A 1,054,591-nucleotide genomic window follows, 5' to 3' on the forward strand; every position below is an offset into this window, starting at 1 on the left:
AAGTAGACTAGAAGCAAACCACCAATCTGGGGGTGGGGGGTGGCTTTTTCTCCATCACTTCTTGTGTCCTGTGTTCAAATCAGTCCCTACGTGACTTATGATCCCAGAGTGACTCTGCTGCTCTGGGTGTGCCTGCAGCTTCTGGAGGGGGAGAGGGTGGTCTGGTGGGCATCAGTTTTATTCCTTGCAGCATTTCCCTAACTCAGGCTGGGTCCCAGAGAGCTGTAAGGATACAGGCAGACGGGGTCCATCTGCTGGCCGGCAGCCAGTCGCATTTTTCCAAGGCCTGCGTATATGTAAATATTCACAGCCAGGCATGTAGCAGCAGCTGCAAACCTGAGTGCCTTAATTGTTGGAGCCCTATTTCCATTAATATGCTTCCCTTGTCCTTATCACTATGCAAAAGGCACCCAAATGTGCACAATTTATTGCATGGGAAATCCTATAATGGTGTCTACTGCACTCAGCTCTAAGGATCTCCCAAGCTGCCATTGTCCACATTCTGGAAGGAAGGAATCACCACTGGGGAGCATTTTGCAGTTCCCGAAGGAACAGTTGATCTGATTTAAATAGATTTTTGTTGATTTTCAATATTTAAAATGGTGGGTGGGAGTAAAATGTAAGTGTCTGAACTCCAAGCAGGTTTTGGTATAAAGACTTGGTTCCAAATTTTGCTACTTCATTTCTCCACTGTTCTGTTAGCAGGTCATCAGACTCAAAAGTACCAATTGACACGAACCTCTGGATTCAAAATACAAAGCCAAGGAGGGCTGCAGACTTCTATCTTGGACCCTAACAGCTTGATGGGCTGGAGAGGCATGAAGAGTCCTTAAGTTAGCCAAAGAAAATGCAAACCAAATACATTCTGCAAATGGGCTTTGTATTCATTACAGTGGCTCCTATGATCACAAAATAAGGAATATCTGATAATAAGATTAAGATTTTGAAAAAGCAGAATACAGACCTTAGTTCTTTTTAAGACCAGTATTTCTATCATTTGATTTCTTTTCCTATTAGATATTACACTCAGTGCCTGACCAATAAATGTTTAGCCAGAAAATGTAAAATAGACAATTACATTAAACAATATTAAATAAAATGGAATAATTCAATGAAAGGTATAGAAGAAATGTAGGACTTTATGATGGAAGTTAAATTGAATAACAGTAAAATAAATAGAACACACACCACACACCAAAAAAACCCTAGAGAAAAACTCAGTATCTATCATAAATTGGAACTTTTGAAAGACAGTATTTCATGGGCGGTGGAGAATGTGTGTCTAGCCTCAAGTCTGTTTCCACTACTTGCAAACTGTGTGACCTTCTGTACGTTACTGAAGCTCTCTGTGCTTCAGTCAAATGGTGATAAGAAGGGTAGACGCTTCACAGGGTTGCAGTGTGGGTCACATGAGGTGACGTAGAAAGTGTTGTCAACAGTGCCTGCCCAAAGCAAGCACTCAATGGAGGTTTACCACTACAGATGCTATGTTATAAATCTTCCTTCAATTAGTTTTCATACATTTCCCAGAGAGAAGTATATATACATTCCAAACTCCTAGGTCTTCATCCTGGGAAATATCTTTAAGGAATCACCGAAGACAGATCCTATAACAGGTCCAGTTATAGGACCATGAATTCAATGATGGGTTTTCACAAAAAAAATGTGAAACCTGATAAAAGTTGGAGGCACTTCTGAAATTCCCAGGCAATAGTATCTGTGGGAGTTGGGTAGCATCAGTGCCAACGGCCAAAAAATGGCAGGCAATACCCAGAGGATTGGGAAAGGACTGCAAAACTTAGAGCTCATCTTCACCTGGTTTCTTGGAAGATTCAATTCCCTCAGCTTCCTGCATGTTCTTCTTTCCCCATACACTGGATTTTAGAGCCTTAAAATGGTTAGGACTGTGGTTAATTCAAAAGTTATACCATAATGTGTGGCCAACATTTGAGCATTTTTGCTGAGTCAAATGCACAAGCCAGGCTGATATTTATTTTGGATGACTTAATCAGTTTCATATAGGGTGAATAGAAAGTGACTATTGTCCATAATTTAAAAGTTTATTTATTTTGCTACTTTAACCTTTTCTTATGAGAGATAGACCCAATGAGGAAAACTATATTTAATCAGAAAAATCATAGTATACATTTCATGGCTATTTAAGAGAATTAATAAGATGAAAATGGTATAATCATAGATGAATAAATTTACTAGCCTAACATGTTGTTTGCATTTTTGGCTTCAGACCACACACATAAACAATAGTCTACAAAATAGAAAGTTAATTTACTGCTTTAAAAATGCTTCTCACACTTCCAGAGGGGTAACCCTGAGTGGACCCCTTCTCCATACCTGAGGGGCAGGTAATGGTCAACAGAACAATTTGGCGTTAGCTTCAAGCTGGAGACCCTGAGGCCAAGTGATGGCAAGGAGAGCAAGACAAACTTCATCATGAATTTTAATCCAAATTGAAATCCTTCAATCCCTGATGCCTCTTTCTACATTTGGGAATTCAGTGCACATATAAAAGAATGAAACAAGTGTGTTCAGAAGGTAAAATTATGAACGTGACTCATGATGAAAAGCCCAGCTTTTCCCTTTCCCCGATCTCTGCCATTCTACTTCATACTACTGACGAATCTACACAGCGAACAAAGTTCTGAATTAGTTGGAATAGCTACATAAAAACTATAGTCTCAACCACTGTGATATTATTGGTGTCATGTTTGTTATTTCACTTCGAAGTAGAAAGATTTTATGCTATTCAATTACTTATCTAATTATTCTTCATTTATTAAACAATATTTATAAGGCCTCAAGTCCCTGGATCTGGGGGCTCTGTGGCGATAAATTAAATCAGAATAATCCTAGTTCTTTCGTACTTAGTGGTTGCTAACTGACATAGCCATTGAAAACAAATCAAAGTACAGCTTTTCATGTGAAGACAGAATAAAGTCTGCCTTTAGGACTCTACAGTTCCTTACGTATTGTGCAGTGTTAATAGGAGCCAATCTTTGAAACAGCACGTCTTCATTTTCCTGAAATCTCACTTACAATTATTCCCATGCTTGTTATATTCAGTTGAAATGTCTTTTCTTTTCTAGACAAGGCTCAGAGAACTTTTTCGTTCTTAAAGATGAAGATATGTAGAGAGACTTCTTCCATGTAGCTGAGTTCATGACATAAAATCCCCCAATTTGTTTATCAAACATTTGACATGATATGCACCTCCATAATCAGAGGTTGTATAAATTAATGTTCAAAATCCCGTCCAAAATGCCCCCCTCACTGGAGGTGTGGTACTTAGTGCTTCCCCCGACTGAGCCTCCTGCTCTCTGCTGAAGGGTTGTGGGCAAAGCAGCTTCTTAGCTGCCCCGTCATCTGGGTGACCAAGGAGTTGACACTTCTTTCCAGGCTTTGCTACATTCCATCACTGCTGAAACGTTCTCCTCCCCACCCCAAGTTTCAGATATTTTGGAGGGGCATGGGGACTGGGGTATTGGGGTTTAAAATATTCCAGGGTCAAAGTACAAACTTGACACATTTTCCACCCAGACTTGGTCCTGGTTCTGCTAAGGGTGGTACATAGCTGCTCACCCATTAAGCAATCTTTTTGTTCCTTCCTTCCCTTTGCGCGCCCCGGCTCTCCGACAGGTTATTTCCTATCGGCTTAGCTTGGCCGGTTTCTTGTCTGGACTGCAGGTCTGCAGCAGCACAGGCTGGCTTTTGTTCCTCTCTTTATCCCCAGGGCCTAGGACCGTGTCTGCTCATGGAAGTCCTTCAAAATATTGTTAGAGGGGTTTTATTTCGCACCATGGCAAAACGCTTCACAAAAACAGCTTGATTCTTCCTCAAACCCAAATGTCTTTACATGTTTTTTTAAAACCATCCATTTTAAATTCCTGAATTTGTTTTCAGTTTGCTAGAAAACAGATACAAATGTATCACAACCGGCTGATTCATGAATTGCTTGGTTATGAGTGTGCTGCTAACCAAGGCTGAAATGCACACGCCAGAATGCTAAGACGGCTACACTTTAGATGAACGAGAACCTTCTTCTCGGCTGGAGAAACAGAGTGGCAGATTTAGGTCTCGGTTACTAATGTCCCTAAATTTATTCCTCAGCAGTTCATCTGCCACAAGCGAGCACCAGTCGAGCAGAACAGCGCCAGATGTACACACATTTGAGGCCGAAACGAGGGCACGAGTGATTCGGGCAAGGCTTCTGGCGAGTTGTCACAGCTGGTCGGTGGGACGCGACGGTCCCGGACTCATGTGTGAGCGAGCATTTTTGGGCAGTTGTGGGCAGGGCACAGCCGAGTACTTACCACCAAGGACTGTCCTTTCTCTGGCAATGTTCTCTTTGGTGTCACATGATCTCTGAAATTTTCAAACTGCTTATTGACATAATCAGCTTTAATCTTTTACTCACTCACACTGCCCGCATAAGTCAAATAATAGTACTTGCTGGAATGGATGCCCTAAATGTTTGCTAGCCAGAACCAAGGAAACAGATTTCAGAGCATAGAAACAGTTGAACAAAGCTGAAAATTAGAGGAAATGAAATAAAACAATGACCCTTCATCTCACTCTTCTTCTAACAGAAACCTATGAATTCTGGCATAATTTTACAGCCTTATTTCCATATATATGTGCATACGTATGTGTATGATGTGTATATATATATTTCATTTTTTATAGCCATTGCACACACACAGACAGACACACACACACGACCTTCATAAGCCTCCAGGCCCAGCTTTTAATGAGACAATCAGATTCTATTGAAAGGGGCCCAAAGTTAAATAGCCATGTAATGATTTCTGCGACACACAGTGAATAGTGATATCTGGGAGGCATGGTTGGGGGGTGTTGGGAAATGCTCACAAACGCGGCAATGTCTGCATGCTGTCTAAGGCACTGGCTGATTGGAAGTATTCAGTGTGAAGTAAATTGGAAGAAGACAATACATCCCCAGGGTAGCTGAGTTTGCTTAGTCTCTTATCAAAGATTTTCTTATTAGGTTAAAATTGTATTATCATATTATTCACTGTAGTCGTGAAATTTGCTTTCTGTTTAGTCATTGCTTTCATTTCATGTTTTATATCAATCTGCCTTTTAGCTGTGATGATTATCACTCTCATCCCTTGATATTTAAAATTGGAGATTCTCGCCTCTGGGGGTGATGGTGCCTGGTATCTGATGAGGAGCAATTTCATAGGAATTTTCGGAGTTTTATTCACCCCACTCTATATACGATCACTCTTTTTGAGTACACAAGAGAAATTGCCAGGGTATTTGTTAAAATTAAATGCAATTGTTAGAGTTCTGTCCAATAAATGAGACTTTAATACTATTTGAGATGGTCCTGATAAAACCCAAGTGGCACTGGATAGGGTGTGGGATGTGATATTCGTGATTATTCGAGACTGGGAAAACAGTCAAGGCTACCTGCTTGGGTGGACTTAATACCTCCTTGTGAGTTAATATTTCCTTTATCATTTCTGTGATGAAAAGTGAAACAGCTTTAATCCAATGACTAATAATGACAAAGATTTTAGTGAATTTCACAGGGTCATCGTAACTGCCTAGAATCTGCTAAAGGACTTAAATCTGTTGATGGCACAGAATACTTTTTATTCTAATTTAAAAAATTTAAAGTATGAAAAATTTCCCATATGAAAAGATTATATGGAACTTATATGCAAGTTATAAAGAGGGAAGCTAAATGAACAACATTGCAGCCTCCACCTCCCTAAGGAAATGAACCTTCCCGGAGAAACCCCAAGTCCTCCCCCTCCTTTTTCCTTCCCACCCACAGAAGTAAGTAGTTTTTTGACTCATGATTTCCTTTCAATTCTATATGGGCTTGTCACCTATGTATACAATCTCGAGGAATATATTGCTTTGTTTTATTTTCAATTTAGAATACTGTACATATTCTTCTGCTATTTGTGATTGTTCTAGTTTGCTAGCTGCAGAAAGCAATATACCAGAAGCGGAATGGCTTTAAAAAGGGGAATTTAATAAGTTGCTAGTTTACAGTTTACAGCAAGTCTACAGAAATGTCCAATCAAAGGCATCCAGGGAAAGATACCTTGGTTCAAGAAGGTCGATGAAGTTCAGGGTTTCTCTCTTAAGTGAGAAAGTACGTGGCAAACACAGTCAGGGCTTCTCTCTCAGCTGGAAGGGCACATGGCGAGCAAGGCATCATCGGCTAGCTTTCTCTCCTGGCTTCCTGTTTCATGAAGCTCCCCGGGAGGTGTTTTCCTTCTTCAACTCCAAAGGTCGCTGGCTGGTGGACTCTGCTTCTCGGTGCTATGTCGTTCTGCTCTGCTCTCTCTGAATCTCTCATTCTCCAAAATGTTTCCTCTTTTATAGGACTCCAGAAACTAATCAAGACCCACCCAGATGGGTGGAGACACATGTTCAGCTAATCCAGGTTAACAACCACTCTTGATTAAATCATATCTTCAGGGAGATGATCTAATAACAGTTTCAAACATACAATTATGAAAAGGGATTAGAAGAAACGCTGACTTTACAAAATGGGATTAGAATTAAAACATGGTTTTTCTAGGGTACATACATCATTTCAAAACAGCACAGTGATTTAGGCTAAAAAAATTTGGTTCTGAGGGTCACACATGTTATACCATCATTCATTTCGACAGCTGCATATCATTCATTTTGACAGCTGCATGCTACTAATTTTTCATTGTCCTATGAAATAGGTGTGTTGTTTGTTTCCAGTTTTTGTTCTGTTTTGTTTTGCTATTACAAACAATATCTCATCTATATGTATAAATGTATAAGAGTTTCTCCGTGGTATATGCTAGAAAATGCCAGGTGGTTTTGCACAGTAGTTGTACTAATTTACTCTCTCACCAGCAGTATATTAACATTACATATTGTTTTACATCCTGCCTGATATTTTTATCATCTGATTTTAAAATTCTATTCTTCTAGTTGGATAGTTAATTATGGTTTTAATTTATATTGTCCTGATTACAAATGAGAATGAGAATCTTTTTATTTATTAATTGGCCAGTCATAATTTCTCTTTTGGAAATTGTGTTTTGTCCATTTTTTTCTTCTTGGTTCTTTTTCCTTCTTGAGCTTTGGGAGTTCTTTAATGTTCTGAACACAAACCCCTTATTGGATATATGCATATATATCTTCTCATATTTTTATCTTTTCACGTTCTTAAGGAGTCATTGTTGAGCAAAAGTTTTCTATTTTAAAGTAGTCCTATTTATCATCTTGCTTCTTTTTTGGTACATGCTTTTTTTTTCCTTTAAGAAATTATTCCTAGCCTAAATTTCATATACAAGTGTATGAGTGTGTATTTGTATAATTTTTTTGCTTTTAAACTTTAGAACTTTTATCTCTCACATTTACATCTTCATCAATATAGAATTACATTTAATGTGTGGTGTGTGTTAAGGATCCAATTTCTTTTTTTTAAATTCATTATAGATAGCCAACTGTCCAAACATATATCACCTAGATTTTTTTCTCTCATTGATCAGTGACACCTTGGCCATATATTAAATGCACCACATGCCTAGTTATAATTTTGGGCTCCTTAAATCACCCATTGCTTTTTTTGTCTAGCCATGGAGTAATGTCACCAGACCAGTCTTGACAGGTCAAGTCATTCATCTGCTCTTCAGGAATGTGCTATTCTTAGCTTTTCTTTTTTTTGGGGGGGGGGATGGTAGGGGTAGTGAGTAGTCTGGGAATCGAACCTGGGGCTCCCGCATGGAAGGCGAGCATCCTACCCCTGAACCACCCATGCAACCAGCTTTGCTTTTTGATATAAAGTTTAGAATTAACCTCTCAGGTTTCTTAAAGAAAAATCCTGTTGGGTTTATCAAAGACAAAGCTTAGTAAGGGTGAAAAGACGATTTTATGATATTGATGAACATAGTTTGCCTCTCTGTTTATTTAGATCTCTTTTAATGACTTTCAGTAAAATTTTCTAAATTTTGTCACAAAAATCTTAGATAACTTCGATCTTCCCACCCCCGACCACACCCTCCCCCCCCGTGGCTAACTTATAAATTTTTGCTTCTATTGAAAATTATTTTTTAAATGGCTCTCTCTTTGCTGACTTTTACAAATGAAATTGATGTATGTGTGTGTGTGTAAATAACACTTTTGATAAACAATTTAAATTCTTGTTAGTTCTACAAATTTATGTGCAAATTATTTGTGGTTTTCTATGTATATCATCATATTGTCTTCAAGTAGTCAAGAAGAACAAATTTTGTTTCTTTCTTTTCAATTCAACAATTTTCATTTCTTTTTATTGTTTTACCACCAACACATTGCAAAATAGAAAATGTGGCAGCAGAGGCATTCTCTTTTTCCTTATTTTTAAGACAATATTTTTAATATCTCATTATTGAGTACAGGTTTGCTGAAGTCCTTGTTTATACTTCTCTTCTACTCCTGGTGTGCTAAGAATACTTTTTTTCCAGTTATGAATGGGTGTTGGATTTTATTGAATCCTCCTTCTGAATCTATTAAAATGATCACATCATTTTCTGCATTAATCTCTTAGTGTGGCAAGTGAAACATGGTAAATTATTTTTCCAATGTAGATTCAACTTTGCATTCCTGTTTTCAACCCAGATTGGTCATGATATATCATTTTAAATACATTGTCATGGCAGATATTGAATACCAATGCACTAACATATAATCCATCCTTTTCTCTGACTTGTCTATTTGAGAGGCTTGAAAGTGAGTTAGTGCATCTCCCTTTCAAATAGAGTTTATCTATCAGATGTAAATAGAGGTCTGCTGGGAATTTCTGGAAAAGCCCCTGCTTTTTTGGACTCAGGCACCACACTTTTCCCTTCATTTTCCTTTCTCCTTGTTCTCTCCTAGCATTATCACATTATGGCAGGACTATTGAAGGTAAATATGATTGAAAGGGGTTGTCTAACGTCATTTATCTCACTGATTAACACTACAGATATAAATAAGCACTTGCATGAACTACTTCCGATGTATGACCCTTGTACAAACAGTTAATAATAGAGGGGTGTATAGGAAAAGTTACTTACTGCATGCTATAAAGTATATTTAAAGGCAATACCTTACTAGTATCACATCAATCCTAGGGTAAATAATTGGGGGAAGCGGTATAAGGATTATGAGGTGTTTTGAGTTTTCTCCTTTGTGGGCTGTGTATAGCGGTTATTTTTCTCTCCTGGGAAGTGACAATTGTCTAAAATAGAGAGTGAGGACTTGGAATCTAGAATAGGGAATGAGATCTGATGATTTGGTATAGCTTAATGTAATAACATGATGCTTTCCAGAGTATTTTGGACAGATAATAAAAAAAATTTGGAAAGTCCCTCAAGGGACTCGAGAAAAAATATGGAACTATAAACTTCCCTACTTGGGAAATTCCTGAAAATCTCTCAAGCGCTGGGGACTCCTAATTTAATAAGCCAAGTCCTCAATCATGAGGCTGGCCCTAATGAAACTTATTTCTGTAATGATAAGCTAAGCCTACTTATAAACACAACTTAGAGTCACTCTCAAAGAACCTCTTTGTTGGTCAGATGTGGCCTCTCTCTCTCTCTAAGCCAAACTCTGAAAATGAATTCATTACCTTCCTTCTTACATGGGACATACTTCCAGGTATGTAAGTCTCCCTGGCAATGTGGGACATGACTCCTAGGGATGAGTCTGACCTTGGCACCATGGGTTGAGAATGCCTTCTTGAACCATACGGGGGAAAAGAAATGTAACAAAATAGGTCTCAATGGCCAAGAGATTTAAAATAGAGTCCAGAAATCATTCTGAAGATTACTCTTACACAAGCTTCAGCCAGATATTACAAATTACCATTGTATGCTAAGCCCTAACAGTGTTTCTGAAAATCCTAAAGAAAACCTAGGGCTTTATCCAAGACTCTATAAGTTTTACTTATCAAGTTTCTTTTTCAGAAACTTATATCCTCCAGATTGTTCCTATGGCAGAAAAGGTCTGAAACCCAGAGGCACCAGTGTCTCCCAAAACATCAACCAGTTGCATCTTCCTACTCCATAATGCTGACATCCATTTTCAACATGAAGAAGTTAGAATGGTCATTGTCCAGATATTCTTGAAGATTGAGAGAATGATCAAATGAGAGGAAGGAGCTGAAGCAGAGACGTTAGAATGTAACAAATGATTATGACTCCTGAATCATTATATGGATATTTCTATCTGGTTTCTAGTATATTAGAATAACCACAAGGAAGTTCCCCAAATTGTGGAAACTGTAACCTGTAGTATAATTTGAAATTTGCCCTATAGCTACTTATTAAACTATACTTTGAAATTTATCACTTTTCATGTTATACATTATGGGAGGAGCTGAAATAGTCAACTTGTGACAAAGCGAAGAAAACACATAGCCCTTTGCTGTGAAATCTTTAAACTATCAGCAAGTCCTTTACTCTAGCCTCTTTTTTATTTGAATAAAAATAAAATAAAATAAAGCTCTTAGAGTTTGAACCTCTAATTTGCTAAGGTTTCCAATTCTCATAGAACTCAAGTCCTAACTGCTAACAGTTTCTAATGTATAGTTCAGGATGTTGGCATCTATAATTATGGCTGAGGATGGCCATAATTTTCTTTCTCGCGTCCTTTTGGTTTTGCTATTAATGCAATCAGCAACATGTTGACATCTAACAACCAATTCTGCGGGAATAATAAAAAGCTCTAATTTTTAGCATTTGCTGATATCTGAGGTGTAACTACTCCTGCTGTGGTCAATTTTACACTGAAAGTGATGGCATGGGATGCCCCCAGGTGTACTAAGGTGTACTAATGTCACCCAGGCTGCATGGCTGGCTCTGGCACACCACCAAGTGGGATATCAGCTTCCCAAAGTGAATCTAAGAGCATTCATTTTTTTCTGTTCTAGGAAAAAACTGTGCCCTAAATATTTGGTAAACACATTATAAAAAAATTGCCTGGGTGTTGTGTTTTCCTAAGGCAAGGATTTTCTATTTTTCTTAAAATTTATTTCTTTTTTTAGTTAACAATCCATTTGATTAGATTTTAAGTTAAGTTTGACACGAAGTTGAGAATATTCACTCTTTTTCTTCTCCAAATCTCTGATGCCTCAGTAGTCGTAACTTTCTTTCTTCATACTACCTGTGTGTTTTATTGTTGAAGGTGGTTATTTCTTAGACAATTTTGTTAGCCTTATCAGTCTTTCCAAAGAATTAATATTTGACTCTGTTGATTCTCTCTGCTGTACTTTGTCTTCTTGCTAATTTCTTCACCTGTTTCTCTTGCTTATGTCTTTCTACTTTCTTTGGGTTTAATCTGTTGCTCTTCATTTAACTTTTTGATTGGATACCTGGATAAGTAATTTCAGACATTCTTCTTTCCTATACATGCATTTTAAGTCTATACATTTCACTTTAGCTTCCTCCCAAGAGCTATTTAGCATTTTATCATTTAATTAAAATATTTTTTCTATTTTTGTTAAGATTTATTTTGTAGCTCATGAATTATTTAGAAGTGCATGGATTTTTAAATTCTCAAATGTGTAGATTTTTTTCTAGTTATACATTTGTTACTGAATTCTAACTTAATCATCTTGTGTTTATAAAAAAAGGTTTTTATATTATCAACTCTTTAAATTTATTGAAAGTTGCTTAATGGCTGAATGCATGAACAATTTTGGTGGGTGGGCACTCCAGATGTTGAGTGGAAGGTTCTATATATGTCTGTTGGTTCAAGCCTGTTAATTATATGCTCAAATATTCCAAATATTTACTCAATTTTAGATGGCTTATCATATAAATTACCAAGAGAGATGTGTTAGTAATCTCCTACTATGTGGTTTCTCTTTGTTGGTTTTTTTGTCTTATAGATGTTTAAGTTATTTTATTATCTACATATATATCTATAAATTTTAGCTTTTATGATGACTTTAACCATTTATCATTATGTAGTGAACATCTTTATCTGTTATAATGTATTTGTGTTAAATTTTATTTTATATGATAAAAATAAGGCAACCTGAGATTTATTAGTATCTATAGATATTTTATTAGTATTTTATAGTTATATCATTTTTCCAGTTATACCTTTTGTATCAGAGGTGTCTATTATAAACAGCATAGAGTTGGGTTATTTTTACCCAGCCTGATGATCATCGTTTTAGTCTAAGTCATTAATTTGTAACATTAATATATTTAGACTTATTTCTCCCATTTCATTTTGTGCTTTTGATTTCTTCTGATTTTTCTATTCACTTCTTTTTCTTCTGGTCTTGACACCCATCTCTTTGGGTTTTAGTGATTTCATTGTTAGTTTGCTTACTCTGTGTCTTTACCCTCTACTGCTTTAAAAATTGTGAACTACTTTTCTCTTATTTGAGTGAAATTTTAGCATGCACCCTAATAAACTCTAAAATGAATCAATATTCTCTTTAATTTTCTCTTAGGAGTGCAAAGATTTTACAATGTTTAACATCTTTCAACATATATATACTATTGTTTTTAAGTGTTTTGTATTTTTTTGGTTTGTTTGTTTTTAAAGAACAAATTAGACATTATTATTTTTTCTTGTTAATATTTACCCAAATGTGTACGTTTTCTTTCCTTCTATCATTTCCAGCCTTCACACAGGATCATTCCTCTTTCTGAAGCATATCATAAAGTTCCTAAACTCATCTTCTGCCACCACTACACTGCTTGAGCCAGGAGCAAAAGGGTCTTTCTTTTTCTCCTACCTTTCAACCTCCTGTCAGTAGTTTCCATTGGCAGAGCCTAATCATAAACTGGCTGGTAAGAGAAACAGGGAAATGAGGTTTTCAGGATTACAGTTCCTGGCAAGAACAGGTGCATACCATCCAACAGTATCGGCTCAGGGAGTGTGAACTTCATCCATAAACCCTTGTCATGTCTCCTTGCATTCCATGTGATTGCTTAGTTGTCAAAAGTGAAGTCATAGGTCAGTAAGCCTGGATGCACTATTGCTTATTGTATTAGTCAGTATTAGTTTAGTTTATGCTGCAGTAACAAACAACTCAATTCTCAACGACTCCAAGCTGAACTTTATTTCTCACTCACAGTATATATTCATCTTTAGCAGGCTGGGATACTGTCCTCACAGAGGGAAGCTAGAGAACACAGGTTTCACCCATAGATGCACCTCTGGTCTGTTGCAGAGGGAATTAAACATGGTGAACCAACCCTGGTCCTTAAAGGCTTTCATCTTGAAATGACACACAGCATCGTGGTTCAGACTTTAGGCACAGATAGTCACAAATCTAAGACTAACTTCAAAAGGATAGGAAAGTGCTATCTCACCATGTGCCAGAAAGAAGAGAACCAAAATAGCACTGAACAAACTAATGACTATCATCCCTACATTAATTTTATTTAATTCTAGGGGTTTGTAGGGCATGTTTGGTAGGCCATTCTATATGCGGGTTTGGAGCTCAGAGGAAATGTCTGTGCTTAAGCCATAGATGTGGCAGTTATGAATAGATATGTCTAAAGGGAAGGATGGGATCACCCAGAACAAGCTTATGCACCTGTACTATCCACCACGACAGCCGCCAACCACATGTGGCTATCTTGAGCCCTTGAAATATGGGTTAGTCTAAATTGAGGTGTACTGTCAGTGTAAAATACTCACCAGATTTCAAACACGTAGCATGTATAAAAATAAAATAGTCCAATAATTTTAATATTGATTTCACATTGACATGATAACATTTTTGGATCTACTGGTTACAAAACTATATTACCCAAATTAATTCTCTTGTTTCTTTTTTCTCCTTTTTAGCATGGCTACTACAAAATTTAAAATTGCACTTGTGTTCTCATTATATTTGTACTGGACAGCACTGGTAGAAAATGAGACGAGATGAGGTCTAAGATAAGATGTTTAGAAGCAAAGGAGGAAGCCTGCAGAAGGAACAATTACAGAACTTGAAGGAAAATAGGTAACTTACCACTGAAGTTGGGGTAGCAAGTGCTCCAAAAAAAGGAATCAATATTGCGTAGGCTAGTGTACAGCTTGTGACACCATTTCCTGTCAGAGCTTCAGGTATTGCCAAACACTCTTCTTAGGGTTTCAGAAGTGCTCCACTGACTCCATATTGACCAGATTTTTCAGGGGCAGGAAGGAGAGAAATGCCATGAATATTAAGGATTAAAAGAGTGTTCTGTTTTCTTATAGATCATAATGTGAAAAACCCTCTGAGTTAACGTGATTCCCATTTAAGACCAGTGTGTTAAATGTGAAAACCGAATTAAACTCACAAATCAACAAACACTTTAAATATCATTCATCTTTGTTGTTGTACATCATGGTAACTGGATATAAATATAGTTTATATGGATACTTGGAATTAGTAAAATTTCTACAAACTGAAGTAACTGTGAGGAAAGTAATTTAACCAAAAAAACTATTTTTTTTCATTCTCCATTCATTAAATCTACATAAGTGTTGTGGCTATGAACATTTTTACATGAACTAGTTAGCAGTATTTTATTACTCTTGGTCAAAGCCTGATAAGAACATTGGGGTTTCTGAGGCAGGGGCGATGTTCAGTGAGAGCCTTCCAGGTCCTCCAGCCTCCTCTCCTATGAAGGACTGCTCATCAGGGAGGGACTTGTCCCAAGTGGTCCCTTACCCACAGGCCTTCCATAGGGAATTTGTACGGCCCAGATTCCTACGTATCTTGAAAGAACAGCTCAGATGAAAGCATTCTCCTACTTTTCAGATTTTCTCCCCACTGCGCCTCCCAGTTGGACACCTATTTGTTCTCTCCTTGGAGAAGGCTGGGCATTATCTTCTCCTGCCCCTTAGTCATCAAAGGTGATAGACAATGCTTCCTTCTGAAGAGGCAGCTGCAGAGGTTTCACCCACAGCAGCAAGGGAGAGGAGCAGGCAGCGGAGGTGAGAGGGCCAGCCAGGGCCACTCAGGGCTTCATCAGGGGCCGTCAGGAGGACAGGCTGGTCCCGCCGCTCGGGAGGGTCTCAGCTCTGAGATCTGAGGGCTTCCCTGAGCCTCAGGAGCTGGAGCTCCTGACGCTTCTCCCAGAAGGAGGTTTTGCTGTGAGTCAGGAGCCACCTTGGGTGGACACATCAAGGCCAGCGTTGGATGCGGCTTGCAGGGGGCGGTGCCATGGGCGTGAGACCCCGCACGCGGGAGCCGGAAAGGCCCGCACCAGTTCCCTGGTGCGCTCCGCCCCGCTCCTGCCCTGCGCCCTCGGCTCGCCGCCCTGATGCCGGGCGCCTTTGGGGCAGCTCCTTGCAGATTATGAAAACAGCAAACAACCTCCTCCACGCGCACTCCCTACCCTCCTCTTCTTTCCTTCACGGGCCTCATCACCGTCCAACAGAATAGACGTTGTACTCATCCACCTTGCATTTGTTCATCTCCTCCCTACCCCGCACCAGAGGAAAGTCTCATAAGGGAGGGATTTTCCTGTGTGTTACTCACTGCTTTATCCTCATTGCACGAAATAGTACCTGGGGTGCCGTGGACCCTCAGAAATGCTCGTTAAATGAACAGGTAGATCTGTATGACATAATATTTAATCTAGAAAGAATCTTTAGTATATAAACAGTAGTGTGATAAAGGTGATAGCATGAATCAGTCAGTGAATGAAGAAAGGAACAGTCAATAAATGCTGTCAAGACAACTGGTGAACTGACTGGCCAATAAATTAGATACTTTCTTCACATCTTATACAAAAATAAATCCAGACTATTCAAGAGATAAATAGAAAATGAAATGGTATGACTCCAACTCTTTTAGAAATTGGTGTGGGAAGAAACTTCGAAGCATAAACCAATTAATAGAATCACAAGGGAAAAGTTTATTAAAGCTAACAAAAGTAAAATCGTGCACATCAAAATTCCCAAAAACAATTAAAAATGTCAAATAAGAATAAAATAGTTGCAGCAACTAGGACAAACCAAGGATTAATATCCTTACTGTATATTTGCCTATAGTTAGACAAATAAATGCCAAAAATGAACAATGCTTATAATCAAACAATTCACAAAGGAAAAAAATATGCAAGCTATGAACGAAATCGAAAAGACTGTCAACTGCACCGATAATCTAAGAAATGGAACCTTAAATGCCAGTTAGATGTCATTTTTCAAATACCAAACTGGAAGAATGCTTACACAGTACTATTTGGTGCTGGTGGAGACATGGTGAGGTCTCCAGGGGTCACCACAAACTGTTGGAGGGAGTGCAAATTGCTACAATATCCCTGGCAATGAATTCAGCAAGATGTAACAAGAGTCTTCAAAATGTTCTTACTTTTGATCCTTTAATACACTTCCTATAATTTTTATTAAGGAATGATATTCTGTAGCCATTAGAAATACATCTTAGAAGAATATTTAATATGTGTAACTGCTCAACTTACTAAACAGGTGAGAAAGAAGATAAACAATCCTATACATTGTGATACTTCATTGTACTTTTGTGTCTGTGTATGGATATATATATATATATATATATATATATACATATATATATATATGTGAGTGTATAAAATTTTAAAGAAAATATACCATGTGCTAATTGTAATGATTTCTGAGGTGTGGCATTGTAGGGAATTTTAATGTTCATTTAAAACATTTTTCTATATTTTCCAAACATTCTACAATAATTGGACCTTTGTCTTCATAAATAGACAAAAGCCATCAATATCAATAAAAATAGTCTCAAAGATATCACAGAAACATCTCAAACAGGAGCATGAAAAATATTCACCATCTCATACTCCTTTGAGAAAGTCTATATGGATAAGCAGCATTTCCAAGGCATATGCACTTGAAAAGAGCACATGCAGCTAACTTTACCATAGGAAAAGAATCTCAGATGTATAGTTCATGGTTGAACTTGACATTATGGTGCATATTGTGCACCATAGGCTTTAATCAAAAGTGCTAAAAAAGAAAAAAAGAGTAGAGACCTCAAATTGAATAGGTTGCATGTTCTCTAAAGAACTCTGTACACTCTCAAGGAAAATCTCACTCGGAAGAGTTGTGTTGAATTGGTCCCCAAATCAGTCAACCATAGTGGACAAAAACTCACTCTGCAAGCCCGATGTGTTCTCAGCCTGCATGACATGACAAGAGGTGGAAAATCCATTTTATCATATAAATCAGGGATACAAACAAAGACATTACGAACCATATTGCCAAATCTAAAACTAAGTGTTGTAGGCTTAGGGATGCAACGATAACACTATAGCCGAGGGCAGGCTCCATTCCTAACAGATTCATGTACCTGCCTGAAGTAACAGTATCTATCTCTTATTAAACCTGTAATATATGCCAGCTACCAAACTGAGTCTTTTGTGCATATTACCTTGCTTGATCACATAAGACTTTATGATGTGGGTCTACTGAAGATCAAGAAATATTTAATACTGGAATTCAGACATGGCCTTAGATATTAAAAATAAAATCCAATTGAAATAAAGTACACTATAATGAAGTTCTAATTTTAGTAATAAAAGTCATAAAAAGGAAGCTAGCATTTACAAACACAAACTGTATGCCCAGGGATAAAGCTGGGTCCTTTCACATGCCAATATAAACTTCTTTTTATTTGCTTTTTGTAATTAATTTCAGAAGATTTTTCCTTTGCCTTTAGGAACTTTGTCATTCACTTATTTAACAACTAACCATTTTATGCCAATATACATAGGTTGGGAGAGAGTTTGTGGACCATTCTTCCCAAATTGTTAAGGCTTAGTAGAAGGTATCTAATCATTCTCCATACTATTCAATTATAGGGACCATTGTAACCTAAAAGCAGCAAAATCAAAATGCATGAATATGAATTACAGCCACAATTATGTCCCAGATAATAAATGACCACCATAATCAGCACAGATGTATAATCTATGCTGTACTTTTCCCCAGCATCTCCAAAATAACATTCCAATAGAGTGATACCTTGGAATTCAAATATCATAGTTACGTCTATATCAATGTACCTAAAATTCATCCAGAAGTAAATAGTAAAGTTGCAATTTATGATAGCACCAGAAATAAATGAGAAGTTAGTTTCCATAAAACACTTTGGATATTTGACAGAAATCTCAAATTTGAAAACTATCTTTATATTTTAGAAATTTATAATTAAAGAAAAAAATAACATTTGTGCTAAATCTACAGCACCTTTTCAAACTTGGAAGTGGATTTTTTTCCTCTTATGTATGTGAGAGTATACTAAGGTTCAGAATTTCACTTCACACCAGCAAGGAACAGCCCTGTTAGAAAGACCCATGTCTAATGGAAAGTGGGCCCATTTTCAAAAATAAGCTAAAGTCATACAGAATGAATTAGACACATGCTTTCAAATCAAAACAGTTGAGAGTGTTGGCATTTGTCTATATAAAGTCACAGAACCCTGGCCTTCACTTCTTTAAAAATTTACAAAGGAGATTTACTGAATTTTATGTTTCTACCTTTTTTTACAATTAGAAGATTTCCTTGATCAATCAAGGCTCATATTTTCTTGATACCAAACCAAAGTTCAACACACCAGCCTCGTCCTCCTTCTTTGTATTTCCCGTGGCTCCTCCCCTTCCATGCTCCAATACAGAAATCCCCAACTTCTTCCGAGAAGACCCCTGCTTCATTCAACTTGGCATGTGCTGCTCCTTCGCCTGAACCCTAAGGATGTGGAATGGACTGCACGGAGTTGGCTAAAGTTGCATCCAGTTGGTCCTCAATGCTGATAATTTTGAATTTGCTAAACACACCAGCCATCTGATGAGTGTGGCATACCTAAATTACGCCACGTCAGCTCTTGGGACTGAAAAAGAAGATTGGTGCAATTTCTCGAATATTCCACTTCCTGAATGATCCATATACTTCTTTTGTGATTTTACTTGTATTGAGTCTTCACACTTCTGTTTCCCCGAAAAGGATTCTTTCTCATATTTTGTCTGAACTTGAAATTCTGTGTACTAGAGGATGCCCATAGACTTTGCAGTAACCTGAAGCAGCAATTGAATATAGTAGGACAGTAATAAGCCCTCATTATGGCTTCTGGACAATTCTCAGGGTTGGAGAATTTTAAGGTAAGATATCTTGATGCCCCAACACTCTGAAGAAGCAATAAGAAAATCCTTTGAGGGCAGGGGCTATTTCTTTCTTCTGCCCTCCTGGACAAACATTCCAATAAAATGTATCCTAGGAAGATCATTTGGGCGAACAGCTTCCCTGTGCTTCTCCAAAGGCTGGCCTTCACGTTGCATTTTCCACCTGGATGAGAAAGTGATTGCAATTTTCTCCCAGCCTTCCTTTTCTGCTCTGTATTTAGAATAAGAACACTGTCTTTCTTTTGTAGTCGAAAAAATAACTGTCAGCAGTGACATTGTTCAAAAGACTCCAGCTTATTCTTGTTCCTTCTGTTCTCTGAAGAGAAAATGATTACACTGTAGCTTGCCATTGATTAACTAAAATCATCCAGCTATAGAGAGAGGAGAAAGTGCAGCACAGAAACCATAGCAACCTCTTCGGAAATAATTTCCATAACGACACCCTTTCAGAGTGTCCAGGCTTCCAGGTGGGCGATTGCCTATAATTTTTGCCAATGGATACTGGGGTCACCCGGTGCCTCCACGGGGTTTGCATGAGGGCCATTCCAGCTATAGAATGGGAGCTCATACAGCTACAGAAAAATGAGCTTTTGACGTATTCCATATAAAAGGAGGAATTATTTACACTCACCTCACTGCATTGGGAATCGATATGCACCTGCAACCACTCCCAGGTCTTTTAATTATGCTCGATAAACTAGAAGTTATTCTCATTTCAGACCCTGGAGAGTCATGTCCATCTTTTAGGGGTTCAAGCTGGGCTCCCTCATTGGTGATTACTGTTACTATTCAAGGGGAAGGATGTTGAAATCGACCAGTGGCAATTCAACAGTTTGTTTTATGAGGACATCTATTTAATCGCCAACCATAAAATCAAGGGATGAATGACTGCAGCTCTGGAAATGAAAACTTCAACAGCAATAACATTGGTTGAAAACCAGGGAGTGAGGCCAGAACCAAACCTTTCTTCATTTAAATTAGGGGATGGTTTTTCATCATTTGGAAGAATCTTATTATTACATTTGCAAAAAAGTCATAGTTCTCATATTTGTACACTGAAATAAAAAGAAAATAGCAGTATTCCGATGTCATGGCTCTGGTATTTAACAATTTGTTCATGCAAGCTACAGCTTTCTACTAAAGGCAAACATTAGGAATAACTTTTATAGATTTTTTTAAATACAGGCTTTTGTTTATTTAGAAGAATCAATAGACACCTTTCTAAACTCAGACTGTGCTAATTAACCTTGGATTTTGACACTATTATAAAGAAGACACTATCAGTCATCCATCCATTTTTCATCAAGCAAACAAAGAATGTTGATCTCTACCCAGTGTGTGCCAATTGCTTTGGTTTGGACTACCACATTGAAATAATTTTCATTCAAGGAAGGTACAGTCTAGAAATCCTCACATTCCCAGTGGTTAAGACATCTATGGATATTTAAAGAAGTGAGGGAATTTGCAGAGGGGAATTTGCTGCCAATTGGAATGGCTGCAGATACCCTCTTGGTTTTCTCCAAGCTCTTTTTTACAGGCTGCTTAAGGCTTATGTGCTAATCTTTTATCCCCAATGGAAGGAGGATGCAAATTTCCATTTGGTAAAGACAGTGTGTCTTAGTCCAAGACCTCTGTAAGCTGCATTAAGGTGGGGAAATGCAGGCTTGGGGCTATGACTAACCAGGGGGAGCAGATTGGAAGGGCATATCACACATTTGGAAGCCATACATTTATAATCTTTTGCATATAATTTTATTTATCTATAACTATTTCCATGTGTCGCAGTCATTCCTCTCTCGTAAGACAGTAAACTCTCTGGGTAGACTGATTGCCTTTTCTAAATGCATAGTAGATAAGGATACTTAATAAATATTTATTGGCTTGACTTAATTCCATTCCCATAATTTTAATTATGAGGCAAATGCATAAAATAATCTAAAACATATTGAATGCAACCCATGACTACAGAAAACTGTGGCGGCATATTCCTTTAAGAGATTTTATATCAGCGTCAAACCTGAAATTGGGTGTTAGTCATCACTTAAATCCACTTTGGTGTTATATAAGCTATTTCGTGAAGCTAAATATAATGATGAATACATAAGTTTGCATTTCACATTCTCCTTTAAAAGAACTAATTTAGCTTATCTCTCAGAAACAGGTTTGATTAATTTAAAATACGCCCTTGGATGTTGACTTTCTGGAATGAAAATCTGCAAGAGGCTTGGTGCACATATAAGCTAAACCCTGATCAGGGAAAATATCAACAAATGGTGGTGTCAGCAGAACCTACACCACTTTCCAAGGCCTGGAGACTATGTTGGCCTCTAATGTCATGTCATGTCATGTCATGATCAGTAGTTACTTTGAAAAAAACACAACTGGTAAAATCTGTAGGATGTATTTTGGAAGATGCAGGTATAAGTTGTTCTATGCAAGACTTTTCTGTAAAATAAGTATAACATGAGGCCAGTTAGTAACTCCTGTGGCTAATTGTGACCCTTGAGGTAAGTAGTATTTGTGGGAAATGGAGGAAGAAAGTGTTTATTTAATATTAACTGGCGGTCAGGTTATTACAGTTGAAGTCATAATAGAAATGATTGTGCTTAGATACATAACATGTATTTAAGAATATTTGTATTATCAGAAGCAAAAAAGTCATGGAAAATACGAAATTACAGTACGGTTGTATTGAAATGCAACTAGAGATATAGAAAACATCTTGAAAGAGATGATGAAGCAGAATTTTTTGAAAGATTATCTTTTGCGTGCATCCATTTTCATGGTAAAAATACATTTTTCCTAACCTGTTTGTAATATGCAAATGACTGATTTGTCGGTTGCTCTTTCCTAAACCCACATGTTGTAGAAGTCTAAATAGCAAGCACAAAATATTCAGTTCAATGGATGTTAACATTTATGTTTACAAGAGTAGACATTTCATCAACTGGACATCGCCCTGCAGAGAGAAAACAATAGAATCCGAATCAGAGCTCAAGAGATGCTTCCAAATACTTCCAAGTATTAGAGCATTGGTAAGAGTCAACTTAATCTGGATTTTAACCCAGCTCTGCCATCTCCTAACTTTACGTTGTTATTTGAGTTACTTGAATTCTACAAAGTCAAGAATAAGCACTCAGTAAATGGAAGTCATCATCTGATTTTGTTCCTGTGGTGTACTGTTAAATTTTAGTATGGTGTGGATGTGTAGATGGCAGAGTGGTGAGGTAAAGGAGACAGAGTTTAATCTGTTGGTTAACTTTAGTTAAGCGGTAGTATGATTTTGTAATGTTTTTTCTCTAAATCAGTCTGTGGTTTCAGTACATCAGAAAAACTTGTAGATTTTTTTGAGATATAGATTTCTAGGTCCCATTCCTTGGGAATTATGTAAAACTGCTTCTTCCACTTATTCACCCACTGAAAAATGGACAAAATGATTGCCCCATCTTTACTCTAGGTCAAATTTCAGTCCTAGTTTTTAACAGTCATAGTTGTCAATATGGTTTGATCACTTGGGATAAAACAAGACTAAACGCTTGCTACATCACCCAAGGGTAAAAATAAAAATAAAAAAAACTAAATATAACTGTCAGGTATAAAGGAAATGACAATATTTCTCAATAGTTCCAACGAAAGAAAGAAAGAAAATGACAATGCGAACACTAAAAAACAAATACCTCTCATGGTGCTAAAGCTGTACTTACAGGCAAATTCTTAGTACATTTAGCCAAAACATTGGCTAAACGTTTTACCCAATGAAATAAGAAAGAATTAAAAACCAAATGAAACATTTAAAAGAAAAAAAAACTATAAAAATAAGACCAAAGGGTGGGCCATGGTGGCTCAGCAGGGAGAGTTTTTGCCTGCCGTGGCAGAGACCTGGGCTCAATTCCCAGTGCTTGCCCATACAAAAAACTAAAAATATATATATATATATTAAAAAATTATGCCAAAAACATAATGGCGGGCCGCGGTGGCTCAGCGGGCAAGAGTGCTTGCCTGCCATGCCGGAGGACCTCGGTTCGATTCCCGGCCCCAGCCCATGTAAAAAACAAACAAACAAACAAAATATAATAAAACAAGAAAATGTTTCCCTTTCTTCCTCCCTTCCTTCCTTCCATCCTTCCTTCCTTCTCTCTGTCTTTCCTTCCCTTCCTTCCTCTCTCTTTAAAAAAAAAAAAAAAAAAAAACATAAGGAAATTGGAAAAAAGTGATAAAAGCAGAAGTCAGTAAATAGAAAAAAATAACATAAAAATCAGAGATTTTTGTTGTTTTTAGTTGGAGTTGTTTGTGCTAGACATGTCTATGCTATCAAAGAGAGTACCCATAATATAGCAAATATGGAGCCAAGATGAAATAACATCAATGGAATGCTTATAACAAATATCATTGTTGAAAACTGCCTAAAAAATATAAAGTGCCAACATTAACTCAAGAAATATTAAGCTTAAATAAATTAATGATAAAGGAAGAAATTTAAAATGTTGTAAAAAATATCTTCACAAAGGATTTGGCTTCATATAATTTTACCAGTGCATTCCTAAACTACTTCAAAGAACAATGAACGGTTTTGCTATGTAAGATGATTGAGAGCATGGAAAGAGAGAGAGAGGATATCTAATTCATGATTCTATCAAATCTGATGTGGACAGCACAAAAGCAGGAAAGTTCAATCATACAATATTAGTATAATTGCAAACATTCCCAAGTAAAACTATCCACCAGTATATTTCAATAGTAGGAGAACATAACCGATTTATTCTCAGAATGCTAGGATCATTTAATGTACAAAAATATCTTAATACACTACATATATAATATACAAGTATATATATAGTGTATATAATATACTACAAGTAAAAGGGGAAGATTATCAGACAATGAAAAGCATTTGGAAATAAACACTATATATTTACTTGCAGTATATTACATATGTAATATATATATAATACCTTGTACCCATACCTTGTATTCTTAGAAAAATAACAACGCTAAACACTAACTTAATGTGCTCAGGTCCTACTCTATGCATCTATACTAACTAATTTAATCTGCACAGCAACCTATGGTGTGGGTGCTGTAGTTTTCCATCTTGCACAGATAAGGAAGCGGGACCACACCTGAAACTTGCACAGGATTACACGTTCTTAGGTGTCAGTGCATCTGGGTCCTGAGTTAGAGCTGCGTTGTACGCTAAAACCCTATTCATCCTGGGATACAAAATTATTTTAATCTACTGTTAAATTCTATTTAATATTATTTTATTTAAGCTTTTCTTACTGATATTTATTCATGAACAAGATGGTTTTTAGCTTTCCTTTTTGTATCACCTTTGTCTAATTTGGATATGACTCCATAAAAAAATGTGGGAGCTTTTCATCATTCTAACTTCTAGAACAGTTTAAATGACAGCAAAACTCTTTTGAATGTTTGAAAAGACTCACAGTACCCCCCCTTTTTTTTTTTCAGCTTAGTGTCCTAGAGCTGCTGTAACAAAGCACCACAAACTGGGTAGCTTAAAACAAAAGAAATTTATGGTGTCACAGTTCTAGAGGGCAGGAGCCCCAAATCGAGGTGTTGGGGGGCCATGCTCCCCCTGAAACCTGCAGGCGAGGACCTTCCTCACTCCTCCAGCCCCTGGAGGTGGCCGCCATCCTCAGCCCCCCTTGGCTTGTAGCTGCATCACTTCCGTCTCTGCCTCCATCGTCATGTGGTGCCTCCCTACCCAGGTCTTTACTTTTCCTCCTTTTTTAGGGACTAAGTGGATTAAGGTCACGGTGGATAAGGTCTCACCCAGCTGCAGTATGGCCTTGTTTGCACTTAACCAATTCCGTCTGAAATGGCCTGATCTCCTAAGAAGTCACAGTCACAGGCCTGTGGCTTGGAACTTGAACATCCTTTTGGGGGACACAGCTCAACACCCCAACTTGTAACATATCCTAAGAGGCGTAACCAGGAATGTAATTCTTTTTCACAAAGGGCGATGACCACTGGCACTGAAGCGGCCACAAAGGTCTCCGTTTCCAGTGCTCCACTGCACCCAGGCTGACTGCGGTCAGTGCACAAGCCTGCTTCCCGACCTGGGAGCAGCCTTCTCCGCCTCACTGCCCCGTGGTGCCCACCTCCTGCCTGAGTCCCTTCTCTCCAAGCCGGGGACAGGCAGGACCAGACAGTGTGCAGAACTCTATGGGAGGTCACACGCCGTCTCACATGTGATGCGGTTTACACGCAAATGCTGTCTCTCCAGGAGGACTCTTCCTGAGTGCTCACAGAGCGGTCAAAGTCGTTCTCAAACAATACCCAAAAAGCTGGTTCCATGGGCTCAGCCATTACATCCATTTCAATCCATCCATTCCACAGATGACCAAACTGTAGCTCAGCAAGTTGAAAAAACTTGAGATTTCCTCATTATTTTTCTGGTTCCGAATCCTTTCCAAATCCTTTTTGCTCCCTCAGCCTGTCTCCTAGTCCACCAGTGAGTAGAATCTCATACTCCAGGGGCAGACACTGCACGTGGCTGCACAGGTTGCGCACTGCACAACTGCCAGACTTGGTGCGGGGAGTGGGCAATGCTGCCATCTGCTGGTGGCCTCTGGACTTGCACCCTGCTGGTGACACCTGGGGAACATCAGTTCCCTGATTTCTGCTCCTCCATAAATTCTTCAGTGAATACCGTTGCTTCTCTAGGACTCAGGTGCAAGCTGAAAGATGTTCACCGACAGCAAATTCATTTTTTTCTTTGAACATAAGACAATTCTTCTTAGCCTTACAACAGAGCCTTAATTCACTCCTCCCTTAGGGTGAGTTATTTTGTGAAATTCTTGGTTCTTCCTGCAAAGAAATCCCTGGCTGGTTCAGGCCATGGGGCCTTCATAGATATGTCTGTGTCTCAGCAAGGAATGTGGCCCAGACTCAAGCTGAGAGCTCTCCCATGCATGATAAACACAGCATACGTTAAAAAAGGGCTCTCAGGATTCTGTAGAAAGAAGTCAGGGCAAAGCTCCAGGAAGCTGAGCTGACCCCAACTCACCCACCTTGGGCCTGCTGAGGTTATTTCACCTCTCCAGGTCTCACTTTCCCAAACCTGGGTCAATGCATGCAGTAGCACCAGGTTTCCTTCCTACAGTAAATGTTATATGACTTATGCATCTTTATCCTGTGGAATCTCATTCTCCAGACTTTGAAGCTTCTCTACCTCCCCACCATCACCAGCCAGGATGAGACCATCCAGGCACCTGATTTTCCCATCACTCTGAATTAGCAACAGTGCATTGTACCTGTGGTTTCCCCCAAATTCATCAGTGTGGGGTGCCACTGCTCAGGGCCGATGCGAACGATTCAGATAATGGAATGGGAAATGAAAGCAGAAGGCACTGGCTCGGCTTTGAGGAGACCTGGAAGGGGTGTCAGGGCCCCAATATAAGACAAGCCTCCTGCAGGGCTGAGAACACCTGTGTCCATTCGGGTCCGTTATATTCCAGGTATGGGGATGCAGGTGGGTGCCCTGGAGGAGCTGACAGACTAGAACGGCAATATAATTCAGCGTGTGACGTGCTGCACTCGGCATGGAAACAGAGCTGGGAAAGCATGGGGAAAGAGTGCCCACATGGAGAGAGTGGTGAGCAAGGCTAGCTTAAGGCAGAACGGAACTGAAATTGAAAGGGCTGAAATGAATTGATGCCTAAGGACACTGGGCTGTCACCAAGAACCCCCCAGGGGGCTGGGGGAGGGAACCCCCTCAGGACCTAATATTTTAAGTGGGCTCCCAGTTACCACACACTAGGGGGTCTCACCCTGGGCCTCATTAAAGGGGAGCAGGAGTTAAAGGGGCTTTCAGTAGGGGAGACAGGAACCTGCCACAGGCAAGTCTTACCAGTATCTCACAAATCTCCCGTAATAGGAAAGACATTGGATGTCGCTCCCCTAACAGCAGCCTGGCCCCATTACCTCCTCTTATAGAAAAGCTCCCCTGCTTCCGCGCAAGTGGCCGCCTCGCCTCGCACCCGGGGTAGCAGCCGAAGCCACGCGCGGCCCCCATCCTCTGAGCTGGACGCGCCGCTGCGTGACCGTTTCTGCTTGTTCCTCCCACTCAGCTGCTCGGAGCTAATCGGGCACCAGAAGCTTCCAGGGCGCGCTGCACAGGGCCTGCTCACACATCATGTCCCGAGTTCAGCTGCGGCTGAATGGGATTGAAGTTTAAAGGGCTGAAAAGAGTGTTCTCTCCCTCCTTGCGCGTCCCCACCACCTCTCGGCAGCCCTGCTCCCTGTAGAGAATACATTTATAGTTATTTATGTTATTGCATGTTAATTGTTTTCATAAAATTTAATTTCTGGCCCTTATGAAGTTGAACATCCTCATTCATTATATCCCTGGTTCTCAGCCCTCGTGGTGTATTATATATTATCTCTGACGGGCTGCCACACTTCACGCCCCACCCTCATGGACTCTGATGGAAGAGGCCTGGGAGGGGCCCCAGGAATCAGCATTTTAAAAAAAAACGAACAAAAAGTTCCCGGGTTTAGCGTTATTGAACTTAAATCAGCAAAGTGGTTAGGGAAGAAAAAGAATTCAATTTCAAAAATATGTCTGAACTCCTCAAAATACATCATTAGAAAGCACATCTGAACAGAACGATGTAGTTAGAAATTTCAGAATATTTCCACTCTTAAATGAAACTACCATCGGTATCATGTAGGACTATGGGCATTCCCTCTATTTTATTTTGATTATAGTTTCTAAGAGTAGGGATTTCGGAGTCTCGGGAAATGACCTCTTGGGCGGGACTGAGCCGGCATCTGTGCTGGGCAGATGCACCTAAGCACTCAGCAGGTGCCCCCAACCGCCACATCTCCCCATCCCCATCCCCCACCCCTACCCCGGCCCATCCACAGCAAACTCCACGTGCCAGCCCAGCTCCGCTGTCCAGGAGCAAGGCAGCCACTCACCGGAGCAAGCCATTCTATTAATTAGCTGCATTAGAATAAAAAATAAACGCCCATTATATATCTGGAACAAATGCATATGCTGCATGTGGCAGAATAAATTAAAAAGTAGGATATTTGATAAAGCAAAGGCAAGCTCGCAAATGGACATCCTTTTGTAGCTCAGAAGCCTGCCAGTCATCCCCCAGGACAATGCATCACAATAAGTAAAGCCATTTTTGTTTATTTCAAACTGGGTTTTGCATCTTTTTAATCATGGGTCTTCCTACTGTTATGATCAGAGCTGCATATGCATTATCTTTGGTCATTCTCACAATAATCCTAAAAAACAAACACTATATTTACTCCTTTTTACATTTGAGGTAGCCGCATTTTAGAAAATACGGATGGTTCTCCGATTCTTCCAGCTAATGAATTGCAGTAGCTGTCTCTGAGCCCCCACAGTCTGGCTTCAAAGCCCAAACTCTCAGCTGCTCTGCCTTCCCCTACTTGGTTCCACTACAAATGCTGGGTTCCACCGCTGCCGCCCCCCGGAACCGCTAAATGGATTAAATACACGCTGTAGCCATTTCTGCTCAATGTTTTTTTTTTCCAAGATAAAATATTCTCAGTATTTGCACATCTCTCGGTCACTCCAAAGGTGGACAGAGTAGTTCCTATTTGGTCCCTGGCACAGGATGTCATGAATGGTGCCAGGCTGTAGGGTGTGACATCAAAGACAAAGCAGCGTTTTACAAAGGACACAACTTCCATTTCGTCTTCTCCCTTGAAACGTGCTACTCGCTTGTTCATTCTGCCTGGATTTGCCTTGCCTTTAAAATGCGGCAGCCAAAGTCCTACCGAAGGTAGCCTGGGGGGAAGTCCATTCTAGAAAAGCCAGATTACCCAGATGGAACAGACAAATCTGTTGCTGGCCTCCAAATATCAACAGTGCATAATTAGCAGCTGCTAAAATAATGGAAGTCAATTGCACAAAAATATGGTGCACCCGGCATTCATTTATTAAATACTTTCTGTTTCCAAACAGTGACACAGTCACTGAAAAGCCTTCGGGTGTGTATCCCTGGGCACTGAACACAGGAAATTGACAGGTTTTTTTTCACCAACTTCTCAAAAGAGCTATTACGACATCCAACAGGCGGGCATGGACAAGACTATTCTACATCTGCCTGATGAAAAAATACATTTGTCAAAAGCATCCCTTAAGTGGGGTGCCATTATCAAAGACGTCAGCAGCCGTCTCCCCGGAGACCACGAAACCCCGCATTTATCTAAATTATCTTGGTAATATGACGGAGTGATTGCTCGCTAATGGTCAGTAACAGTTTTCTTTGTCATTTTCCTAGTCATTACCTCCTCAGAATGAACTCCAGAATCAGCCTTTCCAGGTCCTGCTTAGAATGCTAATTTCCCTTCTACACTGGTGGCTGTTTCTCTTAAACATATGCACTTGCCCATCGCAGTTCTGACATTTTCATTTGGTGAAAATTAATACCCTGCCTCAAGAAGCCCGATGAGTGCTGAGATTGACTTGACATGGAAACAAAACAAAAAGGCGGTGAGCGTTTTCCACCACTGTAAAACCTGTCTCTCTCTCTCTCTCTCTCTCTCTCTCTCTCTCTCTCTCTCTCTCTGCTGATGAAGCTTTCAGGGGCTTGGTGTTCAGAGAGGGCTGGCGGGGTGAATGCAGCTGGGCTCTGCCCTCCGGTTTTCCTATGTTGCACCTCCGTCCTTAGACGAGACAGATGACGCATCCACCCAGGTCCCCCTGAGAGCAGGTTCCTGGGACATGTGGCTGCAGATGGGTGAGTACCCTGCCCTGCCTCCTGGTCCTTCTGAGAGAGTGGCCACTGACAGCTAGACTGTGCTTTAAAATCCAAAACCCAAGCCAAAAGGAGAATGGCAAGAATATAGAACTTGCTTTTTTTCTTTCAGTAATTAAAGATTTTTTTTTAATGAAGATTTTTTTTTTTTGCATGGGCAGGCACCAGGAATCGAACGCGGGTCTCTGGCATGGCAGGCGAGAACTCTGCCTGCTGAGCCACCATGGCCCACCCTTAATGAAGATTTTAAAATGTGATAAAAACAAAACCAAACCTGGCTGAACCAGAGAAAGGAGGACATTTTTTTCGTCCAAGGACGTTACGTCTCTCCAGCCCATTTGAGTAACAGGAGCCAAAACCCTTAGCTGGGACCCAGCACCGGGCTGCAGGAGCCACCACAGGGCATGGGAAATGTGTCTGCACTTCCACCCCACGCACAGCATCCACCTTCCCAGAGGTGTGGCGGCGTGAAGGCAGACGTTCTAGAGGCCAGTGTTGGGGTCATTGTCGCCGGAGCATTGCTGGGCGGAGGGGACAGCGGTGAGCAGTCTGTGGTCTCCTTCGCCCCCTGGGCCGCGCTGCCCCCCTGGGGTCTTAGCCGTTTGCTTGCTCACTTAGGATGTAGCCCTGTGACCAGGATTTCTTGAGGCAGCCCTGGCTGCCCCTGGTTTGTGTCACCCTCCCTTGGGAGACTCAGGTCTGGGAAAACGTGATTGCTAAACTCGCCCCAAAGCTTTGCAGTGTCCAAGCAGGGCCCTCTTCCTGAGCTCCCGTTCTCACTTTCCCTGGTCCCGGGCCAGGCCCACGATTAGACCTGGCAGCCCATATGTCCCACGGGCAGTGCAAAGTACCTTTCCCACAATGCCCAACTCACCATTTTCCCTCTCAGACTTGTTCTATAGCCCATTGAGTCTCTAACACTAGGAGACAGAGGCGATCCTAAAATCTGCCTTCTCTTTCACTTCTGAGCCAAATGCAGCCAATCTACCTTTCCTTTTCCTCTCTTGGGAATCCATTCCCACGCCTGCCTTCCTGACATCACTGCATAGCAGGACCTCCAAACCCCTGGCTCGAACTCTTTCAATGAACTCTTAATCAGTCCCCTCATTTCAAGTTTCTTCCATTCAGGCCCTTTTCCACATTGCTTTCTTTCTTTCTTTCTCAATTAAAAAAAAAATTAAAAATTGCCTTGTCATTCTCCTAATTTAAAATACTGGATGTCTCCCGAAAGTTCTTGTCATGGCGTTCAATTTCACCCCAGCCTCTCTCCCCTGCCACTCAGTCCTAACCCCCACCCCATAAACCTTAGGCTTTCCTCACATTTGTGGGGAGTGGGCCCCGCTGTGCTTTGCTCATTTGTCACATTTGTCAAATTGTCCTTCCCTCTTTCTGCCACCTTTCTGCATCTTATGAAACCAAAACCTACAGCCCATTTTCTTTCTTTAAATTCCCCCCCCCCCCCCACTTCCTTAGGTAAGCTGGCCCTGCTTAGTACTTTCTCCATTTGGTTATTCTGTTCTCTGTGCTTTCCCAGCTCCGTTTCCACACCTGAACTGTAGTTGCTGGTTTCCGTGTTTGTCAGTATCCCAAAGGCAGACAGTCTTGTTTGGTCGTCCCCAGTTCTGGGCACAGAATAGATCCCTAATGAATACATGTGGAAATGAATGCTAGAGATTGTCATATTTGATATTCTAGTTTCGAATATTGTATTTTTCTTTTAGAACAAACAAGGCACGAATTACAAGGAAAACAGCACTGCTTTTCCTACACGACGGAATTTTGACTACTAAGACATTTCCTATTTCATTGATAAGAAAGCCCTTTTTCATCTGGTTGTTCCCTGGTTCAGTTACATAGGCAGCAGGAACACAGAGTGAAGAGTCAATGTCTTCCGGGTAGCAGAATTACGGGCAGGAAGGGAAAGAGCCGTGTGACTTGGGGGACCGCCCTGCAGGTGGGTGGGCTGCATAGAGCTCGTGTGCAGTTGGGGCCGGTGAGTAGGAACGACAAGCCAGCCTCTTGGCATCACATGGGCTTCCTGTGGCTCTTTCCAAGTGTTTTGTCCCTACCTGATATTTTCCTCTGAATCTAGATCCCCTTTGATGATAGCTTTAACGTGCATATCATTGCAACGTGATGATTTACTAATGGCTGAAGTCCAATTACTCTGCTCTTGACCAAGGACAGCTCATGGCCATGCCAAACTCCTTGAACCTTGCTCCGAGTTGCAGCTGAGAATATTGCATGACATTAAACTAAATATTAAACTTTCCTGACTCAATAAACGTGAGGTCACAATAGAAAGCTTAAAGCTGAGCCCCTGAGGACTGTTGGAGCCAGGGACAAGGGAGCCAGCTTCGCTGACCTCCATGAGCCCTGAGTGCTCTGCTGTGTGAGCACCCAGGAAAAGCACAGTGCTGGCAACAAGGAGACATCAAGGAAGCCTAAGTTGTGCTCGGTCCACTGATCTAAGGAGCCAGGCAAGGAAGGAATATGTTTTAGGAGCTAATTCCCCAAATGGTTTAACTTTAAGAATCTTGGGTTTAAAGGTATATACTCTCATTGTATGGAAATTTGGTTTTTGTCTCTTATCTCTTTTCCCATCCATGCAAAACCATACCAATAGACTAGCTCCATGGGAGAAATATTTCTGAAATTCTCTGAAATTCTGAAGAAATGCAAAACATCTGAGATAATTACAATAGTAACCATTGCACAGCTTTCAATTGTGCCTCATGATAATTATGTTCTCTCCTTACTTCTTTATCTTCCTCCCCGATTAGGGGGTAAGTCATTTAAAGGCAAAGGTAAGTCTCACTCGTCTCTGGGCCTTAGGCAGCGCGCAGTGGGAATGCCTAACAATGTTGCCATTGTCCATATCAGTAATGACAAAGAGGCCATTGGCAGGGAGCCTGCCTGACCCAGCCTGGTCATGGTATCATCAGATACAGATTCTAAGTTTAAGGCCAAGAAGGTGGGTCTCTATCTGGAGCAATCAGCTCTTCACACAGGTGAGGGCCAATGCCTCTTAGGACGCAGAAGGAGGAACTGAATTGTGCAAAGACATGGCCAAATATGTCTTCTATGGCCAAATATGAGTTTAATCTTGTATTTAATAGAAATTCATAATTTATAGTCACTTGGTACTAATGTAATTTTTATCTAAACATTTATATATCTTGAAGTAATATCAACTGAAGGAAATTTCCCTTCTCCTGTTAGAGCATATGCACAGAAAACTGACCAGTTTGGGGAAGGCATGGAAACAAGCTATAAAGGAATATTTTCTCAGCATGAAGAAAGTAAATACAAGTGCCGTAATATTTGAATTATCATGCAAAAGAAAATGAGGGTGATAAAACTTTCTCTTTATTATTTTAGCTGGTAAAACTAGAGTCAATAAATGAACCAGGTTAGAGAGGCAGAAAAATGTATATTTATTTGAGCGTAGGTGAGTGTGTGTGTGTGTGAAAGCGAGAGAGAAAGAGAGAGAGAGAGAGATGAGTAGACAAAAAAAGAGGGGCAGGAAGGAAAGAGAGATTGGGAGAGATGGTCTTATTTTCAGACTTCCTGTGAGGGAAGCTATAGAAGTAATCCCTCCAATTAGTGAGAGACTGTACTAGGTGACATTTGAGGTCCTTTCCCACTCCAGACCCCAAGATTCAGTGTCTGAATGTTTATCCAGACGCTGAAGGGAGTGAATGATCAGCAGAAAAAATGACTCAGCTGCAAATGGACTCTTAACAACCTTTGGTCATAGCCATTCAACCTCCAGCTTCTTAAAAGATCCAATTAAAGCACAGACAATATGCCTCCTTGAGTGTCCTTCAATCAAACAGCATCAGTCTTCTATTCTATAGACACGTCTGACATTTTCTTCAGAAGTCCTTGCAGAGGGAATGCTGACTGACTGCTACACACACTTAAATATTCAGACACAAATGACACAATCTGGCACTTGCAGAAAGACCAGGTTCTCATTCCCTTATGCTGCCTGCACAGGCTTCCAGACTCCACTGCACTGCCGGCGTCTGTTATTGGGTAAACAGAGTGGTTTAAAAAGTATGTTTTTTTTTTTTGCTTGTGTGAGACACATTCTCTAGGATTTGAACTGAAGTTAATTTCACCAGCTTGGAAGAGGAAAATTTTAGTGCAGTACAAACTATGGTTAATTTTGGAAAGCAAATTATGGCTTGGAGATTAGAAACTGATTCAGTTTGATATGAGCTGTGAGTGCCCCTGGTGAGGTCCTACTACCATAATGGGGCATCCAGACCTACAGCCAGTGATGAAAACATCCCTTCAGGAGGACTGGGTGTATCACAGCGCAAAGCAGGGCTTCCATGATCCACTCACAAAGTTCATTTGAGTGAAGATAATTTGCTTATATGATCATTTGCTTATAAGATCATTTGCTTATATGAAACATTGACACTATTTTCCTCTTTGTTTTGAACTTTGGAGATCAGAAACCAGCAGATGGTATAAAAGATCCCACATATCTAAAAATCCAGAAACTATTTATCTATTTGCTGTTATTAAAAGGAGAAGGAGGGCAGGCCACAGTGACTCAGCAGACAAAGTTCTTGCCTGCCATGCCAGAGACCCGGGTTCGATGCCCAGTGCCTGTCCTTGCAAAAAAAAAAAAAAAAGGTAAAAGGGCAGGCAACTTATGAGACTTTGCAACACCAATATTATAGAATGGTCAATAATTGAGAGTGGATGTAAGAATCAACAGCATATTAGCACTCCCAGATCTTACAAAGTCAATAAGTTTGCCTGTCTCCAACGAAACATGTCCTAATATTTCTAATATGGGCCATTGTCAGTACTTTAGTCATTCATCAGCCACATTAGCTATTTTCCCTAGGGTCACCTTTTTTCTTTAAGGACATGGGTTATAATGGGGAAGGAAAGACTCTTTCCCCAACTGAGGGCTCAGGGGATTGTTGTGTGTATGTTGTAATAAACACAGAATACATATGGACATGGATAAGTAATAAGTATTGGTGATTTTATAGCTCAACCATGACTGTGTTGATGATACATAATAGCCACATTTTTCCTTCCTCTAATGAAAAAATGTAGATGAACCATATTGCTACAAACTTTTAGGTTAATGCAGTGCTAATGTATTAGAGAATTGGAACATTAAAACTAGGGTACATGGGTGGTTCAGTGGTAGAATGAACTTTCATGCAGGAGACCCGGGTTTGATTCCCAGACGAAGCACCCCAAACCCCCCCCCAAAAAACAAACAAAAAAACGGTTTGAAAAGCTAGGGTTAGCAACAGCGGCTCAGTGGTAGAATTCTCACCAACCATGCTGGAGACTCAGGTTTGATTCCTAGTACCTGCCCATGCCAAAACACAAAACAAAACAAAAAGCCTATATGAAAAGTTAGATGCTTGGATTGCACAGAAAAACTGGACAATAACTCTAAGACAGTGAACTTTTTAGGGAATTAAATCATAGAGGATGCAATAGTAGGATTGCATGAAAGTCTTTCTTTTTTTAATTTGGAGCTAGGTGGCAGGCACTGAAAAATGTACACTTAAGTGACTAAGAGAGTAGATAATCCTATGATCTTTAAATTTTTTAGTTAATTTATATGGAAGGAAATCCTCCAGAGCCCCAGATGACAAAATGCTATTTGTTTCATTCAGTTGCACCAAACAGTTCCTTATTGTTTTTAAACTTATAGACAACATTGCAGTATTATTTAAATAATTGTTTATCTAAATTAAATTATTTAGATAATTTTTAAATAACTGGAATTTTTAATCTGTGTATGAAAAATATTCTGTTTCTATTTGAAATTATGAAATATTAAAACATACAGATATTACATATAACAGATACTCATGTACTCCCCTCACCTAGATTCAACAAATGTAACCATTTTGTCATATTATTTTTTCACACACTTCACTTAAAGAAATAAAACATTCTACTCAACTTCCAATAACCTCACACCTCTTTTCCTCCCCAGAGGTTATCCTTATCCTCTAGAAGTGAATAGCATCTTCATGTATGTTTTTGGACTTTTTGTATATGCATTTTTTGCATATGCTAAAGCAGATACCATGCAATGGGTTAGTTTAAACAATGCGATTAATTGGCTCATGGTTTGGAAACAAGGAGACGTCAAAATCAAGGTGTTCTCAAGGCAGTGCTTTCTTCCAGAGGAAGATCTTGGTGATCCCTGGTCCTGGGCTTCTCTGTCATGTGGCAGTACGCAGGGCTGCCTCTCCTGGCCTCTCTTCTCTTCTGGGTTCCAGTGGCCTTCAGCTTCTTGTTTCTGGTGGTTTTCTGACTGTCTGTCTGAAGACAATTCCATCCTGCTTGTAAAGGTCTGCAGGAAAAGGTTGAAACCTATGTTGGTTTGAAAGGAAGCATGCCCCCTAAGAAAAGCCATGTCTTAATATAAATCCCATTTCATAAAGGTAGAATAATCTCTATTCAATACTGTAATGAGATCATCTCCCTGAATGATGTGATTTAGTCAAGAATGGTTGTTAAACTGGATTAGGGGACGATGTCTCCACCCATTTGGGTGGGTCTTGATTCGTTTATTGGAGTCCTATAAAAGAGGGAATATTTTGGAGAATGAGAGATTCAGAGAGAGCAGGAATGCTGCAGCACCAAGAAGCAGAGAGAAGGAAAATGCTTCCTGGGGAGCTTCATGAAACTGGAAGCCAGGAGAGAAAGATAGAAGATGACACCATGTTCACCATGTGCCCTTCCAGCTGAGAGAAAAGCCCTGACTGTGTTTGCCATGTGCCTTCTCACTTGAGAGAGAAACCCTGAACTTCATCGGCCTTCTTGAACCAAGGTATCTCTCCCTGGATGCCTTTGATTGGACATTTCTATAGACTTGTTTTAATTGGGACATTTTCTTGGCCTTAGAACTGTAAACTAGCAACTCGTTAAATTCCCCTTTGTTAAAAGCTATTCCATTTCTGGTATATTGCATCCTGGCAGCTAGAAAACTAGAATAAAGCCCCATCCTGATTGGGGTGGGTCACACCTTAATTGAAGTAACCAAACCAAAGGTCCTACCTACAATGGGTTCACGCCCACAAGAATGGATTCAGTTTAAGAATGTGTTCTTTTTCTGGGGTAGATAGCTCCAAACTACCACATATATATATCTTTTGACAATATAAAAGAAAATATGGGGTTTCTGGTTTTTTTTTTTTTTTGCATGGGCAGGCACTGGGAATTGAACCCAGGTCTCCGGCATGGCAGGCGAGAATTCTACCACTGAGCCACCATTGTACCGCCCAGAGTTTCCATTTTTAAACTTCGAATAAATGGTATCCCATTCTAATGCTTTTCTGCAACTTACCTTTTCACTCATTAATATTTTGATTTATACATTTTGGATCTGTGGCTCCATGCCATTCATATTAATGTGCTCCAGGCTCCCTTTTATTTACCCATTCTCTGTTAAAGGGCAGGCTCCCATGCAGATTGTACTTATCCCTCTGTATATGGTGCTGCCACAGCTTTAGGGCACGCGTCTAGGGCTTGCACCATCTCTTGCAGGTGTGCATAGCTTCCCTTTATTAGCACAGTGAGGATCAGTGTTCAATCCTACTAGCATGAAAAGAAAGTATTGCCTCCTTTTGCAAACTTTTATCTCCTTGTTCTATTCTGCATTTTGGTGATTACCTGTGGGATTGATTCTGTTGGCCATTCTGATTTCCTTTATAGCAAAATGTCTTTTCAAGTTATTTGCTCTTTTATGGGGTTTGGGCACAGAAGAGTGGGATGGTCTGTCATTTCCTTGTTAATGGTGAAAGCTCTTTACATGGGCTGAAAATCTCTTCTTCATCTTCTCAGAGTGTGGCATATAATTTCTCAAGGACATCATTTGTCTTTCAAGCTTCCAGTAGGTGTCATTTGTCTGATAGAAATTTTAAATTGTAATGTTGTCTGATTTATTGAGCTTTTACTTTCTGGGGTTTTCATGTTTTTTTTTTCTTATTTAGAAATCTTATTCTACTCCGATATTAAATGTATATGAGTGTGCATTTCCCCCAGAAAGGTTTAAAGTTTTTACTCCATATTTTGGTCTACCAGTTGTGTTTGCCACGTATCCCCATGGGCACATCATTTTTCCCTTTCACATCACTTTCTCCATCTGTAAAATGAGATGAAGATAGTATCTCCCGCACAGGGTCATTGGGGGAAATAATCAAGCTGGCATTCACAAAGCACCAACACAGTGCCTGGCTGCAGAAGTATTCACTATTGCTGTTAATATTAGACGTGGTAATATTACAACAATAGCAAGAAGCAGTTAAAATATGCTAAGGTCTGTGTTATGCCTATGAGAAGAACAAAAATAGGAATAATTATAGACTGTGTTAGAAATATTTATAGTATGACACACCAAAAAAAATAAGATGATGACTATGGTTTTAAATTTCATAATTATAATAAATCTGAGTTGAATTAATTAGTCTTTGGAAAAAGATTATGAGTTTAGATGAAAACATGGATACTTGCTATATGCTACCACTATGTGACACTGAAAGGTTTAAAGCAGTTAGATGAAACATGTAATGTATGAGAGTGCTAACCTAAAGAAAATTTGCTGTGTTACTCAGGGTTCTCTAGAGAAACAGAACCAATAAGAGAGATCTGTAAATATGAGGTTTATAAAGGTGTCTCATGTAACTGTGGGAATGGAAGAGTCCAAAATCCATAGGGCAGGTTATGAAGCTGGCAGCTCTGATGAAGGTTCTGGACGAACTCTACAGGAGAGCTCACTGGCTGAAGAAGCAGTGAAAGAATCTCTCTTCTTCCTTAAAAGGCTTCAGCTGATTGGATTATCTTGTTGTGGGAGGCGCTTTAGTTGATTGCAGATGGAATCAGTTACAGATGCAATCAACTGACTGATGACTTAATACATCAGCCTTCCGGTTTATCAACTAGCCACAAAAAATATCCTTGCAGCAAGGGTCAGGCCAGTGCTTGCCTGACCAGACAACTGGTCATAATCAGTTGGCCAAGTTGACACGAGAACCTAACCATCACACTTGCATAGCAATGGTTATGTCAGACCAAATACAGCTTAAACAAAATGGATTAATAAGGACAAAGAGGGATACTACATAAAAATAAGTCACACTTTTATAATAATCATGTTGATGACCCTAACTACTCAGTTTAAAAATAAATAAAACAAAACCTGACAATATTATAAGAAGAAGATAAAACTCTAAGCATAGTATTTGTATCAAATACTAAGAGACGAATCACAAATTCTTTAATAAGGCTTTTAGGAGGTTTGTACAACAAAATTAGTAGGCCTAATCCTATTCTCTCTACGTTAGATAGATAGATCTATCCTTTACACCTTTATATAGAAAATATTTATAGGTTTGGAGCACACAAGAATGTTTACCAAAACTGACCATGCATATGTCACTTTCAATAAATTTCAGAGAATTGATATTACTTATTCTCTGTACATAATATAAGGAGATACCAATTTAAAATGCATTTTGAAGAGTAAAGAGATTATCCTGGAGGTTATTCTTATGCACTATATAGCTCATTTTTTTTAGTTTATGGTGTACTGGAGTGACCAGAGGGTAGAACCTGAGACTGTTGGGCTGTGTTACAGTAGCCTTGATTCTTGAAGATGATTGTACAGGGATATAGCTTTTACAATGTGACCATGTGATTGTGAAAATTCGTGTCTGATGCTCCTTTTATCCAAAGTATGGACAGATGAGTAACAAAATAAGGATGAAAAATAAATAAATAATAGGGAAAATAAAGGGTAAAAAAACTGGGTAGATTAAAATACTCGTAGTCAATGAGAGGGAGGGCTAAGAGGTATGGGATGAGTTTTTTTTTTTTTTCTTTTTATTTCTTTTTCTGGTTTGATACAAATGTTCTAAAAATGATCATGATGATGAATACACAACTAAGTGATGATATGTGAGCCACTGATAGTATACTATGTATGGACTGTATGTGTGTGAAGATTTCTCAATAAAAATATCAAAAATAAATAAAATGCATGTTTAGAAACCCCACAATGCACTCCTAAGTAACTCATATCCAGAGAGGAAAACAAAATATTTAGAACTGAGCCACCAAGAAAGCATTACATTAAAAAAATGTGTGTGATGGACCCAACACAAAATATTAAGGTAAATTTATAGTCTCAAATGCATTTGTTAAAAAAAATACCAGAGGGCGGGCCACGGTGGCTCAGCAGGCAAGAATGCTTGCCTGCCATGCCAGAGGACCCGGGTTCGATTCCCGGTGCCTGCCCATGTTAAAAAAAAAAATACAAGAAAAGTTAAAAAACTTAGTTAAATGGTCAATTTATTAAGTAGTGTAAGGGCATAGCAAACCTATATAAATTAGAAGGAATGAAACGAGAAAGAAAAAAAGCAGAAATCCATCAATAAAAACAAAGCAACGAGAAGCTTCAAAACCAACCTTACCTCCCACCACCAATTCTAAATTAAACCTGAAGTTACTCATGCTGGCAGATGTAAGGGGAGGAGACTCTATTTCCTTCATTCATTTGGCAAGTGCATTTGAAGGGCATCGGTGGGAGTGAGGTGGGTGGGGATGGTGGAATAACGAGTGAGCAATTGAATTTTGAAAATAACTTTTAAAGGGCTAATGAACTTTTTAAATATTGAGAATATGCTCATCGATTGCTTTAACAGAGAGATGAAGGGCCGCCCAGACACTGTCCCTGTACTGGTCTTTCTTGGGTCAGACCCTTCTCCCAGCTGGGCACACGCGTCACTTGTCCTGACTCAGCACTTTCACTCTCTGGGCGCTGTGCCAGCGCTGGCTCTGCCAGCTGAGGGGCCCAGGTAGATACAGCAATGCCTGTTCCCTGGAATTGACAAGACAGGTGTGATCACAGCTGACTGGGGTCAGTTGGGCCAACCCCTGGGACCTTGCTGGCCTGTCCAGGCCCAGCTCATTCTTTCTCCTGCAAACAGAGACTGTAAGCAAATTTCAATGAGCTGGAACTCTCCTCTCATTCGGCAGCTGTTTTGGCCAATTATTTTTCCTCTGCTAACCTGAGGGAAAGTGTCAATAGAGGTGATGACTACCTCACACAGAGATCCACGCAGGAGAAACAAATTGAGCACACACAATTGGAGATTTTGTTTTCTTTTGAGTGGGATTGGTTCCATCTTTCAGCATTATAGAGCAGGTGAGTAGCACTGCATTTCTATTTCCACTGTCAGCACAGGCTATCGCTCACATGGAGATTTAATAAACGGCACAATGTTACATAAAACATACAATGCAACATTATGCCGAGTGAGTCTAGCCAAAAGCTAAAGGACAAATACTGTATGGTCCCACTGATGTGAACCGACATTCGAGAATAAACTTGAAATATGTCATTGGTAACAGAGTCCAGCAGGAGTTAGAAACAGGGTAAGATAATGGGTAATTGGAGCTGAAGGGATGCAGACTGTGCAACAGGACTAGATACAAAAACTCAAAAATGGACAGCACAATAATACCTAATTGTAAAGTAATCATGTTAAAACACTGAATGAAGCTGCATCTGAGCTATAGGTTTTTGTTTTGTTTTTTTTACTATTATTATTACTTTTATTTTTTTCTCTATATTAACATTCTATATCTTTTTCTGTTGTGTTGCTAGTTCTTCTAAAACGATGCAAATGTACTAAGAAACGATGATCATGCATCCATGTGATGATGTTAGGAATTACTGATTGCATATGTAGAATGGTATGATTTCTAAATATTGGGTTAATTTCTTATTTTTCCGTTAATTAATAATAAAAAAAAAAAGTTGAGGAAGGTAATATAGGAAACATCTAATGGAGAGTTTAAAAATTCCAAAACACACAACTCTGAATCACTAGACAACACTTACCATGGGTTTCAATTGCAATTTAATTACTTCAGAACTTTGGCACATACATGGACTTCAGAGTTTTAAAATCAAAAAATAAAAAAAAGATTATTTCAAGCCAAAAACCTAGCTGGTGATGCACTGAATTTAACCTTGTACCTTTTCATAGTGAAAAGAAAAAAAGTTTAACTATTATTTACCTTCCATTTCAACAAGAACAACAAAAACCTACCACAGCACCTGGGTGAGCAGGGGGAATGTCTTCGTCTCAGTTTACTTAGAAATTGTTTAGACAACTGGACCAGGGTATTAAAAAAGTAGTTATTATTTGAGTTTACTTTAAAATTCAAGTATGTATGCACTGACGCCTGCTCTAAGATGACTAACACATTATCAGAAAGACCATATTTTTATGCAGCAGGGACTATAGAAGAATGAAAGGTTGTTGGAAGAATTTGCTCACTAAAGCTATTTCCCTAGGTGAATTTTCTCAAGTGGGATCTTTAAAAAAAATTTAAAAAAACCAAAAACATACAATGCATGTTCTCTGGATATTATAACCACTTCTTGGTTTCACATATACTTTTTACTATACACATATATCATCATGAATCTTTCTCTTTAGAGGAAAACTTTCAACACAAAAATTATTGGGCTTTTGAAAAGCTGAATTTGAATATTGTATTAATAAAATATTAATAAATATAAAATGTTATTAAATACAGCATTTAATCAAGACTTGAGAAAACTGAGATTCTTAATGAAATATGGTTATAGATTTAATAAGATATTTGCATTAAAGAGACCAAAAGTGGGCTAAGTAACAGATACTTATTGGCAATATATTCCTATAGTTTCAAACTATGAATATTAAATATTAGAGCACACAGTTAATACATTTTGACATTTCCAGACCACTCCGTAAAACTCAACAGTAACAATAAAGAAATTAAATGAGAGTACTTTTCCATAGGGGTCCAGAAATCCAATGACCATTTCAAAAGTGCAGGCTTCACGTTTTTCAATGTTTTACTGCTTTCCTGGCAATTGTGTTCATTGCCTCCATTTTGCTATGGTATTTGAGTTTTCTCTGCTATTTGCCCCAGAGGAAAACGTTTTCCCATTTCTTAGGCCTTGCAGCAAAACAAAACAAATTTTCAGATCGGCAAAAGAACTCAAAAAGAAACTTCCTATAACTATACAGGTAGCTGGTGCTCATGAGTTTATAATTATTTTTTTTTAATATTTGCTTGACTGGGATTGGTTACAAAGGGCTTCTTTGCCACCATGATGAGGTCATCAAGTGTGTGGCCAGAAGCAGATACAGGAGGCAACTGGTGTTTTATTCCACTAGGGCAGCAAGCTAAGTGGATTTCCATGCATCATCATGCACTCTAACTTTTCCACTTCATTATTTTCTCCAGGGATATCAAGGGTTTTGTTAAGATATTTGAGCTTGAAGCAATGTAGGTTGTTTCATGATTTAAACTACCTTTATATTTTTCAGGTTATTACACCTGAAAGCATCATTTTCACTGAACAGGGGAAGATATGACATTACTGACAATATAACAATACCGCTAGCCAGAATTAATGAAGGAATGGTCCCATAGCATAAGAGAGTCTGAAGTAGACAACCTAGTTGGTTTTGTTCAGATAATCAATAGCAACAAAAAAGGTAGGTAGAGTGTGATGGTGAGTTGCTGAAAAGCAATTTTGGATTGCCATAATGGTTTCGTGTTCTTGCTATAGGGCGCCACACACTCACCAAGAAAATGAGCTCGTTATTTCCGTAAGAAATGGGCAGGCTTGTCCCCTTTCTAGATTATGAATATTTCTGTCTGGCCTAAATAGGGGGTGCTAGTTTGAAACTGTTATGTACCTCAGAAAAGCCACGTTTCCTTTCCTAATCCAATCTTGTGGGGGCAGACCTATTGTTTAGAGTGGAAACCTTGATTGGCTTGTTTCCATGGGGATGTGACACACGCAATTGTGGGTATGATCTTTTGATTAGAGAGAGATGTGACTCCACCCATTCAAGGTGAGTCTTGATTAGTTTACTGGAGTCCTTTAAAAGGGGAGAGATTTTGGAGAAAGCGCAGAAGGTTGGAGAACAGTTGTTTCAGACCCGACAGAAACGCAGACATTTGGAGATGCTTGGCAGGCTGACAAAGAGAGCGAATGCCTAGACATGGATATTTGGAGATGCAGAGTCCACCAGATATTACCATGCACTTTCCCATAACATGCTAAGCAAGTCAGAACGCTGAGTTGTGTCCTGGAGGAGCTAAGTGAAGGACCGCACATGCTCAGAGAGGAAACCACTGGCCCTGGGAGCTGGAAGCAACAGAACCAGGAACAAGGACCGGCAGATGCCAGCCATGTGTCTTCCCATGTACAGACATCGGTCTTTCTTGAGTCAAGGCATCTTTCTCTGGATGCCTCAGTTTGGACATTTTTATGGCCATAGAACTATAAACTTGTATCTTAATAAATTCCCTTTTTTAAAAGCCATTCCATTTCAGTATATCACATTTCAGCACATTAAACAAATCGAAACATAAGGACTGATTGGCTAATTATAATTCTATTTACTAGATTTTGAGAAACTCTAGTTTCTTTATTTTAGTGGGACATAGGATTAAGTTATCCAATTTAAATGTTTCACTTGTAACTCTTAAATCTAATAACTACCAGTCTGCTTATGACCATGATGCATGCACTAAAATAAGCTGATTTGCTAGGAGTAATAAAAGTCTATGTTTTATTTAGTTATTTATTTACTTTAAATAGTTTCTTTCTTTCTTTCTTTTTTTTTTTTTTTGCATGGTCAGACACCAGGAAGTGAACCTGGGTCTCCAGCATGGCAGGCGAGAATTCTGCCACTGAGCCACCATTACACTGCCCTAAATAGTTTATTTAGCTGCTTTCAAAATATTGTTTGAGTTATTAACTTTTTCCTCTTTGAATTGAGAGACCCTGAAGATAATAATGAATATATTATTAGTTGTGAATTTTTTAAAAAGAAAGGGAATGTTAGTTACAAAAACAACTCTACATGCCTGATATCAAACTTTATAAATGTCAATGAGACCATAATGAGTTTTCCATTATTTTATAGGAACTCAGAAAAACATTTGATTCAATATATTTTTATTAGAGATCTGGACATTAACTGGGTTCTAAGAATATATTGTTAGGTTATCTTACCTACATTTATTAGTGATAATTATATTTTGGAGTTGGTAGTAAAACTAATTAAGTCAGATTTGATACTTATTTTTTTGCAGTCCTAAGATACCCAATCACAAGTTTTATATAATATTTTAGATTAGACCTTCTTGACAAAATATAATAGACTAGACCTGGCATGACAAAATATGGTATCTGTCATAAGTCTAGATAATATTTTTCAGGTTCAGAGGAAGAAGCAATAATTGTAGATGGAGGGTGGTAGAGAAAGATTTCAGGAAGATATCTGTGCTCGGCTGTCACAAATGGGCAGAATTGCATTGGGTAAAGTGGGAGAACACTATTTTAAAAAAATCAGTCTAACACAAGCAAAGGAAGATTGAGTCCACATTGCATTGACTCCCAGGCTGATTTTCTCACTTGATCCATTAAGCACTGAAAAACATATAAAAAATTGTTAAGCAGGGAGGATCATAAATTGAGTGACAATTGCCATACCATTGTTGTTGACTGTAAAATTATATAGGATTATGGTAATTCTTAAAATGTAATTCTGTCAAGGAGTGCATGGGCAAACTTTGGGTCAGACTTCAAAAGAATTATTGAATTAGGGAGGCTACAGGCACATTATAAAATACTGCATAAAGATTGAAGGCACAGGAATTGGAGCTGATTCCCTGGTTCAAATTTGCCTTTGCTATTGATTGTTAGATTTTGGTCAAATAATTTAAATCATCCGTCCTCAATTTTATTATCTGTAAACTGAGAATAATATTAGACCTTACCTCAGAGGATTAAAAGGGTTAGCCACAGAGAGCGTTTGGAATCATTCTCAGCACATTGTAAATGCTCAATAAATGGTACCATTATTATTAGAGAGATGTACATATTTCCTTGGGGAATATCTGGTAGACAGAGATAGACTTTTTAAAATATCAATTGTAGCATATGCACAGAGTGTCAAATAATCACTTCAGTTAGAGCCATAGTTACACTCAAGACACAGCAATTGTATTTTTGTTGCAACTATTCTACAAGAAAAGGACACCATGTTAAAGATAGAGACATTTTCACAGAGATCAACCTCACCTCTGGAGACCAGAGTACATCTCAGAGAAATAACAATCAGCTGTAGTTATTCAGTGATGTCATAGCTAACCACTCCCCAGCATTCCTAAGTATCCACATGAGGAAACATCAGGAACAACAAAACACATAGCTAATATTCTCAAGAAACAATGAGAGACATAGCATCATTCTCATCCATTTGGGCTTTGCAAGACAGCTGTTGAAAATTGATACTGGTTTACTCTTGAAGGCAAGAGGTAACTTATGCAAGCTTCTAATTTTATTGATGGCATCTTTATAATGGATACAAGGAATTTATTTTTTTTGTTTAAAAATTAGGAAGAGGAAATACATGCCCATGGTACAAAACTCAAAAAGAATTAAGGGGTAAACAAAGAGTGAGTCTCCCCTCTTTAGCAAGTAAAGTGTTCTCCCCAAGTTTTCTTCTTTATCCTTCCAGAAGTGTTATATGCATGGTTTCTTTATTCCTCTTTTTCAGAATTTTCCTAAATAATTTTCTTTCATTATTTGATTTTTAGAATAACTATTGATATTTTTATTGGGCCCTGTAAATATTATGGATTAATTCAGAGAAATGACATTATTGTGATGTTCAATTTCTATGAAATGCAAATGGTTTTCTGTTTGTTCAATGTATCTCATAATATTTTATTTTACATGGGCAGGCACTGGGAATTGAACCCAGGGCTCTGACATGGGAGGTGAGAACCTTCTCATAGAATTTTAAAGTTTTGTTCATAACCATGAATCTTTTTTTTCCTTTTTTTTATTAATTTTTAAATTAAAAATATTATAAGAAAGAAATGCATTCTTAACATATGATCATTTCGTTCTACATATATAATCAGTAATTCACAATATCACATAACCGTGAATCTTAACAACCAACACTCCAAAAAGAAAAATAGGTGGGCAGAGGCAAGATTTTCTCATTAATCAATTCCCTGGGGGTCCTGAAGTAAGAATCTGCCATTCCAGTTCAGAATATTTTGCTAAAAGGTCACATGGAGCCTGAAGACAAGGCTCAAGACTGAGAAAAACTGTTTCCATTTTAGAAGGTAGTTAAAATTCTGGTGCTCCAGAAAAAAATGACAATTGTCTATAATTTAATTTATTCATACCAAGGGTAGTTGCTTCCCTGGGGATGCCAGGTATTACCTGCAGACTGCCGGCATATACTCTTACCAGTGCATCTCTTCACCCACCCACTCATCTAGTTATCAGTTTTTGTGTTAAGCCTGGTGGATAAAAAGATGAAGAAAGTAGGGGGTGCGAGGGTGGTTCTGTGGTAGAATTATCGCCTGCCATGCGGGAGACCCGGGTTCAAATTCTGGCGCATGCACTTCCCCAAAATACAAACAAGTAAAACAAACCAACAAAAGTTCAACAAGTAGTGCTGCAATAACGGGATACTCACATGAAAAATAATGTAATGTGACCTCACCATATGGCATACAAAAAAAAAAGATGAAGAAAGCAGAGGCAAATATTCATCCAAATCAAATTCCCCTAACAGAATTTGGACCTCCAGATTTAAAAGGGACCTTAATTCTCCAAACCAGCCTCCTTAGGAAAAAGACAGTAGGCCTGGGTTTTAGACAAGCATTTCATTAAATCAGTAATCAAACTGTCATTAAATATGACATCAAGGTCAGGGAAAATTCTTATCCCCAACCAACACCTAATATCATCATGCAAACATTAGACCCTCAATGAACACTTGTTAAAAGAAAAAATACATATGTTTTGATAAACAGTGGTTTATCACGATGCGTATCAACTTTACTAGTTTGCATGAGGAATTACTATGTAATGGGTACTGCTATCATAAATCATAGATAAATTAGCAAAAAAAACCTAATTATATATCTAAAAGGCTAAGGGAGGTAATCATGCATGTATTTAGGTGTCAGGGTTAACATTATCCCTTTATTAGGAAATTACTCATTGGTCATGTTCCAGGAAACTGAACTTTTTCTCATTGTCCCAGAGACTGGACAATAAACTACCTTCCATAGATGCATTGGATTTGTAAAAGCACTTGCTAGTTCAAAATGACAGAATTCAATCCAATAGTCTGTCAGCAAGGTGACAGAATGCGTTTCATGGCTCAACCGCCCTAGAAACCAACTTCAGCCAGCAATGGCGCTGCTAACACCTCTGGGCCAGATGTTCTCATTGAAGGTGTCCACCTGAAACTAAATTGGTGAAGATACTGCTTTTTTCATTCAGCATTATCGAAAATTTTTAGGTTTTAATTTCAATGTGCTGTTCTGGCAAAAGTTCTTGACTGCAAAAAGAAAAGAAAAAGGGGGAATAAAATGCAATGAGGAGAACGACGCTAATTGAAACAACAAGAGGGTCTTGAGGAAATGAAATAAGGTTGGGCTTCTTGAGAATAGTTTAAATCTGGGAACTCAGGAACCGAGTTCAGTTGGCATCTCTCTCCCTCTCTCTCTCTTTCTCTCTTTCTCTCTCTGCTTCCCTGTCTGTATGTAGGTTTCTCTGGCCACATGGTCTCTCATCTCTGCTCTTCCTTGTACATCTACAGCGATTTCATCTTTGCACGTGGATGCCCTCTGCTTTCTTGTACTTTGGTTTCCTGTTGCTGTGTGCAGGTGGCTTGCCTGTGATAACCTTTACTTTTTGACCACATTTTCTAGCCTCTTTGTTCAAACTATTGAGTGACATAATCTGATTATCTCTGATCATTCAAACTAAATAGCTTTTCTGAGGTTAGGTGCTTATCCCTATTCCAACTGGTTGTGTCAAAAGAAGGATACAACATAGCATCAAATATATGTCCTTTTGCCTGGGCTGGGCGGGGTGTGGCTGGCAGAGAAACAAAACTCTCTTCTAAACACCCCATACATCTCAGAAAATAGAAACTGCATATTTCATTTAGGCTTCCTCTTTTCTTGTGTCCTATCATTTATTTATTCATTTTCAATAAATACATACAGAGAATCTACTATGAGTCAGATATTGCACCATGAGAAAAGAATCATTTTATCTTCTTCATTGTCCAGACCTAGATAGTGTGTTTTGATTCTGACATTGTCATTTTTAAATGTCAAATAAAAGAAGCCAAAAGAAATAAGTACATTTTTTAAAATGCCTTCCTTCAACCCAAGTGTAATTATTTGCCACTAAACAATGTTTGAAACTGGGAAAGAAGGAAACCAAGCCTGGGCTCCAGGCTGACCCTCAATGAAATAGTCATATAAATTTACCCAACTCATTGGGTAAATTGTTTTCTCACCTGTCAACTGAGGAAACTAATGTCTACTTTACACACCTCCTGAACACCTCTTATACACCTCTTGTACCTTCTATTGTATACATCTCTCATACCTTCTGGTAAAGGTTAAAATCTGAGATGTTCTATATGTGCAGTGACATGAAATTTCATTCTACTGCTAGGTTAGATTAGGTCTCCAAAGGAAACTAAACAACACAGTTTTGCACGTGAAGGAAAGTGACTTAGTTTCGCCCCACCCTGTCCCTCATCATATACCGTTATATTGCTTTTAATATATTGTGAGCCACGGTGGCTCAGCAGGCAGAGTTCTTACCCGCCATGCCGGAGATCCAGGTTCAATTCCTGGTACCTGCCCATGCACAAAAAGCAAAACAAAACATAATTGGGCATCATGGTTTTTATTTTCTCAGGCCTCTAATGTTCAACAGATTGAAATCATAAGCACATAATTAATTGGTCTTTTAACTCTTGGAGAAGAAGAAAGGTGCAAAGATAACTTTAATAGAAGTGTAGTTAACTCAGTTTTCCAGGTTTTACCAAAGTGCATAGATTGATATGAGTAGAATTGCTATATTGCGATAACCTCAAGTGTAGTTCTGTCTGACCAGCTCTTCTGCCTAGCCACATCCATACCCTTTCCACATCACAGATGCACACCACTCAGTTTTTTCACCTGTAAACTGGGAAAAATAATGTCTATTTTACACACCTCTTGAGCACCTCATTGTATGAGAAAACACTACCATTTTTAAGGCCAAACACAAAAAAGTGAATTTCAACTGGGGCCAAAGACACTCAAATGGGACCTAAGACAGTATCTCTAAAAGTACTTATTTATATCAAGGCTAGAATTCTCTGGAAACCTCACTCTGAGTAACAGAGCCATTTCCAAGATTAGTCTTTTAATCGGACACGTTGGCAGGTTCCACCTGCAGGCCCTGTTCCCTGCCTAGGATGTTCTTTCTCGCCCCCTGGCCGGTCACGTTCTCATCCCTTGTTGCCCCACACCACCGGCTCCAGCCTACCTGAGCCCATTCATAGCTCCACACACAGTTCTCAGAAATATTTATCAAAATCGTAACCCTTGTCTGTGCCCTGACCATGCCGCATGGAGGCGGCAGCTTCGAGCAGCCAGGGACTGCTTCCTGGAAGCAGGCCATGCATACCCAGGCACCAGCCTGGAAAACGCTCCTGAAGAGCTGATTCCACCTTGGGGACAGTCCAAAGGCGGAGAGAAGGGCCAGCTTAGGTCACAGCATTTCATCCACCCATCGCGCATGACCTCGCTTTGAGTACGTTTCTATGGGAAGACACCTTATCTAATATATATTGTTGGTTCCTTTATACTGAATTCACAGCCAGCACACTCTAACTCAGGCCTGAGCGACTTCTATCTGACACACCTGCTTTCTCCTTCAAGCGCACCCCAGCTTTCTTGAACTTGGGAACAGGAGACAGCACTTTAGCACTATGCTTTGGGTCCATTTTAAACAGCAAAATCACCCACAAAAATGCAAAAACTGCGGCACTCAGTGGACAGCGAGGAGGACACTTACAGTGAGGGCTGAGATGGGAAGGCAGAGTCATATTGCTCAGCCTCCCCTGGGAACTTGCACGACTCTGTGCCCGTCCTCCAACCACCACAAACGCATTACAAGGGTTGATTTGGGGCTACAGATAAATTTCAGCAAGTAGGCAAAGTCAGAAATATGGACTCTGCAAGTGACGAGGTTCGACTGTATCCAGGTGCAGGGGCTTGAAGGCATTGGGCGCAAGGGGTGCCACGGGGTTGAAGGTGAGAAAAGGGGATGAGACCAGCTGGGCCAGACCTCATAGGGACTGGTGGCCCCAGGGAGGACTTTGGATTCTGTTCCAACCAAGGCCAGGGTTTCAGGGACCAGCATCAGGGAGGAATGCAGGGTGACCATCTGGGAGGACCCTGTGCTGGTCCCTGCCGCTGGGCTCCAAGCTTTGTGGAGGTGCGCGCCTCACTCTCTGTGTATTTCTCCTGCTCTTAGTTCATGGCCCTGCACAGTGTAGATATTCCAATAAATCATTGTTAAATGAAGTACTGTTTCTCTGCAGTGCACACGTGTTCCCCCCAGAAGACTCTTTCCGCCCTGTTCCCAGGTACTGCATCCTTTTACAGCAATTCAGACATCACTTCCTGCAGCAAGTATTTTTTGGATACACAGACCCTGACTTCCTTAGACCCTTAACGCAAAGCCCAGGGTAGTTGCTGGGGAGTCTGTCATTTTTAAAGGCTTCCCAGCTGATTCCAACATGTAGCCAGAGTTGAAAACATAAGGAAGATATAGGGAAGCAGTGTTCTATGCTTTTCTCTCTGGGAGCCTAGAAAGAGGCTGACAGTGAGCTGGCCAGCACCAGCAGGCTCCTACCCCATAGGGGTCCCAGGGTAAGGTGGTCTTTGCCAAGTGGTTGTAGTCAACTTTGCCAATAGCCACTGGCTCCTTTGCCACAGTGAGAATGGGGAATGCCAGGTGAAGGGTTGTTCCAGCCCAGCATGACCCCTAGACCAAAGAACACACTGAACAGATCACCCATGAGTTTAATTAGGGGATCATGGACAGAAGGAAGATTTTCCCAATGGCAGCCAGTTGGGAAAGGAAAATCTGCACTTTGTACAAAGCCAAGAGAGGAAATGAGAGAGAGAGGTGTGCCCAGGGAGCAGCTTATAAAGTTTCAAGGCCAGCAACTTTCCAGTTGCTGTTTCTATGACTGTAAAAACATATTTTGTACCTTCAGATAAAGGGAAGGAGCCCAATATAATTTACCTACCACCTGGTAACCAGAATGTGCTTGTAGCCAATGTGACCAAGTTAATAAGGGAGCTTCCTTGGGTGTCACAGCGAACAAGAAGGTCAGGCATCCACAACTTCTTTTAGTTGTTGTCTGATGATGGGCAGCTGAAATTGTTCTGCCAGTCTCCACAGAGTCTGATACTTGTGGTGTCCTGTTTTTCTATGCAACCATTTGGCAAATTTGTGCAATGTTTGCCTTTAGGCTATGAATTTTTTCTAAAGCACCTAATTCAATATTGCCAGGTAAAAATGAATGTTAAAGGCAGAGATTTAAAACACGGTTACCTTTTGCTTGTGACAGTCCAGATATAGTACCACATTTCTTTTCATCATAAGGGGCAGCAGACACCAGTCCATTGCTCTTACTTCCACACACTGCCAGGCCCTCCTGGTACACTGTACAGTTGTCAGCACAAATGCTAATGCATCCCCTGGTCCATGAACAATGACCATCCATACAGCCTTAATTTAGCCCACTGGTTGGTTTGCATGGTCCCAGTTTCCCACCATATAATGCCCATACTAGGTTGCACAGCTACTGCCATCCAGATGACAGGCTGCCTGTGTGCTGATCCATCAGTATATCAGGTGACCTTAGATATACTGGCATATCCATCAATGGTGGGCACAGAGACAGCCACCTTGGGAAGATCAGCAGAGAGGGGCAAGCATTGATCTTCCACATAGGAGACTGATCTCAGGTTATCATGCATTTCCGCACTTAAGGGACTATTGTTGAAAATGCTGCACTGTATCAGATAAGCTCCCCATTTCATTGGCATGTTCTATTGTGCACTGCCAGAGTGAGACTTAGTGTCAGTACTCTGTATCCACCCCTGTAGATGATGGTTGTTCTTAATTTCACAGGGCATTTCTGAACTAATCCTTCAACTTGTAGTAAGGCATTATAGGCAGTATGCAGTTGTTTTCCTAAGGTACTGGACGACATTTCACTCTTTTAACTCACTTAGCCTGTTACTTTTGCCACAAGCCCCACCCAAAGCCAGCATTGGTACTGGCCATATCTAATTCACAAGGCACATCTGGGTCCACTCCCAATAAAGCCTAAGCCAGTGAGATGGCCCATCTGACTTTTCCAAAAACAGCTGCTTGGAGGTATCCCATTCCCAAGGATAGCTTTTCCTTTATCTAAACATGTGGAGTTTTTAACATTTGGGCTGAGTGAAGAACAGAAGGTTTCCAATACCCCAACAATCCCAAGAAAGCCATAGTTGTTTTGGCATATGCTACACAGGAAAACATCGCACCTTATCAGTTACCACATGGGGAATAAATTTTGCCTTTCTCAACCACACAGTACTCAAGAATTTGACAAGCAGCCAAGGGGGGCAGTCCACTGTGATCAAATGTCCATCCCCAGCTGGTAAAAGGAAATAGCAATGAGCTTGAGCCTTTTTTTTAGTTATGGAAAAGAGTTACTGGTTAACATGAATCATCAATATAATGAAATAAAGTTACATTTTCCACTTAACCATATCCTCTGCTACAAATCTGTGGCAGATGGTAAATAGCCTTGTGGGAGCATGATGACGACCCTTTGTTCTCCTTTCCAGGTGAGGGCTAGACAGGTTGACTGACCCTATATAAGGGAATACTAAAGAATTGAGTGTTAATTCCCTGTAGGAAAGAGGCAACCACTGGAAATGCAGCACTCAAAGGTGGCATCATTCCACCCTTTGCTTCCCAAATTTCTTCTCTTTTCCCCTTTTTATCATCAGATAAAGAATCTATGACATCCCAGTCAGGGGGAGTCAGGATATGCCCTCTTACTCTAGCATATGGGCATGCTCATATTTCTAAACTCTTATCTACAAAGCATATCCTCTCATTCAATGCATCCTCCAAATCTGATTTCTCTGTCTTTCTGAAACAGTTGCACTGCAGTGGCCCTTACAGACTTGTGGATTTCTCTGTCTCCCTCAAGATAACCTCCCATAACCGGCTGCAATGCACACAATGGCCAACTGACGACCATGCAGTCAAGCAAGTGGGTGACCCCTTCTCAAGTGTTCCAGGCCACACAACTCTGAGAGCAAAGAACACACTAGTCAGAAGATCACCCATGAGTTTAATTAGGGGACAGGAGGAAGATTTTCCCAATAGCTGCTGTTTAGGAGATGAAAGTCTGCACTCCGCACAAAGCCAAGAGAGGAAATGAGGAAGAGAGAGAAAGAGGCATGCCCAGGGAACAGCTTATAAAGTTTAAGTCTTGCAAGATTTGGTTCTTAGGGGAGGGGTTTACATTCTTTCACTTTGAATGTCTGTTTCAGTCATGTAGGCGATGGTGTGACTTGCTCACAAAATGGAGGAGAGGGGGGACCCTGGGCCCTGTGTCCTTACAGTGGTGAAAAGTCCCATTCTGTAGCCTCCAATTGCCAAGGGATATGGTGGTAATTAACAAGGTGTAAAATTATGGGCAGGAAAGTGTCTTGAGGAGCAAGGGAATGGAAGCAGATGAGTATATTTCTTCCTTATTTCTGTGTGGCCTCTACCTTGGTATAATTGAACCAGCTAATTTTCTTAAATTGCAAAATGCATTTCTGGAATGCCACACATAGAACTTTGGATTTATCAGTTCTTCAAAGGAGGTTTGAAGATTGCCTGCAGCAGCCCCCAGAATGTAATACAATGCAGTTTCCTGGGCCTTGCCCCAAGATGGCTAAGTAAGGATTTCTGGGAGGTGGGATCCCAGAATCTGCATTTTAATTAGCTTTGATTTAGCCATGTGGCCTCAGGGTGTTTTCAAAAAGACTTCCTACCACCTCAGTAAGTTGTTCTTGTGTTTTATAATGCAAGATGCAACAAGGGATGGTCTGTCTTCCTTAAAGTACAAAGCAAATGAGATACCACCCACACCTACTGAGATGGTTATTCTTATAAAAATGAAAATGCTAACTATTTGTGAGGAAGTGGAGAAATGGGAACTCTTATGCATTGCTGGTGGCACTGGTGCAGCCACTTGGAAATCAGTTCAATGGTTCATCAGAATGTTGAAAATAAAATTGCCTTATGACCCTGTGTTTCAGTTTGCTAAAGCTGCTAGAATGCAATATACCAGAAATGGGTTGACTTTTTCAATGGGGATTTATTAGTTTACAAATTTACAGTTCTAAGGCCATGAAAATGCCTGAATTAAGGCATCAAAAAGAAGAAGATACCTTCTCTGAGGAAAGGCTGCTGGCATCCAGGGCTCCTCTGTCACCTGGGAAGGCTCATGGTGACATCTGCTGGTCCTTTTCTCCTGGGTTCTGGTTTCAATGGCTCTCTCTCTCAGCTCCAGTGGGTCCTTGCTTATTTCTCCTGGGTATTTCTCTCTAAGCTTGCTGGGCTTTTATTGTCTTTTATCCTCTTTACAAAGGACTCCAGTAAAGGATTAAGTTCTATCTTGAATGAGCTGGATCATATCTCAATTGAAATAAACAAATCAAAAGGCCGCACCCACAATGGGTTTGCCTGCCACAGAATGGATTAAAAGAACATGGTCTTTTCTGGGGTACATAACAGATTCAAGCCAGTATACCCTGCAACGCCACTTCTAGGCACATACCCCAAAGCATTGAAAGCAGGATCTCAAACAGATACTCGTACACCAATGCTCATAGTAGCATTATTCACAACTGCCAAAAGGTAGAAGCAACTCAAGTGCCCACCAACAGATGAATGACTAAACAAAGCGTGGCATATGCACTCAGTGGTATGTTATTCAGCCATGGAAAGGTATGAAGTTGTGAAGCATGCTGCAACATGGATCAAACTCGAAGACGTCATGTTAAGTGAAATAAGCCAGATAGAAAAGGACAACTATTGTATGGTCTTGCTTATATGAAACACCTAGAAGCAAACTTCACAGAGACAGATAGTAGTTTATAGGTTACTGGAGTGGGAGTTGGGGGCACAAGAAGAGAGAGTTATAGTTTAATGGGTGGAGAGTTTCTGTGTGCGGTGATGAAAAAGTAGAGGTAATGGATATTGGTGATGGTAGAAACAATATTGCAAATATTAATATTCCTGAACCATACACTCGAATGTGGTTAAAATGGGAAATTTTGAGTTGTACATTTGTAACTACAATAAAGACTTTTTAAATTAAGAAATAGAGATGCATGCAAGAGCACGCTTTCCTTTCAAGCTCCTGTCTCAGAAGGAGCATGGTAGCCCAGGGCAGGCAGGACCTCAGATCTGCCACTCAGAGAGATGGCACCTGAGTAGCATCTCTGTGAACCATGGAATGAGGCTCCGCCTGCTCCCAGCATTTGCCTTTCTAGTAGCCAAGCACCCTTTGCTCAGAGAGTGTGATACTGTTCCACACAAGGGAGACTGTGCTCCATGATTTGATACCATTTTGTGGCAACTAGCTATTGTGTTTGGCTTAGGGAACCCTGCAAGTGTGCTCTGGGAAGGCTCCAGGAAATCACCATAGTCAAAGGGAAGGGCGGATGTCGCCTCTTTAAGGGAGCGCACGGAAGGGGCTCATGGCCAGGGAGCCAGTCCCCTTTCACCAGGCACCTGACGGAAATTGCGCTGTGGATTCACCTTGCACTAAGAAAACCCCGGATGTTCCCACTGCTTGTCCTAGTTCCAAGAAAGCACAGAAAGGAGAGGAGTTCCTGGACACTGTCAATCACTCCCAAGGGGTGCCTCCAAGAGGAAAAGGGGCAGCCTTGACTCCAGAGAAGTGAAGAGAGGAGTTTCTTGTTACCCAAGCCACACGGGAGTTCACAGGGCTTGGGCTGTGAGGGTTTAGCATGTAATCCACAGACTGGATAAGACGCCTCTTGGTGTCAGCAGCTGCTTACTTCTAGTGAGGGGTGAGGACGGGGAAGAGAAGACAACCCACGCCGTGCCGCTTGTCCCACAGCTTCACCCCAGAGGCCAGAAGGACCAGTGACACCACTGGCCCTGACAGTGCCAGAGTCCCCGGGGCATTGCAAGCACTACTGTCCCATTTCAATGTTTTGGGTTCCAGCCTTGAGAATGCACTTCCCGAATACTTACTGGAGCCTCCTTGCAGCCAGGCAGCTGCCAGCTGTTTCTCAGGATTGTTCATAAGGATCTTTTAGAAGATGGACCCCCTCAGGAGATCTGGTGCCTGGATGCAGTGGGAAACTGACCTGAAAGAACCAAAGGTAGTAAATGTTAGGAGTGACATGGATGTCACCCTGTATCTTCAAAGAGAAGGAAGGAAATGTGGAATCCACCAAGAGGTTGCTCAGAGGACAGAGGCTGAGCAGGAGAGCAGGAGCAGCCTGTTAAAATTTATCCTATATGAGGAATTTAAATAGACATTAAACAGTTGCACACAGGGAAGGTCTGAAAAGCACGTGTGAACATACTAGGGTAACTTTTATTGGTACTTTAAACTTTAATTAGTATGAATCTTCCTTTAAGATGAAATGAATCAAAGAATTGACAGATGGCTGTTAAGAAAGTACAGTTGATAAACTGGCAAACTACCCCTAAATGATAGCCATGCAAGCAGAACTCCTGCCTTGCTTAATTAATCCACTTGTTGTCAACCATGATATAATAAATGGTAGCGATAACCGATTCAGAGTTGATTCTGAAAACATCCATTTTGCAAACTGCTGCTGGCCAGTTGGGGCATTGCCGCTGGTTGTTATCCCTTACTCTTACTGATGATGCAATTGTCCTTAATTATGATAAGGCCAAGCGTCCAGGCCCGCGTGAGCAGCAATGGTTTCATTCAAAATGCAACGGGAGGAATGCATATGCATAATCTCAAATTGAAAATTAAAAAAAAAACTTATCAGCATGAACCAAGCCACTCACATTAACAGTTAACTGAAATGAAATTGCAAAAAAGTAATCAGCTCTGCCCCTCTCTCTGTCCAGAGCTCCAGCCACTCCTTCTCTTGCCCAGGAGGCACCTGTGGAAGCAGAAGAGCTCTGGCCTTAGGAACACAAGGGACTGGGAATTTCACCTACTGGAGATGGAGGCGGACCGAGTAGCACAAATGCAACCTGAAGAGAGAGCAGGGATGCCCGAAATAAGAAAGGCAATGATTTCTAATCATAGTGCCAACCAAGATGAATCAGGAAACTTCAAAATGATGGCTTGTAGCATGGCAAAAGTATAAACATACAGAGTAAGAAGATATTTTCTTATGAAATTATTTTTTCAAACATGCAGAGTTTGAATTCCTTCTTAATGGAAGCTCAGAGGAGAGTAAATGAGACCCATGTCTAAAAATGCATGTATTTTCTGTTCCCAAGAGCATAGGCTAGGCATAATGAGGCCTTTCCCAGTTCTTGTCTCTGATTGAAGCATAACAAAATTAGGTAGTAATAAAACAATGTAGAATGGTAGAAAGAAGAAAAATATCTTGATAAGCAGAATACGACATTAAAAAGACAGGAAATAGCTGATGATCTCAGGGAAAATGGCAACACACTTCATGTGAGAGCAGGAGAGTTAATTTTAAAACAAACAGAAAAGTGCCAAGGGAAAACATGATCTGGAAAACTGAGTAAAGATGAAAGAAAACATTTGGAAATAGATTAAATTAAAGAACGAAACCAAGACAAAAAATCATACTGGCCTTGGCTTGACAGTTTTTTAGTGAAAAATCAATCTAGGAGATAATTCTAGTCTGCTTCCCTTTCTGTTGAGTGATTAGACCGTTTTAAAAAATTAAGTTCATTGTGTTAATGCAATTGTGTGCTGTAAAGAGAATGAAAATAAAAAGTCAAAATTTTGACATTGACAATCAGTTATTTAAAGAATAGGAAGCAACCAAACAGGTTTTGGGAGGGATTTTTTGCGTTGCTGCCCAGGACTGTAGTTAAGGCTACTATGCTGAGAAGCTGCTCTTTGGTTTGCAGATACGGAGAGAACTAAGCAGGCAGTTGGTGACCACTGGAAGTCTGGTGACATTCCGCAGGGTGGATACTCCACCACATGGAAGGGGTTTTCCTGTTGCCAGAAATCACCTGTCTCTGGAGGCCACCCCACCGATGTCCGTTGAAGACAGGCTGTGGACTCCACCTGGCCTGGGGCACAGCACCTTTTCTGTCTTCCTGACGCTTTTGTGCTGCTTTCACCCTAACTCTCTTTCTCTCTTTGGCTTTTCCCAGCATCATATTTACAGACAATTCAGGGACCACCTCTTCTACCTGAGAGTGACTCACCTAGAATCAAGTGAAGCAGACCATGACTCAAACAAAGCCTTGGGGCACATAATCTGGCTGCAAACATGAACATTATCCACCTGGTGGGTCTCCCTTGGAGTCTTGCTTGAGTAATTAAATAAAACAAGGATTCCTCTTACCTGCAAATACCATATTTCCAGATGTTTCAGCACCTTAAATTGAGGTCTGCTCTTTATATATTTGGACAAAAATGAGCTTCTTGGAACCTGAAGAGCAAGGCATAAAGAGACATTACAGAAGAATTTAGGGTCAATAAATGATACATGTCTTATACAGTTTAAAGGAAAGGGAGCTGGCCCCTTGGGGTAACTGTGAATGGATCTAACAGAAGTTGTCTGCTCAGTAAGGCAAATAGATGAGTCAGTCAACTAAGCCAAAAAGGCAAGCTGAAATTTTAAAAACTGACGTAATTACTAATCTGAATTAACTACTACAAACTCCAAACGCCAATGGTTGTGTCTAATACTGACTGAAATACCCAAATGCTATAATCCTCAGATTCCCACAATACTGATGTGCTTTCCTCTTGCAGTATTTTCTTGAATTTCCTTGAATACAGCCTTCTTAGTCCCTGCCACAAAGGAATGGCCCTCCTTGAAATGTTGGAGCATCTCTCATAATTTTATGCCAAACTGGAAGAACTCCTAAGTCCTACCCGATCATTGGCCCTCATTACAAAAAGATTTTAAGCAGTTTGGCGTCAAAGTAAATGATCATTGTTGGAAAATTCTGTCTTATTTTTTCTGAAGTTGCATCACTTGAGTTTTGGAGTTAATCACTATAGTAACTGGGAATTTTTGAATATCAAGAATGAATCTTCACTGCCTACATCCTAGGATCCTACTGCACGGTTGGTGACATAAGACTTGCCATGCAACTTTCCCAAGAGTAGGACTTCTTCAAGTAGCTGGAAGTTACCACTTCTATAGTGGCTTCTTTGAGGTTCTCTTAAGAGGTATGCTAGCTTGAATCTGTTGTGTACCCCAGAAAAGCCATGCCCTTGAATCTTCATTCAATATTGCTGGGTGGGATCTTTCTATTTTTCCATGGAGATGTGATCCAGCCAATTGTGGGTGGTAATTTTTGATTAGGTGGTTTCGGTGGAGGTGTGTCTCTACCCGTTCAAGACGGGGTGCTTACTGGAGCCCTTAAGAGGGAACCATTTTGGACAAAGTCCTCAGAGCCAACGGAGCTCATACAGCCAGAGACCTTTGGAGATACAGAAGGAAAACACCCCCAGGGAAGCCTTAGGAAATGAGGAGAGAAAGCTAGCAGATGTCGCCACGTGCCCTCTCAGCTGGGAGAGAAACCTTGAACGTCACAGGCTGTTTCTTTGCAGTTAAAGTATCTTCCTCTGGATGCCTTAATTTGGACATTTTCACAGCCTCAGAACTGTAACTCTGCAACTTAATAAATTTCCTTTTGAAAACCCATTCCATTTCTGGTATATTGCATTCCAACAACTTACAAACTAAAACAACAGATTTGCTGGGAATGCAGAGAGGGCCCAGGTACATAATCCATGTATGAAATAAAATAAAAGATACATTCATGCATGATAAAAACTACTGTCTTAATAGTCATACATTGCAAATTATCATTTTCCTCTCATAAATTGATAGATATTTTCAAAATGATCATTTGAAGTCTTGGAGGGCACACAATAAGATATACCCTCTTGTTGACTGCTGGAGGCAAGGAAAAATATCCTTTGCCCTGTCAATTCCATGACGTTAATTTTTTCAAGGAAATAATTATAGATGAGCACAATAATTTAAGTAGAATGATGGACATTGCAGTATTATCTATGAGTGAAAAGTCTAAATAACCTAAATATTTAAGATTTGATTAAATAAATTATGGTAATATCATATATTGGAATACTATGGCAATATTTTAAAAACATGCTTTTATTAATACTTAAGGATGTTAGGAAACAGCAGTGTAATTTTAATGAAAGGAGTACATTGTATAACAGTATATCTGGATGGTATATATTTTTCTAAATATACCCACACATACATGCACAGGAAAAAAAACAAACAAATTTGCAAACTGGGAGGAAGTATCCTAAAGTGTTTATAGTGGTCATCTCTAAGGAATGTGATGACATGTAATTTTGGCACTTCTGATTACTTATAAATACATTTTAAGTTTTTGCAATAATCAGGTATTACTTTCATAATCATAAAAACTAAATATTTAAATTCTCACCTGCTGTGCTGGAGACCTGGGTTTGATTCCCGGAGCATGCCCATGCAAAAAATAAAAATAAAAAGTAAACTAAATATTTAAACTATTTTTCTAATCAGAAAGAAAGTAAATACTTTTCAAAGGAGCTCTCCCTATACACTGAGTTTATGGTCCCAGAGAAAAGTGGCTGGACTCCTCTCTTTCCCTGGTTTCACAGAATGTACTGGTGTCCCCTTTGGAGAAGGATGTAATGCAAGCAAGAAGAGGGAATACTTTGGTTGAGAAGCTTGCTTTTCAATCTTTCAACTTAATCAAATGTCCCTGACATTTAGAGATAAAAATAAATAATGAATGAATGTATGAACAAATTATTGAATGGCCACCTCGGGATGATGATGCTATATCATATCTGAAATATTGAAGCCCATGGCAGCAGGAAACTAAACCAAGCCTTCTCCTTTGTATGATCTGGTAGGAGGCAGAAGCAGTGATGGACTCGATTAATTAGAATGAAGTAATGAGAAAATGTTCATTCATCCTACACTTGTTTCTTCTAATATATTTGATCTTGGATTCATGAAACCGTCCATGGAAGGCATCACCGAAAGCTTTTGCTTACCTCAGATGTCAGCCAAAGAGAGAACAAAAGGGAGAAAAATAAACCCAAGCACATCATCAACTGATGAGACAAAGGATCAGGTGGTCCTGCCTTTCTGTTTCATTAAACTTGGGTATCTCTGAGGCCGAGGAAGCTGAATAGGTATAAACTCAAGCATTGTAGAACTAGGAAGATTTCACAAACTGTCTTGTCCAGTCATCGTCTTTTACAGATGAGGACACAAACCCCTCAGAGGTGGTCCGTCCTGGACGAGATCAGACAATGGCTGACCTCAGTAAGTTGAGAACTCTGCTCCTCTGGCTTTCGGGCCACTCTTATTTCACTACCAAGCACTACTTTTCAGAGTGTGATGTCTTATCTGATCAGTTTCATTTGTGTATCTAATCATGGAATTTCTCCACTGCCCACAGTAAATGTGTGATAGTAAATAATACACTCTCCAAAGATGCAATCTTTCTGTGCAATATATTTTTATTCTTCATCATAGATCATTTCCACTTCAAGCGCAATAAAATGCCTTTTGGAGTTAATTCTAAAGGACTTAAAGGTCATCATTTTCCAGAATGGTCCATGCGACCCCAATCCAGATATATTTTATAGGGCAGAATAGTGACTTTTTTCCAGCTAAAAGCCACAAACATTTCAGATATATGGAATAATTCTCCAATGTTGGTTGACTGGGATTGCTATAGCCTGGTATGAGAGATCACAAATACACATAAAACCAGACACATGCAAATAATAACTCAACCATGTGTCAAAAAATCTAGAAATGTTTTTAATGCAGGAACGCAGATATAGGAATACAGTAAGAGTAAGAATAGCTAACATTTGTTGAGCATGTACACTGTGCTAGCACTTTATGCACTGCACGATATTTAATCTTCACAGTACCTCAGTGCCATAGGTACAGTTCTTTCCATGCTTTACAGACACGGCACAGAGAAGTTAAATAGATCAGCCAAGTCAGAGCCAGGTTTTAACCCAGGCACTCCGTGTTCTTAACAATGGCGGGAAGAAATACAATTTGTGAAGTGAAAGAGAAAAGGAGACCTGGAGACTTTTAAGAGCTACATAAGGCCCTTTGCAGGATCTCTTCTTTTATGTCCAAAACAGGAGCATCCTTAAGTCGCAGTTTAATGTAATTGTAGTGCACAGATTCCTAAATCTGTTTTTGTTAGCTCTTTCCTCAACTACCTTGATGAGATTGTTAGTATAAGCAATTCCCTATGGAAAGATATATTTAATTTGGGAACTTATTGAGTGGTCCACATGGGAAAGATATAGGGCAACTTATAGAACATTCCCACTTTTCCCTCCTCGGTCTCACCAGTCAATGGGAAAAAGGACAAATGGAGATGGATGCTTCAAACATCAAATGATGCTAATGGACATTAGCCATCTGCCCTGCAATGCCTTGGGCTCTATCTTGTGTGCTTTATTTAATTATTTCTAATCCTCTACACTTTAAAGATGAGGACAAGATAGCAGAGTCCCCAATCAAGATAAGTTCTTGGGAGCTGGGCTGGTTGTGCTGTCTGCCAGATAGGAAATCTAAGAGTTGTAAAATCTAAAAACGTTCGTTGACAGCGGCTATGGCTAAGCCTTAATAAACACAGCGCTTTTCTTTTTTTTTTGCTTATGAACATAAATAACAGCTGTGTTTTTCTCATCCCTTCACATCCATATTTCCAGAGAGAGTGAATCACACTGTGAGTATTTCAGAAGAGTTGTATGAAAGTGCTTGCCAAGCTCCTAAAGCTCCTGAATAGACCTTGCAACTCACTGAGTTTCTTCTCAGCTTCCCCTAGTTCCAGGCTGTAAACAACCAACAGGTAAGGACGTCCTGACCAAGTGCAAGAAAGACACAGACTTCTAGAAATGTCTAGAAAATTCAACTTGAAAGGAATTGTTCATTCAACAAAAGCATTGAGTGTCTACCCCCAGTGCCAGTTCCTCCCTGGGTGTGTGCCAATTGGGATGGACTGGTTCACAAGAGCTGACTGTTAAATATTCAGGAATTTTACCAGCAGGTTGATGTCATGTTGGCTGTATAAATACTACCCCGCTGCCAAGATCTCTGATTGCCATTAGAGGCTCCTGCATTCCGAGGACTTATACCCCGGGGTGGGGGGGGGGGAAATGTAGACATGATTAAAAGTGGGATGAGCAGTAGCAGAGAGAGTACAGGATTCTGTGGGGTCTGACTTTAGCTGAGGGGTGCTCAGAAGTCAAACGTGGGCACTATGTCCTTCTTAAAGTGTCCTCGGCACTGATCAGTGCTTCAGTTCTGAGCCCCTTTTGCAGCTCTCGTGAAAGTAACAGCCTGTGTTGTGTTAGGGGCACACTGTGCTGTACAAGGGGAAACCCTGAAGTTAGAAGCATCTCCAGGTTCTACCAGACTGTGGTCTTGGGCCAGCCACCTGACCTCATGGAACCTCAGTGTTTCCCCTATAAAAAAAACAGGGTAATAGAGACACTTTTCAGTGTTGTTCTGAGGATTAAATATATTAGATGTATATCAAGTGATTAGCACAGTAGTTGTCACATAACAAATGCCACAATAAGTGGTGGCCAGCATTATTTTTATCATTTTCATTTATGCATTTGTTTTTATTTAGACAAGCAGATTTTAAATTCCTTGAGGAATTAAAATTCCTAATGTATGCTGGGAGTTGACAGGTAATAAAGGTTTCTTTAATTAACTCATCTTTGTTGAACTCAATTGTCCCTAAATATACAATCAGAAAGAAAAAAAACTGGTTATTTCAATTCAGATGTAGCCTATGCACTGCTTTGCTATGCCAGGATCAAATATAGCTTGTTTCAAAATCAAAATAAAGCAAAACATTGACAAATAAAAACTATATTTAATTTTCTTCAATTACATTATTAATTATAGCCCAACAATTGCATCCTAATTACTGGAACTCTTACCTCCATACCAGGACGTGGTAAACTCCTGTTTTCTCTTGGTGAAATTTCCAAAGTGAGAGCCCTGTGTTGGACAATGGAACGTATCATCTTCTCAGGTTTCCTGTACCCACGTCCCTGACTCCCATTATGTATGTTTTGTCTAAGTCTTTTCTAAATACTGTAGAAAATTGCGTTACCGATCCACACATTGTAAGAAGTACAGGAATCTTAGTAACCAGGCTTCATTTTGCAAGTAGCAGATGCCAAAAAAGATGACAGACTGGAGGTCTCACAGTGAGGAAAAAGTTTTGCAATGGAATCAGGACCTATTTTTTTCTGTTAAAAAAAAAAGAAAGGAAAAGAGTTTTAGGGAAACAAGAATATAGGAGTTATAAAAACAATCCCATCAAACCATTATGGAAACCAAAACCAAAAGCAAAACTTCTCCTTACTGGTTCTGAAATCTTGCAAGCAGCACTCTGATGTGCCGGGTGTGAAATCTTAGAGAAAAAGCTTTAAAAACATGGCAAATAACTATGGAGAGTGAATAGACCACAAACTGAGTGTGAGAATTCACTAAATTTCACTAGCAAAATATAAAAATGGAAGGAAAAAATATTTTTGAGTTTTCTTCAGAACATATATGAACAACCCAATCTGAAGCGGTGAGTATCATGTCTTTTTGTACAGCCACCTTTATTTCTTTCCTGCCTTCTTTCTCAGAGTTGGAAACCAAATCAAACACTGGCCACATCACACACTCAGATATGCCAGCGTCGATAAGGTTCTCTGGCATAGCTCAGCTTCCTCTCTCCCTTGCCTAACCTTTTCTTGCTTCATCCTTTCCGGTCTGAGTCTGCCCATTTTATACCTCTAAGCAATTAATTTTTTGGCGCTGATGTGCACTCCACAGGTGTGGCATGATTGACAGGGTGCTGAGTGGTTCCAGCTGTTGTGGCTGATAATGGCATCCTGGGGGCTTCTGGGAAATGTCTTCACACCCATCAAAGGGAGCCAGCAGCCTCTTCTCTGCAGTGCCAAGGGGAAAAGCCACACATTGTCACTCACCAGGAACAAAGGGCACCAGGCAGTGCGCTCCTGAGCACAGCGGGGTGGCTTTGGGGAGGTTCCTCTAAAGCCCACAGTGTTTTCACCTCTGTGAGAGAAAAGGGGTGGGGAAAGGGGAACTTTGAGACTGGAATTGTCACCTGGAGAAACTGTGACCCCTAAAATCCTGGGAATGGTAGTTGACCTTTTTGCCTGTACTTTGCTTTACACTTTATGAAAGAAAAATTAGGAAAAGGGGAGAGTTACAATTATAACAACTATGATTTAGCTGTGATATAAATAAATTAATTCAGAAATGGTAAGGCTGGTGTCAGAGCCTCTGGAAAGTTTTGGTTAAACTTCCCAGTTTTCTTGGAATATAAATAGGTTCTTCTTGGAATATAAATAACCGCATTGGTGTTACAGTGCAGACATCAAAGCGAATATGTCACTCCACTTTAACAGAAAGGTGAGTTAGGAACTCATTTAGAGTTGAGGGATGGGGCTAAAACTAAAAGTACTTTAAATGTAAAACACATTCAATAGGCTATGGAGACGCAAGATAAAGATTTTCAATCCAGAATAATTTTTGACGTTTCCACATTTTCTTAAATTGTAGCCAGCAAATATTTCAGATCTAGGCAAATGATTAGAGTGGCAATATCTGAGGAGAAAATTTGAAGCCTTAAAAATCGATTGCCATTCTTGTGTCATTATTTTGTCCCCTGAGACACTATTTGGGGACAATTTGGTTTCATATGAATACACCAATCTGCCTTTGCCAAAAGAAGCAATGGTAACGAAGCAGTCACTTCTACTCTGATGCATGAAGTTGGATTTTTTTCCCTCCCTTCCATCCCTCCCCTCCCCCCTCACTTCTCCCTCTCTATTCCGAACCAACCTTCCTCTCTGCAACTCACTAAATAAAAGTCCTCTTACTTGAGACAAGCACATTCAGTTCCATTTTGAAACCTTGCTTGTGACAAGAGTCTGTCCTCAGAAACCCCCAGACCCTGCGGGACAACCCTCCCTCACTCAGACCCACTGAAAAGCATACAACATTTTCTCCTTTGGTGCTTTCATGGACCTTAGAAAATAATCTATATGGAGATTTGAGACTCCCTAATGGGTAAGAAATTTAAATGTGTATTTGCTAATAAACATAGAAAGTGACTTGTTAGCTCCTTTCACAGGTGATGTTTAGAATATATTTCAATAAGGATTTCTTTCTTCTAGTTTTAGACTCAGAATTCACACCATGTACTGGAAAGACTCAGAGGCAGCATAAACAGAATAGATAATTAAGTCTGTATCTAAGCAGCATTCTTACCCCTGGACCTTAAGTGAAGGAAACAGATTTAAAATTCAATCGGCCGTGTTCATCCAAGGGGATGACAGGGTGAGAGGTAGGTATTTTGGGTGATATGGCACTGAATTACTAATTTAAATTTTCAATGGGTTGTTTGTCAGATAGCCATATATTTTCACGTCATTACAATTGACAAGATTCAACTGCCTGTAAATGCAATTTTCTTATTTTCATGGCTCAACTTAATTTTTGACACTCAGGGTCTAATTGCACTGTTGGCTGAAAATATAATCTAGTCATTTCTGTGAGTTTTGCCTGCATCCAATCCAGCAGTTTCTCTATTATCCATCTCTACGTCTTATTTTGTTTTCTGTTCTACATTCCAATGCAAGGTCTAATTCCACAATCCTCAAACTCACTCAGCTGAAGCTTCTGCCGCTTCCCCACGGTTTCCCACAGTGCATTTCTGGTTTGCTTATGTTTGGAAGAAAATCAACCTGTTTAGGATTATTACCAGAGAGGGGCTGGGCAGGACCATGCAGCACAGAGAGAACCCTTGAGCAATACCCTGTATCTAAGCACATCACAACACATGCTAATGAAAATAGGCTCTAGCATGGTCCCGAGTAGCTGGCATTGTAAATGAACCACCCTAGAAAAGGCAGGAAGCTTGTTGCAGGGGGGAGGGTGGGTCAGAAAAAGAAATAAAGGAAAGTATTATTCTCCTGGTTTTGAATAACAGAATTCCAAGTGTAAAGTTTGTGAACTTCTGGGGACTACAGCTTCCCAGGTGATTGAGCTGGGCTGATGAAAGCAATAAAGCACATCACAAAGGAACTTTCCTTGGGAACAGCTGGGGACCCTCCTATGAGAGACCAGCCCTGTTCTGGAGCGATGGCAACAGACAAGCTGTATGCAGTTGCCCTCTGCTCCCTTCCACAGCATGGGAATCGGGTGGGAAGTGTAGTTTGAGGGGGACATGTTTACAGGTTATTCTACAGAATGAATATTGTAGTAGTGAGTCTTTGCCCTTTCTAATGTCACTCAAGGCCCTTTTCGAAAAGTCTAAATCCCTAGGAACACATGCAGGGGGTTTTAATAAATATCCATTGATGGTCTGACTGACTGAGCAAACGCATGAGTGAAGTCTCGGCTCCAGCTTTGCGTCTCCGCTCAATGTCCCTTCCCTGGGCCTCCTCTTTTTCTCCTGGGTTCTAAGCTTCCAGGCTGGGCTGATGGGTCAAGCCCAGCTAGGGATTGAATGGTTTTCACAGGCCAACCTCTGCTGATGACGTCAGCCAGGAGTCACGGGTGTGAGCATAGGTACCTCAGAGCCATAGTAATTATCAAGGGAGTTTAATTAGTTGCCTCCTTTCTCATATCTTTGTTAATGTAATAATTTAATTTAATAATTCATTTTTTCTGTATTACTACCAAGTTCAATCTCTGCCTTAAAATTAAGCCTATTTGCTGGTTCTATTTACCAACCCCATGAGCCAAAGGCAATGTTCTTGGACAGCTGACCCACCAAAAGGGGTGGGGTAAGGGCAGGCCATTGCCAATTCTTTACTGTTTTGAGCAGTTTTGTGGAAACTGAGCGCATCCTTTCCCTATTCTGTGTTCAGTAAGCACTGACACAGTGGGAGGTTGCAATCCATCATGGCGGAAGTATTTACACTTTGGAAATTGGCAAAGGCTACATATACTACTCTTTCTTTTTTTCTTTTTTCTCCTCTGAGAGCTGATTGTTAAACATTTCCCAGCACGCTACTGGATGTGCGGAGATACAAATCACCCAGCAGGCTTTCTGTGATAAGGCCTTCAATGTTAACTGCAGGCCATGCAGATACAGAGATGGTTTGGGGATAGTATGAGAGGTAAGGATCAAATTCAGATGAAGTAGTACCGGATGCCCCTAGGCCTCTCCCTAACCCCAACACTTGGGAAATGAAGCATTTATGAAAAGAAAAGGTCTCTTTTGGTCAACAGAGATTAATCTCAGAGACCAGGCAATGTGGCTGTCTTATGAAACTACTGTAATGTTGAGAGGCATGTCTGGTCATGAGAGATAAAGTGAGATCAATAAACAAATATCCATTGATGATTTCTGCTAGGGACCTAGAACCCACAAGGACATAAAATCTGTAGTTCCTCATCTTACCAATCCCGCACTCAGAAATGACCACATGTGAGGTGGAAATGCATCTGCTGGGGGTCGGCTTGTTTCTTTTTTTGGCTTTACACTGTCTGCCTGACTTCGGTCACGTCTTTTAATATTTCTGGACCTCACTTTCCTGATCTGTAAGGTAGTAGCTGTGCTCCCTGAGGCCTTTAGAAATCATAAATGTCACCATTTTAGCTAGGAAAAAAGGCAATAAATCAACACTAAGGAGCATATCATATCATAAAGTGGTACGTGCTTAGTTACCAAATATATGTTACAGAAAATGCGTGTTGTTATTTCAAATAAAAGTAATATTGAACGCATCTTTAAAAATGGAGATGATCAAGGTTTAGGTTTTTTTCTGTGGAGACAGAGGTCATTTTGTTTGGCTAGGAAAAGAATCATAGATTCCAAGTCCCCTCAAATCAATGTGGTTGTGATTATTTGCAGTTGTGTGGTCTGCATGTGTGTGTGTGTGCATATGTGTGTGAGTTTTCAATCCTCCCAGACTTCTTTAGAACATAGTGTGTAGTTTACTCTTTCATCTCCAGTACTGGACACATATTGGATTTTCAGTGAGTATTTGCTGAGTGAATAAAAGAAAAATGAATGCCTTTATAATAAAGCAGGGAATAACTCTTTCTTAGTTATTAACTTAGCTGCTAAAACAAGCACCATGCAATGAGTCAGCTTAAGAAAAGGAATTAATCGGCCCACCATTTCAGAAACTAGAAGGTTTGCTTCCTCCCAGCCTCAGTATCTTCTGGCTGGCCAGCAACCTCTGGGGTTCTCACAGGGCAATGCATATGGCGGCCGTTTCTCCTTTGTCTTCAGTGTTTTGTTCACGTTCAGCTTCTGGCTGCTTTCGTGGCTTCTCTTTCTGGTTCCAATGCTCTTTGCTTATAAGGACTGTTGCCACGTTGAATTCTGTTTGGGCACACCTTAACAAGTAACACCTTCAAAGGTCCTATTTTACAGATGGACTCACACCCAGGGGTTGTGACCTGAACACGCCTCTGGTGGGGACATGACTTAACCCCCAGTGAGGTAACCAGGTGTGGGTCCGCAGAGAAACTGTATACCCTACCACACCTTTCAGTGTGCTTTTCATGGGAACCTCTTTTTGTAGAAAAATCTGTGCTCTTTCCTCAGATTCTGGTGAAGGACAGAGACAGGAACAAGTTGCTGAGAGAAGGTATTCTGTGAGCTTTCTCTGTACCTTTTTTGGAATCTTAAAAAAATTTTCTGAAATATGCAGGTACGTTTAATTAAAAACAGGTTTGATTGGTGAGGATCCTGCAGTACTCAGAGGCAAGCATTTTGAGCAGTATTCGAGCATCTAAGCAAATATTTGCTGTGATGTAAATGCAGCTGTGGTGTTTGGGGCAGGATTTGTACTGAACGTAGAAGGTTTTTGACTAAATAAACTTCTGCTATCGACTTGCTGTGCTACCACCTTTTCTTTTCTTCTCTTTTAAGTGTTGCTGGGCAAAACTCTGGCTAATGGGGCATTTTAATTCAATATTTCATTGCACTGATTTAATTGATGCAATTACTAAGGCAGTATTAAATCACTGACGCAGTTGATGTACCTTTTCACATCATTGATGTATGCTGAATTTATCTTCCTTGCACCTTTTCACATCATTGATGTATGCTAAATTTATCTTCCTTTGTAACACAGCTTGCACATTCGCTCCATTTTGTTGTGTGAACAAATGGTTAAACGCCTTGCCGTTTGCTTTACCAGCAGAGTTAGAGAGAAAATAAATCACTTATCCCCCAAATCTCCTGTGAGGCATGCAAAATGGGGTACTGCTTTGAAATAGATTTCCGTAGCAAAATGCACAGTCATTTTAAAGCTAGGGACGTATTTTTTTGAGAATTATTCATTTCCTATCTGTTAGCCTTTGAATTTCGTATTTCTTTCTTGTCCACAGCAGTGAAGTTGCAAGCTGACTCAATGCTGCCCTCAAGTGTTGTTTCAAAACATGGGCTCAGAAGGTAAAAAACAAAACAAAGAGACAGGATCAAAAAGATACAAATTATGAAAATCTACAGTCGATCTTTTTTAGTATTAGCTTTTATTTTTTTATTTGGCAATGTGCTGATTTGAAAGAATGTATATACCCTAGAAAAACCATGTTTTAATCCTAATCCCGTTTTCTAAAGGCGGCCGTTTCTTCTAATCCCTAGTCACTACTGCATGTTTGAAATTTTAATTAGATTATTTTCCTGGAGGTGAACTCAATCAAGAGTGGTTGTTAAATTGGAGTAGGTGGAGATGTGTCTCCATCCATTCCAGGTGGGTCTTAATTAGTTTACTGGAATCCTATAAAAGAGAACAACAAGAGAGAAAGCCAAGAGGATCTGAGAGAGCAGAGAATGCTGCAGCACCATGAAGCAGCGAGTCCACCAGTCAGTGACCTTTGGAGATGAAGAAGGAAAATGCCTCCCGGAGAGCTGGAGAGGAAGTTAGCAGATGACGCTGTGTTCAAATGAGAGAGAAGCCCTGACTGTGTTCACCATGTGTCTTTCCACTTGAGAGAGAAACCCTGAACTTCATCAGCCTTCTTGAATCAAGGTATCTTTCCCTGGATGCCTTAGATTGTACAGTTCTATAGACTTGCTTTAATTGGGACATTTTCATGCCCTAAAAACTATTAACTTGCAACTTACTAAATTCCCCTTTTTAAAAGCCATTTTATTTCTGGTATGTTGCATTCTGGCAGCTGGCAAACTAGAACAGGCAACTTGTAGGTATACAGAATAATCATGCATAAAATACAAAGTTTCCATATACCACCCTATTATTAACACCTTACATTAGTGTGGTACATTTGTTCCAATTCATGAGAGAACATTTTAATTATTGCACTATTAATTATAGCCCATCACTTACAATAGGGGTAACTGTTGGTGTGGTACAGTCCTTACAGTTTTTTAATTTTTATTCTAGTAACATATATACAACATCTCTCTTGAACGTCTCTTCCCATTGCTATTCAAGGAGACTATATTATGAAATCAAATCAGCTCAAGAAATATTTTTAGAGAATTTTCTGCATAGGAGGCCCTGAGCTATGGGTAGGTGATAGAATGGACATGATGCATGTATTTAAAGGCTTTTAAACAAGTCAGAGACAAGAGCAGATTAAAGGGTAAATAAAATACAGCTCATGCATGTCACCAGAATGGATTAAGTCAACTGTTAACAGAATTGAAAAGACAATCTGATATTTTTGTATGGGGCCAGGCATCATCTCATTCAGTCCTCACAATAACCCATGAAGTAAGTCATGGTGCATCTAATTTATTTTTGCCCTGGTTGAAATGGAGATGTGCCCTTGTGAGCTAGGTCATGCAGGTTTGATATGGCAGAGATGGGATCTGCCCCAGGTCTCACTGGTCCCAGAGACTTTGTTCATATATGAGATGCTTTATGGCCCACAAGATGCTAAAGAAAAGAGCTGTCATTCAAGTTAAGGTGCCTCCGTGGGGTTCTCCAAGGTTGTGAGATTGGAGTGGGTCTTCAAGTTCCCATGCAATTAGGAAGAAAGTTTTGAAAGAAGAAGAGAGGAGTCAAAGTGGCACTAGCTTTCCAAGTGAAGCATACAGCCTTGTTTGATTTAGTCAAAGGGGAAAGACATTTTTAATTCATCAGACTTATGAACCTGAGTTGGAATCCCAACTCAGCTGCTTCCTTAAATTGTGACTTGGGCAAACGCCTGAATCCCTGTCTCCTCCTCTGGATTCCTCAGCCCTCCTGTGCATTTGATTTGTGTGAAAAGTGTCTGGTACATGTAGGACAGCTTGCATCTCAGCTCCCTGCTCCTTCCTCAGCAGAAATACAGGTGGTCTAGACCCAGAGGTTCAAGCCCTTGAGAGTCCAAAGTGCGACTTCAGGACGTGGGATCTTTCCTAAGGGGAAAGTTTTTTGGTACACGCAGGTCACTGGGGATGCCACAGCTTTATAGATTATGCAAATCATGCTTTCAAACCACAGCTTAGAGTATATTAATTTTCCTTCCATAAATGCTTCTGATCTAATCCCTGTGCTTTATGAAACGTAGATGAAAAAAGACTAGAAGATAAATGTAAGAGGCGAAAAGAAAAATGACCAAGGTCTTTCTAGATCAGATTTATGACTTAGATTGTGAGCGTCTCGGACTACTCTTCACTATGTATAAAATTGGCTCCTATTTGGGGAAAAAAAAACACTCTGTTTTGCTCAAATATTTTCTAAGATGCCATTGACTTAGTCCATGTGAACTTCTGGCTCTATTCCACCTCATGGCAAATTCCCCCTGGCTTGAGAAGTATATTTTCAGTGCGACACAGGCTTAGCTCTTTAAATCCCTGCTGCTAAATGGGCAGAGGAACCCCACTGCCCTGAAATAGTTAATTTGCTGTTTTAAGTGCCCAGCTTAGGACTCTGCTGTGACTCGGTTGTTCTGCCTGGGGAGTTGGAAATGAGTCTAAGCAGTCTGGTCATCTGCTCTTGACTCCGTGGGGTCCTTCTCACTGGGGCAAAACTTCCCTTTTGCTGAAATTGGCAGAAACCAAAAGGGGCCTGCATCATTCCAGCATGATTTGCTTGAATTTACACAATTTGTAACTCCTCCTTTAAAAATAATTTCCTCCTTTGAAAAATCACCCAATTAGCACTTTTTCACACTCCAGCTACCATAATAGGTATTTAGATATCTTTCCTGAGGCATTAGATTCATAGAATTCATGTTTTTTCATCCGTGTATTCAAAGTCTACTCATCAGACTGCTCAAAGAGCACTTTTAGATTATATGAAATTTCTAAAGAAAAGAAGAAAAAATTTCTCTGACATCATACTCTCAATCTTTCATTCTCCCCTTCCAAAGAAACATCCACTTTTGGTCTTCACTGATGCACTGAGAATTTCCTGTGTGCTTTGGGAAGTTTCCAGATGAGATTTCTAACCCACTCACTTTACCCTTGTTCAAATCAGATTCCACAGGGCTCTGTTATAACTCCTTTGCCCATTTTATTACCTCTTTCATCCCCTTCCTCTCCTATCTTCACTTGGCAAAACTTCTATCTGAACTCAACCCACTCCTCTGCCTTCTCCACTCTTGTATCCAAGGACCTGAATCTAGTTGGTGAAAAAAGACAACAATTCTGGCTTTACCATTTATCGTTGAATTATGAACCCAGACTTCAAACTGGCCTCAACATTGTCCAGCAGTCCTGGTCAGTCCCCTCACCTACACTCCCAGAGAACTATTCACTTCTCTCCTCTCAAACTCTCCTCTCTCCTTCCTTACTTTCAGCTGACACGTGCTTATGATTTCCCTGCAATGCTGGAAGCCATCAGAAAAGAACTTTCACTTCTACCCATCTCTAATTTCAGTAACATATCTATCTCTGCCATAACCTTGCCTTCCTATTACAATGGATGGACTCCTAAATTGAGCTCAGGTCCGCTCCTCCAGCTGTTCAATGAATCCCTCTCCTTTCACTTCCTCAGGAGCGTTGCTCCTGCGAAGGAAGCAAAACAATGGCTCCTCTGTTTTAACCTCCCTCTTCAAACCACTGTTTCATTTCTTTGTTTCTTTTCATTGCAGAATTCCTTGAAATGTTTTTCTCTGCCTACTCTTAACACTTCCTGGCTTTCTGGGCTCTCCTGAATACATGCTGATCGGTTTTCAAACCCAACTCACTAAGAAATCGCTCTTACCAAGGTCACAGGCCTTGCAAAGTACAAAGCCAACCCTGATTTCTGACCTCCCCTTATTTGGCATCTCAGTACCGTTTGGTGCAGTTCTCTCCCTCTCCACCCTGAGACTCTTTCTCCCTGTGGTTTCTGAAGCACAGCACTACCTCGTTTACCCACTATTTCAGTGGTCGTTTCTTCTCAGCCTTTTTTGCTTCATCCTTTTCTTTCCCCAAACTATAAATATTGGTGTGCTCTGGGCTTAGGCTTCATATTTATTTTCTTCTCTGTCTACATGCATCCCATTGATATCCCAGCCCCATTGCTATAAATAACACTGTGTGTAGGCAATTCCAAAACGGAAATGTCCAGCCCAGACCTCTCTCCTCACTCCAATGTCTGCTCACCATCTCCTTTTAGATGGATAGTAAGTAGGTTGGACCAAACCTGTCCAAAACCAAAATTACAATCTTCCCCACACCAAATCTGTTCCACCCCCTGGGAAGTCACCTTCTCAGTAAATGTCATCACCAATCACCAGTTAATCAGGCTGACCCAGAAGTCATCTTTGAAATTGCTTCTTTTCCTCCAACTCCTGCATCCAACCCATCAACAAATCCAGTTGACACCACCTTCAACTTTCCATATAGGAAAAGTCACCACTTCTTAACCCCTCTTGTGAGTATTCATAAAGGCCTCCTACCTGGTCCGTCTGTTTCCTGACTTGTAGCCCTACAGTCAATTCTCAAATGGTGCAGACAGAAAGATCCTTTAACAGTCAACCAGACCATGTCATGCCTCTGCTCTGAAGTGCCGATGCTGATGCTTTCTACCTAATTCAGAATGAAGCCCAAAGTCTTTCCATTGCCTGGAAGCCTTACACCTTCAGACCCCTGGCTCCTTCCTCTGTGCTCATTTTGCTCCTCAATCACATTGCCTCCTTTGCTGTCTTCTTGGTTGCACCCACACTTGGTGGTTGCAGGGCTCTGGCACCCACTATTCCTTCTTCCTGGCACATGCTTCTTCACAGGTATACACATGCTGCTCCCTCACTCTATTCCGATGTCTGTTGCAATGACTTCTCCTGGAAGTCGTCTAAAATCATACCTCTCACTCCTATGCCCTACACTGCTTTATTTTCACCATTGGATATTGTATTATATATTTATTAGCTCATTTGTTTATTGCTCACCAGAATGTGAGCTCTGCAAGGGGCTAGACTTTGCCCTGAGCACCTGGAGCAGTGCGGTGCATGTTCAATGACTAGTCACTGGATGGATGGGTAAATGAATGAATGGGACCCATGGTCTGTGGGAAGGAAAAGCAAACTCCAGGATCTGTTTTTGCACTGGCTATTCCAACTCTGTGGAGGGCTCTTCCACAAGGTACTTTCATGCTACCTCCCTCAAGTCTTTTTCAACTAATACCTTCCCAAATAGGCTTACTTCATCCTTGTTTAAACTTGCAGCATCTCCCCCCACACTCCTGACCCCCTTTACCTGCCTTCCTGTTTTGTTTTCTCCATAGTCTCACCCTTTTATATCATATAATGTCCTTATTATATAATATATATATATATCTTTTGGGGGGGATATTATTGTCATCCTGTCCCCATCCCTCCCATCCTCACTAGAATGCAAGCCCCATAAGGGTGTGGCTCTTTGCCTGGTTCATTCCCTGAAGCATCTCAGAGAAGTTTGTGGTACCTAATGGGCGCCCACATGTATTGGTTGAATGAAAGGAACTATGGCAATCACAAAACCTTCCTTTGAGTGCAGTACAAATGATCCCTGTTGGTAGAATGAGGAGAAAGTGCTAAGGAAGGGAGCAACAGTTACTGTATTTTTACATACAAGCAGTTTATCATATGTGCCATTTTACAGAGGGACTGTCCACCAAAGTGCTGCAGGCGTGGTGTGCTCAGAGGGTCCCCTAGGGGCTTGCATTAAAACCCTCCCAAGGACCAAATTAACAGGACACAACTTGTGTTGTAAAGTGGACAGTTTCTGTTATGTAGCATCTTTTGCTACCTAACAAACCACCCCTAAACCTAATGACTTAAAACAACAACAATTTTATTATCTTTCCTGGTTCTGTGGGTTAACTGAACTCTGCTTAGAAATTCTACAGGTCTTGGGGTCTCTCCTTCTTCTGCAAGTAGATGGAAGTTGGGTCTAGAACACCCACAGTGATTCATCATGTATCTGGTGACAGGGCAGGGATGGCTAGAAAGTGGGGCTCAGCTGGGATCCTGAAACTATTGGGCCCCACTCTCCATGTAATACCTTCCTCTCCTTGAGGTCTTTGTGCTGGTTTGAAATGATATATAGACCCCAGAAGAGCCAGGTATTAATCTTAATCCCATTTTGTAAAGACAGCTGCTTCTTCTAATCCCTATTCAACACTGTATGTTTAAACTATAATCAGATCATCTCCCTGGAGATGAGATGTTATTGAGAGTGGTTGTTAAACTGGATTAGGGGATGACATGTCTCCACCCATTTGGGTGGGACTTGATTACTTTCTGAAGTCCTATAAAAGAGGATACATTTTGGAGAATAAGAGATTCGGAGAGAGCAGAGAATGCTGCAGCACCATGAAGCAGAGCGTCCATGAGCCAGCGACATTTGGAGGTGAAGAAAGAAAACACCTCCTCAGGAGCTTCATGAAACCGGAAGCCAGGAGAGAAAGCTAACAGATGATGCCATGTTTGCCATATGCCTTCTCACTTGAGAGAGAAACCCTGAACTTCATCAGCCTTCTTGAACCAAGGTATCTTTCCCTGGATGCTTTAATTGGGACATTTTCTCAGCCTTGGAACTGTAAACTAGCAACTTATTGAATTCCCATTTTTAAAAGCCATTCTCTTTCTGGTATATTGCATTCTGGCAGCTAGCAAACTAGAACAGCCTTATTAAGAGATCTCTCCAGTGGGGTAGGCTGTACTCTTACCTGGTAGATCTGGGCTTCCTAAAATACAAGAATAAAAACTATCAGACTTTCTGAAGTACTAAACCTGGGACTGGTAGAGCATCACAGGACCAACTCAGATTCAATGTGACCAACTGAGGCCATCTTTAGAGACTCACCAGTGCATAAATATTCAACTAATAGTCTTTTCTTTTATCTAAGGCATCCATGGAAGGCCTTGAAGATGCTCTTCATCTATTGACCCACACGTCACCAGCTGCTGGACTGGATAACTCAGTCACAGGAGGAAGACTTGAGTTTCAGAGTATTCTAGATAACAGCACTTTCACTAACATATGTAGTAAACTTTTATGCAACTGCCCATCCTATTTTAGAAGGCCCCTCCTATTGTATTTGCTCTGGAGAATGCTATTATTCTGTAATATTTATCACGGTTTTAACTTTAAGAAACATTATAAACTGTTTTATGAATTATTCTCCCCATTGTGATGAACTTTCATTTAATTAAAAAAAATTTTAAATAATGAAATCTAAATACAGATTTAGTCAGGAACAAAAAGATATCAAGATATCTAATGATTTCCCTAGGCTAAAAACTGAAATGAAAAATCAGCAAATCACAGACCATTTGAGAGATGTTCCCAGTTATACAAATACCCAATTTTGTGGGGGAAGAAGCAATCTTCCTCTTGGTTTTCTAACATGTCCCTTTCCCCCTGAGACATGAAAAGTCACCTCATTTCTCTGGCCCCCTCTTTCTCCTTCCTCAGATTCAAGTTTGAAGAAAAACAGAGATTATTCCTTAATGATGTAAGTCTTTCTAATCACAAAGGCCAGCTCAGAAAGAGGAAACAATGCAGAATAGGTGATTACCTGGCACCATTAGTCACCAGGGGAAAATAACCAGAAAAACAGGAATGATAATTAGTTGTAAAGGATTTTCCTGTGCAAGATATGTCCAGGCAAGCCAACCTTTCCTTTACTCATGACTTGCAGAACTCTAACCCTAACCCTAACCCTAACCCTAAATTCACATAAAATGTAGGTGCTTAGAACTTAAACACACATGTCCATCAAAGCATAGTTATTTGTGGTTGCTAAATTTCCAGGTGAAGAAGCAACCAGTGATTTCATCCATTACAACATTGGTCAAGTTGATGGTCATTGTGTCAAAGAACAAGAACTGAAATGCAAAAAGGAAAAGAGAGAGGGGTGCAGAGAGTGAAAGGGCAAGGGAGAGGGGGAAAGAAAATTCCATCATTCTTTTTCAAGTACAGGATGAGCCTAAATGAAAAGAAGAAAGCCTTGGCATTCTTTTCTCTCTTTTCCTTTTCTGAACACTTTTTTTCATGCTTTCTTGAGTGTTTGTTATTGCCCCTACTCAGGCTCTTTCTTCCAAAAAGACCCAGATTCCAAATTATTTCCCACACTCCAATTTATCAAAATGCTCACACCCTAAGCCCAGTTGGCCTCCATTCTGCACTAGGGGCCATGCACTTTGATTAAAAAAATATGGTAGTAGCTCTTCAACATCCCAGAAATAGCCCATTTTTGTAAAAAGAAGAGGCACATTTTCCCCAAATGTTATGGGACAAACACTGGACTCATTTGCCTGACTGCTCAATACCCAGTTCCTGAGACACCAGGATTTCAAAGAGAAAAAGAGTTTACTAGGCATATAGTAGGAGAACAGATGGCCCAGTGGCTCAAAATCTGTCTCCGAGCTTAGGGTGGTTCAAATATCTTAAGGATTTTAGCAAGGGGAGATGAAATCATTTCGGATAGCAAGTTCAAAGCAGAAAAGGAGACAGTGTTATCTCTGTTATTTCAATAGGAGAGCATAAGTTGAAAGCTGGGGAGGCAGAGCTATCATTTCAGTACTAAAGGTGTAAGCCAAAAGGAAGGGAGAAAAGTTATCTTTCAATAGCAGAATCTAGCTGATATGATTTACAAATGTCCAGGGCTGGTGCTAGCTAACGGCTGACTTCAAATTCTTCAGTAGCATCGGGGCCTTTGCTCTAGAAGAAAATGACTAGATAAAGGGAGTATCAGCTTGAAAGTCATAAAGGCACAAGATGAGGGCTTTTATAAACATTTCAGATATCAGGGCAGCTGAGTTACAATTTAGGGATTTCAGATATTCCCCTGTGTCTCTACAATACACCAGAAATAAAAAAAGGAATATCTATATAATAATTCAGTAATCAAAATCATCCCTTAAATCCTTATTTCTCAGTTACACAAATGTCTTTCTGAACTGATGGAACATCAGAGTTTCTTGAAGATAAAGAAGAAAGGAAGTTTTAGAAGTCTACTTAGCCTATACTATTTCTGCCTGCCTCCATTTCATTCTGTCCTTCACTTCCAAAATATATAATCTTCACAAATTGATACCATTTGCAGGATAAATGTGGGAGAAGAACTGTGGTAGGTTGCTAACAGCAGCATCTTCTCTTAGAATGTCTTGTTGTGTTCCTCTGTTAGAGCCTGACAGTATCCCTTAGAGACTGACAACCTCCATGTTCCCATGTAAATTTCCAACCTGAAATTCTAAGTGTTTGAGTTTCTTCTCAGATTCTCTCTACAGTGTCATTACATAACTACTGTCAGAATGAGTGAAGGAAACAGAAATGCTAGTTTATTTAGTAATTAATTGGGACTGGTCTGTATTTAATCACAGCTCTCAATTCAGACTTTATAATTTAAACTTCACTAATAGTCTTCTTGATTAGTCAGCCATTTCTATAGGATATCTTTGAATGAAGAGCCTAATTTATCTTTGGAATTAAGCAGTCACCATTATATTTAGGTCTTCAGTTTGGTTCAGGTCATTCAGTAGCTAAATCAAACCATGTGTTGGGAAGCAAATTGGTTTCCTTGGACTTCAATGAGCCAGACAATTCCACATTAACTTCTTTGGGATAATTCCCCAGTACCTGTGACATGCTAATCTCCATAAATATATTTGGGGCCTAAAAGCACACGAATCACTTTGAGAATTACTATGGAAGGATGTGTTTGACATTTGATACTTTTTTGGGGGAAATAACTGCATATCCCAAAAGTCATAATTCAGGTAGCCTTCTCCACATCACATATTTACCTCTGGTGACTGCTACCAACACTTCGCTTGAAGAACACCTTGTACTTATCCACAAGCTTTGGCAGAGTTGGGGTGGCAATTTTATATTAAATTTCAGTTATATATTTTCCAATTACTTTTCATCTCAGAGATATGCCTCAAGCTCCTAGGCTGTGAATAAGATCAAATAGTTAAAACAAAGTTGCATTGCTTAAACATGAATAGGAAAGTAATTTCTGTTACTGATGGATTTCATTGAAAAAATAAATAGTATTTATGTATTCAGATAGTTCAAATTAAATTTAGATGGAAAGAATGCATTGGTAGTTCTGAAATAGTGTTACAACACCATAATAGCTTCTTGAAAAATCCTAATGTTATGTTCATAAAATATAAATGCAATAAGATTTAAAGAAGCAGGAATGATTTGAAATTCAATTACTCCTTATGATTTAGTATCATGTGCATCCATCTAAGTAAGCACATGCTTGGATTTCATTACTTCTTTGTCAACCTGACATTAATATTATCTCAGTACTGTGTCAAGATTAACTGAGAAATAGGACAACACTATGCTGAAGGCTGTTCTAGAAGATACAAAAACATCAATTCATTGTGTATGTGTGGGTTTGGGGTGGGGGCATCAGGCACTCATGTGTCTGACAACTGAATAATTATTACTTAAGATGATGACAAAGCAATTAAAGCAGTTTTCACAACATTTTCAACAGAGTCAAATTTATGAACACCTTAAGGATAAAAAATTCAATTTGTTCCCAAAGAGAAATGCACAGAATAAAAGTATTATCCAGGATGTATAGTGTACTCTTTAAACTTTGTTTAAAGAGTAAACATTGTCAGGCAACTTGTGAAGTTGGTGAATTAAACAGAAAACTCACACTAATCAAACTATTGGTTTGCTTATGAATACAAACGTATTCAAAATGTGTCACCTTTGAAAAATTTCCTTCTACTTTTGAGGTTCTCCTGGCAGAACAAAAGAATTCTTACTGTTTCTACTTACAAACTATACTGAAAAGCAAAGTTATGCATCTAGAAAAGAATGGAAGTCATCCCCCATGAGGACATCACATGTCACCTCATTTTTACAGATTTATTGCTCCCCAAAGTGAAAATTCATGATCCATCACAAATTCTCCAAAAATTTTTCTAAAGTGAAAATTTTGAGGTGATCCCCTCTAACTCTCAGACCTGCCATTTTCATACATCTTCTTGCATTCATTTCCCCCTCTTGATAACAGTTGCATCTCAATTGTTGTAAAGAGTTGGCTTCCTACTATAAATTCACCTTTTATAAACTATAGCAAAGCCATGTAATTGTGGATGGCATTTCCCACAAATTCACATTTCAATCAACTCAATTGTATGGATCATCAGCCAGCTTGGCAACACTGCTAAAGGGCAGGGCTTGTGCTCCGAATGCTTTGTTGGGTAAATAAACATTTTAAATTTTAAGAAAGATTTATATTTTTAAAATATATCTTTATTTTACAGACGAACTGTAGAGATGGTATAGAGAATTCTCATATACTTCACATAGAGATTCCCATATTTCTAAAATCTTGCATTAGGCATTACTATAGTACATTTGCCACAAATAATGAACCAATAATTATACATTAGTAAATAAAGTAAGGGCTTTGGTTAACAATAATGTATAAAACCTAAGCCTATACTTCACTAACATTTCCAGAGTTTCTGTCTAAAGTCCTTGCCTCTGTTCTAGAACACCATCAGGATATCGCATTACATTTCATTGTCATGTTCTCCATAATCTCCTCTAGACTTTGGCAGTGTCTCAGACTTTCCTTTGATGACCTTGACAAAGGTCATGAGCACTGGTCAATGATCAATTGATTATATTTGTATGGCTCACTATTCTATTACATTGATCTATGTGTCTATTCTTTTTCCAATACCCATACTGTTTTTTTTTTTTTTACTTTTTTATTGTATAATATAGCATATGTACAAAGCGAAGAAATAAAAAATCAATAGCGCTCTTCAACAAGTAGTTGCAGGACATATCCCAGACTGTGTCATGGGCTGCCCTTTGATCCTTTCAGATTTTTTCTTCAAGCTGCTCCAGAATATAGGAGACCAGAAGGCTTAAATTTTTTTTTATCATCACAGTCAACTTTTTTTCCTTCTTTTTTTGTGAAAAATAACATATATACAAAAAGACAATACATTTCAAAGCACAACACCACAGCTAGTTGTAAAATATATTTCAGAGTTTAACACGGGTTATAATTCCATAATTTTAGGTTTTTACTTCTAGCTGCTCTAAGATACTAGAGACTAAAAGAAATCTCAATTTAATGATTCAGCATTCATATTCATTTGTTAAATCCTGTCTTCTCTGTATAACTCCATTATGACCTTTGATCTTTCCATCCCTCTTTTTAGGGGTGTTTGGGCTATGGCCATTATAAATTTTTCATATTGCAAGGGTCTGTCACTACTATTGGGTAGGGAGATGGAACTATCTGATGTTCTGAAGAGGCTGGGCCTTCTAGGTTTCAGGACTTTTCTGGACCAGGAACCATCTGGAGGTTGAAGGTTTCTAGAATGTTACTCTAGTGCATGGAACCATTGTGGAATCTTATATATGGCCCTAGGTGTTCTTTAGGATTGGTGGGAATGGTCCTGATTGGGGTTTGGCAGGTTATGATAGGTAGCAAGGTCTAACTGAAGCTTGTCTAAGAGCAACTTCCATAGTAGCCTTTTGACTCTGTTTGAAATCCCTCTGCCACTGATACTTTATTTGTTACACTTCTTTTCCCCGTTTTGGTTAGGTTGGAATTGTTGATCTCATGGTGCCAGGGCTGGATTCATCCCTGGGAGTCATCTCCCATGTCTCCAGGAGACTTTCACCCATGGATATCATATCCCAAGTAGGGGGGAAGGCAATGATTTCACTTGCAGAGTTGGGTTTAGAGAGAATGAAACCACATCTGAGCAACGAAAGAGGTCTTCCAGAAGTAACTCTTAGGCATGCCTATAGGTCTAAGCTTCTTCACTACCTACATAAGCTTCACAAGAGTTAGCCTCAGGATCAAGGGAATGGCCTATGGATTTGGGTGTCCCTAAAGTTTGGCACAGTATCAAGGGATTCCCTGATGGAAAGATTTAATAGTTCCATATTCTCTCTCCCATCCCTCAAAGGACTTAGTCAATACTTTTTGATTATCTGCTTAATGTACTCTAGGATGTATCCAGGCATTAAAGTAATCTATAAAAGATTAAAGGGCCTCTTTCTTACTCTGGGCTCCTGTGTCTCAATTGTTCAAATGAGCTATACCGATGGTTCATTTAGATTATGCACTACAGAAAATTTCAGTTCCAGACCAAATAAAAATTTCTTCCTTTGGGCTCTATGTGTGGTTATAAAATATAGACCCTGTCTTCCTTACCCCTGTGTTCTGAATTACTTAAACCCCAACCTGTTTGGCTTCATTCTTATCTCTAAATACTATGTTATATATTTTTATACATATATAAAACAGCCTCTCGAAATCTGGAAATAATAATCACCACTCTGGACTTAAGGTGTCTCCTCTTGAAGCTTACAATCTAGGCCCCTGTTTTCTTATAAGCACTTTCTAAAGGTGACCATACCATTGTCGTTCTTTGGTTTCTGGCTTATTTTGTCTCACCAAATTTCTCACGTATTCATTCACATCATTGCATGTATCATGACTTTCTTCCTTTTTGTAGCAGCACAACCTTCATTCATAAGTATACACAATCACTCTCCAATCAACTTCTCAGTTTATGCATCCTTCAGCCACCTTCATTCATTGGGCATCATGTATAGTGCCCAAAGTCCACAGTCCATCAATATTTTCAATTATAGATAGTCATTTTTCCCAAGAGAAAGAAAACCAATAAACACACCCTCACCAAATAGGAAATCTAAACCTCCTCTTAACTCTTGTCCCTCCCCTCATTGTTTACCTCCTCTTTTGTTGTGGTAGTGCTGATGGTTTCCCTTTGGACATAGCCCATAACATGCAATAGCAGTTTTGCCCCGTACCTTGGATTTAAACACTCTTTGTACATGAATCATATCTTTGAAGTAATTCTTACAAGAATTAATTCATATTTTTAGTGTTAATCAATGGGACACATAAGTCTATACAATCCCTTTCAATCCTGTTAATCTTTAATATGGTAATATTACTTATAGACCCACTAGAGAACCACTTTGACTCCTATCTATCCCCTTTCAATGGAATTCAACCTAATTAGCTAACAGTTCACCCATCTCTAGCTTCTATGTATCTTTAAGTCCCCTATATTCTGTATTATAAGCCTCTGATTATACCTTTATGCTGGTCATAAAAGTGGAATCATGCAGTATGTAACCTTTTGTATCTGGCTTATTTCACTGAGCATTATGTCCTCAAGGCTCACCCATCTTGTCATGTGCTTCAGGATGTCATTTTATCTTACTGCTGCATAATCCACATTTTGTTGATCCACTTGACCCTTGATGGGCATTTGGTTTGTTTACATCTTTTGGCGATTGTGAATAATGTTGCCATGAACATCGGTGTGCAAGTGTCAGTTTGTGTCATTGCTTTCAGCTCTTCTGGGTATATACCAAGTAGTGCTATTGCTGGGTCATAGGACAACTCGAAATTTAGTTCCCTATGGAACTGCCAAACAGTCTTCCATGGTGGCTGTGCCATTATACATTCCCACCAGCAGTGCATAGGTGTCCCAGTTTCTCCACATCCTCTCCAACATTTATAGTTTCCTGTTTGTTTAATAGCAGCCATTCTTATAGGTGTGAGGTGGTATATCATTGCAGTCTTGACCAGCATTTCCCTTATAGGTGTTAGTTCTTATATTTAGGTGTTTGATCCACTTTGAGTTAATTTTTGTGTAGGGTGTAAGATAGGGGTCCTTTTTCATTCTTTTTGCTGTTGATATCCAGTTCTTCCATCCCCAATTATTGAAAAGATGATTTTGTTCCAGTTCAGAGGATTTGGGGGCCTTGTCAAAAATCAGTTAACCATAGATTTGGTGGTCTATTTCTGTACTCTCAATCTGATTCCATTGGTCAATGCTTCTGTCTTTGTGCCAGTACCATGCTGTTTTTACCACTGTGGCTTTATAATAGATTTTAAAATCAGGGAGTGTTAATCCTCCCACTTTGTTCTTCCTTTTTAGGATGCTTTCTAACTATTAGGGTCTTTTTCCCTTCCAGATAGAATGGGGTACTTAGCTTGTCCGAGTCTTCAAAGTAGGTTGTTTGAATTTTTTTTTAACATTTAGAAATCATTCCATTCTACATATACAATCAGTAATTCTTAATATCATCACATAGTTGCATATTCATCATTCTTAGTACATTTGCATCAATTTAGAAAATGAAATAAAAAGACAACAGAAAAAGAAATAAAACGATAATAGAGAGAAAAAATAAACTATACCTCACATGCAGCTTCATTCAATGTTTTAACATAATTACATTACAGTTAGGTAGTATTGTGCTGTCCATTTCTGAGTTTTTGTATCCAGTCCTGTTGCACAGTCTGTATCCCTTCAGCTCCAATTACCCATTATCTTACCCTATTTCTATCTCCTCATGGTCTCTGTTACCAATGACATATTCCAAGTTTATTCACTAATGTCGGTTCGTATCAGTGAGACCATACAGTATTTGTCCTTTAGTTTTTGGCTAGTCTCACTCAGCATAATGTTCTCTAGGTCCATCCATGTTATTACATGTTTCATAAGTTCATTCTGTCTTAGAGTTGCATAATATTCCATCGTATGTATATACCACAGTTTGTTCAGCCACTCATCTGTTGATGGACATTTTGGCTGTTTCCACCTCTTTGCAATTGTAAATAATGCTGCTATAAACATTGGTGTGCAAATGTCTGTTTGTGTCTTTGCCCTTAAGTCCTCTGAGTAGATACCTAGCAATGGTATTGCTGGGTCATATGACAATTCTATATACAACTTTTTGAGGAACAGCCAAACTGCCTTCCACAGTGGTTGCACCATTTGACATTCCCACCAACAGTGGATAAGTGTGCCTCTTTCTCCGCATCCTCTCCAGCACTTGTCATTTTCTGTTTTGTTGATAATGGCCATTCTGGTGGGTGTGAGATGATATCTCATTGTGGTTTTGACTTGCATTTCTCTAATGGCCAGGGACATTGAGCATCTCTTCATGTGCCTTTTGGCCATTTGTATTTCCTCTTCTGAGAAGTGTCTGTTCAAGTCTTTTTCCCATTTTGTAATAGGATTGACTGTCTTTTTGTTGTTGAGTTGAACAATCTCTTTATAAATTCTGGATACTAGACCTTTATCTGATATGTCATTTCCAAATATTGTCTCCCATTGTGTAGGCTGTCTTTACTTTCTTAATGAAGTTCTTTGATGCCCAAAAGTGTTTAATTTTGAGGAGCTCCCATTTATTTATTTCTTTATTCAGTGCTCTTGCTTTAGGTTTAAGGTCCACAAAACTGCCTCCAGTTATAAGATTCATAAGATAGCTTCCTACATTTTCCTCTAACTGTTTTATGGTCTTAGACCTAATATTTACATCTTTGATGCATTTTGAGTTAACTTTTGTATAAGGTGTGAGATACGGGTCCTCTTTCATTCTTTTGGATATAGATATCCAGTTCTCTAGGCACCATTTATTGAAGAGACTGTTCTGTCCCAGGTGAGTTGGCTTGACTGCCTTATCAAAGATCAAATGTCCATAGATGAGAGGGTCTATATCTGAGCACCCTATTTCGTTCCATTGGTCGATATATCTATCTTTATGCCAGTACCATGCTGTTTTGACCACTGTGGCTTCATAATATGCCTTAAAGTCAGGCAGTGCGAGACCTCCGGCTTTGTTTTTTTTCCTCAAGATACTTTTAGCAATTCAGGGCACCCTGCCCTTCCAGATAAATTTGCTTATTGGTTTTTCTATTTCTGAAAAATAAGTTGTTGGGATTTTGATTGGTATTGCGTTGAATCTGTAAATCAATTTAGGTAGAATTGACATCTTAACTATATTTACTCTTCCAATCCATGAACATGGTATGCCCTTCCATCTATTTAGGTCTTCTGTGGTTTCTTTCAACAGTTTCTTGTAGTTTTCTTTGTATAGGTCTTTTGTCTCTTTAGTTAAATTTATTCCTAAGTATTTTATTCTTTTAGTTGCAATTGTAAATGGAATTCGTTTCATGATTTCCCCCTCAGCTTGTTCATTGCTAGTGTATAGAAACACTACAGATTTTTGAATGTTGATCTTGTAACCTGCTACTTTGCTGTACTCATTTATTAGCTCTAGCAGTTTTGCTGTGGATTTTTCATGGTTTTTAATGTATAGTATCATATCATCTGCAAACAGTGAGAGTTTTACTTCTTCCTTTCCAATTTTGATGCCTTGTATTTCTTTTTCTTGTCTAATTGCTCTGGCTAGAACTTCCAACACGATGTTGAATAACAGTGGTGATAGTGGACATTCTTGTCTTGTTCCTGATCTTAGGGGGAAAGTTTTCAATTTTTCCCCATTGAGGATGATATTAGCTGTGGGTTTTTCATGTATTCCCTTTATCATTTTAAGGAAGTCCCCTTGTGTTCTTATCCTTTGAAGTGTTTTCAACAGGAAACGATGTTGAATCTTGTCAAATGCCTTCTCTGCATCAATTGAGATCATCATGTGAATTTTCTGCTTTGATTTGTTGATATGGTATATTACATTAATTGATTTTCTTATGTTGAACCATCCTTGCATACCTGGGATGAATCCTACTTGGTCATGATGTATAATTCTTTTAATGTGTTGCTGAATTCGATTTGCTAGAATTTTGTTGAGGATTTTTGCATCTATATTCATTAGAGAGATTGGTCTGTAGTTTTCTTTTTTTGTACTATCTTTGCCTGGTTTTGGTATGAGGGTGATGTTGGCTTCATAGAATGAATTAGGTAGCTTTCCCTCCACTTCAATTTTTTTGAAGAGTTTGAACAGGGTTGGTACTAATTGTTTCTGGAATGTTTGGTAGAATTCACATGTGAAGCCATCTGGTCCTGGACTTTTCTTTTTGGGAAGCTTTTGAATGACTGATTCAATTTCTTTACTTGTGATTGGCTCGTTGAGGTCATCTATTTCTTCTTGAGTCAAAGTTGGTTGTTCATGCCTTTCTAGGAACTTGTCCATTTCATCTACATTGTTGTATTTATTAGCATAAAGTTGTTCATAGTATCCTGTTATTACCTCCTTTATTTCTGTGAGGTCAGTGATTATGTCTCCTCTTCCATTTCTGATCTTATTTATTTGCGTCCTCTCTCTTCTTCTTTTTGTCAGTCTTGCTAAGGGCCCATCAATCTTGTTGATTTTCTCATAGAACCAACTTCTGGTCTTATTGATTTTGTCTATTGTTTCCATGTTCTCAATTTCATTTATTTCTTCTCTAGTCTTTGTTATTTCTTTCCTTTTGCTTGCTTTGGGGTTAGTTTGCTGTTCTTTCTCCAGTTCTTCCAAGTGGACAGTTAATTCCAAAATTTTTGCCCTTTCATCTTTTTTCATATAGGCATTTAGGGCAATAAATTTCCCTCTTAGCACTGCCTTTGCTGCGTCCCATAGATTTTGATATGTTGTGTTTTCATTTTCATTCATCTCGAGGTATTTACTAATTTCTCTTGTAGTTTCTTCCTTGGCCCACTGGTTGTTTAAGAGTGTGTTGTTGAGCCTCCACGTATTTGTGAATTTTCTGGCACTCTGCCTATTATTGATTTCCAACTTCATTCCTTTATGATCCGAGAAAGTGTTGTGTATGATTTCAATCTTTTTAAATTTGTTGACTTGCTTTGTGACCCAGAATATGGTCTATCTTTGAGAATGACCCATGAGCACTTGAGAAAAAGGTGTATCCTGCTGTTGTGGGGTGTAATGTCCTATAAATGTCTGTTAAGTCTGGCTCATTTATTGTAATATTCAAATTCTCTGTTTCTTTATTGATCCTCTGTCTAGATGTTCTGTCCATTGATGAGAGTGGGGAATTGAAGTCTCCAACTATTATGGTAGATGTGTCTATTTCCCTTTTCAGTATTTGTAGTGTTTTCCTCACGTATTTTCGTGCATTCTGGTTCGGTGAATAAATATTTATGATTGTTATGTCTTCTTGTTTAATTGTTCCTTTTATTAGTAGATAGTATCCTTCTTTGTCTCTTTTAACTGTTTTACATTTGAAGTCTTCTTTGTTGGATATTAGTATAGCTACTCCTGCTCTTTTCTGGTTGTTATTTGCATGAAATATCTTTTCCCAACCTTTCACTTTCAACCTATGTTTATCTTTGGGTCTAAGATGTGTTCCCTGTAGACAGCATATGGAAGGATCCTGTTTTTTAATCCATTCTGCCAGTCTATGTCCTTTGATTGGGGAATTCAGTCCATTAACACTTAGTGTTTTTACCATTTGGGTAATACTTTCTTCTACCATTTTGCCTTTTGTATTATATATATCATATCTAATTTTCCTTCTTTCTACACTCTTCTCCACACCTCTCTCTTCTGTCTTTTCGTATCTGTCTAGTGCTCCCTTTAGTATTTCTTGCAGAGCTGGTCTCTTGGTCACATATTCTCTCAGTGACTTTTTGTCTGAAAATGTTTTAATTTCTCCCGCATTTTTGAAGGACAATTTTGCTGCATATAGAATTCTTGGTTGGCAGTTTTTCTCTTTTAGTAATTTAAATATATCATCCCACTGTCTTCTTGCCTCCATGGTTTCTGCTGAGAAATCTACACATAGTCTTATTGGGTTTCCCTTGTATGTGATGGATTGCTTTTCTCTTGCTGCTTTCAAGATCCTCTCTTTCTCTTTGACCTCTGACATTCTAACTAGTAAGTGTCTTGGAGAACGCCTATTTGGATCTATTCTCTTTGGGGTGCGCTGCACTTCTTGGATCTGTAATTTTAGGTCTTTCATAAGAGTTGGGAAATTTTCAGTGATAATTTCTTCCATTGGTTTTTCTCCTCCTTTTCCTTTCTCTTCTCCTCTGGGACACCCACAACACGTATATTTGTGCGCTTCATATTATCATTCACTTCCCTGATCCCCTGTTCAAATTTTTCCATTCTTTTCCCTATAGTTTCTGTTTCTTTTTGGATTTCAGATGTTCCATCCTCCCATTCACTAATTCTAACCTCCGTCTCTTGAAATCTGCCATTGTAGGTTTCCATTGTTTTTTTCATCTCTTCTACTGTATCTTTCATTCCCATAAGTTCTGTGATTTGTTTTTTCAGACTTTCCATTTCTTCTTTTTGTTCATTCCTTGCCTTCTTCATGTCCTCCCTCAATTGATTGATTTGGTTTTTGAAGAGGTTTTCCATTTCTGTTCGTATATTCAGAATTAGTTGTCTCAGCTCCTGTATCTCATTTGAACTATTGGTTTGTTCCTTTGACTGGGCCATATCTTCAATTTTCCTGGTGTGATTTGTTATTTTCTGCTGGCATCTGGACATTTAATCACCTCAATTAGTTTATTCTGGAGATTGCTTTTACTTATCTTACCTAGGGTTTACTTGTTAGATGAGTTTGTTGTCTCTGTGTTCATTGACCTTCAGTTTCTGGGCCTCTAGCTTAAGTTTTGTTTAACAGAGAGTAAATTTTCAGTTCTTATTTTCTTGTTTCTTGTCCTGCTTGTAAGGTGCCTTTTCCCTCCCTACCCTTAGGAGGGTCTACATAGGTATTACAGACTCCAGCCAGGTTTTCCCGGACTAAGCTGGCCTCCTTTTGGGAGGAAGGAATCACCTGCGTCAGTTTTCCCTGAGTGTAAGACCCAGCAGGTTGAAAGACTTTCCTGTGAAGTCTCTGGGCTCTGTTTTTCTTATCCTGCCCAGTATGTGGTGCTTGTCTGTCTGCGGGTCCCACCAGCAAAATATGTTGTGGCTCCTTTAACTTTGGAAGGCTCTCCCTGCTGGGGGCATGGTGGAGACAGAGGAAATGTTGTAGGCTGGTTTTAATGGCTTCAAATTGTGAAGCCCTGGGATCTGAATTCCTTGAGAGAGGGATTCCACCTGAGTTGCATTTCACCCTTCCCGTGGGGAAGGTTCAGGTGGTAGACAGCCCTGAAAGCAGCCTCTTTCTGCGTTTGGGGTAGTTGCAGCTTGTGTAATCCCGGCGCTGAGTTCAGAGGCAACCAACCCTCTGTAGAAACAGCCGCAGAAGGCTCTGTTTCGTCCCCTCTCCTCTTTTTCAGTTAGCCCAATAGGTGACTTCTGCCTTAATCAGTTTCCCCTGAGCTGGGGGCCTATTTTTAGTAGTCAGAATTAATTTATTAATGCCTCTATTGGTGTTTGGTTGGACTCAGTCCCTGCTACTGTTGGAGACTGTTTCCTTTCCCTCCATGAAGCTGCCTGTGGGGGAGGGGCACCGGCTGCCGGTCGCTGTGGCTTGGGGAACTCGCTGTTCTGAGACTTGCAGCCGGTCCAGAGACTCACAGCCGGTCCGGGAAGCCACCTGTCGGGGAGGGGCACCGGTCGCTGGCTGCCGTGGCTTGGGGAACTCGCTGTTCCGAGACTCGCAGTCGGTCCAGCTGTTCCAGACTGGGGTACGCTGTGTGTCTGGTCTCTGTCGTGGCTCCGGGAGGTGTTCTGTACCATTTCTGGTTATTTAGTAGTTGCTCTGGAGGATGAACTAAAATGTGCGCACCTTACTAAACTGCCATCTTGGCCCCCCTTCCGGTTGTTTGAATTTTGATTGGTAGTGTGTTGAATCTATAGATCAATTTGGGTAGAATTGACATCTTACCATATTTAGCATTCCTATCCATGAGCAGGGAATGTCTTTTCACCTGTTTAGATCTCCTTTGATTTCTGTTCGCAATGTTATGTAGTCTCCTGCCTACAAGTCCTTTATGTCCCTAGTTAAGTTCATTCCTAAGTACTTGGTTCTTTTAGTTGCTGTTTTGAATGGAATTTTTTCCTTAACTGCCTCCTCAGCTAGGTCATTGCATATGTATAGAAATGTTACTGATTTTTGCACATTACTTTTATATCCCACCACCTTGCTGAATTTGTTTATTAGCTCAAGTTACTTTGTTGTAGATTTCTCAGGGTCTTCAAAGAATAGTATCATATCATCTGCAAATAATTAGAGTTTTACTTCTTCCTTTCCAATTTGGATGCCTTTTATTTCTTTGTTCCGCTTATTGCTCTAGCTAGAACTTCTAGCACAAAGTTGAATAATAGTGGTGACATTGGGCATCCTTATCTCATTACTGATCTTAGGGAGAAGGCTTTCAGGATCTCTTCATTGAGGACAATGCTGGTTATCAGTGTTTCATATATTCCTTTAATCATATTGAGAAAGTTGCCTTTGATTCCTATCTTTTGGAGTGTTTTTATCAGAAAAGGATGCTGAATTTTGTTGAATGCTTTTTCAGCATCAATCAAGATGATCATGTGATTTTTCCCTTTCAATTTGTTAATGTGCTGTATTACATTAATTGATTGTCTTGTGTTGAACCATCCTTGCATTCCTGGTATAAACCCCACTTGGTCATGTTGTATAATTCTTTTAATGTGTTGTTGGATTTGATTTGCTAGTATTTTGTTGAGAATATCTGCATCCATGTTCATTAGGGAGATTGGTTTGTACTTTTCCTTTCTTATAGCATTTTTACCCAGTTTTGGCATTAAAATGATATTAGCTTCATAAAATGAGTTAAGTAGAGTTCCTTTCTTCCCAATTTTTTGAAGAAGTTTGAGTAGGATTGGTATTAATTCTCTTTGGAAATTTTGATAAAATTCCCCTGTGAAGCCATCTGGCCCTGGACTTTTCTTTGTAGAAAGTTTTTTTTTTTTTTTTTTTGTGCATGGGCAGGCACTAGGAATCGACCTGTACAAAGATTTTGATGATGATTAAATGTCTTTACTTGTGACTGCTTTATTGAGATCTTTTATTTCTTTCTGAGTCAGTGTGGCTTGTTTGTGTGCTTCCAGGAATTTTTCCTTTTCATCTAAGTTGTCTAGTTTGTTGGTATATTTGTTCATAGCATCCTCTTATGATTTCTTTTATTTCTTCAGGGTCTGTGGTAATGCACCCCTTCTCATTTCTGATTTTGTTTATTTGCATCCTCTTTCTTTTTTTCTATGTCAGTCTTGCTAATAACCCACCAACTTTATTGATTTTCTCAAAGAACCAACTTTTGGTTTTATTGATTCTTTCTATTTTTTTTTTTGTTCTCCCATTCATTGATCTCATCTTTAATCTTTGTTATTACTCCTCTTCTATTTACTTCAGAGCTAGTTTTCTATTCTTTCCCAAATTCCTCCAGGTGTGCTGTTAAGTCATCAATTTTTGCTCTTTCTTGATTTTTAAATATAGGCATTTAGGGCAATAAATTTCCCTCTTAGCACAGCCTTTGTTGCATCCCATAAGTCCTGATAAGTCATATTCTTATTTTCATTTTTGTTTGCTACTGATTTCTCTAGCAATTTCTTCTTTGACCTACTGGTTGTTTAAGAGTGTGTTATTTAATCTCCATATATTTGTGAATGTTCTTGTTCTTTGGTGGTTATTGAGATCCAGATTCATCCCATTGTGTTCAGAGAAAGTGTTTTGAATAATTTCAATGTTTTTAAATTTATAAACACATGTTTTGTGCCCCAGTAAATGATTTATCTTGGAGAATGATCCATTCTAGAGCACTAGAGAAGAATATATATCCTTGTATTTTGGGGTGCAAAGACCTATATATGTTTGTTAGGTCTAACTCACTTATCAAGTTATTTAACTTTTCTAATTCCTTGTTGTGGTAGTTAGCTTCAGGTGTCACCTTGGCTAGGTGAAGGTGCCTAGTTCTATTGCTGTGGACATGACCCAATGGCATGTCAACATCATCTGTTGCTGATTACATCTGCAGTCTGCTAGGAGGCATGCCTGCTGCAAAGAATGATGTTTGATTTAATTGACTTGTGCTTAAATGAAGAAGCTCAATGTAGCACAGCCCAAGCATCTCAGTATACCTCATCTCAGCACTTGCAGCTCAGCCCAGGCCTTTGGAGATGCAGAAAGGAATCACCCTGAAGAAAGTTGTTGGAACCCAGAGGCTTGGAGAGAAGGCCAGCAGAGATTTCCCTGTGCCTTCCCACGTAAGAAAGAACCTCAGATGAAAGTTAGCTGCCTTTCCTCTGAAGAACCATATATTAACTAAATAAATCCCCTTTTATTGAAAGACAATCCATCTCTGATGTGTTGCATTCTGGCAACTAGCAAGGTAGAACATTTGTTTATCTTCTGGCTGGTTGTTCCATCTATAGAGGAGAGTGGTGTATTGAAGTCTCCTACTATTATTGTTGAAATATCTATCAATGCCTTCAGTTTTGCCAGTGTCTGCCTCATGTACTTTGGAGCTCCTTGATTGGGAGCATAAACATTTATGACTGTTATTTCTTCTTGTTGAATTGACCCTTTAACTAGTATATAGTGTCCTTCTTTGTCTCTTATGATATCTTTACATTTACAGTCTATTTTGTCCATTATTAGCTACTCCTGCTTTCCTTTGGTTACAGCTTGCATGGGAAATCTTTTTCCGTCCTTTCATTTTCAATATATCTGTATCCCTGTGTCTAAGATGAGCCTCTTTTAAGCAGCATATAGCTGGATTATGTTTCTTAATCTATTCTGCCATTCTATATCTTTTAATTGGTCAGTTTAGTCCATTAACATTTAAAGTTACTACTGAAAAGGTGTTTCTTGAATCCACCATCTTATCTTTTTTATTTTATTTGTCAAATATATGTATTCTTTTCCCTCTTTCTCTTTTTATACTTTAAATCACACTTACTGATACTCTTCAATTCTGTCCCCTCATCCAGACATCCCTCTCCTGTCTTTTTATTCAGCCAGCAGAGCTCCTTTTAGTATTTCTTGTAAGGCTGGTCTCTTATTGACACATTCTTTCAGGACTTCTTCATCTATGAAAACTTTAATCTCTCCTTCAGTTTAGAAGGAAAATTTGGCTGGGTACAGAATTCTTGGCAAGGAGTCTTTTTCTTTCAGTATCTTAAATATATTATACCACTGCCTTCTCACCTCCATGGTGCTAGCTGAGTATTCTAAACTCAGTCTTATGTGGTTTCCTTTGTGTGTAGTAGATTGTTTTTTTCTTGCCATTTTCAGAATTTTCTATTTCTCTTCAACATTTGATAGACTGATTAGTATGTGTCTTGGGGAAGGCCTATTTGGATTTATTCTGTTTTGAGTTCATTGGGCTTCTTTGACTTACATATTTATGTCCTTTATAAAGGTTGGGAAGTTTTCCCCCATTCTATCCTCAACTACTCTTCCTAGCCCTTTGCTCCTCTCTTCTCCTTCTGGAACACCAGTGATTATTATACTTGTGTGCTTTGTTTTGTCTATCATTTCCCTTAGATTCAATTCAGATTTTTCCATCTTTTTTTGCCATTTGCTGTTTTGAGTCTTCAAAGTCAGTTATCCTGTTCTCTATATTACTTATCTTTTCTTCTATCTCTTCAAATCTGCTGTTGTGTGCCTCTAGTATGTTTTTTATTTGGTCAACAGTCTTTAACCTCTACAGTATCTGCTGTTTTTCTATTTATTCTTTTAAATACCTCTTTACGCTCTTCTCCTGTCTTCTTGAACTCTTTTATGTAAATTGCCATCCCACTTATTTAAGTAGAATTGTATGAACATCTTTGATTAGTTGTTCCAATGTCTGTGTCTCCTCTGGTGTTTTAATTTGTTCATTAGGCAGGGCTATATCTGCCTGCATTATGATATGCTTGGTGATCTTCTGTTGTTTTTGTTGCATGTAAATATCTTGATTGATTTACTTTGGAAGTTGATTTCTTTCAGTAGTGTAAGGCCCTTTGTTTGCAGGATGGATGTGCAGCAGGGAGCAGGGCACAGGGTGGGGCACAACAGTGCAGTGATTCATTTCAGGTCAGGTATAGGAGCAGGTTGGGGATGTTATGCTGATGCTTGTGAACGTGGGCGCCTAGTGACCAGGGAGGTTGCAGCTGTGCAGGTGCACTGGTCTGGGGGGCATAACCCTGATGTGCGTTGCTCTAGGGCTCAGGGCCCTTTGTGTGCATGCATAGAGCTGTGGCAACAGGCTGGTGTTTTGCCTTCATGGGTTGGGAGCAGACATGATCTGGTAGCGCAGGTCAGCTACTTTCTCAGAGCTGGGAAGTGTGACTGAGGGCCATGTGCATGTGTGGTTCTAGGGCTGCTGTAAACAAATCCCAGAGCTAAATGACATGATTAGGGGTCTGTGTGCATGCGCAGGTCTAGGAGTGCCATCAGCTGAAGTTCCCAGAGCTGAAAGACATGATTCGGAGCACAAGATTTAGAGTGCCATAAACTGATACACAGAGCTCAGTGGGGGCGGGGTGAGGCTGTGTGACACTATGGGTTGGGGGCAGGGTTAGCCTGGGTATGGAGGTTAGCACCCACAGCCTTTACGCACTGGCAACAGCCTGCAGGAACAGGGAGGGAGAGGTAGTGCTCAGGAGGGGTGCAGAAGAGGTGGGTGGGGCTGCACTTGGGGTGGGGGTGTGGAGCAGGTACGCACACTGGAGGTTAGTGGGTTGGGGATGCTTGGAGTGTGGGGAATGGGAGCGGATGATGGGGTTCAGATGTGTGGGGTGTGGGGTGAGTCACCAGTCATGGGGCTGCGCTGGTGAGGGTAGCACATTCAAGGTACATGGACTTGCTTAATTCCTTGTCCCCAGCTCCTGTCCATGCACTCCTGAGGGTTCCATGCCTCCACGCCAAGCTCCAGCTTTCTGCTTCTCAGTTCCTTGGCCTCTGTAACCAGGGCCATCCTCTGGGGTGCGGAAGACTATCCCAGGTCAGTTGCACTCTTGATTTCTTGTCTCAGTCACCCTCCCATCCCTTCTCTGATTTTTCTGTGGAGCAGGGCTGATCTCGAGCTACTCTGTTCCACCTATACTGTTTTGATTGCAGAAGCTTTATAGTGAGTCTTGATGCCGGGTAGTGTCTGCCTTTCCACTTTGATCTTCAGTGTTGTGCTCCCTATGCTTTTTGGTCATTAATTTCATTTTGGTCTGATAAAATGAGAGGCATAGGACATGTTGCTACCTGGGGTCCACATACCAATCTGTAAATGAAAGAGTACATACTGTACGGTCATACTTATATGAAGTTCTAGAGCAGGCAGGATGACTTTATTGTAGAAAGTATCTCAACAGTGTTTGACTTTGTCAATAGGGGCAGGGTTTATTGGGGGATTCCTGGGTGACTGTGTAGTAAAAGTAAAGAGGCTCTGACAGAATCCTTTCTAATCGTGTGCCTGAGAAGGAGAAGCCAGAAACGAAATTGAGAAATGGTAAGAAAACTAGAAGGGCATGTTACTTCAGAAAAGTCAAAACAAGAACATTTTAAAGAGGAGATGGCTATTAGTGTCAAGTCTCAGACTTGGTGTAATTCCGGACTGAGCATTATCCCCCAGACTTAACAGCCAGGCTGCTGCTGCAACCTTGTGAGAACAGGTATACGACGTCCTTGGGGCTCAGGGACAAGTTAGGATGTTCTCTGAAAACATAAAAAAATCTGTTATTTCTGAAAATCTGATTTCACCTGATAAGAAAGCCTTAAGCAATAAAAGTAATTTTCAGAAATAATGTAGTAGGCTCCGTAGGACATTATTTGTGACTTATGAGCAGGTGTCTTATACGATGGAAATGACTCAAGCTTGTTTCAGTACTTAGTCTATTACCACATCTTACAAGAATTCTCTCATAATAATAAGGGATGATATCTAGAAAACTTATGTATAATTGCAGTTTATTACAAAGTATGGTGTTATATCCCTAAAATATTTTAAACTTATCTTTCTTCTTATTCTGAAAGTGTAAGGAGAAGGCCAATTACAGGACAGAAGCATGGTTTCTTCATTTTCTGTAATTCCCCACCCCCTGCAGGAAGGAATAGCCATTTCCTCCACAAGTGTAGAATGAAAACCTCTTCAGATTTCAAGACTATTGCACACCATCTGGTAGCAGGACAGCAGGGTTCGTATTGCATTGCTTCCAGAGCCAAGGGCAAGCAGGATATTTTCTCCACGGCAGGGACTGAATTTTGGTCTCTGCCTATTATTTTTATGAGACTAAAGCCCCCAACTCCAAATCATGTGGGAATCCTGAATATATGTACTAGTATCCAAGAGCTTTGCTAATATTTAGTGTACATATCCCCTTCCACCAAAACACTCTCTCTCTCTCTCACACACACACACACACACACACACACACACACACACAGCCCAAGGAAGCCCTGTCCATGTCTGTGGAAATGTCTGCAAATTTCCAAAGAAATGAAAACCAAATGAAACCAAAAGGCATGGTTTCACCTGCCCTTTGCCCTGCTAAACAGACTTTCGTAACACCAAAATGTTTCTATTTCCTAATCCAAAGAGATTTTAAGACAAAACCTCAATTTAAAATCAACCATAGAGACAACATCACAGAAAATGGGGGAGTAGCACATTCAAAGAATTGGTCCTTTCATAGAAGCAACCATTAAGATGGTAAAACCTGAAAGAATCAACTGTTTTAGAACTCTGGAAGCCAAACGCTTAAAGCAACCATGCAAGTGCCTAATGGAGAAAAAGGTAACTGAATTTTGGAAAACGAATGTTACGGCATTTTTGCTTACCTTTCTGCCATCCCCAATTCCCGGCACAGTAGTGGTCAAAGGGAATGCAGCTCGCTGGTGCCAAGGGGGTTGTGTGGGTCTTGTTCCCCAAATACTGCGGTTGTAAGTTCTGACCTGCCTGTTGATTCCCCGAGGGATCAGCACAGAGGTAGACTTTACCTCAAGCCCCTCGGACTGAAGCATCTTTTGGGGCAGCAACGGTGTGTGTTTAAATATTTAAATATGTCTGCTACCTGCAGCTGCATGGGACAAGGGAGAGCAGAAGGGGCGGGCAGCAGACTGTTGACCCAAAAGCCTGAGGAGGAAGCTGAGAAGGATGGTTTTTGTGCTAATACAGACCTGAAAGGGCAACCTGTTATACCAGAGGTACTGAAACACAGCCTGCATGCCCAGGGCCAGATATGAGCCCAGAAAAGATGGGAGAGGAGCACTAGGCTTGCACAATGGAGCGGGCTCCTAGAAATGACAACAGAAGTACAAGAGGGGAAACTATACACACAGTGGATTAATCAAAATGTAAAACCTTGGTGAGTCAAAGGATATTATGAAAAAAGTGAATGGACAACTCACAGAATTGACAAAAATATTTGCAAATCATATATCTGATAGTGAATTTTCATTGCAAATATAAAAAGAATGCTTGCAACTCACAGGTCCAGGTAAGCTTTGGCAATATTTAGCAAGCCCCTTGGAAAAATTAACACCAGTTGTATCAGATGCAATGCCAAACACAGAAATCTATAATCTAAGTAAGACACACGAATCTTGAAAGATCCGAGAATGGTGCAGAATACTGGAAAATACACATTGTAATCATATAAATAAATGTTTATGTTGTTCCTTAAAAAAAAAAAAAAAAAAAAAAAAAAAAAAAAGACAAATGATTAAATTAAAAATGGCCAAAGGATTCAAATAGACGTGTCCATGAGGACATGCAAATGGCACACAGGCACATGACAAGATACTCAACATCACTGGGCCTTAGGGAAATGCAAATAAAAAGCACAATAAGATACCATACACACTGACCAGATGTCTATAATGAGAAAACAGAAAATAGTAACTGTTGGAAAGTATGCAGAAAAATCGGGATTCCAGTACATTGCTAGTGGGGATGTAAAATGGTTCGGACACTATGGAAAGCAATTTGGCAATTCCTCAAATAGTTAAACTGAATTACCATATGTCCCAGAAATTCCATGCTCACATGTATATCACAAAGAACTGAAAACCTATGTACAAGCAAAAAACTTTTATACAAATATTCAGAGCAGCACTGTTCACAATGGATGAAAGATGGACGCACTCCAAATATCCATTCATTCACTGATGTGTATTGTATATGCATACACTGGAATATCACTCAACTGTAAAAAGGAACGAAGAACTGATCCATGTGATGAAATTGGTGAACCTGCAAAACATTATTCTAAGTGTAAGAAGCCAGACATAAAGGGCATCTATTACATGATTCCATTGATATGAAATATCCAGAATTGGTGAACACACTGAGACAGAAAATAGATTGGGGATCATGAGGGGCTAGGAGAAAGGGAGGAGTAGCTGCTTAATGGGTACAAGGATTTGTTTGGGGAAGATGAAAATGTTTTGGAATTGATAGAGGTGGTGGTCACACATTTTCAACATACCAAAAACCTCTGATTTGTTCTCTTTAAAATGTTTGCTTCATGTTAAGTGAACATCACCTCAATTTTTTAAAAAATTAAATATTGGCCCCTAGGTCATCTCATCTCCCACTTGCTAATCTTTGTCTCCCTTTTAACTTTTTTGTCTTCTTGTGTTAATAAGCAGCAATCCTTGCTATTATTATTTCTAACAAGTACTGACTACATCTTATGGCTTTCTCAGGAGATGTTTTCCTCATTTAATACTAAACATACCATATGAAATCGGTAAAATTATTATACCCAACTCATAAAAAAACTGAGACACAGAGTGTTTAGGTAACTTTCTTGTGGGCACAAAGCCGGGGTGATTAGAGCACTCAAACCCAGATTCCCCTTCACCTGATCTGCAGATAGCCCCTGGCTTTGCTGAGCCTTCCTTGCATGTAAGTGACCAGAAGAGCAATTGTTTTGCTTACTGGGGACCATGGATATCAGAGAACATGATGTCGGGGAACAGAAAAGTGGCAACCTTCCAGTCCAGCAGGCAGCGCAAAACTAAGCCAAGTAAAGAAGATTGCTCGAGTTGCTGGACAAGAAACTAGCTTCACCCCCAGAAGGGTAGCTTCTAATTTTTTTGTCTGTACTCTGATAGCTGAGCCAGACAGTGCCCAGTACAGAAGAGACAAGGCAGCAAAGTTCTGAAAGAAACAAAGAAAGAAGAAAAAGTGTCATTTACAGGACTCATGGCTGGGGTTCCTTCTCTATCAGATGCAGTATTCTGCTGTAACAAATGTCCCCTGTTTTTAAAGGATTACTACATTTGATCTTTGCAAACCCATAATGAGGGAAACAGCACATATTTTGAAGGGGAGGGACTAGGGCAAATACTAAGATAATTACTTAGCATTGTGGAAGGTAAAGGGAGCCAAGCCAGTGGTTTTGTGTACAGACCCATGAACGAATGCACTTCTATGCTAAAAATTCATTAAGTATTGAAAGTGAGAACCACTGAGACAGAAGCAATGAATAGAGGGGCCTTGGAAATTTATATCTCAGTTTACTCGGTCCACTTTTTGAGACATATTTTTACAACTGTAGTTATAATAATTTCTCATTTAAAAAGGCAAAATATTTTTCAAAAATCTCACATTTAGAAATTATTGAAGGTAATATAATGACATTATCTTCTATCTCAGATATTAAAAGAATTAAGTAATTGATTTAAAATCAGACTCTATTTTAATGCAATTTTATTGAGCTATATTATATATTCACATACCCATATTATCATCCAAATTGTCAATCAGAGGTTCACAGTATCATCATATAGCTGTGCATTCATCATCACAATTGATTTTTTATTTTATTTATTTATTTATTTAAATAAAATAAAAACACCAATTAAACGCAAATATTCCTATTTTGATCATTCCGTTCTACATATATCATCAGTAATTCACAATATCATCACATAGTTGCATATTCATCATCATGATCATTTCTTAGAACATTTGCATCAATTCAGAAAAAGAAATAAAACAAAAACAGAAAAAGAAAAATATATATATACCATACCCCTTACCCCTCCTTTTCATTGATAACTAACATTTAAAACTAAATTTATTTTAACATTTGTTCCCCCTATTATTTATTTTTATTCCATATGTTCTACTCATCTGTTGACAAGGTAGTTGAAAGGAGCATCAGACACATGGTTTTCACAATCACACAGTCACATTGTGAAAGCTATATCATTATACAATCATCCTCAAGAAACATGGCTACTGGAACACAGCTCTACATTTTCAGGCAGTTCCCTCCAGCCTCTCCATTACATCTTGAATAACAAGGTGATATCTACTTAATGCATAAGAATAACCTCCAGGACAACCTCTCGACTCTGGAATCTCGCAGCCATTGACAATTTGTCTCATTTCACTCTTCCCCATTTTGGTCGAGAAGGTTTTCTCAATCCCTTAATGCTGAATCTCAGCTCATTCTAGGGTTTTCCTCAGTCCCTTGATGGTGAGTCTCAGCTCATTCTATGATTTCTGTCCCATGTTGCCAGGAAGGGCCACACTCCTGGGAGTCATATCCCACAGGGGGAGGGTGGTGAGTTTGCTTGTTGTGTTGGCTGGAGAGAGAGCCACATCTGAGCAACAAAAGAGGCTCTCTTGGGGGCGACTCTTAGGCCTAATTTTAAGTAGGCTTAACCTATCCTTTGTGGGGTTAAGTTTCATATGAACCAACCCCAAGACTGGGGGCTCAGCCTATAGCTTTGGTTGTCCACACTGCTTGTGAGAATATCAAGAATTCAACTTGGGGAGTTTGAAATTTCCCCCTTTCTCAACATTCCCTGATGGGGACTTTGCAAATACTTTTCCATTCACTGATCAAATCAATCAGGGATTCATCGGGGCATCATGGTGGACAAACCAACAAAATCTCATGTCCTACCCAAGGTTCCATGTATTTATGATGTTCAACCAAGCTCTCTACATAAGTTATATCAGGAAATGCACTAGTCAAAACATAAATTTTGAACATTTTCATTTCTCCAAAAAAAGAATAAAAGTAACAAAGAACATACAAAACACCCCATACACTTTGACCCCATTAATATTTATTCTATGTCTTTTCTTTCACTCATCTATCCATACACTGAATAAAAAGAGTGTTAGACACAATGTTTTCACAATCACGGTGTGTTCTAGTTTGCTAGCTGCCAGAATGCAAAATACCAGAAGCAGAATGACTTCTTAAAAGGGGAATTTATTAAGATGCAAGTTTACAATTCTAAAGCTATGAAAATGGCCAAATTAAAGCAAGGCTATAGAAATGTCCATTCCAAGACACCCAGGGAAATATACCTTGGTTCAAGAAGGCTGATGAGGTTCAGGGGTTCTCTTTCAATTGAAAAGGCACATGGCAAGCATGGTGATGTCTGCTAGCTTTTTCTCCAGTCATCTTGTTTCATGAAGCTCCCGCAGGGGTGTTTTCTTTCCTTATCTCCAAAGGTCTCTGGCTGCATGGGATCTCATGGTTCTCATGGCTCTGAAGCTTTGTCCAAAATGTTTCCTCTTTTAAAGGACTTCAGTAAACTAATCAAGATCTACCTGGAATGGGTGGAGTCACATCTCCCTCTAATCAAAGGTTAATACACACAATTGGTCGCATCATATCTCCAGGGAAATTGTCAAATCAAGTTTCCAACCTACAGTACTGAATAGGGATTAAAAGAAATAGCTGCCTCCACAAGATGGATCAGGTTTAAAACATGAGTATTCTATGGAACATAATCTTTTCAAACTGGCACACACACCCATACCTTAAATACTCTATAGTTATTCAGTCGTATTCAAGAGTTAAGACTATTGGATTACAGTTCAACAGTTTCAGATATTTTCCTCTAGCTACTCCAATACACCAAAAACTGGAAAGGGATACCTACATTCTGCATAAGAATAACCTCCAGAATGACCTCTCAACTTTGAAATCTCTCAGCCACTGAAACTTTATTTTGTTTCATTTCTCTTCCCTCTTTTGGTTAAGAAGTCTTTCTCAATCTCATGATACAAGGGCCTGGCTAATCCCTTGGAGTCATGTCCCATGTTACCAGGGAGAATTACACCTTTGGGAGTCACATCCCACATAGGGGCGAAGGCAGTGAGCTCACCTGCCGACTTGGCTTAGAGAGAGAGAGAGGCCACATCTGAGCAGCAAAAGAGGTTCTCTGAGGGGTGACTCTTAGGCATAATCATAAGTAGACTTAGCTTCTCCTTTACAGGAATAAGTTTCATAAGGCAAGCCCCAAGATCAAGGGCCTAGCCTATCAAATTGGCAGTCCCCAATGGTGGGGAAGTTTAATATTTCCACTTTTTTCCCCCAGTTCCTAAAGGGAACTTTGCAAATACTTTGTAATCTTCTGTCCATATTACTCTGGGATATTTTGGGGCATCACACTAACCTGTACAAACCAACAAGATCTCACTCCTTATTCAAGGTTCTGTGTAGTTATGGCGTTGGAACAAAACTGATCCACCCAAGTTAAACTAGATAGTGTGCTATCAAAATATAAATTTTGTACAAAATCAACATCTTATCCTTTGATCTCACACAAAAATTGAAGTTTTAAAATAGTCAATATCATCTTTAGTCTTTAGTCTGATTTACCTTAGTTTTAAACAGATAAGCTTCATTCATATCTCTAATTAAAGTCTGATCACTTTTTCAGGATTTTTAACAGTTACTCTATGGGGTAATGCTGACTTTTATAGCTGCAGAACTCTAGCTCTGAGTCTCAGGTGTCACACAAATACCCGAAGTTCTAGGAAACAACCAGGTTATACACAAAGAGTTCAGCATTTCAGAATTTATAAATAACAGTTACAACTCTGCAACAGATGTGACTGCTGTAAGAGCTTACAGTTTAAGAACCTTTACAATAGGCCTTCACCTGATAATTAATGCTCTCAAATTCAATTTGCAGAGTTTGCACATTATAGGTAGCCCATATTAGTGAGGCATTATAATATTTGTCTTTTCATTTCTGGCTTATTTCATTCAACATACTATCCTCAAGGTTCAATTGCCTAGTTGCATGACTCACAACTTCATTCCTTCTTGTAACTTCTCCATAGGCCATTGTATGTATACATCTCAGTTTCCCCTTCAATTTCTTAGTCAGTGTACCTTAGGCCACCTCTGTCCATGGTAAAACTCAAACACTGCCGCCATAAGCACCAGTGTGCAAAGGTCTGCAAATATCCATTCACATCCCTGCTCTCAGTTCCTCCAAGTATACACCTAACTGTGCGGTTGCAGGATCATACAGCAAACCTACCCTTAGCCTCTTATGGGGTGACCACACTGCCCTCCAGAGGGACTGCACCATCCTACTTCCCTACCCACACTGAATAGGTATATCGCTCTCTCTCCATATTTTCTCCAGCACTTTTATCTCTCTGTTCATTTTAAAACAGTTTTATTCACACATCATACAATCCAATCTCAGTAAAAAATCAACAGTTCCCAGTATAATCACATAACCATGCCATCACCACCACAATCTATATGAGAACATTTCCACTTCTTCCAAAGAGGATCTGTACTTCTCCCTCATATCTCTCACTTACTGACAATTAACTTTGGCCTATTGCCTTTATTACATTCAGTGGAAACATATTACAATATTACTTTCAACTATAGACCCTGGTTTGCATTGATTGCATTTTTCCTGGTATACCATCATATTTTCAACCCTTGTAATGTTGACATTCACTTGTTCTCCCTCATGCAAAAATATCGTTCTTATATTTGTACATTTAATCACCATCGTTATTCACTCTAGGCATCGCTAAGTTATACCATCTCTATTTTTATCCTCTGTCTTTCCTTCTGGTGTCATACATGTATCCAGCCCTCCTCCTTCAATCGTACTCACACTCAGCTTCTTACAATACTGTGAGAGTATTGTATTTACAATATTGTACTACTATCATATAGTTTTGTGTTACCCACTTCTGGATCTTTACAATTAGTCCTATTAAGCATTCTGCTCTCCTTCAGCAGCAACTGCCCAATTTCTACCCTATTACTATATCCTGGTAACCTGTGTTCTTAACTTTGACCCTCAAAGTTCACTCATTAATGTTAGTTCATATTAGTGAGATCATACAGTATTTGTCCTTTTGTTTCTGGCTAATTTCACTCAGCATAATGTTCTCAAGTTTCATCCATGTTGTTACATGCTTCATGTCTTTATTCTGTCTTCCAGCTGTTTAATATTCCATTGTATGTATATTCCACAATTTGTTTAGTCACTCATCCGTTGATGGACATTTGGGCTGTATCCATCTCTTGGCAATCATGAATAATGCCACAAAAAACATTGGTGTGCAAATGTGTGTTTGTGTCCTTGCCTTCAGTTCCTCTGAATATATCCCTAGTAATGGGATTGCCGGATCATATGACAATTCTATACTTAGCTTCCTGAGGAATCACCAAACTGCCTTCCAGAGTGGTTGCACCATTCTACATTCCCACCAACAGTGGATAAGTGTGCATCTCTCTACACGTACTCTCCAGCACTTGCAGTTTTCCTTTTTTTTTTTTATTTTATTTTTTTTTATTAACGGAAAGAAAAAAAAGAAATTAACACAACATTTAGAAATCATACCATTCTACATATGCACTCAGTAATTCTTAACATCATCACATAGATGCATGATCATTGTTTCTTAGTACATTTGCATCAGTTTAGAGGAACTAGCAACACAACAGAAAAAGATATAAAATGTCAATATAAAGAAAAGAAATAAAAGTAGTAGTAATAGTAAAAAACAACAACAACAAACAAACCAACAAGCAAACAAAAACAAAAAAAAAACCCTATAGCTCAGATGCAGCTTCATTCAGTATTTTAACATGATTACTTTACAATTAGGTATTATTGTGCTGTCCATTTTTGAGTTTTTGTATCTAGTCCTGTTGCACAATCTGTATCCCTTCAGCTTCAATTACCCATTGTCTTACCCTGTTTCTAACTCCTGCTGAACTCTGTTACCAATGACATATTTCAAGTTTATTCTCGAATGTCCGTTCACAACAGTGGGACCATACAGTATTTGTCCTTTAGTTTTTGGCTGGATTCACTCAGCATAATATTCTCTAGGTCCATCCATGTTATTACATGGTTCACAAGTTTATCTTGTCTTAAAGCTGCATAATATTCCATCGTATGTATATACCACAGTTTGTTTAGCCACTCTTCTGTTGATGGAGATTTTGGCTGTTTCCATCTCTTTGCAATTGTAAATAACGCTGCTATAAACATTGGTGTGCAAATGTCCGTTTGTGTCTTTGCCCTTAAGTCCTTTGAGTAGATACCTAGCAATGGTATTGCTGGGTCGTATGGCAATTCTATATTCAGCTTTTTGAGGAACCGCCAAACTGCCTTCCACAGTGGTTGCACCCTTTGACATTCCCACCAACAGTGAATAAGTGTGCCTCTTTCTCCGCATCCTCTCCAGCACTTGTCATTTTCTGTTTTGTTGATAATGGCCATTCTGGTGGGTGTGAGATGATATCTCATTGTGGTTTTGATTTGCATTTCTCTAATGGCCAGGGACATTGAGCATCTCTTCATGTGCCTCTTGGCCATCCGTATTTCTTCTTCTGGTAGGTGTCTGTTTAAGTCTTTTTCCCATTTTGTAATTGGGTTGGCTGTCTTTTTGTTGTTGAGTTGAATAATCTCTTTATAAATTCTGGATACTAGACCCTTATCTGATATGTCATTTCCAAATATTGTCTCCCATTGTGTAGGCTGTCTTTCTACTTTCTTGATGAAGTTCTCTGATGCACAAAAGTGTTTAATTTTGAGAAGCTCCCATTTATTTATTTCCTTCTTCAGTGTTCTTGCTTTAGGTTTAAGGTCCATAAAACCACCTCCAGTTGTAAGATCCATAAGATATCTCCCAACATTTTCCTCTAACTGTTTTATGGTCTTAGACCTAATGTTTAGATCTTTGATCCATTTTGAGTTAACTTTTGTATAGGGTGTGAGAGATGGGTCTTCTTTCATTCTTTTGCATATGGATATCCAGTTCTCTAGGCACCATTTATTGAAGAGACTGTTCTGTCCCAGGTGAGTTGGCTTGACTGCCTTATCAAAGATCAAATGTCCATAGATGAGAGGGTCTATATCTGAGCACTCTATTCGATTCCATTGGTCGATATATCTATCTTTATGCCAATACCATGCTGTTTTGACCACTGTGGCTTCATAATATGCCTTAAAGTCAGGCAGCGCGAGACCTCCAGCTTCGTTTTTTTTCCTCAAGATGTTTTTAGCAATTCGGGGTACCCTGCCCTTCCAGATAAATTTGCTTATTGGTTTTTCTATTTCTGAAAAATAAATTGTTGGGATTTTGATTGGTATTGCATTGAATCTGTAAATCAATTTAGGTAGGATTGACATCTTAACTATATTTAGTCTTCCAATCCATGAACACGGTACGCCCTTCCATCTATTTAGGTCTTCTGTGATTTCTTTTAACAGTTTTTTGTAGTTTTCTTTATATAGGTTTTTTGTCTCTTTGGTTAAATTTATTCCTAGGTATTTTATTCTTTTAGTTGCGATTGTAAATGGGATTCGTTTCTTGATTTCTACCTCAGCTTGTTCATTACTAGTGTATAGAAAAGCTACAGATTTTTGAATGTTGATCTTGTAGCCTGCTACTTTGCTGTACTCATTTATTAGCTCTAGTAATTTTGTTGTGGATTTTTCTGGGTTTTCTACATATAGTATCATATCGTCTGCAAACAGTGATAGTTTTACTTCTTCCTTTCCAATTTTGATGCCTTGTATTTCTTTTTCTTGCCTAATTGCTCTGGCTAGAACTTCCAACACAATGTTGAATAATAGTGGTGATAGTGGACATCCTTGTCTTGTTCCTGATCTTAGGGGGAAAGTTTTCAATTTTTCCCCATTGAGGATGATATTAGCTGTGGGTTTTTCATATATTCCCTCTATCATTTTAAGGAAGTTCCCTTGTATTCCTATCTTTTGAAGTGTTTTCAGCAGGAAAGGATGTTGAATCTTGTCAAATGCCTTCTCTGCATCAATTGAGATGATCATGTGATTTTTCTGCTTTAATTTGTTGATATGGTGTATTACATTAATTGATTTTCTTATGTTGAACCATCCTTGCATACCTGGGATGAATCCTACTTGGTCATGATGTATAATTCTTTTAATGTGTTGCTGGATACGATTTGCTAGAATTTTATTGAGGATTTTTGCATCTGTATTCATTAGAGAGATTGGTCTGTAGTTTTCTTTTTTTGTAATATCTTTGCCTGGTTTTGGTATGAGGGTGATGTTGGCTTCATAGAATGAATTAGGTAGTTTTCCCTCCACTTCGATTATGTTGAAGAGTTTGAGGAGAGTAGGTACTAATTCTTTCTGGAATGTTTGATAGAATTCACATGTGAAGCCGTCTGGTCCTGGACTTTTCTTTTTAGGGAGGTTTTGAATAACTAATTCAATCTCTTTACTTGTGATTGGTTTGTTGAGGTCGTCTATTTCTTCTTGAGTCAAAGTTGGTTGTTCATGTCTTTCCAGGAACCTGTCCATTTCTTCTAAATTGTTGTATTTATTAGCGTAAAGTTGTTCATAGTATCCTGTTATTACCTCCTTTATTTCTGTGAGGTCAGTAGTTATGTCTCCTCTTTCATTTCTAATCTTATTTATTTGCATCCTCTCTCTTCTTCTTTTTGTCAATCTTGCTAAGGGCCCATCAACCTTGTTGATTTTCTCATAGAACCAACTTCTGGTCTTATTGATTTTCTCTATTGTTTTCATGTTTTCAATTTCATTTATTTGTGCTCTAATCTTTGTTATTTCTTTCCTTTTGCTTGCTTTGGGATTAGTTTGCTGTTCTTTCTCCAGTTCTTCCAAGTGGACAGTTAATTCCTGCATTTTTGCCTTTTCTTCTTTTCTGATAAAGGCATTTAGGGCAATAAATTTCCCTCTTAGCACTGCCTTTGCTGCGTCCCATAAGTTTTGATATGTTGTGTCTTCATTTTCATTTGCCTCTAGGTATTTACTAATTTCTCTTGCAATTTCTTCTTTGACCCACTTGTTGTTTAAGAGTGTGTTGTTGAGCCTCCATGTATTTATGAATTTTCTGGCACTCCGCCTATTATTGATTTCCAACTTCATTCCTTTATGATCCGAGAAAGTGTTGTGTATGATTTCAATCTTTTTAAATTTGTTAAGACTTGCTTTGTGACCCAGCATATGGTCTATCTTTGAGAATGATCCATGAGCACTTGAAAAAAAGGTGTATCCTGCTGTTGTGGGATGTAATGTCCTATAAATGTCTGTTAAGTCAAGTTCATTTATAGTAATATTCAGGTTCTCTATTTCTTTATTGATCCTCTGTGTAGATGTTCTGTCCATTGATGAGAGTGGTGAATTGAAGTCTCCAACTATTATGGTATATGTGTCTATTTCCCTTTTCAGTGTTTGTAGTGTATTCCTCACGTATTTTGGGGCATTCTGGTTCGGTGCGTAAATATTTATGATTGTTATGTCTTCTTGTTTAATTGTTCCTTTTATTAGTATATAGTGTCCTTCTTTGTCTCTTTTAACTGTTTTACATTTGAAGTCTAATTTGTTGGATATTAGTATAGCCACTCCTGCTCTTTTCTGGTTGTTGTTTGCATGAAATATCTTTTCCCAACCTTTCACTTTCAACCTATATTTATCTTTGGGTCTAAGATGTGTTTCCTGTAGACAGCATATAGAAGGATCCTGTTTTTTAATCCATTCTGCCAGTCTATGTCTTTTAATTGGGGAATTCAGTCCATTGACATTTAGAGTTATTACTGTTTGGATAATATTTTCCTCTACCATTTTGCCTTTTGTATTATATATATCATATCTGTCTTTCCTTCTTTCTACACTTTTCTCCATGTCTCTCTCTTCTGTCTTTTTGTATCTGACTCTAATGCTTCCTTTAGTATTTCTTGCAAAGCTGGTCTCTTGGTCACAAATTCTCTTAGTGACTTTTTGTCTGAGAATGTTTTAAATTCTCCCTCATTTTTGAAGGACAATTTTGCTGGATATAGGAGTCTTGGCTGGCAGTTTTTCTCTTTTAGTACCTTAAATATATCATCCCACTGTCTTCTAGCTTCCATGGTTTCTGCTGAGAAATCTACACATAGTCTTATTGGGTTTCCCTTGTATGTGACAGATTGTTTTTCTCTCGCTGCCTTCAAGATCCTCTCTTTCTCTTTGACCTCTGACATTCTAACTAGTAAGTGTCTTGGGGAACGCCTATTTGTGTCTAATCTCTTTGGGGTGCGCTGCACTTCTTGGATCTGTAATTTTAGGTCTTTCATAAGAGTTGGGAAATTTTCAGTGATAATTTCTTCCATTAGTTTTTCTCCTCCTTTTCCCTTCTCTTCTCCTTCTGGGATACCCACTACACGTATATTTGTACGGTTCACATTGTCCTTGAGTTCCCTGATACCTTGTTCAAATTTTTCCATTCTTTTCTGGATAGTTTCTGTTTCTTTTTGGAGTTCAGATGTTTCATCCTCCAAATCACTAATTCTATCTTCTGTTTCTTTAAATCTGTCGTTGTAGGTATCCATTGTTTTTTCCATCTTTTCTACTTTATCTTTCACTTCCATAAGTTCTGTGATTTGTTTTTTCAGTTTTTCTATTTCTTCTTTATGTTCAGCCCATGTCTTCTTCATGTCCTCCCTCAATTTATCGATTTCGTTTTTGAAGAGGTTTTCCATTTCTGTTCGTATATTCAGCATTAGTTGTTTCAGCTCCTGTATCTCATTTGAACTATTGGTTTCTTCGTTTGACTGGGCCATATGTTCAATTTTCTGAGCGTGATCCGTTATCTTCTGCTGGCGTCTGGGCATTTAGTCAGATTTCCCCGGGTGTTCGACCCCACAGGTTGAAAGATTTTTCTGCGCAGTCTCTGGGTTCTGTTCTTCCTATCCTGCCCAGTAGGTGGCACACGTGGCACACGCCTGTCTGTGGGTTCCACCAGCGAAAGTTGCTGTGGGTCCCTCAACTCTGGAAAACTCTCGCCGTAGGGGAGGTTCGGCAACCGAAGCGTCTTGGAAGAATGCCAGCCGGCCCGGGGTTCCAAACGCGGGGAGGGTCGCCGGCTGTCGCAGCACAGGAGAGCGTCCGGCCAAATTAGCTAGTCGGCCCGGGGCACCAAGCGTGGCGGGAGGGCGCCAGCTGTCGCAGCCCGGGAGAGTGCACTGCTCCCAGCCGACGGGGGAGTCACGTGTTTGGAAGGGATCCCCCGGTCACTGTTCTCCGCAGTCTGGGGATTTCCGACCCAACTATCTCAGTTGTTCCGGGGGGCCTCGTGTGGTGGGGGCACCAGCCGCCGCGGCCTAAGGGGACCGCCTGTCCAATTCTACCTGCTGGCCTGGGAAGGTGGAAGGGAGGGACTCCGGTCGCTTGCTGTCCCACCCAGGAAAGCCCGTGCCCCTTGGTGATCTCACCGGAGCTGGTTCTCCCAGATAGTCAGCCGTTCCAGGATGGGGTACGCTGTCCCTTTGATTTCCCTCGTGGCTCCGGGAGCTGCTCTGTATTATCTCCACTCCCCCAGTAGTTGTTCTGGAGGAGGAAAGGTGAGGGCGGCAAGGCTGTCGAGGCTGGTGGCGGAGGAGCACGGTGAAGGCGGGGGAAGAGGGCACCGTGTTGGTTGGAGAGCAGCCGGAGCAGGAGGGGGAGGAGGGGGGTAGAGAGGGGGGGTAGGGAGGTCGGGCGGCTCGGCTGCTGCGGGGCGCGTGCGCCGCGCGGCAGTCCGGCGGAGAGAGAGAGGGGGTAGGGAGGTCGGGCGGCTCGGCTGCTGCGGGGCGCGTGCGCCGCGCGGCGGTCCGGCGGAGAGAGAGAGGGGGTAGGGAGGTCGGGCGGCTCGGCTGCTGCGGGGCGCGTGCGCCGCGCGGCGGTCCGGCGGAGAGAGAGAGGGGGTAGGGAGGTCGGGCGGCTCGGCTGCTGCGGGGCGCGTGCGCCGCGCGGCGGTCCGGCGGAGAGAGAGAGGGGGTAGGGAGGTCGGGCGGCTCGGCTGCTGCGGGGCGCGTGCGCCGCGCGGCGGTCCGGCGGAGAGAGAGAGGGGGTAGGGAGGTCGGGCGGCTCGGCTGCTGCGGGGCGCGTGCGCCGCGCGGCGGTCCGGCGGAGAGAGAGAGGGGGTAGGGAGGTCGGGCGGCTCGGCTGCTGCGGGGCGCGTGCGCCGCGCGGCGGTCCCTTTTTTTTTTTATAATGGCTGTTCTAGTAGGCGTGAGATGATATCTCACTGTGATTATAACTTGCATTTCCCTAACAGCCAGTGAGATTGAGCATCCTTTCATATGTTTTGTAGCCATTCGTAGTTTCTCTTCTGAAAAGTGTCTGTCCATGTCTTTTGCCCATTTTTAAATTGGGATTTTTTTTTTTTTTGTCTTTTTGTTGTCGAGTTGTAGAATCTTTCTGTGAATTCTGGATATTAAACCCATATCTGATATGTGGTTTCCAAATATTCTCTCCCATTACCTAGGCTGCCTTTTTACTGTCCTGGCAGTTTTTTGATGCCCCAAAGTGTTTAATGTTAAGAAGATCTCATTCATCTATTTCTTTCTTCATTGCTCACTCTTTGGATGTAAGGTTTAGGAAATCATCTCCTATCACAACATTTATAACTATTTCCCTACATTTTTTTCTAAAAGTTTTATGGTCTTAGCTCTAATATTTGGGTCTTTGGTTCATATTGAGTTTATTTTTGTATAAGATGTAAGATATGGGTCCTCTTTCATTCTTTTGAATATAGATATCCAGTTCTCCAAACACCATTTATTGAAGAGGTTGCTCTGTTCCAGTTGAGTTGGCTTGACCACATTACCAAAGATCAATTATCCATAGATGAGAGGGTGTATTTCTGAACACTCAATTCTATTCCACTGGTCAGTGTGCCGGTTGAAACTGTCATGTATCCCAGACAAAAACATGTTATTTAATCCTGGCTCTATCATATTGGGTAGGATCTTTTTGACTAAGTTGTCTCCATGGAGATATGACCCATCCAATTATGGGAGGGACCTTTTTTATTAAGAGTTTTTCATAGAGATGTGTCTCCACCCATTCCAGGTGGAGTTGCTTACTGGAATTCTTTTAAGAGAGAACGATTTTGGAAAAAGCTTTAGAGCCCACACAGCCAGAGACCTTTGGAAATGCAGAAGGAAAATGCCCCTGGAGAAGCTGTTTAAAACAAAAAGCCAAAGACTCCAGCAGTTGTCAGCCATGTGCTTTCCCAGCTGACAGAAGTGTTCTGGATGGCATAAGCCTTTCTTGAGTGATGGTAACCTCTCGTTGGTGCCTTAATCTGGACATTTTCAAGGCCTTAGAACTGTAAACTTGTAAGCAATAAATTTCCTTTTTAAAATCCATTCCATTTCTGGTACATTGCATTCCAGTAACTTTAGCAAACTAAAACAGATTTTGGTCCTGGAGAAGTGGTTTACTGCTGCAGTTTGCAAATACCAAACATGTTGAACAGCTTTTTAAATGTATAGGGAAGATTCTGGAAGAGTTGTGAGGAGCTTGATAGAGAAGGCAGAGAACACTCAGAAGAATTCTCAGAATGAGAGTAGAAATATGAACTCTAAAGTTACCTCTGAGGAGGCTTAACTCAGAAATGAGGAATTTATTATCGCAAATTGGAAGGGAAGCAATCCTTGTTTTAAAGTGACAGAGAGTTTAGCCAAATTGATTTTTCATGGAAGTATAGAATTTAAAAATGGTGAGCCTTGGTTCTTAGCTGAAGAGATTTTCAAACTAAATGTAAAAAATGCAACCTGGCTTTTCCTTGCAACTTATAGTGAAAGGTTACAGGAAAGAGAAAAGCTGAGAACTGAACTCTTGGGTAGAAAGAAACCAGAAATTGATGCTCTAGAAAATTCTGGGCTTTCATAAAGGGAACCCACAGAAAATAGTGCTCCACATGGGGTTTTAAACAAACATGTAACCAGTCAGCCATTTCAGAAACAGCTAGGATTGGAGATGGAGTTATCCAGGAAGGATTTGTGGAAACTCCTTATGTCTGATGGTTATGATCCCTGCATACTACATAGAAACTAACAAGAGTGTTGTGGGGTGTGTATAAAAAGAACCACTGCCAGTCTGTGCTAAAATGGACAGAAAAGGGACGATCTGAAGAAAAAATAACTTCAAAAGCAGAAGCAAGGAAGCTAAGGTCTGAAACCAAGAAAACTTTGGCCAGGAGATTGGACCCACCCATGCACTTGGAAAGGGTGAGTATGCCTCAAAGGTAGAGGGCTGGCATTCTGACTCAAAGCTCAGAAAGAGTTGTGCCACCACCTCAGGCCTTGAACACGGTGGAGCATATTCTCTGGGGATTAAGGAGAGCCTTGCTTCAACCCCATTGTTTTGAAGGGGTTGATCATGTGTCCCAGAAGTGACAGAGAGCCTGCTGCCCAATGCTCAGTGAGGGTGAGCTGAGAAAAACGTGCCCCCGCCCAATGAGTCCCAGTGTTGGAAAATTCACCCCAGTGTTTGGAGAGAGCAGGGCCACTGAGTAGGCCCTTGGAAAGGTGGGTCTGTGCTTTCTAAAGCCCTGAGGATAAATGACTGTCAGACTTTGAAATCTAATGGAATTTGTCCTGCAGCTTTTCAAAACTATTTAGGTCCAGTGACCCCTGTGTTCCTCCCAACTTCTCCCTTTGGAAATGGGAGTATATACCCTATGACTGTCCCTCCTTCATGTATTGGCAGCAGATAACTTGTTCTGAGTTTTACAGATCTGAGTCAGAAGGGATTTTCTTTTGACACAAATGGTATTTTAATTAAACTTCTTTCAAATCTGTGAACATGTTAGCTGTGAAGTAAATGCTTTTATTCTTCCCATAAGACAGAGTTCCAAAAAATGATCAAAGTGCTAAGATCATTAAGATGCTGGACAGATGAGTAGCCCAAAATGCTATAAAATAACAAAATCTCATCAAGTATATAGCAATCACAAGTTTACCGAGACATCAAAAGAATGTTTGTAGCTACATAGCTAAAAATAAGTCATTATAGCAATGAAATCCACAAAATTGGGGGGAAAAAGCTACTTTTGTTAAAGGCCTTTCATGATCTATTAAATAATCATATATTATAGACTAACTGATTTCGTATTTGAAGCAGCTTAAAGCACCAACATGTTGGTAGGACTAGTAGAGGCGAAGGACCTATTGGATTGAGCATCTGTGAGCAGGAAGGGGTCTCAGCAATCACCTACCTCAAACCCATTTGGAGAACTCAAGACCCACAGAGCTCAGGAAGTATCTTATCTACAGTCACACCTCAAAGAGTTGGCTAGAAAATGATCCAAGGCTAAAATCTGGGCACGTAACCTCGGGTAAGTGCTCTCTGGAGTGTACATACAATTCTATTTGATTCTATGTAGTTTTTCCTATTAACAGGTTTACCCTAAAAGAAAATCAATACAATTTATGACATAGTCTGGTGTAATATTTACTTTATTGAGAAAGGACTGATGTACTGTAATTCACTTTATGGGTGTACGTAGCTTAAAATTCAGAGTAATCAGCCAGATGACACTATCTTAGTTATAAACGGGATGAGTAGAAGGCATCTGAAGAGAAAGTTTGCACAACTTTCACCACTGAAACTAACCTATGCCTCAACATAACATAATTGTTATAAACGTTTTTTTTCTGAGATTTTAAGGATTGCAAAATACAAAAATAGTTTAAGCAAGGAGAAAGCAAATCAGGTCTTTCCTTTAAAAGGTAAGTATGGTGCTTTTGATTTTAATAAGGTACATAATTTTAAAATCCAATTATTTTGAGGAAAAAATGTATTTAGCTATAACACATAGCTTGTGAACTCCGTGATATTTAAAAAACGTGTTTCTATAAAATACTCTGAAATCAGGAAATTTTGTCCAGCATAACTTTCCATAGTGCTGAGGCCTCAATTGTGTAGATTTATGATGAGCTAATGAAGATAAAAGAACAACAACAAAAAAAGAGAGATCACGGTTAATAGAAGTAGCATCAAAGACAAGGTATATTGAACATATTTACATATCTTTATGGAAATGAAGTGAAGAAGTTGCATGTATATATGTGAGTGTGTCATTATAGTGGTAGCTGGAAAACATAACACACTGAACACTTATAAACCACCATTATAAACCAACTGCTGTAGAACAGTTTAAACTGTGTCTTCAGGAATAGAATAAAGTCTGATAAATAATAAGTGACTTCTGCATATCATATGTATGTATACATTTATTTTCTCACATAGACTTCTGATTATAAGCCAATCAGCATTAGCTACAATTCTCCTATCTCCCCTTAGATCCAGCATCAAAGGATTTGAATCCATTTCTCTCAAACATGTCTTGTACTTGGCTAGGAAGTTACCTGACATTTGTAGTCACAGCCATTATTATATTTGGTCAGTGAAAATAAAATGAAATCTCTTGATACCTCAAATCCATTCCTTGCCAGTACTAGTGGATTAACAAATAAACAGAAAAATATATTTGTTTCCTGCCAGGTAAAAAAACATGTTTTAGCACTAGAGAATAAACTATGTTTGCTGTCAGTAATATGCATATACTGGCATAGTAAAAGTAATTTCATGAAAATACTATGTAAGAAGTGACATTATAAATAGCTAAAGAAACGTGTTAGAAATCAGAGCGAAAAATAAGATTCTTGTTCTGAAACTATGAGTACAAAAATGTACTTAAAAAAAGATTGTCTCGTTAAGTGAAGCATTAAATGTAAAGTTGTCCTTTTGGTGCTTATTTCAGACCTCACCTTTTGAAAGGTAAAACTTTTATCTCTCTTAAACAGGTGCCTATAATTTACTTGGGAACTGGGCATATGATGGAACCAAGGAATAGGCAACAAAAGTTTAAGGACAGTGGCCTGATTTTCAGATGGTCTTAGAAAAGTGAGACTTTTCTCACAGCACTGGAGAGATAGATGACTTGGGGAAATACAGAAAATATTTGAACAATTTAAAAATAGTACTGTGTTTTTTCACCCGCAATTAGCAAAACACTCAAAGCCTAAACATTTTAAAAGGGGTTTGCATTTCAGGGCAAATTGTACAGAGTTAGGGAAAACCACTGTAAATTCCTCCTTGTGGTTCAATACTTTTTGAGAATAAGTTTTAAATCCTTCATGGGTAGTTACTTTCAATGAACTGAAGATGACTTAACATATCAAAGTCCAAAGCTTGGGACCCTCAGTGAGCATTTTAAAAAGGATCTTGTCTTCCCCTGTGATAAAGTCAAAATACCCTCTGGCCAGAAGAGTTTCCTTCTTTTGGGATCCCCACTGGAAATGCCAAAGATGTGAAGGACTGTGATCATTCCCAGAGGAAAAACAAGGAATCCAATACTCAGCTTCTGGAACACTTGGGCCCAAAAAGTGCAACCACTGGTTGTGAGCCTCTCTAGGGGCCTGCACTCCTTTAGGAGCAGTTTGGAGACAAGATAACAAAGAAACTGTGGATATTCAAAAGTAGTTCACTGTCTTGACACTTGCATGTGTTTTTTTGTGGATGCTTCTTTCCCACCATGTTCTACCCTCCTGGGGTTGGGCAGGCGAATGTTCCCTCTGGAAATAGATGCTGCAGCAGGCGAGAAAAGATGCTGTGATTACGTATAGGAACACCCTAGCGTTAAGCAGATGCGTGGGGAAGTGTTTAGGAGAGAGTCTCACAGAGAGGGGCCAAGAAGAGCAGCTGGTTTTCACACATTCCTGCTTCTCCTGTAGTCAGGTTCGTGTTCACTGGGCTGTCTCATTCCAGTCATCGAGGTGGACATTTCAGAGGTGTCTGCCTCTAGTCCAGCAGTGAGCATGAGCCTTGGGTCCTCACCGAGGGTCTCAGGTTCACTGAAAACCACAAGGTCCCGTGTGAATTCAAAGTTCATACTGTAAATGGGCGTTTTGGTTCCATTTTGAAATTTTAATTTGCCCAGTTTATTGTAGTGTAAGAAATCCAGCAAGGTTTCAAGACAGGAGAGTTGACTTCATTACTTGATTACAGTGAATATAATCTGTAGGATGTTGTTTATTTTTTGTACAATAATTATGTGAAAAGACTTTCTTATTCTACCTATATGAGCTCAAGATAAATGTATAATTTCTGGAGTTGAGGAACTGATGGCACAGGGAGAGAAGCGCTTTAAGGAGGAAATAAGCTGTTTGATATGTGCATATAAAAAGGCACATATGTATACACAGAGCACACACACCCCTGTGTACTGTACAGTTTGGTACAGACCCTGCTGAGAGCATTATATTAATTAAAGGGTTTTAGGATCTAAGTTATTCTTGGCATTTTTACCTAGAAAGGTCCTTAGGTAATTTAAGTTTTGACATACCTGAATCATTTGTATATTTTGAAGTCTATAATTTTGTTTTTAAAATGACCCAGATCAACTTTTCCTTAAACAAGTAACCCAGTAAGGTGTCATAATTATCCAATGAAAAACACAATAGTTATGCTGTATTAAATCAGTAAGTGGACTTAAGAGAAAGGGCAACTTGGAAAATAAAGATTTCAGAGTCCATGCATTCAAATTGAGAGCATCTTGGTTATTAGCAGTAGTTATTAAATAAGTTGAAGGTAAATCGCTTCAAGGAGCTCTCATAATTTGTTTTGTTGAGAAGAAACGAGGAGCTGTTTGATTATCCCACTATAAGATGATGCAAGTTTTCTTATCCTTGAAAGGGTTTTCTGAGGTTGGAATCCCTATCAGTAAAGGGCCACTCCTGGCATGCTCCTCACAGTAGGACATGAGGTCCATAGAGGCCTTTGAAACCTTTATTTTTTCAATGGAGGCTTCCAATCTTAACTGCTGCACAGTTCTCCTTGCTGGGCTATGTTGGTGCTTGCTGTTTTGCTGGACATCTTCAATAATTGGTTTCACCTGAAATCAGAAAGACTTCGTGTGGTGCAATGTTTCAGGTTTTGAGTGGAGGAAAGAATCTGCTGGCCATGCTACCACGGCTGCTGCTGAGAACTCTTTTCTAAAGGCTCCTGGAGATGGCTCCTACTGCTCTGCCTCCAGGAACCACCTCCGCCTTGCTCAGAGTGAGCTGGACAGACTCCATAGGATAATTTTGCCTTAGGACAGACCATGCCTGTAATTGACTTTGGTGTACTGTTTCTAACTTTATATTGTATTTCTATTGTCACTGAAATTGTCTAAAGCTTTTGTGATATTGTGATAGGAAGGAATGTTTTGTATATGGAAAGAACAAGTCTTTTGGGGATCCAGGGTGTAGAATGTTTTGGTTTGAAACTTAAGTGAACCCCAGAAAAGCCATATTATTTAATTCTGACTCAATATTGTTGGATGGGATCTTTTTTATTGTTTCCATGAAGATGTGACTGACACAATTATGGGGGTGGGACCTATTTGATTAAGTGGTTTCCATGGAGATATTTCTTCAACAATTCAAGGTAGGTTGTTTACTGGAGTCCTTTAGGAGGGAATCATTTTGGAAGAAGCTTCAGAGCCCACACAGCCAAAGACCTTTGGAAATGCAGAAAGTAAATGCCCCGGGGGAAGCTGTATGAAACAAGAAGCCAAACACCCCAACAAATGCCAGCCATGTGTCTTCCCAGCTGACAGAGGTGTTCTGGATGGCATCAACATTTCTTGAGTGAAGGTAGCCTCTTCTTGGTGCCTTAATCTGAACATTTTCAAGACCTTAGACATGTAAATTGTGATGCAATAAATTCCCTTTTAAAAGCTGTTCTGTTTTTGATATATCGCATTCCAGCAGTGTTCTACTTTGCTAGCTACTGGAATGCAATATACCAGAAATGGAAAGGCTTTTAAAAAGGGGGAATTTAATAAGTTGCTAGTTTATAATTCTAAGGCTGAGAAAATGTCCTAATTACAACAAGTCTATAGAAATGTCCAATCAAAGGCATCCAGGTATAGATACCTTGGTTCAAGAAAGCCAATGAAGGTCAGGGTTTCCCTCTCAAGTGAGAAGGCAAATGGTGAACAGGTCAGGGTTCCTGTCTCATCTGGAAAGTCATGTGGCGAGCATGGTGTCATCTTCTAGTTTTCTCTCCTGGCTTCCGGTTTCATGAAGCTCCCTGGGAGGTGTTTTCCTTCTTCGTCTCCAAAGGTCGCTGGCTGGTAGACTCTGCTTCATGGTGCTACAGCATTCTCTGCTCTTTTTGAATCTATCATTCTCCAAAATGTTTCCTCTTTTATAGAACTTCAGAAACTAATCAAGACCCACTCAAATGGGTGGAGACATGTCATCACCTAATCCAGCTTAACAATCACTCCTGATGAAATCACATCTCCAGAGAGATGATCTGATTACAGTTTCAAACATGCAGTATTGAATAGGGATTATTCTACCTTTATGAAATGGGATTTTGATTAAAACATGGCTTTTCTAGGATCCAGACATCCTTTCAAACTAGCACAAGCAGCTTTAGCAAACTAAAGCAGTCAGAATGTCTATCTTAATGCCAGTACCCAACTGTTTTGACCACTGTGATTATGTAATATGTTTTAAAGTTACATGTATAAAACCTTCAACATTCCTCTTTCTCAAGGTATTTTTTGCCTGTTTATAGCATCATGCTTTCCAAATAAATTTTGTTATTGGTTTTTCTATTTCTGCAAAGTAAATTGTTGGGATTTTAATAGGTATTGCATTGAATCTATAAGTCATTTTGGTAGAAATGACATCTTAACCATATTTAGTCTTCTAATCCATGAACAAGGCATGTCCTTCCATTTATTTAGGTCTTGTTTTATTTCTTTTTTCTTATTTTTTTACTAATTAAAAAAATTAACTAACAAAACATTTAGAAATCATTATATTCTACATATACAATCAGTAATTCTTGGTATCATCACATAGTTGCATATTCATCATTTCTTAGTACATTTGCATCAATTTAGAAAAAGAAATAAAAAGACAACAGAAAAAGAAATAAAACGATAATAGAGAGAAAAAAAAAGACTATACCTCACATGCAGTTTCATTCAATGTTTTAAAATAATTACATTACAATTAGGTAGTATTGTGCTGTCCATTTCTGAGTTTTTGTATCCAGTCCTGTTGCACAGTCTGTATCCCTTCAGCTCCAATTACCCATTATCTTACCCTATTTCTATCTCCTGATGGTCTCTGTTACCAATGACATATTCCAAGTTTATTCACTAATGTCGGTTTGTATCAGTGAGACCATACAGTACTTGTCCTTTAGTTTTTGGCTAGTCTCACTCAGCATAATGTTCTTTAGGTCCATCCATGTTATTACATGTTTCATAAGTCCATTCTGTCTTAGAGTTGCATAATATTCCATCGTATGTATATACCACAGTTTGTTCAGCCACTCATCTGTTGATGGACATTTTGGCTATTTCCACCTCTTTGCAATTGTAAATAATGCTGCTATAAACATTGGTGTGCAAATGTCCATTTGTGTCTTTGCCCTTAAGTCCTCTGAGTAGATACCTAGCAATGGTATTGCTGGGTCATATGGCAATTCTATATTCAGCTGTTTGAGGAACCGACAAACTGCCTTCCACAGTGGTTGCACCATTTGACATTCCCACCAACAGTGGATAAGTGTGCCTCTTTCTCCACATTCTCTCCAGCACATGTCATTTTCTGTTTTGTTGATAATAGCCATTCTGGTGGGTGTGAGATGATATCTCATTGTGCTTTTGACTTGCATTTCTCTAATGGCCAGGGACATTGAGCATCTCTTCATGTGCCTTTTGGCCATTTGTATTTCCTCTTCTGAGAAGTGTCTGTTCAAGTCTTTTTCCCATTTTGTAATTGGATTGGCTGTCTTTTTGTTGTTGAGTTGAACAATCTCTTTATAAATTCTGGATACTAAACTTTTATCTGATATGTCGTTTCCAAATATTGTCTCCCATTGTGTAGGCTGTCTTTGCTTTCTTGATGAAGTTCTTTGATGCACAAAAGTGTTTAATTTTGAGGAGCTCCCATTTCTTTCTTTCTTTCTTCAGTGCTCTTGCTTTAGGTTTAAGGTCCACAAAACTGCCTCCAGTTATAAGATTCATAAGATAGCTCCCTACATTTTCCTCTACTGTTTTATGGTCTTAGACCTAATGTTCACATCTTTGATCCATTTTGAGTTAACTTTTGTATAGGGTGTGAGATACGGGTCCTCTTTCATTCTTTTGCATATGGATATCCAGTTCTCTAGGCACCATTTATTGAAGAGACTGTTCTGTCCCAGGTGAGTTGGCTTGACTGCCTTATCAAAGATCAAATGTCCACAGATGAGAGGGTCTATATCTGAGCACTCCATTCGATTCCATTGGTCGATATATCTATCTTTATGCCAGTACCATGCTGTTTTGACCACTGTGGCTTCATAATATGCCTTAAAGTCAGGCAGTGTGAGACCTCCAGCTTCGTTTTTTTTTCCTCAAGATACTTTTAGCAATTCGGGGCACCCTGCCCTTCCAGATAAATTTGCTTATTGGTTTTTCTATTTCTGAAAAATAAGTTGTTGGGATTTTTATTGGTATTGCATTGAATCTGTAAATCAATTTAGGTAGAATTGATATCTTAACTATATTTAGTCTTCCAATCCATGAACATGGTATGCCCTTCCATCTATTTAGGTCTTCTGTGATTTCTTTTAACAGTTTTTTGTAGTTTTCTTTGTATAGGTCTTTTGTCTGTTTAGTTAAATTTATTCCTAAGTTTTTTATTCTTTTAGTTGCAATTGTAAATGGAATTCGTTTCTTGATTTACCTTTCAGCTTGTTCATTGCGAGTGTATAGAAACACTACAGATTTTTGAATGTTGATCTTGTAACCTGCTACTTTGCTGTATTCATTTATTAGCTCTAGTAGTTTTGCTGTGGATTTTTCAGGGTTTTCAATGTATAGTATCATATCATCTCCAAACAGTGATAGTTTTACTTCTTCCTTTCCAATTTTAATGCCTTGTATTTCTTTTTCTTGTCTAATTGCTCTGGCTAGAACTTCCAACACAATGTTGAATAACAGTGGTGATAGTGGACATCCTTGTCTTGTTCCTGATCTTAGGGGGAAAGTTTTCAATTTTTCCCCATTGAGGATGATATTAGCTGTGGGTTTTTCATATATTCCCTTTATCATTTTAAGGAAGTCCCCTTGTATTCTTATCCTTTGAAGTGTTTTCAACAGGAAAGGATGTTGAATCTTGTCAAATGCCTTCTCTGCATCAATTGAGATGATCATGTGATTTTTCTGCTTTGATTTGTTGATATGGTGTATTGCATTAATTGATTTTCTTATGTTGAACCATCCTTGCATACCTGGGGTGAATCCTACTTGGTCATGATGTATAATTCTTTTAATGTGTTGCTGGATTCGATTTGCTAGAATTTTATTGAGGATTTTTGCATCTATATTCATTAGAGAGATTGGTCTGTAGTTTTCTTTTTTTGTAATATCTTTGCCTGGTTTTGGTATGAGGGTGATGTTGGCTTCATAGAATGAATTAGGTAGCTTTCCCTCCACTTCAATTTTTTTGACGAGTTTGAGCAGGGTTGGTACTAATTCTTTCTGGAATGTTTGGTAGAATTCACATGTGAAGCCGTCTGGTCCTGGACTATTATTTTGGGAAGCTTTTGAATGACTGATTCAATTTCTTTACTTGTGATTGGTTTGTTGAGGTCATCTATTTCTTCTTGAGTTAAAGTTGGTTGTCCATGCCTTTCTAGGAACTTGTCCATATCATCTACATTGTTGTATTTATTAGCATAAAGTTGTTCATAGTATCCTGTTATTACCTCCTTTATTTCTGTGAGGTCAGTGATTATGTCTCCTCTTCCATTTCTGATCTTATTTATTTGCATCCTCTCTCTTCTTCTTTTTGTCAATCTTGCTAAGGGCCCATCAATCTTGTTGATTTTCTCATAGAACCAACTTCTGCTCTTACTGATTTTTTCTATTGTTTTCATGTGCTCAATTTCATTTATTTCTGCTCTAGTCTTTGTTATTTCTTTCCTTTTGCTTGCTTTGGGGTTAGTTTGCTGTTCTTTCTCCAGTTCTTCCAAGTGGACAGTTAATTCCCAAATTTTTGCCCTTTCTTCTTTTTTGATATAGGCATTTAGGGCAATAAATTTCCCTCTTAGTACTGCCTTTGCTGCGTCCCATAGGTTTTGATATGTTGTGTTTTCATTTTCATTCACCTCGAGATATTTACTCATTTCTCTTGTAGTTTCTTCCTTGACCCACTGGTTGTTTAAGAGTGTGTTGTTGTGCCTCCACGTATTTGTGAATTTTCTGGCACTCTGCCTATTATTGACTTCCAACTTCATTCCTTTATGATCTGAGAAAGTGTTGTATATGATTTCAATCTTTTTAAATTTGTTGACTTGCTTTGTGACCCAGCATATGGTCTGTCTTTGAGAATGACCCATGAAAACTTGAGAAAAAGGTGTATCCTGCTGTTGTGGGGTGTAATGTCCTATAAATGTCTGTTAAGTCTGGCTCATTTATTGTGATATTCACATTCTCTGTTTCTTTATTGATCCTCTGTCTATATGTTCTTTCCATTGATGAGAGTGGGGAACTGAAGTCTCCAACTATTATGGTAGATGTGTCTATTTCCCTTTTCAGTATTTGCAATGTTTTCCTCACGTATTTTGGGGCATTCTGGTTCGGTGCATAAATATTTATGATTGTTATGTCTTCTTGTTGAATTGTTCCTTTTATTAGTAGATAGTATCCTTCTTTGTCTCTTTTAACTGTTTTACATTTGAAGTCTACTTTGTTGGATATTAGTATAGCTACTCTTGCTCTTTTCTGGTTGCTATTTGCCTGAAATATCTTTTCCCAACCTTTCACTTTCAACCTATGTTTATCTTTGGGTCTAAGATGTGTTTCCTGTAGACAGCATATAGAAGGATCCTGTTTTTTAATCCATTCTGCCAGTCTATGTCTTTTGATTGGGGAATTCAGTCCATTAACATTTAGTGTTATTACTGTTTGGGTAATACTTTCCTCTACCATTTTGCCTTTTGTATTATATATATCATATCTAATTTTCCTTCTTTCTACACTCTTCTCCACACCTCTCTCTTCTGTCTTTTCGTATCTGTCTCTAGTGCTCCCTTTAGTATTTCTTGCAGAGCTGGTCTCTTTGTCACAAATTCTTTCAGTGACTTTTTGTCTGAGAATGTTTTAATTTCTCCCACATTTTTGAAGGACGATTTTGCTGCGTATAGAATTCTTGGTTGGCAGTTTTTCTCTTTTAGTAATTTAAATATATCATCCCACTGTCTTCTTGCCTCCATGGTTTCTGCTGAGAAATCTACACATAGTCTTATTGGGTTTCCCTTGTATGTGATAGATTGCTTTTCTCTTGCTGCTTTCAAGATCCTCTCTTTCTCTTTGACCTCTGACATTCTAACTTGTAAGTGTCTTGGAGAACGCCTATTTGGATCTATTCTCTTTGGGGTATGCTGCACTTCTTGGATCTGTAATTTTAGGTCTTTCATAAGAGTTGGGAAATTTTCAGTGATAATTTCTTCCATTAGTTTTTCTCCTCCTTTTCCCTTCTCTTCTCCTTCTGGGACACCCACAACACGTATATTTGTGCGCTTCATATTATCATTCAATTCCCTGATCCCCTGGTCAAATTTTTCCATTCTTTTCCCTATAGTTTCTGTTTCTTTTTGGATTTCAGATGTTCCATCCTCCAGTTCACTAATTCTAACCTCTGTCTCTTGAAATCTGCCATTGTAGGTTTCCATTGTTTTTTTCATCTCTTCTACTGTATCTTTCATTCCCATAAGTTCTGTGATTTGTTTTTTCAGACTTTCCATTTCTTCTTTTTGTTCATTCCTTGCCTCTTCATGTCCTCCCTCAATTGATTGATTTGGTTTTTGAAGAGGTTTTCCATTTCTGTTCGTATATTCAGAATTAGTTGTCTCAGCTCTTGTATCTCATTTGAACTATTGGTTTGTTCCTTTGACTGGGCCATATCTTCAGTTTTCCTGGTGTGATTTGTTATTTTCTGCTGGCATCTGGACATTTAATCACCTTAATTAGTTTATTCTGGAGATTGCCTTCGCTTATCTTACCTAGGGTTTTCTTGCTAGATGAGTTTGTTGTCTATGTGTTCATTGACCTTCAGTTCAGCTTTTTCTGGTCCTCTAGCTTAAGTTTTGTTTAACAGAGGGTAAATTTTCAGTTCTTATTTTCTTGTTTCTGGTCCTGCTTGTAAGGTGCCTTTTCCCTCCCTACCCTTAGGAGGGTCTACATAGGTATTACAGACTCCAGCCGGGTTTCCCCGGACTAAGCTGGCCTCTTTTTGGGGGGAAGTAATCACCTCCATCAGTTTTCCCTGAGTGTGAGATCCAGCAGGTTGAAAGACTTTCCTGTGAAGTCTCTGGGCTCTGTTTTTCTTATCCTGCCCAGTATGTGGTGCTTGTCTGTCTGTGGGTCCCACCAGCAAATATGTTGTGGCTCCTTCAACTTTGGAAGGCTCCTCTTGCTGGGAGCATGGTGGAGACAGAGGAAATGTTGTAGTCTGGTTTTAATGGCTTCAAATTGTGAAGCCCTGGGATCTGAATTCCTTGAGAGAGGGATTCCACCTGAGTTGCATTTCACCCCTCCCATGGGGAAAGTTCAGATGGGAGACAGCCCTGAAAGCAGCCTGTTTCTGCATTTGGGGCAGTTGTAGCCTGTGTAATCCCGGTGTTGAGTCCAGAGACAACCAAGCCTCCGTAGAAACAGCCACAGAAGGCTCTGTTTCATCCCCTTTCCTCCCTTCCAGCCAGCCCAATTGGCGACTTCTGCCCTGATCAGTTTCACCTGAGCTGCGGGCCTATTTTCAGTAGTCAGAATTTGTTCATTAATGCCACTATTGGTGTTCGGTTGGACTCAGTCCCTGCTACTGTTGGAGACTCCCTCCTTTCCCTCTGGGAAGCTGCCCGTGGGGGAGGGGCACCGGCCGCCGGCCGCTGCGGCTTAGGGAACTCTCTGCTCTGAGACTCACAGCTGGTCTGGGAAGCCACCTGTTGGGGAAGGGCGCCGGCTGCCTGTGGAACTCAGTACTCCGAGATTCGCAGCTGATCTGGAGACTCGCAGCCGGTCTGGGAAGCTGCCTGTGGGGGAGGGGCGCTCGCCGCTGGCCGCCAAGGCTTGGGGAACTTGCTGTTCCAAAACTCGCAGCCGGTCCGGAGACTTGCAGCCGGTACGGGAAGCTGTCCGTGAGGGAGGGGCGCTGACCACTGGCCGCCGCGGCTTGGGGAAGTGCGCGCGGCTCGGGGAACTCACCGCTGCGGAGACTCGCAGCTGGTCCAGCTGGTCCAGACTGGGGCACGCTGCATGTCCAGTCTCTGTCGTGGCTCCAGGAACTGCTCTGTATTGTTTCTGGTTATTTAGTAGTTGCTCTGGAGGACGAACTAAAACGCACACACCTTACCAAGCCGCTATCTTGGCCCCCTCCTGTTTTATTTCTTTTAACAATTTCTTATATATTTCTGTGTATAGGTCTTTTGTGGCCTTGGTTAAATTTATTTCTAAATATTTGATTCTTTTGGTTGCTATTGTAAATGGATTTTTTTCCCTGATTTCTTCTGCAGATTGCTCATTACTAGTGTATAAAAACACTGTTGATTTGGGGGTGTTGGCCTTGTACCCTGCCACTTTGTTGTACTGTATCAGCTCTAGTAGTTTTGCTGTTGATTTTTCAGGTTTTTCAACATATAGTATTATGTCATCTGCAAACATCCTTTCCAATTTGGATGTCTTTTGTTTCTTTCTTGTATAATTGCTCTAGCTATAACTTACAGTACAATGTTGACTAACAATAGTGACAGTGAGCATCCTTGTCTTATTCCTGATCGCATAAGGAAAGCTTTCAGTCTTTCCCCATTGAGTATGATGTTAGCTCTGGATTTTTCATGTATTCCCTTTATCACATTGAAGAAGTTCCCTTCATTCCTACCCTTTGAAGTGTTTTCATAAATAAAGTTTGCTGAATTTTGTCAAATTCTTTTTCTGCACCAGTCAAGATGACCATGGATTTTTTTTCACTTTGATTTATTAATGCAGTATATTAAATTAATAGATTTTCTTGTGTTGAAACAGGCTTGCATACCTGGAATAAATCCCACTTGGTCATGGTGTATAATTTTTTTCAATGCATTGCTGTATTCGATTTGTGAGTATTTTGTGTTCTCTATATTCTCTCTATATTCATTAAAGAGATTGGTCTGTAATGTTCTTTTCTTATAGTATTTTTGTCTGACTTCAATATTAGGGTGATGTTGGCATCATAGACTGAGCTAGGTAGTGTTTTGATTTGTTAAAATTGCCAGAATGCAAAATACCAGAAAGGAAATGGCTTTTAAAAAGGGAATTTATTAAGTTGTAAGTTTATAGTTCTAAGACCTTAAAAATGTCCAAACTAAGGCATCCAGAAAAAGGTACCTGGCTTAAGAAAGGGCTGATGACATTCAGGGTTTCTCTGTCAGCTGGGAAGGCATATGGTAATATCTCCTAGCTTTCTCTTCTGGCTTCTTTCAAACAGCTCCCCTGGGAGCATTTTCTTTCTGCATTTCCAAGGGTCTCTGGCTGTGTGGGCTCTGAAGCTTTTTTCCAAAGTAGTTCCCTTATAATGGACTCCAGCAAGCGACCCACCTTGAATGGGTGGAGACACAATTTTTTAGAAAACACGTAATCAAAAGGTCCCACCCACAATTGGATGGGTCACATCTCCATGGAAAGAGCTGAATCAGAAAGATCCCACTCAACAATATTGAGTGAGGATTAAAGAACATGGCTTTTCTGGGGTACATAAAAGTTTCAAATCTGAACAGGAAGCTTTCACTCCTCTTCAATTGTTTTTGAAGAGTTTGAGCAGGATTGGTCCTAATTCTTTCTTGAATGTTCTGTAGAATTCACATGTGAAGCCATCTGATCCCGGACTTTTCTTCATGGGGGAAACTTCTTGATGACTGCTTCAGTCTCTTGTGGTTGGTTTGTTGAGGCCGTCTCTTTCCTCTAGAGCCAATGTTGGTTGTTCATGCTTTTCCAGGAAGTTGTCCATTTTGTTTACATTGTATAGTTAATTAGCATTTAGTTTCTCATAGTATCCTCTCATTAACACCTTTATTTTTGCAGGGTCAATAGTTATGTACCCTCTCCCATTTCTGATTTTATTTATTTGTGTTCTCTCTCTCTCTCTCTCTCTCTCTCTTTCTCTCTCTTTCTCTGTCTCTGTCAACTAAGGCAGAGTTGAACCAACTAAGGATCCATTGATTCTGTCAATTTTCTCAAAGAACCAACTTCCAGTTTTGTTGATTCTCTCTGTTTTCATGTTCTCAATTTCATTTATTTCTGCTCTAATCATTGTTATTTTTTTCTTTTGTTACTTTTATCCTTTGTTATTTATTTTGTTTGCTTTGGGGTTAGTTTGCTGTTCTTTCTCTAGTTCCTCCAAGTGAAAAAATAATTCCTTGATTTTTGCTCTTTCTTCTTTTTTAATATAGGCATTTAGAGTAATAAACTTCCCTCTCAGAACTACCTTTGCTTCATCCCATAACTTTTTATTTCATTTCTGTTTTCATTTGCCTCAAGATATCTACTGATTTTTCTTGTAATTTCTTCATTGACCCATTGATGGTTTAAGAGTGTGTTGTTTAGCTGCCATATATTAGTGAATTTTCTGACCTTCTGCCTGTTATTGATTTCCAACTTCATTCCATTATGATCTGAGAAAGTGTTTTGTGTAATTTCATTTCATTTTAAATTTTTTGAGACTTGCTTTGTGACCCAACATGTGGTCTATCCTGGAAAATGACCCATGAGCACTTGAGAAAAGTGTGTACTGTTATGGGGAGTAGTTTTTTATAAATGTCTGTTAAGTCTAGTCATTTATCACATTATTCAAAATCTTTGTTTCCATATTAACCCTCTGTCTAGATGTTCTACCCTTGGATGACAGCAATGCATTGAAGTCTCCGACTATTATTGTAGAGGTGTCTACTTCTCCCTTCGTGTCGTCCATGTGTGTCTCATGTATTTTGGGGCACTCTGACTTGGTGTATAAATATTCATGATTGTTGTCTTCTTGATGAATTATTCCTTTTTTTTTTTTTTTTTTTTTATAAAGGAAAGACAGAGAGAAGGAAGGAAGGATAGAAGGAAGGAAGGAAGGAAGAAAGGGAAACATTTTTAAACATTTTCTTGTTTTTATTGTATTCTGTTTCTCCGTTTTTGTTACATGGGCTGGGGCCGGGAATCGAACTGAGGTCCTCCGGCATAGCAGGCAAGCACTTTGCCCGCTGAGCCACCGCGGCCCGCCCGAATTATTCCTTTTATTAATACATAGTTCCTTCTATGTCTCTTTTCATTGTTTTACTTTTGAAATCTAATTTGTCTGATATTAGTATAGCTCCCCCCACTGGCTGTTGTTTGTGTGAAATATCTTTTCCAACCTTTCACTTTCAGTCTGTTCCTGTCTTTGGGTCTAAGGTGTTTTTTTAAAGTTCCCAAGTTCTTCTTTATGGCCACCCAAAGTTTTTTTATATCCTTCATCTCTTTTACTATATCTTCTTCAAGTAGTTGGTTTGATTTTTTTTTACTTGATTTAGCATGCGTATTAGTTAGGGTTCTCTAGAGAAACAAAATCAGCAGGAGATATCTGTAAATATAAAATTTATGAAAATGTCTCACATTTTATAGGGATGTAAGAGTCCAAGGTCTGTAGGACAGGCTGCATGCTGGCAGCTCCAAAGAAGGTCTTCAACAAACTCTTAGGAGAGGCTGGCTGGCTAAAGCAGGAAGCATGATTGTTTCTTCTGAATCCTCCTTATAAGCCTTCTGGTGATTAGATTAAGCATCACTCATTGCAGAAAACACTCCCCTTAGCTGATCAGCTGTGGATGCAGCCAACGTGGTCATGATTTAAGTCAATGAAATGTCCTCATAGCAACAGACAGGCCAGCATTTGCCTGACCAGATAACCGGGCACCACCACCTGCCCAACTTGACAAATGAACCTGACCATGACAGCATTTTTGAGCATTAATTAATTGTCTAAACCTTGTACCTAATTTGAAACGGTTTCTTGTTCCTTTCACTGAGTGTTCTAGTTTGCTAACTGCTGGAATGCAATATAACAGAAATGGAATGACTTTTAAAAGAAGGGAACGTATTGAGTTGCAAATTTACAGTTGTAAAGCCATGAAAATGTCCCAATTAAGGCAAGTCTATGAAAATGTCCAAACTAAGGGTCCAATAAAAGGTTACTTTCACTCAAGAAGGGTCAATGAAATTCAGAGTTTCTCTCTCAAATAGAAAGGCACATGGTAAACATGGTAATGTCTGCTAGCTTTCTCTCCAGGCTTCTTGTTTCATGAAGCTCCCCCAGACACATATTCCTTCTTCCTCTCCAAAGGTTTCTGATTACGTGGGCTCTCTGCTTCATGGCTCTGCTCTGTCATTCTGAGGCTTTCTCCAAAATGTTTTCTCTTTTAAAGGATTCCAGTAAACTAATCAAGGCCCACCTGGAATGGAGGAAATCACATCTTCCTTTAATTAATACCCACAATTGGGTGAGTCACATCGCCATGGTGATAATCTAAACAAGTCTACAACTTGTTTAAAGTATGGAATAAGGATTAAAAGAAAAGAATGCCTCCCTATGATGGGATCAGGATTAAAACATGGTTTTTCCTAAGTGCATAATTCTTTCAAAACACATGGTTTTCTAGAGTGCATAATTCTTTCAAACGAACACACTGGGCCATATCTTCAATTTCCCTCTTATGACTGATAAGTTTTATTGGTTTTTCAGCATCTAATTTCCATGATTAGTTTATTCTGGAGGTTGTTTTCACTCTTTTACCTAGGGTTTTCTTCTTAGTTGATTTTGTTCTTTATCTGTTTGTGTCTGTGTGTGTGCTTAGTTCAACTTATTCTAGACCTCTAGTATAGCTTCTAGTTAATTGTTCAGAATTTTCCAGTTATTTTTTCTCTGTTCTTGCCCAGCCTAAATGAGACCTTTTTCTTTCTTTGTAGGATGGACTCTGAAGATATCAATAACCCCAGTCAGGTTTTCCAAAGAAGACAGGTGCAGGTCTCATGGGGAGGGGGCAAACGGCATCAAGTTTCCCCAGGAATGAGACCCAGCAGGTTGTTAGAGATTCCTGTGAAGCCCCTGGAGTCTGTGCTTTTCCTACCCTTCCAAGAAGGTGGTGCTTATCAGCCTTTAGGTCTCCACCAGTGTAACGTGTTACAGTGCCTGTAATTCAAAGATGCCTTTAGCTGCCAGGGTATGGGTGAGGAAGAGGCTAAGATAGACAACAGGCTTAGACCCTGTGCTGGTTTTAAACTGTTATGTAATAGAAAACCATGCTCTTTTAATCCTAATCCAATCTGTGGGGATAGCCATATTTTAAAAATCCTGATCCAATTTGCAAGTGCAATCTTTTAATAGTTTTTCCATGAAGATATGACAAACCCAATTGTGGATGTGACCTTTTGATTAGGTAGAGATGTGATTTGCCTATTCAAGGTGGGTCTTGATTAGTTTACTGGAGTCCTTTAAAAGTGGAAGCATTTGAGAGAAAACCTAGACACAGATGTTTGGGATGATTGGAGGTGGATAGAAGCTGTAAAAGAGTCTGTAAGCAATGAAACACAGAAGCAAAGGGCCAGCAGAAGCCATTACATGCCTTACAATGTGACACACATTGGCCTTTCTTCAGAGTCAAGGTATCTTTCTCTGAATGCCTTAGAGTGGACATTTTTAAAGTCTTAGAACTATAAATCTGTAACTTATTAAATCTCTTTAATAAAAGCCAATCCATCTTTGTTATATTGCATTCTGGCATTTTGTACTAGAGAAGTGGGGTGCTGTAGTTTGCAAATACCAGACCTGTTGGGGCAGCTTTTTAAATGGATAGAGGAAAGATTCTGGAAGAATTGTAATATACGCAGTAGAGAAAGCCTAGTTTTGAAGAAACTTTTGGAAGAAATGTGTACTCTAATGATATCTCTGATAAGGTGTTAGACAGAAATGATGAATATGTCATTGCAACCCAGAAGAAAGGTGATCTTTGCTTTAAAGTGGTAGAGAATTTGGCAAAATTGAGTACTGGTGTTGAATGGAAAGGAGAATTTAAAAGTGACAAGTGACAAGGATACTTAGTTGAGGAAATTTCCAAACTAAATGTGGAAAATGCAGTCTGGTTTCCCTTTGCAGCTTATAGTAAAATGTGACAGGAAGGGGGTAAGTTGAGAACTGAACTCTTGGGTGCAAAGAAACCAGAAATTGGTGGTCTGGAAAATCCTTGGCTTCCAGAAAGGAAGACCCCAGGGAATTGGGCCCTATGTGAGAACTTAACTAAACATGGAAACAGTGAAGCTATTTCAGGAAAAGCCAGGATTAGAAATGGAGTTATCTAGAAAGGATTTGTGGGATGTCCTATTGTCTGATGGCTTTAATCCCTTTGTGCTACCTGGAAAACCAACATTTTATTTTGTGAGATCTGTATAAATGGAACCACTGCCAGTCCAGAATAAGGGGGACTGAAAAAGGACTGATTGAAGGAAAATCACTTCAAAGGCAGAACCTTGGAAGCTAAGATCTGAAGCCAAGAAATCTTGGGCCAGGAGAGCAGATCCATCTAAGCATGTGGATAGGGTCAGTTTGCCCTGAAGACAGAGGGTGGGCCTTCCATCTCGATGCTCAGAAAGAGTTTTGGTGCCCAGGCTTCAGAGAGTGTGGAGCACATTTCTTGGGGGTTGGGGAGAGCTTCATTGCCATCCCACTGTTCTCAGGAGGTTGAGTGTGTGCCCCAGAGATATAAGAGAGTCTGGTACTGCCCTAATATTTGGAGAGGGTGAAGTCAAAAAAGATAGTCTCCCCAAAGTTCCCCAAGTTTACAAACCTCACTCCAGCATTTGGAGAGAACAGGGCCATTGTGTAACCCCTTGCAAAGAGTGGGACTACCACTCTCCAAGCCCCAAGAATGATAAATGACTCAGTCTTTGAGATGTAATAGAGTTTGCCCTGCAGGTTTTCAGAACTATTTGGGTCTGGTGACCCTGATTTCCTTTCAAATTTTCCCTATGGAAATGGAGACATTTATCCTATGATTGTACCTATCTTGTATATTGGCAGCAGATAAGTTGTTCTGAGTTGTACAGGTCCACAGCCAGAGAAGAATTCTTGTCTTGCAACAGACCATGGCTATAACTGATTTTGATGAGATTTTGTTCTGTTTTTGAGTTGATATTATATCTGTGTTTTTACTGAAATGGTTTAAGGTGTGGTGATATTGTGTTGGAATGAATGTATTTTGTGTATGGAAAGAACATGTCTTTTGGGGGTCCAGAGGGTGGAATGCATTAGTTTGAAACTGTTAAGTACCCCAGAAAAGCCATGCCTTTTTAATCTTCACCCAGTCTTGTGGGGGAAGCCATGTTCTTAATCCTGATCTGATATTGTGGGTATGACTTTTTTTTTGCATGGGCAGGCACCAGGAATCAAACTCGGGTCTCCAGCATGGCAGACAAGAACTCTGCCTGCTGAGACACCATGGCCTACCCAAGGTGTGACTTTATGATTAATTTGTTTCCATGGAGATGTGACACACCCAATTCTGGGTGTGACCTTTTGATTAGACGGAGATGTGACTTCACCTGCTCAAGGTGGGTCCTTTACAAGGGGAAACATTTTAGAGAAAGCCTAGATGTAGACATTTGGAGATGCTTGGAGACAAACAGAAGCTCAGAGAAGAGGCCACTGGAATCAGAACCTGAAAGCAATGAAATCCAGGAGCAAAGGGCCAGCAAACATCACCATGTGCCTTCCCATATGACAGACATTGGCCTTTCTTTGGCGTCAAGATATCTTTCTCTGAGACCTGTAAACTTACAACTTAATAAATCCCCTTGATAAAAAAAACCCATTTTTGATATACTGCATTCTGGCAGCTTTTGCAAACTAAACAGGCCCCTGAGGTCTGAATTCCCTGAATCAGGACCACCAAGCCCTTGAGCTGGGCTTCACCCCTCTCTCTTTTCTTGGGGAAGATAAGCATGTTAGGGAATTATTTCATTCACTTGACTTGTTAATTTGACTCTCAGATCTATCTTATCCCACTCTTGCTTAAATAAGGGATGATAATTTAAAATGCCTGAGGCTTTCTCTAATGAGCTATATAGAGTAGTTTTTAAAAATCCCTTTTCAATGTAGAGCTGTGTTCCAGTAGCCATGTTTCTTAAAGATGATTGTATAATGATATAGCTTTTGCAATGTGACTGTGTGATTGTGAAAACCTTATGTCTGATGCTTCTTTTATTTACCTTATGGACAGATGAGTAAAACATATGGATTAAAAATAAATAAATAATAGGGGAAACAAATGTCAAAATAAGTTTAGTAAATTGAAATGCTAGTGATCAATGAATGGGAGAGATAAGGGGTATGGTATGTATGAACTTTTTTGTGTGTTTTATTTTTAGTTCTTTTTCTGAATTGATGCAAATGTTCTAAGAAATGTTCATGATGATGAATGTGCAACTATGTGATGAAAAAAAGAATATTCATATTGTATGTTGATTGGTTGTATTAATAAAAAGAATTTTTTAAATCCCTTTTCAGAGCCAGTCCCCAATCCCCAAGGTGTGCTTATCATGAGTCACAGTTGACATCAGGCTCTATGTGCCTTGGGTTACAGCCTTTTTTCAGTATTCTAAACTGGGCCTACATCAAAAGCCTCTTTTTTTTTTTATCAGCTGTGCTTCCTGTGTCCTAGAAGAAACCTCAGGATTCCTTTCCCATTTGCTTTCAGTTTCTCTGGCTTAAGCTTGTATTCAGCAGTCCAAATTTGTTAATTAAAACTTCATTTGGAGCTTGGCTGGGCTGCCTTCCCTTGCTTCCAGTGGAGATTGCTTCTTTTTCCCATGGGGAAATATCTTCAACTGAACTACTGTGCCAGTTGGAGAAGGACTTCAGCCTCCGGATTTGGGGGATTTACTCACAGTTCTGATGTATGATCTCAGCCCTTCCACCCATTCCAGACTGGTGTTCGATGTGTGCCCATCCACAGATGCCCCCCAAAATAGTTGTTCCAGACAGTTCCCGGCTATTTACCAACTGCTGTAGAGGACATACTGAATTCCACTTTTCCCTATGCCACCATCTGGCCCCCTCATCCTAAAACACATAGACTCTTAACAGTGATGGAACTAGGAAAGGGACCATCAGAGGTTCAGAGATTTCAAAAATTTCTGCAAGACAGAAAAAAATGGGTGTGTGTGACCAGAGCACTGATTCCTCACATCCTCAGTCTGTGACTCATTAGTTTCCTGCCCATGTAAAGGCCCCTCCTTGTTCTATTTGTTTCCTTTTATCTCCATTCCCCATTCCCTTTTCTCTGTCCCTCATAGAGGCTTAGGGACCTCACTCTAAAATGTGGATGAATAACCAAATGCCCCATTTGAGGTTCACCACTGCAGTGAAGGCTGTAGTTACATCTCAATATTAAGTCCCTGCCATTTTTATGTCTATTGTTGCTTTGAATGAGTGCATTTTTGTTCTCTATTTTTCACTTTATTTTAGATTGAAGTGAATTTAGATTGAAGTGAATATTATGTATAGTGAAATGCACAGATCTTTAGTGTAAATTTTGATGAATTTTAACAAGGTAAACCTGTATATAAGATGCCTTTAAGATACAACACAGCTTCAATACTCCAAGAAGTTCTTTCCTGCTCTCTTACTACACCTACCCCTCCTACTCTCTCCCAGGCAATCACTTTTCTAAATTCTATCACCAGAGTTGGTTTTGCCTGTTCATGAAATTCATATAAATGGAATCATATAACATGTACTCTTTCATATACGACTTTTTTTACTGAACATAAAGTTTTGGCATTTTGTCCATGTTGTTGGACTTAGTTAATTATTTTTAATCATAGAATTGTATTCTATTGTGTGAATATGGAACAATCTGTTTATCCATTCATCTTTTGATGGTGACCTGGGTTGTTTCTTGTTTTTAGGGATGAGAAAAGCTGCTATTGACATTCACATGCAGATCTTTTTGTGGCATATGTTGCCATTTCTCTTGCATTGTCATTTTTCTAGTAGTAGAATGTTGCATGAGAGGGTTGGCTTATGTTTACCATCTATCCAAAATAGTAGGACAGTAGCCAATTTCCATCAAGAAGTTAGGAGAGTTCTGGTTGCCACTTATCCTCAACATTTAGCATCACCTGTCTTTTTAATTTTAGTGGATGTGAAGGAGTATCTCACAGTGGGGGTAGATTTATTTTCCTCATGGTAATGTGTTGGTCACATTTTTACATGCTTATTGGTTAGTTGCATATCTTCTTCTAGAAATGTCTGTTAAACCTTTGACCATTTTTTTTAACATGGGCAGGCACCGGGAATCAAACCCGGGTCTCCAGCATGGCAGGTGAGAATTCTGCCACTGAGCCACCATTGTACCACCCCTTTTGACCATTTTTCCTGGGCAGATTCTTTTGATTATTGATTTACAGTCACCCTTAATGTATTCTGGTCATTAGTCCTTCGTCAGGCTTATATATTGAGAATCTTTTTCTCCTAAACTATGGTTAACTTTTTCATCTTTTGATGAGCACAAGTTTTTTACTATACTGCAGTCTGATTTTTCACTATTTCTATATCTAGATCTTTTTGTGAATTATCTAAGAAATCTATGCCTACACAAAGTTTATGGAAATATTCTTCAACCTCTTCTTCTGAAAACCTTTAATTTTATTTTTATGTTTATGACCTATCCTGAATTAATATTGTGCATGGTGTAAGTTATGTGCTAAGGGTCATTTTTCACATATGTTTACTTATTTAAACAGGCACCATATATTGATGTCCTTGATAAAAATTAATTGATCATTACATGACTGTTCAATTCACTAAATTATGCACAATTCAGTTTTGACTTTGGTTTGCAATAATCGATCTACCTGTGTAGATTAGTTGGCTTGATTTAAACAATCAGTTTAAGGGCTTTTTCTGTGTATTTAAAGTAAAAATTCTACTGGAAGGAAAAAGTGACGAAAAAATACTGAGTAGATTGGTTTTGTGTTTGGCTTCTTTTATTCAGATTTCAAGAATTTTGAAATGTTAAAGTGATAAGTAAATCATGAAATGGATTTTTTCAATCCTAAATGTCTATGAAAGGTGTTTCCCATTTGAATCCAAACCAAAGAATTTTCACTGCTTCTTTTCTAAAAGGAAAAATACAATAATTCAGATATTAATAATATGGGGGAAACATTTTGTGTACTTTCTAGTAACTTGATCCAGTGCTTATTTTGAAAAGTTAGATAGTGTTTTAGTGCGTTAATGCTGCCAGAAGTGCAATATACCAGAAATGGATTGGCTTTTATAAAGGAAATTTATTAAGTTTCAAGTTTACAGCTTTAAGGCCATAAAAATGTCCAAACTAAGGCATCTACAGAAAGATGCCTAGACTCAAGAAAGGGCTGATGGACAGTCAGGGTTTCTCTGTCAGCCAGGAAGACACATGGCTATGTCTGCTATCTTTCACTCCCAGCTTCTCATTTTAGTCAGCTTCCCTGGGGGGAATTTCTTCCTGCATCTCCAAGCATCCATGTCTGTGCCATCTCTGTAGCTTTTTCCAAAATGGTTCCCTTCTAAAGGACACCAGTAAGCAATGCACCTTGAACTGGTAGAGACACATCTCCATGGAAACTGTCTATTCAAAAAGTCCCACCCACAATTGGGGGGATTATATTTCCATGGAAAATCTCAATCAAAAAGATCCCATACAATATTGGATTGGGAAGGCCTTTCTAGGGTACACAACAGTTTCAGCGTGACACAGATAGTATAAACAACAGTAAAAATGCACCATTTTAAAAGACTCTTTATAGTTTTAAAGTGAATCTTAAAATTTTATATTCCTACCTTTCTGGAAAAGCTGGCATGCTACATGCCACCATATGCACAGAGTACGCAGCGAGTTGGAGAGATTTTCCTTGTTGAGCTAGATTTTGAGATGCATTATAGAAGTCCCAGCCATTATTTTATTCCTCATGGGTTATATTTGAAATGGACTATTGATTGTAGAATACACTGTTTATATAGTCTCTACTTCTCCATCTACTTGTGTTAGGCCTGTTTCTGTGCTAGACCTTAATCTTCCCCATTCAACCTCTTTCTGTGCCTGAAGAATGGAGTTAAACACTTTTTTTTTTTTTTTTTAAACATTTTTTTTTTTTTTTTTTTAAAGAGGGAGGAAGGGAAGGAAAGACAGAGAAAGAAGGAAGGATGGAAGGAAGGAAGTGAGGAAGAAAGGGAAACATTTTTAAACATTTTCTTGTTTTATTATATTTTGTTTGTTTGTTTGTTTTTTACATGGGCTGGGGCCGGGAATCGAACCGGGGTCCTCCGGCACGGCAGGCAAGCACTCTTGCCCGCTGAGCCACCGCGGCCCGCCCCGAGTTAAACACTTTTTATTAATGCATTAAAAATGTTATTCTGTTTTGTATTTTATACTGTTCAGACACATAAAATCAAAACTAGAATATTGAATAAATATATTAATTAATGATTAAGAGAACATACATGTTGATTTCTGGATTCTATTCTGTTTGATGCATCTATTTCTCACTATGAAAATAACATCTTGTCTTGAATACTTTGGCTTTATGGTGGGTCTGAGCATTAGTTCATGTGAGTCTTCCAACTTGTACATATTTTTCAAGAACTCTTTAGTTATTCTAGTTGCTTTCTATTTGCATATACATTTCAGAAACAGCTGGTAAATTTCTACGTAAATAAGGGTCTTATTGGAATTTTATTGGAAATACATTGAGAGCAGGCAACGGTTGCACAGTGGCAGAATCCTCACCTGCCATGCCAGAGACCTGGGTTTGATTCCTGGGGCCTGCCCATGCCAAAACAAAACAAAACAAAGCACATTGAAACCATGGATCAATTTTGGGAGAATTCACATTCAAGGAATATTTAGTGTTCCAACCCATACACATGGCTCTCCATTTATTTAGGTATTCTTTGATTTCTGTGAGGAATTTTTATACTATTGGTGTACAGATCTTACAAGGCTTCTTACATTTTATTACTAAGAATTACATATATTTGTCTCTATTACAAATTGAATACTTTCTAGATTTTATTTTTAATTGTCTACTGCTCGTATATAAAAAATGATTTTTGTATATTAACTGTGTAGTCTGTGACTTTGTTAAATTCACTTACTAATTCTGGTGCACTATTTGTAGATTCCTTAGGATTTTCTATATGAAAACAATATATCATCTGCAAATAAAGACAGTTTTACTTGTTCCTATCCAAACTTGCTTAGGTGAGAAATGTTCAATATTTCATCATGGAATATTTTCTGTTTCCCAGCTCTTAAGACAAACAGCACACAGTGGGTTGGCTTAAACAGTTGGAATTTGTTGGTTCATGGTTTTGAGGTTAGGTGAAGTCCACAATAACGGTGTCAGCATGGGAATGTTTTCTCCTCAGACTCTGTAACATTCTGATGCTGGTTGCCTGTGATCCTTGGGTTCCTTGGCTTGTATTCTTACCTCGAGTCAGGTAGCAATGTCCTCTCCTTTCTCTTCCTGGATCTCTTGACTGTTGACTTCCTGTTTCTGGCTTCTTCCCTTGATTTTCCTTTATATGATCTCCAGTAGCAGGATGAAGACCTGTTCTGATCCAGTTGGCCACACCCTAACTAAAAATGACATCTTTGAGAGGTCCTACTTACAACAGATTCACACCCCCAGGCATGGGGTTAAGATGAATACCATGATGTCTTGGGGGGTAAACAATTCAACCCACCTCAAGGAGTATATTAGCTGCAAGTTGTTTCTGTAGATACACTTTATCAGATTGAGGAACTCCCTCTATTCCTAGTTCTCTGTGAGTGTTTGTTATGAATGATGTTGAATTTAGTCAAACGTTTTTATGCCAATATTGAAATAATCATTTGGTTTTTTTCTTCATTCTGTCAATGTGGTTAATTATCTGATGGATTTTCTATTGTTAAATCAAGTCTTGCATTCCCTGGATAAACTCCCCTTGGTCATGATGCAGTTCACTTGGCTGGATTTGTTAGTCTCCTTAAGGGCTGTTGCATCTACGTTCATGAGAGATGTTGATCACAAATGTTCTTTTCTGGTTTGCAAAGTCAGGCTTTTTGTATCAGGGTGTTTCAGTTTGCCAGCTGCCGGAATGCAACACACCAGAGACGGATTGGCTTTTAATAAAAGGGGATTTATTTAGTTGGTTCTTCAGAGGAAAGGCAGCTAACTTTCCACTGAGGTTCTTTCTTATGTGGAAGGCACAAGATGGTCTCTGCTGGTCTTCTCTCCAGGCCCCTGGGTTCCAACAACTTTCCCCGGGGTGACTTCTTTCTGCATCTCCAAAGGCCTGGGCTGAGCTGCTAGTGCTGAGATGAGGAATGCCAAGCTGCTTAGCAGTGCTACGTTGCAATCTCTCATTTAAGCATGAGCCAATTAAGTCAAACATCACTCATTGCAGCAGACACGCCTCCTAGCTGACTGCAGATGTAATTGGCAACAGATGAGGTTCACGTACCGTTGGCTTATGTCCACAGCAACAAGACTAGGTATGCTCACCTGGCCAAGTTGACAACTGAATCTAACTAACACACAGGGTAAAGCTGGCATCATAAAATATGTTGGGAACTGTTCCCTCCACCTCTATATTGTGAAAGGGTTTCTGTAATAGTGGCATTTTTTCCTCACTTAAAAGTGTTTGATAACATTCACCATCTGAAACCATCTAGTGCTGCTGTTAGTTATTCTAAGGTTAGGTATAATAAATGTAACTTCTTTATTAGACACAGGGTAATTCTGGCTTGTTAACTTATGTCAGTTTTATAATTTGATATTGTATTTAAGTTGACACATTTGCTGCCATTCAGGTGTCCACGATAATTCATAGTTATCCTCATAATGTCAGTAGATTCCGTAGTGATATTGCCTTTTTCATTCCTCATTATGGACTTTGGGTGTATGTGATTGGTTTTGCTAGAGGCTTACCCATTTTATTACTCTTTCCCAAGAATCAATTTTTGACTTTATCTAATTTTCTCTTCTGTTTCCTATTTCATGAATTTCTGCCCTATCTTTATTATTTTTTCTTGCTACTTACTTTGGTTTATTTGATATTTTTAGTTTCCTTCTTAAGAACTCTTGGTAGCACAACATTGTGAATGTAATTAACTGTCCTGAATTATACATTTGAATGTGGTTAAAGGAGGAAATTTTAGTTTGTATATAAGTTACTAGAATAAAATTTTTAAAAAGGAAACATAGGACTGTATAAAAATCAATGAATCCTATTATAAAAAATGGACTATAGTTATTAGCACAATTATAAAAACATGTTCTTTCATGAACTGTAACAAATGTACCACACTGTGCTGGTTTGAAAGGAAGTATGCCCCCTAAGAAAAGCCATGCTTTGATATAAATCCCATTTCATAAAGGTAGAATAATCCCTATTCAATACTGTATGTTTGAAACTGTAATCAGATCATCTCCCTGGAAGATGTGATATAGTCAAGAGTGGTTGTTAAACAGGATTAAGTGATGACATGTCTCCACTCATTTGGGTGGGTCTTGATTGGTTTACTGGAGTCCTATAAAAGGGGAATAAGAGATACAGAGAGAGTAGAGCAGAATGACATAGCCACGAGAAGCAGAGTCCACCAGCCAGCAACCTTTGGAGATGAAGAAGGAAAACGCCTCCCAGGGAGCTTCATGAAACCGGAAGCCAGGAGAGAAAGCTAGCAGATGATGCTGTATTTGCCATGTGCCCTTACAGTCGAGAGAGAAGCCCGAACTGTGTTCGCCATGTGCCTTCTCACTTGAGAGGGAGACCCTGAACTTCATCGGCCTTCTTAAACCAAGGTATCTTTCCCTGGATGCCTTTGATTGGACATTTCTATAGACTTGTTTTAATTGAGACATTTTCTCGGCTCCACCCTCTCCAAGCATCGGGGCTGCACCCAGGCTCTCTGCCTTCTCCGGGGCACACACTCAACCCCTTCATGTGGTGGCAGCCAAGCTCTCCCCAAACCCCAAGGAATGTGCTTCACCCTCTCAAAGGCCTGAGGCGGCATAACTCTTCCACCACAATGAGGTGGAAGGCCCATCCTCTGCCTTTGGGGCAAACTCACCCTCTCCATGGGCTTGGGTGTGTCCGCTCTCCTGGCCTGAGGCTTCTTGACTTCAGACCTCAGCCTCCATGGTTTTGCCTCTGAAATTATTTTTCCTCCAATGTGTCCCTTCTCTGAACCCCTCAGTCCAGACTGGCAACGGCTCTGTTTATACAGGTCCCACAGCACTCTCATTGGCAGTAGCTTTGGATCGTGCCCACGAGGCATAAGGAGTTTCCACAAATCCTTCCTGGATAACTCCATGTCCAGTCCTGGCTTTCTCTGAAATGGCTGACTGGTTTCACATTTGACCAAGGCCTCATGTGGGGCACTATTCTCTGGGCTCTCTCTTCCTGGAGGCCCAGAGTTTTCTAGAACTTCAATTTCTGGTTTCATTGTACCCAAGAGTTCAGTTCTCAGCTTTTCTCTTTCCTTTCGCATTTCACTATAAGCTGTGAGGAGAAACCAGGCTGCACTTTCGACATTTAATTTGGAGATCTCTTCTGTTAATACTCAAGTTCATGACTTTTAAAATCTGCCTTCCAGCTAAAGCCACTAGTCAATTTTGCCAGATTACCTGTCATTTTAAAACAAGGATTGCCTTCTTTCCAGTCTGTAATGACACATGTCTCATTTCTGTCTGACTTTATCAGAAGTGTCTTTAGAGTCTACATTTCTACCAACAGTCTCTTCAAAGCATTCTAGGCCTTCTCTATCAAGCTTCTCACAACTCTTCCAGATTATTCCCCTTATCCATTTAAAAAGCCATTCCAACATGTTTGGTATTTGCAAACTGCAGCAGCACCCACTCTCCAGTACCAAAATCTGTTCTAGTTTGCTAGCTGCCGGAATGCAATATACCAGAAATAGAAAGGCTCTTAAGAAGGGGAATTTAATAAATTGCTAGCTTATAGTTCTAAGGCTGAGAAAATGTCCCAATTAAAAAAAGTCTATAGAAATCTCCAATGAAAGGCATCCAGGGAAAGATACCTTGGTTCAAGAAGGCCGATGAAGTTCAGGGTCTCTCTCTCATCTGAATAGGCACTGTCTGTCCTAAGGCAAAATTCTCTCCATTTGCTCTGGACCTTTGAAAACTCATAACAAGTTATTTGCTGCCAACATACAAAGGAGGAACATTCATAGGATATGTATACACATTTCTATAGGGAGGAGGGAACACAGGGGTCACTGGACCCATACAGTTTCGAAAACCTGCAGGGCAAAGTCCATTAGATTTCAAAGTCTGAGAGTCATTTATCCTCAGGGCTTTAGAAAGTGCCAGTCCCACCCTTTCTAAATGCCTGCGCAGAGGCCTGCCTCTCTCTAAATGCAACCTTGGGGGATATTGAGGAGACCACCTTTTTCTCAACTCCAACGTCTCCTAACATCGGGGCTGCACCCAGGCTCTCTGCCATCTCTGGGGCACACACTCAACCCCTTCATGCGGTGGCAGCCAGGCTCTCCCCAAACCCCAAGGAATGTGCTGGTCCTTTGCTGCTGGGCTCCACTGCTTTCAGCTTGTTTCCTGTGGTTTCCACTCTAAGCATCTATGGCCATTACTTAGTTCCTCTCAGACACAACTCTGGGTTCTGGCTTGCTTGACATCTCATGGGAAAGCACATGGTGACAACTGCTGGGCTCTGCCCAAGTCTGGGCATCTACTCTCTCTGTCAGTATTCCAAGCATCTCCAAACAGCCATGTCTCCGTCAGCTCTGAAGTAACTGTTCTCCAAGCGTCTGCATTGTCTCTGAGTTTTCTCTAAAATGGTTCCTCTTTTAAAGGGCTCCAGTAAACTAATCAAGACTCACTCTGAATGGGCAGAGTTACATCTCCATCTAACCAAAAGGCCATACCTATAATTGGGCACGCCACATCTCTATGGAGATAATTTCATCAAAAGGGATTCTACCCTACAAGACTGAATCAGGATTAAAGGACATGGTTTTTCTGGGGTTCATAACAGCTTCAAAGTGGCACACCTGACCACTTTTTCCAAATTCCAACTCCACCATGGCAACAGGAGTGTGTATTTGAGCTGAGTGCTTTGACAGTGACTTGCCATCGACTCTCCAGCTCAGGCCTTGAAGCCCGCTGTCCCAACAGCTCTGGTTAATGAGGCTCTCTCGGATTTTTGTTTTGTGACTGTTCCAGAATTTGGAAATGACAGCAGCCTGGTCAGATGTGATCCCACAAATTCCCCTTCTTAAGAGCCGTTCTATTTCTGGTATATTGCATTCCGCAGCCAGCAAACTAGAACACACACTAAATACAGGATTTTAATAATAGGGTGATATATGGGAACTCTCTATTCTAAGCATGAATTTTTTGTGAACCTACAAAACCAAATTGCAGAACTGCATACAAATATCTTTTTATTATGTATTTGAGTATATGTAATGTATTTGGGTGTGTGTGTGCCCTTCTGGAAGTTGACAGTTTTCTGTGGACGCTCTACAGTTTGCTGTTTTTGCTTTGTGCTCATCTGTTGTCTTGTGGGATTCACACACCTCACTAATGTTCTGTGGCGTGTAGTTTGTTGGGTCCAAGTGGTGAAATAATGTGGTCAGCCCTCTTGTGTTCTTTGTGTCCTGGTTGGCTTTCCCAGGACCTTCATGCCCAGCTGTAGTTTCCCTGCCTTTGGAGGACGTTCCCAGCTCTTGGGGCCCACAACCACCAGGCGAAAAGTAGTGCTTCTCCTAAAGAGCAGACAGCAGCCCTGGGTGTTAACTCTCTGGTCCTGAACTGGATCATGTGTTCCTGAGAAAATAAGATGCCTGGTTGAGCAGGAATTCTACTCGAATGCATAGATGCTGAGCAGGGGTGGGATGGTGTGTGGGTTTGAGAGTATTATGTACCCCAGAAAAGCCTGATCCAATCTTCCAATAGCAGCTGTTTCTTTCAATCCTGATTCAATACTGCAGGTTGGAAAGTTTTGATTAGATTATCTCCAGGGAGATGTGGCACTCCCAATGCCAGCCACATGACTATCCAGAGGGCAGAGTTGTTCCTGGCTTTCCTTGATAAAGTAGCTTTTACTGGATGCCTTAGTTTGGATATTTTTATAGGCTTAGAACTATAAACTTGTAACTTATTAAAGTCCCCTTTTTAAAAGCTGTCCCTGTTCTGGTATGTCTCATTCCAGCAGCTTGCAAACTACTGCAGATGGTCTCCAAAGAAGACTGAGGTGCAGTTATTGGAGGAACATGGACTGGATGGAAGGTAGGCAAGAAGCACACATGGTCATGACATCTCTACCGTTAATTACTTTATGAGTGACCTGAATTTCTTGTTTTGGTTTGCTAATGCTGCCAGAATGCAATATACCAGAAATGAAATGACTTTTACTAAGTGGATTTATTAAGGTACAAATTTACAGTTCCAAGGCCATGAAAATGTTTATATTAAGGCATCAGCAAAAGGACACTTTCTTTCAAAAAGGCAAAGCACATGCAGGGTTCCTCTGTCACATGGGGAAATGGCACATGGCGATGTCTGCTGGCCCTTTGCACTGGGTTTCATTGTTTTCAGCAGCATTCTCTCTGAGCTTCTTCTGTCTGTCTCCAAGCATCTCCAAATATCTGTCACTTGATTTCATCTCTCTGTTCACGTGTGTTGGCTCTGAAGTTCTATCTCAATGAGATTTTTAAAAGCCTCCAGTAAACTAATTAAGACCCACCTTGAGTGAGCAGGGCTTCATCTCCATGGAAATAATCTAATCAAAGGATCCCACCTACAGTGGGTTTGCATCCAAGATTGGATTTAAAAAGCATGGCTTTTCTGGGGTATGTAACAGTTTCAAACCAGCACATTTGTGTATAACTACGTAAAATGAGGCATAGCTATATTAAATAGCTCACTCTACTTGGTTATGATAGATTCTTGAAAACATAGCTTATGTTTTGTTTATTTGTTTGCTGCTTGCATATAATACACTTACCAACACATTGTAATGATTCACTGTCTGAGTCAAAATATTAAAAAGAAGATCTTAATTAAATCGGCCACAGGATGGCCCCACAGCTCTAGAAGATACTTTATTTTTAATATTCTCAAAACAGTGGGGTTTTTTTCCTATTTCAATTGATTCATTTGAGGAATGTTAGCAAGGTGATGTTTAATGAGATTTTTGTTCTAAATTTGGTTTAAAATTTTTGTGCCCTAAGAAATCGGATATTGAGTGTACGTATCTTTGAACCAGAGTTAGAGTAGTATTCCCAAATGTTGAATGTCAGTTTATCTTTCAAAGGCCCATATTAAACTACGCTTTTCTTTAGTTGGGGAATTCCTCTGTGCCCATTCTGGGTTCTTAGATTATCAAAAGATGTTATTACCTCCTCTTACTAACTGGTATTTAGAATAATAGTACTCTGGAAAAGCTAATTAAAAGTGAAGAAGAATTAAAGAAAAGCTGCCCTACTGATGTTTTAACACAGATAAAAGGGTAATACAATTTTTATATTTGCTTTTTTTTTTTTAAATATGTGTTCTAGGGAATGCTGAGTGTGCCCAGACAGCAATTAGGAAGACTATCCCTTAGATTTATCAAATATTTCTAAACTGTGGCTTGTTCTGATCTATCAGCAAGAAAGATTTCTCTTCATTACAAATACCTCTTAGTCATTGGAATTATGACAGGAGGTCTACAATAAATACTTTTGGTGTTTCAAAGTGTGCTGAAGATAATCTCCAAACCTAACAAATGCATGTGCTAGCAAAGCTGAAACAGCTATGCGAAAGGACTGGAGAAATTCTAGAGGCAAATAGCTTTTATGACAACATGGAGCATTTTATAATCAGGATTCTGTTTTAAGTTGACTTAAAAAATTTTTTTCTGTTTAATTGTTGATTACAAATGTTGTTACAGGAATATGGTTGTGTGTTGATTGAGCCTGAATTTTCATTATGAAATGGAAAGGCTCTCACTATTTTGAAATCTATTGATGGGCATTAATAGCCTTAAGGAAGTGATGAATTTTAATAATAGGACATAAATAGTGTATCAGTGGATTATTTTGCTAATGGTTTTCTTTTCATTGATATTAATCCTCATTTCATATTTAATCACTAAATAGCCATGATTTGAATTTCACATTTCCTCAGGAGAAAGAAATAATTTTCTCTACAGTCATAGGTAGGTTTGAGTTTCTAACTCTGCCAGTAATAGAAGTTTTCAATCATCCAGACATCCTCCCATTTTATAAATGAGGAAACTGAGGGAAAGAGGTTTAGGAACAAAGCAAACATGTCTGTCCCCCAGGGTGATGTTCATCTCTCTTCCATTTTGACTGACTTCCTCAGAACTGAAGGTTCAAGGCGGCATTTTCATTCATAGAGGGGAGCAGAGGGTGCCATGCACCCCTGATGCTGGCAGTTCCTTGCCTCTGTCTCAAGCAGAATGCAGATGAGAGAAGACCTAAAAGCCCTGAAGCCAAGCTCGGGTGCACCATGCAGAGGTGTTGGGGCCTCCTTCCCGTCCCATCTCCTTTCCTTCCCCTCTAGCTAAGGACAAATGAGTCCTCATTAAACTTTCTTTTGCCCCAGTTACAGCCCGTTGTTCCTTGGCCACATCTCGAAACTTCCCTTCCACAAATACAGTTGGTCCTCATTGTTCATGATTCCCTGTATTTGTGAATTCACCTACTTGCTAAAATTTATTTGTAACCCCAGACTCAAAAATTCATGGTGCTTTCGTGGTCATTTATGGGCATGGACCGAGCGGTGAAAGATTTGAGTCGCCCAGTGCACACATTCCCAGCTGAGGTGAGACAAGGTGACGCCCGGCCTTCTTGTTTCTGCTCTCGCAATGGAATCATGTTCTTTTTTGCAGTCCTAGTGCCATGCTTTTCACATTTTGGGCTTTTTGTTTATTCCCCTATTTAAAATGTCTACCAAGCATGGTGCTGAAGTGCCATCTAGTGTTCCTATGTGCAAGAAGGCTGGGATGTGCCTTGTGGAGAAAATGCTTTTGTTAAATACCTTTGTTGAAGCATGAGTTATAGTGCTGTTGGCCATGAGTTCAACGCTAACAAACCAAAAATATGTATGAAATTAATGTCTTTAAACAGAAACACATTAAGAAGGTTATATATTCATCAGTTGACAAAATATGCGGTCTAGCAGGAATTTCACCCAGTATTTCCCCAGGAATAATGCTAATGCAGCGTTGGTGATGACTTCATAGGACATAACTGCTGTGAATAATGAGAGTCAACTGTACATGCACACCCTCCTCCCACCAGGAATTCTTCTCCCTTGCCACCTCCTCTTTGCTTCATGAAGTCCTACTCTTCCTTCAAGACCCAGCCAGTGTTCAACTTCCATGTTGGGACATGAGATATATTAGCACATTTGGATTCTTACCCTTATGGACTCTACCCCAGTTTCAACATGAGGTCTACTGAGTGCATAGGAAGCCCCACTGCTTGTAGAGGCAAATTGTAAGAAAAATATAAAACTGTGTGTAGGTTCTTCAGTATATTTCAGTCTCTTGTTGGACCCTGTCTCCATCTGACATATTTTATGGCTGAAGTAATTATAAGTTCAATGTGGTTTTTTTTTTTTTTTTTTTTGAGCATTTTCACCTGCTCTGCCAGCATGTAATTAGGGCACTTAGGGCCCTTCCTAATGATAGGGTATTTGATAACTACCCCCATCATCTTCTAATGATAGGTGTTCATGGGACTATGCTCTTTATCCCCCCAGGTTGTATCTTTTTATGGTAGCAGGTGCTTTTTGGAAGCCAAGCCCTAATCCAAAAGGATTATGTGAATTGTAAATTTTACGCGGAGTTGCCATCACGGCCTCTGAAAATCTGGCAGCGGCTTGTGTTGTGGTGGGCGGAATAATGCATTGCCCCCCCAAAGGTATCCGCATCTTAATGTCAAGATCCTATGAGTATGTTACCTTAAGTGGCAAAAGGGACCTTGCAGATGTGATGAAATTAAGGAGCCTGCAATGGGGAGATAATCCTGCATTATGGGACTGGCCCAATGTAATTGCAGGAGCGCTTATAATTGAAAGAGGGAGACAGGAGAGTCAAAACAGAAGACATGATGGTGGAAGCAGGGGTCTGAGTAATGAAGCCGCATGCAGGCAGCCTCTAGAAACTGGAAGAGGTAAGGAACGGACTGTCTCTTAGAGCCTCCAGAAGGAACCAGCCTGCTAGTCCCTTGATTCTGGCCCAGTGAAATCCATTTCAGACTTCTACCTTCCAGAACTGTAGGATAATAAGTTTGTATTTAGTTTCAAGCCACTGGATTTGTGATCATTTGTTACAGCAGTAGTAGTAACTCAGTACAGTTGTCCAATTGCTGGATCTTGTAGCTGAGGGCCCTGCAGGACTTCCAGATCCTGAGCTGAGGACAGCAGCCCAGGAAACCTGGCACCCGCTGGCTTTAGGCTGAGGGGCCACGTGAAGGCCCCTCGTTTTATGACGTGTGACTGTTTCTACCCTACAGCACCCAGATAACAGCATGGATCAATGGGATATAGTTACTTGACTTTTTTAGTCATTTAAGTTAATCCGACCAGACCAAGCAGGCCTGTTAACGGCTGGATCTGATTATTCCACTAAATTGATTGATTCATTTGGTAAATTCATTCATAATGCCACATTAGTGGCTGTCAATGCCTAAATGAATTACCTCACTTGGAAAACATTTTATCAGATTTTCCTCCAAAACTGTGAAATAAAAGGCCAAGCATAAGCCCCCTGGGGAACTCTGTGACTGCCTTGTTTTGGGGGGAGGGTCACTTTTGTGGCGAGCCGTCCATAAATCATACGAGTCCTGCTGGAGAGTGCAGCGGGAGGGTGGGCAGAAGGGCTGAGCAAAGGCCAGCCTTTGCTTTGAGATAAACAAATTCAGCAATGTGGCAGGATATAAAATCAATGTGCAAAAATCAGTAGCATTTCTGTACACAAGCAATGACCTAACTGAGGAGTCACTTAAGGAAAAAATTCCATTCAAAATAACAACTAAACGATCGAGTACCTAGGAATGAACATAACTGCAGACATAAAGAAGTTGTACACAGAAAACTATATGATATTGCTAGAACAAATTAACAAAGATCTAAATAGGTGTAAAGATAGTCCCTGCTCATGGATAGGAATTTTAAATGTAGTTAAGATGTCAATTCCACCAAATTGATCTATACATTCAACAGAGTACCAATCAAAATTCCAACAACCTAGTTTGAAGACTTGAAAAGCTAGTTACCAAACTGATCTGGAAGGGAGAGATCCCAAATAGCTAAAAGCATCCTCATTGACACAGATGTGGTCCCAGCTTACAACTCAGTGGGCGCATACATGTAATGGGTGCACCGTATAAAAGAGGAATGTCATTTCTACCAGTGCCAAGGGTTTGAGAATTTTGCATTTACATTATTTCAAATGTTAAAAAGGCAACTTTGGTAAAAAATAAGATTAGAGATAACATGCAACATGAAGGCACGTTTGTTCATTAAATAATTTAAAAGAAGAGTTAGGAACTGAAATGCTCTGCTAGCAGGAAGTTTAGAAAATCAGCTTTCGCAGCAGGGCTGGGGCAGGGTGGGGCAGGTGAGGCCAGGCACAGACTCGAAGGAGGTGGGCTTGGCTTCTGCTTATCATGAAGAGTCAGGCTTTTATGAGTGACTCATCAGCACCCCTAAATCAGACACTGAAACATGCCCTCTTCCCAGAGGCGTCTGAGCTGTGAACATGGCAGACAGACTGCAGGGGAAAGTGGGGCCTTGACCTTGGCCTGCCCCAACTGGGAGCAGAATTGTGCATGGCGCACGTGTGTGTGAGTGCACATGTGGGGGGATGTGTGTATATGTGGATGCATGTGATTTACATGTGTGCATATCTGGGGTGTACATATCTGCATGTGTGTGTATGTGAGTATGTGTGGTCTGTGTTTCTCTGTGTGCGATGTACGGTGTGTATGTGTGTGCAGGGTGTGTATGTGTGTGTAGTGTGCATATGGTTGTGTGTGGTGCATGTGCATGTGTGTATGTGGTATATGTAAGTATGTCTGAGTGCACATGTGTGGTGTGCATATGTTTGTGGGGTGTGTGTATGTTTGTATATGTGGCTTATGTATTTGTATGTGTGCTGTGCGGTAAGTGTGGTGTACATGTGTGTATGTGATGTGTGTGTGTGTGTGCGTATGAGGGTGTGAGTCAGGCTGCAGAATAAGGCTGGCTACAGCTACTCATGCTCCCTGACCCAGGTAGGGCTCATAGCGAGATTGAGGGTCCACATACTGGCACGCCCACTGGGCTCAGCCGGTGCCCGGGTGAACAGAACAGGGCCAGGGGGCCATGGTGGGCTGGCAGCCCGGCCACGTGTCTTTCTATGGGCCACCGCTTTCCTGAGGGCATGATTGGTGATGCTGTGTGTGGTCACAGGTCACATCGCCCAGAGCCCGGTACCAAGTGAGCCTGGCCAAGTGACAGCGGTGGAGGTGATGGTGACGATACTGGCCGTGATGGTGGTAACGAGGGGGCCAAGTCCCCAAAGCCAGGAATCTTAACATGAAAGCTATGGGAAACAGTTACCCTTGCTTTATTTTTTTCCTTTCTGCTCACAGTTCTTTTGTCCATATTTTCAACTCTTTTTTTGTCTCTTTTCAAGCAAACCATTGTTTTTCAAGGTTTTTCAGGTTTAAACTCTGCAAAGTACCTGAAGGAAAAAATCCCAACTGAAAACTCTTCCAGCAAAACAGTCCTTGAATCAGCCAGGTACCCGGCTTGTCTAAAATAAATCTTGGTGAGGGGTCTCTCATCTCTACTGGATACGTGAGAGCCCAGGAAAGGGCAGGCACTTCCCAAGCATGCTTGGGACGGGGGGGGCAGTGGAGGTGAAAGCACACACCTGGCTATAACCTCTATGCCCTCCTCAATCCCAGGTCCACTCCTTAAATCCATTCAGGCTATGATGGCAGGACAACGTCTACAAATCATTCCCCTTCTCCCACTTCCTGTAGAGGGCTGCATGTGGGTAGAGCTCGGGGGAGATGGCCTCTCAGAGTCTCCCACAGACCAGCCCCCAGAGGGAGTGTGGAGGTGAGCTAGAAGGTGGTCAGACCCAGGGACACCTGCAGGAAGAAAGCAGCTGCAGCTCATGCGGCTTTATGGCCAAGGACCGGATACCCCCCCACCACCCTACATGCCGAAGCATCATTTAAGTTCCTTAACAAACTGAGACACAACCCTAGGAAAAGTAGGGGAAACCCTAAGTGGTGGTTAGAAGTCGTGTGTACCCCAGAAAAGCATGTTCTTAAATGTGATCCATTACTGTGGTGTGAACACTTCACCCTAAGTAGAATCTTGTGATGAGGTTCATTCATTCAGGATGGGTCTTAATCCTATTTCTGGAAGCCTTTATAAGAGAATGAAATTCAGACAAAGAAAGAGAAAGACATGGAAGAAAGAAACTAAAGTCAACAACAGCCATAAAAGAAGGGAGAGTCCAGCAGATGCTGCCAAGTGTCTTGCCCTGAGGCAGAGGAGCCTGGGATCCGGCAGCTGGTCTTTGAGAAGAGAGTGCGACCTCGCTGATGACTTGATTTGGACAGTTTTCCTCACCTCAAAACTGTAAACTAATACATTCCCATGGTTTAAGGCAACCCATTTCGTGGTATTTGTTTGGAGCAGCCTGGGAATCTAAATACCGTGGTTTGACTGAGATTAAGTTTCTACAATTTAGCAGAATAGGGGCTTGAAACTAAAAGGAATTTGAACCTTAGAAAAATATGCCAGAGAGTCTGCTTCATCTGCTGAGTAAGCGTACAGAATCTGTTGACCAACTGCCTAATTTTACACCCCAGCTCTGCTTCTCACACCTGAGTGGCTGGGGATTGAATCATGTCCCCCCAAAAGGCATGTTCAAGTCCCAACCCCTGGTCTTGTGGGGACCTCTTGACCCTGCTACCTTAGTTAAGATGTGGCTGAACTGAATGAGGTTGGGCTCTAATCCTGATTACTAGAGCCCTTTATAGGCAGAGTGAAAGTCAGACAGAGGGAAAGAGAAGCTAGAGGCTGGAAATCAATGGAACCTGGAAGAGGAAAGAGAAGATGCTGCCATGTGTATTGCCATGTGATGGAAAAACCAAGCAACCCCAATGATTGCCAGCCAGCGATCTTTGGATTTGGCACAGTCTCCCCCACTGGTTGTCTGGGTTATGGACCCACCCGCTTTCACACCTAGTCCATCTAAGACATATTTGTCTTGGCTGCTCTTAAAAATGATGGACTTCCATGATGTCTCTACATGAGATTTGCATGTTCTTTCATCCAGTTAGGTTCTGTCCTCTGGACCAGCTGTGATGCTTAAAAAGCATCTAAATGAGCATTTGAGATGAATTTCACAGAGTTACAAGATGTGGGGATCACAACACCTTGACAAGCCATTCAGGTTTTCTATGCATAGTTTCAATTCAGAATGGATTGACAATTGATAAAATGTCTGAGCTTTTATTTCACTGGGGAGGAAATTGGTCACTAAAGACAAATTACAGGTATAGATAGAAGAAACTAGTTGGATAGAAATATGAATGCTATGCATCCAATAGTAATAATAAAAGCTAATTTATTAAGCATTTCCTATGAGCCAGTGATATTCTAAGTCCTTTCATTCTCAAAGCAATCCATTTTACAGCAGAGGAAACTGAGGCCAGATAACCTTCCCAAAGTCTCCTATGTGGTTGGGATGCTCAGGCCGATTTTAAGAGCATGCACTCATAACCCTTATCCAGACCACAGAAGTGAAAGAAAGATTAGTGGCTGAATTAGTTATCTGTTGCCACGTAACAAAGGACCCCATGTTACCCACACTTAGCAATTAAAGTCACACACTTTGATTGTCTCACGGTTTCTGAGGCCAGGTCTGCAGGCGAAGCTTTGCTGGTGCCTCTGGCTCAGGTCCCTCATGAGGGTGCAGCCAAGCTGTGGCCTGGGGCTGCAGGCATTGAACGCTCAGGTAGGGCAAGGCCTGCTGCCGAGCTCACTCAGTGCCTCTCTGCAGACCACCTGAGGGCCCTCAGGACACACCAGCTGGAGGTCCCAGATCCACAGAGTCTGACAGAGTCCAAATCAGAGCCCACGGACGTTCTGAACCTAACTTGAGAAGGGACAAAAAACCTTTATCCAGTGGAAGCCAATCAATGCACCCAGGACACACCCATAGGGAGAAGCTTACACAGGGGCAGGAGCGCCCGGAGGTGGGTCTCCCCGAGGCCTCTCGGAGACCACCCACCTCTATGGCCTCTGGACACAGGACTGACATGGGCAGCACACGTGAGCCTGAGGTTTAAACAGCCATGGATCTGTTCTCCACATTTTTAAATAGGAAACACATTTTGGCATTTTATTTCCCTTTTTGAAAGAAGTAAAATAACCTTGAATTTACATATGTCATTGAAACACAGGAAAAGAATTCTGTATTTCTACATTTTCAGAAATTTCCTCCATTATTCTGGAGAATCGCCCCCACTGGTGTCAGCATTGAGCTTGTCTTCTTGGAAGATGAGGAAATAACAAAGGAGGACATCATTTCTCTACCTCCATTCAGCTTCCCCTGCCCTCCCATCTTATTGGCAGCAGCTTGCCCATCCTATTCACTAACACCTCACATCTCTCCATTTCACTGTGTGGCATTAAAACCAGGTCAAGCTGCTCTTTCATTAAAATTTCCCCCCAAACATAGCACCATCAATTCCAGAATGGGTTTCCAGGCCCATTCTGGGCAGTCAGTGAGAAAGCCTGAGGAGCTTTAGGGGTTGCCATAGTAACCGCCAGATCAGCTGTGAGCTGAGCACACTTGGGTTAAATGAGCTGTCTCAGGTCCTCGGGGACTGCCCGGGAGCAGACGTGATGCTGCACACGGGGCAGGGGCACCCGGGAGGTGGCTGTGGTTGAGGGCAGATCGGAGGGGGCACTGGCAGCCCCCGGGGCCAGCCAGGCCCTCCCTGGGGTGACCTTCTGGACTCCAAGCACCCCAACCTCATCTCTGTCTCTCAGATTCCCCAACCTACACGTGGAGTAGGAAGGGGTGCAAGAAGCATGGGGTGTCTTACATGGAGCAGGCACAGGTCCTGTAGGAACTAAGCTCCTCACCGCCCCCCCTCCCGCCCTACGTCCTACAGGGAAGGCCGTTTTGTAGCAGTTCTACACCCCTTGTCGGGTGATTATTCTATCCCTCTCTCCCCCTCTTTTATTTTTAACTTAACCTACTTAATTTCTTTCTTCCACGATGTTCATTGCCCTCTGCTGACCAGACTCAGTCACTGCAAATAAAACTTCACACCTGATAGCCGGGCTAGGAAGGGACAGATGCGGTCAGCCTGTGCCCGAGTGCCTCTGCGTTAGCTGTAACCAAGATAGATGTCTCTATTCAAGAATGATCATTGGGGTATTAAGATAAAACAAAAACAAAAATAAAAAACAGTGTTACAATGTGCCCTGATAGCATTGTGGAAAAGTAGAAGAGGAGAGTACGAATGCCACAGTGTAGAGTTAGGAGGAAATGGAGAGCCATCATTGTCCCTCTTTGACTATATAAGCAACGGCAAATGCCACAATCCCAGGATTCATGCATGAACAGTCAGGTGAGAGTAGCACCATTAATTCTTTAATGAAAAAATTGCAGAATTTGGACATTATGATAACCCAAAGTCAAGGGAAAATGAATCAACCCAAGATTCATTGGGACTGATCCTAAAGGATCTGGGCTGGGGGGCCGGGGGCTCAGACCAAGGGTATGCTGTACCAACATTTGTACCAAGAAGCCTGGGTTACCCTCTAGAGGCTCCTGCCTGTGAAGAGGCTAGCACAGATGCTGGCGGCAGGCGTGGGACTGTTGGAGAAGATGATTCCAAGGGTCTAGGTACCCCAAGTGTGGTCTAGAGGGGGTACATGGCCCCTTAGCCCCTGGGGCAAGGGTTCTTCTTGTCACATTTAAGGGAAATTGAGGTTCCAGGAGGTGGAAGGAGGGAAGACATGGCAATGACTGTAGATTTTCTCCCCTACTTTCCTCTACTTCCCTCTCTCATAATGAACTCTCCTTAAATTATATACACCATTCAAGGATAATCATGCTAAAACACATTTGCAACCTACCTGTGTGACACCAAACTCCTCTTTCTGGCATTTCAGATTTGCGTCATTTGTCCCTGGTTCACCTTTCTGAAGCGGCAAGGGGATGGATATCGTTAACTCAGTTAATTTGTTTTTTATGTTTCCTTTTTAAAGTATTCTATCAGACTAAGACATCATAATTAAAAAACATAATAATCAAAATCAACAGAGACGTCCTTAAAATGATCTCCACAATCTGATCCCCTTGCTATCGTTCTGACCTGGTCTTTTACTCCCCTCCCCTTTGGATTTTGAAAGTGAACCCTGAGCTCTCACCTCACAGGGCGCAGACACACCCTCCCTCTAATGCTCCCGCACCCGCACAGCAGACAAAGCCAGGCAAGCGGGACTGCTCGGCAGAAGCGCTCCATCCTTTCCTGCTGAAGTAGATGTTCAAAAAAAAGTCAGCAATTAAATTGAGCATTCACAAAAAATGCCCGTAACTGAAGAACAGGAGGATTGACATACTCAAGAGAAGCCATCTTTCTTGGTTCTTATACCCTTGGACAGTGCACCTTCCACAGTCAGACGAAGAAGGAACTGCACTTAGGAGCCACAGGCTAAGACCAGCCATAGGGGATTCTGTGTCTTCTCTGCACCATCTGGAGACACTTACTGAAATGCTGTGGCTTCCATACTAAGTAGACTCTTAGTCATGTTTCTCGCTTAACTTTTGATATTTCTAAGCACTCCCTTCTTATGACGCTCACCTTCTCTCATGGTGCTCCATGCTATTTCTCATTCTATACCTACACACTCCTTTTCTGACCACCCCCAGTCCACTTTTACCATCCTTTGGTATCTGTTCTCACTCTAAATGTTTCCCCTGGGTGACTTATTGCATGATTTCAACTGCAATTTGATGCCCATGACTCCTAATCTCTGTCCCGTATCTAAATATACTTATTACACATCGTCATGTTGGATGAAACACAGGAAACTTCAAACTCAGCATATCAAAGACCAGATTAAGCTAACAAATACAAATATGATCCTGCACTAGGTCTAATAATGGAGGAGAAAGTGCCCCAAAGGACATTATGGGACATACGAAAAAAAAAACTGAAATATGAATTTGTAAGCTTTATATCAGTATCAAATTTCCTGGACTTGTTAACTGACCTTAAGGTGTTAAATAAGTGAATAATACCCTTGTTCTTAGGAAATGTATGTAGAAGTATGAAGTGTTAAAGGAGCATGATGTATACAAATTACTCTCAAATGTTTAGAAAAAAGAGAAATAAATGATAGATATAGATAGATGATGGATGGATGGATGGATGGATGGATGGATGGATGGAAAGATATGGCAAATGTGGCAAAATGTTAAAATCGGTTGATGTGTGTATCTGAATGTAGGGCATGTTGGAGTTCTCTGTTTGTGTTTTGCATTATGTTTGAAACTGTCCTGTAATTTTGAAATTATTTAAAATAAAGCGTTATTTAAAAAAGAAGACTGGATAATTGTCTTTCTCCCCAGATCTGCTCCATCTCCTATATTCCCTGTTTTAGCATCCATTTAAGCCTCAAGTCTGAAACCTCAAAGCCTGAATACACTCCTCCTGCCTACTCAGTTCCACATTTGAAAAATCACAAATCTGGGTTCCTTCTCTCTTTCTGACGTCATTTATAGCAATCTCTGCTTTGCGGTTCCTCACCGCCCTTCTTCTCCAGTCCATGCTCTCCGACTGACTTCCTCTTCCAGATGATTGTGCTTACTTCCTCCCTCTTTCCTGCTCACCTTCAATCTTACAGGAATTAACAAATTTGACTGTCGGCCACATTTTATTTAAGGCTTATTAAATCACAAATGAATTAAATATTATTAAGCTGAAAAATAATTTTGTTTCTCAAAATGATCCCATTATCTTTGGAGGCAAATACTATATTGGATTTAGTTCAGAACCTTCAGATTAGTTTCTATTACATTTACATGTACTAACATGTATCCAGAAAAAGAAACATGGACTATAGTTGTTTTAAATTTATATAAATGTTGAGGGGTGCAATAGTGGCTCAGTGGCAGAATTCTCACCTGCCCCACTAGAGACCCAGGTTCCATTCCTTCCCCCCCAAAAAATTTATGAATGTTATTATGTGTACCTTAAATGTGATTTCAAATTTATCATTATAGTTTAAGTTCTATCCTTGTCGATATCTGTGCATGTATGATACATGTGTATACATATATATTTAAAATAACATAAATATACTTACACACATGGACACAGAGACAGAGAGATGGGGGTAGAAATTTGTCCATTATTTTTTACTTCTGAGTCCTAGACCAGCACCTGAATATTTCACAATTCATTATTTCTTCCCCCATTGATGGTTACTTATGTTTTTTCCCAAGAAGATCCTTGTATGGTTCCTTGGATGCACAAGCAAAATTTTTCTTTGGGTATATACTTGGAAATATATTTTTTGTTTTTGTTTTTTTCTGTAAGGTTACAAGGGAGCTAAAGCTGCAGCAGGAAGGTGGGGCGATCCCAAGTCTACCTCCCTGCCCATCCTCTCGCACTTCTCCCTTCTCCTGACTGGCTCACTTGGCTTTCCAAATGACTGTTTCATCAGACTGTCTCCAAATGACAGTTTCATTACATTTCATCATGACTGTTTCAAGTTTGCTCTTCCAGACCTGGGGCTCATCATTGCCTGTTCCATCACATGGCACCTTCAGGGCTTCCATCCTCTTTCCTTTGCTATCTCACGTTCTCTGGGTTATCAGTGCTAACTCTCTAGAGCCACCATCTCGCTGACTTGGCCTGGGTTTTGAACTGGGCTTTACTGAAGGATGCTGGTGTCCAGTGCCTGCTATGAATTGGGGTGGGTCTTGTGGTTGGGTCCTGGGGGTTGTGGGTGAGGCAGATTCCCTCAGGATGAAGGTTGAGCATGCTATTTGGTCTGTCCATACACTTGTACTACCCTGAAACACTCTGCAGAAGCATCTCCCCCTCCTGCCCTCCCTGACTGATTTTGATGACCTTCTCCTTTTCAGAGCCCAATGCATATCTCTGTGATAATATTAATGGCCTTGATCTGTAATTTCTCATAGACATTAGGTGCTTGCAGGGCAGTAACCACATCTCATTTTGCTTCGTCCATATTATTAGATGCATGAGTTTAAGTGGCTAGAGAAATTCACAGGAGAATGGAATAGTCTGGGAATGTTTCATCGATGATTTGGAACTTGCATTGTACCCTACATTTAATCTTCCTGCATCTAAATTTTACAAAATTATCACTGATTTTCTCCCATAGTTTCAAGGAGGCAGGTTTCAACCTAATCGCAAATGATGCAAATCAGCATTCCGACCCTTTCACAAGCTCTTTGCTCTATTTCCACCACCTCTAACTCCCCCAGCAACTCCAAATGACAGTAAGAGGAAATGACAGTAAGAGGAAATGAGGTCCAGAAGCATATGACAGCATGGATGAACCTTGACATAATGCTGAATGAAATAAGCCAGACACAAAAGGATAGATTCTGTATGATTTCGCCATTATGACCTTGGTAAAAATAAACTCAAAGGCTTATAATATGGAATATAGGGGACCTAGAGATGCACAGACTAAAGGTGGGTGAATGGTTAGCTAAAGAGGTTGAACTTGTGTGTAAGGGAACAGATAGAAGTGAAGACAGTTAATTAACGGGTCTGTAAGTAATATTGCCATATTGAACATGAACATTCAATTGAAAGGGATTGTAGAGTCATGTATCCCACTGATTGACACTATAAATATAAATAAGTTCTTGCATGAACTGTTTCAAAGGTATGAATCATATACAAAGAGTAAATAATATTGCGATATAGGGGGAAAAACTACGATTGCATGCTGTGGGCTGTAATTCACAGGAAGATATCAATAGTACCACAGAAATATCAGGGGTAAATTATTGAGGGGGGAGGACAAGAGTCAAGGGGAGGTTTGGATTTTCTGTTTGGCAAGGGTGTGCTTATCAGTTCTTTTTCTCATGGGAGCAATGAAAATTGTCTAAAATTGAGAGTGTTGATGATTGTAAATATGAAGTGAGAATAATGTGAAACATGGACTGTTGACTTGGCACATTATATATGATGCCCAGTGGATGGAGGTGGCTGAAGGATATACTGATCGAGATGTAGAATGGTGAACTGTGGTATATATATGATGGAATCTTGTGCTGCTACAGAAAGAAACAAACTCATGAGACAACAATGAGGGGGACATTCTGTGAGAAAAAGTAAACCAGAAGCAAAAAAACAGATATTATATGGTCTCTTTTAGAAAGTACTGATAAGAAAATTGGGTCCTAGACTGTAAGCTCTTATAGCAGCCACATTTAGTCTGGAGCTCTAATTGTTATTTCTAGATTTTGAGATGCTGTGCTATATTTGTACAACCTGGTACTTCCCTAGAACTTTGGGTAGGTGTGTGACACCTAAGACTCAGAGTTCTACAGTTCTGATAATCAGCATTGCCACATACAACAACTATTAAAGACACTGAAAAAGAGAGCAGGCCTCAGTTACAGATAAGAATGAAGCCAAACAGGTCGGGACTGAGGTGAATCAGGATACAGGGGTAAGGAGGACATTGTTTACATTTTAGAACTTCACCTATTCTATGAGACCAAAGGAAAAGATGTTTATTTTGTCTAAAACCAAAATTTTCTGTAGTGCATAATCTAACCCAACTCGTCTGGATAACTCATTTAAACAACCCAAGTACATAGAACCCAGAATGGGAATGAAGGTTTGTAATTCTGTATAGCTTAATGTAATACCCAGATACATCCCGGAGTGTGTTGAGCAGATAATAAAAAGTGTCGGCAATGTCCCTCACGGGACGGCAGAAAAATATGAAACTATTAAATTTTACCACCAGGGAAACCCCTGATAGTGTCTCAAACATTAGGGATTCCCAAGTCAAAATACTAAGCTCTTGAACTTCAGGCTTGCTCTTGTGAGCCTTATTTATGTAGCGGAAAAGCTAAGCCTACCTACACTTGTGCCTAAGAGTTACTTCCAAAGGGCCTCTTTTGTGGCCCAGATGTGGCCACTCTCTTTCTAAGCCCAACTCTGCAAACAAAATATTACCTTCCCCCTATGTGGGACACGACATTCAGGGGTGAATGTCTCCCTGGCAACGCAGTACGTGACTCCCAGGGATGAGGCTGGCCCTAGCGTGGGGGGATCGACAACACCTTCCTGACCAAAAAGGGGGACAAAATAATGTTTCAGCGGCTAAGAGAGTTCAGGCGGAGTTGCGAGGCTATCCTGGAGTCTACTCTTACATGAGCTGCAGCTAGATATTGCTATTTACCATAGTTTGCCAAACTCCAATCAAAACCATTCCTGTCAGCCCTAAGGAACACCTCGGGCTCTATTTGAGATTCTTCAAAACTTTCATGCACTATGATTACTCCCTCCAGATGGGTTCCTAGGCCAGATAAGTCCTGAAACCCAGAGGGACCAGCCTCTCTAAGAACATCAACTAGTCCCATACTCCCCCATCCCGTATTATAAACAGGCCTTTTCAACATGAAAAAGTTAGAATGGGCGTAGCCCAAATACCCCTAAAGACTGGGAAAAGGATCAAAGGAGAAGGAGGAGTTCTAACAGAGAAGATAGAGTTTAACGAATGAGTACATCTGCTGAATCATTATATTGATATTTCCTTTAGTTTCCAGTGTTTTGGAGCAGTTAGAAGTAAAAACTTAAAATTGTGGGACTATAACCCAAACCAAATGCTGAAATCTGTTCTACAACTACTTGCTACAATGTACTTAGAAATTTATTGCTTTTTTGTTTATATATTATATTTCATAATAAAAAATATATTTTTAAAAGCGGGTCAAATAATTCTTAAAGCCCGCATAGCTGGGAAGAAGGAAAAGGTGGTCGGGGAGATTATCGGGTGGGGAGAGGTGATAGCTCCTGATGATGACACACGCAGGGTGTGATTGTGGGAGAAGCTGGCACAGGTGGAGGGAAGGCCACTGAAGGAGAAGTGAAGGAGTAAGATGTCGGGGTATTGGAAGAGTGTTTGCAGACATGAACTCATCAAGAATTCAGACAAGTGCAACATGAAGAGGGCGCCAGGCAACTAAGACCTAAAAATCCTTAAAGAACCGGGGCAGGGGGGGCGGGGAGGGGGGGAGGGGTAACTCAGTGAGCTGTAAAAGGATGCGGCAAAGAGGGGCAGGGAGTGACAGCCTGGGGCACTAGAATTACAGGGAGGAGAAAGGAGTCCAGTAGGGGATGTGGAGAGTGTAGAATTCAAGGGCTGTGGGAACAGTGATCTTAGAGACGCGAAATAGTCAAGGGGCATTTCAAGAGGCCACGGAGAATGCAGAAATTTTGCCCAAGGCTAACTTTGATTCCAAGAGATGCAGTGGAAGGCATCAAAGGCATCAGAGGTGAGGAGTGACGCAAACGGATACTTGTGCCCCATGTCCATAGCAGCGTTATTCACAGTAGCCAAAAGGTGGAAATAGCCAGTGTCCATTGACAGATGAATGGATCAGCAACACGCGGTCCAGCAATACGGTGGAATCTTATGCTGTGAAGAAAGAAGCTGATACATGCTACCACATAACTGAACCTTGAAGATGTCATGGCGGGTGAAATAGGACAGGCACAAAAGGACAAATATTGTATGGTTCCATTTATTGAAATATCTAGAATAAGCAAATTCACCGTGACAGGAAGTAGGTGAGAGGTTACTAGGGGCTGGGAAATGGAGCGTTAATGCTTGATGGACACCGGGTTTCTTGGGCAAGGAAAAAGTTTTTGGTGACAGATGGTAGTGATGGCAGCACATGCTGTGAATGCGATTAATGTCACCGAACTGTACATTTAGAAATGGAATGCCAAATGCTATGTTATATATGTATGTTACTACATGACATTTACTTTAAAAAAAAAAGTATTTTTATTGACAAATCTTCACACACATACAGTTCATACATGGTGTAAAATCAGTGATTCACAATATCATCACATAGTTGTGTAGTCATCACCATGATAATTTGTAGAACATTTGTATCACTCCAAAAAAAGAAATAAAAAGAAAAAAGAAAATCTCATGCACACCATACCTCTTACCCCTCCCTCTTATTGACCACTAGTATTTCAATATGCCTAATTTATTTTACTCCTTATTCCCCTACTATTTATTTATTTTTATCCATACTTTTTTTTACTCATCTGTCCATACTCTGGTTAAAAAGAGCATCAACAGGTTTTCACAATCACACAGTCACATTGTGAAAGTTAAATTGTTATATATTGTCTTCAAGAATCAAGGCTACTGAAACACGACTCAGTTTCAGGTACTTCCCTCCAGCCCTCCAATGCATCATAAACTAAAAAGGGATATCTATATAATGTGTAAGAATAACCTCCAGTATAACCTCTTGCCTCTGTTTGAAATCTCTCAGCCACTGAGACTTTATTTTGTTTCATTTCTCTCTTCCCCCTTTTGGTCAAGAGGGCTTTCTGAATCCCTTGATGCTGGATCCCGGTGAATCCCAAGAGTCCTGTTCCATATTACCAGGGAGAGTTACACCCCTGGGAGTCATGTCCCACACAGGGGAGAGGGCAGTGCATTCATCTGCCAAGTTGGCTGAGAGAGAAAGGCCACATCTAAGCAACAAAAGAGGGTCTTGGGGGTGACTCTTGTGCATAATTTTAAGTAGGTTTAGCTTAGCCTTTGCAGGAATAAGACATTTACTTTTTAAGTTGAGGAGTGTTGGACAATGAGATTTGGACAGCCCAGCAGGGCAGGGGGAGGGGGGATGGTCTGGAGTCTGGGTGGGGAGTGGGGATGGTCTGGAGCCTTGGCCTCTACAGACTAACTCACATGGGGAAAAGGGCATCATGAAATGGTACAAGATGGACTCAGACCAACAGTGGTTGTGACGCTTGAGAGGCAGTCAGAGGGACAGGTCTTCTGCAGGGCCTTGCAGAACTTAGGGGACCTCTGGTCATTAATGCCAGTGGCTGGTGGAGGCCAGAAGTGCCCACAACCCCTTCACACAGGCAGTAGACCTGAACACCAGTGAGAAACTTATGCCATATCATCAACCATACTTGGCCTTCCTTTTCCCTCTTCTTTTAACAAACCCTGGAGTGACTCTGTTCTTTTCTCCAGGCTGGAAGCTTCCAGAAATATCCTGGGGAGCTAGGATCAGTGGGGAAGAGGGCTGTTTCTCTCTCCTCCAGCTTGTTGGGACCAGCATGCATTCGCTGAGCTCCACCCCACCTCTCCTTGTGGACTTCCATGGCTTCTCATGTAGCTCATTCCGTCACTCGGGTTTGTTTTGTTTTTGTTGGTGTCAATACAGTGAACATTTATTTTGCTATTTCAGAAAGAATTGCCCACCACCTTGGCCTCTTCCCAGAAGAAAAAGTCTCTTTTTATCACCATTTAAAAATTAAAACCAAAATTATAGGGTGGTGCAACGGTGGCTCAGTGGCAGAATTCTTGCCTGCCATGCCAGAAACCCGAGTTCAATTCCTGGAGCCTGCCCATGTCAAAAAAAAAAAAGTGTACCAGTTAATTTTTGATATAATTATTTCACAACCTAATCATCAATTAGAATTTACTTTTCCCACAAGTGACTATAATTCAACTGTAATAAGGAAAATTCCAGTTTACATGTTAGGAAACCTTAGTATGAAAATAGTCAGTGTAAGAACATGTTTTCCTTGGTACCCAGGCCCCAGGTCAGATTTCTGGCTGCTCAGACCCTAACATTTTCACATGTCTGTTCTGTATGTGGCTCGCTTGTCTTAGATGACACAGCTAGGACTTGTTCTACAGGCTGATATTGAGCATCTACAGGCTGATATTGAGCACCATAAATCCCATGGCTTTGTCCCATGAAAACCTTAATGGACTGTTGGGGAACCCAGACCTTTGAGCTCTCGCCTTAGGAGGTGGATCTACATCAGGGAAGGGGTGAGCCTGCCCGCCCTCGGAGGAAAGCAGGAGCAGCCCCTGACACTTGGGATAGAGTCTTTGGAGTCAACAGTTCTGTCTGGTGACTGAAGTTGTTTTGGTTGCTCCCTCTTTTTCAAACCCATCCCTACTGATTGCCATTCATGCTCAGGGGAACTATGAACTGGACCCAACAAGCCCTTGCAGAATTTTTGCAACCAAGAGGCAAGCCTGTCAGTAACTAGAAGTGTGTGGAGACAGAGTTGGTGGCAGTGTTCCTGGAGAAACTGCACACATGGGTCTGCAGGGAGCCCAGATTCTCCTGAATGCAGAAGGAGCCCGAAGCCCACCTTCCTGAACTGGAACGGGCCAAGCCCAAGGCACAGCATGAAATTCCTGTTGGCCACACGGTGAGCCGGAGGGTCCTGGCTGTCAGGAACGAGGCCCAGGGAGAACGATGAGGACTAGAACCGTCCCCTCCCCACCCCACTTATTCCTGAGGGCTGTGTTGATGGGAAAGACTAGGGGCTGCAGCACAGAGGCTCATCGCAGGGCATGGGAGTTGTGTAGAAGACTGTGGCCTGGAAGGCTGTACCCGCCCTTGGGGAGGAGGGTCTGCGCCCACAAGGTGAAGACACCAGAGAGGCTCCTCCAAGCTCTCGTCTCCTGTCCTGAAGGAAGGAGCCATTCAACTTCATGCCTGCAGTGGTTGCCACTTAATTCCCTGTTTCAAAATCTGCCTTCAAGGAAAGGCAAACTGTGTTCCTTCTAAAAGCCAAATGCCTCCTTTGAGTGAGAGAGACCATGTTCACCTACAATAGTGTAGGAAAACTCAGCAGAGCCAAACAACAGCCTGCAAAGTGAACTCATCCGTGATGACAGATATCATCCGCCCTTCTTTGACAAATTTCAAGAGACTCAGAGTCTTCTGGGTTTGTATGACCAGTGCTATAATTGGGTAGCGAGGCTCCTCATCATTTTCCTAGCCTCTCAAATCTAGGTAATCCAACATTATTCACTTCCGCAGAAGTCACTATTACTCTGAAACAACAATGATAAAACTCATGACAACTTCCTTTCCTCCTGAGAAGAATTTATTGTTCATGCTTTAAGAATAGAATTAAGTTTAGTTTTCACACAAAATGGTGAGGAGTGGGGGCAAATGAAACTTATTAAACAAAGGCTGCAAAACCAGCCCAGACGGGTTCCATGGTCAGGGTGGGGAAAGAGGAACGGGGCTTTTGATTTAAGTTTGGGGATCAGCACCATTTCCTTATATGGGAAAAAATTGTGAATTAGGCCTCTTGGATAGGCTGAAACCTCTGGAGTACCCCAGCCAATGGGGAAATAGGGGAGGGACTTGAACATTAGGCTTAGGGTATAAATGTTGCTGCCTTCTGTTGCTTGGTGCACCAGCCAGCCCCACTGTTTGGCTGTGCACCAGTTCTTGCAGGATTGATAATAATTCTTTCCTCCTCCACGATCTGGTAAGCATTTGTTCTTCCAGCAATATCAAGCCTATTTAACTGTATCTAGGGTTTTATTTAACAGGCATGTAAGGTTTAGAAGCCATTACATGGCCAGCAACAACAGACAACAACTCCCAGACTCTCCAGCTGAGCCTGGTGATATCTGGTCATTCCTTCAGAGATTCCAGTTTGTAGATGAGGAAATGAAGCACAGAAAGGCTCAACACAGGCACTGATATAATGAACAACTGTAAGTCAAGGCATGTACATAAGGAGAAAACACAGATTTCATAGAAAAGCACTGACCAAGTCTTTGTGGACCCAAGGATGAGAAGGTTTGTGGCAGGGGTCATACAGGATGAGCATTTGAATTGGCTCTTAAATATTGTGTAAGAATTATAGACTCTGAGATAGAACGTGGAGGAGAATGGGGGTGGAGGATGCGGGTGAAGGCATTCCAGACAGAAGATATTTCAGCATTTGAGCCATGCATAAAAGGGCACTGGGACACTTGGGTCAGAAGCACCCCAGCCCGCCAAGGTCTGGAGATTTGGGGGTCTCACTTTGCTGGACTTGAGGCCTCATCTTGAACTCTGAGCTGGTCTCTTCACTGGTCAGTCCATTTGGATGGCACCGATCCTCTAATTGCCAGGGCATGGACTACAAAGAACAGAAATGAAATTTTAGCAAAAGGTTTTATAAAACACATGCTATTCAGCAAGTTACAGGCACTACATCCTGGGATGAGTCCTGCCCTGACATTTCAACCTGGAATCAGGAGCACTTTCCTCGCCTGGTCTTTGGGCTGCCCTGGCTGGGAACAGGATATCCCCCTCACCCGCTCACCTGGCTATATCCAGGGAACAGTTAACATCTTTCTCACTTATTGCCCCTGGGTCAAAAGCTAAAGGAATAAGGGGTGCAAGTAGTAAAACCCCGCCCCACCTTTGTGCAATATCTTTTCACAGCAGGCTGCCCTTCCTCTGCACGCATAGCGCCCAGGATAGGGGTTCTGCCTCTTCGCCTGAGTCCTGGAGCAGAATCCGAAGCCACGTACTCTGGGAGACACTTCCAAGTCACCTGTCTCATCAGGCAAAGGGGAGGACAGGTCTCCCAGTCCTTGTCGCAGCTCAGCGGGGCTGCACACGGGGCCGCCTTCCCCTCCAGACAGCATGCTCATCCGCCCTCATCATTTGGAGCCCTTTTCTCGCCGACTGCACTGCTTTTTCTTCTGTCTAGAACGTGTCATCAGTCTGAAACTAGGTGATGACAGGCCCAAGTTACTGCTCTGTCCCATCACAGAGGAGGCTGGAGAGAAATTCACCGGTGGCTGATTTAAATACTTTTCACTTTAGATCCTTGTGGAGTAAAGTTAGAAATGCCCAGGCTGAGAGAGATCTCAGTTCTTTAATCATAAAGACAGACACTTTCATTTTAACCTTGTTAGGAAAGCATTTGCCCTGGAACTAAAGTGAAAGAAGTCTAGACAGAAATAGGAGTAAGGGGTGAGGCAGAGACAGAGTTGGGAAAGGGTTGTGTAAGATATTACGAAGTTGAGCTCTCTGTCTGAGGCTGATGGAAGGGGGGATTTTTGACAAGTCTGGGTCTATTTGTGTAGGATTCCAAGACGTTGTACACACAGGCAAAGGGTCTTGGTGAGGTATTCTACACATTGTTAAATCTTTCTGTGCGTGTCCTTCCTTTCTCCTGGGGTTACTTTCATTTCCTAATATACCAAAGTCAAAAGATGAAATATTTAGAGTCTGCAGCTATCTTTTAAGGGGATGGGAGGATACAGTAAACATTTTAGGGTCTTCACTTTAATGACCCCAATCCCCCATTCATTCCCCATGGTGGGGTTTGACTTGACCAAGTACACTGCTTTGGCAAACATGAGGTTTCCATGACTCTTTCTTTGCCACTTTATGCAATGCGGGCCATTCGTGCCTAGGGTTATACTGATATTTTTTTCTGAGCACAAAAGAAGGCTATGTGGACACGTGAAAATCAAGTTCAACTGCATGTAGAAGAAGGCACTTAACTTATGTTTGCTAATAGGTGGATACGCGCTACGCGGCTAAGGAAGGAACTGGCCTCCAGGGTGGTGGGGAGGGCTGGGGCAGGACATCCTGACACCTGTGGGGTGCACTACCTTCCCACAGGGACCCAGCACAGCACATCTGCGCCCGTCTGCCCCTCGAGGGCTCTTTTCCATTCTGTGCCCCTTGCTCCCGGTGCACTTTCAAAACTGCCAGCAGCTGGCGATTCCCCTTTGGTCTGAGCACTGGGCCCAGGCCAGCGCCAACTTAGATGTTGCTTTGCCCGCACACGTGGACAGCCCTTGCCCTTGACCAATGGGTGCGGGACTCTAGACCCCCCTGGTTCTCTTGTCCCTGATGGGGCCGTGTGAGCTGAGAGCTGCACGGTCTCCAGAGCTCTCTTGTGGGGTTGAGCTGACGTCACCCGCCTGGGGATGCTGCTTGATCACCCGCCCTGGCTTTGCTGGCCTCCTTGCCTGGCTGGCTTCTCCACTCACCAGCTTATTCCTTCTGGGAATGTGCCCTAATAAATCACTTCCACGTGGATCCTTGTCTCAGAGTCTGCTTCCGGGGAACCCACCCAGGACGATGAGACTCACGGCACATTTGTCAGACATAGCTCAGGCAAGAGTAATTCCGTTTCCTGCCCCTCCACACACATTTTGACTCCGTGATCACCAAACCACCCTACAGCTATAATTCATCTTCCCACGTAATTTTCTAGAAGGGTAGAAGGTGTTGAGCAGCTAGGACATGTCGAGCTTATTTTCGTTTCTATTTCTGACTATACATTTAGAGTTCTGGGTTATAGATCAGTCTCTCAAGTGTCTTCAAATGACCTGCCCCCAAGGGTCAGACACCCTCAGGAAATGGACAGATCATATTTCTACATCTGCAGGGCTAAGACCTGTTGGGACTACATTGGGTGACCATGGGATGTAGCGCCAACTTGAGAGGTCTCCTTCGGTAGCTTTTCCATTTGGGCTTCGCCACAAGCTTCACCACTTTGGCCTCCTGCCTGGAAAGTATTGAGAAACCGGATTTTAAATGTTTCCCTCCTCTTTTGGAGGGGTATCCTTTCACGTCTCTGAGAGACAACAAATTCTTTGATTATAATCTTTAGAGACAGAACCAGGCTTGAGAGCCTGATTCTCTTTACTTGTTGCGCGATGCATTAAACCCCTGACTTATTCTCTGTGAGGTAGATAATTTGGATATCAAGAGGAGAAATAAGCATTATTCCTGTGGATGTAACAAAGTCATGGTGTGAAAATATGGACATATGCAATCGTTTTTATCCTCCATCTCTGACACAAAACAGACAGCCTCACAATGTAACCATTTGATTTGTGAGTTCAGAATTATGCAAAGGAAGTTTTGTTTGTTTAATTTTTAAAAGAAAAAGAAAACTTGAATTTTAATTAAGGACTTGACTCTAGGTTCTTAAGAGTGATTTATTATAATAAGATGTGCTTTCAAAATGGAGTCATACAGAGTGAACAGAAAATAATTATATTAATATGTTTTCCCAGGCAAACTTTGCTTCACAAGAATCTTATCTGAGTGTCAGCCAGTACAAATTCCAGCTAATTTTTTTGTTTCTGGACAGCAGTTCCAAATTCACGTGCAACATTTAATTTCCTAATCTCCCTCCTGTCTATTTGTCTTTGGTTCCTAGAGCTTCCATAGTACAAAGTACTGCAGACTGGGGGGCTTAAAGCAGCAGGAATGTACTGTCCTCCAGTTCTAGAAATCTGAAAGACCAGGAGTCCAAAATGAAGGTGTGAGCAGGGCGGGCTTCCCGCAAGCTCCGGAGAGAAGTTTCTGGCCTCCTCCTGGCTTCCAGTGGCTCCTGCAATCCTTGGGGTGCCCTGGCTTCAAGATACGTCTGCTTCCTTCACGTGGCCCCTCCCTGGGCCTGACTGTCTCTGTGACAAAATGTGCTCTTCTTCTAAGGACACCAGTCACATTGGATGAGGATTCACCCCAACACAGTTTGGTCTCATCTTAGCTAATCAATCTTCAAAGACCCTATTTCCAATGAGATCACACTTGTGGGTCCAGGGGCTAGGACTTGAACCTGTCTTTTGGGGGGACATAGTTGTCCCCACCGCTGAAGCTCAGGTGGAAACCATGTCCACAGCTCTGGAGCACGGTACTGGAAACTGTGAAGTCACAGCCCAGGCATGAGCACGGAAGGAAGACGCTATTCTCCACCGGGACGGGAGCCACCCTGACCTCTCTGATGAGGGTCTGAAATGCGGCCTCCTGACCTGCGTCCAGCCACAGAGCTCATCAACCGGCAGCTGTTTCCCTGCAGTTCTAGGCGGAGCCACTGAGGGCTGCTGCTGCATCAGTTTCCACACCAAGAGACAAATGCAAAAGTTGGAATTGGTGGGAATGAGATCACTTCCTCCCGGTGTCTTTCCATCTCAGGAAATATTTTTCAATTAAAACCCCAGACCCAGACCCCCACCCCTCCGGCCTCCTGCTCGGAGCGTGGTCACAGGCTGGGGTGGCAGGAGCAAGGCTTTCTTATGAGCAGCAGCCTGTGCTGCAAGAGAAGCCAGAGACAGACCCAGGAAATATAAGAGAATGGGGACTTAGCTGCTACTTAGAGCTGTTTTTCTTCATAAATATATCTGTTCACTTCCCACTCCCTTCCAGGCCAGGGCAGGCCATTACGGATCTATTTCTGTCTCGGCAGAGGCTTGGGTTGGGCCAGCCCCACCCCCTCCTCTCATATCATCTCGTGAGGGCAGAGCTCCTGGGGCTGAGGGCTGGACAGCATGAGTTATTTTTATCAGTGCAGATTGCAATATCACAACAGCATGTATCTTGTGCCGAAGCATAGTCCCGGAGCTGACAAAAAGGACAACTTATCTTAAAAGTAAGCCTCTTGATGCAATGCATCTCTCAGGGTACACTGTTTGTTTAAAGCCATCACAAAAGATGAGTTCACACACACACACACATCTTGAGTGTGGCCTGGAAAACAATTTATTATGTTCACCCGTTTCATAATCACCAGAAAGGCTGCCTTTTACTGGATGAGGCAGACAGCCACTTCTCTGTGCTTGGATTTGGGGCACAAGACTCATCCATCCCTCTCCACCCCCAGAGCTATCTAAAGATAACCTGGCTGATTCCTGAATTAAAATCCTCCTATTATGAATTCCTTTGGGTTACATTTTGATGGAGGGTGGGGTGGGGGCTGGAAGCTGAGAAGAGCATTAAGCTGTAGCAACCTCTAAGTATGATCCCTGTCTGGAAAATAACAAATGTTGATGCAGGGAAAAAGAAAGGAAAAGTCAATGGAATGTACAAGAAGGAGCAAGAGGCCACTCAACAACTGGCAACCCTTGGGGAGCGTTGGGCAAAGATGAGGAGATACAAGGAGATCTGAGAGTGTCCAAAGATAAGCCTCAGTCATCAGAACTTAAAATTAAGTTGAACCATTTGAAATAGCCATTTTTGCCATCCAGAATCTGCCAGAAACTGGCTCTGGGGCCAAGCAATCCTGAATACAAGTTGGCCTGTCAGTCCTAGCATGTGGCCCCACTCCAAGGCTCCAAAACCAGCTCCTAAACTCCTAGAATGTTGTCTCTGTTTTTATCACTCCTCCAAGTACCCCTGGCCATCATTTCACTCCCTTTAAACACAGTGGCCTTTGGTGCCAATAGCTCTAAACCTGTCTTCGTTTCTAACACACCTGATAGAGCATTTCCGTTGAGGAGCTGATCAGTAAGGTGGCCTTGGGGCTGCACAATTAAAAGAGGTGAGAATCTAGGCCCACCAGCTCTTATTCCATCCTTCGTGCTTCCAGTGATCGGATGAGGGAGAGAGGCTACAGGAGAACCGGGCGTCTAAAGATGCTGAATAAATGCAAGAGAATCAGGCAGATCCAAAGGAACTTTCACTCTAGACTTCAGAGAATTTCCATAATAGCGAAATTCAAGAATTTCTTAGAAAAAATAATGGGATGGATATACTCTCTCAACTTCTAAAGTCTAATCACATTTGTAATGATTCTTTCACGCTTACTCCACTCCCCTTTCCACTTGCTAATGAGTATTTAAAACCATAATTGTTCTAACAAACTAATCTGTAAACAGTCCTTGGATTTGGCCCAGAGTAGCTAGCTCCAGGAAGTCTTCCTTTAAACTATGGCAAAGGGATGTCTTCATCACTATTAAAATGTATCAAGCATATAGGTATATAGAGTGTTGGGTCTCCTTTAAACACCCTGAGATAAACGGATGTATGGGGCATGACTCTGAGAGAACGAAGATGTGTTCTATCAACTCTCTCTCAGGTAATGCCAGCAGTGGCACCAGCTTTATTTTTAACAATGACATCATCTGGGGAATGAGGGTGCAGACTCCCACAGAGACTATCTTGCAGGAAACTTTTCACTGGTTTGGTTAATATTTGGTTTGTACCTTCATATATCAATTTCACTTCATTAAGTTTGCAAATTTCTGGTCCTTGATAGGCATTGATCACACTCCAAAAGAATATGCATTCAGCTGAAAGACGTTAAGAAGTTTCCTTGCATCTTCTCTTTGCAGACGTTTCTCACGGAACTAAGTCCAGCGTGTGAGACTTTTGGACTGGGTGTGAGAGAGATGGACTTATGGCATCACAGATGTGGGTGTGAAATTCAAAGCTGAGGATGCGGCTTGGGACCTGGACCTTGAATGGAGCAGCGCCACCCTCTGGTGTGGGCAAGCCCAGCCTGAATTCATAAGAGCTCAACTTCAGGGCACAGAGTGGCCACCTGTGGTCTACAAAAAAGGCAATTTTAGATGGTTTGACTTAATTTTAAGCTCTATTCTTGAGGTTTGTGCCTGTGATTGTAACTATGAACAGATGTTTGATTTTTCATGGGCAGGTTATTTCATGTGGCAGTGAGTCTATAGATCAGAAGCTACATAAATCAGTGCAGGCAAATCATAAAATACAAATACTCAGGTCTAAAGTTGCCAAAGAGGCTTTGGGGATGACTGAGCCATTTAGGGTACCTGATACTTTCTCTGCCATGAAAAGCCTAAGGGAGTTATTTGTTCTGTCCACCTTCCCCCTACACAGTGTTAAGCAGAAGGCTGAGGTTCATCTGATATTGAGCATCTTTTAGTTGCCAATCATCTGTAATTTCTCAGCAAGAATCTGTTTAAGCCAATTGTTCATATTGTAAGGGTACATCTAATTTACAACTTCAACGTATAATCTATAAATTCATTTCACCAGTTTGAACATAAATTGCAATGTGCAATAAGACATTGGAAGCATGCCATCAAGTGGGGGGACTCTCCCTGTCCTCCCACTTGATGGCATGTCCTCAAGCACCCTCCCTGCATCCAAACCATATAATACCAGTGAAGACCCCAGTATCAACTAGTATTTTAAATATTATTAAAATTATTTAAAATTTTATTTATTTAAATATTATTAAAATTATTTAAAATTTTAAATTTTATTTAGAATAGCCACATTTCCTCCTACAACCCAGTGGATTATCTTACACACTTGCTCACTCCCTGCCCCCATCGAATACCACTGGTTAAGGTTACTGTTTCTCAAACTACGATCCCTGAGCCACTGAAGTCAGGATTGCTAGAAATAGTTATTTAAAGTTCAATTCCCAAGATCTACACTGGATAAGTGTTTTAAAGTCTTTGAAATTGCAGCCTAGTAATCTTCTTTGAACAATATTTAATACAAATAGTTATTTAAAGTTCAATTCCCAAGATCTACACTGGATAAGTGTTTTAAAGTCTTTGAAATTGCAGCCTAGTAATCTTCTTTGAACAATATTTAATACATATTGCTTGTAGGTTGTTTGATAAACACTTTTCCAAAGCTCTCACTGTATGTTAAGTAATTTAATGCCCATTTTACAGACAGATAAATTGAGGCACAAAGAGGTTGAGTAAATTGCCCAAGGCTACATGCTAATAGCTGGTGTAATTGGAATTCACCAATTACAATTGGTATGAACTTAACTGGTATGAACACTAGTTCCCTAGAGTGTTCTTATGTGCACAATAGGTTTGGGAGCATTTATTTATATAGTTTTTCAAATACTTTGAAATTGAAAATATATGAAGGTTTCTGTCAGCTTGCTGTTTTTGGAACAAGTTGCTCATAAGACTGACAAGGAATTAATTTTTGTTAATAACTATTAACTCTGAATATAGATTAGTAAACTCTATCCCAGGAAAACAGAAAACCAAATATGCTCAAATACATTCAGTAGTTGGTATTTCCTTAGTTAATTTACACATTAATCTCAATAGGTACATGTGAGTCCAGTTACAGTTTAGCTTCTTTCTCCATACATGATCTTTTAACAGAAAGAGTTTGCATTGTGGTCTGAACCCACATGTGGCACATGTGGCAGGAGTCACCGAGAACAGGTGTATCTAGGGAAATGTCCCTGGATACAGCATCGACAGGAGGGATGCAACTCCATTTGGGGATGCTCTGTGCAGTGGGGGGTCCTTTATTAATCTCCCCAGCTGTAAGTATGGATGGGCAAGGAGGACAGAACAACAGAATCCCTTACCAGGCACAATGACAAGAGAACCCTGAAAACAGGGCAGCAATTAAAGTCCTCCAGCTGTTGTCTCAGGCTCTGGCCCCAACCTGGTTCTCTACTTTGGGAATTAGAGATTTGTATGAGCAGTACAGAATGAGTGATGTAGCTGCTCTCGGGTAACCAGATGTCTAAGTCAGTGGCCGGAAGGAGCCTCAGCATCTCCAAAGAGTGTGCTGACCACACACTGTGCCGTTTGTGAAACAAGCAGATTTTGAGCTCAGGAACCACCGATGAGCCTACTACCAATTTATATTGTCCAAATTTACTAAATTGAGCATTACAATAAAACCAAGGGATAGAATTTGGACATCAGTGACAAGGCGAAGATAGTCGGCGGGTGGCCAGGATCTCTGAAGTGGACCACAGAGTAGGAAGATGTTCAAAGACCACTGCCTTATGCTGTGGGGTCTTCCAGGCAAACGTCTTCCACTTTGATCTTTCCTTGGCCCAAATTCATAGAATTGTTGAACTGTAGAGCTTTATCCAACCTTAAAGATAGGCTAGTCTGATCTCTCCATTTGATTAGGAGCAAAGACTTTTGGGTAAAATAGATTTGGATAAAAACCAAAAAGTTCAGACAAGTTTGTAAAGTTACTTAACTTCATTTAGTCTCGATTGTAAAAACAAATGAAAGAAATGGATGGATAGTGTGTGGCATAGTAATTTCTCCTAAATGACAGTTATGATTATTATTATTTTTAGGCCCAGGAAGAATTGAGTGACTCGTTCAATGTTGCACAGCTAGTTGCAGAAGAATTCACGTTCGTATGAAGATTACCAGACAGGTGATCTACTTAATATGAGTTTTGGGTCCTCAAAAATAATTTTTCATATGTTTCTTTCATTTTTCAAAAAAAGAGGTCATCTTTCTTCTCATGGTTATGCTGCCTGCTGCTTGAAATGTTCTTTCTAAGTCCAGTTGGTAATTGCTGCGTATGGAATGCTAGGCCTGCACTTCAAGGGTACGAGCTGCTTTTCCAGAAAAGAAATCTTTGCTTTTTATTGATTCTTTGATAGAGTTAGACATCAAACACACTGGGTTGTCATGTGATAGATTAGAATAAAATGTGGACCAGTACTTCTTAGGTATACATTGTTAACTGCTGGATATTATGTGGAAAGGTAAGGAGAGGGAGTGAGCACGAGAGAGTTCAAGAGAGCACAAGCCCTAACTTACTTGTCTCCAACCTATTCAGGAGCTCATTGGAGTGTTTACCTATGTTGCTTCTTTTAATCTTTACTATAACTTGAGAGATACACATTGGTACACTTAACAAAAATCTGAGGCTCAGAGATGTTGAATAACTTGCCCAAAGTCACAAAACTCAGAAGTAACAAAACCCAAGATCTGAACCTGGTCTGTCTGATCCTGAAACCAAAAGTATTGATGACTGAATGACAACCAAGTTACACTGAGCACCTTTATTGTCTATCTTAAATATCAAACAGGAAGTTGATAGAAGACTGTTTAATTAGTAGACCAAAGGAACATGCAACCTCGTATAAAGAAATCATGAAAACCACTGAACAATATCAGATTTACCAACCATTATTTGGACAAAAAATTGTTAACTGGAACCTCCCAGTTGGAGGATCCCTTTGACTTGTCTGATTAGCAGAGCTGACTGTTATAGACCTGAACATGAGGTTGAGTTCAGGGGAGGGAGAACATAAAGAGGGATTGTGGCAGAGACTGCATGCTGTCCACCAAAACCCATGCCCCCCTTCTAATATATTAATGAAACCCTGCAGTGGTGGCCTAGCTGAATGCTCTACCCTCTCTTACAATTAGACAGGGCCCTCTGAACAAATTCTCAGCAACAGAGGGAGAGTTTGGGACTAAGACATGTGGGTGCATTCTCCTCCCTCATCAGTAACCTCACCAGGGGAACAGTACCTGACAGAAATCCAGCTTTGACCATCTAGGAGACCACTGTGCATCTAAGGGATGATGACACAATGACTAGAGAAGAATCTTGGAAGCAGGTGCACTGCTTATCTGGACTGCTTCTTTTGAAAGCGTTATCTGAGAAATAAACTTCTATATACTTAACGATACTGTATTTTATGATATTTTGGGCAGTATTTAGCTTTGCCATAACTAAAATAAGTTTAAAGTGGTTGGCTAAGACTCCCTGGAGAAATGGACTTGAAATGGACCTTGAAGATTAAACAAATGAAGGGAGAGAACTAAAGACAGAAGAAAGATTGCCCTCTGTCATTGTCTAATAGTGATTAGACACTCTCCTGTCCATTATAAAAGGGAATGATAAAATCTATTCTTAGTACAAGTCACTCTTTATGACAAAGAGAATTGCTTAATAAAGTTAAAAATACTCTAAATGTAAATTACCAATAGAAGTAACTTTACTTTAACTTTCACTAAGGAATCTAGACCTGGTTTTTCTATCCACATTTGGGGAATTTTTAATTAAAAAAAGACAAACTACATGTTTCAATTTGTAATTACATCAAACCCAAGAATAAACCAACTGTGGTTCTATGGGGCAAATGAAAACGCCACAAGCAATTACTATATCTGGCTATATCCGCTGTATCCTTATTTATGTAATTCTTTATATGTCATTGAAGCCATGTTGAGTCCCTGGCACAAGACATGCTGTCCTGCTATAAACAACCATAAAACTGTTTTCAGACATGGATCAAAAAGCATAGAGGACTGATATCTTTGAGAGAAAGGAAACAAAGAAAGTGAGCTCTCTCATCACTTGGCTCTCTGCCTGGAAGCATTTTCTGGGCAGCCATCCAGGCACGATAGACTTGAGCAGAGAATAGTCTCACTGAGTTAAGGAGGCAGAGATCAGAGTTTATAGGGGTTTATGTGACTGGAATTTTCAGTTCAAGGTGTCATAGAGGAGAGGGCTATACAGTAAAAGAGTTCCTGAAATAAGCATGGCGGTTACCTTAGTATAATAGAAGACTAAAAGGCACATGCAAAAGGCAAAATTCCATGAGACCGGGATTAAAATAACATGATGGAATTAATAAACTAAACAATTCCTGTAGCTCATACTCTTTGGGGAGATGTTCAACTTCTAGTCATCCAGAATAGAAGGAAGGACTCAGGCTGTCAGTAGAGTCTCCTACAAGGTGCCACTTTATTACTATGGGTAAAGCATCCCTAGAGTAAAGATAACACTAGGTATGCCTTAAGATAGCTTTGAACAAACTTCAAAAGATCCTCAAGTAATTTCAGTGTTTTCTAGAATAAGGTCCAACACTCTTTAAAGAATATAACTAAATCTATCACTCAACATCATACTAATCACAAAATATAGCTTCCCCCCAAAAAATCACTAACATGAAAGAGAAGGAAATATGTTACCTATAATTACAGGAAAAGTTTCTCAAAGATCTACAAAAGCCAGAGAGAAAAAAATAGCAGACAGGTCTTTAAAAATATTTATTATAAATATGCTAAAGGATTTAAAGGAAAATATAAGCAATCATAAGGTGAGCTATGGAAAAGATTGTAAAAATTAGTTAATGGAACTTATAGAGCTTGAAAATACAATATTTAAAATGAAAACTCAATTGAATGGATAAATAAAAGATTAAACCCTACAAAAGAAAGTAGCAGAGAACTCTAAGACATAGCCTCAAGCTATTACCCAAACAGATGTATAGAGATAATAAAATAAAAAATTAACAGCATCTCAGTGACTGGTGGAATAACTTTAAACACACAAACCATCAGTCCTATAAAATAGAAGAGGCTAGAAAAAATATTTCAAAAATTATGGTGGAAAAATATCCAAATTTGATAAAAAAACTTTAAAGACTCAGATCCAGGAAATTCAACAAAGTCCAAGCAGAATGAATACCCATAGAAACTGACGCCAAGGCATACCACAATCAAATTTTTGAAAAACAGTGAGTAAGAGAAAATTTAAAGTGCAATCAGTTGCTGGGGAGGGGGTGAGAGCCACTATGTACAGGAAAGCAAAAATAAGAAAGCTATGTACATCACATCAGAAATAATACAAGTCAGAAAAGAATGGAATGGCATCTTTAAAGTATTGAAAGGAAAAAAAAACCTGTCAATCAGTAATTTCATATCCAGAGAAAATATCCTTCAAAAATGAAGGTTCCATGCCAGAAACCCAGGTTTGATTTCCAGTGCCTGCCCATTCAAAATAATAATAATAATGGCAAAATGAAGAATTTTTTAGGCAAACAGAAAGCTCAGACAACTCATTGCCAGCAATTATGCCCTCCAAAAAGTTTTTCAGGGACAGTAAAATGATACCAAATGGAGATGCTGATCTATATAAAGGAATGAAAAGTGTCAGAAATAATAAATATGAGGCAAAGTTATTTTATACTCTTTTATGCTCTTTAAAATATAATTAACTGTTTAAAACAAAAACATGAACACTATATTTCTTGGTTTGTAACATGTGTAGAAATAAATTTTATGTCAACAGCACAAATGTCAGAGAGAATTGGTATTGTGGTTTAAGGTTTTATGCATTAAACAGTATAATATTATTTGAAAGTAGACTGTAAAAGACAGAGATGTGTATTAGAAACCCTAGAGCAACCATTAAAAAAGCAAATCAAAGAAATAGAATGAAAAATCCATATACATGGAATAAAATTAAATTAAAATTTTTATTTAAAAAAAGAAGGACATGTAGGAAATAATCTAAGAGGATTTTAAGATTTGGAATAACTGAAAATCTTGTACATTGCTGATGGGAATTGTTCTAGTTTGTTATCTGCCAGAATGTGATATATCAGAAACAAAATGGCTTTTAAAAGTGGGAATTTATTAAGTTGCAAATTTACAGTTCCAAAGCTATGAAAATGTCCAAATTAAAGTAAGGCTCTAGGAATGTCCAAGCTAAGGCATCCTAGGAAAAGATACCTTGGTTCCAGAAGGCTGATGACGTTCAGGGCTTCTCTCCACCGGAAAGGCATGTGGCGACCACGGTGACGTCTATTAGCTTTCTCTCCAAGCCTCCTGCTTCATGAAGCTAACTGAGGACATTCTTCTTCATCTCCAAAAGTCGCTGGCTGGTGGAATCTATAGCTCTTTCCAAAATAGTTCCCTCTTAAAGGGCTCCAGTAAGCAACCCCACCTTGAATGGGTAGAGACAAATCTCAAAGAAAACCATCTAATCAAAAGTTACCACCCACAATTGGATGAGCCACATCTCCATGGGGACAATCAAAAAGCTCCCAGCCAGCAAAGAGGGTTAAAGGACATGGCTTTTCTGGGGTCCACCATAGATTCGAACAGGCACAGGAATGTAGAGTGTACAGCCAGTGTGGCAGTTTGGAAGTTCCCAATACACTTACCATATGAAAGAGTAATTCTACCCCTAGGTATTTACCCAAAAGAAATGAAAATATACGTCAACATAAATATTTAGGCATTAATATTCATAGAAACTTTATTCATAGAAATTTTATTCATAATAAACTTTTGAAACAGAAAACAACCCAAATGTCCATGTGGAATACTCATACAATGGAATACTACCCAGCAATGAGAAATAATGAACTACTGATACATACAACAATGTGGATTGGATCTCAAATATTATGTTGACCTGAAAAAAAAAAGCATCGCTTTGCTTTAGTTTCTTGACTGCTTAAACAAATACCACACAATGGGCTGCCGTAACGACAGGAATTTAATGGTTTTGAGGACAGAGAAGTCCAAAAGCAAGGCATCATCAAAGCGATGCTTTCTCCCAGAAGACTGTGGCATTCTGGGAGTGGCTGCTGGTGGTCCTTCTGTCACCTGGTGATGTGCATGGCGGCCTCTCCTGGCTTCTCTGGGCTCCATTGACTTCTGGCTCCTGGCTGCTCCCTCTGGCTTTCTTTCTCCATGCTGGAGTTTCATTCTGCTTATAAAGGACTCCAGTTATAGGTTTAAGACCCGTTCTGACTCATTTAGCCCACACCCTAACTGAAGTGATCTCATCAAAAGGTCCTATTTACAATGGGTTCACACCCACAGGAATGGATTAAGTTTAAGAACATATTTTTCTGGGGAACATTGCTCCAAGCCACCATATGCTTCATTTATATGAACTTCTAGAAAAATCCATGCTAATCTTTAGAGACAGAAAGCAGATCACTGGCTGTGGGTGATGGATGTTGGGGGAGGCATTATTGCTAAGGAAAACAAGCAAACTCTTTGGGGTGGTGTAAATGCTCCATCTCTTACTTATGGTTGTGGTGGCATGGGAGTGTACATTTGTCAGATTCATTAAACTGTAAATGTATCATACCTCAATAAAGTTCTTTTAAAAAAAGTATGAGTGTTTCTCCTCCTGGTCTCCCTGCTGTCACCCCAGCTTTGCTTTCCAGAATAAAACGCACCTAGCAGAGTTGCCTGGTTATTTTGAATCAGAAACTACTTGAAAATCTGTTGACAAATAAAGACTCACAATTAGGCAATTAGAGCAGCTGGATATGACATTTAAATGCAGAAATTCTCGGGGAAAAAACCCAGCCATTTGAATTGTGCCATGTAAAGCATGGCGCAGAGAAGACATCGTAGTGCATTGTCCCTGCAGAGTTCCTTTTCTAGGGAAATGGATGAGCTCATCATGAACAGGGATTCTGAGACTTCATTTCCTTTTTTATTAATAAATTGCTATTCGTGTGGCAAATGGATCGCCAAGCCTGATTGGAAACTCGCTCCGGCACTGAAGAAACTCTGCACCAACAACATTCATCTGACAATCCAGCTCTGCAGGTTCAGGCTCATTTAACTTGAAAACAAAAACAGCTCCAGTGTTTTGAGAAGGAAAGTTTTTCTCTGCAGCTGGTGCTGGTCAAGGGCCTGTTTCTGCGTCCGAGTCACCCCTGGCATCTGAGACTCCTTACCCAGTTGCAGCACCCCATGCTGCCCATTTCAAGACCTTCTTTTGTTTCTTCACCACGCCATGTCTTTTAGCCAAATCTGCTCTACCGTGTTTTCTGTCTTCTCTTCCTCTGTCTTTTAATATTAGTATTTTCTTTCTCTCTGCCCCTCCTTCTCTCCTTCCTCTCTCTTTTCTTTTCTCCCTCTTTATTCTTCCTGCCCCGCAGGTCCCACCACCCCACGCTCTGCCCGGACACAGTCCCCAAGCCCGAGGCCTCTCCCAGAGAGGAAGTCCTGTCAGCGTTCCTATAAACGTGAAGAGATCATTGGGTCACAGTTTAAAAGAGCAGGTGATACAAACAACCCATTGTGGGATGAGGAGTTCCATTCTGAAAAGTCAATCCTCCCTTCTCTAATGGGAGCAGGCAGAGGGAAAACAAGGGTAATTGAAGAGAGAGCTGGAGAGGTGGCCAGAGATGCTCTGTGGGTGATAAGAACATTCATTAACTTGATGGTGGTGAAGATTTCATGGGAGTATATTATCTCAAACCTCATGAGATAGTTCCCTTTAAATATGAGCAGCTTCTTAGATGTCAATTATGCCTCAATGAAGTTGTAATACAAAACAAACCAACAGTAAAGACAGCTGTGTCTTGGGGACTAAACCACCAGGCTCTTTCCCTGCACAGGATGGGGTGGCAGTAATTCCAGCCTTGACATTAACCAGCCGTATCCTTATAATATTCAAATATCCCTCCGGCTCTGCGAGGACACTCCTGACAGATGTTGAGTTGTGCCTGGCGTCCTCCTGCAAGAGTGCTGCATCAGCACAGAAGCAGCTCCGGGCCTAGCCAGCTCTGTGATACATTTGTTTATTTTAGCTCACTGTTGCATTTTTTTGAAGGGCACTGACTTGTGTGGAAATGCATGATGCAAAGATGTTATCAACCCTGAACCCCAGTATTTTTATTTGCACTCCCATATGGTCACACGCCCTATCACCCATCCGACGAGTAAAAGCTTCAGAATGAGGATGGTTTCAGCTGCAGCTAATGCTCCCAAGTCACTTTCTGATGCTGAGTCAGGGCATGCGGGTTGATCTGCGCTTTTAACCAAATTGATTCGCTAAGAAAATTTTCATTAACCATCTTTAAATAGAAAAATCTGTGAGTAATCAGATACACATGATGGGAAGATAACCTTATCCCACCAAAGCCTCTTTTTGGAAACTTCCCCTATAAAGCATAAATGTTAGTGATAATAATCAGTTCTCCATTTGTACTTTGGAAGCTGGGGAGCTACAAATCAATTATACAGCTCAGTTTCTCAGGACATTGATAAAAGCATGCTGGATGTTATCGGATCCCAGCAGGAATTTATTTTTCTACCATTGTTTTTTCTTTGTCCTGATTCACCCATTTCTTTCTTTCTTAATCCTGTTGTATTCTAACAAGCATCGGCTGATCCGATCCATTGTCTAACAAGGTAGGGTGTTAAAAAAAGAAAAGAAAAGAAAAGAACTTCCTTTATAGGTCAGAAATGCGAATCTTTTTAAAGTGTTATTTTTAAGAGCCTCAAGGCAACAACAGGATAACAAGATAATGTGAAAACGTAGAGATAAATTGTGCCTCCTTGTGACCCCCATGGTGGCTTTTACTTATAAATCATACTTAAGTTCCCAGAGAGACAGACAGAGAAGCCAGTGATTCAGAGCCCAGGAGCTCAGAGAGTAAAGCTCCCCTCTTCCTGACTGTTTCAGTTTGCTAAAGCTGCCAGATTGCAATATACCAGAAATGGGTTGGCTTTTAAATGGGGATTTATTAGGTTACAGTTTATGGTCTAGGCGAATGTCCAACTCAAGGCATCATAGGAGGATACCAGGACTCTGAAGACAGGCTGATGGCATCCAGGACACCTCTGTGGCATGGAAAGGCAGATGGTGATGTCTGCTGGTGCTTCTTTCCCAGGTTTTGTTGCTTTCAGCTTCTGGCATCAGTGATTTCCTCGTTTTCTATGGGTCCTCTCTTAGCTTACCCAGGGCTTTTCTTTGTGCGAATCTGTTAATTTCATCTCTTAGCTTCTGTATGTGTTTTATTCTCCTGTAAAGAAATCTGGTAAGAGGATAAGAATGAGGTGGGGCACATCTCAATTGAAATAACCAGATCAAAAGGCCTGCACCCACAGGAATGGATTAAAACAACATGCCCTTTCCTGGGCAACATACAGCTTCCATCTACCACACCAACCCTGGCACGTTTGCAGTAGAACATGGTTTTCAGAGTGCTGGGGGACACAGATTCATTGGGGAGCACAATGGAAAGTACATTTCGGATGGAAATGATCACTAGGGCACTTTCAAGTTATGACTATAGCTCATTACCATTAATTGGTGAACTTGGCAGGAAAAAAAACAGTCATATGGCCTCGTGTTTGATGCTCCTAGAGGATTGGTAATTAACATTTTGAAGGGGATATGAAGGCATCTTGGATTTACCAATTATTGTTCTTTGTTTTCTTGGTTTCTAGGGATTTTCATAGGAATGTAAAATAGAGGCATGGACACTTAGCAGGTATGTTTAGCTGTCTTCACAGCTGGAAACTCAGTGCCATGCTTTCTTAGTGGTTAAAAAACAGAGTCCAGAAGAATATACAATTGTAGCCTTCACAAAGCGTCACATTTCTGTTCTGCATTACTAACCCACACAGAATGCACAGAGGTGGGATTGGAGAGTGGCTTTTGCACTCCATTTAGCTAATTTCCAAGTTTGTCAACAGACAGGGAGAGTCTTTTCTGGGAGAGTCTTTTCTTAGACCTTGAGTTCACTGAACGTTCACTTTTGGATGTGCTTTTTCTTCGTTTTCTCTCATGACCACTCACTCTCTTTACCTTGTTTGGTTCTCCCAGTTGTACCCCAGATCCAGCCCCATCTTTGCTTTGACCTCTGGAACTAGTTGCCTTTCCAATATCAGAATGAATGGATGTGCATAATTTAGCTAATCACCACCCTATTTTTGTATATATAGGGTTCTTCCAGTTTTTGCTGTTATGAATAATGATCTGAAATATTTGTGTGTCTAGTTTTTAAATAATTTTTGAATATTTTGTTATGCTACAATTTCATAAGTTGAGTCAAAAGTATGTAAACGGTATGAAGTTTTTTATTGCTTTTGATTTATTGCTAAATTACTTTCAGAAAAGTATGATAAAAGTTACAACCTATTAATAATTGGTGCTAGCCATGCTAACTTTGAGTTATATCATTTTAGGTAGTCTTTCTTAATTCAATGGAAAATGAATTGCCTTCCTTCGGCTGGTGTCTGTTTTCTGCCTTGCAATATCTAGAAAGTAAATAATGATTTCAAGGGGACTTAAGGCGTTCCAAAGACATTTTCCCTGACTAAAGCTGTTAATTTCTTACTTGTGATGAGACTTGCCCACAATATGAAAATCCATCCACATATTTTCTAATTAAACCAGGATACTTGTTTGGATTGCTTTGTGATTAAACATCATCAGTGGACATAATGAGGCAAAAGAATCACTGTGCAATTAATATTCTTATCTTTTTAATTTTAGGTAATAGCACTTCTGTACTTCAGAGTCACATCTTCAGGGAAAGCATATTGAATTCAATCTGTTGTGTGAATTATTTCATCTAGAGAAGGTACAGTATGTGTGTATAAATGAATGTACAGACTGCAGATTATTTATTTTGGTCCTATAGCGCTCTTGGAAATAAAACTGATGTTTATCTATAGCATCCTTCAGAATCAGGGCAGCTCTCAGTTCTTTGTGGAGCAGTGATTCTTGGCTATGTCTAAATAAGGCCCATCTTTATAGCAAAAGATGAAAAAAATCAGTTAATACACCACTTAATTTTTCTACACATTATCATGTAAGTAGTTTGATTTGGGTTTTGAGAAATGCATTGATACTTTGGCATCAGGAGGCATCATCTACAGGTCACAATGCCCTATAGAAGTCAAAAGGCTGCCAAGGATGTCCCAGGTGGCATCCCTGCATGGGGGTGGTGTGCCCTTCTTGGTAACCAATCATGACATTGTCAGGTGAGCCAGTCTCCAAGGGAGCAGCTTTAGCTTGGCCACGGCAGGTGAGTCCAGTGGGAGGGACCCAGAAGAGTGATTATTGTCTCCCTGCTGAAAGGACCCAGGGGAGCCCCTCAGTCACAGGGTAGGTGAATGAGGTTTCCACTTGCTGTCACTTTGTGTATGTGACTCTCTGCTCTTTATGCCCAAGAATAAGTTTAGCAAGCAAGTCTACCAAGAGTAGACTTTTATAATCTTAACCACACATTTTGGTGTATGGCATTATTGAAAAGCATTGCCTTGTGTTTGCATGGACACTTGGACTTTCTCCAATTCATTTATCTTTCGTTGGATTATCCATACAATATCATCACGGCCTTCAGTTGACAACCTGATCAGCTCCACCTCTAAAATATCTCTAAAATAGTTCCACCTCTAAAATATCTCCACCTCTAAATTATCTCACTCTTCTAGCTCATATCTTTACTATTTTTCCCTAGACAACTTTAAATGCCACTGACCTTGTCTTCCTACTTAGATTCCTGATGTTATTACCACCCATTCTCCATGTCAGAGCTAGAGTGAGATTTAAAAATCGTAACAGTTCTAGTTTGCTAGTTGCCTGAAAGCAATATGCCAGAAGCGGAATGGCTTTTAAAAAGGGGAATTTAATAAGTTGCTGGTTTACAGTTCTAAGGCCAAGATAATGTTCCAATTAAAACAAGTCTATAGAAATGTCCAATCAAAGGTGTCCAGGGGAAGATACCTTGGTTCAAGAAGGCTGATGAAGTTCAGGGTTTCTCTCTCATCTGAGAAGGCACATGGCAGACACAGTCAGGGTTTCTCCCTCAGTTGGAAGGGCACATGGCAACCACAGCGTCATCTGCTAGCTTTCTCTCCTGGCTTCCTGTTTCATGAACCTCCCCAGGAGGCATCTTCCTTCTTCATCTCCATAGCGCTGGCTGATGGACTCTCTGCTTCAGGGTGCTGAAGCTTTCTCTGCTCTTTCTGAATCTCCATTCTCCAAAATGTTTCCTCTTTTATAGGACTCCAAAAATGTATCGAGACCCACTCAAATGAGTGGAGACATGTTGTCACCTAATCCAGCTTAACAACCACTCTTGATTAAATCACATCTCCAGGGAGAGGATCTGATTACAGTTTCAAACATACAGTATTGAATATGGGTTATTCTACCTTTATGAAATGGGATTTTGATTAAAACATGGCTTTTCTAGGGTCCATACATCCTTTCAAACCAGCACAATAACCTACAACATGCATCAGTCCTACTTAAAATCCTTATTGTTTTCTGGAGTGCTTCAGAAAAACCTTACATGACATAAAGGCCTGGCATTATCTGGTCTCTTCAGACCTCTCCGTCCATGCTCTCTCTGGCACCCTGCCCTCCAGCCACACCAGTCCCCTTCAAGTTCTCCAGCATCCCAAATACAACCTTCTCTGAGGCCCCTCACACTTGATGATGCATCCACTCCAAAAGCCCTTTGTATGGCTGAATTCTTCTCATCCTTCAGTCTTCAGTTCCAATATTCCCAACCCCCAAGAATCCTTCCCCCATCTCTAATCCAAGAAGCCAGTCTGTGACTGCCGAATCACACTGTCCTTTCAGAGCTGCTATCACAGGCTATCCTTGCCTCCTTGGTGTATGTGTTTACTTTTGTTTTCTCATCACCCAGCAGAAGGAAACTCCACAAAGGGAAAGATTTTGTCTTTTTCACATCTGAATCCCCAAGCCCTGCCAGTGTCGGACACAAAATAGATGTGCAATAAATACTTGCTAAATGAATCAATGTTAGAAAATAAAAGTGCAATTATCTTCATTCTTTGCTTACTAGAAAACTGAAATTCCTAGAGAATGTGGAATTTGAATGTGAGGACTCATAACTGGGAAAGCACAGAGCTAGACAGGGTGCCTTTCTTCTGACTCCTTGTCTACTGTGCCTCAGTGGCCCAGGACAGCCTGTGTTTAAATGCACTTCTTCTGCCACTAACTAAGGAGACCCTAAATTGTAGGAGCAATGCCTTCTATTTTTCTTTTTTTCTATTGTTCGGACTGCAGTGTTTAAGAAAATGGTGAGGATGTTGCAGATGTTAAATAAATAATTTCTGTACCATTGAGGTTGATTCTGGTAGGAGGGATTTTGACATCTAAAAACCCAGATACGTGAATGCTTACCAACTTCCAGGGAACCATACGCACGTAGGCTCCTTTCCAAAATCTATAGAGAGAGGGCTTCTCTTGCTACATATCTGTTTGAGAACACCCTGGAGATGTCCTTAAGAAGGAAAAATGATCAGAGGGACATCTCATCACAAGTTCTCTGATTTAAAATGAAAGTATAATTTAGGTACACTTTCTACATTTAAGTCTTTTTTTTTTTCCTGTAAGCTAAAATATCCCAGAATAAACAGATCATTTTTCTTCTGGAACATTTTTTCCATCTGAATATTGCCATGTGAATATAAGTTTTACATCTATTTATGATTCATTCTCACCTCTCTGACCTAGAGACTCCCCATTGTCTCCTGATCTGCTCAGAGTTATTTCCCCAGGGCTTGAGCATATTGAACACATATGCCAGGAGTCACCTTGGACAAAGAAAACTGAGAGAGGATAACAGAAAAAGAAGCCCATGTTAATTTTCCTAACTGTTAATAAATGGTATGCATTTGCATTTCAGATATTTTCGTGGACCCTTATGTTAGACTAATCAAATTATAAAATAGAAAGAATTCTTGAAGATTATTCAGCCCAGAATCCTCATAGATTTATTAAATCCCCTGGGCTATGTCTTCACCAATGTTCATTCAGCCTCTAGTTCACCACCTCTAGCCATGGGAACTGATTCTTGCCTGGGCTGCTCCATCTTTGCACAGTATAAATTGTTATTTAAGTCAAGTCTAAATTTGTGGTTACTAGTTTGATAAGCATCTAATATATGTTTTCATCCTTGTCATCAATTGAACACTAAAGATCCAAGAACAGAGCACAGTGGTTGTCATGGTCAGGTTCATGTGTCAACTTGGCCAAGTGGTGGTACTTGTCTGTGTGGTTGGGCAAGTGCTGGCCTGTCTGTTGCAATGAGGACATTTCATAAAATTAGATCATGATCATGTCAGCTGCATCCACAGCTGATTCCATTTGTAGTCACCCAAGAAGAGTGTCTTCTGCAATGAGTGATGCTCAAACTAATCACTGGAAGCCTTTTAAGGAGGATTCAGAAAAGACAGACTCTTCTCTTTCTGCTTCAGCTGGCGAGCCTCTCCTGTGGAGTTCGTCCAGACCCTCCATCAGAATCGTCGGCTTCATAGCCTGCCCTGTGGATTTTGAACTCTGTGTTCCCATGGTCATGTGAGACACTTTTATAAATTTTATATTTGTGAGTGTTCCCTGTTGATTCTGTTTCTCTACAGAACCCTAACTAATATATCTTGGTACCAGGAAAGGTTCTTAAGAAAAAGAATATTAAATGGGTTTTTATGAATGGTTTTCTACTCTAACTGGACTCAAAGGCACTAAGAACTTTTATTCCCATAATCAGAGTGACCCTCCAATCCATGGAGTGATTTGGCAAAAGAGATAGTCAAAATATCACCATTCGATTCTCCTAATGCTTCGTTTGTATGAAGCCAGGCTCCGGGGGATAATATTTTTGACACCTTTACAGAATTTTGTGGAAATAAGAGGTATAGAGATGTTGGCTGGTTGTTGTCAGATACACTGGTTACATTAAGGAGTGAAAGGGATGGGCTTAAGGCTTCAAATGAGACGCTGAAGCACCATCTGACAGATGTAGACATTTCTATGAGTATCCTGAAGGAAGATCTTATTTCCTGTAACTGGAGACTTCAGATTTCTGAAAATCAGACTCAGAATCTTATTGTTAGAGTAGCAACTTTACAACATAAACTGAAATCTCAATGTCGCATGGTGTCTGCCGTTAAAGTGAGGGCATTGATTGGAAAGGAGTGGGACCCTGAAAACTGGGATGGTGATATATGGATTGATAATGATGTTGGGGATGAGGTTGAAATCCTAGGTCATGCCGAGTCTTCTCTAGATAATCCTGTAATATTTTGCCCTGAGGACATAGCTGCCCCACCTCCAGCCTGCCTTGAGGAGTTGGTCACCCAACCTCCTCCTGAAGGGATTAGCCCTAGAGTGATTAATCCTGTTTCACCAGAAGAAACTGCAAATGAAGGCCCTGAAGCAAATAGCTTGGAAGATATTTCTAATTCTTTTCATGACCCACCCCTATCACCCATCATTTCTTTCAGACCTATACCTAGACTAAAGTCCCAACAGACCCCTAAATGTGAGGTACAAAGTATCACACATGAAGAAGTACATTATACTCCAAAAGAACTGTGTTTTCCAATTTATATAGACAGAAATCAGGGGAATATGTGTGGCAATGGATTTTAAGGGTGTGGGATAATGGTGGGAGGAATGTAAGGCTGGATCAAACTGAATTTATTGATATGGGCCAACTAAGCAGAGATTCTGCATTCAATGTTATAGCTCGAGGGGTTAGAAAAGGTATTAACAGTTTGTTTGGATGGTTGGTTGAAACATGGATCAAAAGGTGGCCAACATTACCTGAGGTTGAAATGCCAGAATTGCCCTGGTATACTGTAGATGAGGGGATCCAAAGTCTTAGAGAAATTGGAATATTAGACTGGATTCATCATGCAAAGCCTGCTCTTACACCCCAGGAATGTCCAGAGGATGCACCTTTTACCAGAACAGTGAGAAATAAATTTGTGAGACTAGCACCATCATCCCTGAAGAGCTCTGCATTTGCACTTCTATGTAGGTCAGATATTACTGTAGGAACTGCTGTCATTGAGCTGGAATCCTTAAACACAATGGGAATGATGGAATCCTGAGTTGGCAGAAGCCAAATGGCAGTGCTTAATCACCGAAGACAGGGTAGACGTGGCTATTATTATAGACAACAAACTCAAAGCAGGCATCAAAATTATATGACTTGCAGAGATTTGTGGCATTGGCTAGTAAATCATGGGGTATCTAGAAATACAATAGAAGGGCAGTCTACTAAATTCTTGTTTGAGCTGTATAAACAAAAGAGTTCAAGGTCAAGTGAACAGAAGTCTAACCTGAATTACAAAAACATGGAGTCATGGCCCCTTAATCAATTTCCAGACTTGAGACAGTTTACAGACCCATAGCCCCTTGAATAAGGTGGTAGCCAGGTCTCTGTGGGGGAGAACCCTGTTACACTGCCACAGATTTATACTGTTAATCTTTCTCCAAGCCTTCCCCAAGGAGAAAGATGGCCTTTTACCAGGGTAACTGTGCACTGGGGAAAAGGAAATGATCAGATATTTCGGGGATTTCTGGTTCAGAAGTGACATTAATTCCAGGGGCCCCAAAACATCACTCTGGTCCACCAGTCAGAGTGGGGGCTTATGGAGGCCAGGTGATCAATGGAGTGTTAGCTCAGGTCTGTCTCACAGTGGGTCCAGTGGGCTTCTGGACCCATTCTGTAGTTATTTCCCCAGTTCCAAAATGTATGATTGGTATAGGTATACTGAACAACTGGCAGAATCCCCACGTTGGTTCTCTAACTCACACCATGAGGGCTCTTATGGTGGGAAAGGCCAAGTGGAAGCCACTAGAACTGCCCCTACCAAGCAAAATAGTAAATCAGGAGCAATACTGGATTCCTGGAGGGATTGCAGAGATTACTGCCCCTCTGAAGAACTTGAAGGATGCAGGGGTGGTGATTCCCATCACATTCCCATTTGACTCTCCTATTTGGCCTGTGCAGAAAACAGATGGGTCTTGGAGGATGACAGTGGATTACTGTAAACTCAACCAGGTGGTAACTCCAATTGCAGCTGCTGTTCCTGATGTGGTATCGTTGCTTGAGTACATCAATACATCCCTGGTACCTGGTATGCAGCTATTGATCTGGCAAATGCTTTTTTCTCAATAGGTGTTAGTAAGGACCACCAGAAACAGTTTGTTTTCAGCTGGCAAGGTCAGCAATATACTTTTACTGTCTTACTTATATCAACTCTCCAGCCCTATGTCATAATCTTGTCCGCAGGGACCTTGATCATTTCTTCCTCCCACAAGACATCACACTGGTTGATTACACTAGACCACTCCCTTCATGGAAGGGGCAGCAATTTGTTCTAACTGGAATAGACACATACTCTGAATATGGGTTTGCTTTCCTTGCACGCAATGCTTCTGCCAAAACTATCATCTGTGAGCTTACAGAATGCCTTGTCCATCATCATGGTATTCCACATAGCATTGCTTCTGATCAAGGAACACACTTCACAGCAAATGAACTATGGGAATGGGCGCATGCTCATGGAATTCTCTGGTCTTACCATGTTCCCTATCATCCAGAAGCAGCTGGATTGAAAGAATGGTGGAATGGTCTTTTGAGAAGTCAATTATGGTGCCAACTAGGTGGCAATACCTTGAAAGATTGAGGTAATGTTCTCCAGGAAGCTGTGTATGCTCTGAATCAGCATCTGCTGTATGGTGCTGTTTCTTCCATAGCCAAGATCCATGGGTCCAGGAACCAAGGGGTGGAAATGGGAGTGGCACCACTCACTATTCCCTAGTGATCCACTAGGAAAATTTTTGCTTCTTGTCCCTGTGACCCTGAGCTCTGCTGGTCTACAGGCTTTAGTTCCAAAAGGGGAAGTGCTTCCACCAGGAGAAACAACAATGATTCCATTGAACTGGAATCTAAGACTACCACCTGGTCACTTTGGGCTACTCATGCCCCTGGATCAACAAACCAAGAAGGGGACTGCATTATTGTCTGGGGTGATTGACCCTGACTATCAGGGGGAAATAGGACTGCAACTATACAATGGAGGTAAAGAAGAGTTTTCTTGGAATATAGGAGATCCCCTAGGGCATCTTTTAGTACTACCATGCCCTGTGATTAAAATCAATGGAAAACTGCAACAACCCAATCCAGACAGGACTACCAATGGGTCTGAAACTTCAGGAATGAAGGTTTGGGTCACCCCACCAGGCAAAGAACTACGGCCAGCTGAAGTGCTTGCTGAGGGTAAAAGGAACATGGAATAGGTAGTGGAAGAAGGTAGTGATAAATATGAACTATGACCACATGATCAGTTACAGAAATGAGGACTGTGATCCTGTTTTGTTCCTGTTATACTATTTAAGTTGTAAGATATCAAGTTTAAGAATGAATATTACCCAGGCACTTGCACCCTTTTCCGGAGAGTTACCAGTCATATGCAGGACAGTTGAGTGTTGTTAGGTGAAAGAAAAAAATGTGTTTTAATGTTTTTTATTTAGAAATTAGGTATGGTTTAAGGCGATATATGTATAGCTGCCAAGTTGACAAGGGGTGGACTGTCATGGTCAGCTTCATGTGTCAGCTTGGCCAAGTGGTGGTACCTGTTTGTCTGGTTGGGCAAGTGCTAGCCTGTCTGTTGTGATGAAGACATTTCATAGAATTAGATCATGATCACATCAGCTGCATCCACAGCTGATTCCATTTGTAGTCAGCCAAGGGGAGTGTCTTCTGCAATGAGTGATGTTCAATCTAATCACTGGAAGCCTTTTAAGAAGGATTCAAAAGAGACAGGCTCTTTTCCTGCTTCAGCTGGCAAGCCTCCCCAGTGGAGTCTGTCCAGACACTCCATTGGAATCGTCGGCTTCACAGCTTGACCTGTGGATTTTGGACTCTGCATTCCCACAGTCACAGGAGACACTTTTATAAATTTTATATTTGCGAGTGTTCCCTGTTGATTCTGTTTCTCTAGAGAACCCTAACTAATACAGTGGTTAATTTCTAGAGAACTCTAGAACCATTGATGGACACATGCCACTCTGTGTCCCACAGTCTTGTCATAATACTTGACAAGGAGATCATAGAACTTTTGGCAACAGTTTATGGAAGTCAAGGTTTGCTATGTGTTCTGTTAAGACTCCTAGGTCACCTTCCCTAGTCTAGGAAACTTTAGTGACCTTATGCTGCCCTTCAGCATCCTGGTTGTCAGCAATGTAACTGAGTAAGATTAGCCTAAGATAGAGATTTGGCAAAGATTTAGATAGATTCATTTTCCTCTCATTGCAAATTTTTCAAAATCCCCTTAAGATTCATCTACCTTTCATGTCCATAACCATGCTCATACCATGAAGCAGTGTTGCATGGGCTTCTTTACTGGGGCTCTTGACTTTTTTTTTTTTTTTTAAAGGAAAGACAGAGAGAAGGAAGGAAGGATAGAAGGAAGGAAGGAAGGAAGAAAGGGAAACATTTTTAAACATTTTCTTGTTTTTTTATTGTATTCTGTTTCTCCGTTTTTTGTTACATGGGCTGGGGCCGGGAATCGAACCGAGGTCCTCCGGCATAGCAGGCAAGCACTTTGCCCGCTGAGCCACCGCGGTGGGGCTCTTGACTTTTGAGGATGCATAATAGCACCGGAAAAAACACCAGCTGAATTAAAAAAATCTCAATATCTTCCCACTAAAGATATTAATTATGCCTATGTATCTTCTCCCCAGTATTTATCATCTACACATAAAACAAGTCCTACAATTACAGGAATCCTTTATCTCCAATTTGGAGAGATTAAAGGTCATAAAAAGAGCAATGTAGATTCTCGGTGGTGACACCAGCCTTAAGTAGGGAAGCAGAGGATTGTAGGGTTCCTACAATCAAAAAAAGCAAAAGGAAAGCACAGGCGGGGGGATACAAGGAGAGGAAGAACTTAAACAAGACCTTGGCTGTGACCTTAGGCTGGGTGAGAACAGCCTCCTTCAATGCTGTTGGAAAGCCCCCATTTCAGCATACGCAGTACTGTGCACATTTGTTTGTAACCATATTCAAAAGGAAATGAGGTTAGCCTGGCATGGCTTACTTGTTCTAACTGAACCCATGCTGGTTGCTAATGATTGCTTTCTTTTTTAAATGCTCCCAAGCCATCTGTTTAATAATCTATTCTAGAGCCTTGCCTGAGAAGAATCTCAATGCTTGTGAAGCAGACAGATCCACATGCAAAGATCAGGAAATGGGGGTTCTCGCCCTAAGAAACTGAATGCTGCCCGGCAAGCACCTCGCTCAACTGCGTCCCATGTTTTCGTCTCTGAAATGAGCAACTCATAGTAGATGACCTGCCTCATTCCTCTCCCCCGTGAATCAGTGATTTCTCCATTACAGTTATCTGTAGTTCTGGGAATCTACTCTTTCTCCTGTTGAAAAGCAGGATCTTAACCATCATTTATAGTCTTAGAATGTCTCTGTGTTGTGGACTCCACATCTTCCTCTGTCTCTAACTTGTTATGTGACTGGAGCAAGTTGTTAAAATTCTATGGGTCTGTTGGGGATGTAAGGGTAGTTCAGTGGTAGAATTCTCACTTGCCATGCGGAAGCCCAGGGCTTGATTCCCAATCCATGCACTTCCCAAAACAAATGAAAAATTCAACAAATGGTGCTGCAATAACAGATACTCACACGGAAAAAAGAATGAAACGTGAACCCCACCATATAGCATACAAAAAAAAAACTTCTATGGGTCTATTATCTTACTTTGAAAAATGAAGAGGTTTAAGTCAGATGACACCTAAATTTCTGAGTCAGAGCCCATGACTCCTAGACAATATCTAGTACCTAGTATGGTTTCTGTGATCACATTCTCAGAGCAGCCAAGTGTTTCATCTTAGACCACAGAAGCATAGACGTATCAGCTCAGGTTTGGGCAGAAAGTGTAAACATCAGCAAACAATTTGTTGGATAATCTTTAGAATGGTCAGTTGTTTTTTTTTACTTGTCTTGGATTTAAATTAATCTCTCATATCTAATTCATATTGAATTGTTTAAGGCTCTTCCTGCTCTTTTCCAATTGAAAGGGAAGGTCTGATGCTTGGCCATTGTCAAGGCAACATGCTCTTCTCAGAAGGCCACTGAGCTTTAAGGTTGCTGGGAAAGGAGTCATTAGGACTGCTGCTTCTTCATTTTACAGGTAATGAATGCTTTGGGTCATAGAGCTGTTTTATCCTGATTGTGTGGTATGACTCAGAGTAGATGATTCCCACAGGAAGGTCTGCTTTTTATCCTGTGACTAAAAACTAAAAATAGAGGCTTCAACTCATCCTGGATTCCCAGCTGTCATATGCCGAAGAAACCTGGACACTTGGCATGGTTTCTTATAGCTTTAAAAGAATCTCTGCATTCTTTTGTTTAAAATAAAGAATAAACAAATGTAAGTACATCAACCTGGAATATTGTTTCATTTGCTATTGCCTTTTATTCCCAGCAAATTATACAATGGGAATGGATTTTTTTTTCAAATTCATTTACATGAAATTCTTTTCAAATTGACTCTCATCAGGTATGACCAGGAAAAGAGATACTCCTATTAGTCACATATCTTGTTTAGTATGCCTTTCTAATGATGATTAATGTGGATAGAACCTTACTGTTTACACAGTCTTATTTTGTGAGGATAAATCATCTGTCATCATTCTCATTTCAGGTGCTTTGCCTAAAGTCACAGAACTGATGAGTGGGTGGCCTAGAACTGGTCCCCACCATCACATTGCCTGTTTCATGCTCCTTCCATTGCTGGAACGCTGCACGTCCCTCTGGCCACACACACACAAAGTCAGCAAAGCCTTAGGCCAAGTCCACACTTCCACCTCCGTGTGTCCTGCCCAGAGATGTATAGGTTAGTCATCATCCCTTTCTGAGTATCTTTCATAGTTAATGTTCATGCCACCAATTTAGCCCCCTTTCTTGGCTCTTATGATTGCATGTCCTGCGAGGCTGCCTATTTCTATAGCAACCTCCCTAGGCCCTTTGCACAGGGCTGGACCCACAGCAGGTTTCTTGCTTGGTTCAGGAATAATAAGCTTCCAGGCCATAAAAGACTTCCCCAGGCTGGAGTTAACCAACAGGGCCTCTCCAGGCCTCTGCAGGTTCCTGCCGTGGTCTCAGGAATTAACAGAGATGCACCAAATTTCAGAAGTAGGGAGAGAAAAATAGAGTTATTATACCTAAATCAAGTCCCTTGAGCCCCTGGAGACCCTGGGTGATGAAATTCTATTTTTAAATTTTTCACTGGAAATTATTTCCCAGAACCTTTCAACTAATTCATTGCGTGATTGTGTCATTGGGAAGTTAAATCAAATTGCAATAGGAACTGGTTTATTTTTGCTGAGATAGCTGATGAGTCCAATTAAACAATTCACAACACTGGTTCACTAAATTTTAAAATATTCAAAGTGAGTTTGCTCCAGTAGCCAGTGTTTACTCCAGATCTTCCTTGGTCCTGCTCCAGGGAATGCTCTGGGACTGACTAGCGGTGGTCCTGGAGCTCTGACACGGGCGGGCTGCAGACACCTCGTTGGATCTTTGATGGGACTTATCTGCCATGACAAACCAGGAACCAGTGGGTGCATTCTATTTCTCTGAAGAGCTGGGGCACAGGGGAAGGGACAGCCTTCAGGAACTTGTAGTTCCATTCATAGAAGCTGCAGCCCTATTCCGACAGTAGTCTATCAGTAGTCCCAGTATTCCCACATAAAGAAGAGGTCATAAACATGGCCTAGAGTAGCATCTTGGTGGGGTCTGAGCAGGTCTCCAAACTTGTGCCTTAATGTGATCTACTTGGATCAGTTTAGTGCCTCTTAGCTCCACATCCATTCTTCTGTGCCAAGGTGTGTGACTCTGGAGCTGGGCCCTGAAACATTTCTCCTTGGTCAGCTAGAGCTGTATTAGTCCTGGTCAGCAGGGGGCGAGGGAGGGACATTGAAAGAGGAAAGGGCTCCTATTTCTCCCTCCCTCCCTCTCCTTCCCTCCCACATGTCCTTCCCAGTGCCCTTCCCTTTGTCCCACTGTCCCTCCCTCCCAAGATTTTGGAATAGTGTCCAGTCCAGCCATCATTTATTGAAAGCTTGCTGTGCTCTAGGCACCGATTAATTTCTTCACACATATTATTTCACTTATTTTGTAGCTAACATATGTTCGTTATTAGTGTTCCCGCTTAATAAATGAAACATCTAAGATTTAAAGAAGTTATGCAATATGCTCAAACTTACCAAATGAGTAACATATTTTCTCAGGTCCATCGGTTTCCATAGCCCAAGTCTTAAGAACATCACACAAACCTTTTCCTTGTCTTCCAGACAACAGTGCTACTTACCCCAAACAGACCTGAGAGGCTTGCATCAGGGGCCACTACTGAGAACCAGGTGTGCTCGTTAGGTTCTGGTGTCAACTTGGCCAAATGATGATGCCCAGTTGTCTGGTCAGGCAAGCACTGGCCTGACCATTGCTGAATATTTTGTGCTGGTTGATTAAATCAGCAGTTAATTAATTGCAGCTGTGGCTCATTGTATTTGCAATCATCTAAGGCATGCCTGTCACAATGAGATCATCCAATCAGCTGCAGGCTTTTAAGGAAGGAGAGAGACTCTTTCACTGCTTCTCCAGCCAGCGAGCCTCTCCTGTGGAGTTCATCCAGACCCTTCATCAGACCCGCCAGCTTCACAGCCTGCCCTACAGATTTAGGACTCTTCCATTCCCACTATTGTGTGAGACACCTTTATAAATCTCCTATTTACACATCTCTCCTGTTGGTTCTGTTTCTCTAGAGAACCCTGACTAACACATCTGGTGAGTCCCACTTGTCCGTATAAAAAGATGGAGAATTCACAGATATTCAACTCTAAACCAAAGTAAAAGTAGCCAGCGTACAAAACCCCAAACAAGCTTTTCTCATGGTGATTGATCACTCTTTAAATCAGACCAGGGCTGCTGCAATGTCGGTTACGTGGGCTTAGGCATTTCTGCTGCTCTGAAGGGATTCATTGCAGGAAAGGTATTGTGCCCGTCTTTTCAGAGCAAGGGAATGAAGTTTAGCTTCACACTTAGTTTCCATGGATTGCACATTAACACAATGTAGAAAGAGCTCAAGTTACAGAAAACAAATGCAAGCAAAGTTGTAAACCTAGGAACAAGTAATTCAATAAAGGTCCTTCCAGGGAAGAATAGGTGCCACAGATGTGTTCTGGGAAAATCAAGTATTAATTGCATTTTTAATAAAGACTTTTTGAAAGACATTAGGGGTATTGCCTATTTTCAAGTATCCCTGCCTGAATCTATCTGCAAACAAGTAAGCAATCCTACATTAAAGTTTGCTTAAAGTGAGATCCCCTGGGCACTATGATTTTTCCTACTTAGATTCTACAGACAAACTCCTTCATCCAACCTCTACTATTAGCCACTTCCTTGGCTTCTTTTAGATTTGGGTGCTCTATTCTTGCTTTTCCAAATTATGCTATGGTTGGTATTCATACAAGATGTCAAGCGAGTATTTCAGATGAGAGAAGGTAATTCTTTTTCAACCATCAATCATACACAGATTGATTCTGGAAGCTCATTATCAAGAAAAGTAACTTTCACCTGTTTAATCAACAGCCATTCATGTTGGGGTAAAAAATTGGGTTGAAGGCAAAGGAGAGAAATGAACATACTGAGACCATACAAGAAGCATTTAATCATGACCTACTCATTACTACTTCTTTATTGTGAAATATAACATATATAAAAAACAAAGAAAGTAAAAAAGCAATAGTTTTCAAAGGACTCTTCAACAAGTAGTTACAGAACAGATCCCAGAGTTTGTCAGGTGCTACCATTCTACCATCTCAGATTTTTCCTTCTAGCTGCTCCAAAACACTAGAGACTAGACAGAATATTACTATAGTGATCCAGCAGCCATACCATTTGTTAAATCCCATTTTCTCTGTTATACCTCCTCCTTCTCCTTTAATCCTTCTCCTAAATTGTAGAGATCTTTGGGCAATGCCCAGTTTGACATTTTCATGTTGAGAAGGGGTGTTGATACTATAGGAAAGAGGGATGTAATTAATTGATAAGTTTGGAGAGGCAGGTCCCTCTTAGTTTCAGGATTTATCTGACCTAGGAACCCTCTGGGAATTATAGGTTCCAAGAAGGCAAACCTAGTAGATGTTATAGAGTTTTTATAGAGTCTTGGTTCAAGCCCTAGGTGTTTTTAAGAGTCCACAGGAGTGATGTTTATTGAGCTTTAACAAGTCATGGCAATTAGCACTATCTAACTGGAGCTTGCATAAGAGTAGCCTCCAGAATAGCCTCTTGACTCTGTTTGATCTCTCTTGGCCACTGATGCCTTATTTTATTACACTTCTTTTCCCCTTTTTGGTCCAGAAGACTTTGCCGATCCTATGATCCTACATTGCCGGGGCCAGACTCATGCCTGGGAGTCACATCTACATTGTCAGGGAGATTTTCACCCCTGAATGGCTTGTCTCACATAGCGGGGAGGGCAATGACTTTCCTTGCAGAGTTGAGCTTAGATAGATGCCATATCATTATGGGCAGTCTTAGGTTATCCCCTACAGAAATAAGTTTCATGAGCGCTAGCCTCAAAATCCAGGGCTTGGTCTATTTTCTTGGGAGTCCCCAGTTGTTATATATATATTTATATGTATTTTTCCCCTTCAGACTCTCAAGGGACTATTCCTATACTCTTTTTTTGATTTTTTTTTTTTGCCTCTCATGGGCAGGCACCGGGAATTGAACCCAGGTCTCTGGCATGGCAGGCGAGAACTCTGCCTGCTAAGCCACTGTGGCCTACCCCCCAATACTTTTTAATTATCAGCCCACCATGGTCTGAGATGTACCCTGGTATTACATTAATCTATACAGAATTACAAGGCCTTATTCCCATTCTGGACTCCAGGAGTTTGGGTTGTTTGAATGAGCTCTCCAGAGAGGTTGATTTAGATTATTTATTTCATAACATTTAGGGTCTGGACATAATAAACCTCTCTGCCCTTGGTCTCCTACAGTGGATGAAGGTCTAGAGTACATACGCTATCATCTTTTACCCTGCATTCCAATTTACCTTAGACCCAGACAGATTGGCTTCATTTTAAACTCTAATTGAGGCCTGATCTCTTTTATGGTTAATTAACTATTATTAAATAAGAGCTATGCCAACTTTCCAGGCTGCAGCACTCCATTTCTGGGTCTTAGGTGTTACAGAGTTACACAAAGTTCCAGAGAAATACCAGCTGATACATACATATCTCAGTGTCTCAGAATCTGGAAATGCATTTGCAACTTCAGACTAAGCGTGGCTGCTATAAAGGGTTACAACCCAGGCTCCCATTTTCTTATAAGTATTTTCTGAGAGAGGCTTAAGTATACTTGTTCTTTTGTTTCTGGCTTATTTTGCACAATACATTGTCCCCGCAGTTTATTCAATTCCTTGAGTGCCTACTCGTTGCTATTTAACATTGACAACACTCATTTGCTTTGAAATTCAATTTTATCTGCCCCCACTTTCTAGGTGACTCTGAATTTCCCCAGTAAATATTTTGTTTTTCTTTTTTCCCTGCCTCTCTTTCTTTTTCTGCAGAAAATCATGAAAGTTCCTGTGGGCAAATCAGTGTACTAAATTGCACAAGGTGCAATTCACAAATTAACTAGGTGAAACTTTTAACAGGCAACTCATCCCACTAAATGACAGTCGTCTCTTTTAATTGCTCATGCTTTCATTCAAGCTAGCTTGTGTTTCTTCTTCAAATCCTTGAAACAACTCTATAACTCAGGTCTACAGCATGTTAGTTCTTTTGCCCTTGCAGGATGTGTATGAGGTATGATTTGGAAACAGCCAAATACCATACACACTTGGGGTTCCCTATGGCAAAGGTGCATAGGGAATGGAAGGCAGACAAAGTCCCTTGAGGGCCAACTCTGTGCTAGGCTCTTTATCTATATTAGTTCATTGTATCTTACAATGCAACCATAATGTAAGCAAGCTGGAAAGCAAAGAAATACAAATGATTATTATTATTATTTTTCACCTACAGGTTTGTTACTCAATTAATTGCAAAGTTTCAATCCAAACAAAGACAGGGTTAGGGTTCTCACTGAGTTTAAGGCCAGGGTCCACGGTCAGAATTAACTCTGTTTTCTAAATGAGAAAATTGAAGTTCAGAGAGATTACAGAATGTTCCTATGTCACCCAGAATATTAGTTTTTTTATGACTGCCAAAACAAATTCCCACATGCCTTGCGACTTAAAACAACACAAATATATTATCTTACAGTTCTGTAGGTCAGAAGTCTGGTAAGGATCTTATGAGCTAAAACCCACATGTCAGCAGGGCTGCATTCTTTCCTGGAGGCTGTCAGCGAGGATCCACTACTGTGCCATTTCCAGCTTCTGGAGGACACCCACATTCCTTGGCTTGTGGCCTCTTCCCCCATCTTCAAAGCTAGCAATGGCAAAGGTCGAGTCCTTCTCATACTACATTATCCTGACCTCCTCTTCTGTCTCCCTCTTCCACTTTTAAGGATGCTTGTGATTACATTGGAACTGTCTAGATAATCCATCTTTCTATTTTAAAGTTATCTTAGCCACCTGAATTCCATCTGCAATGTAACCTACTTAATTTCTACTTGCCATGCAACCCAACCTATTCACAGTTTGTAGATAGTATATGGGCATCTTTGGAGGCCATTATTTTGCCAGCCATGCCCAGCTGCTCTGCAAAGGGATTAGGGCTATAGGGGTCTAGATCTCACATTTTCAGGTGAATAAATGACAACTCAGAGAGTTGATGAAACTTTGTGATGGGGCAGAGGATTTGATTATTGAGATCATTTCCTAGAGGAGAGCACTGGTGCTTTATTCTGTTCAGTTGTCTGTGGGGAAGTTTAGGACTAGGGATGTTTGTGGGTAGTTTGAGATTAGGGGTGTTATTTCTACTTTCCGGTAGAGTGAGATGAGCAGTAGAGAGGTAACTTAGCTGAGAATTGGGGCCAAGTTATTCAATGCCTCTGGGTTTGTTCCTCCACTGGGAAATGGAGACATAATTTTACCCACCCCCAAAAGTGACTGTGAGTTTAAATGGGGTAATACACATAAGGTGCTTAGTGTAGCACCTGACACACTGGCTAGTACTGTGTATTTCCAGTCTCATTTTAACGATGAGGAATAAAGAAATCAAATGTGATATGGCACTTTGTAGAGCTGTGATTTTTCTCTCAGGTGTACACTGTAATACCGAAGCCCATCTGTGCTCCACTACAGCCTGTTGATTTTTGATTGGTACCTTCTGATGATATCTGTTACTGCCAAAGCAGTTGTCTAAACATTTATGACACATTTATTCATATGTCCTAATGCAAACACTTAAAATTTCAGGGGAACTAGGGCAGGCCATGGTGGCTCAGCAGGCAGAGTTCTCGCCTGCCTTGCTGGAGACTTGGGTTCGATTCCCAGTGCCTGCCCATGCAAAAGAACAACAAGAAAACATTTCAGGGAAACTAAAAGAAGATCACTACATTCTCAACCCAGCCTCAGGAGAGAAAAGAAAAATTCTTGAAAAAAAAAGAATCATTTTATTATATAAATCATGACTGATAAAATACAGTGGAATTCGTGAATCATTTTTTGGGGATTGATAAAAGAATACGTGTGTGTATAAGATAACAGTCTGAACTATTGCAAGAATTTACTTTTGGGGCTTCTCATGCCAAGGTACAAGGAGAAATTGCAAATATTTAAGAGAAAAATCACACAACAGAGTAGCATTGTGGAGACTGTGAGGCTATGTCAAGGAAAAATATGGAAAACTTAGCAGAAAGCTTAAATGTGTCAGAAAGAGTGTCACCCCACAAAGAAATAGCACAGGGACATCGACTCTGGACAGGTAGGAGTAGAAACCCCAGGAGAACATAACAGTGGTAAGAGCCTGTAGCAAGTGGGGCCAACTGGTCCCCTAGAGGATTTTTAAGCACTCCCACCCAAGAACGCTTTCCCATTCAGTGTTACCAAACTGTACTGAAAACTCGTGGAATTCTTTTTAACATTCATTTCTGGAATATACTTTCAATATTTGCAGAAAGAGGTTTTAAAGTTAATACATTTTTCATTTGTGTTTCTATGCAAATTTTCATCTCCTTTGTGAGTCTGATTCCACCATCTGCCTAAAATGAGGGTATGGGTTAGGACTGCACAGGAGGAGTCTTAAAAAAAAGTTCCAAATAGGATTTTGCAGCAAGATAATAGGTTGCATGCCTGGCTTTATTTACGTAAATAGGTTTTTCTAAATTATTTTGGCCTATAGCATTTGGATCACTGAGTTTATTTCTTATAGGTTGAGAAGATTCCCCTTTCACACATAAGTGAGTGAAAGAAAATATGATGTAGAGGGGCGGAAAACTTGAAGCCTACTCATCGTAGTCTCTTGAGAACGTGGGAAAGAGAGTAGGAGCGAAGAGGTCAATCCTAGGGTTCTGGTTTCAATCATCTGTCATCAGAGTGGCTCTGGAGAACCCAGAAAGGCACGAGGGAGTGTGAGGCTACTTGGGTTAATGGCACACTTCCCCTGGCACAGGAGGAACTCTGCATACGGGCAAGTCCAGAACACCCACGGTGATGGCAGGAAGGTAGCAGCAGAAGACAGAAGGTTGCGAGGAGCTGCTATTCTCATCCCCAGGAGCCAGATGACTCCCTGTGCCCTGGTTGGGATTCGGGCAGGTGCAGAGTCCTGGGATCAGGAATACAAGGCTACAGAGAAAGGCAAGTTAAATCTGGGCAGATTTCCGGGACGACAGGCTCTGCAACAGCAGCTGCACAGATCTCTAAAACAAATCAGGGTTGCTCCTCAGCAATCGTTCGACCAGCGAGCCAATGAATCAGGCCATTTGGTAACAGTGATCAGAGAGCTCCAGAGGATACCAAATAGATCCAAGGACCTGCTTCCCCCCCGCCACCATGAGAACCCAGCTATGCGCTTCCTATACCCAGATGTGTGGGGGAGAGGGGGAAGGGGCAAATTGTGACACCATTTACATAAAAGATCATCATACCCAGGACAACCCCAAAAGAGAGTGAAAACAGAAAGAAAAATGCCTAAACTAGAAGAGACTAAAAAAGTATTAATTGCCAAATCTAAATCGTCCCTGCTTCCTAAAGGGGTGGAGGCCTGGGAAGAAGATTAGCACAGTTTTAGAGAACAGGAACTTATATTTTCTTTGTGCATCTAAGTATAGGGTGATTCTGCTTCAGTTTGTGCAAGTGAAGTTGATTCTTTATTATATGTTGCTCTAGAACATACTTAAGCAAACCAAACATTCTGAACGCAAATGGAAATTTAGATGTTGATGGTTAAGGATAGCAAATTTGTTTCCACCTTTCAAAAGTGATTTTCTAGAGAAAATCCTTTAGAATCACTTACAATAGGATTTGATTTACAAAACATTAAAAAGCCTTACATGCAACTTTTTATGAATTATATCTCTGTTGAATTTGTTTCATGTTTCTTGGATTGTAAACTCCTCAAGAAAAGAGAATAAGTTTTTTAGGGCACACCATGACTCTAATAGTTGTCACCATGTAAATTTGGTGATTGGAGTCCCCTTTGATCACAGGGGTTATAATATAATATCATAACCAGGATATTATGTTGTAATTGGAGCTCTGCTGACACAGGCACTGAGCTCCACTCCAGGGTCAGAGTCTCACCTCAGAAAGAATTCAAGGACAAGAAATAAAATGAAAAAAAAAAAACCGCAAGGTTTACTGAAGCAAAATTACATGCTAAAGGAATTAGCAAGGGTGTTCTCAAGAGAGGGGTGTGTAGGGTTGGTTGGTTTTCCATGGCAATGTTTAAATTTTTGCCCCATGATCCCGTGATTGTTAGGTGTTCATACTCTTTCAGAAGACTTGATTACCACCTGCACTTGTGGCTATCCTGTTATGTGCTCATCACGTTGTTTCAAAGAACTCTTTCTGTGGCCACATAGGAAATAGTTTGCAGCTTTCAGAGCTGAACTAGTGGGAAGGTCATGTCTCAATTCATTCTGGGGTGCTGGTGTAAAACTTTTAACTCTTTTATGACCAGATAGAGGATTAGTGACCATAGGCCAGATGCCCTATTCTATCTTGCCTCAATGTATTTCAAAGAAAAGTGAGATGATTTTGTGTGTATATGATAATACATATAATTGTTGTGCTGTAGAATCATGATTCTTACAAACTTCAGTAAAGTTTCTGATTTCTTTCTTGGACTCTGTACGTTAGGACTGCAGCCTGTCCCCTGCTTGTTGAGGTCACTTGTTGCTGGCACTTGGTATGACTTTGCTCACCCAATTACCACTACTCTCTGCTATTATTTGCACAATCCACAGTTACCATTATTAAGTGTCTTTTAATTTCCTTCCCTGTTGCTTCTTATTTGTACTCTTACTGCTCCTTTTCTGATACTTCTCATTTTGATGTTGGACTCAGTTGTACAGCTTTTATTGAGGTACAACATGCCTCTTCACCCTGTGCTTTCTGTATATTTAGTTTTTTCAGCATTTTTTGTTATTTTGGCCAACAGTTATTCTGAAGTGTTAATTCACTTCCAGGTTTGTGGCTGTTCTTGAACCCTGGGACTGTTGGATCTCCCACACATGGAAAGCATACAGTTATAATACACAGAAAAAAACCCCAAAAAAACAAGAAGGATTTAACCAAATAGCTGTCATATGAAGCTTAAAAAGAGTAAATAAAAACAATTTGGAAATGGGAATAGACACTGAATAATTTACTTCTATTTATATCTGGGATGAAAATTAAGTAACTGGATTGCTAGAATTGTGTAATTTAAAATGAATCCAAAAGTAAGTATGCCAATACTCCCTTGATAAAACTAAGGAAATGGGAATAAATAAAATTATATCTTAGAATGTAATATGCTTTGAAGAAAACACACTGATTATTAAAATGCCTATAAGAGTTCCTGTAACAATGAGCTCTTTGAACTGAGTGGAAGAGAGATGCTATGTAAATGCCAGGTTATTTTTATATCCTTGATACTTAAGATGCTCCAGAAAGGTCAAGAAGCAGCCAAAGAGAAGAGATTATTGGGAATACAAATGTTTTCAGCCTTTAATAGACTAAACCTATTCATTTAGGAGGGCGCTTACCAAGAATCTTGCAGTCAAGGTGGATGAACAAGAGTTGCAAATTTTCACCAAAATATTAATATCTTGACTTACAGATCAGTTTCAAGAGGATTTGAATCTTAATCCATAAAAAACTCTCTATTCATTTGGCAGTTCTGTGGATTGAACGCATTCAGAAAGAATAATAAGCTTTGTTTGTCAAAGCTCAGTTCTCAGTTCATAGAAGGCATGCAATAAAAACTCACTGAACTAACATGGTCTGAAGAGAGTATTAACCCATAGTGGAGAGTTGGACTGTACATGACAAGTAAACCTTTCAAGCCAGGAAATAGACTGTCATTTCACTATCTTCTTGTCCTAATTTAATGTTGGAAAGAGTCTATCCTGGATGTACTGAATTGTTTGGTTTGAATATTAGTTTTAAATGACTATTTCTAGGAAAAAGTAGCATTCTATCTTCATCATGAGGCCATACTCAGGTCTCTTATGAATTTCTTCTTAGATTCTTGATTATATACCTATGAAAAGATAATTTCTGAGAAACTCTGAATTTTTACAAGTTGCTCAACTAGAACTCGGTCTACAACCAACCAAATGCATACTTGCTACCAGTGAGGCAGCAGGCTTAGTGCCTTATAATCTATTTCCAACTGCTTGGGGACAGGAGTATATTCTGAACATCAAACTAGTAAATTATATCAGTGTTGTGTCATAAGAACCTTGGACCAAGGAGCTAGAACATGTAGAAACAGAGAAACTCAGACTTTGAAATGTTTCACTTGCTGTTATTTCTCAATGCACTGCCTACTGTTCTATGAGGAAGTGACCAGTCAGGCAAATTGACTGAAGATAGTCAGAAAAGTCAACTATGACCCTTACTATGTGTTAATTTAGGTGTTGTGGACCCATACACTTCATCATGAGAGGCAGATCATTTCAATTGGAATGTCTCTGTTCCTGAAGTACCCTTATCAATTCAAACTTTTCGCACACCCAAAGCCCATCATTAGGAGGTTTACTCAAACAAAGATGCAGACCGTAATATTACTGAGTCCATAGTACCTGATACAGCTGGTACATTCCAAGGGGAGACTCAAAATCTAAATTTGAACTGGATCTTCCTCTCGTTTATTATCTCCAAGCAGCAGACAGAATAGAAATATGGCATATATCCTCCAAAGAACAGGACTCTCATTAACAGAATGATTTCCATATCGAACGTCATTTATAATTATTCCATTTATGGCACTGCCCCTCCCCCCACCTGCATGGTTAAAAGGATCAAAAAGAGAGTTTAAATGATGGAGTTTAAGCTACAGTTTGGTAAATAAATTGAACAGACTTTCATTATCAGTCAGCTTTCCCTGGGTTATGCTGTGGTAATGAACAGCCCTAAAATTGGAGCAGCTCACAACATAGCTTTATATTTGGCTCGTGTTCCATGTTGGCTGTGGCTTTGCTGGACTCTGCTTGGCCCTGCTCCATATGTCTACTTCATTCTGGGATCTAGGCCAAAGGAGAAATCTCAATATAGGACATACTTTTCTTAGGGCAGAGAGAAAACAACTAAGCCAGAACTACTTGAAGACCCTTAAACTACTGCTTCAGTGTGGTCCAGCACAAAATCAATAGGCATGAAAAGTATGCTCCAGCCCAGGAAGTACCCACAAGTCACATGGCAATGAGTAGAGATGTATAGTACTTTTATAGGGAAAGTTGCAAATAAGTGGAAACAATAATGTAATGTGCAATGGTCCATCTTTTTGGTCAGGGATATTAGCTTCTCTCCCTTCTACAAGAAAAATACACTCACGTACCCCTTCTCCAAGGACATTGTAAAATCCTATTCAGTCATTGAATCAAGTTAAAAGTCTATGATCTCATGACAGTTATGGTATCAGGTTCAGATAAGACTTTCCTTGATCTGAAGTTCTATGTGCTAAAAGGAAAAGTTATTTGCCCCCCTTCCATGCTGTCACAAAGGATGACTGTCATAGTCATGCATACTTAGAAAAAGGGGTGGGGGGACAGGGCACATAATAGTCACTCGTGCAATGCAGTTATAAAGTCCCACTGAGCAAATGTTAACAGGGGTGGGAGGGGGAGAAGGTTTATTTCTGCCTATGGAAAGTTGGGGACCCAAAGATCATTTTATATTTCAAACTGTCATAGTCTGTTTTCTTAAAGTAACCATATATCTGGATTTTCCCAGAAGCCTTGGTTTATAGCTGTTGCTCCAATATAATTAATGCCCCTTTTGCTCTCTCAAAAAAATGCCCCAGTTGAGATTGATAAATTATACAGTTACTCTGCTTTTATCTCATAAATATTTCTCAAAAATCCACATCGATTTTCATTCACTTCATTTCTCCAAGATCTATGTTCCAACAACCACATACACAATTCTTTTTAAGACAGGCTCTTCTCTCTAGATTAATTTGCTGGGATAGTGAGCTTATCAGGCTTCCAGAGAGAACCATGCCCTTATTTGTTTTTCCATGAGTCATCTTATTCATTTGAAAGGACTCACAGGGGGCCAATGCAATTCAGTCTTAGATCTTTGCACTTAGGCTGAGACTTAATTAGCCTTTTGGCTCAAAACTTTTTAACAGTTGGAGTTGAGAAATTGTTCCAATTCCAGCCCTGCAAGTCCCAGAATTTGTAGATTCACTCTATCCCTTTCAACTCTTTTTGCAAACCAAAATATTTTCTAAGCTCATCTCTTTCTTGCAGTATGTTGTCAAATGCAGCCAATGGCTCCAATTCACATTTCCAACATTCTGTTTTCCCAGGTTTTATTTAAAGTCAACAAGTGCATTAGGGACATCATCTGCCTTTCAAGTTATTTCAGTCAACAGTTTTACCTGAATTTTGCCACTAAGAATTCCAACCTCTAATTATGGTTTCCTTGATACCCCTTGTCTGGCACTAAATTCAACGTCATGTATTTTATGGGTTTGTCATTGTGTTTTACAGCAGCAGCTTCCTTTTTGGTACCAATTTCTTTATCAGCCAGCTTTCTGTAGGTTAAGATGTAATACAAGCTATTCCTATTCTTGGTGGCTTGCAATAAGAAAAGTTTCTCTCTCACTTCTTGTGCCTTGTCTGTGGCACTCAGTGACATTATGGAGTTCTGCTACAAGTGTCTTCACTGGAACCCAGGCTGAAGAAGCAGCCATTATAAAGAGCAGAATATGAATGAACATAGCTTGAACCTATGGACTCTCTGCCTTAGCCTAGGAAGGCAGTAAGTATTCAGTCTAGCTCAGATGTACGTTCTTGTGATTGAGAGAATAGAACTATTAAGGTTTCTCCTAAAATGTGGTATATGTCACTTCTGATCACATTTCATGGGCCAAAGCAAATCAAATAGCCAATCCATGTGGTGAAGGAAGTCTGCCACTCCCCAGAGAGGCTCCGCAAGTCACACGGCATTGGGAGGGCATGGGATTTCCAAGAAGGGGAGCAGATAGCTGGGCACAATAATGAAATCTCCCACATCCCCTAATATAATTCCTACTCACCATGAAAAAAGTGGATAAAACAGAAATTATGAATCCTAAAGCACAAAGGGATGAGGTAGAATGCAGGGTTATTTTGGATTAGGGCAAAGAACGTAGCTTATTGGGAAAAGAACCATCAATTGTAACAGATAGTTCTAAAGAAAAAGTCCCTATAGATTTAAAAAATAAATTAAATACAGAAATCTATAACTTTACATGCATTATAAAAGTTAAAATGTAATGGGGAGACTCTTTGATCATATGAAATGTAAGGTACAGAGGGCCAAGACTCTAAACAGAAAATTTGCAGCTGAAGGTCCAGTAGATACTGCACATGGAGATGCATTAAGACTAGGCTCAGCTTCAGGTGAGAAAAGCAATGCAGGGTTAGGGTTACTATGATGATGGCTCAGTGGCAGAATTCTCACCTGCCATGCTGGAGACCTGAGTTCGATTCCCAGTGCCTGCCCATGCAAAAGAGAAAGAAGTTCATTTCTCTCGTATCTGTTAAAAAACTCTGGGAAAGTAGTTCAGGGCTGGTCTGGTGATCAAGTTCCAGGATCTTTCTATTGAGTTTTCTGTCATCCTCAACATGCAGATTTTACTTCAAAGGCAGCTGCCTGAGCTCCAATCGTCAGGAGCAGGAAAGGACAGGATAAATGGCATGCTCCCTTCCTTTATGGACACTCCCTGGAAGTCATATATAACATGTTTGCTTAATCTTCTTGACCATAACTTAGTCCACATAACTACACCTGGCAGAAAAAGAGGCTATGAAATATAGAGTTTGTTCTAGGGCACTATGTGTGCAGCTAAAAAGCCAGGATTAAATTGACAATGTCGTTGAGTGAGAATAGAAGAAATGCAACTTAAGACCCCAAATCATTTAAAATGAAGAGGTCTTTGGCTGATTTTTAAAATTTATTTTGTTTTACAGAATGGTCCTTCTGTGTCAGTGGCAGCTGTCAACACAGAACTTCATTCCACAGAATTGCCCCAGCTGCCTGTGATACAGGTTCCACCAGGCTCTGTCCTAATTTTGTCACATCAAATTTCTGCCTGGTGTCAGGCCTGCCCTTCTTCTGGTCTTGCCCTTAGCTCTCCTACTAACTGCTCTGTTTACATACCATCTATGCTGGCTTGAGAGGACTATGTGCCCTAGGAAAGCCATGGCTTAATCCTAATCCAATTCTGTGGGAGCAATTCTCTTTTAATCCTTATTCGGCTCTTTAGGTTGGAGATTTGATTAGATTATCTCCATGAAGATGTGATTTGCCCAATTGTGGGTTAATTAGAGGGAGATGTGACTCCACCTATTCTTGGTGGGATCTTGATTAGTTTACTGGGATCCTTTAAAAGAAGAAACATTTTGGAGAGAGCCCTTTTTTTACAGCAATGAGAACAGGAGAGCCCACGCAGCCAGAGACCTTTGAAGATCACCCCTGGGGGAGCTCCATCCAGCAAGAAGCCTGGAGAGGAAGTTAGCAGATGTCACCACATTTGCCATGTGCCTTTCCAGTGGAGAGAGAAAGCCTGAATCTCATCGGCCTTACTTGAGTGGAGGTAACCTCTTGTTGCTGCCTTAATTTGGACATTTTTATAGACTTGCTTTAATAGGGACATTTTCACAGTCAACATTACTTTCTGATAAGTAATAACAGTCTATTCTTCAAACTGGCGTTAAGGATCCATGTCCTGTCCCTTCATAGTTGTATACTGGAAGGCTCTACCTCTTCTAGCTGTGTGCTGATGGTGTGGATGCTACTGTGTCTGGTCCTAGTCAAATGGTCCAGAAACTTGAGTTTTGTGAATTTCGTCTGGAAACTAGGGAGGAATTCCAAGAAAAAATAAAACTTCCATTCTATATTTAACTTCCTTTTATCAGCTGCCAACTACAAATGTTTTCTTATTCTTCATTAGGGAATAAAATTCATTGCTTATATAGCCCAGGCTTTCAATGGAGTCATCTTTTCTCTGCTCCCAATATCCTGCTTATTCCTTAGGATCAATGACAAAAATTTCTTAAATTAAACATATCTTTATGAAACAAGTAAGCTATAGCCACTAGAAAAATACGATGCGAAGTACCGTGATTTGGGCCAATGTGTAGAGTAGTAATGCAATGAAATGCCTATCTGTAAAGGTATATGTGTCAGATCACAGGAAAATTAAATCAATTTTAAATAGATTCCATCCTTTCTGGTTAAATAAAGTGGAAAATCGCAAACAATAATGTGAAAAGGCAAAAAGCAGCATATCATTTATTTATATTACTTATGCAATTTCTGATAAGTAATAACAGTCTGTTCTTCAAACTAGTATTAAATTGAGCCCCAGAGGAGAATATGGTCTGTATTCTTGGATTCATTTTAGAGAAATCAGCATTTTCTTTTTTCCTATTTCTCATACAACATAGCCTCTCTTTGGATTCATCATCCATAAACCTTACTACTTAGTTAAATTGTGTATCTATTATATTTTATTCTATTACCCTTTAGTATTATAAAGAACTTAATTCATTTGGTTCTCCAAAAGTATTTTGGCTCCACTTCCAGTGCTATATGAGAGACACTAAGAACTATCTCTGCTTGAAAAAGCTGAACTATCCATTCTCGGCAAGGACTGAGTCATAATGAAAATTGAACAAGAAATAGGAGGCTGAAAGCAAACTGCTCTCCAGCTTCTTCTAATTCAGGTCTTGACTTTAGCTCCATTTTGCTTTTGGAAGTAAATTTCCTACAATCTATTTTTGAGGATGTCAGAAAACTCTATAATTATGTTTTAGTACAAAATAGGTCAGAAATCAAGGTGGATTGGAGATTACTCACCATACTTCTGCTCCTCTTCCACATGTGTATTTTCTTTCGCTAGCTGATTTTAAATTTGCCCAGTGTTTGACTAGATGCCAAGGAGTTGCTTAGCTCTCTCCATCCTAGCAAAGCAATTTAGCACATCCTAACCCTAAGGGAAACCTCACAAACACACACCATGAAAGCATTAACAATCTTACAGTCATAGAACTAGAAAGGTCCTGAGATGCCATCTTATCCAAGCCCCTAATTAGGTCAAGACACATAAACACAGAGAGTTGAAGAGATTTCCACCAACCAAGTATGGGAAAACCCATTTTCAGAAACAAGTGGTAGTAGAACCCACTTTCAGAAACATAAATTGGGTTCCTAGTTTTTTTCATGTTGTTGAACATCTTGCTCCATGTCAGCAATATTTACACTACTTGTGTATGTTATAAAATAGCCATGTGAAGTCTTCAAAAAGTCTTTAAAATGTTTGTGTAAGTCTGGATCACCACAGATGAATTACAGGTTGGTGGGAAGATCTGCCTCTTTCTAACTTACATATATATACAGGGAATATATGTTTTTACATTTAATCAGTAAAATAAATTTAATGAAAGCAAGGTAGGTGCACAGAACTAGAGGAGAGGTATGCCTAACTGTGGCTTTTCAGTGGCTCCCTGGTTCCCAAACTACTGGGGGTAAGTTGCACAGCTGCAGGTGACGCTGCACATGTAGTGTGCCGAGCTGAGAAAATAGATGGTTCTTTTGCATCATTTCCAGGGATGTACAAAGAAATGGTGCTTATTTGAATAACAGCCTTTACAGCTCTCCAGTTTTCCAGCAAGCAGTTCTACGACTGTCAGGCTGGCTTTTTTGAGTGGATCTGAATGACTCTACTTCAAGGTCTTGTCTGTGCTGGAAAATTATTCCCCTACGGGCCACTCTTTCCTGGTTCAATGCTTATTTATTTACATGTTTCCGATACTGAATTTGGTCCAAGGACCACAGGAATATATCCAAGTTTCTCAAGTTGCTATATGTAAGGAGGACTCTAAAAGGCAGGGGGCAAACCCATAAGCTAAGTTATTCACTGTGTGTATTTATAGCTGCTGGTCTTTAAGACGTAAACAAGGAAATATATATTTTCATGATCTTTTAATATAAGTACTATGTGACAAAGTTATTCTTATATTTTTCAGATTATAAATAATTTGTATACGTATTTGTGCATATATAGAAGTAACCCATATGTTTCTAGTCACACATGAAACATGTATAGGTTATATGCATACATATTACAGTGATATCTATATAACAGGAGACATATTGACAAATTCTAAAGTCAGTCAATCAAGTATCCAATTAGTTTGTTCAAGCCAATTATCTCATTTCCAAGAAATATCTGAAACATAATCATAGAAATTTGTTTTTATGCAGATATTTTCTATAGACCCAGTCATGTTTCATTTTCCAGGAAGAGTTCCAATAACTAAAGCAAGTGCCTGGAGCCTAATTAAGTATTTCTTTCTTTTTGACTTATGGAAAAATTCCCTTATAGCTATAATAAACTGGGCAGTGGCCCAAATTTCAGGCTTCTTCCTTATGGTTGCAAACAGACATTTACCTCAAAGTGCTGGAGAGTTATAGTCAACACAGTTCAGTCATCATCTGTGGATTTTCCAGGAACTGCCAAAATTTATATTGAAGACCATTCAACATTTTAGAAACTGTGAAGCTTCAGAATTTCTCCTTCATTTCAAGTGTATTTTTGAAAATGATTAGTAATCAAAATTTTCAATTTGGCTAATATCTATTGGGCAAAGTATTGTGCTTGAAACTGGAATCTATAGAGGAGTAAAGCAAATCCTTGGCTGCAAGGAACTCAATTCAGCAGTAACTCAGAGGCAGAGGCAACTAAATTGCAGGTCACTGCACAAGCAGACATCAGCAGATTCCTAAGGCAAGCACAGAGGAGGGAGACATTCCCTGCATCTTGGTGGCATTAGGAAAGGTATCCCAGAGGGAATGGGCTTTGTGTCTGTTTCTGAATAGGGTGAAGGAGTAAACAGCCAGATTACTGCTGGCATCAGGCATAATTGTCAATACTGCGTACTGCTTTGGACAATAAATTATTTGATCATCCTATTATTGAAGCATAAATAAGATGTTGACAGATGGAAGGAGTGGAAAGACTGTATAAAACAGCTGTATGCACAAAAGAGTTTTTTTTTCTTTTCTATTGTTATTTGAACTGAAATTGGGGCATGTTCTATAAGAATAGTCATGAACCTTCAATTTGCATTTTTACCTCTCATTTTTGGTTCTAAGAATCTGACTGCTGTGCAATATGGGCCTTTTCCTATATTTATCCCTCACTTCCCATTTTATTTGGATGATACAGTTTTGTTTATGACAAAGTTCTATTTTCACAACACAGGGAAAGAGGGAAATTAAAAACGAATTCATACATTTCATTATTGGCTTCTAATCAGCTAACACTGAGTTAGAATATAAAAGTGTGTTTGAATTTGCCCTGTATGCTCCAAGAAGCAAATGTCTGAAAATAAAATAACCCAAATTGGAAAGATATTATTTCTGTCCTTCATAATTACTCAGGAGGAAAAGATAGGATATGCTGAAATAATAAAGACAATCTGAGCTAAATTAAATTTTTTAGAACTATAATTTATATTATGACTTTTTGTTTGATAAGGTCTATTGCTGATAGAATCATTTCCATCAGGCATTTTTTAAGCAGTAAGTTTCTACAGTTAGAATAAAGAAACAATGACTCGAATTGTGGGACGATGGCAGAGTAGGAAGTTCCAGGAATCAGTTCTTCCCCCAGAACAACTATTAAATAGGCAGGAATTGACTGCATCTACTTTGAAACTCAGAAGCTGACTAGAACACTGCATGCCATGTAGGGAGAATGGGAGGGAGAAGTTGGTAGATTATGATAAATACCAGTAAATTGCTCTTTCTGCACTGTGGTTGACATCACCCAGCTCCCACCCTCACGGCATGCAGCAGTGGGGTCTGGTCCTAGGAGTAGCTTGCTGGTGCCAGAAAAGGACATAAAAATCCAGGTCCTCAAGATCCAGTGTGAGGGATATGTGTTAATGTCATTGATCAGTGCTTTTGATACTTCAGATCCCTGGAAGCTCAAAGCCCGGCCCCCAGGGATCTGAAGAGTGAGGGCAACCATTGTTCCAAACACTCAGGACCAAGGTAGGGGAGGACACTTGGAAAAGGCGTGCTTCCTTAGAGCTGTGGAGGACAGCTGAAGGGTTGCATATGTTGAGGTCAAGAAAGTGCAGCTACTGGGAGCCTTAGATGAAGCTCCTGGTGCCCTTTCTGGCCCGTCCCTCAGCCCCTTCCCAGGGCAGTTTGGAGCCTGCTGGCACTCCCATTGTGGGCCCACTGACGAGTGCTATTAATACACATCCCTCCCCAACTGGGAAAAACTAGTTGGAGAAACTCCTCTCTGGTCTGCCTCCCACCCCCCAGGAAAAAGCAGCTTGAGAAACAACTCAGGCAGACAGCCTGGGGCAAAGGCTTACTTGCTTTAAGTTTTGCTGTGGCACAACTGGGAGAGGGAGAAGGTCTGTTTCTTGGGAGGTAGAGGGGGCACTCAAACTCCTGTAAACAGAGGCATTCCTAAGGAGTCTGGCAAACACAAGCCCAGGACAAGACACAGGCCCAGAAAAGACGGGGAGGGCTCGGCCCTTTGCATGTACTTGGACTGACCTTCCTGATAGGGAAGGCTGAGTGCCGAGGAAGAGCACCAGCCAAGACAAAGCCCCTTCGCAAAGATGGTGAAGGGTGCTCTAAGCTGAGTTGTGCTTGGTTTTATTACCTTCTGACAATTAAGAGAATCTCTGTCATTTCACCAGCTGGTCATAAACCCAAGAAATAGATATCTCAGGGAATAAATCCCAGAGTTAACATTTTATAAATCTTTTGCTCAATGAAATATTACAAGACAAACAAAGAAATAGGAAAGATGGTCCCATCCAAAGGAAGAAAACAAAAATCAGAAAATAACCATGAAAAAGGCCAGACTATGGACATACCAGATGAAGACTTTTAAAAAATATAGAGAAAGAACTAAAGGATATCAGAAAAACAATGAATGAACAATATGAGAATCTAAGTAAAGAGGCAGATTTTTTTTTAAAGGAAACAAATAGAACTACTGGGGGTGAAGAACACAATAACTGAAATAAAAAATTCCCAGGAGGGTTTCAACTGAAGATGGGATCTGGCAAAAGGAGGAATCAGTGAACTCAAAGACAAGACAATTGAAATGAGTCAGGCTGAGGAACAGAAAGGAAAAAGGAAGCATAAGAAGAGAAAATAACCTAAGAGACCTCAGAGATATCATCAAGTGTACCAATATATGCATTATAGGAATCTGAGAAGAGAGAAAAAGGCAGAAGGAATAGTCAAAGAAATGACAGAAAACTCAAACTTAGCAAAAGATGTAAATACGCATATCCAGGAAGTTCAAAGAATTCCAAACATGATGAACTTGCAGAAAAATACAACCTATCACATACTGATCAAACTGTCAATTGCAAAGGATGAGGAGAAAGTTCTGAAAGCTGCCAGAGAAAAGCAATGTGTTATGCATAAGGGAGCCCCAATTCAATTAAGGGCCAATTTCTCATCAGAAACTATGGAGGCAAGAAGGCAGTGGGTTGAAATACATGAAGTTCTGAAAGAAAACAATTACCAACCAAGAATTTTATATCTGGTGAAATTTTCTTTCAAAAATGAGGGAGAGTTTCAGACATGCCCACATAAATGAAAGCTGAAGGAGCTCATCACCCCTAGACCTGCCCTACTAGCATGATAAAAGGAGTTCTTCAGATTGAAAGGAAAGGATGCTAGACAGTGGTTTTTTAGAGTAGCATAAAGAAATAAAGACTTCTGGTAAAGGGAGCCATTTGTGTAATTATAAATACCAGTAGCATTATATTGCATTTTTTGATATGTATCTCCACTTATTATTTCCTACAAGTGCTAAAATGCAAATGCATAAAAAGTAACAATAAATCTACAGTTTTACACATACAATGAACAAAGCTATAATTTGTAACAAGTGTAAAAAAAGGTGAGGGGAGGGAGGGGAATAGGAACAGTGTATGTGTATGCAACTGAAGTTAAGTTGGTATCAAATCAATATAATTGTTTTATTTTAGGATGTTAAAGTTTAAACCCACAAGAAAAATATATGAAAAATATATCTATATAGAAATGAGAGAGACTTGATATGTACAATGCTAAAAATCAAATGAATATATAAATAAGCATTAATGGAAGACTTGAGAGACAAAAGGGTTATGAGACTTACAAAGACTAAATAGCAAAATGGCAGAAGAAAGTCCTGCATTATTAGAAATGACTTTCAACGTAAGTGAGTTAAACTTTCCAGTCAAAAGGCAGGCTTTGCAGAATGGATAAAAGATCATATACCAACTATAAGTTATTTACCAGAGACTCATCGTATATTCAAAGACATCAGTAGGCTGAAAATGAAAGGATGGAAAAAATATACCATACAAGTAGTAACCAAAAGTGAGTTGGAGTAGCTATACTACTGTCAGATAAAATAGACTAAGTAAAAAACTATTATGAGGGACAAAGACGGTCATTATATACTGATAAAGGGGTAATTCAACAAGATGATTGTGGTAGTTATATTCAGGTGTCAACTTGGCTAGGTGAAGATGTCTAGTTATATTGCTGTGGACATGAGCTGATGGCATGTGAACCTCATCTGTTGCTGATTACATCTGCAGTTGGCTAGGAGGCGTGTCTACTGCAATGAATGATGTTTGATTTAATTGGCTGGTGCTTAAATGAGAGAGCTCAACATAGCACAGCCCAAGCAGCTCAGCATACCTCATCTCAGCACTCACAGCTCAGCCCAGGCCTTTGGAGATGCAGAAAGGAATCACCCCGGGGGAAAGTTGTTGGAACCCGGAGGCCTGGAGAGAAGGCCAGCAGAGATTGCCCTGTGCCTTTCCACAAAAGAAAGAACCTCGGTTGAAAGTTAGCTGCCTTTCCTCTGAAGAACTATACATTAACTAAATAAATCCCCTTTTATTGAAAGCCAATCTGTCTCTGGTGTCTATGCACCTAACAGCAGGGTCCAAAAATACTGAGAGATTTAAAGGGAGGAATACATGGTTCTGAATTAATAGTGGAGACTTTAATATACCACTTTCAATAATGGGTAGGACATTAAGTCAGGAGATCAATAAGGAAATACAAGACTTCAATGATACTGTAAACCAACTAGACCTCACAGACATGTACAGAACACTTCACCCAGAACACACATTCTCCTCGAGTACATCTGGACCACTCTCCAGGACAGACCATCTCTTAGGGCACAAAGCAAGTCCCAATAAATAAAAAAAGTTGAAATTAGAATTGAAACTGAAACGGAATGAAATCAGAAATAAATAACAGAGGGAAAAATGAAAACTAGACAAATATGTGAAAATTAAAGAACGTATTCTTGAACAACCAATAGGTGGAAGAGGAAATCACAATGGAAATCAGGAAATATCTTGAGGCAAATAAAAATGCAAATAAAACATACCAAAACGTACGAGATGCCTCAAAGGCAGTTCTGAGAAGGAAACTGAGAGTACAAAATGCTTTCATTTAAAAAGACCAAAGATTTCAAATCAGAGACCTAACCTCAAAACAGGAATAGCTAGAAAACAAAGAGCAAATTTAACTCAAAATGTAAAAAGAAGGAAAGAATAACAAAGATTAGGGCAGATAAAATTGAAATAGAGAAGATCAATATAGAGAATCAACACAATCAAGAATTGTTTTTTGGAAAGATCAATAAAATTGACAATCCTTTAGCTAGACTGATGAAGAAAAAGAGAAGGTAAAACTAACTAGAATCAGAAATGAAAAGGTGAACAACCATTCTTGTTGAAGTAAAAAGGAGTATAAAGGATACTATAAACAACTTTATGCCAACAAATTAGATAATCTAGATGAAATGGGCCAATTCCCAGAAACTCTTGGTTTTGTTGATTTTCCTTCACTCATTCTATGATGCCAATATCACCCTCATACCAGAGCTGGATAAAGATTCCAGGAAAAAAGAGAATTACAGACCAGTATCTCTAATGAATATAGGTGTCAAAATCCTCAACAAAATACTAGCAAATAGAACCCAACAGCACATTAAAATAATTAGTTACCATGATAAAGTGGGATTTACCCCAGTTATGCAAGTGTGATTCAACAAGAGAAAATAAATTAATGTATTACATCACATTAACAGAATTAGGGAAACAAAAAACACATGATCATCTCAATTGATGCAAAAAAAGGCATTTGACAAAAGCCAGCACCACTTCTCGATAAAACACTTAGAAAACTAAAAGTAGGACACTTCTTCAACATAGTAAAAGTCACATATGAAAATCCCACAGCTAACTTCATACTTAATGGTGAAAGACTGAAAGCTTTCCCTCTAAGATCTGGAACAAGACAATGATGCCCACTGTCACCACTGCTATTCAACATCATCATGGATGTTCTGGCCAGAGCAATTAAGCAAGAAAGAGAAATTATAGGCATCTAAATTGGAAATGAAGATGTAAAACTTTCCCTATTTGAAATTATAGGCATCCAAATTGGAAAGAAAGAAGCAAAACTTTCCCTATTTGTTAATGACATGATCCTATATCCAGAAAATCCTGACAACTCAACAAATCCTGAATCTACAACAAATGGATTCAGCTAAGTGGTGGGGCATAAGAACTGCTCAAAAATCTGTAGTGTTTATTTACACTAGGACTGAACAATCAGAAGAAGAAATCAAGAAAAAAATTCCATTCATAATAGCAACTAAAAGAATCAAATATTGAAGAATAAACCTAACTAAAGATATAAAGACTTGTACATAGAAAATACAAACCATTGCTAATAGAAAAAAAAAAACCTAAAGGAATGGAAGAATATTTTCTGTTCATGGACTGAAAGTCTTTATTGCTAAGATGTCAGTTCTTCCCAAAGTGATTTATAGATTCAATACAATCCCAATCAAGATTTCAACACACTTCTTTGCAGAAATGGGAAAAACAATCATCAAATTTATATGGAAGAGTAAGGGGCCCCGAATGCCCAAAGCCATCTTGGTAAGGAAGAGTGAAATTGGAGGATCCACACTTCCTGATCTTAGAACTTAAAACAAAGTCATAGCAACCAAAATAGCATGGAACTGTCACAAGGGCAGCCATATTAAACAATGGAATGAATTGAGAGTTCAGAAACAAACTCTTATTTATGGCCAATAGGTTTTTGACAAGGGGACAAAGATCACTGAATTGGGAAAGAATAGTCTCTTCAATAAATGGTCCCAGGAAAACTGGCTCTCCATTTGCAACAGACTGAAGTAGGATTTCCCTATCTGAAAGTTGTTGAGAGCTCCCATACCACAGGATAGCGCTGTAATCACCCCCAAAGTATGGCATGCAAGGTGAACACAATGACCTCCCCAGCCTTGCATACTTTCCCTCCATGCCGGATACCAATGTAGAGTTTCAGCCTGTGAATTTTGGCTCTCTGTGAAGTCTTCCCTGATGCTGTGACTTAGTCATGCCTTCCGGTGTCTGGTCATAGCAGGGGCTGGACACTTTTATGGGCCTGAGTGTTTCTGGCAGTCTTGTTCACCTTTGTATCATCACCAATTAGCAGACTGCCTGGTACATGTACTGAGTAAATGAATAAATCAATGTGGCTGAATTCGTTTCCATTAGGACATAACCCTATTAATAATATCAGTATCAATAGTTCTGATAAATTTTGTTTGGCTCCAAGAGGATTATTTGCATGTTTGAGGTTATGTTTGCTAATCACATATTCCTGTAGACAGGCGGAATATGAGAACGTCTATGCACAGGAAGACCAAAGTCAAAGATCCATATGGAATTCCTTCCTCTAAATTTGGTTAGATGAAATAAATTCAATTTTGGTAGTTGAATACACACATCACCACAAATCATCTTCATATAAATATGTTTTATTGCAGAGAAGTTATAATTATTTACATGCTGCAACACATCACAACATAAATTTACCAATATTTCATGGTGGGATGCTGTAGATTTCAGATAATAGTGTCAGAAGAACCACAGGTTAAGTGAGAGACTTACAGCTCAGCTTTATTAACTCTACAACTCTCAGTTGCTAAATGCTAGAAGTCAAAGGCAGTGTTTTTTCAATCCTACCTGTCATCACTTGCATGCAGTAACCTAGGAAGCAAATACAAGAGAACTGTCAAGTTTCAAATCCATATTGCCACCAAAGTTTACAATGGGTTGAGTTATAATTCATGTCTTAAAGCATTTAATTCTTACATAAAATATACAGCTCTATTAAGATTGGTATAAATCTACTTATTTATAAACCCTGGCATAAAAACAAGGACAGGATGCAGTCTGCACATGCAATGAGAAGGACAACCTAGCAAGTGTTTGTGGCCTTAATGTTGTTTATTCACTTTCTTGTAATTGTGAAGTTGGTAAAGTCGCCTCCAAAACTGTAGAGTTAAACTTGTCTTGCTGATAAGGAATGGTGATGGGACTCTGGGAAAGAGCCTAGGCACACTCACTGATTTATGCTGGTGGAAGATTCTCTGTGGACTCTATGTAGACTGTCACTAAGGGACAATTTGGCAGGTCTTCTTTAAGCCACATCTCTAGCAGGATTATCCTGAAGTGCAATAAAAGTCATTGATGCTTGACTGCTTATTTCTCAGAAAGTGAACAGAGTGCTCAGACATAAATGACACAGTTAGATGGGTCTAGAAACTCCAAGCCAAATTAACAAATAGGCCTTGGAATAATATCCAAGGTTATTAAATCAATACGTTTTGATTGTAAGGAAGGGAAGACAAGAAGTAAGTGAAGGAAAGAACACACAGAAAAGCAGTAATTCTTTATCTCTTCAAATCTACCTCACCAACCTGAGGATATGCATGAAGCAAGCAAATGGGTGAGGAAGAATTGCACACAGCCTTGCAAAACAACACTTACCCCTGAATAAGAATGGCTGAGAAAATCGTGATGATAGATATGGTAAAACCTCTAGTTTTACCTTCCCACTGAGTGTAATTTTCTCCAAGAGCATCCCTGCCCCCACTTCCTGATTCCCTCTTTGCAGCTTTTATCCTAGCATGTTCTCTTTGACCCTCATGAAGTGCAGGCTGGTCTTTTGAGTTGTAAATTCCTGGCCAAACACACTGTTGATATTTCAGTGCTGAGTGAGAGTGAAAGGAAAGTCTGGGCTCTGTTGCAAAGTGACTCACGTATAAATAAAAGGAGACTGAGCTTTGGAATGAAATCTCATCATATGATCATGTCAGTGGGGGGCTAAATCAGCAGCTTAGGATTTTCATGCCAAGATATCAGTGTGGAATGCAATAAGTTTTATAAAAAGTATGCTTTGGTGGCTTTATTGCCTTGCAAATAAACCTTAGGTTTTAATCTTGAGCCAGCGGCAATTTGCAGGATTTGTAAGTTTCACAGGGCTTGGAAGAATGAAAAGCTCAAAACACTGAGGTTTTGAAAAATTCAAGCTATAAATTTCTTTGGGATTTGAGTCCTGAAAATTCTAACCCTAGTTGAAGCAATGAATAAGAGTTTATGAGATAAATAGTTTAAGGTAATTTAAAATATTATATATTTAGTATGCATAATAAAAATATATCCGTACAATGATCTTGATGCTACCAAAACTTTTCTCTTTAGAAAAATAATCCCTTGAAAGTGCTGCCAGGATCTGCTTTTCTGTCTTTGTTTTGAAAGGCAAAATCCCTAGCTCTGTAGTACTGCTGTAATTCTTATGAGACTTCCCTTTACAATTGAAAAATAATCCACAGCATATTTTTCTCATTCTTAGCTTCTTCCTTAGGAAATGCTGCTAAGTATGAAATACTGAGAGAGTTAAAAAGGATAATTAATTGGAATGAGGGTGTTATCTATCTCTGACCTTAAACAAACAGAGGATAAGTTGTCCTTAACTTATTGAGACTTATGACTTAGTAGAACCACTTGATCTCCAATATTAATGAAGCATCTGAGCCCTAACAAGAAGTGCAATACAATTAACTTAGCTTGCATAAAAACCTTGCTGAAGACAGAATAACAAATCGTGATGTGAAATAATAGAGTCAAATCCACATTCACAATATATAAAACACAGCCAAAACTAAAAGTTTTCTTGAAAATCGTAACAGTTATGGCCTCCCAAGCCAGAGAAAGCTTACTGTACCTCAAAAACCAATTAAAGTTAATAGAGAACAGGAATTCTGTAAGTTGCAATAACAATTGAGTAGCGGCAGATTGCATAAATGTGTCGTGTCACATAATATCAAAGTTATTTGCAAAAATTATACAATCTGGAATGCTTGATATGAGATACAACAATGTACTGAAACATACATTTATAAGAAAATGAGAGCAATCATTAATAGAAAAGGGATTTGGGGGATGCATTAAGTTAGCAGTGCCATCAAGATTAAATATGTAAAGTGAGAGTTCTTTTCAGTCAGCTACTCAGAACTTCAGTCCACCTTTCTCTTCTTTGCAAAGACCTCTTCTGTGTCTTCTGGTTTGCTTGCTTAGCATCTTCAAAGTCCTAGGGGTAATTATCTATTAGGGGCAGACCTGGAGAGCTATTTCCCTTGCACCTGCTGCTTTTCCTGCTGCCACCAGGGGAATGACCTTTCTTGGCCCTGAGTCTGACCTCTCCATTTGTAGCCCCTATTGCCCCTCCCTTCCCTCCTAGTCCTTTTCCATCCCTTACCTTTGACCCCACCTGACTATCTGCCACATTTCCCTTGATTGACAATATTCCTTGGGAATTTCTGATCCTTGCATCTTGTTTTATATAGAATCGGGGTTTTCCTCCTTCTCCTTGGCTTTCTGGGGATGCTACACTTTGCAAGTATCACAGACCTCTTATTTCCGAGGCTCTGCTAACTTATTTGCATTTAATGCAGAAGAAGCAGGTAAAGCTACACTTCTTTCAGAAACTGGGTGATCTGGGGACTCAAACTCCCAAGGACACACTTCAGCTCGTGAGGTCAAAGGGCGCTGAAAGCTGTAACTCAAGTTACAGGGGCCAGGCACATTTTCCTCAGGGGAAGATGTCTTTTTCTCCCGGTTTCCTATTGGGTTGAGATTTCCATTCTCCACTTTTGCTGCTGCACCGTTGGGGGGCCGTTCTGCATCTGGCCGAGCACACACACCGGCTGCATAATGCTCACCCGCATTCCCGTCCTTAGCTCTCCCTGGGAGAACCTGAGTTTTGGAGATCAATCGCTTCTCATTTTCAAAAAGTGCTGGCCCCTGGTTCTCCCATGCACAGTCCTCGGCTTCCCCAGTGCTCTGCTGACTGGATTGCTGAAATACTTCAGAGGCCTTGGGCTTGTGATGAGATTTCTCCTTGAAGGAAGAAGTTGGGTTTCTCCCCATTTCAGAAGCAGCAATAGACACATGTTTTTGAGCTTTTGATTCTAAAGGCACAGGACCAGGGGTCATGTCATAAATCTCCCAAGGACACACTTCCCCTATGTCAAAGTTGTCCGTCTGTGTGGCGCCCAGGCTCATGTCAGAATTGGCAGTGGGAGGACTGGCCCTTTGTTGTTTCATAATTCCAGATTTCTGAGGTTTTCTGGGCTCCTCCAAATGACTGGAGTTTTGGGGGACAGACTCTTTTGTCTCTGCATTCTCTGAATTCGAGTAGTTTCTAGGTGTCTCTTTGTCTTTTGGCAGAGGTTTCTGGGTTTTAGCACGTTCCTCCATGCCTGGTGTATGGGACTTCCCAGCCAATCCAAGAGTCTTCTCCTTGGCACTTGCTATGACACTGAGAGACTTTTGTAACATGGATGTTCTTGGGTGTCCAGGCTTCTTCTCGGAGCTGAGATTGTGAGCACTTGCTGATTTACACACCAAAGGTACGGACTCTGTGGACTCGGCCTCACAGTTTTCTTTAAGGTTTTGTGTTAGTTTTTTACTTGGCAGAGACTCCAGTGTGGAGTTTTCTGTAGCCTCCTCTTCTTGGCTCTCTGTCGCTAAGCTATTGGACTCTTCTGTCTGGTCTCTTACATGGTCATAAGTGCTGTGTGATTTCTTTAGTGAGAAGACACGGGTTTTCAGAGACTCCTCCTTGGGTTTCCCAGTATTCCCTGAAGGCTCCTGTGGGTTCTTTTTAACGAGGGCAGTGCCTTTGGCCATGCCGTGATCGGTGGCCTCCTTATCCTCTTTGGAACACTGCCTGCTGACAGTCTCTGGGATCTCAGTAATTCGTCTCATGATTGAACGGCCCAAGCCCTTTTTAGAGCACCGTTTTTTCTGGAGGTGGGGATTATTCGTGATCATCTTCTTCCTTTTGTATATTTCCAATTGGGCATAGAGTTTCTTCAGCTCGTCCTGCCAGAACAAGAGCAAATTCAAAAAGGTATAGAATTTGGTGTTTTAGCCAGATAATCTTGCAAAATGTTATTTGAATTCAATGAGTCTGAGCTTTTTTAGGGCAAATGCTCAATAATTTCTTAACATCTGTACTCATCCACTCTCTCTTGTTTCCTGCTTTCTGATTATTCTGTGTTTTGTTTCATGTACAATCTGGACTTGAAAACATGAACTTATGCATCCTACCATTGCTTCATGGGGCAAGCACTTTGAACTTGTATGTTGTGTGGGCCAGACTGAGCTGGAGATTAACAAAGCACAGCTCGTCACCTACTGGCGAACTGCACACCTGAACAATGCTGGAAGCACTATCATCATCGATAAAGTTATATCTGAAGTTATATTAGGATTAAGAGACAACAGACCTTCAAATCCTAAAAAAAACCTTCTTCCTCCAAATGCTGACACTTTGCCAGAGACTATTTTAAATAATCTTGGCTCTCTGCTCACACATCTATTATACCTTCCCACTAGCAAGGGGTCATGAATGAAGCATGACTAATCAGCCAAGACTATCAAAATTGGCCAGGCCACTTAAGAGCTGAAATAACCTGTGCAATCTAATTTATACCAGTATTATGTATTTTGGAACTGGATTAACTTTGCAGTTCACGTCTTCAGTCCACAAAGAAACGCACTCTCTCTCTCACACAGAGGCGTACATGTGAGCACACATAAAATCAAACCCCTACACTCCTGCCTGCCTAAATGGGCCTACTCTGCAACAGGAAAGAAGAAATGCTGGCATTACCCGAATGTCCTCTGGATCCAAGCTGTGCTCACTCCAGGCTGAATTGATACTGCTGTTCAGATAGGACCCAGAGCGGCCCATGTCCAGCTCATCTTCATAAGCTTCTGTAGCAATATCATCTCGTGGGTTATTGCTTGAATGTGAAAACTGCAATACATATTCAATATGAATTATAGGCATTAACCCATTGTGAGACAAAGAACAATAATTTCCTAAAGGTATATAATGTTAATATTAATTCTTCAGCTTTGATGAATCCACAGTAAATGCTATACAAAATACTTGCTACTTTAATTATATTTTGCTTTCGGTGTTATATGCTGCAGCTATTAGTAGGGCAAAAGTTGTTCCTTGTTTCCTTTGTTTTGACTTGGAGAAAATATCCATAACACATATATATGACAAAGAATTTGAACTCATAATATATGAACAACTCCTACAACTCAGCAACAAAATGACAAGCCCAATTAAAAAATATAGGCAAAAGTCAGTTCACAAAAGAACATATACAAGTGTCCAATAAGCACAGGAAAAAGCATTCAACATCATCAGTCATCAGGTAAATGAAAATGAAAACCACAAGGACAAATTCCTACACACTGGAAACAGCTCAGCACCCATCAACAGAAGAATAGATCAACAAACTGTGGCATTCATGCTTTGGTCTACTTCTCAGTAACAGCAAAAACAGACTGCTGATTCCTGCAGCAGTGTGGGTGAATTTCAGAAACACCGTGCTAAGGGACAGGAGCCAGACACAAGTGAGGGCCTGCTAGATGATTCCACTAGATTAGACAAAATGAATCAATCAGGAATTGCTAGGGGGGCTTGGGGAATAGAATGTTAAATGGAAAGGGGCACAAGCACTCTTTCTGGGGTGATGGAAATGTTCCAGCTCTTCATAGTAGTGAGAGCTACACAAATATATACGTTTGTAAAGACTGGTTGAACTGTACATTTAAGATCTGTGCATTTCAGGTATATAAATTATATCTCAATTAAATAGAAAGGCTTGAATGCTATATCAGACTTATAAGACATTTTTCACAACAATTTTCAGAGCCTTGGGCAACATAAGTGTATAGCCCAAATGACATAATATAAAAATTCCCAAAGTAGATTTTAATATTGTTACAAGAAAAAGTCTAGTTTCTTGGTGTCCCCATCACTGCTCTAGGGAAATCCTGTTGAAGGTGGAAGTTAACCTGGAAAGAGCTTCTACAAAAAGAAAGTACAGGGCAGGCCATGGTGGCTCAGCAGGCAGACTTCTCGCCTGCCGTGCCAGAGACCCGGGTTCGATTCCTGGTGCCTACCCATGCAAAAAAAAAAAAAGTGTATATGTGTGAACTGTGCCGAATTAATTTGTTCACTGCTATTAGGCACTTTGTGGTTGATGTCAGTAAGTCCAATGGATACAGATAAATGAGGGCTTTGGGTGTCATTTTTCAGTCATCTCACCTCTAGGATGTATGTAACAATTGAAGTAGGTGTTAGACTGAATTCTTTTTTTTTTTTTTTTACTTTATTGACATTTTAAAATTTATTTATTTATTTATCCTTTTTCCAAATACACTTAACCTTGAATTTCAATACTATATTTAATATGTAAATTAAGCAGTTCTTTTACATTTATATGCAACATATTTTGATTCATCCTTAACCATTTGCAACTTCTTCCCTGAAAAAGGGCATAGTTATACCTTAAGTATTTAAATATCATAATTTTAATCATGGGATAGTAGTTTCTTCTTTAATCCTTAAAGATTATATTTCATTATACACTGGAATAGTTAGTAAATAAACAGTACTTCTGTAATGGTATTAAGTAAATAGTAATGTATTTTACAATAAAAACTTAAATTTTCTTCTGATGAATGATAAGCGCGTTGTGTTTCTTTCTTTCTTTTATTTTTGCCCGCCGCCCCGCCAGCGGAGTGGGGTGGGGTGCACACTTTGTGTTTCTTGACCAATAATATTTCTGTTTTTCAATATCTTCCTATCCTGGCTTACAATTATAGGGTTTAATTCTCATTCGGAAGGTAGAAAGATAAGGCACCAGGCCTTACAGTGTTGGCACAAAATCAGACCTGGGGATCATTCCCTGGGATTCATTTCTTGAATGTTTACCAGAGTAGTTGGACTAGTCAGTAAGCTGGCTTCCTATTGTGATTTTCAAAGATTAAATTTTTGAATTATACTTTCTGTTCAAACAAAAAAGCAGGGCAGGCCACGGTGGCTCAGCAGATAGACTTCTCGCCTGCCATGCCAGAGACCCGGGTTCAATTCCCAGTGCCTCATGCAAAACAAACAAACAAAACAAAAATAGTAGAAGAGTAAATATAAGGACCACAGTTTTTTCCTTGAAACTTTAAATATCATCATCCCCCTTCTTACACCAAGATTTTTACATTTAATCAATAACTGATTTAAAAAGGCTACTTCCGCCACCCATAGCAAGTTCTTCCTTTACTTTTTTAAAACATTTTTTTGGTTGTGAAATATAACAATATGCAGAAAAGTGATAAATTTCAAAGTATAGTTTAGTTATAGAGAACATTTCAGAGTATGATATGGGTTACAGTTCCACAATTTCAGGTATTTCCTTCTAGCTGTTCTAATGCACTAGAGACTGACAAAAAATACCAATATAGTGAATCAGTAGTCATACTCATTTGTTAAATGCATCTTCTCTGTTCTAACTCTTCCTTCTCCCAATCTTTAGGGATAGTTGGGCAATGGCCATTCTAACTTCATGTTGAAAAGAGGTGTCAACATTATGGGGAAGGGAGATGTAACTGGCTGATTTTCTTGGAGAGACTGTGCCTCTGGGTTTCAGGGCTTATCTGGCATAGAAACAATCTGGAAGTACAAACTTTCTGAAAAATAAACTTAGTGAGTGAAACTTTTATAGCGCCTCAGATAGGGTCGTTGGTATTCTTTAGGGTTTTCAGGAATATTGTTGGTTGAAACTTGGCATACCATGGCAATTAGCAATATCTAGCTGAAGCCTGCATAGCAGTAACCTCTAGAATAGCCTTTTGACTCTATTTGAAATATCTTAGCCACTGAAATCCTATTTTGTTACATTTCATTTCTCCCTTTGAGTCAGGTAGGCATAATCAATTCCTGAACATTTACATCACCCCACACCCCCACAAAAGCCTCGTAACTGTTAGTAGTTACTCCCCATGCCCTCTCCCTCGATCCCCAGGCAGCCCTACTCTACTTTCTGTCTCTACTAATTTGCTTATTCTGGAAATTTCATATAAATACAGTCATACTATATGTGGTCTTTTGTGTTTGGCTTCTTTCATGTGGCAGAATATTTTCAAGGCTTATCTATGTTGTATCATGTGTTAGTACTTCATTCCTTCTTATGGCTGAACTTTAGGCTGCTGCTTATCACAGGTTCTATTTATCCATTCATCAGCTGAGGGACATTTGAGTTGTTTCCACTTTGGGGCTATTATGAAAAATGCTGTTAGGAGTATTGGAGTATAGTTTTTTTGTGTGAATATATATTTTCACTTATCTTGGGAGCACACTAATATTTCTTGAATGAATAAACAGACTCAGTATAAATCAATGGAATTAATGTGTAATTATATTATGAAGAGCATTAAAATGATTTAAGATAAATTAGAAATACCAGACTAATTCATAAAACCTGTGGTTAGTAAATAAAAATTGTGGGGAGAATATAAGTAAATTTTTCTGTTTATAACCATTTGGACTTTTCAGTCAGGCTGAATCTCAAAGTTTTGGTTAATTGGGAAAGCTCAGTTGAAGCCTGAAGTGAAAGATAAGAAATCACATTTCTGATTCTAGATGTGCTACTGCTTCATTGTGTGGCACTAACAAATATATAAAATGTTCTCATATGTTTATCTGTAAAAAGAAAAATAATGATGATAACATTGCGATTTGTACAATACATTTTTATTTTCAAAACTCCTATATCATTTTATTTCTTTCCAAGTAGCCTTATGGGATAAGCAATCACATACTACTGCTATTATGTCATAGATGGGGAAGTTGAAACACCAAGAGATTAAAAGTGGTGACTAATGCCAGATCACATGACTAGTTTGTGCTAGACCAGTTCTGAGTGCCAGCCCATTTTTCCCACTGCTTTATCTGCCTTGGTAAGTCTTTGTCAGAATCTATCATTGTTTAGCGAGATTCTTCAATAAAATAATAGTATAATTATTTATTGCTATTTACCTAAAAGATTCTCTGAATATTTAAAACACAAGAGTTCTCTGACTATGCATTCAAACCAGAGGATTCTAAGAATAGGATAGCTCTTTTTAAAAATGGCCTTAATGTCACAACCCCTAAACAACTTTAATCACCTTGAACTCATAATAATTAAAACATAACTATACTCCAAAATATTTGGAAAAGGAATAAAACAAGCAAGACGACAGATTTTGTGCAAGTTAAGCCATTTAAAAATCATGTAAGATATTTAATAAATCCAAACAACCACAAAAAACCCCAAATGCCCAATTTTCTTAAAGAGAGCTTTGAAAATATTTTAGAGTATCAAGCAAATTTTCACACCTCCCCTTGCCTATGTTACCAGATGTTTTTTAAAGGAGAAACAACTTTATGCCCATTTAAAATCACTGCTTTGCAGGAGAACAGTGGCACTGGAAGATACCTTTGGAATCAGAAGCAGCCCGATGGTGACAGTCACTGTCAAATGGGTATGTGCGAAATACAGCATCAACATCCAATCAGGTTGCAAGCGGGCAGCAAGGACAAATCTGAAAGGAGAATTTGCTGAGTTAGAGACCCAGCAATGTTTCTTCTTAAAACCTGAGGATACTTGGCAACTCTTTTCCTTGTGCATTAACAAAAAAGAAGAAACTGCATTGCTATTTGAATGGCACACGTTTTCATCACAAAAGAACAAGACCTAATTGAATGCCTAATTTGTGAACAATTTATTATTTATCATTTTAGATTATCAATAGTAAGAAAGACAGCATATGTATATATATATATAAAAGAAATAATGTGCTAAACATTTTCTAAGATTATTGTTTTGTATGTGTGTTGAACCTGCAAAGCAAAAGCAGTGAAAAGATATGAATTCAAAGAAAGAGAAGGTTATAAATTGGGCTTTAGGCAAATTTGGTTAAAAAGATATATCCAAATAATGCTGATTCTAATCTTTTTTAGTTAAAGTCATTAAAAATATTACTTAGAATTGTTTAAAAAGAGTGGGCCATTATCTGCCTTTGTGAGTGATCCCAGGGGCTTAGACAGTAAACCATGCAGTGGATAAAATGAACAGGCCAATGGCTTGTAAAGTGCATCTTTCTGATTATAACAAAATTTAGTTGCTCTAAAGCATCAAATATGTTTTAAAATCATTTAAAGGGTACTATTTCAAATCTGACTTTACTGAGGAATTTATAAAGTTATGTTCTGGGATGGCCCCTCAAGGATTCAGGGAGAGACTCAGGACTGATGCCTATTATGGTAATTCTGGAGTACTTTCATAGGTCAGTGAGTGCATGTACAAACTAAGACTCATGTTTAAGGACTCATCCATATGCATAAATCAGGTATAGCTCTTATAAAGGTCATTTTCCAATCACATCTCTCTTCTAATCCCTCCCACCTCCAGGATTTATCCATAAGCTAAATATGAAACTTTTCTGGCTTTGGAATTAAAGAACTAGAATTTTGTTTCAGTAATACACTTCATCAAATGTAAGAATTAACTTCCTATGAAAATGCTCATGATATCCTAATTATAAGTAAACCTGAATAACTAAAAAGAGAAGAAACTAATTTTTGTGTCTGTTCCACCATACTCAAAACAAATGTACTAAGTAATAAAACATTTTTTCCAGAATTATATTTAAACAAAATTTTCATCAAGGAGACTCCTTGAGAACCAGTGAATGTTCGCTTCGTTCAGGGCTGAGGCACATTTGGTATTATCTGTTTGTTGAGTCAGGTGAGTTTTTTGAAGTCTTGTAATGTGATTATCAGACTCAGTAACAAGTTCCATTTTCTGGAGCATAGTATTGAGACCTATAAACAATATATAATGTAGCATGGAAAAATGATACAATCCCTTTCTGTTGGCATCATTGCTAGCAGCAGAAAGGCGTTACTAAATGACATCATTTCTGCATTTGGTGTTGGCAATGAACCAGAAATTACATCATTTCTTCATTTGATGCCAGCAAAGCACCAGAAATGACACCAAAGCAGATGGATTTACATTCCGAAAGCATCCTCAGGTACTAGTAATCCCTATCCCAAATGTCAACACACATAAGCCTTAACCTCATTATATCTATATCTGGATGAAAGATGGTTACAAATATTTTTAATTAAAAAGGCAAATCTTTCAAAAACTGACTTTGAAGTACATTGACATCAAATTCTCGCAAATTAATGAGATTTCACTTATTACCAGGCTTTTTAGTTTGCAGTTCTGACAAGGAATATCTTAAGAAAAAAATAGGTTTCATAGTATTTTTAAGTTTCATTTTTAAAAGAGTATTTTAACTCTTTAAAAATAGTTCTAAAAACCAAGATCATAGAAATATTTGAAAATTGAGTTAAAAACAAAAACTTTTTAAAAGTCCTGCAGTTTCCTAAAGGTTTGCTTTATGCTTATAATCAAAATAAGTAAAGGATTAGAGCAGACTGGAAAAAATGCCTTCTGCATTATTAACCCTTATAGACCTGAACTTTGATATTAGTTTATTTTTCTCCAGTCAGAAAATTTGGTAAGAATGAAGGTAAATACCCCGTATATAGCATGTAGTCGTAGTTTATACATGTATACATACATATAAAGCAGAATATATACACAAACGTGTATTTATGTATACATGTGCGTGTGTACACATACATATATATGCCATATTATCAGAGAGTGGCTTTGCTGTTAGAAGCCTTATTTAATGTTATATCAGGGAAAAAAAACAAACTACCAAGATAAATCCAGCCAATTTAAATTGCTATGCTATTGCTCCTTATTCCTGGATTTTACAAATATTGGAACCACAGAATGTATAAATTAAGTCTATGTAGTAAATAAGAAATAGTGTATACTTGATTTAATTATCACTGTGTATTACTTGCTTCCTAACTCTTACACCCCAAAATTAGTGCTCTGCAGATTTACTGTATTAAAATATAATTTCATTCCTTGGTCCTTTATGGCTGCAGAAATGAAATTTCCAAAAGAGAGTAGCTAATATATACTATGATAATTTGAAGCCTATATGCCACCATCTGATCCAATTTGGTATATGCAGATAGATCAGATTCGGAATTTAACCATTAGGCTTCTCCTTCAGGCTTACTCAGGCTTTCCTAAGAAAACAACAAAGCCTCCCAAAGTTGGCTCTGCTTTCTGTGTCACTCCTGTACCAGTGGAAATCCTCCCAATCCAAATGATGGGGTTGAAACAGTCATCTTGAAGAAAACCAACCTTGTGAGTAGGCTATACCATGTGGCGCCAATATGCCAGGGACCACATGAGCAATTTAACCAGAGCTTGCGTCTTCACAAACACAGCTCATCATTTATATGATTCTATTGGCTGGGCTGATTGGTTTTTTGAGACTCTGTTAGAAAGACTTAGAGCAAAGTAAGTCAACTGTTTTAAATCAATATTTAACATATATCTCCTATTAACCTGGCCTAGTAGTAAAACAGAATTTTTTGAAGTATGGCTGCTGTTATTACATGCCAAATAATGGCTGGGGAGATTATAAGGTCAGTTAAATTTGGAAAATGCTGTTTATACAAAGTTAAATAGGTTTCATTAGAGCAGAAACTCTCAGTACGTTAATTTGCATTGTGAGGCTCCAAAATGGGGGTAACAAAATGTTAATACATACACATGCACTTACGTATATTAAATAAACACTTGCATATAAAAACATCGGAAAGTGTTCTACTAATAAATCAATAGTGCTTATCTTTGGGTGGTTGGATTAGGGAGTTTAGTTACTTTTTTCTTTATCATTTTATGATTTTTCTGTAATTGCTATCTAATACCCTGTTAAGAGTTTTATTTTTAAAGTTCATTAAAGTAATAATTTACCTTTCTTATTTATGAAAGGACTTGGGCCAGCTTAGAGCTTATAATTCATTGAAAAAACATATTTAATGATGAAAACTAAATAGAGTAAATTTTAGGGTAGAAAAGGATATAGGTCAATTTAGGCACCCACTTTGAAGAGATTTAATTTCTTGGGCAATTAATTTGGTTCCAAAAATTGCAGCAGCCAGTTGTAGGGCGAAAGTGGAAAGCCTATGGACTACACAGCTTATTCTGACGATAGAAGACATTTCAACTCATCTGTATGAAAGCTTCTTCCATGCTTATAACTCTTCTGTTGGTTTGCTGGTTTGATATTTAATTTATAATTGGTTGTAGAAAGCATGTTTGTTAGATCTTGTAACATGTGTTTAGCTCTTCTGGAAGATGGTAAAGGCCATGGAGCTCTGTCACCATGACAACGTCCCTCTGGTCTTCACTACGTTTTGGATAGAAGGCATCCCCCCTCAGACCCTTGAACTCTCATCTGAATAGAGTTGAGAAAGCATGCTTCCCTGAGCTTATTTATACTCTCGTATTTTCCTTCTCACCTTTCCTCCCATTTCTGATCTCTTTCTCCTCTTCTATCTCGTCTCTCTCTCATGAAGGGAGGCAGGGCAGCGTTCCAAAGTGAGGAGGCAAGTTCACCTGGTTACTGGCCCTTTGATGGAGTTGCCACGGCTGTCAGCTCATCGATACCACCTTTTCTTACTTACAAGTTTACAAAATGTAGGCCATGCCAAAGGCACAACTGCTCTAGGGCACCATCTATTCTTAAAGGTACAAGAGACCATTTTATGAGTTTTGACCAAAATGAGAGAAGATCAGTAGCTTGAAAACCTTCCACAAGGTCCACAACCCTCTCCTCCCACTCCCATTACTACTGATCTGCAGTGGAGTCTTAATATAAACAAAGGAACTGAAACCAAAGGAGAGCGGTCCCCTCTGCAGCCTCTTTCCACCGGGCACAGACAGCTATGTAGAAACTAATTATGTTCATTAAGTGTGTCTTAACTTTCAAATCATATCAAGCAATCGAATGACATCTTTTTGTTGGTTTTCAAGTGATAAGATTCATTTTGTTTTTAGTTCTACCCTAAATTTTTTATTTCATTTTAAAATATGATCAGGTGAAATTTTCAGAAGACAAGCCAATATTTCATTTGTTCATTTCATCATTAAGCCACTTTCTTCTTCCTTGCTACTCTTCTGCTATAGAAACATTTGGGACCATCCAAATACAGGGGCAGGCAACACATTTCTAGCACTGAAATTTATCACTACAATGTGTTGTATCTCATATCCAATCATCTGGAGTGGCATTTTGGGCTTTATTTTGAATTCAGCAGAATTTACATAGGTATGCTGTCTATTTATGTACCAAGATTTTGAAGGTTTAAACCAGCATATTAAGCATGAATGAAGACATAGGCAGTTTATTTGCCTTATAATGTGTCATGGTCAGGTTCATGTGTCAACTTGGCCAGGTGGTGGTACCTGTTTTTGGGTTGCGCAAGTGCTGGCCTATGTTTTGCTATGAGGACATTTCATAGAATTAAATCATGATCACATTGCTACATCAACAGCTGATTCCATTTGTAATCAGTCAAGGGGAGTATCTTCTTTAATGAGTGATACTTAATTTAATCACTGGAAGTCTTTTAAGGAGGATTCAGAAGAGACAGGCTCTCGGCCGGTGAGCCTCTCCTGTGGAGTTCGTCCAGACCCTCCACCAGAGTCGTCAGCTTCACAGCCTGCCCTGTGGATTTTGGACTCTACATTCCCATGATTACATGAGACACTTTTATAAATTTTATATTTATGAATAATTCCTGCTTATTCTGTTTCTCTAGAGAACCTTAACTAATACATAATATAAATATGGATTCTCTGTACCTTGAGAACAGAAAGTATTACATTTGTACAGAACAACATCCAATGACATCTCCATAAGTGGTTTAATACAATACAATATCATTGAATTAACCTTTAAAAACTGAAGGAAATAACTAACATATCAGAAGGAATTCAGAACAACAGAATTTTAAAGAAACTGCACATTTGCCATTTTGGTGATAAAGAAATTAGTCAACTTACAAAACACTTATTCTTCCTAAATCTTTCCAACATGCATCTTATTTGATTTTCCTATTTAAGTTAAACGGTAACACATTAAAAAAATAAAGTAGCTAATAACTAGCTCCACTGGTCACTCGCCTGATTGTATGGAATATAGCCGAGATAATGAGCTCATTGTGAACTGCAACCGCCATGTAGCGTGGTTCATGAAAAGCTGATGGCACCGTCCGCACTGCATAGCAGAGATAAACACCCCACAGGAGGAATAAAAATTCAGCTGTGTGAAGAACCAAATAAATAAGTAAATAAATAAATAAGCCCCCATTAGTCTTACAGGTGAAGATAAAAATAAAGCTTAATTTCTTTAGTATGCATTTGCATATGTTTACTTAGAAATAGATATATACATAATGTCGTTCACATATGATACATGCAACATACATTCATTTTTAAATTCTGTTCGGTGTCTAGAAGATTTTTAAAGCATGTTGTTTTTTAAAACAGTGTTTGGAAGCCTAGCATTTCTGTTAATCTCTGACTTTATCCTAAAACTATGGTGAAATAATTTTTCACATCCCCAACAGAGGTTTAGGATCTTCATAGAGCATTTGGGTCACAATAAAGTTATCTCAGCAAAGAAAAGAGAGGCTTTAACATGCTTCTCTAAGGCGTCTAGAAATTTAAATTCTTCCTGCTTTGGGCCAGGTGTGATACATAAAGGTCTCCATAACCAGGGACGTGAGCCAAGAGGTCACTGAATGCTCAGTGGCCCCTTTAATAAACGAAACTTTATATCCTCACACATGACAGAAATCATGTCTTTTGGGGGTGGAGTGCTGAAAAGCCTAGAAAATTCACAATCACTCTGTTCGATCACTCAAGCCAAAAGAGATAGGCACAGTGCAGCAGTTAAAGACGTGGGTATCAGGGTCACACCAGACCTGATTGTGGGTCCCAGCTCTGTCCCTAAGGAACTTTGTACAGTCTCAGGGAACTTAACCTCTCTGACCGCAGTTTCTTCATTTGTGAACAAGGATTGGAAAAGTACATATTTCATACGATTATGTGCTAATTAAATCATATTAAAACACTTAACATAGTTGTTTCTGACACATAGTAGATGTTAAATAAATGGTTCTATTAAATATCTCATATGACTTTTTTCAAACTGAACATGACTATTTGTTAACTCATTTTGAACAATAATCTTTATAGCCAATTTTATCTATTTCAGTGACACCACCTCATTGGCGGATAATAACTAATCAATAAGAAGAATGCTCTAATTTGAACAAAAAACATTTCATCAAATGCATTATCTAAGGTAACTTGTATACTGAAATACTCATCTCTATTCTTAGATGTCAAAGTGTTTTACCTGCCAAAGTTTCAGTGTATTTTTACCATCACTTAAGAACCAGTAAGTACTGCAATTACCGAAAACCCCTTCAAAAAACAAATGTCAGAGGTTACTCCAAAACCCTAATGTGGCCAGAAGCCAAAAAAGAAAAAGAAACTTCACTCAAATCTCTCCGTGAAGTTTAATGTAGGTTTGAATTATTCAGTGTGTTGACCAGTGGCCATAGGAAGTGAATGTGTTTCCAGCCAAGCTCTATTGGGTTGGGAAGGGAAAATCAGGAGATGCTGATGTCTTCATGTCAATTTCCTTTCCCAACTCTTCTTTTTCTGTCCATGGTATGACTATTGCCTTCCTTACCCAGATTTGAAATCAGATTTTCTTGCTGCCCAGGCTTTATGTTAGGTGCCCATATGGTTTGGCTTTATCCTTCTGTGTTGTATATTTTTTAGATCCTGCCTTTTTGCCTGGTCTCTAACCCTCAGGTCAGCACCAAAGCTTTCTGCTCCTTAGTTTTGCCCCAGTTTGTCTGGAATCTCCCAGTTACAGCTTTTGCCTTGTCTCCATGGTTCTTCAGCATTTCCATACTCCCAGCATGAAGGGCTGTATACAGCTATATTCAGAAACCTTCAGCAGCTCACAATCATTTCACAAAAGCTTCATCCTGACATTCTTAGCCTTCCAGACTAAGCTTTGGTTTTATATATCAAATATGATCTCTACTCCCAAAGTGAACTCTTTGAGATGACCTAGGAAGTCTCATTGTCTCACTGAACATGCCAAAGATTAGTCTTGCTTCTTATTCTTTTCTCAGGCTATTGCTTCTACTAGCAATCTCCTTTCCCCCACATTTCCAAATTTTAGCTTATTTTTTTTGATGTCCAATTTAGTTCCCATTTCCATAAAAAGCCACTTTAAATGATTCTAACCTACATTGAATTCTCCTTCCTCTACTCTCTCATCATTTTTAACTATTTGCATGATACGATGCAGAGAATAATGCCACACAATATATAATTGGGAGAAAATGTTTCACAGAGTCTTGTCAATCACCCTGCATTTCAGACCTCCTTCAGAGCAAAAGTTGAGCCTTTCAATGATTTTTCTCCATTGTCCACACAAAAGCGAGCACAGATGAATGAGATATTATGAATATCTGCTGGATTGAATGAATATAAGTGATACCAGTATCTTCTTTAAATCATTAGAGCTGTAGGCTTTCTGTTACCCTGTGACTCCATCTAATATTGCAGGGCTTGGAGGTGCTCTACAGATCCTGGAGGCGTCTTAGCATTAAGAGTGGCAACACTCTTCAACAACAGGCCACAAAGCAGAGTGTCCTACTGTGCTTGGCGCTCAGGAAGGGAGAAGGGAAAACATTACTGAGCAAAACTGATACAACAATAGGCTGCTGCTGAAGGAGTCACATGTAGCTGCATTATCTCCTGCTACTTATTGCAGTGTTTTTATATAATTTTATCATACTGAAGATTTACAAAAAAGGAAAATAGTTATCAGGTTAATTAGTATGCTACAATGGAGAATTACTTTAAAAATATATGACAAAATAGAATTCTCATAATAGCTAAGCAGAACATTAAAATCCTTTCATTAGCAAAATCAAACAACATGCTCTAGCCATAAAAACAATTTATTATTCAAAGTACCAATTAAACTAGATGTGATATACAAAAGTTGTACTTGGGAAAAAAATCAGTTTCATATAATTAACTTCAGACTAACACTGCAATTAGTAAAGAAAATATGCAGATGTTACCAAATTTTGCAGTGTTATTATGTGGGAGTTGTAATATGTGTTGGGCTTCTGCTTTAGAAAATTATCTCTCATGTTAAATGATTTTGATGGGAGGCAGGAGTATAGAGAAAAATAGAACACATTTCTATTTAAAGGGCCAAAGTGGGCTTTCAGAAAACTGAAGCATTTTATTTTAATCTATAAAAGATAACACTCAGTTTAAAAAGTTAATGACCGCAGCTTTTTAAAAATTAATGTATGGTATTGACATTGATTTTATGTTATCTGTCCAAATAACAGAAAATGGTTGGCGGGGCCAACCAAAGCAGTGAGAAGATGGCAGGCTCTGTGACTTTAGACCACCTGAGGAATGCAGAAATTTCAAGCTTGGGACGGAGTTATTGTATGGAAAGATTGAGGAATAATGTTAATTCTATGCATTAAAGCAGTCATGCGACTTGATGATTCTATTTCAAGAGAGGGACTGAGAGAAAGACCACCGCAAAGGGCCAGCAGTGCTGGTGCTTCTGCAGGCAGCTGGGCAATGTTGCACAGGTACTGCCCATTAATGCCATTCGCCATTCTTAGCCCCTGCAAAAATTATTTTACATGGCATAAATACATACATCAACCAAAACATATGAAGATTTCATTTCCCAGATGTTTCTTTTAATGTTCTCTTCTATTTTTCTCCAAATCATATCTACTTAGAAAATTCATGGTCAATCTAAATAATTAAGATTCTACAGGGATAACTCACTTTGTTTTCATCCTAATAGTATGGTGGGCAGCACATTGGTTATAGTTAAGTATTAAATCCAATGGCTTCCATCATTCTTGAGACTATCTCAAATGCCAGCTCCGGGGTTCAGCTGGCATATGGGTGCCTTGATACCCTGGAGCCTTATCTATTTTCTCTTTGGTTAAAAGAAGTACCATTATGAGAGTTACACTGATGAAAATGAGAGTGACTTTCTGACAGAATTTAAAGGGAGGAGTGACTTCATTGGCCATGGAGCCCAGGGAGACATTTTTAAGTGTGTGGGTGGCTGGATCATCCACTTGCTGTCATTTTATTGGCCTTCGGGCTAGTTGATTCAGCTTTGGGAAAGAGAAACAGGAGAAGTGGGTGCTGCGCCACGTGTCACACCGAGAACTTTGGAGTAAGACGTCTGGTTCCTCCCAGCCACTGAGACAGCAAGCCACAAGTGAAGGGCGCTGTTAGACCACAGGCATTGCCGGGTTGGAACCTTCTTCTGTTCCAATTGTACCTATTCTGGTAGCAGCAGAGCAGAGGCCAGAACTCAGGCCCCCTAATGCCTGCCTAGTGGTCCCCAGAACACACCCAGGGCAGGGGTCCTCCTTTGCTCACTGCTAATGGTGGCACAGGCAAAACCCTTGGGCAGATTCTTAACCTAACTGAGGAAAACACGTACTTTCCAAAGCCCCATTTTGTCTGCATTATAAACAACTAATACATTACTCAGAATTGAATAGTGAGCAATAATTGAGTTCTGCTTGGAAGCCCTTTTTGCTCCCCGAGCAAATCCGATTTCATAGTTGACATCTGCTGAATGTGCTGGGCACTGCGCTAAATGCGCTTTGGACCTTATCTACATCGATGAAAGTTTCATCTTAGAATAGGTGACTCCTTTAAAAAGATTAGGGGAAAATTCTGAATGCAGAAATTTCAAGGTTGGGATGGAGTTATTGTATGGAAAGATTGAGGAATAATGTTAATCCTATGCATTAAAGCAGTCATGCGACTTGATTCTATTCTCTCACCCATTGGCTGTGGGGGAGGCTCTCAAGGCGGGAACTGCTGTGATAGTCACACATTTGCACACTAGCTTTTCTTTACTGCTTCCTTCCACAGGTGATCTAAGTTAGGATACTTCAGTTAAGTAAACATGCTTCCATACTTCCATTTTCTTCCCCCTATCATTTGTGTGTATATTGTTTGGAGAGAAAGTTGAAATTTGGTAAGAGGGTCCTTGAGAGGTTGGTCAATTTATTGCTTATAAAATCTTGGAGGTTCCTGGTGCCTGCCCATGCAAAACAAAAAAAATCTTGGAAGTGCTCTTGCTGAGCTAGGCTTGTTTGGAATATTGCCTGACCACTGAGGGAGGAAGGGTTCAGGAGGTGATTATAAATCTTCTGTTGTTAGCCGGAGTTTCTCATTTGAATTATGTCAGGGTTTCCACTACTGAGGGGAATGGGTCTCAGTCAGCTGCAACAGGGAAAACCCAACCTTTTACTCCTGCTTATTCTAATAAGTACCCTGATCTCAGAGGAAAGACTAGAACCAGCGCTTCTCTTTAGTTACTGCAGAAATCAGAATTGGTGGAGCTTCAGAACACATTGGAACCTTTAGTCCATAGGGACCAGCAGTTTGTTATTTAAACTAGGGTGCCATTCCTCTCTATACAGGGAATAAGTCTGCTAAAATTTCTTGATAACTGAGTTAATCCATGTATCTAGAGGATATCTCCCAGATATAATATTGTATATATAATATTTCCCATGTAATTTATATATCTACAGGATAACTCTGTTCAAGCAAAAAGACAGATTTTTCTTCCTAATTTTTTTTTCTCTTAAAATCCTAGGGTTCCACAGGGGAAGTGAAATTTCTTAGAAGTATTTGTGGTCATCACAGACATCTTAATTATTCTTGGTGCCTATCCCTTTAGCTTTGCCCAAGGACAATCCTCACTCCAATGACAAAATTTTCTGTTTCCAAAAGATAGAAGTGATATTGTAAGCCTAAAATTAATGGATACAGCAAATTAATATATCCTTTCTTTTTTACCCTATAGTATCATATAAATAATTAAGCCTCAGAGAAATAAAATATATTTTTCAAGAAGAAATGGTACATAAAGACATTGAAAACTAACCCCCTATGTCAGTCATTCTGAAAACGTTAAGCAAACTCTTCAAAAAATATGTGTGCATTTCTAGTGAAGTAATCCAAGCAAAGCAAAAAAATGCCAAGACTGCCAGGCTTTTATAGAAGAATGAAGAGTACAGATACATATTTATAATGGTAACAAGTAATGCAACATGGATTAAGGAATATGGTATATTAGAATAAAAGAAAATGTATGTAAATCAATGAACCTAATCTAAATTAGATGAAGATTAATTCTACTTTTCCTAATACTCATGAAATGGCACTTACATCAAACTTTACCTGCCATAATATAGCCTAATCTTCCAGGGTAATTATTTAAATCTTTAAAAACAATTGCTATTTTATATTTCCCTATACAACTCACAAAGCTGTATTTTTCTCAGTTCCTTATAAATACTGGCATACCACTAATTAAATTACTGAACACACTGACTGTTTTGTATGTTTAAAATATTATGCCAGGGGCAGGCAACGGTGGCTCAGTGGCAGAGTTCTCCCTGCATGCCAGAGACCCAGGTTTGATTCCTGGTGCCTGCCTATGTGAATATATATATATATATATATATAATTATATATGTATAATTATGCCAGGAAAGAGAAAAAAGAAGAAGAGCATGCCAGTGGAGCAAAGTAAAGATTATATTTTCTGTAGTGAAAATGTTTCATGTGAAAACCACGGAAGCTACTTAGTATTTCTGAACATTGAGGTGATCAATGCTGGAATGTATTCTTGTGCTAGGATAAAGATTATCTTCAATTATTCTCTATTATCTCCCTTTTAGGTTATCCCATATCAGATCAACACCTAATTTCTGGAAGAAACAGAAGAACCACTTCAGCGTTTGCCCAGATCTATACTGACGTCTGAGAGCAGATTTGGTCATGGAAAGGAAGGCCTCAAGGCCCTTGGCTTTACCATCTGTTAGCTGCTTTTTTGCAGGCTTATTGCTTCCTGCAGGTAAAGTAAATAAGCGTCTGCTTATTTATGTTGGTGACTAAGACAGCTTCAGTATATATTCTAACTGTGTAATCCAAAGTTGAGTGCTTACTAACTCAATATACCTAGAAGACTAATCTCCATAACATTACCATCTCTACTGTTAACTTAATTTATCCCAAATTCGGGAAACCTGTTTTGGAGGGCTCTACTGGAACCCCTAAATCTAGGTGTCAAGTTGTGGTCTACTTAAACTCTAGGGGTGAAACTGTAAAGGTTAATTTGGGCATGAGAAGTCAGTTCTACTCATTTGTCAATCAGTTTGTGACAACCAATTAGGCAAATGGTAGGGGGTGAAGTTTCGACTTTTTAACATGACCAATTTTAGCACTATTGGGGAAAAAATACTGGATATGGACAATTGAATATCAACCAGGGGACCCTAGATTTAGAAAAAAATTTTTGAAAGTCCTACTACCTATTTTTCTCTTTTAAACTAAGGAAGGCTTCGGATATTTATTTGATTTCTTCATAAATTTAGGAGAATATTCCCCAATCTCAATCCTTGTATTATTTGCACAGTTCTTAGGGGGATGACAGTAAAATAATAAAAAGTTAATAAAAAACAAATCAATTTTTTTCTATGTCACTAGTTGTAAATACTCTATGCAATATTTTAAAATTATAATTTTACTTGCATGAGAAATTTTTGCCAATCTATATTTGACTGCTATAGAATTTAGGAGTAGAATCTTTTAAAAGGATCAGAAATCACCAATTTAGTTCACATAACTTCCTTAAAAATACCTCCAAAATGTGAACATACACTTTTACCATTGAAGTGAAAACTGAGGGTAGTTGAGTAATTTCTGGATTTTAGCTTAAGCACGTGTAATGGTCAGGTTTATGCGTCAGCTTGGCCAGGTGGTGGTACCTGGTTGTCTGGTCAGACAAGGGCTGGCCTGTCTGTTGCTATGAGGACATTTCATGGGCTTAAATCATGAGCGTGTTGGCTGCATCCACAGCTGATTTTGTGTGTGTCTTATGCAATGAGTGATGCTTAATCTAATCACCAAAGGCTTTTAAGGAGGATTCAGAAGAGACAGTCACTCTTCCTGTTTCAGCTGAGCCTCTCCTGTGGAGTTCGTCCAGACCCTCGGAGTTGCCAGCTTCACAGCCTGCCCTATGGATCTGGACTCTTCCATTCTCACAGTTGCCCAGCCAGCCTCTCCTGAGAGTTTGTTGTAGACTTCATTGGAGTTATCAGCTTGTGGCCTGCCCTACAGACCTTGGACTCGACATTCCCATGGTTACATAATGGATATCTCCTGCTGATTCTGTTTCCCTAGAGAACCCTAGCTAATACAGTGTGGTTCTTCATGCTGGTTTAACCGTGGCCATAGAAATTATCACAAGATAAAGGGAGCTAAGTCCATTCTTTAGGCTTTGGAGAAAAATTTATTAAGAGCCTAAACTGACAGCTGTACTCAGCTCAGTGCCAGGGGCTGGTGTCAAAAGTACAGCTGGCGATGCCGCAAAGCATCAGGCTACCAGGGAGGGGGCAGCAGGAGGGTGGGCACATAGAAGAAACCTTTGTCCTGCCAACAGTGAGCAACAGGTAGTATACTGAAACATCCTCAGGAAAATTAAAGGCTCTGGCTCTGATCATGATGAACACAATAAGTACTATGGTGTTATTTTTACTATAGATGCAGATAAGTCTCAAAAAGGGATGGTAGGTTAAGTCTTTGTAGGAATTTTAGTCTAATCCAGAAATACTCTGAGGCATCTAAATTCAAAATTCTCCTTCTACCAGATAAAACAAAACCTTAAGAAACAACACAACACATAACAGACTGCTGAGCCTGTAAAACACCCCTCACATTGTCCAATGTCCATCTCTCTCCTGCAGGACATATAACGATTATTGAAAATTCTGAATAGACCTTCATAGCAATGGGATTCTGAAAGTCATTTTTCTTCCCATTCTATGTTTTCAAATCACTTCAGACTCATGGAGGGTTAGAGGATTTTCCAAGCTTTTACTATTTCTGTTTCTGCTTTTTGAAAAAGAAAAAAAAGAAACTTGTGATAGAGAATCATGTGAGCACTTTAAGCAACCATGTGCAGTAAACAAAATTAGAATGGACCCATTATTTCTTTAAATTTCTGACTCATATTTCTAACTAGAAATGTACTTTGATGTAAAAACTAGTGTGGTTGGGGATATAGGAAGACATAGATACTACATAGGCAATTGTGAAAAGGGTCTGATATGATGCCTTCTATTTACTTTTTCAACTAGAAATACTCTATTAAGATAAAGAGGGGACATGGAAAGATTGGAGGCATAAAGAGAATTTACAAGACTTGTAATAATCATTGTTTAAATGATCTAGTAAGAATGTTAAGAAATGCCCAGAGCACAAGTGAGATTTAGTGATCATCATATTCCAGGAAGTTCATCTTGATTAGTTCCTCTGAGTCTGATATATCCTAGGACCAAAACTATTTAGAAATACCAGTATGCTTGCTTCCCAACTAAAGAAATCATCCAAGAGAATAGCTATTATTTATCATACAAGGATCAATTCATTGGATGGAAAGCAAAAAGATTTTTTGAACAAAAGATCCCCCAAAAGTTGCTTTTATTCACCTTGTTTCCCCTTCCTGGTTTACTTGATTATATTTTCTCAATAATACTACATACCTCTTTGAAAAAGAATGGAAACTCCCAGTAAAAGCTTGCATTCAGCATGTCATTACTGGCATTTTCATGACATTGCTTTAACAAAACCACAGTAGGTAAAATTCTTTAGGCTTTGTGGAAAGGTTTGATGAGCCTTCTAAAGAAGTCACTGATAATTCTACTGGAAAAAGGGCAAGACAACCACCAAGGGACCACATACCAATTGCTGTCATGTAATCCCAGCGGTCTATGAGGCACATATTGAAGATGAGGTGATCAGATGTTTGCCCCTGGCCAATGAGTGAAATCTCCCTCTCCAAGTTCTGGCATACAGACGAAGTCCAGCCAATGAGAAACCAAAATACTACCAGGAGTATTACTGCAAGCATCCTCATGACCCGCCCTCCAGTCATATATGGAATCCGCTGGGCTGTTCGTGACAGGAACACCTTCAAAACCCTGGAAAAGCAAAAAAGCAAAACGTGAAAAAGCAAACAACACTTGGAAGGTAAAATTCTTAACCTATCATATTTTTACAGATTAAATGTAAACCTACCATAATCCACTTAAGCAGAGTTTTGACAGAAAAATACAGAACCAATTGATCGTATATTTATTTACTATCAGTCTAGTTTACCTTCAAATAGCAAAACAAATAGCCTTCATGAGAGATCAGTGAGTCAATAGATTCACATGCTCTTTTGAGTATGTCTTAACATTTCAGGGAAAATAATTCTCAGGAATTTCGAAAGGTCCATAGACAAATTTTGCTCAGCTAAACAGGGTTTCTGAGATCAAAAATAGTCTTGAAATTAAGTAGTTAGATTTTTCAATATTATACTGTCAAAAGATTTGTCTTTCTTTAAAATATCATTTTTCTAGTAGAAAGTACAGTTATTTTATGAAAATCATTTCATTTGACCTCCCTTCATAGTCATCTTATCACATTATCAAAAATAATGAAATAATTATTAAAACAAGGAGAGGTATATTTAAACATTATGTTAATTGGATAAGGTCATTGCATAAAGGAAGAAGACTGGATAACCTATAAGAAATACAGTGATTTTTTAAAAATGTGTTTTTTTCCCCTGTATATATGATTTAAATAAATAACCAAGGTTGAGAACTATTGGATTAGATACTATGTAAGGACTGTTCTAGCTCTGAAGGTGAAGACAAAAATCTAACCTTACCATCCACCCACTCTTCCACTCCAGCGCTACATCTTCAAGTGATTTTAGTTTCTTACCATCCCCCCATCCAAATTCTGACATTTTATCATGAAATTGTAATATGACATGTACCACTACAAGAGAGAATCAGTTTCCAAAAGGCAAAAATGCTTTTTCCTAGCTGTCTATACCTTCTCCATCTCTTTCTTTCAAAACTTTTAAATCCTATGACTTCTCATAAAAATCACTAGAAATCTAGAAATGAAACAAACACACCTGAAACAGCCTGACTATATTATGCTGTTTTTATACACATAAGCCTTTGGAATCTTTCCCAGATTAACACATCTAGGAGAGAAAGTTATTTTCTAGCAGATTATTTATCCTTTTATTCCTATACCTTTAACTGCATTGTCCTTCTGCTAACACACAGGCTAAAGTTACTAAATGTTAAATAAAACACTTATTCTCATTTTTTTTCCGTGAGATGATATCATAAAGATAATAGTATCAAATGGGAGAACACTAGAAGCCTTCACCCAATCTCCATTCATCCAGTTTGCCAGATTCCCAGCCGCCCTCCATTCCCAGGGATAGCGCACTGAGTACTGCACACATCCTGCCTGGTGCCACCGCCTGCAGCTCACAGGTTCCCTTCTGGAGGCTGCAAGGCATCTCTGCACCAACTGGGTGAACTGCTGCTCATTAAGAACCAGTTATATTTGTTCCCAAATCTGGTAATGTCTGTTTTACTCGTTATCCTATTATATAATTTAACTAAATACTAAATAAGGTGATTATACATGATTGTATACAATAATACACTGTGGAAATCTATGCTGGAACGAGAAGAATGAACTCCAAACATCAGACCCATAGTCACAACAGAGGCCTTATTTCAAAAAATTGGTGAGTTTTTATTTGTGTTTTACATTACAGTATCATATACTTTTTAAATGCCCTTCTGCTTTTATCAATTAATTAACCAATCACTAGTCCCAATTATATTGGAGAAGAAGGTTTTTTTTTTTATTAATTAACGGAAAAAAAGAAAAAAAAGAAATTAACCCAACATTTAGAAATCATACCATTCTACATATGCAATCAGTAATTCTTAACATCATCACATAGATGCATGATCATCGTTTCTTAGTACATTTGCTTCGGTTTAGAAGAACTAGCAACACAACCGAAAAAGATATAGAATGTTAATATAGAGAAAAAAAATAAAAGTAATAATAGTAAAACAAACAAACAAAAAAAAAAAAAAAAAACAAAAAACAAAACAAAAACCTATAGCTCAGATGCAGCTTCATTCAGTGTTTTAACATGGTTACTTTACAATTAGGTATTATTGTGCTGTCCATTTTTGAGTTTTTGTATCTAGTCCTGTTGCACAGTCTGTATCCCTTCAGCTCCAATTACCCATTATCTTACCCTGTTTCTAACTCCTGCTGGACTCTGTTACCAATGACATATTCCAAGTTTATTCTCGAATGTCGGTTCACATCATTGGGACCATGCAGTATTTGTCCTTTAGTTTTTGGCTAGACTCACTCAGCATAATGTTCTTTAGGTCCATCCATGTTATTACATGCTTCATAAGTTTATCCTGTCTTAAAGCTGCATAGTATTCCATCGTATGTATATATCACAGTTTGTTTAGCCACTCTTCTGTTGATGGAGATTTTGGCTGTTTCCATCTCTTTGCAATTGTAAATAACGCTGCTATAAACATTGGTGCGCAAATGTCCGTTTGTGTCTTTGCCCTTAAGTCCTTTGAGTAGATTCCCAGCAATGGTATTGCTGGGTCGTATGGCAATTCTATATTCAGCTTTTTGAGGAACCGCCAAACTGCCTTCCACAGTGGTTGCACCATTTGACATTCCCACCAACAGTGGATAAGTGTGCCTCTTTCTCCGCATCCTCTCCAGCACTTGTCATTTTCTGTTTTGTTGATAATGGCCATTCTGGTGGGTGTGAGATGATATCTCATTGTGGTTTTGATTTGCATTTCTCTAATGGCCAGGGACATTGAGCATCTCTTCATGTGCCTTTTGGCCATTTGTATTTCCTCTTCTGAGAGGTGTCTCTTCAAGTCTTTTCCCCATTTTGTAATTGGGTTGGCTGTCTTTTTGTTGTTGAGTTGAACAATCTCTTTATAAATTCTGGATACTAGACCTTTATCTGATATGTCATTTCCAAATATTGTCTCCCATTGTGTAGGCTGTCTTTCTACTTTCTTGATGAAGTTCTTTGATGCACAAAAGTGTTTAATTTTGAGGAGTTCCCATTTATTTATTTCCTTCTTCAGTGCTCTTGCTTTAGGTTTAAGGTCCATAAAACCGCCTTCAATTATAAGATTCATAAGATATCTCCCTACGTTTTCCTCTAACTGTTTAATGGTCTTAGACCTAATGTTTAGATCTTTGATCCATTTTGAGTTAACTTTTGTATAGGGTGTGAGACATGGGTCTTCTTTCATTCTTTTGCATATGGATATCCAGTTCTCTAGGCACCATTTATTGAAGAGACTGTTCTGTCCCAGGTGAATTGACTTGACTGCCTTATCAAAGATCAAATGTCCATAGATGAGAGGGTCTATATCTGAGCACTCTATTCGATTCCATTGGTCGATATATCTATCTTTATGCCAATACCATGCTGTTTTGACCACTGTGGCTTCATAATATGCCTTAAAGTCAGGCAGCGCGAGACCTCCAGCTTCGTTTTTTTCCCTCAAGATGTTTTTAGCAATTCGGGGCACCCTGCCCTTCCAGATAAATTTGCTTATTGGTTTTTCTATTTCTGAAAAATAAGTTGTTGGGATTTTGATTGGTATTGCATTGAATCTGTAAATTAATATAGGTAGGATTGACATCTTAACTATATTTAGTCTTCCAATCCATGAACACGGTATGCCCTTCCATCTATTTAGGTCTTCTGTGATTTCTTTTAACAGTTTTCGTAGTTTTCTTTATATAGGTTTTTTGTATCTTTAGATAAATTTATTCCTAGGTATTTTATTCTTTTAGTTGCAATTGTAAATGGGATTCATTTCTTGATTTCCCCCTCAGCTTGTTCATTGCTCATGTATAGAAATGCTACAGATTTTTGAATGTTGATCTTGTAACCTGCTACTTTGCTGTACTCATTTATTAGCTCTAGTAGTTTTGTTGTGGATTTTTCCGGGTTTTCGACGTATAGTATCATATCGTCTGTAAACAGTGATAGTTTTACTTCTTCCTTTCCAATTTTGATGCCTTGTATTTCTTTTTCTTGTCTAATTGCTCTGGCTAGAACCTCCAACACAATGTTGAATAATAGTGGTGACAGTGGACATCCTTGTCTTGTTCCTGATCTTAGGGGGAAAGTTTTCAATTTTTCCCCATTGAGGATGATATTAGCTGTGGGTTTTTCATATATTCCCTCTATCATTTTAAGGAAGTTCCCTTGAATTCCTATCTTTTGAAGTGTTTTCAACAGGAAAGGATGTTGAATCTTGTCAAATGCCTTCTCTGCATCAATTGAGATGATCATGTGATTTTTCTGCTTTGATTTGTTGATATGGTGTATTACATTAATTGATTTTCTTATGTTGAACCATCCTTGCATACCTGGGATGAATCCTACTTGGTCATGATGTATAATTCTTTTAATGTGTTGTTGGATATGATTTGCTAGAATTTTATTGAGGAGTTTTGCATCTATATTCATTAGAGAGATTGGTCTGTAGTTTTCTTTTTTTGTAACATCTTTGCCTGGTTTTGGTATGAGGGTGATGTTGGCTTCGTAAAATGAATTAGGTAGTTTTTCCTCCACTTCGATTTTTTTGAAGAGTTTGAGGAGAGTTGGTACTAATTCTTTCTGGAATGTCTGATAGAATTCACATGTGAAGCTGTCTGGTCCTGGACTTTTCTTTTTAGGAAGCTTTTGAATGATTAATTCAATTTCTTTACTTGTGATTGGTTTGTTGAGGTCATGTATTTCTTCTTGAGTCAAAGTTGGTTGTTCGTGTTTTTCCAGGAACCCGTCCATTTCATCTAAATTGTTGTATTTATTAGCGTAAAGTTGTTCATAGTATCCTGTTATTATCTCCTTTATTTCTGTGAGGTCAGTAGTTATGTCTCCTCTTCCATTTCTGATCTTATTTATTTGCATCCTCTCTCTTCTTCTTTTTGTCAATCTTGATAAGGGCCCATCAATCTTATTGATTTTCTCATAGAACCAACTTCTGGTCTTATTGATTTTCTCTACTGTTTTCATATTTTCAATTTCATTTATTTCTGCTCTGATCTTTGTTATTTCTTTCCTTTTGCTTGCTTTGGGATTAGTTTGCTGTTCTTTCTCCAGTTCTTCCAAGTGGACAGTTAATTCCTGCATTTTTGCCTTTCCTTCTTTTCTGATATAGGCATTTAGGGCAATAAATTTCCCTCTTAGCACTGCCTTTGCTGCGTCCCATAGGTTTTGATATGTTGTGTTTTCATTTTCATTCACCTCGAGGAATTTACTAATTTCTCTTGCAATTTCTTCTTTGACCCACTGGTTGTTTAAGAGTGTGTTGTTGAGCCTCCACGTATTTGTGAATTTTCTGGAATTCCACCTATTATTGATTTCCAACTTCATTCCTTTATGATCCGAGAAAGTGTTGTGTATGATTTCAATCTTTTTAAATTTGTTAAGACTTGCTTTGTGACCCAGCATATGGTCTATCTTTGAGAATGATCCATGAGCACTTGAGAAAAAGGTATATCCTGCTGTTGTGGGATGTAATGTCCTATAAATGTCTGTTAAGTCTAGCTCATTTATAGTAATATTCAGATTCTCTATTTCTTTATTGATCCTCTGTCTAGATGTTCTGTCCATTGATGAGAGTGGGGAATTGAAGTCTCCAACTATTATGGTATTTGTGTCTATTTCCCTTTTCAGTGTTTGCAGTGTATTCCTCATGTATTTTGGAGCATTCTGGTTCGGTGCATAAATATTTATGATTGTTATGTCTTCTTGTTTAATTGTTCCTTTTATTAGTATATAGTGTCCTTCTTTGTCTCTTTTAACTGTTTTACATTTGAAGTCTAACTTGTTGGATGTTAGTATAGCCACTCCTGCTCTTTTCTGGTTGTTATTTGCATGAAATATCTTTTCCCAACCTTTCACTTTCAACCTATGTTTATCATTGGGTCTAAGATGTGTTTCCTGTAGACAGCATATAGAAGGATCCTGTTTTTTAATCCGTTCTGCCAGTCTATGTCTTTTGATTGGGGAATTCAGTCCATTAACATTTAGTGTTATTACTGTTTGGATAATATTTTCCTCTACCATTTTGTCTTTTGTATTATATATATCATATCTGATTTTCCTTCTTTCTACACTCTTCTCCATACCTCTCTCTTCTGTCTTTTTGTATCTGACTCTAGTGCTCCCTTTAGTATTTCTTGTAGAGCTGGTCTCTTGGTCACAAATTCTCTCAGTGACTTTTTGTCTGAGAATGTTTTAATTTCTCCCTCATTTTTGAAGGATAATTTTGCTGGATATAGGAGTCTTGGTTGGCAGTTTTTCTCTTTTAGTAATTTAAATATATCATCCCACTGTCTTCTAGCCTCCATGGTTTCTGCTGAGAAATCTACACATAGTCTTATTGGGTTTCCCTTGCATGTGATGGATTGTTTCTCTCTTGCTGCTTTCAAGATCCTCTCTGTCTCTTTGACCTCTGACATTCTAACTATTAAGTGTCCTGGAGAACGCCTATATGGGTTTAATCTCTTTGGGGTGCGCTGCACTTCTTGATCTGTAATTTTAGGTCTTTCATAAGAGTTGGGAAATTTTCAGTGATAATTTCTTCCATTAGTTTTTCTCCTCCTTTTCCCTTCTCTTCTCCTTCTGGGACACCCATAACACGTATATTTGTGCGGTTCATATTGTCCTTGAGTTCCCTGATACCCTGTTCAAATTTTTCCATTCTTTTCCTGACAGTTTCTGTTTCTTTTTGGAATTCAGATGTTCCATCCTCCAAATCACTAATTCTATCTTCTGTCTCTTTAAATCTATCATTGTAGGTATCCATTGTTTTTTCCATCTTTTCTACTTTGTCCTTCACTCCCATAAACTCTGTGATTTGTTTTTTCAGTTTTTCTATTTCTTCTTTTTATTCAGCCCGTCTTCTTCATGTCCTCCCTCAATTTATCGATTTCGTTTTTGAAGAGGTTTTCCATTTCTGTTCGTATATTCAGCATTAGTTGTCTCAGCTCCTGTATCTCATTTGAACTATGGTTTCTTCCTTTGACTGGGCCATATTTTCAATTTTTTGAGCGTGATCCATTATCTTCTGCTGGCGCCTAGGTATTTAGACAGATTTCCCTGGGTGTTGGATTCAACAGTTTGGAAGATTTTTCTGTGAAATCTCTGGGTTCTGTTTTTCTTATCCTGCCCAGTAGGTGGCGCTCATGGCACACATTTGTCTGCGGGTCCCACCAGTAAAAGGTGCTGTGGGTCCTTTAACTTTGGAAAACTCTCGCCGTCGGGGAGCTTCGCCAGCCGAAGCGGCTTGGAAGAGTGCCAGCTGGCCTGGGGTCCAAACGCGGGGAGGGTCGCCGGCCACCGCAGCCCGGGAAAGTGCCCGTCAGAATTTCCTAGTCGGCCCGGGGCACCAAGCATGGTGGGAGGGCGCCAGCCGCCGCAGCCCTGGAGAGTGCACCATTCCCGTCACCGATCTCCGCGGCCTGGGGATTTCCGATCCAATTCTCTCAGTTGGTCCGGGGGGCTGCACATGGTGTGGGCGCCAGCCGCCGTGGTTTGAGGGGACCACCTGTCCAATTTTCCCAGCCAGCCCAGGAAGGGGGAAGGGAGGGATTCCGGCCGCTTGCCGCCCCGCCTGGTTAAGCCCACGCCCCTCGGCGATCTCACCGGAGTGGGTTCTCTCAGCTTGTCAGCCATTCCAGGATGGGGTACGCTGTCTTTTTGATCTGTCGTGGCTCTGGGAGCTGTTCTGTATCGTTTCTACTCCCCTAGTAGCTGTTCTGGAGGAGGAACTAAGATCCGCGTGTCTTACTAAGCCGCCATCTTCTCCGGAAGTCGGAGAAGAAGGTTTTCATTGTAATTAGCAGTTTAGGCATAAAGATAAAAAGGTTTAAACAACTCTTAGAAGTGACAGAAACCTTTAAGGGAAATTAAAATTTTTGTCAGGAAATTATAAGCCATCTTTGGGGGACAGTGGGTGGAACTTTTTAGCTGAAGTGGAAATTTGGTCCTCAATACACAGGAACTCAGAAAGCTTTCAAGTTGTTGCAAGAAGTTTCCAATCCCTACATTTACGAAGCACTGTCTTCATTAGGTTGAGAATCACTAATTCAGAGAAAAATAGTTATGTTTTATATTTTATTTCCATGGCCAAGATTAGCTAAATAATTTGTTTTCTGACACCTGAAGATTTTCAGAATCCCCACTGCAACTCTAAACCTCAAAGAGAGCTAATAGTGGTTTTGTTAAATAATTGTCTCTTTTAATACTTCTTAATCAGATTATTTATCTTTTGTAAAGGAAATCTATAGAAACCAGTTTGGTGATTTTTTTTTTCAAGAAATTCTATCTTCTAACTTCTCATAAATTTTCATGTTCTCCAGATGAACTTCCGGCTATTTATTGTATAGCCTGAGAACCCAGGATTGCCATACGACCTTTAACTGCATTTGCAGAGAGGAAAAACCAAAGCAAAAGCCCTCATGAATCTCTCATTATTGATTCTGTTGGCGTTCAAATACTAGGAAACATAATGACACAACTCTGCACCTCACTATAAGTATTTCAGAATATTGAGTTTTAAGAAATGGAATAAAATGCATTTTTCTAGCCCTGCCTCAAAACAAAATGAGGAAATGCTGTTATGTCTTTCAAAAATGAGCTCTTATTAATTCACTTCCTAGTACTCAAGCTCTAATGAAGAATCTCAAGACATGTGTTTGTCCAAAATGCAACTGTAGGAAAAGATACAATCATTAGAATTCTTGTACAGATGATTTTTTTCCAGCATATTTTCAAAGATAAATCTTTAGGCTGCCATCTGTTCAGAAGTCTCACTATTTCTAAGGCAAGTGGCAATATATACAAGAAGGCTGCAAGAATTTCCAGAATTTAATACTAAAATACATATTTAAAGCATACATTTAATTCTTATTATTAGCAGTAGATAAATTCGTGGAAAGCATGCTGAAATGATGACGAGAAAGGGCAACCCAGGAATTATCTACTGCTTTTACATGTCTTGATATTCTCACTTCCCATACATCTCTGATATGAGCTCATACAACTCCACTGCAAGGATTTTTACCTAGGTTATCAATTATTCCCTTCATGTCGAATCAAGATTGTTCACTCTTTAATTTACTTGATCGCTCTCCAGCATTTGGCAGGACTAATGCACTTGGCTTCCATTATATCACATTCTCTTGACTTTCTTCCTACTACTTCGTCAGTCACCATTACAAATTCTTCTTTTCAGTCTTCCCCTCACATGGTGGTATTCCTTAAGGGTCCTCTAAACTTAGCCCCTTTCCATTCTCACTCTACTTCTATTGCACCCAAGTAATTCCATTTATTCTCTGGTTTCAGTTATCATCTACATGCAGTGGGTCCCAAATCCATATCTTCATCTCAGATCAACCTCATGAGTTCAACATCTGGATACTCAGTGACCTACTGGACATAAACAGATCCCTTTCTCTCACACACATTCATTCAACAGATGAAGAAGCAAGAGTTAAATTTCTGCCTCCTAAATACTGTTCGAAGCCATCTAATTTTCTCCATCCTCGTGCTCCTGTACAGTGCCTCACCACAGTCTGCTCCCACAGCAGCTTCCTAACCAGTTGCCTGACCGGTTTTGCCCACCTTTGATCCACAACCTATGTTAGCCACAATGGTTCTTCTAAATGGCACTTCTAATCATGTTGCTCCCTTATTTATAACCCACCTGAAACCTGGCTCCTTAGCATGGTACAGAGCCCTTAAATATCAGCATCTTCTGGCAGGCTGATCTGACACCACTCTCTCTGTCCCGGGGACCTACCCCACCCTGCAGACCATCGTAGGCCTTTTCCCTCCCCCCATCCACACAAACTCCTAGTTCAGCTAATTCCTGCCTATTCCCTTATGTTAGTAGTTCTCAAAGGATGGCTCCCAAATCGGAAGCCTTAGCATCACCTAGAAAACTCAGAAATGCAAGTTTTGGGGTCCCATCCCAGACTTACTAAACCAGAAACTCTGGGGGTAGGATCCAGTAATTTGTATTTAAAATAAGCTTTCAGATAATTCCGATGAAGGCTAAAGTTTGAGACCCACTGCTCTGAGCAGATTTTTCCTGACAGGCCTAAGATCAGTGCAGTTGCCCTCCCAATGGCCTGACTGCTCTAGCCTGCCAGATAAACTTTTAAATGTTTATTATGCTGACAACAGAGTTTAAATACTCTCATAATAAAAATAAAGATGTTCCATTTTTCCAGCATCACCTAAAAAGGGTGATCTTCCAGCCATCCAGCCTTCTGCTGTATTAATTTAATCAGACGTTTTCCATTTGAGTCTAATTCCTATTAATCTTACTGCCTTCATAGAAATGCCGGGATATAAATGTGTGTGATAAACATTATGAGGTGATGATTACCTCTTGTAAATGTGCAGATATTCAATTCTTGGCAAAAGCATCCTGAAGTGAACATTAAAAAAAACTGGAGGTTGCTCCCTGTCAGACCACCGTCAATGCTGACAAGTCACCAAGTTCATTAAGTTTCTCAACAATTTCTTGAAAATTCATTTTCAGAAGTAAACTAAAGCCACTCCTTGGTCACTGGATGGATTTTAGATATGTATTATAAAGGACTGACATCCCCTTAAGATCTTTGATATATCATATTCATTAAAAGACATTTTCCTATTTGTATTAATAATGTATTAAAAAGTTGTCTGTACTTAATAATAGCCTTCTTTAAAAAAAGGCAGATATTGCAGAATGGATTTAAAAGTAACAAGAACCAACTATATACTATTGAAAAGAGAATCCATTTAGATCTAAAGGCACAAATAGGTCAAAAGAAAACTAGAGGAAAAAAGGTATTCCATGCAAACAGTAACCAAGAGAGCTGAAATGGCTATCTTAACAATAGAAAAATATTTTAGAAAATAAATTGTTAGAAGAAATAAAGAACAAAATATGTAATGATAAAAGTATTAATCAATCAAAAATATATAACAATTATAAGCATAAATGCACCTAACAGAGCCCCAAAGTTTATCAACAACAACTAAACTAACAGAATCGAGGGAAGAAACAGACTTCAATAATAATAGTTGGAGACTTCAATACATCTTTTTCAATAATGGGAGAAACAACTACACTGAAAATCAAGAAGGAAGTAGAAGAGTTGAACAACACTATAAACCAACTAGTTTTAACAGCCATTTATAGAACATTCCACCCAATAATAGCATAATACACATTCTTCTCAGTGCACATAGAACATTCTTGAGGATGTTCACAAAACAAGTCCCAATAAATTTAAATATAATGACATCACCCAAAGTATCTTCTCTGATGACAATAGAGTGAAATCAGAAATCAATAACAGAAGTAAATCTAAAAAATTCATAAATATGTGGAAATTCATAAAACAACCAATGGGTAAAGGAGAAATCACAGGAAATTTAGAAAATACTTAGAGATGAATGAAAAGGTAAACACAATAGGCTAAAACTTACAGGACGCAGTAAAGCCAGTACTCCCAGGGAAGAGCTGCATAAGTGAGCCAGTGAAGACTGACAAAAGAAACAAACAGATAAGCCTAGCCAAAACTGCCAAGTCCCAGAATCGAGCTAAACAAACGGTTGCTGTTAACTGCCCCTGGATTCTGGGGTTGTTAGCAGTAAAGATAACTGATACAACAGGTTTGGTGGAGAATCCAGCAGGGTAAAAACATGGAGAATGAATGGGCAGCAGAAAACCAGATCACGAAGGGCTTTGTAGACAATGGTAAGACTTTGGAATGTTATTTTGAGTGAAATGGAAGTGCATTCAAGGGTATAGAACAGAGAAGAATCATCACCTGAGATTTCAGAAGAATCACTCTGATTGCTATTGAACAGACTGTAATCAGGCTAACACAATAGTCCAGGTAAGAATGATAGCAGTCTGGTACGGTAGTAGCAGTAGAGGTTGTAAAAGTAATTAGATTTTTTTTTTAAAAATTCAGCATATCAATACATTAGTAGAGAAAAAAACATGCAGTCATCTCAACAGAGGCATAAAAAATTCAGTAAATGTTTCTGATAAAGTCTTTAACAATACAAAGAAACTTTCTTAATCTGAAAAGGCAAATAACATCATTCTTAACTGCTGAAGATTTAGAAGCATTTTCATTTACAACTGGGAACAAGTCAAGAATCTTCCCTGCTTTCTGATGACACTGAATTGAAGTTCCCAACTAGTGCTTTTAAGGGTGAATTTACATTTTCTGGAGAATTCATATTAGTGAGTCACATAGTATCTATCCTTTTGTGCCTGGCTTATTTTCTCAGCATCATGTCCTCAAGGTTCATCCTTGTTGTCATGTACTTGGGACCTCATTTATTCTCACTGCTGCATAATATTCCATTGTATTATATACCACAGTTCGTATATCCACTCTTCTGTTGATGGACACTTGGATTGTTTCCATCTTTGGCAACTGTGAATAATGACACTATGAATGCTGGTGTGTGACATTCCCATCAGCAGTGGATAAATGTTGCAAAAATTTCTCCACATCCTCTCCAACATTTGTAGTTTCCTGTTTGTTCAACTGTAGCCATTCTTATAGATTGTGATTTTGATTTACATTTCCCTAAAGCTAATGAAGACTAACATATTTTCATGTGCTTTGTGGCCATTTGTATTTCTTCTTTAGAAAAATGTCTAGTCATACTTTTTTCCCATTTTATAACTGGGTTGTTTCCTCTTAGTGGTTGAGTTATGGGATTTTTTTACAAATACTGGATATCAAATCTTTATCAGATATATAGTTTACAAATATCTTCTCCCATTGAGTTGGCTGCCTCTTCACTTTTTGGACAATGTCCTATAAGGCACAGAAGCATTTGATTTTGAGGAGTTCCCATTTATCTATCTTTTTTTTTTGGTTGCTTGTGCTTCAGATGTGAGGTCTATGAAGCTACTCCTATTACTAAGTCTTGTAAATAATTCCTACATTTTCTACTAGTTTATGGTGTTAGTTCTTATATATATAGGCTTTTGATCCACTTTGAGTTGATTTTTTGTATAAGGAGTGAAGTAGGGTCCTCTTTCTTTCCTGTGTTATGGATATTCACTTCTCCAAGCCTCATTTATTGAAAAAACTACTCTGTTGCAGTTCAGTGGATTTTGGGGCCTTGTTGAACATCAACTGACCATACATCTGGGGGTCTATTTCCAAACTCTTGATTCAATTCCACCGATCAATATATCTATTGTTGTGCCAATCCCATGCTGTTTTGCTGTTTTGAACACTGACTTTTTAAGCTTTAAAGTTGTTAAGTCCTCCAATTTGTTCCTTTTTTTAGGATGTCTGGCAATTTGAGGCCTCTTTCCCTTCAAAATAAATTTGGCAACTAGCTTTTCCAAGTCTACAAAGTAGGTTTTTGGAAATTTGATTGGTATTGCGTTGGATCTGTAGGTTAATTTGGGTCTGTAGGTTAATTTGGGTAGAATTGACTTATTCACGATATTTAGCCTTCCTATCTATGAACACAATATATCTTTCCACCCATTAGGCCTTATTTGATTTCTTTTAGCAAAGTCTTGTAGTTTTCTGTGTAGAGGTCCTTTACATCCTAGTTAAATTTATTTCTAGACACTTGATTCTTTTAGTTGTTACTGCGAATAGAATTTTTTTCTTAATTGCCTCTTCAATTAGGTCATTGCCAGTGTACAGAAACATTACTGACATTTGCACATTAATCTTATACCCTGCCACTTTGCTAAATTTGCTTATTAGTGCAAGTAACTTTGTTGTGAATTTCTCAGGATTTTCCAGATATAGGATCCTGTCATTTGCAAATAGAGTTTTACAACTTCTTTTCTGGATTAGATGATTTTTATTTCTTTTTCTTGCCTGATTGCTCCAGATAGAACTTCTGGCAAAATGCTGAACAATAGTGAAGACAATGGGCATCCTTGTCTTATTCCTGATCTTAGGAGGAAGGCTTTTAGTCTCCTTCTGTTGAATATAATCCTGGCTGTGGGTTTTTTGTATATGCCTTTTATCACAATGAGGAAGTTTCCCTCAATTCCTACCTTTTGAAGTGTTTTTTATCAGAAAAAGATGCTGAATTTTGTTAAATGCTTTTTCAGCATCCGTCAAGATGATCATGTGATTTATCCCTTTCAATTTGTTAATGTGTTTTATTACATTAATTTTTTTACATTGAATCATCCTTGCATGCCTAGAATGAACCCCACTTGGTAGTGGTATATAATTATGTTAATATGCCTTTGAATTTGATTTGCAAGTATTTTGTTGAGAATTTTTGCATCTATATTCATTAGGGAGATTATTCTGCAGTTTTCCTTTCTCGTGGGATCTTTGTCCGGTTTGGGTATTAGAGAGATGTTAGCCTCATAAAATGAGTGAGGCAGTGTTCCTTTTTCTTCAGGTTTTTAGAAGAGCAAGGATGATGTTAATTCTTTTTGGAATGCTGGTAGAACTCCCTGTGACGCCATCTGGCCCTGGGCTTTTCTTTGTAGGGAGGTATTTGATGACTGAATCTCTTTACTTATGATTGGTTTGTTGAGGATTTTTATTTCTTCGTGGGTCAGTGTGGGATGTTCATGTTTCTAGAAAATTGTCCATTTCTTCTAAGTCTTCTAGTTTGTTGGCATACAGTTGTTTGTAGTATCCTCTTAAATTTTTTTTTTAAATTTCTTTGGGATCCATAGTAAGAATCTCCCTCTTGTTTCTAATTTTGTTAATTTGGATCTTCTCTTTTTTACTTTGCCAGCCTAGCCAAGGGTTTGCCAATCTTGAGCTTCTCAAAGAACCAACTTTTGGTTTTACTGAGTCTCTCCATATTTTTTGTTCTCCAGTTCACTTATTTCTGCTTTAATCATTGTTAGGGTTAGTTTGCTGTTCTTTCTCTAACTTCTTCAGTCGTTCAGTTAGATTATTGGTTTTGGCTCTTTTTCCCTTTTTAATGTATGCTTTTAGAGCTATAAATTTCCCTCTCAGCACCACCTTTGCTGTATCTCATAGGTTTTGATATGTTGTGTTCTCATTTCATTCGTTTCTAGGTATTTACCAATTTCTCATGCAATTTCTTCTTTGACCCACTGGTTATTTAAGAATGTGCTGTTTAACCTCCATATATTCATGAAATTTCTATTTCTTTGGTAGTTATTGATTTCCAGCTTCATTCCATTATGGTCAGAGAGAATGTTTTGATTATTTTCAACCATTCTAAATTTATTGGGACTTGTTTTGTTCTCCAGCATATGATATATATATATATATGAATGTATATCCTGGTATTTTAGGATGCAACTAACTATACATATCTGTTAGGTCTAAACTAACTATATATATCTGTTAGGTCTAATTCATTTGTCATGTAGTTTGGGTTATCTATTTCCTTATTGATCCTCTGTCTGATTGCTCTATCTAGAGAAAAGAGTGGTGTATTGAAGTCTCCCACTGTTAATGTAAAGATGTCTATTTCTCCCTTCAGTTTTGCCAGTGTTTGCCTATGTACTTTGGAGCTCCTTGATTGGGTGTATAAACATTTATGATTCTTATTTCTTCTTGGTGAATTGTCCCTTTTATTAGCATATAGTATCCTTCCTTGTCTCTTATGACACATTCACATTTAAGCTCTATTTTGTCTGATATTAGTATAGTTACTCCTGCTTTCTTTTGGTTACAGCTTACATGGAATATTTTTTCCATCCTATCACTTTCAATATATTTGCATCCTTCAGTCTAAGATGAGTCACTTGTAAACAGCATATAGATGGATCAGACTTTTTAATCCATTCTGCCAATCTGTATCTTTTTATTGAAGAATTTAATCTGTTTGCATATGTTCTAGTTTGCTAGCTTCTGGAATGTGATATACCAGAAACAGAATGGCTTTTAAAAAGGGGAATTTAATAAGTTGCTAGTTAACCATTCTAAGGCCAAGAAAATGTCCCAATTAAAGCAAATCTGTAGAAACATCCAATCTAAGGCATCAGGGAAAGATACCTTAGTTCAAGAAGGCCAATGAAGTTCAGGGTTCTCTCTCAAGTGACAAGGCACATGGCAAACATATTTAGGACTTCTCTCTCAGCTGGAAGGGCACATGGTGAACACAGTGTTATCTACTAACTTTCTCTCCTGGCTTTCTGTTTCATGAAGCTCCCTGGAAGGCATTTTCCTCCTTCATTTCCAAAAGTCTCTGGCTGGTAAACTCTGCTTCTCGTGGCTATGTCATTCTTTGCTCTCTCTGAATTTCCATCATTCTCCAAAATGTTTCCTCTTTTATAGGACTCCAGAAACCAATCAAGACCCACCCAAATGGGTAGAGACATACTTCCACCTATTCCATCTTAGCAACCACTCTTGATTAAATCACATCTCCAGGGAGATGATTTGATTATAGTTTCAAACATACACTGCTGAATAGGGATTAGAAGAAACAGCTGCCTTTACAAAATGGGATTAGGATTAAAACATGGCTTTTCTAGGGTACATACATCCTTACAAACCAGCACAGCATACAAAGTTATTACTGTGGAGGCAGTATTAGAGACAACCATCTTATCCTTTGGGTTTTATTTGTAGGATGTATTTTTTTCCCTCTCTCTCTTTACAACCTTTAAGTTATCTTTATTAATGTTCTTTAATTCTTGCCTTCTCTAGACCTCTGTCTCTCGTGCCTTTTTTTTTTTCCAGCTAACATAATTCCCTTTAGTATTTCTTGCAGGGCGGGTCTCTTGTTAACAAATTCTCTCAGCATTTGTTTGTATTTGAAGATTTTTATCTCTCCTTCATGTTTGAAGGAAAGCTTTGCTGGTTAAAGAAGTCTTGGCTAGATCAATGTGAGGAGTGGGATGAATTGTTGGGTCCTTGGCTGGAGGTGAGTGTAGATTCTGGAGGGACTCCTCCTCTTGTCTCAACTGGAGCCTATACTGCCAGGCAGCAGCTTTGTAAGCAGAATACTAGTAGTGAGCATCAAGAAGGCCATGGGTGAACCAAGACTGAACTGGAGCTCACAGTCTCTGAAGCCTTACTTGGTTTGTGTATAATATGCAAAAACCTTAAAATTTAATGAAATATCATAGATAAAGCACCATGAAGAGGGATGTTTCCCCACAAAATAACCTAAGACACATTTCTCTCGAGAAAATTATAAAGATCATTCCATGACTCTAAGTTTAAGAGAACTACGTATTTTATCTAACAGATGTATAGGAGAAAATTTGAATGCCTCAGCAAGCTCTGTAGAAAATGAACCGGTAGTTAGTTCAGCAGCTTAAACAAAGAAAAAGTTAAACCAGAGTTGGAATGGTTCTTCTCCCAAAACCAAGAGTTCTTTATCATTCCTCTTGGTTCACAGAAAACAGAGAAGTTATGTGGACTTGTACTTTTGGTATGCAAAAATTACTACAAATTCCAAAACTGTTGGAATAATTAAAAATGGCTATTTGTAGTACTTGGATGTGGAAAAAACATGTGGATGAAGAAGTTACTGAATTCCTAAAGTTCTTGCAGAATTCTGCAAAGAAATGTGCACAAGCTCATAATATGCTTTCTGATGACACGTGCCTCTTCACAGAGCATATTTTAAGAGATGGCGTTGAACAAGTAAAAAAATATCCAGAATTCCATACTCTCTATGAAGTCTCCAGCTTAATGGGATTCTTCCCATTTAGAACAGAAATGGGATTAAAATTAGAAAACTCTTCTAATGAAAGAGTTACTGGGACAGCAAATAATTTGAATAAAACAGACTGGGTTCCTCCTGGTATACCTTCTAGTCTCCCAATTCCCTGGGTTCCTTTAGAGCTCAGTCTCTTATTACCATATCACATCCATCATGGAAGAATACCTTGTACTTTCCCACCCATATCACTAGGTCCTACAACACAGCAAAACGTTGGTGGAACAAGAACGCGTTCGCACAGCCGCAGGGATCCAGTTTCCATGGACGCCAGAAGCAGTTACTTGCCTGCTGAGCAAGTTGAAAATGAAGGAGTGGCTCCAAATAAAACAAAAATAACCTAGGGACTGTACCATGGAAAATGAAATTCCAGAAAAAAACCCAGTTATGATAATGTTTAGTTTAGAAAAGTTTGAGGGGAAATCTGCCTAAAAGATCAGTATGCAAGAAGAAAATTTTTCTTTTAGTGTCATTCCTAAGTTTTTAGAGTGCCTTGAAAAATACACAGGCCATGTGAAAGAATGATCTATAGTAGAATGTTTTGCTCCTAATTCTGGAGAGAATCTAGATATATTTTAACATTATCAAGGCAAGGAAATATATGAGGAAGAAAACAATATATTTTTTATTGGATACATGTATGTTACATCATTGGTTACATAACAGGTAAAGAAAACAATATTTTTATAGTAGACTTTTTCTAAGAATTGTAAATAGGAAACTAGTTTGCTTTTTTCAAAACATTTACCACTATATATTATGTTAGTATTTTGAGTTGTATCTTTCTTGACACTGACTCAAATGATTAAATCTTAGCACTGTCAGAGATAATTTTGAGCAATGTAAGTCATTCTTCTGACGCACTGAGAAAATTTTTATATTCTACTTTAAAAGGAGGATTATTGCAAGTTAATAAAGTTAATAACTTAGAAAACTTGGAAAATACATTACAAAAGTTAAAAATAAAAATAAGTTTAAAAATGCATGTGAAAAGTTACAAATTACGTTTTCTTCTTGGGCAGCCATGAATTTGTTTAAAAAAAAACTAACAAAAACTACTGGGGGTGGTGGGTAACAGGTTTAGTGACAAGTGCCTCTACCTCTTAGCATAGATCCTGAGTCTTAAAATACACTAGTGAAACAAAAGAGATGAATATGTTCTCCAGAAAAATCTCTACCGGTTCAACTGACAAAGTCAATATATGGTAAAGCATATGGTATTTCTTTCTGATCTATGTTGATTGATTTAAAGAGATGAATTTGAAAAGGGGCAATATTAGTTGATGTTACAGAAGCCAATGCCTACTTAAGGGACAGACTTGTTTAATTTTGTATCCCTGTTATTTAATGTGCACTAAAATATTCAGAAATATGGATGCCATTTGTAAAATACAGGCTTTCCAGTCCAAGGAAACATTTACTTTATTCGGGGAGTGCTTTTCATGTGTTTATACTAATATAAAAAATTAAATTGAAAAAGATTCTCAACAGTTTTAAATAACAGTTAAAATAACAGTAATAAATGATGGTTGAGAGTTTCTATCTTCAACTACCAAATTTCACTTTGGTGTTCTCATCAGTTATATTTTTCATTACATAATCAGTAGTTATTAAAGTTGTTTTATGTATTTAATATACCATTTACTTGTCCTGCATTTCTTTTTTAAATGATTAAATTTTTCTTTATTTAGTGAATTCGATAAAATTTTTTTAACTTTAAGTCATTTTTCCACAGATCCCAGAAGTATTTCAGTGGTGAATAAACGTTTTGGCAGTGAACCAAGGGAGCCCAAGGAAGGATTCCTTTGGAATCGGCTCTTTTTAAAAAGATGGACAATAAGTGCTTCAGACTTCTGAATATCAGAGAGTTTTGGCTTTCATTTTCTTAATATTGCTTATAGTAATATATGTGGTCTTACAAGTAATTATTTTGAAATTCTCTTAATTGATAACATATAGTGAGTCAGTATATTTCCTTATGCTTAGTTAAGCATATTTATATTATATAAATGATCATGTCATGTTTTTTTTCCTAGTAATATATATATATATATATTTGAGACCAAAGGAAGAAAGTTTCATTATGTCCAGAACCTGAATTTTCTGTAGCACATAATTTAACTCATCATGTCTAGATAAATCACTTAAACAACCCAAACACAGGGAGCCCAGAATAAGAAATGAGAGCCTTTAATCCTGTACAGTTTAATGTTATGCCTGGATATATCCCAGAGTATATTAGGCAGATAATCAAAAAAGTATTGGCAAAGTCCCTTGAGGGATGGGAGAAAATTATGGAAATATTAAACTTTACCACTGGAGAAACCTTAGATACTGTGCCAAACATTAGTGACACCCAAATCAATAGCCTAAGCCTTTGAACTTCAGGCTTGTTCTTGTGAAGCTTACGTATATAGCAGAGATTAGTTTATCTATAGGTATGCCTAAGAGTCACCTCAGGAGGACCTCTTTTGTTGCTCAGATGTGGTCTCTCTCTCTCTCTCTCTAAGCCCAACTCTGCAAGTGAAACCATTGCCCTCCTGCCTACATGAGACATGACATCCAGGGATGAAAGTCTCTCTAGCGGTGTGGGAGATGACTCCCAGGGATAAGCATGGCCCTGGCACCTTGGGATCAACAATGCCATCCTGACCAAAAGGGGGAAAATAAGTGAAACAATTAAGGTATCAGTGGCTGAGAGAGTTCAAATAGAGTCAAGAAGCTACATTGGCGTTCACACTTACACATGCTTCTGTTAGACGCTGCTACTTATCATAGTGTGCCAAACTCCAACCAAAACCATTCTTGCCAATCCTAAAGAATATCTAGGATATCATATAAGATTCTATAAAGATTCCATGCCCTAGGGTAACTTTCCAGAAACCTACAACCACCAAATGGGCCCCTGGATCAGATAAGTCCTGAAATGCAGAGAGGCCAGCCTTTCCAGAATATCAATTAGTTTCATCCCCCTATCGCATATTATTGACAGCCCCTTCCAACATGAAAAAGTTAGAATGGCCACAGCCCAAATGCATCTTAAGAGTGGGAGAAAGACCAAAGGTGATGGTGGAATTAAACAAAGAAGGTTGGGTTTAACAAATGAGTATGAGTGCTGAATCATTATACTGATACTTCTTTTAGTCTCTAGTACCTTAGAGAAGCTAGAACTAAAAACCTAAAACTGTGGAATTGTAACCCATACCAAACTCTGAAATCTGTTCTACATCTAACTGTGGTGATGTACTTAAATACTATTTTTATGTATATATGCTATTTAAAGAAAAAGAGGATTATAACTGAGAGGATAGGAGTTAACAAATGAGTATGACTGCTGAATCTTTATATTGATATTTCTGTTGATCTCCAGTTTCTTGGAGCAGCTAGAAGAAAAAATGAAAAATCATAGAACTGTAATCCATGTCAAACTTTAAAATCTGTTCTATAACTATTTGTTAAAAGGTACTCAGTAATTTATTGCTTTTTTGTATATATGCTATATTTCACAATTTAAAAGATCATTTAAAAAAGTCTTGGCTGGCAATTTTCTCTTTCAGAATCTTAAATATGTCATACTGCCTTCTCACTTCCATGATGGCCATTGAATAGTCACAACTTAGTCTTATGCAGCTTCCCTTGTATATGATGAATCACTTTCCTCTTGCTGCTTTCAGGACTTTCTCTTTTCTCTTCAGTATTTGAAATACTAATTAGTATGCATCATGGAGTGGGTCTATTTGGATTCATTCTATTTGGGATTTATTGGGCTTCCATGATTTGCATATGTATGTCTTTTTTAAGGCTTAGGAAGTTTTCCCAAATTATCTCTTCAAATGCTCTTCCTAGCCCTTTACATTTCTATTCTCCTTCTGGGACACAAATGGTTCTTATATTTGTATGTTTCATGCTCTTCATCATTTCCCTGAGACCCAATTAAAAATTTTCCATCTTTTTTCACCATTTATTCTTTTGTACATTCATATTCAATTGCCCTGTCCTCTAGTTCACTTATTCTTTCTTCTACTTCTTCAAATCTGCTGTTGTGTGTCTCTAGTATATTTTTAATTTGGTCTATAGTTACCTTCATTTCCATAAGGTCTGCTAGTTTTCTATGTATCCTTTCAGATTCTTCTTTATGCTCTCTAGTGTCTTCTTGATATCCTTTATGTCTTTAGCTAACTCGGTTATCTTTTTTTTAGCATATTTTATTGTGAAATATAACATATACAAAAAAGCAATAAATTTCAAATTATATTTTCACAAGTAGTTATAGAACAGATTTCAAAGTTCAGTATGGGTTACAGTTCCACAATTTCAAGTATTTCCATCTAGATGCTCCAAGATACTGGAGACTAAAAGGAAATGTCAATATAATGATACTGTAGTCATACTTATTTGTTAAATCTGAACTTCTCTGTTCAGATCCTTTTCATTTGATCCTTCTCCCAATCTTAAGTGATACTTGTGTTATGTCCCCTCATTCTAACTTTTTTCATATTGAATAGGGGTATGGACAATATGGGATAGCGGGATGGAAGTGGTTGATTTTCTTGGAGAGATTGGCACCTCTGGGTTTCTGGCCTAGGAACCATCTGAAGGTTTTAGGTTTCTGAAAAGTTTACTTAGTGCATACAACTTTTGTAGGGCCTCAAGTAAAGCCTTGGCTGTTCTGTAGGGTTAACAGGAATGATATTGGTTGGGTTTGTCAAACTGTGGCAATTAGCAATGTCTAGTTGAAGCTTGCATATGGACTATTACCCTCCATAATAGTCTCTCGACTCTATTTAAACTCTCTTAGCCACTGTTACCTTATTTGTTACATTTCTTTTCCCTTTTTTGGTCAGGTAGGCATTGCTGATCCAAGAGTACTAGGACCAGGCTCATCCCTGGGATTCATATCCCACATTGCTAAGGAGACTCACATGCCTGGATATCATGTCCTACATAGTGGAGAGGGTAATGATTTTATTTGCAGAATTGGGCTTAGAGAGGCAGAAGCCACATCTGATCAACAGAAGAGGTTCTCTGGAAGTAATTCTTAGGCATAACTTTAGGTAGGCTTAGCTTCTCTGCTACAAATATAGTTTCATAAGAGGAAGTCTGAAGATCAAGGGCTTGGCCTATTAACTTGGGAGTCCCTAATGTTTGAGAGAGTATCAAGTGTTTTCCAGATGGGAAAGCTTAATAGTTATATATTTTTTCTCCAGTTCTTCAAGGTACTTTGCCAAGCTTTTTAATTATCTGCTCAACATACTCTGGGATGTATCTGGGTATTACATTAAGCTATACAGAACTACAAGTCCTCGTTCTTATTCTGGACTCCATATGTTTAGGTTGTTTTAATGAACTATCCAGACAGATTGGGTTATATTGTGTGCTGCAGAAAATTTAGGCTTTGGAAAAACTAAAGCTCTCTTCCTTGAATCTCATACAGTAGGAGAAGTTCTGTAATACAGACATTGTCATCCTTTACCCTGTATTCTGATTTACCTTAGCCCCAACTAAATTGGCTTCAATCTTATCTCTAATTAAAGCCTGATCTCTTTTATGGTTTAACAGTGTTGTATGTAGCAATGCTGACATTTAGAGCAGCAGAACTTCAACTCTGGGTTTAGGCGTCAGCTACCCAAAGTTCTAGGGAAATGCCAGGTTATACACATAATAGCACAGCATCTCAGAATCTATAAATAACACTTAAAGCTCAGGAATAAATGTGACTGCTGTAAGAGCTTACAATCTAGGCCCCAATTTTCATATAAGTATTTTCTGAAAGATACCATACAATATTTGTCCTTTTGTTTCTGGCTTATTTTGCATAACATAATGTCCTCAAGGTTCATTCATCTCATTGCATGCCTAATAACTTCATTTCCTTTCTGTAGCCACACCACATTCCATCATATGTATCCATGAGAGTTCACCTTTCTGCTTCTCAGTCATTGTAGCCTTTAGGCACCTCTATCCATTAGGCATCATAGATAATGTTCAGAATACACAATCCATGTCTCACAGTATCCTCACTTAATTATACAAGCATCATCACTCTCTTTTAGACAATTTTCACTGTTCCAAAGAAAAAAAATAACAGAAACCCACCCTCCCAAAGAGAAAATACAAAACTCCCCTTAACTCTTGTCCCTTGCCTGCAATTATTTATCCCTAGTAATGCTGTGGTACAGTTATATTTTCCTGTTAACTATAGGACATAGCATGCAATAGTAGTTTTTCTGATATACCTCTGTATTATTGACTTTTTGTACAAGATCCATACCTTTGAAGTGGTTCATGTGAGAACTTTATTTATATTTGTAGAGTTAATATGTGAGATACATGGCTTTATACAATCCCTTTCAATCATATTCACCTTCATTTAAGTTATTTTGGAGATTTGAATGTACTTCGTTGATTAGTTGTTCCAATTTTTGTGTCTCCTCTGGCTTTTAAATTTGATCATTTGCATGGCTATCTCTTCTTGCATCTTATGTCCTTTGTGATTTTCTGCTGATTTCTAGGCATTTGATTATCTTGATAAGATAATTTTGAAAGTTGATTTCCCTTACTCACCTAAGATTTTGTATTTGCTTGGGTTTACACTGAAGGTCAGAAAAGCAGTCTGCCACAGTGCACTTTCCCTGCTGTCCAAGCAGCTGGTGCTCTTGGGCCACCTCTTCCCTACAACCCTGTCTCTCTCCAACTACAGCAGTGTGCTGGGTCAAGCCCCAATTACAATCAAGCCAAGGCCACAGCTTTCCATGTGTGCTGTAAGCTGCTGACTCTGAGTCTAGAGATTGTGCACTGTACACCTTGAGTGAGATCCTGCCCATGAGCACAATGTGTCTGGTACTTCCCTGGCTCCCACATGGAATGGCCTCATATTGCAGCACTGAGAATTTTCACTTCACCAGCCATCAGCTGGCCCAGGAATGATTGGCTTTTCACCATCCAGCAAAATCCGGGTTTCTGTCAGGGCACTGCTTTGACAGTGGGGTTGTTCACGTTTCTCAGCTAAACAGGGTCAGGTAGCTGTGCAGTGTTGTAGAATAGATCCTTCTGCACATGGGACAGGGACTGGAGATGCTTTGGTCAGTCCGGTAATTTCCCTGCATTTCCCGGCCTAGCCAGCAGTTGGCGCTGTTTGGTGACTTAATCATCCTCAGAAGCTTTTTGCATTTGGAGCTTAGGCAGCGTCTGACCGGGTGGGGCTAAATTATCTCCAAGTCCCAGCTGCCTCTAATGGGGTGGGGCTAAATTACCTCTTGGAGCCCCAGCAGCATCTAACTGGGCGCGACTGTAGTTGCGGGATTCCTATGAGCTCATTTGCCTGTCAAAATTTGGCCCAATGTGGAGCTGTGTCCTCCACTTTATTTGCAGCAGAGGATTCCTCCAGTCGCCCCAGTCTGCTGCTTCCCCCCCCCCCCCCCCAGGAAAGAAGTGGACTTCCCGCTGCTATTTTCCTCATGGGTGGGGGATGGGACCCAGGACCCAGGACTGAAAACACAATCCCTGTCCACGTTTTCTCAGATTCTTTGTCCCTCATTGCCCTGGACCTTGAAATGTCCTCCCGTCCCCCACGTCCACAAACTCTTGATTTTGGTAGTCTCAGCCTGGCTGCTTGCTGCTTTCAGGGAAGGTTTTGTGGTCCCCTCTCTAGTCCTTCATTTTGTAAAATTCCTCCATGCTTCCCTTTCGCGTTCTGTTCTCCCACATGGCTTAAGTTCTGTCGTGGAACTTTGTGGGCTGGGGTCTCTGCGTCTGGATATAGTTGGGGATCTGTCTAACCCCTGTGAGAGATTTTACAGGTTATGTCCCTGGTGGACGGTGGGAAGGATCCTTGCTGCCATCTCTGTGTACTTCTGGAGGTATGTGAGACTCTGTGAAGGCAGGAGGAGGGGGCCTGGCTAGTCCTAGATAGAAGTTTCCAATCTGATGTTTTCATTTTTTTCAATTCAGCTTTTGTAGAATCCTTCACTAGTCTATACCCTTCTCCAGAGTACTGTACAAGTTGGAATAATATATATTTTCCCCACTGTATCTCTAAGGAGAAGAGACCAGTAGCAGTTTGCATCACCAGGTTGATGACCTCCTGCTCTGCACCTTTAAGATATTTGAAGGTAATGTCAACAGACTGGATTTGAGGTGTGTTACAGGTTGAAATGCATTCCCCAAAAAGATATGCTCAAGTCCTAACACCCAGTACCTGCGAATGTGACCTTATTTGGAAATACGTGTTTTGCAGATGTAGTCAAGTTAAAATGAGGTCATACTGAATTATGGCGGGCCCTAAGCCAATCCGACTGGTGTCCTTAAGAAAAGAGAAGAGACACAGACACAGACACACACACATACGGAAGATGGCCATGTGAAAACAGAGGCAGAGCCAGGAGTTATGCTGCCACATGCCAATGAGTACCAAGTGTGCTGGTTTGAAAGAATGTATGTACTCTAAAAAAGCCATGTTTTAATCTTAATTCCAATTTGTAAAGGCAGCTGTTTCTTCTAATCCCTATTCAGTACTGTATGTTTAAAACTTTAATTAGATTATCTCTCTGGAGATGACTCAATCAGGAGTGGTTGTTAAACAGAATTAGGTGGAGACGTGTCTCCAGCCATTTTAGGTGGGTCTTGATTACTTTACTGAAATCCTATAAAAGAGGAAACATTTTGGAGAAAGCTTGAGAATCTGAGAGAGCAGAGAAGGATGACAGAATGCCACAGAACCATGAAGCAGAGAGTTCACCAGCCAGCGACTTTTAGAGATGAAGAAGGAAAATGCCTCCCAGGAAGCTGGAGAGGAAGTTAGCAGATGATGCCATGTTCGTCATGTGCCCTTCCAGTAGAATGAGAAACCCTGTATTTGCCATGTACCCTTCCACTTGGGAGAGAAACCCTGAACTTCATCGGCCTTCTTGAATCAAGGTATCTTTCTCTTGATATCTTAGATTGGACATGTCTATAGGCTTGCTTTAATTGGGACATTTTCTCAGCCTTAGAACTGTAATCTTGCAACTTATTAAATTCCCCTTTTTGAAAGCTGTTCCATTTCTGGTATATTGCATTCTGGCAGCTAGCAAACTAGAACACCGAGGATTGCCAGTAACTATCAGAGGCAACAAAGAGCATTCAGGGAGAGATTGGCCCTGCTGATGCCTTGACTTTGGACTTCCAGATCCAAAATATATAGCTGTGAGAGAATAAGAGTCTGTTGTTTTAAGCTACCCAGTTTCTAGTAATTCATAGTAATAGTCCTAGGGAATGAATTCAATCAGTGTGTAAAATAGAGAAAGGAGCTAAAGATGGCTCCAAAGTTTTAGGACGTGAGCAACTGGAAGGAGGCTGACATTTACTGAAATGGGGAACAATGTAAGAGAAGTTTTGAGGAAGGAATTCAATTGGTTTTGAACATGCTAAGTTTGAGATACTTATCAGAAATTAGTAGGCACTTGAATGTAATTTCTGGATAATAACTCATTATTCCTGACTAGTGAGCAGAAAATGCATCAGTGAGAACCTTCTGGAGGTTTTATGAAGGAGCCTCATCCTAGCCCTATAAGCCTCAATGCCTGGGGAAGCTGCAGGAAGCACAGCAGGAGAGGCAGCTGGGCCATCCTCCAGTACCACCTAAGCCAGGTTGGAGCCTGAGTCAAAAGGAAAAGTGTGCACCAGTGCAACATGGCTTAATGCATTTTTTAAAATGTCATTGATTTTCATGAAAACATCCTTGATGAATTTGTATCCATTAAAGCCAGGAAAGTAAAATTGCAATAAATTATTTTATTGGTATAAGATAAAATATATACACTTAAAATAATGCTTTCTGCTTTTGTGAGGTGCTTGCTTCTTCTCTTTATTCATTCAGCCATGCAATCAAGCACCTACTCTCTATCTGGCACTTTCACAGCATTTGGAACAAAACAAAATTCTTGTCCCTGTGCAATCATATAATGGTCAGGAAGCCAGACACTTAGTAAGAAGGATCTTGGTGTCATATGGTGGAAAGGGCTTTGAAGAAGAATAAGGGAGATGAGAGAGACCAGCAGAGGAATGGAGAGTGAATTTACGTGGCTGGTGAGCGAAGGCCACTCTCAAAGGGAGAATCTGAGAGGAGTCTGCAAGACAGGTGTGGGTATTTGGGAGATATTTAGCTGAAGGGCATCTCAGGGAGGAGAAAGTGCCAAGTTTACAGAAACAACTACAACTTCCACAGCTTCGGTTTCTGACACCAACTGCAAATACTGCAGTCACTTAATGCAATTCAGTTCTGACCAGGAGGTAGGGCAGACCCCACAGGTTAAAGGCAACCCTCTATGAGGCTGTCCTCACTCGGACACAAGCGCAAGTTTGGGAGTCCAGGCCACCTGCACTTCAGACCAAACGGTTACAAATTCAGGTACTTCTCCTATTAAATATCTTGTTTAGCATGCACCTCTAGTCTTTTGGAGTGGTCATGTGAATACTAGGGGAAGGATGCCAGAGGAACCAGAGTCCAGGTGGGCAGATGGCACACTGGAAGGAGCATAGAGGAGCATCCACATAGCACAAGCCTGGCCCATGCCTCTGGGCTCAGGCAACAGCAGGCAGGTGACAGCCGCAGGTAAGTGATGCCAGTAAGCAGCTTGCAGAAACAGGCCATCTCATCCTGGCCCTCAAAGACGACTACCCTTCCTTTCTGCAACATGAATGATTCATCTTGTTTCCTTTTTATTCTCTCCTGTCTACTTACATAAGTAAGTCAAATATTTCTACTATTGTTAATTACAGATGGTTTTTATTAGTACTAAAGTTAATTAACTCACGCACATTCACATGCATATTCACATACACACGTGTAACAATTTGAAATCCCAACAATACAGGCAATAAGAAATCCCATGTTTCAAATGTGGCACTTAGTGCCTAAACTGTAGATTTTAATGTAAGTCTTTTTCCAGAAATCAAGTAGGACTTCCAAAGTCAGACAAAATAAATGAAGCTTTAAGCCTCCTTAGTTGTCTGAGTTAAATTCCTGTTTTATTCATGGCTAATATTCAATATATGTGAATTTTGCTTTCAAATAGATTTTTTTCTAAAGGTACTCACTGATGTCAGTTCTATAAATACAGACCTCAAGTTAATAAAAGCCATCTTTTGTCACTATCGTTATGTTTCCCCGATTTTTTCTTTCATATGAGTAGATCAACTGAACACAGTACTTTTTAAATAGAGTTACTCAGGGCAGACTTCCCTGAAAGCGACACGAATATACCAACACAACTCCTAGCTTTTAGGACCAGTCAGGCTCCTTCAATGAGCTAGAAGGGTGTAGCCGGCAGGGTGCGGAGAAATGAGCGAGAAGGTTGCTCTGATCCTTTACTTAGAATTTACAACCCAAGAGTAACTCGTTGGAGCTTAGAGGATTTTGTGTTTTCAGTTTCTGGGGAAGCCACCCATAACGGCAACTGTGCGTAGGCTCGCAGGCGAACTCAACCCAGGGAGCTTCGGGGCAGTGCCAGTCGGCCCGGAGAAGGCAAAGGAGGGCAGAAGAAGGGATGGGGCGTCTCTTCCTGATCTCTCAGGTTTTCAAAGGCTGCCCTTCTTTGAAGAGCTTCCAGATATATGAGTAACAAGAATGACAAAAACGTAACCTTCAAAGCTAAGGCCTATAGTCAGCCAATCTGAGTAATCCTTGGGAAACACATTAACCAAAGAGCCTGTGCAAGTTCCAGAGGCCAGACGGCGCAGCTCACCCGGACAGTGTGAGCATGCGCTGGACCCCAGACAGCAGCGTTCACCCAGAGTCTGAGCATGCGCTGGACCCCAGACAGCAGCGTTCACCCAGTCTGAGCATGCGCTGGAGTTGGAGCAGCACAGTTTGCCCAGAGTCTGAGCATGCGCTGGAGTCCAGACAGCAGTTTACCCAGAGAGTCTGAGCATGCGCTAGGGTCAGGTGGGGCCACGGGTCTTAATTGTGCTTTTATGATTTATGAAGTAAATTTATATTTGTTAAAAGCCAAATGACTCTCATTTTTCTCTCATTAAGTCCAATTTGAAAGTGGTAAAATGTAAACGTTGATCTCAGAAAGTATTTAATGAAGAAACAGGAAAATAGACGTCAGTTACAAATCTTTTTTTTTTTTTATTTCTAAAAATACCGGTACTCGAGATGGTTCTGATATATCGATTTGAAGCCTCCCTCCCTAGAAGGTCCTCTCTACACGTCATTTTTCTGTAGGGAATCTAGCTATTGTAGTATACGTAAACTTTAGGTGTGGGTGGGAAGGCTTGGATATCTTCCAGTTTACCTGTGAGACGAAGTACCTCTCTGAAAAAGTGTGCTTAGCTGCCTGCCCAAAAAGCACACTCTATCAGAGAAAAATAGACCTTCAGACAATGAAAAATGAGCCTCTTTTTTCCTGGTCACAAAGTTGTTCTTAAAAAATGCCACTTGTGGTTATACGTAGGATTTCCAGAATACTATGCAGTTGTCAGAATAGAGTCATGAAGCATGCAACACCATGCACTGAACTTGAGGACATCATGCTGAGTGAAATTAGTCAGAAACAAGAGGACAAATACTGTAGGTCTCAGTAATATGAACTAATATTAATGAGTGAACTTTGAGAGTTAAAGTTAAGAACACAGGTTATCAGGAGATAGAAAGAGGGTTGAAATTGGGCATTTGGTGCTGAAGGAATACAGACTGTGCAACAGTACTGACTGTAAAAGTGTAGAAATGGATAGCGCAATATTACCTGATGGTAGCACAATAATATAAGCACACAGCATGAAGCTGAATGTGAGTACAGAGAAACCAGAAGGAAAGATAGAGGATAAAGACTGAAATGGTAAAAAAAAAGACTGAAACGGTCTAACTTAGGAATGCCTAGAATGGATAATGATGGTGATTAAATGTACAAATATAAAAACATTTTTACATGAGGGAGAAAAAATGAATGTCAACATTGCAAGGGTTTGAAAATGGATGGTTCAGAAGAAAAGGTACATACAATCAATGCAAGCCAGGGTCTATAGTCAACAGTAACATTGTAATATGCTTCCACTGAATGTAACAAAGGCATAATGCCAAAACTAAATGTCAACAAACAGGGGGCATAGGGGAGGAGTATGGATTCCATGTGTTAGAAAAGGAAATGTCTTCCAATAGATTACGGTGGGAAGGCATGGCTGATTACTTAGGTTGTATTGTATGATGTGCAAATAAACCGTTTAAAAATGAACAGAGAAAAAGTGTGTTAGAGAAAATGTGGAGAAACAGATGCACCTATTCACTGTCAGTTGGGAAATGGAGAGGTACAGCCCCTTGGAGGGCAGCATGGTGGTTCCGCAGGAGGCTAGGGTGAGGTTGCCAAATGATCCTTGTAAGGGATGGTGGACTTCTCCCACTCAAATAAGGAAGTACAGAAGCGCCGTTGTTTAAGTCTCAACCTCCTAAACCTGGCCCACATTCCCCCCCAAATCACATCAGTATATGAAGGATTAAGTTTACTATAATATGAGAGGTGCTTAGGGCATAAAGCTTATTCAATTGATCCCCTCTATATAAGGGCAGTCAGATATGCAAATTAAGGATTCAACTTCCCCTAATCTGTGATTGGTTAAACATTAAATGAATAATTATGATAATAAGGTATAGAAAACTCACTTACTACTTTGCTAGTTTCTGAGAATAGACTGTAACTCCTAAGTAGCCAGCCAATGGTGGGGGGCGGGTGGGGAGGGACTCCTTTGCATTAGGGACTAAGATAAAAGGGGCCTGCATGCTCCCATACTCTGCATACTCTGCACTCACTTGCCGCTTGTTCCTGTGAGTGCCCTTACTCATGAGAAAGAAATAAAAGAGCCTCTACCATACTGAGTAAGTGTCTGAAAAACTCACTTGAGTTGGTAACACTGAGCTTTAACCCTGAGGTGGGAATACTGCTTTATACATCCTGCAACCCCGTTGCTCAGTATATACCTGGAGGAACTGAGTGTGGAGACACTAATGAACATTTTTACACTGGGATTTATGATGGCAGTGTCAGCAATTCACAATGGAAGTGGCGTAAGGGTACAACTGAGGAATGGAAGGGGGGACTGTGACATATACATATAATGGACTACTGAGTGGCTGCAAGAAGGAATGAAGTTATGAGGCATGCAACTAGGTGTATGAACCTTAAGAACTGTATGTTGAATGAAACATCAGAAACAAAAAAATAAATATTATCATGCCTCATTCATATGGACTATAATATAAAAACTTGGTGAACTGAAGTTGAGAGCATGGGTTATCAGGTTGGGGCCTATTGTAAAGGGTCCTAGATTGTAAGCTCTTATAGCAGTCACATATATTCAGGAGTTGTAACAGTTATTTCTAAATTCTGAGATACTGAGCTGTTTGTATATAACCTGGTCATTCCCAGAAACTTTGGGTAATTGTGTGACACCTGAGACTCAACGTTAGAGGTCTGAAGCTATGAAAGTCAGCAGTAATCCATATGGGAACTGTTTAAAAAGTTGAAAGAGTCATCAGACTTCGAGTAGACGAATAAAGCTGATCTGGATAGGATTGGAGCAGATCAGAATACAGGGTAAAAGATGACATTGTCCATATTTTGAAACTTCAACTTCTGTGTGAGACCAAAGGGAAAGATGTTTAGTTGGTGCAAGCCTTATATTTTGGGTAGCATATTATCTAATCAAACTTCTATGGTCAATTTAGTTGAACACCATAAGTACATGGAAACTTAAATAGGGTGTGAGATCTTGTTGGTTTGTCCAGGTTAGTGTGATGACCCGATACATTCCACAGTAATTTGGGCAGTGAATAAACAAGTGTTTGCAAAGTTCCCTTGGGGGACTGAGAATAAAGAAAGAAACATTCAACTTTTCCATTTGGAGAATTTCTGATATTCTAGCAAGCAGTGGGGACAAACAAATCAATAAGCTGAGCCCTTGTTCTTGAGGTTCACCTATGAAATTTATTCCTGCAAATGATAGGCTAAGCCTACTTAAAATTATGCCTAAGAGTCACCTGCAGAGAACCTCTCTTGTTGCTCAGATGTGGCCTCTCTAAGCCAACTCAGCAGTGAACTCACTGCCCTTCCTTTCTACATGGGATATGACTCCAGGGGTGTAAATCTCCCTGGCAATGTGGGACAGAACTCCTGGGATTCTCCAGGACCTGGCATCATGGGATTGAGAAAGCCTTCTTAACCAAAAGGGAGAAGAGAGAAATGAGACAAAATAAAGTATCAGCAGCTGAGAGATTTAACAGAGTTGGGAGGTAATCCTGCAGGTTATGCTTATGCATTATATAGATGTCCATTTAGTTTGTGGTATAATGGAGTGTCTAGAGGGAAGTACCTGAAACTGTTGAACTGTGTTCCAGTAGCCTCGATTCTTGAAGATGACTATATAACTATGTAGCTTTTACATAGTTATATGTAAAGTATGTGATTGTGAAAACCTTGTGTTTTCCATAAACTGACCACAGAAGTTAGATATAAAAGGATGTTCCTTTTTTCCGAGGTATGGACAGATGAGTAAAGGAAAAAATAATAAGGGTAAAAAATAAATAATAAGGGGACATAAAGGGTAAAAACTGGGTAGGCTGAAATACTATGGGTTAACGAGAGGGAGGGGTAAGGGGTATTAGATGTATGAGTTCTTTTATTTTTTATTTTTACTTCTTTTTCTGGAGTGATGCAAATGTTCTAAAAATGATCATAGTGAAAAATACACAACTATATGATTTAAAAAAGAAATTCCATCATTGGTAATTCTTCCCCACTTGAAGGTATTCTCTATCCTATAACAGGCAGGCAGCAAAGATAAGAAACCACAGTGAGCATAAAGGAGGGCTTGAAACCCCTACTGTTACCAAGTGGTAACCTTTCCCATTTCCTAGTCAAAATGCAATATCCACAGCTACATGGTCTAAGGATGCTTTATTGCTAGATTATTTTGGCTGATGTGGGAACTGATTATAACCGCTTTGAAATTGCCTTATATTAAAATCCTTGGGTCAGGGCCTGGAAACTTAAATACTTATTCATCTGTGTGCTGGGGCAAATGCAAGGAGGTTTTAGAAGAATCTATATATGCTCATAGGCATTTATTTGGGCACTTAAAAGCAAAGGTCATTATTATATTCTGGCTTTCATACATGCAGGCTAGCCAACACCTTGTCAATGATCTCTTAAGGCTGCATTTCAGGCACTTTATAAATTCCCTCCCACCCAGTATTTACCACAAGTTTAGCTAAAGGAGACAATCTTCATTATCTTACACTTTCTTAGCTTCCCTATGTTTCTGCACATTCTCTTTTTTTCTTTTTCATTTTTAAAATTTAAGGTCCCTCATGTATTTTATGTATCCTTATACATAAATATCCTTATACATAAAAAGATATAAATAAATGTAAGTATCTCCCAGTGATTTTTCAAAATTTACTAGGACACAAAGTAAAAAATATAAAAAAAATAAACCTTCCCACAAAGTAAATATTTTGTGCTAATGAGCCTGGTAAAAATAACTGCTTTGTGTTGCATCCAGAGCAAACAGTGCTGAATAATGCATGAAATGAAAATCCCTAAGTCTAGAGTCAGAGGAAGGTTTTTCACATCTCCTTAAACATTCATTTTAAGCACAGTACAGAAAAATCTTTTGTTTCTTCTTGATTAGCCTTAGAAAAAGGGAAAGGCTAGCATTTTCAGAATCCATATTATAGGGAATAGGAAAGTGTTATTTTGGCATTTAAATCTCTCTCTCTACCCCCTTTCATTTAAAAAGATTTCCTCATTTTCCCTTCTGAACATATAGTAGGCGTTTCTGAGCATAAAAATATTGCCTTCCAGAGTTTCTTCCATAAAACTAGCTTTATAAGTATTCTGTGAACCCACAGAGGTGCTGGTTTTCTTTCAACATCATTAAAGTACTAGGAAAACAAATACATGGCTTGTAAAGGAAACTCCTTTTTTAATAGTGAACTCTTCATTTTTGCTTACTTAGGCCCCATTTTTTCTTATGATCCATATTGAGTTTGGTAAAGCCTGTACCATTCTACTCTACTTTCTCCAGAGAGGAACGAACAATCATAGGTTCAAATCAACTGCACCGCTCTCCGAAGAGCTGGGGCAGTGCTGTAGGTCCCAGGGGCAGGCAAACAAGGGAAGGACATAGTCTGTGAAGAATTTAAGGCAATAACAAAGCAAACTAAAAGTTGGTCTCCTTTTTGCTATCACTAGGAGTTGGTGATTTTAAACAATGTCAGTTTTGAAATGTACTCCTCCTGGAAGTACATCCCAACTTGGTACCCCACTTCTGTTGTATTATTAACAAACAAAGGGCCATTTTGCTATTTTCCTTTGGATTGGTTTGGTAGTCTTTGGCTGTATGACTCTCAAATGTGGAAAGACCACTAAAGAAAAAAAGTTGGAGAGGTGGTAAAAGTAAATGAATACTTCCCAGGCTAATAGCACGGTTTCTGGTGACAGAATGATAACCCACTCCTTTCTCATAATTGCCCCGGGTTTTCAGTGGTACAGGAATCCTGTAAACACTACAACCAACCAGTCAGAGACCAGGAGGAGGAGGAAGAAATGCTCAATAATTCTACCGAGGTTTGAAGGAAATAGCTGAAATAAAACAAAACCTCAGGTCTTCTTTCTTACCTATCTATTCTCAAGGGACTAAAATAGTTATTTTATATACCAGTATGCAAAATATTCATAGAATTTTCTGACCAGAGAGATGTGATTTCCTTTTACCTTTTTTTTTATCCTTAAATTAAAAGTGAAATTCCTCTGAAAATGGGGCTATGGCATTCAAGAGACCTATTCCTCAGCTCATGCCACCTTGCTCCCTAAAGTTGCTCTGGGTCAGGGCCTGTGCAAGCCTGGTTTTCTGGCTTCCTTTCCATTTGGTGGGCTTCCCTATAGACTCCCAGTGAATTCCTTTTCTGCTTACTTTAGCCATAGTCAGTTTCTGTGGCTTGCAAACAAAAAAATTTAGTTGATACATTTCTGTATATTCAATCCATGTTTAATTCTTACAACTCCTTTACAGGTGAGGGGTTAAACCATTTTACAGATGAGAAAACTGATTATCAGGCTTAAAGTAATCTATTTCAATTAATGGCAGAATTGAAATGCAAATTCCGATTTATAAGGATTCATGCCTTATAAATCTATCTCTATCATGGTTACTACAAAAATCTTGGAAGTCCTTTCTCCAAGGCCACATGTTGCTTGCTCTTAAAGACACCAACCAAAGACACCTCTTGAAGCTCCATTCACTGTAACCATCCATCCAACCATCCATCTAACCACCCATCCCACAAATAACTGAATGTCCACTCCTGGCCAGGCACTACACTAAGCATGGGGAATATACAACTGACCTGTGCAGTCCCTCCTTCACATGAGTCCTCAGTTTATAGACTTAAAGAGTATTAGAATTAAAGAGTATTAGAATTCTTAAGCAATAATGAAGAAACCAGAATATAACAGGAAAGTCATATGGTGTAGGTAGAATAGGAATAATTCATCTCATTAAACTGAAAATAGTTTCTAAGTCTTCCATGGGGATAACTCTTCACTGTATTGGTTTCTAGATAAATAAAGTTAGAGAGAAAATAGTTTTAATTCCAATCTTTAAAATAATGAAAAAAAAAGATAACGAGGGAATCTAGTTTCCTAGATTTCAACCATTTACATACCACTTGCAAGATTTCTACTATTTCAGTATACCAATTAATATTTTCTTTAAATCAACTTCTATTTATTACTTTCAATATATTAAAGGAGACTTTATATTGCTACTTTAAATGATAAAAAAAATATCAAGTTCCATAAAGAGAAAGTATCTACATAAACAAATTCAGTGAAGCAAAATAGTAAATTTTATCTAGACAGTGGAAACCTCTGAGCCTGAGCCTTGGTCTCTCTGTACAAAGGAAAACCAGCACCTCTTCCACAGGTGTTAAAGACCTACCTCCTCCAAGCTCTCTCCTGGAAATATTCAGAATAGTTGAGAAAGAATGGAAATGGAAATAACTTTCCCATGATATGAACCAGTGTCATTTAATATTGTGTTTGTGTTCCAGAAAACATTCTCTTGAGGACCACAATGTAATGTGTTCCATATACTTCAGGAAAACCCACTGTATTATACAGTGAGTTAGGGACATGTAAATGTGTGGAGAGGTGAAAGCAGCTTATAGGTGTGAGTCTGATTTTTTTATTCTTCATTCATCAATTCACCTCCCATGAGTCAGTCATTGTGCTAAATGCTGCGGCATCAATGCAAGACCCTCAATTAAAGGAGAAGGTAAATTAAAACGAAGAGGCCAGTCATTCCTTCGGAATTTCTAGGCTTGTTGTCCATTATAGGCTGTCACTGATTTCTCATTTCTATTGGTGAGCACTATTTGAAATATAGCTATCATGGAAGGGATGGGAACCTGGGAGTTACCTGAAGAACAGAAGGACATAGGAGTAAATTATATTGTAATGTGGCCAACATAAAGTGAGAATCAGAAAGGACATTAGAGATTAACCTAATCCCTTCCTTTTACAGGAAATAGAGGCCTATGGTATCTTAGAAACTAAGCTTAGATTTTAAACTGGACCTCCTGAAATCCAGTCCAATATTTTTTGTACTGTACTCACAAGGAATCTTGTGAGTCAAGGATTTTCACATTTGTTCTTAAAAGATCTGTGGCATGTCCAGTAATTAATGTACCAAAAAAGAAAACATAAGAAAAGAAATGGAGATAATTCTTATATCTACTTATAGTAGATAGTGCAATTATCACATTTTTTAAGAGTTTGAAAAGGGGGACATTTAAAGGTAAATATAATAAATATTCTGGCAACTCCAATAAACTGACATATGATCCATATTAATAGTCTTTTATTGAGAAACACTTATAGACAGACTATCATGAAAATATGAATGGCTGACTGTGGTTATTAAAACATTTAAGCTTTAAAGCCAGTCAACTTAAGGCATTTTCTTTAGGATTGAAGTTTTAAGCTGCAGGAGAAATTTATTTTTTGTTTCTGATGCTCTTTGGATCCATGACCTTGAGACTTTCTTTACAATATGAAAAGAGTTGGCAAGCAAAGCATTAGAGAACTTTTCAATGATACCTCGCTGTTGTGCAAAGGGAATCTATTCACCATTTTCTTCCCAATATTTATCATATTCAGTTTTAAAAGTAGGAAGTTTTGGATTGACGTGGCATAAAGAAATAAAGACCTTCAGCAAATGTACCCATATGGGTAATTATAAATACCAGTACTATCAGATTATATATATATATATTTTTTGGTATGTAACACCGCTTTTTATTTTATAGAGGTTCTAAATTGCAAATGCATAAAAAGTAATGATAAATCTGTGGTTCTGAACATACAATGTATGAAGATATAATTTAGAACAAGTACAACAAAAAGACGGGAAAAGAGGACTATAGCAATATTGTGTATGATACTGAAGTGGATATCATAATCAAAAGTGATTGTTACAGATTTAGGATATTGCATTTTAGCCCCATGGTAACCAAAAAGAAACTATATGAAAAATACATACAGAAAGAAAAGAGAGGGGACTCAATATGGTATAATAAAAAATATAATGAAATAAATATGAAAATAGGCATTAATGGAAGAATTGAAGGAAAAATGGTATAAGACTTACAAAGACCAAGTAGCAAAATGGCAGAAGAAAGTCCTGTGTTATCAGTAGTCATATTAAATGTAAATGGATTAAATTGTCCAGTCAGAAGATAGAGATTGTATAAAAATGCATGATCCAATTCTATGATGTTTACTAGAGACTCAATTTCAGACATGCAATGTTGAAAATGAAAAGACAGAAAAAATATACCATGCAAACAGCAACAAAAAGAACTGAGTTAGCAATACTAGTATGAGATAAAATAAACTTTAAGCCAAAAACTGTTATGGGGGACAAAGAAGGCCACTATATATACTGATGAAAGGGTAAATTCACCAAGAAGACATAATAATTATAAACATATAATCATATAATGACAGAGTCCCAAAATATATGGAGTAAAAATTGAAAGATGTGATGGAGAAATAGGTAGTTCAATGTTAACAGTAGGAGAATTCATTATACCACTTTTAATAATGCATAGAACATCTAGGCAGAAGATCAGTGAGGAAATATAAGACTTGAATGATACTATGAACCAACTAGAACTAACAGGCTTATATAGAATACTTCACCTAATGGAAACAAGTACACATTCTTTTCTAGTGCACACTGAACATTCTACAGACTAGACCATACATTAGCCACAACAAAAGTCTCAAAGATTTCAAAAAATATTGAGATAATACAACATATCTTCTACAACCACAATGGAATGAAGCTAAAAATCCATAACAGAGGGAAAGCTGGAAATTCACAAACGTGGAAAATGAACAACATATTCTTAAACAACCAATCGTCACAGACGACACCAAAAGGAAAATTAGGAAATATCTTGAGGCAAATGGAAACAAAAATGCAACATACTTAAAAGTAGGAGATGCAACAAAGGCAGTTCAGGAAGGGAAATTTAAAGTTGTAAATGTTTACATTTAAAAAGAAGAAAGACATCAAAAAGACCTAACCTCACAGCTCAAGAACTAGAAAAATGAAGTCAAAGCAAGAGGAAGGAAGGAAATAGGAAAGATTAAAGCAGAGACAACTGAAATAGCAAATTAAAAAAACAATATAGATAATCAACAAAACCATAAGTTGGTTCTTTAAAAAGACCAATAAAATTGACAAATATTAGCTAGACTGACAAAGAAAAAAAACAGAGGTTACCCAAATAAATAAAATCAGAAATGAAAGGTGAGACACTATTACCATTCCCACGGAAATAGAAAGGATACTATGAACAACTGTATGCCAACAAATAAAACAACCCAAATAATGACCCGAAACATGAAAACTACCTAAACTGATTCAAGAAGAAACATAAGGGTCTCAACGGACCAATAACAAGTTAAGAGATTGAAATCAGTCATCAAAAACTTCCCAACACCTCTCTCTAAGCTGCACCCTGAAAATAAACTTCCTTCCTTCCTCCCCATATGGGATACAACTCCCAAGGATGAGTCTCCCTGGCACCAAAGGATTATTACTAAGCATTAATCAGTGATACATTTGGAGAAAGACCTGGATCAAAATGGGGAGAATTAACGAAAATAGAGTTTCTATGGATAAGAGATCTCAAATAGAGCTGGGAGGTCATTCTGGATGTTACTCAATTATGCAGCACTCAGCCAAATTTCAAAAACTGTATGCAAAGCCTCAAACAAAAGTGCTCCTGAGGATCCTAGGGATGTCCGGACACCAGGGCAAGCAAACAGCTACATGAAACCAATACTCCCTTAGTGCGCTTTATCTGGTAACTTATGAAAAGTTATTTCTTCAATACCACCTAGTTACATGTACTTATAAATCCCATAATTGTGATTCATCAACTTCTTTTACTTGAACCTATAATTTTCAATTTAATTGTTAAATTTATTTCTCAGAGCCTTAAAGCCTCTTGACTGTGCCTGTGGCAGTTGAGCCCTGAAACCCAGCAGGAGGTGGTCAACTCCCACTCTCAGGTTCTTCTAGCCTGCTTGGGACAACTAATAAAAAATAAGGATGGATCAGCCTATCCTGAAAGCAAGGAGAATCTTCCACAGCAAGCAAAATAGTTCCATTCCTCTGACCCATAACACTTATATTCCTTCCTCCTCAACTTTGAAGCAACCAGAGTGGTAATCATCCCAAATCCCTCAAGATTAAGGAATGAACAAAAATAAGAGGAAACTACAACCACTGACTACAGAGGATGTTTTGTTATTGTGGTTATCTTGTGTTGTCTGAGAAATTATAACACTGTTACAAGGAAAAATAAAAGAAAAAATCCCATCCAAACGAAGAAAAGCCCATGATGAGATGGCTTCACTGTGAATTTTTTCACCAAATATTTCAAGAAGAATTAACACCAATCCTGATGAAACTATTCCAAACAAATCAAAGAAGACAGAATATCCCTTAATTCATTCTATAAGGCCATCTTTACCCTAAAACCAAAGCTAAATACAGATAACACAAGAAAAAATTACAGACCAATATCTCTTATGAATATAGATGCAGAAATTCTCAACAAATATTAGAAAATGGAATCCAGCAGTATATTAAAAGATTTATAAAATCATAATCAAGTGGGATTTATCCCAGGTATGCAAGGATGGGTCAACATGCAAAAATAAATTAATTCCCACATTAATAGAACAAAGGAAAAAAACCCACAGGATTATCTCAATTGATACAGAAAAGGCATTTGACAAAATCCACCACCCTTCTTCATATAAACACTTAGAAAACTAGAAATAGAAAGAAATGTCCTCAACATGATAAAGGACATATATGAAAATCCCACAGCTAACATCATACTGAACAGTAAAAAACTGAAGTTTTTCCATCTAAGATCTGGAACAGAAGGTATTCCCACTGTTATTCAACATCATACTGGAAGTTCTAGCCAGAACACTTATTTAGGCAATAAAAAGAAGTCAAAGTCATCTAAATTGGAAGGAAACAAATACAACATTCCTTATTTGCAGATGATATGTTCCTATATGTTGAAAACCCTGAGAACTCCACAACAAAGCTGCTAGAACTATAAAACTAATTCAGCAAGTAGCAGGATACACAATTATCATGGAAAAATCAGTAGTTTCTATACACCAGTAATAAACAATCTGAGGAGGAAATCAAGAAAAATTCCATTTACAATAGCAACTAAAAGAATGAAATATTTAGGAATAAATTTAACCAAGAATGTAAGGGACTAATGAACAGAAAATAAGAAAGCATTTCTAAAAGAAATAACAGAACTAAAAAAGTGGAAGGACATTTTCTGTACATAGACTGGAAGCCTACCTATCATTCATTATGATGTCAGTTCTGTCAGTAGCAATTTACAGATTCAATGTAATTCCGATAAAAACTCCAACAGCCTTCTTTGCAGAAATTAAAATCCAATTATCATATTTATAGGGCAGGTTAAAGGGCCTATATAGCCAAAAACATCTTGAAAAAGAAGAAGAAACTTGGAGGATTTACACTTCCTGTTTCTAAATCTATTACAGAGACACAGTAATAAACAACAACAACGACAACAACGACAAACAAACAAAAAAACATGGTACTGGCAGAAGGAAGGCTATATAAACCAATAAACCAATGGAATCAAATTGAGATTTAAAAAATAAACCCTCATATTTATGGCTAATTGATTTTTGACAAGACTGCCAAGTCTACTCAATTGGGAAAGAATAGTTTCTATAACAAATGGTGCTGTGAAAAATAGATATCCATATATAAAGTAACGAAGGTGTATACCTACTTCACAGCATGTACAAAAGATAACTCAAAATTGATCAAAGACATGAATACAAGAACTGAAACTATACAACCTCTATAAGAAAACATAGGGCTAGAGAGAATGTGGAGAGAGAGATGCACCTATTCACTATTGGTAGGGAGATGAGTGTGGTGGTCCACGGGAGGCTAGGAGTGGGGTTACCATATGATCCTGAAACCCAGTTGCTCAATGTATACCTGGAGGAACTGAGTGTGAGGATACAAATGGACATTTGCACACTGGTGTGTCTGGCCACAGTGATCATGATCCACAATGAATGGAGGTGGCCTAAGGGTACAATGACTGAGGAATGGAAGAAGGAACCATGGTGTATACATACAATGGACTACTGAGTGGCCCCAAGAAGGAATGACTAGTAAAGCATGCAGCTAGATGAATGAACCTTAAGATTGGTATGTTGAATACAATGTCAGGAACAAAGAAATAAATATTTATTACACCTTGTGGTAGCTAGATTCAGTTGCCAACTTGGTCAGGTGAAGGCACCTAGTTCTGTTGCTGTGGATATGAGCCAATGGTACGTGAACCTCATCTGTTGCTCATTACATCTGTGGTTGGCTAGGAGGTGTGCCTGCTGCAATGAATGATGTTTGACTTAATTGGCTGGTGCTTAAATGAGAGAGCTCAACATAGCACAGCCCAAGCAGCTTGGCATACCTCATCTCACCACTCGCAGCTCAGCCCAGGATTTGGAGATGCAGAAAGGAAATACCCCGGGGAAAGTTGTTGGAACCCAGAGGCCTGTATAGAAGGCCAGCAGAGATTACGCTGAGTCTTCCCACATAAGAAAGAACCTCAGATGAAAGTTAGCTGCCTTTCCTCTGAAAAACTAAGAAAATAAATCCCCTTTTATTAAAAGCCAATCCATCTCTGGTGTGTTGCATTCTGGCAGCTAGCAAACTAGAACATGCCTCAATCATATGGACTAACTATAACATAAAAATTCAGTGAAATAAGTTGTGAGCATGGGTTACCAGGTTGGAGCTTACTATAAAGGGCCCTAGATTGTAAGCTCTTACAGCAGTCACATATATTCAGGAGGTGTAACTGTTAACTTTAAATTCTGAGATATTGAGCTGTTTGTATATAACATGGTCTTTCCCAGAAACTTCTGGTATTTAAACGACACCTGAAACTCAGAGATAGAAGTTTAAAGCTATGAAAGTCCACACTTCCCCATGCAGGAACTGTTTAAAAAGTTGAAAAAGTGATCAGACATCGAGTAGAGACATGAATGAAGCTGGTCTGGATAGGACTAAGGTATATCAGAAGACTGGGTAAAGGATGATATCACCCATGTTTTAAAACTTCAACTTCTGTGTGAGACTAAAAGGAGAGATGGTTATTTGGTGCGAAATTCATATTTGGGTTATGCATCTCCTAATTTAACTTGTATGATCAGTTTAGTTAACACCATAAGTACATGAACCCTGAATAGGGCATGAGACTTTGTCTGCTTGTCCAGGTTAGTGTGATGCCCCAGTAAATCCCAGAAAGATTTGGACAGCAAATAAAGAAGTATTTGCAAAGTCCCCTTGGGGGAATGAGGAGAAAGGGGGCAATATTCAACTTCCTTATTTGGAGAATTTCTGAAATTCTAGCAAACAGTGGAGACAACCACATCGATAGGCCAAGCCCTCGATCTTGGAGGTCACCTCATGAAGCTTATTCCTGCAAAGGATAGGCTAAGCCTACTTAAAATTAGGCCAAAGAATCACCCCCCAAAACCTCTTTTGCTGCTTAGATGTGGCCTCTCTCTCTAAGGTGACACAGCAAGTGAACTCACTGCCCACCCCCTCTATGTGGGGCATGACTCCCAGGGGTGTAAATCTCCCTGGCAAGGTGGGACAGAAATCCCGGAATGAGATGGGACCCAGCATCAAGGGATCGAGAAAACCTTCTTGACCGAAAGGGGGAAGAGAGAATTGAGACAAAATAAAGTGTCAGTGGCTGAGAGATTTCAAACAGAATCAAGAGTTACCCTGGAGGTCATTCTTACTCATTATATAAGATAGCCCCATTTTAGTTTATGGCGTATTGGAGTGGCTGGAGGGAAATATCTGGATTGTTGAGCTCTGTTCCAACAGCCTTGTTTCTTGAAGATGATTATATAATGATATAGCTTTTACAATGTGACTGTGTGATTGTGAAAACCTTGTGTCTATGCTCCTTTTAACTAGGGTAGGGACAGATGAGTAAAAAATATAGATTAAAAATGAGCAAATGATGGGGAACAAAGGATAAAATAAATTGGGTGGAAGGAAATACTAGTGGTCAATGTGAGGAAGGGGTGAGGGGTATAGTTTGTATGAGTTTTCTCTTTTTTTCTTTTTTACTTCTTTTTCTGGAGTGATGCAAATGTTCAAAAAAATGATCATGGTGATGAATACACAACTATATGATGATATTGTGAGCCACTGATTGTATGCCATGTATGGAATGTTTGCATATTAAGAATGTTGGTGTGTTTGCATGTTGTTTTATTAATAAAAATATTTTTTAAAAAAAGAAAACACAGGGAAGTATCTTTGGGAAATTGTGTTAGGCATTGGTTTCTTAGATATTACACTACAGGCATGAACAACAAAAGAAAACATAGAAGGGACCTCACAAAAATTAAAAACTTTTGTGACTCAAAGGCCTTCTTCATGAAAGCAAAAAGACAGCCTACACAATGGGAGAAAATATTTGGAAACCATATATCGAATATGGGTTAATTTCCAGAAATATAAAGAATACCTAACTCAACAAGAGACATAAAACCCTATAAAAAATGGAAAACAGACTTGAATAGACATTTCTCCAATATGATATACAAATGGACAATAAACACATGAAAAGATGCTCAAAGTTATTAGCATCAAGGGAATGCAAACCAAAAGCACAATGAGATACCATGTCACACCCACTAGAATGACTGCTATCAAAAAAATGTAAAATAACAAGTGTTAGAGAGGATGTGGATTAATAGGACACTTGGGTTTTTTTTTTTTTTGACACTTGGATTTTTGTTAGCAGAAATGTAAAATGGTACAACCATTGTGGAAAACAGTTTAGTGGTTCCTCAAAAAGTTAAATATAGAATTACAATATGACCCAGGAATCAAAGTTCTAGTTATATACCCAAAATAATCAAGTACATATTTACATGGTATATACTCAAACAGATATTTGCACACTGATGTTCACAGAAGCATTATTCACAATCACCAATGAACGGATAAACAAAATACATGCAATGGAATATTATTTAGCTATAAAAAGCAACTAAGTTCTGATACATCTGAAAACATAGATAAAACTTGAAGACTTTGTGCTGAGTCAACTAAGACAGACACAAAAAGACAAATATTGTATGATCTCATTGATAAAGGAAACAATTAGAATAAGGAAGTTTATAGAAATAGAAATAAGAATCCACATTACCAGGGGCTGGGGGTGGGAAGTGGGGAATGGGGAATTAATGCTTAATTGGTATAGAATTTCTGTTTGGGATGATGGAAAGGCATACCTAATGGATGGTGATGATGGCAACACAACAGTGTGAAAATGACTGACACCACTGAATTGTACATTTGAATGTGGTTGAAAAGGAAAATTTTAGGTTGTAATAAACCTAAAAATAATTTTAAAAAATATCCATCCATAAGATGGTACAGTATTGTGAACCCTAATGTACATTGTGGACCATAATTGTGGTCAATTATAATAATATTTCATAAATTGTCACAAAGGTTCTACACTAATGCAAAGAATTAATAATGGGAGGTATGTGAATCTGTATTATTTTTCAGTAAACTGCAACTGACAAATTATTTTTTAAAATTGTTGGTTTGAAATTTAAGTACAAGGGGAAAATTCAGAGAGTTCTCCAATACAAGGTTACTAACCACTCAAGCATATTGGCTGAGCAGGAAAGCCAAGGACACTAGTTTTTGGATGAACTTCATCCATAGACTATCAGGAGAATTACCCTAGGGATGGGGCACAGAAATTAAGTAGTTTTTGCCAACAAGCATCTTGCTCAGTTCTGATATCCAGGATCCTATGGTAGCTTGGACACGAATAATCCTTTAGCTGCAGAGTCTTTGTATCCCTTTCTGGTCTTAATTAGTAAGCACTCTTTTTCATACTAAACTTGTGTTTCATTCAGAATTAAACATTCCCTAATCAATGACACAATATTTTAAAGCATCTTGTTCAGAGAGTTCAGTAATATTAAAGATTGCCCCAGTAAATCCATACAACATTGCCCTGAAATTGAAAAAAAATACATCATCTTGTTTTCTAAATTCCTGGAAATTAAACCATTTAAGTGATCAATTCAGCTTGCACTTGTACTTTGATCCTCCCATGATGATGAAAAGTAACATCGTATACCATACCTGTGAAGCTTGAGAGTGACGGTTCCATAAACAGTAGCAAAACCAAGAAGACGAACCCATCTTAGGAGAATGCAGCGGAATGTGCTTGGCTCTGAATACAAAAGAACCACCTGTTGGATGAGAAGAGAGTGGATGAGCTTTCTGATCAACTCATGGCCCAGAGATTAAAATCATTATTTCATGATCTGATGCCTTAAATGGATTTTAATACAAGCACACACATCCATCTAAATAATATTTTAAAATTTTGATTATTCATTACTCGAATAAAAGAATTATAGAATCTTCTTGTTGCTTTCAAATCAAATCTAAATTCTTTAAATCTGCCCCCCTCTCTTTCTCTGCTGGCCCGCCGCGCGGCGCCCACGCCCCGCAGCAGCCGAGCCGCCCGACCTCCTTCCCGCCTCTCTTTCTCCGCCGGCCCGCCGCGCGGCGCCCACGCCCCGCAGCAGCCGAGCCGCCCGACCTCCTTCCCCCCTCTCTTTCTCCGCCGGCCCGCCGCGCGGCACCCACGCCCCGCAGCAGCCGAGCCGCCCGACCTCCTTCCCCCCTCTCTTTCTCCGCCGGCCCGCCGCGCGGCGCCCACGCCCCGCAGCAGCCGAGACGCCCGACCTCCTTCCCCCCTCTCTTTCTCCGCCGGCCCGCCGCGCGGCGCCCACGCCCCGCAGCAGCCGAGCCGCCCGACCTCCTTTCCCCCCCTCCTCCCCCTCCTGCTCCGGCTGCTCTCCAACCACCACGGTGCCCTCTTCCCCCGCCTTCACCGTGCTCCTCCGCCACCAGCCTCTACAGCCTTGCCGCCCTCACCTTTCCTCCTCCAGAACAGCTACTGGGGGAGTGGAGATAATACAGAGCAGCTCCCGGAGCCACGAGGGAGATCAAAGGGACAGCGTACCCCATCCTGGAACGGCTGACTATCTGGGAGAACCAGCTCCGGTGAGATCACCAAGGGGCACGGGCTTTCCTGGGTGGGACGGCAAGCAACCGGAGTCCCTCCCTTCCACCTTCCCAGGCCAGCTGGTAGAATTGGACAGGCGGTCCCCTTAGGCCGCGGCGGCTGGTGCCCCCACCACATGAGGCCCCCCGGAACAACTGAGATAGTTGGGTCGGAAATCCCCAGACTGCGGAGAACAGTGACCGGGGGATCCCTTCCAAACACGTGACTCCCCCGCCGGCTGGGAACAGTGCACTCTCCCGGGCTGCGACAGCTGGCGCCCTCCCGCCACGCTTGGTGCCCCGGGCCGACTAGCTAATTTGGCCGGACGCTCTTCTGTGCTGCGACGGCCGGCGACCCTCCCCACATTCGGAACCCCAGGCCGGCTGGCATTCTTCCAAGACGCTTCGGCTGCCGAACCTCCTCTACGGCGAGAATTTTCCAGAGTTAAAGGACCTACAGCAACTTTCACTAGTGGAACCAACAGACAAACGTGTGCCACGAGCGCCACCTACTGGGCAGGATAAGAAAAACAGAACCAAGAGATTGCACAGAAAAATCTTTCAACCTGTGGGGTCGAACACCCGGGGAAATCTGACTAAATGCCCAGACGCCAGCAGAAGATAACGGATCACGCTCAGAAAATTGAACATATGGCCCAGTCAAACGAAGAAACCAAAAGTTCAAATGAGATACAGGAGTTGAAACAACTAATGCTGAATATACGAACAGAAATGGAAAACCTCTTCAAAAACGAAATCGATAAATTGAGGGAGGACATGAAGAAGACATGGGCTGAACATAAAGAAGAAATAGAAAAACTGAAAAAACAAATCACAGAACTTATGGAAGTGAAAGATAAAGTAGAAAAGATGGAAAAAACAATGGATACCTACAATGACAGATTTAAAGAAACAGAAGATAGAATTAGTGATTTGGAGGATGAAACATCTGAATTCCAAAAAGAAACAGAAACTATCCGGAAAAGAATGGAAAAATTTGAACAAGGTATCAGGGAACTCAAGGACAATGTGAACCGTACAAATATACGTGTAGTGGGTATCCCAGAAGGAGAAGAGAAGGGAAAAGGAGGAGAAAAACTAATGGAAGAAATTATCACTGAAAATTTCCCAACTCTTATGAAAGACCTAAAATTACAGATCCAAGAAGTGCAGCGCACCCCAAAGAGATTAGACACAAATAGGCGTTCCCCAAGACACTTACTAGTTAGAATGTCAGAGGTCAAAGAGAAAGAGAGGATCTTGAAGGCAGCGAGAGAAAAACAATCCGTCACATACAAGGGAAACCCAATAAGACTATGTGTAGATTTCTCAGCAGACACCATGGAAGCTAGAAGACAGTGGGATGATATATTTAAGTTACTAAAAGAGAAAAACTGCCAGCCAAGACTCCTATATCCAGCAAAATTGTCCTTCAAAAATGAGGGAGAAATTAAAACATTCTCAGACAAAAAGTCACTAAGAGAATTTGTGACCAAGAGACCAGCTCTGCAAGAAATACTAAAGGAAGCACTAGAGTCAGATACAAAAAGACAGAAGAGAGAGACATGGAGAAAAGTGTAGAAAGAAGGAAAGTCAGATATGATATATATAATACAAAAGGCAAAATGGTAGAGGAAAATATTATCCAAACAGTAATAACTCTAAATGTCAATGGACTGAATTCCCCAATTAAAAGACATAGACTGGCAGAATGGATTAAAAAACAGGATCCTTCTATATGCTGTCTACAGGAAACACATCTTAGACCCAAAGATAAATATAGGTTGAAAGTGAAAGGTTGGGAAAAGATATTTCATGCAAACAACAACCAGAAAAGAGCAGGAGTGGCTATACTAATATCCAACAAATTAGATTTCAAATGTAAAACAGTTAAAAGAGACAAAGAAGGACACTATATACTAATAAAAGGAACAATTAAACAAGAAGACATAACAATCATAAATATTTACGCACCGAACCAGAATGCCCCAAAATACGTGAGGAATACACTGCAAACACTGAAAAGGGAAATAGACACATATACCATAATAGTTGGAGACTTCAATTCACCACTCTCATCAATGGACAGAACATCTACACAGAGGATCAATAAAGAAATAGAGAACCTGAATATTACTATAAATGAACTTGACTTAACAGACATTTATAGGACATTACATCCCACAACAGCAGGATACACCTTTTTTTCAAGTGCTCATGGATCATTCTCAAAGATAGACCATATGCTGGGTCACAAAGCAAGTCTTAACAAATTTAAAAATATTGAAATCATACACAACACTTTCTCGGATCATAAAGGAATGAAGTTGGAAATCAATAATAGGCGGAGTGCCAGAAAATTCATAAATACATGGAGGCTCAACAACACACTCTTAAACAACGAGTGGGTCAAAGAAGAAATTGCAAGAGAAATTAGTAAATACCTAGAGGCAAATGAAAATGAAGACACAACATATCAAAACTTATGGGACGCAGCAAAGGCAGTGCTAAGAGGGAAATTTATTGCCCTAAATGCCTTTATCAGAAAAGAAGAAAAGGCAAAAATGCAGGAATTAACTGTCCACTTGGAAGAACTGGAGAAAGAACAGCAAACTAATCCCAAAGCAAGCAAAAGGAAAGAAATAACAAAGATTAGAGCAGAAATAAATGAAATTGAAAACATGAAAACAATAGAGAAAATCAATAAGACCAGAAGTTGGTTCTATGAGAAAATCAACAAGATTGATGGGCCCTTAGCAAGATTGACAAAAAGAAGAAGAGAGAGGATGCAAATAAATAAGATTAGAAATGAAAGAGGAGACATAACTACTGACCTCACAGAAATAAAGGAGGTAATAACAGGATACTATGAACAACTTTACGCTAATAAATACAACAATTTAGAAGAAATGGACAGGTTCCTGGAAAGACATGAACAAGCAACTTTGACTCAAGAAGAAATAGACGACCTCAACAAACCAATCACAAGTAAAGAGATTGAATTAGTTATTCAAAAGCTCCCTAAAAAGAAAAGTCCAGGACCAGACGGCTTCACATGTGAATTCTATCAAACATTCCAGAAAGAATTAGTACCTACTCTCCTCAAACTCTTCAACATAATCGAAGTGGAAGGAAAACTACCTAATTCATTCTATGAAGCCAACATCACCCTCATACCAAAACCAGGCAAAGATATTACAAAAAAAGAAAACTACAGACCAATCTCTCTAATGAATACAGATGCAAAAATCCTCAATAAAATTCTAGCAAATCGTATCCAACAACACATTAAAAGAATTATACATCATGACCAAGTAGGATTCATCCCAGGTATGCAAGGATGGTTCAACATAAGAAAATAAATTAATGTAATACACCATATCAACAAATCAAAGCAGAAAAATCACATGATCATCTCAATTGATGCAGAGAAGGCATTTGACAAGATTCAACATCCTTTCCTGCTGAAAACACTTCAAAAGATAGGAATACAAGGGAACTTCCTTAAAATGATAGAGGGAATATATGAAAAACCCACAGCTAATATCATCCTCAATGGGGAAAAATTGAAAACTTTCCCCCTAAGATCAGGAACAAGACAAGGATGTCCACTATCACCACTATTATTCAACATTGTGTTGGAAGTTCTAGCCAGAGCAATTAGGCAAGTAAAAGAAATACAAGGCATCAAAATTGGAAAGGAAGAAGTAAAACTATCACTGTTTGCAGACGATATGATACTATATGTAGAAAACCCAGAAAAATCCACAACAAAATTACTAGAGCCAAAAAATGAGTACAGCAAAGTAGCAGGCTACAAGATCAACATTCAAAAATCTGTAGCTTTTCTATACACTAGTAATGAACAAGCTGAGGCGGAAATCAAGAAACGAATCCCATTTACAATCGCAACTAAAAGAATAAAATACCTAGGAATAAATTTAACCAAAGAGACAAAAAACCTATATAAAGAAAACTACAAAAAACTGTTAAAAGAAATCACAGAAGACCTAAATAGATGGAAGGGCATACCGTGTTCATGGATTGGAAGACTAAATATAGTTAAGATGTCAATCCTACCTAAATTGATTTACAGATTCAATGCAATACCAATCAAAATCCCAACAACTTATTTTTCAGAAATAGAAAAACCAATAAGCAAATTTATCTGGAAGGGCAGGGTGCCCCGAATTGCTAAAAACATCTTGAGGAAAAAAAACGAAGCTGGAGGTCTCGCACTGCCTGACTTTAAGGCATACTATGAAGACACAGTGGTCAAAACAGCATGGTATTGGCATAAAGATAGATATATCGACCAATGGAATCGAATAGAGTGCTCAGATATAGACCCTCTCATCTATGGACATTTGATCTTTGATAAGGCAGTCAAGCCAACTCACCTGGGACAGAACAGTCTCTTCAATAAATGGTGCCTAGAGAACTGGATATCCATATGCAAAAGAATGAAAGAAGACCCATCTCTCACACCCTATACAAAAGTTAACTCAAAATGGATCAAAGATCTAAACATTAGGTCTAAGACCATAAAACAGTTAGAGGAAAATGTTGGGAGATATCTTATGGATCTTACAACTGGAGGTGGTTTTATGGACCTTAAACCTAAAGCAAGAACACTGAAGAAGGAAATAAATAAATGGGAGCTCCTCAAAATTAAACACTTTTGTGCATCAGAGAACTTCATCAAGAAAGTAGAAAGACAGCCTACACAATGGGAGACAATATTTGGAAACGACATATCAGATAAAGGTCTAGTATCCAGAATTTATAAAGAGATTATTCAACTCAACAACAAAAAGACAGCCAACCCAATTACAAAATGGGAAAAAGACTTAAACAGACACCTACCAGAAGAAGAAATACGGATGGCCAAGAGGCACATGAAGAGATGCTCAATGTCCCTGGCCATTAGAGAAATGCAAATCAAAACCACAATGAGATATCATCTCACACCCACCAGAATGGCCATTATCAACAAAACAGAAAATGACAAGTGCTGGAGAGGATGCGGAGAAAGAGGCACACTTATTCACTGTTGGTGGGAATGTCAAAGGGTGCAACCACTGTGGAAGGCAGTTTGGCGGTTCCTCAAAAAGCTGAATATAGAATTGCCATACGACCCAGCAATACCATTGCTAGGTATCTACTCAAAGGACTTAAGGGCAAAGACACAAACGGACATTTGCACACCAATGTTTATAGCAGCGGTATTTACAATTGCAAAGAGATGGAAACAGCCAAAATCTCCATCAACAGAAGAGTGGCTAAACAAACTGTGGTATATACATACGATGGAATATTATGCAGCTTTAAGACAAGATAAACTTATGAACCATGTAATAACATGGATGGACCTAGAGAATATTATGCTGAGTGAATCCAGCCAAAAACTAAAGGACAAATACTGTATGGTCCCACTGATGTGAACGGACATTCGAGAATAAACTTGAAATATGTCATTGGTAACAGAGTTCAGCAGGAGTTAGAAACAGGGTAAGACAATGGGTAATTGAAGCTGAAGGGATACAGACTGTGCAACAGGACTAGATACAAAAACTCAAAAATGGACAGCACAATAATACCTAATTGTAAAGTAATCATGTTAAAATACTGAATGAAGCTGCATCTGAGCTATAGGGTTTTTTTTGTTTTTGTTTGCTTGTTGGTTTGTTTGTTGTTGTTGTTTTTTACTATTACTACTACTTTTATTTCTTTTCTTTATATTAACATTTTATATCTTTTTCTGTTGTGTTGCTAGTTCTTCTAAACCGATGCAAATGTACTAAGAAACAATGATCATGCATCTATGTGATGATGTTAAGAATTACTGAGTGCATATGTAGAATGGTATGATTTCTAAATGTTGTGTTAATTTCTTTTTTTTTTCTTTCCGTTAATAAAAAAAAATAAAAAAATAAAAAATAAAATAAATTCTTTAAATCTAACTTGTAGAAGGAAAGAGAGAGAGGGAGAGGAAGAGGGAGAGAGAGAGGGAGCCACAGAAACAAGAAGATAAAATCAATGAAACCCAGATGAGAAGGGAGAGACCAGCAGATGCTGCCATATGCTTTGCCATGTGGCAGAGGAGCCAGGGATTGTTGGCAGTTGGTCTTCAGGAAGAAAGCATTGCTTTGATGATGCCGTGATTTGGACATTTTCCCAGTCTCAAAACTGTAAGCAAAGAAATTCCTATTGTGTAAGCCAAACCATTTCATAGTATTGCTTTGAGCAGCCTAGAAACTAAAAACAGGTCTTCCTTATTTTCACCTGCATACCTCTCTCTGAATTCACCCTGACAAGATTGCCTTGTACTGTACCCATCAACAACCTACCACTCAGTATTTATTAGTTAACTTAATACTTGGCATTATTACCTCACAAACCCCATGCTTTTCACTCCAGATTCTTCATTCAATAGGTATCAATCATGCATTGACCATGGCCAGGCTCTGTGCTAGGCACTGGGAATACCGAGGCTGATAAGAAGACTGAGTCATTCCCACCCCCTACCTCAAGGACCTCACAGTCTAGCCAGACAGACAGACATGCAAACTCTTATTTGCCATATGGCAAATAATTATGGGCCATAATTATGGTCAATTATAATAATATTTCATAAATTGTCACAAAGGTTCTACACTAATGCAAAGAGCTAATAATGGGAGGTATGTGAATCTGTGTTATTTTTTTGTAAAACTACAACCGACAAATTATTTTTAAAAATTGTTGGTTTGAAATTTAAGTACAAGGGGAAAATTTAGAGAGTTCTCCAATACAAGGTTACTAACCACTCAAGCATATTGGCTGAGCAGGAAAGCCAAGGACACTCCTTTTTGGATGAACTTCATCCATAGACTATCAGGAGAATTACCCCAGGGATGGCATTAAGTGGTCTATGGGTGGTAATAAACACCTGTGAAGCTTTCAGGGGCCACCAAGAAATGGTTCGCTCCAGGAGGATGGTTCAAAGGTATGTGCATGGCACTCTGTATCTTACATATGTTACCATGTGGTTTTGATCAGGTACTTGCCAAAGAAGTATCAGATTGGCACTGCTTAAGGAATCTTTTGTGGTACTAAAGAATTAATGCTGTTGACAAACAGAGACTTATAGGCTTCTGCTGTACCAGGTGGTCAGCTCTTTGACTTGAACTGATACTGCTGAAAACAAGGTCATCATAAAATAAAAAATAGCCACTGAAAAGCTCTGAGTATTAATTGCTTTTCATATCAGCAATGTGTGTATTGGGGACATATAGCATAGCTAGGGGATACGAGATGAATGCTGACCTATTCCTGCTGCTATTTTACATTTGGAGCATCTCTTTCTAGTAATACTAAAACTGGCATTGCTTATAACTCTATCCTGGTGTTTCTCAAATATTTATATTATAGAGAGATATTAAACTAAGGTATTGACAACATCACCAGGATTAAATCTTCAAGGACTTGGGTAAAAGACTGGACAAAAGTGTCAAGGAGGAATGGAAGAAGGGAAAACATGCATGAACAGGAAATGCTGATAATGTTGCTTTGTACATTCTTAAAGTCAAATTAAAATTTTTTCAACATTATTCTTTCACTCAGACACAATGTTCAACCTTAATTTTTTAATTTACTAGGTGTATGTGGAAGATATACAGATAAGGGTTTGCTTTCAGAATTTAATAAAACTCTAAGTGTTTGGATTCAGCTTCTTTGACTTATTATATTCACAAAGTAAGTTAAAATTCTATAAATTTGGACTTCCAGAAAGATGCAAAGTAGAGCAGACTGGATTCACCCCTGCTCCATAGGACAAGATAGGGGTCAGGGAAAAACTGACTAGGACTACAGTCCTGGGGGGTGAGTGATATAAGAGGGTCTAAAATATTTCATAGGGAGGACAGAGGCAGGGAGGTTTGGACAGAGAGGGCACAGTGGGTCTGACTGGCCCTGAACCTCACCGGGGGTGGGTGGAAGCACATGGAGAAGCACAGATCTAGAGAACTGACCATTTTTCTGTTCTAGCATGCCCAGCTGGTAGCTTGGGGGACCTCCCCAAGAGGCTCTAAAGGTGGCAGCACCAGTGTGGGAAACCAGAGGCTTGTCTAGCTATCCACCATGAAAAGCCATTCCCCTGGGTGCTGAGAGGAGTCACTCAGACAGACACCACAAATAGCTGTCCCATCAGGTGTGGTGAATAGTGGCTCTACCGGGTACTACGTGTGGTAGATCAGTTTTTCCCCAAGGCACTGCAACTGGCTCCCTAGTCCCCCCACTGCGTACTGGAAACACGCCCCCCCAGCCCCCATCATGCATGCAACCTTCCCAGTCAGCCACTGCAGTGAGAGATAGGCAGGCCTGCGGGAAGGAGCTGACTTCCAGTCTAGCCACCTGCTAGAAAGAAGTAGTAAGTGATGTATCTAGCAGATTCCCTATCTGCCTAGGATTTTAAATATTTACATATTTATTATTATTATTTTTATATAAATTTATATTTATTTATTTATTTATTATTACCTATTAGTTTTTGTTTTTTTTTCATTCTTTCTCTTCTGTGGGTACCAGTCTGAGTTCATTCCCAGTATATCTTGGCGTGTCTCTTTCTGACCCTGTGGCCTACTACTGCTAAGGTTTTCTTTTAAATTTTTTGGGTTTTTTTTTTGGGGGGGGGGTGTGGGTGAGGAATTGAGTCCAGGTCTCCCATGTGGTGGTCAGCCATTCTGCCCCTGACATACCTGTGCATCCCTGCCTAGCTTTTAATAGGCCCTCAAGTAGAATTGTTTCCCCTACATGAAATCTGGGCTTTGGTTTGGTGGGGAATTACTGAAAAAACAAGTGCAAAAGAGAACCTTCTATGTAAAACCAAGTAAATACAAAACTTTAGAAGAGTGAAGGAACTCAACTTGCAAAATAACCATATTAAGATAATCAAATGCCCCAAACATGATAGAAAGTCACAAAGCACATGAAGAGCCAGGCTTAAACAGCTCAGTCAAATAACCAAATATAAACTCCAGAGGGGACACAGAATACAGAACTACTCAAGGATATTTATAAAGAAATAAAGGATATCAGGAAGACACTAGAAGAACATAAAGAAGCATTCAAAACATAAAATAGAAAAGTGGCAGATCACACAGAGATTAAAGATACAGTAAATGAAATTAAAAATATACTAGAAATGCATGATAGCAGACTTAAAGAAGCTGAGGGAAGAATAAGTGAGCTAGAAGAGAGAAAAACTGAACTAGAGCACACACACAAAAAAGGCAAGAAAGATGGGAAAAATGGAACTGGTTCTTAGGGAAATGATGAACAATAAAAGGCATGCAGATATAAGAATCATTGATCTCCCAGAAGACAAAGAGGAGAGTAAAGGGCTGGGAAGGTTAGTTGAAGATATAATTGGGGAAAACTTTCCAAATCTCACAAAAGACATAAATATGCACATTAGAAACTCAACAAACACCAAATAGAGTAAGTCCCAAATAGGTCTACTCCAAGACACATACTAATCAAACTATCAAGTGTTAAAGAGAAGCAGAAAGTTCTGAAAGCAGAACGAGGAAAGCAATCTATTACATACAAGGGAAAACAGATAAGACTGAGTTTGGACTACTAAACAGGCAACATAGAGGCAAGAAGGCAGTTGTATGATATATTTCAGTTCCTGAATGAGAAAGGTTTCCAGCCAATTGTTCTTTATCCAGACAAGTTGTCCTTCAAAACTGAAGGAGAGGTTAAAATCTTCAAAAACAAACACTGAGAGAACCAGTCAACAAGAGACCTGCCCTACAAGAAATACTAAAGGGACTAAAGGGAATCCAGTCAGCTAAAAAAAAACAACAAAAAATAAACAAACAAACAAAAGACAGGAGAGGGAGGTCTGTAGGAGGGCACAGAATTGAAGACTACCGGGAAGGGTAATTTAAAGAATAAAAAGAAAGAGAAAAGAATATACCGACCTCACAAGTAAAAGATAAAGGATAAGACGGTAGACTCAAAACTGATTTTACAGTAATAACTTTGAATGTTAATGAAACTAAACTCACCATTTAAAAGATACAGACTGTCAGAATGGATAAAAATATATAATCCATCTACATTCTCTTTACAAGGGACACATCTTAGATCCAAGGAAATAAATAGGTTGACAGTGAAAGGATGGAAAAAAATGTTCTATGCAAGTGTAACCAAAAGAAAGTAGGAATAGCTATGCTAATATCAGATAAAATTGATAACTTTAAACGTAAAGATATCATAAGAGACAATAAGGACACTACGTATTAACAGGGGCAATTCACCAAGAGGAAATAATCATAAATGTTTATGTTCCCAATCAAGGAGCTCTAAAGTACATGAGACAAATACTGGCAAAATTGAAGGGAACTATAGATGTTTCAAAAATAATAGTGGAAGATTTCAATATACTACTCTCCCTATAGATAGTGGATCAACAAGGAAATACAGAACCTAAACAGTATGATAAATGAATTAGACCTAATGTACGTACATAGATCATTATACCTCCAAACAACAAGATATTCTCCTCTAGTGCACAGGGATCATTTCCCAGGATAGATCATATGCAGGGATACAAACTAACTCTTTATAAATTTAATAAGATCAAAATTATCCAAAGCACTTTCTCTGACCACACGGGAATGAAGCTGGAAATTAATAATCATCAAAAAGCTAGAGCTTTCACAAATATATGGAGATTAGACAACACATTCTTAAATAATCAGTGGGTCAAAGAACAAACTGCTAGAGAAATCAGTTGGAGACAAATGATATTGAGAACACAACATATCAGAACTTAACAGGATGTGGCAAAGGCAGTGCTGAGAGGAAAATCTATAGCCCTAAATGCCTATTGAAAAAAAAAGACTGAGCAAAATCAAGGACTTTACTGCTCACCTGGAGAAATTAGAAAAAGAGCCAAAAACTAACCCCAAAGCAAATAAAAGAAGAGAAACAACAAATATTAAAGCAGAAATAAATGGACTGGAGAACAACAACAGCAAAAAAAAAAAAAAAAATACAAAGAATCAACAACAAAAAAGTTGGTCCTTTGAGAAAATCAATAAAATTTATGGACCCCTAGCTAGACTTACAAAGAAAAACAGAGAGAGGATGCAAATAAACTAAATCAGAAATGAGAAGAGGGTCACTACCATTGGACCATGAAGAAATTTTAAAAATAATGAGAATACTATGAAGAACTATATGCCAACAAACTAGACAACTTAGATGAAATGGAAAAATTCCTAGAAACACACAAACTACCTATAGTGACTCAAGAAGTAATAGATCTTAACAAACCAATTATAAGGTAAGAGGTTCAGTCAGTCATCAAAAACCTTGCCACAAAGAAAAGCCCAAGACCAGATGGCTTCACAGGAAAATTTCATCAAACCTTCCAAAAAGAACACCAGTCCTGCTCAATCAATCCCAAAAATGTGAGGAAAAATAATGCTACCGAATTCATTTTATGAAGCTAATATCACTCTAATACCAAAACTGGATAAAGACAATATAAGAAAGGAAAACTACAGACCAAGCTCTCTAATGATGTTCATTAGATGCAAAAATTCTCAACAAAATACCAGCAAATCGAATCCAATGACACATTTAAAAAATCATACATCACAACCAAGTTGGGTTTATCCCAAGAATGCAAGGGTGGTTCAACACAAGAAAATCAATCAGTGTAATATAACACATTAACAAACTGAAAGGGAAAATCATATGATGATATTGATTGATGCTGAAAAAGCATTTGATGAAAGTTAGCATCCCTTCCTGACAAAAACATTTCAAAAGGTAGGCGTGAAAGGAAACTTCCTCAATATCATAGAGGGCATATATGAAAAACCAATAGTCAGCATTATAATGGTGAGAGACTGAAAACATTCCCCATAAGACAAGGAACACGACCAGGAATCCATTGTCATCACTATGATTCACCATTGTACTGGAAATTCTAGCTGGACTGATTAGAGAGGAGAAAGAAATAAAAGGAATGCAAACAGGAAAGGAAGAAGTAAAACTTTCATTATTTGCAGATGACATGATCCTATACTTAGAAAACCCTGAGAAATCTATGATAAAGCCACTTGACCTAATAAACAAATTTAGGAAAGTGGCAAGATACAAAATTAATGTACAAAACTCAGGAACATTTCTATGCACAAGTAGTGACCTATCTGAGGAGACAATTAAGGAAAAAATTCCATTCAAAATATTGACCAAAAGAATCAGCTATCTAGGAATAAGCCTAACCAGGGATGTCAAGGATTTGTACACAGAAAACTGCAAAGCATTGCTAGAAGAAATAAAAAATGACCTAAATAGATGGAAAGGCATTCCATGCTCATGGATAGGAAGGTTGAGTGTCATTAAGATGTCAATTCTAATGAAATTGATCTACAGATTCAATGCAATATCAATCAAAATCCCAACAATCTATTTTGAAGACTTTGAAAAGCTAGTTATCAAATTTATTTGGAAGAGAAAAAGACCTGAATAGATAAAGATGGCCTTAAAAAGAAGAGCAAAGTAGGAGGACTAATATTTTCTGACTTTAAAACTTGTCTATAAAGCTACGGTGGTCAAAACAGGATGGTACTAATACAAAGATGGAAGTATTGACCAGTGGAATAGAATTGAGAGTGTGGTGATAGAACACCAAATCTATGGACATTTAATCTTTGATAAGGCCCCCAAATCCACTAAACTGGGACAGAATTGTCTTTTCAATAAATGGGCATGGGACAATTGGATATCAACAGTCAAAAGAATGAAAGAGGAATTCTATCTTATGCCTTATACAAAATTAATTTAAAAAGAATTAAAGAACTAAATGTAAGAGCCAGTGGCAAAAAACTTCTAGAAAAAAATGTAGGGAAACATCTTCAAGATCTAGTAATAGGAGGTAGCTTCCTAAACTTACACATAAAGCATGAGCAGCAAAAGAAAAATAAAACAGATAAATGGAAACTCCTGAAAATCAACAGCTTCTGTGCCTCAAAGGACTTTGTCAAAAATGTGAAGAGGCAGCCAACTCAATGGGAGAAAATGTTTGGAAACCCCACATATTGGATAAAGGCTTGATACCCTATGTACATAAAAAAAATTATACAGCTCAACTACAAAAGAACAAACAACCCAATTATAAAATGGGCAGATGATATGAATAGATACTTTTCTGAAGAGCAAATAGAGATGTCTAAAAAATACATGAAAAGATGTTCATTTTCATTAGTATAAGAGAAATGCAAATCAAGATGACAATGAGGTATCACCTCACACCTATAATAGTGGCTGATATTAAACAAACAGAAAGCTACAAATGTTGGACAGGATGTAGAGAAATTGCAACATCTATTCACTGTTGATGAGAAAGTATAATGGTGCAGCTTCTGTGAAAAACAGTTTGGTGATACCTCAGAAACTAAATATTGAGTTGTCCTATGATCTGGCAAGACCAATACTCCATATATACCTAGAAGAGCTGAAAGCAGTGACATGAACAGACATTTTCATGCTGATGTTCATAGTAGCACTATTCATAACTGCCAAAAGATGGAAACAGCTCAAGTGCCCATCAGCAGATGAGTGGATAAACAAACTGTGGTAAATACATTCAATGGAATATTATCCAGTAGTAAGATGAAATGAGGTCCTGAAGCATGTGACAAAGTTGATGAGCCTTGTGGATATAATGCTGAGTGGAATAAGTCATACATAAAAGTGCAGACACTGTATTATTTAGCTGCTCTGACTCTGGAAAAGGTCATCTCAGAAGTTATGCTGTAGAATATAGAAGATCTAGAGGTACACAGAAGCTAGAAATGGGGGAAAAGCTACCCAAGAGGTTGAACTTAAATGCAAAGGAATGGATAGAAATGACGGTAACCAATTAGTGGGGCTATAAGTTACATTGTCATATTGAAGGTGAATATGATTGAAAGGAGATATATAGTGCCATGGATCCCACTGATTAAATCTACAATTGTACATAAGTTCTAAAATGAACTATTTCCAAGGTTTGATATTGAACAAAGAGTCAATAGTTAAGAGGTACGGGGTAGGGGGGTGGGGACTAAAAATGCATGATATGCCCAACAGTTAACAGGAAGACATCAACAGTACCACAGCACTACCGGGGGCAACTAATTGGGGGGAAGGGAGAGGTGATAAGGGAGAAGTGATGGTTTTGAATGGATATTTAGTGAGGCTGCGTTTGTCAGTTCTTTGTCTCTATGGACAAATGAAAATTGTCTAAAATTAAGAATGCAGCTGTCATGGTCAGGTTCATGTGTCAATGTAGCCAAGTGGTGGTACCTGTTTGTCTGGTTGGGCAAGTGCTGGCCCATCTGTTGCGATGAGGACATTTCATAGAATTAAATCATGATCATGTCAGCTGCATTCACAGCTGATTCCATTTGTAATCAACCAAGGGGAGTGTCTTCTGCAATGAGTGATGCTTAATCTAATCACTGGAAGCCTTTTTAGGAGGATTCAGAAGAGACAGGCTCTCTTCCTGCTTCAGTCGGTAAGCCTCTCCTGTGGAGCTCATCCAGACCCTCCATCAGAATCATCGGCTTCACAGCCTGCCCTGTGGATTTTGGACTCTGCGTTCCCACAGTTACGTGAGACACTTTTACAAATTTTATATTTGCGAGTGTTTCCTGTTGATTCTGTTTCTCTAGAGAACCCTAACTAATACAGCTGCTAATTATAAAACCAAGTGAGGATATTGTAACATTTGTTTGTTTATTTGGGATATTATCTATGATGCCCAATAGATGGAGGGAGCTAAAGGATACAATAACTTAGAAGCAGAATGGTGAACTGTGATACATTTATATGATGGACTATGGTGCAACTGCAAAAACGAAGGACATCAAGAGGCATGCAATGAACTAAATAAACTCTGGGGACAATGTGTTGAACAAAATAATATAAAACCAAAGAACAAATATGCTAAGGTGTCTTTCAGAAAATACTTCTAAGAAAATTAGAGCCTAGATTGTAAGCCCTTACAGCAGCCACGCTTAGTCTGAAGTTGTAAGTGTATTTCTAAATTCTGAGACACTGAGCTATAAATGTATCAGCAGGTATTTCTCTGGAACTTTGAGGAACTCTGTGACACTTAAGGCCCAGTAATTTGGTGCTGCAGCCATTAAAGTTGACATAGCTATATACCTATATACAATAATAGTTAAAGTAACTGAAAAAGAGATCAGACCTCAATTAGAAATAAAAATGATGTCACGCTGGCTGGGACTGAGGTAAATCTGAATACAGGGTAAAGGATGATAGTGTACCCAATGGTACCCTCTCAACCATTGAGGACTCCCAAGAAAATAAGCTAAGTCCTTGATTTTGAGGCTTGCCCTTATGAAACTTTTTTCTATAGTGGAGAAGTTAAGACTACCAGGAATTTATTCCAGGAAACCTCTTTTGTTGCTCAAATGTGGGATCTCTCTCTCTCTCTCTCTCAACCCAACTCTGCAAGGAAAATCAATACCTTCCCCACTACGTGGGACATGACAATCAGGGGTGAAAGTCTACATGACAATGTGGGGGATGAGGCTCAGGGACAAGTCTGGCCTCGACACTATGGGATCCACACACCTTCCTGACAAAAGGGGGGAAAGAAGTGTAATAAACTAAGGCATCAGTGGCTAAGAGAAATCCAATAGAGTCAAAAGGCTATTCCAGAGGCTACTCTTAAACAAACTTTGTTAGATAGTGCTAATTGCCATGGTTTGCTAAACCTCAACCAACATTATTCCTATTAACTCTTAAGAACACCTACAGCTTGAATTGGGATGCTATAAAAATTTCATGCATAATGTTTGTTTTCCTGGAACCTATAATTTCCAGAGGTTTCCCCTACCAGATAAACCCTGAAACCCAGAGGCACTAGCCTATCCAAGATTATCTACTAATTACATCCCCTTCTCAAGTTGAAAACATTAGAATGGGCATCACCTAAAAGATCCCTATAGATTGGGAGAAGGATCAAAGGAAATGGAGGAGTTACAACAGAGAAAACAGGATTTAACAAATGAGTAAGACTGCTGAATTACTGTATTGATATTTCTTCTAGCCTCTAATGTTTTGGATCAGCTAGACGGAAAAATCTGAAATAGTGGAATGGTAAACCAAAACAACTTTGAAATCTGTAACTATTTGTTGAAGTGTACTTTGAAAATTACTGCTTTTTCCTTCTTTTCTTTACATATTTCACAATAAAATCGAATATATTTTCATATATTCCCTTTTCATAAGAATATAATAGTATTTATGAGTTCTGCAAAGCAAGTTTATAATTTGCTGTGGAATTTGAGCTGAAGGAAGAAGGGAAAATTTAGGGAGAAAAAAGAAAAATCTAGAGAAACCAGGATAGAAGATAAAAGGACTAGGAAAGTCAGGGTTCTCTAGAGAAACAGAACCAATAGGAGATACCTGTAAATATGAGATTTATAAATGTGTCTCACACAACTGTGGGATGCAAGGGTCCAAAATTTGTAGGACAGGCTGTGAGGCTGGCAACTCCAATGAAGTTCTTCAGTGATTTCTACAGGAGAGGCTGGCTGGCTGAAGAAGTGAAAATTTTCTCTTCCCCTTTAAAAGTCTTCAACTGAGGGTGGGCCACGGTGGCTCAGCAGGCAAGAATGCTTGCCTGACATGCCAGGGGACCTGGGTTCAATTCCCGGTGCCTGCCCATGTTAAAAAAAAAAAAAAAAAATGTCTTCAACTGATTGTATTAAATCCAAAGGACTGTTTTCTTTCATTGTAGAATATACACTCTTAGTTGCTCGTAGATGTAATCAGTCACAGATACAATCAAATGACTGATGATTTAATAAACAGCCATCTGGTTTATCAACAGCCACAAAATATCCTTGTAGTAATGGTCAGGTCAGTGCTTGCCTGACCAGATAACTGGGCACCATCACCTGGTCAAGTTGACATCTGAACCCAATCATTGCAGGAAGCATAAATGTTCCTTCTCATGGCTGAGAGAAATGTCAGATTAGAAACCAGAGAGACAGGACCTATAATTGAGAATATATAGAATCATAAATATTTCCACTAGAAATGACCTCAAGGACAGTGTATTCCTGGACTTTGCAAGCCCATGTGAGTTACTGCAAAGTTTTCCACTGCAAAGTGGATCAAACACCTAAATATAAGAACTAGCACCATAAAGCTTCTAGAAGAAAATGTGGGGAAACATCTTCAAGATCTAGTAATAGGAAGAAGCTTCCTAAACTTTACACACAAAGCACAAGCAACAAAAGAAAAAATAGATAAATTGGAACTCCTCAAAATCAAATGTTTCTGCACTTCAAAAGACGTTGTCAAAAAGGTGAAGGGGCAGCCAATTCAATGGGAGAAAACGTGGAAATCACATATCGGACAAAGGTTCGATTTCCTGTATATACAAAGAAATCATACAACTCAACAGCAAAAGAACAAACAACACAATTATAAAATGGGCTAAAGACATGAATAGGCATTTTTCTGAAGAGCAAATACAGATGGCTCAAAAGCACATGAAGAGATGTTCATTTTCATTAGCTTTAAGGGAAATCAGATCAAGATTATAATGAGATACCACCCCACACCTATAGAATGGCTGCTATTAAACAAACAGGAAACTACAAATGTTGGAGAGGATGTGGAGAAACTGGGACACTTATGCACTGCTGGTGGGAATCTATAATGGTGCAGCCACTATGGAAGACTGTTTGGCGTATCCTTAGGAAACTAAATATCAAGCTGTCCTTTGACCCAGCAATAGCACTTCTTGGTATATACCCAGAATAGCTGAAAGCAATGACATAAACAGACATTTGCACACTGATGTTCATAGCAACATTTTCACACTTGCCAAAAGATGGAAACAAACCAAATGCCCATCAACAGACAAGTGGATCAACGAAATGTGGTACATACATACGATGGAACATTATGCAGCAGTAAGACAAAATGATGTCCTTAAGTACATGACAAGATGGATGAGCCTTGAGGACATAATGCTGAGTGAAATTAGCCAGACACAAAAGGATAGATTCTGTATGATTCCACTTTTATGACCAACATAAAGGTATAATCAGAGGCTTATATTACAGAATACAGGGGACTTAGAGATACATAGAAGCTAAAGATGAGTGAACCATTAGCTAACGAGGTTGAACTCCAGTGTAAAGGAATAGATAGGCGTGAAGGTGGATCTCTAGTGGGTCTATAAGTAATATTACCTTATTGAAGATGAACAAGATTGAAAGGGGTTGCATAGACCTATGTGTCTCACTGATTAACACTAGAAATATGAATTAGTTGTCGTAAGAATTACTTCAAAGATATGATTCTCATACAAAAAGTATTAAAGTCCACTTTAACTGGGGAAAACTGCTATTGTATGTGATGAGCTATGTTCAAAAGAATCAGTACTACCACAGCAACAGCAGAGGTAAATAATGGGGGGAGGGAACAGAGTTAATAAGAGGTTTAGATTTCCTATTTGGCAAGGATGTGTTTGTTGGTTTTCTTTCTCTTGGGAACAATGAAATTATCTAAAATTAAGAATGTTGATGTACTATGGACTTTGGGCCCTCTACATGATGCCTGATGAATGCAGATGGCTGAAGGATGCACAAACCGAGAAGTAGATTGGCAAACGATTGTGTATACTTATGAACGAAGGTTGTATTGCTACAAGAAGGAACAAAGTCATGAGGCATGCAATGATGTGAATGGACATGGCTTATATTTGGTGAGACAAAATAAGCCAGAAACAAAAGAACAAGAATAGTATGGTCACCTTTAGAAAATGCTTACAAGAAAGCAGGGGCCTAGATTGTAAGCTTTTAGAGCAGACACATTAAGTCCAGAGTGGTGATTATTATTTCTGGATTTTGAGAGGCTGTTTTATATGTATAACCTAATATTTAGAGATAAGAATGAAGCTGAATAGGTTGGGGTTAAAGTAATGCAGAACATAGGGATAAGGAAGACAGCGTCTATATTTTAGAATCACACATACTCTTTTAGACCAATGGAGAAAAGGTTTATTTGATCTGGAACTGAAATGTTCTGTAGTGCATAATCTAATTCAACCTATCTGTATAGCTTATTTGAACAACTGAAAGTTCCTTGAGGGATGGGAGAAAGAATATGGAACTATTAAACCTTACCATCAGGGAATCCCCTGATACTTTGTCAAACTTTAGGGACACCCAAATCAATAGGCCATGCCCTTGATCATGAGGCTTACTCTTGTGAAGCTTACGTAGGTAGTGGAGAAGCTTAGACTACCTACAGGTATGCCTAAGAGTTACTTCTGGAGGATCTCTTCTGTTGCTCAGATGTGCTCTCACTCTCTCTAAGCCCAACTCTGCAAGTAAAATCATTGCCCTCCCTAGTATGTGGGACATGACATCCAGGGGTGAAAGTCTACCTGGCAACATGGGAGATGACTCCCAGGGATGAATCCACACCTGGCACTGTGGGGTCAACAATTCCATCCTGACCAAATGGCAGGAAAGAAGTATAACTAATAAAGTATCAATGGTAGAGAGAGTTCAAATAGAGTTGAGAAGCTACTCTGGAGGTTGCTCTTACACAAACTTCAGTTAGACCTTGCTACCTATCAAAACCTGCCAATCCCCACCAGGACCACTGCAGCCAATCCTAAAGAACTAGGGCAATATATAAGATTCCACGCACTACAGTAACTTTCCAGAAACCTACAACCTTCAGATGGGTCCCTGGTCCAGATAAGTCCTGAAACGTAGCCCTGCCTCTCCAGAATATCAGATAGCTCCATTTCCCTACCCCATATTAGTGAAAGACCCTTCCAATATGAAAAATTTAAAATTGCCATAGCCAAACAACCCTAAAGAGAGGGATGGAAAGATCAAAGGTGATGGAGGAGTTATATAGAGAAGATGGGATTTGACAAATGAATATGAATGCTGAATCATTAAATTGATATCTCTTTTAGTCCCCAGTGTTTTAGAACTGCTAGAAGTAAAAACCTAAAATTGTGGAATTGTAACCCATGTTAAACTCTGAAATATGTTCTACAACTAACTGTGGTGTTGCACTTTGAAATGTATTGCTTTTTTGTATATATGTTATTTTTCACAAAAGAAGAAGGAAAAAAGTTGTCTGTGATGATAAATAAATATTTAAGCCTTCTAGCGCCCTATATTCTGGAGCAGCTAGAAGGAAAACTCTAAGAGGATGGTATGGTAGCCCACAACAAACTCTGGGATCTGTCCTGTAACTACTTGTTGAAGAGTGCTTTGAAAACAATTGCTTTCTTATTTCTTTGCTTTGTATATATGTTACACTAGACAATAAAAAAAGTTAAAAAAAATCCTGCAGGTGCAACTTGCAGATTAACCACAGCTGAAGGATGCCCCAAGCAACCCATGAAGCCCACATCCTGCCTCACTGCCCTCTCTTGTTTTCCCACACCCACTTTGTTCCAAGCAGCCATATAAACTGCCTCCCCAAGACTGCCTTTTGAACAGCAACTTCTTTTTATTGTTGCTCTGCATACATGCTATTTAGCTCAATAAACTTCTTCTGTACATTTATAAAAATAAATAAATGAATAAATCATTGGGTACAAGGGTAGTTCAGTCGTAGAATTCTCACCTGCCATGTGGGAGACTTGGGTTCAATTCCTAGCCTGTGCACTTCCCAAAACAAACAAACAAACAAAAAGAAACCAACAAAAATAAACAGACAAACAAACACAAAAATACAACAAATGGTGCTGCAATAATGGAACACTCACATGGAAAAAGAATGAAATGCGACCCCTCCATACAGTATACAAAAATAAACAAATAAATAAATAAATCAGATGAGGGCTGGATTTGCAAAGAAGTTTTAGTTTACTGGAGTGGATGTTACATGCATGTAATACATAATGGTATGACTATGCCAAACATATATGTAGCATCGATTATGTGCCGGACACTATTTTAAACATGTTGCATTCATGATGTCATTTCATCCTGATACTACTTTACAGGGTAGGTAGTTTTATTTCAAAGAAGAGGAAACTGAGGCACACAGTTTTAATCAAGAGGTTTGGGTCACTGAGCAAGTATGTGCCAGAGCCAGGATCATGAGCTCATGAGGACTGCATGACGCTGCTCTTGAAAGGGCCGAACTCCCTGGAGAACAGGGACAAGCATCATTATAGCAGGAATTGCTTTATAATGAGGGTTCCCAGAAAAGAGACATGATCTTCACCTGGAACAAACTGTCCTGGAAATGGACTATCCTTAGAGGTCTGACAACTAGCAAGGACATGAAGGAGCGGCCAGGCCGAGGTGCAGCCAAAGAAGAAGAGGAGAAAACCAGAGAAACGGGCATGGTGTGGGGAGCTTGGAAGTGTGCAGAGGTTGGTTTCAGGCAGGAAGATGCAAAGAAGAGTAAGGAAAAAAAGGCTTTAAAACAGAAATGAGCCAGGACATGGTACAGTACTGAAAATAGGCCTTACAACAGAGATGGGGCATGGCAGAGACCTGAAAACAAGGCCTCACAACAGGGCGACCTCTCTACTCTCGGCTTCCCATCTCGCCTCCTTATGGAAAACCACCCTAATGAGTCTAATGACAACACCAATTGACTTTTTTTGTTAAAATTGTATGACCTCTCAGCTTATTTGTTCAAAAGCAGTAATGTGTAGGCCAAGAAGAAATTATGGAGCATGATTTATGATGGAAGATTTTACCACCCTTGTGAATGATATTTTCAAAAATATTAATAAATTTGGGAATGCTGTCAGGATTTATGTTATACACACACACACAGACAAAATTTATAGTGCTGACAATAATTCCCTGATTTTTATAATAGATATACATGCATTTCTTTGTATTTTAAAAATTTTCTATAATTAAACAAAATGTTAACTTAAAATTAACCTACTCCAATATCTGCTTCAGATTCTAAATACATGGTAAATAGTATATTTATGTTACGATGCTGATGAACCAGTGTACAATCTTAAGCTCTAGGAAGGAGATGGATTTGTTGAGTACCATATATAAGACAGAAATAGCAAAATAAATCTAGAGTGTATTAACTTGGGAGTCCCTAACATTTGAGAGAATTAGGGATTTCCCAGGTGGGAACGTTTAAAAGTTCCACATTTTTCTCCAGTCCCTCAAGGGACTTTGTACGTGGCATGGTTTACGTTTATTATAACTATGTTTTAGTAGATGATGGCAAAGTAACATAATGTAGGGGTGAGATTCACTCATACCTTTGCCATCAAAGGGCCTTAGAACACAGCTTCTCAGACTTTCATGCATGCATGAATCCCCTGGAGAGCTTGTGAAAATGCAAATTATGTTTCAGTAGATCTGAAAAGAACACAGGATTCACCATGTCTCACAAGCTCCCAGGGGACGCCAATCCTGTTGGCCCATGGGCCACACTTGGAGTAGCAAAGGCTGACTGAATTAGGGAAAACGGAGAGTGAAACCTGACAGCATAAGACAGTTGAATTGTTCCGTTTAATCCACACAGATAATGGGAGCAGAAAGTTAAACCTTTTTGATCCTCTCAAAAATGTGATGAAAAGAAAGAAGCAGTTAAGCATTGGGCTAAAATAATCAGCAGAGGTCAAAATATATCCCTCAAGAAGTGGATACGCTCAGAAAGGAATGCGTTCTGAATGATCAATGATTCACTGATTCAGTTTCTTTGGAAAATGGAAAAAAATAACAACAGTGTTAGTAAATGGAGTGGGAGTGAAAGACCATTAGAAACTTGGAGACTTTACTTCATTCAAAATACAAAATATTTAACATCTATCTCAGAAATAACCATTGTGTTTTCTGGTAGAAGAACAAACCTGATTTGGAGTTGAATAAAAATATGTACACACTCACTCACTTACACACACAATGAATTAATTAGCTTAAAGAAAACAGCTATCCAAAGTGAGGGTGAAGAGATCTGGATAGGATAGAACACATTAAAAATTAAAAAAAAATCATTGGTATAATAATAATATATGAGTTACCTACCAGTCAGCTGGAGGAGGGATTGCATCCTAATAAAGTGAATGAAATGAGGGTTTTAGAGTTTCTAGCTGCCCTAAATTGAGGCCTGGCCTCTACTACTAATTAGATATATGCTTTGGGACAAATCTCTTAAATTTTCTGGGCCTTACTTTCCTCAAACGTTTAATAAAGATAATGCAAAATGCTACAGTGTTGATAATAGAACTTAATAAATGATACAGCAATGGAAAATGTCAGTTTTATTATTAACATGTGAAAATTACTTTTGAGATGTAATCAATGTAATTTTTGAATTAGAATAGTAAATTTTGAATTTGAATCAATAATCAAATTAGTCCTCTTGTGCACATATCTTCACATACCTTCAGAAAAGAAGCATCTGAATACAGAGGAGCTGAGAATGGAGTACATAGGGAAGAGGAAAGAAACAGACAAGGCAAGTTGAGCTTCCTTAAAGCAGAAGGATAAAAACAGGGGAAGGAAGGAGCATTAGTTAGCAATTGCTGCACAACGAATTACTACAAAATTTAGGAGCTTAAAACAACAAACATTTATTATCTCACAGCTTCAGTAGGTCAGTAACTCTGGCACTTAATGATTTAAAAGTAGCGCCTCCTTCTGTGGTAGATAGCCTTCAAGATGGCCCTAAGGATCTGTACCTCCTGGTGTTCACAGTTCTGTATAATCCCCTTCCCTCAGTCTCTCTACGGGGCTGCAATCACAGCTTAGGGTCTCACTGAAGGCTCGAGTGGGAAAGGAGATGTGAACAGGATAAAATACTATTCGAGTATTTTATCGAGTACTCAAGTTCACATGGTTGTTGGCACAATTCAATTCTTCGAGGGCTGAAGGAACTGGTCCTCAATCCTCCCTGGCTGTTCCTTGTGGGCCTTTCCAATGTGACAACTTGCTTCGTCAAAGTCACCAAGACAGTTTGTGAGTAAGGTGGAAGTCACATCTTTTGTAACCCTATCACAGAGGGGCATTCTCTCAATGTTGATGTATTTTATTGGTTAGAAGCAGGTTACTTGAGGGAAGGGGATTATACAGAACTGTGAACACCAGGAGGTAGGGATCCTTAGGGCCATCTTGAAGGCTACCTACCACAGAAGGAGGCGCTGCTTTTAAATCATGAGAACTGGTGCTCTCTACCAGGGCCCAAAGTAAATGGATATAAGGAGAATGTAGAATAGAAAACCAATACTTACAGAGGGCATGCATTTGGATCAAGGGCAATGTGAAACATAACTTCAAAGGAGAAACTTTTAAAAGATGAAAAAAAAATCCACCAAGGCTGCCTTCTCCAATGGAGTCCAACCAATTATCAAACACATAACTCTGGGATTGTTTCATACAGCTCATGACTAAGAGCTGCTGAGAAACAAATTTTGGTTGCTATATTTTTAACAATAAAAATATGATATAGTCATGGTGGGTTGTTTTGAATAATTTGCATCTTTTCAAGAATATATATTTATGTTTCAATTATGACTGGAAAAGAAAAGAGTACTTCAAATGAAATCTGGCAGAATGAACATGTTTATCTTTGATACTTCTGGAAAGCTTAGGTAAATGATTGTAAAACACCCACGGCTAAAGAAAATATGAGTGGAAATGACAACACATGAAAGTTATCAACAAAATTCTGGAAGATGGAAGGCATGTGGCAAGGGTATAACCGACTGAAAAGTCAAAGAAAAGTGAACACAGGTCTGAAGAAAGAGAAACAGTTCAGAGGTCGTCAGGTAATCTTTTGGCAGGAGTTGGGTGGTAATATAATAATAATAATAATAATAATATCTGTTCTGGGTTGAATTGTGTCCCCAAAGACATGTCCAAGCCCTATCCCCCAGTTCTGTGAATGTGGCCCTACCTTAAACTAGGATTTTTGAAAATATTATTAATTAAGATGAGCCCAAACTGGAAAAAGGTGGGCCCTCATCCAATATGACTGGTGTCCTTACAAGAAGGAACTGGACACAGATGGAGAGAAAGGAGAGAGAGGATGGCCATGTGGCAGAGGCATAGACTGAACTTTGTCACAAGACAATACCATGGATTACCAGCAAGCTACAGAGTTCAGAGGAATATTGGACCCACCACACCCTGGGTCACACTTCTGGCCTCCAGAATTGTGAGGAAATAAATTTTCTGTTGTTTTAAGCCACAGTTTGTGGCACTTTGCTTTACTGCAGCCCTAAGGATGTGCTTGTTCTATTCCAGTTGCTTCTGAACTAATTCCTCCCAATGATCCTGTGAAGTAGGCATTCTCATTATCCTCATTTTACATGGGGGGTTTGGGAGGTGGGCAGGGTGGGGAATTGAAGTGAAGGAATTTGCACAAGGTTCCACAGCGAGTATGCTGCAGAGCTGTTTAAACTCAGAAGTCTGTGCTTGGAGCCTGAGCTCATTATCACTGTGCTTTGCTGCCTGCCATTGGATAGAAAGGTTAAAGCAACAACATAAATGTAACTGAAGTGGTCTTTGGTGATGACTGATGCTCTAGAATGTCCAGGGTCCTAGAACTTTGACCAGCTTGTTCAGTGTAGTGAACCAGGAGGGGCTGAACTGAATAATACCATTGACAGGTTAAAAACTAAAGAAATGAAAAACATGACTGCAGATAAAATTACATGGTTAACCAACTCAGCGGTCTTCCACTCTGAACTGAATATCAGAATCATCTACGACGTTTGTAAACAATATGAACATCCAGGTTTTCCCCATAAAAACTTTGATTTAGTAGGGCCAGGGGACACCCTAAATAATTTTCTTTTTCTAAAGCTGTACAGGTATTTTTTTTATTGACAAACACAAACATTCTTAACATACAAACATCACATACATGGTGTACAATCAATGGCTCACAATATCATCACATAGTAGTGTATTTGTACAGGTGTTTTTAACTTAACAAGGGCTAAAACCTGTTAATACTACCTTTCAGCCCAGAGCCAAGCTACATGTGGGGCTGCTACAGACAAAGCTCAGACTAAGAGTAGGGATGGGAGAGAAAAGTGTCTGGAAATGACTAAAATGCAACATTCTATTTCTAGAAAATGTCCTACATATACACCCATACAAAATGCACAAAGAGGTTTGTCTAAGAATTCTCACTAAAGCAATGTCTGCAGAAGCAAAAACACTGAACACTTTATCCACCCACAAGGGATGTAGCAAATAGTGCAATTCATGTTTCATCCATACAATGGAAAACTGTGACATGTAAAACCAAGTAAACAGATCTGACTCTGTCGCTATGAAACTATCCTTAAGATAAATTATCAAATGAAAAGAAAATTGCAGAGCAATGCTATAATTCCATTGGTATATACATAAAAATGAATGTCTGAATGCACACTCAAAAAACTATTAAGACTACCTCAGGTAGATGGATTGGGGATTGAGGGAACAAGGAGGGAGACATGGAATTTTACTCTTTATGTACTAAAAATATTTTTTCAACTTATGTTTTCAACAATTAAATAGTTGAAATATATTTTCAACTTCCTTCTGTACTAATTGAATATTTTTTAATAAAAAGGTATATTTTTCTATATTACTCCTATAATAAAGAAATGCATGAAAGTTTTTGTACATTTTGAACATTTCATTGTAGTCATTGTAGATGACTGTCTCTCCAAGTGGAGAGTGGAGGGGGGTCTCCAAGTATTAAGATGAGAGAGCAGAAGGGAGAGAGTACTGTATATCATGTCAGTGGGGTGATATGCTATGGAGGAGGCAAGATACAGAAAAATCACCTAAGAGAAACTAGAGAATGTTAAGAACTGCAGAACTTAATAAGGAAGCAAAGGCACAAAAGAGTTCACAGTGAAGGAGCTGAAATAAAGCACTTTGAAAACAAGGGAGAAAGAAGGAAGAAGAGACACAACACATATTACAGTGACTACAGGCAAAAAGAAAAGAGTACACAGAAACCTGACCAGCATACCGTTCCCTGGTCCTTATGCTGCCCCTGTGGCTGGTAGCTTGACATTGTGGGAAATCCTTTTCACTAATTGTCTTGCATAGATCATTCATTGAGCGGGGCTGGGTTGGGGTAGAGCACTGCCTCTCCATTCAGAGTCCAAAGATTCATATCAATATTCTCCCTTCCCAGTTTTGTTGATCAAAGTATGTAAAACAATGGGTCTTATAAACCATAACTAAGCCTAGAAGTCTATAAAGATAATTCTGTATGAGATGACCACAATGTAGGCTCTCAGAATTAGTCTATCATTCATTTACCTCCTTCTGTGGAGTAGTCACCCTTACTGGGGCATACTCTCAATGTCTTTGCAGAGGAAAGCATCAATTTCATGAGAAGAATTTTGGTGCAGTGGGAAGATGATGGGATTTGGAATTGAAAGACACTGGTCTGCCACTAAAGAACTGCATGGCTTGGGCAGGTCATTCTGAACTTCTCCTTCCTCCTCTGGGCAGCAGAGTCAGTGATTCCTTTGTAACTGAGAAATCAGTATTTAAGGGATGATTTTGATTAGTGAATCATTATATAAATATTCCTTTTTGCTTTTTGGAATTTTGGAGTAGAGGGAAATACCTGAAATCTCTGAATTATAATCTAGCTGCTGCCTTGGTCTCTGATAATGATTTATAGCCCTTTTCTTCTGCCGCTGTGATATAAAAACCTCGTAACTAACCTTCATCTATACCTAGGTATATAATTTTTCAACTTTAGAGCCTTGTAATCACTAAAGATAGCCCCTAATGACTGTTAATGAAGGGTCTTGGGTCCACCCAGAACTAACCCAACCTAAGTCCCAAATTATCTTGATGACTGAAACCAGATTTAACCTAAGTGGGCCCAACCTGACATTCAAAGTAGCTTAGACACTAACCTACAAGTCACCTATACTCAATTCTGCCATTTTCTTTCGTATACTTGGTGACTAAACATGTGCTTAATCTGCACATGCTCAATAATTAGATCACCTGTAATTACATCACCTGGGGCCACTGTGGTCATTATCCTAAACCCTGCCCACCTTTTCTCTAATAATACTACCCAAATTACTGGAGTTTGGGGGGACAGATTTTAGGCTGGTAGGCTGTCTGCTCTCCTACTACATGAGTAGCCCAGTGTCTTAGGAATGGGTTACTGAGCACGTGGGGCAGAAGAATCAATGGCCTCTGTCCAGTAACACCTTCACTGCCTTCCCCACAGGGTGAGAAAAAAGCATCAGCCATGTCAACTGAAGTGGTATTATGAATGTCTCCTATGTCTATTCCTTGAAGATTGATGAAAAATCTTTTTGATTTCATTTAAAGTGAGTGTTAGGGGGTTCTACCTGATCCTTATAGAGTTGACTCTCCATGGCAAATTAATATAAATAACATCAAATCCTCTAATGTTATTCAGAGGAGACCTTCTTATTACTCAGCTACAAATGAAGGAGCTGAAAATAAACATCTAAGCTTAACTACAGGTTGCCATAAAAGCTCTCCAGAATTTGCCAGCAAGTAATTAAAAATGCTTTATTCAATATATTTTAATTCTCTTATTCATTTTCCTTTTCTAGAGTAATCTGCTTAGCACATACTCACTTCCAGTAATAAAAATCAACATGTACATAGGGTTTCACTGCTGTTTATATACCTGATCATCTCTTTTCCTGAACTGAGATGCATAGGAGGTTGTGACTTGCCTAAGATGACATAGCTTTGACATGTCAAAGGGGGAATTGCTCTTAATTGCCACTATTTTCATGGACTATTTCTCCATGTTAATGAAAATTGCTTAGTCTCCAAAAGCTGCATTTTCTTATCAGCAAAAGTCAAGTTTCTAATCATCCAACCTAAGTATTTCAAAGACAGTGTTCTTCAGATAATCATTCTTACACCTTTAGACATAGATGTCTCCTTTTGAAATTCATGCAATACAACCCCCTCTCCATATCCTTGTTTCTATACACTACCAAACTGTAAGGTACTTCATAACCCCAGAAGCTTCTGCTTGCTGTCTACTTTTTTCTTCTGTCTACTCCTGCCATTATCCTCTGCACTTAAAGCACCCTAACTTCCCATATCTACTTCCTCTACCTCATTGCCTTTCACTTCTAGTCTTCTTCAGTAAGCATGCCTGCATCTTGTTACACACCTGGAACTCCTCTCCCATTGAAATTTCTCTGGCACACAAAATGCCATTCTTTCTTGCCTTCTTATGCCCTTATTTCAACTGTCCCTGGTACTTGTTCGCATCAGTTTTTAATCCTCTGATTGATCTCTTCCTCTTTACACAATAAATCAATATCCTGCTGGGTTCATTTCCTTTCCCTTCAAGGTACATTCTGTTTTAGACACTTGACAGCACTTTACCATCCTTTTCAGATACTATCTGCTGGCTGCATCTTCCCCATACAAATAACCACTCCTCTTCTTGGAATGCCAAGCATGAGAGGAGAAAATAATTAAACTACTCCAATTGGCTCTTTTACATAGTTACATTTTCAAACATCAGTGTAACCAACCATAAACCCAATTACATCTTCCCTTTTCTTGTCCTGGTCAATTCTCTGTTGAATGCTGCTTCCCTTGAAGACACTACCAATGGAATACAGGACAGACTACAGAGAGCAGTCAACATTTGCACTGTGGAATAATGAGTAGGAGGAATGCTAGACAAAGAAAGGGAAAATAATATTCTAGGAATAACAGCACAAGCACAAACCCGAAGTTATCAAAGTTTGTGCTTATATAGGACTGACAATTCCATGTGCATATAACATGGTGTATGTTAGATAGCATCGGAAGAAAGGACTAATAAGAGTAGTGGGGGCAGATAAGAAGGGCAATTTGTATGTTTATCTTATAAACAACAGGGAGCCAAAAGTGGTTTCTAAACTGGGGTGGAACATTATCTAAATTGCATTTTGGGTAGAAAAATTCTAGCAAAATATGGAGAATGGACCAGTGGCAAGAAGATAAATTACAATGCTCTTAGAAGAAAGCATCTAAGAAATGATGAGAGCCTGAACTAAGATAAAAGTGGGGATAGAGCTAAATTTGAAAGACTTATCTGAGGCAAAGTTAATATGTTTAGTGATTATTTAAATGTGGAGAATGAGAAGCATGGATGCATAGCAACACTTATATGCATTCACTCCTTCAGCAAACAAATATTGATGGCACACTAAGAGCTCAGCACTGTGCTTGAAACACAAAGGTGTGTAGATTGTGGACACTGCATTAGACACTCACTGTGCTAGGGATACAGGCATACTTTCAAGGAGCTCACAATCTGAAAAGAGAAATATAAAACTTCAAAAAATTACTTCTAAAACAATATAATATATTTCACACAAACCATGAAGTTACTAACTTCCTGGGAAATGTGTAGAAGGCCTCCTTTCTTTAAGAGCTAAATACTGAAAACTGAATCGGACTTTGCTAAGTAAAGGAGAAGAAAAGAACATGTTAAGGCTGAAGGAACAGCAAAGGTATAGCCATGCAGGAGTCTGGCATGGGGGGGAATGGTGTGGCAGAGTGCGGTTAGGGCCTTGGCAGGAGGTGAGATTGGAGGGGCAGGATCAAATTGTGCGGTCCACATCAAAGAGTTTATATTTCACACAGCACCGGAGCAAACTCTGCTTCTAGGAGGAGGGGATATCAGGATACTGATTGTTTACTCTGAAATGGTTCCGGAAAAGAAAATTATTTATACTCTTCTTGCAATTTTTCAAAAAGCCTAAGATTGTTTAAAATATGAACATAAATAAAAAGAGGTAGAAATAAATAAAAAGAGGTAGAAAGCAATCTTCTAGGCCAAATATTGACTACTCTCTGTAGTCTTTTCTATATTCCATAAGTAGTGGCGCCTTTATCTGTGTTTCCAGAGCCTCCTGCTCGTAGCTTCATTATGGAACATATTACATTGTATCATAACACCATTTTTATGTATCTCTCCTCCACTGCTTATTGAATGAATGACTAAATGAATGAATGAATGAATGAATGAAAGTGTTTCTCTTTTAGGAATCAACAGCTCCAAATTCAGTGTTCTTAGGTTTAATACACCAAGTGCTCTAAGATAGACTCAGAAGAATGAAGAATGCCTATGTCACAAAGAAATGGAAGAGTTCTTGGAACAGACTTTCATAAGAGTCATTGCATATTCATTTGCTTTACCACTAATGTCTCTTGGAATTATATATAAGGCAGGTACATCTAGAGGGTGTTATCAATGGTATAATTTTAAAGGCTTCAATAAAAGGATACATTATTTTAATATATTTTCCTTATTGATCATCATGATGCCTAAAATATCTACTACTAGAATCACTTTTTGTGTCTCCAAAAGACCTCCATAGACATTTATCCTGAAGGCTTAGAGCGATGACAACTCAGTGCAAGTTACTTAAGACAGAATAGGTTCTTTTCTTTTTTTTACATGGGCAGGCACCAGGAACTAAACCCAGGTTTCTGTCATGGCAGGTGAGAGCTCTGCCACTGAGCCACCGCTGCCCACCCAGAATAGGTTCTTGAAAGACTAGAACAGAATGGGTAAGTTTTGATGGAAAGTAGAAGGAGAGAAAATATTCAGGATATAGGCTACTGTTCAGATGGGGAGATCCTGGCGAGCACTCCCCAGAACACCAGAGAGGGCAGGCACCAAGGCAGAGAGAGGCTCTGGGAAGGGAGACAGAGAAAGACTGAGACAGGAGGAGCAGAACCTTGGCCTGTTTCTGGTGCTTCCAGACATCTTATCTCCTCAGGAGTGTTTGCACATCACAATTGCTTAGTTAGAACAAGGTCTTGAATAGAACTTTGGTCTGCATTTATTTTCTCTGCACATGCCCTCATTTATCTGATGACTGATTGGCATTGTTTGTATCACATATAGCTGAACTTCCCTGGCCTGTGGCTGCCTTCCTGGAAGTTGGGGGCACTGTCTACTGAGGTGGGTAGGAAAACTTTCAAATATGTCTCCTACCTCTCCACAGTGTCCAGTCAAGTCCTGTGGATTCTCCATCGTCATAATGTTTAATCACCTTATGTCAGTTTGGGCTGTTCTTGAGCTTCATATACATGGAATCACATTGTGCATTCCTTTGGGAGATTAAATAACCAGACATTCTTAGTGCAGTGACCAGCTTCACATAGCTGTCATAATACTCACACATATAGGGAAGGTCTTTTGAGTTTTTCATGAGCATTATTCTCATAGAAGAAGTTCCATAGTTTCAGTCCACAATGGCTAAGGAGAGGAAGACCATACCATAAGTGTCAAGAGGAGAGAATATGAACAAAGGTCTCTAACAGATACCCCATCTCCTGTCTCTCTCCTACCATCTAAAGGGACAAGAATTGAGGTGACAAAAGATACTGTTCCTCAGAAGAGGAGGACTGAGAATAGACAGTGTCACAGTAAAACAGTTATGTAAGAAAGGGCAGGTTGGTTTTTGTTTTGGTTTGTTAAAGCTGTTAAAGCTATTGGAATGCAATATACAAGAAATGGAGCCGCTCTTATATAGAGAATTTACTGTGTTACAAGTTTACAGTACTAAGGCCATAAAAACATCCAGACTAAGGCATCCAGAGGAAAATACCTTGACTCAAGAAAGACCAATGGGTCCAGAATATCTCTGTCAGCTGGGAAGGCACATGGCTGATATCTGCTGGTCCTTTGGTTTCCGGTTTCAAACAGCTTTCCTGGGGGCATTTTCTTTCTGCATCTCCAAAGTCTGGGTCTCCTGTTGACTTTGTCACTTCTAAGGTTTTTCCAAAATGTTTCCTCTATTAGAGGACTCCAGTAATTTAATCAAGACCCACCTTGAATGGGCGGAGTCATATCTCCATCTAATCAAAAGGTCACACTGACAACTGAATGGTTCAATCTCCATGAAAACAATCTAATCAAAGGTTTCCACCCTACAATACTGAATCGGGATGAAAGGAAACAGAGCTTCTTCCACAAGATTGGATCAGGAATAAAGACATGGCTCTTCTTGGGGTATATAACAACTTCAAAACGGCAGTTTGTTTGTTTTTCTTTTTTTTGTATTCAAACTGGTGGAAGTGTGAGACAGAAAAACATATGGAAACTACTGTTGATAGTTGTTAGAAAAAGAGAAGCAAGAGAGAAACCTAAGTGGGGCAGGACAGGGAGAATCAAGGCCTATGCACCAGAGAAATCACTGAAAGCAAAAGAGCAGCACTCCTCCAGGGGCAGGAATGGAGCAGACTGTTTCCACATGGCTCTTCCCCAGTGGACTGGACATGGTGTAGGACCTGTGCTCCACTTCACCCCACCTCAATCTGTGGCATTAATATGTCTTAAAAGACAAATTCTTAATATGGTTTCAGTATTAATATCCCTTTCACAATGCTTTTGTGAAATAGCAATTCACAATGGCTATGCCTGAGCACCTGGAGTGGCCTCCAGTGCAGCCAGCCAACCCCACCCAGAAACCTCCCAAAGATGCCCTTCAATGAGCAGTTTTAAATGTTCATGAATTCCAAACCATCATTTTTTTTTCTCTTATACTCAGTGATTCATGGGTCCCCTCAAAGGAACTGCTGCCTACCCCATAGGTTATGATCATTTGTTCACCAACCAGTTGTTTCAGCACCATTTGTTGAAAAGACTTTCCTTTTCCCTATTAAATTACCTTGAAGCCTTTGTGAAAAATCAATTGACCTCAGACGTCTGGGTCTATTTCTGGATGCTTAATTTTGTTCCATTGATCTATTTATCTATCCTCAGACCAGTTAACACTGTACTGAGTATTGTGGCCTTAGAGTAACTCCTGGAATCTGAAAGTATATGTCCTTGAATTTTGTTCTTTTAAAATCCTGGTTTGGCTAATATAGAGTCTTTGCTTTTCCATATAAATTTTAGAATCAATTTTTGCCATTTTCTTCAAAAAAAGCCTGTTGGACTTTTGACTAACGTCATAATGGTTCCACAGACCAATCTGAAGAGAAATGACACCATCTAATCCACCATCTAATTCATGGATATCATGTATTTCTCCATTTTATTTAGATTTTATTTTCTCTCAGCAATGTGTAGTATTCAGTAATGATGTCCTGCACATTTTTGATCAATTTATTTCTAAGTGTTTAGCACATTTGATGCAATTGTAAACATATTTTTGAAATTTTCATTTTATTGTGTTTGTCATTTTAAAATTATATTTACAATTGCATCAAAAAACCCTAAAATGGGTATTGGAAATGTTTTAATCATGAATGGTGATGATGGTAGCATCACGTTTTGAATGTACTCAACACCACTGAATTGTATACGTGAAAGTAATTAAAATGGGAAATTTAGATTGTATATAATACTGGAACAAAATTTTAAAATAAACCATGGAATGGCAGAACACAAAGCATGACTCTTAATGTAAATAATATTATAATAATGTTGGATTATCAGTTGTAACAAAGGTGTAACACTGATGCATAATGTTAATAATAGAGAAAATGGTAGGTGTGGGCTCTGTGTGGTATATGGGAACTCTGCATGTTTCAAATGATGTTTCTGTAAACCTACAACTGCTTTAACACAAAAATTAAGTTAAAATGTTCAACAATGTAAGAGAAATCACTCTTGATGGCCTATATTCAATTCAAAATAAAGAAAGAAGCAAAGATTTTAGGAAAGCACTAAAGAAACCATACCTTTTAGCATCCAATCTCTGTTCTTTGTACCCTCATTAATCTACTTTCTATCTCTATAGATTTGTTTGTTTTGAACATTTCACATAATGGAATCATGAAACATGTAGCCATGTGTGACTGGCTTATTTCATTTAGCAGATGTTCTCAAAATTCATCCATGTTGTAGCATGTTATATGTACTTTATTCCTTTTAGCTGATGAATAATATCCCACTGAGTGGATATACACATTGTGTTTATCTGTTCATCAATTGATGGAATTTGGGTTGTTTCCACTTTGGGGCTATTATGAATTAATGCTGCTATGAAGATTTCTGCAGAAGTTTTTGTGTAGATATATGTTTTCATTTCTTTTGAATGAAAGGAGTAGAATTGCTGGATTGTATGATAATTCTATGTTCAATCAGTTGAGGAACTTGCAGGCTGTTTATAAAGTAGCTATACTATTTTAAATTCCCTATCAGCTATTTCTGGGGGTTCCAATTTCTTCACATTCCTTATCAACACTTGTTTTGTCTGTCTTTTTTATTATAGTCATCCTTCTAGGTATGAAGAGGTTTTAATTTTTCTCTTTCTCCCTTAGAATAAGCAGAAGTTAAATAATGACTAGCAGTTTTATCTTAAATATGTTTGAGTGATTATTGTCATGTCAGATAATTGTTGCAAAGTCATCAGATAGTTTTAAAAATTCTCCCTAATGGTGTGTATCTTTTTCTCATTGGTGATATAGAATGTGCCTTCAAGAATGCTATAAATATAACTTATTTTCATAGTCAGAGTCAGACTCCTGCTTTCTTTTCTTTTCTTTTGGTAGGATCTATGAAGCCTGGCATGGTACTCTTGAATTGCACAGAACACAATGTGAAAATCATCACTGTGCTGCAAACACATTTGGGCTCTACAGAGAACTAGATACTAGTACCAGACCCCAAACTGTTTTCCAAGGGAAAGACTAGCTCTGAGTGGCACTGCCTGGCTCCATCTCTCCTGACGTCCCGTGCCTTTTCTGTAGGGCTCCTCAACACCACTGGCCATCCTTACTGGTGTTCACAGTCCTCTGCCTTTCTTTCCAGGCAGCACTAAGGGTAGCCCTCCCCTCCCTCTGAAACTGAGGAGAGCCAGTGTGTCCACAACCCCCATTCCCCAGTCTCATATGGTGGCCTGGTCCCAGAACGCGGCACCAGGATGCACACCACAGCCCCCAGCTGATCCCAGACAGATGTGTGCTCAGCCAGGAAGACCTCCTTGCTTCAGCCGACTGAGATTTTGTGACTGTTAATTACCACAGCACAGCCTAAGCCTCTCTTGACACTTTGATAAAATGGACATCAGCCAAACCTCCTTTCTGATAATCTGATCTTCAAATAACAATAGTAACATCTGTACTTTGAGTTTCAGAGTATATAATCTTAAATTCTACATTGGCCAAAATTAGCAAAAGCTCAGTTGCAAGAGGTAATAACCATTTACTCTTCCATGAACTCTCAAGTTGAGGTAGTTCATAAGAGTGACCTCAGTGCTATTCCTATATTTCCTTACTAAAATGACTTTATGCATTTGGGTACTCTCAAGAATGTGTAAAAACATACTTTCTGGAATAGGTAGTGAAACAGAATGCCTGCTGCATCTGCCTAGTCATGCCCAGGCATGCCCAGGCCCACCTGCATAGCAAGACAAAATGTCTACTTTCTAGATAAGAGAAATCAGCCCTGAGCCAGAGCCTATAGCATCATCCCTGTCTGTTCCCCTAGTAACTCCTGCCTTGCAAGTTCTGCTTCTGTACTCTCTGCTTGCTAGCCTATATAATCTATAGACAAAGGATATTTGGTGTTCAGACTTTGGACAGAAGTCCTCTGAGCCTACTGGCAATAAAAAGCTTGTCCACTTCTCAGAAGCTCTGGTGCTCTCTTGTGTGGTGTTTGGAGTTCTTCCCTACTTCAAAGTATCTGAATAAGACATAAAACCAGAATCCTGGGAAACTCATTGCTGCATCTATCATAGGAAAATTAAAGCACATTTTCTCTTTATGGGAATCTCTGAGACTCAATATAAGGGATAGATATGCTAAAAGAGATTTGTTTTTCTCTCAGGGAAGCTATAAATCATGTAACTGTGTTTCCTACCTGTTCTAGTTGCCAGCAAGTTCAAAGTCAAATTTTTAACCCACATCTGGTCAATCTCATAAAACCACAAAACATATTGTGGGTCTAACTGGTCGTTATACTTTTCTCCTACCAAGATTTTCTTTTCCTTTTGATTTCTGTAAAAAAAAAAAACTTTAAAATTTCTGAACTATATTATTTTCTTGTTCTGTAGGTATTTATGTAAGTTTCTTTTTACATCCTTTTTCAAATTTCTGAATTGTTGGTTATTTGTTGTTTTGGACTGATCTTTGTAAGCTCTTCCACATCCTTGTTTTCCACACATCACAGAACAAAAATGAAGTCAATCAGTCATCAGTTTAGCTCTTTCATTATCAGTCAATATACTTATATTTTGAGTGACTTGATTCCACATACGTTTTAAGACTGTAGCAACAAACAGTATTTTTAAAGGTTCCTACTATATATGAAAGCTGTTAATGTCTGTTGCTTCACCAAAATAGAAGAGGATGTTTCCAACATTATCTTCTTCGCTTGTATTTCCATATGTTTATTTTCAGCTTTCCTGCTGTTGGCTTAAGTTAGGAATATACCAAAAGGTTCCCAGGTTTCAGTGTGAGAAATTTGCTTGAGTTATCAACCCACTTTCTGGAAGAAACTTTTAAAATGACCCCTGAATGGCTATAAGTTAATGATACGTCTTAGAATGTCACTCTTCAAGGTGATAATTTATGGAAGGGATATCTTATTTTCTTAATACTATTATTGCCTTAAACATTTTCTGCATTTCCTCATTGATGGTAATTTTTTAAAATATATAAATGATGTAAAAATTATTTTGTGACTGACTATAGTGGGATTATAGCATTTATAGAAAAATCAGTTTTGTGATACATACACAATCTCCAAACAAGTTTTCAGAGATACAAAATAGTTCAATTCAAGACTGATTGATTGCCTGAAATCAGATTTGTGCTCAGAAAATAAAGGAAACTAAGATCTCCATTTGCCATGGAGGAATGGAGAGTGTAAAGTAGGTGATAAACTGTGCCCAAATAATTTCTTCATAAGGACCATGGGTGGAGGGACACACACAAGGAAAAGACCTTAACTCAGTGGGAAACACCTTCAGTAAGGAAAGACATGAGATGAGTCTTCAAGAACTAGGAGAAGTGATCTAGCTGAAGAAAAGGGAGGGTTTTTACGTGAGGTATGTACAAAGAAATAAAGCGACAGGATCAGGGCATTACAAGCACTATCATATTTGTCAATGTGCAAAGTGTGAAGTAGAGGGCAATGAGAAAGAAATGAGATAGGAAGATGGGGTTAAGGTATACAGGAAGCTGAGATGTCATCCCAAAGGTGATTTTAAAAATTGAAAAAAAAAAAAAAACATTGAGGGGTTTTGAGCAGGAAAGTAACATTGTCAAATTTACATTTTGGAAAATTAATCCTAGCAGCTGTATGGAGAATGGATGGACTTGAAGTAAAATATACAAAAGAAATAATAAGAGAAGAAAGAGATCAGAGAGTCTTGGAAGAATCAGAAAATGAAGCCATTTAGGTGAACCTCCAGACCTACCACACAGGAAGGTGGAGAAAAGAATAAGTAACACTCTATTCAAAGGAAATGGTCCTATTTAAAGCATAAAGGAAGTGTAAAAGTGGCTTGTCTACCATAAAAAGACGGTTTTGAATTTGCCTGCAGTTAATGCAGACAGCTAGCTTATAAGCTTAGAATTCTGTGCTTGGAATCTGGTTGACTCTGGAAGGTGACTTAGAGCTTATCTCATACAGTTCTTCACTTTAAAAATGAAAAACAGAAAACAGAGAAGGTTTTCGTGTCATCATCATCATCATCATTCAAAAAGAGTTACTGTTGATACAATGTCTATTATATGTTAGATACCATGTTAAGCTTTAAATGTATTATCTCATTTAATCCTGATAACAACCCTATGATATAGGTACTATTATTATTCCCATTTTACAGATAAGGAAACAGACCATGCATATCATATGATAAGCCATCTAGAGGCAATTCCCAGATAATGGATGCAAGATGGTGCCTGCCCTGCAAAAGCAGGCCCAGGACAGGGAATAAGGACTAGGAAAGGAAGAGAGATGGGGGTCTATGATTGGACCAGAGACCAAATTACTTGGAGTGAATGAGGATTAAGACATGGTAAGGGTATTAGGAACTAAACATGCACAGAAAAAGGCAGGGGTACTTGCTAAGCCACTGCATCCCTTTAGTTCCTTTGTTCTAGCATTCACTCATTTATTTATTCAACAAATTTTGAGTTTATGTGTCAGGTACTCTGCTAGGCACTAGATAGTACATTAATAAATACAAAATGTAGCTCCTGAACTCATGGAGTTGACATGTAATGAAGGAGAACCCCCATAAATAAACAAATCAGTATTAATTTTACATTATTATATTTGTGTCCAGAGAAACAAACAGTTCGCGAAGATAGAAATTAACAGTGAGGGAGGTTTCTCTGCATAAAGTAGGACTCTCTGAGGAAGTGATATGTAAGGGAGGCAGAGTCAGTGTACAGTGGTGCAAAAAGCAGTACACAATTTCAGGCTGCAATCACAGCATGTCTACTTGTGCAAAGGCAGTGCAATGGGTGAGAGTTTGGTATGTGCCAAGGAACTGGAAAGAAATGGAAATGCTCAGTCTTTTCCATACTAAAATATTGGAGATTTTAAGCTCTTCTTTAGTGGGAGATAAATTCCTTTGCCCATACTGGCTGAACTTTTTCTCCACTTTTGGATTTCTTCAATCTCAGTAACACAGAACTTGTTATAATAACAAAGAGCCACATGTCCAGAGATATTTACAGTAGTTAAGAAAAAATGTTGGTGTGCTGGTTTGAAAGTGTTGTGTACCCCAGAAAAGCCATGTCCTTTAATCTTGATTCCAAACCATAGCATGGAAACCTTTTGATTAGATTAACTCCATGGAGATGAGCTGTGCCCAATGTGGGTGTGACCTTTTGATTAGACAAAGATGTGACTCTGCCCATTTAAAGTAGATCTTGATTAACTTACTGGAGTCCTTTAAACATTTTAGAAAAACCTCAGAAGTGACAGAGCTGACAGAGAAGCAGACATGTGGAGCTGTTTGGAGCGCCAACAGAGAAAGCAGATGCCTAGACACGCATGTTTGGAGATGCAGAAATCAGCAGATGTCACCATATGCCTTCTTGTGAGATGCTAAGCAAGCCAGAACCCAGAGTTGTGCCCCAGAGAAGTTAAGTGAAGGCCCACAGATGTTTAGAGAAGATACCACTGGCATCAGAAGCTGCAAGTAAGGGAACTGGGAACAAGGACCTGCAGACACCAACTATATCCCTTCTCATATAAAAGACATTAGCCTTTCTTGAGTCAAGGTATCCTTCTTTGTATGCCTTAGTTTGGACATTTTTATGGCCTTAGAACTACAAACTTGTAACATAATAAATTCCATTTTTAAAAGCTGCTCTATTTCTGGTATATTGCATTTCCAGCAGCATTAACAAACTAAAACAATTAGGATTTTTAATTCATGATAAAACAGAACTGAATTGTTTGTTTTAGTTTGCTAATGCTGCCAGAATGCAATATACCAGAAATGGGTTAGCTTTAATAAAGGGGATTTATTAAGTTACAAGTTTATAGTTCTAAGGTCATAAAAATATAAGGGTACCAGCCAACTCGCTAACCATTTTTTTAAAACATTTCTTTCATCCAACTGTTTTAGGAAGGGATGTTATATTCAAGAAGAAGAAGGTGTCTAAAAAAGATATAACTATAACTCAAAACATTTCCTTCCTTGAAATTTGCTCACAGTTCACTTCCTCAGTAGCAAAGGCAGCCTGCCTTAGACCATGTCCTTGGTCAACAACAACTTTGGTCTCCTAATTTGCACATGATACTCTTTGCAGGTATGTCCTCCAACACTGAGAACCTGTCAAATGGATAGACCATCATAGCCACGCAGGGGCAGGGAAAATAAGCCAGCTTAAGTTCAGTGTTTGAGGATCCACAAGACTAGAGAATGGTTTCCTTTGACCTTTGGTCACAGTGCCAGATCAGGGAGACTATCCACATGGCTCTAACTCAAGAGTGTTGCCAAAGGCTTTGATGGGACCACAGGTACCTCAGTTCACCCCATACCAGATTATCTATATCATGTGCCTAGCACAGGGGCCTTGCACAGGACATGGCAACATCCTCTTCCATCAGAAGTCCTGGAGAGAGCAGCTCTTTGTGAAGATGGTTACATCTACTCTAACTCTCCTGCACTCAGCCTCAGGAACCATGATTGGTCTGAGGTTATATATATATAGCCTATCTCTGTCTCAGGGGATGCTTTAACTAGTCTCAGGCTCAGGCTTTTGCAGCCTGAGGCTAGCCTGGGCTTGCTGTCATTGCAAGAAGCCCGTTTCTGAGTCAGAAATCTTTCTGGGCAGCAAATCAGTCAGCACACTGGACAGCAGCCCCAAGGACAGATTTGTTTTGGAGGCAGGACCTTTACAGAACTCAGGAACAGTTTTTGATGCTTGGTGTAAGCAGGCAAACACAAATAGTTCACAACTGCTGGGAATGCAGAGGGTAATGAGAGGAGCATGGGAATGAAAAGGAAGACAGACAAGGAGAGAGTTCAAGTCCTGGCCCTGCTACTTATTACCTGCAGAAGGCAGGCAATTTCTTTTACAATTTAAGTTCTAATTTCCCAATACTAAAACGGATGAACAGATTTAGCCTTGACAAACAAGGGCACCCCACACATAGAACTGCCCAGAAAATTCCAGAGAAAGTTCTGAAGCTGTCTTTTTAATTAAATGTTTCCAGTCTAGTTCACAGGTTATTAGAAGTCATGCAACCACACCAGGCACCCTTCTAGACCTGACCTCCTGCCAACTCAAGTCTGAACTCCTTGGTTACCTGGGTCAGAGTATCCTTGTGGCCATCCCTCCAAGCGTCCCACCAGAGCCCTCTTTCTAATGCTATTCTACAAGGAGGGAACTTGGTCCTATGTTTTCAGGATTATTCTTCCCCAGGCTCTATATATTCATTCAACAAATATTTCCTATGTAACTGCTCTCTGCTTTGATACAGGGACGAAGAAAACATAACTTTGCCCCAGAGTCACTGTGTTTGGTCTAGTAAGGGAGAGAAACAATAAATACGTAAACGCATAAATAAATGTGTAATAGCATATTATCATAAACAAAAATTGTAGGTCCAGTGAAAAAGAACAGCAGAAGGAGTGGTTTTTGTTAAGTTGGTTCAGGAAGGTCTCTGACGAAGTGGCATTCAAGTCGGGACTTGAAGGACAAGGAGGAAGATGGGCAGAGTGCCCCTCCAGTGACACCATGCAGTACAGTTTCCTCCCCTTGAGGAAAATCCATATATTGTCAGATGCTAATCCCATTCCTTCCTCTGCCCCACAGCAGTTCTTTACCCAAAGCTGCCACTGAGTTTTTCTGCTCAGTGCCATGTCCTGGGAGGTTCTCCTGACCAGCCGGCTTGAGGCAAATTTCACCTGCCCCATTCTTTCCTGTGCTCCTTTCTCACTCCCACCTTCTACCAAGAACTATCTTCCATAAAGCATCTATCCATCTACGTGCATGGTGGACTGATAACACTGCAGGTTGCATAACTTGAAGACTTAAAGCATGTTTTCCTTCTGTGTTAGTGTGACTTGATGCCAAACACAGCTGGAGGTCAACAAGCAAACTGTTTTCAGAGGAATAAAATGCCCATATGGTCCTGAATTAATTTGATCTCACAAAGCAACCTAATTTTTTTTCCTATTCATCTACCTTGCAGCAGTTTAAATTATATACCAATAAGCTGCCATGTGCAGTAACTTTGCAATTGTGCACCCTATTCATTTACCAGTCACTTCATGCTGGGCACACCTCTCCAAGTTTTAGGTGCATCTATCTCTATTGTATTAGCCAGGGTTCTCTAGAGAAACAGAATCAGCAGGAAATATTCGTAGATATAAAATTTATAAAAGCGTCTCATGTAACTGTGGGAACATAGAGCCCAAAATCCTCAGGGCAGGCTGTGAAGCTGATGACTCTGATGAAGGGTCTGGACAAACCACAGGAGAAGCTCACCAGCTGAAGCAGGAAGAGAGACTGTCTCTTCTGAATCCTCCTTAAAAGCCTCCCAGTGATTAGATTAAGCATCACTCATTGCAGAAGACATTCCCTGTGTTAGTTAGATTCAGTTGTCAACTTGGTCAGGTGAGCATTCTTAGTTCTGTTGCTGCAGACATAAGCCAATGGTACATGAACCTCATCTGTTGCTAATTACAGCTGCAGTCGGCTAGGAGGTGTGTCTGCTGCAATGAGTGACCTTTGACTTAATTGGCTGGTGCTTAAATGAGAGAGTGCAATGTAGCACAGCCTAAGCAGCTCAGCATTCCTCATGTCAGCACTCGCAGCTCAGCCCAGACCTTTGGAGATGCAGAAAGAAGTCACCCCAGGGAAAGTTGTTGGAACCCAAGGGCCTGGAGAGAAGACCAGCAGAGACCATCCTGTGCCTTCCACGTAAGAAAGAACCTCAGTGGAAAGTTCGCTGCCTTTCCTCTGAAGAACTAACAAAATAAACCCCCTTTATTAAAAGCCAATCCATCTCTGGTATGTTGCATTCCGGCAGCTAGCAAACTAGAACAGATTTGGTACTGGAGAGTGGGGTGCTGCTGTAGTTTGCAAATATCAGATCTGTTGGAACAGTGTTTTGGATGGCTAAGGGGAAGACTTTGGAGGAACTGTGAAGAGATTGATGAAGAAGTCCTGGAGTGTTTGAAGAGACTGTTGGTGTAAATGGAACCACTGCCAATCTTGACAAAGGAGGACACAAAAGGGAGAGATTGGAGTTTGCAGAGTGAGAACCATGGAAGCTCAGGTCTGAAGCCAAGAAACCTCGGCCAGGAGAGTGGACCCACCCATATACATGGAGAGGGTGAGTTTACTCTGAAGGGTGAGGATGAGCTTCTCATCTTGTTGCAGTGGAAGAGTTGTGCAGCCTTAGGCCTTGGAGAAGGTAGAGCACGCTCCTTGGGGAACTGGGAGAGCCTGGCTGCCACCACATGGAGGGGTTGAGCGTGTGCCCCAGAAATGGCAGAGAGCCTAGGGGTGGCCTTGATGCCTGGAGAGAGTGGAGCCGAGAGGTGGTCTCCTCGATGTTCCCCGAGGTTGATTTGGAAAGAGGCGGGCCACAGCATAGGCCCTCGGAAAAGGTGGGATTGCCACTTTCTAAAGTCGAAGGATAAATGACTTTCAGACTTTGAAATCCAATGGTATTTGCCTGCAGGTTTTCCTTCCAGTTTCTCCCTATGGATCCTGTGTCCATCCTCCTTTGCATATTGGCATCAGATAACTTGTTTTGAGATTCACAGGTCCACAGCAAGAACAGAATTTTTTGCACCTGTTTAAGGTGATACTTGAAGTTGCCAAGCTGACAAGGGGTGGATATGTGTTAGTTAGATTCAGTTGTCAACTTGGTCAGGTGAGCATACCTAGTTCTGTTGCTGCGGACATAAGCCAATGGTACGTGAACCTCATCTGTTGCTAATTACATCTGCAGTCGGCTAGGAGGCATGTCTGCTGCAATGAGTGACCTTTGACTTAATTGGCTGGTGCTTAAATGAGAGAGTGCAATGTAGCACAGCCTAAGCAGCTTGGCATTCCTCATCTCAGCACTTGCAGCTCAGCCCAGACCTTTGGAGATGCAGAAAGAAGTCACTCCGTGGAAAGTTGTTGGAACCTAGGGGCCTGGAGAGAAGACCAGCAGAGACCATCCTGTGCCTTCCACGTAAGAAAGAACCTCAGTGGAAAGTTCGCTGCCTTTCCTCTGAAGAACTAACAAAATAAATCCCCTTTTATTAAAAGCCAATCCGTCTCTGGTGTGTTGCATTCCAGCAGCTAGCAAACTAGAACACTCCCCTTGGCTGATTACAAATGCAGTCAGCTGTGGATACAGCTGGATGTGATCATGATTTAATTCTATTAAATGTCCTCATAGCAACAGATACGCCAGCATTTGCCCAACCAGACAAGCGGGCACCACCTCCTGGCCAAGTTGACACATGAACCTGACCATGACAGTCCACCCACTGTCAATTTGGCAGCTATACAAGTCACCTTAAACCATACTTAATCTCTAAATAGAACAATAAAAGACACATTTTCCCTCACCTAACAATATTCAACTGTCCTGCGTACAACTGGAAACACATTAAATCTCCCCAGAATAGGGTGCAAGTCCTTGGGTAATATTCATTCTTAAACTTGATATCTTACAACTTAAATGCTATAACATGAACAAAACAGCATTACAGTCCTCGTTTCTGTAACTGATCATGTGGTCATAGCCTATATTTATCACTACCTTCTTCTAGTACCCATTCCATTTTCACTTTATGCTCAGGAAGCACTTCAGCTGGCCATGGTTCATTGCCTGCTGGAGTGACCCAAACCTTCATTCCTGAAGTTTTAGAGCCATTGGTTGTCCTACCTGGATTGGGTTGTTGTAGTTTTCCATTGCTTTTAATCACAGGCAACGTAGTACTAAAAGATGCCCTAGGGGATCTCCTATATTCCAGAAAAACTCTTCTTTACCTCCATTGTGTAGTTGCAGTTCTATTTCCCTATGATAGTCAGGGTCAATCACCCCAGATAGTAAAGTAATCACCTTCTTGGCTTGTTGATCTAGGGGCATGAGTAGCCCAAAGTGACCAGGTGGCAGCCTTAGATTTCAGTTAATAGACTCATTGTTGTTTCTCCTGGTAGAAGCACTTTCCTTTCTGGAATTAAAACTTGTAGACCAGCAGAGCTCAAGGTTGAAGGGACGGGAAACAAAAATTTTCCTAGTGAATCACTAGGGGTAATAGTGAGTGGTACCACTCCCATTTCCACCCCTTGGTTCTTGGACCCATGGATCCTGGCTATGGGAGAAACAGTACCATACAGTGGACATTGATTCTGAGCATACGCAGCCTCCTGGAGAACATCAACCCAGCCCTGCAAGGTATTGCCACCTAATCGACACCATAATTGAGTTTTCAAAAGGCCATTCCACCATTCTATCAATCCAGCTGCCTGTGGATGATGGGGAACATGGTAAGCCCAGAGAATTTCATGAGATTGTGACCATTTCTGCACTTTATTTGTTATGAAGTGTGTTTCTTCATCAGAAGCAATGCTGTGTGGAATACCATGATGATGGTTAAGGCATTCTGTAAGCCTACGGATGGTTGTTTTGGCAGAAGCACTGCATGCAAGGAAAGCAAACCCATATCCAGAGTATGTGTCTATTCCTATTAGAACAAATCGCTAACCCTTCCATGAAGGGAGTGATCCAATATAATCAACCTGCCACCACCTTGGGGAATGGTGCCATATCAGGGGCTGAGTGTGGGTCTCTGCTGCTGGCAGATTGGGCACTCGGTAGTGGCTGTAGCCAGGTCAGCCTTGGTGAGTGGAAGTCCACATTGATTAGCCCATGTACAACCTCCATCCCTACCACCATGACCACTTTGTTCATGAGGCGTTTGGGCAATAACAGGAGCTGCTGGAGAAAGAGGCTGATTGGTATCCACAGAACGGGTCATCTTACCCACTGAATTATTAAAACCTTCCTCTGCTGAAGTCACCCTCTGATGTTCATTCACATGGGACACAGATATGTTCATGTTTTTAGCCCATTCAGAAAAGTCTATCCGCATACCTCTTCCCCAGACCTTTTTGTCACTAATTTTCCAATTATGGTCTTTCCAAGTCCCTGATCATCCAGCCAAATCATTAGTAACAGCCCATGAGTCAGTATACAAACACACCTCTGCCAGTTCTCCTTTCAAGCAAAATGAACAATCAAATGAACTGCTTGAAGTTCTGCCCACTGGGAGGATTTCCGCTCACCACTGTCCTTCAGGGACATCCCGGAAAGGGGTGGTAGTGCTGCAGCTGTCCACTTTTGGGTGGTACCTGCATATTGTACAGAACCATCATAAACCAGGCCCAAGTTTTATCTTCCTCAGTCAATTCACTGTAAGAAACTCCCCAAGAGGCCATAGCTCTGGTCTGGGAAAGGAAAGGTAATGTGGCAGACGTGCAGACAATGGGCATCTGGGCCATTGCCTCATGTAACTTACTTGTGCCTTCAGGAGCCGCTCTGGCCCTATCTCGTATATACCATTTCCATTTTATGATGGAGTGTTACAGCACACACCCAACCTTATGGCTTGGTGGGTCAGACAACACTCAGCTCATGATAGGCAGCTCAGGTCTCATGGTAACTTGGTGGGCCATGCTTAAGTGTTCAGCCTCTACTAAGGCCCAGTAGCAGGCCAAAAGCTGTTTCTTGAAAGGAAAGTAGTTATCTGCACCAGATGGTATGGCTTTGCTCCAAAATCCTAAGGATCTGCATTGCGATTTTCCTATAGGGGCCTGGCAAAGGCTCCAGACAGCATCTCTATTTGCTACTGACACTTCCAGCACCATTGGATCTGCTGGATCATATGGTCCAAGTAGCAGAGCAGCTTGTACCACTCTTGGACCGGTCGCAGAATCTCCTTTTATTCAGATTCCAACTCAAAATTAGCTGCTTTTCTGGTCACTTGATAAATGGGCAGGAGTAGCACACCCAAATAAGGAATATATTATCGCCAAATTCCAAAGACACCAACTAGATGTTGTGTCTCTTTTTTGGTCGTAGGAGGGGTCAGATGCAACTACTTATCCTTCACCTTAGAAGAGATATCTTGACATGCCCCACACCATTGGACCCCTAGAAATTTCACTGAAGTGGAAGGTCCCTATAATTTTGTTGGATTTATCTCCCATCCTCTGACATGCAAATGCCTTACCAATAAGCATAGAGTAGTTGCTACTTCTTGTTCACTAGGTCCAATCAACGGGATCCATGATATCATCAATATAATGGATCACTGTGATGTCTTGTGGGACCAGAGAAACGAACAAGGTCCCTGTGTACAAGATTATGGTGTAGGGCTGGAGATTTCATATACCCCTGAGGCAGGACAGTGAAAGTATATTGCTGACCTTGTCAGCTGAAACCAAACTGTTTCTAGTGGTCCTTATTAACAGGTATTGAGAAAAAAGTGTTTTCCAGATCAATAACTGCATACCAGGTACCAGGGGATGTATTGATTTGTTCAAGCAATGATACCAAATCCAGAACAGCAGCTGCAATTGGAGTTACCACCTGGTTGAGCTTACAATGATCCACTGTTATTCTCTAAGACCCATCTGTTTTCTGCACAGCACCCCTGTATCCTTCAAGTCCTTAAAAGTGTATGTATTCTCTGTAGTCTCTCCAGGAATCTGGTATTGCTTCTGATTTACTATTTTGCTAGATACAGGCAGTTCTAATAGCTTACACTTGGCTTTTCCCACCATAATAGCCCTCACTCCATGAGTTAGTGAGCCAATGTGGGGATTCTGCCAGTTGCTCAGTATGTCTATTCCAATTATACATTCTGGAACTAGGGAAATAACTATAGAACGGATCCAGGGGTCCAGTGGACCCACTATGAGATGGACCTGAGCTATAACTCCATCGATCACCTGAACTCCATAAGCCCCAACTCTGACTCATGGACCAGAGTGAAGTTTTGGGTCCCCTAGGATTAATGTCACTTCTGAACCAATGTCTAATAATCCCCCAAATATCTGATCATTTCCTTTCCCCCAATGCACAGTTATCCTGGTAAACAGCTGTTGGTCTCCTTGGGGAAGGCTTTGAAGAAGATTAACAGTATAAATTTGTGGCAGTGTAACCAGGTCCTCCCCGGCCTCCCCTGCATTCAAGGGACTCTGGGTCTGTAAACTGTCTCAAGTCTGGAAATTGATTAAGGGGCCATGACTCTCTGTCTTTGTAATTCAAGTTAGACTTCTACTCACTTGACCTAGAACTCTTTTGTTTATACAGCTCAAATAAGAATTTAGTAGATTGCCCATCAATTATATTTCTAGGTACCCCATGATTTATTAGCCAATGCCACAAGTCTCTGCAAGTCAGATTATTTTGACTCCTGCTTTGAATCTGCTGTCTTTTATGATAGCCATGTCCACCCTGTGTTTGGCAATTAAGAACTGCCACTTGGCTTCTGCCAATTCGGGATCTGGTCATCCCCATTGTGTGTTCAGCTCAGTGACAGCAGTTCTCACAGTAATATCTGACCTACAGAGAAGTGTAACTACAGAGCTCTTCAGGGATGATGGTGCTAGTCTCACAAATTTATTTCTCACAGTTCTGGTATAAGGTGCATCCTCTGGACATTCCTGAGGTGTAAGAGCAGGCTTTGCAGGATAAATCCACTCTCACATTCCAATCTCTCTAAGCCTCTGGATCCCCTCATCTACATTATACCAGGGCAGTTCTGGCATTTCAACCTCAGGTAATGTTGGTCACCTTTTGATCCATGTTTCAGCCAACCATCCAAACAAGCTGTTAATACCTTTTCTAACCCCATTGAACTATAACATTGAATGCAGAATCTCTGCTTAGGGGACCCATATCAATAAATTCAGTTTGATCCAGTTTTATATTCCTCCCACCATTATCCCACACCCTTAAAATTCACTGCCACACGTACTACCCTGATTTATGTCTATATGAATTGGAAAACTCACACAGTTCTTTTGGAGTATAACGTACCTCCTCATGGGTGGTATCACCTTTTGGGGCCTGATGGGACTTTAGTCTAATTATAGGTCTGTAAGAAATGAGGGGTGGTGGGGGCAGGTCATGAAAAGAATTAGAATTATCTTCTAAGCCAATTGGCTTCAGGGCATTCATTTGCAGTTTCATCTGGTGAAACACAGTAATCACTCTAGGGCTAATCCCTTCAGGTGGAGGTTGGGTGGCCAATTCCTCAGGGCAGGCTAGAGGTGGAGTGGCTATGTCCTCAGGGCAGACTATTACAGGGTTATCTAGAGAAGACTTAACATGACCAAGGGTTTCAACCTCTCCACAGCATCATTACCAATCCATATGTCACATTTTATTTTTCAGGGTCCCACTCCTTTCCAATCAATGCCCTCACTTTAATGGCAGACACCATGCAAGACTGAGATTTCAGTTTACATTGTAAAGTTGCTACTCTAACAATAAGATTCTGAGTCTGATTTTTGTTGCTCTCAAGTCTTCAGCTACAGGAAATCTTAAGGACACTCAGAAATGTTTATATCTGAGAAGGCATGCAAGTTTCTCATTTGAAGCCTTAAGCCCATTCCATTCAGTCATTAATGTATATAGTGTATCTAACAACAACCATCCAACATCTCTATACCTTCTATTTCCACAAAACTCTGTAAAGGTGTCAAAAACATAATTCCCTGGAATCTGGCTTCGTATAAGTGAAGCATTAGAAGAATCCAGCGGTGATATTTGACTATCTCTTTTGCCAACTCACCCCATGGATTGGCAGTATCATTCTGATTATGGGAATCAGAGTCCTAAGTGCCTTTGAGTTCAGTCAGAATAGAAAACCAATCATAAAAACCCATTTGTAAGATTCTGTTTCTTAAGAACCACCCCACTTTCAGTAGCAAGCTGTATAAGCTAGTGTTCTCTATAGAAACAGAATCAGCAGGAAATATCCATAGATATAAAATTTGTAAAAGTGTCTCATGTAATTGTGGAAACATATAGCCCCAGATCTGCAGGGCAGGCTGTGAAGCTGACAACCCTGATGAAGTGTCTGGATGAACTCCACAGCATAGGCTCACCAGCTGAAGCAGGAAGAGAGACTGTCACTTCTGAATCCTCCTTAAAACGATTCTAGTGGTTAGATTAAGCATTGCCCATTGCAGAAGACACTCCCCTTGGCTGATTACAAATGCAGTTAGCTATGGATGCAGCCTATGTGAACATGATTTAATTCTATTAAATGTCCTCATAGCAACAGACAGGCCAGCACTTGCCCAACCAGAAAAACATGCACTACTACTAGAGAAACAATCAGAGAAATTCCACTGGCATTTACAGTTTAATTCCAAAAAAATAAATAAATAAAAATTTGATCATTTAGCAAAGATTGATCATTTCAAACAAATCACTGTCTTAATGATATATGTGTCACATTCTAGAATAACTTAATAAGGGTCCTGTCTGACCTTCCTTTAGGATTTAGAAGTGATAGGAATCCAATCTGTGCTTTCATTTTCCCTTTCTTTTCTGCCAAAATGGCATGTAGTAATCCCCAGGGGGTTGAAAAAGTCAAAGTAGACCATCAAATTAAAAACAAATATCATTCTAAAACCCAGAAAGGGCTGTATGCTGGAACTTCCTCCCATATTTATTTTTAAAGTATTTATCTACATTTTATAAATCCATAAAAACAGGTTTTCAAAGAAGTCCTCAGTTCTCAGCAAAACAAATTCAATTAGAGTAAAGATTATTACATACCACAAGTTGAATTATTACCAGGGTAAAGGGCAGGAACCCAAACATGTGACTCTCTTCTTTTCCTTTGATAACATGGGACTAGTTATTCTGAAGTTAATATGTAGCTAGATAGAAAATTCACATATGTTTGATCTTTTGAAAAACTAGATTCATTGTAAGTCTTTTAAAAATGTGGTTAATTTTGTGCTAAAAATAATTTTCTATTTAAATCAAATCAAATGAAGACAACAAACCTGCTGTGCTCAAAGGCTTCCCACCGAACTTAGAATGAAACCAAGCTCCTTAATAGCCTACAGGGTCCTACGAAGAAAGCAAGCTCCTTAATAGCCTACAAGGTCCTACATAATTTAGCCCCCATCTACCTCTCTGAGCTCACCTTTTACTACTCCCCATCTTGCCCACTACATTCCAAGCACATTGGACCTCATACTTGCCAAAGTGTATTCCTGTCTTCACGATTTACACTTGCTGCTCCTTTTCCCTGGAAGGCTGTTGCACGGCCTCTTATTCACACCCATGTCACCCTTCACATATTGCCACTTCAGAAGGGTCTTCTAATGTTCCCTCAACCTATCCTGCCCCCAGATATTTTATCAGATTTTACCCGTTTCTTCATCACCCTAGCATCCATCACTATCTGAAATTCTCAGATATTAGTTAACTCTGTTAATTTTCTGTCTCCTCTAACAAATAAAAACACTATGAAAGTAGGAGTTTTATCTCGCACTAACCATTGTATCCCCAAATAGTAAGCAAATAATTAGTTTAGATCAAAGGAATTCACATAGGCAATGAACAAGCATAGAAGATCCTTAGAGAAGAGGAGAGAACATTCAGAGCCCATGGATAGTTGAGATGCAACATAGTACCATCATACAAAGATATCCTGCGGTGGCTCAGCCCCAGCTCCTCTCAATGGAAAGGCTGAGGTTTCAATGGGTGACTTTGCTCAATATCAGACTCCTGGGTAGGGAAATGCTGAGCTGATTATATTGCAGAAGAAAGTAAATTGTACCTTCACTACACCATAATGAACTTCTTCCAGACTCTTAAAATTGCAATTTATCATTTGTGAAATAAGATTCTTTCAAAATTTTACAAAAGTCAGAAAATGTTGGGAAAAGATAAAGTATAACAGCTTTTGTCACTTTGCTGCTGAGTCGGTCTTCAGGCTAAAATGAAAATAACTTCATAGAACTCAGATGTTTCTGCACCTTGCAATTCTAGCTTGCTGAGAACTCAAATGTGTATTTTTTTAAGTCTGAAATCCTTAGTCATCCCTGCAGATTTCTGGAGACACTAAGAAGAAAGTCTTCCCCAGCCTTCAGGGCCATCTTCAGGCCCAGCAGGCTCCCAGGGGCTTCTAAAGCCCTCCAGCCTATGATTCCACTATTCCCTAGGGTCAATGCCCTGGGAGATTGCTTTTCAACAGGGACCCTGCAAGCCAATACCTGATGGCATTCCAACATCTTAGAAACAGAGGCTGTCCTCAAGCAAGACAACCTACACAGTCCTGAATTCAAAAGCAGTCTGCAGCCCAGATGACAGATTGTGGGAGGGTTATTAGTCATATATAGTACCTACCTCTTCTGCCAAACTACAACCTAAATGCTAGACACAGAAGCCCAAGCTTACAAATATTATTCAGACTTTAGGCATAAAGCTAGCTCCAATAGTCTGCAAATCTATGGTTTTACCTTCAACATTACAGAAGTTATCCTCAACCTTGGGTGTACAATGGAAAGAAACATCTGATCCGCTCTTAAAAATGATATCTGGGTCCTGCCTCAAACCAATTACATTAAGTCTTTCTTTGTGTGGGACCCAAATTTGTCACTCATTTTTAAAACTCTTACATGCTTCCATTGCACAACCAAGTTTGAGAACTACTGCATTACAGGAGTATCTGTGTTCAGAATTGCGTATGCCTTCCTGGTTGAACGACTGCATTTTCTCTCTCTCTTTCTGTCTTTGTCTCTGTCTCTCTCACGTGTGCACACAAAAAAATTCAAACTATTGCTGAAAAGAAGCTTGGATAGTGGTTACTCCCAGTGGATATGTGGAGACATGGTTGGTAGGGAACTGAGGGGTGTTTTGGGGGGCTGCAGACTCTGTCCTCTTCTTACTGTTCCTCCCCTAAGCGGCCTGGCCCAGAACCTTTAGTGCGGAAACTGTTGAACAAGGATGAGTGATTGCTTCTAAAGTTTACTCACCTGTTTCCTTTGGAGGCTAATTCATGTCTAACTCAAACTGATAATAATTACTTCAGCTGTTCAAGTTTTTTTTTCCTTTCAAAGGCCCCCTAACTCTTCCAAGAATTCTCTGTCAGTGAACTGGAAAAGTAGCAATAATTTCTACAAACGTGAAAATTCCCCAGAGTCCTTTACTTTTAGTCTTGCTAAAGATCCACTTATATATGGAAAAAGTAGAATTAAGTCTGTTTAATTTGTTTTGAACAAGACTTAGCAGAGTTGAGTATAGTTAAATGCCTGGTGCAAAGTTATAAAGAGGACTTCGGTCATATCTTTAAAGGATTTCTCCAATTCTCAGAGCTCAAGGCAGTGGCATTCCTGGGTTAAGCTGATATTCAGGAGCCATTTGGGTGATGTGTACACATACACATTACAGCCAAGACCTCTCAAAGCCCATCTTACTACTGTGAAATCATAGCAGGACATCCTTGCTGTTGAGTGACACAGCAGCACAGGATAATAAAAGATAAAAGAAAAATCACAGGGTACATAGGTAGTTCAGTGGTTAGAATGCTTGCCTTTCATGCGGGAGACCCAGGTTCAATTCCCGGACCATGCACCCCCCAAAAAAGAAAAGAAAAACACCAGCAAAAGAAAGCAGCATAAAATCATTTTGACAAGAGCAAAAGTGGTAGAGATAACCATGTAGTCTTACTTTCTAAATTAGTAAATAAACCATACTTATGCTGAATTTGATTCTCACATACATATGCACCTAAAAAAAGTTAGCAGGCTGAACATGTATCTCTATGGTGAGATAACTTGCTTCTCTTTGCTTATCGATACTTTCTAAATTTTCTACAATGAGTCAATTCCCACCCATCAGCTCTGGCCCTACGCAACCGCTGATATGCTTTCTATCACTTTATCTTAGATTTGTCTTTCCTAGGTGTCATGGTTAGGGACAGGTGTCAACTTGGCCAAGTTGTGGTACCTGTTCGTCTGATTGGGTAAGCACTGGCCTGTCTGTTGCAATGAGGACATTTCATAGGATTAGGTTATGATCACGTTAGCTACATCCACAGCTGATTCCATTTGTGATCAGCCAAAGGGGAGTGTCTTCTGCAATTAGTGATGCTAAATGCAATCATGGGAAGCCTTTTAAGGAGGACTCAGAGGAGACAGGTTCCATTCCTGCTTTGGCTGGTAAGCCTTTCCTGTGGAGTTCATCCAGGCCATCCATTGGAGTCATCAGCTTCGTAGCCTGCCCTGTGGATTTTGGACTCTGCATTCCTACGGTCACGTAAGACACTTTCATAAATTTTATATTTGCAAGTGTTCCCTGTTGATTCTGTTTCTCTAGAGAACCCTAACTAATACACTAGGGTTTCACATAAATGGGATTTGAGAGTATGTACTCATTTGAGTGGTAATAATGTTGATGGGCCTTTGGATTATTTCCAATGTGGAGCTATTATGAATAAATAATAAAATAAAACTTATTCTTAAAAATAAAAAATCACATTTTAAAATATAAATTGGCTTGAAAATTCTTAATTTTTAAAACATAAGAGTCTATATTCTTTAATCCACTCATACACCAACATACTTTACTGAAACAGTTAGAGATTTAGATAATCACACAGAAAGAAGTTCATTTTGGAGTGGTTTAAAATAGACTCAAGTACTAAAAAGAGAAAAGAAACACTAAAAGTTTAAGAACAGCGAAATAATTTTGGTATTTTAGTGCAACCATGTAGTAGACTACTATGCAGCCATTATAAATTATAATACTGATGAACACTTACAGATATAAGTAAGTGAAAAATATAGGCTATGAACCATTATCTATACTAGGATCCTAAATTTCACACTTGGACAAAAGAAGTACACAAAAATATATGATTATGCTAATAATAATCTTTGCATTTTGTGAAATTCTAAGTGAATCATGATAAGCATCTATGATGATAAAAATATACCAAAATTAAAATTTATTGAGATATTAGTGAATAAGTATTTGGAATTAAAATTAATTCATAACAGAGATTGGTGAGTTATCTTTGTATTTGATTTATGATACAATTCCATTCACATGCAAGATTCCCTTTCCCCAAGCCATGGCATAGGATGTTGATTTTGTAGATCTTGGTAGGTTTTATTCTTGGCTCCCCTCTCCTTCCTTCTTTCCCCAAATTTGTTCCCTCAAATGCAGAAGTTAATCTTTCTCTCTACTATGCAAACTTTCTTGAGTTTATTATGGATGAGTTTGTTTTAACCCTAAAACATTTTAGAAGTTCAATGACATTTGCTCTTGGGTTAAATTTACAAAGCCATTTAAATCTTATAAGCAGCCATTGACATTGAGTCAAACATTTTAGCCAGTCATTTAGGAACTTGTAAGGAAAAACATGAGCACAATAAAAATTACTTATAAAATCACCTCCTCTGCTTTCTCTGTAAATAAGAAGGAAGGTCCTCAAAGGCCATCTATATTGTCAACTCTGACTAAACAATCTAAATCTAAATCTGACCCAATTGTCATAAAACACACATTTTCACAGCCTTGAGATTCAAATCATAGATTTTATCACAGGAGTTTAATTCACTCATCTGAATGGTTAACATGTTTTTACATAATTTCCCAATTTGGATACTGAAAATCTGTGATACATGATGTCACTATGAACCTGCAGGGACATCTCCTCAGGCCTGGTCTTCCACCTGTGTTTATCCACATATATAAGGCCTAATGAGTTCCTGAGCCAATGACAGGCTACTGGCACTGTTTCCACCCACTTTCACAAAGGTTAAAAGAATCAGCCCCCAACGCAAATGCTCCTTCAGAGACAATTCAGTCAGTGAACCCTTTAAAAAATAATTCTTTCAGAATCAACCCAAGGCTATCTTTTTCTAAGAGTGACATTTACAAAGAGCAGCACGGGGATCATCTGAGTGGTGCAGAGATAAACTTGGCCAGAACAGCATGACACAGGGTTACCAAAAAGGCAAAGTGATTGAGGGACCAGAAAGGACAAAAGCCGTGCCCAGCACTTTCATGGCAATTGAGCTCTGAGCAGGCCCACAATGGGTGCTCTCAAAGGCACCTGTGGTTAACAATAAACAATACCTAAACCTGTCTTTATGTGAAAGAGCTCTAGGTCAGTCATTTTTTAAAAATCTACTAGGAAATAGGGTTTTCTTTTAAAATTGCAATTCTATATGTAAAGGTTGTTGCAGCCAATGTTGATTCTTCTCTGTAAATGTTAATTTTTATTCAAACTCAATAACTCATTTTCATATAACTTAAAAAAAAAGAAAGGGAAAAATGTAGGAAGTGAAGTATTTTGGCCACAGACTTACCATTTGTATGATAATTATCATTAACACCAAAATAAGAAAAAATAGTTCATCTTTAATTGATTAGACAGGTTGAATTGTCTATCACTTATAAGATCAGGAAAATAAGCTCTTTATGATGAATATTTTCATTTTCCCTCCTTAATGCAAAACGTCTTGGTTTATTGCCATCATCTCCTCTCCTGCGTAGACAGCTTTTGCATTGAATTTCAAAAAGTCTTATCCATATGTAGATGAAGTGTACATATTCATCTAATAAGTTTCTAATGTTTTGATTCAGCGCATAAAGGAAGAGATTATAGCCCAAATACGAAAATGCTTTGCTTTTCGAGGAAGTTCTTAATCCAAGACTAAAGAATGAGAAAACAGTAGATTAGGAAGAACAAGACTATTACCTACAACATACTCGCAGTAGATAACTAGTAGTGCATTTTAATAGTCATGTGTCCTAAACTGCATGTAACAGACTTGGAAGAAAAAGTGCCACTAAAGAAGCTTCAAAGGAAAAGGAAAGTCTGTCAAGCAACAGTCTTTTATAGAAGAAATTCACCATCTCCATTTGTTTGAAGAGTGTCTGTGATTCAAGGATAATTTTAATAGCACTATTTAAATAGCACTATTTATAATATTAAATATAGGAAACTACATAAATGGCCAAGAATTTGGGTCATTAAATGCATTTTTCGTTCATCCATATAATAAATTTGTTACTAAATGGATTGTGTTAAATAGATGCAAAGAATGAATATATGCTTAGGAAAGAAGATAATTGCTAAACTGTCAACTCTAGTTATTTTCTAGTAGCAGAATTATAGGTAATTTTGCCATGTTTATATTTCTCATCAATTTGTAATTTTTCTAGAACTAAACATATTGCTTTTATATTAAGAACAGAAACATTAAAATTACATTTTAAAAAATTAAAGAATGAATTTGAGTATTTTCAGGGACATAGAGAGAGCCCAGCTGGGTTATACTGCTAAGTCATAAGTTATTTCAATAATTTTGAGAAATGTATATTTATTTGGAGATAGGAGTTATTAGTCAATGCTTGTGCTGGTTTGAAGGTGTATGGACCTCAGAAAAGTAGGTTCTTAGAGTTAATCCAGTCTGGTGTGTGGACCTATTTAGGTAGGATCTTTTGGTGAGTAGGATCTTAAATTAAGGTGTAGCCCACCTTATTCAAGGTGGGCCTTAATCCTTTTACTGGGGTCCTTTATAAGAGAATGAAATTCAGATAAATAGCTAAAAAGCCACAGAAGCAGAGAGAAAGCCATGGAAGCCAGAAGCTGAAGGCAATGAAACCTAGAAGAGAAGGGAGAGACCAGCCTTGTCATCTGACAGAGGAATCTAAGATCACTGGCAGCCTGTCTTTATGAAGAAGGCATCAAGATGATGCCTAGATTTCAACATTTTCATGGCCTCAGAACTGTAAGATTATAAACTAACAAATCCCCATTGTTAAAAACCACCCCATTTTATGGTATCTGCATTTCAGTAGCTTTAGCAAACTAAAACTGTTCAACTAGACTAAGCTGGAAATCAACTCTGAAATCCGAATGTCTGAAGTAACAGTTTGCATCTCACTCTGACAAAGTGCAGAGTACCTTAGGCAGACTTCCTCCATCTTGCAGCCACCTTGTCTAGAACACATGTCCCCTAAGACTGCCACAGCAGAGAAAGAGAAAGACAGAGGAGACATTATTGCCTCTTAACTGCTTCTTGCAAAAGTTACTGTGCACATTTCATTGGCCAGGTCCTGTCCTACGTCTTCCAAACTTACTGCAAATGAGGCTAGAAAATGTAAAGAGACATAGGTGGGCATTAATGGCCTCTGCTACAAGGATTTTCAGGAAAATGAATTATCACAATAATCTTTAGTATACATACACACACAAAAAGTATATGTCATACATACCCATAGGCCAATATGGAAAATCTACCTCAAATTTCATAAAACTCAATTCTTCCTGCTTTTCCCTGTTTTCCAAAGTTTCTAAAATCAACATATACATTCATTTTACTTCCCTTATGAATATTTAGGACTTCCCCCACATATTTTCACTATGAATATCCTTAAATTTGCCTATTTATAAACAAGTGTGAGTCTTCCTCTGAAGTATATATTCAGAAGTAATATTTTGGATTGTATGTTATATGCTTTTTTAGATATGAGTATATATAAATATATTTATATGTATTTTAAATTTGAATAAACACTGACAACTTGCATTCCAAAGTGGCTCTGCACATAAATAAAACAAGTGAGAATTCCAGTTTCCATATATCCCTTGGTTGATAGATGTGAAGTGTTATCTCCTTATTGTAATTTGCATTACCTTAATTTCACTTGAGGCTGATCATCTCTTTATTTATTATATATCACCCAGTCAGGTTTCCTTTCTAGAAAATTTCCTTTTGATACACTTTGCCTTGTTCATAATATTTTCCTTCATGCAGAAGTTCTGAATTTTGGTAATGAAAATGTGCTTTTATGGCTTCTTTTTTGTGTAAAAAATTCTTCAAATTTTTGTAAACAAAAATTTAAATTTGTGTACCAAATTATGCCTTCAAAGGTAATAAAAAATAGTCTATCTTTTCTCATAATGGTTTAATTTTTTATTTTTATATTTATATTTCCAATTTACCTGGAACATGGGCATGTGTGTATGTGTGTATGTGTGTGGGTGTATAGGCTGAGGCAAGGATCTGACTTTATTTTTTCCATATTTAAGTCTTTGCCACAACAGCATTCATTGAAAAATCTGTATTTCCCTTACTGTTTTCTAATGTCATCTGTGCATATACAAAGTTCCCTTACAGATAAGTTGGGGGAAATGGGTGGAAGGGAGCGCAGCAGTTTAAGGAAGTCTCCCCTAGGAAGCTGAGGTTTAAGCTGAGACCTGAAGGATTAAAATGAATTTAATGAAGGATAATGAGGAGTTAAACAGGCACAGGGTGGGGTGCATAGTAGGGGGTGACCACAGAAGATCATAACTCAAATATAGTTCTACTGTGAAACCCTATCTTTGAAAACTTAGTACCTCATTGAGCACTCCACAAAATCTATGAATTCAATTTGTAAATGGCTCCTCAGCATAAAAGTCTTCTTAACTGCTTTTTAACTTCTTAACAGTACCCTACACATAGGGAATCTTAGCACTGCCAATTAGTTAGTGGATAGAAAGAAAGGGAAACTATGAGAAGTAAATAGAAATAGAAGATAATAACAACAACATGACAAATCAGTCCAACTCATGGCCAGATGTAGAAATTTCCAGTTTTAAAAATAGGACATCATCAATTTATAGACAGGCAGAAATTTTGGTAATTGTTTAATTAGAAAACTTATTTGGAAGAATTTTTTATATTCTCTTATAAGTAGGATTTCAGGCATAACAGAAATTTCGGCCCCCTCTTTTTCAATGGCTCCCAAGAAATTCTAAGCATTTTATTATACATTGAAATGAGCAAATACTTTCTTTAAAAAAAAAGCTCACAGCAAAGAGAATGGGGCATAGAGTAAAACCATAGTTTTTAATTTTTCCTCAAGCTTTATTACACTAAACTTAGTGTGCCAACCCTATAGCTTAAAGTGACTTCCAAAGATCTTTGAGCTACTGAGATTAGTGCCCCAAAAAGGAGTTCAGTTGAGCTGCCACCAGAAACACCCATATGGGGAAAATACATTTTAAGTGAACTCTATTTTATTATTTTCCTAATAGCTCCATAGATTAAATATGGACTTTCTTTCACATATGAATCAACTCTATTATATAATTACCTTCTACCCAGGCAGTGAGAGAAACAACAAGGAAGAGCTATATGAAGATGACAATAGTGATAGACAGTTTTTCCCCAAATGAAGCTGTATTGTGAGCTGCATAATCAATTCCTCAGACACTTTAGTTTTCTCCCCAAAAGCTTTGAAGCTACATGTGACCATGTGATTGAATTCTGGCCAATGAGATTCATGGAAGCGATGTGTAGTATTTCTCTCCCATTCACCCTCTGTGGTGACTGAAGCTGTTTGTCCCCCAGGAAAACATGTTTGTGAATCAGAGTCCTTCCCCTGGGTGTGAGTCCATTGTAAGTAATATCTTTTGATGAGTTACTTCAGTTAAAGTGAGGTCCAGGACAGGACTTATCCTCTTACTGGAGTCCTTTATAAAGAGAGTGAATACACAGAGAGAGAGAAAGCCATGGCAGCAAGAAGCTGAAAGCAATGAAATTCTGAAAAGAATGGAAAGACCAGCAGTCATTGCCATGTGCCTTGCCACACAGCCGAGGAGCCAAGGATTGCTGGCGGCCTGTGTTCAGGAAGAAAGCATCACCTTCACGATGCCCCGATTTGGACATTTTCTTGGCCTCAAACTGTAAGTTAGTAATTTCCCATTGCTTAAGCCAACTCATTCCATGGTATTTGGCTATGGCAGCCCAGGAAACTGAAACAGCCCCCTTCCATTCTGTTGGCTTGTTTGTATGATGACATAATAGTTGGAGGTGGTAGAGGGAATGGAAGTCACCCAGGATACCTGTCACTGTGAAATACCATCTAGTTTGGACTTGAAACATCCATATAAACTTTTTATGGGAGAAAGAAATAAAACTTAGCATTTTAAAGCTTCTATTCTTATGTTCCTTGACATTGTAATCCTAATACAACGTATCTTACTTAATGACATGAACTATTTTTTTTTGTTTCCTACCCTGAATTTTTAAATACTCACCCATAGGCACTATCCCTTACAATTAATTTATTCATTTATTCATTCACTTATATATGTACATATGTGTTTTTACATTGGGGACTGGTGGAGCATACGGTGGGGTGGGGAGCTTTCTTAATTTAAACACTGTTTTATCTTTTTTTTTTTCGCATGGGCTGGCACCAGGAAATGAACCCAGGTCTCCGGGATGGCAGGTGAGAATTCTGCCTGCTAAGCAACCATCACACGACCCTGTTTTATTCCTTTTTTAATGGAATTTTAAGTAGGTGCCAGAAGAAGGATGCTTTCATTTTTCTTATCAAAACTTTCAATTTCAACAGACGAGTGGCTAAACAAACTGTGGTATATACATACGATGGAATATTATGCAGCTTTAAGACAGAATAAACTTATGAAGCATGTAATAACATGGATGGACCTAGAGAACATTATGCTGAGTGAGACTAGCCAAAAACTAAAGGACAAATACTGTATGGTCCCACTGATGTGAACCGACATTAGAGAATAAACTTGGAATATGTCATTGGTAACAGAGTCCAGCAGGAGTTAGAAACAGGGTAACATAATGGGTAATTGGAGCTGAAGGGATACAGACTGTACAACAGGACTAGATACAAAAACTCAAAAATGGACAGCACAATACTACCTAATTGTAATGTAATTATGTTAAAACACTGAATGAAGCTGCATCTGAGCTATAGTTTTTTGTTTGTTTGTTTGTTTTGTTTTTTATACATATATTTTGTATTTTGTATTTTTATTTTTTTCTCTATATTATCATTTTATTTCTTTTTCTGTTGTCTTGCTATTTCTTTTTCTAAATCGATGCAAATGTACTAAGAAATGATGATCATACATCTATGTGATGATATTAAGAATTACTGATTGCATATGTAGAATGGAATGATTTCTAAATGTTGTGTTAGTTAATTTTTTTTTTAATTAATAAAAAAAACTTTCAATTTCAGCAAAATCAAACACTGTACTGAAAGGTCAGCAGTAACTTTACTGTAAAGGAGTAAGATGGCTCAGGTGGGACTAGAAAACTAGAATGCATAAATCCATTCTTAATCCGGACAGCCACCATTCAATCTCAATATGGCCAGCATTGAGGACATGAAGGCCCAGTGTAGTAGTTAGGTGGAGGTGTCAACTTGGCCAGAACATTGTTCTGTTGCTGTGGACTTAAGTTATCAGCTTGGGAATTTCTTCTATAGCTGGTTACATGTGCAGTCAGCTATGGTGAGTGCCTTCCGCAATGAGTGAGGCTTAAAAGGAGAGGTCAGAAGAAAGAGAAACAGGTAAGAGCAGCTCAGCACAACTCAGTACAATTCAGCTTAGAGCGCAGAGCTGGCCCAGATGTTTGGACAGGCAGAGATAGAGAAGAGAAAGGAACCATCCCAGGGAAAGCCGTATGAACCCAGAAGCCCAGAAAGCCAGAAGATGTCACCATGTACCTTCCTAAATTAGTCAATGTGTACCTAAATAAATCCTTTTTATAAAAGCCAGTCCATTTCTGGTATATTGTATTCTGGCAGCCTTAGCAAACTCAAACACCCAGTATTTATAGTCAAGCAAGAAAATGTCTCTTTTATGCGAGCTCTCCTAATTTTCAAATGCTGTTGGCAACTAAGGAATAATAAATTAATCACTTGCAGGTTATCTAAAGGACAGATCCTTGACATAGAACTGAAACAAAAGTTTGTTTTTTGCTTTGTAAACCTTAGAGAGTAAAGTGTTTTGGATTTGTCGTGGCTTTGGGTTGGGAATTGTTATTTTGGGGTCCACTTGTAGGCTGAATTCAAATTTTTGATGCTTAGTGTGGTAAGGACAATACTGCTCCTCCCACCCTCAAAGACATACACATTCTAATCCCAGAAACCTGTGAATATGCTTTGTTACAAGGCATAGGGTAATAAAGTTCCAGATGAAATTAAGTTTGTCAATCAGCTGACCTTATGGGAACATCACTGTGGTAGTTAGATTCAGTTGTCAACTTGGCCAGGTGAAGATGCCTAGTTCTGTTGCTGCAGACATGAGCCAATGGTATGTGAACCTCATCTGTTGCCCATTACATCTGCAGTAGGCTAAGAGGCGTGGCTGCTGCAATGAATGATGTTTGACTTAATTGGCTGGTGCTTAAATGAGAGAGCACAACATAGCACAGCCCAAGCAGCTTGGCATACCTCATCTTAGCACTCACAGCTCAGCCCAGGCTTTTGGAGATGCAGAAAGGAATCACCCAAGGGAAAGTTGTTGGAACCCAAAGGCCTGGAGAGAAGGCCAGCAGAGATCATCCTGTGCCTTCCCACATAAAAAAGAACCACAGTGGAAAGTTAGCTGTCTTTCCTCTGAAGAACTAACAAAATAAATCCCCTTTTATTAAAAGCCAGTCTGTCTCTGGTGTGCTGCATTCTGGCAGCTAGCAAGCTAGAACAATCATCCTGGATTTTTTGGTGGGCCCAGTGCACAGGAGTCCTTAAGACAAAAAAGAGAGGCAGAAGAGGTGGCTGGCAAAACGCAATGTGAAAAGGATTCAGCCTAACATTGCTGGCTTTGAAGATGGAAAAGGGTGTCATGAACGAAGGAATTCAGGGAGCTTCTAGAAGCTGGAAAAGGCAAGGAAACACATTCTCCTTTAGAGCCTCCAGAAAAGAATATAACCCTACCAATACCTATGTCATACTCCTGGCCTACAGACTGTAAGAAAATAAATTTATTTAAGCCACTAAAGTTTGTGATGTTTTATAACACCAATAGAAACTAGTACAACTGGATAAGATGGAATTTATTGGATTGTGTTTGGCATTGAATTTTGACTATTCTTTCTTATTCCACTAGAAAATATAATTGTCTTTCTCCAAAATAATCACTCCCAATCCAAGCATAATAAACATGTCGTTTTTTTTTCCTACCTTAACAAGCCTTGCTAACAAGCTCCTATTCCAAATCTAGTCCTACCAATCACCTCCAAATATCCTATTTCCTGTCAAGATTCAACAACCACTCCTTACTGAACCAATGATTCAAGTACCATATACATAATAACCCACAGAATTTAAAATATTTGCTTTAAGTTATTTGAAAGTTTAAATCAGAAGAAAAGTAGAATTTATCTTGTTCCATAAGAACTGAAGTTTTTATTCAGGATTAAAAAAGAATTTTGGAATACAGTTTCCCTGGCTTCAATTTCTGATATAATAAGGTCATAAAATTAAGGAACTTTTTACCTTTTACTGTCAGAAAATTTTGAGATGGACAAAAACAAAAAGCACCTTTTCTTATCTATTCATTCCCTAGGTGAACTGGTCTCATAGCTTCAATCACAATCTCTGTGCTGATGAATCCCAAATTTATAACTCCTCACTAGACTCCTCCCAGAATTCCAGAGCTCATCTATGCAACTAAATTTTCACTAAGTAATTTCAAACTTAATATGTCCACAATGTAATCTACCTACTCAACTCCCTGACCCCCCAACATCTAGTTTTCCAGTTTCTCCATTTTAAAAAATGGCAAGTCCATCCTTCCATTTGGAAAAGTCATCTTTAACATCCCAATGTGCCTGCAAAGCCTGTCAGTTCTATCTTTGAAAATACCCAGGATAAACAGCTGCTCACCCTATGACTACCATTATCCTAAGTCCAAACTACCATTATCTCTTACCTAGACTGTTGCAAGAGCCTTCCTAATTCCTTCCTTGTACCCTATAGTCTATTCTTCACCCAACAAACAGATGGTTATTTTAATAAGTAAGTCAGATCATGAGACTTCTCTACTCAAAACTGATAACAGTGTCTGTTTTTCTTCCTGTTGGGCCTAAGACCACACCTGATATTTAGGACCAGTCACACCTGCAGCTGTAGACAGACCAACCAGGTGATTAGGAGGTTGGGGGTTTTAAGCCACATCACATCAGGTCATATAAGCCCATCTCTCACCAACCTCTGGGGAGGAGAGGGGAACTGGAGATTGAATCCAACCAGTGGGCACTGATTCCATCAATCATGCCTAAATAATGAGAACCCCCACATAAACTCGGGGCACTTGAAGCTCCAAGGAGCTTCCATGATTGAGAAAATACGTATCTGTGTCGGGTAGGTAGGTCCTGACTCAACATGGAGAAGGCACTTGCATTTGAGATCCTCCTAGACTTCAACCTCTGCATCTCTTTTTAGGCATCTTCTGATTTGCAGCCTTTAACTATCATAAAATAATAAATTTAAGTATAGTACTTTCAGTACATTCTGAGAGTTGTTCTAGTGAATTATCAAACTCGAGGGGGTGTTGAGAACTCCTTAATTTGTAGCCATTTGGTCAGAAATGTAGGTGGCCTAGTCTCCTGAAATTGCACTAGTGTCTGAGTGAGGACAATCTCATTGAGGATGAGTCTGGCCTAATTCTGGGTAGAGTGAGAAGTGGGTTGAACTGCAGTTGGTGTCAGAAACTGAAGCTGTTGTGGAAGTTGCAGATGTTTCTGTCAACTTTACACTGTTCCTCTTCCCTGAGATGCCCTTCAGCTAAATATCTCCCAAATACCCACACCTGTCCTGCAGACCTCTGCTCAGATGCTCCCCTTGAGAGCAGCCTTCTCTCACCAGCCACATAAATTCACACTCCATTCCTCTGCTGGTCTCTCTCCTCATTTCCTTTATTCTTCATAGCACTTGCCACCATCTGACATCAAGATCCTTCTTGTTAAGTGTCTGGCTCCCTATTATGTGACTCCATGGGAACACGGACTTTATCTTGTTTCCCACACCCTGAAAGTGCCAGATGCACAGAGGGCGCTTAATAACACGTGCTGAATGAATAAAGAGAAGAAACAAGCACATGACACAAGAATGAGGCAGCCTTCCTAACTTATGTCTATGTATCTGATTTTAAAATTATGTATATTTACAGCATTATACAAGTAGTAACTATTAACACTCACACTGTCTTGTAAAGAACTCAGATGGATTCCTTCACTCTGGTATTTTGTGTCTGGTAGAAACCCTTCATGAACTCTTCAGGCTTTAAGTTGGAAGAAATGAGAAAAGATGAAGCTCTGCATCTGCTGCCTATTTACTCCACTTAAGCTGTCATTTTCTTATTATACTATCATTAGCATGAATAGAGGTTCCAAGTTGGGTGTTTCAGATCACATTCGCTGGGGATAAAACAAACCTGGAACCTGAGCCTCCTGGGAATTCATTCAGCTCAGAGAGTCCCTTTAAGCCAGGTCCTAAAAAAGGAGACATTCTTAGTGAACGAACAAAGGGAAAACTGCAGAAAACCAAGAGAATTAAAAAAAAATGTGTATGTATATACACATGGAGACATACATACTGCTGTAATTTCAAGAAAGAGTAGCCACTCTGTCCTCAGTTTCTATATAATAATAAAACAAAAAGACACAATCAAATAGAACAAATATCTATTTGAATGAATTGTTTCAAATAATAGAAAGAGCAGGGGGTGGGAATTCAATCTTTATTCCCTTTATGTCTAAAATCCCAATATAAAAAATAATCTGTTTTTTACATATACCTATTGTTTGGAACTTAACTTTCTTACTTAACAGTTTCACAGATAAGCTGCGTTAGATGATCAGAATAATTCTGTGGCTCAGCTAATCTTCTAGACCATACTTAAAACTGGATTTACAGCAATGATTATAACAGATTCTATTACATGAATTCCTAGCAATATAACAGCATTAAAAATAAGATTGTCTTGATGTCCATTTAAAAGGGGGTTAGAGAAAGGGCTGCTATAATACCAGAAGAGACCAGCCTAATGTGAAGCACACACACACATCTACTTTATTTGCTCTAGAAATTCTCTCTTTACCAAGGTGTGTACAGAAAATTCTCATTTATTCAATTTCTTTTTTTCTGGTAATTCATTTTTATTGTACTTTTCAAAAAAAAAGGTCTGTGACAGACGGGAATGAACAGATGAACAGAACAGAACAAAACAAAACAAACAAGCAAAAAACAACTATTTCCTCCCCACCCAAAGTTTTAAAAGCATTGCTCTGGGTTCCAAGACCAGCAATATAAGCCTCACCTGGGAACTTGTTAGAAATGCAAATCCCCCAGGCCTACCTGACCTACTGAATCAGAAATTTCTAGGGTGGGGCACAGTGATCCGTGTTTCATTAGGTTTCTGATGACTCTGATGCAGGGAAAAAGTTGGACAAGCACTGCTTCAGGGGTTTAGACTATGCTACTTTGCTAAGTAATAAAAGCATCCCACTCAGGGTGTCAGGCACTATTCTAAGCATTTCACATGCACTAAAGCACTTAATCTCCCATGATACTATAATTAACCCTATTTTACAGATGAGGAAGAGAAAGCCCAGAGAGATTAAATTGCTAGCCCAAGGTCATGAGCAGCAATTATAATATGGCTCCAGAGTCCACGCTTCTAACCTGACCGGAGATTGGTCAGATGAGAGGATAACAGAGGTTCACTAGTAGTGTATTAAGCTTCTCAGGAAAAAAAAAAAATGCTTTAACACTGTTTAACCATATGCATCTAGAAAGTTCTTAATAAAGCAGTTCAGTTTTACTAGGATGTCAACCACAAAGCTATATTTGGTCATATGTATCTATCAAAGTCTTTTGTATCTGTCAGAGTCTTTTACATCATATTATAAAGCAGCCACAGTTTTGATCATGTCAAAGCTCTGCATTGCTGGCACATCTGTCTTTTTGTTTACAGGTAATTGAAAAAACATTTGTTGGATTTTACTGTAAGCCAAGCACTGTGCTATATTTTAAGGATACAAAGTTGTGTAAGACATGAGGAAACACGTATAAAGGCTTAGGACATAGAACACAATACACAGGATGGAATTGCACCCAAGAAGTGTCAGCTCTGACTATTATCAGATGGTCCTGCTGAGACATTGCTTATAATGGTGAGAACTCAGCCATGAAACTTAACAGAATATAGTTGACAGTATAGTAGAAACAAAGGAGCAGTACGGAGTTGTTCTGTAGTACTGATATTTTCACCCTAAATTTATTACATTGCTAATAAATGATTCTACTCCTCCATCCCTTTTTCCTCTTGCCTTTCCTTCTTCCCCTGAACACCATAAGTATGCAAAGAATTGAATCATGGACGTCCTATTTCTCTCAAAAACAAAGAGGCAGAAATAAAACTCACTTTCCTTAAGAAAAAACTGAGAAGACCCCTGAAAATAGATGTTCCACTTCTTCAAAGCCAAGATTTCCAGGGTGAAAATAATGTCATTTAAACATTTCCTACCAAAAAAAAAAAAAACTACAGTTTGTTAACTTTCAACACTCAACTTCTACTTTCAACATCCTATTTAAATACAGTAGGATAAGAAGGTGAAATAGAATGGCAAAAAGATTGAACAAAGTGAAGGAAAACTAAATTCCAACACTGATCAGTGTTGCCAAGAGCTGCCTAAAAAACATGGGCTGTTAAGTTTAATCCATTCTTGAAACGCAAAAATTTTAATTAAAAGTTGATGTTGGGGGTACAAGGGTAGTTCAGTGCTGGCATTCTCACCTGCCATGCAAGAGACTCGGGTTCAATTCCTGGCCCATGTACTTTCCAGAAAACAAGCAACAAGCAAAAAAAAGAAAGAAAAAACAAACAAAAATTCAACAAAAGATGTTGCACATGGAATACTCACACGGAAAAAGAATGAAATGTGACCCCCGCCATACAGCATACAAAAAAAAAAAAAAAGTCAATCTGCACTCATGTCAGTGGCATCAATTCAGTGGTAGTCCTGAAGCTCTGTTCTACGTATCACATTCCATGTCCTAAGTCTTTACATTTGTTATCTCAATCTTACATCTTTGCATCCTTGGTAGAGCAAAGTGCTTGGTACCTTCCAATAAATGTTCTTCCAATTACCTGTAAGCAAGAAATTAGATATGCCAACAATGCAGAGCTTTGACATGATCAAAAGGTGGCTGCTTTATTACATGATGCCCACATAGTTCAGAATAACAAGATAATGGTCAAATCTCCCATTCGCTTTGTGATAGAAGAAATCACCTAAGTATCTGAATAACTGATGAGATGATGAATGCAACCATGTTTGGATCTGGGCTGGACAGAATCTGATGTATAGCACCATCACTTGGAGTCACTGTTCTGTTAGTCGCATTGCCAGTCAGTACACAGTTGTTGGGGGTGGGGGCAGAAAACCAGATATGCTGGATATCTGGAATAGTTTGCACAGTCTGAGATGTCACCACCAATTATTAGGAGGCTCATAAGGGCTTCCAACCTCACCTATGCTGAGACAGTGATGGCCTTTAATGTGAAGCTATAAAAAATGGGAAAAGGAGAGAGAAAAAAAAACTAGCCCCAAACCACAAGTATCAGAGATGCCCCAAGTTCTCATTTTTGCCCTGTTCTCAGGATTTCTTTTTTTTTTTTTTCTTTTTTGCATGGGCAGGCACTGGGAATCGAACCGGATCTCTGGCATGGCAGGCGAGAACTCTGCCTGCTGAGTCACCGTGGCCCGCCCTCAGGATTTCTTTTGATATTTATGGAAGAGGCAGCATGGTATTTCCCTTACTGCTGTTCCCTAGCTGTGTCCCTATCTAGGGCCAACCCCTCCACTTACCAGATCTCATATGCTTATGTCTATATATCTACTTAAGGGTTCCCCCTCTCTCACATTGTCATTCTCCTTCTTTACTGGATCACTCCATAGTCATGCAAGCTGTTATTTCTCCCATCTTAAAAAAAAAAAAAAAGCAAACAAACAAAAAACCTCATTTGATCTACAACCACCTCTAGTACCCAATTCTCTGCTTTCCTTTACTGTAAAACTCCTAGAAAGAATGGTTTCTACTTACTAACTCTACTCCATCTCCTCATTCCCTCTTTAGAATCACAATTACACTTTTTTGTCACCCTTCACTGCACAAAACTGCATTTATCAAGATCCCCTCAACATTACCATATTCAGTGCACAATTGAATTTGGTACTAATCAGCACATCAGCATATCTGAGGTTGTGGAGACTCTTCCGACTGGTCCTTCTTCTTCCCTGCCTCCTCCTTCCCCATCTCCTTTGCTGGATCCTCCTCATTTTCTAGACCTCTACATTAGAGCATCCCAGGGCACTGTTTATATATATATATATATATATATATATCATAATATAATCAATGCCCATTTTTCTCACCACTTGGTTTAAGAAAAAGAATATTATTCTTACATATCAGTTCCCTTTATGATCCTCCTTGATCCCATCATCTTCCCCTTCCTCCAACAGGCAATCATCATCCTGAATCAAAGTGGGAGTGAAGGTAAGGTTTGGAGTAGGAGGTTATCTTGATATGTTCACCTTTGAAGTAAACATATTTCTATGACGCCAGAAGCCTGAAGAAGGCATTCAAGATGAATCTAAATTTGGAATCCTCAAGGACAGCCACATAACAGAGATTAAACACATCTAATCACAAATAATATTTCCTTTAGATGATTTATATTATGCATTTCTAAAGATCTAGCAATAGTGATTGTGCTGGTTTGAAACTGTTAAGTATCCCAGAAAAGTAATGTTTTTCTCATCCATTCTTGTGGGTGCAGACCTATTGTGGGTGGGACCTTGTGTGTGTCTTCTTATCTTAGGTCAAATCATCCAATTATAAGATCACAGAGATCAACCTGGACATGACAGTATTAGTAATCTGCTAATAGAATTGCCTGACAATTCTGAGACTCTCTCCTTGAGGCTATTAGGTTTGGTCTCACTCGTTCACATACAATACTATACAGCTAAAGTCTACATTTTTAAGCCATTTTATTGACTGAAAATACCTTCTTTGGAAATGGTTAATTAGTTATGTATCTTGGGCTGGCACAGGAAAATCCAAGATGCATTTTTGTTATCAAGGGAGAGATAGTAACCATCGAAAAAGACAAAGAAAGAATCCCTGGCAGCTACTTCCATGTTTTGCCCATGAGCAAAAATATTAGCACACAAACTCTAGCAAAGGAATTAGAAAATAATTGATTTTTTTTTTTACCTTTTTCCAGGATTTTTACTAGAGAGCTAAAACATTTCAGCTATTGCATTTCCGCAGAGATAAAATTTCATATCTTTCAACTCAAACCATCTGACTGTCAAGTTCTCTCTCATTATCACAGCTGGCATCTCCTCACTTGTTCCCATGAAGGCAGGATTATTCGTTATGTTCTTAGTCTACTGCCAAACTGTGACATTTCTGGTTCCATATCCTCACTGAATCTGCCTCCATTTGGTCCCACTGGAAATTTCCTGAAATTATACAGTTGCTTATTCTCACTTTGAGGTCACAATCTCTGAATTAACCTCTCCTTGTTTATTCCAAAATAACGAGTTCCTTGACTTCAATTTCACTGAGATGGTGATATTTAAAAGCAAAAATTGACAGAAAAGGGAGTTAGGCATGGATATAGGTGGGTTAAGAGTGCTCTGGGAAGAGGAAACAGCCAATGCTAAGGCCGGCAGGGGGCCAAATACCAGGCCTGATCAAGGCAGAGCAAGGCTGGTATGGTTGCCACAGAGTGAGAGAAGGGGGGTGAGTGGGTTATGAGGAACAAGAGGGAAAGATGAGCCAGGTTAGACTATGTAGGCTAGAATTCAGGTCTCTATATTCCTTGAAAGGAACCTCCCTTAGGGAAATAAGCAATTGTGATAGAGAACTAGAAACAAATACAATGATAACTACAGAGAAATGCAGCTATATCTTTGCGCATGTGTATGCAATTATGTGGTTAGAATTACAGTGAAATTGAACACATATTTAATGTGCTATGGTAGAAATAGATGCAGCAGACAATCCTGTTCTTGAAAGGTTTACAATTAAAAAATATAATTTTTAGGAGGAATAAAAATCCATATTAATAATCCACATAGCCACAATTCCATATGTCAATCTATGAAGAACGCCTGAAAAACACCCATTCATTCAACAAGATCTACTGAGCACCCACTATGAGCTACATGGTGTTCTAGAAGCTAGACACCAGCATTGGACTCAAATTCTAGTGGGGTGAGGGATACAGAAAAATATATATACATAACATGTATAGGAAATAAAGATAACAAAAGTAACAGAGTATGTATAAAATAAATTTTATGCTAAAAGATCAAGCAAAGGGAGATGGGACATACCGTGAGTAGTGGGGTAGGCTGCAATTTGTTGGCCAGGGAAAGTTTCACAAGATGATATTTCAGCAAAGGCATTACAGAAGAGAGGAAGAAGTGAGGTCCAGGTAAAGTGCAAAGGCTTCAGGATGGGCGTGCGCAGAGAACAATCAAGAGTTCAGTATCCGTGATAAAGACTAAGGGAAGAGTAAGAGGTGAGCGAACTGATCGCATGGACCTTTTACATCTCTGGGCTTTACTCTGAATGAAGGGAGCCATTTCAGGACTTGAGCAGGAGTGACACTGTGACAGATTTAAGAGGATATTATTGGCTACTGTGTTGAGAATTGATTATTGGAGGTGAGAATGTGAAACAAAGAGAGATTAGTTAAAAGTTGTGTTAGTTGGAAGCTGTTATGTACTCCAGAAAAGGCCATGTTCTTTTAATCCATTCCTGTGGGTGCAGACCTGTTGTGGGGGGGACCTTTTGGTTAGGTTATTTCAATTGAGATATGACCCACCCAATTCAAAGTGGGTTTGATCTTTTCACTAAAGTCCTTTGTGAGAGGATAAAAGACAGAAAAAGCTCATGGGATCAACAATTTCATCCTGACCAAAAGAGGGGAAAGAAGTGTAACTAATAAAGTATCAGTGGCAGAGAGAGTTCAAATAGAGTCAAGAGGCTACTCTGGAGGTTGCTCTTACACAAGCTTCAGGTAAACCTTGTTACCTATCAGAACCTGCCACACGCCAGCCAAAACCATTCCAGTCAATCCTAAAGAACACCTGAGGCAACAGATAAGATACCACAAGGGTTCCATGTACTAGAGTAACTTTCCAGAAACCTACAACCTCCAGATGGGTCCCTGGATCAGATAAGTCCTGAAACCTCTGGAGAGGGCCCAGCCTCTCCAGGACATCAGAAAGTTCCATCTCCCTACTTCATATTATTGACAGACCCTTCCAACATGAAAAATTTAGAATGGCCATAACCAAAACACCCAAAAGAGAAGGACCAGCAGATACCAGTCATGTACCTTCCCCATGTTCCCGTCTGGGACACCTTCCCATGTGACAGAGGTGTCCCAGACGCCAGCAGTCTTTCTTCAGAGAAAGTATTGTACTGTTGATGCCTTAATTTGGACATTTTCACACACTTAGAACTGTAAAATTGTAAGCTAATAAATCCCCATTGTAAAATCCAACCCATTTCTAGTACATTGCATTATGGCAGCTATAGCAAAGCAAAACAGAAAGTTATTACAATACTCCAATGCTAGGTGAATGTGACTCAGACCAGGGTGGTAGGAGTGAAGGAAGTATGAAGTGGTTGGGTTAGGGGTGTGTTCTGAAGGTATAACCAACAGGATTTCTTGATGAATTGGGTGTAAAAAATGAGAAGTAAAAGGAAGTCAAGGTTTTCATCCTGAGCAACTAGAAAGATGGAATTGCTGCCAATTAGAAGTGGGACATTCTGCTGGTATAACAAGTGTGGTGGTGATGGTGGTGGGATTAGAAGTTAAATTTGGTCAGATGAAGTCTGCAATATCTGTAGACATCCAAGCAGAGATGTTGAATAAGTAAATGCACATACAAGTCTAGAATTCAGGAAAGAGATCAGACCTTGAGATATAAATATGGATGTTGTTGACATACAGAGGGTATAGTAAGCTATGAGAATGGATGGGGTCACCAAGGGAAAGTAAAGAGGAGAATCAAGAACTGAGTTTAAATTTGTACCAAAAGCAAGGATGATTCTGAGAGCTACTGCATAGCTATTTGAGAGCTCAGGCAGGAAGCATTGTGCCAGATCTGATGGTAATCCAATCATTCTTAATTAGAGAATTGACATTTCTCAAAAGAGATCTAGGGTATCATTCTGTGGAAGAGCAGGGTAAAGTCCCCGATTGGCTGGAGAGTTGAAGACCTGTCACATTCTGTAGCCCACTAGTCAAGGAAGTTGGCCAGAGCTGAACTGTGGCAAAGAAAGGAAGGGGAGGCAAAGAATTATGATCTAGCCTGAGAACACAGGGCTACACATGAAGTCAAAATGAAGAGGTAGCCTGCCTCAGTCTATTTTCCCCATTGCTGTCCACATGAGTCTTAGGAAAATAGTTGCCATGAAAAATCGTCCTCATTGGAAAATGAATAATAATCAGAAATGAAGCATAACAGAATCTTTGTAGGAACAATGGGATGGGGATAGGGGAGGCAGATGAGGAATGGACAACAAAAGGGGCATTACTCAAGAAAAAAAAAAGGAAAATGTTTCAAATATTTCTCATAGCCTCAAGAAATTATAGAACACATGTTCCCTCTGAGAAAGAAGCTCAATGAAAAAATATTAGAAATAAAAGAAGAGACTGAAAACAAGAGAGATAAAATTACTCAGAGAAAGATGGGGTAGGGAGAAGAAAATAAAAAAAAGAAGAGAAGTTACAGGAATATTGGCATTAACTAAAGCAGAATGAATATAACTGATTTATATATATCTGTAAAAGTCATGAAATAAAAACTTGAGGGAAACACAAAACAAATAGAAAAGGGAAAAGATATACAAATGACTAGAAACATTGTAGATACAGAAGAAAAAGAAAATTCATGTCTGAATAAGAAGAGAAATAGAACAGAAAACATTTCAGGAATAAAAAAGGACTCAAATCCATAAATGGATAGGAAACACCATAATCTAGAAAAAAAAAGAAACAGAGTGATAAGTTCCAATCTGTTGACTGGAAAATTAAAGTGTGACTTGTCATTGGTGTCTTGGCAGAAACATGAAATTCATTCAGAGGGAGGAATCAGGCTGTCTTCAGGCTTGGAAATATTCACACAATAGATACAATGTTCTGACCAATAGAAACTGTATCTTGAAATTTTTTATGTCCAGGGAAGTTATTCTTCATGTATAAAGACAAGTTAAAAGATTAGTGGAACACATTATTACTAGCTAAATATAGACCTAAAGTGAAATTATAGTTTCAACATTGCATATCATGTCTATGTTCTAAATACTGACAATTCAAAAATTATTAACAAAAACCACAAGGTAAGAGAAACAGGCAAAAGGAACAGTTCTGAATTCAATTTCTTAGTTGTCATAGGTGAAGTCAAAAGATACTGTCTAAAGTTGAAACATGTAGCTAAGTAAAAAAATCATCCAACCTCTTATTTGTTTTATAATCTTCAACTTAGAAAGATCCTTTAGAATAATACTTGTGAAGATACATTTACCTAAAATTCAGTAATATCTTCAATTTCACTTCATTTTTTAAAATATTTTAATAAGAAAATTCATAATGTAATCCTATTCATATATCAATTTCCACCATCTATCCATTTTCTATTTATATCTGTGCATAGACAGATGTCTCAAATGATCAAATATAAACAATGATTATTTCTGGATGATGTGACTTGGGTTAATCTTATACATTTTTCTTTGCGTTTTTAAATTTGTTCTAATTGTTAAACAATGTGTAATTATATTTCACAAAACAACAAAGTATTATTAAGATGTATATAATCTAACTCCTGTTTATTCTAACAAATATGATAACGTTGCTGTTCATTGATAAGCTAAAGTTGGGGATCCAACCTTCAACTCTTTAAGGCTCTGTCCCTTTATTAAAACTCTTTCCAACTCACGGAGAATGACGAGTGAATTCTGGTCACATGGTTCTGAGCATCCACAATGGAGGGTCTTCCTGTCCTACCTGTGGACAGCCACTCCCCACAATGGCCAGACCTCCTTGCAAACGGTCCTTTGAAGGATAGCAGTCTCAGGCTTGCTATGTTACTGCTTTTCTGCAAAGCCTTCAGGACCCAGAATAAATATGAAACTTACCTTTAGCAATATTCTGTCTCTCCCCCCACCCCACTTTCAACTCTCTCTCCCTCTATGACATGTGCATGGTAGCAATATCCTCTTGTTTTCCATCTGCTTCAGGATGATAAATATGCTCTTAATTGGGCTTTTTCTACATTGAAGTAAAAAACAATTCTAAGTGTTAGGTTTAGGCTTTTGGATGAGCATAGAAAAAGCAATCTTTTAATTGACTTAGGTCCTATGCCACTGAAACCAAGGGTCTACAAGGGTTGCTTATTAGTTTAAAACATATCAAATTGTCATTTCAAAAAATGGTTGAATTATCAGAATCTTCACATGGTTCAGCATGGTCCAACCAAGCTCACAGGAGTTTTACAGTGGATCCAAGAGTCAAACTTGAGCTAGCATAAATCAGTTTGCAGTTTCATTCTTTTTTGTGCCTTTTATTTCCTTGGGGACTTACTGGGAGGAAGGGTAACTGGCCAAGGGGTAGAATGTGGGCCTCCCTAGTTCCCCTGCTTAATACATTTGAATCTCACATCTTCACCTTCTACACGATGCATTGTCACAGAGTGAACTGAGTGCTAGACCAGGACTCAAGAGACTAGATTCTATTCCTGGTTTCCTCATCACCTAGCTGAGAAGAGCTAGATGAGTCATGACTGCTCTGAGTTTCTGTCTTTTCATTTGCAAAATAAAGAGGTTGAATAAAGATTGAGTTGCATCTGATGTTTTTCCCAATGTAATAATTTTCAGTTCTTTTTTTACAGGACCTAGAGGGACAACTCCACAATAAGTATTCTATTTACATATGCACCGGTGTCATCAGGAAACCAAGGCACATCAGCAAACCAAGTAGATAACCAGAGTTAGAGGAAAAAGCCCACTTTGCTAGCTGGAACTCAGAGTCTGATCAAGGAAGAAACAAATATTTAAACTTTTTATCACCAATATTTTACTAATCCTTAAACTACCTGTTTAAAATGTAATCTGACAAGAAAAATACATTTTCAGCTTTTAAAATTTCTTTTTCTTTCTTTTATGAAAGTTTTTGGTGGTTATGAATATAAATTATTTCTTCACAAATGTATGGACTTCAAATGATGTGTCTCTTTTGAGAATATGTAAAAAAAAAAAAATGCTTCGGCTCTCTGCTACCCAATTATAACAATGCTAAAATTAGTCAGATTTTGATTTGTCCTCATCTGCACAATGATGATAATCTCTAATTTGGACTTTCCAATATAAGCATTGTTATGAAATCGTCTGTAGTCTAAGATTGTCTAGAAGATAAAAATAACCTTAATTCTTGCATATCTGAACAACAATATGCAGCATAAAAAGAATAAAAGGCTCATTACATAACTCAGTAGAACAGTGAATATATCCAAAACTTCCTTCCATGGGAATACCCAGTCCTAAAAATAATTATCGTTATACTTTTCCTAAAAACTGTAGACTCCAGGAAAACTTTCATGGGCAATTTTTGTATAGACCACAATAGGGGAAGAGAAAACAGGTAAGATATTTAACAAATAGGAAAGATATTGGACACATTTACACCATGAAATGATTAGACCTTTTGGCTACTGTGGCAGTCTGAATCTGTATGTGTACCTGTTCCTGTTTGCTAAAGTTGCAGAATACAATATACCACAAATGGATTGGCTTTTAAAAAGGGGATATATAAAGTTAGAGATTCCAGTTCGAAGACCATAAAAATGTTCAAATTAAGGCATCAACAAGAGGATACCGTCTCTAAATAAAGGCTGATTGGGTCTGGAGTTTCTCTGTCATATGGGAAGGCACATGGTGACATCTGCTGTCCTTTTCTCCTAGCTTCTGGGTTCAAAAGGCTCTCTCAGTTCCTTCTGCATCTCCAGACATCTGTCACCTAGTTTCATCTCTCTGTTATCTGTGTCACTCTGAGATCTCTGTTTTCTGCCTTTTATTCTCTTCATCCAGAGTTCCAGTAAAAGGATTAAGACACACCTCAAATTGGGTGGGTCACATCTCCATGGGAACAATTTAATCAAAAGATCCCACCCACAGTAAGTCTGCATCCACATGGTTGGATTAGAAGAACATGGCTTTTTGAGGTACATAACAGTTTCAAACCAGCACAGTACACCAGGAAACCATGCTCTGAGAGAGAGAAGCCACAGAAGCAAGAAGCTGAAAGCAATAGAAGCAAGAGAAAGGAGAGACCAGCAGAAGCTACAGTGTGCCTTGCCATGTGACAGAGCAGTCCAGGATTACCAGCACCCAGTCTTTGGGAAGAAAGCATTGTCCTGATGATGTCTTGATTTGGACATTTTCACAGCTTATAAGATAATAAATTCCCATTGTTAAAAGCCAGCTCATTTCATGGTATCTACTTTGGGCAGTTTAGCAAAATAAAGCAGCTATATTCAGTTTACTTAATCAACTCAAACATTTAACTTAATAAAGATCCTCATTGCAGCAAAATAAAGTTCTAAACTTTCTTTTGAATAACGAGGTTACTCTTTCTCACCAAGAACACTTAATGTGTGTCCATACATGCAGTCCTATGCAGCCCAAGACTTTGCTACCAATGGCTTAGACTTCACATCCCACTCTCTCACAGCTCTAAAATAAAATCATTCTCCTTTCCAGACTAAATCAATCAAATATTTAAATTACTCTCCTCCTGTATTGTACATTGCATTCAAATAAATGCTCTAATTTGGCCCTTCCTGTCTTCAGAGCACAAACACTCACTTAACCAAAGTACACAACATGATCTTGGAAACTTAAGGTTTAGGCTATAATAATACTTGAGAACTTCACACAGTTAAAATAAGAACTTATATTATGAAAGATGAAATAGACAGCTAGTTAGGCATGAAGTCAAAGTCACAAGGTATCCTAATGTTTCTGCCAGGCAGAATTGGTTTGGTAAGCCTCTTTTTTTGGTTTCATCCTCCCTGGCATGTGAGAGTTATCAAGCAGAAATGCAGTCTTTATACTTCTTTTAAATTGCCTCTCTCTGTCCACTTTTTCTCTTTATCTGATATCATCATTGGTAGATCTCTATTAGATGTGTTTCAAAACTGGGCCCCTGTCAATGAAAGGGTCTCTGATAATGGCTTTGAACATTTAGCAGCTGACATTTTTTATTCATGAGACAGGTTGAGCTGAGGATGCAAATTTGGGAATCTTGGGCATATAAATAGTGTTCAAAGCTGTGAGGCTCCAAAGGGGGTCACCAGGGAGAACACGTGTACTAGGAAGAGCTGCGAGGGCTGAGTCTTGAGCATTGAGAGGTGGTGGAGAAGATTCAGAATCAGCAGATTGGGGTGGAGCAGCAAGTGAGGTAGGAAGGAGACTAAAAAGAATGTAGTGTCCAGGCAGTCCCCCTTTTCCTTCTTTAACACTTACTTATCTTTCAGACCTCCATCAAGGATATTTTCTTCCCCAGACCTGGTTTGGCACCTCTCCTATCTGTCTCCACAGCATGCTGCCCTCCCTCCTCTCTCACAGTATATTATCACAGCCCATAGTTATTTGTCTACTCTTCTAAATTGTGAGCTTTTTGAGAAGACACATAACAGTTTATCTTGTGGAAGAGTTTCCCAAGAAATTAGCAGAGTGCTTGGCACATAATAACTGATGAATGCAAGTTGGTTGAATTGATTTGAGTAAAACTGGTACTTCCGGTTAAAAAAAAACACACTACTGCCATGATAGAGTCTAGCATGATGATCTAAGCCATTAGAGTACCACACATACATTTATTTTTTTCTTTTTATTTTTCTACATAGCCATTTGGTTCTTTCAAACAGGAATTTTCAAGCACTAGCCAGCACTGGTGCATTCCATGTCTGATTCATGGGGAGGGAAAGAAAGAAGGAAACTGAAATTTATATGTATTTATCACCATACATATCAGGCTTGGCTTTCATATGTTATCTTGCTTAAGCATTTAGCCCTCCTCACAAACTTGAGGAGAAGGCATAATTCACTCCATTTTCCAAGAAGAAACCATGGTTTAGAAATGTTAAGTAATTTGCCCAGGATCACCCAAACGGTAAGACCCAGGAATTTAATGTTTATAAAGCCCTTATAACATATATTTATATAATACATTGCCTAACAAATGAATAAATGGCTTCTTTAAACACAGTGGTGTCACTCACCGGAAAGTACAGCAGCAGAGACCCAAAGAGGATTGTTTCCAACAGGATAAGGCCCGATGCCCTGATGCTCTAAAAGACAAAAAGAACATGCCACTGTTAACTTAGATTATAGATATGGGGAGACTTCTGTTCTGTAACAAAGCCTCAAGCAGAGGATAGCATCACTGGGGGAAAACAACTACATAAATGACATAATTCAGATGGGTGGACTTGACGGAAACATGCAGAGTCCAACTCCATAGGTGGAGACAGGCTTGACGACAGTTCCAGGGGCCTCATGGAATTTCATTCCCTAAAATCTGAATCATTGAACACACTGAGAGCAGAGAACACTATCAGAAGACACTGTTCCTCCAGGAAAGTTCCAGATACAGAAGATCTTGCCTGGATTTCTGAAACATCGCCACCAGTGCATCCTGAATGCTGTTTTTAAGCCATTTAACCAACAGCTGTAGGATAGTTTCCATGGAAACAATGATATGGACAACAACACTAAATAAAAGAGGCACCTCACCACGTAGACATGCTTAAATGTTACTGTTAACTCAAAATTTAAAAGAATGAGTCGTGATCTTCCCCGCTGGGTGCCCATGCATCCAGGCATTGACCTCTTGACCCCTGTACCCCAACCCCTGCCCTACACACGTGCACACCCTTGACCCACCACCCGCGGCACAACTGCCCTGCTCCCACACTTGGCAGTTGCTCACGTGCACACCTGTGCTACATAGTCCCTGCCCTGCACACATGTACATCCCTGTTCCAACCCCCACCCCTACACTCATGCATCTGCACCAGGACTCCACCCACCCGACATCACCCACCCTTGACCCATGTCCTGCAACCCCTGTGACCTGTGCCCCACCCCTACACACTCACGTATCCACATCCTAGCCATGCTGGTCCCACCCCTGTGCAAGGACACACCTGTGCTCTGCCTCCTGTGCCCCAACCTCTGTGCCCCACACCACACACCCTGATACCCAAAACCCCCTTTCTCCACATGCCCACCCACATCCTGCCTGTGCACCAGCCCCTGTGCATCTGCACTGCCACCCCTACATGACTCCCACTGGGCTCTATCTGGGTCTCCCACACTGCACCCTGCTCCTGTACTCCAAGGTCTGCCTGAATTGCACCCCACCAACATGGCCCCTGCACCACATGTCCACAATCCCATGTCCTGCACCCTATGCTCACAGTTACCAGTGTAGCATCATAAGACCTGTGCCCACACTGCACCACAACAAGTCACCACACTGTGTGCCCTGCCTTTCACCCTGCATCCTGCTCCACAACCACCCCACAAATACAAAGCTTTAGACTACTGAAGGAAATCAACTTTCAAAGTAACCCTATCAAGATATTTACATGTCTTGAAGGCAACAGAAGACCACTAAGCATAGGAAGATGCAGACAGATATAGCTCTGCCAAATTCATTTGGTCATTTAATTTAAATGATCAAATTAAAACACCAGAGAAGACACAGACTTTTGAACAACTAATCAAAGATATTCATATAACTCTATTAAATAAAATAAATGGGACAGATAATGCATAAAGGAGAACAAGGAGACACTAGAAAAGCATAAAGAGGAATCTGAAAGACTAAATAGAAAAATAGTAGATTTCACAAAGATTAAAGATGCATAGACCAAATGAAAAATATACTAGAGATGTACAACAACAGATTTGAAGAGGCAGAAGAAAGAATAAGTGAACTAGAGGACAGGACAACGGACTTTGAACACACAAAAGAGCAAATGGCAAAAAAGATGGAAATATCTGAATTGGATCTCAGGGAAATGATGGACAAAACAAAGTGCACAAATATAAGAATCACTGGTGTCCCAGAAGGAGAAGAGAAGAGTAAAGGGATGGGAAGATTAGCTGAGGATACAATGGGGGAAAATTTCCCAACCCTTATGTCATGGTTAGGGACAGGTGTCAACTTGGCCAAGTTATGGTACCTGTTTATCTGATTGGGCAAGTGCTGGCCTGTCTGTTGCAATGAGGACATTTCATAGGATTAGGTCATGATCACGTCAGCTACATCCAAAGCTGATTCCATTTGTAATCAGCCAAAGGGGGGTGTCTTCTGCAATTAGTGATGCTAAATGTAATCATGGAAAGTCTTTTAAGGAGGACTCAGAGGAGACAGGTTCCATTCCTGCTTTGACTGGTGAGTCTCTCCGGTGGAGTTCATCCAGGCCATCCATCGGAGTCATTGGCTTCGCAGCCTGCCCTGTGGATTTTGGACTCTGCATTCCTACGGTCACGTGAGACACTTTCATAAATTTTATATTTGCAAGTGTTCCCTGTTGATTCTGTTTCTCTAGAGAACCCTAACTAATACATCTTACAAAGGACAAAAATCTGCAAATCAAAGAAGCACAATAAACTCCAAATAGAATAAATCCAAATAGGCCTTCTCCAAGACACACACTGATCAGTCTGTCAGATGTTAAAGAGAAGCAGAAAATCTTGAAAGTGGCAAGAAAAAAACAATCTACTACACGCAAGGGAAACCACATAAGACTGACTTCAGACTACTCGACTAGCACTATGGAGGTGAGGTGGCAGTGGTATAACATATTTAAGATCCTGAAAGAGAAAAACTTTCAACCAAGAAGTCTATACCCAGCCAAACTGTCCTTCAAAACTGAGGAAGAGATTAAATTTTTCATAGACAGACAAATGATAAGAGAATTTGTCAACAAGACACTGGCCCTACAAGAAATACTAAAAGGAATGCTACTGGCTGAAAAAAACAACAGAAGAGGGAGGTCTGAAGGAGGGCATAGAATTGAAGAGTACCAGTAGGGATAACTTAAAGAAAAAAAAGAGAAAGAGGAAAAAGAACATATAGATTTGACAAATAAAATTCAAAGGATAAAATGGTAGATTCAAGAAACACCTTTACAGTAATAACACTGAATCCTAACAGACTAAATTTACCAATTAAAAGATACAGATTGGCAGAATGGATTATGAAACATAGCCCAGCTATATGCTGGATTAGGTGTGCTGGTTAGGTTCTGGTGTTCACTGGGTCAAATGATTATGCCCAGTTGTCTGGTCAAACAAGTACTGCCCTGACCATTGCTGCAAGGATATTTCTAGCTGGCTGATTAAATCATCAGTCAGTTGATTGCATCTGTGGCTGATTACATCTGAGATCAACTAAGGCATGTCTCCCACTAGGAGATAATTCAATCAGCTTAATGCATTTAAGGAAGAAGAGAGACTCTTTCACTGCTTCTTCAGCCAATGAGCCTCTCCTGTGGAATTCATCCAGGCCCTTCATTGGCATCCCCAACTTCATAGCCTGCTGTGTGGATTCTCACCTTTTCCATTCCAATGGTTGTGTGAGACACCTTTATAAATCTCATATTTACAGATCTCTCCTGTTGTTTTTGTTTCTCCAGAGAACCCTAACACAGCTTAGTACCAGAAGTGGTTCTTAAGAAACAGAATCTTAAAAATGGGTTTTTACAATTGGTTTTCTACTCTGACTAGACTCAGAGGCACTAATGACTCTGTTTCCAATAATGAAAATGGCAGTGACATTCCATGAGGTGAGTTGGCAAAAGAGATGCTAAAAATATCACCATTAAATTATGCTAATTGTATGTTTATACAAGGTCAAGGCTTTAGGTGATAATGTATTTGACATCTTTATGGAGTTTTGTGGAATTAAGAGGCATAATGATGTTGGCTGGTTGTTATTAGATATGCTGGATATAGTAATGAGAAATGGGATGATCTGAACACTTCAAATTCAAAACTTTAGCACTATATGAACAATGTAAAAGTTTCCATGTGTGTCCTGAAAGAAAATCTTATTTCCTGTAGTCACTCACAGACTTGAGATCTCTGAAAACCAGACACAAAGTCTCATTGTGCAAGTAGCAGATTTACAATGTAAACTAAAATCTCAACCTTGCAGGGTGTCTGCTATTAAAGTAAGGGCTTTGATTAGAAAAGAATAGATCCTGAAATGTGGTATGGTGATATACAGCTTGATAATGATGGTGAGAGGGACATGGGATCCCAAATGCTGAGCATTTGCTAGATAAATCTGTGATGGACTGCCCTGAGAAAAGAGGTTCCCGACCTCTAGCCTGCCTTGAGGAAATAGCTTCCCAGCCTCTAGTCTCCTCTGAGGAATCTGCCATTCAACCTCCATCTAATGAGATTAACCCTTCACTGCCTGCTAACCCTGTAACCACCTTCCCTGGGGAAAAAGCCCTCACTCCTGTCTGGAGTGACTAATCCTGTTTCATCAGATACAACTGCAACAGAATTCCCTGAGGTAAATGGCTTAGAAGACATTTCTATTTCTTTTCATGATTCACCCCCACCACCCCTCTTTTCTTCAAGACCTATAACTAGACTAATGTCCCAGTAGGCCCTGAAAGGTGAGGTACAAAGTGTGAACCATGAGGAGGTATGCTATACTCCAAAAGAACTGCATGAGTTTTCCAATCTATATAAACATAAATCAGGGAAATAAGTGTGGGAATGGATATTAAGGGTGTGGGATAGTGGTGGAAAGAATATAAAGTTGGATCAAGCTGAATTTATTGATATGGGCCCACTAAGCAGAAATTCTGCATTCAATGTTTTTGTAAAAGGGGTTAGAAAGGGTGCTAACAGTTTGTTTGGATGGTTGGCTGAAATACAGATCAAAAGGCAGCCAACGTTACCTGAGGTCAAAATACCAGAACTGTTCTTGTATAATGTAGATGAGGGGAGTCAGAGGCTTAGAGAGATGGGAATGTTAGAGAGGATTTATCATGGAAGACCTGCTCACATACCACACACCCCAGGAATGTCCAGAGGATACATCTTTCACCAAAACTTTGAAAAATTAATTTGTGCGCCTAGCTCCATCATCCCTGAAGAGCTCTGTAGCTGCCCTTCTCTGTAGGGGAGCTATTACTGTGGGAACTGCTGTCACTGAGATGGAATCCTTAAACACAATGGGGATGATTGGATCCTGAGTTGGCAGAAGCCATGTGGCAACAGTTAATCACCAGAGGCAAAGTGGGTGTGGCCACCATAATGGACAGCAGACGCAAGGCAGCAGTCAAAATAATCTGAGTCACAGAGACTTGTGGCATTGGTTAGTAGATCATGGGGTACCTAGAAGTAAAACAGACAGACACTCTACTAAATTCTTGCTTGAGATGTATAAGCAGAAGAATTCTAGGCCAAGTAAACAGAAGTCTAACTTGAATTACAAAAACAGAGAATCACGGCACCTTAATCAATTCCCAGACTTGAGACAGTTTACAGACCCAGAGCCCCTCGAATGGGAGGAGGGCTGGGTATCTTTGGGGAAGGATCCTTTTACACTGCCCAAAATTTATACTGCTAGCCTTCCTCCCAGCTGCTCTAGTCTACCAAAGCTGCCAGAAAGCAACACACCAGAGATGGATTGGCTTTTAATTAAAGAGACTTTATTTAGTTAAAAATAAATAGTTCTTCAGAGGAAAGGCAGCTAGCTAACTTTCATCTGAGGTTCTCTCTTACATGGGAAGGCACAGGACGATCTCTGCTGGCCTTCTCTCCAGGCTTCTGGGTTCCAACAACTTTCCCTGGTATGATTCCTTTCTGCATCTCCAAAGGCCTACGCTGAGCTGTGAGTGCTGAGATGAGGTATGTTGAGCTGCATGGGCTGTGCTGCATTGACCTCTCTCATTTAAGCATCTGGCCAATTAAATCAAACATCATGCATTGCAGTAGACACTCCCCCTAGCCAACTGCAGATGTAATCAGTGACAGATGAGCTTCATATGCCATTGGCTCATGTCCACAGCAACAGAACTAGGCATCTTCACCTGGCCAAGTAAACACCTGAACCAACTACCACACCAGCCTTCTCCAAGGAGACCAATGGCCTTTTACTAAGGCAACTGCATTAAGGAAAAGAAATGATCAGATATTTTGAGGATTATTAGACATGGGCTCAGAAGTGACACTAATTCCAGGAGACCCAAAACATCACTCAGTCAGAGTAGGGGCCTATGGAGATCAGGTGATTGATGGAGTTTTAGCTCAGGTCTGTCTCACAGTGGGACCAGTGAGTCCCTGGACCCATTTTGTGGTCATTTCCCCAGTTTCAGAACACATAAGTGCAATTGACATACTCAGCAACTGGCAGAATCCCCACATTGGTTCTCTGACTTGTGGAGTGAGGGCTATTATGGCAGGAAAGGCCAAGAGGAAGCCACTAGAACTGCCCCCACCTAGCAAAATAGTGAATCTGAAGCAATACCATATTCCTGGAGAGATTTCAGAGATTAGTGCCACTCTTAAGGACTTGAAGGATGCAGGGCTGGTGATTCCTACCACATCCCCACTCAATGCTCCTCTGTGGCCAGTGCAGAAAACAGATGGGTCTTGGAGGATGACAGTTGATTACTGTAAACTTAACCAGGAGGTGACTCCAATTGCAACTGGTGTTCCAGATGTGGTGTCATTGCTTGAGCAAATAAACACATCGCCTGGTACCTGGTAAGCAAAGCTATTGATCTGAAGTATGCTTTTTTCTCAATAGCTGTCAATAAGGACCACCAGAAACAGCTTGCATTCAGTTGGCAGTGCCAGCAGTATATTTTCACTGTCCTGCTTCAGGGGTATATCGACTCTTGAGCCCTATGTCACAATCTTGTCCTCAGGGAACTTGATCATTTCTCCCTCCCACAAAGCATTCCACTGGTCCATTGTATTAATGATATCATGCTGATTGGACCAAGAGAACAAGAAGTAACAACTACTCTAGACTTATCTGTAAGGCATTTGTGGGTCAGAGGATAGGAGATAAATCTATAAAAAATATAGGGGCCTTCCACCTCAGTGAAATTTCTAGGTATCCAGTGGTAATGGGCATGTTGAGGTAGCGCTTGTAAGGTGAAAGACAATCTATTGCATCTAGCCCATCCTACAACCAAAAAAGAGGCACAATGCCTAATTGGCCTGTTTGGATTTTGGAGTCAACATTTTCCTCATCTGGGTGTGCTACTCAGGCTCATTTATGGAGTGATGAGAAAAGCAGCTAGTTTTGAGTGGGGACAGGAATAAGAGGAGGTTCTGCAACAGGGCCAGGCTGCTGTGCAAGCTGCTCTGCCACTTGGGCTACATGATCCAGCAGATCCAGTGATGCTGGAAGTGTCAGTGGCAAATAGGGATGCTGTCTGGAGCATCTGGCAGACCTCTATAGACCAATCACAATGCAGAACCTTAGGATTTTGGAACAAAGCCTTTCCATACGCTGAAGATAACTACTCTCCTTTTGAGAAACAGCTTTTAGCCTGCTACTCAGCCTCAGGAGAGACTGAATGCTTAACCATGGGCCAGTAAGTTACCATGAAACCTGAATTGCCTATCATGAGCTGGGTGTTGTCTGACCCACCAAGTCACAAAGTTGGGCATGCACAGCAGCACTCCATCATAAAATGGAAATGGTACATTAGAGATAGGGTTCGAGCAGTTCCTGAAAGCACAAGTAAATTACATGAGGTAGTGGTCCACACTCCTGCTACATTACCTTCTCCTTCCCAGACCAGAACTGTGACCTCTTATGGAGTTCCTTTCAGTCTATTGAATGAGGAAGAGAAAACTCGGGCCTAGTTTACAGATGGTTCTGCATGATATGCAGGTACCACCCAGAAGTGGACAGCTGCAACACTACAACCCCATTCTGGGATGTCCTTACAGGACAGTGGTGAGGAGAAATCCTCCCAGTGGGCAGAACTTCAAACAGTGCACCTTGTTGTTCATTTTGCTTGGAAGGAGAAATGGCAAGAGGTGTGTTTGTATACTGACTTATAGACTGTTGCTAATGGCTTGGCTGGATGGTCAGGGACTTGGAAGTAGCATGATTGGAAAATTGGTGACAAAGAGATTTGGGGGAAGAGGTATGTGGATAGACCTTTCTGAGTAGGCAAAGATCTTGAAGATATTTGTGTCCCATGGTGACTTCAGCAGAGGAAGGTTTTAATAATCAAGTGGTTAAGATGACCTATCCTGTGGATACAAGTCATCTGTTTCCACAGCTATTCCTGCCATTGCCTAATGGACTCATGAACAAGGAGGTCATGGTGGTATGGAAGGAGGTTATGTATGGGCTCAGCATCATGACTTCCACTTAACAAGGCTGGCTTGGCTACAGCCACTGCTGAGTGCCCAATCTGCCAGCAGCAGAGACCTACACTCAGCCCCCGATATGGCACCATTCCCCAAGGTGATCAACCTGCTACCTGGTAGCAAGTTTATTACATTGAGCCACTTCCATCATGGAAGGGGCAGTGATTTGTTCTAACTGGAATAGATACATATTCCGGATATGGGTTTGCATTCCCTCATGCAATGCTTCTGGGAAAACTACCATGCATGGACATATAGAATGCCTTATCCACCATCATGTTATCCCACACAGTATTGCTTCTGATCAAGGAGCCTACTTCACAGCAAATGAACTGTGGGAATGGCACATGCTCATGGAATTCTCTGGTCTTACCATGTTCCCCATCATCCAGAGGCAGCTGTGTTGATAGAATGGTGGAATGGCCTTTTGAAGACACAATTACAGTGCCAACTAGACGGCAATATCTTGCAGGGCTGAGGCAATATTCTCCAGGAGGCTGTGTATGCTCTGAATAAAAATCTTAATTCTATGGTGCTGTTTCTCCCATAGCCAGAATTCACAGGTCCAGGAATCAAGGGCAGGAAATGGAAGTGGCATCACGCACTATCACCCCTAATGATCCACTAGAAAAATGTCTGCTTCTTGACCCTGAAACCTTAAGCTTTGCTGCTCTACAGGTCTTAGTTCTAAAAGGAGGAGTGCTCCTACCCAGAGACACAACAATGATTCCATTGAACTAGAAGTTAACACTGCCACCTGGAGACTTTGGGCTTCTTATGCCACTGAATCAACTGGCACAGAAGGGGATTACTGTTCTGTCTGGGTGATTGATCCTGACTATCATGGGGAAATAGGACTGCAACTATACAGTGGAGGTACAGAAGAGTGTTCCTGGAATACAGAAGATCCCCTAAGGTGTCTCTTAGTACTACCATGCCCTGTGATTAAAGTCAATGGAAAACTGCAACAACCCATTTCAGGGAGGACTATCAATGGCCCAGAAACTTCAAGAATGAAGATCTGGGTCACCCCACCCAGCAAAGAACCATGGCCAGTTGAAGTGCGTGCTGAGGATAAAAGGAACATGGAATGGGTAGTAGAAGAAGGTGGTGGTAAATATGAACTACGACCACATGACCAGTTACAGAAATGAGGACTGTGATTGTAGGAATATTTCCTCCCTGTTTTGTTTTGAGTATGTTTGCATTTGTACATAAGAAAATATCTTGTTTTCCTCTGGTCATATGACATAAGTTGTATTGTTCAAGTTATAGTATTTAAGTCAGAGGACATGAAGTTTAAGAGTGAATGATACCTAATGACTTGTACCTTATTCTAGAGAGATGCAGTGTGTTTCAGTTTGTATGCAGATAGTTGAGTATTGTTAGGTGAAACATATGTCTGTTATTATGTTCTATTTGGAAATTAAGCATGTTTCAAGGTGATGTGTATAGCAGCCAAGTTGACAAGGGGTGGACTGTACTGGTTAGGTTCTGGTGTCTATTTCACCAAATGATTATTCCCAGTTGTCTGGACAGACAAGTACTGCCCTGACCATTGCCGCAACGATATTTCATGGCTGGTTGATTAAATCACCAGTCCGTTGATTGCATCTGTGGCCAATTACATCTGTGATCAACTAAGGCATGTCTCCCTCAAGGAGATAATTCTATCAGCTGAATGCTTTTAAGGAAGAAGAGAGACTCTGTCACTGTTTCTTCAGCCAGAAAGCCTCTCCTGTTGAATCTGTCCAGACACTTCACTGGAACCACCTTCCTCACAGCCTGCCCTATGTATTTTGGACTCTTCCATTCAAATGGCTGCATGTAGCACCTTTATAAATCTCATATTTACAGATTTTTCCTGTTAAGTCTGTTTCTCTAGAGAACCCTGATTAACACATGCTGCTTACAAGAGACTCATCTTAGACACAAGGATACAAAGAGAATGAAAGTGAAAGGACAGAAAAAGATGTTCCACACAAGCTGTAACCAAAAGAAAGCAGGAACAGTTTTACTAATATCAAAAAAAATGGATTTTAAATGCACATACATCGTAAGAGACAAAGAAGGACACTATATAAAAATAAAAGTGTTAATTTATCAAGAAGAAATAACAATCATAAGTGGTTATGCTCCCAATCAAGGAGCTCCAAAGTACATGAGGCAAACATTGGCAAAACTGAAGGGAATGAGACACATTTCAACAATAATACTAGGAGGTTTCAATACTCCACTCTCCTCTATAGATAGAACAACTAGACAGAGGATCAACAAGGAAATAGAGAACTTAAATAATTTGAAAAATGAATCAGACTTAACACACACATATGGGTCATTATAACCCAAAACACCAGGATATAAATTCTATCTCTAGTGCTCACAGAACATTCTCAAGAATAGATCATATGCTGGGACACAAAATAGGTCTTTATAAATTTAAAAACATTGAAATTATTCAAATTACTTTCTCTGATCACAATAGAATGAAGCTGGAAATCAATAACCACCAAAGAATGAGAACTTTCACAAATATGTGGATATTAAATAACACAACCAGTGGGTCAAAGAAGAATTGCTAGAGAAATCAATAGGTATCTGGAGATGACTGAAAATTAGAATATAACATATCAAAACTATGTGATGCAGCAAAGGCTGTGCTGAGAGGGAAATTTATTGCTATAAATGCCTATATTAAAAAAGAAGATAGTGGGCAAAGCAATGGTGGCTCAGTGGGAGAATTCTCACCTGCCACATGGGAAGCCCAGGTTTGATTCCTTGAGCATGCCCATGCCAAAAAAAAAAAAAGAAGAAGAAACTAAAAAAAGAAGAAAGAGCAAAAATTGAGGACTAACTGCTTACCTGGAGTAACCTGAGAAAGAACAGCAAACTAACCTCAAAACAAACTGAAGAAGAGAAAGAACAAAGATTAAAGCAGAGTTAAATGAATAGAAGAACAAAAGAACAATAGAAAGAATCAATAAAATCATTGGACCACTAGCAAGGCTGACAAAGAAAAAAAGGGAACAGATGCAAATAAAATCAGAAATGAAAGGGGGTCAATACCACAGACCCTGAAGAAATAAAAAAATCATAAGAGGATACTATGAACAACTATATGCAAACAAACTAGACAACTTAGTTGAAATGGATACATTCCTGGAAACACATGGACAAGCGACATTGACTTAAGAAGAAATAGAAAATCTCAACAAACCAATCACAAGTAAAGAGATTCAAATCAGTCACCAAAAATCTTCCTACAAAGCCCAGGACCACACAGCTTCACCAAGGAATTTTATCAAACATTACAAAAAGGATTAACACCAATCCTGTTCAAATTTTTTCAGAAAATTGAGGAAAAATGAACAGTACCTAACTAATTTTATGATACTAACATCACTTTAATACCCAAACTGGATAAAGATGCTATAAGAAAGTAAAACTACAGGCCAATCCCCTAATGAACATAGATGTAAAAATTCACAACAAAATACCAGCAAATTGAATCCAACAATGCATTATAAGAATTATACACCATGACCAAATGAGAGTCATACCAGGAATGCAAGGATGATTCAACATAAGAAAATCAATTAATGTAATACAACACATTAACAAATAGAGAGGGAAAAATCACATTATCATCTTGATTGATGCTGAGAAAGCATTCAACAAAATTCAACATCCTTTTACTGCTAAACACTTCAAAAGGTTGGAGTCAAAGGTAACTTCCTCAATATGATAAAAGGCATATATGAAAAACCCATAGCCCATATCATACTCAATGGAGAGAGTTTTTCCCCTAAGATCAGGAATGAGACAATATGGCCTCTGTCACCACTACTATTCAACATTGTTCTTAAGTTCTAGCTGTAGCAATCAGGCAGGAAAAAGAAATAAAATTTTCCAAATTGGAAAGGAGGAATTAAAACTTTCATTATTTGCAGATGACATGTTACTATACTTGGAAAATCCTAAGAAATCTACAACAAAGTTACTTGAGCTAATAAACAAATTCAGCAAGGTGGCAGGATAAAAAAAAAAGCCTTGTTATACTCAGAATTGCAATATCTTTCCATAGCAAAATGCTTAGATTTGTAAAAAGAAGTAAAAGACCAAAAAACCTCCAATCTTATCTTCTAATGACAAATGTTATTCCAATGAGTCCAACCAGCAGTATAGGATGAATATATCAATTAAGAATAAAAAAAACACAAAGCAGGTCATTTTAGAATGACTGTGTTTTCACTATAAGCAATATGAAGTGTTTACACAAATTACACTCAGTACAAATGTAATATCTTACTAAACAGAAAAGTAATTTGAAGTAGTAGAAATAAATTTGCAACAACAACCAGGTCACAATAGTTCTCCACAGAAAAAGAAATATGAGGTAACTGGGAGCCAGAGGAACAAAATTCTAATTCTTTATCTCCAAACCCTAGCAGGACATGGTTAGATACATAGGATGTTTTATGCAATCCCTCAAAAGAATTCAGGTCTTGCATGAAACTAAGAATTTGGCAATGGGGAAACAAATTTAATCAGTGAACAGACTTGATTATCCTAGTGATTTCTCACCATTATAATTAAAGCTGGAAGATACTTTTTTGGGGGGAGGGGTAGCAGTAGTGTAGCACATGGTCCAGGAATCGAACCCAGGTCTCCCATATGGAAGGCAAGCACTCTACCACTGAACTATCCATGCGCTCTTGGAAGATGCTTTTGATGAAAAGAAAATTTTTACCAACAAAAGTTTAAATGGCTTTGGAATGGGAGACTTTCTAAAATGGCAAATTACCTTGAAGGATTTTATATATGGTTTCCAACAACAAAAAAATGATTATTTATAGTGATTATTTTAGCATATTTTAAATAAATAATAGCCAAATGCATTCATGTTGTTTTCTTAAAAAATCCGATAATACAAATAAAGCCAAGCTCCACTTGACAGTCATTTCCCAGGCTCCTTCCCAGAGGTGATGCATTACAATTAGGCATCTGTACTGCTTGACTGCTTTCTTTGTAGTTTTTATACATGTGTATGCAAAAATGTATATATATATGACTATACAATACAGAAAATGTTCATTTTGCTTTGATTTTTCATAAACAGCATCACACTATAAAGACTGTTCAGTAACTTACTCAATTCACTTAACACACCTCGAAGATACTTCTATGTCAGCACACAAAGATGCTCTGCATTCTTTGTAACTGATATACCATATATCTAATGAATAAATATCCTATAGTTTGTTAAACTAACGCAGGAAATGGCACTGTTAGAGTGAGAGTCCAAAATCTTATACAATAACATTGTTATACAATCTGGGGTGGACCCCAGAAAAACCATGTCTTTTAATCCTCATTCAATGTTGCTGGCTGGGAGCTTTTTGATTGTTCCCATTGAGATGTGACCCACCCAATTGTGGGTATTAATTTTTGATTAGAGGCAGATGTGACTCCACCCATTCCAGGTGGGCCTTGACTGGAATCCTTTAAAAAAGGAAGCATTTTGGAGAGAGTCCCTTTTAGAATGATGAGACTGCGAGAACAACAGAGCCATGACACCAGAGCTCCCACAGCCAGAGACTTTTGCAGATGCAGAAGGAAAACGCTTCTGGGGGATCTTTATGAAACAAGAAACTGGGACAGAAAGCTAGCAGATGCTGACGTGTTCGCCATGTGCCTTGCCAGTTGAAAGAGAAACCCTGAATGTCATCGGCCTTCCTGAACCAAGATATCTTTCCCTGGATGCTTTAGATTGGACATTTCCATAGCCTTGCTTTAATTTGGACATTTTCACAGTCTTAGAACTGTAAACTAGCAATTTATTAAATTCCCCCTTTTAAATGCCATTCAGTTTCTGGTATATTGCATTCAAACAGCTAGCAAACTAGAACAACAACTTATAGAACAATCCATGCACTACTGATCAAAAAGGACATGGAAAGAACTTGCGTAGCATACAGGAGAGACTCTGTAGCCTGTTCCATCTCAGTTCAAGTTATAAAACAACCACTTTGAGTTAGGTGACCTTGAGCTTCAATAGCCTTACCCATAAATAGGGGATCCTAATTCTGACCTTATCAAAGCTGAGAATATGAACTTTAAAAACTGGCTAGCATTATGCCTGGTGCTTACTAAGTAGACACTTACTTTCCAAGGTAGAAAGAAGCATCAGGATGATGAATTTGAAAACTACAGAGTTAAATATAAATAGTAGTCAATAGTATTTTAATGCTTAGGATCAAAACGATCCCAGAGGCTACAAAGGCCAAGGGGCAGGGAACACAGCAGCTCTTCCCTAGGGCTGTGGTAATTTAGTTGGGGTTGGTGGCCCTTTCTTCCGCCCTGCAATCTCTTCTGCTCTGTAACTGGGTTAAGCCAACGTCATGACATAGCCACAGGGTGGTTTCATACATGCTCAGAGCACATAACCTTTTTGGAAATGTTGAGCAATCTTCTTAACACTTCATTGCATGGCCCCTGGTTGAGAAGAGGAGCCCATAATTTCAAATTATACACTGGAATTCTGGCAAATGGTTTTATAATCAAATGGAAGGTCCATTAAAAATATGCATTTTTCCTTTCAAATATATTCACTGGCAGAGCTGTAACCTTCATGGCCTCACAGGATGACCCAGAAGCTAAGAGGTAGGACTTACAGGGATTTGGAAAAGACCACATGGTCCCTAAGCCATTCTCCCATTGTCTTATTGATATTAAAAATTCTTTTAACTAGAAGGAAGCCTTTCCTTTTGAACGTGTTGCCTAGGATTAATATACAAATGTTGTAATACATGGTGTAAGTTCAAGGTAAAGCACAGGATATTATTTTCTTTAGAGTTTGAGAAGTAAGGTTAGAGATAAGGTACTTAGTATGGAGGTAAGAGAGAGGAGGGACTGGAAAGTGAAGATGGATGAGGGAAATAATAAGCTAAATAACAGAATGAGAATAAATTTCATCTCCTTTGCAGATTCGCCTGGGTAGAAATTGTGGTATGGAACTATATTTAATCAAAGTTGCCAATTGGAGAACCCTTGAAAAATCTTCTTGAAAGATGATCTACAATACATGGTATGATACTATTTCCATTAAACACATACACACAAAACAATTCTATGCATCATATATATAATATATATGTAAACATATTGAATGTTTGCCTTTGTAGGAAGACACTTACGAAGCTGATAAGAGTGGTTTCTTCTGGAGAAGGGGGTAAGTTTGGAGTAGATGGTCTTATCTGGAAGTATTTTAATTTCTTAGAAGGACATGTCTGCCTTGCTTGTGTAATATATTTTTTAAAAAAACAAATAAATGAAATTAAAGAAAAACCTATCCAAAACGTGTCAACATAATTTTTAGAAAATTTCATTAGATATCCTAATGTGCGAAAAAGTCCTAAAAAAGCCCTTTCATCAACTAATATGCATTTATGTTTTTAATTCAGCACAAAATGCATACATAAAATCATAAGAGTATATTTGTGCTAATTACAGGTGAATATGACAGTGAGTAAGTTATCATCAAGCTAACTCCTGGCTTAGAATCCATAAAGCCTGTTGAATATAATTCCAGAATTCACTAATAGAGATGAGCAAATTCCACCTCACTCCACTCCATTCCCACAATCCCCACTTAAACTTTCACAACTGACTTACGAAAGTTTATAACAGCCAGATAACAAACCTGTGGACTAAAAACAAAAGGGCTTATTATATTATACCAATTTTATCAAATTATGTCAAAGTCAATTTCTAAATGCTGTTATCCTTGGATGCAAAGTATAAAGATGAAGTCCAGTTGTAGCTGCTAGGATGTAAGCACCAGAGGATGCCAAGTCATAGGAAATAATAAGATGATAACAGTGCTGAAACCAGAATTAAAAAATAAAAATAGTTAGATATGATGTCCTTGATTCTAGAGGGACTACTTCATTTATATATTTTAAACATTTATAACCACAGGGGAAATAAATGTTTATCTTCCTAAAACATAGCAGCTATTTTTGATCATTGCAGATTTCTTCAGCCTGACTACATTTAAAGCTTCTTTCTCTTACAAAAAGAAACCTCTGAGCACAAAGAGATTTTTGCACAGCTGGACCTCAGAATATACGATAGAGAAAATAGAAGAGAGCAAAAGAATTAGATTCTGAAAGAGATGACTCAGTATTGGTTTGGATTATAGCAAGAAGACTTATGAACTGTACTTATAAAAATTCTTCTATGTCTGTAGAGAAAGTCATTGACAGAGAAATTATAAATGAAACCTAATGAACACTTGAGGGAATACATTCATAATGATAAATTAGAAACTGCATGTAAAAGGTGTTCCTGGGGAGAATCTTTCGAGTTGAGAGGTATGAGGAGTCTACTTCTTAATAATTTCATTAACAATTTCATAAATGGATGAGAACAGAGATTGACAGACTACATGCAGTTATTTTGTCTAAAAAGCTATGTGAGAAAAAAGTGAAAAAACAATCAGATTTAGAAAACTTTGCCAAGGAACAATTACTAAAAATGTGGTCAGTTAAAATCTATTTTAATATTTCAGAAGAATTCTCAGCAATAAAAATGTGGAGGAATGCAGTCAGGACAGAGGGCCCGAAGTGAGATGTAAGTAGCTCAGAGAAGTATAAATTCATAGACTAAAACACATGCACCTTACACCCAAATGGTTCGAAATCTCAGCATTTGCTGCTTGTTAGCTGTGCAACCTTGGGCCCATTGCTTGACCTCCTGAGCTTCAGTTTCTTCTTCTAGAAAATGGCTGTGGTAAAGCCCACCTTGTAGCAAGGTCAAAGAAGAGAGGTAACACTGCCTGGCCCAGGAAAGGACCTCAGGCCAGGCCAGTTCACCACCTATCTTTCTGATGCAGATAGAACTGAGGCCAACAGAACATCAGAGCTCACGCAGCTTGGGTCCTGTCACCCCCAGCTGCTGGTTCCCAAGTGCCATCTCCTTCGTCCATGTGCTCTGACCCAAAGTACAAGAATCTAGACAATATGTAATGAGATGGTAACAAGGACATTTAAGACTCTAGAGTATTTATAAAAAACTACAAGTAAAAGGTTTGGTCCAAGGATTATAAAATAAAAAATTTACAATCAATCTCAAATTCCTAAATGTCTTATATAAAATATTAAAAGAAATTGTCACATTGCCTTAGCAGATTATTTTGTGTGTGATTTCTAAGACTTCACAAGAAAGACCATTTTTCATCTGATATAATTTGTAGTGGAACAGTTTAAAAACTTCTTAAAAAATAAGTTTACCTAGGGCGATGCGACAGTGGCTCAGTGGCAGAATTCTCACCTACCATGCCGTAGTCCGGGGTTCGAATCCCGGTGCCTGCCCATGCGAAAAACAAAGTAAGTTTACCCAAAATAAAGCCCAGAGTGACATACATAGTTTTATGTCCTTTAGAACAGCACAACATACTAAATGAAGCGAAAAACCAATGATATTTTATACATGTAAAATTAGATAAACAAATCATTCATTATTAATTATGATTTACCATTTCCTGCTGGCAGGAGCTTTTCACAATTGCTCTAACAGGATTTACAGAATATGCTTGTCAAATGGCTTTGTTTTGTTTCAGGTAAGGTGACCAATTAGAGGTTGTCCGGCCCCCACCCCCACATACACCCCGGAGTCTCACTTTTGAAAAATTCAGTACCTTGTATTATGACTCAGAGTTGTTGACACGCACTACAGATGCAGAGCTGTAGAAAAACTTGGATGCAGGAAAGGGGCTGTTTTGGGACAACCTTTACTCAGCCAAGCTTATTCCTGGTGCTCATGTTCCAAACAACTTAACAGACTTTCCTATCAGCCTCCTTACCCATCTTTCAGCTCCCCTCCTCCACTGAAATGCTACTAGAATGCATTCTTAAGATTTGGACGGCCATGTCCATTATTTGTCCTCATTTTACCCATGGCTTCATTGCAAAAATAGCTGGTACATCTTTGTAATCTATTTGCAACTTTAAATTCCCTTTTTCTCTCAATTCTACTAAATAGAGTAACTCATATTTCACATAATGGAGATTAATTTTCTAGGTTGTCAAAAAAATGTATCCAAAATTGAATGGCATAGACGAAAATATCACATAAAAGGATTTTTCCTTGGGAGGCATCACTGTACATCCTTAAATAAAGTGGTGTGAAACTGTTGAAACAAAATATGTAATTTAGTGACGTTTTTATTACTGATCAAAAACTATGGGGATTGGGCAGGCCATGGTGGCTCAGCAGGCAGAATTCTCAACTGCTATGCCGGAGACTTGGGTTCGATTCCCGGTGCCTGCCCATGCAAAAAAAAAAAAAAAAAAACTATTTGGATTAATTGATACAATTTTCCAATAAAAAGTAGATATTTGGTAGGTCATTAAAACATTAACCTATTAATGAAGAATCTGAATGGAATGACAGTAACAATTAAAATATGAAATATTATTAAGTATTTTGAAATTTGACCCCAATGAGCTAAAACACTGCTTAAATTTTCAGGTATCAGATATGTTATTAGGTAAGCTCTAATATTGACTTGCTATCAATCACTTCTTTTCAACACAAATGTTTTTGTTCCTGGAGAAATTCAAGAGATTTCACCAATCTTTGCTCAGGTTCATCTTTATCTGACTGCTAAATTGCAACAGATCTGAGTAATCTTTCCTTATCCTTTGAAAATTGTCTAAGCCAAGATATTTGGGGGTTTGTTGGAGGCTGTGATTTGCAAGCAGCTCCTTTACATAGCTAGGGCACACACCTAGGCCATACAAGTCATCAATTGTGAGCTCGACAACATTAAACTCTCCTTAGTCTTCTTATTCAGGGAAAAAAAATGTGAGAACAGTAACAGAATTGCTCAGAACTTCTAAGCTTAGCTATTATCTCTAGCACATTTTGAAATCTATGGACCAACTAGACAAAGTGTAAATACAAACAGTTTATACGTTGCCTGACATTTGGAAATAATCTAAACATTGTAGGACTTGTTTATGGCCCCTGTTTTATTCTCCACATGTCACCCAAGAAAAGCTTCATATCTTAAGACAGAGAGAAAATATTATTTAATGAGGTGTAAGACAAGCCCCCCTATTTGCAAGGAGAGCAAACAATTCAAAAATCAAAAACAGCAGTATTATATCTGGTAAACAAGCAACACAGGTGAATAAATTATAAATGTTATGGAAAAGCAAAGACTTCAAAACTCAATCTCTACAAAGGTACAAATATTTCTAGATTACCTGAAATAAATTGGATTCTGATTTGTCCCCAAACTTGGAAGCATTACGAAGAACTGTCAAATGAGTGTTATGGAATTCAGTACATACTGAGTGCATGATTCTTAAAACTGTTTGTCAAAAGACAAAAAAAAAGGATATCTTGATTAGCTAGCATCCTGTTTACATTTTGAATGTCGATTCTAGTCATTTGTTTCACTAAATTCTACTGTTTCAGTTAGTCTTTGTGCTTTTAGCAAATCATAACATGTTTGAAATTAAATAATTACCTTGACATTTTAGACTTTTTTAAACCTTATATCATGAACATGGTTCAGGAAAGTGTTTCAAGTAATCAGTTCATAAGTTTTAATTAGGTAATAAACACTAACCCTTCTATACAGAATTTAAAAAGTCACGCTGATGATGGATGGATGTGTCTTCTTTCTTCTCAGTACAGGTTCCTACTAAGTTACTCCCTGCTCTGCTTTAAAATATATTATATGAATGCATTAGGATCAGACAATCACCTCAAAAAAGATATAAGAAAAAAATATATAATTAATTACACACAAAAATTTGATGGAGAATTACTGAAAAGCTGAAACAATTAGATAAGTTTTCCAAGCCATTTTAAAAAGCAACAGTGTTCAACTTAAAAAACTGAGCAACTACTGAAGCAGCTTTCTGGAATTAATAAGCTCCTTTTTTTGAAGCTTTTAAAACTAAATATTACAAATTCATATCTTCAGTTCAACCCTTTCTTTGAAGCTCTAGGCCCATATTTTCCCTTGTGTATAAAATACTTCCACCTGAATGACCTATAAGCATGTCATACTCAAAATGGCAAAAACTAAATTTTTCAGCACTGTTTTTATTCACATCTCCCATCTTAGTTAAGGGTAATCAATTGTTTACATAGTCTGTAGTCAAACTATTAAAAAACAACTCTGAAATAAACCTCAATAGGCTATAACTGGAAGAAATGGATTTTATGAAATACTCATGGTTTTATTACTTAAGGTATTTTTCAGAATCCAAAAGTTTTGTTGGCTAACTGCCACACTAAATAAATGGATGAGTGCATGACTAAATAAATGAACAGACTGAAAAGCAAGATGTTGATACATATTCAAATGGATAGGAAACCCTTCCTTTCTAATCCATGGGCTCCACTATGATTTTGACAACACAAATTTAAACAGTCTTAAGAAGAGGAAGAAGAGGAGAAGGAAACCAGAAAGATAGTAGAAGGAACAACCTGTTTCTGCTTTGGTTAGCCCACTACTCATCCTTGGTTTCACAGCGATAGAAATGGTTGGGGCAGACTGGGGTAGGTGGAGGGACAGCTGGACCCAAGCAGTAACGGAGTCACTGCCCTCTTACTTTCCTCACAGATGCCTTCCTGTGCATTTATCCCATTGTCCTGTTTTCCTGTTATTGCCCTTAGATACCCAATACTTTCACATCTTCTTTTCTGTCATCCCATCCAGGCATGTCCTCTTCAAGTAAGGCAATATTTCAAACTAATCCCCTTATCCCTCTTAAATTCCGACTTCCTATTTCTTCCAAGCCTTAATCTTAGCTGTCAGTTAGAAGGAAAAGGGATATAATAAATGTCAATAAGGGTTAACAATTGATAACAATTTAATAATTCCTCCTTCAGGTAGGAGTTAGAAGGAAGTCAGAAACAACAGCAACACTTAAGAATCTGAAGAAAAAGATATTTAACTCTGAACATCAGAGCACAGTGGGCCTTCTGGTATCACCGAATATCACCATCAATGAAAGGGATTCCACCTTCTATTGGTGATGATCTTTTTAAGGAGCAATTCATATTTTTGTTTGTTTTAATTTTTTCTAATTCATATTTTTAAGTCTTTATTTCCAGGTATGCATTTAAATTCCATCCAGAAGAAATCCATCTAACCACGAGTATCACACATCTGTGTCTCAGTAAGCTTGCTAAGCTTCTCCTGAGAGCATGCTAAATGAGTATATTTTCTTCCTTTTATTCATTTCTTTCTTTGAAGCAGAAGTTTGTATATTAAGGTGCCTTTTAAATCCAGTTTTCCTGACATGTTCAGTTTCATGACAAGCTGTGTAGGTGTCACTTCAAGGTCCAGAAAACAGTTCTCTTTCACCCCATGAACGCACTTCAGTTACTGGAGTTTTTGGTTTGTTTCTTTTTTTTTTTTTTAGCTACATTTTTAAGGCCATGAAAGAGTTGTAAATGCATAAATTTGAGGACTAAAAAGTCAACTTGGGGGGAAGGTGGTAAATCTACAACCTGTACTAGGTAAAACAGGAACCTACAAGTACATTTGGCACTGCTAGTTGGCCCATTCAATGGAATTTTTTCCAATTGAAGATAATTCCTGACTTGAACAAAATGTTGATAATAAAAATGGCAATAAAGTAACAGCAAAGATGATAATAGTAATGATGATGATAGCCACATTTAATGTACCAGCCATTATTCTCAGCGCTTTACATTCATTAACACTCACAAACACACTTCACCCTCATAACGAAGAGTGGGTACTCTTCTCATCCACACTTTATAAATGAAGATTCTGAGGTTGAGAGAGGTTTAAACCTTGCCCAAGGACCGGCAGAATGAACATCACATAGCAGCATTACTCAGCTTCTCCCCTATTACTTTCAAAATCCAATTTTGTAGACCTATCATTTAAAGTAGCATCTGGGTAGTAGCTTCCAAAGCAGGCTTTACTAACCTCTCACAAAAAAAGAAAGATCCATGTGAAACAAAATCACAACCTTACTGTGAAAGGGAATTCAAAGCAAAAATACAAAGAGGAATTCAAAAGTGAAAAAAATGCTTGTTCTCACAAGTAAATCTGGAAATGTAAATTTAAAACATATTATTTTATTTTTAACCCATTAGATTGAAAATGTTAAAATACTGATATCAATCACTGGTAAGAATGCTATGGCACCTCCATACTGGTAAGAAATGCAAATTGATGAGGACTTTAGGTAGGCAATTTTGAAGGGTTTATCAAAATTTTAAGTGTTTACTCTTGATCTTCCCAACAATTCTTCCTCTAGAGGGTCTATCCTAAAGGATCATTTGCATATTATGCACAAGAATGTTTACTAAAACACTATTGTCGCGGTATAGAGTAAAAAAGTTGAAACAATTGGATTATCCATCAATAGTAGAGAATGTAAAATTGGTTCTTCTATATGATGGGATGCTCTGAGCTCTTTAAAAATGAGAAAGATATCTGTACAGGCAGCAAAAGAGCTCCAGGGATTTGTTAGAAAACATTTTAAATACAAAATATTTGTTAGCAAAAGGTGTGATATGAGTGTTTTTGCATGTATGAAACTCACAATAGATGTTTTCTGGGAGAAGTGAGAGTGAGAGAGAATAGGGGGTTTTCACTGATTACTTATGTTTTTCTCTGTGTTAATTTTGTACAACAGTATATTCATACATTATTTGAGTAATAGTCAATCAATACATCCTGAATGCCAAAAGAGGAAGGAAAGGGGAAGGAAGGACGGAGGGAGAAAGACAGACAGATAATCTTAGATTAGGGGAAAAAAACATCAAAATACAATTAAATTAGAGTTTACTTCCTAGAGACCTATCTGTGAGCTTCAGGAAGTCCTAAAAAGTAAAGAGGTCCTCAAGAAATCACCTCCAGGGCTGGCAGGTAATAAGCACTCAACAATTATTTGCAAAGGAAGGAAGAAGAATGAAGGTAAAAAGGAAGGGAAGACCAGAAAAGTACAGTCCAGAGAAAAAGTAAATTAACCATGATTTATCTATCATGTATGGCAAAAAAGAAAAAAAAAAATGATGCCAACATATATCAAAGTGAAATCAAGGATGAAAAGCATGAGAAAGGAAAACACTCTATCACTCAAAGCGCTCATTTTCTCTGAAGTTGAAATAGTCAGAAACCTTAGCATGGGGATGAGGCCCTGCCGCCTTCCCCTGGCCTGGCCCCACGCCCCTCACTCACTAGACACCACAGTGGTCTCCGGCCCTACAAATGCAGGGGCCCCCCAGCCATGGGGCTTTCAGAGCACATCCTGTTTCCCTGCCCCACCCTCACCTGGCTCGCTTCAACTTATCCCTCAGGTTCCAGTGCCGCTGAATTTCACTCAAGAAATGTGTTGAGTCCTGGGCAAGGTGATAGACACTGGAGTTTCAGGGAAGAATTTTCTGAACTCTCAAACTGGGTGAGGTTTCCTACCAGTGTCAGAAGACACAAGGTGATAGACACACCTGAAACTAAATGCTGAAAGCCACACCCCTAAGATCACTTCCTTAAGGAAACAGCACCTGCCACAAAGACTGCCCACACCTTGCTTAGTTGCCAGATATTTTCTTAAAGGGGAGAACAAGGCAAGGACGCCTAATAGCAACACAGATTTTACATTGTTCTGGAATTTCTGTTAAGACAATGAGATGAGAAAAAGAAATAACTATAAAGCCTGGAAGTCAGACAACACTATCATTACCTGGCAGGAAGCTGTCACAAGAAAATAATCTCAGCCACATGCAAGTTTTAGTGTAAGAACGCTTTAATCATATTGAGGGAGAATTAGAAACAATCCACATTCCACAAGTTAGGCAAATGGTAAAACAAATCATATATTCTTATGATACAATATGTCACAAAATTCAAGGTTTTGAGGTGCACTGAATGGCAAAAGAATATATGAGTATACTTTACATATAAATCAGCAAACTTTTTAAAGACAAAATTGTAGATTTACAGGTGATTTTTACATTATTACTTAAATTTTGCTTTTATAGTATAGAAGAGTTTAAAAATCTAACCTCACAAATGGATGTGACAGATGAAAGCTATAAAGAAACACCCTCTAGAATTCTTAAAATTAAAGAGGCTGGCAATACCAAATGCTGGAGAGGATTTAGAGCAACTAGAATTTCCATACATTGCTAATGGGAATATAAAATGTGAGTTTATATTTTGAGAAATGATTTGGCAGCTCCTCAAAAGGTTAAGTATACATCTGCCTTATGACCAAGCAATTCTTCTCCTATGTACCTACCCAAAAGAAATAAAAACATCTGATCACAAAAATACTTGCACAAGAATGCTAATAGCAGCTTTATTTATAACAGCCCAAAATAGAAACTCACATATCCACCCAACAGGCAAAATGGATAAACAAATTATGTAATTGTCAGAAGACAAAACGGGGTCGCGTTTCCAGTTTATTTTATTTGGGACACCAAAGTTTTGCTGCAGCAGGAAGCCAGATCACTTGCAAAAACGGAAGTGGTTTCAGGCTTCAAGGGCTGGCAAATGATTTTTACAGACCCGAAAAGGAAGTTGGCTTGAGTCGTTGACTGAACAAGGGTTTGTCTGTCTTATTGGGGAGGGTTTAGGACAGGTCTGCTTTATTCGTACTGGGTCAAATATAATGAACTGAGGGCTTGTCTGGCTATCTGGGCTGGCTGTCTTGGTGAGAATTTCAATTTTCAAAGGATATCAAGAGGAAACTCATGTGGGAGTTCAAAGAAGACAGTGTTTTCTTCTCTTTAGTTTGTTTTAGCTCTGAGGGGCCCCCAGGACTTTTGCTATATACTTTTATTATAATATTCACGCGATGAAATGACACTCAGCAGAAGAGTGATAGTGACAGGACCTAGATGAATCTCAAAACTACACACAAAGAAAGCCAGACACAAAAGAGAACATACTGTATGATTCCACTGATATGAAATTCTAGAACAGGCAAAACAAATCTGTGGTGATATAAATCTGAACAATGTCATCTCTGGCTAGGGGTGGGAGGTGAGGGGCTTTTTGGGAGTGATGGAAAGGTCCTCTATCTTGATGGCGGGGTGGGTTATGTCAGAATATTCATCTGTCAAATTCACTGCACTGTACGCTTAAGATCAATGCATTTCACTCTATGTAAATGTACCTCCATAAAAAAATAAGCAAGAAGAAAGGACTTGAAACTTACATTAAGGTGGCTAAAGATAAAAATCAATGGACATTTTATTATTTCTCAAATTTCATGAAGATGGTGCCACCAATATTGAAAGCTTACCGTGAAAGGGGGTAAAGTAACACAAAAAAATCTAAATTACATAATGCTGTGGCATTTCTAAGACTTGTACCTTTAATTTGAATATTCTATTAGTCCATATTTAAGACAATCACATTTCTATACTTCCCATTTGTTTATGTCTATCTGATCATTTTGCAAACATGGAAGAAAGCCCTACTAAAAAGAGAGCAAAAAATGGCAGAAAGAAGCTCTCAGTTTTCTACCCACAGTTTAGGGAAAAGTAGGAACACCACACAGGATGGTGATTAAATGCGCAGTTTAGGCAAAATTTATAGACCGAGTGTGCATAATAGTTCTGCCACTCACTGGCTTTGTGTTCTTGGGCAAACTTCATTATATCAGTATTAATTTTATTTTGTTTAGTTTTTTATTTTTTAATTTTATTTAAAAATCTATCAAAATCCAATAAAATAGAATTCTTCAAGAATACACTATGTAGAGGGAAATGTACAATAACTATATAAAAATATATATGCATGCCCACTTAGTAATGCATGGGAAAAAACAATTTTGAAAATACTGCCCAGAAATCTATTGTTAATTCCAATTATGTCTATTATAGACAGTACGTACAAATAATTTTGCCATTCAGTGAGCCCTAAAAAATCAGTTCTGATATGAATGAGTATTTGCCAATATATTTCAATTGTCTAAATATGAAATGGCATTATTTTATGACGTTAGCTTGTAAATCATTCTTTTTTCTGGCCTCAGATCATAATACCTTTTATCCAAAAGGGAACCATAAAAACAAATACAGCAACAAGAATTACATTTGCTATTATTAAAATAGATAAAAGATTTTGTTGGAGAAATCTTCCCTATCTTATCTACCAGTTTAAAATATCACTACAAATACTAAAAGGTTATTGATTTGTTTTTTTGTCTATTGATGCTGTATTCATCTGCTGTTGAACATTCAGATTAATTCATTTCCAGAATCATTTCATATTGCCTGGTTTTTTGCAAATGTTTTCAGCAGAACATTTTTATAATAATCCAGTACTATAACATATATATGTGTATATAACATATATACGAGTGGGCTAGAACTAGATTTGAGCATGCCAACTATAATTAAATAGAAGGTTTCTGGTTGATTTCATTAAAATAGCCATAGTCACACATCCAGTCAATTACATGATTGGATAAAATATAAATTTATTTTTATGATATTTATATTTTACAATATAACATAATACCATTTTATGCCAGATAAAATATAGGATTTCTAAAATATGGAAAGTCATAGACAAAGTATGCTCCCAAGAGAATGGAATAAAGATGGTCATTAAAATAAAAGGAGTCCATTAATGCTAAATTAGTCTTAAAAACTGCCTCAACTATATTCAAAGTCTCCTGTTTTTCAAACACTGATTTTGGAAGGCAAATACTCTCTCACCATATGCCTTTGGTCTGGAAGCACATTTCATGAAGGCTGTTCTTAAAGACTTGCAAAATTTACGAAAATTTTGTGACTTCCTGACTCAGAGAAAGCTGTAAATAGAACTGATACTTATTTTAAGGCATTTCAACACTAGTTCTCCAGATACCAGCAGAATATATCAGTGCAAATGGACATGGAAGTAATTTGAATACTTTCTCTTCCTCAGTCTTAATAGACCAATCCTTCAGGTGACTGAATTTTGGATAAAGATTTAGAACAAGCCTCTTCTTATTTAAAACCTTTCTGGGTGATACACAGCAGGATTCTGCTTCTCTCCGTACCCTTTCCCTCGACTATTTCAATCACCAACATGGTGTAATCATACCCCATCATGGCAACTCAAATCTGTCTCCAATTCTGATCTCCCTTTTGAGCCCCAGTCCTGAATTCGCCAACTAGAGTTCATGAATGACTTAACTTCAGCACATCCAAAAACCAAATTCATCTTTGTCCATTCCAACCTGCTTCTTCTAAATCTCATCTCTCAGCTAATGGATTTACAATTCATGGAGAAATTCGAATTGGAAATCTGAGAGTAATCCTCGACTCTTCTCTCTCATTATCGCTGTCAATACCTTGTTATTTCCACTTCCTCACTGTCTTTGGAAATCTTTCCCTCTCTTCCACCCCTAGTGTCACTACTTTGAATCATGTTTCTCATTATTTCTCATGGGACATATTCTAATGGATCCCTAATGGGTCTCTACATTTCCAGCCCTAAACATTTTAGGCCACCTTTCACAAACAGCCAGAGAGATTTCTGTAAAATACAAACATGATCATGTCACTTACCTTCTTCAGTCCTTATGATGGTTCACTACACCATCCCAAATCTGCCATCCATGGTTCAGCATTTAAAGCCTTTCATGTCTAGCCTGACATTTTCCAGCTTTACCCCAAACCCCTTCATCTACCACACACTGTATAGATATAACCAGCCAAGGATGCTCTTTGAATATATTGTGCTGTTTTTCATCCCCAGGCCTTTTCAGATGCTATTCCGTTATATAGGAAACACCCATTCCTCTTTCAAAGCAGTTCAAGGATCACATTTTCTGAGATGACTGTCCTAATGCTTCTCTTTAGAATCTACTGTTACTTCCTCTGCATATCCAATCCTCCCCCTTTGCTCACTGACCACATTCATTATTAATGTCTTTATGTGTACTTTATCACCAGCCACTTGCAACTGCTGGGGAACACTCCAAAGAAGGCATGGAATACATTTCTGTTACAGCTAAGGAAGGTTTTACATTCCATCTCCATTTGAAGCCTCAATATAACATTGTAGGTATAGTTCTCACCCAAAGAGTTGATCAGACAAAGTTGCCACACAGCTACATAAAGAATATATATAGATTTTAGGCTTCCAATTTAGATGCAGTGAAGTTAAGTCCCCTCCAAAGGAAGCTTAATGATCTGGAGAGCTTCAGTAGTGGACCAGAAGCAAATATCCTATGATTGATATTCTCTCATGAACTCTACCTCAAAATTATGCTGCTTTGGAATTAAATAATATGGACGAAGTTTTCAAATTTTATTCTGGACAGGAAGGAATGAACTTTAGAGATTTGAACAAAGTAGTAGCATTATTCCCCACTGTTTTGTTTTTTATTTCATACTATTCCTACATTCAACACACACACTCCAAAATGGTTTCTGCTCTCATGAATTTTCAGTGTTTGGGAAAAGACACACAATACATACTGAGGCAATTGTTCTAAAGCTGTTGTTCTCAACAAGGGCAGTTTTGCCTCCTAGGGAACATTTGACAAGATCTGAAGCCATTTTTCATCATAATGAATTAGCAGGGAAGGGCTACTGAGATCCAGTATGCAGAGGCCAAGGATGCTACTCACAATGTACAGGAGAGCCTCCCGCAACAAGGAATGATCTAATCCAAAATTCTACTTAAGCAGAGATTGAGAAGCCCCGCTCTAAAGGAAAAGTACCCATAATGATGATAGAACATAGAAAGGAAAAAAATCAGGACTGAGAAGTTGGGAGAGAATTTATTGTAAGTGATGGATGAGTTGAGATTTGAAAATTCCAAGGGATAAAAAGGCATTGATGGGGAAATTTTTTTTAAAAAATCAAAAAAAAAGAACAAAAGAAAAAAGGCATTGATGGGAAGGGGAGTTGGCAATGGAGAGAGGAGGGTGATACATTCTGGTTGGAGAGACGGGTGTCTATTACGTCCCTACAGTGCACGTCTCAGCAAGGGAAAGAGGGACGTAGCTGAGGTGCAGAGAGAAAGGGAAGAGACATTAGATTTGAAGTTGTAAAGGTAGCAAATGCCATGTGAGTACAGTTCGGAATTTTGGCCTCTATCCTATAGCAATAAAGAACCAGCAAAGAAGTTTTTGAGGGAAGAGACTAGTCATAAAATGATGCAAACTAAATTTAGAAAAGCTCTCTAGTTGTAGGGTGGAGAAGACATTCAAGGAGCTCTTTAATGAATGCGTAATGATACTATGACAATCCAGGAAAGAGTTGATGGCATCTTGAACTAGGATGGTAGCAGTGAAGATGGAGAGAAGGGAACCAATTGAGGGTGTACATTTATAATGCAAGGATATAGAAAGTGAGGCAAAGAGAAGTGGGGAAAATTATGCAGTTTCTAATTTTCTCTCTGATGGATGGTTGTGGAATTTCCCCAGACAAAAGACAGTGGAAAAGGATTAGGTTGGGCAGAGAAGAATTAAGAATTTGGTTTTAAACCTACTGAAGATGAATACTGAAGATGAGATATTGACATATAAGCTGAGATATGGAGAGTAGAGGAAATATCTGAGATGGCCTAAGGAGAGAGGACAGGGGAAGAGTGGGTATAGGGTTCAATTTGGCTCCAGCTGCCTCTATGATTTGTAAGTGACTCTGATTTGCCATCTGTTTTTGTTACATCTGCCTGATACTGTCGTGTCTTTCAGCTAATGTCCCATATTTATCTCATTGTGAGCCACCAGTGTTTGCCTTCTGCATTGTTGGGTCATTTGTTGTTGTGCCTAATTCTCATTTACATTCAGGCAAGCATTTCACTGTGTGCTTACTTGTATCAAGGGTGGGGGGACCTACAACTCCTCTCTGTTTTTCGCAGCTTTAATTATCTTTTAGTCATTTCGAAGACTGAAATTAAACTGCTAACACTCAAAGCGCAGTTTAATCGAAGATTTCCCTCCATCTTTGATTGTCTTTACAATCATCTTTCACATTGGTACCCACTCTAAATTCATAGACATTTTACAATGCATGTCCTCTTTTACTGTTTCATGGTCTGGGAATTTAATACCACTGAGAGAATACTGAACAGTTCAAACAGCCCTCTCTCTCCCCATTCATACTCCATTGTGTCTGAAATCCTTTGCTGTCAAGGAACACACATCCTCTTGGCTGTAGCTCTCTTTGGCCTAGGAAAATAAAAAATATAGATTAACTATGATTTCCAAAAAGTTTAGTGTCAATGTGACTGTGACAAGCACAAGCTTAATAGAGAAAAGTCTCTCATATCTGCTTCCCCAACTGAGTACTGATCATAGATTTCACCTCCAGCCACAGAAAAAGAGATAAAAGATAACGTTCGGGCTGTAGGTCAATGATTCCAACCCTGGAATTGTATCAGCCTTTAATTAAATATGTACAGATCCCAATCCAAGAAATTCTTATTCATAAGATCTGAGAATGAGTCTGCTCATCCAAATCTTAAAAGATGGCATGGGGATTCTGCAATTGACTGGCTAATGAATTTAAGTGACACCCACCCAACCCAAGCACACAGGACTTCATTCAAAATAGCAGTCAACGACCACCAGTGAGTGTCTAGTGATAGTGCTACATAGGCCAGCCAGGGCTGAGCCCAGGAGGGTGAGAATCATGGAATGAATCCTTAAGTAGAAAGAGCAAACTCAAAACCACAATCTAAGAACTAGAAGTAGGAAAGCAGGTTGTCTTGGAATTGCTAAATGAATCAGACTGACACCTCTAAATAGAAGCACATGGCATCAGGGCAGAGTAGGAGAGCTGTGGCATTAGTGGAGTCTCTGTGTTTGCTGAGTCAAGGGGATCAGGCTGGGCTAGAAGAGAAAATTATAGGGGTAAAAATGTCCTGAAGCTCAGGTGAATTAACAGAAAGTATGGATGATAATAGGGCCCATAATAATATGTATTATATTTTTACTGCCACAGGCAGTAAAGGATATCACCTTTTTAATTTGCTTTAAGCCTTTCTGCCATAAACATTTACTATGCCTCCCTATCCTTCCTATTTTTCATACAGAAAATGAGGTCAAATGTTATAGAAATGAGACTACTACTCCTACCTATACCTATCTTAAATTCAGTTCTAGAGCTAAAACTTGATTACATTACTGAAATATCAAAAACTATTCTATCTGAATATTATATTCTGAAATAAAAAAAAATAGGAGACGTCCCTTAAGAGCTCTCAGCAGTATTATAGAACAGAATTATATTTAAGTTTATTAATAATTTACAGAGAAAGGACAAACTAGGAAACCAAGAGACTGGATAAACAAGCTTTAATGACATTTTAATTTCTTAAAAATCCCGTACTTTTCTAGGACCTTTGATAAATAAGAAATTGCCATTTTGCTAATTAGTATTACAAAGATGCTCTCTTAAGTCTCAGAGAGTTTGGAAAGCAAAAGAAGGAAGAGGAAAAAGGTCAGTGAGAATCCTACTTTTGCTAAACTTAAACTTTCTCATGTCAACCAGCCTTCTTACAAATGAAAAAAAAAATGTCTTCCTGTCAGATGGAGTTCTTGGGGACCGTTGCTAGGGTGCTCTCATGACAGTTGAAAGGGAAAATGATAAACCAGGCTTTGCTTCTACAAACATCAATTAGCAGTCAGTTAATGGAAGTGTTGCTTGAGAGCTCTTGTTTTCTCTTATTTGGACTATTATAAAGGCATCCCAACTAGAGGCAAGATCAATAGTGTCTATTTTTAAACAGCCTTGCCCTGCCCCTCTAGAGTTAACCAGAGTTGGGCTCAGCCTGAAGAAGGTGGCACCAGCTCAGGTGGGCAGCCAGCTGTCAGTCCACTTCCATCCTGTAGTCTGGTGGAGACAGAAAAGAGGAGTATTCTGGAGGAAGAGTTCAGACCCAACATGGACCTCCCAGGAAATCCATCACTCCATAAACACTGCAGGCAAGGAAGCTTACCAGGGTCAAGTTCTCCCTCTGCCCACAGAAAGCCAGGTTATTGATTTATGGGGGTGGTGAGAGACCCTGATTTTTACGGATGTGAAAGAGAAAGAGAGATAGGGCCAGGGTTTCATGGGGGCTCATCTCTAAAAATCTCCAACAGACAAAACTCATGGGTGGCCTTCCTGTCATCTTATAGCCCTGTGATTCTGAGTGAAGAGAGGAGCCAAAAGGATAACAAAGGCTGTGGGCAAAAATATAGTGAGCTCTGCAACCTCTTAAGGGATGGCTCCTGTCCTCTACTTTGAGAAACACTGACATAGGAAATTAATCAGAGTCCTCAATAATGGCTCAGAAGACATATACCATGCCCACGCTGGGCAAGGGCCACCTTCCGAAGTATTGACAGAGCCAAGTTGGACACAAATTAGCCACAGTCCGAGAGCTCAGGGCCCAAGCAGCACTTGGTTTAGTAAAGTAAAAAGTCTAGTACAATAGAAAATTATGGTCTAAGAGAGCCAAGGTGTATTTTTCTAGAATAGAGAATAATCTGCTAAGATTATCAGTCCCTATGAAAAGAATTTAATGAACATTTGGGAGGACGTTTCTTTTCTTTTGCAGCAGGGAGAATTTTTAAAACAGATGTTCTTTTCATAGCAACAGTAAGCTGTTAGATTTTGTCCTTTTCCCCTCTCTTCCCCATCCCCTTCCCTTCCTCTCCCCCTTTCCTTTCCCCTTCTCCTCTTTCTTCTTTGTCTCTCTCTGTCTCCCTCTGTATCTCTTTCTTTCTGTTTTCTTAATATACAACAAACCCGAGGACATAGCTGCTTTGTGGTAGTTTGTAAAAGGAAATCAACACACAATGGGAAAAAAATCCCAGAGGAGAATTTAGAATCAAGCAATGGACTTGGGCTCCAAGTAGCTATGTTTGAGAACAGATCAAAGCTAGCTGTTGTGCTGCCTTGCTCAACCATCCTGTGCTTGGAAATCATGTTGAAATTATAACTTAAGGGCCAGAGGGGGGCTGATACAACATAAAGAGAGCGGTAGGTCAAAAAAACCAACAAATGATCCAAATTAGAAGAATCTGTGGAGTTGATTTAAATAACAGCATGATGAAATCAAAGGATGCCAAAAGGCCATTCTATTTGAAATGCATTCTGGCATTCTGTCCTGAACCTAAAACCCTAGCACTGCACATTCACTCTTTGGTCTCGAGACTTTTAGTGTTTGAGAATTTCCTAGAAAAAGACAAATACCTTGGAATGGACTGCACTAGGCAGAAAGGTACTGAGAGATGGGGATGGACACTGGACAGGGTGGTGCTCTAATGTAAGGGACAGCGAACCTTTCCTGTAAAGAGCAAGACAGTAACTATTTTATGCTTTGTGGGCCCTATGGTCTCTATCACAACTACTCAATTCTGCCATCACGAAGGCAGCTGCAGTCTACATATAGACAAATGAGTGTGCCAGTGTCCCCCTAAAGCTTTGTTTATGAACACTGATATGTGAATTTCACCCAATTTAATGTGTCAGGAAACAACCATTCTTTTGATTTTTCTTTTTCAAAACAAGTGGTAGGCCTTAGTTTGCTGACCCCTGCTTTATTAAGAAACGACACATAAAATAAATCTCCCTGGCTTCAGGTTTAATTAAGATAGACTATCATTATTCTAGCCGAGTTTTTACGACAGGACTGGCTCAAGATGCTAATTAACACCCCCTCTAAAGTCTTATAAAATATGCTCTTTTCATTTAATTTAGAGGATGCTGTTCAATTAATTATGAGTAAACAGTGGCTGACATTGTGACCTCAGGAATATCTTTGGACATCAATCAGTCCATTCGTAACTGAAGATACTAATTATCACTATTTCTCCCCCTGTTGGGGATTTCCTCTAAGATTCATTAATGGTAACACATATTAACACTGTGAAAGCACTGAAATATTGGAGAGTAAACATTCTGTAAATCCTCTTTAAGGAAAAAGAAGCAAATGAACAAAAAGTAAAACAACACAAAATACATGCAAAATTTTGCTTGCAAAATGGCTGTAGTCCCATAGATGACAATGAGTTAATATAAATGCCTATGCCAATATTTTCTCTTTTCAATTCTCTTTCTTCCTTTCAGAAGAACTTCAGAGAAACATCAACTTGGTCTGGGCTCTCAGCAGTCTTTTTATAAGCACTGGACACTTCCCTCTCCTTCCCCACAGTGCTGCTACCAAACCTTTATCAAACTTCTCAAGTCTTCAACCCACCCCACTCAGGGTCACTCAACCTTGTTCCAAATCTCAGGCAGAAATTCAAGTCAGAATTTCTTCAACTTTGTTGTCTCAAAGTTGATCTATATTTGCACACATCAGCATACAGATGATCTATATCTGCCACATCAGCATACCTTTTGTCTAATCTCTGATAAAATGCAGATCTTCTCCTTCCCAACGTGACTATCCTGACCTATCCTCTAGATTCTGTTCTCTTCTGCTTCTCATATGACCCTCTTCAAATCAATTATTCCTTGTTTCTCCTGTATTTTAAACCTTTTCTCTCTCTCCTTCCTCTAACAGTATACAAACATACTCCCATCTTTAAATGAAACAAAACTAATGTAATATGGGGACTATAGTTAACAGTATAACTATAATAATATTGTTTAATCAATTGTAACAGAGGTGCACGCTGATGCACACTAATACAAAATGTCAATGATAGGGAAATCTATCTGTGTTCAGGGGGCATACTGTATGCATAGTTTTTCTGTAAACCTATATTTGCTCTAATAAAAAAAATAGAAACAAGACTCTCAACCCTGAGTCTCCTCTGTGGTCATATGGTCATACCCTCTGCCTCCTTGGTTTAGAGCTAAGCTTCTGGAAAGAATGGTGTGCATTTATGTTCTCTGCTTTTCCAGCTACAATCTGAGAACAAGAGTTGGAAAACACCGCTCAGGCAAAAGTTTTCAATAGCTTCAGAGTCACCAAATCCAGGAGACTCAATTCTATCTGGAATTTACTGCAAAAGGCAGAATATGATCTAATTTGTATTTTTCCATATGAATTGAACATTATTCTTGTACTATTAAATGCAATCCCAACTAAAATCCTGATGGGACTTTTTGTGTTGAATTTGAGAAGCTTTCCATAAATTTTACACGAAGGATTAAAAACTGAAATATCCAAGAGATTCTGAAGAGTCAATGGCCAGCTACCAAACACTTAAGTCCCAGTAAATCTATGATAATTAAAACAGTATGGCATGGATATAGCAATAAATGATTTTAGGCCTCATTTTTCTTGATTGCAACATCTGCTACGGTTAACAATCCCCTCTGTTTTAAATCCCTCTTTCTATTTTTGTAAGGCTTCTCCTCTTGTAGTGTGCTCAAATCTCCCATACCTCCTTCCCTTTTCCTTCTTTATTTTCTTCTACCTATTCCAAAATTTGTTCCCAAGTGTCTTCTTTTCTTAAAATAAATGCTCTCCTGGGAAAGCTCAGATTTTTTCATGGGTTTAAGGACCACTAGCTAGCCCACACCCCATTTCTCTTCTCCCTTCACAACCCAGATTCTTGAAACTTTTGATTACACACCGCTTCTTCCGCCACTGTATAAAAGTGCACTGCTAAGGTTGTTAGACTACTGTGTGCCAAATGCATGGTATATTTTTCTGCCCTCATTTTTTTCTATCATGCAATAACATCCTCTACCACTGGTCACTCTCACCTTGAAATACTGCCCTCTCATGGATTCTCTATTATGACACGATCTGCCTCCTCTCTACACTCTCTTAGTACTTCTCAATTCCTCAAAGGGCTCTCACATTCAATTTTACTTCTCGATGTGATAGAGACCAGTCTTGCACATGCTCCTTTCTATCCTCTTTGCACCTATTCTGCTTGGGTAATCTCATTCATTCTCACAGCCTAAATCCCCGTATTTTAATTCTCGTGAGTCCTCATTTCTATCTCTAGTCCAAACTCCACTCAGCCTCAGGCAGGACTCACTGATAAACTCGATATAAGAAATGTGGGCACATCAGTGAATCCTGCTGTTTCTATTCCCAAATGCCTCTCAAATTGAGCCACTGTTCTCTATCCCCTCTACCGCCACCACTTCTTCCTCAGACTAATTCAATAGACTGCTTAATATTTCCCCCCACTTTCACATTTGTCCCTCACTAATCTATTCTCCACAGAGCGGCTAGAGAAATTGGTTTAACATCTAAATAGGATCATTTATTCCCCTGCTTCAAATCTTTCAGCGGCTCTGATTGCACTTCAAATAAATTAAAACTCTTTTCTATGGCCGAGAAAATGCTGAATGACTGGCTCCCAACCATCTCTTGAGGCTCCTCTCTTTGAATTCGCCCACTCTGCTGCCACTCCAGGTCTACACCTGCCTCCTCTAGCTCCTAGAACACTCCAGCTTCTTCACACTTTGGTGCCTTCACAGATACGGCCGGCTGCCTCTTCCTGGAATGCTCTTCTTCCATTCCCTTCATGCCCCATGCAGGGTAGCCTGGAGGCTCAGATTAACTACCTCTACCTCAGAGAAGTCTGCCTAACCAGACTGTCTAAACAGAGGCCCCTACACCACTGCTCTCTCCAAGCCTCTGATATCCTGCTTCACTTTATCCTTCATAGCACTTCTCAGCATTTACATTTATTTACTCATCTTTCCCCCATAAAATTAGGTACTCCATGCCATGGGATCGCAAACCACATCTGTTTTGTTTACTACCTACAAACAGGGCCTGGGAACTGACTGCACCCTCAAAACAACCATGAATGAATGAATAAATAAATAAATGACATACAAACTATTTCTATAGTGCTATATCTACATACCTAATATTGTCACCCTGTTCTACAATTTATCTTAGTGCCTATAGGTCACCATCCAAACGGCTTAGCCAGGCTTTTTAGGACACGTACTGCAGTGTTTGAGTTTCTCTGCCTGAGCCATGTGCTCTCAATGCCTCTCATGTTATTTCTCTCGGACTACACAGGCCAGGGAAATTCACTTCTTAAGATTTTCTTGAGTGTCACTTCTCCTTTGACATCTTCCTGGACAGTCCCTAGTAGATGTAACCACTCTGATTTTTATGCTACTGTCATATTCTATAATATCCCTATTATCAGCAAATGGTCACTGAGCACTTTCTACCTATTAGTTGTAATTGGAAGATGATGAGCATCTCACACACCTTAATCCTCACAACACTTGAGATTGGAATTATGATTATCCCAATTTTACAGCAGAGGTTGGTAACTTACCCAAGCCAAAGAGCTGCCAAGCCAGAGGCCAGGGGAGGCACCTAGGGTCTGTGTCCTGATCCCAACACCATATTGCTCGGCCAAAGATGGACATGCTGCACTCCCTCTCTTTATATAAATTCTATTTCCTCATATTCCTTTCCTCATAAAGCCGGGAGCTTCTAAAATCAAAATTGTCTTAGTAAACCTAACTGGATGGTCATGAATAAATGATTCAGACATCCCTTTATAATTGTGAAAAGTCCTTGGCGCACATAATATTTCAATGGGCTTTAACAATGGAGAGCCTTGGTATTTGGAAAAACGCCAATGACAAGTTTCTCATAATATTTTTCAAAGCAAGCAACTTAGTATATCAGAACAATAATTTCTAAAAAATTATTTTTAGTATACTTAATATATAATGGGCTTAACCATTCAAATAAGCATAAGGAAATATAAATGTCTCAAAAGGCCCTGGGAATTGAGCTTTATTTCACCTAAGGCATGCACAGTGTAAATTATAATCACTTTGGTTGCTTTCATAACTCATAACTAGCATTGCTGCCACCAGATGGAGCAAGAGGTTGTTTAAATGGAACTTTTTAAGTAACACGCCAAGAAAGAGATCTTTCCAGCCAAAATTATATTTGCCATTCCCCTGCTTCTCCCCATATTTACCCTTACAATTCCCCTGATATTCGAATGTTTTCACATGCACTCGCGCATGTACACACACCCCTACCCCACTACCAACGATTTGTCCCTTGGGTTAAGGCATTAAAGGTTGCCACTGAAGTGCAGTGCGCAGGAACACATCAGAGTAGAACATGGGGAGGACAAAGAACACATGAAGTCATGAAACTGGTGCTGTAGGAGAACTTAATTTCATCATTTTAGTTAGTAGGTACCCAGCAGGCATGGGACATAGGATACGTAATTGTTGGAATGGGGCAAAGGGAATGAGAAGAGCCAAGAACTCGGGCAGAATTACTACAGTGAGGTCAGAGTTGGTAGGGTGCATTTTTAATTTTTTTTTAAGAAAAGTAAACTGAATTGTAAGCATATGAGAAACAGCGTTGCACAGTAGTTCAGAGCTGCAATAGGCTGTACAGTCACACAGACCTGAATGTCAATCATCACTTCCCCATGAAACTATTTGATAGACTGATTTCACAAATTCTCTACATTTTGGATTATGTAAATGTAAAATAAGGATAACACCAAACTTAGATGGTGGCCTTAATAGTTATGTGACTCCAAAGTCACTCCCTGCCACAGTAAACTACTGCACCATGATCATAGCATTTGCAAGCATGGTTCCTCACTAACAATTTCTACCAGTCCCACACTGGAACCTTAACTCCTAAAGGGCAGAGGTCTCCTTTGTCCTGTTCCTCACTGTCTTCCCAGTATGGATCCTATTTCTAAGCACACAGCAGAAACTCAACAGAAGGATGATGGAGTGAAGGAAGGGGCCACCTTCAGAAGGAGAAGAAGAAAACGAGAGAAGGGAGGAAGAAAGATGAAAAGTGTAAAAGCACAATGCCTAGGAAATATTAAAATTTCAATAACTAAGATGGAAATATGGTAGCGAACATGATGATTAAGTACTAAATTAAAACCATTTTCTCCCAGCATTAAACATTTTACAAGATCACTAAAGGCTGTATATTTAAAAACATGAATAACCTAGTCCAATTTTGAACACTTGTTATCAATTTGTTTGTACAATAAAGTGTTATGATAAACACACACACAGACTTTTTAAAAATATTTGTGCACATGTATGTGTTCCTTAGTATAGACTTCTAGAATTAAAATGTCTGCATTTTTAAGCTCGCTATACATAACGCCACATTTCATTCCAAGGTTCTATTGATTTTCACAGCCTTCAGTGATGGATGGGAGTACCTCATTCCAAACACAGTGAATTATTACTTTTATACAATATATGCCATTATTTAAATTTTTCCTTCAGTAATTATTCATGGCTACAGATAATATATATTTATGTTCTTTAATTCACAAATTTCTTAACAATATTCTTTGTTCATTTTCCCACTGGGGTTTTTCTTTTTCTTATTGAGTCCTATGAGGTTTTTGTTCTTCTGTTTTCAGATTAAAGATGTTAATCCTTTAACTATCATATGTGTTCATTGTTTTCTCAATTTTCCTTTTGCCTTTTAATTTTAACTTCATTGTTTAAATCTATACTTAGTCTTAAAGTTCACACTTTACAATCAAAGCCTAGTGACCAGAAAAACTAGACAACCTAAAAATGAACTGATTACTCTCTACAATAATAAGAAAAAAAATCTGAAACTCTACATTTAAGCTGGGGGACCAAGCTCCACTCCAAGTTCATAAAATATTTCCTTCTTGACAAAACATATTTAGGGGTGTCTGTTGTATGTTATAGATATTTTTTTTAAGATAAAATTTCTTCTGGCATTTTTATTAACACATTTCAGGAATATTTGGCAGACTAAAAGGAGAACTGAATAAGAACTGAAAGCATTACACCTTACTTGAAATATCCTTATCTTTGAATATTTAGGGAAAAGCACTTGTCAAAATACACTTCAGGACTGTTGATTGACCGACATGCCAGCATAAGATGGGGAGTTATCATCTTCCCAAAGAATCTTTGAACAACTAACAAAAACTGGCAGAGCCACCTTCCTCAAAACTCTGGAAAACAGTTAAAAGGTTGTAGTAACTGGGCAACAGCTGAATCAAGAAGCAGCATGAAAAATAGCAGAAAAAGCTCATGGTTACTTTTTGATCCTCACCCTTAACCCCTTCCCAGTGCTGTATGGAACTGGCCTGTGCTCCCACTAATGGTGCCTGGTTCTGTTATAGAAGCAGCAGAGTCTCCTCTATGTGCATACTGAGTTGCCCATACAACAGGGCCAATCTATCAGGTGGAAATCGAAGTCTGAACCAGGAAACACGAATAGGGATTGCCTACCAAAATTTGTCCAGAAGGCAGAGAAGTAGTAGTATAAGAAATAACTTAAAGCAGACTGGGGTAATGGACTCCCTGCATTGAGTCATCAAGTGGAGCATACAGAGACAGCAAAAGTTTGTTTCAAAAGAAATAGAGGGAGTATTCCAATTCTTGTAAATTAGGGAATTCCTAAGGCCACTGTGTTAGTTTGCAAGCTGCCAGAATGCAATATACCAGAATTGTAATGGCTTTTATAAAGGGAATTTAATAAGTTACAAGTTTACAGTTCTAAGCCTATAAAAGTCCAAACTAAGGTATCCAGGTATAGATACCTTAATTCAAGGAAGGCCAATGGGTCCAGAACACCTCTGTCACCTGAGTAGTCACATGGCTGGCATCTGCTGGTCCCTTGCTCCTTGGCTCCATTGCTATCAGTCTCTGTTTCTATGGGAGTTCCTCACTTTGCTTCTCCAGTGCTGGCTTTCATCTCTTGGCTTCTCTTGGCTCTCTCCAGGTTCTTAACATCTCATGCTTAACATCTCATGGTGAAGAGTGCTGGGTTCCAAGTATCTCCGAATATCTGTGTCTCTATTTTCCAAGAATCAGCATCTGTGCCAGTTCTGGGTGCTGCAGTTTCTGTTAGGTCTGCTCTCTGTTGACTCTGAGGTCATTCCAAAATGTTTTCTCTTTTAAAGGACTTCAGTGAACTAATCAGCATCCACCTGGAGTGGATGGAGTCACATCTCCATCTAATCAAAAGGCCATACCCACAGTTGGGCATGCCACATCTCTGTGGAGATAATCTAATCAAAAGTTTCCACCTACAATATTGAATTAGGATTAAAAGAAACATGCCCCCACATATTGGATCAGGATTAAACATGGCTTTTCTGGGGTACATAATATTTTAAAACTGCCACAGCCATGAATAAGCACAAGCCCAGGACAAGAAGCAGACTCCACATGGGCTCACAAAAAGAGAAGATCCTGAACTTCACATTAACCTTGAGCTGATCTTGTTAGGAGAACTAAGCTCTAAAGGGAACCACCAGCCAAAGCAGAGCCAATTTGCAAAGACTATGCAACATGATTTTGTTTTGTTTTGTTTTGGTTAGCTCCTGGCACTCTGAGAAATCTGTCATATCATTAGCTGGATACAAAGTTAAGGGACAGCTCAGAGACTAAATCCCAGAGTTAAGATTTGTAAATATTACAATATACAATGTGCAACAAAAGATTACAAGACAAACAAAGAAACAGGAAATGACAGCCCATCAAAAGAAACAAGATAAAAATCCAGAAACCATCAATAAGGAAGACCAGACTTCAAACATACCAGAAAAGATGCTTTAAAATTATACTAAGTAAGTTCAGGGAGATAAAGGAAACACAAAGAAAGAACTAAAGAATATAAGAAAAACAATGCATGAACTATATGAGACTCTCAATAAAGAGACCAAAATTTTTAAAAGAAATCAAGCAGAATTCTAGTGGAGTTAAAGACCATAATAACAGAAATGAAAAAATCCCTAGAGGGTTTCAACAGCATTTTGGTGCTCAGAAAAGAGAAAATCAGTGATCTCAAATACAAATCAACTGAAATGATTCAGAGTGAGGAACACAAAGAAAAAAAATTAAAAAGAGTGAACAGAGCATAAGAGACTCATTAAGCATATCAATGTTTGCATTATGGGAGCTCCAGAAGGAGAAGAAAGAGAGAACGGGGGAAAAGGACTATTCAAAGAGATAATGACAGAAAACTTATAAAATATAATGAAAGACATGAATATACACATTCAAAAAGAACAATGAACCCCATGATAAATTCAAAGACATCAAGTTCAAACACACAGTAATCAACCTGTTCAAGGCCAAGGACAATGAGAGAATTCTAAAATCTGCAAGAGGAAAGCAATGAATTAGTACAATGGAATCCCAGTAAGACTAAGTGCCAATATCTCATGAGAAAGGCAAGAAGGCAGAGGGACCAAATGTTCAAACTGCTGAAAGAGGAAAATTGCTGACAAGAATTTATCTGGTGAAACTTTCTTTCAAGAATGAGAGAGAAAATATGTTCTCAGATAAACAAAAGCTGAGGGAGTTTGTAACCGCTAGACCTGCCTTATAAAGGGAGTTGTTCAGACTGAAATGAAAGGAAACTCAACACTGGATACAAGCAGCAAAAATAAATAGAGACCTCAGGTAAAGGTATCCAGGTGTAGTAGTTAGGGTTGGGTGTCAACTTGGCCAGGTGGGGGTGCCCTCTTGTTCTGCTGCTGTGGACTTAAATCATCAGCATGTGAAATTCATCTGGGCTGATTACATCCACAGTCGGCTAAAGGGGGTGCTTTCCACAATGGGTGATGTTTAATTTAATTAGTTGGAGGCTTAAAAGAGAGAGGTCAGAAGAGAACTTAGCAGCTCAGACTCAGACATTTGGAGATGCAGAAAGGACACACCCCAGGGAAAGCCATTGGAACCAGCAACCAGGAGAGAAGACCAACAGACATCACCATGTGCCTTCCTATGTGACAGAGAAACTCAGATGAAAGCTAGCTACTTTTCCTTTGGAGAAATCTGTAACTAAATAAATCTGTAACTAAATAAATCCCCTTATTAAAAGCCAATCCATTTCTGGTATGTTGTATTCTAACAGCTTTACCATACTAAAATATCATGTAACTATATGGTTAATTATAAATGCCAACAGAATTGTCTCATATTTTTGGTTTGTAAATCCACTTCTTATTTCTTCCCAGATGATAAACGCACAGTATGAACATAATGATAATGGTTTTGGATATACAATGTAAAAAGATACAGTTTGTAACAAGTACAACAAAAGAGTTGGGAGATGGACATAAGAAAAGTATATGTGTAGGCTATTGAAGTTAAGTTGGGATAAAATCAAGTGAGCGCTATACATTTAGGATGTTAAATTTTAGCCCCATGGTAACCATAAAGAAAACATATGAAAAACAGTTAAATAAACAAATGAGCAGGGACTCAAAATAGTACCAATACAAAAAATAAAATAAATATGAAACTAGGCATAACAGACGAATTAATGTGACTTTCAAAGTCAAAAGTAGTAAAATGGCAGAAGTACTGCATTATCAGTAGTGACTTCAAATGTAAATAATTAAACTTTCCAGTCAAAAGGCAGAGATTGGCAGATTTGATTTAAAAACATGATCTAGCTATATGCTGTTTGCAAGAGACTCAACTTAATTTCAAAGACACAGTAGCATGAAAGTGAAAGAATGGGAAAACATACTGTACAAATAGTAGCCAAAAGGGAATAGGGCTAGCTATATTAATATCAATCAAAACTGTTACAAGAGCTAAAGATGGTCACTATATACTGCTAAAGAGGTCAATTTACAAGAAATGCTGACAATTATAAATATGTATGCGCTGAATGGAAGAGCACCAAAATATATTAAGTAGATATTGACATATTTAAAAGGAAAAACAGTTCTACATAAATAGTAATAGACTTCAATACTCCATTTTCAATAATGGATAGAACATCTAAACAGAAGATCAATAAGGAAACAGAATATTTGAAAGATACTATAAACCATCTAGGCCTAACAGACATATAAAGAACACTTCACCCAGCAGATGCAGGATGCACACCCTTCTCAAATGCACATGGATCATTCTCCAAGACAAAACATATTTTAGGTTACAAAACAATTCTCAATAACTCAAAATATTGAAATAATATAATGTATCTTCTCAGACCACAAAGAATGATGTTAGAAATCAATAACTGAAGGAGAATTTAAAAATTCAAAAATATGTGAAAACTAGATAACATACTCTTAAATAACCAATAGATCAAAGAAGAAATCATGATGGAAATTAGGAAATATCTGGATATGAATAAAAAAACACACAACATACCAAAACTTAAGGGATGCAGCAAAGTCAGTGCTGAGAGGGAAATTCATAGCTCTAAATGCTTATATTAAAAAGAATAAAGATCACAATTCAGAGACATAACATTACAATTAGAGGCCATAGCAATAGAAGACCGAACCAAATCTAAAGGGAGCAAAAGGAAGAAAATAAAAAAAGATTAAAGTGAAGATAAATGAACTAGAGAATAAAAAAGCAAAAGAATCTATGAAACAAAAAGCTGGTAATTTCAAAAGACCAATGAAATCAGCAAACTGTTAGCTAGACTTACAAAGGGAAAAAGAGAAAGGACTCAAATAAATAAAATCAGAAATAAAAGGAAGGGGGACAGTACTACAGAACCCCACATAAATAAAAAGAGGCTATAAAAAGATATTATGAACAACTTCATGTCAACAAATTAGGTAACCTGGATGAAATGGACAAATTCCTAGAAACACAAACTTCCTATCCTGACTCAAGAAGAAATAGAAGTTCTCAATAGAACAATAACTAAAAAAGACATTGAATCAATTATCAGAAGCCTCTCCAAAAGGAAAAGCCTAGGATTAGATGGCTTCATGGGAATTAACATCAATCCACCACACACTGAAAACATTTGAAGAGGAGGGAACACTTCCTAACTCATTTTAATAAGGCCAAACCATTCCAGGCAGATCTTCATTAGTCTACTGGAATCCTTTAAGAAAGAAAGCATTTTGGAGAAAAGAGATCCATCAGAGCGACAAGAACCACAAGAACTCACACAGCCAGGGACCTTTAGAGATGAAGAAGGAAAAAAACTCTGGGGGAGCTTCATGAAACAAGAAGCCTGTGGAGAAAGCTGGCAGACATGGTCATGTTCGCCATGCCCCTTTTCAGTTGAGAGAGAAACCCTGAACTTCATTGGCCTTTCTTGAGTGAAGGAAACCTTGTGTTGGTGCCTTAATTTGGAAATTTTTATAGACTTGCTTTAATTGGGACATTTTCATGGCCTTAGAACTGTAAACTAGCAACTTATTAAATTCCCCTTTTTAAAAGCCATTCCATTTCTGGTATATCACATTCCAGCAGCTAGCAAACTAGAAGAGGTAGTATATGGGAATCCTGTATTCTATCAGGACTGTTTTGTAAATCCACAATTTCTAAATAAAGAAAAAATATATCTACATCAACTGTGAGAAGCAGTGGTAACTGCTGTTCATATATCAGAGAATGGAAACAATTTAAGGTTGATACAATACTAACTGAATGAAACTATTATGGTCTGAGAAATCATCAATTTCCTCCCAAATAAAAGTGGACTCAAGGTTAGTTACAATCTAAGGAACCACACGAAGCAGAGACAAGGAGACACACCTGAAAATGGAACAGGGGGACAGGTAATGAAAGAAGCTGGCTGGAGGTATGGATCTCCCTTTGTTGATATTGCTCCTATGAGGAGTCCAAAGAGCAAATGCCCCAAGTTTCACTCAGACCTTTCAACCTTCCCCCAACAACTCCCTGACTGCTCAATCACTGACTGATAATCATCTATATCCTATTACCTTACAGTCTAGGCTTTGGAGTAATCTGTGACAGAACTTTCATCTTATCTTCTTTTTTCACTGCAGGCTCAGTTATATCTCCATGGGTGTAATCTAATCAAAAGAATCCAAACTACATTACTGAATCAGGATTAAAAGAAACAGCTGCCTCCATAGATGGAATCATGATTAAAACGTGGCTTTTCTGGGGTACATCATATTTTCAAACTGCCACAGCAGGTTTGACTGTGCTAAAACTTCAAAGTGTGAAATTTCCATGGCTTTTTAAGATACAGGGAAAATCTTTCAAACATACTATAATGAAGGAGGAAAATAAAATGTACTGCAATGTGGAGCCCAGCCTATACCTAAAGGAGCTCCTGATAAAGAAGCCTGGAAGAACTACAGAAGAGACAGTGTAAGAAATGACACACAACAGATTTTCCAACCCCAGAGAAAACTCAGTCTGAAATCTGAGAGTATGGGTCATAATTTTTTGCTACCTCAATGAAAAGAGAACCACATCATGGGAGATAAAAGCAAAGACAGAGGTCAATAATTGTTCCAATGTAAAGGCTGTCCCATAAAGGACAAAAAGTGAGCCATTCTGGAAATTTTCCTCTATGTTCAATTCCAGAAGATAAATGAAGCAACGATAAAAGATTTTGGGAAATCAAAGACAATAACCCCTAGCCAAGTTGCTGTCATGTGAAAGCCAGAGTGTAGTTGGGGTAGGCAGGTAGATACCAGAAGCACACAACTGTCCTTTTCTGAACAGACCAGAGGCTTAGATATTTCATAAGGAGAAAAGATTAGTCAAAAATCAGAACTCTAAAATGAGGAAATCACAGTAGGAAAGGTCATGTAGTGAGTAATTAAACTAAATTAACATGTAGGAAGAAGTCTGAATAATTAACTTAAACATAATGAGAGCCAAAATATATTGGAGAATTGTTTTCCCTTTAAAGCTAATGACTGCTTGTATTGACAAATAATGAGAATTAATGCTAGATTAAATTTTAATAAAATGGGAAAGGGAGCCATAAGGCAAAAGTGCCTACTTTCTTATTCACTTTCCATAGAAAGAAGTGAAATATTATTTGTTCTGAAATTGATTTTATTAGTTCAACAGAATTTCACACGCTATTAACATTCAGGATCAATTCCTTATTATAAAATAGCCCTTAGAAAAACAGAAGTTGAGGGAAATAGTGTCCATCACAAACCTACCGAATTAAAAAACAAACATCATTCCAATATTGAACTGGCCAGTACTAATATGAGATTTAGGGAGAAATTTCTGTAAATCCATCTGGAACGTCTGCCAATCCCCTGCAGCTGCACTGAAGGTACCAGAAATGCTACAGATCTTGGCCGATAACATTCAGCGCCTTTTCATGGTACCCTTCATTTCCCTTTCATAAATGGCAGAAAAATCAAAAGGAATAACAACTGCTAAATACAAATGGAAAAATTACAGGCCTGTTATTAATGGGGACTACAGGAGTTAACATGTGAGGAAATGTGTTTAATTGAAGGAGAATGAAAATTACAAACCTATTAGTAAAAAATGATATATCTCTTTAGTATACCATAATAGGCATAAGAACATCATAATTATTTTAATAGAATTTCATAATAAAAATCAATTCATACAATACATTAAAACAATTCATTCTCCAAACCAAAAATTAGCATAATTATAAACCCCTTGTCAATTAATTTTAATTTTACAAAAGAAAACAAAACTATAACCTGGAAAGGAAAAGAAAACACAAATTACAGTGCATGTTCACTTTAAAAAATCATTGTCACCTTTTTCCCCAACTACTAAATTCAAGCAAAACATGCCAAAATTTACTAAGACTAATCAAGCAAAAGATTATTTTCAGTAATGAATAGGCTGCAGTTCCTCTCAGTGTATTTCCTTTCTTCGAACTTTCCATTCTAAAATAAATTACAGTAACACTTGACATTATTAGGCTGTACAAAACTATACTCTCTTTCCTGAATAGCTAATAGAAAAAGCTGTTACTTGTCATAATACTTTTAATATAAAAATAGCTACAAAATATTTAGTATTCAGACACTTGAAAATACTGTTTTAAAATTGCTGTTGTTTTAGAAGAACATACTGGGTTTCAAATTCATTCATAGTTTACTGGCCAATTTAATCTTAGGCAGGGAAAAAGCATATAATCCATTTCTGAAATGTTCAGTGTGAAATGTAATGCGCTTTTTGAGGTGTCATCCCACAGACTTCAACTAAAAATGTAACAGAACCCAGTCTGGGTCATTTAAGGTATGATAAATTGTTAAACCAATATTTGACAGACGACTGCTGGTATTTTACTACTACAGAATTGGTATTTGGGGGCATGGAAAACCCTCATACAATTACAGGTATTCATAATTTGACTTCTGGAAGGACAATGTGACTGAAAGACATAATTTTCTATACTTAGTCCCCTGATAAGATCACCTGATTATTTAATTTTAGAACACAGAACTTTCTATTACCATTACAGCTTATTTGCCTGCTGCCTAGAAGTACTGACACAGCTTCTGGGTTTGGAAGTATACTTATATTACCATCAATTTTCCTGGTTTTGATTTGCCAAAGTGGTCATTTTCATCAATTCACAGAAATTAATATAAAACAAAAGGGGATTAAGTTCCAAAGTGATCCATTTCTAGCAGGTCCTAAGTGAAATACGGCCCATACATTAAAGGCAACACGTTATACACCATGAGTTCTGATGAAAATGGATTAAAGAATATGTTTCACATGCTGAAGAAAGACTAAACAGGGAACAAGTCTCAAGTTCTAGGCAGGCTCCTTCCCTAACGAGATGTTTGTGGCCTTCCTTATAGAGAGCAAAATGGACTTGTCTTCAGTAATGTGTCCTTGTTGGATGCACCAGCCTTCTTTAGTGCATGTCCATTTTTCCCCCAGCTCGGCTCACCTTTATAGCACACAGTTTCACACTCAATAGAATCATGCAAGCACTACTGTTCAGTTTTTAACAGGGATGACAACCTCAAATTCATTTCACTCAGTCAACACCTACAGAGAGCTCAGCACAGAACAGCACTATTCATGAAAATTTATACGAAGGGTTTGCAATGCTCCCATCCTTCTAGATTCAGAATGGAAAATCAATTTCATGTATAGAACCTGCCTAGAAGGCATACATAGAACATGGCAAGAAGGATTCTGAAGCTAATTCTAGATGCAGTGGGAAAGAGAACTGTGAATGTCTGCAGAGGATACAGAAAGTAATGTGTGCTGCATACTGGCCAGCCCTAATCTAGATACTCAAAAAGCCTCCTCTAAGGATGCTACCATTCACTACATTTTATGAAATTCTCTCTATATAGATACCTAAGAGGAATTTCTTTCAAGACTTAGTGCCAGGAATATTTATGCTTCGCCTAGATGATCAGTCCTTTATCTTATGGTCATTGTGACCCATATAAGCTGGTATTTCTCCTCTTTGCAATACAGCTAGGAAACTCCAAGCTAGTTAGCTCTTCTTTCCAGCACTGGGGAAGAACAGAGCTCCACCCCCATGGAAAGCATTTTATATCTTAACCTCACCCTTTATTTCAATTAACATTTCCTATGCTGACTTTCACTTAGTCTCAATTTAGTCACTTAGATTTTTAATGTTCTAGGAGTGTATTTTTTGCATGCTGAAACAAGACACACTATAAATACATAAATATGCCAACCTAGCGGTATTACTTCCAGCAACTCACAGTCTCTCTGGGGCCTGGTTTCCTTATCTGGCAAAGAAGAGGCTACTCCATCCTAGTTTTTAAAATTTTGTCATCTTTATTAAAAGCCAAGAAATTAGTATCAAATTTATTTATATGTCATCAATCTCTAAACTATTACTCTTGCAATAGAAAGGCAAGGTCTTATTTATCTTAATTCTGAATATCCCTGATGGCTTAACAATTGATAATCCAAGATTTCATAAACTCTCTCATTGGTGGGCAGGAATGGAAAGCAGGAACTTGAACAGATATTTGCACACCAGTGTTCACAGAAGTACTATTCACAATAGTCAAAAGATGGAAGCAACCCAAATGTCCATCAACAGATGAAGAGAGAAACAAAATGTGGCATATATATGCAATGGAATATTATTCAGCCATAAGTAGGAATAAAGTTCTCATAAATGTGACAACATGAATGAATCTTGAAGACACCATTTTGAGTCAAATAAGCTAGACAAAAGGACAAATATTGTATGATCTCATTGTTTTGAAACAATTAGAATAAGCAAGCTTATGGAGTCAGAATCTAGAATATAGGTTACCAGGGGGTTGGAGTGGGAATAGGGAATGGGAAGTTAAAGATTAAAATGTACAGGATTCCTATTTGGAATGATGATGATGTTTCGGTAATGGATGGTGGTGATGGCCATACAAAATTGTGAACACAATTGACAGCACTGAAGTATATATCTAAATACGATTAAAAGGGGAAATGTAGGTTGCATATATAACAACAGAATAGAAAAGTTCTAAATAATCCATGGATTGAACTACATAAACAGCAAACCCTAAATTAAACCATGGACTATAGTTAATAGTACAATTATAAAAATGCTCTTTTATCAATTGTAACAAATGCTCCACACCAATGCAAGGTGTTAATAATAAGGTGGTATATGGGAATCCTGTCTTTTATGCATGATTGTTCTGTAAACCTACAACTTCTCTAATAAAGAAAAAAGATATAACCAAATAAAAGTATTTGTATCACAGGCAATTTTGTTCATTTCAGGCATTTGAACAAGTTGTTAGGATTAGCACAGCATGATTTTTCCCAATAGTAAAGAAATGTAAATTAATTAATTGCCTAGAATCCAAATGTCTACTTCAAACAGACAATCTCTTATTCTTCTGAATTATTTTACATGTCATACTTGACCCCTAACATGGGAAGCATTCATGGATCATTATTTTTACAAAGAGGTCCCAAGTAAAAATAATAAAAAACTAATGTTAAAAAAAAACAACTAATGTTTAATGAAGATTGATTACGTACTATGTAATTTACATGATTTATTTCATTTACTCTTCAAAACAACCATAGAAAATAGGTAAAATTTATAATAGGTATCTTGAGATATAATTCACATACTTTAATAGCCATCCTTTAAAAGTGTGCAATTCACTGGTTTTAGAATATCCACAAAGTTGTACAACCATCACCACTATCTAATAATAGAGCATTTTTATCATCTCCAAAGAAGCACCACACCCATTAGCAATCACACCTCATTCTTGCCTATCTCTATCCCCTTGTAATCACTATCTAGTTTTTGTCTCTATGAATTTGCCTATTTAGTACATTTCACATAAATGGAATCATAAAATAAATTATCTTTGCAACTGGTTTCTATTAGCATGTTTCCAAGGTTCATTCACATGACAGTATGTATCAGTACTTCACTACTTTTCATTGCTGAATGATATTCAATAGTATGGACAGACCACATTTATTTATATATTTATCAGTTGATGGACCTTTGGGTTGCTTCCACATTTTGGTTGTTATGAATAATACTACTATGAACATTTGTGTGTATATTTTCCAAGGACATGTTTTCAATTCTTTCAAGTATATGCCTAAGGAGTGGAATTACTGGGTTATATATGGTAACTGTTGGGGAAGTCACAGACACAATCAGCAGCCATCTCCCAGCTTCACCTAAACCCACCACCACACCCCCATGTCTCCTTTCTATTGCATGCAGATGTTTCAATATGTTTCCATTGCTTCCATTCCACAGCCAGGGGAGACATTAGGTCTAGTAAAAAGTTGTGACCATTTCTTATACCTGGAAACTGGCAGGAAGCAGCCCCAGTCTCATATCAGGATGGGATTTCTCAGTGGCAGGGACCCCTCTGCCTGGGGTGTATAAAAATCTTGCTCTCAGAAAGCACATATTTATCTTTCTTCTCCAAAGTAAAGTGGGGCATACTGACCTGTCAACTACTAAACCTAACCCAAGCAGCTGGCCTCCTCAGGAGACCAGCCATGATGGGATTTCTTCCCCTGCTCTTTTGGACTCTTTGTGCTGTGTAAGTCATTTGCTGACAGTTTCCACTGTGCCTAAGCCTGTGTTCCCATGATGTACCATGTAGCAACTCACTCCACGGTTAACTCTAGGTTTAACTTTCTGAGCAACTTCCAAGCTGTTTTCCAAAACAGTTACCCCATTTTGCAGTCTCAACAGCAATGAATGAAAGTTTAAATTCCTACATACCCTCCCAAAACTTGCTATTCTCCATCTGTTTTATTTTTATCCATGCTAGTGGATGTGAAGGGGTATCTTGTTGTAGGCTTGATTTGCATTCCCCTAATGACTGATGATATTGAGCATCTTTTCATGTGCTTATTGACCATCTGTATGTCTTCTTTGGAGAAACATCTATTCAGATTCTTTGCCAGTGTTTTAGCTGGGCTATATGAGTTTTTATTTTTCAATTGTAAGCTTTCTTTATATATTCTCAATACTAGCTCCTTATTAAATATATGATTTGTAAATATTTTCTGCCATCCTGTAGATTGACTTTCCACTTTCTTGATAGTGTCTTTTGAAACAAATTTAAAAGTTTTTAATTTTGAAGTCCAATTTAATTGTTTTATTTTACCATTCAGGTCATGAAAATTTATGTCTATGCTTTTTCTAAAAGTTTCTGAAATTATAATTTTAGCTCTTCTCTTTAGGTTTATGATACATTTTGATTTAATTTTTGTACACAATGTGTTTTCTCAATATTTTGTATAACTATGTGTTAATGACAATTGACATAAAAGAAAGCTAGTCCAAGAGAGGGTAATCAATTTTCCCAAACTCTCACAGTTTGCAAGAGACTAAGACAAGATTCAAACCTAAAAAATCTGGCTCCAGAGTCTCACATTCACCTACAATATTATGCTATCTGTATATTGCAGCTGGAATATTTTTCTTTTAAAAATAGATGTGAATTCATAAATGATGTGAATTTTACTCTTTGAATTATCAGGGGTAGAGAATATAATGGGACACGCCTAAGAAAAAATGTCAATGTTGCTCCAAAAGTGATCATTATATTTCTGTTTCATCCAAGGAAATGTTGCAAAGACACATGAAAATGTTAAAAAAAAAAAAGGAAGATCAATGTATAAATGCTCTAAATCTGCAACTTCTCTCCTGAATTTTTTTTATTACTTTTGGTAACCGAAATCAGAAGGAATGTTGTGCCAAACATTTCTTTTCCTCAATATACCAGATCTATATTCATTGAAATTTATTAACTTAATTTTTTCCTAAAAATATCCCCTTATGATATGTCATATCCTGTAAAAACAAACTGAATCTTCAAAGGTGGCCTATTTATTTAAAAACTAAATAGTGGCCTATTTACCTATTTCACCTAGGTTGTATATAAAGAGATTTTCTCTCAAATATCATGTAAAGATAAATACTTTCACAAGAGCCCTGTAAAGTAGAATCCATGCAGAAATTAACCTGCTATATCACACAAATGTCCAGGGAAATTCAAAAGGTTAATATCTTTGGCAATGTTAAGTAATGTTAATATACATTAAGATATTGGTCTGGCAATTCCTAACTCAGGTTCTTAATATCCAATTATAATATTCTACCTACAATATGGGATAGACTTCATTCAGCACTGCAATCACTAATAATTAAAATTCATGAAGAACTATATATTATCCAATATTTAAATGAATTACATTTCATTATATCAGAAAGACTTCAGAGCAGTTTAAATAAACCTTTCAATTCTACCTGCTCTGCCCAGTGGCAGGCTTTTAAGAAACCAATTAGTTTCATCTGCGTAACACTGGTTAGATACTTCCCAACTCCACTTGGCTACCACTATATTTTACATGTATACACACACACACACACAATTATATTAATTAAATTAACTAAATATATACAATTTAATGCATACTTTGTTGCAAAAGAAAAACAAGTATTGGTTAAATAAAGAACAATTTGCTTGTTTCCACTTCCTTGATGATTTAGCACTCAGTTATATTTTGTGTTATATGCTTCTGTTAATGAAACTATTTAAGAAAACTACTAAAGTCTATAACAGCATAATGGATGCATTTTTATAGAATCTCAAACGATATTTTATATGTTAACTTGAACCTTCCTAATAGATGCATTCACAGAGGGTTGTTTCCCTTTTTAAATTTTTAATGGGAACACTTTATACTTTCAATGAGTTCTGTAATCTGAGCTAATCTGTACAAATTTGCCAGCATGGAGAAAGGAACATTCAAATTCAGAAAAGGTGAAAAATTCAGGCTTTATTTTTCTTTCCCATGAAATAAATAAGTTTTTGAAAGCAGCAGAATCACAAATTCTGAAGCAGAACGCTGCCAATAATTAATTGGTGACCAACAAGAGAAAGTTTCTCTAAATGCTTTGCCCTGAACATTTTATAGCATTTTGATCCTCCGTGATTGAGAAGCATATAAATCCTCATCTTGCTCTTTGAGTTCTCAAAACAGAACCAAAGGACAGGCTCTCTCAAAAGCCACTTAAGCTCTTCCCAGGTTCACAATTATCCCGGGACACTAATATAAGGTCTTGAATGCATTCATTCTTCAAAATATAATGTACTCAGAAATGGTCAAAGGTCCATTTAGCACCTTCAAACATGGCCAAGAGAAACAAAAACGAAACATAATAAACATTACAAAGCTTTCTAGATATGAAAAAAATCAACCATATGTTGGGTGCCGATAGAATAAGTTCCTCTAGAAGCCAAAGAGATGATGCAGAGGAAGAGCCTTTTAAGGCAATGGGGCACTCAAGCTCCAGGCTAAACAGAGGGAAACATTTTGTAGAACAAAATGCTATAATAAAGTTTCACATTATTAATCTCAATTTCTTCTGGGCAACTGAGGAATTTAACTTCCTTACTCTAGCACAACCATTTTATAGAAAGACTTCTGCTTAGGAGAGAAACAGTGAGATTTGGAATACTCATTTAAAAAGAGGTTACTCCATAATAAAAAGGACGATCATAACCAGGGCACCTCGGTTTACCTTTGCTTTGCGAAAGTGGTAGACCACCAGCATGCTAACGAAGTCAAGCAGCATACACAGGGCTTGGAAGGAGATGATAGCAAGTCGCAAATACTTATCCTCCTGGACAAAGCAGGGGCTGTCATCAGCACAGTAGGGACAGCCCTCCTTGCAGGGCAGGCAAATGTGGGCTTCTTCTGACACGTCTTTTGCATTTTCTGCAAAATGGTGGTCTGGACCCCTTCCTGAAAGTTCCAAATAAAACCACAGTGTCATTGCATCTCTGAGATGGGTGAGATTGAGTACAGAGTCAAAACACATCTTTCCCTCTTCATTTTTTTACCCATTTATTAAAGACCTTTTACCAACCCTTTTGCTAGGAGAGATGGTCACTTTACCTTTGAACTAAGCAAAATTATGTTTTTTCTTTAATTGTTAAAAATTGTCACTCAGAGTATTTGAGGACTACTGGCAATAATGAAAATAAAATTCCTTGAGGGTAAAGGCCAATTTTCTGCATGTTTTATATCATTATCTACCACTTACCAAATGATATTCCCTATATCACAAGCCATCTTCTATAAATATTTTTTAAAGAATTAACCAAGAGTAGGGATAAGAAAGTGGATGTCTTTCTCTTACCAAGTAACTGTGCCTAATACTTTTGGAACTTCTTGACCCAGATGGCACAGAATGAAAATTGGGCTTCAATTGCTCCTTAATTCAGGAGAGATTCATCTAGCAAGTTCATTACTGGCTAAAACAGTACTTAATCAATAGTTATTCCATGTACAATTACCTAATGAAGGGATTTCCTTTACCCAGAGTATAATCCATACTTATAGGCTATCATGTGATTTCCTGCTGTGGATATCCCGTAGGATATTTCCACTCTATTAACTATTTGCTGCTGTTGATTGTAACTTTAATATTAGATTCTTTGCTTTAGTTATCAAATTTAGCTCTGAAGCCCAATAGGTAAAGATTTTCTTTAATTGTCGAGCAGATTTTAGCACTGACAGATATCTAATTAATAACATATACTAAAACACAACTATTTTTTATTTGGAACTAAACAGGACAAACATTAGTGAATATGTACCTGTTTCAGCATATAACAGTACCTTGACTAACTGAGGAATTCAAAAAAGGGGCGTTCCTGATAATAGCATTTTAATAACACAAAGTTTAGCAGAAGGTATTTCTTTTTCACCTCTTGTTAAAGGTTCACAATTTTTCAAAACTGCATTTCTTTTCCTTCCTCAGTAAATACAATAACAAAATCATAATTCAGTCTTTTCTTGATGGTTCAGAATACAGTGCAGTTTAAGCATCTTCATTCTGCTACACAATGAAGAGTGTATGGATTTTGGTGTTAAGCAGACATGGTTTCCACCTCTACACAACACACTTGATCACTCTGGGTCTTAATTAACTTAATTACAAGATGTGACTTGCTATGGGAATTAAATGAGCTGATATATATATACAAATCACTGGCTCTTTCTCTTCATCTCCAAATAGATGATGCAAAGTAGAACTGGAAGATAGCATCTGAAAGAAAGGCATTATTCATAAAACAAAGAAATTAGAATAAAGATTTAAGGCATGGAGATTTAAGATTTAAGTATGTGGGAATGGTTAAAGTTGAGGTTCCAATTCATCTTCCAGGACAAATACATAATAAGAAGCTAGAAATAATAAGGACTGGAGTGTGGGAAAAAGATTAGCAACAGGTAAAGAACCTACTGAGAGCTCTTGGAGTGGGTGAAACGAGGATTAGAGAATGCAAAGACAAAGTATCTGGACAGGTAGGAGAAGCTTTTACATGTCATAAAAGAAAAGAAAACTGGCAGCTACTGGGAAATGCTGCAATATGATCAAAGATGATGAAGACTGAGGAAAGACTATGAAATTTAATGATTTCTATATCCTTCACTGACCCTTAAGATAGTAGTTAAGAGTGGTAGAGATTGAAGCTTTGTTGTCTGGGTTTAAGGTGTCCAAGACAAACACAAACACGAGGAAGGACAGTACACACAAGTCCAAAGCTAAGCAGTATCAAGGCCTAGGCACTAAAGAAACAATGAATCAATTAATAATTAACTCGAGTACAAACTAGATAGTTACGTAAATGAAACCAGAAAAGGTCATTGAACTGAATCAGATAAAGTTCTCGAGGATTCAGACGCTTTGAAGAGAATGCCTAAAATGTCAAGAATTATAGAGCAATAAGAGAAGTCACATTTTAGGAGACAATAAAATATGAACTAGCATAAAGTGAACCACAACAAAAAGACAAATTAGTAAAGAAAAAGCATCTATGGAAAGCATTCTTTGTGCAGTAATCCTTCTGAACCCAATCTTTGTTTTCTTTCTTCAGCTAAGTAGGCTGACATTTCCGCAAAGGTTTAAGAAGCTCTTTGTTGCCTTCAAGCCAAATAGTCATAGTATTTACTTTTAATACAAATTAAAGTTGGGACTTCACCCAGATCTGTAAAGTATAATTCTTCAAGAAGGTTTGACCACAGACTACTTAGCACTCAATAGTACTAAAACCAGTCAAACCTGAGAAATACTGCAGAATATTTGCTGCTTAGTAAATCTGCGCTTGTTAGGTTTATTTATAACATGGATATGCCATGCAGTCTCATCACATCGTAGCTACATTTGATAAGCCCTTAAGCTTAGTAAAAATTGCAATCATTCTCAGCCAAATGAATTTTGAGAGTTCCTCTTTCCTCAGAACAAATCTATAGTCCATTTCTATTAAATGTATGTGATCTAACCTTATTCCCGAATTTTCTCATGACCATTATTTGACTTTTACCCTGATTTCCTCATCTTTAATTGTTATTTTGTTGTAGCAGGAACATTTCTGTAAGGAATGCCAAATCACTTCTGGAATGAGGAATGAGGTAGTAAGAACTCGGAGAATCGTTCCTCAAATTTTACAGTATCCAAAAGAAGCAATTTTTATTCAATCCAACAACAATTGACTGAAGATAAAATTATGTGGCAGGCATTGTTTTACTGGGATAAATCAGTGAAAAAACAAAGGTATCTGCCTCTGTGGAATTTATGTCCTAGTGGGCACAATAGATCAATTTAATAAATAAATAATATTGTGTTAGGACTGAGAAGTACGGAGAGAAAGAAACAAAAGTGGAGCAAAATCTGGGGCATCAGTCATGCTGGGTATGAGAACTGTAATTTTAAAGGAAGTGGTCAGTGTAGATTACATTTAAAGGGTGATATATGAATAAAGGTTTGAAGGGGGTAAGACACTTAGCCATTCTGGCTTCTGATGAAGAGAACTCCAGTTAGAGGAGCCAGGGCGAAGGTACCGAGGAGGGTGCACGCCTAGTCTATATGAGAAACTGCTAAGTGGCTAGAGTGGAGTGAGTGTGGGGATTACAGAAGATGAGGCCAGAGAAGTTACAGATCATCTCAGACCTGTGGGCCACTGCAGAGTCCCTGCTTTTACTGTCAGTAATATAGAGAGCCATGGCAAGGTTTTGAGGTAAGAAAAAACCAAAGAATGTGTAGAGAATATACATGGACGCAAAAGCTGAAGAATTAAGAGGCACAGAACTGGAGACTGTCCAGCAAGTGCAAAGAGCCTTACTTCCTTTCAAAAAGGAAGCCCTGAGCCCTCAAGAGTGCACAGACAGGGAGACTGGAATGAGGAAGTAAGCCAAGCAGTGTTTCTTAAATCTGTTACCCTCGTGCTTGCTGCCCCGCCACGCAACCTGCAACTCCTCCCACATCCCACGCACCTGAACTCCTTCACTTGCCACAGCCACGCCCTCCAAGCACCACCTTACCCCCACCCTTTGTGGCCCTGCCCTGCATAAGCACGGATGCCTGCCCCACCCCAACCCACCCTGTCCGCACAAATGCACCGTCTCACCATGCCCCTCCCGAGACCCGGACATAGGTGCTCAGACTCTCTACCCCCACCTACCCCTCCCTGCTCCATGCACCCAGTCGTTTGCACATCCTGGCTGTTGGCACTTGCCTTTATGCCCAGGAGAAATCTGCCCCCAGCCCATGCCTCCACTGAGCTCAGAGACACAACCCTGCCCTGCCTCCCGTGAGCTCTGAGCAGGTATATATCAGAGTCTGTCCCATCATATCCGCGCATGTGCGCACCCCTGTTCCTAGCTCTGGACAAGTGGTAATCTGCACATCTAGGCCACATCCGGGCCACATCCACCCCCAGCCCACGTTGGCACAGTCCCAGCCTGTTGCCTCTGAGTTCTGTGCATGCACACACCAGGGCCGCATCCCCCAAATTTGCACACACGTACAGCCACATTCTCCCCGGCAAAGTGCCCATGCATCCCTGCACTGACCTTTTGACTGCTGCACCCAACCCCCTGCCCTGCACATGTACACACCACTGCCCACTCCTTGCCACAAGCACCCTGCTCCCACACCTGGCAGGTGCTCACATGCACATATGTGCTACATATGCCCTCTCCTGCACATGCGTGCACCCATGCCCCAAGTCCCTGTACCTGCACACGAACACCAGGGCGCTGCCCATGCAATATCAACCACCCTAAACCCACAGACTGCAATCCCAGTGACCTCTGCCCCACCCCTACACACTTGCACATCTGCATTTTGGCCCTCCTAGTGCCCTCCCCCTGCACAAGTGCACACCTACACCTTGTCCTCTCTGTGCGCTTACCTCTGTGCTCCATACCACACACTCTGATGCCACAAACCCCAAGCTCCACATGCCCACTCACATTCTTTCTGCATACCAGCCTCTGTGGATCTGTACAGCCCCCCATCCGCCTCCTGTCACCCCCTACCTCTGTGCCCCCATGCCACACCCTGCACCTGTGCTCCAAGACCTACCTGAGTGGCACCCTCCTCCCACGGACACCACACCTCCACAGCCCCACACCCCATACTCCATGCGCACAGGCACCAGCATAGCATCCCCAACCCATGCCTATACCTGCACGGCAACATGTTACTGCACTGTGTTGTGCCCTGCCCCACGACCCACATCCTGCATTACATGCATCCCTCAAATATGAAGATTTATACTACTGAAAAAAATCAATTTCCAAAGTAACCCTATCAAGATATTTACATAACTCAAAGGCAAGAAAAGATCACGAAGCATATCATGATGCAAACAGATATAGCCCAGCCTAATGACCAAATTAAAGCACTGAAGGAGACATAGACTTTGGAACAAAAAGCAAAGATGTCATTATAACCCTATTAAACATTTTAGTGGGATGACTAATGATATAAAGGGGATCAAGAAGACACTAGAAGGGGAATTTGAAAGAATAAATAGAAAAACAGCAGATATTATGAAGCCTAAAGAGGTTGTAGAACAAATAAAAAATATACTAGAGATACACAACAGCAGATTTGAAGGGGCAGAAGAAAGAATAAGCAAATTAGAGGAAAGGACAACTGATTTTGAACATGCAAAATAGGAAATGGCCAAAAAGATGGAAAATTTTGAGTTGAATCTCAGGGAAATGATGGACAAAACAAAACGCACAAATATAAGAATCATCAGAGAAGAGAAGAGTAAAGGGCTAGGCATTTTAGTTGAAGATATGATGGGGAAAACTACCCAATGCTTATGAAGGACATAAATAGGCAAATCAAAGGAGCATGATGAATTCCAAACAGAGTAAATCCCAACAGGTCTTCCCAAGTAACATACTAATCAGTCTGTCAAATGTTGACGAGAAGCAGAAAATCCTGAAAGAGGCAAGAGAAAAGCAATCTACTAAGTACAAGGGAAACCACATAAGACATAGTTCAGACTACTCAACTGGCACTATGGAGGCAAGAAGGCAGTGGTATGATTTCTTTAAGATTCTGAAAGAGAAAGACTTTCAAGCCAAGAATTCTGTGCCCAGCCAAATTGTCCTTCAAAACTCAGGGAGAGATTAAAATTTTTGCATGCAAACAAAGGGTGAGAGAATTTGTCAACAAGAGACTGACCCTACAAGAAATACTAAAAGTTCTGCAGGCTAAAAAAAAAGGACAGGGAGGTCTGGAGGGGGGCAAAGAATTGAAGAGTACCAGCAAGGATAACTTAAAGGATAAAAATAAAAAGAGGGAAAAGAAGATAAAGATCAGACAAATAAAATCCAAAGGATAAGATGATGGATTCAAGAAATGCTTTTACAGTAATAACTTTGAACATTAATGGAATAAATTTACTAATTAAAAGGTACAGACTGGCAAAATGGATTAGGAAATGTAATCTGGCCATAGGCTGCTTACAAGAGACTTGTCTTTGATACAAAGATACAAATAGATGGGAAGTGAAAGATTGGAAAAAGATGTTCCACACAAGCTATAACAGAAAGAAAGCAGGAGTAGTTATACTAATATCAGTAAAAAAATATATATTTCAAATGTAAAGACACCATAAGATACAAAGAAGGGCACTATATATTAATAAAAGGAACAATTCAGAAAAAAGGGGACAATTCACAAAGAAGAAATAACAACCATAAATGTTTATGCTCCCAGACAAGGAGCTCCAAAGTACAAGACACAAATGTTGGCAAAACTGAAGGGAGTGATAGACATTTCAACAATAATACTAGATTTCAGTACAGCACCCTCCTCTATAGATAGAACAACCAAACAGAGGAGTAAAAAAGAAAAATAGAACTTAATGTGTTAAATAAATTAGACCTAATAGACATATATAGGTCATTACACCCCAAAATACCAGGATATACATATTTCTCTAGTACTCATGGAACATTCTCTAGGATATCATATGCTGGGACAAAAAACAGGTCTTTATAAATTTAAAAACATTGAAATTATTCAAAGCACTTTCTCTGATCACAATGGAATAAAGCAGGAAATCATAACCACCAAAGAATGAGAATTTTCACAAATATATGGATATTAAATAATATATTCTTAAAGAACCAGTGGGTCAAAGAAGAAAATGCTAGAGAAATCAATAGCTATCTGGAGATAAATGAAAACAAGAATACAACATATCAGAACTTATGTGATGTGACAAAGGCAGTTCTGAGAGGGAAACTTATTGCCCTAAATGCCTATATTAAAAAAGAAGAAAGAGCAAAAATCGAAGACCTAACTGCTCACTTGGAGGAACTTGAGAAAGAACAGCACAACTAACCCTAAAGCAAATAGAAGAAGAGAAAGAACAAAGATTAAAGCAAAGTTAAATGAATGGGAGAACAAAAGAACAAGAGAAAGAAACAATGAAGCCAAAAGTTGGTCCTTTGAGAAAGTCAATAAAATCCATGGGCCACTAGCAAGGCTGACAAGGAAAAAAGAGAGTGTATACAAATAAAATGAGAAATGAGAGGGGAGTTGTTACCACAGACCCTGAAGAAATAATTAAAAAAAAATTGTCAGAGGATACTATGAACAAGTATATGCCAACAAACTAGACAACTTAGATGAAATTGACAACTTCCTGGAAACACACAAGTAAACTACACTGACTCAAGAAGAAATACAAGATCTTTAAATAAACCAATCAAAAGTAAATAAATTGAAACAGTCATTAAAAATCTTACAACAAAGAAAAGCCCAGGGCCAGATGGCATCATAGAAGAATTTTATAAAATATTCCAAAAAGAACTAACAGCAATCCTGCTCAAACTTTTCCAAAAATCTGAGGAAAAAGGAACACTACCTAGCTCATTTTATGAAGCTAACTACCAAAACCAGATAAATATGCTACAAGAAAGGAAAACTACAGGCCAATTTCCCTAATGAACATAGATGCAAAAATTCACAAGAAAATGCTAGCAGATTGAATTCAATGACATAAAAAAATTATACACCACAACCAAGTGGGGTTTATACCAGTAATGCAAGGATGGTTCAACACAAGAAAATCAATTAATGTAATATAGTACATTAACAAATCAAAAAGGAAAAATCACATGATTGTTTCTATTGATGCTGAAGAAAGCATTCAACAAAATTCAACATTCTTTTCTCAAAAAATACTTCAAAAGGTAGGAATCAAAGGTTATATCCTGAATATGATAAAGGGCATATATGAAAACCATAGCCGATATCATACTCAATGTAGAGAGACTGAAACCTTTCCCCCAAAGATAGGGAATGAGACAAGGATGCCCTCTGTCACCACTATTATTCAACATTGAACTAGAAGTTCTAGGTAGAGCAACCAGGCAGGAAAAAGAAATAAAAGGCATCCACATTGGAAAGGAAGAACTAAAACTTTTATCATTTGAAGATGGCATGATACTACACTTGAATAATCCTGAGAAATCAACAACAAAGTTGCTTGAGCTGATAAATTCAGCAAGGTGGTGGAATATAAAATTCATGTGCAGAAATAAGTAATGTTTCTATACACAAGCAATGACCTAATTGAGAAGTCAATTAAGGAAAAAAAATCCATTCAAAATAGCAACTAAAAGAATCAAGTATCTAGGAATGAACTTAACTAGAGATGTAAAGGACTTGTACACAGAAAACTACATAATATTGCTAAAAGAAATCAAAGAAGATCTAAATAGGTGGGAAGACATTCCCTGCTCATGGATAGGAAGGTTAAATGTAGTTAAGACATCAATTTCACTGATCTATAGATTTAAGATAGTAACAATCAAAATTCCAACAACCTACTTTAAAGATTTGGAAAAGCTAATTAGCAAATTCATTTGGAAGGGAAAGAGACCCTGAATAGCTAAAAGCATACTAAAAAAGAGGAAAGAAATGGAAGGATTAACACGTCATGATTTTAAAATTTATTATAAAGCCACAGTGGTCAAAACAACATGGTACTGAGACAAAGACAGATCCCATTGACCAACAGAATCTAATTGAGAATGCAGAAATAGACCACCAGATCTATGATCAACTGATCCTCAACAAGGCCCCCAAATCAACTGAACTGGTATAAAATAGTCTTTTCAATAAATGGGCATGGGAGAACTGGATATCAATAGCCAAAAGAATGAAAGAGGATCCTATCTCACATCCTATACAAAATTTAACTCAAAATGGATCAAAAACCTAATTATATGAACCAGTACCATAAAGCTCCTAGAAGAAAACATAGGGAAACATTTTCACGACCTAGTAATACAAGCTTTCTAAGCTTCACACCCACAGCACAAGCAACAAAAGAAAAAATAGACAAATGGGAGCTCTTCAAATTCAAATGCTTTTGTGCCTCAAAAGACCTTATCAAAAAGAAAGGTGAAGAGTCAGGCAACTCAATGGGAGAAAATATTTGAAAATCATACATCAGATAAAGGTTTGATATCCTATATACATAAAGATATCATACTACTCAACAACAAAAGAACAAACAACCTAATTATAAAATGGGCTAAATATATGACTAAGCATTTTTTCCGAAGAGCAAATGCAGATGGCTAAAAGGCACATGAAGAGAGACTTATTTTTATTAGCTATAAGGGAAACGCAGATCAAGACTACAATGAGATGCCACCTCACACCTAGAAGAATGGCTGTTATTAACAAACATGAAGCTGCAAATGTTGGAGAGGACGTAGAGAAATTGGGACACTTATGCACTGCTGGTGGGAATGCATAATAGTATAGCCACTATGGAAGACAGTTTGGTGGTTCTTTAGGAAACTAAATATCTAGGTGCCCTAATACCTGGCAATACTACTACTTGGTATATACCCAGAAGAGCTGAAAGCAGTGACACAAACAGACATGTGCATACCAATGTTCATAGCAGCATTATTCACAATCACCAAAGATGGAAACAATCCAAGTCCCCACCAACAGATGAGTGGATTAACAAAATACAGTCTATACATATGATGGAATATTACACAGCAATAAGACAAAATGACATCCCGAAGCACATGACAAGATAGATGAGCCTTGGGCCATAATGCTGAGTGAAATGAGCCAGACACAAAAAGACAGATACTGTATGATTCTACTTTTATGACCACAGTAAAGGTAAAATCAGAGGCTTATAATACAGAATATAGGGGACCTAGAGAAAAATGGAAGCCAGAGATGGGTGAACAGTTAGCTGATGAGGAGGAACTTAAATGTAAGGGAACAGATAGAAGTAAAGGCGGTTCACTAGTGGGTCTATAAATAGCATTACCATATTGAAGGTGAACATGATTGAAAGGGATTTTATAGACCCATATGTCCCACTGATTAACACTACACATGTAAATAAGTTCTTGCATGAACTACTGCAAAGGTATGAATCTTGTACAAAGAGCATATATGTTTGGCGTAGAGGGGAAAACTGCTATTGCATGCTATGGGCTATGTTTAACAGGAAAAAACACCAGGGGTAATGGTGGGAGGGACAAGGGTTAAGGGTAGGTTTAGATTTTCTACTTGGTGAGTATATGTTTATTAGTTACCTTCCTCTTGGGAACAATGAAATTATCTAAAATTGAGAGTATTGATGGACTGTTGACTTTGGACATTATACACGATGCCCAATGACCAGAGGAGGCTGAAGGATGCACTGACTGAAAAGTAGATTGGCAAACGATGGTGTATATATATGATCCAACATTGTGCTACTACAAGAAGGAACGAAATTGTGAGGCATGCAACATTGTGAATGCACATGTGGGACATTTAGTGAGGCAACATAAGCCAGAAACAAAAGAGCAAATATTGCATGATCTCATTTAGAAAATACTTGCACGAAAACTGGGGCCTAGATTGTAAGCTCTATAGAAGTTGTCTGGAGTGGTAATTGTTATTTCTGGATTCTTGAAGCACATACATTTACATATATATATATATACGTATAACCTGGTATTTAGAGATAAAAATGAAGCTGATCAGGTCAGGACTAAGGCAATTCAGAATACAGGGGTAAGGAAGACATTGACTATACTTTAGAACCTCATCTACTCTTTGAAATCAAAGGAATAAAAGCCAAAATAAATTTATTTTGTCCAGAACCTAAACTTTCTGTAGCGCATAATCTAACTCAACCTGTCTGGATGGATCATTCAAACAATCCAAACATAGGAAGCCTAGAATAAGAACAAAGGCTTTTAGTCCTGTAGAGCTTAATGTAATACCTGGATAAATCCCAGAGTATATTAACAGGTAATCAAAGAGTACTGGCAAAGTTCCTTGAGGGATGGGAGTAAAAATATGGAACCTATTAAGCTTTACCACTGGGGAAACCCCTGATGCTGTGTCAAACATTAGGAACACCTAAATTAATAGGCCAAACCCTTGATATTGAGGCTTTGCTGTTGTGAAGTTTATGTGTGTAGCAAGAAGCTTAGCCTACCTATAGTTATGCCTAAGAGTTACTTCTGGATGACCTCTTTTGTTTCTCATTTGTGGCCTCTCTCTAAGTCCAACTCTGCAAGTGAAATATTGCCCTCCCCCCTACTTGGGATATGACATCCAGGGATGAAAGTCTCCTGGTGGCAAAGGAGATGACTCCCAGGGATGAGTCTGGCCCTGGCACTGTGGGATCAGCAATGTCATCCTGACCAAAAGAGGGAAAAGAAGTATAACAAATAAGGTATCAGCGGCTGAGAGAGTTCAAATAGAGTCAAGGGTCTACTCTGGAAGTCATTTTTACACAAGTTTCAATTAGACATTGCTACATACCATAACTTATCAACCCCCAACCAAAACCATTCCTGCCAATCCTAAAGAACACTTAGGGTGTTACATAAGATTCTACAAAGGTTCCATGAACTAGGGTAATTTTCCAGAAACCTACAACCTCCAGATGGAACAGATAAATCCTGAAATGCAGAGGGTCCTGCCTTTCCAGAAAATCAACTAGTTCCATCCCCCTATTCCATATTATCGCAGCCCCATCCAACATGAAAAAGTTAGTATAGCCCATATACCCCTAAAAAGTGGGTGAAAGATCAAAGGTGATGGTGGAGTTATACAGAGAAAGTAGGGTTTAACAAATGAGTACGTTTGCTGAATCATTATACTGATATTTCTTTTAGTCTCTAGTATCTTGGAGCAGCTGGAAGTAAAAAGTTGTAAAATTGTAACCCATCCCAAACTCTGAAATCTAATCTACAACTAATTGTTGCAATGGGCTTTGAAATATATTGTTTTGTATATATGTTATTCTTCACAAGAAAGAAAAAAAAAGTCGATTGTGATGATTAAAGAAAATATACTTTGAAAGTTATCGATTTTTGTATACACATTATATTTCACAATAAAAATGTTTTAAAAAAACATTTATGATAACTTCTAGGTGTCAATATCTGCTGTTTCTGGCACCATTCATATAATATCCCGTTTGAACGCCACCCCCTGGGTTTGAACAACATGATAACTATGTGCTGGACACAGAGAAGTGATCAAGCTTGCAATGTGGTAGGTCACCCAGACTCAACTCTAAATATGACATTAAATGTTTTCCCATATATTCACAGGCAGTTTAATTTGCAGAAGTTGCTTATTACTTGCTTGTAGTCCTTTTCTTTCTTTTATAATAACATATCTCGATCAATTTGTAAAAGATAATCAAGACTGTAAAGCCTTTCTTGCAGTTTCAACTACTGTACCTGAAACTAGAGCTCTTTCCAGTAGACTTCATGCTATGTAGATTGTAACCTACTGATGTATGGAGAGATGCTCAAATACACTGGGCTGATCAAACAACCCATACAGGGTTTTTAAGGTATAAAAGACAAACACACTTGAATGGTCATCAAAGCAACAACCTTCATTTTAAGTTATTAAAAAGGTCACAACACTGTTTCTATTCTCAGATTTTGCCAAATCCAACAACATTTGTAGAATATTGTCAAAAACTCGTAAGACATTCTTCAACATTCTAAACACTTCAGTTGAAGATCAATATTTGTTTTCTCTTATAAGACATATTCTAAGGTATAAAAGATGAAGTTTCTCCTGCAATAACAATGGAGTATATCCTTTCTGAAATTTATATGTGTGGACTAAATATATATAATTAATTTTAATTATATGCATTATGTAAATAATTAAAATAACATGATATTATATTTATAACACATTAGGCTCTCTTTTTTCATTCTTTCTCTTATAGAAAATCTTATTCCTAAATCAAATTTAGACATTATTCCTGCATTCTGATAGAAAGATAAACATTTCTTTCACTAATCCATTTGTTTGCTCATCCTTCTTTCTTAATCATGGCTCCATCTAAATTTTTGTAATTTGCTATTTATGTAAATCAAGACTTTTTTTGTAGTAATCACAATATTACCTATTTCTAATTTAGTGGGGAAACTGAGTGACTTGTCTAAATTCAACATACTGATGCAGAGAGTGGGAGGGAAGTAGAATTCTGGAATGCATAAATCTCATACAGTTCTATTGAAGAATCCATTCTTACTGTCCAAAGCTAGACTTAAACATACCTGCTATACCCCATGAGCATGCCATTTTTTAATAATAAAAATATAAATATTTTCAAACCATAGCCATCTGGATATCAATAAATAAAAACAAAGTGATTTTTTTTTCCAAATGTCAAAGACCTAATTGACCCACTGTGGTGGCTTGCAGTTATGTACACCAGAAAAACACATTCTTAATCCGCTCCTGTGAACATGAACCTGTTGTAAACAGGATCATTTGATGAGTGACTTCAGTTATGGTGTGGTGAAACTGAATCAGGATGAGTCATAATCTTATTACTGCAGGGAATAAAGATTATCTCATCCTTATGAGATAAGGATTATTCCCCTCCCTGCAGGAAATAAGGATTACAGGGAAGGCCACAGAGAAAGAAGTGAGAGGGAACAGTCAGAAGCTGAAAGTCAACTGAACATGGAAGAGAAAGGAGAAGATGCCACCATGTGCATTGCCATGCAATGGAAAAGTCAAGGACCAAAGATTGTCAGAAGCCAGCCTCAGAACCTCACAGTCTTCTGGGGGAAAGCATTACTCTGCTGGAGCCTTGACTGGACTTCTAGCCTCAAAACTGTGCGCCAATAAATTCCCATTGTTTAAGCCAACCCATTGTGTGGTATTTGTTTTAGCTGCCAGGAAACTAAAACACCCACCAACACTATAATTAACCATAGATAAGGTACTGGAAATTAGATTTTTGTAGCTTTTAATTTTTATATAACTTTAAATATACAGAAAAGCTGCAAGAATAATAAAGAAATCCAATATATTCTTTATCCAGATTCACCAATTGTTCACACCTTGCTAATTTGCTTTATTGTTCATATTCTCTTGATAGAAAGGAAGAGGTTTATATATTTATATGTATACTATTTTCCTGAACCATAAAAGAGAAGGTCAGAGATACCGAGCCCCTTTGTTGATAAATATTCCTGTTTACATGCCCTAGAAGAAGAGCATTTTCTTATAAACAACACTACAATTGTTAAAGTTGGGAAATACAATATTGATACAGTGTTATTTCTATCTAATATCTACTCCACATTAAAATCCCATCAATTGTCACAGCTATGTTCTTTGTAATTATTTACCTCCATCCAGGATGAAGTCCAGGATCATACATTGCATTGATTCGTCATGTCTATTTAGTCTCTGATCTGAAACAGTTCCTCAGCTTTTGTCTTTTTTGTTTGTTTGTTTTTTATTTTTTCTCTCTTTTTTATTATTTCTTTTTTCTTTTGTCTATTTTTGACTGCGACATTTTTGAAGGGCACAGACCAGTCATTTTGCAGAATGTCTCCAGGGTTAGGTTCGTCTGATGTTTCCCCAGGATTGAATTTAAGTTGCTAACTTTGAGCAGGAATGCCACAGAAGTGATGCTATGTCCTTCTCAACACAGCACATAAGGAGGCGTCAGAGGTCAGTCTACCCTAATAATTGGTGATGTAAACTTTGATGACTTGGGAAGGCAGTGTACAGCAAGTCTCTTCACTGTAAGTTTACTTTTTCCTTTGCAAACAACAAGTAATTTGTAGGGAAATACTTTAAGACTAAATAACTATCTTATTCCTTGTCAAAGTTTGCTAAAATTTAATTTTTTAAGTTTTATTTTTCAAACCCAAACCTGAACAAAATGGGCCTGTATTAGCACTCTCTGTACGTTATACTTTATTTTTAAGCCTTGGTGATTGTTTTTTATATAAGCAATGTATCTTTATCAAATAAAAACAGAAAACACAGAGAGGCAAAAGGAAAATTAAATCATGAATAATTCCACTGTTCAAGGAGAATAATCATTGTATCTTAGTAAACAAACTTTTGGCTTTTTTTGACGTACATTAATATTTAGCCAAAATGGGAGTATGGTATGAATAGTGATTTATAACTTGTTCTTACTTAAGAGTGTATCATAAGCATCTTTCCAAGTGCATAGATATATACATGTCTCCAGTCTTGATATCTGCATAATATTTGATTGCATGCAAAATCATACATTAAATCTATATAGAATTTCTAAGTTGTCTGGAATTTTTCAATACTATAAACAGTTATTTGATAAAAATCATTGCACATACACCTTTTCCAATATTATAGATCGATATTTCCTCAGAACAAGATCCTGGAAATGTCAAATTTCTAGGTCACAAAAGTACCTATAGTTTTACAGTTTGTGGCACAAATGTCAAAACATATATCAGAAAGTTTTCTTCTTTTGTTCTACAGAAGTAAAATCCTGAGTTACTGCTTTATGAAAGAATGAGTTGAAATGGGTGGTGTGGATTAGAGCATAAATCGCATATTTCAGGTTTTCATATAATTGGAAACATTATGTAGAAATATCACCATAGTATTAAGGATTTTGCTGATAAAGATTCTTAAATGACAGTTGCATAAGACTGTGTTTTTATGACAGCAAAATATAACATTTGGACATTTGAATATATGAATAAATATGATGCCTAGCCTAGCACTTTAAGGCCAGTTAAATCTTATAGGTCTTAAATTTTACTTAGTTTCCTAATATTAGACGGTGAATTGTATTTCACTGTCTCAAAACTGCCCCCGTTTGTTGTTTGTGGGTATGGAAGTATATTCAGGGCAAATGTGGGTCTGTCTGGGAAGCTTATAAACCTCACCTGCCCTTGACTGTCCAAGTCTTTGATTCATCCTTCATCACTCCTAAACTCTTCCCCCAGACAATCTCATTCCAAAATCTTCAACTGCAAATCACATTTTACCCCTGATCTCTCTGAACATTAGTTATATATCTAACTGCCTACTGGACATTCTCTCTCTCAGATGTCTCAATGTCCCCTCAAAATCACAGACCCAAAATAAAGTCATGACTTATGCTGATCTTCCCCCCAAAATTCTCATCTTCTATCAATACCTTTATCTGGTTCTGTTTTCCCAATTCAATGATATAAATCAGAAATTCAGAGTCACCTATGATTTCTCCCTTTCATCCTTCAAATCCAATCCATCCTTGAACCCTGCCCATTATGATTCCTGAATATTTCTGGAGACTAAGCACTTCTCTCCATCTCAGCAAAGACCTGTCTAGTCCCAGCCCCAATCATCTTTCCTAGGGATGACCACAGCTCTCTATTAGCTCATCAACTCTGCAGCCTCTCTCTACAATGCAGATAAAGTAACATCTTCAAGATGGAAATTCCACTTCTTAAAGTTCTTATAATGATATACTTAGAATTAAGATAAAATCCTGAGCATGGTTTACAAAGTCTTACAGGGCCTGTCCCCTACCCAAATCTCCAGCCCCATCTTATACCAAGTTTCCCCTCGATCTTGTGCTGCAGCCTCACATATCTTGCTTGTGCCGTGCTCATTGATGGCCACAGGGTCTTGGCACATACCATTCTCTCAGCCTGGAATGCTCATACCTTAATTTTTCTATTGAAATCTTGAGACTCCTCAAATCTCAACCCACATGTCATTTCCTCTAGAAAGATTTTTCTGACCCTCAGTGTCTTCTTGCCACATTATTTCCTAGCACTATATATTTTTCTTATGTAACACTCACAACAATAGAAATTGTACATTATTCTGTAGTCATTATATTATGTCTAATACTTCCCTTAACCGGTTCTCTCTAAACATACTACATCCCACTAAAATATGTGTTATGAGAACAGTGTTTTTTATCCACTGCTTTAACTCCAGTGATTAATACAATGTCTGGCAAAAATATATCACTGAATATTTTTTTACAGATGGATTTTCAGATATAAAAATCAGTTAACAAATCAGTCCATCAGAGGTCCCTTCTTCAGAGGTCCTCTATACCTCAGAGATAGAGAATGGCTTTAGAAAATGAAGTTATAGTTTGACCTTCACAAGACCTTGTGTCAGGACCCCTCCTCTTTCCATTCCACAAGTGTGCAAGAAAGAGAATGAGGCACAATGAACATAACTCAGCTGGAAGTAATCAAGAATAGCATCAGACAGTGAGCATGCATTCAGCATCAGCTATGGATACAAATAATGTTCATCATAAGTCATTATTAGGGTACACATCTGCTTTCTTTCCATACTCATATTTGCTTTTTCATTAGAACTGGAGTGACCATATTCATCCATCATTGTTTTAGGATGATGACATAATCTGCTTCTGGTCTTTAGCATAAGATCATGTCCAAAATTAAGTGAGAACAGATTCATCCACATTTGTGGCTCCAACTCAGTCATGAGATTTTGGTTTATATTTGATACATTATTTGTAATATCCATAAGGAAAGAACAGTTAGCAGTTCTACTATAGAAGTTCTGCTACACGAAATGTTTCCTATTGTTAGGACATGAATATATATATTGTATACCCCCCGATTTTTTCACACCATGCAATCAGGATTAGCTAATGCACTTTCTTACACTTACATCATGAAAGAATAGCTGTGAAAATAAGTTCAAAAGGAAGATCAATGCATGCATTTTAAAATTTATATTCCCTCACTATGAGTTCAGAATCCAGTCATTCTCTCTATTTCCAGATGCTTAACTTTACATCTTATATTCACTTTTCTAACACATCTCAAATTTTTATTTCTTACAAGAGATTTTATTTCATTTTTCTTTAAACAAAATATCACTTTAGATAGATCTTGGAAGAATTCTTATATGAATTATACAATTATTAAGTACAAATGGATTTACATATAGACTATTTATCCATTCAATCCCCACAATACCCAATAAGTACCATAAATGAAAGAACTAAATTATACACATTCACACTAAAATATTAATCACAGTTATATTGGGGGTATCATATGTTACCACACTTATTCCTCACTCCTTCTTTATCAGTAAGGAAAGAGTCTCACAATGTGTAACAAACCTGACCAAATCCTCCGCTAGGAAGTAGAGACAGAAATCAAACTCAGGTCTGTCTAACTCAAAGGCCAGACTAATTCAGAATGTCCACAAGATTATAAACTTTTTAAAATCAGTTTCTTTAGAAATGTGAATAATTTCCTCTAGAAACAATACTTAGGGCTTACCATGAATATCGGAGTAAATGTTGAGTGGTAAACAAATAGAGTGTACTTGTTTTCTATTGCTGCTATAACAAATTACCACAAACATAATGCCTTAAAACCAACACAATTTTTATTTTTTCTTATATGAAATGTAATTAGATTCATTCTATTTTTCCTGTAGGAATTAAAGCACACGTCTCATTGGGCTAAAATCAAGATATTAGCAGGGCTGCATTCCTTTCTGTAGGCTCTAGGGAGGAACCCATTTCTTTGTCCTTTTCAGCTTCTGGATGCCACCTACATCCTTTGGTTCATGCCACTTCCTCCATTGTTATGAACATCCTTGTAGCTTTCTTTGACCATGCCTCCATTCTAACTTCCCCCTCTGTCCACAGTGGAGAAAGGTGCGCTGCTTCTCAGAACTCATATGATTCGAGTGGGCTTGTCAGGTTACTCCAGGATAATCCCCCATTTCAAGGTTCATAACTTAATCACATCTGTCAAGTCCCTTTTTGCCATGTAACATATTCAAAGGTTCTGGAGACTAGGATGTGGGAATCATTGAGGGGATGAATATTCCGCCTAGTGTGTGAATGACTGATAGCCCAATTTCTCTGCCAGAAGTTTCTTAATAGTAGAAAGATGATGGTAACATAAATGAATCTGTAATTAGCAGCCTAATTAAGTAAAATTAGCCTAATTCAGTTAAAAAAAAACCCACCACAACAAAATAAAATAAAATAAATAACAAAGTCTAATAAAGTAAGACTTCAGTCAGTGGAGGAGAAGGAAGAATTCTGGACCGTTGGGTTATTATATCTTAGTTCATAGTACAAGGTCCATTTGAAAAACAGCTGAACTTAAACAATCTAAGGCATGGAAATATGTTCCTTTGCTGAGAAATGGAATAGGTAGTAGATGAAGGGGTGGTAAAAATGGGCAGAATAGTTGAGAAAAGGCTAAGCAGAACAAGACATTTCCAAGAAATAATCATACAAATAACATTATTTTTGAGAAATTAATATGAGCTTATACTATGTACACAGAGCAATTACTAAGATTAGAACTTTATATTTATTATTTTATTTAATATTATGACAAGTTTGTAAAGCAAGTGTTATTATCCCAATTTTGCATATAAGCTAAATGAAGCTAGGGAGGTTAAATAATTTTGCCAAGATCATAGTGCAAGTAAGTAGTCAAGTTAAGCTCTAATACTAAATTAAACCTACTCTGAAGTCCCTGCTCTTGGTGATTATTTTTATACTATGGGTGAATATCCAGCTCTGAAGTTAGAAACAAGCAAAGGTCAAAATAATATGGGATTGGAATGATTTCTAATTGTTTTGTTAATTCTTTTTTTAATTAATAAAAAAAAAATAATAATATAGGGTATGTTCTAATTCTGAATATAACCACTGATAAACAAGGTAAATGAATTGTCAGCACCCCAAGTGAACTCTGCTCACTTGCAGTGGACCCCATCTGCCAGACTCATTTAATTTCTGGACTTCGATCTGTACAGACAGGACTAAATAAAAGAAGATATGGAAACTGAAAATTAGATAAATAACAAAAGCAGAAAATATGCACAGCCAATTAGATGGAGAATTTTACTACCAGAACAGAGGAAAAGCTGTTAGGACGAGGTGTCTGCAACACAGCAAAAGTCTAGCTTTAGAACCAGACCCCAAATCTGAATGAAGTCAGACCAGCTGCACAAGTGATGATGCTGATGTTGAAAATGGTGATAAAGCTCTTTAATCTAGTCCATCTAAGTTTTAGATTGGTGCTGGAGACTGATATTAAGCCTAGTCTGCAGAAAGCCAAATATTTCCAGCTCTCCAGTCACGAAACAGAGGAGAGACAGAAAGGTTGCGACTCACGCAAATCAGAAAAGAGGTCCACCCCAGAGATGAGTAAGAAGTTGCCGCAGAGCTCAGCTCTCCAGAATTGTATTTGCTTTCAAAGAACTTCCTTTCTTTTTCCTCCAAAACTACACATTGTTAAAAAAATCTTTAATTACATTTTTGCCTTTTTTTCCCATGGAAGGTTCTCATTTCAATAGCCCTGAGAGTTCACAAAGCAGGGATTGTCATTTTTAGGTGCAGGTTATTCATAAGCTGGATTTATGTGGAAATGTACACAAGCTGAAGTAATCCAAAAGAGAAGAGAAATAAGACTGAAATGCTGATGATATGTGCACATTATAAATAAAAAGAAGTTTCACTGAAGACAGAATTCATACCAAGACAGATATTTTTAAGGAAGATGAGCTTGTCACAAGCTTCTGTTTCATCTACCAGGAAGTGAACAACTTGGATTTGTCAAGACAGTTATACATCCATACTTGGTTATTCTGAATTTGCTACTATCTGGATGTCAGATCCTACTAGCTCACCCATTTCAAAAGAGACGCCACAAACAGTCTCGAGTTGTCAGCACAATTTTAAACGATATCATTTGGACATCTCCCTGTTGGACTTTACAAACCTTTTGTTCACTATGGGACTAGGCCTGGATAAAGATTTTGAATCACTTCACATTTTAACAGGACTGTTAATAGTCACTTTTATCTTTTCTCTAAGAGATCGGCACCACATCTCAGCTCCTTTCTCAGACTAAGAGAGACGGGGAATTTCAGGTCTTGCTCTAGATGTATGACTATAAACCAAGTGGATTTTCTCTGTGCGATGCATCCATTCTGTTGAGCCTCATTCTCACTATCAGGCACCTTATTTCCTCAGTCCCTCCAGGACTCTTCTTTATTGCCCCTCTAAGTATAGCACTGTCTGCTACAGACTTCCCTGACCCACCTCCCTTCAGACCCAGCAGAACCCATTTTCCAAATGTTCTAGCTTTAGGTACTGGTTGTCCACTATGATAAAATACCTGAGACAAAGAGCTATTAGCCATTGGTGCTAAGGGATTATCTATTTACATGTTTCATTAGTGTTTCTTTATATAGCCATGTATATACTTATTCATTTTTAAACTTACACCTATTGAACAATTATCATGTACCATGTGCTGTGCTAACAGTTATTCATGTTTTCTTGTTTTGGATCCTCAACACCTTTACATTGGCACCAGGGCTGCATATGGCCATTCCTTTTTTTAATGGATATATCCTAAAGACAGGATGAAGAAAACAACTGCCCATATATGATGCCTGGATGCTATCATTAAAAGATACATTAAAACGGAGACATGCTATGCAGTCTGATAATAAATTAAAAATACAAAAAAATGTTTGCCAACTCCTTGATTGAAGACCCTGGGGAACTACAGCTCCTAGCCTTGGTCAGGTAGTAGTACTCTTTCCTTAGGACAAGGAGTGAATAATGGTGGATTTTCATGCAACCTGGGAAGGCCATAATGAAAGGTATTTTGTTCAATGGGCACTTTATTGACTTCAGATGATAACATGAAGGTAGCTATCTGCCCTGTCTATGAGGAAGATTCTGGTTAAGTAACATGCCAAAGTCAAAGTTGAATCAAAGCTAGGCCCAAATACAGATTATCTTTCTACAGGTAGCCTCCTTCCCATGAGTACAATGTGCACATCACGGGAGACTCACACAGAGAAACAGCCTTTTCTTAGCGATAGTAGGTCCAGTAAAAAACACTGGCTTGTAAAATAAGGAAGAAAGTAGGAGTGTGCAAATTAAATTAAAATAAGTTGTTAAAGGTTAAACAGTTTCTTCTGGTAGTGTTATAAGCAAATGACATACTCATTCTCTGGTTCTACAATATTTAGATATTTTATTTCAGTCACATAGTGGGAGCTGAGAACAAATGTGGGTAAACCAGGCACCAAATACCTTCACAGAACATAAGCTAAAACCTATTCCCTTAAACCTTCACAGTTGAATCATATGTAGTGTCTGGACCACAAACGTGAAGAACGCCAAATAGCTGTGGCATTGCCATGGTTTGGTGTTAAGACAAACACACACAGACACACACACACACATGCACTCTCTCTCACTCTCGCTCTCTCTCTTTCTCACACGTGCACACACACACAGAAAAATATTCTCATTCTGAAAGTAAGCTATCATCATTTTTTTAATTAATTAATTAATTTTTTTTTAATTAACGGAAAAAAAGAAATTAACCCAACATTGAGAAATCATACCATTCTACATATGCAATCAGTAATTCTTAACATCATCACATAGATGCATGATCATCGTTTCTTAGTACATTTGCATTGGTTTAGAAGAACTAGCAACACAACAGAAAAAGAGATAGTGTTAATATAGAGGAAAAAATAAAAGTAATAATAATAGTAAAAAAAAAAAAAAAAGACAAACAAACAACCAGACAGACAAAAAACAAACAAACAAACAAACAAAGAAAAAAAACCTATAGCTCAGATGCAGCTTCATTCAGTGTTTTAACATGATTACTTTACAATTAGGTATTATTGTGCTGTCCATTTTTGAGTTTTTGTATCTAGTCCTGTTGCACAGTCTGTACCCCTTCAGCTCCAATTACCCATTATCTTACCCTGTTTCTAACTCCTGCTGGACTCTGTTACCAATGACATATTCCAAGTTTATTCTCGAATGTCGGTTCACATCAGTGGGACCATACAGTATTTGTCCTTTAGTTTTTGGCTAGACTCACTCAGCATAATGTTCTCTAGGTCCATCCATGTTATTACATGCTTCATAAGTTTATCCTGTCTTAAAGCTGCATAATATTCCATCGTATGTATATACCACAGTTTGTTTAGCCACTCATCTGTTGATGGACATTTTGGCTGTTTCCATCTCTTTGCAATTGTAAATAATGCTGCTATAAACATTGGTGTGCAAATGTCCGTTTGTGTCTTTGCCCTTAAGTCCTTTGAGTAGATTCCCAGCAATAGTATTGCTGGGTCATATGGCAATTCTATATTCAGCTTTTTGAGGAACTGCCAAACTGCCTTCCACAGTGGTTGCACCATTTGACATTCCCACCAACAGTGGATAAGTGTGCCTCTTTCTCTGCATCCTCTCCAGCACTTGTCATTTTCTGTTTTGTTGATAATGGCCATTCTGGTGGGTGTGAGATGATATCTCATTGTGGTTTTGATTTGTATTTCTCTAATGGCCAGGGACATTGAGCATCTCTTCATGTGCCTTTTGGCCATTTGTATTTCCTCTTCTGAGAGGTGTCTGTTCAAGTCTTTTTCCCATTTTGTAATTGGGTTGGCTGTCTTTTTGTTGTTGAGTTGAACAATCTCTTTATAAATTCTGGATACTAGACCTTTATCTGATATGTCATTTCCAAATATTGTCTCCCATTGTGTAGGCTGTCTTTCTACTTTCTTGATGAAGTTCTTTGATGCACAAAAGTGTTTAATTTTGAGGAGCTCCCATTTATTTATTTCCTTCTTCAGTGCTCTTGCTTTAGGTTTAAGGTCCATAAAACCGCCTCCAATTGTAAGTTTCATAAGATATCTCCCTACATTTTCCTCTAACTGTTTTATGGTCTTAGACATAATGTTTAGATCTTTGATCCATTTTGAGTTAACTTTTGTATAGGGTGTGAGATATGGGTCTTCTTTCATTCTTTTGCATATGGATATCCAGTTCTCTAGGCACCATTTATTGAAGAGACTGTTCTGTCCCAGGTGAGTTGGCTTGACTGCCTTATCAAAGATCAAATGTCCATAGATGAGAGGGTCTATATCTGAGCATTCTATTCGATTCCATTGGTTGATATATCTATCTTTATGCCAATACCATGCTGTTTTGACCACTGTGGATTCATAATATGCCTTAAAGTCAGGCAACGTGAGACCTCCAGCTTCGTTTTTTTCCCTCAAGATGTTTTTAGCAATTCGGGGCACCCTGCCCTTCCAGATAAATTTGCTTATTGGTTTTTCTATTTCTGAAAAATAAGTTGTTGGGATTTTGATTGGTATTGCATTGAATCTGTAAATCAATTTAGGTAGGATTGACATCTTAACTATATTTAGTCTTCCAATCCATGAACACGGTATGCCCTTCCATCTATTTAGGTCTTCTGTGATTTCTTTTAACAGTTTTTTGTAGTTTTCTTTGTATAGGTTTTTTGTCAATTTAGTTAAATTTATTCCTAGGTATTTTATTCTTTTAGTTGCAATTGTAAATGGGATTCATTTCTTGATTTCCCCCTCAGCTTGTTCATTACTAGTGTATAGAAATGCTACAGATTTTTGAATGTTGATCTTGTAACCTGCTACTTTGCTGTACTCATTTATTAGCTCTAGTAGTTTTGCTGTGGATTTTTCCGGGTTTTCGACGTATAGTATCATATCGTCTGCAAAGAGTGATAGTTTTACTTCTTCCTTTCCAATTTTGATGCCTTGTAGTTCTTTTTCTTGTCTAATTGCTCTGGCTAGAACCTCCAACACAATGTTGAATAATAGTGGTGATAGTGGACATCCTTGTCTTGTTCCTGATCTCAGGGGGAAAGTTTTCAATTTTTCCCCATTGAGGATGATATTAGCTGTGGGTTTTTCATATATTCCTTCTATCATGTTAAGGAAGTTCCCTTGTATTCCTATCTTTTGAAGTGTTTTCAACAGGAAAGGATGTTGAATCTTGTCAAATGCCTTCTCTGCATCAATTGAGATGATCATGTGATTTTTCTGCTTTGATTTGTTGATATGGTGTATTACATTAATTGATTTTCTTATGTTGAACCATCCTTGCATACCTGGGATGAATCCTACTTGGTCATGATGTATAATTCTTTTAATGTGTTGTTGGATACGACTTGCTAGTATTTTATTGAGGATTTATGCATCTATATTCATTAGAGAGATTGGTCTGTAGTTTTCTTTTTTTGTAACATCTTTGCCTGGTTTTGGTATGAGGGTGATGTTGGCATCATAGAATGAATTAGGTAGTTTTCCCTCCACTTCGATTTTTTTGAAGAGTTTGAGGAGAGTTGGTACTAATTCTTTCTGGAATGCTTGATAGAATTCACATGTGAAGCTGTCTGGTCCTGGACTTTTCTTTTTAGGACGTTTTTTGAATGACTATTTCAATTTCTTTACTTGTGATTGGTTTGTTGAGTCATCTATTTCCTCTTGAGTCAAAGTTGGTTGTTCATGTCTTTCCAGGAACCCGTCCATTTCATCTAAATTGTTGTATTTATTAGCGTAAAGTTGTTCATAGTATCCTGTTATTACCCCCTTATTTCTGTGAGGTCAGTAGTTATGACTCCTCTTCCATTTCTGATCTTATTTATTTGCATCCTCTCTCTTCTTCTTTTTGTCAATCTTGATAAGGGCCCATCAATCTTATTGATTTTCTCATAGAACCAACTTCTGGTCTTATTGATTTTCTCTATTGTTTTCATGTTTTCAATTTCATTTATTTCTGCTCTGATCTTTGTTATTTCTTTCCTTTTGCTTGCTTTGGGATTAGTTTGCTGTTCTTTCTCCAGTTCTTCCAAGTGGACAGTTAATTCCTGCATTTTTGCCTTTTCTTCTTTTCTGATAAAGGCATTTAGGGCAATAAATTTCCCTCTTAGCACTGCCTTTGCTGCGTCCCATAAGTTTTGATATGTTGTATTTTCATTTTCATTCGCCTCGAGGTATTTACTAATTTCTCTTGCAATTTCTTCTTTGACCCACTCGTTGTTTAAGAGTGTGTTGTTGAGCCTCCACGTATTTGTGAATTTTCTGGCACTCTGCCTATTGTTGATTTCCAACTTCATTCCTTTATGATCCGAGAAAGTGTTGTGTATGATTTCAATCTTTTTAAATTTGTTAAGACTTGCTTTGTGACCGAGCATATGGTCTATCTTTGAGAATGATCCATGAGCACTTGAGAAAAAGGTATATCCTGCTGATGTGGGATGTAATGTCCTATAAATGTCTGTTAAGTCTAGCTCATTTATAGTAATATTCAGATTCTCTATTTCTTTATTGATCCTCTGTCTAGATGTTCTGTCCATTGATGAGAGTGGTGAATTGAAGTCTCCAACTATTATGGTATATGTGTTTATTTCCCTTTTCAGTGTTTGCAGTGTATTCCTCACGTATTTTGGGGCATTCTGGTTCGGTGTATAAATATTTATGATTGTTATGTCTTCTTGTTTAATTGTTCCTTTTATTAGTAGATAGTGTCCTTCTTTGTCTCTTTTAACTGTTTTACATTTGAAGTCTAATTTCTTGGATATTAGTGTAGCCACTCCTGCTCTTTTCTGGTTGTTATTTGCATGAAATATCTTTTCCCAACCTTTCACTTTCAACTTATGTTTATCTTTGGGTCTAAGATGTGTTTCCTGTAGACAGCATATAGAAGGATCCTGTTTTTTAATCCATTCTGCCAGTCTATGTCTTTTGATTGGGGAATTCAGTCCATTAACATTTAGTGTTATTACTGTTTGGATAATATTTTCCTCTACCATTTTGCCTTTTGTATTATATATATCATATCTGACTTTCCTTCTTTCTACACTCTTCTCCATACCTCTCTCTTCTGTCTTTTCGTATCTGACTCTAGCGCTCCCTTTAGTATTTCTTGCAGAGCTGGTCTCTTGGTCACAAATTCTCTCAGTGACTTTTTGTCTGAGAATGTTTTAATTTCTCCCTCATTTTTGAAGGATAATTTTGCTGGATATAGGAGTCTTGGTTGGCAGTTTTTCTCTTTTAGTATTTTAAATATATCATCCCACTGCCTTCTATCTTCCATGGTTTCTGCTGAGAAATCTACACATAGTCTTATTGGGTTTCCCTTGTATGTGATGGATTGCTTCTCTCTCGCTGCTTTCAAGATCCTCTCTTTCTCTTTGACCTCTGACATTCTAACTAGTAAGTGTCTTGGAGAATGCCTATTTGAGTCTAATCTCTTTGGGGTGCGCTGCACTTCTTGGATCTGTAATTTTAGGTCTTTCATAAGAGTTGGGAAATTTTCAGTGATAATTTCTTCCATTAGTTTTTCTCCTCCTTTTCCCTTCTCTTCTCCTTCTGGAACACCCACAACACGTATATTTGTGTGGTTCATATTGTCCTTGAGTTCCCTTACACCCTGTTCAAATTTTTCCATTCTTTTCCTGATAGTTTCTGTTTCTTTTTGGAATTCAGATGTTCCATCCTCCAAATCACTAATTCTATCTTCTGTCTCTTTAAATCTATCATTGTAGGTATCCATTGTTTTTTCCATCTTTTCTACTTTATCCTTCACTTCCATAAGTTCTGTGATTTGTTTTTCCAGTTTTTCTATTTCTTCTTTTTGTTCAGCCCATGTCTTCTTCATGTCCTCCCTCAATTTATCGATTTCGTTTTTGAAGAGGTTTTCCATTTCTGTTCATATATTCAGCATTAGTTGTCTCAGCTCCTGTATCTCATTTGAACTATTGGTTTGTTCCTTTGACTGGGCCACATTTTCAATTTTCTGAGCATGATCCATTATCTTCTGCTGGCGTCTGGGCATTTAGTCAGATTTCCCTGGGTGTTGGACGCAACAGGTTGAAAGATTTTTCTGTGAAATCTCTGGATTCTGCTTTTCTTATCCTGCCCAGTAGGTGGCGCTCGTGGCACACGTTTGTCTGCGGGTCCCACCAGTAAAAGGTGCTGTGGGTCCTTTAACTTTGGAAAACTCTCGCCGTGGGGAAGCTTCGCCAGCCGAAGCGGCTTGGAAGAGTGCCAGCCGGCCCGGGGGTCCGAACGTGGGGAGGGTCGCCACAGCCCGTGAGAGCGCCCGTCCGAATTTCCTAGTCAGCCCGGGACGCCAAACGTGGCGGGAGGGTGCCAGCCGCCGTGGCCCGGGAGAGTGCACTGTTCCCAGCCGGACCAGGGAGTCACGTGTTTGGAAGGGACCCCCCCGGTCACCGTTCTCTGCGGCCTGGGGATTTCTGATCCAATTCTCTCAGTTGGTCCAGGGGGCCGTGTTTGGTGGGGGCGCCAGCCGCCGCGGCTTGAGGGGACCGCCTGCCCGATTCTGCCAGCTGGCCCGGGAAGGAGGAAGGGAGGGACTCTGGCCGCTTGCCGCCCCGCCCGGGGAAGCCCGCGCTCCTCGGCGATCTCACCGGAGCGGGTTCTCTCAGCCAGTCAGCCATTCCAGGATTGGGTACGCTGTCTTTTTGATCTCTGTCGTGGCTCTAGGAGCTGTTCTGTATCCTTTCTACTCCCCTAGTAGCTGTTCTGGAGGAGGAACTAAGATCCGTACGTCTTACTAAGCCGCCATCTTCTCTGGAAGTCCGTTATCATCATTTTTGTATTAGTTTTCTATTGCTGCATAATACTCAATTTCCTAAATGTGGTGCTCTTACCAACAGAAAAATAGTGGTAATTCATTGCCCTGACCATCAATGAAATAATACTAACATCTCTCAAAAAGTAATGGGCCACAACTCTGCAAGCTAAACCACTGCCCTCCCCACTACATGGCACATGACATCCAGGGATGAAAGTCTCCCTGGTGGCGTGGGAAATGACCCCCAGGGATGAGCCTGGCCCTGCGCCAAGTGATCAACAATGTCATCTTGACCAAAAGGGGGAAAAGAAGTGCAACAAATAAGGTATCAGTGGCTAAGAGAGTTTAAATAGAGTTGACAGGCTACTCTGAAGGTTGCTCTTATGCAAACTTCATTTAGACATTGCTACCTATCATAACTTGCCAAACCCCAACCAAAACCATTCCAGCCAATCCTGAAGAACACCTAAGGCAATATATAGGATTCTACAAAGGTCCCATGCATGAGGTAACTTTCCAGAAACCTACAACCTCCAGATGGGTTCTAGAACAGGTAAGTCCTGAAATGCAGAGGGGCCAGCCTTTCTAGGACATCAGCTAGTTCCATCTCCCTACCCCTTATTATTGACAGCTCTTCCAACATGAAAAAATTAGAATGGGAATAGCCCAAATACCCATGAAGAGTAGGAAAAAGATCAAAGGTGATGGTGGAGTTATACAGAGAAGGTAGGGTTTAACAAATGAGTATGATTGCTGAATCATTATATTGATATTTCTTTTAGTCTCCAGTATCTCAGAGCAGCTAGAAGTAAAACCCTAAAGTTGTGGAATTGCAACCCATTCCAAACTCTGAAATCTATTCTACAGCTAACTATTGTGCTGTGCTTTGAAATTTATTGCTTTTTTGTATATATATATATATATATATATGTTATTTTTCACAGAAAAAGAAAAAAAGTAATGATAAAAATATATATATTTCTTCTAGCCTCCAATGTTCTGGAGAAGCTAAAAGGAAAAAATCTGAGATGATAGTATGGTAAGCCATGCCAAACTCTGGGATCTGTCTTGTAACTACCTGTTGAAGAGTGCATTGAAAACTATTGCTTTTTTCTTTCTTTGCTTTGTATATATGTTATATTATACCATAAAAAAAGTAAAACAATAAATAAATAAAGAGCCAACACAGCAGGCAAAGCTGCTACCCAATCATCTGAGTCCATTCTAAGCATCATTCCTGCACCCCTGAACTTGGCATATGCATCCTCTTATTTCCCAGTTGAGCAAAAACAAGCTGCCCAACTAATATTCACTCTTAGACCTGAAAAATGGCCATTTCCTCCCCTTCTCCCCATCTCTCTTGGTTAATGCATCTCCTAGGGCCGCATCATTTCTATCCTCCTCTTGCTATCCATCAGGCCTTGCATTTTTAAACTTCTTACCAAGTTTATTTCTTCCATACTAGAAACCTTTCACACTAAACTAACGCTGATTGTGAAGGTTTTCAGGTGTTCCAGCTGACCCTCCAGACTCATCCCCTTTCAACGTAAATGAGATAGGCAGAAAACTCCATGCCCCATCAGGCAGGGCCTACATCCTCTGGCAAGCGGAGAAGCAGCTACAGAAAACAGATGCTCAGCCTTCAGTAACCCTTAAGAATAAGGGACTAGAACTTTGAGGGGGAAGTTGAGGCAGGCTAGAACAGGGACCTGAGACGGGAGAGATGCTCTTGAACAAAGACAGTTAATCATGGTCAAGAAGGTTTCTGTTCCCACAGACACCCTGTCTGGGGTCTACCGACCTATGGGAAACACCCAGCAGCAGCTGACCCATTTGAAGCCAAAAATTTCTTACCTGAGTCATCCATGGAGAAGGGTGGAGCCAAGCAATCCACCCAAATGTTCTATCTACCACCAGGAGAGAAGGGAAGGGAAGAAAAAGCTCCAAACAAGGAAGAGGGAAGGGGAGTAAGTAAAGCTCATCTATAAAAGCAAATGGCCCACATCACCTATTATCTCTCATCCCTCATGCTTCTTTTCTTGTGAGTGTGCCCACATATCTTCTTAGGTGTCACTAATCATGTGACATATTGTGGAGCCTTAACAAATATTGTTGAAGGAATCAATGAACCCTCCCTTTGGTCTATCTATACATAGTTATTTGAAGCTTTAAAATATTGCCATGCTATTTTATATTTTGGCATTCACATTTAGTGTTCTCTCCATCTAAAATACATTTTTTCCTACTTCTCTGTCTATTTAACTTCCATTCATCCTAAAAGACTCATTTCAAATATTATTCTCCTCTGACCTTAGCCCAAAGAAAAGAAATTACTGTTTTCTATGGTCTCATAATTAGCTGTACCAACCTCTTTTAATATTTTAATTGTATTTTGAAGTATATTTTGTAATTTTTGTCTGTGTCTCCCATTAGAGGTGAAGTCCTCACAAGCAGGTAGATAACAGGTGTGTGCTGCCATATTCCTAGAACTCTGCATGATGCCTGGTCACTTTTACCACATTATTAATTATTAGTAGAAACTAATAGTCATTGTGTGCTTTCCATTTGCCTTAGGATCAGTTCTCTGTTCACTTCTCACAACGGTAAATCTTTTGGTTTAAGAATAAAAACAAAAACAAAAAAAAAGGTGAACCATAGAAAACTTAACAAAACTATCCAAAATCACACTACTCCTTATTTGTTGTATGAATTCAATTATTAACTTTTAAAAAGAGCTACATTTCCCCTTTTCTTAGATTCTCTATTTGGAACATATCAGGAAGAGTCTATCTATGCTCCTAACATTATATAATTCTCTATCATATTTTAAAGTGTTCTTGATGATTCCAAATGTTGAGTAGCTTCAAAGGGGTTAAATTTTATGAGCAAAGAACATACTTGCTGAAGTTTTCCCTTCATTTGAATATTCAAACTGTATAAGCAAACAAACTGTGGAAGGCACAACTCTAAGATGACTTAGTCTAATTAACACTGTTATATAATATGTGTATACATATATATGCAGAGAAGCAAAGGGCACTTACTCTGAAAGCTGTTCACTGAAAAGACTCTAGGATGATAAAATCCTGTTTTGCAAATGCACTGGTAGGCTCCAAGCACGAATCCCCGGCCTTTTATTGGTATACACTATGAAAAAGAAAAGACAGAAATACAGTTGCTCATAGTCTATTTCACAGCCTAAAAGCCCACAGATAGGCAGCTTTGCAAATGGTAGCAGAATAACACACTTTTCCAGAAATAAAATCTTTTTCAAACTTTTATTTTAGATTTGTTTGTCAACAGACATTTTCTTAGAAGCCGCAAATTGAGTTTCCTTTCTAAATATACGCCATTACAGCTGCACTTGCCACATATCTGTAACTCATTCGATTGCCATGAGGGAGTAATTACTATGCATAGTTTCTATTTGTAATGCCTCACATATCATCTAATTTCTTTAAGATATATTTCCAAAGCCAACAAGAATATTTTAGGAGTGATTTCATACTAAATATTTATATCACAGCAAAGATAAATAGGTAAATAGGGAAGCAGATATATAGAAAGATAGGTTGGTGTGTACTTACATAGATAGGTAGGTAGGCATGTAGGGCAGGAGGGAGGGAGTAAGGTAAAGAGATAGAATTCCAGATGTGAATATTACTTTTATGAGTTAAATATTCATCAAGTTTCATCCTCTGTTAACACTAAGCAGTGGGATAGCAAAGCAAGCAGATTTTTAATCAAATTTAGAAATGAAAGAAGGCATGGATTAATGGTCCCAAGAGCGCTTTACATAAAGTCTGTTTCATAGAGAAATGTTCTACATCTAAATAAAAAGGAAAATAGTGGTCAACTTTCCAAATATATCACAACGACAGATTAGTACACACCTCCCAAAAGCTTACGCTTAGCTCCTACCAAGGATCTCATTTAACCCTAGCAAAATTAAGCTTAGCATACCTCATTTCTGCTACATTTAATTACATAAACATGGAATAGCTTCTATTGAGCTATAGACACTTCACGTGTAAAACAGGGCCCATTCAACAATCTAATCAATACTGAACTTTCTCTTTGGATGTGTTTACAAAGATCTCAATTCTTCACCTTTTTTTGGCATTAAAATCTATTAGAGAAATTTAGAATCTAGTAATTTTTAAAAATTATAAAATATTCCTCTGATAGCACAGACCCTTGAGAGAAAATGATAAATAATTTAAATAATAATTCTGCAATCCTAGCTTAAATTAATAATAAAGATCAATATTATATATTATTAAAACACTAACAATAGTAAATTATTTATATATAAGGCAGCAAGAGCTAATGTATGTTTTAAATTCAGAGATGTAGCATGAAAATCTTTCAGAAGGAGGTTTCTGAAAGACCTTTTATATTTTATGAAATATTAATACCCTTTCTATTTCATCAAGACACATTCCAAAATCACATCTTGTAACTGAAAACATGATTTTTGATCAGAGCAAAATGAAAGGACAGGGGAATACAATCAATTCAGTAGAGTTGCAAGTATTTGCAAAATAACTACTGTGTGCCTAAACAATTAGTGTAGGATCTCTCAGAATTAATACAAACCATTAGAATGATCCAGTTATAAAATGTTAAATCATATTTATGCATTAAATAAATTAAAAAGAACAATTATACCACTACTTTGTAGAAGAGCTGGTACTTTGGGAAGCACATATGATTTGTGGTCACTTATTATTTACTAGCTATGTCAGTTTGGGTTGTTCTCTTGACCTCTCTGAGCATTATTCTTTTAAGTGATAAAACAACAATCATTCAGGAATATGTAGATAAAGTTTGAAAAAAGGAGATCCAGCATGATTTCCCAATTAACTGAGTAAGGCATATGAGAAGAAGAGAAAACGAAGCATGACTCTGAGGTTTGGGGCCTGAGTAATCGTAAGAATGAAGTTGCCTTCAAACGAGCTGGGAAGGCTGCAGGTGAAGGAGACCTGAGGCGACTGGCAGAAGCTCAGTTTCCTACATGAGAAGCTTGAGATCACTATTTGAGATTTAATTCTAGATATCTAGTAGGCATTTGATAGATAGTATGGAGTTTTAAGAGATGTCTGCATTGTACAATTTGAGAATAATTTGCATAAAGATGGTACCTAAAGTCACAAGACCAGATAAGACCAGATCATTAAGGAAATACACATAGACATAGAAGGAAAGAGGTCCAAATGTGAGATCGGGGCACTCCAGTGCTAGAAGTTCAGACAGAAAGGAAGAACTAAAGAATACTGAGAAGAGCATCCAGTGTGGCATTACTTCATTAACTAGATCATGAGACTATGAGCATAACATGTAGAGTTCAGTGTGAGTTATGTGTATTAAAAATTTGCCTAGCACATATATGTCCTGGTAAATGAATTCTTAGATACTAAGACTACAACAGCATATTTTAAGAATATTTTCCTTACTGGAATTTGGAAGTTGATGCTATTCAATAAAACAGCACTAATCCCTGTCTACATGGCTTAGCACAGCAAAAATACCTCAGCCTTCAACCAAATCAATAGGCTGAGCACTCAGTCTTGGGGTTTGTTCCTATGAAACTTATCCCCACAAAGGATAGGTTAAGCCTACTTAAAATTAAGGCTAAGAGTCACCCATAAAGAACTGTTTTTGTTGCTCAGATGTGGCCTCTCTCTCAGCCAACATGGCAAGCAAACTCACTGCCCTCCCCCTCTCTACATGGGACATGACTCCCAGGGGTGTAAACCTCCCTGGCAACGTGGGATAGAAATCCTAGAATGAGCTGGGACTCAGCATCAAGGGATTGAGAAAGTCTTCTTGACCAAAATGGGAAAGAGAGAAATGAGACAAAATTAAGTATCAGTGGCCGAGAGATTCCAAACAGAGTTGAGAGGTTATCCTGTAGGTTATTCTTATGCATTATATACATATCCCCCTTTTAGTTTAAGGTGTATTAGAGAGGATAGAGGGAAGAACCTGAAACTGTAGAGCTGTGTTCCAGCAGCCATGTTTCTTGAAGATGAATGTATAATGACATAGCTTTCGCAATGTGACTGTGTGAATTTGAAAACCTTGTGTCTGATGCTCCTTTTATCTACAATATGGACAGATGAGTAAAATTATGGATTAAAAATAAATAAATAATAAAAGGAACAAATGTTAAAATTAAAGAATATATATATTGGATAGATGGAAATACTAGTGGTCAATGAGAGGGAGGGGTAAGGGGTATGGTATGTATGAGTTTTTCTTTTTATTCCTGTTTTGGGAGTGATGTAAAGTGTTCTAAAAAATGATCATGGTGATGAATACACAACTATGTGATAATATTGTGAGCCACTGATTATACCCCATGTATGGAATGTTTGCATGTTAAGAATGTATGTGCTTATACGTTATATCAATAAAAATTTCAAATGAGAATTTTAAATGTTAAGGGCAAATTTGAAAGTTTATTGCTTTAAGGTAAGCCTACAGCTGAGAGAAAAATGAAAGTTTAAGTAAAATAAATATATATTTAGCTGATTAGATAAGTATCCTCAAATATAAAGCCCCTTGAACTTCAAAATATAAAATCCTTCCTAACTTCCTTACAGAAAACACAGCGATATGAAATATTGTCTCAAAACTTTGTTCTATGCTTAATTTAGTATACCAAACCAAGAAAAACTTTCAGTTAGTTAAATTCAATAACAGTGTATCATCCTCCTCCACTCACTCTACCCCTAAAACTGCAGAGCCGGCATGGAACCTAAGCTATTATTTACATACACTTGCCTTGGAGTACATAAATGGTGTCAGGTTATCTTTCCAATAATAATCATAAATTGACACCGAACCTTTGGCTCCATTCACCACTATGACTGATTCCCTAGCTATCTCACCTTTCCCACGTCCCAAGTAAAATTATAACTTCTCAAGATTATATATTTAATTTAGATTAGAAAATCTAGTTCAAAAAAATACCCATAAGAATGGTAACTACTCAAACAATGTTTGCCTTATGTGGGCTAGGGAGCCACTTTTTACCTACTTCTTACCCTGTCTCCCCTTAGAGATCTAAAATATCAATGTGGATTCTTGCTTAAATCAAGAGAAAATCTTCAAAATTTTTCACTAATTTGGCATTTGAGATATTCATTTCAGATATTAAAGTATAAACCTTCTTACTTTATCCTCACAGAAGTCAAAGTGGGAAGAAGTAGAAAAAGCAGCACTTCTTACTCTGAGTATAGCTGCTCCTTGAGTAGCCTTTAATGACCCCCTTGAACTTACTAAAATAAGGAGTGCCATACCCTGGAGTGAGGCAGCCGCCCACAAGAATGGACTCTCTCTGAGGAACCATACCGCAGAGACATGCCCAAGTCTTAACCCATCCTCCTGTAGCTGTAAACTCCTTTGTAAAGAGAATTTTTAAAGATCCTAGTAAGATGGGGCCAGATGGAGCCCAATATGATCAGAGTCCTCATAAGCAGAGGAAATATGGACACAGGAGTAAGTGGAGAGGAGACAGCCATGTGACAGACTTGGAGACTGGGGTATGGACCGTCAGCCAGCCACCATCAGGACACTTCAGGCATAGGAAAGAGCAGGGCCCTCCAATACCTTTATTTTGGACTTCTATCCTCCATCACTGTGGGAGAATAAACCTCTGTTGTTTAAGCCAGCCAGTCTGTGATATTTGTTACAGTGATCCTGGCACTAAGGCTCCAAGGCAAGAGCAGAGACTTACTAAGGGGAGTTACTGAGAAGCCACAAGAATTAAAACAGATCCAGATGGGAAGAGATGGTGGCCAAGAGTTAAGAGGCAAATGACCTTTCTTCCCCATTGAAGTATATGTAAGCACCACAGGCCATACTGCAATACACAGTTGGCATGATGTATCATAGGTGGCCAAGCCCTGATAAAGATTATTTGTAGAGCAAAAACTAGGCAGCTTGACAGTCATTTTGTATGGGGGTACTATTGAACAGAGGAATGCCCAAAATACAGGCTAAAAGTAGGTATGTACAGCGCAAGCCTGGTTTGGTGTTTAACGGAAACTACACTTGTGCCCAAGAGTCATGTTTATATACAATTCTGAAAAAAATCTAATTTGGGACTCAGAAGAAGAGGCAAAATTAAAATACAATAAAATTTACATAATTCAAAATCCTCTAGAAATGTACCTTTAAAGGTTTCTTTCCCCCTCCCCTTCTCTGTCCCTCCTTTCCTGCCTTCTTCTTCCCCTCTCCCCCTCCCCCCCTACTTTGGAACCTTTCTAAAATGTGAAACACTTTCTGGCTTCTCTGAACTGAACATCATGAACAGAATTTAACATTCCTTCATGAACCAGAACCATTATTTGGACAATAGGTATTGAACTGTGCTGAAATACACCAATGCCCTCTGGAGCTAGTGAAGTTTTATGGCTATTTTCTCATATACTAAATATCCCCAGACTGGTGGCCTTTTGACTTCTTATGTTCAGTTTATATTTGTTTTCTGTTTTTTTCTTTGTTTTGAGCTACTGGCAGTTATATTTTAATCTTAAAAAAGGACTCAACTCTGGAAGTTCCTTTTCCTTTCTAAAATATGATTATCACTGTCTGTATACCTGGAAACTAGATCACCAGGCATCCAAAGTAAGATTATATGAGACAATTGATAAAGTAAGAGTAAATAAGTGTTTACTATATGCCAAGCACTCTTTTAAGTGATGCACAAGTACTAACTCATGTAATCTTATATGAGTCCTATTATTGTCTCCAATTTACATGAGAAAATTGAGGACTAAAGGGCAGAAGTAACTTGCCCAAAGTCATGCCAACAGTAACTGCCAGAGCCAAGATTCAACCTCAGGGGCTTGGCTCCAATGGACAGGGAGTACTAGCTCATAAATGAGGAACAGATGCCAGTGCTTGGTTACCGTGGAATCTATTTTAGTTGTTCAGAGACCTTTATTTCCCATACTTCTTAGCTTCTGGCGGTATTCCAGATGCATCAGTTTGCTGGACTATTGAGCTTCAAATAAGTTAAGGTTATTAGGAAAAGCATACATATATGAGATGTATTTTAGGAAATGTAATTAATTCCTACACCTATTACAAATTGGAAAAATAAGCCTCTGCCTTTCCAATGCAGAGTTCCTCAACTCAGACTTTAAAAGAAAAATTTTCATTCCAGGGCATACAAATGGAGTATCTCTTTTCTCTTTGGATCTTCTGGGAACAAAAGTCTCCCTCTGACTAAGCAGTCATGAGGACTGGTTCACAGACACCGAGTCCAAAACTCAACTGGGAAAGCCACCAATGGAGACAACCAGTTTCCATGACAAACCAACCTGTCACTCATTCTTTCTCTCCTTGGTGGCAAGTATCCGACACAGCTCTGCTCTGCTTTGCCAGAAGGCTTCTCTAATCCCAAAAAGAGTTTCCTGCTGTATTGAATGCTCTGAGCCTTTCTCAAAAAGCAGATGGTAACACCACAGCGGCATAAAGAAAGATGAAAGGCTTGAAACTGGCAAGATGAAACAGCTGCTGGGACATCTAGATTATTTCAGAAGACAGCAGCTTTTATTTTTCTTTCATTCCTTTCTATGTACCTTATGAAGAAATATTGTACAACGTTGAAACTGCTAATTTGGAAGTGAGCTTTTTTGGAACTCTGTACTAAACCAGTTATAGTAATACCCAGTGGCTTCTTCCCTGCAACTATCTGCAAGTTTATTAAAGCAAAAGGAAAACACTCTATAAGGAGGAAATAGAGAAGGCCTCAAGGCAATGACAGGGTACACATCACCGCATATTTCATCAAACAATCTTCCAGGAAAACAATGACTCATGAATAAAAAATAATGCAGCACTTCACCAGGGAGAAAGAGAACTACATTTTGTCTCTATTATTAAGCAGCTGCCAGAATCAGGTTTGAAAAGCATGATGGACTGGAGGGGGGCAGGGGATTGTTTTCCATTATGGCATACTTAAAATTTTAAACAAAAACTGTTTTCTATTATTAATTTTTCAAGTGCTCTTGTTATATTAAGGATAGCAATGCAGCACCTGGCACAGACTCATGACAAGTCTACAAACCTCACACTGTGGGGGTTGAAGCTGACTCAGGAAAACGTTAGGATTACATCTCTCTGAGTGAGCAAACCCTTTTCTTGACCCTTTCACAGAAATTATCCCAAAGGCTTGATAAGCATAAATTATTAATGTGCTCAACACTTTGTTAAAAAGAAGGCACTGCCCTCCACTAACCTACAAACTGCCTTTGGTGCATCTAGGCTCCACCTCTGAAACCCTGTGCTCCTGGACAGTTCACAGGCACTGCCGACTGCCTTTCCACGCCTCACTTAATTTAGTACTTGCTCTCTATGGTGGTTTGAAGCTGTATGTACCCCAAAAGAACATATTCTTAAATTTTCTCCATTCCTATGGATGTGAACCCATTTTAAGTAGGAACTTTTGGTGAGGCTACTTCAGTTAAGATGTGTAGCCCAGCCTAATTGGAATGGGTCTTACTGGAGTTCTTTCTAAAGGGAGTAAAATTCAAACACAGAGAAAAAGCTACAGCAAGTATGAAGCTCCATCAACAGAACCTGGGAGAGAAGAGAGCAACCAGGAGACACGGTCATGTGCCTTTCCATGTGACAATGGAACCAAGCATCACTGTCAGCCAGTTCCGGAGTCCCACAGCTTTCAGGGAGAAGGCATCACCTTGATGATGCCTTGATTTGGCCACTTTCCTGGCCTCAAAACCATAAGGGGATAAACTACCATTGTTTGAATGGGAACCATTTCATGGTACTTTCTTGACTCTAGGAAACCAGAACACTTTCAGAGCCCAGTTGTATGCTATCTGCTGAGAAAACAGAGAAGAGAAAATTCATGTTTTAGCTCCCAGACAGTGGCTCTATGGTTCTCTACCCTTTTTGCAAGTAAACAGCTTCACCTTTGTTTGTTAGTAAACAGTTTATGTTTAGACATTTTTCTAAAGTAAATTATTTTTTTAAATACACATTGCTGTACTAATAATTGAAGTTAATATTAATAATATCTTTGGGTTCAAGGTAAATTTAAATAAAGTATTTGAAATGTGAATAAAAACCATGAGACACAAACTCCCTCAACTTCCTTGGACCAAAGCTACAAACCTACAAGCATCTACATCCATATTCCTGGTAAAATGGGAAATATTTTCCTTCTCCAAAATAGAGTTAATTTATCCCCCTACATGCGTTCTAGATCCAATCTTCTTATGCATGTTCTCAGTGACTTCTATCAGCAATAATTTCCCCTCTCTTCTTTAACCTCTTCCTGTCCACTAGCAATTTCCCACATTATTAAGTATGCTAAAATTTCAATTATATTTAATAACAACAACAAAAAAATAACAAAAGCAAATTTCCTGCAACTCCCAATCCTCCTCCAGTTACTTCTCAAACTTCTTGAAGATTTTCTCTATGCTCATTATTTCCATTTACTTACCTTTCATTCACTTTTCAAACCATAGCAATTTGGCTCCCATCATCTTTCTTCCATTGAACTGATTTTGCCAAAGTTCAGTTTAAAAGCATGACTGATTTGCATGTTATTAAATTCAGTAAATATATTTTCAGGTAATTTTTTAAAGCTTTCTGCAGAATTTCATACCGCTAAGCCTCCTATCACTCATGAAAAATTTTCTTCCCTTGGCTTCCCACTCTCAAATTTTCCATTCTCCTCCTACCTCTCTTGCCACTTCCTTATCAATCCTGTTTGATCCTCCCCCTCACTCTGCACTCACCAACTGGAATTCCCAGGGCTCTGTTCTACTCTTTATTGTTATTACACATTCAGTCCCAGTGTCACCTAAGAGCGCTCATGTCAATGACCATGCCACCTATCCATCTAGTTGCTGACCATGGAGGCCTGGAGTTAGAAATTTCTTTTTATTCATTCTCCCCAGTCCATAAATCATTGCGTGCTATCACTTCTACCTCCTATATAGCTGTAAAATTGATCTATAGATTTAATGCAGTTCTTATTAAAATCTCACCATGGTTTTTCATAGACATAAATATATTCATAAATTTATTTACATGAAAAGGCACAGGTCTTATATAAGTAAAGCAATCTGTACAAGAATCTGCTAGAAGAATCCATCTACTCAATATTACAACTCTCTATATAGCAAAAATAACCAAGTCACTGCAGCAGAGGGCAGACACACACATCAATAGAAGAGAATAGAGAATAAGAGGTAGACATGCACAACTATGCCACACTGATTTTTTAACAAAAATACAAAAACAGTTAAATAGACAAGTGATTATTTTTTCAACTAATGTTACTGAAGCAATTTGACATCAACTGGCAAAAAATCAAAACAGAACAAAAAAACTCTGATCTAAACCTCATACTTATACAAAAAAAGCAACTCAAAATAGATAATGAACTTAACAATAAAATGTAAAATATAAAAAAATATGTAGAGAAAAAGAAACATAGGAGAAACTCTTCAGTGTCTGGGGCTTGGAAAAGACTATATTTGACACTAAAAACAACTCTCAAAGCACAATTGTGAAAAATAAACATTCCAATCAGAAAATCTGCAAGACATGAACAGACATTTCATTGAAGAAAATATATTTATCTGTTCTAGTTTGCTAGCTGCCAGAATCCAATATACCAGAAATGGAACAGTTTTAAAAAGGGGAATTTAATAAGCTGCTAGTTTACAGTTTTAAGGCAGAGAAAATGTCCAAATTAAAACAAGTCTATAGAAATGTCCAACCTAAGGCATCCAGGGAAAGATACCTTGGTTCAAGAAGGCTGATAACATTCAGCATTTCTCTCTCAGCTGGAGGGGCACACGGCGGACATGGTGGCGCCTCCTGGCTCTCTCCAGGCCTCTGGCTTCATGAAGCTCCCCAGGAGGCGTTCTCCTTCTTCACCCCCAAGGTCGCTGGCTGGGGGACTCTGTGTTTCTCTGATCCTCCTGCCATGGTTTGGCAGCTCCCTCCTCATTCTCAGAAGGAACTCTCTCCAAAATGTCTCTTCCTTTATAGGGTTCCAGTAAACTAATCAAGACCCAGGTATAATGGGTGGAGACATGACTCCATCTAATCAAGCTTAATTCCCACAATTGATTGAGTCACGTCTCCATGGAGATAACCTAATCAAGTCTCCAACCTATAATACTGAATAGGGATTAGAAGAAACTGTTGCTCTCACAAGATTGATTAGGTTTAAAACATAGCTTTTCCAGGGTGCATAAATCCTTTCAAACCAGCACAATAAATAATATAATATATATAAAATAGGTAATCCCTAGAGACAGAATTTAGATTAGTGGTTTCCAAGAGCTAGGAGGAGAGGGGATAGGGAGCGACTGTTAATGACTAGTTTCTTTTTGAAGTGATAAAAATATTCAATAATTTGATAATGGTGAGAATAGCTCAAATAAAAAATTGTGATAATGCCAAGTGCTGGCAAATAGATGGATAAACTGGATTACTCATACATGGCTAGTAGGATAGTATAGCCACTCTGGAAAGCACTTTGGCAGTTCCTTCTAAAATGAAACTAAACCATACAACCCAGCAATTGCACTCTTGGGCATCTCTCCCAGAGAAACTAAAAAAACCTGTACATGACTGTTCAATGAGCCCTTATTAATAAGAGCCAAAATCTAAAATTAAACAAATGTTCTTCAATGGGTGAAATAGTTACACAGACTGTGATATGTCCATATCATAGAACACCAAACAGTAATAAAAAAAAGGAACAAACTATTAATTCAAGGAACAACTTGTTTAGATCTTTAGGGAATGAATCTCAATGAAAACAGTCAATCTCAAGATAACATATTATATGATTCCATTTATGTAACATTCTTGAAATAAAAAAGTTATAGAGTTAGAGAAGTAATTAGGTGTTGCCAGGGTTAGAGAGTAGGGAAGAGGGGTAGGTGGAAGTGTGGCTGTAAATGAAGAGCATGATGTAATAGAGTTTCTTGGAAATGCTGTCTTGACTCAGTTTTGAGGGCCTGGCCAGCCACCTGTCAGCATCCCTTCTTTAGCTGCTGCTTACGTCTACACTCTTTGGACTACACTCCAGGGCCACCCACCTGCCCTAATCCCCCTGGTCCAGATACCAATTAGTGCAATCACACGTGTCCTGGAGCCTGTGAAATTATTCAGATTGATAATCCACAGGGAAGCCTTAAAGTATAACTAACCCCATCTCATTTGCCATGTGTAAACTGCCTACAGGTCCAGCTGGCTCTTAACCTGCTCCCAGATGCAAACCCCTGAGTGCCCGCAAGGCGGCCTTCTCTTGGGCAGAGTAGTGAGTAGAGAGATTCCTTTCTGCCTTTCATCTACCCAAGTGTCTCTGTGTTATCCGTCATCCACAGAACTGATAACCACACCTAAATATCACCTAATTATAAAACACATAAGGAAGCCGGTGATAATAAACCAGTCCCTAGTCGTGACTGTGTCAGGGACACACAGATTTACAAGTTCATAAGATTGCATGCAGCCACACACACATGGATACACACCTATGTACGTGTACAAAAATGAATGTATGCAGGAGACCCGGGTTCGATTCCTGGACGATGCACCACCCCCCCAAAAAAAAATGTATGTAAAGCCAGTGAAGTCTGAATAAGTTCTGTGTTCCATTATCAATGTCAATATCATGGCTTTGATAGTGTTTGGCAGCTATGCATGGTGCTAAAATTGGGTGGAGGCTATGCAGGGCCTCCCTGTACTCTTTTTTTTTTTTTTCTGGCAATTTTCTGTGAATCTATAATTATTTTGAGAAGAAAAAATACATATATAAACTAACCAAAGTAAGATGGAGTGACAGCAACATTAGTACAAGACAAAGGTTTAAGACAAAATAACTCAGAAATAAAGAAAGGCATTTCACAATGATAAATGTATGATTCACAGAATTCTAAATATGTATGAATCAATAATTTACTAAAGCAAGTAAATCTTTTAAAAATTTATTAAATCAAGTATAAATTAACTGTGAAAATTAATAAACAAATTCACAATCACAGTGTGGGATTTCAGTGCTTTTTTTACAGTAGCTGGTTGGAAAAATCAAATGAAAAAAGCAATAAGTATAAAATTAGAACAATTCAATCCACAAAATTGATCAAAATAATATATATATCATACACTATCCGAAAGCACAGCATATACAACATTGTTTTCAAATGCATACATTAAATTTATAAAATTTGAACATACACTATACAAAAAGGAAGTCTCCATAAATTTCAAAGGACTGAAACCATAGATAGTATACTCTCTAGCCATTAAAATTAATCTACAAATCAATAGCTAAAACTGAACTAGTAAATCCCAATATGCTTGGAAATTAAGCAATATATTTATTTGTAGATGATCTTTAAGTAAAAAAAAATTTTAAATGGAAATTAGAAAACATTATGAACTAAATGATAATGTAAATATGACATTTTAAGTCTTGTTGGGTACAGCTAAATCTGTGTTCACATTATATTTATAGCCTTATAGTCATACATTAGAAAAGAAAAAAGTCTGAAAAATATTTAATTTATACAAAAGAAGTTAAGTGAAGAAGAAACAAGAATGATAAAATAGATCTAAATCCCAACTGTATTAATAATTACATTCTATAAACATGGAATACAAGCTTCAAATAAAACATTAAGCTTGTCAAATTGGCTTAAACAACCCCACAAAGTGCTATCAAATGACATATTTTAGATATGAGGCCACAAAAATATTCTAAATAAAGGAAGAGAAAGCAAATTGTCTTATTTGAGGATCTACCAGAAGCAGATCCTGAGACAAAGATAAGAGTGCAAGTAGTTCATTTAGGAGGCAATTTCATGAAACAGGAGAGGAGGAATAAGGAAGTGAGGTTGAAAAAGGAAAAGAGAATCAAACAAATGATTCTTCATCAAGACATCTCTCATGTTGGTAACGGGCGTAATTCCTCTAAGGAACTCTGGAAGTCAGCTTGGAATGTGAATATTACAGGTCCTCCACCTGAGTTTAGCTGAAGGCTATTTACAGGGACATTAAATCTCTGGCATTTCCATGGTCAGTCCAACAGAGACAGCCCTCAGGCAACTGGAAATACAGGCTGTGCACTATAATCAACAGCAAGTCTGGAAGGAATATGAACAGACATTGACTCTTGGAAAAAATACACCATGCACATAGTAAAAGAAAGCTAGTATAACTGCACTATTTTCAGATAAAGTAGATTGTAAGCAAGAAGCATCTCCAGAGACAAAAAGGACATTCATGGTAATACAGGTGTCAATCCATCAGGAAGATATCAGAATCTGAATTTGTACCTAAAAATATAACTTCAAAATATGTAAAGTAATAAATGAAAGTTGCCTGAGGGACTACACACACATATACCACCTCACTGAGAGAAATTAAACACAATATAAATAAATGAAAGCATACACATATGCTGTTGTACTGAAAGACTAATTATTGTGAAGATGCCCAATCTTCGAAGACTCATCTGTAATGTACTTTCAAATAATCTGATCCTAAAGTTTATATAGAAATTTATATGGGAATGCCAAGAACCAAGAGCAGCCAGAAGAATCTTAACAAAAAACAAAACAGAAGACTTACTTCTATAGGTTATCAAAACTTTTTATAAAGCAACAGTAATTATAACAATGTGGTATTCATACAAGTCAAAATAATGGCACAATGATTCAGAATAGAGAGTCTGGAAACAAATCCATATACCCAAGGATATGTGATTTATGACAAAGGTGGCATTGCCTATCAGTGGGCAAAGAACAGTCTCTTCTGTAAATGGTTCTAGGGCACATGGCTATCCAGATGTAAAAATATGATTCTCCCTACTTCCCAGCATATATAAAAATGAATTCTGACTTGATTATAGATCTAAATAAAGAAATATGAAACAATAAAACCTCTAGGATACAGCATAGAAGAATATCTTCATGATTTTGGGGGTAATACTAAACACTCAGGAAGCACATTTAACTTAGCAACCACTGTTGACCAGTAGACACGACTCATGAAGTAAAAAGTCGAGTTGCAAAATAGGAGGAAATATGTGTAACACATATAATAAAAAAGGGTTTATATCTAGAATATAAAAGAACTCTTACATATCAAAAAAAAGGTAGAATCAAAATAAAAATTGAGCAAGAGCTTGAAGAGAATGTCACATAAAAGGATGTGCAAATGGCTAGTAAACACGAAAAGTTCCCAACTTCATTAGTCACCAGAAAGGAGCACATTTACAATAACTACTATACATCCATCCAAATAGCTAAATCTCTTTTAAAAGTGACAATTCAATTGTTAGTGAGAATGTGAAATATAGAACCTTCATATACTGCTGGTAAATGAATAAACTGATACAATCAGTTTGGGAAAAAATTGCGTTATCTACCAAATTTGAAAATAAAATGTCCTATTATCCAAGGTATATACACAAGTGAAAGGTACGTGAACATACCTCAGCAGACATGCAAAAATATAGCAGCTGCACTATTTATAATAGTTCCTAAGTTAAAAAGCCCAAATGATTATCTACAGTACAACAGATAAATAAAGTGTATTCATAATAGAATATTATATAATAACAAAAATAAACTAGTGCATTATGCAACAGCATGGATAAATCTTTCAATCCCTCAAACAATGTTGAACAAAATAATTCCTATATTCTTCATTATTTTATTTACATAATGTCAAAAGATGGACAAATATAATATGGTGTTAGAAAGCAGTATATTTGTCAACCTGGGGAAGAGTGAGGAGGACGTGACTGAGTAGGGGTCTAGTGTCTTGGTAATGTTTTTCTTGAGCTGATGGTAATTACATAGGTTTGTTCACTTTGTGACAGTTCATTGCTATGCATATTTATGACTGGGTACTTGTAGGCAATGTTTTATACAGTCAATTCTTGTTAATCACAGTAGTTATATTCTATAAAGTCACCACAAACATCAGATTAGTGCATACTGAATCACTCCTTCCAAGGAAAATACAAGGCTATGTTTCTGCTAGCCTCTTATTACAACTTTTCATCAACTGATCAATACAGAACCTTGTTGTAAGTATTTCTATTTAAAAGACACCTTACTCCATCAATATTGTTGACTAATTAGTATTGAAGTCTACCAACCACACTATAACTCATCTTCAAATTAATCTCACCCTAATACACATATTTTCTCTATCATGCACATTGCATCTTTCTTTTAGCACAGTTCTTGAGGGCTGTTCTGTTTTGGTTTTGTTTTTTTTTTAGGTAGTGGAATTTATTTTTTAAACTTTTCATTGTTTAACATAACATATATACAAAGCAAAGAAAGAAAAAAACAATAATTTTTCAAAGCACTCTTCACAAGTAGTTACAGGACAGATCCCCAAGCTTGTCATGGGTTACCAAAACATCATCTCAGATTTTTCCTCCTAGCTGCTCCAGAACAGCTAGAAAAATAACATATATACAAAATAACATATATACAAAAAAGCAATAAATTTCAAAGCACATCTCAACAATTAGTTGTAGAACAGATTTTAGAGTTTTGTATGGGTTACAATTCCACAATTTTAGGTTTTTACTTCTAGCTGCTCTAAGATACTGGAGACTAAAAGAAATATCAATACAATAATTCAGTAATCATACTCATTTGTTAAACCCTACCTTCTCTGTATAACTCCACCATCATCTTTGATCTTTCTTCCACTCTTTTTTTTTTTTTTTTTTTACTAGAACAAAGCCTTTTATCATTAAAACAAACAAATTGTTAACATATTGCCTCTGGGCATTTCTTTTGCTTAGAATTTACAACCTAAAACTTTTTAGTTCATTAAAGTTTTTGTGTTGTCTAAGGAATTTCTGAGGTTTCTGATTTTTCTTTCATTAATGCATGAAAGCTACTGCCCAGCAGGGATATTTTCTCACACATTTCTATTTGATACGCTCTAATTAAATTTAATCGGATAGGGGTGTGGAATTAGCTGATGTTCTGGAGAGGCTGGCCCCTCTGCATTTCAGGACTTACTGGTTCAGGGACCCACTGGAGGCTGTAGGTTTCTGAAAATTACCCTAGTGCATGGGCCCTTTGTAGAATCTTATATACTGGGGGCCATTTTAAACAGCAAAAACCATCAAGAAAAAGCACAAAAATGCAAGAAGCATGGCAATAAATATGTTGTGAAAAAGGACATTTGTTTACAGTATGACAGCTGTCATGGTTAGGGACAGGTGTCAACTTGGCCAAGTTGTGGTACCTGTTTATCTGATTGGGCAAGCGCTGACCTGTCTGTTGCAATGAGGACATTTCATAGGATTAGGTCATGATCACATCAGCTGCATCCACAGCTGATTCCATTTGTAATCAGCCAAAGGGGAGTGTCTTCTGCAATTAGTGATGCTAAATCTAATCATGAGAAGCCTTTTAAGGAGGACTCAGAGGAGACAGGTTCCATTCCTGCTTTGGCTGGTGAGCCTCTCCTGTGGAGTTCATCCAGGCCATCGATCGGAGTCATCAGCTTCGCAGCCTGCCCTGTGGATTTTGGACTCTGCGTTCCTACGGTCACGTGAGACACTTTTATAAATTTTATATTTGCAAGTGTTCCCTGTTGATTCTGTTTCTCTAGAGAACCCTAACTAATACAACAGCTGGAACAAAAAAGGCACAGTGTCACCTTGTTTGACTTCAGCTGGGATTATGCTCATTGGGCAACTTAAAATTTTGATTCTCTGCACATGTCCATGAAGGACTGTGAAAATGCCAGAAGTACTGCCTTTGGAGTTACAAATAAATTTTAGTGAGTGAAAGAATTTGCAAATATAAAATGCACAAGTAATGAGGGTCACCTATATTTCAATAAGAACTTTACTAAATTAACCCTGTTCCACACGCCCCCTCAAAATGTTTTTTCCCTCTTATTTTTCATCTGTCACAGAAATTGCATTTTTGTATTCTGACTTATTTGAAAGAATCAGAACATTTTGTCTACTCCATTTCTGCCAGTAAAGATTGGATCTGTGCACTGATATTGAAGAAGGAAGCCTCTGGACATGAAAAGTCATTATAGAAAAAATTATGTGAAATTCAGAATGTGTTTGCATGCACTCAGTACTTGTCTGCCTCTCAATTTAGAATTGGATGTGCATTTGTATTTCTCTAGTGACTTTTGGAGGGTTTTTCAACTGTAATTAGCAAATCAACTAAAGAACAAAGGGCAATACACTGCCTATAAAATGCTAAATAAAATTAAATGTTATATTCCCAAATGGCACTGAGATTTTCTTTTCTGTGGAAAAAATAAAATGTTATTTATCACTTGCTAAGAAAATTATTTTAATTGGTATAATTGCTATCATTCTCAGATTAAAAACATAACAAGATTTAAAAAAAAAACTATTTTGTTATTCTAGAAAACTTTTCAATTGCATAAATATCTTTATCTTACTACTGAAACACAAAAAAGAAAAGCACTTTTAAAAAAGGCCAAATTTTAAGTAAATATTTAACATACAAAAATATTTTCAAGTACTGTAGGAATATCTATTTTTATATAAACATTTGAAATATCTATCAGTTATAAACCTTTCTTACTTTATCATTACTTAGGCCCATCTAGATAATCACTATGATATAATACAATCAAAGTTCTTCACACCCAATCTAAGTCATAGAAATTTACTAGGCTCTGCCCTCCCACTACTCTTAATTCTGACAACAAAACACATCTGAATAAAGTTGCTGTATGATCTCAGCCTTCCTAAAACCTGTGAATGGGAAGGTCAACTTTAATCGACATGTGCCCTCGACTTTAAGAAGACAGATTTTTAAAAGAAGAGTAAAATAACCAGAAAATTACACTTAAAATTCAGAAAGAAAGACACTGAAAACCTAATCAGAAAAAAAAATCTGACAAAGGAGTCAGAAATAATCCCTATAAAGAATACGAGAGAACCAGCATTAGTACTAAGATCAAAAAAATGTTAAAGTGCTATTTTTTTTGTTTTGAAGGATATCTGCAATGGCCAATCAGGGATTTATATATAATAGGCATTATATGAACTTCATCAAAGCATTTCCCATGATTTTGATTTTAAAAATTTTAAATTCATGAAGAAATGGAAAAAAGCTTTGAGGATACTGTTAATAACCATATGAAAAGAGTTCTGATTAATAAAGGGAAACACCTGGTAATGTATTCAAAAGTCTCTGCTCTTGGCCTTCTTCTCTTTAATTGTCCTTTAACAATGATTTGGATCAAGCTTCGGAAAGATAATGCTGGAAAACCCCTATCTAAGAATATGGACTCTGTAGTGAGGCAAAATCGATTTCAACTCCCAGATTAATCACTTAATAGCATTAGAAACCTGGGCAAATTACTTGATCTGCTTACATCCTAGTTACCTTACCTATAAAATGGGAATAATAATTCTTCCTATTTCATTGATTATTGCATTTTACAAATACATATTTGATGATCATTATATGTAGGCACTATTTCAAGTACCTGACACATATGAACTGATTTAATTCTCCTAGCAACCCTGTGAGGGAGATGTGATTGAGTATCATCATTCCGACTGTATATATGGGGGTCACACATATAACAATTAGCAGACTGTGGTTTAAATTAGATAAGCAGAGTGTCCATTCACACTTATGAAATGTTAACGCTCATGACAGTCCGAAGCAATAACAAATGCAATAGATGATGACAGCAGAATATGAAATGACTTTGAAGGGCAATTAGAGCAAAATAAACTTTAACAGGAAAATATAGAGGCCAGTTCCTGAAAGGAAATACAAATCAACTCCACAATGAGGTGCCACTTCATATCCATTAGAATGGCCATATTTTAAAAAGCAGACAATCACAAGCTTTGACAAGGATGTGGAAAAATTGAATGCTTACTGGCAGAAATAGAAAATGGTGCAGCCACTTCGGAAAGCAGTTTGGCACTTCTCTACAAAGCTAAACATAGAGCCACTGCGTAACCCAGAAATTCCACCCTAGGTCTATACCCAAGAGAGTGGAAAGCATGTATTCACGTAACAACCCGCACATTCACGTTCACAGCAGTATTAATCATAACAGCCCCAAACTGGAAACAACCCTGTGCATCACCTGATGAGTGAATAAAAGAAAATGTAGTACATACATACACTAGAATATTATTCAGCCATAAAAAGAAATGAAATACTGACCTGTGTTACAGTGACGTTTGCTTCTAAGTGAAAAAAGCCAGACTTAAAAGGCTACATAGTGTATGATTCCATTATCTGAAATATCCAGAATAGGTAAATCTCTAGAGACAGACATTAGATTCCTGGTTTCTAAGAGTTGGGAGGTGGAGGGAATGGGGTATGACTGTTCATGAGTACAGGGTTTCTTCTTGGAATGATAAAAAATGTCCTATAATTAGATAGTGGTGATAGTTGCAAACGTTGTAACTATACTGAAAAATGCTGAATTGTATGGGCTTTAGGAAAACAAAAAATGAACTTTAAGGAAAGGAAAGAAAATGTTGACCAGGATGGCACCACACAAGTTATTTTTGAAGAAAGCAGAATTATCAAGGCCAAAGAAAAGTAAAGACTCATTGTTAAAAATAATGATCAATACAAACGTGGTGAGTTCCTCGTCCTTACGAGGTTTCATGCTTTGGCTGGACAACCATTTATAAAGCTGCTCTAAAAAAGATGCCAAAACCAGATGAATAGCGTGGACTATCTGAATGTTGGTGTAGCTTCCTACCTTATGAATTTAAAACTCTAGAAAATTAACTGTGACTAAAGTACTTTACCATTTTGGATTGGTTGTTTTTTTTTATTATATCCAAACAATTTGACTTAACTGTACTCAACAAGGTATTTTTCTTTTGGAAAATCCAGTATATGAATGACAATGAGTGATCTGATGATATCACTGAAATAAAGCCGGGGGCAATTCTGTTACCCCTGTTTAAATAACTTCATGATTCACAAATTGTAATAAAAAATCATAATCTTCATAAAGAAAACGTTAAGGTGATCACAATGGAGGTATTAGCATTTGGTATTAGGGTTCCATGAAGAGTAGCTAAGAACTATACCTGATAAGTATAAGTAAATACTCTGGGCCTATTAAATAAAAAAATGATCAGGCGCAAATATTGATTAATTAATTGGATCATGTTTTTTCTAACATAAGAGGACCAATTGAAAAAACTTGGGATTAGGAGCAGGAAGGAAAGGTCACCATATGATCACACTCTAATAAATTATTTGGTAAATACCTATGACATATTTTAATATGAGAAAAAGAAGAGAAACAAAATACTCAGTTATTTGCATGAAAACTCATACCTAGTTTCCTAGAATAGAGCCTAGATTACTGCAGGAAGTGACACAATATATCCAGGGATGTCGGTAAGTGAAACCACTCTACTGTGGAGTCGATATCTGTTACTCCATAAACATGAGAAGATTCACTGACCATGGGTAAATGGCTACTTTTTTACTTCAGAGAGAAATTCTGTGGCTTATTTTTGGGTGAAAGACCCAAAGACCCTCCCCCAATCCCTCAATAACACACAATAAGCAAAAATGTTTTGCAAGGAGGCAGGTGTCCCCAGCTCTGGATTTTACTTCTCATTTTTAGGTGATGGTCCCATCTTTTACTATTAAAAAAAAATCAGTAATGGAAACTGCTTTGGCTTGGCAATGCTGCCAGATTACAATATACAAGAAATGAATTGGCTTTACAAAGGGAATTTATTAAGTTACAAGTTACAATTCTAAGGCCATGAAAACGTCCAAATTAAGGCACTAACAAGAGGATATCTTCGCTCCAGAAAGGCTGATCCAGTCTGGGATTTCTCCATCACAGGGAATGGCACATGACATCTGCTGTCCTTCTCTCCCAGCTTCTGGGTTCAAACGACTCTCTCAGCTCCTTCCGCATCTCCAGACACCGTGTTTTGGCTTCACCTCTCTGCCCTCTGTGTCAGCTCTGAGCTCTCTCTGCTTTCTGCATTTTATTCTTTTCATACAGAGCTCCAGTTAGAAGATTAAGACCCACCTTGAACTGGGTGGATCACATCTCCATTTAACCGACAAATTGGGTGGGTAGCATCTCTCTGGAAACAATCTAATCAAAAGGTCTCACCCAAACAATAGGGCTGCCCCAACAAGACTGGACTAGGATTTTTAAAAAAACATGGTTTTTCTGGGGTACATAATAGTTTCAAACCAGCACAGAAACCTTCAGTGACTTAAGGCAGGAAACCTGGCCTCTGCTGTGTGCTAGATTCCACTACTCATTATAATTAGGCTAATCTACCTTACTAAATTGAGGTGTAGGAAATAATTATTCATTGTAAAGCACTTTTTAAATTCCCAAGTGCTACATAAATGTTAAGGAAAAGCTTAAGCACTACAAAAATTAACTATTAAATTAAAAATTGGATTTTCTTGGAGCACAAAGTACTCAAGAGTAGAAATCTATTTTTACTAAATTGTTGATAATTTTAGGCATTAAAGCCCTTGCAGAAATTTAACAAGGTTGTTTATTTGTATGACTAATGGGTTTTATCACAGTAACACAGTAATACTAAGGACAAGAAGAAAGATAAGCAAAGCTGCAGAACATTAAGCTTAAAACAGCCCACTTCAGATTGCTTTTATCTCCTTTATAGAACCGTATATGTCCTCTGTGGAGTACTTATTTAATTCTGTCATCTGCTTATAATGGTCATACTCAATCCTAAGAAACTTCAGATAGAATTAGGAAAGTAACATATAGAGTAGCTGTACAAAGTATATCCTGATTCTTTAAATGCCTAAACTACAGGGCAGATACATCAGATACCAACAAACAAAATCCAGTGGTTTATAACATACTGTGAAACTATATCAATTGTCAGCTCCATCCTCTTAGAAATGGAAGTGATCTCTAGATTCTGTGCCTTTAATCTGGGATAAGCACAGCTAATAGCAGGGTAGGCTTAAAAGGATGTATAATCTAAGCCTTTGTTTCTCATGTAGGCTCTGATGGCTGAAAAGGCAGAAGCCACCAATCAGAAAATCCAAATATTCTTCTTTTCTGTAATACAATATAATTATTAAAATAAAATTAACACAAACATATTTATGAGCTCATACTCTACAAGAAAGTTTCTAGAAATTGAGAAATCATTTTAAGGCAAGAATGAATATCAAAAAAACCTCCTAGAATCCTGCATTAATTTATCTGCTTACTTTTAATTGCTAAACCTAAGATTCCCTTTTTTATCAGAATCAATGTGTGGCAGTTAGATTCATTTGTCAACTTGGCCAAGTGAAGGTACCTAGTTCTGTTGCTGTGGACATAAGCCAATGGTACGTGAACCTCATCTGTTGCTAATGACATCTGCAGTTGGCTAGGAGGCATGCTTGCTGCAACGAATGACGTTAGACTTAATTGGCTGGTGCTTAAATGAGAGAGCACAACATAGCAGAGCCAAAACAGCTCAGCACTCACAGCTCAGCCCAGGCCTTTGGAGATGCAGAAATAAGTCACCCTGGGGAAAGTTGTTGGAACTCAGAGGTCTGGAAGGAAGGCCAGCAGAGACCGTCCTGTGCCTTCCCACATAAGAAAGAACCTCAGTGGAAAGTTGGCTGCCTTTCCTCTGCAGAACTAAAATAAATCCCCTTTTCTTAAAAGCCAATCCGTCTCTGTTGTGTTGCATTCCAGCAGCTAGCAAACTAGAACACAATGCAAGGATGGATGCTTTATTCAGTTGTAGAGCATTGGTGGGCTTGCCGTGAAGCTGGAAGTGTTAGGTATGGAAGTTTATCATTAGCTAAACTGATGGCTTTAACTTTATCATATGGATTCCACTGGAGTGACATTCAAAGTATTTAACTAATTATTATGTATTATTTGACCAGTTCTGGATAAGGCTTTTCTCTTTGTCAGGCTGCTATAACAAATACGGCACAATGGGTTAGCTCAAACAATGAGAGCTTATTGGCTCACAGTTTGAGAGGCCATAAGTCCAGATCAAGGCATTGACTAGAAGGTTTGTTTCTCCCTGGGTTGTTAGCATTCCAGCTGGTGGGCAACCCTTGGGTTCCTTGGCTTTCCTGTCACATGGCAATGAACTCTCCCTACTTTCCAGGTTCCTGTTGACTTTCAGTTCTGGTTCCTTCTCATGTCTTCCTCTATGTCTGAATTTCTTCTGCTCATAATGAACTCCAATAATCCGGATCAAGACCCAATCTCATTCAATTGGGCCACACCTCAACTAGAAATAACACTTTAAGATATCCTATTTACAACGGATTCACACCCACAGGAATGGGGGCTAAGATTAAGAACATGTGTAAAATGGGGTACATAATTCAATCTACCAGAGGCTATTAACCCGCTATGAAAGAAAAATTCCAATATTTTTACTGTTGGTATGGCAATATTGATGTGTCAGGCCAGAGTGTCATCCTTAACAGAGGTAAGTCTCCACCAGATTCAAATGAAAAATAGAAATCCAAATGCCAGGAGATCTTGGCTACCTTTATCACTTTACCCCTTGCCCTTGTTTTATATGACACCATTGGGTCCAATCCAGGAATCTGGAAATCTCTTTACACCTTCATCTTGGGCTGCACTTTCTGAGTTCTCTACATTACTGTGTGTTCCAGGACAGGCACTGCCACATCTCCCAACCAACACCACCAGGACAGGAAAATGTAACATGAAAACAGAATTGTTTACTTCCTACTACCACCACCTACTCCATTCTTCTAGAGTTGTCACACAGATTTGCTTAGCCCTCTCTTCCTCAATCCATTTTAGTTGGAGACTTCCTAAACTGGTCACAGCTGTATGTCAAATGTTAGCTATCCTACTTGAAACAAAGAGAATGAGGTTTTAAGCAGAATGCCAAGAATACCTCTCTTTACAGGCTGAGATTTAGATCGAGAATGTGGTAATTCAGCCAGCCCTTCTGAATTACCGATTTATTTCACAGGATCTAGAAAGGCACCTCTTCTGTGAAGTGATCCCATCTCACCTGGGGAAAGCTGAGCTGTTGTATCTTATAATTTTGATCACATTTCCTTTATAACCCTTGTCATACTCATTTTAAATCATTTCTCTATAGTCAACTAGTCTGGGAGTACCTGGCAACCAAATATTTATTCAATGAAGAAGTGAATGAATAAATGAATGAGTAAACAAACAGATGAACTAGAGAGAAATTTATGCCCAGGTAATAATGATGATACAATGAAAACATGGATATAAAAATTTTCTATAGGAGAGTAAGGCAAGCAGGGCAGAATAATCCTAAGGAAGGTAGGAGGGGTCACCAACTGATATTCCTTCCTGACATTCAGGCGTAACTCTGAAACAATTTTCCTGTCTCCAAGGCAACCAATTCTCAGAGAAAGTTTAGTAAATAGAAAGAAAGTTTGGCTTTTCTGCTAATGCACCCTTCCCCAGAGAAAGAACATGGAAAAATTAACCATTCCTTTACCTTCCCCACCATCCCACTTCCGATCCTGGCGCTAATCCTTCAAAATTACTATACAAAGCTAGCCCAAAGGTCAAGTCAAGGGAGGAAAATTGTAGCTCTACAAACATCGTCTTCTATACTATTCCTACATATAAAGGTCAGATTAGAGAGAAATGAAGAAAAGATAGCAAATCACAGAAACTTCAGCAGATTTAGATTAAAATATTGAGGATAATTTTTACTAGGGAAAAGGGACACAGGGGCCATTTTAATCTATTTCTCCAAGAGCCTTCTTCTCATTATAACTTTACCAACAAAATGTTATGATCATTACCCCATTTTATTGAAAAGTATTGAATTCTATTAAAAAACCAATTTCTGAAAATTAACAATCCACATAGTCATTAATGAAAGAGGTCACCCCTCCAGGCCCCACTGATTTTTGCAACTTGGGGGTCACCCAATTATGACAGAGTCTATTCTAATTAATCTTTTCATCAGCGAGGCCTGGATGCAATTCACTAGCTAATGGTAGAAATTAACCTGATGCTTCAGGGTTTCTTACTCCTGGGTCAAGCTACCAGACACAAAAGATACCAAAGAAAAGAATTAGTCTTTCATTAACTATTGAAATGACTAGGTTCAAGTTCTGTAGTTCAAAACTCTGACTTTTTTTCTTCATTTTTATAGGTATTTCTCCAATGTAAAATCTTCATAGGAAACAAGACAAAGATGAAATCAAACTTGCCTTCAGAAATATATCAGAAAGATGCAATGTTGCTGGCTTTGAAGATGAAGGAAGAGGACCATAAGCCTAAGATATGATTTGAATATCAGACAACACACCATATTTCAACTTTTATTGCTGTCAGGATCATCTTTGCAAAAGGAATCAAACTACCTCCACAAAACCAGCAAGGCACGTTTACATGATATTACCTGATACTAATATATTATGTATATTATTTTCAGAGTTCTCAAATGAGGTTGGCAACTACAGCTTGCCTTTACTCTCACCAGAAAATGTCACCACCTTGATCTCACTGGTCACTGGTATACCTGTAGCTTGCTAAGTTGAAATGTAGCGCGAAAACCAGGAACGAGGCCGCAAGCCTCCAGGAACGTTTCACAAAGTTAGAACAGGCTGAGACTAAGGATCGGTAGTTTCAGGAAGCAGGTTTTATTTGCTATGGCCATAGGGCTCAGGCAGTAACTTCTGAAAGTCTGAGCCCCAAACAAAAGGCAACCTTAGCTTTTATAGACTCTTTGACATGTTAAAGACAAGGTAAACAATTGGCTGATTTAAGTTGAGAATGGCCCAGAGCTGAACTGTTGAGGGGCCCCCACCCCAGGAATGTCTTCTTTTGCCTACCTGGATCTTCACCAGTTCCTGAAGGCTAGGGGAGGGGGTTTCTATACCAGGAAATGTGTCTTATCTCACTTGCCTGCAAGGAGAGGGGGTTTGGGGATTTTCCACAGAGAGCACAGCTAAACCAGAAAGAGGGCAAGCCCTACCTGCTACAAAACTGATTAATGACCCTCCCCACAAAAAAAGATATCCATGTCCTAATTCCTGGAACCTATGAACATAGTTCCCTACATGTCATAAGGGACTCAGGATTAAATCAAAGATCTTGAGATGGGGAGATTATCCTAGATTACTCGGTGGGCCCAAAGCAATCAAAAGGGTCCTTATAAGAGGGAGGCAGAAGGGTCAGAGTAGAGAGGGTGGTGTGATGATGGAAGCAAAGGTTAGAGCAATGCCACAGAATCCAAGAGCCAAGGAATGCTACCTGCATCTAAAAACTGAAAAGGGTTTGGAAACAGATTCTCTCCAAGTGCCTCCAGTAGGAACCAGACCTGCTAATACCTTGATTTTAGTCCAGTAAGACCGATTTTGGACCCAAAACTGTAAGATAATAAATTAGTGTGTTTTAAGTCACTAAAAGTTTATGGTGAATTGTAACAACAGCAATTGGAAAAATTACACCTGCTGTGCCTGTTTGAAAGGATTTATGTACCCTAGAAAAACCTAGGTTTTAATCCTAATTCCATTCTGTATAGACAGCCATTTCTTCTAATCCCTATTGGGTACTATAGATTGGAAAGTTGATTAGGTTATCTCCATGGAGATGTGACTCAATCAAGTGTGGGTATTAAACTTGATTAGGTGGAGATGTGTCTCCACCCATCCCAGGTAGGTCTTGATTACTTTACTGGGATCATATAAAAGAGGAGACATTTTTGGAGAGAATGCCCTTTAGAGAACAATAGGAGAGAAAGCCATGAGATTCTGAAAGAGCAGAACACTGCAGAACCATGAAGCACAGAGTCCACTAGCCAGCGACTTTTGGAGGTGAAGAAGGAAAATGCCTCTGGGGAGCTTCATGAAACAAGAGGCCTGGAGAGAAAGCTAGCAGATGCCACCACATTCACCATGTGCTCTTCCAGCTGAGAGAGAAATGCTGAACGTCATCAGCCTTCTTGAACCAAGGTATATTTCCCTGATGCCTAGGATTGGACATTTCTATAGACTTGTTTTGATTTGGGATAATTTCTGAGCCTTACAACTATAAACTAGCAACTTATTAAATTCCTCTTTTTAAAAGCCATTCCGTTTCTGGTATATTGCATTCTAGCAGCTAGCAAACTAAAACACCTGTTCAGAGGGAATTAGAATTGGATTGCCATGGTGAAATGAGATACATCAGAGTTTGGGTTGTTTGACTCAAAACAACTTTGGCTTTAGGCTCCAACCTGAAAACTGCAATTAGAATGATTTTTCAAAGTACTTTTTAGGGGTGGTATCAAAAGATGTGCCATTGAAGTGTCTTCTTTTTACATAATACATCCTTTCTCCAAGTTCTATGACTTCACATGTGGGATGCTCCAACAGATAGAGGAACATGTATACTGGATTTAAGAGGAGGAGCCTTCTGTATATTATGGACTCATTATTTTTACAGTCCAGTAACAATTCAAGTGTGGCTTTACCTGGGAAGGTAAGTGCTCAATTTATATTTCCTTGGCAGTGATGGATACCAAGTAGGGCCAATATTACCTTCCATTAACTTTTGATACCGGTGTACTATTTGTAGCTTCTTAGTGCCATTAATATTGTAACCTGTTTATACAAAATGGCAATACTTATTGACAAAATATAAATGTGTATTTATTTCCAGTGTATGAACAATATACAATGTAGTTTCCCCTATTTTTTACTTAAAATATCCTTTCTAGATAATATTTGTAGTTTCAATATAAATACCCTTTAATGTGTTCTCTTGTCTACATGTATGTATTTGTCCCCCAAGTATAAAAGATCACTCTGAAGGCAGCCAGTCTACCCATAAAAGCTTTGTCCTCAAGATTTGCAGGATTTGGCTTGAAATCTCAGTCCACAAACTTGAAACATGGAAATTGTATAAATCTATTCATCATACACTACAATTCTGAAGCACAAAGCAGTTAGAGAATAGAACAGTTGGGAGATAAGCATTAACTCTTTGACAGCTTTCAGGCCAGCACAAGCTCAGGGCCCTAAGAAATAGCCAGAACGTGTGGAGAAAGAGGGCATACACAGTCCACAGTGGAAACCAAGGTCCCCCACCAGGCCTTCACACCCAAGACCCCAGGAGTGGCCACTGGAATGGGTGTTGATAGTGATGATGGTGGAAGTAACTTAGCAGGGTAGAATGAGAACTATGCTTCTCACACACACACACTGCCTCTAACAAGTTACGTCACTCTAGCCAGGTGATTTTGCTTACCTATTCCTCTATTTTTCCATTGGCAAAATAGGAATTGGATTATACAACCATTAACACATTTTTCAATTTCAAAATTACATAACTCTTCTGAAAAGTTCAAAATACTAGGTAGAAATACATTAAAACATTGGGAAAATATAACACATGAATGAATGAATTATTAAAATATGTGGCCAATGCCATAATCTGTGTATCCCATAAAGAGCAACTTCCAATTTTCTAGATACTTATTCACTTAAAAATAAATTAAAATTCCTTTAAATTTTTAAAATGTCAAATAAAATGTAGATTGTGGAAATGATGGCTTTTATAATGGGGATGACAGCATTACCAATAATGCATTTGGAATTGTGGTAGGCATAAAGATGAGCCATCCCAAATGGCTCACATCCTAAACTTTGGGACCTGTGAACATGTTACCTTATATGGCAAAAGGGGCTTAACATGAAGTGGGGGGACCCTTAATTACCCAGGTGTTCCTGGTCTAATTATATGGGTCATTAAAAGGAGAGAACCCTTTGCTCTAGTTTGCTAGTTGCTGGAATGCAATATGCCAGAAACAGAACAGCTTTTAAAAAGGGGAATTTATTAACTTTCAAGTTTACATGTTCTAAGGTTGTAAAAATGTCCAAATTAAAGCAAGGTTATAGAAATGTCTAATCTAAGTCATCCAAGGAAAGATACCTTGGTTCAAGAAGGCTGATGATGGTCAGGGTTTCTCTCTCAACTGGAAAGATACATGGCAAACATGGCAACATCTGCTAGCTTTCCCTCCAGGCTTCTTGCTTTATGAAGCACCCCTGGGGGCATATTCCTTCTTTATCTCCAAAGGTCTCTCGCTGTGTGGGTTCTCATGTTCTCATGGCATCTGTAGCTTTCTCCAAAATGTCTCCTCTTTTATAGTATTTCAGTAAACTAATCAAGACACACCTGGAATCAGTTGAGTTACATCTTCCTCTAATCAAAAGTTAATACCCACAATTTGGTATGCCACATCTCTATGAAGATAATCTAATCAAGTTCCAACCTACAGGGCTGAATAGGGATTAAAAGAAATGGCTGCTTCCACAAGATGGATCAGGATTAAAACATGGCTTTTCTAGGGCACATAATCTTTTAAACTGGCACACCCTCCCAGTTGTGATCAGAGGAAGATGGGATGATATAAAAAGGGCCAAAGAGATTAACAGTGTGACTGTGAAAATGGAGGAAGGAGCCATGGGCCCAGGAATGCAGGAGTCCTCTGGAAGATAGAGGAGACAAAGAAATAGATTCTTCTCTAAAGATTCGAAAAAGGAAACAACCCTGCTCACACCTTTATTTTAGCCCAGTAAAACTCATGTCAGATTTCTAACCTTCAGAACCATAAGACAATAAATTTGTGGGTTTTAAATCCTTCAATTTGTGGTAATGTGTCACAACAGCAATAGAAAACTAACACAGGCACTGCACTTGATTGCAAACATCTCAGTTAACCTTCAACATGATCCTATTTGGGAGCATTATAAATATCATCATTTTTCAAATGAAATCAGAACTTCCAGGAAGATGACAGAATACTGGATGCTGAGTCCACCCTGGCTCCATGAAACAACAAGAGATGGTAAAGAAAAAATGACTGGGACAGTGGTTCCAGGGAGCAAGTGACCAGAGAGGGTCTTCCACCATATATAGGGAGGCCCTGGATGAAAAAGTAGAGAAATTGGGATGGAGAGAATGGGGTGAGTGTGCTTGGTCATAAATCCAGCTTACCCATGCAGCTATCTTGGGAGGTCTTTTCCTCATAGCTCCACAGCTGAGAGCTCTCTGGGGTATGCAGAGGCCAGTAGACTTGCTCTCTCTGCACACAGAGACCATTTGGCCAGGATACAGTGCCTGCCTCCTACTCCTGACACAAGCTACTGTGGGTGCCAGGCTTTTTTGGCAGGGACTGGAGGGGCCTTCTCCTGAGAGAAGGGGGAGATACAGAGTGGTGCCAGTTCAATAGCCAGCCAGTGAAAGAGACTTATTTGGCTCCAAATATTGCTACCCTTCCCCTACAGAGCTCCAGAGACCTCAGGAATGTGAGGATGGAGAGATGAGGCCGAGGAAGCTGGCTGAATTGAATGCCACCAGATCAGCCACCAGATATTTCCATATTGGCTGTGGGCAGGGAAAATTCAAATACCTGGTCCCACAGCCCAAGGTCATCTAAGTGGGAGCATGGGGGTCACCAGATCTATCAGGCTCACAAGCGGGGTCTACACTGAAGTGCACACTGCTCATCCCCCCAGGCCTGGGGTTGGTGGCCTTCAGGCAACCAAACCAGAAGCCCTGGCTGGAATTACATCAGGCCTGCATTCAGCTATCTGGCACCTACAGTTAGGAAGAAGTGGGCCTAAGGAGATGAGGTGGCTCAAGATCGCCATCTGCTGGGAAGAAGCTGAAAGTGTAGTCTGGCATAAGACTGAGCTCAGACTACTCAACAGATACCATGCAGTGAGAAGGCAATGGTATAATATATTTAAAATGCTGAATGAGAATGATTTCCAGCCAAGAATTCTTTATCATGCCAAATTGTCCTACAAAATTGAGAGATTAAAATCTTTTTAGACAAACAAAGGTTGAAACAATTTGCCAGCAAGAGACCTGCCATACATAGAATACTAAAAGGAATTCTACCAACTGGAATAAAAGACAGAAGAGGGAGGTCTGGAAAAGGATACAGAATTGAAGAGTATCAGTAAGAGTAACTTAAAGGATAAAAAGAGAAAGAAAACAAAATATAGATCTGACAAACAAAAACTGAAGGATAAGATGATAGACTCAAGAACTGCCTTTACATAATAACTGAATGTTAATGGACCAAACTCACCAACTAAAAGACACAGATTGGCAGAATGGATTTAAGAATATGATCCATCTATATGGTGTTTACAAGGGATGCATCTTAGACCCAAGGATACAGGTAGATTGAAAATGATAGGATGGGAAAGATGTTCTATGCAAGTTGTCACCAAAAGAGAGGAGTAGCCATACTACTATCAGATAAAATAGACTTTAGATGTAAAGGTATCATAAGAGACAAGGAAAGAAAATATATTAAAAGGGACAGTTCATCAAAAAGCAATAACATTCATAAATACCTATGCTCCCAATCAAGGAGCTCCAAAGTACACGAAGCAGACATTGACAAAACTGAAGGTAACAATAGATGTTTCAATAATACCTTCAATACACCACTCTCCTCTGTGGATAGAACAACCAGACAGAAGATCAATAAAGATACAGAGAATTTAAATAATGTGATTAGCAAATCAGACCTAACTGAAATACACAGATCATTAAATCTCAAAATATCAGGATGTACATTCTTCTCCTGTGCTCATGGAATATTCTGCAGGATAGATCATATGCTGGGACACAAATCAGGTCTTTATAAATTTAACAGGATTGAATACTCGAAGCACTTTCTCTGATCACTATGGAATCAAGTTGGAAATTAATAAACAAAGAAGCAGAACTTCTTCCAGAAGCAGAACTTTCACAAATATATGGAGATTAAATAATACTCCCTTAAATAAGCATTGAGTCGAAGAAGAAATTGTTAGGAAAATTAGGAAATGCCTAGAGACAAATGAAAATGAAAATACAATATATCAGAACTAATGGGATGTAGCAAAGGCAGTGCTAAGAGGGAAATTTATTGCCCTAGAGGTCTATCTTAAGAAAGAAAAGAGAGCAAAAATAGATGATCTAACTGCTCACCTGGAGGAACTAGAGAAAGAACAGCAAACTAACCCCAAAACAAATAAAAGAAGAGAAATAACTAAGATTATAGCAGAAATAAATGAGCTACAGAACAAAAAACAACAGAAAGAATCAATAAAATCAAAAGTTAGCTCTTTGATAAAATCAATAAAATTATTTATTGGTTAGACTAACAAAGAAAAAGAAAGAGAATGCAAATGAGCAAAATCAGAAATGAGAGGGATCATAACCATATATCCTGGAGAAATAAAAAATAAGAAATATTTATCCTGAAGAAAATAAAAAAAAAATAATAAGAGGATATTATGAACTATATGCTAACAAACTAGCCAACTAAGATAAAATGGACAAATTTCTAGAAATGTATGAACTACTGAGTGAACCAAGAAGAAACAGAAGATCTTAACCAATTACAAGTAAAGAGATTAAATTAATTATTGAAAATCTTCCTTCAAAGAAAAGCCCAGAGCCAGATAGCTTCACAGGATAGTTTTATCAAACATTTTAAAAAGAAGTAATACCAATTTTGCTCAAATTATTCCAAAAAATTGAGGAAACAGGAACACTACCAAATTCAACCTATGAAGGAAACACCACTTTAATAACAAAAGTGATAAAGACACTAAAAGAAAGAAAAATTACTGACCAATCCCCCTAATGAATATAGATGCAACACTGCTCAACACAATTTTAGCAAATCTAATCCAAGAATATATTAAAAGGATTAAACATCATGACTGTGCTGGTTTGAATCTATTATGTACCCCAAAAAAGCCATGTTTTAATTCTGATCCAAGTTTATAGAAGCAACCATTTCTTTTAATCCCTATTCAGTACTGTAGGTTAGGATCTTTTGATTAGATTCCCTCCGGGGAGATGTGACACACCCAATTGTGGGTATTAACTTTGATTAGCTGGAGATGCGACTCCACCCATTCCAGGTGGGTCCTGATTAGCTTACTGGAATCCTTTAAAAGAGGAACACATTTTGGGGAGAAACAACAGAGCCTACAGAAATTACAAAAGCCTCAGAGCTGACAGAAACTTCCCAGCAGAGCTGACACAGATGCAGACATATGGAGAACAGACACGGATGTCTGGAGATGCTTGGAGCCCAGCAGATGTCACCGTGAAGCGTAAAGCGAGCCAGAACCTGGAGAGAGGCACCAGAACAGACAGAGCCCCGGGAAAGCCACTGAAGAAGCCTGAAGAGAAAGACAGCAGATGTTGCCATGTGCTTTTCCAGCTGAAAGAGAAACCCTGAACATCATCAGCCTTCTTGAACTAAGGTATCTTTCCCTGGATGCCTTAGTTTGGACAATTCCACAGGCTTAGAACTGTAAACTTGTAACTTATTAAATTCAATTTTTAAAAAGCCATTCCAATTCTGATATATAGCATTCCAACAGTTTGCAAATTAACACAATGACCAAGTAGGGTGTGGTAGTTAGGTTCAGATGTCAACTTGGCCTGGTGAAGGTGTCTAGTTCTGTTGCTGTGGACATGAGCCAATGGTACATGAACTTCATGTGTTGTTCGTTACATCTGCAGTTGGCTAAGAGGGATGCCCGCTATAATGAATGGTGTTTGATTTAATTGGCTGGTGCTTAAATGAGAGAGCTCAACATAGCACAGCCAAGCAGTTCAGCATACCTCATCTCAGCACTCACAGTTTAGCCCAGGCCTGTGGAGAGGCAGAAAGAAATCACCCCGGGGAAAGTTGTTGGAACCCAGAGGTCTGCAGAGAAGGCCAGCAGAGACCATCCTGTGCCTGTCCATGTAAGAAAGAACCTCAGCTGAAAGTTAACTGCCTTTTCTCTGAAGAACTAATGAAATAAATCCCCTTTTATTAAAAGCCAATCTGTCTCTGGTGTGTCACATTATGGCAGCTAGCAACTAGAAGATGGGCTTTATACCAGGAATAAAAGGGTGGTTTAATAAAAGAAATCAATTAATGTAATACAGCACATTAACAAACTGAAAGGGAAAAATCACACGATTATATCAATTGATGCTGAAAAATCATTCAACATAATTCAGCATCCTTTTCTGATAAAAACACTTCAAAAGGCAGGAACTGATAGAAACTTCCTCAGTATGATAAAGGGTACATGTGAAAAACCCACAGCCAGCATCATTCTCAACAATGAGAGATGAAAGCATTCCCCCTAAGATCAGAAATGAGACAAGGATGCCCACTGTCACCATTATTATTCAACATTGTACTAGAAGCTCTCATTAAAGAAAGAAGAAAGGAATAAAAGGCATACAAATATGAAAGGAAGAAGTAAAATTTTCATTATTTGCAGATGACATGATCCTATACATGGAAAATCCTGAGAAATCTATGATAAAGCTACTTGAGCTAATAAGCAAATTCAGCAAAGTTGCAGGATACAAGATTAATATACAAAAATAAGTATGTTTCTATATACAAGTAATGATGTTGCTGAGGAGACAATTAAGGAAAAAATTCCATTCAAAATAGCCATTAAAATAATCGAGTATTTAAGAATAAACTCAACCAGGGACATAAAATACCTGTATACAGAAGATTACAAAACAATGTTAGAAGAAATCAAAGAGTGTCTAAATAGATGGAAAGATATTTCATGTTCATGGATAGGAAAGTTGAAGGCCATTAAGATGTCAGTTCTACCCAAATTCAATGTAATACCAATTAAAATTCCAACAACCTACTTTGAAGACTTGGAAAAACTGGTTATCAAATTTATTCAGAAGGGAAGGAAACCTCAAATAGCTAAAGAGATCCTAAAAAAGAAGAGCAAAGTGGGAGGATGAACACTTGCCAACTTTAAAGCTTGCTATAAATGTACATTGGTCAAAACTGCATTGTCCTAGAACAAAGATAGAATTATTGACCAATGGAACCAAACTGAGAGTGCAGAGATTGACCATTAATCTATAGCAAATTAATCTTTGACAAGGCCCCAAACCCACTGAATTGGGACACAACAGTCTTTTCTATAAATAGGCTTAGGAGAACTGGATATCAATAGTCAAAAGAATGAAAAAGGACACCTATCTTACACCCTATATAAAAACTAACTCAAAATGGATCAAAGACCTAAATATAAGAGCCAGTACCATAAAACTCCTAGAAGAAAACATAGGGAAAATCTTCAAGACCTAGTAATAGAAGGTAGTTTCTTGAACTTTACACCTTAAGCACAAGCTATGAAAGACATAATTGATAAGTAGGAATTCCTCAGAATCAAAAGCTCCGTGCCTCAAAGGAGTTTGTAAAAATGGTGAAGAGGCAGCCAACTCAATGGGAGAAAATATTTGGATAAAGGTTTGATATCATGTGCATATAAAGTATACAACTTAACAATGACAAAAGACAAATGATCCAATTATAAAATGGGCAAAAGATAAAATTGACATTTTTCCACATAGCAAATCAAATGACTAAAAAGCATGTGAAGAGATGCTCATCTTTATTAACTGTAAGGGAAATGCAAATCAAAACTACAATGAGATATGATCTCACACTTAGAAGAATGGCTGCTATTAAACAAACAAGGAACTAAAATGTTGGAGAGGATGTGGAGAAATTCAAACACTTATTCACTGCTGGTGGGAATGTATAATGGTACAGCTACTGTGGAAGACACTTTGGTGGTTCCTTAGTGTGCTGGTTTGAAAGGATGTATGTCCCCTAGAAAATCCATATTTTAATCTAAATCCCATTTCATAAAGGTGGAATAATCCCTATGCAATACTGTATGTTTGAAACTGTAATCAGATCATCTCCCTGGAGATGTGATTTAATCAAGAGTGGTTGCTAAGCTGAATTAGATGATGACATGACTCCACCCATTTGGGTGGGTCTTGATAAATTTCTGGAGTCCTATAAAAGAGGACACATTTTTGAGAATGAAGGAGATTTGGAGAGAGCAGAGAATTCTGCAGCACCATGAAGCAGAGAGTCCACTAGTCAGTGACCTTTGGAGATAAAGAAGGAACATGCCTCCCAGAGAACTTCATGAAACTGGAAGCCAGGAGAAGAAGCTAGCAGATAATGCCATGCTCGCCATATGCCCTTTCAGATGAGAGAGGAACCCTGTCCATGTTCACCACGTGCCTTTCCAGATGAGAAACTCTGAACTTCATTGGCCATCTTGAATCAAGGTATTTTTCCCTGGATGCCTTAAATTAGACATTTCTATAGACTTGTAGAACAGTAAACTAGAAACTCATTAAATCCCCTTTTAAAAGCCATTCTATTTCTGGTATATTGCATTCCAGCAGCTAGCAAACTAGAATGCTTAAAAAATAAATATAGAGTTGCTCTAAAACCCAGCAATACCAATATTAGGTATACACCCAGAAGAGCTGAAAGCAATAACATGAACAGACATTTGTACACTGATGTTCATAGCAGCACTATTCATAACTGACAAAAGATGGAAACAATGCAAGTCCCACCAACCAAAAAGTGGATAAATAAAATGTGGTATATACACATGAAGAAATATTATACTGGCAGTAAGAAGAAATGAGGTCCTGAAGCATATGACAACACAGATTAACCTGGAGGGTATAATGCTGAGTGAAATAAACCAGACACAAAAAGAGAATGTCATGGTCAGGTTCATGTGTCAACTTGGCCAAATGGTGGTACCTGGTTGTCTGTTTGAGCAAGTGCTGGCCTGTCTGTTGTGATAAGGACATTTCATAGAATTAAATCATGATAACATTAGCTGCATCCACAGCTGATTCCATTTGTACTCAGCCAAGGGGAGTGTCTTCTGCAATGAGTGATGCTTAATCCAATCACTGGAAGCCTTTAAAGGAGGATTCAGAAGAGACATGCTCTCTTTCTGCTTTGGCCAGCAAGCCTCTCCTGTGGAGTTCATCCAAACCCTCCATCAGAATTGTCAGCTTCACAACCTGCCCTGCAGATTTTGGACTCTGCATTCCCATGGTTACATGAGATAGATACTTTTATAAATTTTATATTTGTGAGTATTTCCTGTTTATTCTGTTTCTCTAGAGAACCCTAACTAATACAACTTGGTACCAGGAGTGGTTCTTAAGAAACAGAATCTTAAAAGTGGGTTTTATGAATGGTTTTCTACTCTGAACTCAAAGGCACTAAGGACTCTGATTCCCATAATCCAAATTGACAGTCCCAATCCCTGGAGTGAGTTGGCAAAAGAGACAGTCAAAATATCACTATTTGAGTCTCCTAATGCTTTGCTTGTACGAAGCCAGGCCATGGGGGAATAATGTTTTGAACACCTTTATGGAGTTTTGTGAAATAAAAGGTATAGAGATGTTGGCTGGTTGTTGTTAGATACACTGGATATATTAAGGAGTGAAAGGAATGGGCTTAAGGCTTCAAACAAGAAGCTTAAGTGCTGTCTGACAGATGTAGAAGTTTCTATGAGTATCCTGAAGGATACTCATAGATTTGAGATCTCTGTAGCCGTAGACTTGAGATCTCTGAAAATCAGACTCAGAATCTTATTGTTAGAGTAGCAACTTTACAACATAAACTAAAATCTCAATGTTACATGATGTCTGCCATTAAAAGGAGGGCATTGATTGGAAAGGAATGGGACACTGAAAAATGGGATGGTGACATACGGTTTGATGATGATGTTGGGGATGAGGTAAAACCCTAGGTCATGCTGTGCCTTCTCTAGATAACCCTGTAATAGTCTGCCCTGAGGACATAGCTGCCCCACCTCCAGCCTGCCTTGAGGAATTGGCCACCCAACCTCCTCCTGAAGGGATTAGCCCTAGAGTAATTGATCTTGTTTCACCAGATGTAACTGCAAATGAATGCCCTGAAGCAAATGGCTTGGAAGATATTTCTAATTCTTTTCATGACCCACCCCCACCACCCCTCATTTCTCCCAGACCTACAACTAGACTAAAGTTCCAACAGCCCCCTAAAGGTGAGGTACAAAGTATTAAACATGAGGAGGTACGTTATACTGCAAAAGAATTGTGTGAGTTTTCCAATTTATATATGGAAATCAGGGGAATATGTGTGGCAATGGATTTTAAAGGTGTGGGATAATGGTGGGGGGGATATAAGGCTGGATCAGGCTGAATTTATTGATATGGGCCCACTAAACAGAGATTCTGCATTCAATATTATAGCTTGAGGGCTTAGAAAAGGTATGAACAGTTTGTTTGGATGGTTGGTTGAAACATGGATCAAAATGTGGCTGTCATTACCTGAGGTTGAAATGCCAGAACTGCCCTGGTATAATGTAGATGAGGGGATCCAGAGGCTTAGAGAGATTGGAATGTTAGAGTGGATTTCTCATGCAAAGCCTGCTCTTACACCCCAGGAATGTCCAGAGGATGCACCTTTTGCCAGAATGGTGAGAATTAAACTTGTGAGACTAGCACCATCATCCCTGAAGAGCTCTGCAGTTGCACTTCTCTGTAGGCCAGATATTACTGTAGGAACTGCTGTCACTAAGCTGGAATCCTTAAACACAATGGGGATGACTGGATCCCGAGTTGGCAGAAGCCAGGTGGCAGCACTTAATCGACAAAGACAAGGTAGATGTGGCTACCCAAATAGACAGTAAACTCAAAGCAGGAGTCAAAATTATATGAATCACAGAGATTTGTGGCATTGGCTAATAAATCATGGGGTACCTAAGAATAAAACAGAAGGGCAGACTACTAAATTTTTCTTCAAGCTGTATAAACAAAAGAGTTCTAGGTCAAATGAACAGAAGTCTAACCTGAATTACAAAAACACAGAGCCATGACCCCTTAAATAATTTCCAGACTTCAGACAGTTTACAGACACAGAGTCCCTTGAAGGAAGGGGAGGCCAGGTCCCTTTAGGGGAGAACTGTGTTACAATGCCACAAATTTATACTGTTAATCTTCCTCCAAGCCTTCCCCAAGGAGACTGACAGCATTTTACCAGGGTAACTGTGCATTGGGGAAAAGAAAATGATCAGATATTTCTGGGATTATTAGACACTGGTTCAGAAGGGACATTAATTCCAGGAGGCCCAAAACGTCACTCTGGTCCACCAGTCAGAGTGGGGGCTTATGGAGGCCAGGTGATCAATGGAGTTTTAGCTCAGGTCCATCTCAAGTGGGTCCAGTGGGCCCCCGGACCCATTCTGTAGTTATTTCTCCAGTTCCAGAATATATAATTGGAATAGACATACTGAGAAACTGGCAGAATCCCCACATTGGCTTGCTAACTCGTTTAGTGAGGGCTTTTCTGGTGGGAAAGGCCAAGTGGAAGCCACTAGAACTGTCCCTATCTAGCAAAATAGTAAATCAGAAGCAGTACCCAATTCTGGAGGGATTTCAGAGATTACTGCCACTCTTAAGGACCTGAAGGATGTAGGGGTGGTGATTCCCACCACATCCCCATTCAACTCTCCTATTTGGCCTGTGCAGAAAACAGATGTGTCTTGGAGGATGACAGTGGATTATCATAAGCTCAACCAGGTGGTAACTCCAATTGCAGCTGCTGTTCCAGATGTGGCATCATTGCTTGAGCAAATCAATACATCCCCTGGTATCTGGTATGCAGCTATTGATCTGGCAAATGCTTTTTTCTCAATAGCTGTTAGTAAGGACCACCAGAAACAATTCGCTTTCAGTGGGCAAGGTCAGCAATATACTTTCACTGTCCTACCTCAGGGGTATATCAACTCTCCAGCCTTATGTCAAATCTTGTCCGCAGGGACCTTGATTCTTTCTCCCTCCCACAAGACATCACACTGGTCCATTATATTGATGATATCATGTTGATTGGACCTAATGAGGAAGAAGTAGCAACTACTCTAGACTTACTGGCAAGGTATTTGCATGTCAGAGAATGGGAGATAGATCTAACAAAAATACAGGGGCCTTCTACCTCAGTGAAATTTCTAGGTGTCCAGTGGTGTGGGGCATGTCAAGATATCCCTTCTAAGGTGAGGAATAGGTTGCTGCATCTGGCCCCTTCTCCAACCAAAAAAGAGCCACAATGCCTAGTTGGTCTCTTTGGATTTGGGCGGCAACATATTCCTCATTTGGGTATGCTACTGTGGCCCATTTATTAAGTGACTAGAAAAGCTGCTAATTTTGAGTGGGAACCTGAATAACAGGAGGCTTTGCGACAGGCCCAGGCTGCTGTGCAAGCTGCTCTGCCACTTGGACTGTATGATACACCAGATACAATGGTGCTGGAAGTGTAAGTGACGAATAGAGAGGCTGTCTGGAGCATTGGCAGGTCCCTATAGGAGAATCACAATGCAGACCCTTAGGTATTTGAAACAAAGCCTTACCATTTGCTGCAGATAACTACTCTTCTTTTGAGAAACAGTTTTTGGCCTACTACTGGGCCTTAGTAGAGACTGAACACTTAACCGTGGGCCACCAAGTTACCATGACACCTGAGTTGTCTATCATGAGCTGGGTGTTGTCTGATCTACCAAGCCATAAAGTTGTGTGCACGCAGCAGCACTCTATTGTAAAATGGAAATGGTATATATGAGATAGGGCCAGAGGAGGTCCTGAAGGCACAAATAAGTTACATGAGAAAGTGGTCCAAATGCCCATGGTATCTGCTTCTGCCACATTACCTTCTCTTTCCCAGACCAGAGCTATGGCCTCTTGGAGGGTTCCTTACAGTGAACTGACTGAGAAAGAGAAAACTCGGGCCTGGTTTACGGATGGTTCAGCACAATATGTAGGTACCACCAAAGTGGACAGCTGCAGCACCACAACCCCTTTCTGGAGTGTCCTTGAAGGAAAATGGTGAGGGAAATCCTCCCAGTAGGCAGAACTTCAAGCAGTGCACCTGGTTGTTCATTTTGCCTGGAAGGAGAACTGGCCAGAGGTGCATTTGTATACTGACTCATGGACTGTTGCTAACGGTTTGGCTGGATGGCCAGGGACTTGGAAAGACCATAATTGGAAAATTGGTGACAAAGAGATCTGGGGAAGAAGTATGTGGATAGACCTTTCTGAGTGGGCTAAAAACATGACCATATTTGTGTCCCATGTGACTTTAGCAGAAGAAATTTTTCATAATCAAGTGGATAAGATGACCCATCTGTGGATACCAGTCAGCCTCTTTCCCCAGCAACTCCTGTTATTGCCCAATGGGCTCATGAACAAAGTGGTCATGGTGGTAGGGATGGAGATTATGCATGGGCTCAGCAACATGGACTTCTACTCACCAAGGCTGACTTGGCTACAACCACTGCTGAGTGCCCAATCTGCCAGCAGCAGAGACCCATGCTCAGCCCCCAGTATGGTACCATTCCCCAAGGTGACCAGCCAGCTTCATGGTGGCAGGTTGATTACACTGGACCACTCCCTTCATGGAGGGGGCAGTGATTTGTTCTAACTGGAATAGACACATACTCTGGATATGGGTTTGCTTTCCTTCACACAATGCTTCTGCCAAAACTATCATCCATGGGCTTACAGAATGCCTTATCCATCACCATGGTATTCCACACAGCATTGCTCCTGATCAAGAAACACACTTCACAGCAAATGAAGTGTGGGATAGGCACATGTTCATGGAATTCTCTGGTCTTACCATGTTCCCCATCATCCAGAAGCAGCTGAATTGATAGAACAGTGGAATGGCCTTTTGAAAATTCAGTTACAGTGCCAACTAGGTGGCAATACATTGAAGGAGTGGGGAAATGTTCTCCAGGAAGCTGTATATGCTCTGAATCAGCATCTACTGTATGGTGCTGGTCCTCCCATAGCCAGGATCCATGGGTCCAAGAACCAAGGAGTGGAAATGGGAGTGGTACCACTCACTATTACCCTTAGTGATCCACTAGGAAAATTTCTGCTTCCTGTCCCTGCGACCCTGAGCTCTGTTGGTCTACAGGTTTTAGTTCCAAAAGGGGGAGTACTTCCACCAGGAGAAACAACGATTCTATTGAACTGGAATCTAAGACTGTCACCTGTCACTTTGGCCTACTCATGCCCCTGGATCAACAAGCCAAGAAGGGGATTACATTATTGGCTGGGGTTATTGACTATCAGGGAGAAATTGGACTGCAACTACACAATGGAGGTAAAGAAGAGTTTTCTTGGAATACAGGGGATCCCCCAGGCGTCTTTTAGTACTACCATGCCCTGTGATTAAAATCAATGGAAAATCGCAACAACCCAAACCAGGCAGGACTACCAATGGCTCTGAAACTTCAGAAATGAAGGTTTGGGTCACCCCACCAGGCAAAGAACCACGGCCTGCTGAAGTGCTTGCTGAGGGTAAAGGGACCATGGAATGTGTAGTGGAAGAAAGAAGTGATAAATATGAACTACAACCATGTGATCAGTTACAGAAATGAGGACTGTAATGCTGTTTTGTTCATGTTATACTATTTAAGTTGTAAGATATCAAGTTTAAGAATGAATATTACCCAAGGACTTGAACCCTATTCTAGAGAGATTTAATGTGTTTCCATTAATATGCAGGACAGTTGAGTATTGTTAGATGAAAGAAAAAAATGTGTGTTTTATTGTTTTTTATTTAGAAATAAGTGTGGTTTAAGGTGATATGTATAGCTGCCAAGTTGACAAGGGGTGGACTGTCATGGTCAGGTTCATGTGTCAACTTGGCCAAGTGGTGGTACCTGTTTGTCTGTTTGGGAAAGTGCTGGCCTGCCTGTCACAATGAGGACATTTCATAGAATTAAATTATGATCACGTCAGCTGCATCCGCAGCTGATTCCATTTGTACTCAGCCAAGGGGAGTGTCTTCTGCAATGGGTGATGCTTAATCCAATCACTGGAAGCCTTTTAAGGAGGATTCAGAAGAGACAGGCTCTCTTCCTGCTTTGATCAGCCTCTCCTGTGGAGTTTGTCCAGATTCTGTATTGGAATTGTCAGCTTCACAACCCGCCCTGCAGATTTTGGACTCTGTGTTCCCACGGTTACGTTAAGACACTTTTATAAATTTTATATTTGCAAGTGTTTCCTGTTGATTGTGTTTCTCTAGAGAACCTTAACTAATACAGAGAGATATAGTATTTCACAAACCTGGTAAAGAGAGAAAATTCCAAATACAGCCCAGGAAGAAAATCTATACACATATAGAGTAATGAACTAGATGTTGCATCTCTGCAGCTAGAGTATGCAACTGACTTCACAAGCAATGGCTTCCATATGTTTCACAGTTTAAACACTGACTACACATAATAAAGATTCTATAAAAGAGAAAAAAAATAGAGTATCTCCAGATGTGTATTCCTCACTATAGGAAGAGGTGTGTGGGTTTCAAGGTTTCACAATCAGTTGTCAGAAAAACAAGTTATTCCTGCAGTATTTGTTAGTACCTTAGTCATTATTCTTAGATTACATGATTTAGTAGACATTATAAACCACCTATCAGCTACTTTATGGTAGTTGACTATTCTTAACAATTTGTAATTATTCTGAGATGATTCCAACAACCCTAGAATCATTATTGTAAAGAAAACAGTATGATATAGAAGAACAGCTAATAAACATAACTAAAAATATGCTCACTTAAAAAAATTGAGACCACTAGGCGCTGAAGGTTGACACCTTTCCAAGGTTACAAAATTTTGAAAATCAAGTCATGATTTAAACTTGGATATACATGAACTCACTTCTCTGTTCTTAGCATGATGCTCCAGGGCTTCTCAACCAGTGTCAGGTATGTTTCAAGACACTACAGAACAGAAACTAGGCCTTTCATCAGCTATCGAAATGACACGGCTCAAGTTCTGTAACTCAAACCTCTGATACTAGTTTTCTTCAATTTGGCAGGCATATTCTCCAGTGTGAAATCTTCATAAGAAACAAAGCAAAGATGAATTCAATTCTTAATCATATATGCATTTTGATTTCTTCTCTTACCTGGCTGTTCTATGGGAATAATTGAATACTTAAGGACATAAACCCAAGAAATCTATAAGGAACATATATGCCTGGAAAAGAGTTGGGCAAGTTTAATGAAATGTGCCATCTTATCTGCTGGATTCCATCTTTTCTCTTTAATTAAATTATTGTTTTTTTAATTGTGTGTATTCTTTCAGAAATAGTGATGGTTTCTCATGAGAAACCATGGAGGTGAGAAGACAGTGGTACTAAATATCTGAGGTACTGAAAGAGAAAAACTGCCAGCCCAAAATTCCTTATCCAGGAAAACTTTCCTTCAAAAATGAATGAGAGTTTAAAATATTCACAGAGAAACAGAAACTGAGAGAGTTTATAAACAAAACAGCTGCCCAAAAAGAAACACTAAAGGGAGTTCTACAGGTATAAGGAAAAGAAGGGAGAGAGCGGCATGAAGCAGTGTCAAAAAATGAAGTTCTTCAGTAAGGGTAACTAAAAGGGTAAATGCAAAACCCAACAGTACTGTATCCTCAAAAAAAAACTTTACTCTTCAATTCCTGTAAAAGTCAGAATACAATTGAACAAGGAAAAATGTGCATTTCCTGATAATGGACACACAAAATATAAGGATGCCATGTGGGGAAAAAACACCATAAAGACAGGAAAGAAATGGCAGCAGAGAAGTGTGTATGACTACTGAAGATAAGTTAGTATCTTTTCAAATTAGTAGGTTATAGATGTAGGGTATGTAGTACAAACCCTAGAGTAATCATAAAGAAAGTATGGAAAAAATATACAGAAACAGTAATGAGAAAGGGATCAGTCAGATACATCACAATAGGTCAATTATACAGAAAGGGAGCTCACAATAAAAGAGAAGAGAGACAAAAAATATGACATATAAAAGCCAAAGGACAAAATGGATGAAATAAGTACTGCCTTTACAGTTATAAGACTGAATGTTAATTGATTAAATGCCCTAATCAAAAGAAACAGATTGGCAGAATGCAAAAAAGAAAAGCATGATCCAAGTATATGTTATTTATAAGAGACTCACCTAAGACCCAAAGACACAAACAGGTTTAAAGTGAAAGCATGGAAAAAGATAGGTTATACAAATAGTAAGCAAAAAAGAGCTGAGGTTGCTATACTAATATCAGATAAAATGGACTTTAAGTCAAAAACTGTGATAAGAGACAAAGAAGGATACTATATATTATAAAAGGGGCAATCCACCCAGAAGAAATAACAATCATAAATATGTATGCACCTAACCACAGTGCCCCAAAATACATGAGGTAAGCACTGCAAATCTGAAGGAAGAAATAGACACCTCTTCAGTAATAGTTGGAGACTTCACTATACCACCTCCTGAAATAGAACATCTAGACCAAAGATCAATAGGGAAACAAAGAACTTGAGTAAAATGACAAATGAACTAGACTTAACAGACATATACAAAACATTGTACCCAATAAAACAGAACATGCATTCTTCTCAGGTGTACATGGATCATTCTCCAGGACAGATTTCATGTTGGGTCACAAAACAAGTTTCAATAAATTTTAAAAGCTTGAAATTATACTAAACATCTTCTCTGACCGTAGTGGAATGAAACTAGAAATAAGTAGCAGGGTGAGAACTGGAAAATCAACAAATGTGGACATAAAATAATGCACTCTTAAAAAATTGGGAGTCAAAGAAGAAATGACAGGGGAAATAAACAGTAAATATCTTGATACAAATGAAAATGAGAACACAACATATGAAAACTTACAAGATGCTTAGAGGGAAATTTATAGCCCTAAACACATACATGGAAAAGAAGAAAGACCAAAAGTCAAAGACCTAACTGCAAACCATGAGGAACTAGGAAAACAACAGCAAACTAAACCCAAAGCAAGCAGAAGAAAAGAAATAACAAAGATTTAAGCAAGTATAAAAGAAATGGAGAATAATTAAAAAAAAGACAATAGATAGCATTAACAAAACCAAAAGTTGGTACTTTGAAAAGATTAGTAAAACTGACAAACCCTTAGCTAGACTAACAAAGGAAAAAGGAAAGATGCAAATAAAATCAGAAATGAGAGGGGGTACATTACTACTGACCCCACAGAAATAAAAAAGGTTCATAAGAGGATACTATAAACAACTGTATGCCAATAAATTTGACAACCAAGATGATATGGTTGAAACAGAAACAGAAATGGATGAAAAAGAAACACACAAAAAGCCTACACTGACTCTAAAAGAAATAAAAGACCTCAACAGACCAACTACAAGAAAAGTGATTGAATCAGACATCAAAAACCTCCCAACAAAGAAAAGCCCATAGCAGATGGCTTCACAGGTGAATTCTACCAATCATTCCAAGGAGAATTAAAACCAATCCTACTCATATTCTTCAAAAAAACTGAAGAGGAGGGAATATAAACAAACTCATTCTATTAGGCCTACATCACGTGTTTAGCTTAGTACACTGCTGAAAGCAGATATCATAAAATGGATTGGCTTTTAACAATGGAAATTTATAGGCTTACAGTTTTCAGGCTGAGAAAAATGTCCAAATGAAAGCATCACCAAGGCTTTCTTCCCAAAGACTGGCTTCCTGAAATTCTTGATTCCTCTGCCACAAATGGCAGCATCTACTGGTCTCTCCCTTTTCTTCACAGTTTCACTGGTTTCAGCTTCTTGCTTCCATGGCATTTGTGTTCTCTATCTCTCTCTCTCATTTACAAAGGACTTGAGTAACAGGATTAAGAACTACCCTGGGCCATTCCTTAACTGAAATAACCTAATCAAAAGGTTCCACATACAATTGGTTTACACCCACAGGAATCAATTCACTTTAAAAACATGATATTCTGGGGTACATACATTTCCAAACCATCACAATCCCCCATTATCAAAGCCAACGAAAAGTGCTACAAGAAAAGGAAATTACAGACAGATTTCTCTTATATAGATGTAAAAATCCTCAACAAAATACTGGCAAATCGAATCCAATAGCACACTGAAAGAATTATAACCATGATCAAGTGGGTTTTAACTGAGTATGCAAGAGTGGTTAAATGTAAGAAAGTCAAATACTGTAATTAGCAAAACAAATGCAAAAACACACAATCATCTCAACTGACACAGAAAAGGCATCTGGCAAAATCCAGCATTTTTTTTCAATAAAAACACTTAGAAAAATAGGAATAGAAAGAAACTTCCTCAAATTGATAAAGGGCATACATGGAAAAACCACAGCTAACATCATACTCAATGATGAAGTAAAATTCTCCCAAAGCAAGGATGCCCTCTGTCACCTTTGTTATTCAACATTGTGCTGGAAGTTCTAGCCAGAGCTGCTAGTCAAAAAAAAGAAGAAAAGGCATCCAAATTCAAAAGGAAGAAAGAAAATTTTCACTATTAGTAGATGACAGGATCCTATATAGAGTAAGTCTCAAAAAATCTACAACAAACTACCAGAGCTAAAAAACAAAGTCAGCAAAGTGGCGAGATACAAGATCAACATGCAAACATCAATACTGTTTCTATACACTAGTAATGAGCAATCTGAGGAGGAAATCAAGAAAAAATAATTATATCTACAATGACAACTAAAAGAATCAAATATTTAGGAATGAATTTAACCAAGGCTATGAAAGTCTCAGATGGAAAACTACAAAACTTCACTAAAAGAAATCAAAGATCTAAGCAATAAGAAGGACATTCCATGCTCATGGATCAGAAGATTAAATATTGTTGTCAATTCTACCAAAAAAGGATTTACAGATTATTAGGATAAGCAAACTCATAGAATTAGCATCTAGAATCCAGGTTTCCAGGGGCTGGATTAGGGGCAGGGAATGGGGAGTTAACACTTAATTAGTGAAGAATTTCTGTTTAGATTGACTGCCAAGTTTTAGAAATGGATGGTAGTGATGGTAGCAAAATATTGTGAGTATAATTAAAAGCACTGCATTAAACATGTGAATGTGGTTAAAAGGGGGAATGTTAGACTGTATGCATGTTACTAGAATAAAAATTCAAGGATAAAACATAGGACAGTACAACATGGTGAATCCTACTGTAAACAATAGATTATAATTAATAATACAATTAAAATGTTCTGCATGAACTATAGCAAATGTACCACACTAATGCAAGGTGTTAATTATAGGGTGATGTATGGGGAAAAATATACCTTAATGTAAACTATGGTCTATAGTTAATAGTACAATTGTAATATTCTTTCCACAATTGTTACAAATTATTTCTGTGAATCTACATCTTTTCGAATTAAAAAATAATTTTAACCATTTTATATAGTTGAAGAGCAATAAAACTATGGTGAGAGCCAAATGTCAGCCAGAGAAATTCAATTTTTGAAGGAGAACTGTAGCTAATATGAATGACCTCAAATAAAAGAAACAAAAAAAACAGGCATATATAGAATAACATCAGTACCTTTGCATTATTAATGACCATAATTTGCTAGGATTCTGAAAATGGAGTTGATGTCTCTCCATTCTTAATGGGCAAACGCTTGTTCTCTCTGCAATATTTTAATACTAATACAGTTTATATTTATATTTATTATTCATAAAAAACTACAAATGGATACACTGCAGGATTAATAGGATATTTTTCCACACTTTGATTTAGGATTCATGCAGGGTACTTTTGGTGCTTGGCTTCACTATAGATCCATGTACTACAAAGGCCCCTTAAACTTTTGTTCTGTGTTAGAAGGTAGAAATCTTGTCAGGAATTTTGCCACACAGTTGGATGGGCAAGAGAAGGCCTCCATCAGAGAGTGGTTTAGCAGGGCTCCCACTGCTTGGCCAGCAGGAGGGTCCTTTTTGTCTCCATTTGCATAATGTTGCCTGTCAGGAGCACTGAGGGAATGAGGTAAGACGTTCAGCTGTGGCAACATGCAGCACAGATGGAGTCTCTCTTTAGTTACTTGGCAAACGGACACTGGCTGGCTTTTCAACATAGGGCCCACTATGGCAAATGGCCTGCATTTCAGAGAATGCAGCTGCTTTACTGGAATATAATAATGCTGAATAAAACAGGCATTTCTATGCTTAATGAAAATATAAAGGCTTCATGCTTAGACAGTTAAATCTTTTTAACATAAATCATTCAGAGTGTTTTAACTATGAATGAATCAAACCATAAAGCAGGTGGAGTCTGAGATTCTGGAATGCCTTAAAAAAAAATCAAGATAATTGGTTCTTAATTTATCTTCAGCCCCAAATGAAATAAAACAAAAAAATGTTGCCAGTAAATTCTTCATATCCTTAGATTTTGAGATCTATTCGTAATTCAATGCTGCCCACAATCTGAAAAATGTTTCCAGCTAGTTCAACCCTTAAGGCAGTGAATCCTAAGGAACGTTTCTTCTGTGAAGAGTGCCAAGTACAGATCAATAATAGGAATTCAGCTACTAATGAAAGCAAATGTGACACAATAGCTTTAGATTAGAGTAGAAGATCTGAGTAATACTCCAACTTCTTGCAGTAGATTGAATTATGTACTCCAATTTAGACAAGTTCTTAATTTTAATCCCATTCCTGTGAGTGTGAACTCATTAGGAATAGGATCTCTTGAAGATATTATTTTTATTTTAATTTTTTTTTCTGTACGTTTGAAATCAAGGTGCATTTGTTTTATTTAGAAGATATTATTTTTAGTTAAAGTGTGGCTCAACTGAGTAAATGTGGGTCTTAATCCAGGTTACTGGAGGCCTTTCTAAGCAGAAGAGGTTCAGTCATACTCAGAGAAAGACACTGGGAGGAGCTAGAAACCAGAAATCATCAGTAATCAGAAAAGAAAGGAGAGAATATTGCCACATGAAGAGAAAGTTAAGGAACCGAAGGCTAGATGCCCAGGCAGAACACTATTAAGCCTTAGAGAACCAAGCCTTCTGGCCTCTGAAACCGTGAGCCAGTAAATTTCTAGCCTCTGAAACCGTGAGCCAGTAAATTTCTAGCCTCTGAAACCGTGAGCCAGTAAATTTCTAGCCTCTGAAACCGTGAGCCAGTAAGTTTAAATCAACTCATTGTGTGGCATTTCCATAGCAGCTCAGGAAAAATTCGATACCTCTATTACTAATTTGCATTGATATAGATGATGATCTTGAGTAAAATACCTAATTTAACAGCACCTCCCTCTTTGTCAAAGCAGAATAAGATACTTTTTTTCTATTTCCTGGGAACGTTTTGATAATCTTAGAAGACCCAAAGCCTAGGAAGCTTCTTTGTCTCTAGAAAGTATATAAATCCCTGCTAGACTTCATATAAACCAAGCAGTGGTCTTCATAAAGCATTCCACAGACTACCCATCTCATATTTGGAAGAAATACTTGTCAAGCTTTCTGGGACCCAATTAAACCCATTAATTCAAAATATTTTGGGGAGGAAGAATAGGAAAACCTTTGAAAGCATTCTAGAAGATCCTTTACACTCTAAAGTTTAAAAACCACTAAACAAGGTTTTAATAGTTACAGATGACTTATGAGAACACCAACTCTAGGATTTTATAACCAAACTGAAAAGGAAAACAATTAGTAAATAATCGATGTGATGTAAAATTAGTAATTCACCATCTCTGTAAAGCAGAATACTTGTATTATACAAATCTGCTGTATTATACTAGCAGATTTAGGCAATTTGATGTCTCTGTAAGTACATGCAGATAGAAAGTAAAAGATAATGTCGAAACAGATCTTTTATATTCAGTTGTAAGTGGGTTGGACAAAATTAAATGAATCAGGAAACCTATCAGGTTTTAATCAGCCGCTGTCTTCATCCTCCAATTAAGTAAAAATGTAAAAGCAAGAATAATGGTTTCCATTATCACTAAAAATGCTTGAACATTAAATTTTGAAGATTCTAACATTCAGCAATTGCTTTAGGAGCCAAACTGTGCTCATTTTTAATATGTGAACAAACTAACAGGGTCCATTGAGACTTAAAAACTCATTTTCATGAAAAAGATCTAAATCTCACTCTCCTAGAAGAAAAACAGATGGTTGTTATTCATCTGCTCGATCTCATTTTGCCCAAATAAGACACTCGAATTGAAGTTTTTCTTGACTTGATGAATATCTTTTCTATCGAAAGACCTAAGAAGATCAACCCTCTCTTTAGGTGAAGAAAGCTGGAGACTCACTTATCCTGGGCACACTCTCCATGGGGCTGGGGCTGGCAATAGGAGCATCATAACTGAACTGTGAGAATATCAAAATCAAGGAGTACATGATAGGTAACATGAGTTATGTGGAAACAAAAGGGTGTAGCCCTCATTCTTACAGGACAATTTGTAACAACAAAGCCTGGAAAAAGATACCTAACCTCTATTCGGATACAGCCATCAGTCAAAAAGATTCTAGAGACCATGAGAAGAATTATCTGGAACAGCAGACAGGATTACATTTTTTTCTCCAAGAATATAAAACTGGTGGGAGTCAGTTGTTTTGTTTTCTCTTTGTCACAATTTTTTGTGCTTTCCAAAATTTTGCGACAAAACAAAATTGTTTTTCTTATAAAATAAACTAACAGTGTTGTTAACAAAGTAATTATTTAAAAAGTAAGAGTTGAAAGGTTAGACTCTGGTCAGTTATTCAGAGAAGCACATTTCTCTGGGTTATTAAAGAAGAGAAGTATCTGGATTCAAAAAAGAAAGCACAGAACTGCAGAGTTGAAGATGTACGAATAAGGAACGGCGTGGAGTGGGAATGGTGTACAGTGGTGGGAACCAGGTAGGAGGGTCACTGCTGATATCCAGGCTTTTAAGTGACCCACCCAGTAGTAAAAAAAACTTAAGACAGGGTGCCGTACTTCAGAGCTTAAGGCTCAAAGTGAAAGAAACAAAATCAGTGGGAATCACTAGAATGCTAGTTATTCTAGAATGCTGGAATAACTATTTTATAGCATTAATCTAAAATGCTATTTTAGAGGGCTATTACACAAGGAATAAAATAACTTAGGCTCATATAGATTTGTATGCTAGATGTTAGTGTAAGATTTTCAAGAAGATAGGGAGGTATGATGTACTTATTCCACAAAGGATGCTAGAAGGGAAAATAATTAAAGAGCAATAAATTCCAGAAACTCTGTCAATTATACCATAACTGGTTATAAAGAGGAAGAAAAGTAGAGGCATTTAAGGAGCATGGAAAGAAGCAAGATGAAGATTCTTCAGATACTTAAAATTTGTGTTTTTTCCGAATACATGCTAAGAATGGCCTGAACCTTGGATAAAAGATTGGCACAGACCTATAAGAATGGTGTCGGGCTTAATTCCAGAATAAATGAGACTTTGTAGAAAGTACTCAAAATAATGGTTTATGAAGAGGAGGGAAAATAACTGCTTGATTGCTTTGCTTATCTACTGCTGGTAATACATAGCCTAGATATTCTGATGGGCCACCCACTACACTGCAAGCAGACCAAGAAAATAAACTTCATTCTACTTTCTCTCTCCTTACTTCCCTTATTTTGGATTCATTATTTTTCTAATTTCATTTTTTCCTATCCATTAGCTTCATCGTTATCCATCCTTTTATTACTACTTCAGAGGTTTCCCTAGAAATTATAATACAGAACCTTGCCCTAGCAAAATACAGTACATATTATGTAATATATATTCTCTTCCGACACAATGCATAGACAGTAAAATATATTATCACAATTTACTTCCCTACCAACTTATGCCCTAGTATATTTTAACGGAACATTATTATTCTTTTATGTAGTCAATATTTATTTATATACACCCACATTGAATCTTTCTACTCCTCTTCGTTCTTTCCTATATCTCCAACCTTCCATTTGGAATCATTTTCTTTCTGCCTGATAAACAATGAATAATATTTTCTTAAGAGCTGCTCTAATATTGATGAATTTTATTATCTGAAAATATGTTAATTTTCACTTCATTTATAAAGGATATAACATTTTAAGTTGGCACTTATTTCCTTTTAGTGTTCTGAAGATGTTATAACATTGTCTTCTGACTTCCTCTCTATCTGATGAAATCAGTCTTCCTGTTATTCCTTTGAAAGTGATGTTTTCTTCTTTGCCTACTTTTAAGATTTTTTCTTTGTATTTTGTTTTTATCAATTATACTATTATATCTATGTTTGTGTTTATACTGATCGGGGTTCATAAGACTTCCTATATCTGTGTTTTGCCATCTTTCCTAAGTATTCTAAGCCATTTTTTTTCCAAATACTGACTCTCCTCCATCATCTCTCTCTCCCACTATGACTCCAAATGATACACATTATACCCTCTCACTGTATTCTCTATGTTTTTTGCATTCTTTACTGCATACATTATTCTTTTGCCTTTCCACATTTCATTTTGGATAACCTCTTTTTACCTAACTTTCAATTCACTAATTTTCTTTGTTCAGGTGTCTATTCTGCTTCTTATACACAAATTTGGGGCTCTCAATAATTAACTGAATTGCTAAACTTTTCTGTTACAGGCGATCCATTTGAATCTCTGTTGAAATTTTCCATCTTACTATTTAATATGGTTAACATATTAGGCATAGATATTTTAAAGTCTTTCTTGAGCTTAAAATCTAACATATGCATTTAGCAGCTAGAATGCAAACACACTTCTTTCTTGAATGTCTCCTGAAACATATGAGTTTAATTCTCAAAAAAAAAAAATGTTTAAACATATTGTGGAAGTCCCATTTCACTTTATTCAAGCATAACTTGTTTCAGACTAATTCTTTTGTTAGAATAACTCTAAGACTTATTAAAAAAAAATAACAAAAAAACTCTGATTGTTTGAAGGCTTTGGAGAGCAACCAAAGTACTCAGGGCTGGAGGCACCAACCTGAGAAAAGAGAATTTCTTTGAGGGGAGCCTGCCATTCACCACATAATTTTTTGCCTTTAGATCACTTGTGAGTTTATATAAGGGGGCACAGAGTCCAAGCAAAAAGGGTGGCCTACAGCTTGCTTCAGTATTACTGAGCTGGGGAGAAAAAAAGGTGGACTTGAGTGCTCTTCATGAAGGCAGAACCAGAGGGACTAAGAATCAAGAGTAAAGGCTCTAAAGAGAAATGAGCACTTTTCCCAAAGGCATTTCTGGTGTCTAAGCTACACCTGTGTGAGGCAAAATGAATCCAACAATACATAAAATTTATTCCATAAGTCTACAGTTGGTTTAATATTTAAAAACCACTCAACATAATTCACCACATTAACAGACAATAATACAATAATTATATGATCATCTCAGTAGTACACCAAATGCAAGAAACAATTTGATAAACAATTTTGTCGTAACAAAAGCTTAGCAAATGAAGAAGTGAAGTGAACGTCCTAGTGTTTCCTTCAGCAAACATCATTCTTAATGATGAAATACTGAAGGCTTTCCCACTGAGACTGGGAACAAGGATGTCTGCTATCTCTGTATCAACACATCCATTCAATATTGTTCTGGAGCCACCAGCCAGCACAGCAAGAAAGAAAAACAAATTAAAGATGTAAGCATTGGAAAAGAAGAAAAAAGAATGTTGTTAGAGATGCCAAAAATGTGTACACAGAAATGCTGAAAGAACCACATATAAACTATTAGAATGAATAATCAACTATATTTATATCCACTAGCAACAAGCAGCTAGAAGATAATATTTTTAAAATACCACTACAATAGCATCAAAACCTAAAATACTTAGAAAGAAATCTAACTAAATATGTTGAAGACCTCTAACGGAAAACCTTAGTACATCAGTAAGGGAAAATTAAAAAATAAAGAAGATCTAAATAAACATTCACAGATCAGAAGACTTTATATTGTAAAGATGTAAAATCTCTCTATATTGATTTACAGCTGCCACACAATCAAAATCATATCAGGGTTATTTTAATGAAAATTAACAAGGTCATTTAAAAATCTTCATAGAAATGAAAAGCATCAAGAGTAAGAAAGACAATTTTGAAGAAAGAACAAAGTTGGAGCATTTACAAAGCACACTATCAAAATTGTGATGCAATGGCACAAGGATAGAAAATAGACCAACAAAACAGAATGGAGTCCAGACCATGCATATATAATAATCTAATTTATGACAGTTTCCCTGAAAAACACTGAGATCAGTTAAATATAGTAATTCCAGATGGCTCAAAGAAATAATAAAGCTTCTAGAAGATAACAGAGGAGAATATCTCCATGACCTTAAAATAGGCAAAGTTTCCTTAAACATATTACAAAACCATTAACCATAGGCTATCAAACTGGATTTCACTGAAACTAAAAACTTGTTTCTACAAAAGTTACCAGGAAAGTGAAAAGGCAAGCCATATAGGAGAAGCTATTTTAATGTATATAATTGACAAAGGATCTATATCCAGAATAGACAAAAATTCTACAAATCAATAATAAAAAGAAAATACATTTTGAAAAAAAAAATAGTCCAAAGACTTAAATATGCAGTTCAAAAATAGAGAACGTCCAAATGGCCAGTAAACATACGAAAAGGTATTCAACCTCATAAGTAATCAAGGAAATACAAATTAAAACTATTAAGAAATAGTATTATACAACATCAGATAGGCTAAAATGAAATCAATTGACAATATAATGTGTTAGCAAGTATGTGGAGCAACTTTTACATTTATCCATGACTAGTAAAATTTCAATTGTTAAATCACTTTTGAAAATTATTTGACAATGTCTACTAATAAAGACTTTTGTCTATTCTATGAACTTCAAAACCTATACCTAAGTATATACTTAACAGGAATGCATGAAAATATGTTTATATACCAAAAGACACACAGGCATACCTCAAAGATACAGGAAGTTTGGTTCCAGATCACTCCAATAAAGCAAATATTGAACTAAAGCAAGTCACAAGAATTTTTAGTTTCCAGTTAATAAAAGTTATGCTTACACTATAATATAGTATTTTAAGTCTGAAATAGCATTATGGCTACAAAAACAATGTACATACCTTAATTAAAATGTGACACAGAGATACTAAGTACATGCTATTGGGAAAATGGTACTGATAGTCTTCCTCAATGCAGGATTGCTACAAACCTTCAATTTGTAAAAAAATTCAACATCTGTGAAGTTCAATAAAGCAAAACACAATAAAAGAACGTATGACTGCATACAACAGTATTCATAGCTGCATCACTCATACTAGCCGAAAACCTAAATGTCCATCAATAAAATAATAAATAAATTGTAGGATATTCATATAAAATATTATGTAGCAATTAAAATGATCTAATTATTGCTTTTCATAACATAGATGAATCCTGTTTCAAACCTTTGTGTGACAAAAGCCAGATACAAAAGGACACATTTATATTCTCAAGTATATGACTTACAAAAACAGGAAAGTTTATCTATGGTGCTAAAAAAGCATTTAGCCTTGTGATGAGGGGATGGTGTTGACTGGAGGTGCACAAGGAAGATTTAGGTGGAGCCAAGAATGTTCATATCTTAATCTGGGTAGTGGTTCACACGGTGTGTTCACTTTAAGACATTTCATGGAGCATCACCTAAGATTTGTTCAGTTCACCATATATCTTTCCTCCTTAAATTTTAGAAGTATTATAAAGGTATTGCCAAGATAATATAGAAAGTGTTCCTATTTCAATTTGCAAAATAAATATCAAATGTTGCTATATTTTCAGAAAAATTCTATAAATATTTAAATATAGAGAGAAGTACATATAGTTATAAATAACTTATTATGTCCCCCCATAAAGACATGTTCAAATCTTAATCTGCATTTCTATAACTGTGAACCCATTTGCAAAAAGGACTTTTTGAAGATATTAATTAAAGTATGGCCAAATTAAATTAGGGCAGGCCTTAATCCACATGATTAAGGAAACCCATTGTGTGTTCTTTGTCATAGCAGCACTGGCAAACTAAGACACATTTTTCCATTTACGTAATTTTCAACATACTATTATAAGCAAAAATACAATTAGTAATATTATTTAGTATGGTTTTAGCTGTATTTGGAAACCCTGATTCAACTGGCTTACACCAATAAGGAATGTATTATCTTACAAAAGAAACCAAGAGGTTAGTGATTGCAGGGTCAGTTAATTCAATGCCTTAACATAATTTTCAGGGGCCCAAGTTCCCTTCATCTTTCTGCTTTGCCATTTTGATGTATCAATCTTGCCTTGAAGCTTGTTACCATATGATCACAAGATGGGTGCAACAGTTCCAGGCCTCAGGTCCTCACAATTCTGTCCAGTTGCAGAAAAGAGACCTTATTTCCATTTTAAAACAAAGAGAACATTTCTCAGAGTACCTTCAGCAGATTTTACTTCCTGCTGTCTCATAAATTACAATTGCATAGCATGTACTTGCTTTAAACAAATTACTGGCGAGAGGAATAGGAGATTGTACCAAATTAGATAAAATCTATCACAAAGTATTCCTGGGTCACTGGGGAAAAGGCAGATACCTGAACAGAATCAGAATTTTGTTAACAATGAAGAAAATGGAGGGCTGATGTTTGTAGCGGAGGTAAGCAGAAGCATCGCTACAATAGTCAACTGATTCGCAATAAAGGGACACAATATAAATCTATAAATGGCTCTTTGGTACCATTTCTAATATTTCTAATGTATTAATGGTTTAAATGGTCTTTCTGGTTCTATTACTTATGTATTTTTGACCTTGCATGAATTCTACAGAATTCAAATACTGTACATTCAAGCAAACAGACAACTTTAACCACATGTTGTGACTTACATTTATGAGATAGACAAGATAAATACAGGATTTTTTTTTTTTTTGCATGCTGTATGGTGGAGTCACATTTCATTCCTTTTTCCATGTGACTATCCCGTTATTGCAGCAACATTTGTTTAATTTTTGTTTGTTTTTTGTTTGTTCACTTGCTTATTTATTTGTTTTGGGAAGTGTATAGGCCAGGAAACGAACCCAGGTCTCCTTTATGGCAGGCAGGAAGTCTACCACTGAACTATCCTTGCAGCCCCAAAATACAGGGATTTATTCTTAAAAATACTTTCCAGGTTAAGTCATTGAATACACATATTCATATCTTTCATATCTTTTGCAATAACAGTACTATGACAATTACTGATTTTCACATTGATAATAATAATGAAAGCTAATTTTTATCAGGTACTTATTGTGTGAAAAGTACTATGTTCAGCACTTAAAATATAAGAAATTCTCATTGAAGTCTCATAGAAATTTCTTTAAATACTACTGGTGTTCTAGTTAGCTATCTGCCGGAATGCAATATACCAGAAACAGAATGGCTTTTAACAAGAGAAATTGACTAAGTTGTTAGTTTACAATGCTAAAGCCAAGAAAATGTACCAACTACAACAAGTCTATAGAAATGTCCAATCACTGGCATCCAGGTAAAAATACCTTGATTCAAGAAGGCTGATGCAGTTCAGGGTGTCTCTCTCAAGTGAGAGGCCACATGGTGAACACAGTCAGGGTTTCCCTCTCAGCTGGAAGAGCACATGGTGAGCACAGCATCATCTGCTAGCTTTCTCTCCTGGCTTCTGGTTTCTTGAGGCTCCCCAGGAGGCATTTTCCTTCTTCATCTCCAAAGATCACTGGCTCGTGGACTCTCTGCTTTGTGGTGCTGCAGCATCTCTGCTCTCTCTGAATCTCCCATTCTCCAAAACGTTTCCTCTTTTATAGGACTTCAATAAACCAATCAAGACCCACCCAAATGGGTGGAGACATATCCTCACTTAATCCAGTTTACCAACCACTCTCAACCAAATCACATCATCCAGGGAGATGATCTGACTACAGTTAACATACAGTATTGAATAGGGATTATTCTACCTTTATGAAATGGGATTTTGATTAAAACATGGTTTTTCTAGAGGGTATATTTCCTTTCAAACCAGCACAACTGGTATCCTCACTTTGCCAATAATGGACAGAATTGCAAAAAGGTGCTTTAAAATTCCTAAAGCCACACAACTGGTAAGTGGTGGGATCATTTAGTCATTTTTGTGATTAGCAATTTTAAAAAATTATTAAGAAGGCACCCAATATAATAACCTAAATTCCTACTGTATTTCAAGATTTGATTTTTTTCCACTATAAATCAATGACAGGATCAGAGAAATAAACATGATGCAATCAATGTACTGGATTATCAATAAACTATAAACAGAAATAACCTAAGAGAACATATGTTCTATAAGTTTTGTTCTATAAGCTTCAAATAGGAAGCAGAAGACCTGTTAGAATAGCCATGCCTTCCAACTTTGCAACTCACTGGTCAGGGAGAAGAAGGAATTACCCAGAGAGAAGATCTTTGTTACTGAATGAAATACCAACAACAGGGTATCTTCTACATTTAGGAAAATTCCCCAGGACCAACAAGCAATCACAATGGAACATTTTATGTAACATATAAACCATGATATGTTGACACTACTATGTTGAGATAGTTTAGATCAGACTCATGTACAAAATTTAACAAAATTCTACCAGATATCTTATTAAAATGACATCCCATCCTTTATTACATTAACAAAAAGAAACTGTTACTGCAGCACCTCAGAACACTAGAAATTCAATTCCTATGCAAAAGGCTATTAGTGAGGAATGAAATATTAATACTAAGAATGTAGTTGCATCTTTGGCATTTGATCAAGTTTAAGCCATTAGTAATTCATGTATTCATGCCCAAAACTCCAACTATAGCATACATTTTCTCTCCCTATTCAGTATTAGCTTAGAAGTTTGAGTTGTATTACTCTAAACACATTATGACTTCACCAGATTCTGTACAGTGCACTTACATCCTGAATAAGTAAATTATTTATAACATTGGGGTCCTTCCTGTATCGAAGAGGTTTGTGCAACATTCCCTCTAAAAATAAATGTGGAGAAAAATTGTTTTAAAAATAAAAAGATTTGCCCTCTTGACTTTTATCTCTCTTTTCTTGTAAAGAATGTTTGCATGTCTTCTCACATGTATTATTCAATAAACTTTCTATTTGCTTAGTCTATGCTGTGCTGTGTCCTTGAATTCATTCTCACGGCATGGTCAAGAACCTGGAAGCTGAAATCTGGCAACATGTTTTGGTGAGCCAGCCAGGAGTCACTTCTCTCTGATCATCTGGACTGGTGAGTACCAGGAAGCTTGGCTGCGTGCTTTTCTTTTTTAGTTCTCACTTGGCTCCTTGTTATCCTCGTCTATGTCCTCATGCAATTGTGTCCTCCTGAAAGGGTATACTCACTCCAACTGTTCTCTTTAGGAATCTAGGACCTCAAATTTGGCTTACTCAGGACAATAAATTCAGTTCACCATGAGCCTCCAGCTACCTCCTTGAAGGTGGCAGGAGCCCACCTCCATGCCATGTATATCCAAGGAGGCCCAGGATAGCAGGTGATATCACACTTTGGAACCTGACTGGGTCTCCTCCCCATGTCAAGCAGAAGTCCAGTGAGATCCAAATTGAGCCTCTCTCCCCCTTCCATCATCTCTCCAAGATTTCCCCACACTCTTTCTTTTTCTTCCCTAAGGACACAGACCCTTCCTCCTGATGAATCTGTCACTCTTTATACCTCCTCCACAAAGATCCTCTCCCTTTCCTCCTAACCATTCCTTTCTCCTCTGTCTGGCTTTCAATGCCTTCTGAGACATTCCATGTTTTGTAACACAGGATTCTGGGCTAAGGATTCTTGTACCAAACAAGGTATTGCCTTTAACATTCTAGGGAGTCACCTCTAGTTTAGCCCATGGTAATTAAGTACTTTCCAATGGGAGTATCTCCTTCAAAAGCCAGAAGTGAAGTTTGCAGGGTAAACAAAAGCCCAAGCTACCCTGCTTGGGGTGAGGTGAGTCTGAGAGCCAGTAAGCCCCACTGTTCATCTCAAAATGAGCACACAGGGCTTCTTGCTTTCTGCTCACTCATGGCATCACTCTGATAACCAGCTTCTTACTTTTTCTCTTGGGTCATTCCATATCTTTGTCCACTATTATGTCTCAAATCCCAGTATGTTCTGCTATTAGCCCTGTTGAAGGTGTCACCCAATGCAAGAAGAAACTGTTATCCAGGGAAAATAGGCTTTTTGCTGTGCTTTCACTTTCTTAAAAAAAAAAAACCTGTACTGTAAAGGATGGGAGAAGGCTTACTCCTGGCCCTTTCTTACAATACATCCATACCTACATCCCTCTGATTGCCTAAAATCAAACTAAGCCACGTTTTTAAAGGGAGTCATATTTTCTTGCCACGTGTTCTTTCACTCTAGTTCAATCACCTGACGCTGGCACCTGGGAGATCCCTTCCCTAAAGTTTCTTTATTTGTAGCAAATCCTTTCTATTATCTTAGGCAGTACTCTAGGTAGTAGGTTAAGAGCACAAACACTGAGGAAGATGAGTGGGTTGGCTCAGCAGCTCCAGGATGGTACCAGGCCATTTGTCTCCTGAGACTTTAAGGACCCTGGGGACACCCAGGGATAGGGAGTCTGATCCAGTGGGCCCAAGGGGTCAGCAGAGAAAATAAGAGGTGCCAACAGTCAACATAAGCTAAAAGATAGAGAAGCATAGCCCTCCAGTGCGACATTGAATTACAATGCCATTCTTCAGTCTGTAAAAGACAGGGAAAGTATTCAAAAGTGCCCTAGGCTTAGATATTTATAGCTCTCTGTCAAGACAAGCACCTAAATAACTTATCACTTGTGTTATGCCCATGTTTCAATTTCCATTAGAGGGGAGGATACTTACTTACTAAAAGGCATGAGAAACTGGACCACCAAACTTATTATAAGTGTACCTTCAAGCTTATTAATTGTAATAAGCTAAGGAACAACACTCAGAAGAAAGAGGGAAATCTAGCTCTGTTCTAGGGAAAGCTAGAGGAAGCCTTAAAAAATTACTAATGTAAGCTCAGATTCCTAGAAAGGTTAAATTTTGCTGGGCACCCATTTCATCAGCCAGTCTGCCCCTGGCATTTGAAAATAGCTGTAAAAGCTCTCCATGGGCCTGTAAACTCTCACTAGTGACTTATTAAAAACTACCTTTTCTGTCTTTAACAATCAGAACAGGCCTAGTGGGATAAAAAGGCAATAGAGGTAAGCAAAAGACTAGAGAACAGGCTCAGCTCATTGCTGTCACTATTAACAGCACCTTGACCTGTTGAGGTCACCCACATCATCCAGGCCTAAAGAGTCGTGGCTTCAACTGTGGGTCAGAAGGCCACTGCAGAGAAGGTGCCAGAAACCCTCAACCTTGGCACCGACCAGAGCCTTGCCCCAGGTGCTACCAATATGGGCATCGGGCCCAAGAACTGCTTGTCTCCTGAAGGGAGGGCAGGACAGCCCCTTGAGCCCTGCTCACAGCAAATGAAGAATACTGAGGGTGCCCAAGACCCCGTATGGCTCTGCTGACTTCATATATGACCAACTTAGAGGAGTCCCGAGAGATACTTGATGGGACAGGTAAGATTATTAGTTTCTTAATTAACACTGGAGCTACTCTATCCTAAACTGCCACTCTGGACCTACCTCCACTTGGACTTGCCAATTCTGGGAGTTGATGGTAAAGTCAAAACTAAAATCTTCATTATCCTGCTCCTTTGTAAGCTTCAAGACATTCTAGTGTTCTATCAATTTCTCATTGCCCCTGAATACCCAACCCTCGTTCTAGGGAAGGTTCTTCTTCACTCCTTGGGGGCCACCTTAAGACTAGTAAACGAAGCTAGTATTTATACCCTTGGTTGCCCTGGGGCTGCTACTAAATCAAGGCCTCTCAGCATCCCCCCCAAAAAATCCTTAAGTAAACCCATCTTAATGGGATGAAGACATCTCAGGGCCAGCCCACAGAGTAGCCCCTCTCTGCATTCAGGTTCTCAGTCCTAAATCTTAAAAACACATTTCCATATCCCTCTTCACTATAATTCTCAATACTTATTTGCTTTTGAATGACAGGTACTTAAAAATAAGAATCCCACCTTACACAAACAGTGCTGCCCCAAGGGTTTCAAAGTTATTCCCACATCTTTATAGGTGCCTTAGCAACAGACCTTACTGGCCTCCAACTGCCTCAAAGTACCATGTTGCAATATGTTAACTTTGTAAACTAAGATTTCCTAGTATAAAAGTGAATTTTGCAAGCCTAGATGGATGTGGAAAGTTGCAGGGAGTTTGAGAAAGTAAGTTTTTAATAACTACGAACTACAAGAAGTAGTAAAAATTTATGAAAGTGAATTCAGTCTATGATCACAGTCAATGCTAACCAAATTTAATAAGCCTGTTTATAATATTCTTAAAAAAAAACTCATGTGACTAAACCATGTATGCATACAAAACTGGAATTTCGTTTTCTGTATAAAATAATGTGAATTGTTGGTCTACTCTTAATGAAAGGTTATTCAAAGTTTCTCTTAACCATCTGAGTACTCTGACTAAATGTTTATGCTGAGCTTATTATTCTTTATTTTGAAAAAGCAAGTCTTCACACATTATAAAGGATGCATTCTTTTAAAAGTGCTAAAATGTTTAATACATTACATAGAAGGTATTTAGAAAGTATTACAATAATTTTTTTTAATGTTTCTCCTTCTGTTAAGTTAAATTTGTATAGGTGAAATGTTATTCATATATTTAGAGATCATACAAAATTCCTAAAGATGTGACAATGTTCTCACTGTCCATGCTATATCCTAATACTCCATAATATTCTATAATAACCAAATTTACTTGTCAGTTATAGTACTTTACTCTAAGCCTTCTCTGAAAGTATATGTGATCATCTATAAGTCAGAACTTCCTCTTCAACAAAAAGAACTTTAAAAGAGATACAAGGCAAGTATAGAAATTATGTTCTACCTGCTAATTAATATAACCCTAGTAAACGTATAAAGGTAAAACAGGGGAAAACTTCTGCTGTAGTTTGTCAAACACTTTTATTTCTACATGTAGCTTCATTAACAACAACAACAAAAAAAAAGAATGCAAAGCTTGCAACAATCAAACTAGAGTGAAGCCAAAGCCCTGCCTCCGGGGACTTTAGCTCAGAAAGCAAAACTAATTGCCCTCAGCTGAGTGCTAGAATTTAAAAAAGAAAAAAAGGAAAAAGCTATGCCTTCCTAGTCCTACATGTTCATGCAGCAGTGTAAATCAAGAAAAGTTTTTTCTCAAACACTACTGAGAAAGACTCAATTCCTTAAATGCCGTGCTCCTTCCTACAACAACACAAAAATAGTAATTCACTGTCCTGGCCATCAAAAAAATAATACCAACATTTTTTGAGGGAATAACCAAGTCAACCTGGCATCCAAAGCTGCAGCCCAATCAATCAAGCCTCTTTAAAACCTCATTCCTGCACTCCTACACTCTCATTCCCCCTAAGAAAGAACAAGCTGCCCATCCCAGATTCACTTTTGGACCTGAAAGATGGTCATTTCCTTCCCTCTTCCCCAATCTCTCTTGGCTAATGCCTCTCCTAGGCCCACTCACTTCTATCCTCCTTTAGCTTTTGATTGGCCTTTGCATTTTTAAACTTTTTACCAAATTTACTGCTTCCAGACAAGAAGACTTTCACACCAAACCAATGCTGATATGAAGATTTCCAGCCATTCTAACCACCTCTCCAGTCTCCTCCCCTCTCAACTTGAATGAGATACCCAGAAAGTTCAACTCATTAGGCCAGGCCTCTACCCTCTGACAAGTAGGATGCAGCTAAAGAAAACTGAGCCCCGTCCCTCAGCAACCCTTAAGATTCAGGGGCAAATTTAGCCAAAGAATAAAAAAGTATTTGCGAAGTCCCCTTGAGGGACTGGGGGAAAATGTGGAAATATTAAACTTCCCCACCTGGGAAATTCCCAACAGTCTCACAGACACCGGGGACTACCAATTTAATAGGCTAAGCCCTCGATTTTGGGGCTTGGCCTTATGAAACTTATTCCTGCAAAGGAGAAGCTAAGCTTACTTTTAATTATGTCCAAGAATCACCCCCAGAGAATCTCTTTTGTTGCTCAGATGTGCCTTTCTCTCAAAGCCAACTTAGCAGGTAAACTCACTGCCTTCCCCTCTTCATGGGACATGATTCCCGGGATGTAAATCTCCCTGGCAGTGTGGGGCATGACTCCCAGGGATGAGCCCAAAGTTGGCATCATGGGATTGATAAAGCCTTCTTGAGCAAAATGGAGAAGAGAAATTAAACAAAAAGTTTCAGTAGCTGAGAAATTTCAAATAGAGTTGAGAGGTCACTCTGGAGGTTATTCTTTTGCATAATATGGATATCCCTTTTTAGTTTTTTGTGGATTAGAACAGGTAGAAAGAAATACCTAAAACTGTTTAATTATGTTCTCGTAGCCTTGATTCTTGAAAACACTTGTATAACTACACGTCTTTTACTGTGTGACTGTGAGATTGAGAAAACCTCATGGCTGATGCTCCATTTATCCAGTGTATGGACAGATGAGTACAAAAATAAGGACCAAAAATAAATAAGTAACAGGGTGGGATAAGGGGCATGGGATGTTTTGGGTGTTCTTTTCCATTTTTATTTTTTATTCTTATATGGTTTTTTGGAGTAACGAAAATGCTCAAAAATTGATCATGGTGATGAATACACACCTGTATGATGATACAGTGAACCACTGATTGTATACTTTGGCTGGTTATATGGTATGTGAAGATATCTCAATAAAATTGCATTAAAAAATAAGATTAAGTGATGAGAAGTCTCTGCAAGGGAATCTGAAACAGGTTAAAACAGGAAGAGAGGGCAGAGAAAAAAAAACACGAAGGAGCCCTTGAGAAAGCCTGGTTAATTAGGGTCAGGAGGGTTGACAACCTGCCTGGGGCTACCTACTCTCTGGAAACACCCAGCAACAACTGACCCATCTGGAGCCAAATGACTCCCACCTGAGTAAGTCACTCACCAAGAAAGGTGGAGCCAACCAACTTACCCACATGCACTTCCACCAGGCACATGGAAGAGAAAGCCCCGAACGGGGAAGGGGGAAGGGGAGTAAGTAAAGCTAATCCATAAAAGCAAATGGCCCCACATTGCCTATTGCCGCTCACCTTTCATATTTCTTTTCTTGTGAGAGTGCCCACATGTCTTCTCCCCTGTGTATTCAATAAACTTTCTATCTGCTTACTCTAAAAAATAAAAATAAATAAAAGATTTGCATTGACCTTTTCCATCTAGCCAGCTGTTCTCCAAGAGAGCCTTTGGTCCTGACCTTTCTGTAGCATTGTGTCCATTTCTGCCCATTACATGGTATGATGGCCTGGACTTATATACCCCAAAGAAAACATGTTCATAATCTTAATCCACTCCTGTGACTGTGAAGTCATCATAAACAGGACCTTTTTATTAACATGCAGCCAATTGAGTCAGGATAGGTCTTAATCCTAATACTGGTAGGCCTCATAGAGAAGGTCAGAGAGAGAAGCCACAGGGGCAGTCAGAAACTCAAAGTTAAAAGAACCTGGGAGAGAAAGGAGACAATGCCACCATGGCCATAATATGTAACAGAAAAGCTAAGGAACCCCAAAGATTGCCTGTCAGACAGACAGATGATGCCAAGCCCCCACTCTCATCCCCATGAGGAAACAAGCCATATATTCTCTGAAACCATGAGGCAATAAATTCCTGCTGTTAAGCCAATTCATTGTATATCGCTTGTTTTAGCAGCCAGGAAACTAAGACTCCTGGCTTGTACTTTAGCGGGAATGGCAATACATTTGAAATGAATTTAACTTTTTAAAAACATTTTTTTTTTAAGTTTAGGATGAAATAAACAGATAAAAGCAGAGACTTGAGTGAAATGTCTCACTTCATTTTTTTTTATACTTCCCTTTTTACATCTAGTAGCACATTTTATTTTCCCAAGAACATTATGAGGCAGTGAAGGAAGGAGTAACTATCCACTTTATATAAAAAATTGGGTCACACAGAAGTTGAAAGTCTGAGATCCAGGCCTGAGCTCAGCCCCAAGTTCTTCCAATGGAGATTTTGGTGTTTTCAGATATAGTTAACTTTAGCTCTGATTGCAGAGTATGAAAAAAACTGGGTTGCTTATTTAAACTGAAACTGTCCTGTCCCAAAAGTTTTGTACTTTTCTGGAATCCTGATTACAACTCCATTGTCATTTTCTTTCTTTCAGGCAAAGCTCTGGGAAATCGCCCTCTTGGTTAGCTGGTCAGCACTCTGAATGGTCAGCAGCACAGAACAACCTCCATGGCCTCTGAGAGCATAGTATTTAGAGATATAGCTTCTGTATTTGCTTAGATAATATGTCATTCGTCTCTACCAATTTAGGAGGATATTTAGAAAATGGTAAATAATTATTTTTTACCTCTTGAATGAAAATCATTTTCCATCATTCATTCTTCCTTCTCCATTGTATCATACCCAATCACTTAATTACATCAAGATACGTATTCTATTATAGCATCACCCTGGGGATGGGCTTGAAAGTCACCTGTAGTCAAATGATATGTAAAGTTAAAATTCAGAAAATCCTTTAAATCTGTATAGTGTTCTATACATAGTATGTACATAACATACAATTTTGTTTACTAATTATTGTGTATATTATACTTGAGAATCACTGGAATATCTAAAAGGCAAAACAAAAGAAAGACCATATGCAGAAGTGTGGGCATTCACAGCAATCTGCATTTAAGATAACTAATAAATACCTAGCTAATAAGCAATGGGTAGAAAATTCTAACATGTTCTTCATTGCCTGCAATCTTTATTACATTCTCTTTTAATATTAAGCCTTTATAACTTCAAATAATGCAAACAGATTTGTTTGTTATTATGAGAATTAGAGGAAGTGGAAAAGATGTGGGAACACAATCTGTTCTAAAGCTATGCTTAAATTTAAAAAAGTAAAAATAAACTGAACCACAACATTCTTTGAGTGGCTCATATCTATAAAGCCCTATAACCCTCAGGACCCTAAAAAAAATCAAATACTTTTCTGTCAGATTTCTCTAAATTTGATCTCAAAAGCCCAGTTCATCCTCTAGAGCCCATTTATGTCAGGCAATGATGAATAACTCGGGTATCCAATGTCTCTTAGTGAGGCTGCTATGACAAATTCCACAACATGGTTTGGATGAAACTATGGGAATTTACTGGCTCACAGTTTTGGAGCTAGGACAAGTCCAAAATCAAGATGTCAGCAAAGTCCCCACAAAATATTAATCATTCTGGTGCTGACTGCTGGGTTTGGGGCTTATCCTTAATCCCCATCGCAGGTGATGTCCTCTCCTGTCTCACTTCTGTGACTTCCCAGTTTTCTTCATAAAGCCTCCAGTAATCCATGAATCAGGATTATGGCCCATCCACACTCATTTGGGCCGCACCTTAACTAAAAATATCATCTTCAAGTGACCTGTTTATAATGGACCCTCACTGGAATGAGGATTAAGATTAAGAACATGTTTATTTCGGGGATTCACAATTCCACTTTCCACATTAACTTCCTCCTGCTGCTCCAAGCAATCTTTCTACTTCAGATGCTTATGCTAGAGTACTGGGACCATGATCAATCCTTAACATGAAGAATGGCCTTCCTTAATGTTAAAGAGATGCTATTTCTAGGGCTAGCACTGATTTTCTTAAGTTATAAGGAGTGCTCCTTGATATGGAAATTAATTTAAAATTGAAATATTCTCTTTGAAGTAAAATATGATTATGATTTAAAGTTAGGGGAAAGATGAGAAAAGAAGTGGCATGGTATGGCAGAAAGAACAATGAAAGTTTAAAAAAAAAAAGAACAATGAAAGGAAAGTCAAACTTTCAGCTCTAATATTCTATGAATTCTTGCTAGCTCTCATCCAAGTGAACAGATATCATAGGCTACAAACTATGAAAAGTGTCAGAGCTCTATCTTAAGAAACTTTTCCTATTTTACCAAGCATTAACATTCCCTATCTTCACCAAAATCTGTCTTTTTCAAAGTTATTTTCATGATGTAATCCAACCAATTAAATATGGCAATGGCTCCCAAACCTGTGAGTACCTCAGAATCACCAGAAAACTGTTTTCCTCCCCAGATGTACTAAAAAAAACTTATGATGGAGGAACCAACAAAATGTATTTGCCAAAAGGCTCCCAACTGAACCTAATAAAATCTTCTATGATTCCTTAGATTTTAAAATCACCGAACTCTCTTGCCTGCCATGCCGGAAACCAGGGTTCGATTCCCAATGCCTGCCCATGTTAAAAAAATGAAAAAAAAAAAAATCAGAGAACTCTATGTATATACTCTTTCTTCTTGAATACCAGCCATTAAAAACTTTCCCCCTTTATCATTTATTGGACTCTGTTTTCTGACTTTGCATTGTGTTTTAAACCTCTTTTTAGGGAATATTTCAAACAAGCACAAAGCAGAGCAAATAGTAACCCCCCTAAGAACCCATCAACAATTATCAATTCATTGCCAGTTTTAGTTTAACAATACCACCACCCCCACAAATTATGTTGAATAAAATCCCAGAAGGAGCAAAGGATCTTTTTTGAACTATGATAAATATGTCTTCTCAACATAATGCCAAGCCCTAACTCTGTGGAGAATGAGCCTGCATAAGCCAGGTCTCTCCTGTGGAGGGCAGGGCCTGGGCTGAGACAGGCCACGTCCACCATTGGACAGATGGATGCTACGAGCAGAGGTGGCAACTTTTCTTCACAGTCATTGATTTTTGCCTTTCTTAAGGCTAAATATTTTAATGTGCTAGCATACCTCTTAGAGTGAGTCAGTTTTTCTGCCAAATGGAATTTCATAGATGGAATGTCCTTGTTCATCTTTACCTCTAATCTCAATAAGGACTAGAAAGATCCAATCCAGTTGATAATACCAAACAACACTAATTGGCAGAAAAGTGTGACATTTGTCAAGCCAACTCCAGTAATAAATTATGTCAGCAAAGAAAAGAATTACTGGAAATAAGCTAATTGTGCCATACCACCATCAAAAAAAATATGGATGGTCTCCATTCTTTCATTTTCCTGTTACAGATCCGAAAGCAGTATTATACCCAGTAGAAAAAAGACATTCTTCTAAACATAGGCATTTGTTATCACATCACTATTATTGTAATTTGAACATTTAATAGAAGAATAAATATGACATGCTACAGTCATGGTGTTCTACTCATACAGAGTAGATTGCTGCATTCCATTCCACTCTACTCAATTCTCTTTGGTAGTTAAAGGAATAATGATTTCCTAAAAGCTAAGGTGAAGGATTAGCTGCTCAAATGTCAATCAATCAATCAAATGGGAATAAATTACCACTGAGTCAACTTGGTTGCATCTATAAAGAAAAGGAGATTTTCTTAATGAAGGGTATCAGAAAGCAAAATTCAACCCAAACAGCAGGCCCTAAAATGTTTCCTAAACATTCCAAGTTTCCAGTTTCTAAACATAATTTGACTAGAAGCATAATGGAATCAATCTTACAAAGTTGCAAAACCCACATGGCATCTCAAGGGCACCTGCTGCTCTTTGATTCTGTTCTGTCTGTGGTATAAAGTTATGTATTAAGCTGCCCAAGTTGCAGAATGAAATATAAACACTCCTCAAATTTCAGTACCCTTTATGCTAAATGTTAGTATATATGACTTTGCTTCTCTGCTCTTTCAGCAACCATAAAATTTCTAGTTTCAATAAATGTGAGTCATTACTCTTGGGGACAATTAGAAAAAGAGGAGAAGGGTTGAGAATAAAAAAGAAAAGTGAAAAGAATTGCTGAGCTGACTGTTACCCAAGACTGTTTCTCGTAGAAAAGAGGGAGTGGCTATATATATATATACAAGAACCAACAGCCTGTCCTTTAAGACTGTGCCTTGGGAGAGAAACAGTGGGATCCAGGGACTACACTCACAAATCTGAATCACAGAATCTAAACACCATTGATTATTTGGATGGTGTGCCGGAGCATGACTGGAAGATTGGTGACAGAGAGATCTGGGGGAGGGTATGTGGATAGACTTTTCTGAGTGGGCAAAACACATGAGGATATTTGTGTCTCATGTGAATGCTTACCAGAGGGTGACTTCAATACAGGAAGGCCTTAATAATCTAGTGGATAAGATGACCCGTTCTATGAATACTAGTCAGCCTCTTTCTCCAGCAACTCCTGTCATTGTCCAAACACCTCATGAACAAAGTGGTCATGGTGGTAGGGATGGAGGTTATGCATGGGCTCAGCAACATGGATTTCCACTCACCAAGGCCGACCTGGCTACAGCCACTGCTGAGTGCCCAATCTGCAAGTAGCAGTCCCAGATAGGGCACCATTCCCCAATGTTGGCATGTTGATTACATTGAACCACTTCCATCATGGAAGGGGGAGCAATTTGTTCTAACTGGAATAGATGTACTCTGAAAATGGGTTTGCATTTCCTGCATGCAGTGCTTCCACCAAAATTACTATACGTGGACTTACAGAATGCCTTATCCACCATCATGGTGCTTCTGATCAAGAAACCCACTTCACAGCAAATGAAGTGTGGGAATGGGCACATGTTCATGGAATTTTCTCACCTTACCATGTTCCCCATCATCCTGAAACAGCTGGATTGATAGAAAGGAGGAATGAATTTTGAAGACCCAATTACAGTGCCATCTAGGTGGCAATACCTTGCAGGGCTGGGACAATGTTCTCCAGGAGCTGTGAATGCTCTGAATCAGCATCCACTCTATGGTGCACTCTATGGCTTTCTCCCATAGCCAGGACTCATGAGGGTCCAGTAATCAAGGGTTGGAAATGGAAATGGCACCACTCACTGTTACCCCTAGTGATTCACTAGGAAAATTTTTGCTTCCTGTCCCAGCAACCTTGAGTTTTGCTAGTCTACAGGTTTAAGTTCCAGGAGGGGAAGTGCTTCTACCAAGAGATACAACAGTGATTCCACTGAAGTGGAAGCTAAGGCTGCCACCTGACCAATTTGGACTACTTATGCCCCTGGATTAACAGGTAAAGAAGGGGATTACTTTACTGGCTAGGGTAAATGATCCTATCAAGGGGAAATAGGACTGGAACTACTCAATGGAGGTAAAGAAGAGTTTCTTGGAATATAGGAAATCCCCTAGGGCATCTCTTAGTACTACCATGCCCTGTGTTTAAAGTCAATGGATAACTGCAACAACTCAATCCGGGCTGGACTACCAATGGGCCAGAAACTTCAGGAATGAAGGTTTGGGTCATCCCACCAGGCAAAGAACCACAGTCAGCTGAGGTGCTTGTTGAGGGTAAAGGGAATATGGAATGGATAGTGGAATAAGATAGTGATAAATATGGACTATGACCACCTGACCAGTTACAGATACTAGGACTGTAATGGTATGTATATTTCTTTCTTTGCATTGTAATGAGTTTGTTTGTACATAAAGCAAATATCTTCATTTTCCTCTATATCTTATCCCCTTTATCATATGACATAAATGTTATTGTTCATGTTATAGTATTTAAGTTGTAGAATATTAAGTTTAAGAGTGAGTATTACCCAAGGACTTGCACCCTGTTCTGGAAATATTTAGTGTGTTTCCAGTTGTACACAGGACAGCTGAGTACTGTTAGGGTGGGAAAAAAATGTATCTGTTATTGTTTTCTATTTAGAGATTAAGTATGATTCAAGGTGGCATGTATAACTGCCAAGTTGACAAGGGGTGGGCTGTGATGATTAGGTTCAGGTGACAACATGGTCAGGTGACCAGACTAATGTGGTCTGCTCAAACAAGCACTGACTTTTCTGTTGCTGTGAGGACATTTTTGGATTTAAATCATGAGCATGTTGCTTGCATCCATGGCTTATTATATCTGCAGTCAGCTAAGGGGAGTGTCTTCTGCAATGAGTGACAGTTAATCTAATCACCTGAAGGCTTTTAAGGAGAATACAGAAGAGACGCTCTCTCCCTCCAATTTTTTTTTTTTGTATGCTATATGACGGAGGTCACATTTCATCCTTTTCCCACGTGAGTATCACATTATTGAAGCACCATTTGTTGACATTTTTTGTTTGTTTGTTAGCTTGCTTATTTGTTTGTTTTCTGGGGAAGTACACGGGCCAGCAATTGAACCTCGGTCTCCAACATGGCAGGCAAGAATTCTACCACTGAACTACTCTTGCACCTCCTCACCCTCTGCTTTTAGTCAGTCAGCTTCCCCTGGAGACTTCATTGAGGACCTTCATTGGAGCTGCCAGCTCATAGCCTGCCCCACAGATTTTGGACTCTTGCATCCCCATGTTGCATGAGACTCATAAATTTCATATTTACAGATCTCTCTCGTTGGTTCTGTCTCTCTAAGGAACCCTTACTAACACAGATGCAAGCCAGGCAATGGGATGAAAATTGACCTTGTTGTCCATTTTATCCACAACAAAGAAAAACATGTTGACAAGCATTTCATTCAGACTGCTAGAGAGAATGATCCTAAAACATTTCCAGTAAGGTAAGGAGGGTAAAGACAGAGTAATCCTATAGGTAATTACTACTAAATTAAAATGTATAAAATGCCATTGATATTATTTTTCTTTAGTGTTCACATAAACTTGCTTCATTTCTGAGAGCAAAAAGAAATATTTATGATAGCTTTCTTTGGTTTACTGCATACATTGGCTTCTACATCATCTAAAACTATACTGACAATATTATGCTCTCATTAATAATTTATTCTTCAGGCTCCCAGAGACTAAGGAAATATTCCAACAAACAAACATGAGGTGAGGAATACTTATTTGTGGAACATATAATTGACAAATTACTATTACTGACATTTAAAAATGATTTCTTACAAATAATGAAATATATGTTTAGATAGGAAAACAAAGTTTATCAAGAGAATTTGGTCTTTCTGGGGCCTCCATCTCAACCATAGTTCCCCAGGTTGCCACAGATGGGTGCTAGGATGAAGAGTTGTAAGGATTCCTTGAAATCTAACAGCAGGCCCCATCTGTATGAATTTCTCCTCCTTCATCAGCAAGACAAGAATTAGCAATTTCTTATTCAGATACATACCAAGTAAACTGACCCTCAGACCAATACATTAATCAAAACACAGGGCAAATTGTATATGCTTTAGCATTATCTAGAGGATAAACTGTTAACACTGTAATTCTTGGGCTCTTTATCTTCAATTAAAAAAAAAGCCTTTTCTAGCAATTAATCTACTAGCTAAACTACAGGAATACATTCACTGCCAATAACCATTAGCAGATTCACAGTAACAACTTAACATATACAAACTTCTAAAAAATGTGAATTTAAAAACACTCTGGTCATCTTACCAAATATAGTAATGATTTAAAAAATCAGGTATTATAAGCTAAATCATTCTGAATTTCAAATCTCTTTTCTCCCTTCTTCTCCTCTCCTCTTGTGTAACCTTTTTGCAATTTTGTCAAATTTGATTTTCAGTTAAGCCCAATAGTTAAAAATGAAACAGGTGATTAACTCCCCCATCAATATATAACCGCTATAAAAGCCAGTGGGGCCATTTAAATGTGGTTAGTGCTTCATTGCTCCTGCCTTCAATCTCTAAAAACCATAAATTCCCAAACCCAGAATGCAACTCCCGCCACAGATGAAGAGAAGGTGAAACCATTGCAGCGGCAGAGAGAGCACGGCCAGCCTGGCGAGCACCTTTTAATTCAATGGTTCCCTCGTGAGGTCCTTCCTTCACTGGGGGATCTGCCAAGGGTAGGAAAGCTGCCTAGCCCAGCAACAGAAGGGCCATTGGTGAGACACTGCGTTGGCAAAAATCGAAAGCCATGGAAGAACGAAGAAGTGAGTGAACTCGGGCTTTCTGGGTGACGTCGAATCAAGGCTTTGGGATGCTGGATTTTAAAACTGTGCACAAGTAGAGTGAGAGCTGGAATGCTCTCACATGTACTTGGGAAGTTTTCTCCATTCTACACGTGTGAATGAATAAAAGAAATATCCATTGCCAACCTTGGTTTTTAAACCCAAATTCTTTCCCTTTCTTCCCTTAGCTGATGTTTATAGCATTTACCTCTGCTGTGTAGACTTGATCCATGGGAATTGTACGCACAAAGGGAAGTAAGATACATAAAAACCAGCCTCGTCCCCCATCTTTCCACTTGTATCTTCCCTCCTGCTTTACTTTCCTTCATGCTGCCTATAGTCATCAGATTATCTGACATATTCTATATTCTACTTTACTTATACTGCTTATTGCCCATCTTCCCTAGAAGTAGGGACACTCCTTGCAAGCAAGGATTTTTAAAATTTCTTTTGTACACTAGTTTAATGCCAGAATGTAGCTCAATAAATAAAAGTTTTGTGATTAAGTAAATAAACATTTGCTTGCTGAAACTGACATCATGGTGCAAGAAGGAAAATTAAGAGGTTTTTTTTGGTATGCTGTATGGTAGGGTCACATTTCATTATTTTTCCACATGAATATCCCATTATTGCAGCACCATGTTGGATTTTTGTTTGTTTTTGTTTATTTTGCTTGTTTGTTTGTTTTTTTGGGAAGTGTATGGACTGGGAATCAAACTCGGGTCTCCCGCATGGCAGGTGAGAGTTCTACCACTGAACTACCCTTGCACCCCCGAAAATTAAGATTTTTGAGTGCATTAAAATAAGAAAGAGTGGGATGTTCTGGTCACAACGAGCTCCAGGCATGGCTGTGAAAGCCATGATGTTTCTTTCAAGGACTCCCCAGCTCTCCTTTTGCACACACACGCCCTCCAGCACTCTCACGCACTGCCCTGCCACACTGGTACCCACTGCCCTCAGATGAAGACAATGATGCTGATTAGCATTTAACGAATGCTCAGGAAGTACCAGGTACAGCAACAGGTGTTGTATATATTTTATCTAATCCTCCTGACACTCTTGTACGCTCAGTATTTTATATGGAGATAAGAAAACTTCACATATTTTCTTCTGTGAGGATTAAATGAGCTAATACATATTAAGTGATTAGGACAGCACCCGGCATTAGAGTAGGGGCTACACAATTACTTGGTCCTACAACTCGTTACTATGTTAATGATGTCCTCCACACTTTGAAAATGAGAAAACCAAGATTAAGTGTTGACAACACAGTGTGGAAATGAGGAGCCTGGATTATAACCCAAATCAGTGTGACACCGAGTCTGTGATCTTCCCACTCTATGATATCTGTAAGAGCTGGCTGCTCACATGCAACCCAGTGTTCCTGGTAAGCCTGTCCTCCCGCAGGCAGAGCCACTCCTCAAAGAGAATATTGGACCATGGAATAATGGCTCATGTATACTCTTCTCTAACAATGCACTTTGTCTTTACCCAGTCTTTCTCAAATGGTTTGCATAGAACAGTCCTTCTACAGTGATCCTTGAGAAAAACTGCTCTGGCAACTAAATTTGAGGAACAATGGAGTGTTTATTTTCCTTATAGAGTCACGAAGCCTTTCAACCCTTTCACAGTTTGGAGAAGTCTGGGTGAAGGAATCAGTTAAACTGTGTTAAACCCTGAGTTTTCCAGTGTATTTGACAACATTCTTGGGTGCCCCTGGAGTTCTTAAAGAAATGTTTCTATTAATCCAATGCAATGGACCTAATGCTCCAAATTCCAGGCTACAGGAAAGATATTTGTTGCTAGGGGTTTTCTTTTTGTAAATCATACCAGACTCCAGCAAGTTTACCTGAGAGAGAGAGAGAGAGAGAATTTCTGCAGTCACCAAGGTGGAGAGTGTGTGAACGCTCCCATTTTAGGATTAGAATGGAGGGCTCCAACTGCTAAGTTACTTATATTCAGTTTTGTTTTGTTTGGAGAGGGGGGTGTCTTTTCTTTTTTTTTACTTTTTTTTATTGTGAGAAATAACATATATACAAAAAAGCAATAAACTCCCAAGTACTTTTTAACAACTAGTTTTACAACAGATTTTAAAGTTCGAAATGGGTTGCAGTTTCATGATTTTTTCATCTTTTGTTCTAGCTGCACCAAGATACTGGAGACCAAAAGAAATATCAATATAATGATTCAGTAGTCACATTCATTTGTTAAATCCTATCTTTTCTATTATACTCTTCCATCTTTTTCTCTTTTTTGCTCAAAGATAGCATATATAAAAAAACCAATAAATTTCAAAGCACATTGCAACAACTAAATGTAAAACAAATTTCAGAGTTTGGTATGGGTTACAATTCCACAATTTTAGGATTTTACTTCCAGCTGCCCTAAGCTACTGGAGACTAAAAGAAATAGCAGTAAACTGATTCAGCACTCATACTCATATGTTAAACCCTACCTTCACTGTGTAAATCCACCATCACCTTTGATCTTTCTCCCACTCTTCAGGAGTTCTTGGGCTATGGCCATTCTAACTTTTTCATGTTGGACGGGGCTATCTATAAAATGGGATAGGGGGATGGAATTAGTTGATGTTCTGGAAAGGCTGGTCCCTCTGTATTTCAGGACTTTTCTGGTCCAGGGACCCATTTGAAGGTTGAAGGTTTCTGGAAATTACCCTAGTACATGGAACCTTTGTAGAATATTATATAATTCCCTAGATATTCTTTAGGAATGAAAGGAATGGTTTTGGTTGGGGGTTGGCAAGTTATGACAGTAGCAGTGTCTAACTGAACCTTCTGTAAGAGTGACCTCCAGAGTAGCCTTTCGACTCTCTCAGCCTCTGACACCTTATTTGAACCTTATTTGAACTTTCTCAGCCTCTGATACCTTATTTCTTATACTCCTTTTCACCCTTTTGGTCAGGATGGCATTACTGATCCCATGGTGCCAGGGCCAGACTCACCTCTGGGGGTCATATCCCACGCCACCAGGGAGACTTTCATCCCTAGATGTCACATCCCATGCAGGGGGAAGGCAATGGTTTCACTTGCAGAGTCGGGCTTAGACAAAGAGAGGCCACATCTGAGCAACAGAAGAGGTCCTCTGGAGGTGACTCTTAGGCATGCCTACACGTAGGCTAAGCTTCTCTGCTACATACATAAGCGTCACAAGAGCAAGCCTCAAGACCAAGGGCTTGGCCTATTGATTTGAGTATCCCTAATGTTTGACACAGTATCCAGGGTTTCCCAAATAGTGAAGTTTAATAGTTTCATATTGTTTCTCTCATCCATCAAGGGACTTTGTCAATACTTTTGATTATCTCCTTAATAAACTCTGGATGTATCCAGGTATTACATTAAGATATACAGGATTAAAGGTTCTCATTCTTATTCTGTGCTCCCTGTGTTTGGATTGTTTAAATGATCTATCCAAACAAGCTGAGTTACATTATATAAACCTACTGAAAGTTTAGGTTCTGGTCAAAATAAATCTTTCTTCTTTAGATCTCAAAGAGTAGGTGAAGTTCTAAAATACAGGCAATGTCTTCCTTACCCCTGTATTCTGAATTCCCTTAATCCTGACTTAATCAGATTGCCATAATCTCTAAATACTAGATTATACATATATAAAACAGCTCCTCAAAATCCAGAAATAACAATTACCACTCCAGACTAAATGTGACTGCTATAAGAGCTTACAGTCTAGGCCCCAGTTTTGTATAAGTATTTTCTTAATGAGATCACACAATATTTGCTCTTTTGTTTCTGGCTGATTTTGCCTCGCGAAATGTCTCACGTGTTCATTCACATCATTGCATGCTTCACAACTTTGTTCCTTTTTTGTAGAAGCACAATGTTCAATCATATGTATATACCAACTTTTGCCAAACTACCTCTCAGTGAATGCATCTTTCAGCCACAACTATGTGCTGGGCTTCATGTATTACATCCAAAGTCAACAGCCCATCAACTTCAGATAATTTCATTGTTCCCAAGAGAAAGCTAGCCAATAAACTACACCCTCACCAAATAGAAAATCCAAACCTCCCCTTAATTCTCTTCCCTCCTCCCATTACATACCCCTGGTATTGCTGTGGTACTATTGATGTTTTCCTGTTAAACACAGCCCATAGCATGCAATATATTTCTTCCCCTTACAGCCGAAATTATACACTCTTCGTACAAGATTCTTATCTTTGCAGTAGTTCATGCAAGAACTTATTTATATTTGTAGTGTTAATCAGTGGGATAGGTGAGTCTATACAACCCCTTCCAATCATGTTCACCTTCAATATGGCAATATTACTAATAGACCCACTAGTGAATTACCTTCATTTCTATCTATCTACTTAAAATTAAGTTCAACCTCATTAGCTAACTTTTCATCCATCTTAAGCTTCTGCGTATCTCTAGGTCCCCTATATTCTGTATTATAAGCCTCTGATTTTACCTTTACCATGGTCATAAAAGCAGAATCATATGGTATCTACCCTCTTGTTTCTAGCTTATTTCACTAAGCATTATGTCCTCAAGGCTCATCCGTCTTGTCATGTGCTTTAGGACATCATTTCGTCGTACTGCTGTATAATATTCCATCATATGTATATATACCACATTTTGTTAATCCACTCATCTGTTGACGGGGACTTGGATTGTTTCCATCTTTGGCGATTGTGGATAGTGCTGCTATGATCACCGGTGTGCACATGTCTGTTTGTGTCACTGCTTTCAGCTCTTCTGGGTATATACCGAATAGTGGTATTGCTGGTCACAGGGCACCTAGATATTTAGCTTCCTAAGGAAACACCAAACTGTCTCCCATAGTGGCTACACTACTATACACTCCCATCAGCAGTGCATTATTGTCCTAATTTCTCCACATCCTCTCCAACATTTATACTTTCCTGTTTGTTAATAGCAGCTATTATTACAGATGTGAGGTAGCATCTCATTGTAGTCTTGATTTGCATTTGCATTTCCCTTATAGCTAATGAGAATGAGCATCTCTTCATGTGCTTTTTAGCTGTCTGTATTTGTTCTTCAGGAAAATGTCTATTCATATCTTTATCCCACTTTAAAATTGGGTTGCTTCGTCTTTTGTATTGAGTTGTATGATTTCTTTATGTATACAGGATATCAAACCTTTACCCTATGTATGATTTCCAAATATTTTCTCCCATTGAGTTGGCTGCCTCTTCATCTTTTGGACAAAGTCTTTTGAGGTGCAAAAGCATTTGATTTTGAGGAGTTCCCATTTATCTATTTTTTTCTTTGTGCTTGTACTTTGGGTATAAAGTTTAGGACACTACCTCCTAATCATAGGTCTTGAAAATGTTTCCCTATATTTTCTTCTAGGAGCTTTATGGTATTGGTTCTTATATTTAGGTGTCTGACCTACTTTGAGTTAATTTTTGTACAGGGTATAAGCTAAGGGTCCTCCTTCATTCTTTTGGCTATTGATAACCATTTCTCCCATGTCCATTTATTGAAAAGACTATTATGTCCCAGTTCAGTGGACTTGGGGACCTTGTCAAAGATCGGCTGAGCACAGATTTGGTGGTCTATTTCTATACTCTTGATTCGATTCCATTCCATCAGTCAATACTTCTATCTCCATGCCTATACCATGCTATTTTGACCACTGTAGCTTTATAACAAGTTTTAAAATCAGGAAATATTAATTTTCCCACTCCATTCTTCTTTTTTAGGATGTTTTTAGCTATTCGGGGTGAATAGCTAATGATGAATTTGGTAACTGGCTTTTCCAAGCTTTCATAGTAGGTTGTTGGAATTTTGATTGGTAATGCATTGAATCTGTCGGTCAATTTGTATAAAATTGACATCTTGACTATATTTAACCTTCCTGTTCATGAACTTGGAATGTCTTTCCACCTATTTAGATCTTCTTTGATTTCTTTTAGCAATGTTACATAGTTTTCTGTGTACACGTTCTTTACATCCCTAGCTAAGTTCTATCCTAGATGCTTGATACTTTTACTTCATGTATCAAATGGAATTTTTTCCTTAATTGACTCCTTAGTTAAGTCATTGCTTGTGTATAGAAACATTATTGATTTCTGCATATAAATTTTATATCTCACCACCTTGCTTAATTTATTAGGTCAAGTAACTTTGTTATAGATTTCTCAGGATTTTCCAAGCATAGTATCATGTCATCTGCAAATGGTGAAATTTTACTTCCTCCTTTCCAATTTGGATGCTTTTTACTTCTTTTTCCTGCCTGATTGCTCTACCTAGAACTTCTAGTACAATGGTGAATAACAGTGGTGACAGAGGACATCCTTGTCTTGCTTTCAGTCTCTCTCTTCATTGAGTATGATGCTGGCTATTGGCTTTTCATATATGCCCTTTATCATACTGAGGAAATTACATTTGATACCTATCTTTCAAAGTGTTTTTATCAGAAAAGGATGTTGAATTTTGTCAAATGCTTTTGATGATGAGATTTTTCCCTTTCATTTTGTTAATGTGCCATATTACATTAATTCATTTTCCTGTGTTAATCTATCCTTGCATTCCTGGTATAAACCCCACTTGGTCGTGGTGTATAATTTTTCTAATGTGTTGCTGGATTCAACTTGCTAGTATTTTGTTGAGAATTTTTGCATCTATGTACATTAGGGAGATTGACCTGTAGTTTTCCTTTCTTGTAGCATATTTACCTGGTTTTGGTATTAAACTGATGTTAGCTTCATAAAATAAGTTAGGCAGTATTCCTTTTTCCTTAATTTTTTGGAAAAGTTTGAGGAGGACTGCTGTTAGTTCTTTTTGGAATGTTTGATAAAATTCCCCTGTGAAACCATCTGGCCCTGGGCTTTTCTTTGTAGGAAGTTTTTTGATGACTGACTGAATCTCCTTACTTGTGATTGGTTTGTTAAGATCTTCTGTTTCTTCTTGAGTCCGGGTAGCTTGCTCATGTGTTTCCAGGAATTTGTCCATTTTGTATGAGTTGCCTAGTTTGTTGGCATATAATTGTTCACAGTATCCTCTTATGATTTTTTTTATTTCTGCAGGGTATGTGGTAATGACCCCACTCTCATTTCTGATTTTGTTTATTTGCATCCTCTCTCTTTTTTCTTTGTCAGCCTTGCTAGTGGTTCATCAATTTTATTGATTTTCTCAAAGAACCAACTTTTGGTTTTATTGATTCTTTCTGTTGATTCTTTTGTTCTCCCATTCATTTAACTCTGCTTTAATCTTTGTTCTTTCTCTTCTTCTATTTGCTTTGGGGTTATTTGCTGTTCTTTCTCAAGTTCCTCAAGGTGAGCAGTTAGGTCCTTGAATTTGCTCTTTCTTCTTTTTTAATATAGGCATTTAGGGCAATAAATTTCCCTCTCAGCACAGTCTTTGCCACATCCCATAAGTTCTGATATACTGTATTCTCATTTTCATTCATCTCCAGATAGCTACCAATTTCTCTAGCAATTGCTTCTTTGACCCACTGGTTGTTTAAGAATGTGTAATATCCATATATTTGTGAATGTTTTTGTTCTTTGGTAGTTATTGATTTCCTGCTTTATTCCATTGTGATCAGAGTAAATGCTTTGAATAATTTCAATGTTTTTAAATTCATAAAGACCTGGGTTTTTATGAATTTGATAAAAATACGATCATTTTATGATATATCCTGGAAAATGTTCCATATGCACTAGAGAAGAATGTACATCCTGGTTTTGGGGGTTGTAACAACCTACATATGTCCATTAAGTATAATTCATTTATCAAATTGTTTAAATTCTCTATTTCCTTGCTGAACCTCTGTCTGGTTGTTCTATCTATAGAGAAGACTGGTGTATTGAAATCTCTTACCATTATTGTTGAAACATCTATTGCTCTCTTCAATTTTGCCAATGTTTGTCTCATGGACTTAGGAGCTCCTTGATTGGGAGCATATTTATGATTGTTATTTCTTCTTGGTGAATTGTCCCTTTTATTAGTATATAGTGTCTTTCTTTGATGCTTATGATTACAAATGGAATCAGCTGTGGACGCAGCTGACGTGATTATTATCTAATTCTATGAAATGTCCTCATTGCAACAGACAGGCCAGCACTTGCCCAACCAGACAAACAGGTACCACAACTTGGCCAAGTTGACACATGTCCCTGACCATGACAGATGTCTTTACATTTAAAGTCTATTTTGTCTGATATTAGCATAGCTACTCCTGTTTTCTTCTGGTTACAGCCTGTGTGGAACATCTCTTTCCATCCTTTCACTTTCAATCTATTTGTATCCTTGTTTCTATGACGAGTCTCATGTAAGCAGCATACAGCTGGATTATATTTCTTAATCCAAAGCTACTTAAAGTTTTATTTAAAAACATCACTAAATTCCTTAGAATAATATTTAAATTAGCCACATTTTAGTGTATATCTCCTACAAAGACATTCCCCTACATAATGTCAATACAACTACCAAAATCAGAAACTTCATATGGATTAATTACTGTCATCTAATACTGAAAAACCATTAGTTTCACTACCTGTGCCCATAATTTTCACCATAACAAAAGGGATACATATTGCATTCAGTTGTCATGTCTTTTAAGTTTCTTCAATACAGCGATCCTCAATCTTTCGTTAACCCTTACAACTTTGATCCTTTTTGAAGACTACAGACTATTTTATGGAATGCAACCTAATGTGGGTTTACTTGATGTTTCCTCATGAATTGATTCACATTATACATACTTGGCAGGAGTATCACAGAAGTCATGCTGTGTTCTTCTCATTTCATCCTATCAGGTGGCCCATGGGTTCAAATTGTCTCACTACTGATGAAGTTCCATTTGACCACTGGATTAAGATGGTGTCTTCAGGCTTCTCCACTGTAAACAATTAGTTCCTCTTTGTAATTAATTCATATTGTGTGGACAAGTATTTTGAAATTATGTAACTATCCCATTTCTCACGCCATTTTATTTATTTGTTTAATTTCTCATTCAACTTCTAGTTTCCTATACTATTCAATGGGATATAATCCATAATCTTCATATGTCTTCTGATGGCATATTGAACAGAATTTAGCAAGTAAAGTTCTGTGAACTTTGAGCATAGTCCCATCATTCTTTGAAACTTTGATTCCTGATACAGAAAGATGTTCCAAGTTCATCTTATACTTTCCCTGCCCCAGCCCTTGAATTAGCCATTTTGCCAAGAAGCCACAGTTCCTTTTAGTGGAAAATGATATTAGAAGCAAAGACCTGGATATCAGGTGTGCTTGTTGTTGGTATGTTGCTGATCCAAGGCTGTTTGGTGGGTAGAACTAGAAATAAAAAGTACACACACACACACACACTCACACAAGCACATGCATGCCTAAACACATTTACATCAATATTTATTTCCACATACACTAAAATGATGAATTCCCCCTGGTATTTCTAATTCTAATAAAATATTAGAGGTTTATTTTGGTTTTCTCTATTTTTGAGTTTATATGTCCTTCTCAGATAATGAAAAAGTTGGCCTTTATCATCCTTAACTTATTTACTTACTGACTCAAGCCCCCTCTTAGTAGTTAATATTCTGTCTCTGCTGCCACCTCCTCCCATACAGATGGCCTTCTCAGCCTCCTTGAGCTCTGACACTCTGCACAGGCCTCCTCCTTCCCTGGCTGCTCTTCTCTCAGACTCTGACCCCCCACGCTGTCAGCCTCACCCATGCAGACACCCTCCTCACCGGTCATGGGCTCTGGCACTCCATGCTCAGCTGTCTCACATCTGGATGAGCATCTACCTCACCACACACAAACCCTAGCATCCCACACCAGGCCACCCCAAGGCATGGAAGCTTTCCTCACCCTGCTTTTCCACTTAAACTCTTCTTCAGGCTACTTTCTTGGCAGATGCCCTGCTCACCCCAGCTGGACTCTGATGCCCTGCTCTGGGCCACCACGGACTCCTCCTCTTTCACTGAAGATGCCTGCCTTATTCTGCTCAAGCTAATGGCATTATGACTGAATTGTCCTGGAAGAAAAGGGAAGGGAAAGACTGGTAGGAAAACAGAAAAGAAATTTTTATACGCAATTAGCATCTAATTAGATATTGTGTTAGACTAGCAAAACTAAATAATTATATTAATTTATATGAATGTTAATAGGTACATTCCTATAAAAATACACTATCATTCATTTCCAAACATAAAATTTTAATATTTCTTTTGAACCATAACAAATGGGCTATGGAACAATTTGAAATAGTTTAATATACATGCAATTGGAGTACTAAAAAGAAAAGGAGAACTAGAGAAGGAGAAAAAAATGATCAAAATTTTTCCAAATGATAAAACCACAGACTCAAGGAGCTCAACAAATCACAAAGAAACATGGGAAAAACTACACTGATGTACATTATACACAAATTACTTAAAACAGGTAATAAAGACAAAAATCTTAAAATCATCAGAGAAATAAGATGCATTAAACATACACAGGAGCAAGATAAAGAAGAAGCAGATATCTTGTAGGAGCAAAGGAAAGCAAGAAATGGTAGGAAAATATCTATAAAATGCACTACAAAGAGATATAAAGGAACTTGTTAAAGTGATGAGGTGATGAATATGTTCATCATTTTGAATGTGATGATGGTTTCTCACATGTATACATTTGTCAAAACTCCCAAATTGCATTATTTTAAATAAGAATAGATTAATGTATGTCCATTATACCTCAATAAATCTGTTTTGGAAATAACAAATAAAAGGGAGTGGAGAATATCAGAAAAGATAAGATAGATACTCCTGTGCATAAATGTAAAACATTGCCATATACCAGTCTTCAGAAATATGAGAAAGCAAATATCTGTAATACATACAACAAATAGTTGTCTCCTCCTCCAACCAAGTAAAAACAGGCAAAGAGCTCTAGCAAACAATCAAAGATAGATAAATATTAATTACCAGTATATAGGGAAAAGTTGCAACTCATTATCAGTTTGAAAACTGAAATTGAAATGAGATGTCAAATTTTACCTACTGAATTCGATTTTAATTTAAATTACTTTGTATGGTGATGAGGATGAGGTGAGAATGCTATTAACACCCACAAGGCTTCTGGGAATATAAATTTGTACAACTTCTCTGGGGGAAAAATTGACAACATGTATCTAGAAACTTTTTGATGGTTGTACCCTTTAAAGCCAGTAAATTCAATTTATATAAGCAGAGCTATGTAAGTCCAGAAACTCAGCCATAAACTTCTCAACAAAGATATTCATGGCAGAGTTATTTATGATAGTAATAAACTAGAAACCATCACAATAGAGACTAAGACCATTATGGTACTTCCATATAATGGAATATCATGCAGCTATTTAAAGTATATTTCCAAAGAACTAATATTATAAAATGCTTTTGACATACTATTAACTTAAAAGAGCAAGATATAAAATTACATAAACAATTTGCATAATCATGTGATCATAATAGCATTTTAAAACTAGGTGATCATCTAATATAAATTGTAAATTTTGTAGAGGAAGAAACTGACACTTTGAAATGTTAAAGAGACCATCTCATGGTCAGAAAGCTAATTAGTGATAATGCAAGAACTGCCTACTTCCCAATTCTACATTATGTCCACACTGCTGGAACCCTCCAGAGAGTACCAATACCATTCAGTTGATTAATCTTTAATAGCTTTTACAACAATGTATTGACCTGTTAATGTGTCTGTCTTCTCCACCTGTCTGAATGATTAGAGGCTAAGAGCACTGTTCTATAATCATGTCTTCATATATATCTTCTAACTTAGCTAGTCATCCCTTGAAGGCAAGATTCATTAACTTCATACCCAGCAACTATCAGAGTGCTTGACCATAATGGGACCTCAACAAAGACTTACTAAATGAATAGAATGTCCCAAAGAAGGAAGAACATGGCACCCATACATTACGGAAATTGGAGTTCTCTGAATCAGGTTTGCACACCCTAATTAATGAGGAACATGGTACATATTCAGTGGAGATAGAGCTTTGCAAACTTTTTGCTTATATAAGGATTGATTCCAGCCAAATGTACTCATAATTAACATAAACACAGAGGATAAGAACCATTATCATGAGGAAAAACATCAAAATCTCTGACTTAGAAAATAAATATCTCAGTCTGGAATGGATCTAGTATATACTTACAGAAATGTGGCATTCACAGATGATGCTTCAGCCTAAAGGTGAACTGCCAGTTTCTTGACAACCTTTGACTTTTTCTCCCCCAAATATCTTACTAAAGAAAATGTAACCACTCATAGGCCATTTTTATTTCTCCCCAATTCCCTTATGATAGTCTGTATAATTGCTGATAAACAATGTATTCCCAACTTTTTTAGATAGTGATTTATAAAAACAGAAAATTCCAGGCAAAATAAAAAAGAACACCACTACTTTTCTAGCTAAAAAGGGATCTTTGGAGGTGAAACAATTCCCCTAAGGATAGGTCCAAAAGAGTCTCTGATTTTTCAAAGAAATTCCTAATAAGAATATAGCTACAAGTAGTTAAAGTTTATGAATTTTAGCAATCTATTAAAAGTTCACTTGGAAGTTCCAGGAAGATGGCAGAATAGGATAGATTGAGCTCAGCCCGGCTTCAAGGAAAAGTTAGAGAAGGGACAGGAGGGCTGCTGAGACGGCGATTCCAGAGTATAACTGACCTGGGAGTGTTTTCTGCAGCACATAGGGCCTGTAACTCACCCCACACCCCCAGGCATCTGAACCCCATCACCAGCCCCTACTCCCTGCACTCCAAGCACTCCCACCCTGCCAACCCTTCACTAGCATACCCACCCCACAACCACACTCCAAGTGCAGCCCAACCCAAACACTACCTCCCATTCCCTGCTCCCTGCAGGCTGTCACCAGCATATAAAGGTTGTGGATGCTTACCTCCATACCCAGGCTACACCCATCCCCAGCCCATACAGTAGCACAGTCCCACCCCCGCCCTCCCCGAGCTCTGCACAGAGGTACATCACTTTACAGCCCTCCTAGACCCGCTCATGAGCACGGCCGCCAGTCACACCCTCTAGCTCGGGGTAAGTGCTGACCTACGCAGCTGGGTCATATCCACCCTAGCTCATGCAGCTGTAATGCCAATCTGCTGCCATAGCTCTGAGCATGTGCACAAAGGGCCCCATGCCTAAGACCAGCGCACACCAGAGCCATGGTACCCAGACCCGTGCACCCGCACAGCCACATCCTCCCTGGCCATTGGGCACCCACATTCACAAGCACCAGCATACCATCCCCAACATGCGCCTATACCTGCATTACAACACATCACCACACTATTTTGCCCTGCCCCAAGCCCTGCATCCTACTACACATCCATCCCACAAACGCAAGGCTTTAGACTATTGAAGGAAATCAACTTCCAAAGCAAATCAATTAAGATATTTAGATGCAGCCTAAACAACAGATCACTAGGCATATCTCAATGCAAACAGATTTAGCCCAGCCTAATGACCAAATTAAAACACCAGAGGAGACACAGACATTGGAACAACTAATCAAAGATGTTCATATAACTCTACTAAGTAAAATAAACGGGATGGCTAATGACATAAAGGAGATCAAGAAGACATTAGAAGAGCATAAAGAGGAATTTGAAAGAATAAACAGAAAAATAGCAGATATCACAGAGATTAAATATTCTACAGAACAAATAAAAAACGTACTAGAGACACACAACAGCAGATTTGAAGAGGAAGAAAGAATAAGTGAACTAGAGGACAGGACAACTGATTTCAAACACTCAAAACAGCAAATGGCAAAAAAGATGGAAAAATATGAATTGGATTTCAGGGAAATGATGGATGAAACAAAGCACACAAATGTAAGAATCACTGATGTCCCAGAAGGAGAAGAGAAGAGAAGAGTAAAGGGCTAGGAAAATTAGTTGAGAATATAATGGAGGGAAAACTTTCCAATCCTTATAAAGGACATAAATATACAAGTCAAAGAAGCTCAACAAACTCCAAATAGAATAAATCCAAATAGGCCTTCTCCAAGACATACTAATCAGTCTGTCAAATGTTGAAGAGAAACAGAAAATTCTGAAAGCGACAAAAGAAAAACAATCTACTACATACAAGTGTAAACACAGAAGACTGACTTCAGACTATTCAGCTGGCACCATGGAGGCATGAAGGCAGTGGTATGACTGATATATTTAAGATCCTGAAAGAGAAATAGAACCTGCAGATATTTAGACCAGTCTGAAAGGTCTATTCATCCATTCCCACATATTCACATAGACTGTGATATAGATAATTAACTTTGAGTCAAAAGATTTTACATCAAGCTTTAAAACCACAAAGATCTAAAATAGATTGAATGTTAATACTTGACTTCACTCTTTTGTAAACAAGGAGCCCTTATAATAATCTCAGATTACAAATAAATTCAAAACATGAAGTGCTAGAGGGACAAAAATATAAGATAAAGAAAAGTTCAACATATATAAGCTAAATCCTCCCTATGGCTAAGTTTGAGGATCAGTGAGAAAAAAGAAAAAAAGGAGATGGTAGCCAAATGAAATACAAGCATTCCCTGCTCAAAGAGTTTCAGGGATCTTTAAAAGTCTATGAGGGCACAAATCAGTCCCATCTCCTCTCCAAATTATGAAATTTATATCAAAAATTTTTAAGTAAAAGCAGTGTGATTTCTGTGTAAACATAGTGCCAACACAAAGCCCTTAACTATCATTTGCTAAGTCCTTCTACATCTACATAGTGACCAAGATGGTTCTTCCTTGTCTTGGTCCAGCAGCCAGCCTTACTGCTCACATGCCCCTCTCCACGACCCGCCCTATCCAGAACTTCTGAAACTAATCTTGCAGCTATGGGACTACAGGAAAAAAAAAAAAAAACTGGGGATGGAGCAGGAAAAAAAACAACTTCAGACCCAAACTATTCCAAATATTAATCTTGTGCCCACCCTCTCTCTCCCCTCTCACCCCAACTATCCCAGGCACCTGAGATTCTTATCTAAGCAGTTCTTTATCTCCCTCCTCTTCCCCCCAACTCTTACAAGCTTTGCATGACCTAATTACCCAAAGGAAAACATTCTGAAGCCAGAAGCCCCAATCACAACCTGTAAATCCCTCACCCATCTTGATGGAATCAAACCTTCCTAAGTGCAACCAGTAAATCACTCAGCAACCTCAGTGATTAAATCCGCTCCCCCTTACCATCTTCCAGGGTTTTTCCTACAACCCACTCCCACCCCTTAAAAAGCTTGATGTCTTTTGTTTGGACTAAGTTGACTTCTGTCCTCTCTTGCTATAACAGTCCTTGGATAAAGTTATCCATGCCTGTTTATTTGGTGCACGTTTTTCTTTGACAACAGACATACTTGAACTTGTATTTATTCACAAATATATTATGCTCTGAATGAGACTCTCAAATATAAATGCTTATTAGGCATGAAAATTCCCTAGAAATAGAAATCCTAATACATAGACATGATTTCCTATTGTGATGTTCACCTTCCTGACAAAAACATACAGTGTCCCACCAATAGAAATACATGTTTATCTTTCAATTGTGTATCTGACTCACAGAACAGGAAAACATCTATTATCTAGATATTGTCAGCTATAACCTTCTTGTTTTATAGTTGTGGAAACTGAAGCCTAGAGAGGTTAAGTACTCTGACCAGTTCACACAGTAAATTAGTGTCAAGCAGTGATTAAAAATAAATCTATGTATTCTATCTATTACTCTATGCTATGAAAACTTCTAACAAACCTGCCTATGTAAAAGTCACAGATAGACACCACTGTACAAATTAAACATGTAAATTAATCATTTTCTCCACAATTAGAAATATGAAGGAAGAAATAGATAAAATTCAATTACCTCCATCTGAGATCTAACAAACATTACATTTTTTATACGTCATGTTAGCTGATCAAAATGAAAAAAAAGTCATACTAGCTTGACAGCATTATTTTTTGAATCATTATTTTAATTCATCCCCAAAATGCTGATCCATTCTAAGACTGACACTCAAATGGCATTGCAATATTGCAAATTAGTGGAAAAGGGAAAATTCACGTGTGAATTCAAACAGCAAGGCTTTTGTGACTTACAATCTTAGAGTTATTAAGGCCATACTAGCACACTTAGTACCCTATAACATGTTGCCAATTTTGTAAGCAAAAAGCTTCTCAAATGTATCTCCATAATGGATGCATGAACTGTTTGGGTTTTTTTTTAAAGTACTTTCATTACCAGAAGGGTCATCACTGACATTTTTCCTAGCCCCAACTGGTCTGCTGAGTCACAAATAGCACCGAACACTAACAGGCCAGTAAAAGTTCATGACTTAGGGTTGTAGAAGTTGAAAAATTATGACAAGCATTCACAAATGCAGTATATCGAAGATAAGAAATGCCACATGGCTCAGCGGTGCCACAATAAAAAGAGGGCTTACAGGATGTAGAAAGATACTTCGGCACCACCACGCAATGCTGAAAAACAGCTATGCTGTGCCATGGCAAGCGACCTGAAAATGATAAGCAGTGTGATTTGAAGGGGTTGGATTAGGATGGTGCTGACTCAAATGCCAAAGAGAAATCTGTTGGAGACAAAAGAGAACAAGGTGTCTAGAGGGACAATCCCAAAGTCCAGGCTGAGCCAACCTCTTTGCTTCAGAGTCTATAAATTCCCTATTACAATGAGATGAGGAGCCCTGCTTAGATTTTTAAACCGTTTCTGGAATTGCTATAACACACAGAAAATCAGGCCAGTTACTATTTGAATCTTAGCAATATCACTATCGCCACCCATGAGTAGAAGCAAACCAACAAATACTGCTGCTAGGAAGGGGCCTCCCGGTTTATATGAAGCAGGGTATCACCACTGTGATTAGGCTAGTTAGAAAAACAAATTCTCAATCACAAGTACTAATCTTCATTGAAATGCTCCTTTATGTTTTAGATAAAACTGGTCTAGATGATAACAAATAAGATGCCCCATTAACTAGAAAATTATACTATGCAGTTTTACTGATTCTCAGAATTTTATATATTCACATCAGGTTTTATCCTAAAAGCCCTAATGTGCAATGCACCAGAGGCACTCTCCTAACGTCCTAGTATTCTGCTCTGCAAATCTTCATTGAACACCAATTAGGTGCTAGGCATTGCACTACATTCTGGGAATAAAAAGAGATGAGTAAAGACATAGCCTGTGTCCCAAGGTATTCAGTCAAGTTGGTCAGCCCAGCGTGTACACAGTAAATGTACACTCCGACAAGTGTGATGATGGCAGTGTTCACAGGTCAATAAGGGTGGACAATGGAGATTACCAATTGTTTGTCATCATTTTTCAACTAGAAATCAGTCAGGGAAGAATTCTGGTGGATGCGACACCTAATATGAGTCTAAGCTAACCTAGAAAACAAAGATGACAAAGGCCACTCAAGCAAAGAATTAGACTTAAAGACCCTAGTACACATAGACAACGATGAGAAATTTAGTTCCCTTGGAGCAAGAAGTCTGGAGAGGCCAAGTGGTAAAAAGCCTTCCATATCATACTAAAGAATGTAGATTTTAACCTTTAGTCCAAAAGATGGTAAATTGTGCAGAGGACCCAATGTACCCCGAAAACTGTTTTGTTTCATCAGCATGGCACTTTTTAGAACTTTTACATTTAAATTCCTGAAATCAGGAACTTCAATCTGTATCATATTAAAAACAGCTACTCTTATCTTTTTTTATATTATCTTATATAATATAAAGGGGCTTAGTGGCTATTGAGACGGGAAGCTGGGTGATAGATTTAAAGCACACATGTAACATGGTCAGATTTTCATTTTAACTAAAATACAGGAGGGTGGTTAAAATAATAATGGTCATATGAATAAAGCTATATATATATATATATGACAGACAATTCTCTCCAACCATGTGGACTGGTAAGTACTAAGAGGCTTGGCCACCAGTTTTTGTTTTTTCTTCTCGCTTGGCTCATTGTTATCCTCTTTCACGTCCTCAGACAACTCTGTGTCCTACCAAAAAGTTGGACTCATTTTACTGTTCTCTCTAGGAATCTAGGGGCTCAAAATCCAGCTTCCCCAGGACATAAGCTCGGTTCACCCTGAGCCACAGGATTCCCTCCTCAGAGGTTCAGGGCAGTGGGTGATACTGCCCTTGGGACATGACTGGGGGCTTCTCCCCAAGTCGAGGAGGAGTCCAGTGAGAGCCAAATCGAGTCCCCACCCACCTTACTATCTCTCCCTCCTCAGCTCTACAAGACTTCCCCATACTCTGTCTTCCTCCCCTCTGAGGAGCCTGACCCTTCCTCCTGCTAAATCTGTTCCTCTTTTCCTCTCCTCTACAGAGGTCCTCTCCCTTCCTCCATGAGAATCTCTTTTCTCCTCTGTCTGGCTTTCAATGCCTTTGAGACATTCCATCTTTTGTAATATAGGATTCTGGACTGAGGATTCTTGTACCAAGCAAGGTGTTGTCTTTAACATTTTAGGGAGTTACCTCTGGTTATGATACAATATGTCCATACCTAAACCCCTCTACTTGCCTAAAAAGGTATACCAAGCCACATTTTATTGTGTCATTGGTCTTTTCAAGGACATATTCCTTAAAGAGGAGCCTGATTTCCTTGCCGCATGATCTTTCTGTCTAGCTTGATCATGGTAACACCCAAGGCTGGAACCCAGGAGATGCCCTCGGTTTGTTTGTGGCAAATCCTTTCTATTCTCTTAGGCAATAACCTAGGCAGTAAATTAAAAGCAGAGACTCCCAGGAAGATGAGTGGGCCGGCTCAGCAGCTTTGGGATGGTACCGGGCCATCTGCTTTCTGAGTCTTCAGGGACCCCAGGGACACTAAGGACTAAAGAGCCTGATCCAATGGGCCCAAGGGATCAGCACTCTGAATAGCAGGCCAGTGACCTGGATGCCAGGCATCAGCAGGGAAATCTGCCTTTTTCTCTCGCTTCCTAAATACAGATAGTGCTCCCAGTCTTTATAAAAACAAATACATTTTAAAAAATGCAAGGGCCAATTAATAGAAAGAGAAGGATAGTAGTGAGTGGGCCTAGGAGAGGCATTAGCTAAATGAGACTGGGAAAGAGGGAAGAAATGACTAAGTTTTAGGTCCAAGAGTGAATCTTAGTTGGGCAGCTCATTTTTGCTGAATCGGCCCTTGCATTTTTTAAAAATCTATTTATTTTTATTGATATATATTATATATTCACATACCATGTAATCCAAATTGTACAATCAATGATTCACAACATCATATAGCTGTGCATTTATTATCACAATTGACTTTATTTCTTTTTGTAAAAAATAACATATATATAAAAAAGCAATAAATTTCAAAGCACATTGCAACAATTAGCTGTAGAACAGATTTCAGAGATTGGTATGGGTTATAACTCCCCATTTTTAGGTTTTTACTACTAGCTGCTCCAAGACACTGGAGATTAAAAGAAATATCAAAATAATGATTCAGCAATCATACTCATTTGTTAAACCCTACCTTCTCTGTACAACTCCACCATCACCTTTGATCTTTCTCTCACTCTTTAAGGGTATTTGTGCTACACACATTCAAAATTTTTCATGTTGGAAGGGGCTATAGGTAATATGGGATAGGGGTATGGAACTAGCTGATGTTCTAGAGAAGATGGCCCCTTTGCATTTCAAGACTTAACTGGTCTAGGGCCCCATCTGGAAGTTGTAGGTTTCTGGACATTTACCCTAGTGCACAGAACCTTTGCTGAATCTTATATGATGTCTTAGGTGTTCTTTAGGATTGGCAGGAATGGTTTTGGTTGGGGTTTGGCAGGTTATGATAGGTAGCAATAATATCTAGCTGAAGCTTGCTTAAGAGTGACCTCCAGAGTAGCCTCTGGACTCTATTTGAACTCTCAGGCACTGATACCTTATCAGCCCTTGCATTTTTAAACTTCTCACCAAGTTTGTATCATCCAGATTAAAAACTTTTCACGGGGTAGAATGCTTGCCTTTCATGTGGGAGACCTGGGTTTGATTCCCGGACCATGCACCCAAAAGAAATCTTTCGCAACGAACTTCTCTTTGCCAGAAGCTACAATGCTACTCCCCACGCTCAACCAGCCACCATAATAGCATAGCCAGAGGCTTCTATACTGCCACCAGTAAGGCCTACAGTCCACCAACAGCTTGAAGCAACTATAGAAGACAGACCATCTGCCCAAATTCCCTTAAGATTGAGGGGAATTAGACGTCTCTGAGAGGGAAGTAATACAGGGTTAGAATTAGGGTGATAAGTGCCTGTTCTAGTTTCCTAGCTGCCGGAATGTCGTATACCAGAAATGGAATGGCTTTTAGAAAGGGGAATTTAATAAATAGCTAGCTTACAGTTCTAAGGCCATAAAAATGTCCCAATTAAAAAGCAAATTTATAGAAATGTCCAATCTAAGGCATCCAGGGAAAGATACCTTGATTCAAGAAGGCTGATGAAGTTCATGGTTTCCCTTTCAAGTGGAAAGGCACATGGTGAGATGGTTAGGGTTTCTTTCTCGGCTGGAAGGGAACATGGTGAACATCATCTGTTAGATTCCTCTCTAGCTTCCTGGAAGGCGTTTTCTTTCTCCATTTCCAAAAGTCACCAACTAGTGGACTCTATGCCTCGTGGTTCTATGGCATTCCGTCATCTTTCTCTGTTCTCTCCGAATTTCCCACTTTCTCTAAAATATTTCCTCTTTTCTAGGATTCCAGTAAACTAACCAAGACCCACCTGAATAGGTAAAGTCATGTCTCCATCTAATCAAATTTAATACCCACTCTTGATTGAGTCACATCTCCATGGAGATAATCTAATTAAAGTATCCAACATACAGTACTGAATAGAGATTAGAAGAAATGGCTGCCTTTACAAAATAGGATTAGGATTAAACATGGCTTTTCTAGGGTACATGCAGCCTTTCAAACCAGCACAGTGACTAAGCAAAAGGCAAACTCCAAAAAGCAGTGAGGCTGCAAGAAGAAAAATATCTCTGAGAAGAACAGCAACAAATAGTACTTGGGGGCTAAAAGACCCCCACCTGTGAGAGTCATAAATGGAGAAGGGTAGAGCCAAATGACCCACACAAATGCACTCTCACCAGGCACTGCCCTGGAGAGAAAGAGCTCCAAACAAAGAAAGGGTATTGGGAATACGTAACTCTAATCTATAAAAGCAAATGGCCCCACATTGCCTACTGCCTCCCACCTTTGACACCTCTGTCTTCACAAAAGTGCCAGCATGTCCCCTTACATATGTTCTCAATAAATATTCTTCTGTCTGCCTACCAAAAAAAAAAAAAAAAAACTATATATATGTCAGAAACATAACAGAAATCAAATCAGCTCTAGGTAGAAAAAGCAAACACCATTGTCCAGTGAAGCTACTTTTTGAATATCATGAAAATGATTTCAAAGTAGCTTACAGATTCAACAGTAGATAGCACTGCATTCCTTTAAAACATAAAATCTTTATGAAGTTAAAATGTTGATGATTGTTGTAATAAAAAGCAAGTACAGTATGAACATAAATGTGGAATAGGAGTATCCAATCTGATTCTAGTTTTGAGAAATTATGCAATGTCCAACCAGTTTACGCATTCCAATAGTAGATTATTTGGGTTATGAATGCAATTTTTAAAACTATGCTCATTTTTAATTTCAATTGTATGTAAATGGCCACAAAATTTTAGGACATAAACACTTCATATTTAGTTGTTTAGACAAAATAACTTCAATAGAACTATTAGGTATTTCTTTTAGCTTTGGGGTCCCATGAAAATATTTCTGAAACGCTAAGGGCACCATAAACTGCAGAAGCTTTTAACTTCTGCTTTAATCTGCATATTGAAAGACCCTACCAGGTACCTTGGAAAACTGATCTACAATGATCAACTCTGAGACATATCTAATAAAACCAGACTTTAAGGATAATCGAAAATATTTATGACTCAACAAAAAAGATCAAATTTACAAAGCAAGAGAATTAGACTGGCATCAGATTTTAAAAAAAAAGCAATATGCAAAGTAAGCAAATTCAAGAACTCATGCAAAGAAAACAAGAAGTTTACATCTAGCTAAGCTGTCCTTCAGGTATCAAGGCTATGGAAAAACCATTTAAACATGAAAGAATTCATGGAATACAGTACACACGAGCCCTTCTTGGGTGATCTACAGACAAAAAGTTATTATCTAACCACAGATGGCTGGAGAAACTTTGTATAGATATAAGGCTAAAGCAAATGCAAGGACAAGGATAGAAAAATAATATACTCTGCAAAAGCAGAAATAGTGCAACTAAAACATGGGACAAAAGAAGAGAGAATAACTAGAAGCTCATTGAATCTTTGTAGGCAATATGTCAAAGGATACAATTAAAAAATGAAAAATCACATAGAAAAAGGTAAAATTTTTTAAAAGCAGCCTAAAAGCATTTCAAAAAATATTTTAAGCACAAAGGTAACCACTAGAACAAAAACAAATCTCCCTAAATGCTAAAATAAATTTTTGAAATTACAGAGCAAAGCAAACAAATCACAGAGAAAAAACAAACACAGCAAAACAATACACATAGAAATTATAACAATAAAATATTACCAAGATCAAACATAACAGCGATATCAATAACAAAAGCCTATTTTTTAAAAAATGTTTTTCAATTTGGCACAAAAACCAAGATCCACCTACACACTGAATATTCAGATAACGAAAACAAAGTAATTGGAAAGGCTGAAGCACCCAAAGTGAGTGGAACCAATAAAAAAGCAGGGCTGCACTCTTACTATCTGACAACAGAGGATTCAATAGAAAAGCATTAAATATAACAAAGAAGGACTCTTTTAATGCTAACAAAGCCACAATGCATAGCATAATAAAGATACCACAATTATGAATAGTCACGCACCATATCACAATTATGAATAGCCATGTACCAATTAACACAGCAACACCTTTATAAAGCAGAAATGACAGAAACATAGGAAGAAATATATAAAAACATAATAATAAAATATTTTAACACACTACTTAAAGATTAAATGGACATAAACTAAGTAAAAATATAGAAGTCCAAAACCACATAATCTATAAGCTACATTTTGTGGATATATTATCAAACTTTTTATCCTCATCAGTTAGAGAACATACCGTATCTCAAGTGCATATGAAATATTCACAAAAGTTTATCAAATACCAGCTTATAATGAAAGCATGACTAAAGTTCATAAAATAGAAGTATTTAAAATACTTTCTGACAAGAAAAATTGAGTACAAGTAGAAATTAGTAACAAAATAAAGTCCCTTCCTAAAGAAAACTAAGGGAAAAAATCTCTACTAAACAGTCTTGGATGAAAGGGAAAAATCAAATAGTAATTTCAGAATTTCTAAGCATTATGATGATAACACTACATATAGCAATTTATAGAAATCATTTAAAACAATATTAGTGGGGAAAGTATAGGCTTAAACACTTTTATTAACAAAAACAAAATAATAAACAAATTGTGCAAAATCTCCCATCACAAGCTAACACAAAATAACAAAGAAAACGAAAACAAACAAAATGAAGGAAAAGCATGGAATTCAATGAGGTAGAGAAAAGAACATTATCTAACTAATAAGTCAAAGTCCTGGTTTCTTGAATACAAGAAAGTAAAATACAGGAAACCAAAGTCTTGGTTTCTTTTACATGGGGGTGTGAAGAAAGCCAACAGACAATATAAGAAAATGACAAGGGGAAAATAACCACAGTAAATTACAAAGTAAATGAAGTTTTGTATGCAAACCTTTGTGCCAAACAATTTGAAAATCTAAATGAAATGGATAATTTCCTAGTAAAATACAGTTTATCACATATATTCCATTTAGTAATATAAGGCTTACGTAGACCAATTTACATTCCATAAATAGAGAAAGTTAAGGAACTGTCCCTACTAAAGACACGGGACCAGATGATTTTACTGGAAAATTCTGCTTAACTTTCAAAGAGTAGATTAACCCGATGCTATACAAATTATTCCAGAGCATAGAAAATGAAGGAATAGTCCCAAATTATTTTTATATAACAAGTATAACATTAAAATCTAAATCTGTAAAGACAGTACAACAAAAGAAAATTACAGAGCACTATCACTTACCAGTATTATTTCAAAAAATACAAAATAAAATATTAGGAACAGAATCCAACTCTACATTAAGATACATAAACACCATGAGCAAATGAAATTCGTTCTAGGAAATATATTAATGGGTTAGGGTGTCCATTAATATAATACATCATATTAAACATCTAGGGAGAAAAAATAAATGACTATTGCCCTACATGCCAAAAAAATCTTTTTTTATGATTAAAAAAACACGCAAGAAATCAAATTGATAAATACTATCTACCTGAATATATATAAGCACATACAGACCTTATTCCTAACACCAGTATCTCACTTAATGGGAAGCACAAAAGACAGTTCTCTTAATATTAGAAACAAGGCAAGGATATCCACTCTATTCATTGCTATTAAATACTGTACTGGAAGCAACACTCATTGTAATTAGAAAAGAGAAATCAATTAGAGACATTGATTTTAAAGTGCTGTCAAGCCCTTAAGGGCTCTACCACATCAAAACTATTTCCCCAATGATAGTAAGATGTCATTTGCTATTCCTAGTGTTGATATTCATATTAATGTTGCAAAAGCATGGGGGTTAAAATCGCTGGCACCTTAGCATGAATCAAAGCAATGGCACCAAACTTTACTGCAGCTATTGCATTCTTCACTGTCAGGTTCTAGCAACAAAAAAAAAAAGAAGAAGAAATTATTTTACTTAAGAAAGTCCTAGATCAAGCAGTAAAAATTACTATTATTCTGAAATCTCAACCCCCAAGTATATTACAAAAGGGCAAGTATGCATGATGCATTTCTGCTGTGTACTGAATTACAGTGGTTGTTTTCATGGAAAATCTCTTGTATGACTATTTCAGTTGTGATATGAATTAGTACTTATTTCATAGAACACCATTTTTGCCTGAAAGAACAACTGACAGATTAATAGTTATTCAAATTAGATATCTGGCACACATAATTTCCTTAAAATGCACAAATTAAACTTGTCACTTCAAGAAAAACAAGTGACAGGATTTTCTGCCAATGATAAAATTCAAGTCTGGGAAAACTTTTATCTGCCACCATGTGTTTACCATCTTCTGATACTTTAAAATTGCCTGATGCGAACAGCGGTGATTTTAACAAATGTTGTTTTTTATATGTTATAATGAAATACGACATTTGGAATATCTGTATAACTCAGTGAAACAAAACTCCAATACACTATGTAACAAAATCATCCATAGCGAGACAGCCATTCAAACATCAAAGCAAACTGATGGGTTTTAATGTAACATTGTAGGTGTACATATGTAGGGTTTCAGATTTCACGTCACGCGGCAAATATCTTTAAGAAACTACCACTGGCCTGCCCACGCAAAAGAAAAGAAAAACAAACTATCACTGGGTTTTGGAGTACAAGGGAGAATATCCACAGTATTGTGAAAAGGGATATTCTGTTACCACACAAAGGCCTTGGATTCTTCTGCCCAGCGCACTCAATAACCAATTCTTGAGACATCAGGGTTTCCAAGACAGGAAGCGTTTATTACTATACGTATAGGAGGAGAGCAGACGGCCTACCGACCCAAAATCTGTCTCCCTGAATTGCAGTAATTTGGATAGTTGTATTAGAGAAAAAGTAGGCAGGGTTTAGGATAATGAGTGCAGTGACCCCATATGATGTTATTACTGGTGATCTAATTATTAGGCATGTGCAGATTGATTACATGCTTAGTCACCGATGTATGAAAGAAAATGGCCGAATGGGGTACAGGCAACTTGTAGGGTAAAGTCTAAGCTACTGCATATGTCAGGTGGGCCCATTTAGGTTAAATCCAGTCTCGGTTATCAACATAATTTGTGATCTGAGGTGGGTTAGTTCTGGGTGGGCCCAAAACCCTTCATTAACAAACATTAAGGGCTATCTTTAGTGATTACAAGACACTAAAGTTGAAAAACTGGATAATTAGGTACAGATGAAGGTTAGTCACAAGGTTTTTACAATTACAGGGGCAGAAGATAAGGGCTATACAACCATTATCAGAGATCAAGGCAGCTAGATGACAATTCAGAGATTTCAGGTATTTCCCTGTCTACTCCATTATGCCAGAAAGTAAAAAGGAATATTTGTACAACAATTCAGCAGTCATAATCATCCCTTAAATCCTGATTTCTCGATTACATTTCTTTTGTTTTCCAACTACAGAGTTGTATGAGGTCAAATAATCTTCAACCAGCAACACACTACAATAGACTGAAGACAGAAACAGATATAAGTATTCATCCCTCCTATTAACCAATATGTCAAAGAAATTTATAAAAATGCACAATGACCCTCTTTTAGCTAACTTTTTATGTTTTGGAAAATATACTTCTCATTCTTAAAATGTGAATTGTTCTAATATGCAATGGATTTACTATCATTAATTTTGAAAGAATTAATAAATATTTGTAAGATTTCTGAGAGTCTTCATTTCTAATAAGGTAAATGTTAATGGCTATAACTCACATGAACAAATGTTCCTCGGGTACTCAAAAACATTTCAGAGCTTAAAGAGTTCCTGAGATCAGAGAGTTTGAGAACTACTGCAGTAGAGCATTCAGCAGAACTGCTGAAGTAGAATAGGAACAAGTTTGAGAAATACTGAAGTAGGGTAGGAAAAAGAAGTAATATGATCTCTATTTGCCGAGTTTCTAAAAAAAAAACACACACACACACACACACAGAGCTTCAATGATAAAACTAATTCAAGCAAAAAAAAAAATTCAGCAAAATATCAACACATAAAATTAACATACAGAAATCAATAGCCATCTCATATACAAACAATAAACTGATAAACCACATGTAATGGTAGAAAAACAACATTTACAATAGCAAAACAGAAAATAAAATACTTTGAATAAACTTTAAAAATTTGCAAGGCGAAAACAAGAAAAATTTTAAAGCATTTCTAAAAGACACAAAAGCAGTCTTGAACAAATGGGAAGATATCCTTGTCCTAGGATATGATGGCTCAACATCATAAAGATGTAATTTTTCCCCAAGTTAATTTTATTAATTTAATTCTTTTCCAATAAAAATGCTAAAAAGTTTTTAAATAAAGCTAGACAAGTTGATACAAAAGTTCATATGGAAAACTAGACATGAAAAAAGCTAAGAAAAAACACTGAAAAAGGAAAACTATAAGAGAGGAGCTAGTCAACCAAATACTAAAATATGCCATAAATTCTCCTTAATTCAATGTAGTTAGTACTGATGTGTGAATAGATACAGAGACTGGGAGAACAGAAGTAGGTGCAAGAACATATCAAATTTTAGTATATTATATATTATAAAGGTGACATCAGATTATTGTGGCTAAAAGGGACATATTAATAAATGGCGCTGGGGTAGCTGGATAACCAATTGAAAAAGATAAAATAAGATCCATATCTCATATCCTAAATGATTCCAAGTGAATCAGAGAGCCAAACATAAAACATAAAGCCATGCAAGTTTTAAAAGTTAATATTTATAAATTCTAGCACACAAAGTGGTTGTAGGAAAGGATATCTAACTATGACTTAAAGTCCTGAAGCAATGAAAACTGATGAATTTCAGTACACAAAATAAAACTCTGTTATGGCAAAAGAATACACACAAGCCATGTCAAATGACAAGTAACTAAATGGGAGAAAAGATGGCAGCATCTTTAACAAGCTGTTAAAATCCCTAATAATTAAAGTACAATTAAAAATTGAAGACAAAAAAAGGCCAAAATCTGATTTAAAAAATTAGCAAAAGTCATGGGCAATTAATTCTACTGTAAAGATACAAAAATCGCCATCAACCATATGAAAAGATAGCCACCTTTACTCATTATAAAAGAAATACGAGGCTGAGCTATTTCTCACCTATCATATTGGCAAAAATTTAAAAGCCTAACAACACATTATGTTGGTGAGGGTGTGAGAAAACAGGCTATCCTACCCTGCTGGTTTGAATGCAAAGAGGGGATACTGGCAATATCTCAAAATAGCATGTGTTTACCTTTTGATATAGCAATTCTAGTTTTTGGAATTTTTCCTAAAGACACATCCCCAACAATATGATATACATATGTACAAGGTTATTTATGAGAGCATTGTAAGAAGCGAAAAAACAGAAATAATATGAAAGCCAAAACATAGAAGAGTGGTTAAACTTTGAAATAGCTACACATCTACTCACTTGTGAAAAAAGAAACACAAGAAGGATAAACCAAATAAAATAACGAAATTGGTTAGCTATGTTTTCCCTGTGACTGCAAACAGGGTAGGAAGAGAGGTTGGAAGGGGTAGGGTAGGAACTACCTTTTGTGAAATATTTATTTTTGAAGCATATTGACATTTTTATATGTTAAAAAATGAAAATATTGATGAGAATGGGGATTAAAAACTCTAAAACGGAATACAAGCAAATTTTCAAATGACTTACACAACCTCACAGTATTTTGACTATATACCTTCCGATTAGAAATAAAAAGAACTATAAAAATATTGAACATTAATTAGTAGGTTTATCATGTTGGAATGGGTTAGTGCTTATGAAACTTTTTTTGGTGTATTCGAGGACTGATGATGCTGGAATCTATGTTTCTGATTGTCAGTTAAAGGACTTAGAAATGTGGAAAATAAGAAGACTAGAATAAATTCTAAGGTGTTGGATTGGAAGTAGAAATGTCAATGTGAACTCATGGTGTGTATGGGGGGGGGGGCACAGAGCGAGCAGTAAGGGGAGGGGACAGAAACACATGCATAAATTTCCAGATAGATCCTGGGAGTAATAACATCCTAGTAGCAAAGAGTACACTTAGCACTCAGATCATGGGTTCTAAACAACATTCTCCACTAGAAAGAACCAAGGCTCTTTGGAAAACTGGCCTATTTCAGGGCCAGGGTACTAGATGATTCTGAAACATCTTACTGTACCATAAAATAAGAAAGTGCTTATGGAATAAGGGGTTGTCATGGTTAGGGACAGGTGTCAACTTGGCCAAGTTGTGGTACCTGTTCATCTGATTGGGCAAGCGCTGGCCTGTCTGTTGCAATGAGGACATTTCATAGGATTAGGTTATGATCACGTCAGCTACATCCACAGCTGATTCCATTTGTAATCAGCCAAAGGGGAGTGTCTTCTGCAATTAGTGATGCTAAATCTAATCATGAGAAGCCTTTTAAGGAGGACTCAGAGGAGACAGGTTCCATTCCTGCTTTGGCTGGTGAGCCTCTCCTGTGGAGTTCGTCCAGGCCATCCATTGGAGTCATCGGCTTCACAGCCTGCCCTGTGGATTTTGGACTCTGCAATTCCTACGGTCACGTGAGACACTTTCATAAATTTTATATTTGCAAGTGTTCCCTGTTGGTTCTGTTTCTCTAGAGAACCCTAACTAATACAGGGGTTAACGTCGAAAGGACACAGGAGGCAAATCAAAGGGGCTCCCACTGGCAAATACAGCACAATTTGAGCATAAAAATAATGATTAAATTCAGACATATTTTTCAAACTGATATTTGCATAACAATGTTCACAGCAGTATTATTTGCAATACCCAAAAGGCAGAAATAACTCAAGTGTTCATCAAGAGATGAATGGAGAGACTCCATGCAGCCGAGAGAAGAGAACACATTTCCACACTCGGGCCCTCCATACTTACCTGAACTCCCACAGCACAGGAATAAGTGCCAGCTCTGACCACTCTGCATTAGGCCCTAGGACTGCAGAGAAAAGAGTCTCTGGAGAAATTTCAGGAGTATAAATGGAGGAACTGACACTTTTGTCTGAAATAACTAGAAATCCCCAGGAAGTAAAGAAGAAAGACACCTGGAACCAGAAAAGCCCTCAGGTCAGCTAAATTCTCCTTGGAGTGATGAGGAAATCAGGAATTTCATTCAGGAATGGGAATTCCTTAAATGTGTGATGTATCCCAAACAGAGGAAAAAGATTCACATGCTGTCAACAGAAATCAATATCCCAGGGGCTCAGGAAGAGGGGTATAAAGAAAGGGGGGGCAACAATGTCTCCACATGTTGATAAGTTTGACAGATTTATATTGGACTATATAGGAGGTCAACCAGAAGTCAAGAACGGAACCCTCGCCTTGCCCTTATGGAGAGGCCCTACAAAGAATAATGTAGGGCCTCTCCATATTGAGAGGACAGAGTCTCCTCAGATTGTCCCCATGCAGACATAGCCAACCTTCCACCTTCTGAGTTCCAGCTCCAAGCCTGTGCTGTCCTCATGCTCCCTGATGAGCTAATGGGGACTTCCCCACATGAGTTCTACGTGGGGCACCCTCAGGTACCAGGTTGGGTGCTATGGACCCCCAGCCCTCCATGGTTACCTCCATTCCCGTACCCTGCCATTCTCCTGGAGAATAACAACCCCCAGCTGCAGTTGTTGACCTCCTCTGATACAGACCCTGGTCTTAACAACAACTTGAACCTGTATCCCAGGTCTGTATGAGAGATTAACAGAATATCACAGATCCATGCATTCATTCAGGATCCCTTCCCTTCACCAAGACCAATGTAATGAAGATAAAATCTGAAGTTGAATGGTAAAAAAAAAAGATGAATGGAGAAATAAAATGTAGTACATACATACAATTGAATATTACTCAGTCATGAAAAGGAATGAAGTTCTGATGCATGTTACAATATAGATGAACCTTGAAAACACTATACTAAGTGACAGACATTGTATAATTTCAAATATATAAACTATATAGAAGAAATAAATACATAGAAAAGTATATGGGGAGTTACTGCTTAATGGGTACAGAGTTTCTGTTTGGAGTGATGAAATAGTTTTGGTAATGGATGGTGGTGATAGTAGAACAACATTGTAAATGTAATTAATTGTACACTTAAAAATAGCTAAAAGACCTAGTGATAGGAAGTAGCTTCTTATACCTTACACCCAAAGCACAAGAAATGAAAGAAAAAATAGATAAATGGGACCTCCTCAAGACTGAACACTTCTGTGCCTCAAAGGACTTTGTCGAAAGAGTGAAAGACAGCCAACTCAATGAGAGAAAATATTTGGTAAAAATCACTATCTGATAAGAGTTTGAAATCCAGGATATATAAAGAAATCCTACAACTTAACAATGAAAAGACAATCCAGTTTTTTAAATGGGCAAAAGATATGTATAGACATTTCTCCAAAAAAAGAAATACAAATGGCTAAAAAGCACATGAGAAGATACTCATTTTCACTAGCTGCTAGGGAAATGCAAATACCAACTACAATGAGATAACCTCCTGCACCCATTACAATGGCTACTATTAAACAAAGAGGAAATGACAAGTGATGGAGAGGATGTGGAGAAATTGGAACACTTATTCACTGCTGGTGAGAACGTAAAATGGTCAGTCATGGTGGAAGATGGTTTGGCGGTTCCTCAGAAAACTAAATATTGAGTTAGCAATTCCACTACTCAGTATATACACAGAAGATCTAAAGCAGGGATATGAAAAGACATTTGCACACTGATGTGATAGCAGCATTATTCACAACTGCCAAAAGATGGAAACAACCCAGTATCCATCAGCTGATAAATGGATAAACAAAATGTGGTAGCTATATACATACCATACATGTACACTCAGCGGTAAGAAGGAATGAAGTCCTTCCTCCATGATAACATGGATGAACCTTGGGGACATTATGCTGAGAAAAATAAATCAGACACAAAAGGAAAAATATTGTTTGAGTTCACTAATATGACCTAATTAGAATATGTAAACTCATAGTCATAAAACTTAGAATATAGGTTACTAAGAGATGAGAAGGAGACTAGGGAATGGTGAGCGGTTGCCTAATATGTGCAGCATTTTTAACTAGGTTGAATTTAAATGTTTGGAAATGGACAGTGGTGATGCCATTAATGGGATGATAAGTAATCGTGCTGACTTGTATGTGAATATTGTCGAAAGGGGTTATTCAGAGTCATATATGTCACCATAAGGAAAGCTGAAAGCTAAAATATGGGAATGCATAACACAGTGAACCTTGTGTTGGATGAGGATTAACACTACAAATATAAGTAAGCCTTTTCATGAACTAGAACAAATGCACAACACTTGTCCAAAGAGTTAATAATGGAGTGGCATGTGGGGGGTGGGGAACCACCTTTTGCAAACTATGGACTTTAGTTAACAAGTTATATCTTAATATTCTTTCAACACCAGTAGCAAATGGACCACACCAATACTACGGGTCAACAATAGGAGCTGATAAGGGGTATGGGGTATTTGGTGTCTTATTTTTTATGTCTATTAGTTATTCTTCTTTTTGGAGTAATGAAAATGTTCTACAATTGACTGTGATGAGGACTGCACAATTAGGTAATGACATTGTGAGACACTGATTGTATACTTTGGCTGCATTATATAGTGTATGAATATAGCTCAATAAAATCTGCAGTAAAAGAAAAAAAAACAATAGCACTATATCCTTAATATATAATTCCACTAATAATTCCTAAAAGTGTCAGAATACAATTGAACAAGAAAAAGTCTAAAAAATTGGTTAAAACTGAAACATTTTTGCTATATATAACAAAATATATAATAAGTTAAATTGAAAGAAAGAGACAGAGACACAGAGAGAGAGAGAGAGAGAGAGAAAAGAGAGAAAGATGGTAATGGATTATAGCACATTGGATAAAATAAAAACCATGAAGACATACTGATAGAAATATAGATAAAAAGACAGACATAGACATAGATATAGAAATAGAAACAGATGATATCCATATATGTAGAAATCAATTAATTAATGAATGGGGGAAAGCAAAAGTTCTTCATTACAGTAGAATCCCAACAACAGGATACCTACATAATTAAAAAAAATAATCCCTGGGATTATAATTGCTATTATTAAATTATTTTCTCCAGCAGCATGAAAACTCCAACATGTGGAAGCTAGGAAGTTAGCTTGTGATTGGTGCAAGGGAGTTCAGTGGGTTGATTCAAAGATCAATAGTTCAAGAAAGCTGCAGATATTCTTGAAATACATAGTTCTGGACATTAGCCTGGGTAGGTAAGAAAGAAGGCCATAATAGGATAATAATTCTGAAAGAAAAGGAAAGGATCCATGAACTGGAGTCTACAAAGTGGGAGAAGATAAAGACAAGGAAGGATGAAATAGGACAGCAGAAGTCTGTGGGATAGAGTTGAGATGGAGGAGAGAAAGCCAGGGAAGAGGTTTACCCAAAGATATTTCACAGTATATTGTCTCATCACATGAGGTATAGTGGAAATGGTTACTGGTTTCCTTTGGAAGAACGATGGTTAGCTACTATCTCAGATGCCATGGATACCATTCTAGAGGACAATGAACAGAAAATATTTTCCAACTTTCCATCATGACCTCTCTGATATCTATAAACCTTAACATAAATTCTTCATATTACTTTTTTCAAATATTGTTCTTTTTTTTCGAATGACAAAAATCTTATCTGTGGCTTCAAAGTGACAAGGTTAGGAAAAATATAAATAGTTTTCTTTCAATTTCAACTCACACCATTCCAAAATACTTATTTGAAATCTTTCCCAAGTAGGCAGTGATAAAAAATTTTATACCATTTACCTGTATGTTTTTTTCATAAATAAAAAGATGACGTAAAGTACTTTTAACTTGCCCAGAATTGTCAGACTGGTTGCATTAGATGAGCAATGCTGTTTGTGGTTCCATTTAAAGCCTTAAATGCCACCCTTATGAAAAGTAAATCTAAATCCCCATAGAATAATTTTTCCAAACCTTGTTTTATAGATCACTGCAGTACCTTAAACTCAATGTGGGCTTAACTAAAGATGCGCACTCTAATTCAGCGCCAAAACACTTGCAGCATATTTATAGAGAGAGAGAAAGAAGGAAATAACCCCAGGTAACAGAAACAGCATATGTAAAGGTAAAAAATTAAGAGAAACGTGTGTGCATGTAGGCAGTGAAAAGAAGGAAAAGACTAATTTATGTCCTTGTGCATTTCTTTAATTAGTTATTCTATTAACACTTAAATCCTCAAGGAGACTCCATGCACCAAGATGAAAGGGACCACATCTCTTCTGCTCCCAGTTGTATCCACAGCCTCATTAACTATTTATGAAATAATGAATGACAATATGGAGACCAGCCTGACTAAAAACTGCAACTCAGATACATAGTAGTAAGTAAAAACTAAGATTGGTTAGCCCAGCGTAGCCAAATTATGGAAGATCTTAAAAGCCAACCAAGAATCAAATGGCAGAGATGTAGGGAGTGGAACTAGGGATGAATTTATAACCTTGATCAGGGAAATGACCTCATGAAAATGGTATTTTAAGGAGATCTTGGGGGATATAACAGACTAATTGGAGGGGAGAAAACCAAGGAACAAGAAAAAAAGTTGGGAGGCAATAACTGTTACACAAGTGTCAGGGGATAAGAGCCTAATTAAGTGTGATAATTATGGGAGTGGACAGGAAGGTAGAAACCAAAGAGGCATTTTAAAAGAAGAATAAAAATGCATTAAACATTAATGCCCTTTCAAAAGTTGTTTACAATAACTTAGACTCACTTTAAAAAGCAGTAATATGCAATGTTTTGGAGACCAAGCTACAAATTTAAAACAAGGATATAAGAATTCTGATCCTGAAATACCTTTCTCCCACATGACTAATTTGCTTCTACTTCTATTTCCAGTACCCTAACAGTTTGAGGATACCAGAGTGACCTAAAACCATTTCTGATTTAATTCCATGCCATCTTATGGCCCCTTAAAAACTGTGGCCTTGTTGTCTGCTTCTTGGCCCTGCCTGTCCAAAATCACTCCTCCAAGGTAGAAGGCCGAGAGAGGCTCTCAGAAGGGCTACCGCACTAATGGCTTCTTCCTATTATGATGTAGCCCACCTGCCTGCTCCCCTCAGTTGTTACCCATTCGTCCTTAGCACAGCTCAGGCATCTCCTTTACTTCGAAGACACATTTCTCGGCCCTCCCAAACTGGTAAGGAGTCCTCAACTCTGCCCTCAGGAAAACACAGTATCACAACACCATCTCATAACCACCTATTCCAGTGATCTGCTGGGCTGCACGGTGAGTTCCCTGACAGCAACAGCTTCATCTGACCCTTTTCAATATCCCTAGTACTTAGTACAGCCCCTGGTACCTAGTAAACACTCAGTAAGAGGGTGAGAGATGAACTACTGAGTGTCCATGATCAAAACATGCAATGCCTTCCCACCTATCTGGCAAGGTGTTCTTTGGGAAGGAGATAGCACATTATGCCAAAATGGAACAGATAACCACTAACATGCTCCTTCTGAAGTATAGCAAACCAATTTCTCTCCACCTTAGTTGGCCTTATCAAGTTTTACAGCAAGGTAGGGCTGGGGAGGCCACATAATATAGCAGGATTATTTTCAAAATGTACTTAGAGAACAATTTCAGAAGCCACCACCTAGGGTGTGGGAGGACCTGAGCCAGGGGACTGTGCTGGTTAGGTTCTGGTGTCAACCTGGTCAAGTGATGGTGCCCGGTTGTCTGGTCAGGCAAGCACTGGCCTGACCACTGCTGCATGGATATTTTGTGACTGGTTGATAAACCAGAAGGCAAGTGCATTAAATCATCAGTCAGTTGACTACACCTGGAAATAATCCAATCAGTTGACATCTTTTTAAGGAAGAAGAGAGGCTTCTTCACTGCTTCTTCAGCTTGCAAGCCTCTCCTGTGGAGTTCGTCCAGATGCTTCCTCAGAGCTGCCAGCTTCATTCTGCGCTGCGGATTTTGGACTCTTCCATTCCCACGGTTGCGTGAGACACCTTTATAAATCGCATATTTATAGATATCTCTTGTTGGTTCTGTTTCTCTAGAGAACACTGACTAATATAGGGAGTCCTAGAAGTTTTTAGAATTTTCTAAGAGGCAGAGCTAAATAAAGATAGACTGTGTCACATCTAAAAGAAAGAGCTCTTCAAGAGCAAACAACATGACTACTTGTCAAACTGCCACAGAGGGGATTCAGGAGTCAGAGAGTTATACTATATTATTAGATAATATTACCTAGGTATTTATACTCCACTGTGCCAGTTTGAAAGGATTATATACCCTAGAAAAGCCTTGTTTTATTCCTGATCCATCTTGTGGAGGCAACCATTTCTTTTAATCTTTACTCAATACTGTAGAGGTTGGAAACTTGATTACATTATCTCCAGGGAGATGTGACACACCCAATTGTGGGTATTAACCTTTGATTAGAGGGAGATATAACTCCACCCATTCCAGATGGGTCTCAATTAGTTTACAGGAATCCTTTAAAAGAGGAAACATTTTGACAAAAAAGCTTCAGAGCCATAAGAGCCACGAGAACCACAGGAGCCCATGCAGCCACAGACCTTTGGAGATGAAAAAGGAAAACGTCTCTAAAGGAGCTTCATGAAACAAGGAGCCTGGAGAAAAAGCTAAAAGACGTCACCATGTTTGCCATGTGCCTTTCCAGATGAAAGAGAAACCCTGAACATCATTGGCCTTCTTGAACCAAGGTATCTTTCCCTGGATGCCTTAGATTGGACATTTCTATATCCTTGCTTTAATTTGGACATTTTCACGGCTTTAGAACTGTAAACTTACAACTTATTAAATTACACTTTTTAAAAGCTGTTTCATTTCTGATTTATCACATTCCAGCATCTTAACCTAAAACATTACTACTCCTGTGGCGTGTTGTTCCTTCTAAGTATGAGGTTTATGAGGCTACCTGTTTGCAGTCCTTTGATTCTCTCAGATTTTGAGAGGCAATGCTGGAGGCAGGTGACTGTAGGTGCTGACGTCTACCTTACTCCTATTAGCCATTATGATCTTGGGTCTACTGCTTAAATTTTTATCTTCATTTGTAATACAGGGAAAATAATAGTCACAGGGTTGTTTTGAAAATATGTAGAACAATGTGGGAACAATAGCACAGCTGCTATAAACAAACACTCAATAAGCTATAGCAGGTGTTATCACTTATTCTTTTTGTCACTTGTATGCCCACTTATTTCTTTATAAAGACATAAGTGTTAGGTCTTGAGATAAAAGTAAATGGACAGGAATAAATGATAAGCTAACTGGCTTAGCTTTTTATATATCATACACTGTTATTCTGAAACTAGAAAATTAGTGTGATACAAAAAAGTTATCACTTGTAACTTCCTATTGCCCCCTCAGTCTATAGTCATTTTGGAAATTTCAAATGATTCCATGGTGCCAACTAATTTTTTTTTCAGCCTTAAGTAAATCAAGCTTTTCTGACACCTAGAATATGGTGTCTTTATCCTTCTATTACTTGTTTATTATTGATTTTTATATATTACCATCAAAGTTCCAATTAAAGACAAGAAACATTTTTTCTACAGCTAAGTAGTACAAAAGAATTAACCATATGGTCAATATAGAGTAAACTTACTTTAAATCAACAAATTTCATTAATAAATCTATTTCTAAAGGTATGTAATTTAGGTTGAAAGAAATTGCTTGGTATGGGAGAAAATTCCATAATGGGAGGGCAGGTGAGTGAGCACATAGCACAGCTAAGCTCAGGCTAAATTGTACATCACAGCAGTTCTTACCAACTAGAGGACTAGCTGTGTGCCTGGCCATGTCTCAGGCCTGCCCAGAGTTAACTCGTGCATTTGCCCTCACACCAACGCTGTGAGGAGGGTTCTATCATCCTTCTCTTAGAAAGAGAAAACTTTTTAAGAGAAACCTGGGGCATGGAGAAGTTAAGTAGCTTGCTCAAGGTCCTACAGACAGTAAAAGTGGTAGAGCAGGAGGTGAATGGAGGTACTCTTTAAAAAAAGTCAGCAGTCTTCATTCTGTTTATCTCTGTTTTACATACAAAAGATACACTGACATCTCACATACCCTTTCACTAATCTTAAGAGAAGGTATTATTGTTCCTTAAAGATTTAAGATAGTATCTAATATTGTCATTGTTGAGGAAACCAAGACCTTGAGGGTATAAGAATGCTTACTAAGATATTATAACATTAGTAAATCGTGGATTTGAAATTTAAAGCCAGAGATTTCCAAATCCAAGCCCAAACTCCATAGGCCGCACAGCGATTTAAAAAAAAATTAAGCACACTCTTTCTTACAATGAAAACTCCTGAGAAAGCCCACTAGGAAATAAACAAACGTGAAGCTGCTTAGAAAGTTCCAACGTAACATTCAACAACCAATCTAAATAATACACTATCACTTCTTCATACATAGTCACTACATACATATGGGTGTATTACACCCCCAGAGCTTTTTAGCGACAGTAAAAGGTGACATGCCTGACTTCACTGAGTCTATAGTTGGCTTAGAGCCCCAAGTGTTTGACACATACGTTACTCCTAGATCAGCTGTCACTCCTTCCTGTATCTGCAAAAGATATGGATATTCGCAGGCAGTGTCTTCCATTTATCCTTGTCCAACTGCGCCTTGTTATAGCTAATCCATCTCTCTAGGCTAAGAAACAATATAAAACATATGGCTTTAGCTCAGGACTTCTCAGAGCCTTTAAAATGCTAGGAATAATTTTGACTCATAATTGAGTCTCGGCCAAGAAAGACATTTTCATCTAACTCATATCAATTTACTAACAATTTGGGGTTATTAGTTCAAAAATGCAGTCAAGATCTTTAGGGAAGTTGGTTTGTTCATTTTAGTGCATTTATTATTGTTCCCAGCTTTGTCTTATCTACAAATTGGATAATTAAGTACTCTTTATCTGTTTAATATTTATCTAAATTATGGTAAAGATGTTGAATAATCTGAGGTTGAGGATCAAGTTCTTTGTCATGCCCTAGCAATAGACTTTTCCATGATGATAGAAATGTTCAAATTTGTGCTGTCCACTGTGGCAGCCACAAGTCACTTGGAGCTATTGAACATTTGAAACGTGACTAGTGTGAATGAGGAACAGAAATTGTTTAACCTTAGGGTTTTTAAAATTTAATTTTAATGAATTTTAATTTGTATAGTATTGGGAATTGAACCATCTACCCCATAAAAAATATGTTCAAATCTTCATCTGCATGTCTGTGGGTGTGGTAGTTAGATTCAGTTGTCAACTTGGCCAGGTGAAGGTGCCTCGTTCTGTTGCTGTGGACTTGAGCCAATGGTACGTGAACCTCATCTGTTGCTAATTACATCTTCAGTCGGGTAGGAGACGTGCCTGCTGCAATGAGTGACCTTTGACTTAATTGGCTGGTGCTTAAATGAGAGAGCACAACGTAGCACAGCCTAAGCAGTTCAGCATTCTTCACCTCAGCACTCGCAGCTCAGCCCAGGCCTTTGGAAATGCAGAAAGAAGTCACCCCAGGAAATTTGTTGGAACCCAGGGGAGTGGGGAGGAGGCCAGCAGAGACCATCCTGTGCCTTCCACGTAAGAAAGAGCCTCAGTGGAAAGTTAGTTGCCTTTCCTCTGAAGAACTAACAAAACAAATCCCCTTTTACTAAAAGCCAAACCGTCTCTGGTATGATGCATTCCGGCAACTAGCAAACTAAAACAGTGGGTGTGAACCTATTTATAAATACGACCTTTTGAATAAATTATTAAATAAGGTGTGGCCAACTGAATCAGAACCAAGTTAATCCCTAGTACTGGAGCCCTTATATAGAAAGGAAACTCAAACACAGTCAGAGAAAACCACAGGAGAAGAACAAGCACACTGCCACAGGACAGAGGCAGACAAATAAGCCAAGAACCCCAAAGAGTGTGGCAGCCCAACACTAACATGCTGCAGACTCCAAGAGAAGAATGGACCTGGTGATGTCGTGAATTGGGACTTCTTGATACTAGAACCATAAAGGTCAATACATTCTTACTGTTTAAGCTAACCTGCTGTTTGTTATTTATCACAGCAGCCCTGAGAAACTAAGACATGTAGCTACAAGTTGCTAGTGGTTATCCTGTTGGACAACATAGCAATCCACAACATACCATGAATTGGCATATTTGCAGTTCCAAAAATTTGACGTGACCATTCTAACCAAGTAGTAATTAAGAATTTATAACTGTCCTCAATCTAATTTCTCCACCTTGACATGAGGTTCTCATGAAAGATGTTATCAAATATCATGCATTATGATTACTGCATTTTATTCCTCTACCATACTAGGAACTGAGTCAAAGAAATAAATTATATTCGCCTATATCACTTTGTCAGAATTTATTCTGGGATTATCTAATTGTTGATTCCTCTTTAAGTTGTTCACAAATAGTTTTAAAAATGTATCTAGAGAGGATGTGGAGAAACTGGGATACTTCTGCACTGCTGGTGGGAATGTATAATGGTACAGCCACTATGGAAGACTGTTTGGCGGTTCCTTAGGAAACTAAATATCAAGTTGCCCTATGACCCAGCAATAGCACTACTTGGTATATACCCAGAAGAGCTGAAAGCAATGACACAGACAGATATTTGCACACCAATGTTCACAGCAGCATTATTCACAATCTCCAAAAGATGGAAACAAACCAAATGCCCATCACAGACAAGTGGATCAACAAAATGTGGTATATACATACGATGGAATATTATGCAGCAGTAAGATAAAATGATGTCCTGAAGCACATGACAAGACGGATGAGCCTTGAGGACATAATGCTGAGCAAAATGAGCCAGACACAAAAGGACAGATTCTGTATGATTCTACTTTTATGACCAGCACAAAGGTATAATCAGAGGCTTATAATACAGAATATAGGGGATTTAGAGATAAATAGAAGCTAGAGATGGGTGAACCATTAGCTAATAAGGTTGAACTCCAGTGTAAGGGAATAGATAGGAGCCAAGGTGATTCTCTGGTGGGTCTAGAAATAATATTACCATATTGAAGATGAACAAGATTGAAAGGGGTTGTATAGACCTACATGTCCCACTGACTCACACTAAAAATATGAATGAGTTCTTATAAGAATTACTTAAAAGATATGATTCTTGTACAAAGAGTGTTTAAGTCCAGGGTAACAGGGGGAAAACTGCTATTGCATGCTATGAACTATGTTCAAAAGGAAACAATCAGCACTACCACAGCAACAGCAGAGATAAATAATAGGAGGAGAGACAAGAGTTAAGAGGAGGTTTAGATTTCCTATTTGGTGAGGGTGTGTATTGGTTCTCTATCTCTTGGGAACAATGAAATTATCTAAAATTTAGCATGTTGATGGACTGTGGACATTGGGCCTCCTCTACATGATGCCCAATGAATGCAGGTGGCTGAAGGATGCACTGATGGAGAAGTAGATTGGCAAATGATGGTGCATACTTATGAATGAAGGTTGTGCTGCTACAAAAAGGAACAATGTCCTGAGGCATGCAATGATGTGAATGCACATGTGGGATATTTGCTAAAACAAAATAATCCAGAAACAAACAAAAAAAAACCAATGGTATGGTCACCTTTAGAAAATGCTTATAAGAAAACAGGGGCCTAGACTGTAAGCTTTTAGAGCAGACACATTAAGTCCAGAGCGGTGATTATTATTTCTGGATTTTGAGAGGCTATTTTATATATAACCTGATATTTAGAGATAAGAACGAAGCCAAACAGATTGAGGTTAAAGTAACTCAGAACATAGGGATAAAGAAGACATTGTCTATATTTTAGAATCACACATACTCTTTGAGACCAATGGGAGAAAGATTTATTTGATCTGGAACTGAAATTTTCTGTAGTGTGTAATCTAATTCAACCTATCTGTATAGCTTATTTGAACAACTGAAAAACAGAATAAGAAAGAGGTTCTTTAATACTGTACAGATTATGGTAATGCCTGGAAACATCCTAGAGTATATTAAGCAGATAATCAAAAAGTATTGGCAAAGTCCCCTGAGGGAGGGGAGAAAGACTATGGAACTAAACATTAAACATTACCCTCAGGGAATTGCCTGATACTGTGTGAAACTTTAGGGATACCCAAATCAATAAACCATGCCCTTGATGAGGCTTACTATTGTAAAGCTTATGTAGGTAGTAGAGAAGCTTAGACTACCTATAGGCATGCCTAAGTGTTACTTCTGGAGGACCTCTTTGGTTGCTCAGATGCGGCCTCAGTCTCTCTAAGCCCAACTCTGCAAGTGAAATCATTGCCCTCCCCCCTATGTGGGACATGACATCCAGAGGTGAAAGTCTCACTGGCGATGTGATAGAGGACTCCCAGGGATGAATCAAGACATGGTACTATAGGATCAACAATTATATCCTGACCAAAAGGGGGAAAATAAGTATAATTAATAAAGTATCAGTGGCAGAGAGAGTTCAAATAGAGTTGAGAGGCTACTCTGGAGGTTGCTCTTACACAAGCTTCAGGTAGATCTTGCTACCTATCATAACCTGCCAACCCCCAACCAGGACCATTCCAGCCAGTCCTAAAGAACACCTAGGGCAATACTTAAGATTCCACAAGGGTTCCAGAAACCTGCAACCCCCAGATGGGTCCCTGGTTCAGATAAGTCCTGAAACCTAGCCCAGCCTCTCCAGAGCATCAGATAATTCCTTCTCCCTACCCCACATTAGTAACAAACCCTTACAATATCAAAAATTAAGAACTGCCATAGCCCAAACAACCCTAAAGAGAGGTATGGAAAAATCAAAGGTGATAGTGGAATTATACATAGAAGATAGGACTTAAAAAATATATATGAAGGCTGAATCATTAAACTGATACCTCTTTTAGTCTCCAGTATTTTAGAGCAGCTAGAAGTAAAAACCTAAAATTATGAAATTGTAACCCATGTCAAAGTCTGAAGTAGGTTCTATAACTAATTGTGGTGCTGCGCTTGGAAATTTATAGCTTTTTTGTATATATGTTATTGTTCACAAAAAAAAAAAAGAAGGAAAAAAAAGTGTGATGATAAAAAAGTATTTAAGCCCTCTAGCCTCCTATATTCTGGAGCAGATAGAAGGAAAAATATTAAAGGGTCGCATGGTAGCTTATGACAAACTCTGGGATCTATCCTGTAACCCCCGTTTTTTTAACATGGGCAGGCACTGGGAATTGAACCTGCGTCCTCAGGCATGGTAGGCAAGCACTCTTACCTGCTTGAGCCACCATGGCCTGCCCCTGTAACCACTTTTTGAAGAGTGCCTTTAAAACTACTGTTTTTTCATTTCTTTGCTTTGTATATGTTACACTGTACAATTAAAAAAGCTAAAAAAGGTTATTAACAATACAAATATCATTTTAGTGGGTGTAAAAAGTTTTTATACCATTTATAAACTTAAATAAAATAAGCTAATTAAAAAATTGTATCTAGATTTCTGTGCTCAATAAGCACATGTAGCTAGAAGCTGCGACAATGCACACTTTGGACATCATCATCATGGCAAGATTAGTGGGAAGCACTAACTGAGAGCTAGGAGTGGCAAACTATAAGCCTGTGGGCCAAATCTGGCCTGCAACCTGTTTTTGTTTGGCCAGTGAGCTAAGAACTATGTTTACATATTTAAAGGTTGGTTTTTAAAAAAAGAAAAAGAAGATTATGTGAGAGCAAACCATGTTTGGCTTTCAAAGCCTCTAGTATCTACTACCTGGGCCTTTATAGAAAAAGACTGCTGACCTCTATCCTAGCATAAGATATATTCTAGACCCTACCTAACAAAGTAAAAAACCAAGCCTCAAACAAAATTCACTAGGAAAGCAGTTTTAACCTGGAGTTCTGCCAAATAAGAGTGGCTCAGAAAATGTCTTGGGTTTTCCTGTAGAATACCACTCAGCAATGAAAAGGAAAAAATGCTGATTGATGCAATAAATAAAAAATCTTACAGACATTACATTGAACAAAATAAGCCAGACACAAAAGAACACATACTGTATGTGACAGTTTGAAAGGATTTATGTACCCTGGAAAAGCCATGTTTTAATCCTAATCAATCTTGTGGGAGGAACCATTTCTTTTAATCCCTATTCAATAATGTAGGTTGGAAACTTAATTAGGCTATCTCCAAGAAAATGTGACTTACCCACTTGTAGGTATTAACCTTTCATTAGAGGGAGATGTGACTCCACCTAGTCCAGGTGGGTCTTGATTATTTTACTGGAATCCTTTAAAAGAGGAAGCATTCTGGAAAAGGCTTGAGATTCTGAGAGAGCAGAGAATGCTGACAGAATGACAAGGCAACCACAGAGTCCTCCAGCCAGTGACCCTAGGAGATGAAGAAGGAGAATGCCCCTGGGGAGCTTCAGGAAGCAAGAGGCCTGGAGAGGAAGCTAGTAGAGGTCACCATGTCCGCCACGTGCCTTTCCAGTTAAGAGAGAAACTGTGAACTTCATAAGCCTTTCTTGAGTGAAGGTAACCTCTTGTTGGTGCCTTAATTTGGACATTTTTATAGACTGGCTTTAATTGGGACATTTTCTCGGCCTTAGAACTGTAAACTAGCAACTTATTAAATTCTCCTTTTTAAAAGTCATTTTAGTTCTGGTATGTCGCCTTCTGGCTGCTAGCAAACTAGAACACTGTATAATTTTACTTTTATGAAGTTCTAGAACAAGCACACCTTTTCCACTACAAATCAGAATTGGTAGCTGTCTAGAGTACGGGGAAGAGTGATTGCAAAGGAATACCAGAAAATTTTTTGGATAAATGAAGATGCTCTGTTACCTTGACTGGGGTGGTGGTTACAGAGATGTATATCTTTGTTAAAAGTAGTTGACCTTAAAATGTATTTAATTATACACAAATTACACCTCAATAAAGTTGATTTTAAAGATCCATTCTAGAATCTCATTAATATAAAATCATTGCCAGAGCTATGAAATTTGCAGTAAATAGTATTCAATTACTGTCCCTTTCCAAGAATCAGAACAGTTGCTGTGCCAGTTTGAAAGGATGTATGCACCCTAGAAAAGCCATACTTTAATCCTAATCCCATTTTGTAAAGGCAGCCATTTCTTCTAATCCCTTTTCAGTACTGTATGTTTGAAACTTTAATTAGATCATCTCCCTGGAGATGTGATTCAATCAGGAGTGGTTGTTAAGCTGGATTAGGTGGAGACATGTCTCCACCCATATTACGTAGATCTTGATTATTTTACTGGAATCCTATAAAAGAGGAAACATTTTGGAGAAAGAGAAATTGAGAGAGAGCAAAGCTAAACAACATAGCCACAAGAAGCAGAGTCCACCAGCCAATGACCTTTGGAGATGAAGAAGGAAAATGCCTCTCAGGGAGCTCCATGAAACAGGAAGCCAAGAGAGAAAGCTAGCAGATGACCCGCAGTTCACCACGTGCCTTTCCAGGCAATGGAGAAATCCTAACCATATTCACCATGTACCTTCTTACTTGAGAGAGAAAAACCCTGAACTTCATCAGCCTTCTTGAACCAAGATATCTCTCCCTGGATGCCTCAGATTGGACATTTCTATAGATTTGTTTTAAAAAGGGATATTTCCTCAACCTTAGAACTGTAAACTAGCAACTTATCAAATTCCCCATTTTAAAAACCATTCCGTTTCTGGTATATTGCATTCTGACAGCTAGCAAACTAGAACAGTTGCCATCTCCAGTCTTTCAACATCTTTCTAAATCACACAAATTCCTCAAAATCCCAATATAAAAGATATGATTTCTGTGGGTTAGGAAGCAGTTCAGAGTAAATAAGTTTCCATTTATAAGCACTTCACTCATTCTGGGCATGTTTTTCCTTATTAATATTCACTTTAGCTTTCCCTTGCTTTTTAATCTGAAGTTCTTTATTTTGGGAAAGAACACAGAATCAAAATAAAATGTGAGTGGGATTGAGAAAGACTTTTGACCAAAGGGGGAAGAGAGAAATGAGGCAAAGTTTCAGTGGCTGAGAGATTTCTAACAGAACTGAGAGGTTATCCTGGAGGTTATTCTTATGCATTCTATACCCCCTTGTAGTTTATGGTGTATTGGAGTGGATGGAGAGAAGTACCTGAAACTGTTGAGCTGTGTTCCAGAAGTCTTCATTCTTAAATACAGTTGCATAAAGACATAACTTTTACAATGTGGCCATGTGACTGTAAAAACCTTGTGTCTGATGCTCCTTTTATCAGGGTGAGGACATAAATAATGTAGAGGATAAGGGGCAAAATAAATTAGGTAGATGGAAATACTATTGGTCGATGAGAGGGAGGGTCAGGGGTATGGGATGTATAAGTTTTTTCTTTTTTCTTTATTTCTTTTTCTGGAGTGATGCAAATGTTCTAAAAAAATGATCATGGTGATGAATACACAACTATATGATGATATTGTGAACCATTAATTGTACATCACGTGTGCAAGGATGTGTCAATACAAATATTTTAAAAAATAAAATGTGAGGAATTTGACAATAAAATCAGTATCTCTTGGGGTGGGGCTCTGTCAATGACATTTTCAGAAAGCTTCTTGAACATTTCTAATAAATAGCTGAGGTTGAGAACTGGCCTAGAGACTGAACTCTAAAACTAGGTATGAGGCTCTTGGAAGGTTATCTAATTACACCATCTTATTACAGAGATGAAAAACTAAGGTATGTAACAAATTTTAGTTGAAAATTTTTGCTGAGAACACTATTTCTGAATGGTTTCTCCCCTTGCCAACTTTCGGTTCACAGACACACATGTCTTTTTTCAAATTCTTACAACATATTTTGAAAGGATTAAGAATGCCTGATATAACCATATGAAGGTACCATACAAAGTTTATGTTGTTAACAAATGAATGGTTGAAAAGAGGAAAGAATAACTGACAAAGCTCAGGGCCCACTTCACCACCACATCAGTTTCATTCTCCATGTGAAATAATGCCCATTCAATGAAGTAGCAATAAATTCTTTACTCTGTCCTATTTGATATTGCTTCCTTTAGACCAAAACCAAATGAATTTAATTGGTTTTGTCTCTGCTATTTGATCCCCCTTTGTATAATAAAGTCTCTCTCTCTCTCTGTTCTCTGTCTCTAACAATCTCCCCTCTCCTTCTTCCTCTCCCTTTCTCTCTAACCTCTCTCTTTCCCTTTCTCTCTTACCTCTGGTTCTTTCCCTTTCTCTCCATCTCTCTCTTTTCAAAGATTCTTTTACTTTCAGGTTTCTATTTCTTTGGAGCAGAAGGGGTTACCTGTTCTGAACATATATGGTATTGATTTTGAAACAGCCTAGGTGATCCTTTCTAGGGTTAATTGTACCGTATGTGAAGAAATGTTTTCTGAGCAAATTCACAACACAAACAATAGCATAGAAGATTATAAGAATTTAAGAGAATAAACTGGTTTCTTTTACCCTCAACCATGGTAAATGGATTCATTGGCATACAAACACTACTAGGCTAATTAAAACCATGCCTATCTATTCAATAGAGCAATAATTCTTTAGCATACTTTTATACTCAAAGTAAAGAAAATTTGTTTAATAATCAACAATAGGCAGAAAAATTACCCACCAGCGATGTCCATGTCCTAATCCCCAGAACCTGTGAATCTGTCACATTACATGGCAAAGAGGGTGCTGCTTTACTAGTTGTTTACCTTAAAATAGGGAGAGTATCCTGGGTTATCCAGGTAGGCCCAACGTAATCACAGGGTCCTTAAAAGTGGAAGGAGGCAGAGGAGAGTTAGAGGAAGCTATGACTACAGATAGAGCCAGAGAGATGCAAATCGCTGCCTTGAAGATGGGGGAAGGGACACAAAGGACTCCGGAAGCTAGGAAAGGGATTATCTCCTAGAGCCTCCAGGAAGGGTTGCATAATGCCTTGACTTTAGCCCACAGAGACATATAGGGCACTTCTAACCTACAGAACCATAAGATAACTTGGGTTGTTTAAACCACTAAATATGTGGTAATTTGTTAGAGCAGTCATGGAATGCTTCTAACATGCAATAAAATAAGTAAAACACTAAAAAATTGTGCTTAAAACATGTCCAAACAATTCTGAGTGACGTATACATAGTTCCTTTACAAAACAAATTTAAAAGAAATCTTCTGAACTATGCTAACAACAACGGGGACTTGTTGGCTCATGATTTTGAGGCGAGGAGAAGGTCAAATTCAAGGCACCAGCAAGGCAATGCTTTCCTGAAGAAGAGCACACTGGGAAGCTCTAGAAGGAGAGTATGTTAGGCAAAGAGAATGTTCTCAATCTGGAGACAATTTAGCAATTCAAGGTAGGCCATAAAAATTTTTTTCAGGTTTTCTTCAAAGGGTAATTAATGGGAAGTCATTGGGAGGTTTTGAGAAGCAGGGAGACATGATCTGACTTGTTTTTTAAATTTGTTATTCAGGATGCAGGGTGAATAGACTTCAGAGAGGGCACATGTCTCATTGGGCTGCCAGTTAGGTGGTGTAACAGGGGTAAGCCCAAGCACAACCTACTGGCTTTCCCTGGGACCCACAAGTAAACCCTGTGCTCAGGAACAGATATATGGGCCTGAAACCTAGGATGAGATGTTAAGCTTGGGCTGACTCCCTTCTCTGGAGTGCCTGGAGATAAAACTCATCCCCCAGCATACAGTGGCCTGTGGGCACCTTCCTTTCCCCTTGCCCCAAGAACCATAAACATCTACTGGAGACCACATGGTGGGATATGTGCCAGAGCCACCCCTGATGCTGTATCTGCTCCTGGTGAGGAGGGAGCAGAATCCTTCACCTGTGGTACCATTTCCCTGCGTCAGCCATGGATCGAGACCCACTGGCCATGGGGGACTGATGCCCACTACTGAAGATGGCTGGCTCTGTCTCTTCTCTATGTGAGCAAAGCATTGTTCGGTCTAGTATCTGTATGAGTCCTGTCTTTCTTGGAGACCCAATCTCTGTACAGAAGTGGGTGACATCTCTTTGCTATCCTCCATGTGATAGGACTCCTCCCCTGGAGTTGCTAATGGGTGTCCTTATCCTGACATGAGGCCACTATAGAAGATGACACAAGACATTATGAGGATATGGATTACTGCCTTGATGGTGAAAATGATGAGAAGTACTTGTATTCAGGGTATATTCTAAATGGAAAGACAAGACTCAATAGTACATTTGATGCAGGATATCAGGAACAAGAGTTAAGGATGACTGTTAGGATTTTGGCTCCATGGGGGTGACCTGAAGAAATTCCAACATGGGGAAAGGGACAGGTAAAGAAAATCTCCAAATTAAGTATTATCATCTGAATACAGTCAATTTCCATCCTTTCTTCTTTTCTGAGGATTAAATCAGTAGAGGTTTGACCATTATCAGGTATTAATGATTTCTCTCATTTTTACCTTCAGTTTCTATGAATTTTATATCTCTCAATATTTCCCTGACAAGCCAGACTTCCTGCCCAAGGATTTCACATCACATGAATCACAGATATGACCAACATCCTGCCCCAGTGTAAACATTATGTTCTAAGAAAGCAAAGAGAATTTCAGTGCCTATGGAGGATTTTAATTCCATGTTCTCAGGGAGCCAAAAAGGAGGTTCCTATCAATATTAGAACACCTGCTTGAGTAGAATCTGTTTTCACTGCATAAATTACTCACCCTTTACCTAATAGATTTGGATTACATCCGAATCACAGAGGTTGGTTTTTCTGTTCATAATCCTCATTATCTATACTGCCACCTTTGATAGTGCACTTTTTCAATTCATTGCAAAGTGAAGATAAAACGTTGATAGATAATCAGATAGTCTTATTCCCAGAATATATAGAATGACTCATCATCATCAAAGCCAGCCCAGTGAGTCACAAGCATGACTCAGAAACATCAGCAAGAAAACACCTTTATGAACTGAACTTTTGTTGCTGAGCAAATCAGTTGATTTAAAGAGGGATTTCCATTTTTTGAAATTACAATAAAGTATTACAATCAAGACATGATTTTAACATTGATTTTTAAAGATCTCTTAAATAGTGGTGACTCACAAAGTTTCTCCTACTCTCCTCCCTCTAAAGATGTTTTGTTTGCTTACTCCTTGCCAGAAGTCCTTCTCTGGGTTCAAATAAATGGAATCTCATTCATTTTTTATCATTTGATTGATTATACAAGAGTAATATAGATGGAGCTGATGCAACAATCACAGGATAAAATAAATCTAGTTTATTTGTAAGCAAACCTACATTGTTTGAATAATAATGAGCTATAAATTTAAATAACTTTCTAAAAATCCCCAAACCAGGGTCAAGAAGACAGGATGATCCATAAGCAAGAGCATAACTTAATATGAAGAAATAATATTGGTGTCTAATGTTCTAGAAGTCTCGCTCTCCCCAATCCTAAACACTTAGCTGTAAAATATAGGGCCTACAAGAACCTCGCATGAAATTTGGTCACTATTCTTGACAGTTAACTTAAAAATATTATACCAGTGATGACATTAAAGACTGCATTTTTTTTTGAGAACCTACTAGCCATTGTATTAAGTATAGAATACTTTATTCACTCTTCGAAAGAAGGATTAACCTTGTTGTGACGATTACCCCACTTACTTAAAACATACCGAGTCTGGGAGTACACACCTACATAAGTCAGGATCCAGGCTCAGTTTCTTGGTCAAGTACCTCCCCTGCCTCCACACAGCAGCTATATTATAACACAGGTTATTTTCCATAAGGATAGAACTAGGGGATAAATAACTTGGTGAAAATTCTTCAGTTCTCTCCTGAAAAGGAATTCTTTACTCAAGAGGCAACAGTGATACTTGCCTACATGAGAATGTATCTTTTACAGTTAACTTCATAAAGGAAAACTTCTAAATTTCACAGTCATTTGGAAATCAATGAGCAAATGTCCTTAGGAAAAGTACAAGAGATTATTTTTTACTAATAGTCAAAGATACCTTTTGTGTACTGCCTTTGGAACTGGTGAGATCGCACACCCATTTCCTAACGGGAATTATGTGGACAAACAGGTTTACTTTGTAGCAAATAATAAAGTCATTCTTGGAGAAAATAAATCAGTCTAAATAAAAAAACACTGAGTTCTGTTCAGGAAATAAAATTCATACATAGACAGGCAGAAAAAGAGAGAGAAAAGCAACTTTTTGCTTGTGGAATCTGGCATCATTTTGTATAATTTAGGTTAATATCTTTAAAATCCATTATTTCTTTTATTAGCCTCAAATTTTCTGCTCTTTTCAAAAGTCATTATACTAAACTTAACTGTACTTACTTCTGGTGTCCAAACCCTTTACTCCCTCATTCAATAATTTTGTCATATAGAGCTAATTCTCTAGTGATAAAAAGAGAATGCCAAAAAGTTGCATTGAAAAACATGACTCTAAGGTCAATGAAATGCTCTAAATTATCTCCTTATCGTGGGGAAATTAAATTTATCCAAAAGGGAAGGGGAAAAAGTGTCTGTTAATGCAAACTTGACAAAAGGAGCAACAAGCTCATTCCAAAGAGGCTTTCTAAATTCTAAAAAACAGCAAAATTATTCATCTAAATGTTTCCATAAGATGTATTATAGTATTCTATATTGAATGTGGTTAGAAGCGGAAATTTTAGGTTGAATATATGTTACTAGAATCATTTTTTTTAAATCATAGGACTGCACAACATAAACGGAGAACCTTAATGTAAACTATGTACTACAGTGAGTGTAATAATAATAATAATACTGTTGCATTAATTGTAGCAAAGGTACACATTAATGAAAAGTGTTAGTAATAGGAAAAACTGTGTGTGGAGGAGTATATATGGGAACTCTAAATTTTATGCATGATTTTTATGTAAACCTGCAATTTTTCTAATAAAAAATGCAAATTAAAAATTCCACCACAAAAAAATGCATCATAGTATGTTAACTTTGGTTCTATAGTATTTATCAACACTGAATATATAAAAATATATAAGAAGCAACCCAAGGAACTCATAATTAGTTATATTTGAACCAGGGTGATGTTGAAGCTATTGTCACCTTCTTTTATGATGACAAGCAAAAAAATGTCTTGATAGTTTCAGGTTTAAGAATATTTGTCACATCTCCACATGGCCTCTCTCTCCAGCCAACACAACAAGCAATCTCACCACCCTCTCTCTGTCTATGTGGGACATGACTCCCAGGGGTGTGGACCTTCCTGGCAATGTGGGACAGAAATCCTAGAATGAGCTGAGATTCAGCATCAAGCGATTGAGAAAAACCCTAGAATGAGCTGAGACTCAGCATCAATGGATTGAGAAAAACCCTAGAATGAGCTGAGACTCAGCATCAATGGATTGAGAAAAACCCTAGAATGAGCTGAGACTCAGCATTAAGGGAGTGAGAAAACCCTCTCAACCAAAAGGGGGAAGAGTGAAATGAGACAAAGTGTCAACGGCTGAGAGATTGCAAGTAGAGTCGAGAAGTTATCCTGGAGGTTATTCTTATGCATTAAGTAGATATAACCTTATTAGTCAAGATGTAACGGAGAGGTTGGAGGGAACTGCCTGAAAATGTAGAGCGGTGTTTCAGTAGCCATGTTTCTTGAGGATGATTGAATAATGATATAGCTTTCACAATGTGACTGTGTGATTGTGAAAACCTTGTGTCTGATACTCCACTCCTTTTATCTACCTTATCAACAGACGAGTAAAACATATGGAATAAAAATAATAGGTGGAACAAATGTTAAAAGAAATTTAGTTTGAAACACTAGTGATCAATGAGAGCAAGGGGTAAGGGGTATGGTATGTATAATCTTTTCTTTTTCTGTTTTCATTTTATTTCTTTTTCTGTTGTCTTTTTATTTCTTTTTCTGAATTGATGCAAATGTTCTAAGAAATGATGAATATGCAACTAAATGTTTTAGTTTGTTTGTTAAATTTTTTTTAATTAATAAATAAATTTTTTTAAAAAAAGGATATTTGTCACACCTCCAAAGCAACTGGTCTGTTTTAAACTATGAGACACAATAAATTAGTAACTGGTCTTATATCCCTCTTTATAGGGCTGCTCAAAGATTAATCTGTGGTCCACATTCAGCATCTAATGGCATATATTTTGTATATTACTTCACATATTTCTTATTGTTTCTACCCTTCCCTTTCTTTCTCCTTAATTTTTTTGCCCATTAGTTTTTATTTTATGTTAATTTGTTTTATTGTACATATTCTTGTAAACTGACTTGTCTTATTTTTTAATAAAATAAGAAGAGATGACAATTTTAAATACTAAAATTATATAGAAGCCTATCATGACTGCAGTTATGATAAACATATGGCTTCCTGTAAAAGAAAATATGCAAATACTAAGATAATTGCATGAGGGTATTAATATTATAAATTTTTTACTTATTTCTAATTATGCCATATACTTTTCAATAAATATTTAAATATCTTGGCTAAATTTTCATTTCAGTAGAGCTTTACTTTTAATGTGAGGTGCCTTAGGGTCCCTACTGCAACAAAGAAATATAGTAAATTTGGGTTTTTAAGATTGGGTTTTAAGCATTCCAAAAGGCAATTTTACTTGTATGACATACAGTTATCTAGAAGAACTGAAACAAACGAAATTATCCTACTTAGTTTCTAAGTGAGAGAATATATAGTAATACTGACAAACAGAAGAAACTACTACACAAAATCCTTTGCTTTGCACATTTGAACACCTCCCTGACTCAAAATCATTTACTACCTGATTATCTAGCATATTTCTATTGCTAATGATGAAGGGTTACATTTTCTGATTATTATTTTATCTGAGTATTGATTTATTTCTTCCTTGGAAGATTTCTAATGCCCTTGCCTTGCCTTTTGAAAATCAGATTTTATTTTATTTTCATTGAAAATGAATTTTAAGATTTTACTATCAAATGAATAGTTCTCTATGTTATTTTAAGCCTTATCAGTGGATTCTGCAGGTTGTTAGTACATCTTTAAGCATTTTATTACATCATTAACTAATTTACATTGCACCTTTTTTTCTTGAATTATAATCTCTGAAGGCAAAATTTGCCCAAGTGTTTCAAATGAAATTATACAAGAGGACAGTAGTTGTAGGAATTCAGTCATATGAGAAAATCAGGGCTATAGTAAACGCAATCCTTTTCAAAAAGGCCATGTGGAAATGAACTGCGTTTGACTTATGGATAAAACAAGCCACTGGGTAAGTGTTCCTATCTCTTGGCCTTCCTGTGCCATATTGGCTTTTGACTATGATGTCAGCCAATTCTTCATTCAGTTATTTAACCCTGATATTGTAATCAATGCTACTTTGTAATGTTTTTGTGAGCTCACAGGGTCACCAATTGTGATATGATTTTATTGTCAAGGTATTTAGTGAAAATGTTAATTAACATGGCTCTTGATAATGAGGACTTGCAGGATCTAATTTCTTATAGTTAATTAGTCTTGATTTGTCACTCCATCTCCATATCTTATTCATGAATTTAAAACTAAGATTTCTCCAATGGTTATTATCTATAGCTTTAACAAGAGGTTGTCAAAATTCAAACATTTTTCATAGTCCTTTGATACCTTATTTCTTAAGAATAATGACAATCCCACTTCTTTATGAGGCTCTGACAGTTTTGTTGCACATTTAGAAAAAAACTAAATCTTCCCTTTGCCTAGAATGCTTTCTCCTCACCTGCTTTTAATTTTTTTAAGTGCACCCACTGTGAACATTCAGAGTCTTTTGGACCTTCCTCTCCCCCATTAAACATTTATGTTCCATCACATGCCAGAATTGACCACACATCAATGCCTTCTACTGCACCATGAACCTACTAGGAAGGCGCAAATGTCCACCTCAAATCTGCATCCCCAGTGCCCAGCAGTGCGTCAGCATATAATAGAGGCTCCATAAATGTTTGGAGGTAAATGCATCATCTACTGATCCTCACACACCATGAGGAAAAGGTGAGAAAATAGAAACTCTAATTATTAAAACATTTTATAGAGGCCAAATTACTAGTTATTCAAGTTCTCTAACTCCTGCCCCACTACACTCTATAGCATATATATATAACCATCACTGAAGAAAACAGAGAAAGGAAGAATATAACATGGAAACTCCACATTTAAGGAGCATATAAATTTCCATAAGCATTTTATTAAATCAAAGCAAAAAGTCAGAAGTAGGGATAAGATAATCAATATATTTAAGATTTGGTTATTTTGAGGACTACCAAGAGACTTAAGAATTATTGAAAAAGCCTGAGTGGAAGAAAAGGCTTTTACTGTCAAATGTACTAATAAATAACTCAAGGGAAAGAGCCTCTCATAGAATATGCTAAGCTCTGGGTATTTACTTTTTTCTCTGCCTGAGCAAAGATGGATATTTTAACTTTGGACACGTTCTGTCCTTGGACATTTAAAATTGGATGTTATATAATTAAATGGCAATCTGAAAATTACCCTCATTTCCATTACTTGAGCTGAACCTATAAATAAACCCTTGCCCAAATGAGAAATAGTTAAAACTAAATCTCCAGACATAGAAAAGCTAGAAAAGTTAAACTTCTATATTTGATTATATTTCCTCCAACCAGCACAAATTGAAGGAAATTCAAGTGATTACATTTCTTCCCAGCAATATAAATTGAAAGAAAATCAAATAAGCCAATTTTAATGATTACCAGGAGCACTAGAACTGTACACCTATTTGTAATCAAATGTCATTATTTAATAAAAATGGGATAGAAATGAGAGACCTTAGTTCTACACTGAATCAGCTACAAACTATGTGTTAATCCATGGATAAAACATTTAACTCATCTTTTTAAGATTTCTTGTTTATAAAATGAAAGAACGGAATGAGATGCTCTACATAACTCTAAGTTTTCCTGATTTATCATCATTTAATATTTTTTGAGGGGCAATAAAGCTTAGTGATTGAAAACACTTGGGTTAAGCCCCCAAATCTACTACTTAGTAGTTGTGTAATACTAAGAAAGTGACTTCTCTGCATCTCAATTTTTATCAGTGAAGTGAAAATATTAATAGTTCACCTACCTCACAATTTTGTAAGGACTAAATGAGTCAATATGTGGGATGTGCTTAAACAGTGCTCGGAACAGAGTATACACTGTATGTGTATTAGTTACTATTTTGCCCCTTCAACATTCATCAATGGTGGAAAGGTATACATAGAAATATAAAGATTATGTTACAGTGGGAACTGTCTGAACTAACCCAAACCCAAGGCACAAAAATTGTGAATATATTCCATGCATATTAAGTTCATATATTTATACTATTCCAGCAAACATAATGGTTAGAGACTTCAAGCTTTTCCTTGAAATGTAAAAAGCTAGAAAAAGTATTGCTCCCACCCTAACTGCAATAATAATAATAATAATAAAATGCTGAACAATCTGCAAACTCACAAGTTTTCTTGAACCCACTATAGAGCTGAGGTACCAAGGTAATTTGAACCTAAAATCTAAGGAAAGAAAAGCACCTTCAAGGAGAGAGAAGATGCAAGCATTTGTTTACCTGGAACAAATGCTGTCAGACACCAGTAAGAAGAATTCACCTAAATTTTTTAACAAATTGGTAAATGTTGACTTTGGGCTAGCAAGAGAATATAAAATACTTGAGAACTTCATATATAATGGGAATTAACACCACTTGCAGGTTCATCTCCATGCATGCAATCTGCTACTTGCAAAAAAGATTGGTGATAATCCCAAAAAAGCATCCTTGTTGGTGCAGACCTGGAGGAAGGTAACGACAGGCATGAAGGGGTGCACGGGTGGTTCAGCGGTAGAATGCTCGCTTCGCATGGGGAGACATGGGTTCAATTCCCGAACCATGCACCCCCCAAAAAAGATGACACCCTGCCCAAATCTATCTCCCCATTCTACCCTACGTCAAAAATGCCTTACACTATTGGTGGAAGGCAAGAAATATGCTAGCCCATAAAGAACTAGTGAAAACCCACTGTAGCTAGAACATAAGAAGGGGGATAGCCCTCTTCTTCTGAGATAGAGGCAAGAATACATGTCAGTCCCAGACTTAACACAGCAGGTGAGGAGGAGTACTTGTGGAACATTTGGTGAGGCAAAATAAGCCAGGAACAAAGAGCAAATAATGTATGGTCTCATTTAGAAAATACTTACATGAAAACAGAGGCCTAGATTGTAAGCTCTTATACCAGTCACATTTAGTCTGGAGTGGTAATTGTTATTTCTGGATTTTGAGAGGCTTTTTTATATGGATAGCCTGGTATTTAGAGATAAGAATGAAGTCAATCAGGTTAAGAACAAGTTAATTCAGAATACAGGGGTAAGGAAGACTATGTCTATACTTTAGAACCTCATCTACTCCTTGAGACCAAAGGAAGAAAAGGTTTATTTTGTCCAAAACCTAAATTTTCTGTAACACATAATCTAACTCAATCTGTCTGGATAGATCATTTAAACAATCTAAATACAGGGATTCCAGAATAAGAATGAGGGCCTTTAATCTTGTATATCCAACGTAATGCCTGGATAAATCCCAGAGTATTTTGAGCAGATGATCAAAAAGTATTGGCAAAGTCCCTTGAGGGATGGGAGAAAAATAATGGAACTATTAAACTTTACCACCAGGGAAAGCCCTGGTACTGTGTCAAACATTAGGGACACCCAAATCAATAGGCCAAACCCTTGATCTTGAGGCTTGCTCTTCTGAAGCTTATGTATGTAGTGGAGAAACTTAGCCTACCTATGGTTAAGCATAAGAGTTACTTCAGGAGAACCTCTCATGGGATCAACAATGCCATCCTGACCAAGAGATGGAAAAGAAGTGTAATAAATAAGGTATCAGTGGCTAAGAGAGTTCAAATAGAGTAGAGAGGCTACTCTGGAGGTCACTCTTATGTACATTTTAGTTAGACATTGCTACTTATCATAACTTGCCACAGCCTAACTAAAACCATTCCTGCCAATCTTAAAGAACATCTAGGTCTCTATATAAGATTCTACAAAAGTTCCATGAACTAGGGTAACTTTCCAGAAACCTACAACCTCCAGATGGGTCCCCAGACCAGATAAGTCCTGAAATGCAGAGGGACCAGTCTCTCTAGAACATCAGCTAGTTCCCTCCCCCATCCCATATTATCGACAGCCCCCTCCAACATGAAAAAGTTAGAATGGGCATAGCCCAAATACCCATAAACAGTGGAAGAAAGATCAAGTGAGGCTGGAATTATACAGAGAAGGTAGGGTTTAACGAACAATTATGATTGCAGAATCATTATATTGATATTTATTTTAGTCTCCAGTAACTTACAGAAGCTAGAAGTAAAAACCTAAAATTAAGGAACTATAACCCATACTAAACTCTGAAGTCTATTCTACAACTAATTGTTGTCATGTGCTTTGAAATTTATTGCTTGTTTGTATATATGTTATTTTTCACAAAAAAGAATAAAAAAGTCGATTGTGATGATAAATGCACAGCTATATGATGATACTGTGAACCACTGATTGTACACTTCGGATTACATGGTATGTGAATATAAAACATATATCAATAAAAAAATAATTTTAAAAAAGGATTAACAGAGAAGGTGGAATCATAAAAGAGAAGACAGGATTTAACAAATGAGTATGACTCCTGAATCATTATATTGATACTTCTTTTAGTCCCCAGTGTCTTGAAGCAACCAAAAGGAAAAACCTAAAATTGTGGAACTGTAATCCAGACCAAACTCTCAAATGTGCTCTATAACTAATTATTGTGGTATGCTTTGAAATCTACCGCTTTTTTGTATGTCATTTTCACAATTAAAAAAAGGCAAAAAAAAAAAAAATCCCCCCCTCAAAATTCACCACGATGATAATAAGCATCAAGAAACAGCAGCATGCTGCATAGAAACTGTGGTAGAGTATTGAAAGAAACTCAGAGGCACAGTGCAAAGAGAAGACCTGAAGCTGAGGGCAAAGCAGACAGTAGGGAAAAACGCCCCTGGGAAATTATCCCTAACCCAGATGCAAGGTCACACTGGAATGTGCAGTCTACGATGCAATGACGGTACCACAGCAACAACAACCAAAAAACCCAAATCCATATCAACTCTAGTCTAGACTGACCCACTCACAACAAGGAAGACCTAACAGAAAAAAAGGCAAGCCCAATTCCAGACCAGGTATCATAGATTGCATTTAATTTTCATTATTTCTTACGTTGCTCCTTTTTTTTTTTCAGCTGAGCAAACATGCATGCAATATAAAATCTCCCATCTCAACCCTTCCCAAGAACACCACCCAATGGGAATGATTGTTTCCACAACACTGCAGAACCCTCAGCACCCCCCACCACCAAAATCTTCCCATGTTCCCGAACAGAAATTCCACACCTACCATGCTTCAACTCTCCATCCTGCCTTCTCCCTTTCCCCAGCAATGTGCACGCCAATCTCTGTCTCCATGAGCCTTCACAATCTCTGATATTTTCTTTGTATTACCATGGGGCTTAAATTTAACCTCCTAAATCTATACAACATCATTTGCTTTGCTACCAACTTAACTTCAGTAGTATACACAACCTATGTTCCTATACACCTCTGTACATCTACATTTATGAAATTCTTGTAAAAAGATGTATGTCCATTTATATTTATTCATGTTATTATGCATTCCTGAGGCCTTTAATCCCTCATGTGGTTTTGGTCTATTGTCTATTGTCCTTTCCTTTCAACCTGCAGAACTCCCTTTAGCATCTGTTGTAAGTAATTCTAACGGTGACAAATTCCCTCAGTTGTTTTTCTGGTATTGTTTTAGTACCTCATTTTTTAAAGACAGTTTTGCCATATACAGAATTCTCAGTTGGCAATTTTTTTGCTAACAGCACTTTAAATACATAGTTGCATTGCCTTCTTGCCTCCATGGTTTCTGATGAGAAAGAGGCACTTCACCTTATTAAGGGTCCCTGTGCATAAAACGTTGTTTCTTGCAGCTCTCAGAATTCTCTTTATCTTTGGCATTTGACAAACCTGCAGAACTCCCTTTAGCATCTGTTGTAAGTTTATAATATGTGACTTGGTCTATTTGAGTTCATCATCATGGAGCACTTTGGATTTATATATTCATGTCTTTCATTAAATTTGGGAGGTTTTCAGCCATTACTTCTTGGAATCTTTTCTCTGCCCCTTTCTTTCTTCTCCTCCTGGGACTCCTACAATGTTTATATTGTTATTCTCTAGTGATATTTTCTTTGCATTCATCTGTCATTTTCCTGATTTCCTTTAGTTCATCAAGCATATTTAAAACTTTTTTTTTTTCAAGTTTCTGTCTGTAAGTCACAAGTTTGGTCCTCTTCACTCATGATTTCTAACACATTAATCTCCCTTGCCCGGGCCATTGCTTCCTGTCTCTGTATGTTGTACAATCTTTCGTCAAAACCTGGACATTTTAACTTTTTGATGTGTTATTGCTGGAATTCAGGCTCTAAGGCATCTGTTTTATTAAGGCTGCATCAAGATAATGTTATGACAAACCTTTCCTTGAGTGACAGGAGCTAATGAAAAAGAAGGAAAGAAAATACTTTTCCCATTTTTTACACATTGACCTATATGAGTTCTTTCCCAAATGTTCACTCTTCCATAGGCCCACATGGTCCCAGGCACTGCACTATACGTCCCAGTCAGCAATCCCTTGCCCCAGGCAGCACAAAATGATTGCTTTCTCACAGTGTTCTATAAAAAAACTTCATGAGCCACCGTTCATATGCAGGGCAAGTTCTGGGTCAGTGACTCCTGCAGACCACCACCGGACAGACTGGTCCGGATATACATGCTCCTGGTATTTACACAAGGGTTACTCTGTGTCCTCTAGATCTGGAACCAGGGATCTGAACTGAGAGAACAGGCTACCTCTACACTAAATCAATGAGGGGTGGGACAGGAACCAGCCGAGAATCATATGGTTCAACCACTTTCTAAGTACCCTTTTCTTTGATTTGACACTTGCCATATTACTTGAGTCTTTTAACTATTTCCTGGAGCTTTGAAAAAGATGTTCCTTCCAGTTCTTACTGGTTGTTCAAAGTTCTGTGAGGGAATGGAGTCCTGAAGTGTCTCACTGCACCATCCTGATTGGGGCTGGCCATTTTTTTTTTTTTAATTCATTGATCATATCATCATTTTGCATGTTTGTCTTTAAATTCAGTGCTGTTTTTGATAGTCTCTCATCTCTTGCTCATTTTTTGCTTTACACCTTTTATATTTTGTGTATCAAGTATACTACTTGTTTAATAATCTCAAGATCCAAAGTTTTCAGAACCTAAATCTGCTGTCATTTTCGTTAGCTTGCTTGTGGTGTCCTAATGAGATTATCATTGTTCATGACATTATCTGGCTAAACTTAGTATGTGGAGATTCTGAAGTCTTGGGATTTCAGGTGTTTTTTCCAGGAAGATCTGTATTTGCTTCAGCTAGGTACCACATGGACTCTCCAAACAAGGATCACTTGAATTTGGCTTGGGTTTCTCCTATCAAGCAGACAACTGAAAATCAAGCTCCATCTCATGAGGGTAATCCTGTAGTTGCAAATTCTTAGGAAAGCCTCTCCCCATCCCCAACCCCACACACACCCAGGAACTAGAATCATCAAGATGTCAGATTTTTTTTGTCTTCAATCTTCCAGTCAAGTTTTCTCCTAGGTCACATGTTCCCTGAAGAATACAAGCTTCTTTGAAGGACCAAATTCAGCCCCTTTTTAAATTCCCCACCAGAAAGACCATAATCCCCAAGACAAGTGACTTTATACCTATATTTCCTCCCACAACTGCCAAAGTTCCTAAACTTACATATCTCCCTGATTGCAGCTCCTTGTTTGCTTCGGGTTGGGATTTTGTTTTGCTTTTGTTTCTTTTTTGTTTGCTTGTTTCTGTCACTGGGAATTTCCCTTATTTTCTTACAAAGTCAGCTATTCAATTCAAAAGTATGTTTCTTTTATTTTATCAAGCTTGTCTATCATTCTGGCCAAAGCAGAAATTGTTTACTTGAACTTTTCCCTATACATGTTGACAGTGCTACTCTACTCATTATAAATCCATGCCAAAATCCCTTTTCCTTTTTAGTTTTCTTTGCAAATTAAACAGTAGGTGCATGCTTCTGTAATGCTCTGGGTGTAAAAAGAAGACTCTAGGGTAAATGCTTCAATGCTGTTTTATGCCCTCCTTGCTTCTGTGACAAATCAGTTCCCAAATCATTCTATTTGCCTTCACTTTTCTTGATTCAAAACTTCTGGGATTGATTAAAGTGAATTTCTTCCTTAGGGTTGTAATAGAAAAAGCATTTTTCTTGATTAAAAATGGTTTCTCTGGGCAGGCCACTGTGGCTCAAGAGGTAGAGTTTTCGCCTGCCATGCCAGGTACCCGGGTTCGATTCCTGGTGCCTGCCCATGAAAAAAAAAAGGTTTCTCAGGGTGCATAGGTAGTTCAGTGGTTAGAATGCCCGCCTTTCATGTGGGAGACCCAGGTTCGATTCCCAGACCATGAACCCCCCAAAAATGGTTTCTCAGTAGATTCTATTCTCCAGGACTACCATTTTTCATGTACAGAATGTGATACCTTTCTCTCAAGTAAGAACATGCCTCTTTACCCTACTCTTCCCAGATTGGGCCCAATTACAAGGATTTCTATTGATCTACTTACACTAATGTTCTATGTTTCTCATAATAATTGAGTTGTCACATAAATCAGGAATGGCAAAATGCCTCATTCATGTACCTATTGCACAGGACACTTTGAGCATATCCAACAACCATCAATTAAACATAAACTATTCAAAGAAGAAAGGGAAAGCAGTTTTATTTATTTAATTGTTTGCTATATCTAAACTGAGCAAGAGAAAGAAGTAGTCCAGTGGACATAACTCGTGGGTGGATTCAAATCAGAGCACAGTAATGCTATTATGTACATTTTAATCAACAGAAATCACACTGTTCAGTGTTATCACAGTGAATACTGATTAACTTAACACCTAAAATAGAGTGAGACCAAATTCAACCCAAGCAATAGGGATCCAATTCCTCTGAAAGCTACAATTTGCACAAAAGCTCACTAAATCAGAAATGTGTTTTCAGCTGTTTTCCCACAACATGCTGAAATAGACCTGGAGAAGTGGTGAGATTATTAACAATAACAAATAAAAGATTATGCCCTAGATACAAAGCAATTTGCTCTCCATATAAATAATGTGATAAGCAATATTTTTTTGCAACAAGATTCTTTGGAAAGATCAAGGATCTGGAAGTCAGGAGACCTGACTCCCTATTCCAGCTCTGCCAACAGAGTGTTATCTTGAACAAATCACATACCCTTTCTAGGCATTGTTTTCTTCACCTGTAAAAATGACAGAACTGGGTAAAATGATTGAAATTTCCTTCTATATGCAAGTTACGTGAATTAAATAAGCTAATGCATGATAAGTGCTATATAAATGGTAGAGCCTTTTCAAATTAAAGTCATTATTATGACCATCATTTGGAGCCAAGTCTGAATTTGGAGCAATGAAAGATGGATAAAGAGCCCTGACAGAATTCAAGTATCAAGCATCCACTTCTCAATTATCCCTTTGAAAACATCCCCAAATCTATCCCTCCATAAAATCAAGTAAAGAAAGGATGTTTAAAAGGTTTCAATGGATATAAATGTCATTTATCTCTTCTGCTATTTTTGCATTATTCTTGAAGAACTAAGGCAGAGAACAAGGCATGTTTCTGGAGTTCAAGGGGAGGAGGTCTACAGAAAGAAAAGGATTAATAGTTAATAACCCAGTAATTCTCCATGTTTCATATTTACTAGAATCACCTGGGATTCACAGTAAGCAAGGACTTCAGAAAGTTAGGGGAGGGCCAAAAGTTTGTGTTTTGACAAGCACCCCAGATGATACTGATTAAGGGAGTCCTGGACCACATTTTAAGAAACACATCTCTAAACAAAGCTCACATTATAAACTGTTCACTTTACAGAAACCTTTTAAGATTATTAAAAAAAAAAAAAAAAATCCTAGCACACAGTCCTTTATTGCCAAAAGGCTATAAGCAGGATTCTAATACTGAAAATTTTAAGTTAGCCTAATTTAATATAAGCTATTATATTAACAAATGGTCCCCAAATGCTTTTTCTTTTGTTGATTTGTTTTGTTAAAGAAGTTGTAGTTTTACAGAAATATCATGTATAAATTACAGGGTTCCCATATACCACCCTATTATAACACCTTACATTAGTGCAATACATTTGTTTTAATTCATGAAAGAACATACTTACCATTGTACATATATACCCTTTATCAAGTTGAGGATGTTTCCTTCTATTCCTAGCGTTCTAAGTATTTTTATCAAGAAAAGGCACTGTATTTTATTAAACGCCTTTCCTGTACTGATTGAGATAATCATGCGCTTTTTTCTATCATTCTGTTAATGCATTAATATGTTTCTTTCATTTTATTATTGTTATTACATTAACTGCTTTTCTTATGTTGAAACAATCTTGCATCCCAGGGATAAATCCCACTTGATCATGGTGTATAATTCTTTTAGTATGCTGTTGGATTTAGCTTGCTAGCATTTTGTTGTGGACTTTTGCATCTATGTTCATAAGAGATATTGATTAGTAGCTTCCTTTTCTTTTGATATCTTTATCTGCTTTGGGTATTAAGGTGATGCTGGCCTCATAGAATGAATTATGGAGTATTCCCTTTTCTTCAATTTTTTGGAAGACTTTGAGCAGAACTGGAGTGGTCTCCTTGGAATAACTCATAGAATTCCCCTAAAAAACCATCTTCTCCTGGCCTTTTTTGTTGGGAAGTTTTTGATTACTGATTTGATCTCTTTCCTAGTAATCTGTTTGCCAAGATCTTCTATTTCTTCTTAAATCAATGTAAGTAGTTTGTGTGCTTTAAGAATTTGTCCATTTCCTTTAGGTTATCTAATTTATTGATACACACTTGTTCATAGAATCCCCTAATAGTCCTCTTTTTTATGTCAAAAGGGTTGGTAGCAATGTCTCCCTTTCCATTTCTGATTTTCATTATTTGTATGCTCTCTTTTTTGTCCTTTGTCAGTCTAGCTAAATATTTGTCATTTTTGTTGATCTTTTCAAAAAACCAACTTTTGGTTTTGTTGGCTCTCTTTAATGTTTTCTATTCCATTTATTTTGGCTCTAATTTTTGTTATTTCTTTCCTTATGCTTAATTTGGGTTTAGTTTGCTCTCCTTTTTCTGGCCCGTAGGTCTCTGATTTTGAGTCCTCTTCTTTTTTAATGTAAGCATTTAGAGCTATAAATTTTCCTCTTCATCCTTTTGGATGCCTTCACTGCATCCAAAAATTTTGGTATTTTGTGTTTTCATTTTTATTCACTTCAAGTTATTTCCTAATTTTGCTTCTGATTTCCTCTTTAACCATTGGTTTGAAAATTTTTTTTTAATCTGCACATTTTTGTGAATTTCTCCTTTCTCCCTCTATTATCTAGCTTGATTCCATTGTGGTCAGAGAATATAAACTGCATTATTCCAATATTTTTTAATTTATTGAGACTTGTTCTGTGATCCAACATATGGATTATCCCACAGAATGATCCATGTTCACTCAAGAAGAATATACTGATCTTCTGAATAGATGTTCTATTCATTATTGAGAGTAGTTTGTTAAAGTCTCTTACTATTAATGTAGAACCATCAATTTCTCCCTTCAAATCGGTCAGTATTTGTTTCATATATTTGGGGACTTGACTGGTAGGTGCATACATTTTTATAATGGATACACCTTCCTATTGAATTTTTCCCTGTATCAGTTTGCAGTGACCATCTTTGTCTCTTGCAACTGGTTTTTTTTAATTTTTTATTTTATTTTTTAAATACAAAAAAGCACCAAATAAATGCAAACATTCCTATTTTGATCATTCTATTCTACATATATAATTAGTAATTTACAATACCATCACATAGTTGCATATTCATCATCATAATCATTTCTTGGAACATTTGCATCTATTCAGAAAAAGAAATAAAATGAAAACAGAAAAAAAAAGTTATACATACCATACCCCTTACCCCTCCCTTTCATTGATCACTAGCATTTCAAACTAAATTTATTTTAACATTTGTTCCCCCTATTATTTATGTTTATTCCATATAGTCTACTCATCTGTTGACAAGGTAGAGAAAAGGAGTATAAGACACAAGGTTTTCACAATCACACAGTCACATTGTGAAAGCTATATCATTATACAATCATCTTCAAGAAACAAGGCTACTGGAACACAGCTCTACATTGTCAGGCAGTTCCCTCCAAACTCTCCATTGCATCTTGAATAACAAGGTGATATCTACTTAATGCGTAAGAATAACCTCCAGGATAACCTCTCAACTCTCTTTGGAATCTCTCAGCCCTTGACACTTTGTCTCATTTCACTCTTCCCCCCTTTCGCTGAGGTTTTCTCAATCTCTTGATGATGCGTCTCAGCTCATTCTAGGGTTTTTCTCAATCCCTTGATGCTGAGTCTCAGCTCATTCTAGGATTTCTGTCCCACGTTGCCAGGAAGGTTCACACCCTTGGGAGTCATGTCCCACGTAGACGGGGAGGGTGGTGAATTCGCTTGTTGTGTTGGCTGGAGAGAAAGGCCATATCTGAGCAACAAAAGAGGCTCTCTTGGGGGTGACTCTTAGGCATAATTTTAAGCAGGCTTGACCTATCCTTTGTGGGGTTAAGTTTCATATGAATAAACCGCAAGACTGGGGGCTCAGCCTATAGCTTTGGTTGTCCACACTGCTTGTGAGAATATCAAGAATTCAACTTGGGGAAGTTGAATTCTCCCCCATTCTCACCATTCCCCAAAGGGGACTTTGCAAATTCTTGTAACTGTTTTTGACTTACAGTCTAATTTATCTTATATGAGTATAGTCACCCCAGCTATTTTTTTATTACTTCTTGCATGGTATATATTTCTTCCATCCTTTCACTGTCAATCTACTTGTATCTTTGACTTTAAGGTGAGTCTCCTACAGACAGCATACCATTGGTTCATGCTTTATTATCCATTCTGCTAATCTCTGCCTTTTGACAGGAGAGCTTAGTTCATTTACATTTAAATTCACTACAGATAATACAGGTCTTTTTCCTGCCATTTTACAATTTATTCTTTGTAAGGCTTATACCTTTTTTGTCCCTCTCTTCCATTAAAGCCTACTTTTATACTTATTTGCTTTTGTGGGTTTCATCATATTGAGTTCCTTCTCATTTCTATCTGGATATATTTTTCATCTGTTTCTTTATGGTGACTATGGGGGTAAAATTTAATATCCAAATTTATAACAACTATATTTGGTTGGATACCAGCTTAACTTCAATAGCATGCACACTACTTTTCCTATACTTCTCTGCCCCTCCACCTTTTCTTTTGTACTTGCTAGCACTTATATCTTTTTACACTGTACATCTAAAAACCTAGATTTGTCATTAGTTTTTATGTATTTGCATTTTAGCACCTGTAGGAAATAAGAAATGGAGTTACATACCATACAATACAATAATCCTGGCATTTATAACTACCCAAATGGTTAACTTTACCACAGTTCTTTATTTCTTTATGCTGCTTTGAACCACTAAGTGTCCTTTCATTTCAATCTGAAGAACTCCCTACAGCATTCTTGTAAGGAAGGTCAAGTGGTGATATACTTCTTCAGCTTTTAATTATTGAGAATGTCTTCATCTCTCCCTTATATTTGAAAGACAGTACCATTGGATATAAAATTCTAGGCTGGCAGTTGTTTTCCTTGAGCATTTTAAGTATTTCAACCCACTGCCTTCTTGCTGCCAAGGTTTCTGACAAGAAATTAGGACTCAATTTTACTGAGATTGGCTTGTTTCTATCACATTGCTTTTCTCTTGCAGATTTCAGAACTCAACCTGTCTTTTGCAGTTAATTGTGTGATCAATATAGGGTGTATTTTTCCTCATGTTCATCCTGTCTGCTATTCTCTGAGTTTCTTGGATGTGCATATTACAAAGTATTTTGCTAAGTTTGGGAAGTTCTCTGACATTATTTCCTTGACTACTCCTCCTGCCCCTTTCTTTTTTTTCTCCCTAGGAATCCTATAACATGTACATTGGCATGCTTGATGGTGTCCCTTGGCTGTCAGGCTACTTTCACTTTCAGTATTTCTTTTTTATCCCTCTCTTCAGTCTATTTCAAGTGTCTTGTCTTCAAGTTCACCGACTTTTGTTTCTGCCAGCTCCGCTCTGCTCTTGAAGCCCTCCTGGGCATTTCCTATTTTAGTTATTGTAGTCTTCAACTCCAGTAGTTCTGTTTGGTTCCTTGTTAACATTTCTATCTCTTTACTTAGACTCTCATATTATCCATTCACTGTTTCTCTGATGTCCTTTAGTTCTTTCTCTGCACTTTCCTTCATCTCCTTGAGCATTTTTAGGATCAATTTTTAAGGTTTTGTGCAATATGTCCATAATCTCATCTTCTTCACTAGTGCTTTCTGTAATTTTTATCCTCTTCCTTTACGTAAGCCATCATTTCATATTTCTTTGTGTACCTTGTGCCCTTTTGTTGTTCCACACTGTACATTTTAATATTTTAAAATGCTAACTCTGGGATTTTACTCCCTAGGATTTCCATTTCCTGGTTTTCTAAACAGCTGCTGATAGAGATTTTCTGAGCTTCAGCACTCTTACCAGGAAGGTCTGCTGAAGGGGAATGTACTGGGCAGGGTTTTCCCTGTCTTACTGGGCCTCTGTCTCATCCTGGGCTTTTGCTTGTTAGTTGTTTTGGAGTTTCTCTGTTTACAGGACTTTGACTGTCCTCTCTGTTTCCCAGGGACAGAAACTATCTGAAGTCAGAAGGCCTTTCTCCCAGAGTATCTGCTTCTGTATTTTTTTACAGTCCTTTTGTTCTCTCATGCTGCTTTTGCCTGGAGGGTAATGGGAGAGTATCATTCCAGGGAGGACCTTCCCAATTTGGTCTTTCTAAACCAACAGAGGGCGGGTACCCAGGAAGGGGTACACATCTGCTCCAAAATGTCCCAGTGAGGGGGTCAGGAAGGGCATAAAAATGTCTCCAACAGTTCCCCAAACTGAGAGCTCCTATCCTGTTCTGCAAATACAGCCCTTCAGGTAACTTTCTGCTACAGCCCTGAGGAAGCCCTGCATCTTTAAATCTCCACCACCTCCACCCATGCACACGGAAGACTGAAACAATGGGTGCTGCCACCTTTGTCCAAAGCAGGGTTGAAGCAATGGTTGCCCCTGTCTGGGGTGGAGCTGACACAATAGCTGCCCCTGCCTTTATTCAGGGTGGGCTGAAACAATAGTTGCCCTCAGAGCCAAAACTCAGCTATCTGAATTTATTCATCAAAAACCATGATCAGTCATCAGCTATGCACAACAATGTCCTTGGAGAAGAGGATTTTCATGTTCCTTTCTATTATCAGCAGCTAGCCTGCTGCAAGAGAGGGGGAGATGCTCTGGCAGACACCATGTTTAGCTAGGAATTTATAGTTATTTACCCCAACTTATCAGCTTTTTCCTCCTGTTCTTCTCTGGATGCTGCATAGTATCTTTCTGACCTCTGGAGTTGCAAAACAGTTGTCTCAGACAATTTCTGCCTATTATTCATTATTTTGGTAGGAGGACTGAGTACTGGAGCTCCCTACTCCATCATCTTCGCTGGAAGCCCCCAAATAAATTTGATGATTAGCTTTTCCATTTGTTCAAAGCTGCTAGAATTTTCACTAGGATTACAATGAATCTATCAATCAGTTTCAGCAGAACTGACATCTTAATAATATTTAGTCTTCCAATCCATGAACTTAGAATGTCCTTCCATATTTTTTTATTACTTTAAACAAAATATTATAGTTCACCAAATATAAGTCCTTTAAATTTTTGGTTAAATCAATTCTTCATGTATTGTGAGGCACTGTGTTTAGGTGCACAAATATTTATGATTGTTACTTCTTCTAGGTGGATTGATTCTTTTAAATATAGAATCTTCCTTTGTCTCCTATAAGAGTTTTGGACTTAAAAAAAAGGGAAAACAACACAAGAATCCCATTTCCCCTTCATTATATCCCACTTATTACTGACAGTTTTGGTACACTGCCTTTGCTACAATTAATGAAAGAAAACTATGTTATTACTGTAACCATAGACCCTAGTTTGCATTAATTGTTTTTTCCATATACCAACCCATTTTTAACACCTTACAACTGTGACCGTCAATTGTTCTCCCTCAAAGTAAAAACTTTCTTATGTTTGTACATTTAATCAACATCATTGTCCACTCTAGGTTTCACTATGTTATACAGTCACAGATTTTATCTTCTAGCTTTCCTTCTGGTGTCATAAATGCTCCTACCCTTCCTTTTTCAACCATACTCATCTTCAGCTTTGTTCATGATACTTACAATATTGTACAACCACCAGATAGATTGTGCTATTTCTAGATCTTTACATGCAACTCTGTTGAACATTAGCCATAGGTAACAAATAAGATAAAAAGAGAGAAAAAAATGACAATAAAAAATGGCAGATAAAATCCTGAAGACCAAATGGTTAAGAAAGTACTGCCTTTACAGAAATAACATTAAACATTAATGGATTAAACTCCTCAATCAAAAGACATAGATTGGCAGAATGGATTGAAAAAGCAGGTTCCATCTATATGCTGTCTGCAAGAGACTCACTAAAGATCCAAAGACAAAAACAGTTTAAAAGTGAAAAGTTGGGAAAAAAATATTTCATGCAACAACAATCAATATACTAATATTAGACAGATTAGCTTTCAAATATAAAGCAATTAAAAGAAACAGAGAAGGACACTATGTATGAATAAAAGGGGCAATTCATTAGCAAGAAATGACAATCATAAATATCTGTGCACCAAGGCAGAGTGCCCCAACTGACACCATTGAAAGGAGAAGACACTTATACAATAATAGTTGGAGACCTCAATACACTACTCTAATGAATGGATGGAACATCTAGACAGGATCAATAGGGAAACAAGGATCTTGAAATTGTGATAAATGAACTAGACTTAGTATTTATAGAACATTGCACCCAACAATGCTGCTCACTGTTTTTTTGTCAGCCTGCAGGAACTGGTTTGTTATAGAGCACTGTTTTAATAGTTGGGCTGTCCATATTTCTCAGCCAAAACAGGGGTGTGTTCTAGTGCAAGGTATCTAGACCAGCTCCAGTGGTTTTGAGATATTTTTCCTGGAGAGTCTCTGAAAAAAAACCTTTAATTCCCTTGCACTTTAAGGTCTGCCCAGAAGATGGCAGTGTTCAACAACTTACTTATGCTCAGAAACCGCCTTAGTCCAGGCTACCTCTGGCCAGGTGGGGCTTGAACTGTGGGGTCACTGTGCCCTCACTCTGCCAACCAAAATATGGCTCAATGTAAGGCTGTGTCCCCTACTTTATTTGTGGGAGAGGACTCCACAATTTCAGCTGAACCCCAGGGAGGGATCACTCTGCCCACTGCTGTTTCCCTCAGTGATGGGGGAAGGGCTTTCAGCCCCAGAGCTAGAAAAAAGTGACTCTTTGCACTTTTCTCAAACCCTTTATCCCTCACTGAACTGGGCCTTGAAATGCCCCTTGTACCCCTGGTCTCCAAATAGTGGGGGTCTGTCTCACTGCTGTGACAGAATGTGCCCCCAGTGGGAGAAATCTCAGCTGCTGTTTCTCTGCCCTACCATGCTGCATGCATGAAGAGGGGGTGGGGAAGGGGTGGAAACTGACCAGTCCCGTGCAGGGATTTCCTACTGAAACTTTTCTCCCTCTTCAATTTGGCATTTGTAGGGTCCTTCTCCAGTCTGTATCTTCCTCCAGAGTTCAGAAAGACAGCACTGTGGTAGTAGAAAGTGTCAGATTCATCTGATTTGAATTCCAGCTCCAGAACATACTAGCTATATGACCTTGAAGTAGTTAACTTCTCTGAGCTCAGCATTCTCATCTGTAAAATGGGGATAAACCACCTCCCTTGTATGGCAGCCCTGGTATGACAAGATCACTTCTCTCTGTGGGACAACATCTTGGCTCAATCTGTGCCAGACAGGCATGCTCCTGACCAACTGCCACTGCTGCTGCTGCCTCTCTCTATGATTTTGATTCACCTATCTTCTAGTTCACTGATTCTTTCTTGTACCTGTTCATATCTGTTGTTGTATGCCTCTAAGGTGTTTTTAATCTCCATTATTGCACTTTCTATGCCCATAATTTCTATGTTTCTTTTTAAATTTTTGAATTCTTTATTTTCATACATTTACTTCTTAATATCCTTCAGCTCTATGTCCTCCATTAGTTTATTTCTGTCCATATTTTCCTTCCTCTCCTTGAATTTATTTAGGAGATTTGTTTGAACTTGTTTGATTAATTGCTCCAAATTTTGTGGCTCCTCTGAAGTCTTCATTTGTTTCCCTGGCTGTCACAGCTTCCTGTTTCTTAGTGTGGCTTGTAATTTTTTGCTGATGTCTGAACGTTGTTTTGTTTTTTTTGGCATGGGCAGGCTCCAGATACCAAACTCGGGTGTCTGGCATGGCAGGCGAGAACTCTGCCACTGAACCACGGTTGCACTACCCACATCTGATTATTTTGTTGTACTTTAGAGTGCAGTACTTTAGAGTGCTGTACTTTAGAGTACAACAAAATTTGTCCTTTTATTGGTGGACTTAATTTCTCCCTCTCACCTAGGATTTTACTTTTGATTGGCTTTGTGTTAAGGTTATCCTTTGATGCTTGTTTCAATTTCTTTTGGACAGTTAGAGTAACCTGTGTTTAAATATTCAGCTTTTCTCAGCTCTTCTACACCTGAGTTTTGCCCTGAATATGTGGTACAGTTTCTAAGACTGTCCTTTTTGTGCAAATGTTTCACCTCCAGGAGAAAGTGTCCTTTTTCCTGTTCCTCCTCTAAGAATCCTGACCTGTTCTGTTTGTCTTTGTGCAGATTTTCTCTCCAGGTTGTTTGATTTGTTTAAATTCTCTCCTTCACTCTACCTACTTGTCATTGCACTTTTTAGTTCTGTGGCCCATCCTGTCTTACAATAGTTCAGTTTTCCCCCTATGAGGCTTTTCTCCCTCAAGTTTCTTCCCCATTACGTTATCCCACCTCAGACAGCAAAATGGGATCCATATAAAAAGGTACACTGTGTGCTTAGGTGGTCCAGCAGAGAGAGAGAAGACTGAGTGTGCGCATCTCTTGCCAATGATTCTACTGTGGTCTCTTTTTTCCCTGGGCACACTTTTGTATGTGGCAATCCTTTGCAACCTTTGTTCCACCCTGGGTCTCTGCAGACTTGGATTCCTGTGCCCAGATATGAGCAGGGTTCTAAGCTGCTGCTGTGAGTTCCTCTATAGGCTGCAACTGCAGAAGAAGTGGCCCAGACCGGGCTGCTCCGTCTGCAGACTCTTAAGCTGTGCACAGGCAAAGGAGGGGTAAGGATCCAGACTGATGGGTCCAAGACACAAATCTCGCTGATACTGGCGTTTGCTTTTCTTTTTTTAATTTTTCTTTCGTTCTGCATTTGTGCAGTCCTTCTCCAGTCTCTATCAAGCTTCAGAGTTGCAATAAAGTAGGATTTGTCCTTTTGTTAGTGGATTCTGAGGATTTTTCCAGGGGATTTCTTACATTGCCATGTTGGTGATGATAGACCCTCAACCATATTCTCAAACAAAGATAACTTTCTGCAATTCCAGCTGTATTGTTTTCCCTAAACGTAAATCCTTTCTCTCTGTCACTGTAACTCATCATTTATAAAGCTTCACATCTCAGGACACACAAAAGTCATAGTTTAGGATTTGGATGAAGAAGAATCTATATTTACAATTGAGAATTTACTTAATTCATTATTATAAACCAAAGGACACAACAAAGGCAGTTTATTTAATTTCTATAACACTTGATAGAATCAAAATACTTCATGATCTTCAGTGCCTATCTAAATAGTTGCATAACTTTAATGGTTAGGTGTCTTGAAACAAAATTAATTTTTAAAACATCTGCATTAACAGGTTTTTAGTTACCTCAAAAGGATGGGAAAGGATGGGTCACATTCTGACCTCAGAAACATATACTCAGCTACCTTGGAATGCCATCATTTGCTGTTCAGCCGTCTCCAATTTCCTCATGATAGACTACATGTAGTGAGCTCTGAGGAGCAAGCTGCTTTACAGGTGAGATATAATCGCCTATGTTGCTAAGGAATACTAATGGCAGGGGTGGGTGCACATCAATTAATTGTCCCACAAAACTAGCTCTATGGCACAGTTCTTTTAGATGCATTTTATGTCCTTACTATTTGGAGACACAGCAGCATACCTCAGAAGTGAACCTGTTATATCATTCATGTATCACAGAGGATAAGATTTGACCAGATGAAGTCACAGACTGTGTAGCTCAAGTGTGTACAAACGTATAAATAGTGGTTTTTCTGAAGATATGAGGGAAATGCGTATCCCCTAAATGGTTTAGAAAGAATTAAGCACTGAAATCAATACCCAACACTTAGATGTTGTATAATAAGATTTACTAAATATGTTGACTTCAAAGGCAGGAAAATTGGACCAGGTGAAGGGAAAAATATTCCAACTATTAAGAAGCAATCACAGAGCAAGCTGTGAACTGCTGACCTGTATTGCCTCTTTTCTAAACCACAGAGAGCAAAGAAAAATTATGTCAAGTAAAAAGCAGTTTATTCCATGTATGGAGTGAGTTGGGAAGCAAATAAAGGCTTTCTCCCTGATAAGCTTAAGTCGTTCATAATAAACCTGCCCACCCATGTTCCCGAAGTACCGTCCTCGGAGTGGAAGGTGTGGATAATCCTGTCTTTTGATCCCAAAATATGTTCAATGTAAGACAAATGCTATTTTCTACATATAGTGAGAAAGCAGAACTCAAAATCTTTTACTTCATATTATACATACATAAAGAAAGTTAAGATATGCAATTAAGAAAGATCTTTAGCTTGGATTTTCAACTGTATCCCATTTGTCAAATAAACTTCTTCTCCCTGGGTTAATAAGGAAACCCTAGATACATTGCATAGCCCACTATATCTGTGTCCTGTAAATTAACACATATTGCAGTTGACAATTGTTGGAGGTAACTGAAAAGGTGCCTAAGGTCACAGCCCACAAGCAAGTGAGAGAGGGTAAGTAAGGACACAGGTGACACGCAGGGTGGATCTCAAGGGACCTAGAAAGCAATTACAGTCCTTATAAGCAGTGACATGAAAAAGAGAATGGTCCGGGAATCAGAGTATCTGAATTCTAATGGGGTGCAGGGGGAAATCTAGCTTTTCTTGCCGTTGGGCAATCTGCAGCTCTTATTTTCTAGGGTCCTATAAAATTATAATGTTGATAAATGCATGGAAATTCATTTATAATTTCAGGGGCTCAGCAACCTTTCCTTGGTTCAAGGGAGCCTGGATACAAACAAAACAAACAAAAAAATTCTGATACATCCCAGAATAACCTTCCTCTTATGCTGCAATTTGAAGGAACATTTGCTGTTCTATTTCTTTGCCTCACAACCAGCCAGCATTTTTCCTCCAAATTGGGCTTCCCCTCTCTACCCAATCTCTGATTGCTGTATTTATCCCAGTATATTCTGACTGTTTCTATTTCCTTCCATTTTATACAGGAGGACCAACTTCTGTCTTGATGAATGAATCTCCCACGAGAAGTAAGCCATTTTTATAAACATTCTGGGAAGGTAATTTCCTGCTCAAAATAGAAACCTACCATTTCTATGTCTCTCTGCCTGTGTTTCTGCATTGACTTAAAAGCACATAAATAAGAAATGGGTACTTGAGACAGGGAAAAGAGAAGAGGGTGAGAGAGAGGAGGGGAAAGAAGATGAGGAGAAAGTGGAAAGGAGACAGAAGACACAGGAAGCACAAAATAAATCACCTTCCAGAGCATGGGTGGACTACCCCATCTCTGTTGACTGAATAAGGACCAAACTGAAATCTCTCCCAATTAAGAAATATGGTAAGAGCATTAAAAAAGCAAATAAGCAAACGATTTGTTTCTAAAAATAACAATTACTTCAGAAATTTAGCATGAATTTGGAAGACTTACACCTAAATAATTACTGCCATTTAGCAACATCACTAAATTATGTTAATATCAGTGGACTAAGTGGCTACCTTATACAGTAGCTCAGAAATGTTCTGAGTGTTACATGCCCTGGCTCACAGCTGTGGATAAGGATTTCACACAGCTACCCTCTGCCTATGCAAACGGCAAGAAGGATGTGAACTGGCTCAAGATGCTTTGGGAGGCATGCATCACCACCAAAGAACGGATTCAAGGTATAATGGCCATTTCTGGCCATAAAGAAACTTATCATAATAATGTGATATCATGTCTCTAACTTACATATCCCAAAACAGAGCTGTATTTGTACAGGCAGCATTCCAGCATCCTTAGTTTCTGTAGTCACATTCCAAGTTTTCACCTCCCATATGACAAATGTGTGATCAGAGTGTATGGGACAGAGCATGTCCATCGCCACTACAGGAACCAAACTTAAAACAGACAACTGTCTGACAATGGGGCAGTGTGTAGTTAAGATGGCTTCCTGGAATGTCGTTTCTTTCATTCATTCAATATTTGAAGGACTGTAACACTAAGCCTTGTGCTAGAACTAAAGATAAAATTGGAGGCAGAACAGACATAGGTAGCTTGCAGTCTAAAACCAGAGACAGGTACAAGTAAAACAACCACATACATAAATACACAGTTAAAAATAATGGTAAGCATCATGAAGAGACAGCATAGGATGCCAAGAGAACAAACAAAAGGGAAACTAAACCTAGCTGAAGTCAGAAAGAGTTTCCCTAAAGAAGTCTTTAGGAGTATGCTGCTGTAGGAAAGAATAAATAAATAAAATTTGCTGAAATAGAAAGCATGGAAGAACACTAAGCATTTAAGAGATCAGTTTAGGGCACATAGGGTCTGAAGCCTTTGGGACATCTAAAAGCAGATGGGTTGTAAGCACAAAATGCTCGCTTTGTTGCCTGGTCTTTCTCATATCACCTTCACTTATACTTCAAGCATGCCTGCCAAGAATTCCAAATTCATCTCACTCTGTTTTGTAGAAAACTCAACTCTGTACCAGGTCTACTTTCAAACTTCAGAAGTTTAGCATGAATTTGGAAAACTTACACCTAAATGGTTGCTGCCATCTAGTAACATTACTAAATTATGTTAATATCATTGGGCTAAGTGACTACCTTATACAGTAGCTCAGAAATGTTCTGAGTATTACATGCCCTGGCTCACAGCTGTAGATGTGGATTTCAGACAGTTACCCTCTGCAAATAGAACAGGAAAAAAAGAAAACGAAAAAAGAATCAAGGCACTTAGGTAAAACAGAAGACCATCCATTCTTCAGCCCCACAAAGAATATGAAGTTCCTCTAGAAGAATCACATATCTTGGAAGGCATGTGTGATTTTAAATAGCAATTTTCCCTTTTACCCTAAGTATGTAACAAGAGGAAAATGAATTAACCTTTCTGAATCAACAATTTCTACAGTGGGTATCCCTAAAGTATCTTATTTACATCTTGATGAAGATTATGTGTCTTTTCAAGTCAGTGACAACCAACAATCCCTAGATCTACTCAAAAGGTTTTGTCCTAGAACCAACAGAACTTCGTATTTTAAAGGTGGCAAAAAGAGATTTAATTCCCAATGAAAAAGGCCAAAAGTCTGGGCATGGTAGAATCTGAGACTTCAGTTCAGCTTTAAGTAACTTAAGAGAATTGATTGTTTCAGTAATAATGCAAAAATTAAATGAATTTAATGGTTCTATAGATAGAGTACAAACTTTTGAAGGGTGGAGAAACACTTGTGTACCTCAGGATCTCACTGTACTGATAACAACATGCACACAATGAGCCTGATAACATCAGATCGGTTCCTTTGTTTCTCATCTATGAAATGGGGAAAAATGACTGTAACTTCTTTATAGGGTTGTGGTGAGGATTAAATGACTTAATTCATATCAAAATTGACATAAGTGTCTGGTCCATAGTGTTCAATGATGTTAGCTAATATTGTTACTGCATTAAGGAAAATTAATCAAAATCATTGATTTGTTAACAATCCCATTACTAATGAAAGAAAAACTAGAATTTAAACCATAGTCCTTCTGTCTACTCTAAATCATAAAACTAAAAGTAGGGTAAAGGTAAGGGGTGTAACAGAGAAGTTTCAGGGTTTTTTGCCATGAAGGCAACTGATGCACTACAATTTAAAATTTTTTTCAGAGTCATTTACCATTCTGGTTCTAATATGGCAAAGATATTTTATAGAAAAAGAATGTAAAATGGAATTTCTTCACAAACTCTGCTCACTGGGAATTTACAATGTTATCATATGCTAACTTATGCTTGGGTATTTTGGGTATATGTTTAAAATATAAAATTATCAGAATTCAACTTCATGCTCCCCCATCTTCCCACATGAACCATATTCTCTATGTAAACTAAAATTAATCCCTCAATTAATTAATTCATGCTATTAAATATTATTAGAGATTCATTCATTCATTCCATAAAAATAAGTACCAACCATGCGCCAGGCACTATTGTCAGGCACTGAAAATATAAGACATTATTAAAAAGATAGCCTCTTCCCTCAAAAAGAATATTCTAATGAATGTAAAAGGAAAAGTCTAGAAATTCAGCTTCCTGTGGTGCTCTGACAAACATTATCATGATTTTGGATATATGTTGGTGAATTCCATACTCCAGAGGTGGCTTCCATTCCATCACCGTTCACATCCTCTTTACAGAAGAAAATGAACAGGAGAAAAAAAATGACATGATATTTTCTAGCATTACTAAATTAATACCTCTCATGTTATTTGTGGAATTGGCACTTTTGACATGTGTTAAGTATACTAACTAAATCCCACATACTCTCTCTTCCCAATATCATTTAAGGTATATAGAGAAAGTAACATCTCTACTCTATAGAAGAAAAAAAAAAAGAAACAAGAAGAGTTAGTAATTTGCTTAAAGTTACCAGTTATTGGTCAAGTCTTGAAAACCAAGTTCCTTTACTCCCACCTTTCAGAATGTCAAAAAATAAGTAACAAAGCATCACCTTAAAATATTTCTGAAATTCTTAATACACCTCACAGCCTTTTATAAAACATCATTGATTTATTCAAAAAGAATTCACTGAATAGCAATGACTTCATTAGCCTTTTTGATCCTTGCTGTCAAGGCAAAGGCTGGCATATGGTTACCTTGTGACTGACATACTTTTCTGTGTCGCACACCAGTCTCTGCCTCTATTTCCATGCAGACTATAGAAGTTTGCACACAAAAGGAAACTATTTTGACGACATTCTAGAAGGAAGGACAGCTCTGAAAAAAATGGTCCCACATAGCAGATATCTCCCAATCTCACCATCTGCTATGGGTATTTTGAATGCCTGTCATTGGGACTACTTATTGTTAACTTTTGGGAGTGGGGAGAATGAGTTTAATTGAGGTATAAATGACAAAAATATAATTCATCAATTTTAAGTATATAATTCAGAGTCCTAAGGAATATAAGTTCATAAGTTTTAGTTTCCCAGACCTCATTTATGAATCTGATCTCATCTAGGAAGACTCTCCTAATGTATGTATGCTCAGCATCTTAGATAACATTTCAAAGCCTTCACAGATGTTCTAGAGCTTATCCATGCCTCTCCCAGACAGATCTTGCTTTAAGTCACCGCTTGTAACAAAACACCTATGCCAGGACTATCTGTGCTCTCCACAACTCTAATCATATTCATTTTTAATTATTCTAGTAAATATTTCTATTTATAGTGGGAGGCATGCAATAATAAAACTGAAAATAACAGGTTAAAGAAATCTAATTTTTTGAAACCTCCATTTCTTTAAGCAAGCTTTCTGAAAACCTACATGCAAATATGTTGGAAGTGTCTTGTATATTGACTCTGAATATATACTTCTGTATATTGCATGCAACAATTATCTGGACAACACAGAATAGGCTCTGAGAAGAAATGATCTGTATAATCTGAATACTCTCTATATAAGATCAAGTGAATACTTAATCAGGTGAGATGAAAGAATACTCTTTATATTTATATAATAAAGAGTAAACTGTTCAACCTGAAAAGAATATTAGAGACACAAAATGAATGATTCTTTACTCACATTTTTAAAAAGCTGTAACCAAGAATTTGGGTTCATCATTAAATATGCAAAAAATAATAAGTTACTCTTATTTAAAACAACACTGGTTTCAACCACCAGATGAAGGGTAGATTTTGCCACAAAGAAGTTTGTCAAGTTTAAAGGCACATTTGTAGCTAGAGAAATTATGGTGAGGTAATGTACTTCTTTCTTCACATACTGTTCTAAAATATGACATAATAATTTTGAACTAGAATTTCATGAAAAAAGAAGAAAACCTTCATGGAATAGATTTTCTTTGTGCATGTTCTTAAACTTGACTACTGTTTCATTGAATCACTTTTACTTGCATGTCATAATGCTAATATTCAGTATTAGAAAAGAAGTTTTGATCTACATTGGATTGGTATTTTTAAGGAATAAAGAATAGAAAGTTAAAGAAAGTAGAAGAAAGGAACACCAATCTCTCTGAAGTATATTTTCTTAAATGGTCAAATAAATGGCAATGCCAATTACAATATGATTCAAGTAAATAATGTAGCCTAGTGGAAAAATTAAGTTCAGGTCATCACTGAATGTGAATTAAATAATTCCAAGCAGATGCCAGATTAAAACTCTCACTAGCATTTCCAGAGACAAAAAGGAATTTTCTTACATGATTTTTTCCAGGATTATTCTCATATTCATCATCAAAAAATATTTATATTAATAATATATATATACAATGATATAATATTATAATAAATAATATTTATTAACTGCTCACAGCCATTTCATAAAATATTGTCATTCATTTATTCATTGCACGTATTTTTTGAAAGCAGTCACTACTTATAAAGTTTATCTGCCAGCTATGTACTAAGCTTGTCTTTTATCTATATTGCAAGAAAAACAAACAGGGCCCTCAGGAAGCTTATAACATAAAACAGACAAATGAAGCAACACAATGGAACAACACTCCATTTTTGTTAAATAATTAATTCCAATGTGTCTAATTTCATTACAAAGAGTCCAGTTTTTTAAAAAAAGGGTGCGGCCATGAGAACTCAGTGGCAGTTCTCACCTGCCATGCTGGAGACCCGGGTTTGATTCCTAGTGTCTGCCCATGCAAAAAAATAAAAAAGAGGCCAGTCCCATTATGGGAGAAAACTCTAGTAATCTGATTCAGGTGCTGCCATCAATATAGTACAGATCATTATTACCTCCTGCTCTTCAGGTCCATTTGAGCGTCTTTGGCCCCGTCACACTAAAGGCCCACAAAATAAAATATGGGAGACAGCTATAAGTCAGATAATTACATTTCAAAATGTTCACTACAAATTGAGATGACCACTTGCAGAGAAAAAAAAAAACAGTTCTATGAAAGCTTCTAACAAAATGACTTCATGGTCAGGGCAAAATTCCCAGATTTAAAGAAAAGGTGAGATCTGAAGCTGGAAGGGTAGGAGGTTATAAGGAAGGAGAATGAAGAAAAGGTGACAAAGAAAGAACATATGCAAATCTTCATGGTAAAAAGGAGCTGGACAGGGCGGTGTGATGGTGGCTCAGTGGCAGAATTCTCGCCTGTCATGCCAGAAACCCAGGTTTGATTCCTGGTGCCTGCCCATGTTAAAAAAAAAAAAAAGAAAAAGAAAGGAGCAGGACGTACTTAAGAAACCAGAAAGTCAGTAAAAAGGCAGAGAACCCAAAGAAGATTGTTTTAAGTGACAGCATCCCAAGAACATTGATATTTATCAAAATAACAGTGTAAAGCCACTGAAATATTTTAAGCTGGGGAAGGATTTTACCATATTTTTATTTTGAAAGTGGAGAATAGACTGTTCCAGGACAGGGGTTGGGGTGCAGGTGTCAGGAACAGATAAGACAAAATCAAGAAGTAAAACTCTGTTTCATAGCCTCACCATCCTACTTGCTCTGTAAAATACTCCATTTAGGATCACTTTCCTCAGATACCAGTTTTCCTAACTGCTCCTTTCTTTTTTGCAGTCAATTGAGAGGCGTTCATTCCCTCAGTGCTGGGTTTTGGGGTTTCTATGATGAATTAATCAGAGCTACATGCCTATAGTTCAATGCAGTATGATGTTTTTTGCATTCTTCTCAGAGGTGATTATTTTAAGAGAAAAGAAATACCTTACCCAGTGGTTTGCTTTATCGGGATAGGGTAGTTTATGCTCTATTTTCAAATTTTAGTCCTGAAATCCCAGTGGATTTATGCAACAAGTGTTTCTTTTTTACTTGTATCACATGCCCAACTCAGGTCAGAACTCTGTTGGACATGGTCAACTATGGATCCAGGCTATCAGATATCCCACCACGTGAAAGGCACTTTCTGGAGCCCATGCCTTTCTGCTCACTGCAGCAGAAAAAGAGAGGGATATTTTATGCCAGCATCAAAATACTTTGGCTCAGAAATGATACAGATCATTTTTGCTCAGAGCCTATTCTACGCTGTCCAGAAGCAGTCACATGGCCAAACCCAAATTAAACAGATCAGCAAGTGCAGTCTTCTGTTGGCCTGGAAGGAAGAAGAATGTGATATTGGGAAACACTAATAAAGCCTAAAACAAACAAGCAAAAATCCTTCTTATTCTCCTCACAAGAACCCCATATTTAAAATATTCTGCCTACCAAAAAACCAGGGCATTTAATATCACTAATTTTAAGGTGATACACAGTGAGGTTGCTATATACGAGCTGCCAAAAGCAAAAAATGTATGGCATTAACTTGTGCTTTCTTACCTTGAGTAAATGTATCACTTGGGTTAGGCTCCTTGAAATATTAAAAAGGCCTTAGAATTTCAAATCTACCTTCAAGCAATCATGAGGCCCAAAGACAACACTAAAGACTGGTATACTGGAAAAGGTTCACGAAAATATCAGTGTGACAAATTTCAAGAACTTCATCTTGACAAATGCATATAAAGGATCTGAAATTATATTATCAACAAAGATAATCAAAATGAAGAAACACTGTACAGCTTATCAAGCAGTGTCAAAGTCTTCATTGCCACTTCTAGTTTTCTTTGCTGTTTAACAAATCACCCCATAGTTTAATGGTTTAAAACAGCAATTTATTATTATCTCTCACTGTTCTATGTATGGATTAGGCTCAACTGTGAAACTGCAGAAAACTGCAATTCTTTTATACAGTTTCAATCCAATGATGCTTGGCCTGGGGTGATCAGAAGAAGTAACTGGTCTGGACACCCAAAATGGCTTCCACACTCTCATTCTAGCATTTCGGCTGGGATGGCTGGAACAGCTGTGGACTGGCCTAGTACATCTCTCTCCATATGACCTCTCCAAATGCCTTTCTTGAGCTTTCTTGCAGCATGGAAGTTTCAGGACAGTTGGTCATCTTACCTCGCAGTTGGATTCCCCCAGAATAAGCTTTCCAAGATATCAAGGTAGAAGCACAAGGCTTCTTATGGCCTAGCTTTGGAAGACATGCAGCTCAACTCTGGTCACATTCTATGGGCAACAGAGAGCCGACCCCAGTGCGAGATGGAGAAGAACAGACAAGGACATGAATAGCTATAAGTACAATTCATTGGGAGGGGAAAGGTCTTTGGAGATCTGTTACCACATCATGGGTTTGGGAAACAAGAACAATAATTCAAAAAACACCTGACGTACAGCAATTAGGAATTGGTTTCTTGAAAAAAAGCTCTGTAATGTAGCCAACAAGGTGAAAATTCAGGTCACTAGACACACGGAAATATTACCCAAAGATGACATTCATATAAAATTTTCTGTGCTGAGCATTAGACCTTATATAGCCATTTCTAGACACACATTACTGTCACACAGCAGCAGAATATTTGAAAAATAGTAAAAAAGCATATTTAAATATCAAATACAACACTAGCACATTTGAAAAGAAACAAAGCTTACAACAAAATAAATTTTTAGGCAAATTATTTCATAAACTCAGGAAATAGAAGCTCTCTCCCAAATTTCCTTTATCCACACTCATTCACTACTGATTCAGAAGTGCTAAATTCTAAGTTACTCAAATGTCTTGCAAAGTGCATTGCAATCATTAATTAGTTGTTCCACACAATGTTCCCCAGAGGAAATAATAATAATTATCTATTATTATGGAAAGCAGTAGTGGGCTTCTAAAGACTAACTTGCAAACCCAAAGAACATGATTTTTCTCTGTTCAGTTCAGACATGAATTCTCACCATTAAATCATGAGAAGTAGATGCCCTTCCTGGTTAAACCACCTGTTCACTTGGAACATAGCTTTTATCTTGCAGACACTAAAATTAATGTGTTAAAATAATAATTTGCTAATACTATAGGTAGAGATCCATTTACCATGCATGGTCCCAATTCCTAAATGATACACATGAGAACTTCAGAAAGGGAAACAATGTGTTTTACTTGCAAGAAATACATCCTTTTTACTTCCCCCAGAAGAAATAATTATAAATAGTATGGTGACAGAACCCTACTTCTGTTTTGCTATCTCTGGCCTAGATACTCTCATCATTTATTTTCTCCTCTTCTATCAACTCTGAAAGAAAAGGGCCATGGCAGTCATAATAGTTAAAAACTTGGATCATTTTAAAAATAAAACAGACTGCTTTCCCGAACAGATCTGCATTATTCAAAAAGATAACTGACTCTGCCATGTTAATTGACTCTAATTTATTCCATTGAAATTACATCATTTTCTGTGCTAAGCTATTCATAATCCAAGCAAATCACACACTGATTTGCTGAGACTGTGAAACTAGTCTATCAGAATTAATTAGCAAATTAAGAGGCATTTGCACTAAAAACTTCTCAGTGAAGAAAAACAGAACTGCGTCTGCATAGTGCATAAGACGTAGAAAACAGAATGTTGTAAAGAAAAATAAAAACAAGCTGAGCATTTTCCTACTCAAAAGACCACACATAGAGTAGACCTAGTTTCACAGAAAGCGTGTTGGTTTGAAGAAAAAAACTGGGAGTATATGACACAGATGCAGATTAAGTGAATGTTGGCTGTCAGGCCTCAGAAGGAAACTTCTCCTCTCAGGAAAGTTGAAAAGATAGATGGAACAAAAATAGGGATGGTTCAAAATGGGCAGCTAAATATTAAGCATTTGTTCTCAACTTTGGCTACATAACAGAACCCCTTGGGAAGCTTTAAAGATTACTGTTGCCTCAAATATTCTAATTTAGTTTATCTGGAGTGTGGTCTAGACATCAGGAGTTCTAAAAGCATCCAGGTGATTTTAATGTACTGTGTTTTGAGAACCACTGATTTAAAGGTCAGCCATGGTGGTCAGGTAGGATAAGCTCAAGACAAGAGGCTGCTATATGGGTCAAGTCAATGGGGAAATACTTTTTTTAACAAGAAAATAGAATAGATATTCAATTATTTTAAAACATTTTTCCAATTCGGTGCTCAGCTGACAAGAAATTAAAAGAACTCCCAAGAGGTCAGAAATGAAAATAAAATACAAATTCACAGAAATAAATGGCATGGGAACTGGAAGTTGCTTTGGTACTTTTGAAGTGCAAGGTCAGATTAGAGAGGCTCTCTTAAGCCTGGTGCCTTCAAAGGGTGACATTCTCAGAAGAAGATAGAGGGCAAAATACAAAAATGCAAAATCTTCCCCACCTGAAGGGGATTCTCTGAATGAGAGAAAAAAATGCCTAGCTTTTGTGGAAATTCATTTTCATAAAAATATCTCAGGCCAAAAGGGCAAAGGGGTCTTGAGATAGTAGTGACCACACTAGCAGAAACAAACACAATTTCTCACTAGAACAACACCATTTGAACCAGGCCTAAAAGATTTCTGCAAATGAAATTCTAGCAAGCTTGGCTTCACAAGACGTGAAAAAGCAAAAAGTGTCCTTGAGAGAGAGTCGTAAGGAAAGAAAAAGAATCAAACCAAATACTGTAGTTATCAGGCATAAAATGGAAAATGAGGGGAATTCTATGACATGATAAAGTGCATCTTAAAAGAAAAATTCTACCAGAAATAATATATGCAGTAGTGAAATATTTAACTCATTCTTTAAAAATCAAGGAAAACACCAGCATCCCTACTCTTATGACTTCAATTCAATATTGTACTGGAGCCTGGAGTCAATGCAATAAAATAAGATAAACATAAAATACAGGTGGAAAAGAAGAAACAAAACTGACATTATACACAGACGAAATGCTAAACCCAAAAGAAAATTATTAGAATTATTAAGAGAATTTTGTCAGATGAATGGATGAAAATGTGCATATAAATTTAATTGAAATTCTGCATATCAGCAATAAAGAATTAGAAAATATATTTTCAGATATATTCCATTTATTATTATTGCAGCATAAAAACAAAGCAACTAGGAATAAATCTAAAAAGTTATGTGTAAGACCCTGGAGAATATTGTAAACCTCAGTTTAACATATTAAAGAAAACCAAAAAAAAGGAGAGATAAAATGTGTTTGTTCTAGTTTGCTAACTGTCAGAATGCGATATACCAAAAACAGAACAGCTTTTAAAAGGGGGAATTTATTAAGTTGTAAGTTAGCAGTTCTGAAGCCGTGAAAATGTCCAAATTAAAGCAAGTATATAGAAATGTCCAATCGAAGGCATCCAGGGAAAGATACCTTGGTTCAAGAAGGTCGATGACATTCAGGGTTTATCTCTCAACTAGAAAGGCACATGGTTAATGCTGTAATGTCTGCTAGCTTTCTCTCTCCAGGTTTCTTGTTTCATGAAGCTCCCCCAGGGGCATTTTCTTTCATCTCCAAAGGTCTCTGGCTACATGGGCTCTCGTGGTTCTCAGGGCTCTGAAGCTTTTTCCAAAATGTTTCCTCTTTTAAAGGATTCCTGTAAACTAATCAAGCCCCACCTGGAATGGGTAGGGTCACATCTTCCTCTAATCAAAGGTTAATACCCACAATTGGGTGTGTCACAGCTCTATGGAGATAATCTAATCAAGTTTCTGGCCTACAGTACTGAATAGGGATTAAAAGAAATGGCTGCCTCCACAAAATGGATCAGGATTAAAACACAGCTTTTCTAGGGTGCATAATCCTTTCAAACCAGCACAGTGGACAAAGAGAGGGTATCTATCTATTACAATATTCTAATCTCCATTCTCCCCAAATGGAACTATAAGCTTAATACAATTTGATCAAATTCTAAAGGAGTTTTTGCAAAACTTGACAAGCTCATTTTAAAGACTTATTTAGAAGAATGAATGGCCAAGAAAGACAAAGATGCATCTGAAGAAACAATAAGGAGTATGTTTCTGTCCTACTAGGTATCATTTCTTATTATAAAACTATAGCAAGTAGGGAAATGGGACATTTTGGAACAGGGGTAAGTAATAATAATAATAACAACAGGGATAAGTAATGATCATGGGAGAAAATACAGAGCCCAGAAAAAGACTCACATATATTTGAAAACATTATTTAACAGAGCAAGCACTGGACATTGGTGGGGGAAAAAGACCAAAAAAATTGTCTGAGACAAATCAAGGGTCAGAAAACTATGTCCACAGGCAAAATCCAATGTGCCTCCTATTTTTGTATTGCTGTATAGGAACACAGCCATCTCTATTCATTTCCATTTCCATTTTGTCTATGGCTGCTTTCATTTCATGCTACCACAGCAAAGTTAAGTAGTTTCAACAGAGACCACATGATCTAAAAAGCCTAAAATATTTGCCATTTTGTTCTTTACAGAAAAAGTTTGCCAACCCCTGATTCATATTCACTGAATATTTTTTGGATCTCAAATCTGTACCTGTAATACATTTATTATTGCTATCAGCTTTGTTTTATCTGCAGATTTGCTGATCATGTCAATATGTTAACTAGAGTGAGCACTGAATACGACAACCAAGTGTGACAACTAAAAACACTATTTCTACAGACCAGAATCTACTATTTAGGCCCTTAAATCCTTACCCTCTGACATGGGACTGATAAAGACTAAAGCTTCTGGGACATAGATTAGCTAAAGATTAAATATCTAGAAATGAATTTACTAAGGATAAAGTCTATTACTCATAAGGTAAGGAGCGATGAACTAACTGATCAGCATATTTGATGTCTAACCATAAAGCCATTTTTTAAATCATTTAATAATAGTATCTTCCAACCAAGTATTGCTGGATTGAGAGGACCTAGAAAAACTGGAAAAAAAGGTTTGGAGAGTCGTTCACTCATTCCCTGCTTTAAGTTGCTTAACTGTATAACATTGGGTTCTGATGATTCTGAAGTTATCTTTTCAGTAGCTCCATGGAGAGGAATGAAATGCTCACATTAATGTCAAATGCTCAAGACTTTCATGATCGTGGGTGGAAAGAAGAATATGGAATCTTGTAAGAAGTTTCATTTCATCTCCATGAAAACCTTTATATTATGTTTTCTAGAGCAGAGAAAACAGAGCTTAGGTCTGATAATGTAATAGGTTAATCAGAAAACCTGGAAAGTGTAATTCTCTTTGAAGCAAGCTTTCAGAAAAAATATTTAAGAACACAAGAAAAAATATTTTCAATGGTGCCAAAATGATTTCTTTATCCATAGAACAAAATACTCCGTGCATATTCAATTAAATATCTAATGCCAAAATTCACTGTCAACAAATATTTATTGTGTTGTACTAGCTATCGATTCTGCATAACAATATTATCACAAACTTAGAGTTTAAAACAACTTGTATTTATTATTTCACAGTTTCTGTGAGTCAGGAGTCCAGGCATGACTTAGCTAGGTCCTTCAATTCAGAGTTTCACAAAGCTGCAATCAAGGGTTCTTAACTCACCTGAGGCTTGAATATGGAAAAATCCACTTCCAAACTAATGTAGTTGTTGGCAGAAATTCAATTTCTTGATGGGACAGACCTGAGGACTTCTGTTTCTTTCTGGTTTTCAGTCAGAGGCCACCCTCAGCTCCTTGCCACACGGGTTTCAATATGGTCACTTGCTTCATCAAGCCATCAAGGGAAAAGGAGAGACTCCAGCACAACAGGCACTAACCACACAATCACATGCACAGAATCACACCCATCATCACTGCTGTGTACTATGGTTTAGAAGCAACTCACAGGTCCTGCCCTTACTCATGGGAAGAGGACCACACAAAGATGCAAACACCGTGAGGAGGAATTATGGTGTTCCTTCAAGTATGGCCACCACAAGCACTTACATAGTGCAAGACGTTGTGCTAGGTGCTTAACATTCAATCCAAATTATGACCTCATTTATTAAAAACTCTCTAAAACTGTTATGTCTTGAAATTTTGTGATTGGCAGATAAAATGAGTTATTAATAGCTCCATGCAATTGGTTTGCAAGAGATAGTCAACTTCTATTTCTTGTGATTTGCAACAGAAAAAGGTGGTAAAAGATAAATGATGATGCAAAATAATTATGGAATGCATGATGAGGTAGTGAATTCCAACAGATTCTTGGAAGTTACTTCTAAATTATCATCATAATCATAAAATAATACATCATTTTCTAAATATCTTCATAATATTTGGGGGTTATGCTAGAATTTGAAGAAGCTGTTTAAAGTTTATTTGACTGCTAAGCATCAGCTTTTTAAAAGCCTAAAGAACTCACTAATTGTATGGCAAAGACACCAGGTAATGAGGCAGATGGCAGGCACAGGCTTAACAACAGAAGTTTTCAGTGATGGCATTCTCTGATAGGCCTGAACTCAATAGACTAATGCTGTCATGGTTAGGGACAGGTGTCAACTTGGCCAAGTTGTGGTACCTGTTCATCTGATTGGGCAAGCGCTGGCCTGTCTGTTGCAATGAGGACATTTCATAGGATTAGGTCATGATCACGTCAGCTGCATCCACAGCTGATTCCATTTGTAATCAGCCAAAGGGGAGTGTCTTCTGCAATTAGTGATGCTAAATCTAATCATGGGAAGCCTTTTAAGGAGGACTCAGAGGAGACAGGTTCCATTCCTGCTTTGGCTGGTGAGCCTCTCCTGTGGAGTTCATCCAGGCCATCCATTGGAGTCATCAGCTTCGCAGCCTACCCTGTGGATTTTGGACTCTGCGTTCCTACGGTCACGTGAGACACTTTCATAAATTTTATATTTGCAAGTGTTCCCTGTTGATTCTGTTTCTCTAGAGAACCCTAACTAATACAAATGCTGAAAGAGAAACTCAACTGAAAAGACATGGCATTTGTGGTGGGCAGAATTCTGAGATGAATCCAAAGAATCCCGCCCCCTTTTGCACACAGCCGACATACTCTCCCCTACTCCGACCCAGGCCTAGAGTATAGGCAGGTGTGTGAATCAGATGGTTTTCACTTCCATGATTAAGTTACACTGGTCAGCTAAAATGAAGTGAGATTCTCCTGCTGGTTTTGAAGAAAGAAAATGGTCATACTTGAAGAGAGCCCTGGGGCTAGGGCCTCTGGGAGCTGACAGTGCCCCCTGGCTGAAAGCCAGCAGGAAAGCAGGGACCTGTGTCCTCCAACCATAAGGAACTCAATTCTGCCAACAACCCGAATGAGCTTCTAAGAGGACTCCAAGCGCATAATAAGGTCTCTGCCCTGATGGAAACCTTACGACCTTGGTGTGAGAGTTGAACTGGAGAAACAAGCAAGGACGAAGATAATGCCACAGAGAATCAACATCTCGAGGCCCTGCGACCCCCACCTGGTGATAAACCCTTGTGCATAAACACCCACCCACCGGAAGTTACAACCTTGCAGCATTCTTAGGATAAGATTCCCCTGCCCCAATGCTCCCTGTCCTGTACTTGTCATCTTGCAGAACTAAGGCAGTATTTTCACCAACAGAAGGCCGCCAAACTCCCAAGGACGCACCTGTGAGACACCTGCCTAACTACCCCAACCCCTTTAAAACCGTACTCGAATCCAGACAGATGGTAGCTGATTTCCTGAATCAACTCTCCATGCTGTACCTCTGCTAATAAATCTTCCTTCTCCGCTGCTGGTGTCCTGTCTCTGTGTCTGCTTCCTGTCTCCAAACTCCGCCCAGCCCTGGACTTTCACTAAGGAGACAGTGAACAGAGGGCCCAGCAAGCGTTGCCCAGACGTCTAACCTACAGACAATGTGAGATAATAGATTTTGTTGCTTTAGGCTATTAACTTCATGGTAATTTATATTGAAGAAATAATAAACTAATACATCATATAAAGAAATATGACTCTGCCATCCTGGCCCTGTTGTCAGACAAAATACCTGGTAACTTGATGCATAAAGCTGAATATATTGAAACCCATTAAGAGAACCTAGGGGGAGGGGGGAGGGCACTGAACAAAATAAAGCAATCATTTTTTAAAGTATCTATTTGGAACATTATTGTGTTAGGGTTGCTCTCAGCAAAAGAGCTATCTGGAGAAAAAGAAAGAAGGAAAGAAAGAGAGAGAGAATGAGTCATTTGCATAAATTGAGAGACTGACGAAAATAGCATCCAGAAATAGCAGGGAGTCCATATCCATAGAGCATTTGATGTCATTACAAAACCTGCAGCAAGAATTTCCAGGAAGTAACATACGCAACAGCACTACACTTGACTTTCTGTGCTGATTTCAAAGACTGAGTGTTAAAGAAGCCCCGTCTCCAAATTATCTTTCTTTATAGAAGCTCTCCTGAAAAAACAAACTTAGAATTGGCCTGAAGTTAGATATTTTTAAAAGAAAGGAGTATTTGTTTGCAAACAGGTTTAGGAATAATAAGCAATCAATCAAACTCATTGCACCAATATGCTTTCAAAAGCACTTTTACTCTCCAATCACATACTCAACTGTTTTCTAACAAAAGTATAAGGTATACTAAATCCAATTTTTTTAAATCTGTTTAAAACAAAAAGTTCCCTTCTTGAAATTGCTTTATTGTAACTTCATTAGAAGTAGAATTTATTTTCTTCATGTCTAAATTCTCAATTCTTTATTTTATAACTTCGTGATCCCCCATGCACTCATTCTTTCATGAGCTTTCCAGAATTTTCTGTATCAGTGACTATGCCAAAAGATTTTTTTTAATTACTATTTTTTTAAAATTTTAAAACCAGAATTCCTAGGGCTCTATCTTAGATTCTACAAAAGTTCCATGCACAATAATTACTTTCCAGAAACCTACACCCTCCAGATGGCTTCCTAGGCCAGATAATTCCTGATACCCAGGGGGGCCAGCCTCTCCAGAACACCAACTAATTCCATCCCCCAGCCCAGATTATCGACAGCCTTTTCCAACATGAAAAAGTTAGAATGGGCGCAGCCGAAATACTCCTAAAGATTGGTAAAGAGATTAAAGGAGAAGAAGGACTTATAACAAAGATGATAGGATTTAACAAATGCATCATCATATCAATATTTCTTTTAGTCTCCAGTGTCTTGGCACAGCTAGAAGGAAAAACCTAAATTTGTTGAACCATTACCATACCAAATTCTGAAATCTGTTCTATAACTGTTTGTTATAATATACTTTTAAAATTTATTGCTTTTTTGTATATGTGCTATATTTCACAATAAAAAAGAAACAAAAAGATTCTGAGTGACATTACTCAGAATCAACTTCCTTCCAATCTCATTGAAGTTTAAGGTAGAATCCCAGAATTAGATAGTTTAGGATTTCCCTTATTTAACCTTTCCATGAATTTGAGGATTATTTTTCCTAGCTCCTTTGAGCATGAATACAGCATTTCTTAGCATTAGCTGCTAAAACAGAGACATCCTCTCCATTATCCTAAAGAAGAAATTAAAATTTAAAACCACGATAGAACATTGAAGAAATTATTCTATACATAACTAAATTCAGGGTTCAAAAGTAATTAAGATAATAATTGACCATATAGTTGATGCACCAGCAATTTCAAAGTAATAAATGGCAGACTGTCATCTCAAAGGAAAGTGAGAGCACAAATGATCTTCCAAAGAAGAGGGTAATGGTGCCAGCTAGTGCTAGAATAGTGGAAAAACCAAATCAGGTCTTCACAGGGTACTATTTTTGTTAAAGTGCCCCCAAATCGCCAAGTTAGCTAAAAAGGAACCATTTACCTCACCAAAGCACTTAGGGATTCCACAGGAATAATTTAAGAATAAGCAGTTGATTGTAGACCATTCCTCAATACTGTATTGGTTTGTTAATGCTACCAAAAAGCAATAGACTAGAAATGGATAGCTTTTAAAAGGCGGATTTAATAAATCATGAGTTTACAGTTCTAAACCTATAAAAACATCCAAACTAAGTCATCCAGGGAAGATACCTTAATTCAAGAAAGGCCAATGGGTCTGGAACACCTCTATCACCTGGCTGGCATCTGCTGGGGTCTCTGGCTTCTGGTTTCAAACAGCTTCCCCAGGGGTGTTTTCTTTCTTCATCTCCAAAGGTCTCTGGCTGTGTGGGCTCTGTCACCTCTGCTCCCCAAGCATCTGCATTGGCTCTGAGGTTTCTTCAAAATGTTTCTTCTTTTAAAGCATTCCAGTAAACTAATCAAGACCCTTGAATGGGGGGAGTCACATCTCTATTCAATCAAAAGGTCACACAACTGGGCATGTCATATCTCCATGGAGCTAATCTGGTCAAAGGTTTCCACCTTACAGTACTGAATCAGGATTAAAAGAAATGCTGTTACCACAAATTTGGATCAAGATTAAAACATGACTTTTCTAGGGTTAATAATAGATTCAAACTGGCACAATTATGCAGTAACAAGCATATATAATTTCCTCATTAATTGCCTATTCTGGACACATTAGCGCATAATGAAGGTGCTATGGGAAGTTCCCATGCTCGATAAATTTGTACATCCAAAAATCCTCATTTATCATGAGCTGTATAAAGCATTGACTATTTAACATATAAAAAAATCTTATTTTTTAAGGAGTCACTATTAATTCCTTTAAATGCCAGGTCTTCTTGTACTAAGAAATCACTTCATTGATCATTAATTACTTGGGTCTTAATACTCCCCAACCATAACTCCCTGAAGGCAGATACCATGTCTTTATCACGGTATCCCCCACAATGCTCGCTCATAGTCTTTCACATATTTGTTGAATTGAATCATCAGTGAAAATTAAAGCTTTAATGATGGATTTTCAATTGGCAGTTCATCAGTAAGAAGTTCTGACTGGAAAATTAAAAATCATACCTGAAATTAAAACTGAATCAACTTTACAGGGAAAAAACATGTCACACAAAACAAGAAAACAGTAGGGCTTTCCTGTTTGTGGAATTCTTACCAAAGGAGGATGTTGTCATTTCAAACAGTGATGTCTCTCTCTTTGCAAAAGCCTCATGGCCCTGAAGTATGATATTTATATTTTTGAGGTTTATTTGTGTTCCACCAAACTTGGCATTGCCATTTGCTTAGATAGAACAAATCCATATAGCCATTTTAAAAATTACTGCAAATGAGCTTTTCCCAAGCACAAAGGAGGTTAAAGCCTTTAAATGTGGGTAGAGGGATTCATTCGCTATCTTCATTCTAGAACTGATCCTCAGAAAAATGAATCAGTGTAGAGCAGATTTGTCATTAGGAGTCCCTACGTGCTTCTAATGGGCACAACTGAAGCAGCAAAACAAAATTCTATTTAAAAAAAAAAAAGTCAAGCTAGCTTTGGAATGCCTTTCAATAACAGTACTGCATAATTTAATGTTAGTAAAACTACTGAAAAACATTTAACAATTTTCATCTTTACCTGATATAGTTCTTTGATGCTTTAAGATTTAGTACTGATATCACAATCAGCATCATTCCCCATCGTTACAGGTAGGTATTCTTTACAAAATTAAAACTTAGGCCTGCTGGTTATGTTTCAAACATAATTTCCAAATTCTCACGAATGAGGATATTCTATGTTGAGACTGATTAAAACATGCCTTTGCCTGGTCTTAGAAGAGTTCTCTCACAGGCTTTTAGTAAGCAAACTTTATAAATTTACAGGTTTCTTTTGAAAAATAATTCTACGATGATCTGTGGGTAGACAGATGCAAAGTTGTCACAAACCAAGGTTGAGAATCACATTTTCACATCCACCTACCCCCACCACCACCACACACACACTCACAATGGAACCAGAATCCAGTTTTATAAGAATGGGTCATATTCCAGAAAGAGATCAACAGTTTTAGGTTACTATTTACATCTTTTTTAATCCTCTCCACCTCTTCTTTGAACACTCTACCTATGTGCTAATAAGAAGTCACTGAATTCTATGGTTCTATGAGTCGCTGACAGTATTCACTGACAGATCTACAATGTGGGCTGGGGTCTCTAAAAGACCTGGTGTGTGGGGGGGTCTCTTCAGCACAGCCCTGCAACAACTCATCTGGTTAACAGCTGCTCTGACCCCCTCTTGGTCACCTCCTTAACTTCCTCTCCAGCTGTACTGATGTTCCTGTTGAGCATCCTGGTAAACAAAGATGCTTTTAAAGACAATTCCATACTCTTCTATGGAAACAGTAGGCAGAACTAGTTGTTGGGAGAAAGTCCAGTTTAGAGATAAGGAAAATTCTGAAGCAATGGCTGAGGTGCGTAATCCCCAGGGAACCACCAAGTGAGGAAGATTATTTCAAAGCTTTGCTGGTAACTATAGCATTAACAAAATCAGGAAAGCAGAGCAGTCCCAAGATCATTTGTGTCCACTAAAAGAAGCACGCACCTCTGATGAGTAGACTGATGCTGTGTTGAGACCCAAGAGAAAGAAGGTTGGAGTTGGCAATAAAGACTGCAAAGATAAAAATATCTAGCGTATGAAGAGCTAAGAACCCCAGGACGATGACCCTTTTTACTGAGGAACACCACAAATTCTTCATTGATGACTGCTGTCATTGCCCCCCCCCCCCCCCCCCGATATCTATACAGAATGGTGCTGGGGTCAGGTGCAACCCTACTCCTCAAACCCTTCATAATCCCAGGGCTGATGACTGGGCTATTTGAAATCCTTGAGGTTGGGCTTAAGATGTGGAATGAGGACTCAGATCTACTCTGACCTACCCTTTGGCCCCAGTGAAGAGCAGATGACAGAAAATGAGGAAGCATTAACAGTAGACGCTTCAGGATTCCTCTGGATTTCCAGACACCTTCCTGATCTTGGTGGATGTTGCTTTCTGCATTCTAGGATATGAATTATGTCCACGTAGTTAGCACTTAAGAGTTTTAACTTCTAGTTTATGGTGGCATTCCTATATTAAGAGCTGATGATAAAAAAAAATCCATATAAAGGAAAGCAGTAGTCCAGCCCTGAGATATTTTTAGTCTTATTTGAGATATGGAGCATTGATTCCCAGAAAATGTCTGAAGACCATAAAAAGAGATAAAGTGGCTACTAAATACATGAAGGCTGAGAGAGCAATGATAATATCAGAATGAAGTAGGTCACTGGAGATTTCTGATTATGAAAGGGATTTGTATATTATGAAGAGGATTTATACATTTGTATACAAGGGGATTTGTATACTCATTTTCTCAAACCCAGATAACTAAAGAATGAAACATCTGTGCAGATATGGATGGAAAGGGGGACTCTTGCCTTACATGAAAGAGATGCACTTAAAATGACTGGGACCTACAACAGGAAAATTAGAACCCCAAAAGCCTAGAAATATTTACCACCACTTAATCCCCTTCTAATGGTATTTAGCATTTCCAATCTCCTTTCTCCCTATAGCCCTCTTACCTCAGCTGGAGTCATAGAGAAACAAGGGATTAAATAATTATTATGTCTTCTATATACAAATCTCTACGCTAAACATAACTGTCACATAAATGAAACAAGCAACAATCTCAATGGAGATAGAAGATTCACGGTTTCAAATATCCATTAAACAAGCAATTTATTGTCATTTTGAGTCAGGTGTCCTATCTCTAGCTGGGAGTGGGGACACACTCATGAACAGGTGACATAATCCCTACATTTATGAAATCTAAAGAACAGGTAGAAAAGCATGATATAAAGAGGAATTACAGGGACAATTAAATAAAATTATATTGCTATGGAAATATATTCAGTGCTATGAGAACTTATATTAAGGGGATCGCCTTTGGAATCAAGAGTGTCTCTCCAAAGCAGGTGAAATTTATCCTAGGTTTTAAAAAATGAGTACAGAATGGTTAGGATCTTATGTATTCAGCTAACTTTAATGGACTTGTTTGCTCGAGAATGTCACATGATGGGTAGGCAATTTGGAAAAAACCTTCCAAAACATATCCACTTAAGATGGGCTTTGAAAGATATGCTTGTAATTTACAGGCAGGAAGGATAATGGAAGACTGAATTGGATGGCATAATGTAGAACTATTTTAGAGCAAAATATAGCTTCCCTCTATTCATGATCAATGATAGGTCTAGAAAAGGGCTTTGAAGAACTGGCACATTTAACAAGAAATGAAGAGCATTCTAGGCAGGGTGAACACAGTAATTAAAAAGTTAGAGACAGAAATTTTTATGACAGATGTGAGAAATAGTGTGGTTTGAGCAGGTGTTACTGGGAGGGCAGTTAGTTAACTAAACTGGGTAAAATCAATTTATCTCACTAAAGCCATGATGACAAGACTGCACTCGATCTAATAGCAGTAGGAACTTATTGTCAGTTGCTGTTTGTCTTCTCTCTTCTGTCTTCTGTTCCAATTTCAGGTCTCTGATCTTTACCCTGGGATGAAGAAGTACAGAACCTGCCATATTCTCAGGCCTGACTGTGAATCCTCGCCTGGCATGGAAATGGATATCACCAGGAGCTTGGCATCCAGTGGAGTAGCAAGTGAGGGACTGGGCTAAATTCTGGGAGATGCAACGGGAGGCAAACTGCATTTATTTCTGTCTGGATGAGTCTTAAAACTGCGCACACAATATATATTCCCTGAGGTATCCTGAATATAACAGTAAGACTCCACTTATTTCAGATGTTATTGATAAAACTGGTTAAAAATTTTTAGAGATAGTACATACAACAGTTATTGTATCAAAAGAAATGAAATCATCTTTTCTGTGTGAAGTGTTATGGTATTAAACTGAAGTAAAGGAAAATCCAATCTGAATCTAAAACATTTCAAATCAAGTTAAAGAAAGTATTATCAAAGCAAGGAAAGTGAGTGAGGATTATCCAAAAGTCAACCTCAAAGTTTCTGTTAACACTTGGTTCTTTCTTAGTATTAATTCTCTCCATATACTTCATTCATAATGTCAGTAAAGGCAAGAGAAATAAAGAATTATATAGAGAATTCTTATTCTCAGCTTGGTTTTCCCCAAATTCAATCACTCAGAAAATACTGAGATTTTTTAATTTAATTTATATTTTTGGGTTTTAAAAAGTTAATAATTCTAAGTCTTGGTACATACTATTCATGAAATGAATGGCCAGCTTTTTCACTGGACATATTTTCAAGTTTTATTTTATTTCAGCATCTGTGCCTTCCAACTAGCTTCTGACACTGTTTAATGAAATGAAGATTCACCAGGTCTACTGCCAATGTTTGGCTACATCTGTGGATTAATTACACTAAACGTGGCCTAGGTTATTTTATGCTATCAACAGCTGCTGCCTCCTGTTTTGGGTTTTCCTGCAAATTTTACAAACCCATATGGCTACTGAAAGGTCCTTTAGATTGGTACTTAGAAAATTGCCATGTTTACTCTATAGAAACATTTCATTCATTCAAGACATTCATTTCCTCATTTGGTCAATTTTTGTTAAGTACCTACTGGGGCTCTGTGCTCAGCTATTTACTAAGTATAAAATACATTAAAGTGCCTCCATTAAGATGCCTCACCTAATGGGTTCACATGCAGAAACATGTATTTGAAGTGTCTAGCAAGCAGATAAGTGCTGTAAGAATTCAGTGATACCCAAATCACAAAATAGCTGTGCATCCCAAGATTACAGAAGTGTAGTAAAAGCCAAATCCATATAACAAGACAAGGAAACAAAAGATAGTTGTTACCTTACTTAATCTAAAAGTAAAAACCCAGCACTAATTAGTAAATGAGTTAAAAGTTATAAAGGACAGCAGCACTCCTTCAGAAATGTCCTCATCTGGAGCAGTCATCCCCAGACATTATGTGCAAAATTCATTACTTTGTCCATACAAAGAGAATCCATTTAAAGGAATACATTCACTTAATCTCTTCAGGAAAATGGACAGTGAAAATATAGCTAATGAACAGACAGCAGTTGAACAGAAGTCCAACGGGCTTCAGATTCTATCTCTAAAATGTCACGTTTCCATTTCTCTATTTTACCAAATTTACTTTCTAGGGTTATAGATATCATAACTGGGAAATCTTGGTAAAATAGATTGTATCTAGCATGTGACCTATGCTTATGTGCTTTCATTCACAGAATTCTTTATGTATAAATATAAATATATATACTAAACCTTAGTAGTTATGAAAGAAATACAAATTGAAACAACAATTAAGTACCTATTTTTACCCATGAGATTCATAGAAAAAAATAGTACCCAGTCCCGGAGCAGGTGAGGGAAAAGACAGTAGGATTAGAGGCTGGTGTGGAAAGAAGGAAATGTAAGATGGATCTGTTCATCTGCTTGTCTTTCTTCTTATATCTTTGTATTCTTTTCAAGGTTATAACCAATAAGTGTTAATTTTAAAATTTTGGAAGAATTTTATAAACATTAAAAATTTAAATTATGTAACCAACTATGGAAACACCGTATTAGATTGAATTTCAAAGCAGACTAGCTTCTCTGGACATGAACATGAAATAATAATAATAATAATACAATAAATAACTGGAAGAGAAGGCAAATTTAAACATTCTTTACCAAATTAGGAAAAAATCACAATATACCCAATATTTAGAACTCTAAATTCACATTTATTTCAACAAAAGATGTTTTATATTTTACTAGCAGAAACATTTAAACAAGATTAATGCTACAAATTATTTATTTGGCATTCTCCAGTACAGAAAAGATAATGTAGTAAGAAACAACCAGGCAAACTTGGTGATAATAATATTTCTCAATTCATAACTGGCCAATCTCAAGGTTGGCTGCTGCTGCCAATCTTCTCACCCCACTGTCCTAGATTTGATAAAGGAAAAGAAATCTCACCAGCAGCCCACCTCCCCCTTTCTCTCCCACCTAAAGGAAAATCAGAATTAGCTCTCCATCAGCAAGCATTAGAGAAAGGATAAAGGAGCCCATTTAAGACAGACTTTTATTTCTACTCTATTTCCAGGTCATTCTACAGAGTACTTAAGACCAAGTTCTTGTAACTTGGAACAGTAGGCTAAAATCTGCCTCAAGATGGTCCTAATGCTCCACAAATCTGCAAAGCCTGTATACATCTGTTTGTATACACACACACATGCACACACATATGCACAGCATTTCTGAATGGTTATTTGCTACATGATACCATACTGATCAACAGGATCAATTTTGCTCATCAGCAAGTTTTCCCTCCACCACTAACTCCTACCTACCCACCACGGAGATGAAACTGCTTTCTCAGAGGCTAATCTTCCTGATTATGAATTATAATGCAAGACTGACATAAATCATTATATCATAAATAATGCACTTGGGTTCTTTTTTTAGTTATAAAGCTCAAGAAGGAGCAAATTTCTTTGATCTTCATGCCCATAACACCACTGTAATGTGTGAAGCTAAAATATGGGAAGCAATTCAATGGAATATATTTTCTTACCAGAGAGTCCTGGACGAAAGACCCAAATGCAATTGTGCTCTGAAGATATATTTCTAGGTTGAAGGAAGATTTCCTGCTAGACTGACATTAGATATGACAATGCTCAACGCCAGATCCTGAGTCCTAATCAATTCTATTCTTGACTTGATTAGGTGTGATGGGTTTAAGGCCCACGTGCCTTTATAAAAGCAGAACTAAATGTGTCAGAAAGTAAATCCAAAATCTCTTTGTCAGTAAGACTGTGATCCATAAACCTCCATGAAGTCATGGAGTTATTGCAAGAAGATCAAAAAGCTCAACAAACCACACAAAGCAATCATTCTAGCTTAAATACAAAACATAGCTTGACCATTTCTTATTTTTCAAATGTATATAAAAGCTGTTACAATTTAGGATATACCAAATTATTGAATTATTAAATTATTTTCTCAACTAACAGATGCTAAAATAATAATCCCACTTTAAAATAAATGCAACCACTACCCTTAGAATGCCTGGAACTCCTAGGACCTTGGCCCAAATTATGCTATTTCTTGGCCCAACACATAATGAAAACTGAGCTTCTAGCCTTCGCTTTTCTTTCAGAAAGAGAGAGAGAAGGAGGGAGGGGAGGGGAGGGGGGGAGGAAAGGAAGGAAGGAGGGCAGGAAAAGAGTGAGAGTATACATGAATGAAGAAGGCAGGAAGGGAGAGGGAAGGAGGGAGGGAGAGACATACAGATGGAGGGAAGGGAAGAGAAGGGAGAAGAAAGGAGGGACATGAAGGAAATAGAAGAGGCAAAGAGATAAGAAAGGGCAAAGGAAGGAAGAGAGGAAGTAAAGGCTAATTGGTGAAATTAAGTTTTTTCTAATTATAGGTTTATGTAAATGGAAAAACTGATGTCAAGAAAATTTTCCTAATTTTTAATCTGTTGGGTTGGCGGTAGAGGAGTTTTTATATAGATTTAGCTGAATAATATTTATAAAACTCTATTTATATGTCAAAAAAAAGACATGAAGTTTTTCAAATCATCATGTGTTTATTCATTTTTTCAAATCTAGATAAATGAAAAAATACTTGACAGTGGTGAATTGAGAATAATCACTAGTCAATTTGTAGAGCCACCTACATTGAATTCTTCACACTCTTTTTACAAAATGCATCAATCACAAACGGAAAACAATAGAAACTGAAGCACACAGCTAAATCAATATGGCATATGCAGATTTTAATTTGATTCTAACTCAATAGTTGATTTTAGTATTTATGATAATAGTTTCCCTAATAAGAATTAAAATCATTAATTTTAATTGAAGCTTTATTCATTTTTAACTACAACTGCTTGCAATAAGCTAAATGAAGTAAAGTGTTGAATAAATTAAAGTTATAGGCCTCAAATCTGAATATCTGAGAAAGTTTTCAGGTACTCGGAAGGCTCTACCTGCCATTTTATATCACTGAAGGAAGTTAGAGTACCTGGCAAGCTATGGTAGAATGTGCCTAAATCTTTCTTATCGATGTATATAATGATGAGACCTTCGATTACAGAAATACTCTACTACCTAAATGTAATATCATACCTGAGATGACACCACAAGAGGATTATACTTCGTGAGGATTCACGGAGTATAATAAGTAGGTCATAATCCCTGTCTCCTGACATCCTGCAGCTGTAACTGATCTGTCCAAGTTCTTCACTGACATGTATCCTTAGATTAATTATTAATTGCTTAATACCTCTGAGTCTCAATTTTCTTATCCATAAAATTGGAATAATAGGCCTTTTGTAGGACTGCTTTGCAGATTAAATATAATTTTATACCCATTTGTATACATATGTACACACACAGATGATATAGTGAAAGGGCTGGCATGCAATAAGTGCAATTAATAGTAACCAAAGAGTTTTAGTACAGCATTACAGGTGTGATAAGAAAAATGTGTGCAAGATACTATCATGGCACACAGGAAAGAATGATCAGCTTTTCCTGAGGCAAAGAATAGACTTCAAGGAATTCAGAGAAGCCAGGGCTCAGAGTTACTGATAAGCAAGAGTCTGTCAAGGGCCAAAGTGGGAAATAACATATCATCCTACAGGAATCGTGTGTGCAAATAAATGCAGGAAGACATAAAAGAGCATGGCGTATTGTGGAAGCCAAGTGGTTGGGTTTGTAGAATGGGAGGTAATTTAGATTTAAAAAGCCAGATCTATGAGCTGCCCTTTATCCAAGGATCCAAGGAAAGTCATTGATGAGCATTAAGGAATCAACCACAAATATTCGCTGCCCTTATTGTAGGTCCTTGAGATACAGTGGTAAGCAAAACTGCTGTAGTAGAGTCTACAGTCTAGCACAGAAGATGGATATCAATAAATAAATACAAATATTTCAAGCAAAGCACTATGGAGAAGAGCTAACAATTATAGAGAATGCACCATGCAAAACATTTTACATGCATCATAGATTTTTCCCCATTTTAAAGAATACTGAAGCATGGAGAAATTAAGAAACCATGGCATCTGGAATTCATAGTTAAAACCACTATGAATTACTGTCTCAAGAAAAAATTCTAGCATGGTATGATCATCATATATTTTTTTAAATCGCATTGGCAGCAGTGCAGATGATGAATTGGAGAGGAATAAAACTGAAGATAATCTATTGCAACTGTCCAGGCAAGTAGTAATTAGGACTAGAACTAAGTCAGTTATACAAGAACAAGAGAAGAAAACAGATTCATGAGATGCTGCTACAGAATTGACAAGACTTCACAACTAACCAGATGTGGGAGTGAAGGAAAGGGAAGGCCCCATACTATACTACCAGATTCAGGCTACATAGTACTTTGATAACTCAAGATCCAATCAACCCTGACGGACAAGAGAAGCTACAGCATTTCATTTCTCCCTATTCCCACTCCTTAAACCACCCTTAATTCCAAAACACACATCGTTATGGTTGAAGTAATAAAATATCATTGTGGTAGCTGCAAATCAAATATCTCACCTGCTTAAAGAACCTCTGTAAAGTCTTGCACTTAGAAATAAAATGGACATTGGAATCTCTGAACTAGTTTAACAAAGGAATAAAATACTAAATTATTTTTCACTTAGCATAACATGGTGTTCATTTGGTCTTAAGAATGTCTTAAATTGTGCATCAAAGACTATGCTTACTGAATTCACAATCTATTAATTGATTTACTCCAATGATAGGAGTAAAATCTCAGATGCGTCTTCAGAAGAAAATTCTGAGACATTCCCTGAATATGCCTCTAACTAGTAACTAAATACCTGAATTATTAATAATTCAGCAGTTACTATTAATAAACAGCACTAAAGACAAAATGGTCTTTAATTAGGGCTGCAGATTTCTAAACAATTCTACATATCTTAGCATGTAAATGACTTCAAATTTACATTTAAAATTCCAGTTTGAAAATCTGAAGGGTAAAATACATATATTCCATCCTCTGACATTCTGGCCAAATTTGGTTTTAAAAAATGAAGTCAAAATAATGACCTTAAAAGTTTATTTTTCATTCAAATTATCTAATAAGCAAACTAACACATAAATATTTTACCTATATTTCATTCACCCCAGGTAGAAATGCATATCAAGTGTATATTGGAGGTTGCATTTTAGACAGATGGCTGTTTTAAATTGATGGAACCATTGTCCTTGTGTCAGCTACCAATTCTGATGGCATTATTGAGCTCAGCGGCATCTCAGCAGAGAGATACAAGGAAGGTGGGTTTGTAGAAGTCTGTCAGAGACAGAGTGAAAGCACTGGAACCAGAAAATGAAGAAATGCTGGAAATCTACTGAAGTAGCTAATGAGGGCCCTAGACTGGGGTCTCTGAAACATTTTGGTCTCAGGGTCTTTTCATACTCTTGAAAATTATCAAGAACCCCAAAGAGATTTTGTTTGTATGGGTTACATCCACCAATATTTACCCATATTAGAAATTAAAACTGAGAAATTTTAAAAACATTTATTAATTCATTTAAACAAATGATCAAACCATAATATGTTAACACAACTAACATAATTTTATGAGAAATTTTTTTCTCATATTTACCAAAACAAAATAGCAAGAGTACCATTGGTTTCCATTTTTGCAAATCTTTTAACATCTGCCTTAATAGAAGATGACTGGATTCTCATAACTTGCAGTACTTAGTTTGCTGTTATATCATTTCTGCATATCTGTAAGAAAACGAGAGTTCAAAAGGCAAATAATGTCTTAAAATTATTACGAAAATAGCTTAAACTTCACACACCCCTTAGAAATAGTCTTAAAAACCCTTAGAGTCCCAGGACCACACTTAGATAATGGCTGCATTAGACAAACATATTTAAAAAGTTGTGTATGAAGGTGATTTGGAAAGCAGCATACAAAGACAGCCCACAAGCAGGGTGACTCAACATAGAAGTCTATAAATTCTGGGCTTCAGGAAAACTAGAATTTTAATAGGGCCAAGCTAGAAGAAACAATTATCCACAATCCTACTTTCAAATGAAAATACAGAACCACCTCTAACTAATTTCATCCAGGTGAGCATGAAATTGTCGACACCAGCAGGAAAATCAGCTTTTGGGTACATAAAACAGAAGATCGTACTGATGAGCCAAAAGTCAAATCTACTGAAATAATTACATAGTCAAGATTAGGTCATGGTTTTGCTTCATTACAATAATTTTGGTGAAATAATACAAAGTATTGCTGTAGGACAGCTCTCTTTTCTGAGGAGGTACAAAAGTAAAGTGGATTTCTACGTATTTAGAAGATAGAGACATGCCTTTCTGCATTCTGAGCAGGAACCAGAAGCTTGTAGGGTTTCCCCAGCCTTATGAGTCCACGAATATTTTTTGCCATTAACATGGGCTTTGACACACAACAAACATTTTCTCATTTACACAATTATTTTTCTATCTGATGTACGATAATTGCACTACATCTTCTGTGTATTTTCATTTTTGTTTTTTCTCTTAATCCTCCTGTTTTTAAAGGTTTTTGGTACCAATTTCACTCTTCCTCTTAAACTCACTGTTCCCTATACCTTTCCACATACCTATATGTGTTTATATTTTGAAATCCAAAAATGTAATTAAATACTGCTCATCTTAGGCACGTATAAAGACAATAACAACCCAAAGTATGAATAATCTAAAGAAGAGGGACAGAAACACAATGACATTAAATGACAAAAAACTGTTGAAATAGATACTTGTACATTTCTTTGAGGGCAAAAGTATTTTCAAGTTATTTTAATAGTTTATCTTCTGTTCGTATCATCATCCACCCACTCGCTCTCACTCAATTATAAACCCTGGGGAGGCAGAAATAATAATAAATTGAAGCCCATCTTGGATGAAAACACACGAGCAACTTGGAAAAGATAGCAAAAAATAAAAAAAAAAGTGGTAAATAAGGTTTTTTATCTTAAGGGGGAATAAACATCAAGGAATGGAGTTTAACTCTTGTATCATACAGTCTAAAGCTTTCTAAATCAGCCAAGGGCTGTAGCTAAGCAACACGATTCTCATTGTGCTCCAGGGGGGGGCTGCAAAGCACCAGTAGCCTCATTTCTCACTGAAAGCTTTGACAAGTTTCCACCATATTTTATATAATTGCAGCTGAGGGAGTGCCAGATTAGATCTGATTTGCTGTCATAATGGGATTTTTCCCACATAAGCTAATGATGCAAAGCTATATTTAACCCCCCAAAAGTCACCCTCAGGCACTCACTGTACACTGTGATTGCTTCTCAAATCTAGAATTGGACAAGTAGCAATTTTTCTGCTACTGATTATGACAAAAGCAAAAGTTTAATAGGTAGAGGTGGGGTTTTTTTTGTTCCCTTGATTGGAACCATTATAAATGTAGCTATATATTCCAAACCTGTTCACTAACTTCGTATAACATCAGATGTTCTCTACCTGAATTGCAAAGGTAAGGAAAATTTCATACTTTGAGTTCAAATCCATTGGTGCATGCAAGTAAGTTGCCTTGCCCGAGCCCATCCTAACCCCAATACATATATTACAAATTTCCAATCATCAGGCTCAGCTGCTTTTCTGATCCTAAGCCATAGAGAAGCTTGGCAGCATTTTAGGTGCTTTGTAGTCAGCAATGATTAGACTGCAAGAATGATTTATATATGACCATAAACATAGTAGATTCCTTGGCATCCTTGTACCCTTGCAATCTTTCACATACACATTTGTTTATTTCCTGCATTCTGATCTGGATTCAAGTCCCTGCTGGCTATGGGTTCCACCCTCTCAGCTGGCGGCAGACAGTATGCACAGCCCTCATTAACCTCCATCCAAGGAGATGTACCTTATACCCTGGATCCTGTTCATACCATTCCTATAACCCCAAAAGTCACTGCCATACACTGAAGAATACCCACTGGCAATAAACTGCTGTTGCCTCTACTCACACACCTACAAGAAGGGGCCCCTGGTAACAAAACAAAACAAAAAAAACTCACATGTGCCTGTGAGCTTGACACATCTTCTTAGAAATTTATTTTGGCAACCAGAGAATTAGATCAGTTCTCCTTGATTCCTCTCTACCTAATTCTCCTCTCAAGTGAGATTCCAGTATACCTGTTAGCTTAGCTCCCATGTGCAGAACCACTGCAAGGCTAAATACCAGCCTGTCAGTCATGGCCAGGCAATGATGCTCAACGAGGGAAGCGAGCCCCAGGGAAACAAATGTTAGAATCTCCAGGCTTATGAAGTGTCTATATTTATCAACTGGGATCAGGGGCCTTAAAAGTTTGAAAAAACTAAATTAGTGAGTGACCAAACTAGTAAGCATATATGGTGGGTGAGCACAAAAGATGAAAACCCACAGCTCTAGTTATATCTGAGATCCAGAATTAATAGGATGAATTCCTTTTCTCAGAAAACTAATTATGAATGACTATCTTTTGCTTCCTTGGCACATGTTTGCCACAAGTAAGATGGCAAAGCCAAAATAGGACTCTGATATTTCTGGGCTCCTTGGACAGGATCAATAATATTTTTAAGAGGCCCCATTCTATTATAACTCATAGTGGTACTGTAGTTGGTCAAAAAGAGGAGATTAATATTGGTAGATGATACCAATATTAGATGGTAACAAATAAAAACTCAATCCAGATGGTAACAAATAAAAACTTAATCCAAAAATAAATGATGAAGGTTGAAAAAAGGTAAGTGGGCCTTTAAAACATTACTATAAAATAAGGACGAAATTACTTAAAGATTCTCTGTGGCAGTACTTTGCGTACAGCATTGAACACTGTATATTTTAATGGCCTATGAATCAATTCAGTTTCATGTCTCCTCTTTATCAATATACAATAAAAAAATAGGACGATGAAAATACTTGTAGCAAAGAGGCCTGGAAGATACCATCCACAAGGACACTTAAATTTCACAAGACAGGATAAGGTTCTCTGTCTGATTCTTATAGTTAATATCTCAATAAATACACTCTAGTTGAAGAAACGTTATTCCTCATTTTTTCCATACTCCAGTCTCTTTAATTAACATTCTGTCCCCATTACTAAAATGGCTTTTCAAAAACATTTTTCACAGATGTGCATGTCAAAAATCACACTTATCTTAAAGATATATAGGACCTGTGAATTACATATTAACAGCTTGTGATTATAATGAAGTTAAGAATCTCAAAGCTTTAAAATATTACAATTTGCCAAAAAAAAAAAAAGCCAAACATCACCATTTAAAGATGTCTTCTGTACATTTTAGATTTCAGTGGAACTTCAGGATTGCCAGAGACCATGTTTTCCTTCTCAGCTTTTTCTTACAACCTATTTGAGTACAAACACTAACAAAGTAAACCACAGAACAATTATTTTATTTTCTTGATAAATCATCTTTCCTTAACTACCAGTTTTCTTGAATTTGGCAAGTCAGAATTTCACCAAAGAAACAGAAGAGCAGGATGTTTAAATGTATATGCATATGATATTTGTTCCATAAATAACTGGCTTTCATGATTGTCTAGACAAGTCCAAATTCTCTAGGGCAGGCTCTTAGGAAGGACAGGGTAGACATTCTCAGGCAACAACTGTAGCTGCAGTCCACAGTAGAAATTTTTTTGTTGCTCAAGGAAACCTCATTTCTACTTTTAATGCTTTTCAAGTGATTAGGCCAAGCCCACTCAGATTATGGAGGATAATCTCCTATCCTTAAATTCAACTGATGGTAAATGTTAACCACATCCAACAACAAAAAAAAACACCCTCATAGCAACACTCAGATTAGCATTTGATTGAATAACTGGGAATTATACCTTAGCTAAATTGACACGTAAAACTGACTATCACAGTAAGCAAGGTGAAAATTGATCCTCAACCTTTAAAAAATGGAGGGAGCAAAAACCACTGAACCAGTAATAACCTCAAAATTGGCTTGAAAGGAAGCTGCGGGAGCCCAATGGTGAAGGTAAAAAAGCTTTGGACCCCTCGTTAATACTCCTGTCTGAACATCTCATGATCTAAAATGAAAGAGCAAGTATCAAAAGGCCGCACCCCACATCTCAGGTCATCTTTGCTTGAGCTTGGTTCAGATGAGTGTCCAAAGCATCACAGCTCTCTCATCTGCTACCGATTCACCCTTGCAGTGGAAGTCATTCCTACCTTTCTCCCCCCAGGAGAAAAAGAGCTTGTTGACCAGGCATTCTCTGAAAATCTGTCTGTGAACACAAAAGGTGCTCACTCACAACTGCTTGGATCAAGAAGTAAAAGTTCAGATCTTGCATCTCAACATCAATTGTTGTCTGATCATTCACCTATAAAGACCCTCCAATAATTCAGCTAGTTTCTTCATCAGAAAATACTACCTAACAGGTTAAGTACTAAATAACTATAACTTGTTTATTGTTATTACATAACTTGTTTATTGTTATCACATACTTTCTTATACAGAGATTGAAAAATGAAAAATAAACTTTATATTTAAGGAAGACTTCGCTTTTGAGGATCACACAATCTTCAAGCTTGGGCAAAAGACAACTTAGTTACTAAACTGATGGCCTAATAAAATATTATTCAAAGTGCCTTTACCTACGCAATTCATAAATAAGATCTTTTTTAACATTTTATGTAGTGCAGAAAGTTGATAAAGTAGACACTTATTATTTCAAGACTTAACAGTTTTATATTTCACGTGAATCCTTTAGACAGACAGATAGTACCCCCCCTCTGCATTTGTGCATTCTAATTCAAATATTTCAAAGGGCCTAATATTCCATCAGTGTAGGTGTAAGTAGGTTGGTGATGCAATCCAGTGACATGGAATGTACAGGAAACAGTATCAGGAGAAGACACCAAATTCCATGTTATTGCAGCTGGAATCTGGGTTTATCTCCTAATCCGATTCATTCATAAGCAAAAGAGGCATATTAAGTAAAAGAAAAAAAAAAAATCAGTGGCAGCCCCCGCATGGTGCCTACCTCCTTTCTGGCTCAGACAAATCCCAGATCAGCAACCTAAAATCAACTGAACATCTCTTGTTTTTTCCTTCTCACTTTCATCAAAATTTAGCCATCCTGTAACACTTTCTCCAAAGCACTTAACTGGAAATCAAACCCTATAAGCTAGCTTGAATGAAGGTGGCAATGACAAATAATAGTTTGGTTTATTATTATCAAACAGAAAAATCAGAAAATCTTAGGTTTGGGAGACACAACCACATGTAATATAAGAATGCAAGGTACTGTTGCAAGGGCAATGAAGGGGGTTATTTTTCTATAGAAGCCCCTTTAACTGGTTTCCTTTATAGTATCCGAGAAATACAAAATATCAAGGTTGCAGAGATACTTAAGCCCAAGTACAAAGCCAAAGTTACATGAAGTTTTTAAGAGCCCAGCAAAATTCTAAGTGATACCTTTCGCTATTTCCTGAATACACTACAGCCTACAGCATCTTCACCACCCAGTCATCCTGGCAACGCGGTACTGAATAACTCTGACATCCAAATTTACAATCTCTTATTTAAAAATACATCTATTCCCAATTCTTTTTAACAATTTTTATTGTTAATTTTCTCCTTAGATTGAGCTGAACAGGCTTTCTATAATTCTTATTGATTTACCCATAAGTCACAGCCTAACCCCCAGGGCCTTTGAGAAAAAGAACAGTTATCCACAAAGTAGCTGTTTTGATATCTGAAGGCAGCTATCAGACCTTCCATGGGTCTCCTTTTCTCTAGAAAAAGATCCCCAATTTCTTTGACTCTTCAAACAAGAAGATTTCAAAGTCTTTCAGAATACTGATTTTCTCTTCTGAGTGGGTTCCAATTTGTGTGTGTCCATTTTACTGTACGGGAACTGAAACATGTTATACTGTTTCAGGTATTTTTTTGCTAAGTTTAGACAGAGTAAAATGTGAACCTCCCCAGACCCAGAGAGCAACATAAGACCAGGCTGGCTTTTGCATCAACGTCATTGCCGTTGCAGGCCCACCATCTGTTGACGCATTTGATCTTTCAACCCATTTCCTAAATATTGTTCACGTGCTACAATTAACCACTATCATTCTTCCTGGGCTTGAATAGATAGGTTTTTGATTGATATTCAGGATCTTACCTTTATTTCTATTAAGTTTCATCTTGAGAGAGTTTTGTCCATTTCTCCAGTCTGGCAATATCTTTTCACTCTCTGATTTTCATTCTCAATGAATTTGTTATTCTTATCTATTTGCCTCCTATATCATTATTCAAAGAACAAATGAACATTCTGACCAGCACTAAGTCACCAATAAAGCTATATAACAGCTTATTACAATCTGTACTCCAAGTTAACAACAACTCATTCAATCATTCCCTAATGTGTCTACCACCTTGGTCTTAAACACAAAACCAGAGCCAAAGAAAAGAGAACTTCAAATCCCCTCCTCACTGAGAGGGAAGCAGGGTTTTCACAGCAATTACTTAATATCATTCCCACACACGACATTTAAAGTGCCATCCCTCAGAAGGTGCCACTTCATAACCTCTGCTACCCAATTCCCCCAGTAAAGAGGAGTTTATAATCTAAAACCCCCCATGCATGCTTATTTCTAATATTATAATGAATTTTTCTGGTTATATGTTACCAGAAATATTTTTTAGAATATAAAAAGTATAACCTAGTCATTAAGAAAATCCTAGGCTGTGGAATCAGACAAATCTGGATTCTAATCCCAGTTCTGCCAATCACTAGTTGTGTAATCATAGGTGAGTTATTTAACCACCACAGACCCAGCTTTCTCATCTGTGAAATGGAGACTATAATGATTAAGTTAACACATGTAAAGCATTTAGAGTAATTCTGGACCCAAAGTAAGCACTACTAAATAGGCAGTCACTATTATTATTAATATTAATAAGATGCATTTTTTAGATTTTGATAAAGTCTATTCAGTTGAACAGAAAAAGTGAAACCCTTCTGTCTTTACTGTGGATTTATCCAAGTCATCCAGCTGCCTTCGATTCTGGGTTGTTTGTTTGTTTGCCTTAGCTATCCTCACGGCAGCAGAAAGGAGAAACGAGTCTCTGAATACCAATTCATCTGCCTTCTTCTTATAAATACCCTCAAGGTTCTTCAAACTGATTCCCTTTCTCCATCCTCTTCTTCCCAACATCACACTTCTTACAAGTTCTAGGCAGAGGTAGCACTTACATTTAAAATCGCAGTTTTATTTTAAGACTATCATGTCCTCTCCCCTTTAATCCACTCAAGTTACAAAAATCATGAGCTGGTTTACACAAATTTCCTTGAACACAATTTCTGTAGTTAAAAATTACATTTCCCAAAATTAAAAGGGCTCATCTTCAAACATAAGTTGTCTGCTTCTTACGAAGCCTGTGTTCATCTACATTACAGAAAGACTTTCTCATATAATCTCACTTTTCTCTATATCCCCAAACTGATATTAATCCCTAAACCATACTGGAGCATCTGCTCCTTTTCCTAATCTATATCATAGAAAAATGTCAAGAAATGAAGAATAATATCATCATTTTAAATAGTGATATAATATGCTATTTTTTGATGTATCATACTTTATTTAACCAATTCTTTATTGTTGTATATATAAATGGCTTTGAAATTTTTATTATAACATGAAGTACTGTGATCAGTGATAGCAGTAGTCTATTTAATGCAAATTTCTGAATTTCTTAGGTTAATTATTTAAGGTAGAATTAGAAAAAAATAAAGTTCTTTTCCAACCCAAGAGATACATTCTCATATGTGGAAAATGCATGAAAACTTGTCTTTTATGACAGGCATTTTCATTTCCATGTCTCAAAAACTAATGTATGATATTTTAATCCTTTTATAGTGTTAGTACAAAAAGGCAGTCAAAGTTCATTGACATATATTTATGTTCTCTGTTTCCCTCTGGAATGAAATAATTTTTTTCTTTAATTATGGATTTCCTCTGTCTTGCTCATGACTCTATATTCAGCTCCAAAAACAGTGCCTCACAAATAGCAGATACAAATAAATAAACAATCACTGAGGGAAATATGAATTTCAAATACCCTATCATAAAAATTTGGCAAAGAAAGCATATAGCATACTAATCATCATCATGGGAAAAAGAATGAATAGAGTTAAGTTCAGCAAACCTTTAAGGTGGACCTCAAACAGAGAACCCAGTATACCTAATTGGAGAAAAGTGGATAAAGCTCAGAGCTGCATAGCATGAGACAGTGTTAGAAATGGTGGCCTTGCAAAGGCATGAATCGTGTACAAAGTGTATATAATATGGGGGTACAGGGGGGAAATGCTATTGCATACTATGGGGTATCTTTAACAGGAAAATATCAAGAGCACCACAGCAACACCAGGGGTACATAATGAGAGGACAGACAAGAGTTAAGGTGAGGTCTTGATTTTCTGTTTGGGGAGGGTGTGTTTATTGGCTATCTTTCTCTTGGGAACAATGAAATTATCTAAAATTGAAAGTGTTGATGGACTGTTGACTTTGGATGTTATTCATGAGGCCCAGTAGATGGAGGTGGCTGAAAGATGCACTGACTGAGAAGTAGACTGGTGAACGATGGTGTATACAAATGATCGAACATTGCGCTGCTACAAAAACGAGTGAAGTTGTGAGGCATGCAATGATGTGAATGAACTTGCGGGACATTCCATGAGGCAAAATAAGCCAGAAACAAAAGAGTAAATATTGCATGATTGTGGTAGTTAGATTCAGCTGTCAACTTGGCCAGGTGAAGGCACCTAGTTCTGTTGCTGTGGACATGAGCCAATGGTATGAACCTCATCTGTTGCTCATTACATCTGCAGTCGGTTAGGAGGTGTGCCTGCTGCAATGAAGGACATTTGACTTAATTACTGGCGCTTAAATGAGAAAGCACAACATAGCACAGCCTAAGCAGCTCGGCATTCCTCATCTCAGCACTCACAGCTCAGCCCAGGCCTTTGGAGATGCAGAAAGAAGTCACCCAGGGGAAAGTTGTTGGGACCCTGGGGCCTGGAGAGAAGGCCAGTAGAGACCATCCTGTGCCTTCCCACGTAAAAAAAAAAAACCTCAGTGGAAAGTTAGCTGCCTTTCCTCTGCAGAACTAACAAAATTAATCCCCTTTTATTAAAAGCCAATCTGTCTCTGGTGTGTTGCATTCCAGCAGCTAGCAAACTAGAACAATGATCTTATTTTAAAAATACTTACAAGAAAACTGGGGCCTAGATTATAAAGTCTTATAGCAGTCATACTTAGTCCAGAGTGATAATTGTTATTTCTAGATTTTGAGAGACTATTTTTTATATATATATATCACCTGGTATTTAGAAATAAGAACAAAGCTGACTAGGTCAAGATAAGGTAATTCAGAATACAGGGGTAAGGAAGACTTTGTATTTTAGAACATCACCTATTCTCTGAGACAAAAGGTTTATTTTGCCCTGAATCTAAGTTTTCTGAAGCACATAATCTAACTCAACCTGTCTGGATAGATCATTTAAACAATTCAAACACAGAGAGCACAGAATAAGAATGAGAAGCCTTTAATCCTGTATAACTTAATGTAATGCCCGGATACACCCCAGAGTATATTAAGCAGATAATTAAAAAGTAGTCCCTTGAGGGATGGGAGAAAAATTATGGAACTATTAAACTTTACCGCAGGGGAAACCCAGGATATTGTGTCAAACATTAGGACACCCAAATCAATAGACCAAGCCCTTGATTTTGAGGGTTGCTCTTGTGTAGCTTACGTACGTGGTGGAGAAGCTTAACCTACCTATAGGTAGGCCTAAGAGTCACCTCTGGAGGACCTCTTTTGTTGCTCAGATGTGGTCTCTCTCTCTCTCTCTCTAAGCCCAACTCTGCAAGTGAAATCATTGCCCAACCCCCTATGTGAGATAAGATATCCAGGGATGAAAGCTTCCCTGGTGGCATAAGAGATGATTCCCAGGAATGAGCATGGCCCTGGCACCACAGGATCAACAATGCCATCCTGACCAAAAGGGTGAAAAGAAATTTAACAAATAAGGTATCAGTGGATGAGAAAGTTCAAATAGAGTTAAGAGGCTACTCTGGGGATCACTCTTACACAAGCTTGAGTTGACATTGCTACCTATCATAATTGCCAAACTCCAACCAAAACCATTCCTACCAATTCTAAAGAATAACTAGGGCATTATATAAGATTCTACAAAGTTTCCATGCACTAGGATAACTTTCCAGAAACCTACAGGCAGCCTCCAGATGGGTCCCTAGACCAGATACGTCCTGAAATGCAAAGGGACCAGCCTTTCCAGAATATCAACTAGTTCCATCCCCCTATTCCATATTATCAACAGTCCCTTCCCACATGAAAAAGCTATAACAGGCATAGCACAAATAACCCTAAAGAGTGGGAGAAAGATCAAAAGTGATGGTGGAGTTATAAAGAGAAGGTAGGGTTTAACAAATGAGTATGATTGCAGAATCATTATAGTGACATTTCTTTTAGTCTCCAGTACCTTAGAACACCTAGAAGTAAAAACCTAAAATTGTGGAATTGTAACCCATCCCAAACTCTGAAATCTGTTCTACAGCTAATTATTGTGATATAATTTAAAATTTATTGCTTTTATGTATATATGTTAGTTTTCACAAAAAAAAAAAGATAAGGAGGAGTATAACAGAGAAGAGAGAATTTAACAGATGAGTATGACTGCTGAGTCACCATATTGATATTGCTTTTGGTCTCTAGTGTGTTGGAGCAGCTAGAAGAAAAAATGAAAAATTGTGGAACTGTAACCCTTACCAAACTTCAAAATCTGTTCTATAACTACTTCAAAAATGTACTTGGAAATGTATTGCTTTTTTGTATACATGTTATATTGAACAATAAACAAAATGTTAAAAAAAGAAAGAAAGAAAGAAAGAAAGAAACAGTGGTCTAACATTTAATTAGACCCCAATATACAACTGGACAAAAGGAAACATGTATCACCTACCCACTTCACCCTCACAGGATGGTGGTAAACTCCTGGCTCAGTTGCTAGAAACATCTTTCCCTGAAACAGAAATCCAGTTTTCCCTTAACCAACTTATTAGACACCCTCGTTCATTTGGGACAATGAATCCTAACCCAGTTTTGGAACAATTCCAAAATTTCTAGACCAAATAACTTGCAATAACATAATGAAAAATATAGTTGTAGTTGTTGTTGTTAATTTCGGGAGGAAAGGCAGTGTAAAAGTAATAAAGCCAGTTCGAGTTTCCCAATTCAGAAAACAAACAGCGAGCCACATAGCAGAGGCATGGCCCCTTGAATAAGCCTGACAAAGCAAGGATACTTGACCGGGCCAGAGCATATTTAGCCTGAAAAAACAAGAAGACATTGAAGGTACATGATAAACATCTTCAAATATCTACAGAGCTACCATGAAGGAAAAAATTTTAGCTTTAATCTGGGCAAATCCAGTGGGAGAAACCAACAGCAATGGCAATATATCACAGGGAGACCCCGTAACAACAGTGGGCTTGTTCCATTCATTCCACAAATGTGTCAAGTGCGTACTAGATACCGAAGGACCCTGATCACTACTCTATAGTCCTATAGGGGAGTGTGACTTTATGTTAAATAACCAGATTGTGTCCTGGTAGAAAGACTAGGAAAAAGTTTGGCAACAGACACAATAGAAATGTAAATATTTTGCCACTTACTGGAAGATTTTTACAGTATTCAGTGTGAAATAATAGCATTAAAAATAGTTACAAGCTTCTCATTATTTATTTTCAGTTGATTTAAAATAGTAGAACATAGAAATGCTTGCATAAGCCAAAATTAATTTTGAGTTTGTCCTTAAAAGTCCCATAGTGCCTTTAAAGGCAATGCTACCTCTTCAATTGTACAAGAATATTTAGGGATTTGAGAAGCTTCAACTATCTGTGTGGCCTAACGACACTATGAGCTAGACCAGATTCTAGAGTGGTGCCACCACTACAGTTTTCAGTATGACAGCCGTAAGCTACATGTAGTTATTAAACACTTAAAATCATCTTCGGGTGAAAGAGGACTTGAATTCTTAATTTTATTTAATTTTGTTGGATTTCATTTCAGTGGGCACACGTGGTTAGAGGCCACCTATTGGACAGCGCAGTTCTAGAGGGAGATTAATAAGATTTGTAAAGCAGGACCTTTCTAGAGAAAAGAGGCGCAATGGTGAGATGGCAGTCACAAGATAACTCATATACCTCTGTTTCTAAGTAGTTTTCACTCAATCGCTTAAAAAGATATTTTAAGATTCATTAATGTACAGCTAATGGGGCAGTAAGGAATCAGAAACAGATTCTGATCTAATACATTCAGTAGAAAAGAAGAGTAACTAAAAAACAATCTTGAAATGATATGAAGCCAATAACTGAGTCGAGGATACAACAATCCAGTGATTCTGGGTAGAACAGTGAAACCGATACCCTCAAGAATCTGATAACCAAAGGTAACCTTTGGTTTGAGGTATAGCCAAAGCACAGTACACACAGATTAATTGGAACGAGAGGACAAAATACTAAAAGCTTTTATTTCTATTTAACATTTACACAAAAATAAGAAATAATTAAGCTTTACAAACATATTGGACTTCTATTGACATTTATGCCCTTATTCAGTACACAGGACATATAACCACAAATCTGCTAAAGCACTCAAGGTATCCTGAGGGAAAATTGGGGGTTTCAAGGCAAAAATATCGACAGCGGTTACTCCATTTCTTCGAATGCATCCAAATTTCAATTTACCATCATTTACATTTGGCCACTTAGGTTTAGAGCAAATATTATTTTAAATTGCAAAATATTTTTAAACATTGTAAAACACTTACATACTGGGTGTGACTGCACGTGACCACAAAAATCATTTCCCACACAAAGAGTTTCTGATTACCTCAAAGTTAAGTACCTGTTTCTGAACTTAAAAGATTCATTATGCACCATTCTTTATTAAAAAAATAAAAGGCAAATGTTCAAAATTTGCTTACCTGTTCTGTGATGACAAGTGGTTGTCAGGAGTGTTTATCTAGTACGTATTTTCAAAAATTTACATAATAAACAACTTCAAACTAAAAGTGGCCTCAACAATCCACGAGAAAGTCTTCTGTAGTGAGCATTTTGAAAACAGGTATCTGGAAATATCTGCAGTGTTATGTGATTTTGTTTCCAAAAGCTTTACATGCTCACACAGCCTTACAATTTAAACTTGAAAATGAAATTGTCTAACCTGTTTAAAAATATTTCACCTGGAGATTGTCAATGGACTTTTAACCTTTTCCCTAATATTAAGTTACTTAGCTTTCCAGTTAGTTTTCCAGGGACTAATTAACACTAGGTGTTCTAGTTTGCTACCTGCTGGAATGCAATATATCAGAAACAGAATGGTTTTTAAAAAGGGGAATTTAGTAAGTTGCTAGTTTATAGTTCTAAGGCTGAGAAAATGTCCAATTAAAACAAGTCTATAGAAATGTCTATTCAAAGGCATCCATACAGGGAAAGATACCTTGGTTCAAGAAGGCCGACAAAGTTCAGGGTTTCTCTCTCAAGTGAGAAGGCACACGGAGGACACAGTCAAGGCTTCTCTCTCATCTGGAAAGGCACATGGTGAACATGGCATTCATCTGCTAGCTTTCTCTCCTGGCTTCCTGTTTCATGAAGCTCCCCAGGAGGCATTTCCTTCTTCATCTCCAAAGCGCTGGTTGGTGGACTCTCTGCTTCGTGGTGCTGCAGCATTCTCTGCTCTCTCTGAATCTCCAGCTTTCTCCAAAATGTTTCCTCTTTTATAGGATTCCAGCAAACTAATTAAAACCCACCCAAATGGGTGGAGACACATCTCCACCTAATCCAGTTTAACAACCACTCCTGATTGAGTCACATCTCCAGGGAGATGATCTAATTATAGTCACAAACATGCAGTACTGAATAGGGATTAGAAGAAACGGCTACCTTTACAAAATGGGATTAGGATTAAAACTTGGCTTTTCTAAATGATTTCTAATAAATCATTTCAAACCAGAACACTAGGTAAGATGAAAATTCATTAGCTGTACATCTGCAAGAAACTGTATAAAACTGGTAGATGAAACTGAAAAATGAGCATCATAATTTAACAAATGCAGTTTATTGTTTTCAATTTGGATTGACAGATTCTTGTGAAGCATCTTTGCTCAACTATGACAGATATATTAAAACCAAATAGAAGAATAAACTGAACTCTGAGACCTCTGAATCACTGCATTGCTGAAAATTAAACCAAGATTTTCAAACGTGGTGCTGCATATTTGATCATAACGTGATCACCAAAATTTTGCAAAAATTTGGAATCAGTCTATCATATTCTTCTTATGAAAGCTATTATCATTATTTTACATAATAATGGAAGTTACTTTAAATTATTATTTCATCTTTACCTAACATGATTGTGTTTTTGATTTATAATACAGAGAATATATAAGTAAAAGGTGAACATATTTGGTAAACTAAAAACTTACAGAATTGGGGGTAGATCAAAGCATTTTTACTAAAAAAAAATGTAATCAAAAAAGTTTCAGGGCTACTATCCTAATATCACCCACTTCCAATAGTGATTTTTAAAATTTCTTATAATGAAGACAATGCAAAAGAAAACCTTAAAAACAAAAATTAATGTCAATTCCTTTTAATGTTTTTAATAAACTATTTTGTAGGAGAGGATTTTGTATAATCAAAGCAAACAATTATAGGAAAATGGGTCAAGAACTATTGAAATGACTACTAAAAAAGTGCTGAGCCCTTGTTACTGTGACCTTAATGACCCATTTAAAGCTAGCCAGAATAATCCCACCATCCAGTTCAGGGTATAGACTCCGATTCTGTTTTGCAACACCAGCCAAATGCACATAGTGGCCTCCAAAACCCTGTGACAACACTTCTTTATAAACCCACTGAGAAATGATTTTCCTCATATACCATTCCATGCCCTTCCAAAACGCACCTGAGGCTTTCTTCACAGGTCACAGACCACGTATTAATTTCCAGCATTAGACCTGCTATTCTGATTTAACATACCCTGGAGGCTGAAAAGTCAATATGCCAGAAAAATTTCTGAAGTGAAAAATTTGCCTCAGTTATAACTTGGAAATGTGTAACTTCTAGTATTGAAAAGAGAGAAATGTTAAACATTAGCAAGATAAATCCTACTGTAAGCCATGCTGAGTGTCTCTTCCAAATGATGCAGATATTCATAAAAACAGATCCCGGAATCCTCAGGTTAAGTCCTTACTAAAATAAGCCAGTTGACACAGTGATCCTTGAGTTAGGAAAAGGAAATTTCTGACAAAGAACAAAGAAAGCACAGAGCAGACCAAAAAAGCCCTGAATAAGAGATTTTTCTTCCTGTTTTCCCCACCAGTGAAAGGTCCTAGAAAGGAACTGTACAAGGAATCTCCTTTTAATTCCTTGTATAGAGGGAGCATGGTGTGGGGAAGAGCTGCAGGTGTTCAGGAGACCAGAATCAGTGAGGCAACCTACAAGAAGCCCAACAAAATGGCACAAGGAGTTCCTGGGTAGCTCCAGTAGCGGCCCACCAAACCAAGGGCCTCCTGGCCCAGTCCAGGATCCAAAGACCTCCTTCCCCTAACTCCAGTGTTGAGGGGTAGGGGTGAGAGAGAGAATCTAGCACCCAAGTAGAAATAAGCATTTTCTTAGATCCAACGTATGTTGATGTTACTTTTTTGATCATTAAACCTCTTTCACAAACATTTTCAGATGAGATTCCTAGAATTCTCTGACTGCTTGTTGTCTTGTGGAATATGGTTTTCCAGTGGTTAAAGAGTAGTCAAATAAAGTTCCCAAATATAATTCTAAAATTTCAACCTATCTTTTTTTAATCATTCTTCAACTACTTTTATTAGAGAAGTTGTAGGTTTGCAGAAAAAAACATGTAGAAAATACAGTTCCCACATAGCCTCCATATTATTAACATTTTGCATTAGTGTGGTATGTTTGTAATAAGTGATAAAAGAATATTATTATAATTATAGTATCAGTTGTAGCCCATGGTTTACATTAGGGTTCACTGTTTGTATTGTACAATCCTATGGGTTTTTAAAAAATTTTATTCTAGTAACGATATAAAATCTAAAATTTCTCCTTTTAACCACATTCAAATATATTAATTCAATGCTGTTGATTACATTTACAATGTTGTGTTACCAGCATCATCATCTGGTTACCAAAACTATTCCATCACCCCAAAGAGAAACTGCATAATTAAAGCATTAACACCCCATTCCCTACTGCTATCCCAGCCCCTGGTCTTTCTTAATCTGAATAGAGAATGATATTTTTTTCTTGAAATAAGTTAATAACAATTTCAAAATTTTCTGAAAGACGCATATCCCAGAAAATTAATGATCTCAATGCACTGAAAACATCAATCCTCCAAAAGGAGAATCCTCCTCTGATATGATCATGTAGTTAAATAAATAAATGTGCTACAAGGAAACAAAAAAACTATACCAAGATTGTAGATGAAAGCAGCAACTGTAACAAACTGAAAAGTAAATATCTCCTTATTTCTAGACAGGCTGCTTATTGAACCAACCTGGAGCACTTCACTGAAGCAAGGCCACATACATCAATATCCACAATACAATACCCATGCAGAAAAACTTCCACTCTGGCTAAAAGACAAAGTTCAGTGGCCATATCTCATGGGCATGGACAGGATAACCAGACTAAAGTTTGGTGATGATTAAAATTGAAACAGATTGATGATTGAAAATCTTACCTTTAGAAATGCCAGAATCAACCAAAAGGAAGTGGAAACTTAGAAATGTTCAAAACCATAATAGCAAACCAGAAAGGAGGCAGAAGGAGGATGTTCCTTTCCTGGACTGATAAACCTAAAGCAGGTGCACACATCACTGAGGGATGTGTAGGGAGCGAGAGGCAGCTGTAGGTGGCTGCATGGGGTGTGGAGGGATGTGGGAGGGGTGTGGAGGATGCATGCACTGTGTGGGATTGTGTGTGGAGCTGATGGAGCAGGGGTCATGGAGGTATGGTGGGGATGTGAGATGGATTGGGGGGGATTTCGACAGGGTTTATGAGGAGGAAGGGTTAAGGGATATTGTGGTAAGGGGCATGAGGCTAGCTGGGGGTGTTTGTGTGGTGTTGGGGAGACGTGGAGCACTGTGGGAGGCTATTTTGGGAGTGTGGAGATATGCGGTATATGGGTTATCTATGGAAGGGTTGTGTGGTAGAGTGTGGACATGGTAATCATGGTGGACACATGTACATGGATACCCAAGGATCCATGTACATGTGCGTGTATGTACCTGTTTTTTGTTTGTGTAACACACAAAATGTGCTTATTGTTTATTGATTTAAAATTCCCTCTCTTGAAATTGCACTATATACAACCATCTTTCACGTAATGGCAAAAATCAAATTAAACTTGTAAAGTAGCTGCGTTTGTGGCACTATGCCTGCTATTTCAAATAAATCAAGCTGACTTTCTTCACAAATTCATAGAATCAAAGTTACAATTGCCCAAATATTTCTTGAAGATGAGGAACTTTATTGTACTCATGTTTCATAGCCTTTTGGGATCTGAGAGACAGGTGACTGAGAAAGAAATTATGTCATCACATTTCAACTCTGGAACTATAAAAGACAAATTACAATCTGATTTCCAGAAGCATGACCTCTAGGCTTGTTCCTTATCAACCAGAGTCCCATTAAATCAAGCACAGAAAGGACCTAAAAAGTGGAAAAAGACACACAAACACAGAACCCTGTATACAATTTTCTCTTTGTTTGTAAAATCGGCCTGCCTCAGTTCTCCATTGCTTTTCTAACAGACGGCAGTGCATCTGAATGAATACCACCAACGCGTCAGCGAGCATCATGTTTCGTGAAACTGTGCACAAAACCTGGGTGGCCCTCCTTGGACTGGTTTTTCACTTCATAGCTATTTTTAATTTCCAGCACATTTGGAAGAATAGGGTCGGCCTTTAACTAAAGCCAAACCTTAGACTTAATTTTGGTTCCAGCCTTCTCTTAGTCTTCAAATCAACAATTATTCTGCATAAGGTTAATTTTCTACTCCTCTTTCTTTCAGTTGATTTGGCAACACTGGAACCTGCATACAGAGATTCTTTCCCCCTGTTTGAAGCTTGTTCACTTACCCACACAATACAATATATTAAAAAGCAAACAATCTCTGAACTTTTCATTTCAGAGGATTTTATTTTTATTTTCTTACCTCTGAACTGTTAAGGTGGCATCTGTGAGTTCCTGAAAACCAGCCATCACTCGAACATTGGTCAATGTCCACCTTCTGAAGATTTATGTCAACTTTCATGACACCCCTTAAAAACAGAAAAAGATAGAAAGAACAAATTAATCTGAGCCTTTACAACTTCTAACTATATTCTGCTCTAGGAATCAAACAAATTAGCAGAAAGAAGGGACTAAATATTTTCAAATTCCTCACTCATATTCACGTAAATAAACCAAGTGAACACAGAGACGCGATAGTACAGAATCAACAAGTATTGGTTTTATTTACTGTTCTGTCTTCAGCTCCTAGCCTGGCACATTAGTAGTAATAGGTGCTCGATAAATATTTGCTGATTGACTGAACTCCAGACAGCATTGCTCCAGACAAGATAGCAAAGTTAACTTTGAAATGATACCTGCTCCCACTGCCTCTTCTATTAAAGTAAATCAAGCAAAGCCCTCATATGATTACTTTCTATTCTTACTTCCCATTGCAGGGCAGAAGGGTAGGGAGGCTGGGGGACTACTGGAGAAGAGCAGTGTCTAAAAATAAACATCTCTTTCTTCTGATCTTCTATTCCAGGGACTTTAAAGCTCCTCAGCTTCCCTGTGTTGCACACCAAATATGTAAATTTTTCTCAGCTACAGAAGTGCTGATTAATATTTTTCTTTTTAAAGCTGGAAACAAAAACACTGCATTTCACTTAGTCACTTGAGAAAAGTCACTAAGAAAGGGAACTCACAAAATCAGAGCTAGGCAAAAGCAAAATTGCAAAAAAAAAACTTACAGGTTTGCCTAGAATTCCCCCATTTTCTTCAATCAGTTTCCCAACCTTTTCCTAAGATCCTTCCCTTCTATTTCTCACCACCACCACCACTAGCAGCACCAAAAGCAGCAGAAATATTTGTCCTATGCTGAACTGCCACACCTGAATTTTATTTTGAAATAAATATTCTATGTCTTGGGCCCTGGAGGCCTAAGCTCTCCCATGTAGTTTTTCCCAAACTTGAGTAAAAGTATAAACATTATCTAAAGATAAGAACAAACTTTCAAGATCCTCTCCCCTCTACACACCAAAAACTACTTTCATTATAATATTATTTAAAGCATGAACACAAACCTAGGCTCAAATCCTTACCTCGTAGCTACAAAACAAACAAACAAAAATTACAAAATAAATGCAAACAAAACTATAAGATGATTAAAATATAAATCAACAATATTCATTTAAAGGGACCCATGTTAATGTTTTGTCAAAACTAAATCACTTCCAAAACAAAAATATGGTACAATGAGCTGGTTCAGCAGACCTATATTACCATGTGTTACGACTCATTTCTCTACTCTCTAACCTACTTTTAAACCACTCTGAAAACTTTCAACACAGTAGCTTAATGTCATTTAGCCTTCAGTTGGGGTGAATAAATAATTCATTCTTTTTTTTTTTTGTCTCTCTCTCTTCTTTTCTCTTTAATCTATGATAAATAACTACTCTACGAAGTGCTAATACGTGCAAAAGACATAGAAAAAGCAAAGAGGGAAATGCTAAAGCCTTTCCATGTGATAAATAACTGGATTCCTAGGACACCTAATGCCTTAACCCATTAATTCCTTCACTCTTTCAATAAATACATATTGTGTAGTCTGTGCAAATCATTATAAGAGATACTGTCATGGTTAGGGATAGGTGTCAACTTGGCCAAGTTGTGGTACCTGTTCATCTGATTGGGCAAGCGCTGGCCTGTCTGTTGCAATGAGGACATTTCATAGGATTAGGTCATGATCACGTCAGCTACATCCACAGCTGATTCCATTTGTAATCAGCCAAAGGGGAGTGTCTTCTGCAATTAGTGATGCTAAATGCAATCATGGGAAGCCTTTTAAGGAGGACTCAGAGGAGACAGGTTCCATTCCTGCTTTGGCTGGTGAGCCTCTCCTGTGGAGTTCATCCAGGCCATCCAAGTCATCGGCTTCACAGCCTGCCCTGTGGATTTTGGAGTCTGCGTTCTTACGGTCACGTGAGACACTTTTATAAATTTTATATTTGCAAGTGTTCCCTGTTGATTCTGTTTCTCTAGAGAACCCTAACTAATACAGATACTATGGAAGATTTAAACATGAACCATATACTAATACATTTTTTTTTTAATATTGGGATTTTCGATGGAGAACAGATGCTAAAATCTGGGGACTTTGGAAAACAATCATTTAGGATACAGTAGGGATTCAATAAACAGTGTTGACTGCCTTGAAAAGGAGGAGTTCAATACAGCCACCCTCCACATCAATCAGCCATTCTTGCAAACCCCTCCTGCTCTACATTATGCTCTCCAGAAAATGATGTATTTAAGTTTTCATTCATTCAGTAAATAGTTGAGTATGTACCATGAGCAAGAGTTGTTCTTGGCCTCTGAAATGTGCTAGCAAGCATAAAAGAAATTCCTGTTCTCATGGAGCTTAATTCTAGGGTGGGATAAACAGTTAATAAATGAAGACATAATAAATAATGTATTACAAGGTAGGAAGTGTTATGGAAAAAAAAAATTCTGAGCAGTTAAGGGAAACGGGAGTAGAAGTAAGGGCAGGTTGAAAAATTTAAGAGTGTCAGAATAGGCCATGTTAGGATAAGAGCTCTAAACACATACTCTTCAAGGTCTAACTACAATAGGCTCATATTTACTCTCAAAATCGCCAGCTATCCACTTTAGCATCCTAAAATTTCCCCCTGGACACCTGTAGCCCACTACATTCAGTATTTTTCCCTAAAAATCTTACTTAGAGGATATTCTTAAGGAGTTAAGTAATCAAAATAATGCATTTCTATGTGTTCCACAGCAACTGTTATTAATCAAGGAGGCCAAGTCTTCCTCAATGATCCTTCTACAGTGACAGGTTAGTCATAATATAGTCAAATCCCCTTACGATCTCCTGGGGAGTTCCAGAAGGTTGCAATTACTCTGGGCCCTTTCCCCGAGATAACTGGCTTCAGAAGCGGGTCCCTTTATCGCTGAGAGCTTTCCCCCTTAATTCCAGGCTCCTTTCCAGCAACCAAAAAGTCACCACAAAATTTAGACTCCACTCAGGAAGACTTCCGGGCTTTGCACAAAGCCACCCCTGGTAACGAACCACGCTCCTCAGCTGGGAAATCAGCGCTGACTCATCTTCATTAGCGCCTCTGCCTGGGCGCCAAGAGGCCTACAAAGCCCTCGGGAAGGCGCGCTCGACTTCCAGAAAGGAAAGTGGAGGTTTAGATGGAAAGAGAACTGTCTCTCCGCGGGAATGTGAGAGGATACCCTGTCGAAAGGAATGCAGAGATTTAACTACTTAAGGGGTCCTTAGCGGCCTGCACGCTGGCACAGAAAACCAGGACACTGACACACAAACGGCCCCCCCCTCAAGCACCACCACCACCACGCAGAGCTTTCGCGCATGCGCCTGCACCCAGCATCCCCCGAGCAGATGCCTCTGGGACAGGAAGTGCTGCTTCCATATCCGGTGAGCAGATGTCTCTGGGGCGGAAGTGCTGCTCCCACATCCAGCGAGTGGAATCCCCCAGGGAAGCTGCGAAGTCGAGAAAGTGTCTGCTGTCTCATAGAGCCAGGACAGAAGAGCGAGGGCCAAGAAAACTTGTAAGTAATCCCTCAGAGAATAGGAAATAAAGCAAACAATATCCTCATCACACCTGGGGGTGCTTAAGGAAGCTATAGTGTCCTCTCAATCACACACCTGAAATGCAACAAACCCAAAATTGGACTCCTCCTGGCCCTTACCCATCATGTTCTCTCTCTCTGAATGGTGCCTCCATCCTCCCAGTGTCTAGGCTGGCAACCTGTTTGTTATGAGACTTGGTTCCTAAGTCAAAGCAAATGCCAGGTTCTGTGGATTGTGCCCCCTGCATGGTTTTATGGGGACCATTCCCCTCCATTTCCATTACCACTTCCTTGGTTGGAGTCTCCATCTCTCACAGGGCTTAAAATTTTAATCTGTTTTACTAATTGGACCTGTCTGATACTGCTCCAGGTACGAACCAGGTTTTGTAGGTGCTGAAGTTTACACAATTTAGATTCCTTCTTTAAGAAGCAGGTGCAAAATAATGAAAACACATTCATATCATCATAAGCTCTCTGACCCTACATCTTTGTGTTGTAACTGCTGGACAGATAGGCACAGTAGCCAGTTAAAATATTACTAGAAGCCATTTCTATATCAGAATGGCTAGCAATAACTGTATACAGAAGTGACTGCAAACCATTTTAATATACCGCAATAAACACAGAAAACTTATTCTCATCTTTCCCTTAGCCAGTTTCCAATAATGCCCATAGCCTAGAAAAAGTGTAAGGGAGACAACTTATAGTGGAAAGAGACCACCACAGTTACAGCATCTTACTTTTGTAAAAATTGCAAAAGAAAAAAAAAAAATGACAGAACTGATTTCTAATGTCCATTCCAGAGTTTTAGAAGATTTCCATGCAAATCTTCACTGTTGTCCATGCAATCTTCAGAAATTTTAACATCATACTCTTCTGCCTATATAAACTTTTGAAGCATATAAATCTGATTATGACAACTCCCCATTCAAAACCAGTATTTCCAATTTCTTAAAAATAAAATCCAAGTTCCTTGGTATAACATTATAATCAAATCTCTCCTACTTCTAACTTCTCCCGCCACTCTCCTGCATACAGCTTTTGTTACCAACAATCCAAAATTACACATGAGGTTCTGAATCCTATGGTCTGTGATGGCAAATTTATGTGTCAACTTCGCTAAGTTATGGTATCAAGTTATTTGAGCAAGCAAGTACTGGTCTGATTGTTACTGTGATGGTATTTCATAGATTTAAATTATTAATCAGTTGATTGCCTCTATGCCTGATTACATCTATAATCAACAAAAAGATGCCTTCAGCAATTAGACAAGTCTCATCCAATCAATTGAAGGCCTTAAAGGGAGACCTGAGAATTTCAGCAGTCAGAAAGAATAATTTCTGTCTCTACTTCAACCAGCCAGCTTCTCCTGGTTAATTCATCAAAACCTTCATCAAACTTTCCAACTTGCCCTATAGGATTCATGCTTACCAATCCCCATGGTCGTGTGAGTCAATTCCTATAATAAATCTCATAATATTTACAAATATATACATACATACATTCTGTCTATTTTGTTTCTCTAAATAATCTTAACATAACTTCTCACATAGTCATTAATTTATAGATGTCATTATACATTCCCTTTGCCTTAACTGTGTTTTATTTTGTAATTCCTACCTGGCTTCTTTCTAAAACCTTCCATGAACTCCAAGTCTGATTTGGAAACTGTTTCCTTATTCTGCTAATAATACATACAATGTGCATGGCTTCTTCTTAGCACTCAGCATACTGTATTACAATATTTGATTTTTATTGATCTGTTTTCTCCATTCGACTAAAATTTCTATGATGACATGGGCCATGTCTTTTCTGCTTTTTCCCTCAGCTCCTAAACCAGCCCACTTCCAAAATTAACCTTGGAGAAGAAACTGCATACATAAGAGAGAATCAATGATCAGCTAAACTAACAACAATTGTTAGAGAGAGAATACCCAGGAAAACTGTTATGAACTGCTGTGCGTGAATGGGGATAGAAGGAAAAAAGCCTGGATATGTTAAAGGAAACCTTTGAAATAATCTTTCTTCTGCCTCATGTTATCTTGGACAATAACTTTCTGCTCCATCTCTACAAAAATTTGGCAGTACCAGCCCAGATCGTATTGATGGTGTGGTATCAGGCAAATATTCCTCTGAGATAAAGAGTTGATGAAAACAGATTCTGGTAGATCAGTTATCATCAGATAGTCACTCCTAACATAGATAACCAGAACACAGTCCAATGCCTAGAACTGGGTTGTGGTCATACAAATACCAAAAGCATGTCGTACCGGCATGAGAGCAGAATAGGCAGACGCTGGGAGCGCCTCAGAGAGATAGTTAGCAAAAGTCTTGAAGGACAGTGAGGGAAATATTATTGTAGGCAGAAGAAAAAATGGAATTTTTCTTTTTCTATAGTAGATAGAAATTTTGACAACACTGTCATATGTGAACAAATGAACTTGTAGATCTGGCTAAAGAGACTTTGAGGCAAAATTCAGAAAGTGCCACCTGACTTCTAGCTGTCTATGATAATGTGAAAATAAATAAATGGACTAAAGAACTGCTTAATTTTTTTAGCAAAGCTTAGAGGAAATACAAAAAGCCAAGATTAGCTGGGTTTTAAAATAAAACTGTTTCCTATCCCCAGTGTCTCCTAGCAAAAGATTTTCAAAATGTGCGTGGCTTCGAGGAAAAGATCCACTGCAGGATGGGGTTGTAATATCCTTTGTTAAGATCTCAAAATGATATGACAGTGTTTCATACGACCTTTCAACTAGGACAAGGGCCTTCTAATGGTCTTATAAATATGCTTTGTAGAGCCTCTCTATTAAACAACATGGATTCTAAGATTTTCAAGGTTATTGTTGTACAGCAGTCACAGGGTTTGTGGTAGTTTGAATCAAGATATACTGCAGAAAAACATGTTCTTAAATCTAATCCATTCCTGTGCGCGAAGCCATTGTAAGTAGGGCCTTTTGACGAGGTTACTTTAATTAGGATATGTGCTGGCTTGGGGCTGTTGTGTACCCCAGAAAAGCCATCTTCTTTCAATTATAATCCATACTTGTGGGGGAAGACCTAATCGTTTAGGGTAGAAGCTTTGGTTAGATTGTTTCCATGGAGATGTAACCTACCCAGTTGTGGGTAGGACCTTTTGCTCAGATGGTTTCAGTGGAGATCTCTGCCCATCCAAGGTGGGTCTTAATCTGCTTACTGGGTCCTTTAAGAGGGAATCATTTTGGAAAAAGCTCAGAGCCAACACAGAGACATTTGAAGATGCAGAAGGAAAACACCCCTGGGGAAGCTGTTTGAAGCCAGAAGCCAGAGGACCAGCAGACATCAGCCACATGCCTTCTCAGCTGATGGTTCCCAATACCATCAGCCTTTCTTAAGTAAAGGCGTCTGTCTCTGGATATCTTAGTTTGAACATTTTTATGACCTCAGAACTATAAACTCGTAATAAATTCTCTTTATAAAAGCAAACCCATTTATGGTATAGTGCATTCTGGAAGATTTAACAAACTAAAACATGGTGTGATCCTGCTCAGTCAGAAAGGATCATAATCCCATTACTGCAGTCCTTTATAAACAGAATGAATACAGAGGGAAAGAGAGAGTCCCATAAGCAAGAAGCTGGAATCAGTGAAACAGGAAGAGAAGACAGAGACCAGCATATTGCTGTCATGTGCCTTACCATGTGGTAAAAGAGCGAAGGATAGCTGGCAGCCACTCTTCAGAAAGAAAACAAAACCATTGATTTTCATGGTTTAAAACTGTAAGCTAATTCCAGTTTTTTAACCCAACTCATTTCATGGTATCTGCTTTAAGCAGCCTAGAAACTAAAACAGAATCAAAGACATAAATGACCTTGTCTCACAAAATTTTTTGAGGTATGGTCTTTGTCTACTAGGATGAAGCCCAATAAGATCTGTTTTTAAAACCCACAATGTTTTTTAGTTATTGGCATAGGCAGGACCATTAGCAGCTTGGAATAAAAGGGAAAGAGACGGTAAAAAATGGAAAAAAAGGCCTTTGCCCACTACCTCTTCTATTGGCAGTAAATAGGCTGGGAAGGCTACTCAGTTGCAGCCATTTCTTAGGGAAAAGGAAGGATGGCTCAGAGAACAGAATCAAGTGCTCAGGGGGTAAAGCCAGGAACTGCATGGAATTATTCCCACAGACTGAGCTTGGACCTTGATCAAGGTATTGGCAATATATGCTGAGTTGGATTTCAGAATGGCTATGGACTCATAACTTCCATGAATATCCTCCTCCCCTGCATTCTGAACTAGAGTGTTACTGTTGTTATCCTATCCCTGTGCTACAATTGTATGTTAGGTGTGGAAGTGGGCATGGAAAACAGATAACATTTCTTTAGTTTGCAGGTCTTCAGATTGAGAGAAGTATCATATTGAAAGAACTATACACATGGAGACTGATCCTCCCCTAAACAACATTTAGATGACTACATTCTGGAATTCGAGTCAATGCTATAAAGAGATATGACTTTAAGGGGCCTTGAGATGGGACAAATGTGTTTTGCATGTAAAAAGTCCAAAAACTCTGAGTTTGTTCTTGCCAAGTGGAGTCACTGTATAGAGGTAGAAATGCCAAAATATCCCCCAGCTATAGACATCCCAACTCAGTTACAAGATATTTAAGTGAAAAAGCCATCTCAGAACTGAATCCTCCAGCCCCAGTCACCCTAGGCGATACTCCATAAATCAGAAGCAAACCACCCAGCCAAAGCCTCCACAAATTTGGGACACATGGAATTATGAAAAAAATAAAGCAGTTGCTTTCTTCTGCTAGGTTTTACATTATATGCAGAAATAGGTAACCGGAACACCTACCTAATACAGATGTATTGGGAAAAGTAACAGTGGATCAAGAGGTTGTAGCCATCAAGAACATATGTACACCTAGTAATAAAGTGTGTTATGTGTGTGTATGTCAACAATTGACATAACTTAAGAGAGAAATAAAGATTTCGACAACTTGTATTGGAAATTTTGATATGCTTCTGAGAAACTAATAGATCAAGCAAGCAAAAAAGAAGCAAAGTTGGCAAATATCTAAACGTTGTAATTCATAGATGTATATCCTCACATGACAGAGAATTCACTTTGTTTGAGCATGCACAGAATACTTACAATACTTAACCAAAAAGAAACCAGAGATTATATTTCAAAGGGAACCTCAAATTCCAGAGGATCAATATCATAGTATGTCCTTCAGTCATAATGCATTAGATTATAAATTAATTTCCTAAAAAGGATAGTTTAAATAAATATCATGTTTGGAAATTTAAAACAAATCCCTAAATAGCGTTTACTTTGAAAAAGAAATTAAAAGATACCTAGAATTGAATGGTAGTGAAAACACAAGTAAAACACTTGTGAGACATAGATAAAATAAAACTAGAAGGAAACTGGTTGCTTTCAATACAGTACGTTTATCAGGAAGCAAAAAAAGTTTTCAAAAAATAATCAATGACCTCCACAGTTAATTCAAGAAGTTGGAAGTGAGGAAGCACCAGGGAAAATACAAAGAATGATGATTAATAAATACTAACAATAGGGGTAATGACAGTGAAGTGAAGAACAATAAAGTGATGGAGGAAAAAATACTTCTTTACAAGTATAAGTAGTGCTAAGGTGTGGTTTCCGAATACCATTCTGCAATAAAATAAACCACGACTTCCTGAAGAAATGAATAATTCTAGGACTGGGGCAGGGAAGTTATGATATACCTGGAACATCACCTTATAGTGCCAAAAATAAGGACAAAAGCATGTCCAAAGAACACAGGTCATCCTAAAAGAGCTTCCAACTGCCAAAATTATAGCAATTTGAACAACAAAATGATAGTATTGGATTATAACCAAAAAGTAAATGACCCAAAATCCAACTCATATAAATAAGTGATTAAATAAATAGATAGGGAAGAAGGGGTAACTCTGCCTTATAGAAGAATTCCAGTTAAATATAGAATTTCACCATTAGAACACCAGAGTAATGATTGCTGCAGACAAGACCCAATAATAAATGCTAAAGTTAGTGGGAAAAACTTTAAGAAAAAGCAGTGTATTTGCATAACCTCAGAAATGTCTAAAATTGACAAGGAAATAATATCTAGAATATACTGGATATATAATGATATAGATTTGTTGCAATTAATCAAAAAAAAAAAAAATAGAATTTGGGCAAAGAATATAAACAAGCAGTTAACAGAAAAGTAAACCCATTAACCCAAGTCCATATGAAGCAATGTTCATGCTCATTAGTAATCAGAGAAGTACAGATTAAAACAACAGTGATATGCCATTTTATATCCATTAGACTGTAAAAATTAGAGGCTGTATAATGGCAAGTGTTGGCAGGAATGTAAGGCCATACGAGCCCTTGATGGGTACATAGAGAGATGCAGCCAAATGGGTACATAGGCAAGATGCAGAGCAATCTTGCAATATTTAGTAAAATTGAATAGATCTAACTATGACTTAACATTATTCTCTTGGGTGTATCTCTCAAAGAAATTCTCACACTGGTTCATGAAGGGATGTGTAAGTTTACCACTGTGTTATTGTAGTGGTAGGGAATGGAAGGAAAGGTGTAATGACATCACTGGGATGCCTACATCCTCCATACAATAGCCCTGCACAGCACAGGGAAATGGCCTGGATGTGTAACAACCACACAAAGAGACTTTTTTAAAAGTTATGTGGATAAAAAATAATGAAATATTGTGGCATACTCTAAGGGTACATTATGGCTATAAAATTAATGATAGCCAGTAGGCCAACGAAATGTCTGACAAGGTTGATACTATGTGTTACTGAAGAGTAAGATGCTACCCTAGCCCAGGGGATTTGCGCAGGTAAGGCCACCTCACCACAGCTGTGACTTTCAGAAACATCAAAGTAAGGCCTACCCTTACAAGAACAGCTTGAAATTCCTTCGTGAAAGAAACATCTGGTAAATGATGAGGACTGAATATGGTATAAGAGAGGGGAGAGACTCCTCAAACTTTGAAAATGGTCTGCAGGTGGACACACACCCAGTCAGGCTGTCGTATGACCCCGTGACTCTGTCAGTGCCAATGATATGGACCTGGTCTCACTATTACTCTTCTAAGAGTATGGCTTAAATAAACTTGCTTGAGCATCAGACGATCCAGAAGACTTATCTTGGATGTGGATGGAACCAAGGAGAGGAAACATAGCATTTATTTAATCGAAATTATTTGCACACAAAATACATGAACAGAAAACCTTTCAAATTGGTTACAAATGGAGGCAGGATCAAGGGAAATAGAAGAGCAATTTTTTTTGTTACCATCTAACTTAGATGATTCTAGAGTCATGTTTCAGTATCTTTATGAAGTTTTAGCTTGCCATCTTTGTGTAATTTCCTCACTTTAGGCCATTTATCCTTAGAAAATATTGTCACAAAAACACCCAGCATCATAAAGACTCTCATTTGGCTCAAGACATATATAACTACAGAAAGTACAAGAACACTAAGAATACGGTCTTCCCAGGGTTTTAGTAACAGAGAAAATACTTGGCAAATCTGTCATATCAGGCGTGTCCTCAGTGCTGGAGTACTGTGGTAACTGCTAATTTAGCAAAAATATAGGCAGATATCTGGGTTACTTTAGGATAAGGCTTACATTTCCTTTACTACAACCAAAACTTGAATCACAAACATCCATAGAATGAGCAACAACAACAGATACTTTACATATTTCTAATACTTTCCAGTTATAAAGAACTTTCCAGAAACTGGTCATCACAACAACTCTCAGAGATGTTATCCCTATTTCATAAATAAAGTAGGGTCCCAGAGACTTGTCTGAAGATAAAAAACTCTTAAGTGGCAGATCACGAACTCAAAAGTATGTATTTCATTTGAAATTCATTAATAATTCTGTATACCACAGCTATTTGCCTACATTCTCCAGAAGTAATTTCAGGATCAACATGCTAGCATATTCGGTTAACATACACACACAAATGAGGGACTGAACATGTGAAGCCCTATACTAGGTTGTGGTACGGACACAAAGCAATGGATATTTGGGGGAATAAAAACAAAATGTAATAATACAGTTTATTCATTCTTTCATGCAAATGGTATTGAGCACTTACTATGCCAGTTTTTATCTTAGATATGAAGTGGGGCAAATAATCAATGTACTATAGTACTATGGGAATATAGTCAGCCCAACAACTATTTCTGAATTAACAGTTTTTCTGTATTCTTGGCAGCTCTCTGATATGGCATTGTGCCATAAATGAGTTATTTAGGATGATCAATCCAGGAAGCAGATGGAGATCAGTTAAGGGTTTGTTTTATAAGATAAAGTGGCAGAGTTGTACAAAGATCAAATAGTAGTGATCCAAAAGGAAGGATAGAGGAGAACAGAAAACCATATTCCATGAAATTTACACAGAAAAGTAAGAGAGCTACCCGAGAAAAACAGGAAGTGAGGTTTTCTCATCTCACATTCCCCAAGCAGTTCCAGAACCAAAGACATATCTGACAGACTTGAAGGTTAATCAAGTGGAACCAGGTCCTAGACCTATCAAATTTGATAGCCTCTACAAACTAATGTTCAGCAACCTGATAAAAATATTTTTAGCATATTTTCTTAAAGTAATAATGATGAAAATGTCAATGGCATAATGTATAAATTGCTTTGTCATGATGTTAGGCTTCATGCAAACCCTGATCAAACTTAACCCCAGTCATAGCCAGAATGCTAAGTTAATAATAATATTAAAAATTATTAATGACCATCTGGCAACTAAATAATTGGCCCATTGAAGACTAAACACAGTTTCACTGTAACTACTCTTTTTTACCCTCATTGCTTTATGATGACCTGCTAGGCAGCCTTAAGAGAATAACCTCATTTTTGCCTCCTAAAAATACTAAAAAAATAATGCTGAATGAAAAAGTTAAAAATACTTAGTATTATATTGCTAGGAATATCTTTATCATATTGTTTTCTGCTTATTTAGAAGGCAAAATTTCAGAGGAGTTTGTGGCAACCTATTTTTCTCATGCCATTATTTAAGTATAATAAATTCTATCCTGAAAATATTGTCAGAAATTAAATTATTTACTAATCATATAACTATCTATTGTTTCAGTCATGACTTTAAATTCCTGCGGCAAATTATTTCTAAGACCCTGATACCTGCTAGAACATCTAGAAGAATTTGACAAGAGAATTTATCTTAAAGCAAGAGAATGTTGTTCTCCCCCACACAACTTTGCAGCAGACATATCCAGAGAAGCTTGCCAAAACTTTACATAGTGATAAACGTCTTCCATCTGTCTGATTCCTTGTTCTTGGAAGTCTTTTTGGCAATCAGGTCAAGCTTTTCTTGGGAAGACCTATACATTTTGAGTGAAAAAAAACTTATGATTAAAAGAATACCAATAAATATATAATGAAGTAAGGTCAATCAGGATGGAACATTTATCCTCCATCCACAAATGCAATCTTTATATTTTGAGCTCCTGAAAGAGAAACTTTCTCAAAGTTAAGTGCAGTACATCTCTTAAAATGGCTAGGGTTTAGTGTCTGGTAATAGATGAATGTCTTCCCCAAAGTGTATTTGACTCTGCTGCTTTTGCAGAGGTAGCTGACAGCAGTCTCGTTTTGTGATTGTATTTCACAGAAATAATTTTGAGCTATCCTGACATTTTATTTAATTTTAAATAACAAAAGGGCAATTTGTTTTATGAAACAGTACCTTATAGCATCACTTTGGATATGATTATTTCTCAATAGGATGGGACAATTGTCCCAGTGCAAAGAGTTTACCTCTGTCGACTCATTTAGCTTAAATAACAATCCTATGAGAAAGCAAATATTTTTCTCATTTTATGAGAAATGAGGTTCAGAGAAGTTATGTAATATGACCAAAATCATACTTTTTTTGAATTGCTAGAGAAGAAAAAAATAAGAACAAAGCATCTGCTGTCAGAGAAAATAAATGTCTAATGGAAACACTGTAATCTTATAATATATATAAAAAGAACTGCCAAATACCTTGGGATTTCCTGGTGATTTAATCACACATGCCATTTTTGTTAGTGTTTGGATTCATTATCTAAGCAAAAATACATCTTTTTGTTGTTAATTTCTTAAATTCAAGTACACTGCTCTCTTATTTTCCCATTGCCTCTTATTTATATAGATCTTCAAACCAAATTACTTAACTGATAATCTGCATGGATTTTTAATTCTAATTAACTTTTTCCCTATATCTTAATATTGTTTATGATCAGGCAAGTCAGCTATTCACAGTAATTTTTCAGAGTAAGATACACAGCTTATGTAAAATAACACTTCTGATCCAGAAATAATATAATAAAGCAAGTAAAAAATGGTTTAAAATAAGGAGCTTTGGTTAGAATTTTGGTTGGACAACCACAATAGTAGGTAAATATATGTTTTACTTGTATGCTTTAATCCCTATGATTGATGTTACCATTTACTGAGTGTTCATTATATATCAGGCATAATGTGAGACACCTTCAAAACATCTGCCTTGAAACTGTCATTGATATTTTTCCCAATTTATATGGTTAATATTTTAACAACCTAAATAACAATAAAAATTTTTGGACACAAAGAGGTAGAAGGGCTTGTCTAAGGATACACAGCTTTTTAGTAAAAGAGATGAAATTGCTGTTCATATCCTAGGTATAAGGGAAAGAAGACTGGTCAGAAGATCTAAGTTCAAGTTCTTGTTCAGAATGTTAGATTTAGCATTTATGTTTTCTACCACCTCCCTCCCCAAATCCAATGGTAATGATAGTAAATGAGCATAAGAGGGAAGAGGTTCACATTGCAAAGGAGATGCAGCTGACCAGAGATCTGACACCATTCTCTGGGACCATACTGATGAAAAACCAGGGTGGTAGGAGCTAAGCCAAAAACAGGAGAAGGCTGGAGTAGAGGTGGAAACTGCTCTTCCAGCAGAGCTTCCAGAAAGTGGGAGTGGGAACTGAAATAAAAATCAAGATGATTAATTGAAGGACTTCTAGACATTTACATGAGTCAGTACATCCCCTCCCTGAGTGCAGTGGTGGCATTTATCTTTAAGTTAAAAACCAAGAACTATTCCATAAAGAGAATGAAGAACTGCCAGGAAAGAGCCTACCTTCTAAAGTAGTTATTAGTTCTCCCAGAGTAAAGAAGGAGAACTGGTAGCACGAAGGGGAAGAACAGACAAAACATTATGAACAAACAAAACAATAAAATCTGGGGAAACCAGCAGTAACTCAGGGAACAGAAGAGAATTTAAGACACTGTAATTAATATCCTCAAAGAGATTTAGTTTTTCAATAGTTTCAATAGTTTTATGAAAAAAAGAACAATATGAGATGAAGAAAGAGTTCATGGAAATTAAAAGAAGCTTCCAAATAAAAAATAATTTTGAAAAAAAAAATAGAAAGTTTCCCAGAGTTCAAGTACAAAGAAAAAGAGAAGGAAATGAAAGAAATGTTGAGAAATCGAGAAATCAGACCTGAAAGCCCAATACCCAACTGTAGGAGTTCCAGAAAGAGAAAATGAATAGGAGGAAATGACTTGATCATATGAACATTTCTGACTGGGATTTAGTGTCCAGTAAATGGTGAAATTGATGAATAATAAGATTCATATCTAATCACATCATCACGAAATTTCAGGAACACCAGGAAAAAGAAAATATGTTTAAAGTTTCCATACTGTGTAAAAAGTATGTGTACATGAGTATAATTAATCAGTTTAGCATCAAATTTCTTGTCAGCAGCAATGGATGTTTAAAGTTCTGAGGGGAAATTGACTTTTAATCTAAACTTATATACCTGGGCAAGCTATCAAAAAGTATGAAGACAAAGGCATTTTCAGAGAAGGGAGGATTTAGAATGTTTCCCTTCCACCATTTTTTCTGAAAATATTATTAGAGAAAGTACTCCAACAAAAAAAAAGAAAAAAGAGAGAAGATTTCTGGAAATAAGAGTATGCGTATCTAACACACTATTACTGAATTAATCCAAAAGATGAACAGATTGAAAGACTTCAAGACAGTTATTTTGCAGAGGGCCCAGAGCAACTTGTACAAACTATGGCACTCCAAGAAGAAGGTTTTCTTTAAGAAATAGAATGATTGATTAAGAAGTTGAGGGGATGTGAGGGTAGTTCAGTGGTAGAAGTCTCTCCTGTAATGTGGGAGATCCGGGTTTGGTTCCTGGTCCATGCACTTCCCAAAAAAACAAACAAGCAAAACAAACAAACAAAAATTCAGCAAACAATGCTGTGATAATGGGATACTCACAAGGAAAAGTAATGAAATGTGACCCTGCAATACCGCACACACACACACACACACAAAGTTGGCCGATCTTAGAATCAGTAAAACATATGACTCCTTTTTTATTTTTTAACATGAAAAGGAAAGGTAATTAACAACTCAAAGGGGGAAATAATGGTAAAAAAGTGTGCATGCAATCACGCACAAAGAAATGTGGAGTAGTTTTGAACAAGGAACTAAAAGAGAGAGATAATCCATTTGACCTTAAAATTTTGCACATTTTTCTTAAAATGTCATGCATTCAGTTACTCGAGTCTCAGTTCTTAGAAGCAACTAATGGGAAAAACACAGAATATTTTTACTGTAATGACAAAAGTGTAAATGTTACTTTTTTTAATTTCGTAAAATATTGAAATAGGCAACAGGAGTAGGAGGGCAAAGGGAGAAACTGGAGTAAAGAATAGAAGACACTATGCAAGATGTGTACATGCAAAACAAGGCTTTAGCAGTGAGCCCTAATGTAATCCATGGACTGTAGTTACTATTACAGTTATAAAAATGTTCTTTCATTAATGTAACGAAGAATGTTACACTAATGCAAGGTGTTAATAATAGGGTGTTCAGCCCGCCCTCCTCTCCCTCTTTGTCCGCCGGCCCGGCGCGGTGCTCACGCCCCGCCAGCCAGCCCACCCTCCTCTCCCTCTTTGTCCGCTGGCCCGGTGCAGCGTTCACGCCCCGCCAGCCAGCCCGCCCTCCTCTCCCTCTTCCCCCTTCTGCTCCGGCGGCGCTCCATCTGCCATCTTATCCTTCCCTTTCTCCTCCTGCTCCAGTGGCTCTCCAATCACCACCGTGCCCTCTTCCGCCTTCACCAGCTCCTCCGCCACCGGCCTCAACAGCCTTGCCACCCTCACCTTTCCTCCTCCAGAACAGCTACTGGGGGAGTGGAGACGATACAGAGCAGCTCCTGGAGCCACGACGGAGATCAAAGGGACGGCGTACCCCATCCTGGAACGGCTGACTGTCTGGGAGAATCAGCTCCGGTGAGATCGCTGAGGGGCGCGGGCTTTCCCGGGCGGGACAGCAAGCGGCCGGAGTCCCTCCCTTCCTCCCTCCCAGGCAAGCTGGCAGAATTGGGCAGGCGGTCCCCTCGGGCTGCGGTGGCCGGAAACCCTCCCCGCGTTCGGACCCCCGGGCCGGCTGGCACTCTTCCAAGCTGCTTCTGCTGCTGAACCTCCCCCACGGCGAGAGATCTCCAAAGTTAAAGGACCCACAGCAACTTTTACTGGTGGAACCCATAGACAAACGTGTGCCACAAGCGCCACCTACTGGGCAGGATAAGAAAAACAGAATCCAGAGATTTCACAGAAAAATCTTTCAACCTGTGGGGTCCAACACCCAGGGAAATCTGACTAAATGCCCAGATGCCAGCAGAAGATAACGGATCACGCTCAGAAAATTGAAAATATGGCCCAGTCAAAAGAACAAACCAATAGTTCAAATGAGATACAGGAGCTGAAAAAACTAATGCTGAATATATGAACAGAAATGGAAAACCTCTTCAAAAATGAAATTGATAAATTGAGGGAGGACATGAAGAAGACATGGGCTGAACAAAAAGAAGAAATTAAAAACTGAAAAAACAAATCACAGAGCTTATGGAAGTGAAGGATAAAGTAGAAAAGCTGGAAAAAACAATGGATAACTACAATGGTAGATTTGAAGAGACAGAAGATAGAATTAGTGATTTGGAGGATGGAACATCTGAATTCCAAAAAGAAACAGAAACTATCCGGAAAAGAATGGAAAAATTTGAACAGGGTATCAGGGAACTCAAGGACAATATGAACCGCACAAATATACATGTTGTGGGTGTCCCAGAAGGAGAAGAGAAGGGAAAAGGAGGAGAAAAACTAATGGAAGAAATTATCACTGAAAATTTCCCAACTCTTATGAAAGACCTAAAATTACAGATCCAAGAAGTGCAGCGCACCCCAAAGAGATTAGACCCAAATAGGCGTTCTCCAAGACACTTACTAGTTAGAATGTCAGAGGTCAAAGAGAAAGAGAGGATCTTGAAAGCAGCAAGAGAAAAACAATCCATCACATACAAGGGAAACCCAATAAGACTATGTGTAGATTTCTCAGCAGAAACCATGGAAGCTAGAAGACAGTGGGATGATATATTTAAGTTACTAAAAGAGAAAAACTGCCAACCAAGACTCCTATATCCAGCAAAATTGTCCTTCAAAAATGAGGGAGAAATTAAAACATTCTCAGACAAAAAGTCACTGAGAGATTTTGTGACCAAGAGACCAGCTCTGCAAGAAATACTAAAGGGAGCACTAGAGTCAGATATGAAAAGACAGAAGAGAGAGGTATGGAGAAGAGTGTAGAAAGAAGGAAAGTCAGGTATGATATATATAATACAAAAGCCAAAATGGTAGAGGAAAATATTATCCAAAGAGTAATAACTCTAAATGTTAATGAACTGAATTCCCCAATCAAAAGACATAGACTGACAGAATGGATTAAAAAACAGGATCCTTCTATATGCTGTCTACAGGAAACACATCTTAGACCCAAAGATAAACATGGTTGAAAGTGAAAGGTTGGAAAAAGATATTTCATGCAAATAACAACCAGAAAAGAGCAGGAGTGGCTACACTAATATCCAAGAAATTAGACTTCAAATGTAAAACAGTTAAAAGAGACAAAGAAGGACACTATATACTAATAAAAGGAACAATTAAACAAGAAGACATCACAATCATAAATATTTATGCACTGAACCAGAATGCCCCAAAATACGTGAGGAATACACTGCAAACACTGAAAAGGGAAATAGACACATATACCATAATAGTTGGAGACTTCAATTCCCCACTCTCATCAATGGACAGAACATCTAGACAGAGGATCAATAAAGAAATAGAGAATCCAGGGCGGGCCGCGGTGGCTCAGCGGGCAAAGTGCTTGCCTGCTATGCCGGAGGACCTCGGTTCGATTCCCGGCCCCAGCCCATGTAACAAAAACAAAAAAACAAAATACAATAAAACAAGAAAATGTTTAAAGATGTTTCCCTTTCTTCCTCCCTTCTATCCTTCCTTCCTTCTCTCTGTCTTTCCTTTAAAAAAAAAAAAAAAAAAAAAAAAAAGAAATAGAGAATCTGAATATTACTATAAATGAGCTAGACTTAACAGACATTTATAGGACATTACATCCCACAACAGCAGGATACACCTTTTTCTCAAGTGCTCATGGATCATTCTCAAAGATAGACCATATGCTGGGTCACAAAGCAAGTCTTAACAAATTTAAAAAGATTGAAATCATACACAACACTTTCTTGGATCATAAAGGAATGAAGTTGGAAATCAATAATAGGCGGAGTGCCAGAAAATTCACAAATACGTGGAGGCTCAACAATACACTCTTAAACAACGAGTGGGTCAAAGAAGAAATTGCAAGAGAAATTAGTAAATACCTAGAGGCCAATGAAAATGAAAACACAACATATCAAAACTTATGGGATGCAGCAAAGGCAGTGCTAAGAGGGAAATTTATTGCCCTAAATGCCTTTATCAGAAAAGAAGAAAAGGCAAAAATGCAGGAATTAACTGTCCACTTGGAAGAACTGGAGAAAGAACAGCAAACTAATCCCAAAGCAAGCAAAAGGAAAGAAATAACAAAGATTAGAGCAGAAATAAATGAAATTGAAAACATGAAAACAATAGAGAAAATCAATAAGACCAGAAGTTGGTTCTATGAGAAAATCAACAAGATTGATGGGCCCTTAGCAAGATTGACAAAAAGAAGAAGAGAGAGGATGCAAATAAATAAGATCAGAAATGGAAGAGGAGACATAACTACTGACCTCACAGAAATAAAGGAGGTAATAACAGGATACTATGAACAACTTTACGCTAATAAATACAACAATTTAGATGAAATGGACGGGTTCCTGGAAAGATATGAACAACCAACTTTGACTCAAGAAGAAATAGATGACCTCAACAAACCAATCACAAGTAAAGAAATTGAATTAGTCATTCAAAAGCTTCCTAAAAAGAAAAGTCCAGGACCAGATGGCTTCACATGTGAATTCTATCAAACATTCCAGAAAGAATTAGTACCAACTCTCCTCAAACTCTTCAAAAAAATCGAAGTGGAGGGAAAACTACCTAATTCATTTTACGAAGCCAACATCACCCTCATACCAAAACCAGGCAAAGATATTACAAAAAAAGAAAACTACAGACCAATCTCTCTAATGAATATAGATACAAAACTCCTCAATAAAATTCTAGCAAATCGTATCCAACAACACATTAAAAGAATTATACATCATGACCAAGTAGGATTCATCCCAGGTATGCAAGGATGGTTCAACATAAGAAAATCAATTAATGTAATACACCATATCAACAAATCAAAGCAGAAAAATCACATGATCATCTCAATTGATGCAGAGAAGGCATTTGACAAGATTCAACATCCTTTCCTGTTGAAAACACTTCAAAAGATAGGAATACAAAGGAACTTCCTTAAAATGATAGAGGGAATATATGAAAAACCCACAGCTAATATCATCCTCAATGGGGAAAAATTGAAAACTTTCCCCCTAAGATCAGGAACAAGACAAGGATGTCCACTATCACCACTATTATTCAACATTGTGTTGGAGGTTCTAGCCAGAGCAATTAGACAAGAAAAAGAAATACAAGGCATCAAAATCAGAAAGGAAGAAGTAAAACTATCACTGTTTGCAGACGATATGATACTATACATCGAAAACCCGGAAAAATCCACAACAAAACTACTAGAGCTAATAAATGAGTACAGCAAAGTAGCAGGTTACAAGATCAACATTCAAAAATCTGTAGCATTTCTATACACTAGCAATGAACAAGCTGAGGGGGGAATCAAGAAACGAATCCCATTTACAATTGCAACTAAAAGAATGAAATACCTAGGAATAAATTTAACTAAAGAGACAAAAAACCTATATAAAGAAAACTACAAAAAACTGCTAAAAGAAATCACAGAAGACCTAAATAGATGGAAGGGCATACCGTGTTCATGGATTGGAAGACTAAATATAGTTAAGATGTCAATCCTACCTAAATTGATTTACAGATTCAATGCAATACCAATCAAAATCCCAACAACTTATTTTTCAGAAATAGAAAAACCAATAAGTAAATTTTTCTGGAAGGGCAGGGTGCCCCAAATTGCAAAAAACATCTTGAGGAAAAAAAACGAAACTGGAGGTCTCGCGCTGCCAGACTTTAAGGCATATTATGAAGCCATAGTGGTCAAAACAGCATGGTATTGGCATAAAGATAGATATATCGACCAATGGAATCGAATAGAGTGCTCAGATATAGACCCTCTCATCTACAGACATTTGATCTTTGATAAGGCAGTCAAGCCAACTCACCTGGGACAGAACAGTCTCTTCAATAAATGGTGCCTAGAGAACTGGATATCCATATGCAAAAGAATGAAAGAAGACCCATCTCTCACACCCTATACAAAAGTTAATTCAAAATGGATCAAAGATCTAAACATTAGGTCTAAGACCATAAAACAGTTAGAGGAAAATGTAGGGAGATATCTTACGAAACTTACAATTGGAGGCGGTTTTATGGACCTTAAACCTAAAGCAAGAGCACTGAAGAAGGAAATAAATAAATGGGAGCTCCTCAAAATTAAACACTTTTGTGCATCAAAGAACTTCATCAAGAAAGTAGAAAGACAGCCTACACAATGGGAGATAATATTTGGAAATGACATATCAGATAAAGGTCTAGTATCCAGAATTTATAAAGAGATTGTTCAACTCAACAACAAAAAGACAGCCAACCCAATTACAAAACGGGAAAAAGACTTGAACAGACACCTATCAGAAGAGGAAATACAAATGGCCAAAAGGCACATGAAGAGATGCTCAATGTCCCTGGCCATTAGAGAAATGCAAATCAAAACCACAATGAGATATCATCTCATACCCACCAGAATGGCCATTATCAACAAAACAGAAAATGACAAGTGCTGGAGAGGATGCGGAGAAAGAGGCACACTTATCCACTGTTGGTGGGAATGTCAAAGGGTGCAACCACTGTGGAAGGCAGTTTGGCGGTTCCTCAAAAAGCTGAATATAGAATTGCCATACGACCCAGCAATACCATTGCTAGGTATCTACTCAAAGGACTTAAGGGCAAAGACACAAACGGACATTTGCACACCAATGTTTATAGCAGCGTTATTTACAATTTCAAAGAGATGGAAACAGCCAAAATGTCCATCAACAGAAGAATGGCTAAACAAACTGTGGTATATACATACTATGGAATATTATGCAGCTTTAAGACAGGATAAACTTATGAAGCATGTAATAACATGGATGGACCTAGAGAACATTATGCTGAGTGAGTCTAGCCAAAAACTAAAGGAAAAATACTGTATGGTCCCACTGATGTGAAGGGACATTCGAGAATAATCTTGGAATATGTCATTGGTAACAGAGTCCAGCAGGAGGTAGAAACAGGGTAAGATAATGGGTAATTGGAGCTGAAGAGATACAGACTGTGCAACAGGACTAGATACAAAAACTCAAAAATGGACAGCACAATAATACCTAATTGTAAAGTAATCATGTTAAAACACTGAATGAAGCTGCATCTGAGCTATAGGTTTTGTTTGTTTGTTTTTGTTTTTTTTGTTTGTTTTGTTTTGTTTTGTTTTTTTACTATTACTTTTATTTCTTTTCTCTATATTAACATTCTATATCTTTTTCTGTTGTGTTGCTAGTTCTTCTAAACCGATGCAGATGTACTAAGAAACGATGATCATGCATCTATGAGATGATATTAAGAATTACTGATTGCATATGTAGAATGGTATGATTTCTAAATGTTGGGTTAATTTCTTTTTTTTCCGTTAATTAATAAAAAAATAAATAAATAATAGGGTGTTTATCAGAACTCTATTTTTGCATGATTTTTCTGTAAGCCTACAACTGCTCTTTAAAAAGTTTTAGTGTATTTTATAGAATTTTAAATGTAGCCAATAAAAAAATTAAAAATACAATTTTTAAAAAAAGGAAATGAAAGAGAAAGAAATACAAAGCTGAATCATGATATTGAAGGTAACAATTACTTTATTTTCCTAAAACTCATAATCCTGATTTTCTATCATAAATGCTTTTCACTAGAGACACATCCCTCCTTATACTTCTTTTCCTGACATACAAGTCTGCCTCTTCAAATTCCTGTCCCAAGTGTTTCTATTGTAGTCTTGCGCCCGACTCTCCCAGTCTCACCTCTGTGCCTTTCATCCTCTTGCTGACAGTTCGTTGGGCAGCACCTGACCCTGAGGTCTTAGACCCCACCATAAAGGCAAAGAAGTTTTTCTGGTAAAGTCAAATCACAGGATTTGGCAGCCCCAGAGCTGAGAGAGGGCAGGGGCCTGCCAGATATCCTCCCAAACATGCCCGGGAGGGGAGAAGGTGCTTTGTTCTTGGAAAACCCAAACTTCAGAGTTGAGGCAGGCAATGGGCAGGCAATCCAAGACTGAAGGAAGGAGGAAAGAGCAATAGGCAGCTACAATAAAACCATCTGAAGGGAAAAAGTGAAAATACATTGACAATGTTTATGTTACCATGAAGGCAGAAATTTGTAAAGCACTTAACATGTTTCTATATTAGCACATTTTAAATATTCACTGAGCACCTTCCACATACCTTACTCTCACCTTCTACATGATTACTCACCCTCACTACATCCCAACAACATTTTTTTTCTTTCTGTCCCTAGAGCACTCAAAGGTCATTCCTGGCTCCAGGAATAGAGCCCCATCTGGAACGTGATTATCTAGGCTTCTTCCATAGCCTTCTCCTTCTTGCCCTGCATTTCTCAACTCAGAATCACCTCTTCAGAGGAGTCTTTCTGCTCACCTGCTATCACCCAGCCCACCTGTGCTGGTTTGAAATGATGTATGTACCTTAGAAAAGCCATGTTTTAATACTAATCCCATTTTGTAAAGGCAGCTGTTTCTTCTAATCCCTATTCAGTATTGTATGTTTGAAACTGTAATTAGATCATCTCCCTGGAGATGTGATTTGATCAAGAGTGGTTGTTAAGCTGGGTTAGGTGGACATGTGTCTCCACCCATTTGGGTGGGTCCTAATTAGTTTACTGGAATCCTATAAAAGAGGAAACATTTTAGAGAAAGAGAGATGGAGAGAGAGCACAGCTGAACAACATAGCCACAAGAAGCAGAGTCCACCAGCCAGCGACCTTTGGAGATGAAGAAGGAAAATGCCTTCTGGGGAGCTCCATGAAACAGGAAGCCAGGAGAAGAAGCTAGCAGATGATGCTGTGTTCACCATGTGCCCTTCCACTTGAGAAAGAAACCCTGAACTTCATCGGCCTTCTTGAACCAAGGTATCTTTCCCTGGATGCCTTAGATTGGACATTTCTATAGACTTGTTTCAGTTGGGACATTTTCTTGGCCTTAGAACTGTAAAATAGCAACTTATTAAATTCCCCTTTTTAAAAGCCATTCTGTTTCTTGTATATTGCATTCCGGCAGCTAGCAGACTAGAACACCACCCTACCTCTCTGTCACTCTCCACTATATCCTCCTTTTATTTCCTTAAAACACTTGTTTCCATCAAGAATCATTTATTTATTTTTATTTTGCTACTTTATTATCTATCTCCCCTTGCCCCTCAAAAAAAATCCATTAGGATGGGGATTTTGTCTGTTATTTTTACAGATTTTTCTCTTTTCCACTCTCTCTCTCTCTCTCTTTCTCTCTTTTTAGCAGATAACTAAAGAAAGCCACAGGCATTCTCTTTTGTCAGCCTTGCCTCAGGCAAGGGCAGAATTAAGGAATGCCTGAGAGACAAAGTCACTAGTCAGGTGGAGGAGATAGTCCCCAAGAAAGGGGGGTGGGGGACAAGGCCCTGTTGAAGTGGGAGCTCTCATTCAGAGGATTTAGACCCCAGGGCCTGGGATATCAGCAACAGTTTCAACCTTAAAAAGCAAATCCCAACCTGTCTCAAATACAGTCCCAGCAGAAGAGCAGCTCTTCCCTTCAGCACACCCAAAAGATGGTTGGGGCAAGGCCCAGCACAGACAATGAGTGTTATTTGGAGAACTCAAACACCAGGACCTGGAAATCAAAAACAGTTTAAACCCACCTTCAGCTCTGCTTCTGTCTCAACCATGCAGAAACAGGGTCTCCTGAGAATTAAAGGCACAGTACCACTTCACCGCTGTGGGGAGCAGTGGGCTGACAAGTGCCATCTGCTGGGAAGGACAAGAAAAGCACAGACTCTAGAGGCTCCACAGGAAAGCCTAACCTCCTGCTTTCTCATTCTCAGGGACCCTTGTGACTGATGACACCCCCATCATGAGTCCTGGGCTTGTCCTGTCTAGGAAAATCTGACTGGGGTCAATCCTATCTGGGTAGACCCCCCTCCCAGAGCCAAACCTCCAGGTAAAATTGCTAGAGGTAAAAAAGGAGTGTTAAAAATATATATAGTGGCAAAACCAAACCAAAACAAACAGCAGATCAACATTTCCTGAAGAGGAAGAGGCAAGAGAATGCTTCTTCCTGGGGGTGAAACAACTGTGCACAAAAAAAAAAAGGGCAACCTAAAAAACTTCCATATAGGCAGAGCAAGAATCAGAAAAGTAAGAGCTGAAAAATCCTAATCAGTTAAAGAGAAGCTCTATTAGAGGTCTAGAATAGTTGAACCAAATGTCAAAGAATAGTTAGAGAACAAAGCCAACCAACAAGAAAACCCCAGGCAAAAGAGAGAAGACCTCCAAAATAACTAATCAAGGAAATCAGATGCCTAGACACCAGGAAAAATCACAATTCATACCAGGAAACACAAAGATATCGCCCAATCAGAAGCAAAAAACTAACACTTCAAATGAGATTCAGGAGTTGAAACAATGAATTAGAGATGTTCAAATAAATATAACTTATTTCAATGAGTTGAAAGAAAATATGGCAAAAAAGATGAAGGATATAAAGAAGACATGGGGACACCATAAAAAAAGAAATTGAAAGCTTGCAAAAACAAATGGCAGAAACTATGGGAATGAAAAGTACAATAAAAGAGAGAAAAAACACAATGGAGACATACAGAAGCAGATCTGAAGGATGAACAATGATGGTGATTAAATGTACACATATTAAAAAGTTTTAACAAGAGGGAGAACGAATGACTGTAACCATTGCAAGGTGTTAAAATGGGATGGTATGTGGTAAAAAATACAATTAATCCAAACTAATTCTACAGTTAACAGTAATATTGTAATAGTCTTTCACTGAGTGTAACAAAGGCAATATACCAAAACTAAATGTCATCAAGAGAAGAATATGAGGAAGAGGTAAGGGATTTTTGTTGTAGTTTTTTTCTCCTTTTTTCCCCTTCTCTTATTATTTCTTTGTAGAAGAAATGGATTTGTTCGCATATAGATTGTGATGGTAAATGCGTAACTATGTGATTATACCAGGATCCGTTGACTGTACACCCAGGATGGATTGTACAGTGTGTGAATAAAACTGTTTAAAAAGTAAACAGAAAGATACAAGTGCTGGAGAAAATGTGGAGAGAGAAACATACCTACTCACTGGAAGTAGGGAAGTAGAATGGTGCAGCCGCTCTGGAGGACAGGGTGATGGTTCCCCAGAAGGCGAAATAAAGGTTGCCATATGATTCTGCAACCCCATTATTAGTATATACTTGGGAGAACTGAAAGGGACATAAATAGACATTTCCACACTTGTGTTTATGGCAGCATTATTCACAATTGCCAATGGATGGAGGCATCGTAATGGTGCATCAACTGATAAAGGGCAAACTGTGGAGTATACATACAAAGGAATATTGTGTGGCTGCAGAAAGGAATGAAGTTGTGAGGCATGCAACTAGGTGAATGAACCTTGAGTACATTATGTCGAGTGAAATAAGCCAGAAGCAAAGGCACAATTATTGTATGGTCTCACTAATATAAACTAACTATAATGAGCAGCCTCTGAGAATTAAATTTGAGAAAATAGGCTATCAGGAGATAGAAAGGGGGCAGGTATTGAGCAATCGATGATTAAGGAGTACAGAATGTTCAATATGGCTCATTGTAAAGGTTCTCAGATTGTAAGCTTTTACAGCAGCCACATTTCTGAATTTTAGCTGTGATTTCCAAATTTTGAGATGCTGCGCTCTTTGTGTATAACCTGATAGTTCCCTGGAACCTTAGGTATCTGCATGACACCTGAGACTCAGAGGTAGAGTTCTGCAGTTCTGAAAGTCAACATTACTCCATTCATAGCAATATGACTGAAGCAGATCTGGGTAGGACTAAGGTAAATCAGAATACAGGGTAAAGGTTGATATTGTTAGTATTTTAAAATACAAGCTCCTGTGTGAGACCAAAGGAAGAGATGTTTATTTGTCCAAAATTTAAATTTTTTGTAGCACACTAATTTAACCTGTCTGGCCATATTATTTAAACAACTTAATTACATGGAACCTAGAATAGGGAATGAGGTCTTGTTACTCTGTACAGGTTTAATACCCTGGTACATTCCTGAGTATTTTGGGCAGAAAATAAAAAAGTATTTGCAAAGTCCCTTTAAGGACTGGGGGAAAGTGTGAAACTAGTAAAATTAATAATTAACTAATTCCTAATGTTCTATCAAGCCTTGGGGACTTCCATTTTAATGAGACAAGCCCTCAATCTTGAGGCTTGCTCTTATGAAACCTACTTCTTTTGTTTTATTTTTTTTTCTTTGTATACTATATAGCAGAGGTCACATTTCATTCTTTTTCCATGAAAGTATCCCCTTATTGTAGCACTTTTTGTTGAACTTTCGTTTTGGTTGATTTGGTTTTTTGTTTGTTTGTTTGCATGTTTGTTTCCAGGAAGTACATGGGCCTGGGATCAAAGGCACTTATTTCTGTAATGTTGAGTCTGAGCCTACTTATAATTATGACTAAGAGTCACCTCCAGAGAGCCTCTTTTGTTGCCCAGATGTGATCTCTCTCTAAGCCAACTCTGCAAATAAACTTACTACACTCACCCTTACATGAAATATGACTCCCAAGGGTATAAGATGCCAGCAACATGGGACATGGTTCCCAGAGATTTGCCTGGGCCTGGCATTCTCAAAACTCCCACATTGAGAATGCCTTCTTGACCAAAATGGGAGAAATAAATGAATCAAAATAAAGTTTCCATGGCTGAGAGATTTCACATAGGGTCAATAGGTCATTTTGGAGGTTACTCCTATGCAAGCTTCAGCCAGTTCTACAAGTTGCCACAGTGTGCCAAGCCCCAATCAACAATATTTTTGAAAACCCTAAAGAGTACCTTGGGCTCTATCTAAGACTATATAAATATTTTACTTAGTAAGTTTATTTTTTCAGAAACTTAAGATTATTCCTATGCCATATATAAGACCTGAACCCCTATAAGTCAACACCCCTTTCCAGCACAAAGAAGCTAAAATGGTCATTACCCATATATCCCTGAAGATTAAGAGAATGCCCAAATGAGAGAGAGACAGTGTAATTTAGAAATCTGGATTTAAGCAATGATTATGACTACTGACTCATTATATAGATACTTCTTTTTTGGTTTCTAGTATATCGGAATAGCCAGAAGGAAATACCTGAAAGTGTTGAACTGTAATCCAGTAGCTTCGATCTTTGATAATGACTGTATAACTATATAGCTTTTATCAGGTGACCATGTGACTGTAAAAACCTTGTGACTGACACTCCCTTTATCCAGTGTATATGTAGCTGAGTAATAAAATAAAGACATGCATGAAAAGTAATGATAATAGGAGTGTTAATAAGTTGGAATATGGGGGAAAATATCTCTATGTAAACTTTGAACAATAGTTGTAGTACTTCTTTAATAATCTTTCATCAATTGTAACAAATGTAACTACTGTTAAAAATAGAATTACAATAAAAGTATTATCATCAGTTGTATTTTCCACACCCATGCAAGTGTTGGTGATGGGATGGTGTTTGGGAACCCAGTATTTTATGCATTATTGTTCTGAAACCCACGACTTCTCTAATGAAAATTGAAAAAAAAAAAAAATACAGAAAAAGAACCCAGAATAAAGTGAGAGGGAGACAGAGCATCCAACTCATTGGCTTCTCATTCAGGATATACCTGTGAGCGCTCTGCTCCCAGAAAGACTGGCTCGGCATTCAAAATGTTTACAATACTGATCGGGTCACTCACAACTTGGAATGCTTCAGGTATACAGAATGGCCGATAAACAAATTTTCTAAATAACTAAAGCTGAAAGGGTTAAGCAATTACAATTTTTTTATTTCTTAAACTCTACGTGCTTCTACCTTATCAAATACAGTTTACTCTTTTCCCAAGTTTATGCTTAAGGACCAGCTGCTTCTGAATTACAAAGCCTTATTTATTTATTTATTTATTTATTTATTTTTTTTTTTTTGCATGGGCAGGCACCAGGAATCGAACCGAAGTTTCCAGCATGGCAGGCGAGAATTCTGCCACTGAGCCACTGTCACACCACCCACAAAGCCTTTTAAAAATATAGCTTTATGGGCGGGCCGCGGTGGCTCAGCGGGCAAAGTGCTTGCCTGCTATGCCGGAGGACCTCGGTTCGATTCCCGGCCCCAGCCCATGTAACAAAAACGGAGAAACAGAATACAATAAAACAAGAAAATGTTTCCCTTTCTTCCTTCCTTCCTTCCTTCCTTCTCTCTGTCTTTCCTTTAAAAAAAAAAAAAAAAAAAAAAAAAAAAAAAAAAAATAGCTTTGTCCCCTTAGGCCGCGGCGGCTGGTGCCCCCACCACACGAGGCCCCCCGGAACAACTGAGATAGTTGGGTCGGAAATCCCCAGACTGCGGAGAACAGTGACCGGGGGATCCCTTCCAAACACGTGACTCCCCCGTCGGCTGGGAGCAGTGCACTCTCCCGGGCTGCGACAGCTGGCGCCCTCCCGCCACGCTTGGTGCCCTGGGCCGACTAGCTAATTTGGCCGGACGCTCTCCTGTGCTGCGACAGCCGGCGACCCTCCCCGCGTTTGGAACCCCGGGCCGGCTGGCATTCTTCCAAGACGCTTCGGTTGCCGAACCTCCCCTACGGCGAGAGTTTTCCAGAGTTGAGGGACCCACAGCAACTTTCGCTGGTGGAACCCACAGACAGGCGTGTGCCACGTGTGCCACCTACTGGGCAGGATAGGAAGAACAGAACCCAGAGACTGCGCAGAAAAATCTTTCAACCTGTGGGGTCGAACACCCGGGGAAATCTGACTAAATGCCCAGACGCCAGCAGAAGATAACGGACCACGCTCAGAAAATTGAACATATGGCCCAGTCAAACGAAGAAACCAATAGTTCAAATGAGATACAGGAGCTGAAACAACTAATGCTGAATATACGAACAGAAATGGAAAACCTCTTCAAAAACGAAATCGATAAATTGAGGGAGGACATGAAGAAGACATGGGCTGAACATAAAGAAGAAATAGAAAAACTGAAAAAACAAATCACAGAACTTATGGAAGTGAAAGATAAAGTAGAAAAGATGGAAAAAACAATGGATACCTACAATGACAGATTTAAAGAAACAGAAGATAGAATTAGTGATTTGGAGGATGAAACATCTGAACTCCAAAAAGAAACAGAAACTATCCGGAAAAGAATGGAAAAATTTGAACAAGGTATCAGGGAACTCAAGGACAATGTGAACCGTACAAATATACGTGTAGTGGGTATCCCAGAAGGAGAAGAGAAGGGAAAAGGAGGAGAAAAACGAATGGAAGAAATTATCACTGAAAATTTCCCAACTCTTATGAAAGACCTAAAATTACAGATCCAAGAAGTGTAGCGCACCCCAAAGAGATTAGACACAAATAGGCGTTCCCCAAGACACTTACTAGTTAGAATGTCAGAGGTCAAAGAGAAAGAGAGGATCTTGAAGGCAGCGAGAGAAAAACAATCCGTCACATACAAGGGAAACCCAATAAGACTATGTGTAGATTTCTCAGCAGAAACCATGGAAGCTAGAAGACAGTGGGATGATATATTTAAGTTACTAAAAGAGAAAAACTGCCAGCCAAGACTCCTATATCCAGCAAAATTGTCCTTCAAAAATGAGGGAGAATTTAAAACATTCTCAGACAAAAAGTCACTAAGAGAATTTGTGACCAAGAGACCAGCTTTGCAAGAAATACTAAAGGAAGCACTAGAGTCAGATACAAAAAGACAGAAGAGAGAGACATGGAGAAAAGTGTAGAAAGAAGGAAAGACAGATATGATATATATAATACAAAAGGCAAAATGGTAGAGGAAAATATTATCCAAACAGTAATAACTCTAAATGTCAATGGACTGAATTCCCCAATTAAAAGACATAGACTGGCAGAATGGATTAAAAAACAGGATCCTTCTATATGCTGTCTACAGGAAACACATCTTAGACCCAAAGATAAATATAGGTTGAAAGTGAAAGGTTGGGAAAAGATATTTCATGCAAACAACAACCAGAAAAGAGCAGGAGTGGCTATACTAATATCCAACAAATTAGACTTCAAATGTAAAACAGTTAAAAGAGACAAAGAAGGACACTATATACTAATAAAAGGAACAATTAAACAAGAAGACATAACAATCATAAATATTTACGCACCGAACCAGAATGCCCCAAAATACGTGAGGAATACACTACAAACACTGAAAAGGGAAATAGACACATATACCATAATAGTTGGAGACTTCAATTCACCACTCTCATCAATGGACAGAACATCTACACAGAGGATCAATAAAGAAATAGAGAACCTGAATATTACTATAAATGAACTTGACTTAACAGACATTTATAGGACATTACATCCCACAACAGCAGGATACACCTTTTTTTCAAGTGCTCATGGATCATTCTCAAAGATAGACCATATGCTGGGTCACAAAGCAAGTCTTAACAAATTTAAAAAGATTGAAATCATACACAACACTTTCTCGGATCATAAAGGAATGAAGTTGGAAATCAATAATAGGCGGAGTGCCAGAAAATTCATAAATACATGGAGGCTCAACAACACACTCTTAAACAACAAGTGGGTCAAAGAAGAAATTGCAAGAGAAATTAGTAAATACCTAGAGGCAAATGAAAATGAAGACACAACATATCAAAACTTATGGGACGCAGCAAAGGCAGTGCTAAGAGGGAAATTTATTGCCCTAAATGCCTTTATCAGAAAAGAAGAAAAGGCAAAAATGCAGGAATTAACTGTCCACTTGGAAGAACTGGAGAAAGAACAGCAAACTAATCCCAAAGCAAGCAAAAGGAAAGAAATAACAAAGATTAGAGCAGAAATAAATGAAATTGAAAACATGAAAACAATAGAGAAAATCAATAAGACCAGAAGTTGGTTCTATGAGAAAATCAACAAGATTGATGGGCCCTTAGCAAGATTGACAAAAAGAAGAAGAGAGAGGATGCAAATAAATAAGATTAGAAATGAAAGAGGAGACATAACTACTGACCTCACAGAAATAAAGGAGGTAATAACAGGATACTATGAACAACTTTACGCTAATAAATACAACAATTTAGAAGAAATGGACAGGTTCCTGGAAAGACATGAACAACCAACTTTGACTCAAGAAGAAATAGACGACCTCAACAAACCAATCACAAGTAAAGAGATTGAATTAGTTATTCAAAAGCTCCCTAAAAAGAAAAGTCCAGGAGCAGACGGCTTCACATGTGAATTCTATCAAACATTCCAGAAAGAATTAGTACCTACTCTCCTCAAACTGTTCAACATAATCGAAGTGGAGGGAAAACTACCTAATTCATTCTATGAAGCCAACATCACCCTCATACCAAAACCAGGCAAAGATATTACAAAAAAAGAAAACTACAGACCAATCTCTCTAATGAATACAGATGCAAAAATCCTCAATAAAATTCTAGCAAATCGTATCCAGCAACACATTAAAAGAATTATACATCATGACCAAGTAGGATTCATCCCAGGTATGCAAGGATGGTTCAACATAAGAAAATCAATTAATGTAATACACCATATCAACAAATCAAAGCAGAAAAATCACATGATCATCTCAATTGATGCAGAGAAGGCATTTGACAAGATTCAACATCCTTTCCTGCTGAAAACACTTCAAAAGATAGGAATACAAGGGAACTTCCTTAAAATGATAGAGGGAATATATGAAAAACCCACAGCTAATATCATCCTCAATGGGGAAAAATTGAAAACTTTCCCCCTAAGATCAGGAACAAGACAAGGATGTCCACTATCACCACTATTATTCAACATTGTGTTGGAAGTTCTAGCCAGAGCAATTAGGCAAGAAAAAGAAATACAAGGCATCAAAATTGGAAAGGAAGAAGTAAAACTATCACTGTTTGCAGACGATATGATACTATATGTAGAAAACCCAGAAAAATCCACAACAAAATTACTAGAGCTAATAAATGAGTACAGCAAAGTAGCAGGCTACAAGATCAACATTCAAAAATCTGTAGCTTTTCTATACACTAGTAATGAACAAGCTGAGGTAGAAATCAAGAAACGAATCCCATTTACAATCGCAACTAAAAGAATAAAATACCTAGGAATAAATTTAACCAAAGAGACAAAAAACCTATATAAAGAAAACTACAAAAAACTGTTAAAAGAAATCACAGAAGACCTAAATAGATGGAAGGGCGTACCGTGTTCATGGATTGGAAGACTAAATATAGTTAAGATGTCAATCCTACCTAAATTGATTTACAGATTCAATGCAATACCAATCAAAATCCCAACAGCATATTTTTCAGAAATAGAAAAACCAATAAGCAAATTTATCTGGAAGGGCAGGGTACCCCGAATTGCTAAAAACATCTTGAGGAAAAAAAACGAAGCTGGAGGTCTCGCGCTGCCTGACTTTAAGGCATATTATGAAGCCACAGTGGTCAAAACAGCATGGTATTGGCATAAAGATAGATATATCGACCAATGGAATCGAATAGAGTGCTCAGATATAGACCCTCTCATCTATGGACATTTGATCTTTGATAAGGCAGTCAAGCCAACTCATCTGGGACAGAACAGTCTCTTCAATAAATGGTGCCTAGAGAACTGGATAACCATATGCAAAAGAATGAAAGAAGACCCATCTCTCACACCCTATACAAAAGTTAACTCAAAATGGATCAAAGATCTAAACATTAGGTCTAGGACCATAAAACAGTTAGAGGAAAATGTTGGGAGATATCTTATGGATCTTACAACTGGAGGTGGTTTTATGGACCTTAAACCTAAAGCAAGAACACTGAAGAAGGAAATAAATAAATGGGAGCTTCTCAAAATTAAACACTTTTGTGCATCAGAGAACTTCATCAAGAAAGTAGAAAGACAGCCTACACAATGGGAGACAATATTTGGAAATGACATATCAGATAAGGGTCTAGTATCCAGAATTTATAAAGAGATTATTCAACTCAACAACAAAAAGACAGCCAACCCAATTACAAAATGGGAAAAAGACTTAAACAGACACCTACCAGAAGAAGAAATACGGATGGCCAAGAGGCACATGAAGAGATGCTCAATGTCCCTGGCCATTAGAGAAATGCAAATCAAAACCACAATGAGATATCATCTCACACCCACCAGAATGGCCATTATCAACAAAACAGAAAATGACAAGTGCTGGAGAGGATGCGGAGAAAGAGGCACACTTATTCACTGTTGGTGGGAATGTCAAAGGGTGCAACCACTGTGGAAGGCAGTTTGGCGGTTCCTCAAAAAGCTGAATATAGAATTGCCATACGACCCAGCAATACCATTGCTAGGTATCTACTCAAAGGACTTAAGGGCAAAGACACAAACGGACATTTGCACACCAATGTTTATAGCAGCGTTATTTACAATTGCAAAGAGATGGAAACAGCCAAAATCTCCATCAACAGAAGAGTGGCTAAACAAACTGTGGTATATACATACGATGGAATATTATGCAGCTTTAAGACAAGATAAACTTGTGAACCATGTAATAACATGGATGGACCTAGAGAATATTATGCTGAGTGAATCCAGCCAAAAACTAAAGGACAAATACTGTATGGTCCCACTGCTGTGAACGGACATTCGAGAATAAACTTGAAATATGTCATTGGTAACAGAGTTCAGCAGGAGTTAGAAACAGGGTAAGACAATGGGTAATTGAAGCTGAAGGGATACAGATTGTGCAACAGGACTAGATACAAAAACTCAAAAATGGACAGCACAATAATACCTAATTGTAAAGTAATCATGTTAAAATACTGAATGAAGCTGCATCTGAGCTATAGGGTTTTTTTTTGTTTTTGTTTGCTTGTTGGTTTGTTTGTTGTTGTTGTTTTTTACTATTACTACTACTTTTATTTCTTTTCTTTATATTGACATTTTATATCTTTTTCTGTTGTGTTGCTAGTTCCTCTAAACTGATGCAAATGTACTAAGAAACAATGATCATGCATCTATGTGATGATGTTAAGAATTACTGAGTGCATATGTAGAATGGTATGATTTCTAAATGTTGTGTTAATTTCTTTTTTTTCTTTCCGTTAATAAAAAAAAAAAAAAAAATATAGCTTTGTGCTCCCATCCCCAGATTATCTTATCCACAGAGTCTGGAGAGGGCCTGGGAACATTTTATCAGGTTTCTCAGGTGATTCTGATGCCCAGCCAGGTTTGGAATCAATGAATAATGAACATACATTAACCTTTTCGTGATGACTCAGTGTCTTTTTATTTGCACCTATTATTAAACTGTGAGTTCACTGCAGCCATAGCAAATGATGGTCGTCCCTCCCTTGAGTCTCAATTTCCCCACCCACGAAAGAAAGAATTGGATCACATGATCTTGAAAATTCTTTTAGCTCTAAAATTCTAATTCTTTGGAAAGGAGCTTTCCCCTGGATATTTACTAAGGCATTCTTTCTTTAAAGACTGCCCCTAACATCATTTTTCCTTTTCTGAACCTCCTCATAAAAGTGGAGAGGATATATTGCCTAATAACTTTCAGAGGGCCGTATTATGAGAGCCTTTCCACAAAACTGATTACTAAGCTAATACCTGAAACAGATTTCTCGCAAGTTTGCCTTATCCAGACAAATCATAATCTTTCTTTTCCTTTCATGAGCCTTAGACTCCTCAACAGCATTCGCTATATGGCCCCTAATTTCTCCATCACTAGCACCATGGCCAGCAGCAAGCGCCACAGTCCCGTGTCACTGCAGGCCCAGGGATTACATGTTTATGACTAGAAAGTAAAGAAGCTGTGCTAAACTGAAGAGTTTGGTTTTCTCCTATACAACAGGGCTCCTCAGGCTCAGTACTATTGACTTTCGGGCCATGTAATCTTGTGTGGTCTAAACATTCTCCTTCATGTGCTCATCATTTTTTAAGCTCTCTTCTGCTTTAAAAGAATTCTAGGTATTTGTCATATTAAAAAATGGATCTTTAAACATATGTTTATTAAAGCCTTAAATAATATTTATGCAACATTTCATTTCCTCCAGGAAAGTTCATTTATAATAAATCCATGTAATATATAGCTGGATCAATAAAGTTAAAAAAGGCAAGTAGAATATTTTTAAATATGTTACAAGGTGTTAATGCCCCTTTAATGGGATGAGGTCTGCATCAGCCTATTACTAGCTTTGCTTCCTGACAGTTCTGAAACACAAGCACAGTCAACCTATATGTATAATAATTAACTCTTCAGAAATTTGATTCCTCACTACCTCCTAGAGAAGAATATTCGGTTTCATGGGGACTATCAAAGTAGCTCTGGTAAACAGAACTACATGAAAGGATAAAACAATCTCCCATAGCCTCATGGATTGCTAATTGTTTTTCATCAGTTCGTTCATCTCCATTTATCCCTCTCCCCTCTTTATCCTACTCCCCACTTTGCCCCTGCTTCCTTCTGTCCCCCAGATACCCTTGGACATACACAAACACAATTTCAATTCAAATTACATCTTTTAACAAGGGATTTTAAGTATAAGACATTTACCATACAAATGGCAAAACCATGCTTAGCACAGATTCTGCTGAGAATTAGCTAGCTTTTCTTTTTATATGGCATATAAATGTAAATTAGAATTTCATTGACCCACCACAGCTTTCCAGTTATCACTCATTTCAGTGTCTATATATACAATGACATTATATTCCAAAAAAGCAAACAAATGAATAAATAGATTGAAATGTGCTCTAAAAAGCATATACATGTGCTCAGAAACATGCAAACATAGAGAACTCTTGTAATTAGGAAAGTTCCAGAATAGCATATTTTTCTGTATTTCTCAACCAGGGGCAGTGTTGTACCCCTGGGGACACCCAGCAATGTCTGGAGATATCTTTGGATGTCACAACTCGGGGAGGGGGGTACTACTGGAATCCAGTGGGTAGAGGCCAGGGATGCTGCTGAACATCTTCCCATGCACAGGACAGCCCCCACAACAGAATTACCTGACCCAAAATGTCAGCAGTACCGAGACTGAGAAACCCTGCTCTATCGTAGAAAACCAAACTTTTCATTCTATTCCAGGCATTCTATTTCCAGTTCAAAAAGAGAAAGAAAAACACTTACCCCACCACAATTTCATTTGAATCTCATTGGCCAAAAGCTAGTTACACGGGTATGCCAAGTTTTCATTTCCACCCTGGACCTTTAAGTCCTTTAGAAAAGGGAGCCAGACATATTTTTTCCCTTCTTGGTCTCTCTGTGGTCTTTTCCCACAGTATGAATGAAACACTTTACCAGATAATGTGGGAACAATTTTGATAATCTTTACCTTGCCTATTCTGCAAATAAAAGTTTCTGCCACTTCTGGCCCAATATTTTGTGTATTTCACAGACACTAAAAGTAAAATGTGAATTGAAAGTGGGAAATGCATGTTGCATATATGTTACCACAATTTTTAAAAAACAATGAGTCGTTTTTTAAATACAAGAGGAGATGGAGTACCCCATGACAGAGGTACAGACAAGTCAGCACCAGAACACAACAGGCTTTGGAGAAAGCATGGCCTGCGAATACCATGATTTTCGTCTTCTAGCATCCAGAACTGTGAGACAATAAATTCCTGTGAATGAGACGGGGAGAGGGGGAAGGATGGAGGGAAGGAGAGGGAAGAAAGGAAGAGGAAGGGAGGAATATAATAAACTTAGATATCAAAAAGAAAATCTCTCATACTTGCTATGCTAGATTTGGCATTGTAGACAAGAGGGGATAAAAAGACCTAAGAAAGACTTTTAGCCAAAAGGATTACCCCTCTACTAGACTGAGGAAGTATTTCATGGAACAGCCTATCCACCTAAATATTTTTATAGAGCAAGTTTCCTCCTGAAGGAGGAGAGAATTGTTAGATGAGTAAATGCCCAGCCAAAGTGAAAATTACACTTCAAAGTGGCTTTACTAAAAGCTGAAAAGCTGATAAGACTAAAAAATCAGCAAAACAAGCCCCACAGATGCATATGTCATAGCTGTGCTGGGCAAGAACTTAATAGGGCTGTTGGCTGCAAAGTCTCCCAAGGGTTGCCCCAGTACCAGAGAACTGTCTGCAGATAATCAGTGTCTGACTGCAAATCCCAATGTGCTATCTTAGTAATTTTACATAAATAATCTTGTGAACACCAATCCAGAGCCAAAGAGAGAACACACACAGGGTCCTAATGCTTCTATACCAGGTCTAGAATAGCATCAACAACATACTTCTTTGCATCCCATTTTATTGCAATGTAGTCCTAAGACACAGTATATGTTGAATTCAGTAGTATCCAAAAAGAGCACAAAAAAAAACTGTTAGCCTTAAACCCAGTACAGTATACAACAAGCTACTACCTTTCTGAAGCTGAAAGTAATATTTGGCTTATCCAGCTGCTAAGACTATAAAATTGGTCCATTGAGGGCACAGCCTCCCTCTCCACAGTGTAGACACATAGCTCCTGTAATATATTTAGCAATCTTGGAAATCCCATTTCTGCTTCCAAATGCATATTCTAGAAAGTGGAAAGATGATGATGCAGCCCTGCTGCTCCAAAATAAATAGCCCATTTTGAAATCTTTTTTTTTTTTTTTTTTTTTAGAGAAAGGGAGGAAAGGAAGGAAAGACAGAGAAGGAAGGAAGGGAGGAAGAAAGGGAAACATTTTTAAACATTTTCTTGTTTTATTATATTTTGTTTGTTTGTTTATTTTTTACATGGGCTGGGGCCGGGAATCGAACCGGGGTCCTCCGGCACGGCAGGCAAGCACTCTTGCCCGCTGAGCCACCGCGGCCCGCCCCCCATTTTGAAATCTTAAAGCCAACTACAAAAGCAAATTGCAAACTGATTTTTTTAAAGAATTAGTACTCTCTAAGGAGCTTCAGAAATCTCTAAAGAGAGACTATCTTGAGGGAAAATATAGAAGTATGCTGAGGTCCTTGGTCTAGAAATCTGTGAAACAAATTCATATCGATTTTAACTAAATTTTGAGGGATCTGTCAAGATCCCTGTCAGCTTACAGATGAGGATTAAAGAGGTAACTGGCACTCCTGGTAACAACATAAGTCAAGAATATATTCCAGGCTGGTGCCAACATTTTCTGTCTCCAAGACCAGTATCTCTATCATGACCCACTGACACTGAAAGCCTTCACCATAATTAGGAATGAAACTAAACCATTATATAAATTATATATTAATATAAATAATGTGACTTTAATAGAACTACACTAAAGAAGCTTATGGTCAGATGGAGACAATATTTGGGAAGATAGAAGCTGTGGTGCAAAAATTTTTATCTGAACTATGCATAACAACGCTTTATTTAGTCTTTGGTCTTTGTAGAAGTCCAATAAGATTCCCCTTACTATTCACAATATACAGCTGAAATAATTGAAACTCCAAAACCTCAGAGCATCAATTCATCTAGAAACCCTTTGATGTATAGCCCAGGAAAATGCCTTTATGCTGTTCTTATAGGTATGTCTCTTCTCCCCACTACCAGCTCCCATAAAAAAATCCCTAAAATCATAGGATAAGTTTGTCTTAGAGCAAGTCATCATTCTCTTCTATTAAGTGTTTCCCTCTTGTTGGAAGCAGAAATCTATACTGATGGAGACATGTAATGCAGGTATAAAGAAGAAATATGTTCCCTCAGATGTCACCTTTGTATCACTTCCCCATCAATACCATTTCCACAAGGAACTATTTATATTTGTACAGCTCTGTTTTCAAAGCTTTCCTTTTTACCACTTTGCTAGACTACTTGGAACTCAAAGGAAAAAGAAATATAAAGGGATTTGGGGATTAAGTCCATTCCCACATTTTAATTGTGCTGAAACTGATTTCCAAAGATATGATACAACTAATCAGAGATAAAACTGGGTCTGGAGACAAACCTCTGACTCAAGTCTAATAGTCTTCTCACTTGAAAACACTAAATCTTTTGAATATTTTGTATATACTGTACAAGTATTTGTTTACTGTAAGAATACTGCAGGCCTGAGTTGCATAGGGAAAAATTTCAATGGATAAGAGTAACAGAAGCAAAATGTTTGAGGCAAGATTTGAATTAAACATTAGGAAAACTTTTCTAGGCTAGGATTCTTTATAACAATGATTCATGTGCCTCACAAGAACAGACATATAGACCAATGGAATTGAATTGAAACTTCAGAAATAGACCCTTACATCTATGGCCAATTAATTTTTGACAAAGGTGCCAAGTCCACTGAATTGGGAAAAAAAAATAATCGCTTCAACGAACAGTGCTCAGAAAACTGGATATCCATATGTAAAAGAATGAAGGTGGACCCCTCTCTCACAACATATACAAAAATTAACCCAAAATGGATCAAAGCCATGTAGATAAGAACCAAATATAAAACTTCTAGAAAAAAACACAGGGTAATATCTTCAGGACCTTTTGTGAGGCAATGGTTTCTTAGACTTTACACCAAAAGCTCAAGCAATTAAAAAAAAAATTAGATAAATGGTCTGTGGTATTGAAGTTGTTTTGCACCTCAGAAAAGCCATATTCTTTTAATCCATTCCTGTCGGTGCAGACCTGTTACAGTGGGACCTTTGGATTAGGTTCTTTCAATTGAGATGTGACCCACCCCACTCAAGGTGTGTCAATCCTCTGATGAGGTGGAGGATTAATCCTCTGAAGTCCTTTGTAAGAAGATGACACATATACAGAAGCTAGAGGTAAAATCAAGAGAGGTTACAAGGAAAGCACTAGAGAAGCTAAGGGAAGACCCACAGAAAACAGAGAGAAAGCCACTGAAGGCAGAAACTGAAAGCAACAAAACCCTCAGAGAGAAGAACCAGCAGATGCTGGCCATGTGCCTTCCCATCAAGACAGCAGTGTCCTGGATGCAGCAGCCTGTCTTTAGAGTCCAGTTATCCTCCTGTGAATCCCTTGAGTTGGGACATTTTCATGGCCTAGAACTTCAAATTGAAAGTTAATATATCCTCATTGTAAAAGTCAACCCATTTCTGATACATTGCATTCTGGTAGCTTTAGCAAACCAAAACATGGGACTTCATCAAAATTAAAAATTTCTATACATCCAAGGACTTCATCATGAAAGCAAAACAACTAAAGAATGGGAGAAAACATTTGGAAAGCATATATCCAATAAGAATTTAATATCAGAATATACAAAGAAATCCTACAACTAAACATAAAAAGACAAACAACCCTACTAAAGAAAAATGGGTGAAAGACTTGAATAGACTTTCTCCAAAGAAGGTATGCCAGTAGCCAAAAAAACATATGAAAAGATGCTCAACATTATTAGTCACTAGGGAAATGCAAATTAAAACCACAATGAGATATCATTTCATACCCACTAGACTAGTACTATTAAAAAGAAACAGAAAATAGAAAGTGTTGGAGAGGATGTAGAGAAATAGTACCTTGTACATTGATGGTGGTAATGTAAAATGGTACAACCATGTTGGAAAACAATTTGGTAATCCTCAGAAAGTTAAGTATAGAATTATCATATGACCCAAGTATAGAATTATCATATGACTACTAGTATTTGAAAGCAAATTTCAAACAGATATATATACACTGATGTTCATAGTGGCATTATTCACAACAAAATCCAAAAGGTGGAAGCAATCCAAGTGTCCATTAACAGATGAATGGATAAAGGAAATATTGTATATGTATTTACAGTTTATTTGGCTGTAAAAATGAATCAAGTTCTGGTGAATGCTATAACACAGATGAACCTCAAAGCCTTGAGGACATCATGTTGAGTGAAATAAGGCAAACACAAAAGGACAAATACTACATAACTCACATATATTAAGTAATTGGAATATGCAAATTCATAGTGTCTGAAATTAGAATATAGGTTACCAGGGTCAGGGGGAAGTGGGGTTGAGGAGTTAATGCTTAACTATTACGGAGTTTCTGTTTGGGTTGATGGAAAAGTTTTTTTGCTAATGGATGATGTTGGTGGTAGCACAATATTGTTAATGTAATAAACCAATAAACTGAATAATTGAAAGTGGGTAAAATGAGAAAATTTAGGTTGTAACAAATAAAAGAAAAATCATAGAATTTTACAAAATAGAGTCCTAACATAAACTATGGACTATAGTTAATAGCATATTAGAATAATATTGCTTCTTCAATTGTAACAAAGGTACCGCACTAATGCAAAGTGTTAATAACAGGGAAAACTATGGGAGTGGGGAGGAGGGTACAGGAACTCTGTACCGAGTGATTTTTCTATAAACCGATAACTGTTATAATAAATTGTAAAAAGTTAGAACAAAAAGATTCATGTGCCTTGTTATGCCTTGATTTTCCTTCTAAAATTAAATTCAGGTGGCATAGTATTTGTTTCTTCTTGCTACCTCAGTTGTCCATATTTGTGTTTTCTCTTCCACTCCCATTCCAATAGCGATAAGAAGATTAATGTGATAATGAACCAGAGTTGGCCTAAAAAGAATAAGAGTATACAGCTTATTGGGGCCAAGTATATTAATTATTTCAAGCCAATACTATATTACATTTTTAAATAGCAAGATGAAAGTAATAACTGGGAAATCAGTGTATTTTGGTGGAAAGATACACAATCTTCATAACAAAATATAATTTGATTTTGTCTCTAATTTACCAACTGCATTACCTTGGCCAGGTTCCTCACCATTTCTGAAATAGTAACTTCTTCTAAGAATTAAATGTAGTGGTATATATAAGGCATCTAACATATAGTAGGTACTCATTAAATGTTGGTTCCCTGGCACAAAAGAGCTATGTCACTCCTAGCAAATTCCTAGCAAATTCCTTAGTTCTTTGGGTCTCAGTTTCCTCAGCTGTAAAATGCGAAGATGGAACTAGATAGATAGCTTTCAGCTCATCAAGAAATAATTAATTTCCCAAAGGAACGCACCTTTCCTTTAAATTCAACAAACATTATTAACCGCTTTTCATCTATCCCAGGGACTTACCATCAACAAGAGCCCATGTATAAGATCCAACTCCTGCTACTTTAAGTTCCTCAAAGAAAAATGATTATACAAAACCAAAGACTCTAACTTTAAGGAAAACTCTACAAGGGTATCACAAACCTAATGTTGTAAGTAAAAATATTTTAGGGCATACCTTACATAATTATTCTTTTTGCTATAGGATAGCAGGTGAGAACTAAAATGTTTATACTATTGGTCTACAACAAAAGACTCAAGGAATATTTCATTAAGGGGATTTAGTGCCATTTTTAAGAAGAAAAACATGAGCAATAAACTTCTGCTTCCCATGCTAGTCTTATGTTAGGTTTTTGAAATTTAAAATATTTTGACATTCAGAAGCAGAAGAGAATAAAATTTATCCTGAGATATTTATTACAATGATAAATATTAATATAAGAAAGTGATTGGCTGTGTTCTCCCTCTTACTTTCAAACTTCATGTTTTGGATTTACATTCTCTAAAAGTGAGTTGTAATATCATTTAAATGTCTTAATCTTGTAAGCATGACCTGGGGAAATATTAACTGATCTTAAATGAGAATTTTAAATGCAAAGTTCTTCCTCCTTTTTTCTTCCATAAATAAATCATTATCAATGGATTTTTTTATCAGTACAGATGAGACTTTTCACAAATAACCTTCTAGAGAGTCAAAAGACTTGTTATCATGTTTAGCATTTCCAATCATGGTTTCTCAGAAATGATTCATTTGCAATCTACCTGTCTAGCACTGAAGAATTTTGGAAAACACATCTTAGATAACAAAACATCAACAACTAACAAAAGTAAAGTCCCATTTACTATTGCCTCAAATGTGAAAAAAAAAACATTTTAAAGAAAATCAATGGCTGTGTTTTATGGGCAATTTTTTTTCCCTAAAAGGTAACAAAGTATGTCTTCAAAACACTGATTTTTGTGCAGAGGTCCAGAGAACCACAGAAACATGTGTTAGATATATGCATATTAAGTACAGATAACCTGGATCCTATTTCTGCTCTTGCTACAAACCAGATAAGTGAGTTGTTTCTTTATCAATAAAACAACAGGTGGAAAAAGCTGATGTCTTTAAGATATCTTCCAGTTCTATAATGTCTGTGAGAATCCTAAATTTGAGGGACACAGAACATGGGGCAAAGCATCCATAGGGGAGAAGTCTTTCTGCTTTTAGTGGGTGCTGCCAATACTGTCCAGCTTCTGTAAAGAGCCAGACACTAAATGGCCCGGCTTTGTGCCTTGGCGGAGAACATCATCCTTTTGGGATATGAAAGCACTTAAAGACTCAGCCAGAGGAAACAAATTATTTTCTGAGCATAGTAAAATAATTTTTTAAAACATTTTACAGGGATATGTGAGCCTTTATAACCTCAGCCCCTTGATGATAAAAGCCTTTCATCTTGGCTGGCAGAAGCCCTGGATTCTTTCAGGGGACCAATGCCCTCTGATCCTTAAGAGAAATAATTCTGGAAATGAATGATCGTCAGCACCCAGTCTCAGACCTGACACTTGGAAATACATGTATTTTTAAGCAGCAGCTATATCCTATGCAACACCCTAGGACTCCTTCATAAGGCTGAGTGTAGCAGAATGGTTACGAATGTGGAGTAGGTTCAAATTCTGCCCTTGCCACTTAACTGCTGTGTGATGTAGGACAAGAAGCTTAACCTCTCAGCTTTCTTTTCTATAAAACAGGGAAAATAATAAAACCTAACTCAGGGTTTTTATGAAGATTCATCAAGATATGGCATGCAAAACAGCACAGAGAATGACATATAATAAATGTTTAGATAGATGGATGGATGGATGGATGGATGGATGGATGGATGGATGGAAGGATGGAAGGAAGGATGGATGGTTGATATCAGATGATGATGATAGATCAATAGATGGATGTAGATAGATCAATCCTGGGACTCCCTGAAAAGGCTCATCTGAAAGCCACAAATGATTTGCTGATAGTGAATGATATCTGGGCAGTCTTTTCTCTTCTGAGCAAATGACTCAAATCAGGATCAGCTCTTACTAAGAGAATCCTATTAGCAAGAATCAGGAGGAAATGAGATTATCCTGAAAGCAAGAAAGAATTACTCTGGCTTAAGACAGGATCTTTAAAAGAGAAAGAAAAGCATGCACACATATACACAAACACAAAAATTTAACACAGTCATACAGAGTCACAGATGGGGTTTGCTTTTCATTTATGCCTTCTCAAGTGTTGTCAGCATTAAAAGCCACAGAACAGTATAGCTGTTGGCTCTTTTTAGGTAATCTAGTCCCACTCCCTCTCTTAATAAGTAGCTGAGGCCCAGAAAGCACAAGCCACTTGCTCAAGGTCATTCTGCAGTATATGACAGTGTCAAGACAAACAAGCCTGGCTTCCCCCACTTGCTCACCCAGTCCTCTGCCTGGTCTCTTTCAACAGGACAGCATTCTGCCCTTGCTTTGTCAAATAAAACATTTTAAAAAAAAAAAGAAAAAGAAAAAAGCAAACCCACAACAAAAGGTTTGTCACTTCCGCCAAGTTTCCAAAAAGTATAGAAGAAATCCCAGCTGGGAAGACCAGGTCTCCAGGGCATGGCATGGTGGGAAGTGGGGAGGACCCCACTCAGCTGGGGCCCTCTCCCAAGAGCTCTTTGAAGCCCCTACTCCTTTGCTTTCTGTACATTCCTCATGTCCACCCTTAAGTGCTGCTTCCAGACCTTCCTCCCCTCAAAGGTCAAGCATTTCCCAGAGCAGAAGTTACACCTACTTAATTTACAAATTCTCATCTTCCATCTTCTGCTCTACTTTGAGAAAGGAAATGCAGATCTGTTATTAAATTCTCTCCAAGCCTCCTGACTGAAGACACTCAGAAGTACTTTCCTGCTTTGCTAAGATAACTCAGTCAGGATTCGTTTAGAAAATGTGAGAGTGTATGAAGGACTGGAGAACCAAGAACGCCTGACCCAGGGAACAGGAGAAAGTAGGGACCAAGGAATCCGATGGACGTTGTGGAGGAGGGTGGGGAGAGGTGGGGGGAGCGGCATCCGGGTCTAAGGGGCACACTGCACACTGCAGCCTGCATCCTACAGCTGATAGAATGGGCTGCTGGAACCGACGCCAGTTCGGTTGAGGGGACAGAGCGACGAGGGGACTGCACTTAGTTACACGCGCTGGTAATTTAACAGGCAGATGCCTCCAACTATACAGGTAGGAAGCAGGCAGAGGTTACCCGAAGTGGAAGAAACCAGGAATTCTCCCTTCCTCCCGCTGGCTTTTCTCCTCTCTGACCCGTTTTCGCCGCTCTGTGAGCCTGACGAGCACCCAGGTCGGGTCTCATCACCTGGAGGGATGGGACTGTCTTCCGTGCAACCGGGAGGATGGAGGAAAGCATAGGGTAGTCGAGGTTTCTCAGCTCCATCAAATGCATCCCCTGTAACCCCATGGCACGGAAGCTGATCCCAGGGGAAGGCTTTCGCCGAGTGCCTGGAGGCGTAAGTGTCACGGCCGAGTGCCCCTTCCCCGCACGCACGCCCACCCGCGAAACCGGAAGGAAGACTTTGCTTTCGCCCTTTCCCCGCCCCCTACCTGAATTCGGGGACCAGGTTAGGCTGCAACCCGTAGAAAGCAGCGGAGAGAGTGACCAGCCACCCGGGCTTGTAGCTTCCATTCTCGCACTCCAGATAGGGCGGAGACCACTTGACATGGCTCCTGTCCCTGCCGAGCCCGTCCCTGCGCCGCCAGCTGTGGCCCAGGCCCTGGGGTCCCTGGTTGGAGCCGCGGCGGTGGACGTGGGGCCTCCACTTGCGCCGGAGCCCGTGGAACCACTCGGTCTCCAGCGTGGCGTTGGCCAGGTGGTGCGCCGAGGAGGACAGGTCCTGGAGCAGGACGCGGCTCTCCTCGCGCGTGGCCTGGAGGAAGACCTGCGGGGAGGGCGCGGGCAACGACTCGGTGCCGAAGGTGATGGCCGCCCGGGAGATGCTGGGCTCGCCCTCCAGGAGGCTCCGCACCAACGCCTGGTACCACTCCAGGTCGTCCTGCAAGTTCTGCTCCCGCGACTTATTGCTCTGCAGCATCATGTTGAGGAAGTTGGTGGCGTGCGTTAGCGTGTCCAGCGCCCCGTGCAAGGAGGGGTGGGAGCTGGCAAGGGCGGGCGCCTTCCCCGGCAGGCCCGCCAACTCGTAGCGGCTTGAGCAGTTGGCTCGCTTCAGCTGGTGGGAGTCTCCGGTGTAGAGGTAGGAGGCCACGTCGGCGGGCACCTCCTGGGAGAGTTTCTGCGCCAACGTGCTGCCGTCAGCCGAGCGGCTCCAAGGAGCCGAGGGGTCCGAGGCGGCCGCGCGAGCCGGGTGCTGGGCAGGTTGCCTCCCGCTCAAGGTCTTCTCCCGAGGGGGATCCGGCCGTCCCAGGGGGTCGCGGCTGGCGCCAACAGCTCCCAAGCCCAGGGGAGCAAGCAGGAAGCAGAGAAGTAAGGGGCAAGCCATGGCTCCCGGCTGCCTCGCGCGGAAAAGAGGAGGTAACGGGAGGTGTCTCTTTTTAAATTCTGGTCATCAACTGATCAACGGGAAGACTTTTATTAGGTGACTTCCCCCTTCTCCAAATGGCAACCAGAAAAAAAGCCAAAATGACTTAAATAAGCTGTTTGGAAATTGGCCCGGATGGCTAAGCTGCCGTCACAGAAAATCGAATCACCTGTGGCAATGCTGGTTGCACCGCCCCACAGTGGGTCGGCTCGGGATTACGCACCTCGCCGCGGCGAGCCGAGCAGGTTTACTTCCCCTCCGGCTCCCGGACGCTAGACTTGGCCTGCGCACGACCTTCGGCTCCGCGGCTTTCATTGAGGTGTGCTCAAGGGCTGCTGCTGCCGCTGCCACTGCTGCTGCCGCCGCGGCAGCCCAGGACGCTGCTCCATCATCTGGTCGGGGACCGGCCGTTCCCGCCTCCCAGCCCTGGCGGCTCCTGGTTCACTTCGCCCCAAGGCGCAGAGCGCGCGCAGCTGGCCACGGCGAGCGCCCGGGAAGTCCCAACAGCAAGGTTGCTTTTCCGATGTTCGTCACTCCGGAGTCGAGAGAGCCAGGCAACTGGTTAATTAGAGCCTCTCGGCTTGGCCCGCAAACCACACTCTGCCTCTCCCGGCTCTTGGGAGGAAAGCCGGTTTAAAGAGGCAGCTTGGCCGCAACCAAACCCTGGCGGGGCGGCTTCGAGTCGTCTTCTTCCCTGTTTGGTCGGCTCCTCTGTCAATCAGCCGACTGCTATTTGCCGGGCTGGGCGGGAGCTGTCCAGTGCTGAACCCGAGGCGGTGCGCAGGAGGCGGCGGAGGGGGCGGAGGCGCGCGAGGCGCCGAGTCCTCGCACCCACTCCTGTTCCCGATGACTCGGAAACCCGAGGGGGTGGAAGCGGGTGGGCGGGAGCAAGCCGAGAAGCAGGGCTTTCGTGTCTCCGAGCGAAGAAAACTTGGACGTGCTGAGGAGGAGGATGTTGGCGTCTTGAGTTCTTAGTTAAATCAGTCTTTTCTTTTGCCTGGAAAAGAGGGAGAAGGGAGTTCTCGTTTCTGACTTAAATCGGAAGGGAGGGACGTAGGATGGAGACGTGTCCTCCCAGGCATCTGCTCATTTTAGGCAAATTATCAAGTCCTCCTCTTTGTGGTCCATTAAAGAAATTATTAAAACCTACTTTCCGAGGAGGATCTGAACTGTGAGTGATGGAGACATCTACCGGCTGAGCTTTCTAAGGAAGAAAAAAAAAAAGCCATGTTTTTTTCAAAATCAGAAAACTCTGATGTTGAGAGGAGGCCAGGATGAAAGGGAGACTATGAAAGTGCCCGCAGCTGAAGAGGCCCGGGGGTCAGGACACTCGGACTGTGAAAAAATGAGAGCGTGGGAGTCTGAATTGGGCGATAATGGGAGTGATTCTGATTGGTGGTTCCTGGAATTAATGGCTAGGAACTAAAACTTCAGTTTCGCTATAGATTGGGCTATCCTGGTAGAAGAGAGAAGAGCTGAATAAGCATGCTAAGCCACCCAAAATACTGGGAAATCTCTTAACACAATCCAATTGTTTTATTTGAAGTTTACTAAAGAATTTTAAGAGTGTCACTGACATTTTGGCTCGGAGATGTAGTAAATCGGATATTTGGTATCGGCTATCTAGATTTCCACTTGCACCTCCACTTTCCATACGTACCTCAGTCTTAGTTTGCCTGGGCTTCTATGATAAATACCACTTACTGTTTGCCTTAAACAACAGGAGTTTATTGACTCACAGTTTGAAGGCTAGAAGTCCAACATGGGGATATCAGCAGGCAGTGTTTTATCCAGGAGTCTGTAATCTTCTGGTGATGGCTTTCTGGCAATCCTCCATCATATAGTACTCTCCCTTTCTCAGTTTACTCCTCTGCTTCCTGTTCCCCTGTCCAATTTCCTTTGCCTGTATGGACTTCAGCCATATTGGATGAAGGGTCAACCTCAGTTGCATTTGACTATATTTTAACTGATGATAAATAGGAACTCATTCCCATTTATGAATGAGTTCATACCTACAGGGTGGGGGTTAGGACTTAAACAAGTCTTTGTGGAAGACGTAATTCAAATCCAACACCCTTCATTTTCAAATTCCCCAAGGAAGACACAAATAGAAATTCACAAATCCACCTCAATTCTCAGCTAACATATAGAACTCAGGGCATTCTAAGTTAGCTCTGCTTAGATTTACTTTATTATTTCATTTCACTTCCCCTACTGAGGATAAATCAAAGTATTGAAATGTAAGCTCCAAAAGGGGGGAAAAAATCATTGTTTTGGTCACTGAGCTATTCTGAGAACGTAAGACAACAGCTGGTATATAGTAGGTTCTCATTAAATGTATTTTTTGGTGAACCAGAAGATGGTGCTGATGAAGTTTTAATTATTTAAAAATCCATCTCCTCTCCCAAGAGAAGTACTGCCTGATGTGTCAGTGATGAAGGCTACTGGAATAAGACATAGCAACCAATTTTCCAAACTGCTGTGCATAGTGTCCAAGTGAATTTGTATAGCTATGCAAAGAGTGGTTATTAGATTTGTAGTTACTTACCAGTAGAGTTCATGTTCATATCCGACTTTTTGTTTAGATTTTGCTTTGGACTGTATGCCCTATGCTAGGTAAAGGTCATCCCATTTTAATGCTCTACTCTAACATATGTGGAAATAACAGAAGGAGTTTCTGTTTTTTGTTGTTTTTTTTTTATTTTTGTGAGAGGATACAATATGATCTTGCACCTATTTAACAATCTAAAGACTGACATAAAATTTCCTCATTAATGGATATTTTAGAAAAGCTAAATAACAAAAATTTTAAAGAATTTTATAATATCTAACAACAGGGAAGATATAATTTTGTTAGTAGCTCCTTCTATAAGTAATTCAATGACTCAGCATAATTGAAAGACCTGGGTTCCTATCCCAGCATTGTTTTAAAAAGCATGTGACCACTGACAGGACATTTAAAGTTTCTGTGTCTTGGAACATTAACTGTATAGTATCTGGGCCTCAGGATTTGACACTGAGGAGGTTCTGAGGCCAGTCATTCCCCTCATGTACACTCAACAGTGTAGGAGCAGGTTATCATAGTCTCTTGTAATTTTAGCATTCCTCTCAGTGGAAGTTTGGTTTACAGCTTCTATTCTGCTCTGTTCGCTTTCTCATAAAGCCTCCAGTAATAGGACAAAGGCCCAATCTCAATCAGTTGGGCCACTCCTTAACCAAAAATAACATCTTCAAAAGGTCCTATTTACAATGGGTTCACACCCACAAGAATGGATTCAGATTAAAAACATGTTTCTTTCTGGGGTATGTAATTCAACCTGCCACAATAACCAAGATAAGGAGTGAGCCTGAGATGAATGCCTCCCTAATTATATAAACACAATCAGTATCTGTAAATAAATATCCCTATTAAGTGTCAAAATTAAGAACCCATTTGTCTAAATTCACATTTATATTGGGTAAATGTTTGACCGTAATAGAACAATGAATAGGAGACCCATAGGCCATGTGTGAAAGGCCCAAGGCTTTTTCATCACAGCCTGGAAAGTCAATCTAATTGCTTTAGAACAGTCAAATTTGCACTGGTGAAAAAAACAACATGTAATGGGGTTACAAATTATTAGTTGTCATTCAATATCTGATTTATTTATCACTATTATAGAAAGGAAGATGTGATTTAGCCTATCTTTAAGTAAAAGGAATTAACGGAATCAAAATCTGCTGAGGCCAGATTTTTGCCAGCAGTATAGGTTGAGTTATTAAAAGATTTAAGTGCTGATTTAAGTCATTTCAACCAGCAAGGATTAGGATCGTGGGTATGGTAGAAAGGATACTCATTTGGCAGTTGGGAGTAGAGTTCTGTTCTTGGCTCTGCAGTTAACTAGTCACATGGCTTTTGACAATCTCCTCAAACTGTGAGCCCCTTTGCTTCATCTGTAAAATGAGAGTGTTGCATTCCTTAATCCACACTGGTATGATTGCAGCTGAGTAATGGATAACGGTCTAGGTATATTTCCCAGAAACTATGATTGTTGATACCTCCAGGTATATAAGACAAATATCTAGATGTCAGTAAACCAAGTGGCATAACCCCAACTAAATTCCTGATAAAACAAATAATACTACAAAGAGGCAACAAAGTCTATAAATATAACACAAAAAATCAGAAGAAATCCAGTTTTCATACCTGGTTTTACTGAGATTCTGGGATTCCCTAAGCATAGTCTATCCCTGTACTTCATGTGCCCATTTGCAAAATGAGATTATAGTCATTGTATTCAAGACTAATGGTTTTGAAATTTCATGATGAAGAAATATCACTAGAGAGTTCAAATCGCTGTGGATCTTGTGGGACTTGAGACCCTGGTAAGCACCCTAGTTGATTCTGATGCAAATGATCCCTGGAACACTGAGACATAGAAAATAACACTAAATTATTAGAAAAAATGATCCTCTGGTGAACACAAGCCATGCTATGCATTGTGAAACCTATTCCATGAAAGTAATGCAAATAATGTCTGTAAAAATTACTATTATTGTTATTAATTATTAAAACACACAGTGGGCGGCATGATGGTGGCTCAGTGGCAGAGTTGTCACCTGCCATGCAGGAAACCTGGGTTCAATTCCCAGTGCCTGCCCATGCAAAACAAACAAACAAACAAAACACATAGCACTTACAGTGCCAGGCATAATTCTGGGGGTCTTCCATACATTAGCTCATTTAGCCTTCATTAAAACATCATGAGTTTGGTACTATCACCATTTTACAGAAGAGAAACAAACAAACAAAATTATGTAAATAGCTCTAGGTAATACAGCCACTTGGCCCCAGAGCACCTGTTCTCAGTTACTTATACTAGTGGTTCTCCATTGCTGATATGCTTTGGATTCACCTGAAGGGCTATGTGGTTTGAATCTATTATGTGCCCCAGAAAAGCCATGTTTAATCCTGCTTCAATCTTGTGGGGGCAGCCGTTTCTTTTAATCCTCATTCAAGGCTGTGGGGTAGAAACCTTTGATTAGATTATCTCCACTGAGATGTGGCAGCCCAATTGTGGGTGTGAACTTTTGATTAGATGGAGATGTGACTCTGCCCATTCAAAATGGGTCTTGATTAGTTTACCAGAGTTCTTCAAAAGAGGAAACATTTTGAAGAAATGTCAGAGCTAACAGAGACATGGGCAGAGCCCAGCTGAAGTTGCCATGTGCCTTCCCATGAGATGTTAAATAAGCCAGAACTCAGAGTTGTGTGAATGCCACAGATGCTTAGAGAGGAAACCACTGGCATCGGAAGCTGGAAGCAGCAGAGATGGGATCAAGGACCAGCAGACGCCAGCCACGTGCCTTCCCAGATCACCCTTCCTTGAGCCAAGGTATCTTTCTCTGGATGCCTTAGTTTGGACAATTTTATAGGTGTAGAACTAAAAACTTGCAATTTATTAAATTGCGTTTTTAGAAGCCATTCCATTCCAGGTATATTGCATTCTGGCAGCTTTAACAAACTAATACAAGGGCTTTTATCCAAATTCCAAAGTTGCTCCTTCGGAAGGTTTGAGATGGGGTCTGAGAATTTGCAACCTTAACAAATGCCCAGGTGGTGCCAGTACCACTAATGGTGCTGGTACCATACTTTGAGAACCACTGCATATGCTTTTCACCCTGTCATTTGTTGCTTCTATACACTTAGACTTTTCCATGTATTGTCCATGGAAAAAAGGGGAAAGTCAACAAACATTAATAGATTAAAAGATGCCTGAGAACATCTAAGAAAAAAAAGAACTCTCTGGTTTGTATATTTCCAACTTAGAAAGCTTACCCAAGATGTTTACGGTTTTTTACTTAGCAGTTGATTTTCATCTGCCTCCAGTTTGCCCTTAAAACTCTTACTCCCTCTCAGCATTGCTTGTAATGACATGCCATCTCCTTCCAGAGTTCTCTCCTCTGCTTTTCTCTGCGAAGCCAGGTCTTGGGCTGTTCTTGCAGTTCCTGTGAATCGCACTTTTAAATTCCTCCTAACCACAGTATCATCTCCACAGTTGCTAGGGCGTTGACCCAGAATGCCAGCTTTCCCCTACTGCCTTTCCCACCTGCACGCAAAATGGTTCTGAAGACACCTGAAGGGCTTCCTGACCCCAAGGGAAAACAGCAGGAACTGGCATTTATGTTGGAAAATCCTAAGTGTGCCGAGGCAAAACATTCAGCTAAATGATCTCCCATGGATGGCTCCAGCATGACATTCAACAGTGCAGGGAAGGACACTTGGGGAATTTACCAACAATCACAGCAAATCAGTGAAAGTTCAACTCAATTAATCCAAGGATCATCCCCTTTCTCATCAAGAAATAAGAACAAACACTTGGAAAGAAAACAAAATTTACCAACAAGGGGCTTTGTGGATACAAAGAGATGGTTAATGGATTATTTTGTCTTTGTTCAATTTTTCCGGTTTCTCTTTCTGGAGGGAAGCGCCTTACTCCATAAGTATCCACATGTTGTTTAGCTCATTGTGTTTCATCAGCATATGACCTTGGGTATCATGGGGGAGGTGGCTTACTCATGACCAATCAGGTCTTGGTTCTCCACCAGAACACATGAGCTTAGGAACTTCCCGCCCCCAGTACCTTAAGCCTGCCAGACACACCCACCATACATAGTACTCACTAAGGAATAATGATTCCTTTTTATGCAACAGCAGAAAGTAGTAAACCTAAACAAACTTAGAAGAGATGGGTGTTGAGTTTTATCACTTAAGTTGCTTTTAAAATTTATAGTATTTTCTAAAACTTAAAGGAAAATAAGCCCAATAATATTCATTTTGTTTAAATTGAAGCAAGGATTGCATGGAAAAATAAAACAAAGAATATATATATATTTCCAGAAAAACTTATATCTTTTTAGTCTATATTATTTTTTCTTCATAGCAACTTATTACTTCTTGAAATTAGATTCTATAGTCCCATGTTTATTGTTGTTCACCTCTCTGGAGTATAAGGACATGGAGTATAAGGGGCGGGGGGGAAGGGCGCGGACTTTGACTGGTTTACTGCTGTGTCTCTTTTACCTGGAACACTACCTGACATACAATTGGCACCCATAGGTATTTTTTTTTATTTGTTAATAAAAGAATAAATGAGATGGATGAGGTGACTACCCCAAACTTCTTCAATTATTCTTACAGATGTTCACAGATAGCATGAAGTCAGCAAATGTACATCATATCATTGGAAAACGGGTTCACAGGAGCCAAGATGATTCTAGATAGAAGCAAAGGATGATTCTAGAAGATCAAGTGAATTGTGCAAGACTACCTAGAGTTGGAAGGGTTTTTTTTAACTTTATTAAGGTACATTTCACATGTCACCCATTTCAAGTGTTCAAGTCAATGATTTTGGGTAACTTTACTGAATGGTACAACCAATACCATAAATCAGTTTCTGCACATTTTCATCCTCCTAATAAGATCTCTCATGCCCATTTACAGTTAACTTTGGTTCCCACAGCCAACCCCAGGCAAGCTTGAGTAGACCTTCTGTCCCTACACATTTGTCTTTCTGGACAATTCACATAAAGACAATGTGTGGTCTCTTATGTCTACTTTCTTTCAACTTGGCATAATGATTCTATGTAGTTTATCCACTATACAGCATGTCAGCAGTTTGCTTCTCTTTATTGCTGAATAGGGTTCCATAGTATGGCTCTACTACTTTTTGTCTATCTATTCACCAGTTGATGGTCATTTAGGTTGTTTCCAGTTTGGGGCTGTTTTGGTTTGCTAAAGCTGCTGGAATGCAAAATACTAGAAATTGATTTACTTTTACAATGGGGATTTATTAACTTACAATTTATAGTTAAGCCATGAAAGTATCCCAAACTTGAGGCATCAACAGGATGACACCTGGACTTTGAAGACAAGCTGCTGGCATCCAAGACACCTCTGTCACATGGAAACATACATGGCTGGTGTCCGCTTGTCATTCTCTCCCAGGTTTTGAGGCTTTCAAGCTTCTGGTTCCAGTGGCTTCCTCTCTCTTCTGTGGGTCCTCTCTTAGCTTCCCTGGGGCTTTCCCTCTGGGCTGCTCTTGATTTTATTTCTTTGAGCTCTCTGGGCTTTTCTCTATCTTTAATCCTCATAAAAGACTCCAACAAAAAGATTAATCCTCATAAAATACTCCACATCACAACCGAAATAACCTAACCAAAAAGCCTCACCCACAGCAGGTATGCACCTGCAGGAATGGATTAAAAGAACATGGCCTTTTCTGGGGTACATAAACAACTTGAAACCAGCACAGGGACTATTATAAATAATGCTGCTATGAATATTCATGTTCAAGTCTCTGCATGGACATATGTTTCATTCTCTTCAGTAGGTACATAGGAATGTATTTGCTGGGTCATGTGGTAGTTTTATGTTTACCTTTCTGAGAAGCTACCAGACTGTTTCCCAAAGTGGCTGCACCATTTTATATTCCTACCGGCAACATACAAATGCTCCTGATTCTCCTCACGCTTACCAACATTTGTCATTGTCTGTCTTTCTAGACAGACAGCGCCTAGAAAAAAAACAACAAAGTGAGCTTTGTGGCATAATGTTTATTTAGCAAGGAAGGTAGGCCTCCCCCACCTTCATACCCACTTCCAAAGGACAAAGATGATTTACTGATTTGGGAAAAGGACCAGGACGCTCCTAGGCCATACTGCTGCAGGGTAGATTTTTAGGTGTCAGGTATGAAGAGGATAAAAAAAAAAAAAAGAAGATTTAAAAACACCTCTTGTCTCTGCAGTGTACCCACCTGAATTCCCTTTTTGGAATCTCTCTCCTTGTTTCAACTTGTCATTAGAAAAGCTGAAGTGAAAACAGGGACCCAAGATCTCCCTTTTAGTAAGAGAAGTACCCCTCACTTTTCCCAATGAGGCAAAACCAAACAAAATAATAAAACCAACTCCAGTACAAGATCAAGACGCAATTGGAGAGGAGTTGGTGGAAAAGGGAGCATTGAGTAAGCAGTTCACTGTATCTGTCCGTTCCCGGTTGGGTTTGACAGTTATGTGTTTTCAGGCCATAGGAGTGATAAGGCATTAAAGGCCAAGTTGAGTGTGTGAACCTAGAGAAAAGTGGCCAGGAAGACAACTGGGCCCCCTCCAAGCTCAGTTTCTCGGTCATGGGATAAAGGAATTCCTCCTGATCTGTGTGTATGGGCTAGCCGAGTGCACGTGTGTGATTTTTATGTAGAAATTCATCTAGTTCATTTTCCCCTCTTAACTGGAGTGTTAGCTAGCTTGTCAATAGAAATCAACAGGAGGTGGATAAAGCAATACATCCCTCCAGTAGAGAGCCTTCTCAGACAGCAGCTCCTTCCAGTTCTCCAATGCCACGACATTGTACCACAATTCAGGGCTCCAGTGGCCTGGCAGCAGGCAGCTTCCCTATGTGCAGCCTTACCGCTGGGGAAAAGTTAATTTCCCTGCACAGATGAGCCTGCCATACATATTACTGGCTTCATTGCATTCCTATTCCTAAGGGAAGCCTGTCATGTAGCTTTCTCTAGTCTCTCAGAAGCTCATAGTCTAAAATATATCCTTGCCTTCCAGGTTTTCAAATAGCACCATTTCTTCTGTATCTTTACGGAGACCAAACTGGTAAGCTGGGTGTCTTTGCCAAGATCTGGGCCTGCCATGCTTTAGCTTCTGCTCTGACATCTGGCTTGCCCTGAGCAGGCCTATTTTATCCTGACTGTTCCCTGACACCCTTCAATTTCTTCAAGTTCCTCTTCATTATCATTTTTTAATATTTTCTCCTTTTCAGTTTTCTCTCAACAGATAAAAACTGTCTATGAAACTAAGCCCTTCCCCTTATTGTCAAAGCATCTCAGATTTCAAGGTTCTTTAATAAAACCACATTCCCATAGGTTATTCTTGCTCCTGTGCTGCTACCAAACGAGACTTGTAGCCTATCATTGCAGCTTCTTCCCTCTGGCTAGCTCCAAGAAATCCTTTCCAGGCCTAAACTTCACTCAGTACCTGATTATTCTCTGACTCAGAATCACCTGAAGGGCTTGTTAAAAAAAAAAAAAAAGCATAGCTTTCTGGGCTGCATACACAGAGTTTTTGACTCAGCAGGTTGGTGGGCCTGGGACTTTGCATTTCTAACAAGTTCCCAGGGGATACTGTGGCTGTGGATTCAGCTATCACACTTTGAGAACCACTGATGTAACTCCTGAATTGTTTTTTCCTGTGCCTGTTCCAACCTTTAGTCCCTAGACCTTTTATCGTTATTATCTCCGATGGCTTAGTGTGAAATCCAGAGAGGGGTATGGAATAGGAGCTTTAGCCAAGGAGAAGGCCGAGGATAAAGGGGATTCAATTCAATTCCAAACCCATCTGTTTTTTAGGGATTATGGTGTTATAAAGCACTGGTGGTGAGGGACTAGAAAAATAAACTCGTTTCTGTTCTTCAGAAATTTAACACCCAATGAGGTGAAAGACCTTCACAGAACTAGCTATAAGACAAAATGTATTATATTTAATATCTTTTTAAAAAGGCCAGGACTTTGTAGCAGATGCTGTTGATGCCTCCCAAACATATCCCCAAGGCCAACCCTGAGGTCAGGACTGGGACTCAGCCCCAGGCTGTGCAAATGCAGGGTGAGCATGTTCCAACCTTTAGTTCCTAGACTTTTTATCATTATTATCTCCGATGGTTTAGGATGAAATTCAGAGAGGGGTATGGAATAGGAACTTTAGCTAAGGAGAAGGCCGAGGATAAAGGGGATTCAATTCATTTCCAAACCCATCAATTTCTGCACCCTATGCACCTCGCCCTCATTCCAGCCCTGCCAGGTCAATGACAGAGGTTCCACCACCCCACTCCCCAGTGGATTTCCTCTTTTATCTGCGTGAGGGTATACTCTGTCAAAGGAGTGTGATTGACTTGTGGGGGACAGGGCAGGCCTAACCATGCGTGAGAGCAATGTCCAATCACATGTACATTTGGGGATGAAGCCAAAGGAGTTGTGAGACTGCAATGGGAGATACGGTTTATTCTGAATATTCGCGCATTCCATATCGCTGAAATGTATTTGGAAACCCAAAATCAATACTCATGGTGATTTGCAGAATGCACAGAATGGCAAAAAAATCATTTGCCCAATGTGCATGTTTCTTGCTGAGGTTGAACAGTACAATGCTCTGCCTTCTTGATTCAGCTTCCATACTGTAAGCATGTGTCTTTTTCATGGTATATTTAGCCCCATGTTATTCACGCTTTTCTGCGTTGGTGATTTTGCTGTTTAAAATGGTCCCTAAGCATAGTGCTGAAGTGCTGTCTAGTGTTCCTAATGTAAGAAGTCTGTGATGTGCCTTATGGAGAAAATACGTGTATTAGAGAAAGCTCTTTTAAGTCATGAGCTATAGTGCTGGCTGTAAGTTCAATGTTAATGAACCAACATATATAATTAGTTAAAGTATTTTTAAACAGAAACACATATGAAATAGGGTTATGTATTGACACGTTGGCAAAGTGACCACAGGAGCCCAACCCTGTATTTTCCCAAGGAGTGATGGTTCAATAATCACTAATTCAGTGTTTGCAGTGACTTTATAGCGCATTTCTGTGAAAAACAAGAATCAAATGTATATAGAGAAAAAAAAAATTTTTAAACAAACAAAAATAAAAAGACCAAAAAAAATGTATATAGAGTAAGAAGAGCAGGGACCCAAGAGAGAGATGAAAAGAATGTCACCATTAAAGAATAGAATTTAGAAAGAAACGTTTGCAAGATGCTGAGAAACAGGTAAGTAGAAAGAAAAGCAGTAAAGATTAAAATCTGCTTCAGTATACAAATGAAATATATAAAGCATGGGACTAGCCTCCAAGAAACTTCCAAGGAGGCATGGGAAACAGAGTCCACACTTGAAAAAATAAACATTCAGGTAATGTAAGCACCAATTGAGGACAGAATATAGCAAAGAGTAATCAGCTCAGGATTTGCCTCATGGGAGCTATATGACCCTCAGTTTCCCACTTTAAAAATGTTGTCAGTGATAACACCTACATAAGATTTTTGTTGAAATTAAATAAAATAAGCTAAAGTTCTTAGAACAGTTGCTGTCCCATTGTAAGCACTCAGTAGATTGTAGTTTTTATTTCAATCTCTATTTTTATGCTGCTGATAATGATAAGTGAAGTTTACAAGAGAAAGAAGGAACCCTGGGATAGAGTAGGGATTTGATGGATGATGAAAGAATGATTAGAAGGTAAAACACATGTCACCTATGTTCCAGGTCTAAAAGCCTAGATGGTGAGCAAGGTGAATTGTTTAAGTGTTAGGAAGAGCTATAAAATCATTTGTTTAGAGTAGGGAAACATTAAGCATAGATTATAGCCAAGCCCATGGATCCTGGGGTAACAAGTATATGTTTTGCCCTAGATTTAATCCAGAACATCTGAAGGTTTAGGAAAGATGATAAAAATACAGACAATCTATTGTTGATATTAATAAATTGTGAGTGGTAGTAGGAAAAATGATGTGAGCATCCCAAATATGAGATGATATACTAGGTTGATAGTGGGAATGGAAAGGAAGGAGAATGTTCAAGATATAACAAAAAAAAAAACCCTAGATGGTGGCATAATGTGCTCCAGGGTATAATTCCCCCACAAAATCTATGAACAACTAGCAAAACCTGGCAGAACAATCTTCCTCATAATTCTGGAAAACAGTTAAAGGGTTGCAGTAACTGGGCAAGTTCTAATCAAGAAAATTCAACTTTAAAACAGTAGTAGGAAGATGGCAGCATAGGGAGGTGTGGGAATTATTTCTTCCTCTATGGCAGCTAGTAAATAGCCAGGAACTGTCTGGAACAACTGTTTAAGGGGTTTCTGTGACTAGAGGCACATAATACATAAGCCTGGAATGAGTAGAAGGAGCAAGAGTGATAAATCACAGTACAAAGCTGTAAGTAAATTCTTCCATTGTGTGGAGGCTTGTGTCTCTCCCCAGTTGGCTTGGCAGGCTGACTCAGGACTCTTCCCAGTGGGAAAAAGAAGCTCTCTCTACTAGGAGCAAGGGAAGGAGAGCTCATCCAAGATCCAATTGTGGATTTGATTAACAAATTTGGACTGCTGAATATAGCACAGATAAATGTACAACCTAAACAGGAAACCCAGAGATCCACTTTACTCCACCCCCTGTAGGAGGAGGCAGGGCTGACATGAACAAAAAAAAAAAAAAAGGAGAGAAGTTCCTGCAGTTGGCTGAGCTCACAGTACTGGAAAAGGGGCACATAGAGTGGGGTACCAATTCTGGCTCTTGACTGAGGAGTCCAGGTGGCTGGAGACCAGCTCTGAAAAGGATTATTATTATTGTTGTTGTTGTTGTTATTGTTATTGTTATTATTTACTTTTTAGCAGCTGATTAAAGAAAGTAACAGGCATTCTCAGTTTTCAGCACAGCCTCAGACAAGGACAGAATTAAGGAATGCCTCAGAGACAAAGTAACTAATCAGGTGAAGGAGATATTTCCCTAAAGAGCTTATATTTCCCAAGAAAAGTGGGAGCAAGGATCAGCTGAAGTGGCAGCTCTTATTCAGAGAATTTAGATCCCAGGGCCTGGGATATCAGTAAAAGTTTCAACCTAAGAAAGCAAGTCCCAGCCTCTCTAAAATACATTCCCAGCAGAAGAGTAGCTCTTCCTTCCACCACCCCTAAAAAAGATGTTGAGGAGGAAGGTCCAGCACAGACAGTGACTATTATTTAGAGAATTCAAACCCCAGGAGCTAGAAATCAAAAACACTTTAAGTCTGCCTTCAGTCTCAGCCTCTGTCTCAACCATGCCCCTGGCAGACACAGGGTCTGCTGAGAATCAAAAGCACCATGCCACTTTATCCCTGTGGGGAGCAGCAGGCTGACAAGTGCCATATGCTGGGCAGGACCAGAAAAGCACAGACTCCTGATGTTCCACAGGAAAGCCTGACAACATGTTGGGTCTCATCCTCAGGGAACCTTGTGGCTGATGACACCCCCATCATGAGTCCTGGGCTTGTCTTGCCTGGGAGAACCTGACTGGGGTCAATCCTATATGGGGAGACCCTCCCCCCAGAGCCAGGTAAAAGTTGCCAAAAATAGCAAAAGGAGTTTTAAAAACATAAAGAGGCAATAAATAAATAAAAGAGAAGGTCAACATTTCCTGAGGAGAAAGAGGCAAGAATGATTTTCTCTCTTTTTCCTGGGGGGTAAACCAACTGCACACACAGCAAAGGGCAATTTCAAAATCTTCCATATACGCAGGGCAAGAATAAGAAAAATAAGAGCTGAAGAATTCTGGTCAATTAAACAGGAGCTATGCTAGAGGTCTGAAGTAAGTTGAACCACATGTCAAGGAGCAGTTAGGGAAAAAAGCCAACAAGAAAACCCCAGGCAAAAGAGAGAAAATCACCTCCAAAATAAACTAATCAATGAAATCAGATGTGTAGACACCAGTAAAAAATCATGACTCATACTAGGAAGTACAGATCAAAAGAACAGATTAACACTTCAAAGGAGATGCAGGAGTTGAGACAACTAATTAAAGATGTTCAAACAAGTCTAAATAAATTTAACAAGTTGAAGAAAAATATAGCAAAGGAGGTGAAAGATATAAAGAAGGCACTGGGAGACGTTAAAGAAGAACTTGAAAGCTTAAAAAGCAAATGGCAGAACTTATGGGAAAGAAAGACACAGCAGAAGATATGAAAACACAGTGGAGACATACAACAGAAGACTTGAAGAGGCAGATGAAAAGATTAGTGAACTAAAGGACAAGACATCTGAAATCCTACACACAAAAGAACAGATAAAGAAAAGAATGAAATCCATTAAAATTCAAGGTATTGAATGACAACAGGAAATGCATGAATATATATGTGATGGGTGTCCCGGAAGGAGAAGAGAAGGGAAAATGGGCAGGAAGAATAATAGAGGAAAAAAATCACTGCAAATTTGACAGGTCTTATGAAAGACATAAAATTACAGATCTCCAAACAGAATAGATCCAAATTGACCTACTCCAAGACATGTACTAATCAGATTGTTAAATGCCAAGACAAAGGAATAATACTGAAAACAGCAAAAGAAAAGCAATTCACACATACAAAGGAAGCTCAATAAGACCAATTGTGAATTTCTCAGCAAAAACCATGGAGGTGAGAAGGTAGTGGTATGCTATATTTAAGACACTGAGAGAGAAAACTGCCTACCAAGAATTCTATTCTCAGCAAAACCGTTCTCCAAAATTGAGGGGGAATTTAAAATATTCAGAGGTAAACAGATACTGAGAGAGTATGTGTACAAGAGAATTGCTTTATAAGACATACTAAAGGGAGTGCTTCTGGAAGATAGGAAAGGACAGGAGAGAGAGGTTTGGCGTGGAGTGTACAAATGAAGATTAACAGTAATGGTAAATAAAGGGGTAAAAAGAAAAAAAAATAAGCAATGACATATAAAATCCAAAGGACAAAATGATGGAAGAAAGTATTGCCTTTATGCTAATAACATTAAATGTTAATGGATTAAACTCTGGAATCAAGACATAGACTGGCAGAATGGATTAAAAAACAGGATCCATCTATATTATATCTACAAGGGACTCATTTTAGACCCAAGGACAAAAATAGGTTGAAAGTGAAAGAGTAGAAAAAGATATTTCATGCAAACAACAAACAGAAAAAAAGCAGGAGTAGCTATGCTAATATCAGGCAAATTAGACTTCAAACATAAAATGATTAAAAGAGACAAAGAAGGACACTATGTATTAATGAAAGGGGCAATTCATCAAGAATAAACAATAAATATTTATTCAATATTTATGCCCTGAGCCTCTCTGCCCAAAGTACATGGGGCATACACTGACAACACTGAAGGGAGAAGGAGACAGCTCTATACTACACACACCACTCTCATCAGTGGGTAGAATATCTTGACAGAGGATCAATAAGGAAACAAAGATCTAGAATAATATGATAAATGATCTAGATTTAACAGACATTTACAGAACATTGCACCCCACAACAACAATACATTTTTCTCAACTGCTCATGGATCATCCTCCAGGATAGACCACATGTTGGGGCACAAAGCAGATCTCAATAAATTTTAAAAGATTGAAATTATACAAAACACTTTCTCAGATCATAATGGAATGATGCTGGAAATCAATATAAGGGAGAAGGCTGGAAAATCCACATATATATGTGTTGCTTTCTGTAGAAACAGAGCTCGAAGAATATTAAGGAATGATGAGAAAAAAAGAAAGGAAGAAAGAAAGAAAGACACAGACGGGCTCAGGGGGTCTGAAGCTTGAGTTTACTTCAGACAGACTTCAGACAACTTTATTCTCAACCAGATCCTTGTTATATACCACAGGATGTCAATAGATATGCAGGCATTTCCTGAGGGAGCAAGATTCTTATCTCACAGTGTTCTTCATACTTAACATAACTGTTTGGGGTAAACATTCTCTTCCTCCCAGACTGCTCTACATAACAATCTCCACAGTTTACCGCTGCCATCCCGAGGCCAGCAGCTTGCAACAAATTCTGTAGGTCTTGCTTTAAACTCTTGGCTTCTACATATATGGAGGCTAAACAACACAATCTTAAACAACCAATGAATCAAGGAAGAAATTAAAAGAGAAATCAATAAATATTTAGAGGCAAATGAAAATGAGAACAGAACATATCTAAACTTATGGAATGTGGCAAGGGCAGTGCTGAAAGGGAAATGTATTGCTCTAAATACCTGTATTAAAAATGAAGAAAGGGAAAATAGTGAGGAATTAACTGCTCACTTGGAGGAACTAGAGGAAGAACAGCAAACTAACACCAAAGTAAGCAGAAGGAAAGAAAGAAATAAGATTAGAGTAGGAAAAAAATGAAATTGAGAACATGAAAACAACAGAATCAACAAAACCAGAAGTTGTTTCTTGGAGAAAATCAGTACAATCGATGGACCCTCAGTTAAGCTGACAAAAAAAAAGAGTGAGAGAGAGAGAAGATGCAAATAAATAAAATCAGAAATGGGAGGGGGTCATAACAACTGACCCCCTAGAAATAAAAGAGATAATGAGAGGATACTATGAGCATCAATATGCTTACAAGCTAGACAAAATGGACAATTTCCTAGAAAAGCATGAATAATCGACATTGTCTGGAGAAGAAGCAGAAGACATTAACAAACCAATAACAAGCAAAGAGATTGAATCAGTCATCAAAAAACTCCCAAAAAAGAGAAGTCCAGGACAAGATGGTTTTACACGTGAATTCTACAAAGCATTCAAGAAAGAATTAGTACCAATCCTACTCAAACTCTTAAAACAATTGAAGAGGAAGGAAAGCAACCTAACTCATTCTATAACAGCAACATCACCCTAATACCAAAGCTAGACAAAGATATTACAATAAAAGGAAATTACAGACTAATCTCTTTAACGAATATAGGTACAAAATCCTCAAAAAAAAATACTTACAAATTGAATCCTGAAGCACATTAAAAGAACTATAAATTATGACAAAGTGGGTTTTATTCCTGATACGCAAGTTGGTTCAACACAAGAAAATCAACTAATGTAATACACCATAACAATAAATCAAAGGGGAAAAATCACATGATCATCTCGATTGATGCAGAAAAGGCATCTGACAAAATTCAGCGTCCTTTTTGATGAGAACACTTCAAATGATAGGAATAGAAGGAAACTTCCTCAACATGATAAAAGACATATATTAAAAGCCCACAGCTGAGAATTTCAGTTAAGAACAGATAAATCCCAGAACAGTAAATAAAGAAGTAGTTGCAAATCCCCGTGGGGGAATGGGGAGAAAGGGGGAAATGGACAATTCCTGATATTCTCATAAGGGGGGGAAAAAAAAGCCCACAGCTAACATCATATTCAGTGGGGAAAGACTGAAAGCTTTCCCTCTAAGAGCAGGAACAAGACAAGGATGCCCACTGTTATCACTGTTATTCAACATTGTGCTGGGAGTTCTAGCTAGAGAAATTAAGCAAGAAAAAAAAATAAAAGGCATCCATATTGAAAAGGAAGAAGTAAAACTTTCACTGTTTGCAGATGATGTAATCCTATATGTAGAGAATTCCCCCCCAAAAGAAAGTCCACAGCAAAGCTACCAGAGCTAATAAATCAATACAGCAAAGTGGCAGGATAAAAGACCAATGTGCAAAAATCAGCAGCGTTTCTATACACTGGTAATGAGCAATCTGAAGAGGAAATCAAGAGAAAACATTCTATTTACAGTAGCAACTAAAAGAATCAAATATTTAGGAACAAATCAAACCAAGGACATAAAAGAACTATATACAGAAAACTACAAAACATTGCTAAAAGAAATCAAGGAAGACCTAAATGAATGGAAGGACATACCATGTTCATGGATTGGAAAATTATAGTTAAGATGTCAATTCTACCCTAAATTGATTTATAGATTCAATGCAATACCAATTAAAATCCCAACAACTTGCTTTTCTGAAATAGAAAAACAAATAATCAAATTTATTTGGAAGGGCAGGGTGCCCTGACTAGCCAGAAATACATTGAGAAAGAAAAACTAAGTGGGAGATCTCACACTACCTGTAATATGTTTAAAGCATATTACAATGCTAAAGTGATCAAACAGCATGGTAATGGCATTAAGATAGATATACTGACCAACAGAATCAAATTGAGTGTTCTGAAACAGACTCCCTTATCTACAGACAATTGAAGTTCACTCAACTGGGACAGAGCAGCTCCTTTAACAAATAGTGCTTGGAGAACTGGATATCCATATTCAAAAGAATGAAAGAGGACTCCTATCTCACAGATTATACAAAAATTAACTCAAAATAAATCAAAGACCTAAGCATTAGAGCTAAAGTCATAAAACTTTTAGAAGAAAATTTAAGGAAATATCTTAAATATCTTGTGATAGGAGATGGTTTCCTAGACCTTATACCCAAAGAATGAGAAATGAAAGAAGAAACTGATAAATGGAATCTTCTCAAAATTGAATACTTTTGCATGTCAAATGAATTTGCCAGGAAAGTGAAAAGGCAGCCTACTCAATGGGAATCAATATTTGGAAGCCACATATTGAATAAGGGCTTAATACCCAGGCTATATAAAGAGATCTTACAACTCAACAACAAAAAGAAAACAACCCAATTGAAAAATACATGGATAGGCACTTTTCCAAACAGGAAATACAAATGGCTCTAAAGCATATGAAAAGATGCTCATCTTCACTAGCTATTAGGGAAATGCAAATCATAACTACAATGAGATATCCTCTCCCACCTAGTAGAATGGCCATCATCAAATGTCAAGTAATGGAGAGGATGAGGATAAATAGGTACACTTATTCACTCTTGTTGGGAATGTAGAATTGTGCAGCCACTCTGGAAGGCCATTTGGCAGTTCCTCAGGGAGCTAAATAAAGAATTGCTGTATGACCCAGCAATCCCAATACTAGGTGTATACTTAGAAGAACTGAAAGCAGGGACATGAACAGATATTAGCACACTGATTTTACAGCGGCATTATTCCTGATTGCCAACAGATGGAAACAGCCCAAATGTCTATCAACTGATGAGTGGATAAACAAACATATATGTATTATACAGCCATAAGACAGAACAAAGTCATGAAGCATGCAACACATGGATGAACCTTGAGAATATCATGTTGAGTGAAATAAGCCAGAAACAAAAGGACAAATTCCGTATGGTGTCACTAATATGGACTAACTATAATGAGCAAATTCTGAGAGGTAAAGTTAAGAACACGGGTTATCAGGATATAGAAAGAGACTATAGACTGGGTATTTGATGCTGAAGCACTATTGAAGGTTTAACAAGATTGACTGTAAAAATTCAGAAATGGATAACACAAAACTGTGTGATGGGAGGACAAAATTGTAAGTATATAGACAAAGCTGAGTGTAAGTATGGTTGAAAGAGGAAGGCTAGGCATGTATGATACCAGAAGGAAAGACAGAGGATGAAAAGTAGGATTGCATAACTTAGCAAAACCTAGATAGGACTACGATGGTGATTAAATGTACAAATATAAGAGTTATTACATAAGGGAAACCAAATTAATGTCATCATTGCAAGCTGTTAAAAATGGGGTGATATGTGGAAAAAATACAAATAATCCAAACTAGGGTCTATAGTTAAGAGTAACATTGTAGTATTCTTTCATTGAATGTAACAAAGGCAATATACCAAATAAGAGGGGACATAAGGGAAGGGTATGGGATTTTTGTCGTGGTAGTTGTTTCTCCTTTTGTTCTCCTTCTTCTTCTTTCTTTCTTTCTTTGCAGAAGAAATGGAAATGTTCACATGTAGATTGTGGTCACACATGTATAACTATGTGATTACACCAGGAGCCATTGACTGTACCCTTAGAATGGTTTGTTATGGTATGTGAATAAAACTGTTTGAAAAATAAACAGAATGGTGGAGAAGATGTTCAAAGAAAGATAAAGCTATTCATTGCAGTTAGAGAAATAGAATGGTGTAGCCTCTCTGGAGGGCCATGTGATGCTTGCATAGGAGACCAAGTATAGGGTTGCCATATGATCCTGAAACCCCATTATTAGGTATATACTTGGAAGATCTGAAAGCAGGGACATGAACAGACATTTACACACTGGTGTTTATGGTGGTAGTATTCACGGTTGGCAGTGGTTGGAGTTAACCTAAGGGTACATCTCCTGATGAATGGAAGGGCAAACTGTGGTGAATATGGTGTGGCTGCAGAAAGGAATGAAGTCATGATGCATGCAACTAGATGAATGAACTTTGAGGACATTATGTTGAGTGAAATAAGCCAGAAGTGAAAGCACAAGTATTGTATGGTCTCTTCAACATAAACTAACTATAATGAGCAAACTCAGAGAATTGAATTTGACAGCACAGGTCAGCAAGAGATAGAAAGAGAGCAGGGATTGGGCAATAAAGGATTAAGAGTACAGAATGTTCAGTATGGCTCATTAAAGGTTCCTAGATTGTAAGCTCTTACAGCAGTCACATTCCCGAGTTTTAGCTGTATTTCTAAATTCTGAGATGCTGTGCTCTTTGTGTATAACCTGTCAGTTCCCTGGACTTTAGTTATGTTTGTGATACTTGAGACTCAGAGTTATAGATCTGCAACTGTGAAAGTCAGCATTACTGCACATAGCAATTGTTAGAGAAGCTAAAAAAGAGATTAGACTTCAAGTACAGATATGGATGAAATGGATCCAGTTAGGTCTGAGGTAAATCAGAATACAGGGCAAAGGATGATATTGTCTGTATTTTAAAATTCCAACTTCTTCATGAGACCAAAGAAAAAGATGTTTATTTTGTCCAAAATTAAATTTTTTGTAGCACATTATCTAATTTAACCTCTCTGGTCAGAGTATTTAAACAATCTAATTACCTGGAACCCAGAGTAGGGAATGAGAGCCTGTTGCTCTCTACAGGTTAATGTAATACCCTGATAAATTCCTCAGTATTGGGGGCAGAAAATAATAATTTAATATGTAGCTGCAATGTCCTGAAGCACATGGCAAGATGGATGAGCCTTGAGGACATAATGCTGAGTGCAATAAGCCAGACACAAAAGTATAGATACTATATGATTCCACTTTTATGACTATCATAAAGGTAAAATCAGAAGCTTATAATACAGAATTTAGGGGACTTAGAGACACATAGAAGCTAGATATGGGTGAACGGTTAGCTAATGAGGTTGAACTCCAATGTAAGGGAATAGACAGACGTGAAGGCAGTTTTCTAATGGGTCTATAAGTAATATTACCATATTGAAGATCAACAAGATTGAAAGGGGTTGTATGGACCTATGCATCCCACTTATTAACACTAGAAATATAAATTAGTTCTTGCAAGAACTACTTCAAATATGTGATTCATGTACAAAGAGTATTTAAGCCAGGGTTCAAGGGGAAAACTGATGTTGCATGCTATGAGCTATGCTAAAAAGGAAAACATCAGCACTACCACAGCAATAGCAGAGGTAAATAATGGGGGGAGGGACAGGAGTTAAGAGGTATAGATTTCCTATTTGGCGAGGGTGTGTTTATTGGTTTTGTTTCTCTTGGGAACAATGAAATTATCTAAAATTGAGAATGTTGATGGGCTGTGGACTTTAGGCAGTATACATGATGCCCGATGAACGCGGGTGGCTGAAGGATGCACTGACTGAAAAGTAGATTGGTGAACGATGCTGCATACTTAGGAATGAATGTTGTGCTGCCACAAAAAGGAACGAAGTCTTGAGGCATGCAACAATGAATGAATGTGTGGGACATTTGGTGAGGCAAAATAATTCAGAAACAAAAGAACAACAATGGTATAGTCTCCTTTAGAAAATGCTTATAAGAAAACAGGGGCCTAGAAAGTAAGCTTTTATAGCAGACACATTAAGTCTGGAGTGGTAATTATTATTTTTGGACTTCGAGAGGCTGATATATAACGTGGTATTTAGAGATACGAACAAAACTGAGATTTACCCCAGTCATGTAAGAGTGGTTCAACATAAGAAAATCATAGTGGCATTTTCACAATTGCCAAAAGATGGAAGCAACCCAAGTGTCCATCAATAAATGAATGGATAAACGAAATATCATATATCATACAGTGAAATATTATTCATCTGTAAAAACAGAATGAATTTCTGATACCTTCAGCAATATAGATGAACCTTGAAGACATCATATTGAGTAAAATAAACCAGAAACAAAAGGATAAATCTTTATGATCTCACCAATATGAATTTACTAGACTAAACTAATTCATAGTGTCAGAAACTAGAATACAGGTTATCAGGGGCCAGGTTTGAAGTAGAGAATGGGAAGTTAGTACTTAATTAGTACAGTTTCTATTTAAGGAAGTTTTGGTAATGGGTGATGGTAATGGTAGTACAACTTTGCGCATATAATTAAATCAATAAATAATATATTTGAATGTGCTTTGAAGGGGAAAGTTTTGGTTGAATATATGTTACTAGAATAAGTTTTTGAAAAACCATAGGATTCTACAACACAAGAGTGAACCCTAATGTAAACTATAGACTATATATTTAATAATATAATTATAATAGCATTGTTTCATCAGTTGTAACAAAGGTGCCACACTAATGCAGACTGTTAATAATAGGAAAACCTATGTGTATGAGGGAGGATAGATGGGCATCCTATATTTTCTGCATGATTTTTCTATAAACCTTCAACATCTTTAATAAAAAAAATTGAAAAATTAAAAGAACAGAATCAATGGGTTACAGGCATATTAGATTTGAGAATCAATGCATGGGTGGGAGTGGGTCACCCCTTTTCTTCATAGCTGGAGTTCAAGGTCGGGTTTCTTGGAGAACACTATCATATACTACTATGAGATAAAGGAAGTATAAACTTGAGCTAATTTGGAGAGGAAGATGGTTTTGGCTTTAGATATGATAGTTGGTTTACTTACAGCAGCACCCAGTAGAATTTTCTGCAATGAAGAAAATGTGCTATGTCATCATTGTCCAATATGGCGCCACTAGCTCCATGGAGCAATTGAGCACTTAAATGTGGCTAGTGAGATTGAGGAAGTGAATTTTAAATTTTATATACTTTTAATGAACTTAAATTACATTTGAACTATACTGCACAGCACAAGTTACAACTATTGGAACCTTAGGCACAATCTAGAGGTTTGTCAATAATAAAGTATCTAAGGCTCTTCTAGATCTGAAAGTCTTGTGCTTCACTCTTCTGCTTCAAATAGCCTCTTTTTAGAGAAAGACAAACTGAAGCTCTGAAAAGATACGTGACTTTTTGAGATTAACATAACTGCCTTTTTACAGATCCTTAAATAGGGCTTGAATATTTTTATGGCAGTAGCTGTGCAATTGGGAGTGTTTAGCAGGACACTGAAGCTGTGCCACTAGAAAGCACAGAAATTGTCAAAGACTGAGATAAACACTGCGGGCACCCGTGGACGTGATGGCTGCAGCATAAATGGGGAAAGGTCACCAAGCAATGTAATCTGCAAAGAAAAGAGTGTGTGTGCCAGCATCAAGTCCTGAGAAATGCCCACACCTAAATAGCAGGAAGAGAAAACCAAACCAGAAAAAGAGCTGAATTTTGTCTCTCCAACTGCACCCCAGCAATGAGATAATCCTAGAGCCACCACCAACTCATGTTCAACATTCATCTCTGAGAGATGGGCTTAATGAGAGTGAGCAAGTGCTCTTCTTAGCCTCCCATCCAATTTCCATCATGTTTTAACTGGGTGACCACAACCAGTGACTTTACCTCTCTGTGCTTCTTTTTCCTCCATTCTAAAATAGGGGTGACAATAAGACCAACTTCAAAGGCTGTTGAGAGGATTATGTGGGATGACAGGGAAAGTACTAGCAAAGTCCCTGGCATATATTAAACATTCCTTAAATTTTGTATTATAAAGAAAACATATCCTGTCCCCCATCTTCTTTCTCCTCCTGGGTCCCTGATCTGGGTAAACACTGCCATTCACCCCGTCAATTTTTCAGGAAGCCTGAGTCATCTTTGACTGCTTTCTCTTCCTCATTGCGCACATCCCTTAATCCACCAGGTCTTATTGATTCTAGTTCCCCAATGTTTTTCAAATTCGTCCACCTCTCTCTGTGAGTAATACCCTACTTCCGGTCCGCATCTCTTTCACTTGGAGAATTATCGTATTGGGCTTCATCAGAAAATATCTCCCCTGTACACCCGTGCTCCACACCAGCTCCAGGATGGCTCTATCCACCCCTGGTCCCATTGCATCCTTCCCCTGGTGGGTCCTTTGCGCTGACAAGAGTCCACTGGTGCCCCCTGCATGGCCCTCAGGGTCCCTCACAGCCTGGCCTCATGGAATCTGTTTCCATAGTTCACCTTTCACTTTGAACCAGCAATCCATACGTATGAATCAATACATTTTTTAAAATTCCAGTGAGCAATTGTCTTGTGACTTCCTGTGGACCTGAGAAGAGGAAGCAGGCTGGCTCTTTATGTGACTCCTAGGGAAAAAATGCAAAACTCCTTATTAATCCTAGCAGAGAGACTCCTCACCAGGACCCCCTGTGACTTGGGGTGGGGGAGGGGGGTTTCGCCTCCTTGTATGCCCAGGACCGTCCTTGTTTATTATACCTGTTGATCCAACATGAATTTTATGACTTCCCTCTTTTCATTCAAAAGTGCCCCGGTCCGGGCGTGTCACACAGAGGCGGATAATCCGCCTCGCCAGGATGTCAGACTGGACAGATGAGTGGCAGCATCAGAGGACGGTCCCCGCTTCTTCCCACCCCATCTCACGGGGCAGTCTGCTTTTGGGGTTACCCCTCACTGCGGTCAGCACCCCCCCCACCTCCTTTTGGGGCCACTTCAGGGCTGGTCAGTCCGCACTGAAACATCCCCTCCGAGGTGTTCCTTCCTATTTCCCCCTCCCCTTTATTCGTAATCCTCTCAGGGCGCCCTTCTCGGACCCAGTGGTTCAGACAAACTCAGGGCTAAGGGTGGCCACAGGCTCCCGCTTCCCAGGGAGCGCGGCTGAATTTTAAAAGGACCTTAAGAGCCCCGAGGAAAGGAATGACTAATGGAGGAATTTCAGGCGCTGTGTAGGTGTCCGCAGTGTCATTAAACTGATGCCTCAGAGGCCAGAGAAGACAGGAGGGACCGGGTGACGCAAGCCCTCCTCCCGCCGCGACCCGAGGGCGGGAGCGCGAGAACGACCCGCGAGGGCGAGGGCGGGGGCGGGGGCGGGAGGGCGCGCGTGAGTCATGGGTGACCCGGGAGACCCGAGCGTGAGAAAACGAAAGGAACGACGCAAGGAAATGACAGCCGGAGACTCTCTGGGCAAACACTAGAAAAGAAATGTGAAGCCAAGGAGAGGATACAGGACGCCAGGAAGAGCCGGGCGCCCTGGGCCCCAGCCTCCGCAGCGAGCACCGGGAGACGCGCCGCGCGAAAAGGACTCCGCGCTCTGCGGAGACCCCAAGCTCGCGTCTCAGCTTGGGACCGAGGGGTGCTCTGGCCTCAGGCAAGGCCTCCAGCTTCCTGAAAAAATGCTGGACAGGAGAACTAGAAGGCAGGAAACTTTCTAAACTGGGCAAATGAAGACCTGACTTTAATCAAGGAAGAGTTCTTTAAGGTTCAGAAAGGGGGGATGAGAAGCCAGAAGAAAGAGTCTCTGTATGGGGCAAACCTAACAGACTAAGTGAGGCCAGGGAACAAGGACTTTTCAGAGTCTGCGCTGAAAAGGAAATCCCTGAAAGGGGCAGTGAGACTGTGTCCAAGAAGAAGGACATGGGGACGTGGGGACATGGGGACATCGCTCCCAGAAAAGGGGCAGGAGGAATAGACGGCGGGGCAGGCAGGGATGTAGAATCGACAGTCTACCTCTTCCCCTCTCCTTCCCTCCGTTTCCTCACCATCCTTTCCTCTCTCCCTCTCTCCTTTCTTGTCTTCGGGCCTTGGCCGTGGGTTCGACAGCAGAGCCTCGGTCCGCAGTCTGACTTGGGCTTCGGGAGTCAATGGGAAAAGCCTGGAGGGCCCGCGCTTCCCGGGGTTGGGGGTCGGGGGGGTGATACTGGAGGGGCTGCGCCGCGGAGGCTCAGAGCCGCGGAGGGTCTCAGGCCGCTCTTCACAGGAAGGGTGCCTTCCCTTTCTTGTAGAGAGTCATAGGGCCTGAAGCAAGCCTGGGCCCATCCTCAGATCGAAGGTCTTGGGAGACGGGACCTTTCTTAGGCTGGGAAATCGATTCTCAAAATTCTTACCTGGCTTTTAACCCTGTGGAAGAAAAACTGAATCCCTTTAGTAAAAAGGGGAGCAAAATTAAACAGAAATAACTTCCATTTTGTGTTAGCATTTTATATCTGCCTTTTCTATTAGTAAATACATAAGACCCAAAAAAGAGAAAATACCAAGATTTGTGAGGGAGAGGTGAAATAGATAATCATGCTATTTGTGGGGTTAGAAAGTGGCATAACCTTTTGGGGGTAACTGGGCAATATATAGCAAAAGCTCACAAAAAATTACAACAGCCATCAAAAATAAGCAAAATAACTTTATTCAAAGAGGTTTACTGTGGTGTTATTTATAACTGTGAAAATTTCAAAAAACAACTAAATATACATCATAAAAGTATTTATCAAAAAATTGGGGGGCATCTGCTATAATACTATTAAAAATCATAAATTGAAACATGAAAAATGTTCATATTATGCTTAAAATTAAAGGTTTTTATGGAATAGTATTACATGATTTCAATTATCATATGCATGCATAGCAAAAAGTGAGAAAGTTTATATATATATATGTGTGTGTTTACATAATGTTTGTAGCCAAGGAAAAACAGCAAAATAAACTTTTTTTAGAGTGAACTCTCTATGACCAATGTTATTGGTGCAGGTCACGGTAGACCACAGCCGCTCTTGGCCCAGAACTTGGCACATGTGGCCCTCCCTGCCCGGCCTGCCCTCCCCCCCCATCCCACTCTGTCCCTCCTAAGGCTCTACGCATTCTTCCGAAGGCAGTGGGAAGACGTTGCATCATGGAAGCGGTCTCAGACACCTGTGGTTTTAACCTCTACATCATATACAAGGTGATCAAAAAATGTCTCTTTCATGTGGGTGCAATGTGCCCTTTGGCGGTGAAGGCTATTTGGCTCCAGACTGCAACAACCTGTCAGATCTGTGTTGACTTTTACCAATTTTAAGCCCCAGCTGGGTCCTGCATCGTGCTCTCATCCATCAGCTTCCTCTCCCTTCAGAGCAGCCCCTGAGTTTGCAGCAATTCCCATATTCCAATACTGTTTACTGTCGTTATTTGCATCAACGTCTGTCTCCCCCACTTGAAGGTAGAGGTAGGTCAGAGCCTTGACCACTTACCTAGCCTGTGCATATTGTGAATACGTGCGCTCAATAAATATTGTTGTTGGATGAATGAACATAAAGAGTCACTCTGACTTGGTCTCCTGGAAATTGTCCAGATAAAATAATGCTTAAAATTGGTAAAAGTCAACACAGATCTGACAGGTTGTTGCAGTCTGGAGCCAAATAGCCTTCACCGCCAAAGGGTACATTGCACCCACATGAAAGAGACATTTTTTGATCACCTTGTATATGATGTAGAGGTTAAAACCGCAGGTTCCTAGAGTCTGGTGGCCTGCTCAACTACTTGCTACTTGCCTTTGGCAACTGAATTAACAGCTCTGTGCCTCCATTTACTACTCTGAAAAGAAGAACTTTAATAGTCCGTATCTCCAAGGGTTGTTAGGAGGATTAATTAAGTTGGCACAAGTAAATCACTCAGCACCAAGCTTGGCACACTGCCACAGACAATGGTATCAATAAACGTCAATTATTGTGATCACTATTATTAATTTTTGTTATTATTAATGAAAACCTGGGTTCTATAGGCCATGAAGGATGCAAAGATAAAACAGGCAAGGTCTGGCCCCACAAGAGTTCACAGTTAAGTAGAAATTATAACAAATATAATAGTAGCATGAGCACAGATGAATGGAGAGTGCTGGGACAGTTGGAGGAGGGAGCAAGGCACATCTAGGATGGGTTCAGTTTTCCCTGTGCATCTGCTCAAAGACCACCTCCAATGTTGTCTAAACAAGATAGACCTTGTTTCCATTTTAATGATCTCAGATAGATACTCTTAACCCAACTAGGCAAACTCTTCACCATCCTGGCGAGGCACCCTGGCCCTGCTGGGATTTACTAACAAGGAGCAGCCACAGCGTTGTGTGCATCTGGAAGGACCTGCACAAAGTGAAGCCAACCCCAGGCAGGGTCTCAGAACACCAGCTGGTCAACAGGCATGGACATCAGCCTCAGGGCACACTTTTAGCTGCCCAACAGCTTCTTCAGGAAATACTCTTCCTGTTTCCCAAAGGGTCGGGAAAGTGGACTTTCCCTGTGCCCATGCCATTCAGCTCTTCAGCCTAGTAGAAATGAGAGGAAGCTCTTCCTCCAGCTCAGCAGTGGCTGTTCTCTGCCTGTCTAAGCCCACACCAGAAAAGACGATTTTCACCTAGAAAGGCAATTTGCCGAGTTTAATACAAATCTTATTTTCTGAACTGCTTAGAGAACTATCACTTCCCACGCTCCAGTAGGAGTCCATTTATACATTTCCTCTTTCGCCATAACAATCATCAACAATCACCAAAGGACCATTCCCGTGAAATATTGCTTGCAGGCAGAGGGCCTCCCCAAAGCCTCTGAACAACCACCCCCTACTCTCACCGTCACCCCCAGCACACCCCTACCCCAGACCTCCCTCCTTCTAGAAAGGCCTGTTTATCAGACTCTCCCTAAGGATTACCACACCTTGGTCCTTGGAGTGAAACAGACACAAAGCAGCATTCATCACTGGGTAACAGAAAGGGACGTCAGGCAATCCATACACAGCACAAGTCAGACTTTAAAGAGACTTAATCCACAGTATTTTAAATAAGCATAAAGTAAAATAGGTGGCTTTTTGAAATTCATGACATTCCTGGCTCATTAACTGCATTAAGATAGACTTAGGGTATTTTTCTACAGTTCTGAGGCTAGCAGAAGGCACTCAAGGAAAAAAAAGCAACAGAAAATTCTTGGCTAAGGGCTTCCATGAGCTAAATTTCCATTCATTCAGTGATTTATTCTTGAATCCAGTCATTCATTTATAAGATTGTATTGAAGACTGACTACACAGTGTTCAGACGCAGGGATTGAGCAGTGGCACATTTCCTCGCTCATGGAAAAGGATGGACAAGAAATGAGAAAACGAATAAGTAAACATGGAGCTCACAAACTTCTGACACAAATTTTCTTAGTGTCATGAAGAAATAAACAGGGAATGAAATAAAAGAGTAGTCTCCAAAGGGGGTAAAAGGAGGACAGGAGGGAGAGCTAGCAAAAGGTAGAGGAGCTCAACAAAGCTAAAGTATGAGAACAAACGAGACATAAAGGAACAAGTGTGAGGTTTCTGATATAGAAAAGAGCTTGGTGTGTTCAAAATGCAGAAAGGAGGCCATTGCCAGTGAAGAGGGGCAGGGTGGGGAAGGTGGAGTGGTGAGAACAAGTTGGAAAAGGAGCCTGGATCTATTTTGGGTTTATGTTTTGAAGTTATTGGAAGATACCAAAAAGCTCCAAGCAGGGGATTCTTATCATCTCATCATTCTCATCATCTCAATTTTTAGAGATCATTCTGTTTGTTTTAGGAAGAATGGATTTTTTGAAGGGTGGAAAACAAGACAGAAGCAGAAAGAAAAGCTAGTCCATGTGACTGATAAAGAGTTAGTGACAGTGCAGATGGAGTAAAGTGGACAGATTTGAGATTCTGGAGGTTCAAAGCACAAAACTAGGTGACAAACGACACGTGGGGGATCTGAAAAGGGATGAATCAAGGATGGCGGCCAGGACCTGACTGAGAAATTGAATAGTACCATGAATAAGATGGAGAAAACTTCAGGAAATACCTGTTTGTAGTGTGAGGTGGGATCAGGAGTGGTGTTTGACATGTTAGTTTTGAGATACTTACTTTGTCACCAAAGTGGAGATGTCATGTAGGGAGTTTAACCCATGAGTCTGAAGTTCCCACATGATGCTATGTAGAGTAATGTAACCGGGTGAGGCCAGAGGAAGGGGGCATAAAAGAAGAAAATAATGAAGGAGGAGAAGGAGGAGGAGGGAAGAACAAGAAAGGAAGCAGCAGAGAGGGAGAGACTGGATGGGACAGGTAGGGAGGGGAGGGAAGAGAGAAAATAGAGAGAAATAAGGAAAAGAGACAAAGTAGAAAAGAGAGACCTTTTTGAGGTCAAGGCATAAGCTCTGCTCCACTCTGACATAAAGGGATTCAGTGAAAAAGGAGTCAGCAAAGAAGGCTAGGGTGGAAGGGCCAGGAAGGAAGAAGCAAAGAAGACAGTGATTGTTCTAGTTTGCTAGCTGTCGGAATGCAACACACCAGAGAAGGATTGGCTTTTAATAAAAGGGGATTTATTTCATTAGTTCTTCAGAGGAAAGGCAGCTAACTTTCATCTGAGGTTCTTTCTTACATGGGAAGGCACAGGGTGATCTCTGCTGGCCTTCTCTGCAGGCCTCTGGGTTCCAACAACTTTCCCCAGGGTGATTTTTTTCTGCATCTCCAAAGGCCTGGGCTGAGCTGCAAGTGCTGAGATGAGGTATGCTGAGCTGCTTGGGCTGTGCTACGTTGCACTCTCTCATTTACGCACCAGCCAATTAAGTCAAACATCATTCATTACAGCAGACGCGCCTCCTAGCCGACTGCAGATGTAATTAGCAACAGATGAGGTTCACGTACCATTGGCTTATGTCCGCAGCACCAGAACTAGGTGCCTTCACCTGGCCAAGTTGACAACTGAATCTAACTACCACAGTTATCATTTCACAAGGGCTAGGAGAAGAGAAACCTTCCAGCAGGAGAAGCTGCCGGTATTCCTGTGGAGGGAAAGCAGAGGAGAGGGGTGTGTACTGGGTCCTCTCCTGGCCCAACTCTCAGACTCACTTCCTCCTACCCCTCTGACATGATGCTCATTTCCTTGTCTCTCCTGAAACAAACTATGCTTGTGCCACCTCAGGGTCTTCACAGTTGCTCTTCTCCTCGCCTGGATGTCCAACCCCATGCCTCTTGTTATAGCTTTCTCCTGACCCAGGTCCTGCTTAAACAGAACTTCTTCAAAGAGACTTTCCTTGACTTCCCTTCATAACTGTCCCCCTCCCCCAGTCCCTCTCTGGTCCCTTGCCCTGAGATATCTTCCTCATAGCACACAGTCACTCTCTGAAAGTATATAGTTTTTATTTTTTTCACTTGTTTGTTTCACTTGGCTAGTTTTATCCACTCTCTCTAGAATATACAAGGGAAGGGAATCATCTGTCTTTTTTACCTCAGTAGCCAAAGGGACGGGCTATAGTAAACATTCAATAAATGTGTAGTGAATGAATGAATAAATGGGCACAAATGCAGGTAGGTGTAAGGATTTGCTGGTGAAACTACAACAGAGGTCGACTCTCTTTTCTTGGGCTATTTGATCCAAAGTTATTGGCTGAGAATTAGTTTGTAAGAGAGAGGTATGAAAAGAGAAAGACAAAGATATAAAATGAGATTTTGGAGAATGGACGTTGTTCCAGTTTGAAACTTTTGTGTACCCCTGAAAAGCCAAGTTCTTTAATCCCATTCAGTATTGTTGGGTGGGATCTTTTTTAATTAAGTTGTTTCCATGGAGATGTGACCCACCCACTGTTTGATTAGGTGGTTTCCATGCAGATATTTCTCCTCCCATTCAAGACGGGTCACTTACTATAGCCCTTTAAGAGGGAACCATTTCAGAAAAAGCTTCAGAGCTGAAACAGACAAGAGACCTTTGGAGATGCAGAAGGAAATGCCCCCAGGGGAGCCTTTTGAAATGAGAAGCTGGGAGAGAAAGCTAGCAGACATCTCCATCTGCCTTTCCAGCTGACAGAGAAACTCTAAACGTCATTGGCCCTTTCTTGAGTCAAGGTATCTTTCTCTGGATGCCTTAGTTTGAATATTTTATGGCCAATAACATTTTTAGAACTGTAAACTTGTAACTTAATAAATTCCCTTTATAAAAGCCAATTTCTGGTATATTGCATTCTGGCAGCATTTAACAAATTAATACAGAAGTGTAGAATTGTCCTAGGTAAGCAGCCATTTGAAGGTTTTTTGTTTTGTTTGTTTTTTAATTAGAGAAGTTTTGGGTTTACAGAATAATCATGCATTAAATACAGGATTCCCATACACCACCCCACCACCAGCACCTTGCATTGGTGCGAAACATTTGTTGCAATTGATGATAGCATATAATTGCACTATTAATTCAAGCCCATGGTTTCACCTAGGGCTCACTGTGTAGTTAGTTCTGTGGAATCACTGCTTTTTTGTTTGTTTGTTGTTGTTTTATATAGGGAGGCACTGGGAATTCAACCTGGGTCTCTGGCATGGCAGGTGAGAACTCTGCCTGCTGAGCCACCGTGGTCCACCCTAGTTCCATGGAATTAAAAAAATTTATCCTGTTACCATATGTACACTCTCACATTCCCCTTTAAATCATATTCAGATATCTATTTAAGTGCAGCTAATTGCATTCACAATGTTGTGCTACTGTCACCCCCGTCCACTGCCAAAACATTTCCACTATTCCAAATAGGAACGCTGCGTATTGTAAGCCTTAAATTCCCATCCATTTGAGTTTTGTGATTACAGATTGGAAGTGAATCTATAGCGATATTTGAGTGCCTGCTCTGGGCTAATCTGTGCTAGTTGCTGGTGATTTAATGGGTAAGGGGCCAGACCAAAGGAGTTTCATTTATATCCCAGGACTTGGCAGGGTGGTGGAAGTATCCTTTTCCCCCAATTTTAGATGTGCTGATGGCAGAGGTAGAACTTGAATTTTACTTGAACTCAACTTGAACTCAACTCATTATGTGAACATCTATAGGATGCAAACATTTTATCCAGCACTGTAGGATTATATTCAAATAATATCATACATTGCCTGAAACCTCACAGTTACTATTTAGGAATCTCAATATTTAGATAAACAACATACATGAACTACAACTGGAGACCCAACAAGTTAAGCTGGGTCAAAACTATCGGGCATCATCCATCTATGGATGCTCTTTGAGCTACTCTTTTGACTTCCTCTCAGCAAGAGTTTTATTTTCTATCTGAGATCGCTCTTCCCTAGGAGAGTTCTGATTAGGACTGCATAGGACGGAGGACAATGTAGAGGGACCGCCTCAACAGGATGCTTATCAACTGGCATGTGTATGGTTTTGAGAAGCAGAAGGCCCATCTCAAACTGCACCGAGAAGTAAATACATCACACGTGTAACTGAAAAGCCCAGAGAGTGAGCGAACCCCACGTGCTCTTTGATCATGACTCCAGCACTGTCTGTGCAGGTGTCTCAGCTCCCCATTCCTCTGTTCTTCAGCTTCATCCTCAGGCTCAACTCCACTAGGGCAAGAGGGACACATTGTCCCATCCCTCCTCTCTCTGCATCACACCATGTAGGAGGAGAGGAAATTTTCATTTCTCCAGTTACCAAAAAGCTTTCGCTCTGGTTGACTGAATTAGTTCTCATATCCACCTGGAACTAATCATGGAGACTGGAGGACTGTCAGGTGGAGGCTGTCATAGGTTTAGGACTAAGAGGAGGAGAACGTCAGCCAATCACCATGACAACAGGGCTGGGCTTGTGCGATAGGTTTAGGTCAGTGAGGATGTGCCTTGAGCTTGGGATGGGGGCAGCCAGGAGTCGGTCCCACACGGGATGATTGTATTAGAAGCAGGAAGGGAGAGATTTTGCTGGAGGGAAAGACAGCAATGTACACAAGAGGTAGACCCACCCAAACTAGGAGGATGCAGACTCGGTCTCTAAAGGACGGCAATCGTGGTGAGTGGTATCTGGGAAAATGAATCAGTGCCTATAAAGCACTTTGTAAAAACAACTCATTAAACAATGAGAGTGTAATCCCTGGAATGCTTTGTAACCAGACTGACTCAGAGCTATTTTTCTGCTTTTACTCTGGTTGGAGTCCTTCTTGCCAAGCTTGTTATTATGGGACCAGCTGGGCTATAGAAGTCAAGAGGGTTCTTTAGCTCCTCATTCACCTCTGGATATTAAGCACCTATTTCATAGTATAACCAGCCTCCTCATTGTCAAAAGAAAAGAGAAAAATCAGAGAAAGGATATTATCAATAGAACCAACAACACACACCTCATCACAGCCACTTCTCAACCCAAATCTAAGCACCTTCCTAGGATTGGGGCGGAGCCCCCCATTGGTTCAGTATGTCCATCACTCTTCTTGGAAGTCAGCTACGCCTGCCAGTCACCTACCTGCCTCTCACCATGGGGTGAGACCGCATAATGCGGTGATATTCAAGGCCACATGACATGATTATAAGTTCCCTGGTTTGGGAGTCCTTGGAACTGGGACGAGAACTGGTCATGCTGGAGTATCTGCTGCGTGTTCCCAGACCTTTCATATCTCTAGGTCTCTGTTCTCCTCTGCAAAATTAGCAAATACTACTCTAGCAAGTTCTAAAGGAAGATGTAGGCAATCTTCCCTGATAGGAAAGTCTCAGTCTTAGTTCAAAATGAAAATGATGTTTGCCTTAGCTTGGGTGCCCTAGGAAACAGACTCTCAGATGGAGATTGATGTCAGGAAGTTTGTGAGCTGTGCTCTCAGAACCAACATTTTTGAGGGAGGGAAGAACGTAGGACTGGACAGAGGCAGCAGTTGAAGGGCAGTGCAGTTTACTAAGGGGCTCATCCATCACACAGGGAGCAGGAGAACAGGGGTGATGGGGTGAGGGGGGCCTTCAGAGCCAGAATGGAGGCAAGGGGGATCGGTGCCCCCCACCATCAGCCAGGCATTAGAGCAGCTCCCCCAGAGACAAGACTTCATCCTTCAGGGGGGCCTGGCAATCTGGGTGGTGGCCCACAGCATCTCCTACATGTCCCTCCTCTTCTTACCAGACAAAGGCCATGGATTCTTTTATCCCATGCACCGAAATGACCAATTCCCGAGATACCCAGGTTTCAAAGGGAGAAAAAGGTTATTACCAGGCACGTAGTAGGAGAGTAGATGGCCTACTGGCCCAGAATCTGTCTCCATGAACTGCAGTAATTCTGATAGTTTTATTAGAGAAAAAGATGGGCAGGGCTTAAGACAATGAACACAATGACTACAGATATCAAGATTAGAGGTGATTTAGTTATTGAACATGCACAGATTGAGCACACGCTTAGTCGCAGAATGCATATAAGAAAATGGTGGCCTTCATATGATGGTGGGAGTGATTTTCAGTATCATAATGAGGTCTAGGTGACTTGTAGGTTAAAAAGTCTAAGCTACTGCGCATGTCAGCCAGGAGCACTTTGGTTAGATCCAGTCTCGGTCATTAAGATAACTTTAGACTTGGGGTGGGTTAGTTCTAAGCTGACCCAAGACCTTCATTAATAAACATTACAGGCTGTCTTTAGTGATTACAAGACTCTGAAGTTGAAAAACTGGAAAAATGGTTTTTATGAAGGTTAGTCACCAGGTTTTTAACAATCACAGGGGCAGACTATAAGAGCTATACAATCATTACCAGAGATCAAGGCAGCTGGGTTACAATTCAGAGATTTCTGGTCTTTCCCTCTTTCTACTCTAATATACCAGAAAGCAGAAAGAAATATGGATATAGCAATTCAGTAATCAAAATCATCCACTAAATCCTAATTTCTCAGTTACATTCACACATCCTCCAGATGCAAGCCAGGGGCTTCCCCATACCGAACTTTTCCGAAGGAGCCCAGCTTTTCCCCTGGTGGCCTCCAAAAGGGAAAACCAGCCCTGACATCATCCTCGGGGCTTAGATCTGATGCTGTGCTGCCCACGGCTCAGTCATGCCAACAGCCCTCCGAGGAAAGGCAGCTCTTTGGTGTAGCAGAGGAAGTGACTTTGACCCTTGTGAGCTAATGCACTGCCTTCTAAAGGACATTTTAATTTATCCCCCAGGGGGGTAAAATGGATGCATCACGTGTTACCTGTGAGAACAGCTTTACCCTTTATCCTTGTGGCGGCTGGTAACACCGTGTATGATGTTATGACCAATTCCTTAATTCATACCTGGGGGAACTAGAGGGCAGCAGCCTTTTTCTGGAGGAACTCTGTGTCCCAGGAGCTCTCTCCTTCCCTTAGCTGAGAATGAGAAGAAACTTTCTTTATAAACTGAGATGGCCTAGCTAGTTTTAACAGTTAAATTCCTTTACTTGCTCTTATCTTCTGATTGGACAATTTTAGAGAATGCTTTTCTGATATTTCTGTCCTTTGGTTTTGAGCAAAAGGCACATCTTAAAAATATCTAATCAATAAGGAAGATGTAATCCCATTACGCATCACTTCCTTTAATAGAACCTATTTTAAACCCAGATTTCTTGGAACTGAGCTCTCCAGTGGTTTAGCAGAAATAATTAGACATTTTGAATATAGTATAGTCAAAGGTCTGCAAATGTCTCTCTGGAGGTAAATTTAAACAAAGCCACCATAAGAACTCTGTTACAGTCATCCTCCTTGAAATAGCCTCCTCGTTCAGATAGAAGCATCCTCTTGTGGCCAGACCCATCCAGGAAGCAGTGTAGAGACAGGCCCCCCCAAATGGTTGCTATTACAATCAAGCAGGAGTTTAGGAGAATTTGCCTTCCAAATGTATATCATTGTGTTAGAAATTATTCTCCTGGTTGAGGAAATTCTCACCAGTATTAGTCAATTTGTAAATATTTTTATTGAGAGTCCTCCCACTACCCTTAAAACTGCTGGTCAGGGTAGGGTATACTAAGAAATATTTTTTTAAAAATTTTTTCTGCCCTCAAGGAATTCCTAGTCTTATTAGGGAGAACAGACTAGAGCAGGAAATAAGTAAAGCACAATTAAATCGAAAAGGCTATAGGTTTAGTGGCAGTTGAGGGAGGGGAGAGCCCATTCCCGCAGGCTGATGCAGATATGCAAGCTTTCACGAATGGGTGAAGAGGAAGCCTTTCCAAGCCCTGGTTGAACTGCAGAAATACTTTCTGGGAGGGGCAATGTTTTAAGTGTTCATGACTTTTTAATGTCTTATCTATACATTATTGATTAGGCTCCTGAACGCTGAGTTGTGCTTGGAAGGAATAACCTACATCAGGTGAGGTGAACCTGGAGGGAGGCCATAGGATGGGTCCCAGAGCTGGGCACTGCTTGAGGGTGGGCTGGCCTGGTGAGAGTTCTGAGGGTCAGCCCAAGAGTATTGACCCTCAATCAGTGTGGACTAGAGGATTCAGAGAAGGGAAGAGGAGGCAACAAAGAGGGGCAGCTGCCCCCAAACCATATGAACCTGGAATACAAACCTACATCGGCTGACCCACCATGGAGTGCCAAGGGGGCTTGGGAAGCTTTACAGCCTCTCTGGTCAGTTCAAGGAACTCCTGGCCCTATGGGGTAGTGACTACCTGTGGGGAGGGCAGAGGGAGTTATATGGCCTTGTCCTTCTTAGCTGATTCTCAGCTTCATGAGGCAACCTGACTCCAGAATTAAGAAGAGAACTCCAGAAGACTACATAAGTACTGCTCAAAGGGGGTTTATTAGGTTACAAATATGCAGTTCTTAGACCATAAAAATGTCCAGACCAAGGCATCGCAAGAGAATACCTTCACTGAAGAAAGGCCGATGGCATCCAGGATTCCTCTGCCACATGGAAGGATGTGGCGACCCTCTGTCGGTCCCTATCTCCTAGTTTGGGTTTCAAAATGATTCTCTCAGCTCCTGTGGGTCTTTCTAGCTTCTCCTGGAGCATTTTCTTTCTCTGTCTAAATGTCTCTGGCTCTCTCTCATAAAGGACTCCAAGAAAGGATTAAGACCAACTTTGAATGGGGTGGGTCACATCTCCACAGAAACAACCTAATCAAAAGGTCCCCCCAACAACAGGTCTGCACCTACAGCAGTGGTGGTCATTTTTAACTGCGTGATTGTGAAAACCTTGTGTCTGATGCTCCTTTTATCTAGGATTTGGACAGATGAGTAAAGACTATGGATAAAAATAAACAAATAACAGGGGGGACAAAGGTTAAAATAAATTGGGTAGATGGAAATACTAGTGGTCAATGAGAAGGAGGGGTAAGGCGTGTGGTATGTATGAATTGTTTTCTTTTTTCTTTGTTTTTCTGGAGTGATACAAACATTCTTAAAAATGATCATGGTGATGAATATACAACTGTGTGAGAATATTGAGAGCCATTGATTGCACATCATGTATGGAATGTTTGTGTGTTAAAAATGTTTGTATGTTATGATTTATCAATAAAAATATTTTTTTAAAAAACCAAAACTTCCCAATAGGGGACAACCAAATCAATAGGCCGACCCTTGATCTTGGTGTTCAGCCCTATGAAACTTATTCCTGGAAAGGATAGGCTAAGCCTACTTAAAATTAGGCCTAAGAGTCACTCTCAGAGAACCTCTTTTGCTGCTTAGATGTGGCCTCTCTCTCTAAGCCAACTCAGCAGGTGAACTCACTGCCCTCCTCCTCTACATGGGACATGACTCCCAGGGGTGTACATTTCCCTGGCAATGTGGGACAGAAATCCCAGGATGAGCCGGGACCCAGCCCAAGGGTTTGAGAAAGACTTCTTTTTTTCACATGGGCAGGCACCAGGAATCAAACCTGTGTCTCTGGGATAGCAGGTGAGAATTCTGCAACTAAGCCACTATTGTACTGCCTGAGAAATCCTTCTTGACCAAAATGGGGAAGAGAGAAATGAGACAAAATAAAGTTTCAGTGGTTGAGAGATTTCAAACAGAGTCAAGAGGTTATCACAGAGGTTGTTCTTATGCATTATATGGATATCCCTTTTTAGTTTGTGGTGTATTGGAGTTGCTGGAGGAAAATACCTGAAAATGTTGAGCTGTATTCCAGTAGCCTTGATTCTTGAAGATTATGTGAAGATATAACTTTTACCATGTGAAAAAAGAGACAGTTTTTCTGGGGTACATAACAGATTCAACGTGCACATCCACCTTAAAGGAAATATCAAAATGAGCTCCATAATCCATTCATTGAAAGAATAGCAAGACAACCAATCAATTAAGAATGCACCACAGGAATGAAAATTACCAAAATTACCAATATTTGTAGAATATTGACAAACAACTTTCATATCTGTTGCCTCTCTTGATTCTCACTGTGCAATTCTGGGTGGAAGGTGTTCTAGTTTGCTAGCTGCTGGAATGCAGTATACCAGAAACGGAATGGCTCTTAACAAGGGAAATTTAATGAGTTGCTAGTTTACAGTTCTAAGGCTGAGAAAATGTCCCAATTACAACAAGTCTATAGTAATGTCCAATCAAAGGCATCCGGGGAAAGATACCTTGGTTCAAGAAGGCCGATGAAGTTCAGGGTTTCTCTCTCATCTGGAAAGGCACATGGCGAACGCATTCAGGGCTTCTCTCTCAGCTGGAAGGGCACATGGCAGACACGGCGTCATCTGCTAGCTTACTCTCCTGGCTTCTTATTTCATGAAGCTCCCCGGGAGGCGTTTCCCTTCTTCATCTCCAAAGGTTGCTGGCTCATGGACTCTCTGCTTTGTGGTGCTACAGCATTCTCTGCTCTCTCTGAGTCTCTCTGAATCTCTCTGAATCTCTCATTCTCCAAAATGTTTCCTCTTTTATAGGACTTCAGAAACTAATCAAAACCCACTCAAATGGGTGGAGACATGTCATCCCGTAATCCAGTTTAACAACCATTCTTAACTAAATCACATCAACCAGGGAGATGATCTCATTACAGTTTCAAACATACAGTATTGAATAGAGATTATTCTACCTTTATGAAGTGGGATTTATATTAAAACATGGCTTTTCTTAGGGGGCATACTTCCTTTCAAACCAGCACAGAAGGCATTTTACTTTCTCCTTTTTCAAATAAGAAAATAGACACACAGAAAGAGCATGTAGTTTGCCCAGTGTGTCTCAGCTATTAAGAGATTAAAACAGGATTCGAACCCAGATGTTGAAGCACCAAAATCATATTAGTGCCCACCAAAGGCACCGAGCCCAGGACTAGAAAGACTGAGGACTGAAGGAAAGGATGTGCTCACCTGCTCGGACACAGTCACAGCTTGTTGAGTTGGTTTGACTCTCCTGTGGTTTTTATTCCTATGATCCTCCTATTCCCATTTTCTCACAAGCAAAGTTGTCCTTCTTTCTAAGGAGAACGTGTGGAACCCAGGGGACCCCAGAGGCGCGACCCTGGGCAAAGTCAGCATCCTGCCCTGAGATTAGTTTTGAGCACATGGGCAAGGCAGCATCTCAGAGGTCCCAAGAATTAGGATTCCCAGAAGCCCGCAGAATCCCAAGGGTTTGTGAAAGAGATGGGAGAATGAGAACAGACTGGAAAGGTGGCATCTGGGCTGAGCTGCCTGGTTCCTGCCACTGGGGACGTTTCCATGGCACTGAGCTCCCTGGGAAAGGGCACCTTCAGTTGAAGTCCCTGCCCATCCCCCCAACATCCACCCCAGAAAGCCAACTCATCTCTGGGAAAGACCGCATGGAAACCATTATGATAATGCACTTCTTGGCTGACTCTGCCATCGGGAACTCCAGGCAGATCCCTCGAGTCAGACTTTCTTCCAATGGAAGAACTCGAGGAGTCACGGCCGTGGCAACGCACTTCCCCCGCCCATCTGCACCCTCCGTGAGCTGGGGGAGATCCCTGGAGGAAGTGGTTCCCCACCTACTTCACCAAGGCGGGGGAAATCGCCAAGGACACACAGACAGAGAGGAGCTTAGGGAATGTTCCCGCCAGCCTGAAGTGGCTGCTGAGAGTTGTTATGGCAACCGGATCCCTTGCCCACCAAACCATGAAGGCAGGAGATCAGCCTGTGCTGAAGGGCCCCAGAGGAGCCTGTGTGGGGCCCTGCAGCTTGGGTGACCAGGGCCCCGTGGGGCAGGGGCAGCTTGGGGAGGTGGGAGGCATCTCTGGGAGGTCAGCTCCTGCCTGGAGGTATCTGGAAGAACACTTGCTAATGAAGCAGGAGGAAAAAAAATAAAACAGCTGGGGAGACAAATGACTTCTGTCAGATCTCAACAGTGACTTTGCCATGGGAAGCATTTGATTGCATGTGCCATACATAATTTTCCTCATTTTTGTCTCCATTCTTGAGTTCTCTCGGCTAAGTCCCTGAGCTAATAGTATTGCACCCAATATTCAAATAGGTCATTTTTGCCTCTTGGGAGCAAAAGGAGTGGAAAGGGGAGCTGGGAGAAACTGTAGGAGGAAACATCCCATCCTTCCAGCAAGTTTTAATTTTAATATGCAAGTTGTGTGTATGTGTATAACTTATATTATTAAAATGTATTATAAATGCTGAAAGAAATGGAAAATGACTAGAAATGGAACATCTCTGTGTGTTGAGAGATATGCATTCAAGAGGCCCAATACTGTGTGTGACTCATTAGAAACACAGCTTTTGGAGTCAGAGCCCTCCGGGTTTGCGTCCATCTCCATCATAATATTCTCGTAGCCAATTTAATATGGGTGAAGTAGAACTCCTACACACTGACATGGATTTGGTTGATCTTTAGCATTGTTCTCCCTTGGTCAGGTCATTTTCATTCTCTTCTCGGTTCAGAAAAACATCATCACTTGAAACACGATGCAAGTGGATGGTAAATGAAACCAGCTAACAGGCCACTGGGTTAAATTTGCATTAAAGAGAAGAAGGAATGAGACGCATTTTGCCATCATTTTATTGGCCAAGAATGCCACAGAAACATGCACACTGACCTTAGCACAAGATGCTGGAGGCAGGTGGGTACTTCGTGTTCCTAGGAGATGACCATTATAGCGCACTTGGTATGTTCCTATGTTGTACCAGATACCAAACTGAGAGCTTATATAAATTATTTCTTTTCATCCTTACAACAACTCAGTGAAGTTGGTATTATTACCTAGATTGCAATTGATGAAACTGAGACAAAGAGAGATTAAGTGATTTTTTCCCAAGTTCAGCTGGGAACTAAGTAGAAAATACCTGGCCTAATGCAGGTCAAGTACAAACCCGGAATTCTCAACTACTATGGTTTAAGTTTCCCAGTGGTCACGTATGGAGAAAGCTGCCTATCCACTGATGGCATCTGGATTCATAGGGAAAAGGATAATAAACATGAAATCAAGGGAATTATTATTAATGTCCTTACTGCTTCTGAAGTCTAGATTCCTTCCAACACTATCATTGTTCTTACATCAGCTCTAGGCAATCCTTCCCTTCTACCACGTGCTTTGCTTCTATGATCTGACTCGTTCTTGAGTACGACAATAATTCTGTGACTTACAATTGCTTTGATAATTATTAAGTATCTGCTCCTAAATGTGAAATGCTCATTTTATACCAGTTGCTATGATGAGAAGGAACATGAAGAAGAAGAAGAAAAAGATACAAATCACCTCTTGACAGCCTTGAATTCCACTGGGGAAATCAGTATAATTCAGGACACTAACAGACCATTTGACCTATTCAAATATCTATGTAAAAGAATGTAACCACATTAGTTATAAAAAATGCAAGTTAAAACAAGACACTATCTCTTGTTAAGCTATCTCATTTTATCACATTAAAAAATGATGCTGATTAAGTTGCAGTGGGACTGGGCCTCTCATACACTGCTGGAAGGATTTGAAAATTGCAGCCATCTTCCTCAATGGTGACTGGGCAGCATCCAGTCGCTCCTCATTGTCTTAGCTTGTCAGGGCTTCTGTATAAAGCACCACAAACTCATTGGCTTAACCAACAGGAATTCATTGTCTTTCAGTTTTGGAGGCCACATATCCAAAATCAAGGTATCCATATCCCAAGATTTCTCCGAAATGTTCAGGGTTCAGGTGGTGGTTTGCCAGCAATCCTCCATCACATGGCAACCTGTCTCTTCCTCCTCCTCACTTCCACTTTTGACCCCAAACCTCCTTAACTTGTAAGGACTAGTCGTATTGGATAAAGGCCCACACTGACTCAGCCTGACCTCATCTTAACAAGACCTTTGAAGCTTCCATTTACAAACGAGCTCACACAGGAAGGCTAGGACTTGAACTTCAACATGTTCTCGGACATGTAGTAGACATGATCCAACCTACAATTGTCCACCCTTTTGATCACAATAGATATATTCTTCCCTCATGTGAAATACATTCACCCCATCCGCACATCCCCAAAACCTTAAGCCATTGCAATAGCAAGTCTAAGTTCATCAAAATCAGTTATGGGTGTGGTCTGTCTGTGGCAAAGTTCTTTTCCATCTGTGGACCTGTTAAACCTAGAAAACAAGTTATCTGCTTCCAAAATAAAATAGCAGAACAGGCATACAATCGGCATTCCCATTCCAGCGGGGAAAATCTGTATGGAAAACAGAGGTCACAGGCCCCAAGCAAGTCCAAACCCCAGGAGGGGAAATTCCATCAGATGTCAAGGCCTGAAAGATGTTGTGGATCAATGCCTCGTCCTCTCAACCTGCTAGAGGGCAATCCAATGCTCTACCCACAGCGACCGTGCCCTCTCTAAATCCAGGATGATAGCCCCTCTCTCAGCACAAGGAAGTCCTTTCAGCCTGACCTTTGTATCTCTTGTTCTGCTTTTAAAATCATTCTTCCTTCACTTCATCCCATCTCTGTGCCTTTCAGTTCAGGTTGGCTGGGTTTCTGCTTATACAAAATGTTTTAATATCTTGTCAGTCTTCTGTGCAGTTCAAAGGGGTCCAAGCCATTAGACAAAATGATCTTTCCTCAAGATTACATCTCCATTCCGGACTTCCTCTGAGATGGTTGATTGGATCCATGTCTAATTTATTTGGCAAATGGTTGTTCAGTCACACCCTCACATAAAGCTCTGTTCTTTGGGGAACCACCTCCTAGAAACACAGGGAGGATCTTCTTAGGGCTACTTCTGCCCATAGCTTTCTGGATAGGCTGAGGATTTCCAAATCATCAAGTGTTGGTTCCTTTTCGCTTAACAATTCAGTCCTCAGTTTAGTTCTGTCCAATCACATTTTATTATAAGTAGCAAGGAGAAACCAAACTACACTTTGCTTGGAAATCTCATCAGCTAAATAGCCAAGCTCATCATTCCTGCCTTTCATCCAACATTAGAACACAATTTCACCAACTTCTCTGCCACTTTAAAACAAGAATCACCTTTCTTCTAGTTTCCAATAACACATTCATCATTTCCTCCAAAGATCTCACTTTTACATCTAAATTTCTACCAACATTGTACCCATGACTATATATGTAATTTCTAAGATGATAGAAACTTTCTCTATAGCTCACCCCTCTTCTTTCTGAGCCCTCACCAGAATTACCTTTAATTTCCATATCTCTGCCAACAATCTCTTCGAGGCAATTTAAACTTTTTCTATCAAGCACCTCAAAATTTTTTCAGCCATTACCCATTACCCAATTCCAAAGCCACTTTCACACTTTTAGGTAATTGTCAATTTCTAGTACCAAAAAGCTGTGTTAGTTTGCAGGACTCGTATAACAAATACCTGTTGGCTTACAGGAATTTATTCTCTCATAGCTTTGGTGGCTAGAAATCTGAAGTCCAAGTATCTGCAGACCATGCTTTCTCCTAAGTCTGTCACATTCTGGTGGCGATATGCAAGATGTCTTCAGTGATATGATGATCTGCTACCTCTATCTCCTCCTCACTCCTACTACTGTCTACAGATTTCTTTTACTTAAAAGGACCCCAGTCATATTGGATTAAGGCCCACTCTGATTCAGGTTAGCCTCATCTTAATATAGTCTTCAAAGGCCCCATTCACAAATAAGTTCACCCACAGGGCTTGAACATGTCTTTGCGGGAGGCTTGATCAAATCCACAACACCCATTATTCATGATTCTGTATCCGAAAATTCAGCTATTTGATAAAATTTATTTGCAATCCATAAATCAATACTTGCCGGGCTTTCACAGTCATTCATAAACATGCACAGAAGGTTGAAAATTTTGAGTTGCCTAATATTTTATTTCCTAGCTGCCAAAACACCAATTCATGGGTTGGCTTTAAAAATGGGAAATAATGACACATGGTTTTGAGTTAGAAGAAGACCAAAATTAAGGTATCAGCAGGCAATTCTTTCTCCCAGAAGACTGTGGTATTTGGGGGCTGGCATTTCAGTGGTCTTTGGTCCTGGGATCCTCTGTCACCTGGCAATGCACATGGGCCTCTCCTGGCTTCTCCTTGCCTTCCAGGCTCTGTCAGTTTTCAGCTCTGGTTGCTCCCTGTGGCTTCCTCTCTATGTAACCTTCCCTACAAGACTGTCAGTTGTAGGATTAAGACCCATTCTTCTTGGGCTGGGCCACACATTTACTGAAGTAACCTTATCAAAAGGTCCTATCTATGTGGGTTCACATCCATATGAATGGATTAAATTTAAGAACATGTTTTCCTGGAGTACAAAGCTCCAAGCCAGCACACCAGATGTGCCCATTCCCAGCTGGGGTCAAACATGGCCATGCTCTGCTTTCCTGTCTCAGTCCTCATTCTGTAAGCAAGTGTCCTTTCCATGATCTATTTAGTGCCACATTTTTCACACTTTTGTGCTTTTTGTTGGTGACTTTTCTGTTTAAAATGACCCCAAGCATAATATTGAAGTACTGTCTAGTTTTTCTAAGCACAGGAAGGCTGTGCTGTGCCTTTTGAAGGAAATAGGCATTTCTATTATCCAAGCCTGGATATGCTTTTCTCAAGCATAAATTATGGTACTGTTGGCTATAAGTTCGACATCAATGAATCAATAATATCTATTAAATAACGTGTCTTTAAACAGAAATGCACATAGAACAAGATTATGTATTGATCATTGAAAAAATGTTGTAACCAGAGGCTCATAGGAACCCAGCCCTGTATTTCCCCAAGGAGCAATGGTTCAGTATCCACTAACTCAGTGTTCACAGCAAGATTAAAGGACATTGCCACAAAAATCAATAATCTACTACATATCAAGGGCCTAAAATTGCTCCCACCACTTGGCCCAGTGACTCTTCTTTTAGAAATCTAACCTAAGAAATTAAACTGTGATACTACACAGATTTACTTTAAGTTATCATTACTTTAATTTATCATTGCTTTATAATAGTAAAAAACTATATGAACAACTGAACCATGGGAGACCAGTTAAATAACTCTCAGCACCGTCATATACGATGGACTGTTGTGCAGTTGTTAAAAATGATAGTTTTGAAAAATATTTAAAGACATGAGGAAATGGCCACCTTATAATGCTAAGTGAATAAAAAGCAGGATCTAAAACTGCTTGTATGGCAGGATTCTAATCCTGTCATAGAAATCATATACGTGTACATCCATATACATTCTGTATAAACTTTTTCATGACATCAATTTAACAGCAATGACATTTGTGGGATTTTTAACTCTCTCCATGCTTTTTCTTATATCTTTTCTACCATCAGAGCTATTACTTCTATATCTAGAAAAAAAAATACTAGTTTAATAAGTTAAAAAGCAAAATAATGAATGACCCTGGCTTCAACCATTCATTGCCAGAACTCCTATCTTACTCAACCACATCCAGGGGGCTTACTGAGGTGTGGAAGAAGAGTCCAAATTGGGAATGCCATCACCAGTCTGGGAAAAACAATGTCTTTTCCACCTGGGCTCAATGACTCAGATTTATGCCTTCAAAACCTGGAAATAAAGGCCAATGGTGACTTGTATACACTGTCTTGCAGGAGATCACCACTCCTTCAAGAGGGGAGGAAGATTGCACCATACTCTGAAAAACCTATCCCTAGAACCTTCCTTTGTTTACATACAACATGGTTAAAGTAACAGCAAAAGAATCTTAGGGAAAGAACCCATCAATGTGGAGTCATAGCCATGGGGAACGGTCAGGGGAAGGAAGATTCGGGAAGTGTGTGGGAGAGATTGTCACACACACTGCCCAGAGGAGAGGAAATAGGTGTCAGTATCTCAGCCACGTCAGGATGGTAACTCACATCCTGTGACATTGTCCTGTCCTTGATTATCTCAAATGCCCGAAAAGATTATCAATCAGCCTTTCAGGAAAATACCAACTAATGAGCCACATTTTATACTCAGAGGTCAAGTCCTGCCCTTCGTTTGGCTGTTAGCAGTGGCAATGTAAACCTGCCTGAAATAGAAGCCAGGAATTTTCTTAAAACATATTTTGATGAGTGACCAACCTTCTGTACTTCCCCTTTCCTCTCATTTTCCATGTCTCTCTGAAGAAAAATGAAAGAATTAATCAAAATGTTTTTCCAATTGATCATTTTGTTTAGTGTGGCTTTTCTTTTTCTTTTTAAGAAGCTACCCTTCCCAATTTGGGTTATTTCCATTACAAGCCAAAAATAGCTGTTTTGCCAATATTAATAAAGACTGGGGTAAAAAGATACTGGCTCCGTTTTGATAATTTATTCACTGGCATACAGAAACCTTCAGAGGTTACTCATTATCATGAGAAGGTCAGAAAAACTATCACTTTCAAGTGTAGTATTTATTAAATGCCTCCATGCATTTAGTCACCCCTCCAGCAGACATGTCAGCCAGATTCAGTTTTGGCCAATGAGCACATGTGTGGGGCCCCATAAGCAAGTCCTTTAAGAAACAGAGAGGGGGCACTGGAAGGAAGCTCAGCTAGTACGTGACACCAGATGCAGCTGCTGGTGGAAGCCCCTAAGAGGGCATTGTGAAAAGTTCCTGGGTCCTGAAGTCCCAGAGCAGGTGAAGGTTTTAGAGGCTGCAGCGCAAGTGCAGAATAAGGAAGATTATTTAAATATGGCCTAGAAAGAATGTCAGGACCCGTGATGTGAAAACTAGGCCTGAGGGCCATGCCTCTGCTGAGCAGCAGAATTGCAGCCTTGCATGGTGGGGTAAATTGTTTCCGTTCAGACTGGAGAGACTCACCCTGGGTGGGCTCTGACCGTCACAGCATCCTGCACCCAGCCTCAGGCAGGAAAGCACCAGCAAGCAGAGGTCTCTGTCTCTGGTAAGAGAAGTAGCTTGCAGGGAGAACCTGGGGGCTATTTATTAAACTACATAATCACAAGTACCAAAATAACATAAAACCCAAGTTTCATTTAAAAACCAGAATTGTAGGAAAACTTACACACGACCTCCAGACTCTCACAAAGCCAGATGTTTCAGGAAATATTCAAAAACTATGACAAATCTATGGGGGATGTCTGGAAAATCCTTCCTTGCGGTTTTTGTTTATTTGTTTGTTTGTTGGAATGGGCAAGCTCCGGGAATTGAACCCGGGTCTCCGGCATGGCAGGCGAGGATTCTTTCACTGAGCCACCATTGCACCACCTCACTGAGGTTTAAATGCAGTACAAACTGAGGACATCTGCGATGGTGGGGTGCAGAATAAAGGAAGACTGGAGATCTTTAGGATTAATCGGATATGACCAAATGAAGGAAGTGCTTTTAGAAACCTTATTCTTAACGTGTTAGGAACATGCAGGCAGAGAAAGATGAAAAGTGGGGTAAATGTCCATCGCCAACATGCACCGGCCTAGCCAAAGGCAAAGGCAAGTCCATCTCATCCCCAGATCTGGAAGGGAGCGGTTCTGGCTCAGAGTCAGCCTTGGTCTTGTGATGCCCAGTTGTTCTGGGTCAGATAGGAGTTCCGGAATGTTCTGGCTACTAATGAATTTCCTTTTCTGAAGTAGAGCCAGCCCCATTCTCAGGATCAAGGTCTTTAGGAGATACACTTGTTCCTAAGAGATAGTGACATCGTGGAGGTTTCTGGGTTTAATGCATTGGATCAATGGGCCCCAATCTTTCGATTCATATTTAGCTGGGAATTAAGTCTGTCAAGAACCTGGGGAGCAAAAGTTGAAGAACAAAATGAGTGAGGTACAATGTTCATCAGAGGACATGGTGGGGAGGGGAGGAGGGAACATGTGGCAGAGAAAAGCATCTGAAATGATACAAAAAAATCAAGATAGGATAAAAGGATTTCATTTACACTTGTACTTGAAGGTAAGCGATTGGAAATCAAGGGTATATTTTCTAGTTCTCTCTAGTCATATATATCCAAAAGATGTATAGAAGTCAAAAGGGTGTTATGTGTTCTCTGCTGTAGAGAGACCAAGGGGACCAAGCTCCACGGGGTTAAATCTGCAGAAAGAAAACCTGCTGCCCTGACAGAGATGGGAATGAGGGAAGAAGGAAGGAAGGTCAACAGACAGCAGGACATGGTCGCCTGCCTGTCCCAGAGGGCAGCTTGCCCAAGGTCCATACTCAAGGGGGCTGAGGCAGACAAAGGAATTTAATTCATGAACAGCATTTAGGGAACACCTACTAAGTACAAGGGCCGGATACTGTGGGAAACACACAGGCACACAAGGCTTCTCCTTCCTGAGTTCAATATCATCAAGTGGGAACCAGACCGGACTAGGAAGAAGATGTGAGGAAATCCAGTCTTTAGGGTTGGAAGAAACCAGTTTCAAGGATGCCAAACTATCTGTTCAGAAGAGCAGCAATCTGATGCAAATGCAAGCCAGAGACAGTGGCGCTTCATCCTGACCAGCCCCTCAAGCAGACTTCCCTTGTGATTTTGGAGTTCTCCATTAAAAATATCAAATCCCAATTCTGCCTGCCCTGGCCAGCCCCTAGCCCCCTGTTTAGTGTCTCTGAAGGCTTTTCAGTGTCACAACAAGGTGTAGTACCTAAGAGATCATGCTCTGGGGTAAAGACTCTCTGGATTCAAACTGTGGATCTACCATCTACTAACTGCATGACCTCGGGCAAGCAGCTTAACCTCTCTGTGCCTCAGTCTCCTCATCTGTAAAATAAACCCTTTTGTCATGGTTTATTCTGGGAATTAAATGAGCCAATACATGAAAAGCGTTTAGAAGAGTGCCTGCAACTTTCTAGGTTGCACTGAATAACTGTTAATTATTTTTGTTCTGAGGCTTCTGATTAAGAAGTCCTTATAAATCCTTATCAACTAATAGCTTAAGCGAATTGAGCAAGGAGAATCATAGGTTATGAAGGATGGTGGTGGAGGGGTAAAGGGGCAGCCGAAAGCCATCTGCTGTCTGTCTTTCAGTGCTACTGGGTGCCTGCCAAATAGCAGTTCAGGGTAGGGCCAGGGTAGGCAAAAGAGCTGCCTGGAATTTAGAGCAGCCTCCCTCTCAGGGCTGGGCCTCACCCCAGTCCAGGCCTTCATAGCATCTCCTACTAGTTTCCTCCTAGGGCAGGTTCTTAAGGTTTACCTGGCATCCTGTTTGATGGAGAAGGGAAGGAGATGAGCAAACATACTGGAGAAATAAGGGAAGTTTAACCAACTAGTTATTTGCCAAATATTCCAGCAGTCCTGCTGCCCCCTCCAGGGACTCCTGGGCAGCTGGGGTACAGGTGGGGCCTGGGTCTGGGAGCCCGGCTAAGCAGGAGCTGCCTGCTGCACATGGGGGCAGCCAGCGGGCAGTCAGGGCGACTGCAGGGAGGGGAGAAGAGCTGGCTCCCAGGCTGCTGAGACTTGTGTTGGTTCAAACTGACCTTGTTTAATTTTGCAGTGGATTTCCCCATGTTGATGCCTAGCAGAGCTCCTATAACCTCATGCTTGGAGCCAGCAGGCCATCTCCAGGCCTCAGCAGCACTCCTTGAAGGTCGCTCGCTGGAAGGTCTGGGCAGCCCGACTGTAAAGGGTGGGCCCAGGCTGCGGAGGGACAAGCACCTGGCCACGGGCCCTGCAAGGGGACAGGAGGGTATCCAGAGGTCCCAGCGGAGTGCCGAGGACCATGTGGCCTGGCCTCTCTGCCAGAGGATCCAGAGGGGACGGGACAGGATGCGTGCCAGGTGGAGCCACACTGGCTTTCCTGTGTCTGTCTCTGAGTAACCGTCTGTCCTGGTCAGACCTTCCCCTCCGGCAGTTTCTGAGTCAGGGTAAGAGGCATAGCCTCCGGCCTGCTGAGCTGCAGATATCTCGCCTGTTTATCCAGGAACAAACCAGAACCTCCGTGGAAATGGCGTGAGGCTTCCTTTCCCTTCTCCTGGTCCCACATCAGTAGGGGGACAGGAGGTGAGCCCTCAGTGCTGGGGCTGACCCTCAGCAGTCTTCCCTGGAATTTGCTCTCAGCTTCTGGAGAGATTCTTAGATTTTACACATATTTGTAATTAATAATTAACATATCCTGGGCACTTGAGGAAGCATCACTTGTGGCTCTGGCACTAGACTGCCCAGATTCAAATCACATCTCTATCACACCAGCTGTGTGACCTTAGGAAAGTAACTTAACCTCCCTGTGCCTCAGTTTTCTAATCTGTAAACAGGGATACCAGTAACTATCCAATCAGGTTATGCAGAGGACTAAATGAATTAAGGTACGAAAACCCTTAGAATTGAGCCCCAGGCGTCCTAAATGCTGTGTAGGCATCAGTCATCATTACTGTTGTTGTGTGGCAGCCACATCCACTGTTATTTCACAGCAAGCACATTTTACATGCATCACCTCTACTATTATTATCTCCATTCCCCAGAGGAGGAAACTGAGGCTTGAAGATGTCAAGGAATCTCCAAGGTCACACTGTAAGTGACTGAGCCAAACAGGGGTCCAGCACTGCCCCTTGCCCATGCAGTCCCCAGAGCTCTGCTAGGCATCAACATGGGGAAAGCTCGGAGATGTGCTGTCACCTAAGCCAGTGTGCGTACCATGTCAGTGCTCAGACAGAATTCTGCACAGGGTGTGGAGTGATGGATGAAAGAGGGAGATTGACAGGGCAAGGGACGTCCGAAAACACTGCATTCGGGAGAAAAGATGTGAGCTGGGCCATAAAATATGATCAGAAAGGGGAAGAGCAGGGCAAAGAGGAGCCTCTCCCGGGAAGCTGCGTGGGACAGCACGTTCCAGGGCTTCTGCAAGGGGGGGTCGTGAGGAGGAGCTGGACAAGGGAGGCATTGAAGAGGCGAGGGAGGTCAGCCCCCAGGGGGCTTGCATACCAGGCTGCATTCCTAGTCTAGTGGGTTAGGGGCACTGGGGGCCTTTAAGGGGGTAAGATAAGGGGGTGATGTGAGATGTTTTCATTTATTAAAGCTGCCAGAATGCAATATACCAGAAGCAGAATGACTTTTTAAAAGGGGAATTTATTAAGTTGCAAGTTTACTGTCCTTAGGCCATGAAAATGTCCAAATTAAGGCACCAATTAGAGGATACCTTCACTCAATAAAGGCTGATGCCATCTGGAACCCCTCTGTCAGCTGGGAAGGCATGTGGCTGGCACCTGCTGGGGTCTTTGGCTTCTGAACACCTCTCTCAGCTGAGAAGACAATGGTAACATCTGCTAGCTTTCTCCTCTCGTTTCATATGGCTGACCTAGGGGCGTTTCCTTCTGCATCTCCAAAAGTTTCTGGCTATCTAGGCTCTGTCTTTTTCCAGTAATGGTTCCCTCTTAAAGGACTCCAGTAAGCAACCTCACCTTGAATGAGTGGCGACACATCTCTATGGAAACCACCTAAACAAAAGTTACCACCCACATTTGGGTGGGTCACATCTCCATGGAAACAATAAAAAAGATCCCACCCAACAATTCTGAGTGGAGATTAAAGAACATGGCTTTTCTGGGGTATAAAACAGTTTCAAACTGGCACATGAAAGAACCTCAAAATCCATTTGTCTGCCCTGTTTTGTAATCATTTATAGAAATCCAGATGGGCTGATTAGTTCTGAGTCCCTTTTTAGAGCACCCTGCTACTCTGATTTAACTGTATGGGTCAGTATCTCTGCTCCACTCTTGGTTTTCTGGTTTGTTCTCACCAATTCTAGCCTTGTTGGAGATGAAGGTGGAAACAGAGTAGAAAAGAATAATTTCTCCACCTTCCCCTTCCCCTTAGAGTCACTCTCAGTTCTAAGTTGACAATGACTCCCTGGTTTCTGTCCTGTTTTCTGCTTGACACTGTTGCCCTCACCAGCTCATGGGGACAATTGGAGGGAATGCATCTAAGATTAAGGAATCTGTCCTTAAAGAGTTCACAGCTTGTCAAAGTCATGAAACCCAGCATGCCATCATACTTAAAAAAATAGAGAGCATTTGCCCTAGATGCCCTCAAATGAGACCTGCCCAACAGTTAGAAGATGAGACCTCAGCTGGGCTCCACTGTCCCCAGAAAAAGCCTGGAGGTCCAGCCGACTGAGGAGGCAGTTACTATTTCCAGACCCAGACCCATTCCACAGCCTTTGGGGGTAGCCATGAACTCCATGGCCACGGGTGTCCTTGCGTTTCTCCACCAAGTGAAGATCTGTAGTGAGAGAGGTGTAAAAATGAGAGAACTGTTGGTCCAGTGAGAAGCAGTGGGAAAGGGCTATAGCTCTTTTCTTGATGTGTTTCTAGGGCATTGTACGAGTAGGTTAATGACAATGGAGTAACAATGGTGAAAAGCCCCACCTGAAATCCAGCAGCTAAGGTTCCAGCTGCGAGGAGCTATCCCGTCTCCATGACCCCACACCGGCTGTCAACTCTAACTGAGCAGCAGAATTGCCCGAGAGCTTTTCAAAACTTTCCCTGGGTACCATCCCAGACCAATTAAGTTAGATGTCAGGAGAGGGGCCTAGGCTCAGCATTTTTAGAAGAAATCATTGTTACAAAGCCTCCCTCTGTGAAATGGTGGCAAGGTGATGAGATTTCCAGGCCACTCTAGTGGTGACAGCATTTTTCCCTTCAAAGCAGGTATGAAAAGTGATGGACGAACGTGGACTGAGCATGGCCAGTAGCAAGACCCAGGGCTTCCGAGTCGGTTCATGCAGCTCAGCTCCTTCATCTTTCACTCATCATTTGCAGACAAGTTACTTAACCTCAATGTGTTGCACGATTTCCTCCTTGCAAAATGAGGCTAATGTGACCCATTTTGAGGACTGCAGTGGGGGTTAGATGTATGTTATAGGGAGTCGACAAAAACTAGAAAACAGAGAATGAAGAGGAATCGAGAGCTGTGTATACCCAGACACTTGCAAATTGCTTAAGTCTTCCAGGTCCTGTTCCTCGTAAGGTCTCCAGAAATTCAAAAGTTGATGCTAGATGTTCTCTGAGGTAACCTTCACCTCCAACACTCTATTGTATTCAAAGAGCAGCCACAAGCTGGGAAGGATTCAGCTCTCTTCTGGGACTTAGCAAACACTGTTGGTCTGATGATGATGGAAAGAAAGCTGCGGGAGGAAAGGGTAGCAGAGAGCCCCGGGAGCTGAGTGGCCCTTCCCTGACCATATCTGGACCATATCCCTTCACCAGCCCCAACAGCCCCCTCCACCTGCACGGCCAGTGGTTGTCGAGACTTTCTACCTTGCTTACCAAGTATCCCTACCTAAGGAAAGAGGTAGAATAAGTGCATTAACCAGAAGCTAGAGAAGTAGATTCTACCCGTTGCTCCAATATCAAGTGGGTAAAGAAGTTGCAATTTCTCTGTACCTCAATTTCCCCATCTATGAGACAATCACAACAATCTCTGCCTTCAACCGTGGGAAGATAAATGAGTTCAACTTAGTAAAATGAATTTTGGGAACTTTGGAATATTTGAGCATAAGAAAATGGAGATGCACCAAAGGAACTTCAGTCCAACTTTTAAGATCATTTTAATGAGATCTTCAATTTTAAATAAAAGATAATACCATTGCAAACTGGAGGTGGCCTCAGGAAGTTGACAATGGTAATACCGACTTATAGAATTGAAAGCACACGTGGATAATTTCTCAGTAATAATAATAATAATGTAGAAGCATCTTGTACGAGTCTCTCAAAGAGCTTCAGATTCCATGCCAGGATTCCCCAATTGTGTTCACATAATCTGCCATAAGTCCTTGAGGTCTAATGGAATGTATTACCAGTGCATTTGCATACATTAGCATGTCCAAGAATACAAAATGGTGCTATTAGGATGTGAGCAGCCCTCCTTTAAACAGGCTGTCAGTCAGCTGCCTCCAGGCTTGGCAGCTTGGAGTTTGTTGGCCGATAGAACATTCCAACCTGCTTTTTCCTGTCATGTTTTTGACAAACATTATCATAAACCAGGTGCCTTTTTGAGCTGTCACCTAGTCCCTGGCATCTGCCTTATCCATCAAGCGGAGCACCCGTTAGGAAAGGGGGACATTATTTCAGCAGCTGATTAACCAAGCTAAGTGCACATATAAATTAATTTTCAGTTCAATTTGCCATTGCTTTTTCCAGCTGCTAATAGAGGAAGCACAGTGAGTAATGTGTTATGAATGAGTATGTGAGGTTATGTCTTAGTAAAAAACACATGTCCATGCAGATTTTTACAGCCAACAATTATGAAAACGCTGAAAATTTTCAGGCACCCACGACGCGTCCAAAAAAGCACTACAATGTACTTAATAATTCCGAGAGATTGATCACAAATATGAAAAGCTTTGTTTTCTTTAAGGGAGATTTTTAAAAATGCATTTGCAATCTCAGCCAAATGCATTTAAGAGCGTCACAGATGACTCTCCTGGCAACCCAGGGTGAATTTCAGCACCTGACGATGACGTCATCTTCCTTAAGTGTCCCAAACAAGGTCATTCTCCGAGAGGACAAACAGGAACACGGGTAAATACTTCTTCTTCACAAGCTTTATTCCAAAATGAATGAGAATGAGAACAAAGAACAATGTAAGTTTGGATTTTTTTCAGTTTTTAAAAGAAGAGGGAATTTGGAATTGCAATCTACCCAGAAACTGCCAAATAAATCATCCAAACTCGAACAGTGGGAACGTTAGCACTAGGTGGAAGGCAATGATTGGAAAAGTAGCTTCCAGGGTCCAGAAACGGGTTCCCAGGTGGCAAAGAGAGCACTGTGAAATGGGAAGAGCCACTCCGGGGAGGGTTGGAATGGGCCATCAGCAATGTCTACTGCTTTGTAAGGACAATATGGCTTTCGGTAAATGGAGGCCCCAATAAATTTGGGGAAGGGGTGCTACTGCTGAATGGTTCATGGTTGTTACACCCTCACTGAAGCTGAATATATAGGACCCGGCTTCAAAAACATAACTCCTCCAGGATGTGGCCAACGCCAGGCATGGGTGCAGCTGTTCAACTTCAGGAAGGGCCAGAGTGAAATCTGCCATCTGGAAGAAACTCATATGATGCGGTTGATTCTTCTCCAGGAGGAAGCCCTCGGGCGACCCAGCAGGGTGGGGCCAGCACCCCCTCCCAGAACACCAGGCAAGGTGGGCATGAGATGGATGCCTTGGCAGGCAGTCGGACTGCTTTTGCTTTGCAGGTTGGGCCAACCTCTCTGCAGAGGAAGAATTGAATTAATTAAGAGTAAATGTGTGTGAAGAAAATGAACAGCCCACAACAAATCCAACGAGGCTCTAAAACCAGCAGGTTTTTGTCTTCTGGGTGGCTGGGGGAGGTCCCAGCACTGTCCTTCGTGCTGCCGTCCAGGCCCTCTGCCGGGTGACCATGGAATGACCATGCCTTCATTCCCTCACCTATAAAATTTAATCTCAAATGTCCCATGGCCCACATTCCAGGCCTGGTCTGAGGAGCTGGGGAGGCAGGTCCTCTGGTATTCCCCTATCACAGTTTCCCTGGAAAGGACATTCCCCTGCATGTGATTAATAAAATGAGAGACGCTATGGCGGCAGCAGGGAGGTGGTAGAGGCCCCTTGGAGAGAGGGCTCTGTCCACACTGCCATCTCTGGAAACCAGCCACTCCCCACTCCTGGGGAAGGGACAGAGCATCCTCTGGCCATAGCTTGTTGGACCTGAGCTAGAAACATGACCCAACATGGACTAAGAGACTTTTTGGCTGGGAATTAGAATCATAACCCAGAGTCAGTGATGCTCATCGATGAGCAGGAAGAGAAGAAAGAGGCCGATCTGCTGAGGGGACCAGGGATAGAGATTGCCTCAGTGTCCTGCAGAGAAGGGAGAGCCACCACAGGGTCTGACTGGCCAAAGCCCCCTCCAGCCCCAGCTGTCCCTCCTGCAATGGGGTTCTTTGGCGTAGGTTGAGTGCAGAGGTCAAGGAGCCCTGGCAGAGACAGTGGGTGGGAGAAGAGGCACAACCCTGGGGTGGGGGGTGGGGGGTAACCTGCCCGGTGGGCTCTGATCCACCCATGTCACAAATGGATTCTGTTCATCTCAACAGCCAGTCCTGGGAGGCCTGCTTTGTGGGCCTCCTGGCCTCCCCCACCCTAGTTTTGGGTGCCAAGGCCCCATTCGGTGCCCCATATGTGACCAGTGAACATTTTTTATCCTTGTTTTAAGACTCGGTGTCTATATCCATGGCCTCCTTTGGTCTAGCCTCCAAACCATTGCCATTTCTATTTTCCTAAGAGGAGCTCAGGAAGCGTCACCTGGTCTGTGTCCCTGTGCAGTTAACCCACGTTCTGCATAAGTCCCTCCACAGGTTCCAGGAGCCTGCTCTGTGGACCACTCAGAAGACACTGCTGGGCACCACTCCCATGAGAGGGCTCCGCACGTGTCACATGCATGGATTATATGTCTTGTCTTCGCAGCTATAAACTCCTGGAGAGCGAAGGCCATGCATGGTTCTTCATTTGGCCCTAATGCGTGACAGGTCCTCAAGGAGAGTTTGAGCCTTTCATTAACAATCAAGTCCCGTGGATGCTCATACAAGCTCAGACATGGCAGAGACCTCTGAATGTCAGCATGTCCACTCACTCTCCCACCAGCCCCTCGCACTCCCCTCGTCCCAGTGCAGGACTGAACTTTCAGGTCAATTTCTCAGCACAGGAAGAGACACCTTGGGATCCAAGGAAACCAAGCCAGATTTCAGAAGAGGAGGTGGAGGCCCAAAGAAGTTGACTTTCTCCACATCATTGAGCAGGCTCAGCACATCAGCCTTTCCATGGGCCCATGTGACTTTCATTAAGTGGGTGATGAAGTAGAAGGAAAGCCTGATAGTTACCCTTCATCACTGCCTCCCGCAGGTGCTAATGACACTGCCCCGTTCTCCTTGGCCACACCTGTGGCCAGAATCCAGCTCAGCCCTGAAAGAAATGTCTGAGCAAAGAGCGTCTCAAGGTACCTCTGATTAGAGCCCTTTTCCCATAGAAAATAGATTCAGAAGACCCTGCAGCCTCCTTTGCAGCAGACCCCGGCCTGGCTGCATTGAGTTTGTCCTGCTTCCTGACAGCAACCATTCACATCCCACAGCTTAAAGCCTGAACCCCTCCCGGTAGGGGGACAGCAAAGGGCATCCTCAGACAAGGTGCATTATGCAAAGCAGGCACAAGACAGGCCAGGAGATCAACTACCTCGATGCTGGGAACTCGCCAAGGTCTATGCAGGGGAAGCACTGTGCTAATTCATAGGATATTCCTGGGAAGGAGGCCCTTTCAAATGGAAGCCCTTCTCAGGATGCAGGACTCTGGAAAGTGTGTGGAGCAGGCCAGGGGTGTTGGTGAAGGTAGAGGTGATCCCGACTTTCTGTGGGTGCCACTCTAGGGGTCTTAAATGTAATTGAACAGCCACTCAACAGACCTCAGTGCAATCAAGAAAGAATGAGCCTACTGGACCACCCCACAAGGATAGAAATCCATGGTGGTGACCAGAGTGTTCGGTCAAGTTTCCAATAAGATCATTGGAAAAATGACCAAACGTGAGGACTGTTAAGTAAAAGGAAATGGCCACCTGCAGTGGATGTGGCCAGGAGCCACCCCTTTCCCAGAAAGGATTTTCCAGAAGTGAAATATAATTGGCCTGCAGAGGCTCTCCGAGAACATGGAACAAAGGAAAGCAGCCTACAGAACTGCAGATAAGCCACACGGGTGATGAATAAGTTTTGGTCCAGGAGACATAGTTTATCTGAGTGGAGAAGCACACCATACAAATCAACATATATCTGCTCCCCACTTGTAAGACACCTCGCATCATGTAAAATGAAGACTTGATGTCAGCCGATCAGAATATCTCCTGGCTGGCTTTTGCATTTGTCCTGTGTAGGCTTCCCTTTCCACTCCCTGGGCAGAGGTCCTTTCCACGTACGATCTGGCCATGACTGACTCATGGCTTGCAAGCTGCTCAGATAAACTCCCATAGATAATAACTTGTCCAACATCTATTTTAACAACTTTTTAAAATATTCACCTACTAATTACTGGAAGATTACAAGTATTCTTAAATCAGAAATTTATTTCTTGTAAACATATTATGTCAGACTCTAACCAAAGGATTGAAGTTCATATTGTGAAATAGATATAAAATCTACTGAATAGTTGTACTTTTTTTTCCTTTTTATACTATGATATTTATTTAGGCTTTATTTTAAAAAGTTATTAGTATGTATAAAAAAAGTTCAAGGAAAGAAAAATTGAAATATGTTTCTTTAATAGGCACAATTATTATTTTTTAATTTCACAATTATAACTGGAAATTGTTTTGTAATATAGGGGAGGTGGTTGTTAAAGAATAAGCCTACTGGACCACCTGACAAGGATAGAAATCAATGGTGGTGACAAGAGTGTTTGGTCAAGTTTCCAATAATATTAGAAAAATGATCAAAAGGGGGAACTGTTAAGTAGAATAAAATGGCCACCTGCAGTGGGTGTTTCCAGGAAGGACCCCTTTCCCAGAAAGGATTTTCTAGAAGTGAAAGGCAATTGCTCCACATGTCAAATACACCAGTATCGCCGCTGGGGAAAACAAGGACACTGAAATCCTGCCAGGTAAGCCATGCCCCACCACGCCCCCCTCATCCCACCTGTTCACTATCTGCCTCTTCTCATTTTACTTTCTTCATTGTGAGTATCACTGTGAAAGTCTCTCTCCTTCCCTCTCTCTCTCATTGCCTGAACAAGGACTGTGCATCTCTTTGTAAGTACTGTGTATAGAAGGTGCTTAGGAAACATCAGTTAGATTAATTCATTGGCTGATTGATGAATGAACAATCTACACCTAAGGCAAGTTCCATTCCGGTCTAGAATTGTTGGTCCTTTATGACACGTGGCGCCAGGCTCTGTTGACCTTCCCAAGCAGCCTGGCACAGTTCCACAGTGCCTTATCCTTTAATCAAGTTGCTATTTTTGCTTAGTGGCGATAGGAAGGCCCAAGTCAAGTTGCTAAGGGCAACATACCTTTCCTTTTCCTTCTTCATCTACTCCCCGCAAAAGTGCAAAAAAGATTTTTTTTTTAATGTTCTGCTGTGAAAAGTCCCCAGGGGAAGAAAAATGTCCCCAATGTATACTCTTATGTAACCCAATCATAATTATAGCCATCTCAGCTCAACAATTTAAATTGTTCAGCTAACACATTAGAATTTTTTAATGTATTTTCTCCTTAGTCATTTTACATTTTATTATGGGGCTCTTGAAAAAGAAGAGTCTTCAAGACCTGAAGAAATAAAAAAAGATATTTCAGGCCCTGGGATTGGTATTCCAAGGTATTTGGGGACAGGTGGACCAGAGCTAGCTTATCACAGCACCTAGGTTTTTGTGTTTCCTCCTGAGGGGAGGTGGTCCTTGGGACACCTGCTAGACAACCGTCAGCTACCCCCTCTCCTCCATCCCCACACCCAGCAATCCCTAGTTCCTACAGATTAACTCCAAACTCTTTCTCAAATCTAACCCTTTCTACCCATGTATTCATCAACACACATCTGGTTTCCCTGCCTCCAAAGTCAACAGCAGGCCGTGCTCCTCACTGCATAACACACTCTAGTGGTAGCTCTTTGCCCGGAGAAGAAAGTCCAAATGCCTTCTCAAGCCGTGACAGGCTCCCTATGACTGCATTGTTTCTCCTCCCTCCTTTTGCATGTAATGATCCAATAAGCCCAGCTCTGAAGTTCTCAAATGCGCTTGACATCTCTCACCTGTGTCTGTGCATAGGCTGGCCTAATGCCCATAAACACCTGCTCCAACCCTCTATTCTCTGATTGAGTCCTCTCACCTTCTAAGATTCCATTTGAATGTCACCTCATCCAGGAAGCCTTCTCTGAAACACCCCTCTGCCCTATCACAATTAGACCCTTCCCTTCTACATTCCTAAAGACCCCTCCATCTTTCCCTAAATGTTGTCAAATTACAGTTATGTACACATGGCTGTACTGACCTTATTGGACTGTGGACAAGGTCAGAGACCGTATCTTACCATCTTTGTCTTCCCAGTACCTCACACAATGCCTGGCATGCAATTGGCACTCAGTAAGTACTGTTTGAATGAATGAATCAATTAGTAGAATGACTGGATCTACTTAAGTACGTGAAAATTTTTAGAAAGGTCTAAAAGTAAAATTGCATTTAATTGGTTTTATGTGGAGACAAATCCTATGAGCATGAGACCGCCCTAGCCATTCTGAAAAAAGTTAACCCAGTAGCCAGTCCACCCCTCCCAACCTGGCTTCTGAAAGTCCTCAAAGAGGGCCATTGCTCTACTTTGTGCATGGGGGATGCCACTCCCCAGCGTTGCTCCTTTTTCCTCCCTCACAGGCACTAAAATCGCTCATTCATCCTTGGGTCTAGTTGCAGCTCAAGCATGGAAACAGAGGCACAGTGAGCTGAAAGTAGCACCTTGCTTCAGAATTGACAGAAACCATGCTCTTGATCTGTGAGCTTTTGGAGGCACCGATCAGTTCCCTGAAGGTAAGTCTGTTTCTGGGGGTGGGGTAAGCAGACTCGCTTGGGAGTCGAGCAACTCCCAGTCCCATTTGCTGCCCAACACTCATTTTAGGCCATCCCAGGCTCTCAGGCATAGGAAGGTATATTTGGATAAATCTTCCCAGTTATCCTGATCTGCCCTGGGCCGCCCTGTCAAACACAACCCAGCTGGAGGGCGGATGATCTGATCCCTCCACCCAAAGGTTTGGATCAGAGCAGTAGAAGCAAGGATTTTTCTGGGACTGGAGGTTTTTTCCTCTTACAACAGCTCTCCCCAGTATTTCTGTACTATTTCCTAAGAGAATAAGAAGACTAGGAAGAAGCCACATCCTGGGTCACTGGAAAAGACACAATCAGATGCTGGAGGAAGATGCGAATTAGAGAAGCCCAGAGAAATGAGCAGACTGAGATTGCACAACCCCAGATGGGGATTTTCCTGGCGAGAACCACCCTAAGAGAGTGCTGCTGGGGTTGCCAAGCTGTGGACCCTGTGGTAAGGCTGCAGTTTTAACTCTTAATCAAAGTCCCCAAAGACACGCGCTCACATACACACACATAACAGGGAATAATGATAGGAACTGCTCTCCCTGCAGTCCTTTCTATGGAGTTGAGATTGGAAGGTGGTTATGCAAAAGCCATGACAGAACAAGGGGACTGGAGTCTATATTGTCTTCATAACACTCCTAGTGACTCAAAATGTCTAGAAACTCAGCCAGCAAGATAGGCCAGGAATTTCCTACACCTCTTGATAAAAACCATGACAGGAAAACAGCTTATTTCTGTTAGTCATTCATTTAGTTGACAAATATTTATTGAATTTCCTCCATCTGCTAAGTACCAAGACAGGTCACAAACTGAAGGACTGTTTTCCTTTTGTTCACCATTGTATTTCCAACATTTCTCACAGTACCTGGAATATGCTCAATTGAATGTTCAAATACATTAAGATGAAGTTCAACTTCTGGCATGACAGTGCAAGGAGCTCTGCAAACCCACTCCCTAGTAAACTGGTGAAAATTATAGCAAACACAACCACTTAAGGCATCTTCAAGCACTCCTAAGCATACAGCAAATGAAGAAACATCTATTCAAGAAAGTCTATGAAAATTTGTTAAGAAAAACACGAGTCCACAATAGTTGAGCCAAGAACTCTCCCTCCTGTCCGCCCCCCACCCCAGTTGAGCAAGGCAGAAATTCCACTCCAGACAGCTGCAGCCAAGAAAACAGGGTTTCCTTTCCCCCCAGCTCACAGTCAAAGGGTGTGGTAGTTAGATTCAGGTGTCAACTTGGCCAAGTGAACGTATTTAGTTCTATTGCTGTGGACATAAGCCAATGGCATATGAACCTCATGTGTTCTGATTACATCTGCAGTCAGCAAGGAGGCGTGCCTGCTGCAATGAATGATGTTTGATTTAATTGGCTGGTGCTTAAATGAGAGAGCTCAATGTAGCCCAGCCCAAGCATTTCAGCATACCTCATTTTAGCACTTGCAGCTCAGCCCCGGCCTTTGGAGATGCAGAAAGGAATCACCCCAGGGAAAGCTGTTAGAACTTAGGCTTGGAGAGAAGGCCAGCAGAGATCACCCTGTGCCTTCCCATGTAAGAAAGAACCTCAGATGAAAGTTAGCTGCCTTTCCTCTGAAAAACTATATGTTAGCTAAATAAATCCCCTTTTATTGAACGCCAGTCCATCTCTGTTGTGTTGCATTCTGGCAGATAGCAAACTAGAAAAGAGGGCTTTCCACATTTCTCATCCTGACCCTGACTAACTATTGCTGAAACTAAGATCTGGGTGAATGTGATTGAGAGGTGGAGATGGAGACTTGACTTTGGGCACAGCAATGCTGACAATGAGTGGACCACGGCCACCCTTGCCCTGGCTTGACAGGCTGTGATTCTGTGCCAGGAGGGACAAGCTAAGAGGGCCTCAGGCTTCTGCTTCCCCCTGCTACCAAAAGCTTATCTCCTTAAGCAGGGGTATCATGCAAAGAGAAGCCATCGTCCCCACCCCCAGCTCCACTTGACCCTGGTTCAGTGGCTTTGTCTGGGAAGAGAAGTGGTCTGTACCCTTCATCTCTTCCCAAAGGAACCGACTTCATTGGCAATAGAGTGTGGAGAAGTTCAGGCCTAAGGTGCTCTCAAGAACAGGGTTGGGGGGTGGGGAGGTGGCAATTGAGAAGAGATTCCTGGACTGTGTAAAGGCACAGGGTCAAGTGTAAGCTGGCAACTTTGCAGGAAAGAGCTGGGGAAGGACGTGGCTGAGAGGAGCCCTCCTGGGTCAGAACGAATATCAAACACTGACCTCAACCTCGGGAGCTTTTCCTTCAAATTTTATGGAATTGTCTGTAAAGCAGTTTATACCCCCAGGGCACTGTTTGAAAAAGAGATAGCGCAACCAGCAATAGGTGGAGCCTAAGACCTGGGTGTGGCCAGGGAAAAAGGGCAGGAGAGCCCTGCCCCACTCACTGTCACCCCAGACGGCTGTGGGCATACCCAACACTGCGTCTCCTTAAGAAGCAGCAGCTGAGAGATACCCTGAAGTGTCCATGGGGATGGGGTTTGGAGGGTTGAGGGGAGCAAACTTCTCCAAAATAATCCAGTCTCTAAACAAATAAGCAAATAACTCCTGGGGGTAGAAGGGTAATCTGAATCCAGAGTTGCTATAATATATTGCCCGAAATGTTCAGCTGCCAACCAACAATTAAAAGATATGCTAAGAAACAGGAAAGTATGACCCATATACCAGAGGAAAAAAAAAAGCAGGCAACAGTGACTGCCTGTGAGAGCAAACAGATGTTGGATTTAACAGAGAAAGCTTTTAAAGAAGCCATTGTAAACTGTTTGAAGAACTGAAGGAAACCATAATTTAAGAAGCAGAGGAAGGTATGATGATAATACTGCATCAAATAGAGAATATCAATAACGAGATGGAAATCAAATGAATTGCTATATGAACGAATGAATGACTACGGAAAATGAAAGAACATGGACTTTTAGCAGCAGGTACACCCTTAACATTTACAGAGACCAAGATAAAGAGTAAAAGTGGAGGTTCATATACCAAATGTCTAAATATTTAAAAGTTAAAAATCAAACTAAAAATCCGTTAAGATGTGCTCTGTCCTCCTACCTTGACAAACATATTTTCATATTGACTTGGAAACCCAAGTTACAATTGTGAACAACAATGACCTGTGAATTCAAGCTTGGCCCACCCGGACTGTCCTCGTCCCACCAGAAGCACATCTGCCCTCAGGTCCAAGAAAGAGGCTTGTGTAAGCCCTGGAAGTGGGCTTGGAGCCACTCAGACAGGACAACCCTGGGTCTCAGGCAGGCAGAGCTTGGCTGAGATGAGAAGAATCGTTATAAGCTGGAGTGTGGGTCAGAGTCACCTAGAAAGCCATTGAGCACTAATTGTGGGTCCCGTCCTCAGAGTTTCTGATTCACTAGTTCTGGGGTGGGGTCCGAAAGTATGCATCTCTAACAAATTCCTGGGTGACAGAACACTGCTGCTGGGGGACCACACGTGGAGAACCACATCTAGAAAGGAGAGGGCCCCAGACCCTAGTGGAAAGAGGCACAGCTGGGAGAGAGCCAGAGCAGTCTTCCAGAGGACAGGGCCAGGACAGGGCCTGGTTCCCAGGACAGGCTAGCAGCCGCAGAATGCACACCCCAGGCAGCCCGGACAACCAGGGGGCAATGCATAGTAGGGTTGTTGTTCACCCCTAAATACAGCAGTGCCTCCACGCTAGAGTCCAATCACTACCCCGGGAGACATAGACTCCTTAGCAAGAGCCCGGCAACTTCATTCCAGCCAACTCCGAGTGCCAGAGAGCACAAGGCCTTTCTCATTTCTTCTATTGCCTGTCTTGGGATGACACAGCAGCAAGGTCAGCTGAGGTTCCTTTGAGAACAGGACTTGCTTTGTTCAGCTGAGACATGTGAACCAAATTCATTGGCGCTTGGAACCTTTTTTCTGGTGTGTCATCTATTAACATCACATGCAGGTATTTTGGGAGTCACAGTATTGCCTTATTCTAATAGGAATGCAGCGTCCTCCTTCATAACACTTTTAAAAAGGTAATCAAGTGGTCAAATAGAAGATTTATTTTCTTACTTTCCCTAACCCAGACATAAGAGATGCCAACTCACTAAGATGCAAACAGCAGCAGAAAAGCCTAAAATGTGAAATCACAGTGTCCAATTGTCTGCACGTAAACATGCAGAGAAGAAGCTCTGCAGGCATTTAAATAAACTCTTCCTTGCCTAATGGCATTTTCTTCCAACAAATCGCTTTTATGATCAAATCTGAGGCTGTCGTAGTGCTCTATGTTGCAAACATGAAACAATGGTTCGCTACTTTATTCTCTAAAAAAAAAAAAAAGTGCCCACATTCTTCTAGCCAACTGCAATGATGAAGACCTGAAAACACCAAGTCAGAAATGAGCTGGCAAATAACCCAGTCAGGACGCAAGGGCTGCCACCCCACCTACAGAAGACATTCTCATTTTTGAGCTTCTTTTCCTTTCCTATTCATCAATGAGGTCATCGGCAAACTTCTTGCGTTCTGAAGCGAGAGTCAGTGCAGTGAGTAAGGGGCTTTCTCAAGGCCACATCCCTGTGTGGTCACCCAGAACTGTCCCCTCTCCCAGCCCACTGGGGGAGCAACATGGAGGCAATTTATAGCAGGAGGAGAAGGGTTAATGTACAGTTTAGCCTCTTGAAGTAAATCCCCCTGAATTCACTCAAGGACCGCCTTTAAATTCCTTTCCTCCAGCACTTTGTTTGCAAGCCCATAAATAGCTCCTCTTCAAACACACAAGGAAAGCACCAACCTAATAAAAGAGGCAAAAGGGTCTCTGAGCTGAAGTGCCAAGTGAATTTGCACAGGTCAAAGCTTCAGTGCTCCCTCTGATCTCAGTTTAAATACAAGGCAAAAATTCCAATAGAGCAGTTTCATTCTGGAGAGTCCCATGAAATGGGGACATTTTTCTACACCCATTGCAGAAGAGAGTCCTAGAAGGCTGTCGCTCAGCAAGTACAGATTGAAATGCTGATAACCTGGTCCGAACCACAAAGGAAGCTTTAGGAGACCCTTGAGCCAGGAATTTAAAAAAGGAAATGTTCTCTGCTCGGTTGCTGGAATTCACCTTAGGTCACCAGCAAGCAGTGATGGTGTTGGACAACAGGGGAGAGGAATCTCCCCTTTAGCTGCTCTCCAGGAGGAGGTCAAATGTTCTTCTTTCAGGCATACTTATAACTGGAAGAGATGTTTATGCATCGTCTAATTCAATCCTTTCATTTTGCAAAGAAGAAAATCAAGACCCAGAGCTTTCAAGTGGCTTGCTCTAAGTAGATAGGTGGAGAGAGAGGTAGGGAGGTGGGTAAGGAGGTAAGCAGATGGGGAGGTAAGGGAGGTGGGTAGAGAGTTGGGTAGGTGGGGAGGGAGGTGAGCTGGGAGTTGGGGAGGGAGGTAGCTGGATACTCCACCGAGAACAGGCAACCGCCTTCTTAGTGCCCTTCTCTTCCCTCTAGCTATCGCTGGACTTCATTAAAAGCACATGAAGAGCTCTATAAAGGATGTAGCCAAATTCACACATGAAACCTTCTCAATTCATGCTTCAAACAGCGGTATGGCTATCTGAGGAGATAAAACAAATTGTGAAAGGGTATCAAAGAGATTTTATAACATAGCCCTAAATAAATGGTTTACTGGTGACACTTTTTAATCTTATAATATTCTCTTCTGTTTTTTCCCTATGCTCCTAAAAATTCAGATTCACAAAAATCAAACAAGAGCGACTTACTGACTTTCCTGCATGCTTTATATGAACCTTTTTCAGATTCACAGCTGGTTCACTCTAGGGTTTGTTCTCGTTAGCAGTTCCTCTTCCTCATGGCCCAGCATAAAGGGAATCTGGACAGGGCGAGTCACTAACACTGTGAAAAAAGAAACAGAACTCAGTAATGACTGAATTAATTAAGAGGAACAAGAAACTGGGATGCTGCCCTGGAGAAAAAAAATACATGCCCTGATGTCTTGTCTCGTGGCAGCGACAGACACAGATGGCCTGTTAAAAACAAAAGCTTCTCTGGAGTGGGAAGAGTCGCCTGCAGGAACACAGCTTCGATTATTCCAGGAGGGCATTTAAGGACACCTACTCTGGGCTCCTGCACTTTGCAGGGCAGAATTATCCAGTTTGCCTCGTCATGCCGTCCACTGGAGGGAGTCAAGGCCCTTCCAAGGAAGTCTTCCCCCCAAAATGGCAGTCATCCAAAATGCAAATAGAATGGAGCTGGGAGGGCGTGGAGGTTTTGCTTCTACCGCAGACACATCCCACTTTGGAGAACTTAATTCCTGCGTTCATCCTTTCTGTCAACAAATAGTCACTGAGAGCATTCCAGTACCCACAGAAAGTAGACACTGGGGAACACCAAGTCAACCCACAGAGAAGGACCAGTCCAACCTCCATCTGGGGCTGGTGCAGGGAGCAAAGGGCCTAGGAAACCTCGGATCTCGATGAACTAGTAGAAAACATCCACCTAAGTGCGAGAGGTTTGTGCAGCATTCCGGCAGCAGTTGCTTCAACGTTAACCAGAGAAAGTTAACCTCCACACAAACAAGAGCCCCCTCCCCCCTCTAAATTATAACCACCCCCTTTAATCAATTCCTGAATTTAATGTTAAAGAGATATTTATTGGGGTCTTTAAGAATCCCCTATTCAAATGCCACAGCTGTGTGGGGAAGTGTGCTTGCTATAGTATTATTTTGACTAGAAAACTTGGAAAGGGATGAGATTCCGCCCTAGGGAGTAGGAGAATAAATGATAATGTAGCCACAGAATGCAAGACGATGAATTCTTTAAAATTCATGCTTTAATAATCATTTGAATGGCATGGGAGAGCACTACAAAATAGTGCTGAGTGAGGAGTATCATATGAGAGAGCTGTTATACAAAATTATTTCAACTATTTTAATCAACAACCAATAACAACAAAAACCCTCAAAGAAAATGAACTAAAATGCTAATACAAATATCTCAGAAAAGTAGGGTTACAGATAGATTTCTGTAAGAAACAATTTCTGATTGTTCTTCCTTGTTTTTTTGAGTTAAAAAGTGTCAAAATGAGTATTTGTTAATATTATTATCAGAAAGAAGTTATTTTAAATACTATTATTCCTGAGAAAAGTCATAGCTTAATTTTTGTAATTGTCTGAAAGGGCGATTCTGAGGACAGGGTTGCACAGTCAGGTGGGGTGGCGGGGAAAAGGGTGAAAAGGCTGAGAAAGAGGTTGTGGGAGGATACTAAGGACAGAGTCCCCTGGGTCCCTGGCAGAGGGGAGCACGGGACCAAGAGTAGCAGAGTGCAGACACTAGCTAACCCCCCTTCTCCAGAATCAAAAACCAGGGGGAAAAAAAGTGACATTATTGAAGACATTGCCTAATGAAAACATTCAAAAAATGTTTCTTTGAACTCGGAGCTGAATCTCAATTGCTGATGAGTAGGCTAAAAAAATGAGAAAGCTAGTCAAAATTGGCCAGTTAAAAAGTTCCTTCTGACCTAAGCCAGTCAATTAATCAATAATCCTTTTCAACTGAACAAACATTAATAGACAGGCTTTGCTAGCTGTGCTTTGATGGCTTTGCAAGGCAGAGGAAACAGGGATACTAGAACCAAGTTTGTTGAGGTTTCTTTTTCTTCTGCTTAGCTCAATTCACATTACATTTATGGCCCAAATAATTTTTAATAAGTTCTAAATGGTTTTTGGAACTTCATAGAGTTCACTTGGTCATTTGCTGATGTCTCTCAATAGTGGATTTTATATATTGAAAGATTTACATTATACCCCATAGAGGAAATATATTAGCACTGGGATAAAGAGAACATTGCTTGGGAAAGGGATATCGCCAGGAAATCATTATCTGGATGGGGGCTGTTTCAAGTATATGTCACTATTTGAAAGAAAACATAGAGGCAGGTTTTCTCTTCCAGATTCCTAGTAAGCCTTGTTTGAGCTTATACTCTCTCCAAGACCCTTGCTAGAGATGGATGATTCGCAGAGGTAGCGTCTGGAGGAAAATGGTCTGGGGAGAAAGAGGCAAAAAAAGAGCACCCAGGATTTTGCTCTTGGGCAGCCAGCTCCTGTGACAGCCACGCTGTAATGCACCCAGAGAGAGAGGCTCTGCCGAGAGAGAAGTGCACACGTTACCAGGGCCTGCAAGGAGAACGGGGAAGGGAGGGTTAGGGAAATTGGGGGAATGGAGGCAGGATTTATGAATGGATGCATTTTAGAGCTAAAGAAATTAAGTAATCAAAGATTTTAAGCAGTGAGCAAAAACACTTGCCCACAGAGAAAGTTCTGGAAGGAAGCAAAAACCTCTAGCTTCGGTGTCAGGAGGCTCATTAGCTTCGTCAGAACTTGATGCCACTGATGAATCCTGAAATCTCTCTTCCTGTTGGCCTCATGCTGCCTTAAGCTACGGCCCACACTGTGAGGGAAACAGAAACAATCTCTAGACTTTGAACCTGTGATGATACTATGCTACTCTCCAACTTTCTTATCTTTTAGTTCTGGATCTTGCTTATCTGCTTAGGCTTAAAATGGTAAATGATTAACTGGTAGAAACTCAATGCTTTTGGCAGTTTCCCCGAACAGACACTTTCCCTCAGCAGCCAATGTTGTACTGGTTTTTCAGAGAAAATGTTCTTCTAAATTGCAAGATAGGTTGCTTTGGGAAAATGCATTTTTATTTTGTTTCCTTAGCTCAACCAGAATGCAGTGTCATTGCCTCGGGGGACCCCAAAATGCACAGTGCCTCCAGGCAATGATCACAGGCTCTGATGTCATCTGACTTAGGAAAGAGAGCAAGGCGAGAGGACAAGGCAAAGAAAAAGTCACAAAAAAATGCTCTCCCTTGGGGAAGGAAATGGACAGCATTTGGACAAGTGCCTGGAAATCCCAGAGGATCAGCACACCAAATAGAAGCTGTGTGGCAGGTTTTGGGGAAGAGAATCCAACATTTTTGTAAACTTATCACAAGAAGCAGGGACCCAAATAGATGGCACTAAGCCATTTTCTGTGTCAGCCATTACATAACAGGACCAACTCTTTGGTTCATAATAGCTCCCCTTCATCTTAAGATGGTCTGTCCTCCCAGATGAAAGAGAAGAAGCCAGGATTAGTTCCAAACAGAAAAATTAGCACAAATAAGCTTAGGGAGAAAACAATTATTTAAATGAAGGTTTTAAGGGCATGGAGGTCTTTGAATAAGAGCTAAGTACTAAAACATAGAAAGGCTCAACAATGTCCAACTGCATAGGTCAGTTTTCCTAGAAGCAGAGCCTAAAATGGAAATTCTTATGCAAACAACTGATAGGCTTGTGCTCTCAGAATAGGGGAAGAAGGGGGAACAGGTAGGTTTGGGGGGAGCAGGGAAGCTAAGCAAGAATGTAGTCTCCACTGGAGGGTAATTCTACACTGGGTCCCATGAGGACATGTTAGCACATCTGTGACACCAGAGGAAAGTTCCATTTTTAGGTGATGGTTCTGGTCTTGTACCATCAGCCAAGATCTGGTGGGGTGGGTGGGTAGACACGGCCACTGGAGGAGCCCAGGTAGTCTGGGGCAGGGTGAGGGGGCTTGGATACTCCAGAAAGGGGACAGCTCTGAGTCATTAGCAGCCACTGGATGGGTGCAATGGCAGGAAAGGGAGGGTCCTGGTGGGGCACAGATGGCAGCCTTGGTGCCCAGCAAATGCTACAAGCCCAGGATCTGGCCCAACCCGGAGACCCAGAGCAGCGGCTGAAAGCTACAGAAGGTGCCATGACACTAAACACCATCTCTATCTCTCCAGAACCAAGGTCCTTCCTTTCTGGAGGTGCAGAAGATGAAGCTAAAATAACAGTAGGGCTTCTCAGGTAATATGAGTCAGTCAAATGTGGGACAGATTCCTGACCCACTCTCTTCCCAGGCCTTGTGACTTGAAACAAGGGACTTACTTTCTCTGAACCTCTGTTCCCTCATCTACCAACTAAAGATAATAGCTCTGTTTTTGGTTATGGAGCAAGAGCTTGTATTTGAATGAGTCAAGTCCCTGCCTAGCACACAGTAAGTGCTTCTCATTGGGAGTTGATCATTATGAATTTGGAAGATGATTTTCCAACAGCACGTATTTGATCAGAATTGTAGAAAGACGCTCATCAATGGGAGATGTAATCATTATAATTCCACCACTGATTGTATTTGATCCCACTAACCCATTTAAAGTTGAGATCTGACAGCCCATCATGAGAAGTCCCTTGAACTACTACCGCAAGCTGGAGGGCCCTTGTGGAGCTCTCTTTTTTAATGCTTACAAAGTTTCATAAACTTCCAGGAAGCAGATTTGTCAACTGTTTCAATGGGTTTAGGAGAGTTCCAAATTTCGTGTTGGAAGCTACAATTTAGCAGTTTATCCAGTCTGGAATGAAAGAATCATTGAATCCGCAGGGCACATTCCCCACACAGCGGCATCCCAAAGGGCTCAGAGTGCATTTATCAGGGTGGATAGGGTGGCCAGGCTGATGGCTGAGCCTTGCTCACATAGCTCAGCTCCCGGGCTAGACTAGGGTCACACCTTCTAGTCTGGGAACCAAATCTGTAAGGAGGAGGCAGCTGGAGACTCGACTCAAATAACCCTGCTTAGAGCACCAACTCAGAGATTGGCCAACAGTGAAAGCACTGAAAATACGAACACGCGTTGCCTTGCAGTGTGCCGCTGATGTCATGGCACGGTCATCTGGAAAAAGTGAACTAGATCCTGGTTGTCTCTTCATATAACGAGTTCCAAACTGAAAACTTAAGAATACATATATTTTTAAAAGCCTACATGATAGTAAACAACAATTGGACTAACTTTTTTTTTCCCGACTGCATTTCCATATAGTCAAAGCACAGAATGGTATACAGATGTAACACATGTTTTTTCAAGTTGAAACTTTTCTTGGTAATTTATTCCAAAGCTTTACAATTTTGTCTGCCAGGAATTTGCTCTTCATGTGGGACCTGGACCATTTCTGTTGACATTTCCTCTTACTTCATCCTCAGAAGAGATAAAGAGCATTATATTATTAAGTACAATTGGATAATACACCTTTGCATATGTGGAAATACCCTCATATTTATCCCTTGAAGTTCAGGTAATTACAAATCCCTAATCATCTTCTCCTTACATATTCTTGTTTACTCATATGTCACATGCATTTCTTCCAAAGTTCCAAACAGCTCTGAGACTGTGGGAAGGGAAATGGTTCAGACTTTTCAAGGGTTTGGTAACTATGGTTCACAGAGAGTCTGAGTTGGGGCCAAATGGGCAGAAGCCACCCAGATATTTGGGAGAGCCCAGACTCCTCTGAGCTTCACAATTAGGACTGCAGGAGTGGGGCAGGCAGACCTGGGTTTGAATCTTAGCTCTGCCATTTACTGGTTGTGCTTATTTGTAGTTAGCACCCCTGTGCTTATGAAATGAGGCTAACAATGGAACCTACATCATAGGATTTTTAGGAAAATGGAATGATGTTACATGCGTGAAATAATAGGTATGCAACAAAAACATTATGATTGTTAGAATCAAGGTCATCTCTTGTGATCATTCTGTACTTGTCTGCCAGTTGCTTGAGTTCCATTTCTCAATGAAACAATATCAGATTTTGAGCTCACGTGTGTTCCTTCATCATCTTCCCATCTTGCAGTCCTAATGTCATGATATCTTTGACATTTCTTGGCCAAAGATATATGCATTCTCCCTTGAATCATCCAGAGAACGTACTCCCTTTACTAGCACACTTGAGGCTTTACAATATGCAGGAGAAAAAGTCGTGCCAGGAATCCATTCTTCTCATAGCCATGTAATTGGTCCCTGGCTCAAGTTCTGAAAAGATTCAGAGGTCAGAGGGAAATTCAGTTGCCATCTAGAAATACTTCAACTTATAATACAGAATTATTCAATATTAGGGTTGGAAGGCCCGTGATGGATACTGTGGCCCCACCTGATGCACAAATCTCTCTAAGTGTCCTTGAAAATTATTCAGTGCAGACCAGTTCAAGCAACTTGACTTAGTAGAAAGCTCTTTATTTTGAGCTAAAATATTCCCCTCTTTGACTTCTATGTATTTTGTTCTCACTCTGCCCTGAACACCCCTGCAGGTGAGCCAAATCCCTGTGCCATCGGGTGGGTCAAAAACATCATCTGGTCGCTCCATACAACCCCTTCTCACCACCCTCCACATCTTAATCATTTCAAAGAAAAGATGCCTAATTCTTTCATTAAAAAGAAAAATGTTACCTTGCACTTAACTCTTAAAATGGACTCAGAAATTAAGTTATTAAAAAATCATATCTACAAATACACACACATACTTTTTTAACCCCACCCTCCCCTTCCATTCTGTAGCAGGCTGCCTATAGGAATTTCTCTCCTGCTTTCCTACCCAGCAGGATTGAAAGAGATCTCAGATTTTTGGGAACAAAAACAATAATTGAATGCACTGAGCACTGTCCTTCTGCAGTTTAAGAGCTTCCTGGTCACCACACCACTGTCAGAGATCCAACCTGCCCCTTCCAAACCCTTTTAAAGCATCTAACCATGTAGATAAGTTAGGAGGCCATTGTGGTTTTCTGCCGAGAGACATCTTGGCTGTCTATCTTCCTTGGCTTGACAGATCTGTTTTTAGGGGGAAATTTATTTCATGAAAAGAAATTACTGAAGTATCTACTTTAAATATTAGGACAACATATCTAAAGATAAATATGTTTAAGAAACTATTAGAAGTAAAGAGAGTCTTACCACAGTCATGGTGGGTTTCAATAGTAAGACACAGGCAAAGTCACAGAGTATAGTGTTTCTTGATAATGGTGGAGGCTCCATAGGCAGTATTCAACTTAAGATATTTTTATTGAGCAGTAAATAAACTGGGAGTATCTAGACAGCATGTGTGATGGTTACGTTCAAGTGTCAACATGGCTGGTTTGGTTAAGCAAGCTGTGGCCTGCTTGTTGCTGTGAGGATATTTCATGGGTGGATTTGTAGCTGATTGCATCTATGGCTGACTGCATCTACAATCAACAAAGGAGATTGCCTTCAGCAGTGAGGGGAGTCTCCTCACCCATTCAGTTGGAGGTCTTGAAGCCAGAATCGAGAATTTCTGAAGTCAGAAAGAGGAATTTCCATCTCAATTTTAGCCAGCCAGCTTCTGGGGGAATTCAGCCTCACCTTCATCAGAGTTTCTAGTGTGCAGCCTGCCCTACAGAATTCGGACTTGTCAGTTCCCATGGTCTCATGAGATAATTCCTATAATAAATCTGTTAATATTTGCTGTCCACCTTCCTTGGCTTGACAAATCTGTTTCCAGGTATATATCCTGGGAAGTTCTGTTTCTCTGGAGAACCCTAATATAGCACACAGGGTCACTGCCCAGCCGCCAGAATGGCAGACTTACACACTATGAAACAATGTCCACACAGAGCTGATTCACTGTGGAACTATCTCTGCTTACAGATACACTCATGAATTTCTCCCTGAAATGTTGCACTATGTAAAATACCTTCCTAAAGTTTAAGGCTATTTTTATTCCTATATTTAGGAGAAGTGGTAAATAATTCAGATATTTGCCTTTCAGTATTTTAGAATTCTCACAGGATTGCTTAACCTACAAAATTCTATTCTCTTCAGCATTACCTCCAGGGAAATAATTATAAATTCAAAAATGTAACATTATTCCTACAGAATTATAAGATTTTAAAGCCTTTTTTTTTTAACCAGACTTTGTTGGGATTCTTTTTTTTCCCTTATCTTCCTCTTCTTCCTTCTCTTCCTCTTTCTTTCCTCCTCTTCCTCCTTCTTCCTCTTCTTCTTTATAAAAAAGACATTTTTTATGCAGGAAATTAAACTCTATGTCTACCCAAAGCCAAAAAAGGTGAGAATTTATACAACATGCTTTTGATGTTGTTGTTGCTGTTTTTAAGACTGGGCTATTTCCTTTGTTAAAAACACTGTGAGCCTGACTTGCCATTAGGATTCCTTAAGTCTACTCCATTAAAAAATCATAATGGAAAAAAAAATCATAATGGGGAAACTGAGTGTGAGTGGGGATGATATATGGGAGCTCTGTTTTTTTGCATGATTTTTCTCTAAATCTATAACTTCATTAATAAAAAATAATAATGACAATAGCTGTCATGCGGCACCCTTACAAGGGTAACTTCATTTTCCAGCTGTTGAGATGGTTGATGTTATTTCAGTCACCCTCATTTTGACATGGCATATTCAGAAATAAAATAAAAATGGAGTCTCTCAGCATAATGAAATTGGAATGTTATTATCTCATCACCTTTATATACAGCAGAATCTTTCACAAAGTCTAACGGAGCTTGTCATGAGCCTGTCCCAAGCACCAGAGGGTGCAGAGTCTCAGGTAGGGGAAATACCTGCGGAAACCCTGGAGTGACTTGCTTTAGTTGATGGCTTTGGAGCCTCTTTGTTTTTCATAGACTTTTGCCAGGAATTTTAGTCCCCTAGTGTCGTCCACAGGGGGTGCCCAGTTGCCACATTCATCTGAAGAACAACAGTCTACTTACATTCCATGTCAGCCAAGGTAAGTTCCCTGGGATGCTTGTCCACAAACCCTGGCCATATGGCCTCAAGTAGAATGATCTGTTCGTTTGGCCAAAATAAAAGCCTAGATGGAAATCCTCAAACCTACTCCAATCTATTTTACTGGCACTTCATTGGGTTGCGTTGGTCTTCATTCTTCTCAGTGCCAAATAAAAGCACTTGTTGTAGGATAAAAACAGAGCTTTTGTCACTTGTATAATAGAAGCAGAGAAAAACCCATAATGCAATTAAGAAAAATTGTTTATAGCATAAAAATACTTCAGAAATACTGATAATTTCTTGACATTGTACTTACGAGTCTCTCTATTTTTCCAAAGAAGCCTCAGAACAAGTTTTTAAATGTTTACTGTAGTGCTATTTTCCAATTTTGACCAATAAAAAATGGCAAGATCCTCCTTGATGAGTAGCTTATGTCTATTTTTTACCAATTCACAAAATGAATCAGCCTGTCTGCTTAGTGGAAAGTCTTCTCCTGTGTTCCTCAGTGAATGGAAAGATCTGTCCCGAGGCAATGTGGATAGTTTCCTGGTTTTCTGAAGTTTTGTACACCGTTATTAGCTTGAGACTATCCAATGATTGATTGGCCGCTGCATTTGGAAAAAGGAGTTTTGCCGTGGCATTTACTTGGGGTTTAACTATTCTCCTTTTTCCACTGGTAATTTTTCAGCACTTAGTGATGCTATGGAGCTAGATGCTTTATCTGCTCATTCTGGTTTTGAAGCCAAAATGGCCTCCTTTCCTGTACTTTCAGTAGATAGACCTAAAATGCAACAATCTCATACAAATAATTTATAATCTATCCCCATTTCTCAACAGCAAAGAAAATCTTACAGATTAGTTCATCCTATCAATAAAACTGTATTTGGTATTAACTACCTTTATAGATAGTACATATATAAGTTATGTAATTGATCAAAAATTGATACATATCATTAAGAAACTGAAAAATGTGCTTAGGATAAAAAATTAAAATTCCACATATAATAGCGCCTAAGTATTTATTTGAGAGTTGTTCACCAAACTTTTTATCTCATATGGGATTGTCACAGAAGGTTAGGGTTCAATAGCCCTTCACAGGCTATCTAGGGAACCTCTTAACCACTCACCAAATTTATAGTAAGGGGTCATTCAGCCTTGGCTGAAACAACTTCAGAGAAAGAAATACCCCTGAGGCAGCCCACTCCGCACTGCTCAATGTCACTGAAGAACTCCTATACACTGAGCCGAGTTCTAACAGCAATTTCCACCCAACAATCCAAGGAGTGCCCTAGTAGAATTTACTTGGCCTTCTCCTTTTGGGTGACAGCCATTCAACCACTCCATGGCAACTCACAGGCCCCGTCTCCCACGTGACACATTCCCAATCAATCTCCCACGTGACACATTCCCAATCAGCTCCTGCCTTTGGATATTCCGTCAGTGAATAGTAGTTGCATATCTATTAGGTACTAGGCACTGGAAGCATAAAACAAATAAGGCATAGTTCCTGCACTCAAGGAGTTCCTACATTACAGGTAGAGATGAACACATAAAAAGACATTACTGTAGAGTATGGAATGTCCTTCCATCGAGGTTGGCAGGGCTTCTGAGAGTTAATGACAGGGCATTTCACCCAGTCTTCACTGGGGGTGGGGGTGGGAGGTGATCTGAGAAGCCTCCTAGAAAAGAAGATACTAGTGATGAATTTTTTTCTCTTTTTTTTTTTTTTTTTTTTTTTTTTAAAGAGAGAGGGAGGAAGGGAAGGAAAGACAGAGAGAAGGAAGGAAGGATGGAAGGAAGGAAGGGAGGAAGAAAGGGAAACATCTTTAAACATTTTCTTGTTTTATTATATTTTGTTTATTTGTTTGTTTCTTACATGGGCTGGGGCCGGGAATCGAACCGGGGTCCTCCGGCATAGCAGGCAAGCACTCTTGCCCGCTGAGCCACCGCGGCCCGCCCGATGAATTTTTTTAAACAGTTTTATTCACGTATCATACAATCCATCCTAAGTGTACATCAGTGGCTCCTGTAATCACAGTTATACATTCACCACCACAATTTATATGAGAGCCTTCCTATTTTTTTCAAAAAGAAAGGCAAAAAAAGAATCCCAAAACCTTCTCTTATATCCTTCTATTATTGACAATTAGCTTTGATATAGTGCCTTTGTAACAATTCATGAAAGAATATTACAATGTTACTGACAAGGATAGACCCTAGTTTGCCTTAGTTGTATATTTCTAAATGCCATCCATCTTTAACACCTTGTAATAGTGACAAATATTCGTTCTACTTAATCTTATATTTGTGCAATTAACCACCATCGTCATCCACTCTAGATTTCACTGAATTTTATAGTTCCAGTTTTTATCCTTCTGGTGACATGCATGACCCTAATCTTCCTCTTTCAGCCACACTCACACTCAGCTTTGTTAATCACACTTATGATACTGTGTTACCATACGGATGACTTTTAAAGACCAAACTGGAATTAACTAAGTGACATAATAAAAACCATGAGCACAGTCACCATGTGCCAGGCATTGAGCTAATCCCCTTACAGACAAGATTGATTTTTTTTCCATTTCATAGCTGAGAACACTGAGGTGGGAAGCCAAGTGCCTTAAGCAGCCAAAGCCCAGCCAGGAGCCTGGTTCTGGGTGGGGGGAGGGGAGGGGAGTGCAGAGGCTGGGCAGAGTGAGGCTCTCCGCCACCCCCGCACCGGCAGAGGCAGAGCCTTTGGCTTGGGGTGAGGACATCACGTGGTTTTAGGTCTTGGGAGGGCAGTGCTGGCAGGCTGCCTGGTGGAGGCTGATCTCCACAGAGGCTGCAGCCAGGTGAGGCAGCTGTTAGAGTGCACATATTTTGAATTTCACCCTTATAGCCTTGAGAACTCTTGAAGGATTCTAATCCGGACAAGAGAAACTTGAGGCTTTGTTGCTCAAGTCTACGCTGGTTTATGCATTCCACCGACAGGATCCACACAGCCGCGAGGACAGTGGGGACACCGGTTCCTCCCTCCCCACCCCGCCCGTGGGTGAAACGGGTCTGAGCAAGCAGGTACAGAGCTGTCATTCACCTGCGGGTTTGGTCCTGTTTCTGTCTTCCCTGGACGCTCCGAAGACCCCCCTGCAGTAGATGCCACCACCCACAGCGGCCTGTATATAACGGGTGTGGGGGGCAGCAGGGCCGCAGGAACGCCGGCGCGGGACCTGCAGCCTGTCTGTCCCGGGTTACCCGTTTCCTTGCCACATCCCGAGCGCACTCCGGTCGGTGCGGGAGAAGCACCCCGTGTGTCCAGCCCCCGCAGGACGTGGATGGCGCCCTCCGCTGCTGAGCACCTACTGCAAACTGCCCTTAGGTTTTGGGGGTAGATCTCAGCGATAACATCTGAGGTGCTAAGTGACCTCGGAGATGTGGATCCCTAATTAGGGCATCTCAAACAGGACCCTCCCCCCCCACCGCCCTCGGAGCACAGGAGCCTGATGGGGACACTCCAAGTGCCAGGGGTTTTGAATTCGACAGAGTGAATTACAGAGCGTGTACACCAGGCGGGGCTTGCTACACCACGAGGGAGCAAACTGGCCGTGTGTGTGTGTGTGTGTGTGTGTGTGTGTGTGTGTGTGTGTGTGTGTGTGTGTGTGTGTGTGTGTGTAGGGAGTGGCGGCGAGGACAGGAGGAGACACGGTGATGGGGCCACAGTCCTTTCTTCCCTCTCCCTAGGCGGGTGTTCAGAAGTCGAGTTAGGAAGGCATGAGGCTCTGTCCCCTTTCGTCTGAACGCCCTCGTGACACACTCGAAAGACGCAGCCGTGGTCCTGCACGCCTTTTGCGCGGCTGGGAGGTGCTGACTTGGAGAAGCAAAGACCAGATGGCCGGGCACGTCAGGGCACCAGGCCCCCAGGCGCGGGCGTGCACAGGGCGGCCATGGGGCAGGGGCATATGTGGGGGTCGGCCGAGGGGCAGGGGCACGTGTGTGTGGCGGCCGGGGGGCAGGGGCATATGTGGGGGTCGGCCGAGGGGCAGGGGCACGTGTGTGTGGCGGCCGGGGGGCAGGGGCATGCATATGGGGAGTGGGAGGGGCAGGGGCACCCGTGCGGGGCAGCGAGGGGGAGGGCAGGGGTAAGCGCATGAGGCAGTGGGGGTTGGGAGGTGGGGGCAAGGGCCACGCCTGGGGGGCTGCATGGGGGGGGCTTATTCTGGACTAATGAGAAGGCACTTGGCACCCCCGTGACCAACCAGCCCAGGCCTCCCTGGGCACCACGTCCTGGCCTGCCCATATCCCATTTAGGCGGGACACCCTCAGCTGCACACAGTGATCTCACGAGGTGCTGCCTGCAGCGCCCAGTAGGAAATTAAAAAGCATATGCACACACGCTTGCATATGATTTTGTATATAATTTTAGGAGGATCGTGGCCCCTTTTCTAAAGCACTTGCGTCTTTCAGTGCAGCCTAAAATAGAACTATCTTTGGGGGCAAAAGCATCACAATAAAGCACCACAATGTTCTATAGTTCCACCTTATTTCAAATCATATTTTGGCCCAAAGTGAAGAGTTTGCAGCCCCTTGGAGTGTTCAGCTGCCCTGATTGCTTCTCCCTGGTGATATCTGGCAGAGACTGGCCACTCCCGGGCAGGCGTCTTCGGGAGGGGAGACTGGACATGACCCTCCACAGGCACGTTTCAATTCCTCAGAGTCTCGGAGCTCCACTTTGAGGCTCCCTGAAGACCCCGGGGATAAGGAAGGTGGGGGACCCTCCAGGAGCCACAGAGGCTGTGAAATCCGCCCCCAAGGAGTCAAGGGCCCTGTAGTTGGTTCGGCCCACTCAGGGAAGGCCCTGCGACCACTGCGCCCCCAGCCCCGCCCATCCGACTGCCCACTCCAAACCCTGCCTGCGGGTAGGTCCGAGGCCAGGCGGGGGACTGGCAGGCGGGGGGGGGGGGTGCTCCAACTAACTCCCCCAGGACCAGGAAGACACAGATACTGGGTTTGGGTCTGGAGAGCCTGGTTGGAAGTCCCCTTCTCCTACGGAACTTGTTCCTTCCTCACCAACTCCCACTCGCACCCCCAGACCTCGCCAAGGAAGGAGGCAGGGCCAAAGGGTTCTTGTTTGAAGGAAAAAAGAATTCATGCAGAAAATAGTAACGACCACAGGCACAAACACTAAAACAACACTGAAAAGGACAGTAACGTGTTAATAGGAAGACCTGGGGTTGTGAATTTATAGGTACTTTTGCTGTTCTTTCCATGGGCCACCCCCATTTTCTGCATAATTCTGGTGGACTGTCATAGAAAGTGCCAGTTGCCTGGCCCCACCCATCCCACCCTCCCTGTCCACCTGAGTCAGCGCCCAGCTTCCCTGCCCATCACGGAGCCCCAGGTCACCTCACCCCCACCCCCGCATCAATAGCTTCAAGGGGAGGGGGCCAGGCAGCAGCGTCAGTGGCTGCAGAGGGCCAGCTCCACAGCTGCTACCAGCCTGGCTTGCAGACGGGCTCCCACGGCGGGGGGAAACAGGACAACATGAGGGGGGAGCAGGGAGGTGCGACAAGAACAACAGACGGGACAGCAAGAGGCGGGACCTGCAGCTGCCCAGACAGGGCGAGGCTGTGCAAAGCCCAAGGTTTGCCTCCAACATTCCAAGACAGTCTATAAAAACACAGACTTGTTTCTTTCTCTGTCCCTTAACAAAGGAAACTCCGTGGGAAGGTGACACAAGAGCAGAAGGGCCCGTTTGTTCCAGAGCAGGGTGGTCAGAGAGGCTTGTTGTCACAGGGAAGGGGCTTCGTGAAATGGTAGCACTTGTGGGGTTCCAGGGAGACCTTCTGGGTGAAAGCACATCAAGCAGAGACCATGGCTGTTGGAAAGGCCACCCCAGAGGCCGTGTCCCTGAGGGTGTGAGTGTAGGGAAATTGCAGCTAAGTGGCTGCTACTGTTAGGTTTTTCCCTCTGTGCAGAGGCCCCTGAGAGAGTTGGCCAGGCGGCAGATCTCTCAGTATTTCATGCTTTTCCATCTTTTATTCAGCAAATATCTACATGCCAGGCTCCAGGGTTGGGAACCCGGCAGTGGACAACTAGAGCTTATAATCCAGCAGCCTGAGGTCATTGACTCGCATCTCACACTAGCCCAAGGGGGCAGGTACCAAGGGGAGAGAAGCGTATAGGCCCAAGTGCTGGGGTCAGTGGGCAGTGCCCCTCACGGCCAGAAGTCCCTGGCTAACTGATGTCAGGTGAAGAAGGGGAGCTTGCAGGCGGGGGAGAGGAGAAAAAAGGATAAACGCAGTTTGTTTGTTTGTTTTACCACTTGGCCATAACCAGGACTTGGAAAAGGACCCAGCTGTCCAGGCCTCCTACCCAAAGGTCACCAAAGCTTTCCACTTGCCCCTTTTCTTTCAAATTGGAAATGTTGGGGTTACTCCAGGCTCAGCCCACCAGTGAAGGGTAGGAGGTGTCAGGGAGAGGACAGCCAATTCACCAGGAAGGCTCCGTCTGGCTGGAGCAGTTCCCTCTATTTCGGAGCACAGAGGAAGCAAAAGGGGACAGAAGGAGACCCACCCTCCCTGATGGAGAAGGTGGTTGGAGGACAGCGGAGGCTGAGGAGCCCTGGAGTTTTGCTCTCGGGGGCTGATTGCAGGATAAGATTTATTTTCCTCCCCTGAAGCATCTGGCAGCCTCAACCACAGAGCCGCGGTCTGCCCTCAGCTCCCGGCGGCCGTGCTTCTGCACCCATGAGCCCCCCCCCCCCCCCACCTCAGCTGCCAGGAGCGCGAAGCCAGAACAGGTGGCTGGAGGTGGCTCTCAAGGTGATACTGGCAATTCTTGTGCTCAGACACTGCAGCTGGCAGCCAGCCCTGCCAGGGGACCTGGGAGACTCTATTCTCACCCAAAGGAGTGTAGAGTCTGGCCCCACCGTTCCAGACTGGGGGAAGGGGGTCCACCTGGCCCACAGAGGGGACCACTGTCAGTTCCAGCTTAAGACCCACCCCCACTCCCACCCCCCCCCACCCCCCCACCTCCCAGGCTCTGTGAGTGAGGCCACGAGAATTGGCAATTCCTGCTTGGGGAAGGCAGCACCTTGTGTTTGGTGTGGCAGGTATGTATATGTTGGTGGTGGGGCGGGGAGTTTATTGTCAGTCATTTGGCACCAAGGGGCTCTCAGGGGTTACTTTTCCTCAGTGACTTCACCTGGAGTATGAGAACTGTGTTTTTTGCTGCTGATCTGCTCAAGAAATGAGAGCCGGGGGGACGGTTTCTGGCTGCCCTGTGTTTCGGCTCCTTGCTGGGTCCTGTGCGAAGGGAAAGCAACATTCCTCATTTGGAGGCGGTGCTCAGGGACACAGGCCCCACTCTGTTTGCACAGTACGTCTCTAGACTGAGTCACCTCTAGGTTCTCTTCTCGGTATCCCCTTGGATTAAACTCAGCAGCATCTTACCTGGGTCTTTTCCTGCGCAGACAGGTCAGCTTCGCACCTACCCGGGCGCCAGGCCGTCAGGAGGGGCAGCGGCCAGACGCGGAGCTGCACGGATGAGACACCCACCCGCCAGGGACGGTGAGGTGCTGGTTACGGGGCTTGTCGCTTGAGCCATTAAACTCACACAGGTGCCCGAGGCAAAACAGTGGCACAGGCCTATTCAGCCAGGATTGTTTGAGTCTCACCCCTCGCCCACACTAGCTGGCCCATCCTGCCATTCCCGCTGCAGTGGGGTTCCATTCACTACGCGTCTGAGAAAATCAGGACAGAAGGAATATCAACCACGTGCCCTCTTCAATAGAAAAGGTAGTTACAAAGGGGAGAAAGACAATTGAAGCAAGGCCTGGGGGAGGGAACAGGCCTGAGTTCTCCGAGCCTCCGAGCAGGTGGTCTGTATATGAGCCGCAGGTGGTCCCTTCCCGCGCCATCCACCTGCCAACCGCAGCCTTCCTTCCTGCCACCACCTGGAGGCCCTTAGTCCGTTCTCCCATTTGGAATCAGCATGGGGTTAAGTCAGAGGTGAGAACCACTCTCTGCTCTATTTAGAGTCAAATAGGAGAGGGTGGAGAGAGAAGGAGAGAAGCAATAGCTGTAACATACCCCTGAACCCGAAATCCATAACTAGTTCAGTGCTGGGTTTGAACTGCTTCAACATGTAATGGGAAGAGAAGCTTTCTGCCCTCCCACCTCCTTGCTTGTTCTCTGCTCTTAGGGCTTGATATTACTGAGGCAAACATAGAAGGAGAGGGGCTTCTGTGATCTAACTTAAAGCTGGAAAGGAGACAGGGTCTCTGTAGCATGAGAATATACAGCATAGCTATGTATCTGGCTGTCTAGCCATCTATCTGCATAGCATTGTGAGATTCCCAAAGACCTGAAATAAATGCCGAGTTGTCCATCCTCCAGTATTCTGTGGTGGGGTCACTGACAAGAGTGAGCAGGCTGTGCCCTGGACAGGGTCAGCCATGGGAGGGGGCGGGCAGTGGGACTAAAACCCAGCTCCAGCACTGCCTGGAGCGAGTGTGTTCTAGTTTGCTGGAATGCAATATACCAGAAACGGAATGGCTTTTAAAAAGGGGAATTTAATGAGTTGCTAGTTTACAGATCTAAGGCCGAGAAAATGTCCCAATTAAAACAAGTCTGAAGAAATTTCCAATCAAAGGCATCTAGGGAAAGATACCTTGGTTCAAGAAGGCCGATGAAGTTCAGGGTTTCTCTCTCAAGTGAGAAGGCACGTGGCAAACACAGTCAGGGCTTCTCTCTCAGCTGGAAGGGCACATGGCGAACACAGCGTCATCTGCTAGCTTTCTCTCCTGGCTGCCTATTTCATGAAGCTCCCCGGGAGGCGTTTCCCTTCTTCATCTCCAAAGGTCGCTGGCTGGTGGACTCTCTGCTTTGTAGTGTTGCTCTCTCTGAATCTCTCTGAATCTCTCATTCTCCAAAATGTTTCCTCTTTCATAGGACTTCAGAAACTAATCAAGACCCACTCAAATGGGTGGAGACATGTCATCCCCTAATCCAGTTTAACAACCATTCTTAACTAAATCACATCAGCCAGGGAGATGATCTCATTACAGTTTCAAACATACAGTATTGAATAGAGATTATTCCACCTTTATGAACTGGGATTTATATTTAAACATGGCTTTTCTTAGGGGGCATGCTACCTTTCAAACCAGCACATTCCACCCTCTGGTCCCTAAAAAAGACATGTTTTTCCCATATACAAAATACATTAATTTCATAACAATATCAGAAATCCTTAAACCTATCAGTAGTAATACAATGAAGTACAAAATTAGAGACAGTATAAAATCTCATCAAGTCAGTTACAGGCATGATCTGTCCTAAGGCAAAATTCTCTCCATTTGCTCTGGACCTTTGAAAACTGATAACAAGTTACTTGCTGCCAACATACAAAGAAGGAACATTCACAGGATACATAGACACATTTCCATAGGGAGGAAGGAACACAGGGGTCACCAGACCCATACAGTTTCGAAAACCCACAGGGCAAAGTCCATTAGATTTCAAAGTCTGAGAGTCATTTATCCTCAGGGCCTTAGAAAGTGGCATTCCCACCCTTTCCAAATGCCTTCGCCTCCCTCTCTCTGAATGCAACCTTGGGGGATATTGGGAAGACCACCCTTCTCTAGGCTCCACCCTCTCCAAGCATCGGGGCCACACCCGGGCTTTCTGCCATCTCCAGGGCACACGCTCAACCCCTCCATGTGGTGGCAGCCAGGCTCTCCCCCAACCCCAAGAAACGTGCTTCACCCTCTCCAAGGCCTGAGGCGGCATAACTCTTCCACTGCAATGAGGTGGAAAGCCCATTCTCTGCCTTTGGGGCAAACTCACCCTCTCCACAGACTTGGGTGGGTCCGCTCTCCTGGCCCGGGGCTTCTTGACTTCAGACCTCAGTCTCCATGGCTTTGCCTCTGAAGTTATTTTTCCTCCAATGTGTCCCTTCTCTGAACCCCTCAATCCAGACTGGCAGCGGCTCAGTTTATACAGGTCCCACAGCACTCTCTTTGGCTTTCTATGCAGTAGTGTTGGATCATGCCCATCAGACATAAGGAGTTTCCACAAATATTTCCTGGATAACTCCATGTCCGATCCTGGTTTTCTCTGAAATGTCTGACTGGTTTCACATTTGGTTAAATCCTCACACAGGGCTCTATTCTCTGGGGTCTCCTTTCCTGGAAGCCCAGAATTTTCTAGGACATCAATTTCTGGTTTCTTTGTACCCAAGAGTTCACTTTTCAGCTTATCTCTCTCCTGTCGCATTTCACTATAAGCTGTAAGGAGAAACCAGGCTGCACTTTCAACATTTAATCTGGAGATCTCTTCTGCTAAATATACAAGTTCATGGCTATTACAATCTGCCTTCCAGCCAAAGCCACTAGTCAATTTTGCCAGATTATCTGCCATTTTAAAACAAGGCTCACTTTCCTTCCAGTCTACAATAACACGGACCTCATTTCTGTCTAAGGCCTCATCAGAAGTGTCTTTAGAGTCCACATTTCTACCAACAGTCTCTTCAAAGCATTCTAGGCCTTCTCTGTCAAGCTTCTCACAACTCTTCCAAAATCTTCCCTTTATCCATTTAAAAAGCCGTTCCAACATATTTGGTATTTGCGAACTGCAGCAGCAACACCCCACTCTCCAGTACCAAAATCTGTTCTAGTTTGCTAGCTGCTGGAATGCAATATACCAGAAACAGAATGGCTTTTAAAAAGGGGGATTTAATAAGTTGCTAGTTTATAGTTCTAAGGCCGAGAAAATGTCCCAATTAAAACAAGTCTATAGACATGTCCAATTTAAGGCATCTGGGGAAAGATACCTTGGTTCAAGAAGGCCGATGAAGTTCAGGGTTTCTCTCTCAAGTGAGAAGGCACGTGGCAAACACATTCAGGGCTTCTCGCTCAGCTGGAAGGGCACATGGCGAACACGGCGTCATCTGCTAGCTTTCTCTCCTGGCTGCCTATTTCATGAAGCTCCCCGGGAGGTGTCTTACTTCTTCATCTCCAAAGGTCGCTGGCTGGTGGACTCTCTGCTTTGTAGTGTTGCTCTCTCTGAATCTCTCTGAATCTCTCATTCTCCAAAATGTTTCCTCTTTCACAGGACTTCAGAAACTAATCAAGATCCACTCAAATGGGTGGAGACATGTCATCCCCTAATCCAGTTTAACAACCATTCTTAACTAAATCACATCAGCCAGGGAGATGATCTCATTACAGTTTCAAACATACAGTATTGAATAGAGATTATTCCACCTTTATGAACTGGGATTTATATTTAAACATGGCTTTTCTTAGGGGGCATGCTTCCTTTCAAACCAGCACAGAGTGCCACACCTGCACGCGCTTGGCTGGTGAGAGCAAGCACGGTGAACAGCAGGGCTGCAATTACGTAGAAACAAAAGGCTTAGCAGCAGTGTTCTGTATTGACTCTTCCAGAATCTAGGAGTCCAGAAGCTTTACTGATAAAATCATTCAGTAAACAGAACTTTGTGTCCCTACAATATGCCACCAAGCTAAACCCTTACTCTTCCCAAGCTGCAGACAGGTACTTGACAGCAATTTGAAAGAGTGTGAGTGTGTGTGTGTGGGGGGGGGGTTGGGACCTCAGGTGCAGAGGGTTGAGCTAATTCTACACCTGAGTTCATGACCAGTCACTATCTTTGGGCTTTGCCACTTTTTCATGGTGCTAACCTCATACCCACTATCATTCCCCTCCTCCCACCACAAGCAGCTATGCTGATGAATTCATGTGGTTGTACATGTTCTTGCCAAATGTGTATTACTTTGTGAATATTTTTAATTTGCATAAACCCCATAATACCTATCTCATTTTGTTTCTTACTCTTTTCTCCACGTACTATGTATTACTTTTGTCTTTGGAGGGTTTTTCTTTCCAAGCAAAGTGTATCTTCCTGTCCTTGGCAAAGCGCCCCATGTGAGTTGGGTCTGCAGGGAGCGAGACCAGTTCTGTCCCAGGTGTGGTGAGTTAGCTTCCTCGGGCAGGTGCTCAGGAGGTGCTGATTCCAAAACATCGGGTATACTCCTATCCTGGCCACTCCTGCAACCAGCCCAGCCCGAGGTCTTGCTGGGACCGTCCTGTTGGGGGGTTCTGAGGAGATGGCTGAGTGCCGTCAGTACCCACGCAGCTGGCACGTCTGTACATAAACTCCAAGGCTCCGGCCATTGAGATGGAGGCACTTCCCCCAAGTGCACGAGGCACTGCAGTAGTTCAGTACATCCTGTCATCCATTCACTCTATTATATTTGGTGGAATCCAGCCTCTCTGCAAAATGACCTCAGATGATCACCTGATCTACTTACAAATTATTCAAACATCAACTATATTCTCCCAGATCTAGACATACATTTATATTGTCCTTTTTGTCCGGTCTACTCCAGCTATACCTGATGAAGTTCCATCTTCTCAAGGCCCCTCTCAAATCCTGAATATCCCCAAAATATGAATTACTCTCCCCTCAGGCGCCCACGACAGGTTCCTATCCCCTCTTCCCAGCACTTCACACCATTGGCTCACTCTTCCTGTGTGTGCCTTTTCTTCCCACTGAACTGGGAACACCTGGGGTCTAAGCAATCATTGTCATTTCTGTCTCGCCTCTGTGCACAGCACGAAGGCGGCATGGTGTGTCACAAAAGTTCTGCTCATTGGAGAGCACAGGCTTCGAGTTCAGATGGATATGCATTCAAATTCTGGCTCTACCAGGGCGGCCCCAGGCTAGCTGATTAACCACCCTTAGCCTTGATTTCCTCATGTGTAAAATGAAAATAACAATATTGAAGGAGCCTAAGGACAGTGCCAGGAATCCGGTAGACACCCTGTATGATGATGACGGTGATGATGGTGATGCGGTGATGATGATGATGGTGATACAGCCTCCTCACCAATATACACAATATACAGTTGTGTATATTGCTCTGTGAATGAGCAATATACACAACTGCCACCAGAAGAAAGCAGGTGTTCCATAAGAATTCCCAGAGTCTTGTTCACATCTGATATGCTAGAGTTGCTTCAGTGGGTGACTTGAATTTCTGTACTGGAAAGGAGAAGAAAGTGGTGCTGCAGGAATAGAGAGAATTGCAATGTTCTGCGACTTTGCCAATGAAAGGAAAAGGATGAGCAGCTGAAGAGATACCTAAAGGAGCTTGACAGTTTCTTTTTACCAGCCACAGAAAAAGGAATAGAATGAGTATCAAAAAAAAAAATTTACTCATTATTTACAAAAAGGAGGCTATCAGAATTTCTATAGAAACTTCTGTCTGTTACAGTTATCATTCCAACTTAGACCACATCTAGAGAGTCATCTTAATAAAAGTCTTTTTTTTCCAATTTTTTTGCTCCTTGAATCAGCGTAAGACTTTTATGTCTGTGGAGAGAGCTTCTTCTACATTGGAGCAACTTAAATACATTTTGGAAGTGTATGCCTTTCAGAGCTTATCGCCAGGAGGCAGGCCTTAGCTGGGAAGGAAGGTGTGGGATGGCAGTAAATATTAAAAACCAGCATCATGCTTTGGAGATATGCCCTCTTAGGCAAATGACACAGTATTTCCTTTCCCCCACTTAACTTTTGTGCACAAGCAAAAAGTAAGTTAAAATAAGCATGAAAGTCTTGAACTGAAGGGAAGCCACAAGAGGGCAAGGGGAGGGAGTGGGTGCCAAGCTAGGGCTGGCGTTGATTGTAGGGAATTTGGTTCTGGTGGAGGGGAAGAAGGGTGGTGCCTTCCAGGCTATCATAACAGAAAGCCCACATCCAAGTTCTGGTTCCCTACAGAAAGCTGAGAAACCTCAAGTGTCTACTTATCTCCTGGGACCTCTGTTTCCCATCTCTAAAATGGACATAAAAGCAACACCTGCCTCACCGGGATGCTGGGGGAACTGAGATGGAAACGAGCAAGGAACTGCTAAATGAAAAAGCCCCCATTCAATTTAAAGCAATTGTTTTTTCTTTTTTTTCAGGGGCTTGGTGCATGGGCCGGGAATTGAGCCATGTCTCCCACATGAAAGGCGGGCATTCTAACCACTGCACTACCCGTGCACCCTTAAAGCAATTGTTTTGAGCCCAACTGTTGTGTCTTAAGCATGTAATAGGAGTAGCAATATAGATAAAAAAAAAAAAAACCAACAATGGTTATTTCATAGTTTTGGGGGCAATAATTTTGCTTATATTTCTGTTTATTGTTTTGTTTATGCTTTTTTATACTACCCATCTCTCTACAATGATCATGCATTACATTTGCAATCAGAAAAGGTTATGCTAAGTAGTAAATATATGTGTAACTTTGAGATACACATTATGCCTTGAAAAGATAAAGGAATGTGGAAGAATGAAAAACACTGTGGTCAGAAGATGTTTATTGCTGGGTCAAGCAAAGGAGGTGAGATGAGAAGGATTCTTGGAGACTCCAACTATACTGGTGAAGGCTAATTTCTTAAGCTGTGTTGTGGGGCACAGTATTTTTATGTGCCATAAAATTTATGCTTTTTTGTCCAAAATTTATGCCCATAATTTATGCTTTTTTGCTGCCTTAAATATTTCCTTATAATTTTTTTTAAAGGAAAATAGTTCTGGGTACAGAGGTTTATGTACAAGGAGACTATTTCAGGGTTATTTGCAACATCCAAAATATTTTAAACAACCTGAGTGTCCAACAATAGAAAATTGGTTAAATAAATTATGGCACTGTGAAAAAAAAGCAAGACACTCTTGTTAAATGTTACTATTTTTGTGCTATGTCCCTTACATCAGCATGGTCTCGTTCAGTAGCTGCTGCATTGACCTATTTAGAGTGGAAGATGGTAGAAAACTAGATTCCTCCCTTTTTATTTACCCAGTACTTACTTAAACACACTGTCTTGGTTTCCTAGGGCCGCCACAGCAAAGTGCCATGAGCCGAGTGGTGGAAACTGATTCTCCCACAGTTTCTGAGACCGGAAGTCCAAACTCAAGGCGCACATGCCTTCTGACACCTGTAGGGAGAATCTTCCCTGCTTCTTCTAGTTTCTCGGTTTTCTGGACTCCATGGTTTTCCTTGGCTTGTATCTGCATCACTCCAATCTCTGCTCCTGTTGTCACTTGGCATTCTCCCCCAAGCATCTGTCCCTGTGTCCAAATTTCCCTTTTCTTGTAAGGACAGTAGTCATATTGGAGTAGGGCCCACCTTAAGGCAGTTTGGCCTCATCTTAACTCATCACATCTTCAAAGACCCCATTTCCAGTAAGATCACATTCATGGGACCAGAGGCCGGGACTTGAACCCAGCATTTGGGGGTACACAATTCAGCCCACAACACAAAGGACTGGTGCAAAGAGAGTGTCCTGAGGTTCTGGAAATGCGGGTCAACATCTGGCTATCTCACTGTGACAGATAAGAATATCCAGTGCTTGAATAAAAAGATAGAAAGAGGCTGTCCTAGGGAAGAATAATAGCCCCAAATGAGGGAGACTTTCTATCACAATCCACCAAATGTGCCTCTTTATTTTCCAGATGAGAGCAGCCTGTTTTAGGATTACTGTTTGTCCTTTCCCTTATCAAACTGTTAAACTAAAGTTACCATTTCTCCTTTACTTCATTAGGTTCTAAGGTGGATATTATGTAGTGAGAGAACTTGCTGGGTATTTGGAATTCCTATCCATCCTCTTTGCACATCCTATCCAAGTACTCAAAGGAACACAATTTTCAAACCAACAGGAAAGAACAGCTGGATTTCTGCTCTGTTCTCCAGTGCTAAATTGGGGTTTTGCAGCCCAATGTACATTTTTCCTGCCATTTTGTAAAACAAAAAATAACGATTTTATAAATGTACATGTTGCTGATGCAGATATGGCTACACGCCATTAGGTGTCATTAACAGTGAGTTACAGAATCATTTAAAGAATCAGGGCAACAGGATTTGTCTTCAGTGTCTTCAGGTTACCACTCTGCCTTGTCCACTTCTCCGGCTTCTTGACTCTCTCCTGAACCTTCAGGAAAGAATTCAAGTGGGAAGGTAAAAAGGTGCATTTCAAATTTAATCTCTAATTTTGAAATGTTTATTCTCTATTAATAAATCAAATACAAAGAAAGAGATATATTTCTGGAGTGGGAACAACCAAGAACCCCTTAAATCACTCATACTTTGGTCAGGACTTGCAACCACAGTCTTATGCTTTTGTTCAAGTAGACTTTATGTAATGTCTGTAGTATAGAAGCATGTAAATTCCTGTAAAAGCAGGGCTGAGCACAGCTATCTCAGGCCTTGGCTTGGGGATCGAGTTCAGTTTTGCTGCTGGTTTGGACCTCGTTACCTGTGCAGGATGCTGCTTCTCATCAATGTCTTCTGCTTAATGGTTCTTCCTGCTGTAGACCTTGGCCTGCTGTCCTTCCCTGGCCTTTTATGTCTTGGATTCAGAACTTGGCCTTGCTCTCTCTATGTAGTGCCCATTTAATGTTTCTGAACATGCTAACCTTGAACCCATATATCATCCCCCAATTCTGGCCAATTAGCATACCTTTTCAGCTGTCTCTATAACCTGAGGCTGACATTTTTATTCCCAGTTTTCTTTGTTTTCCCACTTATCAATTAAAAGCCCTCCATTTTCTATCAACCCTCTCCTTTCTTCCTCTAAAGACCTTGAGATTCACTCTTTGCTAATACTGCTTGGCTTCCCGCCACACCATGACCCGTGGTTCATTGAGATAACCAGATACAGTCCTCATTTTCCATCAGTACCTCTGTTGAGGAGCTGTAGTGAAGCCATCTGTGCTGACAATGTGATATACTTTTCTCCCTGATGTAGATGTGGTGATAAAGGAGGTACAGGGTCTTGACCTTGAAGTTTCAGAAGCTGAATGTAAGGGAGTATAAAAAAAGGCAGAAGCAACAAAATTTTGTGACCAAGAGAACATTCTATGGAAAATAATGCAAACTAAAATAAGATCTAACCTACTCCATTATATATGGCATTCTATTGTACAATGTGCATATGCTAGGACCCTCTGCTAAATGTATGTTTCCATTGTTACTTCTGAGATGCCAAAAAAGCCCATGATGGGAAGGAAGGGGGAGATAGCCTTTAAGATTATTAGGAAGTAATCAAGAAAAGAAAATGCCAGAAGTCAGTTTCAGACCCAGGTTCTGTCTTCTTTTTATAATCAGAAAGGTCCAAGAGAGGCAAATTTACTTTTTCCAGGGAATTATCATTAGATTGCTCCTTCCTGTCTCATTGTTGATACCTCTCTTTTATGGCAGAGGGAATGGGGGACTTGGGAGGGAGATGTTTTTCTTTTGCCAGATCTTCTTTGAAAGGATGGAGGAAATAGAGCAAGGACAGAAAACTAACCATTCTACTTTACTTGTTAGCTCTTTTGGAAAAGCATTTAAGAAAGATGATGAGGTCCTCAGCCAAAAAAGCTTGTCTGTACAATTCAATTATTCATGCTTTTCCTGCCCACAATTAGTCCAGATAATCAAATACTGAGTGACCCAGAATGATTGAAAGACATTTTCAGTCTTTCTCCTGGAGGCCTTACATGCTCCTGAGCTTAAATCCTGCTTGCCGACTTCCAAGAACTTCATCACAGAAAAATTGAAGAAGAGAGTAATTAACATCCCTTAACAAACCTTGAAGTTTTAGGCTTATGTTGGATATATTTTTACAAGGAAAAATATGAGATTTGCTATTCTCTGAGCTTTAAAAATTTGAACAGATAATACTTATAAACTGCCAGCAACTTCAGAGTCTATTACCCTGGATCTTGTTGCCAAAAACTAATTTTATTTGGTAAAAAGCAAAGTGAGAGTCTACTGATTTGGCCCGTACCTCAAATGGCCTGCAAATGACAAGTTCTCATTTTTTCTACCTAGAAAAAATGCCTTCTGTTTAAACATACTCAGTTTTTAGGAGATCAAAATAACTATAGGACTTACTTTCAAGGACAGCGACCATTTTACAAAGTCCTTTTTGGGTACTTCAGTAAATAAAGCCTTTGGTGGGATACAACAAAGAATAATTTTGGTATAAAATTGACCTGTATGAGGAAAGTTATTGTTTATATCCGTTATTTCATGTCCTCTCACAACCCAATGAGGGAGATATTAACATGCACGTGTTCTAAAGGACGAAGCCGACGCACAGAGAGATTAGGTAAACTGCCCAGCATCTCAAAACTGTTGTCAGAGCCAAGACTTGGATGCAGATGACCTACCTTAGCATATGGTAAACAGCTTTTCCCTTCTAAGGTATTTTAGAGATTGCAAAATGTCAGAAAAAAATCAAAATGTGGAATTAGTGCTTACCACTTACGCTAGAAATTGAAGGCAACAGTTCTAATGATTGGCGAGATCCTCTCATCAAAAGCCTCCAAGTACTATTCAACATGAATTTTTTTTTTTATCAGTGAGATTACTGCTGGACTTGATAGAAAGTACTTAAGCTTTTAAATAGCTCATTGTGGCTTTTCAGACAAGGCTTCTAGTATCATTCTGATCATTCTACAAACAAGAAGAGATATTTCATTTCCTCTGCGAAGAAAAGAAAATAGATAGATTGAATCATAATAATTAATAAACCACCCCATAGCATTTGTTAAACACTGCTCCATATCCTCTTGCACTTTTTTTTCATTTAATTCTTTTAATGTTGTCAGAAAGGATAATGAGAACATGGCCAAGACTTTAATCAGTGCTAAATTAAATCAAAGACTGATTTAAACAATTTTAGGAAATTGATTTATATAATTATGTTCACTGGTCAGCATTCAATTAACGATATGTTTATACTTTTTATGCTAATATATTTGACTAAGATTTGAAGCTATTTGATTTCTTGAAGAGTTGTTTTGCTTTCCAGAAGGAAATTTATTATATTGTCCTCACTCCTACAACTTGTATTTTAAAAATCACTACATTAATATTATACCCTCATCTGATTTTCCCACAAAGTGACAAAGAATAGAACTCTGGCTCAGAAACAGAGCTTGGAGGTAGATTAGGTTATATTATAATAACATACTGGAGGGAACCAACTGGTTCTTGGCTCATCCTGCACCTACTTCTGATAAGGCCAAGTAGTATATCAGACTAGCCTACCTAAGAATATGAATTATAAACTCTAGACAAAACAAAAGTAAATAAAGGACACAACCATTTAAAAACAATGGAGAGTGGATGAAAGGAGGCAAAAATTAGAGGAGATGCAATCTTTGAAATAAGGGAGCTACACTGGATGAGATCCATATTTATTTGACTTTTCCCCAAGAGTATTCCTCTCTAACTGTGAGGTATGAATGAATAAATCTCAAATATAAAGTTGTCGTTTCATTGGTCTGAGGAGCCAGAGATGGAGATAGGGGTTGCCAGAGTGGTTGGAAATTGAGGATAAAAATTCCAGGAAGGAGGCAATCTATGGGACAGGTAAACATTAAAATCTGCAAATAAACCATCTTCAAATACTTGGCTGACCCTTGAATGGAGCATGTACAAGGCAAGACTCCAAAAAGCCCACAAGAAAATAGCTAGAAACTGGAAAGAACTTAGCAGAGATTCTTAAGCAGTTGCCTATTGCAGGGAAGATAAAGGAATTTCAAGAAAAACACCTAATAAACACCTAGGGCTTTCCACTGAAACCCCAGGAAAGAATTAAGGAGTAAAATCAGCCCACATCGCAGTTCTAAGGGATTTCCTCTAGAACTCAGAGGAAAACTGAAATAGACTCACCCTAATAAAATCTAAACTCAAACCTCTACAAGATTGAGTTTGCTGCAAACAATTAACTGCCTGATGTAAAACTAAACATCCTTCAAATGAACATAATAAAATTCAAGATTTGTACAATGATTTATCCACTCTGTCTGGAATATAGTAAAAAATTACCAGAAATAAGAAGAAACAGAAAAGTCTGACCCATAATTAAGAGAAACATCAGTCACTACAAACAGCTCCCAAATGTTGAAATTAGCAGACAAGAACTTTAAAATAACTCTGATAGATATCTTTAAAAATATACAAGAAAGTAGGGCTGTAATTGTTAAGGGGGTGGAGACTTTCAGGAATCATATGGAAGGTATGAAGAAGAATCAAACGGAAATCTTATATCAAAAAATTACAATACATGAAATTAAAAATTCATTAGATATGATTTGTTAATCAGATTGGTCCAACATAGACTTTCATACAATTCTATCGATACAAACATTTCCACTGGTAAATGTATTTTATAGTCATTCCACTAAATTGTATTATTTTTATTTAAATCATTTTGAGACATCCCAAGTACAAAATGTTTTATAATTGACCAAAATTGAAAGTGTTGCTTCCTTATTTTTATAAAAAAGATCACTTAAAGTGAAACCATGTTTAAAAACTGCGTAAAAAAAAATTACATGTAGCATATGAGTAAAGCTATTTAAAAATACGCAAAAAGAAAAAATATAAAGATTATCCTAGTTTTTCAAGGGCTGTGACAAATACCAAACAATGGGTTGGTTTGAACAAAAGGGGTTTATGTCCCATGGTTTTGGAGGCTTGAAGTGCAAAATTAAAGTCTTGACAGGTCATGCTTTCTCCGAATCTGCAGCATTCTGGTGATGACTTCCTACAATCCTTTGGGTTCCTTGGTTCGCATCTCTACATCATCCCATGGTGATCTGCCCCCTTGGTATCTTCATGCAGCTTTCTTTAACTCTATACATCTGCATTTCCTTTGCTTATAAGGACTCCAGTCATATCGGCCCACCCTGATTCAATCTGACCTCATCTAAATGGGATCTACAAAGCTCACACCTTCAGGAACATGAATTAGGATGTGAACAAGTCTTTTGTGAGGTACAGGATTCAATCCCCAACCAAGATGGAAATGGCCAATATGTAAGTGATGGAATTATGGGTGACTATTTTCTCTTTTAAATTTTCAAATTTTTCATTTTGATACCTTACCAGCCCTTAATATTTCAGTGTGTATTTCAAAAAAAAAAAAAAACATGACAGTCTCCTATATAGTAATAGTAGAACCCTCAAAATCAGAAAATTAATATTGATATGCTACTACCATGTAATCCAAACATTCCTCGCAAATTTTGCCTTTTGTCCCCTTTGTCAGTCCAGGATTAACGCCAGACCACGCATTGTATTTATATATCTTCAATCTTGTACAATCAAACTGGTTTTTGGTCATTATTTAATTTTCATGATCTTGAGAATTTTTATAACTTCTTATTTTGATCTAACCTCAGAATTGCAGAACATTTTCAAAACTAACAAATGGAAGTTCTATCCAGATTCTCCAGATAACGTAAACATCTTACCAAAACTCCCTCTTCTTCCCTTACTGTATAAAATTGCTTTTTCTGAAACAAACATTTCAGAGTTTGTTTCATATATAATGCCCCTTTACTTTGAAAATCTTCACTGTGAATTTCCTAAGAACAGGAACTTTCTCTTACCTAACTACAGCACATTTATCAAGATCAGAAAATTAACTCTGATAATATACTCTTATCTAACCTTTAGACATTCAACTTTTCACAACTGGCCTGCTAATATCCTTTATATCAAAAGAAAAATAATTTCAGATCCAATCCAGGATCAAAGGTTATATGTAGTTGTCATGTCTTTTTAGTCTCTTTTAATCATTCCACTGTCTTTTTTGTATTTTTGTGTTTCATGGCCTTGGGATTCTTGACTCTTACAGGCCAGTTTTCTTGTAGATTGACCCTTAATTTATATTTGAATAAAGTTTCTTCATCAATAGATTCAATTTTTGCATTTTTGTTTAGAATACCACATAACACGTGATCCAGTATCTTAAGTGCATCATATCATATGGCATGTAACATTCATTTGTCACATTGCTGTTGAGGTTAACCTTTATCATTTGTTAAAATGATGTCTTCCAGATTTCTTTACTGTAAATGATTAATTAATAATCATTTTGTCCTTATTAATGAACAAGTAATAAGTATTTGGTCCTTATTAATTAATAAGTAAATCAATAAGCATTATATGAAAATATACTTTGAGACCATATTTTAAGTATCCTTCACTCTTCACATTTTCATCAACTAATTTTAGTATTCTTTATGATTTTTGACTGAATCAATTATGATGGTTGCTAAGCTGTGATTTCTTTCTAATTCCATCATTACTTTCATATTTATTAGCTGGAATTTTACTGTAAGCAAAACTTTCTCTTCTTCGCATTATTTACATCAGAATGAACTCATGAATTCATACATTATCCATTGGGTTTCAGTCCGTTACTTCATTATTTATTTTGATGCTTGTTTCAATGAAATACTTCAAAACTTAGTGGCATAAGATAGCCATTTGTTTTAAGGTATGGATTATGTGGGCCAGCCATGCAGCACAGTGAGGGAGACTCTGTTTCACTGAAGCCCTAGAAGGAAGACTCAAAGAGTGGTGGCTGGAGCCATAGGAAGGCTTGTTCCCTCACACATCTGACAGTTTATGCTGGCTGTTAGCTGCAGGCTTCCATTTCTTCCCACATGGCCTCTCCATGTGTTTCTCCAAATTAGTTACTTTGGACTTCTTGACAGCCTGATGACTGGGTTTCAAGAGTAGGTGTTCTGAGAGATAGTGACAGGTAGAAATCTTATCACACCAGCCTCAGAAGTTATGTGGTGTCACTTCTGCCACATTCCATCCACTAGAAACAAGTCACTAAGCCAGGTAGTATTCAAGTGAAGGGGAATCAGCTTCCATGCTTTGATGGGAGAAGAATCAAGATTCCAGAAGTGCATGTGGGACCAGAAATATCCTTGTGTCCTTGTGGCCATTATTAGAAAACACAATCTGCTACAATCTTCCCTCTGATTACAATAATTCAAATCCCTCCACGTGTAAAGGACACTCACCTCCTCCCCTGAGATTTTCCAAAGTCCCATCCCATTATGATATTAGGAACATGATTGAAGTCCAGGGTTGGTGTCATCTTAATCAGTTTAAGTGTGAATGAGACTCTTTGGGAGCAATATCTCAAGTTTGGCTCCTTCAGTACAGTTCCTTTCAATCCTAAAACCTTTAAACCAAAGAATCAAGTTACCTGGCCTCCACCCATGCAACATATAATGATGGAAGAGTCACAGAACAATTTCTATAGAAATCTTGATCAAAAAGGGAAAGCAGGAGACTCAAAGGAGGCACTTGTCCATTGCATTTTTGAATTCCAGTTTGGTACATTTTGCTATTCTTGATTTGGGCTCACTCAGTCCTATTGCCTAGGAATAATTCAAGAGAGCCTTAGGCTCAGCTATGTGGACTATTGGTTATGTCGTCTGATTCATTATGCCTTTTCCATAAGAAATGTTTGTTGTTTACATCTGAGCAGTTTTCTCAGCCTGCCTCCTAGCTCTAGTACTTTGCGAATCCACAAGCAAATTTAAATTTTATCCAAACTGATGGTTCATAAAATGCTCTTTAAAAACTTTGTGGGTTTCCATGAATCTTATTGCATTCACTCCATTAGATGAAAACCTCACCCACAAATCTGATCAAGATTAGACTTACTCTACCTTGGCTGGAAAGAACAATTGTCTTTGGATTCTTAGAAGCACTATTATTATTTTTTATTTTTTAAATATTCTTTTTTACTGTGAAATATAACAAAATACAAAAAACAACAAATTTCAAAGTACATTGTAACAAGTAGTTACAAAGTTTAGTATATGTTACAGCTCCACAATTTCAGGCTTTTCCTTCTAGCTGGCCCAAGATGCTGGAGATAAAAAGAAAGATCAATATAATAATTCAGCAATATTGTTAAATACTATCTTCTGTTATAACTCCTCCTTCTTCTTTGATCCTCCTCCCAATCTTTAGGGGTATTTGGGCTGTGTCCATTCTTACTTTTTCATGTTGGAAAGGGGTGTCGACAATATGGGAGAGGGGATGGAACTAGTTGATGTTCTTGGAGAGACTGACCCCTCTGGGTTTCAGGACTTATCTGGACTAGGAACACTTTGGAAATTATAGGTTCCAGAAAAATAATCTTAGTGCATGAAACTTTTGTAGAATCTCAGATAGAGCCCTAGTTGTTCTTTAGGGATAACAGGAATGGTTTTGGTTGGGGTTTGGCAAACTGTGGCAATAAGTGATATCTAGTTGAAGCTTGCATAAGAGTAGCCTTCAGAATAGCCTCTACTCTATTTGAACTCTTTTGGCTGCTGATATCTTACTTTGTTATACTTCTTTTTCCCCTTTTGGTAAAGAAGATTGTTGATTCTATGGTGTCAGGGCCAGGTTCAACCCTAGGAGTCATGCCCCATGTTGCCAGGGAGACTTTCATCCCGGGGTGTCATATCCCTGGCACGGGGGAGGGTAGCGATTTTCCTTACAGAGTTGGGCTTAGAGAGAGAGAGGCCACATCTGAGCAACAAAAGAGATTTTCTGGAAGCAACTCTTAGGCATGACTATAGGTAGACTTAGCTTCTCTGTTTCAGAAATAAGTTTCATAAGAGCAAACCTCAAGATCAAGGGCTTGACCTATTGACTTGGGAATTCCTAATGTTTGAGAGAGTATCAGGGGTTTCCCCAGTGGGAAAGTTTAGGAGTTTCATGTATTTTCTCCAGTCCCTCAAGAGATTTTGTCAATACTTTTTAATTATCTGCCCAACATACTCTGGGATGTATCTGGGTATTACATTAAGCTATACAGAATTACAAGCCCTTATTCCCATTCTGAGCGCCATGTGTTTGAGTTGTTTAAATGAACAATTCAGACAGGTTGAGTTACATTATGTGCTACAGAAAATTTAAGTTTTGGACAAAATAAACCTTTCTTCCTTTGGTCTTATACAGTAGGTGAAGTTCTAAAATACAGACAATATTATCCTTCACCCCATATTCTGATTTACCTTAGTCTCAACCAAATCAGCTTCATTCTTATCTCTAATTGAAGCCCGATCTCTTTTTCATTAATAGTTGTTGTATGCAGCAATGCTGACTTTCAGGGCTGCAGAACTCTATCTCTGAGTCTTAGGTGTCACACAGGTATTCAAAGTGTCAGGGAAATACCAGGTTATACATATATAGCACAGCCTCTCAAAATCTAGAACTAACATTTACAGCTCCATACTAAACATGACTGCTACAATAGCTTACAATCTAGGCCCCAATTTTCCTATAAATATTTTATAAAAGAGACCATACAATATATATTCTTTTGTTTCTGGCTTATTTTGCACAACTTAATGTCCCCAAGTTTAATTCACCTCGTTGCATACATCACTACTTTGTTTCTTTCTGTAGCCACACAATATTCCATCATCTATATAAACCACAGCTCACCTTTCTGCTTCTCAGTCAATTTATACTTCAGTTACCTCCATCCATTGGGCATCATGGGTAATGTTCAAAGTAAACAATCCATGTCTCACATTATCCTCACTTAGCTGAACAATCACCAGCACTCTCAATTTTAGAAAATTTTCATTCTCCAAACAGAAAAATAACCAAATAAAAAATCCAGACCTCCCCTTAACTCATGCCTCACTCCCCAACTATTTACCCCTGGTACTGCTATGGTACTGTTGATGTCCTTCTGTTAAATATAGGTCACAGGCAACAGTAGTTTTCCCCCATGTGTCTCTATTATTGACACTTTGTACAAGACTCATTCCTTTCAAGTAGTTCATGTAAGAACTTATTTATATTTGTAGTGTTAATCAGTGGGACACATGGTTCTATACAACCCCTTTCAATCATGTTCACCTTCAATATGGCAATATATTTATGAACTCACTAATGAACTTCCTTCACTTCTTCCATTCCCTTACCATTTAAGTTCAACCTTATTAGCTTACTGTTCACCAATCTCTAGTATCTCCAGGTCCGCTAAACTCAACTTTATAAACCTCTGGGTTTACTTTTACCAAGGTCATAATAGCAAAATCATAAACTATCCTTTTGTGTCTAGAAGCCCTATTATTTAACAAAAAAGATATGTGAGGCAAGATTTTTAGAACATTAGAAGGCCTTTGTCTGACTGAATATTTTGGGGGCCACCATCTTGCAGCTATTTGAAGTCCTAACAAAAAATCTTATAGCTATACTCTGTATTTAGACTCTTCCCAGAAGCCATTTCATAATTTTAGCATCGCTTGCTATCCATGGCTGGACATGTGAAAGAATTTTATTTTCAAGCCCAAAAAGTCCTAAATCTTTTATATTTAAGAGTTCTTTCTTTAGCTTTTTTTGCATTTTCCTATAGATAGCTAGAAGAAGCCAGGCAACACTTCAATATCCTGCGTGAACATCTTAGCAAGATCATCCATTATTAGGAACATTTTGTACTTTCCATATTACATCAGCCACAATATTTATAAATCTTCCACTCCTAAATCCCCTATCCTCCAACTTTGAATAGCATTTTCTTTACTTTCCTTTAAGCCCTTTTCAATGGTCTTGTTGATGAACAACAAGCTTCTACTCACATAAAATTACACTGTCAAGGATGCAATCCAAAGAACCAGGAACACGTGATACATTCTCAAGGGAAAAGATATGATATCACAGCAAGTTCTCACAAAAATAAGAAAGATAGTATCCCAACTTTGTCAAAGGAAGAAAGACTAAACTGTCAAACTACCTGTGCTGGTTTGAAATGATGTGTGTACCCTAGAGAAGCCATGTTTTAATCCTAACCCCATTTTGTAAAGGCAGCCGCTTCTTCTAATTCCTATTCAGCATTGTGTGTTTGAACATGTAATTAGATCATCTCCCTAGAGATGTGATTTAATCAAGAGTGGTTGTTAAACTGGATTAGGTGAAGGCATGCCTTCACCCATTTGGATGGGTCTTGATTAGTTTGCTGGAGTCCTATAAAAGAAGAAACATTTTGGAGAGAGATTCAGAGAGAGCAGAGCAGAGAGACATAGTCATGAGAAGCAGAGTCCACCAGCCAGTGACCTTTGGAGCTGAAGAAGGAAAATGCCTCCTGGGCAGCTTCATGAAACAGGAAGCCAGGAGAGGAAGCTAACAGATGATGCTGTGTTTGCCACGTGCCCTTCCAGGTGAGAGAGAAACCCTGACCATGTTCACCATGTGCCTTTCCTGACCATGTCCACTGTGTGCCTTTCCACTTGAGAGAGAAACCCTGAATTTCATCAGTCTTCTTGAATTAAGATATCTTTCCATAGGGACTTCCGGAGAAGATGGCGGCTTAGTAAGACTCGCGGGTCTTAGTTCCTCCTCCAGAAAAGCAACTAAAGAAACAGAAACAATACGAAACAGCTCCCGGAGTCACGACAGAGACCAAAAAGACAGCGTACCCCATTCTGGAACAGCTGAACGGGCAGGGAGAATCTGCTGCGGTGAGATATCCGAGGGGCGCGCGTTTTCCTGGCCGGGGCGGCTGGCGACTGGGGTCCCCTCCACGCACGTGGCTCCCCGGTCTGACTGGGAACGTTGGATAGCGGGGCCCTCCCGTCAGGCTTGGTGTTTCGGGCCAGCTGGGCAATTAGGACCGGCACTCTCCCAAGCCGCGGCGGCCAGCGACCCCCACCTCCACGCGCGGTTTCCCGGGCCGACTGCCGTGCAGACAGACGAGCGCCACGAGCGCCACCTACTGGGCAGGAAAAGAAAAACAGAGCCCAGAGATTTCACAGAAAAAGCTTTCAACCAGCTGGGTCCCACACCCAGGGAAATCTGATCAAATGCCCAGACACCAGCAGAAAATAATGGATGACGCTCGGAAAATTGAAGATATGGCCCAGTCAAAGGAACAAACCAATAGTTCAAATGAGATACAGGAGCTGAGACAACTAATGCTGAATATACGAACAGAAATGGAAAAACTCTTCAAAAACCAAATCAATAAATTGAGGGAGGACATGAAGAAGACATGGGCTGAACAAAAAGAAGAAATAGAAAATCTGAAAAAACAAATCACAGAACTTATGGGAGTGAAGGACAAAGAAGAAAAAATGGAAAAAACAATGGATACCTACAATGGTAGATCTAAAGAGACAGAAGCTACAATTAGTGAACTGGAGGATGGAACATCTGAATTCCAAAAAGAAACAGAAACTATAGGGAAAAGAATGGAAAAACTTGAGCAGGGGATCAGGGAACTGAATGACAATATGAAGCGCACAAATATACGTGTTGTGGGTGTCCCAGAAGGAGAAGAGAAGGGAAAAGGAGGAGAAAAACTAATGGAAGAAATTATCACTGAAAATTTCCCAACTCTTATGAAAGACCTAAATTTGCAGATCCAAGAAGTGCAGCGCACGCCAAAGAGAATAGACCCAAACAGGCGTTCTCCAAGACACTTACTAGTTAGAATGTCAGAGGTCAAAGAGAAAGAGAGGATCTTGAAAGCAGCAAGAGAAGAACAATCCATCACATACAAGGGAAACCCAATAAGACTATGTGTAGATTTCTCAGCAGAAACCATGGAGGCTAGAAGACAGTGGGATGATATATTTAAATTACTAAAAGAGAAAAACTGCCAACCAAGACTCCTATATCCAGCAAAATTGTCCTTCAAAAATGAAGGAGAAATTAAAACATTTATAGACAAAAAGTCACTGAGAGAATTTGTGACCAAGAGACCAGCTCTGCAAGAAATACTAAAGGGAGCACTAGAGTCAGATATGAAAAGACAGAAGAGAGAGGTATGGAGTAAAGTGTAGAAAGAAGGAAAATCAGATATGATACATATAATACAAAAGCCAAAATGGTAGAGGAAAATATTATCCAAACAGTAATAATACTAAAAGTTAATGGACTGAATTTCCCAATCAAAAGACATAGACTGGCAGAATGGATTACGACCCAGCAATACCACTGCTAGGTATCTACTCAAGGGACTTAAGGGCAAAGACACAGACGGACATTTGCACACCAGTGTTTATAGCAGCATTATCTACAATTGCAAAGAGATGGAAACAGCCAAAATGTTCATCAACAGACGAGTGGCTAAACAAACTGTGGCGTATACCTACGATGGAATATTATGCAGCTTTAAGACAGACTAAACTTATGAAGCATGTAATAACATGGATGGACCTAGAGAACATTATGCTGAGTGAGTCTAGCCCAAAACTAAAGGACAAATACTGTAAGGTCCCACTGATGTGAACCGACATTTGAGAATCAGCTTGGAATATATCATTGGTAACAGAGACCAGCAGGAGTTAGAAACAGGGTAAGATAATGGGTAATTGGAGCTGAAGGAATACAGACTGTGCAACAGGACTAGATACAAAAACTAAAAAATGGACAGCACAATAATACCTAAGTGTAATGTAACTATGTTGGAACACTGAATGAAGCTGCACCTGAAATATGGTTTTTTGTTTGTTTGTGTGTTTGTATCTTTTGTTTTTGTTTTTTTTCTTTTTCCTTTATATATATATATATATATTATTAGTATTATTATTTTAATTCTCTTCTCTATATTAACATTCTATATTTTTTTCTGTTTTGCTAGTTCTTTTCCTAAATCGATGCAAATGTACTAAGAAATGATGATCATACATCTATGTGATGATACTAAGAATTACTGAGTGCATTTGTAGAATGGAATGATTTCTAAATGTTGTGTTAATTTCTTTTCTTTTTTTTGATTAATAAAAAAATTTAAAAAAAAAAGATATCTTTCCATAGATGCCTGTGATTGGACATTTCTATAGACTTGTTTAATTGGGATATTTTCTCAGCCTTAGAACTGTATACTCACAACTTATCAAATTCCCCTTTTTAAAAGCCATTCGTTTCTGGTATATTGCATTCTGGCAGCTAGCAAACTAGAACGCTACCACTAAGTTCAGATATTACTATTAGTTTCAACATTATTTCATCTTGGTATTAAAATTCTCAGATTGTTACCAAGAAGCCACGTCCTCTTGATTTATGAGAACTCCTCTTGAAAAACCCACTTAATATAACTACGGTTGATTGTTTGAAATGGCCCCAATGAAGCATGCCTCCCTGAGTCCATTCCCTTTGCAATGTGACTTTGCACCTCCTCCCATCAAGAGGTGTAATCAATTTCCCTGTCCTTGATTCTAGCCGGATTTGTGACTTGCTTTGACCAGTATAATGTCGTAGAAGTGACTTTCTGGGATTTCTGAGCCAGTACCTTAAATGGCCTTGTGGCCTCTGCTTTTGCCTGTGGAACCCAGCAACCAGGCTATCCTACCGGAGAGAGGGGTTATGTGAGGGGAGGCCCTAGAGGATGAGAGACCAAGTGGAGAAAAAGGCCACATAGAGGACAGTGAAGGTACCAAGGCCCCAGATCGGTGAGGGACACTTTTGGATCCTTTGGCTCCAATCGAGCTGCCCCACCTGGCCCCATTTGGAACAAAGATGAGCCACCTCCACTGAGTTCTTCCTGAACTCTTCATCCACAGGGTCATCAGTAAATGGTTGTTCTCTGAAGATACTAAATTTTTGTGGCAGTTTGTTATACAATAATAGATGAGTGGAATATGCCTTTCACAGAAAATCTTGAGGCCAATTTATACACTATACTATCTATAGTGAGAGAATAAGCAAATGTTAGGAATGTAACATAGTGACCATTCTGAGTGAGAGTACAAGAGGGAAACAGTCCCTAAAAGAAGACTGAATTTGGGTATTCAAACAAAGCTGAATGAATCTACTTTGCAAGCAGACATCAATTACTAAGATCCTATCATAAGAATTTTTTTTTCCTATGCTTTATACTTCAAGCACTTGGAATGGAAGGTAGCATTAAATGCATTTCACAAAGGTGTATGTGAAAATCCACAGTAACAGAGTAATTCATTTAATGCAATGTTCAGCTAAAATGACAACATAATTCATGGCAGTGAAAATTTAAAGTTCATTATAAAGACATATGCTATACAAACAAATGACCAAAGTGAACTCAATGATGCTCAGTTTATAAATTCTTATTTCAATAACTCATACTACCTGTGACAACTTTTGTTTCTCTTTCCACGTCCCAAATAAGCAATGTAGGTCCCGACATTTCCCATTGTTGCCGTTGTGAGAAACATAGCACTCAACAACTATTTAAAAAACAGTTTGAAACAAAAGTGTGCATTTAAAAATCATATTCTCCCATTTTGCTCCAGTGTTGATAATTAGCGTTCCTTTCAGAAATGAATCAATCTTATAGGATTAGAGAGATTCTTCTAGAATACATTTAAATCATCCCCAGTAAAGCAAACTATACTAAAGAGAATTTAAGATAGCAATAGAAGCAGCACCCATAAGAATAATATATTGTTTTAAAAATCTTCTCATATATTTTTTATTAGATTTCTATAACACTTATATATCAACTTTATAGATTAAGAAAGAGACCTTTACAAATGAGGAAGGTGCTTGCTGTCACTATAATAAAAGTGTCTTTTGAATTGTAAACTTGAATCCTTTAAGACTCAAACAGCCATCTACTGCCTGATGTGTGTTATAAGTGGAGACCCCAACAGATGGGCACAGCCAGCCATGTAACACATATGGCGAAGTGGGAGCACAACACTGTTCCATGACTACTCAGAGCCTAAATTTCCTGGGGATTTTTATGCAGTCATCAGAAGTCCATTAATTTTTCCTGATCTCCAAGAGAGTAAAGACAACAGCTCTTTTTAAGAGGAAACCATCATTTCCTATGAAACTGTATGCTAGAAAAAAAACCAAGCAAACAAAACCAAAATCAGGAGTAGGTACTGAACAAGTAATGATACCCAGAGAAGATTTGAAATAACCTATAATAATCTATATCTTAGGAAACTGATTACAAATTAAATGGTTTAATTATATAAAGAAAGCTGCCTAACAAGCTTAAAATTCAATAATCTATTGTGAAACTTATTTTGCTGCCAGTTATCAGAGTGAAGTCAATTAACTAAGCATTTACTCTTTAAACAATAATATATTGACCCTGTGGCAGTATAAAGGAACACAAATTTCTAAACATTATTTATAATTAAATTTAGGAAATGGTAAATATTTATAAGAAAGAACTCCAAAATTTTATCGTTAGCCATAGAATATTTATAAACAAAATATAAATGCTAAAGTTAAAATGAACAGGGTGGTTGGTAAAAGAAGAATGAAGTAAATCCTGAAGTGCAACTTGAAAACGTTGATGCACATAAATAGAAGGGCAGGACTTAAGAAGTCATTTTTAAGATGACTGATATGGAAAGGCAGGGGGGAAAGAAGAGCAAGACAGAAGGGAGAAGTAGAAATGCATTTGCCTGGAGGTAAAAGTTTTCCACATTCCCAGATGCGTTAAGACATTTTTCTTCCTCTTCTTTGAAGAGATTTAGAGGCCCCATATTTTAAAGAAAACAAAAGGAAAAATTTAATGTTCAAAAAGTTAGGCATGCAAAACAATCAACATCTCCTCCCCACCCCATTCATACCAAATGTCACTTCCTTTCTATATTCTCTACTTTATAAACAGTAAAACTATCTATGGAGTTTTGAAGTCAGAGTCCCTTTCCATGCCCTTCTCCTCCAATCTGTCACCAAATCCTATATAGCTTCTTCTTAAATATCTCTTGAAACCACTCATTCCTCTCTGGTCCCACTACTTTCATCCCATGTGGCCTCTCCTTGGTCTCTGACCCATGAGCCTAAGCCCTCCATCCTCCCAGTTACCAGCATGAACTTTTAAAGATTAAAAGTTGTTATGAAACATTTTAAAGAGTGGGGGAAGGCTCATAGGTGATGGTGGAGTTGTACGGAGAAGGTAGGGTTTAACAATGAGTATGATGGCTGAATCATTATACTGATATTTCTTTCAGTCTCCAGTATCTTAGAGAAACTAGAAGTAAAAACCTAAAATTGTGGAATTGTAACCCACTAATTGTTGCAATGCGCTTTGAGATTTATTGCTTTTTTGTATATTTGTTATTTTTCACAAAAAAGAAAAAAATCTTCTAGCTGCCAGTGCTTTGGAGCAACTAGAAGGAAAAATTTGAAATAGTGGAATGGTAACCCATAACAAACTCTGAAATCTGTTCTGTAACTACTCATTGAAGTGTACTCTGAAAATCATTGCTTTTTCTTTATTTTCTTTGTAGATGTTATATAAAACAATAAAAAACATTTTTAAAAAAGTTATCTACTCATGGATCTTTCCTGATCTTCTAGCTTCACCTTCACAGCTCTCAGCACACTCTTTGTTCCAGGAAAACTGAACAATTTGTACCAAACTCTGTGCCACATCATTCCCTCTGCCCACAAAGTCACGTTTATAACTGTCCCTTTACTTTCAAACATCAGTTCAACTGTAATCACCTCCTCTAGAAAGCCTTCTTGAATCCCTGTCTGGTTTCAAAGTGTGTCCTCTTGGCTCCTTTCATAGAGCCTCAGGTCTAAAGTACTGTCAATAGCTGACGTGGATTGGGGAGAGCCAGCCAGCCAGCCCCACTGTCTTGGGCACCAATCTTCAAGAACAGTTAAACATCATTAGGAATATCACAGATAGAGAAAACTATTTTATCAATAGTGTATGTGGTTAGAATAGTAGAACTACTTTGACAAGCTCCTAGGGATGAGAAGGTTGAAAAATGACTCAGGCACATACTTGAATAGCAATAAAAACAGCCTTTCTCAGGGTTTTGGTTTTGCTTTAGGGTATGCAAGTCTGGAATGAGAGATGAACAGCTCTGAAAACAACAGAGGAGAGAATATATGAGCCAGCAGAAGTCCCTTCTCCATCATTCCCTAGAACTGGGTTTAGTAAAAGTTGAGCAGGTATTTAAAAAATATCAGCTTGCCTTAAGGGGATCCAAATACCTAATTAGCTTTGCTCAGGATACACCACACTTCTGTTTGGTACTGCTCATATTTATCACACTATATTTTAAAAAGTTAAATTACTTGTCTCGGTCCTCCATAGAATCCCCAGGAATGAGACGATTACTTTTTCATTTTGTAGCAAATCTGAAAAAGGAGCACATTGACCCAAAATGTGCCATCTTGTAGTGTAATGAACTGAGACCCAAAGATCAAGATTTAGCAGTGTATATGACACTGCTTTACATACAAGCATATCCTTTTCCAAATAGATAATATTCCATTTGCTAAAGAGGCATTCTCTATGTGGGGTAGGTACAGTTAATTCTGAATGAAATATCCCTTAAGTCTCCTTCTCCCTTGGTTTGACTTCATGTTCATCAACTATTTATAGTTCGTTCCATTTCTCTGGTATCTTCATACAAAAAGGATAGAGAGTCCTCAGCGGAGAAGACCAAATTTCTAGTCCCTGGAAAAATATATCCATCTTTATAAGTCAATATATGTACTTTCTGGTTTATACATTATTCTCTCATAAGAGTGATTAGTAGGAGAGAGACTCTTTGACTCTTATCAACTGTGTAAACTGACAAAATTTAATTTCTGTACTTACGCTGGTGAATACGTCAAGGCAACTTCACTCTTTCTGAGGTCCTGAAGAAAATCAAATCAAATAATATATGTTTAACTGTAATCCTTTTCAAAATTTTAAAGCTCAAACACATTTTTTCCTCTTTGACAAAAATAGCCTGCATATTCCAAAGGATGTTACAACTTCGATTTTCTCCATAAAATAAAATTTCATCTTGGTACTGCTTTTGGCCAATAGGAATTTCAGGCTGTTGACTTCACTCAAATTCATATTTTTCTTCTCTTTGCTGCCAGTAAAATATTATCATACCCAACTTTTCTCAAGATAAAGATGTTCTGTGTTTGTTCAAAGTAGGCTACAATATTTAAGGGAAAGAGGACCTCTTGAGCTGATGAATCTTTTTCAGAAAAATATACAGAAAAGATAAGCAATTTGGATATTTTAGGATCGAATTACCTTCCTTTAATGTAGAAGAACTCTACACAGATGTGGAATTTACAAAGCAAGGTGTTTTTCCTGGTAATGACCCAAGCTGATGTGTCAGTTGTTTAAACATTATGTCAACCAATTATGCTTAAAATCACAAGCAAATTGGAGAAAGCATCCCAGAACAGAAAGTAATGTGAAGTATAAGTACAACTGTTTTCTGAAAAGTTCTGCTATGTGACTTGAGCCTTGTAAAACTCAAAACAAATAGCAATGATCTTAAATTTTCTCCAATTGGGAAATTGAATCATTTTAATCAGGTCACTTGGCCTAACACAAATGCTAGTTTCTCTCACATATTTTGTTAAAAGACTGTTGTGCAAAATTGAACAGGTTGGCAATCCCTTATCCAAAACTCATTGGTAAATTGTGGTTTAGAATGCAGTTTTTCAGAGTTTTAGAAAGGTAATAAATGTTTGTATATATTCTGTGTTGTGCTAGTAAATGACTCCCTGAAGAAATATACATGTGCATGTGTATATATATATATGCTTATATATACACAAATGTTTATTATAAATTTTACAGATATAAATAATATGTAACCCCAAATTACAAATAATAAAATATCCAATACTCTTTAATGGAAATTCTTTGTAGCCAACTGATTTTCACTGAATGTTCATTAGCATTATTCATAGCCAACCTATGGCTGTGATTTATGAAGCAATGTATTTCAGTCATGAATGTTGTTTGATATTTTCCTTTATTCTGACATCTTTATTTTGGTTTACTATTTCTTTTTCTAGCTTCTTTAATTGAACACTTGTTCATTTTTCTTCATATATAGATATATGTATGTATATATATAAAATAGATGCATTTCAAGCCATAAATTTCTAGTTCCACTCTAACTGCACCCTTCCAAATTTGATGTTGTACACCCAGTGCTGTCTACTTTTTATTTTACTCTCAAATAATTCGTATTACAGTGTTTCTTGATTAAATTTTTTAAAAAAATGGCTTAGAAGGACTACTATAGGCCCTATTAAACCTCTCCAAATTCCCCAGCCCAAATTCATCTATTCCAACATTTCTTGAACTGTCTTCCAAATATTTACACGTTTGTCTTCCATTGACAAGTATGTTTGGGAAAAAATGGTTTAAAAGTTGAAGGAAGTTTCCTTACTGCAGGATTAATGTGTTAATATGCATTGTAAATCTTTAAGAAGGAGATACAGAATACTGCATTTCCTAAAATCATTTGATCACAGGTTTTTTTCCTAAATATTTAGCTCTTAGGGAATAATTTAGAAGTGTTTAACTACAATATAGCCCTTGGTGTCAATATCACTAATTTTATCTATAACCTTTATTTAATATTTGAAATACTTGATTTGTTAGGATAGGTAGTTTCAAATAATAAAAGTCACTACGAGGTAAATAGATTTATTGAGATAAATAGAATAAGATAATAAAACAATCTGGTCAAAAGAAGAAAAAAGCCTGTGAATATTTTGAGAAATGTAGCAAAAATAACCTAACACTCTCTTATAAAGTCTCAACATTTGTTGCTTGATAGTAAAAAGAAAATTTGAAGGCTGACCAAATAATCTCCCGAAAAGCCAGATGATTAGCTTTAGAGGGTAGTGCCAGAAACAGTACCTAGGTCACATTACTGGATTGCTTTTTGGCCCACTAAAATGACAATAAAGTCATTAAAGGTCATAAACTCACAAGGAAAGCAGGTTAAGAGACGTGCAGCCACACATTTTGGAAGGTAAAAAACTGCTCACTGTTTTAAAAGATTAGAGAAAGCTGAGACCTTTGCTTCCAGTGAATGCCAAAAACAAATTGATTAGCACATCAGGAACCTAAAATCGTTCAAGAATTATAGGTAGCATTTATCTCTGAAATTGGGCAGGGTTTGGGAGAGAACTGAGAACAGGTAAATTGATTGAAAAATCTTTAAAAAGGAAATTAAATTCTTGGAAACCATCCCCCACACCATGAGGCAGGGTGAAAGCTGATTAAGACCATGGGTTTACTCTATGGAGAGACTTGAAATTCTGGAACACCACACACGAATAAGGGCGGGAGTATCATATTTATAATTGGAAGAAATTCCATAATGAGAAATCTACATATTAAATTATAACAGCACATAGCCATGCCCCCTTGCTTTACTCTTTGATTATACGTCCCTTGAGGATTGTTTCCGGGAAATCTAACCAGTCCAAAATAAAAACCCTAAAGATAGAGTTGAGGTTACCCACCGAAATAGACCAGTCAGATTATCCTTCACTGAAACCCAGCAATTGGCAAGCCTTATCCAGAAAATATTTTCCAATAAGCTTTTTATTACTTGAAAATTAAATGTAAATAAGAGCATCACCAAACATTTGAGTAATGTCTTAGTATGAAAGACAGAAACCAAAACAGACCAACAAACATAAAAGGACTTAAGAAGCAGCAGAAACAATTTTCAAAAGAAAATTGTAATAAAATTTCTTAAACACACAAAATAAGATTTTTATATCCATAAAATAAGGACAGAATACTATAATTAAAAACATGATAATAGAAATTAAACATTTAATAGAAGGGTTAAAATAGAAATAAGTCAGAAAGTGGAATGTCCATCCCTCCCCCCCAAAAAGAGATGAAGAATAAATGAATTTTAAAAATGAATGAAAATATTAGAGAATTAGAAAATGTTTCTCTTATCTATTGTTGCAAAATAAATTGCCCCATAAATTAATGGATTAAAATTTACTGTTTTTCAGTTTTGTGAGTTGACTGGTCTCAGCTTGGTGGATCTTCTGCTTTTCTGCTTGGGGCAATTACATAGCTATACTCACTTGGGAACTAGGCTGAGGCTGAACAATCCAAGATGGTTTCTCTCCAAAGCTTCTCTCTACATAGCTTCTCATCTCAATGCTTCTCTACATGTGAAAAATAAGGAAATTGAAGCTTTCAGTTCCCTTATGGCTTGGGCTTAGATGTCCCTACACCACGTTCTACTGTTCAATTAAGCCACAAGGCCAGCCTGGATTCAAGAAATGTGAAATAAATTTCACCTCTTGATGTGAGGAGCAGCATGCACATACAGATAGGAGCAATTGTTGGCCATATCTTTGGAGTCAATCTACCACACAGGATCACTTCTGGATGTTCAAAAGCCCCAAAATTGGAGTTCACAGAAGAACAGAAAAATAATGGGGAGGGACAGAAAATTATAAAATACATCTTTTTACATTATTGGAAGTGCAGGGCATGAGTTTCCAGATTAAGCACCATCAAAGTCCTCCAACAGGGTGGGTCACGGTGGCTCAGCAGGTAAGAGTGCTTGCCTGCCATGCCCAAGGACCCGGGTTCAATTTCCGGTGCCTGCCCATGTTAAAAAAAACAAATTCTCCAACAGCAAAACAAGAAAAAAAAAAGGCCACACCAATAAATATCATCATGAAATGATAGAACTCTAATATTTAAAGAAACTAAAAGCATCTGACAAAGAGAAAAAATAGGTTGTATTAGAAACATGAGGAATCAGTTAGCAGTAGAGGAATCAAAAGCAACAAACAATAGAATCTAGACAGTGAGAAGTTACTCCAAAATTTGGAGTTGGGAGTGAGACTTCAAACTTAAAATTCTATTCCTAGAAAAATTATCAATCTAGAGAAGAATGGAAAAAAGACATTTTCAGACAGGTAATTCCCAAATAATTAAAATTATGTGCATATTATCTCAGAAAGCTACTAGATTATGGTTTCTACCAAAATTAGGGGATTAAGAAAGAGGAAGAAATTGGATCCAACAAAGGAGAATGGTGAAGGGACAAAGATGAATAGAAACCCATGGTCAACCCAGTTGTGTTCCATCCCTAAAGATCAATCAGTATTCATTGGAAGAAGGGGGCAAAGGAATCTAGAAGGAGGTCTTCCAACACAAGGTAAGTCGATTTTATTTAATGAATTTATAAGCAGTGATATTTGCGCATTTGGCAGAGAGTTTGGAAATGAATTTGTATTACATACAGATGGGAAAACACAATTATTAACTCCAAAATATAACAAAAATAAATACTGTAATATAACATACTATGTGACCTAGCTGTGGAAAATAATTAGTCACAATAAAGTAAATACTTTGAATATTAATCTAACATAAAATTATACTTTTAATGGGAGAGTTGGAAGAAAGGAAATGAGTGGGTGGTGGGCAGGAAAGTAGAAGAATTTATAAATTATTATAAATACCTTTCATAAAACAAAGTCATTAAATAATGTCTAAAGCTGAAATTCAAAATAGCAATGTAAACATGTTATCAAGAAACATGGAAAACAATGCTGGAGAAAGCAGCTGACTTGGACGTGTTTACCTCTGGAAAGTAGGTATGGAGAGGAGAACAAAGAGGAGACTTTTTAAATTTTAACTTCATGAAATTATTTAACTTTTTACACTAGGTATGTATAGCTTTGTTTTTAAAAACACAACTTTCCAGATCCCACTCCTGACTTAATGGACCACAATATCTGGGTATGAACTTGGGGGATCAGCATTTCTAACAAGCTTCCCAAGTTGGTTCTGATACATTATATTTGAAAACCATTAACTGGGGTATCAACTATATACCTTCTGAATATATTAGTCCACCATTTACTCTAAGGCACCTAGCACTTGGTTCTGAGTTGAAGTGTATCCCCTTAAAGATATGCTGTTGAAACCCTAATCACAGTATGAATGTGACCTTATTTGGAAACACGGTCTTTGTAGAAGCAATTACTTAAAATGAGTTCATACAAGATTCACACAGGCTCTAAATCTGATATAACTCGTTTCTTATAAGAAGAGAAATACCAGAGATAGAGATACATAGGGTAGAAGGCCATGTGAAGATGGAGTCAGAAATTGAAGTAATTATCTACAACCTAAGGAATAAGAAGGATTCCCAGCAAACTCCAGAAGATAGAAGAGGTAAATACAGATTCTCCCCCACTGTTTTCTGAGGGAGCATGGCCCTACTGACAACTTGATTTTGAATTTGTAGCCTCAAGAACTGAGACAATCAGTTTTTGTTGCTTCAAGCCACGTAGTTAGTGATGTTTGGTTATGGTAGCCCTGGGAAACTAATACACCAAAAAAGGGGGATATATACCTGGCTGAGGAATTTATTCTCAAATCACTACAGAACATTCCAATTTACATAGCAATTATTTACATAGCAACTTAATGCTGAGTGCTTAGTTATTGGCTAATAAATATGATCATTTTCTCCAAAGAGTGGGCAAATTATAGGTATTATACATAAACTGTGTGATTGACAATTTCATGCATCATCTTGACCAGGTGATAATGCCCAGCGGTCTGGTCAAGCGAGCACTGGCCTATTTGTGAGGACATCTCATGGACTTAAATCATGAGCACGTTGGCTGCATCCAGGGCTGATTACATCTGCAGTCAGCTAAGGAGAGTGCCTTCTGTAATGAATGATGCTTAATCTAATTACCTAAAGGCTTTTAAGGAGGATTCAGAAAAGACAATCTCTTTATGCTTCAGCCTACACTGTGGACTACAAGTGGAAATTCAAAGATGAATCCTCTCAAAGTGCTCATATGCCAGTACTAACAATCAAGTAGCCCATGGAGATCAAAGACTTCCCTTTGCCATTTAATCTCACCCCAACATCTGGCCCCTGCCCCTTCACAGCCTGAGGGCAGCTTACTTACCCCTTGCTTTCCACAATTCTACTCTAATTCTGTAAGACATATTTTTTAATATTTTGTAATTTATCAATGTTTAACAAAATGTTTGCTAACTACAATCAATGTCGTTTTACCACAGAATGGAACTAACTAAAACTAGATAAATGGTAAAGATCAATCTAATTTTGAGACTGATGAAAAAAAAAAAGATGTCCTTGACAATTTTTTACTCAGAATCAAAATACTTATAATTTTAGCTCCTTCTGTATGAATCTCCATTTCATTTGACTGAAGAGTAGATTCTTAGGTAATGGATGAGCATATTCCACTCTTTCCTCAAAGAAGTAATAAAATAAAAACTGTAAATCTTACACTTTTTCTCTAAAATATCAATTCAATGAGAATGAACACAAGATAATGGGTGCTACAAATAAAACATTTGAAAACAAAGTTCTTTAATAATAATAATAATAAAAATAATACAGATTGTAAATATGGGGCATGTATTGCCAAGATATCCCCAAAGTATTTTTTACCAGGCTTCAAGGGAAAAAAAAACCTACTGGAAGTGCATTGTTATAAATTTTAATGTAATCACGAATCCAGTAAACCTAGTTTAATCTGAAGCAAAACTACTACATTTACTGATTAAAAATAAATATGTAGACATCTGCATTTTGATAAAAGAGAACCAAGAAAACATTTTATTGTTGTCTTAAAAACATTTTAACCTCTTTTGATTGCTTGAAACAATTACTGGAGGCTTTTTTCCTGTTTCAGCATTTCTCACGAGTTCTGGAATTTCAATCTCAGTTTACATTTCAGAAAGGACAGTAATAAATTAATTGCTTAAAAAAACTCAAGAATACATTAAACCTATTATGACATGGTAGTAAATTAGCTCATTTTAGGATTTCTTCGCCAAATATGAATGCTTGTTAAAAATAATCCGTTGTGAACTAAAGTGATTTAAAATGATAAATTTCCCTCAGATTTGTAAATTAAACTTACCTGCCATTAGCAACTCTGCATTTTAGAGGTCACTACAATATCACTGAAGGGTATGACAACATAAAAAGCAGTGCCACATCTGCACATGCGACTTCAAAGTAGTGACGTCTTAAAATAATTACCAATTAGATGAAGAAATCATAAGAACTCAGAAAGAGATAGATATGAATTCTCACATTAAAAAGGAAAACAGCTCAACTGACTAGAACATCCTTCTGTACAAAGCACAAATTCTTCTGTACAAACCCAGCACAGGGTACTGACCAAAATCCTGCGAATTGCTCTGGGTATGGTCATCCAGCAATTTCACCGATTAGTTGCTTGTCTTTGACGTGCTCCTTTCACATGACATTGGCAATTTTCTTGACTCTGCTTTTTTGAATCAGAAGAGCTTATCTGTTCTTTGTTTTTAAGTTCCAAAGAGATAAAACTAATGATTTTAGTAGTTGCAGGATACACCTGGGGCCCACACAAATAACTATTTCACAAGCAGACTTTATTCATGTTCCTAGATGGGGACAAAAACGGTATTATTTTTGTTTCCATGGGTTTTTGTTTCACATGAAAACAACTGCTTTCTTTACTAACATTAAGCAGTCTGAGTTATGTTTATAAATGAATCCAATATAATGCATTGGTGGTGATGATACTTGCCAGCAATGATTATTTTTGAAAGTGAACTGCTATTAAAATCTAACAAAACAATGCATAAAACAATTATTGCCTTTTAAACTCTTATTTTGATGGAAACATTTTAAAATTTCCATTAATATGCAACTTTAAATCTGGATTTTTTTCTCAAAAATTTTACAAATTCACAATAAATATTTATGATATTGTAAGATAATTTTGAAGATAGTGAAATTGATGAATTTTCATCTTATAAAAAATCATAAATTTTTATTTTAATAATACCAGGATATGAAAACTATTTTCTAATATCTTTAGAAATAATCATTACTTTATTTGGAAGTCCATACTTGTTGCCTCAAACACAGATTTGATAAAAATGTGTATTTAAGAAGAGATAAAAATTAGATAATCCAAACATCCACCAACTGTAAAACGGACAGTTTGTGGTATTAATACAACAGAATACTACATAGTGATAAAAATCAATTAACGCTCGTTTCAGTCTTCTCTATGGCCAAATCTTTAAAATCCTAAATGAGGTCATGGAAGAATACCTACAGCACAATTTCACTTACATAAAATTCAGAGGCAAAACTAAACAATCTGAAACTATAAATGCAAACAATAAGACACTTAAGAGACTGGCTCTGGGGAGAGAAGGGACTGTGATGAAAGGAACTCCAGGGGGCATCACAGTTCTGGGTAATAGTCTATTTTTAAGCCAGGAGATAAGTACATTATTATATATCCTTAAATCGTACATATATTTTATAGTCTACAGAAAATAGGAGGTAACAAAGTGTGTTTATTTGTATATATTTACAGACAACTCTCTTGAGAGGACTGACCCTGGTTGGGCATAAAGAAATAAGAGTTGGTGAGGGAAAATGTGGATGTCCATTCAAATGACGCAGAAATAAAGGTTCCTTAGAGGGGGAGAGTTTGATGAAAAAAAGGGAGAGGAAATAACTGATGGCCAAGTTATCTGTGTGGGCAGAAGGAAAAGGTCCAAGACACAGCTAGGAAATAGCTCTTTGAAAGAATGAATGATATTACCCAACTCAACCACAGTGGAGGAGGCAAAGATAGGGACAGGTGCAGCAGATTTATAGATGTGATGAGAAGCTGAGGTAGGTCATAACTGATAGCTTGCTCCTCTAGAATGAGACAGGTCATTAGCTGAGAGTGAAGGGCCAGAGTTGGTTTTGAGGATAAAAAGTAACTTTTAGTCGTTGAGAGAACAAACTGGTTACAGATACAGGTAAGTGGAATCTTGGGCATTTCACCTGACTTGTTTCCTTTTCCTCTTCGCCTGGAATAATACATTCTCTTCCTTTTTCACACAGAAAGCCTACTAGGCTCATATCTATTCCATGTCCTCCAGAAACAACTTCTCAGTATTCTATGGTAAACCCTTTTCTTTTAAACCTTATAGCACATGGCTGTATCATTATTTTTTCACTTACACACTGTCTTGCAATAATCTTTTGGGTCCCAAGATGTAATTTTAGAGTTTTGTCTCCTTAACTATAGCTCTTGAGGACAGAAATCATGTTCTTTTTTAACCCTGTTCCTTTCACTTCTGGAAAAATAGTGCATTCTCATGCAGTGAACATTTAGATGTATTTTCTAAATATACCATCTATTGAAACAAATACACTTAAATATAAATAGCAGACATACATGAATAAGTATAGAATTTTGAATCCCCCATTTTCTTATAACTGCTTTTGATTTTCAACCTTTGATTTTAGAACTTACTTTTTAGAAGCTAAAATATTAAGATCCCATGTTGACACATTATTATTTTTTAAATATTTAAACAAATGGCCCCTGCTCATTAAACTATTAATAGCTTTCCATCATAACAGCCTGTAACGTATTTCTTCATGTAGGCAGTTCTCTCTGAAAATGAAAATTATCAGCAAAGACAAATTATGTTAGGAATGCCATCTTGTGGTTGAGAGTAGTCCATTATATTAACAGGTGCTTTCAAAGACAATCTTTAATTCAGAAATAAAACATCCAATACATTCACACATGTAAATCACAGTTAAAAGGTATTGCTACTATAAAGGAATAAAAATGAAATGTGTGCATCCATTGTATGTGATTTTGTCAGAAAAAGACAAAATTCACTGTAAAGAGAGACATCAGACTGTAAGACTAGACTTCAAATGATACAGGAAGACTGCTGTCTATTAACTATAAATTAAACACTTCTATTAAGACTGTCCAAAATCTTAATTCTGCTGATTTTTACATTCTGGATTTAAATTGTGTCTTTATTTCAAACTTCACTCTAATGATAAATATTCAAAGTGGAATGAAAGAGAACTTTTCTAACTTGGACAGTGCAGAATACACAGAGTTAACTGTAGTCCAAATGGAATTTGAGGATGGTTAAAAACACTGGCTCTAATCTAATGCATTGTATGAAAAGTAGTAGATGAGCTTACTGCTTTCTTCAAACAAGTTAGCCACTGTGAGTGGTGAAATAAATTTTTGTCTAGTCAACAGAGTACGAGTAAATGGTTACAAATGTTTAACAACTGTATACTCACCAAATCACTAAGAGCTACCAGACATTTTGGTCCTGGTAAAAGCAGGGGTAAGGGAGTGAAAACTGACAGAGCCCTCATTAAATACAAAACAAAACACAAGAGCCCAATAGTCCATGCACTATGCTACAATCTGTCACTTCCAGATTAAGATTTCAAGGGGTATGTGCAGGGACACAGTCCTAGTGATTAGTTATTCACATTACAATAGTAATAGATAAACATAGAGCTATTCACAGAAAAATGCCATTGTACTCAAAATCAACTTCTGAGATATTTATTACTGCATACCTATTGCCAGAAAAACACAGGAAATCTCTTCCTCAGAAAGCTTTCATGAATTGATTCTGTATTAGTGTTTCCACATGACTCTTTAAGACATTCATATCAGCTTCACAGACCTGGTATTCCATCTTCTCTTGCTGTTTTGTTCTCTTTAATAAAGCCCCATGGGGTGGAGGCAATGCATTGTATGAACTCAGTAAATAGAGCTGACTTGATGAAGTTTGGTTGATTTCTTTAATCTTTAAAGCCTGCATGACAGCAGGTGCAAACTTTGAGTAATGAGCAGTAGATGAAACAATCACCGGGCAAGTTTTGTCTTGTATTCTATCTGCAACCACTTTTGCAACAGCAGTGTGTGGATCCAAAATATACCCTGAAGTATTGTGGGTTGAATTGATAGCTGCTAGGCAGTCTTCCTCAGAGCACCAGTCAGCTACAAAATCCTGCTGAAGCTTCTCAACTAGCATCTTTTCTATTTGGAAGTGATGCTGAAATTCTAATTGGTTAAATAATTTTGTCATTAGTTGTCCATCTCCCTTAGCCATCAAGTGTAAATGTCGTTCCAGGTTTGAAGATTTGAGAATATCTATGGCTGGTGAAAAGGTTTGTGCTAATTGTCTTTCCCTTAGATCATAATGCCCTGTTTTTATAAAATCAGTCAGAACATGGTTCTGATTAGAAGCACAAATGAACTTTCGAATAGGGATTCCCATCATTTTGGCATACACCGCAGCTAGTATGTTGCCAAAGTTTCCTGTGGGAATACAGACATCTACTGGGCTTCCAAAAGAAATAAATCCTTGGTTAACAAGATCAAGATATGCAGAAGCATGGTAAATAACCTGGGGAAGCAACCGGCCCCAGTTTATGGAATTAGCTGAACTTAAGGTTGTTCCATATTCAATAGTAAGAAAGCCAGTAAAATCAGAATCTTTAAAAATTCTTTTTACAGCTGTCTGGCAAAAATCAAAATTTGACTTGACACCTATTGCCCATCCATTTTCTTTCTGACTGCCAATTATTTGCGCTTTTTGAAAATCACTTACTCCATTCTCAGGGAAAAATGTGGCCACAGCTATCCTCTGTTTGTCACTGTTATTAAGACCACTAAAACCATGTAAGACTGCACTCCCTGTGTCTCCTGAAGTAGCTACAAGTATCATATAATTGCAACTTGGTGGAATACAGTGTGCAAAGAGATGAGGCATAAGTTGTAAAGACAAATCTTTAAATGATCCTGTTGGTCCATGAAACAACTCCAGGATGAACTGGTTGCCTGAAAGGTGCCTGACAGGGGCAATTTTTGAGCAGGCGAAGTTTTCTCCATAAGCAGTTTCAATCATTTCTCCCAATCTTGCAGCAGGTATGTCAGCAGGATGTATACATCTTTCTAACAGTATTTGGGCTCTTTCTATATAAGTTGCTTCTACTAGGCGTTTCCACTCCCCACAGGTTAATTTTGGAAGCTCCTTCTCGGGAACAAAGAGCCCACCATCAGATGCTAACCCCTCAATCACAGCTTCGCTGAAGAATTTTGCTGAAACCTTCTGTTCACAGTCTTTAGGCCAAATATGTCTTGTTGAGATGAAAGTTTCTGAATCTACATCTTGGTATCGTTTTACTGCATTAAGCACTTTGTCAGCTACTTCCTCTGGAGAAGCCCTACTTTCACAAAAAACACGAGTATCATACCACTTTTTATAATACTGTCTTCTAACTTTAAGTAATTCTTTCATAGATGTTTCAGAATTTTGACCTACAATTCTATCTATCTTCATTGCTTTTAGACGATTAATTATATCTATTAGAGGTACATCCAGGTATACAATTATCCCATTTTTCTTCAGATGCCACATGGTAGCATTATGCATTGGATTGGAACCAGTAAGGGAAATCACACTTCCAGAAGCAGAGAAGTTTAACACAGCTTTTCCTTCCTCTTCTAAAAATTGCTCATTACCAACATCCTGTAATTTTTCAGACACACTCATATTCCAGGTTTTTTCAAGGATATCATCATCCACATCTATGACACAACAATCTAGTTTCTGACCTATTATTCTGCCTACCGTTGTTTTCCCAGCACCAGGAGGTCCCATCAGGATAATATTTTTGTCCCCAGCAAGAGAGTGGGTAGAATGCCATGACTTCCTTAATTCTGCAAGAGTAAAGGTTCTTGAAAGAATTCGACGTACATGTTTATCCATTTTAACATGTGTACTAGAAAGACATTTCTGCATTATTTGTTTCAGATGCTGATATCGGTTAAAGCGAAGCATTCTCTTTTCACTTTTCTGCCCAAGTCAACCTAAAAACTGGCTTTAGCCCTTTTCAAAACAAAAACAAAAAACACATTTGGTTACTAATTTCAATAGACTATAAAATCCCCATATAACCATGCTTACAGTATATAAACTGTTTTTAAGTCTTTAGAGTTTATGTGACATCTAAAAAAATGGGTTCCAACCCAAATTCTCATCCTTTGCATATTTTCCTTTTAGTAATGTTTTTCAAATCTCAAAACTTTAAAAAATCAAAACATTAGAAATTTATAACTATAAACAGAAGATTTGTTCAGAAAATGCCATATTATAACTTCTTGAAAAAAATACTAAATTTAATTAATATTTCTTTTTATTTTATGGAATACTGTAAAGAAAATTATGGTTCATAGTTTATTGTTTTATAATGCCTATAAACAAGGACTATTTGGAGTTAGTGCTTTTTTCTTGAAAGTTGAACAATATTAATATTTAATTTCTCTTTAGCATATGAAAGTTGATAAACTATTATGTTAAATCATAAAGTTCTTGTCATATAAGCCTGCCCATGTCAAAAAAAGAGTTCTTGTCATAGAATTCAAAACAGAAAACCAGAGTAAAATAACATATTTGCTTATAAAATGTTTACGTAAATTCCCAAATGATAGGGCAAAGGTATGACATTTTCTTTTTATGTGTCTTTTATATGCATACTATTAGGAATCATTCTTACATATTTTTTTATATTGAAGGCCTAAAAAAGAGTCAAAGTGAAAGACATAAAAGTATTGAAAAAGTTAAGAAAAACTGATATATCAGCAATAAGGTCAAAGGCTACGTATGTATAACCTCATTTGCATGAAACCATTGCTTTTGTTTTGGGCCTCTGAAGTTATCAGTGGAGGGTCTTAAACTCCAGACAGACTTCAGAAAAATGGCCAAAAAATTCAGGAACATTTCCAATAATAAGAGGAAAAAACTGTTCTGGCATCCAAAGAAGATCTTCAATTCTCCATACTGTTCAAGCTTCTGATTTTGAAAACAATTAACCAGAAATGTTGTGCCAGACAAGTCAAACTCTTAATTAAATGTCAAATGTTCATTGATAATTGCCACAAGTTCATTTAAAGTGACTGGAGTAAGTTTAAAGGCACTTAGTGGGACTTTTGCATGTTCTATGGGTGAACCGATAAGCAAGTAAACCATATTACATATCAGATAGTATGTTTAAATATGCTCAGAAATTTCTCAGTCATTTTGAAAGCGATTATCTATGCTATTTAAACTGTGTTGTATAACTAAAACTATTAAATCATTTTAAGCTAACTCAAAATTTAACTTACAGGTAAAAGTACAACTGTCAAGAGAAGGAATTCATTTCCTTACTTGACCTTTCAGCTTATAAATACTGTGCTTAACTCCCACTGACTTTCACACATTTGACACACAGGACCAATCATGGTTGAAGAGCTGGTTGATTCTGAGGCAAAGTCGATCTTTGCAAACGGTGGAGTCTATAATGGAAAAAAAATGATCACGTTAATCATAACTACATGCATTATCACAAAATCCCACACACGGACTATTACTCAAAAATTCATCTGAAATGTTTTAAGTAAAGAAAAATAATTGACCTTTTTTATGCTTCCCAAATCTATTATTAAAGTGTTAAAGACACTGGTTTATTTCAATATGGATACATCTTATCATAGAAAATAGTTTTATTAAACAGTACTGAAGGAATTTTGCCACCAAGCAATATAGAAGACAAATAATAGCAATGATAAAATAATAATAGAACGAAATAGTAGCACTGATAAAATCTTTCATGAAGAACATAAATTTGAATATTCAACTCTAAGTTTAATGAGCAATGGAAAAAATCAGCAGACTAAGACTAAGAGTATCTCAATTTTTCTTTTAAGTTGTCTTACCCACTTGAATCATTACATGATTTATAATGTAATAATAGCTATGTATCTGTCTCACACAGGGATACCTTAGTTATTTAAGTAAGTCCATAGGACATTCAAGGCCCTTATCATACTGGTTTGGCATATAACCACATTAATACATATCTTAATCTCTTGACTACTGACCCTAAACTCTGCCAACCAGCCCTCTCCAGACTGCTTCTGAAATACAGAGATGGAGAGGGTGGGAGGGCCACACCCTCTCATGCCAGGGCCACAGTGTCAGGCAAAAGCATAATTTTACCAGTTCACCATTTCTCTCTGCATTAAAGCTGATTAAATGTTTCTTTTTGTCTTCTATTTTAGTCTTCTTTAAGGGAAGAATAAATTTTATTTACTTTATTCAAAATACTTTTTAAGTACCCTTCTCAACTCTATAACTAAAAAATATTGTAAAGAAAGCCTTTATAAAGGATTTATTTTCTTCCTAAGTGTCTTACTTATATTCCCAACTGTGCCCATTTCATTCATTTAATTTAAATAATGTTCAACAACAAAATAACAATTTGCCTATTACAATATATGCACACCATTTACATGGGGGACTGTGCAAACTAGTCAACTGCCCGGGCACCAAATCTGTCCCACTCCCTCTTTCTGTAATTGCAGTTTCACTGAAACACAACTACCCTCCTTCATTCCTTTATGTACTGCCTATGGCTGCTTTTGTGCTATAGCCCTTGATGGTATACTAGTTCATTGTGGACATGATCTTGGACATAGGTATTTTTCTGAAAAGAACTGCCATTCTGAAGGAATTAAAGAAATTAGAAACATATTCTTTATAAATATGAATTCAAAAGACAAGTAGAGGGCGGGCCAAGGCGTCTCAGTGCCAGAGTTCTCGCCTGCCATGCCGGAGTCCCAGGTTTGATTCCGGGTGCCTGCCCACGCAAAAAAAAAAAAAAGAAAAGACAAGCAGAATTTAAGACCAAGTGCCTAAGAAATAAGTTCTTTCGAAATAAATGAACAGTTTCATCATGGCCAATTAAATAGACTACAGTGAGATCTTAAGCAAATTCTGTTTAGTATTTTAAAAGCACACTGACCACCCATAGATAGGCATCAGTGGAATTATTTTATTTCATTATTGCTTGAACCTCAAGATTAGTTAAGGCCAGCTGGTCCCTATCAACTGGAGAAATCATTCTTCGCCCTCTGGCTCTTTCAGGAATTAAGTATAAATAATCCCAAAGAGTTCCTTTCAATTAGAAAAGTTGTACACTTTCTCCAATGACTATTCACTGGGCAAATGGTGATATCATTCTGTGAGTCCTTGAGTCTTTAATTCAAATTTCAAGAGTAGAGAACAGTTCTCCAAGGAATTTTCCTCTTTATATGCGAGGCAAAAACCTGAAAATATAAAACACCCAAAAAGAAAATGAAAGAAGTACAGCAGTTTATGATATATACACGCGACCATGAATGTGTGTGCATATCCGTAGTTATCTTTGAAATACACACATGGACTGTTTTGGCAGGCAGAAACTCAATGAGACGGGAAGAAAACAGGAGTGTCACCCCAAGAGGTCATTCATCTGAAATGAAACGATTGTTACACGCCTGGGAAAGACTAAAATCTCATCAACTGGGTAAGAAAAAACTAAATGAATTCGAAGCTAATGAAATTCGGTAAGGGCCTAAAGGGCAGCACCCAGGTCGGGCAGGGCTCGGGGGCAGGGCTCGGGGGGGGCAGGGCTGGGGGGGGCAGGGCGCAGGGCTCGGGGACACGGCTCGGGGGGGGGCAGGACTAGGGGGGGCAGGGCTCAGGGGGGGGCAGGGCTCGGGGACACGGCTCGGGGGGGCAGGGCTGGGGGGCAGGGCTCGGGGGGGCAGGGCTGGGGGGGGCAGGGCTCGGGGGGGCAGGGCTGGGGGGGGCAGGGCTGGGGGGGGCAGGGCTCGGGGACAGGGCTGGGGGGGACAGGGCTCGGGGCTCAGGACCGGCCACGCGCGCTGACCCTCCACCCGGCGCACGGCCGGCTTCGCCCTCTGTTCCCCCCATTCCCTCCGGGTTCGTTCCGAACCATCAACCTTCCTCCCCAAACCCCATCACCAGGACGTCCTTTATTTAAGGCTCGGGACAGTCAGGGTTGCAGCAGTAGCACGCGCATAAATTACTTAAGGCCAGATACTTCAAAACGGAATGAAAGTGCGTCTCACAAGGATGACAGTCTTCACAAAGGGTCACGAAACGTTGGGCGCAAGTTCAAGAGCCCATGAAAAAGGCGTCCCCTAGGGGCGGCCCACTCCACGTCTAGGGGGTTATGGGGCCTTCGGGTTTGGGGGTTCCGGACGCCCCCAAAGTCGGGATCGCAACCGAGGTGAGGGAGGGAAAAGGCAACCCCGGGGCAGGCATGCGATGAGAATGGCCCGATCTCTACCGCCTTCCGTTCTTCCTCCTCACACAACTCACCAGGAAGACAGGGGAAGGGAAAGGGAACGGGGCTGAGAGTCCGGGAAGCGTCAGGGCAGCTCGGCTACGGGGTCGCGCTCCCGCGGCGCCCACCCGCCCCCGCGCGGCCTCTGCGCCTGCGCCGCCCACGCGCCACGCCCTGCGCTCCAGCCCCCTCGCGCCGCCCGTCACGCTTCAGCCGCGCTCCGCCCACCCGTCCTCCAGGTCCCTCAAGCTCCGCTCCGCCCCCGCCTGTTTTGACGTGACCGTGCGTCAGTGGGCTCTTAGCCGCGCGCCTCGTCCGGGACGGGGCATGCGCACAAGAGACGTCTTGTTGGACGCCTGCGCGTAGCTGCGCTTCTTTATTCTAGTCGAAATGTTTTTCTCTCCAAGTAGAGGCAGAAAAGAGCTGAGTTTTTAAGGGGACTCCTTTCTCCACCCCACTTCCCCCAATAGTGGCTTCCATATTGACCTTCACAGGCAGAGAAAGGCACTGCTGCTAGGCAAGAGGAGAAACCCAGTTTGCTACTTGCCTTCCAGCGCTCCGTCGCCTAGTAACCGTTTCCACGGCAGCCGCCGCATCAACAACGCTAAGCGACGACTAGAGGGATAGAAAGGGTATTTTCTTTTCTTTCCAAGAGAGGGCAGCTAAGAAGTGATCAAAGAGGAGTTATGTGAAGGAGGCGAGCTGTGTTCCTTCAGGAGGGAATAGGAAAGGAAAAGAGTGAAGAAAGGGACGAGACATTGGTACAGTGAGAAAAAAGTTGAGGATAGTTTTTAAGGAGTCGTTTGGTGGCCATGGACCCAACATGCTCCTCTGAGAGCATTTACAACCTCATACCCAGTGATTTCAAGGAGCCTCCCCAACTCCCTAGGTATGTGGGTAAGCAAAGATCACAACTTGAACTATTAATGGGCAGTAGTTATTCAACTTCAAGATTAAATTCGCATACATATAAATTTAAAAATTCTTGTCTCCGTGAAGTAGTCGTAGCTGACAACTTCTTATAGGAAACACAGCAAAAGTACTGAGTGCCTCACAGTTCACAGAAAGGGCGATCTGATGCTGAGATGGCCTTTTTTTATGGTAACCTTAGCCTTCTGTTAATTCGGTATGTAATTGTTCTGTAATTTTGCTAATTGTTCTTACCTGATGTGGTATATTCACGTGTTGTGAAATTTCATGGTGTTGCTGACAAGAGCAAGTCACAATTCTATTATCCTGTTTAAGAATACTTGATATTTGCTTTCAAGAGTTGAGTATTACATCCCTAACTGCACTCTGCTCCCAAGGTTATTGTCAAATATAAATTCCCATTTGTTTCTGAGCCTCAGTTTGTTTGTTTTTTTTATTCATAAAAAGTAGATGGACTAGATAATCTCTAAGGTCTTTTTCAGATCTAATAGGTGAATGGAAGGAAGAGTGGATGGGTAGAGACAAAAATATATAGAATTGAGTTACATATGACCCCTTAAATTACATATATCTCAAAAAAAGTAACCACAAAGTAAACACTCTGTTATTCTCCTGTAAAGAGGTTTCTTAGACTTTTTTAAATCTGTGGGGAGAAAGGAAGGTAACTAATGGAGAGACTCTCATTCCTCCTAGGAGTTGAAACATATGCAGTCTTTCACCTTTCTCCTTTTCCTTAAGAGCAAGCCATGGGCTGAAAAAAAAAAGGGCTCTGCAATTATTTCGTTTTGGGATCTTGAAAATATTTTCACTTGTTTCTGAGCCTTAGTCTTTTGATCTGTAAAACAAGCTAGATCATCTCTAAGGTCCTTTTTAGATCTAATAATTATTGTTCCTAGTTATTACATAGGATGTATGGCATCTTCAGCCAATGGGCAAATCCCCTTCCATTTTAAGCCTGTCGTTTTGTTTTTTTAATTTTTGAATGTTTCCCCTTTTGTCTATTTATTTAGAATCTGCAGATTTTACTGAGATATATTCGTATAGCATATATTCTCTCCATAATATATAATCAGTGTCTCACAGTATCCTCACTTATTGTACAGTCATCATCACTCTCAATTTTAGACAGTTTTCATTGCTCCGAAGAGAAAAGTAACAGACACACCTGCAACCAAAGAGAAAACCCAAAACCCCCCTTAACTCCTATTTCCCTCCCAATTATTTACCCCTCAGTTAACACTTTGTACGAGTGTCATAGCTTTGAAGTAGTTCATACAATAACTTATTTATATTTATAATGCTAATTTGTGAGATACATGGCTTTAAACAACACTTTTCAATGTTATTCACCTTCAATATGCCACTGTTACTTACAATCCCATTAATAAACAACCATCACCTCTACCCATTCCCATACATTGAAGTTCAACCTCATTACCAAGTCTGTACATATTAGGTAACTGCTTCCCCTTCTCTAGCCTCTGTTTATTTCTAATTGACCTATATTCTACATTTTAAGACTCTGAGTTCACATTTTCTAGGGAGTTCTGTTTGTGAAATCATAACAGTATCTAAGCTTTTAGTCTGACTTATTTCATTCAACATCATGTCCTCAAGGTTCATCCATGTTGTCATATGCTTCAGGACCTCATTTCTTCTTACTGCTGCATAATATTCCATCGTATGTATAGACCATATTTTGTTTAGCTACTCATCTGTTGATGGACACTTGGATTGTTTCCATATTTTGGCAATTGTGAATAATGCCACTATGAACATCAGTATGCTAATGTCTGTTTGTGTCATTGCTTTCAGCTTCTCTGGGTATATACCGAGTAGATATTGCCAGGTTGTAGGGCAATTCAGTATTTAGTTTTCTGAGGAACCGCCAAACTTTTCCACAGCACTTTACCATTATACATTCCCATAAGCTGTGAATAAGTATTCCAATTTCTCCATATCCTTTCCATCATTTTTAGTTTCCTGTTTGTTTAATGGCAGCCATTCTTATAGGTGTAAGGTGATATCTCATATTGTTCTGATTTGCATTTCCCTTATAGCTAATGAAGACGAATATCTTTTCATGTGCTTTTTTAGCCATTTGTATTTCCTCTGCAGAAAAATGTCTATTCATATCTTTTGTCCATTTTATAATTGAATTGTTTATTCTTTTGTTGTTGACTTGTATGATTTCATTTTATAAACTTCTATATACTGGATATCAAACTTTTATCAGGTGTATGGTTTGCAAAATTTTCTACCACTGAGTTGGCTGCCTCTTTTGACACAAGTATTTTGAGGCACAGAAGCTTTTGATTTTAAGGGATTAACATTTATCTAATTTTACTTTCATTGCTTGTGTTTAGGGTGTAAGTTCTAAAAAGCTACATTCTGCTGGTCTTGAAGATATTTCCCTTTATTTTCTTCTAGGAGTTTTATGGTACTAGCTCTTATGTCTTTGATCCATATTGAATTAGTTCTTGTATAGGATGTGAGGTAGGGATTTTTTTTTTTATTCTGTTCGCTATGGATATCCAGTTCTCCCAAACCCATTCATTGAAAAGACTCTTCTGCCCCAGTGCAAGGATTTGGGGGCTTTGTCAAAGGTCAATTGGCCTTCATATCTGTGCTGGTTTGAAAGGAAGTATGCCCCCTAGAAAAGCCATGTTTTAATCAAAATCCCATTTCATAAAGGTAGAGTAATCCCTATTCAATACTGTATGTTGGACCTGTAATCAGATAATCTTCCTGGATGATGTGATTTAGTCAAGAGTGGTTGTTAATCTGGATTAGGTGATGACATGTCTCCAACCATTTGGGTAGGTCTTGATTGGTTTATTGGAGTCCTGTAAAAGAGGAAACATTTTTGAGAAAGAAAGAGATTCAGAGAGAGCAGCACCACAAAGCAGAGAGTCCATGAGCCAGCGACCTTTGGAGATGAAGAGGGAAAACGCCTCCCAGAGAGCTTCATGAAACCAGAAGCCAGGAAAGAAAGCTAGCAGATGATGCCGTGTGTTCACCATATGCCCTTCCAGCTGAGAGAGAAACTCTGACTGTGTTTGCCATGTGCCCTTCCATTTGACAAAGAAACCCTGAACTTCATTGGCCTTCTTGAACCAAGGTATCTTTCCCTGGATGACTTTTATTGGACATTTCTATAGACTTGTTTTCATTGGGACATTTTCTCGGCCTTAGAACTGTAAACTAGCAACTCATTAAATTCCCCTTGTTAAAAGCTGTTCCATTTCTAGTATATTGCATTCCAGCAGCTAGCAAACTAGAACAAGATCTATTTCTGAATTCTCAGTGTGATTCAGTTGATCAATATGTCTATCTTTTTGACAGTACCATGCTGTTTTGACCACTTTGGCTTTATAATAAGCTTTAAAATCAGGAAATGTACATCCTCCTATTTTTTTCTTCTTTTTTAGGATGTTTCTGGCTATTCGAGGGCCCTTTCCCTTCCAAATAAATTTACTTACTAGCTTTTCTAGGTCTTCAGTGTAGGTTGTTGGAATTTTGATTGGTATTTCATTGAATCTGTAGATCAATTTGGGTAAAATTAACATCTTAATGACATTTAACTTTCCCATCCATGAACACAGAATGTCTTTCCATCTATTTAGATCTCCTTTGATTTCATTCAATAATGTTTTGTAGTTTTCTGTGTTCAGGTCCTTTACATTCCTGGTAAAGTTTATTCCTAGACACTTGATTCTTTTAGTTGCTATTTTGAATGGAATTTTTTTTTTTTTTTTTGGCATGGGCAGGCTCTGGGAATCAAACCCGGGTCTCTGGCACAGCAGGTGAGAATTCTGCCACTGAGCCACTGGTGCACCACCTGAAATTTTTTTATTAATTGCCTCCTCAATTAGATCATCACTTGTGTACAGAAACATTACTAATTTTTGCACTTTAATCTTATATCCCACCACTTGGCTGAATTTGGGTTTTAGCTCAAGTAGCTTTGTTGTAGATTCCTCGGGATTTTTCAAATACAGGATCACATCATCTGCAAGTAGTGAAAGTTTTACTACTTCCTTTCCAATTTGGATGCCTTTTATTCCTTTTGTGCCTAATCACTGTAGCTAGGACTTCTGGTATAATGTTGAGTGACAGAGGGCATTCTTGTCTCAATTCCAGTCTCAGAGGAAAGGCTTTCAGTCTCTCATCATTGTATATGATGTAGCTGTACGATTTTTATGTATGCCCTTTATCATACTGAGGAAGTTTCCTCAATTTCTGAAGTGTTTTTGTCAGAAAAGAATGCTGAAATTTGTTGAGTGTTTTTTCAGCATCAATTGAGATGATTATGTGATTTTCCCTTTCGATTTGTTAATGTATTGTATTACATTGACTGATTTTCTTGTGTTGAACCACCCTTGCACCCCTAGACTAAACTCCGCTTGGTTTATAATTTTTTTTAATGTGCTGTTGCATTCGATTTGCAAGTATTTTGTTGAGGATTTTTGCATCTATATTCATTAGGGAGGTTGGCCTGTAGTTTTCCTTTGTTGTAGTATCTTTATCTGGTTTTGGTATTAGAGTGAAGATAGCTTCATAAAATGAGTTAGGTTGTATTCCTTTTCCTTCAGTTTTGGAAGAGTTTGAGCAAGAATGGTGCTAGTTCTTTTTAGAATGTTTGGTAAAATTCCCCTGTGAAGCCATCTGGCCCTGGATTGTTTTCTAAGAAGGTTTTTGATGAGTGATTGAATCCCTACTTATGATTGGTTTGTTGAGATCTTCTATTTCCTCTCGAGTCAGTATAGGTTGTGTATTTCTAGTAAATTGTCATTTCATCCAAGTTGTCTAGTTTGTTGGTGTATACTTGTTCATAGTATCTTCTTTTTTTTTTTTTTTTATTTCTTCAGGGTCTTTGGTAATGACCCCCCTCTGTTTGTCTGTTTGCATCTTCTCTCTTTTTTGTTAGCCTAGCTAAGGGTCCATCAATTTTATTGATTTTCTCAAAGAACCAATTTTGGTTTTATTGATTCTCTCTATTGTTTTTTTGTTTGTTTATTTTCCAATTTATTTGTTTCTGTTTTAGTCTTTATTTTGCTTTTCTATTTGCTTTGGAGTTAATTTGCTATTCTTTCCCTAGTTCCTCCAGGTGAGCAGTTGTGCTGGTTTGAAAGGAGTATGGACCCTAGAAAAGCCATGTTTTAATCAAAATCCTAAAGGCAGGATTTCATAAAGGCAGAATAATCCCTATTCAATACTGTATGTTTGAAACTGTATTCAGATCATCTCCCTGGAGGTGTGATTTAGTCAAGAGTGGTTGTTAAACTGGATTAGGTGAAGTCATGTCTCCACCCATTGGGGTGGGTCTTGATAAGTTTCTGGAGTCCTATAAAAGAGATTCAGAGAACAATTCAGAGAGAGCAGAGAAGAATGACATAGCCATGAGAAGCAGAGTCTACCAGCCAGCGACCTTTGGAAATGAAGAAGGAAAATGCCTCCCGGGGAGCTTCATGAAACAGGAAGCCAGGAGAAGAAGATAGCAGATGATGCCATGTGTTCACCATGTGCTCTTCCAGATGAGAGAGGAACTCTAACTGTGTTCACCATGTGCCTTTCCAGATGAGAGAGAAACTCTGTGTTTGCCATGTGCCCTTCCACTTGAGAGAGAAACCCTGAACTTCATCAGCCTTCTTGAACCAAGGTATCTTTCCCTGGATGGATGCCTTTGATTGGACATTTCTATAGACTTGTTTTAATTGGGACATTTTCTCGGCCTTAGAACTGTAAACTAGCAATTTATTAAATTCCCCCTTTTAAAAGCCATTTCGTTTCTGATATATTGCATTCCAGAAGCTAGCAAACTAGAACAGCAGTTAAGTCCTCAATTTTTGCTCTTTTTCTTTTTAAATAAAAGGCATTTAGGGCAATGCCTTAAATTTCCCTCTCAGCACTGATCCCATAGTTTTGATATGTTGTATTCTCATTTTCATTCGTCTCCAGATATTTACTGATTTCTCTTGCAATTTCTTTTTTGACCCACTGATTGTTTAAGAGTATGTTATTTAACCTCCATATATTTGTGAAAGTTCTGGTTCTTTACTGGTTATTGATTTCCACTTTCATTCAATTGTGTTCATAGAAAGTGATTTGAATAATTTCAGTCTTTTTAAATTTATTAAGACCTGTCTTGTGCCATAGCATATGATCTATCCTGGAGAACATTCCATAAGTACTATAGAAGAATGTATATCCTTGTGTTTTGGGGGTGAGTGCTGGTTTGAAATGACGTATGTACCCTAGAAAAGCCATGTTTTAATCTTAATCCCATTTTGTGAAGGCAGCCACTTCTTCTAATCCCTATTCAGCATTATATGTTTGAAACCATAATTAGGTCATCTCCCTGGAGATGTGATTTAATCAAGAATGGTTGTTAAGCTGGATTAGGTAGAGGTGTGTCTCTACCCATTTGGGTGGGTCTTGATTAGTTTCTGAAGTCCTATGAAAGAGGAAACATTTTGGAGAATGAGAGAGATTCAGAGAGAGCAGAGAATGCTGCAGCACCACGAAGCAGAGAGTCAGTGCTTTGGAGATGAAGAAGGAAATGCCTCCCGGGGAAGTTCATGAGAAAAGAAGTCAGGAGAGAAAGCTAGTAGATGGCACCATGCTAGCCATGTGCCCTTCTGGCTGAAAGAGAAATCGTGACTGTGTTAACCATGTGCCTTCTCACTTGAGAGAGAAACCTTGAACTTCATCAGCCTCCTTGAACCAAGGTATCTTTCCTTAGATGCTTTTGATAGGACATGTCTATAGACTTGTTTTAATTGGGATATTTTCTTGGCCTTAGAACTGTAAACTAGCAACTTATTAAATTCCCCTTTTAAAAAGCCATTCTGTCCTTGGTATATTGCATTCTGGCAACTAGCAAACTAGAACAGGGTGGAACAATTTATAAATGTCTGTTAGGTCTAATTCATTTATCACATTGTTTAGGTTCTCTATTCCCTTATTGATACTCTGTCTAGTTGTTCTGTCTATAGAAGAGAGTGTGGTATATTTCAACTATTATTGTTGAAACATCTGTTGTTCCCTTCAATTTTGCCAGCATTTGCCTCATATACTTTTGAGCACCTAGATTGGGTGCATAAACATTTATGATTGTTATTTCTTCTTGCTGAGTTGTCCCTTTTATTAATATGTAGTGTCTTGTCTCTTATGATGTCTTTGTATTTAAAGTCTACTTTGTCTGATATTAGTATAGCTACTCTGCTTTCTTTTGGTTACAGCTTGTGTAGAATATCTTTCTCCATCCTATCACTTTCAATCTATTTGTATCCTTGGATCTAAGATGAGTCTCTTGTAAACAATATATAGATTGATCATATTTTTAAATCCATTCTACTAATCTGTTTCTTTTAATTGATGAGTTAGTCCGTTAACATTCAAAGGTAATACTATAAAGGCAGTTGTTGAATCTACCATCTTGTCCTTTGGTTTTTATTTGTCACATCTAATTTTTCCCTCTCTTTTTTATTTATCCTTTAAATTACCCTTACTAATACTCTTCAATTTTATGCCCTTCTCCTGACCTCTCTCCTCCATCTTTGTTTTTTCCAGCCAACAGAACTCCCTTTAGTATTTCTTGTATGGCAGGTCTCTTGCTAACAAATTCTGTCAGCATTTGTTGGTTTTTCACTTTTGAAGGACAGTTTTACTGGATAAAGAATTCTTTGTTGGCATTTTTTCTCTTTCGGGATCTTAAATATATCATATTCTTACCTCCATGGTGCCCATTGAGTAGTCCTAACTTAGTCTTATGTGGCTTCCACTGTATTTGGTGAATCACTTTTCTCTTGCTTTTAGGACTTTCTGCTTCTCTTCAGCATTTGACAGTCAGATTAGTATGTGTCTTGGAGTGGGTCTATTTGGATTTATTCTATTTGGAGTTTGTTGGGCTTCTTTGAGTTGCATATTTATGTCTTTTAAAAAGGTTGAGAAGTTTTCCCTAATTATCTCCTCATATAATCTTCCTAGCCCTTTATTTTTCTCTTTTGGAACACCAGTGATTATTATATTTATGTACTTCATGTTGTCCGTCACTTTCCTGAGATCTAATCCAAATATTTCCATCTTTTTTACCATTTGTTCTTTTGTACATTCAAAGTCAGTTGCCCTGTCCTCTAGTTCATTTATTCTTTCTTCTCTCTCTTCAAGAGAGAAAGAAGTTTCTACTATATTTTTAATTTGATCTATAGTATCTTTCATTTCCGTAATATCTGTGATTTTTCTATTTACTCTTTCAAATACTTCTTCATACTCTTCTAGTGTCTTCTTGATATCCTTTATGTCTTTAACCAAAACAATGAAGTTATTTAGGAGATTTGCGTGAACATCTTTGGTTAGTTGTTCCAACTTATGTGTTTCCTCAAGTGTTTGATTTAGTTATTTGGCTAGACCATATCTTCTTGCATCTTTATGCGCTTTGTGATTTTCTACTGATGCCATGGCATTTGATTATCTTGATAAGGTTATTTTAAAAGTTGATTTCTCTTGCTCATCTTAAGATTTTGTAGTTGTTTGGATTTGCATGGAAAGTCTCCTTTTGCACTTGGTTTGTCAGTAATTCCCCACCAAACCAAGGCAGGGACCTCATGTAGGAGGTGTAGCTCTAATTGAAGAGCTGTTCAAAGCTATGGAGAGAGGCAGTTGGCCAGAATGCATCTGTTTTGCCAGCAGGTGGTGGCCTTGGGCCGCCTCTTCCCCATGAGCCCTTCTCTTCCCTGCCTGCGCCAGCTGGCCAAGCAGAATCGAGACCCACTGCAAATCTAGTCAAAGCCACAGGTCTGTGTTCACTGAAAGACACCAACCCTGGAGCTGGGAAGTTGGTAGTGTGGAACTTGGAGAATCCGCTTGTGGGCACAATGTGTCTCACGATTCCCAGGCTCCTGCTTGGAATGACCTTAGGCTGTGGGACTGAGTATTTCAACTTCTTTTGCCAGCCAGTCTGGGGATGCCTGGTGCTGCAGCACAGCTTGCTTCCTCATCCCCGCCTCTCCACCTGTGCTTGCCATGAGGGCCTCCGTGGAAAGGATAGAAGTGGTGGGACCCAGGAAGTCTCTTTTACTGGCCAATTGTCAGATCAGTCCTGTTCTCCACCCTTTTCACCTCCTGAGGGTAGGGCCTCCTAGTCTCTGCCAAAATAAGGCACCCACGGTGGGCTGCTTTGGGTCAGGTGCAGACACTGTGCCTCAGCAGCAAGGTCTTTGTGCATATGCAAAACTGAGACTTTTGGCTTCTGGGTTCCCATAGGGCAGCTCCCAGATGTAGAATTAAGAGGGAGGATCTCCCAAACTGGTACAGAGGCACTGCTCCTTTGGCACTGTTCTAGCTTGTGCTCCACAGCCTGCTCCAGAGGCAGTTACAACTGAGTAAACACTCCCTGTCCTCTCAATTGTGATTTCTCTGCTTTTTCATCCAGGTCCTCCCTGTATAATGTAAAAGTACCTTTCTGGTTACTCATAGCCTGGAACCACTGTCCCAGTCATTTTCTGTCCTTTCTCTAGTTGTTTCACAGTGTAGGGGTGAACTCAGACTATCCTATTCCACCATCTTCCTGTGCAGGTCTGGTTTTAACTGGAGCAGTACCAATATTTTATTTCCACTAGCTTCTCTTTTCAAATAGAGATTGGAGAAAGTAAGTGAAAGTTATCCAGTTGTATACTTTATAAGGATGTTCAAATTAACTATTACTGAATGGACATTGGGTAAAATATTCCTGTATAATATACAGGATAAATCTCCTCCTCTCTGAAACTCACTGGTAGATTTGTATTTTCTATGGAGTACTGAATATACATGTGAAAATATTTTATTAGTTAGTTATTCTGTTCATTGGTAAATTAAAAAGCTTATTAAAGCATCTAGCTGAATTTTTTTCCAAGAAACTTCATAGATGCAATGTTTATTAATTGTTCATCTTTATTAATTTGGCAAGTGAAGCCCTATTATATGTATAATGTTGCCCTGGAATATCAATTCTTGGGCAGTGGTGGGGTGACAGGATAAGTTTCTTGGTTTTATTGTGAATGAGTAAGTAGACAAAAAAGTACTTATGGTAAGAGGGAATACAAAGTATCCATATGTGGTGCCCTTTTCCCTAGGGTAAAGTCAGCCCTTCTTGTCAGCAACAACCATTGGGAGTTGTGTGGTTTTCTTTTTCCCATTTAGGCATTTTATTTGTTTGGGTCTATTATATCCCTTGAAAAAGGATTCCAGGCTTTCCCCTTATGGGTGTTTTAGTCTTGCTTCCTCATGGTCCATGATGCCAGCTGAGGTCGTCAGTTCAGGAAACCAGACCGAGGAGACAGGAGCAGATGATTCTGCCATTTTTCTAGATCTTTGTGTTGCACGTTGAATCTGGGACTCATCACTCCAGTTATTTAACCTGCCTGTGAGTTCACAACAATTTTCCGAGCTCTGTAATCATCAGTGACTTCAAGTTCGCCAGTGTAACCACGCTTCTCGGCATAGTTGGGGTCCGGACGATGACTTGGGAGTGTGGTCTGAGAAGAAGCTGGCTTTGCCCCCTTCTCGGCATTGTTGAAGCTCTTGAGAGCATTGGCTAGGGTGTTTAGGCTCACCATTATGGCAACACGGAAAGAAGGCAAAACAAGAACCCGTAGGGGGGTTTTCTATAGATGCAACATTGTGGCAAAAATCATTAGCATGCCTCTATGCCATTTCACATATTTGCAAAAGTTTTGAGATAAGAAAAATGCCAGCGATATTCCTTAAAATTAGTTTTCAAGGAACAAAGTGGAGTTTTGTAAAAGTTAGACTCATCTTTAGATGGTTATTCCATTACAGAACAAGGTACAATATCTTAAGCCTACTGCACGATATATGGTAATGTGAAGGTATGTTTTTTACATGTCAGGAAATTATATCAGTCTATCTTTGTCTATCTTTTATAATTACCATTTAGACACCATGACTTGAATTTTTAGAGAATAAGATGTCTACTACGACACAGGTAAAATCATGTAAAGGGTGAAACCGTTGGTTTTTTAATTTAATCAAGAGGGATATTAAATAATACCAAGGATTCTATTACTATTGCTACTAATAATGATGATATGTTCACTGTATGAGTGTTTATAATGTGCCAGGTATGGTTGTATGTTTTTCACAATCATGATTTGGTTTCATTCTCATAAGAACCCTAAAGATGAATGGTATGATCCCAGTTTTGCAGAAGATGAAACTCTTCTCACAGCAAGTTGAAGCAAAAAGGCGGAAGAGCTGGGCCTCAGACACAAGTCTGGCTCCAAACCCCATGACTTTAACCATTGCCTACTACCTTTTAGCCTGAGTAAAGAAACAGAAATAATGATGGAAAAGCAAGGTAATGTCAGAAATGGTGTTGTAAACAAAATGTACACTTTAAAATCGCCTGTGTTTTCTTGGAGTCTGATGCAGATTTGGCTCAGAGCTAACTAGAAAACAGCCAAGCCACAAAGGAGGAAAGATCCTTCACAAGATTCTTTAAAGATTCTCTTATATTCCAAGTCAAATTCTCCATAAGATAAGAGCAAAACGGTAGCTGAGGAAAAACACAAACATTCTTACTATAGAGCCAGAAATACATTTCCTCTATGATTCATAGAAAGGGGAGACTGTGTAAATATCAAGAATGAAAATTTCAGTAATATTCTTATAATCAACATCCCAAATTTCATACGTTTAGTGTAGCTCTCTGTAAAGACCAATGGCTTAATGCCAAGACATAACTTAATAAAAGCAGTTTTGGAGGAATCAATATGATGTGGTCTGGATGTGCTCCTATCTGACGATGTAGTTTAATTCAAGGATAGATTTTTACAATGCTAAAATTAGCCCTGCCCAATAGAAATGCCAGGCTAGCTGCATGTATAACTTTAATATTTATAATAGTCACTTTTAAAAAGAAAAAAGCAGGTAAATTAATTTTAATAATATATGATATTTAACCCAGTATTTCCAAAATATAATTTCAGCATGCACCACTAGCCACATTTCTGCTGTTCAGTATGTATGGCTGGTATCTCGTGGCATTCTGCAGCATATATCTAGATAAATATGTTAACCACCGAGCAGTTGACAATCTGCCATGCTTATTTCTTTCAACAGCTTGTGCTAGGAACTGAGGAGCACTAAGATCAGAAGTATACCAATCAGTTAAGTGCAGAGCATAGCTTTAACAACCAGCCAAGCAGCGGTGGAATTGGCATCCACTTTTTATAATTGAATTACTTGATATACTCATGAGCATGAGTTGAAGATACTTGCTTCTCTGCCGGTAGGTGGGTTTAAGGGGTATCTATGTGTATGTGAACATTCTCCTTAATGAGGAAGGAAAACTACAACCCCAAGTGATAATTAAATTAGTAGGGTGTCCCAAGGGGCACCTAACTCAGCCTGGCAAGAGAGGGGGGCTTCCTGCAGGGCAACGTAACCAGAGGCAGGAAGCAGAGTGCTGCATCAGCTTAGGAAGAAACCAGAATTTCCCCGGCACACCATGCTGTATTCTGCCTGTCAAACAAAGATGACGTTGATTCGTTTTGCTAATTTAGCATTTCTAAAAAAATTCTGCTCAAGAAATAATTTGGGGGACTTTCTAACACAGTTTAGACTCCATGTTCCATCTAATAAAGAAACAGTGCAATAGTTTTGACCTGAAATTCAAAAATAACAGATATCCATCTCACCTATTAGGAAAAATAACCAATCAAACACTCTCATACTGTCCCAACTTTTGGTCAGTATTGTTTCTTAATGTACTCTGTAAGAAGATACACTATATAAAGGGACTTAATGATGTACTGTATGGTGGTTATTGGCAATAAATCAAAATTATAGTATGTTTATTGAGGATGACTGTGCCAATTTGAAGCTATTATGTGCCCCAGAAAAAGCATGTCCTTTAATCCTCATTCTGAGTGTTTCCATGGAGATGTGACTCACCCAGTTGTGGGTGGTAACTTATGATTAGATGGTTTCCATGGACATGTGACTTCCACCTATTCAAGGTGGGGTTACTTACTGGAGTCCTGTAAGAGGGAACCATTTTGGAAAAAGCTTTAGTGTTGACAGAGCCCTCTTAGCCAGAGACTTTTGAAGATGCATAAAGAAAATGCCCCCTGGGGAAGCCTTTGAAGAAGCCTGGAGAGAAAGCTAGCAGACATCACCATGTGCCTTTCCAGCTGAGAGAGAAACCCCAAACATCGCTGGCCTTCTTGGGCCAAGATATCTTTCGCTGGATCCCTTAATTTGTACATTTTTATAGCTTTGCCTTAATTTGGACATTTTCATGGCCTTAGAACTGTAAACTTGCAACTTAATAAATTCCCTTTTTAAAAAGCTGTCCCATTCTGGTATATTGCTTTTCAGCACCTTTTATAAACTAGAACAATGACAATTTTAGAGCAACTGATCTCTAGCTCGTATCTAATAATAATTAGAATGTAAGGCCAGTTGTCTAAGGCCACCTGCTAGATCTTTATAATAAAACCACATTGTCCTGAAAACTGAGTAAGGTACAAGTATTCAAAAGAAAGACTAAGCTTTACATGTGCTTTGTTTTAAAAATCAAGTTGCAATTCATTGATAAATAGAACATAAAAAAAACAATTTATTCTGGGAAACAGATTGGGGAGATGAAGGGAATTTAAATTTTATTAATTTTTTAATTTTTATTTTTGTAATTTGGAAAAATAGAAATAATTATTCATATAGAATAGAATGCTTGTTTTGTAAAATATGGGTAGCTTTCAGCTGACCAAAAGATATGTATTTAATCATAAAATTGCAAATTAAAAAGAGATGGGAGGGTGCACATCTCCTCCGCCAACCATTGTTTCTCCATCACCCTCTTCTCTCAGATCCCTGCCAGAAGTGTAGGGGCCTCAGAAGGCCCAAGCTTTTGGCCTTGTGGTTCCCAGCTCTATCTTCCAATTGGCTCTTCCCCATCCCAGCAGGAAAAAGGTCAGCAACTTTGAACTTAGCTGCTTTCAAGTTGGCCATCATGATGAAACTTAGACACAAACATAAAAAGGCAGGTCAAGTTTCCAAAGGCTACAAGAAGAATGGGAAAAAAGCAGCCTCCAAGGTAGCCTGTGTTCTTCAGCTTACTCGCTTCAGTGATCATGTCAAGTGGGAGGCTGAATTGAAGCAGAAGAGAGTGGAGGAGATGAGGGAGAAGCAGCAGGCTGTCCAAGAGCAAGAAAAACACAGACACAGGACCATCGAGAGCTACTGTCAAGATGTCCTGAGATGCCAGAAGGAATTTGAGCAAAAGGAAGAAGTTTCGCAGGCATTAAATATGTTTCCTCAGCTGGCTGATGAGGCCACAAGACAAGCTTATTACAAGGATTTTTGTAAGGTGGTAGAATATTCTGATGTGATTCTAGAAGTCCTGGATGCTAGAGACCCGTTGGGCTGCCACTGCTTCCAAATGGAAGAGGCTGTCCTGCAGGCAGAAGGCAAGAAGAAGCTGGTCCTGGTCTTAAACAAGATTGATCTGGTCCCCAAGGACATTGTAGAAAAGTGGCTGGATTACCTTCAGAATGAATTGCCAACCATAGCTTTCAAAGCCAGCACCCAACATCAGGTCAAAAACCTGAACCATTGCAATGTGTGAGTGGAACAGGCTTCTGAGTCACTCCTGAAAAGCAAGGCCTGTTTTGGAGCTGAAAATTTCATGAGGGTTCTGGGGAACTATTGCTGCCTTGGTGAAGTGTGGACCCATATCTGCATGGGGGTCGTGGACCTTCCAAATGTTGGGAAGAGCAGCCTGATCAGTAGTCTGCAGCACAGCCATGCGTGCAATGTGGGAGCTGTTCCTGAGATCACCAAGTTCATGCAGGAGGTCTACCTGGACAAGTTCATCAGGTTGCTGGATGCTCCAGGTATTGTCTTATGACCCAACTCAGAGGTAGGCCCCATCCTGTGCAACTGCATCCATTTACAGAAGCTGGCAGACCCGGTAACCCTGGTGGGCCGATCCTGTAATGCTGCAACCTAGAGGAGATTTCCAACTATTATGGCATCTCTGGGTTCCAGACTACTGTGCTTAGTGGTTGGGAAAGAAGAAGAAGGGAGGCATATATAGTCAGGATCAGACAGCCAAGGCTGTCTTGGTTGACTGGGTGAGTGGGAAGTTCAGCTTCTATACACCACCACCACCCACCCATACTCTGCCTACCCATCTCAGTACTGAGGTTGTTAAGGAGATGACTGAGATCTTTAACATTGAGAATACCAAGCAATCCAATGAAGACACCATGGAATGCTTGCCCACTGGAGAATCTGATGAGTTGTTGGGTGACTTGGATCCACTTGAAATGGAGATCAAGTGGCTCCATTCTCTGATGATGAAAATAGCAGACACCATGGTAAATAAAATCACCATGTATAAGATTGAAGATTTCACTGGGTATTGCACCAACCCAAATCATCATCAGATGGGGTGGGCTAAACGCAATGTGAACCACTGGCCCCAGAACTGTAGTATAGTAGACATCTGCCCAGTGGACCGCCACCCAGTGCTACAGAGGATCATGGAGCTGGACCCCTTGCAACAGGGCCAGGCTCTGACATCTGCCAGGAATAAGAAGGTGCAGAAACATACAGATGAAATTGCCAGCAAGCTTTCTGACTCCATGATATCTGTCCTCGACCTCTCTAGCAACACTGATGACAATTCTGGTGACTGATCTCACCAACTCCAGCACGAGTTCCCAGTGGGGTGGGACAATATGAATGAAAGGAAATAGTCTGCCTCTCCCTGAAGCACCAGTGTATTAAAAGAACAACTACCCCCATCGTGTATCCCCAGTGCTCCCTCCATTCTTTGAGTGAAAAGAGTTGCAAGAGACTGGAGTCTGCAAACCCAATACCCTTTATTTAATCCCTACTGTCTGTTTTCAAAGGCAGAAATAAAAGAAATAGCAGCAGAAAAAAAGAGAGAGAGATGGGGGAATACACCCTCCTGTTTTACACCAAAGAAACTTATTATCCAAGAGACCATATCTGACATTCCCAAATTCCGTAAGAATTTTAAGGCACAGGTTTGGCTTGAACACTATTTCCTGAAGGTATCTAGTGAATAGGTACATACAGCCTTTCAAGCCAGCACACCATCATAGATCTCATCTTGCTTTTTCCCTTCACCTAGGGATCATTGTCCTGTTCTGTCTGTTGTCTAATGTCTGAAAACCTTTGTTTCATTCTTTTTTTTCCTGATGTTTAAGTCGTTTAAGCATAACGTTAAACAACATTGAAATCAGAAGTACAGCTATACTACTTTTAACAATGTGTAGTCTCTTCTTCCTTATATGGATAAATTTGTCTGGAGAAACATTAAATTGTTTCTTGCTTTTAGGAACATTTCTTCCATCTTGAACTCAATGGCTTGGAATTAGTTATGATACAGACTGGATGAGTCTATTCCCCTATTTAAATTTAAATTCCCCTATTTAAAAGCCATTCTGTTTCTGGTATATTGCATTCAAACAGCTAGAAAACTAGAACAGATGGGCTCAGTGTAACTCACTGGGGGAATTTTAAAACCAGTACCCAGAGAAGGAATAAGACCCAGAAGTCTGCATGAATTGAGGAAACAGAGTTCAGTGTTTTGGAAGGCCAAAGCAGATAGAATTGATGGTGCAGAGCCCCAGAGAGGGGAGAATTGCTAGAGATCTGCAGGAGGATCCCCCTCAAATTTTTGCTTGGGAGAAGTCATCAGCACGTGTGTGTGATGAAGCCACGTAGACCAGGGAAATAATCACTAGGAAACAGCAGAGCCAAGTATAGCTTGTATGGCCACCATCAGAGTGGAAGCAGCTCCCAACACACAGCTCATCAAACAATGCATTCAGGAGTACACTGCCTGAGTAGTGGGGCCAAATAAGAACTAGACTAAAGACGGTTCTGGATCCACCCTAAGACTTTAAAAGTTATCACACTGTTTCCAACTAGCATAACTGACTCAGAATAAAGCTAAAAAAGAAATTTGAATACTAAAAAAGAAAAAAAAAAGCAACCAACAATATAAAACTCACAATATGTGACAGTCAATAAAAAATTACCAGGCATATACAGAAGCAGAACAATACAATGCATACTTGAGAAAAACCCATCAATACAACAGACACAGAAATGACATGACGAAAAAATCAGTAGACAAGGATCTTAAAACAACAATTTTAAAGTCTCCATTTGTTCAAAAAGATAGAGGAAAGGAAAAGAAAAATAGGGAGAGAAATGAAAGAAAAGTAAAAATCTCCAACTTCTAGCTATTAAAAAATACTATGCCTAAAATGAAAGTAGTATACTGAATAGAATTAAGGCAGCCAAGACACTGAAGAAGAAAATAAAGGTGAATTTGAAGACATAGCAACAGAAACATCCAAAATGAAAGATGAAAAAAAAGTTTTTAAAAAGAGGCAAAAAAAAAAAAAGACTTTAAAGGAAAACAATACAGAATCAATGAATTGTGGGACATCAAGCAGTATAGCATAAGCATAACTGGAATCCCAGAAGGAGAGGAAAGAGATGGAGAAACAGAAGAAATATTGCAATAATAACCAAAAATGTTGAATTTGAGGAAAGTTCTACAATCACAAGTCCAAGGCTCACAATGAACCCCAAGCAGGAAAAAAAAAAAAAGAAAACTATATTAAGGGACAGATTTTTTTAAACCAGGAATAAAGAGAAAAATCTTTAAAGTACTCAGAGAAAGAAAGAAGCATTACATAGAGAGAATGGAGGAAACAAAGCAAATTTCTTCTTCAAAACAGTACAAACCACAAGTCAAAGAAAGTCCTTTTATGCATAAGAAAAATGAAAGGAGTTGGAGAATTGGATTATACAACAAAGTGAAGAGCGTACTGGGAATGGCAAACATGCGGGTGAATTTTTTTCTTTTGCATCTCTTTAAAGTATAATTGATTTTAAAGGGAAAGTAATAACAGTGAACTGTGGGTTTTACATGTAGAGGTAAATATATTACACTAAGACAGAGTGGGTGTGGGGGTGGAGAAAAGTATTCTTTTGTAAGGTTCTTATACCATAGATGAAGTGGTGTAATATTGCTTGAAAGTAGACTGTGGTAAGGCAACTATGTAAACTGTAAACCCTATTGCCTTCCACTAAGAAAACCAACATAAGTAAAAACCAAGACAGGATAAAAAGAAAATATATAGAAAACAACTAGCAAGATGGCAAATTTAAACACAAACATTTTTTAAATCACATTAAGTATGAATAGTTTATACACACCAAATGAAGGAAATTATTAGGTTGTGTAAAAGTTCTGTGCTATCTCTTAAGAAAAAACCCTTTAAAAAGAAAGACACTGATAAGTAAAATGCAAGTATGAAAAGAGATAGACATAATATTAAAAGAGATAAAGAATGTTATTTGATAATTTTAAGGGATCTGTTTCTTAAGAAGGTATGATAACCCTAAATTTGTACCTGCTAATGTAAAATGCTATGTCCCTGCTAATGAAGCCTAAAAATATACAAAGCTGGGTGGGCCATGGTGGCTCAGCAGGCAGAGTTCTCGCCTGCCATGCCAGAGACCTGGGTTCAATTCCAGTGCCTGCCCATGCAAAAATAAATAAATTAATAAATAAAATATATATAAAGCAAAAACTGATAGAAGAAAAACAGACATATCCAAAATTATTCAGAGATTTTAACATCTCTCTTTCAATAAGAAATAGAACAAGTAGAGAGAAAACCAATGAGGATTTGGAACTTGAAAACACTATCAACGAATTTGACCTGATTTCATTTATAGAACAATGCCACCAATGGTAGAATACACCTTCTTTCCAAACACGTACTGAACATTTACCAAGACAGACCATACTTTGTGCCATTTAAAAAAAAAGGTCAGAATTTAGGATTGAAATCATAAAAAGTATATTCTCTAACCATAATGGAAATAAATTATAAATCAGTTTAAAAGATATATTTAAAATCCCCAAATATTCAGAAACTAACCAAAATATATCTAGAAAAAAACACCTCTAAGTCAAAGAAGATAGCAAAAGGTAATTTAAAAGATACTTTATGGGGAGTTGGTTCCGTTGGTCCCAAGATGGCAGCTTATAGAGATGTGGACTTCAGTTTGTCTTCCAGAGTAGCTAGTAAATAGTCAGGAACAATACAGAACAGCTGCTGAGGCCACATCAGTGCCTGGACACACAGCATACACCAGTCTGTCCAAGCTGGACCAGCTGTGTGCCTTCCCAGTGCCAAGTCCTCCCCAACAGGCTGGTTCCCAGAGGGGAAAGGAAAGGGACTTTACTAACAGGAGGTGCTTAGTTTAACCAAGCTCCAATTGTGGAATTATTAACAGATTCTGACTACTGAAAATGACCCCCAGCTCATATAAACCTCCAATAAGAGCCAAAGGTACTAGGAGAGTTTTTGCCCCTGCACAGAGAGGGCAGGGCTGACAAAAAAAAAAAAGCAGAGGTTTTTTGGATCATCAGCATGAAATACTTGAAAAAGTCTGGACCCTAAAAAAGCGGGGCGGGGGAGGGCGGCGCATATAGGACCTGGAGATTCATAGAGCAACATACCAACTTAAACTCTTGATTAACAGACCTGCTCTGAAAAAGATTTTTTTTTTTTTTTGCTTTGTTTCTACTGCTTAACTGCTCATTAGATACAATGCAAGTCTTGTCAGGCTCCAACTGCTCCAGGAAAGGGCGGAATTTATCTGAGAGGCAAAGGGGCTGGTCAGGTGAAAGTAGTTAATTCCCTGGAGGCTGTGCCTTCTCCAGGAGAGGGGTGGGCCCAGCTCAGGTGGAATCCCTCCCTCAAGGAATTCAGACCCCGGGGTCTGGAAAAGTGAAGCGATTAAAGCCAGCCTGCAACCTCTCCTCTGTCTCAACCATGCCCCAGCAGGGAGAGTCTGCTGAAGTTAAAGGTACCACATCACCTTATGCTGGCGAGACCCACAGGCAGAAAAGCACCCTTTACTGGGCAGGACAGGAAAAACACAGAGTCCAGAGGCTTCATAGAAAAGTCTTTCAACCTTTAGGTCTCACCCTCAGGGAAAACTGACCAGGTGACTCTCTCCTCCTGAGAGGAGGCCAGTCTGGTCTGGGAAAATCTGACTGGGGTCTATAATATCTAAGTAGACCCTTCTAAAGAAAAAAATAAAAGGAACCATACAGGCAGGACAAGAAACAAGAAAACAAGAAGTGAAAATTCTGATCCGTTAAACAAAACCTATGCTAGAGGTCTAGAATTTATTAAACTGAATGTCAGAGAACAAAGCCATCCAGCAAGAAAATCCTAGGTAAAAGAATGAAAACAATCTCCAGAATAAAAGATATTTTGTTTTGAGCTAAATGAAAATGAAAGCATGGCATTTCAGAGTTGCACATAGAGCAGTGTTTAGAGGGAATTCTACAGTTTTCAACATCTGAATTAGAAAATTATACAAGTTTAAAATTAAATACCTAATTTGCAACTTAAGTAACTAAAAAAAAAAAAAGAAGAAAAGCAACTTAATCCTAAAGTAAGAGCAATTACTAATAAAGATCCAAGTAGAAGTCAGTGAAATGGAAAACATATGAACATTAGAGAACATCAGAGAAGTGAGGTTTTTTGAGATCAATAAAATTTTGTTAAAAACCCTAGCCAAATTGATTCAGCCAAAAGAAAAAAAAAGAAAGAACACAAAAATATCAGAAATAAGAGAGTTACTTCAATACTACAGATGTTCAAAAGATAATATGGACATGTACTTTACCTGAAACCTCTTTCTTAGGACAGAGCTACCCTCTCTCACTTCCCTAAAATTGATGGGCAGAGCCCAGATAATTATACTTTATGGTTATTATTCTCCATATAAATATAGACATAAAAGAAATATTTACCTTTTATAAACTTTAGTTTGTACTAAAAATATAAATGCTAGAACTTTTCAATTCTATTTTAGGTACATATCAATTTTTAAGACATCTGTGAAAGATGACATGCAAAAAGTTAAAACTGCAATGAAAACAATGGGACCAGCAAAACTTGAATTACCTTCTCCAAAGGATTTTCTGAAGAAACATTCAAAGGAAAAGACCCTACCACCCAGTAAGTTTTATTATTCCTTTTTCTTTTTCAGTATTAGAAATATTCATAGGTAAGTTAACTAAAATCATTATATTGTCTCTGGGTATTAAATGTGCATAAGTGATAGCAACTTTACCTTGCATTAAACAAAATACAGTGACTCAAGAGAATATACAAGTAGAGAATGTGGTAGAAAAAGAGTAGACAGTGATAAATTTCCCTCCAAATAGACTGCTATTTTGATGTTGCAAACATCTTGACCTCCATGCTGCACTACAAGCACTACATGCTGCAGCATCTCACTCCTTATTAGACATGTGACTGTGTTACAAACAGCAATCATAATCAGATCTCTCAACCCCAGAGATAATCTCCGATTAATGGGCAACCTGCATCAAAACCCTGTCTGGTAAGAGATGAAGAAAAACACAAGTTACTATCAGTTGGTGAAGCAACTGCCTGTATTAACCTTTGGCTTGAGTGTGAACACTCCCTCTCCCAGATCCCTAAGGCTATTACGGCTATAACTGAGTCTGACGTGAAGGAGGAGGCTCCATGAGTGAGCGGTAGACAGTGGCCTGTTCCAGGGTGCCCAGCCCTGGGGTTTGAAGGGCCCCAGGTTACATTTAATGCTCTTCTCTTGCTGTCTTGAAATTCTTAATAATTTTTTACCTGTGAGACACATTTTCATTTTGCCCTGGGCCTTGCACATTATGTAGTCGACCCTGGTGGCAGAGTGTATGGATGTCAGCAAAGAAGGTTATCACCACAGTGAAGGGTGGATGAAAAGGGATCTGTTCCAGGTATGCATGGAAGCTGCTTCCTCCCATAATAGCTGTGGGTTCGCTGGGGGTTTAGGGTAATATAGAGGAGATAGATGGGTCTGTTTTTTTAAAAAAGAAGCTGGCTTTTTCCGTCTGCTGGCATCAAGAAAATAATGCACCACCCAAAGCCCAACCAGAGGTGTACATTTTGACAAAAGTGACACGTCTTCTCCCTGTGGCAACATTTTATCTTCCATAACCCATATCCCATGACAGAGGTTGAGTGCATTTTCAAGAGAGATGGGAGAAGCAAGTCTGAAAATATAACATTCATGCTCAGTTTGGAGAAGTTTGTCTTCAAAAGAATCTTTTGTATTTTCTTACAGTGGGTTCTTGGTACTTTGTCTCCCACAACCTCTTGAGAACATTGGAAAATCCTAAAATGGAAATAGATGATTTCAATACCTTAGATCCAGTGATATCCTCGGAGCTCTCTCTGATCCTGGAAGGGTTAAGTGTGTAATGTAACACAACTACCAAACTATGTAAATCCTATGACTCAGAGGAGAAAGGGAAGATGCCTCTCTCTCTGTCATACACACTGTAAGGCAATAAGAAACAAAATTTCATTGACCTTAAAAATAATTGAGGACACTCAGAGTGTTGAGGAGCTTTAATAAGATAAAGTTGAATGATATAAAGCTGAAGGTATTACGGACCAAGGCTGCTGCCAGTCTCTTTTTGAATGTTCCACTATTTTGAAGCTATCCCTTCTCCCCTAGAGAAGACAGTAATTTTATGGAAACACTGATAAATACTTAATAAATACCTGAATATTTTTCTGAATTCAATTATTAGCACATCTGCGTGATTGCAAAGCTGTGTTGACATCACCATTTTGATATAACTGAAAGAAACCAAGCCATTTGCTTTTCAGTTTTGTTATCATTACCACCAAATAACTTGTGAAAGAAACATCCTCACCCCATTCTCTGAGCCTTACCCAATTGCTAACCCCTATGTCTGGGACAAGAGACCAGATGTTGTTTAGGTATGAGGGAAAAGGGGGTGTGCTTAGGCACCATCTGGTGGACCACAACATAAACCAGGAGTTATAATTTTATTCTACTTACTAACTTGAGTAAGACTTCTCAGTGCTTCTAAACTAACTCTTGCCTCATTTTCTGAGAATTCAGTTCTCTCTCATCAACATTTCAAGAGCTAAAGATTCCCTTACAGTTATGGGAGTCATTTGCATGTACATTCCATTTGTAATTAAACGTACTTGCTGAATATTTTCCATGTGAACACCTAGAGGACAGATACCTCTGGTTTCTTAGGCACACTGACAATGTAAACTTTAGTGTGTTGGGTGTACCTGATGGAGGAAGCATTGGGGGTTGCGATAGAGGCCATATCCTCCACTCCAGACTTTCTGTCATTTTCTCAGTGACATATAAAACAGGAAGAAGGTGCCTTTTGTAAGCAAAATAATAAACAACTTTATATAGTTCAACCAAATATATACATCATATTCTATATATTAAATATTATTTGTATACTTATTTATTATCTTTTCTTTCCCCACTGTAAAGTAAATTCCATGAGTCTCTTGTTCACTGCTGTATCTTAGTTCCTAGAACGTTACCTGGGCACATAATAATTACTTAACAAAATATATTGGATCAGTTAATGAATAAATGAATATTTTAAAACTCTTTTTAAATGATTTTGGGAGGGATCAAAGTTAGCCCAGTCCATAGACTTCTTTTTTTCAGTCCATAGACTTTTAACAATAATTATTGGGGTTTTTTCCCTCATAATAAAAGTCCTATAAACCCAACAAAAGTTCAAACAATGCAGAAATGAATAAAATCAGGGTCCCTCGTAATTGCGATGAGGTTCAGATTGGGGGAAGGCCTTGTCAAGATAAATGTTGCCTTTAATACTTAGAAATAAATAGTAATTGTTTTACTTTTTAGCATTTTGGTTGATGTGGCTATATAAGATACTTCGGCTAAAATGGTCAAGTTGAAGAGGCTGTGTAAAAATGGCCAGTTTCATCTGCTATTGAGAAATTAGAATAAAGAAATAAATAAGAAGATAAATTCTGGGTAGAAGTTACTTTAGGAGGAAGGATGTAATCAGGGAGGGGCAAAGAGGAAACTTCATCTTTATTGGTAACGTTTGATTTCTTAAGCTGAATGTAGATATACAGATATTAAATTATTTTTTACTTTATGTTTTTGCTGAAAAAATCCATCAATTCCTGGACTTTAATACATCAAGTCTGATTTATTTACTTGGTGATTTTATACTAATTTTCCTCTGAAGAAGGAATTATTGGTAACATTGATAGTTCTCAGAAATGAATTTTAATGTTTCTTTAAACTTATTTAAATAAGAAAGCTGATCTTTTTATTGAAATATTTATTAGAAAATATCTTCACTATCACCAGTGAAAATATACTTTTATGTAGCATATGATTTGGGTATTTATCCCTCCACCTTCAATTATGATACTGTTCTTCTAGATTGTCTTCCAACATATTAATTGATTATGTTACGCTTAATTTTTTTTCATTTATGATTGCTTGTTTTTTACCTTAAATATATGAATATATTACTAGTAAAACTCAAATAAGCTAGTAGTAAAATATGAATATTATAAATAGGCTGGAGTAGCAATTTGAATATTAACAAGGAAATGTTATATTTAACAGAAAAAAAGTTTGATCGGAATGAGCCCAAAAAGCCTCCCGTACCACTGAGGACTGATCATCCAATCCTGGGAATACAGAGTGGAAAAAATTTTATAAATACGAATGCAGCCGATGTCATTATGGGAGTGGCTAAAAGGCCTAAACCAATTTATGTTGACAAAAGGACTGGAGACAAGCATGATCTTGAATTTTCAGGACTAGTTCCAAAGTACATCAATAAAAAGGTAGCCTTGTGATATATTAATAAGACTTAAGATTCAAATAATTTAAATGTTAAATTTGGTATTCGTGATTGTCTGTCTTTAATGGTGCTCTCAGTGGGCAGATTATCTGGATTACCAGTTCAAATAACGCTGCATGTTTGATCCAAATCTGATGTAATGAAATAGAGAACTTGAAATGAACAGCACCCATATAGTTCAGTAGATGAAAGCTGTTTTTGTTAACTTTAATTCCAATTGTTAATATATTTAACAATTATAACTAACAGTCTCTAAACAGTGTTATTTTTTGGTGAGGTAGAAATATCATTGAAAGCCTAGTTGGTACTGTAAACCTAGAAAGGATAACCTTTCAGGAGATCCTAAGATTTAGTCCTTATGTTGCAGCAACTTGAGAGAAATGAAGAAGAATAAAACTGTGAAGTCATCCAGTCCCATCAGTATAATAGAAATAATTCGCATTCCCATTTCAACTTGAATATATTCATTTGTTTTTAGTTAGGGGGAAGCAGGTCTTGAATGTACTTTAAAAAAGCCCAGTCCCTTTGGACATTAAAGAAAATTGGGTCCTCATTTCCATTGGAAAAGGTGTTTATTAGATAGGCAGATAATTTCATTGGGGAAAATTATTGATGGGTTAAATGGTTTAAATATAAGGGACCTTAAAATTTAAGGAAAAATCCTTATCAAATAAAACACATACAAATCCTATTTCAAGCTTAAAAATATTTGAAACATACCTAACAAAATATGAGTACAAAGTCCTAATGGAAAATCATGAATAATAATAAGATGCGGCAAGACAAAAAGAAAGAAAGAAAAGAGAAAAGCAAATGAATAAATTGCAGTGTAATATATGAGGGGCTTGCACTGGGGTAGTCCAGTCATGGACCATGACATAATCAAGACAGGAAATCCCCAAAGCTGCTGTCAGAGGATGCGACTTCGTCTCTGGGAAGGCCTTCTCACTCGGCCATGAGACCCTTCTCCACTGTCAACCACCAGCTGCCCTCCTCCGACTTCGTCTCTGGGAAGGCCTTCTCACTCGGCCATGAGACCCTTCTCCACTGCCAACCACCAGCTGTCCTCCTCCGACTTCGTCTCTGGGAAGGCCTTCTCACTCGGCCATGAGACCCTTCTCCACTGCCAACCACCAGCTGCCCTCCTCCGACTTCGTCTCTGGGAAGGCCTTCTCACTCGGCCATGAGACCCTTCTCCACTGCCAACCACCAGCTGCCCTCCTCCGACTTCGTCTCTGGGAAGGCCTTCTCACTCGGCCATGAGACCCTTCTCCACTGCCAACCACCAGCTGCCCTCCTCCGACTTCGTCTCTGGGAAGGCCTTCTCACTCGGCCATGAGACCCTTCTCCACTGCCAACCACCAGCTGCCCTCCTCCGACTTCGTCTCTGGGAAGGCCTTCTCACTCGGCCATGAGACCCTTCTCCACTGCCAACCACCAGCTGCCACACACCCTGGCCTCCTCCTGCCACCTCTCTGCCTGCCTGGCCACTACAGTCAATTTCTCCCTTGAGTAAAAAATTTCAAGTATCTATCACAGATAGAGAAAGATACTAGGTTAGTCTGCCTGTGCCTTCTTACCTCCTGCCTGCCTGTCACCCTCCTGGCATTGCTGAGTAGCCAGCAGGACCCATGCGGGACTTGTTCAACTTACTTTTCACTTCTCACAGTTGAATTTTTAAATCTACGTTGCTAAGTAAGATAGTAAATCCTTTTAAGGGAAATGGCATTTTTTTAAAAAATGAGTGACCCTCATGTTTTAATTCCAATGAAAATCATATGCCCATTTTGGCCATGGGAAACAATTTGTGAAAACAAACAAGCATGGAAGATGGTTGTTTCATATTCATAGGATATGAAGCAAAAGCAGCAAGACAGTTCAGATTATAACTGCCATAAAGCACTATGATCTTGAACAAGTCATTGACTTTATCCCAGGGTTGTAGTGAGGGTTAAATGATACAAAGTATATTAAGCACACAACACAATTCCTGGTACCTAGTGAAAGTTTGGTAAGAAGTAGATATTGTAATATATTCCAATTAAGAGGATAAATAATATATAATAACCCTCAATGGCCCAACACATGGGAATATTTTAGAGCTCTGAAGCTTTTACTCTTTAGGGAGATTTTTTTTTTTCTAAAATGCATAATTCCGTGCCCTTAAACAGGGTTTGCCAGATACAGTTCTTTGTTTTTGAGGAGTCAGAATCATTATGAGCATCAGTTTGGGGCAGAGCTGTAAAGAGAGGATGGACCCCGTAGTGCCTGCAGTGGGTTGGACTGTTTGCCACTGCACTGACTGGCCAGAATACTGTGCTTTCATAGTTTATTTGCATAGTGTTTTGCAGCTTTCCATTTTTACCTAGGATTGCTATCCCATGTTTCAGTCAGGATAGGCTGGGTTATGCTGTCATGACAGATAAACCCAAATTCCAGGAACTTAAAGCAAGAAAGTCTTGTTGTCTGCTTGTGCTACATGCCCATTGCCGTCCTCTCAGCAAGACGCAGGCAGCCCAGGACACTGTCACTCACTCACTGTAGCAGAGAGTGAGGAACCTGGCACGGTATCCCTGGCTCTTAAGGCATCCATCTTAAGAGGTTGCTTCCACCCACACTGGGCAAGTTGGGTGACAGGTCAAGGGGAGCAGGAAAGATGGTCCTACCAAGAACGCCAAAGGGAAAGAATCAGATTTGTGAATAGCTTTCATGATACCACACTCCTCCTCAACTGCTGCTTCCTCGGAGAGCGTTCGCCTGACCCCCTTATTTCTGTAAAACACAGCAAACTCTATTACTATCTTTCCTCATACAATCCGTTATTGTGCATCAGGGAACTCATATTTGATGTTTTATACTCTGGTGAGTTTGTCTTCCCATAGAACACAGATGACATGAGAAGAGAAGCCTCGCCTTTCTTTTTCACTTTAATACCCAACATCAGGTACATTCTCTAATAATTTTTTTGAGAAGTGAAAAATGTTCTGTTTCTCTAGATAGACATTAGAGAAACGTATTTCTCTTAAAGCTTATGTGCTTGATATCTGTTAAGTGCTTGTTTTTATAATGTTCTGGAAGCACTTGTCTTATTTAACAAAACCATACAAAGAGGGCTTGGAAGTTCAAGATATCTCAGGACAGGTGTTAGGGGTAAGAGAAGTCTGACTGGTCAGCCAAGAACGAGCCCTGGACAACATTCAGAACTGAGGGGATCAGCGACCACCGTAACAACTCCACCTGTTTTAGAAAACCAGCATCAGCAAGTTCCCACTGGGCAAAAATCATCTACTTCTGTCAGTTTGCAGTGTTTTGAGCAAAAGCTTTAAATCTGTAACTTTTTTTTATTATTATTCAGTTGGTTGGTATAAACACATATCAGCTTGCATTCAGGATACTGGTCTTTTTTTGTTTTTTTTCTGAAATATCCTTGCAGGATTATGGTGTCACACCTGAATATATTTGCAAACGAAATGAGGAAGTGAAGAAAGCCCAAGAGGAATATGATGATTATATCCAGGAAAACCTTAGGAAAGCATCTATGAAGAGGCTATCCGATGAAGAAAGGGAGGCGGTTCTCCAGGTAAGTGTTCTGTTATTTTTTTACCTGTAACTCTTTGAAGCATCTTTGAAACGAAGGTACAACAACCTAATTATTGAAGTTAGGGCTTTGATTGGAAACAGAACAATCTCCTTTCCTTATAGTGACAAACTTCATGTAGAAAATCTGAGTCTTCAGGGAAAGGAAGAAGCTGTAGTATAGAGACCCATCGCTTGGCATTTTGTTTCCAGTGTGCTGAGCTTCTGTAACTTCCTGAAGTGCCGTTGGCACTCATCCCACACTCCTTCCACACTCATGCACAGATACGGCAAAACAGCTTTTTTTTTCATCCTCAGGTCCCTATATATTTCAAAAATAATATCTTTAAATTAATTTTCACTAGATGGAGCTCTAGAATAATTGAAACTGTGTTGGCCAACTCTTTTTTTCCTTTAATCCAAATGCCCAAATCTTATTAGAATAATCAGATGTTAGTTTGGATGTATGTTTTCCTTATTTTGAGTAAACTAGACTTAAAGACATTTGAGCTTTTAATGCAAGACTTTTATCTAACACATTTAAAAATATTGGGGGTGTGAGTAGTTGTGCTTCACCATCATCTTTAGAGAATCTTTAGAGACCCCTCTTGTAGGATTCTATAGTTACGCTGTTTCGTTTATAGGTAAAAATAGTAACTTATCCTTTGTTTTGCTATTTTGAAAGCTTTCTACAAGGCCACTTGTACTGACCTTTTACAAACAGAAAAAGCCACTTTGTACCTTATTAATTCCTGTTGGAAAATGGAATCCTATGTTGTTATAAATTCTTAACATTTGCTCAATGCCATCATAGTCATCAGTAAACATTTGCTAAATGCCTGTTTCACAGAGTGCAATGCTAAGCCTGGCAGATATTTAAAAAGGCAAAAGGTAAAATTGTGTGGTGTAGAGAGAGTGGTTTAATTGATGAGAGTTGATACGGACGTGCAGGCCTGGGCTGTTACAAGGTTCTGCGGCCTGAGTCACCCCCAAGGCACAGTGCTATCTGGTTGTTTCCAAGTGCAGAGGTGCGGGGAGGGGGGGAGGCAGTGGGGGTGTCTTGCGGGTGGGTGGACCGTCTCCCCAGAGCAGAACAGGGTCCACTGTCAACATGGTGCAGCCGCCATGTGGGTGCTGGAGGCAGGCAGGCGGGCTGAAACCTTCCAGGGAGCACGGACTGCCAGGGAGGCAGAGGGGCGGGTGTCTGAGGGAGGCTCAACAGGTCAGCTTAACACCCTGCATGCAGGGATGGAGGAGAGGCCCGGCTTTGGCCAGTCCTCTCTCTCTCTCTCTTTCAGGTTCTGTCATTTTCAGAAAGCACGTGCTTTTGTGAAGCCAGGTTCTTCCATCTTAAGTGAGGCTGAAGAGCAGAGAGAGAGAGAGAGAGAGAGAGGAGGGACTGCCTACAAGGCCGAGTCCATCCTTCCTGGACCTTCCTGGTCCTCTGCTCCTAGCGAGGTGCTCAGTCAACGTTCACCTGGAAATGGGACTGACAGGAGATATATGTAGTCTAAATATTATGAGCTTTATTATAGGAATTGGCTCATGCAACCTTGGGGATGGGCAAATCTGAATTCCAAAGGGCAGGCTGCAAGTTGGGAATCCCCATAGAGGTTGCCATGAATTCCCCAGGAGACACTGGCTGGCCAAAGTAGAGATAGCAGTGCCCCCCTCTGACTGCTAACACCGTCAGCCAAATGGAGGAGACCTCCCTCATTGCCAGGCCATCTCCTCCACTGTAGATGTCATCAGCCCTGGAGGCAGTCCACTGAATAATGCTGTAAATCCACGAAGTGCCCTCACAGGAGCCGTCAGGCACTGCTTGCTGGACCAAACACCTGGACCCTGTCACTGGGCCAGGATGACGCATGAACTTCCCCGTCACACGTGGCCACTACACAATTTCTTTCCATACCCTTTGTTGCTGCCTCAGCAAATCATCTGCACTGCTTGGGGACAAGCCCTGAGCCAGCTCCCTCCCTGGTCTAGAGCTCCCAGTAGCACGGCTGTGCGCCCGAGAGGGCCACATTCTGCGCAGTCTCCGTGAAAGGACCGTCTCCCCCGCCTGAAAGGGGCCATCTGTCCTGACAAGTCCCAGCCCCTCACTGTATAGATGAGGGTATGAAATGCAATGATTGGGCTCCTTGGCTCCCTCATCCATTCACTTGTTTATTGAGCATCTACTGTGTTCCAAGCACTATACCCAGACCTGGGGGACTGGACTGGACTGGAAAACAAACCAGAACAAACGCAGTCCTTACTGTCATTGAACTTGGAGTTGGTTTGCATTTGCCCTTGGTCACAAAATTGGCAAGTGGTTAAATGGGGACTGAAGCCCATGTCTGCCAGCTCACAGGCCACTGTTTTGCAAACAATTGCATTACGCACACGTGCCCAGAGGTGGCAGGGATGCTGCCTTGATCCCTCAACCTGAGGTTTTGAAGAGAACAGAATGAAGGTGCTATCTGCAGAGGTGAAGCAGGGTTAAGGGAACCAGCAGGGACCACGGAAATGCCCATAAACCGAGGGCAGCCAGGGCTGGAAGGGGCCAGGGGAAGAAGCGGGGCAGTCAGGGCCCCGTCAGGGTGGGGGCAGGAGGGTGGTCTCCCCACAGACGGTGGAGACGCAGGGAATGCAGCCAGAACTCACGACCGAGGAGGGGAGACGCGCCCAGCACCCCCTCCTCCCACAGCACCCCGTGGCTGCTCCCATCAGAGGCCAGAGGGCTAAGGAGCTGGTGCAGCCACTGGGTCAGCCCCCAGCCCCACCCCAAGGCTCAGAGCCCGGCAAGGAGAGGAGAAAGGACAGGGTGGCGTAGAACTGAGCTCAACTCAACAGAAAGCACCTCTCATTGATTTTATGGCTGCTTCTCCCTATTTGAAGTAATTCCAAAATTAAACATATCATTTAGTATTAAAAGAAGAGAGAGAAAAATTATGAAATAGAAATAAGGAAAATTCACTATTGCTGGGAGGGAGAAAAGATATTACAGGTGAAATAACCAAAAGACATCTCAAAAACAGCTGGGTGGTTATTTCAACATAATATGGAATATTAGTTATATTTCATTTCCATCCCCAGCTGTTGACTTTAATCTGAACAGTGCCGTACACGCTGGGAGATGAAAGCAAACTATACTTTAAAAGAGAATACAGGGGAAAAGTGTAGCTGCTGTGACCACAGGAAATATGATAATATCACCCAACTCTCTATAAAAAATTTTTGATATCTGAAAACATAAATATATAGATTTCCTTTAAGCAACAGGCACCTCTGTGGAGCACCGTGGAAACCTGTTTTACATTTTATAATGAAAGACTGTGGAAAAATGGAGCTCTTTTGTAGACTTCTTTTTTGCACTACATCTCATAAACTACTTATAGTTTATAAGTTACACCATTTTACTGACTCATCCACTTCTTTTTTTTTTAACCTGGATGTCTTTCCTTTTTCCTTTTCCAAATCCTTGATATAATCTCACTCAATTAGCAGTTGAAATTCATTGCCCTTTTCCCCAACCAGTCTATTCATACAGTGTGCCATACTATGATCATTTTCATCTAAGTGTGGAATTAAATCATTGCCCTTTTATTGTTCTCAAATGTTTCTACAAGATTAAATGTGCACAATGAGAGCTTATTATGAAGGCATTATTACATAAGACACTTCTAATCCTCTCTTAAACCTAAATGTGCAGTCATGATTTTCAAGGACTATGTTTTCAAACCAATATTTAAAATCGCATTTGTGTTTTTGCTTTCTATTTTTACATAAATAAAATGATCTGTGCACCCATAGTGAATTATGAAGATTGTTAATATATGAAACTTTGTTGCATACATTTAATTAGTTTGAGCCCATTTTGGCAACGGGGTATTAGTGTACTATGAAAAGAAATGGTAACTCTTCAGAGATGGAAATAACATTCATCGCTCTTAAGAGATACCTAATGTTGAATTTTTTTATTTCTAAGAATGTAAAACATACACTAGACTATTGAATCAGCATATATTTTACATTTAACATTTCTAATACATTAATGGGAACTGTATATCCCTTAACTGTATAGAGATAGGGTTCTTTCTAATATATTGAAGATACATATAAAGATCATATCTCATGAAGTTGAATTTTGACATCTTGTATCATCCCATTTTGCCAGATACAAGAAAATACGGCCATACAAATCAGAATCATTTTATACAATGTGATTTCTCTGTTGTAGAGTGAGGAAAATGGTTTAGAAAGGAAATTCTAAAGAAAAGTAGAAATTGTTTAAGTTCAAAAATGTTTTTGCTTGGGGAAATCCATTCCAAGTTGTTTTTACCAAAGCATTTGCTATGAGCTTAGTTTCATACTACTCATAACTCTGCAAATGCATATTTGATGGTAAAAACAAGTACAGTAACATGAAAAACAGAGCAAATAAATACTCCCACTGGGAATTGAGCACACAATCAAGGACAGAGTTTGGCTGCTGTACAGTATTTTTTGCAACTCTGGCCAAGTGCTTGATGAACCCATATCATTTTAAAGTTATTTTCACCCATTTCCTTTTCCTTTTTACATTTTTCTTTACCAGCAGGGTTTTCTTTACCATTCATAGCTTACCTTACTTTTGCAGTTCTCTTTGGTATTTACAGTTTTCTCTCCCATTTACAGGGGCTAAAAAAGAACTGGGAAGAAGTACATAAAGAGTTCCAGTCCCTCTCAGTATTCATAGATTCTATCCCAAAGAAGATTCGCAAGCAGAAGCTGGAAAAAGAAATGAAGCAACTGGAACATGACATTGGTGTAATTGAAAAGCATAAGGTTATTTATATTGCCAATAAGTAATAGTGGATTGTTAAATGGTAGTAATTTTAAGGGAAGTGTGTAATTTTAAGGGAGCTCTGAAAAACATAAACACGAACCCACAAGTTTTTCAAAGTGAAAATACTATGACAAGAATAAAAATAGCCTTACAGTATTCAGAATGCTTAATTAGGCAGTTTATTCTTTAAATGTGAATTATTCGCTTATTCAAGGGAAAATTTTGTTTTTACCAGTGCCAGGTTTCCATGAAAACCAATTAAAGTTTGAAGTTCTAAGTTTCAGTTCCATAGGGTGATTTATTATTTTTATGTTCTTGTTTCATATAAACAGTCATTTCTGGGCCCTAAAAAATAAAGTCAGCACTCAGAACTTCCAAAACTCCCTACACGGTATGACACAAGGCACAATAGCATTCAAACCTGTTAAGTATTTTGAGTTGGAAATAGTAGCATATGCTTTCTTACCATTCTAAAATGTTTTCTGCATATTGAGTTAGAGCTCTCCAGGTTTAACAGCATATTTTCTCTGGCAGCCTGTGGATATCACTGATATCCACATTACTGTATCTACTAAAAGGCTTACACTCTGATGGGGTCAAATTAAAATAACTTATAAAATGAGGAAGATAGCTTATAAAATGCAGTATTGAGGTTGATTAAATAAAGAGAATAATCTTCTTCCTGACCTTCCAACTTTTAAAACTGCTACTTTGCGTGTTTTATTTCAAAATTTGCTATACATATTTTGCTAAAATGGAATGTTTGATTTTGGGGGGTTCCTTTCTACTTATCTGTGAATTCTGAATTGTCTATTTGTAATATTACTTCATTTATTAAGCAATAAGTTTATGTAAATAGACCTGTCTTAAACTCAGAATAAGAAATAAAGTTATAAATATCTAAGAAAGAATAGATTCCTCTATGAAATTTTGACTTAGAGAAATGTAGTAAAAATACATGAAACTACAAAACATCAGAGCAATAACAATTTCTCCTACTCACTCTAATTTTTATACCATCAGTGACAAAAAAATCAGATGATCCTTTTCTAGCATTTTTTTAAATACAGAAGTGGGGTGCATTGTAGAAAAGTTTACTTTAGTGAATTAAAGAAAAAAGTTTATATACAAATAGTTTTGAAGACTCACATTAGACTTTTTTCATATCTCCTTAATCCTATATTCCCTTAGGGAAGATACAAAATAATAGTTGATGATAAATTCTCCCTAATCCAGAATGGTTGGATGCTCGTTAAGGTAGGCTAGCAGTGTAACAGTAAATCCCCAAATGCATGATTACCCAAACATAACAGAAACCCCCCTGTCTTGCTCATATAATGGTGCCATGCTGTGAACAGATCCAGACAGCCCTTTTCCACGCAGTCAGATCTCCATTCTATGCAGACTTGGGGGTGCTGTGAGCAGGCCAGACCTGAAAATAGTACATATCATTCCTGCTTGCATTCTCTAGGCAAGCAAAATCAGTTTCTGTGACAGACTACCTCCAAATCTTAGTTGCTTGACATCATAAAGATAAATGGATCATCTTGACAGTTCTGTCCAGTCTGAATGAGGGTGGTGGGAGTTATCTGTTATCTGTTCCACGCAGTCACGCAGGGACCCAGTCTACTTTCATCAAGTAGCTCTGCTTGTACAACTCGCTTTCTCTGCCACAGTTAAAAAGAGGATTATGTTAATATATTTTTTAGATGACTTCCATGCATGCTCATTTGTAAATAATTCAAAATCAGTAGCAATGCAAAAATATTCTGATTATTTCAGGCTTATGGTTGGTGGGTTTGGGGATCATGAAGTGGGAGTTGCTTTAAATGTTCAAATGATAACTGTGCGGTTTTAATAGATGTTTTTTCTCTTCATAAATATCTACTAAAGAATCTAGACTTTCCTCTGTGTCACACAGTGTTGGCCTAGATAGACTTTATAGCTTTATAGCCCTTGTCACCCACAGCCCTCCCAGAGAAACATTCCAAGATGGCCAGCCCTACCTGGGATCCCAACCTTGAATAGCTTTAGTCAACCTCCCCCTATACACACACATCTGGGCCAGCCTACCAGTCAGTCAGGAGGGATAGACACCTGTCTCAGGTAGTCGGGCACTGACTTGAGAGCAAGAATGAAGAGAAACAGAGACTGTGGTCATTTAGGGACACACATTTGCACCCAACAGGTCAAACTTCATTGCTACAGCTAGTTTGACTTGGTTTCCATTCCTGCTCAAAACTTCTCTGAATAGAAGAAAGATTCGACGTGGTTTGGCCCCTGCCTATCTCTTCAGCTTCATTTTCCACTGACCCAACACTCCCATCACACAGAGTGCTAAAAGACCTACCAGATACCAACTAGGTGGTGCCTCCATGTCTGTGCTCATGCTGCCCAGAGCCCTTTTCCCTTCTCTTTCTCTCCTCCTGCATATCCGTCTGGCAAGTCCCAAGTCTTCAAAGGGTCAGCTCACACCCAAGTTTCTTTGACATCCTCTCTGATTCTGTAGAACTGGTCCTTCATTATAGCACCAATCTCATTGTATTGTGCACATCTGGGTATTAACCTACTTGCTACAAGACTGCAAACTTCTGGAGGGACGTTTCCTTAGAGTGTACACAACAGCTGGTATACAGAAAGTAAGCAAAACATCTTTACTGAATAAATTGATAAATGATACCCAAATATTTATTTGAATATGACCCACTGGCATTATTATCATGACATAAATGAGACTTAGAAGATAGGCATTTGGGCTAATAAAGCAACCCACTGATGAACGATCAAGTCAGGAGGAGGCAGTTTCACAGAGTGCTGTGAGTTTAGGCTCAGCCACGTACTAAGCACAAAAGCTCTCTAAACAACATTTTCCTAATCTGTAAAATGGAATAACCCATAGCCTTGCTATATAGAGTTAGGATGAAAACAGAGTAATACAGTATATGGCTAGCAGTTATCATAGTCACTGGCATGTAAAAAGGCAGTACATTTATTGCTAAAATTCACTAATAAGAACCTTCCTTCAATTCTGTAGCTCCTCTGTCCACTTGGTGCCGGGCCTGTTAGTGTTTGTCAGTAGACATGAGGATTTCCCAATCCCACAAAATCCTGTTGAGGAAAAGGACTTAAGAAGCCAGCTTAGAAGTCTTGCCTGAGCATAGCATGGGTAATCTCAGTGCTTTGCTCAGATGATAGCAACTGTATTTGGTAACTTCAGGAACTGGCAAAACTTTGGCAATAACTTCTGTGTTACTCAGCACTGGCATTCCAACATGAAAGATAAGCTTAAGTCAGTAATGATGTCAAAGGGAACAACCTTTCCCCTATGTGACCCATTGCTCTTTGGAGGCAATAACACATGATATTAGTGAATTAACTGTGGCCCAGGTCATGACCTCCAGTCTTAAGGTCACAAGTTCACTCTCAGGACCTCAAGGCTTGGCACACATGAATAAAAGTGTGCAGGAACCTAAGTTGTTACCAAATACCAATGTTTAAATTTATATGTAGAAATGCTTCTCACCTGACTAGATGCTTGTAATCAGTGTGTTCTCACTCAGCTGCCAAACTGTGTGGGGAGATAAATAATCAAAAGCATGCTTTGACAAGAACAAGTCAAAAAGAGAAAGACATTTAGATTATCTTATAAAAATCTCTTCAGCTAACATAGCTTCCCATAACTCAACACAGAATGCCCATTACATGGCAGGATCTCTTTTAGTTGCTGGGAATGTAGTGGGAAGACAGAAAAAAAACTGCACAAATACATTTTTAATGAGAAATTGGAATAACCATTTTAAAATTAGAAATAAAAAAGAAGACTCTGTCAAAGGAGTCCTACATCAGATTACACAGTCGAGGATCCTTCCCGACGATTCAACATTTCAAGTTAAACTGCAGGTCAGTAGGAGTTGGGGGCAATGGGCAAGAGGAAGATTGTGGAGGGAAAGGAATTCCAAACAGAAAACACAAGGTGTGAAGCATGTGGGGCAAGAAGCCCCGACCCACAGGAGAAAGGCAGGACTGTAATCAGAGGAAGGGAGGGGCAAAAGGATGCAGGGCCACTGACCGGTTCTAAGCAAGGGTCAGTCGTTTTAAATGACCACTTGCTACTGTATTGAAAATGGGCTGAAGTGGAAGAGTGAAGAAGGGGAGATTCTCTAGAATGTTATCGCAGATGTCCAGGTAAAGGAGATAGTGACCTGGACCAAGGATGCAGCAGGGAAGATAGCGGAGCAGGTGGCCTTGAGAAGTATTCAGGAAGTTAAAAGAGAAGGAGGTGATGGATCGAAGGGAAGGGAGAAGGAGGCTTCAGGGATAACAACCAAATTTCTGACTTGAACAACCAGGCAGATAAAGATGCCATTTTCTGCACTGGGGAAATTGAGAGGAGAAGCTCACTGGGGAGGACGTGGGGACGAAATCAGGACTACAACTGTAGGCATGTGAAGTTCGTGACATCTCAGTGGAAATTTACCTGATAGGATGGACAGATGGATAGATGGTAGATAGACGGATAGCTGACAGATGATAAAACAATAGTTGAGAAATTGAGATATGGAGAGATCAGAAAGAAAGGGAAGGGAAGAGTGGGAAAGGAAAATAAAGCAAAAGAAAGGAAGAAGGGAGAGAGAAAGAAAGAAAAGAAAAAGAAAATTGAGTCAGAAAAGAGACCTGGAGCAGCATTATACATTTGGAAATTCATCAGCACGAATGAATCACCTTGAGAGGAAAGTGTAGAATGAGAAAGCAATAAATGAGCTCTCAGCAGCTCTGCTGTTTAGGGGTCAGATGGGAAAGCAGGAGCCAAAAAGATCAGAAGAAAACCAGGGGGCCAAGAGAATTCACGAAAGGAGGACGCTTCCCTACAGATGGAGTCTTGGTACCAGAAAGAAACTCTCAGCACAGCTGCCAGCCTGCCATCTCCCTTGCTCTGAGCAGGACACAGATCAGCTTCTGCATGGGCTATGGCTCCCACCCCCAGGCTCCTGTCTTATATCTGCAGTTCAAACTCTTACACCGAAATACTGTTTTCACTCTAGATTGTTAATGCCACTGGCCAATGTCACTAAATTGGCAAGTGACTTAAATTGTTAACAAATATATCCGACATTTGACCATAAAAGTGGAGGAAAGTTTTCAGCAGGGAAGGGGACTGAAGCTTGTTAATCTCATAATGAACTCTTGAGGACAGTCTAATTTCCCTCACTTTCAAGTTCTTATTCGACAGGAGGTGATTTATTCATAAACATTGGTTACTGCAGGTAGGAGACAGATATGGGTAAGGCAGGCAGAGCAAGATAAATTTTCTGGAGGCTTTTTCCTTTCTAGTGCGATATGGTATTGTGAAACAATTCAACAGGTTTGACTCTGGTAGTATGGTTACTGACCTTTGGAAAATCATTTACCCTCTCTTATCTGTAAAATGAAGAATTCAACTCAATTCTGCCCAACCCTCCTTCCAGTTCTAATGGTTCATAACTATATGACTTACTCAACTTAGCTCAACCAAAAATGTGTTCTCCAAACTGATGAGAATGCAGAAAAATGACAGTGTATTCACTCCAACTATTTGCAGCCACCCTCATGAAACTGAAAACCAGTTTTTTCACGTTAGGTAGAAAGTCAGGTAATGCAAAAACTACAACTAGTTTTTAGATCTTTTCAGGTGAAAACTTTCTTAATAACAATCGCTTGAGGTTTTCGATCACAGATGGTCCTCAAAGAATTTTAAACTAGTGCAGAAAAGAAGGAAAAAAGGAAGGAGAGAGGGAAGGGAGGAGAAATTTTTTTGAAAATGAGATAAATGTCCTTTTAGCTAGAAAGACTGGGTCCAGTTATAAGTAGAATTCTCTCAAACCATGCCAGCGCCTCAGTGCTCTTAGAGCAGTATCTGTGGCCACCAACAAAAGAACCTTGTCTTCATTATAAAAATTTGCTGAGTGAGGTCAGAGTTGTGGTAGCATTTTTCCCTTCACACATAATGTGCTTGATAAGAGAGAAATAAATGAAAATAGTGATAGACTAAGGGAATGCTAATTATACCTGCAAACTGAAAGATGTTTTCACAAGATCAATATGAATAGGTCATGCACATATTAACTTTTAAAAAAAATTGCACATGCAGAGACCACCTCTAAAAGCAGATTTTTTATTCTAAAGGATGCTGTCTGTATTGGTAATGTGACTGGATAGAAGTTTTTGGTTTATTTGTTTTAATAAACTGCCTTCACTTAGGCATTCAAGTCAGTGTTTCCATGAAGCAAGGACACACTCTTATCTAACGTTGCTGTTGACACATAAAACATCTGTGGAATTCTTTTGGAATAAAAAGCCCCATGCCACCCATGATCTGTGCCAGCATGTTCCTTTTTCCAGAGACAATGCTATCAAATTTATGTACATTTTCAGAAATATAGAAGTAAAACTATATGTGTGTATGCATATATTCTTTCTTATGCCTGTGTGTATGTACATATATATGTAGATATATATGTGTGTATTGTACATGTTGTATGCATGTGTGCATGTACATGTATGTGTAGTATATATGTATTCCTCTCAGTTTTTAAAATATTCGAATGCGAGCACTCAATAACACTTGCCTTTTTCAGTTAATATTGTGTAGTTAATTTTTATCAATACATAATGCTCTTTATTTCTTTTTATAAGGAATTGGATTGGATGTATATAAGCTTTTTCACCTGTGCCCTTTTGACGGGCATTGAAGTTCTCTCAGAATGTTTCTATTAAAAGCAATGCTTTCAGTGACTAATCTTGTATACACATCATTTTACACATTTGAATTTATTTGTAGGAAATCATTCCCAGGAGAGAAATAACTGGGTTAAAAAGTTTTGCTCTTGTGATTTTATTAGGAACTGTTTTTTTTTTTTTTTTATTCTTTGTGTGTGAATAGGCAGTGCACGCCCACGGTCCAAAATTCATAATTTCCCCAAAGAGGATAAGAGGATGTACGTCTCCCTCATGCCTCCTTCCTTCCCAGAAGCAGCCATTATGGCCAGCTTCTCATGTGTCTCTCTAAATGTCTCTATGCACCTGTATCTATAATATTAAAAATAATAACTTGGGTGGCCACAGTGACTCAGCAGGCAGAGATCTCACCTGCCATGCCGAGACCCAGCATCCCGGTGCCTACCCATGCAAAAATAAAGAAAGAAACAAACAAAAAGTAATAATAACTTATGTATCTATAAGAGAATTACTTATATTTAGAGGATATGTGGTTTTCTTTGTCACAATCTACAGGATTCAGAAGACTCTTACCCAGTAAGGTATCTTAGATGAGGGTAACCATACACTTTAGGAATAGCTATTTTTGGTCACGTTGTTTATCAGCCCTAAACCATCCATACTGTGAATCTCATGAACAACACAATGGCTTCAGTGACTTGAGCTTATTTCTGCATTCTAGAAGGAAGAGCAGCCGTGGATTGGGACCCTGCTCTGAACTTAACCACAACCTGCTGAGTTTTCCCATCTGGATTTTTCCATCTAGATTAATTGTCCTCTATGCCTGCTTCATAGCTTCTCATCATCCTAGTTAGTGGTGGGGTCTGTGTTGGGTCTACTGTTCCCTGTGCTTTGCACTTTTCTCTTTCTTGGTAGTCTTTCCAATTTGGGGAGACTACCCGTTAATTCCCTTTAGGTTGCAGGCAGCTGGCAGGGAGGGCCTCCTCAACCGAGTTCTCTTCACATTAATTTCCTCATGCAAACTGTACTCCTGTTGCCTGAGTTCCTCTCTCTCTCTCTGATGGTATCTTGCTAAAAGCAACAAGGAACAAACAACTCAACACAACATAATGAGGTTTTCCAGCCATACCCCTAAAGAGGCCACATAGCCATGTGGGCTCTCTTCCAGCACAGTGCAAGGGACACTTTTATCAAACGTTTTGCCATAGAGTAAAACAGGTCAACAGCTTTCCAGCCTGTCCAAGAATCTTATCACCTACACACCATCGTACTCCATGACTACGATAAGGAACTGGAACTTCCTAAAGCACAGAAAGCCTCCAAGTCTTACCTTTTGTAGGATTCTGGTATGACAATGTGGCTGTTGAATCACCTATGCAGACTTGATGACTATAGTTTGCTCTTGTGTGCTCCTGGCTCTCCATTCACCAACAGCATATTTCAAGAAAAAATCAACTGTCCAAAGTTTCTCTTAAACAAGACAGCAGGACCCAGCTGCTGCCTACTGTCCTCTCCCTCTTCCTTGACCTTTCTGAGGCCAGCACAGAGGACAAGCCTTAATCCTGTACAATTCTCACAAATGGGTTGTTCTCTTTTGGGCAAATGCAGGTTTCTTTTATCTTTCTTGGCTTTGGGGAGGCAATCCACTTTTCTTTTGGATTAGCTTTCTGGCTTCACAAGCCAGCAGTCTTGGACTTCAGGCCTGGAGTACCTAAAGGCCACATATGGTTCCACGTTGACAAAACCTCTCCTTGGCTTTGCTTCAGAATTATTGAGCTAACAGGCAGCTTCTACCCCATATGTAGGAAGATCTCCAGAGCTAACACGAGTTCCATATCAGTATGATTGAGATAAATTGTGACTCTGGCAAGTTAGGCCCCAAATTATAACATCATCCTACAACTGGGATGGCCACCATGCTATATCAGTAAACTGCTGTAGTTCTTTTGAAATGCACCCAAAACTTTTAAAAAATTGCCTTGACACACCCTTTGGGGAACTAAAATACAGTAGTAGATCATAAAAGTCTCTTTCTTCTAAGTATATTTTATAACATGAAATGAAGAATCTGCCAAGATTCCAACTTTAAAATTTCTGGTTGTTTCAGCATAAACCTAACAAGTTGATGAAAACTGTCCCTTATACTTTTTTAAAAGAACAACATTGTGAACATAATGAGCAGCATTGAAATATTATATTAAATGTGGTTAAAAGGGGAAACTTTAGGTTGTACATGTATCGTTAGAATAAAAATAAAATAAAAACACAACAGGACACATTGAACCCTAATGTAAACCATAGACTATGGTTAATAGTACAATTACATAGTACAATTACAAAGGTACCACACTAATGCATGGTGTTATAAAAGGAGGGAGTAGGGACATGGGGACATATATTTTCTGCATGATATTTCTGTAAACCTACAACTTCTCTAATAGATTTTTTTTTTGTATGCTCACATTTCATTCTTTTTCCATGTGAGTATCCCCTGATTGCAGCACCATCGGTTGAATTTTTGTGTGGTTGGTTTTTTGTTTGTTTTGCTTGTTTATTTGTTTGGGAAGTACATGGGTTGGAAATTGAACCCGGGTCTCCTGCATGGCAAGAGGTACTTCTACCACTGAAGTACCCTTGCACCCCCCTCTAATAGATATTTTTTTAGGTGAGTAAAGTTGGGGTGGGCCACGGTGGCTCAGTGGTAGAATTCTCGCCTGCCATGCCCGAAACCCGGGTTCGATTCCCAGTGCCTGCACATGCAAAAATAAAATAAAATTAAAGTGAGTAAAGTTGAATCATTCTCAAAAAGTAAAAATGTAAGCTAAGTGCCTTAACTAGGGTAATCCTCTTTATCAAAGATGCATTATTCTCTAGTTTAACCTTATGTTCCTAGTATTATCTCATAAGTATAAGCATACTTAAGCATTATCTGATATTGAGTCATCATGACTTTTTTTAGAAATAAGATACATTTCATGTAAATGGAATTAAATTATACTAGGTGTTTAGACTGTTTTTTATACACACACACAGGCTAATCTTTTAAAATAGATTTTAAACTATTTTAATATAGACTTTTTAAAATTCACATCAGAATTCAAGTATTTTGGACAGTTTACTCAAACAGTTAAAACTAATTCCAAAATTATTTATATTTTCTAACAGATATATTTCTGGGGACTCCATGTAGTATGATTTCTCCACCAAATGTTGAATTTCTATCCTATAATTGCATTTCTGAGCTCATACCTAGCTTTTTGTCCTTTTCACATGCTTGTATATTATTAATTTTAAAATGTTACCATATAACACTAAGGAAGGAAGAACTCAAACGGTCATGATGCTTTTTTATCACTTAGAATTTTTATTGTATACTTGTTGAATGAGCTTTTTTAGACTTGTTTAGATGCAGATTTTTCATACATTCTTATGTGACATTAAAAAAATATATTAACAAGATACATAGCAAAGATGGTGTTTTTATGTTCAGGGCCAGACTCACCTTTATCGCTTTTCTACTCAGAATCGTCACTGTCCATATTTTCCCATATTTTCTGTACCAACATGAGTGCTGGTGGTAGACCATTTCAAGCAAGATGACTTCCCTATCATCTCAGTTACTCCAAGTAACTGACACCTCTTCACAAGTTTTGATGATGGTTATCTTTTCTCTAATAACACCTACTTCCTTTATATCAAACTTCAACCTCCCGCTCTGTTTCCACAACTTTCTGTGTACATGAACACTTCGAGGATAAATAATAATATGATCTTTTGTAATGCATTTTAAATGAGTTAAATATCTATAGAAGTAAAAATGGAGAAATAGAAAACCAAATTTGCTTGTGTGTGCTCAGTGTAACTTACATCAGAGCTGCCACCTGGTTGGAATATATCAATTTGAATGCATCCTGGTTCCAGTGATGTTCAAATGTGAAAAATGTTCATCTTCAGATAAATGAAATATGGTCCCAGACCTCTACCAAAGCATGCCCCCTGCTTCCTGGATGCCACCAAATCCAACTCACCATAAAAGTTTTCCATAGTCCTAACTCCAGTTAACACTTTGGACAGTTGACGGACATCTGTAGTCTCTTAGCAGTGCTATGTTACATTTGCTCTCTTCTTCAGAATAAATTCCTATGAGCCAGGCTGTAAGAACTCTTTGGTATTGTCTGGCAGAGCTTTCAGCTGAGAGATAGGTAACACCCTCTTGGAAAATTAGAGCAAAGTAAAGTGCAGTGGGCACCCAAGTGCCCATTTTGGTGGTTGGTTTCATAAACTCATAGCTTGATCGTTGGAAGCGCATGCTTCTTTAGTAGACCCACCCTCTACTATACAGCTCTTAATGCCTGCCTGTTCAAGAGGGGTTAAATATACAGCCGTTGGACTGACTCTAACCGATGCCTAATTTGTGCAGCTTAGATATTTGTGTGGAAATTTACTACAGTGATTACCATTCTATTTCATGGGGGAAAGTTTGGTTCCTATGGCAACTGTTTCAGAACAGCACATACTATACTTCTAAAATATGCAGCCGTCCTTGTGGGAGTACACATCATCTTGTAAGATTTTCCCCATTCAGTGAGCATTGATACTCTTCCTTTTACCTGATTTCAGAATAAAATAAAGCTTTGTTTCTAAGATCTGCTAAGAAAGAGCTTTGGAAACCAAGACATGGACAGGCCCAGCCCCTCGTGGCTGTCAGGGGAGAGTGGAAACTTAACCCTCAAGTGATTTCTGGGAATACAAGCCCATCCCCCTTGGGTTCTATTTCTCCAGACCCTTTGTATTTTCCAAGCATCATCCAGCTTGCTGTGTTTGGGATGTTGCTATGCAGAGTGATCTAAAAGACCGGGTTTTCCAAGGCAATTAAGCTTAGCAAAGGCATGTTTAGGATGCCGCAATAGTTTCTTAAGAAATTTTCAGAATTCTTTGTGGAATGTCTAAGAATGCTCATGATAAGAAAAGATAAATGCCAATAATGGCCTACAGTGTCATTCCACATGATAAAATTCATCAGTTCCAGGGGCATTTTAATAGTTTTCAAAGTGCTATTATTTGTATTTTTGCAGACAAAATGCCCTCTCCAACTTCTTCAAATTCACTGTCCTCTATGAATTTTTTCCTTTTAAAAATATGCTACGAACTTATTAGCGCCAAGAAATAAATACACAAAAAGGTTAACACTTATTATTTGTTACCAAAATTAGCATCACAGTCTTCTTTTTAAATTTATTCTTTTTTTATATGAATTTTTCTTCAGACCAAATATGGAAAGTGAGCTACAGAAACAGGACAAGAAGATTAAAATATAATCCTATTATATATATATAATTTAGTATATTTGCAAAGGGATTTATTTTGAGGAGATGGCTCATTGACTTGTGGGGGCTGGCGAGTCTGAAATCTGTAAGGCAGGCTGGAGGCAAAAGTTGATGTTGCAGTCTTGGGTGTAAATTCCACAGGCCAGGCCAGCAGCCTGGTCACTCAGGCAGGACTGTTATGCTGCAGAATTTCTCCTCCTCTGAAAACTTCACTGCTTTGCTCGTAAGCCCTTTAACTGATTGGATAAGGCCCACCCTCAATATCATGGGGAATCTCCTGTACGTAAAGTCAATGAGTGTGACTGTTAAACACATTTGCAGACTACCTCACAGCCCATCTAGATGCAGGTTTGATTAAACAACTAGTTCCTATAGCCAGTTATTTAACAGCCAAGCTGGCATATGGAAACAGCCACCCCAGGCCCCAGCTGAGGGCCTCAGAGGACACACAGGAATAGAGGCAACAGTGGGGGCAGAAGAATCCTGGGTGTGTGTCATACCGCAGAGGGTACCACCAGGGAGGATTTGGGGCAACCAAAGGATATGAGCTGCTCATGAGCCTGAGGAGGAGATGGGTTGAGGGCATGGAGGGCTGTTCCTACTAACTCTGCTGACCTTGGCTGCTGCCAGGATATCCTGTTTGAGCCGTCTCCATCTCGCAGGCGGTAGATTGGTGTGAGCTTTGTTTTCCTTGTGCATCCGCCCATGTTGGACAAAAGGGAAAAAAGGAAACAAAGTTCTTCTCCCTCTTGGACCCGGAAAAACTCCCTCCCCATATCAGGGTCACAAGTCAGAAGGATTGACAGTCCGAGTTTCACTTGGAGAGAGGTTTTTAAAAATCTATTATGGAACAACGTTTTCCATCAATATTTTCAACAAATTTCAGTGCCTCAGTAAAGATGTAGCTGGTAGAACCAGAAATGCAAGAACACTGGTCGATGGTAATTGTTCAGATATTCTTAAAAAATTAAGTATTGCTTTACTACATTCCCTTATGTATTTAGGCCATGGCTAACTTCTTTTCATCTTCGGCATGTCAAGCCACAATAACATGGTATATATCATTATCAGTACTATCCAAGTAAGGCATACAGGGGGTCGCAATCGTGGGGAGACTGATGAAAATTTTCATACAAATTTGTTCAAGGACCTAGAAAATTAAGCAAAGGGTAATGCGTTGAGAAATACTAGGGCTTAACTGAAAGAAAAGAAATAAAATTCATGATCTTTTATATCCTACCTCCAAGGTTAGTAGTCAGCTCATTTGGAGGGATATTCTCGGTTGTAAGGGCCAAGTCCTTTCATCATTTCTGAGCGTTGTCCATTAAAGGCAGCCCAGGTGGTACCAGCTGCCCGGGATGAAAGAAATCCCCAGCTTTATTATGCAGGGTAATGACAGAAGAACGGGCAGTGGAGACCAGCTGGGTCAATCTCTGCCATGCTTTCAGCACACACACCCCCACAGGCTCACTTGCATGCATGCACACACATGTACACAAGCACCGATGCATGTGCACACATAATCACACATGTGCACACATACCCCCCACCCACATATGCACATGCACACGTGCACAGAAACACATCTGCACACTTCTTAGTAAAAGACTCAGGAGCTCTGGAATTGTGGAGGGAGACGTTGAACATGGTATCTCTGGAATCTCTCTGGTCTGTTATGCTGAGCAAAGTAGTCGATCTTGCTCCTAGTAGGCACAAAATCTGTTTATTAAAGGAGGTAAAAGATAAATACATAATTTGTTATATGACTTTTCAAAGAGAAGCCATGCACAAACAATAAAATGAGAAACAGACACTGCCATGCTTTCTTCTCTATGACAGAGATAAGCACAAATATACATACAGATGGTGTGAGAGTCTGTGCTATTCTCAGGGCTTGCCCTAAATTAACTCAATTAATAGCCCTTGTAAAAACCCAGTGAGGGAATTACCAGTGGGAAACTGAGGCATAGAGAGGTTGGGTCAATCGTCCAAGATCTTACTGTTAATGGTTAGCACTGAAAGTGCTGCTAACAGAGGAGAGGGTGGATGCCTGGCAATAAATGCCAACCCAGGGCACACTCCCCTCCTACACTGAAGAATTCAAGTGAATGAAAATCCACTTTAATTCCCATGCATGTGGAGTAGCACATGCAAACAGCGAGACTTAATAATGGAATAAAGGGAAGGCCATAAGGGAACCGGGTTGATAGCCCCCAGCTACTTAGAAATGCTAGAAAGTGGCAGGCTGGCCCTGGTGCCTTGAGAAAGGCCTCCAGCACTGGGGGAAAGACAGAAGGAAACCAGGGGGTGTTTCAGACAAGGGAAAGCCAGTACCTCTTTCAAAGTTCACAGGCAAGTTGTACGTACCTCCTATAATTTTTTTTTCCTTTATTAGCTACTTCGTCCTGCATTATTGTGGTCTTTGCACATATTTCATTTTTCCTCTCTAAATACTCAAGTGGTATAGATGACAAAATGACAGATTGCATAATTGTATGTTCAAGTTTCTTTGTTATGGGCTGGACCTGCACACAGGCTCCATTTCATGCTTCTTTGGAGTTGTGTACATGCTCTTCATTCCCCTGAAGGAAGGCCGTGTGCATCTGGGTGTGTTTAGGCTGTGTGCATCCTACCTGCTCTGGGAAGTCAGCGTCCCAGTGCTACTGCAGGCAAAAACAAACAGAACGCATTCTCTCTGCACTTAGATCTCTTCCTCTGAAGTTTTGATGCTCCCACTCATCCCAAACCTTTCAAGGGAAGCTTCTACTCCCTGGGAGATCTGCCACCTTCCAGGTTGCATAACCCCACTAACTAGGCATATGTGGCGTGTGGACTTTGTTTCATTGCTTTGTACTTGATATATTCAGATATAAATAGCCTTTAAATGGAGCAAACCGCAGGCCCCTGATGTGTTCACCAGTGAACGAGGAAGCAGTTGCAAATGGTGTTGCTCCAAATTAAAACCCAAAAGCACAGGGAGGACAGTATCAGAACCGTTCAGAAGTGAAATGGGAAAAGTACAAGTTACTCACCACTAAAAGAACCCTGACCCAACGTCAGGAGTGTATGCGAATTCCAGGATTCCTTGCTGGATGACAGCCTCTGAGGCTATTAGCCTCTGAGCTTCCTCGTGCACCAATGCGAAGACTTTTCAATTATTTTCTTAGAGAAATTAATGGGCTATGTGCCCAGACACTGAAGTTCTTAGAAATGTAAAGAAACCATTTCTGGGGTAAGAAAGTGAAAGGCAGTGCTCTCGATTGGTGTTATGAAGTGTGTGAACTTAATTTTCTAAAAAGCCTAGATAGGGTAGTGCTGGGTCGGTGTCCTGGGATTGAGTGAGGACCCAGGGCAAAGAGATGGTAGAGAGGGGCCAGGGTGATAGAAGAAAAGTGGCATAATATTAGTAAGTTACACAGCCTCCCCTGAGGTGCACCTTTCTTCATACAAAATGGAAATGATACTAATAAACCTCAGAGGTCTAGTAATATCATAAACTCAAATTTCTATTTTGAAGGGCTAGAAGAAAATAGAAATCAGTTGAGTCCACATTTAAAAGAAAGTACAGATCTCAAATTTTGCTTTGTTTTTTGACCTGAATTTTATTTGATTTGTGCTGTTTCTCTCTTCCAGGAAGCACAAAAGAAATGAAGACCATCCCCCAAAGCCTTCTCACGTTAATCTGTGACAGGGGAGAGGGTGGATGCCTGGCAATAAATGCCAGCCGTGGACTGCTCGGCTAGAGGTCTGCTGGCCAGGGACCTAATGTTTTCCTTTACCCCCATAAACAGAGTAGGAAACAGTTGAGCCAGTATCAAAGCTATTACTCTAGGAGAGTGACAGCAGGTCTCAACTGGGGATGATTTTTGTCTCCAAGGGACTTTTGGCAATGTCTGCAGACATTTTTGGTAGTCACAACTGGGGTTGCTACTGGGTTTCTAGTGGGTCAGACCAGGGATGCTGTTAAATAACTTACAATGAACAGGACATTCCCACAATGACAAATTACCCAGCCCCAAATGTCAATAGACCTAAGGTTGAGAACCCAGGTATGAGACTGAGTCACTGCATGGCCATTTACACACCAGGGCAACCCCGCTGGAAAAAATCTTCTCAGTCTCCAAACTGAGAGGATCTCAGCTTGGCAGCCTTGTCTACAGCCGTGGACGGGTGGATAGGAGAGACCTTCCCTGCATTCTCTGGAATCTTCAGAAGTCCATAGAATGGGCTCTGTAGGACACAGGCTGTGCTGCTTGGATAATTGCTTCCACCATCTTTTTTTCTTTATTTTTCTCATTACACAAAAGCCCACTGGCTCTGGGGTTGTCTGTCATTTTGCATACTTTCCCATGGCTTAATTTTAATGCCAGAGCTTTCCTTTTTAGTTTTCTTTTACAACAAAAAAGAAAAAAGTGTGGGAGAAGATTTGGAAAAAATTCAAAAATGTCTAACGTCCTCATGAATAAGATAAATCATTGAACACTTATGTTTCAAGTTTTAACAAATGAACACGAAGAGATTACTGAGTAACTCACCTAATGACAGTCTGCTACTTAAAACAATTCAGTCCAGTTGATTAGATAACTGGACTGAGCCTAGACTACATCAAGAACTCTGAAACACAAACTCATTGTGAGGGCAGGCCATGGTGGCTCAGCAGGCCGAGTTCTCACCTGCTGTGCCAGAGACCCGGGTACGATTCCCGGTAGGAAAAACAAACTCATTGTAAGATTTGGGGGAAAAATGCTGAAATAGAATGTAAAAAGTTCACAAGTAACACCGCACACACAAAAATAATATAAAAGGTAATATGGCTTTCCTATCAAGATGGAAGGGTAATGAATACAAAAGTCCAGATAAAATTTTCACAATTTTAAAGGCCGCCTGTCTATCTCACTTAAGCTCTGGCAAAGTCCCCAGACCCATAGAGAAGTCTGAGTCACCCATCTCTCATTCCTTAACTCTCTGTGTGAAAGGTGACTTGGGCATGCATTCCATGACCAATTGTGCTGAGCATGCAGAGAATTCCAAGTATTAAAAGCCAAATGACATCAATCCTGGACTTAGAAATTTTTATTTCTTGGTTAACCATTTGTCCTTCCCATATAACCTAGATTTTCTTCCTCTCTGATTCCTTTGAATCTTCTGAAAGCATGTTCAAAACTTCTCATTCGTGTGACTTTTAGGATTGTTTGCTATTGCTGGGTTTGGTGTGAATCAAAGAGAATCTGAAGGTTATTTCTAAGGCCAAGAGGCAAGGTAAGTCAGAGCGTGACAAAGCTGCCTGAGCTCAGGCTCAAAAGGATCATGATAATTCTGTTGAGCTAAGAAACAGTGGAAAATTGAAGGTAAAGTGAGTGCCAATGAGGAAAGCACTGAGCATGGAAACTGAACAACATCTAAAATGCCTTTGAAAACAGAAAACCACTTCAGCCCAATGGTAACCAAAAACGCCACTTCTGCCCTGAAAGTCCACCATTTTTCTGCCCTGAAAGTCCACCATTTACTTTAGGGCTTCTCCCATCCTCTCCTTCCAGAGCTGTTTAGAAAAATGCTAAGTGACCTGTTGGATCCATTTGCACTTGAATCTTAGAAATAAACTATACACACTGAGATTAGGAATGTGTTCGCAATAGAGCTGATTTCAAGTATGTACACTAATTTCAAAGTTAACTTTTATCATTGACCTTAGTGATCCAAACATGAAGAGCATTAAATTGAGCTATTTTTTTCTTTCTAATGTAAAATTAAAAGAGCAATAATTTAAAATGTCTCCTTAATTAAGATTCCATCACTATTTATACTAACTAGACAAGGTTTTTCTTGTAGATTCTTTTTTTATTTATATATAAAAACATATATAGAGAGAGAAAGAGCAAGTTGATAATGCAACAAATAGGATTTTATGGGGAAATATTAGCTTATTTTTGTGAAGAGACTTTTAAAAACTTTAGAAAGCTTATTTAAGACTATCCAATTGATGAGTTTATTGATGCAGGATTGAAATTGACCAGGAATTCTATTTAAAATGATTCCATTTCAACAACAGATAAAATGTACTGTGCCCTCTGCAGATATTGGGCACCAGATCTGTTACCTTATTTAAGCCTCACTATGACCCCAGAAGTGGGCAGTGATAGAACCTTCAAGAGACGAGGAAAAGAAGGCGAAGGAGTTAAGGAACTTGCTCAAGGTGAGGTGGTAGGAGGTGGAGTCTCGTTTAAAGGCCAGATCTGCCTGACCTGTAGCCAGAGACCTGAAATAGTGCCCCAGATCGTGTAATTAGCCTGAGTGTTACTTTATGGACTGCAACAGCGAAACCACGTTATCTTATGGTTGTCTATAGTTATTCATTAATCACAAATCCAAACCGCCTTTTCTTATTAGTTCTAATTACTGAGCTTCTAACATGTGTTAGCTAATACTTTTTTCTCTCAAACCTCAGTGTTTTACAGTAAAATTTTATCCACTTTTAGTTATAAATCCTCTAAGATTTACTCTAACGTTGCATCAGAAGACATTAATATCGTAAGCTGAATTTGGCAATGTATATCCAAAGCCTTACAATCTTTGTGCCCTCTAACTTAAGAAATTTCCTTTCTGGAGAATTTTTCCTGCAGAAATATTTAAAATGCTTAAAAATGTTTTATCACAATTATATTTATTTATAAAAGCAAAATTTGAAAGTAATAGAAATATATTAGAGAATGGTTAAGTAAACAATAACATTGTCATTTCAAATGATGTTTATAGTTTTTTTATACCATGGAAAAATATTTGTGCTCTACATTTATTCTACTCAGAATGTGAAGCAGAAAAGTAGGGTATTGAACTATATATAAAGAAAGTATTTAATGACAGTTATGTAAAATAAGTTTTCCAGAATCATAAAAAAATGTTTTGAATGTCTTTATATTTTGTCTTTTTGAAATATTTTCCATTTCTAATATTTTGCACATCCTAATTTTCAAATGGAAAAATACATTTTAATTTTCTTCTTAAAAAATCACAAGCAGAATCACTGAAACTCAGCACGTTTGACTATCCATGAGTGGGTTTGATTTGCCATGAGTCTTATGGGTACATGTGAGGAGGAGTTGCAGTGTGACAGTGGCTCAGTGGCAGAATTCTCATCTGCCATGCCAGAGACCCAGGTTTGATTCCTGGTGCCTGCCCATGTAAAAATAAATAAAATAACTCGCTCATTGGAAAACACTAAAGAACTCTGTTTCTTCAAGTCCAAGTAATCACAGAACTGTTGACATGGCTACTGCAATGCCCTCTCCTTGTCCTGGAGGTGACAGAGAGCTCCTTGAGAAGAGGCTGGGCTTGGACTACTTGCCGTGCCACCCATGGCTTTGCATCTAGGTCTCTAGGAGAATCCATGTGCTGGCAGCATCCATGAGCAGTGGCCCTTGAAAGCCACCCACGGCCATTGAGAGACAGGGCATGTCTGGACCCTTTCTTCCCAGCGAGATGGTTGATCCGAAAGAGGAGAAGATATCAATGACGCATGGGTGCAAAATCCTTGTCTTCCAGGACAATGCAAGTTCCATGCCAACTTGAAGGTCACCTCACATTCCAAGGCCAGGATCTTTCAAGGTAGGGACAGCTCTGAGCCATGTCAGTTTAAGTTCCCATTACATCCCCTAAAAATGAAAAACTACCAATGCAGTTTGGGAAAAAAAATGTCATATTTTAAATAGTGAGTCCTTTCAGTGGACCTTGAAGACAATATAAACCCTCTCACTTGGAGACCATACTAAAGTACAAATTTGAGGTCCCTAAATGTGGGACCAGAGCCAAATGTCCCTCTGAGGTGGAATATTTGAACGTGAAGATACTGTGTTTAAAATAAGCAATATATTTGTGTATTTTAATCAACTGCATACTTCTAATAATTTTAGATGTCAGGAGAAATACTTTGATACTTGAATCTCTGTGATCACAGGAAATTTAAAATAAACATATCTGTTTGTTGCAGAGAAATACTTTAGCATGATTGTTTAAAGACTTTCTAGCTCAGAAGTAAAGTTCTGTTGGGGAAGCAGAATGGAAAAACAAGTCCAAGGGAAAAAGAAAAAAGTGAAATTTCAAAATATTAAATGGATTAGTTGCATACTTTAATAATTGACAGTGATGGATATCAATCATTATGGAATATATTCCATTGGCTATACTTGATAGGGTGGTTGGACCGTTTTATTTTTTTTAACATGGGCAGGCACCAGGAATCGAACCTGGGTCCTCTGGCATGTCAGGCAAGCATTCTTGCCTGCTGAGCCACCATGGCCCGCCCCCGTTTTATTTGTTAGCAAAAGTCGATGTTTACAATTCACAGAAATTATGTACCTGCTGTCTATTTAAACATAATGAAAGATGTTAGATTACAATTTAGGGGCACGTAGTTTAAAAAAATGTTTGGAAATTGAAATACAGGGAGCCCAGAATAAAAATGAGGGCCTTTAATCCTGTACAGTTAATGTAATGCCTGGATACATCCTAGAATATATTAAGCAGATAATAAGAAAGTATTGGCAAAGTCCTTTTTGAGGGATGGGAGAAAAAAATATGGAACTATTAAACTTTACCATCAGGGAATCCCCTGATACTGTGTCAAACATTAGGGACATGCAAATCAATAGGTCAAGCCCTTAATCTTGAGGCTTACTCTTGTGAAGCTTATGTAGGTAGTGGAGAAGCTTAGCCTACCTATAGTCATGCCTAAGAGTTACTTCTGGAGGAACTCTTTTGTTGCTCAGATATGGCCTCACTCTAAGCCCAACTCTGCAAGTGAAATCATTGCCTTCCCTGCTATGTGGGACATGACATCCAGGGGTGATAGCCTCCCAAGATGACTCCCAGGGATGAATTTAGCCCTGGCACCATGGGATCAACAATTCCATCCTGACCAAAAATGGGAAAAAGAGTAACTAATTAAGTGTCAGTGGCAGAGAGAGTTCAAATAGAGTTGAAAGGCTACTCTGGAGGTCACTCTGAAGCAAACTTCAGTTAGACATTGCTACCTATCATAAATCACCAAACCACAACCAAAATCATTCTAGCCAATCCTAAAGAACACCTAGTGTTCTTATATAAGATTTTACAAAGGTTCCACGCACTAGGGTAACTTTCCAGAAACCTACAACCTCCAAATGGGTCCCTGGACCAGATAAGTCCTGAAACCTAGAGGGCCCAGATTCTCCAGAACATCAGTTAGTTCCATCTCCCTACCCCATATTAGTGACAGACCCTTCCAACATGAAAACGTTAGAATGACCATAGCGCAAATACCCCTAAAGAGATAAAGATCAAAGGAAATGGTGGAGTTATATAGAGAAGGTACGGTTTAACATACGAATATGATTGTTGAATCATTAGATTGCTATCTCTTTTAGTTTCCAGTATCTTAGAGCAGCTAGAAGTAAAAACCTAAAATTGTGGAATTGTAACCCATACCAAACTCTAAAAATCTGTCCTACAACTAACTGTTGTGCTGTGCTTTGAAACTTATTGCCTTTTTGTATATATGTTATTTTCTACAAAAAAGAAAAAAAAAGTCGATTGTGATGATAAAAAAATATTCCTAATAGCCTCTTTTATTCTGGAGCAGCTAGAAGGAAAAATCTGAGAGGATGGCATGGTAGCCCTTGACAAACTCTGGGATCTGTCCTGTAACTACTTGTTAAACAGTGCTTTGAAAATGTTTACTTTTTTCTTTCTTTGCTTTGTATAAATATTATATTATACAATAAAAAAAGTTAAAAAAATTCAAGGCAGTGGATATCTGATAGGGGGAGCAGAGAAAGATGGATAGGATTGAAGAGGAGCACATAAGGGGCTTCAAAAATATTAGTAACGGCCTAGTTCTTAAGATGGGTAGTAGAGATATAGCTCCTATATTCTAATTAGACCATGCAAGTTTTTTATATATATTCTTTTGTATATTTTAAATATTTCATAATAATGTAATATTTAAAAACTTTTATAAAACACCCCTGAATAAATCTGCATGGACAAAAACTTTGGGAAACACTGCATTTTGCAACAGTCTTCTTGAATATTGACAGTGCATATCGTCATATTAAAGAGCTACAAAATAGAGATCTGTTTCACTGCATTTCATTGTTTTTCAAACTGAATGAATTGCCACAGCATCTTCTTTTCCAAATGTAAAGAAAAGGGAATGAAAACCCTTTTTGGGAAGAGTCGCTTCAGGTAGATGAGTGTCCACTCTCCTCTGTCTCTTTTCCCACGCAAGGCAACATCAGACCTTAGGTGACACCCCCAACCTCTTTTCCTCTGAACTCTGAAATATACCCCAGAACCTGGCACTCCATGGATCAGTTTCTGGGGTATTGTCATGGCTGTTACCCATCGACTCTGATCTGAAGAGAATGCAAGTTCTGTCAGAGACTAAATAGCTCAGTGCCGGTTCCATTCGGTCCTTGCTCTCCCAATAATCAGCAGCCAAATTCGCTGCCAATGCAGGACATTTTTTTTTTGAAGTGACGTTCTTTCCACTGGAAACTCATCACTGGTTGAGGCACTGCTAATTTTGCATAAGCTACCAGGGAACCATCAGTTGCTAATTTGCTCATTCATAACCACAAGGTATTGTGTTAAGGTCACGCACATGACTTCTGCCTCAGGCCCTGTGGATTTATTTAGCGCTTAGCCCCCAGTTCCTGCAGCTGGGTCCTTTCAATGACTGCTTTATGGTGGCTGAGTGAGACCGCTGCAAGGACTGTGGGGCTGGAGAAGCACATGGTCACATTATTCCTCTAACTCAGACATTCCCCGATTCCTGTTCCAGTCGGACGGGAGATGGAGAGAAGAGGCCCCCGAGGAAGCTCAGTGCTCACTGCTGGTGACATACATTCCTTGTGTCTGACATTACTACAAGAGAGCAGGCTGGACTCTATCCCAGTGCGATTTCAGTGGAAGGTTTATTACTAATGGAACAGTAATCATACAAAACATAACTCTGAGCAAAGCTTCTGGCTCTATCTGCAGGAACCACTATAGAGCCATTATTTTCTTCACTCTAGGGTCACACATGGGATCCAGTCTGTTTCAAACGGGAGGCCAGGAAGGAGGGGTTCCTATGCTAATTGAATACTAATGAGGCTTTTGCTTAAGCTGTTTTTTGTTTCAATTATTTCCAACTACATTTCTTCTGTATTTATGCAGCAGGTGGGGAATCCCTCAAGGTTAGCAGGATTCTTACTTAGTCTGAATATCTGGAGGAACATATCTTGCCACTTTTTCTTTTGTAAGATTTATGAAGCATTTTGTTCAGCACTAAGGAAAAGCAAAACATCATCCTCCTTGTTACTGGCCTTTTTCCACAGTGGATTTCATCCAGCTTCTGAACAGTGAATCTAGACTAACAGTTTGAGTCACTAGGTTTCATGTTTATGTATTTCAACACAATTCCCAGGCTGAAAATTTTTATTAATTTTCATGTTGCAGGACTCGGGAAGAATTAAATGCCTTTCTATATTTTGAATCTACTGTCAGATTAGTAGTATCAAAAGCAAAAGAATTATCAAACTGTCAAAATACTAATATCTGGGGGGGCAACGGTGGCTCAGTGGCAGAGTTCTCGCTTGCCATGCTGGAGAACCGGGTTCGGTTCCCAGTGCCTGCCCACGCTAAAAAACAAACAAACAAGCAAACAAACAAAAAACTAATATCTATTGCCAGGACAAAAGTCTCTTGCCTGGTGGAGATTTCAGATACATACAAATTACTTGTGTTCTCATCCTGGGAATGGCTTAAGATAAATTCAGAATTTAAAATTCAGGGAAACTGCAACTAAAAGGTGGTGAAAAAAAGTGGCAGGAAAGTGCAATTGTACTCTTATTAAATTTTCCAAGATGCACCATCTTTATTGTTTACAAGTTCATGAAAGGAATATCAGAAAACGGGACAGAGCTAAAATATCCCTTTTTATGGAAAATACCATCATTTTAATAATTTTTCTAAGTTTTTGGTGTTTTTTAACCCATTTTCATACCAACTATAACTTGTCCTTAGATTATAGCTGTCCTTGACTCCCCACCCTACAACCATCTTAAAAGGCAGTTTCCTGTCAATTCTCACATCAAATGAATTTATAAATATTTGGTCATACATTTTTGCAGCATCTCCAGTTAATAACACCTTACAATTTTACAGCATTTTTTAAAGGGCACCCTGGCATGCTATCTGACATTACTCTCATCATCCTGTGTGGGAAAGCACAAACATATTGCCCCATTTGCAGATAAGAAAATCGAGGCACATTGCATTGAATCTATAATTCATTGGCTAAGATCAAACAGATTGTGAATAGAAACATAGGAATCCTGCTCCAAAACTATTCCACTACAGATGTCAGAGAAATGTGAGGTCTAAAAAGAAATTTTATCCATATATCCTCACAGCAAGACTAAGAAGAAAACCTGGACAGATGGATAACTTACTGTTCATGGATATTAGCCCTTGCACATACTGCCTATTTGCAATAGCAAGTATTATATTTTATTACATTTATATTGTCCAAAGTACCCAGGTGTAATCAAACCACTGCATATGACAATATACTAATAAATAAAATGAACCTATTTTTAAAAAAAAAAAAACACCAACCTTTTTGTTTATTGCTCTCCAGTCTTTGCTCCACATAGTAGGTTCTAGAGTGTGCATTCACGTACAGTTCTGTTCCCTTTCAAGCAACTTACATTTTCGCATTGTGACCCCATTGGGGTTTATGTTTAACCTAATGACAGTTAAGGGCAGGAAATGTTGTCTACCGTTTCCCTTGCATCTTTCACGGTGCTTGGGCTGGGCCTACCCTGGGTGCTTTTGCCTGGTGTGTATTTTGAAGTCCTGGCCCCTGCCCCCACACGGAGCCTCTCAGGGGCAAGTTTGCTATGGAAGCAACAAGGACATAGAGCCGGGTGGGCACCCTGAGGGCGAGGCTCATGAACTGGCACCACATAATTCTGGGTGTTTCTCAAAGGTGCGCTTTCTGGGACCCGCACCCATCTTCTCCACCACCACTGGCGGAAGGGAAGCTGGCCGGCGGAGCTGCACTACCAGGCCAGCTTCCCAAGACAGTCTTCTGAAGGCCAAGGTTTGAGCATCACCATCAGGACAGCGCTTTTCAGTTCCTGGACGCTTTAGCTACATTTAGTGACACGAACCAGGATGGGCCTTAATCTATCTGCCTGGAGTCCTCAGAAGCAGAGCAGATCTGGGCACGGCAGTACAAGGCAGGCAGGGAGGAGACCGTCATGTGGGGGAGGCACAAGTCCAGTTAGGAATTGCCGGCGAGGCACCGCCTGGCCAGCACCTCGACTTTGGACTTCTAGTCTCCAGAACGAAGACAGTAAATTCCTGGTGTTGAAGTCAACCAGGCCGCGGTATTTGTTTCAGCAAACTAAGGCATGTTCCTTCACCTTGGGGGATAAAAAGTGAGACACCAACTTTTTAAATAACCTAAAACAAGGCTCTCAGACAATCGGGGCTGCACAGCGCTCAGGCGAGCCGGGCGGCCCCCTCCCCGGGACCAGGAGCTGCCTTCTCCGCACCGGCCACACCGACCCAAGCGGCTCAGCAGGGCCGGGGGCTTCTCTCAGTGACTCAGATTTTCCAACCCAGAACGACATTAACCCTACTTTCCCCTCAAACCGAGTAAAATCAGCACCCCTGCCTGGCGGGCAGTCAGAACCCCAAGACGCACAGGACGTGGGGTGGGGAGGCCCGAGCGGCGATGCCGTGGCCCGCCCCGGTCTCAGCCGCGCGGGAAGGAGGACGTCGGGGGTCCCGGCGGGGCTCCTGGGGAGCGGCCCGGCCCCGGGGCATGCAGCGGCGAGGGCTGGCGCTCGGGGCGCACTTTAGCAACAGGTCCCTAAAAGGCGGCGTGCCGGGCCGAGCCGAGCAACCTGCGGCGGGGAAGAGCTGGCGCGCAGGCTGCGGAGACGTCCCCTTCCCCGCGCCCGCCGTGCAGGGAGGCCGCAGCCCCGGCGCGGCTCCGAGGCCCTCCCCGGGGGCTCCGCGTGAGCAGCGGGGCGGCCGGAACGGGCCGCACTGCCGGGCCCCGGGCCGCGGACAGACACACAGCCAAGCCCCGGGGACGGACAGACACACAGCCAAGCCCCGGGGACGGACAGACACACAGCCAACCCCTGGCGCGAACAGACACACAGCCAAGCCCCGGGGACGGACAGACACACAGCCAACCCCCGGCGCGGACAGACACACAGCCAAGCCCCGGGGACGGACAGACACACAGCCAACCCCCGGCGCGGACAGACACACAGCCAAGCCCCGGCGCGGACAGACACACAGCCAACCCCTGGCGCGAACAGACACACAGCCAAGCCCCGGGGACGGACAGACACACAGCCAAGCCCCGGGGACGGACAGACACACAGCCAAGCCCCGGGGACGGACAGACACACAGCCAACCCCCGGCGCGGACAGACACACAGCCAAGCCCCGGCGCGGACAGACACACAGCCAAGCCCCGGGGACGGACAGACACACAGCCAAGCCCCGGGGGCGGACAGACACACAGCCAACCCCCGGCGCGGACAGACACACAGCCAGGCCCCGGCGCGGACAGACACACAGCCAAGCCCCGGGGGCGGCCGCGGGGAGGGGCGCGGGCTCTTTTCCCGCCCGCCTCGGGGCGGGGCGCCCCGCCGGCCCCGGCCTCCGCCCGCCCCCCACGCCGGCCGCTCCTTCCCGCCATCCCCGGAGCAACATGGCCGGGAGCAGCGAGGAGGCGGCCGCCAGCGAGCGAGGGGTCGTGGTAAATGCAAACTCCCGCTCTCGGGGCCGAGCCGCGCGCCCCCTCCCCGCCCCTGCCCGCAGAGCCCTGGGGGGCGCGGCTCCTCCCGGCCCGTCTCCCCCACCTCCGCGGCCCTCGCGGCCAGCCCCTGGTCACGGCCCGGCTCGCCCGGCCCTCCTCTCCTTCCCCCGCTCCACTCCTCCCCACGGTCGGGAGCCGCGACCCCGGCTTGGAGCCACCGTCGTCGTGCCGGCCGCCACCCCACAGGCCACGCCGACTTTTGCTTTCATAGAGGAGGCAGAGGACAGAGTCGCTCCGGGCCTGGAGTTGGGGCTTTGAAGCCTTCAATTCAGGGACCGACCCGTCTGGGGGGCCTCCCGAGGGTGTCCGTCCCCTCGGCGTGTCCGAGCAGAGGACGGTGCCCATCCAGGGGTGCGCCTGGCCGGCCACAGCCCCTTGAGGGGAAGCCCGGGGGTCCCTGGAGGAGCCAGCCCGAGCGCACCGTTCCCACGGCCCCGGGCAAAGTGGGCCTTTGCTAGGTTACCACTGTGTCCAGGTTAAGGCAGAATGGGGGCCGGGTGCTGCGGGGGGGAGGTCTGGCTACATTGGGGTCCCCTTTTCAGGGCCTTGCGTGTAACTCTCGGGTACTCTGACGCCCAGTGGGAGTGCAGTAAAGGGGCCGGGGCAGGTGGACTAGGAGCCCATGCGTTCGCCAGCGCCATCCCAGTGGCCGTCCCCTGGGCGCTGGGGACCCTGCGCCTCCGCCTCGGAGGAGAGAGGGGGCAGGCATGTGGAAGCAAATGAAGGTCGTTCTAGACAGTGACCTGGTCTCTGAGAAGAAGCGCGGGGTGGGGGAGGGCTAGATGGGTGGGAGGAGGGCTGGGGGCTCTGCCTTTGCTCAGGGGTCAGGAAGGGCCTGACATCCCAGCTGGGTCTGAAGGGTGAGGAGGCTGCAGCCATGGGGAGACTGGAGACCCATTCCAGGCAAAGCACATCCAGGTGGGGACAGTGGCATCCAACTATACTTAAAATGGCCCCAGTGCCATGCCAGAATGGTCAGGGAGGGGCAAACATGCCAGAAGGGCATCCTTCCATTCAGGACCAGTTGAGTCTGTGGTGCCTGGAGGGCCACAGGTCCAGGGTACTGGAGGCAATTTGAAATTCATATTTGGAATCCAGGATGGTGATTGGATAGATTCTGAGATCACTGGCAAACAGAATGATAGCTGATTGGGAGCAGATGAGGACTCTCAGTGAAAATGGAAAAAAAAAAAAAAGTCACCACTGTGAAGGGTAATATCCTTGAGAGCTCCAAATGTATGAGATGAACTGTGGAGGAGAAGCTGGATGAGGGACCAGGGTGGAAGCCAGAAGGTTAGTGGAAGGCACCTTGGAAGCAGGGTCTGAAGAGGGAACTCAACAAGAGAGTCAGATGCTCCGGGAGAGCAGAAAGGATGAAGATGGAGAAGAGGCTGTCGTGTTTAAGTTCCAGAGCCACTAGTCCTGCTGAAGAATGATTAAAGTACAGTGCTTCCATATAATACTAGAAACTCTTAAAAAGAATAAGGTAAATCTCCATGCACTATGAGTTGGGCCAGTTCTTACAGTATAAAAAGCAGATGATAGTGTAAGTAGTTTAACCTATTAATGTAAAGCATCACCACTGTGAACTGTGTGACCTTGGGCAAGTTAGCGAACCTCTCTGTGCTGCCTCAATAAGAGCATCTTCCTCACAGGGGAGTGTTAGTGCCAATGAAGAAGGGGGGCAGAGAATAATAGCAAATATTTGTCAAGCAGTGTCTTTTTCCTTTAGGTCTATTACATGTTACAGAAGAGGAAACTGAGGCACTGAGAATAACTAAGTCACAAAAACCACATACCTAACAAACAGGAGAGGGAGGCTTGGAAGCCAGGGTTCAGTCACTGCATTCCAGTGGGAAGCCAGGATTGCAGTGAGGAGTTTCAGAGCCGGGCCTGCCCTGGGTGACCAACTGGCCGTATGGATGGATTCCTGGCATGGAGGAAACATGAAGTACTTGGAGCAAGACAGGCAAAGGAACTGTAAGATGGAGTAGCTGGAAGACTCTTCGAAGTGGGTACTGGAGAAAATTGCCCAAATAACTATCCAGAAAGGAGGTGGCAAAGCAAATCCTGAGTCGGTAGAAAGTTGGTCATGAAGACTGCAAGGAGAGTCAGAGCCTGCCTTGGACAGAAGTGAGGAGGATAGTTTGTGCAGGAGAAAGGAGTAAGAAATGGGAGGTGGTGCCTGCCTGCAGGTAGCTCTCACTTGAATTGGGGAGGTAGGACATTAGCAGATTATTACTAGTAAATGGTAGCGAATGCCAAGTGCCAAGTAGGAGATGGAGATCCTGAGTTCTGAAACTGCTCCGAGTTGGCTGCCCACGGGAAGCCAGCCGGAGGTGGTGAGGTCCCCAGTGGCCTGGTTCCTTCTCTGGGAGAGAGGAAGCTCGTCTCCACCAGCTGGTCTTTCTGGCTCAGGCTGTTAGACGCCTGTTGTTTTGTGGTTGGTTTATTTTCAACAGAGCATTATCAAAATAGCCGGCCAGTCCCGACACAGGTCCGTTTGGTAGGAATAATAAAAAAAGAAAGATGTAAAATGATTGTTGGGTTTCTGTTCCTTTTGGCTCTCCTCCCGCATGGACAGGTGGCTCTGTTGGAGGTATATAATCAGCTATAGAATCACATAGGAGGCTCAGCTTGACTTAGCTATGCTTTTTACCTTCTGAGTGTGGAGTCCACCATAGGAGAGGAAGGCGTGTGGGATGCACGGGTGTAATTTGGTCTCCCCAGCACTCGTCCTTCTGGTAGCAGAACCTGGAACCCTCCTCTTAGGGTGGAAATGCCTTCTACCCATAACTCTGAAGCATGTGGTTCTCCTGTGGGGCGCCCATCACAGTGTACCCCCACCGCACCCTTGGCTCTTGGACTGTGACCCCAGCTGGGTCAGTCCATGATTGAGCCTGGCATTTTTTGAAACCCTCTTGGTTCCTGCCTCAAGGAGAGAGGGTGGGGCAAGCATGTGCTGCTTAGTAGCAGAAAGGGGCAGAAATGAGCTTTTTCTATGTATTTCCAAACTGTTTTTCTCTCTGGGGAGGAAAAAAACCCTGAAACATAATGCAGTAAATATTCTACCCCCCAAAATTTACTTTTATTGATTTGGAAAGAATGTTTCCAAGATGTCTACAAATGGGAAAAAGAGAATTGGAATTGGTTCTGGGATTATTAGGATGTTACATGAAGTGACTCAGGTACTGGGTTTGCCACTACCCTCTTGAGTGATATTTTGCCTCTGTGAACAGAGAAAGAAAGCATTGTTCTGAATAAGCCTAGAGAATATTATCTGCGATACGGAAACTGTGTCAAGACTTCTTGTTTTGATGTTTTAAAAAAGTAGGTGAATAATGTAGTCCTCCTACTCCAGGCAAGGATTTAATCATGAAAAATCTGCCAGCACCACTAATTCCCACTAAGCCTTTAGCTCTAAATAAGGAAGTAAGGCCAGTTCGGGTTATGGAATAATTTTTTGAGAAATACGGTTCTTCTGCTTTTAAATTCACAATTTTAATGGGGATAAAAAGAGTTTGGCAGTTAGATTTGAGCATCTCTTTATTAATTAAAGGATGGAGTTAGTAATTAGATCATTGATCTTTTAGTAGATTTAAATGGTTAAAATTTATTGCATACTTGCTGCAGACCATGCACTGATATAAGAGTTTTATGCCCGTCATCTGTTTTAGCTGTTCCTTGCAATAGCAGTATGAGGATGGCTTTGACTCCGTTGTATAGTTTAACTTTGAAACTTAGAGGTGTTTACATGCTCAAGGCACCATGACTAGTAAGCCTGTCCCACTTCTAGGACCGTCTCCTACCTCCAGGCTGCATCCAAACTATGGGTTACCGTAACAGATTTTTTATTTGTTGATTGCTAATGAAATTCATTTTTGGCATCACTATTAAACGTTTATTATGCGGCCAGCAGTGTACTAGTTACTCTGTGCTATCCCTTTAATCCTCACAGTCCTGTCCATGTCTTTTTTTTAATATGTCTTATTTAAAGGACTAGGAAACTGAGCCTCAGAGAAGGAAAGTAATTTCCCCAATATGACAGTTCAGATGTATCAGGGCCAAGTTCTTGAACACAGAGCAGAAAGTGGCTTGATGTCAACCAGAGCAGGGGCCCAAAAAGCTGTGCCTGGTGGAGGATGGGCTCAGAGACCCCTGATTAAGGACCCACCACTTGTAGGGGCTCCAGGAAGAGGAGTGGATGTGTGCATGCTTGGCTGGATGGGGTGGGGAGAGAAAGCAGCAGGCGTGGAGGGTCCCCCCTCCCTCCGACCAGAGGGTCTTCTGCAGGCTCCTCGTGTGTAGCCAACGGTCAGGCTCAGGCCAGCAGTGAGGGGGCGGGGGGAGGGGGCAGCAGGCCCGAAGAATGCTCCGGGCACAAGCCAGCGTTGCTCTGTGTGATTCCACAAGTGCACCAGCCAGTCTTCACCCTTGCGCAGACATGCTGCTTGGCTAGCCATCTGCAAGTGGTGGGCCCGAATTCCCAGAACCTTGGACAGCGGTGCTTTTCATCACAAGGACACAAGCGAGTTCGGGTGTTTGGGGGGTCCTTGGATGGACACCAAGTTGTTCCTTCATCCGTTTAACTTTTCTGAACACTTACGGTATTCTAGGCAGTATTCAGGCATGGGGGATACAAGTGTGAACAAGACAGACAATGTCTGTGTCAGAAGGAGCCAGTATTCCAGTGGGAGGAAGCAAAATCTCACATATGCGTACACACATCATAGAGGTATTAATACACGCTGTGAAGAAAAGCAAAGCCTGTAAAGCATTGCAGGGACAGGGAGGAGGTGTTGAGGTCAGGGAAGGCCCCAGAGAAGTGGTATTTGAACAGAGACTTGAAGGAAGTGAAGGGCAATCCACAGGGGTCCTGGGGGAAGCATGTTGTGGGCAAAAGAAATAGTGGGTGGAAAGTTCTTGAAGCACAAGCCTGCTTGACATGTGTGAGCATGAGCAAGGAGAATAGTGGCTGAAGCAGAGAAGGGAGGGCATACCTGGTAAGGACTCTGGATTTTAGTCCGAGGTAATGGAAAGCCGTTGAAAAGTTTTGACCACAGGACTGCCATGAGATGATATACAGATTAGCTGCTACTGTCAAGAGTCCAGGGAGAATGATGGTGGCGTGGATCAGTAGAGTAGAGGTGTGGTCATGGTTACATTTTGAAGTAGCCAGTGGGCTACATGCTGGATCTGAAGGCAAGGCGTCGACAGCAACTCTAAGACTCAGATTTGGCCACTGGAAGAATGAGCTGTCCCATACTGAAATATGGAAGGAGTAAATCTGACGGGAGAGATCACAAGTTTGGTTGGCATTGCAGCACTTAAAACAGGGATGGGAGTGGTTGGGAGCTGGACCACAAGCTTCCCTTCTAAAATTGGAGCAAAGAACAGCAGGTTTTGAGTCCTGAGCAAGAAGGATGGAAAGCAGGGACATCCAAAACTTAACCCAGGCACAGATGATTTCTAAAACAATGGGAAACAGGCACAGCTGAGTGAGCAAGAGGACAGAGGGTACAGGTGTCTTCTCAAGGACCCTGAATCAGAGCCTTTGGGAGAGTAGAGCTGTCAGGAAAGATGAGAGGGCTGGAGTGGTCCGCAAGACCTCCAGAAAGAGGTGGCACCTGGCCTGCACAGGGAGCTGAGCTTGGAATAGAGAGGTAGAGGAGGGGAGAGAGGGGAAATGTACAGACCCATGACCGAAATTCAGAGTTGGGAATGAACATGACTTGACAGAAATCCCCTCTGAGGGCAGAGAGGGGTGGTTTGTGGGGTTGGGCTGGGAACTCAGAACGGGTCTGTGTTAGAAAGGCCTTGAAAGCTTAAGGTTGGAATGAGGTGTCTGCTGAGAGCATGCGGGTGTGATGAAAGAATGGGGACCCGGGACACAGCCACACTATGGTTAGAGTGTGTGACACTTTCATCTTGACAATCTGAAAGTAAAAGCAACTTCATCTTCCCCTGCATTTTCTCTCCCACCTCTTGATTATTCTAACCACAAAACTTGCACATCCTGTCCTGACCAAGAGATAGAATTGCCGTTAGTCTATCCGCTCTGTAAACAGGCAATTTTCTGTAGCATCAGTTTCCTTATAGGCCTTCCTTTAAGCTCCCATCATGTGCATCTGTTAAAGTCTTTGCTATAGTGACTTACAACTTAGAAGTATCTGTATACTCTAAATCCATGTACTTCCCATGGGTAATCTTTCTCAGAGAGTCGAAGTATATACCATTAATTAAATTAATACAAGTATAATAGTATAACGTATACTAATGTGTTAGTATAGAATGTATAGAATGATACAGAATTTTATGCACTAATATAGTTACACATGTGCTGTTTGCAATAATATATTCAAGATGATATTTGTAATGTTTGCATTTCAAACATAAATTATAGTTTTACACATCTGTATTCTTATGGACAAAACTTGAGAATACTGCGAATTCCCATATACTAAGTGTTTTTAAAATATATTTCCCATGAAGAGTACCGTAACCAGGATAATTTGATTTGCAGATCAGGGATGACTGGCCAGGGTATGACCTGAAGTTATTCACGTACCCACAGCACTACTATGGAGATCTGGAGTTTGTGCTCATCCCCCATGGCATCATCGTGGACAGGTGAGTACTCTCCTCCTGGGCTCGCCTAGTCCACTCTTGGCATGAGTCATGCCATCTGTTTTAGGAGCCTGTTTCTGAGCCACCTTTTATAGTGGTTCAGAGGACTTTTACAGGACAGCAAATTTGGAATAAAAAAATGAAATTTATGCTTTAATAAATGAGCTGTTTCCTGGATCTTTGTCCAGGGGGAATGGTAGGTAGGTCATGCATATGTAAGGTATTATAAGCCCCAGCATTAAAATAACGGCAGTGTCTGGTATAGACTGGTGAAAGTGGGGCTTGGGGAGGCATTGCTCCTTGCCCAAGGACCTTCCTGTCGCCCTTTGCACAGATGCTTGATTTTCAGCCGGGGAGAGTCAAGAGGTGACATTTGTCTTTGTAGGATATCCCCAAATCCTGGCTTTTCCTGCAGCTCTCATTCATCTCCAGCCAAACAATGTATCACAGATTGGCCAGTCTGTGTACAATTATGTCTTCCAGCCAATGGTAATGTTTTGGAAATAGGATTTGGGACATAAAAGTGTCTGCACAGAACCATTTCTAGAATACTGTTTCTAGTTCCTTCTGGCCCTTCTGCGTAGACTTCCTCTGACTTCTCTTCTGCCTCTCCTAAAGCCAACATTTTCCTCCCATCCTCATGTCCCTCTGTTGAGACTTCCTCTGACTTCTCTTCTGCCTCTCCTAAAGCCAACATTTTCCTCCCATCCTCATGTCTCTCTGTTACCCCCTTTGTCTTTTGGTTTTCAAAGATCCTCCTCTAATTCAGCTCACCACAAGTAGCAGGTTTACAGGTAAACTCCTGCTTCAATGCCAAGTCTGCTACCTTTCCACAGGGCTTGTAATTTCTTGTGCAGAGGCCTTCACACACAGAAAAAAATGATGCTTCTAGCTCTGTGGTTTTTCACTGCCGTATTTGGAATCATAAGGGTGCTTTAGAGGCTTAGAAATTGGGTGGGTTAGGCACTGGGGGGCAGGAGCAGACACAGGCTTTAGCTCCCACTCCAGCCCTTCCCTCTTTCCTTAAACCATAGTACTTCTGCCTCACAGTTGTTGTTTTTTTAGAACTCTGTTATATTCTTCTGCGTTAAGATTTAACTTTATGAAATTGGTACTCAAAAGGAAAGTTTGAAAAACTCTAGATGGTTGCTCGGCTACAATATCCATCAATTCCTGTTCTGTAAACAGAAGGAAATGTTATTCTTTCACTGAAATTCTATTATTTTCCATTGGATAATTTTGCTTGTTCTTTCAAGTTATGGTATATTATTTAAATAAGGTCTAGTTTGGGATTTCTCATACTTTAAAATGGTTTTTCTACCCTTGGGGTGGGGTAGGGATGAGTTTCCTGATCAAATAAACTTGGGAAATTTTTTAAATTCTGGGATTTCTAAATCTCCTTGTTGGCAATTTACACACAAACATTAGCATATTAAAGCTATGACAATCCCCCCCCCCCAAAAGAGGAAAGAAAGCTGCTTGACTTCAACTTTTTTGTACAGTAGAGAACTTTTTACTCAGTTCACCTCTTAATAACTGTCAGAAGAGTCCCCATTTTGGAGCCCCTGGGGTAAACAAATTCCAGCTTTCTCACTGAAAATCATGACTTGAGTTGATAGCATCCTGACGAAACCTCTATGGAGTTCCCCTAAGACAGTTCCCTGAACCTGAAAATCTCCTAGTGAACTTGGCATGTAGGTCAGGTACATGTAGGTAAGCTGTTATGTCCAGAAATTCTGATTCATAGTTGGGATAGGCCTCAGGGATGCTTTCCCCCAACTTTAAAATAAATTTATTAAGACATATATAATTTGCATACCACAAAATTTACCTATTGTAGGTGAATAATTCAGTCATTTCTAGTAAAAGCTTTATGACTGGGCAACCATCACTACAATCCAGCTTCTGAACATTTCCATCATTCCAGAAAGTTCCCTTAAGTCTATTGTCAATCCCTTTACCCAGTCCTTGCCCCAGGAAGTCCCTAATTTGCTTTCTGTCTCTATGAATTTGCCTTTTCTGGACATTTCATATAAATGAAATCATATAAACAGCATAATGTATTTGCCATTCTTCCATGTGGTAGCATATATCAATAATGCATTCCTTTTTACTGTTGAATACCACTCCACTGTATCCCAGGTACTACGTTTGTTTTTTCTGTTCAGCAACAGAAAAAATAGATAGATATTTGGGTTATTTCCAGTTTTTGGCTATAATGCTTCTAAGAACATTCACATATAAATATTTGGGCATATCTTTTCATTTCACCTGCATGGATTCCTAGGAATGAATTATGGGTTATATGATAAGCTTAAGAAAATACCAATTATTTTCCAAAGTGGCTGTACCATTTTCCAATTCCACCATGTATGAAGATTCCAGTTTCTTCATATGCTGCCCAACACTTGGTATTGTCTGTCCTTTTGATTATAGCCATTCTAGTGGATATATAGTGGTATCTTATTGTGTTTTTAATTTGGATTTCCCTAATGATGAATGTGCTTATTTGCCATTCATGTCTTCTTTGTGAATGCTGTTCAAGTCATTTGCCAGTTTTTAAATTAGATTGTTTATCTTCCTATTGAAATGTAAGAGTTGATTTGATATTCTGGACATAAGTCCTTTATCGGATATGATTTGCAAATGTTTTCTCCCAGTCTGTGACTTGTCTTTTCATTTTCTTATTGGTATCTTTTGAAAGGCAATTAAGAAAATTAATGAAGTTCAGTTTATTAATTTTTTCTTTTATGGCTTATGCTTTGGTTTCATGACTTTTTTCTCAAAGTTTTATGGTTTTAGCTCTTACATTTAGACTTATAATATCTTTTGAATTAGGTTTTGTTTATGGCTTGGGATAAGGGTCCAAATTCATTAAATTATCCAATTATTCCATTACTGTTTGTTGAAAGCATGGTCTTTTTTAAATTGAAGTATCTTGGCACCTTTGGCAAAAGTCCATTGATTATAATGTTAAGGTTGATTTCTTGACTCTCAGTTCTGTTTCTACTATACTGACTTAATTTTTGTAGCTTTGCAGGATGTTTTCATCTCACATAGTGTTGTCTTCCAACTTTGTTCTTTTTTCTAAATTGTTTTTACTGCTCTAGGTTCTTTGTATTTCCATACATATTTTAAGATTAGGATCTCAATTTCTAAAAAATGCCTCCTAGGATTTTGCTAGGGATTACACTGAATATATCAATTTGGGGAGAACAGATATCTCAATAGTATTGAATCATTTAATTCATGAAAATGGCATGTCTCTCTGTTCATTTACATTTTCCTTAATTTCTTTCAGGAATGTTTTGTATAAATGTATAAATCTTGCAATGGTTTGATTAAATGTGTCTCTACATATTTTATTTTTTTAATGTGGCTGCCAGTATAATTGTTTTCTTCATTAACTTCTTAATTATTTTTAGATTGTTGCTAGTATGTGTAAATAAAAGCAATATTTTAAATATAGATTTTTTGTCATGCCACTTTGCTAAATTCTCTAATTAGTTTGCCTAGTTAACTAGAGGTTTCCTTAGGAGTTTCTACATATAAGAACATGCCATCAGCATAAAGACAGGTTTACTTCTTCTTTTCCAATGTGAAATTCCTTACCTTCATCTTCTCTCTCACTGTTTTCTTTGACATTGATTGCATTGACTAGAATTTCCAGTGCAGTGTTGAATACAAGTGGTAACAGTGGATATTCGTGCCTCATTCTTAATCTTTGGGGAAAAGATTCAGTCATTCATTATTAGGTATGACTTAGTTGTATTTTTTTTTAATTTATTTATTAATTAAAAAAATTTAACAAACCAAATAAAACACCAACATATATAATCAGTAATTCACGATATCATCACTTAGTTGCATATTCATCATTTCTTAGAACATTTGCATCAATTCATAAAAAGACAATAGAAAAATAAATAAAATGAAAACAGAAAGAAAAAAAGATTATATCTACCATACCCCTTACCCCTCACTGTCATTGATCACTAGCATTTCAAACTAAATTTATTTTAGCATTTGTTCCCCCTATTATTTATTTTTATTCCATATGTTCTACTCGTTTGTTGACAAGATAGATAAAAGGAGCATCAGACAGAAGGTTTTCACAATTATACAGTCACATTGTGAAAGCTATATCGTTATTCAATCATCCTCAAGAAACATGACTACTGGAACATAGCGCTGCATTTTCAGGCAGTTCTCTCCAGCCTCTCCATTACATCTTGAATAACAAGGTGATATCTACTTAATGCGTAAGGATAACCTCCAGGATAACCTCTCGACTCTGTTTGGAATCTCTCAGCCATTGCCATTTTGTCTCATTTCACTCTTCCCCCTTTTGGTCGAGAAGGTTTTCTCAATCCGTTGATGCTGAGTCCCAGCTCATTCTAGGATTTCTGTCCCACATTGCCAGGAAGGTGCACACCCCTGGGAGTCATGTCCCACGTAGACAGGGGGAGGGTGGTGAGATTGCTTGTTGTGTTGGCTGGAGAGAGAGGCCACATCTGAGCAACAAAAGAGGCTCTCTTGGGGGTGATTCTTAGGCCTAAATTTTAAGTAGACTTGACCTATCCTTTGTGGGGTTAAGTTTCATATGAACAAACCCCAAGACTGAGGGCTCAGCGTATAGCTTTGGTTGTCCACACTGCTTGTGAGAATATCAAGAATTCAACTTGGGGAAGTTGAATTTCTCCCTGTTCTCACCATTCCCCGAAGGGGGCTTTACAAATACTTTTCCACTTACTGATCGAATCACTCTGGGATTCATCAGGGCATCACTCTGGACAAACCAACAAAACCTTACCTGAGGTTCCAAGTATTTATGGTATTCAATCAAACTATCTACGTAAGTTATATTAGGATATGCACTAGTCCTACCTGAGATTCCAAGTACTTATGGTATTCAATCAAACTATCTACGTAAGTTATATTAGGATATGCACTAGTCAAAATATAAGTTTTGTACCATATAAACATTTTTTGCTTTAATCTCACACATAAGGTGGCATTTTAAAATATTAATTACCATCTATTTTCAGCACCCTGCAATAATGACATTCCTTTGTTCTTCCTCATGCAAAAGCATTTTTAAAATTTGTACCTTTAGTCACTATTATTATACACTCTAGGCATTCCTAGATTATACCATCTCAATCTTTAACATCTATCTTTCTTTCATTTATGCCCCCAGCCCTCCTCCCTCTATCATTCTCACATGCAGCTTCATTCACTGTTTTAACATAATTGTATTACAGTTAGGTAATATTGTGCTGTCCATTTCTGAGTTTTTGTATTCAGTCCTGTTGCACAGTCTGTATTCCTTCAGCTCTAATTACCCAATATCTTACCCTATTTCTATCTCCTGATGGTCTCTGTTACCAACAAAATATTCCAAGTTTATTCACTAATGTCAATTCATATCAGTGAGACCATACAATATTTGTCATTTTGTTTTTGGCTGGTCTCACTCAGCATAATGTTCTCAAGGTCCATCCATGTTGTTAAATACTTCATAACTTTATTCTGTCTTAGAGCTGCATAATATTCCATCGTATGTATATACCACAGTTTGTTTAGCCACTCGTCTGTTGATGGACATTTTGGTTGTTTCCATCTCTTTGCAATTGTAAATAATGGTGCTATAAACATTGGTGTGCAAATGTCCATTTGTGTCTTTGCCCTTATGTCCTTTGAGTAGATACCTAGCAATGGTGTTGCCGGTTCATATGGCAATTCTATATTCAGCTTTTTGAGGACCCGCCAAACTGCCTTCCACAGCGGTTGCACCATTTGATATTCCCACCAACAGTGGATAAGTGTGCCTCTTTCTCCGCATCCTCTCCAGCACTTGTCATTTTCTGTTTTGTTGATAATGGTCATTCTGGTGGGTGTGAGATGATATCTCATTGTGGTTTTGATTTGCATTTCTCTAATGGCCAGGGACATTGAGCATCTCTTCATGTGCCTTTTGGCCATTTGTATTTCCTTTTCTGAGAAGTGTCTGCTCAAGTCTTTTTCCCATTTCGTAATTGGATTGGCTGTCTTTTTGTTATTGAGTTGAACAATCTCTTTATAAATTCTGGATACTAGACCTTTATCTGATATGTCATTTCCAAATATTGTCTCCCATTGTGTAGGCTGTCTTTTTACTTTCTTGATGAAGTTCTTTGATGCACAAAAGTGTTTAATTTTGAGGAGTTACTATTTATTTATTTATTTATTTCTTCAGTGCTCTTGCTTTGGGTGTAAGTTCTGTAAAACCGCCTCCAATTATAAGATTTATAAGATATTTCCCTACCTTTTCCTCTAACTGTTTTATGGTCTTAGACCTAATGTTTAGATCTTTGATCCATTTTGAGTTAACTTTTGTATAGGGTGTGAGATACGGGTCCTCTTTCATTCTTTTGCATATGGATAGCCAGTTCTCTAGGCACCATTTATTGAAGAGACTGTTCTGTTCCAGGTGAATTGGCTTGACTGCCTTATCAAAGATCAAATGTCCATAGATGAGAGGGTCTATATCTGAACACTCTATTCTATTCCATTGGTCGATATATCTATCTTTATGCCAGTACCATGCTGTTTTGACCACTGCAGCTTCATAATATGCCTTAAAGTCAGGCAGCGTGAGACCTCCAGCTTCGTTTTTTTTACTCAAGATACTTTTAGCAATTCGGGGCACCCTGCCCTTCCAGATAAATTTGCTTATCGGTTTTTCTATTTCTGAAAAGTAAGTTGTTGGGATTTTGATTGGTATTGCATTGAATCTGTAAATCAATTTGGGTAGAATTGACATCTTAACTATATTTAGTCTTCCAGTCCATGAACATGGTATGCCCTTCCATCTATTTAGGTCTTCTGTGATTTCTTATAACAATTTCTTGTAGTTTTCTTTGTATAGTTCTTTTGTCTCTTTAGTTAAATTTATTCCGAAATATTTTATTCTTTTGGTTGCAGTTGTAAATGGAATTCGTGTCTTGATTTCCCCTTCAGATTGTTCATTACTAGTGTATAGAAACACTACAGATTTTTGAATGTTGATCTTGTAACCTACCACTTTGCTGTACTCGTTTATTAGCTCTAGTAGTTTTTTTTTTTTTTTTTTTTTTTTTTTTAAAGGAAAGACAGAGAGAAGGAAGGAAGGATAGAAGGAAAGAAGGGAGGAAGAAAGGGAAACATCTTTAAACATTTTCTTGTTTTATTGTATTTTGTTTTTTTTTTTTTGTTTTGTTACATGGGCTGGGGCCGGGAATCGAACCGAGGTCCTCCGGCATAGCAGGCAAGCACTTTGCCCGCTGAGCCACCGCGGCCCGCCCTCTAGTAGTTTTGCTGTGGATTTTTCAGGGTTTTCAACATATAGTATCATATTGTCTGCAAACAGTGAGAGTTTTACTTCTTTCTTTCCAATTTTTATGCCTTGTATTTCTTTTTCTTGTCTAATTCCTCTGACTAGAACTTACAACAGAATGTTGAATAACAGTGGTGATACTGGACATCCTTGTCTTGTTCCTGATCTTAGGGGGAAAGTTTTCAGTTTTTACCCATTGAGGATGATATTAGCTGTGGGTTTTTCATATATTCCCTTTATCATTTTAAGGAAGTTCCCTTGTATTCCTATCCTTTGAAGTGTTTTCAACAGGAAAGAATGTTGAATTTTGTCAAATGCCTTCTCTACATCAATTGAGATGATCATGTGATTTTTCTGCTTTGATTTCTTGATATGGTATATTACATTAATTGATTTTCTTATGTTGAACCATCCTTGCATACCTGGAATGAATCCTACTTGGTCATGATGTATTATTCTTTTAATGTGTTACTGGATTCGATTTGCTAGAATTTTGTTGAGGATTTTTGTATCTATATTAATTAGAGAGATTGGTCTGTAGTTTTCTTTTTTTTGTAATATCTTTGTCTGGCTTTGTTTGGTATGAGGGTGATGTTGGCTTCATAGAATGAATTAGGTGGCTTTCCCTCCTCTTCAATTTTTTTGAAGAGTTTGAGCAGTATTGGCACTAATTCTTTCTGGAATGTTTGGTAGAATTCACATGTGGAGCCATCTGGTCCTGGACTTTTCTTTTTGGGAAGCTTTTTAATGACTGATTCAATTTCTTTACTTGTGATTGCTTTGTTGAGGTCATCTATTTCTTCTCGAGTCAAAGTTGGTTGTTCATGCCTTTCTAGGAAGTTGTCCATTTCATCTACATTGTTGTATTTATTAGCATAAAGTTGTTCATAGTATCTTGTTATTACCTCCTTTATTTCTGTGGGGTCAGTGGTTATGTCTCCTCTTCCATTTCTGATCCTATTTATTTGCATCCTCTCTCTTTGTTAGTTTTATTTTTTAATAGATTACCTTTATTAGACTGAGGAAATTTCCTTCCATTTCTGGTTTGTTTGTATTGTGAATGGGTGTTAGATTTCATCACATCTGTTTGTGCATTACTGAAATATGGTTTTTGCCCTTCATTCTATTTATATGGCTTATTAGAATAATTGATTTAGAATATTAAATAAATCTAGCATTTGTGGAATGGATCCTATTGGATCATGGTGTAAAATTCTTTTTATATGTTGTTGTTTTTTTTTTGGAGGGGGGTGGGTTGGCTAATAGTCTGGGAACCGAACCCGGGTCTCCTGCATGGAAGGCACACATTCTATCACTAAACCACCCATGCACTCTTTATATGTTGTTGAATCCAGTTTGCTAATATTTTATTAGGGATTGTTGCAGCTGTGTTCACAAAGGATACTGAACTGTAGTTTTCTTGTGAGGTCTTTGTCTGCTTTGGTATCAAGTTAATACTGGTCTCATGGAATGAATTGGGATGTGCCTCAGCCTCCTTTATTTTCTGAAAAAAAATTTATGAAGGATTAGAATTATTCCTTCCTTAAAATTTGATAGAACTTACAAATAAAGCTATCTGGGCCTTGTCTTTTCTTTGTGAGTTTCTTAAATTACTGATTCAATATTGTTACTTGTTACAGGTCTATTCAAATTTTCTATATATTTTTGAGTCCTTTTTGGTCATTTTTGTCTTTCTTGGAAATTTTTTCATTTCATCTATATGTCTAATATTTGGCATAAATTTATTCATCATTTCTTAATGATAAAAGGGACAATATATCAGTAAGACACAACAATTATAAATGTATATGCATCTAATACTAGAGCCCCAAAATAGATGAATCAAAAACTGACAGAATTGAAGGAGAAATAGGCCAATAAGCAGTAATATTTGGAGATTCTTATACTCTCTATCAATAATTGATATCTTCCTGATGTATTGACCATTTTATCATTATGAAATGTCCCTCTTTTCCTCTAGTACTATTTCTAGTCCTAAGGGATATTTTGTCTGAAAATAATATAGTCTCTAAGGCTCATTTATGGTTACTATTTGCATGGTATCTTTTAGCTATCCTTTTATTCTCGATCTGTTTGTGTCTCTGAATCTAAAATTTATCTCTTGTTGAGTACAAATAATTGGATCATGTTCTTTTAACCCAATCTAACAATCTCTCCCTTTTGAATAAGGCATTTAGTCTATTCACACTTAAAGCAATTATTGATATGAGTGGATGCCATTTTGCTGTATGTTTTCTTTTCATCTCATGTCTTTTTTTTGCCTTCTGTTCTTCCTTTAATAGCTCCTTTTGCATTAAATAGTTTTTACTGTACCATGTTACTCCTCTTTTTTTCTATATATTTAAAAAATTATTTTCTTCATCGTTGTTCTACAGATTACAATATACTTAGAACAATTCATGGTTGTTCTAGGGATTACAGTATATTATAATACTTATTATAATCTATATAGAGTAATAGTAACTTAACTCTGATAAAATATTGAAGCTTTGTGCTTTCATTGTTATCTATATTATATCTGTGTTATGAACCAAAAAATACAGTGTAGCAATAGTTGTTGCTTTATACACTTTTTTGTCTTTTATAGAAATTAAGAGAATAAATTCAAAATATAGATATATATTTATAGAGTCTTTTACTTTCATATATACCATTTCTAGGTCTCTTTATTTGTTCCAATGGATTAGAGTAAACATCTGGTTCCTTTTCAGCCTAAAGAATTCCTTATGAGTATTTCTTATAAGGTATACCTGCCAGCAACACCTTTTATAGTAGTCTTTGTTTATTTGGGAATCTCTTTATTTTGCTTTGTGTTTGAAGTTTTTTGTTTTTTTTTTTACTAGATATAGAGTTCTTTTTTTTTTTTTTTTAATTCAGCCCATTGGGTATATTATTCCATTCCCTTCTGACTTCCTAGTGTGTGCTGAGAACTCAGCTATTAATTGTACTCTTGTTCCGCTGTACTTACGGAGTTATTTTCCTCTTGCTTCTTTCAAGATTTTCTCTGTCTTTGCCTTCCAACAGTTTAACTACGATGTGTGTAGGTGTGATTCTTTCTGTGTTTATCTGTTTGGGGTTGATGAAGTTTCTTGGATCTGTAGATTAAGGTTTTCTTCAAATTTGGGAAATTTGGGGCCATGAGTTCTTCACCTATTTTTTCTTCCCTTTTCTCTCTCTCTGCTCCCATTACATACGTGTTGGCATGCTCATTCTTGTCCTCCGGGTCTCTGAGGCTCTGTTCATTTCTCTTTTATATTTTTCTCTCTGTTCTTGAGATAGCTTAATTTATATTATTCTATTATCTAGCTCACTGATATTTTCTTCTGCCATCTCAAATCTCCATTGACCCAGCTATTGAGATTTTCATTTCAGCTATTGTACTTTTGAACTTCAGAATTTTCATTTGGTTCCTTTTTATATATATTCTGTCTTTACACTGAAAGTTTGTTTATTGAGTCAGTATTGCCATACATTTCTTTAATTCTTTAAATACAGTTTTCTTTTAATTGTTTTAGCATTTGTATATATATATAATCTGCTCTGAATTCTTTGCTAAATCCAACAGCTGGAAAAACACAGAGACAGTTTCTATTGTCTACTTTTATTCTGTGTATTTTCTTTATATTCTTGATATTTTTTGTTGAATACTGGATATTTTAGATAATAAATCATAGCTCCAGATTCTGACTTTCCCACACCCCAGGGGTTTTCCATGTTGTCTTGTTTCTTTGTTTAGTAACTTGCCTGGACATAATCTGTGAAATCTTTCCCTCGCACAGTGTGTGGCCTATTACCACAGTTTAGTTTTCTTATTTTTATCCTGAAGCCTCACTTATTAGAGCATACCCTTGTGTCTGTGTAGCTTAGCCTTACTCCACGGATTGCCTAGAAGTTGGCTCAAGTTGCACTAAGGCTTCCACTCTCTGCTGATGAATGTTTTTGGGGGCTGACAAACACGCTTAAATTTCCAGCCATTTTCAAGTCTTCCCTGAGGCTTTTATTTTTCGTAAGACCCTACTGCATACCAAGAATACACCCAGGCCCCTTTGACTAGAGTCAACCCAGGGTATATGAAGAGCTTGCCATTTCCCCCATGACTCTCTCTCCTCTTTAAATTCCCTATCAAATCTACGGCGAGTCTGCCAGCTGTTGCTTTGTCAAACAGGACTGCAAACCTCAGGATAATGGAGCCACGTGCTGTCCCTGTTCACATGCTACCAAGACTGCCACTTTGATGACACTCAAAATCAAGTGGCCTCCCAATAGCATGTGCCCACCCTATTCGGGTTGAACTACCTGGTTGAACAGCAGACCTGGGCAGGGGGGTGGGGCTGGGGCATCTCTGGATAGGAATGCCACAGACTCATGCTGTTCCTCCCCAGTGTTAAGTGTTTCCATGAATAAATCCTTCTTAATTTGTAATATGCCTTTAGACAGTGTCAGAACTGCTGAAATGGTTGTTTTTGACAGTTTGTCCAGTTTTATAGTTGTTTTTGTGGAAAGGATTGGCTGACTTCCTTATTCGTTACTCTGTTTTTAAAAAGCATGCAAGATATTCTGATGTGCATTTTTCAATTATTGTATTTTGAGAAACATTGCCTGAAACTGATGTATTTACATATATCTGTGTACCACACATTCAGTATGGATGTATTTACATATATCTGTGTACACACATATACAAAATATTATATGGTATATGTGTAGACATGTTTTACACACACACACACACACATCTAGTGAGATCATTCAGTTAATTGTTTTTTAAGTCTAATTCTATTTGGAGTATCAGTGAGGATTTTTTTAAAAGTATGTGTCATTGAGCCTACCTTCATCCAAGGTTTTAATACTGTATGAGTGTATAGGCAGCTGGATCTACAAATGTGGAACAATTAGAAACAAAATACAGAGTCAGTCCAAATTAGGTATCAAGTCTCCAAGGCTGATGCACTTTGTGCAACTCCAGGAGGCCTCGCTGACATTCTCTTCATTATAAATTGTACCTCCCAGAATAGTACCCCGGTGTACCTTCACACAAGTAATGTGCTACCTTTGAGAATATAAGGCAGGCATTATCTTTTGATATTTACTATGAGCTTGGCTTTTCCTCCAGGTTCCTGTAATGCTGTAAGGTGAGTGAGTCATTCTCTCCATTTCCTTTTTCTCTGCTATAAGATGAGCATAATGACACCAAATACCATCATACCATCATCTGTCAACATCTGTCAGCATCTGTCAGGATAAAATAACAGCATTCACGGTCTCTGACATTGTACTGTGCACATTTATCATTTTTTGTGACATAAAAATACAAAGATATACCCAGGTGATGTCGTTATACCAAGTATGTTGTGAACACACGCTTTTTGTCCAATCTTAACAAAAATTTTCTGTCTGCAGCCTCTTTCTCCTAAGCTCTTTTCTACATTTTCCTACTTAATTCAATATCATTCATTTTTTAAAGGAAGGAAAATATTCAGAAGTCGTTGTGTCTTAACATACTATTATGCTTTACTTCTTACAGAATTGAGAGGCTGGCTAAAGATATTATGGAAGACATAGGATACTGTGATATCATGGTCCTGTGCGTGCTTAAAGGGGGCTACAAATTCTGTGCTGATCTTGTGGCGCATCTTACGAACATCAGCCGAAATTCAAATAGATTTGTCCCCATGAAGGTTGATTTCATCAAACTCAGAAGTTACAGGGTAAGTTACTATATTTCCACTTTAATTATATGCTCTTTAGAATTAACAATATTATAGGACAAAAGCACTAATAATATAAAAATGAAGTATGAGTGTTTTATTTTGCAAGAATACTGCAACTTGTAATCCAAATAATACTATTTGTTAGGGAAAAAAACTTCTATTTTCACATAAATGAAAAGACATTTGAAGAGTGTTTTGTACTTTCTTTAATGTTATAAAGCCTAATGGTTGTTTCCTGATACACAGCCTCACAAATCTGAAGCCATAGTGTTAAGAAAATCCAATGAGCACTGCAGAGTTTCTGTCCTGGGTGGCTGTTGGCGCTGGAGACCTGCAGAAGGATGTTCAGCTCAGAGAGGAGAGTGTTCATACTTGGGTTCTCTAGAGACATTTTCTCTTTGGTCTTCTCCTCTTCTCTTTATAATGTTAGGTTTTGTGATGCTTTTTGGTCCAATGTATAGTAAATCATTAAAATTAACTTACTATTGGTGAGGAACCTTTGGGATCAAAATCATGGAACTAGTTACGTTGATTCACCTAGCTCGACACATTTCAACTCATTAATCCTTTTTGTATTGGTTTGCTACTGCTGCATAACAAGTCACCCCAATTTAGTGTTTTACATGCATATTATCTTGTGATTTTTGTGAGTTAGAGGTCTGAACATGGCCTAATTGAGTTCTCTGCTCAGAATCTTACCACGGTGAAGTCAAGGTGTTAGCTGCATCTGTGGTCTCACCTGAGCTCGGGGTCATTTTCCAAGCTCACTAGTTATTGGCAGAATTCCATCCCCGTTTCCTTGTTGCCTATAAGCTGAGGATGGCTTGCAGCTCCTGCAGGCTGCCTTCAGGTCCTGGTGCCATGGACTCCCCCATAGGCAATTCACAATGGTTGTTTGTATCTTCCAGGTCCACAGGAGAACCTCTCCATTCAGGAAGGCCCTGACCTTCTTTTAAAGGCTCGCCTGAATAGATCAGGTTCACCCATAGTAATTCTCATTGGATTAACTAAAGCCAACTGACTTGTTACTATATCCCAAAGTGAAGCCCCATCATCTGTACAGGTCTCGCCCCACTCAAAGGCATGTACATCAGGGGAGGGGAGTCTCGGGGGGTCATCCTAGAATTCTCCTTCCCCCCTCTATGGGGCTCTCCTTCAGCCGCCTCATTTCTAGAGCAGCTGTAAATTATTTCTCATTTCTTAAGTTACTCTACTTATTTTCCTGGTGACCTCTGAAGCCAGGTTAAAGCTGGTTTTTGCATATACCTTAACCCTAATTCATTAATTTCATTTTCTCTTCAAAAATTGTTTTCTATTAAGAGTCCTTTCATTCTGGACTATGTAGCTGTACTTCTTTCTTGTAAGATCTTTCTCATTTATTTGGCCCTGATCATTATTGTATTTCTTACTGGCTAATGGCTTTTTTTTTTAAATTAATTTTAAACCTCCATTTAATTTTTTAAAACATCATAAATAGGATTAAAGACAAACAAAATGGGAAAAATATTTCTAAGATCTATAACATACAGTCAGTTTATAACATATGTAAATATTTATTACAAATGAACAAGGAAAAAAAACACACCAATAGAAGAAATATATTGTAAGAATAAAATAAGAATAGAATGTGAACAAAAAATTCCTAAAAAAATACAAAAAAAGGGGCTTTAAACATATGAAGAAATGTTCAGTTTCACCAGTGCTCAAAGAAATTTAAATAAAGAAACCTGCCAGTGTTTTTGACCTTGCTCATTGACAAAGATTAAAATTCATAAGATGCAGTGTTGGCAAAAGTGTGGGAAACAGGACCCAAAAGAGCCTGGTAGGTTATGAATTCAAACTCTTGGCTGGAAAGTAATTCAATATGTATGTAAAGCCTTTACATTACTCTTAAAAATAATCAAAGCTGAACACAAAGTTTTATGTACAAGTATATCTATTAAAAGTACTTTAAAATAATAGTTTAAATGTGAAATAGCCTCAATGTATGGTGAGAGAGAGCTGCATAGGTAGATTATGGCAGAATCATATCATAGAGTGTGGTGTAAAAAATTAAAAATTATATTGTAAACATATGTTAATTAATGTGAAGAATGTTTATGATGCATTGTTACATCATAGCATGTATATAGAATGTCTACCATCTACTTTTGGGTTTAATTTTTCTGTAAACAGATATGTGGTTAATGGCTTTTTTAAAAACCTTATATTTTCAAATTAAAGTCAACTTTATTAAGATATCATTTGCATACAGTAAAATTCATCCCTTTTAAGTTTACACATCTATGAGTTTTGTCAAATACATACAGCATGTATAAATCACCATGATCAAGATATAGGTGGGTCCTCTCACTCCCTAAAATTCCCTTGTGTCCCTTTGCTGTCAAACCCCAGTCCCTGGAACCTACTGATATGTTTTCTGTCCCTAGAATTTTGCTTCTTTTCCAGAATGTCATCTGTTTGTAGTCATGCACCGTGTGTTCTTATTTCACTTGGCACAATGCTTTAGAGATTCATTCATGTTGTTTTTATTTATAGTTCATTTCTTTTTATTGTCAAGGATTCTGAATATGAATATACCAGTTTTTTAATCCGTTCATCGGCTGAAGGATATTTGGGTTATTTTCACTTTGGCATGGTTAGGAATAAAGCTGCTATAAGCATTTATGTACAAAGTTTTGAGTGAACTTAAGTTTTCATTTCTCCCGAATAAACATCTAGGGGTAGGATTACTAGGTCATAGGATGAGTGAGTGTATATGTATGTAACTTTATAAGAAACTACCAAACTGTTTTCCAAAGTGATTGTATAATTTTGTATTCCAACCAGCAGTATCTGAGTATTCCAGTTGCTCCACATTTTCTACAGCACTTGATACTATCAGTTTCTCTTTATTATACCCATTCTAATAAGATGGATGTGTGGTGATATCTCATTGTAACTTTAATTTGCATTTCCTTAATGATTAATGATGTTGAGCATATTTTCATTTGCTTATTTGCTCTTCATATAGCTTCTATGATGAATGGGTTTGTTCAAATATTTGGCCCATTTTAAACATTGGGTTTTTACCTATTGATATAATTCTTTATATATGTTGGATACAAATCTTTTATTAAAAATGTGTTTCAAATATACTTTTCCAGTTGGTGGGTTGTTTTTCTCATCTTTACAACAGTGTTTTACAAAGAGCATAGTTTTGAAATATTTATTAAGTCCAATTTATCATTTTGCGGGTCATGCATTTGGTATAACTAAGAAACCGTTGTCTTACTCAAGGTCACAAAGATTTTTCTCCTATATTTTCTTTGAGACATTTGAAGTCTTGGCTATTACATTTAAGCTATGATCCACGTTGGATTAATTTTTTTAAGATGGTGTAAAGTGTGGTTCAAGGTTCCTTTTATGCAGTGAATGCCTTATTGTTCCAGAATCACTTGCAACATCCATTCTTTCTCCATTGAATTGCATTTGATCTTTCGTTGAATATCAGTTGACTATATATGTGGATCTGTTTCTGGATATAATGCAGTTTCATTCATCTGTGTGCTTACCCTTTTGCCAAAATCAGTTTTGATTGTTGTAGCTTTATAATACATGTTAAAATCAAGCAGTGGCAGTTCTACTACTTAGTTCTTTTTCATAACTATTTTTGCTATTCTTCTTTATATGTAAATTTTAAAAATTATGTTGTCAGTTTCTATAAAATAACCTGCTAAAATTTCTGTTGGGATTGCTTTGAACCTATTGATCAATTTGGGGAGAATTGACACCTTAACGCTATTTAATTTTCCAATCCATGAACATGGGAAATTTCCCCATTTTTTAGGCCTCATCTTATTTCAGTGCTTTGTAGTTTTCATCCATGAGCTCTTACACATATTTGGTTGTGTTTAAACCTAAATACTGAATACTTTTGGTCCTGTTAGATTTGGTACAGTTTTTTTTTCTTTGAATTAAAAATTCCAATTGTTTATTGAAAGTATATAGAAATACTACTGGTTTTTATATATTGAATACTGTGAACTTTCTAAAATAACATTAATTCTAGTAACTTTTTTGTAGAGTCTTTTGGGTTTTCTGTGTAGGCAATTATTTTATCTGTGAAAAGAGATGGTTTTATGTCTTCCTTTCTATGATCTGTATGCTTTTTCTTTCTTACTTTTTGCTTTATTGCACTGGCTAAGCCCACCAATACATTACTAAATAAAGGTGGTGAAAGAAAACATCCTTGCCTTGTTCTCAATCAGTATGCTGTTGGCTTTTGTTTGTTTTTTGTTTTTTTTTTTTGAAGATGTTCTTTATTGGGTTAGGAGGTTCCTTTTTATTCCTAGCTTGCTAATAGCTTTTCCATGCGTCAAAATTGAATATTGCCAAATGCTTTTTCTGCTTCTGTTGATATGGTGAAATACATTGATGATTTGTGTAATGTTGAAGCATCTTTCTACTTGGTCATGATACATTATTCTTTTTGTATATTGCTGGATTCAGTTTGTTAATACCTTTTTTTAGGACTGTTGCGTCTATTTCATGAAGAATATTAAACCATAGTTTTCTTCTCTTGTGATGCCTTGTGTGCTGTGCTGGCCTAATAAAATGAGCTAAGAAGTTTCTTCCACATCTATTTCTTATAGAATCTGCTTAGAATTGGTGCTAATTCTTCCATGAATACTTAGTAGAATTCACCAGTGAAATTGTCTGCGCCTGGAGTCTTCTTCGTTAGAAGGTTTTTTAACCAGGAATTCAATTTCTTTTGGAGGTACATGACTGTCTTCTTCTTTTTTGTTGAGTGAACTTTGGTAATTTGTGTTTTTCAAGGAATTTGCTCATTTTACTCAAGTTTTCAAATGTATGGGCATAAAGTTGCTTGCAATATTCCCTTATTATCATTCTAATGAACAGATGTCTCTGTTTCATTTCTGATATTATTAAATTGCATCTTGTCTTTCTTTTCCTTCACCAGTGAGGCTAGAGCGTTATCAGTTTTTTGATCTTTTCAAAGAGCAGGTTTTGATTTCCTTGATTTTCTCTATTATCTTTCTATTTTCAATTCTATTTTACACTCTAATCTTTAATATCTCTTTCCTTCTGCTTGTTCAAGGTTTAATTTGCTTTTATTTTTCTAGTTTTTGAAGGTGGAGGCTTAGATCGTAGATTTGAGACATTTCTTCTTTCCTAAAATGAGTATATAATGGTATAAATTCTTCTCTAAGTATTTCTTTAGCTGCATCCTACCAATTTTGATATGTTGTGTTGTCATTTTCTTGCAATTCAAACTACTTTCTGATTTCCCTTGTGAATGTTAAGTGTTAAGTTCCAGATATTAGGGGATTTTCCTGGAGATCTCTATTATGATTTCTGGATTAATTCTCATTTCAGTTCTTGTGAATTGGGTGAGGCTTGCCTAGTGGCCCAGCACGTGTAGATCTGGGTGAGACTAATAGTTCTGCAATTCATATCACATTGGCCAATTCTGCTATCTCGTTCCAGTTTCTCATGCCTTTTCCGTTGTTGGTTTCTCTAACTAGCCTCTCTTTTCACCAAGGCCCTCACCTACAGGCACATACACTGGCACCTGTGCACCCTGTCAACTCGCGTGTGTGACACGAGGCATTTCTAAATCTCCAATAGCAACGGCCATTGTTGCGGCATCTAGATGGATAGTGGTTTTCAATGCACGTTTTTCTTCGTGGGGATAGGGGTGTGGGGAACCATGCCAGGGTTCCGATGGAGGAGGAGGCAGGGTAGCCACCCGGTGGGAGTGGGGGACTTTCCCCACCCTCCAGCCGCACGTGCTACGTGCGTCAGCTTTTGCTGCACAGCCTAAGCCTGGGGGACCCCGGCTGGTGTGGGGTCTCTTCCCTTCTCAGTTCCTCCTCTGGCTCCCCTCCTCCTGGCTCCGTCACCTGGAAACCTGTCTGCCCTCTCGGCACAGCCCCGCTCGCAGTTTCCTGTCCTGCCGCGCGCGGCGGAGGCCGGCCGGGTCCGCCGGGACGCCGAGAGCCTCAGCCCCCGGGGCGCGCCACGGCCCGGAGCACGGCCGGCTCCGCCAGGCGAGGTGTGAGCTGAGGTCGCTGTCCACGTTCCCGCGGGCGCGGGGCCAGCGGCGCGGCACCACGGTTGAGGGCCCAGCCTCGCCCCGCCTCCTCCCGGGGCGTTTGTGCCCCCGCTGACCTGTCGGCGGCGGCAGACCCCTGGGCACGCCTCGCGGGGACCCGGCCCGGCTGACCTTCGCGCCTGCTGCGGGCGCCGCCCCTGCAGCGGGCAGTTTTACTCCCCATTCCCCCGTCCTGGGACTCTCCTTTTAAATTCCACACACCACCACCCCCCCCTTTTTTTTTGGAGGAAAGCAGATCCAGGCTCGGGGCGGGGGGGGGGGGCTCGGGGGACTCAGAGAAACCTCGGAGGCGATGTTTCCGCTGTCCCGGCCGGCAGTGTCCTAAGGGGCTCTTTTCCCAGCGGCCCGGGTGCCCGACGCCCTCCGCACTCTGCGGAGGGGCCTGCTGAGCGAGGCAGGGCTCTAAGCCAGGCGGCTTGCCTCTGTCTCGGTTGTTGTTACGGTCAATTTTCCATAAGACTTAAATGAATTTGCAGGAATGGTAGCAGTGGAGACAAAGGCTGTTTGGAAATTAGCACTTAGGCTTTCTCTGAATTCATCGTTAAGCAGTCAGGAATGGCAAATTCGGTAAGAGATCCATCAGACGATGTGGCCACCCTACTCCTGTTCTTTAATGAAACGAGGGGTGCTGGCAGCCTGAAATCCTGAACTATTCAAGCTTCCCTCCCTCCTTCCTTTCCTTCCTTTTTTCCATTCATGTTCATTCAGCACTTGCTACATGAATTCCTTATCTTATTTAATCTGACTGCAAGCTTACTGGATATCTTGCATCTCTTCCAGTACTGATGAGGAAACAGAGGCTCAGAGAAGTTAATTAATTCACCTAATGTCACACAGCCAGTAAATTGTAGAGATGGCATCAGAGCACAGGCCTATATGTACAACATTATTATCGTTATACAGTAATCTGCTTTTAAGAAATGGTGGCCTCTAAGTTAAGCCACGGACTATAGTTAATAGTACAATCATGAAAATGTGCTTTTATCAATTGTAGTAAATGTACCACACCAGCACAAGGTGCTAATATTATTTTGGGAATCCTGTATTTTATGCATGCTTGTTCTGTAACTTCACAACTTCTCCAATGAAAAATTAAAAATTAAATTTTTTAAAAATGGTAACAGCTGAGAAAATCTGGAAGTTGCACGAGAAAGAATGTAGTACATGCATGATGATCCTTATGCACATAAATGGCTAAACCTTTATCATGTTTTACAGTACCAACAAAATCTGTGCTATTATTCAGTGTTTATTTTATTTAACAAATAATCGAATTTTGATATTTCTTGTAAGGGTCAGTTCATCTGTGAGGCTACTTTTTCAGTTGTTCCAATCCAAGGGTACATAAGTCTCGTAATACAGTATTCTGCCACTGTATTATGCGTTTTAAAAATATTTCCTCTTTCTCACAGTTATACGTACAGGTAGTTTAGCAAATCAAATCGAGCGAATTTGATTGTAACAACTTTGTGGAATAGACAACTTGAAAATCATCCTGCTATGACCACCTAAAAAAATACTAAGTGAAATATAATAATAATAGTAATGATAAAAATAAACCTTTTAAATGCCTACTTGGGCTCACAAGAAGGCTAGGGTTATCAAGGGGGGAAAATGAAGTCGCTGAAAATCAAAGCTTCTTCTCTGAGAACTGGGGCATCCCAGGAGTAGGTTCAGGGCAAGAGGCATCACGGTCACAGCAGTCTGATTTTTTGTTTGTTTGTTTGTTTTGTTTTGTTTTGTTTAGCAGTCTGGTTTTAACACCTGTTTTAGTTTCCTAGAGCTGCTCAAACAGTAGGTTGGCTTAGACAGTGGGAATTTATTGGCTCACAGTTGACTAGCAGAGGTTCCCTTCTGGAGGCTAGCAGAGGTCCCAAATTGAGGTGACGGGAGTACTTTCTGCCCAGAGGCTGTCGTGATCTGCGGCTTGCTGCTGGCGATCCTTGGTCATTGTCCTTCCGTCACATGGCAGTGCCCTTAGTGGTGTCTTCTCCTTTCTCTTCTGGGTTCAGCTGCCTTCTGGCTGCTCTTTCTCTGACCATTTCCCTCTGCTTATAAGAACTTCAGCTCTCTTGGATGAATGCCCAGACTCATTCACTTGGACACACCTTAACTAATAACATCTTCAAAGGTCCTGTTTACAAATGGCTTCACACCCACAGGGCCAGGGGTTGGGACCTGATAGTGTGTTTTGTGGGGGACGTGATTCAAACCCCAGCCGCACCTATGCAGAGATGATAAATCTTGGGCCCATACAGTATGATGAATCAGAAGGAGACTCTCACGTAAAGCCTGTGCCCTCAAAGATGTATGCCCCTGGTGAAAGTGTGGTCTGGAAGAGGAGCCACCCTTCAGTAATGGAGGCTAGCTGTCTTTCCTAACATGGGCTGGAGTGGGAAAGTAAAATGTCCTGTGGTGCAGTTTTGCACCACATGTGAGCATGAAGTTTTAATTTATCTTAACTCCCTAGTGTGGGAAACCCCAATCTGAGAATTTGACATTAAAATTGGTCTCAGGCTACAATGCCCCCAGAAAGCCTGGAAGAAGTAGCTTTACCTAGTCAGAATTCCCAGTTAAAGATTCCCTTAACCTGTGCTCAAAAACTGAAAATAGGATGTGTGGAAACTGTCCACCATGAGTAAGATCAATTGGCAAAAATAAATGACAGAAGTAGGTAAATGAACTGTCTGAGGAAAATATAAAACAATTATGTTTGCTGTGAATGACATAAATAAAGAAATTTTAAAGTAAGGAGCATGAGAAGGAAAAATAGAACTTTTAGGAGTGAAATATTGGAAATGCCTATCTGTGAAAAAGATGGTAATTGAAATCTCAACAGATAAGTTAAATAGCAGATTAGATGTCCTTATGGATATGAATTTTTAACAGGAAGGTAGATCTGAAGAAAATGGAAGATAGCATGGAGAAATAGAGGTGGAAAATAAGGAAGAGAGGATAAGAGACAGGAAAGATAGAATGAAAAGACCCAAAATAATCCGCATAGAAATTCCATAAGGAAAGATTAAAGAGAATGGGGGAAAGGCAATTTTCAAAAAGACAACGCCTAATTTATTGTAGAATGCATGAAAGACATGAATATTCAGATTCAGGAAGCACAGTTATACCAGCTTAAACCCGGCACAGTGAAACTGCCAAGCACCAGAGTTGAAGAAAAGATTGTCTGGGCAACTGGGGAGAAAAGGAAAATTGCCTGTAGGGAATTATCACTGCCCTGTCAATAGACTTCTCAAAGGCAGCCACAGAAATCAGAAGGCCGTGGGGTCAGGTCTTCAATGAACTGAGAGAAAATGACTGTTAACCTAGATTTTCATTCCCAACTAATCTAAAGTTCAAGTGTGAGAACCAGATAAAGTGAGTAGTCACAGTTTGAAAGAGTTTCCAAATAACAGACTCTGACTGAAAATGCCCCATAAAGAATATATCTTCGTAAGAAAGCAATTAAACCTAAAAGAAGGAATTTGATGTAAAGAAATTGACAAGCATGCAGGTTAATAAACATTTTGATTGGTTAAAATAATAATGAGTGAGATCATAATACTGATTGATTATGACAAATTGTGGTGGTAAAATGAGGTGGAATTAAGATAGCAGTACACGCTTGGTTGTAAATGGCAGGGAGTGGTGAGAGTTAAAGCTTTCTAATGCCTTGTAATTTGTTTAGGAGGGGTGGAGAGTTACTGGTGACTTGCAAACTTGAAGTTATATATGCCTGTTAAAAATTTAAGGTAACTGCAGAAAGAGTGGCTAGGTATTTACACATAGCCACTGTAGAGAATAAAAGGGACTAAAGAAACTCAGTTGATTCTATAATAGACAGAAAATGAGAAACAATTAGCTAACCTGAGACCCCAAATGTTAAGTCACATGCCCAGGGTCAAACAGCTTATAAGTGCTGGATCCAGTATTTAGACCCAAGAAACATGACTCCAGAACCCAAGGTCGTAACCCCTCTGAGAACCCAAGGTCGTAACCCCTCTGAAAACGTCCTGTCTCTCTAGAAGTTTGTTGATGTGTCCAGATGGGTTGGACTAAGGCGGGTACATTTCACCAAACGAATCAGCATTATTTCTTCCTGAGCTGTATTTTGATGTTTATCTAACCAGGGTAAGCTCCTCTTACTGCTGAAAGAATGTTAAAATCTATAAATAGAAATTTAACTGGTTATTTTCTGAAATGTTTTTTATACATTGTATTACAAGAATATGAAGAAGGTGTCTTCTAAGAGAACAAATAATAAATATTGATACTAGTTTCCCTATAAGTTTTAGGGTTTTCTTTCCATATTTCTCCCTTATATCATGGGGATTTTTCAAAAGATCTGAGCTTTCATTTCACCTGCTTGTCGGAATCCACTTAAAGCTGCTGCTTTGGGGAAGCCAAACCCAGCAGAATTGGAAAAGAGCTTGAGCTCCAAGCTCCCTACCAACTCCCCAGGATGTAGCCTTGAGTTAGAGAGATGCAGGTGTAATTCAGCTGCCCCTTGATCTAGCCAGTTGAATGTGATTGTGGGAAAGCTCTCTTGGAGTAGCGGTGGGAGGCCTTATGGGACATTTTTTCTAAGGGATTTGGGAGTAAAGAAATAGAAGGATTTGAGAGACATTGGAGAGGAAGTATTATCAGGTGCCAGCAAGTGACTTTTCAGCCAGCTTTTTGCATGTTGATATATTTTTTGCCAAGCTTTTTCTCCCTTATTAACTCTTGAATGTTGCCCCAATATAAAGGTTCATTAACTTGCGTGCAATCTAGTGTGAGGACATAGTGCAGTTCAGGTTTTCCAGCAGTTTGTGTAGTGAATGGGTGAGCAAAGTAAAATCTTCATCAAACATCACAGCTGTAAAAATTGCAGAGGAATTTTATTTCGGGTGGGTGACAGCTACTCTGGATCCATCCCCCGTGTTGTTTGACCATACACTGCTTTGTATTAATTAATAATTCCTGTGTGTTGGCAGCCCCATGAGAAAGTTTTTGAGCTAAAAACACCATCCAAAGTTCGACTGCAGTGGGATGAAACTTGTCATGCGGGGAGACGGGCCCTGTGGGGGTGCTGGCATCGTTATCAAAGGGGCTCCAGGAGCTAAGGGCTGGCCACAAACCTATTCCCATGAGGAAGAGAAAAGCTGAAATAGTCCTTGCGTGTGATTCCTTCCCTCCCATTTCCAGAGTTCAGAGCAAAGTATTTGAGTTAACTCCGGATAACCCATGCTAGTGAGGAATGGGGCCTCTGTGGGAAGCCAGATTCAGCATCAGCACCGTCTCTGCAGTAGTGATGGTGATTGAGCTGAATGTCCCTATTTGAGACAGGAAGTCCATCTTTAGCTTAGAATCCCACCCCAGGGTGAGGAAAAGAACTCCAGGTCCTTAGAGATGGACAGCCAGGAGAAGGGAGGTCCCGTTCTTGTGGGGTATTGGATGGGTTCAGTGATAGGAGTATGTGTGTGTATGCATTTCTTTTGAAGTGAGAACATGGAGGTAAAATAAAGGAATAGGAAAGTAGAAGAAATAAATAAAAAAGAAAAGATGAGAGACTAAAGAAATTCCAAAACTTACCACATTTTATGAATTCTGTGATGTCATGGATTGTAAAGTATACCATTATTTTAGGTGCACCTAAGAAGGAAAAATTGCTTAGTAAGTGTTTAATAAATTCAGCCAGGACATGACTTGGATTATATGATACATACTGATTTTGGAAATGTTAAAAGTGTGAAAAAATGTGCAATTTGGAATTAATGAAGATTGATAGTTCCCCCCTATTTTGTAACATTTGCAAGTGTTGGTAAAGTTGAAATATAACAAAAAACTGTTTTGTCATTCGTAAATCTTGGGTTTTGTGATATTACACCAATACTTTTTTTTTTTTTACATGGGCAGGCACTGAGAATCGAACCCAGGTCTGTAGCATGGCAGGCGAGAACTCTGCCTGCTTATCCACCGTGGCCCGCCCTCCAATACTCTTGCAAATGGTGTGACATTTCTTTGAGACTACAGATTTTTTCCTTAGTAACTAAAATATTTTTAATATCTTGGAAGAATTTTTTATAGATTCCAAAGGTAGAGTTAGTCACTAAGAAGCAAATCCAGGGTAGGATTAAGTAGTTTGAATCAATCTTAAAATTAGCCAAAAGCATTTATAAAAACATAAACATACTTAATTTCTATGTGAACATTGGATAGAGAAGCTGAAACGTCTGTCATATTTGTATGTTTGCTGAAACAAAGAATGCTCCTATTACCTGTTTTCTCTTTGACCTTTGGTTCTTAAGATATATTTACTGCTAGGTTTTAGCTTTCATGGGTGAAGAAACTTGGCCTCAAGCAAATGTGGCCTTTGGCCTATAAAGAGATCAGTTAACATTGCCCTAGACAAGTTCACTTTGAGATTTATAATTCTAACAAGTAAAAACCTTTTAAAAAAAATTGAAACCAAAGCCTATTTGTGTAAAAAAAAAAAGGTTAATGGTAGAATTTATAGCAGCCTTTAGTTATTATTCCCATGCTGTTTTAATTTTATAAGTATCTGAGCATTATATTAATGTGTATCCTTCATATTTGACTTACGTTTTCTCTAGGTTAATAGAGATGCTTATTGGGTTTTTGTCTTGCCTAATGACAACGAAACACGGAGAGGGCAAGTAAGAGAATAATGTAGAAGTAATTATGAAATTACAGAGGCAGCCAAGTTTTGAGACATCATGCTGGGAGCAGAGCTGTGATCAGCTCAGCTAACTGTAGCAGGGTGGGGTTGAACCAGGAAAGGGATCAAGACCAGCTCTCCGCAGAGCGCTACGTGGTGCAGATGCAAGTGGAAGTTCAGCGCAGCAGACCCCAGAGCTCCACGCACAAGGCAGGCGGCACCAGCCTGCTTGTGTAAATTGGTAATAATAATAATAATAATAAGAAGACCTATATTCACTGAGCACGTATTATGGCCAACTATTTTTCTAAGTGGTTTATGTATTTTAACTCATTAAACATTCTCATGACCCCTGTGAAGTTGTTACTGCTAATATCCCTCTTCACAAATATCTGAGGGTCCTGGCTGCTGTGACAAATGCTACACAATGGATTGACTTAACAACAGAAAAATATCGGCTCGTGGTTTCAGAGGCTGGAAAGCTTGCTTCCTCCCGGAGTCAGTAGCATACTGGCTGGCCAGCAATCCTGGAGTTCCTCAGCTTTCCCATCACATGTAAATGTCCTCTCCTGTCTCTTTAAGGTTCCCACTGACTTTTGGCTTCTGGCTCCTCCCCATGGCTTTTTCCTTATGTGGCCTCCAGTAATAGGATTAAGACCCATCTTGACAAAGTTGGCCACATCTTAACTAAAAATAACATCTTCCACTGGTCCTATTACAATCGATTCACATCCACAAGAATGTTCTTTAGATGAAGAAGACTTTTTTCCTGGGGTTGTACTCAGTTTACCACAATAGGTAAAGACATTAGACCAGAGAAATTAATTCGACTCCCAAGGTCACACAGTGGGGAACTGGAAGTCTGTGGGACTGTGGAACCAGTATTCTTAACTGCAACATCACAGCTGCCTGTGTGAGTAGTAGTGACTGTGATGGTTACTTTCATATGTCAGCTTGGCTGAGTTATCGTGTCCACTTGTTTGGACAAGCATGCACATGATTGTTATTGTGAGGGTAATTTGTAGAAGGGCTTGCATCTATAATCAGTTGATTGCATCTACAGTTAACAAAGGAGACTATCCTCAGCAGTGTAGGGAGTCCCCTCCACCAATCACTTGGAGATCTCAATAGCAGAAGTGAGGATTTTAGAGGCTGGGAAGAAAATTTCTGTCTCAAGTTCAGTCAGCCAGCTTCCTCTGGGGAATACAGACTTGCCAGACTTCAGGATCACCTTTATTGCTTTATTAGAATTTCCAGCTTGTGGCCTGCCTTGTGGAATTTGGACTTGCCAGACCTCATGCTTGTATAAGCCAATTCCTCATAAATCTCATCTGACTCCCAAATAAGGTCAGGTTTGCTCCTAGTGACACTGTAGAGTTGTAGGTGGACATCAGATGACTTAGCCATTAGGGGCAGAGACTACAGAGTCTGGGAAAGAGGCAGAGTCTGCCTCTGCAGAAAATGCCCGTATATGAGAACTCATTGCATCCGATGCCTCATGTGTGTGCGTTTCCCCGTTTAACTTTCACACACATGCTAATCCCAGGAACCTAAGCGAGCTGTGTATACACAGGAAGTAGGCTAGTAATCATTTTTTCCAAAACGGATATAATACAGTGTTTTATTAACTGTTTCCAGATAATATCTACTTTTCTACACAAAATTAATTGCAGGCAGCAAAAATCCTTGCCCTTATTTTAAGTTAGGCTATCAGTATTTTGTAACTAATGTAGAATATAAAACCTAGCACAAGGCCATAAAAATTTTTATGAAATTACACATTTCATAAAATACAGACTTTATGTGCTAGGGGAGTTAACATGAAATAATTTGAATTTGGAAGAAAAAAAATTATTTGGATATTTTGTAACATGGCCTGGGAAAATAATCTTTTTAAAAATCTTTTAGGTTGGTCAAGGTGCTGCAATACATTTTGAATTTAATGCTTTTTATTCAATAATAGTATGAATGACCTTAGGGCATGAATTTGCCGTTACTAAGTGTTCTATATTGTTCACAACTGAAATGTGTTAAAATGCTTGCAACACATAGCTTTCAAGGACAAGAATTAGTTAACTTTCTATTTATTAATTGAGCATTCATGTGAAACTTTGGAATTATTTTTAACTTAACATATTTTTCTCCTGGAGAACAGAAAGAGTATTCAAAGTGACATTCACTAATTAGCGAAAAATACCATGAAAACAGATGAGTCTCAGTGAGGAAAGGGACCCCAGTACTTCCAGGGCCCATTGCTTACATCCCAGATTCAAAGGACGAGGCAGAGATGCCTTTGGAAAGGCTGGGCAGTCGCTGGGCCACCAGCTGGCCATGCATCAGCAAGGAGGGCCTTGGCTAAGCGTGCACACTAAGGCAGATGTAGAAGGTACTGCAGGCGTGTGACACAGGGAGCAAGAAACTGGCCTTCCTCTCTGCTGCTTTCCTGAGCTCCAGCTCACTTGCCTTGATCACTTTGCACAAAAAGTTCTGTGTGTTGTAGCTTTAGCATGTACAGCCTGTTCTAACCAGGAAACCATGTAGGGTGGGGGGGACACTAGAATCCTGGAAAGAGCACATTTCCCAAGTTCAGCCTGGCCCATGTTCAAGAGATCCAAGAAATGTATAACGTCATACCTACTCCTCCCATTAAGATCGTTTAAGGTAAGAAAAAAAAACGACTTAAAACCCATCCCTTCCTCTGCTGTTTTCTCAATCCGGTCACTAGAGAGATATTAATTATGCCTTCCTTGTGTTATTTCTTTAAGTCACTTGGAACAGCTGTCACCTTGCGGGCAGGGAACTACTTTACTTTACTGTGAAAGCAGTGTATCCTAGTTTTCTTTCTTTAAAGCAAAATCCACTCACTGTTAATGCAGGTCAATTTGGACCAGCAAAAAAAAGATAATGTTTTAGTTTTCCTTTTTTTTTTTAGGTAGAATTCTCGTAAGAATTGGAATTTTTATAATTTCAGAAGATTCGTGGATAGATTATATTTTGAAAACCATTATATAATTCATTGTTTCTTTTATTGGATATATATCAAATGGGTAAATTAATGTAGAATTTTTCAAGGATAGTCATTTTTCTCCATTGGCAATACTATTGGACACTCTCTACATGTCAAACACTTTTATTAGAATAAATGAGCCCTGATATTATTGATACAATATTCTTTAGATATTCTTTCTACCACAACAGTGCTATGTACAGGGTTATTTTTTTTTAAGTTGAATTAGGGTTATCCAAACTAATAATAGTATTGATTAATTGATTACTGCATGCCAAGTATGGTTTAAGAGCTTTGTAAATATTAATTTGTTAATGCCAAACACAACATTATGAGTTAGATAACTGTTACGTGTGAGGAAACTGAGCCACAGCGAGCTTACGGAACTGCCCCAGGATCACTCTGTGGCTGAGAGGGGGGCAGCCACTAACCCACCCACCCAAGGCTCAGCCATCTCTCCACACCTCCTCCTGAGAAATAGGTGCATTACCACTGTCTGCTTTTTTCTGAGCTTTACTCTCTTTTTTTGTAAAATGATGGGGTCAGTTTCCAGCATCTGTACAGTCCCTGACAGATTTGAATTTATATAATGTATAAGATCCTACAGTATCTGCGTAGAACTGACACATTGACCGCACATAATTTGATTTGTTTTCTCCACTAAGATGACATTTAAAAAATATATGTTATCCCAGATAGCAGCCTGGATGGGAGAGGAGAAAACAGCCCCAGGATGCTGACAACATAACATGGTGGGGGACTGAGGACCTGAGTGCCTGCAGTGGGACCCAGAGGGTAGCCCGTTACCTACTGGGGTACTTAGGAGCTCGGTGCTGGAGTCCCCACGTGCAGCACCCAGCGAGCTGGTCTTTGGGCAGACCCCACCCCACGCCTCTGTTTAAGCCAGGTGACTGCTGACTCCCCTCCACCCCCTACCTTCCCTCTTCCACCTTTTCCACTCTTGCAAGAAACTGAAGATTACTTTTTCAGAAAAATTTAACCAGAAACACTCAAAAATTGTGGACACTAAGTACAGAGGCCTGGGGAATTGGATTAAAATTTATATATGAATTCCTGGGACCATAGTCCACCTCCTTAGCAGCCAGGCATGTTACCATTCCAGCCTCCACTCCCATCAGTGAGGTGCTGAGGCTTAGAGTGAGTGTTGTTCTCTGGAGAAAGTGAATGGTCCCCAAGAAAAGACTCCCACATGTTGCATTTGGGAGTCCATCACCGAAAAGGACCTCTCTCCCACAGGAACCCCCCAGTAAGGTTCATCCATCTTCACTCCCAGACCCTAATGGATACACCTTTATCTAATCAGCTATTTTGGTGTCTCACTTTTAAATATGAAACAGCAAACAAGAAGATACTCATGCATGAAAGAAAAAGACAAAACCCCAAAATATAAAAAGAGAACTGAGAAAATAGAGATTAAACCAGGGAGCAAAAGAAAATTTCAAAAAAATTATGCGTTTAATATTCCATATCACTAAACTAAGAAGAAGGTTCTTTGTAAGAGAATATTCAGGAAAGAAGAAAATTTTCTTGGAAGTTAAAAAAAAAAAGACTGCAGTAGCCACACTTGCTTGCTTATCCAACAGCCATTCCAACCCCTCACCACAATTTTTCTGTCTCCCATGACAGAAGCTGCCCATGCCAACCACATACTGCCCTGAACCCCCTTTGACTAGGAAATGGGCATTTTACACCTTAAGGGAAGCTTGTCCCAGGTTTTCTCTGAGGGAAAGTTTTGCTTCCTAATCAAAACACCTTTCTTTTTAATAAGATGTGGCTGTATGGGAAAGTGATTCCTGGAACTGCAGGCATCTTGGGACCATGAGAAGATAAACACAAGGACTCAGCTTGAGAAAAAAGAGAGAAAGAGCCTGAGTCCTAGGTGGCCCCAGTGAGCTAAGAGCCTTACTTAATACCACTTATTTCCAAACTATGCTTATGTGAGATAATATATTTTCCTCATGCTTAAGATCCTTTTTGCCAGAAGCATCTTATCTAATACAATGGCTAAAATTTCAAAATTTAAAAACTTAACAGAAAAGTTTGAAGAGAAGGAGGTCAAGGAAATCTTCTAGAAAAATAGACAAAAAGACAGAGTGAAAATATGAAAGAAAAAATAAGTGGTAGATCAATCCTGACATACACCATGCCATTATTTGAAGTTATGAAAACAGAAAATAGAGAAAAGAGTGGAAAGAAACTATCAAAGAAATAATACCTTGACATTTCCCCAAACTGGATAACATTAATCACTAAATTAAGGAACTGCTTAATGGGCCATACAATGAATTTAAAAAGATGGACACCAAGACATATATTGATACAAAGTTTTAGAACATCAAAGCAAGATTCTAAAAATTTCCAGAGAGGAAAAGCATTCGCATACAAAGTAGCAGAAACATGATGGCCTCAACAATTACAGTAGAAACTAAAGTCAGGGAAGCAATGCCTTAAAATTGTAAAGAAAAACCATTTCCAACCTAAAATTACATTTATAGTCAAGCTATTAGTCAAATGTGAAGATCTAAAGATATTTTCAGATCCCCGAAATACTCCTCTAACCTTTTCTTAGAAAACGACTAGAGGATGTACTTTATAAAATAAGGTTGCAAACTATGAAAAATAAAGACTTTGGGAGGAGAAAGTAGAAGGAGACTTGTTGAGTGACCTCAAATAGAGGTTTCCAATCTTCAGGGCAGAGGGAAAACATGAAGACAGTTTTGGGCCATAAAGAAATGTCCAAGTTCAGGTGGACAGCCTTGTCAAGAAATGGGAGCTGATACACTTGGGGATTCCCAGCAAACACAAACTGCCATAGCTCATTCATTCAATAAATAGTTACACTATGTGCCTGGCCCTGTTTTAGGTGTCAGGGATACGGGAGCAGCGAAACAAGTTCCCTCCCATTCAAGAGCTTACATTCTAGGTAAAATAGACAGGAAATTAAAAACAAAACAAAAGCAAGAAAATAGGAAGTATGTAAAATAATGATAAACACTATGGAGAAAGTGAAGTAGGATCAGAGTAGTAGGGTGGGCTGTTGGGAGGGTGGGAAGAGTGGTCAGGGAAAGTGAGTGTTTGTCATGGGCCATTTGAAGTAGAGAGTTGGAGAAATAAGGGAGCAAAACACATGGAACAGAGAAGTAAGTTCCAGGCAGACAGACAAGTCCAACAGTTCTTTAGTGGAAAACTTGCTTGACATGCCGAAGGAGAGTGAGGTCGGGGCAATTAATGGGAGATGTCAGAAAAGTAAGAGTAGTCAATGCCATGTAGAGTCTGGCAGGCCATTGGATGGACTTTGCCTTTTGCTCTGAATGAGAGGGACACCTCCAGAGGGTTTACACGGAGTGATACAATCTGATTATGTTTTGAAATAGTTAGTCTGCCTGCCTGAGAATAGACCGACGGAGCTGGGACTGAGCAGGGAGATATTTGGAAGGCTGTTACTATACCCACCATGAGAAGTGATGATGGCTTGAACCGGGGTGGTATCAGAGGTGGTGAGAAGCATTTGGATTTTAAGTATATTCGAGAGGTAAAGCCAAAGGATTTCCTGGTGGAGTTGACATTGGTTGTAAAAGAGACCAGAGTCAGGAATGACCCAAGGGTTTGGGCCTGGGTGTCTGTAAGAACTTCGTTGCCATTTACTAAAGTGGGGAAGAGAGCAAACAGAGGAGGTTTGGAATGGGAAATCAGGAGTTCGTCTTTCGACTGTTTTTCCTCTTTAGTGTCCAAGATGAGCAGCCAGTTGGATATGCCAGTTTGGAGTTCAGAGAAGCGGCGGAAGATGAAGCTATTGGTTTGACAGTGGTTAATGTCCAGAAGGGATTTGAAGCCCTGATGAGGTCACTGCGGGTGTGAAGGTAGATGGGGAAGAGGTCTGAGGCCTGAGCCCTGGGCATCCTAATATTAAGCGATGGGGAGGACGAGAAGAAACTAGCAAAGGGCTCTGCAGAGAAGCAGCTGGTGAGCCATGTCCTGGAATCCAGGAGAAGGAGTGAATGCTCAGCTATCAACTGCGGCTGATGGTGTGAGTAAGGAGAAGACTAAAACTGACCACCAGGTTTAGCAAGATTGAGCTTGTTGGTTGCCTTGGCAAGGACCCAGGTGAATCCAAAGCCTAGAATAAATCTAAGTCCTCAAGAAGGGCAGTATTCAACAAATGACATATCAGCTGTAGCTGCTCATCTAAACACCCGATCACAGGAAATGGTGTGATCTTGATGTGCTGGTTTGAAAGGATGTATGTCCCCTAGAAACCCCATGTTTTAATCAAAATCCCATTCCCTATTCAATACTGTATATTTGAAACTGTAATCAGATCATCTCCCTGGATGATGTGATTTAGTCAAGAGTGGTTGTTAAGCTGGATTAGCTGACGACATGTCTCCACCCATTTGGGTGGGTCTTGATTAGTTTCTGAAGTCCTATAAAAGAGGAAACATTTTGGAGAATGGGAGATTCAGAGAGAGCAGAGCAGAACGACATAGCCACAAGAAGCAGAGAGCCCACAAGCCAGCGACCTTTGGAGATGAAGGAAAGTGCCACCCGGCCAGCTTCTTGAAGCAGGAAGCCAGGAGAGAAAGTAGCAGATGACTCCTTGCTTGCCTGGTGCCCTTCCAGCCAAGAGAGAAACTGTGACTGTGTTTACCATGTGCCTTTCCAGATGAGAGAGAAACCCTGAACGTTATTGGCCTTTTTGAACTGAGGTATCTTTCCCTGGATGCCTTAGATTGGACATTTCTGTAGACTTGTTTAATTGGGACATTTTCTCAGCCTTAGAACTGTAAACTAGCAACTGTATATACGTTTCTGGTATATTACATTCCGGCAGCTAGCAAACTAAAACACTTGACCATAAGTCTTTGTCTAGGGGCTGTGTGAAGTCCCAGCATTGGCTACAGTGATGTGGAAGCCAAATGTGGGAAAAGGTATTCAAAGGAAACAAGCAGCTCTGGCTTTACCATTTAAGATGAGCAGGTTTGTTCTTTGAAGCTCTTATTTATTTGGAAGCGTGTTGAAGGCAGATGACCCATCCAAACGGCAGAGGTCTTTGGAAAAGCAGGGAAATAACATAAACTTTAGAATAAAGATAGATCTGATGCAAATCCCAACATCACATACTAATTTGTGATACCGAGTTACCTGGCCTTTCTGAACCTTAGTGTCCTCACCTGTAAAATGAGGCTGATCGTACCTATCTAGTAAGCGGATTTTATGACATCTGAATTGTATGACATACAGAAAGCCCTAGTGCAGCATCAGGCAGATGGGTAATCAACAAATGACAACTCTCATTATTACTATCACCATCATTGTGTCCTGATCAGGCCTGAGGAAGTGGCTACTTGCTTTGATGCGGGAAGAGATAAAGCATCTGTTGACATGAACCTAATTGGAGAGGGGGTTGGCTATGCCTGCAGTTTTTGATAAAATACTTTAAAAGACATTTGCTATGATCTAGACCTTTAAAGAAGCAAAGCAGGCCTGAAGGCCACATCTTCTTGATATCTTCCAAAACAAGTTTTTGTTGACTTCTCTTAAACGCTGCCCTTTAACCTGGTCACAGCCTGGGTTAGGGTTAAGATCATACGACACCCCTGGGATGCTCCGAATGTTGCCAGGCCAGGAAGCACATCTTCAGGAGACACTCAGTGGCCTTGAGATGACCTTTGTTCTCTGATTCTCTTCTCACCCACTGAGACTTTTACTTCTTAGCACTGTGTACACAATGGGTGTTGGTTTTACTCTCATTGGTTCACACAGTAAAAGGTGGATAGCAAATGCCTAAAGAAACAATTTTGTGTAAGTACATTGGACTTCCTTTTTATTTTCATAGTAACTCAGACCAAATTGGAATATTTCTAGAAGAAATAGTCATATTTCTGACAATTGAGTAAAATATTTAGAGATTTAGCATGTGGGTTCTGTGTCCTAAAGCAGTGTTTACTTGTATCTATTAGTAACTTCATTTTCTTATTTGAATGTGTAATTTTGAGTTCTGGTTTTATGATTTATTTTTTCTAGCTGACTTGACAGAAATTTTGTGGCATTAAAGCACTTGAGCCAAGAGATTCGTAGGGCAGTGTTAGTTTTGGATTTTAGTTTTTGTATAACAGTTCATAGTCATTAGATTTAGCAACATAAAAAAATCAAACAAAATGGATATTCCCAGAAATCATGTAACTTCCCTAGAGGGCAAAACAAAATTTCATTAGTCCCCAAATTTGAAAGTCTCCTAATTCTATTAAAAATAACCATGAAAATCCTATTTCTTCATATGTGACTCTGAAAAATATTTGCAGGGACCTCTTGAATCCACAGATCTGTTTCCTGACCTTCACTTACATGAGTTCTCGACCCTATTAGAGGTAAACAGATTCTATGAATTGCTTTAAAATCATTGCCCCAAAGTCACCTTACTCTCATTAGCATCTGTGACTATATTGAAATGAAAATACATTCTAATAGTCACATTGAAAGTCACTTAGGTTGACTCATAAGGGTCATCTCTGGCAGAAATGACAATTTCTAAACACTGAGATTAGCTGTGGTAAGTCTGACTTGATTCCAACCTTCCTTTGTTGCCTCTCTCACAGTGTAATTTCACTTGAAAATTTCTCTGGGCATAAAGAATTTTTGGCCTGAGCCTGAAATGTGTTGAGTGCTTGGAGTTGCAGTAACAAGAAACACACCCAAAAGAGAATTTCATTACAATTAAAATGTGCATAAGTAATCATCTCATCAACCTAATATATACGCAGAGGTTATGTATATGTACATATATACCTGAAGGGCCAAAGCTAAAAGGAACAGGAAGAGGTGAAGATCGCCTGGCACTGCCCTGACAGCATGGCACCCCGACTCTAACCCAATAAGGGGCACCAGTTGCAGGGTTACCGTGGCTTAAGCATAGAGTCACGGCACTGGGTGACTCTGCTATGGCAGCTGAGCAGCCCTAGAAAAGTTAGTGTTTTCTTCCTAAAATGGTTCTGGTAGGCTGGAATTTCAGTGGCAAATGGTAGTAGAACTTCTAGATGTTGTATTAGAAATCCTTTATATTTTATTTAGTCAAGAAATTTTATTGTCCTGTATTGTCAGATCTGATTTCAAAACATGGTAAATGGTATTTGCTCTATTTTTGTAACTGTAGTAAAGAGAAGCCTTTGAGTGGAAAATTGAAATTATCAGATGTATACCTTAAAAGGACGCTCAGTTTAGAAGAGAAGGAAGGGGGAAGGGCAGAATCAGGGAGGCCAGTTAAGAGACCAGTAATCCCAGTGAATGTTGATGGGCTGGCATGGTGGTATCAGAGGGGGCAGTGAGAAATGGTCAGAATCTAGAGACATTTGAAGCTTGAGCCGGAAGGACCGGACATAAGACTTAAGAGAGTGAGAGGAACCAAGGATATCTCTAAAACTTGGGGCTCATGTACTGATTGGGAGAATTATTTGTGAAATTATGTCTGATCAAGGACCTGTATCAGAATATATAAAAAACTTACAAAGCATTAATAAGAAGATAATCCACTTTTTAAAAGAATAGGCAAAAGATTTGAAGACACTACTGAAAAAGATATGTGAATGGCAAATGAGCACATGAAAAGATGATTAGAAATTAGGGAACAGCAAATTAAAATGACAATGATTTATCATTAGATACACACTAAGATGGCAAAAATTTAAAAAACATACAGTACCAAGTATTGGTGAGGATGTGGAGAAACTGGAATTCTCATATATTGCTGATGGATATGTAAAATTGTACAGCATCTTTAGAAGAATCTTTGGTGGTTTCTTATAAAGTTAAACATACACTTACCATATGACCCAACAGTCGTATTCCCAGATATTTACGAAGTGAAATGAAAACCCATTTACACAGACTTGTATGCAAATATTCCAAGCAACTTTATTCACAATAACCAAAACTGGAAACCATCCAAATATCCATGAACTGGTGAATGGATAAACAAACTGTGGTATCTCCATACTCCTCAACAATAAGAAATATGAACTGCTGATACATGCAACTATATGGATGAAGCTCAAATGCATTATGCTAAGTAAAAGAGCCAGATTCAAAAGGCTAGAAAAACAAAACTATAATGACAGAAAACAGAACAGTGTTTGCCAGGGGCTAGAGGTGGAGGGGAGGGAAATCCCTACAACAGGGCACAAGGAAACTTACTGGGGTGATGGGACATTCTATATCGTTATTGTGACATTGGATGCAGGACTGTATACCTTTGTCAAAACTCAGTGAATTGGGGTGCAAGGGTAACTCAGTGGTAGAATTCTCACCTGCCATGCGGGAGACCTGGGTTCGATTCCCGGCCCATGTGCTTCCCAAACAAACAAGCAAAACAAAACAAAAAAAATTCAACAAATGGTGCTGCAGTAAGGGAATACTCACATAGAAAAAGAATGAAATGTGACACCTGGCATACAGCATACCAAAAAAAAAAAACAAAAACAAACCTCAATGAATTACACGCTCGAAATTGGTTTTTAGTTGATTGGCACTCCACTGACACTGATAACAGTATTTACCATGATCACATACTGCATTTTCCCCACTTGACATAGAACGAGACAAAAACATCTCCGAGTTGCTGAATGACTAGCTTGTGGTCTCCCTGCGTGTAGTTGGTAAAACCACTATTAAATCTTGAATTTCCTGGCTGTGAATGCAGTATTCTTTCTTCAGCCACAGCTGCCTTCTTCCCCTGGACCTTAAAGTATAGGTAGGTTGTCGATTTCCTAGTTGTCTTGTCTTTGCCAAATCCGTAGCTTCTGCTGTTGCTGGCGCATTGGAGACATGCATGTATCATACTGGAAGACGGCCACAGGAACCAGCGACATCAGGAGGTCTGGCTTATGGGCACTGAGATGGTCTTTGTGCTGCTGAATTAGCACCCGCTCCCCAGTCCCACTGTGGTATTCAAGCCTTTCATGGATCTTCAGTAAGGTCAGAAAAGTGGAATTTTTCAATATAATTGGGAAAAAAGATAAAATTTGCAAAAAGAACATTTGAAATCCAAATTTTGTACCAACTGTAGCACATTAATCTTCATTATTGGAAGAAAGGGGCATTTTTTTTCTACATGAAGTTATAAAAATTAAGAAGGAATATATTTTAAAATGCATCTGTTCATATCTGCTCAGTTGTGGGAATTCAGGGAAAATATAACCCATTCATAAGCCCTGTCCTTAAAGAGGTCCACAGCCTGGGAAGGGAAGCAGATATGCCAACACATGAACACAACACTGAGATAAGGGCAACGTAGTATTTTATAATAAAACAGAGAGTTTGCATCCCAGCTTATTCAAAGTCCTGCAATATTTCATTCTCATCTCTGAAGGAGGCATTATTATCTCCTGTGAACATATGTGGTAATGGAAGCTTAGAAAGGATGGATGCCCGTTTCAGTCGACATCGCAGGGTGCGAGTATAATTGCTTTCTCTCCTGCATCTTCACGTAATTCCAAACCCTCCGCATCCTGCCCAGCATACCAGGCAGGTAGATCTTAGATCGAACGCAGCTCCCAGAAGCCGATGGAAAGTTCAGGACTCAACCCCTGCTGCCCTTCGAGCCCTGGCTAGGCCGGTGAGCCTCAGGCAGACACTGGACACTCTGTCTTCTCATCGGTATATTTCTTCTCAGTCTGAGATTGTGAAAAACTTCAGGATATGTTAAGAAACATTGTTTGGGTGTTAAGGGTGTTGCCTTGAACACAGTGTGGTGGTCTTCAAAGATGGAAGCCATGCCCAGTTAACTGCAGCTCAGCCAAAATGTCCTGCAAGTCTTTTGTAGCTGGTGCTGGGGACACAGCCTGTAATGGAGTCCAGGGCCTTTGGGGACCTGGTGTTGGATCCAGCAATACCCAGGGAAATGGGACTATAAAAGACCCTATTCAACACTCGTTTTCAAAGGTCTTGGGCCATATCCTAGAAAGCAGTGTTGCTCAAGTAAAATTTTCCCACGTCAAATGTTCACAATGCTTGGTTGCTAGAAAACTCTATAAAGAAATTTTACTGAACATCAAACCCTTAGGGCAAAGGTCATGACATTTTGCTGCCTGGCTCCAGAATGAAATAGTCTTTTATTTTTGTGTTCTCTATTTATACTGGGTTAGAATACTTCACTTTGTAATGTATTTGGCTGTAGTTTTAAGTAAGAAAAGGGCAGAGAAAGAGAGAAAACAATCACTCCAAATATTGTTTTTCTTGCTAGACAAAACCGTTGAAGGGATATGACTTCTTCGTTGGTGTTGGTGGAGTTTCTCAGGGTTTTCAGAAACCAAGGGACATATAATGCCTCAAAAATGATTAGGTTTCTATTTTTGTAGAAATTAATTTTTTTTGAAGCGTTTGCCTTGAAGTGGTACAAGCCCTATACTTTTGTCCTGTGGAAATTCTAACTCATGCAACTTAGTATCTTGCCATCTCCATTTCCTGAGCAATTTTTCGTTTGTACAAACTTATCTACACTATCCCATTTTTCTGTTCACTTGTTTTAGTTTGCCAGGGCTGTGATAACAAGTAGCCAAGACTGGTTGGCTTAAGCAAGAATTTATTGATTCACAGTTTTGGAGGTTGGAAGTCCAAAATCAAGGTATCAGCAGACCATGCTTTCCCTGAAGCCTGGAGAATTCTGGCAGTGGCTTGCCGACTGACCCTAACTCAGTCTCGTACTCTGTCACATGGCCATCTGTCTCCTTCTATCTTCTCGTCACACCTGTGTCCAGTTTCCTCTCCTTCCAAGGTCTTTCATCATGTTGGGTGAAGGCCCACCCTGACTCAGCTCTGCCTCGTCTTACTAGGATTGTATTAGAAGATAATACACATCCACAGATCCGGGGGTTAGGACTTGAGCGTGTCTTTGTTGGGGGGCGTGATACAATTCATAACACGTGAATTTTATGCTTAGGAAAATGGAATATGAGCTGCTTCGTATCCTCAAGGATATAAATATGACATAATGATACGCCTGTATTCAGAAGAATCTATATTAGGAGAGGAGAAATGGCAGCACAACCAAGAAGAGTGCCTAGCTTTCTTGACATCCTGCCCATTTCTCGCTCCATTCAGAACTGGGGCGTGTGGTACTCAACTGGGAGAGAGCAGCCAGAGCCCTCCCACCTGCTCCAGGAGCAGTCAAGGAGAACCTCCCAAACATGGGCTCCATGGCCACGGTTGCTCCCGTGGTCTTGTAGAAATCTCATTTGTATTTCCTTGATAAATAAAAATGTTCTGGTTAACTGACCCCTTAGCAGGAAATGCCAGGGATATCAAATCACTACAGCCTTTTGGATTCCTTCAAAGAACAGGGTGGGAATCGAAGAGAGCAACCAGAGGGGCAGAGTGGTGACCCCCACTGCCTCCTGGCCTTCCGTGTAGGTGAGAGGTGTCCAGCTGATACGCTCTCAGGGTGGCTGCACCTGCAGCACAGAGCCTTGCAGGGAAGCCCTTGGGTCCCACTGCACTCGGATGGAAAGGTGTGGTTAGGGCTGAAAACTTCTGTGGAAAGCGATAGCTCAACAATGATGTCATATTGTGGCCTGATTCACAAAAGCAGGTAATTCCCACATACTGGTTTTTGTCACCCTGAACAATGACAACTTAAAATAGAAGAGCTTCCGATGAAAGAGAATCTCAGCAGTGTGCGTTTGCAGACTACTTGGGAACACTGAGTCAATCACCCTTTTTTTTCCACCTGGTTAACGTGAAACTTGGCACCTGCATTAGATTTTACAATACGACAGTTTAGTAAATCAGAAGAAAGACTAGAAGACGGCCAAGCAGAGATGAAATGGTGCATTTTTCTCAGCGACCCTCTTCAAAGGTGGAATGGAAGTCCCTGGTCATGAATGAGGAGGACACAGTGGGGAAAGAACCTCTAACCCGGAAAATCATGCCTCGTTGCTCTCCTTTGTAAAGTGAAAGAGGAGAACTTCTTTGTCCATAATTCTGATGTGATGATGGTACTGAAATTTAATCTCTTTGAGAACTAGGGTCAGGTCTGGGAATTGCTTCCTATTGTTTGCATCTTTTAAATTTATTTTATTCGAGTGTAACATACAGAAAAGTGTGCAAAGAGCTCAGTGAACTTTCCGCCAAGTGAATCCACCCATGTAACCATCACCCAGTTAACATGAACAGCCATGTGCTGGATTAGTTTGCAGCTTATAGTGGATGCTCAATAAACAGTGTACTCTGTCTATGAAGATGAGCCCAATACCTTTTCTCACAACTATCTCTGTGCCTTGTTACTCCAGCTGTCCTGGGGAATTCATGCTGAAAAATCATTTTGTCTTCCATGGCCTTGTTAAATCAGCAGCTATTTGCTGAAACGGATGAATATCTAAGCTGACCATGATGGCAGAGCTCCAAGGCACTGATGGCAGAGTCCCAAGAAGAAGAAGGAAATCTAACCACAATCTTGTTAAACCTTGCTTACCTTTGTTCAGAGTACCAGTTGACTGTTAACGTGTCACCGCCTGTAAGAGGAGAAAGGGTCACTCTTTGGTCCAAATGTGAAGAACAGATGCAAAAGTCCACTTCCCCTGGGACTTTCCAGAAAATGGTTGCTAAGGGAGGCGGTCTGCACCAGACTGGGGTTTATGAGAATTCTTTTCTCATCCTCTTCTGAGATGACTGACTGGGCCCCGAGGTTTTGGACACAGGTTGATTTGGTCTCTCATCTGTAAAAGGACGGAACTGGACAATCACTACTTTATTTCTGCTCTCAGGTTCCTATTGTGTGCGTCTTTTTAAGATGATCGGTTTTAGTTCGGGGAGCAGGCGGTGGCCGGGGAGCAGCTGAAAGCAAGCCAGGGCCCAGCAGTGGTGGTCCACTGGCAGAGGCTCTGATTGAGAAACGGATTTAGAATGTGACTGACTTTTGTGCAGAAGAGTAATTTAAAGCTTTTTTTTTTTCACGTTCTGAGCGACCGTGTCCCTCTACAGAGTCTCTCTGCAATACGAGATACCATGAGTGAAAGAAGCACGCTGTGGGAAAGACTAGAATGAAGTAGTTTTGTTCCCGTTTCTTAAATACATTCGGTTATGTAATTGAGGACAGGCCGTGGGAGTCGTTCGTCTTTAAAAGCAGTTTGCTGTCCATAACTTCTATATTTGTCATATGATGGCAACGTGCGCCTCTCTCTCCCTTGCCCACTTCCCTGGCTTTCCCAGTTGCTGACCTTATGCCAGCAGAGACAATCCCTTAGTTTCTTTCTTTTTAGACGCAGATTCCTTTTTAATTACCGACTAAATGTTACCTTGCTCTGCCATTCAAGAAGCAAGCTCCTGGCAAGGCCACTGAGCAAGAGGGATTTTAATTGCGTCCTGGGATCACCTGTCCATATATAGAGGGACTAAAATGCATTTTCCCTTAAATAGTATGATGATGCCTGGGGCACAGGGCACTGAAGAATTTTTAAAGACTAGACCCACTTCCAGTGCTGGAATATGATTTCTAGTGTGTAATTACTTTGATAGTTTGAGATTCACCCTTCAAACCAAAGATTTCACATTTTAATTTCACAAATGCCTACTAATGACTGATTGTCTCGAAATAATCTCCTTTCTTAGAGAACCCAGAGGAAATGGGGATTTTCCTTTTTTGAGATAGTCTCTAGGTATAGATTTTCTTTATACAAGATATGTATCCTGAGCCTTTATAAACAGCACTTAACTGTAGTTATTTGTGTTTTAATTCTAAAAGTAAACATCCTGAAAATTTAGCAATGGGAATTTAAACTAACTGGCTTGCAGGTATGTTATATATAGGTTTCTTGATTTGGTTTGTAGGAAGAATAGTTGACTTTTTAAAATTCAGAGTGGATTTGATGAGAACATTTAAAAGAATAAAGAGCTGTGCTTAACAAAGAGCGGATTTTTTTTGTACCAGGTTACTCTTACACAAAATCAGTGAGCACATTCCTTCTCTCTATATATATATTCAAGACTTTAGAAGGCTCTGTGGCACTGTCTTTCTCTGAATTTGTCAGAATAGGAGGATGACTTCTCGGGAGCTGCAGAAGGTGATGGGAGAAATTCAGCTGCAAAAATACTGAGTAGGTGACCTAAGGTTATGTACAGCCTCAGCATTAGAGCCACCGCTCCACAGTTTCGGGATGTCTGGCTTCCCCTCCTCTTTGAAATTATGCAAGAAATGGTATGTGAATTACACACCGGGAAGTGAAAAGGACTCTGAGCAAGCACACGGACGATGTTCTTTCCTCACGTCTCAATATTGGTTTAGGTTTTCACTAGAATTTATATTTGGTAAAAAGTTCTGAAAAGGCAAATATTTAAGTTCTCCCAACCTAGCAGTGTTGGGAAATGATATAAAATAAGTGGTATGGTTCCCATAAGGAGACAGCATCTCTACATTCGGTGAATTGTGGAATTCTGCCTACTGGGGGGGAGAATGGAATGGCTAAAGATTTTTTTTTCATATTCATTTTCATCCCTCCACCCGCTATCAGTCTGTACATATTGACTACTCCCTTCATAAATACCATCTTTGAGTTAATTTCCAGCCTTCTACCCAGCCTACTAAATCCCCCACTACTAGTAGATGACAGTCCAGTGTAGCCACATCTGGTAATAGAGAAGCTCTGCAAAAGCCGCATTATGGATGTTTCTTGCTACATGGCTACTCTCTAACAGAAATAGAGCATTCTGTTGTGGTAGTGACATTTAAAATCACCATCATTTCTCATAGTCATCTATTTCTATTGCCTTGAAATCTTTGATTTTAAAGTATCATATTGCATTGTCTCCCTCTCTAAGGTATGTGGTTCAAATATGACATCTCTAATGAGAGCATGGTCAAGTTTCCTGTCCACCTTCTGGTTAGTTAGAAATCTAGATATTTTAGAAATGCTCTGCTAGATTTCTGTGCAAAAGGTCATTTGTTTACCGTATCAAGTTCTTACTTCCTATGTCTTGTGGAGGATATGAAGCCTTGTCAGCTGTGGCACTCATTCTGTCTCGTCCTGCTCTAAACACGTGGCCTGGGATGGCCATGGGCAGCTCCATTGGGGTAATTCCTATTTGGTGCCCTTCTGTCCCAGTGCACACAGTCCCAAACGTATCCCTTTACTTGAAATAAAATAAGACAGAGTTGTTCTTTAGCCTCACAAGAAGACCGGGCCCAGCTATCATGGAAAGAAAGCTTTTGCAATGGCAAATAAAATCATCATCTGAAGTTTGGGAGACACACAGTGAGGTGGGAGACACACTTAGGGGCCCTGGAAGTGCTACTGCATACCCTCCACTGCCCTCATGGGTACAAATTCCTCCTTTGATGGCAAGGGTAGCTATCTCATGCAAGGTAGAGTTCTCATTATAGCTCACCTGTAGCTGGCCCCAGTGATTGATCCAAGAAGCTGATGTGCAGTCCAGACCAGGCCTGTCAAGTCTTCCTTGGAATTTTTCACACTGGAGTTTGGGGGTGGGGTGGCGGTTGAAGGGGTTATCCCTTTCCTTTTTTTTTTAACTTTTTTTATTGCATAACATATATACAAAGAAAGAAAAAAGCAGTAGTTTTCAAAATAGTTACAGGACAGATCCCAGAATTTTCCTTCTAGCTGCTAGAGAGCATTGAAAGCTAGAAGGAATAAATATTTTTTTATATCGTAATCGACTTTTTCTTCTTTTTTGTGAAAAATAACATATAAGCAAAGCAATAAATTTCAAAACACCAGCACAAGAATTAGTTGTAAAACAGATTTCAGAGTTTGGTATGGGTTATAGTTCCACAATTTTAGATGTTTACTTCTAGCTGCTCTAAGATACTGGAAACTAAAATAAATGTCAATATAATGATTCAGCAGTCATACTCATTTGTTAAACCCTGCCTTTTCTGTGTAACTCCACCATCACCTTTGATTTTTCTCCCACTCTTTAGGGGTATTTGAACTATGCCCTTTCTGACTTGTTCATGTTGGAAGGGGCTGTCAGTAATATGGGGTAGGAAGATAGATCTAGCTGATGTTCTGGAGAGGCTGGGCCCTCTAAGTTTTAGAACTTATCTTGTCCAGGGACCCATCTGGAGGTTGTAGGTTTCTGGAAAGTTACTCTAGTGCATGGATCCTTTGTAGACTCTTATATATTGCCCCAGGTGTTCTTTAGGATTGGCTGGAATGGTTTTGGTTGGGGTTTGGCAAGTTATGGTAGGTAGCAATGTCTAACTGAAGCTTGCCTAAGAGTGACCTCGAGGATAGACTCTGGACTCTATTTGAACTCTCTCAGCCACTGTTACCTTATTTGTAATACTTTTTTACCCCTTTTTGGTCAGGATGGCATTGTTGATCCCAAGGCGCCAGGGCCAGACTCATCCCTAGGTGTCATCTCCCTCGTTGCCAAGGAGACTTTCATCCCTGAATGTCATGTTCCATGATAGGGGAGGATCCATTTCCTCTTATATCCTGTGTTCCTGGGCTTGTTCAACTCTTCCTTGGAATCTGTGAGCTTTTCCATCAATCAGCTTTTGTTTAAATTCGTTCAAATTGGCTTCCTCTTACTTGCACTGGAGAAAATCCTGAGTTGGACACATTAGCAAGAAAAAGACTTTATAATATCATCTTAAATGGCTATTAAGCATCCTATTATATGCATACATTAGAGATTCCTCAAGTGATCCTCTATTATTGGAATTTTAAAGTCTTCCTGCGTCATAAATAATGCTGTTAATAAACATCCATATTCATACAATGAATGTGCACATCTCGGATTATTGCATTAGTCTTGATCCTAAAACCATGTGCTCTGCCTTTTAAAGCTTTTGATACGTTACGGCCAGATTGTCCACCTAAACAGTTGTAAGTAATGGATATTTCCAACAGCAGTTCATGAAAGCATCTGTTCTTTCATGTTGCCACCAACTGTGGATACTGTCATTCTGTTTCTCTAGTATCTTTTTAAAAACTCCTTGTTTTTTAGTTTGCAGTTATTGGGGAGAACAAGTCATTTTTATAAAGATGCGCTGGAGCCTTGTGCAGGAGCCCCTCTTTCTCATCTCACCCAAGGCCTCAAGTCCACACTGACTCACTCTTATCAAAAGGCTACCAGTTTCCTGCCATCCTGGACTTCTGTTAGAACATAGCATTGCCTAATTTTGATGCAAAATACCAACAACCTCCTTCATTCTGGAGAGAGGGGAAGAGATCATCAAGTAAACATCCTACAAAATGACAGCCGATAGCAGGAGCATTTTGTTTTGTTTTCAGTTCAGACCAAAGAAGGGGAACCTGGGAAGGCCCTTTGCCTGACCAGACTTTCTTCTGACTCACGTTGCTCAGATTTTTTTCCTATGTGTACCATCATTTGCCCTTTTTGTGTGGGGTTGGAGTGATCTTGGATTTCACAGAGACTTCAGCTGTGTGAAGGAGAAAAAGAAGCCGCCATGCTCCTGTGCGAGCACGTGGTGGTAACCGTCCACTCCATGCCCGTGAGGGACAGGCCCGAGACCCTGTCCCACAGCTGGCCACAGGACCAACCAGCGACCCTGTTTTAATGCTTTCTTTGAGGACCACGGTGGTGTTTTCAGGAGGACTGCTTTGGGCCCTTCCTCTGCCTTGACCCGATCATGTATCCATAGGCGTGGAGAGGTAGGAGCCCGAGGGTTCACCTCTCTGAGCTTGGCTGCCGCTTGCATTGCCGAGTTGATTAGTGTGCATCTGCACTCTTTTCCCAAAGGCAGATGCGATGGTCAGCCGTGAGGACTTTGCCCCAGGACAGATCTGGGTTCACTTTCTGTCTCTGCCACTTCCTGAGTGGGCCTGGGCAAGTTCTTGAGGATTCCATCTGGAAAATTAAATAAAGTGGGTATGACCGAGCACAATGTCATCACATTATCTTATTATTATTGTAAGTTAATGAAACATGTCCTTCTAATTACAAGAAAAATGAGAAGAATCAGTGTTTTCCAAAACTCTATTAATATATATATATATATATATGTGGTCATCTGATTATTAAGAGAAGGACCCATGAAAACTTTAACTTTGTTTTTACTTTGGATACTTTCCTCCTAAATTGCTTTTGAATTTCAAGTGAGTTTTCTTTCTCAAAAATATAACATTATGTAATATCGGATTGCCATTTTCCTTTCAGTCAGCTGTACCATTACGACGACAGATATTATATGATCAGAGTTTGGGTGGATTTTATTATCTATTGAGAGCTAAGTCCCAGGGTTTTCACAAAATTTGGAAACTTCTTCTCCCTATCCCTTTTAGCCAAATACAAGCTGGAATTATAAAAATCAAACTTTTTCTGTGGAACAGTAAAAACCACTCTACCCAGAAAAACTTTTTAAATTAAAATATTAGGTGCAATATTAGGAAACAGTTTCATAAATCCCCTTCTGTTAAGCCAGAATGTTATGTAATCAGGGAAATTTCTAAAACCCAAATGCCATTTTCTACAAAGCTTTGACATTCCTAGTTGGTCAGTACAAAACTGGGTCCCATTTATGAATGTGCCCCTCAGTACATCGACTCAGGGTTGACCTTTTCCCAACCTGCCCGCCTGAGAATGGGTTCTCCAGTTATTTCTAAGTGTCCCCAAATGGGTCCTCACATGTAGCCATGAATCCTCACAGCTGCAGTTACCCCCCAGCATCTACTGCATCCGCTCCCAGCCAGCGCGCCAGTTCTGCTTTTTATGTTCTGCTTGGGAGGCCTCCTGCAGAGTCACAGGTGAGTCCTTCCCTGCAGAGCCGGTAAGCTGCCAGGCCTTGGGTACCAGGACTGATTTCTCACAGAGACAGGGACCTGCTCCTCGGGTCACCTGGAGCCCCAGTTAATCCCGAACATGCCCTGCTTTGGGCCTTTTTCCTTCCCATGATCTTACAGTTTCTGACAAAGGCAGTTCAACTCATCCAGGGCAGAGACCCTATTCCCCCCCACCCTCCTCTCTGCCCAGCCCTGTGTTCTTCAGCCAATGACAACAAATATTCCGTAGGGGGAGGGAAAAGGAGGTGTTTTATGCACGAGCAATATCTGGCTCCAATGCTGGATGGCCAGACGCCCTGTTCCACAGCCACTGGCCCTTGTTCGGCCACGCCGTGGGGGTGCGCCTGGCTTCGGGAGACCTGAGGCCATCAGGTCTTACCTGAATAGCCCATTGAGAGTTCTCCTTAGACCGTCCCGCAGAAGCCAAGCCCAAGGACCCTCACCCTGCACGATTTCACATTCCTTGCTGAAAGCCAGAGTGAGGTGTTCTCCAGTAGCCTCTTACCATGAGCCGTCCTGTCCAGCCTTCCCCAGTCACCCTAGAGTGGCCACCTCCCTCATCCTCTCCTCCTCCAGGTTTCGCCCACAAATTGGTCAGCAGAATCTCATTTCCTTTGGTGCCCTGAGGCTTCTTCTCCACTGGGATTATGAAAATACTTATTAGGGAATACTGTCTTCCTCCGGCACATTAATGGAGTCCAGACTGTGTTTGTATGTTACGGACAGACAGATGTGCAGAGCTTGGTGCTACTTTTGGATGAGCCATGCTGTTTACCCAGAACTTTCCCAAGACCACCCAACTCATTTCACATGTAGTCTGCAGTGCCTTCCAAGCCCTGGCCTCCAGAGGAAAAGAAAAAATTTGATAACTCAGCGTCCCACCCAGTTCTGAAGACATGACTTAATACTGGAGGAATCTGCCAACCTGCACTGCCAATCAGCATGCCTGCATCAGATGAGCCACCTCTCCTTGTTCTGGGAAATGGAAGGTGGCTCTGGAAGCATTCTCTTCTCTGACCTTCTTGCTTATTACCCACATCTGTTTAGATCCTTGGGGAGGTTTGTGCAAAGGCTGTAAATTTAAAAAGTACTAACAGCGGATGGCACATTTGATATTTGCTCCTCCCAGAGCCTTTCACTGTCTGTGTATTTCACATAAACTGCCTTTTCTTCCTGGCTATGCATTATGCCTAAAGATCTTAATAATTTTTTGCACTTAGTTTGCAGATATGGCATTCTGTTTGTACCTTGCATTAACTCTGAAGAGCAGGTCAGGCAGACATTGCCTCCATTTTCCAGATGAAGTAAATGAGAAATCAAGTGAGTTTGGCAAGGAGCGTCAGTGAGTTAGTGGTAAAGCCTGTCATTCTTACGACTGCTCATAATCAGCTCTTTCCTTTGTCCTGTTATGATCACCCTTAGTCTGGACACATCACTTGTCTTTTCAGTTTGATTCTTTTGAGTTATGTGGACATGCTGTGCATGGTAGATGCTGTTAAACGTGCAGTGTTACACTACATTAAGGTTTACCAAGATGTCAGGATACATCTGTGCCTTTTATTCCTGAGCCCCATTTGAATTTTAGTGCGTGACTTGTATGAAAACTGAGCCAGGAATTAATATTCTAGTTTTCTTCTGTAAATATGGATACATTTTAGTTAGAGGATTGACTGGGGATAATCCTCAGAAGCATGTGATGGAGTAGGAAAAGCATTGAGTAGAAGCAGAGACACCAGGTGCCAGTGCAGGCTGGGACGTTCGCCCACCTGCCCTTCAGCCGCGGCCCTCCCAGCCGACTCGGTCAGCGTTTCTGGGGCTTCCTGAGGGCTCAGCCTTCACACACGGCATTGCATTCCATCCTCTGCACAACCCGGTGTGGCAGCGGTTATTTCAGCACTTTACAGAAGAGAGACCCATATCAGGAGTGGAAATAAAGGGGAGTGGAGGGTCTGGACCCTCCTTCGTTAACACCCTGCGTTCGTCTACAGCCCAGGCCCGCTCAGTGCCGGGAACCTGCAAACAGACGCGGGTGCCGGGAGCCCGGGGCACCACACAAGGACGGAGCCTTCGTGCACTGAACGTGGGATGGCAGGAGGGAGCGGTTTTGCGGGACGGCGTGGGGGGGGGGGTGGTGGGGGTGGTTGGGAGATATCGGTGACAATTTATAAAACGAGTAGACCTTAATGTGCACGTCTAAGGATGATGGTGGTTTTGACCAGCAGAAATGTGGCAGAAAGGCGCCCCGAGTGGAGGGAACATCCAGAAGATCCCGAGATGAAATGCAGGGTGTGGCAGGGGCTGAGCCGGCTGGTGGGCGTGGCCGAGCGCAGACTCTGGCTTCTTCCTGTGGCCTCGTAGGGGCCTACCCACCTAGCCTGGGAGCCTGAGAAAGGCAGATTCTTGGGGGGCCCCAGGCTGCCAGACTCCGAACCTGCATTTTCCTAAGACCCGCAGGTGGTTGGTGTAGAGTTCTTGCGGGAATGGGGCAGCCAGGCAAATGGAAGGGGGATCAGGCTGAGCCCCAGCAGAGAAGCTGCAGGCTTTCTGTAGGAGCTTTCATTCCACTCCACCACTTTCCAGCATGGGACTGGGGCAAAGTGACAGGGACAGTGGCAGTACCTGCGCCTCCTGGGACTTTGTTGGGGCCACATGAACCAAGTACCTGGCCTCCTGCCCAGCACTCAGCAAATGCTCCTTAAATGATGTCCTAAGTCAGGCTCGCCCCGAATCTTTAGGGGTCCCTAGGCCATACTACAAATGCAGGTGCACCCGTGTATGCCTGGGTGGTTAATGTTCTGCGACTTCATAGCTTTGTCTCCACCCACATCTCCCACCTTCCCTGAGGCTCAAGGGCCAGCCCTGCAGCCTGCAAGCCTGGGCAGCCTGAGCGTCTGCTGGGGGCAGGGGGGGTGCTGGCCCTTTAGCCCCTGCTGAGCCCCCCAGATGCCCACTTCTGGGAGAGCTAGGGCAGCAGAGTTCCTCCCTTCCCGCCTCTGACTCAGCTGCCTCCAAGACTGTACATTATGAGCAGAGAGGAGGGAGGGGCACAGTCATCTGGACTCCGGACGGTTGGGACACCTGCTTTGTGTAACTGAGCTTGGCTGTCTTAGTTTCCTTGAGCTGCAGCAACAAAATGCTGCCAGCTAGGTGGCTTCAAACAACAGAAATGGATCGTCCCACAGTCCCAGAGGCGAGAAGTCTGAAATCAAGGTGGCGACAGGGCCGTGTTCCCTCTGAAACCTTTAGGGGAGGACCTTCCTCACCTCCTGCAGCTTCTCAGGGAGGCTGGCCATCCTCAGCGGTCCCTGCCTCTGTGGCCATCTCCTCTGTCTGTGTATGTCTCTCCCTTCCTTTTTAGAAGGCTTCCTCTCGTGTTGGCTTAAGGGCTCGTCCCACTCATGGTGCCCTCATTTTAACTAATTCCATCTCCAAAGACCCAATTTGCAAATAGCACCACATTCATAAGGTACCAGAGGTTAGAACTTGAACATGTCTTTGTGGGGGACACACTACAGTCTATAACAAGACGAACTTGAAAGAGGAGTCCCTGTTTGCCTGGCTGCCCGGGACTGTGCTTTGCTCCACCAGCTCCTCTCCTGCCACATGCTGGGCCCTGTACCCTCCAGCTGTTACACATCAGCCCACAGATCCCACGATCTTATTTGGTAATGAACTTTCCAAAAATGTTCTTATAAGACCAAAAAGAAAACATGGCTTTGGGTTTCAGTACTTGTGATGTGCCGATGCATCTTGCCTGGGTCTCAGGACAGCACTGCCTATTGCTAGGACAGACAGCACTGCACTTCAGTCTCCGGGCACAGGCATCTTGAGGAGTATTGTGAGCAGAGAAATGACATGATGAGAGCTGAACTCTGGATCCAGCCTGATGCGGAGACGCAGTGTGTGTTGAAGTCCCTCAAAGCTGGGCTGCTTCCCAGTGGTCGTTTCTGTGCCTTGGCCCATTCAGTCACCCTCCCGCAATCTTAAAACACATTCACAATTGCTGTTCTGAGATGGCGTTGTTGTTTTTGTTGAGTAACAGTTTTAATTTGGTAAATTTTTTTTTTTAAGTATAAATCTTGCCTGGGTTATTTAGAAAGAAGAAGTATGTGGAGAAAATGCTCTTTCAAGAAACGGTCAACACTGGTGAAATATGGGCACCCACATTTTAAAACAGATTTTACTGAGTCTTTTTGAATAGTTCAGCTTGTTTTTCCTTCTGCTCCAATGGTCTAAATATTTAAAACAAAACAAGTCCATACTGAGGTTCCTACAGAAGGATATCCTGCCTCAAAGTTTCAAACACAATTCATGTAAAGCAGAGTTGCTGTATCTGTTTTTAAACTGAGTTTCCTCTTTCTTAGGGTCTTCTATTACTGAACTGAAGTGAAGGTCTATTTCTTTCTCTCCCTCCATTTTTTCCAGCCCTTCATTACTCCTGCTAGCCCATCGCTTCTTCGTTGTGGTCCCTTCTGACCCAATAGATCTTTATTTGTCACCAAGAAAAGATCCTTTCTCTGTTGGGTGGGGATGACTTAACTGACCAGCACCCTCCTTGAAGCCTGAGTGGGGTAGCAGCCACAATAGGGTAATATGTTACTCTCATCACTAGAAAGCCATTCTGTCTTCCATAAAGTCACATCGAGGTTGCGAAGTTAGGCACACCAAATGCAAAGTGTTTATGTCCTTACTCCCAAACACATTAAATTGTACAAATTAACATTTTTTCCTGGTTAAAATGCTAGTTTAACTTTAAAAAAGACATCCTTTAGTAAACATCGAATGGATTTGTGATATCAGAATATTTTAATGCTTCCTATTTTTCTATCTTGAAATGTTCAGAATTCACATGGACTTTTTGCATTTAGACTTTTGAAAAATATTAAAGAGGCTGTTTGGGGATTAAGTTAATAAAATAATAGTCATGATAATAAAGAAGCAGAAGCATTCCGACATCACGGATGAAGACCTGTCTGCCTTCCCATCTCCCGAGTTACCTGTCAGCTTCATTTCTGTCCCTCTCAATTTAGCTTTACAGATGTTTTCTCATACATGTTTGTATTTTTTCTCCCATTGGACAATAAACCCCTTTCTGGGGTGTAGATAGCTGAAGGCAGAGCTTAAAGCAAGAAAAACCAAGTGTCTGAAGTGGCAGGAGGAAAGGATTAAGAATGGAGCTAGTGGCCTCAGATGTTTCGGTGTGGCTCAGCAGACATGGAATACCATGACATGCCAGCACAGGGGTTCTGGGCATGAGGAAAACCAGTCTGCAGTGCTGCAGGAGTTTTCACTGAGTGATAGCTGCTGTAGTCCCTGAAGCCCTCGGTTGGATGTGGTTTGTTGGCTTGCAGATATGCCAAGGGTCTTATCAGAGCACACAGGAGGGCCAGGTACTCCGGATGAGCTTCCTAGAAGTGTAAAAGATGAACGAGTCAGAACAGTTGAAAGGTGGCCATTCCATGGTCTAGGCTAAGACCAGGGTTCGGGGCGGGGGGTGGGCACCACCAACCCTCTGCCATGTGTTGGAAACTCCAGGGGTCTGAACGCAGCCCAGTGCAAGCTGCGTCACGACTAATTCATAACAAACAACAGTTACCGAACTGTGAATGCTGACTTTTCCTGTAAAAAAAAAAAAAAAAAAAAAGAGGTATCTCAGACAAGCTTTTGTTTACAAGTAATAGGAACCTATTTCGAATTAAACTTAAACTAAAAATAAGGGTTTATAGAAAGGAATTGGGGTATCCAATGATTCCCAAGGTAGAAATGCAGCCAGGCTGGGAAAAATATCAGGAATTCAGGCGTCCAGTTTCATGCTCTGCCAGAGGTCTTCTGCTGTCACCTTGTAAAGTGGTTTCAACCTGATTAGCTCCTGCCTGGACAGACTACCGCACGGCCCTGGAGGATTACCAGCAAGGATCTGACTAGTCCTGATACGGACAAAAATGAGTCGGCACCATCTGCAGGGGGATGCACGCAGCAGACCGGGTGGAGGGAAGCTGTGCCTCCTTAATGGGCCACATGAAAGCATCCGTCGCTGCAGCATGGAAACTGGGGGTGTGGGAGGGGTGGGCAGGGGTGTCACTGAGAAACAGCCAGGGAGCACGTACATGAGCTTGCTTTTAGCCAAGGCACTAGCCATGCTAGCCACAACTTGGAGTGTGTTCATGTGACTGTGCAAGGATAAGTTCTTGGCCACAGGCCGTGGGTAGTGTCAGCCACCCAGAACCCTGACTCCAGAGCACATGGTGTGTTCATGTGAGTAAACAGACAAAGGGTAAACCACAAAAGCCAATATTAGGACACTCGAGTAGATCTCCAAGTTTCTTAAGACTCAAGGTAAATGGTGAGAAGACAAAGCATCCTTTTGTGGTATTTATTACAAGCCAGGAGCTGTAATGTGAGCCCAGGCAGTCTGACCCCAGAGTCCCTGAGACACCATGCTGCCTGTTCACTTACTAGCTGATAGTTAAGTTCAGGTGTCCACTTGGCCAGGTGGGCGTGCCCTGTTGTTCTGTTGCTGTGGACGTAAATCATCAGCTTGTGAAATTCATCTCTGGCTGATTACAACTGCAGTCCGCTAAGGCAGGCGCCTCCCACAGTGTGTGAAAGAGGTCAGAAGAGAACTCAGCAACTCAGTACACCTCATCTCAGCACTCAGAGCCAGTCATTTGGAGATGCAGAAAGGAATCAACCCGGGGAAAGACATTTGAACCCAGAAGCCAGGAGGGAAACCCAGTAGACGTCCACTGTGTGCCTTTCCATGTGACAGAAAAAGCCAGAGGAAAGCCAGCTGCCTTTCCTCCAAAGAACTATAAATTTGTAACTTAATAAATCCCCTTATTAAAAGCCAATCCACTTCTGGTGTGTTGCATTCTGGCAGTATTGGCAAACTAAAAATGTATCCAACGCACAACTTTCTCCCCATAAAGTTTGCAAGAATGTGTTTGAAGCAAAGAGGCTCCTAGAGGCAAATGGTATTTTTAAGTGAACAGGAAACCAAAAGGAAGTCAAGTCAATGTCAAAAGAGGAAAACATTAACATGATGGTTTTCAAACATTTTTTTTTTCTTTTTGGTAGCAGAACTTTTTATTTCCAAACAAGATCTTGCACGGAGCCCAGTCACTGTAACAGATACAGGTGGAGCTGCCGTCTGGGAGGTGAGGGGCAGGCAGGAGAGCCATACCAGCTTGTCTGCCCATTCCTCCTCTTTCACCCCACAAACTTAAAGGATTGCTGGACACAACTGAGTCATGTCTTATATCAACCACTGATTGGCAGATTCTTCAAGAATGAAAAGAAAGTGGGGTACAGGAACCATTTTGCCTATGCTTTTTATTGGACTTGGTATCAAACTGTTTCAGAGTTTTAAAATAAGATCAGTTCCAGCAATTTGTATCATTTTAATAAGAGGCTCTCTAGTTTGCTTATCAAAACTTTTTATAGTGAACTGTTTTTGTTTTGCATCACCACCCATGCTATGATACCAACAACCTCATTGAGCCCAAGAGAAAAGCTAAGAGCGAGGTTCAGGATGAAAAAAGAAAAAAGTAAAATGAAATCATCCGTGGAGGCTGAGAATGTTGAGAATGCTTTTGGGCATGCAGATACCAAGCAGATTGCTCTCACTTTGGAAATGAATGGCCTAGAGAGTCATTCATTCGTTTGTTTTCTTTACTTTTCCCCTTGTGGTTCCTCAAAAGGACAGGATATGAGAATGTTTCTCTTTCCCCAGTTATGTTTTTTCCTAAACATTATTGAACCAGCCCAAATTCTCTGTGTGAGGATCCCCCACACCTGCTGGGCTGTTTGGTTGTACTTTATGTAGTACCTGGGGACCAGGTTACCTAAGGTAGTCATTTCTTCCAAGGATGTCTGAACTAAATGTCAGAGATTTCCTTTACCATGGAAATAAATCCCCACATTCCCTCGGAGCATTTCTGCCAAGGTACTGAGTATTCCTAGCCATCCTCAGTCTGTTTTTCACTTCAGGTGAATTTCAGCACCTGGGGTCTCACTGTCCAGTTGATTCTCAGCAATGGACCATGTGCTTCTTTCATCCAGGAATTTGTGGGGAGGGGACGCCAGCATAAGGTAGGGCCGGCAAATCTGGGATTGATCTCGCCTCCACTTTCTGGCAGGGCCCCTGCAGCCACGCTATGCAATCACTTAACGTCTCAGTTTCCTCATTTGTAAATTGGGGATTAAATAATACCTGTCCTGAGCTCTACTAAATCTTTCAGAAACAGAAACTACCATTCATATGCAAACTCATTTAGAGCACAGACAAAAGCTGAAGAGCCACCCAACTGGAAGTATGAGGCTAGCATAATTTTGCTTTAAAAATCCCACAAAAGTGGTGAAAGGAAACTATAGGCCAGTCTTAATTATGAACCTAGATGAACAACATTGTATCCAAACCAAGGACATTTTAAAATAAGAGTACACCAATCCTAGGAAAATAGGTTGATTTTGAACTGTTAGAAGAATATTGTTAAGCCTAGTGATTGAATATATAGAATTAACTCTCTTCCCTTCTGAAGCCTTGTTGGACTGAGAGGACATAAAGGAGGTATATTCCTATAAGGACAGAAAGGAGGAGAGAAGACCCAGTGCACTGGAGAGGTCGGTGCTTCTCAGAAGGTGAAGCAGATTAAGGAACAGTGCTGACTCCTAACAGAGAGGGTGAAAGTTGAAGTGCCCATGGAGAGCAATGTCAATGAGCAGGAAGAGGATGTGTGCCATGGAAGTCCTGAAAGGCTTAGGAGTTTGAGCCACTGGGTCCTTAGAAGGTGACTAAAGAACGGACTGAAACCAACAAGATTGGTTAGAAGCCCATAAATGGAGAAATTTATGGCTCAGAAAGTCTCTGAGCTCCTTGTCCTACCCCAGCAGGAGACAGGAGGTTTATTAAACCAGGGCAACACCAGGCTCCATTGTCCAGCAGAGGACTGGGGTAATGGCCATTTTCCAGAAGAAGGGAGGGAGGGATGGAAAGTGTTCTAATTTACAAGCTGCTGGAATGCACTATACCAGAGCTGGAATGGGTTTTAAAAAGGGAAATTTAATAAGTTACAAGTCTACAGTTCTCTGGAAGTGAAAGTTCCCAACTTAAGGCACCAACAAGAGATTAGCTTCACTCAAGAAAGACCGATGGGTCAGGAACACCTCTGGCAGCTGGGAAGTCACAGGGCTGGCATTTTTTTGTCCCCTCGTTTCTGGGCTTCTTTGCTTTCAGCCTCTGTTCTTGTCGTGGCTCCTCACTTTGCTTTTCCAGGGCTGCCTTTCATCTCTTGGCTTCCTTTGGCTCTCTCCAGGTTCTGGCTTGCTGAACATCTCATGGCAATGTCTGTTCCGCTCCAAACATCCGTGTCTCTGTTCACGTGTCCACATCTGTGTCAGCTCTGAGGCTTCTATCATTTCTTTGTTTTCCCTAGGCTATCATTTCTGAGGTTTGTCCAAATGTTTCCTCTCTTAAAGGATTCCAGTAAGCTAATCAAGCCCCACCTGGAATTGGTGGAGTCACATCTCCATCTAATCAAAAATTAGATGGATTACCCACAGTTTGGGTGTGTCACATCTCCAATCAAAAGATTCCAGCTTACATTATTGAATCAGAATTAAAAGGAACAGCTGCTCCCACAAGATTGGATCAGGATTAAAACATAGCTTTTCTAGGGTACATAATAATACTTTCAAACCAGCACAGAAAGGAAGGGAGAGAGGGAGGGAATGGAAGGGAGGGAGGGAGGTAAAGGAAAGGAGGAAGGAAGGAATAATAACAAACGTTACCGAGCGCTTACCATGTGTTGGTCCTGTTTTAAATTTTCTACGTGTGTTCATGCATTTGATCTGCACAATAACCTAAAGATAGGTAATAAAAGTGCAAATCTAACCAAGACAATTTAGAATAAAAGCAAGAGCGTGGGGATTGCCTTATCAGATATTAGAGCATATTAAAAAGTCATTGTACAACATTGTGAGGCAGGTGGTGGAATGGACATTTGAGGTTAATAGAACTACATATGTGAATGAAGGAAATTGACCCTCATGTGAAAGAAGGTTATGATAATAATGATGTTTCAGATCAGTAGGGAAACAACAAACAGTTCAGTAAACAGTGTTGGGACAACTGACAGTATACACACTTGGAAAGCTTAAATCCTAGGCAGATTAAAGACAAGTCTGATGTTGAAAAGGTGTTTAGAGACTTGGAAGAAACAAGACCTTCTTAAAGATAACCTACTCCCTGGTATGCTGTGTGACTGAGCCCGTTATTTAGCTTTCTTGTCTGTAGCACTTTGTGTCTTTGTTTTTAAACTATGAAGTGGAGATGATAATAGTAATTGTGACATTTCCTCTGATCTGGCAGAGTATCCGTCTCATTTCTTACCTTAAATGCTGTGGTTTAATAGTTGTGTCCAATTCTCCTGGTCCTCTGGAGGTACTGAAATTTTATAATTTTTCCCACTGCTAGTAACAGCTTATTTGCGTCTGATGTGCAGCGATTCTCCCTGTGTTAATCCCTATTGTCAGCACCTCTAGAAGTGACAGGAAAATGTTCTCCTTTGACATTTTTGACAAGTTCTTAATGCACTAATGTGACTGCTTTAGTATATATGATCGTACATGCCAGTTCCGACCATCAGTGAATTCTGCATCTTTGACTTTGAACGCAGTCCTATAAAAAGAAAATTACTGGTTTTATCTAATATAGTGAGCCACTTCCCAGATGAGCTGTTCTTCCCAGTGCTGTACAGTGAATGCTTTACAAGTTGAAGGAAAAACATTTTGCTGTCATTTTTTTCCCCTGGTGAGCAGGAAGCTAGAAAGACAAAAGTTGCTTTGCTGGGAAAACTGCCGTACAGGTTGGTTCTTTATTCTCTTCTCATATGACCAGTTCCATGACAAAGGAACCATCTGTTGGTCTAGATGAAAGTTCTGTATGGCAATGACAGATTCCAATTCAAACCTGCCCAAGAAATTCCCAAGGGAAGGCACTGGCTGACCCTGGAAAGTGGAAGGCTGGACAAGCGTCACGTGTAGCTTGTTTAAGTTGGGCCATCTGGGCCACCTGAACCTGTGGAATGAGGATGTCTTTGCTAGAGTCAGCGTGGAGATGCTGAGCTGGCACACACCTGGTGCCTTCCAGGTGGGATCTCCTCCTCCCTGAGCTTATTGTCTGACCAAGGGACCACGATGTCACAGCGCTTCTTGCTTGGTCACGAGGCAGCTTGCCTGTAGCAGCAGATCTGCTGAGAGCATTGTCTTTGGGTGCTTTCCTGAGGGTCTGCAAGGAAGCTGGGAAGCAGTAATCTCCCTCTGCTTCCTATTTAACCTCCGTGTTATTCTCCTGTGACTGTCACTATCCACTAACCTGTTTTTAAGTGTGTTTTTGTGTGTGGTTTAATCAGGCAGGATGATGTATTGCACCTAAGAACTGAGAATGTGACATTAACTTTGGCAGGATTTCAGGAAGAAGTCTTGAAGGCATACATCTGGGTCTCTTCTTCCTGGGGCTGCATGAGGATTCCTCCTTTGGGTTGGGGGCGCGAAATGCAGTGCAAGTTCTGGCACCTGCAAGAATCCCCTCGACAGCAGAGGATGGACGGGTCCCCCAGTGGAGGGGAGCCAAGGAGGCCGCCTGTCTCGCTGGGAGCCAGGACCTTCGAATCTGGTTGTTGCCCATTGAAGGCATCTCACTGGGGCTGGTTGACAGATCGGAAATGTGCGTGGCCAACCTGGGGCACCTACTACCCCTGCACCCCAGCAGCGTCCAGGAGTGGGTGGGAGTGTCTGCTCAACCTCCATCTGCTTCAGGATCGACTTGGCACTTTCCAGGCATTTACAGACAAATCATGCAGAATCTACAGAGTCCCCATTACCATCCCCCACCCCCCTGCCACACACACACACACACAAATGCACACTCATGCAGCTTTCTCCATCATTAACTTTATGCATTGGTGTGGCACTTTTGTTACAAATGGTGAAAGAATGTTATTAAGATTGTGCTATTAACTATCATCCATTGTTTGTATTATGTTGTACACGTCTATGGTTTTTTTAAAACATTTTTATTGTATAACACATATACAACCCTTTTAGCCACACTTTTAGCCACATTCAAATATATGATTCAGTGACACTTACATTCACAATGTTGTATCACCATCACCCCCATCCATTACCAGAACTTTTCCATCTCCCCAACAGAAACTTTGTACCAATTAAGCGTCAACTCCCTTTCCTTACCTCTCCCCTGGCCCCAGGTAACCTGTATTCTAGTTTCTAACTATGGATTTGCTTATTCTAATTATTTCATATCTGTGCGATCATACAATATTTGACCTTTTGTGCCTGGCTTATTTCATTCAAAATGATGTCTTAAAGGTTTGTCCATGTTATAGCCTGTATCAGGACTTCATTCCTTTTTACTGCTGAATAATATTCCATTATATGTGTACACCACATTTGTTTGTTCATTCCTTAGTTGATGGACATTTGGGTTGCTTCCATCTTCTGCAATTGTGAATAATGCCACTGTGAATGAACATCGGTGTGCAAATATCAGTTCAAGTCCTGCTTTCAACTCTTTTTTGGTACATCCTAGTAGAGGGATTGCTGGGCCATATGGTAATTCTATACTTAACTTTCTGAGGAACTGCCAAACTGTCTTCCACAGCGGCTGTACCATTTTACATTCCCACCAGCAGTGAATAAGTGCTCCTATTTCTCCACATCCTCTCCAACACTTATTTTCCATTTTTTGAATAGTAGCCATTCTACTGTGTGTGAAGTGGTTTTGATTTGCATTTCCCTCACGGTTAATGATGTTGAACATCCTTTCATGCTTTTTGACCATTTAATATGTTCTTTGAAGAAATGCCTATTCAAGTCTTTTGCCCATTTTTTAATTGGGTTGTTTGTCTTTTTGTTATTGAGTTATAGCATTTCTTTATAGATTCTTATATGAAACCCTTATTGTATATATGGTTTCCAAAAATTTTCTTCCATTCTGTAGACCCTTTCTTTCCTTTCATGATGAAGTCCTTTGATGTACAAAAGTTTTTAATTTTGATGAAGTCCCATTTATCTATTTTGTTGTTTGGTTCATGCTTCCAGAGGTTTTTCCTTCAAAATTAGGGTTCATTCATCCTGCCCTCCTGCCCTCCTCCCTCCCCCAGCCCTCGGAAGGCTCTGTCTCAAGCTCAGCCCTGGAGCCCGGCTCTCAGTAACCATGGGCAACCGTGGGGCTGTGCTCTCCTGCAGGCTGAAAGGTGCAGTCCAGCCACTGCCTGGGTAGATGGGAAAATGTGCTTTAAGGATTTTCTGGTGCAGTGAAATAGTTATTGTCTTTCTTTTTTTTTCTTCCTAGAATGACCAGTCCACGGAGGAGATGCAGATATTTGGAGGCAATGATCTTTCAGCACTTTCTGGAAAGGTTTGTTAATGTAAATTTGCTGGCACCTGTTGATGTCCTGGGGAAATCAGTGCCCTTTATCTCAGGTCAGCACTTACAGTACACTTCAGATGCCCTCCCGGGGTTACTAATTCATGTAAATGGGTGTGTGAAACATTTTAATGGTTTCTCCCTTACAAAACACCCCTTTTAGACACTTCCTGGACTTGACTCCTACCCAAATCTTCCTCTCCAAGCTCCCTTCCAATCTTATTTCAGGCAGCCTTGTATCCCAAAAACCTCTTGGCACTCCTTTTTCTATCCCATTTCTACTCACCCTGGCAGGGATCGCATGAAAAGGAATCTTTTTTCCTTTGTCTACTTTTTCTCTCTCACCCATGTCTCAGCACCGAGGTCCTTCAGGAAGACGTTTACGTGGGTTTTGATGAAATGAGCAATCTTTGGGGTAGAGGCGATAAGTAAAAAGGACGTTTCAAAAGTGCATTTTCCCTCATTTTTCTACTAATAAGAATGCAACTCATTAGATTACAGGGAAAACACTTCCAGTTTTAACTTGGAGTTCCACATCCTTGGCCAGTACTTAATAATTGAGTGAAAAGACTGGATTTTGATATAAATAAACACACTGGAAGGAAGAACCAGTTCATAAAGCAGATGGGTTTTATGGAATGTGATCTGAAATGCAAGCTTTGCTGCGAATGACAGCAATGCAAAATTTGTGTTTAACTGAAGAGAGATAGCTTGTATTCATTATCTCTGAACAACAGTCTCTTACACAAACTTGATCTGTCATTTTTCTGGTTGTTAATGTTATGCGTTGTCTGGATGGGGAAGGCGAGTAGCAGCCACATTTAGTAAAACTACGGAGAATAGCATCAGGAATATGACTGAGCCCCAGGGACTCTTGACTATGGAAGAACTTTACTGTGTCTACTCCAAAGACAGCGTGGCAGGATTCAGTATTGAATTGCTCTCTCATCGTAACTGTGCCCCATAGAAATTAGGATTAATTTATTGGTGTGGATGCATCACGAAGCCACCACCTGATGTTACAATGGCCATGCATAAAATAATACCCTAGAAAGTTAAAATCATCAGGCAATTTCCAGAAATTCTTCATTTTTTACAACCCCACTTCAGTCTTTAAATGACAAATCATTCTAGTACTTTGTTGTATGACTTTGCCTTATAAGTGTATCAAACAACAGAAATTTTTACCTTATGTCTTTTTTTTACTTCATTTTTATTTTTATTTTTTTAATTGTTTTACCTTGTGGTTTTGCTCTGGTGTCTGTTACAGTGAGAACTCTAAGAGTTACAAATGAATGCTAAGAAAAAGTTTGCATGTAGAATTGTGGCCCTTCCCTCCTTGCAAAAGCATCTTCTATTTCCTTTTAAAGTAGTTTCCCCCTCTAAGAGAGAACTGGACTCAGTTCTCTTAATTTGTTAAGAGAGGGAGAGAGGTTGAGGAAAGGGTAGCCTCTTACTGGGGGTGGAGGAAGCAGAAGGGGTGAAGGGGCCCTCTCACCGTCTCCCTCCTGCGATTACTCCAAAGACCCCGTGACGAAGTAAGGATGGCAAAGGTTCAGGTAGGAGACGGCGCCCTACCAGCAGGAAACGCAGGCAGGAGTCTGCTTTACCTGCTTACTGGCATGACAGATTCTTCCTCTTGGTTCCCAGGAAACCACACTTATCAGTGGTGTCTGTACACTGTGTGTCCTAGATGCATCTCTCCGTACTTGTAAAGGAATGCCAAGTAGAGTGCCTTGGGCTTAGAAGGCCCTGGGTAAATGTTTCTAAGGTGAATTAACATCGGTTTGCCAGGTTCTCAGCGTTCACGACACTTGGAAGTTTAAAGAATCTGCGTCTAGGGGAGCCTAGGCTGATGGCATCAGGAGGGGGTGCTGGGGGCACCGGCATAGCCCACGCCACTTGTGTTCCCTTGTCTTCTTCTCGCCCTCTCTAGGGGGACCCCCCGAGTGCAGGCCCTCGCTCTTCACGGTGGCAGACGTTTTCGTCAAGGGCCATAGGGTCTGTCACTCTGCCATTAGAGCGTGAAAGCCTCTGCAGGTGATGGGAACTGAGCGGGTGTAGCCGTATCCCCATAAAGCGTTATTTGTAAAAAAAAACACCACCTGGCCTTACACGCGCGCTGCAGTTTGCTGATCCTTAGTCTAGAAACCAGCAGTGTTTCTGAGATATTATGAGAAAAGCAGAATCCCAGGTGCCACCTCAGAGCTGCTGAATAAAGTCTTCACTTTAACAAGATGATTCGTAGGCCCTTTAAGTTGGCAGAGCACCCACCTCCTAGGCTGAGGCCACTGCCATCCCTCCTCCCCGGTGGCCTGGCTGTCCCGTGACTTGCCGTCACTTAACTTTTGCTGCCTTCCAAGCTGTTCTCCATAGAGCAGCCAGAGGGGTCTTAAAATACAAATTGGGGGTGGGCCACGGTGGCTCAGCAGGCAAGAAAGCTCGCCTGCCATGCCAGAGGACCCGGGTTCCATTCCCGGTGCCTGCCCATATTAAAAAAAAAAAACAAAAAACATAAATTGGGCCACATCACTTGCCTACTGAAGACCTTTTTAGTGGCCTCTCTACCAGGATAGACATATTTAGGGAAAAAAATACAGGATGCTCAGTTAAATTTGAATTTCAAATAGATGATGAATAAAATTAGTAAAAGCAATGTTCCATGTAATATTTGGTATAAATATGTCCCAGGCAATTATTTGGATCCCCTGCAAAATAATTTAAAAATTTTGTGTTGTTTATCTGAAATTCAGTCTAACCGGCCATTCTGTATTTTACCTGGCAGCCCCTCTCCCCTGCTCTGAGAATACAGTGCACAAGCTTCTGAGACCTGTGAGCTGGCCTTCCCCCCTCGCCGTGGTGCTCTAGCCACGCTGTAGGGCACCTTCCTGCAAAGACCACCCTGGAACTTGCTTTCCTCCCACCTCCTGGCCTCGGCCTGCGTTGTCAGCTCATAGGGAGGCCCTCTCCCTCCTTCTAACACTCCCAGGACCTCCCCTCTACCCCCCTCCTATCCAGTACCCTGTTTCCCTTACAGCCCTTACCGTCATTGTTTACTTTGGGGCTTATTTTTTACTTGCCTCCCTTCCCAACCAGAGTGGAAGTGGGCGGAGGGCAGGAACCACGCCCGTCGGCCTCACCGTGGCATCCCCAGCACTCAGCTCCATGCCACGCCCATAGCAGGTCTGGGTAAGCACCTGTTGGATGAGCTTGTCTGCGCCTCTTCCTCTTAGATAGAAATCAAAAAGGTGTTTTCACTGGAGTGTGGGAAAGGGAGGACATACCAGAGCGAGGGGGGAGAATGTCCCACCAGCGTGGCATCAGTAAGCCATTTAGTGTCGAGTTGGACCAGAAAGGGTTTGTGTGCCGGAGCTTTCTCTCTGTAGAGGCGGAAGAGTTTTGGTGTCAAAGACACTCAAGGGGGAAGTGCAGGAGGTGTTTTCTCACAGTTGAGGGCTGGAGGAGCGAAAACATTTCAGTGAGTTTAGGATTCCCTTTTCCTTCGACAGATAAAGGCATTCACTTGGCCTGACCCACTCATTCTTCAGCCTCTCAAAAGAAAGCCCCACAGGCTATCATCCATTCTTTTCTCACACTGAGAGCTTGAGAGAACTTAAAAAATAAAATGTTCAGAGGCCCTCCAGAATCTTTCCATCATGTAGAATATACCCTATTTAGAAAACTAATTAAAAGGAAAAGCCAAAAATAAAAGGAAAAGTTACCTAACAATTAATGGATTTTTTTTTAATGTTGTAGAAGAAAGTCTGAAACTAATTAAGTATCTGCATTGGATGGATGGGTGCTTACAGGTCACCCATTTAACTTCTCCCTTCTCAAGCAGTCACCGTACGATTTCCCAGTTGGTCCATTTATCTTACATTTATTGAGCAGAGGCAGGCAGGCACTGCGCCAGGAGTTCTCACACACCTGCCTGGCACGCAGAGAAGAGCTCTGGAGTCTTTCCACAAAGATTCCTTCCTGGGGCTTAAAGAGATCTAAAGAAGGAAGTATTCTTTGAACTGTAGTGGTCTTGAAGGGAGGAGGGCGGGGTTTCTTGGGACCAGAAGGTCTGGGAAGTACACAGAGGAGCGGGGAGGGCAGATGAAACAGGGGGGTGACAAAAGCAAAAGCAGTGAGCATCCAGCCAGAGGACAAGTGGTGGGCAAGTTTGATGAAAGGAAATTAGTCACAAGTAGGGAAACAGTAAGAAAAGACACTGACCATGTAGAACGGGGTTTGGTTTGTAGAGTGCATCTTGGATGTTTCAGTAGAGAGTTTAAACTTGCGTTAAAAAGCAAAGAGGAGCCACGAAGGTTTTTGAGCCAAGGTGATGTCATGAAGCAGTTTGTTAGGAAATGAGCCTGAATTTAAGGTAGAAATCACTGAAAGAAGGGAAGGAGACTCCAGATGGGGAAAACAGTTCAGAGACAGTGTTGGTGGAGCAAGCCTGAGCCGTGGAGCCAAATCGGCAAATTAGGGTGCGAGAGAAGGGACGGCCTAACAAAAGGGGCAGCCACAGGACTGGGGGTTAGACTAAGGCTCAAAAGGAGATCTTTAAATCAACTTCATGGAAGAACTTTTAAAAATATGGGAAAATAGTTTGCCTGCCCAATTTTACCCTGTTGTGAGTTACAGGCATTCTGAGTTTCATAACTACTCTGTCACTTCTCAAGCATGCTAAAGCCGTGGGAGTGGAAGTGTTCAGGAAAAGAACTCTGGACAGCCGCATGTGTCTTTCTCGTTTTTCTCTCTTCTTCCTTTTCTTTTTCTTTTTAAAGGGAGGCTGGCCAAGTCATTGTTCTAAATAGGTCATTAGAGCTGAATAAAGCCCTAGAAGTTGATTGAATCCTGGCACTTCATAAAATATGTGCATCCATTAAAGCAGGAAGATTTTATTCACGTGCAAGACAAATCTCAGAAAGGGACGGACGGAGCCCAATGCATGGAAACAGGCCCAAATCTGGCAGCGTGGAAACACAGATGTGCAGGTCCAGTGTGAGAGTTCAGTAGGACCCCATCCTCCCACCCCCCATCACCCAGTGAGTTCTAATCTGTGCAATGGAGAAGCATCAGGGAACCTGCCAAAATTCCCCCTTTGGCTGCTTTAACCATTTAAATCATCACCCTTTATTGCACTGCCTAAGCTGAATATTTGTAAAGTCATAGAAATTCCCTCCGAAGGGTGGTTCTGGAGATGTTGGGAATTACCCTTCTTCCATGGGATTTAGATTCACATACCTACTTATCCTCAGCAGCCAGGACATGGCATGTTGCCACTACAGCTGTGGGGTTGGGTGGCCACAGCTGTAGGTTAGAAGGTGGGGCTCTGCTAATCTTTTCATGTTTTAAAAGATTGAAGTAGGAATAAGCTAGTTGAGAAAATCGTGTAGCTTGGGGTAATTCGTTCCTTCTTTCTTTTTCTGGGAAAATCTATGCAACTAGCTTAGATCAGGAACATGAAAGAGCAAATGAAGAACACCCTCCAGAGATTCCCCATCAGATTTTTTTGCATGCAGCCCCAGGCTGGAGATTTTACTAGCTTTTCTGGGAGGAAATGAGCTAGGCGTGATGAGATGACTAAGGCATACTGGCAGAATCTCAGATTGAGCAGGCAGAACGCTATCAGATTGGAAGTGTTTGGGAGACACAGGATGTTCCGAAGAAATTCTCAAAGCTTGCCCACTTTAAAACAGAGAATTTTAGAAGATTTCTCCGTGCTAAAAAGAAAAGCAGTTGACATTAAGTATAGCTCAATAAAGGAGGGACAGACAGGCTGTGCTTTCTCCTGGACTCTGTAGATTCTGGTGCTGGCTTGCCACAATCTTTGGGGTTCCTTGGTTTGTAGATGCACCCCTGCCTCTGTCCTGGGCAATCTCTTTCTCCTCTGGCTTCTATTCCGTATCCAATTTCCTCTGCCATATTAGATTAAAACCCACCCTCGCCGGTATGTCCATACCGTAGCTGACAACATATTCCAAGATCCTATTTACAAAGGGGTCCACATCCACAGGACCAGGATTTAGGACTTGAACTTTCCGGAGAACATAATTCAATCCCCAACATAATGAAAGAATTTGAGAATATAATGTGATGGTCTATATGTCACTGAGGAAGTCGGGGTTTCGGTATGGTTCCCTTTCAACAGCAGATGGTTTTTCTGTATCACTTTCATAATACTGTGCATAATTCAGAAAATTATTTATGTTATTATAGATGTTATCAGCCCATGTGTACTCCTTAATCCTCTACAATCTTCTGAGAAATATAGTTAAACCATAATTAACTAATTTTCCTTATAGTAATCCTTTAGGGAAAAAGGAGCTGCTTTTTTTTTTTAAGAAAAAAAAAGTTTATTGCCGTCTCAGACACCGCGTGAAGATAGGAAAAACAATTAGAAATTCAAAAAATGGAATAGAAACGCTCTAAAGGAACTACAATGTGGTACACTATTCAACTCTTTAGTAGGAAAAAATGTATACAGTACAAGAAGATGCAGTCCTCATAAAGTAACTACATTAGGGGATGCAGAAGGAAGTGAGGTAGTGTACAAAGCTTTATTGTCACCTATTATATTACATAATAATTAGATGATATCTGCAGTTGTTCAAATGAGAATTAAAAGGATTACAAAAGGGCCTGTCCTAAACTAAGTTGAATTAAAGATCCACTGTATGTATGGTCTTTGATTGGGCAAACCAGCTACAAAGGCCGTTTTTTATCCTAGGTGTTAAATGATATTAAGAAATTACTGTCGTTTTTGCTAGATATGATAATGTTATTTTGGCTATGCATAATAATCAATGTCTTGATATCTTTATTTTAAAGTACATAAGCACTTTAAAATACTTTAAATATTAGACATCAAAAATTTAGATTATCTTTAGTCTTTCCTATATTTCAAACTTTCAATAATAACTTGTATTTATTATTGAAATTACAGACTTTCTTGAATTAATATATGTATTTATACATGGTAGACAATATAAGCTTTCTATAATAAAAATAAAAATACATTCATAATTGAAAAACTTTTTTAAAAACAAGCAACCCAAAATCAACATTGATTTTAATGTTTTTTATACAGAAATAGTTAAATGAAACATATTATAAAATATGGACGTAATGACCAGAAAAACAGTTAAAAGAGTTCAAAGTGTCTGTGTGTAGGGAGCTGCGTTGGGGGGAAGTAGGAATGGACAAGGGGTCATTGTGTTTTCTTTAAAAGCCTTTCGGATCTCTTTTAGACATGTGTATGTATTGTTTTGATATTTAAATGTTCTAAAGTAATTTTAACAATATATCTCAGGATCAGTACACATCTAAGTCCCACATCCCATCCACCATTATATCACAATTGAAAATTAATCTTTTCAAAGATGACTCTTGTTTTGCAAGGTTCTTAACTGTCAAAGGGGAAAAAACATTTGATTATGTTCAACCAGTGCTTTCTACTTAATTAGGCAAAAATTCAGACCAACATGTTTTAGAAAGGTTTTTAACTAGGAAATTACGTCAGCCACAACTTTGTCTGTCTTAACTGGTTGATAGGCAGGATTAGTAAGCCCCAATCCAACTAAAACTACATATCCTAACTAGATTGATAAATCATAAAGATCATCACAAATTGTGTCCAGCATATCAAGGACACTTCTTCCTCCATGTGATTCTCAGGGTTGAGGAACCTGTGGGTATGACCTGCTTTAAAAGTAGGCAAAATGGTCTGTCATTTTAATGATAAAACTAAGGTATTTTAGTGGACTTAATAACTAAAGATAATCGCATCTGAAAGAAAATCACTTATAGAAATGTATTTCTATCTAAGAATGCATTTGACACATAAAATAATGTGGTACAAATTTAACAGGAGTTTCGGTTGGTTGGTTAGTTGGTTAACATTTTTTTAAATTAAATCTCTTTTGCATTAAACATAACATGTAAGGTTTGATCCAATTCTTTCAGTAGTATATGAACTCAGGGATAAATGAAAGGTCATCTAAATAAAGATGCCATTACATTATCTTGTGAGCCAAATTCGTATCTTATTCTGAATAACTGGTTTTATTTATTTCAGAATGTTCTCATTGTTGAGGTAAGCTGGCTTTTCCTTATCCATATTTGGAAATTGAAAGACTCTGACGGTGAGTTTTTAAAAATATCACTTATCAAATTGGCCAAGTCTTCATTGAATTCCCACCATGTGCATCGTGCTTCAGATGTATCGAGTAAGAGGCAACTGGAACTGCTGGCCTCAAATAACTTAGATTAAAGCATTACAATAGTAATTAATATCCTTTTTCATATATAATTTCACATCTGTCTAAATGGATTTTTCTGCTTTTTTCTTTTTTAAATTTAAAGAAGTAAAGAAGGGAGTAGATATCTGGCAGCAGGGCAGATGGCCATATTTGGTTCTGGAGCATGCCGGCCTTATCAGCTGGCAGAAATTTGGGGAGTTGTTTTCAGCCTTTGTTACCCAGTCGTCTTGTGTACCATATGTATCTGCAGTTCTTCTGGCTCATCATAACCCATGAAGTAGACCCTCCAGCCAAACTAATTGCCCAACCCCAGCTACATTCAGACCTGTCAGCTCTTGACAGCTGATTCCTTTACTGAGGACGATAAATGGCTACTGCCTGTTCTGCTCTAATTGCAAAACAGCTCATCAGTGGAGACGAGCCCCAGCTCGCCACAACCATGCCCCTCAACTCATGGGTGTCACCAGCTGCCATCCAGACACATCTCCCTCCCCAGCCATAGAATCCCCTATTGAGTAGAAGGAGGGGGGAGGCATTTATCCATTCATTATATTCAGATGTCCGTGCTTTGCCATGAAAATTCATGCTCTTGTATTATGTTATGTAACCTTAGGGCCAAATTTAGTCCTTGAATGTGCATGCACGAATCTGAGTGTCATCAAGAAGGAGCCCTCCACCTCTGCCAAGACAGAATTTAGCCCTGTAGCACAACTAAAAGATCGTAGGAGAATATACTCCCCAAAACCCAGCTCCCAGAAAGAAGCACCTGCCTCAAAAAAATAAAAAATATTAGAACCAATTCTGCCTCCTACATTCACTCCAATGGGACGGCATTTCTGATGCATTATTAGTAAGTAAGAAGATCATCTCTCTGCATGAAAAATCCTATCAGTGCTGCACATTGCATTTTGTTGAATGTGTCTGTCCTCTTTGCAAAGGATGTTGTTGGAACTGGGAGGACCATGCAAGCCCTGCTCAGCAGCATAGAGAAATACAAGCCCAACATGGTCAAGGTTGCCAGGTGAGTGGAGCCGACCATCCTCCTTAGTGCTGTTCCAAGTCAAGCCCGAGAGGGCTGCTGAGGCAGGGTGCTGTTTCCCGAGAGCATAGTCTGTTCCAAACCCGTGACCCTCTGCCCTGGCGTGTCATGGTTTGACCACACTGGGGAAAGAGCCAGTCTGCTAACCCTAGAAAGGGGAAAGACAAGAGGACCCCCTTAGCCGTGCTCTCCACAGCCTTCTTTATTGTCTCCAGGAGCAGCTTGGAGAGCCTTGTGTGATGCCTTGCATCCTTCCTTCCATCTGGAATCATGAAGATGATGCCTCGGGAACGTGGGCAGGGCTTAAAAGAGGGCTGGGATGATGCCTCGTGTGCGTCAGGTTTCATTATATTTGCAGTTCACAAGGTACTGTGTTTGGATCACTAAAACGTATTCTTTCTTATTAATGGTAGCTTATTGGTGAAGAGAACACCCAGAAGTGACGGCTTTAGACCCGACTGTAAGTGTGTTTCGGTTTTCATTTGTTTGGTTGTTGTTTGGGTGGTGGTGTCTCGTTTTGTGTTTAAGGGGCTCTGTTTCCCACCTGCCAGCATTCTGAGTAAAGGGGAAGCTGTGGCAGGCCGATAGTCCCACAAATAACCTCATGGCATCCCCAGCCTGAGAAGGAGGGGATAGAGTCTTCTGAAACGCTGGTCTGCAGTCTTCTAATTTGCATCTTTCTCAGCAACTCTGTTCTGTGCATTGGTTATTTTAATTTTTAAAGTTTACATAACAGCTTAACGCCAAAGAACTCAGCTAAAAAGTTCCAAGGGGCTAAAGAAGGATTCAGCCTGTTGGACTGACACCTGCTTTGGCCACTGTTGTCACCCCCAGGGCATGGAGAATGCCAGAAAGGGTTCGAGGGATTCATATACCATCTTGAGGAACTGTTGTCACTAGACAGCACACAATGGTGGCTTTCAGCAAGCCTGAATTTCAGCACAGAGGAGGGAAAATCCATGACCTCCCCTCCCACCCCCAAACACTCAGTAATGCCGAAATGAAACAGCGAGTATAGCCCGGTATCTTCACACTTGACTTCAGACCTGTGTTCAGAGAACTTTCCTCATTTGAACACTTTCCTATCTCCTCCCCCATAATAAGAATAGTTCTAAAGCCAGAAAGGATAAACAAGCAGCCTTATTACTCCAACACTAGAAGCAATTTTCTTTTCACTTGGATAGGCAGACCTCAGCTCGAGCTTTAGAACTTACATTTGCTCTGAGCCTCTGAGATAATTGGCTGCTGTTTCAACCTCAGCAAGCTGAGCAAACATCAGAGTGAGAGAAGCACAGTATAGATGGGTGATATGCCGGTAACATCTAGCCAGTGGCTCTTGATTCTAAAAACAAGTCTCATGCTATGCTGGATGCACTAACTCTAGACAATGTCAGTTCTAAGCAGAAAGACCCAATAGAGTATTCCAGTTGGGGAATGTAATCTGGATGTAGGGAAAGTTGAACAAGGTTATTAAGCAGAAGCCTTCAAACGAACTAATCTACTGCCTAGATAACATTTTAACTGAAGTTGAAAAACATTCATTTCAAGCATTGAAACTAACAAAAAAAATAGCGGTTGGCACTAGTGGGAGGTGGTGATGTGCCAAGCAGTAGTCTGAGAGCTATGCAGACAGTAACTCATTTAATCCTCCCAGAAGCTCTCTAAAATAGGTCCTATTTTTATACCTATTTTACAGGTGAGGACCTTGGCCACAGCGAGGTTGAATAGCTTGCCCAGGGTCACATAGCTGGTAAGAGCAGGGCCATTCTTGAACCCAGGCAGTCTGGCTCCAGTCACTGCCCTTAGCCTTAAGCTACATCTGCATGTAACATCTTGCAATTGCATATGTCATTGTGGGAGCTGTACTGTTTAACAGCTAGAGACAGGTCACTGGTGCCATCCTTCTGGTCCATCATCCACCTTTGTTCCATGACACCTGAAAGTTTGGCCTTCTCAGTTGGCTTGGGCTCTAATTCCCTCCCTGAGTCACCATGCCTGGTGTTGGGACTGCACGGCTCAATGTACAGCCCTTCTTGTTGTTATAACCAGGGTTTCCTGGCCTCGTGTAATGGACTCTTCCCTATGTGTTCCTTGGGATCTCTGACATATTTGATCTGCCCTTGCTTCTTGTCTATAATTATTTTTCTCTCAAAACCCTACAGGTTAGAAGAACCAATCTAACAGTGACACCACAGTGAAGTCCCCCTAGGAAATAAGTCCCTCCCCTCTAGCACTTTCTGGAAGCAGGGTCCAGTTGGTTTGGTCATTTTTGGTCATTGGGAGCAAGTGGTGCTGAGTAGCCACCGTGGAGATAACTTTCTCCATGCAGTAAGGACCACTTGCTCTACCAAAACACAGTTTCATAAAATAAATAAGTATATCCTTCATCTGTAGTGCTGGAATGAACACACTTTTACAATTTCAAAGGACTAAGAAAATTTTTGAAAAATCATTGGATGTAGGCACAATTACTTTATCTTCCAGGACCTCTAAAGGAGACCTGTTGTTTGTTCCTTAAGAATAAAAATCTTTTCTGTATGTTCTTGCTTTGCTTAACCTGACTATTCATACTGCATTTAAATCCATTTCCTCTCATTCTGCCCTAACGAGGTGTTCTAGTTTGCTAGCTGCAGGAATGCAATATACCGGAAACAGAATGGCTTTTAAAAAGAGGAATTTAATAAGTTGCTAGTTTACGGTTCTAAGGCCGAGACATTGTCCCAATTAAAACAAGTCTATAGAAATGTCCAGTCAAAGGCATCCAAGAAACGATACCTTGGTTCAAGAAGACTGATGAAGTTCAGGGTCTCTCTCCAGTGAGAGGGTACATGGCGAACACAATCACGGTTGCTCTCTTGGCTGGAAGGGCACATGGCAAACACGGCGTCATCTGCTAGCTTTCTCTCCTGGCTTCCTGTTTTATGAAACTCCCCGAGAGGTGTTTTTCTTCTTCATCTCCAAAGCGCTGGCTGGTGGACTCTGCTTCGTGGTGCTGCAGCCTTCTCTGCTCTCTCTGAATCTCCTTCATTCTCCAGAATGTTTCCTCTTTTATAGGACTCCAGAAACTAAGCAAGACCCACTCAAATGGGTGGAGACATGTCATCCCCTAATCCAACTTAACAACCACTATTGATTAAATCACATCTCCAGGGAGAGGATTTAATTATAGTTTCAAGCATACAATGCTGAAGAGGGATTAGAAGAAGCAGCTGCCTTTACAAAATGGGATTAGGATTAAAACATGGCTTTTTTTTAGGGTACATATATCATTTCAAACCAGCACACAAGGTATAAGGAGCTAATTGATGTTTTCTGCATTGTGGCTTCCGAGACCTGCATTAGATTAACCCTTAGTATTCTCTTCCTCTGGCCCACCATCCCCTTTCCTATCATCTAGTCTCCTTTTGCTTTCCAGCCCTTTAGCCTGCCCATGGCATGAGGGCAGTGCGAGGACAGCCTCCTGGTTGCTGTGGGCCCTGTACCTGGTCCCTGTTGCAGCATCGGGACTTCTTCCGTTTGGACTGTGTCTTACACTCCAGAGTGCTGCCCTTTGGCACTCTGCTTTGGAACAGTGGAGCCACATGACTTACTGCCCTCTCCGGGCTCTCTGTCCCAGGGGTCCCGTCATTCTTCATATGTCTTGCAGGTCTGCCGTGTCTTCCTGAGTGGGTGCCCCGGTCCGGGTCCCCGCTGGGCTCATTCTTTGCTCTGCTTGTCACTTTTCTCACTTAGATCTGCCTAAATGAAAGATGAAAATAGCATATGGTGGCTTTGCGCTTAGCATTATCTAAATTCTGTTTCTTTCCCCCCCTCCCCACCTTCTGCTAAGATGCTGGCTTTGAGATTCCAGACCTATTTGTGGTGGGTTACGCCTTGGATTACAATGAACACTTCAGAGACCTGAATGTAAGTCTTGTATGCAAATCCCTAGCCCCCTCCCCTCGCTAGAGTGTAACATGACTGAATTAACAAATTCCTGAAATGGTCTCATCATGGCTGCCACTGATGGAGTTTCCCTGGGTCAGGAATATGCTGGGAGCTTTGCATTCATAATCGCAGTGGAGTCTCACCACCACCCTGCAAGGGAGTCCTGAGCAGTGGACACAAGCTATGATCAGCTCTGTTTCGTGCTAGGGAAATAAGGAGGCTGCAGGCAGAAACGGGGCTTGATACTGATTTTCTCTTGAGCTGTTGACTCTGCCCACCCAGCCATCCTAATATCCCACATTCCAGCCACCCATTCTGTGGGGGTGATGAGGTCCGAAGGGTGCCTGTTGCAGTGACATGCACCCCACAGCTGCTCTCCTTTGGGAGGAATGATCTTAATACACTGACATCGTTCCCCGCAAGGTTTGAGCTGGGGGACCCCGACTGACGTCAGCACCTCCAAGGTGGACCAAGCAGTCCCTTTCTCTCCTGAAAATTAGAATTAGAAACATCAACCAAAAGCCACGGAGACCAAAGGCTGTTGGACTTAGGCCACCCTACAGGGTGCCACAGAGGAACCCCGAGTGCCAGGGGCCAAGGCCCCTCACAATGCCCCCTTCCCCGCCTCTCTTTGCCTTGTGGCTCAGCCTCCCTTTGGTTCCCTGAGCTGGCCCCGTCTCCCAGCAGTTACTCCCCTTTTTGGCTTAGCCTGACTCGATTTCTGATGCTTGTAACTGAGATTCCTGACACAAGATATTTTTTGCTACCAAAGAAGGCCAAGTAGGTGCTGTGTTGTGTACCACCACGCTTTTCGCACTTGCCTGAGAGGTGGTGGCCTGAGCGGTAGGGGACATTCCTCTACCAGGGCTGCACCTACTGCTCCCTAAGTGCTTTGATTTGTAGGGCCCTAGGAGCCAGGTTTGAAGCAGGGCTCAACAGCAAAACAGCAGAGTACTGTTAGCCAAGCATTTGAATGGGCCTCTTTAGATTGTTTATCTATGTATGTGTATGCATGTATAGTGTGCATATATGACATTTATAAATGGGATGACATTCTGTTATTATTGACTCACATTTTCTGTATCTCCTGTTTCGTTAAGGGACTAATGCATTTAAATCCTTTATTGTTCCAGCACATATGTGTGATCAATGAACGAGGTAAAGAAAAATACCGAGTCTAAAGAAGTGAATTCTCACCAGCTGATTTCCAGATTACCAGGAAGCCAAAACGGACGCTCATCCCCGCAGGCCTTATCACTCAGCGGCATATTAAAAACCATTTTAATGAGAGAGCTTGTTTTTTCTGAGATGATAATATAAAGATGACCGAAAGTTCTTAAGGAAAAGAGAGCAAGGCTTTGATTCCAGTTGTGGCAAATGAAACATTCCAAACTTCATGCTCTGCCCGCCTTCGCGGTCCTCATTTGCACCTCCTTTTGCTTTAATACGCTGCTGTGCTTCCATTGCAGTTCCTAGGAATACCCCCACCTAGTAACTCAAATATTTTTCACAGAACTCTTTTTTTTTTTTTTAACTCTATTGTGATACTATTTCACAATCTCAAGTCGCTGGAAACCTTTGGCGTGAAGCGCTGTGCCAGCACCCTGAGAATGCAGCTAGGCTCCCATGCTAATAATGAAGAGAAAGGACAATTTAATATAAATCTGTGTTTGCACATTCCTGACAGGCTGTTATCATCTGCTTTGACAGAGCCTTTCCGAGGCACGGTGTCCAATGAATCTTAATGATGTTATGAAACAAGGCTCTGCTCCGTGCTCTGGATTTGTGCTTCCAGGACGGGACGGTGGCAGCCCTGCCCGCATGGGTGCACTCAACTGTGTTTAATACTCTGAATTTTAATTAGAAAAAACACAATGCAGCAAGGCCTTGGCTTCTAAGCTGCATGGTTTTATTCATGTGGGACATGAGCAAATGCAGGATGAGGAGAAAAAAGTGTTTTTGAGGCTCAAAGCTAAACAAATACAAATTTTTCCTCTTACTTGCATCAACTTGAACACAGGCTTCGAATTATTTTTTTTTAAATCCTTATAAGGCTGATCACATAGTCCAAAGCAATAGAGGAAACAACACTTTAGAGAGCTTTTTCTGAATAACATTTTTTTTCCTTTTTCCTTTTTTGTTGCCTTATGGAACATATCCCGATTTAAAACATTTTAATTGGAAATAAACTTTAGAGTGCTGAGAGAGCTGTTTTTCCTTCACTTCCTAAAAGGAGCAAATGCAAAATAAATAACTAGCAGCCTTTGTTTAGTTCTGAACTATATGTGGCATATTGTTGGTAGGCTCAGGCTTCGTTTAAACTAATAAAGAACAAGAAAACTTATGTTTCATAACTGTTTACTGTTTTTCTTCCACCTCCATATATTTTATATACTTCTAGCCATTGGAAATGGGTGTGAGCCACTAGCTTAAATATACTACTGCCTGTACCTAGCCTGTGGCTTTGTTTTTATTAACCTGGATTGAATCCAATATATACACTAGTGTGAGCAGCAGATTAAGCTCGTCTTGATCTGCTGTTTTTTTCCTCTCTTAAGCTTGTTTATCAAAACAAAGAATTTTAGTTGTAAAAGAATATTTTCTTGCATATCTTTGTTCCGTGTCAGAGAAAAAAACAAACCACACCCAGATATCCCAAGGAGAAAATCAGCAAAGGGAATTCCTTCTATTGTGTTCCGTAGAAGAATTCGCAACCAGGCTATCAATTTATAATTCTGTATAGTCGGTCAGTTTCTTGAAATATCAAAACCAACATGCTAGGGTGGTGCAATGGTGGCTCAGCGGCAGAACTCTCGCCTGCCATGCCAGAGACCCGGGTTTGATTCCCAGTGCCTGCTCATGCAAAATAAATGAATAAATAAATAAAAACTAACATGCTAAACATAATTTTCCATTATGGCACATTTATATCAGAGGATCAAGAAGAATTTTGAAATACTCTGGATGTCAAATATAAATTTACCCACAAAGTGTGTATCATTTAAAATGTATTTCTGGGTGGCTCAGTGGCAGAGTTCTTGCCCTCCGTGCTGGAGACCTGGGTTCGATTCCAGGTGCCTGCTCATGTAAAAAAAAAAAAAAAAATGTGTTTCTTAAAACCGTTGAATTTTTTGCAAATATTGGTATCATTTGTAAGGACTGGATGTTTATTTGAATTTGAAAAGAAATTAACCTCCATACAATTTTGAAAATTTGAGGAATTGTAACTGTTAATGTGCTGAAAATGAAAAAAAAATGGATTAAACATCACAAGAAGTTTAATCATTCCTGTACATATTTCCCTTCAGACAATATTTTGACGGTGATATTCCAAGAATGTCATCTTGGGAAGAACAGTATTTCCTTTTCTCTTGCAAAATTCTTATCTATTTAATGCCTCTGTTAAATACCACTGAACTTATTTGCCCTAAACCACAACTGTGAAGGCTTAGGACAGGATTAGCAAACAGGTACATTTATTAATTTCGTGCTCCAAAGGTGATCAGTAATAAGAAGCAGGTGTGTGTTTCACTGGGCAAAGTTGGATTCAGCTAAACCAACATAATTATTATAATAGACTGGGATTTCCCAAGCATGTCAGAACCCCTGTTGTAGACGGGCCTTTTCTTACGTGGACTGGGCCACAGGACATGCTCATACCTAGTGTGAAATGCAGTAGACAAATCCCAATGTTTCTTGCGTAACCCTTGGATGCAGAATCGTTTGTCATGTTTCGGGTCAGCTGAAACTGAAAACCAGAACTTGCAAGCCCAGTCGGGCTTTGGCTGCATCTCTGATTGCAGTAACTTGTGTCCTTCTGCTGGAGGGAGGGGGTAACCCATCCTGCCCCCCCAGGCCTGGGGTCGTGGAAACGCTTCCCAACTTGTGTAATGCAGGTCATTCCTTCTGGAGCACTGAACCCCTAAAGCACACACTCTGCCTCCAGTTGTCTGGCTGATTTGGGCAATAAGAGTTTGACGTACTGGGCCACTGTGAAGCTCCTTGGGGTCTCAAGGAGACATGGAGGCAGGCTAGTTCTCCGAAGGGAAAGGGGGTTGCGGGAGGTGGTTGGGCCCTGGGCGGGAGGTGTGTGCAGAGGTGGGAAAGAGATTTTCTGTCGGCTCCATCCCGCCCGCCTTTGGTCTGGGTCCTGGCGCTGCTGAGAGCCGTCCGGGGTGGCATCTCTCACGGGGGCAGGCGGGGCAGTCTGTCTGGGACCTGAGGGGTCCGCAGCTAGGGGGGTGCCGGGGGCTGCAAAGGGTGTCCCCATCCAGGTGCCAACTGATGGAGCTGGCTCTGAGGCCAGCGGAATCAAGGGTGCCGAGGCCTGTGTTCTCCTCGGGGGAGAAACAAGCCTGAGTAATGTAGTCGGGACCTCGTTTGTATCCAGAGCCCAGCGGTGTTGGCGGGAATGGGCAGTGAGTGTGGACAACTCATCTGAGAAGCTGCAGGGAAGATGAGATGTACCTATAGCTCGGGGGGCGGGGGAGTAGGGAAGGGGTGAAGAGGGGAGAGACTTGGGCGTATTTATACACCAGAGAGAGAAAAAAAAAACAGGAAGAGAAATATGTATTAGTTATTGATCACTGTATAACAAATCACCCCCAAACCTAGTAGCTTAAACTAGCAATAATCATCTGTTTTTCCCTGATGGTTTAGGAGAGTCAGGAATTGAGGCAGGGCCCCACGGGGCTGGCGTGTTTCTGTCCCAGGGTGACCCCCCGCCCCCTACCCCACTCCCACTGGAAGACCTGAGGCCGCAGGCTGCATCCCCTCTGAAGCTGCCCTGGCCAGTGGGTCAGCCACTAGCCACTGGTGGTCATTTACATGTAAGTCTAATTTAATTTAAAATGCAGTTCCTTCATTGCAGTTGCTCAGTAGCCTCATTTTGAACAATGCAGATGCCAGGACATTTCCACCCACCCGGAAAGCTCTGTGGACGGTGCTGATGTGAGGCTTGTTGGTTCCCGTGCAGGGGCTGGGGCTGTGAGCCAGACCCTGCAGGGGCCTTGGCCGACCCTGCCCCCCACCCCCCGTGCGTGGTCCCTTGTTTCAGGGCCTGCATTGAGAGAGGGAGGGGGTCAAGGGGAAAGCTCTGTGGCTTTTCATCTGGTGGGGTCTATAGGGGACCCCACAGCCTATCAGCCGAGACATAACACAGGTTTGCCACAGTCACGCTCACCCTCGACTGAAGAACAGCAGCTTCACGGGGCGAGCAGGGCAGCTGGGCTGCACGGGGCGAGCAGGGCAGCTGGGCTGCACGTGGCAGGGCCATCTTGGGGACGCACAGTCCACCCCGGAAGGCCTGGGCCCGGCACCTTCCCTCCTGATGAGATTAACGAGGGGTGATTCTTCGAGGTCATCATGCAGAATGGAAACAGGCTGTTTACACAGATTTCTAAGAACGACAGAAAACTACCCAGTCACGGGGGGGAAATGTGAAATGATAAAAAAAACACTCTGCACACACTGATTGTAAAAATAGAAAGACATGTTCGCCCACTGACAGTGTTTGAAATAGATCATGAAGACTTTGAAAGGGCAGTTTTATTTTTATTAAGTTGCTTGGGTTTGAAATGTGAAATAATACAGTAAAATAGTTTTTCTTTGCCAACCTTCTATGAATTGGAGTTCATACTGAAATTTTAGAAGGAGCTCCATTTTTACGTGAAGAACTTGGCGTAATAATTCAGCCAAGAAGCCAATCCAGTGTTACCTTAAAATAAATGTAACCAAGTGGACTGAAGTGTGTGTGTGTGTGTAATACATGTGTATGTGCATATCATATATTAAATATATATTAAGTATGTTTATTTAATCTCATACCTGGTAGTCACCAAGCCAATTAATTCAAACATTTAAAATAACAGATTACTGAGTACTAAGCATCGACTTTAAATGGAAACTGCTCCATCTGATTTATCTCATCTCCTGATCTTGTGACCGAGTTGCTCGAAGAAAAAAAAGAAATCAATGTCATCTGTCTTATCTTTATTTTAACAAGACTTTTGGTCCTGCTGTTGGAAGAACATTCATCAAAAGCCTGAGAAAATGACGTAAAATGTAGGGTACTAGGTGATGGCACAAATCCTCACAGATGTGCTCACAAGGAACCTAAGTTTTGAGGCAGATGCGGAGGCTGCCCTCGAGTCACGTGACAGTTTGGGACCCCTTTGGCTGCAACTCCTGTGGACTGTGTTCTCCGCAGAAACTTGACAGAAGCTCTCGATTTCCTACTCAGCCCAAACCTGGGAGGGAGACAGCAGCACCCCCACCGCGGAGACAGTGGCCCAGGTGCTGGAGACCTGGAACCACTTACCCCGGGGCCCAGGTTCAAAGCTGGAAGCTGAGCCAGGCCGTTGGCCTCCAAGTGGCGGGGAGCATCAGGGCCCTGGGCTCAGAGCCAGGTTCCCTGTGAGCGGACCCTCAGGCGTCCAGGCGACCATCAGATGCAGGGGAGAGAGGGACAGAATGCTCAGACGTCTGAGGCTCACCTGGAGGCTTAGCCACCCTCACCCCTCACCCCTGCCCCGGCGTCCAGAGTGAGAACCCGCCTTTTGAACAAGCCTCTCCCCTGTCGCCTCCGGACGTTCTGACACTGAGGACGTTCTCCTCCCACTTACACTGTGAGGGCAGAGGGTCGGGATTCTCACTGGCCTTCATAAGCGATAGAATCAGAAGGAGAAAAGGTAATGAGGTCAGTTATAAGGTAAGATTGTAATCCAGCAAGAGAACAATAGGAGAGATTCCTGTAAATGTGGAAGAAAGATACCTGAAAGAGTCAGACAAAATGGTAAACCCAGTAATGGAACCAATATTAGAAACGGGTCTCCCAATTTTTTTGATCACATAGCAATACAAATTGTAAATATTCACCCCCAAATATGTGTATTTGTAGCATTCTTTTATGGCTTTATTTATTTGTGCCCCTTTATCTCTATTGTATCCTTTTCTTTCCCTCGTCCTTCCATACGTCACCATTTTAGTGTATTTAAAATTTATCTTTTTGTCTGTAAGTGTAGCAAAACTCATCCAATTTTTCACTTGAAGTTTGTGCTTCTGAAGTTTCTTGTTTGTTCGTTTGTTTATTTAACAAGTACTTCTCTGCCTCTAATGATACCACATTTGATTTCTTCTAACACGATGGCGTTCCCTTCCATCTTTAGCTCTTCAGTCCATTAGGGCCCATGTCTGGAAGTCTAGGGATCTGGGAAAGTAGGAGGGTGTTATTTATTTTCCCCCACACAGTGATCAGGTTTTTCCAACAGCATGTCCTGAACCGTCCACCCCGGTTGCTGTGCCTCTTTGATCATATCAAAATTGTCTGTTGAGTCATCTTTATATTTCTGGGCTCAAGCCCACCTGATTATGCATTTTTAAAATTACACAATCGATTTTCATTAGCTACTACTTCTATTTAGGCTTTGGACATCTACATTCAAATATGAAATGGTTCTATCGTTTTCTATTTTTTTTACTTGGCTTTGGAATCGGGATTATTCTAGACTCGAAAAGTGAGGTTAGCTTTCACTTTTTTTTCTGTTTTCTGGAACAACTTGCATAAAATCGAAAGTATCTGTTCATAAACATTGCATTCTTTTTTTAATTTAATGTGCATATAGTTAATGCCTTGTTTTCCTTCCACATTTTAGTTGCTTCAAATGCCTTTCTCTCTTGGTCCATCTTGCTAGAGGTCTCTGCTAATCTTTTCAAAGAAGTTGCTGTGGTTTCATGAACCCTCCTCTAGTGGAGCCCCTTTTGCTGGCTGATGCACCCCAGCCCCTGAATCTGTGACACGGCTGCCCCTTCTCTGCTCACTGGAGGTACACACGCACACCCACGCACACTCACCCGCACTAGTCACGACCCGTGACTCACTGACATGGGACCACAGAAGACCAGGCAGGGCCTTTACTGTGATACACATCGTGCTGCAGAAGCCCGGGGGGGCTGGAAGGGGCTGTCCCATCCCCCTGCCCTCACGCCTTCTCCCTGGAGAGCCCCTCCCTCCAAGACACCGAAGAATTCTTGCCTCCGTCCCTGCTTCCAGACCAGGGGTCAGCAAAGGACAAATTCACAGGCCAAATCCAGCCCACAGCCTGCTTTTCTATGACCTGCAAGCTAAGAACTTTTTTTTTTTTTACATTTTAATAGAACTGGTCAAAAAATAAAAAGGAGACTGCAATAGACACTGCATGTGGCCTGCAGAGCCAAAACTATCTGCTATGTTGCCTTTTACAGAAAAGTTTGCCCAGGAAATCCTGCTCACTTCTCTATTCTTGTACACTCTATTTCATTTATTTCTGCTTTTCTGTAGTTCTAGATATATATATATATATATATATTTTTTTAAGACAAAATAAACTTTACCAAGGTATTTACTATAAGGAATAACTATCTTCTAGGGATTCCGTGGATTTGTTTTTCTTCTTATTTGAACATTTCTTCCAAGCCTATTTTCTATATGGGCCTTTGGATATTAAATTTCCTTAGGCTTCATATGCTTGAAAATACTTTTCATTGTATTCTTATATTTGAATTAAAATTTGACTGGATATAAAGTTGTAGGTTTGAAAGTATTTCCCCTCCAATGTGTTAAAACATGTTATTATTCCATCACCTTGCATCCAGTGCCACTGTTGAGAAATCGGATGTTAATCTGCCCGTTGGTTCTATAAAGGGAGCCTGCTTTTTTTTCTTCTAGAAGCTTTGAGAATTTTCTTGCCTTATTTTTCCTGTTTGGCATTCTCATGCACAGTCATCTCTTTTTTAAGTCTCTTTTAATTCTGGGAAGTTTGTTTTCATTATTTCTTCGAGTATTTCCTCCTTCCCTCTTCTTTTCACTTTCTTCCTGGAAGTTCTACCATCCAGCTATAAGCACTCCCGCTGCAGTCCCAGCCACCTCTCCCCTTTTATACTTTTAACTCTTCACCCGTTCTGGAAGAGCTGCTCCTCCTGCTCTCTCCACTCACTAATCCATTCTGGAAGAGCTGCTCCTCCTGCTCTCTCCACTCACTGATTCATTCCTCAGCCATGCCCCACTGGCTGGTCTCCCATTGATTGTGTTCTTTATTATAACATTTCAATTTTCAGATCCAATATTTCCACTTATTTTTTCTAATGGCTTCATGTCCTCTCCATCTCATAAAGTAAATTTACATGTGTATTTTCAATTTTAGGTCTGTGTGGTCCAATTTTCCTTCAGATGGGAGATGTTGCTGGCTGTGCTGTGTTACTTATATAGTTGTATTCTTTAGGTGCCACGTTACTTTGCCTTGTAAATCCCTGCCCCCTGTATGGATTAGCTCCCTGGACTAGTAATGTGCCCTGCAGGAGAGAGGCATCAAGTGAGTTAAAGGACGAAGGAAGAAGATTCTGGGCCGAGCCCCCACAGAGACACCGTGGGCAATGCCTGTGTATCACCATTCCCGCGGGCACCCCTGAGTTTCCCATGGGCTGCCCATTTAGACTCAAGGGGAAGAAGCAAAGAAGTTCTCTCTTTAGATAAATACACCGGTCCTAGGGGGTCACAGGAAAAGGTGTCCTCACCCTACGGGGTTACAGTTGAGGGCAGCTGGTCAACTCATGTTTGTTTTCATGGACTCCTCAAAGCTGCAGCTTTTTGTGCTTCCCTCCCGCGACCCTGCTGATGGGGATTTGGGCAATTGATAAGGCTCCAGGGTGAAGGCTTAGGCCCCAGGGGTCGGGGAGGGCCACGGAGACCACGCCCTCTTCCAGCCAGGCTCCCTCTGCTGCACTCAGCCCCCGCCCCCCACCTTGGGACTCAGTGACCTGCTTCCTCTGTACATCGGTTTAAGGCAGCCTCGGATCCCCCCAGTTCCCTCAGTGGTGGTGGCAGTGAACTGGGGAACCCATCCACTTCTTCCCACTTCCGTAGTTTCTCAGGGTTGATTTGAGGGCCTGGATCCAGCAGCTCCTGCTTGTTTATTACCTTTTATCACCTTAACAGGACTTTAGTTATAAATCGAGTATAACCTTACTTACTAACATAGTATGTTCATTATAAAATATATACAAGGATAGTCATTTTAAAAGAATGAATGAGATCAATTCAGTTTCTAGAACTATGGCAGATGAGGTTTCCTGATGGACAGCCTTGCAGAAAAGAGTGAAAATGCTGGATAAAATAGCTATTAAAAAAAATTATTTTAAATGCATCCATGAATTCACAAGAAAATACAAAATATTCAGAAATGAAAAGTTAAGTACACACAGGAACCCAAGAGGTAAGTTCACAAAGCCGGTCTCGCCTAAAGGACTTCGGCGGTCATGAGAAGGAGCCTCCTTGGAGGACCCACAACAGCTGGGAGCACAGCTGAGGGAGGAGCCCAGCAGCTGCACTCTGCAATCCATGCCAGCATTGGCTCCAAGGCCACGCTTCCTACTGGCTGGTCCAGCCAATAACCGAGCTCAGCAGGGATACTGAGGCGTGTTTGTTCCTGGAGGACCTGGGAATCCTCTGGCAGGCAACTTTCCAGGACCATCTGATGGCCTTCCTGAAATTTCCTTAGAACTGTAATGCTGCCTAAGATGCTTCCACCCGAACTGCCTTCCTTCTTCCACTCTCTCCTTCTCTTGGGTGGAGATCTGAATCACATCAGATGGGCCTTCCATCTTCTCCCAAGCCCCTTCCCATTTTCTCTCCAAGACATCTCCCCTAATAAATACTTTGCACGTTTATCCCATCTTGGCATCTGCTTCTCAGAGAAGAGTATTTACCAAACATGAGTATTTACCAAACGTGGTAAACCTGAGCTTTCATTTTCATTTCTTGTGAGGTACAAGGAATGAAAGAAAAAGTCCAAGATCCTGTCTCAAAGCTTTGAGTAGAGTGAGAATGAGAATTATGTCTCTGAAAATTGATACCAGCAAACAATCCTCACTTAGGTTTGCAGGCCTAATTTACATACAAAGCAGAAGAGAGTAAGTTGGAGAACCAGACAATAAACCCAAACACATTGTCCAAAATGTAATAGACAACGGGATGGAAAATATGAAACAAGGTTAACACACAGAATTATAGGGACAGAAGATCCAATTTATATGTAATTGGAGTTCCAGAAGGAGTGATAGAGAAAATAGACAGAGGCACTATTTGAAACTATGATTGAGAATATTCCAGAACTGATGACCTACAGATTCGGGAAGTCTAGTGAATTCCAAACTGAACATATCAGACAAAATAACAACTCTAGGACATACAGTGGTGACAAACTGACCTCGAAATGTCTTTTGCTTAAGAAAACAAGAGGTTAGTCCTAGCTCAGGGCAAAGTCCAAAGTGGTTTAGATGTCCCTACAGCTTGCTGTAGCTCTGCAGTCTGGAATGTTGGGGCAGGAGAAGAGAGGGATGAAAGAACCACATTGGTTTCAACTGCCTTGGCCCAGAAATGACACACATTACTTTAAAAGACATGCAAAGAGGCAAGAAAATGCAACTTGTAATCAGGAGATTAAAAAGAAAACTATAGAGACAGACTCAGAACTGATGCAGACGTTAGAATAGCAGCCATTGTCATTAAAACACTTACTAAAGCTGTATTCCAGATATTCAAAATGTCAAAAGTTAAGTGGTAACATAAAAGATATATAGAAGAAAAAGAAAGTGCCTGATACGAAAAATATGCTGGATGGGATTAATAACATGTTAGACATGGCAGAAGAAAAGATAAGTGAATTTGATTGCATAACAATAGAAAGTACCCAAAATAAAACACAGAGAGAGAAAAAAAAATTTTAATTAATAGAGGATCAGTGAGCTGTGGGACAAAATTACATGCTCTAATATATGTGTAATTGAATTCTACTAAGAATAGAAAGAAAGAGGACGATAGAAAAATATATCTGTAGAAATAATAGCTAAAATTTTTCCAAATTTGATGAAAATTATAAACCCACAGATTCAATAAGTTCAATGTACTCCAAGCACAAGAAACATGAAGAAAATTACACTAAGGTATATCATAACCAAATTGCTTAAAACCAATGATAAAGAGAAAACATGAAAAGCAGACAAAGAAAAAGGACATGAGATTTACAGAGGAACAGAGGTACAGATGACAGCAGATTCTAATCATAAACAATGCAAGTAAGAAAAAGTGTATCAACATTTTTAAGTACTGAAAGAAAAAACTATCAAACTAGAATTCTATATGACGGTTAAATAAAGATGTTTCCGACACATGAAAATTGAAATAATTCATCACCAGCAGATCTATCTAACAGCAATGTTACAGGAAGTCCTTCACACAGAATGAAAACGACAGCTGATTGAATATATATCAACAGAAAAGCACAAAATACACCAGAATTAGTACCTACATGGGTAAAAATACATGATATTTTTCTTATCATTTAAATGGCTTTTTCAAATAACTGAATGTTTAAAAATAATGTAGTGTAGATTTATAATATATTTAAGTTTATGCTACGTAAAATGTATGACAGGAATAGCACAGAGGTAGGAAGTGGTAAATAGAGGGGTCCTATTGTGAGGTTCTTATATAAGTGGTACAAAACCAGATGAGGGTACACTGTGATAAAGATGTATACAGTAAGGGTTTAAGCAATCAAGAAAATAACAAAACTAAGATATATAGCTAATTAACCAACAAACGAGATAAAAAGGAATTACAAAAAAATGCCATTTATTCTTTAGTTTTCTCATACAGCTAATTACACACTATTCAGGTAAGTGCCTGTGTCTTTGGGGAAAAAAAACAAAGGCCACTCAGTGGTAAAAGTGTAGGTTTTGGTGCTGCAATAATTGGATATACCTATGTAAGAAAAACTTTGATGATCCATACTGCATACCATATATATAAATTTACTCAATATTGACTGTAGAGTCATATATAAAATCTGAAACTATAAAACTTCTAAAAGAAAACCCTTGTGACATTGATTAGGCAAAGATTTCTTAGATATACTACCCAAAGCAGAATATATAGAAAAACAAATTCATTACTGAAAATTATGAACTTCTCTTTGAAAGGCACTGTTAGCAGAATGAAAAGGCAAGACATACACTGAGAGAAAATATTTGCAAAGCATTTATCTGATAAAGAACTTATATTCAGATGTCTAAAGAAATCACAAAACTCAATAACAAGAAAAAGAACAGTCCAATTTAAATGGGCCAAGTATTTGAACAGCCACTTCACCAAAGAAGATATACATATAGCAGTCAAGTCAAAAAGATGTTTGACATTATTCATCATTAGGGAAAAGCGAATTCAAACCACAATGAAATTACACTGCAGATGGCATGGGGAAAATGAAAAGGACCAGCAATACGGAGTGTCGTGTGGATTTGGAGGTACTAAAGCTCTCATACATTGCTGGTGAAAGGCAAAATATCACAACCGCTTTGGAAATCAGTTTGTTAGTTCCTTAAAACATTAAACACTCACCTACCCTACGATCCAGCCATTCCACTTGTAGGCACTTATCCAAGAAAAATGAAAGTATATATCTAGAGAAAGTCATGTACTTGAACGTTCATAAAGAACAGTTTTATTTACGTAACCAAATTGGAAATATTTAAAATGTCCACCAATGGGGGAATAGATAAAGAAATTATGTTATATCCAGACAATAGATACCACTCCCCAATAAAAAGGAATGCACTATTGATAGCACAACACCGATGTGCTCAGGTGAGGAAAAAAAAAAGACAAAAAGGAACATGTTGTGTGATTCCCATTGCATAAAATCCTGGGAAATGCAAACCAGTGTGTAATAAGAGAACACTGAGGGCTGGATGGGGGAGCAGAAACGGCGTGGAAGGCACGGATTACAAAGAGGCACAAGGAAACTGGTGAGTGTTGGATTTGCTCATAATCTTGATTTCGATGATGGTTTCATGGGTTTATGCACATGTTAAAACTGATCAAATTGTATACTCTAAATGTAGACAGTTTACTGCATACCAATTGCAGACCTCAATAAAGCTCTTAAAGAATTAAAAAGTGAGCAAGGCAATGCAATTCAAAATCAATCCAGTCATCAGCATATTATATGTGAACACCCTCTCTGCCCTCAAGGTATTTTCAATACTGCACTGACATCTGACATAAGCCAAGTGAGGCTCCAGCTCAGCTCATATAGTAGATGCTAGCAAGGCTGCATTGTTTATTTTTAGATTTAAAATAAGAAATATAAATAAAAGGTTTAATATTTCCTCCTCACATTCATGAATCATGCATATCCATCTGGGGGTAGGAGAACCCAGCTCTGGAGACAGCAGTATAAACGAGAAGAGGTCTTTTGGTCTTCGTCACTTAGGTACCTGTTAGGCCTTTGAGAAATGTTTGTTCTTTGAAGGCAGCTGTTGACTAAGCACCAGCTGACTTCATAGCGTCCCAGTTCTGGGAATAACAAGGGTAGGGGAGAAGGAGAAGCTGAAAACTGCAGAAAGCTGACAGATCTAACGAAAAAAAATAAAGTAACTTGGAGAGAAATCTAGGACTGGTGCAGAGACTGGAGGTGGAGGTAAGAGTTTAAATGTTGAGGAGCTGAAGGGCTCAGGCCCCACTCCAAAGAGTAAATCTCGAGGGTTCCCAATCCCCACTGGTCTAAAGTGGCAACTGGATTTATTCTGATTTAAGAGGGATATTTTTCTTAGTTTGGGGGCTGGTCGGACCCTGTCTACTGAACTATGACATTTAAGAAATGGGAGGTTTCCTTGAAACATTTGTAGGGGGAGCAGAGGGGAAGTGGAGGGTCACCGTGTGCTGTTCTTCCCAAAGTTCTTTTTTTTCTCTTGAATTTTTTTATTAATTTTTAAATTAAAAAAATATATGACAACAAAGAAACACAAACATTCTTAGCATATGATCATTCTGTTTACATATATAATCAGTAATTCACAATATCATCACATAAGTTGCATACTCATCATCATGATCATTTCTTAGAACATTTGCATCAATTCATAAAAAGAAAAAGACAACAGGAAAAAATTCATACATACCATACCCCTTACCCCTCCCTTTCATTGATCACGAGCATTTCAATCTCAGTTTATTTTAACATTTCTTCCCCCTATTTTTTATTTTTATTCCATATGTTTTACTCATCTGTTGATAAGGTAGATAAAAGGAGCATCAGACACAAGGTTTTCACAATCACACAGTCACATTGTGAAAGTTATATCATTATACAATCATCATCAAGAAACATGGCTACTGGAACATAGCTCTACATTTTCAGGCAGTTCCCTCCAGCCTCTCCCTTACATCTTGACTAACAAGGTGATATCTATTTAATGTGAAAGAATAACCTCCAGGATAACTTCTTAACTCTGTTTGGAATCTCTCAGCCATTGACACTTTATTTTGTCTCATTTCACTCTTCCCCGTTTTGGTCGAGAAGGTTTTCTCAATCTCTTGATGCTCAGTCTCAGCTCATTCTAGGATTTCTGTCCCATGTTTTCAGGAAGGTCCATACCCTTTGGAGTCATGTCCCACGTAGACAGGAGGAGGGCAATGAGTTTGTTTGTTGTGTTGGCTGGAGAGAGAGGCCACATCTGAGCAACAAAAAGGTTCTCTTGGGGGTGACTCTTAGACCTAATTTTAAGTAGGCTTGACCTATCCTTTGTGGGGTTAAATTTCATATGAACAAACCCCAAGATTGGGGGCTCAGCCTACTGCTTTGGTTGTCTGCACTGCTTGTGAAAATTACAAGAATTCAACTTGGGGAAGTTGAATTTCCCCCTTTCTCAGCATTCCCCGAAGGGGACTTTGCAAATACCCAAAGTTCTTTTACCAGTACTGCCAGATCTCTTCAGATTTTCTTAATGTGCAAGCACAGAAGGTATCTCCTCTCGGTTTAAAATTTATGTGCAGATGGAGGGTGCATAGGTGGTTCAGTGGTAAAACGTTCGCCTTCCAAGTGGGAGATCTGGGTTCAATTCCTGGACCATGCACCCCCCCCCAAGAAAAAATATATGTATAAATATATATATGACCTCTACATGTCAACCCACATTCACTAAACAAGGTCATCCTTAGGATTGTCAAAAGTTAAGTGTCCTTTTAGATTTATGTGGTTTTGTTTTTATCAGGCTCTATGTATTTAACCCCTGTTCACTTAAATACTGTCGATTTCCAAAACCCTTCAGGTTTTTGGCTTAAATAGTATTTCAAATACTTAAGCTTACATTTCTGTTTAGTACAGAATCTACATTTTCTCATTTTATAACATTGCTTATTACCACAGACCACAAGCTACTTTAATTAAAAGAGCTGGTAAACTTTGCTCAACTCTGGTTGCACCCTATGACTCATAAGCGTTTCACTTTTTTTCTCTTTTAAATTCAGATCAGCAACATCTGGTAGCTTATATAAGGAGAGAGGATGTTCTTTAAAATTGGTGATTTTCTGGACAACTTGTTTCTGCAGTTGGCAGGCTTGTGTTTCTCTCTGAGTTGTTCTCTTCGTGGAGTCTAACACTAGGCTCTTTTTTTTTTTCCCTAAAGATTAACATGTGCAGGAATTTGGTCTAATATTGCACAACAAATTTTTGCAATGATTGGTTCCTAAATCCTTTCTATTCATTTGTTTTGAGTTTGTCCAACCTTGGGGGAAAAGCTAGAAATAATTGTGAATGAGTTACAAGAAAGCAAAATATCGATCTCATACCCTTCATTAGGGGATTTTATATTATGAAACCCTTTTAGCCTCTTTGATAACCACAAAACAGAAGATAAGGATCGGATACTGCCAAATGTATCTCTAGATAGCATGATTTTTTTCCCTCCCAGATGCTTTTCACATCCTTTCTGACTCACAGTCCTTTAGACTGAGATAAACTATGCCTGATACTTGTTACTTAAGATTCTTAAAGCATGTCCCTGGATTTTTAATGTCCCTGTCTCAGTCTTCTCTTTTACTGAACTTTGAAATAGGAGTGGAGAAAATAGACCTGTTGCCTGCAACAGAAATTACATTCACTTATATGAGATTATTGTAAAATTTTCTACTATTGTTTATTCAGGCAGAAAAAGAGCAATGAAGCCGAAGCCACTTACTCCCCATCTGTTTGCATTTCCATTTTGCTAGGAAAAAAACACCCCAGGAGTTAAAAAATACACTGTAATCAAACTTGGCTGACACCGAGATAATTGACTCCAGACACTTAAATGTATCAAAATGAATTTTAGAAAAAAGATATTGACATCCAATTTGGGTTAATATCGAGCATAAATTGCTGTTCAACAAAGGCCATTTTATCTTTACATTTACATGGGACAATACTAGCTTCCTAATAAATGGATCTCTCGCTTGCCTATTTGGTGGTTTGGAGGTTTTGATAACTGAAATATTTGTACTTCTTCTTTCAATCTTTACTCCAGAATGTTCCATTAAGAACTAAATCTTGTCATCCAGGGGCCCAAGAAAACAATTGTTTTAAATAATCTATTTTGAAGAGAAGCTAGCACATACATACACTTGAGGTGTTCATAGGAAAATTCTTTGAGGTGTTGGCATAGTTTCGAATGGTGATTTTTCAAAGGGTTCCCCATATCTGCCTTTCCCCATTTCCCTATTTTCCAGCTGAGACCTTAACTCTACTCATTCTTCCCTGGGAACACATGAAGAAATTACTGTTTCCTCAGAAAAGTTTTTAATTCCCAGTTGATATGACTTTACAATGTCCTACTGTGGTGAGAGGCAGATGGAAACCTGCTGCCACCTTAGTGCATCTAAATCAATACTACACGCACTCACTTCTTACTACCTTCAGGGATATTGATTGATTGATCTCAAAGGGTATCAAGACCTGGTTTTGTTGAGTTTTAGATGTTCCCTGATTTCAGGCAGGAGGATTTCTAGAATTGAAATTTGAAAGGAATGAAGCACCATAGTTATTGAAAGGGTACTGACACTTGTGATTAACTCACCTCACTCACCTAAAGAGATGTTAATTTTCATTTGATGGGACCGGGTCAGGAGGATACCTTTTTATGTAAAAGCAAAGGACTGGGAAAGAAGAGATGCACTGCAAATACAGTATGTTGTAGTTTCTCTGCTTTTCCCTCTGGCTCATCCAGTGCTCTGAGGCCCGTTTCTGTTGCGTGGGAGTTGGAGGCAGAATTGAAGTGACTCACAGCTCTGTTTCAGATGCTCCCACATGCAGCATTTAAGAATCTGGCACTTCACTCATTACCCAACCTGCTGCTGCAGACACAGGCTTTAGGCAACCGAATACATGTCTCTCTGCCCTAGAGTTTGTGAGAAGAAGTGGGAACACTGGAAGGGTCTTCAGCAAACACTTTCTACACTCATTCCATTTGCTACTCTCATGCTTTTATCTTTTTCCTAAATCTATGTTTCATTTTCAGGGGGCTGGATGTGGGGCACAGAGAAAGTCTTCTCCACTTTCCAACTACACGAACTACTTCACTACGTGTGAGTTCCAAGTTTCTTTGGGTTCATGTAAGCCTGTCAAGGACGTCCCAGAAAACACACGCCTTTTCTCTGTGCCAAGGAAGGCTCGTTCATCCGCTCACCAAATATTCATTATTTCATTTACACTAGGCATTAACCCTTAAAACACATGCCCACTTAATAAGGTCCTTTAATATTCTAGATCTTGGCCTTTAAAAGCCGGTGAAACATCTTGAGACCGTCTCCATGTTTATATTAAATGATGGTCTTGCTTGTCAACTCAGCACTAGTTCTATAATGGGCCGTATTTAGAAAATTCCACAAGTTTTTGCCCCGTTTGTAGAAAAAAACAAACAAGCAATCTTTCAAGTGTGATATTTTCCAAAATACATATGGGGGGGGTGCTGGTGCAAACTTGCTCCCAGGGGATGCTCCCGTGGCCTTCAGGACCCAGTTGAGTGGGCCTGGAGCAGGCACCTGAGCTGATGTCCACCTGGAGGAGCACTGGTTTCTGTCTACCTGGCCTCGGCCCCTTCAGCCCTATCGGCTCACCTGGCTTCTGAACCTTGCTCCCTCACCCTCCACCAGTCACAGGCTTTGTGGCTTCCGGATGTGGTAAGTTGCTCCTAGCTTCCTGCCCGTCTCCATAATCCATGGTCACTAAAACCCCAGTTCGAACAGTTTTGACTCATAGGGGTCAGGTCACCCTTTCAGCTCCCAAAGAGTGCCCCCATCTACCTCCTTCTACCATGTCTTACTCAAACAAAGGCATTTTCTCCCCAGCACCTGCAACGTCAGGGCTGCTCTAAACTGGATATTTGCTTTGTAAAATTAAATACTAATAGAGAAAAAGTTTGCTGTATATACTTTAGAAACAAAGGATGACAAATTTACTCTAAATTTCTATCACTCTGCAGTTTGATCCAAACTCTGCCTCTTTCTTCCTATGTGGTTGACACATCCTTTTAGCTCTCTGGAGCTCATCCGGGAAATGAGTGCGCTGAGCTAGCCACTTCTTCCATCTCTCTGAGTTCAACATGAGAATAGGAAGCAGGAGGTTAAAGGTATGGGCTTCAAAATTAGTTTCCATTTGTTAACTGTGAACCATGGATCAGTAGCTTAACCTCTCTCCGAGCTTCAGTTAAATGGGGCTAGCACCTCTCTCATTGTGAAGATTAAATGAAATGACATAGGTACAGCTCCTAGCACTTAATAATAGGATTCATCAACACCATTATATACAATATGCCAATATCTGGTCACATGCCATACTCGATGGGGACATTTTGCTTCACATCCATCTCTGAGCATCCTCCGTAGCTTCATCTCAGTTTTTCCATTGCACAACATATTTTTAAATAATTACTGAATATTTCTATGGAAGATTAATATGGGCCCATCCTGAATTTTGTTATGAAGGTACAATATCTTAGTATTTGGAGCCACTCTAATAAAAACTATGGTTAAAATAATTGTTGGGTTGTTCTAATTGGAACAGATGGCTTTTTTATTTTTAAGAACCAATTATTTTGGAAACCTTCTTCAAACTGATTATAGTTAAATGTTTTGAAAGAAGTTCCAGTTTTTAATCAGGAAGCCAGAATAACTTGGTCAATCATTTCTTCACTGAGGGAAGAAACCATCAGATACGTCCTCTGTCCCTGCTAGCTTAGTTTCTTGACTTCATTAACATTCTTTTTACACCCAAGATACATTCAATTGTGTCCCCAAAATAGATTTGTTGATGTTCTAACCCCTGGTACCTGTGAATGAGACTTTCTTTGGAAATAGGATCTTGGCAGATGCAATCAAGTTAAAATGAGGCCATATTGAAACCGAGTAGCCCTAAGTCAATATGGTGTGTCCACATAAGAAGAGGAAGAGAGACAGGAGAAGAAGACCATGTGAAGACAGAGGCAGAGGCTGGAGTGATGTAGCCACAAGCCAAGTGAATGCGATATATCAGAAATGGAATGGCTTTTAAAAAGGGAATGTCTTAAGTTGCAACTTTACAGTTCTAAGACTATAAAATTGTCTAAACTAGGGCATCCAGGGAAAGACATCTTGGTTCAAGAAAGGCCGATGGGACCTGGACACTTCTCTCAGTTGGGAAGGCATGTGTCTGGCATCTGCTGGGGTCTTTGGCTTCTCATTTCAAACAGTTTCCCCAGGGGGCATTTTCTTTCTTCATCTCCAAGCATCTGGGTCTCATTTTGTCTTTGAACCTTTTTTCCAAAATGGTTGCCTTTTAAAGGACTCCAGTTAGTGATCCCACCTTGAATGGGCAGAGATACATCTCCATGGAAACCACTTAATCAAAAGGTCCCACCCACAATTGGGTGGGTCACATCTATGGAAACAACCTAATCAAAAATATCTCATCCAACAATATTGACCAAAATTAAAGAATATGGCTTTTCTGGAGTATGCAACAGTTTCAAACCAGCACACTAAGGAAGGTCAGGGATTGCCGGCAAATCCTGGAAGCTTGGAAGAGCAAGGAAGGCTTCTTTCTCCCCTACAGGTTCCCGAGTGACATGGGCATACCAATGCCTCAAATTTCAGATTTCCAGCCTCCAGAACAATGAGACAATAAGTTTCTGTTGTTGTAAGCCATCACGTCTGTGGCACTTTGTTCTGGTCCCCTCTAGGACACTAAGCCAGGCCCCAAAGAAGAAAGTGTACCAACAGAGAGGGAAACAAAGAGCGTTTTGATTTCATCATTTGTAAACTGTAGTTTCAACAATTAAGATCTAACTGGCTCCAGGGTTCTGTCCAGTTAGAGGCAAAGACCTGAAATACTGAAGCCACTACCCAGGACTCAAGGGATCTGACACCCAACGTCAAGCTCTTGTTCCAGGCTTGGTGGGTCCCTCTGTACCTCGCTTTACTAATCTGTAAACACAGGAGAGACAAACAGGCTGCCTCACAGGGCAGCTCTAATGAATAATTAGCTACAAAAAGAAAATTAAGACCAATATCAAGATGCTTATAATTAACTCTGGGAAAAGAGATAGAGATCAAGAGATAGCTTGGGGTGCTCTCCTTCATAGATTGCTTCTCCCAGAGGCAAGGCTGCTAAAGGACCAGCATTTGGACAGATGTAGTGTGAAATCAAATCTCCTTGGAACTTGGATACATTGTTCAATGTGAGGCCAACAGGTAAGGGAAGTGCTGATGGGCAAGCAGCATTCATTCATTCTTCCTGGGGCCGGCAGAATAATGATCCCCCAAGGTGTCCATGTCCTAAATTCTTGGAACCTGTGAATCTGTCACCTCACATGGCCATTGGGGCTTTGCAGCTATGATTGAGTTAAGGCTCTTACGATGGGGACATGGTCCTGGATTACCTGGGTGGGCCCAAAATACAATCACAAGGGTCCTTGCGAGCAAGGGGTCAGGATGGTCAAAGTGAGCGCAGGAGTCAGAGTTACAGACAAAAGGAGTTGAAGGTGCTACACTGCTGGCTTGAAGATGGAGGGAGCAGGTACCAGCCGAGAAGTTCAAGAGCTCTCTAGAAGCTGGAAAAGGCAAGGAAATGTATTCTTCCCATGAGCCTCCAAAAAGGAATTTGGCCCTGCTGTCCTTTGTTTTTTAGCCTGGTGAAAGCCATTTTAAACCTCTGACCTCCAGAACTACAAGCTGGTAAACAGCACTCACCCCTGATTGATGACCCGCTGACCACCCCAGACTTTTCTCCAACTGTTACTGCATGCTGTCCCCACTTGCCCAGAGCCTCCCCATTCCTGTTTGAAACCTGTTCCAAAAACCCATGTAAGGTGGTGACTGGATTCCCCCTTCACTGATGTCCAAGCCGACCAGTTGTTGGTGAGTAGTGTTGGGGCAGGATGTCCCGGGCCAGCGAGCCCAAGTGCTTGCTGTTTCCAGCTCAGGCTAATGCAGTTGCCCTGTAGTACTTGGAGAAGCTCCCTTCTCCCCTTCTCCCTCCACTCTGCTCTGAATCACTAGGGAACCAGAGCTCTCTGAAACAGATAAGGAACGATTTGCAGAACAGTGAGCTCCTATATTAACACAAACCTCAAACTGTGAACCCCATCAGCTGCCACAGGGCTGAGCAGAGAGTAGGGAAGAGGCAGTTGGGAAGACTCAGCTGCTCCACCATCTCCGATTTGCTCAAGTTTGACAGGGTCCCAAATAAGCCATTGGTTTCTCCTTCTGCAGGCAACACTGCAGGCCACAGACTACATTCTTTGTACCCAGATTCCTTGGCTTCCCTGGGTGAGGTCCAGACCAGCTGATTCTGCGAAAAAATTACTTACTGAGATATATCAATTTCTGATGTATTTCTTGTGCCGGTTTGAATCTTTTGTGAACCCCAGAGAAGTCAAGTTCTTTAACTCTCATTCCTTACTGCTGAGTGGGATCTTTTTTATTGTTTCCATGGAGATGTGACCCACCCAATCATGAGTGGTAGCTTTGGATTAGGTGGTTTCCATAGAGATCTGTCTCCACCCATTTAAGGTGGGGTTGCATACTGGAGCCCTTTAAGAGGGAACCTTTGGGATAATGCTTTAGAGCAACGACAGCCCACACAGCAGAGACCTTTGGAGATAAAGGAAGAAAGTGCCCTTGGGGGTGCTTCTTGAAACAAGAAGCTGGGAAAGCTAGCAGATTTTTCATGTGCCCTTCCAGCTGAGAAACTCCGAACTTCATCAACCTTTCTTGGGTGAAGGTAACTTCTTGTTGGTGCCTTGATTTGGATATTTTCATAGTCTTGCCTTAATTTGGACATTTTCACAGCCTTAGAACTATAAACTGGCAACTTAATAAATTCCCCTCTTTAAAAGCCATTCTGTTTCTAGTATATCGCATTCTGGCAGCTTGCTAACTAGGACATTTCTGTATCTTGATGTTTTGTTTTTAGACCTTTTCTTTTTTATTGTCATCCCTTACTTTTTCATTAAGTACATGGCTGAACACAACTTTATCAGCCTGTGGGAAATGTCATTCCTTTGTGCATTCTATAATTGTATTCCCCTGAGAGAAAATAGCACTGTAAGAGTTGACAAGTAAGTCTTTCTGTGAGATGGTTCTTTGGATGTCTTCTTGACATTTACTATCATTGTGCTTTAAGAAAAGCACTTCTTCCTTCCTAATTTAAGAAAAACCCAACAGCAATAAAAATTCTTCCAATAACTTCAGTCTTTCTGTTATGTTCACATTTTATAAATCTGCACATTGAAAATGTTCTATCTAAATTTGTACAGTGATTATTTTAGGATAAATATTTACTAAAAAAAGGAAATATATCAATTTCCATACCTCAGGTGTCAGATTGTATGAGATGCATTTTAGGGAAAGAACTCTGGGATGCTGCAAACTTATTCTGGGCCCTGGTCACATTATGTAGAAGTGGTCAGCCCTACTGTAATGCAGCCCCACCCCCTGCTTCCCACTGCCAGCTCCCCAGCTCAGGAGGCAGTCCTGGTCATTGCGACTTTGACAAAGACAAGGTATTTTTCCTACTAAAACTCTAGCCATTTCCTTGTCAAACCCACCTTCCAGCTCCCTGAGATCCTTCCTGTCAGTTCTAGTTTGGGGCCTGAGGGAAACGCCTGATTCCACAACTGATCAAAAGGATGGAGAGTGGGCAAACAGAAGGATCAGACTTTCCTCCTGGGATTTTCTCTCTGCATTGGCAGCACTTCGTTGCGACTTCTCCCAGGAATCTCCAGGTGACCAGTGTCCCTGATGTGGTCTTACGCAGGGGCAGTGTGTTAGTTTGTTAAGTTGCCAGAATGCAATATACCAAAATAGAATGGCTTTTAAAAAGAGAAATTAATAAGTTACAACTTTACAGTTCTAAGGCCATGAAAACGTTCAAATTAAGGCAACAACCAGAGGTTATCTTCACTCAAGAAAGGCTGATGCCATGCAGAACACCTCTGTCAGCTGGGAAGACCCATGCCTGGTGTCTGCTGGTCTTTGTTCTCAGTTAATTGCTTCCAGCTTCTGATGCCAGTGGTTTCCTCTCAAAGCATCTGTGGGCCTTCACTTAGCTCCTCTGGGACATGACTCTGGGTTCTAGCTTGCTTAGCATCTCATGGGAAGGCACCTGGTCACATCCGCTGGGCTCTGCCCACGTATAGGCATCTGCTCTCTCTGTTGGCACTCGAAGCATCTCCAAATATCCATGTCTCTGTCAACTCTGAAGCAACTATTCTCCAAGCATCTGCATCAGCTCTCTGCTTTCTCCAAAATGTTTCCTCTTTTAAAGAGCTCCAGTAGACTAGTCAAGACCCACCATGAATGGGAAGAGTCATATCTCCATCTAACCAAAAGGCCACACCCTTGATAGGGCATGCCACATCACCATGGAGATAATCTCATCAGAATGTCACACCCACAGATGGTCGGTTTAACCTCACAAGAGTGGATGAGGATTAAAACACAGCTTTTCTGGGGTACGTAATAGTTTCAAACCAGCACAGGCAGCCAGCCACATTCCTGGTCAGCACAGCACAGTCTTCCTCTATACCCATTGCATCTCTACAGAGAGGCCGAACAGGTCACAGGGAAGCCCCCAAATGTTGCCTGGGCCCTGAGAGAGGACGTGCTGGATACCCATTTCTCTCCTTGAGGGCAATGACTGCATTCGCTCCTCTAGCATCCATGGCACGGGTGCTGATTACACACTGCCTCTAAGAGTTACTGCTCCTTGTTGCTTCCCAGCAGCAGAAAGGGCATCACATTTCTGCATGGGTGGTGCTGACAGAGCCCCTCCAAAGGCGCACGCCGGGCAGGGCTGAGCCGTTGAGCCCCTTGTACCCCCAGGATCCGGCACCATGCCCTGCAGATGCAAGAGGCCCCATCACCGTGTGGACTGATTTCAGCAGCGCAGTTTACAGCATCACTGCACAAGGAGCTGCCACATTGGTGTGCCAGGAAACTAGGCACGGAATGGAAAGGTTTTGATGACAGCTAGTTTTTTTTCTGAGCCGTCAAACCCGGGCAGGTTCTTCAGTGCCTTAGACCTCCAGCAGCAAGCTGCCCCCAGGTGTGGCAGGAGGGTTTCAACACTGGTTTCTCATTTCTCCTTACTCAGAGGTACATGTTTGCCTGCCCAGCCAGACTGGCCCGTGGGCTGTCTCTGCTGAGGCCCCAGCGTGTTGCTCTAAGATCCTTTTGCATGGGCCTCATGTCCTTGTTGACTGCTTTCTACTCTCCATCTCCCACTTCCCACCCCTCTCATCTACCTTGTTATAGAACAGGGCATACATCCGGCACCTTCCCAAACCTGCATTGCCCTTACCTGCTCATCACTTGCCTCCATGTCGCCTCGGATCGTACCCATTTGTGTTTGTGGGATTTCCCATGTGGCTGGCTGGATAACATCACCCAGGGCTCACATTAAATCCTGTGGCATCCCCCGTGAAACCAGGCCTCGGGCTGGGAAGACTCAGACCTGCTTTGCCTTTCCCATCACCTCCTGCCGGGACATTAACCGGCCCTGGCTTCAGTTTCCAGTAACTGTGGAACGCACGGTTCCCATGGATTTGCTCCTTCATGGAGGCCTGGAGAGCAGCTCGGCTGGCATCTGCTGAGGCCCGTGTGAGCTGCCCATGTGCAGCGAGCTGGCCCTTCACCCCTGTGCCCCTCTGTCTCTCCATCACAGAACCAGGAGGTGGCTGGACAGTCCCAAGTCTGGGCATCCATCTGCATTTTGGCGAGGTCCCCCAGCCTGCCCTCGCCCTGCTCAGGAGTACCCGCCTGACATCCTGCACACAGTCTCCAGGTGCTTTCCTGCCAATGGGGCTGGCCTGCCTGGGCAGTCAGGACCCTCAGTGTCCAGGGCGAAGCCTCCTGAGCAGAACCCCTGGACTGCCCTTCCCACCTGCCCTGGAGGTGGGGGGCCTTTTGGGGGCTGCACCCCAAGTGCATTTCTCTTAGCCCAACACTTGAAAGAACATGGGCTCTCCCCGACAAGAACGGTCAGAGGCTCTCTGCTCAGGCCCCTCCATGGGCCCCTCTCCCAGATGCACGGAGCCGTGGCCTCGGCTCATCACAAATGCGAGGGAGGCTGTCTCTGTGCAGCTGGGTACGGCCAGCGAGCTCCCAGGGAGGCCTGGACTAGAACCGGAAGAGGCTTACTGGCCGTGGCCTTGGGCCGGCTGCTGAGCCTCAGCCTCCACATCCATAAAATGGGACTCGTAGGGAGCCCGTAAGGATGGCACTTGACCTGCCACCCTATCTGAGACCAGCTCCCCAAGGAGGATGGAAACTGGGGCAGGGCCGTGGGCGCCAGCAGCCTGCCAGGAAGCAGAGAAGCCGGGGTGCTTTCCGCTTTTAGCAGCAATGGTGGGTCACAAGCATTTGGTGCCACTGAACTGGAAATTGCAATCACCTCTAACACCTTGATGGAATTTTTACAGCCCCGTTTCATCTGGGCATAGACGAGGTCTCTGTCCTAGGTCTCTGTCCTTACTGATCTCTTGCTCTGCAGGGGGCGTGGGGACCAAGCTGGCCGGCTGTTATTGCGCCATGCTGGGCCCTTCATTCCAAGTGCACAGCGCGCCCCTGGAGTGACGCGTCCAGCAGGGCCCCCGGGTCAGGCGGCCGGGCCTCCTGGGCACATCCAGGCCGTGTTTTTGCAGGAAGGGGATGCGCCGTCCCGAGGGCTGACTGCTGTCCATTGTGCCCCGGCGCAGGCCTGGGTGGGACTGTTTGTCCTTGTGCACACAGCAGCCTTTACAACCCCTGCCCCGGCCCATACGCAGCTGTGAGTGCTTGTGCCCCAGCCAGCTCCTCTGCAGCGGAATTCACGAGGAAAGGGACCGCGCACCACCCACGCAGGCAGGCCCTGCTTCTCCCTGGGAAGGTGCTGGCGCCTCGCATTCCTCCCGCCTGGCCAAGGTAAACAGGGCCCCGCAGTCGAGCTTTGATGCGCACCTCTGGGCTGTAGGGAGGTGGGGCCTCGGGGGTAAGGACTTCCCGCCTCCACGTGGGGTCTCCATTCATCCCCACCCAGAGCGGGGGACAGAGGTGCCAGCGTGACCCCGACGCACTGTGGCTTTTCCCGCAGCCACAGTGCTCTCTGGCCAGACTGTCACGTCCTGGCTATGCACAAAGCCCAGGTGATGCCAAACCTGGACGCTTAATGCTGTTTAAGCCGGGATGCTAATGCCACCACCGGGCTCTGAAAACTGCGCAGTCCTCTTAGGTTTCCTATGGGGACTCACACATCAGCAGCCCGAGTGTGCACTCTTGGCCCCGCAGGGAGATGGGTGCTGGGCGAGGCTGAGGTGTGAGCTCACAGGCAAGCGTGTATTTCAAGACCCAGCAGCTGCCACCTCTGGGTGTCCACGTGTGACAGAAGGTCTGCCCTCACTGGAGGCCGGGCTCAGCCCTCCGCGCCCTCTAAACAATGGTCTGGGGAGGCAAAGCACATGCATTTTTGGTTGTTGCCAACTCTGTAGTGGATTTCCTTTTTTTAAACAAAGGTGATGGTGATTTTTTTTTTTTAAACATGGGCAGGTGCCGGGAATCGAACCCAGGTCTCCAGCATGGCAGGCGAGAACTCTGACTGCTGAGCCACCGTGGCCCAACCTGATTATAACATTTTTAGAAAATACATAAATGTACTAAAGTAGAAATAAAAACTACCCAGAAATAGCCAGGTTTAAGTGTTTTTGTCCACCCTCCCAATCTTTTTCTCTCAGACATATACATATATACTATTATTCCCGCAAATCACATCAGACTGTACATACCATTGTCTAACCTGCTTTTTTATACTTAACTGTAAATTACAAACATTTTACCACACCAGTACACTTCTCGTGTGTGACATTAATTTTAGAGTATGGAATAGTCTATCAAACAATTAGGCAATTTATGGTAATGGATATTTAAGGTTCAGTTGCTCTCCCAGAAGATTGAACTGTGTGTCCCCCAAAAAGAGCTGTCAAGTCCTGACCCCTGCCAGGAGTGTGAGCCTCCTGGGGAGACCCTTTTTGCTAACATGAGGCCTGTTCTCCAGGCTGCTGTGAGCAATACCTGGCAATGGGTTGGCTCCAGCCACCAGAATTTATTGGCTCACGATTTTGAGTGTTGAAGTCTAACAGGGAGGGGTCAGCAGGGCGCTACTTTCTCCCCCAAATCTATACTTCTGGGGCTAGCTGCCAGCGAGCCTTGGGGCTCCTTGGCATGCACCCCCGCCTCGTGTCACACGGCGATGCCCTCTCCATTCCCTTCCAGCTTGTCCCTGGCCTTCTCTCTCTGAGGCCCCAGGGACAGGCTTAAGACCCGTCCTGACCCTGTGGACCTCGTCTTAACCCACGGTGACGCCTTCATATGTCCCACCTGCAAGGGGTTCATGCCCCCAGGAAGAACGGGTCCAAGGTGGGGTGCATGGTTCAACTCCTCCAAACCAGGATAGGTAACCCCCAATCCGACCTGGCTAGTGCCCTGTAAGAAGGGGAGAGCAGGACAAAGAAGGACTTACGAGAGAAGGCACGTGAAGAGGTGGAGGCAGAGGTCAGAGTGATTCATCTGCACGCCAAGGAGGCCAAGATGTTGGCAAGCCACCAGAAGCTAGAAGAGGCACAGGAGGATTCTCCCAGACAGGTTTCCTGGCCTGTGGCCATGCCGACACTTTGATTTCGGAATTGAGGCCCCCAGAACTGTGAGACATTAAATTCCTATTCTGTTAATGCAGCTAGTTTGTAGAACTTTGTTTTGGCAGCCCTGGGAAACTGAGCCATTTGTGTAAAGTTAACCAACCATCTGGGCTTTCCCAGGACTGCAGAGCTGACTGACAGAACATTGAGCACAAGGAGCTGTAAATTCCACACTTCCCATAAGGCAGATGTGTGTATCTGCCCATGTGTGTGCATTCACATATAAAACTGCAGGTCTACATGCATCAGTATAAATTTCTTACACACACAACATATCAACGTTGGCAGATTTTAGAGGAGAATATTTAGATTGCATATTAAATAAGTACAAAAACATAGGGGTAAGTTACATTCCTCTCTGGCTAAATTTCCAGCGTTTTCGCTATTGAGTTTGACTCTGATGCAGGTTAACAGGGCTCAGGAGGAAATGAACTTACTGTACTCTCCACCTTCCCTTGGAGCCTGAAGCCTCCTGAGCTCATGCTCAGCTTCTGTGCACAGCGTGGAAAACTCTTCCACTGCTTTCCCTGCTGCTGGCATCAGCTGACTATCCCCTGACTCTAACTGGGCCAGCAAAAGCATGTTATCTTGGACCGCTGATCCCAAGGACCCCAATTCCCTGCAATTTCTTTGCTCAGGGAATGCACTGCCCCTCTGCCCACAAAGCAGCTTGCATGGGGGGCTTCTCTCAGTTTCAGCCCCCAAATGCTGTCTCTCTTGTAGCCCCTGAGAAGAGACAAAGTTTGACATGGAAAGTGCAGCTCCGTGAACCACTTGCCTGGGTCCGTTAGTCTCTTTCCAATCAGGAGCAGCTTCTCTGGATAAACAAGGTCACCAGTATATTCTTAACTCTTCCCTCCCAGCTGCTATTTGAAGCTTGGAGTGGCAATAAAAATAACTTGACATAGAAGATGAAGGGTTACTCACTAACTACGTTCCTTTCCCACCCATCCGCCCTGCCAAACTATTTACGACCTTGCCCCCCCCCCCCTTTTTTTAACATTAAGACACAGGAGGAAGAGAAGGAGGTCGAAGAGAACAGGTAAGGCTTTAAACAGAATGTAGCGATGGTTCCCTGCAAGGTGTGGCCCTTGAGCTCGTCCAGGGCTTCTTGCTTTCTCGAAGTGTCCAGGCAGCGGTGGTGATCTCAGCAGGTGCTGGGACAGAGGGCGAGCTCAGTTTACGCACCGCTCTCTCAGTCTTCAGGGTTTCCAGAGAAAACCCTGAGTTTACAGTGCAAAATATTTTTATGAATAAACAATATATTTAATAAAACTCATCAAATTAATAGAAATCAGTCAGTTATCTGGAGTCTGTATGCAGCACACTCTAAATCAGAGGTCCTCAAACAGTTTTGCTCAAAGACTGCTTCAAAAAAGAATTTTGGAAAACAGTGTGCGGTTTTTTTTTTTTCACATATTTTAAAGGTAACATCCTCAATTTTTCAAAGGATGTAAAGACTTGCAAAGGATATAATTTCCAACATATAGTAAATGTTCATATTTTAAACTAAAGCTGCACATCAGTTTTAAGTGTGCCTGATGGAATCTAAATAAATGACCATTTGACACCCACTGTCAACAGGAAAAGGCTCATTTAACATTTGAAGATGATTGATCTTTTATTTTTCTCCATGAACTTACATCCATTCCACCTCTCCACAGAATTCTCTCTGGACAAAATGTATTTTTATTCTTGAAAAGCCTTTTATTAACCACACAATCATCTTTCTCTGCAACCAAAGGGGCCTGCCGACCGTGTCACAGCCGGGATTCGGCAAGAGAGCAGGGGTGGGGGGTGGGGGTAGTTACTGGGGGACAGAAGCCCCAAGGGGAAAAGTCCTTGGCGACTGGGCTCCATAAAGTTTCAGGCTGGACGAGGCACCCACATTCCCACCACTTCACCCCCAGGGACCACGCCAGGGTGTGAGGGTGAGGGGGGCAAGTCAATATGGAAAGTGCAAAGCTCCAAGCCAGACCACGGGAATGGGGGCACCATCCCCATTGCACCCCAGGGAACAGCCCCAGGACACACAACTTCCAGGGCCCTCTGGAGCTGAGCGTCCCACACAAGGCAGCCGAGTCTATGCCGCAATTGGCCCCAGCCTCGGCCTCAGCAGGAGTGGGCAGCGCCAGGGCTGCAGAGAGCAATGGGTAAGGGCCACCCCTACGCTCAACCCCCCACCTGGGTCTCCCCATATCTCACACTTAACTGTGCCCAAATTAAAACCCCCGACCACCCTCGCTCCATCCAAACCTGCTCCTTCCACAGTCTCATCCATCTGCGAACCTCCTCCCCTGCCAATGCCATGCTCCACGGACCTCTTCTCCCCAGTGCCTCTGCTGATACCAGGGCCTTTCCTGAAACGTTCAAGGTGATGTCCCCTAATGACGCCAAAGTAGGAGAAGTGTAAAATGGCCCAAACTGGAAAGATTTGCAAATCCAAGTGAAATATTGACTTAGAACCCCTCAAAAACATCAGGATGGACTTTCAAGAGGCTTGGAGGGACTGCAGTAGTAGGTGGTAGCCAGCGCCCCACACACCACTGGTTTTCACTCAAACAGCCCTGCTTTTGCCTCGGACCTCTGCGACCTGGGCACACTGGAGGTCTGGCAAACTCCATACAGCCCGGTCACCGAGAGGTACGCAGTCTCTGCAAAGGAGACACCAAACTGGTGGCGTCAGGGTATCATCTGAATTTAACCCAAGGTGCGCACCAAGTTGCATGGATTTACCCTAACTTATTCTGTAAGAGCTAAACTGGGAATTTCCCAAAAGGGGAGAGCACCCAGTGGATTTAAGGGGAATCGTATTCTGTAGCTCAAATCAGGATGAAGGCGAGGAATAAAGAAAAGCAGAATTTAGCATGTGAGACTCAATTCCAAATCCAACCCAAGAAGAGAAGAAGGCTTCATTTGCTGATAATCACCCTCTAGATCCTGCTGAGAAAATGGCCATGACCTTAACTCAGAAGGGCAGTGATAGCTGATGGAAGTTGTATTTTCAGGGGAACTAAAGTTCCCTGGGTTAGAGGTGATATAAATGTACTAAGAACTGTAGTGATGCCTGAGATAGGAATCCCCTCTTTTCTGAGCAAAACAGAGGGGCCGGGCAGCTAGAGAATCTGTCCTCTAGATGAGGCTTCATGCCATAAAAGTTGAGGCCCTGTTCTATCAAGTCACCCCAAATTAAAAATTGGTGGGTGGCTGAGCCTAGGACAGCACATATTTTGAAAAGAACTTGCTATATCCATTAGCATCTTCTGGTTTGTTCCCAAGAACCAGGGAAAACAAGCCTCCACTGAAACAGCTCTGAGCTGGGAAAGCATTTTGGCTCCCAAGACAAGTCAGCACATGGAAACACTTTCAGAAGCCCCATACTCCATTGCAGTCAGCACTGGGCGAGATGAGCATTTCCCACCGAACACTAGCCTGGATCACCCCAGGGAGCAAATGAGGCAGCTGGAGCTAAGTCTCTCCCTTCTCTGAACCCAAAGAAACCCACAGACTTTGGCCCACAGTCCATCACCTGGTTTCATTCTCTATCATGTATTTGGTTGTTTGGTTTGCTCAACAAAAGTATAAGCTCCTTGGAAACAGAGATGATTTCCTCTTCCTTTATATTCTCTGCAGGACCTCGCACACATGCCAGGGCTTACTAAGCACTGTTAACTGGATAATGTGCATGATTCAATTCCTGAGAGAAAAGAGCCATTATCGCAGATCATCGAATTTAGGATAACCCTGAAATATTGGCTTCTGCAGACCCTCTGCATGAATGTCCCGCAGTTTAATCTCCCTGGGGACCTGTGCATCCTGGCTCCACCTGGATCAGGTACTGTGTTGCTGTGGGCTTCCTGGAGTTGTCATTTAGGACCAGGACCAGTAATCATGTGTGGTGGGAAAGGGAGTGGGAAATGGGAATAAAGGAAGCACCTACAAACTCACGCATTTACTCTTTACTGCAATACTGAGTCGAAAACACTGAGAAGAACCCGTCAGTCAGATGAAAAATCCAAAGTTGATAAAGCTGTGGGAACCTGGGTGAGGGATTTGTCTGGAGCCTGCATCTGACTGCTCTGGATCCTTGGCCTTTACTGCTGCAGCCCCGGTCCTCCTTCGGGGCAGACGTCCAGGCAGGGTGGCCTTCTCTCCTGGCGCTGGCCGGGTGCCTGGAGGGTGCTCATTGTCCGCTGCAGATCCCACCTTCTCTGGGCCTCGGGCAAGGGTCTGATGGACAAATGGGCTAGAGCAAAGCAATCTACTTCTCACCCAAAGCCGCCCATCGCAATCCTGAGCGAGCCGTGTCCTTCCAAAACCACTGCATCTATTTAGAGAACATGAATCAGATAAGAAAGGGGACTTCCTGAAGCAAAGGAGAAGAGGAAACCTAGGGCTGTCCCATGGGCACAGAGGGAGGTCCTTGACCCGCTCTTCACACAGGGAGTGTGGCTTGGGGTTCTATTCCACAGATTGGCCTTGGAAATACTGAAAACAACTGATAAAGAAAAGGAAAATGATCAGTCTTAAAAAAGGAGTCCCTCGTTTCTCATGTGAGGCAGGTTGCTAAGGAATTGGCTCTGCATCTTAAACTTGATTAACAGCTGCTACTCTAGACCACTAGGTTTTGTTTTTCCTCTAACGAGTCTGTTGAAAACCCAAGTAACAATCCCAACATCCTGTCCTTTGTAATAACAGGAATAACGATAGCAAACATGCACACACTACTTAAAATGTGTGAGGCTTCATTTCAATTTGATTCTGACAATTACTTCGTGGGTAGCTTACTGTTACACGCCCATTTTACAGATAAGGAAGCTGAGGCATGAGAGGTGAAGCATCTTTCCCAAGGTCTCAGGGCCCATAAGTGATGAAGCCAAGATTCATCCCTCTGCAATTCAGCCTCAGCCTGGACTCTTAACAGCTCTAGAGATGTGCTGTCTGGCCTCAAAGATGTTCATTATGAAAAGAATATCAGAGATGAACTCACCCATAAGGTGACGTCACTGTATCACCATTTACTTTCTTCTTGCTTTGCAAAGCTAAAAGAAGGAGGGGGGTGTGGGCAGGTAGAATTTGGAACCTGGTGCTCAGAGATGGTCCCAAGGACTAACTTCTCTGTGCTTAGGTCAGATTTGTAGACTGTCGCTCAAAATTAGTCCTACCCATGGGTTCATCAGTCAGTTCAAGTAGGTGAGACAATCGTTCCTTTAATTGTGAGCCATCAAGCGGGAGCTGGAGAAGTCAGTGCTGGGTGGGAGGGAAAGGCTAGAGTTGCTTGAAGCTGTTTGTATCATTTGCTGCCAGGTGAAAAGGTGGTCAGCTTACTAAAGAAAAGAGTGTTTTCAGAGAAACAACTTTTTCCTTTTCTTTGTACTGTTCTGAGACATTTCTGCAGTAAATGGTAAATTAGGACCATTTTTTTCTGATTTCAAAAGTTCATTCTACGGGGTGGGGCAATGGTGGCTCAGCAGGTAGAATTCTCGCCTGCCTTGCCAGAGACCCAGGTTCAATTCTTGGAGCCTGCCTATGCAAAAAAAAAAAGCTCATTCTAGGCCTACAGAAAGGAACAAAGCCAAGAGACATGCAACGAGGTGAATGAACCATGAGGACATTATGTTGAGCACAATAAGCCAGAAACAAAAGGCCAAATATTGATCAGTATCTTTTAGAAAATATTTATAAGAAAATTGGGGCCTAGAGTATAAGCTCTTATAGCAGTCATATCTATTCCTGGGCTTTAAGTGTATTTCTGAATTCTGAGAGGCCATGGTGTATGTGTATTTTCTTGGAACTTGGGCTACCTGTGTGACACCTAAGACTCAGAATTGGAGTTGTGCAGCTCTGACAGTCAGCATTGCTATGTACAGCACTGTTTCAGATGCCAGAAAAGAGATCAGGCTTCAATTAGAGATAAGAACAAAACCAAACTGGTTGGGACTAAGGTAAATCAGAATACAGGGTAAAGGATGATATCGTCTGTTTTTTTTTTTAAAACTTCACCTACTGTATGAGATGAAAGGAAGAGAGGTTTACTTTGTCCAAAACATAAATTTCCTATAGCACACTAACTTAACCTGTCTGGCTAGCTGAGTTAAACAACCTAAACCCATGGAGCCTTTCCAAATTGGGAAGGAGAATACAATCCAGAGTATCTCGGGTGGATAATTAAAAAGTATTGACCAAGTCCCCTGAGGGACTAGAGGAAAAATATGGAACTATTAAATTTTCCCACTTGGGAAATCCCTGATACTCTCTCAAACATTAGGGACTCCCAAGTCAGTAGGCCAAACCTTGATCGTGGGCCTTGCTCTTTTGAAACTTATTTCTGTAACAGGAAGATAAATCTAACTATAATTATGCCTAAGAGTTACTTCCAGAGGACCTCTTTTGTTGCTCAGGTGTGACCTCTTTCTCTCTAAGCCCAACTCTGCAAGTAAAATCATTACCCTCCCCCCCTACATAGGACAAGACATCCAGGAGTATAAGTCTCCCTAGCAATGTGGAACATGACTCCAGGGATGAACCTGGCCCTGGCATCATGGGATTGACAATGCCTACCAGACCAAAAGGGAGAAAAGAAATGTAACAAATAAGGTATCAGTGGCTTAGAGAGTTCAAGTAGGGTCTAGATACTTTTCTAGAGCCTATTCTTAGACATGTTTCAGCTAGATATTGCTAATTGCCATGGAATGCCAAGCACCAACCAACAGTATTCCTGTAAACCCTAAAGAATACCCATGGCTTTATCTGAGACTCTGTGAAAGTTTCACTCAAAAAGTTTATTTTCCAGAAACCCAAAGCCTCCAGATGTTTCCTGGGCCAGATAAGCCCTGAAATCCAGAGTTACCAGACGCTCCAAGAGCATCAACCAGTTACATCTCCCAACCCCATAATGTCAACACCACTTTTCAACATGAAGAAGTTAGAATGGTCATTGCCCAAACATTCTTAAAGTTTGGGAAAGGATTAAAGGAGACAGAAGAGTTATAACAGAGAAGATAAGATTTAACAAATGAGTATGACTACTGAACCATTATATTGATATTTCTTTTTAGTCTCCAGTGTCTTAGAACAACTAGAAGGAGATACCTGAAATTGTGGAACCGTAAGCCATACCATGCATTGAAATGTGTTCTATAACTACTTGTCAAAATGTACTTTGAAATTTACGGCTTTTTTATCTACACATGTTATATTTCACACACAAAAAAAATGTTTTTAAAAAGCTCATTCTAGAAGCTCTTTGGACTTCTGGTTAAATATGTTGTGTTTAACACACGCCTAATTCACCTAATACAAAGTCAATAATTAAATGTCTGGAATACAAAAGTAAGGTCCACAAAGCCAAGAGAATATGTTAACATCTCTTAGAAGACAAGAAAGTGACTAGATGAGATATTATGCAGAATGGAGAACCTGGCCATCTTCAAAGGGAGACAACAAAGAGACGAAAGTCAGTTTGTCCCCCTCCCCCACCTTTGAAGCACCAAGTAACATAGACGTTTGCACATGATGTGAAAAAAATATATGCATATTGGATGAAAGGTCACGTACACAGTGATTATAGAAGTTCAGGTCCTCTCCTTCTCCCCCATGCAGACAAACAAACTACCTCCATCACCCCCAGAAGACCAGAAATTATTTTTCAATCTGAGTCTTTAGATGATGCAAGTATATTGCACACCCACCACAAAGGACCAAAACAACAATCACTGGGAAATTTCAGAACATCAAAAACAAACAGAAGAATCTGAAAATTTCTAAAGAGTAAAAGACAAACAAAAAAACCCAGTTTACATGAAAAAGTATCAGGAGTCAAAATGGTATTGTATTTCTTGATAACAATGTAGACACTACAAGTCAGTGGATCACTGCCTTTCACGATCTTAGGGGAACAATTTTCCAGTGTATAGTTTAATAACCAGCCAAATTATCAGTCAAGTATAAAGGTAGAATAGAATGTATTTTTAGAAATTTAAGTCCTCCATTGTTTTACCTTTCATTTGCCCATTTCTTCCAAAAAAAAAAAATTGATGTTCTTCAGGAATATAGAGGAGAAAACCAAGAAATAGAAATTACAGGAATCAGAATACCCAACACAGGATGATAATATACATGAGGCCTAAAAAGCAACCAGTTCATGTTGACATAGGAAGAGGGAAAGTCCCAGGGAGCTCTCCAAACAAAGAACAGAACTGATGCATTTGACCATGTAGAAAACAGCATTGAGGGGCATATTAAGAGATATCAGAGTATTTTGAATTAATGATTGGACAAATTAAGAAAAAAATTAAAGTGGCAACTAATAACCCCAGGAACATTTTAAAATTTTGAATACTAAAGTGAACATAATTATATTAATTTACTCAGCTCAGCAAGAATTTTATTTTATTTTATTTACATAGTTATACTAATGTAAACTCTGAACATTGATTTACTCCAAAAATTATTATACAAATTAAGAAGAATGGGAAGTAGGGAGAACAGTGGCATTAAAAAAAGCCAAGCCCTCATTCACAATAACGAATGATGGTGTTGAAATTAATTATGTTTAAAAACAGTGGTATGAACACATCTGTATTAGTTTGTGAAATGCTGCCAGAATGCAATATTCCAGAAATAAAAATATAGCTTTTAAAAAGGTAATATATTAAGTTGCAAATTTACAGTTCTAAGGCCATGAAAATGTCAAAACTAAGGCATCCAGTGAAAGATACCTTGATTCTACGAAGGCCAATATCTGTCAGATGGGAAGGCATGTGGCTGGCATCTGCTGGTCTTTGTTCCTGGTTCCATTGTTTTCAGCTTCTGATGCCAGTGGTTTCCTCTCTAAGCATCTGTGGGCCTTCATTTAGCTGCCCTGGCACCAACTCTGGGTTCTGGCTTGCTTAGCATCTCATGGGAAGGCACATGGTGACATCTGCTGGGCTCTACATCTCCAAATGTCCCTGTCTAAGCATCTACCCTCTGTTGGCATTCCAAGCATCTCCAAATGTCTGCATCTCTGTCGGCTCTGAAGTGACCATGTTTTCTCCAAAATGTCCCCCTTTTAAAGGACTTCAGTAAACTAATCAAGACCCACGTTGAATGGGCAGAGTCACGTCTCCATCTAATCAAAAGGCCACACCCAAAATTGAGTTTGTCATCTCCATGGAAGTAATCTAATCGGAAAGTCACACTCACAACTGGGTGTGTCACATCTCCATGGAAACAATCCAATCAAAGTTTCCATCTTAAACAATAGGCCTGTCTCCCCAAGACTGATTAGGAAAGAAGACATGGCTTTTCTGGGGTACATAGCAATTTCAAACCAGCGCAACATTAATTAGAATTATGTTTGGAAGTGGTGCAAAAAAAACAGCTAAAAATGTGGCTGTGGATACCTTAGGGAGGCAGGATGGGGGAGGGGTGGGGTTGGCAGAGGAGTCTGCTGTCTCTGTAAAAAGCATCTTGGTCTATTAGATTTTTCAAAGTACTGAGCGACTTCACTCCAAATGAAAGTATATTGATTTTAGGAGGCAGTGCGGATGTGCTGTCCCAGGTATCTTGGATAGCAGATACCCAGGTTTTGTACGTGTAAAGCCGGGGCACAGCAACACAGAGTGATGGAAGCAAACTGTCTAAAAAGCGAGTCTCTTGTGGTTAGCCAGGAAAAGGGTGACATTTAGTTATAAGACAAAGCACATGAAACAGAAAAGCCAAAAGGAGATCAAGAAGAGAGAAGGTGACCAGGAATTTGCATTTGGGTTGGTTACAGAAAAGGTCACGAGACCACTTAAGAGAGAACTTAGCGATCTAAGGTAATTTAGAGAGACTACCCCCATTCCATATAAGGATATCTATGTAAATAACAGTAGCATGTCTGTTTATAAATATATTGTAAGCCATACAGAGGTGTATATTTATATATATTCCAAAACGTTGATGTGATTGTTATCATGGTGATAATGGTTTGGAGGTTGGTCTTGGATTTCATCCCTGTGCTATTATTTTTATAACTAGAAAAACAGAACGGTTTTAAATGAGCCCTTTTATAATGACTGTGCAGTTTCTGTTTGTTTTTCCTCTTGGTTTATAAAATCATACCGTTTAGAATTGGAAGGGACAGGAGACTGAATTAAGATGGTTAACGGAGCTTTCAGAGGCTTTCAACATGGCAGAAACGAGATTATTTTGTTTTTGTTTTTTTTTAAATAAGCCCATAGTATAAATGGAAACAGGAAAGGGTATTTGTGGTGAATCAGAAATAAGGAATTCCTAAATAAGAGAAGGCAGGCAGGACTGGGATGACGGTGGAAGCTGTTTTTCAAAAAGCAAAAGGCTATTGTAGGAGGTGGGAATGGTTCTGGAACAATCCATGCCATCATCCCCTAACTTGGAAGGGCAGCCATGAGGAGCAAGGGGGAGTCTAGAGGCAAACAAGAGGGAGGGGCACTGGATAGGGAAGTGTGTTAAGAGCAGCCAAATGGGCAAGCTCTGACCCTTTCTGGCCAAGTCGAGGTGTCTGCCCTCAGGCAGGCACAGTGACTGAGAATTTTGGAGGCGTGCTCTGGGAGCCTGGAAACACCCAGAAATGATGGAGAAGACCCACCAGAGGAAGCATTGGCGGGCCCCACCCCTTTGGGAATGTAGGAGATGGAGAACGTCTTCACAGACAGGATATCAGGGGACCTAGCTACCTACCACGATGCGCTCACAGCTAATGGCCAACCATTTGAGGAAAACCAATACACTGAAAAGTGGTAGCAAACTCAATAAGCAGACGCTCTTTTTTTTCCTGCTTTTTCAGAGTCAATATCCTTAGAGAGAAAAGAGAAGCTATCACATCCTTGAAAATGAATTGCACATTATTTTCTTTTAAAAAGGGAAAGAAAATTAGAGGTGTGAGAAATAAAACTCTGATGTTTAAAAAAGACTCTATGGGATCTTGGAGGCCATCTAGTCTCCATTTCCTTTTCTTCTGCATTTCTATCTTGCGAAGAAGTCCATGCTCTCTCATCTTGACTCTTGGCTCCTTGATCTGTGCTTTCTGGTCCTGATTCTACCTCTAAAGCAAAACTAAGTAAATCTGCGTCTTCTGCTACAAGAAGGCCTTCAAATTTAGAATGGCCATAGCCCAAACACCCCTAAAAAGAGGGACGGAAAGATCAAAGGTGATGGTAGAGTTACGCAGAGAATATAGGATTTAACAAATGAATACGAATGCTGAATCATTAAATTGATGTCTCTTTTAGTCTCCAGTATTTTAGAGCAGCTAGAAGTAAAAACCTAAAACTGTGGAATTGCAACCCATGTCAAACTTTGAAATCTGTTCTACAACTAATTGTGGTGCTGTGCTTAGAAATTTGTAGCTTTTTTGTATACACGTTATTTTTCACAAGGAAAAGAAGGGAAAAAAGTCGATTGTGATGATAAAAAAATATTTAAGCCCTCTAGCCTCCTACATTCTGGAGCAGCTAGAAGGAAAAAATCTGAGAGGATCTGTAGTAACCCATGACAGACTCTGGGATCTGTCCTGTAACTACGTGCTGAAGAGTGCCTTGAAAACTGTTGTGTTTTTTTTGTTTCTTTGCTTTGTATGTATGTTATAATATACAATAAAAAAGTAAAAAAAAAAAAAAAAAGAGCCTTTCAGATGTCTGCAAACACTTATTATATACCACTAAGGTGTCCATGTCTCCATGCTAAACCATTAATTTGTTCAACTGTGTCTCACCTGACAGCTTCAGCATGTCTTCTTCTGCTTACCTGTCCCCCAGCCTCTTCCATGAGCTGCTCAGGTCCCCAGATGACCCTCCTTAGGTTAGCCTAAAACTGTGCCTCTGTGCTCCAGATGTGGCCCATTTTCCCATAGTGCCATTATTATTTCCTCTGGTCACCCAGCTGCTAGGAACAGCTTCTAAGCTGACTTGGGTATGATGCTTTTCCTTCCAAACCTCCAGGAAGTGAATCAGGAGGTCTGTTCTCCAGTCTTTACTATTATACTGAGCTCTTTAGTAAATTATTTTGTTTTTACTACAAGCTACGCTCCAGAGATTGCAGTTGGCGCTGTTGGGGCTTCAAAGATGAAGCTCTGCCCTCAGGAAGTTTACACTTCCGTGTGAGAGTTAAGAAATATATAAATAACCTCTAACGTAGAAAGTAGTAAGGGATGACAAAGAGAAGAGCGAGCTATGGGATGCCCGAAAAGCATGCTCGAAAAGCAGAAATGCATTCTGATTAGCAACGTCTCAGAGGCTGGGGGTGTGTTGTGCTGCTACTGCGCAGACTTCTTGCCTGGATTGCTTCTTCTGCAGCTTTCTCTTCTGGGTCCTTCCTCAGTCCTAGTGGACATCCCTTTTTGTTCTCAACGTTCCCTCTTGGGCTTGAAGATGGATGGAAAAGACTGATCTCAAGAATCAGCCCCTCCCGGGCCCAGGGTGGTAGAGCAGAATTTAGTCCAATTCCTCTCTGCTTTTCCTGTCTCGGGCCCCTAGTTTTTCCTTCCTTCTAAGCACTGTGTTGGCTTAGAGGTGCTGCAGACCTAGGGCTGTCTCATGGCTTCTGTAATAGTGACAAAAAACCCTAGCCAAGGGAGGACCATGCTCCCAGCACAGGGGCCCACCTTCAGGGGCTGCAGCCAAGATGCTGATACTGGAAGACACCCAGGGGAGGCCCCCTTCCTCCATGAATGTGTGCGGGACATGGCCTCTTCTAGTCTGCTGGCTGCCAGAATGCAATGTACCAGACACGGAACGGCTTTCTAAAAGGGGAATTTAATAAGTTGCTAGTTTACAGTCTAAGGCCAAGAAAATGTCCCAATTAAAACAGGCCAATAGAAATGTTCAATCTAAGGCATCCAGGGAAAGATACTTTGGTTCAAGAAGGTCAGTGAAGTTCAGGGTTTCTCTCTCAAGTGAGAAGGCACATGGCGAACACAGTCAGGGTTTCTCTCTCAGCTGGAAGGGCATACGGCAAACATGGAGTCATCTGCTAGCTTTCTCTCCTGGCTTCCTATTTCATGAAGCTCCCTTCATGAAGGAAGGCGTTTTCCTTCTTCATCTCCAAAGGTCACTGACTGGTGGACTCTCTGCTTCTTATGGCTACATCATTCTTCTCTCTCAGAATCTCCTTACTTCTCCAAAATGTTTCCTCTTGTACAGGATTCCAGTAAACTAATCAAAACCCACCTGGAATGGGTGGAGACACATCTCCATCTAATCCAGCTTAACAACCACTCTTGATTGAGTCGCGTCTCCAGGAAGATGATCTGATTACACTTTCAAGCATACACAACTGAATAGGGATTAGAAGAAATGGCTGCCTTTACAAAATGAGATTAGGATTAAAATACGGCTTTTCTAGGGTACACACACCCTCTCAAACAGGAACACGGCCCTGTGTGCACCAGAGTTTCTCCTGGGCCCCGCCCGGGCGAGGGCCGGGAATGAAGAACGCTCCTGCATGCCCCTGCCAAGGCGGGATTTTCCAGAGGCGTAGGTGGAAGGCGGTGCTCCCCCCCCAACCCCCCAGAATCTCTCCTGTTGCTAATGGAGGGCAGCAGCCTCAGCACCTGCAACCGGAGTTTCAGACAAAAGCTGCCGGCTTGAAGAAGCTGAAGATGACTATGTCATCAAGGGCATACTCTTAATTTATTTTGATATCATTGTTTAATTTGAATTATTTATGATGCTTTATCATCCGCTAGAGACTGCCCCACAGCTCGTTCAGTAAGAGACGATCCAGTAGAGTAATCTGAGACCTAAAGTGCCAAATTGTTTCTTACAAGAAAAGATGAGTCTTTTCAAGAGGGAGGGGTTATTTGTTCAATAAATATTGATGGATATTGGTATGACAGTATATAGTGTAGGCTCATGATTGTACATGGGTCTGTAAATTGACGAAATGAAGATCCATGAGTCATGGGCTGTTAAACCCTTCACCTAGCTATGAAGAGCCTGCCACCGCCGTGTCTCATAGACCCAAAGCAGTCGGACCACTTGGGCATCCGGCAGGCCACCACGGGATGCCTCCGAGGCTGCCCAGCCCACTCCTCTCCCCACTTCACGCCCCCACTCACGCTCGGGGCATTTCAGACAGAAATCAAGTCCAAGAGCTTCGGATCTGTTTGGATTCAGAAGGTTGCTGAAGACACTCAGTGAATAAATCTTCCTAGCACTGCAGTGTGTTTTAGGAAGAAAAACGATGCTGGCGGGGGGGGGGGGGGGGTGCCATGAGAACAGATCAGCAAGCTGCTGACAGACAAAAAATATTTGCTGCTACTTCCATTTCCTCCCAGGGTGGGACTGGTCCACTTGGGAAGCCCCCAGAGAGCTGCCAGAGCTGCCTGGAGAGCTCCCTACCCACCCAGATGCCACCACCCCAAGCAGGCTCTCCTCAAGGCCGGAGATAATTTACAGGAACAGGAATACTCTGCAGGATTTTATCCAAAGGTGTGTGGGGGGGGGACCAGCTCCTTAGCTGTGCACTCCCAGAAGCCTGCCCTGCACCCCATCTCCCTCCACCCCCCACCCCAACCCCCTCCACGCACACTCCCCCCCACCTCCGCTGCAGCCATCTGGTCACCTCCCACGCCCCTGGACAAGCCATGGCGCGCTTCCGTGTCTTCTGGGAACATGACAGCCTGGAGGCTGAGAGAGCGCTTAGGCTCAAGCAGACCCAAACGGCCGAGCTACCTGCCCCTGGCCCATGTTTCTTGCCGGGAGGTAGAACTGCTGGCCCAGCTCTTCCCTCCTTTCCTGGACCCTGAACCCTGTCTGTCTCTTCATGTGTTACTGCCCACTCTGTCCCCAGGTCTGTCAGGGCTGCGCACTGACCCCTGTCCAGTGCCTTTCTGTTCTCATCCGGTCCCGACCTGTCCCTCGTCCCACAGCCACTGAAAAAGATCCGTAAGGCTGGCCTTCCTTTCCAGACTCAGGAAGAACTCCCCAGGCTAAGCAAATCCCTCCCCGTTGTCCTCTTTTCCTTTCCCTGCCTGAGGTCCAGCCAGCATTTCAGTACTTCTCCCTGACCCCTCGTGAAAGCAATCTTTGTGCCCTACTCAATGGCAAAACAACTTCAATATCTGTGGAAAGCTGGGGAAAGGTGGCTCCCTACGGATCTCTTCCATCTGTGCTCCGTTAGCAAACGGGCCTGCCGAACCTAAGAAACCAGCCTAATTTCCCACTGGCGTGAGACCCTGCAGAAGCTATCATTCACAAATTATAAACTGAGACAGTTAGTGCTGCCCCCAGCCTCTAGGAGAGCTCTGGGTTCTCTGGGGGGCTGGGGGGAAGTGTCACCCACTGAGCCAGCTCAAGCACCTCATGGTGACACAGTTGCCAAATCCTGCAGCAGCCCTCAGACCGGACCGCAGGTTCGTTTTGTCCTATTGCACCCCACTGCTCCCTCCTGAGTCTATGGCCACACACGTGCTGCGGTGCCTGGAGCTCTCAGACGTCTTTCTCTGCCCTCCGATTTCTCTGCCTTTCTTGGGCTGTGTGTGCCCACAGCTGTGCCAGATCTGCTGGGAATGGGACAGAGCAGGCAGCACACATCACCCTATACGAAGCACTAATTGTCATGCCGATAAATTAAAAAGGAAAAAAAAAATGCCTCGGGGACAATGCCAGGCTCATTTCAGTGTGTGTCTCCAGAAGCATCTGTCACTGAAAGAAGACAATCCTTTCCTCCCCACCCCCCCATCACCACCCAAATGTTTAGTTCCTTCAGCTTCATTCTCTTCTCTCCACTTGGGCCATTCCAGGAACTTTCCTTTTGGGGGCCTGAACAGGCACATCCAGCTAAAAAACAACAGAGCGCAGAAGCAAGGTCCTTCTGCTGTCAAGTTCAGGATTAGCTGAAAAAGCCCTGCCTTTCTAGTCTCGTCACCCTACCCTGCTACGCCACGTCCCCAAGATAAGCCTGTAAAGCACCTTCACTCGCCAATCAGGGCGCCCAGAGGAGTGATATTTAATTCATGTGTGTCCGTCACGGAACAAAGAACAGCCTTCAGCTGGCCGCCGAGGAGCCTCTGCAGGCCAGACAAAGGGTCCGCGGGAAGCCCCCGCCCCGCCCGGCTCGCAGGCGCAGCCCCCCTCCCAGGCCCCAGGGGCTGCCAAAAGCAACGTGGCTTTGGGCGCAGCCAGGCAGGTGCATCTCGGCGACAGGTTTAGCAGCGAGTGACATCAGGTCTGAGTCCTTCCGTGGCGCAGTGGCCTGTCCTCAGGCTCAGACCTCCGCTCAAACCCAAATATTTGAATATCAGGGCAGACTGCCCGGGTGTGACTCTCCTGGCTTCTGGCTGCGTAAGCGCCAAAATCCTTCGACCCTGCAGACCCAGCGAAACCAAGCAGTCTAACGTGCTCAAGTGCAAAAAGCTTCACTTTCATTTATTTTGGAAGTAGGAGGGATATAAATAATAAATACATGAAATGAAACACTTCCGTGGCAATTGTCAGTAACACAAACACAGGATTCAACTGCAATAGCTGGACAACACAGAGACAGTTCCTCACGCTCAAGATGAGATCACGGTGGGGGGGGCGGGATTCCCCCACCCTGCCCCTGCCCCCTAAAGCAGCCACTGAGAAGTCCAGTGTGACTGGCCCTGCTCCCTGCCCCTCCCCCACCAGGAATGCACTTGAAGTGGTTTGGGAGGTTGACAGCAAGTACAGGAATTTGCTCCTTGCTGATGCTCAGTGAGGCCACTTTGTAAAGTCCTGTCCCCTGTTTCTTCATCCTCGTGTTGAACTCTTTACATGCATACTGTGCCTTCTTCTTATGGAACATTTGCCCATTTGTTCTCTCGTGGTTTTTTTCCCAGTGAAGGTAAGGGCTGTTCTCCCAGTCCCTGGCCCCGGAGAACGGCAGCGAATGTGAGGGGTAGGGGTGGGGAGCGACAACAAAAGCCCCTGGGCTGGGGAACGGAAGAGACCTGGTTTTGAATCTCAGTCCTTCCAATTACTAGCTCGGAGTTGGGCAAGATCCTCAACCTCTTTGATCTTCGGTTTCGAGAGGAAGTAGCACCCGTCTCCCAGTATTCTCTAGATGATTAAATCAGATGATACGGGTGGGGACACCTGGCAATGAGCAGACTCTTAGAAATGTTAGGTTCTTTTTGAGCCCAGAGAGCTGGAAATTGTGGCTGTAGCCAGGATGCTTCTGGACCACAGCCTGGCTCGGATGACTCCCGATGGCTTCAGCGGGCTGTGGCTGCAGCCCGGCCCCCAACCCCCGCCCCCCAGCAGCATCCCTTAAGCCCGCCTCTCTCTTTCAAGAAAACTTGGGATAGCCAAATTAAAGGCTAACCCTGTTGGACTCAGAGGTTCATGCCATACATGTTCTTGCCAGCTTGGGCTATAATTAAGACTTGAAAAGTAAAAATCTCCTGGAAGTTTGCCTTTCAAATGTGCCTGCCTTCTAAAGAGAGAAAGCACACAGCGGGAAAGCACAAGCCTGCCCGCTGCCCAGCCTTCCAGCCAGTCTCGCTCCCTGACCTTGAAGACCTATTTAGCTTTTCCAAAACCTCCATGGCCTCCGTTGTAAAATGAGATGCTTGAAAGGTGATTCTTTCTATTTATTCTCAGATAGACTTCCTCTTTAATTCCTGGAAACCGGAGATCATAATACCTCATATATAAAGTTAGTATGAGGCTCCACAGAGATGGCATACGTGGAAAGTGTAAATCTATCTGCAATTCAGATGTAAAACAACCAGCAAATATTTTTAATCACATCATCTCTAAGCCCCTGACCCTCGGGGTTGATGGGAAATTTAACTTCAGACCTTCTTGAGGCTTTTTCTCCTGCAACCCAGATGGAGTTCCAGAACCTTCCATAGCATAGGGGTGAAATTGGAGGTGGGGAGGGGAGTAGGGGAACCTGAAGTATCTCTGATGGCCTTGCACCCACCAACATGGGACTTTCAGGGGCTGCCTGCTGGGCTGGGGGAAGGCAGCTTTGGTTACGCCGGGAAGTCCAGGACACGTGTTCCCTTCTCTCCGAGGTCCGGCCCCCACCCCAGGGCACTGCCGGGAAGCCGTGGCACCCATGTGGGACCCACATCTTCTCTCACCTGCAGTCACTCCCCACCACGCAAGGCAGGAGGGCTCTTTGTGGCCTGTCCCACCTCTTCTTCTCCAATGTCTCCTGTCGTTCTTTCGCAGGAATCCCCTGTGCCTGCCATGCCCAAGAGCTCCCAGCAGCTCCCGCCGTCTCCCAGGTCCTTCGTGGCTCGCTGCTCTGCCTTTGCCCCTCCCTCTACCTCAAACGCCTCCTCCCAGCCCCCTCCCCAAGTCGAAGTCGGCTGTTAGTCATTCTCACCCTAAGCTCACATGTCAAGGCATTCAATGTGCCTTCTCCCAGCCCCTTTGTGCTACCTGCACAGCCCTGCCCTGGGTCGCCTCCCACTTGATTGTAATGCGAGCATGTGAAAGCTATCTGACTCTCCATCTCCAGCACCAGCACGTGCCTGACACAGCAAGGGCTCAGTCTTGGGTGCTGGGTGCCTCTGCCTGTCAGCAGCAGCCCTTCCCTTCCCCTCATCTTCCCTCTGCTCCCTCCACGTGACTCTTGCCCCTGCACTGCAACTGGGGGCAGCACTGCCCATTTGAGGCATCTGGGCGTTCCTGAGACCACTGGGTCTGGAATAAGCCACATGCTCCCTTCTTCCCACCTCCCAAGCACAGGACCAGGCAGGCAGCCCCAGGCTCCACAGCGCTGGGCCCAACTTGGTGCATGGTCTCCCCTTGCACATGGTCACTGGGTCTCCACCTCCATACTTCCCCGGGCTTTTATAGGAAGTGCTACCTGGGTCTCCCGTGGAAGACACTCATGTGGGGCAGTAAAGCTTCCCAAGAAGACCCCCAGGGAGTCACTGCCGGCGAGGACAGGGCGGGCCCGAGCCCACGGATGCTGAGAAATGGGTTGCTCTGGCCTTCGCAGAGCTCGTTTTTCTTGGCGAGTCCAGGCCAGGTGGAAAGGAGGCGTGACTCCCACTCGGAGCCCATGGGCTGAGTCCTGTGGGTGGGTTTAGTTTGGGGTTCCGCAGGTAAGAGGACCACCATGCTCCCCCCGGCGGCCAGGAAACTGTGCTACCTCCACAGCGAGTTTTGGACTCAAACAGTTTTTGGAAAGGAGAAAAATGGAGGGAGGACGGTGGCTCTTGGTGCTCCCCCGAGGCAGCAGTGCATCCTGGGCTGGCCCAGCCCTGGGCCAAGTGGTGGCCTTCACGCCAGAGCCCTTTCCTGGCCTGCACTCGACGGCACCGTGTGAGTCCCTGAGTGTCTGTGTCCCTGGCGGGGCGGACGGTCCATGGAAACACCTTCTGAGATGAGCGTCAATAATGCGGCACCCCCCAAACCCCTAGGACGCCAGTGTGGCAGCCCCGCCCAGGGCTGGGTTTAGTCTTACTCCTGTTACCTGGGCGCCAGCATGGCTGTAGCTTAGACGGAGTGGCTTTTTTAGAATCTCACTCTTGTTTCCTTTATTTAGATTTATTTTCCAAAGTGGGAAGACCAACATGTTAGTCTTTATGGGTAGATGTCTGCTAGGGCCACCTGAGAAACCAGCCCGATCCATCCGTTCGTTTACAGGTTTAACAAACTTTCATTGGGCACCAAGTCTCTGCCAGGTACAGAGGGCACCGAGAGGAAACGCTCCTGTCACGGGAGGGTGACAAGTAAGTGATGGGCGACCACCCCCTCTGCTGCTCACTGAGAGACGCGGCAACACAGAGGCACAGGTGCCTGGAGGTCCAGAGTGAGGGGTCACAACACATGGCCACCAGCATGTTGGAAGCGTCGTGTGACAGGTGGTGACTGAGCTGGCACGGCCAACAAACCGATGTCAGGCCCGGACTGACTGTGGGAAGGGTCCTGAGACCTCGTGGCCCTTTCAGGAAGGAAAATGAACTCAGGACAGCTGGAGGGTGTGGTGTAGATGGGTGGAGGGGCAGCAGATGTGGACTGAATGATCAGCAGAAAAGAGGTTGTGAAAAGAAGTATTGCTTGCCATTTGAATTTTAGATTTGATCCAAAAGGGACCTGGATGTTTTTTAAAGATTTTTGCCAGATGTTGACATGATTAGATAGAGTAAGAAAACCATGATCCCGAACAGTCAACAGTTCCACATGGCAGCAGCACGTCCCCAGGGGGTCAGGCAAGCCCAAGGAGATGTTGCTGCCATCAGGGGATGCCAAGACATGGTTCAGAGAGCTGGGGCATCTCCTCACCCCAGGAGGCTGGGTCCCTGAGAGCAGGCACAGCCACTTTTCCTTCTGCTCCTCTGGAATCACACACAACAGACACATGACAGGAGCTCAACAGAGGTTTGTTGAATGAATGAATGCATAAGTGAATGCTTGGCTCTGTCTACTAGAAGAAGAGGGAGCAAGTATAATCTCTCTTTGTGGGTTTTTGTATTAGGCATTCTGAAACCTGAAGACCACTCTTCCTTTAGTATTTTATCTTCAGGCTACCAGTGCTTAGTTCCTTCCACTTTCCTCCTGGGATATGGTCTCCAATCTCCCACCATTCTGGCTGAATTTGTTCTCATTGGTCATTGCTCCTCCGATTAAAATGTGGTCCCAAGGACTAAACCCAAAGCTCCAGGGGAGTGCTGGCCTCAGCAGGGGCTCTCAGGACCCTTTATCCAATTAATCTCCAACCTTGTTTCATGTGGTTATTTTGTCAAGCGCTTAACACCACTGACTCATATTGTGCTCATAGTAAATGAAAATCTTGAAATAGTTTCTGTGCTCTACCTTTAAACCATATTTCCTTCTACAAAATTTTTTTTTTTCCATTTGCTATATATGGCATATGCCTTGTCAACTCAAGTGCAGGTGTCTACAATTAGGTCTTTTAAACTTTTAGGTGTTTTCTGGGCCCCAATGTAGCAGCCAAATAAGGCCATATTAGCCACATCCGCTGGCCTCACCCATCTGCAAACACGGTCAGTGTTCAATCATGTCCTAAGTCAAAGCTCCAGGAGGCATGTTTAACAGGGTAGATCCCTGAGGCATGCCAAATAGAAACTTCTCCAAGGTCAGGGTTTTTCAGACTGTGGTGCAGATCCTTTATTGGGCTGTGAAACAATTTAGTTAGATGGTTAAAATCAGCATGTAAAAAAAAACCCGACATAGAATAGAATAGAAGGTCTATTGCATGTAGTTAGGGCCCAGTTCTATCTTATGGAATCTATTCTTCAGTCACACACACATTCTCTTAAGGCCTACTTCGCCCTATCGCAGGCATACAAATAATATTGTCATATGCATCGCCTAATGACATTGGAAAATAAATACCGTTCTACTTAGAGTTCCATAGTATTTTTTTTTTTAACATGGGCAGACACTGGGAATCGAACCTGGGTCCTCTGGCATGGCAGGCAAGCATTCTTGCCTGCTGAGCCACCGTGGCCTGCCCAATATCGTTCTACTTAAAGCATTAAATAGATCAAAGGAGAAATGAAACGAGGGCACCACTGTCACACTTCCCATTCTTGACCTTGCAAACTAAACCTCACAGTTTTCAACTATCAGGTGAATTTTTCCGTAGAGAAGGGCTTTTGAACTTCGAGGGTATCTGGGAAATTACCCTGAGGCCACTGTGGAAGTTCGGGCCCTCCAATCCCAGGACCAGCAGCTCGGCTCATATCTCCTTGCCTTCATATACCAAGGTGCTGCCTAAGGTCTTACCTGGGGGCCAGAGGTGGGGTAAGATCCCCCTGGCTTTAAAAAATAAACGGCTGAAGTCTGTTAACAAAAACCATGCTTCCTAATAAAACCGATTAAAGCATTTCTTTGACTTTCTAAGTATGCCGACAGAAAATATATGGGCAGATCAGTAAAAATCTGTCCAAAATTTAAGTTAGGGTCATTTCTCACGACCCCTGTGTTTTCTTCTGTACAACCAACGCGGTCATTTTCTGGGTGCTAACCCTCATGTTTTGAAAGCTATGCTTTTGCAGACAACCAATCCATTCCAGTCGCTGCTATTCATAGCTCCCATAAACTCTCTTTGCAAGTCATGATCCTTGGTCTTAAAACTAGATTTTCTTTCGTCAGTTGGAGGGTGCTAATCATTCAAGTTGTTCACAGCTAATCCAGATTCTCCTTCTTCTGGATCCAGGGCGGAATTGCATGTCGCCACCCCATGGAAATGAGCAGTGGCCATGTGGCCTGCTTTGGCCAATGCAGTGAAGCTTCTCGGTGGAGACATTGACTTGTCTGTAACACCCGCTTCCCCCTGCCCTGCTGATTAGGCAAGTACTAGTGGCAGTAGATGAGCTAAACCTCATCTCATGCTGGACTTGGAGCATGAGCGAAAATTAAAATAAACCTGTATTGTATTAAATGCCTGAGACTTGGAATTTACTTGTAACTAAAACAAACTAGCCCATCCCAACTAATCAGTGATTTTTCATACACTTATTTTCCTGGACTTTAAATATATTTCTTCTGTTTTAATTTAGCTTCATTTCTTCTAATGACATATCTTGATTCTTCTTTTCACATCTCCATCCAGTCTATTGAGCTGTAATAATCCTCTCTTCCGATTTTCCAGTGACTTTTTTTTTTTTTCTGTGAAAGAGTCACATTGTAAGAACCTTTCTTGAATGAATATCAATAGTGGGGTAGCAGGAAGTCATACTTTTTTCATTATATTTGGCAGAGAAAACATACATTTCTTTTCAGAGGCTCTCCACCCTTCAGCTGCAGCTCATTACTGTCTACCTAAATGCACTAAACTAGCCAGAAAGCAAATGTTTCCCATTACACATGACATTTATCAGCTAGCTTAGGAATAAGTCTCCTTCAAAACTGATCTCGTTTGGAAGTAACAGTCATGACTCACTACTGGATCTCTCAGGGCTTTCAAAGTGAAAAAATGCAATGGGCGATATGATTAACATTGGCCTATTGCATCTTTTGTTCATATATATCAACCACAACATTTATTTTTCCAATAAGACATTTTTTTGGTTACTGTATCAAAATGCCTTCCTAAATATGTCTGGTAGGCTTTCATTTTCATCACTGCTTGACGTTTGGAGATTTTCACATGACATGTTCCTTATTATATTTTTAGAATCTGTTACTTTATTTTGCTTTACGTTGCCCATAAATTGAATTGTCATTTCAAGAAAAATATGTTTTCATAAATATCACTCAGACTTTAAACCTATTTGAAATACAGGAAGTTTCCAACTTCCAAATGGGTTATAGTCTAAAATTTTGTAGTCTTCTCTTTGGAGCCGAGGTAACATTTCCCAGGGATATATTTCTGAAACTCATGATTTGTTCACATCCCAGCCACCTAAAGCCAATTAGTTGAAATACATAGTTTTGTGTGGAAGTCTAATCACCATTTATCACAGTGCTTGGGAAAAACAATTCCATGAAAGCAAAAAGAGCACACACTGATTTGGAGGAAATGCTCATAGCCCTGACCTGTCTTACAAGAAGGGAATGCATGTGGCACCAGTAGGAACTTGTGCTTGTCTCTCCTCCAGCCATGGAAACAGGAGACTGACTGCTCATGGGTGTTTTTTAGAAAGGGTGGTGGTGGTGGTAGTGGGGTGTGTGTGTGTGTGTGTGTGTGTGTGTGTGTGTGTGGAAGTCTAGGAACTTTTTCTCTCTCTTCAGGTATTGGGGTGAATCTGTGCACATCTGGTGGGGCTTAGGATAGACAAAAAGCCATAATAATCTTTATAAATCAGATATTTCTAATTCCGGAATGCTCATACTTAATTTCATAAAGTCACTTAAAAGATACTTGAAATAGATCCATGCAGAAGCAACAGCATGCAAAATTAATTCACAGGGGGAGGGGAGGTCTCATCTTGTTCTGATTTTCCAATCATGAAGTATTGATCTTGATTCTAATGGAAATATTAGTCCAATAAGAACTGTTAAGGAGATGATACAGCTATCATCTATCCTTACAGTGCCATGGGAAAAAAGGTGTAATGACTTTGAAACTCCTAAATTTGTAACGTGGAGCAAATAGTGTCTGTTTCTTTATGATAAATCGTAGGTGTGCTGGTGTCTGAGACCCAGACCCAAAGAAGAACCAGCTCAGGGTTGAACTAGCCAGGAGTTCGGTTCGCTCCATTTTGAAAGCTGTAAAATGGCGGCCTTTGGACAGGAGAAGGAAGTAAACAGGAAAATCTGTTCACCCAAAAAGGAATTGATAACAATGTGCCTGCCTTTGATCATAACACTACAGTATGATAAACTCAAATAAAAGCTTGTCTTGTGTGTTTTTTCTCTGCTAAGAGCAAAAAGAAACAGAGAAAGGGATCAAGCACTCCAGGCACTCAATAACAGCAGATGTTTTCCTATCACTTCTTAAAGAGTAAAACTATGGAGAACAGTGAGGTTACAAGGTTTAGGAGATGATTTCATTATTGTAAAACTGCCTACAGGACAAAGGGGATTTCCTATGAGCTGCCAGTATGAACGTGGATGCTAATTGATACAGAGAATATCAGGCAGCTTGAAAAATCTGGGAAATGGCGTAGTGAAATAACGAACCAGGTAGGAGGGTGGGCAGGGCCCTGAGTCTTGAGGCAGGAAGACTTGGTTTTAATTTCTCTTTCATGTTAATATCCTGGCCTTGTTGATGACAGAGACAGAGCTCATCCCTCTGCAGATGCCTCTTATGGGACTGCCTCCTCTCAGAGTTCTTCCCCTTTCACGTGTCTGCAGCTCAGGACATTAGAAGGGGGTGTGTTTGACAATTCACATCAGCCTTAAGGAACAGCTGCAACTGCCCTTCATTGAACATTTCCTATGGGCGAAATTCAGTGCTGAGTCCTTTACATGCATTATCTCCCCTCATCCTCAAAATATCAAATAGCTTATATAATTTGTCCATGTCCACTCAGCTATAAAATGCCTGATGTGAAAATGAGTAGTGGATATTGATCTTTTTAACGTCTATGGTCATAAATTAGCTGCTACAGCAGCTCTGAAGGAAAACATCAATCTAATATAACCATTCTTCCTGGAAATCAGATGGCTCGTGTGTCTCAGCAACAGATTTTAGTTTAGACCACATATGGATCCACCGTGGCTATTATGTTGACCAAAGACACTCATAAAATCGTACACTATTAGAACTACAAGACACTTAAAGTTATCTAGTGATGTACTTGTCCAATGCAGTAGTCACCAGCCATTTGTGCTTATTTAAATTGAATTTAAGACTAAATTTAAAACTTCCTTAGCCATGAGTCACAACTCAAGTACTCAATAACCACATGTGGCCGGTGGCCAACATATTGGACTGCACTCATATAAAACATTTCCATCATTGCAGAAATTTCTATAGGTAAAGGCTGCTCCAGTGACTAAATTCTAATTTAGGCCCTTTGTAGCAATTAGGATGCTTTTGATTGCAAATTGGATAAAACCTGACCCAAAGTGACTCAATCGAAGAATAAGAGTATGGAGAATGTATTGGCTACATGACAGATGTCTCAGGGCTTGTCCGCGTTCTTCTTAAGACCAGAGATTCCCTACCTCATGGCCTGACTCTCTCTCATCTCTGGTCCTCTCCCCCACCACCCAGTGCCTCAGCTTTGTCTTAAGACATGCTCCAATCAAGGGGGCACTGCCTGTTGGGGCTCCAGACCTCACCTAGAGGAAGATTTTACTTTTAGGGCAGTCAGAAGATTGAAGAAACTTCCTCCCCAGAAATCTTGACATCTATTTCCTTGTGTCTGCTCTGCCCAAATCTTATCATGTCCATCTCTGAATAATCTTTATGGCCAGGGAGATAGGATGCTATGATTGCCTAAAAGCTAGCAGGCCACTCCTGGGTCTATCCCCCTGTAACTTTATGACTGCTACCCTTGGGTGAGCAGAGAGCTTCTTCCCCTTGAGAAACCTAGGGATTTGTTAAAATGCCTTCCCGAAGTTCTCGGAACTAAGGCAGCATTGTGGCCTGGATCATGCAGATAACTTCCCATTTACCACATTTTGCTCTGTACTCCCCCAAGGCAACTATTCTCTTTCAACATGATCAAACTCTATAAAATAGTTCAGATGCCGATTATATTGGAAGAGATATATCTTTGGGAATATATCATAGAAAGTGTGAAACTATTGGATGAGCCCCAGCAATGGAGATCAATTTCCAGAGGGTTGCCTGGTCCCAAGAAGGAGAGGCACAGTAAATGCCTCTCTTTCCAGCTATGCTACTAGAATCTTGGGTCTTTCAATTAACCTCCTCTAGCTAAGCTTCGATACCACATTTCTCACTTTAATCTCTATAATGTAAGTCAGTCCAGGAGCCACCACATTTGCTAGAGGTCTCTGAGGCTGATTCATGCTTTCTCAAGGTCTTTGTTACCTCTAGGTAGCAGGTACTTCATTATTTGGTTTCAGTCAAAAGGGAGGGAAATTGGGCCAATAGTAAACAAATACATTTCTTTTGAGTCTTTGCTCTCAGTTTTTAATAAATGTGAAATATAGGGTCTCATAATTTTAAATTTCTAAATATACAAAATAAAAATCCACATAAGTCTGTTTATAATTTAGAACAAAAACCAAAAATATATATACTAGAGAAGTCATGGAGATGAGTCTACAATGTCGAAGGCACTTTGGAGGCAGCTGGCCTTTGAGTTGCTAAGTGTGTTTATTTTTTTCCATTCTGTTCTGAAACCATGGTTGCTACAGAATCCAGAAACAACTGCACTGAATCTACAGAGTTACTTTATTCCATCAAACCCTAGTCACCAAACTGTGATTAAATGAGTGTGAAGAGTAAAAGAGCCCAAGATTCCTAAAATGTCACATATTTGCAATTCTACCAAAATGGAACCAAGCCTGTGGACTTGACTCATTACTTTTTGGCAAAAGAAAAGTGAATATCCATGGAAATGCTCTTAAAAATTGTCCTTGTTTTCTTCCAAAAAATAACAAAAAGGTATCAATTTATAAATTTCAATCCTATGAAAGATGCCAGCACGCCCATCAAGAGAGACTCTCAAAGAAGAATCAATCCACCCAAAACTTTGGCATTAACATTATACTCTGAGCAAGTGATTAAACAACAGAAGCGTACACTCCAGAACCTGCTCTCCTCACCTTTATTATCTGCACAATAAAGAGTTCTCTCTCTCCCTCAAAGTGGCTCCTCTCTTATTGGGAACTTCAAACACCAGGACTTTTAGGGCAATAATTGTATCTTTTCTCTGAACTAAACTTACTGATCCCTCTGGACTAACAGGAAGCATTTTAATGACCCTTGCTTATAAGGGGATCAGTTCTTCCGCTATAAAAATGGCCATCACAGAAATTCAGCAGACCCAATATTGCACTCACTGACTTCAACTATAGATTCCACAGCTGTGTCTGTTGTTTCCTCATTTGTTTTAGTAGAAGTTCTTGAAGATGACAAAACACATATTGACCCCTTATTTAAGACAACCACCAAGCCCGTCAGCCTAGCTGTCCCCAGTGTCTCTCTTTCTTAGGTAAACTAGGTAGATTAGTAAGTGACACCCACCTGGGCCTTTCCCACACCCCTCATCACAGGCAGTGACCTTATTGGATTCATAATGAAAAGAAATACCCATTAATTCAAGCTGACCTCAAAATGAAATAGATGTTAAAATTAGCAAACAAAGAGACATTAAAACAGTTATTGTAACTGCACTGTATGTGTTCAAAAAGTTACACAGAAGATATGATCAAAAGACCCATATTCAATGCCTAGAAATGAAAAATACAATGTATGAGGTGAAAAACACTGGTTGAGGTTAATGGCAGAAGGAAAGGTTAGTGAACTTGAATAGTAATAGAACTACCAAAAATGAAAGATAGAAGAAAAAAAAATCAACAGAAAGAGCACCAGTGAGTTGGGAGACAACTTCTAGCAACCTAAGATATATGTAGTTGGTTTCTCAAGGGAGGACCAAAAAAATATTTGAAGAAATAATAACTCCCAAATTTCCACATAAACCAAAATCTGTAAAATCCACAGATCCACCAAGCTCAGTGAACAGATTTATGTACCTAATAACAGAGCTTTCAATTAGCTGAGGCAAAAAACCAATAGATGCACAAGAAGATATAGAAAAATACACACCTATAGCCAGTATAAGTATCTAAAGACAAGTATCTCTCATGACATAGATTAAAAAAATTCTAAAAAGAATTTTATCAACTCAAATTTTAAAATGTAGTAAAAGCATTATGTCCAAGTAAGGTTTACTCCAGAAAAACTAAGTTGGTTTAAGATTCAAAAATCAATCAATAAAAATAAAAATCAATCAATGCCCTGGCAGTGTGGTAGATGACTCCCAGTGATGAGTCTGGCCCTGGCACTGTGGGATCAACAATTCCATCCTGACCAAAAGAGGGAAAAGAAGTGTAACATATAAGGGACCAGCAGCTGAGAGAGTTCAAATACAGTCAAGAGGCTAGTTTGGAGGTTGCTCTTACACAAACTTCAGTTAGACATGGCTACCTATCATAATGCCAAACTCCAACCAAAACCATTCCAACCAATCCTAAAGAACACCTAGGGCAATATATAATAGTTCTATGCTCTAGAGTAACTTTTCAGAAACCTACAACCTACAGATGGGTCCCTGGACAAGATAAGTACTGAAACCTAGAAGGCCCAGCCTCTCCAGAACATCAGCCAATTTCATCTCCCTACCCTATATTATTGACAGCCCTTTCAACATGAATGGGTTAAAATGGGTTTGGTCCAAATGCCCCTAAAGAGTGGGAGAAAAATCAAAGGTGATGGTGGCGTTATACAGAGAAGGTAGGGTTTAACAAACGAATATGATTGCTGAATCTTCAAATTGATATCTCATTTAGTTTCCAGTATCTAGCACAGCTAGAAGTGAAAACCTAAAGTTGTGGAATTGTAGCCCATACCAAACTCTGAAATCTGTCCTACAGCTGTTGCGCTGTGCTTTGAAATTTATTGCTTTTTTGTTTATATGTTGTTTTTCACAAAAAAAGAGAGAGAAAGTCGATTGTAATGATATTAAAATATTTATTCCTTTTAGCCCCCAATGTTCTGGAGTAGCTAGAAGGAAAAATCTGAGATGGTGGTATGGTAGCCCATGACAAACTCTGGGATCTGTCCTGTAACTACTTGTTGAAAAGTGCTTTGAAAACTATTGCTTTTTTATTTCTTTTCTTTGCATATATGCTATATTATACAATAGAAAAAGGTTTAAAAAATCAATCAATGTACTATTAACAAACAATTGGAAAAAAAAAAACAACCACCCAACTATCTCAGTAGACACAGAAAAAACATTTGACAAAATTCAACATTTGGAGATAAAAATTGTCAATAAAAATCTGACAGATAACATCATACTTAATGCTGAGAAGCAGAATTATTTCTCTCTAAAATCAGTAATAAGACAAAAATGTCTGTTCTCACCATTTCCACTCAACACTAAACTGGAGTTTATAACTGGTATAACAAGGAAAGGAGCAAAATGGCATCCAGATTGGAAAGAAAAAAGTAAAACTGTTTTTATTCACAGATGACATAATAGTCCATGTAGAAAATCCTATGGAATCTAAAAAAATAAAATAGAGAGTCCAGAAATAGATTCACATATACAATCAATCGATTTTCACAAAAGTTCTATTATAATCTGATGTGGGAAAAGAATGTTTTTTCAACAAATAGCCCTGGAATAACATATGGAAAAAACATATGGCTGCTACCTCAAGTTACATACAAAAATTAATTTCAGCTGGATCACAAATGCTAAAACTATAAAGTTTCTAGAAGAAAACATAAGAGAATAACTTCATCAAAAAAAAGAGAATAACTTCATGACCTTAGGGCAGACAAAGACTATGTGAAGGGGACAAAAAGCACTAATTATAGAACAAAAATTTGATAAATTGGACTTCATAAAAATGTAAAACTATATCATCGAAAGACATCATTTAAGTAATGAAAAGGGAAGTCACAGTCTAGGAGAACATAAAATACATATGACAAATAACTTTTATCCAGAATAATATATATAAAGAACAATACGGGTCAATATTAGAGATAAAAAACCCACTCCTCAAAATGAGCAAAAGTTTTGAATAGATACAATAGAGGCAAATAAGCACATGCAGAGGTGCTCAAAATTAGTAGTCACTGAGGAAATGCAAATTAAACTCACTATGTGATGCCATTTCACACCCACAAGAATGATTACAACGAAAAAGCTGACAACTTCAAATGTTGGTAAGGACCTGCAACTGCTGAAACTCTTACAGAAGTATACAGTGATGCAACTACTTTGAAAATGTAAGTTTGCAATAAAGCTGAACATACATCTATCCTGTCATCCAGCAAGTTCTCCCCCAGGCAGTTACCCTAGAGAATAAAAACAAATCCACAAAACAAGAATGTGCAGAGCAGTTTTATTAATAATAATCAAAAACTGGACACAACCCAAAATCCATCAACGATTGAATGGACAAAGTATGGTGGTATGTTCATACAATGGAATCCAACTCAGCTATAAAAAAGAACTAATACTGCCACAACCACGCTTAGTCCTGAGAACATTGTGTTGAGTGAAAGAAGAGTCACAAAAGCACAAATACTGTATTGATCCGTTTATATGACACTCAAAAACAGGCAAAACTATCACCTAATCCTATGGTGATAGGAATCAGGAGAGTGGATGCCCATGAATGTTGAGGATTAACTAGAAGGAAGGACTAAGGGGAATTTCCAGAGTGATGGAGATGTTTGTTATGTTGATTGGGTTATGGTTTCATGAGTATATGCACACTTCAGATTTGTGTGCCTTATTCTACATTTTTGCCTTAAAAAATGAGATGAATGTTGACCCTGTCAGGTGATTGTTAATAAGGTTTATTTGTGTTTGAGTATTTATTTAATTAAAAAACAAAGCTCCAAATCTCTACACTGTGAAATGCTAAATACATGTTACCTACCCGAACTTAAAAATATTTGTAAAAATTGTAGACGTTTCTGAGCATCCATTTCAGAAGAGTTAAAAGTTTTATGAAATATGAAAATTACTAAGCCTGTGTAAGGACTCTGAGAAAATGCAAAACAACTGAAACGTCGGAGATGAGGTCAGATGGGCTTCAAGACTGAACTGGAGCTCTACAATAGCACAAATAGACAACGAAGTAGAAAGGGCAGAACAATTGGAAAGTAAGAGAATAGTTAGGCAGTCTAGGACTAATGCAATACAAGTAATGGATGTGAATAACCAACAAACCGTGATCCGTGTGAAGAAAATCTGCACTTACAACTGTGAGCTCTGTGTGACCTTGTGTCCTGCTCTCATACCATGCATGCCTCTCATTCCGTTGGACACAAATATGCCTTTCATATTAGGGAGAAGATCACTTCCTATAAGCTCAGCCTTTTCAGTGACATTCAACAAGTCACAAGGACAACCATTTGGATAGAATCTATGTATATTTCCCAAAACCTTTATTTCTTCCCAGACAGCCATATGCTTTTCACTCTAAGATTGTTTTTTGGGCTCCATAAGTGCTGTAGATGAGAACAAGTTTAGCATATGTTTGTCATAAAACACACAGCGGTCACACCTGCTTACTTATATTCTACTTTGCACTAGAGATATATGCTTAGTCTATTTCTTTGTTCAAATGTAAGCTCTGTGAGGACAGGGATCATACCTTATTTATCTGTCTCCTGCAGGGTGGTTCCCGTGATTGGAAATGAGCAATTATTTACTTGATTAAATTTAGTTGGATTGCCTTTGAGTCTTTCTCCTGCATTTCGAGGAGCTCCAGTTTCACTTTTCCCCGGCACAAATACCTCTAGCTACTCCTTCATTACTCTTTCTAGGATGTTTTGAAAGTGAATATCTCTTTTTCATTCATGCATCCCTTATTGATTTCTTCCCACTTTCCTGAGGAGTTGAACAGCTAAATAGATCAACTGTTTCTGTTTGTGGTGTGAGCCCCGTTTTCTCTCTGGTTGCTTTCACAACAAAGAGCAATAAATAACACAGGGCAAATATGAGCTGTGTCAACAAAGCTAAACACCTGCAAAACAAAAGCACCAAGCTGACAAAGACTCATGCAACTTTTCAAATAGTTTGTCCTGGCTTCTACAGTACGATTTTCCTGACAGTAACTCTCTCCCTGCCAAAGGGGTCGTGACTCTTGAATCTGCTAGAGAAATTGAATATGATACTGCAGTGTTGCTTCTGAGAATGATGGTGAAATATGTGGTCAGAGTCTCATTCACAAAAAGATGTTGAACAAAGATTAGTGCACAAGACAGAAAACGAGGATAATGATAATAACCCAAACATCTAAAACATAGATAGGATTCGCAGTTTGCAAAGCAGTTTTACAAACATTACATTAGCTTACCGCCTCCACACGTACACATGTACAACATACCTGGGGGGAGGCTGGAATTATCCTGATTGCACAAACAAGGAAGTAGATTCTGAGCAATGGAGGCTTATTTACTCGGGATCACAGAATCACATTCCTCTTTGATAGTTCTCACTCCTATTCTTTAATTATATTGTGTCATCTAATTCAATTCAGGAAACATGTACTATGGTCGGCTTTTAATAGACATATTCCTTCGCTGTGATACAATATCGTCCAAAATCCACTCATGTGACTTCTGGTTTAAAAATGTATGTGCTAGCAGGCCCGGATAAAGTTTCTCCCAGTTGTCCAATAAAAGAGCTATGAAACTATGGGAAAAAGAAGAAAAATTATAACATGGAAGGTTAAGACAGATATACAACTTAAGAAATGCAAGTGAGTCTTTAATGTAAAGTAGATTGACAAACATGAATTGAAATGTATTTGCCGGGCACTTATTTTGTGGCAGCAGTGCTAGATAATAATACAAGACTGAACAAATGCCTTCACAGTGCCTGTCCCTAAACAGTTTATAGTCTGGCCAGACCAAGAAAACCTCCTTATGCAATGCTTCGTTAGATCTAAGCCACCTGAAAAGAGGCCGGAAAATGTTTTGCCCACTCCTTTTATTCCTGAATTAAGAGAGCCCGTGTCTGTAACCCATTTGAAACTTGGGCAGATGGCTCTTAGCCCATGTGTCCTTGCTTATTCTTCAGCCTGAGCACAGACTCTTTCATTTTGCTCCTTACTTCACTTCTGCATCTCCCTTTCTATGATTTTACAATGGATGGGCCAATAAATGCAAAGTCCTCAGCTTGAGAGAGAGTAAGTGCCCAGTAGATGTTAGCTATTTTTGTCTTCATGCTTATTTTTGTAATTATTTTTAGAATTCAGAGGTAGTCACGCAGAGAGTGGGTGGGCAGGAAGGAGAGAAAATGGTGGCAGTGCATTGTGGGTGCAGACGCAACGTGTGAAGCCCCAGAGGCAGAGGAACAGGATTGAATGAATCCCAGGAGTCCAAGAGGAGTTTAACTTTTCATGCCTTGCACTGTTTCAAAGTGCAAGGAGTAAGATAAGCTGCCACAAGTAGAACCACAACAGTTGAAATCCTAAAACTGGCAATTGGACAAGTAGCCTCTCAACCTACTCTCAAACAGGAGATGTAAGAAAGGAACTCAAGTTTCCCACACATGTGCAGACTGGGGCCTGGACAGCCAACATGTCTACCTGTTGACAAAAAAAGTATGGGTAGATCTCAACGTGATCAAGAATGAGTAATAGCAGAAAAATAGGATCTCTGAAAATGTAGCCTAAAACTAAGGGAAAAGAATATCTCCCCCCAAAAGTTCTGAAGACTTAAATATTTCTGAAATGTATTCAGTGCAGAATCCAGAAAGAAAGTTTCAGAACTACTTTGACATTCTTGATAGAATGCAGAAAGCTGCGCTTTCTAATGATTCGAGTAGAAAGACAAAAGAGGAAAAAAAAGATAAAAAAAAAAGCAACAGGATGAGATGAAAGGGAAATGATTTGAAAACAAAGTGGGAGAAAGAACTTCAAAAAAGGAAAACAAATAGCAGAGTTAAAATAAAGTTGTTTTTTTAATTTGTGAAGATAATATAATGGCTTCCCTGAATACGCAAGGCTAAGAGAACATTTTTTTTTGCCGTCTGTCATTGTCGTTATTCAAAATTGATCTGGACATTCATGTTAAGAATGGGCATGAAAAATAAATAGGTACAAATATCTGAAAGGAAGAGGAAACAGAAGCTAAGAAACAGAAGCCATCCCAGGGAGTGAGAGTTCAGTAAGTTCGCCTTTAAAAATAAATATTCAAAAATGATCACTTCCCTGCATACCAATAACAACAGTTCAAAAACACGGCAAAACACATATCCTAATCACAAATCAATATAAACTTTAAAATAGCTAACAATAAACTGAACCAGAAATAAGTAGGAATGACAAAGAAAGAATTATAAAAGTTTACTGAAGGTCATAAAAAAAAGACAAATAGCAAAAGAGAAAAATCTGTGCTGGTGGGTAGGAAAGCTGTGTATTCCATTCTTATATTCTAAAAGTATGAATTCCCTCCAAATTAATTTATTCACTTAAAACTATTTCAATTAAATTTTTCATGGGATTTTTTTTTGAGATGATGATCAAAGAATAGCCAAGAAAAAATTAGACAAATAATAACAAAGAAGTAGGCTTGCTTTACCAGATTATCACTAATATATATGAATAAAAAATACATTTTCAAGTCTGATCTTGTTCTGACATGAGACTCAGCTTTCTAATTGCCTTGGAGAAGTCCAGCCAGAACTTTGGGATGGGCACATCTAAAGCTCTCCCTCCCTAAACGCTCTCCTATGAGTGATTAAATCACAAGTTGGGTGGATTCAAATTAGCAGTGTCTCTCCGGTTTATTTCCATTAGGAGGGCTGCAGCCTGTCTGACCACCCTATTCTGAGCCGGTCAGTGGCCTCTTGCGCTCCTTGCCAGCTGGCCTCCAGCCCGCGCTGCTGCTGGGCTCTTCACTGGGAAAGCGCCCTGGTCTGGTGGTTCCCCCAGCCACATCCTTGACACCGCCAGGGTCCCCAGCTGCCTACTAAACAGTTTCACCTCTGTGGCCTAGCGCTCAAAGCTCCAGCACGGACTTCTCCACTTTCTCTCTCACTAATCCACTTTCTACAGCCTATGGTCCATCAACCTGGCCACTCCCTGGTCCCTGGAGAGACACATTCCACCCTGCCACATCTGTGATTTGCTCATTCTAGAATGCCCTTTCTTTCCCAGTTTTGTATGTCCGAATCCCCCTCAAATTTCAATCTCATCTAATATGTCACTTCTCATATAACGCCCTCCTGGGTTCCCCATACCCAGAGGTGTCCTTTCCCTCTCCCTGTATACCTACATCTACCTCAAGGTATGACCATTTATATACAAATTTTAATCTATTCTATCAGAATATAACCCCCTTCCAGGCCTTTCTTATTCACCTTTGCATGTCCCATAGTTTCCAATATAGCACCTGACAAAGTGCATGCTAATTTTATAAGTTAAGACATTCATACAATTGACACAAAAAACCCAAAAGCATAACAGATATTTAGTTTGAAAATGTGAATGACATTTTACTAACCTATAAATTCAAAAGTCTAGAACTAGTACTTGAAAACACTGATAGCTTTTAATTAGAGAAGAATTTTACTAGGTGGTTTTTCAGACGTGTTTTTTTTTGTACAATATCTTAAGCGTCTCATTGTATTTTAATCCTTACCTCTACTTTTTTTTTTTTTTTTTTGCAGGCAGTCTTTGCTTTTCAGAATGAACAGAAAGAAAATTGTGTTTTTTTCCTCATTCAGCGGCTTTGTTCAAATACATACGAGGGAGTATTTATGAAGGTGATTCACTCAGACTTTTCCCTAGCCCTTCCTCTTTGTATCTAATTAATCACCAAATCCAGTTAATTTTGCCGCTTAAGTATTTCTCAACAGCCTCCCTTGTTTTTGATCAAGTTGAAGTCTTCAATACCTATCCCTTGAATTCCTGTAATATCCTTGGAACTGCTTCCAAACTTTTAAACTATATGCTCCACAGTATCACCAAAGTGATGCATCTAAAATACAGGTCTTGGGGGTGCAAGGGGAGCTTAGTGGTAGAATTCTCGCCAGCCAAGTGGGAGGCCCAGGTTTGATTCCCGGCCCATGCACTTCTCAAACAAACAAATAAGCAGGCAAACAAACAAAAAACCAAACAAAAATGCAACAAATGGTGCTGCAATAAGGGGATACTCACATGGAAAAAGGATGAAATGTGATCCTTGCCATATAGCATACAAAAAACAAAGTAAAATACAGATCTCATTAATTGAATATGAAGGTCTGTTTCTTAGAAGTTAGTGTAGATTTATTTCATAATGAAAGTTATGAACCTAAATGAAGTCAACCAGAGAAGTTGTCTGAGAAGAGAAAGGGGCTGAGGATAGACCATTGGGGAACACATAGAGTTGTGGAGGAAGCAGGGGAAGATGGCAGTATTTCAATAGCCATGGAAGCACGAGGACACTATGAGACAGGACTGCCATGGAAACCAAGGGAGTTGAATCAAGAAAGGAGTCATCAAATGATGCGGCAGCTGCATCAAATGGTGTGTAGATTTAAGATGAGAAGTAGAAAGTGCTCATTGAACTTGGAAATTAAAAGATCATTGGTCTCCTTAACAAGATCTGTTTTAGTGGAGCTCTAAGGAAATCAATGAAAAGAAAAGATGTAGAGGCATACATAGACTATTCATTTAAGAAACTTGATATGAAGAAAAGGTGAGAAATGGGATGACTACTTGAGAAAACACTTGAAGGAGATTTTGTTTTATTTTGCTTTGAGATAAAAGACTTGAAGAAACTCAGTATAGTTGTTAGCTATTGCTGCATAACAATCTGGCCCAAAGCTTAGTGGCTTAATACAAGCATTTTTTTAGCTCACAAGTGTGCAAGGCTACTGGGTGGCTTGGCTCATCTAAACCATGCTCAGCAGATCTTGGCCAGGCTAGTTCATGCATGAGCCATCAGTGGATGGGTTGGCTGGCATTAGCTGGACTAGGATGGTTTCAGGCAGGATAATTCATCTCTGCTCCATGTGGTCTCTCATCCTAGAGAAGGCAAACCTGGCTTTGTTCACATGGTGGAGGCATGATTCCAAGGAAGAGAGCAGAAGAACACCATGGTCTTGAGCCTTGACTCAAGAATAGCACACTGTCACATCCTCTGATTTTAGTTCATTTTTAAGCAGTGTGATCCATATCTGTATTAATGTATGTCTATTTAAAATATTATCTGTACTTCAAGGCTAGAATGCTTTATTTGCAAAATATCAGGCAATGAATTCTAGCTTAAAATAACATAAAAATAATGCTCATTTTCATTTACTATTTCAGTTTATGCTTAAAAGTGATTATTGTCACAGTAAAGCCATCTTTATAAGGAAGGACTGAAGGGTTATGTTCTATTCTTTATCTACTATAGTATGTCATATGTCATCCACTACTCTAACGAGCTAACAAAAATAAACATAAAAGCACTTGCCAAAAATTAAGATCACACAAATTCCTTCCCAAACCAATATAATGCATCAAATTGTGTCTGCAGCTCATTTGATGCATACTTGTGGTTGTGCCCTAGGGCCGAGATATTACATGGCATTTTATGTTAAACATTAAATGAAAATTAACTTATGCATATATTTGATCTACGTGCAGCACTTGTGAATCTAAATTCAAAAGGCCTCAAGGACATGTTAGCAAAGATAAGGTAAGTGTGAAATGCATGGCGACTTGAAAAGGAGCTTATCCACTGCTCTGAGAGCTTTCTGTTCAGTTTCTCTGCCTTGAAAATAACAAGGGGTCTAGGGCCAGGAAGACTTCACCACTGCCTCTTTCCTGTTGCTTGAGTTTTCCCCCTTCATCAATTTATTATTAATCTTCATTTACTTATTCCTAATCGCTCCCACTTTCTCATCAAAATGCCTACAATTCTTTTAAAATCAGGCAGCAGATAGTACTTCAAGACTAGCTAGGTAAATATTTTACCAATTGTGCGAGTTCACTGCTAAAATGCAGCAGCAGCTAAGATTTTTCAGTGTTTTCCTTATTATTCACTTGGACTAACAATTTGTTTAGACATACAAAGAAAAAACCATAGTATTTTAGATAAAAATACTGTTTGGCACCACCGTACATTTCTATGTTCAAATAGTTCCTAACACCCTTGTCTCTATTTTCCCTCTTATTTATCAGGAATGATGTATCTTCTCCACGCTCCAAAGTTCAAGATCCCAATATCCAATGTTCTTTGTGGTGATGCCTTAAAATAAAATTTTAAAAAATGTTTGTAATCTGCAAAGTTAATGTTTTAAAATAAGTTTTGTGAATAATAGATACATGTATTTAATACCTTTTCTTTTTTTTACATATATTTATGTAATACAAATCTTATAGCTATTTATAAATAATAAGTACATAAAAATAAAATAATATAAAAGATATAAATCCCCATTCCCCCAACCTAATCCCACTCAGTTTCATGCTGATAAATGTATTGACAGAGATGTTTTTGGATATATGAATTACTCTTTCCCTATACACACACACTCACATTTATTTCATTCATTTTCCTCATGTGAGATAATTCTATTTCTTTTATATGTGTGCATATCAGTACAAATATCTACCTAATTTATTTTAATAAGCATATAATATTATATTTTAAAGGTTACTTGTCCCATAGTTATAGCCATTTAACTAAGCATCGATTTTCTATGGGGATAGCTTCATACATTGAATCAAATTCATTTTAGAATCCTGGGCTCTATTGTTAAAATATGAAAATAGAGAATGTGCTGGTTTGAAAGGAAGTATGCCCCCTAGAAAAGCCATATTTTAATCAAAATCCCATTTCATAAAGGTAGAATAATCTCTATTCAATACTGTATGTTTGAAAGTGTAATCAGATCATCTCCCTGGATGATGGGATTTAGTCAAGAGTGGTTGTTAAACTGGATTAGGGGACGACATGTCTCCACCCATTTGCGTGGATCTTGATTGGTTTATTGGAGTCCTATAAAAGAGGAAACATTTTGGAGAATAAGAGATGCAGAGAGAGCAATACTACAAAGCAGAGAGTCCACCAGCCAGCGACCTTTGGAGATGAAGAAGGAAGACGCCTCCCGGGGAGCTTCATGAAACCGGAAGCCAGGAGAAGAAGTTAGCAGATGATGCTGTATTCGCCATGTGCCCTTCCAGCTGAGAGAATTGCCCTGACTGTGTTCACCATGTGCCTTCTCACTTGAGAGAGAAACCCTGAACTTCATCGGCCTTCTTGAACCAAGGTATTTTTTCCTGGATGCCTTAGATTGGACATTTCTATAAACTTGTTTTAATTGGGCCATTTTCTTGGCCTCAGAACTGTAAACTAGCAACTCATTAAATTTCCCTTTTTAAAAGCCATTCCGTTTCTGGTATATTGCATTCCAGCAGCGAGCAAACTAGAACAGAGTAAAACATGAAGATCCTTCTCACAGGATTTGTAGAGCTCCTTTAAGATTAACAGTGATTGAGAAGTGCTATAAAGTGGTTATTATGTTGCCAATGACTTGTCTGCACCCTCTTTGTCACTTACAAAAGAACTTTATTCATCTTTTCACTTTAAAGGTATATTTCACACTTTTAAAAATAAACAAACTTAAAAATATTCACGATATTATGTGACTATGAATCTTAGAAGAGTAAATGCTGGTGAGCTCATTTACATGTTTGTTTTGAATAGAATAATCAGTTTTATAAACAGAAATCTGAGCACTTGCTCTCCCTCTCTGTAAGCCCTCTCTTCCAAATTCCTGAAATTCTTAAAGGAATTCAACATTAGGTAAGGAAAATAAGTCTTGTACATGCTTAGAAATTCAGGGAATCCTGCCCAGATTAGTGCACATGGGAATTAATTGAAAAACACAATTGATGAACTCATGATTCTCTGAGTTGCAGAAACATTTGCAGTTTCAGATTGAAAAAGCTTATGGAGTATTAATCAAGTACGAAGATGCACTCTCCTGTACGTAGACTGATGGCAGCTCTAAGAATAATAAGTGGAAACAGTCAAGAAATTTTGAAACTTCCAAAAAGTGGACTAAGTGGACACATTTTCCTTATCCGATATTAAATGATCACAAAACTACATTAATTGAAGAATATGGCAAGGACAAGGGATGGGGAGACAAATCAGTGGAACAGTTTGAAAAACACTCAAGCAAATAAAAAAATGCAAGACAGTATATTATGAAGTGGCACTTACAGTTAAAAGACAATGGGTCAACTTAAAGTGAAAAGACAATGGGTCATTCAATAAAGGTTGAATCTAGCAATTTGGGAATAAATGAAGTAAGAATTTATCAGGATGGATTTCAGCCAAATTAAAGATTAAATGTAGGAATCTATAAAAGCTCCAGGAGAATATATAAATTATAACATACAAATATACAGTATTTGGAGTTGGGAAAGGATTTCTATGAATGACAACCAAAATAGAAAACCATGGTGACATTATTCATTGATTTGTTTACATAAATTCAAATTTTCAATGCATTCGATCTACTATAAATAGAATGGAACAACAATACCCTGAGGAAAATTTGGAAGAATAAATAATTAAAATTTTTGGCATACTTAGCATATAAAGAGCTCTTACAAATCTATAGGAAATGCTCCCTTTTGGAAATAAAACAGGCAGGAGGTGCAAGCAAGTAATCTCAAAAGGAGAAATGCAAATGGTAAATAAAAGATCTGAAAACACCTCTGACTGAATTTTCCTAATAATCCCTATTTTTATTTTTTCCAATTTTCATAATTTCCCATGTTTGCTACTATAATGTTAGGCCTCACCTTTTGAAAACTCCATTGAATTTATTAGAAACTATTTGGCTCTTTTTAAAACTTTTCTATTAATTGATGCCAGTTAACTGTTGAATAACACAAGATTAATTCATAGCGAAAGTGTGACCCTTGCTGTCTTAACCATATTGTAGATGAGTGTAAGGACTCGATCAGGCATTTTGATATTCAGAATTGATTCAAGGATCCCAGTTTAAGAATCTCAATTTTATAACTGGGCCGTCTGGGACCCAGATAGGTTAAACAACTTGTGTACATTCCAACGATTCTGGATGTCTTGACACAAAAGGCCGCTCTGCTCCCCTCTCCCTGCAGTGAGTTCTAAGACTGGGTACCATCTCACACGTATAGACTCTGAAGGCAGCTTGCTTGGGTTTGAAACCCAGGTTGGCATTTGCAAGAGGAAGGCTTGGGTAAAAGCTTGCTCATCTGTGAAATGGGGATAACAACAAAAACCACCTCCTAGGGTTGTCCTGAGGATTAAATCACTGGTAAAGTCTTAGAGCGGTGTCTGGCACATGATGAGTCCATATCCATTATTTTTGTCATGTTGTTTCACTTTTGTCATCACTGTGCCAAAGGACTCTCTCTCCTCCATCTTTACACACTTGTCCTCCACTCCTCTCCCCTAAAGAAAAGACCATCTTGACTTTGTCCTCAGGTTCTGGAGGCTGGCTCCATTCCTGTGGGAATACCAGGCCAAAGCATGGGTTACATAAGAAAACAAAGACTGGTTTAATCTGCTGTGCCCAAGGCCAAACATTAGAATGCATATTAGCATCTGTGTTACCCCCTCATTTCCATCACCTGTGCCCTTGAGCTTTGCCATCAGGACACAGAACATATTTGATTGCATTTAAAAGCTAATGAATAGGACCATCCAACACAAACAGTGACCCCTAAGGTAATCCATGGCTTATGGTTAATAGTGCAATTATAAAAATGTGCTTTCATCAATTGTAACAAATGTACCTTAGTAATGCAAGTGTTAGTAATAGCGTGGTATACGGGACCTCTGTAATTTAGGCTTGATTTTTCTGTAAATCTCAACTACTCTAATTTGACATAACTGGATTTTTGTGCTTTTTTTTTTTTTTTTTTTTAGTGAGGGAGTGCATGGTCTGGGAACCAAACCCGGGTCTCCTGCATGGCAGATGAAGATGAGCAGTATACCACTGAACCACCCGTGCACCCTCAACTACTCTAAAAGAAAAAAAAATTTAAATCTGAGACCCTGAACATGTCATATGGAAAAAAGTAAGTTAAGCATCCTATCTTCTACAAGCTTATAAATTACAGTGAGGAAATGACATAATTCTGTTTAAATTGTACATCATGGATATTTGTGAAGCTCCTTCAAGTGACTTAGAGAAGAGTTATATTGAGTAGGCTAGTAATGTGAAATATCTACCATTTCTTGCAAATAGCTTGCAAGCAAATGAGAATGAAATGGTTAGAACTGCCTGCATAAGGAGCTCTTTCCAGAGGAAAAAAGCTCGCACAAGCCTTTGTGCTTCAGCTCTTACTCTGGTTATTGGGGAGACAGGGTTGAGGCCGAGCCCAGAGAATGCCCCCGTCTTACTTATGTAGCTGGGAAAGAGTGGAGAAGCCTAGGACAGTGTGGTTGGGGTCAAATCTGAATCTCCATCCTGAAAGTGAGGGAAGGGCAGAGGTGGGGCTGGGGCACAGTTTGGAGTTTAAAGGGTGAGCTTAGGCCCTAAATGGGGAACATCAGTAGTAATAGAGTCAGAGAAGGGAAATCTAAACCAATTCCATATTTGATGCTTGAACAGAGCTGGGTTAAGCCCTGGCCTGGTGAGAATAAGGACTCTGGGGGGGCTGGTGGTGGCAGGGGTGATGTTGAGGGTGCTTGAGGGACACTAGTAATGGGGTGGGCACGGGCGAGGGAGACTGGAAGGGAAGAAGTCAGGACCCATGGAGAGGCTCCATAGCTAAAAGGCTCAAATGAGAGGGGTTGGGGGAATCGAATGTTTGAGTACCATAGAAGGGAACCAGTAAAAGAGAACACAGACGCTGCAAATTTTCTGGTTAAGCCAAGTCATCTTCCTCAACCACCCAGCATGAGATTAGGCTATGAGTCAATAAACAAATACTAGTAACAGGCAAAGGGCTCAACTTGGGTCTATCTCTTAAAATTTACTCAATATTACTTTTGCCTTTAAAACTGGTATTTGCAGTTGTATCTATATTACAAATTGTGGTTTGTGGCTATTGTTGTACATTGCCCCGATCAAGAATTATATTTGCATTAAAAGAGAACTTTTGTTTTTCGTTTTGTTTTTACAAATTGTGGGTGG

The 1,054,591-nt window shown here is 39.6% G+C and overlaps 4 protein-coding genes, 2 long non-coding RNA genes and 3 pseudogenes across 17 annotated transcripts; 4 read left to right on the forward strand and 5 right to left on the reverse strand.

Annotated features, from left to right (window-relative positions):
• Window positions 1-120,865: 120,865 nt before the first annotated feature.
• Window positions 120,866-121,080, reverse strand: LOC143688260 (guanine nucleotide-binding protein G(I)/G(S)/G(O) subunit gamma-12 pseudogene; annotated as a pseudogene).
• Window positions 121,081-225,815: 104,735 nt separating this feature from the next.
• Window positions 225,816-712,640, reverse strand: GPR158 (G protein-coupled receptor 158). Its single transcript, XM_077153523.1, has 11 exons — window positions 711,079-712,640; window positions 663,970-664,075; window positions 465,818-465,920; window positions 434,225-434,448; window positions 379,380-379,448; window positions 297,778-297,887; window positions 251,052-251,290; window positions 241,314-241,452; window positions 235,677-235,782; window positions 231,011-231,157; window positions 225,816-230,217 (listed from the first exon to the last, which is right to left on the reverse strand). Exons 1-11 carry the CDS (start codon window positions 711,969-711,971, stop codon window positions 228,745-228,747), a joined length of 3,609 nt encoding a protein of 1,202 aa, XP_077009638.1. The 5' UTR covers window positions 711,972-712,640; the 3' UTR covers window positions 225,816-228,744.
• Window positions 712,641-767,287: 54,647 nt separating this feature from the next.
• LOC143677507 (uncharacterized) lies at window positions 767,288-780,362 on the reverse strand. The gene is made up of 3 exons (XR_013172636.1): window positions 780,238-780,362; window positions 780,014-780,146; window positions 767,288-768,878 (listed from the first exon to the last, which is right to left on the reverse strand). It is a non-coding gene; the product is annotated as an uncharacterized LOC143677507 (long non-coding RNA).
• Window positions 773,590-779,920, forward strand: LOC143677514 (uncharacterized). The gene is made up of 3 exons (XR_013172641.1): window positions 773,590-773,754; window positions 774,073-774,192; window positions 779,742-779,920. It is a non-coding gene; the product is annotated as an uncharacterized LOC143677514 (long non-coding RNA).
• Window positions 780,363-829,787: 49,425 nt separating the features above from the next.
• THNSL1 (threonine synthase like 1) lies at window positions 829,788-841,604 on the reverse strand. 8 transcript variants are annotated; one of them, XR_013172654.1, is made up of 6 exons: window positions 840,454-840,567; window positions 839,505-839,578; window positions 837,411-837,581; window positions 833,813-836,133; window positions 832,722-832,865; window positions 829,788-830,835 (listed from the first exon to the last, which is right to left on the reverse strand). XR_013172654.1 is itself a non-coding variant. In XM_077153556.1 (5 exons), the coding sequence occupies exon 4, from the start codon at window positions 836,083-836,085 to the stop codon at window positions 833,845-833,847; it is 2,241 nt and encodes a 746-aa protein (XP_077009671.1). In that variant the 5' UTR covers window positions 836,086-836,133; window positions 837,411-837,581; window positions 839,505-839,578; window positions 840,454-840,567; the 3' UTR covers window positions 829,788-830,835; window positions 833,813-833,844. The 8 variants fall into 8 exon arrangements, 7 of the variants coding, with proteins under 7 accessions (XP_077009671.1, XP_077009664.1, XP_077009654.1 ...); XM_077153556.1 differs by lacking the exon at window positions 832,722-832,865; XM_077153549.1 differs by lacking the exon at window positions 829,788-830,835 and having other exon boundaries at window positions 831,276-832,865.
• On the forward strand, window positions 839,488-874,714 carry ENKUR (enkurin, TRPC channel interacting protein). 5 transcript variants are annotated; one of them, XM_077153629.1, is made up of 6 exons: window positions 839,488-839,632; window positions 852,524-852,710; window positions 862,310-862,455; window positions 865,922-866,145; window positions 869,596-869,742; window positions 874,401-874,714. In XM_077153629.1, the coding sequence occupies exons 3-6, from the start codon at window positions 862,347-862,349 to the stop codon at window positions 874,572-874,574; spliced, it is 654 nt and encodes a 217-aa protein (XP_077009744.1). In that variant the 5' UTR covers window positions 839,488-839,632; window positions 852,524-852,710; window positions 862,310-862,346; the 3' UTR covers window positions 874,575-874,714. The 5 variants fall into 5 exon arrangements, with proteins under 5 accessions (XP_077009744.1, XP_077009707.1, XP_077009734.1 ...); XM_077153610.1 differs by lacking the exons at window positions 839,488-839,632; window positions 852,524-852,710 and adding exons at window positions 840,727-841,307; window positions 853,475-853,643; XM_077153592.1 differs by lacking the exon at window positions 852,524-852,710 and having other exon boundaries at window positions 839,488-839,672.
• On the reverse strand, window positions 851,591-851,949 carry LOC143679935 (small ribosomal subunit protein uS8 pseudogene; annotated as a pseudogene).
• LOC143688263 (guanine nucleotide-binding protein-like 3-like protein pseudogene) lies at window positions 854,834-857,581 on the forward strand (annotated as a pseudogene).
• A 26,584-nt stretch (window positions 874,715-901,298) lies between the features above and the next one.
• PRTFDC1 (phosphoribosyl transferase domain containing 1) lies at window positions 901,299-984,852 on the forward strand. The gene is made up of 9 exons (XM_077153641.1): window positions 901,299-901,398; window positions 907,982-908,088; window positions 920,988-921,171; window positions 969,103-969,168; window positions 977,249-977,266; window positions 978,371-978,453; window positions 978,885-978,931; window positions 982,301-982,377; window positions 983,532-984,852. Exons 1-9 carry the CDS (start codon window positions 901,351-901,353, stop codon window positions 983,577-983,579), a joined length of 678 nt encoding a protein of 225 aa, XP_077009756.1. The 5' UTR covers window positions 901,299-901,350; the 3' UTR covers window positions 983,580-984,852.
• The last annotated feature ends 69,739 nt before the right edge of the window (window positions 984,853-1,054,591 follow it).

This window comes from Tamandua tetradactyla, chromosome 1 (assembly GCF_023851605.1).
Source record: "Tamandua tetradactyla isolate mTamTet1 chromosome 1, mTamTet1.pri, whole genome shotgun sequence".
Classification (NCBI taxonomy): Eukaryota; Metazoa; Chordata; class Mammalia; order Pilosa; family Myrmecophagidae; genus Tamandua; species Tamandua tetradactyla.

What these genes read in the sequence shown, in the direction of transcription:
- GPR158 (XM_077153523.1), bottom strand. Translation starts at nt 711,971, where the DNA reads ATGGCTTGCCCCTTACTTCTCTGCTTCCTGCTTGCTCCCCTGGGCTTG. An exon ending in AACCTGGTCCCCGAATTCAG is followed by an intron (nt 664,076 to 711,078) that starts GTAGGGGGCGGG and finishes TCTGTTTTTAAG; the next exon opens with GGGTGTCATGAAAGTTGACA. An exon ending in TGGATCCAGAGGACATTCGG is followed by an intron (nt 230,218 to 231,010) that starts GTAATGCCAGCA and finishes TTGTTCTGGCAG; the next exon opens with GACGAGCTGAAGAAACTCTA.
- PRTFDC1 (XM_077153641.1), top strand. Translation starts at nt 901,351, where the DNA reads ATGGCCGGGAGCAGCGAGGAGGCGGCCGCCAGCGAGCGAGGGGTCGTG. An exon ending in CCAGCGAGCGAGGGGTCGTG is followed by an intron (nt 901,399 to 907,981) that starts GTAAATGCAAAC and finishes TTTGATTTGCAG; the next exon opens with ATCAGGGATGACTGGCCAGG. An exon ending in TGACGGCTTTAGACCCGACT is followed by an intron (nt 978,932 to 982,300) that starts GTAAGTGTGTTT and finishes CCTTCTGCTAAG; the next exon opens with ATGCTGGCTTTGAGATTCCA.
- THNSL1 (XM_077153556.1), bottom strand. Translation starts at nt 836,085, where the DNA reads ATGCTTCGCTTTAACCGATATCAGCATCTGAAACAAATAATGCAGAAA.
- ENKUR (XM_077153592.1), top strand. Translation starts at nt 839,533, where the DNA reads ATGAGACGGGAAGAAAACAGGAGTGTCACCCCAAGAGGTCATTCATCT. An exon ending in CAAAGTACATCAATAAAAAG is followed by an intron (nt 866,146 to 869,595) that starts GTAGCCTTGTGA and finishes ATATCCTTGCAG; the next exon opens with GATTATGGTGTCACACCTGA. An exon ending in AAAGGGAGGCGGTTCTCCAG is followed by an intron (nt 869,743 to 874,400) that starts GTAAGTGTTCTG and finishes TCCCATTTACAG; the next exon opens with GGGCTAAAAAAGAACTGGGA.